The 1,153,433-nt window shown below is 34.0% G+C and overlaps 6 protein-coding genes and 2 long non-coding RNA genes across 14 annotated transcripts in view; 4 read left to right on the plus strand and 4 right to left on the minus strand.

The window, feature by feature from the left end:
- The first annotated feature begins 39,058 nt into the window (after window positions 1-39,058).
- Window positions 39,059-105,647, plus strand: GLS (glutaminase). 2 transcript variants are annotated; one of them, XM_035363885.2, is made up of 15 exons: window positions 39,059-39,553; window positions 41,283-41,379; window positions 44,701-44,837; window positions 46,635-46,764; window positions 47,231-47,310; window positions 48,732-48,895; window positions 52,059-52,129; window positions 52,713-52,745; window positions 60,473-60,531; window positions 61,302-61,419; window positions 76,017-76,193; window positions 89,349-89,480; window positions 90,694-90,848; window positions 95,906-96,046; window positions 99,624-105,647. In XM_035363885.2, the coding sequence occupies exons 1-15, from the start codon at window positions 39,273-39,275 to the stop codon at window positions 99,814-99,816; spliced, it is 1,968 nt and encodes a 655-aa protein (XP_035219776.1). In that variant the 5' UTR covers window positions 39,059-39,272; the 3' UTR covers window positions 99,817-105,647. The 2 variants fall into 2 exon arrangements, 1 of the variants encoding a protein (XP_035219776.1); XR_015042694.1 differs by lacking the exon at window positions 90,694-90,848 and having other exon boundaries at window positions 99,624-99,762.
- A 642-nt stretch (window positions 105,648-106,289) lies between these two features.
- Window positions 106,290-137,816, minus strand: LOC146999345 (uncharacterized). Its single transcript, XR_015039643.1, has 2 exons — window positions 137,430-137,816; window positions 106,290-106,968 (listed from the first exon to the last, which is right to left on the minus strand). It is a non-coding gene; the product is annotated as an uncharacterized LOC146999345 (long non-coding RNA).
- A 108,351-nt stretch (window positions 137,817-246,167) lies between these two features.
- Window positions 246,168-317,351, plus strand: LOC118181164 (nose resistant to fluoxetine protein 6-like). 2 transcript variants are annotated; one of them, XM_035350238.2, is made up of 15 exons: window positions 246,172-246,619; window positions 256,435-256,652; window positions 261,309-261,423; window positions 263,633-263,720; window positions 266,794-266,879; window positions 276,174-276,344; window positions 282,279-282,372; window positions 285,664-285,756; window positions 289,041-289,206; window positions 291,309-291,388; window positions 291,974-292,096; window positions 294,997-295,117; window positions 300,717-300,903; window positions 304,127-304,269; window positions 310,997-317,351. In XM_035350238.2, the coding sequence occupies exons 1-15, from the start codon at window positions 246,316-246,318 to the stop codon at window positions 311,249-311,251; spliced, it is 2,244 nt and encodes a 747-aa protein (XP_035206129.2). In that variant the 5' UTR covers window positions 246,172-246,315; the 3' UTR covers window positions 311,252-317,351. The 2 variants fall into 2 exon arrangements, with proteins under 2 accessions (XP_035206130.2, XP_035206129.2); XM_035350239.2 differs by lacking the exon at window positions 276,174-276,344 and having other exon boundaries at window positions 246,168-246,619.
- A 5,409-nt stretch (window positions 317,352-322,760) lies between these two features.
- Window positions 322,761-823,211, minus strand: LOC118200338 (protein Obscurin-like). Of its 5 annotated transcripts, XM_085822266.1 has the most exons (99): window positions 823,071-823,211; window positions 818,430-818,490; window positions 788,892-789,083; window positions 780,806-781,041; window positions 715,804-715,916; window positions 711,481-711,615; window positions 708,914-709,084; window positions 707,689-707,758; window positions 700,333-700,425; window positions 698,474-698,566; window positions 696,503-696,667; window positions 691,943-692,080; window positions 687,371-687,536; window positions 679,770-679,946; window positions 676,666-676,782; window positions 672,297-672,533; window positions 655,051-655,204; window positions 652,938-653,113; window positions 648,061-648,139; window positions 640,615-640,799; window positions 630,857-630,983; window positions 629,203-629,378; window positions 627,389-627,494; window positions 621,912-622,084; window positions 620,223-620,328; window positions 618,805-618,983; window positions 617,442-617,547; window positions 610,292-610,473; window positions 606,538-606,712; window positions 600,659-600,840; window positions 594,784-594,898; window positions 592,680-592,861; window positions 592,456-592,570; window positions 585,751-585,932; window positions 581,326-581,440; window positions 579,010-579,185; window positions 576,232-576,346; window positions 574,460-574,638; window positions 570,306-570,420; window positions 560,716-560,897; window positions 548,442-548,547; window positions 546,871-547,049; window positions 542,436-542,544; window positions 540,200-540,378; window positions 535,987-536,092; window positions 533,560-533,732; window positions 533,278-533,398; window positions 532,420-532,592; window positions 527,885-527,993; window positions 521,091-521,269; window positions 519,715-519,823; window positions 518,378-518,550; window positions 515,359-515,470; window positions 509,059-509,234; window positions 498,723-498,840; window positions 497,257-497,429; window positions 491,440-491,554; window positions 489,570-489,739; window positions 483,555-483,705; window positions 478,235-478,404; window positions 450,538-450,673; window positions 449,684-449,859; window positions 449,390-449,507; window positions 447,207-447,382; window positions 445,117-445,222; window positions 441,921-442,099; window positions 433,352-433,548; window positions 433,042-433,194; window positions 431,462-431,700; window positions 428,446-428,571; window positions 423,828-424,003; window positions 421,690-421,749; window positions 419,519-419,683; window positions 418,231-418,434; window positions 407,321-407,451; window positions 396,315-396,468; window positions 394,450-394,731; window positions 390,403-390,508; window positions 387,513-387,713; window positions 379,418-379,556; window positions 374,942-375,114; window positions 374,092-374,118; window positions 373,457-373,609; window positions 371,238-371,283; window positions 371,016-371,096; window positions 364,200-364,420; window positions 362,195-362,339; window positions 361,892-362,075; window positions 357,214-357,365; window positions 355,621-355,753; window positions 353,886-354,017; window positions 350,192-350,356; window positions 346,638-346,821; window positions 335,589-335,859; window positions 333,405-333,585; window positions 331,601-331,676; window positions 327,885-328,034; window positions 325,323-325,511; window positions 322,761-322,976 (listed from the first exon to the last, which is right to left on the minus strand). In XM_085822266.1, the coding sequence occupies exons 2-99, from the start codon at window positions 818,464-818,466 to the stop codon at window positions 322,973-322,975; spliced, it is 14,514 nt and encodes a 4,837-aa protein (XP_085678392.1). In that variant the 5' UTR covers window positions 818,467-818,490; window positions 823,071-823,211; the 3' UTR covers window positions 322,761-322,972. The 5 variants fall into 5 exon arrangements, with proteins under 5 accessions (XP_085678392.1, XP_085678410.1, XP_085678405.1 ...); XM_085822284.1 differs by lacking the exon at window positions 676,666-676,782; XM_085822279.1 differs by lacking the exons at window positions 818,430-818,490; window positions 823,071-823,211 and adding an exon at window positions 807,675-807,828.
- A 77-nt stretch (window positions 823,212-823,288) lies between these two features.
- On the plus strand, window positions 823,289-829,411 carry LOC118197155 (uncharacterized). The gene is made up of 2 exons (XR_004759531.2): window positions 823,289-825,594; window positions 829,118-829,411. It is a non-coding gene; the product is annotated as an uncharacterized LOC118197155 (long non-coding RNA).
- A 379-nt stretch (window positions 829,412-829,790) lies between these two features.
- Window positions 829,791-898,651, minus strand: LOC118197154 (hepatoma-derived growth factor-related protein 3-like). Its single transcript, XM_035368654.2, has 7 exons — window positions 898,419-898,651; window positions 884,036-884,112; window positions 871,510-871,651; window positions 867,217-867,306; window positions 858,120-858,170; window positions 839,972-840,052; window positions 829,791-835,115 (listed from the first exon to the last, which is right to left on the minus strand). Exons 1-7 carry the CDS (start codon window positions 898,494-898,496, stop codon window positions 834,867-834,869), a joined length of 768 nt encoding a protein of 255 aa, XP_035224545.1. The 5' UTR covers window positions 898,497-898,651; the 3' UTR covers window positions 829,791-834,866.
- Window positions 898,652-899,017: 366 nt separating this feature from the next.
- Window positions 899,018-926,487, plus strand: LOC118197153 (multiple coagulation factor deficiency protein 2 homolog). The gene is made up of 5 exons (XM_035368652.2): window positions 899,018-899,153; window positions 904,123-904,323; window positions 912,868-912,954; window positions 920,652-920,821; window positions 926,309-926,487. The coding sequence occupies exons 2-5, from the start codon at window positions 904,154-904,156 to the stop codon at window positions 926,410-926,412; spliced, it is 531 nt and encodes a 176-aa protein (XP_035224543.1). The 5' UTR covers window positions 899,018-899,153; window positions 904,123-904,153; the 3' UTR covers window positions 926,413-926,487.
- Window positions 926,488-1,044,661: 118,174 nt separating this feature from the next.
- The window catches only part of LOC118193971 (homeobox protein unc-42-like), a 169,168-nt gene continuing 60,396 nt past the window's right edge, over window positions 1,044,662-1,153,433 (minus strand). Inside the window, exons 2-4 of the mRNA XM_085822317.1 lie at window positions 1,089,845-1,089,925; window positions 1,082,664-1,082,941; window positions 1,044,662-1,056,704 (exon numbers count right to left, since the gene is read on the minus strand). Of these exons, the coding sequence (XP_085678443.1) occupies window positions 1,056,318-1,056,704; window positions 1,082,664-1,082,941; window positions 1,089,845-1,089,925 (746 nt within the window). The 3' untranslated portion in view covers window positions 1,044,662-1,056,317. The remainder of the gene's footprint in view (window positions 1,056,705-1,082,663; window positions 1,082,942-1,089,844; window positions 1,089,926-1,153,433) is intronic.

The raw sequence follows: 1,153,433 nt of genomic DNA on the forward strand, positions 1-1,153,433 counted from the left end.
ATATTAGTCTCCAAATGGGATTTTGCGTCGAATCGCAAGCAATGCGTCCTTTCACTTTTCATTCGAGGTTGTTGCCATGCGACAAAATTTAAGATAAGATCTTTCAAACTGAACTGTTGTGGATTTCAGCAGAGACGGTTCTTGAGAATATTCATTTCTTACTTCTTAATCGGATAGATTTAAATAATTAAGATGCATTTAATTCATGACCTATCTAATTAAAAATATTCGATATTTTCATGGAATTACGTTATATATTTTTTGATTATTTATTTCATATTTTGTAAAATTTTAATCAATTATGTGTTAAAAAACTCCATGATTTGAAAGCAAGTAGTGTCAACACTGTAAGGAATAAAATATTTTTATTTCCAGCGGGCGAGACGATCTACTGGAAATTTTAAAGATATGCTGTTTTTAAATATTTTGGGATTTCAAACAATATTTAAATACAAAGAAATACATTTTAAATAATATTGAAGTTTAATCAAAATAAGAAACTCTTTCTCTAACTGTAGGCGCATATACAACATTTCAAGGCATTAATTTCAAGAATCAAAATATTATAATTAATAACATAAATTTAATTTTAATTGAAAGCAGTGTTATACAATAAACTGCAGAAAATGTTACATAAAATCTAAAAGACATGAATCTGGAGGTAAAAAGATCAAAATGTCCATTCAAAAATGACTCAACACTTTGAATAAAAAGTATTTATTTTTGATTTTCTATATCCCATGTCATACATATGCGAGCTTGAAAATTTGCTTTAATTGCCGTCCCAAAGCCATTCTCTTATTCTTTCTAAAATTTTTATATGACTTTTTTTGTAAATCAACATTACTGTAGAATCTTATTCTGTTATAGCTTTTCAACATTTGTGTAGAATGTTACAGAAAATTATTTCTACAGTGGATGACCAGTAACGTTTTGTAGGAATTTGTATATAGCTCTATCAGTCTCTACAAAATTTTTGCAAGGGTATAATGACTTCGATTTCTACGTAAAATATCCATAAAACCGAATATTTAAATGTTGATCGATAGATGAGGAAACTTTAAGAGGCAAAATTCAATCTTTCTTTATTAAAAGAGGACTGAATGTTGCCAGTTGCACTGGAGAAAGTAAATAACCTTGGCAATAAACTGCAGATATCGTAAACAATTACTGCAACAGCGTAGCGAGTGTCACCAGGAATCAAACATTTTCATCACATACGAAGTTCATAGGGTCAGTGTTGCGAAATGAAGTTTTGAAATCATGATCCCGCCGATAATTTCTCAATTTAGAACAAAAAAAAAAAAAAAAAAAAAAGCAACAAGCTACCTCGTTTAAAAGAAGAAACTCGATCGCGTAAGTTTCTTGTTTATTATTCTCGAGTTAATCATCTGTTTAGCAAATCAAAAATGCGTGTAGTAAGGTTAAGTTTGCGAAACTGTCTTGCAGAATTTTGTTGAAAATGCGATGTTAAACTATAAGGTATTTCTCCCGCCTTCTTGGAATGCCTTGTGGTGGTCTGCACACTGGGCGTGTATTCCAGAGGTCCGTGGTTCGATTCCCGGCGATCTCCAACTTTTCTTCGCCTACAGCTGTACCAGAATTCAAGGAAAGTCTCTGCTTTCAATCCTGGCGCCAACCAAAGGCAAAACAAATCCATATTCTTTCTTTAAAGATGTTTATTGACTAAAGGGAGAAAGGCGATGTTAAAAAAAAAGTATTTTAAAGTAAGTTCTTCAGTTTTGGGGGTGCGGACATTGTGCGGGTCACTTTTTTTTTTTTTTTTTTTTTACATAAATTTTATCGGTAAAGTTGGGGGTGCGGACATTACACGAGCGTATACGGTATCAACATTAATGCTGATAATATTTTGGCCTTTTCACGCAATATGTTACTCCTAACACAGAGCTTTCTGTTGATAAATACATTGCTCAGTCTCTCATAACATTTTTTTCCGTTGCATTATTTTGTAAACACTATGTAAATATTTCTAAGAATTATTATTTTTATACTTCCATATATTCTGTGAAAAGTTGCTATAATATCTGGCGTAGTATGTGATACTATGAAACTGATGTAAATAATCCTGTAATTTATGTAATGCAACTTTTAACTTATGATCAACTGTTCACGTGTAGCAACACAGGATTCCAATGTATTCTTTCAAGAGCCTTGGAAGCCCATGTATTATCCTCGCGAGCCTTGGCCGTGGTACACTGATAATAGATGTTTTCCTCCAGAAGACAAGCAATAATAGCTTAAGCATATTAGCAAACCTGTTGTCCTCATGGCAGTGCAGAGTAGAGAAGAAAGTGAGAAGGAATTATTGGTCGAATAAACGACCCACATTTGTTGTTTATAACGTTTTTTCGAAATTATTTAAATAAAAACTTTAAATCTGTGAGCCCCTTCTCTGCTTAAAAGGAACTCTGATGATAATGGAAGATTAATACGAATCTCTACTGTCTAAATTCGAAAAAGTCGTATTTGACTTTTAAGGAGTGGCATCCGGCCTTTCTGTAGGGGCAAAATAGTACCAACCTCTACTAGGTACATTTCACTATAGTAAAAAATGGTCCCACCTCTCACTAAATTTTCGTTCCGTTATTCAAACAAAAATATTCTGAAATAATTATACATTAAAAATTATATAAAGACTTTTATTAATTGAAATTATAAGTTAACGTGGAAAGTTCTGCAATTTATAATTTCGGTTTCGATTATTATTAAAAAAAAAAAAAAAAAAAAAAAAAAAAAAAAAAACAGAAAAGAAAAGCGAAGGGAAAGAGATTAGGATAGCTCTCGCTTACCTTGCCGTAATCAAATCATACAGGGGGGGGGGGGGGGGTAAAAATAGATAATACATGAATCACATCTTTCTGCGATCATTTTCGTAATTAACCAGTTTATTATGAAATTAACAGCAAGAACCTGAGAATTATCCGAAACTTCAACAAATAACCAGTTACTCGTAATAAAAAGAGTACAACAACAGCTCACAAGATGCACGCGTTCGCCATATTCGACGAAAGCCTCGACGACAGGCAGAGCCAAACTATGTTTCTATGAGGCTATGGAATGAAACTTTGCTATTCCAACCTTAGGCCAGCAAATTTCAAACTTGGGGGAATGATAGATTTTTGGATTCGTAAATGAGCCAGAAAAGTTATCTCTCTTCCAAAGATGTTCAATTCTTACTCGAAAGAATTAAACATAGTGTTACATCTTCTTAGCTGCTTCAGATCAAAACTGAGGTGAAGATATGGTCATGGTGTGGAAAAATCCCCCAAATGATTTATGTATCGCCGTTAGAGGGCGCTTCGCTTCTGAAAAGGAATGTTAGTTTTTAGTCTGCGACGTAGTTAGTGAGCAGTGAACCTTCGATGCAATCCAGGTTGCTTTGTAAATAAAATGATTATTTTTGTAGATTGTTGAAGTAGTATTTCACTTCATTTAGAATTAGAACCACCTTTCGCAATATGGCGCATCGGTGCCGAGAACCTTTGGCCAATTTAGAAGTTTGTGTTTTTTAATTTTGGATATCATTTTATGCGAAGACAGCCAAGGTAAGCCTGTATTTTCTATTTTTATATAATATGGAAGATCTTAAATCGAAACGAAAGGTATTGAGGACCGGAGTGTCCAAGATATTAAAGAAAATTGAAACCGAACTGAATAAAGATGATAATAGTATAAATGTAAATGTATTAGAAGAAATTTTAGACCAGTTAAACGAAAAATCAAAATCCTTGAGCAATTTAGACGCTGAAATAGAACGAGAATTAAAAGTCGAAGAAGACGAATTTGAACTTGAAATCTCATCCGCTTTGGAATATGAAGAGAAAATTCAAGTGTGGCAGTTTAGAGGAAAGAAAAAGTTGAAAGAGTTGAATAAGTTGGAAAATTCGGACAATGCAAATAGAGACATTTCTAATGAAACCGTTACAGAATCCCAAAACGAAAGTAACAAATTCCCTCGTCTTCCAAAATTAACGATCTCTAAATTTTATGGTGATTCTTCGGATTGGTTAGAATTCATAGGTCAGTTCGAAAATGCGATTGATAAAAATCCGAATTTATCAAAAATAGAAAAATTAATTTACTTAAAAAGCTTTCTTGGTGGCTCAGCCGCCAAAGCTATTTCTGGTTTCGCTCTCATCGAAAATAATTACGAAGCTGCTCTTGAACTGTTACGTTCCAGATTTGGTCAAAAGAACATCTTAATTAATTCGCATTTAGGACAACTCTTAAGTACTTCACCTGGTAGAAATCCTAATGATATAAACGGATTAAGAAAACTTTTAGATCACGCCGAAGTACAGATAAGAAATCTTGAAGCATTAAAAATAGACACTGATACCTACGGAAATCTCTTAACGCCTTTAATTTTGAAATTACTTCCTAATGAATTCGTTCTTGATTATAGCCGAAAAATTAAAGACGAAAATTGGGATTTAAAAGATTTGTTAGCCTTTTTGAGGAACGAAGTATTCAGTAGAGAACGCGCGGCTTCTGTTAATTATAATTCTAGAGAAAAATATTCGCGATTGGAAAAGCATTTGCCCTTCAAACACAAACATTCTCCAGCCATAACGAGCAAGCCGTCTACAGTTGAATTATTAGCGGCGTCATCCGAATCGCAGTGTCTGTTCTGCGGGAACACAAATCATAAATCTGCGGATTGCGAAATTTTAAGTGTAGAAAAGAAAAAGGAGATCTTAAAAAGTGAATCGCGGTGTTTTTTATGTTTGGGTCGGTTTCACCGGATTCAAAATTGTAAACAAAAAATAAACTGTGCCTTCTGCTTTAATAAACACTCGAAAGCCATTTGTTATTCATTCCATCAGAAAAAAGATAATGAAAAACCTAAAAAGAAAACGTCGGATTCGAGCGTTATTTCCGCTGTTTCGTCATATAATTCCGATGAAAATAGATCTAATAAAATATTATTACAAACGGCTTCTGGATTGATCCGAAATAATGATAAATCTGAAAATGTCAGAATTCTTTTTGATAATGGCTCAATGAGATCTTTCATAACTAAAGATGTATCTACTAAAATGGAACTTCCGATTGTTAGAAAAGAATCACTTTCTGTTTATTCCTTTGGTGATAAAACTGCGTTAGAAAAAACCTTTAATGTTGTTAGAGCAAAACTAGAAAATGTAAACGATCCTAATCTTAATATATATATTGAGCTTCTTGAAACCGAAAATATATCCAATACTGTTATCTCTCCTTCAGATTTGAACTTTGCTAAGAAAAATAAAATTTTACAAAATTTACAATTAGCAGATTGTTGTAGAAAAAGTGACAAAATTGATATTCTCATAGGGGTAGATTTCTACTATTCTATAATTACTGGTAAAATTAAAAGAATTTCAAAAAATGTAGTAGCCACAGAATCTTTATTTGGGTGGTGTTTGCAGGGTAAAGTTAATAATGATCATAGTGAATTATTAACTGTGAAAGTAATTGTAAATGAAAACTTGATATCAGATCAGTTACAACAGTTTTGGAAGCTAGAAAACTTGGGTTTGGAAAGTGATACTCAAAACGACAAAACTGTTGATTTAGAAATTATGAAATCTTTCGAATCTGATATCAGGTATAAGAACTGCAGATACCAAGTAAAATTACCTTCGAAACTGAATTCAAAACATTTAATGGAAGATAATAGGGATATAGCGCTTGAAAGATTTAAGAAATTGAGTAACAAATTTAAAATTGATAACTCTTTTAGGGATATAGCACTTGAAAGATTTAAGAAATTGAGTAACAAATTTAAAATTGATAACTCTTTGTTTGTTCAATACACAGAGGTTTTAAAGGATTATGAGTTAAAACATATTATTGAACCAGTTCAAGAAGACAATCAAAATGATAAAACCCTATTTTATTTACCTCATAGAGCAGTCATCAGAAATGATAGAGCAACAAGCAAACTAAGAATAGTTTATGATGCTTCAGCCCATAAACCAAAACCACTCTCTCTAAATGACTGTTTATATACTGGTCCGAACCTATATCGTGATATTTTTGATTTATTGATAAAATTTAGACAAAATTCGATAGCCTTTACAGCGGACATTACACAAGCATTCTTACAGATAGAGTTAAATGAAGAAGACAGGGACGTTACACGATTCTTTTGGAAAGACGATCCTAATGATAACAATGGAAGTTTGAAAATCTTTAGATTTACAAGAGTTTTGTTTGGAGTAAAATCTAGTCCCTTTCTCCTAGCTGCTACTATTAAGCATCACCTTAAAAAATATTCAGAAATATATCCTGAAACAGTAGAACTCTTAAACAACTACCTGTATGTTGATGACATTATTGGTGGTCACCAAAATTTAGAACAAGCCCTGAAAACAAGTTTAGAAATTGTGAACATTTTTAATGAAGCTAGCATGTCACTACATAAGTGGCATACTAATTCCAAAGAACTCAAAGATATTTGGCATCGCAAAGAATTTTCGATGCAAGAATCTCCTGAAGTTGTCCCAATTAAAGTGTTAGGAATTAACTGGGATACGGATAATGATAATTTTTATTTTGACACTCAGCACTTGACAAATTTCATTTCCTCGTCAATCAACTCAAAACGTTTTCTATTGCAAACCGCAGGCCGTATTTTTGATCCTGTCGGATTTTATGGCCCTTTCACTATAAGAATGAAGTGTCTGATTCAGGAAATCTGGTCTGCCAAAATTGATTGGGACGATGAACTGCCACCTGATCTTAGTTGTAAATGGAAAGCCTGGTACGAAGAAATTGAAGAACTGAACCACCTCAGAATTCCCTGCTACTATTTAGAAGGAATATTAGATGCAGATGTGAAACAAATAGAACTCCATAGCTTTTCTGATGCTAGTTTGAAAGCTTATGGATGCGTGGTATATCTGAGAATAGTTTTGAACAATGGAACTTTTCAAACAGTTTTTGTTGCTTCCAAGAGTAGAATTGCACCTCTTAAATCCCTTACACTTCTTAGATTGGAGCTTTTGGGTGCGCTTTTATCCGCTAGATTGAGTGATAAAATAGCAAAATCTTTAAAATACGAAGTAATCCCCTTCCACTGGACTGATTCTCAAATAACGTATTTTTGGATTCAGGGATCTCCAGAAAGATTTAAATCTTTCATCAAAAACAGAGTTTATGAAATTCAGAAACTAACTGAAAGCAATACTTGGCATTATTGCCGTGGGAAAGGTAACCCCTCCGACCTCATATCACGAGGAACTACTGTTGATAATTTAAGAAATTGTTCACTTTGGTGATTTGGACCAGAATGGTTGCAAAACAAACGTATAGACTGGCCAGTTCAACCGAAGTTTGACGTGGGAAACGATAAGCAACTAGAACTCCGTAGTAAGATATCTGTTTATGACGTTGTTGTGAAAAGAGATGATCAACTATTGGATATAACAAAATTCAGTAATGTGCTGAAATATCTCAGAATTATGGCATGGGTTAGACGTTTCGTTGCTAAGGCAAGAAAACTGCCTGCTAATAGTGGAACATTAAGTGCCTTTGAAATTCAGGACACTGAAATATTTTGTGTTCGTAAAGCCCAGATGGATTTCTTCACACCTGAAATTAAGGCTATTCAATCTAACAAGTCAATTTCTCCAAGCTCTGATATATTCAGCTTGGCACCGTTTCTTGATGAAAATAAAATTCTTCGAATTAAGGGAAGATTAGAAGAAACCGAATATACAGTTGACGAGAAGCATCCAGTTCTTCTTCCTAAAGATTCCAAATTTACTGAATTAATTGTAAAAAGGGAACATAATAACGTTCTGCATGCGGGAGTTGCAGCAACTTTAGCCAAACTAAGACAGAAATTTTGGATTCCTAAAGGCCGTCAGTTGGTAAAGAAAGTCTTAGGGAACTGTTTAATTTGTCGGAAATACGCAGTAAAACCAGCGAAACAAATGACAGCTCAGTTACCTAAAGATCGAATTGTTGAAACTCCACCTTTCTATGTTACAGGCGTGGATTTCACAGGTCCAGTTTACATCAGGTCTTGAAACGACATTCAGAAATCATACATCGTATTGCTTACGTGCGCTGTTACACGAGCGTTACATCTAGAACTCATTTCCAACATATCTGCAAACAAATTCATTTTGGCTCTCAGACGTTTCATTTCGAGAAGAGGAAACTGTCGCACCTTTTATTCAGATAACGCGAAAACTTTCAAATATGCTGCCAAAGATTTACAGTATTTTTACAGCATAATTAAAGGTACAGAGTTTCAAAATTTTCTAGCAAATGAAGGCTTGACTTGGAAATTTATCGTCGAGCTTGCTCCATGGTGGGGAGCTTTTTATGAACGCCTTATGAAAACCATAAAGGAACCATTGAAAAAGATATAAGGCAGAGCTCAATTGAATTTTGAAGAATTTATGACTGTGTTGACAGAGGTCGAAAATATTGTGAATAGACGTCCTTTGACCTACGTTTACAACGATTTACATGAACCTGAACCGCTTGCACCGGCTGATTTTCTATTGATCGGACATAAGGATGAATATCCATACAACTTTGCTGAGATCCTGAATAACTCTCCAACAAGAAAGAGTCTAATAAAACGAAAAGAATATCAGACAACGATTATAAAACAGTTCTGGAAAAAATGGAAAAATCAGTATCTTCTTGAGTTGAGAAATGCTCACTTCTTTGGTACACCAGAAGCCAAGAAAAATCATAAAATTGGTGATATAGTTTTACTTGAAGGAACAACTAAATCTAAGTTTCTCTGGAATTTAGGTCGAGTAATTCAAGTCTTCAAAGGACGTGATGGTCTTGTACGATCATGTGTGGTAAAAACTAAAAAGGGGGACTTTAAGAGACCTGTGCAATTGATATACCTCCTTGAACTATCAGACTGAAAATGAACTAATTTTGTAACCTTTTAATTTTACTTCTTATATTTCATATTCACTAACATTAATTTTAGATAATTAGTTTAGTTATTACTAATAATTTACTGTTTGTAATTTGAATTAATATTTACGTATTGAGTAACATTTGAGTTGATGCAGTTAACTATATTTGTTTATTTTATAGAATTTCCTTTTGCAGTTTATATTTACATCAGTTGAATGTATTTGATATGTAAGTTGCTTTCTTATATTTTATTATTTGTATGCTGAAATAGTGATAATTTTTGCTGAAATTATCAGGTGGGGAGTGTGGAAAAATCTCCCAAATGATTTATGTATCGCCGTTAGAGGGCGCTTCGCTTCTGAAAAGGAATGTTAGTTTTTAGTTTGCGACGTAGTTAGTGAGCAGTGAACCTTCGATGCAATCCAGGTTGCTTTGTAAATAAAATGATTATTTTTGTAGATTGTTGAAGTATTTCACTTCATTTAGAATTAGAACCACCTTTCGCAATACATGGTGTTACCACCGGTGCTCAAAGTCTGTTAGAGATGACAGGCATATACCGTATTCTGATCTATCCACGATCATTCGCTATGCCGTCCATAGTCCAGATGCGACATTAGGAATGACAACATGAAGTAGATTTCTTCGAAAGTAAGTGTAAGGAAAACTGTTCTAATTACAGTGAACTTCTAATTTACTGGACTAATACCGACAAGGACGTTTACAATTAACTCAAAGCTGTGCCGAATGCAGTTAAAAAAACACGCAAAAGAGAAATAACTCATAATATAATTAACAGAAAAAAAAACTATTAACAATTTATCTCTATTTTCAAGTAATTTTGTCCTAAACTGGGATCCTCTTTTAATTTTGTTCTGTAATTTTTTTCAATTAAAACATGGAAGAAAATCCTTTTTCACACAAATAGGATGTGCAAAAAGGGAATGAAAATTTAACACCTTTATTTGAAAACCTTTAAACTCTTTTTTTTTTTTTTTTTTTTTTTTTTTCGGTTCAGCCAAAAGTTAAAAAGTGTGTTATTTTTGAAATCTTTAATTAGAGTTAGTTCAGTCACAGAAAGTTTCTATCAATTGTTCTTTTTCTTCACGAGATTTTTTTTATTCAATCGTTAAAAATACTTTTTTACTTACTTTATTTCTTTGCGTACCAACGGCTGAGAATTGCTGGTCTAGAGAATAATTTCTTTTATTTACTTAAATTAAATCAGCATTCCAAACTAAAATCGCACATCGTAAATAACAAAAACAAAAACAAAACAAAAAAAAAAAACTTCATTAGAATGAAAAAAACGGAGATACATATATCATTAAAGAACATATTTATTTATAAAGGAATTAATTGGATCATTATCCTCGAGATCAAACGCTCGTAAAAGTGTTCATTAGAAATTTTCGCTTTTGCTAGAGTTCATATGTTCATTGTCTACTATCTTAACTTTTTAAAATAACTCTTTAAAATTTTCAAACTACTATCTTAACTTTTTAACTACTTTTTTACCTGTTTATCTTTTTTATCTTAACTTTTTTAGACTGAGTTCGTTTTTTTATCTCAACTTTTTTTAATCGTCTACTCTCTTAAGTTAATTTTTTTTTTTTTAGATTGGACTCGGTTAATCTGCAGGCCGGTTAATTCACCCTCAGTTAATCAAAGTTGAATTTATAGCCTATATAAAATCATAGCATCTTTAATTATAAAAATATTTTTTGTAATTAATGAAAATTAATGCAGCTAGCCTTATATGTAATTAATTATGCAACTCCCGCCTTATATTTGTTACAGTCGACTTCGACGATTGTTTGTTACCTGATCGAAGATAATTCTGTTAATTATGCGTTACGCAGTTTTAGCATAAATAGCCTGGAGATAATTTCATTTGCATAAAACTTTTATCTGGATAATACATTTTCAGCTCATTGTTCTTAAATTTATCCCTTATCATACAGTTAACAAAAGGAAAGATAAAAATCTCAAATAGTAAAATAGTACTCGAATAATTGTTTTAATATATGCATTAAATCTGAAATGGTTCCTAACAAGGTTATTAATTCTTTTTTGTGCATTTTTCTTCAACAACCTTGAGGCGAAAACGTGTTCACTTGCAGTGATATGTTCATTATTTATCACACGCTTCTGTTTCAATTTAAATTCATCTTTTAATCTCTGTTATTAAAAACTGAAGAATTTGTATGGTTGTATGTATGAATGAATGTTCCTCGCATTCTGAAAAAAACGGCGATATCTAGGGCCCCTTACCCCACCATGGGCACCTCAAAGTCCGAAATTTGAATTTCGATTTTTTTATTTATTTCGTATTTTTTGCGAATGTAATTAATTTTTCTGAACAAAATCAAACATTTTAAAGCTGTGTATTGCCGTGCTGTGTACTACGTCAGTATGTACACTGCTCAAAAAAAAAATGGGACAGTCCTATATCTCCCGATCTACTGAGCCGATTGACAAAATTCAAATTGCGTTCTTCATGTCTCGAAAGCGCGACTTAGGATATATATTAGATTTATATATACCACTATCCTAACATAGGTATTTTGACACAAAATCGGACTTTTTCTGAAATAACATACCAATTTTTTTACATATTTCGATTCTACGACTCAAATTACGCCTATATATGAAATTTTGTAAAATTTGGAGCGAAATTTACGGAGAAATTCACAAATTTATGTTGGCACTTTTTTGTCAGTTTGCGCCAAGAATACTTCACTTGGCGAACTTCTTAATATATGGCAACCTAGTTTCCTTAGGAAAAAAAAGTCACCATCGTTCCTTTTTTCCAAATAATATTCTTTATATTATATTTTTAATTATAACTTATTATTTTAAGTAATTTTTTCTTTTTCGAATTTCATTTTAATTGTTTAAGTTGCACGTTTTTTTTTTTTTTTTTTTTTTTTTCTTTCGAATAATTGTTTTAAAAATTTCTATTTACCTATTCGAACTGCGTAAATAAAGGTGCAGCGTTTATTTATTTATTCTTTTTTTTCAAATAGTTTTCTTTATATATATTTTTCGTCATAGCTATTATTTTAGGTCATTTTTAAATATTTATACTTTTATTTTAATTGTTTGTGTTGCATTGTCTCTTCAGATAATTGTTTCAAAATTTTCTATTTATTCCTTCGAACTGAGCATTTTAAATATATTTATTAATATCAATTTTCCAGAATTTGATTTTATTTATTTGAACTGCGTTTCTTTCGGAAGAATACTTTGTAACCCAGACTACGATGCGTTTGAAAACTGCATACTATATTAAAAGAGAAAATACAGTAAAGCACAGTTTTACACGCCTTTCAATGTTCCGTTCAGAAAAAATATATATAAATAAGAGAGATGTATAACCGATATTTTAAGTTAGGATGATTTGCATACACTGCTTTAAACAGTTTTATCATTGTACCCATTGCTTTACACAATTTTATCCTACATTTGGTTTCTTAAAATGTTATTAATATTTTAGTCAAGCCCACCAGCGGCCGAGCGGTAAAGTCGATGAACACTGGTAGTTCGGCCCGAGGTTCGAATCCCGCGAACGGGCTGGCTGCATGGGCGTTTTCGTGGTTTTCCCCATGTGTAACGTGTATACGAGCCAGTTTCCCTTAGAAAGTCCTCCACGAAGGCATCCCTCCCTTTAGGCAGATAGCCCTCGTGTGCTTTGCCATAATTAAATAATCCAATCAAATCCTTAATTAAATATAATTGATTTGTAAATTCTACTAGAACTGACAGTAAGAACTGAAATGGAAATAAGTAATATGGTTTGCAATCTTGATTAATATAAAATTAAAAATATTTGCATAGAAAAATGCTTGCATTCAGACAGAAAGTTTTTTGAAATATTTTCAATTACTTTATTAGAAGGATTTATTAATAACCGTAATAATTACTTATTATATTACTGATGATTAGGATTCAGTTCTTGACAACTACATTCTAAATTAGAATTTTAAGGATATAATGAAAATACGCTACGCACAAAAATACATTTTAGGAAAAAAATGAGTTGATTTTTTATGTTTTAAAACTTCTTAAATTCATTTAGTAAACATCGTATCCTCGTTGTTTATTGAATCCAGAATGTTGGTGTCGTTTATATAATTATTCTTACTTGTCCACAGAATCTGCTGACTCATCCAGCCATTAAGTAGCTGCAGATCATTTCTACATAACCATTGAACTTCCATTAATTCAGTCTCTAGAGGGTTGTATGTTTATATCATAATTTGACTTTTATAAAAAATGATTATTCTAAATATTATGTTTCTATAAAAATATATTGTGCTTTAAAAATATGGATAATAGTATCAGCCGCTCTTTCAGCCACTTCAAAAGCAACAGTTTGTTTAGAAATAAATTATGCAGTTAATGTCATAAAATTCAAATAAATATCAAACGAAAATTCTCAGTTTTAGACAATTCGATTTAAACGAAGTAAAGCAGCAGACGATAAAACGCCGAAGGTAAAAATTTACTCTTACAAAAACTTACTCTTAAATTTTTTAAAAAAAGAAAAGATACGAGAGAAATTTAAAAAAAATAGTTAGAAATTTGAATAATATCATCTATAATTTAAAAAAATAGCCTTTCATATAGTATTAATAAATATTTATTACGTATCATTGAGGAAAAAAATGTCATATAATTAATTCTCCGTAAAATTTTACTTGAAGTTTAAGGTTAAAAATAGCTGTGGCAATTCAGTGTAACAAAAATCCATAGACCACATTTGGCGTTATTATCGCTCAAAAAAAAGGTGCCAAATTTCAAAACGCGAAATTATGTAAATTCGTGTATATCTTAGAAAGTTTTGAATAAAAAAGTCTAATTTTTTGCAGATATGCTTAAAAATACACCTACTTTAAGATGATGGTAAAAATTTTATAGGTTATAATTCAAAATTTTTTTCGAAAAATCTATAGAAATTATTTAAAAATAGAAATTTAAAAAATAAAACGCAAAAAATGGGTAAATTTTATTTGGAATGAACCAAAATTTCGAAATGTGAGAGAAAAAATCAAAAAAGTTTAATAAAAAAAGAGATATTAATAAATATTTGCCAAATTCAATTAACATTGAGGAGCTAAAATTTTGAGAGCTAATATTTTAAAAACTATTCGTACGATTTTTACAAAACTTGGTATTCTGGCATAAGTTGAGTCGTAGAATCGAAATATGTAAAAAAATTGGTATGTTATTTCAGAAAAAGTCCGATTTTGTGTCAAAATACCTATGTTAGAATAGTACTATATATAAATCTAATATATATCCTAAGTCGCGCTTTCGAGACATGAAAAACGTAGTTTGAATTTTGTCAATCGGCCCAGTAGAACGGGAGATATAGCACTGTCCCATTTTTTTTTTTTTTTTTTTTTTTAGCAGTGTACCTTTCAGTTTAATTAGAAAACTCAAAGATTCCTAGTCGACGAAGCGTAACATATTTGTGTTTCGAATTTAATTAACAAACTCTGCGATTTAACAGAAGTGTGTTACCACTGTCCGAAATAAAGTATTTTTATCACCCGTTCACTAGTATATTGCCATTCGGAAAAACTTAAGGTGTCCAAATTCCTTTCAAATGTGGTCTGTCTGATGATGAAAAAAATGAGCGACTTAAAAACAATGAACGCATTTCTTGATTTCTGTTATCATTAACTACGAGCTAGACCCATGAAATAACACTAGATGGACTTATTTAAATCATTATGTACATTTTCTTTTTCTTACATATACAAAAGTAAAGGAAGTACTGTAATTGCGAAAATTTTCAGTTTTCATATTTCAACGGAAATACCCATTTTGGCGTTCCCGAATCCATTTTGACAACTATTTTTCCGTGACGGCTATAAGTAAGGACAACTGGTAAGGACGTAAGGACACTGGTGATCGTTTGAGAGAGCTGGAGAAAAGAATAACTAAGTATGACATTTTTACAAAAGCTCAATTAAAGAATTTTTATGAACGAATGGAACAATATGGAATATTCTTATGCGGAAAAGTTAACTGAATCCATGCCAAAGCACATGAAAAGTATAATTTTAGCTAAAGTATATCCATCAAAGAAACGTCTTGCTATTTTCATTAATTTTTTACTTCGTTGCACGAAGTAAAGGAAGTATTATAACCGCCAAGAATTTCGATTATCACATTTCAACGAATATATCCATTTTGACATCGCTTGAATCCATTTAAATGATTTTTTTCTTTTTTGTGTGATATCTCTACGTATGGATAGAATAAATGATTTTTTCTTCCAAAACGGATTGTAAAATGGATTCATGTGGAATTTTTTATGACGTCTGTGCGTGCTTATGCATCTCGCATGAGTAGCCTTAGAGCTTTGAAATTTTGTATATGGAACTGCTATTACATGTAGTTGGACGCCTCTCTGTTTGGCTGCAATTGGTAGCACCAAACGTATGTATATCTATATAGGTATACTCACCTTGTTACCCGGCTTGGAGAACTCAGTATTTATATTCTTATATGTTGGTAAATTGTGCATCTCTCTGTTTTAAAAAGTGGTTGAATTATGTTGTTCTTATGTTCTAATTTGACCTTTAGTTAATTCCAGGGTTTTGGGCCTTTAGTTCATCTGTATGCAATAGTTGTAGAGTTATCAGCAATTTATAAGCAGCGCTAAGCCTAATGAGGCTGCTATTTGCTTATATTTAAAACTCTTTGCAGAAGAGTGAATTAAGTCAGTTGATGGACCACTTCAGCCAATCCAAATAACACGCAGTAAAAATCCATTTGTCAGGGCCATGCAAAAACTCTTAATAAATACGCCAAAATACTATAGGCTCAATCTCTAGTGGGTACCTGCCCACATCGGAATACTGGGTAATGAAATTGCAGATGCAACAACCAAAAGAGCAGAAACTGACCCCCACGTTCGCACACTTTATGTGCCTCTTCATGGCACGTTCTTTAAAGCCGAGCTCGAGAAAGAATTATTGAAGCGTTGGCAACATCTGCGGGAGACAGAGACTGCTGGCAAAATAGTCTACAGAAAAAGTCGGCTTTTAAGAAATGGCTCGCCTCACTTTACCCAGTTTCCAACAGGCCATGTTTGCTTTATAACTTACCTTCATTGCTTCAGACGACGCGAAAACGACCAGTGCTCATGTGGAATGGCAGGAGGTCCGGATCACCATGTGTTTGTTAGCAGAGAGACTGCAGAACATCATCTTAGTCAACCAGTAGCTGACCATATCCATGCATGGGCCGAAGTTACGTCGAAAACTCGCTATGCTTTGAAATGTATATGCGATTGGTTTAATACTGTACTGTAATATCTCAGATAAGCTGGAGTAATTTTCAGCTGCCATCCTCGTCACCAGCACATCCCCCGTATGTTTTGTACTTATAGTTAATTTATTTGAATAAGCTTTTTTTTTGTTCTTTTCTGTTTATACATATTTCCTTGAATTCTGAACCTTGAATTATGTAGTTTGCCTTATTTAATATATTATTTTTACTTTTTTTTATCAGTCACTATGTTAATTGCCCATATTCATAATTAATGCCCTATTCAGCTAATTATAACTCAGTTACACTTATATCATAACTACCCACAGTACTCATTTATTGTTCACGCTGTGGATGCCTCTTGACAGAACTTAAGTTGTAAGCATCTATCTATAACTGTAAATGTGAAACTGTTCTCCTCACCCCGCAGTGCACCCTTCTTCCATCACTGCACCATTGACTCTCCCAGCATTTCTTTGCACTTCCCAGCATTCGTCTCTTGAGCACAACATGCACCTAAATGTGTTATGCGGGCCAAGTTTATTTCGTCAACGGGGCTACCTGGCCGATATGCTAACTACCCTAGTCGATCGGCTGCCTCGTTGTCAGCGGAAAGAAAGAAAGCTGTTTAGACCAACTTCAGTGCCTTTTTGAAATTTCCACTTTGTGCCCCCAAAATGTAGTTTTGGCATAGAAATTCTAATTTTAATTGTTTTTTAAACGATTTTCAACTACATTTGATACTTTAGGTTCTTTCTGTCTTTTACAATTTTTAATGAAAATGTTTTGAGTTTTTGTGTATTTTTTCCTTGTTGCGAAGTGAGAACTGAATTGATTCAATGAGAACTATATCTCTAACGAAATTCGAATAAATGAGTTTAAAGGAAGAGCAGCAAAAGATGTATATAATTTAATAGTCCATACAAGGATGACATGTGGTGTCCTCGTCAGTTTTTTTTAACGTGACTGTTTTTTTATAATATCCGAATACTTATGTGAATTTATTTAAAAATATTTCTGAATATATGTTTTTTTAATCAAAAAAGCTGTGAATAATTTTTTTTAAAACAAGTAGGTGTTAAAATATTTAATCGATAATATATGTGAAAGAAAAGTAAAATTATTTCCCCAAAATTCAATAACTGATATTTGAAAGCAAAATTGAAAGATCATTAAATGCTGAGTGTCAACTGTAAAAAAAGTGATTCATGCCTATTTGAATCTTAAAAAGGCGAAAAAAACGGAATGTGCATCATCTTTCTCCTCAACATATCACCGAACGCAGAACGTGCTGTAGAATTCATTATATGAAAGATTTATCCGGACAAACACAGAAATGTTGTAAAGATAGATGAATGTTGGGTGTGTTTAAATGAATGTAATAAAAAGAGAACCATTTATTAATTATCATCAAAGAAGAAAACAAAATCTTAGAACATGGTTCAAAGAACCTGAAGAAAGTTTTTCGAAGAGATTTATGATTGTTGCTGGTTTTTCTCATAACGGCGGAGTAAAAAAGGAGATAGGAGAGTGGAGGAAAATGCTAAGATCAACATATTATTAGGAACATAAACTGTTTTATACCCATTTTTCAAATATAAAATACCTTCTCTTTACCCACAATGCCATCAATCGGTGGAAATTCATCAAGGGAGGTGGCCACACGCCAAATGCCACGCGCAAACAACCACACGTCGAATTTTTCTCTTAATTTCCTGGAAAATGGAACAAGAAATGGCTATCTAGGCCCTGCCTTCTACTCGTATCTCTATTACATCTCCTGACGTATCATCCATGGATTTTTCTGCTTGGACATTTAAAAAGAAAATTGTGAGAACTTAGACCTACAACACTTCTTGAACTTCAAGCGTTCAAGAGTGTTCAACAGGAATGGGATAAAATACCTGTTCCAATACTGCAATAGGCTTGGAAATTACGGTGTAGAAAGAATAAGATTTAATACAAAAATTTTCGGTAATATATTTTTACAAGTACTACACTAAGAATCGTCTAGAAAAGATGGGAACTACCTCTATATAAAAACTACTATATTTAAAATTCTATAGAGTTCTGTAAAAGATCTCTACGATAATTCTAAGCAACTCGATAGCTATTTGTTCTTAATTTTCGATAATGAGAATGAAATTTTCTAGAGTATGAAGTGTAGGAGCTGAGAGAACGTGTAAGAAATTAATTTCGTTATTTTTATGAAACTAATTTCTTTAAAATCAAAAATGCACAGACATGAATATTTACATTATTTAAAACATTTCTTGTCATTGGATGTGCGTTTAAGGCCAACGGTTGCAAAAATGAAGGCCACTTAAAACAATAATAAGTTCATTTGTACTCCAGCTGTTGATTTTTTTGCTTGCTATGCTCATCTCTGGTATTCAAATCACTTTCAAGGAAATTTAAAGCTATGTAATAGTATTATATTTTCTTCCGAAGCAATACAGAGCTTTCAGACAGGTCGAGGCCAGCGATCATTGAAGGCCAGAGAAATTATTTGTGACGTCTATTGTAACGTTTGACGAATCAAATTTTACATATTTTTCTGTTATTGTTAACACGAATACGAAATCTTGATGGACTTTTTCTTCAGTACTGGTCCTCGCTCCGTTGGGAGTCTGAGAGCTAGCAGCCAGGGGTCGGCAAGTGCTTATTTGCTATCATTATGAAAGATCTCATTGTACAAAAATATACCAAGCTGAAACCTTGACATCTTGTGGAAAGCATGTGGAATTATAATGCAAAGGTCTCCTAAAATTTGCTTTCTATCAAAAAAAAAAAAAAAAAAAAAAACCTCCATGTCCTTTGCCTACCCGTGAGGAATACGGAAGTAGTAGATAAAACTTTTAAAAGCAATTATTCTTCTTTTACACAATATAATTGTGCTTAAATAGAATTTTTTCTTGACCTTGAAAGTAAAAAGGTAAAAAGGCAAGTGTCACAAAGTATTTGATACCAAATAAAATTTACGCAGCATACTCCTTTTAAACTCTGAATCACATAATGCACATTTTGTATTAAAAAGAAATAGTGACACCCTTTCAATAGGAAAGCACAGTTAAATGCATTTCAATCTTCATTGAAAAAATGTTATAATTACATTTTTTATTGCGTCTCATTATAAATACTAAAGAATCTGTATGTATGCATATTTGTACATGGGGGCACTCAAAATACATGGTGAGCTGGAAGTCCTCTTGAGAGGTTGGTGGTAAGGGAAGAGGGGTGCGAAACCCTCGAATCGCTCCCCCCCTCGATGTATTCTCCCTCAAAACTAGGGAGAAAGCTTAATAATTAGCTAAGCTCAGTAATACCGCAATCCTCTGTAGTACTACAGGATGACAGGCCTACATTCTCCTGCACAAAAAAGAATGAGACAGTTCTATATCTCCCATTCTACTAGGCTCATTGAAGAAACTTAATTCGCATTATTCACGTCTGGAAAAGGGGACTTAGGATACATATTAAATTCATTTATTCTAACATAATTAAATTTGCTCTAACATAGATAATCTGACACAAAATTGGACTTTTTCTGAAATAACACTCAAATTATTTTTTTATATTTGGAATCTGCACCTCAAATTATACCAAACTGCCATATTTCGTAAAAATCGCCCTTTCAGTTTTTTTTTTTTTTTTTTTTTTTTAATTTAGTTTTCCAAATTTTAGCTCGCGAATGTTAATTGAATTTGGGTATATATTTATTCATATCTCTATTTTACTAAACTTACCCTGATTCCTTCTTCCCAGTTCGAAATTTAGGTTCAATCCAAATAAGAGCCTCAGCTATTTTCTCATTTGTTTTTAAAATTAGTATTTTTTTCCGTAATTTTTATAAATTTTTCGAAACTTATTTTGAATTATAACCAATCATCATTTTAGCATCATCCTAAAGTAGATGTATATCTAGGCATACCTGTAAAAAATTAGAGTTTATTATTTAAAATCCTACCCGAAGATACATGCGAATTTATACAGGCGCGTTCTGAAATTTGGCGTATTTCTTATAAGCGATAACAACGCCAAATGTGCTTTACGCACATTGTTAAAATTATTTTCAAAGTATGAATGATGAACATTTGAGTAAAAAAAAAAAAGGAAAAGGAAAATACGTTGCCATAAATTAAATGCCATGATTGAATTAATTATTCTTGGTGCAAATCTAAAAAGGTGCGCCCAAAATAAATTTCAAAATTCCTCGGTAAATTTTTCACTAAATTTTACAAAAATTTTATACTTGGGCATAACCTTAGTCGTGGAATCGAAATGTGGAAAAAAAAAATGGGCATGCCATTTCAGAAAAATGGCCTATTTTGTGTCAAAATATCTATGTTAGAACAACGTTATATATAAATCTAATACATATCTATGTCGTGGTTTTGAGACATGAAAGAACACAAGTTAAATTTCGTCAATCGGCCCCGTATAGAACGGGAGACATAGAACTGTCCCACTTTGGGAGGGGGTTAATGTGTAACTGTATGTTTGTATGTTACTTTATTTGTTCCTCGTATTTTAAGAAAACTACTACAGCCAAAACAATTTTGAATATACTCCAACATGTACATCTCTGAACCAGAATTCTGAATTTTGAATTTTTCTTTATTATTATAATTATTATTATTTTACTTTGTAGAGATTGTGCCTCCAACTAAGTGTAACTTGTGGCAAATCCTTGAATATACGTGTAAGCGATTTATCGCTATGTCTAAGATGAGACAGAACTTAAAAGAAGGGTAGAAAAGACCCTTTTTATTCTTAAATCAAAATAATTTAACAGAAGGTATTTCTTGTGCTTACAAATCAGGCAGAGTTTATGGCTTACCTCAGAAGAGAAGGAATTCAAATTTAAAACTAAGTTAAATCTTAAGTTAGCCCAAAGGATGCACAGTAATAAACAACGCGCAAGTTGGCTCAAACCTGTACCGGTGTGACAAGCACTATTGGTAAGAATAAAACGCAACTCCGAAGACGGAATTCTATAACAGAATTGCAGCGAGTAGCGTAGCCTTCATCAGAAGGAACGCGCTATGATTAAAAGATCTAAAACTTTCCTTTAAATACTTTTTTTCTACCTCATTTGAATACGCTCGAAGTAAAAATAACCTTCTAATAAAAAAACGGTAAGAGAAAATGACAGTAATTATTCTTGGTGCAAATCTAAAAAGGTGCGCCCAAAATAAATTTCAAAATTCCTCGGTAAATTTTTCACTAAATTTTACAAAAATTTTATACTTGGGCATAACCTTAGTCGTGGAATCGAAATGTGGAAAAAAAAAATGGGCATGCCATTTCAGAAAAATGGCCTATTTTGTGTCAAAATATCTATGTTAGAACAACGTTATATATAAATCTAATACATATCTATGTCGTGGTTTTGAGACATGAAAGAACACAAGTTAAATTTCGTCAATCGGCTCCGTATAGAACGGGAGACATAGAACTGTCCCACTTTGGGAGGGGGTTAATGTGTAACTGTATGTTTGTATGTTACTTTATTTGTTCCTCGTATTTTAAGAAAACTACTACAGCCAAAACAATTTTGAATATACTCCAACATGTACATCTCTGAACCAGAATTCTGAATTTTGAATTTTTCTTTATTATTATAATTATTATTATTTTACTTTGTAGAGATTGTGCCTCCAACTAAGTGTAACTTGTGGCAAATCCTTGAATATACGTGTAAGCGATTTATCGCTATGTCTAAGATGAGACAGAACTTAAAAGAAGGGTAGAAAAGACCCTTTTTATTCTTAAATCAAAATAATTTAACAGAAGGTATTTCTTGTGCTTACAAATCAGGCAGAGTTTATGGCTTACCTCAGAAGAGAAGGAATTCAAATTTAAAACTAAGTTAAATCTTAAGTTAGCCCAAAGGATGCACAGTAATAAACAACGCGCAAGTTGGCTCAAACCTGTACCGGTGTGACAAGCACTATTGGTAAGAATAAAACGCAACTCCGAAGACGGAATTCTATAACAGAATTGCAGCAGCGAGTAGCGTAGCCTTCATCAGAAGGAACGCGCTATGATTAAAAGATCTAAAACTTTCCTTTAAATACTTTTTTTCTACCTCATTTGAATACGCTCGAAGTAAAAATAACCTTCTAATAAAAAAACGGTAAGAGAAAATGACAGTAAGCTAGGTAACATAAAATAACTGGTTAGATAAAAATAAATATACCCTTACAACTTTTTGAATGAACGAAAATTTTGATTAACAAATTCAGCCACTTTAAAGCAGTGCGTTGCCACTCTGCATAAAGTAAATAGTTCATGCTTCAAATTTAATCAGAACACTCAGAGATTTAAAATAAATGCACTGCCACTTAGCAAGGTGTAGGATATTTGTCTCTCGAAGTTAATCCACAAACTGAAGGAGGTTAGAATAGATGGAGTGAGCATGAGGTCATAAAAGTGAAGCCAAGAAAATGTCAGTAAGGTGACGTCACGACTTATCATGGCCGCCAGACAGCGTACGCATAAGACTTCGAAACATATTCTTAAATAAAATTACACTGACTTTGAGAGCAAATATCGACGTCCGCAGGCTCAGAAAAGTGTCTTTAGGCATAATTTGCATAAATACCATTGAAACTTCCACTGATCTTCCAGGTTTTATCATATATATATTTCTTCTTTAGTTATCGTTTAGATATTTTCATGTACCTATATCTTTAGACCTAGAAACGTAGTTTTTCAGTACTCAGAAATTTATTTCATACTTTTAAATAAAGTCTTCCTTTGTAACCCAAAGGAATGAATGCTCAGGAATTGAAGGAATGAATGATGTGAAATTTCAGTTTTCACAATTATTTCTGGTATCAAACATTCGTGTTTAAATCACAATCGCCACTCCTAATTGGTAATGCTTTCTCGTAAATGTGAATATAATCCATAAATGGAACGTAATTGTGAATACTCTGAGGAATAGCAGTTAAGGCAGCACATTTAGAAGATAAGAACATTTATCTCTGTTTTGCTGAAGGATGCATTTATCTCATCAACATCATTAAATTCAAAATCTCCCGATTTCTGACTCTTACGGTAAAGGCCGGTATAACTTCAGGGCTAGCCATTTAATCACAGCGACATACTTGACGTCAGTTTCGACTAAAGCGTAGGTCGCGATGGACAAATACTATATAAGACTTATCAAGTTGCATCGCTTTCAGCGGAAACACTTACCGAAACGTGATACCCATATAACAATACCATATATATATAGTAATATACCCATATGACATATGGCATTGCCATTTGGGTCAGCAAAAATAAAAATAAATACATCATCATTTTGAGCGCTATGGAACCCACATAAAAATTTCGATAGAAAAATAAACTAATTCTCTATGATTATATCAGCAACAATGGCACGGAAACATTGTTGCTCATATATCATTGTTGCCATTGTTGCTGATATCAGCAGTGTAGCAACTCAGAAAAATGAAGGCGAAAATTAAGGTTTTAAGAGTTTTTAATTAATAACTCTTATTTTAGCTACTGTATAGACATTAGATTATTTTTGAAGCTAGAGACGAGAAACATAAGCAGCGCCCTCGCCGGGATTCAAGCCTGCACCTCTCGAATACACGCGCCGAGTTTGCTAACCGTTAAACCACAAAGGCATGCTAGAATGGCAGAGAAAATTAAATCTAGAAATACTTCCCCCATGCTTGGAGGTTATTTTAGCACCTCATATATTCCACCTTTTGAAGGGCGACTGGGGGTTAGGGGACCCAATCGCCAAATCTTTGTGGTGAAGAATCATCCTCCACCACCTTTTAGTTCGGACGCCACTGTAGAGTCATTAGGTTTTTTTATATACGGCAGACATGAAAATGAGAAATGCCCTAGCCGGGACTCGAATCTGGACCTCTCGAGCCAAGTATGCTACCATTTCACCACAAAGGTACGCGGAAAGAAGGAAGAAAATACCTTATAATGTTTTATTATCTTCGTATTGTGTAAAGCTGTAAATTTGTTTGTTAATTAACCCAATTATCTTATTATTTTTGTCTAATTTTCCCTTCTACTTCTGTCGAATTCCATCAGAATAAAAAATACCTACAGTAAATATCTGATGCAGACATTACATGACTTCTTTCAAGGAGCTATTAAATTATACACCTTTTTTGCTGCACTTTGTTTAAATGTATTTCCTCGAATTTCATTACAGATATATTTTTATTTAGTTAATTCAATTCTGACTTCGCGGCAGGGCAAAACTACATAAAAATTTCTGCACAGAAGGAAGCAATTCGGCCAACGGGCATCAAGACCAAATTTTCGGTGCACAAATTTTGAAGTCAACTTTTGGTCCCACAGGACAAAATACACTGAAGTTGGTGCACCAACTGACTTAATCCACTTTTCTACTAAGAGTTTCAAATGTTAACAAATGGCGGCCTTTTTAGATCAAGCTCCACTTAAACTTCGAAACTGTTGATAATTCTACAATTATTGCATGCAGATTAACTAAAGGCCAAAAAATTAACTGGAGCAGAAGAACAACATAGTTCAACAATTTTTTAAAACAAGAACAAATACGCAATTTACCAACATATAAGAATATAAATACTGAACTCACCGAGCCGGGTAACAAGTTGGGTATATGCAGACATCATGAAAAAAAAATCCCTTCTGAATCCATTTTAAATCCATTTTGTAACCCATTTTATAAAAAAGTCATTCAAATTGATTCGAGAGTTCTATTTGATTTTTCGCTACATTAGCACCACATAAAATCGTTACTTCTAGACAAAATAGTGCCAAACTATTAAGAACAGGGGACAATGTTCAGCCTGTGGCTACCATAAAAGACGACTGCCGACCATCGGTACATCTCTTCGTCAGCTAAAGTAATAAAAGGCGAGAAATCTCGATAGTTGTACCATAGCCGGCTTTAAAGGAAATAATTTTTTTTGTGTGTACAACAATTCTACCGCCGGTTAAAGTAAATTAACTGGTGAATCTCAATTTCTCTAATTTATTTTCTTCAAAACTTTTAGAGCAACATCTTACTGTGTAATTATTTACTATTATGAATGAAAATTTGATTTCAGTTAACAATTTAAAATTATTAAATGAAAACCAATCCACTTCAGATATAAGTAAAAGGTAACAGTTACTTTAATACCAAATAGAAAATGTATCTAGCCAATGCAAGTTCAGTGACCACTATTATAACTCCATCTGCTATAGCAACAATCCATAGGTTATGAATTTTTTTCAGACTATGATAGTTGACTCATTAGAATCTCTCTTTTCTTGAGTCTGATAGTTTCAGAGACAGATCATTGACCACATTTTCACGTTACTTCATTTTAAAATATTATTATATTAGCGGAAGTACCCGATGGCAGTTAATTTAGATTAAGAATAATGTGTTATTTTACTCATGACATCATTTGAAAATTCATATAATAGCATGTTACACGTATTCTCTACATAGTGTTACGAATTTGGCATTTAAATAATTAACGTTAGTTGAATTGTAAATTAAATGGTTTTATTTCCCGCGTAGTGCAGCGCGTGACGAATATTAAAAGAAAGCTAAGCTTGAAAATTGAAAATGCAAGAGCGCGTACATGTAACATTTAATAAATATCTCTTTTTGATTTCGAGAAAGTACTAGAAAATTCTCGCGCGCGATTTTAAAATCTTATAAAAGGAGAAAAACCTCTCAGTTCGTTGTAGTTACATAGTTTGTTGTTGTTTAGAAGACTGCTCTTGATGACTGTAGCGAATTCGCAGATTAGCTTTCTTTAGCTGTTTTGAATTAAGTTCTCTTGAACGTTTGAGTAGTTAAAAGATAACTACTGTGAGATATTGTAATACTGCACGAATATTTTAGGAAATTTAAGCATATTTGTTGTGATAATAATAAATTTTTCTTCATTTTTCATCGGACTTGTATATTCATTTCGTAGCGAACCCGTACGCACGCAACAATTTTTGATGTCAGGAGTGGGGTTTGAATGCTAATAACATGAGCGATGAAAGAACAGTTGAGGCAGTTGATATCAGCCTTTGCCTCGTTTAAGGAGGAAATGAAAGATGAAATGAAATCCGGTCAGGAAAAGATGGAAGCTGATCAGAAAAAGATGGAAGTATCCGTTAAATAGGAAATGGAAGCCGTTCACGAAAAGTTGGAAGCTGGTCAAGTAACTTTTAAAGAAGACATAAAAGCTGTACAAGAAAAGATTGAAGCAGGTCAAGACGAAATGAAGAGAGAAATAACCTGCGAAATAGAAAGTAAATTTGACGCTATGGAAGACAGAATAGGAGCTGTCGAAAATAAAGTCGGACAAATTGAAGAAAAGGTTTCTTCTGTCAAAGATGAAATAGAAGATAGAGTGTCAGCTGTGGAGCAACGAGCTGAAGGAAGAATTTGTGCCGTCCAACACCAAATCGAATAACAAATTGATGACAGGGTTTCTGCAGTTGCCAAAGAAGTGGATACTTTAAGGAAATTCGTAGCGACAGCAGGGAGCACTTCGGATGGTTTAAAATTTCTACACATGCCCGTTCGTCCCTCTCTGAAGCTATCGACATATGATGGGAAGATCTCCTGGCAGGTGTATAAGACACAATTTTCTATCGTTGCGGATGCGAATGGATGGGATTCCCAAGCTAAGGACTGTCATCTCGCGGCTTCTTTAAGAGCCGACGCAGCGGATATCCTTCAGACTCTTCCCGAAAACAAAGGTTAGATTCATCATTTTGAATAGTTTCATTCTTTTACAACAATGGGTTTGGCAACAATTTTTCATCGTATTTCTTACGTCACTGATTTTAAGAGATTGGCATATTTCATTATCATTTCGTTATACACTGCTCAAAACAATTAAAGGATATTGCGGTTTTAGGTGGATCTTGTGCCTGGGAAACTTTTTAGCTGATTGATACATGGTCGACAGACGTAGTAGGTTATATAAGAATAAATTACATATGTTTGGCAGAAAAATATGCATTTTATTGCGCATGTGTGTACAAAAGGAAAAAAACACAATTTGTGCATATGAGAAAAAAGAATAAGAAAAGGTGTTAGGAAATCATTTTCAGTAGGGGGTATGGTTTCCACGGACGGTCAGCAACGTTGAACACATTTGAGGCATGGAGTCAATGAGGCTATTAATCACAAGTTGGGATATTCTGTCCCACTCTTCCAGAAGAGCTCTTTCCAGTTCTTGGAGAGTTTGTGGGGGTAGTTGGTGGCCAGAAACTCGTCTTCCTAGAGCGTCCCAAACGTGCTCTATTGTATTAATGTCTGGAGAACACGCTGGCCATTTCATTCGTACGATTCCTTCCTCGAAAAGGAAATCCTCCGCCAGGTTAGCACGATGTGGCCTACAGATATCGTCTATTAAAATGAAGTCATCTCCGATTGCTGCACCGTAAGGGACTACAATAGGACTGAGGATCTCATCCCTATATCGGCGACCAGTCAGAGGTCCATCTCGAATGATGTAGAGGTCTGTGCGCCCGTCAATGGCGATGCCACCATACACCAACACTCCCCCACCGCCAAATCTGACACTTTCGTGCACGAACGCAGGATTATTCCTTCTTCCACGGTCCCTCCAGATTAAAATACGCCTATGATCAGGGTGAAAAGAAAAACGGGACTCGTCAGAAAAAAGAACATTGCTCCATTCATTTCTCCTCCAGTTCACATGCTCTGTTGCCCACTCCCTGCGGTCGCGACGATGCCTTGATGTTAGTCTAACACGTACCATCGGTCGGCGAGCATACAGACCTACACCATGGAGTCAGTTTCGGACATTCTGAGTTGAAACCGTGGTGCCAGTAGCCGAGCGAAGGTGTTGTTGGAGAAGAGTAGCATTCATATTTCGGTGTCTCCGAGCCGTTAACACTAAATAACGATCTTCATTGTGCGTTGTTGCCCGTCTACGACCTTGCCCTGGTCTTCGGCTTGCACTTCCAGTTTCCAAAAACGGTTCCAGATCCTGGGAATCATACTTTGTGACACTCCAATGGCTTGCGCTACTTCGGCTTGAGTTTGGTCCCCTTCTAACCTACCAACAACTCTCCAAGCCTCTGAATCGATTAAATGACTTCGCTGAGACATCGTACTCATCGAAACAAAGCAGTCACTGAATGCCGATCATCCTTGTCTTCATTGTCTTTTATTCAGTTGAAAGTCAAATTTCATTCGCTGCCGCTGAAGCGACGTTTTTGACGCCGAACTCAAAATTTGCATACTCTACAGTTTGAAAATCAGAAAAATTTGCATTTGGAATTCTCTTCTTCCATTTTCGGCAAAACAAATTTCGCTTATATCTTTATTTTACATAAAACATACAATATCCTTTAATTGTTTTAAGCAGTTTATATATAACAATTTTTTTTTTTTTTTTTTTTTTTGATAAAGTTGTTCTGCAGAGTAAAATTGTGCGCGGAATTTTTGTTTTTTGAGTTTCTTTTTCCTTTCAATATCCTTTAATTGTTTTGAGCAGTTTATATATAACAATTTTTATTGATTTTTTGTTTTTGATAAAGTTGTTCTGCAGAGTAAAATTGTGCGCGGAATTTTTGTTTTTTGAGTTTCTTTTTCCTTTCATGTTATTTTTTGCTTATTTCACTGTTTGTAAGATATTGAAAAGTTTTGCATGATTTTTTTTTTCTTCAACGGAAAGTTGGTTAATTTTTTTTATTAGGATAATTAATATTTGTATTAAGGGATATAGCTTATTTCATTGTAATTTTTTTTCTCTTGAAAATATAAGATAAAATATCATTAATTATACTTTGCTTTTCAGAATTTTTTGCTTTTTGTATTCTCTTATGTTATTTATTGCTCATTTCACTGTTTTCAAGATATTGAAAAGTTTTGAGTGATATATTTAGGAAACAAAGCTCTTAACCTCCTTTATACCATTTAAGTTCTTAAGATTTTGCAAAGGGAAGTTGGTTAATTTATTTATTAGGATAATTAATATTTGTATTAAGGGATATTGCTTATTTCATTGCAATTTCGTTATACGTAACAACTTTTTTTCATGAAGTTCTTCAGCAGTGTAAAATTCTACGCAGTTTTTAAATTTAACGTTTGGTGTTCCCTTGAGCCATTTTCCCGGTACATTTAAAAGCCAGACGAAGGCTGGCAGCGAAGCTGCAAGTAAAGAATATGATGCGCATTATAATGCATAAAAAATGCCAAAGAAACAATTCAATACATTTATCACAACTCACTACGTAATCATAGAATCATATGGTATATATGACATATGGCATTGCGATTTGGGTCAGCAAAAATAAAAACAAATACATCATTATTTTGAGTAAAATAAAGCATTTTGCGCGATTTTTTATTTATTTTATGAAACCCACATAAAAATTTCGATAGAAAAATAAACTAACTCTCATTATATGAGCAACAATGGAACGCAGACAGTGTAGCTGATATATCACTGTTGACAGTTTTTTTTTTTTTTTTTTTTTTTTTTTTTAAGTGGAAGTCGACTTTTTCCAGCTCCCAGAAAAGAATTGTAGAAAGTTTGTTGACGATAGTTATAGTATAGTAGTGACTGAGTTATTAGCGTATAAATACAGAGACTTTCTTCTTTATATATATAGATAAGATAAGCTGTTTAGATAGAATCATAAGCTGTTTATTTATATATAAAACAGTTTTATTTTCCTATGTAGACTTAATATTTTGAAAGTAAACTGGAATATATGTAATTTAGCAAAGCAGCCAGTCTTGGAAAAAATATAAATTTGTGATGAAATTTCTAAAAAAAACAAGCTTATTTTACTTGACTCCTGATACGTGTATTAGGAAAATCATCAGCGAATATATTCTGTTGCCAGGATTGAAACCTGTGTTGGATTTACAAGTGCTTAACGGTATTATCCTCATTATTTTTTAGTTGGCTGAATAAAATCCTATCAAAAAATCTCAACATTCAGTTCTGAAAATGGAATGTTGTTGACAAAAATAATAAAATAATAATAATAATAATAAATAAATAAACAAGTAAATAAAAAATTTTAAAATTGCTCAAACACCTCTTAAAATTAAAAAAATGGCTTCCAAATAACCTCATGGCTCACAAATACATTTTCAAAATAAGTTATTTGTAATTTTTGTGAATTTTACAATAACCATTACGGATGTCAGGAATTCAAAGTCGCGAAACTGAAGATAACAAAATAAATCTGCGAATTGTTTGCACTAAAATTGTTCTTTATTATTGAATGTATCAAACTTCATTGCTACTAAAAAACAGAAATTTAATCTTGAATAAAATGTTAAGGAAAAAAAAAAAAAATATCGACCAAAATGCAAAATAAACAGAAAATGTACTTGGAAGAAATGCAAAACTCCGTAGAAAAACATTATACCGGATACAGAATTCACAGTAGAAGAGTACTTGTTGTTGTTTACAACGAAAAAATGGTCAATCCCTATCTGTAATAAAAAAAAAAAAAAAAAAAAGAAAAAAGAAAACTTTTTGCGCGAATATTTATCGCATAGCAAAAGCATGGAACGAAGTTAGAGAACGAAGTTACGAAATTTTAACTTTCCAAAAAAAAGTTAATTTCTAAATTTGCTTCGGACATTTTTATCACCTCCATGATTTTCTATGCATTTTCTCGAGTATCCTCATTCAAAAAGCGAACTGATACATTCAAAATTTCAGTTTTTGAATCAGAGAAAGGAAAATAACTTTCCAAATGAAACTCATTCCAAGTCTCTAGTTTAGTGATTTCTTAGAATATAGATCCATTCTTCTTTTCATTGGGTTGTCAATATTTTAAAATTTCGCAGTCACGATATCTATAGCTATCGATATCGAAATATTCTATAATTCTCTTTCATTAAACTTATTTGATTCTTCCTTTCACATTTCGAAATTTAGGTTCATTCCTAGTAAAATTCACCCATTTTTTTATGATTTATTTTTAAAATTTGCACTTTAAAATATTTTTTTATAAATTTTTTTTAAAACATTTTGAATTATAATCTATAAGACTTTTACCATCATCTTAAGGGGACTCGTACATCTTAAAACCCATAAGATCTTCGAATATGTGATTGTTGCAAGAATTGGGATAGCTTATTTATTTTAAAAGCAATTACTTGCTACTTTTTACAGCTGACTACATAATATTAAAAATATAATACATTCTGCTTCCAGAATTTCGAGAGATTTTTATTGTTTCGATCACAAACCTTCTTCGCTAAATTGCATGAAGTCAATTACTTAACTGCTATGCCGAGTGAAGTTTATTCTTTTTTACTAATCGCATTTAGGGGATTATTCTTCTGTGGACCAGTGCTTTGTTTTACCGAGAAGTTTTTGTGTTCTTCTTTTCGTGCGAAAAACAGAGATTATATACTACTAGTTTATAGCGCATAATCTATCAATTTATATAAGACAATTTATTTTGAGGAATACAAACACAATTTATTTTGAGGAAGCACTAATAATGGCTGATGAAAGCTGTTGTTTTGAGAAACGTGTCCTAATTATATGCATTTGTCTCACTGTTTAATGCCAAATAAAAATAGAATTTTATCGTGTCCTGAGGGGATGAAAATAAGTTTCTAGATCAGGTGATGGTGGTTCAGTTATTCACAAAAGTGTTCATTAATGTTTTTCTTCTTTCGAATTATTCAGCAGGGGACATGCAGACGACTCGACAGACGAAATGCAACTATTTTGAGACAAAATTTATTAGGATATAAGTTTTCTCAAATAAACGCATACACTCGATTCTTTTTTGATTTAAAACATACAGTGTGTTTATTATATAAAATACACAAAATGCAAATTAAATGCCTAAAGTGTTTAGAAAAGCAGTTGTTTAATTTCACTTAGATTTGACGAATCTTTTGTGACAGTGTGCTAATTTGACATACTTTTCTTTAAAATTACTGCACCAAGCATCTTCAAATGCTACATTATGGTTAAAAATATGTAATTTAAGAATAATAAGTAGTATTTTACATTTTACTTAAAAAGAAAAAATATTAAAACTAAATTAGGAAAATGTTTTGAAAGTCATAAAAAAACAGTATGAAATTTTTAATATAATCCAATAATAATGATCATAAATTTTATATCTTGCATAATTTCAAAAAAATGATTAAAATAAACAAATGTGGAAAATTTTTAAACTTTTTAGATTGAATAGTTTTTAAGAAAGGTGTAATGAAAGTTTAAAAAACAGATTTTGAGAAGAACCGAAAAAAAATTAAACACTAATAATTTATGAGAAAATCATTTTACTATTTTCCTGCACGATACTTATCTTGAACTGACATTTCTATATCAAGGTGCTTTTGTTTTATTAAGTTATTTTTCTCTCTCTAGCCATTTTAGAAAGCTTTTCATAAGCGAGATGTGCCTCACGAATTCCATCACAACCTTTTTTTCGCAAAAAATTCACCATATAAAATCCTGGTTGTGCTCCTGATAGTTCAGTTACTATATTGCAGCTATATACGCCATCATTAAAACATATTACTGTATCTAGCACACCTAATTTTAATGTGATTACACTCACAAAAACAATTTTGGATATACGCGTCCAAATGCAATTATTAAAATCTTCATTCGGGTTTTAAGTTCTTCCATGAAATCACTAACTACCAAAAGCATATAATGAATTAGAGTTCCAGAAAGCAGTGCTTCCTTTTACTCTGCATCAGGTGAAGACCATCAGTATATATATATATATATATATATATAAAGCAGTGTGGACAATATAAGACGAAAGTATTAAGTGAAGCGGCCGCCATCAGTCGACGAAGCAGGTGAGTTTCTGGTGGAATGCCCATATCAATGAACGGAAGAATCTAGTATGAGTAAAAAATGTTACATACGGAAAATGTCAGATAGATAATTGTATTTTTCTGTGGAAAATGGAGAACATTTAAGAGAGTTTATGCAGTTGCTAGGATAAGTGAGAACAGAATATATTAAATGTCTGCCAAGTTTTTGAATATAATTTTGAATTGTATCTACTTTGAGATCACGATGGATATACGAATTTGAAATGAACCAAGGAGTGTTGATAATCTCTCTGAATGTTTTGTTTGAAGAACTTAGATTTGTTCAAGAAGAGTTTTGGGAGCGTCGCCCCATGCAGGACTAGCACAGAGAAATGCTGGTCGAAGTATAGATTTATATAATACGAGTTTATTTGAAGTGCAGCTATGACTCTTCTGCCAAGAAGTGGGGCCAAGAGTGATGTGAATTTTTTTATCCAAAATGACTCCTATGTATTTAACTTTGTCAACCCAGTCAATTCCTTCATTAAACAGAAGACGTCTTGGTGGTGTGAAATTAGTTTGTCCTTTACGAAAAATTATTGTTTTTTGATTTTTCTGTATTAACTGCAATCCTCCAAAGAGTGAGCCAATTATCTAGAAAGTTGAGGTAATGTTGAAGAAGGGGCCGGACAACTGTAACTGTTGAACCATTGTTCATAATTTCTGTATCATCTGCGAAAAGAGCTATGGTAATTTGGTCTTTATGAATATCGTAAGTGTAAATGTTATATAAATGCAGTGGAAGTCCTGACCTCTAGGGTTCTCCAGCAAAGGTGTTTCTCGGGGTAGAAACAGCATAGCCAATTTTCACTGCAAAGGTTCTGTCTTGGAGATAAGAAGCAATAAGTCTAATGCAAGGATGAGGGAAGTTCAACTTGATAAGTTTGCAGATATGTCTCCGTAGCCATACCCCAAGGATAATAGAAAGGGCTAGGTCAATCCTTTGTTCGACGTCTCGCCGAAGCGAGCCTAGTGGGAAAGTTTAACCGGCAATAATTTGACGTCACTGTGATGCACCTGCTATGATTTCGCGCGTTTAAAACTGTACTTTCATTGGGCAGCGAGGCGATTTTCTGGAAGTTACATATCTCAAATTAATTTTAATCATATATATTTGTTTTCTAACAATGTGAATATCAGAAATAATTTGTATATATATATTTATATTATATTTATTGTAATAAAATATTCAAATATTTTAGAATGTTTGCTCAGCGACAAAGAAGGTGGACGACATCTAGAAAGAAATTTGTCGCCGAAATTCAGAAATTAATATCCCAAATAGCGAAATTTAGGAAAAAACAGCACAGATCGGAGAAGTTGGATTTTGTTCAGTTATTGTTAAAGTTATTTGTATTGTATCCTGTGTTATTATTGATTCGATATTATTGTGTTAGCTTAGCATTCTAAAATATAATAGTATAACATTAAAGTAATTGGCATAAGAAGACCTGCCTCCTTAACCCCCACTTCTAAAAAATTAAATATTTTTTTAGGTACTGTGAGTAAAGTTATTTTGTCTAAATTAAGGTAACAATCTTACCTGTATTTATTTAAATGTAATATTGACATAAGCCTAAGTTAAAAAAATATTTTTTAAAAATATGTTATTATATTGAATAGGGAGAAAAATATGCCAATGTAAAATTTACAATTAGGCTGGAACTCAAACTTAGATTAACAGAAATTTTGCTATATATATATCTATACATGTTTAAAACCATGCGAATTTAAGGTTGTCTTTTTTATTAATTTTAAATAGCTGTTATTATAGTTATCTTAGAAGCAGTAGTAGAGTTCTCTTAGTTAACATGCAGATAAAGAAATTATTAGAAATAAACAGGCATTTAAAGGGAAAACAATCCTGCAAATTAAAAAAAAAGGAACTTTACTCTAAGAGTAGCGCATTTTATCTGTTATTTTAAAATTGAGTAAGTACTATTAGATTTTTTAATAGTCAGTGTAAAATGCATACTACAGTAAGATTGTCTCTTCCGAATTATAGCTATCTTTCACACATAGCTCATTTTAAACGCTGGTTTTTCAAATTTAAAACGCTAATTTCTGTGTTTTGATTTGCATCTCCGCGCTCAGTGTCATCATGACTACGTCATCACTTTCCACTGCCTGTTTCAAGGAAAAAGGCTCTATGAGCTAGCCCTTCTCTTCTAAGTCCTGGCCATACCCTATCAAAAGATTTCACAATGTCAAGAAATATGGCTCCGGAAGAGAATTTACAATTGAAGCCGTCAGTGATATAGTTGATGACACGAAGCAGCTGATGATTAGTACTATGTAGATGATGAAAGCCATACTGTTTTTCTGGAATGTAGGAGCTCTGTAGAGTAATTTGATTTAGATGATATAGAACAATTTTTTCAACTATTTTAGAAAGTTGCCTGACAAGGCTAATTGGATGGTAGTTCTGTGGAAAACTGGAATTTTGATGCTGTTTTGGGAACATGACGATGATGGCATGTTTCCATGCATTAGGAAAGTAGTCAGATATGTGATAGCATTGATAGGAAGATGTTTCAGAGCTTTGGTAGATATACCAGCAACACTTGGAGCTTTTGGGGTTTTTAAGGAGCTGATATAATCGGCAACCAACTTAGGTGTAACGAGCAATGTCAAGTTCAAAGGACCAGGAATTTTTAAGAAGATATGCATTTTGACAGTAGTTTTTTGTCAGAGAAACTCGGAAACACACTTTTTACAACTAATAAACAAGACTGGGCAAAGAACATTTACCGGCATACTTTTACCAGCTAATATGACTTTATTGTAATCACTCCAGACATTTGTCCCTTTAAACTGATAGGCGTGCCAGTGCTTATTTACATTTTTAATGAAAGATTACAGTCTTTTAAAATTTTGAAACATGGATATATTAATTATCTTTGGAATCGTCTTATTGTACTTTATTTTTTAACTCAAAATAGAAAATTGTGCGCCTTTGTAATCATGTTGTTTTGAAGCATATTTTATTGGAAGAAAGATTTATTTATTTTATTGCGGCAGCTTTGCTTTGTGATACAAAGATAAAAATCAGTTTTCATTAATATGATTGACATATTTCAGCAGGGCCAAAGGTTAAATTGTCTTTATTCATTATCCAAAAGATGCTTAACTGAGAAAATATCAGCAGGTTATACACACACACACACAGATCGTATTTTGTTCTCGAGTGTCAAGATGTAGGAACATCTTTTTACTCGGCTTCTGATAACTATCTGGAAAGAAAAGAGAGAAGAATAGTGAAGTAGGAGATGTGGGAGGGGGGAAAGAGGGTCAGGTCCGCACTAGCGGCGGTGAATGGGGGGGGAGGTCAGTGTCGTTACAAGATGTAGCAGCGGGTGAAAGACAGCAGAGTCAATTTAGCGTGAATGAGTCAATTAAGGTTGTAATTCTTATGTGGGTAGGAAGTCACTTGGGTACCGACGTTTTTCACCGGGGTGCATGGAGTGTCTGAGAGTGCTAATAAGGCTATTACTGTGGGTTTGTACTGAATGAAAGAAGTTGACCGCTAATCGTTTAATATACACTTGAATAAGTTCGATTTGAAGGTCTCTGTGAATGTAGGTGTTTGGAATATACCAAGGAGAAGGAGCATTGATAATTTCTCGTAAAATTTTATTTTGTAGTACTTGTGAGTGTTTAATATTGGTTTTAGCTGCATGTCCCCAGATCGGAGCTGCATAAAGGAGGGCTGGACGAAGTATGAAGCGATATAAAATTAATTCGTTTGTAGTAGATAAGTTGCTTCTTCTACCAAAAAGAGGTCTCATAGTAGTTGAGGTGATTTAAAATTTTTGTATTACGGAGCGGAAGTGGGTTCTGAAGATAAGTTTTTGATCTAGGATGACTCCAAGGTATTTGGTTTCATTAATCCAGTCTATTTCTTCGTCAAATATTTCAAGGGGCGAAGAATAGTAGTTCATGTTTCCCTTACGGAAAATTATTGCCTTGGTTTTTATCAATGTTAATTTTAATCCTCCAAAAGGTGAACCATTTTTCCAGTTTTATGAGATAGTTTTGGAGTTGGTTTCTTACGGCGATTGCTGTGCAGGCTTTAGTATAAGTATGGTAGTGTCATCGGCAAAGAGTGCAAGATGAAGAGAAGCGTCTTTAGGGATGTCTTGCGTATGTATATTAAAAAAATATGGCGAAAGTGCCGATCCCTGTGGGACACCAGCTTTGATTACTCTGGTGGTTGAGTAAGCAGTACCAATTTTGATTCTGGATGTTCTGTTGCTGAGAAAAGAGGCTATTAAGCGAATAAAATGATCTGGAAAATTGAGAGTGATTGATTTGTAAGTAAGGCCGCGATGCCATACCCTGTCAAAAACTTTCGCGATATCGAGGAACATAGCACCGGTCAGAAGCTTGCAGTTGTAGCCTTCAATGATAATGTTGATAACTCTAACAAGTTGGTGGCAAGTGCTATGATGATTGCGAAAACCGAACTGTTCTTCTGGGACAAAATTCATGGAAGGGTGAATTCTTTGGATGTGAAAAAGTAGAATTTTCTCTGTAACTTTAGAAAGATGGCCTAGTAAACTGGTATGGAGATAGTTCTGTGGGAAGGTGGTATTTTGCTGCGGTTTAGCAAAACCAATTATAACAGCTTGCTTCCATGGGCTAGGAAAATGAGCGAATTTGATAATGTTTTTGATTATCTTAGGCAGGTAAAAGCGTTGATCAGAAGATGTTTCAGTGCTTTGGTCGAGATGCCATCGTGTCCTAGGGCTTTCTTCGTCTGTAAGGAGCTGATGGTGTTGGCTACGATTGTCAGGAAAATGAAGTTGTACGGAGCAGGGGTTTTAAGGAAGTTCTTGACCTCCAGGCTGACCCGTTGGATATGGTTATTGTCGTACGGAATGGGATTAAGAGTGAATGTATCTTCCATATAGTCCGCAAAAGATTTAGTTTCATCTTCTTCTGTATATGAAATTCCACTAGGTCCATGGATAGGTGGGATAGGTTTATAAGGTTTCTTGAATTTGCGGGAAATGTCAAATAGGGAATTATCCTCTATAGCTAGGCGATTTAGGAAATTGGTCCATTTTTGGTTTTTGAAGTTCTTGATTCTTCTGCTGATTTCTTTTTGCAAAGAGTTTAATTCGAGTTTGAGTTGTGGATCCCTGGTGGTTTGCCATCTTTTACGTAGCCGGTTTTTCTCTTTAATACTATTTCTCACATCGGAAAATAGGGGGGGAGGAAAGGCTTGTTCACGTAAAAAGTATTGGTGGCTTCCCTTAAAGCAGAATTGATGCTGTTAGTAAATTTTGAGATTTCTTGTTCTAATTCTTCTTTGCTGTTGATGCATGGGTTTCCTTGTATGGAGTTATTCAGAATTTTTGAGTATTTGATCCAATTTGTAATTCCTATACTTCTGTCAAGCGAGGGGAAAGTGTAACGGCATAAAATATAAATAATTAGTTTGAAAGTAGCTCACAATATTTTAGTACTCATAATACTTTAATAATTATAAATGTTTACTTTGCATATTATTTTATTATCGTTTTTAGCAATAGTTTTTATCTTTAGAATTCGATTTGTTTATTAAAATATAGAAGATGAGATTTTTGACTGAGCTGGTGAAAAAAAAACTGTATTTGATGTTAATATGGTAATCTTTTTATTTTATAGTAAGAATTCATTTGCATTGTGTTATATTGTACCAACTGAAGATCCATAAAGGCGTACTGTTTATATCTGTTATAAATGTATTTATTAATGGGGATTTCAAATACAATGATGTTGTGGTCGGAAGAGAGGACTGGGATTACAGAAATATTGCATCTGTTAGACATGATGAAGTCAATTGTGGTGGCGCTATTGTACCCGTAATGGACAGGTTATCCAATATTTAATTGATTTGACGTATTAATTTTAAGCTTAAATTTTGTTTAATAATTCCTTATTTGTCAGAATTAATTCCGTTTTTAAGTAAATTAGTTCTTTTATTTTAGAAAATCGTTTTCGAAAAATGCAGGAGGTTACATTATACACTTCAACTCTTATTTGCGGCGTTCTAAAGTAACGCAGGAAAGAGAACTTTACTGACCCGGCGAAATAATTGGGCATAATAATAAAATAAATATAACAATTTACTGTTAATCATTAAAATATTGTTTCTAGGTTATAAGATAACTTTTTACTTAAAATTTTTGTGAAATTCTACAATAATATCAGTTTTTTTTTTAATATTTTGGAAAGTAATCGGCGACGTATTTCGGTAAAGAAAAGCTCTTTAATGCTCTCTTGTCGGAGTTGTTTACAGTTTCTTGGTGTCAAAAGAATACTTAATGGTATCCAAACCAATTTCAAGAAAAATGGTTACATACGCATTTCACGACGGAAATATTCAAGACCAGTTTTCCAATCATATATTTATAATGATTTATTTTTGTGCCGTGGTATCCACATTACTAAACAGTGTTTCTCGTACACCAATCGTGTATTCATGCCTGCGGAGGAATTTTTGCAAGCAAATAAGGATGCAAAGTTGAAGCAAAGAAACAATATTAGTCTGAGGTAGAAATTTACTTTTGTTATTGCTTCAAAAAATGTATTTTAATTAGTCTGAGGTAGAAATTTACTTTTGTTGTTGCTTCAAAAATGTATTTTATCCCAGTGAGAATTTAGAAACCACAATAATCACCTATACAAATTTCTCACACTTGCAAATAATAAAATGGGCAGCGATATTCCGCTCGTATTTGTTTTTATTTACTATGTTCCTTATATAATTGAATTTTGCCGAGCTCTGTCTTCTTGCAAAGTCTTGAGTAAGGTAGATTATTTAGTCTTTTATAATTTTTTTTTTATTACAAACATATTAATATTTTATATTTTTAATTGTGATACTTTGTTTCCGACTAGTATTTATAAAAGAGAAGTATTTGCATTTATCATAATAATATAATTTTTGATTGTATGTATAATTATATTTAGTTAAAAAACTATAGTATGCTTCTTATTCTTTGATTTGATTTACAGTTAAATTTTACTTAATTCGTAAAATGCCATTTTTAAAATTAAATAATGAGCTGGAATTTTAAAATGTACTTGAAGTAAATTTCTTGTGAATAACTAAAATATTAATGACAGATGTAAAAATAGTTAAAATTGGTGTTTTAAGCAGCAGTGTTTTTCTATTTCATAATATAGTATGTCTTTTGCTTTGTTTACATTTAAATATGATTGAATGCTTCATCTTTATTAAATGAAACTAACATTGAAGTACGCTCTGACAGTAATCTGACCATTTATACATTATGATGTTTATTAATATTTTGTGAGTAATTCACATTTTAATTTATTTATGAATTCAATGAATGATACCTGTTTTAATATTATCAAATTAAATTCAAGTTATATTCAATAACATTTATTGTTGATCATTATTAACCACTTAAGGAAGTTATTATTTTTTCTTTCCCCTTTCTTTTACATGTTTAGTCTGTAACATAAGTGGGCAAAAATCCATTAACTGTCATTGAGTTTTTTATATCCTTGAACATTTCTGTTGTCAACTGGTATTACTGTGTGCCTTGTACCCCTAAGATTTTTTTTTTCTGTGTTTCAAATTAAGCCATTAACAGCATTAAATATTTTAAAGTTATTTTCATGGACTATATGAGAATGCAGCTTCAGTTTGATGTAGATTTTGAATGAAACTCTGTCAGTTTTAAGAGTGATCAGATGCAGTTTCCCCCTTCTTCAGGAGCAAAGATTTTTTTGCTAGCTAATTGTCTTCAAAATTAATAGAGGTTCATCAAAATCATTGCATTTTTGCATAGTTTTAAATTTTACATTCATGAAATTATCTTTCATTTGATTACACTGCTTGTTTATAACACATACCATTTTCCCTTTGTATTTTCCCCTTAGTTCGTCACCCTAGTTTGATAGTTATTAGTAGTTTATTCATAAATACTTTTTTTGTCTATAAGAACAGTAAAAAGTAATAAAATGAAAAGTGTTTTTGAATAAACTGTTGGTTACTGGCAAGCTATGGGAGGAGGTACTCTGCATTTTAATCTTATAATAAAAGGCCTTTTTTACAATGTTGAAGCAACTGGTATGGACTGAAATGAAATTATATCTGAATATATATATTATATATAACTTTTAAGTAATATTTTAATTGTTTTGTGTAATTTTATAAAAGCCTTTAGTTTTGTTTGTTTATATATATATATATATATATATATAAAGTGTCCTTGATCTTTTTTTTTTTTTTTTTTTTTTTTTTTTATAGCGAAAGTCCTGCTATCACTGAAAAAAATGTGGATGACATTTTATTCGATATGTTTAAAGAACCTGATGGTAAAGTCTCAGTTGGGAAATTCCTTGCTGTAAGTTTTACTTTTTAAATGAGACAATGAATCAAGGTTAATATTTTTAAATGGAGCTAGAAATTTAGTATAATTGTGTAATTAAACAGATATTTAAAATTATGTGAGTATATTATCATATTTGGATAAAAATTTGTGTTCATAAAGTCATTTCTTAAATTTTGGGAGTTTTAATATTAGTTTTCTTAAATGAATATGATACTTACATTCCAATCTTCAGAGTCATACTTGGTCTCATATGTGAACTTTTAATCCTACAGTCGTACTAGACAAGTATGTCTGAAATAGTATAAAAGAGACTTGGAAAGGTTTAAACAAGCATTTTATTGAAGTAAACTGTTAAGAAAATAGAGCAGGACATGCTACAGATAACCATCATTTGTACCAATGCAAATTAAGTAATAGCAGTCAAATAAATTTAAATGTTGCTTAATAGTCTAAGACAGCACAGTTAAGTAACTAACCTGCAAGCTTGCTCAAATAATTTACTGGCATAGAAGTGTAAAATATTGGCTGCGAGAGAATGCAAAGGCGAGATAATTTCATTTAGCTAGAATCGGCAGAATTCTAACAGTGCTACATGAGGGTCAGAAATTTTCTAAGATTCAAAAGCCCTCAGCTTAAAACATGCTACATATTTATTTGCATTCTGGTGTAGAATCCAAAAAGATGAAATTACAGTAAAGATCAAAATCACAATAACTGGTTAGTTTAACATATGAACTTTATATCTTATTAAAATTATTATATGTTTTCTCACAAAAGTTGATTTTAAAGTATATTATAAAATGAAGCACCGGCTTTTGAAGAAAGTTTCATTTTAATTAGATTTTAACTAGAAATGGAATCTAAAATGTGCTTTCTATTTTTCTCCTTGTTAGTGCTGTTTGTTGAATGTTTGTTGTTTTATCAATATTAGAGGAGAAAATATGTAGATGGCATAGTATATTTTGATTTGCTGCTAAATGGAAATGTTGATGTTTGTTGAATGTTTGTTGTTTTATCAATATTAGAGGAGAAAATATGTAGATGGCATAGTATATTTTGATTTGCTGCTAAATGGAAATGTTGATGTAAAATCTAACCTGAAATACGAATTTCAATATTAACAATTCGTGAAAAGAATACATAATATCTACAGGCATTTACAATCAAAAACACAAATGAATACTCCATTAGATAATTGCTTCTTTTGCAGTTCACAGACTTCATCAGAGGAGAGGAATTGGAAGAGGAATGCATAAACTTTCAAATTAGCATCTGCTCTGCAAGCCTTACTTCTCATGGCACAATTTTTCATCACAATATCATTTCAGTATTTTGGTACTAATAAATTATAATTTCATTTTGTAGTTTTCTGAGCAAAAGGTTTTCAATATTGATGCTTTTATCTTGCAGGAATTTTACCATTATTATTCCTCATCTGATATCTGCCAAATTGTGCGAATATGATGATTCTTTTGGTACAGTCTAATTATCTGCATTCCCACAAAAATCCATTAAAAATATTGATGAGTTGCCATGTGTTTATGTGATATGCCCTAATGTCACCAAAAAGTATTTATGTGGCAACCCAGATATGCATGCCCCCTATGGCTTTCGACTTCTCCAGATATATTTGCTTATGTGACTGCAAATTATGATCCCCCCTTATGGGAATTTTCTGTGCTTTAGGATAGTGGTGGGATGCATCCTGCAGTTTTTTGGCGTGTTTGGCAAAATCTCAAACTTAGCTTGCATAGAAATGTCATGCTCTTTCTTCTGATAGCAGGTTTTGATGCCAAACTAATGCAGGTCTATGTAGTTTTTTTTTTTTTTTTTTTTTTTTTTTTTTTTTAAGCAGAAACAGTTTGCCATCTGCATAGAGATTGCAATTCTGCAAAAAAGAGAAATATGTATGTCTTGTATGGAACCAGAAAATTGTAAAAAAATAGTTAGCACTTTATGCATCCTTGAAATAAAGGTAAAGCCATCCAAATAAATTCTCTCAAAAGTTGCCAGCTAATTTGTAAATACTCTCTAAAGTCATCAACAATTTCAGAACTTTTGGTGGGGATGTGGATGATAAGCAAGTACAAAAAAGTCGTACAAAAAAGTCGTTAATCCGGACACCCATAATGCAGAATGATCTATAATCTGGACCTCAAAGCTACAAACTTTCTGCGCATGCGTCAATGCATAATGCATTCATGCATGCACATAATACTTTTACAATGCGCATATGCATGTGCACATGCACATAATACGTTTACGCCTGCAGATTTAATGTATAATGGACGGTGTAAGCTAAGTTAAAATTATCTATTTCAGTTAATGTTGCAGATTGCGTCGTTCCTTAATCTTCGAATTGGATCTGGCTTAATCTTCGAATTGGATCCTGCTTATTATTTTTTGCAGACTGTTAGAGGAATTTTATAAAAGTAAGCTTGAACTTTCGATTATGTGAAATAGAATTTCTGATGCTGAAGCTGCCAAAGGATTTACAAAGCTAAAGTATGTTTTGATGTCCTTCAAACAAAAAGTGGAATTGCTGCAAAAAATGGATAAAAGGCATATCCTTTGTTTCTCTAACCATTCCGAAATTTGTTTATCAATTTCACGCTGCTTTGCAGGGTGGAGAAACGTCGCGGTGCGCAATGAATTGGAAGTTGATCTGTCAGCACTATCCTTACCTTCAGGGCAGATGTTTTTATTTTATTTGGTGTATAATTCCTTACTAAATGTAGTATTTCATCTTGATGTACTCCATCTTTGATATGATTTAAATCAAATTCCTCGTCATTATAATTTACTTCCGATAGTGAAGAAAGTGATACAGAGGTTATTGAAAACAAAAAAATTTCGTTTGGCAAATTAATCGGTATTCTCGACACAGCAAATATAGGACCTTGAACAGTGTTACTTTGTAACTGAACAAGAAATTATGTCTGTTTATAGAATTAAAGAGAAAGTATTATCATATAAAATGAAGTAACTTAAACAACTAACATTGAAAGAAATGTTTAATAAAATAAACAAATAAATATTAAGTTTTTTTTTTTTTTTTTTTTGATACCCTTTAGATCATAATTGTTCTTTATTTCATAAATTAAGGTTTCATATTTTTAATTTTATAATTTCTGCATGCCATCTTACCAGATTTAAACTGATGATCTATAATCCGGAAAAATCGATAATTCAGAATCGCCGAAGTACCGACGAGTCCGGATTAAAGACTTTTGACTGTATTAGTAATTGTTCAAGAATACAACAGTTGCTTTTTAACAGCAGTCTTGAAAAATGCAAAACTGAAGTGAAACATTTTTTATTTGTAATTTCTAGGCTCTTTCTGAAACCGGGTTGAGGAAGAGTGATCCTCGTTTGAAAGAAATGATGACAAAACTAAGAGCTATACACAAGGAGCGTCGTGATATGGGATCTCCTGATGCAATAAGTTTGGACAGAGAAAGTTTTAAAAAGTGTGTATCTTTTCTGAATTTTCATAACTATTACATACTTTTATTGTTTCATATTTGTCACAAGTTCCTTTTTTAATTAAAAAATTTTGGTGCATAGATGAAGTGAATCAAATTTGCATGATTGGTTATTAGCTGTTAAATATTACTGAAGTTTCCTATTCAGTCTCAGGTAATTAGGTGCATGTTGGAACATAAAATAGTTTTAATGTCTTTATAGAAGAAAAAAGCTCCTTCTAGAAACTAAGTCACCTTGTTAAAAAGATGTCTGAGATTAGCCTGTTAGAAAATTAATTTTGGTACTTCTTTGTTATAGCGGCCCCCTATCATATTTGGTGATTTTAGATTTGCCCCGAGATCTCAACTAAAATTTCGCCAAGCTTGTGAAGCAAAAATGTAAAAATAAACAAGACAAAAAAATTATCTGAAAATTTTATATTATGCCTAAAGGGGCATTGTTTGAACTTTTTGTGTGCTACCGTTATTTATTAAATATCATGTTCTTTGCAATTAAACCATAAAATTCAATTCAACAGCAGTATCATAAAGTAATTTAAAAAGAGCATATGGTTGGAATTTCCAGTGCACTGTCTTGCTTGCTGAAGATATTTTTTTCTCCCCCAAACAGTGTCATTGCTCGCTTTGAAATCATTTAGTTTGTTAATCAAAAATTCATTAAAGTTTTACAAAATAAGAAATAGATAATAAAACAAATTCCAGATTCCAAATTTCGGCATCCAGATGCCTATATTCAAATGGAAGACTACGTTTTACAAAATTTGATGTCTCTAGGTACCGTTGTTTTTCACAGTGCAAGAAATATGCATACATTCATGCAGATTCTTTGTATTTAATTTCTTTAAATATAAAGCAGAGCTTTAATATTTGATGGCAACAATTTGAAAAGTGAAATGCTATTTATAGTGAACCATCGCAAAATGCCAACACGAAATTAATAGTCTTTCTGGGAAAATTATCCCTTTGGTCTAAAATATGTGATAATAGCAATAATAATAATGTTTCCTAAGAATGTTTTTAAGAATCCCTATTCTTATTTTTTTATTATTATTTTATTGCATATAATTGTTCCAGCCAACTGCAGACTTTCACACATATTAAGTTGTTTGTTGCACCATTTCATGGACGTCAACTCCTCTGCCCAAGAATATATAAACCTAATAGCAGTTACAAGTGATATTCTGAAACCGTTGAACAAATTTCTAATACAGGGCCTTCTTTTTGCAATTTTTAACATTGCACCTCCAAATGGTTTCATGATTAACATAAAGTTTCACATTTTGGCCATGCTCGCATACTCACTCGTCAGGAAAAAGACCTCTTTCTTGAATTTAAATTAAAAATTGTTAATGTCATATTCACACAAAAAGCAATGAATACATTTTTAAATAAACAATGCAAATTCGAAAACTTCATCAAAAATGAATAATATAAGAACACGTGAGAGCAAAAATGCAATATGGTGCTAATATATGATTATGTAGCGAGGTATAAGAACATGCAACAGGTGCTAATATATGATCACGTGGCAAGGTATAACAACACAGCCAGATTAATAGTAAGATATCTTGATTGATTGGTGATTCAATCTTGGGTGCTGCTGTACAAAGAAGTACCCCCCTTTTTTTAAATTTTTGAACTGCTGGATTGTAACTGGATAATTCTTATCACATTTCAGGATTTAAATATCATTTTGCAAACTGTTTTTGTGCATTTGTCTTTTTGTGCAAAGCATTAAATAAAAATAATTTATCTATTTTTCTTTTCCAATTTCCTGTACAGAGTAATAAAAGAAAACATTGTCCTCATAAGCAGAGCTTTCCGAAATCATTTTGTAATTCAAGATTTTCCAGATTTTGTTAAATGCATTGAAGATTTTTATTGGAAATGCAAAGTTAATACAGGAGGAAAAGTGAGTGAGTTTATGTTTTACTCAAGTCTCTTCATGCTGCATCAAACCAGTTTGAAGGAATTGTGCAGTCTAATTTCTTAATTCAATAAACTGACAATATTTTAAAAGTATATCATTGTTAGTTTAGATATAAAATGAAACTTTGTTTTTGCTGAGTTGAAGCATTTTGAAGTTATCTTTGTTATTTGTCATTTATAATGTTTTTGTTGTTTGACATCAAAATCTAATTTATTTCATTCAGTTTATGGGTCTTATTGAAAAGTTAATGATGCCATTCATGTCAAAAATGAAGACTTATATGATACTGTTGTCACACTCAAGCAGTCTGATTAACTTTTTTAACTGCAAAACTAAATTGTGCAAATAGGTTTCATTATGTTATAGAGATAGTATCTGTTAAAGTAAAAAAAAATAGCATTCCTCTTTTTCTTAAAGAACAACGTAAGTAATTTTTTGTATTCATCAGGTGGCTTCATACATTCCTCAACTAGCCAAGTACAATCCAGATTATTGGGGAGTTAGTATATGCACAGTTGATGGCCAGAGGTATGTGTAAGATTTTAAATATCTTAGTAAATTTTTAAATCAAAAACTCTGAAATTATATGTATTTTATCTCATGTATTAATAATGAGTAGTGTGCAGTAAGTTTTATGCTTAACACACTTTTTTAGGTATTTTGTACCAACATAAATGTTGGCATGAAATCTAACTAGATAGCAGCAAAATATATAGTTTTAAAAAGAATAGCTATTATATAAATAAATTTAATATATATAATGTTTAATGTGTTCAATGCCATGGATATTTGCAATGCTGAATTTGTACAGTTCTCTTATGTGTTTTTTATGTGGAAACAGACTGCCAGAGATATTGATAAGTGAACATTGTGCACAGCTTCAGAATTGTGCACATTAAATATTATGTATGCTATCATTGTACAGCTGTTCACGACATGCTGTAAATAGGGTACTGCATTTAGTGCTTTGGCGCACATTTGTGACTGGTGCCCTGTTAACAAAAAAGTGCCCTTTTATGAGATAAATATCCAAAATGACTTAGTTGTAGCTGGCAACTTTTCTGGGAAATGTGGTTTTCATTACATTTCTTGGTTTCCCAATAGATCTTTGAAGTTCTCCATTTTTAATTTTTACTAAGTGTTATAAAAGATATCCATTCTCTCATACCTAATAATTTTCAGGATAATTTTTCTTATTAATCTGAGTTGAATTTGAATTTTCATAATCTACAGTAAACTCATGCTAAAAAGTAAGCAATAAATGCTAAAAGAAAAGGTATGGATGTAAAATGGCAGAATTGCTCCTTTGAACTAATAATTATGTGATTGCTTGCATTGTGTAATTTCATTCTGGTAGTACTTGTATCTTTCAATGTGCAATCAAATTATGCTTCATGTAATGCAGTATATATATTTACTTTTACACAAAGAATTATAATTTAAAAGAGTATGTTGTGTTTTTCTGCATCTCCACTAAAAAGTCATGAATTTGTTGGCAATTAATTTTTTGTCGAGCTAACGTGCGGAGGGCAACAGCCATTTTCAGAATTGTAGCATGCTAAAAATTCCATACAAAATCAATTAATAAAATTGAAAATGCAAGAAATATTGTTAATAAAGCATATATCTTATTCGAAAAATTCTTCTCTTTTGCACTCTTGTTTAATGAACACAATAATCTGTTTCCTGTTTAAAAAAAAGTCAGGAATTGCATAAACATAGCATTGAGCAATGGTCAAAACAAGCATATGCTATGTGCATAGGTGGGTTGTCATGTAAATACTTTTTGATGACATCATGACTGCTTTCTGTAGTGATTATTTCTTTCTAACGTTTCTGTGGGGGTGCAAATAATCTGCCAAATTGTCTCATATATTGCTTTCATATATATAAGTATTCACTAGATTATTATGTTTTTATTTTATCAACTATTTTTTTTTTAATCCTAGGTGTTCTATAGGTGATACTGAAATTCCTTTTACTATTCAGTCATCTGGTAAACCCATGAATTATGCCATTGCTTTAACAGAGCTGGGTTCAGATATTGTTCATCAGTATGTTGGGCAGGAACCAAGTGGAAGAATGTTCAACGAGCTTGTTTTAGATTATAATAGTAAGTAGATTTATTTCTGCATTCTTGTATTTTAAGTATGAATTCTTTGGTAGTTATTATGCAGAATTATTTTTTAGTAATTAAAGATATCACTTATTCTATAATAGACACATTCAAACAATCCAGCAATTTTTTTATGTTTGTTGTAATATGATTTGAGTTTGATGAGTCATGACTGAACACAGCACACTTGTTTACTTTTTTCAAGAAAATGCTAAACTGCCCATAAGCATTATCAATGAATTTTAGGAAAGTTAATGAGAAAAGTCGAACAACAAGGCAAATTGTTAGAATTTCCATGGAGGTGAAAAAAGAGATTGTAGAAAACTATGAAGATGGCATGCATATCTGAGATTTGTTGTTGAATATGATGGTGTGTATGATTTTGAAAAATAAAGCTGTTAAATTAACTAACATTGTGAAGGGTAGCAAAACCAATTAACAAACAAAGATCAGAGATGTTAGAACATGCTGAAAAATTGTTTTTGATCTGGACAGCAGAAAAACATTTATGCAATATATTTCTCTCACTGCATTAATATTTTAGTATTAAATAGTGGTATAATAGTAACAGTAGGATTTTTGCCTAAGACTGGATTAATTAATTTTCCTTTATTTCTCATTGGATGAGTAATTTTGTATATATCCAATGATTTAGAATGCATTAATGACATATACCGAGGTACTTTTATATATATATATAAAAGTCATTAATGCATTCTAAATCATTGATATCTTTTCTGAAAAATGCTTCAAAATACTTTGCATTATTTCAAAACATGGAATCTTAGATTAGAAAACTTGTGCATGCATGCTTATAAAATAATAATAATCAGATAAAGAGTCGTGTTGCTATAGTTAAATTATATTTATAATTAATTTTTAACTGAGTTATAGTTATTCATACATAGCTGTCCTATAATTTTAAGAGCAGATTTGACTATATTAGAAATCAAAGACAGAAAGAAAGTGTTCGACTTGACAGCCTCTTTCTTTCTCTCTCTCTCTCTCTCTCTCTTTTTTTTTTTTTTTTTTTTTTGTCTGGACTGTAAGTCTGCATCATGATTTCTGTGACAGAAGGACTTTTAATAAAATTTCCATGGATATTATTATCCATTCCTCTACCACTATGTTCCAGAAACCATCAGTGGTAGGTTTGTGGTTAGAAAGAGATCTTTTCAAGACATCAAAGGTGCAATAGTCCATAGGTGAAATATCAGGGGATTTTCGTTTATCTCCTGATAAAAGTTTTCACGCAGAATTCTCCAAATTGTTATGCATTGAGCCACATTCCTTGGCAAAAGCTGGTGAATATTATGTTTTTTAGCTTTTATTAATTATAAATCTTGATTCATTATTTTATGTGTTATTGCTACAGATGTATTTGAAGACTTATCAGCTGGTTTCTGCATCAACGAATTTTCTCTTGCTACCAATGATTTAACTTTAGAATGATTACACACAGTACGTACCTTTTTCAGGTATTTGTTTGGAGTCTTCTTTCTGTGTGAAAATAATGACTGATAGTTTTTCTCTTTCTGATTAATAACATTGCTTATTTTGCACTCTGAAATTTTAATATTGTGCGTTTCACGATGTTTTCAAATTATGGACTAGGAATATTTCTCTTTGAAACGCACAGAAACATATCCTTTAATCCACAGCTTGTTTACATGCGACATTTTAAAAGAAGAATAAATAAAAAAATAGCAGATGATATTTCTCATTTCAAATAATAAGCTGTTGCCAGAAATTTTTTATTTCAAAATATTTGCTTTTTTAAAAATTCTTTATTGAGCTAAAAATGTGGAAACACCCTGTACAATCATAGTTGCCATTGCTATCTTTTATAACAAAATCTTATAATCTTCTTATTTTATAATCTTTTAAAAGGTCGCGACGCGCAATGAACTGGAAGTTGATCTGTCAGCACTATCCTTATCTTCAGGGCAGATGTTTTTATTTTATTCAGCTTATAATTCCTTACTAAATGTAGTATTTCATCTCAATGTACTCCGTCTTTGATATGATTTAAATCAAATTTCTCGTCATTATAAATATCACAAATACACATCAAATAGTTTTCTGGTTGCAATTTTCTAATTTCGACTATGCGTAATGTATGCTTTATGCATGCGCACTTTAAAAGAAATTTTTAATAAAGTAAACAAATAAATATTAAGTTTCTTTTGTAAATTTTGATGCCCTTTAGAGTTATTTTATTTCATAAATTATGGTTTCATATTTTTAATTTTGTAATTTCTGCATCCCATCTTACCAGATTTAAACTGATGATCTATAATCTGGAAAAACCGATAATCCGGAATCGCCGAAGTTCTGACGAGTCCGGATTAAATACTTTTGTGACTGTATTAACAAACTGGTCTGTACACTAGTTTCATCCATTGTACAGACCTGATCTTACATCTCATTCGTTGCAAGATCCAGATCCAAGGCCGCTTGGGTGTGTCGGCCTGTGGGGTTTCACAAGCATAAGTGCCCCCATACTGATCTGCGTATATCATTTGGCTTGCCATTATTAGGTTAGTGATTGTCAGAGGAGGCCCTAGTGTGTTTGTTTGCCCAAGGGCCCATAATGTTGCATAAGCTTTGATAATACTGGAAATTTTATTTAGTATATTTATGCAGAGGAAGAAATACTCCAGCAACATATGGATTCATAGCAATGTGTGCATATTAATAAAAAGTTAAGTCAATTTTTTTCATTACTTTTGTAATATTTGTGTATTTAGTGAAGCTGAATATAAATATAAGAACCATATCGTCATACACTAAGGATACATACATAAGCGAATAATAAAATAAAACTGCAACTGTATCTCCTCATACTGAATTAGCATATTTTTGAAAAAGTGTCATAGAAAATTAAGGTACGCTAGTTTCGTAGTATGTGCTCTGAAAGAATACATTAATTTTTGGGTGAATTGATAACATTCTTTTTTTTTATCATATGCAAAATATGGTTTTGTGTTATGCAATCTAATTTATTAATATCTTCTTATAAGTTTTGAAAAATAAATCATTTTTATTAAGAATGCATTGCAGTTTTTGTTAAAAGGTTTGAAAAATTTCTTTCAGCGCAGAAAATGTATTTTTTGTTGCACTATTAAATTAATATTATTTTTGTATTCTTTCTCTATAGAGAAACCACATAATCCTATGGTGAATGCTGGTGCTATAGTTATATGTTCTCTACTTTTGTACATAGTTGAGGTATGCATTATTATTATTTCATTATGTTATGCAATTGGAATTTTACAGTGTTAGATGAGTCAGTACTTTTTCTTGGGAGGGGGAGGATGTAAACTGAATTTTTTGTCCTTTGGCATTTTATTAAAAAGATATATAAAATAATCTCTTCTCTGTCCATGTGTACTGTATTTCTTTCATAAAAGTAGGAAACAACTACTCTTTCACACAGCTTTAAACACTTTATGTATGTCACACTGTACGTCCTTTTACATATAAGAGACAAAACTAGAACTTCTGTAAAATATAATATTTATGTTCATTGACTCCAAAATTAATTTCCAGACATTAGCATCTCAAGAAAAATCCTCCAAACTAAGTTTCATCAATTAAATTTCTTAAATTTTCATTAAGAAATGTGGATTTATTAATCAATTATTACTGAGCCAATAAGTGCTTCTGTAATAACTGATGTTATTCAGTATTTGATTTTTTAAAAAAAGTCGTGCTTTTTTTATACATGTATTATTTTTTGTTTCATTTACATCTAATGTTCAAGTTTTATTCATATTCACATGCAATATGAAAAATTATTTTTCATTTTTAGCCTGATATGCGGGTATCAGAAAAATTTGATTGGGTAAGTAAATATATTTAGGGCTTATATATTATTTGTATCTAAAAATATTTTATCTCTAAAGTTTCAGCTATTCAGCAATTAAGTGCAATTTTCTAGCACTAAAATAAGAATATTTGGAAAAATAACCAGCGTTCAGAATTCAGTAAACTAAAATAGATTTGTTAAGTTCAAGTTCTCCTCTTTAAATAAGAGAAATAAAAATCCAAGATGTCTTACCATCAAAAACCAAATAAATATTGGACAAAAATGTTTTGGAGGATATCTTGAATGTTTACAAAAGTTAGTCAAATCTTTTTTAGCAAAATGGTTTGATGAAGTTGATATTTCTGCTGCCAAGTGAAACAAAATTTTCTTCTTTGTAATTTGTTTATATTATGTATATTCTTTTCTGAGATATTACTGAAAGTGTAGCTTCTTTTAAAACTGAAAATGTGAAATTAATCTTAACAGATTTTTTTAATTGCTTGCTTAAACAAATAACTTATTCATAATTGCATTAATTTCTTTGAATTTTATTTATTTATGAATTTATTTTTGTTGACTGGTTTTTATTTTTATTAAGCTTACTGTAAATTTTAAAATCAATGACTTTTGACTATAAAAAGTGTTTGTAATTCAGTCATGTTAAGGGTACAGTAATTTATTTCCTCGAATTATTCCATCGTAATTAACCAATCCCTCGAGGCATTTTGAAAATGACATCGAAAATTCCAAATTTTGAAACTAAATAACTGGGTCAAATTTTGTTGTATGGGAGGCAAACTTTTTGTATTTTTATTTTTCATAATGAGTAAAAAACCCAAATATACTAAGTATAGGAACCGGAAGACTTCCTTAAAGTTGGATTTTGTTATTTAACCAAATTATTATTTTTTTAAATTTGAAATTGCCAAAACATTTAAATTTAAAACACTTCTGTAATTGAAAGTATATGTTTATGACCAGCGATTAGGATCAGGTAAGGACTTTTAAACTAGGAAAGGGGGGTTATATATTTTATATATCTACTATATAGTTATATACTATATATATATATATATATATAAATATATAATTTTGGTACTGCAGATTGCAGTGAAAAAGAGAGGTGTGCAACTAGATGTTATAGCAGTCTCGTGTACAAAATTTCAGTGTTCTATGGCTATTCATTTTGAGTTATGTGAAGTACATGTGTATGTACAGAAGTCACAAAAAAAAAAAAAAAAAAAAAAAAAAAAAAAACATTTTGAATCCATTTTATTATCCATAATCTGTTTTGGAAGAATCCTTCATTTTACCCATTTGTACAGATATCATGCAAAAAAAAAAAAAAAAAAATATTCATGGTATGGTCAAAATAAATTTCTGTTGAAATATGAAACCAAAAATTTTCTGCAATTACAAAATTTTCTTTACTTTGTACAAGGAAGTAAAAGTAATTTACTATAACAAAATTAAGTCTATTTAAAATTAGTCTATATTTTGAGACCAACTGATGAAGATCTAAATGGAAGAGAAACACGGCAGTGTAAAGTATGAATTTAACAAAGCAAAAAAAAAAAAAAAAAAAAAAAAACTTGTGTTTGGCATAGATTTTATTCAAGACTCTCTCGATTTTGAGAGTGAACAGTTATAGATCCCTGTTCATCAGGAGCAAATGAATGGGAAGCCTTGGTTTTATATATATATATACCCAACAGGAGTTAATTCTGTTAATTCTATTTATTAAAATTCTTTTTACTTAATATTTCAATTTTCATTACTATTTCTTCCAAGAAATTACACTACTTCTACTACAAGAAATCTCAATTACTTTACTCCTCTTGGATATAAGTACAACTGTGGCTTAACCTTCGTGCCGAATTTCTTTGCTTCTGATGAAGAGGACCTGTACCTATGTGCTGTCGAAATGAGTAGAGTCTTGATTAAAATGTATGCCAAGCACAAGGTTGTTGTTTTGAAAATTTATGATGAAGATCTGTTTCTTCAAGTAGCAACATTGTGAAATAATTTTAACTTTTTTTTTTTAAATATTTCTTTAAATGCAAAACAGTTTAGGTTCATAGTAGTGTCTTTTGAAAATCATAAAATTAAAAAGGAAAAGGAGCAAAATAAGAAGTTATGAACTGAAACTTTTAAATACTTTTATAGGGGGGGAGTTGGAATTAAAATAATTTATAGAAATTGAGGAAAATGGAATTTCTCTGGAAATTCTGGTTTGCTAACTGAAGAAGTTTTCTTTTTTCTTTTTAATAATTAAGCAAGATTGCTTGAGTGAAAGTTTAAGTTGACTTGCATAGAATTATATGGTTTTGTAATTATGATAAAGAAGAGCTAACATAAAAATATTATTTTTACTATTAGTGGAAAAATATTGTCTATGACGATGAGAGTTTTCTAATGCAACTAATTATTCTAATATAATTATTACTAATAAGAATAAATCAGTGTCTTGTGTAACAATTTTTTGAGTAATTAAGTTCATAGTAAGGTGGGCTACAAAAATCGAGCATAAACGTAACGTAACATAAAAACGTAAAATAAGTACAGTCAAAAGTCTTTAATCTGGACTCGTCAAGACTTCAGCGATTCCGGATTATAGATCATCGGTTTAAATTTGGTAAGATGGCATGCAGAAATAATAAAATTAAAAATATGAAACCGTAATTTCTGAAATAAAGAGCAATTATGACCTAAAGGGTATCAAAATTTACAAAAAAAAAAAAAAAAGCTTAATATTTGTTTGTTTACTTTATTAAACATTTCTTCAAACGCACGCATGCGTAAAGCATGCATTACGCATAGTCAAAATTAGAAAATTGCAACCAGAAAACTATTTGATTTGTATTCGTGATATTTATAATGACGAGGAATTTGATTTAAATCATATCAAAGACGGAGTACATCGAGATGAAATACTACATTTAGTAAGGAATTATAAGCCGAATAAAATAAAAACATCTGCCCTGAAGATAAGGATAGTGCTGATAGATCAACTTCCAGTTCATAGCGGGCCGCAACGTCCCCCCCCCAGTGGCAGAGCAGTGTGAAATTGATAAACATATTTCGGAATGGTTAGAGAATCAAAGGATATGCCTTTATCCATTTTTTGCAGCAATTCCATGTTTTGTTTGATGGACATCGAAACTTGCTTTCGCTTTGTAGATCCTTTGGTAGCTCCAGAATCAGAAATTCTTTTTGACATAATCGAAAGTTCTAGCTTACTTTTATAAAATTGCTCTAACAGTCTGCAAAAAATAATAAGCTGGATCCAATTAGAAGATTAAGGAACAACACAATCTGCAACATTAACTGAAATAGGTAATTAGATCATTTTAGCTTAGCTTATACCATCCGTTATACATTAAATGCGCTTGCGTAAACGTATTAAGGGCACACGTAAATGCATATGCGCATGCATAAACGTAGTATGCACATGCATTGACGCATGCGCAGAAAGTTTGTTGCTTTGAGGTCCGGATTATAGATCATTCCGGATTATAGACGTCCCCATTAAATACTTTTGACTGTATACATAAAAACGTAAAAAAATTAAGATTTCTTTCTTTCTTCTTCTTTTCTTTCTTTCTTTTTACTTCCTTGTACGAAGTAAAGAGGAAGTATTGTAATCGTGAAAAGTTTCAGGCAGCATATTTCAACGAAAATATCCATTTTGACCACTATCGAATGCAATATAACGATGTTTTTGCATGATATCTGTACGTAAGGACAGAATAAAATACTCTTTTCCTTAAAAAAAATTATAAAACTGCTTTAAAATTAATTCTGAAGAGAATTTTTCGTGGCGTCTGTACAAATGTATGTACGTACGTATCTCGCATAACTCAAAAACGTGTAGCCTCAGAACATTGAAATTTTGTATATAGGACTGCTATAACATGTAGATGTGCACCTCGTATTTTGGTTGCAATCAGCCGCACCAAACGTATATAAATATATTTATATATATATATCCACTCTGTTACCTGGCTCAGTGATCTCAATTTCTTTACTATTATATGTTTGTAAATTGCACATTTTTTGCTTTAAAAATGATTGTATTATGTTGTTTTTATCTTCCGGTTAAGGTTTTTATGCCTTTAGGAAATCTGCAAACAATATTTGTAGAATTATCAACAATTTAAAAGATGTTTAAGTTTGTTAAGCCTAATTTTTAAATAACATGGCGGACATATCTGTTTATAATTGAAACAACAGAATAGTAGATTTGTTGCCAATCTAGAGAGACTAAGCTTTGCAACAACAAAGATAACGCCTTTATTTATTATTGCAAATTAAATCATGCTTAATCCTTTCTGGAATTTTTTCGAGGAAATAAGTGTTCAAGATTTACTTCGTAATTTTTAATATATATATTTTGAGTTTTTATGTATTTTTGCCTTCTCGCGAAGTGAGAACTGAATTAATTAAAGAGAAATACTCAATCGTCTGTGAAAAACTGCTTCTTTTTTGTTTTGTTTGCTTAATTTCTTTTATACATCATTCTAGCTTTATTACAGGATTTGAATAGAACATGTGGTAATGATTAGATAATTCTATTCTTTAAATGATATAAATTTTGTGCATTATGAGTTATAATATGAACGAAATATATAAGTTAACCCCTTAACTGCCGCGGGCGTATATATACGCCTTGCTCAGCCGATGCGTTAACTGCCCCAGGCGTATATATACATCCTTCCAAACTGCTATCATTTGCTTTGCGCTGCTACACCTAAAATTATTCGCAAAGTTAACGCATCGGCTGCACATCTGGGGCAGTTAACGCATCGGCTGAGCAAGGCGTATATATACGCCCGCGGCAGTTAAGGGGTTAACTGTTATATAATTATTGGATTATATAACAATTAACTTAGTTTCTGTTATATAATTATTATATAAGTTAACTGTTATATAATTATTAATACTGTTAAGTAAATCTAGCGCCAGAGTGTCGCTATGGTAAACAAATACTAGAGTGAATTTTAAAGAATGCATTTATTCTATTGTAGTTTATGCGCTGTCGGCAAAGTAGATTTAATTCAATCCTATAATTTTAAATGAAATGCAAGAAAAAATGCGTATAATTTAATATTCCGTACAAGGAAGTCGTGTGGTGTACACATCAGATTTTTTTTTTAAATCTGAAACAGAGAAAGAAGGAAAATTAAAAATTCTGTTTAAAGAAGTTAAGTAAGTATCACTGAGAACAGGGCTAAATATGAACTTCCAAAAACTATCTTCCCATTTTGCAATAAATATTATTTTGAAAAACATGGTATTCTGATTTAATTAAAGCTTGAAATAGGAGATTATAATTAGTAATTTAAATCGAAAGGAACATTTATTAAATTCCCAAAGAAATATTTTCCAATTTATAGAAGAATTAAAATACATCATCTACTGTGTAGATGAAGTTAGAAAGTAATAAAAAAAAACAATGACTGATACTTATTACTATAATAGGTCCCTCTTGACCATGAGGAAAGATATCTGCAAGACCAGAAAGCAGCGATTGCACCCCTGCAATATGACTGTTGTGCCCACTGCTTTCCAGTCTTGCAGATTTCTTTGTTCCTGATGAAGAGGTACCTGTACCTGTTTGCCCTCAAAATCAGTTGAGATCTTGACTGAATCTGCGCCAAGCATAAAGTTGTTGCTTTACTAATTTTATATTTCACATTGCCATGTTTTGTTTCTGTTTTGAGCTATGAAATGATTAAATTCAAAACAATGAGGCTGTAGTTTAGTTGGATTACTCATATAATAGTTTTATGAACATAATATAATAATTTTAGACAAATTTCTGAGTAGAAAATCAGTTGCTAAAAAATTCCACTAAAATTTTTTCAAGTAAATTTTTTAAACAAAATCATTAAATAATAATTTTTTTTTTTTTTTTTTTACAGATAATTTAAAAGAAATTTAAACTTTAGGGAGACTAGAAACTGAAGAATTTTTAAAGATGCAACAAGTTATGTTCTAACAAGAATATTCTTATGCGATAGCTATATTCATAAAATATTAAATATTTGTGGGAATATGTATAAATGAAAATTAACCTTGTTTCTTTTTTTATTTTTTATTGTTACCCACCCTATATTATGTTTTTAGTTATAATCAGGATTTAACTAGATTTTTTAGGTCGCAGTTCTCCAGTGAACATTTGTTATAATTTTGAATACAATTCTTAATGTGCACATGAAGGATCTAATATAATTTATAGAATTGTATTTGTTTCTGTTGCTGTCGTCCTCTTAATGTTTTCCATTCCTCTTTATCTACTCCATGTTTTCTTTTGATAAGTGCAGTAACTAATTTACTTTCTGGGTACTATTCCGTTAGAGCGGCATCAGTTAAAAATGAAGAAAACACTGCTACAACAACACGCCAAATATCGTAGTTTGAGATTTAAAGTTTTTTTGTTTTTTTTTTCCATATTTCACCATTTTTTTAGCTCGATGGAGTACACAATTCAGAAATTATCTAATGACGAAGAGGCTGGCAAAAGATTCCTTCAGGACGAAGGAATAATTTTTAGCGATTAACTTTGTTCTCAAAAACTTTTGACACAAACAAAGCTTGTATATGGCATTTTTACATACGTTCTTGCTGTGAAAAAAAAAAAAATGAATTAAGAGCCAAAACATGGTTTGAAGGCTCACATCTTTCTTACCTCAGTGCAATTTGTTTTATCTATCTGTGGCGTCAGGAATTGATGTTGATTGAATTTTAACAACTTCAGTTAGGAATCGGCCATAATAGGACAGTAGATTGGAATAACTACTTGAGGGAGTTATGTGCAAATAGTTTTATGTCTTGTAAAAGAAATAAAATTGGTGGAGGCAACAAAATCGTAGAAACAGACGAAAGTATTTTCACACACAAAAACACACACACGGGGGGGGGGGGGAATGGGTATGTTCTTTTGTAACACGGGGTATTCGAAGGTTTATGCCAGGTGAAGCAAAGAATATTGTCTGGTCGCCGTTTCCGATCGTTGTGCTACAACATTGATGACTGCCATTCAGGAAAACATCGTGGAGCATAATATTTTCAGGTTGCTGGAAAGGATATAAGAAAGAGGAATTAAGAAATGCTGAACATTTCACTGTGAATCACAGTTTTAATTTTTTGACCTCCGAAACCAGATGCCATACCCAAACTGTGGCATCATTGTAGGGCAGTGCTAAATGGAGAAATAAGTTTCAGTGGGGTGTTGCCCACCACCAGTTAGAGTCATATTTGACAGAATAATGAAATAGGTATGACAGAGATGTATATCATAATAAAATAAATTGTTGGGAGTTAATTGTATTGCAGCCTTGTCTCTTGAACCCTAATCCTGTACATTTTTTTACGTACTTAGTTAGAAAACTAGTTCTGAAGTTTCATGCTGTCGTGAAAGAAGAACATCTAAAATATTTTTTAAAACATCATGTATAACTTTAAAAATGTAATAAAATACACACCACCATCTTAATTAATTTTTGTATTATTAGTATATTTTCAAAAAGCAAACTTGTGATTGTACATAAGCCAATCAAACAGTGAAATATATCACTTTTTATACATATCTTGATATTTATTATGAGCAACAAAATAAATAATTACTTTATAGATTAAATAAAATTTAATAATTCAGTATAATGTAAATTTTGTTTCATATTTAACTTCATATATTTTCTCTATTAAATTTCAAATCTCTTTTTCAGAATAATAATAATAAATAAAACTTTTCTCCTTAGATATGTCAATACTATAAAGCTATGGCTGGAGGAGAATATCTTGGTTTCAACAATGCTACGTATGATTATCTTTCTCTTTCTGTGTAAAAATATTATTTCTGAGATTGTTACCCATTTTAAAATCCCCGTTATTCCGGTTTTGAGAGACTCATTCTCTGTTAATAACTAATAATTGGGTAAACAGGTTAATTTCAAACTCCAAGTTAATTTTGGTGTATGACAATTTCACTAGCATAAATATATTTTTGTTCCGTGAATGAATGTGTATGAGTTTAAATGCATATCTTTCATTTAATTTTCAAGATTTCTAAAGCAAATGTACAGAATATATATTTAGAGGATTCTATTTCTAATCTTAAAGAAATCTGTTAAAAAATTAATAAATAGCAGTTTATGTTGCATCATGATTGCATTAGGAATAACAGTGCAGGTTAAAAGGTCTGAAAAAGATAAAACTGATTTTAAGTGTTCTTGGAATGAGAAGTGATGTACATGCATTACAAAAATTTATATCATGTGCATAGTTTGTTTTAATGTTAATTACAAGATCTGTTTTTTTAAGCATCTATCTAAATCTGATGTGCAACTTGTAAAAAATAAGAAACATACATTATTTTGTAATGTATAAATTTTTAACAGTATTGCTTATTACTATGGGAAATCTTTTTCAAAGTTATAGAAACATAGCTTATTATAGCATTTGGAACAAATCTTTTGCATTCATGTAATGGTAGTGTTTTGAAATAATACTAATAAAATGAAACAAAATTTATTGTGCAGAGTTTTAGTTTATAACAGTTTCTATATGATATTTTTTTCTTTCCTTTAGCTTTTTATCCGAGAGAGAAGCTGCTGACAGAAATTATTCAATAGGATTTTATATGAAGGAAAATAAATGTTACCCTGAAAAAGCAAATTTGAAAGATATCATGGATTTCTATTTTCAGGTTGGTAAATTACTTAGAATTGTATATGCATTATTATCTTTAATATGGAAGATTCAAAGATTTCTTTTGATTCTGTAAGCCATTTTTAAAAATATCTGTTGCTTAGTTAACTGTTTGTAAACAGATTAAAAATTGTTGTTATTTTTTCATAAATTAATTTTTTATTCACTCTTTTTTTGTGTGTGTGTATTCTGATATCTTGTTCAATATGAAGTATTTTTTCTTTATTTTAATTGTTGTTTTCATTTTTTGAACTTATAAATTATTTTGTTTGTCTTAGAAAAGTATTTACCTTGTGTAGTCAAAAGTAACTGAGCACCTTTATTGAAATTTCCTAAGGTTACAGCAAGATTTTAATGTAAAAAATTTATTTCATTTTATGAATTATTATACTTCAAGGCTGACTATTTTCTATGTTCTTCTAAATAGAGACAAATTTACTTCTACTCATTTTATAACATGACACATAGTATATGGATGACATGATATTAATGCAGCAGCTCATTCCAGAAATATTGAGTAATGTTGAAGCTGAGATTTTGGAATAGTCAGTTAAGCTGTGAAATAAAACAGAATCAACCTCACATTGCTGTAGTCAAAGAAACGTTTATTTTCTAAATGTCTCAATAGATGTCATTTCAAATATTTATTTTCTAAAACCGTGGACTGTATGATATCCACGGATTATCCAGAGGTTAAGTACAGACCCAGAAGAACAATTGTGTTTTTCTAAATTTGATTTTTGATAATAATTGTTCTGTAAATGCCATTTGTATCCATTTTATAGATCTGGACTCATTTACCAAAATATTGACTTATCATTCTGCATGACCTAACATAAGTCAGTAGTTCAGTGTGAAGGTAGTTAACATTTGACTGGAACTTCTATCTCATCTTTCATATCCTTAAGATGCCTCATGTGATTATTATATATTTCTTTCATTAAAAACTTTGTTTCAGTGTAAAAGTTTAATTAGGATGGCATTTTGCTAACAAACCATAAAATTCTGAAATGATGGTATTATATGGCTACCAAACAAATGGAGGAATATAATATAGTAAAATAGAGCTTGTTTCAGTTGATTAAAAAAAAATGAAGAATAAAATATTGTGTGGAGTGTACTTACTAGTAAAAGTTAGGTTATTTGAATATCGCAAAGTTATGAGGGCTATCTGCATAAGAGGAAAGATGCCTTAAGTTGCGTTCACTTTCAGAGGCGACATTTGCCGGATGGCCGGAGACCGCGTAAGTTAACGTAACTTCAACTTTTTGATGCTTGATGCGTCAGTTTCAGGCATCTCATTTCAAACATCCAGTTTATACCATGGTTTTTAAATGATTGCGCTTTCAAAAATTCTTCTTGATGAAAAAAAAGTCAAATGGACTAATCTTAATAAAAATTTCAGATAGTAATAAAAAAAAAACACATATGCTAATAGAATAAATGACTTTATAAATTACATAAAGGAAAATTCTCAAGTTTATTAGCAGTAATAAACCTTAATAATCAACCATAAATTATATATGGTTCATAATTTTTACAAAATAATCTAAAGCAATAGATTGTTGCGAGAAAATAGTGATGGATTTCAAAATCCCAGATTTTGAATTTTTCTTAAAATATATCTGCATCAATTTAAGTTTGCTATTGTTGCTGAGTGGATAAAACGTTAGCCTCTTAAGTTAAAGATTTTGGATTCGAGCATCACCAAGAGTGATGTTATAATTTAGTTGGTATTTTCGAAAAAATATTTACAGAAAATATTATCGCCAATTTCAGGAGTAGCCCAAATGCTTCTTCCGTTTCCTGAAAGTGAAGTGTGAAAACCACACTTACCCGCAAGATACGTTAGCGCAGAGGTAACACACTCAGTAGAAAGGAGAGCTCTTACTAGGGACTTGTATTGTGGGTTCGGGCCTTGCTTTTTCCTACCTTTGATGATTGTACGATTGCATCCTTTTTTTTTTTTTTTTTTTTTTTTTTTTTTTTTTTTTTTGTAATCTACTACTACATTTTTTTTGGGCGGGGGTACAAAAGAAGCTTGCATTTATTTTTCATTTCATTTCATTCATCATTTATATAAACCTAATTTTTGTTCTGCATTGTGAGCATTATCCTTGTTTTCAGATTCGGCTAACACGAGACTAGCAAAGGCGATACTCCTATTAGTATAAGGTTGCTGTTTCATCTAATTAAAAAAAAAATAGTGAGTTCTGAATTGAAAATGAGTAAACCATTTGTTTAAAAAAATTTTAAAAAATTATTTATATAGAAAAGAAGCTTGCTAGTATGTAGCTGATTTTTATGGAATACTTCTATGCATTTTAATGGCTTCACATTTGTTTTTTTTTAACATGCATGACCACTTTTCGACAGGTTTAATTTTGATGATAATTTTTCATATATTTAAAGAACTTTTGCATGAGCATTAGCAAATTTCCTATTTGTGGAATTCGATTTTTTATGCAGAAAAAGACGTGTTATATAAAATGCAGTTAATTCAATTAATTTTAGATAAAAGTGACCTTCTAAAATAAACCTTTAGATAGTGGCTGTTTATTAATATATGAATGAGTAATTGTAGTAATTACTGTTGCATTTAAGGTCAAAATATGTACACTGCTAAAAAAAAAAAATGGGACAGTCCTATATCTCCTGATCTACTGGGCCGATTGACAAAATTCAAACTGCGTTCTTCATGTCTCGAAAGCGCGACTTAGGATATATATTAGATTTATATATAGCACTATTCTAACATAGGTATTTTGACACAAAATCGGACTTTTTCTGAAATAACATACCAATTTTTTTACATATTTCGATTCTACGACTCAAATTACGCCTAAATATGAAATTTTGTAAATTTTGGAGCGAAATTTACGGAGAAATTCACAAATTTATGTTGGCACTTTTTTGTCAGTTTGCGCCAAGAATAGTTCACTTGGCGAACTTCTTAATATATGGCAACCTAGTTTTCTTTTCCGTGAGAGGAAAAAAAGTCACCATCGTTCCTTTTTTCCAAATAATATTCTTTATATTATATTTTTAATTATAACTTATTATTTTAAGTAATTTTTTTTTTCCAAATTCCATTTTAATTGTTTAAGTTGCATGGTTTATTTCGAATAACTGTTTTAAAATTTTCTATTTACCTATTCGAACTGCGTAAATAAAGGTGCCGCGTTTATTTTTTTCAAATAGTTTTCTTTATATATAGTTTCCTTTATATATATTTTTTGTCATAGTTATTATTTTAGGTAATTTTTAAATTTTTATCCTGTTATTTTAATTGTTTGTGTTGCATTGTCTCTTCAGATAATTGTTTTAAAATTTTCTATTTATTCCTTCGAATTGAGCATTTTTAATATATTTATTATTATAAATTTTCAGAATTTGATTTTATTTATTTGAATTGCGTTTCTTTCGGAGGAATACTTTGTAACCCGGACTACGATTTGTTTGAAAACTGCATATATTAAAAGAGAAAATACAGTAAAGCACAGTTAACATGCCTTTATATGTTCCGTTCAGAAAAGATATATATATAAATAAGAAAGACATTTAACTTAGGATTGCGACATTTTAACTTGGGATGACTTGCATACACTGCTTTACAGTTTTATCATTGTGCCCATTGCTTTACACAATTTTATCCTACATTTGGCTTCTTAAATGTTATTTATATTTTAGTCAATTTTTTATTTTTGAAATCGTAAGAATCAAATATCATAAGATTAAAAAGTTTTAAATTAAAAAAAAAAAATACAAATACTAAATTTTACCCCAAAATTTATTTTTTCTTGTCTTTTTCTTCAGGCATTCTACTTTATTCTTGCTCTTTTTCTTTAGGCATTCCGCAACTATATTAAAAAGTATCCAAATTTTTGAAATATCTTGATATTTTTGACAATCATTTTAAATAAAGTTATCGCCTTCCATTTCATAAAGGCCCACAAACGGCCAAGCGGTAAAGTTGCTGAACACTGGTAGTTCACTCCGGGGTTCGGATCCCGGTAAACGGGCTGGTTGCATGGGCGTTTTCGTGTATTTTCTCATGTGTACCATGTATGCCAACTGGTTTCCCTTAGAAAGTTCTTCACAAAGGCATCCTTCCTTTTAGGCAGATAGCCCTGCTTTGACGTAACTTAATAATCCAATTCAATCCATTTCATCAATATTTGGTCAGAGCCTTTATCAGTCTTTAGAGGCTAAACATTTTAAAGGTATGAGATGAAAGGAAAGACTGGTTTCATAAAGAGGTTTTGGTTTATTTAATTATGACAAATCACACTAGGGCTATCTGCCTAAAGGGAGGGATGCCTTCGTGGAGGACTTTCTAAAGGAAACTGCTCGCATACACGTTACACATGGGGAAAACCACGAAAATGCCCATGCAGCCAGCCCGTTCGCGGGATTCGGACCTCGAACAGAACTACCAGCGTTCAGCGACTTTACCGCTCGGCCGCTGTTTCATAAGGAGGAAAAAAAAAAAAAAAAAAAAAAACATCTTTAGGTGACATCCACATACATCACTGGATAAACTCCTGAATCTTCAAATAATTTGAATGAAAAAATCATGGGATTCTCAATTTATGATACGATATGATGTTCTATAACGTAATTTAAATTTATACAACCATATTGTCTAAAAATAGTCGCTCTTCACTTTAATCTGCAGTGATATCGTTTTTGTCTTTTCTGTTAACCACAAGCTCAATTGATGGTATTTGCTGGTGTACACGTCCAAGTGTTTTTTCTTTAAACACCTAAATTCTTTGAAATATTCTGAAAGTATATTCAAAAGCATCCAACTTTTTGAAACATCTTGGTATGTCTGACAGCCAAATTTTCCTGCAAATTTTTGTTTACTTTTCTCCCTAACTTTCTTCTTTCCTTCTACAGTTATTTTCAGTGCACACACAAGAAAATTAAGATTTTTTGATTGCTAGACTTCCATAAATTTTGCATTCTTGTCAATTTTTAAAAATATCAATTACATGAATTGCATTTCAGCTGAAGACAGCTTTTCATTTTCTAGTCATTTTAACTATAAATAAAGTTTAAAGCGAAATCCAAAGGATAAATATTTTAATTAAAAGATTTTTGCTAAATGACAAAGAAATAAAACAGTCCAGCAGGGTTTATTCTGTACCACCGGGTAACCCGATTCTTATATCAGCTGAAACAATCTAAATCATATTAAAGATCATGTTTTTATACAATCTATAATGCAAGAGAAAAATTAGCTTCTTAAAGCATTCTTTCTAAGAGGATTAATATAAAAGATTATATTTATATATATATTTTTAAAGCTGGGACTTGAACGAAACTGTCAAATTTTTAAAGTTTAATTTACATGGTGGTTATAACTAAAAGTTCCAATTTGAAATGGCCATAAAAGGAAAATTACCGTACCAAATGTTATCAAACTTGGGAATCGTGTAAAGGAGGTTATGGGAATTTATTTTCCGTGGAAAGTCAAAAAAAGAGTTCAAAAACTCTCCACCAGGGGAAAAATGGCGCTGTATACAAGATTGATAAATGAAATAAGACACGAAAACATCTGTTTAAAATATATTTAATATTTTCCGAAACGTGTTACAAAGCATGTTCAATGTAGCGTCCAACATTTTCCGAAAGCAAGTTAAATCCTGTTACTTCATTCTCAACAGCAGCTCTTAGCATATCAGGAGGAATGTTACGGACATGTCAATGTATCACATTTTTCATTTCTGCCAAATTGTTTAGATTATCACCATAAACAGTGCTTTTGAGAAAACCCCATAGCTACAAGTCACAGAGGTTGAGGACTGGTGGGAAGAGGGGAAGTGTTGGCCTATAAAACGTTCATTCGTGAAATGTTGCCTAAGTAACTGTGCGACACACGAGAGGTGGGGCCCAGCCCTGTATAAAAATCGTAGTATCTAAAATGCCATGTTACTGCAGTTCATGTATCACAAAACATTTTAACATTGACTCTAAGTGAGCTGCAATCACAGTGGTCCAGCTGTCGACTGCTCTTCAGAGAAAAATGGTTCAGTTATAAAAGTAGCTGTCATTCAACACTAAACGGTGTAGAATGACTGCTATGCAATCGAATGCAGTAGGAGAATGCAATGGAACTAGATAGATAACATGAGGGATTTCCTTGGCCCAAATCGATTAAAAGCGTTTTGAATCAGTATCTTCATGTTATAAGACCGAATTCAGGCTTCAAAAATTACAAATTAGCGATCTGTAAGAAAATGATTTCCAGATTGTACGGACTTGTGCAAGTGATTTGCGATCTCACATTTTCTAATCGCTAATTCGGGGTTTTCACGGACGAATTTCTCACTTACACGATGGCGCACTCAACGTTTATCGAATTTAACGCCTTTAAATGGTAATTTGCTTACTTCAAAGTTTCTTAAGGGTATACAACATATTAAACCCGTGTAACAAAAGGTTAAGTTAGATTCCGACCCATATTTCGTTTAACAATATTGCATACAGCGCCATTTCCCCTCTGGTGGTGAGGTTTCGAACTAAAATTTTTTCCCGGAAAATAAATTCCTATGACCTCCTTTACACGATTACCAAGCTTGATAACATTTGATCCAATATGTTTTCATTTTATGACCGTTTCAATGTGGAACTTTAATTATAACCACTCCGTATATTATTAAATTTTCATTTGAAGCTATGCGTTATACCATACCTAAAATTTTCGCTTTTATGGAAAAATAAAGAATCGAAGCAAATATACTTAGGATAATGAACCAAAACTGAAAAAATTTCCCCTTCCTTCGAAAATAAAATTTTGAAATTCGACCTTGAATTTATTGGATTATCGAAATATTTAATTTGACTTATCTTCTAAGTCCTAGTTCCGACAACAATTCCGTCAAAAATTCCGAATTACTGAAGTAAAAGGCTTAGTATATATTCACTGTATGTTAATAAAATAAGCAGAGTGTGATAAAAATACATTATAGAATTTACGCTGGTCCAACGTTTTGTCTGAATGCACAACATGTAATGGAAGAGAAGGCTTGTAGAGATCTGTTTTTGACATGCCTCTAAAAGTAGATGTCATACTTCTTTTTTCTATTCAATGTCAAAAACCTTTCCTTTGAAAGGCAACTTTAGTTTTTGGGAAAGTAAAAAATCACAAGAAGACAAATTTGAAGAACATGCAGAATGATTGAGTACACATACTTATTTTCGGAACACAAGCGGTTCTCCGATTGGTTATTGAATAATGGAAAGATGTATTGTAATGCAATACAAAACATTTGGAAAACGTTTTTTGACTGAATAAGGTAAGATTAAAAATCATCTGCTTAATTCACAGCCATTTACAAGTCAACTACTCGGGCAATTGCAGAATCGTTTTGATCCTGAGATTGTAAGACAAACCTAATTTCACTGGATTTAAAAACTTCTTTAATCTTCCGAGAACATTCCTTCTTTAGCTCATATTCCAAGAATATTAAGTGAATACAATTATTGCAAAAGAAATTGAATATTCATTTGCACTACGGCTTGGTAAATTACTAACGAGTTAGAAAAACTTAAATTCTGCTTTTTGAATTTAAGAATACAATATTTTAAATATTTACAAATAAAATATTAAATTGGAAATTAAATTAGAGCCTCACCAGTTGTCTAGCATTTGAAGATTGTTAAATACTAATTGTTTGTTGCGCAGTTTAACCCAGGCTTGCATGGTTGGTTTTCGTAGTTTTCTAGGTTCTCTTTACAAAGGTTCTCTATGAAAGCATCTTAACCAAATAGCTCCCATGTTCTTTTCTATGTTCAAATAACCAACTAACCTAGTTTAAGCGCGATTTCCAAGGGAAGTTACTACCAAAACCCGAATACTCATTAAAAATCATGTAGCTTGCCAATCGGGAATAATATGAAAGATACGGCGCCAATAATTGAATTGCTATTACGGTACGCTGTTTCTTAAATTAGATGGTCATTCCTTAATAAAATATAATTGATTTGTAACTTCTACTAGAGCTGACGGTAAGAATTGAAGTGTAAATAAATAATATCGTTTGCAAACTTGATTAATATAAAATTAGAAATATTTGCATAGAAAAATATTTGCATTCAGACAGAAAGTTTTTTGAAATATTTGCAATTACTTTATAAGAAGGATTATTAATAACCGTAATGATTACCTATTATATTACTGATGATTAGGATTCAGTTCTTGACAATTACATTCTAAATTAGAATTTTAAGGATATAATGAAAATACGCTACGCACAAAAATACATTTTAGGATAAAAAATGAGTTGGTTTTTTTATGTGTTAAAACTTCTTAAATTTATTTAATAAACATCGTATCCTCGTTGTTAATTGAATCCAGAATGTTGTGTGTCGTTTATATAATTATTCTTACCTGTCCACAGAAGCTGCTGACTTATCCAGCCATTAAGTAGCTGCAGATCATTTCTACATAACCACTGAACTTCCACTAATTCAGTCTCTAGAGGGTTGTATGTTTATATCATAATTTGACTTATATAAATGATTATTCTAAATCTTATGTTTCTATAAAAATATACTGTGCTTTAAAAATATGGATGGTAGTATCTGCCGCTCTTTCAGCCACTTCAAAAGCAACAGTTTGTTTAGAAATAAATTATGCAGTTAATGTCATAAAATATTTTCATAAAATTCAAATAAACATTAAGCGAAAATTCTCAGTTTTAGACAATTGGATTTAAACGAAGTAAAGTAGCAGACGATAAAATGCCGAAGGTAAAAAGTTACTCTTAGAAAAATGTACTCTTATTTTTTTAAAAAAAGGAAAAAAGAGAGAAAAATTATAAAAAATTGTTAAAAATTTGAATAATATCATCTATAATTTAAAAAACAGATTTTCATATAGTATTAATAAATATTTATTACGCCTTATTGAGGAAAAAAAAATTCATATAATTAATTCTCCGTAAAATTTTACTTGAAATTTAAGGTTAAAAATAGCCGTGGAAATTCAGTGTAACAAAAATCTATAGACCACTTTTGGCGTTATTATCGCTCAAAAAAAAGATGCCAAATTTCAAAACGCGAAAATATGTAAATTCGTGTATATCTTAGAAAATTTTGAATAAAAAAGTCTAATTTTTTGCAGATATGCTTAAAAATACACCTACTTTATGATGATGGTAAAAATTTTATAGGTTATAATTCAAAATTTTTTTCGAAAAATTTATAAAAATTATTTAAAAATAGAAATTTAAAAAATAAAACACAAAAAATGGGTAAATTTTATTTGGAATGAACCTAAATTTCGAAATGTGAGAGAAAAAGTCAAAAAAGTTTAATAAAAAAAGAGATATTAATAAATATTTGCCAAATTCAATTAACATTGAGGAGCTAAAATTTTGAGAGCTAATATTTTAAAAACTAGTGGTACGATTTTTACAAAACTTGGTATTCTGGCATAATTTGAGTCGTAGAATCAAAATATGTAAAAAAATTGGTATGTTATTTCAGAAAAAGTCCGATTTTGTGTCAAAATACCTATGTTAGAATAGTGCTATATATAAATCTAATATTTATCCTAAGTCGCGCTTTCGAGACATGAAAAACGCAGTTTGAATTTTGTCAATCGGCCCAGTAGAACGGGAGATATAGCACTGTCCCCTTTTTTTTTTTTTTTTTTTTGAGCAGTGTACATAACGCAGAAACTAAAATATATATTAAAAAAAAAAAAAAAATTGCTGCTGTTTATTAACTTAAATAACTGCTTTTTTAAGTGTGATATTTAATTTAGTAATGCTGTAAATCCTACATATATTTAAACAAAATATACTCTTTTATTGCATTATTTAAACCAATTAAGAAAAGTTTATTCAACGCTTAGAAGACGGGTGACCTAAAAATCCGCCAGAGCTGCAGTGTCTCAAAAAGAAGGCTGTGGCCGAAATTTCGGCCAGAGAAATTCTTTCCTCCTTCCATCCTTCAGGGTGTGGAGATAGTCATTGTCTGAATAACTCCCTTGCCACTTATGTGATGACCTTCATGTCTCCCATCTGTGGGGTTTCTTAAATTCCCTTTCATATCCCTCAGCAGTGAAATCTTATCTTGGGGCAAAATCTTTCAGTTGTGTCAAAGGATATCTGTTGTTCCTATATGTTCTTTGGTTGCGCTTCACATGATTCACTTGCTTCTTTCTAGACCATTGCACCTGGGACTTATATCAAATATATAAATTTGAAAGTAACAAAAAAAAGAGGGGAATTTGAAAGGTTTCAGATTTTAATTTACGACCAAAAGGGTGTTTTTTTAACATTGTGTGTGTTACATTTATTTATTAAATATCATGTTTTTCGCACTTAAACCATAAAATTCAGTTCAACTGCAATTGGAACTGATATAGTTTAAAATGATATAGCAAAATAGTATTAAAAGGAGCATAGCTTTAGAATTTCTAATACAGAGACTCGTACGCTGGAGATAAAAATGTTTTTTCTGTACAATGTTGCCATTGCTCGCTTTGAAATCCTCGAGTTTGGTAATCAAAAATTCATTATAGTTTTTACAAAATATATTGATAATAAAACAAATTTCAAATTTGGTCTTCAACATGCCCATATTCGTAAGAGGATTACGTCATTCAAAATTCGATGTACCATTGCTTTATCACAATGGAAGAAATACACATAATAAATAATGCAGATTTTTCTTTATTTAATTTCTTCAAATATAATGCAGGACTCTAGCATTTGGTGGCAACAGCTTGAAATGTTATTTGCTGTTTATAGTGACGCAAAATCGTAAAACAAAAACAATAGTCCAGGGCTAACCATACTAATATGCCTATGCGTATGATATATACATATGTAAATGAGGGTATGTGAGCATATACTTGAAAATCACAGATTTAAATTGAAATATTATATTAATTTATATTTTTTTTGCATTCGGCATAGAAGTTTTATTAAGAAATACGGAAGCTACGAAATGGTTCCAATTACTGGATATTTTATGGAAAGAGATTAATTTCCCTTATAAAATCAAGACTTTCTGTGAGGTGGATCAGTAGTAATTACTCTTGTACATTTGCTTTCTATATTTCTTTTATTATAAATATTTGCAAATCCAAAATGTGGCAAGAAAGCAAAATGTGAAAAAATTTTTTAAATTACAGTTTTACAGCATTTACTAAGATTTAACTTGTAAAATATCTCTCATTAAATTAGCATTTACTCTTCATTTCTTAGGAGATAATCAAAATGAATATTAATTAAAATATAGATACATATGTAGCCTTTTGTTTCAACTTCTTTCTTATTAGATAATAGTACTCGTATTCCCGTCATACCTTCGGTCAATTGAATATCATGTGAAGCATATCAGTGAAGTCTATATTCACTGGTAGTTTTTGAAGGCTCTATTCTCTGTTTCAAATAAATAAAGCTCTTGTTATTTCCTTCACGTACACACGTGGAAGGAATATATGGGCCAGTTTCACGAATAAAGTCCTTAACAAAGGCCCATCAGCTGCTAAGCGATAAAAGCCGCTGAACACTGGTAGTTTATTCCGGAATTCGATCCCAGCGAAAGGGCTCTCTGCATAGACGTTTTCTTCTTATGTAACATGCATACCAGTCAGTTCCCTTTAAAATGTCTTCCATGAAGCGTCCCACCCTTTCGTTGTAGTACCTAATATTTGACTGAGAGACTGAATTAATTTTTGTCATAAGCTCTTTTTTTAATTAAAAATGAAATTGTTATCACTATGGTAAGTAATAACGAGTCACTAAGTAATAACGAGAAATGCTATTTTAATAATGCTTGTAATTTCAGTGTTCCTCACTTTCTTGGGCATAATGAAAATACAAGCTAAATTTCTGCAGAAGTGATCTGCATAACAACATCAATATTTTGGCAAGATTATTTTCTGTTTATAGCACTTCCAGTCTTTATTTTTATATATCAATAAAAGTGGGAATATTTGGATTACAACCAAGGCACAAAAGGCTATCTGCCCAAGGGAGAAGATGTTTCATGGAAGACTTTTTGAGGGAAATTGGTTGGTACTCATGTTATACATGACGCCACATGCAGCCAGCTAGTTCACCGAAATGTGAATCGAACCTAACTATCAGTGTTCATTGAATTTACCGCTCGACCTCTGGTATATTTGTGTAAATAAATAAATAAAGTTTATAAATCCGCTTGAAATTTTAGATTAGTATTAATTTTACCAATTTCTGTGTCATTAAAAATTTATTTTTTTCCTTTATATTTCCCCTTTTTATTGTAATTTTTGTATTTAATAGTACTGTTTGAAGCATGCAAAATGCAATGCAATTAAAATATAATCAATAAAATCTGTTTTTATAGTAAAGGAGAATATATATATATATATGTATGTATATATAAAATATAATCATGTATATAAAATATAATCAATAAAATCTGTTTTTATAGTAAAGGAGAATATATATATATATATATATATATATATGTATAAAAAAATAAAATAAATATAAAAAAAAAAAAATCATGCTAAAGAGGGGGGGGGGAAGCTTTTATCAGAAAGCTGTAAGAAAGAACAATGAACAATAATGTAGTTGAAAGATGAAATACTTATGATACAATGGGAGTGAAAATCAATAAATTATAAAAAGAAACTGAATAAAAATACTGAATGAAATGATAATGAAAAATGGAAATGAAACTAATATAACAAAAATACAATGGGATTTAATTAATATATAAATATAAGCTGTTACACAATGCTTGGAAACAAATGAAAGAGAACTGCCAATTTATAAGAGTAACAAATAGTTAAACATCATTTTCGAGTATAAATTAAAAATCTTAATTAGTACATGTAATTCTAAATTCACTTTCAAAACAAAAACTGATTAGACTATATACTGATTTTAGGCGTGCATAGGAGGTATTTGCCGCTAAGGCATATTTTTATTATGACACAATGTCAAAAGTTAATATTCCAATATACGACAATTATGTTGCTATGAAATCTCACCATTATATGTATCCCTAGTTTTGGGAAAATAAACAGCAGAAAAGAGAACAAATTACTTTATATTATTCCTTAGTCTCTTATCTGAAAATTAACAAAGGCGACATAAAGAAAACGTTTCAAAAGAGTTTCCCTTTACAATGGCTAAAAGGGGGTGGAAATGCATTTGGATTTCTGGTCTTTTTAAGTGAAACCTTTCCAAACTGCGCAGTCTCTTAAAGGTTAAGGAAGCATTTAAGGGAAGTTCATACATTATGCAAAAATATTTATGGTATTCTAACCCATGAAAAATTTACTCTCCAAAATAGAATCATGCAATTAGGATTTTTTAATTATCATAAAAAATTCATAAATAAATTAGATATATACAGTGTTTGATATATACAACAATCCTTTTCTGGGATATCCTATTCCTATCATCCAAACGATTCCTTTCTGCGATATTCTGACAAAAATTAGTGTTCTGCTTTAAAATAAATAGTTCAATGATTGCTAGAAATTCATCGAATTGATGAGGTATCATGCGAAAATAATTAAAAGAAATTTTGTTTCGTTCAAGCGCATTTCTTCAATTAAATTATTTGCATCTCCTTGCTGCAGTCATCTCTCACATATTAATATAAACTACTGCATTCTGCTTCTCTTACAGAAAGTAAGACGTAAAATAAGTTTTAATCGATAAAATAATAATCGATAATGTAATCGTAAAAAGTCAAAATACCACACAAAAATTTCACGTTTTTCTCCCAAGTTTCTGTTATGAAGCGCCATCTATTGCAAGCATATGACAGTTTCTAAAGCGAAAGTTGCCACGCTGGTGTGAACTGATGTACGCGGTAAGTGCTTTATCCGCGTTGACGCTTTTCGCCCCAACGGACCAGTGTGAACGCAGCTTTAGTGGAGGACTTTCTAAGGGAAACTAGTTCGTATTCGCATTTGCACATGGGAAAAAGTGTGGCCCGTTCACCTGGAATAGACACCTAGCCAAGCCGAACTACTAGTATTTAGCGGTCATAACCACTCTGACACCAGAACTCAGTATCTGGTTTTAACCACTCTGTGGAGCCCTACTCGTGAAAGAGCAGAAATTTTTAAGACAACATTTAATGCATTTTATTGTCTTTTTACTGAAACAAAACTATTTTTCAGATCATTTCATGATACCATAAACTTTCATCAGCATTCATCAACAGCATTGCCATAATATTATGCAATTAAATTGTGATAATGTCTTGCCTTTAAAATGCTGTGTAAGAGGGATATCATTTGACAACTATTTGTGAATCAAAAAATTCTGGTTTATTCTGATATCTGAAAGAGGCTTTAATCATTTAGAATATATTTCCTTTCTTTTTAATAGCAGTTCTACTGTTTTTACTTAGAATTCTTAATTTTGGATCGCATCATGAAGTATATTTTCTCGTTTTTCCTTGTTACCAATTAAATCGAGTTGTTTATTGCATCTGTACACTAATGTCTGATATTTGTAATGGTGCTCTGTTTGTGTTATTGTAAAAGAATGCTTTTGTTTTTAGTGATTTATTGTTTTACTATTTATAAATTATTTTTATAATAATTTTTGTCCCATAAAGATGTGTTCTCTTGAAGTAAACTGTGAAACTGTTGGAATCATGGCAGCAACGCTAGCAAATGGAGGAATTTGCCCTATCACAGGACAGCAAGTGATTGACACGCATTCTGTTCGTGATGTGTTATCTTTGATGCATTCTTGTGGAATGTATGATTATTCTGGGCAATTTGCTTTTAAGGTGAATAACTATTTGTAAATATTTTTATAATTGTAAATATTTATCTAAATATATTTCCTGTGTTGAAGATTATAATTTACCCTACTGTAAATGTTTAACTGATTATAGGTATTCTCTACTTAAGTACATTATTAACATGTATTTTTTAAGCAGCGGAAAAGTAAGTTTTCAGAACTTAAAAAAATCTGACAATTTATTGTAGCTAATAAATATATGATACTTACAGTAGGAAACTTAAAAGTATGAAATACATATAGCTTCAATTTAGTACTAGAGATATGAGAATTATAAATTTAGCATATTTATTAGCCTGCAAATGTGAAGTATTAACATTTTTATTCTGTTAATTTTATTCTAGAATCTTTTATCATAAGAGTATACAGAGTGGAGAAAATAAAACCAGCCTAGAAAATATTTATTTTCTAGGCTGGTTTTATTGTGGAATTTACCCTTTTTGATGGATAGGAGAAATTCCCATTACAGAAAATGTTGAAAAGGGCAGCCATTTATCTCTGTGTTCAATTTATCAAACTGTGAAACATGTGTAGCAGCTCTGTCTGAGGGATAGCAGCAGTAATATTTTCAATGTTCTACTGTAGCTTTTCCAGTGTTTGAGGGTTACTTGACTACACCTGATCCTTCAATTCACCCCACAGGTAAAAATCACAGGTGTGCGTTTGTGTGTGTGTGTGTGGTGGTGGTGGGGAGATCAGGTGATCAAGTTGGACATGAGATTGCACTGCCTCTGCTGATTGTGCTCTCCTCACCAAACATTTCATGTGTTCGTGAGAAGGTGGTTATGGCAGTGTGTGCTGTTGCTCCATCTTGCTGAAAATATCGCTACAGTCATTCATCTTCTGTGAGTTGATTTATAAATGGATTTAACTGATTCTGGACATAATGGTCAGCATTAACAGTTTGGTGAAAGAATCGTGTTATGATACAGAATCCAGACATTGTGCACCAGATACCAAGCTTGAAATTATGCAGTTGCTTTTCAAAATATTCATGAAGATTTTCTGATGTATTATAGTGCATATTATGTGAGTTCTCATATCCTGATGGGTTGAACCAGACCTCATCTGAAGAAATGAAAAACTGAGGATGAAAAGCCTAATTCCTTTTCACTCGAAACCACTGGCAGAACTCGACACATACATTTGTCTGGAAGCTTTAACCCGTGCACAACTATAAATTTCTAAGTATACATATGTAGGTCCCTTTTGATAATGTTTCGACCCAATGATCTGTAAATCCCTTCTTGTGCTGATAAACAGCATTGCAATGTTGTCAGCCTTTGTTCCAGGCTTTCCTTCACTCGATGTTTTCTCGTGTTTGAACTCTTGTTGGATAGTTATGGTTTTTATTCGCTACAGAGCCTATTTTGCCACTAAGTCTTGCATTGAAGACTGCTGAAGTTTTGCCAAAATTTTCATTCTTAAACTCTTCTGCAAACAATTCCACACAAGTTTTCCATAAATTGTGCTTTGCATAACCCTCAACAATGAACATGCACTATTTTGTGTTGTATTCAGCTGGCTACTAAAAATGTTTGCATCTCTCATTCATTCAAATATAATAACACAGCAAAGAACTCAGGACATGACGCATGATAGATCAGCAAGTGCAGACAACTGACAGCAATCAGTGGTTACATTGATGTCACCAGTGGCCATTTCAAGCATTTTCTATAAAGGGAAATTCTCTTCAAGATTAAGAGTACATTCTGTATCAGGATGCCAATTATATTTCCAGGCTGGTTTTATTTTGGCCACCCTATGTATTAATAAATTTTCCTTACATAGTTATCATTGTCTGACAAATCTGAAAAGGATTATATTCCATATATATATATGTATCTATTCCATATTCCAACCATATTAGTGAATTATTATTCACCCTTCTTTTTAGAAATGCAGATGTGCATATGTGCATTGTTTTGTCAACCTAGCTATTCTTTTTATTTATTAGTTGTTGTTCACCATTTTGTTTAGAAATGTGAATGTGTATTGTTTTATGAAGCTACATCTCTCATTTTCTCCTGTGAAATGGCTTTTTATTTACCCTTTTCTTTAGAAATGTGGATGCACATTGTTTTGCATTATTTTATTAATTTAATTCTCTATTCCACCTTTTCGTGAATTTGATACTTTCCCCACTGAATTGTTGCACAATCAATAGAAGCAACACACCATGTTGCCCAAAAGTATTTATGTTGAAGTCCATGATGTTGTAAAAAATATTTACATGGCAATCCAGATATACATGCACCAGCACACCTGGATTGGCATTTTTGAAAGTCAAAAGTCATTTTTCTGATTAGTCTTCCCTCCTCCCCCACTGAATATATTTGTTTTTCTTGTTATGAATGGTAATGGGATAGAAGAGTTTGCTGGCTGATGAAAAAGAAATCAATTACATAACTTACAGTGATAGAAATATGACATTTCAGCCAACAAATACAAAAATTTGCATGTGAACTTATACTTTTTTATGATTAAATTTTATGAAAATGCAATTCAAAAAATTAAAAGCAAAGGGTTAGAATGCTAGTCAGAAACTGATTTGAAGATAGCCATATCCCAATTACAACTAATGTTCACTTTATTTATTGTTGGAATGCTCATCTATGAAATTGTGTATAAAGAACTGGGATTATCCCCAAATACAACAATTACTTGGTGTAATTACATCTGGGAAACGAGTATACAGTGTCTCACAAAAGTGATGGGACACTTGTGCTTTACAAAAGGAAACTGTAATAAAATAAATTAAAAAACATGTAAAAATGTTTTGTGGGTGTGTTTCATACTTAAATTCAGTAACAATTATTAAACATACATTTCTCAAAATATAAAAATTTTAATTTAATAAAAATACAATTGTTTAGAATGGAGCAAAAAATGGCTCACATAAGTGATGGGACAACATTAGATACTACTAAGTACTACAATAAAAATATTTTTTTTTGGTTTTTATTTTTACTCAAAAGCAATTGGCAATAATTTATAAAATTGTCTGCAGTATTTCTCTCCAGTTTGTTTTGGAATTTTCGTGTTTTTTAGCTCTGTGCAGCCATGAATGCTAAACGAAAAGAAACTTTGCCTGAAATTCGAAAATTAGTTATTAATTTGCATATTGAACGTGGAAAATCTATTAGAGAAACTGCTGAAACAGTTAACTTGAGTCATTCAACAGTTTTCAATATCATTAAACAATATAAAAAGAATCATATATTTCAGGATAAAAGAAGACCTGGCCGACCCGACCATCAAAGCTATCCAATGGAATAAAGCGAATTATCTTTCGAAATATTAAAAAAAATCCAAGAATGAGTGCTCCTAAATTTGCTGCTGATTTACAAGCATTGTATGAAGTAATAGTTAATCCTGGGACTATTAGAAGAGTAATTCGATCTGCGGGATATCAAGGTAGAGCAGCCAGGAAAAAATTCTTAGTAAGTGAAAAGAATAAAAAACTCAGACTGGCTTTCGCAAAATCCAACATAAATAAGAATTCTGATTACTGGAATGAAGTTATATTTGCTGATGAGAGTAAATTTAATATATTTGGTTCTGACGGTAGAATCTTGGTGTGAAGAAAACCCAGGGAAGAATTTCGCAAACAGAACTTGGTGCCATCAGTAAAACATGGTGGAGGGGGGGTTATGGTATGGGGGTGTATGTCGTCTGCTGGAGTTGGTAATCTTGTTTTTATTGACCATATAATGGATCAGTACAAGTATAATGACATTTTAAATCAAAATTTGAACTCTTCAGCATGAAAATTGAACCTTCATAACGATTTTAAATTCTACCAGGACAATGACCCCAAGCACATTGCTTTGAATGTTAGACTCTGGCTGCTGTATAACTGTCCTGGAATAATAAAAACACCACCACAATCTACAGACTTAAATCCCATAGAGAATATTTGGCAAGAATTGGAATCAAGAATTCGCAAACACACCATTTCTTCAAAACAACAATTAAAAATCGGTGCTTCAAGAAGAATGGGGTAAAATTACTCCAGAAATCGTAAAAAAATTAGTCAAATCCATCCCAAGAAGATTAAATCATGTTTTAAAAGTAAAAGGAAATCCAACAAAATATTAAAACCTTTTAAAAAGTAAAATTTTTAGATAAATATTTGATGGAAAAGTAAGTGTTCCATCACTTATGTGAGCCATTTTTTGATCCGTTCTATACAATTGTATTTTTATTAAATTAATATTTTAATATTTGGAGAAAATTTATGTTATGTAATATTTGTTACTAAATTTAAGTATGAAACACACTCACAAAACATTTTTACATGTTTTTTTAATTTATTTTACTAAAGTTTCCTTTTGTAAAGCACAAGTGTCCCATCATTTTTGTGAGACACTGTATCTTCTGTAGAATGAGATGTATGTATATATAGGGGGTACTTGAATGTATCAATGAAATAGATGTAAGGGTACCGTTACAAATATTTCTCTCCAAAGTTGCCAATGAGCTCATGCCAATCGTCTGCAAAATCACCAATAATCTGTTAACTTTTTAGTTAGGATGCAAGTGATCAGAAAGGCATAGGCATATTTTTATTCTTCTCATAAAGAGATATAGATGTGAATTATTTTGCATTGTTTTATTAACTTATAGTTCTCCTTTATACCTGTTAAGTGATGTGCTGTTCACCTTTTTTTTAGAAATGCCAGTGTTCTATTACCATTTTTACTAAAAATATGACTGTTATATCCCTCATTTCTTCAGAAATGTTCTCCTCTTAAAAAATAAGTAGCATCTTAAAAAAAAAAAACAACGTACCATAATTTCCAAACATAAGCAGAGACTGTGTTTTTCTTCAAAAATTTATCATAAATTCAAAACCTGTATGTAAGCCACTGTGTAAAAAAAATTCCTCTAGCATTCAAACATGTATCCATGAAGGTGAAAGTGTTACCAAGCAGGTAAAACATCTGAATTATTTTCCAATCAAATTGTTGTAAGCAAAATACCTGATGCCAAAGACTGTAGTAGTCCTATCTAAAACTAGCATATTTGTTGTCTTATATATGATCTGTAGTGCTAGCCTTATTTTCTGTGCCATTTTATTTGAGAATAGAAATCCTTATACAGCAAATTTCAAACTGCAGGCGATTGTGTTTGATGAAAATTCTAATAACGGTATGGCTGCTTGGCATTTCTCCATAAATGAAAATCAAGTTCAGGAATGGAAAAAGCAAATTTTGCAACATCAGGTTTTTCATGTTAAAATGCTGTACCAAAACAGCATTATAAACAATTACGAAAGTAAAACAACTCATTTCCGTAAAACAAATATTTCATCTAATTTTTTTTTTTTTACTAAACCTGAGAAATACAAACTAAATCAAGAAAAAAATGCAACATATGTTAATAAATGCTTGCTCCTGGCCAACAAAAAAGTACCTACTTTTATTATGATATTAGTGGATGCATATATAAACTGACCCTGTAATTTAACTTTAAAAAAAGGTCCAAAAATTCTGAGCTTGTACATAGAAATGTACATATTTAGAAATTGTGTTGCATTTTACAATAAATAATGCATTACTTAAATGCTTTCTTTGACCTAATGTGATTCTTCTTTATTTGAAACACCATAGGAATAATGCTTATTATGAATGATATACTTTTATATATTTCTTTTGCATTTATGAATAGCTTTTTTTTATTAAAAGAACTCTATAGTTTTTAATGTATTAGATAATATGTTATGTAAATTTCTTTCATTTGTGTCACAGTTATGAGTAAAAGTTAAACACTAATAATTGTAGTTATTTCATTATATTTTATAATGAGTGCATAAAGTTTTTCACTTAATTATACGTAATTTGCTAGTTCATTATGTTTTGTCAGAGAACATATTCAGTTCAATCAGAAAATTGATTTTCAGTCAGAACCTTGCCCTTTCAATTTGACAACCATTTAACCATCCAGAATTATATAACTTTTTTTTTTTTTTTTTCAAGAATTTGTATATGCAGTCAAAAGTTTTTAATCCGGACTCATCTTGACTTCGATTCCGGATTATCGGTTTTTCCGTATTATAGATCATCAGTTTAAATCTGGTAAGATGGCATGCAGAAATTATAAAATTAAAAATATGAAACCATAATTTATGAAATAAAGAGCAATTATGATCTAAAGGGTATAAAAATTGACAAAAAAAAGCTTAATATTTATTTGTTTGCTTTATTAAACATTTCTTTTAACACGCGCATGCATAAAGCATACATTACTCATAATCGAAATTAGAAAATTGCAACCAGAAAACTATTTGATGTGTATTCGTGATATTTATAATGACGAGGAATTTGATTTAAATCATGTCAAAGATGAAGTACATCAAGATGAAATACTACATTTAGTAAGGAATTATAAGCCGAATAAAATAAAAACATCTGCCCTGAAGATAAGGATAGTGCTGACAGATCAACTTCCAGTTCATTTCCACGTCGTTTCCCTCCCCCCGCAGAGCAGCATGAAAATGATAAACATATTTTGGAATGGTTAGAGAATCAAAGGATATGCCTTTATCCATTTTTTGCAGCAATTCCACTTTTTTTTTTTTTTTTTTTTTTTTGAGATGGACATCGAAAAATGCTTTCGCTTTGTAGATCCTTTGGTAGCTCCAGAATCGGAAATTCTTTTTGACATAATCGAAAGTTCAAGCTTACTTTTATGAAATTGCTCTAACAGTCTGCAAAAAATAATAAGCCGGATTCAATTAGAAGATTAAGGAACAACGCAATCTGCAACATTAACTGAAATAGATAATTAGATAATTTTAGCTTAGCTTAATACCGTCCATTATACATTAAATGTGCATGCATAAACGTATTAAGGGCACGCGTAAATGCATATGCGCACGCATAAACGCATGCGCAGAAAGTTTGTAGCTTTGAGGTCTGGATTATAGATCATTCCAGATTATGGACGTCTGGATTAAAGACTTTTGACTGTATATTGAAATCTTCCAATATAAGACATAATTTTATAATAAAGGTATAGTTCTTTGAATACATATAGTTTCCATTAAAGAAGAATATTTTGCAGATAAAAGTCTCACTATAATTTAACCATTATGATTTAACATATTTATTTTTGAGGAATGAGTATATATTTGATGTGTAATTATAATGTATAAATTTTTAAAACTAAAGAAAATCTAAATATTCTTTAGTCAAAATAGATATATTTGGCAGTTTTTGAAACATTGTTTTGAAATTAATATTGCGTTATCTTGATAAAACATGTTGCTCTGTAAAATTTAAGCATATTTTTGATGAAATCTCTAACATCTGATTAAATATGTTAGCCCCTTAAAAAAGTCAATAACAAATTAAAAGCTAGATAATAAGTCAAATAAATTTGATTATAAACAGAGTTTTATATTTTTAAAACAAGATTTAGAAGTTTATGCAGCTAGTTTTAAAATTTTTTCCTCTTCCTTGAATTTCCGGATCATTGCATGTTCAGTGAATATTTTCCTCCTTTTTACTTGTGGGAAGTAAAGGAAGTACAGTCAAAAGTCGTTAATCCGGAATGATCTATAATCCGGACCTCAAAGCTACAAACTTTCTGCGCATGCGTGTAAGACCTTTACCGCTGCGAATTTGCATGTGCGCGTGCGCAAAATACGTTTACGAATGCGTGTTTAATGTATAACGGACGGGATTAGCTAAGCTAAAATTATCTAATTATCTATTTCAGTTAATGTTGCAGATTGCGTTGTTCCTTAATCTTCGAATTGGATCCGGATTATTATTTTTTCCAGACTGTTAGAGCAGTTTTATAAAAGTAAGCTTGAACTTTCGATTATGTCAAATAGAATTTCCGATATATATTTACTAATATGTAAAGGATATACAAAGTGAAAGTATCTTTCGGAGTCCATTAAACAAAAAATGGAATTGCTGCAAAAAATGGATAAAGGCATATTCTTTGTTTATCTAAACTTTAACGTTTGTTTATCTAATCCGTCTTTGATATGATTTAAATCAAATGCCTCGTCATTATAATTCACTTCCGATAGCGAAGAAAGTGACATAGGTTATTGAAAACGAAAAAATTTCGATTGACAAATTAGTCGGTATTCTCGACACAGCAATTATAGGACTTGAACAGCGGAACTTTGTAACTGAACAAGAAATTATATCTGTTTATAGAATTAAAGAGAATGTATTATCACATAAAAAACGAAGCAACTGAAACAACTTACATTGAAAGAAATGTTTAATAAAGTAAACAAATAAATATTAAGCTTTTTTTTTTTGTAAATTTTGATACCCTTTAGATCATAATTGTTCTTTATTTCGTAAATTACGGTCTCATATTTTTACTTTTATAATTTCTGCATGCCATTTTACCAGATTTAAACTGATGATCTATAATCCGGAAAAATCGATAATCCGGAATTGCCGAAGTCCCGACGAGTCCGGATTAACGACTTTTGACTGTATTGTAAACATGAAAAATTCCAGGTACCATACTTAAACGAAAATATCCATTTTGACCGCTTTTGAATGCAATTTAACGATGTTTTAAAATGACATCTGTACGTAATGACAGAATAAAGGACTCTTATTTCCCCAAACATATTATAAAACTGATTTAAAAGGGATTCAGAAGAGATATTTTTATGTTGTCTGTTTGTATGTATGTATGTATCTCGCATAATTCAAAAACAAGTAGCCTCAGAACGTTGAAATTTTGTATATAGGACTGCTATAACATGTAGATATGCACCTCCCTTTTTGGTTGCAATCAACCATACCAAAAGTATATATACATATATATATATATATTATATCTCCACTCTGTAACTCTGCTCAGTGAGCTCAGTTTTTTATTCTTATATGTTGGTAAATTGGCCATTTTTTGCATTAAATTGATTGAATTATATTGTTCTTATCTTCCTGTTAAGGTTTTTATGCCTTTAGTTAATCTGCATGCAATATTTTTAGAATTATCAACAATTTATGAGTTGTTTAAGTGCGTCTAAGCCTAATTCCCCCCCCCCCTCCATAGCAGCTATACTTATTTACATTTGGAACTTAGCAGAATAGTGAGTTAATTCTTTCTGCACTTTCAGTATCTTTTTGCAAAATGGGACCAAAAGGAAAATTTAGTTTTGTGCGCTGAAATATCTACCTTCTTGCCTGCTGGCCGAGTTGCTTGTTTTTGTGAAGAAACTGTAATTTTAATTATGAAAATTGTTTTTTAAATTGTTTTAATTGTACTTCATGTTTTATGTTTTTTATATATTTTAATTTTTAATGAAAATATTTTGAGTTTTTATGCATTTTTCCCTTACTGGGAACTGAGAACTGAATTAATTGAATGAGAAATATATCTCTAATGAAATTCAAGAAAGTGTTTTTTATTAGCAGCAAATATTGTCGCTAGTCTGTCTCAGACAGAGGACACTGTTTACGTGTAGCACATACGCATTAAGTAAGCGGCGCTGATCGTCTGTGGGAAACTCTTTTTTTTTATTATTTGTTTATACATAGTTTTAGATTTATTATAGTATTTGAATAGAACATGTGGCAGCGATTAGGTAATTCTTCAGATAATATAATTTTTGTGCATTCTGTATTGTAAAATGAATGAGATGTAATACTGTTAAGTGAACAAAGCACCAGAGTGTCGCTATGGTGTATAAATATAGTGAATTTTAAAAGAGTGTGTTTATTCTATTGTGGTTTATGCACTATCGACGGACTAGATTTACTTCAGTTTAATGAATTAAAAAAATTTAAATGAAAATTAGTATAATTTTATATTCTCTACAAGGAAGTCCGGGTGTACACATCAGCTTTTTTACTTTCTTGTAAAGGAAGTATTGTGATCGCTAAAAATTTTGGGTATCATATTTCAAAGAAAATATCCATTATGACAGCTCTCAAATTCCTTCCAACAATTCTTTTTCCATGACATCTGTATGTACAGGTAGAATAAAGGACGCATTTTCACAAAACGAACTGTAAAATGGATTCAGAAGAGAATTTTTCATGACATTTGGATGTACCCATGTATGTATGTATCTCGCATAACTCAAAAACCAGTAGTCATAGAACATTAACATTTTGTATATGGGACTGCTACAACATCTAGTTGTGAACTTCCCCTTCCTGTTACAACTGGCCACACCAAACATCTATATATATATATATATATATTCCCACTCTGGTACTTGGTTCGGTAAGCCCAGATTTATATACATATATATATATATTCCCACTCTGCTACTCGGTTCGGTAAGCCCAAATTTTTACTCTTATATATCAGTAAATTGTGCATTTTTTGCTTTAAAAGTGATTGAATTATGTTGTTTTTATGCTGCGGTTAAGGTTTTCATGCCTTTAGTTAATCTGCATGAGATGGTTTTAGAACTATCAAGAATTTAATGGTGTAAGTGTCGCTAGGTCTAATGTAGCAGCTATTTATTTACATTTGAAGCTCATAGTGGTATAGTGGATTAAGTCAGTTGGTACATCAACTTCAGTGCTTTTTTGTTCGCTGGGATCAGAAGTTGACTTTAAATTTTTGTCACCGAAAACGTTGTCTCTGTGCCCATTATCCAAATTTCTTGTTTTTACGCAGAAGCTCTAATTTCAATTGGAAAAAAAAAAAAAAAAGTGTTTTAAATTTTATTTAGGGTTTTTTTTTTTTTTTTTTGCATTTTACAATTTTTAATGAAGATGTTTTCAGTTTTTATGTAATTTTGCCTTGCAGCAAATTGAGAACTGAATTGATTGAATGAGAAATGTATCTCTAATGTAATTTGGGGAAATAAGTTTAATGAAAGTGCAGCAAAAAATGTGTATAATTTAATAGGCAATAAAAGGAAGTCATGTGTTGTCCACATCAGATTTTTTAAATCTTAAGCTGTAAAATTTGAAACATTCTGAAAAAGCTTATTATGTTAGCCCTTATTACTTTTTTTATTACAGTTGAATGTATCTCTTTATATTTCGCTTTCTTTTATTTATTGTTCATTTGTAGTCTAGTAAATTTAATATTTTTGATAATCTTAGTTATTGGTTCTGTATCGTGGAGCTGATAATACATTGGATGGGTTCTTTCTCAGCATTTGGCATCTCTGTTTTCTTTCTTTTACCAGTCTTTTCATTTAGTTTATGAAAATATTTTTAAAAAAATTGTTATAGGCACCACATGACTTCCTCATACAACCTGTTAAATTGTACACATTTTTTGCTGCATTTCATTTAAACCTATTTCCTCGAATTCCATTAGAGATATATTTCTCATTCAATTAATTTAGTTCTCGCTTTGCAATAAGGCAAAAAAATACATAAAAACTCAAAGCATTTTCATTAAAAATTGTAAAATTTAGAAAAAACTTAAATACCAAATACAGTTAAAAGAACAATTTTTACAATTAAAAATAGAGTTTCTGTTCAAAAACAAGCAATCCAGGCTGTGGGCAGAAAGACTGATTTTTTGGTGCTCAAAACTGAAAGTTTACTTTTGGTCCCACTCAACAAAAAGACACTGAAGTTGGTGCAGAAACTGACATAATTTACTCTTATTTCTACCTCTAATAAGAGTTTTAATTAGAGTCTCTAATAAGAGTCTTAATTGTAAACAAGAGGCAGAATTGTTATGCTAAATAGCACTTAACAACTTTTTAATTGTTGATAATTCTACAATTGTTGCATGCAGATTAACTAGAGCCATAAAAACCTTAACCAGAACATAAGAACAACATAATTCAATCATTTGTAAAGCAAAAAATGTCCACTTTACCACTAATTAAGAATAAAAAACTTGAGCTCACCGAGTCGGGTAACAGAATGGTATAGTGGGCGGGTATACATATTTAAATTTGAGGCACAACTGCATGTTATAGCAATCCCATACAAAATTTTAATGTTCTGAGGCTACTAATTTTTGAGTTGTGTGAGATAACATACATATATACATGCAGATGCCATGAAAAGTATCTCTTCCAAATCCATTTTGGGAAAGAGAGTCTTTTATTCTGTCCATGTGTGCAGATGTCACACAAAAGCATCGTTTAAATGGATTTGTGAACGCTCAGAATGGATATTTTCTCTGAAGTATGATACCCAAAATTTTTCGCATTTACAATAATTCCTTTACTTTCATACAAAGAAGTAATAAAAAGGATTATATAAAAATATGAATAAAAAGAATTACATCTTTAAATCAATAGTTTTTTTAATATTTGTGTGTTGTTTTCTGTATGTTGAATTTGACCTAGATAAGAATAGTATATGTTTTCAAAATTTAAATGCATTTTGCTTATTATAAAGAAATAAAAAATCCTTCATAACTATGTTCCATTTTACTAATCTTATTTTTATTCTTCATTTAAATCCAGTTATTGTAGTGGTATATAAGATCCTACAAGTAGATAGATATAATATCCTTTATTTTTTTTTTTTTTTTAATCTAGAAGTTTTGGCATAATTAAAAAAATGTAAGACAAAGTAGTCTAAATCTCACTTGCTGTTTCACTTTAAAAATCATTGTTTGAAATTTTTTTCTGATGTTTTAATTCAATTTTAGTTGCCTAATATTTTAAGTGCCACCACACCACATTTACACTAATGCTTGCAAATATCAAAGCCTTCTCTAAGATTTAAATCTGGCCCTAGTAGTACAGCAGCCAGCATCACTAACTGCTATATCAGTTAGGGTGACTTCTGTAAAACATTAAGTACAGGAATATGATAAATCATTCATGGGGATTCACAACATTGTGAATTATAGAGTAAATATATTGAAAATAATAAAGAAAGAATTGTAAAATATAAATTTTAATTTGTCGGCCATTTGATATATTTTGAAGAATGTTTTATCATGACTGTGTTTTCTTTCCCTCCTTTCCCTGTCAAATGTTTTTATTTTTGAGGAAAAAAAAAAAAAAAAAAAAAAAAAAAAATTCTTACTAGGATTTCTTTTGTTGATAATAAATGAAAACATCAATAAATGAAACATTACTAGGATTTCTTCTGTTGATAATAAGGGAAACATGATTTCCCTCTCTTAGTATTTAACATTATTTAAAATTTTTGAAATTTTAGTTAAATTTGTGTATTTAAAACAGAATAACTTTTCCCCCTTTTATTTGTAGGTTGGATTACCTGCCAAATCTGGAGTTTCTGGAACAACAATGGTGGTTGTACCTAATGTAATGGGAATATGTTTATGGTCTCCTCCATTGGATTCGTATGGAAACTCTGTTCGAGGAGTTCAGTTCTGCGAGGTGTGTTTGAAAAAACTAATTATTTGCTGAATTGTGTAGCAAAGCTTACATCATCTGCTATGCTATACCATACTTGTTGAGTATTTTCATATATGTGTGAGAATTTCAAGTTATTCTAATTAAGCATTTTTTTATGTGATGATGGCCCTTCAAGCTAAATTCATTACTTAGAAGAGCTAGTTAAATTTTTCTGCACAAAGGCGGAGAAATATGTTCAGAATCTTTTCTATTTCTTTCTAAATTAACATGAATCAGCTTTAATTTCTCTAATAAATTGCATACTTAAAATATTATTAGTTACTCTTAACCCCATAATTGGTAGCTCAAAAACATGAATTTTTTCTGCAGGCAAAGTAAAACCCAGTCAGAAAAATTTTGTTGTCCAGTTAAAATATAGTTAGTTTCCATGCCTGAAAACGCATTTCCTCTCTCTGCAAAGTAGGAAGCCTAGGTTGCGACCCTGCACTGTAGACACACAAATAGCATCTGAAGAAGAGCGGGGCAGATTTTTTTCTTCAGTAGAATTCTCTGAAGGGGGGAATTTTTGCATATTCTTCATTTATATGGTGCATTTTGACTGGGGGAATAAGCTTTACAGTGAAAATTGGAGGTATTTACTTCTATCACTTGGGCTAATCATACGTTAAGCATTTGAAGACGCCAAGTATACTCGAACAAGTCACAGTGTGATGGTTTTCTCAACCCGAGGTAGATCTTCAACCTCTTCAGTTAATAGTTACCTTAAGTAAATTTTTTCTGTTTTGATTTTTACCTGTAATCGCCTCTGCACAAAATATTCCGAATTATCTGTAATCAATTATTTTGTGAATTCCTATGCAGTTAATCGTAATTCTGCGTGGAAAAACTTTCGATTAAGCTGTTTTTTTCTTTGTCATAAATACCTACTTCAGATATTTAGCCATCCCCTAATGATTTACAATTTGTGTTGCAAGAATATTTTGTTTAACTTGTAGTTTAATTATTTGCATGAAACTCTTACGAATAAATTAGAGATTTTATGTTTTTCTCATAAATAAATGCCCTCTGGTATTTAGTCATACTTCTAAAGACTTTCAGAATGTTATTTGGTTAACATTTTTTGGAAGTGTTATTTGTGTAAATTAGTTTTCATTTCCAGTTTTCTGGAATTAGCTTTCGAAATAGATGCTTGCTTAAGTTTTGACCTATGAAATAAATGCTTCATGTTTCCTAGGAGCTTGTTCGCGTTTTTAACTTTCATCACTATGACAATCTGAGACACACTACTCAAAAGCGAGATCCCAGAAGGCAAAAGTATGAAACGAAAGGTTTGAAAATTGTTGGTTTACTATTTAGTGCTGCGAGTGGTGATGTTACAGCCATGAGGAGGTGAGGGTTTTTTTTTTTTTTTTTTTAAGTATTAATGTTTATTGAGTGGAAGATGAATTTTGAAACTTTTTGATTTAATGAACACGTAGAATATTTTTTAATTTTTAAATTGCTGCTGCTTTAGAAAAAAAATAATTTAATATTTTTTATTTATTGGTTATTCATGACTCGTGCAAATAATGCCATTAAAAGTGTGTTAAAAGGAAACATATTTTATTTTTCCAGTTTTGTGGACCTTAATTAAAAACTTTTTTAATATTTTTGTGAGTTCTGGATAGTATTCTAATAAAATTAAATGATTACTACTATAATTATCAAATGTTTCTTTCTTAAGTGAGACTTATAAGAATTTGCTGAAGTTAAGTATCAATTTAATCTTTTAACTTTTAACATACATTTAATCTTTTAACATACATTTAATACTTTTTAATCTTTTAGGCAAACATTTTATCTTTTAACCTTGCCAGTGACATTTGTCAGGTTATAAACCAACTTTTAGGTTGAAGAAAATGTTTTTTATATCAACTGTTCCTAACTGTGTACCACAGCACCTTTGGATACTGTGGAGCAGCACCACCAGGGAAATGATATTTGATTACCACTGCTTTTGAAAAACGCCTGTCAGCTTATGAATTGGTTCTAAAATTACTAAAAAAAGCTACATCTAAATTTATTTCTGTGAGATGAAATCTTAGTGGGCTGTTTTATGACAATATACTGAAGACAAAAGCTGGTAGCAAGAAATGAATAGATTTTTGGATATCATTGAAAAATGAATAGTCCATGTGTCATATCACCGAGAAGCTAGAATCCTTATGACCCCAACGCTGTACCCTTATTTAACTAGCCAATTAAATTAGAGCTCTTGGTGACATCAGATTCTGGGTATTACATGACGCTATGGTCCTTTTGCCATTTTAACTGTTGACTCTCTGACAGTTCTATGTTTTGGTAGTGAATGAGTACGGCATGTCTTCGGAAGAGCGTGCACTCTGCCTGTACTGCGAAAAATACTTTGAAAAATACGGTACAACTTAGAAAACATTTATGCAATGTGTACAAATTCTGAATTGAGCTGAATCACATTAAATGCGGAGAAAAAGGTTGTTTGGAAGCTTCTGTACATTAAAGAATTATAGAGAGCATTTAGAGAGAAGCTGCATAAATATGAAAATATAAATAAAAGTTTAGATCTGTCATTCCCATCAAGACAAAATATGTTAATCTGCACCGTATATGTATTTGAATAATGCAGAAGTATTACTTTAATTTTTTCTCTCATTCTAAGGAAAACAAAATTATTGAAAAGGTGTCATTTTCTCCTTTGCCATGCTTGATAAAAAAAAAATTAAAAAAACATGTAATAGTTGCACAATCAATCATTGTTAAACCTTTCCGGATTTTAACGATGTGAGAAATGTTATAGATCTATTCTTGCTCTTCATCTTTTAATATCTGTAATACCAAAAGACTTGTCATTCCACTTTCACATTACAAAATTCTTAAAACACTAACATACCAGTTAGTTTTTATGCTGCTTGAAAACTATAACTTCATCACTGAATACATAAATTTAATAACGCTGTATATTTTTCAGTTGTGTTGTCTTACTTTTTAAAAATTGTGTACTCTGCTGTTATTGGGATCAGATTCAGAAATGTATGTATGTGTATAAGACATGCATATATACATACATTCATACACATGAACACATACATCTGTACATGATTGCATACATACATCATTTCTGTATCAGGTCCTGATAACCAAAGCGTACCAAAAACTGGTATGGGTACATTAATTTCTCTGCTAGACATGATGCAGGGATTATGAAAGATATTTAATTGTATTAGTTTTTTTTTTTTTTTTTTTTTTGCTTTCATTCATTATTCATTAAAATGTGCACTGTGGGGGGGGGAGGACAGTTCTATATCTCTTGTTCTACTGGGCTGATTGACAAAATTCAAATTGCGTTTTTCATGTTCCGAAAGTATGACTTAGGATATATATTAGATATATATATAGCACTGTTCTAACATAGGTATTTTGACACAAAATCAGAGTTTTTCTGAAATAACATACCAATTCTTTTCCATATTTCGATTCTACAACTCAGATTATGCCCAGATATTAAATTTTGTAAAATTTGGTGTGAAATGTACAGAGAAATTCAAAAATTTATATTGGCAAAACTTTTTCAGTTTGGCCAAGAGTAATTCACTTGGCAACCTTGTTAACATATGGGAACCAATTTTCCTATCCCTTCCATTATGCTGGAGTAAAAAGGCACCTACCTCGTTACTACCTTTTTACATAGTTTATGAGCAGGAAAGAAGTCATATCGTTTCTACTTCCAAATAATTTCAGCAAAGTGTTTAAACCACATCTGATGTTTTATCGCTTTCAACAGATATGCCGAAAACGCCAATATATAAATTCTGAAATTTTGAATGAAAAATTGTAATTTTTTGCAGATATGCTTTGAAATATGGCTACTTTAAGATAATGGTAAAAATTTTATAGAATATATTTCAAATTTTTTTGAAAAATTTATAAAAATGATTTAAAAATACAAATTTGAAAAATAAGTCATAAAAAATGGGTTAATTTTATTTGGAATGAATCTGAATTTCGAAATGTGAAAGGAAGAATCAAATAAGCTTAATAAAAAAAGAGAGATTAATCAATATATTCCGAACTCAATTAAAATTTGAGGAGCTAAAATTTTGAGAGTTAATTTTTTAAAAACTACTTGTGTGGTTTTTACAAAACTTGGGAGTTTGGCATAATTTGAATCGTAGAATTGAAATATGGAAAAAAGTGGTATGTTCTGAAAAAATCCGATTTTGTGTCAAAATACCAATATTAGAACAATACTGTATATAAATCTAATACATATCTAAAGTCGCGCTTTTGAGATATGAAAAACACAAGTTGAATTTTATCAATCGGCCCAATAAAACCAGAGATATAGAACTGTCCCCCCCTTTTTTTTGTGCAGTGTGCATACTATTTTACATTGCTTCACAATTTTCTTATCCCATATATTTTGCTTTCTTTTAGATTATTTACTTATTTTGAATACATAAAGCTTATTATACAGATTTTTATTATCTGCATTCAAATATTTTTCAGTATATTTACCTTTCAGTTTACATAACATGTTTTATAGATTTTAAAGAAACCAAACGGGTTAGATATGTTCTTAAACTATTTATTGGAAATTGAAAATATGGTCCTTTTTATGATACATGTTCTCCTCTCATATTATCACAAATCTGAAGTTAGTGGACTAAAGAACTTAGTGTCTAACAAACTTTTCCCCCTTCATATTTGTTATTAACAACAAACAGCAGGAAAGAAGTTTTAAATAATTTTCATGTTTAGCATATTTCCAAAATAATCTTTAATGGAAAAAAAAATGAATGCTTAGTTTTCCCTTCAAAGCATTCTTTCCATTTCTTTGTTAGTATAGTAAACCCACTGAGAACACAAATTTGCATATGTGCGTTATCATAATTGTATCCATTTAATTTGTCCAATGCGAGAATTCCAATTATGTTGCAGAGTATTGGTAACATTGCGATAGTTTTCTTTAATGACTGGTTTGAAAATTCTTCATTAAAGAAGTTAAATATCACATAGAACAGCGAAACTTGAACTGTAATATTCTCCTCTACTCACTCCACCAAACTCAACTCCCTTAATCCAAACAGTGGATTAAGAAACGTTCAAAGCTTGTTATGTCAGGTAGGTTTACATCTCTGCAAATAAAGTGCTAGATGAAAGAAAGCACACTAATGGCATTTTTGGAAGCAATTCAAAATAAGACACTGCATAGAAATGATTGAAGTCAAATGGGAATAAGTGAATTCATCAACAGTTAATATTTTCTGGCATTTGCTCTGGCCTGTCAACAATTTTAAATATTTTCCACTGAGAAAAATGAAGCCAAGGAAATCATAAAAATTGCAAAAGCAATAGGCAGTGAAGGATTTTCATTTATGGAAGAAGTCAAGAATGATAATTCTGAAATAACAAATTAAGAACTGAATGATCTTATAACAGCAGCTCAACTGTGAAAGCAGTAATAGAGAGGAAGACGAAAAGCCTTTTAATGTACAAGAAGTTAAACAAATTGTTAAAAAAGTCACAGTAAGTGTCCAATTTTCTAATGCAGATTGACTTAAATGAAGTAAGAAGAAAACACTTTATGAGAAGAATTTAAAAACTGCGCTCCTTACCACAATACGTTTAATGAGTTGTATCAAGTACTGTTCCAAACAAAAATCATCAGCTACTTAAAAAAATAATTGTATTATGCACCTATTTATTAAGCAGTCATAGAAATTCTTTTAATTACCATTTGTTTCATCTTTGCTTTTTAATTACAATAATATTAAGGTTTGTATTAATTATTCATGCCTTCGTAATCTAAAATATACTTAACCCGTTTTTTCCCTGGAAAGTTATCTTTGTGGAACATATTTTGCCATTCATGCAGTGTGTTAATGACATAACCCTTCTGTTTGGCAAAGCTTAACTGTATACATTTGCTTATACAGTGAAACCCCTGGAAGATTACCTATGGTCCCAGATAAATTTTACTGTTGCAATTGGTTGCACTTTATGCTGGTAAATTTTGTATGTCTTAGTGAATAAAGTCAGTTGGTGCAGAAACTTCAGTGTCTTTCTGCACAGTGGGACCAAAAGTTTACTTTCAGACTTTCAGTTTTGTCCTCCTGCCCGTTAGTGGAATTGCTTATTTTGGTGTAGAAACTAATCTTAATTACATTTTTTTCATTAGCTGTTTTTAACTGTATTTGATATTGTAGATTTATCTGTATTTCACAATTTTTAATGAAGATGTTTTGAATTTTTATGTATTTTTGCCATGCTGCCAAGTGAGAACTGAATTGATTGAATGAGAAATATATCTCTAATTAAATTCTAGTGAATAACTTTAAATAAAGTGCAGCAAAAAATGTGTGTAATTTAATAGGCTGTACTAGAAAGTCATGTGCTTCCACATCAATTTTTTTTAACTTTATATTTAGGCATTATTTATCTGGTATGGATATGGGCCAGAGTGATTATGATGGTCGCACAGCGCTTCATCTGGCTGCTGCAGAAGGACATTTAGAGTGCGTTGAGTTTCTTCTCAAAGTGTGTGGGGTTGATCATAAACCCCAAGACAGGTAAATTAAAAATGTTCCATATATTTTTTGTTTAATATATCAGTGAAGTAATAGTAACACTTTCAAAATGAATATAATGTAGTAAAAACAAAATATTATGCTGTATCATTATTATTTTAAAATATAGATTCATGTATGATTATTTGAATGCCTCAGAATGAATTAGTAAGTTTATGTTAAAGTCATTATTGGTTGTTTTAGAATTGAGTTCCAATAAAAGGTAGTAAAAGAAATTATCCTTTTTACTTTGATGAAAAGAAACTGAGAACTCTAATCTTTACATAAAATAACAAATATTTAGCTATTTCAATAATGAAATCATGTATAAATTTTTCTAAAGAAAAGATAATGTTGTTATTTAACTGTTCACAAATAACTATGTAAAATTATATAATTATTATAATAAGCATCATGGATAGTAAGCCATATACATCTCAGAGTACATAGTCTGATAATTCAGTGGTAAGTTTATATGTGTTGAGTTTAAATTTGGAATTTATGTATGAAGAGAAATAATTTCACCCAATAAGTGTTGTATGTTAGTGCCTTGATTTTTTCCCTGCTCATGAAAAGTAGAAATAAATCTATTAGACAGTGAAAATGATTTATGAAAAAATTTATTGAAATTAAATTATATTGAAAGTTTAAAATGAACAATATAAAGCATGACTTCACTCTCATGAATATATTTTATGAAATTGTGTAAAATAGTCTATAAAAATTTAGAGGTAAACTTCTTTAGAAAGTCCTTGAGAATTTTTCCCTAATTTTTTGTAGACTAGTTCAGAGATCTTTTGTAGAATTCCATAGAATTATAGATATAGCTTCTGTAGAGTTATGTACAGTTATTCTATACAGATATGTGCAGGTATTCTATGGAGTTTAATGCAGATTCTGTAAAATTTGTGCAGAGTTTCCAGAAATCCCATGCATTGAATTTTATGTAATGTTCATAGAATCAACTTACAGAATTCTACTGAAATTATCAAATTCAGTTTACAGAAAATTAGAAAATAATTCCTAAGAATTTGAAAGAAGTTCCCATGCTTTAATTTTTTTTTTTTTTTTTTCAAAAGATCTTATAAAAGCTTTTAAATATATAAAAGCATTGTAAAATCAACAAAATCCTGTCTTTAAATTAAAAAGGATGAATTCAGTTTTCATTTTTGAACAGAATTTTTTAACCTTGTCTAAATTTTAATATGATCCTAGATTTGGAGGGAGAAGGGAGATAAAAATTTTGGAAACAGGTATGTTTTCTTCCCTCTAATAAAAAATTTTAGGATTGTTTTGATTTAAAAAATATTTAATTAAAAATAAATATATTTTAAGTAATAGATAAATTTTAGTTAAAATTAAGAAACCATTTATTTATTTTACATGAATAATTATTAAAAGCATTAATTTTAGAAACTCAAATTTTATGTTTAACAGCACAAATTTAATCTTTTAATTAATTTTATGATTTGAATGGGTGTTGCACTTTTGTAAGATTTAATTTTTACACAATGTAATTAACACTCCAAAAAATTGCACAAAATGTTACATGTATTAAGAAGCTAAAAAAGGATAAAAGTAAAAAATTTCTGTTTTGAAAAAATTGAACTCCACTTACGTGTTGAAGAGAAAGTATTTAATTTTTCTCTTCTATATTCCATATATGTAGCGTATTCGGAAACTAAGTACCGTTTCATTCTAGCGCCGTCGCAGCGCTGTGGTAGGCGTCCCGCGCATGCGCATTAGTCTTTCTTATTCACTGACTTTCATTTGTTGCCATTTTGGTTGCTCTATGTTGTGTTTTCAGTTTGCTGTGCACATTCAAAATGTTTAAGACAATTAGTTCTCCCGCTGACTGTGAGATTCGTGCCGTGATTAAATTTTTGAACGCGAGGAATGTTAAACCGGCTGAAATTTATCGTCAAGTGACAGAAGTTTATGGTGAATATGCGATAAGTGATGGAATGGTGAGAAAGTGGGTAAGAATGTTTAATGCAGGTCGAACAAATGTCCACGCCGAGGCTGGATCGGAGGCTCGGAGTGGTCGGCCTTCTGTTGTCACCGATGATTTAGTGAGGAAAGTTGATGAAGCAATTCATGAGAACAGATGCTTCACAATGGCAACTCTTTCAGAGGCATTTCCACAAATTTCACATACTGTTTTGTTCGAAATTGTGTCTGACCGCTTGAATTATCGCAAATTGTGTTCCCGATGGGTTCCAAAAATGCTCACTGATGTTCACAAAACAAAGCGACTTGGTAGTGCCCTGACATTTCTCACGCGGTATAGTGATGAGGGAGAAAACTTTTTAAATCAAATTGTGACAGGTGATGAAACTTGGGTGTGTCATTTCACACCAGAATCGAAACAACAATGGATGGAGTGGAGACACACTCATTCTCCGAAAAAACAAAAGTTCAAAGTGACAGTGTCATCACAAAAAATCATGTGCACTGTCTTTTTGCTTACTGAATTTCTTCCCAGAGGTGAAACCATTAATGCGGCACAATATTGTGAGACTTTAACAAAGCTAAGGCATGCCATTCAAAACAAACAAAGAGGAATGCTCAGTAAAGGAATTGTGTTGCTCCATGACAATGCTCGGCCCCATACTGCTGGTGTCACTCAATCGTTAATTCGACAGTTTCATTGGGAGCAGTTCGAACACCCGCCATACAGCCCGGACTTGGCGCCGTACGACTATCACTTGTTTCTGCACATGAAGCACGAGCTTGGTGGTAAGCGCTTTGGATCTGACGATGACACAAAAAATTTTGTGGAGTCGTGGTTATCGAAACTGGCGGGAAGTTTCTTTGACGATGGTATACAAAAACTGGTTACCCGCTATGACAAGTGTTTGATCATTGGCGGAAACTATGTTGAAAAATAGTTTAAGACACGTATTTTCATGTAAAAATAAAATTGGATTCGAAAAAATTGTTTTACTTTTTTTTTTTTTTTTTTTTCAAAACGGTACTTAGTTTCCGAATACGCCTCGTAGTACACCAGAAATTGAGAATTTGGTTTAATTGCAACTAGAAAACTTTAAGAGATTCAATTGAATACCATTCTAGTCTTTATTGAATTTTTATAAGATTTTGTGAAGCAATATTTCTATACAATTTTGTTTTTATAAAATTTCTATTGAATTTTATTTAGAAGCATTTCCATAGATGATTACCTGTAAAATTTTATTCTGTAAAATTCCATTAGCCTGTAAATTTTTTTTTTATGAGAAATTCTAAATTTAGAAATTAATTGATTATTTCTGTTTTTTTTTTGGGGGGGTGGCATTTGCAATTTCTGTCATATTACTATCAGTATCACTAAATTCTAAATAGCATTACTCTAGATGCAAATTTCATATTTTCATGCTATATATTTCATTATATGCATAATAATTGTAATATGTAATTGAATAGTTAAGCATATATATATAAAAAATGTCATTTACATGATTTTATAACAATGTGATTATTATTTCTTGAGCTAGCATCTAAAAATCCATACTTTAAAATTAAAAATAAAATTTTATTGTAAGTAAAACTAAGCAAATGCAATTTGTGATGTTAAACTTAGATGGGGACACACACCTTTGGATGAAGCCCATGCTTTTGGACATTCAGATGTTGCAGAGTTTCTGGAAAAATGGGAGTCCATGAGGGATGAAGACATAAATAATTATAAGGATGCTGATACACAATTAGCACCACGCAAGTTATCTTATACATCAGTCCAACCCATAGCCATAGAAAAGAAAATTTTGGATTAACTTCATCATTGTGATATTTAGATGTAAATAGTACAGAAATGTTTTCTAGTGCCTGTCAAGACTGAAAATGTATAGGTAATTTTAATAATAGGGGGACAAATTATGCAGTTATTTGTGATTAATTCGAAGTGTTGTGGAATAATGAAAATTATATATATATATTTTCCCCCTCTCTTCAAATTTATTTATTTAATATAAATTATGCTTTATTATTCTGCTTAAGATTTATAATTATGATTTTTTAGAACTTATTTATTTCATTTATACATTCTTTTGTTGCTCTGTGAAAATTTTCTAAAATGAACTTAAGGAATTTTAAAAAAAACATTTTAGTACAGAAGAGAGAGGCAGTCCTCAGATTGATAATAAGCATTTTGTTCATTCTTATCATTAATATCCTATATTCTTCAGATTGTAGTATTTATAATAATTTAGTAAGCTTTTAAAAGTAAAACAAAAATTATTATTTTTGTAAAGGTTATGTAAAAATATTTCTAAACTTTTTATAATAAGCAATTATATTTTAATAAGTAAATATTTTCAATTATGTTATCATATAAGGTAGGGGGGGAACTATGACTTATAAAGTGATAGTAAATGAAAGTTATAGCTTTTGAAATGTAATGATTAGAAAACATTTTAATCAAAGTTAGCATAACTAGCAGTTCTGAAGCAGCATTTTTTTTAAGCTTTTATAATTTATAAAAGATGTAATGAAGTTATAAGTCTGCAAATTGTTATTATATAATTTTATGTATACAGTAATGTAAGTGATGCAGTTACATGAACAAGTAGCATAATAATAATGATAATCAAACATTTTTAAAAGCTGTAAAATATCTCCTTCCTGTCATGTTATGTTCTAATTAGATTTTGCAATGATTGTAGACATCATTTACATCAGATTAGTTAATAAGGTTTTGTTTCATAAAAATATATGCAAGTATTTTTATTTCTGAGAGTTTAATTAAAAAAATAAATGTTATCATTTCCTGATGAATTGTTAACAAAATTACTCTTTTCATATAGTGCATTCAAAACACATATATCTTCTGCCTGTACTTGCTGTAGCCGGTGGTCATACAGAAATAATGTACATCTAAAATATTTTAATTTTTTTGCAGCTGAATGGTATTACTCACTGTCATTTAGGGACCTTGATGAAAGTTACTATATATATGGTATTATTAAATAAAAATATCTGTTCTTTCTATTAAATTCTATGTTGTCGTTCATTGCTGTATCACAATATAAGGTATACTAGATTCAAAATTTGGGTATTAATGTATTAAAAATTGAGAAATGAACCAAGAATTTTTAGAATAGTGCTTATATTTACATACTTAGTTCTTAAATTCGAATACATTTTACTATTATTCATCAAAATTAGTATAAATTTGTTTATTGAAGAGAATATGGGTTTCTGAAAACCTTTATCCTTTCATTTAAAACATTTAATTGAAAAATTATAATTTATTTATAAAATGCCATTTCTTAGTAAGTATTTTTATGCACAATCTTAAGCCATTCACACCATAGCATTTTTTGGATAAAATATGAAACCCCCAAAATGGGCCATATCTTTTAAAATTACTAAATCCATTCAACTGTATAATACTGAAACAGTTTGAGGACTGCCACTGTGATAAAAACGTATAAAGAGTCTTGAAAGCTGGAATTGTAGTTATGTTTATGATGTATTCCTGCCATCTAAATATGTAAGTATGTATGAGTCTGTGATGTTCCCTTTAATTGTTTGTAGTACGTGTTTGCATTAATATCAAGAAAGTTTGTGTATCCAAATTTAGGCTTTCTTTTTCTTTGCCATGAATAACGGACTCTTTCTTTTAAGTAGTATTGTGTCATTCTGTCTGAAAAAAAGTATTGTAAAATTTGGATGTTTTAACCCTGTAAGATTTTTAATTTGGAATTGGTATAAAAGTACAATAAGGATTATGAAAAATTATGTGTACTGGATTTTGCATTCACACATTGCATTTCAAAACAGTTTCAAAACGTAAATTTAATTTAGATGTATTATTATTTTAAAATTGTAATAACAATTTTTATGATTATCATTCATAAATTAATCTGCATATAAAGAGACTCAAATATTGGAATATATATTAATAGGTTGATAAGTGTTATAAAGGCAAAACAGATTTCTGTAAGTCATAATTTTCAACAAGTTGAACTGAATGTTTAATATGTAGAATTTAAGATCGATTAATAATGCACAATTAGTCAAGTTTTTGATTAATTGAATTTTTCCCCCTTGGCTTTATAGTTTCAACTTATATGTGATTTTCTGGTGTAAAATTAAGAGCATCATTTCTTGTGTAAACAGCACATAAAACTAATTCTAGCTTCAAATTAGTTGTGAACTTATTAAAAATAAACTCAAACTGGATTTATTAGACTATTCATCTGAAAGTTGATATTATACTTTCTTATATTTTTATATTTATACTGAACATTTTATATAAATATTCAGTATATCTTTACACAAACATTCTTTTGGGGTATATAAGTAGTTTACATTGTATATATACTTTTAGAAAGTTCTGATTTGATATAAGATTTGTGTTTGTTTTTCCATCAAAGTTTAGTTTAGTTTTTTTAAGGATCTAAATTTTTAAAATATGCTTTTGCATTTGCCAAAATTTATGAAATTATTCAGAAAGAAGAAAAAAGAGAAATTATATATTGTGGCTCCAAATTTTTACTATTAGGATATTTGCTGTTAGCACATCAGAGGGGCTGCATACAAGATATAGAGATTTGGATTTGATTTTTTTATAATAAATTTTTACATTGATATACTTATTTCATTGTTTTTCTTAGTTCTTTTTTAACCTCTTAGTAGTTATATCTTTAGAGGTTTTATTGAGAATTCTGTTTAGTTGCTTAATCTTATTTTTCATATTTTTTTTATGTTTATGTTAATGATCTCGGCAAATACTGTCTTTGTTATACTTGTTATTTCTCTTATTATTGTAATGGTCTCTAAAATTATTAATAGGGAATAAAATCTTTTTGATAATGAGTTAACAAAGTTTGTAGAAGCTTCATTGAATGAATATTAAGTCACGGCATCATTTAAATGATTAATTTATTTGCCAAAGTATATAAGCATTTTGCCTTCTTGTTTGATTATTTTTATGGAAAATTTGTTGTAGTTTTCTGGAGAACAATGGTGAAATTTTTTAAAAAAAAATATGAAAGCATGTTGCCAAGATGACAAGATGTGTATCTAAGCTAGTTTTATCTCTCTCTTCTAAATGCACAAATTTAAGTTGTAAAAATTGTGTAAAAGAAGGTGTATACATATATTCATTAGAAGTAAAAAATGTATTCTTTTCTAAAAGTTTTATTTAATATCTGATAAATAAAATGACATGAGAATCATGATCTTTAGAAATGGAAATAATTTTCCTCAAGCTTCTTGTCCATTTATTAAAGTAATGCATATCGTGTCTGAATTAATGTTTGTTGATAACAATCTGTGTTCTGCATAATAAGACAAAACATAAAAACAATTTAATATCACATATTTGCTTTATAATACAGAATATTTATTATAAAATGAATGTGTTGCTCATAAACAGGCCTTTATTTGGTTAATATTCCTAATGACATTTTGTTACCATTCTTTTTTAATATTCAAAGCAATTAAATTGTAATGACTGATATGGCTGATTATGGTATAATTATTACAGTATTTTAAGAAAAAATATATTCAGGGCAGTTTATATGCATGGAATTATTTATGTTTATTGAAAAAATAAAAAATTCTCCCTTATCAGAAAAAAAGTTTAAAGAATTAGCTTAAATGTTTTTTAAAACATTATATCGTATATAATTCAGAATGAATATTTAAATTCATTAAATGGTTAATAAATATAAATCCTGAAATTTTGTATGGTTCCTATGATCTTAAAATATATTCATGGCTTGTATTTTAAGATCTAGTTACATTGTACATGGGTTTTAAGATTGTATAAGTGTGTACCTTATACCCTGTTACCTAATTCTAAGTAGGCAGTATTCTTTGTTCACTTATATCTGTTATTGGTGAGTGTAACTAAATGAGGATAAAACAGGTATCTCAGTCATTTTAAAAATGTTGAAAGTTTTGAATATAATCACAGTATTATTTTAATGATAAACAGTGGTTCTTATCTGAAATTTGAAGTTATTTGAAATTATTTAATCAGCATTGAGTTCTATAATTAATAATCCCTAAGATGTATATATAATCAAAATTAACTCATCAGCTCGTTATGTCCAACTGTAACTCGGATGATTTTAAAATTTGTGTTACTAAAATATATGTGAACATGTACCGTTTGAGCATCTGCTAAACATTTTTGTAAATTTTTCAAGATTGCTAAATGAATAACTATTCATGTTTTCATTTTTAAAGTAAGAAATATTCAAATTTGAATAACCAACAATAAAAGAAAAATATTGTTTCAGAAGGAGTTTCTCAAAATAAAACAAGTGTTAAGGGGTTAAAAAAGTGATTTCTCAGGAAATTTACGATTTTGCTTTGAGAGAAAATTCTGATTTTTGGCACTGATATTGTTGTGAACTTTATATGTTTATATTTATGCACACAACAAAATCAGTAACACAAAACTTCTATTTTCTAGACTTATTTTACATTTGCGAGCTAAAATTTTTATCTCATTCCTTTATTTATGGTTTATACCGGTATATTTATTTTTGATGCATAATTTCTGCTAAAATGCAGCAGTTGAAGTGATGCTAATGCTTGTTACTTTGACTTAGATTTAAATAATATTTAGATTTTTTCTTGTATTTTAAAGTTGCAATGATCCTTGTTTTCACATTCCCTTATCTTTGGCATGAGAAATACCATCTTTGTTAAATAAATTTAATCTTGAAAATAATGTGTATTATCAAATGACACTTTGATTATTCATATCAGCATTCATTAAAAAAGTTGTATTTGCTTAATATCTGTAATTTTCTATTTTTTTAATAATAGGCTATAATTTATAATAAACTGGGTGTTAATTTTTCAGCTACATTCAAAGCAAATGTGTATTAAAATATTATTATGTTGACCTCATATGGGGGAATGCATTTCAATTAAAGATACTTAATATGTAGGTACAGATATTTAAATCTAGAACTGAAAATAAAGTTTTTTAAAATGCATTATAAGTGCACAGTTCCAGAGGAAATTATTGTAGTATAAAATATTTGTAATAACTTAATCTGATTAGCATATTTTTTATGTTAATGAAAGTAAATTTCTCTCTTTTGCATTTTTGTGGCCTAAACGAAAGTTTTACAAAAAGGATATTGCTATAGTCAAAGTATTAAAATGGCAGTGTAATGGTTTTTTTGTAAGCATTGCTTCAACTGCTTTCATCTTTATCAACATGTAAAAGTTTTGTAAAGGTGTTAACTTATTCTTTGTAAATATTTTTATATTTTTATTATTATATTTATTTATTGTATCTATTATTTATATTTTTTATTTTTATTTTAACCATTTTTGATCGTAGAAATTAGACAAGTGTCTGTGATTTTAATATTTGTATTTCTGTGATATTGTTCTAGACATTTGCTTATCCTAACCTCTTCCATTTTTTGTTTCTCATTCTACAAGCTATGTAACATTATTATTTAATTTATATTGTGATATTCCATTCAATAATTGTTATAAATTTACAATTTATCTAGACCCTCTAAAGCAGCAATACCTGTTTGCACCTTTCGTAAAGCACTAGTCATTTTTTCCTTGTTATTTTATTGTATTTTAACATGTTATATGGAAATAAAAATACTAATGTTGATTTGTTTGTGATGAATCTGGAAATTTAAATCAATTTTCAATTACTATTGAAGCAAATTTAACAAGTACTGTTCATTCACAATTGTTGGATATCCCGCTGGCGGTTCCTCCTTTTCTGTTATTAAATAATGAAGAATTTGTAGTAAATGGTGGCACTTAGAGCCCCAAGATTTTGAACACAAATAGTCCTGAACCTGAACATGTACATCTTAAAGGCTGTTTTTTTTTTTTTTTTTTTTTTTTTTTTGTGTGTGTGTGTGTGTGTGTGCACGCGCATGTGTGTTTTTATTTTGTTTTATGCTAACTTAATTAAATTTTGATTGAGGAAATTGGTGTTTTAAAAAAATGTATTGCTACTTGACAAAGTGTAAAATATCATTTGAAATTTAATCAGAAACTCAATGATTTAAAAGAAATGTATTGCCATTTGGCAAAGCCACTTCTAAATTTCATTAACAAACTCAGTGTTTTAAGAGAAATGTGTTGCCACTGCCAGAAATAAAATATTTTTATCTTCTATCTGCCCACATATTGCCATTCAAAGTGTAAAATATCTACTTTTTCCCCTAAATTAAACTGTGTATTAATGATTAACAAATTAAGTAATTTCTAAGGGAAACTAAAGGATAGTGATAAAAAACAGTGTCATTCTTCATCTTTATTGTTGTTATCAATTACTGGTTGGATTCATGAAATTACAGCAGTTAGATTTATTGAAATCATTATATATATATATATGGCAAGTTGCTCCAAATAATCCAGATATGGTTTTATTGGATTCAAGTTTTGAGACTGATTGTATGCCAATAATACAAAACTCCAGCCTTGTGTACATGAAAGTTGTCATTTTAGATGAAAAGTTGCTTTTTGCTTCTGTGATGGAGATCATGCACAAAAGCTTTTCAGTTTCTCTTAGAAGCTTTGTGTAATCCTTCTTGTTCCAGTGCATAATTACATCAACTAAAGAAACATTTTTCTTGAAGTATCATCAAAGAGCTGCTTCCAAGTTAATGAATGCTATTTTGGTACTTTGTCCTGTAACATTACATTGACTTTAACGATGTACTCAACAATCCATAAAGTCAAATAGCAAATGTCGTAAAAATCACATTTAATTTTTTACCACACCATGCTTCCAAACTTTTCTCTTGTTCAAGCTCAACTGCAGTGTCTCAGAAAAGGTGATTGGACACTTTGTAGAGTCATTAGGATATTTTTGAAAGCAGGAAACATGAAAAATGAGCAATACCCTCGCTGGGACTCGAACCACGGACCTCTTGAATACACGCCAAGCATGTTGACCACTACACCATGAAGGCATGCTAAGAAGGTGGGAGAAATACCTTATAACATGATCTCCATAAAGTATGTAGAAAAAGAAAAATTTGAAAGGATTCATATTATAATGCTCACCCAAAAGGGTTTATTAAGGTATTTTTATGCTCTCACTGAGCTTGCAACTTACCTTGTTTACTATTGTTAAACTCACTCCTGCTAATCCATTTCATTTTGTCTGTTTAGCTTTATTATTAACCATCATTTTATGCCATATACAGCTCAACAGCAAAATTTAAAAAAAAAAAAAAAAATTAAAAGCAGCACAGCGGTTTAGAATTCCTGATGCAGTATTATCTTTTCACATGCATTTTTCTATTTTTTTCCCCCCTCATTCATTATATCAATGTTCAGTTTTCTTAGTAAGATAGTGTGCAAAACTTTTTTGTTTTTTTTATTATGAATGCTTTGTGTGTTAACTTTATTAACAAAATATCATATTCTTTCCTTTTATGCCACATAAAATTCAATTCAGCAGCAAAATCACAAAAATTTAAAAACAGTGTATCTTCAGAATTTCTGACCCTCCTTACTGCTTTAAATAATAATAAACAGAATAAATTGTAAAATAAAAAGTAATTATAAAGCAAAAATCTTTAAGGAATACTGAGTTTATTAAAAGATGTGCTGTAAAAATGGCATCTTCATTTGGACATAATAAGAAAGCTAGAAATTTTGAAACAGTGTTGTTGTCCCATTAGAGAGTAAGTAGAAGAATTAATGGTATGGGTAGTGAAGTTTCAGGTACTATCAAGGGCATTTTGAAAAAATGTTAATTTTATGCTCAAGGTGTCAGCACAGATATACCTGACATCAGCCAGCTCCTTATCTTTGTCAAAACAATAAATGAAGAATTTGAAATTCAAGAACTGTTGGAATTAAAATCATTAGAAACTAGCACCAAAGGTATTGATATATTCAACGCACCAGATAATGCCATTTCTAAATATGGAGGTTTCGAGAAATGCTCTGGCATTGCAACAGATGGAGCTAAGGCAATGGTTGGTCATAGAACTGGGTTAGTAGGACTGTGTAAAGGAATAGACTGTTTGTTTTTCCTCTGCATTATCCACCAGGAGGCTCACTGTGGAAAAATTATAAGGCTCAATGAGACAATGAAAACTGTTATAAATATTGTAAATCTAATAAGGGGAGGGAAAGCTCAGAGATAGAGCATTTATTGCATTTCTGGACAGTTTGGATGCTGAATATGCTGACATTTTTTTGTACTGGCTAAGTGCTGAAAATAGTCTGCAACAGTTTTTGGGTTGAGGAATGAAATTCTTGCTTTCCTCAAAAAAGAAAACATTGGGCATGAGTATCAAGAAATATTGGAAGAAATCCAGTTTTTAAATAATCTTGTTTTTCTGACAGATTTAACATACCATCTGAATGCTTTAAACATGAAACTACAAGGCGGAAAACAAAATTCATCCCAGCTTTTATGGACGTATTGAAGGCTTTTGCAAAAACCTTAATGTAAAGCTAATGGCACTGAAGGCCAATAATACAGACTATGTAGAAAATGACACATATTTTAGTAATCTTCATGAAGGAGTTACTGATATCAAGAAAGAGTTCCAGAATTTTGACTTTCATTGTTGAAAACAAAACTTTCATTGTTAAACAACCCCATGGGGATTGAATTAAGCGTGGTGCCTTGCGACCTTCAAATGGAAATCTGTGATCTTCAGGCAGACCCATTCTACCAAACTAAAAAGTGTGATGTCACTGAAGATTTCTGGAAACTGATTTCTAAAGAACGTTTTCCCAAACTGCATAAATTCTCTTTGCAAATGTTATTGCTGTTTGGCAGTACATATGTGTGTGAAAGTGCTTTTTCTGCTGTCAAACAAATTAAATCAAGAACGAGAGATCGCATTGAAAGTACTTCACTGGAATCGAGCCCGAGACTTTGCCTTACTGAAACTACAGTGGACATTGATAAACTTGTATCAAAAAAGCAGTGCTAATCATCACATTGATTTCTAGACTGTAAAATAAAGTGATATAGTATTAAACTAGTGATTTATATGTAATTCATTTTCTTTTTTTAATATCTCTGGCCTTCACTTTACTATACTAATGTTTGATTGACCCTCGGGTAACTAAAGGTTGGACCACATTGAAATAGATAATACAACAAATTCCAAATTCCTGCCTCCAGGTCCCCCTATTGTAGTCGAGGACAACTTATTGAAAATCTGATGTCTCTAGGTGCCGCTGTCTTTTGCAGCGCGACAAACATACATACATTCATGCAGATTCCTCATTATTTAATTTCTTTAAATATAAAGTGGGGCTCAAATATTTGGTGGTAACAATTTGAAAAATGAACCAATATTTATAGTAAACCAACGCAAAATGCCAAAACGAAATTAATAGCCCTACCGGGCTAACACCCTTTGGCTTTGGGGGGGGGGAGAAAAAGGGAGCAATTTCTATATCTTTTCCTTTTCACTGGGGGCGATTCACGAAATTATTTAACCCGTTTTTTATGTTTCGAAAGTGCCGTCCAGACGATATAGTGGGTAGAGAATTCGAACCCGGGGCTTCGGTACCGAAAGCCCCGGGTTCGAATCCCGGAAAAGGCATGGTTGTAATTGTCCGTGCCTTCATGGGAGGCAACTGTGGCCATCTATTAGTCGCCTCTACAATAAAATGGCCACCACTGCTGGCATTAGGAGTGGCCAATGGTGAATAGGCAAACGGCCGCCATTGGATTAAAAAAAAGTCGAAAGCGCGACTTAAAATATATATTAGATTTATGTTTAGCATTGTTCTGACGTAGGGTTTTTGGCACAAAATCGAACTTTATCTGAAATGATATACCGATTTTTTTCATACTTCGATTTTACGGCTCAAATTATGTATAAATGTTAAAATTTGGTTATTAATTTACAAAAAAAATTTAAATTTATTTTGGCGTACTTTTTTTCAATTCGCGGCATACTACGGTCGGAAGTGGTGGTGATTTTATTATAAAGGCAACAAGTCCTGGATAACAAATAGGCGATCCACTGTTGCCTGCTATGAGGGGACAGATAATTTACATTCATTTTCTTCTCCGGAATACGAAACCGGCCACTTCGGTACGGCAGTCAGTGTCACTAAACACTTCCCCAGCTATGCGGTCGTGGAAAATTACCGTTCATTGTGTACGAATAGAAAAAAGTTGCATTATTCATTCTTTCAAATAATTTTATCAAATCCCGTAAACCACGTGTGATGTTATTATGGTTTGTAACAAACATACCAAGTTTCAAAACGCTCTAATTAGAAAGTCCTCCCCTTAGGCAGATAGCCCTAGTGTGCTTTGCCATAATTAAATACACCACACCAAAACGCTCTAATATGTGAATTCATTTATATCTTGAAAAATTTTGAATAAAAAACTAATTTTTCGGAAGTGAGCCTAGAAATACATCTACTTTAAAGTGATGATAGAACTTTTGTATTAGTCAGAATTTTTTTCGAAAAATTTATCAAAATTACTAAAAAATATTAATTTTAAAAATTAATCATAAAATGTCTTGAATTTTTCTTGGCTTAAATTGAAATTTCGAAATGTGAAAGAAGAAACTAAATAAATTTAATAAAAAAAAAAGAGGTATTACTAAATATATACCAAATACAATTAACACTGAGGAGATAAAATTCTAAGAGCTAATTATTTAAAATCTACTCGTGCGATTTTTACAAATCTTGGCAATTCGAGTCGCAGAATCGAAATATGGAAAAAAACTCTGTCTGGAATTACAGAAAAAGTTCGAATTTTTTTTCAAAATATCTATGTTTGAACAATGCAATATATAAATATCCGAATATATATATATCCGAAGTCTCGCTTTCGAGACATGAAAAACGAAACTTAAATTTCGTCAGTTGGCCAGTAACAGAGATACAGAACTGAGCCTTTTTTTGTGTGAAGAGTATACTTTGAATCAGAATTCTAGCAACCAAATTAAATTCAAAATGAATGCTATGGCGTTTGTTACTTACGTGTAATGATAATTAAGTCAGTTATGCAAATGGTATTTTCTGTATAATGCAGGAAAACTAGAAAACACTGGCACAATGTCTAAAGGAAAGACAGTTGTTACTTTTTGGATTACTTCTTTTCCTTACGAACAATTTTATAGAGGCTCATACAGTTCTGTATAAATTTCTATAGAACTTATATGTAATCCTTTATAAAAATATTTTTGTATAAAATTGATAGCTACTTTATAAAGCTTTCACAAAACATAAATTTATAGGAATGTTGCTTTCCAAAAGGCTAAAAATATCGTATAAAAATTACTCAAAAATCATATAGAAATTTTATGAAACTTTTAGAGAATGTTATTGTATAGAAACTCTTAAGTTTTCAAAGTGTTGCCATAGAAAATTTTCAGTTTATGATGTATAACATGTGTAGTTATTTGCATTTATTTGTCGTTATTTACATTAACTGAAATTTTCGGGATATAGAACAGCAAAAATAAACACTTTTTATTCCATAGTGTTGAATAATTTTTCAGTGGATGTTTTTGCCATTTTGTTCTGGGTTAACATTTATGGCATTTTGTGCAATTTCTTTGTTAAGTATTACTTTTGCAATACAAAAATTAACTGTCGTAAAAGAATAAGGGAAATATATAGCATTTAAATCATACAATCAATCAAAATAATAAATTTTATGTTGTTAAATTAAAATCTTAAAAGGAATTCTTTTAATTATTGTATATATGCCTTTGATTAGAGAAATGATTCCTTAATTTTAATTCTTAAAATGAACGCTGTTAATTATTTTATACCTCTTGTAGAGACATTAGGTTATTTCGAAGTAAGAGAGATGAAAGCTAAGCTCTCGCCGGGAGTGGAACTACGGACCTCTCGAATATGCTTCAAGCGTGCTGACCACTACACCACGAAAGCACGCTAAGAAGGCGGAAGAAATACCTTATACTCTGATCAGATAAATGATTTCGTAATATTAATTAAACTTAACTATTATTTAAAACCTTAAAACAATATTTTAAAGTTCTACTCGACAAAAATCATCATTTGCTCAAAAAGTTTATATCTCCATCCTTCTGTGTTACAGATAATTTCAGAACTTAGGTTAAAAAAATTCTGTTTTTAAAATGGGAACTAATTTGTTTCTTTAATTCCCAAAGAAAATTTTGTTGATTCTGTAATGCTTTTAAATAATCAAAAATCTTTTATAAATTTTTTTATAGAAAACTAAAGCAAAAAAACTTGTTTAGAATTATGACACAGTTTTCTGGGTATGAGATTTTCAATAGAGTTCTATTAGTTCTGTCCTTGTCGTATAAAATCTGCACGTCTGACCTTTAGAAACGCTGTAAAATGTTCATAGAATCTCTGCACGAATCTTTATAGAATATCTACACATATCTCTACAAAATCTCCATACGCACTATACAGAGGTTGTTCACACATTTTTAGGTGATTTTGCTTTGCTTGTAATAAAAATTCTTCCGCTTGGAATTTTGTTTTAATCGCAACTATATTTTTAAAGGATAAATTATCGACTGCTACTTGACAGTTTTGTTTTCAGGCAAAATGTCGCTTTTAAAGAAGCAATGGATAGAAGGCTATGCTTGTGTTCTTTCCGAAGAAAATGATTCGTATCTATACTATTAAAATCTGTGTGCCTCTGTCTGTTTGTTTGTGTGTTTGTAACATCATCTCCTCGGGAACGGCTGGGTGTAGAGCTTAGCGGAAGGTACCGTTGGATTCGGAATTCCCGTGGCTCGCCGGATTGACCATCGGCATCTTCGTGCGACTTTAATTAGCCGAGATATTAATTAAAAACTGATTTTCTCCCTTCATTTCCCTACGTTTTGCACTTTCTTTCACGGGTTTCCCCTATTTTAGGGATTTGGCCGAGTGCCAAATTCGTTTTTCTCGAATATCTCCGGAACGGCTCCGAGTTGCGATTCGAAACGCATATCCCCGTATTCGAAAAAATCAACGAATCCATCGATACCGGTCCCATCTTCGTACGACAATAATCGGCGGAGTTATTAATTAAAAACTGCGAAAACGTTATTTCATTTTTCGGAGTGGCAACCGTCTCGCAATTAGCTGAGATAAAATTGCTTTTTCGAAAGCGCCGGGGGGATGACAATTGCTTCCGCTCGAGATTTGTGCTGGCGAAAGGTCACGTGTCAATTTCTTTTTTCTTAAATATCTATGGAACGGCGCTGAGTTGGAATTCGAGGCAGGTGTCTGCGGATTCCAAAAAATTCTACGAATCCAATGATACCATTCTCATCTTCGTAGGACGTTAATCAGCTGAGATATTAATTAAAAACTGTGAAAACGCTAATTTTCGGGCTCATTTTTCCGATTGCAACAGTTTCTTGAATCGCCGCAGATACAAATCAAGGTTATATTCTAAAGTTGAATAAAGCACGCGATTGCATGTTACCTAACTGTATTTTAAAAATATTTCGTTAATGTAGGCATTTTAAATAAATAGCTGCTTTTCACAATTTTTTTTTTAATTTCAGGTTAGGATGATTGTCACGTTAATTCTTTTATTGATATTGAATAAAAGTTATTATATTACATTAAATTTAAATGATGACGTTCTTGAAGTTGTACAACTTTAATCAGCTGGGATATTAATTAAAAAATCTGAAAAAGCTATTTTTTAAAAATATGTTGTTATTTTTTTAATAATAAATTTGATTTTTTGGAATAATATATTTTTTTATGTTATTAGATACGTGCACTTAATTAAGATATTATCTTTTAATGCAAATGATATTTTAAATAAGTTCGCACCAATAAAAATTAAATTCACACTTTTTTTTTTTTTTTTTTAGATTAAAGATTTTTCTTTGCTCCTTTGAGATGGTATACGGTAACTTTCGAATCCCGGTGAGCAGGCAGGCTACACTCATGTTTTTTGTGATTTTACGCATATCTGTTGTGTATGCAGTGTCTTCTGGATGCATAAATGAATAAAGCTGAACTCTGGTAGTTCGGTCCTAATTTCGAATCCCGGCGAACGGGCTGGGTCCATGGGTGTTTGCGTGATTTTACGCATGTGCCTCGTGTACGCAGCATCTTCTGGATGCATAAGTGAATAAAGCGGCCGAAATTCGCTCAAAACCTCTGATTACTGGTAGTTCGGTCCAACTTTCGAATCCAAGCGACCGTGTTGGCTCAATGTGTGTTTTCGGGATTTTTCGCATGTGTAACGTGTATGCGGTATCTTCTGCATGCATACTTGAATAAAGCGGGAGCAGCCCGCGCAAAACTACAGAACACTGGTAGTTCGGTCCAACTTTCGAATTCCGGGGTACTGTACATAAAATTTGGTCGCATACGTGAATACAGCGCGCGGATACCGGGTAAAACCGCTGAACACTGGTAGTTCGGTCAAACATTCGAATCTCTGCGAGCGGGCTGGCTGCATGGGTGTTTTCCTGATTTTCCGCATGTGTATAGTGTATAAAGTGATTTCTGGATGCATATGTGATAAAAGTGGGCGCAGCCTGCTCAAAACCTCTTAACGCTGGTAGTTCGATCCAACTTTCGGTGTCGGCGAACGAGCTGGCTCCCCGGGTGTTTTCTTGCTTTAACTCATGTGTATCGTTTATGCAGTATCCTCTCCATGCTTATGTGTATAAAGCGGGCGCAGCCCGCTCCACAAAATCGCTGAACACTGGTATTTCGGTCCTACTTTCGAATTCCGGGGTACTGTATATAAAATTTGGATGCATACGTGAATACAGCGCTCGGATACCGGGTAAAACCGCTGAACACTGGTAGTTCGCTCAAACTTTCGAATCTCGGCGAGCGGGCTGGCTGCATGGGTGTTTTCGTGATTGTTCGCATGTGTATCGTTTATAAAGTATCTCATGGATGCATACGTGAATAAAGCGGGCACAGAATACTGGTAATGCGGTTCTGGTAATGCGGTAATTTCGAATCCCGACGAACTGGCTGGCTCCATGGGTGTTTTCGTGATTTTACGCATGTGTATAGTGTATGGAGTATCTTCTGGGTGTATATGTGAATAAAGCGGGCAGAGCCCGCGCAAAGCCACATAACACTGGTAATTCGGTCCAACTTTCGAATACCGGCGAACAGGCAGGCTCCATGTTTGTTTTCGTGATTTTACGCATATGTATCGTTTATGCACCATCTTCAGCATGCATACGTGAATAAAGCGGGCACAGCACGCGCAAAATCGCTGAAAAATTGTATTTCGGTCCAACTTTCGAATCGGCAGCGGGCTGGCTGGAGGGGTGTTTTCGTGATTTTACGCATGTGTACGGTGTACGCAGTATCTTTTGCATGCACACCTGAACACTGTTTTGGGCGGGCTCCCGCCCAAAAGCGCTGAACACTGGTATTTCGGTCCAAATTTCGAATACCCGCGAAAGGGCTGGAAGCATGGGTGTTTTCGTGATTTTCCGCATATGTATAGTGTATGCGGTAACTTCTGGATGCATAGGTGAAAAAAGCGGGGGAAGCCCGCGGAATGCCGCTAAAAAATGGTAGTTCGGTTCAACTTTTCAGTACCGGCCAAATTTAACATAGGATATCTTTTAAAAACGAACAATGATAAGCGGGCTTCAGCCCGCTCAGCTGGCGGGCTTGCCCGCTAGTCTAGTTATTAAAATACGTTGCGAAAGCCATAGTTTTTCGATAAAGAATAAGAGGTATCAAATAGAACATTTAAAATAGAAATTTTAGGTAAAATATTTCTATAATTACAATGAAAATCTTCTAAAAAAATCTGATGTGTACACCACATGAGTTCTTTGCACGGAATATTAAATTATACGCAATTTTTCTTGCATTTCATTTAAACTTATTGTATTGAATTAAATGTACATCGTCGATAGCGCATAAACCACAATAGAATAAATGCACTTTTTAATATTCACTATATTTGTTTACCATAGCGACACTCTGGCGCTAGGTTCACTTAACAGCGTTACATTTCTTTCATAGTATAACTCAGAATGAACAAAATTTATATCATTTGAAGAATTATCTAATCGTTGCCACATGTTCTATTCAAATACTATAATAAATCTAGAACGATGTATAAAAGAAATTAAGCAAACGAAACAAAAAAAGGAGACAATTTTTCACAGACGATTCAGTATTTCTCAGTCAATTAATTCAGTTCTCAACTTCGCGACAAAGCAAAAATACATAAAAACTCAAAATATCCATATTAAAAATTGCGAAGTAAATCAAAAACACTTATTTTCTCGAAAAAATTCCAGAAAGGATTAAGCATGATTTAAATCGTAATAATAAATGAAGGCGTTATCTTTGTTGCTGCGAAGCTTAGTTTCTCTAGATTGGCAGCGAATCTTGAACAATATTTTGACTCTAATATTTTTGTTTATATTTTTTTCTAACTGCAGCTTCTGAGTAATATTGCACGAGCTTCAAGCAGATGTAATCGTTTTCTTACTCTATAGGTTTTTTTGTTATTCATTATCTATTCATATTATTATTATCTATGTTCTGTAACAGTTTATGTTTCAGAGAATGGCAATATACTATCATGTTGTTCTTTTTAGAGAGTTAGTGTAACTTTTGTTTTCCTCATTTGAGAGTATGAGTAAAAGAATTATTTAATTATTGTAGAGTGATAAATAACTAAAGAGTTATAGATAGTTATTTCCGAGTAATAATTAGTTCTTGAGGTAACAAATTTGGTGAGAATTTTTTGAACATTTGGCGTCCGCTGACTGGACTGTTATCTGTAAGTAGAATTCTTTCGTTTATTTATAATGGATGTTTTGAAGTGCAAACGATCTCAAGTTAGGAGATTGTTTACAAAAGCTTTAAATGATTTTGAGAAGAATGAAAATGATTTATCTTTAGACAGAAAAATTTCGAAACTTAAATTAGTTGAGGACAAAGCAAAACCTATGATTGAAATAGAACAGACTTATAGAGAATAATTGATTAAAATTGAAAAAGATGAAACTGTGATAAATAACGAATTTGATGAGTCGGAATGCTATATTGATAAGTGGAGAATGGTAGAAAGTAAATTAGTTTCGCTTTTAGCTGAAAAGGAAAACAGTTCTGTTGTTAATGAAAGCTTAACTCAAAATGCTACTAATCGTTATCCTAAGCTTAAACTTCCGATTTTTAATGAGAATATTAAAAGTTGGTTAGGATTTTGGGGCCAGTTTAAAAAGATCGATAATGATCTCAATTTAGATGATCATGATAAATTTGCATATTTATTGCAGTCTATGGAAAAAGGGTCATCTGCTGAAGAGTTAATCAAAAGCTTTCCGCGCGGTGGTGAAAGTTATAGTAAAGCTTTAGAACAACTGCAATCGCGTTTTGGGAAAGACCTTCTTATAGAAGTCTATGTTAGAGATCTACTTTCGTTAGTATTATTAAAAAACTCTCAGCAGAAATTTTCATTACGAAAACTCTATGATAACTTAGAATCAAAACTAAGAGCGTTAGAAGTTCTGGTTGTTGCTAGAGATAAATATGCGGCGATGTTATATCCTCTAGTCGAATCGTCATTGCCGGATGATACATTAAGAGCATGGGAAAAACTCCGAGTTATTAATTGCAGTCGGAGAGAATCTGAAAGTAGTGAGCAAAAAGAGAAAAATGCGTCAACACATCGCATGGATTTAGATGGTTTGCTTTCATTTTTGCTCGATGAAATTGAAGGTGAAGAGAGAGTATCTATAGCTACTCAGTGCTTTACTAAATATCAGACACCTAAGCCTGGGAATGCTAAACACTTTGGTTTCAAAAACCGTGGAGAATTTTCCAAAACACCTTCTGCTTCTACTCTAATAGCAGCATCTGAACAAAATTCAACTGGATGTATTTTTTTGTGCTGGAAATCATGCATCTGGTGATTGCATTAAAGCAAGAAAGATGACGTCTGAGGAAAGGCAAGAAGCAGTTCTAAATAGTCGCAGTTGCTTTTTATGTTTAGACAGAAAACATGTAATAGCTAAATGTAAAAAACGAACATCGTGTGTGATTTGTGGGAAGAAACACCACATACTTTTATGTAGAAATATCCAAGCTGAATCAAAATCTCCAGTTCCTGTTAGCATGAATAAGGATGAAAATACGGATGCAGTACCTGAACGAGATGAAACCCTCGCCAATTTGGCGAGAACAACAAATGTGTTTTTGCAAACTTTAACGGTTACATTGAAAGGGCGAGATAGAAAGCGCCAGGCCCGTGCTATTATCAATTCAGCTTCACAGAGATCTTATATTTTAAAAAGCACTGCAGATGAAATGAAATTTGAGAGTACATCTAAAGAAAGATTGAGCCATTCATTATTTGGCGAGTCATGTACTGATGTCACAAACCACGATGTTTTTACAGTGTTCTTGTCTAAAACGGATGGAACTTATCATTGTCACTTCAAAGCTCTTAGCCAAGATATTATTTGTGGAAGTATACCACCAGTTGCTAATGGCGAGTGGATTCAAGAGCTTAAAGAGAACAATATATCCTTATGCGACGATAGTAATGGACCAATAGAAATACTTATTGGCGCTGACATTGCAGGCAAGTTGATGACCGGAGGATTTAAATTGCTTACTTCAGGCCTTGCTGCTATAGAAACAAAACTTGGTTGGACTCTTTTCGGGAAAAATGGTATGCGTGAGATCTCGGACAATTCTGCACTGCTCGTCACATCCATCTTGAATAAGGAAATATTGATATCCGATCTATGGTCTCTAGATTCACTTGGAATTCTAGATCCATCAGAGAAGAAAAGTAAACTGGAACTTGAAGAAGAAGCAAGAGATCATTTCTTGTCTACTGTAAAGGTGAACGAAGAGGGGCGTTTTCAAGTCAGCTTGCCATGGCTTGATCTACCGTTAAAAGATAACTATGACTTAGCTGTAAAGAGATTAGCTTCTACAGTAAAACGACTAAAAGCTGAGAAACTTTATGATGCTTATGGAGAAGTTTTTAGTGAATGGGAACAAGAAGGCATCATAGAAGAAGTACCAAAAAGCGAAATTGATGTAACATGCCATTATCTACCACATCGACACGTAGTAAAAGAAAACAGTACTACACGAATCAGGCCAGTGTTTGATGCCTCGGCCAAACAAAAAGGATCCCATAGTCTCAATGATTGTCTAGAAAAAGTCAGAACCTTATCGAACTGATTCCTTCAATTCTTCATAGATTCCGAATGAACAGAATAGGAGTTTCTGCAGATATACGAAAAGCATTCTTACAAATAAGTCTCAACCCTAAGGATAAAGACTATCTAAGATTCTTATGGTATAGAACTGATGGAAAACTGAAGTATTACAGGCACTGTAGGGTAGAATTTGGAGTTACAAGCAGCCCTTTCTTGCTAGTTTCTGTAATTCACCATCTTCTAGAATCCACTTTGAAACAACAAAATGGAAACCCAAAGTATAAAGTGGATATTATTGAGCAATTGAAGAAGAGCTTTTATGTAGATAATTGTTTAGCGAGTGTGAAAAATGATTTAGATTTGCAACAATTCATACAAGTTGCTTCAAATACTTTAGCTACAAGAAAGCTAGAATTACGTGGTTGGGAATATAGTGACCCAACAGATAATTCCTCTAGTACCACAAATGTATTAGGAATGATTTGGGAACGATGTGGAGATTACCTTTGCCTTAATATTACTAACATCACCTACAGTCTACCAGAAATTTTGTCTAAAAGAGAGATTTTAGCTACTACACACAAAATATTCGACCCTTTAGGAATAGCTTGCCCCGTAACTCTTGTGCCGAAACTTTTACTTCAGCACCTATGGGAAGCTAAGTTATCTTGGGACCAAGAAGTTGATTCAAATTCAAAATCACAATTTTGTAAATGGTTGAATGATTTGCAGTGTCTGGAAAGAATGAGAATACCAAGATGCTTAAACTGTGATCGTGAGATTGAAAATATCTCACTTCATTTCTTCAGTGATGCGAGTAAACTTGCATATTCAGTTGTGGCCTTTGTTCGAGTACGAACAAGAGATTCGGTTCAAGTTCATTTGGTGCAAGCTAAAGCGAGAGTTGCACCCAGCGGAAGGAAAAAGACAACAATAGCTCAATTGGAACTTCTTGGAGCTACAATATGTGCACGTTTAGCATCCAGCATAATACCTGAATTTCAAGCTGATGATATTTGTTTTTGGACAGATTCGTCTATTGTGCTAGCTTGGATAAAGAGAAATGAAGTATGGGACATATTTGCTCACAACAGAATTAAGGAAATAAAGCAACTGACTTCTATTGAATCCTGGAGGCACGTACCAGGATCACTGAATCCTGCTGATTTGCCCAGTAGAGGATGCTCTGCTTCTTATTTAATTAAATCCAGATGGTAGGAAGGTCCTAAATGGCTATATTTATCACCAGAAAAATGGCCAAAAGAAGATTTTAGTGCAGATGAAGAAGTAGCTCTTGAGAAAAAGAAAAGGATTATTTCGTCCTTAATAAATCTTAATGCTAGTGAAAGAGTTGCTACTAGATTCTCAAGTTATCGTAAGACAATCAGACTGGTAGCGTGGATGTTATTGCGAAAGGTGGTTCTAATTCTAAATGAAGTGAAATACTTCAACAATCTACAAAAATAATCATTTTATTTACAAGGCAACTTGGATTGCATCGAAGGTTCACAGCTAACCAACTACGTCGCAAACTAAAAACTAACATTCTTTTTCAGAAGCGAAGCGCCCTCTAACGGCGATACATAAATCATTTGGGGGATTTTTCCACACTCCCCACCTGATAATTTCTGCAAAAATTATCACTATTTCAGCATACAAATAATAAAATATAAGAAAGCAACTTGCATATCAAATACATTCAACTGATGTAAATATAAACTGCAAAAGGAAATTCTATAAAATAAACAAATATAGTTAACTGCATCAACTCAAATGTTACTCAATACGTAAATATTAATTCAAATTACAAACAGTAAATTATTAGTAATAACTAAACTAATTATCTAAAATTAATGTTAGTGAATATGAAATACAAGAAGTAAAATTAAAAGGTTACAAATTTAGTTCATTTTCAGTCTGATAGTTCAAAGGGGTATATCAATTGCACAGGTCTCTTAAGGTCCCCTTTTTCAGCTTTTACCACACATGATCGTACAAGACCATCACGTCTTTTGAAGACTTGAATTACTCGTCCTAAATCCCAGAGGAACTTAGATTTAGTTGTTCCTTCAAGTAAAACTATATCACCAATTTTAAGATTTTTCTTGGCTTCTGGTGTACCGAAGAAGTGAGCATTTCTCAACTCAAGAAGATACTGATTTTTCCATTTTTTCCAGAACTGTTTTATAAGTGTTGTCTGATATTCTTTTCGTTTTATTAGACTCTTTCTTGTTGGAGAGTTATTCAGGACCTCAGCAAAGTTGTATGGATATTCATCCTTATGTCCGATCAATAGAAAATCAGCTGGTGCAAGCAGTTCAGGTTCATGTAAATCGTTGTAAACGTAGGTCAAAGGACGTCTATTCACAATATTTTCGACCTCTGTCAACACAGTCATAAATTCTTCAAAATTCAATTGAGCTCTGCCTTATATCTTTTTCAACGGGTCCTTTATGGTTTTCATAAGGCGTTCATAAAAAGCTCCCCACCATGGAGCAAGCTCGACGAGAAATTTCCAAGTCAAGCCTTCATTTGCTAGAAAATTTTGAAAGTTTGTACCTTTAATTATGCTGTAAAAATACTGTAAATCTTTGGCAGCATATTTGAAAGTTTTCGCGTTATCTGAATAAAAGGTGCGACAGTTTCCTCTTCTCGAAATGAAACGTCTGAGAGCCAAAATGAATTTTGTTGCAGACATATTGGAAATGAGTTCTAGATGTAACGCTCGTGTAACAGCGCACGTAAACAATACGATGTATGATTTCTGAATGTCGTTTCCAGACCTGATGTAAACTGGACCCGTGAAATCCACGCCTGTAACATAGAAAGGTGGAGTTTCAACAATTCGATCTTTAGGTAACTGAGCTGTCATTTGTTTCGCTGGTTTTACTGCGTATTTCCGACAAATTAAACAGTTCCCTAAGACTTTCTTTACCAACTGACGGCCTTTAGGAATCCAAAATTTCTGTCTTAGTTTGGCTAAAGTTGCTGCAACTCCCGCATGCAGAACGTTATTATGTTCCCTTTTTACAATTAATTCAGTAAATTTGGAATCTTTAGGAAGAAGAACTGGATGCTTCTCGTCAACTGTATATTCGGTTTCTTCTAATCTTCCCTTAATTCGAAGAATTTTATTTTCATCAAGAAACGGTGCCAAGCTGAATATATCAGAGCTTGGAGAAATTGACTTGTTAGATTGAATAGCCTTAATTTCAGGTGTGAAGAAATCCATCTGGGCTTTACGAACACAAAATATTTCAGTGTCCTGAATTTCAAAGGCACTTAATGTTCCACTATTATCAGGTAGTTTTCTTGCCTTAGCAACGAAACGTCTAACCCATGCCATAATTCTGAGATATTTCAGCACATTACTGAATTTTGTTATATCCAATAGTTGATCATCTCTTTTCACAACAACGTCATAAACAGATATCTTACTACGGAGTTCTAGTTGCTTATCGTTTCCCACGTCAAACTTCGGTTGAACTGGCCAGTCTATATGTTTGTTTTGCAACCATTCTGGTCCAAACCACCAAAGTGAACAATTTCTTAAATTAGCAACAGTAGTTTCTCGTGATATGAGGTCGGAGGGGTTATCTTTCCCACGGCAGTAATGCCAATTATTGCTTTCAATTAGTTTCTGAATTCCATAAACTCTCTTTTTGATGAAAGATTTAAATCTTTCGGGAGATCCCTGAATCCAAAAATACGTTATTTGAGAATCAGTCCAGTGGAAGGGGATTACTTCGTATTTTAAAGATTTTGCTATTTTATCACTCAATCTAGGGTATAAAAGCGCACCCAAAAGCTCCAATCTAGGAAGTGTAAGGGATTTCAGAGGTGCAACTCTACTCTTGGAAGCAACAAAAACTGTTTGAAAAGTTCCATTGTTCAAAACTATTCTCAGATATACCACGCATCCATAAGCTTTCAAACTAGCATCAGAAAAGCCATGGAGTTCTATTTGTTTCACATCTGCATCTAATATTCCTTCTAAATAGTAGCGGGGAATTCTGAGGTGGTTCAGTTCTTCAATTTCTTCGTACCAGGCTTTCCATTTATAACTAAGATCAGGTGGCAGTTCATCGTCCCAATCAATTTTGGCAGACCAGATTTCCTGAATCAGACATTTGGTGGTCGTGTGTGCTTAATGCATGGAATAATTAAAGAAAATAAGAGTAGACAATCTCCTATAACAAAAGAATATATGAAATACTAAATTACAATTTAAATTACATTGAAGAGATCAACACAGAGCTCGGAACACAGTTCATGCTAGCGTCGCGTACAGTTGTGTGACGAGAAGTCTGAGTGAGTAAAGATGTCGCTTTGCTGCTCCGATTAAGAACTAGATTTTACACGTGGCGCCATCTCATGAATAGAAGTTGAAGTATCTGTCGGAACGCCACTGTACTCCCCCCCAAGTACCATCGGTACGTTATAAGTACTTTGGGTTAAATTTAACCTTTCTTCCAGATCTGGTAGTTTTAGGTTGCTCTTTAACGGGATGTAAGCTTTCTTCCGGGAGTGATGTTGATGAGGAAGTTGTTGGATCTTGCATTAGAAATGCTGGTTTGAGACGATCGATTCCAATCACTGATTGTTTGCCATTGCAGATGATAGTGAAATGTTTCGGTGTTCGTTTGACAACTTTGAATGGACCATCATATGAAGGTGTTAAAGTTGGCTTAATTGCATCGTTGCGCACGAATACGTGCGAAGATGTCTCAAGCGCAGGGTGTACAAAATAGCTTGGCTGGTTATGCGAAGATGCTGGGGTTGGCGAGATATTGCTCATGGTCTCACGTAAACGTTGAAGGAATGTTGAAGGGTCGATTACTGGAGTACATTCCGGGTGAAAGAATTCACCTGGCAGACGGAGGGTTGCACCATATAACATTTCAGCACAAGTGCTACCAATGTCTTCTTTGAATGCTGTGCGAAGACCAAGCAAGACTAGGGGTAAGGCTTCTGTCCAGTGTGTGCTACTGTGGCACTTCAGACCTTGTTTGAGAGATCGGTGAAAGCGTTCCACCATCCCATTTCCAGATGGATGGTATGGTGTTGTGCGAATATGGCGAATGCCAAGAAGAGAGATGAGGGATGCGAACAAGTGACATTGAAATTGTCGGCCTTGGTCAGTAGTGATGGTGGTAGGCATGCCAAATCTTGAAAGCCACTGGGAGATGAATGCTCGAGCTACAGTTTCAGCGGATATATTTTCAATAGGAATGGCTTCAGGCCATCTTGTGTACCGATCAATACAAGTGAGGAGGTAAGTGTAACCATTTGAAGGAGGCAATGGGCCAACCAAGTCTAAGTGTACATGATCAAAGCGTCTTGCTGGAAGGTTAAATTGTTAAATTGTTGAATGGGACTGTGAGTGTGACGGGATACTTTACAACGTTGACATCTAATACATGAACGATGTCCATTCTGTGATGTCTTGATTCATCGCTGGCTAGACAAATCTGTCTGCGATCAGCTTTTTGGTGGCACGGATTCCAGGATGTGCCAAATTGTGCAAGGCATTAAACACTTCACGTCTAAAATTGACAGGAATATAGGGACGTATTCTATTGTTCTCTATGTCACAGTAAATTTTAAGCGTTGGATCAATGTGCAGCGGTTGTAACTGAAGGGAGGTTTGTGGATTTAAGATTAGGTTCTTCAGTTCCTCATCATGCAATTGAGCTTTTGCAATTTCAGAGAAATCTGGGGTAGTGAGGTTGATATTGTTTACCCGAGACAAGGCATCAGCGACACAATTATCAGTACCAGAGACATATCTGTTATCTGTACTAAACTGGGCGATGAAATCCAGATGTCGAAGCTGACGAGGAGAACATGAGTCAGAGTTTTTTCTAAAAGCGAAGGTTAATGGTCGATGATCGGTGAAAATGATGAAGTCGTGTCCTTCCAAGTTGTGCCGGAAGTATTTAACAGCACAGTACACAGCAAGTAGCTCTCTGTCATATGTGCTGTATTTCCTTTCTGCAGTAGTAAGTTTTCTGGAAAAGAATGCCATTGGGGAAAGTCCTTTAGTGGTATGGGCTTGAAGCACTGCTCCTATGGCCGTGTCAGATGTATCTACCATTATAGAGAGCTGATCACTAGGTGAGTGATAAGAAAGTGTGGCTGCATTTGCCAGATCGTGTTTGCATTTCACGAATGCTGCAGATGCAGATTCGGTCCAAGGGACAGCTCGTTGATCGTTTTTTTTGCTATTCTTCAGAAACTCATGTAGGCAGGCTTGTGTTTTTGCGGCATTTGGCAGAAAGCGTCGGTAGAAATTTAACATTGCTAGAAAACGCTTCAGTTCAGAGATGGTTTTGGGCTGAGGTAGGTCGTTAATTGCTTTGACTCTTTCCGGTAAAGGTTTGACTCCATTCTGGGTAATAAGACATCCAAGAAAGGAAACTGAGGGTTGACCAAGTACACATTTGGATGGATTTAGTTTTAATCCATGTTCTTTAAGACGAGTGAAAATCTGACGCAGATGTTGAAAATGTTCTTCCGCATCTGTAGATGCAACCAGGATATCATGAAAATATGGGATGCAGAAATCGAGGCCAGACAGTACTTGGTGTATGAAACGCTGAAATGTTTGGCCAGCATTGCGAAGGCCAAATGGCATATATAAGTACTCAAAGAGACCAAATGGTGTAGTCACTGCGGTCTTGGGCACATCTTCAGCATGCACTGGGATCTGATGATATGCTCTGGCAAGATCGAGGGTAGAAAATATGTTTGTTCCATGAAAAAGATGGGTACAGTCTTGGATATGTGGGACTGGATATCTGTCAGGGACTGTGACGGCATTAAGTCGACGATAATCTCCACAAGGCCGCCAGTCACCATTAGACTTTTTAACCATGTGAAGTGGACTGGCCCATGGACTTTTAGATGGGCGAATGGTTCCTTGTGCTAGCATGAATTCAAATTCTTTGCGAGCAGCTTTTAGCATCTCTGGAGAAAGACGACGAGGCTTGGAAAATACAGGTGGGCCATGTGTTTCAATGTGATGATACACTTCTGGCAGATGAGTATGCTGCCCTGATTTGGATGGGTTTAAAATGTCAGGGAATTCTGCTAATAACCGATGAAACCGTGTGCTGCCCGATAAAACACTTATGTTGGTAGGTACGTTTGATACGTGAGAAGCTTGGCCCTGTGATGTCAGCTGAGTTGTAGCATCAATCAAGCAATTATTCTTGACATCCACTAGAAGGTGGAAATGTGTCAAGAAGTCGACACCAATAATTGCTTGAGTTACATCCGCAATAATAAAAGGCCAGTTGAAAGTCCGGCGCAAGTTTAAATCAAGTGTCAATAGTTTGGTGCCGTAGGTTGCAATTTGGGTACCATTGGCTGCATACAGTACAAGTTTATTAAGTTGGTGAGCATTTGTTTTAGTTCTCGGGAGCACTGATATGTCAGCTCCAGTATCTACTAGAAAACATAACTGAGTTGAACGATCAGCCAGTACTATTCTGCCGATGTGGCGGACATTCTGTTGGCCAGCAGAAGACCGCCCATTTAGTTTCCCGCTTGTACAAAAGTGCATGGAGGGGCACACTTGCGAGCTTGAGAACCGAAATTCATATGATAAAAACATATGCCACTTGTGGGTTCTTTGTACTGCGTTCGAGTATTATGACGAGATTGACTCCTGCTTCGGGCACGAAATTTATTACGTGGGCCCTGATTTGATCGATTGTATCTCCGTGAAGCATGAAGACTTGTAGAGAGTTCAGATACTTTTTTGGTCAATTCAGCCACTTGTTGTTCGAGGGATGAACTGGAAGGTGCAGCATTAGCAGCACTGACATAAGCTGGAGTAACAAGTTCATTAATTTTGTCAGCCATTGCTGCTAAACGGGTTAGATCTTCATTGGAAGCAGCAAGAATTATTTGTATGTTATTAGGGAGACGCGAAAGCCATAGTGACCTCAACAAGTCGTCACTAAAATGGCTTCCTGCCAGATCACGCATTCGTGACAGCAAGTATGAAGGTCGCTGATCTCCAAGTTCAAGTCCTTGTAGTAAAGTACGTATTTTTGAAGATTCACTTTCTGAATAGATTTCAATGAGCCGCTGTTTCAGTTTGGAGTATTTATCACAATCAGGTGGTTTGAGAATTAAGTCATGCGCTGAATTCAGAATATCAGACTCAATTGCTGCAACTACATGGTTGAATTTTGTAGAATCCTCACTAATGCGAGCGATAGAAAATTGTGCTTCGATCTGAGCGAACCACAATGAAGGATTATTTTTCCAGAAAGGCGGTGGCTTCACCGCAACGCGTGTGATTTGTGGCTCTGGTGGAATATCGTCGGGCATACTGATAGATAATTTTCACTTTAAATAATAAACACTTAACAGCACAAATATTGTAGCAAGATGATACACTATTGATATTTTGCCATAACAATAAATATTTTAACCATGCATTCGGTAAAATATTATTTGTGTAATGATACACACACAAATAATATTTTACCGAAATGCATTTGAAAAGAAACCCTTATTTGAGAAAAAAAAATGATGCGTTCATTTTGTATTGCGCACACACAAAATCACCACTTCACACTGCTAAGGCACTTTCGAAGGAAAAAAGGAAATCACTCCTGTAGCACGTGGGAAAGAAATTCACTACTTTCGAACACTGAGGGAAGAATTCTGCCGTAGCACGTTGCAGAAAAATTACTGATGTAGCACATTTAGCGAAAATCACTATTGTATTACATTTGTCACAAAAGTTGAATGATCGAAGAATTATTGCACGACTGGCGAAGTCAGCGGAACGGAACAGATCACATTGATGATTTGCTGAAGCTCCTTGCGATGATATGCACGACTTTGAAAAAAAAAACACAAGCAATATATATCAATACTTCTAGAAATAATTGAAGGGGTACGTTGTAGCATACGTTTAATGTCCATATTCGTTGTTATTTTTAGTCAGTTCTTCAGAATGCCTTGGATGCACGTGGCTTAGGGTCGTTGAAAATCCATTGTCAGTAGCGTGCTCAGTCAAAAGGTCACCACTTTTGGTGGTCGTGTGTGCTTAATGCATGGAATAATTAAAGAAAATAAGAGTAGACAATCTCCTATAACAAAAGAATATATTAAATACTAAATTACAATTTAAATTACATTGAAGAGATCAACACAGAGCTCGGAACACAGTTCGTGCTAGCGTCGCGTACAGTTGTGTGACGAGAAGTCTGAGTGAGTAAAGATGTCGCTTTGCTGCTCCGATTAAGAACTGGATTTTACACGTGGCGCCATCTCATGAATAGAAGTTGAAGTATCTGTCGGAACCCCACAGACACTTTATTCTTATAGTGAAAGGGCCATAAAATCCGACAGGATCAAAAATACGGCCTGCGGTTTCCAATAGAAAACTTTTTGAGTTGATTGTCGAGGAAATGAAATTTGTCAAGTGCTGAGTGTCAAAATAAAAATTATCATTATCCATATCCCAATTAATTCCTAACACTTTGATCGGGACAACTTCAGGAGATTCTTGCATCGAAAATTCTTTGCGATCCCAAATATCTTTGAGTTCTTTGGAATTAGTATGCCACTTATGTAGTGACATGCTAGCTTCATTAAAAATGTTCACAATTTCTAAACTTGTTTTCAGGGCTTGTTCTAAATTTTGTTGACCACCAATAATGTCATCAACATACAGGCAGTTCTTTAAGAGTTCTACTGTTTCAGGATATATTTCTGAATATTTTTTAAGGTGATGCTTAATAGTAGCAGCTAGGAGAAAGGGACTAGATTTTACTCTAAACAAAACTCTTGTAAATCTAAAGGTTTTCAAACTCTCATTGTTATCATTAGGATCATCTTTCCAAAAGAATCGTGTAACGTCCCTGTCTTCTTCATTTAACTCTATCTGTAAGAATGCTTGTGTAATGTCCGCTGTAAAGGCTATCGAATTTTGTCTAAATGTGATCAATAAATCAAAAATATCAGGATATAGGTTCGGACCAGTATATAAACAGTCATTTAAAGAGAGTGTTTTTGGTTTATGGGCTGAAGCATCATAAACTATTCTTAGTTTGCTTGTTGCTCTATCATTTCTAATGACCGCTCTACGAGGTAAATAAAATAGGGTTTTATCATTTTGATTGTCTTCTTCAACTGGTTCAATAATATGTCTTAACTCGTAATCCTTTAAAACCTCTGTGTATTGAACAAACACAGAGTTATCAATTTTAAATTTGTTACTCAATTTCTTAAATCTTTCAAGTGCTATATCCCTATTATCTTCCATTAAATGTTTTGAATTCGGTTTCCAAGGTAATTTTACTTGGTATCTGCAGTTCTTATACCTGATATCAGATTCGAAAGATTTCATAATTTCTAAATCAACAGTTTTGTCGTTTTGAGTATCACTTTCCAAACCCAAGTTTTCTAGCTTCCAAAACTGTTGTAACTGATCTGATATCAAGTTTTCATTTACAATTACTTTCACAGTTAATAATTCACTATGATCATTATTAACTTTACCCTGCAAACACCACCCAAATAAAGATTCTGTGGCTACTACATTTTTTGAAATTCTTTTAATTTTACCAGTAATTATAGAATAGTAGAAATCTACCCCTATGAGAATATCAATTTTGTCACTTTTTCTACAACAATCTGCTAATTGTAAATTTTGTAAAATTTTATTTTTCTTAGCAAAGTTCAAATCTGAAGGAGAGATAACAGTATTGGATATATTTTCGGTTTCAAGAAGCTCAATATAGATATTAAGATTAGGATCGTTTACATTTTCTAGTTTTGCTCTAACAACATTAAAGGTTTTTCCTAAGGCAGTTTTATCACCAAAGGAATAAACAGAAAGTGATTCTTTTCTAACAATCGGAAGTTCCATTTTAGTAGATACATCTTTAGTTATGAAAGATCTCATTGAGCCATTATCAAAAAGAATTCTGACATTTTCAGATTTATCATTATTTCGGATCAATCCAGAAGCCGTTTGTAATAATATTTTATTAGATCTATTTTCATCGGAATTATATGACGAAACAGCGGAAATAACGCTCGAATCCGACGTTTTCTTTTTAGGTTTTTCATTATCTTTTTTCTGATGGAATGAATAACAAATGGCTTTCGAGTGTTTATTAAAGCAGAAGGCACAGTTTATTTTTTGTTTACAATTTTGAATCCGGTGAAACCGACCCAAACATAAAAAACACCGCGATTCACTTTTTAAGATCTCCTTTTTCTTTTCTACACTTAAAATTTCGCAATCCGCAGATTTATGATTTGTGTTCCCGCAGAACAGACACTGCGATTCGGATGACGCCGCTAATAATTCAACTGTAGACGGCTTGCTCGTTATGGCTGGAGAATGTTTGTGTTTGAAGGGCAAATGCTTTTCCAATCGCGAATATTTTTCTCTAGAATTATAATTAACAGAAGCCGCGCGTTCTCTACTGAATACTTCGTTCCTCAAAAAGGCTAACAAATCTTTTAAATCCCAATTTTCGTCTTTAATTTTTCGGCTATAATCAAGAACGAATTCATTAGGAAGTAATTTCAAAATTAAAGGCGTTAAGAGATTTCCGTAGGTATCAGTGTCTATTTTTAATGCTTCAAGATTTCTTATCTGTACTTCGGCGTGATCTAAAAGTTTTCTTAATCCGTTTATATCATTAGGATTTCTACCAGGTGAAGTACTTAAGAGTTGTCCTAAATGCGAATTAATTAAGATGTTCTTTTGACCAAATCTGGAACGTAACAGTTCAAGAGCAGCTTCGTAATTATTTTCGATGAGAGCGAAACCAGAAATAGCTTTGGCGGCTGAGCCACCAAGAAAGCTTTTTAAGTAAATTAATTTTTCTATTTTTGATAAATTCGGATTTTTATCAATCGCATTTTCGAACTGACCTATGAATTCTAACCAATCCGAAGAATCACCATAAAATTTAGAGATCGTTAATTTTGGAAGACGAGGGAATTTGTTACTTTCGTTTTGGGATTCTGTAACGGTTTCATTAGAAATGTCTCTATTTGCATTGTCCGAATTTTCCAACTTATTCAACTCTTTCAACTTTTTCTTTCCTCTAAACTGCCACACTTGAATTTTCTCTTCATATTCCAAAGCGGATGAGATTTCAAGTTCAAATTCGTCTTCTTCGACTTTTAATTCTCGTTCTATTTCAGCGTCTAAATTGCTCAAGGATTTTGATTTTTCGTTTAACTGGTCTAAAATTTCTTCTAATACATTTACATTTATACTATTATCATCTTTATTCAGTTCGGTTTCAATTTTCTTTAATATCTTGGACACTCCGGTCCTCAATACCTTTCGTTTCGATTTCAGTTTAGCAATAAGATCTTCCACATTATATAAAAATAGAAAATACAGGCTTACCTTGGCTGTCTTCGCATAAAATGATATCCAAAATTAAAAAACACAAACTTCTAAATTGGCCAAAGGTTCTCGGCACCGATGCGCCATATTGCGAAAGGTGGTTCTAATTCTAAATGAAGTGAAATACTACTTCAACAATCTACAAAAATAATCATTTTATTTACAAGGCAACTTGGATTGCATCGAAGGTTCACAGCTAACCAACTACGTCGCAAACTAAAAACTAACATTCTTTTTCAGAAGCGAAGCGCCCTCTAACAGCGATACATAAATCATTTGGGGGATTTTTCCACAGATGTGTCGTTTTGTTTACAACTGTAAACATCAAAACAAGAAAAAGGATGAACTTACTGTATCTGAGTTAAATGATGCTGAGAATATCTTGATTCGTTTAATACAAAATGAGTCCTATAATGGAATAGAAGATAAACGGATTTTAAGTCTTAATCCATTCATTGATTGTGGTATCATCAGAACTAAAATAGCGATATTTCAAAGAGAAGATACATCTGAGTTCAGAACTCCTGCTATTTTGCCAAGTGATCATCCTCTTATAAGAAGTGCAAAATGGAGAAGTCATAAGAGCTGTATAAAATCTTTATCCTTTGGAATTATCGATTGCCGAGGAACTTCCATCGAAATTCAGCGGAAGTGAACGATGCGAAAATATTTCGGTAGAGCAAACTCCAATTGATAATGTACCTGTAGAAACAAATAGAATAATCCATACCCATTTAAAATCGCCCACGATAACCAAATCATTAAGGACAATTAGAGTTCCTCATCGATTGGACTTGTGAGAACAATGTTTAATTTTTTATTATTTTGCAATACTCAATCCCGATTTTCATATTGCAAGGTGAGAGGATGAACAATATTTTGACTCTAATATTTTTGTTTATATTTTTTTCTAACAGCAGCTTCTGAGTAATATTGCACGAGCTTCAAGCAGATGTAATCGTTTTCTTACTCTATAGGTTTTTTGTTATTCATTATCTATTCATATTATTATTATCTATGTTCTGTAACAGTTTATGTTTCAGAGAATGGCAACATACTATGATGTTGTTCTTTTTAGAGAGTTAGTGTAACTTTTGTTTTCCTCATTTGAGAGTATGAGTAAAAGAATTATTTAATTATTGTAGAGTGATAAATAACTAAAGAGTTATAGATAGTTATTTCCGAGTAATAATTAGTTCTTGAGGTAAAAAATTTGGTGAGAATTTTTGAACAAATCTACTATTCTGCTGTTTCAAATGTAAACAAATATGTCCGCCATGTTATTTAAAAATTAGGCTTAACCGCACTTAAACAGCTTTTAAATTGTTGGTAATTCTACAAATACTGCTTGCAGATTTCCTAAAGGCATAAAAACCTGAACCGGAAGATAAGAACAACATTGCCCAATTTACAAACATATAAGAGTTAAGAAACTGAGTCGGGTAACAGAATGGAGATATATATACATATATTTATATACTTTCTGTGCGGCTGATTGTAACCAAAATACGAGGTGCACATCTACATGTTATAGCAGTCCTTCCTACATACAAAATTTCAACGTTCTGAGGCTACTCGTTTTTGAGTTATGTGAGATACGTACGCACACACGCCACGAAAAATTCTCTTCAGAATTCATTTTAAATCAGTTTTATAATTTTTTTGGGGGAAAAGAGTCCTTTATTCTGCCCTTACTTGCGGATGCCAGGCAAAAATGTCATTAAATTGCATAAGATAGCGGTCAAAATCGATATTTTCATTGAAATATGATACCCGAAATTTTTCTCTATTACAATACAGCCCTTTTACTTCGCACAAGGAAGTAAAAATCTGCGAACAGTCTCTGTAGAAGCGTTCGCTGAAATCGTATAGAATTCTATACATCTTTGACCAACTTTATAGAAAATTAGGTCATAAATCTAAAGAATTCTCGGATTTATTTATTTATTTATTTTTTATAAATTCTAAAAGACGCTTTCGTAAAGATTAGTTTATATTAAAGTATGTAAATGACGTTGATATTTTTGGTGACTTTAATTTCTTTTACTACAGTTAATTCTGGATTTAGTGTTTGTCAAATGACTATTAAAAATTATCATCAAATTGAAGACGCTTTTCATGTTTCAATTTTAAAGATGACAAGATTACCTAAGGTTAAATAATTCTTTGAAAAGGCTTTCTGTGGCTTGTGCCATTTTTTTGACAATTATCTGCTTCATATATATTTTAACAACGCTCATAATAAAAGCATTATTTTTAAGTAAAAAGAATACAGTCTATGCAGGGCAGACGTAAAGCATCGGCGACATAAACAGCCGCCTTGGTCGCCAAAAATGCCTGTGACGGCTCTGGTCAGTACCTCCATACATGTATGTAGGAGGTACTGGTCTGGTTCTATGCAGATAACTCGGCAGCTCCAAAGTCATTACCTTTTTCTTGCGAGTCAACTTGTTTTGAGCTTGAAGCGGGGGGGGGGATACTGCTTAAAAAAAGAATAGAAAGGAAAAAAAAAAAAGGAAAACCTTGCTAAATCATCTGTTGCTGGGATTCCCAATGTTATTCTCTACCAAAGATATTCACTTGCTGTAAGTTGAAAACATAAGATTTAATGGTTGCTTTCCTCGAGTTTAACGAAACTGATGAAACATATCATGTAATACTATGAAAATTTAGTAAAACCATATGATGAATAACAGATGAGTGTTTTTAACTTGCGCAATATGAGTTGAGTCTACTGGACAGTTCATTTGGTTAAGCACGTACTTGGTGGCGTAGTAAAATATCCGGAATCGTGTGCTAGATTCCTGTTACAATCTAGTCTTCCATAGCTGTATTCTACTGCAGGTTTCCATGCGTTAAAATCGCCACACCACACCACTCTGGGATGATTCACGGCCACGTCGATAAGGCACGTAGGAAGAACACATAGTCTTCACTTCACTTCTTCGGATTTTCCTGCGGGATTATACCGCGCGTTTCAAAAGTCCGGGAACACTTTAAAAAATTTATTGTAGCCAAACCGGTAGCATTACAAAGTAACAAAGTGCATCATTTTACAGAATAAAATTGTAAGGTTTTTTCCAACGACTCTCATTTGACAAACACTGTATGTGGGAACCATGTGGGATCCTAAAACGATCGAAGTGATAATCTAACTCTTGCCACACACGGCACAAAGTTTCTTCCGAGCAGGACTGGATTTAGATTTGAAGAGATCCTAAGCTATTTGAGATATGGGGCCCTTTATGAGGGATTATGAGTCATTTTTTTTATGAGATAGGCTACAATTTTTGGGGTTGACCCCAAGAATGAAGGGAGGGCCTAAGCTATAGCTTGTGCTGCTTATACGTAAATCAGGCACTGCTTCCCAGACTTTGTCTTCCGAGCTCTGCATGAGTTAGAAATGTCAGTGTGTGACGACAAAGACTTTGTGAATTCATTAATTTTTTTTTCCGGACGAGGCAACATTTCGTACAAACGGGAAGGTAAACAGACATAATTGTAGAATTTTGGGAACAGAAAACCCGCATAACATTTTTGAATACGAGCGAAATTTCTCCAAAAGTCAATATTTTTTGGGCCATGTCTCACAAGAAACTTTACGAGCCTTTCTTCTTTAAAGAAGAAAATGCCACTAGAGAGTTCTTCCTTCAGATATTGCAGACCTGGTTAGTACGTTGCAAACTGAATCAGAGAACTTTTTCCTTCAATTAAATGGTGCATCCTCACATTTCTACCGTGATGTTAAGGCATATCTAAACACAGAGCTACCTAATCATCAGATTGGTAGTGATGGAGCAACAGACCAGTGTCTGCTAAAATAGCCTCTTAAGTCCCCGGATATCATCCTTGTGATTTCTTTTTATGGGGTTATGCAAAGGACCTTGTTTATGTTACTCATCTTCCAGGTGATGTTATGGAATTAAAAAGGAAGACTGAACAAGTAGCAGCCACATTCTCGGAAGATACTTTGTGCCGAGTATGGCAAGCGTTAGATTATCGCGTCGATGTTTGTAGGATGACATATGGTTCCCACATACAGTGTTTGTAAAATGAGTGTTAAAAACTAACTTACAACCTTATTCTCTAAAATGATATACTTCGTTACTTTTTAATGCTAATTGTTTTTCTACAATAAATTTTTTAAAGGGTTCCCGGACTTTTGAAACACGCTGTATACTTTACCTTTTTCTGCTTAGCGCAGCCCAAAAGGAGGAATGCAAATTTTGTAAAACAAAATTATAATACAAATAATTGTGCACAAATAACTTAAAGATAACAATTCGGTTAAGAATATGAGCAAATGTTTTGAAAAAAAAAATGGTTTATTAGATTTTTATTCAATTTTTAGTGTGTTATTGTGTTTTTCTTTTTATTTTACAGATTTAAACAAATTTTCAGGGGGGGGGAAGCATAGATTCTAATTGCTCAAATATTCGAGTTCAATGAATATGATGGCTGCGTATGATGTATTCATGCAATTTCTTCTAATATTTGGCGTAAAATTTCTTACTTGAATTAAGTCAACTCTCTCAAAAATATTCAGCCTGTTTCTTGTTTTCCATTCTAATTTTGTGGTGTTCTTCTTCATCATTTTTTTTTTTTTTTTTCTTGTGTGTGTGTGTGTGTGTGTGTGTTCTCGTTTTTAACTTTTTCATATTATACTTGTCACATAAAAGAATTATATATTTAAAAGAGCTATTATTAGTCCAAAGAAACAGTTTGCCCTGAAAGACTATTAATTTCTATTTGGCATTTTGCGTCGAAAACTTTAAAAGGCTGTATCGCTTTTCAAATCGTTGCTACCATATATTATCGCCTTGTCTTATATTTAAACAAATTAAATAATGAAGAAGCTGCATGAATGTATATATGTTTCTCGCATTGTGATAAAACAACGGTAACTAGAACCATCAAAATTTGAATAACGTAATCTTCCATAGAATACGGGCACGTGGCAGGGCTAATTTGAATTTGAAATTTGTTTCATTATCGATTTCAGATTTTGTAACACTTCAACAAATTTTTTATTTAAATTCTAAAATGCGAGGAATGGCAACACTGTACGAAAAAAAAACATCTTTATCTCCACTGCGAGAGACTCAGTATCAGAAATTCTAAAGACAGGTTCATTTAAAAATTATTTTGTGATACTGCTGTTGAACTGAATTTTATGGTTTGAATACGTAGAACAGGATATTTACTAAATAAAGGGAACAGACAAAAGGTTAAAAAAATGCCCCTTCGGACGTAATTTAAAATCGGAAACCTTTCAGATTTTATTATTATTATTCATTTTAATCTTATTTGTAAAATTGTATCACCAAAATTAATGCAACATTCCATTAGTGGTACAAAGTTTGAAAAACAGCAGTCTATGAAAAGACACTTTTGCGAATTATGAATGTTCTTAGAAGGTATGGATTTTAATAAAACGTTATCGTTAAATCGGGGGTTACTTTGGTTTTATGCGTTTCAGACCAGACATATAAAACCACTTATTTTTCTGACGCTTGTTTATTTTCGTTTAAAACATGTCAATAATAGAAAAGATAGCTTCTTTTACGCAATTCCATAATCATGAGCCTGTCAGTTTCTTGAAAATAATTTCCCTGTTATATTCTATTACGAAAGATATCGAAGAATTAGAAAATTGTTTCAAGTTATCAGTATTTTCAGTTTTTTAGATTCATTTAGGGCAATTTCATTATCATTCGAATCGTTAGAAAACTACTTTCTAAAGCTCAGTTCATAAAAAATTAGCTTTAGATTGAAAACAAATTAAATGATTATTTATCTTTCCGAAAACTGAAAGCATTTCCAAACAAATAGTAGCCATTTAAGAATGAATTATCTAACATAACTATCATAAGGATAATTTTCGTTTACTCACCTTAGTCGTGTAGGTTTTTTAGCTGTGCAAATATGGTTATCCTTGCAAGCGAAGAAACTTACGTAAAGGAATACCTAATGCCCAATTTACATTCTGATCACTCTCCAGTTACATTCCCAAGGTCAAATCTAGAGAGAAGAACGTTTTTTATCATTCACCTCATCAGACGAATGCGAAATTTCTACCAGTATTTCGGTGGAGAATGTTCTTAAAAAAATAGCCACCTTTGCGAACCAACAATAAAAATAAGCACATGAATGTTTTCCACCCATCGCGATTATTCGAGTATTTTGGGGTGTTTACTAATGACTGCTATTTTTTTAAGTAAACATCAACTTTAATTTCTTTTGAACTTTGCGGTTTTGTGTTTTTAGAAATTGAACAATAACTGAACTGACATTTATGCCTTGGCTATGCGCCTAGAATGGATATTATGAAAAAAAAAAAAAAAAAAAAAAAAAGATTAACTTGGTGATGAATTAAGAGACGAAATTCCGGTTTGTGAGTGGTTATTCCACTAACATACATTGCGTGAAATAGAAACGCAAAGTCGAAAATTTTCGGCTTCGAGAACGTATATTTTTTACAATACAATTAATGTCTACAGTAATTCAGACAACTGCAGAATATAATTATACATTTAAAATATTGCTGTATCAAGGAAAATCGTGTTTGGAGGGGAGATACCTTTAAGTGTTATCTCAATAATTAATAAATGAAGAATTCATATGTATGTTCCTCACATTATTAAAAATTGGCGGGTCTTAAACTAAGGCGGCTTTTTTCTGACAGCTTATTCAACCTAGAAATAGGAAATGACCGTCTAACGCTGCGCAAACTGTCATTTTGGACATTGGCAGACTATTTGTCCAGGATGTTGGCTGTTTCATTGTCCATGATACCTGCATATATTGGAACTCAGGATGGGTGTGGGCGCATGTGCTCTCAGATTGCTAGCAGCAACTTTTGCCCCTGTCGAACCTAGCGGTTGCCATCTGCTCCTGATAAGATGGAGATCGAGTCGGAATAGATGGAAATTGATTTCTTACCAGGATTGCATATTTAATGGTTGCATTCGACCGTAAGCTTTATTTGAAAGATTGAGTTGAAAGAACCTAATTTGCACTTCCTTTCTTGTATGAACGTCCAGTTACTACGTAACAAAAAGCTCTACCCGCGCCTCTGTTTTAGAATCGTCAATAAAACACTCTCCAAGTCGACCTTCAGTGATGTCCGCGGGATATAGTTGGATTTGTTAAAATAAATAGGATGTTAGGGTTTTGATTTGGAGAATCCCCCGAAGGACGGTCCGAGGGTCTGCTTTCCCTCTTCCTTTCCACCAACCTTTCGAGAAGAACATTTCCATGCGTTCTCTTGGATTCGAACTCACGTCCAAGGCTATGGAAGCCGTCTCCCCTTCCACCTTTCAAACAGGACAGGACATTAGAGAGAAGAGACAACCTGACCTAAGCTTATTAAAAGACCTTTACCTCCATTGTCGACCAACGGGTGCTAAACTCCCGGAGACAACCTTTGCATTATCAAACGTAGCGACACCACATCTCAAGTCAGACTTGTCAGTGCCAGTGAATGTCCAGCCTGAACGGACTACCGTAAAGTCGGTGGTTCCATGCTAGGGAAGTCAATCCATTTACCTCAAGAGCCGAGTCCATGTAAGTACAGATTTTAGCTAGAACGCCGATAACCCCTTTCAAACAGGTATTGTACTGCTAAATACAGCTGTGTTGTTAAATCTCAAACGATCGACGACAGTTTTCAAAAATAGCTTTTTTTTCTCAAAGTTGCAAGTTTTCTGGTAGCAATAAACTGTGGATCTTACTTTCGTACCGACATATCTATATATACAAAGAAGGAAGTCTGTGTATTTGGTTGCTATCTAATAACTCACTTACTACTATAGCTATCGTCACCAAACTTTCTACTTTTCTGGGTCCTGGAAATGTCAACGTCCACTTTTTTCCAAAAAAGGTAGCTAATATCAAAGACATTAATTTAAAACTCAGAAAAACGATCATTTTCGCGCTCATTTTTCTGAGTGGCAACAGTCTCGCAAGCTGGAGATGAAAATCTGCTTTATTTCGAAAGTTGTTGCCACTGCTCACTTTCAAATCCTAGAGTTTGTTAATAAAAAAATCTCTCAGTTTTACGATGAAATAAAAATAGCATTGTCAAACATTAAATACATTATTCCTGATTCCAAAAAATTTGTGGGAAGCCATTTCAACTGTTTCCGTCATCGTACGACTTTAGTCAGCCGAAATACTAATTAAAAACTCTGAAAGCTCTCATTTTCGCGCTCATTTTCCCGTGTGGCAAGAGTCTCGCTCGTTGGAGATAAAAATGATTTATTTCGAAAAGTTTTCCTACCGCTCGCTTTGAAATCGTAGAGTTTGTTAATAAAAAATTTGTAAGTTTTACAAAATCTGTACATATAAAGAATGATGTCTGTATGTTCGTTTGCTTGCGTTACTGATTTCTGATAAATTTTTTGCCACATTTAGTCGACTGAAATTAAATATAGGTGAAATATTGGATGGACCTTGAGCTTTGACGACCATTTGATTAGAAAGACGAAAATTTTTAAAAATTACTTGCCATTGTTGCTGATAGAATGAGAGAGAATTAGTTTATTTTTCTATGGAAATTTTTTTGTGGGTTCCATATCGCATCAAAATGTATGACTATGAATTGTACTTTTTGCAACGTTGTTAGAGAAGGATTACAGCGGTATCGTTCTCTTTGTTGTTAGATGCATTACTCTCAATCTAGTAACTCAAGGGGCATCGGATACTTCCGCTAGTATAACCTAAAGATGAACAACTATCGAAACAAATTCCTGAGTCTTTCGCAGTCTAAAACCACGACTTCTAGAGTTTGAAACTACCTCACTAGATCATAAATGCTTTTAATGTCAAAATCACGATTGTTACACATTTGAAATAAGAAAAACAGAACTGACGTTCAATAATTGTTTCCACAAATTATTTAAGAATGAGTAAAATATTCAGTAGCATCCCTAAACATTAATCAAAAACAAAAGAAAAAACTATAAACGAAGAAGTCAGCTAATTGGAAAAATGACCAGTTATCTTTCCCATCGGAGGAGTAGGTGTTTACGTTGGCCCACTTCCAATAATAATAGACAAGTTTTTCAAATTTGCTTTTTACGTTTTTTTTTTTTTTTTTTTTTTTTTTTTTTTTTTCATGACCTCCCCATAATTTGTGTTTTTTGACTACCTTTCGGAAGTTACTGGTGTACATTTCATTCACGTAATGCATAGAAATGCTCAATTAAAAAATATTTGTTTATTGAGCTTTTCCTCTTTCGATATTTTTTTATAGTTTGTTTGACTAGCCGCCTAAAGTAGTTATAAACAGTCTTAAAACAGCTGTAAAAAAGAAAACATACATGTTACCGGCAAAGTATTGAAACGCCGGCATTCTATAAGAATGGCTAGGCATTGTATATAATGGCGGATCTGAAATCCGAGAATTATTACATACTTTTCCTAGGCATTGTGTATGATACCTAGACATTCTATAGAATGACAAATGCTCTTTAGGCAAAGTATAAGAAGAAGATTATGATAAAGCTATTATTTAAAAGATCTTCATTCCTCAAAAACAAAATGTTATTTTGAAAAATTAATGAAAACGTTCCATTAAAAAACTGTTATTCGAAATATGTAAAAAAAAAAAAAAAAAAAAAAAAAAAAAAAGATAGTGAGATGATCTTGATACAACATTATAAATTTGTATTTTCTATCTGGCAGAGACTGGGAATCAGAAAGATCTACCTGACAACAGAAATTAAATTTAGGACCCATCATAAGTTTCACAAAACGATGTTCTTTTTAATACCTTTTTGTTTTTTCTGACAAGGCTCACAAAGGTGGTTGTGCAATTCAATATAATTACGTGTAACGGTTTTGTATTTGGTTGAAAGTTCTTTCAACATTTTGTTCTGTCACTTCGGCCGTGTCAGTACTCAAATGAATTTTCATGAAGTACGGGAAAATAACCTAGCGTCCGTAACATAATACTGTATCGTACTATCGCTTTCTTCTATAGGATAAATGAATGTAATTTTGTTTTCTACAAACATCACATCCTACCGATTCAGCAGCTATAGTCCCGTGGCTCCTTCTGATTAGTCATTTTGACGTTTTTACATCATTTATTAACTTCTGGTAAGTAGTATGGTTACTCGAAACGAATCAGAAATGTATTTTCTACCTTGCCATTTGCCATTCTATAGAATGCTTAGGATATGTATGAGATATGAAATGTATCATTCATTGCCACCTAAATTTAGGTATTATATACAATGCCTAGGCATTCTATAAAATGCTGGATTTTAAACTTTGTAGGTAAAATATATAATGAATTTAGTGAGCCCAGCTAGTATCATTTCACCGGTCCAGTTAGTAGTTAATAATAACAGATTTGAAAGATTCAGTTTATTGCTTTTATATCGCTTAATATCGCTTAATTTTAAAATTAAACACACACAGATTAAATTTGAAAGAAATATTAAGTACCTTACGCTTTGCCGAATGTAGATTGGCGTGTGAAAGATAAAAATATTTTATTTCGAGTCGTGGTATCAGATTTCTTTTAAATTGCTGAGTTTGTTAATTAGATCCGAAACATCTTGCGCTTTGCTGAATGACGACAAATTTATCATAAACCGTAAAGTTTTCTAATTAAATTTGGAACATAAATACATTCTGTTGCAAAAAATTGTATGCACCCAGAAAGAATTGAGTCACAACTACGAACTCGGCAGTAGTAGAGTGTTCGAATAGATACACAAATGATCACAAAATGGAGCGAAAAAAAGTGTTTTATTTACGAGTAACAAAACAAAATGTGTGAAAATCAGTAGGTGGTAAAGCAACCCTGGTAGCTATATAAGCCGATACTCAACATCAAGTCTACTAAGTTATCAAGCCCTGGATCAGCAAGTTGAGATGTCTTTGCAGACGGCTGTATTTGCCTGCTGAACATGTCCCAAAAATGTTTCATAGGCGGCAGGTCTGGAGACCTGGAAGGCCAGTCGAGAACATGAACACGTTGAAGACATTATTGGGAACGTCTTGCTGCATGTGGCCGAGCGATATCCTGCAGAGTGTATCCGATTTGTCGGATGACAACGCTTCAGGAAGCATTGCTTCTAAATCATCGGATTTGGCAATCAAAAGGTTTTTAAATTCGCGCAAAATATAAATAAATAAATAAGAAACAAACTGAAACTTCAAAGTTCGTTTTTCGAAGGGCACAATTTCGGATGCAGGACTATATGTGTTTAAAATTTAATGGCTCTAGGTGTCGCTGTTTTTCCGCAACGTGAGGAACAAACAAACGCCAGATATCCAAACGCTGTAAATTTCGCATTTGGGTATATTTTTGCAATTTTTGTATTTTTGCCACTGTGATGGTTTTTTGGCTTTGATTGCAAGGTGTTTTAATTTTTTTAAATACTTAAGTTACGTATATGAAACAAAATTATTAAACTTAATTGCAGTTAACTGACAATATATCTTCAAATTCATAATTAAACACATCGCCGCTTCAAAGATTCTCTTTGCACCATTTCGCGTCAATCTTACCCTGCAATCACTCTGCATTGCGACATCTGTAGCTGTTTAGGATTAATATAATGAATTTGTCGCTTTAAATAGGACCGAAATCAGTACTCAATGCTTTTTCTCGCTTGCTGTTGCCTCAGTATATTAAGTCTGCCACTTTGCCCTCTGTTGTAAAGAGAGAAGTAGAGGGCGCTGCTTGGCAGTAGCGCAATGCATGTAAGTAGAAACGAAATATCGTTTGATTAGGCAACATGATTTCTGTGAAGGTAGTCCGCCTAACAATAGGACTGTTATAAATATGTAAATATAACGGACAATAAATAGCATTAGAAAAACTGAACCACCGGATGTTTTGTGTTGGCTCTTCGGGCCGCCATGGATAAATGGAGGTTCGTTACATTGGCGCATCCTGCCGGCAATGTTTGGATTTGTTAAAGTGAACTTCACAAGGAAGGATGTGTCCAGACCATGCCCTAGGTAAGAGCGTGATTATTATTAAATTTTGAACGTGTTTGATTTGAATTTTGATAATTTGCAGTCTTGAGTATATTAACGCGAAATAATGGCAGGACTAGATAGATTAAAACGAAAGAGAACCGCATTGAGAATGGTAATATCTAAACTATTAAAGAAAGTCGAGGATAGCTTAGCAAAGAAAGATACAGATGAATTATGCATAGTGCATGAATTATTAATAGAAAAGAAAAGTAATTTGAAAGAATTAGACGAGGCAATTCATTCTGTAATTGAGATAGATTCCCTAGAAGCGGATGTAGTTAGTTCTGAGGAATATCAGGAAAACTGTTCTCGAGCTATTAAACGAATTAATCGAATGTTGGAAGAGGATAAAATAAGTATTAAAGCTCCTGAACAAAACTTGGTTAGACTGCAAAATATACAAAGTACGGTAAAACTTCCAAAACTAGTTTTAGAAAAATATTCAGGTGATCCAGAAAAATTTACGGAGTTTTGGAACAGTTACGAAAGCACTATAGACAAAAACGAAAGTCTTAGTAAGATAGAAAAATTCGTATACTTGAAAACATTACTTACAGGTGCCGCGAGTAATGTAGTATCTTCATTAGAAGTAAATGCAAAAAATTACGATGAGCGTATAAAAACTTTGAAGGATAGATTCGGGAAAAAAGAAATAATAATTAGTCAATTCATGAACAAACTGTTAAATTTAGAACCAGTAAGGAATTCAAATAATATTAAAGCTTTACGATTTTATATGATGAAATCGAAATTGCAGTTCGTAATCTGAAAGCGCAAGGAGTTACGAAAGGTTCATTTGGTCAGTTATTAATACCTGTGTTGTTAAAAGCTATTCCAGAAGAGTTCGTTCTGGAATTTAATCAAATGAAAAACCCAGATGAAGAAATTAATGTATCTGACTTGTTGGACAATTCTTCATAAATTGGGAAATTGAATGTCGTGAAGCTTCGAGTTTATTGACGGGAGATAAAAGAAATACCTTGCCTCCACGTTTCGAACATGCTAAGTCTGATTATAAAAAAAATTCACAGAAATGTACCTACGGCTGCCAGTTTCAATGGTGTTGATAATCGTGCATGCATCTTCTGCGAAAAGTCCCATAATTCATTTTCTTGTGATAAAAGTATTAAAGAAAAAACGTGTAGGTTACGTACTGAAAATAGATGCTTTATTTGTTTTCGAAAATATCACATTTGGAAATCGTGCAGGAATAAAACTAACTGCTTAAAATGCGGGTATAAGTCGCATCATGAATCACTATGTACGAGTAGTTCAAATCGTAACAAAGCGCGAACGGCTTCAAATCAAAACATAAAAGAATTTTGCGAAAGCTCCCAAGACAATTCAGTAGATGAAACACAAAACTCCTTGAAAGAACACACGCTTTCTGTTGTTCCTTGTGATAAATCATTGAAGAAAAATGCTTTATTGCAAACCTGTTCAGTGTTAGCTCATTATGACGGAAAGTAAGAGTTAACTAATTTAATTTTTGATTGTGGTGCTACACGAAGTTTTGTTCATATTAGTGTAGTTAAGAAATTAAACTTGAAATTTGTTGGAGAAGAAACATTGTCTATTTATTCTTTCGGAATGAAATACGCAGTACCTAGAACATATAAGGTTGTCGAATTCTGTGTTTCGGATGCGAAGCAAAAGAACAAAATAAAAATTAGCTGTCTTGTCACTGACACCATTACGGCTGCGCATATGACCACGCCGTCAAAACAAACACTAAAAATGATGAATGAGTGCGGATTGCGAATCGCTTGTTTATGTAAAGGAAGCGTTGGACTAGATGTGGATTATTACTGGAAGATCGTAAGAGGGGAAAGATTCAATTAGGAAAGGAAATTTATGCGATTTCTACTATGTTTGGATGGGTCCCAGTTGTCATTCAAGATAAAGAGAGCGAAATAGTATCTCAAAACACGGTAATAGTAAACCTCATTTCTTGCGTAACTGATTCATTGCGATCGTTATGGACTTTAGATTTGATGGGCCTTACCGATGACTCAGCGATTTCTAACGAGGTGAGGGAAATGATTCAGAGCTTTGAAAAGAAAATACGGGTAGAAGGTAATAGACACTATGTCAGTTTATTATGGAAATCCGAAGCAGGGCAGTTAGAAAATAATTTCGGAGTCGCATTAAGACGATTTGAAAGTCTTAAAAATAGACTTATTAGAAATCCTGAGATTTATCATCAGTATAAATCCGTAATTGAAGAGCAAATGAAGGAGGGTATAGTTGAGAAGTGTTCACAGGAAATAACGGAGGCATCGTATTTTATGCCGCACAGGGAAATAGTAAAACCTAAGGAAACCACAAGGTGTAGGATTGTTTACGACGCGAGCTCTTCTAGAGCTAAAGGTGTAAAGTCCTTAAATGATTATTTAGACATTGGACCTAGTTTGATCGAAGTGGTTTTGGACATAATTTTAAAATTTCGGAAATATGAAATTGCTTTCAGCGGAGATTTAGCTAAGGCCTTTTTAATGATAGGAATCTTAGAAAAGGATAGGTAATGTTTAAAATTTCTTTGGTTCGGGAATAGTGAGGAAAAATATAAAGTTTTAAGGTTTAAACGTCTTCCATTCGGACTTTGCTGTAATCCAGCAATTTTAGCGATGACGGTAAAATTCCACATTAAAATATATAAAAGCACGAATCCAGAAAGTTATGAAATGTTAGATTCCTCGTTATATGTAGACGATTTATACTACGGTGCAGACACTGTTGAAGATGCATGTCGATTATCCTCAGACGCGGTTAAGATTTTTAAAGACGCTGAGATGAATTTGAGAAAATTAAGGTCAAATTCCGAGGAACTTAATTCCTGGTGGATTGGAAAAGGTTATAACATAGAACCAGCTAAAGAGTCAAAATTTTTGGTCATGATCTGGAACTCTGACGCAGATAAGATCAAGTTGAATTGCGAATTTTTAGGAAATTTATCGCATGACAGTGCTGAGTCCACAGAAAGGACTGTTCTCCAAATTGTGGTCAAAATTTACGATCCAATTGGTGTGTTTCAACCCTTTGTGATGAAAATGAAAATTCTGTTACAAAAGATTTGGACATTAGGTGTGGACTGGGATGATACCCTTTCATTAGAAATAATTAAGGACTGGAGTCGCTGGCAAGCTGAATTAAAGATGTTGGAGGATTTTTCTCTTGCGAGAAAATATTTCGGTAGTAGTGAAAAATCTAATGTTTGCCTTCATGTATTTGCTGACGCTAGCCCTAAAGCGTACGGCTCAGAAGCATACTTTAGATACCTTTATTCAGAAAATATTATTTGCACCAGTGTCATTACTGCAAAGGGTCGCGTAGCTCCACTCAAGACTATGACTCTACCTCGTTTGGAGTTGATGGCTGCTTTAGTAGACGCCAAATTGTCTATGTATTTGACAAAGCTGTTTACTGAACCGTGTCATCAAAAGTTTCTTTGGAGTGATAGCCAAATAACTATCTACTGGATAAAGGGATGTGCAAGAAACTGGAAACCCTTTGTATCAAACAGAGTTTCTGAGATTCAGTCACTCACGGATCCTGAATGCTGGTTTTACTGCAGTGGGAGTGAAAACCCTGCTGACATTTTATCTCGAGGAGAAAATGCCTTTAACCTTGTGAGAAGTTCCCTTTCGTTACAGGGACGTAGCTGGCTTTCTCAACCTGAAAGTGTTTGGCCAATAAATCAACAGATCAACATCGACGAGGAGAGCATTCAGAACGAAGCAAGGATGCAAACATCTCTTCATGTTTCTGTTCAAGACGTAGAATCTTCGGCATTACTACAGTTAACGCGATTCCGCAGGCTGCTGAAGGTGTATCAAATTACGGCTTATGTTATGCGGTTTATCAACAATATAAAACGAAATTCAGTGAAAGTCAAAGGTCCATTAAGCTCTGTTGAGATTTCGCGAGATGAGCTCTATTGGGTAAAAGTTACACAGCGAAAATACTTTGCGAAAGAGATTCTAGATCTATCAAGTGGAAAATGCTTAGAAAAGACATCGTCGATTTATTCACTTAACCCAGAATTGGATACCCATGGTCTTCTGCGTTTAAAGGGCAGACTTCAATTCACAGACTTTGCTTTCGAAGAAAAACACCCATGACTGTTACCTTATAAAGATAGATACAGTGAACTAGTAATTTTTGAGTCTCATAACAAATTGTTTCATGCTGGAGTCGAAGCTACCTTAGCCAATATTAGAGAAAAGTTTTGGATCATAAAAGGACGCCAATTCGTCAAGTCCACGTTAAGTAAGTGCTTTTTGTGTAAACGATACACAAAAAGCACTTACTTACTTACGTGCCAGTACACAGGAAACCGCTCCTTTACCACCTGATCGTGTTCTTCAATCATCTCCATTTTCTGATGCTGGTCCCTTCTTTAGAAAGGACAGCAAGAATAAACATTATCTGCTTTTGTTTACATGTGCTGCAACTCGAGCTATACATCTAGAACTTGTCCCTTCTATGAGAGTGGAGAATTTTTATGCTTGCGTTTCGCAGGTTTATTTCTCGTCGTGGATTGCGCTCAACGATATATTCGGACAATGCCAAGACATTCAAATGTACTGATCTCGAGTTGCGAAAAATTTGGAAGTGTATTCAACATCCATCTGTACAAAATTTGTATTCCTCCCACGGTATAACATGGAAGTTTATTGTTGAAAAGGGAGCATGGTGGGGAGGGTTCTGGGAAAGGCATTTTAAAACGATTAAAACTTGTTTAAGGAAAATAGTTGGACGTTCTAGTCTCTGTTTGAATGAGCTAGAAACAGTCTTCGTAGAAATCGAAGCCATAATTAATTCAAGGCCCATAACGTATGTCTACAATGACCCTTCAGAACACTCACCGCTAACTCCTGCTCATTTCTTAATTCGTAAACGTTTACTTTCTCTTCCAGTTACAAGAGTGTGCAGAGAAGACTTAATTGGGTCTAGACATTCCTTGATCAAAACGTATAAACATCAACAAAACTTGTTAAACCATTTTTGGAATAGGTGGAGGAAGGATTACTTGCTTTCTTTAAGATCTGTGAATTTATGTCCACCTACTAAAGTGTCTGGTCAGTTTAATGTTAATGACGTAGTCCTTGTACATGACGACCGTTTACCTAGGAATTTGTGGACACTAGGTAAGATAATAGAAACTTATCCTGGTAGAGATGTCAGGTTCGCTCTTGTCTAATAAAAACTCAAACAGGCAATCTGAAGAGACCAATACAACTTCTGTACAATCTTGAGGTGCGTAATTAGTAGTAAAGAGTTACTGTGTGTAGTAAAGAGTTACTGTGTAATAACCTAATTTATTGTTTGCACATATGCCATCTTCAGAGTATCTTTATTGATTGTTGCTAAATGTAGTTTAGTTTATATAATTATTGCGAATTTTGATTTAGTATAATGTTTCTTATTTAGTAATTACTTTATAAATTGATTTAATGTGTTTAAACATTACTTAATTATTATTTGAAATTTGATGTAGTTTATATAGTATTCAAATGTTGTGTTTGATTTAGAAATACTGGTTTATTTTGTATTCGGTTTGTGTGAACTTAACGAGTTCACAGGTGAGGAGTCTTGTAAAGAGAGAAGTAGAGGGCGCTGCTTGGCAGTAGCGCAGTGCATGTAAGTAGAAACGAAATATCGTTTTGGCAATATGATTTCTGTGAAGGTAGTCCGCCTAACAATACACAATCAAAAAAATAATTGACGACCTCAAAATTAACATTCTAAATTTGGTAATCTGCCCCTAAATTCATCTCTTCTCACAGGTTCCAGACTTTTCCATCTTATGTAACGTTTTAATGCAGATGCCTCTCGTCCAATCAAATTAATTCTAAACCAAAAATGTGAACTGAAACTTCCCCACTCCCAGCCTTCTTTCTATGAAACCTTCTTCCTATGAAAATACTATAACCTTTCCTCTTTTTCCGCGTTAGCTGTCCTGCTGGTAAGACGCTTTTCATCCATGCTGTTGCCGCTTACTTTCTTAAGATGACGTAAATGGTGAAATCCCATTTGGTACTTCAAAATGGGAATTATTCTATTCAAATATTATTAAGAAATATCTTGTCTGAAAAAGGATGATTTGATATGCATGGAAAAAACAAAGATTGTGATTTTTTAAGATATGTTGTGCTAAATTGCGTCATCATGCTTTCCACTCTGCCACCTTCAAGCCACTACGGTCTTCTCGGTCATCTACGCAGAAGCTGTTGGGAGGTCCACTGTTTTCATCTACGCATTTTGGAATCATTACATATGTATATATATATATATATATATGACGATGTGTTTTATATATATATATATATTATATATATGAAATGTAATTTCTCATACATTATTTGTTTTGTGCAGCCGGGGCAACAGGAATGAGACAAATTTTGGAATATAAAGTGGTAGGTTTATTTTAGCATCCATCTCGTAAGCTTCTCCTCGTACCTTGAGCAGAAACCCTACTTATACATATGTGTACGTCACGAAGCTCCTCCAATCAGCGATATTAATTGAAATCACGAGGTGACGCTATCTTCTCATCAGGAGTGTTCTTAAGTACTTTATGTAATATGACAGATTTATGAGTTTGGCGATTTGGCGGGCGCCAACAGGTTAATATATTTTATACTAAAGAAAGGATTTCGCCAAAATTTAGGAACAGGGATGCAATTTAGGTAGAGAATCGCCAACACATTATTAAGCAACATTAATAGAATTTAATTTAATCAATTGCTTTAAAAATATCATTACAGATTATCCCCCCCATCTGAAAAGGCTTGCAGTCGCGGCCGTCGACCCAAGACAGTCCAGATAGTGAGAGCAGAAAATTTAGTTATTAGGAAATTAAGTGAGTAGGAAAACTGATTGGATTTACCTCAAGGCACACAAAATTTTTACATAAAATATGACATAAAATATTTGAATACAGTATATAAAATATAATAAATGATTAATGAAATTATAATATAGTAACTAATTATAATATAGTAACTAAGTGCAGAACAAATAAAGCACTAATAACATATTGCTGGTTAGCTACGCGGCAATAGGAAATAGTAATATAACTGAATTTGTAAGTTTATATCTTAGGGCATGCCATTCACAGTTTGTGTATGCGTCCGTACAATCATTAGAGTTGTCATTCAGGCTCATCTTCTGTCTTTTACTGGTCTTTGGAGATCTCCGGATCATTTAATTAGCGCTAGAATTATGGATCAGCATTGGCACTGAAAACATTTGAGTTTTTATGTCACGATACTAGAGCTCTTATACTCTTGTTGAAAATACACATTTTGCTAGGTTTTTAACATATTTTGTCACTCTATTTTTCTTTTATTAATGATAACAAAACAAAATTTAACTTCCAACATCCATACCAGTTTTTGTATACGATGCTGCAGAAACATAAAATGAAATTCAGAAATTTCAACAACTGAAATTTAACTTTTTCAACTGTTGCTACAATTTATAACACAAACATAGGAAAACATGAGCTCAAGGAAATGTGAGGGTATAGTACTCTACTTGTAGTATAGCCGCAATTGAGTGTTTCCCACACGGAAAGTGCATTGAACCTGAAACTCAAGTTTGAAGGAGCCCAGTAAAAGAAAAGGGCAGACAAACTTTGCAGGCACTGAGAGATAAATCAACTATTAAGAGGGACAACAGGATGAAAACTAAAAGAAGGGTTATGGATTGTTTATTGATTTATAAATTTTGATTTATTCATGATGTAATTTAAAGTTTTCAGGTGGATAATAGAACCTTAATTTTGACGCATGTACAATCTCAGTTGGTTTCTTCGTGTGAAAATTTTCCCTGTCGATTTCATAATTAACTTCAGATAATTTATTCATAATCTGATAAGGGCCTGAATAGGGTGAAGTCAATTTTCTAGTATTTGGGTATTCAAATTCCTCGTAAAGGACAAAATCTCCAGGTTGAAATTTAGATTCTACAAATCTGATGTCATATCTAGTTTTATTCTTTCGGTGGTATTCGATAGTTCTTTTCTTTGCTAAAGCCCTTGCTTCATTTAAGGAAGGGTATTTATTTTGATCAATTGGAGATTCAAAAGGGAGGTTACCAAATAGTAAGTATGCTGGGGTGAACTTAGTTACCGTATGAGGGGAGTTGTTATATTCGATAACAACTTGCTCTAGCACTTTAGTCCACGGTACTTTTTTAGAAGAAGAATTTACTTTACATTTTAGTCGACTTACTATTGATTGATTTACTCTTTCTACTTTACCATTTGTCTGGGGATGGTGAGATGAAGTTAAAAGTTGTTTAACATTATGCTTTTTAAGAAATTTTTTGAATCTAGAGGAAGTGAAGGCTGCATTCCTGTCACTCAGAATTTTTTCGGGGACTTGTATTTGAAATATTTGTTTTAGACAATTGGCATAGGTTTCTGAAGTTACACTTTTAGAGGGAAACGCCCAGACATATCTTGTTGCATGGTCAATAACTATATGCAAATATTTTTTTGTAGAATTATAATAATTAAATCCTCCCACAGTGTCAATAGAGAGACATTCGAAAGGTTTGTCGGTTGGGGGTACGTCTTGCATAAGACCAAATTTTTTCTGTTTTTTCTTTTTATTAAGTTGACAAGTATGACAATGTTTAACAAAATTTCCGATATCTTCGCTAATATGAGGCCAATAATATTGAGGGGTGATTAAGTTAAGCATAATTTGAACTCCCGGGTGACCAAAATTTTCATGGGTTTTATTCAACAATTTTAATCTTAAAGATTTAGGTACTACAATTTTATAAAAATTCTTTTTCTTAATTACCATCATATCATTTATCTCTTGGTAATTTTTTCCGCAGACATTATCAGTTTTTTGTTGTTGGATTATTTCATTTCTATCAAGTAAATGTACATAATGTTGGAGGTGCTGTGAAACAGGATGTCTAGAAAGCATGTCAGCTTCAATATTGGTAGAGCCCTTCTGATACTTTACTTCATAATTGAACATACTTAGTTTGAGTGACCAACGGAAGAGTCTACCTTTTAAATTTTTAACATTTTTGAGCCAAACGAGGGCCGCATGGTCCGTATGTATAACAAATTTTTGTCCATGCAGATAGTAATAGAATTTGTCTAGGGCATCTACTATGGCCAAACATTCTAACTCAGTAATCGTATAATTTTTCTCATAATTTCTTAAAGTTCGGGAATGATATGATACAGGGTGAAGGACATCATTTTCATCTGGTTGTTTCAAAACAGCTCCAACAGCAGTTTGAGAAGCATCAACAAAAATATGACATGGCCTACTGGAATCATACAATTGTAAAACAGGTTTGGAAATCAGTATTCTTTTCATTTCGTCGAAAGCTTTTTGACATTGGTCATCCCATTCCCACTTGACATCTTTCTTCAAGAGTCTGTTTAATGGAGCTCTAATAGTTGCATAATTCGGAATGAATCTATGATACACATTCACACTTCCCAAAACTCTTTGTAACTCTTTGGTGTTACTGGGGTTTTTAAGTTTCTTAATAACTTCTATATTATGGTTATCGGGAATTATTCTACCATTTTTTATTTCATAGCCAAGAAATGTGATCTGATCTCGGGCGAACACACATTTGTTTCGATTCAATTTAATATGCTCCTCTTTAAACACCTCAAATAAAATTTTTTAATGTTCTAAATGTTCCTTCTCAGAGGAAGAGTAAACGATTATATCATCAAAGTAACTGCAAGCGAAATTAATTTTATTTTTTGTTAATATTCGTCTAATTGTTCTGTTAAAAATTGCAGGAGCATTTTTGAAACCAAAAGGGAGTCTTAACCATTCGAATAATCCAAAATTCGTGCAAAAAGCTAATTTCTCAGTATCTGCAGGGTGAATCGGGATATGCCAGAAACCAGATCTCAAATCAATTGTAGAAAATACTTTTGCTTTACTTAATTTGTCTAACAAAGTGTCAATGCGAGGAAGAGGGTTTGCATCTGTTTTAGCCAGGGAATTCAATTTTCGATAATCTATACACAATCTAGTTTTTTTTCCTTCCTCACGTTTAAGTACTAAAGTCACGGGGGACGAATATGGGCTACAACTTTCTTTAATTATACCTGCTTGTAATAATTGATCAATTTGGGTCTTAATTTCCTCTTCTTCCATAGGGGATGTTCTATAAGGTCTTAATGATACAGGCAAATCAGAATTTAAATTAATTCGTTGAGGTTCAATATTAATTTTTCCTACATCATACTTATTTTTAGAAAACACAGATGAATAATCATTTAACAATTTTTCCAAGTTATACTCTTTGTTATCGACAGTATTAGAAACAGCATTTTTCACATAAATGTTAGACTGAGAAACTAATTCATTTGGATTTGTAGTCCGAGATTTACAGGTTGGAAAATTTCTTACATCATCATCATCATTATTATTATTATTACTAACACATGGATAAACATTTGTTGTACCACCTTGAAGTTGGAGGTGTAGAGATATGGGTCGGCTGTCAAAATGGCAGTCATCATTAAGTACAATAGCTCTCTGTTTAATTTTTAAATTAGTACAATCAATACTCAACTCAAATAATTTGCATTCATAAAGTCCTAAAATTACATAATTCAAATTATTATCAAGAACAAACAAGGTAATTTGTTTACTAATCCGTCCAATTTTCATTTGTATACAACATATTTTGTTGAAGATTATTTTTCCTTTAGTTTGGGTTACTGAAAATGATCTAACTCTTTGTACTTTTAAACGTAATTGTCTAGCTGTTTTGGAAGAAATTATTGATATGGTGGCACCACTGTCTACAACACACTCTAGACGTTTCTTATTGGGCAAATATCCCGACACCTTTAATAGTCAACTACTGTGAGGGGTTTCTGGGGTTGGTTCTATTGCAAGGGGCGTAACATTAGGTGTATCAGATCTCTCCCTTCTGAAAGGACAAACCTGAAACCAGTGAAAAGCATTTGGGATTCCGTTCCGGGTGCAAAGTCTACAGGGACTAGGTGGCAATGGCAATCTATTTTGAGAATTATAATTATGATGGCTTGTAAATCCTGGACCACTGAACCGATTATAAAAATTACTTGGTCTCTGAAAACGTTGGAAATCGTTGGGTCTAGGAGAATCTTGTCTCACAGTAGCTGAAATTCTACTTCTATTAAATCGATGGTAATCTTGAGAACTGTTCCCAATCGGAGTAACAAATCTGGGAGGTGCACTTTTGATTTGTTGATTTTCGCTAATCTTAATAAGCTTATGGACATGAGTAAGCCAAGAGATGGGGTCAGAGGGTGCGTTGATCGTCATTAAGGATTTTAATTCTATAGGAAGGCCATCCGTCAGACCCTCCAAGATCATTTCATGAGTTAGATTTAATTTTTTACCAATATCTAATTTTTTGCGAAAATATTGCGTTATGTCCTCTTTATGATTGTACTTGTAATTGGCAAAATCACCAAACGTAGTTAAAGTGGGGTCGAAAAAATTTTCCTTTAAAATTTGGACTAATTCCACATATTTAGTAATTTTATGGCAGTTTTTGACATATACGCTAAGTGCATTACCTTTTAGATATCGAGCTACATTATTAAGCTTCCACGTTTCATCTTTATCTAAATGAGTTTTGTTAAAGTACTCAAGCCATGAATTTATATCCATATCATTCTGCGCGTCAAAGGGAATTATACTTGTTTCAGGTTCAGCGCTAGCTGCCCTTAATGAATCATCAGGATCAGAGAGGTTTTCATTAGCCATTATTCTCTTAATAATACTTTCATAAATAAAACTATAATAATACTTTCATAAATAAAACTATAATAATACTTTCATAAATAAAACTAACTCAAAAATAATACTCTTTAAATTTTCCCAAAACAATATTAAAACCAAAATACATCCTTTAAATACCAAATTTAAAAAACATTTATACCAAAATAATACTTTTTAAAATTTTCAAAATAAGAACACTATTATTAAATCAGTAATTATAACTCAATAGTAATAATATCATTTGCATCGCCAATCTTTTTACTAATTGCTTCTGTTTGACTTATTGTGACGAGAATACGAGTGATGAAATCGACACGAAAATACACATTTTTGCGCACTCTTGTTTAGATTTCCGCAAAACACGATCAATCACCACACAAGCACAAAGCTCTCGAGAGCAACACAGAACGGCGTAGACGTAGGGAAAGATTTCCATCCTCAAAAGTAGGTCAACGGTAAGAGCACATTTGATGAACGACGAACTTTCGATGGAAACACAAATCACACATCACAGGGGGCAGAAGGATGCTTCTCTGGACGTAAAATAATCTGCAGAATACCAGAATACAGGTAACAGAAGGATGATTCTCTTGAAGCAAGAACGCCTAGCGAAAAATGTAGAAACATAAAAGTCGCACAGCGGCAAATTCATCTAAAGTGCGTAACATTTTATCCGTATAATCCTTGGGGTATTTTCTTTTTTACATAATCCCTTTGAAGTTGGTATCCTACCGGCTTTCTGAAATGTAATTTCTCATACATTATTTGTTTTGTGCAGCCGGGGCAACAGGAATGAGACAAATTTTGGAATATAAAGTGGTAGGTTTATTTTAGCATCCATCTCGTAAGCTTCTCCTCGTACCTTGAGCAGAAACCCTACTTATACATATGTGTACGTCACGAAGCTCCTCCAATCAGCGATATTAATTGAAATCACGAGGTGACGCTATCTTCTCATCAGGAGTGTTCTTAAGTACTTTATGTAATATGACAGATTTATGAGTTTGGCGATTTGGCGGGCGCCAACAGGTTAATATATTTTATACTAAAGAAAGGATTTCGCCAAAATTTAGGAACAGGGATGCAATTTAGGTAGAGAATCGCCAACACATTATTAAGCAACATTAATAGAATTTAATTTAATCAATTGCTTTAAAAATATCATTACATATATATATATATATGTAATAATGTAGAATGCAACAGAAGGCATAAATAATTTTAATCATTTGACGATCATTATAGTTGGTCTTGGCGTATTTGTGTAGTTGTAGTCAGAAGCAGCTTTTGTCACCATTCAACACATTTTATTTCTCTATAAGGCAAATCAGTAGAAGTATATTGTGATTCTCACACCATTTTGGTAGCAATACCTATTCAGTACCAGTACCTTTACCTATTCTTCATCATAATTTTATACCTCTTCTGCAAACAGAATGGATGAGAGACAAATAAAATGGATGATAGAGAGAGGAATGCAACGACGTCAAAGCTCAAACTACGCAAAATAGGAAAAGTGCAACGCATTCATAAGAAAGCCTAGAAGAGAGTTACAAGATTATGGTTGCCAAAAATGTTTTGATTTCAATTGGAATCTTATTCGTTGATTGGCTGAAACGTCTTGCGTTAGCAACATTATATAATATCGTATCATATGGGCTAATTTGAAATGACGAAGTTTAGATAGGCAGCAGTTACTATTTTTAGGATTATAAGCAGTTAATTATTTTTAGGATTATAAGCTATTACTATTTTTAGGACAGAAAAGGGAAATACCCACTAAATGAAGACTATAACTGTCTATTACCAATTACCGTATTTGACGGCATATAAGATGCACTTTTTTTTCCTAAATTTGGTCTCAAAAAAGTTACCTGCGTCTTATACGTGAAGGTAATTGCATTCAATAATTGTTTATTTGGCTTTTACGAAACGTGAGAACTAAAAGAAACCACGCTATTGAAACTTTTTTTTCCTTGTGTGTGGCTGTCTAAATAAGGGTGCGTCTTATATGCCAGTGCGTCTTATATGCCGTCAAATACGGTAATATCAGAAGTTTGCTTTACATACTTTTTACACACACACACACACACACACACATATATATATAGAGAGAGAGAGTATCACAAAATTTTATACATATATATTGTTGCTTGTTTAGGAGTTCATAATATATTGAATGCATATAGAACCGATGATAGTAGCTTGATAAAATTTATTTTTACCAAAACACTTAACAGTTCTGGAACTTTCCACAAAAATTTACTCCGTACTCAACACTGAACTAAACAATTGAGACCTGATGCTGTTTCCAGTCTTATATAGATTCACCTCGAACCGACGAGAAATCTCTATTATATTCTTTTTTCGAAATTGCGGGAGGGCTGAGATGATGGATACGGTTACAATTAATATATATAGAGATCAATTACTGTTATTCAATTACAGTAACAAATAACAGTTTTGCAAGAACCGTACCGAAATGTCAGAAAATGATAGCCAATTTTGTCAACTTTAGAGATTTCTCGCCAAATGTGGCGACAGTAGTGGCCCAAACCATCGCCGACTTGCGATATCTCGCCAATTTAGCAAGATAGCCATTTAGGCAATGTTAAAATAGATTTATCCCTGTATTAGTATTTTCCCGGCATGTTTCTTTTACATTTAATGTTACATTATATAAAAGATACCACAATTTCACACATATTATTTACATAAAAATTCGTAACATATATATATATATATGTAATAATAAAATTCCATAGTCAAGAATACACTTAAAATTCTAACTATATGTTCTTTTCATTTTTAATGGCGACGTTCTCTTATTTGAAAGTACGTGGAATTAAATCCACAGCCCCGTAGTCAAGTTTTTTCCCGTTTTTTCTACACGTACAGTTATAGAATGTTCTGGAAGTATTTAAAGCGAACTGGATTGGCTGACGAAGCTGACGTCATTTATTGGAAGCTCCGCCTTCCCAGAGGCTATAAAAGGACTCTCAAAAGGAATATCGGGGCTTTTTCTTTAATGTAACAATGCAGTAAACTTCATACAAAAAGTTATTAGTAATTCTTTTTTATTTACTCCGGAGATATGAATTTTGTAACTGCTATTTCTCCTGAATAATAATAAAAGGATCCTGTTTTTTAAACTTATCGTCTGATTATTTAAGCTACAACTAAAGCTAATACATCACATATATGTCAGAAATATACAGAGTATGTAATATTTAAGAAAAATACAGAATATATAAAAGATAAAATATAATTTAAATTAGCAGCGTAATTTAATTTCCCTTCTCTATTCTAAAAATAGAAATATCTCTTTGCACTGCTCCATTTCGAGTCTAATCCATGTCATATGACTCTTATATAATTCTGATGATGTAAATGGAGCTAAAACGCAAATAGACAATAATATTTTTTCAGATGTATTAATTATCCAATCAAATTGCGCTGAGAAATAGAATTAACTCAGTCGGAATTAAGATTTCATTCTGAACATGACATACTGGCTTGCTATTCTTCGGACTAGCTGAACTGCAGTCTGCTGCTCTTTTCTTATTGCAAATCCATCAAAAATATAAGCATTTTTAAAAAGGCAGAAATAATGCGCCAAATTGTTTGCGGCCGCAGCATGTTTACCGAAATGAAATGAAGCTTTAATCTGCCTCGGCAGATGAATTAGGCGGATGGCATTCTACGCCATTAGTGTTCTTGCTCTTCATTACGGATTCAACCTTCTACGTACTATACCATCAATATTGCAAAGTAATTTTTCATTACAATATATATGTAAGATAAAAAAATATGAATGCTAACTTCTAATTTTAGTTGGCTATTCTTTTATTTTTTATTAAATTTGGGGACTTCCTCTCTCTGTCTTAGAAATAGCGCCATAAGTCTAAACTGCGTCATTTAATTAATCATGCAATCGTACGTAACGCTTAATCCTTTGCGGCACAGTGTGTCCGGTCTGGACACACCTAAACATTTCTTTCTGTATTCACAAAAAAATTGAATGACAACGGATTTATAGGTTACTATAGGTTACTCTGAACCTTCTTTATTTATAGTATATGGCAGCTCAACACAAACCAGTCCATATATTTTAGCCATATTTTTTCAAAGAGTTTTCAAAGTTTTTTTTCAAAGAAATGTTTCAAAGAAATTTTCCAGAATTTTTTAGGGTATAAAAGGAATTGTTTGAAAAGAAATTTCTATGTTATTTTTTTGGCTGTACGCTAAACTCCTTATTCTATATTAGTTTTAAATTTTTACCTTGAAAATTTGTCTAAAATCAAACGACGAACTCTAGGTGTGACCAGACCGGGCTCACCGATAATCTAGGACAACTGAGAATCTATATTCTTTGTTTATCCGCATCTCATCGGTCAGTTCATTGACAACAATGCTTGTTTCAGCATTCTTTTCGAAGCTCTATTCAATCAGTGTGCCACTTTGGGCACACCCACAGAATTAAAACGATAAGTGCTATTTTCACAAAATTTTACTTGTGTACTCCTCTAGGCCTAATTAGACTGCCTACTGTTTTCTTTTTTTTATCAAAAATCCGACTTTAAAAGGTAGCGTGTCGGAAAGGGTTAATGCAGATATCTCTTGCCCAATCAAATAAATTGTAAACCAAAACTTTTTTAACTCGGAAATGAAACTTTTCGACTCTCTCCCTTCTTCCTCTGAGGTACTGTGACACTCTTCCTTTTACGCTTACGCTCTCATTCTGGCAAGACGTTGCTGCAATCATCTGTGTTCGCTTCTATCACCATAGCATGAAAGTTGTTCTGGAAATAGGCACGCATGGAATGCCAAGGGAATTGTGGTCACAAATGTGAATTTAAAATAAAAAATGGAATTAAAACCGCCTCAACAGCCAAGTTCTTAGTCTTTACGAATTCTAATATGTTCTAAGTATCAAGTATCTACGCGAAACAACACTGCTACGCTTCTACGTCTCAGTATTCTTACATCAGAGCTTCCAAAATTGCCCTTTTTTAATCGACAATTTTAGATCGACAGGATTAAATTACGTGCTACTAACCTCAATGTAACACTTACGCCTCAGTTGGGTTTCTTTGCGAAAGATGGAACCAATTCACCTTTTAGACATGGGCGAAATGTTGTAGAGAGATGTAGCTCGCACGCAAAGAAGATGCGTCATAGATGCGCCATTGCATAGATGGAAAGATGGAGTCAACACGTAATTCTTGGATATATCCTTGATTGACGCAACACTGAAGTAAGGGCACCGTCCCACAATTTTATATTCTGGGACATATATATATATATATATATGAAATGTAATTTCTCATACATTATTTGTTTTGTGTAGCCGGGGCAACAGGAATGAGACAAATTTTGGAATATAAAGTGGTAGGTTTATTTTAGCATCCATCTCACAAGCGTTGTTTTCGTACCTTGAGCAGAAGCCCTATTTATACATATGTGTGCGTCACGAGGCTCATCCAATCAGCGATATTAATTGAAATCACGAGGTGACGCTATCTTCTCATCAGGAGTGTTCTTAAGGACTTTATGTAATATGACAGATTTATGAGTTTGGCGATTTGGCGGGCACCAACAGGTTAATATATTTTATACTAAAGAAAGGATTTCGCCAAAATTTAGGAACAGGGATGCAATTTAGGTAGAGAATCGCCAACACATTTTTAAGCAATATTACTAGAATTTAATTTAATCAATTGATTTAAAAATATCATTACACACACACACACACACACATATATATATATATATATTATATCATATTTTATATTGTGGGATATTATATATATCATATTTTATATTGTGGGATATTTTATGACGCAACACTGTCCCACAATTTTATATACGCAGCTTGCATTTTATACAGTAGAGAGAAAAATAAGCTAACGAAGAGATCTGGCTTTCCGAGGTATGAGCGAGCAAGAAAAGATAATGCGCAGAACGCAGCTGAAGTATATAGAGCAGTACCAGAGAGGCAAGTACAATAGAGCACAAGAGAAACTCTCAACAAGACTGAACTCTTACGGCTAGCAAGAACTATGTATCTTCACTATGAAGCCAATTAACTGCACTTATTTTTGAAAGATAACTAAATACTTAGTCTTTCATATAAATTTCGATTATTCATTTGCTGTTGATAAGTATATTAGAGTTCAGTGTTGTAAATATCCCGCAACCACACACTCGAATGCAGTCGTTCCACAAATACAATGGCGTTGCATCAGCTAAAATATCAGCAAGCATAAAATCATTTCGAAGTTAAGTTACATTCAAGAATAACAAAAGATTTTCGCATGCACTGACTTGTGCTATACATCCTGAAATCTCTGTTTTAATCTTTAGAAGAGGGAAAATAGCTTCGGAGCGAGTTGTAAAAGAAGTACTAGTTGAAATTAATTAAAAAAGATGATTATTCTGTTTGAAAGTCATTGATACACCAATTATGAAAATAAAATCACAACTGGAAGCAGAAAAACTAGGGAAGAAACAGTTTCACGAAAATTACAACATGACGTTATGTCGACAAGTATTCTCCTGGAATTTTAAACCAAAGCTAAGAAGAATACGGTTAAGAATCTTTGAAGTCCTTGGATGAACAGAATAGCTCATGAATAACAATGAACTAACTAATAGGGCAATAATTAAATAGTGTAACGTCATTCTATGAAAATGAATATTTTTAATTAGTTTATGAGATTTGATTATTTAAATCAATTCGATTCAAACGTAAAAAACGAATATTCTTACTAACTGCATCTACAGCTTTCAAACAACGTAGTTTGTTAAACCACAACAGACAGATTCAATTTAGAAAATCTTTTTTTTTTTGCCAATGGCAGCAGATTCGAATGAAAAGTGAAACCGATGCAACCGATATGCAAAACCTGACCTGTATGTAACTGCTATGTAATAAGTATCTGTAAATAACTGCTATGTAATATGTTGTAAGGTATATTGTATTAATATTTATAAGTATGTGTAAATAACTGCTGTATAAGATGTTGTCATCAGTCTATTGCAATAGTATATATATAAGGATAGAGAATTTTTAAGTCTATTGTATAGACTATGGATTTTTAAGTCTATTGTATAGACTATGGATTTATAAGTCTATATTATAGTATATATATATAAGAATTATAAGATTTATAAGTCAATTGCAATAGTATATATATAATCAGCATGCAATGAATGTGCAATACGCAAGTGCGCGTAATATGTAAGTTTATATATAACGCATGTAAGTGAATGTTTACTGTAGGTTTAACGATGAAGTGTATGTTAAATTCCCGTTAAGTTTATGTTAACTGTCAAGTATACAATATATATAAGTATTTGTTATACAATATATATAAGTAAGCATATGCTAAATGCCCATTAAACTTATGTTATGTGTTTAACCGTCAAGTGCACAATATATGTATGTATTTGTTGAACGAGCATAAATATGTAAGTGTTTGTTTAATGGTTAAGTTAAATGCCCGTTAAGCTTGTGCTCAGTGTTTAAATGTGAAGTGCACAGTATATGTAAATATTATGTAAGTGTATTGTTTAACAGTTAAGGGGACGGTGGACTTTAAAAATTAGTTTTTTTAAGTTTTTGTGTTTTCAACAAGAAATTTTATACATATTATACCATCAGTTTATAAAATAGATGTTCAAAATTTAAATTTATTTTAAATTAAAAATTTTTTTAAACAAATAATTAATTAAAGATTTAAAATGCTCCTCGCGCGCTAATTTTCAATATTTTTTCCTAATTTTTTCTTTTAGTTATAAAGACTTGAAAAATGTTGTTGTGTATCCATTATTGAATATGATGGATCAGAAATTTTTAAACAGGAGTTTTGTGAACTTAAACCCAGTTTTCGGAAAAAAGTCACCTTTTGTTAAACATTATAAGTTTAAACTTCTTAATAGCATCATATGCAAAAAATGCATACGCAGATCTACTGTAACATATAACAAGATAGTTTCTTCCAAATATCATTGATTTTTAACTAAAAATGAGACGCATGAAGCATTTTCAAGACATACGAACTGCGAAAAATTTGTTTTGAGAAAACCGAATTTAAAGTTTTTCTTCAAACTTAACCTGTAATACATGACCATGTGAAACAGCAAATTAACTTTAAATATGAATATATAGACACTAAATAACATTTTCGTATCATTTAGCTATTTTTAATTTCATAATATTAAATTTGAGAAAAATAAACATATCGCAAATTGGTATGTGATTCGAAAATTCGAAAAATAAACATATCGCAAATTGGTATGTGATTCAATATAATGCATAAATTGTTTCTAAAGTTCAATATAATGCATAAATTGTTTCTACCTATTAGAGGTAGAAGCAATTTAGAAACAATTTATGCATTATATCCAATGAACTTTTAAAATTCACCCGCATCATGTTTTATCTTTATTGTTACATTTACATTATCTTTTAATGCTTTGCAATATTTTTTACTATTTCTGTTTTTTTTCCCACGCAGGTAAACTTCTCTTTTTGCTTTGGCTCACGTGACGTTGATAGCATTTACATAACCAAAGTTAAATTCATTAATAGTTGTCAATACTGACATTTCTAGCCTTTTTTAAGAAATAAACACTTCTTTTGGCAAATGTATAAATTATAACATCAGTAAATAACTGCTGAAATACATTTTTTACATTTTCTCTAAAATTTAAAGGGCAAAGTTTACGCTGTTTACACATTTTAAATACTTCTTTAAAAATGACAAGATCTGAACTCGGTTTTTTTTTGCATATGATGTAGTTACGTATGTAGAATAAAAAAACAAATTCAATATTTTGGTTGATTTTTAGCTATTTTAAAGTCCACCGTCCACTTAAGCATATATTAAATGATCATTAAGTTTATGTACCCTGTCTAATTGTCAAATGCCCAGTGTATGTAAGTATATGTTGAACGAAGCATAATATGTAAGTGCATGTTTAATGGTTAAGTGTATATTAAATGCTCGTTAAGCTTATGTTCAATATTTAACTGTCAAGTGCCCAGAGTATGTACGTATATGTTGAAAGAATCGTAATATGTAAGTGCATTTCTAATTGTATAATGTTCAATTGTATTGTACAAGGCAAATGTAAAGCATTAGCCCCTGTAATGACATGTTATCCGACTTCCATTTTTTTTTTTTTTTTTTTTTTTTTTTTTCAATAAACTCCCGATGCGGTCTTCGTGGGGCGCCGAGAGGGTGTTGCGGTGGACAGTTGCGAAGTCCGGACTACACCCGAATAGTCTGTGAAAGCCGCCCGGGTGTCAAGATTCTGCTCTCACCTGTCACCTGTATTTAATTCAGATTTTCTAGCAGAGATGGTAGATAATTTTTCAACCTTTTCCAAGTAGAAAATTATCACTCTTCACTAAAATTGGTGCAAATGTTACTTAGCGTCAATCAAAGTACAGCTGTTATCTTATTATTAGTATTCTTAGTAATTATTATTCCGTGCTAAAGATGGCGCAAGCATTATTATTTAGTGACAATCTAAATACAGCTACTTAGTACTAGTACCTTAGCAATTATTTTTTCGTACTAAAAATTGTGCAAAGCAATACATAGTATCAATTCAAATACGGCCATTATTTTAGAGCTACTTAGTATTAGTGTCTTAGTAATTATTGTTCCCTACCTAAAGTAGTGCAAGCAATACTTAGTATCAATATGAGCGTTACTAATCACCATTCTTTACTAAAATTAGCGCACGTAATGCTTAGTATCTACCAAAGTACAGCTAGTTAGTATAATTATATTAACATTTATCATTCCGTACTTAGCGATAATAGTTGCATATTTATATTGATAAGCATTACTGGAGCATTTAACGCTTATCAATCTAAATATGCAATTATTATCTTAGTACACTTGCTTAGCATCTTAATAATTATCATTACTTACAAAAACTGGGGCAAGCAATACTTAATATCAATCTCAGTACAGATAATTAGGATTAGTAGAGCTACGTATTGTTATTATGTTAGTAATTTCATTCCTTATTAAACTGATGCAAGCGGTACTTATTATCGATTCAAGTACAGCTGTTATTTTAGCAGTAGTATCTTTGTAATTATTGTTTTGTGCTAAAAATTGTGCAAGCAATATTTAGTGTCAATCCAAATACAGCTACTTAGTGTCTTAGTAATTATCTTTCCGGAGGGCAATATTTAGTATCAATTTAAAAGCAGCTATTATCTTAATATTACCTTAGTATAGCTACTCAGTATTTGCATCTTAGTAATTATTATTCTGTACCTAAAGTGGTGAAAAGAATATTTAGTATCAATCTGAGAATTAGTAATTATCGTTCTATACTAAAATGTTTCCGCGAAATGCTTCGTATCAACTTAACTATAGCTACTTAGTATTATTATATTAGCAATTATCATCCTGTATTAAAACTAGAGCAAGTAATACTTATTATCAATCTAAGTTGAGCCATTATCTTATTACAGCTACTCTAATCTTAAGAATTATCATTCCTTATTAAAACTGGTGCAAGCAACACTTAGTATCAGCCTAAGTATGACTACTTAGAATTGTTATATTAGTAACTATCATTCCGTACTAAAATTGGTTCAAGCTGTACTTAGAATAAATCGAAGTACAGATTCTTCTTGGTATTAGTATATTAATTATTATCATGCCATACTAAAACTGGTGCAAACGATATTTAGTATCAATCCAAGTGCAGCTATTGTCGTAGTACATATAATACTTAGTATTGGTTTATTTTGTAATTATCATTCCGTACTAAAACTGGTGCAAGAGGTTGTAGAGACATTACGTAATTTTTGGAAGCAGAAGAGATGAAAAATTAGCAACCACCTTCGCCGGGAATCGAACCACGAATCTCTGGATGCCGGCCCAGCGTACAGAACTATTACACCACGAAGGCACGCTAGGAAAGCGGGAGAAATACCTTATATACTCTCCCTTTTAAAGGGCGACTGTGCTTTTTTTAGGGGACCCAATCGCCAAATCCTGTGTGTGTGGAGAGTCATCCACCACAACCCTTTTTAGTTCGGGCGCCACTGTAGAGACATTAGGTAAATTGGAAAAGCCGGAGAGATGAAAAATTAGCAACCGCCTTCACCGGGAATCGAACCACGGAACTCTAGAATACCGGCCCAATGTGGAGAACCACTACACCACGAAGGCACTAGGAAGGCCGGAGAAATACCTTATAAGGTGCTTAGTACCAGTCCATGTAAAGATACTTATTATTAGTATATTAATAATTGTCATTCCATACTTTAACTGGCGCAAATACTTAATATCAATCGAAGTGCAGCTAATAAGTAGAGCAACTTATTATTAGCTTATTAGTAATTATTATCGCTGACCAAAATTGGTGCAAGTGGTACATGGTATCAATCTGAATGCAGCTACTTAGTATTGACATAGTAGTTATAATTCCATACTCTAACTAGTGCAAGCTACAATTAGTGTCAATGTAAGCACAGTTACGTAGCGGCTTTGGGTGCAGTTGTATTAGGCGGTCAGTTGCAACTCAATCATTGTTTTTAAAATGCATTGGTTTTAGCAATATCTCATTAGTTGGTCAACTTAAACATATGCTTAAAAAACGAGCAAGTTTCGATTAATTTTTTCCAGAAATAAATTGCATATTTATTATGAAATAAGTTTCTTTCCTCTACTAAAAGCTTTGTTTTCATTTTCTTTCATTAAAATTTTAAGAAAGCTATACATATTTCATTTTGTTTATTTCTGCTAAAAGAATAATATTGGTAGTTACAGAGAAATCTATACCCTTAATCAAATGATGTGCTTGTTACTGCAAAGTGAAAGCATCAAATCTGTTTCGAGTGAAATATTATGTTTCCCCGTACTGTCTGCTTCATGTCTAATAGAAGAATTTTACTTTGTATCTCTTGAAATATCATTTAGTGCCTTTTTGAAAGCGTCAGATCCAACCATTATTAAAATAGCAAATTCTTCTTGCGCTTGTCGCGTGTACTGCGCAATGTTTTTTGGTACACTGAATTTGGAACAGAAATTGCATTAAGGTATTTTTCAACAAGCTGACTGACACAGAGAAGAAATTATGTATATTCCGAAAGAAAAGGGAATAACTCAGTGCTCTCTCAGTAAGTTTTTGAAGCGTATTTGCGCTTCATATTCAGACAATCGATCATACATTGTACATACACAGATGAATGCTTTTTAAATTTAATTCTTGCATAAAGACCGCTATAAGTTCCTTCAGTTTTAAATACCCTATCATAAAATTTTCCCTATGCGATATTAATCAGCGTCGGAATTTGAAAATATTTTTCATTATACTGGGTGATCAGAAAGTCACGTCAAGTATCAAAAAATGTTAATAAGTTAATTTTAAATTTATGCTCGTATACGTTGCTACGTCCATTACTTTCTTAAATATTGATTTTAAGTTTATATTTACGGCTAAACGTTTCTGAATATGTGTGGAGAATTTGACGCAAATATCTTCAGAACTGTGAGAGGAAGGATCCGTAAATACAGGAGGATCCAAAAGTGGAGCACATCAAACTTTCAAAAACTGTGGATACTCCAAATTTTCATGAACAGACTGTTACATTAATTGACAGCCTAATTGACTCTAATTTTAATGATAGTCTGTTACCTTAAAATTAGGCATTTCAACGTCGTAGCTACTCTCCCCCTCATTTACGTGTGTCGTACACACATCGCAATGTGCGTTGTCATTCACTTAAAAACAGAATTCAGCAAATTGGAGGATTAGACTTTTTTTCTACAGCAGGGGAGTTTTCGGGCCTTGAAATTCTTAATTTGAAGTAACTGACCGTAGTCAACGGTTTTTCGCTAAGAAAATTAGCTATTTTTCGCATTTCAAGAACATGAATGTCCTTTCGTCCCTTTTGAATTCGGGCAAAAAGTACAACAATCGGGAAAAAAATGCTGCAATGACCAAATTAATAGAATTTTAAACCTAAGTTGCGAACTTTTTTTTTTTTCTTTTTTTACTTTTCTTGTCCGAAGTAAAGAAAGTATTGCAATCGCGAAAATTTCTGGATGTCATATTTCAAAGAATAATAATTTGAATAATCCAATAATTTGAATGCTCTCGAATCCATTTAGGGGATTTTTTTGCGTGAAATCGTTGTGTACGGAGAGAATGAAGAACCTTTTTTTGCCAAAACGAATTGTAATGGGGATTCAGAAGGGATTTCTTCCCGACGTCCGTACACGTACGTTGCATAACTCAAAAGCGATTAGTCGTAAAGAACGTTGAAATTTTGTATCTGAGACTGCTATAACGTATACTACTGCATCTCTTTTTTTTTTGTTGCAATAGTTCGCACCAAATCTATATATAAATGCACCGAAGCTCTTACCCGGCTCGGTGAGTTCAGTTTTTTGTTCTTATACGTTGGTAAATTGTGCATTTTTTGCTTTAAAATGGTTTAAATGGTTTAATGATGTCACTCTTATGTTCTAGTTAAGGTTTTTATGCCTTTGTTTAATCTGCATGCGATAGTTGTAGAATTATTCACAACTTAAAATTTTAAATGACTCTAGGCCTAACGTTCTGGATTTTTGTTTACGTTTGAAACATTTAGTAGTGTAGTGATTTAAGTCAGTTGTGCACCAAATTCAGTGCCTTTCTGCCCCGAAGGACCAATAGTTAACTCTCAACTTTGTGCGTCGAAAATTTGTCTTCCTGCCCGTGTAGAATTGCTTATTTATGCGTAGAATGTGTAATTTTAATTCTAAATTGTTTTTTAAAACTGTGTTTGGTGTTTTTTACGTTTTTCTGTATTTTACAATTTTTAACAAAGATGTTTCATGTTTTTATGTATTTTTGCCTTGTCGTGAAGTGTGAACTGAATTAATTGAAAGAGAAATATATCCCTAACGAAATTCAAGGCAATAAGTGAATAAACTTATTTTTCTTAAAGGTTATTTTTTTATCGACAGACCAGCTTCACTGCTTCGTTTTTAATTATTTTATTTAGAAAAACATCATATACAAATATTTACAGTGAAGCAAAATACAATTTAATTGTGAGCTTCGGTTACAAGTAATTGCTCACGTCAGACCGGTTAGATTTCTTTTTTCAGTCTGCTGCCTCAATCGGAGGAGGCAATGATTTGGCGAGATTCGTTGGCGTAAAATGCGTCAACATCCCGCCCGGCCTTGCTATGTTCACGTGAAAGAACTTAACATAAATTTAATTATGAAATACCAATATTAAAGTTTCAGTTATTCATGTAAACAAATATAAAATATGTATAGAAAAATATAAAATAAGTGAACAAAACATGAATACAAAATTATTGAGAAAAATAATTTTCAATATAATTTTATCTTGAACCCTTAGGTAAAATAGGAGGATGTCTTTGAGAATATGGCACTGAAGCATTCTTCAGCCTTCCTCCTACACGTACTATTCCTTTGTCATCAAAAAACGGAAATAAATTCGAAATATTACTTGGCAGTTTCTTTCCTTCAAGGAGAACTCGTTGTTCATGCTTAATCAACACTTCTTCGGCTTCTCTTACCTCCTCCACTGACAGTGGTCCTGTGTTTTTTACCTTATTCCTGCAATTGAAAATAAACCTGAAAATATAAGACAAAACATGGTTAATTTTATAATAATTGTTTGAAAGCTCTAAGAGGTCGTCCACAATAAAATGTTGAGAGCTGTCATTTAGCAGGGCTGTCTCTTTACAAGTCTCATCTTCAAAAGGAATTTTCCTTTCTCGCCGCAAAGTTTCTTTTTCGACTTGTTCGATGGTTTCAATCTCAGGAATAAATGGTTGCAAGTTCTTGAAACTGTCAGGCTGCATCAAGAATTCTGGACCTGTCCACCATCTAGAATCTGTCACCAAGGAATCAGCATTCATTCCACGTGAGAGAAGATCGGCAGGATTTTCTTTACCTGCACAGTGATGCCAAGAGTTGGGATCTGTCAAGCTGGTGATTTCGTTCACTCGGTTTGCCACAAATTGCTTCCATCGGGTTTTTGCACCCTTTATCCAAAAATGTGCAATCTTGTAATCTGTCCAATGGTATTCAACAGAAGATCTTTTCAGATTCACGATTCTCTTTACCTTAGAACTAAGACGAGCTGCAATTAGAGCACCCAATAGTTCTAATCTTGGTAAGGTTATACCGTTTAATGGAGCCACACGACTTTTTGAAGTTAGGAGTTTCACCGATATTCCACTGAGTGTCTTCACCTTCAAATATATGGCAGCGCCATATGCCTTTTTACTTGCGTCGCAAAAACTGTGTATTTCAACAGTATCTTCCTTTGATGCAGAATCATTAACCAACCTAGGTATTTTCAAATTTTCTAAGTGATGAAGTTCAGCACACCACTTCTTCCACTCCTTTTCAATTTCCTTTGGTAAAGGTTCATTCCACTGAATTTTTTTCATTCCAGAGATCTTGGATGAGGCATTTAACTCGAATGGTGAAAGGCGAAATTAATCCTAAATGATCAAATATATTCCCTATTGCTTGAAGTAAGAAGCGTTTCGTATTTTTGTCCATAGAAAGAAATTCCAAAAGATTTTTAGTATCCATAGTTAAATAATCTTCGTGCGTCTTCCAAGAAAGTCCCAAGATTTTAGTTTGGTGTGCGCCCAAGCTGAGAGTAGCGTCTGCAGGATAGGTATCGAATTCTTCATTCTTCCATTGCTCCATTAATTCAGCATTATTGCTAATCCACTTCCTGAGGACCATTCCAGCCTCTTCCATAATTTTCTTGGCATTTTTAGATACTTCAAGTGCTTCTTCAAAATCCTCACTTCCAGAAATGAGATCATCTACATAAAAACACTGGTCTAAAATTTCAACTGTTTCGGGAAAATCTTCCTTGTATTTTTTAATATGATGTCTAATAGTAGCTGCTAACAGGAATGGGCTCGAACTGACCCCGAAATTTACTCGATTGAAACGGTAAATCTGTAAATTGGGCCTTTTATCAACACTTGGATCATCACTACTCCAAAAAAAACGAACTGCATCCTTATGTTCATCAGAGAGGCATATCTGCAGAAAAGCTTGTTTAACATCTGAACAAAATGCAATTTTGTTCAATCTGAAATTAATTAGTAAATCCAAAAGATTTGGATTTAAGTTAACCCCTGGCCACAAGCAGTCATTTAAAGAAAGTTCATTATTTTGATGACTACCCGCATCAAAGACGATCCTAGTTTTCGACGTTAAACTTCTTTCTTTCCGCACAGCCTGATGAGGCAAATAATATATAGGCTTGTTTAAAGCATTTTCTTTTGTATCAGGATTTACGATGCTGATTATGCCTTCTTTTAAATAATCACAAATAATTTCACGGTATTGTTGATGTAACTCAGGATCATGACTAAATCTTCTCCACAAATTCTGAAAACGCTGCCGCGCCAAGGAATAATTATCAGATAATTCTTCATAATGTTTCCTAAAAGGTAGTTGTACTACATAACGTCCATTTTTAAATTCAACGGTGTCATTAAAAATTTCCATTGCCTGATCCTTTTCATGCAAAACTGGATCATCACGAATACCAAGTCCCTCTAAATCAAAGAAAAGTTTTAATGTATTTTGAAGAGAGTCATTTTGGACAAGAAAACAATGTCCCTGATAAGAAGGTTGTATTTCGTTAAGATTCCCGCATGCGATCCATCCCAATTCAGACTCTTTAAACAATAAATCATCATTTATTTTATACGTATTATTTTTCAAAACCTTAAAAAATAAATCAGCACTTATAAGGGCATGTACCTCTGAAGCTTCATAAAATGATTTATCAGCTAAATTTAAAAATTGTGGAATTTCTACTTTCGAAATATCTAATGTAGTACACGGAGTTAGTCCTGTTATCTTATTTACAATCAAGAATTCAACTGGTTCATTAAAGGTACATTTCTTCATTTGAAATAAATGTATTCACTTTCCATTTAATATTTTGAATTGATCCATTAAGACCTGTAACAGGCAGTTTAATTTTCTCCCTTTTTATTCCTAAGCATTCACTTATTTTATCTGTAAGAACACATATATTAGATGCGCTGTCCATTTCCATTCCATTTTCCGCTGTTATACTGGACTTAGCCTGCGTGGATTGCAGGCTTTTTGCCAGTTGTCTTTTAATAAGGGTTCCTGGAAGTACTAAAAACAGAACAAAGGTGTCGCAGAGACAAGATGTGAAAATAAGGGAAAGTGTAGCACTTTGCCACTAAAGAGTGTAACATCGTGGGGTGGTGTAAAATACAAATCAGATACAAATATGCAAAAAAGTTGAAATGATGAAAGTCAAAAATAAAATAAAATTATTCAGAATGAAGTTCCATAATTGAATCTTGGTTAAATATGAGTATTTACAAATATACAATGTTAGCGTAGAAAGTCAAAAGTGGAGCCATGTCATGTGATGGAGATGCGCTGTCTAAAATCGCACGGATTTTTATTCTTCGATTATTGGCGTCACGGACATAAATCTCTGCAGTAGAAAAAAGTACACTTTTTCTTTTTTGTTTATTCTTGTTACTTAAAACACTCAACGCTTTCAATTCTGAGTCACATTTTCCAGCGGCGGCATCGAGCTCACTTTTGTTTTGTCCAAGTGGCGTCACCGAGCGACAAGGGGTCTTCGAATGACCTTCATTATCCATGCATATTAATTTATTGTGTTTTTTCCCCGCAAGCGCATTTAAATTTCGAGAGACACTGACTTTTCTTATGATTTTGCTTTAGACATAATTCGCAGAGTTTATGTGAACGAATTAATTTTAATTTTTCATGAACACTTAACTTTAAGAATGTATCGCAAAGGAAAATAGGATGAAAGCTCCTACACACAACACAGTTTTTATTTTTATTTTCATTTGTCAAATGAACCTTCGATTTATGGGAAGGAGTGGAATTCTTGTTTATATTAACCTTACTTCCGGGTGTAATATTTCTATTTATAGATAACAAATCTGATTCACGCTGTTCCCAAAATCTAATAAACTCGTCAAATGTTGGAACTACTTTCGATTTGTGAGATAATTCAAAATTTTTTCTAGATTCTTTATCTAGTTTTTGAAGAAGAATATTTATTAGAAAAACATCACATAACTTGTTCTGTTCATATTTTAATACTTTCAAAGCGCGTAAATTCTTTTGTATACAATCAATCATACTTCTGATATCTTTCGCATTTTCGGATTGAATCTTTTCAAAATTTAAAATATTCTGCACATGAATGTCAACAATCAGACGTTCATTATCATAGCGAGATTCTAAAGCATTGCACAAAGATTCAAAATTATCAAAGTTACTACCTAAATGCTTAGCATCATTAGTAAGACAAGATCTTAGATAATACAATTTCTGTGAATGACTCAGCTGAACATTATTTGTAATTAAATCATCAAATTGAGTTTTGAATGAACTAAATTCTTCATATTTTCCTGAAAATTCAGGCAAAACTAACGCTGGGATTTTAGTTTTGATTTGAAAATTTTCATCTACATTACTTTCAGTAACATTTACTGTTTTTGCAGAATTTAACTTATTGTAAGAATTAATGAGAATTTCAATTCTTACCTCCAATTTTTCCAGACGATCATCACATTGGTTAAGTCGTCATCAATTTCGGTCAGATCATCATCTTTCATTTCACTTTGTGCGTAGCACGCACTTCTTCTAAAGACAGACATTAATTTAGAAGTCAAACAACAAAAATCAGCGTTATATTTTCAAATTTTCACAGGACTAGTTTCGATAGTTTGACCGAACCATCATCCTCACCTGCAAAAGTTCTAGTTAACGACCCTAATTACAATTCATCTTTGCCTTTAAAGAAATTATGTTTTAGTTCTGGTTTCATCAACAGATGGCACTAGTGGCTTATCTCCTGTCCAGGCTTTCTTATCTTATCTAATCATTATATCTTATCTCGTTCATTTGCGCTTTTGCAGCCGAGGAAGATGGTTCGGTAAAACCATCGAAACTAGTCATTTGAAAATTTAAAAATATAACGCTGATTTTTGTTGTTTGACTTCTAAATTAATATTTGTTCGGCGTGTTATTGTATCTTAATTAAAAGACAGACATGTTCGGGCCTGCATTAATCTGCTTCGTAGTTCATCAACTTTCTTTTGAAGAACTTGAATGTTTTTTAGTTTAACTTTAAGTTCAACTAAGTCCACATCATTATTTGCAGTTTGCACAAAAGTTTCGAATCTAGTTATTTTCCCCTTTAGGGATGCTTTGATTTTCATTAATATATCCATACCGCTGAAGTAGGCTCCAGGGTCGACGGAGCCAGATGAATAAACTTATTTTTCTTAAAGGTTATTTTTTATCGACGGACCAGCTTCACTGCTTCGTTTTTAATTATTTTATTTAGAAAAACATCATATACAAATATTTACAGTGAAACAAAATACAATTTAATTGTGAGCTTCGGTTACACGTAATTGCTCACGTCAGACCGGTTAGATTTCTTTTTTCAGTCTGCTGCCTCAATCGTAGGAGGCAATGATTTGGCGAGATTCGTTGGCGTAGAATGCGCCAACAATAAGTTTAAGCGGAAAAATTAAGTGGAGCAAAAAATGTGTGTAATGAAATAGTCCGTACAATGAAGTCATGTGATATCGACATCAAATTTTTTTATTTACTTAATAAAACAAATGAATATCTCTCGCGTTCCACAATGTATACCCCGAAGTTTACAGAAGTAAATAAACAACTCAGTAAAATTAACACAATAATACATAAAATGAAATAATCTAAGGAGATATAATGCAATAATAATGCAGTAGAATGACACACGCTTTCTAGATCTGGGGAGAATGAGTAATATAGTATATAATAATGCAAATAATATTATTATATCGGGTTTTAACGAAAGTTTCTCCCCACCGCAAATATCATCTGCGCAAACAGTTTCGCGTTGGCATGTTTAATCATATTTCTTCATTTGCTTTAGAACGCTGTGTTGTGAATTTGTAAAAAAAAATATCGTTATCATTAAGTACAAGCTGTCTGAAATGGAACTTTCAGCTACCAGATTAGAACCATCATTTACTTTACGTTTTGTTGCAAAAAGTCAGCTCCAGAATGCCACCAAATCACGTGTACAGCTTTAGGTGTCAATGTTGTATCATATGACACTGCGAAGGTTTGGCACGGAAAGCTCAAAAACAAGGACTATGACATTCAAGAAACAGAGCGCTCTGCCTGGCCTAGTGATGTTTATGAGCGTTGCCTGCGAGAACTTGTGGAAGAAGATCAGTATGCAACCACTCGAGAGCTTGCTAAGGAGTGCCATGTCCATTAGTTGCGCTATGCATCGTATAAACTTTGCGAGTTCAATCTCTGCGTGCCGCATGAACTGACCCAAACAGATAAAGACAGACATTAATTTAGAAGTCAAACAACAAAAATCAGCGTTATATTTTCAAATTTTCACAGGACTAGTTTCGATGGTTTGACCGAACCATCATCCTCACCTGCAAAAGTTCTAGTTAACGACCCTAATTACAATTCATCTTTGCCTTTAAAGAAATTATGTTTTAGTTCTGGTTTCATCAACAGATGGCACTAGTGGCTTATCTCTTGTCCAGGCTTTCTTATCTTATCTAATCATTATATCTTATCTCGTTCATTTGCGCTTTTGCAGCCGAGGAAGATGGTTCGGTAAAACCATCAAAACTAGTCATTTGAAAATTTAAAAATATAACGCTGATTTTTGTTGTTTGACTTCTAAATTAATATTTGTTCGGCGTGTTATTGTATCTTAATTAAAAGACAGACATATTCGGGCCTGCATTAATCTGCTCGAATATCAACGCAAGGATAAAGTTCTGAACCATTGTGTTGAAACGTGGATTTAATTCAGCAACACTGGAGAATTTAAAAGGGGGGATTAAAGGGGATTAGTCTACTCCAGTGAGGGCAACATCGAAAAGCGCAATTTGACTAAAAAAAGGTCCTGCTTTGTATCTGGAGGAATTGCCGTTGTTTTATGCACAAAGAGTATCTGGAAAAATGTAAAACCCTTGACCACAAGGTGGTTCAGCGAGATACTAGTTCGTGTTGACGCTGCTATCGAGGAAAAACGTCGAATAGAGTTCCGGTGCAAAAAGGTCATGTTGCACATGAAGATAACGAAAAACCACATGTGTCTGCATTTACCGGCTGGACTCTGAACGGACTCGAATGAGATCGTTTGACACACCCGCCGTATGGCCCCGACATCGCTGCTTTGGACTTTTTTCACACCTGCAGGGATGTCTTACTGGTGCTATGTTCCACTCTGCACAGGACGGCCGAAATGAGATTGATATGTTTTTGGACTCGCGGCCACCAAGTTTCTAGGCTGAAGACTTTGAAAAACTACCAAAACACATTAGCAGCAAATCATATATTTGGGTAGTGATTACTACTCAAACTAAAGGTACTGCTTTCATGTTTCTTTTTTTTCTGACTTTTATTAAAACCTTTTTTTTTTTTTTTTTTTTTTTTTTTTTTTTTTTTGTGTGTGTGTGTGTGTGGGTGTGTGTGTGTGGAAAACTTTCGTTACAACCAGATAATGTTCTAAGGGAAATAAAAAATAAAAAGCAATATAGAATAATAACAAATAAAATAAATATCCCCCTCCCCCCAAAAAAAAATAAATAAAAAAATCTGAAATGTTTGAGATTTTAAAAATTACGTCTAAAGGGACGTTTTTTCAACATTTTGTGCTTTACCATTATTTATTAAATATCATGTTGTTTGCACTTAAATCATAAAATTTAGTTCAACATCAATATCGCAAAATAAATTTAAATCGAGCATATCTTTAGAATTTCCGATACACAGTCTCACTCAGTGGAGATAAAAATGTTTTCTCTGCACAACGTTGCCATGGCTGGCTTTGAAATCCTTGAGTTTGTTAATCAAAAATTCGTTAAAGTTTTACAAAATAGGAAATTGATAATAAAACAAATTCCAAATTTCGAATTTGGGCTTCCAGATGCTCATATTCGCAGTAGGATTACGTCATTCAAAATTGGATGGCTCTAGCTACCGTTGTTTTATCACAATGCGAGAAACATACATACATTTATGCACATTCTTAATTATTTAATTCCTTCAAATATAATACAAGGTGATAATATTTGGTGTCACTAGTTTGAAAAGTGAAACGGACACTCAGAGTGATTCGACGCGAAATCCCACAACGGAAACAATAGTCCCTGAGGGACAAAGCCCCTCTGGACTAATCATAATAATACTAGAATGCATAAAAATAATAATAATACAAAGAAGATATAATACAACAATATTACGAGACACCAAGACATGAGATAATAATGCATAGACAAAAATACAGTAACACATAAAAATAAGATAATAATGCATAAATATAATAATAATAATGCCAAAATTAAGAGCTTAAACGTCAAGTGAATTTCCCAAAACAGGACAAGCCTCACAGCTATTGATACGGTCGAAGGAAACAGGAGGTCAGCAAATGGGAAGATGGTCTATGCAATTCTGGCACTATTCATATAATCTACAAGGAAGATATGGTGTACAACTTTTACAGATCGTAGCAAGCACCAAGTCCATTGGACACGATATTAACACGAAGTAAATAATTTCTAAAATTACCATGGTCAGTTAAAATATGAATAGCGTCATATTCATCACGCCTCAAATAGCGTCACACCTCAATAACGTCGCGCATGCACACGGAGCTATGATTTCACAAAAATGTTGCTATATTTGATGCGTTACTTGTCCAATTAAAAAATGTGGGTTTGCTAATGCGCTCTTTCATCTACCTAATGATTTATATAGATTGATTGCAGTATTTGTAGCTTCGAAGATATAAGCATTCGCGCACACCTCAAATGGCACTTTTGCTTTCCCGTCAGACCATTGTGGAGAAACGCAATCCTACGTTAAGATTTTACTTTCACGAAAGGTTCAAGCCAGGAATCAAGGCTATCAGACAGAAGTAAAACGCAGCAAGAAATGCATCCTTTATAGACAAAAGCTAGTTATCAAAATCGTCTCCATAAAGTGCGAATGATATTCTGTAAAGGTGGTCCTATACAGTATGGCCGGTAATTGTAACTACCCTAAATCTGCTCGAAAATGCGCATTTGTATTTTATATTAATAAAAAAAAAAGGAATTTATATTTTTGCTTCAGGTGAAAAAGTACGACTCTGAGTATGAGGGCAGGGAGGCATCTGCGAATTGTCGTTATATAATATTAAAGAGCATAAACCTCTAGAAAGAACCTGACAGAATGCCTATGTAAATCCTCCAACGTGAGGAGAAAGTATTATTAAGGAGAACGAGAAAGAGTCGCTCGGTCAGATAAGATTTTATTATGCATATCTTGCCACATGGGAATCCCAGGTAGAAGAATTTATGTGCGACGGCGTCTAGAGATTTAGATGAGAATTTGGTATTACTCAGGAAATGTAAAAATGGAAATTCCTTTTGAATTGTAGGCCTCAGATATGTCATGGTTAATAAATTACAAAATTCACTCTTGATCTGGCGGTTATGGTAAAAACACCATGCATTTCAAAAGAATCTTACCTGGACTTTTCTTCTTGAAGGAGCAAAAATATAGATCGCTTACTGAGAAAAAGAAAATCTTGTGAGTTTGCATCGGAACGCCAGAAGTTTATTAAAATAATCTTCGCTCAAAAATGGACAAAATATGAATTTTGCTCATTTTTAAGGTTCAAACTGTTAATCTCTTATTAGAACAGAACTTAAATCGTGCCGGAACCTGTATTTCTTAATTTTTTAGATAAATCATAATTGTAGCCGAAGCGCACCGGAATCCTAAATAAGAAGGTTCCGGCACTTCTTTTACCTAATTGAACCACAATTTCAGCAGAAAATTTTTTGATCTGGTAGATTTTACGAGATTTTGATCTCGTATTTTAACAATAAAATAAAACTTAAAATCGATTGTAACTAATAAATACATGCTTTTCTTTACCTAGGAAACAAACCCTTGGACGGATGTTGAGACTTTTACGAGGAAAATAGCCTCACTGTATGTCAAAGGCTTTATTCCCAGAAAGTTTTATTAATTTATGATAGAAGGTAAATTTTTCATTTCAGTCCTGGTGTCTTCCCGCTTAAGCACGGGGGAAATTTTTTCTCCTGTCACTTTCTGTTTTACAGCTAAAATTACATTGGCAGGGGTTCGTGTTTAACAAGTGTTTCCCTTGTTTTCATTCCTACACATACTTCGCTAAAATTTACTTTATACTCTCATTCTAGTGTTCTTTGCATTTTTATTAGTGACAATTTAACCATTTTAACTTTTGTTTCAAAATTTGAATTTTAAATAAATAAATTGTTTTATCTGTTATATAGTTTATTATTTTAATCATCAATTACTTTAATATTTTAATATTATATTTATTTATTTCTCTTTCCTGACGGTCTTCTGTAGGGCTTCGGTACTTCTAATTTCAGAAATTAAGCCCTGTATTAGACTAAAAGGCAGAAAAGTCTCGAAACGGAATTTTTCATTGTTTCATTTGACTGCATTATTTTCCTTTTCTTTCGAGTCTATTGCCCTTCTGGAGAATCTAAGACTAAATTTTTCTGTTATTAATTAACAAAATAAGCTATTTAAAAACTAAATACGCAGGTCTTAAGAATATTACCTTATGAATTTGATTGAATGATTTAACAAATGTGAATTTAATCCACGATATGTCTAATTTAAAGTATTCAGTATTTTTATAGAATGACGTTCTATATTTTTTTGCTTTTCAAATATGCAGTAGGTATAGCAGCGGGCCAGCGGTAACATCGCTGAACACTGTTATTTCGGTTCGGAGTTCGAATTCCGGTGAACGGGCTGGCTGCATGGGCCTTTCGTGGTTTTTCCCATGTGTTTTCCCGTGCTGGCGAGCCAGTTTCCCTGAAAACGTCCTCCACGAAGGCAACCCCGCCCTTTGACAGATAGGCCTCGAGTGCTTTGGTATAGTTAAATAAACCAAAACCATCAATATCGGCAATACAGCAGATGCAGAACTTTCCGATGTTGGTCTAAATATCTACTCATTAACCTATAAGGCCATTTGGTTTTCCACCTGGGCCAACTCAACCGATAATCTGTGCTGATAAACCATGTAGAGATATTAAGTTATTTGGAAGCAGGAGACATGAAAAATGAGCAACGCCTTTGCCGGGAATCGAACCACGGACCTCTGGAATACGCGCTCAGCATGCGCACCACTGCACCACGAAGGTATGCCAAGAAGGCGTGAGAAATACCTTATAACCATATTAAAGTTTCAAAGAGTTTTTTTCGGTACCTCTAAAATCTGAATTCTTTTAGATTTATTTATTATTTTTATTTTTAATTAATTTATTTATTGTGGTCCAAATGAGATTTCGAAATGAAAATAATCTGGAATATTCTTTTCAAATTTTACAAAGGAAGGGCAGTAATAAATGTATATAATTTAAGAGGCCGTACTAGGAATTCATAACGTGTCCACATCAGATTTTGTTTTAAAATTTCCTTCAAAGAAAGTCAGTTTATTTATTTTACCTAAATTATTAATTCGCATAAATTTTTCCGTAAAATGACTTATAAATACCTTAATTTTCTTATTTTTCAATAACTGCATTCTGTGTACAATATTAAATTATGCCCACTCTGCATTGCATCATAAATTTGCATCAAATCTGGACAACAGAATTTTTGATTTGTTGAATTAAATTTTTTTATTTATTGAATTAAATTTTTTAATTTGTTGAATTGAATTTTAATTGAATCTTTAAACACACCCGATTTTATTTCTATGTATGTATAATACAAATAAAAATGAAAAGAAAGCTTTGAAAGTTTTGTATTCTCTATAGCATATTAACTGTAACTGCGTTCTGTTTGAGCAAGAAAAGAGAAACTTTACTATTAAACTGTCAGAAACACGTGACTGGAATATCAAAAGATTTCGCCATCACTGTTCCTTGCCTAAAAAATATTATACGTATTTCCCCCATAATAAACGAGCAGAAGAAATAATTAGAATTCCCCACCGGGGGCCTCATGTTGCTGCTCAACTTTTAGAAGTCAAGCCATAAAACAAGCTTGTGGGATAAAGAGAAAATAAATCCAAAATTCAATTCTAATAACCCTAAGAAAATACATTGCTTCTTTTATTTACGGCTGGATCTTGAAATCAGTATTTGGACAAAAGTTACTTATGTTATTCGTTAGGCTTTAATTAGTTTCAATGCTATGCTTGTTTCTCTCCGAACATTCTGGTTGCACTTAATGGTAACTTTGGGGCACTCTAGGGCAGGATTTGTGTACACTGACAGGTACTTTTGAAATAGCCTGAAAATTGTATGTCATTTGTGAGCAGAAAAGTACGTGGTCTCAGAAACGGAAAAACTTGAATAGACGAAATTGGCAAAGCATAACATTTTTTTTTTTTGGTATAGCTATTGAAATGTTAGTGAAGTACAACTACAGAGGGTGTTTACACATTTTTGTGATGGTTTTGATTTTCTTTATGAATTTAAATATTAATTTGAAAATACAAACGTGACTGGCATCCAATTGGAATAAGCTTTAATTATCGTCTGCAGCATTAAAATGTTCTTTTCTTTAAAAATGTCACTGAAAAATAAACAATGGATCGAAGGCTATATTTTTTAGCTGTGCAAAGAGAAATATTCTTATCAAATTATTAAAAAAGACGTGAAAAGTAGGGTTTCAATATTTCTACATGTAAAATAAGTGACATAATTATTAATATGAAAGGAAAGAAACCTCAGTGTTTACATCTGACTGGGAGAAAGGCGTACTCAACAAAGGTACGTACAGATTTTATTATATCTAAAGTCGCATATTATGTTTTAAACGAAAATCCATTTCCCAAAGAGCTATTGCAAAATCTTTAAATATCTCTGGAGGAATTGTGAACAAAATTATAAAATCTGATTAAAGCTAATCGGGGGGGGGATGAGGTTCATCACCTGTTTCGCTAACGCAGAAACATGTTTCTCAGCGTAAGACCATGTGCATATTACTGTATGAAAATTATTTCCAGGTGGAAAATGGAAATATATTGTAATATATAGTTAATATATGAAGCTTGGATATGCTTATCTGATTGCAATAGAAAAAGATCGATTTACTGCCGAAAAAGAGGAGAAAAAGGCTTAATATGTTGGTTTTGAGAAAGTAAGGAAAGTTTTCCTAAAGGTTTTTATGGTTATTACTGGATTCTCTTATAACGGAAAATTTAAAATAAGGAAAGAAGAAAAAATGTCAAAATGAATTCGGATTGATATCAGAAATATGCTTTAAGACATATTTTTAAAAAAGAAATTCCATCTCTTTTTTAAAAATAGGTCATCATCCAAGCAATTTTCACTGTGTTAAGTTCTATCAGGATATGGCTCCAAGCCATACCTCTAAATTTACCTCTAATCTCTAATCTTTTATTTAAAAAAAAAATGAGAAATGAAACTGGAATTGAAGTCCCCTGATGTGTATGCTTTGGATTACTGTGCACTTGGACTTTTAAAAGAATATAAGCAGCATCCCAAAATATTGGATGGACTCTGGAAGATTATGAACGGGGAGTTAGAATAAAATCAACCTTGATGTTTTAAGAAAAGGACTTTTATCTTGGGGATCAAGATGTAATATGATATTTCAACAAAAAGTCTATAAGGCTGAACATATTAGAAAATAATATTCTATGTTTTGTTTATATATAAATATTTGCAAAAATGTGTGACCACCCTCCGTATGCTAGTGAAGAGAGTTGTAAGTGTATTTAATGTAGTCTTAGAAGGTATATCAAAAAGATAAATGCAACGAAAAAAAAAATCTGAAAGGTTTCAGATTTACACGGTCGCTCAAAAGAGTTTGTTAAGGTTTTATATGCTGTCACTGATTTCGCAGTCTACCAGTCTGCTGTTATACTCACATCTACTGATCCATTTTTTGTCTTTTTCGCTTTAAGCATAATTTTCTTCGCGCTTACGCCAAATCACCTCTATAGCATTGTTATCACCTTGTAATGATTATGTTAATTTTATTAACAGTTAAATTCCTGTCAAATTCTTAACTTAATACTTAAGTTCCTTTCCTGTCAAATTTTTAGCTTAAACTTACTACTTCCGGCCAGAACGTAGGTTTGGAATCATTCTGAATATTTAATGAGGAGAAGCGGTATTTAAACCGCGAAGTCTACTGTTAACCAGAGAACAGGGGCTCCATTACCTAGCTGACATGTCTGCCTTACACGGATTAAAGCCCCTGCTTCCAGAAGCTATTTATTGTCACTAAGCAAAAGAAGTTTACAATGGCATACAAGGCCTTCAAGAACACAAGGACATAAGTAACATAGTCATTAATAAACCCTAAAGAAAGCATGTTACAAGTAGTACCTATAGCATTCAAACAATAAACCGAGTATACTTTCATAATTTGTATTGCAAATACGAAATACTTTCAAAACTGAGTCCAACTAATTTAAATAAAAAACTATGATACAAACAAACAAACAAAATATAATACAACCATTACTGTATTATACACAATTAAGTTCAATTAGATTCACAATATCAAGAAGAACCATTCAATTTAGAAAAAATGCATAAAGGTAAACTAAGACAATAATAAACTGCCAATTAAAAGTTTTTCATATGAATTCAGAATTAAGAACCAATCACTTTGATAACTGAACAATATTATCATAAAATACACTGAACCTGGGATATTACTACAATACAAAACATAAATTTGGTTTAAAAACAAAACCACTCCAAGTAATATAAAAACTCTACATCAGGTTTGCTGGCAACGCGATAGAAATACAGTACAAGAATAATGCCAACATAAAGATATGAACAATTTCAAAGTCAAAAATCAAATGCATTCAAAAATAATTCAAAGAAAATTATTATAAAATACTGCCTTAAATGCAAATTTTACAATAGAGAATTCAAGTAAAACCAATCAAATTCACAAAAACAGGCCAACTATTCAATTCAGAAAAGTGCAAAAAGTTATACAAAATAATTATTCTAGATTAGGTTTGCTGGCATCGCTAAGACAAATGCAAAAAAAATAAGCATGATACAATACATGATTAAGAACGATTTCAGTACCATACAACAATTACTATGTGCGTCACAAATAAAACCGACTATTTGTACAACATAAGAAAGTAATAGGCTACAAGTAACCGTTACAATTTATAAGAGCAGAGATGCATTCAATGTCAGATAACGTCTGTTCTACGTAAAACGATTTATAATTTTAAATCAGTAACATAAGTAGTGGAAACAACAAAACTAAACAATAATAAGCATCAAACACAATAAGTTAAACAATTACCATTATGCAGTAAAAATCTAATGCAGTAAAAAAAAAATCAAACAGTCGCTGAAAGTCAATTACTCACTTCCAATAGAGATGATCTGAGAGAATTATTTACAGAAAAATTTAACTTCTGACAGAAAAGCATAATTTCCTTAAATTTCTTACTCTCACTAGAGTTTTTCAATATCAGATCAGCCCATTTTGACCATTGTTGATCTAAAGGTTTATTCAAGTGAAGTTTTTTAGTAAATGAACAGTGAAAGATAAAGTGTTCAGGGTCTCCCAACTCCCCGCAAGAACAAAGCTCAGTCGTACGTAGTCCAAATCGAAAGAGATATGTATTAAAAGGTCCATGGCTGGTGAAAAATTGAGTATTAAAATTCGATGTGCTTCTTTGACTGAGTGAAATTTTTGGGAAGAAACAGAAGACTCGTCTTCATCAAGAGTCATTAGTCCATCTTTCCTGCCATTTCGCAAGCAGTGCATTTAAAGTCTTGCTCTTCAAGTGTGAAAAAGGCTATTTCGTTGGATTTTCAATTCTGTTGGTATCATTAGCAGCCCATTTAGCTAAAGTATCTGCTTCTTCATTGTCCAGTATGCCAACATGAGCTTGCACCCAGGTAAGAAGTGGTCTTTCAGATGAATTAAATCTTAGTAATTTCTCTTGAATAACTTGTACAATCGGATTTCTATTCGTAATGCCTAAGATAGCCTGCAGACTAGATAATGAATCACTGAAGATCTTAGTCTTGCCCGATAGATTTCTTTTAACATAAGTGAGAACAGGATTTATCGCTAAAAGTTCTGCCTGAAAACAGTATTTCTGTCATCAAGCCTTCGAGTCCAGTTAATACCTTTTGAGTATTGTTAAATACACAAAAGGCACAACCCGTTCCCCGTTCAGTTTTACAACAGTTATCTGTAAATAAAGCAATGTCATTGGCTACTGGAGCCGTATAGTATAAATTGATTGCGGATTTGAGTTTTAAAGAGGCAGGATGGCCAATATTAGATGGAACCCGTAGTTCATAATCATTTACTAGGTGATGTTGGTTCCATAAATATCCATTCAATCGTAATCGTAGGATCCGTCCTAAGAAAAAGTCTCTTTGAGCCTGCAGATCTAATGGAGGTATTGTTGGCAACCGCCGTCGATTTCCCTAGCGCATGCGCGTGATAAGCAAGTTCTCTGCTGCGTAATACTTAGTTAGTATGTAGTTAGCTAAAGTCAATGGTGAGTATTGTATGTAAGAGAGAAGTGCAAAGCGCTGTGTAATATTATGTTTCTACTCTGCTGTTCAACGTCTTCGTAGTTTAAATAAATGTTTGTCATGTATATAGAAGACGTCGTTTTATTCTTCATGGGTTATGAGCCCAGATAGCGCTTAACTGTGCAGTGCAACTACCATTGTTAAATTTCGGCAAGCCAAGCTGCGTCAACTGAAATGAAAATGGCGATGACTAATACAGCGTCAATTGAAAAGCTAAACATGGAGAACTTTGATACGTGGAAGTTGCAAATGGAAGCAATACTGATTAAAAATGATCATTGGGACTACGTAACTGGGAAAATTCCGAAACCAGAACCTGGTGATGAAGAATTTGCTAAATGGAAAACTACTGACCAAAAAGCACGAGCGGATATAATCCTATCCATCTTACCTAGCAAACTTCCACAAGTAAAGAATTGTATAACATCTCACGAACTGTGGCGTAAATTGCATTCTATTTACGAATCGAAGGGACCAGCTAGAAAGGCTACAATTCTAAAAAAATTGCTTTTTACAAAAATGAGTGATTCAAAACAAATGACTGATCATCTAAATGATTTTTTAATGCTTGTGGACAAACTGAAAGAAATGGAAATAAACATTGCGGATGATTTGCTTACAATATTGCTTTTATATAGCATACCGGACTCTTATGAAAGCTTTCGAATAGCCATCGAATCTCGTGATGAACTGCCTACGCCAGAAATGCTGAAAATTAAACTGTTGGAAGAAGCTAACGCTCGCAAAAATAAAGATTCAACGTTTTCTGAACCACAAAATGCGTTCTATTCGAAAGATCGGAAGTATACTCAACGATCGGTTCCTAAACCGAAACCAGATAAGCCTGCAAACCGAAGACAGTATCCAGTTAACTACAGATGCAACTTCTGCCATATCTATGGGCATAGAGCATCGGAATGTAGGAAGAAAAATAAAGAAATTAAAAGCAAACGCCTCAGTGAAACTGCGATGTCTGCAGAAATTCCGAATTCCTTGGAGCGAGAAAAAGCCGTAGCATGCACTAATAGTAATTCTAAAGACATTTTTTGTCTGGATAGTGGTGCAACATCGCATATGTGTAACATCAAGGAACTGTTTCAAGAAATTCACGAGGTAGGTGACACTTTATGTTAAATTAATTAATTGATAAAACTGTTAAAGCTATTGGAAAAGGAAGTGTTAAATTTAAAGTTCGCATAGGTTCTAAAACTGAAAATATCAAACTCAAAAATGTATTGTGTGTACCTGATTTGAAAAATAATTTAATCTCAGTGTCTAAAGTAACTGAAAATAATCTTTCAGTAATTTTCAAAGAAAAATGTGCTCAAATAATTAATTCTAATAACGAAACAGTAATTTTAGCTAAACGCGAAAATGATCTTTATTTTATCATGCCAATATTTGAATCTGTACCAATTGCTAAAGAAATAGATCAGTGGCATATAAGATTTGGTCATTTAAATGAAAATGATCTTAAAAAACTTCAAATAAGTAACATGGTTAGAGGTCTTTCTTTTTCTCGAAATGACTCTCTTTCTACTTGTAAGGTATGCATTCAGGGTAAACAAACTGCAACCCCTCTTCCCAAAGAATCTGAATATAGAAGTACTGAATTGTTGAATCTAATTCATTCTGATTTGTGTGGTTCCATGAGAAATGAATCAATAGGTGGATCATTTTATTTCGCAAAATTTATTGATGATAAATCTAGATACGTTCGTGTTTATTTTCTGAAATCTAAGGATGAGGTTAAAGAAACTTTCAGAAATTTTAAAGCATCTTTTGAAAATAAACTTAACTCTAAAATCAGAATCCTACGAACCGATAACGGGCTAGAATATTTAGGGAAAGACTTAAATAAATTTCTTAATAATGCGGGAATAAAACACGAAATAAGCACTCCTTACACACCAGCCCAGAATGGCGTCGCCGAAAGGTTAAATCGCACCTTGGTTTCAATGGCGCGATGTTTGTTATTGCAATTCAATCTGCCTCAGAAATTCTGGACCGAAGACGTCAATACGGCTGCTTACATTCGAAATCGCTGTCCAACGCGAGGTTTCAAAAACGAAATAAAAACACCTTACGAAGTGATGTTTGGCAGAGTACCTGCTGTCTCTCACTTCAGAACCTTTGGCCAAAAAGCATTTTCGCTAAATAAAAGGCCAGGAATAGGCAAATTTGATATTCGATCTAAAGAATGTATTTTTATTGGCTATTCTAATGAATCAAAAGCGTATAGACTTTGGGATCCCGAGGCACGTAAAGTGATATTAAGCAGAGATGTAAAATTTATTAATGAGTTTGAAAACTGCTGTAGCTATGACTCAGAGCAAGAAATAAATCTGCCTTTTGCTCCGGAGGAAAAAATTATAAATAAAACATGTTGTGAAAAATCATCACCACTGGACGGCAGAGAGTCACCACTTGGCTCTGAATCTGAAAAGGAAAGCGGAAGTGATTTAGATAGCGAATCAATGCTTCCTATCCTGATTAAAAAGAGGCCTGGTCGACCCAAGAAAATAAAAACAGGTTTGCCAGGAAGGCCTAAAAAAGAATATCACTATACAGTTGTAAATAAAAATGAACAAACTCAAAATATTGTTGAGGAAAGCATTAATCCTACGGTGCAAGAAGCATTAAATGGACCATATGCTGAAAATTGGCATAATGCCATGCTGTTAGAATATAACTCGCTTGTTCAGGAAAAGGCTTGGGAATTAGTAAAAAGACCTGAAAACAAGAAAGTTATTGGTAGTAAATGGGTTCTTAAATTAAAATATAATCACGACGGCACTATCGAAAAATACAAAGCTAGGCTAGTTGCTAAAGGCTGCGCTCAAATCCCTGGTCTCGATTTCACTGAAAACTTTTCCCCTGTTGCTAGATTAAGTTCCATAAGAACAGTTTTAGCCTACGCAGTAGAACACAATCTCAAAGGTTACCAATTAGATTTTGTAATGGCCTATGTAAATGGAAATTTAGATGAAGAAATTTACATGGAAATTCCCGAAGGTTTTCGCGATAAAACTAATTCAGATAAAGTATGTCTTTTAAAGAGATCATTATACGGTCTTAAACAGTCAGGACGTCAGTGGTACAAAAAGTTGGATGAAAAATTGAAATCTATGAAATTTAAATCTCTTAATTCAGATAATTGTGTTTATATTAAAAAGACGCCTAACAGTGAAACTATTATAATCGTTTATGTAGACGATCTTATCGTTTTTACCGATTCTAAGCAAACGTATGAAACAATTCGCGATAGTTTAGCTTCTGCTTTCAAAATGAAAGACTTGGGAAAATTACATTATTGCTTAGGAATAGAATTTTACCAAAATGAGAATTCAATTAAAATTTCTCAAAAGAAATACGTTGAAGATATTTTAAATCGGTATAATATGCAAAATGCCAAATTCGTGTCTTCACCTATAGATAATAGCAAAACATTATCAAAAGAGATGAGTCCTAAAAACGAAAACGAAATCGCTGACATGAAAAATGTTCCATTTAGAAATCTGATCGGATCACTAATGTACCTTTCAGTAGCTACTAGGCCAGATATCACATATGCTGTGAATTTCTTAATTTAACAACAATCCTGGAAAAGAACATTGGCATGCTGCGAAAAGAATACTTCGATATCTAAAGGGAACACCAGATCAAGGACTAATTTTTACGAAAACAGGAAAACCACTCATCGCCTTTGTGGATGCAGATTGGGCGTCAAATGTAGATGATAGAAAATCCTACACAGGTTTTGTATATATATTAAGTGGTTCAGCCATAACCCGGGAATCACGAAAACAACGCAGTGTAGCTCTATCTTCAACGGAGGCGGAATATATGGCTCTGTCTGAGGCCGCCAAAGAAACCGTCTACCTACGTCGTTTTTTGAAGGAGCTGGGGTACAATATAGAACACCCAACAACAATATACTGCGACAATCAAGGAGCTCAGAAAATTACGAAGAACTCTGTGTTTCACTTCCGTACAAAGCACATAGACATTCGCCATCATTTTGTGCGTGAAGTATATGAACGCGGTGAATTAGATGTGCAGTACATACCTACCAGTGAAATGGGAGCTGATGTGTTAACCAAACCCCTGACCCCCGTTAAACATCGAAACTGTTGTACAATTGTAGGATTGAATACTGTTTAATATGTATTTTGTTTTACTTTTCAGGAATAAGAGAATCAACGTCGAAAGGGGGTATGTTGGCAACCGCCGTTGATTTCCCTAGCTCATGCGCGTGATAAGCAAGTTCTCTGCTGCGTAATACTTATACTTAGTTAGTATGTAGTTAGTTAAAGTCAATGGTGAGTATTGTATGTAAGAGAGAAGTGCAAAGCGCTGTGTAATATGTTTCTACTCTGCTGTTCAACGTCTTCGTAGTTTAAATAAATGTTTGTCATGTATATAGAAGACGTCGTTTTATTCTTCAGGTATACCCGCCAAAATCTGCAGTGTGGCTGTCGAGGTTGTTCTATAACCTTTGGAAATAAGCAATAGCTGATGCCTCTGTCTTGAATTCAGTAAGCCACTCATAGTTTTGTTCATATCAGAACCCCAAATGGAGACTCCGTACAAAAGAACTCTTTCTGTGATTGTTTTATACCACAGTCGCAAGATTTTTGGGGAAGTACCTCAATTAAGGCCCATAGTTTTTGTCATGCTATTCGCAAGAACGGCACATCTCTGTTTAAGATGTTTCACATGTGGAAACCAAGACAGCGTATTTCTGATAAGAAAGCTTAGATATTTCAAAGTGTTTGCACATTTTACGGGCCTTCCATGGATTTTTACTGACGGATTTCGACGTATTTTTGTTTTCCTACCGATAAACAACATAGTAATTTTTTTTCGGAAATTCTTAATTTATGCATGTCTGCTCACTCTACAAACTTATCAATCGCTTGTTGAGCGATTCCTTTACGCCTTCAATATCCTTTACGCCTGAGATAATTAACAGAAAATCATCGGCATAAGCTTGCAGAGTTACGTGTTCAGTATTTTCAAACATACCAAAGGCTGTATTAGCGACCAAGTTCCACAGGGTTGATCCTAAACAGGAACCCTGTGGACAGCCTCTTTGCAAATCTTTTATTAAAATTTCATTATCAAGGGTTAATTGAATTTTGCGTTGTTCCAAATAATTTCGAATTAAATTCAAAATTTCTACAGGGCAGTTTGCGCTATCCAATGCATCAGTTATGTCCGGTCACCAGACCGTGTCAAATGCACCACATATATCAATGGAGATGATTAAAGTGTGCCTGTTACCATCCCTGTTGCCTTTTACTGTGTTTAGCAGATTAAAAACAGCCATTTCAGTTGAAACCCCCTTTTTAATTCCAAATTGAAAGTCGCTGATCACTTCATTTTCAGTTAGAAAATAATTTAGTCTGTTCAATATTAATTTTTCAAAGAGTTTATTTAAAGAAGAAAGAAGACTCATTGGTCTATAAGAAGACAAAATAGCAGGATCTTTACCTTTTTTGCCAAATAAAACTATTTCAGCAATTTTCATCTACCGTGGAAATAAAGCCCATTTCCAACATGCTCGATATAAAGATAACAACATTTGAAGGTATCATTTGAAGGTAACATTTGAAAGTATCTTTATGATAATATTATCAAGGCCGTCTGGTCTGGGGGCCTTCTTAGACGGTAGAGAACGAATTGTATTTTCTAACTCCTCAAGCTCCAGCAGAGCAGAGTCACTCGCATTACTTTATGTAAATCCATATCGTCAATCTCCAAATCCAATGGAAATAACTCATCTAATTTTTTTTTTATATTTCTCTCCCAGAGAAGTACAGTCCGGAGCTACCTCTACTGGCAGCTGTAAGAGGTCGAAATATTCTGTCCACTGCAATGTTTTGAGTGATGTCATAAGGATTTTCAATAGCTGCACGAAATGCCTTCCAAGGTTCACTTTTTGTCTTTATAATCAATCTTTTAAAAATTGCTAGTTCCTTCTTATAAGAAATTTTAAGTGAATGCCTTATATTGTCATCCCTTTCTTTTTGCATACGTCTCCTCAAAGCACGAACTTTGTTCCTTTTTATTGTGAGCGAGTCGGACCACCATGATGTAGAGGTTTTAATCCGTACTCTTTTCGACTTACAGGACGCTGTTGCTGCATCCATCAATGAGCCAATAAAAAAGTCGTAGTTATTTTCTAAATCCTCTCGAGAGGTATTAGATTCAAATAAATTTATAAATTGAGAAATTCGCGGACGAAGTTTCTCAATGAATTTTTCATGTCCACCATATGAAGTTGTAAATCTACGTTTCAAAATTATGTCTTCCGAGATTCCAATTTCAAACAAAATAATTTGATGATCACTAATAGACAAACCTGTCAACACCCTCCAATTTGTTATAGAAATTGCAAAAGGAGATGAAGCTAATGTAATATCAGGCCAACGCTTGGCTCTGACAGTCAAGAATGTAGGCTGTGAATCGGAGGAATTAAGAACACACAGTCTGTTTTCGAGGATAAAATCAAGAACTTTAGCAGCCCTATGATCTTCTTGATTTCCACCCCAAAGAGTACTCGTAGCATTAAAATCACCCGCAATAAGCAAATGATCATTCTGAATAATATGTGAACAAAGTTCGTTTAAATTGCTATCTAAATCGGCCGTCAGTGGAAAATAAACGTTAGTAATATTAATACTTCTATTCAAAAATTGCAAGCGAATTGTCACTGTATCTAAAGTTCTCGCCACAAAAAATGGATTTAGAGGGCCATTATATATTATCAACGCTTTAAAAGAACCAGAAAAGAATATCTTACTACAGTTTGGTAATCCAATGATTTTGCCATCTTTTACATAAGGTTCTTGTAAGAGAGCGAGCTGTATTTCATTTCTAATCATAAAATCAATAAAATTTAAAGTAGCCCTTGATCTCTGTAAATTTACTTGTGCACAAGTCAGACCCGAGATGCTCTGAGTAACCTGTATGTTCATTAAGCCTGTCACTTCTGAGTGTTGCTGAGGCGAAGAATCTCCTGCCTGTATAGCGGACATTGTGATGAGCTAGCCTGATGTGATGTCTCGTACTTCGTTCCTGCAGAGGCGTTGGAATGAGAATGAGTACAATTGACGCAATTTGCAATGCTTTCGAAGCACTCTTGAGTAAGGTGGCCCTTCTTGCACTTTGCACAGGCCGGTGGATATTTGCAAATTCGAATTAAATGACCATAGGCCTGACAGTGATAACAACGCGTCACTTTATGAAATTCTCGAAAGAAGCATGATGCGAAACCAATATAGACTCTCTTCAGGTCCTTCAACAATTGTGCCTGTTCTCTAGACACCTCAACAAGCCAGTTGCAGGTACCGTCTGTTCTGGGTCTGGGTTCCCTGGGAAAAACAAAATTCTTCTCACCTGATGATAAGAGCTCTTGAAAAGCTATTTATAGTTCAACTATGAAAGACACCCTTGGCAGTCTTGGAATTCTCAGGTCTAAATGTTCCTTCAAATCCGAGTTTTCCAAAATGGCTTTTTTCAATGTCACCAATTGCTCTTCCCCTTTACAACGAACAAGTAGGACGAACTTGTAAAATATTTACTCCGAGCCTTTGTGGTTTAATACTCTGAACTAATTGCGTCTTAATACTGTTTGGCGATCTACTTGTATCTTTAGCCTTGATAATCAAAACGTGACCTGTTGAGCTGGAATCTTCCTTACCTGTGAAGGCTTCGAAGTAAGCCTAACAATTTCTGCAGAAGATAACTCCGAATTCACTTTATCAAATTTACCGTCTAAACTATGTGAATGACAAGCCTGTAAATCGGACGCTATTTCCGAATGTGGTAAGACAGTGTCTTGGTCAAGCTGTGTTAACTGATTAAATTTTAACTCAAGTTCCAAAAGTCTTTCTTCCAACAAAGATTCTTTTCCTCCAATGAAGAGACTCTTTCCTTCAAGCAGGCGTTAAAACCTTCCAGGTGAGCTATTGTTCTATTAAACTTAATATGTTTCACAAACAATAATCAATCAAAAAATGGACTGTATTCCTACACTTTTATTAAATTACACTTGTCAGCGATGCAAAATAATTGATACAAAATAAGCGAGCCATTCTACATGGCTGTCACAAACACAATTCTATCAATCAATTATCTTGTTGCCACACATAAAGTTCAAAACTAAAAGAAGAAAAACAAAAGGAATTTACGCTGTTTGCAACAATAAAATGAAGCAAACGATACTCACATAAACATCCTGGCCCTCGTTGAAATCCCAGGGGATTTCAACAGTTGGAGCATTTTGAAACTTCTTAGTCTGTAATAAAGAAAGAAAAAATAATACAAAATATTATATGCGAAGCAGTTCATAGTTTTTTAGTCTGAATAGGAAGAGGATACAATTTCACGACTGGTCGTTTTATGACACCATGACCAGTTTTAATACTAGCAACTCTGACTCTTTGATCTGAGCCCGGATGAACAGCAATTATTCTCCCTAACCTCCATTTAAGAGGCGGAAGGTTGTCTTCTTTGATGAGGACTAAGTCATTGACTTCTAAATTGTTTTGACATTTTTGCCATTTAGGTCTTTGTTGAAGCTGAGACAGGTATTCTCGACTCCATCTTTTCCAGAAGTACTGAAAAATAAACTGTCTCACATGCCATCTGTCAATGTGATTGAAGGAAACATAATTTAGGTCTGGTTCAGGTATGGCAGTTAAAGACGTTCCTATTAGGAAATGACCAGGTGTTAATGCAGTTAAATCATTTGGATCAGCCGATGTTGGACACAATGGCCTAGAGTTGAGACAAGCCTCAACCTGCGCTATCAAGGTCTGAAATTCCGGATAGGTCAGCACAGTATCACCAACAGTCCTTTTTAGATGTAATTTCATTGACTTTACTGCCGATTCCCATAGTCCACCAAAATGGGGAGATGATGGCGGGTTGAATATCCATTTTATTTCCTCTAAAGACAAAAGTTTGTGAATTTCTTGATTTTGCTTACATTGCAAAAAACATTTTCTGATTTCTTTGTCTGCACCTTTAAAGTTAGTACCGCAGTCACTATAAATCTCAAATGGTTTCCCTCTTCTTGCAATAAATCGTTTCAATGCACTTAAAAATGCCTTTGTTGACAAATCTTCTACCACTTCAAGATGTACTGCCTTGATTACAAAACACACAAATAAGCATACGTAATATTTAAATGATTTTTGTCCACGTCCTGCACGATGTTTAATCATGAACGGTCCAGAAAAATCTATTCCAGTTCGATGAAATGGTCGTGATTGTGTTACTCTAGATTCCGGTAGATCAGCCATTATTTGACTTGCAGTTTTAGCTCTAAGTTTGCAACACGTGATACAAGATCTTACTACTTTTCGGATAGCAGATCTAGCAGCTATGATCCAAAATTGCTGTCTAATTAAAGATAGAAGAAGTTCCGGTGCTGCATGCAGATATTTGACATGAAAGTGTCTAATTATGATTTCTGTCAGATTGTGTTTTGAAGGTAATAAGATTGGATGTTTTTCATTTTCTGATAGTTGCGCATTTTTCAGTCTTCCTCCTACACGTAACACTTTGTTGTCATCTAAAATTGGACACAAGCTAAGGAGGTTGCTGTTTGTAGGTAAGTCCTTTCCCAACTCCAAACATTGAATTTCTTTAAAAAAGTGAAATCGCTGTATTATTCGGACAATACAGAAAGTTGCAGCTCGAATTTCATTACTAGATAAAAAAGACGTATTTCTTTCTAGATATGCTACTTTAGAATTCGATATGAATCTTAATATCCAAGCAAATATGCGTTGTAACTTTGGAAATGAAGATATATTTGATATAATAGCAAGTTCCTGTACAGGTTCAGAAACTACAAATGAGACTGTTTTACGTGCATCTGGTAATGCTTCTTCATCTATAAGAATATTTTTAGACAAGGCAATCTCACTGCACTTTAACCAAGAAGGACCATTCCACCACAATTGATGAGATAATAGTTCTGCAGGAAATAATCCACGTGAAGCACAATCAGCTGGATTTTCCTTTCCATCAACATGACTCCAGTTCTCAGGTGGTAAGATGGATTGTATTTCAGAAACTCTATTGGATACGAATACTTGCCATTTTTTAGGATCTGACCTTAGCCATGACAACACGATTTGTGAATCACTCCAAGCTTGCACTAAATCAAAATTTATAACTAATGCAGCTTTTACAGACTGAATTAAGCGTGCCAATAACACTGCTGCACATAATTCCAGTCTTGGAATCGTAATAGATTTTAATGGTGCTACACGAGTTTTAGCTGTTACGAGTTTAACATTAATGTCAGAGTTATTGCAAGTTTTGATATAAATAACTGCTGCATAACCTCTTTCAGACGCATCACAAAATCCGTGAAGTTCACATCGAAAATAATTAGGTAGCAGAATTTTCCTAGGTATATTTATAGTATTCAAAAGTTTAACTTCTCTACATAGATTTCTCCAATTTCGATCAATCTCTTCTGTTACAGGATCATCCCATGATAACTGTAATTTCCACAATTGCTGAAGGATCATTTTAGCGAGAATTACAAACGGAGCTATCCACCCCAATGGAACGAATAGTTTTGCTACGAATGACAAAATAATTCTTTTAGTCGGAACACTTTGATACTCTATTACACCGACATTACATTTGAATTCCTGATTGTCCAGATGCCATTCCAATCCCAGAACTTTCAATGGTTTGTCTTCTATTACACGATGAATATTGTCACTATCTGTGTTTGTTAAGCCAGAGGTTTTTAACAATGACGGTTCACTTGTCGACCATTTGTGAAGCTCAAAGCCACCACTTTTTAGCAGATGTTGCAATTCGTCTATCAATGCAATACCTTCCGAACTATCTTTTACACCAGTTAACATATCATCAACATAAAAATCTCTTAAAACTATATTCTTTGCCTTTGGAAAGTTCAATCCTTCATCAATTGCTAACTGACTCAAAACTTTGGTTGCAAGATATTGAGCAGCTGCAGTTCCATATGTAACTGTTTTCAAACGACAAACTTGTATTTGCTTATATGGGCTACCTCTCCATAATATTCTCTGAAAATCTCTATCTTTTTTATGAACCTTTATCTGTCTGTACATCATTTTAATATCAGCGGTTATTGCAATGTTATGAAGTCTAAATCTTAGTAAAATACAAATTAAGTCATCTTGTATTTTTGGGCCTATCATTAGTGTATCATTTAAAGAAACACCTGTGGTTGTTTTAGCGCTCGCATCGAAAACAACTCTCAATTTTGTTGTTAAGCTAGAGTCCTTCAACACGAAGTGATGTGGGATATAATAGTGTTTATTCTCTAATTCATAATCTGTGTCTGGCACTAATTCTACGTGTTCTAGTGAAAAGTACTCTTTCATAAACTGAATATACTGGTTGTAAATTTCTTTCATAGATAACAGCCTCTTCTCCAAGTATTGAAATCTTCTGTACGCTACTTCACGGGAGTCACCTAGAATATCTCTATTATGTTTGAATGGTAATGCAACTGAATAACGACCTGATGTGTCTCTAAAATGCGAGTTTTTAAAATGTTCTTCACAAAGTTTTTCTTCATTTGTTAAAGGTTGTACATTTGGAAACTTTTCTAACTCCCAGAAAGAATTTACTAACTCATCTGTGTTTGTATTCAAATGATTTACATATACTGGCTCAAAATTTGTAGATTCAAAATTTGTAGTACCCGAAATTATCCATCCCAACTTCGAATTTAGAGCAAATGGTAGATCAGGACCACGTTTGACAATTTCTCCCGTCATTAAATGCAGAAATATATTTACTCCAAATAAAATGTCAACTGGTTGTGACTTGTAAAATAATGGATCAGCTAATTGTAAATCACTGAAGTTATCGAAGATGATTGATGGCAAAGATACATAGGGAATGTTATCTGTCACCTTGTCCAGTACAAACGCTGATGTTGATACACGAATATCACTTTTAAAATGAAGTGAATACTAAATCGACTTCCCCATTACTTATAGTATTAAATTCTCCTAAACATGATACAGAAATGGAATTATCTTTCACTCGTAATCCTAATTTCTTCACACAATCCCTTGAAATAAATGATCTCTGAGATCCAGCGTCACATAAACATCTACACTTCACAAACTGTTGTTCAGAATTTTGAACTTTTATTAAAGCAGTACGCAATAAAATGTGACTGGTTTGATTATCTTTTGCATTCGAATCATACTGAGAGGCACAAACTGTGGCTGAAACGTCCTTAGGACTCGTTAATTCATCTCTTTTAGGGATAGATTGCGTAGGCGGAGATATACTGTTTAACTGAGTTTTATTCTTTGAATTATTTACAATGTGCAAAATACTGTGATGCGTCTTAAAGCAATGTTGACATGTATTTAAACTCTTGCATTTTTTGAGCAAATGCATATCAGATAAACAATTAAAACAGTAACGATTAGATTTTACAAAATCTATCCTTTGCTGAACCGATAAATTTAGAAATTTCGAACATTTGGCTAAACTATGATCTTCTTTACAATAACCACAACCGAAAGTAGCAACCAGAACATTATTCTTATTTTGAAACACAGATTTAGGTACCTTATTACTTGTTGATTTGCTATTTTGAAGTGTTCTTGCATAGTTTTTTAGGAATTCAATTAAAGTCGTAAGTTTTGGAATTTCATTAGATTTTAACTGACGTTCCCACCATAATTTTGTAGCAGGGTCTAATTTTTGCAAAATTAAATAAGTCATTAAAGTGTCACCAAAATTATCAATGGTTTGATTCAATACTTCTAAAGAACGAATTATTTCATTAATATTGTCAACTAAATTTAAAATAGCAAATGCTGATTCATTTTGAATAGTTGGTAAACTTAAAAAACGTTTAATATATGCAAAACTTTGTTCTCTCTTATTTGAATATCTTTCGTCTAACAGATTCCATGCTATTTCAAAATTACAATCCGAAATTTGAATGGTTTGAATAATGCGATATGCTTCACCTTTCAACGAAGCCTTCAAATACTGCAATTTTTGAGCATTAGATAAATTTGTATTTTTTCTTACACAAGCACTGAAAAGATCTTTAAAAGCTATCCATTCTGTAATATTACCACCAAAAGTCGGTAATGTTAACTTGGGTAATTTAATATTGTCAAGAACCTGTTCAGAAATTACACTATTAAAATTATTTTTATTATTTTGATTTTTTAATATTTTTTCACCTTTAAATTTCCACAAATAAATTTTATCTGTGTACTCCTGAACATTATCTATTTCGTTTTCTAATTCTTTAGTATCTGTAATTAAACTTTCGATTTCAGAATCAAGCTTCCTTAACTCAGTTTCTTTTTGTTTCAATAATTCGACACATTCCTCTAATTCTATTAAATTAATTTCATCTGCAGTTAAAATAGTTTCAATTTTCTTTACATAATTAGTAACACTCCTGCGTAAGACCGCTCTTTTTATTTTAAAAGTTATAAGTTCACTCACTGATCATTTCAAAAACAGAAATTGTTCTTAAATCACTTAACACTATTATTAAAATGAAATCGAATTCTATGTTGTATTACAACATTGTTCTTAAAATTTAACAACAAATTAAACGAATTTTTGTTCAAAATCCACTTACCTCACAAAGTGGATAATTTTCACAAACCATATGATGCAATTTGCGTTGTTAGAATACACTTAGAACAGTCACTATCTTCACTAGCTCTCCGGCTAGACTTTTGACCAACAATATGTGTTCTATTAAACTTAATATGTTTCACAAACAATAATCAATCAAAAAATGGACTGTATTCCTACACTTTTATTAAATTACACTTGTCAGCGATGCAAAATAATTGATACAAAATAAGCGAGCCATTCTACATGGCTGTCACAAACACAATTCTATCAATCAATTATCTTGTTGCCACACATAAAGTTCGAAACTAAAAGAAGAAAAACAAAAGGAATTTACGCTGTTTGCAACAATAAAATGAAGCAAACGATACTCACATAAACAGCTATGTATAATTCACGTTTATTTGAATGTGATCTGATATTGCTTACAAACTTTTTAAGTTTCGCTACATCTTTATTATTTAATTTATGTTTTGGATTAGCATCAACTAAAAATGCTAAGATACCATCATAGGATTCATTAATAAATGATAGATGGTACCCAGTTGCCTTTTCTGGAGCCAATCTTTTACAGAGCCAGAAGAAGATTCAAAGACTGAAGAAACTGATTGTGCCGGAGAAAGCGTTACATTAGAATGAGACATTTTATTATAATTCTATAAAATGGGCTTTTCCGCAGAGGGAGTTATTGTATAATCATAAAACCCTTAAAAATATGACTTAAAAGTGAAACAGAAATAGAAACACTATGAAATACAAATCGGTAAGCAGAAAAGAACCAATTAAACAAAAATCATTAATTAACAAAAGTCTTACTACAATTAAGTACGATTTGAATTATTAAATTAACAAAAAAGACCACAAGAAACATTATAGCACAGAAATTAAAACAATTATCGCTTGACTTCAAGTAGTAATATTAGCATGAATTTAACATATAGTTTAAGGAGTTTGCAGGAAAGACCCACAGTCTCAGAATGTAAGTTTGACAAGTTCAAAAACATTACTTCTCTAGAAATTATAATCAGTAACAACATATAAATTTAGAACATATTTTCTATGCGTATGGCAACTTCCGGTTACAGACTCTTAAGAATTTCGGAGAACAGTGGTGTAAGATAGCGTCCTTTTTTTTATCATAGTATAAAAATCTTAATTAATTATCCTATTTGTGATAAAACTGTCCAAAAATTTTATGTAAGTCATAAAATCATAAAAACATTAATATTTAAAAGAAAATTGCAATTAATTTCACCAAAAGGACCATAATTAATTCGAAAACAGTCTCTAGCTTAATATCAGTCTATGAACACAAAGTACAATGTAAACAAATACAAAATTGAAGATAAATCAGTAAATACTTATCTAAAATACATATGACGCAAATCGATGCAAACCATGGAAGCTGTAGAACATAATTTCTACACCTGTTTGGCATAAAACACGATCCAAAACTTCACAAAACGAAGACCCTATTGCTGTAATCTCGCAACACTATACCACAACTAAGTATCCAAAAATCGCCATAACTTTGAAATTTGCAGGTCGAATTTCATAAAATTAGTATCTACTTGATCAGGAACACTTTATGCACACATTTTAAAACATGAAAAATACCAACTGTAGCTATTTCCACCTTTAAAATGCACTAAAATCGGAGCACGAAGTTTGACGACCAACACCATCGACGGTCTCTCCTCTCGGGTAGACCGCGAAGTCTACTTACAGGATTAGAGAGAATCAGAGTTTCTGATTTGCGCGCGTCTGCCTTTTGGCTACTCCCTCTCTCAAAGCTGTTATTACGCTCGGCCGTACTCAAGCCCTTTATTTTATAAAGAAATCTTTTATTATTCAATAATTTTGATTCTTCCCCCACTTTTTTATCTACAGTTGGAATTGGATATACCGACTTGGTGATCGGCTCTTCAAATATAAGTGTTCCAGATTATAATTTTATTATTTAAGATGAATTGACTTATAGTGACGATAAATATTTGATTTTAGATGCGGATGGAATTGTATATAGAGAAACTAGTTCCTCTATTATTACGAGGAATCCAATTCGTATCAAGAGATTTTGTGTAAAAATGAAAAGTAAGATTACGAGTTGGCTTATACTAAGTTCCAGTTGGATGAAATTATTTTGGAGATGGAGAAAGATCTTGTATTGTATAAAATAAATTGCTTCATATTAAAAAAATACAGGATAATAAAATTTCTTGGTGGTCGCCGGAGTTAACTAGGTTGAAGAGAAGAGTTCGGTCATTAAGAAAATCCTATCAGGTGAGATGAATTTCGGAAGAAGTTAGAATTCATAGAAGGATCTGATATAAAAGAGAAATAGCAATGTATAAAAATTAATTAAGAAATCAAAATATGAAAATAAATTAAATTACTTTTTGAAAAGTAATTGTTATTATGATGGATTTTTTAAACACGCAACTCAAAAGGTAAAAAGGAGAATAGTGTTAAAAAGGCCTGATAGTAATCGAGAATAAAATATAAAGCATGGGAAAAGGGAAATTTTAAATGAGATCTTGGGAACTGGTATCCCTATACGGAATAATTTTGTTTTCATCTTAGGAAAAATAATAGAATGTAATGCCGATGATAAAGAATTCATGCTGGATGAGATTCGGACTGTCGCGTTTGTTTACTAAAACTTTACTTCCATGAACGCCCTCTGGCGAAAGAGACTAAAAGTAATCAGTTGAACGGCTGACGCGTCTAACAGATGTATAACGATAGACCGTCTCCGTATAAATTATGCTTGTAATCATTATAACTTGTAAATATTTTGTAGATATCTTTCATACGAATTAAAATTTCTTAAAAAGTTTATAGCTGTGTTTCGAAGTGAATCGAAGTTCAAAATAGAGACAGATACCGAGAAGAAGGAAAAGCAGGCAGTTCAGGGCAGCCCTATTTAGAAGGTAAGTGAACTTTCACTTATCTATTTAATGATCAAAAAATTTTAATAGTACAAAGTTGATAAAATTTTTTAACATGGCGCCCGAACAGGGACTGCCAGTAACTGCTGTTTTCCTAACTATTGAAACTGTCTAAATTGATATCAGTTATATAGATAATACATAAGCATAAATAATTAGTGAATTGCTGATACTTGTTGAATTGTTGAATATTAAATAATGACGGAATTCATCGATACATTGAAAAGGAAACGCGGCCACATAAGGGCTGCCGTTACAAAATTAATTGGCCGAATCGAAACTGAATTACCAAAAACAGAAGTGAATGCAGAGGAACTAGAAATTTCTTTAGAACTCTTAAATGAAAAATCGAACGAGTTAAAACAAATAGATGCCGATATAGAAAATTAATAGACATAAAGGATCTGGACCAGGAATTAAACGGTGTTGACGAATATCGTGAAAGAATAACTACATTTAAATACAAAGCTAACAAAAAATTGAAAGAAATTAATATAGAACAACAAACATTTAGTGTGTTAAGAAGCACTGAACAGTTAAGTGAAAGTATTATAGAAAACGTTAAAATTGAAAGTCATATTCTGAAGCTTCCTAAACTTAGGATTCCGAAGTTTTATGGCGAGAGCTGCGAATGGCTGACATTTTGGAACACTTTTTCATCAGCCATACACCAAAATAAAACGCTTGACGCTATAAGCAAATTTAATTATTTGAAATCCTTTTTGGGAGGTACTGCTTATAACACCATTGACGGTTTCGATTTAACCGAAGAAAATTACGAAACTTCAGTTAAACTCCTCACAGAAAGATTTGGAAATAAAGATGTACTGATAAACGCTCATATAGATAAATTACTGAAAATAAGACCTCTAAAAGATTGTAATGACATTCAAAATTTCCGTAAGTTATTCAATTATATACAGAAACATATTCGATGTCTTGAATCATTAAATATGACCTCAGAAACATATGGAGCTTTATTAACACCTATTTTGCTTAAAACATTGCCCGCAGATTTGGTTTTGGAGTATAATAAAACAGTTCGGAAATCAAATTACGATTTGAATCACCTAGTGGAATTTCTTTCTGAACAGTTAGTTGCGCGGGAACGTATATTCCAGACGGTCCAGCCAAAGGCGGCGCCGCAAAAGCATAACAAACTGAGTGAAACCAGACCTATTGCGAAACACACTGCTTCAGAGTTGACGAACGCAAGTTTGCGGGGGGGACAAACACCATGTGTTTTCTGCGACTCTTCTGATCACGAGTCTATAACGTGTAAACAAGCATCTTTATGGTCTACTGAGAAAAAAAGGGAGAAATGCAAAGCGAAAGGGATCTGTTATCGCTGTTTACACCCACGGCATCTTAGTTTTAATTGCACTTCTAGAATAAGGTGTGAATTATGTAAACAACGACATGCCACTATAATGTGTTTTAAAAACGAAAACGGAGAAATTAAGGAAGAACAAATTGAAAATAAGGCCTTAACGAATAATTCATCCTATGAAAGTGTAATCTTGCAAACTTTAATTGTCAATGTTGACGGAGATGGTGAAAGCAATTTTGTACGAATAATTCTGGATACCGGAAGTAGCAGATCATATATCAGCACATTTCTTGCAGAGAAATTAAAACTAAAATCTTTAGGTCAGGAAAGTGTGACTCATGGGCTTTTTGGAGGGATAGAAAAAAGGGAAAATCACAACAAGTATCTGATTAAGTTGAATAATCCAGAAACAGGATTCACATGCAAAATGGAAGTTTTGAGCCAAAAAACCATATGCTCACATATTCCAAAATTGGAGGATAGGGACTGCATAAAGAAACTAAGAGGTTACAAAATTTTTCCCAGTGATGTAACTAATGAGAATTCTTGTTTATTTGAAAAACACCCTAACGAAATACAAATGCTTGTAGGAGCAGATTATGCCGGAAAACTCTTTACAGGGGAAATAAAACACGTAACGGAGAGTTTAGTAGCGATGAATACACACCTTGGTTGGACAATATTAGGGAGAACAAGGGTAAAGGGAAAGAATTTTAATAAAGTTCTTTTATCACTACACATTAGTGACAGAAAAATTTGTCACTTGTGGTCTCTTGATTCTATCGGAATAACTGAACCAGCTCTTTCGCAAACAAAACAAGAAATAGAAAAGGCTACAGAAAATTATTTCATCCATATTTTAGAAAGAGATGACGCTGGAAGATATCAGGTATCACTTACATGGCTTCAAATTCATCCTGAGTTGCCAGATAATAGAATCCTTGCAGAAAAGAGTCTGAAGTCTTGCGTGAAAACCCTTCAGACAAAGAATTCCTTAGAAGCCTACGAAACTGTTTTAAAGGATTGGGTAGAAGAGGGAACAATTGAACCTATCGATATTTCGGAGGCAGAAAAGATCAAAGGGCATTATCTGCCACATAGAGCAGTGTTTCGGGAAAATTCGACTACCAAAATTCGACCAGTGTTCGACGCATCTGCAAAAGAGAAAAATTCGGTATCTCTGAACGACTGCCTGGAAAAGGGTCCTAATTATCTTGAATTGATCCCCAAAATTTTGACCAAATTTCGAGAGGGAAAGTATGGAGTAATTTCGGATATAAAAAGAGCATTTCTTCAGATAGGTGTGAACCCAGCGGATCGAGATTTTCTCCGCTTCCTATGGTGGGAGAAAGGACAGCCTGAAAAACTGACTATATATCGGCACCGAAGGGTTGTATTCGGCGTAAACGACAGCCCCTTTTTACTCGCTGCCACAATTAACTACCATTTGGAAAATGTACCAAAACATCATCAGGAAATAGCTTCAAAGCTAAAGAAAGCCATGTATGTGGATAACTGCGTAGCGAGCGTGGAATCAATTGAAGAATTAAGCTCATTTATCAAAGGATCTAGAGAAATCATGGCTACTGCAAAATTTGACCTAAGAGGTTGGAAACATAATAAATTTAAAAATGAAACTTCAATTCTAAACCTTTCTGAAAAAGATTATGAAGATGTTGTGTCAGTATTGGGATTGAAATGGAACTTGTTTGACGATACTTTGTCTTGTCACGTAAAATATGAAGAAAACCCTGTATTGAGCAAAAGATCTGTTCTTTCCGAATTGAGTAAAATCTTTGACCCAATTGGGTTTACTAGTCTAGTTACTCTCTTGCCTAAACTGATTCTGCAAGAGTGCTGGAAACAGAAAATTAACTGGGATACTAATCTGCCGAAAGATCTAGCAAGGAAATTTTTCACATGGTCATCTCAGTTAAAATATTTGAAAGACATTAAAATTCCTAGATTGCTTCCCAAAATAGACGAAAGTACCACTCTGCATGTATTTTCGGACGCAAGCAAGGACGCGTATGCGACCTGCATTTTTCTTAGACACAGCGGTGAGAGTGGAGTCACTTGTCAATTGATACAATCTAAAGCAAGAGTTGCTCCGCTAAAAGCACTCACCATACCTCGACTAGAGATACTCGCTTGCACTATTGGAGCCAGGCTCTCTCATACAATACGAGAAGACTTGAAATTAAAAGAGGTTCCAGTTTTTTACTGGACGGATTCCACAAATGCTTTCTTTTGGATAAAACAGAAAGAGAATTGGTCCACTTTTGTAGCCAATCGAGTAAATGAGATTCGAAAATTGAGTAACCCAGATCACTGGCATCACATTCCCGGAAAGTTAAATCCTTCGGATTTGCCGTCACGCGGTTGTTGTGCAAAAGAATTGAAGAAATCCGAATGGTGGAAAGGACCAGATTGGATTTATCGACCTCCAGAAGAGTGGCCTATTGCAGATGGAGAACATCCTGACTTCGATATAGTAAATGGAGAGAGAAAACGAACTGTGGTTTCAGCCAGCAATAACACGAATACAGATAAATTTAAACTTTTTGACAATATTTCAAAATTCGAAAAGATCATAAAGGTCGTATCTTGGATCTTTAGATTCATTAAAAATGCTACAACACCACCATCTGAAAGAACTCATGGGAGAATTTCAGTCGAAGAACTAAAAGGAGCTGAAACAGTGGTTTTCCGACTCATCCAACGAGAATCTTTCGAAGGATTGAAAGATAAAAGAATACGTGCTCTAGAACCTATCATGGACTCCAATGGCCTTATAAAAGTGAAGACACGGATCTTTCAGAGAGATGATGATGCTGACTTTCGTTACCCAGTTTTACTTCCCTCAGAACATCCATTAGTATTAAAACTGATCAAATCTGAACATGAAAGGCTAAGTCACGCTGGAGTACAATTCGTTATGTGCGCTTTGCGTGAAAAATATTGGATCATAAAGAGTAGGAAGACCGTACGCAAGGTTATCCAAAACTGCGTACGATGTCGAAGGTTCGACTCTGATTCATATAAGATTCCTCAAGCGCCACTGCCTGAAGACAGAATAAGAGATGCTTTAATTTTTGAGATTATTGGTGTTGATCTGACGGGTCCTTTAATTTTAAAAGGCGGCCAAAGAACATGGATCGTCATTTTTACTTGCGCAATATATAAAGCAGTTCACTTAGAGCTAGTCTCATCTCTATCAACCGAAAGTTTCCTGCACGCGTTCAGGCGATTCATCGCTCGAAGGGGTAGACCTGTCACTGTATACTCTGACAATGGAACCAATTTTGTTGGATCAAATAATTTGTTTAAGACCATAGATTGGAATTCTATCTTAGAAAATGCAACAGTTAAGAAAATTGAATGGAAATTTATTCCCCCTTCCTCGCCATGGTAAGGAGGGTGGTGGGAAAGATTAATTGGAGTACTAAAGAGAATTCTTCGAAAGGTACTAGGAAAATCTTCTCTGAACTACGAAGAATTGTTGACAATCATTTGTGATTGCGAGAGCATTATGAACAACCGTCCTCTTACGTATTTGTCAGAAGACGTAAAGGATTTAAGAGCTCTCACCCCAGCAATGTTTCTAACAGAAATTCCAGAGACTGGAGTTCCTGAATTAGATCTTTTGGATTCTAAATCCATCAATAAAAGATACCTTTACAGAGCCAAATTGAGAAAAGATTTACGAAAAAGATTTCGATCAGAATATTTAGGGCAACTAAAACAAAGCTCAAAATTCATCCGCGAACCATCTTCTGTGAAAGTTGGTGATCTTGTAATTGTGTCCAACAACGAAAAAAGGATAAACTGGCCCTTAGCTAGAATCGTGGAAATTTTTCCATCCCACGACGGACACATTAGATTAGTGAAACTGAAAACTGCACAAGGGAAGATTATAAGACCTACTAAGAACCCCATACCTCTTGAACTCAACTTTACACCTGAGTCGGATATGCAAGTGAGGTGCAGAACTCGACGTATGACGAAATCTCAAAAGACTTGAACTACAGGTCAGTTGAGGTCCATCCTCTGTTGATACTGGACCTCAAGGTGGGAGTGTCGCGTTTGTTTACTAGAACTTTACTTCCACGAACGCCCTCTGGCGAAAGAGACTAAAAGTAATCAGTTGAACGGCTGACGCGTCTAACAGATGTATAACGATAGACCGTCTCCGTATAAATTATGCTTGTAATCATTATAACTTGTAAATATTTTGTAGATATCTTTCATACGAATTAAAATTTCTTAAAAAGTTTATAGCTGTGTTTCGAAGTGAATCGAAGTTCATCATAGAGACAGATACCGAGAAGAAGGAAAAACAGGCAGTTCAGGGCAGCCCTATTTAGAAGGTAAGTGAACTTTCACTTATCTATTTAATGATCAAAAAATTTTAATAGTACAAAGTTGATAAAATTTTTTAACACGGACAGTTATTACACAGCTTCGTACAAGAAGCTCCCCTGGTTTGGACGGTATACATGCGGGCATAGATAGTAAAGATGTTGTTTGAGTTTTATCCTAGCTTTTTCCGGCATTTATACAATAAGTGTTTGTTATATGGTCTCTTTCCTGAGGTTTAGAAAATTGCAAAACTAGTTCTCATACCTAAAAGTAATGATGGAATGAAGCCAATATGTCTCTTAAAAGTGATGGGAAAGGTGCTGGACAAAATGATTGCAAATCACTTACAATATTACATAAACACGAAGAAATTTATGTCTTCAAATCAATATGGTTTTTGTGCCGGACGGAGCATAGAGGATGTACTATCATCCTTATGTTATTCATTATAAGAGATAATAAAACGATAGATCATCTAGTGGCCGTCTCTTTTGATGTTACTGGAGCATTCGACTCCATTCATTGGCCGTCACTCCTTGTCAAGTTACTTGAATTGAAGATACCAAGGAATATTATAAGTATTATTACAAATTATTTTAATAAAAGGAAGATTGTATATGAGAATGAAGATGGTCAATCTATAATTATTGATTCTAGCAAGGGTTGCCCTCAGGGGTCTTCTAGTGCTCCTCTGTACTGGAACCTCATTGCAAATGATTTATTGAAAAGACATTTTCCTGAATATATACGTTTGGGCTGATGACCTATTGGTGCTTATAAAAGGTAAATCTTTGGAAATAATCGAAGGATATTTTAATGAATTAGTTCTCGAATTAGAGGTTTGGGGAGAAAAAGAAGGATTAAAGTTCGATATTCAAAAGACAAATGCTGTGTTCTTTCCCCGTGCAGGAAAGCAGACACGAAAACCAAGGTTAAAATATAAGAATCAGAGAATAAAGATAGAAAAGAAATTAAATATCTTGGTGTAACTGTAGATGATAAATTAAATTTTATTTCACATTTTAATATCGTTCATAAAAATCAGAATATGTTTTCAATTATTACAGGAGGAACTTCCTCAGTGAAATTCTGTCTATGAAAAATGCCATAATAAGGTCAATCTACGAGACTGTTGTGATTTCTCGAATTATGTATGGCATAGGCGCATGGGGTTGCCGGGCGGAGGAGCTGGTTAGACTTCGCATGAAACTTCGTTCGTACAATGCAGAGAGATTGGTTACTAATGCTAACGAGATGTTTCAGAACGACCTCTATTGAGGTTGTTTGTATCCTAGCCGGTGTGCCCCCTCTCTCCAAACTACTTGTTTTTTATTATGATAAATTTCATTTAAGTACAGGAAATATTGATTTTAAATTATATGGAAATTCTACTGTAACACGGTGTGCATTTGAAAATTTGATTTAAATTTGATTCACCCTGCTGAAAGTTTTTTCATTCCGTATTATTTGGATGCTCCAAAAATAGGAGAAATTGGCATTTATACGCACGGGTCAGGTCTGGATTTTCGCATATGTTATATATTATTATGGAACAGAGATTGAGGAGAATAAATTTAAACTCAATATTTATAACTCAGTTAATCAAGCGGAAGCTATGGCTATTTTTATTCACTGAAATGGATTAAGAAGACTCTTAAAGGGAAATATGATATACATATTTAATTCTGACAGTCTGACAGTTCTTCAAGCTCTCTCACGACCTGATCGAGATAACCCTTTAATGGTAGATATTAGAGGATTCATATAAAGGCTTAAGGAAGATAAAAATATTGTGTTTAATTGGGTGAAGGCACACGTTGGACATTTTGGAAATGCGAGGGCGGACGCACTGGCCAAGCAGGCAATTACCGATGTTAATGCTCGTGATATTGATGTACAGGGATCAACAAGAAAAGCTACGACTATTATGAAAAATTATTGTTGGGAATGGCATCACTAAGCCAACGAATCAAAAGCCAGATAGAGACTGACGTCATGGGACGCCAGAGAAAAACGAACAGTTCCGGTTTAATTAGTTAAGAACGATGTTTGCATGATGTGGCTAGATAGATATTGTAGCTAGATAACTATTTTATATTCTTTTAACTTGTCTTTATGTGTAAATAAAGCTTTTTGCTTAAGTTTAAATGAAGTACTCCATTTATGACAAGATAGCTGTTAATTCATCGGGTAGATGACTTACGAATCCCTTCTGAGCTAGCCATTGTTCGAACGTAACGCCTTACGTAACATATCATTGTGGCGCCAAGACGTGGGGCGCGATAACAGCTAAAATAAATTGAAAATGGAGCTTACACAGCTGAAAACCGAAAGAAAATGTCTAAGAACTTCCTTTACCACATGTGCAAACAAAATTGATGCAGAACTGAAATCAGATATTCCTGATTTGAAGCTACTTTCGATTCTGGAACAACAGCTTAGAGACAAGTTTAATCGACTTGAAATTTGCCAAAAGGAAGTAACGTCGCTAATTCTACAATCTAAAGAAGCTGAAAAGCTATATGAAGAAGATTTCATTTCGTCTGAGCCTTATAGAGATAAATATTTTGAACTGTGTTCTCAAATCGAAAAGCTGTCGAAGAATCCTTTAGCTACTGAATTACCAGAGAAGCGGAAATTTAAACTGCCGAAGATCGAACTAAAGAAATTCAACGGCGAAGCAAAAGAATTTTTGACGTTTTGGAGCCAGTTTTCGAAGATCCATGAAGATCCGACGATTCCAGATGAAGATAAATTCCAGTACCTCCTGCAAGCAGTTGTTCCTCAGTCCAAAGCCGCACGGGTAGTGGAGAGCTTTCCGGCAACGGCCTCGAATTATCCGAAAGCAATCGCTCAGCTTCGAGAGAGATTTGGAAGAGAAGACTTACTTGTGCAGATATACGTCAGAGATCTTCTAAGCATGGTTATGCGTAATGCAAGCAGTGGACGTGTGAAGACGGATCTTCCCACTCTCTACGATGATTTAGAAACCAAGATTAGAGCTTTAGAAAGTCTTGGAAGAACGCAAGAGAAGTATGGTGATTTCTTAACGCCTTTAGTTGAATCCTGCCTGCCCGAAGAAGTATTAATTGCTTGGGAGAGAAACAGAAATTTAAAAGAAGCACCTCAGCCTGATGACCGATGCCTTGAAAATTTGATGAATTTTCTGAAACAAGAAGTGAAAGGAGAAGAGATGGTCGTGTTAGCCCGCACTGGGTTTGGTTCTAATCATATTTCTAAGAAAAAGGATACACTAAATAAAAATTTAGATTTCGCCACCGCAGCTGCGTTAGTAAGTACATCAAATTCTGAGAGCCCAGGTAAGCGCAATTTTAACTGTCTCTTTTGTGAAAAACGGCACCTAACTAAAGAATGTTTTTCTGCTAGAAATATGACATTAGAAGCTAAGAAAAATATATTAATTAAAAGAGGGGCCTGTTTTGGATGTTTCAGATTTGGACACACTTTTAAAACATGTCGAGTAAAAAATTCTTGCATGTACTGTAATAAAAATCACCATTCTTTAATGTGTCCCAATCGCCAAGAAAAAAGAGCAAATGAAAAGTCTAAAAGGGACGTAACTGAAACCAGTACATTAACTAATAACTGTAAAATAGAAAATGTTTATTTAATGACGCTAATAGTTAAAATTAAATTTAAGAATGTTGAGCTTAAAGTACGCACATTACTGGATACAGGTTCTCAGCATTCGTATGTCAGTAAAAAATTAGTAGAGAATTTAAATTTAAAACCATTAAGGCAAATTAAATTGAAGCATTCGTTATTCGGTGGAAGAGAAACGCGAACGCAGATTCACGATGTTTATAATTTGTTGATTTCGGCATTAGATGAAACTTTCTCCTTTCAAATCGAAGCACTTTCCGAGAGCAAAATTTGTGGCACAGTGCCAAAAGTGAACGATAGTAAAATTCTTAATGAACTGAAAGATAGAGGCGTCAGTTTGTCTGATTTGGGTTCTTCTGATCGTGAGATCGGTCTGCTTTTGGGAGCAGATATTGTGGGCAGTTTATTTACTAATAAATCTGTTCGGTTGGAGTCAGGGTTATTTTTGATTGACACTTGTTTAGGACATGTGTTAACTGGGAAACATGAGTCATTTGGAGATAGCAATGATGATACCGTTTTGAATGCAATTTCGTTGTATGTTAGTAATTATTCGATAAAAGATTTGTGGTCTTCAGAATCCATAGGTATTTCAGATTCCATTGAAAATAATAGAAAGAATTTAGAACATTCTAGAGTTTTGGAAGAGTTTAAAAATAATGTGAAAATTCTTTCAGACGGTAGATATGAACTTTGTTTACCTTTTAAATCTGATGTGGCCGATTTGCCGACAAATAAAGATTTAACTTGGAAGCGGCATAAAAGGATGTGCCAGCGAGCACAAGATAAAGCATTTTTAGAAGAATATACTACGATTTTCCGGGAATGGGAAAAATTGAATATAATTGAAAAGGTAACTGATAATATTGAGACGGGACATTTTTTACCTCATCGGCCAGTAATTAAGGACAGTACCACTACAAAAATCAGACCTGTCTTTGACGCGTCAGCCCGAGAAAGTGGTAAATGCTCTTTGAATGACCTTTTGTATAAGGGTCCGAACTTACTAGAAATAATTCCAGAGATACTTGATAGGTTTCGAATTCATCCAATAGGATTATCTTCAGATATTGAGAAAGCATTTCTGATGCTAAGTATAGCCCTTCAACATAGAGATTTCTTGCGGTTTTTTTATCCGTCCGAGAGTGAACAGATTGTTTACCGACATCGCAGAGTAGTATTTGGGTTAAAGTCGAGTCCATTTTTATTAGCAGCCTCAATTACACATTTATTAGACAATGTACCATCTGAATTTGATGCTATAGCACAAAAACTGAAACATTCTTTTTACGTAGATAATTGTGTTTCTGGTGTTGCAAATGTTGAGGAGCAGGAAGATTTTATTGTAAATGCAAAAGATATTTTGTCACGGGGTTGCTTTAATTTAAGAAACTGGGAGAGTAATGTAAAATGTAAGTATGTTTCTAATAGTACTGGTGTCACGAAAGTATTGGGAATTTTGTGGGATCTTGATAAGGACACTCTTAAGTGTAATTTAAACTTTAATCTTGTAAGTGAAGATCAAAATTTTACTAAGAGAATCATTTTAGCTACAGTTCACAAAATATTTGATCCAATAGGTCTGTTGAGTCCTGCAATCTTACCACCTAAGCTTTTACTGCAGGAAACGTGGAATTTAAATCTAAAGTGGGATACTCCCTTACGAGATAGTATTCAAATGTCTTTTAAAAGATGGTTTAGAGAAATAGATGCATTAAGAGATATCGAAATGTCACGTTATGTTGAAATAAATGATTCCACTGAGATGCATGTTTTCGTAGATGCGTGCAAAGAGGCATATGCCACCTGTATTTTTTTTAGAACAAGAACCTCTCAAGGGGTAAAAATTTACTTTGTTAGAGCAAAAACCAGAGTTGCACCTTTGAAGAAAGTAACGATCCCTAGGTTAGAGTTAATGGCTTGCTGCATTGGTGCCAGGTTGGCATATTCAGTGAAGCAGGCTTTAAATGCCCATGAGATTAAAACAATATTTTGGAGCGACTCTAGGGTAGCTTTATACTGGTTAAAAGAACGTGGTGATTGGACAGTTTTTGTCTCGAACAGAGTAAAAGAAATAAATAATATGTTTCCTAATAATGAATGGCGACATGTGCCAGGGAAAATGAATCCCGCTGATCTGATTTCGCGAGGGTGTTCCCCTAAGAAATTGTTAGAATCCTGCTGGTGGAAAGGCCCGGCATGGTTGTTGCAAGCAAGAGACAACTGGCCTGACACCGAAATATTGATAACGGAAACACCCGAAATAACACTTGAAAGGAGAAAGGTTAGGTTATGTAATATTAATTTGTCGGAAGAGAGTGTCCCGTGGTATGCCATTAAATTCTCAAATTTCCATTCAATAGTTAGAATGGTTGCATGGATATTGAGATTTATCAGTAATGTAAGATCGCGTCATGATACTAGACGGGGGGGAGAACTTCTAACGCAGGAGATTGAAAATGCTGAAATTCTGCTTATTCGTAATGTGCAAGCTCAATTTTTTCCTAATGAAACCTCTTTTCGGAACTTGTGTGTTTTCAAAGATGTGAACGGAATTATCAGAGTTAAAACTCGAATTACTGAACGCATAGATAAGCCTTTCTTCATTTCACCTATTCTTCTTCCTGATAAATGTATCTTTACTCAAAGACTGATTGAATATTTTCACCGAGAAAACTGTCATGCTGGAACCCAGATATTACTAAGCATATTGCGTGAAAAGTACTTTATTACAAGAGGAAGAAGAGCGATACGTAGTGTTCTGCAGGACTGTATTAAATGTCGACGATACAAAACTAAATCTCTCATTACTGAACCAGTTTCCTTACCTGCCGATAGAGTGGAAAATGCGGCAGCTTTCGAAGTAGTTGGTATTGACTTAGCAGGTTCCCTATTTGTAAAACGTGGGGACAAAGTATGGATGGTTCTCTACACGTGTGCTCTTTATAGAGCAATTCATTTAGAGTTAATAACGTCGCTTTCCACTGATGCTTTTCTGTTATCATTTAGACGTTTTGTTGCTAGAAGAGGAAGACCTAGAGTGGTTTATACAGACAACGGTACAAACTTTAGGGGAGCTTATAATAATTTTTTAGAAATTGATTGGAGTAAAATAACTCGACAAACAGAAATACAGAAGATCGAATGGAAATTCATCCCCCCCCCACTGCTGCCTGGTGGGGCGGATGGTGGGAAAGACTTGTTCGAGTAGTCAAAGAACTCCTTAGGAGAACATTGGGCAGAGCTGTTCTTACCTATGAAGAACTGGAAACAGTTATGTGCGAATGTGAAAGGGTAGTAAATTCGCGACCCCTGACGTATGTATCCGAAGATACAGAAGACTTAGTTCCACTTACACCTGCCATGTTTCTGACCGACAGATCCAATTTAGATGTAACTGATATAGATACATTAGACATCAATCATCTCAGGAAAAGAATCAGATTTCGTGCAAAATTAATGGAAGATCTCCGTGTACGTTTTCGAAAGGAATATTTAGGACTACTTATTCAGAAACGACAGCAAAATTCACACTTTCCAAATATTCGAGTGAATGACGTTGTGTTGATAGGAGATGATATCAAAAAGAGATTGAATTGGCCTTTAGCCAGGGTTACGGAACTGATTCCAGGAAAGGACGGTAAAGTGAGAACAGTTAGATTAAGAACGCAAACTAACAATTTAGTACGTCCGATACAACGAGTGTTTCCCCTAGAAATCCAAGATGATGATTTGTCAGGTTCATGTCATCCAAGTGATCCTCAAAAACATCAATCTGCTGTAAAGTCTTCAGATTCTCATCGTGGAGACGACATGAGTACCTCTCATCATTCAGAAATTTCTGGGTCACCCCGATCTCCGGACCCCACTGATGTTTCCGATGTATGTGACAGTTCTAAGACTATAAAGACACGAGCTGGTAGAACTGTTAAGATGCCACTAAGACTGAACTTGGTAGACTTGAAAGTTTTGAGTAGCTATCCAGCAACTCAAAGGGGGGAGGATGTTGGGAATGGCATCACTAAGCCAACGAATCATAAGCCAGATAGAGACTGACGTCATGGGACGCCAGAGAAAAACGAACAGTTCCGGTTTAGTTAGTTAAGAACGATGTTTGCATGATGTGGCTAGATAGATATTGTAGCTAGATAAATATTTTATATTCTTTTAACTTGTCTTTATGTGTAAATAAAGCTTTTTGCTTAAGTTTAAATGAAGTACTCCATTTATGACAAGATAGCTGTTAATTCATCGGGTAGATGACTTACGAATCCCTTCTGAGCTAGCCATTGTTCGAACGTAACGCCTTACGTAACATAACAATTATATTTATGGTGAATGGAAGGAGGAGTGGGAAAGGTCTGATCGAAATAAAGTTATATGAAATTTGTTAAATTTAAAAAAGATTTTTGTTATTCAGACATTGATGTTAACCAAATCATTACAGGTCATGGCCGTTTTCCTTTCTATTTTAAAAGGTTTAAATTACACGAGTCTGACCTGTAATATCTGTAAAGAACCGGGCACTGCGGAGCATTATGTGGAAGCATGTAAATATTTTACTGATATAAGGAACACGTTTAAGAAAAATGATGGTGATATTTTAAATGATTTTAAAAGACTGAACAAAGTTGGCAGGAAAATGATGGAGAAGCTTAATCATGATAAGCTTGTAGTAGGGATTTTAATTTTAATTTTGTCTTTTAGTTATGTTCTTTATGCCTGTTTGTTGAAGGTGTTGTTTCTAGCTTGCTATGGCGCAGCCCGCAAAAGGACGACGTAAAGTCTGCCAGGAGGGTCGGGCTACGTCCCTCATATCATATCATTGAAGATAAGTATCACGATGAAACATAGAATCGGAAATTCGATTTAAGTTTTTCCATTTTTTGAAACCTGTTTTCGGATTGGAAATGGTAGAATATATCTTACTTTTAGTAAAATGAATGCATGGAAAACAGAATAGCGTCAGAGATCCTTTTGAATAAATAAGCCAGATTATCTCCCCATTAGAACACTTCTTAAAAAACCATTCTCTGGAAAATCTTCGGTCATCATCTGAAGTAGATTCCCTGAAATCAGCCTCTTGTCTTTGATCTGGTCCATGTTTTATTAAGAAAAATGTTATTTTGTCTGAAATTGTTGGCCATGATGGAAGATCATTGAAGTTAATCAGTTTAATGGTTACTTTATCGTCCTCGTTTCCAGAAATTCCAATTAGATGTTTGCTTTTATTTGAATCAAAGTTGCTATATTCTTCAACTTCAACTCCATTTTCTTCTGAGCTATCTGTTATTACATTTTTGATGAATTACTTATTTCATTTGAATTTCCGCATTTCGCCAGCGCAGCTATGATGAACGTAATTTCTTAGTTTTTTCCTTCTTTTGTAATCAGCACCACAGGGTTTTTTCATTGTCATCTGTGAAAAATTCGATTTTTGAATGATTTTGATTAAGAAATTTGCTTCTTGTCATAAGAAAGTTAATAAAAATCTACTGTTGAATGAAATTTACATAATGTTAAAATTGAAAAAATATAAAACAAAAAGAATTAAGAAAATATTATCGCGCCGTTAATTTCTTTCGGCGTAGCATTTGATATTTCTGTTTGACTATGAATAAGATTCTCTTTTGAAACGCATTTATAAACGCTTTATTTAGCTTATTTAGCGTTCCATTCTCCTTTCTCGCAGATTTTGGATCTTTTCCATTATTAGAGAAGATGCGCCAAACAATTTTCTCCAAGAAGTTATATTAGCCAACTTGATATTTTCAGTGAGAAAAACATATTTTCGTTATCAGTTCTTTTCAACTGCAGTAAAATTTGTGTTTAGGGTTAAAGGTCTCAGTAATCGGAGAACAACGGATTGCCGTACTTAAAAAATTATTCACAATACTTACTTTGAAAGCATTAATATAGCCATAAGAGATAAGAATTTAACTGTGCGTACTAGGCAACGCTAGCTCTGTAGAAAATTGTGAAGTTCAGGTTGTTATGAAACGAAAAATATCTCGTACTTTAATACGAGCTATGGTTTTGTTATATAAAGTTTGCAACGCAGTTCCACAAATAATCCTCTTCGGTATGCTAAGTAAAATTGCGAATTTCATTTGAAGCACTTAAAGAGATATTTTTGATAGCGAAAATTCGTCTTAACAACTAAGTAATAATTTTAACATTTCTGGTCTTTCCATTAATGTTCGCGTTCAGACGCGGCAGAGGGGTGACAGGGGTAACACAGGCAACTTGTTCAAACAGTTTACTGTAATGATCGGATTAACTGCATTTAGTTTTCTGTACTTTGAATATCACACAGTTTTATAAGAACATCCTTAACGAAAGCATCGCTTCTAAAGCATATAGTGTCGCGAGCATCATTATAATAGATCAATCACTGAAATCAGTCTTTAATATTCACAGAACCTTTCATCAGTTAAACTACCCACCCCGACGAAAAGTTTCTTTGAACTCGAGCAGGAATTTATCTGCCATCTAATTTAAATATGTCAATAGTTTGGCTGTCAGACATTTTTTTTCCCTAACAATCTCGTGCTATCTCAACAATAAAAGCATAATTTTAAAATTAAGAAGATTTAATGATACTTTATATTTTAACCTTACTTTTATTGCACCTCATCAATTAACTCAAGAAACTTTTATGTATTAAATTTTGCGACTGTGGTAAGTATTTATCATTAATTTTTATTTACAGGAACGTGTATTTCTTAAATTTTTTTAGCAAGAAGCATATCTTTTAAATATATTTTTATATTGATCCCGTTAGAACAACGAAACAAAACTAAATTTTTTAAAAGATATTTGTTACTTCAAAATCAATTAATTACATTAGAATTATCCAGAACAATTTGTCTTAAATCTTCCACAAATTACTCAAAATTTTATACCTCCTTTTTTCGTTCTCTAAAACTGAAAAAGTTATTTTATTGTTTCAATAAAAACAATAGAATTATTAAAAACATTTATCTTACCTTATATCTTTACATTCCAGTTGACAAAGAATGAACCAATTTTTTAATCTTTTCAGAAATAACTTTAAATGAAACAATACATACAGTTCAGGCACAACATGAGTGTGAATACAAGTTAGCGGACTTTGGCAAGTTTGTTATGACTAAGTAAAGAGAGCAATAAACAACTAATGTCGGCAGTATAATATTTTCTATGAGCGTTTAATTTATACAATTCGTTACACAAAGTGTAATTAGTTCCTTATAGCTACTTTCAAGAACATATTTTAATATTAGAAAATATTATATACATTATTGTGAAAGCTCATGTCTTTTGAGTATAAATTAATGCTATTAGTTTTTTTTTCTTTCTTTAGCTGGATTGTTTAAAACACAAAATTCTTTAATATTCACTGATGTATACAGAAATTAAAAATCATAAGTTTTGAAAATAAATTTCTGAATTTTTGATCGAATAGCTAATTTGCGCCCCTTCTATTTGTTCACCTGCCTCACTCTCGTCCCGGCCTTGAGTAGAGGTATATTAAGGTATCTGACTACATTCGACATCCAAATTTTGGAAAAATAGTACAAATAAATTGTTGATATTATTTAGCAGAATACTACTTAAAATAATAGAAACAGGTAATAAACATATTATCAAAGTATAATGTCTCTAATAAAAATCAATCAAATTGTCTTTTGACACAGAGAAAAAACGTGTTATTAGCGACTGCAATAGTATATGTTTGCAATTCAGACGGAAAAAGTATTCCAGTTCGAGCATATACTTGATAACGGCAGCATGAGTTGTTTTCTGCGTGAAGGTGTTGCTAATTTGTTAAATATAAAGAAAGAAAATTTACGCATCTGTATCCGGAATAAATGAGAGCGTTATAAATATTAATTATCAACTAGATGTACAGATTTCGAATAAGGATTTAACATAAGTAAGATCTGTTAATTGTTTGGTTATTTCTAAAATAACCAATGTAACTCCTTCAAGGAGTTTAGATGTGCAGTCATTAAATATTCCCATTGATATTGAATTGGCGGATTCGCAATTTGGAACACCTAACAAAATAGATATGTTACTAGGGGCCGAATTGTTCTTTGAGATTTTAAAACAAGAAAAATTTCAATTAGAAAATCAATCGTTGATATTCCATGAAACAGTTTCTGGATATATCGCGTCTGGTGCATGCAAGAGTAACTCGGAAGTAAATTATTGTGGTTTAGTTCTAAATAGTGAAGAAAGAGTTGAAGAAATTTTGCAAAGATTTTGGGAAGTTGAATCCTTTGAAAATATCGAGGATGCTTTGAGTGAAGAAGAAAAATATTGTGAAGAACATTTCAAGCGTACTCACTATAGACAAAATGATGGAAGATATGTAGTTCAGTTACCCATAAGGCAAGGTATAGAATTAGGAGAATCGAAAACGCTGGCTGAGAAAAGATTGCATCAAGTGTGGAATCGACTAGAAAGCGATTCGAATATGAAAACATTATATAAGAATTTTATCAAGGAATATAAGGATCTAAATCACATGAAAGAAGTTCAAGAAATTGAAACATCGACATGCAATTATCCTAGTCATCATGGAGTTTATCGACCAGAAAAAACCTCTACCAAGCTTCGCGTTGTGTTTAGAGCATCAGCGGCTACTAGCAATGGAAAATCACTTAATTCAATATTAATGAAAGGGCGAATACCCCAAGAAGGTTTATTTTCTATTATTATTAGATTTCGAAAGTACAACAATGCATTAGGAACTGATGTTCAGGAGATGTACAGACAAATACTTATTGAACCATCTCAACGAAACCTGCTGTTGATCTTGTGGAAAGAATCAGTTGGTAGTCGTGTGCAGACTTATCGTCTAAGGACTGTAACATACGGAACAGCAAGTGCACCATTCCTTGCAACAAGGGTCCTGAAGCAGTTAGCAATGGATGAAGCAACTGACTTTCCTCATGCCTCAAGAGCCATACTGAAGGACTGTTACGTGGACGACATTATCACTGGAGCTAATACGCTGCATGAAGCCAAGGAATTGCAGACACAGTTAACCTATCTTCTAAATCGTAGTGGAATGCAGTTACACAAATGGTGTTCAAACAATCCAGAATTATTGAAGAATAAAGAAAGTGCAACTCATGATTACTCTTTTCAAGTTACGGATAAGCCTCAGATTACAAAGGCCTTAGGAATGTCATGGAATACGTCTACAGACTGTTTTTCTTACGATTTAAAAATACTAGACTTTGAAGAAACAGGAACGAAAAGAGATGTCTTATCAACAATAGGTCGCCTCTTTGATCCGTTAGGTTTAATTGGACCTGTTACGACAAAAGCTAAAATATTTCTACAAAAACTTTGGCTTCTAAAATTAAATTGGAATACACCTCTTCCTAAAAATTACTTTGAAGAATGGAAGGAATTTCTGCATAGTCTAAAAATAGTCAACGATTATCGATAGGATTCTGTGATGCTAGTCAGAAAGCCTATGGTGCTGCAATTTATGTGAAATGTATGTCATCTTCAAATGAATGTTCATCAAGACTTCTGTGCAGCAAGTCTCCTGTGTCACCTCTGAAGTCAATTACCATTCCTCGTTTGGAACTTTGTGGTGTAGTTCTGTTGGTAAAACTAATGAAAAGAATATTAGATGCCATTAGCTGTCTATAATCAAAATGTATTACTTCACTGATTCGTCAATAGTGTTATCATGGTTTAAGAAGGAACCTTATCAACTAAAGACATTTGTTGCTAATAGAGTATCTGTTATTCGCAGCGTCACTGCTGTTCATGAGTGGTACCATGTTAGAACTCACAATAATCCAGCTGATTTGATATCATGTGGAGCTGAAATTAAAGATCTTCTTCATAATGATTTATGGTGGTATGGACCAACTTTCTTGACTAAGGAGAGGTTTTTGACTAATCCTTGTGAAGTAATTTCATCTGATATGGATGATGTGGAATATGTTAAAGAACTCAAACTTAAGGATAATGACTTAGTTAACTTAAATGTGACTCTAATTCCCTTATTTTAGATCATATTCTTAACATTAGTAATAACTATATTTGTATTATTCGAGTATTAAGTTTTGTTTGTAGATTTATGGCCAATTGTAAGGGAAAAAATTTAATAGGTTCTCTAACTGTTAAAGAATTGGATGACGCTGAGAAAATCATGATCAGATAAGTACAGTTACAACATTTTAGCAAGGATATTCTATCTTTAAAAAATAAGAATTGTGTTTCTTCCAAAAGTAAGTTAAAATTTTTATCTCCATCTCTAGATAAGGATTCTCTTCTGAGAGTAGGAGGCAGACTTGACAATAGTAATCTTAATTACAACCAAAAGTTTTCTTATGTAATGCCAAAAGATCATGTATTTACTAGATTAATTTTTCAGTATTACCATGATAAATATTTACATCTTGGTGCTCAAACACTATTGCATCAGGTTCGTAGTAAATTTTCGGTTATTAATGGTCGAGATATAGCTCGAAAGGTTGTACATGAATGTGTAACATGTTTTAAGGTTGTAAGGATCTTAAGTTTTACTAACGTTTATTTTATTTTAAATCTTTACTATCACTCTTATTTTCTACTTCCGGCCAGAATTAAAAGCTTTAACTTATTTATGCAAATTTGTTGGCGAACGCCAAGTACTTAAGTTGTGGCTTTTTGCCAAGCAAGAGAGAGGAAGGAATTAGTCGAAGCAGGCCACTTGCCTTAGCAGTTTTATTCGGTTGCTGGTTGCCTTCCAGGCCAGAGGTTTAATCCTCTTGATAATTTTAAACGTATTGTAGTGTTAACAGTTCTCTGTACTACATACGGCTTCCTGTTAATATACGGCCAATCTTCCACGTAGGCGCTTGTTTATTATTCCAAAGTTAAGTTAGAGTTTAGTTAATATTTTTATATTCTTACGTTCAGACCACAAGTGGTTGGTCTCTGTATTCCGAAGTCCGGAAATTATTGTAAAGAGTGAAAAATAAAGGGTTTCGTATACCCTTCCTGTGCATCTTGTCTACTTCCCACATTTATCGAACATAGCTTTAGTAAGCTATTATTCTATACAAAAACTACGAATTCCAACAACGAATTTCGACCTGTTATCCCAGCTAGTCTTAGATTAAATATCCTGCAGGAGTTACACGACTGCCCTTTAGCTTCTCATGCTGGTATTCGAAAAACTATCTAACGCGTACGCGAAGCAGTCTATTTTCCTGAACTGCAAAAGTTAACAAGGGCGTATGTCCAGTCCTGCCCAACATGTCAAGCAGTTAATTATATTAATTTCCGCCCGGCCGGGTTTCTAAATAGTATTAAATCCGATTTTCCAAATGAAATAATTGGCATCGATTTATTGGGCCCTTTCTCAAAAAGTGAGTTAAATAAAAGTCGGTATCTCCTTGTTATGGTTGATCATTTTAGTAAGTGGACCGAAATTGTTCCCTTAAAACGAGCCTCCGCGAAATTAGTTACTGATTCTATTTTAAATAAATATATTTTAAAATACGGGGCGCCCCTAAAAGTTATATCGGATAATGGTCCTCAATTTGTAAGTAATATATTTGAAGACATGTGCAAAAAACTGGGCATACGTCATTTAAAAATGGTCCTGTATCGGCCGCAATCAAATATAGCGGGACGGGTCAATAGAAATATAGTGAAAATTATCCGTAGTTATGTTAAAAATTTTCATAAAAGCTGGGATAACTATGTCAATGAATTTGCTTTCGCCCTTAGGACCGCAAAACATGATACAAGGGGCAAAACTCCTGCTGAGTTATTTTTAGGCAGAAAGATTATAACGCCGTTAGATAAATTATTTTATGTTCAACAAAGAGCCCCATAATTTAAAATGGGTGATATAGAAAAATTAATTAAAGAAGCAAAAAAGAACACTGAAGTAGCACAAAGAAAACAGAAGCTCTATTATGATATGAAACGACGGGGAGTAACTTATAAAGTAGGAGATGAAGTATTAAAAATTAAGCATTCACTTTCTTCAGCACCAGAAGATAAAACCGCCAAATTGTTTCCACGATTTGAAGGAGCATATGTCATAGAAAAAATAACTCACGCTGTAGTGGTGTTAAAAGCCAGGAATGGTGAAACATGCTCCGCAAACATTGACCAAATAAAACCATACTATGACCGTAATAGAATGCAAATATTTAAAGATCTTTTGCAGGATCCGGCACGGCAGGCACTGCAGGCACAAGCTCCAGAGGTGGAACAACGACAAGCACAAGGACAAGCCATTAGGAGGCAGGAGCAATTGAAAAGAAAGTTTCCCCCTTGGAAAATTGAAGGTAACAAGAAAAAGAAGCCGTTCCACCGACCACAAAAGAGAGCGCACGACCACCCCCAGAATGAAGAAGGGAGTAGTACGACGAATGCAAAGAGAGCCAGGAGAAATAACGGCAACTATAACCCGGCTCCCAAACGGAAGATCTACTCATCGGACAGGAGTCTACGCGGCAAATTTCGCCGAATTGCGGAAGGACCACCACCGGCAGAGGAAAAGATACAAGGAAAATTTGAACGGCCAGCAACGAGATCCAAGCAGGAACGAGAGAGAAGTGTCCCGGTTCCGTCAAGACCAGCTGCCATCAAACGGCGAAGACCACAGGCAGAGGCGAAAAAGAAGGTATTCAAGGGTGACCGAACTGGAGGGAAAAGAAAGCTCCTAGAAGAAGGAACTGAAGGGCGAGCCCGCACAAGAAGGAGGATAAATCAAACACGAATCTTAGCTACCTTCCAGGACTGGGCAGAGAAAAGAATGTCCGAATATCACAAAGATAAGTAAAATTTTATGTTACTTTGCAAACTTAAGTTAATCTTTCATTCTTACTGCAAGTGGCAGATTTCAAGACGTTTTACCTCATGTGAGGTCTACCTTTATCGCCAAAAAGGCGAGAAATGAGTTGTTACCTATTTTGGTATTATGTTTTTCAATTACTCGCGAGTAAAACTAAAGTTGATGTATAATAGGAATGTGTAAATACTTGAATATTGTAAAAGTTATTGTATAAATTTTATTTAAAACATTCTGGCAAGAAAGAAGTTTTAGTCTGAAAGACTTTTGAAATGTAGTATTTCAATGTAGAAGAAGTGGCACTTGCTTGGAAAAGAATAGAAGTTAACAATGTACTACTAATGTATGTTTTAAAATGCGTAAAATTAACGGCATGTTAATATGTTCTTATATATAATGTGAACTGTTATTTTAAATGTTAAGAAATACTGTGATATGGTAAAAGTGAAAGTAATGCCAAAAATTTTAAACTTATTCGTGTGACTGAAAAAAAAGAGAAAGGTATTGTGAATATGTGTTAAAGGTTGAATGAATGTAGTTAGGCTCTCTGACGCTACACTTCAGAGTTAGCCACTTTCAGAATAGTACCTCAGGGTTTAGATATGAAGATAAGGTGTGTTACGAGGTCTTGTTATGTTGAATTTTAACACGTTAGTGTTTTGATTGTAGGAGGTAGTGTTGAACACTGGTACATAAACACATTCGTGTTTGGTGTTTTCTTTTACAACACATGTCAGAGAGCACGGGGAGAGATAATTAAAATAAAGTCATGAATGAAATAAGAATGTTAGGAGAAATATAAATATTCATGTTACTTGCCATTTAATTTTGTAACATTTCATTAAACTAGTTTTCCTTCCAGATCTCTGGAAGGAACCAGATTTCAACTAAAAGCTCCTGTTTAGATGCAGTACAGATGAAAAGTAATTGTCCATGGAGCTGATAATGTAAAAACAAATTTTTTTTAAATTTCTAGTTTCTAGTGAGAAATGTTTGTAAAAGATTAGCCTCGCGTTAGATTCTAGAGCTGAAAGTTTTCAAGAAGGTCGTTTTAGACCTCAGTTTCAAACTAATTAACTCTGGCGGGAAGTATGTAAGGATCTTAAGTTTTACTAACGTTTATTTTATTTTAAATTTTTACTATCACTTCTTATTTTCTACTTCCGGCCAGAATTAAAAGCTTTAACTTATTTATGCAAATTTGTTGGCGAACGCCAAGTACTTAAGTTGTGGCTTTTTGCCAAGCAAGAGATTAGGAAGGAGTTAGTCGAAGCAGGCCGCTTGCCTTAGCAGTTTTACTCGGTTGCTGGTTGCCTTCCAGGCCAGAGGTTTAATCCTCTTAATAATTTTAAACGTATTGTAGTGTTAACAGTTCTCTGTACTACATACGGCTTCCTGTTAATATACGGCCAATCTTCCACGTAGGCGCTTGTTTATTATTCCAAAGTTAAGTTAGAGTTTAGTTAATATTTTTATATTCTTACGTTCAGACCACAAGTGGTTGGTCTCTGTATTCCGAAGTCCGGAAATTATTGTAAAGAGTGAAAAATAAAGGGTTTCGTATACCCTTCCTGTGCATCTTGTCTACTTCCCACATTTATTGAACATAGCTTTAGTAAGCTCCCTGTTTCGAGTCAGGTTCTTGCATGTTCCCAAAGAAAGTAAGGCGGAACACAGAACCTGATAAGGTTAAACCAATCTTATGTGAACAACTTATGAGAAATTTAGCTGGTGAGAGAGTTAACCCAGAGTTTGTATTTAATACGTGTGGACTCGATTTTTATGGTCCATTCCTCATTAAGTATAAAAATCAGAGAAATGGTAATTATGCAAAAGTGTGTTTAGCTACTAAAGCAATACATTTAACTGATTTAACGACAGAGTAAGTAGTAACTGATTTAACGACAGATTCATTACTACGTGGAAAATGTAATACCATAATGTCAGATAACGGTACTTATATGGTTGGTGCAAAATCAGAACTAAAAAATTGCATAGCTTAGTCCTTAAATATAATTCTGACATAGCAGATTCCTTAACATCTGAAGGTATAAATTGGAAACTGATTCCACCTAGAGCGCCAAATTTTGGTGGTTTATGGGAAGCAGCTTTAAGTCATTTAAATATCATCTTCAGCGTACAATCAGCAGTTATAAATTAACTTTAGAAGAATTTTGGACTGGACTGTTGTCACACAGATTGAAGGTATTCTCAATTCTCGTTCAATTTTATTATCAAAAGATGCAAATGACTTTGAAGCCTTAACGCCGGGTCATTTTTTAATTGGACGTTCCATTACTTCATATCCTGAACCAGATTTGTCTCATCTTACAGATAATAGACTTTCTAAATGGCAAGTTATTACTAAGTTCACTCAAGTTATTTGGAAACGTTGGCAAACTGGTTATTTAAGTCATCTCCAACAACGCACCAAATGGTTTATTAATAAAGAAAATTTAAAGGCAGGTATGTTAGTTGTGTTAAAGGAAGATAATCTTCCCCCATTTAAATGATCTTTAGCTAGAATTCTAGAAGTTTTACCTGGTAAAGATAATAAGGCCAGAGTTGTTAAAGTGAAAACATCAAATGGTGTGTATATTCGATGTATTAGTAAAATTTGTTTAATACCTATCCAGGATAATAATGCTTAGTTTACATTATGTTCTTATTGAAAATTGTGATTCACATAAAAATGGAAATGTTTAAGAATAAGTTCGATTGTAGCATAGTGAATGTTAATGTTCTCAAAATTATTATATTTTATATTATATTCATGATGAAAGATTATCTATTAGCTTTCATATTGTATCGTAGAATTAGTTATTTTTGGAATGTTAAATTATATGTTTGTAATTTACATGTTAAAATTTGTAATTTCAAAGGGCGGCGGCATGTTAAGTTAGAATACAGCGCCACCTATTGGATAGGGAGAAAAATTCGCACTTGGCCATCTGGATTCGGCTAAGCAATGCCAGAGCATGTATTAGATCTGAATTTAGTTAATTACTGTCAATAAATTAGTTAGTTCTTTTGCTATACAGTCCACTCATTAGTTAAGAATCATAGTACAAGTTTCTTATAGCTACTTTCAGTTAACAAATTTCAATGTTAGAAAATATTATATACACTACTTGAAAGCTCATATCTTTTGAGAATAAATTAACGCTATTAGTTTTTATTCGTATTTTTTTAGCTGGATTGTTTATAACACAAAATGTTTTTAATATTCACTGATGTATTCCAAGTTTAACAGTTAAAAATCATAAGTTTTGAAAATAAATTTCTGAATTTTTGATCGAATAGCTAATTTAGCGCTCCTTCTATTTGTTCACCTGAGGCAAGTGCCTCACCTGCCTCACCCACGTCTCGGTCCTGTTCTTTGCACTTAAATCATAAAATCCAGTTCAACAGCAGTGTCGCAAAATAATTTTAAAATGAGCATATCTTTAGAATTTCCAATACACAGTTCCGCGCGCAGGAGATAAAAATGTTTTCCCCCCCCCCGTACAGTGTTGCCATTGCTCGCTTTTAAATCATTGAGTTTGTTAATCAAAAATTCGTTAAAGTTTTACAAAATATGAAATCGATTATAAAACAAATTCCAAATTTCAAAATTGGGCTTTCAGATGCCCAAATTCGCAGTAGAATTACGTCATTGAAAATTGGATGGCTCTAGGTACTGTTGTTTTATCACAGTGCGAGAAACATACATACATTTATGCATATTCTTCATTATTTAATTTCTTAAAATAAAGAACAGGGCGATAGTATTTGGTAGCAACGATTTGAAAAGTGATACAGCCTTTTAATGTTTTCAACGCAAAATCGCAAAACAAAAACAGTAGTCCTTCAGGGACAAGGCACCTTTGAACTAATAATAATTACTTTAGTCGTCTGACAGCGTAAGAGGCTGGTAATAATAATGAACAAAGATAGTGCCAAGCAATATAATGACAAGCAAAAAATTTAATACTAAACGATTAAGCAAATAAAATAATTTTAAAATAACCCTATTTTAAAAAATTTTAAACTCTTATTTCAAATTTTGTATTTTGTCAATATTTATTTCTCTAAATAATGTGAAGTTCTGTTTAGTGCATACACATAACAGGCGATATTTTATCTTTATTTCAAAATAAAACAGTTGAAGTAATTTTAGGACTTTTCTCTCATGGAAAAAAAAAAGAGCTACATTTTATACAATATCCTTTATGAAAACTGAAGATTTAATGCCAAACGAAATTCTTACAATATGACCTTCCTTACGAAGTCTCTTATTTACGATATAAACCTTCTTCTTCTTCTTCGATGGATCTTCGCTTTGGTAAATGGTCTTCAGCCTTTTACCAGTATATGGCTGTCATAATCCCTAAGGAAGCATATTAGAAAAACAAGAAGGCCCGCTATGCGCAGGGCTTAATTTCACAAATTAGAAGTACCGGAGCGCTGTAGAAGACCTTCAGGAAAGAGGAACGAGAATAAATAAAAGAATAAGGTGACTAATAAAGTCATTAACAATTAAAAAATTAAAGAATTAAAAATTTAAAAAAAACCGGAAAGGTTTCAGATTTTAAATTAGGTCCAAAGGGGCGTTTTTTTTAACGTTTTGTGTGTTACTTTTATTTATTAAATATCATGTTCTTCGCACTTAAACCATAAATTTCAGTTCAATAGCCATGTCGCAAAATAATTTAAAAACGAGCCTATCTTTAGAATTTCCAATACTCAGTTCCGCGCGCTGGAGATGAAAGGTCCCCCCTCCGTAGATTGTTCCCATTGCTCGCTTTCAAATCGTTGAGTTTGTTACTCAAAAATTCGTTAAATCTTTACAAAATATGAAATTGATAATAAAGCAAATTTCAAATTTCAAATTTGGGCTTCCACATGCCCATATTCGCAGTAGGATTACGTCATTCAAAATTCGATGGCTCTATGTACCGTTGTTTAATCACACTGCGAGAAATATACATATACATTTATGCAGATTTTTCATTATTTAATTTATTCAAATATAATGCAGGACTGTAACTTTTGGTGGCAACATTTTGAAAATTGAAACGAACATTTATAGTGATTCAACGCAAAATCGCAAAATGAAAACAATAGTCCTTCAGGGACAAAGCCCCTTTGGACTGAAAATTAACCATTTCTTAATTAAATTATCATGAAAATAAGTTCATTATAATTTAATTAAAAATTTTATGAAATGATTGGCAAATGGCATATCAACATTGCATCATTTCGCAAACGATTTTTAAGTAGACATATAATAAACAAAGATTATCGATTTTTTGATGATTTTTGTACAATTGTTAAGTTTCCGTTTGACTGATTATTGTCGAAGTAAAGTATCACAGATTGTGCCGATTACTAAATAAAATATATTTAAAACTTTTCTAGGGAAAAAAAAAATCACGGTCTTATTTACATCCAAAGCAGTTTTGTTAGATAATTTTTCAGTATAATATATTTTTTTCTTTCCTTATATGATAAATATCTCGGAGTTATCAATTGCAAGAACTGTCCAGCGTACACTTTGAGAACAATAGCGATGCAATTTTGCAATTTACGATTTCGAAATTACTTAACAGAAATTGTGTGGATCTATATGTGAGCGTCTGAGCTTTGACTAAAATTTCAAAGTATACCAGTTAACTATTCAGTTAACTACTTGAAGAACCAACAGATAAATTATTTAATTAACTGTTTCATTAAGTCCAGATGAATTATTTTTCTTTCTTTCTCTGCGTGTAACTTCAATATTACTATTAGCGTTTAACTTTGAAGCTCGTAAGGATTACAACTGTTTCCTCATGAGTTATTTGATTTGAATTTTGTAAATAGAAATAATAGTATTTTGGTTAGCAATTAAAAAATTAGTTATCAGCAGCTAAGCTCCATTCCATCTATTCCTTTCTTCTTGAATGCTATGCCATTTTGAAATAACTGAAATCTTATGAGGAATCATTGCTGTCTCCCCTACATTTTCTCGTAGTGTAATTGATTAATACATCCAGCTAGCAGTTGAATAAAGGCCACCAGCGACTAAGCAATAAGGCCTCTAAATACTGCTAGTTCGACTCCAGCTCAAATCTCGGAGATGGTTTATGTAAGTACGGCGAAGCCTCGTGGGCTATTGGCCTAAGCGGACGGAGGCCTCCGTGGAGGACCTTCTAAGGAAAACTGGCTCGTATTCACATTACACATGAAGAAAACCACGAAAACGCCCGTGCAGCTAGCTCGCTCGCGGGATTCGAACCTTGAACCGAACTACCAGCGTTCAGTGACTTTACCGCTCGGCCGACGTTTTGTGTCTAGGAATTTGAATCATATACGCTTCTTTCCAGCAACAGTTACTCTTTTATACTAAAGCATATGCTTTATAAATTATTTTGAATGTTGTAGAACGTGATGTAGTTGGTACTTGTAGTCATAGCCGATTAAAAAAAATTAAAAAATTTGCAGTTAAATTCGTTATTTCTCTTATGAAATAAAAAAGAATCTATACGCACCTATTTACGTGTACGTATTTATGCATATATTTATGTATATATGTTCTTAGCATTGTGAAAAAGCGACAGCATCAAGCGCACACAGTTTCGAATGTACGCAGTGCTGTTCTGAATACAAATGTCGGCGGAGTTCTGAACACAACTTTTTTATTTACTTTATTATGTGTGAATTCTGTGAATTTTCTATTAATAAATTTAGCGATTTAAAAGCAATGTGTTGCCATTCGGTAAATTGAAAAATATTTATATTTGAAATTTAATTGGGAAAATCTACGATGTTAAAGTAATATGTTTCTATTCGTCAAAGGTTAAGATACTTATTTTTAAAATTTCATCAACGAATTCGACAGTTTTAAAGAAATGTACTGCAGTTTTCCGAATTAAAATATTTTTATCTTCCACGAGGTCGTCTGTTGCCATTCAAAAAAGAGTACAATATTTTCTTTTGGATATAACTCTGCTATTGATTAAAAAAACTAAGCGAATTAAAAACAGCAAAGTTCTTCATCTATCTCATTATTAAATAGTAGCTGGAAGTATGAAATTACACTTGCTGGTTTCATTAAAATCATAAAATACATTTTAAATAATAACTATTTGGGGATTTTGGCTCGCAAACAGCTCATTCTGGATAAATTTCCGTGTCAAGTGCAGCTAAATTAGTGTGATCTGTACCTTCTCCATCCTTGATGCGATTCATAAACTGGTCCGATCAGCGTTCCGTCTGAACTGCACTAGTATAGCTTTATAATATGTTTGTAACAAGAAACCTAAGCGACATCGACATTTTTCGTACTGGAAATCAGACTTATTTTTTCATAACGAGCATAAAAATTCCCAAATATAAACCACAACCGGAAGATTACATTAACAGTTAAAATTTCGTTATTTGTCGAAAATGAAGGGTTTACTATTTTATTATCACACTATCAAAACATGAACAGTTTTGCCATTTAAAACACTTCCATACTTGGAAGTCTATGACTATGACCAACGATTGCGAAAGTAAAGGGTATATATATATATATATATATACACTGGTTATCATAAATTAAGGAAAAATCACAAAAATAGCGATAACTCCCTCAAAAATAAGCCAAACCGTGTAAAATTTGAATATGTTGCCAAGTAAGAGTAGCAGAGCAAAACTGCAATATGCAAATTAGTGGCGCTGCACTCAGAATAGGTCATCTGCGAGGTGCATAAAAGTTCATGTTTGAGAGCAAGCCCACATATTTCACTGTGACAGTGACATCAGAAATCTGAGATAGCCAATTCGTTACAATGACCTCCAGGCATCATTTGCCTGTAGAAATACGATGGAGAGCCATTGGGAGACTAGAGGCAGGACAAAGTCAAATAGAGGTGGCCAGATGGCTAAATGTGAGTCCCTCTGTGGTTCATAGACTTTGAAGGCAATTTCAAACCACAGATTCGGTATCTAAAGGAGGTTCAGCCAAGGACGGCCAACAGCTACGACGAGCGTCGATGACCCATATTTGACATTATGTGCTCGCAGGGATAGAACTGCTACTCCGATTCTTCTTAGATCCTCCCTTGCTGCAGCCACCGGAAGGTTGGTGTCAACGTCAACTGTGCGTAGAAGGCTTCACGAAGGTGGTCTGTATGCGAGGTGACCAGTCATTTGCGTGCCTTTCACGTCACGCCATAGGAGGGACCGTTTGCAGTGGGCACGAAAACATGTCCACTGAACACCTGATCAATGGAGGGATGATCTCTTTACGGATGAGTCCAGGTTTAGTCAAGAAAGCGATAGTAAGCGTTATTTGATATGGAGAGAATCTGGAACCCGTTATCATCCGTCAACCATCCGTCAAAGAGATGCATACGGAAGAGGCAGTGTCTGTGTTTCGGGTGGTCTCTCTTTGGCTGGACGCACAGACCTCCATGTCGTTCCAAGGGTAACCGTGAATGCTCATGTTTTTAGTGATGACATCCTTTTTGCTTATGTGCGCTCATATGCCAGGGCAACAGGTGATGCTTTCCTGTTACAGGACGACAACGCAAGACCACACAGGGCTCGCATCGTAGATGATTATCTTCAACAGGAAACAATTATGCGCATGGAGTGGCCAGCTCGATCCCCGGACGCATATTTCATATATGCACATCAGCGTAGCTACTGAGGGAGGGGTTTCGAAAATGGACCAATGAGCTGCTATTGCTCTTGTGACGCTAAATCTTCGTGCATGTGAGCGTACGTTGTTTACGTTTTAATTTGCCTTTAGAAGATTTGCATCTAGAAGCAGTTATAAATATATGGCGTAAAGTAGAAAATCTCGTAGTGCTTTCGTTTTCTAAGTTTGATTAATCGCTGACATTTCACTTTCGCGATTTTTATCACGCATTGATATTAGGATTGATGTTCACGGCATATTATGTGGATTAAGAGAATTCAAGTGTATATTTTTAATTGAGCTTGTAGGGTTTATATTTATTTTAACTAACATTTATTTTAAGTTTAAACTATCTTTCCTGTCAAGCCTTACTTTCCCCTGGAACTGCCAATGCCAGAATATGTAAATTTGAGTAGAACGCGCAAGCATTCAAATTATCAGCGGAAGTAGTATGATTTAAATAGAAGGAAACGAGTTCGGTGAGAGAGTTATTCTTACTTAGCGAGCGCGGAGGTAGAAATCGAGAATTGAAGAACCCCGCGTTGCGGCCTATGTGCTTGGCTGGAAGTAGTTGCACTTGTTCCAGTGAGCTTCGAGTCTGCTGAATTAGCTGCGGCTTTTGTAAAACGCGGTGAGTTAGTTATTTTAGAGAGCCTCGTAGTTAGAATATTGTCTTTACTTTCTTTTCAGGTTCTTATTTTTATTTTGACTGCCGAGTTGGCACCGTTTGTAAGCGTCAAGAGAACGCAATTGTAATTCATTACGTTGAATAAAAAGGGACTTAAACCCTTTACAAGACTCTGTGGTTTATACAAGCTTTCACAGTCACCCTTGGTTGCGTGCAAGTTGTAGGCGCGCAACGTTATATTGGCGCCCGAACACTTATCGAACTGAAATGGCCGAAAATTGGATGGAAGCCGCTGGACAACACCAAGAAATGACAACTCAGTTAGAAGGATTTGGATACCTGGTCCAGACTTTGAGAGCATCAATCAAGCCAAACGTCTATTTCGACGGAAAAAATTCGGTGTCCGTATTTTTAGAAGGTATAGAAAACCACTTTCAGCTCTACCCTGTGCCTGAAAGACAAAAAGTCGCCATCGCCACATCAGCACTAAGAGGACAGGCCGCGCTATGGTGGAAAAATATAGGAAAATTTCTACTAGGTGAATTTGGAAGCCCGACGTATACATTTGAAAATTTCAAAAAATCGTTAGTAAAGGCCTTCCCCATAGTGAAAGATCGCGCACGGCTGGAAGCCGAGCTATATAGTTTCTATCAACGGGATACAGCACAATTGACGGACTTTGTTTTACGAAAAATCAAGCTAACGGATATGTTGTATGGGAAAAAACCCGATGCGGAGATAATTGAAATAATATTACTAAGATTGTTACCCGCTGTCCAAGACTACTTTGAAATTAGAAACCCAACCACATTGCAGGAACTTTTCGAATTGGCGGTGAAATTTCAAAATCGCAGAATAGCGGAAAGAGCGAGAGGGGAAACATATTCTCAAAGTACCAGAAGGAAGGAGGAAACCAGAAATGGAAATCGCTCATATGGGGGAAAGAACTATCAAGCTAACGCATCGAAACTCGAAGGTCAAGGCCCAAAAAGAAAATTTGAAAATAAGCATCCGCGTACCCAGAAGACACAGATTGAAAGGAAAGCTTTAAACGACTAGAGGGGCCTGTGAAAGGGAGGGTCCAGACCCCGGAAGTTTTAGAAAAACCCTCAAATAGACATCTAAATACAGTCATCGTAAAAAACTCACAGCTACCAATTATACAAGTCCTGGTTGGCGATGTACCAGTAGAAGCCCTCATCGATACAGGGGCAGAAGGAAATTTCATGAGTGAAAAGTTCTTCAAAAAGAATTTTTATAGGATACGACTATTCAAAACCAGAAATACGGAAATTATAGCGGCGCAAGGAAAAACATGTCACTGCATCGGGAAAGTATCATTAAACTTACAGATAAAAGAGGAAAATCTCAAAGTATTAATTTTTGTGGTGAAACACCTCCAACACTCTCTTATTTTAGGTATGGACTTTTTAAGGGCCGCGAGGGCCAAATTAAATTTTCAAGATAGTTCCGTGGTGCTGGAGATGGACCAGAGGGTGGTGGAACCTGCGGAGACACCTGAATTGGACCTTAGCCATTTGAATGACCAGGAAAGTAAAGCAATACAGCAAGTTGTGAGTAATTTTTCTCATTTGTTTTCAGAAAAACCGGGAAACTGTCAGATCGTCACGCACAAGATTCAATTAAATGCCGAAAAACCTTGTAGGACTAAACCTTACCGCTATGATAAACAAAAAGACTTAATCATCGAAGAACATATTCAGGAGATGTTAAAGAATAAAATAATAACGCCCATAAATAGTGAATACGCGAGTCCAGTCGTACTATGTAGGAAAAAGAACGAGTTTCCTCCTTCGGATAAAAGGGCTTGGAGGTTTGCTATCGACTATAGAAAACTAAATAGCATAACTAAATTTCCAGTTTACCCTTTGCCGGTTATAGACGAGATCATTAGACAGATCAAATCGACGAGATATATGTCTACTTTGGACTTAACGTCTGGCTACTATCAAATAGCTATGAGACCCGAAGATGTACATAAAACCGCGTTTATAACAAAATCGGGCACTTATGCATTTTTACGCATGCCTTTTGGGTTGTGTGGGGCCCCATCAACATTCCAGAGAGCTATGGACATTGTTCTAAAGCCTGTCCTAGGAAAATCAACCTTAATTTATCTAGATGATATAATTATAACGAGTAATACGTTGGAACAACACATTAATGACCTCGAACAAGTTTTTAAATTATTAAAAGAGGCCGGTCTTACAATTAACGCCTCAAAATGCAAGTTCGTAACTAAAGAACTTAAATATCTCGGTTATAAAATTTCGCAAAAGGGTATAGAAACGCAAGATTCAAAAATAAAAGCTATTAAGAATTTCCCACCGCCCAACACCGCCAAGAAACTTTCGTCTTTCCTTGGACTATGTTCTTACTATCGATCTTTCATAAAAGATTTCGCTAATATTGTTGAACCACTCTTAGTAATCAAAAGAAAAAAGAGTAAATTTACGTGGACAGCGGAAGCGAACACAGCTTTTGAAAGATTAAAAGAAGCGCTTATTAATGCCCCTGTTTTAAAATTCCCTGAGGGGGATGAAAACCTGGAAATTGCGGCAGATGCATCAGACTATGCGGTGGGTGCGGTTCTTATGCAAAATAACCATCCGCTGGCATTTTTTAGTAAAACATTGAATCAAACACAAAGGAATTATACAGCTACAGAAAGAGAAACATTAGCCGTATTAATGGCTGTACACAAATTTCGAGTTTATTTCGGCAAATCGCCAGTAACAGTCTTTTCGGATCATGCGGCTGTTGGTAGACTTTACTCGGGAAAAAACCTAACGCCCAGGTTAATAAGATGGGCTTTAAAACTCCAAGAATATAATATCACAATAAAATATAAACCGGGTAAGGAAAACAATGTAGCTGACGCACTTTCTCGTATAAAACTGGACGATGAAGGTAATGAACTTAAATGCGCTGTGTTGACTTCAAAAATTTTAGATTCTAGAGATACGGTTATTACTGAACTGAAAGCTGATCCTGAATTTGGAAATATCTATGCTTATTTGAAAGACCCCGAAAGCTTTGAGCACACAGATATCGATGCGATAAGAAATAGAGCAAAAAACTATGAAATAATAGATAGTTTATTATTCTATACGAAAACAACAAACGAAAATCTTGAGTATAAGCCAGTCATCTCAGCCTCGTTTCGATTAAGCATTTTGAAGGAGTTGCACGAAAAAAAAAACAGCGGGCCACCTCGGGGTCAGAAAGACTTTAAAAAGGGTACGCGAGGCGGTATATTTCCCGCAATTATACAAAATAGTAACGGCGTATGTCAGGTCCTGCAATCAATGTCAGTTAATAAATGATATTAATTACAGCCCGGCAGGGTACTTAAATAGCATTCGCGCTACATTTCCGAATGAAATTTTAGGCATAGATCTCCTTGGTCCCTTCCCCCAGAGCGAGTTAAATAAAAATCGTTTTCTTTTAGTAATAGTAGATCATTTTTCAAAATGGATAGAAATTGTTCCACTTAAACGCGCGTCAGCCAAAACAGTCGCAGGTGCATTCTTACACAGATACATTTTAAAATACGGTGCACCGATAAAAGTCATTAGCGATAACGGAAAACAATTCATTAGTCAAATATTTGAAAACATATGCAATGGACTTGATATACGCCATATCAAAATGGTTCCGTATAGACCACAGGCTAACATAGCAGAAAGAGTTAATAAAAACATTGTAAAAATAATTCGCAGTTACGTTAGCACACATCACAAGCGCTGGGATGGCTACATAAATGAATTAGCTTATGCTTTAAGAACGGCACATCATGATACTACGGGAAAAACTCCAGCAGAATTATTTTTAGGCAGAAAGTTAATTACGCCTTTAGATAAATTATTCTTTGTGCAACAAAGAGAGCAGGAATTTAGACAAAAGGACGTGCAAAAGCTAATTGATCAGGCACTTAAAACCTCGGATACGGCAAGAAATAGACATAAAATTTATTATGATAGAAAACGCCGTGAAGCAGATTTTAAAGTTGGTGATAAAGTATTGAAACGGAAATTTTCTTTATCAAGTGCCCCAGACAATTTTATGGCAAAGCTAGCTCCAAAGTTTGAAGGCCCCCTATGTAATTCAGGAAATCAAAGGAGTAGTTTTATATCTTAAAAACGAGAGAGGGGAAATCTGTAAAGCAAGTCCCGACCAGGTGAAAAAATACTATAATCCCAATGATTTTGAAATCCTTAAAAGTTTCTTGCAGTTCTCAAGTCTAAACGAAATAGAAGGGCCAGAGACTGCAACAACTATTCCACCACCCAAGAAACGGAGAACTGAAGAGAGACCTAGCACTTCTACAACCCGGACGTCGGTATCAAAAAGAAAAAATGAGTTTCAAACTCCGGCGTTTAAGAAAAACAAAAATACAGATGAACCGGGTAAAGAAACCGTGGTAAAGACGAAAACACCACCTACAAAAGATGGCAGGAGAAATTACACATCAAGGAGAATGCGCACACGGCCACAGAGTCAGGTGCCAGCAAGGCCGCCGTTCCGGAAACTGAAACGCCAACAGGAGGCACAGAAGTACGAGGAACAGAAGAAATTCAAGGACTGCAGACCGGAGGACGTCAAGACCAGCCGTCCCAGGCAGAAACCCAAAGGCCAACAACCAGACGATTACTCCGTCAAGAGGCCAGCATGTAGAGGACGCAAAAGAAAGAGCAACGGGGACGACACTCAGAGATCAATAAGGAGAAGATTGACATCCATGACACCTCTAACTTGGGATCAATTTTGTCAAAAACGGATGACGGAGTTTCAAGCATCGAAAACTCAAAGATAAGTTAAAACCTTCTATAAATTTTTTTTCTCTTTTGTTCCGAAATGTTATGCATAAGTACGAAGTTCTATGTTTTGACGAAAGTCAATATGTCTCGGTTGAGACTTAGTTTTGTTTTACTTTATTTAGCTAAGGCAAAAGTATTATTTTCTTTAAGTGTAAAAGCTAAAAACAAGCATTTTCTGTTGGTCGAAAGACTAATTCTGTTATGTTAAAGCCAAAATTTGGCCGAAGATAAAAATAACTTCGTATTCTTGTATTAATAAGAATTTTAGTTTCAGTGCCGCCAGCTTGGCGAAGAATGAGTAAAGTAAAAATTTATTTTCTCTTATTCATTTTTATGGTAAATTGTAAAAAGCATATGTATTAAACTTTTGTAAATGTATGTAAATACTTGCATGTTATGTAAAAGTAGAATTTAGTCTAGAAGCATAAAATTGTAGATGCTAAAAGTGAATGCTTAAAAGCAATGAAGTCAAAATTTAAGTATTAAACTGTAAAGTCATGCTTTAGAGCGAAAGCCTGCATGTTTAAAGATGAATGAGGGGGAAGTTAGAATGAATGTGTTTTGTAGGGTTCTCCACCTACATTTGAATTTTTAAGAATATTAAAGTAGCTCATTGAGTTGTAGAAGGTCGAGTAAGGTGTGTCTATTTGGTTGTTGAATTCTAACAAATCATGGTGGTTAGGGGAAGTGTTGTAAGACTAAAACACGAATATTCCCGTTTGACACCACACATGGTGGAGAGCCAGGGTAAAGTTAAATTAATGCTTGAAAAATTGAATGAATGTGAAGTAAGCAATAACTAAGAAAAACGAAACGTTAAAAACAAAAATTTATTGTGTCAAGAAAGTGTAAATTATAATGTATGTAGAAAGATACTGATACTTATTCCTTCCAGATGCTGGAAGATTGATTGATGAAGTCCAGGAAAAGTTGCTGTAAGAAGAAAGCTTTGTAACGACTAACAGAATTTTAATATATAATTGTTACATAAGATTTTTTTGTGTAAACGAGGCTTTCGCCAGTTAGTTCAGAATTAGATAAACTTACAACAGGTCGTTTGTAGGACCTGCTTCCAAGTTTTCCAAATTCTGGCAGCGGCAAATGTAGGGTTTATATTTATTTTAACTAACATTTATTTTAAGTTTAAACTATCTTTCCTGTCAAGCCTTACTTTTCCCTGGAACTGCCAATGCCAGAATATGTAAATTTGAGTAGAACGCGCAAGCATTCAAATTATCAGCGGAAGTAGTATGATTTAAATAGAAGGAAACGAGTTCGGTGAGAGAGTTATTCTTACTTAGCGAGCGCGGAGGTAGAAATCGAGAATTGAAGAACCCCGCGTTGCGGCCTATGTGCTTGGCGGGAAGTAGTTGCAATTGTTCCAGTGAGCTTCAAGTCTGCTGAATTAGCTGCGGCTTTTGTAAAACGCGGTGAGTTAGTTATTTTAGAGAGCCTCGTAGTTAGAATATTGTCTTTACTTTCTTTTCAGGTTCTTATTTTTATTTTGACTACCGAGTTGGCACCGTTTGTAAGCGTCAAGAGAACGCAATTGTAATTCATTACGTTGAATAAAAAGGGACTTAAACCCTTTACAAGACTCTGTGGTTTATACAAGCTTTCACAGTCACCCTTGGTTGCGTGCAAGTTGTAGGCGCGCAACGTTATAAGCTGATAATGACTGAAAGTGTTACAATGAACCTAGTGTTTCCTTAATTCAGTGCTTGCATTCTTTTGATTTTAAAGTGTAAGAATAAAAATTGCTTTATTCTGTCCGTACATACAGACATGGAGTAAAAAAAAAAATTGTCTAAGTGGACTCGGGAATGGGAAAGATGGATATTTATGTTGAAATATGATTGTAAGGTCTGTTTCTGTTATTCCACATAAACTAAATTAGATCCTACAATGAATCTCGCAAATTTTCGCACAGGCGTGAATAAATTACACTCACAGAAAAAGGGTGAAAGTAACGCTTTATTCAATTCAAATAATTAACAGAAAGACACAATCTTTGTGCTTTACAATGGCATCGTCAACTTACGGTGACACTGAAACGTAGAATATACTAATTTAAGTCAAATCTAAAGTAAAATAGTGCTGGATTAGCACGTTAAATTACGCCTAACAGGTTGACTAACAAAAATTCTAATTACGCCTAACAGGTTGACTAACAAAAACCTAATTACGCCTAACAGGTTGACTAATAAAAAGCTAAAAACGCCTAACAGGTTGACTAATAAAAACCTAACAGGCGTGATAAGAATCCGAAATGACCAAGGGGCTTACTAGCGTAACAGCGAGATAACAACGAAATGTGCCCTGGCTAGCGAAAACACGCTCTGGATAAACTCAGAGATTGACCCGTTTAAATACTCATTTACTTAACTTTAGATTTACATCCTGGCGAGAAAATGCGAGGGGAATTTGAGAAGTTCAGGAAATGTATCAAACTTAAAATAAATTTGGTATGCAAAATGAGGGAAACCCTACATGATACCCGAAAGTTTTCGCAGTTACCATACCTCCTTTATTTCGTACAAGGAAATAAAAAAATGTTAACTACTCTTTTCTCCAAATTTTTACATTTTGCTAAGGATTGTAAAAGAATTAAAACACATTTTTATAATTACTGTACGTAATTTTATCTACTTTTCTATTTTTAATGGCGTATATCTTTAGTATTAAATAATGAAACATGTGTATTAATGTATGTATACTGCTCGTATGGGGAAGAAACGGCGTCTCCTGCAGCCACTAAATTTCGAATACACGTAGTCATGCCCTCCGTATATGTCCAATTCAAAGTCCGAATTTTGAATTTTACACTTTTTTTCAGTCATTTTATGTTTTTGGGGGGAACTTAGGAAATATTAATTAACAAATTTACTGATTTAAAAGCAATTTTTGCTACTCGGCAAAGCATATATTTCAAATTTAATCACAAAAATCTGCGATTTAAAATAAATGTGTTGCCACTCGGAAATACTTGTTTTTCAGATTTAATGAACAAATTCCACGATTTAAAAGAAATATGTTGCCACTGCTCGAAATAAAACTTTTTTCTTTTCCACGCATCAGTGATTTGCCATTCAAAAAAGTCTAAAGTACTTAATTCTTCTTTTAAAATTAGTTTTTTATTGATTAACAGTTTAAGCGATTTAAAAGCAATAAAAGCAGTTTTCATTTCTTTAGTTAATAATTACTAACTGTATCCAAAACATTACACTTGCTGGATTCATTAAAATCACTACATAATGTTTTTTATTTCAGGACTATTTTTGGCGGCTAGCCGCACAAGCTGCTAGTAGCGCAAATACTCTTCTAAAATTTCACAGCTTTTTTAGTCATGCATTCCCTTTAAACCAAAATATTGTTAAAATGTTCAATATTAGGAATAGTCCCAGGACCCTGTTCCATTAAAAATTGAAGAGAAGCTTTCTTTTCTCTTAGTTTGTTATCATATTCCCAAATTTCGTTTCAGCATTAGAATAAAAATTAAAAAATAAAATAAAGTAATAAAAAAATTATTAAATATCATGTTATTCGCACTTAAACCACAAAATTCAATTCAACAGCAATACCGAAAATACACTCATGTCCATAAATTAAGGATAATGCAAAATCAGGCAAAGGAAGAGTTAGAAGCAAAACAAATTTGACTTATTTGTAAAGCTTATTTATTAAACAAAAAGTAAAGAGCAAAAAAAGATGCTATATGTTTGATATTATTAAAAAAATTAGCGATTTTTTCTCCCTGGAGCAAATTACCAAAAAAAACCTATTTATAAAAACCAATATTACATGGTTGGTATGATTGTTAATACATTGTATGTCTCCCAGACGATGCAATACAGTCCGTACAACGCCTAGGCATGCTGAGTATCAAATTATCGATCTGATCTTGGGGATATTACACCACTCACAAAGCAGTGCCCTCCGAAGTTCCGGTACACATGTAGGAGGAGGTTGACGGGCTGCAACTCGTCGGTCAAGCATGTCCCACACGTGCTCTACTAGATTCAAGTCCGGTGAGAATGCTAGCCAGGCCATACGGGTGATATCCTCCGATTGAAGGCATTCGCTTACGATGTTTGCACGGTGAGGACGGGCGTTGTCATCAACAAACACAAATTGTGCGCCCATGGCGCCCCGAAACAAACGTACATGTTGTTCCAGAATGACATCCCGATAGATTTGGCTTGTTATGGTTCCAATATGAACATGCAGGTCAGTTCTGGAACCCAGAATAATTCCACCCCAAACGAGCACTCCTGCACCACCGTAACGGTGTCGTTCAATGATGTTTTCTTGATGGTAACGGATACCTGGAGCTCTCCATATGAAAGTCCGGCGAGAATCAGACTGCAAGCTAAACCTGGACTAGTCGGAAAACATCACACAAGCCCACTGTTGCGGTGTTAACAATGCATGCTCCCTATTCCAGGCTAACCGTAGGCGACAGTGAGTTGCAGTAAGTGGAACGCATCTGACAGGTTTACGAGCATATAGACCAATCTTGAAACGGTCTGCCTTGAAATTGTCGTACCAGTGGCTGAAGAGAGCTGACGAGACAGGTCTGAGGCTGTGCTCCGCCTGTTTCTTTTGGCAGTAACTGCCAAATACCGGTCCTCATTCGGCGTTGTAACTCTGGGGTGACCTGTGCTGTAACGTCTACTCACATTACCATCATCTTGGAATCGTTGCCAAAGCCTGGAGATGACACTCTGAACAATTCCAAGTTCGTCTGATACTTCCAGTTGGGTACGCCCAGACGGCTGATAATTCTACCACGTAAAAAATCATCCAAATGCGTCCTTTGTGTCATAACTATCCGGTTATTGCACTGAAATGCTTGTAAAGCGCCTGCGAACAATTTTAATTCTTTGCCTGCATTCCTTATATATCACTCTCTTACACTCTCGTCATTGTGACGTACCATCGGTGTCATCTGATTACTTCCTGAAATTTGCATATAATTCTTGAAGATGTGTGTAGTGATTTTACAGGTGATATATTTATTTTAGAGTTCGATTTCAGCGTGACTCCGAATTATCCTTAATTTATGGACATGAGTGTATATAAAAAAGCAATATCTTTAAAATTTCCGGTACATCTCTCCCGCGCTGGAGATTGAAATGTTTTTTTTTTTTTTTTTTTCCGTAGAGTGTTGCCATTGCTCGCTTTGAAATCGTTGAGTTTGTTAATCAAAAATTCTTTAATGTCTGACAAAATGTGAAATAGGTAATAAAACAAGTTCCAGATGCCATTTATTCGGCGGAGGATTACGTTTTTCAAAATTGGATGGCTGTAGGTACTGTTGTTTTATCACAATGCAAGAAATATACATACATCTAAGCAGATTCTTCGTTATTTAATTTCTTTAAATATAATACAGAACGATAATATTTGTGGCAACGATTTGAAAAGTGAACCGACATTTCAAGGCAAAATGCCAAAACGAAATTAATTGTCCTTCTGGGCAAATAGCCCTTTTGGACTAATAATAAATATAATAATAATAATAATAATAATAATAATAATAATAATAAAAACCTGAAAAGTTTCAAATTTTCTAAAAGGATTTGTTAAGGTTCTTCGCACTTTCGCTTTTACAATTCAACAGCAAAATTAAAAATTTTAAAACTAGTTTAGTAGTATACGGTTTAGAATTCCCGAAATAGCGTTAAGTGTTGGCATTGACTTTTTTTTTCAGTCTTTTATCAGTTTATCATATCAATCATCAAATTTCCTTACTAAGATGGCTCTACAAACCATTTTTTTTGGCTTTTTTATTATTAACATTTGGTATGTTAACTTGATATAATAAGCATCATGTTCTTGGCGCTTCCGCCACATAAAATTCGATTTAACAACAAAGCCACAAAATATTTATAAACAGCATTCCTTTAGATTTCTGGTAAACAATCTCGCTCGCTGGAGATAAAAATGTTTTTTCCATGTGTTGCTAATGCTTCACTTTGAAATCATCGAGTTTGTTAATAAAAAAATTTGCCAGAATTTTATAAATTATGGGAAGGATAATAAAACGAATTATAAATTCAAAATTCGGGCTTCCAGCTGCCGATGTTCGGGTGGAGGCCTAGGGCATTTAAAATTAGACGGCTCTAAGTACCGTTGTTTTTTCACAATACTAGAAATATCCATACATTCATCGAAATTCTTCATTATTAGTCCAAAGGAATTTGAGTCCCGAAGGACTATTACTTTCGTTTTGGCATTTTGCGTCGGACTCCTATAAATGTCGGTTCACTCTTCAAACTGTTGCCACAAAATGTTAGAGTCTTGCATTATATTTGAAGAAATTAAATAATGAAAAATCTGCATAAATGTGTTTATATTTCTCGCATTGTGATAAAACAACAGCTAATAGAGCTATCGACTTTTGAATGACGTAATCCTATTGCGAATATGGGCATGTGGAAGCCCAAATTTGAAATTTGGAATTTGTTTTATGATCGATTTCGTATTTTGTAAAACTTTAACGAATTTTTGAGTAGCAAACTCAACGATTTGAAAACGAGCAATGGCAACACTCTACGTGGGAGAAAAAACCTTTTTATCTCTAGCGCGTCGAACTGTGTATTGGAAATTCTAAAGATAGGCTCATTTGAAAATTATTTTGCGACATTACTATTGAACTAAATTTTATGGTTTAAGTGCAAAGAACATGATATTTAATAAATAAAGGTAGCACACAGAACGTAAAAAAAAAAAAAAAAAAAAAAAAAAAAAAAAAAAAAAAAAACACGCCCCTTTGGACGTAATTTAAAATCTGAAACATTTTAGATTTTTCTTAAAAATTTCTTTAGGTATAATACAGGGCGATAATATTTGGTGACAACAATTTGAAAAGTGTTATGCCGTTTATAGTCATTCAACGCAAAATGCCGTTTTGAGACTTGAAAAAGAAAACATTTATTTTTGTGCAGCTTTTTTCTAAAAATGAGAATTTTTGGTGCTTCATTCGAATAGCATAAAGAAATTAAGCATTTAAATAGGAAATAGAAACTGTAAACGAAAGCTATGAAAGACATCCAAACTGTATCTTAACATATTTTTAACGTGGTATTACCGGATCCTCTCCTTTATGACCTTGAATAGCTTCTAGATCTAATTTTCGCATTCTTTATTTTATATTTTTTTCATACAAAAATCCAGCTTAGTAACGTTTGTTCTAGAAGAGAACTTAGAGAAACTGAATCTCAATTGCTCGGCGCTGAACTGACGAAACGGAAGAGGAGGCCCAATCAGCAGCGCTCTCGCAAACGAAAATGCGTGACGTCACATAAAATTGAAGCGCATTTAAGCGTTGAATTTCTATAATAATCTGTTTTCATAATAGTATGTCTTTAGCTAAAAAATCGTTTTCTGTATTAGTAAGATTGTTTTGAGATCCTTATATTCTAAAATATAAAATTTTGCAGCTCTTTTTTGAATATATTTCAATAATGCGTCTTCCGAAGATTCAAACTCTCGTGTTTTTATTTCTCCTGTATGGCATTTTAGCAAAAACTGTTCCATCTGAAGAAGAAGCGGAGACTATTACTGTAGAAAAAAGTGATGCTGAGAAATTTTCTGACATAATACAGGCACTAGAAGATAATTTTAAGTATGCTATGAAAGGAGCTGTGCGTTCTTTTTTGCCAGGAATGTTAAAACTGAACGAAGAACGTAACATATCTCGAAAATGTTCACAATCCTTAATGAAATACGTTGTAGCTCTCACCAAAGGGAAATTATGGGCTGTAAAAAGTGAGTTTTACATTTTAATATTTTTTTAAATTTTTAAAATATATTTAAATGAAAGAAACACTAATAATTATTTTAAGTAAGAAACATTTCAAGTCGAAAAAGCAACCTTTTGACTTAAAATATTTCTCCATCCAGAATTAAAAGCTATTATTGACTTGATCATTTTCTGATTATTTTTTAAATGAATCTGAGATTTTTTTTCTAAATTTTTTGTTCTTAATGTCTGAAGTTAAAATTATTTGAAATTAATAGTTGGAGCGAGAATAATGCATTTTTTGATCGTGTTGTATTACATTAAATTTGCGTCCTCGAGTTTATTTATTTTTATTTATATACTTTATCTTTCTTAAGTGGAGTTAACATTTGAAAATATTATCTAGGAAAAGTGTGGCATTCCATTCTGCACTTATAAACTTTACAATTTTAATAAAGATATTTTATTAAATTATATCCATTTTAAAATCACTTTCTAAAAGCATCAATTTGGTTTCCAACTAAAATTAAAGAACCATTAATTACATGCGCAAATACTTCGATTTTAAAATCGATACTAAAATCTTATATTTGTGTGTATATTTTCTGAAGTTATATTTACAATTATATTACAGAAAACTGATTTAATTTTTAAAGATCGTTATTTTTCCTGTTCTAGTTTTTAGAAATCTCAGAAATTTATTAACTTAATTAATTTCAAATTTTTAGAAATTAATTTATTTAGAATTTATGAAATAAATTTAAATTTTAGAAAATTATTTAATTTTTAGAAATTCATTTTTTAATAGTAAGATAGAGATACAAATCACTAGGAATCCTTAATTAATTCATTAATTTTTTAATTAAAAGTTAAAATTTAATTAGAAATTAGTTCTAATTAAATATTAATGGAAATTAATTTTTTAATTAGAAATTTTAAATTTCTACAGATCTTAGGTATTGTTAAAATAGCATACAGAAAACAGATATTAGGAAGTTTTATCTTTGGTACAAAATAATTTTTATTTTAGTTTCTTATCTTTCTTTTTATATATGTGTTTAAGCTGTGTGTTTGTAGTTAATAGTAATACAAAAGTGTTTAAAATGCTTTACTAAACAAAAATAAAAATTTTTCCTTTAGCAACTGCAATCTAAATCTTCCCCCACTGCTCAGTATTCAGCTCAAGATAATTAAGCTAAATGTAATGTGAAATAATTATCGATTGTTTAATAATTGTTCAAGATATTATTTAGATCTAATTGATCTAAGTGGGGTAATGGACTTGTAAGTATGACGCATAGTATTATTAGATTTCCTGTTTATCATTCGCTATTTATAAATTATCTTTTATAATGCTCCCTGTCATTGTCATATTGTTGTAAGCTGTTATATTTATTGTTGTTGCTTTTGTGACTAATCTCGCTTGTCTTGATATCAGACCAAGCCCAAATTCATTCTGGCACGATTCATTACGAAATTCATCCTGGCAAGGAGGCACAATTATTCCTATCGTTGGCAACAGCCTTGGGCACCGTACAAGGGACAGTACGTCTCTGCTCAGTCCTGCTCGCAATTTTGAAGAAGAGCTTCCAAGGGGACGGGTCAGAGGATCTTCCAACCCTCTTTCCTTACCCGCAACCTCTCGAAAGTATTTTAGACTGGTCGCAAATTTAGAATAGCCCCATGCCGCACAAGCTCTCTCTACATTTACAAACATCCATACCTCTTTGAGATTCGAACTCGGGCCCATCGGTACGGCAGTCACAGTCACTAACCAATTTCTTATATAGGCGTCTATTAAAAAAAAAATCATTTTTTAAAGAAATTCAGAAGCCGTTTACTAACGATTACTTACTAAACCACAGAAATGACAACGCATGCTTTTCCTCCATTAGAATTAGCTACACAGTGAAAGTGTTACACTTTTCAATGTATCCTTGCGTTAACGTTGTTAATTTGACCTATTAAAGTAAGTTTTTTACTTGGTGGCTGTTGCAAGTTCATTCTACTTTCTAAACAAGTTCATTGGCCTGCAGCTTCTTAAGCAACTAGCTTATTTTACATTGTTTAGCTTGAATACAGATGACATTTAAAGGAAATAACATTCACGTCTATATTATGTCTTTGAGAGAGATGTAGGAAGTTTCAACGAGAGGAAGGTCAAGGCTATCTCAGTGAGCTTTAAACTTACCTTAGGTTTAATTTTTAAGCAGGAAACGTTCTGTAATTGGGTCAAAGCATTACATAAAAAGCAATCCTTAAAAATTATTCTTTTATTACAGTATGTTTACCAAAGGAAGTTTACGATTCTAAGAAAATAAACGTAATTATAAGACACTGCCTTTCATTTCAGATTATACTGAAATCAAGAAAGAGGTTTGGATGATAAGAAAATAAAATTATTTTTAAATTATACCTGTAATATCATTCTATTCTTATTCTTAATTTCATTAGCATCGATAATTAAAGAAGCTTTAAGAAAATAAAATGAATTCAATAAAACGGTAAAATGCGTGTGTGTTTTTAAATAATCGGAAGAATCATCTAACAACAACCTAGTAAATATTTTTAATAATATGTTTCCATAACTTTTAATAATTAACAAAACATTTTCAATTTGATGTTTAAGATGTTATTTTAATGCAAATGGTTAAAAAAGTGTAATGATTATTTTTCTAGGTAATTGAACTAACTGAAGTGTTTATATTTTTATTTAAAAATTATTTATGTGCTCTAGAGTTGCATCGAGGAAATTCTTTGTTTTAATACAATATAAATTCAAATTAATCTAATTTTTTTAGCCCAAAAAGGGACGTTAGGTCCGAATAGGATATCAATCTCGAAATTGCGTTGAAACACTTAAATGCCTTGTATCACTTTTTAACATGTTGCCACGTAATATTATCGCCTTTTATTATATTTAAAGGAATTAAATAATGAACAGTCTGCATGAATGTATGCATGTTTTTCGAATTCTGAAAAAACAGCGGTAACTAAAGCCATCCAATTTTGAATTATGTTCTCCTCTACCCGAACACGAGAACCTGGAAGCGCGAATTTTGAGTTTGTTTTATTATCTATTTCACATTTTGTAAAACTCTAACGAATGTTTTATTAACAAACTCAGCGATTTGAAAGAGAGAAGTGGCAACGCTGTACGGAATAAACCATTTTCATCTCTAGTGTAAGAGACTGGAGAACTGTACGGAATAAACCATTTTTATCTCTAGTGTAAGAGACTTAACCATACGCATTAAAATAACAGATATACTATTTTTAGGAAATTCTACAGATATACTATTTTTAAGTATTTTGTGATTTTTGTGTTGAATCGAAGTTTATGTGGCATAAGCGCCAACAGTGTGATATTGAATAAATAAAGACACGAAGCTTATAAAAGATAAAGGACATCTGGTAATTATTTATAATTTTGCTGTTGAATTGTAAAGTGGTAAGTGCAAAGGAAATGATGCCTAACATTTACCTTATGATAAAATGATGCAAGCAAGTGGAAAAAAATTAACTATCACCTTTATCTATATAAAGAGGTAACAAGCATTAAAAATATTCTCTGTTTTGCAGCAGAGAAATTTCTTTCATAGTTCGTTTCGTTTCGCTATTTTATGACATTTTTTCTTGGCCACTAGCAACAGACACATTTACAAACAATTACAATGAATCCTATCTAAGACAAAAACCAGTGGTTAGAGAAAATTGTAAAATGTGTTAGAAAGGGATTCAGAAGAGACCTTTTTTGCGACGTTGTACCTATGAAAGTACGTACGTAGGTATGCATTTCACATAACTCAAAAACAACCAGTTGAAACGCTGAAATGTTGTAACATCTAGTTGTGCACCTCCCTTTTGTTGCAATCGATCACACGAAACGTATATATGTGTATGTGATGAAATAAAATGAAGGATTTGGAGCTTGGCGATGGCGTAATAGATGAGTAGCGAAGAAACTTGTCAAGGCAAACATGTCCGGATTCAAGATAACTTTATTATCGAGGAAAGCAAGTCGGGATTCGAAATATTTGGTTCACATACGGACGAGCGTCTTATGGGCTCTACATTTCTGTTAGATCAGCACATATTCCTTGAACAAAGAAAGTAGCCGCAAAGCTTCTGGCCAGGAGGAAAGCATAAGCGAAAGTGACACATCACTTCATAGAAAGAAGGGAGGGAGTCAGTTTTTATTTATGGTTTACAATTCGGTGATTGATCAAGAGGGCATTAGGGGTTACGTAATATTGCATGATTAATTTGAATGACGCAGTTTAGACTTAAGCGCTATTTTTAGGACAGATAAATGAAGTTCCCAAATGAAATAGAAAATAAAAGTGGTTATAGTGATTTAAATTTAGAAGTTTGCTTTTGCGCCAATATTTTATTGGTCAGTGAGTCCAGTTTTTTTATTCTTATATGTTGGCAAATTGTACAATTTCTTTCTATAGAAGATTAAATTATGTTGTTCTGCCATGCTTTTATTTAACTTGCATGCATATAGTTGTAGAATTATCAATCCTGTTCGTTGGCCGAATTGCTTGTTTTGCCGTAGAAACTCTAATTTTAATTTTAAAACTTGTTCTCTTAATTATTTTTAACTGAATTTTGTGTTTTACATTTTTCTGTATTTTAGAAATTTTAATGGAGATGTTTTGATTGTTGTGTATTTTTGCCTTACCACAAATTCAGAACTGAATTGATTGAATGAGTAATATATCTCTAACGAAATTTGAGGAACTAAGTTTAAATTAAGTGCAGCAAAAATTTAATGGGACTTACGAGGGATTCATGTGCTGTCCACATCAGATTTTTAATTTCAATAAACCTAATATTTTATTACGATAGGTAAAAATTAATTGCATGTGGTGTAAAAATTCGGATGTGTGAGCTGCTATCAATTGGAAAATAAGCGTTGAAAAATCATTTGTAAACCGAAACAGTACGCTGAACATATGCATGCTTAGTGATGTTGTGAGAGTAGTCACAACAACAATAACACGCTCAGCGATTTTAAAGAATTAGGTTGCCACTAGGAAAAGGGTAAAATATTTGTTTACAAATTTAATGAATGAAGCCGGAATTTAAAACAAATATGTTTTCGCTGCGTGAAACAAGTTAATTTCATCTTCAATAAGCCATTCTATTGCTATTTGGAAAAGCGTAAGATATTTAATTTTTTATCCAAATTTAATCTGTCTGTTATCTATATATACAAAGAGGAAAGTCTGTGTGCTTCGTTGTCCTCTAATAGCTCAATCACTACTATATCGTCACCAAATTTCCTACAATTCTTTTCTGGGTCCTGGAAAAGGTCGACGTCCACTTTTTTCCAAACAAAAGTAGCTAAAATCAGAGATATTAATTAAAAACTCGAAAAACGATAATTTCGCCCTTATTTTCCGAGTGGCAACAGCCTGGCAAGCTGGAGATGAAAATCTGTTTCATTTAGAAAGTTGTTGCCACTTCTCGCTTTCAGATACTAGCGTTTGTTAAGAAAATATTTCTAAGTTTTACAATGAAATAAAAATAGCATTGCCAAACATTAAATACATTATTCCCTATTCCGAAAATTCGTGGCAAGCCACTTCGATTATTCCCATCTTCGTATGACTTTAATCAGCCGAAATACTAATTAAAAATTCTGAAAACGTTCATTTTCGCACTGATTTTTCCGAGTGGCAACACTCTCGAGCGTTGGACATAAAAATGCTTTATTTCGAAAAGGGTTGCTGCTGCTCTCTTTCAAACCGTAGAGTTTGTTAATAACGTGTAAGTTTTACACTATCAATTATGATCCATTTTTTGCCACATCTAATCGACTAAAATTGAAGATAGTTGAAAGATTGGATGGAACTCGAGCTTTTAAGACTATTCGATTAGAAAGACGAAAATCATTAAAAACTGCGTGCTATTATTGCTGATATAATGAGATAGAATTAGCTTATTTTTCTATGGAAATTTTTTATTAGAGAAGGATTACAGCGTTATCGTTCTCTCTGTTATTAGATGCATTACTCTCAATCTAACATAACTTCGGCTAGTCACTTAATAAACTAAGCGATTTAAAAGCAAGAAACTCAGTTTGCTTCTCTGTTTTCAATCATTACTAGCTGAACCCATAATAATGATAAAATTCTGATTATTGATATAAAATACAATGATTATTTACATGAGCCGCTATAAATCATACCGTTCGTAGGACTTTTATGTTTTTAAAAACAATTACAATTTCAGGCTTCTTAATTTCTGATAAGTATGATTGAATAGCTTCTACACAATGAGACGAGCGGCCATCTTATTTTACAAGAATTGCAACAACTTAAATTATGCCTTTCTTTTAGTAATTTCTTTTAAAAGGAAATGTATAAGCATTACCGCGGAGGAAATATTCTATGAAGCAATATAAGGAGAAAAAAAGACAAGAAAAGAAAACCAGTAAACATGAGTAATTCTTCTAGAAGATATTCTATTTACAAGGATGAATGCACTTTTTCTTTGCCTACGCTGCTCCACCTATTCGTGAAAAGTCTTTAACCAAGGGCATCAGGAAGCAACTTTTTCGGCGAGTCCCAGTGAACGAAAGTTCTACAGAGATATTAACGACTGGAAGATCTGGAAAACCTTCTATCGGTGAATGGAAGTGAATGTCAGTCACTTCACCTGTCGGCGACTGAAATTAGATCACGTTTCGTTCTCGAATTGTGAAGGTCCGATACAGCTCGAGTTGATTTCGGGAGTGATGACCTTTGGAAACTTAGCCACCTGTTAAGCGCTTTACTTGACGAATGATTACGAAGACCTTTCTCGTGTAAAGAGTTTTCTAGCTTACTGTGTAATTATAATTTCATTGGGATATAAAAAAGGTTCTATTGTTAATGACATCCTGCGACAGGGATGTTTTTGTCGCGAATCCAAATACTGAAATCGAAATAGTTGATTGTTTGAAGGATACAGAACAGAATTTTATTTATTTATTTATTTGTTAGGAGCTCATATATTCGTTATCAGAGTTAATTGCTCAAAGTAAATGTATAATGTCTGCGGGGCATGGGAGCACTCTAAATATGGGGCGAGCTGAAAAGTCCTCTCGAGAGGTAGGTTAGGGGAAGAAGGGTGGAATTGAGCTGGTCATCTATATAGTGCTCAGGCATTGCTGCAGTTGGTGCTTGCCACGATGAATCTCGTGGGCTCGTGTTGACCACTCTCAGGCAAGTGAGATTGGTAACAACAACAATAACAATCCTAAAGATGTTGATTAGTAAAACATTTATTTGGCCTGATGCATATCTAAAATGTATAATTTCAGATGTAGCCACTACCTACGGAGTACATTACACTGCATGCTTATTACGTAAATAATTTTTCATTACATGAAAACTGCAACATCGAATGCTTTGCATCCTGACTTTCGTCTTGTAGTATTCCTGTACACTTTTCCCCTTTCGAATGTTTCGTGCTGCAGAAATTTTCATCGTCAAGATGTCTTGAAACTGTTCTTTATTTTATAGGAACATTAAACATGAAAAAACAAAGCGATGCTCTCAACGGAGATGGAACTCCGAACCTCCCGATTGCAGTTCTCACGTGCCTTCTTATTAAATAGCGAACACACACGGTAAAAAAGGAAACATTTCTTTACATTCTGCCGCATTTAAACGGCGACTGAGAAGGAGAGGATTAAATCGTTAAATCCGGGTTATAACGAAATATTGCCCCCTCCGAACGCCACGCATGGAGTCATCGGGTTCATTTTGGCGAAAGAAACTACAGAAATGACTAATAATTTCGCTGGTATTCGAGCTGCGGACTCCCAGTGCTAACCGAACATTCTTCAAATCACACCACGAAGGCACGAGTTAGGGAGAAAGAAAAATGACCTGCATTCTCCCTCACTTAAACGGCGACAGAGGTACGATATTTTAGTTTGGGCCATACTTATCATTAGATCTGTTTTGGAACAGGAAATAGGAAAAAGATTGGAATTCAGAACTTCGCCGAAATTCGAACTCTGGGCTTTCCGACTGCCAGTTGGAAGTATTTTCTCCACGAAGAAGAAAAGGGAAAATTCCTTACAGTTTCCAAAACGGACTTAAATATCTATTGGGGACACATGTCTTTTAATGTCATCTAGCAGTCCGCGTAGATGTTGCAATAGTGGCTTATGCGCATAATCAAGAAAGCGTAGCAAATCTTCAAACCTTTGGACTTAGCAACTGAATGGTAGTTGCACGTGGTAAGAACCTTAGGAACAATTGGCAGCGAATTGGTATTTGAAAGCATTTCTATAACATTTTATTAAACAAAGTGTTTACTATAATTTTCATAATCACTTTTCTAAAACTTGAGATATTCATTACTGTTTCTCATCTTTTTTACAATGGCTCCCTACAGTCTTTTAGCAATATATTTTTATCATTTGTACAGCGTAATATTTTAGTCTAATTATCTTGAATTTGATTCCTTTATCAAAGGAAATCGCCTTTTCTATCCATTGTTATTTTCTGTGTTGTTTACAGCGAAGCTCATCAGATCTATATTTATATGTGAAGGCTTGGTTAATTTAGTAAACCAACGCAACTTGAGGGCTATCTCTCTGCGCGGAGGGAAAACTGACTCGTATCCATGTTGGTGTCCGCCTAAAGCATCGGGACAAAAAACATCGCGGATAAAAACATTAGAGGAAAAACAACGCAGGGCGAAAACATCGTCGTACAAATAATGGCGGCAGAAAAGAAAACAAGGGAAAAACCTTGCAGTTCTAAAATATCGTAGTTGAAAATATCGTGATAAAAAATAAACTACCTACAAATTATCGCCTGACGATAACATCGCAGGTATGCATTTTCAGGCTTTAAAAGTTGTAAATGTATATTCATTTGCGAGGGCTGGGAGGAATGACCTATATATTTTATATTTTTGGGAAAAAAAAAAAACTAATACATTTTTCTTAAAAAAAAAAGCAAGAAGAAAACTTAAGCACTCAAAAACTGGAGTAGAAAATTAATGCTACACATAACTGTTAGTAGAATTTTAAACTTACGTAGTTAACTATTAAAGATCACAATCTAATTGATCTCTTTTATAAAGCAGTATTGGTAGTTTTTCTGAAAAAATATAGTCTAAAAAAAGAATGGGAAAGGAAGGATAAGTAACTTGTAGAGACATTAGGTATTTTTGGAAGCAGTAAAGATGAAAATATGCAACGACTTCGCCGGGAATCGAACCGCGGACCTCTCAATTACGCGCTGAGCGTGCAGACCACTACACCACGAAGGCTCGCTAAGAAGGCGAGAGAAATACGATATAAACTGCATGACGTTACCTATAATAAAACTGTTTAGTGAAATTGTAAAATAATATTCCTTCACTTTGTTTATCTGATATTTTTTACTTCCTTGTACAAAGTAAAGGAAGTATTGTAATCGCGAAAATTTTCGGGTATCATATTTCAACGAAAATATCCATTTTGACAGCTATCGAATGCAATTTAACGATTTTTTTTTTGCCTGACATCTGGATGTAAGGATTACCTATCATAGCTTTAGAATCGAGAAACTATGAGTTTCATGGCGCTTTTTGATAACTAGATACGAACAATTTCCGTTTGATAAAAGACAAACATAGCCTTCCATCCATTGTTTCTTTTAACCAGCAGACGATAACTTAAGACTTTCAAAAATATAGTTGCAGTTAAAAGAAAATTTCAAGCTGACGATTTTTTATAGAACAGCCAAATTGTCTAAAATATGTGCGAATGAATAGCCTATGTAAAAGCAGTTCGCAGATGCAGAATAACATCAGTTTTTTCTTACTTTATGAAATGTCTTTGCAGTGCTGGATGCAACATCTAAATTACCTCCCGGGATCCTGATGGGAACGATGGCAGATTTCGGATCTTTTGATGAATGTCTCGATATTGAAGTACGACAGAAAAATGGACAGCTGGCCTTCAGAGGGAGCTCTTGTGCTGTGGAGGCTAAACCTCCCCTACCACCGAAATTGGGGAACTTTTCTCTTGCTAACGTCCAAGTAGCTGATCCAGAAGACACGGTAAGAAGTAACATCCCAAGCTTGATGATTGTATTTACACAACTGCAATTAATATAGTTTAATGTAGGAGCAATCAAAACATTGTTACATGGGATTCTATATCTTATTTGTATTCTTAAAATTCAAAATCTAAATTATCTCTGTGCCCTACATTCTAGTCGTGTTTAGAAAATAATATAGTTCTATGCAAGGCTTAATTTCCAAAGTAGAAGTGCCAGAGCTCTGTGAGAGACCGTAAGGAAAAGAAACAAAACCAAAAGCAAAGGAAAAAAAACTAAGAGTATTAATAATTAAAATAATAATAAAAAAAATCTGAAGGCTTTCAGATTTTATATTACGCTCAAAGGGGCGTTTTGTTACTGCCGTAAATTGATTGAACTTGCCTTCGACATTTGGGTGGAGGGCTTTTCTCTCCTTAAAAATATCAGACTCCGTTCAGGGTTTACTTTCTAGGGAAAAAACAAGGATGTTAACAGAAGTTAGCACCGATTGATTTTTAAGGCTTATTTGTTATTCAAATAAAACTTTCGGGATCAAAAGAATTTTCTGCTGAAATTGTGGTTCAGTTACATAAATGAAGAATTAAAAATTACATTTTATCTGAAATATAGAAAAGTACCAAAGCTGAGCTTCGGTGCAGTTAAAGCTCTAAAGTTTATAAAAACATAAAAAAAGTTAAAGATACTGATATATAAATGTATGCCGCCCAGACGGTTATTGACTCTGACTGCCGTGTCAAAGGACCTGAGTTCGAATCCTGGATAAGGCATGGATGTAAACTTTCTGTTCCGGTGGCCCACCTGTTAGGTGCCTTCAGAATAGAGTGACCACTTCTTCCACCCTTAGTAGTGACGAAAGCCTATTATGCCTAATGCCCACCATTGGAAAAGATAAACATAAAAACTAAAATTTATAACAAAATGGATTAATGAAAGGAAATTGCAAATATGTGAAAGAATAATGAAAGGAAATTGCAAAATAGTTAGGTATGTAACTTAACTCATATGGGATTAAACAGGAAAAAAATTCAGAAATTTTCCTTTACTTTTATAAGGTATTTCTCCCGCCTTCGTGGTGTAGTGGTTCTGCAAGCTGGGCCGGTATTCCAGAGCGCCGTGGTTCGATTCCCGGCGTAGGCGATTGCTCATTTTTCATCTTGCCTGCTTCCAAAAAATGCCTAATGTCTCTACAATGGCGCCGAAACTAAAAGAGTGTTGGATTCTCCACACCCAGGATTTGGCGATTGGGTCCCCTAATGGCGACTGGTCTAAAAACCCCAGTCGCCTTTTAAAAATGGGAGTATATAAGGTATTTCTTCCGCTTTCCTAGCGTGCCTTTGGTGTAGTGGTCTGGCCTGTATTTCAGAAGTCCGAGGTTCGATTCCCGGCGAAGGCAGTTGTTCATTTTCATCTCTCCGGCTTTTCCAATTAACCTAATGTCTCTACACTTTAAAAACCAAAAACAGAAAGGAGTACTTAAAATAAATAACATCAACTAACAATAGAATTACAGCTATGTTTCTAAATAGAACAGATATAACATAATTGCATTGACTGTATTTCGAGATCTTGTCAACTCAACGATTTTTAGGAATTTTTAAAAAATTTTTAGTAATATAATAAATAGCTAAAATTAGTAATGATGTTAAAAATTGATTTGAAACATGTGAAAAAAATGCCTCCATGCCCTGTTAAGCGTAAGATAGCCTAGATGCAGCAAACAAATCTTTATTAATTTTCATTATTTTGATGTTATTTATTTTGATATTAACGATAGTCTTTATTTAATACCCTATTATTGAAGAAGGAAGAACCTGCATGTATGTATATGTGAATATTTCTCGCATTGTGGCAAAATGGCGGCACTTAGAACCACTAAACTTGAAACACATATAGTCGTCTACCCGGGCATGCGCACTTTGAAGCCCGAATTTCGAAATTTTTTAAATTTATTTTCTTTTTGTACGAGTATCATGAATTTTTGATTAATAAATTCGATGGTTTAGAAGTCACTGCTCGAAATAAAACATTTCTACCTTCATCGTGATTAAAGGATTTTGAAAAATGGGCTGCCATTTGGAAAAGATATTTAAATTTCAGATTTAATCAACATATTAGGTTATTTCAAAGCAAAGTGTTGCCATTCCCGGAAATAAAATATTCTCTTTTTCCACTCTCCAATGTGTTGCCATTTAGTAAAACGTAGGATATTTAATTTTCAAATTTATTCCCTCTGTTATGCGGTAATAGCTAAGCGATTTAAAAGTAGTAAACGCAGTTCTTAAAAATATTTGTTTTTCACACTTAAATCGGAATTATTTAAGTCAAAAGTTAACTTAATTTATTATATATCTGATTAAAAACATTAAAATAATAGCATGAAATTACACTACCTGGAATCATTATATATATTTTCTTTCCTATAATATCTTTATTAGGTGACTAGCCATACTAGTGACTAGTTTTAATAAAGAAATAAATCAAACATACAGTCACATTCTATATATTGCTCAAATACTTTATTACTTTTATTATTTTCAAAAAAAACCCACGATTAACTAAAGTTCGCACACAACAGTTAATCTATTGTACTTTACGTTTCTTTAATTGTTAAAAAAATTTCACATTTCTCGCAACAATAAATTATTAAAAAGGAAAGTAAAGGTGAATGCCCTACATAATAGTTAACTGTCGCGTGACTTTTCACACACCTTCTTTTTCTTTCCTTGTCACGTTTTTTTCTCCCCTTGACCTTTGGATCCGAGAGGGAAAACAGTTTTCTAGAAAATCTGGGTCTTAGAAAGTGTCGAAGAGTGAACGATTTTCCAGTAACGTGACTTGAATGAAAAACATTTCAAATTATTCTAAAAAGCAGTATTCATTTAACTTGGATTTTGAACTTACGAGTTTTATCCAAAATCTACTAAGGTCCTACGAGTTTTATCCTACAAACTAAGGTCGCATTTTTATGCAATTTAAAATTGACGTGTGTCTTTTATTTTACTTTCTTGTACGAAGCAAAAGAAGTATTGTAATCGCGAAAAATTTTAGGTATCATATTTCAGCGAAAATATTCATTTTGACCGCTCCCGAATACTTTTGACGATTTTTTTGCGTGATATTTGTACATGCGGACAGAATAAAGGAATTCTCTTTCCCCCCAAAATGAATTGTAAAATAGGTTCAGAAAGGAATTTTTTTTTTTTTTTTTTTTTTGACGTCTGTTCGTGCCTACGTATGTATACAGGGTGATTCTAAATAACTTTTACAAATTAAAAGGGATGATAGTACTCATCCAGATGAGCAATAATTACCATAGAACACAGGATCGGATTCCACTCTGAGAGGCAGAAAAGAAGAATATTAGAATTCCACCCTGAACTTACAACAGTGTTGGAAAAGCGAATGAACGAGACCAAATGTTGCACAATCAGTTTAGTGATAAACTCACAGAGAGTGCACAAAACGGATAAAACCAAAAACTTGACGTTCGAGCGCTAATTCGAGCGCAGACTTTGATGGTAAACACTCAAATGCACATCTTCGGTTGGAAAAGTCTCAACCTCGCAAACGATCGCAACAAGTTAATTTTGTAGTCAATATTATCAACAAACTTTAACGAATATTATTATATATATTATCAACAAACTTTAACGTCCGCTGCATGCCGAGATTAGTATGAAAATCTCATGCTGAGTTCCGGCTGTCAGAACTTCGTGTCCCATAGAAGGGCGCTTCAAGTAGAAATCAGCAGAGAAAGTCCAGGAAGACATCATAGAATATGGCTAAGAGAAAAACAACTGCTACCTTGATACTTAATATCAAGGTAGTTTTCTCCCTAATAGATAATTTTCCCCTAATAATTTAAATAATTAACTTGTTTCAATCATTTGCGAGGTTGAGACCTTGCCAACCAAAGATGTGCATTTGAGTTTTAGCCATCAAAGTGTCAGTTCGAATGAACACTCGAACGCCAAGTTTTCGGTTTTATCCGTTTTGTGCACTCTCTGTGAGTTTGTCAAACTGATTATGGAACATTTGGTCTCGTTCATTCTCTCTTCCAACACTGTTAAAAGTTCAGACTGGAATTATAATATTCTTCTTTTCTGCCTTTCAGAGTGGAATGAGACCCTATGTTCTATGGTAGTTATTGCTCATCTGGACGAGCACTATCACACCTCTTAATTTGTAAAAGTAATTTAGAATCATCGTGCACGTCTCGCATAGCTCAAAAACGACTAGTTGTACAACGTTGAAACTCCTTTCTCAAGTTCCAGTTAATTATTTTATGCCTTCAGTTTATCTACATGCAATAATTAGAGAATTACAAACAATTTAAAAATGTAAGTCTCGCTAGTCCTAACATGGCGGCTATATTTACATTTGAAGCTCATGGTAGTCGGTTAAGTCAGGTAGCACTCAAAGTTATGGAATAAAATATTTTTATCTCCAGGACACGAGACTGTTTTTTTTTGGAAATTCTAAAGATATACTGTTTTCACATATTTTTAGTCGAAATGCTCTCGAAACGTGTACGTGTGTGTAAATGAAAGAAACATCCCTTTGGGCGTAATATAAAATCTGAAAGCTTTCAAATTAAAAAAAAAATATTGTTTATGTTTATTTTATTTATTTATTTATTGTTTGTTTATTTTAGTTTGGTGCCCAATTTCATGCAGCCTACGAAGCACTTCATGCCAAAGCTCTTAGGTTAATTGTTTGTTTGCCGTCTGCTTGCTCAGTTGAAGATGTGCAGCATATTGCTGACAAAGGTAATTATATTTTTAACGGTGAAATGATTCATTTAAGTATTTTATGGCAATTGTTTCATTACCAAATATATCTAACTGTACTTTTTTTTTGGCTGCCGAAGTTTCCGACTCTGTTATACAGGAATTTGGAATGGTTTACAAAGAATGATCTTACAAAGAATGATCTTACAAAGAAAGGTTTACAAAGAATGATATCATAAATTAAATAACTGAAAAAAATGTTACATTTCTTTTCTTTCATTGTAGTCTCATTTTTTTATAATATTGGCATTGGAATCAAATTTTCTTACAGTTCTCTAAAGTCTTTTGTGGAGGCAAGGCTGGATTTTTTTTTTTTTTTTTTTTTTTTTTTTGAATGTTAGCGTCTCTAGCGTCTCTCATTTTTACACTAAATCTCTGTTCTCCATCTTGTAGTTCACTCCTATTTTTTAAATAAAAGTTGAAGGTTATAAGGTATTACTCCCGCTTTCTTAGCATGCCTTCGTAGTGTAGTGGACAGCACGCTGGGCGCGTATTCGAGAGGTCCGTGGTTCGAATCCCGGTGAGGCGAGGGCGTTGCTCATTTTTCATCACTCCTGCTTCTAAATGGCCTAATGTCTTTACAAGATGATTTTACAAATAGTGCTTTCAACACATTTGGTAGATCTGCTCAAGTTAGAAGCATACCTTTATGAGGTAAAATACATTAAATTTTGTTTTTAAAACTGTTTTAAAATGTTCTTTTATAAGTTTCATGTTTGAAGTGATTTTTTGTTCAGGTTTCGGTTTCATACAGTTTGGCTTTGTCTGGTGTTCTGGAATTGTTCTGTTTTTATTTTTGGATTGAGGACTAAAATTTCCGCATGTTTTTTGAAGTTTTTTCGGTGATGTCATTTGATACAGTGATAGTTTGTGCTTTTTGAAGTTCTGAAAAAAGAGAGAGAGAAGAGAGATATAATTTTGTATGTCCCGTTCTGCATTGGGCCGGTTAACGAAATTTTTCATGTTTCGAAAGTACGACTTAGAATACGTATTACATTTATACACAGTATTGTTCTAACATAGGTATTTTGACACAAAAACGGACTTTTTCTGAAATGACGTACCTATATTTTTCCATATTTCGATTTTACTACTGAAACTAGGCCAAAGTAAAAGTCGCATGAGTAGTTTTCAAAAATTAGCTCTCAAAAAATTTTAATTTTGAGAATGTTAATTGAATGAAATATATATTTATTAATATATCATTTTTTTCTTAAATTTACTTTATTCCCTCTTTCACAATTGGAAATTTAGTTTAAATCCAAATAAAATTCGCATTTTTGTTTCTAATTCATTTTGAAAATTTGTATTTTTTAGAAATTTTTATAAATGTTTGGAAACATTTTTTTCTGTTATAGCCTACAAACGTTTTACTATCACCTTAAATTAAATGTATTTCTAAGCATACCTGCAAAAACAGAATTTTTATTCAAAATTTCCAAAGATATACGTGAATTTATAGTATATTGGAGCGTTTTGATATTTGACTTGTTTGTTATAAGCGATAATAACCCAAAACGTGGTTTATGCACTTTGTTCAAGTTATTTGAAAGAATGCACCTATTTTCCCCCTCGTGCGCAATGAAAGGAAAAGGAAAATAGGTTACCATCAATTCAGAATGTCGTTAAGTCAATTATTCTGGACGCAAACTGGAAAAAGTGCGCCAAGACAAATTTTTAAATTTCTCCGTAAGTTTCTCATCAATTTTACAAAATTTAATATTTAGGCATAATTTGATTCGTAGAAACGTTATTAAGTTTCTACAAATCAAATTATGTCCGTATATCATTTCAAAAAAGTCCGATTTTGAAAAAAAGGCATACATAAATCTAATACATGTCTTAATTTGCGCTTTCGAGGCATGGAAAACTCAAGTTACATTTCGTCAATGGGACCAGTGGAACGAGAGGTACAGAACTGCCCCCTGTTCTTGTTCGTGTGCAGAGTGTACACTGCTTTAACATAATTTGGCTGTTGCACGTTTTTGAAGCAATAATAGCTATAATATTAATCACATATTTAAAAAACAATCTCATTTTACATTAGTGACAATTTCGCTATTTTTATTTTTAGAAAAGGTGATTTTGATTTAAACTGTGTATATAAATATATAGTGAGCAATGATTGTGTTTGCTTGCTTACTTGTTAGACTATTCGCTCTGTATGAATACAATATTTTATTTTTAGTGGCCAATGCAACTGATTTTCAGCTTAAAATACCCAAATGTTATACCAAAGAAGCCTCCAAACTGGAGCCTATCCACGTCGCTGTGATGTAAGTTGTTTGTATTAATTTGTTTACATTATTTCATGGAGAAAGCCATAACTTTCTAACTCTCTTTCATAGAAAACGTGATAAGTTTAATTAGTTTCAAGAATTTAATATTAAGACTTTCAGACTGTTCAGTTTGAAGAACGTGGACACTGAAGCAGTCGTTAGATTTTGTTGAGAGACAAACGCACTTAAATCAATGACTATGGATATGACGATTAGTGTAAAAACAGATATTTAAGCACTTTGTTGAAAATCGAATGCAGGTACTCCACTTTCTAGATTATCCTTGAGGCAGTGTAGCTTGCTGCATTCTGACAAGCAGATGGACATGACTGCATGGATGTCCACTTGAAAAAGTTCGCAACTTTCGATATTCCTGTGTCCTCTTTGAAATTACGTTTTCATGGATGGTGAAAACCTCCTTCTTTGTCTTGCTCTAATAGAGATCTCTCTATTTAAACTGTATTAGGAGATTCGAGACAACATGAGACATTCTTCGCAGGATTTTAAATTTAGTTCTTTGTATTTAAAATTTTATTGTATAAATTCTGGTTCTGATATTGGATTCTACCTTCATGTTTACTAGCTGGATTTTACTTGCATCTCATCACCCAAAGATAAGTTTCTAAAGATAATTTGTGCATAGGAAATAAAATAATAAATAATAATAATAAATAAAAAATTTCACAAAAAACATTTCTAAGGCTGTTTGGCTTTGCAGTAGTTACCTTGAAAGCAATAACATTCGAAAAAGTATGTTTGATACATCATTCCTGATATTCATCCTGGTGGCATTACTATGTTGCTTACTGGTTACTTGCCATAGACTGACCATTCTGTCGTTTAGGATTATGTATCATATACTGGCTGTAACATCGTAGATTGACCATAATGTCGTTTAGGAATATTTGCTATAGACTAGCCATAATGTCTTTTAGGATTATTTGCCACTGACTGGTCATTGCATCATAGATGACTTACTATAGTGTCGTTAAGGATAATTAACCATAACTTGGGTATAATGTCATAAGACTGGTCATAGTGTCGTTTAGGATGGCTTATTTTATCGTAGGCTGGCCATAGTGTGGTTTAGATTTATTTACCTCTGACTAACCATTATATCGTAGACTTACTATAGTGTCGTTTAGGATAATTTGTCATACATTGTCATACAAATATGGTCAAAGTGTCATAGAGTAACCGCACTGTCGTTTAGGATTATTTATCATGGACTGGCCAAAGTAGGGTTTAGGGTTATTTACAACTGACTAGCCATACCATCAAAAACTTACCATAGTTTATTTTACGATAATTTGCCATAGGCAGCTCATAATATATAGACTGGCCACAGTGTTTGTCACATATTTGTCATAAGATTATTTGTCACAGATTGGCCATAGTGTTCTTTAGGATTATTTACTACTGACTATCCATAGCATTGTAGACGAAAGTGGAGTACCATAATATATTTTAGGATAATTTGTCATACATTGGTCGTAGTGTCATAGACTAGCCATAGTGTCGTTTAGGGTTATTTGTTGTAGACTGGCCATAGTGTGGTTTACGATTGTTTGTCATAGATTGGCCAGTATCTTTTAGGATTATTTACCACTGACTAGCCATAGCATCATAGACTTACCATAGCGTCGTTTAGGATAATTTGCCATACACTGGACATAGTGCCATAGACTGGCTCAGTGTCATTTTGGATTATTTTTCCAAAGACTGGCCATAGCGTGGTTTAGAATTATTTACCATAGACTAGCCATAGCATCATAGATTTAGTATAATTTAGGATAATTTTCCATACGCAGGTCATAGTGTCATAGGCTGGCACAGTGTGAATTAGGATTATTTTGTCAAAAACTGGCCATAGCGTGGTTTAGAATTATTTACCACTGAGTAACCATAGTGTCATTTAAGATAATTTGCCATACGCTGTTCATAGTGTCTGGCCACAGTGTCATTTCGGATTATTTGTCATAGAATGGCCATAGTATGATTATTTATCATACTATGGCCATAGTATGATTAATATGCCATAGTATACTATGGCCATAGTATGATTATTTATCTAGGATTATTTATCATAGACTGACCTTAGTATGGTCTAGGATTATTTAACTGTCATTGTCTCGGATTACGCTGACTTCTAAAAGCTAACATGCAATGGTAAAATTAACAGAAATAAAAAGTAAAGCTTTGATTAAACACATACAAATATTTATACAAGTTTATTTATATATATATGTTGTGTGTGTGTATTTTTTTAATCTTACATATAATATATATATATATATATATATATGTGTAAGTTTAAAAACATGTAAATAAAAAATTTAACTTTAAGTTGCAATAGTCCCTTAACTAATTTGGTTATTTCAACTTTCTGTCCTAAAAATAGTAACTGTTTGTAATAAATTTCTCTAAACTGCGTCATTTCAAAATTAATCGCTGTCGTGTGGTTTTTCACATAAATCGAATGACGCATATAGTTATAAAACCCTTTAATTAATAATTTCTGGTTTAGGAATCGAAACTTTAACAACGAATAGGATTAATTCGAATTAAAACTGATGTGTATTTGTCACCTGCTAGAATTTAAAATTTTTTACGAGAATTATTGTATGCATTTATAACTGTTGAATTTGTCTAGGATTTTGAGGGCCTCTTTAGATTGCTGTTATTTTAGGGCGAATATCCAATTCTTGAATTGCCCTCTATAGTTCAGATCTCCGCCTTCTCTCGATCCGAAAAGCAAATGGCTAAATTGCTTTTGTTATTAATTTGCAATAAATTAATTTAAAACACAATTCCATTTCTTTTCGCTGAAATATAAAAGCATGGCTCCAACTATGCTAAAATTACCTATCACGCCGTTTAATCAACCAATGGCCATATTTTATTATGTGATTAATATCTTTGTTTTTTATGTCGTAGCTTTTAAACGTCTTTTTGGGCCAATAAATTATTTTCATATAAATCAATTAAACGTGTATTAGGTTAAGATTTTTATTTCTAACATAAATTGACCATTTTATTTGCAGTGCAAAATAATACCCTTTCATTACAGAATAACTATAGTGATCCTTTTCGTTCTTTCCGTTGCGGGAAGTGTTCTGGAACATCGATCGAAGAAAGCAGAAACCGAAAGACAAAGTAAGCATGCTATATTAATTTTCTCCCTTTATTTTGAGTAACTTTATTGCGACAAATAGAATTCTATATTTACGTCTAATATTAAAATTTTAAATAAGCGAAACTTATTTTTTGATTCTAGAAAACTTATTCAGCCAACTATAGCGATCATCTATTTCTTCGCAAACCGAAATAGCATTCGTCCAAATTAATAAACATATATGACTATAAATATGTATTAAAAAGATACAAAGTTTTACGCGTTTCAAGACGCTCCCATATGTGCACTATTAGTTGCGCAACAGACATCAATATGATATTCAATCTCCCTCTGTGTGTTGTGAAGCATCTGTGAAGTTTTCAGTTCGACGTTTCAGGTGGCAGATGTCAGTAATATTTCCAATGTTCACGATGTTTTTAATGCATCCCATTTGTGGAAAGAGAGAATTTTCCATCATTTAACCTGATAAATGTTTCCGGTTATGCTGGGCTCTGTGAAGGAGGAAGTCCCAACAACGCGATTGTACAACAAGCTACACCAAACATTCAGTTTTTGGAGAACCACAAATGTATAGGTGGGTGTTTCTGTCGCCTGATATGATCCCCGAATGCAACAGTTATGACGATTGACACACCCATTGATATGAAACATCGCCTCATTTGTGAAAAGAGGACGATTTAAGAAGCTTTCGTCATCATCAAGTCTTAACATCATAGACGTAGCAAATCCAACTCGCTTTTAGGTTTTACTTCAGGCTCGTATCAAGCTAAATATTGTAGGTCCTAAAGTCGTAAACGTTTATGAAGCATGCTTTGAATCGTAGTTTTCGGAATACCCAATTCTAAAATTCGATGAGCAATATACCTTTTAGGACATCTAAAATAGGACTGCCTTATGCGTTCGACATTTTCTTCTGAAGTGCGTGGTCGTTCTGGAGATGCACCTTTTGCTAAGCTTCCAGTTTGAAATTTTTATCTATCGATTCAAAGCTTTATCATTTGGAGATTTGTCTCCAGATGATAAAGCCGATATAATGATTGCATTGATACAATTGATTTAACTTCTGCATACCACAACACAAATTGCGCTTTTTGTTGCTCAGTCCACACGAATGCAGACTAGAAGAATAGAGAACCGCTCACTGCGTCACTATCAACGCCACCTATGATACGACTAGCAACCCCATCTATACTAATGAGCAGAGGAAAAAAAAAATATATTTCACAACCTTTCAATTCAAGAATAATTTCCGCACATTTATGATTAAATTTTTGATAAGGTTGCAAAATCCCGGCGTTCGTTTTCGTATTTTCATTTACAAAATGGATTTACTAGAATTATGCAACTTACCTTTCAAACGTTTTAGGGCTAAGTTCGTGAAAGATCGAAAGTTGAAGAAAACTGCATTCTTACTTTTTAGAAAACGCTAAATTATCTTCCAAAATCTTTCCAATAGGTATTCTAAAAATATTCAGTTCGCTGCCTCTCTCTCCGAAACAATGTCCCCGTGAATTACTCTTTTAATAAAAAAATCTGATGTGTACACCACATTACTTCCTTGTACGGAATATTAAATTATACGCATTTTTTCTTGCATTTCGTTCAAACGTATTGGATTGAATTAAATCTTCTTCGCCGACAGCGCATAAACCGCAATAGAAAAAATGCATTCTTTAAAATTCACTCTATTTGTTTACCATAGCGACACTCTGGCGCTAGGTTCACTTAACAGTATTATATTTCGTTCATATTATAACTCAGAATGCACAAAATTTGTATCATTTAAAGAATTATCTAATCTTTGCCACATGTTCTATTCAAATACTATAACAAAGCTAGAACGATGTATAAAAGAAATTAAGCAAACAAAACAAAAAAGAAGCAGTTTTTCACAAACGATTGAGTATTTGACATTCAATTAATTCAGTTCTCACTTCGCGACACGGCAAAAATACATAAAAACTTAAAATATTTGTATTAAAAATTACTATTTATTAAAAATTAAATTACTAATTATTAAAAATTAAGTAAATCTTAAACACTTATTTCCTCGAAAAAATTCCAGAAAGGATTTAAAATGATTTAAATCGCAATAATAAATGAAGGCGTTTATCTTTGTTGTTGCGAAGCTACGGTTCTCTAGATTGGCAACAAATTCACTACTGTGCTGTTTCAAATGTAAACAAGCAATGGCCGCCATCAAAAAAATTATTAGGCTTAGCGGCACTTAAACAACTTTTAAATTGTTGATAATTCTAAAAATATTGCATACAGATTTACTAAAGGCATAAAAACCTTAACCGGAAGATAAGAACAACATAATTCAATCATTTTTAAAGCAAAAAATGTACAATTTACAAACATATAAGAGTAAAGAAACTGAGATCACTGAGCCGGGTAACAGAGTGGATATATTTATAAATATATTTATATACGTTTGGTGCGGCCGATTGAAACCAAAATACGAGGTGCACATCTACATGTTATAGTAGCCCTATATACAAAATTTCAACGTTCTGAGGCTATTCGTTTTTGAGTTATGCGAGATACGTACGTACGTACGTGCATACGTTCGTACAGACGCCACGAAAAATTCTCTTCAGAATTCATTCTAAAGCAGTTTTTAAATTTTTTTAGAGGAAAAGAGTCCTTTGTTCTGTCCTTGCGTTACAGATATCACGCAAAAACATAGTGAAATTGCATTTGAAAGCGGGCAAAATGTATATTTTCGTTGAAATATGCTGCCTGAAGCTTTTCACGATTACAATACTTCCTTTTTATTTCGTACAAGGAAGTAAAAAAAAGGTCACCAACATGTTTCTGAAGCAGAAATTCCGCCTGCTTTAGTGAATCTTCTTCAACCAAAGCAGATAACTGCAGTTTTATCTCAAGATGACACGTAAAAAATATTGTTTCATCTCCAGTTACAAGTTTTTGAATAAATCAGAATTCATGTATTCCCGTTTGTATCAAATCATGATATGTAGAGGCTTGATCTTCTTTCAATTCCATAAGAGCGTATGTTCACTGAATCAAAAAAATGATTAAATGAATAAACAATTATGTCCTTAAGAGGATAATAGTTCAGGAAAATGAATTCGAGGTGTCATAGCAATAACACTGTCTTGCATTTGCAAGTCAATGATCTCTGGAAAGTTTGCTGAGATGTGTTGAAAGAATGAATCCTAAGACGTTTGAGACTCATTTTGTACTCTTGTAAATTAAATCTTCTTAAAAAACCAGAAGCAAAGCAAATGTTTATAAACTTAATCTATAATTTTACGTGAATTGTTTAGCCCGAATAGGCTATTGGTCTCGAAAATGTATTTTGCGTCGTCCGCTGGACGTCGTAAACGGCGAATTCGTCGTAAACGGCGAATCTCTTTTTTAAATTGTTGCCACCAGATATTATCACCCTGCATTATTTTTTAAGAAATTAATTAATGCAGAATCTGCATAAATTCCTCGTATTGTGAATAGACGACGGCACCTAGGTCCATCAAATTCTGAACAATGTAATCCTCACCCGAACATGTGCACCTGGAAGCCCGAATTTTATATTGCATGTTTTGTCAAACCTGAATGAATTTCTGTTTAAATACTCAGTGATTTGAAAGCGAGCAGTGGCAGTACTGTACGTAATGAGACAGTTTTATCTCCAGCGCGTGAGATTATATATCGGAAATTCTAAAAGCACCTGTTTTTAGATACTTTGGGATTTCGCCGTTGCAAGTAATTTTATGTGGAGCATGTGCGAAGAGCGTGATATTTAATAAATAAAGTTAACATACAAAATAGAAGTAAAAAAGACAGGGAAAGTAAAAGCTTTCCAAGCCATTTGTTTTTTCATCAACTGAGAAAAGACTGAGGTAAAAATAGAAAATTGCATTGTGTGATCTTGCTGTTGAATTTAATTTTATGTTTCGTAAGTGCAAAGAACGAGATATTTAATACACAGAATGTGGAATTAAAAAACAGAATATATATATGGCAGCTCTTAACACTGATTGGAATTTTAAACGTACGCTGCTTGTTAAAATTTTGAAATTTTGCTGTTGAAATGCATCTGGCTTTAGTGCGAAGAAAGTGATGCTTAATACTAAAGCTAAAAAGACAAAACGAAATAGGTTAGCAGGAGTGAAGTGAGTGCAACAGCAGACTGGTAGACTGCGAACTCAGCAAGAACTTAAACTAAATTAACAAATCATTTAGGGCGATCATTAAAATCTGAAACCTTTCAGATTTTTTTATTTGTATTTTTACCCCAAAGGACGTTAGCTCAGCAGGGCTATTAATTTCGTTTAGGCATTTTGCGTTGGTCCCCTGTAAATGTCGGTTCACTTTCAGATAGTTGCTACCAAATATTATTGCCCTGTGTAATATTTAAAGAAATTAAATAATGAAATAAATGTATGTATGTTTCTCGCGTTGTAATAATCTGCGTAAATGTATGTATATTTCTCGCATTGTGATAAAATAGCAGTACCTAAAGCTATCAAATTTTGAATAACGTAATCTTGCACCGAATATTTTAATCTGGAAGCCCTAATTTGGAATTTTAAATTTTTTTGTATTCGATTCATATTGTGTAACACTTTAGGGAATTTTTGATTAACAAACTGAACCATTTCAAAGCGAGGAATGTCAATACTCTATGAATTTTTTTTTATTTCCAGCGCGCAAGACTGTGTATCGTAAATTCTGGAGATATGCTCATTTTAAAATTATTTTGCGATATTGGTGTTGAATTGAATTTTATGTTTTAAGTGCGAAGAACATGATATTTAGTAAATAAAGATAACACACAAAACTTTACAAAAAGTCTCTTTGTGCTTAATGTAAAATCAGAAAGGTTTCAGATTTTTTTTATTTGTATTTTTAGATTTTTGATTAAAATTGCTGAACTTTTTGTTTTTGTGAAATATTCTTTTACAGAAATGTATCCTCTGCAGTTAGCAGCTACAGGTTATGGTTTTATTTATTCATTAAATTTTACGAAATATGAAATAAATAAAAAACATATAACGTCATTTTATGAAAATATTAAATATATTTTTATTTTATAGATCATGCATTTTATTGTTCAAATCAGGGCTTCTTAAAATGTTTTCAGTCGAAACCCCCTTTTTATCACTGAGATTTTATCGCGACCCAGGACCCCATAATATTTACGAAAGTTTTGTGGGACCCCATAAGCATTGCGCAAATCCGACACACGCGTGAGTGAAACTGTCAATTTTTTCACTTGTACTGTAATATACTATTGCAGAAATATCTTACGTTATGACGAATGTCAACAGACTCGTATGAAAAGTGAAATGATGCATTTATGGTGCAATTCGATGGAAAATCTCATTTTGAGACAATTAGCCTCTTTTAGGCTAAAAATTTAAAATTTATTAATAGAATTTATTTAGCATAGAATGTTTTGAATTCACTTCCTACTTAGTAATTTAAAACATAAAGAATGAAGTTAGAAATATTAATTTATGTTAATAATTAGAAATATTAGTGACGATTATTTGGGAAATGTATGTAAGAGCGTAGGAAAAGACTTAAATAGACAGGAAGAAATACTACATTGGGGACGTGAACATATTACCTTGATAAAGACCTTGATACTGACATTAATAAGAGACCTATTCAGAATTTTCGAAACTACCTGAAATTTCCTTACAAAGAATAGAATTTAAAATGGCTACCTTGTAATCGCGGCAGGGGAAATTAACATTTTATGTCCAGTTTTCTTTAAGTGTCTTTCAAATGAAGATAAAAGACTGCGTAATACAAAAATTAGTTAAAATGAATGCCTATATCTGATTTCTATTCTTTCAGTTTTATTACCCCCTAAAAACTTCTCATGAATGCGGCAATTTTCTATAAATTCTTTTGATTATAATTAGTCATCTCAGAAAATTAATCACTTCGTTAACTTATTAAAAAGAAAAGCCTAAGAATAAGTCTTTTAGGAAGCGATTGCATTTAGAACTACGTGTCATAGAATATAATGGCTATAGCAGACACTCCCAAAAGAATGATATTAGAGAAAACGCCGGAAAGCAGCTAAGTATTTGCCACGTTCTGTTCAAGGTCATTACCGACATGAATGAATTTTATTACCGGCTGGGAAGATTTCAATTATAATCAAAATCTGTTGATCGCAGCCTTTAACTGCTGGCATGCAACGCTGAGCATCCTTTCATCCATGAAAACAATGGCTTATCTTTTTTTAAAATTAGCTCTTCCAATTTGATTCCAATTGTAAGAATTAATCAGTTATGTCTTTTTTTTTATAACAATGAAATGTTAGGCTGCCCTTATGTTATTATTTGCAGCTGCATACATAGTTGTTAAGCTCGGCTAAAGAAATACTGTGTTTATCTCTCATGTTAAAAAGAAAACTCTTTTCTGATTATTGTTGTTTTTTTAAATATTTAACTGGTTTCTTCTTCTCTACTATTTAAGGAAACAGACGCCTCATGAAGTTTAAAGAAGTATGAAGTTTTTGCTTCTTTGTTCGAAGTACAGAAAGTACTGTAATTGTAATTTCGGGTGTCATATTTAAATGAAAATATCCATTTTGCCCGTTCTCGAATGTATTTTCGTTGCAATCCGCTGCACCAGACGTATTTCCCACCCTGATATCCGGCATTGTCAGCTTAGTATTTTTATTCTTACATATTGGTAAACGGTGCCTTTTTTGCTTTGAAAGAGGTTGAATTATGTTGTCCTTATGTTCCGGTTAAGGATTTTATACCTTTAGTTGATTAGCATGCAATAGTTGTAGAATTATCAAAAACTTTAAAAGTTTAAATGGCGCTAGGCCTAACGATGGAGCCATTTTTTAACATTTGAAAATCTTAGTAGAAAAGTGAATTAAATCAGATGGTGCACCTACTTTAGAGTCTGTTCTGCCCCGTGGGACCGAAAGTTAACTTTCAATTTTGTGCGTTGAAAATTTTGTCTTCCTGAGCGATGGCCTAATTGCTTGTTTTGGTGTACAAACTTTAATATTAATTGTAAAAAAATATTTTAATTGTTCTTAACTGTATTTGTTGTTTCAGGGATTTCTGTATTTTACAATATTTAATGAAGATGTTGTGAGTTTTTTATGAGTTTCTAACCTTGCCGCTAAATGAGTATTGATTTGAACGAATGAGAAATGTATCTATAATGAAATTAGAGGAAATAAGTTTACAGACAGCAAAAATGCGTATAATTTAATAGGCCGTACAAGAAAGTGATGTGGTGTTCAAATCAGATATTTTAATTTTCAGATAAACAGTGCATAACACGAGTATATAAGTACTATCCTGAAATTAGGGAGCATTTTGTAATATGCCAAAGAACAAAGGGACAAAGTCTCTGTTAAAAATGCTTTTATTAATATGTCTTATAGAATTCTATAAAAATTTCTAATATGCAACGTCTTTAGAATTTTTTTGAGTCATAATCCAATTTAGTCCAGGCCAGAAATTTTATGTAAAATTATAAGTTGAAATATAGTTTCTGCATAATTTTGTTTAGAGATTCTGATGAGATAGGTTTAGATATTCTAACGAGATTTGCACAGAGATTCTATAAAAATTTTCGCAGCGTTTTTAAAGGTTATTATATTTCTAATGGTCATTTATTTGGAATATAATGTGTATAGAGTGAACTAATCGAATTCTACTGAAATAACTGATCCGATTCATAAAATATTGAGCTATAATTCTAAACAAGTTTTCTTTCATTAGAAGATCCTATAAAAGGTTTGGGGAATTTATGAGTATTGTAATGCCCGCGAAGTTTTCCTTTCAAATTAAGAAGAATTGATTAAATTTTCACTCTGGGTAGAATTTAAAAATTTTATTCAAATTTTGAAAGGAACTTTGACATGGATAGGGGCGGGTTGAATAAAAATTTCCAAAGAGAATGTGATTTTTTTTTCAAATATAAACTTTAATACCGTCTTGATTTCAAGAAGTAATTGAATAAAAATTAATATAAGTTTTAAGAAACAGTTAAAATAAATTAAAATTAAGAAATCGCTTCTCTTATCAGGAGTACATATGTAATAGTTAAGATTATTGAATTTAGAATTAAAATTTTGTAAATGACAGCATAAATTTAATCTCTTAATTAATTTTATAAATTAAATTGCTTTATCCTTTCACAAGATTTAATTTTTGTATTATATAAGCAATACTATGCCTATAAATGTGCGAAATATTAACATAAATTAAAAATATAAAAAAACGCTAAACTGCGCACATACACACACACACACACACACGGGGGAAAAGAAAGAAAAAAAAACCGAAAGCTTTTAGATTTTACATTACGGGCATAGGGGCGTTCGTTTCATTTACATACACATACACCTTTCGAGAGGATTTGGGATAACGCCTCTTTGGACAATGTCTAAAGAATTAATGCAATTTCAAGACAATGTCTAAGGAAACAGTACGATTTCAAGATAATTTCTTAAACAATTTAGTTTCAAGACAATATCTAAGGAAAAAGTGCAATTTAAAGATAATTTAAGAATTTTTAAAGAAATTATCTTAAAAGATTGCATATACTAATTCAGAAGTCAAACAACAAATTATTCGGCGTGTTATTGTGTCTTAAGATTGCATATATTAGATTATATGTATATATATATATATATATATATATATTATTCGATAATAATATATATAAAGATTACATATATATTATTGAAAGATTATCTATATGATAATGTATTTAAAGAAATCATGCAATTTCATGATCAGATATAAGGAAAATATCAATTTCAATACAAGATCTAAGGCAGCAATGCAATTTTAAGACAATTTTTAACGAATTAATTTAAATTTTAATTTTTAATGAATTATTTATAAGCCTGCATTAAGCAAATTTTCGTAAACTTCGAAAAGGAATTTAAGCATCGTTTTAATTGTGTACATAAAAAAACGATCCAATTAAAATAATTTTCTTACGTATGTTTCATTTATTTATTTGTATGTGTGCGTGAATTCTGGTGTTAAGTTTAAAAAAGTCATAAAGTGGACTCTTTCATATTCGAACATTCATTGTGTTTATAGATAAGAATGGGTATAAGAACTTAATAAGAAATTTTTTAAAAGAATCTATTACATTGCGTTAACTAACTGCTATTTGTATATTTTTAGGTTTAAATCGCAGTTACTAATTATAAATACATTTGATTTAAAAATAATTGTTATTAAATTATAAACCATCATATTAATTATAAATATCGCAAGTTACTGTATTTAAATGAGAAATCCATTTGTGTCGATAATTTAACTAAATTTATTTCAAAGGTGTCAAAGAGAAAATAATATCAGCGTTCTCGATCACGACTAACTTCAAACGTCTCGTGGCTCCTTCTGGCGGCTCGGCAGAACTCAAATGCATCCATGGCATCAAAGCCCTGGGCATGTGTTGGATCATTCTCGGACATAACTATGTATTAGTGGACTTTGATGTATTCAGTAAGTAAATTCAAATTGCATTCACTGGGACGTTTTGTTTCAACTTGTAATAAATGTAAAATTCTTAGGATTAAAACTGTTAATTCTAGCAACGGATGGTGTGAGACCAGTATGAAGAGCAGCTCTGAAATGAGCAACATCAGCTCATTTGGATGCAGCTTCCTTCTACTTTTTATTTATGTCGTAAAAATTGGAATAATACTTGAGCATGTTTCGGGTCAAACTTGGCTTGGGTATACTGGCCTGCAGCAAGAGAGAGTTTTTCCTGCTCTTTCCAGATCCTCAGCGAGCCCCTTCAGGGCCTCATTTGTATTGAAACTGTACAGAAAGTTTCTCCAGTAGAGGTCAATTCTTTACGAGGGAAGAGTAGATCGAAGCACTTTGCTTCCAAACTGAAGACCGGGAGGATTGGAAGCTGGCCGGTAAGGATGCTCGTCACGCGGGCTTCTTGATGAATTAGGAGATGTGTGAGGAGGAGCACGTTAACTACTTCATGTTGAGGATACAACTAATGCAAATAACAACACAACAATTATTGTATTAACCCGAAAAATATGAACTTATATACATTGAAAATCGTTCTTGTAAGGACAAAATACAATAATGTGCAATTTGCAGGCTGTCTGTAGCTGAGGGTTACAAGGCCAATCAGCTAACATGTGCGAAGAGCGACCATATAAATGCAAAATATCAGTAAAAGTTCGAAAAAGTAAAGAAATTATGTGCAAACTATTTAAAACGACCACTCAAAATGATCCGAAAATTGCGTTCCATGTGGTAGGAATGACAAAGAGTCTCTCAGATTTCATAAATTGGCAGAAACACAATTTCAGTCTAAACAGTATCTGCACTCGGGAAACCTATATTCTCACTGGTCGGCCTGATCGTTCAGAGTAGTGTGCAGCAAATGAGCAATGCGAGATCTTTCTTCCAGAAGAACGTTTCGTAAAACTGAAGGAGCTCACATAATTCCGCCAATGGTGGTGGCCGCGCATTCTTGGATGATCAGCTTTATGAAGTATAGCGCTCTAAATCCATCACCAACTGAGACACGTCCCTAGCTCATCCATAATCATTCATCAGCCCATCTACAGACTAGACATCGAAAGTGTAAAAACAACAGTAATAATAACAAAAGTCCTTCTTGCCGGATGATCTAGAACAGGCATATCAAACTCAGTACCTCAAATAGGCCTAATCCTATTATATCGCTGGCAACTTGCTCCTTTTGAGAGAAAAGTTATTCACACTGATACGTGCTAGACATAACTAGACATACAAAATACAAAATCACGTACGATGCAAATTTGCTTCTTTATAGGAACCGCGCGTGTATTTGTAAAATTCTAGGATACTCACTTCATCGAATGTTTATACAGAGTCAAGTGGCACGGAATTTCAGTTAGTATCGTCTGTTAATAGGCTTTCCCAACGTCGTTTGAGAAAACATTTTTGCAAAAAGGCTGTCTTAAGAGCTCTGTTTTAGCACCTCAGGTTGCACTGCATACGCCTGGATATTAAACGGAGTTCCAATTCTTGTTAATATAATATAATTATATGCTTCTTGTTATTTTCTCGGGATGTGCCAAAAACTGAATCAATGGCTACGAGTTTGACCTACCTGGTTCTGATCAGTGTTCTTTCTAACATACCATCAAACCTAAATCCATCTAAAATTTTCCTGCAAATAAAAAAGGACCAGACATGTGTTTCAAAGTTGCAAAATCTCGAAGAAAATCTTTTTTTGTTCTGAAATCAGCAAAGCAATACACATTATTCAGTGTGCAACAACAGTTGACACCTCTCAGCATGCCATTTCTTTGCACCCATAGATATATACAAAACTAAGCAGGAAAACAACGAATGAATCCAAGAGGACTCAGCAAATGGGAAAAGAGGAGTGAAACTCAGGCATCTCACATCAAGTAGGAAAATTACGTTCAGGTGAAAATTTACCGGTAAAGGAAGATACAGGTCATGATCAAAGTCTTGCATATGGTGTCATTTCGTTGTTTCAGTCTGTCTAACAAAAGTAAATCCCTTATTATCAACCTGATTATAATCAGATGTAAATCATCGAAGGAAGCCCATAAATATTTATCAATACCTGGGTTGGTGAAGGTACACTCCGCACAAAGAAAGGGACAATTCTACATCTCCCGCTCTATTGAGTCGATTGTCAAATTTAACTCGCGTTTTTCATGTCTCGAAAGCGCGACTTAGGATCTATATCAGATTTATATATAGCATTCGACAAAAAATAAAACTTTTTCTGAAATGACATATACATTTTTTCCAAATTTAGAGTGTATGACTGGGATCATTTCGAAATGCCAAGTTTTGTAAGAATCGTATGAGTAATTTTTAAAAAAATCAGTTCTCAAAATTTTAACTCCTGAAAGTTAATTGGAAATTGTATATATTTATTAACAGCTCTTTTTTTATTAAACATTATTCCTTCTTTCCCAATTAAAATATTTTCTCATTTATTTTTTATATTTATAGTTTTTAGTGAATTAAAAATTTTGGGAAAATATTTTGAATTATAATCTATACAATTTTTACCGTCTCCTCAAAATAGATGCAAAAATTAAACTCCTTTATTCTGAAGTTTACAGGATATACGTGAATTTATACACTGGCGCGTTTTGAAATTTGGCATATTTGCTACAAGCGATAATTACGCTAAACGTGCTTTACGCTACTTGTTAAAAGTTATTTGAAAAAGTAAAGGATGCACCTATTTTTCCTCTCGCGTACAACGAGAGGGAAAGAAAAATAGATTACGATAAAATGAAAAATTTTGCCAAGTGAATTATTCTTGGGGCAACCTGAAAAAAGTGACCCAAGATAAATTTTTAAATTTCTAGGTAAGTCTCTCACCAAATTTTACAAAATTTAATATTTAAGCATAATTTGACTCACAGAATCGAAACAGGAAAAGAGAAAATCATTATGTTATTTCAGAAAAAGCCCGATTTTGTGTCAAAAATACCTATGTTAGAACAACGCTATATATAAATCTAATATGTATCCTAGGTTGCGCTTGTAAGACATTGAAATTAAATTTCATCGATCAATAGAATTAGTGAAAAGCGATGCAAAACTAAGCTTGCTTTTTTTTATTTTTAACCAAAAATAACTGACTGAAAGCGAAGCCAGGGTGTTTGACTGTTTAATTTCTTACCTGGCGACATTTATGTGGTACTTAAAAAAATGTTTACAACGTATTTTAACCTTATTTGGCGACTCTACCTTTTTTATTTGACGACTTTAATTTGTTATGTCGCGAATTTTAATTATATTAATGTTTGTTTTAAGTTATCATTATTCTAGTATTTTTTTGTTTGTACCCATGTGTATTCTAATCTCGTAAAAGAGTTTTCTTAAGCTGTTAGGGCTTTATTTGGTTCGTTATTTTTGAGACTGTAGTGTAAACAAAGACAAGAAATGGTTGAAAGAGCCACTTGGTTTATGGCCATTTACTGACAGTGGAAGCATTTAGGGTGTTGTGTTGTCATTTGCTTCGCTGGTGGCCTTTTTACTAGTGGGGCTGAAACGAAAATCGTCTTGCTTTCTCTTTGTTATAGTTGCAATTTTGTTTACTTCAAGACAGTGGGGGGTATTGTAAGCTTAGGTAATTAAATTCTCGTATAGCTTAGTTTCCACTTGTGAGTTGAGGGTCCTCTTTACTTTCCCACATTTCGAAGTACAGATGTTTGCCTTCATTGTCAGATTTTCTTATTTTTGATTTGTCGTGGGGGTGGAATTTTCTCAGTTAAATATAAAGTAAAATTCTGGGATTGGTAAGATTTAATTTGATGATTTTGTGTAGGCCTATGAAATTTTCGGGGGGCGGAGAAGAGAGTTTACTTATGTGCTTACACCTTGTTAGAAGTCATTCGGAGTCTGATTTTTGAGCTAGAAGGGAAAGGAAAAAAAGAGTGTGGGGGTTTGATCCCTTGCGGGTCTTGTTCTCGCGAGCGCCGGCTGTTGATTTAGATTTCGAAGCGGAGTCCGATATGGAGTGATTTGAGTTGCAACCTTTTTAAGTCTCGTGCGCGGGACTTTCGCCCTGCGGCTGGCTTCGGCCCAAAAAAACGGGTCGGGATTGTATTGACTAAGCTACTAGAAGAGCATTTTCTTCTAGAAAGCTTTAAAAATTTTAAGTCCTAATTTCAAGAGTACTTTACCAATAACTTTTAGCACTGATTACTTCTGGTATCTTCTTTATTCTTTGAGAACTCTCTGCTGTTATGAACGCAGCGTTGAAGCCGAATCATTTTAAAATCCGTGAGGAGTATCCGGCGCGGTGCGAGTTTCGACAACGGTTCTTTGGAGATCATTGATTACCTTCCGCAAAGAGATGAATCCATGAGAATTCTCTGTGAATAGAAGGATTGTAATGTTCCTAATAAGTCTAAGAGATGAATTCATGAAAAGGAAAGATACTTTTCCCTGTATCTAGAAGGATTGTATGTTGTGAAAGAATCAGTGAGTGATGATTTTGTATTTTTATTTATTTTGAATTACCTTAATGATTATTCTCAGTAACCGGGCTGGAGTTGTCAGTTTAATGATTGCTGAAATTAGAATATGATATAGTAGGTTGAATGTGCTTAAAAAATTAATTAATCGTTACACTGCAAATTTCTTTATTCTTATAAGAAATTACCTTGATTAACACTTTATGGCAAATATGAAATGAGTAAAATATTAGTGTTACAATTATGATACTGTAGGATTTGAGAATGTGAACTTAATTAATGTTTTAATTATTGAGAGCTGTAATTTTGTGTGACATTATATGTTACTTTTCATAGTAAAATATGTGATAGGATTACTGATCAGTTATCCAATATTTAGTAATATAATATTATTCTAGAAATCAGTAAATATGTATGTTTAAAATTTAATTGCATTTTTTTTATCTTGTGTGTATATTTTTTGGGTGGTCTGTAATGTCCCTCCATTTGTTTGAGTCGGGAGGCTTTTAAGAAACGTGGAGTTTTATTGAAATTGGATTATTGTTTTTTTCCTAGCGGGCTTTACAACGCGCCCTATTGTACTAACCCATTACCACTATACGATTATTCATACGATATGACTTATCATGAATGTAATTTTTTTAAGTTAGTTTTGTCCGTCACCATGTGTTGAGTCAAAGATAAAAGTCATAAAAGCATAAAATACCTAATTTTTCAGATATTTAACAATTTCATTTTACGAAATTTCATTCCATAATATTTTTACGATATTAACTGAAGAGTTGATCACAATAAGCGACATATTTTCCACGTTTTTGTATATAGATTGGGGGGACTTCAACAATTCGATAACACTACGTGAATTATAACATTAAACGACGTCTATAGTATTAATTAAATATTATTGCTGCCGCCCAGACGAGAAAGTGATGCTGACTGCTGTACAGAAGGACCGGGCTTGAATGCCGGAGAAGGCATAGATGCTTGTGAAAGTGTAGTGTCTGTGCGGCAAGCGAGCACTTCTCTCGAGTCGATAATGGTAGGAAAAGAGGGGTGGGAAAACCTCGTACCCCCTCTTCGGACACTGTCCCTCGAAATTGAGGCAGAAATGAGCAAAGCTGGTCTGTCCCCTGTACGGTGCTCAAAGCTCACGCCGACGGCAGGCTCAATTTTGCCTCCTTGCCTTGATAAAATTTGCAGTCTTGTACTCCTTGCCACTATAAAATTCGTGGGCTTGTTCTGATTAGGTTACACAAGTGACGTTAGTCACAGCAACACTATTTACTAACTTCTACTGAAGTGTCGTACAAGCGTAAAATCACTTTGTCAGTTTTGTGTCTTGAAAGAACGAATGTCATTAGTAGTATATTGTAATAAATTCAGAATGTGTTATGAGGTTTCTTTCTAAATGACATCTTTAAGAACACAGAGTAAATTTTCTTTGCAGAAGATACCTTTGCTGGTAAAAGCTGGTTTAATTCCTTACAGTTTGAGCTGATCCATAATGGATGGTTAGCTGTGGAAACGTTTTTCCTGCTCAGGTAAGTATACTGGATCTGCTTTCCTGAATTTGATTCTAGACGTTTGAGGAATTGAAAGTTTTTCGGTGAGACTGTTTAAATTTTAATCTTGTGTTCATATACCTTTTGAATGATTTTGATACAACGAAAAAATTGATTATGATACAAAAACCATTTCTAGAGGTTTTTTCTAGTTGCAGTTTGCATTAGCTATTGATCTGTACTTTGATTTCCATGGCAAAAAAGCATTTCTTAAGTTTTATCGTAGAAAATGTTTTAAGTTTTCTTGTGCTTCTTTCTATCGTCACCGTTGTCTTCGCTTGGTCCGTAGACAGTGCTCATTGTACAATCCCGGAAGCATACTAATATTTCGTGCTCCCTGGTGTTCTTGAAAGAGTATCGGTCTCATTTTTTTTTCCTAGAAATTTAATTGTACTTGTCGTATGACTTGCGCTTTACCTTGGTGGAGTTCAATTACTGTACATCATTTAGGCTAAAGAAGCGGGATTTTTTTTTCCGAATACTGAAGTCAAAATGTTGATTTAATAATACCTAGAGTTTATCTTTACATTTCTTTTCTTTCTTCGTAATTTTAGTTTTTAAATTGCATAGGAAACCAACTATGATTATAAATCTTGGCTTGGAAATTTCTTTTGATTGTTGAAGAAAAGCTTTTGAGTTTGTCTGTTTTACTTCCTTGTACAAAGTAAAGAAAGTATCCCAATAGCAAAAAATTTGGGGTATCATATTTAAAAGGAAATATCCATTTTAACTCTTCCCGAATTCAACTGGACCTATTTTTTTTTCTCATTTTCTGACCTCTATATTTACGGAGAGAATTAAGGATTCTTTCTTCCAAAAAGCATTGTAAAATGGATTTAAAGATTTCGTGACGTCTGTACGTACGTACGTATATATGTATGTATGTTTCTGGTATAATTACAAAACGACTAACCGTAGAATCCTGAATTTTTATATATGGGACATATAGCTGTAAACCTCCCTTTTTAACTTCAATCGACAGTATTAAAGGTACACACACACACACAAACACACACACATATATATATATATATATATATATATATGTAACACACACATATATATATATATAGTATCATAAATTTTTATTTGAAAACAAAATTATCTCAGGTTATCTTCGCGCAGTTTACTGCTGAAAATTAATCAACATAGACAATAAGTAAGAAATTTAGAACCAATTTCACAAAGACTCAAAAGAAGTGAAATTCAATTCCATTAAATTTCAAAATTCCCCAAAAATATGTAAAATTAACCAAAAGTCAAACAAATATGAATCACAGAAAATACAAAAATCACAAAAAATAAATACATAGGAAGAGGAATGCAATCTAATTTGATATAACGTTATCAAGAGGAAGTACATCAGTCTCATTTGAACCCTCCTCCACTTTGAGAAACCACTGCGTTTCTGCTATCCAAAACTAGCAGATGTAAAACTAGCAGATATAAACTAGCAGATGTATCCAAAACTAGCAGATTTTGTAAATTATTTAATTATAACACTTCAATCAAAAGTTATGAATTCCTCCCCCCCCGTCGCAGTGTTAGAACTTTAAAGAAATCTTCAGACTCATCCACAAGTAAAAATTCTAATTTCAAGGAAATCAGAAGAAATTTATATTTTTACTGAATTTAAAATAAACTTATTAACACAAAATATACTTACACTTTCAAAATTTAAATTTTTTATGTCATTTTCGACTTACTTCGAGGAATCGACTAAGTTAGACTAAGTCGATAATTTAATGTTCAATAAGCCGTACAAGGAAGTCATATAGTATTACATCATATTTTTTAAAAGTTAAATCATTCTTCATTACTTAATTCATAGTATGACAGACATATGAAGTGTTCATAACGTTGACTAACAACTAAGGTAGTTCTTCGCTCAGAAATATAAATTTAATTGCTGAAGTGGTCTTTGAAAATCACCTTTTTAATAAATATGTATTTATCTTTCTGTAGAAGACAGTTTACTTTTTCCTTTATTATGAATCTTATTGGTTCTTAGATAACCTTGATTCAAAGATTCCTACATGATTTATGTATTCGAAAATGAGAGTATCTTCCATTGGAATAGCAAAAATCTACTTTTATAACCAAAATTTATTAAAACCTTCCTTTATGTAATGTTTTTATTCACGATAATCTATGATTCTTCATTCAGAATTGGTCATCATGCCATCCTGCATTAGCCATCGACTGCTGCAGGACTTAGGATAAATGACGCCTCTTGGAAAAATTCTATTTCTATTATCAATTACTTTAGAGTAGGTACTTCAAGGTCATTTTCCCCCTCTCATATTGCCTCGTAACCATGATAACGACAGACTGCGAAAGATAGTCGAGTCCCGTAATACTTCTTTCGCTTTATACCTCTAGCCTGCTTCGCTTTGTGGAAAGCGCATGAATGAATACTGATTACATCTGATGTCTCAATGAGGAAGAGAAAACAGGAGTGCTGAATGATTGCGACATGCGATTACAATGGGAGCGAGGAAAAAAGAACTTGAAGGGCTTAATTTAAGTGACAGATTATAGTATGTTGTGTTAAAAGTAGCTTTCTGATTTTGCCGTTGAATCGAATTTTATGTGGCGTAAGCGCCATGAACGAGATATTTAATAAATGGAGTCAACACACAATGCATTAATAATCAAAAGACAAATAACATGTTTGTCAGGCCACATTAGTAAGGAAACTGAACACTGATATGGTAAACTGAGGAAAGACTGAAAAACGCAGAAAAATGTTTGCACCGCTTAACAGTGCATCGGGAATTCTAAACGCATATTGTTACGTTGTTTTTAAAATTTGTGTAGTTTCGCTGTTGAATTGTGTATGACCTAAGTGCGAAGAAAATAATGCTTAATAATAAAGCTAAAAAGACCAAAATAAATAAATAAATAAATAAAATAAAATAAAATAAAATAAAATAAAAAGTAAAAAAATGAGTTCAACAGCAGACTGGCAGATTGCGAGCTCAGCGAGACCGTAAAATACGTTAACAAACCTTTTTAGGCGAAACTTTTTAATTTTTTTTAAAGTTTTAATTGATTAGCTAAAGAAGAAAGAAAATTAAACAATAAAGTTCTAAAGTGATCTATGTTGTTATTTTCAACTCCTAAACAAGTTAAAACTCTTTAATATTGTTAAGAAAATTTCAGGTGAAATGTACATCATTATGTTGTTTTACTTACAATAAAAACGTATCATAGTTTTTGAACAGTAATTTTGCGTTTCTTCATAAAAAATGAATTTTACTTTTTTAGTGGTATCTTATTTTCTTACGCTGGCCTGAAAGCCGTGGAAAAGGTCAAAGGAAGAATAAACATCCCACTTCTTGCACTACGTCGATACGTCAGGTAAGGCTGTCGCCAGAAATCAAGTATCTTTTGTAGATGTACAGTGCTTAAGATTTTAACATGTACATAATTTATGTATCATTTATTCGTAAAAACATATTTGAGCTGAGAAATGTGTATGTGTCGAAAAATGGCCTGTCCAATCAAACAATTCCAAAATAAACAACTTTTCAAATAATAGTAATATAAAAAGGGTAATAAAATATTGGATCTGGGAATGTTTCTAAGTACAGCTAAGATCATTTAGTATGCATCTATTAAAGGTACTGCGGCGTATAAATGAGAAAGTTATGTAATCGAAATAGCAATGTATGGTATTATTTTAACCGCAGAAATTTAATACTCAATTATAATACTTACTCTTATAAAATTTGATTTTATCACCTAGCTTTTAATTTTTTTAAAAATATTATTTGCAGTTTTAAAATGCAAAAACATTCCTTTTAGTTATAAGAAATCAATTATAAAAAGTGGAACGACCATACTTTTATCTCAGTTTTTCATCTAAAATTTTTAGGAAAATTTTCAAATCAATGTGCACATCTGAATGTTTCTTTAAAAAAAAAAAAAAAAAAAACTTGAATAAAAATAAATAAAAAAATTACTAAAAAAATCTTTCTGAACGATTAAAATTTGATTTTAATCGTTCAGAAAGCCCTAAGAGTGCAAAAAAGCAAACAATCATCCAATCAGTGAGATATGGTTTTTGGTGGACATAGGAAGGACATGTTTCCCGTCAGGAATCTCCTCTAGTCAGCATACTGCAATGTATGTTCTATCTCTTCAAGATGGATTCAAGCCCTCTTCCATCTACAAGCTGGATTTGAACCAAATCCAGTATGGAGTATCGCAGAGCATCCCTTTCTGCCTTCTTATACCAATGTAAAACCGACTTTCGGTGAAAATGTTACGAAATAAAACGTGGAGATAACTATTTATTACAGATGGTACTCGTCGTATAAAATGAAATTTCCATCGTTTATCTAAATATGGAGGAATCGAGACTGAGTTAAAATGACATGCAGATGTAAAAGATGTATAAATGAGAAACGTATAAACGATGTGCTACTCTAGTTAACTTCACTTTTTTGTACACGTTAGGATGTGAATTCTCTGGAGAAAAATGTCTTTGAATTTTGGAAGTTTGGGAAAACGCTAGAGTCATTCACGAGGAATTTAATGTGCAGCTGTTAGTGAAAAGACTAGCGCTAGGCATTTTTGCCGCTTGATGCAATCTCAGCGGCTTCTAAACTCCATTGCCGAAATGTCCTTCTAAATTCTAAACATTTTACCTTCCTTAAATTCTGCGGCCCGTTGTAGCTCCACCAATTGAGCCGTCTCTACAGCGGCCCTGTATTAGTACCACTCATCACTCTGTCAGAGAATTTGCAGAGATTTAAAAAAGAACTCAACATCTCAAGGCCAATTTCAATTACGATATTTATAATCTAATTGAAATTGGCAAAAATAAAAACGCAGTTTGGGCTAAGCGGTATGTGATCTGTTTTTGCATTGATTCCAAACCCCTGGACTAAATTTGTACTTAGGTAAAAATGTATGAGGTCTGACAGTTATTTTTGGAGGAGGTGGGGTCACTAATAATATAATGTTAATTGGACAGCAACAGGATATCAGTGAATAAGATTCCGTGAATTGAATACATCAAATCGAATACTCAGAAACTAGATAATGAAGCACTATTCATACAGATGTGAACGAGGGTCTTATGAAAAGCAGCAGGCAACTTAGACTGACCGCTATATTGAAATGCCTGGGACAAAACATAACAGCTTAGTAATAAAATAAAATGGAATGATTAAATAAATAAATAGAATAAATAAATGGAAAAAAATAAATGGGATGGTTGAAACATAGCCAAAGCATAGTGTGAAAATATGTATATAATATATAATATTGGATATAATATATATTATAATATTGGATGTAGTCTCACAATTCCTCGTACAATAAACAATACATTTCGCTGCTAAAATGTACGAATGTATGAAGGAGAAAAATATAAAGATATCGCTATTGCAATTTTTAGAGGATAAAAAATGAATACGAAAATCATGCAATCTTTAGAAATAAGTTTTGAAATTTTTAGACGCCTTTCCTCCCCCCCCAGTGTTAGAGCGGTTAAAGTCTGTTGAATACTGGTAGTCCACCCGTGTTCGAACCCAGGCGATTGAACCAGCTGCGTAATTGGATTTTATGCCTTTTCCCCCATGTGTACCGTGAATATTAGTCAGTTTCCTTTATAAAGTCATCCATGAAGGCATTCCTTCCTTTAGACAGGCAGCTGTTACGTATTTTGCAATGTTCAAATATACTAACGTAAAACAGCTTTTAATAAAGGTATTTAAATGTTACGCGAGGAATTGCTGCTTTGAAATCGTTGAGTTTGTTAATCAAAAATTCTTTAAAGTTCTACAAAATAGGAAATAGGTAAAAAAAGAAATTCGAAATTTTAAATTCGAGCTTCCAGGTACCCATGTTCAGAGGAGGAATACGTTATTTAAAATCGGATAACTCTAGGTACCGTCGTTTTTTCAGAATGCGAGGAAATTGCATACATTCATGCAGATTCTTCATTATTTAATTTCTTTAAATGTAATACAGGGTGATACTATTTGATGGCGACAATTTAAAAAGTTATACGCCGTTCATAGTGAACAGATGCAAAATGCCGTTTCGAGATTAATAGCTGGACTAACGCTCCTTTGGGCTAAGTAAAGCTTTAGGCATTCTACGGGTTTTACAAAAGACAATAATAATTTGAGTTTTTTTCCCAGCCGACAAAGTTTCAAAACCACTCTTCAAATGAAACGTGTTCAATCGTGTTCAGAAAACAATCGTCAAAAACATTGAATATTTGTGTTAAATTTAATTGAAACTAATTAAAGTTATGATCAGTTGTTGTCTTCTGACAGAAAAGTTTAATTTTAAGTTTCTTTTTTTTTTTTCTTCTTCTTTTTTTTTTCCATTTGGTTTCCGATTATCTGCACTCATACTGAAAACAAAAGTCGCGAACTCATTGGTGATTTTGGAGAGCATCCTCAAACTTACTGCGAACAATTTTTCGGCCAAGATAATGCGCTATTTTCACATTGGCGGCGCACAAGCACGAACTCGGTATCCGCACATAATACGTTTTCGCGTAATTTTAGGAGAAATTAAAATGTGCCCTTTTTTCCCTTACTTTTATTACTTATATGCTTTAAATTCAGATAATCACGGTTTCAGTTAACTAATAGATTGAAAATTGTAATTCTTATTCTCAGATTAACGCCACCACTTCTTCTGATGATGGGCGTGGTCTTCTTCCTGCCTCTGCTCAGTTCCGGACCATTTTGGTACCGAACGGTAGATCCTCAAGTTGAGTCCTGTAGAAAATACTGGTGGACCACATTGCTTTATTTTTCGAATTGGTGGGGCATCGATAAAGGGGTAAGTAAACTTCTCGATCTTGCACATAGGTTTAGCTGTTATAGATAATTGAGGTTTGAGTCAATGTCATTTGGACTTGGATACGTTTTCTAATTCTTTGCTTTGCAATAAATGAACTAACTGTAATAAAAATATATGATGTTGTGTCGAATGTAATGATGGAATGTGTGATCTATAAAAGAATATAAAATTAAAGTAACTTACCCCCACAGGATGACACTTCAAATAATGTGAATTAAGAGAAATTTATTATATCTTGACATCGTGAAATTTTAAATTAATACCAGCATAAATCAAGAAAAATCGCCAGACATGAGATAATTGACTGTGATCTGCAGTAAGTATCAGTCCTACCATTTTGAATTCTAACCTTTCGTACAAGAAATGCGTAATATTCCAATCAAAGTAAATCTCAGTTCATCTTCGTTAAGCAAAGTTTCATGATAACAAAAATCAAATTTTATAACGGAAGAAATTGAGTTGACTGGTTATTCCAATATATTTTTGAAGAGGCGAATTTCCGCACCATCAGGAAGGTGTAACACGTGCACATGAAGTCCTTTCGAGGATATTTTAAGTCGTAGAGCATCATTAATTTACTGCAGAAGTCAGCATCTAGATAAATTTAGTTGAATCTTCAGTACCAATTTCTATTTTCTAGGCGAAATGCATTCTCTTCAAACTTTATGGAGATGGCCGTCAGAAAGGAACGAAAAAGAACAAAAATTGCAGACACGCGTCATCCGCGGTGAGAACGGAAAGAAGCCGCCCTACACCTTCGGAGTCCAGCAGCAGAAGGAAGTAAAACCGGTTGTAGTCAATTTCGCTCTGTCATTGAGCGGTCGCAATGAACAGATTTGATGTTGAATAAATGTGGAGGCTTGCCTGCACACTAACATGCATTGCATAAACGAAATATTGATTGCCCTACAAAACTGCTCTGTTACGTTGCAAAACAGCAGAGTTTCATGTAAATATATCTTTTATTCGATCACAAAGAATTTGCAGTCGACCCCACTTAGGTTTGCACAAGCCAACACTTCTGGGTTAACCAAAAACAAATACTGTTGAACCTAAATTAAAATGCTTTTTGACTAACCTAACGACTTAGAAGATAATGTAAACTCGTAGAAAGTCTCTGGCTCGTAGAAGCCGGCGTGACAAGCTCGATGGCTGGAAGCACTCAACGCCACAGAATCAAAGCGCTAATAAGTCAAGGTAACAACATAGCCTCAAACAGGCAGAACAGGCTCTAAAATCAATTTGCGAAACCTTCTCTTAAGTACAACGTCTTTTTCCCTAAACGCGCACAGTCTAATTTACAATCTGGCATGAAAAGCGTGGGGCAAAAGGAGAGCGATAGGAAAGTAATTTTAACTAAAAATTAACTATTAGTTAAAATCAGTAAATAAATCCTGACAAGTTTAAGTTTTTGATTCTAACGAGCGGAAGTATATGAAACAGAATTGTACAAAATTATACATTTGACCTTTGATTCCGCAAACGAATGTATTTTACTTCCTTTTACCAAGTAAAGGAAGTTTTGTAATTTCGACGAGAAATATTCAACTTGCGAAATTCTTCAGTAAACGAATAAGTTTTCTGTCATGACTTATGTTCATTTCTGCAAATGTCATGTTCATTTCTGCAAAAGGCATATCAAAAGGAATAAATTTCGGACTCCTTCTTACGTAGCTAGATTACTATTTTTAATGGACATTTCGAGTCGAGCACCAAATCTCCGTTGTCTTCTGCCTTGCTTCTTGATTGGTTTAGCAAGTACAGGGAACAGTTTTGAATATCGGAGTTTTATGTTGCGCACCGGAATTTATCTATCGAAATTTTTTTTGGCTTTTTTTGTTTTTTGAGAACACGATTTTAGGAAAATTGCTTGTTATTTCTCTTACTCGTATGCTCCGATATAACAGCGGATGAAATTTGGCATTCAAAACCTGTTCTTGAATCGTATCACAGTTATTTAAACATAGTATCGAATACATATATAGTATACTGAATTTTATTTAAATTCAAATGCATTTTTTTCTAATGATATTTTCTGCTTTATGAAATGTGTCATACTAATTAAATATATTTATTTACAGTGTATCTTAACAACTTGGTACTTGGCGGCTGATTTCCAACTGCACATACTCTCTCTTATTTTGCTTATAATTTTATTCAAGTATGTAATTTCCTACTCTTATTACTGAAACTTAAAATATATATATTTAGAAAGTTTTAGTCGATATACAATCGATATTTTCAGAAAGTTTTAATCGATCGAATGTGAGTTATTGTTGCAGATTTTTTTTTAACATGAAAGATCTTACCTTTGAAACATTCGAAGCATTCGTTTTTTCCTTGGATACGCATTTGGAACAATATTTACACTTAAAACCAAGCTTTGACTTTTGTTCGTTTTTTTTTGACAATATTAACTGTCTTAGCTTTAGGTATCAAAAACCATGGCTTTCACAGAGTTTCACATAACTGGATACGATAATTTATACTTTCAAAAATATAGTTTCAATTAAAATATTTCCAAGCAAATGATTTTTTATAGCAAACCAAAATCGTCTAAAAATGTGTGAGAAGCCTCTGCCTTACTGTAAGTATCTGTACAGTAAAAATTTTTGCAACAATGATTTACAATTACTGAAATACAATGATGTGGAAAAATCAATCTATTAATTATTTAACCGATTGCTATATTTATTCAAAAGTTTAGAAAAATATTTTCATTGTAAAGTTTTTCCCGTTTATTTAGGTATGCAACGTTTGGACTTTCAATACTTGTTGTGTCTGTGGCTATTTCATGCGCAACGGTTGGAATTCAAACAATGCTGTTGAATTTGACTCCGACAATTTCTTTAGCAACTAGTGACGACGCGTAAGTTTCAGTCTATATATTTTAAAGATATTTTCATTTTGTAATTGGATTATTTTGTAATTTAATTGTATTTCTAGGATGACCGTCCAAGGGGCCAAACAGTTTTAACCTTTTATGTTAGTATTTTTCTTGAAGAATGTTCAATATTGATATAAATTTATGTCTTTCGATATACTGGTCATTTTCAGTGTGATTGTCTTAGGGAAGTGGTCGCAACGAGAGGTTTTTGTATCTTAAAAACTTGGCTATATTTCCTCTTAAAATTCAAGGCATGTTTCGAAAGTAAAGATATTAAATTAATTTGTCAACAAGTTACTGATTATTATTAAAAAAACTACAAATTTACTATTATATCCTTAGGACGCGAAAATCTGCATTTCTTTTAGAAAAATACAACTTGTTTCACATTTCGAAGGAATTTAATACATATCTCTCTGCCCACTTCTTTATTTCGATCCTTGGTATTATTATTTTAGATTTATTAGTGTGCATTTATTTTTGAGAATTCTATATTGTTCCGTTTAATTCAGAGGCAGTTAATGTCATTAATTAAAGAGGTAAATTAACTTTCTTTAGTTCTTTGTCTTTAAATTTATCTCTAAATGTTTCCCAATTCCAGTTCATCCCAACACATTTAAGATTCTAAAATTTCGGCTTTATTTAGATAATTTCCTTTAAATTTGTCTTCAAAAATTTTTTAAATTCTTCTTTATAGTAGTTATAAGCTATTTCTCTTGGCTTTTTAGCATGTCTTCGTGGTGTAGTGGTCAGCACGCTCGACGCGTATCCAAGAGGGCCGTGTTTCGAGTTCCGGCAGGGGCATTGTTCAATTTGCATCTATTCTGCAAACCAAAATATCCGAATGTCTCTACAGTGGAGCCCGAATTAAAAAAAGGTTGTGTTTGAGGATTCTCCATTACCAGGATTTAGCGATTGGGTACCCTATTCCCCCTTCGCCCTTTAAAAAGCGAAGTACATAAGGTATTTCTCCCGCCTTCTTAGCATGCCTTCGTGGTGTAGTGGTCGGCACGCTCGACGCGTATTCGAGAGGTCCATGGTTCGAGTGCTCCTTGCTCATCTGTCCTGCAAACCCGAAAATCCTAATGTCTCTTCATAGTCATCTTTTTTTTTTTTTTTTTTTTTTTTTTTTTTTTTTTTTTTTTACTTCAGTTTAATTATTCTCAAGGCATTTGTTAATGCTTTCATCAACAGATGGTGCTGTGCTCACTTTCCCTTTATTTTTCTCTTTGATTTTAGTACAAATATGGCTGTAGCATTTCACAGCTTCGCGATTTTTTTTTTTTTTTTTTTTTTTGCTTCTGAAGAAGTGTGCTTGTATTTCATTCCCCCCCCAATTTCTAGAGCTTTATTTAAAATCTAGGCCTGTCTAATTACGAGCTGCCTGAGTTTTATTTATAAACCTGGTCTTTTTGTCCAAAAGTCCTGTCTATTTCTCATTCGTCGATTCGAATCATGTGAGTCTCTTTCTCATCAAGCTTCTCTTGACAGCCATCTTGCTCCCAAGGCTCAAAGCCATAAGCTCCCAAGGTTAGAGTCTCCTTTTATTTATACATTTTGGACAGCAGAAAATTTTCTCGTGATTTTATATGTATGCTAACATATCTGAGAATTATTTGAGGTGTTAGAAATAGTATGATAATTTTCATGTTGATGTCAGAAAATTAGAATTTCAAAGAATGGCGCAGAGTAATTGTGCTTTTGATGGAAAGGTTTCGTTGTATTATTAAATATATGAAATATTTCTATGAAACGGTTGGTTGATGGATTGAATTATGACAAAACACGCAAAGGTTATTGGCCTTAGGGAAGGGATGCCTTCATGTAGGACTTTCTAAGGGAACCTAGCTCGTATATATGTTGCACATGTTAAAACCACGAAAACGCTCATGCGGCCAGAATGTTCGCCTAGAATCGAACCTAGCTCGGAACTATCAATGTTCAGTGACTTTACCGCTCAACTACTGGTGGGCTCTCTAAAACGGAAACCAGTTTGAGGCTATATTTGATTCCTTTTCAAACTAATTTTTATACACTAACCTTGTAGAGACATTAGGTAGTTCTTCACATTAGGTAGTTCATTTAGTTCTTCACACGAGAAAAAACTGTTAACATGAAAAACCTAGAGAGAAATCTCTTTCAGGTGCTTATTGGTTTAGTTCACGAATGACACTTTGTGGCAAAATAGAAATTATTGCCACATAAAAGAAATATTTTATGCAAGCTTTCTGTGCTAGAGGTACAGTGAAATAACTAATCAGCAATGGTTTGTATAATTAAGTCGTTTCGTTTCTTGAATAGGTCGATGACTCTCCACGTTGCAATAATATAACACTTTTTCATAGCATTTTTTTCCGTCGCAATAATATAACACTTTTTAATAGCATTTTGTCCTTTTGCTGTTTTGAATAATTTATTTCAAATTTAAGATTTTTCATTTTATATCTTTAGTATGTACACGGACTAATACTTAAACTAAAAAGGCCTATTGCAAATACTTTGTTTAAAATTGTTTATTCGTGTTGCAAATTCTTTCTAAACTTAAGAGTTTTATATTTTTTAATATTCTTTTAAACGATTTGAAACTTTAACTGTAAACCCTTTGAGACTTTTATCTGAAGTTTCCAGGCTGAAATTTAAAAAAAAATTAAAAATTAACAGTTTGGAACGCATTTTCTCGTGTTAATATATCCGCAAGAAAAATTCTCCAAAAATTTCTAATTCTCAGCGAATTCCTTTTCAAGAAGCTGTATTTTGCTTCAAGAAGTACATAATAGGCAATATGTATTATGTTTTTAACAAATTTAACATTTCAGTAAATGTTTCAGTGCACTTTTTTCACCCTTCTTCGTACTTTTTCTTAAACTGAATTTTTATCTCAGGAAAGTGTTGGAAGTGGTGAACAATATCCATGTGCAAACATTTACGCATTTGGGTCCCCACTGTATTGGAATGGTTTTCGGTTATTTCATTTATAAATATAAGGATCAGAAGCTCAGTAAGGTAAGTACAATCTCTTATATTATTTTAATTATTATTTCTGTTTTAGTTCAGGAGATATTTCTGTTCCTAACTGTTGCGCAATTAGATACTTTAGAGAAATACATTCAGAAGCGTTTATCTAATAAATATTTATAAAACGGTATGCATTTCTGAAATCTGAAGCCTAATTATATATTGTTGTACTCTACGGGTTTGTAGATTTGGAGAGACTGATGGCAACAGTTAACGAACCATCAAAACACAATTGATTAACCAGTATTACTCAGGACAGTCCCAAAGGCATGTTTACAGTCGTCGAGAAAGGCTATCAGCGTCGGCTATCATCGAAGATGACGTCAGAAAAGGCTTCAGGCTATCAGCCTATAATGGTGAAGACAGCTTCACGTGAAAAAGCACTGAAATACAGCTTCCGACTCGGTCGATCGCTCTCAAGCTAATCTCTGAACTCAAGTCACTAATACCACACTTTTCAAGATGCTCTTCAGGATAAATTGCTACTCCGCGTGCTGGCGGGGTATTTATAGCTTTTGACCTATCTTCGAGAACATTCTCGGGAAAACCGGTAACAATTCGTTCTAGAATATTCACGCTCCATCTATGGCATATCGCCAGTTTCGTTAACAATTGGACGATTTCGCGCCAAATCCGGCAAGCCTAACCCCTCTTTGTTGGTAAGCTATCTTACCGCAGCTGGGCCTTTTGTAACAATATTATATGAATATAAATTATAAAATCTATATGTCAGATTATCATTTGCATTTGTTGATCAGTCTAAATAAAAATTTTAGTTCTTACAATTAGTCTGAAAGTAAAGGTTATTTAATTTCATACTATTAAATTTAAATTACAAGTACCCTATATACTCGCGTATAAGTCGACCCCCCACTTCGACATAAAAAATTCTTAGAAAAAAGAAACCCGCGTATAAGTCGACCCCCCACTTCCGAAATCGATCGAGAAACTTCGAAAAATGTTTTTTAAGTACTACATTTATTCAAAATCATCTGAGAAAAAAAAGTAAATATACGATAAAAAATACCTTGGTAAATAAACAAAATCAAAATCCTTCAACGTCCGATTCATGGTCAGATTCGCCAAACATTTCATAGAACTCTTCTGTCGTCATTGGCTCGTCATCATACATATTTTCAGTCTCGAACTCTGTGTTGTTACATAATGTAAGTCATGAAATTACTTCAAGTAAGTGACTTATTTGATAAGTCATCCAATTTGAGTGCGGGAAGAAAACAACTGCATTATATAAAGAAATTTTTGAACTTCCGATTCTTTTAATTTTTTATGGCCCCTCGTATAAGTCGACCCCCCACTTTGAAGTCTTTTTTTTGTCCAAAATATCTCGACTTATACGCGGGTATATACGGTAAGTGAAAGGTTGCCTGTGAATTTATTTTACCTGTTTGTTATTCAGTTACACAAATACTGGATCGACTTCTAATGCGAATTTTAGGAAGAGCGTTCGATAAGTAACACATTACTACAAAATAAACGTCTAAAATTACATTCTCAAGTTTTTGTCAAGTGTTGGGCACCATGTAGTGGCAACAGTTAATAATTTTGAGAAGATATGGCTACCGTAATTGCAAATACAGTATTCAATGTAATCACCTACCACTGTTCAAATTATTGGAAGGCATAGTATAGCATCAATATATCCACTTCAGTTGATGCTCAGCTCGAACCGCGCTAAAAGCACAGATAATCCCCACTCTACTGCAATAGCTGACTCGCAGGGGTTCTTTAGTTTCGGCTAAGAGATCATAGACACACAGACTCATATTGTGCTAGTACGGCTGGAAATTCAGTGCCTCGCATGGTTAGCATTCCAGAGATCCATGAAAGTGCTATTTTTACGAAGAATCGTAGGATTCGTGACTTGAAACATCATCTACGTTCTGTATTTAGAAGAAAGCGATGACACTTGTTGGGAACGAAATCTGTCATCCTCGGTCCGCGGTATCATAATGCGAGCATTGTCACGGAATTCCTGCGACGATGCCAGTAGAAGGTATTATAACATCCACTATGCCGGTCGGATACGAATTCGTGTGGCTATGATCTCTTTCCCACAATGAAAGATCCACACTATGGGGCGTCTGTTGCAACAATAGAGTAAGCATGCTGATGGTATATTAGACCCTCAGGTAATTTGGCAAAAGGTGATAGACATGATAGAAGATATGGGAAGGTAGAAACATCCACCGAGAGGGGGTCCGCCGAAAGTATCCGGTTAAAAACATCGCGGACGAAAACTTCGCGAAGAAACCAACGCAAGGCAAAACCGTCGTGGTACAAAACATCGTAGAAGAAAATAAAGCAAAGAGGAAATATCGCAGTTCTAAAAATATCGTGCTCTAATCGTGCCTATTTAAGAACATTTACATTTTTGATATTATTGCGATAGTAAGACAGCACAGGAATTAACTAAGCAGCACAAAGGTTCAAGCTAAAAGTACGCAATTATCCAATATGGAAGCTGACTAAAAGAAGGTTTTGGTTTAGGCTAGAAAGGTGTCAGTTTTCAAGCGTTCAAGTTTCGAATAAGCTACGTCATCAGCGTTACGCAAGTCATGTGATGTAGATTAATCCGGAAATGCCACGGTTCAGAAAAGTCATTATTTTTAGAATAGAGAAACGAAATATCCAAATAAAAAATAAGGAATTAAGAAGCTATTAATAAATTAAGTTATAAAGCTGATTTACATGTATTTATTTTATCTTACATAATATTTATGTTTCCTCCCTGGGTGCACTTATCATTAGTTCGTATGATCAGTTTCAACTATTTCTTTTAAGTGGTTTGTTTATATGAATTTTCGCAGTCGACGTCTTGCGTGTTATTCATTAAAATGGATAAACTTGAATATCGTGCGGTCATAAAATTCTACGTTTTGGATGGATCAATCCCTATGGAAATTCATCTGAAGCTGAGAAAAGTTTACGGGGACTCTGCTCCTTCCATGCCGACCGTTAAAACGTGGGCAGCTGAATTTAAATGTGGTCGCACATGCCTCGAAAAAGACATACGTGAAGGACGGTCAAAAACCGCAACCACACAAGAAATCATCGAAAACGTGCAATCTGTCGTGTTGGACGATAGACGAGTGAAGGTGAGTGAGATAGATGTAGAGTAGATAGGTAGTAGATAGGTGAGGGTGAAAGATTCTGTGGGGTATCGGAAGAAAAAGGTGCGAAACATCTTGCACAAAAGAATTAGGGGTGCGAAAGCTCTGCGCAAGATGAGTGCCGCATTTGCTGAATGCCGAACAAAAGCAAATGAGCAAGCAATTTTCATAGCGATTTTCGGACCCAGTCAGCAGGGACCCGACCTATTTTGTGTGGTGATTTTTCATTGTGGTTGAGACATTGGTCCAGCACTACACGCCAGAAACGATACAGCAGTCCAAACAGTGCGTGGAAGCCGGTGGTTCAGCGTCAAAGAAAGCGAAGTCGATCATATCTACTGGAAAGGTCATGGTCAATGTGTTTTGGGATGAGAAAGGGCTCCTGTTAATTGATTACCTTGCAAAAGGCAGAAAATTCACAAGCGAGTATTACTCTAACTTTCCTGACCAGCTGGAGGACAAAATTCGCTAGAAGAGGCCTGGCTTGAAGAGGAAAAAAAATGATCTTTCACCTAGACAACGCATCTGTGTAAGGTTGCGTTGGCGATGGGAAAAATGCGGGATTTGGGGTACGATTTGCCATCCCCCTATTCACCTGATTTGGCACCCTCAGACTTCCATCTGTTCCCAAAATTAAAGAAATTGGTTTCTGGGAAGTGTTTCGCATCCACTGAAAAAGTTGAGAGGATCGTAGTTGAATATTTTTCACAATCTTCCAGACTCACTTCCGGGAAGGAATACTCATGTTGGGGAAACGTTGGATCAAATGTACTGAAGTCAAGGGAGATTAAGAAGAATTATAAAATCATTTTTCAACTGTCTTTCATTGTCAGGCTGAGAACTTTAACCTTACAGTCGCATATATAGGATTATTCAAACATAGACATAGATATTGACCCCAAATCGGATTTTTTTTGAAATGACAAACAGGTTTTTTTTTTTTTTTTTTTTTTTTTTTTTTTTTTTTTTCATATGTCAATTTTAAGACTCAAAATAGGCCAAGTTTTGTAAAAATCGAAAGAGTAGTTTTCAAAAATAATATTCAAATAAAAATAATTTCAATATTTTACCTCCTCAGTGTTAACTGAATTTAGTATACATATTTATTAATGTCTCTTTTTCAATTAAACTTACTTGATTCATACTCCCAAAATTCAAAATTTATGTTCAATCCAAACAAAATTCGCACATCTTTTCTTATTTGTTTCCAGAGTTTGTATTTTTTAGAAATTTTTACAATTATTTCAAAAAACATTTTAACAATAAATTCTAACGTTTTTGTGATCAACTTAAAGTAGATATGTTTCTAGGTATACCTGCCAAAAAACATGAGTTTATTGTTCAAAATTTTCCAAGATATACGTAAATTTATATACTGACGCCTTTTAAAATTTGCATATTTGTAATAAGAGATAATAATGTCAAATAGGGCTTAAGCACTTTGTTAAAATTACTTGAAACAAGGAATGATGAACCTTCTTTTCCGCTCGTGCACACTGAAAGGCGAAAGAAAATAGTTTACCATAAATTAAGAATTTCGCCAAGTGAATTATTCTTGGCGCAAACTGAAAAAATTGCGCTAAGATAAAGTTTTAAATTGCTCGGTAAGTTTTTGACCAAATTTGACCAAATTTAATATTTATAGATAACTATATCGGTATGTTATTTCAGAAAAAGTCCGACCCTGTATCACATTTCTTATGTTAGAAACATGCTATATATAAATCTACGTATTAAAAAATGCAATTTGAAATTACAGGTGCGCGTTACACGTCGAAATATATGGTAATTTACTTTTTATAGGAAATCAAATAAAACGAATCAGTCACTCGATCAATCCAGCAGTCATTCGGCACTTCTTTGGTGACACTCCATCAGTTAAACGCTCTGGAAAATCCCTCGAAGTTTGCAACTTTCTTGTCTACTTAATATTAAAACTTTCATTTGCTGCTTTTATTGTCATATCCTATGTCCCAGTTGACAAACCTATGAAGAACTTGACTGTATTTAAAGTATAGCTTTACTTGGTATTCCCAGAGGTCATTAATTCCAAGTGTTCAGGAAGAACTGTAGAATCATTTAGAATTTTTCGAAGTCAGGAATGGGAAGAAATCCGCAAGGCTCTCGCCGGGATTTGGCCTCCGGATCTTTCGAACACGCGTCGAACGTGCTTCCAGTTACACTACGACGGCATGCAGAAAGGAGGGAGAAAATACCTTACACAATAATTATACCGAGATAATTATTGTCTCGTAGTATCCGGAAAAAATAATCCGATATGTGTTATCGTTAGATTTGTCTTAGTCTTATCAAACGTGAATAATGCAACTTCACGCAAAAACAAGCAGGTCGAATTAAATTTTCTTAGAAACCCTTCGTTCGTATGACTTATATTTTAAGCAAAATATTTTACTGAAACAAATTTTATTTGAAAACACAACTTTTGTCTTTTATAGCCGTTCGTCATCGCCGGTTGGTTGATGTCAATTATACTATGCTTGACTACTGTACTTGGTAACCACAGATTTACCACTGGAGCGGAAAAGTCTAGAAGTCTTGCTATCTTCTATGCAGCGATGCATCGATCAGTCTTCATTCTTGGAGTTGGATGGGTGGTTTATGCCTGTATTAAGGGTTATGGAGGTAATAAAAATCTTTCTTTACATTTCAAAAATGATTTATAAACGGTTAATTGGCTAGTGGAATTATTTATTTAAGTTATGCTGACTCTTCAATACATTACCGAAAACTGATGTTTTCTAATTTGAATTGAACATATGTAATATATGCGGGAAATTGATCCAAGAGGTTGGTGTGGCATTACGAGACACATGTATTAAAAATACACTTGTATTATGACCATCACATCGTGAAAGACCAAATGGGTCGGAAGCATCACGCTAATAAAGAGTATGATACTCTCGAGCTGAAATGCATGCTTGGCAACGGCAAGCTGACAATTGTGTCTTTGATCTCTTGTTGCGGCCATTCCTGTAGTAATGTATGTTGGAGCCTGTAGTTATGTATGTTGTATAAGATACCTGGTGGCACGCTATCTGTCTTCCCAACATGTTCCACACATGCTGTTTGGGATTCAGGTCCGGTGATGTAGCAGGCGACGGCAGATGTGGAATGGAATAACTCCAGCTTTATGCGGGCGGACGTTAGCACCGATAAATATCGCATCGGCTCACATTGTAGCGATAAAAAGGCGCACTAGAAGAAGAATTTCGTCGGCTGTAACGGAACCATTAGGGGTTACAGCCGAAAACATCGGGGACGAAAACGACGCGGAGGAAACAATGCAAGGAGAAAACGTCGCGGTACAAAACATCGTGGGAGAAAACATCGCAAAGAGAAAACATCGTAGTTCTAAAATATCGTGGTACAAAATGTCATGGTCGAAAATAAAGCGGTTCAAAAATTTTGCAATTTAAAATAATCGTCGTCGAAATAATCGTGGTAAAAATAAAGTACCTACAAATTCATCGCATGACAATAACATCGCATACATACGTTTTTCAAATCGCATTCGAGACATATTATATAATTGACATTCAAAAAGTTGATTGCACGCTATACATGAAAATGTGAACGACACTTTAAGAATAGGCGAAAACAAAAAAATATGTGATTTTCATTAAAACAATATCAGATTAAAAAATGTGAAAGAAAATAATTTGATGATTAACTCAGCAATTTCTATAGAAACAACATCATGCAGTTACTTATCTTCCTTTTTCTAAGCATGTTTAGATAGCATTTTTTATGAAAAATTATCAAACTTTATAAAAAAAAGTTTAATTTATTAATGATTTTTAATTAACTATATAAATTTTAAATTATATTAAGCTTTTTAAGTTGCAGTAATTTTCTACTTATTTTCAATTTTTAAATGCTTAAGTTTCCATCTTTCGTCCACGATGTTTTTGCCGCGACATTTTCGGCTGACATCCCACCAGGAATTATGCAGAGGTCGGTACTGCAGTTGTCATCCCAGCCCACATAAATAGGCCGCCTCCTCTGCCTAATGGTCTCTTTCGACGATGTTTGCCGACCGATAACGTGTCCCTGGACCTCATCATATCACTGCTGTTCAGGAATTGTTCTGGATGGTAAATCGAGACCCATCTCTAAAGAGTATGGGGCCCCACTGCTCTAGTTTCCAACTGCAAAGTTCATGGGCCCAATTCAGCAGCGCTCTGACATGCCATGGCCAAAGGAACACTACCCACAGATGTTCGCGCGTACAGTCCACCTTCATGCAGTGGACGCAACACAGTTTGGTGGGATGGGGATCGTCCTGCGGCAGCAGAGGTATGCGAAGTCAGCTATATTACTGTTAATGATCTATGGTGTCTTGCACATGGAAAGAGGAAACCATCGTCTGCCGTTGTAGTAAACCTCCGGAATCCATACCCACTTCTTCTGTAGAAGTTTGGATCCCTTTGATAACGATTCCACAGCCTATTGATGACATTACGATGCACATTCAGCTTTCTCGTAACAGCGGATTGTCTTGCACGAGCATGAATCATCCCAACAGTCCTCTAGCGCATTTCATCGTGCAAATTAAGATGCTTTCCACTTTGGCTATCTCCGATTACACGGAACTATCTCTGCCTGCGAACTGACGCATGCCTCTTTATAAGGCGTTGTGGTGTGACTGCGGAATTGCGTTTTAAGCTAATTTTCGTTCCCTATTTGGATTCGGCTACGCGACTTCTACCTCATGTGCGAAACGTATGTTTTAATTCTCCTTTCTACCTATTCCTATATTTCTATTTTACCTATTCGTTTAGCTTTTGCTACTTATTTTTCTAGCACGAATGTTTTGGGCTCTATGGCAGCCGAGAAAATAAAATATGATATACAATGGTAGTATTATCCTCGGTTGAAGAAACTGTTGACTGCGTGAGCGTTTTTTTCGTTGCACACACTGTGCTTTTAAGAGCCTTGATGATATATTGTGTTGTCAGAAAATTAGACTAGCTTGCCAATTCTTTTGGCTTTAAATCTTGGGCATGTGTAGATCCTCCTCTCTAAGACAGAGGGCCACACCATATCCCAAGGCTTTTCCAACGGCTCATGGCTGAGTAACTATTTTGCATTAGATACCTGTACATATTAGCATAATATGAGTTTATTTGCCATTAAACGTTTTGAAGCAACTGAATACATGATTGAGATTCTTCTACCATGCTGTCTACATTTTTACTTTTTGTTTTAAATTATGAATTAACGAGAGATTTTTATTTTGTTTTATTTGTTTCGTGTAAATACAATAAAGCACACGAGGGCTATTTGCCCAAAAGATGACATTCTTAAAGAACTTCCTAATAAACCTGCACCGTATTTAAGTTACACAGGGAAAAAGACACGAAAACTCTTAATGAGCCAGATCATCCATCGGATTAGAACCCTAGTTCATGAGTCAGTATTCAGTTATCTTATTACCGTGGCCGCTTATAAGCTAAACAGTACCTGAAAAATATTCTAAATTTACTAAATTACAATAATGATCTCAGTTAGTTGTTTCCACTTAGCTGTTCGAAAGTTATCCAGACAAGCAAGGTACATCCTTTAGAACTCCCAGGTTATTTCTTCCAACTTTTTCAATCTTTTTATTTAATATAAACTGAAACATCAGTTGTTTTTTCTTCCAGTAGATTTAGGAATATTTCTTCTTTAGCAAATAAAAGAGGAGAAATGAAGATTTCTACAAACAGTCCACGTATCGTATACATATTTATTTCCTTTTAAAATTTACATAAATAGCAAACATGTGTCGGCAAATCAGTTGCCATTCATAGAGTTGCTGTTATCTAAGAGCTAAATTTCATCGTTTATATTTTTGCCGCTTTAGGTCCTGTGAATTCCTTGCTATCTTCGGCGGTGCTAGCTCCCCCCGGCAGACTGACATTTATGGTTTATTTGGTGCATCCGATAGTGATATGGACAAAATTAGGATCTTTCCGAGAAAGAATGACTTCGTGGCATTACGAAGGTGTAAGTAAACTTTGAAAATCCTTATTTTTATTTAGCTTTTAAAAGTTGCTTTTCGTCACAATGGTTATAGAATGAGAATTTGTTTGGAAGGAATGTAATATTTAATCATTATGGGTATCTTTTCAAAGTTCTTTAATAAACATGATAGAAAACAGCATAGAAAACATATAAGCGAAGTATCTAAATATGAAGGATTACCCGAAATTGAATAATAAACTAATTCCTTGTTGATTTTACTAACTAAGAGGTACAGAAATTTTTCGAAATTTATTTTAGTTTGCAGAACCATACATCGGAAAACATAGATTTACATCAAAGTTCTTTGTATTCCTGGAAACACTGTAGGAATGTTTCTTTTAGTGTCTGCCACAGTATATAGAGTTTAATTGGTTCTGGTAGCATAAAATGATATCAAAACCCTGGCAGATTTAGAGCGAATTATTGCTTCGTCTGAAAAGAACTATAGAATCTCAAGAAAGTTTTAAAACAAACCTTTTCATTGAGTCAAATCAGCCAAACACTTGTGGCAATATAGCTATTAAGTAACATTAAACTCAAATCTGACTCTAAGGCTAGTAACTAAAGGCTACACAAATGATTTACTGCGAAGTTGGCTAAAACTTTGAGAATGAAACATTATTTCTATTTTTGCTGCATTTTGTCTTTGTATTTTAAGCTCATATTCTTCAACTATGGTATGAACAGCTTGCTAAGACACCTTAAATAACAGTTCCTTTAAAAAAAACAGATAAAATGGGGAGCCGGCTGTTTAATTAAGCTTAATGGGGAACAGAATACTTTAAACGATTCGTTTAAATAAGCAGCTTAATATTATATTAAATGGTGCTAGAAAAGCGTTTATGTACAGCCAAATGTGTATATTATTTACTAGTAATCGAATCCGTTAAGCCGTAAATAAACGTCTTATAATATTTTTCCTAACTTATTTTTGTAAATGCATAAGCATGCTAATTAAATGAATTCAAATAATTAGAGCAGAATACCCAAAAAGAAAAAAAAATAGGATTTATTCTTCCCTGAAGAGATCGAAGGGCACCTTAGTGTTCTTCCTCACTAACGATGACCAGGTCATCCGTGCTAACTTTTTACAGCTGTAGTACCGCATGCTATTTGTCTAGAGTTGCAGTGTTGCATGCTACCTATCTAGAGTGTAATTCGGTGCGCATTCTGTCTAAAGTTGTACTGCCGCATGCTATCTATCTAGACCTGGAATGTTGTAAAGCTGTAATTCCACATGCTACCTCTCTACAGCTGCAATGTGGAATGCTACCAGTTTAGAGCTGTTCCCCCCCGGGGGTCGACGTAGAGAATTCTGCGAAGCTACTGGCTAGGATCTGTACCTAGGCAGTCTCGGCCACGGGGGTATAAAATTTATGAACTTGGTGGTTCTGAAGGCTCTGGGCAAGGTCACTTATTGGCCGGCCTCGGAGTCTGGCACGTCCTAGCGCGGCGTGGTGCTAGTAACCCGTGGGGATTTCCCCCGGGGTCGCTGGGTAATGTCCCACCGCGACGGGCTCGCCCGAGCGACTGGCAGGAGCAATTGACGACCGGTGCTGCCTGGTGTCGTATCCAGGTGGTGCGCGGCTCTGCTGGAGGGCAATAGTGGAGGTTGAACCTCCACGACGTGCCCGAAGGCAGAGTCGACCTGTAGTGAGCAAAGTTCTCGGAACAGGGAAGCCCAAAACCTATAGTTTAGAGCTGTAGTTTTGTACAGCTATAATTTCCCGTACTACCTCTCTAGAATAGTAATGCTGTATGCTATTTATGTAGAGCTGCAGTGTTGCAAGCTGCCTATCTAGAGATTTAATTTACTATGCTGTCTCTCTAGAGCTGCAGTGCTGCATGATATCTATCTAGAGCTGTAGTACTGTGGAGCTGTAATTCCACGTACTACCTCTCCGTAGCTGTAGTACTGCAGGCTAGTTACCTAGAGCTGCAATACTACAACTATAGAGTACTGCTATAGATCTGAATAGGTAGCAGTACTACAGCTGTGCTACCTATTCATATCTATAGTATTGTAGGGCTGTGATTCCATATGCTATCTCTCCAGAGCTGCAGTATTGCATGCTACCTATCTAGAGCTGAATTGTTTTAGAGCTGTAATTCCATATGTTATCTATCTAAGAGCTGTAATGCCGCATGCTACCTCTCTAGAGCTGGTGTAGAACTGTAATTCTATGTGCTACTTGTTTAGAACTGTGCTGTCGCAGAGTTGTAGAACTGAAATTTCACATGCTGACCAGAGCTGATTAGAATTGTGCGCTAAGTATTACTTTGAGAACCGAGAATTCAAGGCATAAAATCTAACGAAATATAAATTACTACGAATTTGGTATTTAAATAGCTAATGTTAGTTGAATTATAAATTAAATTGTTTATTCGCCGTGAAGTGCAGCGCGTGACAAAGGAAAGCTAAGCCGGAAAATTAAAAATACAAGAGCACGTGCATTTAACATTTAATAAATACATAAATATGTGTTTTTGATTTCGAGAAAGTTCCAGAAAATTCTCGCTTCGATTTAAAATCTTATAAAAAGGAGGAAAACCTCTCAATTCCATGATTTTAGTTAGTTTGTTGTTGTTTTAAGAGTTTGTTTAGAAAACTGCTCTTGTTGACTGTAGCGAATTCGCGGATTAGCTTTCTTTAGCTGTTTTGAATTAAGTTCTTTTGAACGTTTGAGTAGTTAAAAGATAACTACTGTGAGATATTGTAATACTGTATGAATATCTGGGGAGATTTAAGCATTTTTGTTGTGATAATAATAAATTTTGTTCATTTTTCATCGGACTTGTGCATTCATTTCGCACGCAACCGTTCGAAAACTTGTGCCGTTCGCACGCAACAATTTTTGGTGTCAGAAGTGGGATTTGAATGCCAGTAACAAGAGCGATGGAAGAACAATTGAGGCAGCTCATCAGTGCTTTTCCTGCGTTCCAAGTAAAGATGGAAGCTGGCCAAACATCTTTTAAAGAAGAAATTAAAGAGGAGATGAAATCTGGTCAGAAAAAGATGGAAGATAGCCAAGCATCCTTTAAAGAATAGATTAAAATGTGACAAGAAGCCGTTAAAGAGAAAATGGATGCTGGTCAAAAATCCGTTAAGGAAGAGATGAAATCCATTAAAGACGAGATGAAAGCAGGTCGGGACGAAATGAAAAGAGAAAACCTGCGTAATAGAAACCAAATTTGATGCTATGGAAGACAGAATAGATGTGGTTGAAAATAAAGTGGGACAAATTGAGGAAAAAGTTTCTTCTGTCAAAGAAGAAATAGAAGGAAGAGTTTGTTCCGTTCAAAAACAAATCGAACAACAAATTGATGACCGGGTTTCTACGGTTACCAAAGAAGTGGATACTTTAAAAAATTCGTAGCGACCGCAGGGAGCAATTCGGGTGGTTTTAAAATTTTACCAATGCCTGCTCATCCCTCTCTGAAACTATCTACATATGATGGGAAGACTTCCTGGAAAGTGTATAAGACACAATTTTCTATCGTTTCGGATGCAAATGGATTGGGATTCCCAAACTAAGGCCTGTCATCTCGCCGCTTCTCTGAGAGCAGACGCAGCGGATATCCTGCAGACGCTTCCAGAAAACCAAAGACTTGACTTCGAAGCTCTATCCGCCCACCAGCGGCCGAGCGGTTAAGTTGCTGAACACTGGTAGTTCGGTCCGAGGTTCGAATCTCGCGAACGGGCTAGCTGCATGGGTGTGTAACGTGTATACGAGCCAGTTTCCCTTAGGAAGTCCTCCACGAAGGCATCCCTCCCATTAGGCAGATAGCCTTAGTGTGCTTTGCCATAATTAAATACACCACACCACATCGAAGCTCTATCCGGCGCATTGGAGCTGCGCTTTGGCGAGAAGTGTTTAAAAGACTACAGCAGGCTTCAATTAAAATCCCGTCAACAGAGACCCGCCGAATCACTCGCCACGGATGTTGAAAGGCTGTCCCAGCTCGCCTTTACGGAGTGCTCGAGAGAAACGAGGTACTGTCCCTGCAGTACTTTATCGATGGCATCCGGGATCCCGAAATACAGAAGGCTCTACAAATGGCGGATGTTAAAGATCTAAAACGCGCTCTAGTGTACGCCATGAAATTCGAGGCAGCTCAACAAGCAACTCATAAAGACCGGCACCCAATCAGAGCTGCTCATGACCAGGAGCCAAGGGATCAAGTCACTGTTCGTCTAGACGATATAAACAGACAACTCAATGCCTTGAGAAGAAATATCAATGACAAGAAACCGACCTTAAAATGTTGCAACTGTGGAGCTGAAGGACACATACGGCGAAACTGCAGAACACCCCAGGGCACGGATGTTAAAACCGCTCCTAGGAAGCAGCAGGGAAACTAATTAGTGGCCATCTCGCGGGGCGGAGGTTGCCAGATAATGAAAAGCCCCAGTTTAAAGCGCTTCAGATTTCTGCAGTGAGAGGCTGTGGTAATGGACTTTTCATAATAGGACATATTAATGGAGTTCCCTGCAATATGACTATAGATACAGGAGCCAACGTTACCATCATCCGAAAAGATTTGGCTCAACAACTGGAAAGCAAACTTATCTGGACACCGCGCTGCATTACCCTACAGACTGTGTCCGGTGAGATGATCGACATCGACGGGAAGTTAAACGTGAACATCACGTTCGGAAGTGCCGCCTACCATCACACGGCATATGTGGCGGGTATTACAGATCCATGCATACTCGGACTCGACGTTTTAAGGAAATACAGTTTTCCCTTAGACTTCAAAAACAGTAAACTGCTTTCAGCATTTGAAGATATGACTATCCATCCTCAGAAGGGATCCTCTCCTGGAAATGCCGACGCCTTGTCCGAAAGACCCATCCAAGGAAGCTGCCGAAATCATACTAAGGTCGAAAAGAAGCGCAAGTCTACCAGCCATTCTCCATCCCAGATGCTCTTCGGTCGACACCTTCGTCTGCCTTGTGACCGCCTGTTCGGTCGCCCTACGCTTGCGCCTTCATCGCCTGAGGAATACGTTCAAGATCTCCAGGCCCGGTTCGAAGTGATGCACAACTTTGCACGAGAGCGAGTCAACTTGACGACGGAGAAGATTGAAGACCCGATACGACACAAGAGCTACTGAACATCAATTCCACGAAGGGGACAAGGGGTGGTTGTGGAATCCGACTCGACGGAAAGGACTCTGTCTGAAATTACAGTTACCTTGGGATGGTCCGTACACAGTCCTAAACAGGCTGAATGGCGTCGTGGTTCGGATCCGTAAGTCTTCGAACTGTAAACCTAAAGTCGTTCATTACGACAGGTTAGCTCATTACTATGGCCATAGTACGTAATGTAAATAATTGTAAATAGTGTAAGACCATGGTTTTTTTTCTAAATGTGTATTTAGTATTTGATTTGTATTTATTTGATAACATTTGATGTGTTTTAGTTATTGCATTTATTGTTTATGTTGGTTGTTATTGTAGTGTAATTTTTATTATTGCATCTATGCCTTAGTTGTAAGTTTGGCTTCCTGTCCAGGGATTGTACTGCCCGGGACGTGCAGTCCTTGGGAAGGGGACAGTGTTACCGATTTGGTATTTAAATAGCTAATGTTTGTTGAATTATAAATTAAATTGTTTATTCCCCGTGAAGTACAGCGCGTGGCAAAGGAAAGCTAAGCCGGAAAATTAAAAATACAAGAGGACGTGTGTGGTGTAGTGTTAATGCATCAACGTTGTGGTGTTGAACTCCAATGAAAACGCTAATGACGGAACACCACATGAAAATTTTATTGAACGCCCAAAAAAATGGCTACATACCATCAACAACAGAAAAACCTAAATCTCTTTCTTAAAATTAAATTCTATACATTTTACGTGCGAGAGCAATACGTGGCTCTCGAGCTTCTGTTTTTAACATTGCCAACAATTTAATTATTTTAATAACAACTATTTTAACAACTATTGAAAACGTATTCGGAAGCTAAATAATAATAATTAATTTTCATCTTATGCTCACGAGACATCCTTGTTCATATTAATCTTCAGTTTCTTCTTCCTTTATGCGACCTTATCTTACGTGCATTTAACATTTAATAAATAAATAAATATGTGTTTTTGATTTCGATAAAGTTCCAGAAAATTCTCGCGTGCGATTTAAAATCTTATAAAAAGGATGAAAACCTCTCAATTCTATGATTTTAATTAGTTTGTTGTTGTTCTAGGAGTTTGTTTAGAAAACTGCTCTGTAGCGAATTCGCGGATTAGCTTTCTTTAGCCGTTTTGAATTAAATTCTCTTGAACGTTTGAGTAGTTAAAAGATAACTACTGTGAGATATTGTAATACTGTATGAATATCCGAGGAGATTTAAGCGTTTTTGTTGTGATAATAATACATTTTGTTCGTTTTTCATCGGACTTGTGCATTCATTTCGTAACGAACCCGTACGCACGCAACAATATGCGATTCTTTTGTGCAATTATTGCTTTAATAGCATTTAACTGGATGGGGTATTTTGAAACTACAGACAGGAAAATATTCTTTGTTAAAACCTTTTCAAGAATTTTGGCATATTTTGGCTAAATACTTCGTCCGGTCGGGCAGCTGGAGATAACTGCATACTATAAGAAAATAGTACTTCTAGTATAGAAACTGTACATCTCATATTTGCATTTATGATGTTTATTGTACGAAGTAAAGTAATATTTCTTTATCTTTTATATTATTAGGTGTATCTCTTCATTGCAAATGTAGCGATATCGTATGCTGTTGCTGTACCATTTTATCTGTTGCTGGAAGCTCCGCTGGCTAACATAGATCGAATGTTATTTATGAGACACCAATCTTCGTCGGATGAAGAAAAGAGACAGAAGGAAACAAGTCCTCCAATGAATGACAATGTCGTTTTGAACGGCGTAAGACGTTATCCGCAAGAGCTTAGACCTGACCATTTGGAAAGCAGCAGAAGTAAAGCTGTTAAATGAAGGCAAACGGACTTGTATGCTTGTGCTATGACGATACCAACAAAGTTGCGGTAGCCAACATTTAGTGCTACATCGCTGAAAAACACTGTGCAGTGACTGTAAAATTTGGTTCGGAATATGGACATGCCAATGACGAAAATGTTTTGCAAAACTGAGCTAATATTTGTAGTTAACGTGTTATAAAAATGAGGCTTAATGCATTTTTCAATTTAAAATAAAAAAGCACTTAATGAAGGAATGATTGAAATTAAAGATGAATATATTCTTTAACTCTTTCGCATCAGCAGAGGGCAAAATCTGTTTCTCGCAAACGTCTGAAACTCTCGTATGTACGAATTTTTGTTAGAAAGGATTCCCTTCCTCTATGCCAAGAGAATGGTACAGCGTTAACAATAACCTGCTTAAGGGAAGCGATTATTTCTGTCTTGGGGATCTTGTGCGGTTTCACCCACTGTTTGCACATTCCTCCTTAGGACAGAATTGCAACTCCTAGCATCGGTAGCTAAAAGTTGAAGATATGAAAAGAAAGCTATATTCAAATGAAAGAGCTGCTTTTAATCGGTTTAAAAGAATGACTGGCATGTCATTTAACAACTCCCAAAACCAACGAGTCATACTAATGCTATGGGGGAAAGCCCCAGGTAGAAAAAGGATGGATGTTTTCGGATGACCAGCTGATATCTGAAAGCACGGGCGTTTCGAGTGACTTGTGAAAGAGTTAAAAAGCATTAATTTTCATTTTGCTAATATTGAAGCCAAATATATGTTTAGATTAGTCAAATATTACAGCTTAATGTGGTGTGCTTCTTTTGACATGTATTGCCCAAAGACTGTTATATATAAAATAAACTAATGGCTTGTCAGTAATGTGTGCATACGAGAAAGAACTTTTGAATCACATGTGGAGTATGGATCATTCAGGATTAGATGTATATTAAAGAATAGTATTATGAAAATTACCTTGGTACACACAATTGCTATGTTCATTTTTAAGCTGCTTGATATAACAGTTGCATTCGAAAGCATTTGTTCTATTTGTGAATATTATGTTTCTATGTCACATAATACCTTATCACTAAGTATACATGCATTTCTGATATTTTCTTGAATTCTTTGTTTTGCACGTCTTGTAATAAGGAGCGTCTTGTCTATTAAGGAGTTCTCCTACGTGGGCACGAGTTAATCCATAAATTAAGTTTGAAAGAAAGCTAATAATCGTTTCTTAACACCGATTTAAGCAATGTATGTGATATCATTGAGTCGAATTGTATAGATGCTATCACAGTGGAATCACCAATTGTAAAACAATAAAAAAATTTCTGGTAAAAGCGCAGAATAGGCTGCATCAACGAAGTTCAGTAGGAGGAGCTGTGTGACGTCCATAAATGGGTGGGACTAAGCTTATGACGTCACAATGTAGTCTCGCATTTACACTACGTGTACTTTCTATTTTCTCTTAAAAATAACAATAATAAATTGTTTATTATTGTAAATTAATATCAAATTCTTTACTTTTAATTTACATTTATAACATTTAAGCTTAGGCGTTACTGATAATAAGTATAATAAATTGTTTATATTTAAAATTACCATGATACAGTGAGCGAATTCTACCAATTATTAAAACGATAAAAAATGTCGCAGTCTCTAATACTTGTAGAGCGTCAATATTTTCAAAGATTTTTATTAAATTATTATTATTATTTTTATTAATTGTTTTTATTTATACAAGTAAAATATATTTTTTTAATTTAAATTCATATTGTGGAACATTTCAATTTTATAATTTTTACAAATTACCTTCTTGCTACGCAACGACAATTCCTTACATACCACTAATTAGACTTTCATTATTTCTAAAAATTTTTAAACTTTACATTAATAAAAAAAGAAGAATATTTTTATTGCATATGAACATCATTACACAGCTTTCATGTCAGTTTCTAAAATTCCTAAATCACGCCATATTCTGTGTAGGCATGCTAGAATTCTACGCATTAATAAATAAAAAAATCTAATTTCTCAGAATGAAAGAAAATAATATAATAAAATAAATACTACAAACTTGGAACATTAAGCAATGCTTCACATACTCACACACACACATATTATCAATGAACTCATATTATAAAGTGCAATTAAAATATGAGGTAAACGTTACTTCAAGAGTTAAAGTTAACAATTTTGCTACTGTTGAGTAGATCGTCGGGCTATCGATATATGTCGTATGTCGGAAAGCGTTATAAATATATCAAAGCAAAAAAATTAAAAATACAATTTAAATGAAAAATGACGTCTTAAATATAATTCACAATTAAAACAACAATACAAATTTAAAATACACTAACGATATGATAAACATCGTACATACATAAAGTTACATTACTGCTCGACATCACACACAACCTCGTTTTCTCTTCTACACAACGATCAGTATTCGCTCGAAAAACATCAAAGAATTCCACAAACTCGGTGTCCATGTGCTCATCTATCTATTTTCACTTAAAGAAAAATCAGAGAATTGCTCAAACTCGGCATTGCGCACCACATTGACTTTGACCATATGCACATCGATCTATTTTCACTTAAAAAAAATCCCAGAGTTGCACAAACTCGGCATCGCGCACAGCCTCGGCATTGCGCACCACATTGGCTTTGCCCATGTGCACATCGATCTATTTTCACTTAAAAAACATCCCAGAATTGCACAAACTCGGCATCACGCACAACCTCGGCATTGCGTACCACATTGACTTGCCCATGTACACATCGATCTATTTTCACTTCAAAAAACATCCCAGAATTGCACAAACTCGGCATTGCGCACCACATTGGCTTTGCCCATGTACACATCGATCTATTTTCACTTAAAAAAATCCCAGAATTGCACAAACTCGGCATTGCGCACCACACTGGCTTTGCCCATGTGCACATCGATCTATTTTCACTTAGAAAAACATCCCAGAACTGCACAAACTCGGCATCGCGCACAGCATTGGCTATGCCCTTGTGCATATCGATCAATTTTCACTTAAAAAAATATCCCACAATTGCACAAACTTGGCATCGCGCACAACCTCGGCATTGCGCACCACATTGGCTTTGCCCATGTACACATAGATCTATTTTCACTTAAAAAATCCCAGAATTGCACAAACTCGGTATTGCGCACCACACTGGCTTTGCCCATGTACACATCGATTTGTTTTCACTTAAAAAAACGTCCTAGAATTGCACAAACTCGGCATCGCGCACAGCATTGGCTTTGCCCATGTGCACATCGATCAATTTTCACTTAAAAAATCCCAGAATTGCACAAACTTGGCATCGCGCACAACCTCGGCACTGCGCACCACATTGGCTTGCCCATGTGCACATCGATCTATTTTCACTTCAAAAACATCCCAGAATTGCACAAATTCGGCATTGCGTACCACATTGGCTTTGCCCATGTACACATCGATCTATTTTCACTTAAAAAATCCCAGAATTGCACAAACTCGGCATTGCGCACCCCACTGGCTTTGCCCGTGTGCACATCGATCTATTTTCACTTAAAAAAACACTTCAGAATTGCACAAACTCGGCATCGCGCACGGCATTGGCTTTGCCCATGTGATATCGATGAATTTTCACTTAAAAAAATCTCAGAATTGCACAAACTCGGCATTGCGCACCACTCAAAATCGTCTCTCTACTAGTTTCATATTTGTTCCACAAATTGGGCACTTATACGATATTGCAATCAAACTTTTCTCCATACACCACTCAATAACGCTCTTTTTGCCTCTTCGTTCCAACTGATTTAAAAAAAAAAATCCAGATTTAGATGCTCATCAATAATCAAAACATTCTTTAAGCAAAAGAATTTTTTTCTGTATTTTCAGAAGTTACGGTTATAATTTTTAACTCATGCATTCAATATTTTCAATCGTTTGGTAATGATCGTTTTCAATCGTTTGGTATCTTAATAATACATTTGTCAGAGATAATTTGTTTCGTTAAATGCTAACACTACCACACACCACACAAAAGTAGATTTATAATTAAAAATATCTCGCGCAGAACATTATAAACATACCATTTCAACGCAGTTAAAACTTCATGTAAGTTTTCTTTAAATACGAAGCTATAGCATACTTATAACTTGTTTTTAAGAAGAGGCGTAACCAATATTACGTCATAAAAAGGCGTGTCCAAGCATAAGAGAAGTAAACACAGCATCGACTGATGCAGCCTATTCTGCGATTTAGCCAAATTTCTTTGCTAGATACTTGGATAGTTGCGCTTACGTACTGCTAGAATGTATTGAATGAAAAGATGTTATCACACCCATAAAAGTCTGTACTTTACTTTCTTTAGTCAACAGTGAATTTGGTTTCGCTAGTCGTATTTTTCATAGATCAACGTCCAATTTTACTGAGGAATTCGAAAAGTGCAAGCTATTCTATGAGAGGGGAAGGTTCAAATGAAGTTTCTTTATTGATGTTCATCTAGTTGACATTTGGTTAACTAGTTTTGGAACTCATTTTAATCCAAACTGTTAAGCTTAATTCTGTTCCTTCGTTACGTTAGCTAAGAAATTGGAATATATTTTAAAATAAATCACCGAAAGAAATATTGTAAATGTTAATTAACAGAATTATTTATTAAAATATGAAATCATTAATACATAAACATTAAGGAACATTTACCTTAAACCGTTAGAGTGAAAAACTCAACAGAAATGATTTTGTAACGGAAAAAAAAGCGGAAGGAAAAATAATAAGGTTTCTGAACTGTTTTATTTAGCCGATGAAGAAATTCTTGCTGATTCTCATCTCGTGTAAGAAGAAAATTGTACTTAAAATGAAATTATATTACGCAACTTGATAAGCTAAATGATAACATTCTACGTAAGAAGGAATTATGTTATAAAATTTGATAACCGACCTTCTGGTTATCAGGTGGTGTAACTAATTAAAACGACATTGTAATCTAGCATTTTGAGCAATCTACACATGTTTCAATTAGTAATGAAAAGAATGCGAGATATTAAATTCTTAGCTGACTAATTGAACTTCGCTGGCATATCGATCAAAATAAATTCATAATCTCCTGACTTACCGACAACCTGGGCAAGAGAATATTGTTTATGTTAATTTTCTCAGTTTATAAGGTATTTTCTTCTTGCTTTCCGCATACCTTCGTGGAGTAATTGGAAGCATTTTTGGCGAGAATTCGAGAGGTCCAGGGGTCCAGTTCTGGAGATTAAACTGTACATTTTTCACGTCTCCTGCTTCAAAAAAAACCTAATGCCACTACAAGTCAAAGAACATAGAAGATGACCTGTGCAAAGAACTGATTTTCAGAGGACTGATTCTTGAAGCCTGCTTAGGGTTACCAAGTCCTGTGACATTGCTTAGTCATTTCTTGGCAATTCTGTCTTGCTAACAGATTAATAGACAGCCATGGAATATACTGTCCATCATTTGGAAAGAGGTAAAGCAGCTGTTTACCATAAGCACAAATTTTTCAACCCACCCTCTTCTGGCGACCACTTTCTTAATAAAATCACCTCTGAAAGTGCTCATTTTATAAATAAACACCAATACTGAATAGTACCCCTCTAAGACGACCACTTCAAACCATCGGGAACCACGAAGGATTAGCCTTAGAGAAAACTTAATTACATTTTCTCAAACTTACTTTTAAATTTACCATAATCATAAAAAACATAGAAATTACAGGACTTAAGACTGCTATTGCAGTTGTCTCATCCTTTCATTGAGAATAAAGTAAACTAACTGTCTTTTTTAAGTTGTTGGAACAAATTACAAAATATTTCGTTCCACAAGATGTTTTTAAATAATGAGTTTTACTCAAATTTGGTTATGATGAGAGTGTAAATAAATGACGGAAAAATGGCTTCGCTTTATTTTTGCTTGAGATATGTGTTTGTTTTAATCAGTAAAATGCTAGGTTTAGAAATTGTTACCTTTAGGATACGGCATTATATTTATCATTATTCATTCATTTTCATTAATATGTAATGTAACTTTTCATGAATGTATTATAATGCATGTTTTTATGTATATAATAAACCATGTAGAATTCAGTATTTCTCTTCTTATTTTTACTTATTATAATAAGAATTTTCATAACACTACGAAATAATAAAGCATAACCAACAGCCGAAAATAACATGCTTCAAATTTTTATTTTCATCATTTTATACTTAAAAAAATAAGATTTAAAAAAATATTACGTATATTATTAATTCTTGCATCTAATAAATTAATTATATTTACATAATTTAGGGCAATTAGAATGTAAGTAAATAGAAAATTCAATTATGCCATCACGTTTAGGAAAGAGTTAACGTTATTATTTCAGTTCATAAAATAAAAATTGCTGAATATATAGTAAACAAAACAAAAATCGCTGAATATAAAGTAAACAAAACAAAAATTGCTGAATATATAGTAAACAAAACAAAAATTTCTGAATATATAGTAAAAAAAAATTTCTGAATATATAGTAAACAAAACAATTCCTTATTATATAGTAAATAAAAAAAAATTGATGAATATATTGTTAACTAAAACAATTACTGAAAATATAGTTAACTATATGAGGCAGAAGTTTTCATTGAAGAATCTTCAGACAGGACCACAATTATTATTAAACTATCTAAAATCTTTTCACCTTTGTTGATTTTAATTTACATGCAGTGAGGAAATATAACGTCATATTTGTTTCAGGAAACTACTGCGAATAAACAAGCGAAAGAAACTTCATTCTTTAGTAATACCCCGGGGAGGGGTACTCTCTTTCCAAACTTGGGGCGGAATTGAGCGAAGTCGTACTGTCACCTGTGTGGTGACCGAAGCTCTTGCCAACAACAGGCACAATCTTGATTCCTTGCTACGATGAATTTCGCGGCTTTGCTCTCATTTCGGACAAGCGATATTAGTCCCACAACAACTATCTAATAAGGGATTTAACATCAGTTCCATGGCCTATGCTTTCAAGCTATAGGTCTGAAACTATAGGATTATAGATTGAACGTTTTGTTACTTTCTTGACCTATGAACTTTTATGAAACTAAACATTGGAACTATGGCTCTGAACTTCCCATGGCCTATGGTTCTTTGACTCAGATCTATGGCTTATGGCCTATGGTTAAGGTAATTCAGGTGACTATTATTTGTTTCATGCCACACTTTAGAGTAAACAAATACTTAAAACAAAATGTTTTAAATGAGCCTTATATGAGGAAACGAAATTAGAAAACAACCTTCTTTACACAGAGGATGTTCGTACATTTTTTAGAAGATTTTTATTGTAATTATAGAAATATTTTTTCTAAACCTTTTATGTTTCAAATATTGTTTTAGATAACCCTTATTCTTCACTATCTTTATACACCGTAATTTCCAAGACAATAAATCCTTTTATAGTATGGAAAGATGTACTTTATTTCAATGCTTTGAAACACTTTTCCAAAGTTTAAACAGGTTGTACGTTGTCCACACGCGCAAAACTACGCTGGTGACCGATCGGGAGATTCATTTAGGCATATCAGTGAAGGGTATGGCCTTGATTCTCGTTCTTTTTTGTTTTTTGGTGTTTTTTCATTTTTTGGGTGTTTTTTCATTCTTTTTTTTTTTTTTTTTTTTTTTTTTTTGGTGTGTTTTCATTTTTTTTTGCTGTTTTTCATTCTTTTTTTGGTGTTGTTTCATTTGTTTTTGGTGGTTTTTCATTTTTTGTGCGTTTTTTCATTCTTTTTTTGGTGTTTTTTCAGTGTCTTTTCATTATTGTTTGGTGTTATCTTGTTCCATTTTTTCCCAGGAAATTAACAGTAGATTTTGACGGGTCACTGCTTGCTTTGTCTTGATGCAGTTCTACTGTTATATTGTATGTAATAATAATTATATTGTATGTAAAGAGGAGGCATTTCATATTTGGAAACTGGTTATAAAATATGTTCCTGATAATATGTGGAGTTGATGTTAATACATTCCTCCACTCTTTTTATTTTTAATTTGCGGTTGTAGGAAGGAACCTACAACCTTAAATTAAAAATAAAAAGCAACCATCATAAATCCATTCAAAAAACTATTTTAGATTTCTTGAACCATGCTTTATGATATTTTCTTCCCCTTTGATGGTAATAAATGGGTCTCTTTTTATTTGCAGTCATATAAATATACTCAAGATTCCTCTATCATGACAACATTTTTCCATTTTCGATGGGACAAATGTTTCTGATAAAGAATTTTGCAGCGCGTTCAGCGTTCGGCAATATCTCGTGGAGAAAGACGATGCACATTACGATTTTTCACATTTTTAAGATTCAAGTCAGCATTAATCACTTTGTTTACAGTTGACATCGAACATTTTAATGATTTTGCTACTGTTCTTTGACTTGGCGCATTTCCTTTTAACATTAAAGACTTTATTTTTCCAACATTCGAAACATTCCGGATTTTCCTTGGATACAAGTTTGTAGAGTACCTCACTTTGGAATTCTAAGTTAATGTTGGAAGTGAGGAATCTGAGAACTGATAAGCGAATAATCGCTTGCTTTCGGTGACAAGAAACAACAAGATAGAAGGGTAACTAACCCTTTATTATTCTAATAAGATTTAACAAACTCCGCCTGGGAGTGTACAAGCAAAGCCCGCACTTTGGCTTGAACTAAAAAGACTAAGAATTAAACTAAAACTAAGAGTAACTAAAGCAGTATAGCCGAAGCTATCAAGGTTCAATTTGAGTTGGCCCCTTAACTTATTTTACTACGAAGCTTAGCAAGGGCCTGAGTAAGGCCGAGCGTAATAACAGCTTTGAGAGAGAGAGTGGCCAAAAAGGCAGACGCGCGTAAATCAGAAACTCTGATTCTCTCTGACTCAGTAACTTCGTGGTTTAAATACCGCTCCTTCTCATTAAATATTCAACAAGATTCCAAAAGTACGTTCTGGCCGGAAGTGGTAAGTTGAAGTTAAGAATTTGACAGGAAAGGAACTTTAACTTAAAATTTAACTGTTAATAAAATTAACATAATCCTTACAAGTTAAGTGGAAAAATTGTTCACGTGGAACAATTTTTCCACTTGAAGCTAAATTTTGAAGTTTTTTTCTTTGTTGCTGAGCACATTACCTATCGTAGCTTTAGATATCGAAAAGTCCATGGCTTTCACAACGTTTTTCAATAACCAGATACGAATAATTTTCTTCGGAAAGAACACGAGCATAGCCTTCCACCCATTGCTTCTTTAAAAGCGACATTTTGCATGAAAACAAAACTGCTAAGTAGCAGATTATAATTTATACTTTCAAAAATACAGTTAAAAAAATTCCAAGCCAAAGACCTTTTTTTCACAGTAAAGGAAAATCGTCTAAAAAGTGTACTCAAGAAATTCAAATTTTCAGTGTTATTTACAAATACTGATGATGATAGACATGCATGTAAATTTTCGAAGGCAAAAAAACTTTTCAAAAGCGTCTTTGCATTACAGAACATTTATACAAAAAGCACGACTTTCAGATTCAAATCTTTAGACAAGATGTTTGAAATTTTTAATTGAACAAACGTCAGCTTTGGCAGAATCCTTTAAACGTATTCAGTCTGACCTTCTTTGGTAGCATGAACTAAGTTCGAACTTTTAACAGACATAGAAAGAATTATTCTTTTGTCTGAAATAACGACAAAGCCTTGAAAACGATAAAGAATAGCCTCTTTAATGAAGTAGAACTTTGTAAATAAATGTCTCTTCTCGCGCTCACATAAGCAACCACAACTCGTTGTGCTTATGTGCTGACTCGTTTTAAGGTAGCTTTTAGTTAGCAAGATAAAGAACCAAAGAAAGCCAAGGAAGATTTTTACGACTGTGATTTTCCTTCAAATGCTTTAGTGTGAAAAGAAGATATTAAAAATACTGAAGTTACATTGGAAACATAAACTGATAAAGGAAAAGAAAGCAGGAATAAGATGCAGGAATAAAAAGCAGGAATAAGAAGAAGGAAAAAAGCAGCCAATTTTCAAATAAGGAAGTTGTAAGGCATTTATTTAATGTTATTAACCAATTATTCTATGTTACGTACCTATACAGTCATAGCTCCTTTTCGTTTTTTCCTGCCAGAATGTAAATTTTAGCTCGCGCGTATTTAAATGAGGTAGAAAGATACACTATTTAAAAGGAGGTTTTAGACTGTTTAGTCAGAGCATATTCCGCCTGCTGAAAGCCGCGTTGTCAGTTGAATTTCTACCGCAGCAGTCTGTCATCGGCGTTGCTTTACTCTTGCCAATAAGCCGGTATAGGTTAGAGTTAACTTGCGCGTTAATCATTTCTGCGTAGCCTTTGGCTAATTTGAGATTTACTCAAGTTTTATAAATCATGAAGTAAAAAATAATTAAAAAAATCTGAAAGGTTTCAGATTTTAAATTACGTCCAAACGGGTTTTTTTTAATGTTTTGTGTGTTACCTTTATTTATTAAATATCATGTTCTTTGCACTTAAACCATAAAATTCAGTTCAATAGCAATGTCGCAAAATAATTTTTAAATGAGGCTTTCTTTAGAATTTTCGATACACAGTTTCGCGAGCTGGAGATAAAAAGGTCTTTCTTTCCCCGAAAAGTGTTGCTATTGCTCGCTATTAAATCGATGAGTTTATTACTCAAAAATTCGTTAAAGGTTTAGAAAATATGAAGTTGACAATAAAACAAATTCCGAATTTCAAATTTGGTCTTCCACATCCCATATTCGTCGGAGGATTACGTCATTCAAAATTCGATGTCTCTATGTACCGTTGTTTTATCACAATGCGAGAAATATACATACATTTATGCATATTTTTTATTATTTAGTTTCTTCAAATATAATGCAGGACTCTAACATTTGGTGGCAATAGTTTGAAAAGTGAAACGGACATTTATAGTGATTCAACGCAAAACGAAAACAATAGTCCTTCAGAGACAAAGCCCCTTTGGATTAAAAACATATAACGTCATTCTATGAAAATGTTAAATATTTTTAATTTGATAGGTAATGAATTAAAGCCATTTTTTTATTTAAATCAATTCAATTTAAAAGTAGGAAACTAATATTCTCAAAAACTGTATCTATTGCTTTCAAATAACTTAGTTTCTTAATCACAAATACAGATGTAGTTTGGTAAAGCAGTAAGGTAAAGATGCAGTAAGGTAATTTGCAGTTTGGATGCAGTAAGGTAAATAAATATCTTACTTTTTGCCGAATGGCAAGAGGTTTAAGTAAAGAATGTAAGGACGTATTTATAGTGATTCGAAGCAGAATTCAATTTCGAGACTAATAGATACTTTTGGATGAAAGTTACAGTCAAAATAAAACGTGAACCTAACTCGTATTTGTGTTTCTATTCCATGTTTTGAGAGAATGTTTAACGTTTTGTTTCCGAAATAATATTATCCGGATAAAAGTAAGAAATCCTCTCTTAAATGTCAACATTTTAAGACACTCTTTGATCAAAATATTAATAAACAATACGCAAAAGAACATCAAGAGTTTATTTTAATTTATTTCTTAACAACACATAACATGCACAAAACATCATTCCTTATCAGTGACAGCTCATTAACAGCAGTTTTGATTTCTTCTTTAAATCGAAGATGAGTCGAATGACCCATAAATATAAGAAAAAGTTCAATTAGTTTAGAAAGTTCACATCCAAAGCACCAAATCGGTCTTTAAAGATGACTGTTACCTGAAACGAGAATGCACAGAATGAGAATTAAAGTAAATAGTAAATATTAAAAAGAAACAAAGTTTATAATTTTAGCGTAAAGAAAAGTTTAAGCTTGAAATGTTGTAAATTTTTGACAAATATTTTGAAATAAAATATTTATTTTATGTTCGATACCTTTACGATCATTTTCACTTTCCGTTTTCCTACCAGAATGCACATTTTAGCTCTCACTTATTTTGGTAGCGTAACGTACTCTAACTCCGATGTAGAGCAAAGCGACTTATCGCTATGTCTGGACAAGCAAACAGAACATACTTGTGGGTGGGAGAGATCCTTTTATCAGGAACTCAAATAAGTTTAACAGAAGGCAGTCCCAGTCCTTACAAACTCAGGCAGCATTTATGGCTAGAAATCAAAAATAAGAACTCAGATTTAAACTAAATTTAAGCAGAAATCAGCTAAAGGCTACGCAGAAATATTTAACGCGCAAAATGGCTCTAACCTACACCGGCGTGACGGCACAATCCGCAAGAATAAAGCAACGCCGTAGATAGAAATGCTATCGGAGAGTAAATCTAGTGACGTGGAGTTCAGCAGGCGGAACACGCTCTGATTAAAACAATCTCAAGACCTCACTTAAATACACGCGAATTAAAATTTACATTCTGGCAGGAAAACCGAAAGGGAGAAGGGACCGTAAAAGTTCTTAAAATAAAATAACTAGTTGATTAACACAAATACCTCACAACTTAGCCACGCGAAGTTTTGCAGCCCAATATTTAAATTTCCGTCGCACATATGAATAGAAAGGATTAACATTTGCCAAATGGAAGATTATGTTACATAATTGTATTCATCTGAAAAATACGCGTTTAACAATTTCGACTTCGAAAATGCAAATTCAGTTCTTTAACATTATTGGATAAAAACTGCTGTACCTTTCTTTTTCACTCCGTTCAACTGTTTTGTTTCAGCAAACACAAGTTCCGAAATCTTTGTTCATTTTTCAGTCATTTTCCTTTGTTCTTACACTGAAATATTAATTACTTACATTTGTAATTGAAGTCTGAGATGCATAGAAACGAATTAATTCTTTCCGTTCTATAACATATAATAGCTGGATGCGATGCGATTTTTAACCCTTCATCGCCACGCGAGGTTGTAAGAAAATCTCCTTTAAACCTTTGAGGCACAGTGTGTCCGGTCTGGACACACCTAAGAATTTCCTTCTGTACGCACAGAAAAATTGAATTAAAAAAGATTTATAGGTTACTATAGATTACTCTGAACCTTCTTTATTTATAGTAGAAGGCAGCTCAACACAAACGAGTCCATATATTTTAGCCATGTTTAGTTTTTTAAGACCATCATTTTTCAAAGAAATCTTACAGATTTTTTTAGGGTATAAAAGGAATTGTTCGAAAAGAAATTTCTATGTTATTGTTTTGGCTGTATGCTAATCTCCTTATTCTATAATAATTTTAAATTTTTACCTTGAAATCTTGCCTAAAATCAAGCGGCGAACCCTAGGTGTGCCCAGACCGGGCTCACTGATAATCTAGGACAACTGAGAGTCTGTATTCTTTGTTTCTCCGCACCTCATCGGTCATTGACAAAAATGCTCGCTTCAGCACTTTTTTCGAAGCTCTATTCAATCAGTGTGCCCATTTTGGGCACACCCACAGAATTAAAACGATAAGTTTTACATGCGTACTCCTCTAGGCCTAATTAGACTGCCTACCTTTTTTTTAAAATCAAAACTCCGACTTTAAAAGGTAGCGTGCCGGAAAGGGTTAATCCACGAGCTCTGTTTCATGCGTCAATTGTTTCTGTTCGTAAGAGTTTAGAACATCTAATAACGAAACATTTTGGGACACGTATTCAGTTTAAAATCTTTTCTCAGGAAGACCTTAGATTCAGAATCGAAAAAAGGGTGTGAGATTCGAAAATTACTTCTTCTTTCCAAAATATTTTTTCTGTAGTGACAAATTGCTGAATTTTTTTTTGTGTTAAAATTCTTGCTCTAATTTTTTGCAATGTCCAAAAGAAAAATGAAGGAGTAATTTTAAGTGAATCATACAGCAGTGAAGAAAGGAGAGTGCGAGGCTTATAAAAATTCGAATAGTAGCGATGAGGAATAGTAGAGATTTCTCAGAAAGATATCTATAAACAAAATTACATCTTCAGATTCTGATCCTGATGCATAACTGATGAATGCAGTGAAAATAAATGCATGTCACGTTATACACACGATTGAAAACTTTTAAGAAACTTTAGTTAAAATATTTGAAGATCAATATTTTGTAAATAAATTTCCTATTTTTCTTCTTAAGGATCATTAACAAAGCGAGAAAATGTCTTTACCTGGAGTCGGACTTTCCAAAAATGTTCAACAGTTGCGCGGGCGTGGATTTCGCCTTCAAGGAATGGAACCGCTCGGAAAATTCTCTCAGATGATGAGGAAGGAACACAGCATGCTCCCGCTTTTTGATCATGAACTCATTCGGTAGCAGCCATTTATTCTCTAGACACTCCTCGCAAGTAGGCCTTTTCCTGAAAGAGAAAAGGGAATAGAAGTAAGCAAATTCTCTCTTCTAGTTTGCAAAGAGATACATGAATGAGAGACAATGCACATTGGGAAAACAATACGTATAAAACACGTTAATACATAACAATTCAAAGCATTTCGCTATGATATTCCATACATTCTGACGGAAATGAAACAGAATCAACACTGGGCATTCTGCATTTGTTGACTCAATGAACCCGACTATTCACACCTCTTACCCATAGTCATGACAGAATGTGAGGATTTATTTCATATATTAAACATTTAAAACCTTACTGAAGAAACCTTAACAAATTCTTATTTCGAAAACCTTAATAAACTTCCAAACTGGATTAAGAAGCATCTTCGGCTGAATATCTGGAAATTCCTTCGTTAAGTCTCTTAAATGCAACATCTTCTAATCCAATTTATTTGTTCTTAAGTAGTAGAAAATGGTTTGAAATCTTTTATTATTAAAAGTTGAGTATTAATTAAAGATGGAAAAGAAAAAAATATCTAAATGGGTTCGAATTTTAACGCTCGCCCAATAGGGCTCTTTTAACCCTTTGCGGCACAGTGTGTCCAGTCTGGATACACCAAAAAATTTCCTTCTGTACGCACAGAAAAATTGAATGACAAAGGATTTATAGGTTACTCTGAACCTTCTTTATTTATAGTAGATGGCAGCTCAACACAAACCAGTCCATATATTTTGTTTAATTTTTTAAGACCCTCATTTTTCAAATAAATCCCCCAGATTGTTTTAGGGTATAAAAGGAATTGTTTGAAAAGGAATTTCTATGTTACGTTTTTGGCTGTATGCTAATCTCCTTATTCTATATTAGTTTTCAATTTTTACCTTCAAATCTTGCCTAAAATCAAATGGCGAACACTAGGTGTGCCCAAACCGGGCTCACCGATAATCTAGGACAACTGAGAGTCTGTATTCGTTGTTTCTCCGCATCACATATGATCAGTTCATTGACAACAGTGCTCGTTTCAGCATTCTTTTCGAAGCTCTATTCTATCAGTGTGCCACTTTGGTCACACACATAGAATTAAAACGATAAGTGCAAAATTTTACTTCACAAAATTTTACTTGTGTGCTCCTCTAAGACTAATTAGACGGCCTACCTTTTTTTTTTTTTTTTTTTTTTTTTTTTATCAAAACTCCAACTTTAAAAGGCAGCGTGCCGGAAAGGGTTAAAGTTAAATATGGTTTATCAGTAGAGATTATTGATAGAGATGGTTTAGGTATCGAAGAAAACCACGGTAGTGTTTTATAACATAGTTAGATGAATATGCATTTAGACTAACATGGGAACGTTATATTACCTTCTGAGCATTCGTAAAGTGCCAAAATATGTAACGTAACTCTATAAAATTATAGCGGCCCTGATATCCTTACCGAAGAGCCGGAGATCGAGTTCCGCAGAAGCCATGGATGCAATTTGCCCGTCATTTCATAGGAGATTTATGGCAGCCTACCTATTAAGTGCCTCCCTTCCGGCCTTAGTAGTGGCCAACGCCAATAAACGGCTAGAGCTCGCCATTGGAACAAAATGCCATATATTATAAATATATCCATTAACTCCATTAATGGTGTTTTTTTTTTCTGAACGTTACTCGTTCTAACAGACACTATACCAGCTCAACTACATTATTATTACGTAATAAATATGCCAGCAATAATAAACTCTAAGGTTGCTCCTCAAGTTGATGAGTCAAGCGTGGATGAAGTGAGTCTCCACACCGTATATTAAGTTGAATGAGCAGAACAAGAGACAACAATTCTGTTAAGTGAGATGGCCAGAAATATCCACCGATTTTGCCAAAAACCAGAAATTACATTGCAACCTCATTTAAATTTCATTTAAAAGCGTTTCTGATATCCTATCCGTTGGTGCAAACACCAAAGTTATGTGATATATATATATATTTTTTTTTTGTTTTTTGTTTTTTTTTTTGTTTTCTAAACGAAGATATGAAAAACATGTTTCAGCATTAAATTAAAAGAAGATTTAAATGTAATTTTGAAAACATCTTTTCATTCTATAATACGGTCATCCACCAACAGTATGCGGCGAAAATTTGAAAGCGGTATCTTATCAAGAAGTAGTTTAAAAATCGATGGCAAACCTTTGATCATAGCAAACAATTACCACGTGTGAATAAATAAAAGCTTAAAATAAAAAGCGGAAAGGATCTTAAAAGTTGAATAAAATCTACAATAAAGCCGTTATATGCATGTTCAGTAAATAATTTTAATCTTTAAATTAAAAAACGATATATAACATTTTTATCAAGAATTTAATAGCTCATCCCCCCTCCTCAGTTTATTACTAAAATGAAGACTACATGAACTGAAAGGTTCTTACTGCGGTGTCCTCTTGAAAAGTTGCATCAGGAAATTTGTGGCTTCTTGCGTGACTTCCTTGTAGAGGTGATCAAAGTGGTAGCGGACGTAAAGGACATTGTCCTTTGTTTCTTTCTCAGATTCTCCAGCAAATGGCGAAACACCGCTCAATCTAGAATGCACAACGGTTCGAAATATTATTATTCAACATCGAAACTTACATATTATATTTGAATAACGCAATCTAAATTAGAACAAACAGGCTGCATAAGAAAGATGCAGTTAATAATATTTATCCAAAAATATTATTTCCTGTTATAGAACGTCTGTAATTTTCACCAAATGCCTAGCGAAAAGGAAATCAAATTTTGGAATCATGCATGTAATAAATGTACACTGCTTAAAACAATTGAAGGATATTGTGAGTTCGGTATGAAATATCTGTATAATCGACAACTAATTTAACAAAAATAAAATAGGAGATGCTAAAAAAGAAAACTGTAAAATTTACAAAGTTGGGAATATACCTGTTATTTTCTATGACATCGAAAATTATGCGTTTTAGATAAAGAGTGAACAGCGACCTGCAGCAGTCCTTCTTTAGGAGGAGCTTAAAAAGTACTGGCATGCGTTTAATATTTTGTAACAGTGCGTACAATGCCTGGCACGATGACTCAGCTGAATCGGAACGCAGGAGAGCCATCGGTTGTTTAAAAGAGGGTCAAACGGAATCCACTGTAAGGGAAATGTTAGGAGTTTCTCAAAGTATAATTTCCAGACTATGCAATAGGTTTTTGGAAATTGGAAACGTTCGCCGAAGATCGCGACAAGGTCATATGCCTGCAGCAGCCCAAAACGAGAAGCGGTATTGACACCCAAAAGGCTACTTTCTTGCAACAACACCTTCAGAGTGCTACTGCTACTAAAGTTTCGACTCAAAATGTTCGTAACCGATTTTCACCATGCGGGTTTGTAACCTCCCAGACCCATTCCTTGTGTTCGTGACACTGCTGCCCGCAGAAGGTGGGCACAGGAGCATCTCGGATAGGGATGAGATGAGTGAAGCAATGTGCTCATCACGGACGAGTCCTGCTTCAGTGTAGAACTTGACAATAAACGAATTCTCATCTGGAGAGACCCTGGTATATCGAATGCTGCTGCATTTGTGCGTGAAAGTGTTCCATTTGGACGATGCTGAATGATAGTCAGGCCGTTATTTCGATCAATGGCCGCATCGACCTGCACACTATCAGGAGTGAAGCATTAAAAGCTCAGGGATATAGCGATGAGATAATAAGACCTTTTATAGTTCTTTACGCTGCAGCACTAGAGGATGAGTTCATTCCCATGGATGATAACGCCAGGTCACATCGTGCTCCGATAGTAAACAATTTCCTTTTCGACGAAGGAATCCTTGGAATGGATTGGCTAGCATATTCCCTAGATATGGACTCAATAGAACATGTTTAGGGCATGTTTAGGGTTTGCTAGTCGCTTATCACCTCAAAAACAATTCAGCAGTTTGAGAGCTCTCTTCTACAGGAGTGAAAGATCGTACCAGAGTCCCTCATTGATTCCATGCTTCATAGGCTTCATATCCGAAATCATAATATCCTCTAATTGCTTTCAGAAGTGTAATAAATAAAATAAAGTGTATATTTAGGGTATTTTTTAGCATTTTGTACTTTTGTATTTTTCCATTAACTAGAAAAATAAAATATCTAAACATAATACAAAATAATGCTCGAGAATTTCGGGTCGCCAGATTTTGAAGAATCGCAATGCAGTTTTTAATGCCCTAATATCGGTCTCGAAAATGTATTCATAGCGATTAATGTGTAACGATTTCGAATATAATAAAAGTTTGCGACTGCAATGATAATTACTAAACATACTAATAATTGATATATATGATAATAAGAATGAACCAATAATTAATATATATGATAATTGATATATATGATAATAAGAATGAACCAATAATTAATATATATGATAATTGATATATATGATAATAAGAATGAACCAATAATTAATATATATGATAATTGATATATATGATAATAAGAATGAACCAATAATTAATATATATGATAATTGATATATATGATAATAAGAATGAACCAATAATTAATATATATGATAATTGATATATATGATAATAAGAATGAACCAATAATTAATATATATGATAATTGATATATATGATAATAAGAATGAACCAATAATTACTCGAATGCTGAATTCGCAGCGATAGCAATTTTCAGTAAATTTCATTTTCTGTTTTTACATTTTTTTACACATTGCTTCAGAAAACATAACTTTTTCGGGGGATGGGAAAACATACCCTCTCCCCTGAAAAGTATTTTGAATTTAATCTTCAATTTCAGTATTATTAGCTAATTCACATTTAACTTGTGTTGATTTGAAGTTTCCTTCGTAGGTCCTAATACATAACACGTTTTCTTTTTAGTGTTATATATTATTAAGTTTAAATTGAAAATGCATTTTTAAAATTACAGTCTCAGCTAACTGCGAATTGAAAAAACAAATGAAAAGATGCAAATCCATGTACACTGCGAAAAAATAAAATGAAACAGTTCTATATCTCCCGTTCTACTACCCGATTGACGATTGAATTTAATATATATTTATTAATATCTCTTTTTTTATATTTACTTGATTCCTTCTTCCAGAATTCGAAATCGAGATTCATTCGAAATAAAATTCACCCATTTTTTATGATTTATTTTTAAAATTTGTATTTTTAAATAAGTTTTATAAAGTTTTCTAAAAAAATTTGGATAATATCCTATAAAATTTTTACCATCACCTTAGATGTAGACGCATTTTTAAGTACACCTGCAAAAAGTTTGAGTTTTTTATTAAAAATTTCCTAGGACATACGTGAATTTACATATTGGCGCGTTTTGGAATTTGGCATATTTGTTATTAGCTATAATCGCACCAAATGCGGTTTACACACTTTGTTGAAATTAGTTAAAATAATGAACGATGACTTTTTGCCCGCTTATTTGCATTGATTAAAAGGAAAGGAAAATACGTTGCTGTAAATTAAGAAGCTCGCCAAGTGAATTATTCTTGGCCCAAACCGGGGGGGGGGGAAAGTCAAGATAAATTTTTAAATTTCTCCATAAATTCGATATCAAATTTTCTAGACAAAATTTGAGTCCAATTTGAGTCGTAGAATCGAAATATGGAAAAAAATGGCCATGTCATTTCAGAAAAAAGTCCGATTTTGTGTCAAAATACATATATTAGAACACGTGCTATATATAAATCTAAAATATATCCTAAATAGCGCTTTCGATACATGAAAAACGCAGTTTGAATTTCGTTAATCGGCCCAGTAGAACGGGAGATGTAGAACTGTCCCCCCTTTTTTTTTTTGCAGTGTACGTAATCTTAGCCCTATAAAGCTTTATTTTAAAATTTTACACTTTACTTTTATTTTAAAGTTTGTGATAAAATGAAAATATTCTTTAGAAAAACCTTTTAAGTGACATTTTATCCCTTACGCGCTTTAAATGATGTTAAACAAAGAAATATTTCTTTGCTTGACATCATTATCAACCTAGAGCATTTCTTTAAGTTCTACCTACAGAAAAACTAACATTAATTTTAGCTTTAAAACTGCATAAGAAATGTTTTATGCTTTAACAATTTAGCAAGCATAAAACGGGTGTTTGAACGAAAATCAAACGAATTTGTACTTACAGGATATACGTCAAAACACCAACGCCCCAAATATCGGCCGGTGTATGAACCTCCTCACCCTTAAGGATTTCGGGAGCTGTAGATGAAAAAATTCAAAATTATTTCAGAGCTTGTAAAACCTTCTTAAATATGCATATACAAATAAGTTATACTCATACACTCTTTGCAAATTACATACAGCACATAGAATTTAATTTTAAAGAGTGGCAACATTTCCTGCCATTGCATCTAATTTTGTATTTTAGTGAGCGAGTGAAATTCACGTTATTGGGTGAAAAGTTGTGAAATAAAGACAAAAAACAAACAAAAAAAAAAAAAAAATTAAAAAAAGGGAGGAACAGGGAGATAATTTATAATGGTGCCCTATAGTAAAGATGCGGGCACCTTTTCTTAGGTCGCTGTCCGTCCGAAAATATAAAAACCTCCACAAGAGGGCTGGGCATAAATGTGGCAACGACCTTGAAAAGGTCAGTTTCCATTTCGTAAAAATCAACTCTTATAAAGGTGCTAGCACTTTTATGATAGTTCCTTTTCATATCCCAGAGACATGGCAGTAAAGGCACCTTTAAGCTAAGGCACGGACATTTCATGACATTTTTCACGCTAAGGTATGACACTCCATGGTAGTAAGGGCACTTTAAAGCTAGGGTATTTTATAAGGTTTTTCCTTTATAGGAACAGTAGTCGATTTGTATAACGGTACAGCACCTTTAAGAAAGTTTTCTTTTTACACATAAGAAATTGACCTTTATGACAGTAGCGACACCTTTATGTTGAGGCACCTTTATGAAGTTTTCTATTCTTACGAATAGCGCTTGATTTGCCAAAAAGATGCCAACAAATTTGTGAAAATTCACACAGTTCAGAAACTGATCTTCGTAAGAGTGTACGAGCATTTTATGTTGAGGCATGTAATGAAGATTTCTGCTATTTCAAATAGTGATCAGTTTAACTCTTCGAACTCGAGAGGTGATTTTCGGTCACCACTTGAGTCGATTGACATTTGAATTGTAAAGAATCTCAAGTAGAAGAATAGATGTAATAAAAAACCTATTAGCCGGTTTCGGGGACATTTGACAAATTCTCGCCAAATGGGTGATATTCTGGAATATTCTAGAAAAACTCATTTTCGAAGCCTTCTTGCTAATATTTCTCGAAATTACAGAAAATGTTTACCCTCCCTTTTAGCAACCTCATAAATAAACAGAAGGATACCAGTGGTCGTCAGCTATTTAGTTCAGTTCAGAGTCGTGCGACTGTATTGTAATCACTACTCTCCTATCACCGCGATTTATTGAATGGAAAAAATAAATTTCCTTTTAGAATCAATCATTCCTCTTAGAAAGAAATATCATTTTAAAGACGAATGCCAATTTAAATGAATCATTTGTTTTTAAAGATGAACATAATTTGAATGCGCAGTTTTATATAAAATTATATTTTAAATTCCTCTGTAAATAGGAACCTGATAAAATTAATTTGATCACTTAAAGGAGAACTCGATGTTTCAAAAATTAATTTGCCAGATGAATATTGTTCTAAAGAAGAAGTAATTAGAACTGCTTGATTACACATTAACTAAATTTTCATTTTGAAAAATATTTTGTTATCTTTTTTTCTTGTTACTTATAAAGATGACAAACACAGTACTTGGAAATTTACGTTTTTGGGTTTTTCATGGAAAAAAGTCAAAGCATACCTAGACAGAAAAATGATTCATTCAGGCGTAGAGATTTTTATTTTGAAAGAATATCCAGTGAAACTACAATTAAAATATTATAATATTATCATTAAAATGACTCACCCAAGTATTCGAAGGAGCCTCTAACTTGGACTTTAGCGCCCTCTTCTGGCATATACTGAGCACTGCCGAAATCTACAAGTTTGACGTTCGGAAGATGTCTGTCTTCCATAACGACATTGTCTGGTTGCAATTCAAAATAGCAAATACCTCTGAAGTGCAAATATTCCAAACCGTCGATTACCTAGAAGTAGAAGTAGGTAATTACTTCACTTAAAATTATTTTCTTCTTAATTATGGAATTAGGAATTAAATTTCTATCACATTTAATCCTGCGTTAGATGAGTACGTTTGTGTTGAACAATTAGCTGCGTTGGTGACAGGTGCCATACTCCTACGAACCCTTTCAGAAGCGAAGTCGCCTGTGCTTTCAGGTCGCCCGAACGCCTGCTACCATTTTCTACCTAGTGATTTCTCCCATCACGTTAATGCAGGGCTCATTCGTTTCCGGAGATGTTAAATGACATTCCAACTATTCTTTTGAAGCGACTAACCTAGCTCTCTTTTATTTGAATGCATCTTCCCTTTCTTTTGTTTATCGTCAATGTTTAGCTAATGATTCTCGCAGTTTCAATTATACCCTGAGGAGAAACTGCACACAGTGGGTGAAACCGCACAGAGATCTCCAAGGCAGAAGTAATCGCTTCACTTAACTAGGTTGCTGTTAACATAGTAGTATTCTACTTGGCAAGATGGGAATAAAATCCTTTCAAAAGAAATTTGTATACACGGCATTTCAGATGTTAAAGGGGAACAGATTTTGGCCTCTATCGATGCGAAAGAGTTAAAATGTATCTAGAATAAGGAAATCATTTTTGTGCCACTGCCGCCATAACCAACACCAGCAATTAACATTTAGCTACTGAAAGACGCGATTCCGAAAACCAACACACAGTGTTGCAAACTTGCTACTAATATTACAGGGGACATCTGTCATTCACACATCTAAAACCGTCTAACCGGCAAGGCCGTATATATACGGCCTAGAATATTTTTTCTGATATCTGTAAGAACGTATATATACGTGCATATTAAAATATGTCAAAGAAGTTAAGGCAATATTATCAGGTTCAATGTTCCTTCTAACCTTCTTCGGGAACATACAAGGACCTGACTCGGAACAGAGAGCTTACTAAAGCTATGTTCACTAATTGTGGTAAGTAGACAGGATACAGACGAAGGGTATACAAAACCCTTTATTTTTCTCTATATACAATAACTTCCGTACTTCGGAATACAATGACCCGCCACTCGGGGTCTAACGTAAAAGTATAAAAATAAAACTAAACTCTAATTTAACTTTAGAATAATACACGTGGAAGATTGGCCTTATAATAACAGGAAGCGTATGTAGCACATAGACTGTGAACACTACAATACGTTTAATTTATCAAGAGGATTAAAACCTCTGGCCTGGAAGGCAAACAGCAACTGCGTAACATCTAAGGTAAGCGGCCTGCGTTGACTCACTGCTTCCTCTCTTTCGCTATCGCAAAAAGGCCACACTTACATACTTGGCGTTCGCCAGACAAACTTTGCATAAAAACCTTCACGCTTATAATTCTGGCCGGAAGTAGAAAATAAGAAGTGATAGTAAAGATTTAAAATAAAATAAACGTTAGTAAAACTTAAGATCCTTACAATATATTAAAAGTACACAAATCCAGAATACCAGTAGAATTTTTACATTAAAATCAAGAAAATAATTCTTTCTCACAATAGTTTTGGTAAGTTTGTGCTTTCTTAGCAAAAACCCTGGCCGGTCAGAGGATTAATCCGCTAAAGAAATTATTATGACCTAATATTTTGAGCGTTTTTAAGAAAATCTAGAAACGTCTATGACAAATTTATTTATAAAGAATATCGGGAGACTTAAAGTGGTATTACTGTATGAGCAGACATTTTGACATGTAATTTCCCATACTTTTCCTCGTTAATATTAATTTTAATTCATATTCTGAACCTCAAGAATGTTTTTCTGATATAGTTGGAATTACAGCTTAATTTATTATTATTTAATTTTTTTAAAATTTTATTTAACTCACTTTCTTCTAGAAAAACTTCACATAATATAATACTTTTAAAGATTCAAGAAGAAAGAACATTGTTCCTCAATAATAATGATAAAGTTTCTGTGAAATTATAATTAGTCTAAGGATTTTTGTCTAATTGTAAGATTTAACTCACTTGGTGAATTATTCTGGAAACGAGATCTTCTGTGTAAAGTTGTTTTGAGGACAAATAGGTGAGGACATCAATTCCAGAGAGCTTTTCCATGACGAAAAAGATGTTATTCTTGCCGACACTGGCAGAGTGAAGATTGGCGATCTTCTCGTGTTGAAGCGATTTGTAGATGTCGAATTCCTGGTGAGCGGCATCTGATAAAGTCAGAGCTTTAGCTACAAATGCGGAATTCACCTTCTTGTGCCAAACCTTTATGACCAGTGAAAAGCGTCCTCTGTAAATATAAGAAGGTTAATTGCTGAATAGTGTTATAATCTGAATATAATATATACAATAGCGATATAATAATTACTGCATATAAGAGTATTATTCTTATTAAAATTTGGAATTTAACATAACCGACTACCACAAATTTCAAGACCATGGTTTGGCAGCTTACAGGAAATTTTTTACACCTTTTGAATAGCTTGCGTATATTCGGTACATTGCGCGTAATGTTCAACACATTTCGACGAAATTCTTATTACAACACTCAGAAATACAAATATTTATAACTACAAATCACAATAAAGAGTGTTTGGACTGTGAGCTATAACGGTTTGTTCAATTTGTTTGTACTTGTACGATCTTACAAGACAGATTACATCTATGCATTAAAAAAAACTTTTAAGAAAAGATAATTAAGCACTGAAGTGAATAATTTACGCATTAAGCGTCATAGTGCGAACAACGTAATCCTAGATCGCAGCCAGTATGAAATTAGAAATCCTAAATCGTCGAGACTTCGGCGATTCCGGATTTTAGATCATTATTTAACCTAATGATCCAAACACTTTAGAGTAGATAAGATACATTTAGTAAGATGAGATATAGACATAGAAGCATTCAAAAATGTCCGTAAATCCTCTGTACTACATGAATAAACTGATAATAATAATAAGCCATAATTCAAAATTGGGAAAGTATGTAGTTGGCACATTAGATGGAAGTCTTGCAGATACAAAGAGTTGGCGTACAATTTATTGTCTGTTAGAGTGTTTAACATATGGAGATGATTCAAAACATTCCTCGCATATTACACTGAAATTTTAGTATTACTAGTATTTAACGTGCTATTATTCGTTAAAGAACCGTAACGTATAAGCGTAATTCAGAACATTCTGAGATAACATTAAAAGAGCTTTCTCCTAGAACGATACAGGGACATTCTTAGAATGTTCTGTACAAAATTAGTAGTACACATTTTTGACATGTTACTGTCCATTGTTGAACTACAATTCATGGATGTGGTTTAGTTCAAGAATGTTCAGCTTAAAAGTGCAAAGAATATTCAACTAAAATGTTACAAGGACATCCATTGAACGCTGTAAGAACGTTATGCAAAAGTGTTAGTACTACCACTTTTGACATGCTGCTGTCCATCATTAAACTGTAATATACAGACGTGGTTTAGAAAGCTTCAGGAACGTTCAGCTAAAACGTGCAATGATTTCTGGTAGAAAGCTACAGGGACTTTCAAAGAGCATACTGACAGTGTTGTATCAAAGTGTTAGTAGTACCACATTTTGACGTGTTTCTGTCCATTACTGAACTAGTATAATATATAGACGTAGTTTAGAACATTCCAGAAACTTCAGCTGAAATCCGCCAAGAGGTTCTTCTAGAACGTTCATGGCACGTTGTAGAACATTCTTGATACATTGTATGGAAGTATTGAAAACGTAAGTATTTGATGTTCTATTGTTCGTTTTAGAATTGTAGTACATCAAAGTGTTTCAAAACGCTCTGCTAGTACGCTAAAGGAACGTTTGCTAGAACATTGTGACGTTTTGTCTTCTTTGCTAACATACGATGTACGAAACATTGTAGAGACTAGTAGTAAATTATTACTACATCTTTTAAGTATCATAGAGACAAAGTTAACAGATGGTTGAGTTAACAGAAGAGAGGTGAAAGGTCTTTGACTCAAAGTTAACAGATGGAACCACTCGTGCTCACAAAAGCCAATAATTATGGCTTAAATCAAATACAACAGATTAACTCAAACTAAGGAAAAGTAAGTGTAAGTTAGCCTCAATGCTGCACAATTAGAATATTCGCAAGCTGACTCTGACTTAAGATCGAGGTAAGAAACTTAATGGCGAGATTAACGCAACGATATACAATACTACTAACAAGAGAATCAATTTAGCAACGTGGCCTTAAACAGTTTCAACAATGCTACAGACACATGCACGGAATGGTTTGAGAACGTTAGACAAAAGTGTTAGTAGCGCCATTTTTGACGTACTACTGAAGTGTAATGTCCTGACCTGGTTTAGAAGATTTCAGAAGCGTTTAGCCAAAACGCTTGAAGAACGTTCTGCTAGAAAAGTTATGGTATGTTGTGGAAGGTTTTCGGCACGTTAAATGGAAGTTAATGCCATGTTAGTACAAACATGGGTATTTGGCGTTCTATCATCTGTTTTGGAACTGAAATATTAGGTCATATAAAAAGTCTCCGCGTTTTTTTATCACTAGATAGTGCTGATGCCTCCGGCAGCATCCTCCCTATTGTCACAAACGAACATGTGTTTAAAAGGTGACATACAGCTTCCATTGTTTGTGAAAATAGTTTTCTGATTCGTTGCTTGTGTAAAAAGGTATACTGATTTGAAAGTGAGTGAAATATCTGAAGAAATACGTTATATGATGCATTTTTTCCTATAAAAGAGGTAAAAGGTCTGCAAAAACATCCCGGAAAACTTGTGAAGTGTATGGTGAGAATGCTGTGAGTGAACTAAGGACCCAGGAATGGTTTGCTCGATTTCGTTCTGGAAATTTCGGTATCAAAGATGCACCTCGCTCTGGTAGGCCAGTCACTGAAAAGGTCGATGAAATTTTGCAACTGGTGGAGCAAGACCGGCACGTGAGCTATCATGAAATAGCAGAGGCATTAAACATCAACCACATGACAGTTTGGAATCATTTGAAAAGAGCAGGTTACAAAAAGAAGCTCCATGTTTGGGTACCACATAAATTGCAACCTGGCGAAACCATCAGTTCGGCTCTGTACTGTTCACAACACGACCGTTTGAATGAAGTAATACAGAAAGAGCGACCATAATTGGCCAAAAGAAAGGGTGTTTTGTTCCATCACGACAATGCGCGGCCATACACATCTTTGATGACTTAGAACAAATTGACGGAACTTGTTTGGGAAGTTTTGATGCATTCACCATATAGCCCGAACTTTTCACCGTCTGACTACCATTTTCTTCGTTCTCTGCAAAACTCTCTTGATTGTAAAAAATTGGCTGACTGAAGAGCCGCTGAAAATCACTCGCCCGAGTTTTTCGACAATAAACCATAGAAATTCTACACGATGAAATTATGAAGCTACCCGAAAAATGGCAAAATATCATAGATAATAATCGTTAATATGTACTTGATTAAAAGTGATTTTCAACAAAGAAAATTTTTGTTCAAAAATGTGCCAAAAAAGCGCGGAGACATTTTATATGACTCAATAGAAGGAATTTAAAACTTTCTTTTTGAACATGGCCGACATGTTCGTGATATACTAGGATTGAAATATTCTTCTTTTAGTTAAATATACGTAAATAATTATAGCAAAACACTAAATGGTTACCGGCTTTGGTAGAAATGCCTTTTTAAGAGACACTTGATAAGAACTCTGTCAAGCATGGGAGAACTGTGAAACTGATAACGCAGACACATTTTATTACCGATGAAAATTAAGAAGCAACTATCAATATCAAGTTGATCTCACCTATTCGGCGGTTCGTTGATCACATATTCGTTGATCTCACCTATTCCCCATTTTAAGGTACACTGCTCAAAAAAAAAAAAAAAAAAAAAAAAAAAAAGGGGGGGGGGACAGTGCTATATCTTCCGTTCTACTGGGCCGATTCACGAAATTCAAATCGCGTTCCTTATGTCTCGAAAGCGCGACTTAGGATATATATTAGATTTATATATAACACTATCTAACATAGGTATTTTGACAAAAAATCGAACTTGTTTGAAATAACATATAACTTTTTTTTTTACATATTTCGATTCTACGACTCAAATTATGTGTAAATATTAAATTTTATAAAATTTGGTGCGAAATTTACGGAGAAATTCCACAATTTATGTTGGCGCTTTTTATTCAGCTATCTCCAAAATTAGTTCATTTGGCAAACTTCTTAATATGTGGCAACCTATTTTCATTTCCATTTTTACATAGTGCGTAAGAGGAAAAAAAGACCCAACCGTTCCTTCTTTCAAATAATGTTCTTTATATTATATTTTTAAATATAATTGTTATTAATTTTAAGCAATTTTTTTCCTTTTTCGAATTTTATTTTAATTAAGTTGCATGGTTTCGTTCGAATAATTGTTTTAAAAATTTCTATTTACTCATTCGAACTGCATAGTTTAAACCAAAGATGCATCGTTTTTTTTTTTTTTTTTTTTTTTTTTTTTTTTAAATAGTTTTTTTCTGTATACTATATTTTTAGTCATAGTTACTATTTTAGATAATTTTTAGACTTTTATTTTAATTGTTAGTGTTCATTGTCTCTTCAGATAATTATTTTAAAACTTTCTATTTATTCATTCGAACTGAGCATTTTAATTATATTTATTAATATAAATTTTCCAGAATTTGATTTTATTTATTTGAATTGCGTTTCTTTCGGAAAAATACTCTGTAACCCAAACTACGATGAGTTTAAAAACTGCATATATTAAAAGAGAAAATACAGTAAAGCACAGTTAACATGTCTTTCAATGTTCCGTTCAGAACAGATATATAGAAATAAGAGAGATGTATAACCTACAGTTTAACTTAGGATGACTTGCATTCACTGCTTGAAACAGTTTTATCATTGTGCCCATTGCTTTATACAATTTTATCCTACATTTGGTTTCTTAAAATGTTATTTATATTTTAGTCAAATATTTTATTTTTGAAATCGCAATAATCAAATATCATAAGATTAAAAAGTTTTAAATTAAAAAAAAAAATACAAATACTAAATTTTACGCAAAAATTTATTTTTTCTTCTCTTTTTCTTCAGGCATTCTGCTTCATTCTTGCTCTTTTTCTTTAGGCATTCTGCAAGTATATTAAAAAGCAGTCAACTTTTCGAAACATCTTGGTATTTCTGACAATCATTTTAAATAAAGTTATCGCCTTCCATTTCATAAAGGCCCACAAACGGCTTAGCGGCAAAGTAGCTGAACACTGGTAGTTCACTCCGGGGTTCGAATCCCGGTAAACGGGCTGGTTGCAATGAGCGTTTTCGTGGATTTTCTCATATGTAACGTGTATGCCAGCTGGTTTCCCTTAGAAAGTTCTTCACGAAGCATCCTTCTTTTTAGGCAGATAACCATGCTTTGCCGTAACTTAATAATCCAGTTCAAACCCTTTCATCAGAATTTGGTCAGAGCCTTTATCAGTCTTTAGATGCTAAGCATTTTGAAGGTATGAGATGAAAGGAAAGATGGTTTCATCAAGAGGTTTTGGTTTATTTAATTATGACAAAGCACATTAGGGCTATCTGCCTAAAGGGGAGGGATGCTTTCGTGGAGAACTTTCTAAAGGAAACCAGCTGGCATACATACAACGCTCGGCCGCTGTTTCATCAGGATTAAAAAAAATCCGTCTTTAGGTGACATCCACATACATCACTGGATAAACTCCTGAATCTTCAAATAGTAATTCGACTGAGAAATCATGTTTGTCTTTTCTGTTAACACAAGCTCAATTGATGGTATTTGCTGGTGTACACGTCCAAGTGTTTTTACTTTGAACACCTAAATTCTTTGAAGTATACTGAAAGTATATTGAAAAGCGTCCAACTTTTTGAAACATCTTGATATGTCTGACAGCCAAATTTTCCTGCAAATTTTTGCTTAACTTTTCTCCCTAATTTTCTTCTTTCCTTCTACAGTCATTTTCAGTGCTCACACAGGAAAATTAAGATTTTTATTGCTAGACTTCCACAAATTTTGCATTCTTGTCAATTTTTTTAAAATATCAATTATATGAATTGCGTTTCAGCTGAAGACAGCTTTTAATTTTCTAGTCATTTTAACTATAAATAAAGTTTAAAGCGAAGTTCAAAGGATAAATATTTAATTAAAAGATTTTTTGCTAAATGACAAAGAAACAAAACAGTCCAGCAGTGTTTATTCTGTACCACCGAGTAACCCGATTCTTATATCGGCTGAAACAATCTAAATCATATTAAAGATCATGTTTTTTTATACAATCTATAACTCGAGAGAAAAATTAGCTTCTTAAAACATTCTTTCTAAGAGGATTAATATAAAAATTTATATTTATATATATATTTTTAAAGCTGGGACTTGAACCAAACTGTCAAACTTTTAAAGTTTAATTTACATGGTGGTTATAGTTAAAGTTCCACTTTGAAATGGTCATAAAAGGAAAACTACCGGACCAAATGTTATCAAACAAACTTGTGAATCGTGTAAAGGAGGTTATGGGAATTTATTTTCCACGGAATAAAAATAGTTGAAAAACTCACCACCAGGGGGAAAATGGCGCTGTATGCAATATTGTTCAATGAAATAAGACATGAAAACATCTGTTTAAAATGTGTTACAAAGCATGTTCAATGTAGCGTTCAGCATTTTTCGAAAGTAAGTTAAATCCTGTTACTGCATTCTCAACAGCCGCTCTTAGCATATCAGGAGGAATGTTACGGACATGACGGTGTATCACATTTTTTATTTCTGTCAAATTGTTTAGATTATCACCATAAACAGTGCTTTTGAGATAACCCTATAGCCAAAAGTCACAGAGGTTGAGGTAGGTCCCTGGTGGGAAGAGGGGAAGTGTCGACCTATAAGACGTTCATTCGTGAAATGTCGTTTAAGTAACTGTGCGACACATATGAGGTGGGGCCCAGCCCTGCATAAAAATCGTAGTATCTAAAATGCCCCGTTACTGCAGTTCATGTATCACGAAACATTTTAACATTGACTCTAAGCGAGCTGCAATCACAGTGGTCCAGCTGTCGACTGCTCTTCAGAGAAAATTGTTCAGTTATGAAACTAGCTGTGCTATGCAATCGAATACAGTAAAAGAATGCAATGGAACTAGGTAGATAACATGAGAGATTTCTTTGGCCAAATCGATTAAAAGCCTTTTGAATCAGTATCTTCATGTTTTAAGGCCGAATTCAGGCTTCAAAAATTACAAATTAGCGATCTGTAAGAAAACGATTTCCAGATTGTACGCACTCGTGCGAGTGATTTGCGATCTCACATTTTCTAATGGCTAATTCGTGGTTTTCACGCACGAATTTCTCACTTACACTGATGGCGCACTCGACTTTTATCGAATTTAACGCCTTTAAATGGTAATTTACTTACTTCAAAGTTTGTAAGGGTATACAGCATATTAAACCAGTGTAATAAAAGGTTAAGTTAGATTCCGACCCATATATCGTTTAACAATATTGCATACAGCGCCCTTTCCCTCCCTGGTGGAGAGGTTTTGAACTTCCTTTTTTCGCGGAAAATAAATTCCCATGACCTCCTTTACACGGTTGCCAAGTTTGACAACATTTGATCCAGTAGTTTTCCATTTATGACCGTTTCAAAGTGGAACTTTAATTATAACCACCCTGTATATTATTAAATTTTAATTTGAAGCTATGCGTTTTATGTATACCATGCGTAAGATTTTCGCTTTTATGGAAAAAATAAAGAATCGAAACAAATATACTTAGGATAATGGACCAAAACTGAAAAATTTCCCCTCCCTCCGAAAATAAAATATTGAAACTTCGACCTTGAATCTATTGTATTATCGATATATTTAATTTGACTTATCTTCTAAGTCCTAGTTCCGACAACAATTCCGTCAAAAATTCCGAATTACTGAAGCTGAAGTAAAAGGTTTAGTATCGTATATTCACTGTATGTTAATAAAGTAATCAGAGTGTAATAAAAATAGATAATAGAATTTACGCTGATGCAACTTTTTGTCTGAATGCGCAACATGTAATGGAAGAGAAGTCCTGTAAAGATATGTTTTTGAAATGCCTCTAAAAGTAGGTGTCATACTCCTTTTGTCCCTTCAATGTCAAAAAACCTTCCTTTGAGAGGCAACTTTAGTTTTTGGGAAAGAAAAAAAATCACAAGAAAACAAATTTGAAGAACATGCAGGACGATAGAATACACATACTTATTTTCGAAACACAAGCGGTTCTCCGATTGGTTATTGAATAATGAAAAGATGCATTGTCATACAATACCAAAAATTTGGAATACGTTTTTTGACTGAATAACGTAAGATTAAAAGTCATCTGCTTAGCCGTTTGAGGCCGGGGGTTTGGTAGCAGTAAAAGCTATCAAAGGACGGGGAATCTTGAGCCGAATGCTTTCCCCCTTTTCAGAAATCACCTCCTATTTGCAACAAAGATTCTTGTGTGTAGTTTTATGAATACTCAGAGGGGTGCATCTATGTCGAAAAAGGAAGATCTGTGAAAGAGATAACTGGTTAAAACCGTAGGGACGTCAAATTTGACATTTCACCCCACTTTTCAGCCTGGAAAATGGGGGAAAAAGACATGGCCACTAAAGTGGACAACCCCGTCCTTTCAAAGAGAGGACTATATGGCCACTATAATGGCCATCCTGTCTTCAAAAGTTGATTCACAGCCATTTACAAGTCAACTACTCGGGCTTGCAGAATCTTTTAGATACCTGAGCATGTAAGACACACCTAATATCACTGGATTTAAACACTTCTTTAATCTTCCGAGAACATTTCTTCTTTAGCTCATATTCCAAGAATATTAAGTGAATACAATTATTGCAAAAGTAATTGAATATTCATTTGCACTACGGCTTGGTAGTTTACTAACGAGTTAACAAAACTTAAATTCTGCTTTTTGTGTCTAAGCATACAACAATATTTTAAATATTTAAAAATAAAATATTAAATTGGAGATTTAATTGGAGCCTCACCAGTTTCTTAGCATTTTAAGATTGTTAGATACTAATTGTTTGTTGCGAAGTCTAATCCAGGTTGCGTGGTTGCTTTTCGTAGTTTTCTAGGTTCTCTTTACAAAGGTTCTCTATGAAAGCATCTTAACTAAATAGCTCCCATGTTCTTTCTATGTTCAAATAGCCAACTAACCTAGTTTAAGCGCGATTTCCAAATGAATTTACTAGTTAAACCCGAATACTCATTAAAAATCATGTAGCTTGCCAATCGGGAGTAATATGAAAGATACGGCGCCAATAATTGAATTGCTGTTATGGTACGCTGTTTCTAAACTTAGATGGTCATTCCTTAATTAAATATAATTAATTTGTAACTTCTCCTAGAGCAGAAGGTAAGAACTGAAATGCAAATAAATAATATCGTGTGCAATCTTGATTAATATAAAATTAGAAATATTTGCATAGAAAAATATTTGCATTCAGACAGAAAGTTTTTTGAAATATTTGCAATTACTTTATAAGAAGGATTTATTAATAACCGTAATAATTACTTATTATATTACTGATGATTAGCATTCAGTTCTTGACAATTACATTCTAAATTAGAATTTTAAGGATATAATGAAAATGCGCTACGCGTAAAAATATATTTTAGGATAAAAAATGAGTTGATTTTTTATGTTTAAAAACTTCTTAAATTCATTTAATAAACATCGTAACCTCGTTGTTAATTGAATCCAGAATGTTGTATGTCGTTTATATAATTACTTTTACTTGTCCACAGAACCTGCTCACTTATCCAGCCATTAAGTAGCTGCAGATAATTTCTACATAACCATTGAACTTCCATTAATTCGGTCTCTAGAGGGTTGTATGTTTGTATCATAATTCGACAAAAATGATTATTCTAAATCTTATGTTTCTATAAAAATATACTGTGCTCTAAAAATATGGATGAAAATATAAGCCGTTCTTTCAGCCACTTCATAAGCAACAGCTTGTTTAGAAATAAATAATGCAGTTAATGTCATAAAATATTTTCACAAAATTCAAATAAACATCAAACGAAAGTTCTCAGTTTTAGACAATTCAATTGAAACAAAGTTAGCAGACGATAAAACGCCGAAGATAAAAATTTACTCTTACAAATATTTTTTTAAAAAAAGGAAGAAAGAGAGAAATTTAAAAAAATAGTTAAAAATTTGAATAATATCATCTATAATTAAAAAAATAGTTTTTCATATAGTATTAATAAATATTTATTACGTATCATTGAGGAAAAAATTTTATATAATTAATTCTCCGTAAAATTTTATGTGAAATTTAAGGTTACATATAGCTGTGGCAATTAACTGTAACAAAAAATCCATAAACCACATATGGCGTTATTATCGCTCAAAAAAAGATGCCAAATTTCAAAAAGCGAAAATATGTAACGTCGTGTATATCTTAGAAAATTTTGAATAAAAAAGTCTAATTTTTTGCAGGTATGCTTAAAAATACACCTACTTTAAGATGATGGTAAAACTTTTATAGGTTATAATTCAAAATATTTTCGAAAAATTTATAAAAATTATTTAAAAATAGAAATTTAAAAAATAAAACACAAAAAATGGGTAAATTTTATTTGGAATGAACCTAAATTTAGAAATGTGAAAGGAAAAATCAAAAACGTTTAATAAAAAAAGAGATATTAATATATATTTGCCAAATTCAATTAACATTGAGAAGCTAAAATTTTGAGAGCTAATGTTTTAACTACTACTTGTACGAATTTTACAAAATTTGGCATTCTAGCATAATTTGAGTCGTAGAATCGAAATATGGAAAACAATTGGTATGTTATTTCAGAAAAAGTCCGATTTTGTGTCAAAATACCTATGTTAGAATAGTGCTATATATAAATCTAATATATATCGTAAGTCGCGCTTTAGAGACATGAAAAACGCAGTTTGAATTTTGTCAATCGGCCCAGTAGAACGGGAGATATAGCACTGACCCATTTTTTTTGAGCAGTGTACAATCAGAAATTTATAATTTAAAACTGCATAATATATTAAAACCGCAGTACATTACTTTGCAACTTCTGAGATGTAGTTATATAAATCTGTCGGTTCTGCTTGCTCTAAAACCAAGGGATCATCCTCTCTTCCGTAATCTAGCTTCTGCAAGTCCGCAGTATCCATTATAAGCTCCTGTCCGCAATCCGTCTGGTCCTGCTGGAATTTTTCTGCCCTACCCAACTCAATTTTGGGAGCAGCTGAAAATGGAATCAAGTAGTATTATTTATTTAAAATAAAAATTACTTTATTATTGGCATATTTAACGTCATGCAATTTCAAATTTGTATGAATCTAAATACAGTACAATACCAATTAACGGAACTCCGACTATTCGAATCACTGATTATCGGAATCGCTTTCAGAATCAAATGAAAAAGACAAGGAAAAGGAGGAAAATGAAAAAGAAGCGTAAGGAAAAGAAAGGGAAGAGAAAAGGAGAAGATGAGGATGACGTGTCTTTTGAGGAATTAAGAAACATTCTTTTGCAAATTCCTCGATGTTCAGAAGTTAATGCTGAGGATACAGCAGAATGGATTTTGTGTGATTCGTCAGACTCTGGGTGTAAAATTCTAAATGATGAACTTATTGAATGTGTGACATAAGAAAGCGTCGATGAAGAAGATGAACTTAGTGGCGAAGTTGAAGCAGATGCGAGACCATCAGTTAGTGAAGCCTTTGCCGTCCTCGAAACTGAACTGAAGTGAATGGAGCGTCAGCCCGAGTGTGACGATATGCAACTTCTCATTGTCAAGCGGAAGCGCGACTTGGCTGCCCGAAAATGGATGAAGACAGTCAAACAGCTTACTTTGACCGAGATGTTCAGCAAGCAATGGCTTTCAGCACTTGTCAGTACTGTCCAGTAGGCTATATAACATGTTCGTAAAAGTGCTATCTTTTCATTTTAATTAATTAAAATATCTTTTTCTTTAAAAAATAGTTTTTTCTTTCCATTTTCAACGTACAGCACATACAATAATTATACCCTTACTTCGAAAAAAATCCAACAATCCGAATTTTTGATTATCCGAATGGGGTACGGTCCCAGTTGATTAGGATCTTTGGAGTTCTACTGTGTAACGCGGTTTGTTTATTAAAATAACTATACTGTGTGTTTATTTCTCAAAGAAAGCAGTGACACCCGGCCATGCCCACTTCCCATGCATGTTTAAAAATTTATCTAAACAGGCCTGACAAACGAAAATACTGTTAGCCGTTTAATTGACTGTTAGTCATGTTCGCTTTTTTTAATGCAGTCGTATTTAATGCTGCAAGGAAGTTTGCGTCGGCATTCTGCAGGTGAATGTGAAGCGTTTCGAAAGATCATTACTTGCGAAGAAATCTGCAGCTGGTAGTTTGATCCTGTAACAATAATCAGTGCATAGAAGATGGTTTTAGTGCACTCATCTAATACATTTAACGCGATTCTAAAAACACATTTTTTTGAAAACGGGACGCTCGCTTGGAGGTTTGCAAGTGTATGATGTTTCTGCGGCACGAAGGGACTTAAAATACTGGCGAGACAAAAGTCCTTTCTAGAGGTTTGTGCTAGGTCAAGAGGGGGTAGCAGATCCTTGGATCCGTTCTAAGAAATATTCTTCCCTAAAGCGGAGATGGAACTTCTCCGCTCTCGATAGTATAGAAAGGGTCGCCCTTTGTGTGGCACCTTGGGCAACGTTCTCAGTGATGAGACGGCTAAAGGAACATTACCGAAGAATGCATAAGTTGCAAGTATTCGAACATTTGAGACAATAACAGCCGCACGTGTATTAATACACTCTCGCCATAAAGCGTAAGCATTACACTGAACGTAAAGTTACATTTCCTCAGCTTTTTGTTTTTGTCGTGTCTGAGCCTATTCAAATAGTGTCATGGGCGAAGATGACAGCCCTGGCAATGTGCAATTTATTATCATCATAGAGGTTCGGTCTGTCAAACAAGAACCTAATTTTGAACAAGTTGTTAGGTTCCAGTAAAGCACCAGCTGTTGTATGTCCTGGCAGTTATCACAGTTTCTGCAGGTTTTTCTACTCTCTTCTGTCAATTTTCAGTCCTCTGTGATGACCGGACAAAAGTCTGTTATAACATGGTTTTAGTTGTAAGTCGATGTCCATTGATGTTAAGCAGCTGGTGCTTTACTGGAATTGAAATTTCCTTCAATCTATATTTTGGTCATGGCATTTGCGTGCGAGAAGGTGGCATTTCCACAGCTTCAAATTATTGTAAAAATTTTAGAGGTTAAATTTAGATTGTTTAAATTTAGATATCTAAAGAACTGTTATTTTAAATTTCTGATTAATATCGCGATCTTTGAAAGTAAACTATAAACTTAGCGAATGTCTGCCGTCTGCATTACTCTTTCTAAATTTAGGAGAGTAGTCAGTTCTAAAATTTATATTGTAAGGTTTATCCCAAGTCCTTAACAGTTATTCGTTAGTTAAAGTTACTTTCCTGTCCATCCTAATTTCAGCTTACAATTTCCTACTAGAATGTTTTTATAATCGCGTTTAATGCAAATGAGTAAGATAAGTATTTAAGTCGAAGTTCCACTGACTTCGAGAAGAAAGCCTCAGAGTTTCCGAGTACCACGTTTGCCTTTGGGCTAAGTCTCTCTAAGCTGTTACTACGCTCGGGCGTATTACAGACCCTTGATAGCTTAGCCAGCTTATTCGCTATTTAGAGGCCAACTACTTAGAATTTTGATAGCTTCGGCTATACCTCTTTAGTTAAGCATTATTTAAGTCTTATTTCTTATAATTTTGAGTTCAAGCTCAAGTGTAGGCTTTTCGGTACGCCTGAGAAAGGGGCCATTTGTTAATACTTATTTTGATCAATAAAGGGTAATTAACCTTTCTTGAGTTTACGTCTCTGTTCCTGAACTAAAGCGATTATTCGCTTAGCTGTATAGTAGGTTCCTCCACAGTTAGTCAAGTGGGTAGAACCCCACAATATTATGGGAAAATCCGAATCATTCTCTAAGTTTATAGCCAAATCAAATCTTGAAATTAATAGCTATGAATGGTTTCATAAATAAATAGTTACAAAAAGTGATTACTTATTTTTGTTCTAAATTTTATAAGGCATTTCTCCCGCGCTTCCTAGCATGCCTCATAGTGTAGTGGTTCTGCACGCTGGGCCGGTATTCCAGATGTCCGTGGTTCGATTCCCGAAGAAGGCGATTGCTCATTTTTCATCTCTCCTGCTTCCAAAAATCCTAATGTCTCTACAGTGGCTCCCGAACTAAAAGGGTGTTGGATGATGATTTCTCCCCACCCAGGATTTAGCGATTGGGTCCCCTAAAAAACCCAAGTCGCCCCTTAAAAGGGGTAGTATATAAGGTATTTCTCCCGCGCTTCCTAGCGTGCGTTCTTGGTGTAGTGGTACTGCACGCCGGACCGGTATTCCAGAGGTCCGTGGTTCGATTTCCGGCGAAGACGCTTGCTCATTTTTCATCTTGCCTGCTTCCAAAAATACCTAATGTCTCTACAATTTGTTAAATTTATAATAATTTTATCTCATTGTTGGTTTCACGCAGAGATATTAACTGAATGAACTGAAGTAGATACTTACATTCGGCGAGGGTCATTATAGCTTCCGAAGGAACACCGAATTCGCTCCAACCAAACTTATTAACTGCACAGATGCGGAAATTGTAAGTCGTAGCTGGTGTTAGATTACGGACAAGGTAAAATTCGTGGGCAATGTTGTTGGCGAGTTTGGTCCAGGTTTCAGCATCTGTTAAGAATTGATGGATGCAGTTAATATCAAAATGATAAACATATAATAGATGAGAAAACAAAATATTTTAAAGGTTTATGACAATGATTACAAAAGTCATGCACGCCAAAAGGTAAAATGAATGCAAATAAATTACCAATAATAATAACAAATAAGATATATTATGTCGTCTGTTAAGCTATACTCATTTCTATGGAAATTATTATAGGATTGAGAAACTAGAACCCATTAAAAAGTACTAAATAAAAAGGTTATACTAGAAAATTATACCATATATCAATTCAGATTGCGATAAGCTTAGAATGAACAAAAAAACATTTTCCTTTTTCGTTGTTTAAGTTCGAATGTCCCAGAATAAACTCGGGTCAACTACTAAAGAAAATGATATACAAGATACATCTATACAGGGATGAATAATTATGTGAAGCCATGCCCCAAAGTAACTTTCTGTAAGACAGAAGAAATGCGTGCACCTTTGACGGCTTCTCTAAAGGAAAAAATTACATTCTTACTCTTTTTGAGGTAAAATTGAGTAACTATGCATGCATTTCGTAAAACAAGTAAACATCTTAGATGAAAATTTAATTCAAAAATTTAAAAGTTTCCTTAGCATATTAAACTAATTCCAGTAAAACGCCGTCGAGTTCACATTTATTTTTTGGGCTCGAAGTTCCGAATGAATGGGTTTACAGAAAAAATGAATTTCACCAGTCAATACATACATCAGCCCATTTCAAAGCCGACTCTCTTCATTTATAGCTTACAGAAGCATGCGCAGCATCAAAGGCTATTTTTCATCTGTATTAGCTTAATTTAAAAGCTTCAACAATTGACAACTAGTATTTAGAAGATTGTAGAGTATCATTTAAGTTTCAAACCCATATTTTGTGTTTATTTCCTTTTCTATCAGCCTCGTTTCCATATCCCTGCCAGAATGTAAATTTCTAGCTCCAGCGATACTCAAATTAGATAGAATGGAAGGAATACTTAAAGGAAAGTTTTGGAGAGTGAAATCAGATAGTTATACTGTGAAGCTGTTAGGCTATATTTAAATTTCTTTATTTTTATTTCATTCTTTATCTTTGATTTAAAGATTTAAAGTTATTGGTTTCTGTAAGCACTAGTTGGTGCGACTGTTGAAATTTATTTGGATCAATAAAGGACCTTTTCATCTTTTAAAATAATATAAACTGATTAGAAAGGTCAAGCTGTAATGTTTTTGCGCGAAACAAAGGGCAGCAATTTATTGTTGATGACCACTAATATTTTTCGAAACAGCATTTGTCTGAGACTTCCTTCTGAGTGTAACTTTTTTTCGCGTAGGATTACGTTTCTCAAGGGTCTGATGGGATAGTAAAAATTAAGAAGCTATTTTGACTTGCGCGCAAAGTCTCATATCTTCGAAATTACAATTGTTACAATCAATCTAAATACATCATTAATTAGATGAAAGAGTACATTAGCAAACAAAAAAATTAAAATTGGACAAAGGATATACACAAAAACAGCGAAATTTTAGGCGCATGAAAGTTCCGTGCGCATACGAGACCTCGTGTGAGTGGCAAGGTCCTCTGGTAGACAGTCAGTGTCTCGGGGGGGGGTATTCGCTGTATTTTATTTCGTTAAGATAGTGCTGTTGCGATTTAAAGGAATTTGAAGAATGTAGCAGATCGTGTATCAGTAGAATTTATTGTTAAGCAGCGTAACAGAATACAGGATTCAGAAGCGCTGGCGGTATTTGTATGATTGATGTAATCGTTATAGGACAGTCAAGATTTATTCTATCATCCATATATATTCATCTAACTGTTAATTCGAGAGATTTGAAGATGCTCTTGTTTAGTGCATCTATGAAATATTTTGAAATTACTTTATCGATCGATGAAGAGTTTACCGTAAAAACAGCTCGTATTATTATGATTGGAGATTTCAATGCAGACCTGAAACGAAATGAAAAGGTATTCGATTTTATGAAACATTGTTTTAATCTTAATATGTTGCTAAAGTAAATATCCAGACATTTACTATAGCTGCAGACATCTTAAATTGTGTACCTTACTTCTCATATCTTCGACCATTTTTACATAGGGTCATTTTGAAATGTAATAAAATAAGTGTATGCGTAAAATTTTGTTTTATTTGTCCTATAACATCCTCACACTTCCGTTACTAATCCTACGCATTAAACACCAGTGGCTCTTTTAACTAAAAGAGAAAGCTTATCTTCAATTTTCTTCAATTTACGATGAATATGTAAAGAAATTTTTATTGAGAAAGAAATTATGAACAAATTTTTGGTACAGTTGAATGAACTATAGATGCAGCCATAAAAGTAAGCAAAGTCTAAGATCTCTTTCTAAAATTTCTAGTAGTGCGGTATAATGGTGTTCCAAAATAAACTTGGAAAATGGCCATGAGTGTATTCCATGACTGAAGACGAGCATCGTATGAACACACAACGGAGAAATGTGTAGTTTACGAATTCCAAGGCACTGAAGATTGGAAACTAAGAGGAAGAAGAGGCTAGCTACATTTGCATTCACTTGTCGCGGAAATATCCGAGGTAAAGTTCGACAACTCTGAAACATGCTGGTTTTATTTTCTGAAAATTTTTACAGCATATTGAGAACGTTGTTGCAGATAACGTTTGATAAAGTTGCAACATCTTGTAGCTGGTTGTTCAATCTGAGTTCGATTCCGGGCGAACGGGTTTGGCTGCATGGGAGTTTTCGTAGTTTCCCACACGCGTAACGTCGATGCCAGCCAGTCTGCCTTAGAAAACCTTTGAGAAGGCATTCTTTCCCTTAAGCAGAGCTCTCGAGTGCTTTGTCATATTCAAATAAACCAAAATCAGGCATCTTAAAATGTGTCCACTAATTTTTACGATAACGGTGTGCTATTTCTGTTACTATTGGTGTTTCACTGCTAGGACACTTTTTGCAACCATTATGTATGCAGATAACATTCCTTTATTGTCTTTGTGATCTGTTCTGTAATAAAACTTTTGCACTGATGTATATGTCTGAACAATTAAATCCAATTTATTAAATGATATTTATTGAGAGATGGTAAACTATCTTTACAGTTAACTTTTAACAGTACATTATTGTAGTGTGGCAATAACACGTTCTTCAGCCTTGTACTATGGCTTCGTTAAGAGTTCTTCGTCTGGCAGATACACCAAAAGTTTGCAAAGAGACAAACGAAGAGCCATTGTTGACTTGAGCATGTCTTTTCCCATGGCGATGAGAATATCAAATGGAAAGCACCATTTACCATTGAATTTAAAGCTATTTTCATACTCTCAAAGAAAAATATCTGAATCTTTCTTCATTACACAGGAAAAAACTGAAATTTTCTCCTGTTAGTTGCTTATTATAATTATTTATTTTTAAGGTTACTCAAAACTTTTGATACGCAATGTCTTTCGCTTTTGTTGGAGTGAAAGAAATCTAATTCTGAATATTTTATTTCTCTAATATGCTAAATTTTTGCAACTATCTTAAAATGAAATAGCAGAACTTACTTTGTTCTTTGTACTCTAAAGCATAACCGAAGGTAGGAGTAAAGCCATCAAATTTGGGTGGCAGCCACGTTAGATATACTTCTGTATCGGAACATTTTTCAGCTTTTGGAGGTTCGGGTTTTGAAGATACACCTAAGAAATAAGAACATTATTTGAGTGTTCAGTTTTCTAAAACCCTCTATCACATAATTTATAAATATTTAAAAATAAAATATAAAGGTAATGGAAATTTGTATAATTTCTCATTGGAACATAATGACAAATCTCCCTAATCAATAACTTACTCGCAACAGCAAAAATTCAATTATTTGCCAAAATCTAGTACACTTATATTGCCACGCATGATATTCGCAGAAATTAGGCAGCATACACTAATAATAAACGCTTTATAAAGGGATGCCAGATCAGATATAATTGAACTGGCATTGGTATCGATAATGAAACTGGATGAAATTTATTTCAGACCATTTTGTATAGCAATTAAAATTATGCTAAATGAATTGGGCAGCTTTAAATGACAACGTAAGTTATGCAAATTATTAAATTCACAAATAATTAATTAAACTTACGTGAAATGAATTTGGAAGCTTTAAATGTGAATGTATGCTATACAGTTTATTAAATTCACAAGTAATTAAAATTATGAGAAATAAATTTAGCATTTTAAAACAAGACACGAAATATTTTAAATTTACAAAAGCTTTAAACAATCGCGAAATTAAGTAAAAATAAATATAAAAATATCACTTTTTTTTAACAAAAGTACAAATAAAAATGAAAAAAAAAAAAAAAATCTGAAGGCCTTTAGAATTTACATTAAGCCCAAAGGGGCGTTTTGTTTACGTTTTGTGTGCTACCTTTATCTGTTAAATATCATGTTCTTCGCACTTGAACCATAACATTCAGTTCAACAGCAATAACGCATGAGCATATCTCTAGAATTTCCGATACATCCATGACTTCCGACTACATCCAGTTACTTAAACTGAATTCAGCTTTTTCCTAGAAGTGATCGCTCGGGTGTTTAGAGGGTCTGAGTCAAAGCTTCCAGTTGAAATTTGCAGTCTGAATTGTATGCCTTAATTATTTAAGTTTTATTTTGACGTTTCTGTTATGTGATATACCGTAAGCAGCGGAGCTCTATTTTGCATTACACGAGTTGTACAGTTGTTAAACTGAAGTTATAGAAGAAACATTTTTTTAAACCTTTGTCTGAGTTCGTGGTCACTTACGTTGAAGACGAGGTGATAGGTTGCGTGATAGGCTACGCTGAACCAGAATTAATTTGAGAATACTCCAGTTTCATACATACATCATGAGGTACCTTTTTCGAAGAACCACTCGAGTTACTAGATGTTAAATTGAAACGAAACAGGCAGTTTCAAAATTTACCATTACTAGATAAAAACTGAGATACTATAAAAATTCGAATGTGTTGGAATGTATAAATATTAAAATGGGCTCCATGTTGAATGAGGCTTAATACAAGGGAAGATTTGCTAATAACATAGTAGAAGAGAGCATTAAAAAATGAAGTAATGCTTCATCTTGTCTCAGCGTTACAAGAAAGAGATTACAAGATACTATGCATTACCAGCATTACAAGATACTATGGAATTAGGTAAGAAAAAAGGACACTATTGTTTAGGTCCCAATTTTCGTTTTTTATTTCGATTAAGCATAAATTTAAATATAAACCAAATGACTACAAAATCAGTACTAATTTTCAGCTTACTTCCGAGATTCAATCGTGCTCTGCACACCGAAACACCATGGGCATTTCTCGCCACGCATTTGTACACGCCCACATCATAAGCTTTCGCAGGTCTCAAAGTCAGAGAACACCGACCATCCGACCATTTAGTTATCTGAAAAACAGAATAGACAGTAAACTAAAAAGCTTCCGTAACAGAAGCATTAAAATAAATTGTATTATATCAGTCCTCTAACTAAATAATTAACACACATTTTGTCAATCTTCTTTATTAACACCTTTAATTATATAAATTTTAATTGTTTCCTGAAATTCCCATAATTCTTTTCTAATTCCGGAGGTCCTCCTACCACACCTTTTTTTAAATTCCTACTATTAGCTCACACAATCTCTATATCTTGTTCAAATTTTCAATCGTTAATAAAATACTTTTTATTCATATACTCAAATTCAAATACATTTTTTTAAACTTCTAGTGGATGGCACTTGATGCTAATACAGTTTTTTCACATATTAAAGTGAATTCGTACTTATTAATTCCTGTTTATCGGAATTAAAGATATGCTGTGTTTATTAAATATATTATAAGACTTATTAAATATATAAATAATGACCGTTTATTAGGAATTCTCACATACTGTAAAAATTAATTTTATAGCAACTTATAAATAATAGTACATGACTGTGATAAATGAGATTGTAATATTTAACAAGTGGCAACAGTAAGACAGAGTTCTAAAGATTTTTAAAGTGTTTAGAATTAAAGAATTGTAGTTTTATAGAGTTGGATGAAGCGGATGTAATGTCCCATTATGTAGCGAAAATTCTCCCCATATTTCTATGTTAACGTGATAATAATATATATTTAAAATATAATCCTTTAAAATGACCCTTGCTTCACAAACTGAGAATGCGAAGAGAAACTACAACACAACGCAAGCGACGATTAGAGAAAGAAAAATATAAGCGCTAAGAAAAGCTTGTTTCCAAGTCATCGGAAAATAGTTTAGAAGTAGGCAGGCATTCAGAATTCCACAGAGTTTAGAGATATACTTTCTAGGTAGATTTTTCAGCATTTTGTTTGATATATTGTCATGTCTCGGTGCTTTCTTATTACGTAGTTTGGAAATGATGTTACTGATCTCGCTGCGGAACTGACGTGATGTCATCGATGATGACTGATGATGTTACTTATTTCGCTTTGGCTGAACAAAACAAAATGAATTTACAGTTCATTTATAATGCGGCTACATCACCGACTGCGGCTCAGGTGGAACCAATCAGAAAAGCCGCTTGGAGCCCCTCCCACAGCTAAGAAAACATGTACATGGCAGAGAGTCGATTATCACGCGATATTACGCGCGACAATCGACACTCTGCCATTAAATATCCGTAAAATTTTCAGCCCCCGAGTTAACTTATTCATAGGAAAATCGAAACGGCATCTATTCCCGAGATATCTCAGGCGCGGTTGCTAAGCGATTAATACCATTTTCGTAATGTTTGAAAGTTTCACGTGAGCGACGTTTGGATCACACTGTATTACTATTGATGGGTAGGGAAGTTGATATTTAGTCAAAGTGAGTAAAGATTTTGAGAAATAGCAATTCTTACAATAATCCTGGAACTCTCGATGAGGATTCCATCATTTCTAAACCAGGACACTTGAGCTTCTGGGGATGCTGTCACCCGGCAGTTGAACACAGCTTCCTCATCCTCTCGAACTACAGCGTGTTTGATCTTTTCTCTGAAGTAAGGAGCCGTTCCTGGAAAAACAATTGAGAAGCATATTAGTTTGTCTGATTAAAAATGATGACTTGATTATGTCTCAATGCAGTCACGGTTGCTTAGAAGAAAGATGTGTTTCCCGCAACTACCTTGGTGCAATTTGGTGATTTTTTTAAGAAGAAAACGAATGGTAATATTAAATCAGAGAAATTTACTTATTTCATATCATATACGTTATATATATAAATATATATATATATAAAGAAGAATGTCTGGTTGTGTGTTTGTTTGTTCGCGATTAACTTAGTTACTACTACAGCTGTTGTCACCAAACTTTCTACAGTTCTTTTCTGGGTCCTGGGAAAGTTCGGCGTCCACTTTTTTCTAAAAGGAAAAAGCTAAAATTAGAGATATTAATTGAAAGCTCAGAAAAACAATGATTTTCGCCCTCATGTTACCTAGTGGTAACAGTCTCGCACGCTGGAGATAGAAATGTGCTTTATTTCGAGAAGTGTTGTCATTGCTCGCTTGCAAATCGTGGAGTTTGTTAATCAAAAATTTGTACTGTGTATTAATCTGTGTATATAAAGAAGAATGTGTGATTGTTTGTTTGTTCGCGTTATTGATTTCTGATCAATTATGATCAATTTTGTGCCACATTTAATCTACTAAAATTGAATATAAGTGAAATATCGGATGGAACTTGAGCTTTTACGACCAATTGATTAAAAAGACAAAAATCCTTAAAACCTGCATGCCATTGTTGCTGATATAATGAGAGAGAATTAGTTTATTTTTCTATTTTTATGCGGTTTCCATATCGCATCAGGCTGAAAAATGTATGATTCTGAATCGTATTTTTTGCATCGTTATTAGAGAAGGATTGCAGCGGTATCGTTCTCTCAGTTGTTAAATATATTACTCTCAATCTAGTAACTTAACTGGCATCGGATCCTTTCACTAGTTAAGTACTATATTTTAATTTCAGTTTTATATTAACCTCGGAAAACAATTTATAATATTACTAACAAATATAATTACGTTTCTTCTTCGTTCTTTGTTCTGTATATCTGCCACATGTAATTTTTCCAGTCTACTATGGTCTTACTAGCTCTTTCCAACGCTTCCAAGCAAAATTTAACGCTCGTTAATTCTTTGCTCTAGCAGCATATAAATCTGATTACTGTATTAAACATCATACGACTATTCTTGAACTAGTTACCACTTCGAATACCAACGTGTTCGTTACACGTTTTCACGTTGCATTACCAAAAAGGTTTGTGTCCAAAATACAGCATCATCAAATGCGAACTTAAGCATTCTCGCTTTTGTAGCAAAATACTACATTCCTGAAAAATTTCACAGGTCTTTATTTGTTTGAAGGTAAATCCCACCAGCGCATATTTCAAAATTCAGCTGAAGACAAAAAATAACACAATTGGCTTTCAGAGCTTCTAATACAACCAGATGCATTACGAAGAGGGCGACGTTACTTATGCAAACTTAGTTATTGATATACTTACCTGAAGAAATGTTATGTGCATGGTGGCCGCAGTTTGGTGACTTCTGCCAAGTTGGTTGCGATAATACCAAAATGGCGTGTTTTCACCATTTGACGATTAAAGGATTAGATTAAAAAACAATTTGCGTAATTTGTAACCCCAGTTATGCATCTAAGGACATCTAAAAGGCATGTTTACTTATAGGCCATTCTGTAAGGAATTTTTTCCTTCTTTACTGCGGGCTTTCGTAGTGCAGGAAATCACGGCCAGCTAGCATCAGATGGCGCAGAATTCGAATCTCGGCGACAACACTGTTGATTCTACCTATATGCTGGCATTGAAAAAGCCCAAAGAGTTCTCCAAAGACTGCACAAACTAAAATGTGGTATACGATAATTGGTCAACACCTGAAGATGAAGATGGAATTCCCTCCTTCCCAATCGTCTTTTAAATGGAGGAGATTATAAGGAATTTCCCCTTTCCTTACCGCCTTCGTCGTGTAACTGGAAGCACATTCGGTTGGAAGTTAGAGGACATCGCTGATTTTTTAATGGTTCCTGCTCAAAAAAAAAAAAAAAAAAAAAAAAAAAAAAAAAAAAAAAACGACTCTACAGTTTAATCTATAGAAAACCAGTGTCTGTAAACCTGTCTGGATAGAAAACTATAAATCTATTTTAATCGATTAACCTATATTAGTCGATTATTTCTATTCAGGGAATAACTAAACAATACCATATCTTTGGACATATAGAAGTAAACAAAATTATTTCACAATATGTTAATGAGGAATAACTCCTTATTAATAATTTTAGGTACAGATATAAAGATCATATTCAAAATAATGTCTAACTATTCATACTATTTTTAAGTATATTATTGATTAATGGTTAAGGGGTGCCATACCTAACTTTTATTAGCACTGATAGAAGTTCTTACTGGAAAATGTCAGTCTACACTTCGAGCGTGTGATAAGACATTATCTAAATGTTTTTAATACTCGCTAGTAAAATTTGTTGCTGCAAATCTTAAAATATATTAACTTCATGTTATATTATTTAGAACATAGCAGATTATATCCTTCCTCGTTATGATGGCCCTCGTTATCTAAACAGAGCCAACATATGTCACAAACCGTCGCCGTATATCCGGCAGTCCTAACCACTGTCACTTATTTCCCGCCTATAACAAGAAGAGCTCTGAGTAGGGTTGATACTTTGGCATAATCCAGTAATAAGAAAGTCAGTATTTATTTGAATATCACAAAGCATACGAAGGCTATCTACCTAAGGAGATGAACGTTTCTGTGAAGGAATTTCTAAGAGAAAGTGACAGATGTTCATATTATACGCGAGGAACACCATGAAAACTAAACATCCAGTCAAATCACGGGGGTATGCTGGCCTCTGCATACACAGTGATGTGATGTGGGGGGAGGCAGACCGACCTTCCTGGTAGAATTAACGTTGCCCTATTGTCAACCATGCAGGTATTAGAACTCGAAATCGGAATTTTTAATTTCGAATTAGTTTTCAACTTATTTCATATTATGCACGAATTTAATGTCATTTTAGCTAAACTCATCGATATAAAAGCAATCTGTTGCCACTCGACAAAATGCAAGCTTCCAAAGTTAATCATAAATTCGGCGATTTGAAAGAAATGTATTATCACTCGCAAACCGTAAGGTATTTGTATTTTAAATTTAACAAAAGGACTCAGCTATTAAACAGAAATATATTGGTACTGCCCGATATAAAATATTTTTATTTGTCTCGAGACGGTTTGTTGCCATTGGACGAAGCGTAAGAGACTGCATTTTTCTTTCAAATCTAATCTGTTATTGGTTAAATAAAATCTAATATAAATCTAATCTGTTAATAATAAATATAAATCTAATCTGTTAATAATAAATATAAATCTAATCTGTTAATAATAAATATAAATCTAATCTGTTAATAATAAATATAAATCTAATCTTTTATGGTTAGCAAACTAATTGGTTTAAAATTCCTACGCCTAGTCTTCCCACAAGTTGCAAAATCTCACTTGACACGTACATTCTTGCCTTTCAACTGTCTGACCACAATAATGAATATATGGCAGTTGCAAAATCATTAAAATGCTCATTGGTAATTGTAAATAAAGTGATTAATGCTGATTTGAATCACATAAACGCGAAAAAATATAATGTGCGTCGTCCTTCTCCACCACATATCGCCGAACACGGAACGCGCGCTGCAAGAATTATTTACGAGAAACATTTATCCAGAGACAAATGGAAAAATGTTGTCACAATAGATGAATCTTGCATGTGTTTAAATGATTGCAATAAAAAGCGATCCTTTTGTAACCAGCGAAGAGGAGAAAAAAACTTAAAACATGGTTCAAAGAATCTAAAGAAAGTTTTTCCAAAGGGATTTATGATTGTTGCTGGGTTTTCATATAACGGCCGATTAAAAATAAAGAGACCGGAGAAAAATGCTTAGATCAACTCCACATACTATCAGAACTATATTTTATAACCAGTTTTCAAGTATGAAGAGCCTTCTTTTTATACATAGCGCCATCAATCAGTAGAACTGTATCAAGACAAAGCAAGCAGCCACACCTCAAAATCCGCAGTTAATGTCATAGGTAAAATGAATTAAGAAATGGGTATCGAGGCTATATCATTCATTCATATCGCTACTATGTACTCGAATCAACCATGGATTTTTGCGCTTTTGGACTTTTGAAAAGCGGATTGTCCAGATGTCAACCTACAACCCTCCTTGGACTTTGGAAAGTTGTTAAGGAAGTAACCTCTTCCGATACTATAAAAGGTTTTATTGTCCTGAAATCACGATGTAAAAAGATAGTGAAGAATAGGTGTTTAAAAAAAAGAACTTAAAAAAAATAGGTAAAATATTTCTATAAGTACAATGAAAGTCATCTAAAAATTGTGTGAACAGCTTGTTTTTTAAGGGCTCGAAATTTCAACCTTTTACTTTAATTTAGTGATATATTATGACGAATCACGAAAGACGACAAACAGATAGCTGATATCGTAATAAATTAGTTACCCGCAGTTCCTCTAAAGCCTCGCTTCTTTTTCTGGCACCTGGATTCTATGTGCTCGTATCCGGAACCAACTGTTCCTACTTCGTGACGTAACCTCAAATTAGCGGACCTTGAAAGTCCTTTCTTCTCATCGTCAATTTCTTCATCCATGACATCGGTGAACTTCCGGCGCTCTTTGACTGCCACCTTACAACGGAAAAATAACAACAATCAAACATAATATAAAAGGGCTTAAAAGAGTTAATTTAACTGCAAGGAAAAGTATCCATGAATTATCATGCCACATGAAATTAAAAAAGACTTACGTCGCTGTAGCCCCAGTGTTTGTCTTTTAAGTGCCTTGCCAACAGTGGGCTGCGGTAGGCACCCACTTTGAGATACCTGCGAACTCGCACTGGGAAATCGGGATCACGTAGTGGTAACAGGAATGTATCCGGTCCACTCTGGTAGCTGAATTAATTGAAGAAATAACTGCTGTTATCTATTACGTATTGAAAAACGTAATTACAGTATCACATTTTAACTCTCTTTCACTAATAATGATTTACAATATGAATGTAATTAGTAGTATATTACTTTTTCCTTCCTAAATTAAATATCAAGGAAACAGAATGAATTTGGTGCATGGATACTAACCACAAGTGTTAAATAAATGTTAAAAAAGTTAGAAACAGTGATGCCTCATAGTATGATAGCTGATGGAGCCCGATTATCTCTTCATCGGGTAATCAGGCATGAAAAGATAATTACCATGAAGAAGAAACCATGCCTTACGAAAGTATTATGAGACCAGTGATACCTCATGAAGAGGTCATTACTATGAAGAGTTAATCATGCCTCAGAAGAGGTAATCATACCTCATGAAGAGATAATCATGCCTCATAGAGAGGTTACCATCATGAAGTAATCACGATGAGGCTTGATAACCTCTTCTAATGATCTGCAAGAGGTTAAAAATTTACTATGTAGAAAATCCCGATTTAGTATAAATATGATCTTGACTATGATAGCTAAAAGACGTTTTCACAGACACCTTATGTAACGATTTTAGTTCCATACACAGGTATCCACCAGCGGCCGAGCGTTAAAGACGCTGAACACTGGTAGTTCCGACCTGGGCTGAGATCCAGTCGAACGAGCTGTCTGCATGGGCGTTTTCGTGGTTTTCCCCATGTGTAACGTATATACGAGCCAGTTTCCCTTAGAAATTCCTCCACGAAGGCATCCCTCCCTTTAGGCAGATAGCCCTCGTGTGCTTTGCCATAATTAAATAATCCAATCCAATCTAAATCCATACACAGGATGGTTAAGTTTATAGAAGAATTTCTTGAAGTTTGGATGTAACAAAACGATTAGTTATCACACTCACATAGGTAAAGTAAATATTTTATTTTGGTATATTTAGTTTGTCACTTCATATTAATAATGATTATTTCAATTTGAATACTGATGATTATTACCGATTTGTTAAATATAAATTTAGTCAACTTTTATGCATCATAATGATTATTCTTATAGCATCTAAAAGTGAAACTGAGGCTCGTTATGATTACATGAAGTATACCTTTTTTAGCACGAAATGATTAAAAGTAGAGATTTTAATACACTTATATGTAACTTTTACACACCTAATATACTGTACTTTGCAAATTTCATAGCTTTTACCACAATATTGGAATATAATTCAGTTTACTATGAGTGTATTCGTGGTAGGGAAAGGGTGGTTAGAGTTCTCCCGGGGGTTGATCTCTCTTCTTGCGCAACGTTCTCGGCAATGAGACGGCTAAATGACATAGAGGCTTTAGTAATTACTGACAAATGCATTAATTTGCTAATATATGGCCGTTGGAAACAACAGCAACATAGTGTTACTATTGCAGTAAGAAGCGGCTCTTTGGGATACTGACGCATGAAGGAAAGAAGTGGGCTTTCTGGAATACTGGTCTATAACCACGATACTTATCCGGGAAGTGGCTTGTCCAAGAAGTGGCTTCTTTGGAAAACTGGTCCGTGACACTTCTTTGGGATACTGGTCCATCAATCAATGAATTCTTTGGGATATTGGTCCACAATCCAAAGAAGTGACTTCTTTGGGATACTGGTACATGACCCAAAGAAGTGGTTTCTTTGGACTACTGGTCCATAACCCACCCAAACGGTTTCTTTGGTTCATAGATAGACGTGAGTAAGATTTCTTGGAATAAGAATGAATATACGATGCAGAGGTTGATGATGAATAAAATACAGTGACTGTTAAAATCTGGCCATATGGTCGAATGATGTTGGGTCAAATCAGCAAGTAATACTTACTGACTTTCTGATCGAGGATCGATGGCCTCTCTTTCGATCCTTTGTCGGTAAGTGACGTCATCGAAGGCTGCTGGTTTGACGCGGCTTCTGTCCAGTTCCAAATCGGGAGTAGAAGGAGGCGTGTATTCTTCTTCTGGAGGATAGACCATGCGACTGGGATGCGTGAAACAAGACTCCAACGTTCTTCTTCGGAAGAACCATCGACAGGAAGCATTGGCATACTATAGGGAAAAATGCTGATTAATTCGAATTTAAATATTCATTGTAAGGCTTAAAAGCAATAATAAGTAGATGTTCAGTTTTTGCTCTGCTATAAGTAAATTTTGCTATTCGATTAATTTTTGAATTTCAATTCAAATTCGAAATCATACGGATAGCCCTAATTTTCAGTCGTCTTAGATGTTTATTTTCCATTATTTGTTGACTCAATCTGCTGTTCATCGCCTAAATTATGGTTTCAAATGGCCTTTCATTTCGCAAAAAAAGTATGTACTCTAAAAAAGACATACGTGATGATTAGTTTTTACTGTTTTGTCTTGCTGAATTACTTAAAAGAACACTAGCTAAAAATTATGGTTTATAGACATCCTCTTGCTTTACAATCGCCTGCTTTCCAATCCGTTTCACTGATGACTGGAACCCTCATACTCGAAAAGAGGTTCTAATTTACTTTACGCATTTACAAATTACTCTCATTTTAGCTTATTGCCTTTTATATATTTACAGGCAAATATTTGTTTTGTATATTGATCAATTTTACATTATCATGTGTTCGACGCCGCAATGATTGTCAAGGGTCGCACCAGGGAAGAGCTACAGTCGCACTGCAATGAAGTATGCCATCTCTTCTATGTTAGATGCACAAATCTAAAACTACAAATAGCGGACCACAAATCCAAAATCGTCCTGATTCCAAAGAAAGGTGGTTCACTCGCAAGACGCCCCACTATCAAATTAAACGGCCAAAGAATTAAAATAGTTAATAATTTAAAATACCTGGGAGTAACGTTTGACACAAAAATGACCTGGATCCCCCACATTCAAGATCTTAAGCTACGCACCTATGCCATAGCCAAGCAAATGCGGCAGTTCTACGGAAACAAGTGGGGGCTAAACCCCCACATTCAAAAAGTATTGTATACAGCAGTAGTCGAGAAAATTGCAACATACGCGGCAGCGGTTTGGTCCCACCCAATGCAGGGTAGGAAGATCAAACATCTACATGCAATACAACGACCCTTCGCGTTGGGTATAACTCGTGCCTACCGCACAACTTCATCAGACGCGCTCAATGTTCTCGCAGGCTTGCTTCCACTTCACATCCGTGTCGAAGAGGAGGCCGCCAGACAAAATGTGCTGCAACTCAAAAAACCAGTTACTTTTGACGAGGATTATTATCATCCGGAAGAATACGAGGGCACCAATAGACCACTACATGTGCACCCAGCAAGCAAAGGTGTGGGAGTCAAGGTTACCATCAATCCCATCACGACAAACCCTCATACGTTTTATGACATCTTCACTGACGGATCTAAAATCGACGAAAATGTGGGGAGCGCATACGTTGTTATGCGACAGGATGCAATTCATGCACAATGGAAGGCTCAATTACGGCCGCATAATAGCGTTTTTCAGGGAGAAGCGGTAGCGATTGCTGAAGCAGTTAACTACCTGCTCTCCCATGACATTCAAAACGCTACCATTAAAACCGACAGTCTATCGTCCTTACATGCAATAATAAACCCTAACCACGCCTCAAGAATTATACAGGATATCCAGGAAAGCCTGCGCCACAGCAATAGGCACATTAAACTGGAGTGGATAAAGGCACATGTAGGCCATCTCGGCAACGAGATGGCGGATCTACTCGCTAAAGAAGCGGCACTAGGGCCGACAGACATACAAATTGAAATACCACGGCCGGTGTCATTACTAAAGAAATCACTGCGACTCAAAGCAATCGGCCTATGGCAGCAGGAATGGGACAGCAGCACCACTGGCAGACGTGTACATTACCATATCAGCTATGTGGACACAGCACGGAATGTCGCCAACACACAGCTGATAAGGTATGTCACGGGTCATGGACCATTTCCGGTATATTTCCAAAGATTTGGACTTTGGCACACAGACCAGTGTACATGTGGTCACCTCGGCTTCCCGGAGCACTATCTAACAACATGTATATTAACAGAGGGACACCACATCCGTATACCGACCGCCAATAGGCAGGCCTTTTGCAAGTTCCTAATCAAACAGCGGCATTTATTCCTGAAAATCGGACGCATAATGGACAAACTAGCAGAACTGAACACTGACTTATGTCAAAACTAGCACACCGCGCAGACAAACTAGCATCAAAAGCCTTAGAAACTGCACACACAGAGGTGCATGTAGATAATCTAACATACAAAATACTCCAGCCTCGGCGTATGTTTGTAATAATGAATATCTGTTGTCACAGCGATGTTGTAGCAATGTAAGTTTTACAACCACAATTTATTTATTCCCCTTTTTAATGTATATAATACACATTTAATGTCAAACTGAATGCATCTTATAAAGGTCAATGTTTGTACCGTGAATATTAATACTCCCTTTTTGCATAAATGTATATTATGCTTAGTGTATGTCAATATAAATTTTATTTGCAGCGCAACTATGTGACAGTGTCATAATATTTTAAATAACCACTACTTGCTATCTCCTGTTAAACTGTACATTAAAATGCCTTGCATTTGTACGTGCTAAATATGATATATAATTGTCTTAGCATTTATACCTGTAAGTCTGATATGTGGCCTAAGCCGCATTGCATAAGTAATATCATATCTTAGTAGTGTATCACAACTAATCCTATTAATATTTGTCTGTATCTGTTGTTATACTCAATATATTTATAATAATGAACTTCAGTTGTCATAGAGACGATGTGACAATGTAATAGTAATAGCCTGTATCTGTTGCTATAACTGTATATGTTTATAATCAAGGTACAGTATTTTTTACTCCCCTGTGCTGAGCTAATTAGTGTTGTAAATATGAATGTTGTAATGTCATAATCATTGTCCACTTTCCTCTGTCTGTGTTAATTTCCGCTAGATATTTGCAATGCAGTAATGTATGTCCTAATGCGCAGATATATATGGCGTAGCTTTTATGTGAATCTATCATACCATACACGAATATGTCATTGTCTTATGTATATCTACAGGCCAACTGTACCTTAACCCATAATTTATATGTATTACCGATAAGTATTGTATGTAGTGCACTCCTTAATACCAATTTCAAATATGTATGCAATCTCCCATTATTCTAATAGCCAAACTCTAGATAAAGGTGGACGTGGCGCTGTACCAATTAACCCAATGGTAAAGGGATGGTGCCCACGTCCCCCGTCGCATATCGCATATCATGTGTTCGAAAAAGTAAATGACGGGCTTCGTTTCTTTTAACAATGGTTTTAGACATGTATTACGAATTAATAAAACTTTCAAAATAAAGTACAGAATTTTGGGAGTTAATTTTAATACTGGGAAAGGAGGATAATGGAAATGAAATATATGTATATATATATATAATATCATATACAATTTTAGAAAAGCAAAATGTTCATTACGTGTTGAGAAGATCAATATGAAATTCTCCAAATCCTTATGTGCAGAACTTGTAGTGATATGAATAACTGATATTTTTCTGAGCTCATTTCTATAAATTTAGAGATGTACATAACCTACATCAACAGATATATCTGTGTATCTAAATCAATAAATTCTCTAACAGATAGCTCCATGAATTTTGCACTTAGAAGTATGAATTACCTGGTATTCAATCTACACTCCTGCTAAAAAATAAGCAACAAGGCAAAATACGGAGTAAAACAAAAACTATTTAATGGATATGCGTGAAATTGATCTAAGATGTTGGTGTGGCATTAGTCAACCACACAGCACAAAATAAAGCAAAGACATAGAAAACAAGTGTATTACGACCATCACATCGCGAAAGACCTCAAGAATGTGCAATAGAAACATCACGCTAATAAGCAGTTAGATACTGTCTAGCTTAAATGCCTCCTTGACAATGGCGAGGCAAGCTGGGAATAGTGTTGTTGATCGTTTGTTGTGGCAGTAGCGCCTGTTCCTGTGGTAATGAATGTCGGAACTCTTGGAGTGTGCCTTATGGTAACTGCGATCTGCTATCCGCCGTGCCAAGATGTGGATAGGATTAGAATGACTGTAAAGAAGTCAAGCTACTGGCTTTTGGCTTCTTTCCAGTCATTCTTATCTTGCAGGCTCATTAGGTTATTTTAAAGAAGAAGACATGAAAAATGAGCAATGCCCTCGCCGGGACTCGAACAACGGACCTCTCGAGTACGCGTCGAGTGTGCTGACCGCTTACAGGACGAAGGCATACTTAGAAGGCGGGAGAAATACCTTATAATCTTATCACCATATTCTACGGTTGTTCTGTATTTCAACCATCAAAACTAGTTCTGCAAAATTTACAAACACTTCGCTCATTCTTGTTGTTAAACTTCAATAATCGTTATTTGGAGTGTTATTTTAACCTAAATTTAAACATAAAATCTACTGAAGGCTTTTTCTTTCACACTGCTATATTGAGTTTGTAGAGACATTAGGATTTTTTGGAAGCAAGAGAGATGAAAAATTAGCAATCGCCTTCGCCGGGAATCGAACCACGGATCTCTGAAATACCGGCTGGCTCAATGTGCTGACCACTACACCACAAAGGCACGCTAGGAAGGCGGGAGAAATACCTTATATACTCCCCCTTTCAAAAGGCGACTGGCGTTTTTAGGGAACCCAATCGCCATATCCTGGGTGTGAAGAGTCATCATCCACAACCTTTTTAGTTCGGGCGCCACTGTAGAGACATTAGGTTAATTTCGGAAGCCGGAGAGATGAAAAATTGGCAACCGCCTTCGCCGGAAATCGAACCACGGACCTCTGAAATGTGTGCTCAGTGTGCTATTTACTACATCCCGACGGCACGCTAGGAAAGCGGGAGAAATACCTTATATACTCCCCTTTTTAAAGGGTGACTGAGGTTTTTAGGGGACCCAATCGCCAAATCCTGGGTATGGAGAATCCTCATCCAACATACACGTTTTAGTTCGGGTGCCAGTGTAGACACATTAGGTAATTTTTGGAAGCAAGAAAGATGAAAAATTAGCAATCGCTTTCGCCGGGAATCGAACCACGGGCCTCTGAAATACCGGCTCAGTGTGTTGACCACTACACCACGAAGGCACGCTAGGAAGGCGGGAGAAATACCTTATAAGTTCTTTCATAATATCGTGTTAAAATGCATCATTTATCAAGTCATATATTGTTTACTCTCAGTCAAAATGACTTGCAAGCAGAGATTGTGTCGCATTCCAAATATTTTTGACAGATTCTCTATTTCTTGGCTTCTGTATTAATAGACTGCATACGCTCACGTAACGTCCGCACGTTTTTCCTAAAATTACATCACTAAAATGCAGGTGCGGACATTACACGGATCGTTTAAATGTCACACTTTTTCTCATGAGTAATTTTGGGTGTAAATTTCATTTCAAACAGCCAAAGGTTCTAAGTGGAAGAAAATGGAATAAGGAATAGAAGTATCAAATTTAAAGTTGTCTAGTATCTACCTAAAATTTACAAACTCACTTTCTCCCATCCGCATATATAATATAAATTATCCCGTTCATGTTATCAACACTCCGCGTATTTGTTCGCGCAGGAGCACAACAATGCAGACGCACAAATTAACCAACACTTACAATTTTAATATTTACTTTTATACGAGTTAAATAAAGGTTGGTTCTTTTTAATATCTTGCACACATTATTTAAGAAAATTATGTTCTGACGCACTGTATGAAAGTTTTGGTTGTTATGTCTGCGTGTGCGAATGTAAAATCTTTCTGCTGCAAACAGTAGCTTAAAAATACACAAGAAGGCAAAACAAATGCATTTTCTTTCTTTAAAGATGTTTATTATCAGAAGGCAAAAAGGCGATGTCAAAAAAATATATTTTAACGTAAGAAATTCTTTAGTTTTTGGTTTTGGTATTCTTTAGTTTAGTGCGGACATTGTGCGAGTCAATTTTTTTTACCTAAATTTTATCTGCAAAGTTGGGGTCCGGACATTACGCGAGCGTATACGGTGTTTAAGAAGAGGAAAAGATTCTGAAGAAGGGCATATGGAAACAGAAACGACATAGGAAACATATTCTCATAGCCTTAACTAAATATCATAGAAAACTGAAAGAACTATTTACAGAAAAAGAATATAGGATGATTAATAAAAAGTAAAGTTTAATTTCCAAACTGAAAAGACTCATATATGTTTTAAAGTATTTTCTCCTTCCTTTCCGTAATGACTCTAAAGAGGAGCCCGAATTAAAAGGTGGTGGACGATAAGTCGTCACCACAAGATTATTTGATTGGGTCCCATCATTCCCAGAACCCTTTAAAAGCAGGAGTACATAAGGTATTTTCTCCCTCATGCCTTTGTGATATAACTTGAAACACACTCAATGCGTATTCGAGAGATTCGGTTTTAGAATCCCAGCAAAGGCACTGCATATTATTCACGTCTCCAGCATGAAAAAAAATCCTAATGACTCTACAATGTCATTTATATATATATATAACAAAAAGAATTATTACAATGTACTATTTATTTTCTAGACCTCGAAAGCGTTCTGACGCAGTTTCCAAAATTTTTGCTGCTAATGAAATTTTAAAATAAATTTTATTTATTTAAGAATAGAATAATCTTCAAAACCTGTATATACTTACCCACGACTTCCACCTCTTATAATAATCCTGAAGTCTGTCTAGATTATTCAGCTCATCACATTTATCGGGAATTGCGTCTAACTGTGTAAAGAAAATTTTATAATGCATTTATTGATGCCATATCATAAGACAGGCACATAAAGCTACAACTTTGAAAAGTGCTTTACAACTATAAACATTTGAAAATGTAACCTAGATTTTTTTTCGTAAGACATCACTTACTTGTAACCATTTGTGATTAAGAGCAGCACTGACATCCATTCGCTTGCTAAAAAGAAGAGATAGAAATTTAATTCTTTCCTCTAAAAACAGTAATCAGATTCTACAAATGATGCAATATCATAAATAATAATAAAATTCTAAAAATCCTGTAATTCTTTAAGTAGTAGTTAGATATAACTCGGAAAGCAAATACTCTAATCACGAACAAAAAGCTCTTCTTAGAGAATGATTTTTGCAGGAAGGGCCATCGCATGCAATGGTATTTGCATGAAGAAATTTTGTGGAGCTCCAACTGTTTGCCAAGTTCGGTGACTTCTGGAAATTACTCGCCAAATTTGGAGACAAAAATAAGTAGTCGCCAGCTTGGCGATATCTCGCCAATTTAGCAACATAGCCATTTAACTCAACGTTAAATAGGCTTGCACCTGTAATATTATTTTTCCGGCAGAGTTCGTCTGTTTCAAGCATTTCACGTTAAATTATACAAAAAATATTACAATTTTACGTATAATTTCACTAAAAATAATGACATATACACAAAAATTAGTGACAATATTATTAAATATTCGGTAATGGATAATGGACTATCGCTTGGTCATATACAGTGTAACCAGTGAAACACACGTAGAACATTCGTAGTGTGTTAAAAAAATAACGATCTATTAATGCAAAGCTTAAAGCGTTTTTGGTTACTTTAATTCTAATTTTTTTTTACTTCTTTCAACGAAGTAAAAAGGAAGTATTGTAATCGCGAAAAGTTTCAGGCAGAATATTTCAACGAAAATATCCATTTTGACCGCTATCGAACGCAATTTAACGATGTTTTTGCGTGACATCTGTACGTAAGGCCACAATAAAAGACTCTTTTGATCCGACAAAATTATAAAACTGCTTTAAAATGAATTCTGAAGAGAATTTGTCGTGGTTTCTGTACGTTCGGACGTACGTACATATGCATCTCGCATAACTCAAAAACGAGTACCCTCAGAACGTTAAAATTTTGTATATAGGACTGCTATAACATGTACATGTGCACCTCCTATTTTGGTTGCAATCGTATATAAATATATTTATATATATATATACCCACTCTGTTATCCGGCTCAGTGATCTCAGTTTCTTTACTGTTTCAGTTTCTTTACTTAAATTGTGCATTTTTTGCTTTAAAAATGATTGAATTATGTTCTTCTTATCTTATGGTTAAGGTTTTTATGCCTTTAGGAAATCTGCAAACAATATTTGTATAATTATCAACAATTTAAAAGTTGTTTAAGTTTGTTAAGCCTAATTTTTAAATAACATGGCGAACATATCTGTTTATAATTGAAACAGCAGAATAGTGAATTTGTTGCCGATCTAGAGGGACTAAGCTTCGCAACAACAAAGATAACGCCTTTATTTATTATTGCGAATTAAATCATGCTTAATCCTTTCTGGAAATTTTTCGAGGAAATAAGTGTTTAAGATTTAATTCGTAATTTTTAATATAGATATTTTGAGTTTTTATGTATTTTTGCCTTGTCGCGAAGTGAGAACTGAATTAATGAGAAATACTAAATCGTCTGTGATAAACTGTTTCTTTTTTGTTTTGTTTGCTTAATTTCTTTTATACATCGTTCTAGCTTTATTATAGTATTTGAATAGAACATGTGGCAACGGTAAGATAATTCTTCAAATGATATAAATTTTGTGCATTCTGAGTTATAGTATAAACGAAATATAAAGCTGTTAAGTGAACGTAGCGCCAGAGTGTCGCTATAGTAAACAAATATAGTGAATTTTAAAGAGTGTATTTATTCTGTTGTGGTTTATGCGCTATCGACGAAGTAAATGTAATTCAATCCAATAAGTTTAAATGAAATTTAAGAAAAAATACGTATAATTTAATATTCCGTACAAGAAGGTCATGTGGTGTACATATCAGATTTTTTTTTATTACGCAGTTCTTACACTCTACGTTTCCTAAATTAAATTTAAAATTAATATTCCTAAATTAAATTTTAAAATCATTAATTACATCTTGGAAAATTTAAATCTCTTTAAAATTTCTGTTTTATGTAATAGGAGCATGACAGGCCTTCGCTTGCTGGCCAAATGAAATAACGTGCTAATTATTATTGGATATTTAATAATTAAAAAAAATATAATGTTCTAAATCAGATAATGCAGCATGGATTTTATTTTAATAACTTATAATATTAAAATCTCATAGTTTTTACCTGGCATCTATTTGTAGCAGCTGTGTTACGAAGTCCCTCGCATCATCAGATAGCACAACAAAACCATCGTGGAAGAAGTCTGGCTTTCCTTGCTGCACTTCTTTCAAAGTTTCCCTGTCGTTCTCTCTGAGGAATGGAGAATCGCCGACAAGTCTGCAAATATTGGAAAATTTCTTTACTCGTTGCAGATTATGCTCTTTGGGTGATCTCTTTATCGTATTATGAGCTTTTCAATTGTTGATATGCAAAAAAAAGCTTTCATTTGACAATAGCTCAACCACAAGTGTTTTAACTGATGATGCCACTTACAAAAATAAAGATTCTCGCATGGAAAATGTTTATATGACTATTTTTTTTTTCAAAATTCTTTTCTGTCAATTTAGAATGAATAGCTTTTTTGCCTCGAGCATAGATCAAATTGTAAAACAGATAGTTCCGTTTTACATGGCAGATACTACTTACGAAATAGCCAAAAAAAATAAAGAAAATAATAAATTCTGCAAGAGATATATGTTTATTTAGCGTGACGTGTAAGTATTTCATTATTTTTCATTATACTAATTTTTTGTTATAACCAATGCAATATAGTAAAAAGAAATGCATCCAAAAATTGCAGTATCAAAAATAATACTTACAAAATATAAGCGATGATTCCGACGCTCCTGCAGAAAACGAAAAGAAACAGAAAATTAGAAAATGCAAGATTGCTATATTAACACAAGTACATATATTTTTGGTAATAAATCATTGCTGCATATGCTCTGACATAAAAATAATTTTGACTTCTGAAATGATTTTCGAAAACGAGTATCGCAAACCAAATGAAATTATTTCTGCGAAAATTCTATTAGCAGAATACGCAGCAATACTAACTTCTTAACTTCAGTACCCGAAAATGATATTTGTACTCGTAAAATAAAAACGAAATCATACCACAAATAAAATAACTCAAAGAAAATATGTTCTTAGGATAGCTTATAAGAAAAATATACGTTCCCCGTGCGTGCCTCTGTAGTGTAAGTAGTAAGCACATGCACTTAATCAAATGGAATGGTTCTAATGCCGACGAAGACATGGGTGATTACTCCACTCCTTGTATCTGAAAGCCTAATTGTGCCTCTACAACGGTGCCCGAACTGAAATATGGGGAAGTGCAACTCATCAATACTAGAATTTAGTATACTGGGTATCGTGGCTATCCTCAGTCGCCTTTTAACCTTTTAGCCTAGCAAGCGTTAAATCGAAGGGAGAATGAAACGAATTATCGCATTCCCTCATGCGTGTTCTCATGGCACAAACGGTTAATACATCCAGGTAGCAACTAGAAGACTCATGCTTGGAATCTTGGTAAGGGTACAATTGACTAGTCCCGTTTATTTTTCTCCCAAAAGACTGATAAACGCTATGAGCTAAATGCCATTTTCATATGTAATTACTTACAAGCACTATTACAAATTTAACGTCTGTATGTGAGGTCACACTTACCACACGTCAGCAGCTAATGTGACTGGTTGCTTGTTGGCAACTTCTGGAGCAACGAATTCTGGATGCCCGTACTCTTGTACGTATTCTCTGCCAGGATAAAGACGGGTGGCTAGTCCGAAATCACCAACTTTGATGTTGTCACAGTTATACCTTGTCAAAAGCACATCACCAATCTATAAGAAAAAAAACGTAGTCCCTTAACGTGGCGCATGAAAAAAAAAATTGGTAGGAAATTCATTTGAAATGTATTTAGAAATTTCTGAGCTACCTGAATAAACTTCTGAAAAGAGCTACTTGTATTAAATTTTGCTTGCTTTATTTTGAAATTTGAGGACAATTTATTTTACAAGATTTTGCAACAAACGTCTTTTAATTTGATATCAATAAATTAAATAAATGAAAGTTTGCGTTAAATTTATTCCATGAAATGCTGATATGCATTGCATCAAGATAAGTATGCGGAAAATAATATGAATGCGAAAAAGAGGATGAAATGCTGATAGATAAAAAAAGAAAATATAGCTAGTAGACTTCAAACTGTTTTCATGAAAATTACTTAAACTATCTATCTTACTACAAAACTATCTATCAAATGAAAGCTGAGAAACTGCCGAAGACTTTTAAAACCTTTTGTACAACTGCCGCTATGGAATATAATTATGCTAAGGATACAAGCTTATCAAATTTTCCTACCAGGGGATAACTGTATGCGTTTGTTTACAGCCGGTTTATGTCCCCGATTTTCCCAGTAGTAAAACATTATTTCTTATGTGCGGAATATTAAGCTAAGCTAAAATCTTTTATCACGTAATGTTTCAAACAGCAATTTAATCAGAATGTAATTGATTCAAACACCTCTCGTTTCCAGTTTAGAAAATTGTTATAAGCTAAGACAGATTGATTTAAAACTAGCAGCTAAGCAATTTTATTATATAATTTAGCAGTCGAACTCTGATTCTTCTTTTACTAAAACCATAACTTCATTTCTAAGTGACAGTATCTACAGCAAATATGACATTTAAAAATGACAGTTATGTGATTAAGTATTCATTTAGTTTTCCTAACCAGTTATTTTATTCCGCCCAGCTGGTACAATGTTTAGTGATTTCATACATAAGAGCCCGGGTTCGAATCCCCGAAAAGACATGGATGCTTGTAAATGTATAGTGGCTGTGCAACATGGGGGGACTCTAAAATATACGGGGAGCCGCAAGTCCTCTCGAGAGGCTGGTATAGGGGAAGAGAGGTGGAAGATAATCAGACCCTTTCCCCCGGGTTCTGTCTCTCAACATTGCAGGGGGGGACTGGGAAAAGTCGTACTGTCACCTGTATGGTGCTCAAGGCTCTTGCCAACGACAGGCGCAACCTTGCGTCTTTCGTAGGCTTGAACTGATATCAGAGAAGCGAGATTAGTTACAAGCAACAACAGTTATTTTATGTCAAATTGCTTTTCTGTCTTTCTCACTTTCTATTTTCCTGTTGGAATGTGAATGTGTGTATTCAAATGTAGTAGAAAGGAGTCTGCATTTAAAGGAAGGTTTTAGAGGGTAGAACTAAAGCCTGTTCCGCGCCTGCTGAAGGGCACCTTTGCTAATGGATTCTTTAGGATCAGAGCCAACCTGCGCTTTTGTGTCTGTGTAGCTTTTAGAATTTGTTCTTCTTAGATAATATAAACTAGACTAACTCTTATAGAGACTAAGGGCGAATATTAACTTGCAACGTAAATACGTGTAATATAAACTTCCAGACAGACACAACGTTAACGCGCATAAAGTTCTAGAGAACAAGGTAAGTACTTGCAAACTTTTAGGCAGCAACACTGTACATTCTACACCAAATATGATTAAACACTTTTGTTTTGATTTAATATCTAAGCAGGTGAGTCATCACGAACACTATTCTGATGACGTGTCTGCATCGAGGTTTTGCCTTAATACGAGTGTTAAGTCAGGGCTTTGAGAGATCCACCAAACTCATATTCAGTTACATACGGGAATTGAGTATTTTTGCTATCGCAACCAGAAGAGAGATTTAACTATCTCCAGCCTAAATGCCATGTGACATTTTTAATCTGAAATTAAATGTCACCTGATAGAACACACTTTTCACATAAATATTGTTGCGTTTTACGGATTCTTGGATTTGGAGTGATTGATGACAACACTCGATGAAAAATCAAAACACAATTTATTCGTCAGTTTTACACGGGCCAGTTTCAAAGACAAGTTTTTACAGTTGTCGAAAAACTACCGTAAACACGCTGAACCAATCAGCAACACAGTCTTCAGGCTATCAGGCTATAACCGCGAAGACAGCTTCAAGGCAAAGCACTAACGTACAGCTCCCGACTCGGTCGATCGCTTTTGAGCTCACCTCTGAACTCAGTGACTACTAGTGAACTCAAGATACTCTCCACGATATTTTTACTCCGCGTACAGGAAGGGTTTATATAGCGTTTGAACATTCAGGTGGAAACAGGTAAGAATTCTTTCTAGAATGTTCTCGCTCCGTCTATAGCACATCGCCAATTTTGTCGCCAAATGGGCTATTTTGCGCCAAATCTGGCAACCTTGCCTTTCCTTGCCCGAAAGTATAATATATATAAAATCAAACAATAGCTAATCATGGGTGGAAATTTAATCATAATTTTGACTTTGAGTCTGCAAAAATTATTCAAAAAGCTTCTTCAACTGGTGAACTGCATTTTCTTGAAGCGTTTCACATTCAGAAAGATTTATCTTGTTTAGTTATTTACTTTAAGTCCAAACCAGGCCTATCTAACGCTTTTAAAATTCTCTTACCTTAATTTTTCAATTTCATAACTATTAAAGTTCGCTTTACTGCCACAGGAATAAATACGACCGTTGCGCTCGCTGCTTTCCAGTCTTGCAGATTTCTTTTCTCCTGATAAAGAGGAACTTATACCTATTTGCCCTCGAAACCAGTTGACTTATTGACTCAATCTAAGTCCAACACAAGGTTGCGGCACTGCTAATTTTATGAGATCGTATGTGCTTCGCACTAGTCTTTCTAACAAGCAGATCTTTTGAGTTCTTCCAACAAAACTTTTGAGTTCATGAAACGAATACATTGATTTTGGATATATGTGTCTTCTTTCTCATCACTTCTTTCCCTGGCCCATAATTTACCTCTCTTATCTGGCCGAAGACCACAAGTTTCTGGTTCCGAAGGGGGCTAAACCTTATCATAACATCTAACGTTTTTCTACACCAAAAACAGCATAAGTTGTGTACATAGCAATTATGTGTAGGAAAATGAACGATAGCATTTGATTTAGAACTACAAGCGATAGTCGTAAATAGTTGTTTCAAATTTTTTTCTTGCCTAATTTTTCCTATAAAATAATTAAAAGTCGTGCATTTCTTGTGAAAATTTACAATGCAAAATTAGATCCAAAATAAGTAACTATGTAGACTCTTCTAGCTGTCTGAAAATATCCGAATAGAATGCAAATGCATGTTGGATACTACAAAACAAATGCGAAATAAAATGCAAACAATAGCTTTAAAAGAATAAGTGTCACATGAACAGTAGAAGCGCAATGATCTGAAGTCGAAGCCTCAACCTCAGTTGCAATACCGATGCGCACTTGAAAATTGCGGCACTGCAGCATTCTGGGCAGTTATTCCGGGGCTCTACTGCCTAGGCAGTACTTTCCATGCAATTACAGAGTTCTTTACGGAGACCTAGAGTGAATGGTACATGATATGTGTCTCTGGTACAAGGTCTTGGATGGCGAAAAGAAGAGAAGATGCTCATCTGGGCGCCATCTATAGCACTAAAAGAAAATCCAGGTAACTTAGGAATTCCACATAGGAATTATGTTTATCGGGTACCTTATATAGGGTAATGGAGATGAGGAAGAGAAAGAAAATTTAAGATATCGCATCTAGGCATCAGAACAACTAAATGCCACAAATAATAATATCCGATTCTAAAAGCATTATTCACAAGCAGAAAATCGGTATTTGCGAAGAGTTTCCCGCATTACAACGTGGCATTTACAATAATACATAATATAACGCACATAAATAGTTTCACATAATTTTATAATTTTATAGCAATATTGCAGAGATTGTGCAAGACAGTTAAAATGAAGCACTACCGGGGAAATATGTACTTATGCCATTAATATTAAAAAAATTAGCAATGTTAACATACAAACTCAAAAAACACGTTTTTTTCAACAAAAATTATAATGATTATGTTTTCAAATTCAGAGCTATATTTCTGAATATAAATAATAATATTCTTTAAATACTTCTTTGGCATGAAATTACACACATTATATACTCCATTTTCAATTCAGATTATCATTAATGATTTCATTAAGGCAGCTTTTGCATAAACAATATCGTAATAACATAAAACAAATTATCTATTTTTGCGCTGTTAAAGCATACACTTTCCTAATAAATTTCAGCGTTAAATGTTTATAAAAGTTTGACTACTTACAGTTAAACCTAAATGGGCGATGTTTTTCTCGTGCATATGCTGCAGGCCTTCCAATATTTGTTTTATGTAGTGGGCAACAATACTTTCTGTCAACCTTTCTTGACGTAAAATGTGAGGTAGAAGTTCACCTCCGCCACAACTGTGCTATTGTTAAGGAAGTAAAATTAAAAAAAAAAAATACTAACAGTAAAGAATGCAAGTTATCCCTCCATCATAAACTGGAATCTTCATCCTGATATTGGATAACCAACTCAAATGTACAGGATGTTCCATCGAGACCAAACTCTGTATAGCTACGCTGCTCGCTTGAAATACACACACACACGCAAACACCAAAAAAAAAAAAAAAAAAAAAAAATGCGTAAAAAGACTGCACTGGTACGACCCATAGTTTTCGAGACAAATGCGAAAGAAAAGTATGATGTCAAATCCGGTGAAAAAAAAAAAAAAAACGTGAAATCATGAACATCGGTATTTGCATATGTTTATATTAGGAAGATGTTCAAAATGTCCAAATCGAGGCATGCATGCGCTCGGCGTGGAATGACTTCAAGCTGTCATTTGAACCGCATTTAAAAGGCTGCGTCTAGTAACTACCGGTAATCTTCGCATGCTAATAATGTATTCTGCACGTGTTTGGTTGGATATGGACTGCTCAAGCCGCTGCATTGGACTTGGGGGGCGCGGTTTTATGGCCGCCACGGTCGCCAGATCTGACACCTTTGGATACCTTCCTATGGGTCCATCTGACGGAATTCGTGTATCGAGACCTAGTTACTACAGAAAGTAACTTAGCTGCTCATCTTCACGGTGCGTTGACTTTGGTAGACACCACGCTGCTGCAACTTGTGTAATCAGCTATTCGACGACGCGAGCATGCATACCTCGATAACCAGACAGACTTTTTTAACATTTTCTTATATAAACATATGCAAGTACCGATGTTCACATTTCCAATAAAGATTTTTTTTCCCTTCCACCCTTCTTTTCTTTTGCATTTGTCTCGAAAACAGATCTTTGGTATTTTTTATTTATGGAACCAAAGAATCTGGCATGAACGGATTTAAGCTATACAAGTTACAGCTTAGAGCCCCCCAAAATTAAAATGTAGTATAAATAGTATTAAAATATATTATAACAGACTTATAAAGGGTCCCGTATCTCAAACAGCTTAGGGCCTTATCAAGCCTAAATCTGGCTCTGGGATCTGGCTTTGCAGAGTTTGGGTGCTTTTGATGGGACGTTCTCTGTTTAGCAACATATAAATCACTTAAGATCATGAAATTATATTAAAAATACATACTAAATACATAATTTTAAAACAGCATTTCATTTATATACATATTGGTGCAAATTTAAACCTGCGACATAATTCCACCACAAACTTGTTTCATAGGTTTGGTATAGTTATCTTGCACGTTTTGCGGAGCTGGTATATAAAATAAGAACTCTAAATTAGAGTAGATTTTACACAAAATTTTATCAGTGTCAAAGGTTACTGACAGAAATACGCTTCTCATGGAGCGAAAGTTTTTTCAGAAATTCTCTGCGTCGTTTTACTTTCTTGTGCAAAGTAACCGAAGCATTGTAATCGTAGAAATTTCGGGTATCATATTTCAACGAAAATATTCATTTTGATGTCTCTCGAACCCATTTGAACGATGTTTTTGCGTGACATGTGTATGTACGGACAAAGTAAAAGACTCTTTTATTCCAAAACGGATTGTAAAATGGATTTAGAAGAGATTTTTTCGTGACGTACGTATGCATGTATATATCAGGCATAATTCGAAAACGAATAGCCGTAGGACGCTGAAATTTTGTGTATGGGACTGCTGCAACATATAGTTGTGTACCTCAATTTTTGGTTGCAATCGTTGCAATCAAGCACCAAACGAGATATATGAGATCAGTTTAAAAACGTAGAAATTATGACAGAGTCGACATAATGAATGCCACATAAGTGTACTACTTATCATCGAAAACAATACGTATTCATATAGGCATTATTTAATTCTGAAAAGAAGTTAAGATCAAATTATTGACTCTTCTATCTGTCTTCTGAAGATTCTGTGAATATAAAAGCATCTGCAGTGTTTCATTTCCATTCCCGATCGAACGTTTTCGACCCTGTAGCTGTTAACACGCACGGAATTCTTACCTTGTCGAAATTTATGGCAATTATCAATTGGAATATATTACATATTCAGAACACTAGATTAAACGTAGCATCCAACTACGAGCTTTTTAAGGGCAACAACTTTAATATACGCTATTGGAGCTAGAATTACCGCGGCTGTGGGCACCAGACGTGCCCTCCAGCAGATCATCGTTAAAGGATTTAGAGTGAACTCATTCCAGTTATGAGGTCCGAAAAGAGTAACTTCATCACTACCTCCCCGTTTCGAGAGTGGGTAATATGCCAGCCTGCTGCCTTCTTTGGATGTGATCGCCGTTTCTCGAACTCCCTCTCCGGAATCGAACCCTCATTCCTAGTCACCCGTTGCTTCCAAAGTAGACGTGTAACCTGGTGTAGACAGTTGATAAGGCAGGCACTTGAAAAATAACAGACAAACTCTGTTACCCGGCTTGATGAGCTCTTTTTAATTCTTGTATTTTGGTAAATTGTGCATTTTTTTATATAAATGTGATTGAATTACGTTGTTCTTAAAATCTGGATAAGGGTTTTACGTCTTTAGTTAATTTGCAGGCAATAGTTATAGAATTATCAACAATTTAAAAGTTTACGTGATGCTAGGCCTAACAACGCCGCCATTTGTTTACGTGTGAAACTCTTAGTGGCATAATTAGTTGGAGTCAGTTTGTGCACCAACTTCAGTATCTTTTTGCCGAGTGGGACCAAAAGTAAATTTTAATTTTGTGCAGCGAAAATTTTGCCTTCCTGTCCGTTGGCCGAATTATTTGTTTTGGAGTAGAAATTCTAACTTTAATTGTAAAAGTTATTTTTTTAACTGTTTTTAACTGCATTTGGTACTTTATGTTTTTCTGTATTTTAAAATTTTGAATGAAGATATTTTTAGTTTTATTGATTTTTGCCTTGCCACGAAATGAGAACTGAATGAAATGAATGAGAAATCAATCCCTAATGGAACTCCAGGAAATAAGTTTGAAGGAAACACAGCAAAAAATGTATATAATTTAACAGGCCATTCGAGGAAGTCATCAGATATTTTTTAATGGAGTTAGAATACTATCACAACCTAATACTCGTTTTCTAGGTTTGTTAATATCTGAGCGTTAGGTTAAATAATTACTTGAAAGTTATTTATTGCGATACGAAACTCAAAATTTGGGACCATTTATTCATGTTTTATCATTTGGCAACATGTTTCATTCCCCTTTAAATATGATCTGGAACTTGAAAAGAATAAAAATCGGAGATGCAATCTAGGTTGAAAGTGTAAGCGTGCTATTTTATCTTGCTTGAGTTGAAATACTCAGGAAGGTTTTATCTAAATAGGATGTACTCAGATAGCATTGTTTTTTGACAGCATTAAATAAGATTGTTGTTTTATATTCTCGCATTTCTCTTTCTGTATGCAATAATATGGACATTTGTGAACAGAAACAAAGTACAAACAATTGAAACTTTAATATAATGAGAAAAGTACTTAAATTAAGTGTATTATTTGTCATTGTTCACTTATAAATTAAAAAATCTGATGTGGACACTACATGACTTGCTTATACGGCCAATTAAATTATACACTTTTTTTTTTTTTTTTTTTTTAGCTCACTTCATCTAAACCTATTTCTCCGCATTTCATTAAAGATATTTTTCTCACTGAAACGATTCAGTTCTGACTTCACGGCAAGGCAAAAATACTTTAAAACTCAAAACAGCTTCATTGAAAATTGTAAAATATAGAAAAAACCTAAAACATCAAACACAGTTAGAAACAGTTAAAAATACAATTTTTAAAGTTAAAATTAGAGTTTACGCAAGAACGAGCAATTCGTCAAACGTGTAGAAAGACAAAATTTCTCGGTGCTCAAAAATTTAAAGTTAACTTTGGTCTCACTGCGAAAAAAGACATGAAACATGCGACATGCGACGGAGGACGTGGGCACCATCCCTCTACCAATACGGTTAATCAGTATAGCGCCATGTCCCCCTTTATCTCTTGCCTAGATACATGATACATAAGAACATACGGTGGCTACGGATAGACTATGCAGAAGATACATATATATTCAGATGCCTAAATACATCTTACCTAGGAACATGGGGTTCATGAGATGTATAAGGGGACAGTCATAAGAACATATCTAAAGTGACACACATTGGGTGACGTACACGTACTTATGAATATAAGGAGCAGAATCAGTTACATGTTACAGGATGTTGCGAGATATATGATACAAGATGCTGTGGATACAGATATATGCAGATGCCAAGATACATAATATGACGTGCAGAGTGATATAAGTGGCAGGATACATGGTAGAAGGTGCGAAATAAGATGCATGATACAGGGTTATGCGAGATATATGTTACAATATGCAGAAAATACAAATATTGGCAGATGCCAGGATGCATGATACGTAGAACATAAGGTGCGGTAGATACATAAGGTGACAAATACATAAGGTGACATACATAAGGTGACAAATACATAAGGTGACATACATAAGGTGACATACACATACTTAAGAAAAGAAGGTTCAAAATAGGTCACATATTAAAGGATGATACGAGATATATGAAACATATTACAGGAGAATACGAGATATTTGTTAAACATACAGGGTTACATTTTACAACATATGTTACGTATTGCAGGATGTTACAAGATATATGATACAAGGTGCAGAAGATACTGATATAGGCAGATACCAAGATCCAAGATACATGATACATGGTGCAGAATGTTACATGTTACAAGATGATATGAGATTATATATGCAGATGCCGGGATACATGATACTGGATTCAGAATAAGTTACATAACTAAGATTTTGCGAGATATATGATACTAGGCGCTGGAAATACAAATTTATGCTAATGCCAGGATACTTGATACAAGGCGCATGATAAGTTGAATGAATAAGTTACATGATACATGATACGAGATAATATATGCGGATATCAGAATACATGATACAGGGTGTTGAATAGTTTGCATGATACAGGATGATACGAAATAAATGATATAAGGTACAGAAGATATAAATATATGCAGATACAGATAATGCTAATTCGATTGCACAGTTCAGTTAGTTAACATAATACAGATAATTGGCATAATCCAGTTTCGTTAAATAATGCTTGTATATACATGCAATAGGACTATCAGTGTTGTACACACATTCAGTATTATTCAAAGTATTAGATACTGGTGCCAGTCACCAAATCGCTATTTGTCTATTGTGGCAGTCTGTGAGTTTGGCTAAGTTTGCACAGATCCATATTTATTCCTGCCAGTTTGCCCATTAGGAGCCCGATTTTTCTGACCAGGTGCCTTTGCTTTATTAAAAACTTACAGAAGGCCTGTCGATTTGTGGACGGAAAGTTGACGTGAAGCTCTTCTGTAAGGAGACAGGATGTTAGGTAGTGCTTCGGAGAGCCAGTCTGTCCACAGGTGCACTGACTGGAATGGCTTATGCCGAATCTATTGAAATATTCTGGAAATGGTCCATGACCCGTAATGTACCTGACCAGTTGCTTGTTAGCAATGTTCCTGGTGATATCCACGTAGCTGATGTGGTAATGAGCCCGTCTCCCAGTTTCGCTATTGTCCCATGTCTGCTGCCATAGCCCAATTGCCTTTAAACGCAGAGTCCTCTTCAGGAATGAGACAGGCTATGGGATGTCAATTTGTAAATCGGACGGTCCTGTAGCTGCTTCTTTGAAGAGATGGTCTGCCAATTCATTACCGTGGTAGCCGCCATGCGCTTTTATCCATTACAATTTGGTACGGAGAGATGGATTTTTTCGCAGGTCTTCTTGGACACCTTGTATTATGCCGGAAGGATGGTCTGGATTTCCTATTGCATACAGGGACGAGAAGCTGTCGGTCTTGATAGTAGCGTTGCGGATGTTGTGAGACTGCAAGTAGAGAATTGCTTGCGCAATCGCCACTGCTTCTCTCTGAAATACGCTATTATTTTTTCGCAGCTGTCCCTTCCATTGGTCTTTTATTGTACCTCGTTGCATAACTACAAACGCACTTCCCACTTTTTCGTCAATTTTCGAACCATCATTGTAGATGGTGTGCTGTGCAGGATGGTGAGTCGTAGTGGGATTGATGGTAATATTTATTCCCGTGCCTTTGACCGCTGGATGGACACTGAACTGGCAGCTGTTGGTTTCGTAATCCTCCGGATGGTAATTGACTTCATCAAAGGAAACTGGTCGTTTCAGTTGCAATACGAATTGTCTTGCTGCCTCCTCTTCGACACGAATGTGTAGAGGAAGGAGGCCAGGGAGCACGTTAATGGCGTCTGAGAAGGTCGTACGGTAAGCTCTGGTGATACCCAATGCAAAGGGTCTTTGAATGGTGTAAAGATGTTATACTTTCCTACCTTGCATTGGGTGAGCCCAAACAGCAGCTGCGTAAGTAACGATTTTTTCCACCACGGTAATGAAAAGAACCTTTTGAATGTGGGGATTTAGACCCCATTTGTGACCATAGAATAGCCGCATCTGTTTCGCTATGGACATTGTCCTGAGTTTGATGTTCTGGATGTGTGGAATCCAGGTCATCTTATAGTCGAACGTTAGACCCAGATACTTCAGCTGGTTAACTATCTGTATCCTCTGTCCATTGATCTTAATTGTGGGTCTTCTTACAAGAGATCCTCCCTTTTTTTGGGATTAACAGAATCTTCGACTTGTGTTCTGCAATTTGCAGTTTTAAGTTATTGCATAGGACGTGGAATAGTTGACATACCTCGTTACAGTTGGTTTGTAACTCATCTCTAGTCCGACCTTTTACTATTAATGCCGCGTCATCAGCATATGAGTAAATCTGGGTGTGCGCTGGCCATGTTGCTGATAGAACTTCGCTAAAAGTCAAATTCCACAGATGTGGGCCCGCGCACGACCCCTGCGGACATCCTCTTGTCTGCTTCTGCTCTAATGTTCCCGCGTTATGTATTGCCAGGAGTCTTCTATCCTGTAGGTAGTTGCATATGATCTTATACAAGTTGCTCAACACACTGAAGTTGGTATACCAACTGACTTAATTCACTATACTATTAAGAGTTTCAAACGTAAATAAATATCCGACAAGTTAGGCCTAGCGTGACTTACACATTTAAATTTTTGATAATTCTACAACTCTTGCATGCAGATTAATTAAAGGTGCATACATTCTTAACGGGATCTTACGAACAACATAATTCAATCACATTTAAAGCAAAAAATGCACAATTCACGAATATACACGAATAAAAGGCAGAGCTCACTGAGCCGGGTAAAAGAGATCACTATATATATATATATATATATATATACTATATATATATACTATATATATATATGTATGTATACATATATATACGCTTGGTGCGGTCGATTGCGACTACTAAAAAGGGAGGTGCAAAACTAGATGTTATAGTAGCAGTCTTATACACGTTTTTGAGCTATGAGAGATACATACATATGTCTGTACGTACGGAAAAGTCCCTTCTGAATCCATTCTATATCCATTTTACGATCTGTTTTGGAGAAACGAGAACTTAATTCTAACCGCACGTACATATGTCACACAAAAACATCTTTGAAATGAATTCTAGAGCGGCCAAAATGAACATTTTCTTTGAAAAATAATGCCCGAAATTTTTCACGATTACAATACTTCCTTTTATTCGTACAAGGAAATAAAACAAATGAAAGCCATTTCAAATCAAGGCAATCAATCTGAATAAACCCTTATCACTTATAGAAGAAAATACAAAAATTTTGCCAAAATAACCCTAATAAAATCTTTCCTATAATTAGTGCTTTTTAGTAAAGCCTCATATACCTTAGAACTATTGAATTTGCTACTTAAAATAATTTTGTAAAATAACATTTATAGCTGTAAATATTTTGGTGACGTTAAAGCAAAATTACTGCAAGTAAGGATACATGTCCGTAGTCAGTGTGAGGGATGACTTCGTACTATGTGCGTCCCATAACCTCACTAGTCTAGGATGAGACAGTTGACTCATAATATCCATTTCGGCTGTCATGAAGTCCATCAACTTGCCTGTGCCATGCATCACTTTAGCTGCTAAACTTCTTCCAGTCTTACGCTCCACCGCATGATAGATGATACCTTGTGTTCCCCTTTAAAAATGAAGTCATTTATTATCAATATAGACTATATTGTGATTAATGACCGGACACCTCTTAAAGGAATGCAAAATGAGTCAAAATTCATTAATGCATGTCATTAAACCAACAGCGATCGGTAAAAATGTATACTAGCTATGAATATTGGGGTCTAGAACTTTTCGCCGTCGGGACATTTCGCCGTCGAGACGTATTTTTCTTTACATCACTGTATTTTATCTTGCCGTATTGCGTCAAAACGGCCATGGCGAATAGTCTCTTTCCCTAATTATTGAAACGGCCATACAGGGAGAAATAGGTCAGGCTTAAAGAGAGATGATTATCATTTTCCATAGATTCTATCAGGGCATTTTTCGAGATTTCTGGCCGGTTCCAGACACTGTATGCAGCAATGAATTATATGAAATGGAAATGTAAGATATTTAGAAAGCCCAAAGCAGGGAAACCTCCCGCGTACGATAAGGCAACCCGATGAGCTTCATTAAAACTGTGACAACGGATTTTCAGCTAGGCATTTGGAAATGATGCTAGTGCTTGCAGCTTTCTTCAAGAGGTGTTTTAACTTGTTATTCCACGGACCACCTACAATACTTAAAGCAATTATCCCTAGCCTGAACGCTTATCGCTTATTACTATGCAACAAAACATTGATTCTATTGACTATGGACACTAACTCCGCTTGGCTCTGAAACCCTCAAATTCCCCCAAATGCCATGAATAAATAGTACTTTCTTGATTTCAATTTCATAAGTACATTCTCATTTTGTAACATTTTGACTCGTTTTCTTCCAATATAATACATCACACCTGAAATCAAAACCATCAGAAATTTGCGTATGTAACGAATTGGAAAACCATTCTTCTATGCGGAGGTGTACTTCCATGACCCTCAGAGGGCTAGAATAAAGGAAGAGTGATGCCAAGTGAAAAAGCACATTTTATACATTTTGTCATTCTGTTGGTGTAATATAGACCTGGCGAATACGCATGCTGCTTACCAAAGTGCATTGTTCTCTAAAATGGGGCGGAGGAAGCATTATTACGTCGGCTTGTTTTTCTTGAGTTGGTCTTGATCCATAGACTTTTGCGCCTCGTACCCTAAATGTCGAAATGAGGCAACATGTCATTAATTCGATTTCAACACCTCTACAGAAGCAATTTAGAACTGGACCATAAAGTTTCCGTTAAGAAAATGTCCCTATTCATGAAGCGAAAGCCATAACCGAATGATTTATGGAAGTGGAAATTTATAAACTCTACAAGTCAGCCCAAAGATTTGATCTCTGCCCAACTGAACATCTCTAGAATAAAAAGAGCCTGTTTGTAATAGACCAAACAATTTCCAAACGCCATATATTTGCTATGTTGCAGAAGAATGGGCGAATGGAAGAAAGCAGAAATCTACTGAAATCATCCAAATTCCATATCTTTGTTATGCAGAAGAATGAAAGGATGTAGACATATACTGGATTTTTATATTACAGAAGAATGGAACAGAGTAGACATCTACTATGTTCCATTCCAACAAAATGCCATATGTTTGTAATGTTGCAGAAGAATGGAGGCATGGAAGAAAATAGTTAACTACTGAAATAACCCAAATGGCACATATCTGTTATGTTGCGGAAGAATGGTATAAAGTAGGTGTCTACTGAAACGTAGTGGAAACTCTTCCTCATATGGTAGAGCAAGTGATAGGGGCAATGCGGGCATATGCTATACTGATATACCAGCTCAGTTAAGCAATTTTTACGAGTGTCTGACCATTAATGGCTACATAATATAAGAGGAAGTGATTAATTACTCTTAAATAAGCTTTCGGTCTAATAGCATCTAATATAGCATTATTTCAATACTGAAAGCTGAAACGCATGCTTAAAGCTACGATGCTGTTCTCCATAAGCTATGGCATTATTGTCTTACAGTTACCTACAGCATGTGATCTCTCTTTCTGCAGTCACACGTTTAGAAGCAGTGAAGAAGTTAGAAAATTAATAGCTCGAGAAACAAACCTCTGATTCTTGCAAAATATTATGAGAAGCGGATTAAATCGCTGTTATTTTCAAAATATGAACTAGAACACTTTATCTTACTATTGAATTATGTTCAAATTTAGCAATAAAACTGCAGATCAAGAAGTCGGAGCTGCACCCATATTAAAATCAATCGAGGTTTCTTCGTTGATTTGAAAATGAGGAAAACGAGGCATTTTGTTGGGTTTTAAAGTAAGCACCATTAGAAATTAATGTATAAAATGATAAACGTGCATCCCTAGCAAAATGGCATGGCTCCAAAGTTGCTTTTGTATGACGTCACTGATTCCTAAGTCTCTTCGAAAGCAACTTCTTCTCTACTCCTTTTGTGCCTTCGTTTCTTCCATTTCTGTAAGCAAGTGACGTCAGCCTGTGAAGAGCCCGACCTTGTTTGTCTGCTGATTTTGGTTAAAACTAATCATGTTTGGCTATATCTGATGTAAGACAATGATGTCACAAGAGGCATTAACGAAAATAACTCATACGATTCGAATCCTGACAATTTTTTTAAACGTATAAAACTTTTTTTGTGTTTTACTTTTCAAGTAAAAAAATAATATGTACCTTCCGACATCCGAATCCTGACAATTTTTTTAAACGTATAAAACTTTTTTTGTGTTTTACTTTTCAAGTAAAAAAATAATATGTACCTTCCGAGTTCGTCACCGATGTCATAGAAATCTTCAAATGGTCGATCACTGGGTTTTACGACATGTGGCTTCTGATAAGTGAGGAGATGGTATTCATTTTCACTCTCTGAAAAAAATCAAAATAAAATTTTGATGCAAATTTGAAAAACAAAATATTTGGATATTGGACGCATTAATATTCCTTGCATAATATAGACATCAGTGTACAGGTACACATGCACAGAAACATAGGACAGATAACTCAAATTTAAGCACAGTAGGAAGATTCCGTACATTAAATGCATTGCTTATAATTTCTAACACATAAACTTGAAAAAAAAATAAAGCATTTGAAATTTTAGCAGTCATTTTGAATAAACCTGTGTTTTGATTGATAACCTGGACTGCAAGTACCAAATTGTTCTCAAAAGTAGCCCACTATAAACTGCTCCTAAAATAATAATGATAATAGTAATTCAGTGAAACCTTCGATCACGAACATCTTGTTTCAAGAAATATTCGGTTTCCGAAAAAAATATCTAAATAAAAAATGCCTCAGGTCTAAAATTGTGCTTCGAATTACGAACATTCAAGCAGGCAATAAATGATTTTTAAAGATATTTTGAGAAAACCTATGGCACAGAGTTAACACTCAAAGACTTATAGAAACATTATTTTGACACTTTTCGTTGCTTAATTGTCTTTAAGAAAGACTGGCAGCCAGTGACTCACGGGACCATGAATTCGGTGTGGAGGAAATTATCGCCATATTCTGAGGGCAGATAGAAATTTTAAAGGCTTTAACACTTACAGCTTCTTTTAAATTCTTTGTACGAAGTAAAGCAAGTATTATAACCGCGAAATATTCGGGTATCATACTTCAACGGAAATATCCATTTGGATGCTCCCGAGTCCCTTTTGACTATTTGTTTTGTTTGGCATTTGTCTATATGGACAAGTAAAAGGATCATTTCCGCAAAACGAATTGTAAAATGGATTTAAAATGGATTCAAAATGTATTTTTTGTGACGCTTGTGCTTATGTATTTCTCATAACTCAAACAGTATTAGCGGTAGAATAGTGAAATTTTGTATATGGAACTGCTGTAACACCTAGTTATGCACCTCCCGCTTTTTATTGCAATTGGCAGTACAAAATGTATATGTATACCCAAGCCGCTTACCCGGCTAAGTCATTACGCGGCTTTTACTTTCGCAGTTGTTGTCATAGTCATATACTACCCATCACAGCAGTGCTTTAAATGACGAAAATATTCAGGTTTGGGCGATATCAAATTTAAAAACAAATTTATGTTCGACAAATAACGGAATCTAAATTTTAATGCGCTCTACCTGTTACTATATTTTCAGTTGGGAAAATTTTACACCCGTTATGAAAAAAAATATATATATATATAAGAAATTTGACTTCCGTACTACAAAAATTGAAGATATTTGATTTCAAAAATTTTAATTTTTAATGTCATTTTACACTTGACTCGAGGGATCTTTTAATAAAGTGATAATAACTCGAAGAAACAAGTTTAAATGAAGTGCAGCAAAAAATGTGTATAATTTAAAAAGCCGTAGAAGGAATTCAAAGTGGTATCTATATGAGAAGATTTCTTTTTTGTTAATCTACGATATTGTGTATCTAGGCAAAACCAAGCGCTTGTACGTTAGCAGTAATGAAATGAATATATTACTACAGAAGAATTAAAATAAGCTCAATAAAAACGAATTAGTGCAACGTCAGAGGCAGCAATAAAAGGCAGTTCTGAAGGAAATATCTTCAGAGAAAGAGAAAGAATTAAAAGTTAGTCATAGTTGTTTGAGTTTCAAAATTCGTGTAAAATGGAGTAAGGTGCAAAATTTTGTTGTAAAGATGCTATATTTGCATCACCTGACTGTACGTGTTTTGTGACGATATAATCAAGCAGTAGCAAGCTACAGTATAAACGCTTTTAATGACCATGGCATGTGTCACTTTAGAAACATTTTAAAACGTAAACAACAAATCATATTGGAAAACATTTAAGTGAGACGGAGGTCCAGTGAGTCCCTGAATGGCGCTAAAATTTTTCAGAAAAACACAGTCATCTGATATTTTTATGGAAGGGCAGTGATCATAAAAACAACATCTCTTCCCTTGTTTTTCGTCAGTACTTTCCACTCTACTTCCTCTCTCTTGTTACATACACGGCAAAACCGAGTTCAAAACATCTAAACATATCCAAGAGGCCTAAGCTGTAACTCCAATAACTCAGATTTGTCAGAAAGAAATGCATAAACTGTTAATTTAGCTAATTTGCAAATTGATGCTTTAATAGATACTAGTAGTCAAGTAACGCTAATCCGAGAAGATATACATAAAAAGATAGGTTCTCCTGAACTTAAAATTAAGCCTATAGGAAAACTTGATGGTGAATTCGAAATAGATGGTTCTTCATTTCGATCAAATATTTGTGTTATCGCAGAAAACGAAATGTTTTTACAAGAAATCATTGGTTCTGATATTATAAGGCAAGGGGAATTAACCGTAAATGAAAAAGGAGTCGAAATTAGAAAATTGCAACCAGAAAACTATTTAATGTGCATTCGTGATATTTATAATGACGAGGAAAGTGATTTAAATCATATCAAAGACGGAGTACATCGAGATGAAATACTACACTTAGTAAGGAATTATAAGCCGAATAAAATAAAAACATCTGCCCTTAAGATGCGAATAGTGCTGACAGATCAATTTCTGGTTTATTGCTCGCTGCGACGTTTTTTCCCCGCTGAGCAGGCTGGAATTGATAAACAGATTTCGGAGTGGTTAGGGAAGCAAATCATTAAACCAAGCTGTTCTGATTACGCAAGTAATATCGTGCTAAGTAGAAGAAAATGTGGCTCACTTTGCTTAAATTTCACCTAATTTCTCTATTTAATGTTTCATTATATTATATTTTTGTCATAGATTTAATAATTTCGAACGATTTGATGTTACCAACTTGTGGACAAAGTATTCTTGAAAAGTTTAACTCTTTCGCATATGTACAGGGCAAAATCTATTCCTCTCAAATATCAGAAACGCCCGTTTATACGAATTTTTGTTGAAAAGGATTACCCTCCTCCATGCGAAGTAGATTGCTACTGCGTTAACGTAACGTAAACAATAAATCATGTTAACTTACGTAAGACATAGCATTGTCTTACTTAACTTACGTTACGACACAGCATTGTCTTACTTAGCATACGATTACTTCTATCTTGGGAATCTTTATGCAGTCCACTGCGTTAAGTTTCCCTTTGGGACAGGACTACAACTGTGAACATGAATAGCTAAACGTTAACACCAAACAAAGGAGAGGGAAAGGGGAATTCAAGCAACAGAACTGATTTTAAGCGTCATTCACACGATGGCTTTAAAGTGTTCTGAGCCTAGCTTCGTTGCTGGGCAAACAGACCTTGCTATGTCAGAAAAACTGGCTTAAGGATTTTGCCTAAAAGTTTTAACTTTTCAATTTTATGCCACTTGGTATAAGAGCTGACCAACCACAGCAAAGTAAATATCGGTCGACGGTTTCTCTGAGTCAGCTACACATTTACGCATGCGCAACTTTCTCTTTCATGATTGGCTATTGCTTAAACCTTGCTCAACAGGTGTGAATGGACTTATTGACTTTTATGCCTTACGCTAAAAAGCTGTATGACGACAAAACTGTCGTATAACCGAAGCTTTAGTCGCTTCAAAAGAATGACTGACATGTCATTTAACAACTTTTCAAACCTATGAGCTATGCAATAACGTAATGGGGGGAAGCAACAGGACGCAGGCGTTCGGGCGACCTGCCGATGTCTGAATGTTTGAGCGACTTCGCTGCGTAAGAGTTAATTAATCAATCAGCTGTAGTCCAGGAAGGAATAATCCATTTTGCATTAATTCCTATGGGAAAATAGACTGAGCATACGAACACTTCGGATGACGAACAGCCACAATGAACGAACTGCATTCGTAAACTGAGGTTTCACTGTATTGTTTAAAAATGCAAATTTTCTTTCTAAATCACTACTTAATTTTTACCTTCAACGCTTAGCATTGCAGATGTTGTAGCAGATCCACCAGCGTTCGTCGCAGTACAGGAGTAAAGCCCGCCATCTTTGAGAATCGAATCACTGAGAGTCAAAATGCAGGTATCCGGTTCTTCTTGTCGGATGTGTATGCGACTTGATTCACTCAGAGGATACCAGTCTTTAAACCATTTGATTTTGGGATATGGCACACCGATGACGCGACACCTAAATTCGCCGCCTTTTCGGATCATCACAGTCAACGGTTCTAGTCGTTTGGTAAAGATAGGTGGCTCTGTTGAGGAAAACATGAAATGTTTAATAAGAGAACAATTAATATTTTATGGAATTAATGGAAAGTAAATTTTAAGCTGTTTGGACACAATATGAAAAAAACATATTCCAAAAATAATTTACTGAATTGCTTAACAAATGTTCCTTAGCACATATAACAGACTTGCGTAGATATTTTCAAATGCAAAATATCGGTGCGAATTATGGACCCGTTAACATCTCTCTAAATAATGACTCCAAATAAGCAAGGAGAAATTGACAATTTGTATAAATATTCACGACACACACCATAGTAAATAGTTAGAAATACCTGAAGGAGAACGCGATATTAAGCTCCTCGTTAACGCAAATATCGTCACTTCTCAGAAATCACAATAAAAATCATCAATTTCCGACACTTTTCTGAAATTCACTACAAATATCGTCAATTTCCGATACTTTTCAGAAAATACACTCTAAATTGCAATGCAAGATTAACCACTTAAATTTCACAGCTGATTCATATGTGATTACCTAGCTCCTGGACCCACATTTTTATACTGTAGCATAGGCTTCCGGAAGAATCGTAGTGCGGCTACAAAAATGCATTTTCCAGAATCTTCCTAAAAGTCGCCAAGTTGACAAAAAATAGTAGTTAAATGTCGTCAGCTTGTTACCGAGTTCCGTCAGCAGCGGATTTAGTCACATCTCACGCTCTCCTTCAGCTGTTATTACAATTCAAACGTTGTTGCACTCAGAATTGAAAGATCTACAATTTTATAAAAGAAATAAACATTTAAATAGGAAACATATAGCTGCAAGTTTGATTAAGAAAAGGAAATAAATAAGCCTTAAAATGGTCATCCTAAAACCTACAAATAACTCAGTAAAACAATAGACAATACTACAACAATAAGGAAAAATAAAAATAAATAATAAAAAAAAAAAGATTTAAAGATTTTTAAACATTTACAGCAATGTTATATAACTCCGCTAATGAAGCTTTACTTTAAAGTATTCTTTTTTCTTGTTGTCAATATTTATACTTGCTGATTAATTACAGAAAAATTGCTAAAAGACACGTGGAGAAGATATTGTTATTTTGACTAATGCTTACTTATTTGATCTACAGTCAGCCCAAGCCCACGAAATTCTTCGTGGTAAGGTACTCCTGTTGTTGGCAATTGACAGGCGTGTGGGACTTAGTTCAGTTACGCAAAAGCACCCCAGAGGGACGGGTACGAGGGTCTCCAACCCCTCATCCCCAACCAGCAACCTCTCGAGAGAATTTTCGGCTAGCCGTGTATTTAAAGTGTCCCTATGCCGCACGGACACTACACATTTACAAAGATCCAGGATTCAATCTCGGGCTCTTCGACACGGCAGTCAGCGGCGATAACCACTATAGCGGTTGGGCGGCAAAGAAGATGTGCGCTGCCATACTTCTTCATGCGACAACTTATGCAAATACAATAATCAACAAAACAGATTTTCTTTCAAATTACCTGATATGAGAACTATATGGAATAGCTATATGAAATGTATAAGAAAGACAAAGAAAAAAAAAGTGTTACTGAATCTAAACGCTTTAGTGAAAATTGTTACCTGCAATCATGAGTCTGATTTTCCTCTCGGCTTCGCCATGTTCATTTTCGGCTTTGCATGTGTAAGTTCCGACGTCATTTTCGCCCATGCGCGTTATGAATAAAATGACTTGGCCATTTCTGTCTTCTAGGAAATCATACTTCTCGGTCTGGACCTATTTCAAAATTACAGTAAAAGTTAATTTCATTTCTACGTACACAGTTTTGTCGACTTATTTCCTCAACAGTAAATTTCATGTCGGAAACGTCATATTACTGTGCAAATTCATTAGTAATCATTCAGGTAATATTTTAATCATGAAAAAAACTGCACAAACTCGAGGTGTGGTCGTGAGGTGAGTATCGAACATTTTAGAAACTAATGGCTCGGGATTAATTGTAAATATTTAACGGTCGAGGGTTTATATTAACATTTCAGAGGAACTGCTGTTATGAGAAAGGACTTTGTAACAAAAATAACTACAAAAATGATTCGATGAATGACATCATACAATGAGCGTGCGCAAAAGTGGACGAATGGCAAAGAATTCAACATGCCTGAATGCAGCGTAAGGAGCTAGTATTATGATTTTTGTTAGCAAAAGTCCAGAGTGAAGAGATGTAGAATAGAAAGAATATTAAAACATTCTTTAAATACGCTTACGGAGATAAGTTTATCTTTAAAATGCATTTCTAATAAGATAAAAATGCATTTAAATGTTTTTGGAGAGGACAAGATTCCACTGCAGACAGCACTCGATACCATGCTTATAATCTTTCATTTTGCTACTAAGAAGACATAAGACAAAGAATTTTACCAAATTTTTATTTTGAGACCAATCGCAACCACGGTCATTACAATTCAGTGATTCAATGGAATGATTCTTTATGATTACTAAAATATAATAATTTAGTACAGTGATTCTATGCATTTACTAAGTACAATGATTAATTATACCAAACCAGTTTACACAATGATACTATAAAACAATACAATTACTCTTATTCAATATGATTACTCTATTTAGTAACAGAACTATTCCGCAGAACATTAGTAACAGAACATTAGTAACAGAACTATACCTAACTAGTATATTCAATTATACTAGTTAGGTAAACATTAAAAGTAATAACCTTATCATCTATACGATCATCAATAGGATTACTCTATTACAATGTTTCAAAACTATGATACAATGAATTAATACATACACAATTACTCTGATACAAAACGATTACTTTACTAAAATAATTATTTAGTTTAAATGTAAATTTTATAGTACAAGGAAGCAAAGTCATCTCTCAATGATTTTATGGAATTACTCAAATAAATAAGAATAAAACCGTACATGTTATTAGTCATATTAGCCAAGTCAATATCAAAACAAAAAGTACATCATATTGTACCTATTATAGTCTTAATTTTGAAGTAGCAGAACAGTCAAAATCTTGCTACCTGACATATCTGCTCCACAGCCAAAGGAAAGTTCATAGCCAAGGAAGTCCACATTACTGGATGTACTGTACCGTATGTTACAATATCTATAGTACAGTATGTATAGTACAGCATGTCAGCTATAGCTACAGTATGTTATTTACAGTACATTAGAACAGTTTTAGATACATTTGGAACAGCAAGAGAGTGATTTTCTGACTGTCTGACATGTCCGCTCCAAAGCCAGAGGATTGTTTAAAGCCGAGGGAGTCCACATAACGGGATAATTCTTAGTTTTTATTTGCATTAGTTTTAGCACAGGTCAAAACCGTTTATTTTATGATATACTTTAGAGTCATATATAAAATTAGATTTGACACAGGTCAGTGCCGAGGTCCATATGTTTATTAACAATTTTGTTAATCTTTCGTACTGTATGCTTGTTATTAATCATGAACCTGCTAAATGCTTGCTCATTCGTTGGCGGGATCGGCAAGTGCAAGTCAGTTGTTAGTGGGCAGTTAACTACATAATGTTCGGGTGTGCCCAACTCACCGCAAATGCACTGTGCCGTATTTGTAATGCCAAACCTTTCAAAATATACAGGAAAAGAACCGTGTCCCGTTATATACCGTACAAGTTGAGCATGTATTATGAGGCGATCAGGATCAGGTTCAGGTGGAAATGTAGTGGGACACCCAATGTTTACTATAAGTAATGTAGGTATAGTCCCACTACACTTCGGTTTATTTTTAAAGTTAATATTCAAAATAGTACATAGTATAATATAACACATAATATAACAGTATAAATAGTATATCGATATTTTGATTGATATAATATCTATTAGATATAATTATAGAAGTTATAATAGGTATAATAATAGTAGGCTAACAGTCATAATTTATAACAGTTCATAATAGTTCCTTGAGATAAAGTTTATTATATGAATCTGTATCTTTTTCCTCTTCTTTTTCCTTTTTTTTATTATATCATTATTATTGCAAGGGTTTGTTTTTAAGATAATTAGATAATAAATATTTTAGATGAATTGCAGCTTCAAAAATGAGTTTTGACATTAATTACTTTAGTGCTCACATAAATTTTTGCCTATTGAAGATAGATATTTGATTGTATTTTCTATTTTATTTTTTAAATGTTTGTTGGTAATTGCAAAACGAAGGAAGGCATTGATATTTGAATTAGGCAATTTAATATGAGTTGACTTTGTTAAGGGACATTGAGTAATATAATGGATTGGATCACCTTTATTTCCACATACACATTGCTCAGAGTTTGAGATGTTGAATCTGAAGAAGTATGTGGGAAATGGAACACCAGCGGCGGAGGCGAAGATACAAAGAAAATTTGAACGGCCAGCAACGAGATCCAAGCAGGAACGAGAGAGAAGTGTCCCGGTTCCGCCAAGACCAGCGGCCATCAAACGGCCAAGACCACAGGCAGAGGCGAAAAAGAAGGTATTCAAGTGTGACCGAACTGGAGGGAAAAGAAAGCTCCTAGAGGAAGGAACTGAAGGGCGAGCCCGCACAAGAAGGAAGATAAATCAAACACGAATCTTCGCTACCTTCCAGGACTGGGCAGAGAAAAGAATGTCCGAATATCACAAAGATAAGTAAAACTTTATGTTACTTTGCAAACTTAAGTTAATCTTTCATTCTTACTGCAAGTGGCAGATTTCAAGACGTTTTACCTCGTGTGAGGTCTACCTTTATCGCCAAAAAGGCGAGAAATGAGTTGTTACCTATTTTGGTATTATGTTTTTCAATTACTCGCGAGTAAATCTAAAGTTGATGTATAACAGGAATGTGTAAATACTTGAATATTGTAAAAGTTATTGTATAAAATTTTATTTAAAAGATTCTGGCAAGAAAGAAGTTTTAGTCTGAAAGACTTTTGAAATGTAGTATTTCAATGTAGAAGAATTGGCACTTGCTTGGAAAAGAATAGAAGTTAACAATGTACTACTAATGTATGTTTTAAATTGCGTAAAATTAACGGCATGTTAATATGTCCTTATATACAATGTGAACTGTTATTTTAAATGTTAAGAAATACTGTGATATGGTAAAAGTGAAAGTAATGCCAAAAATTTTAAACTTATTCGTGTGACTGTAAAAAGACCAAATTATTGTGAATATGTGTTAAAGGTTGAATGAATGTAGTTAGACTCTCTGACGCTACACTTCAGAGTTAGCCACTTTCAGAATAGTACCTCAGGGTTTAGAGATGAAGATAGGGTGTGTTACGAGGTCTTGTTATGTTGAATTTTAACACGTTAGTGTTTTGATTGTAGGAGGCAGTGTTGAACACGTATACATAAACACATTCGTGTTTGGTGTTTTCTTTTACAACACATGTCAGAGAGCACGGGGAGAGATAATTAAAATAAAGTCATGAATGAAATAAGAATGTTAAGAGAAATATAAATATTCATGTTACTTGCCATTTCATTGTGTAACATTTCAGTAAAGTAGTTTTCCTTCCAGATCTCTGGAAGGAACCAGATTTGAACTAAAAGATCCTGTTTAGATGCAGTACAGATGAAAAGTGATTTTCCATGGAGCTGATAATGTAAAAACAATTTTTTTTTTTAAATTTCTAGTTTCTAGTGAGAAATGTTTGTAAAAGATTGGCCTCGCGTTAGATTCTAGAGCTAAAAGTTTTCAACAAGGTTGTTTTAGACCTCAGATTCAAACTAATTAACTCTGGCGGGAAGTATATAAGGATCTTAAGTTTTACTAACGTTTATTTTATTTTAAATCTTTACTATCACTTCTTATTTTCTACTTCCGGCCAGAATAAAAAGCGTTAACTTATTTATGCAAATTTGTCTGGCGAACGCCAAGTACTTAAGTTGTGGCTTTTTGCCAAGCGAGAGAGAGGAAGGAGTTAGTAGAAGCAGGCCGCTTGCCTTAGCAGTTTTTACTCGGTTGCTGGTTGCCTTCCAGGCCAGAGGTTTAATCCTCTTAATAATTTTAAACGTATTGTAGTGTTAACAGTTCTCTGTACTACATACGGCTTCCTGTTAATATACAGCCAATCTTCCACGTAGGCCCTTGTTTATTATTCCAAAGTTAAGTTAGAGTTTAGTTAATATTTTTATATTCCTACGTTCAGACCACAAGTGGTTGGTCTCTGTATTCCGAAGTCCGGAAATCATTGTAAAGAGTGAAAAATAAAGGGTTTCGTATACCCTTCCTGTGTATCTTGTCTACTTCCCACATTTATTGAACATAGCTTTAGTATGCTCCCTGTTCCGAGTCAGGTTCTTGAATGTTTCCAAAGCAAGTAAGGAGAACCTGATAATATAACCATTGACCATTGTACATGTATCATTTACATGAGGTGCTATTTGATGTAATTGTCTTCCTATATTTATTGCTGTCCATTCTTCTTCCCACATTTGGAGGCTAATTTTTATGTAGATATTTCTTGAGGTATGATATCGGCCAGGAGATTTTTTTCTTGAAGGGATATTATTGTTGGTAGTAGCTGATTTGGCTGCTGAATCGGCTTCTTCGTTACCAAGAGCTCCGACGTGAGCCTTTATCCAATAAATGTTTGGTGATATTTGAGGACAGTGGATAAATTTGTTAAAAATATCTTGAATTATTTCAGATGTGTATTTGGGTTTTGTAGAGCTAGTATTGCTGATTGACTATTTGAGAAAATATTGATTTTTGGTAAATTGTTATCGATTGAGTATTCTATTGTCATTCGAATTGCGTGTAATTCTGATTGAAAGATACTATTTCCCTTGGTGAGTCGATTTTGGAGAGTTATTTTCTGGGTTTGATCTATTTGTATTATACATGCACAGCCAACTCCTAAGTCCATTTTCGATCCATCAATATATATTATTAGTGGAGATATATGACTGGTTGGAGTTTTTATTGTGCTATATATGTTAGGATTAGAGGCAGGATGTCTTCTGTAGGGGTTGACTGAAATTTCAAAATTGTTTGGATTAAATATTTTATCATATAATATGCAGGATTTTTTTAATTTGAGAACTGTGGCTTTTGCATGTTCAGTTTGTGCTAAAGTATGAAGAGGTGCTATTCCTGAAAGTACACATTAGTAGTAGCATTAGTAGAAAGTAGGGCAGCATTTGATGTTGTTTTATAACATTTTGTGATCCGGAGAAGGATTTGACGTTGTACGGTTTGCAGTTGTTTTTGTTTCCGAACAGTCATAGGCTGCGCCCAAATTTCTGCACCATATAATACGATTTTTGTTATTACTGTATTGAACAATGAGGCGATCACAAGTTACTGTGGAGATATGATAATAAACACGACGTCCTGTGTCTTCAGAGTTCCACTCTTCCTGCCAGAGGGATTTGATTTTTTGCGTAAGGTTTTTCTTTAGGCAGGAAATTGGGCAAGATATCTTAATTTGTTCAGCATTTATGTTCTGCGCCGCTTCTTTGGCTAGCTGATCCTCCAGCTCATTTCCTGTTTGGCCAGCATGGGCCTTTATCCATTGCAGCTTTACGTTTAAATGACTGCTGTTCATGTAATTTCGACAGGATGTCTGCTATGAGCGGGTAAAAGTGCACTGGATTTAAAAGTGCATGCAGAGACGATAAGCTATCTGTCAGTATGAAGCTTCCATTATGTTGCTGCTGTATGATGTGGGTTAGTGCCCGGTCAATTGCTAACACCTCACTCTGGAACACACTATTATTGGTATCTAGGTGAACTTTCCAAAGTGTTAGTGTATCCAGGTTTCGCAGGACTATGTAGGCACAGCCTGTGAGCATCCGTTATGTTGGCATTTTGCTTGATATTAATGTTCACCCCTTTTCACTGTTTCGCTGGATGATCACATAGCCGGATCAACTTCTTCTCATATTCCGCTAGGAAATAATTATCCTCATGAAAGGTTGCTGATTGGCCTAATTGGGCGACTGTTTGATAAGTAGCTTCTTTTTCCACACTAAGATGCAACGGTGACAGACCGGTCAATACACATAGTGCTTTAGTTGGGGAAGTACAAAATGCCTTGGTAATATTCAGTAAGAACGGTCGTTGTATGCTTAGGAGATGTTTTATTTTGCGACCTTGCATAAATAATGACCAAACATGTATGTAACAATTTTTTCAATTACTGTTTTATACAATACCTTCTGTATGTACGGGTTAAGGCCCCATTCGTGACCTTTCATGAACTTGAGTTGCTGAGCTATTCCCAGCGTCTTCTTCTTCAGTTCCATAATATGTGGTATCCAATTTAGTTTGCTATCAAATACTATTCCTAGGTATTTCAGTTCTTTTACAATTCGAAGTCGATGATTATTTAAAGTTTTTTGGTTGTCTTGCGAGCGTACCTCCCTTTTTTGGAACTAGAAGTATTTGTGACTTTGCTTCAGATATCTTGAGTTTAATTTCTGCACATCTCTGATGAAATAGCGAGCAGGATTCTTGGGCGTTGGTCTGAAGGTGTTTTCTTGTTCTACCCCGAACGATGAGTGCAGTATCATCGGCATACGCAATGATGCGCGTGTGCTCTGGCCACGTGTTGGTTAATATACCATTGAATGTTATATTTCAAAGAAAAGGCCCAGCACACGAGCCTTGCGGGCATCCTTGATTTTGATTTTGCACTACCATACCACTATTATGGGGTACTATTAGCAATCGGTCAGAAAGGTAGTGTTCCAAAGTAAGATAGATATTTCTTGGGCATTTAGGTAGGCGCAGGGCTTGAAGAACCGCTGGACACCACAGCGTGTCAAAAGCGCTTTTTAAGTCGATGGAAATAAACGCTGTGTGATAGCCACCAGACCTATTTTCTAGAATTTGATTCTTAACTTCTGTAAGCGCATGCAAAGTAGACTGTCCTGGACTAAACCCATATTGTATTGGGCTTAAGTATTTCGTAACATATAGATGATGCCGCAATCTTGTCATGATCAGCTTTTCGTAAACCTTCCCCAAAGCTGAAAGCAGACATATTGGACGGTACGACTCTGGAGACGTTGGATCTTTATTCTTTTTCAAAAATAAGACCACTTGCCTAATTTTGAAGCTGTTAGGGAATGCCCCCACAGGAGCATTCCCTAACAGTTTGTTAAATGTTTGCAGGATCTTATTGAAGAATGATTGAAATAGAGTTACATTAGCGCTTATAATTGCTTTAATAATTCGGTAGTCAATACCATCTGGTCCTGGTGCTCTGCGCTGGGGAAGCTAGTGCAGCAGTTGCTGAATCTCCCTGATGGTAAAGTAAGGATAATTTGATGTAGCAATTTCTGAGGGCTGGTTCCTGACTGTGGTCTGTTCTAATGTGTCTTCTTGCGGATTGTCTGTGGTGAAGACTGCTGACATGATTGCCTTTACTGTATTTTCTGTATATTGGCCAGTACTATTGGGTGTTGGTAATACATGTAAGGTGGCTGGTTTAACGCCAGTGTAACTTTGAGACAAATTGCGCGTCATTTATTTCTGTATAGCTAATTACGACTTAACATGGTTTTAACTATATCTTTCATTTTGAGTTACGCCATAAATTCTCGCTGGTTTTGTAACCACAAGAAGTGTCTTCTGTTAAATTAATTGAGTTCTTAATAATAAAAGGGTCTTTTACACTCTTCTTACGTCCTCCGCCTGATTACTGGAAAAAGCGATTAGTTGCTTGGATCCCTTACGGAGCCTCGACTTAGTGTATATTACCAAAAGAGTGAGATTCTGCAAGCTACCGGAAGTAGCAGCCCTATTTGGAAACAAGCTTGCCGATTCCAAATTATTTTGGAGACAGCCAATTAACAGGAGTAAGCTTTCTTCCTGATTAATGTTCTTGTTTGTGGGGTATTATACTATGAAAGCATGTTATTTTTACAAGAGACTTCGTAATAGATTGTTAACCATTAAATTTATAGGCATGATCTCTAAATGCATTTTTACATTAATTAATGTCCAAGGAGGAAGTTGTTTGAGAAATATGAAATCGAACACCAGGAAGAATATTAAGGAGATATATAAATAAAGGAAATACAAAGACCTTCATTAACAAGGAAAGCTATCGGACTTCTGGATGAGAACTGTCAGTAATCTTTCAGGGGAAACAAACACATGAAAATGTATGCGAAGTGTGGATTAACTCATATTTACTCGTAACTCCCAGAAAAATAACATAAACTGGAGTGCGCTCATTGTGTCATAAGATAAATGGGATACACAGCATACGGTAGTGACGACTGCTTTAGTAATGTGGCACAGAGCACGGGCGTTTTCGACCACCAAGAAGGAGTGCTGGGAAATAATAAGCATACACTTATATAAGGGAGGTAGGTCCACCTCCTGGCAAGCCCAGACTCGCCTTATAGATTTTCTAGACTGGTCACGAAGGAAAAACATATAGGACAACAAAAGATAAATAAACGAAGTCTCCAGCTACAGCCATATTGGGTGTTCCAAAAGCGACCAGGTTTTTATTAATTCTTAATTCTTTACAGGATCTCTTTTGCTGTGATTTTTGCTTCATTTATACTATAAACCAGGTCTTTGAAGTCCTTGCTACTTTTAAGGTCTTTCGTTAATTCACATTCTTCCACATAGTGTCTGTTATTTCGCAGCTTTCCGCAAAGTAAAGAGTTCACGTTTTCTTGAATTTTAAATCTGTTTAGGGATGCCGGGAATCTACCGTGACCTGAAAGGATCTGACTATCGGTTATGGTTTTCCTTTTTTTCGAAATTTCAATGTTTCCTAAGTAGTCCTTTCTACGGTTTGCGTCTTTCCATTTTTAGTCCATTCTTTATACTATTTAGATCTATTTTCCTTATTGCTTTCTGTTTAGATCCCCGATAATCTATTCTTTCTATATTTACCTCAGTAGCAGCCTCTTTTGCAAGGGTGTTCCCCCTTCATTTTTAAGGCCCGTCGGTATTATAAGGTTATTTTCTCCTTCCTTTCAGCATGCTTTCGTGGTGTAACGGTTAGCCCAACCGGCGCGTATTCGAGAGGTACAAGTTCAAGTCCCGGCGATGGCATTACTCCTTTTTCATGTTCTTTGCTTCAAAATAATCCAAGAGACTCTAAAGTGGCTCCCGAAGAGAAAGGTGGTGAATGATGATTCTTCACCTCCAAGATTTGGCGACTGGGTCTCCTGAAGCCCAGTAGCCTTTTAAAAGAGGAAATATATAAGGTACAGAAGTGGGGGCAGCCCGAACCACCTAACCAAAAAAAATTGGTCTTATGGTCATAATAGGCCATTCCAGAAATATATAAGTTTAGGCTGTTAAGAATTACCGCGTGAAGCGGACAGCACGCAACAACGTACGAGAGACGTTACCAAAACAGCCAGGAGCATATAAGGGGAATTTTCTCCCTCCTTTCAGCATGCCTTCGTGGCGTAACGGTTAGTACACTCGGCGCATATTCGAGAAGTCTAGGTTCGAGTCCCGGCGAGGGCGTTGCTCATTTTTCATGTTCCGTGCTTCAAAATATCCTTGGAGACTCTATAGTATGATTAACTAAATGCTGTAGTAGTATTGATGCAGATGAGACATAATTAGTTAACACCCTAGGTGATTCTAACTTACACTGATAAGTGATTAGCACGGAAGTTATTCATCTTGTAGAAGGAACAAAAATGTCTAGAAACAATTCCCAGAAAATACAAGATAACATGCAACAGGTCAGGTACAGGTAAAAATGTGGGGAACGCCAGCGATGTACCATGGGTCAAGTGGTAATGCCCTTCCATACTAATTAACCCTAAAAAAATGAAACAAACTCTTTGTAAACTCTTATACCTTTATAAGGTGTTTCTACCGCCTTCTTAGCATGCTTTCGTGGTGTAGTGGTCAGCACGCTCGACGCGAATTCGAGAGGTCCGTGGTTCGAGTTCCGGTGAGGGCATTGCTTATTTTTAATCTCTAATGCTTCGAAATTACCTAATGTCTCTACAACTTTAAATAACTCTACTTACTTTGATAACTTGACTAACTACTCTACTACTTACTCTAATAACTTTGTAACTCTTATGAATAATAGTCTACAATGTTATTAGCGTAAACTCTTACAACAGTATACAAAGAGAGGTTGAGGAAATGAGCAACTGAAGCTTTCCAGGAGGTCTAGAATTTACCTCTTATGGTACATCGTGCAGCCCCACCGTACACCTCGCATCCAATATTTATTAAAAATAATTACTTCGGACATAAACAAATGCGTGGCATCTTGCCCGACAAATAGGCCCAATGGAATATAAAGTAACATGAATTCGCCAACATATATACATCAAATTCCAGAAAGTGCATAACATGGAACTCGTAGCCTATAAAAGAGTTTCGATCCTCACAAATACATTGGCTGCAGCTGCTACTACTGCGGGTGATTGCAAAATGTCACCTTCTGCACTTTTGTTTGATTCATATTCGTGATCAGCCTTGAAAGTCTCTTGACGATTGTCATAGGAAAATCCAATAATTTTCCTTGTAAGGAAAATTGAATGCAAGCATTTACAATAAGGATGAAAAAATGAAAGATAAATTTCAGTAAAATATCATAAACGTTTTATTTATTTTTAGAAATAATAATCAAAATTCCTAAAAATATCTACTTACAGGGGTGTTATTGAAATACCAAGTGATCTTAGGTTGAGGATAACCGTATACCCAGAACTCTATCCTAGCAGGATGTCCCCTTATAGCATAGGTTGAGTCTTCTTCCTGTCGAAGGAACCTTGGAGCAGCAGCTAAAAAACACAGAAGTCAAGACTGAATAATAAATCTCATGACTAGCATTTGGTTAAGCTACAGGATTACTTACGAACAAAAATATTTTAAATTTTTTTTAATTGACTTGATTTACCGTTGGAAGCAGTGATCATACTGAGATTGTCGTTTTGTTTTTGAATTATTTTGTGGCCGATATCAATCTCTTCCATCCAAATCAGATGTCTGCCGTTTCGTATCGGAATTATTCTATGGACATTGTTCCGGTTTGAATAGACATATTTCTCTACCTCGGAATGGCAACAGTCAGAAATTGACTTTCGATTTGTTTTGATGCAGTTCGAACGCTGCTGATGAGATGTAACATTAGATTAGACTCTAGATTAGATTAATTTGTTTGGTATTTTAATAAATTTTTTAAAACGAGATTGAGTATTTTGATCATAGAATTATCACTGAACCACTACTTATAAAATTTTAGATGCCGCTTGTCTCAAATAGAATTATCGTACAACTTAATTAAATGCCCAGCGCCATTCGCCTATTAGATTAGTGTTCATTAGCGCGTGTACAGACATGTTGAATCTACTTTAACCAATTTAAATAACTGATGTTTGTCTCGAGATTTCTATGGCCGTGATGAACCTTCTTTAAATAACCGCCTGTTTACCTCAGGATTATTAGTAAAGCACCAAATTTCATCTCCAATCACGGTTTATTTGAAAAATATTTTTGTTTTTTATGTTTATAGCAAACCTGCTCTTCTTTGCTCTGTTTTCGAGCTCGTGACAGCACATGCTTATCAGATTAAAACAAGCTGTTAAAGCGCACAAATTTCTGAACGTACGCATGCGATAATAATAGATGCTACCAGTTATGTGTTGGCAGGTTTTTGAAATGTGTTGCAATCATAAGTTCTAAAACTTTGTAGGACCCACTGTGTATTTTTATAGAAATTGTAATTATAATTAAAACTATATATATTCAGATTCTTAGGTTTAATCACAAGGACCTACCCAATCGTCTTTGTTAAATAAGTTACAGGCAGAAAAAGGATATCACTCAGCTTCTTTTTGCGTAGCCAAAAGATGCTTAGACATGAATTAGACTACAATGAAGTAGACTTGGTAAATGGGCAGGGGTTACTGAACTCACAATATGTATTGAACAGCTCAGCAATCGAGATCTCCTTAATCTCGAACAACAGCGCACCTAACGATATGCAAATTTGCTATTAATGAAAACCCTTCCATAAGTGTGTGTGGGAGAGGAGAACTTGAAGCATGAGCAGAAAATGTCTCTCGGAGAAATTATTTAATTAAGAATACAAATACAAAAATCCTCGTGTTCTACGAAGTATTCCACGAGGTTTACAGATATTAGTAAATAACTCATAGTAAAAGAAGATTCAACAATAAAAACATAAAATTGATATCTGGAGAGAGTAAAGAAAAGATATAAAATATAAATGCTATATAATAAAAATACTACAATATACCATGAATAATTAAACGATGTTAATACTTCTATAAAAGAAAATAAATCAGCTTAATAATAATACAGTAATAATGAAAATGAAATAATGCTTAAAAATGATACATCAACAGTACAATACATCAATACATAACGTAATCACACAAACAGAGATCTGCTTTAAACTCACTTTATCTCTAGAAGAATCGAAAACTCAGAGTAATGACTTATATCCAAGTCTGGATATTACGAATTCAAGTTCATTGCATAATTAGCGTGCACTGTGCTGCTATGAAAAAGGGATGCAAAAAAGTAAGCCAAACCACTTTACTTAAGTTTTTGTGAAAACGCCATGGATTAAATTTGCTTGCGTAATAAAAAAGTATAATTGTTCGTATTTCCTTTTAAAGTTGTATAAGTAATTATGAAGAAATATAAAATAAAAATCGCTGGATGAAATCCAGTACTTTAAAATGTATTTGTATATTTGATTAACACAATTCAGTATAACTTTTCACATGAGTTCATTAACATGTAAGATCTTGAGGCTCCAACTTGTCAGCAAACTTTGGTAGTGACTGCTACTAAGTTTGAATTTACACAGAAACGTAAGAAGGGTTTAAAGCCCTTTTTATTCAACTTTTAAAATAACAGATGCGTCCACTTGACGCTCACAAACTACGCCGACCCGGCGGTTTAACTGAAACAGAACGTAGAACTGAAAAATAATGACTGGATGAATAAATAGCGAGATCACTATCCACGAGGCTCTGAGATCTTAAACTAACCTAACCGCGTTCTAAATTACCGCTGAGATTCAGCGAGCTTACTGATTAAGCAGTTGAGAGATCTAGTAAAATCTGCCGAGCTAGGCACACAGGCCGACACGCGCTGTTCTAAATTTCTACCGAGCAATGTTCACGTTCGCGATTCAAGTAGCACACCTACAATCTCGTTTCCTTTCTATTTAAACTCAACTTACTTCCGCTAAATTTGCATACTGCGGGCTCTACTACAATTTACATGCTCTAGCATTGGCAATTCTAGGGGAAAGTAAAGGCTAGACAGGAAAGATAACTTAAACTTAAAATAAATGTTAGTTAAAATAAACCCTACATTTGCCGCTGCCAGAATTTGGCAAACTTGGAAGTAGGTCCTAGAAACGACCTGCTGAAAAGTTTTCACATTCTGACCTAAGATCCAAGAGCCCCGTTTACATAAAACAAACTTTTGCCTAACAAAATTTTACAATAATTTTTGTAGACGATTACAATACAATATCTTCTTACAGGATCCTCTCTGCTGTCGTTCTTCGTCATTCAATCTTTTTCTCTTCCTTCCAGATAAGTATCAGTATATTCCAAATACATTATGATTTACACTTTCTTAATACTCGGTAGTATTTTAGTTTTCGATCATTTCCTTTTCCTTATTTCACTGCTTAAACTCACATTCATTCAAATATTCAAACATGAATTTAACTTTACCTTGGTTCTCCACCATGTGTGATGTCAAACGGAAATCTTCATGTTTTTGTATTTCAACGCTTCCCCTAACCATAATGATTTGTTAAACTTCAATCGATCAATTATGACACACCCTATTTCAACATACTGAAACTCAATGAGCTATGCTTAACATTCTTAAACTTAAGTGTAGGTGGAGAACCCTAAAAACCACATTCGTTCTAATTTCCCCCTCTTTCATCTTTTCACATGCAGGCTTTCGCTCTAAAGCATGATTTCATCTACTGTTTAACATTTAGGTTTTAACTCGTTTTCTTCTGATTTCTTTTGAGCATTTACGTTTAGCATCTAAAATTTTATGCTTCTAGACTAAATTTTACTTTTACATAACTTTCAAGTATTTACATATATTTACAAAATTCTAATACATATGATTTTTACAATTTACAATAAGATGAATAAGAGAAAATAAAATTTTACTTCACACTTTCTTCGCCAAGCTGTCGGCACTGAAACTAAATTTTCCATTAATACAACAATACGAAGCTATTTTACATTCGGCCAAATTTTGGCTTTAACATAAAACAGAACCAGTCTTTCGACCAACATGAACTGCTTGTTCTTAGATATTACACTTAACGAAAATAATGCTTTTGCTTTAGCTAAATACAGTAAAACAAAACTAAGTCTCAACCGAGACAAATTGACTTCCGACAACACATAGAACTTCGTATTTACACATAACAGTTCAGAACAAAAGAAAAATTTATAGAAGATTTTAACTTATCTTTGACTTTTCGATGCTTGGAACTCCGCAATCCTCTTCTGGCAGAATTGATCCCAAGTTACAGAATTTATGGAAGTCAACCTCCTTCTTTGATTTCTTTCAATTTCCTCCATGGTCACTTTCCTCTTTCGCCCTCTGTATGCCGGCCTTTTGAGGTGGTAGTCTTCGGGTCCTGTCTTTTCCGCTTGGCCCCTGGACGGCTGGTCTTGGCCGCCTCCGGTCTGGATTCTTGCTTGAATTATTTTCAGCTGGTCCAAATCCCTTCGTTCCTCTTGATGTCTCTTTCTTCTGATGAACGACAGCCTTGTTTGGTTTTGACTATCTGGCCCTGGAAGTGGTTTCCTTGACGCAGATTTTCTGCTGTGGGATTTTGTACCTGATCTTTTCCTGTTGCTGTCTACCAAAGATTCTTTACAGGGCGGCGTTGATTTCCTGCACTTCTTGACTGCTGGAGTCTGACCATTCTCTTTCCTTCTTTTCGGGACCCTAGAATGACTTGTAGAAGGGCTAGGTTCCTCTTCTGTTCTCTGCTTCTTGGGTGGTGGAGCGGGCGGCGTTAATTCTGGAATTTCCACTTCTTTCAATCACAAGTAAACCTTTAAGGCTTTCGAAATCATTTTAATTATAATATCTTTTCACCTGGTCGGGACTTGCTTTACAGGTTTCCCCTCTCTCGTTCTTAACTCGCGAGGACGCGCGTCGGCCTCTGTAGACCCGAAGCATTATTTCTTAATAAAACAAAAGTAAAATTGCTTGTTTGATTGAATAAAAACATTTAAATAATAAAAATAGGGTGTATAAATGAAAAAACATACGTTTAAGTTTAGTAAGTCTAATAAAATTGTATTTGAAAACAATTTTAAGACTGAAATAATTTATCATTAACAATAAAAATCAAACTGATTTTTTTGAGCGCAAATGAAATTTAGCACTAATTTATCCAATATTAATTTTTACAAAAATAAGTTCAAAATAAAACTTACATTTAACATTTTTTGCAAATAATCGTGCTGTGTTCACCGCACACATGTTTCTCGCACTTAGCACAGCAAATTTGTGGTTTTCGGTCCTTTACACTACGTCACATATGGCACCTTTTCCTGGAACACTTCTGGCTTTTTGCCGGGTGCTCTTCATAGTCTTTCCTATACTTGCAATTTAATTTTCACTGAATTTGCGTGGAAGATTTTGCTGCGAACTTCTTTCTTGAATGTGATCCATCAAAATTTCTAATGCAAGTTCTTTGATAAATAAACTTCGTTTCGTGTATTGCATCGCTGGCGTTTTCGCAGATAACAATAATATTCTAGCATTTATAGCTGTAATGTTCATGCTGAAGACTATTGTCATTGGCCATCTGTTGCTAATTCTAACAGTAGTATAAGTGGATGACATTTCATCTACTACATCTACAGCACCCTTTGTTGAATTATAATTTCTGTTTTTTTTTTTTTTTTTTTTTTTTTTTTTGCTTCTCCAGTTGAAAAATCGATGGCGGTATCATTATGCATCGTGGACGACAAAACAACGCATTTGTTTTTCTTTGGTGTGTAGGAAACTAATGTCATATTTCCTTGAAATCCAAATAATGATGAATACACTTTTCTTTTTCTGCCACAAGTAAATTCTTTTGGCAGCTCTTTTTTATTTTTTCTGATTGTTTCCACGAGCGTAATTTTCTTTCCAAGGAGATAATTTGCCAAGGTATAGCTGGTATACCAGTTGTCAACGGTAAGGTTCCGTACTGAGTTCAAAATATGCTCTACCAACCTCTGGACTACTTTAGAAGGATCATTTTCTGAGGTATACCGCCCTGTGGGTTGCCTTCCTGCATAAATTTCAAGATTTGATGTGTAAAATGTCCTTGCATCAACTAGAGCGAAAACTTTATAATTCCATATTTTGCAGGTTTACTAGGAATGTATTCACGAAAGGAGCATCTTTCACGAAAGGGCTCTAATTTTTCATCAACTGTGACGTATTCGCCGAGACTGTAAACATTTTTGCAATTTTCAACGAACTTTTCAAAAACATTTCTTATCGGAGCCAGTTTATCAATTTCCCTTCTAGAAGGACGATCTTTTATATCATCAAATCTCAAACATCTAATTAGAAATAAAAAACGTTTGTAATACATTGTTTGATGAAAAATGTCAAGCCCTGTTTCGTCAGTCGCCCAAAGGTCGCCAACATTTACGTGAAAAGCTTTGTGGAGTCCTCCAAAATAAAGAAGACCGATAAACGCTCTGATTTCTGTAATATTTATGGGTCGAGCATCTCTCTCTCTCTTTCAAAAATTCAAATGGAAATGGATTCCATATAAATGTTCGTACAATCTACTAGAATTTTTACTCTTATTTCATCCATAAGCAGTTGCCAAGAATTCATAGGGGAAGACACAAACTTTGCTTCACCAACATTTCCGGGCAATTTTGTCACGATGTTGTGAGCACGAGTTCTCACAGCCAGTCTTGGTTCTTTTTTATTCCATTTTGTGACTTTATCTTTGCCAAAATAACAATTCGCGGACACTGAAATACTTGATTCATTACTAGACCATCGCTTGAGTCTAATTCCTCTTCAGAATTCGATTGGTGATCACTAAACTGTTCTTCATCAACTATTTCTTCGGCTTCTTTTTTTTTCGGCTTCGGCAACTATTTCTTCATCAGTCGACATTTCAACTAATAGTTTCTGTAATCTTTTCATTTCATCGTCGTAACTCAAATAGCGTTACATTTTTGTAATTGCCTAATCTCCTTCACAACTCTAAATGACAATGCGAGCGCGCGCCTCGGGCCTGGAAAGCCCGGCTACGCAGTTTCTGAGAAAAGAGTGAGGGATAAATTCCGGAAATGTGAATGACACATACATGACCTTGATAAAAACATGACACATACATGACCTTGATAAACGAAGCTACTGAGAACGTCAAAAAATTTCACGAAAGAGAAAAATTTGTGTATTATGTTTCTGTAATGACCGGGCCTGGGAGACCCGACGCGCGTTCTCGCGGGTTAAGGTACAATACGACTCCCTTGATTTCCTGTATTACATAGGGGCCTTCAAACTTCGGAGCCAATTTTGCAATGAAATTGTCTGGGACATTTGATAAAGAACATTTCCGCTTTAACACTTTATCCTCTACTTTAAAATCTGCTTCACAGCGTTTTCGATCATAGTAAAGTTTCTGTCTATTTCTTGACGTATCCGAACTTTTAACCGCCTGATCAATAAGTTTCTGTATATCTTTTTGTTTAAATTCTTCTTCCCTTTGTTGCACAAAGAATAATTTATCTAGTGGCGTAATTAACTTACGTCCTAAAAATAATTTTGCTGGAGTTTTTCCAGTAGTATCATGACTTGCTGTTCTTAAAGCATAAGCTAACTCATTTATGTAGCCATCCCAGTGCTTGTGATGTATGCTAACATAGCTTCGCATTATTTTTACAATATTTTTATCAACTCTTTCTGCGATGTTTGCCTGTGGTTTATACGGAACCATTTTGATATGGCGTATGCCAAGTTCAGAGCAAATGTTTTCAAAAATTTGGCTAACGAATTGTTTACCGTTATCGCTAATGACTTTTATCATTGCACCGTATTTTAAAATGTACCTGTGTAAGAATACATCTGCAACTGTTTTGGCTGACGCACGTTTAAGTTCAACAATTTTTGTCCACTTTGAAAAATGATCTACAATTACTAAAAGAAAACGATTTTTATTTAACTCACTCTGGGAAAAGGACCAAGGAGATCTATGCCTAAAATTTCATTCGGAAATGTAGCGCGAATGTTACTTAAGTACCCAGCCGGGCTGTAATTAATATCATTTATTAATTGACATTGATTGCAGAACCTGACATACGCAGTTACTATTTTGTATAATTGCGGGAAATATACCGCCTCGCATACCCTTCTTATAGTCTTTCTGACCCCTAAGTGACCCGATGTGGGTGCGTCGTGTAATTCTTTCAAAATGCTCAATCGAAGCGAGGCTGGGATGACTGGCCTATACTCGAAGTTTTCATTTGTTGATTTCGTATAAAACAAGAAATTATCTACTATTTCATAGTTTTGTGCTCTACTTCTTATTGCGGCGACATCCGTATGTTCAAAGATTTCGGGGTCTTTTAAATAAGCATAAATACTTCCAAATTCAGGATCAGCTTTCAATTCAGGAATAATTGTTTCTCTAGAATCTAAAATTTTAGAAGTCAACACAGCGCATTTGAGTTCATTCCCCTCATCGTTCAGTTTTATTCGGGATAGTGCGTCAGCGACATTATTTTCCTTTCCTGGTTTAACTTAATTATTAGGTTATATTCTTGAAGTTTTAAAGCCCATATTATTAAGCTGGGCGTTAAGGTTTTCCCCGAGTAAAGTCTACCAACAGCCGCATGATCCGAAAAGACTGTTACCGGCGCTTTGCCTAAATAAACTCGAAATTTCTGTACAGTCATTAATACGGCTAATGTTTCTCTCTTCGTAGATGTATGATTCCTTTGAGTAGAATTTAAGGTCTTACCAAAGATTGCTAAAGGATGCCCTTTCTGCATGAGAACCGCACCTACGGCATAGTCCGACGCGTCGGCTGCAATTTCCAAGTTTTCGTCCCCTTCCGAGAATTTCAAAACAGGGACATTGATAAGCGCTTCTTTTAACTTTTCAAAAGCTGTATTTGCTTCTGCTGTCCACGTAAACTTACTATTTTTTCTTTTACTTACTAACAACATTTCAACAATATTAGCGAAATCTTTTATGAACGACCGATAATAAGAACATAACCCAAGTAAAGAAGAAAGTTTCTTGGCAGTATTGGGAGGTGGGAAATTCTTGATGGCTTTTATTTTTGAATCCTGAGTTTCTATACCCTTTTGCGAAATTTTATATCCCAAATATTTAAGTTCTTTTGTTGCGAACTTGCATTTCAATGCGTTAATTGTAAGACCGGCCTCTTTTAATAATTTTAAAACCTCTTCCAAGTCCTTAATATGCTGCTCCAACGTACTACTCGTTATAATTATATCATCTAGATAAATTAAAGTCGATTTTTCTAGGAGAGGCTTTAGAACAATGTCCATAGCTCTCTGGAGTGTTGACGGGGGGCCACACAGCCCAAAGGGCATGCGTAAAAATGCATAAGTGCCCGATTTTGTGATAAATGCAGTATTATGTATATCTTCTGGTTTCAAAGCTATTTAATAGTAGCCGTATGTTAAATCCAACGTAGTCATATATCTCGTAGACTTAATCTTTCTAGTAATTTCCTCAATCACCGGCAAAAAGTAAACCGGGAATTTAGTAATACTATTGAGTTTTCTGTAATCGATAGCAAACCTCCAAGCCCTTTTAGCTGAAGGAGGGAAATCGTTCTTTTTCCTACATAGTACGACTGGACTCGCGTACTCACTATTTATGGGCGTTAATATCTGGTTCTGCAGCATTTCTTTAATGTGTTCCTCAATAATGTGTTCTTTCTGTTGATCATACCTGTAGGGTTTAGCCCTACAGGGTTTATCGGCAGTTAGTTGTATATGATGCGTTACAATTTGACTGTTACCAGACCGTTCTGAAAACAAGTTTGAAAAAGTACTCATCACTTGCTGGATGGCTTGGCTTTCCTCGACACTCAAATGGCTTAAGTCCACCTGAGGTTCTTTCACCGGCTCCACCACCCTCCGATCCATTTCCAGCACGATCGAATTATCCGGAAAATTGAGCTTGGCTTTCACGGCCTTTAAGAACTCCATGCCTAAAATGACTGGATTCTGTAAATTTTTCACCACAAAAATTAATACTTTAAGGCTCTCGTCTTTTATCTGTACTCTGAATGATAATTTCCCGACACATTGGCAGGTTTTTCCTTGGGCGGCTATAATTTTTGTGTTTTTATTTTTAAATAACCGTAACCTATTTAAATTCTTATTGAATAATTTATCACTCATAAAGTTGCCTTCTGCCCCTGTATCAATGAGCGCTTCCACCGGTACATCGCCGACCAGGACTTGGATGACTGGTGACTGTGAATTCTTTACCACGACCGTGTTTAGGTACCTTCTTGAGGGATTTTGAGAAACTTCAGGCGTCTAGACTCTCGCTTTTACAGGCCCCGCTAATCGTTTAAAGATTCCTTTTCAACTTCAGTCTTTTGGGTACGCGGACGGTTTTTTTCGAATTTATTCTTCGCACCTTGACCTTCGTGCTTCGATGAGTTGGCTTGATAGCCTTTTCCCCCATAAGAGCGATTTGTGTTACCGGCCGGTTGATTTGAGAATTGTCTTTGGGAACTTTGAGAATACGATGCCCCTCTAGATTTTTCCGCTTTTCGTCGGTTTTGGGACTTGACCGCCAACTCGAAGAGTTCCTGCAAGGTGCTTGGATTTCGGATTTCCAAGTAATCTTGGACAGCAGGTAGCAATCTTGGTAAAATTATTTCAGTTACCTTAGTGTCGGGTTTCTTTCCATACAGCATGTTTGTCAGCTTAACCTTTTGCAGAATAAAATCCGTCAAATCTTCAATATTACGTTGATAAAAACTATGAAGTTCGGCTTCTAGCTTTGCTCGGTCTTTCACTATGGGGAAGGCCTTTAATAACGATGCAACTGAACTTTAAGAATAACAATCTTTATTTTTTACGCATATCAAATCATTCTTTTGCAGACAAGATATTTCTTAATTATACTTGAATACAATGAGTTCCATTTTAAAGTACGTCGTCATCTTAAGCAAATAAGCAGCAGCGTGGAATAGCAGAGTCTTGCCGGCACTGAAGCGTAAGGGAAGGAGAACGCAGCAATTTAAAGGAAGAAGGTAGAGAGTCAAATAGTTTCAGTTCGAGTTAGAAAAAGTTTTCGTTTACAGTTATTTGATTGGGCAAGAGGTATCTGCATCAAGCATTATGTAACATAGAAGGATCTCGAATTTGGGAGAACAGATAAATTTAGGGGGGAGATCACCAAATCTAGAATATTAATTTTGGGGTCGTCAATTATTTTTAAAGCAGCTATCGTATTTTCTTATATCTCACATATCTATAGCTCAAAAGAACGTAAATGAAAACAGAACTTACCATACTTAGCAAACTTCAGATGCTCCAGTTCGTAATCTTTTGGGGCAAAATCCGCTGGACTCAAGGGTCTGTATAAGCGACTTCGGTGAGCAGTGACGTAAGGGGAGGGCTCACTTATTCCATATCTGTTCTCCACTCTTACTCGGAACATATAATCGGCACCAGGAACCAAATCCCGAATGTCGCAAGATGTATCTTTAATACCTGAAAACAAAGATAATAATTCACATTGGTACGAAATGAGAAACTACCGCATTAATTTAACTTCCGTTTTTTATGTCTCGAAAGCGCGACTTACGACATATATTTAATTATATATAGCGTTGTTCTGACTTAAATATTTCGACACAAAATCGGATTTTTTTCTGAAGTGGCATACGATTTTTTCCGTATTTCAATTGTACCACTCAAATTATGCCTAAATATTAAATTTTGTAAGGTGAGAAACTTAAAGCGTAATGTAAAAATAATGTATCATAGTTTTTTACAATTTGCGCCAAGAATAATTCACTCAGCAAAATTCTTAAGTTATGGTAACCTATTTTCCTTTCTCCTTCATTGTGCAAGAGCAGAAAAAAGGTATATCACTCATTCTTTCAAATAATTTTAAAAAAGTACGTAAACTACATTTCGCGCTATTATCGCTTGTAACAAATATGCCAAATTTCGAAACCCGTCAATATATAAATTCACGTGTATCTTGGAAACTTCAGAATAAAAAACTTTAATATTTTGCAGACGTGCCAAGAAATACATCCCTTTTAAGGGAATTATAAAAATTTTATATGTTATAATTCAAAGATATTTATAAAAATAACTAAAGTTTAAAATTTTACAGATAAATCGAAAGATACCCGCGAATTTTGTTTAGATTGAAATTAAACTTCGAAATGGGAAAGAAGAAATAAAGTAATTTTAATACAAAAAGGAGATATTATTAAATATATGTTAAATTCAATTAACATCGAGGAGCTAGAGTTTTGAGGGTTAATTTTTTAAAAACTACGCGTGCGACTTTTACAACACTTGTCATTTTGGCATAATTTTAGTCGCAGAATTGATATAAAAAAATTGTATGCCATTTCAGAATGGGGAATCATAGAACTGTCCTATTTTTTTAGTGCGCAGAGTGTACATAATTGCAGTTGTTTTCTGCATTGTAGTGAAATTAGTTTAGTTATATGTAATCATATCGAATCAGTATCGGGAATCGATAAGGCTCATATTTATTGACAAAATTTTGTTTTCCTCAAACATCACTCTAGTAGAGTCATTATTCTAGCTTTACCTGATTTGTACTTGGACCATTCTTTTTCAGGTATTTTGCACATTTCCAAACGATATGTATTAGGAACTTGATGATACTGGGGAATAGCTGGCCTCCATCCAAGGGATATTCCGTCGTCGCTCATCTTGAAGATATACGGAGCATGAGGTAACGGTGATGGTGGTCCTAAAATCATAAAATAAACACATCAGATACACATGAATTATATCACTGTATGCTTCAATGTGCAAATTAATTTGGACAAAGATTAATTTGGATTTTTTCACAGAATTTTAAACTGGTTGCCATCTGGTTTTGTCTGCCTTAATGTTGTCTGAATGTCTGCTTTTGACTACATAGAACTCTCTTAGACAATTAGTTAAGATTATTGCACCATTTTAAAGCTTGTTTCTGTGAGAAGAGAAATTACTTTTTCATACTTTTCAAGTACGTTTTGCATTCGTTCATTTTAGTGTGCTAAAAATGGATATAACACCTATGAAAAGAGCAAAGATTATCTCACTTAACTGTCGCATATTCATGACTGTGCCGGCCCATAATGGTTAAGGGAACTTGACTATGATACCGAAGGGCCGGGGTTCGAATCCCGGAGAAGGCAGGGATGCAATTGTCTGTTCCTTCATAGGAGGCAATGGTGGTCCACCTATAGGGTTAATCCTTAATAAAGAGACCACCCTATCTAGCCTTAAGAGTGGCCGATGCTGGCATAGTCAAGTGCCCGCCATTAGAAAATGTATTCATGACTGTAAGTCCAATTTCTTCCGCCATTGGTGATGTAAAATCCATGTTTTCTTGAATTCTGAGGAGACAAACTGAAACTGGATTATTTTCTCTACAAACAAAGGACAAATATAGAAGGAGAAGAAAAACAGCTCCTAAATCTGATCCATTCCTACTCCGAAATGACATTATTAACCCCATAAAATAATAAAAACTAGAAAAGACTTCACAAAAGATCTTTCGTCTATTGGTATGGGCAGTCATCCTTCAAATGTATTAGATCAAAAGTCATCCTTCAAATAGATACAGATTTCTGATGCTGGTCGGACGGTGGGAAAGCCTGTTAAAACGAAACTTTAGGCACTTCAGATGAAGGAAAGCGATTATTATGGGCCAGAAAATACACTTCTTGGACTAAAAATGATTGGAGGAAGGTCATTTTCAGCGATGAGATTCTTTTAGTAGATATTGTTGTCATCCAACGTTGTTAGACGAAGCATGGATAAATCAGTTAAGACCTATATGTCCGACAAACCGTAAAACACTCTCAAAGATAAATATTTTAGGGTTTCTTCACTGCAGATGGCATTGGAAATTTAGTTCCTATGGACGGAATGATGAATTTACCGAAGTATATAGAAATTTCAAAGCATACGACCGTGCGATTCTCGAAAACCTTTGCAGGAACATTTTAACCTGACGGTGCTCGATCCCACAAGTAAAAAATCTGTCAGAAGTTTCATGTCGGAAAATCATATTGCACTAAATCGGCCTGGAAATTCACTAGAACCCGGTTCATATTTCGAAAGAAAACACTTCGAGGGACGTATTCGAGTATCTCTCATGTCTCTTACCATATCACCAACCTCTCAAGAGGACTTTCGGTCCGCTGCATATTTAAAGTGCCCCCATACAGAACAGACACTATACATTTACAAACATCCATGTCTTCTCTGGATTCGAATCCGGGCCCTTCGGCACGGCAGTCAGAGTCACTAACCACATTTAATCGACTAAATTGAATATAAGTGAAATATTGAATGGAACTTGAGCTTTTACGACAAACTGATCAGAAAAACGGAAATCATTAAAAAATGAATGCAATTGTTGCTGATATAATGAGAGAGAATTAGCTTATTTTTCTATTGCCATTTTTTATGTGGGTCCCATATACCATTTAAAATGTATGACTATGAATCGCATTTTTTTCATCTTTTAGAGAAGAATTACAGCGGTATCTTTCTCTCTGTTGTTAGATACATTACTCTCAGTCTAACTTAACTGGCATCGAGTACTTCCGTTAGTTTAGTATAAATGTTTAAGAAATACCATCTTTGCAAATATTGCCAAATTACAAATTAATCAGCGCAAAGAGACATTTTTAATATAAAACTAGAAGTAAAAGGAAAGAGCATATATGCACGTGGAAATCAGAAATCGAAACAAATTACCTGGTATGACTGCTGGTTTATGGACTTCCTTTTTAGCTGCATCTTTAGGTTTGTCCTCACCTGGAAATAAAAAAGAACGTTCTAAGAAGGAAACATTTTAAATTATTAATTAATTAAAAATATTAAAAGATAATAGATATATAGTAAAAATACACAAAAAATCAAACTTCACTAAAAATTGTAAAATACAGAAAAACATGAAACACAAAATGTAGTTAAAAACAGTTAATTTTTTTTTTTTTTTTTTTTTTTTGTACAATTAAAATTACAGTTTCTAAGCAGAAACAACCAATTTGGCGAACGGGTAGGAAGCCCAAATATTTGGTGTACAAAATCTAAACTTAACGTTTGGTCCAACTGTGCAAAAAACACTGAAATTGATGCACCAACTTACTTCATTCACTATTCTACTAATAGTTTCAATTGTAAAAAAATAGTCGCAGGTTAGGACTAGCGACACTGACATTTTTAAATTGTTAATAATACAGCTTTGATTAAAAATTAATTAAAGACATAAAAAAACTTAACCAGAACATAAGAACAACATAATCCAATCCGTTTTAAAGCAAAAAAATGCACAATTTATCAACATCTTTATATATATATATATCTATAAGCGGCTAAAGTTTGTGTCGCCGATAGTTTATTGTTGCCACTCGAAAAAATGAGCGCAGAAATTAACGTTTCTGCAGTTTTTAATTAACTGATTAAAGTCGTATGAAGTTGAGAACGGTATCGATGGATTCGGAGAATTTTTTGGAGTCCGAGGATTCGCGTCTCGAATTTCAACTCGGCGCCGTTCCGTAGATATTCGAGAAAAAAGGATTTGGCACTTGGCCAAATCCCTCTAATAGGAAAATCCCAAGAAAGAAAGTGGAAAATGTAGGAAAAAGTGGGGAAGAATTAGTTTTTAATTAATATCTCGTTTAATTAAAGTCCCAAGAGGACGCGAAGGGTCAAAATGGTGTGCCATGGACCTGCGGAATCCAACGGCGGGCTTCGCTAAGCCCGGGAACCAGCCGTTTCGGAGGAGATGATATTACTTCACCCCATATATATATGCGGCTTAAGTGTCTGTTTGTCGCCGATAGTTTACTGGTTGCTTTCGTAACAAGTTGCCACGGCACAGGGTTGCCGTCTCAATTGAGACGTAGACAATTTCCTGTAAAACTTGCCTTTGCTATGACCATCAATATGTCTTATGGCCAAACGCTTAAGCTTGTTCCCATTTTTTTTTTTTACATCAGACTGCATTTGGACACGGTCAACTTTATGTTGCTTGTTCAAGAGTTCGTGAAAGAACGGACGTAAAATTAAAAATATTGGCTGGTCCTCTGCAAGGTGAGCTTAAAAATAATGGAAAGATCTACACAAGAAATGTTGTGTACAAAGAGATCTTTGACACGTGAATTAACATCATTATTTAAATCATCTTTATTGATTGAGCTAGCGGAGGGCTCTTAAGAAATGTACCGCCAGTGGTTTCCTTCATTGTACTCTACTTTAAGCAATTAAGCAAGTAGAAGGGGGAAACCCTGTGGGACAGTAAGCAAAGGGGAATCCTCGCCGCCTGCCCTGGGTAATTCAGTTTAAACTAGCAGACACATTTGCAGAAATCATTTTAATTACAATTTATAATATCTAGAACAGCGGTTATTTCGTATGACCGCCGGGCTTCCTAGTATAAGAATAAAAGTACTAAGCATACCAAGTCGGGTAACAGAGTATTATACCAGTCCCATATACAGTTCCTTTTTGAGTTACCTTTTTGAATCCATTTTACAATCCGTTTCGGAAAAAAAGGGCTCATTAATTCTGTCCGTATGTACAGAAGTCAGGAAAAAACATCGTTCAGATGGATTTGAAAGCAGGTAAAATATATATTTCCGTTAAAATATGATAGCCGAATTTTTACGCGATTACAATACATCCTTTACTTCACACTAGGCGATAAAACTGCGAAATTCAAAATTCCGGCTCTGAAATGCCGGAATATATATATATATATATATATATATATATATATATATATATATATATATATATATATATATACATACATGCATATTAAATAATGAAGAAGCTATAGATTCTTCACTATTTAACAACAGAGACTGATAAAACACATGTTGACATACCATCTACACTCAAAGTAGCCGTACAGGTGTCGCTACCGTATTTGTTTGCTATGGAAACTCTGTAAGTGCCAACGTCAGACTTTTGGGCTCCGTTGATGATGAGTCTGATGACACCGTTCCGATCCGCTTCCATAGTCAGGCGCGAATCGGCTGTTAATTGATTACCGTCTTTAAACCTATAAAGATTAAAGAGTACTTTAACTTCAGAAGCAAAAAATATAAATCTATATTTATATGTATTCATTAATAATTAAATAAATATACGTTAATATATAAATTTGAAGTTCAGATGAGAATTCATTGGAAGCTAGAAGAATTTTCAAAAAAGTAAGATATTTAGTTTAATACTAAATCTTTCAATTAATGCTAAAATTTTCATAAGAACCAATAAATGCAGAAATGTGAACTATTCTACAAGCTGATTTTAAAGCTACTTTTCTAGTATTCCGGTTTGATTTTTTTTATTCCGTTATATAAAAGCCTGCGAGTGCTCACAGCTTAATAACAGTATGCCTTTGTGGAAGGCTTTTAAAGGAAAACTGCCATGTTATATATAGAAAAAACCACAAAAACGCTTATGCAGTCCAACCTTTCGCTTGGGATTGGACCCAGGTCGAAGTACCAGTGTTCAGCAACTTTACCTCTCGGCCGCTGGCTTACTTGGAGGTTAAATATACTCGTGTGCAACTCCCGTACACGTGCGCGTCTGTAGAGCTGTGATTGTGGAGGGACTATAAGTACACAAGGGGTTTCGATGATTTGTGTGCTCATAATTCCTTCACGATATTTAAGTATTTCAGGGAAGCATCTTCTTGCAGACGAGTCGACAGTTGGACTGGTCGCTGATTCTCGACGTACCTATATCTCATGAGAGCTTGGAACAGGATCCTAGCTCAACCTTTCAGGCAAAGTGCTCATTTCAGTGGTGGAGGTGTAATGGTTTGTTCAGGCATTATGTTGGCTGGCTGTAAATTCTTGCATGTGTTTGGCAAAGGCTCCTGGACTGCTATATAGTGCAGAGAAAAGATCCTGAAGCCCTTTGTTAGACTTTTGAAGGACGCAGTTGGTCCTGAAATCCTGCTAATAGATGTCATTTGCCAGCTGCTCAACGATTACCTGGAAAATGAGAATATTCGCAACATGAATTGGCCAGCAAAATCGCCTGACCTTAACGGTGTCCGCCGAAAATATTGCGGAGAAAACAACGCAAGGCGAAAACGTCGTGGAGCAAAACATCGTGGGAGAAAAGGAAGCAAAGGGAAACATTACAGTTCTAAAACATCGTGGTCGCATATAAAGCGATTCAAAAATTTAGCAGTTTAAAAACATCGTCTTCGAAAATGTGTTCAACTATTAATTGCAGAAGAAGTCACAGAAGAAGAGTGAAATCACAAAAGACAAGTAAAAATAGAACTGTTAGTATCATCATTATTACCAATACAAGGGCTCAGCCCCGATCATCCTAACCGGCACAAGATCAAAACATGAGACTAGCCAGAAAACAAACAAACCAAAAAGAAAAGAAAATATAAGAAAAAACATATATAAGTCCAAATTCTAAGTCTCAGAGGCAAATTCCAATTCTATCGTTGTTTGTATTTATAGTCTTCATTATTGTCTCCGCAAAACCTTTAAAATTCGAATAGTTCCTTTTAAAAACTTTCTTAAAATTCTTTCTATATTACTCTCTTGCACTCCGGGTAAACGTACGTTTATCGACGACGAAGTGCCTGGCGTCCCCAAACTTATCCATATTAAGCATTTATAATTATTCCGTAGATGGAACCGATTGAAATAAGCCGGGAAACGTCCATGATTAGTCAGTATCTGATTTATATCAATATGTATATTTATTATATTCATCTTCTTGTTTAACATTATATTTTAGATTTATTACACGACTCCCAGCAAAAATTCCATTCTGTATAAATCCAGTTTTCCATTTCAGCAATGGTGTTTATTCTTGAATCTTGGATATCAGAATTATCGGTCCCATCCCCAAGTGCCATCATTTTAGCAAGGGTGTCCGGCCTTTCATTTCGGACAATTCCACTGTGTGCTTTCACCCAGTGTAATTTAACAATATGTTTTCTTTCAACCTTTTTAAATAAGTTTTTTATTTCATGAATCAGTCGATTTTCATGATCTGGTCAGGCGTATGCCTGAAGCGCGGAAATAGAGCATCAGTATAAGTATTTTGAAATATTGAGCTGTTAATTTTTTATTAAACCAGTTCAAAGCCTCTACCAATGCGTATAGTTCTGCTTGATAAACCGAATTCATTGGTTTAAGGTTTTCTCACATTGTTTATCTCCACTCCATGAAAATAAATTATTACAGCTCTACCCACTCCCCATCAATTCCAGAACCATCTGGTTAAAAAACGTCTACTTCGCCACCAGAAGGAAAATCAAGATCATAAAATAATCCAAATCGTGTCATTGGGTGAATAATATCCTCATTCTCTTGTTGAAAGGCCTTACTCGTGAATACGTTTTGTCCAATGTCAGTGTCTATAATAATTTTATTAGCTAATAGAAACTTTTTGTAGTACAATTTGTATAAAATCGAGAAGGGCGGAACACCCGCAAGGACGCAGGCAACTTCAGTTGAAACGGTTCTGAAGACTCATGTAATGGCAAGCACGCAGCCTATTTCAATCTAATCTTAAGTACCGCCTCTGCTCAGCAGCCCCAAGCTCCGATTCCATATAATATTTTAGGGATGACCACATTCCTAAATATCTCTATCAGGATGGAACTTTTTCTATTCAAAGTATCAGCACTAAAATTATACTTATAACATATTAAAACGTATATTCTTAAAATGTTTCGCAAAATTTAATTTGCTATCAATAATAATTTCTAGATATTTCATATTTTCATTAAATTTGATAAGATTACCCTTAAATTTTAATTGTGGGGCCTAGTCTTTCTTCCACCTCGAGGGAAAATGTCGACAAGGTTTTTTCATTATTAAAATACATTTCCTCTCTGTCACTCCATTCTTTCAAATCATTTTCTACATCTTTAAATACTTTCTCCATTTTTTAAGGAAGTCTCCCTCCACCATAACCAATATATCGTCGGCATAAAAGACAATCTCACAGTTCGAAATATTGACTTTCTGTACTTAAGTCATTAACAATGAGGCCCCAGAACAGAGAAGTAATGTAAGAGCCTTGGGGGCATGCTTTGTACAGATTATGAGATGGACCCTTAAAAACCATCTTTCGCCTTTAAAGTAACTTTTTATAATTTCATACATATTCTTAGTAATTCCAAACATTCTTCAAATGTTGCATCAGGGAGAGCCACCATACATCGTCGGCACCCCTGGCGTCAAATGAAACCAGAGCCACATGCTTAGTCTTTCTTTTTACTCTAGTGCCAGATATGACTCTATAAACAGCCAATTCGGTTGACCTTCCCTTTCTAAAACCAAATTGTTTTTCAGAAATAATATTATTCTTATTTAAAATATATTGCAATCTATTAACTAAAAGTTTAACATAAAACTTTGCAAATGTTATCAATAGGCAAGCTGGGCGAAATTCTCCTTTACTTTTGAAATCAAGATTAATTTTCCAAATTTCCATACATCTGGAAATATCCCCAACTTCAAGCATCTATTATATAACACTATGGAAAAGGAAGGAGAAGCTTCAAACAATGTCTTCGACAACGTGGCTCCGATCCCATCCAGCCCAAGAGTAGACCTTATCCGGATATTTTTCATCGTAGTCAAAAATTTCATTATAAACAAAGTCTTCCTCCTCTTCATCCCGCTCCATAATAATTTCTTCTTTATTAAAATAATTAAGATATAAAATAGCTTTGATAATTTGTTTGTAATTGTTCTCAATAGACGCCGTCGGGGATTCACCATCTCTCCCAATAATCATTCTCTTTTTCATTTTATCGGTGGCAACTCTGATGAATCCATCATAATAATTCCCATCTCTCATAGTAAGATAATTTCTCAAGATAATTTTTATATTCTTTCCTCGTACGTTTGATAAGTTCAATTTCTTTTGTTTTTCACTGATAATGTGGCTCACATCCACTGGGTTTAGTTAGCGTTTCGCCCAAAACCCCATTTATCGGAACTGCATCTCATAACTTTATGCTTGTTCCGACGCGTCTGCCCTTCCCTTTCACTTTAGGCATTTTTTTGCTGCTTGTTTTAGTTCCAGATGTCTAAATTCGTATGTTTTGCTAGATGTATTTTAGTATTACGCATTTCAATTATTAGTATTTTGCATGGTAAGGCTGCTTTTAATATATTCCATAGTTATAATAATTACTAATACACAACTGTATAGAGAAATAATCTTTTTCGTAGAGAAGTTTCTGAGGAAAGCTAACTTATATTTACATTATACTCAAGGAAAGAATAAAACTCTTATCAGTCAGACAGGTTAACAAGAAACAGGAATTTGAGTCGAAATTGATAACATTCAGCGATTCTTCTACAAGCCACTGCTAGACCAGCTTTGTGCGATTTTAGAACATAATTCTGATTTTTCACTATAAGTTCGGGATTATAAAATTGATTTATGCGACACTGAATTTAGTACGCATGTAATTACAAAAATTTAATGAATGTTGCATCTTACCATTTAACTTCTGGTTTCGGAGAACCACATATGCAAGCGGTGAGTTTTGTTGTCATACCATTCAAGACACTAGTATCCTTCAACTTCTTCAAGAACATGGCTGGGTCACCTTCAGCATCGGCTCCACTGGAAGAACAGATGTGTTAAAAATACTGTAGAAGAAATATTACTAAATTTTCGTATATATCTAAGTTTTGTCTTGTTTCCTAGTTATAAATATATGAAGTTTTGACATTTGGCGCAATTATATGTCATATCATCTGACAGTGGTAGAGATGTACAGTGAGCAAGAAAAAAAAAAAAAAAAAGGCGACACTTTTATATCTCCCGTTCTGCTGGGACGCATTTTCCACGTCTCGAAAGCGCTACTTAGGATATGTATTAGATTTATATATAGCATTATTTTAATGTAGGTATTTTGACACAAAATCGGACTTTTTCTAAAATGACATGCGAAAGTTTTTCTATATATCGATTCTACGACTCAAATTGTGCCTAAATATTAAATTTTGTACAATTTGATGGGAAATTTATGGAGAAATTCAAAAATTTAATTTGGCGCACTTTTTTTCACGTTGTGCCAAGAATAATTCACTTGGCGAACTTCTTAATTTATGGCAATCTATTTTCCTTTCCTTTTTTTTTTTTATTATAAACGAGCCGGAAAAAAGTCAAAGTTCCTTATTTCAAATAATTTTAACAAAGTGTGTAAACCATACTGGGCGTTATTATCGCTTATAACAAATATACCAAATTTCAAAACGCGCCAATACGTATATCCTAGGAAAGTTTGAGTAAAAAACTAATTTTTTGCAGGTATGCTTAGAAATACATCTACTTTAAGATGATGGTAAAACTTTTATAAGTTGCAGTTCAAAATGTGTTTCGAAAAATTTATAAAAATTATTTAAAAATAGATCATAAAAATGTAGAATGTAGATTTCGAATCCCGCAAGAAGTAATCAAGTAAGTTTAATAAAAAAAAGGAGATATTAATAAATATATATTAAATTCAATTAACACTGAGGAGCTAAAATTTTTAGCTAATTTTCTAAAAAGTACTCGTGCGATTTTTATAAAATTCGGCAGTTTGGCATAATTTGAGTCGTAGCATCGAAAGATGAAAAAACCTTGGCATGTCATTTCAGAAAAAGTTCGATTTTGTGTCAAAATACCTATATTAGAACAATTATTATATATAAATCTAATATATATATTCTAAGTCGCGGTTTCGAGACATGGAAAACGCAGTTTGAATTTCGTCAATCGGCCCAGTAGAACGGGAGATATTCAACTGCTCTTTTTTTTTTTTTTTTTTTTTTTTTTTTCCCGCTGTGTACCTTTTTGAAAACCAATTAGAAACAAAGGGGAAAAAGTGAAATGATGCAACTAAAATGATTGCTATATCATTGCCTGACAAAGACTCATTTTTCTAGCATCCTCCCGCCACGCAGCGGGACACAAAAGACAGTTCGCTCAATAATTCTTAGAAAATAAAAGGACACGTAGACGAACTGCCGTTTATTATTCCAAGTCAGTGGGCAATTCTCATTGTGAAAGTTCAACCGATTTACAAAGGAAGAATTTTTATCAAAGCAATTCAAAAATTTAATTTGCCATTGGCCATACGCTAAAAGATTTTCTTCTTATTGTTCCGTTTACCTAATGTAAGAATCGCCGCCGTTAATTCCTACCGTATTCGACGATTTGCAAAGGAAAAGTAATCCTACAATCTGCGCATATTTCCATCGTATCCGATTTCGGATACGATGGGAAAATGTGTAGATTGATGCACAAAGAAGTAATTTTTCTCCACAAATTTCCAACCTATCCGAAATCTGCACGAGAAGTAATCCTACAATTTTCATAAGTACTCGTCGTCTTTGAAACCCGTAAAAATTCCCTCCTATCCGAAATCTGTACAAAGAAGTAATCCTACAATTTGCACGAATACAGTACAACTCCAATTATCCGAATCGCTTTCAGAATTTAAGAAAAAATTAAGATGGAAACGTATTGTTGGAAATAAACGATTTCAGATATTAAAAGGAGCACACCTACACTTTTAAACTTCGTGTCACCGCTTGAAAACAAAGATGGCCGTTCTACAAGAAAACTAACAAAGGCAGCAACAAACAAAAATTTAGAAGATATCGTTTTCAAGTAGTTTTTGCAACAACGTTCTATGGAAACCCAATTTCGGGTCCAATTCATTGTGAAAAAGCTAAGGTCTTAGCTCAGAAGCTTCATTGTTCATCCTTTAAAGCAAGTAACGACTGGCTAAGAAATGTTAAGCTTAATTTTATTTCTAAGAAAATGTCATGAAAATTAAATTTATATGAATAGCAGGAGTGAAACTACTCAACACGACTAACTGTATCGCAGTGAGATGGACGATGGAAAAGAAGGATAGCAGTCGTGTTTTAGACTAAGACGTAATGATAGACGACGACGATGTATCCTCTCAAGTCAACACTTTTCTTTCATTTGTAAATAGTCACTAATTTATCTCCACCAATACTTAAGTAAAATAATTTAGTCACTTAGATGTGTGTCGTCAGGCTAGAAGTCCCCTAGGCGCCGAGCTTTTATTTATGTTCAACTTTACAATTCATCCATAAAAACATTGAATAACAGCTTCATTCTTAAAATCGTAAGAGACAAAAAATGTTTTCTCATCGCAAACAAGCATTGACACATCGAAGAATTAAATGTTAAAAAATTAATAACAAGATCTACTTTTTCGCGTTTCGAAAGGCATTTCACGTCTTCATATCTATTAAGAAATGATAATGGAAATACATAAAAAAAAGGAAAGAATAATTTAATATTTACCGAAAAAGAAAGAAAAAATAATTTATTAAAGCAGAAAGAATAAGTTTAGTATACATCTGTAAATTAATCTTTAACGATCTCTATCAGAATCAAAAAATTAAAGAATGTGTTTAATGTAAATACTTGATGACAAATGTATGCTAAACGAGTTGCGCTGAATTTATTCCAAATTAGGACTTACGAGATCGAAATGTTTGCACTGGATGTGTCCTTTCCAACGATGTTTCTCGCCCGGCATTCGTATATTCCCGAATCTTTCGTTCGAGGATGGGGAAGGGTAAGGATGCACTTATCTCCTTCCCTCAGGATCGAATATTTGATACCTGTTTCCACTTTAGAACGGTTGAAGTACCACTCAACCTCTGGATCAGGTACACCTTTCACTCTGCAAGTTAACTTCATGGGTTGACTCGCTACAAACTGGAAAAAATAAAATTCATGCAATGATGAAACGCATTCCATTTCTTCTAAATGAAAAATTAAAATATATTCATAACAGAAATTTTATCGCTTTGTAGCAAACTAAACAGTTATTTAACAGCATTTTCACTAAACAGTTATTTTATATTAATTCAGATTTTCCACCTTTCTCACATTCCGTTTTCCTGCCAGAATGTTTATCTCTAATTCGGCTTGTTCAAATGAGGTAGAAAGAGATAGTATTTAAAGGAAGGTTTCAGAAGGTATAGTCAGAGAATGTTCCACCTGCTGAAGACCACATTTATTACTTGATTCTCTTGAGAGCATTTTATCTGGGGTGCGTATTGTTATTGTCGTCATGAGTTGTTCCGCCAATATTAGGTTTTTTAACCAACTTTCGCGCATTTTGTCTTTGTAGCCTTTTCGGCTAACTTACGATTAACTTAGTTTTATTTCAATTCTCTACTTTTTGAGTTACGCCACAAATGCTCGCTGTTTGTGTAAGCACGAGCAGTGTCTTCTAATAACCGTTATCTGAGCTAAATAAAAGGGTCCTTTACACCCTTCTTAGTTTCTGTCCTAATTCGAAGACATAGCAAGTCGCGTGAGTCTTAGAAATCTCAGAGTTGATGTTACCACAGCATGTGAGACTCTATACCTTAAAAACTTGAGAATGACACTTAGGTATGTAGGGTCTCAAAATAGAATATAACTAGTTCCTTGCAAAAGCTTGTCATACAGTTAATAATATTTTTTTTATCTTAACCACACTATTTAGTTTCTAAGTTCTCTAGTGTCCGATTTCCCAGAATTGATTGCTATAAAAAAGCTATTAAATTTTGTCCGTCTTTCAGACTTCAGAATTTCCGATACTCAGTCTCGCGCGCTGGAGATAAAAATGCTTTTTTCGTACAGTGTTGCCATAGCTCGCTTTAAAATCGCTGAATTTCTTAATCAAAAATTCGTTAAAGTTTTACAAAATATGAAATCGATAGTAAGACAAATTCCGAATTTCAAATTTGGGCTTCCAGATGCCCATATTCGTGGTAGGATTACGTCATTAAAACTTGGATGACTCTAGGCACCGTTCTTGTATCACAGTGCGAGAAACGCATACATTTATGCAGATTCTTAAATAAGAATGAAAAATATATAAAGTTAAATAAATTATAAAAGTAAAAATAAAAATAAAAACAAAAAATAAAAATAAATAAAATAAATAATAACTTGCAGTGCTTACCAATCCGTGAAGTTTCATTTGGATGACTGCTATAAAAGCTATGCATCACACTTCAAACATTAATTAACTAATTAATTAAAAATATAAAATTTCAATCTCACCTGCATGTCGGATAGTCGTTCGATGAATTTAGGTGCCTCGTATGCTTCGACAGACACCTTCGCTTTGGAGACTGCCTCTCCTGCAGGGTTATTAAGCCTGCATTTGTATGTACCTTCGTGTCGGGGATTACAACGGTATACTGTAAGACTAGCCTGAAAGGTACATTTCGACTCAATATGAGACTACAACAAACACTGACTCAAGAACAAGTCAGAATGAAATCACTTTTAAAACTAATAATGAATCGTAAAACTTCTTCTAACTTCTAAGTACGAGAGTTAAACAAGAAGGAAAATAAAAGTGTCTTACCTTTTTTCCATCAAATGCTGGCAGAATGGTGTCAGAGCAAGAGAGGGGTTGGTCATCTAGGAACCAATGTATATCAGGCAGCGGATTGCCAGACACGGTGGCTTCCAGTTTGAAATTCCCACCTTCTTGGACCGTTCGATCGCTCAGAGGAGTTACGAAAGACGGTGCAGATTTCGACTGACCTTCAACGTCTTTGCCTGAGTAAAGAAAAATTTGATGTATTCACCACATGACTTCTTTGTACGGAATATTAAATTACATGCATTTTTTCTTGCATTTCATTTAAACTTTATTGGATTGAATTAAATCTACTTCATCGATAGGGCATAAACCACAATAGAATAAATGCACTCTTTAAAATTCGCTATATTTGTTTACCATAGCGACACTCTGACGCTAGGTTCACTTAACAGTTACATTCCGTTCATATTACAACTGAATGCATATAAATTTATATCATTTCAAGAATTATCTAATCGTTGCGACGTATTCTATTCAAATACCATAATAAATATAACAAGAGGTATAAAAGAAATTGAGCAAACAGAGCAAAAAAGAAGCAGTTTTTCACAGACTATTCAGTATTTCTCATTCAATTAATTCAGTTCTCACTTCCCGACAAGGCAAAACTCAAAATATCTATATTAAAAATTACGAAGTAAATCTTAAACACTTCTTTCCTCGAAAAAAATTCCAGAAAGGATTAAGCATGGTTTAATTCGCAATAATAAAAGAAGGCGGTATCTTTGTTGTTGCGAAGCTTAGTTTCTCTAGATTGGCAACAGATCCGCTATTTTGCAAAGTTTAAAATGTAAACAAACATGTCCGCCATCGCAAAAATTGTAGGCTTAGCTACACTTAAACAACTTTTAAATTATTGATAACTCCACAAATATTGCATGCATATTTACCTTAACCGGAAGATAAGAACAACATAATTCAATCATTTTTAAAGCAAAAAATGCACAACTTACAAACATATAAGAATAAACAAACTGAGATCACTGAGCCGGTTAACAGATACGCAGATATACGCTTGGTGAAGCCGATTGGAACCAAAATACAAGGTGCACATCTACATGTTATAGCAGTCCTATATACAAAATTTTAACCTTCTAAGGCTACTCGTTTTTGAGTTATGCGAGATACATACGTACGTACGTACAGACGCCACAAAAATTCTCTTCAGAATTAATTTTAAATTAGTTTTATAATTTTTTTGGGGGAAAAAGAGTCTTATTCTGTCTTTACGTTCAGATGTCAAGCAAAAACATCGTTAAATTGCATTCGATAGCGGTCAAGATGGATATTTTCGTTGAAATATGATGCCTGAAAATTTTTTCGATTACAATACTTCCTTTTTACTTCGTACAAAGAAGTAAAAAAATGAACGATTTAACAGCACTTTAATGCTGCAGGATTAATATTTTATAAATTTTTAAGGATTTATTTATTTTTACTAACCAGTTATGTTAATTATCTTTCCTGCTTTCCTCGCTTTCCGTTTACCTGCCATAATGCTTAATTCTAGTTCGCGCTTATTCAGTTGATATAGTCCTTAAAGGAAGGTTTTAAGACTGTAGAAGCAGAGCGCATTCCGCCTGCTGAAGGCCACATTACTAGTTGAATCTCTTGATAGCACTTTATCCGTGGAGTTGCGTTATTTTCGCCATTAGACGCGTCACGCCGATGTTAGGTCTGAGTCAACGTACCTGTCTTTGGGCTCAATTACGACTTAAATTACGATTAATTAAGTTGTAGAGATATTAGGTTTTTTTTGAAGCAAGAGAAGTGAAAAATCAGCAATACTCTCGCTGGGAAGCATATAAGCATTCTGTACCGCGCCACGCACATAGGAAAAAATCCCTTCTCGTGAATGGATATGGCTTCCGATGACATTTTCCTCTACGCTTAGGAACGCCTTGACTTTGCTCTTGGGCTCGAGGGTAGACCTCCATACCGTTTGTTTACATTTTGATAGCAGTACCTAAAAGATTATTAAGTGCATTGTATTTTTTTTATTTATTTTGTATTTATTTATTTATTTATTTATTTATTTATTTTTGCTGTGAGATTACACTTCTTACAACAGTGTAGTGTGGGGAATTTAATATAAAAAATGTAATGATTTTTTTCCTAGAGAGAAAAAGTATTATTTCTTCATGTGCTAACTCCGTAAATGTGTATTAATATTAAGTGCAGAGATTTTAATAAATGCATTTTTAATTTAAAAACCTTTCAGATTAAAGGTGTTAAAGACGCACCACGACGCACCGAGAAGATATAAAGCAAATTGGACACAAATTGATATGCATACAGGTTTCGACGGAAAATGCAAAATTTTACAGTTTGGCTACCATTGAATGAATGGTTGTCGCTACAGCGCATCTGATCAGCGCAACTGGCAGGATATTTAAGAGGAGAAATTACGATTCCAGGTCATAAATTCTGCACGAATTTCATTCCATGTACACTGCTGCCTCGCTGTCGGTGGAAAGAAAGAAAGTAACTATGCCTCCCATACAGGTGCGCGAACAATATGCGCAGATGTCAGAATTTGAGAGAGTTCGTGTAGTTGATCTCAAATAAGCCGGTTGATCTTATCGGCGAATAGTTCGACATTTGAGCAGGAGCGATATCACCATTAGATGATGTTAGCAGGAATGGGTGAACCACGGCCGCACAGAGCGTCAAGAAGGAAGCGGTAGGGCTAGAGAAACGACAGAACGTGAAGACCGAGCAATCGTCAGATCGGCACTCACAGCCCCAGATGCATCATTATCATCGATAGTACGTGCAACTAGTGTTTCAAGACCATTCATAGAGGGCTCACAGAAAGAGGACTGAGCTCATGGAGCCCCTTGCGCCGACTACCGTTGACCTCTGTACAACATCAAGCCCGTTTGCAGTGGTGTCGGGCTCATTCGCACTGGAATGTCACTGAATGTTGTAGAACAGTCTTCAGTGATGGGTCCCGCTTTGAAGGTCATCCGTTGCAACCTTACAGCACAGCGGTACGTAAACGAAGTTCTAAGGCCCGTTGTGTTGCCCTTTACGTCACGCCACCCTGGGCTTCCATTTCAACACGATAATGCCCGCCCCCACACTGCACATGTTTCTACTGCTTGCTTTAGTGCTTGCCGAACATTACCTTGGCTAGCAAGGTCGCCGGATCTCTCTCCTATTGAGCACATTTGGAGCATTATGGGCAAGGCCCTCCAACCAGGTCGGGACGTTGACGATCTAACGCGCCAGTTGGACAGAATTTGGCACGATACCCCTCAGAAGGACATCCGCAACCTCTATCAATTGATGCCAAGCCGAATAACTGCTTGCATATGGGCCAGAGGTGGACAAACGCGTTACTGACTTTTTCACTTTGTAAAGCTCTATCACTTCAATAAATCATCCAATTTTTCTCAAACTGTAATCATTTGTTTTTCTGTACAGGTACATTACTTCTACCGATTTTCGTCCCATTCGAATAACTCCTTCTTAGAGCGTCTTTTTTTTTTTTTTTTTTGGTTTTTTGTATCAGAGTGTTTTTTGTATAAGAGTGTACATTCATTTTTTGCTAATTCATTCTGCGAAAGAATCGGGCAAGTCAGTTTTCGGAAATAGCAAATACTACGATGGAAGCTAACATTGCACAAGTACACACTATTTATAATCGATCTGAAAAAGCAAAATTTATTTTTGAAGTCAGAATATTATATATTTGGAACACAGAAACAGAAGTACGTATTTTAAATTGAATAATATTACTTCAGAATTTTTGCCCATTTTTAATGTGTAATATTTTTTGTACCTTTGCGTAAAAATAGTATTTGTCAAAAAAGGAAGTTTCTTTTCTTATACACGTGTATTAAATTCAGTGACAATACCGAATTTTTCTTTCATTTAAGGCAACAGATATATTAGAATGACATGGACATTAACATGGAAATAACATAATATTTGCAAAGGAAATATTTTCTGCAATGTGAAACAGAATACAGCAAAATTGCAATAATAATAATACACTTACTAGCACACAATGCCTTTACAGTTGGATCGAGATCGTCGTGCTTCGGTTTTTGCACTGAGTTCATACAGCTATTTAAATAATCTAAGCTCTTAAGATTGCTTCTGATATTAACAGCTTCTTTGAAAGATTTTATAATTTTATTATTCCATGAAACAGGAAGCCACTTGCAGAACGCTGCAGCTAAATGTTTTCGTTTCAAAGAAAACAAACGATAATTTTCACGCTTCCTTGTCACTCACTGCGTTATTCAACGAAAACAAAACCGTAAGAACCCCGTCTAAACGTCATTACGCCAAGAGAAAATGATGTCATTTGAAAATATGTCCAATCACAAGAACGGAATTTTCCCTATGCGCGTGGCGCGGTACAGAATGCCTATATGCCGCCGGGACTCGAGTCTGGACCTCTCGAATACGCGCCGAGTGGGCTACCATTACACCACGAAGGCATGCAGAAAGGAGAGAGAAAATACCTTCTAAAGTTAAATCTTTACTTTACGCCATAAATACTGGCTGTGCCTGTAAACACGACAGTGCCTTCTCTTTAATTACTGATTTTAATAAAATGGTCTTTTCCGTTCTTTCCCAAGTGTCTGTTGCAATTTCCAAGACATAGCAATAATTCGCTTACGTCAATTTATGTTGCCAAAGAGGGTAAGAGTCTATAAGCCAGCGGTGCCCAACCTCGTGCTCGCCGATCGTTTTGTATGTGCTCGCCAGCCCAATTAGGTATTATGAACAAATAATATTTTAAAAATAACCATTCATTGATATTTCTTAATTGTTAAAATATGGTAAGCATTTATAGTGATAAGAGATACCTTGCAAGACGTTATAAAATAATTAATTGCTGACTGATGAACTTGATAGTAGTAGTAGTAGTAGTAGTAGTAGTAGTAACGGAGGACGTGGGCGCCATCCCTCTACCATTAGGGTTAATCGGTTCTGCCCACGTCCGCCCTTATCTAGTATTTATTAATAAATCAAATGTTTTTTCATTGCCATATAGTGTGCCATATAGTGCCATATAAAAAAATAAAAATAAAAATCTTAAAGTAGTACTTTATAGTCCTTCATGAAATGTATCTTTGTAAGTAATTCTTTATAAAATATCGAAATTTGTCCTTAGTAAAAAAGTTTGAAACTTATTCCCTCGTTCTTCTTCAAGAAGTTATCTTTCGTTCTTCTTCTTTTCTTCGTTCCTCTCTTTCCTTTAATCTTCCTTTCATTTAATCTTCGTTAAATCTTCCTTTCTTCTATCTTAATTTCTTTCCTCCATTTTACGTGTATTTTCTTCCTATATATCCTTTTTCTTTTTACTTAATATAGTGAATAAGAAATCCATCTTTATGAATTACTTGTTAACATATTCTTTCCACCTTCTACAGAAAAATTTCCTTTTTCTTTTTAAAACCTTTATTTGTAATTTTATACCTTTTCCCTTAAAAATCTTTTCCCTTTGAAGCCTCCTCCTTCTGCCTTTCCATAAACGATTAAGTAGTCCTTCATTAGCTATATCATCTTGAATACTACTCCTTATATCCTAAATCTTTAGTTATCCTTATACTATGGAGTTTCTTCATCTATATCTCAATTCCTTAAACTTCTTCTACTCAGTAGCTTCTTCTTCTCTTCAAGTAACTTCCGTTATGTTCCCTTCATTCTTCATATATAGGACAAATATGAAATCCATCATTATGAATTATTTCTTCTTCCCTTTTCTTCTCGTCCTCGTGGTATCTTCATATATAACTTGATATCTTATTCTCTATTTTTTTAATAAAACATCTTCCTGTAAAATTTTCCCCTTCTTCTTTTAATGAAACATTCTTATTTAATGAAAAATATCTTAACTAGTAAATAGACAGTAGATTTTACTGGTTAGCAAATACAAAGGTACATTTATTCTAATTGTAATGTGACATTAGTTCCTTTTCTTATTCCTTTCTATGGCTGAATTATGTAGAGCCTTCCCCTTCTTCCTTTATTGGACAGTAAAGAAAAACATTCTTGTTAGTTCTTGTTTCTTAAGAAAAACATTCCTTCTTCATAAATTACTTGTCCTTTTACCTTTTAACTTCTTCTTATAAAAGTTAAATAAATTTCTCTTTCTTCTTTGTAGAATCTTCCTGTAAGAATTAAATGCTTCATTTTCATAGGTAGCCTTCATATTCTTTAAGGGAACAGTTGAAAGATCTGCGCTTTAGATTTACTTTTAACCTTAAATCGTATTACTTCTTTATAAATTTCTTTTTCTGTATAGTAAATGCATATTTTAAAATTCAATGCCATTATGAATGTATGGTATTTCCCTGAATAAATAAATTTATTTATTATTATTATTTTTACTTGACATATCTTAATATCACGATTTATTACATACGTTTCATATGTATATTTAGAGGTAATTTTGAAAGCAGAATCCTTTAAATGATACTTATTTTTTAGCATTTGAATAAATTATATAACTTGACATAGGTCTGTTCCTAGTCTTCCTAGTATTTGCATTGTTTTCGTGACTTTTTGTACTATATATTTTTGTTTAAATAAGAATTTTTTAAACGCTTCAATATTTGTAGAAGGCATGTTTATATGAAAATCTTTGGTTAATGGACAGTTCGTGATATAGTGTTCAGGTGTTCCTGTTTGACCGCAACTACATATACTGGTGTGTGAAATACCAAATCTTTCAAAATAGGTTGGAAATGGTCCGTGGCCTGAGACATAACGGACTAATTGAGGGTTTGTGATGAGCCGTTGTACATCAACATTTGTAAAATGTAGGAAAGTTCTAACAGTATCACTATTGTTCCACTCATTCTGCCATTTTAAAATTGCTGTTGATTTGAGAATATTTTTCAAGTGTGATATAGGCAATGGAATATCTGCAGGAATTGCATTTCGATCTATAGCAGCCTCTTTAGCTAATTGATCTGCAGTTTCGTTTCCATGTATACCAGAATGACCTTTTATCCATGTAAGGGTTGTGTTAAGTGAAGCATTATTTTGTAAATCATTTTGTATTGCTGCAATAATTGGAGAGGTAGTTTTCGGATCTTTGAGTGCATAAAGAGTGGAAAGGCTGTCAGATTGGATAATAGTATCATATAAATGATGTTCCTGAATATAATTAATTGCATATTTTATTGCTGTTGCTTTGGCTTGGAATACGCTATTGTTTCTATGAAGCTGTCTCTTCCATTGGTGAATTAAAGGTTCGTTGCAAAAGCAGAACCAACATTGTCCTCTATTTTAGATCCGTCTGTATAGATTTCAAAATCAGTATATGAGAGTGCATGTGATGAACTTGATAGCGAACATGGAATCTTATTGTTTCATTCCGATGCTAGATGGCTCATCAGGGGAAAAGTATTTCAACAATTTGGAGAACTTCTTTCGCCAATAAAGCAGTTTTTGAAATCCGGAAACGAAAGTTATAAAAAATTCGACTACAATAATTGGTTATCCGATGTGTATTTTCTGACGGTTATAACAGCTAAACTGAACGAAGATCTCCAGAGAAAAGAGAAAAACACTTTTTCAATTGACTGAGACTGTAACTGCTTTTCAGGTAAAGTTAAATTTGTGGATAAATCAGATGAAAGAAAAAATTTCACTTATTTTCAGAATTTATCAAGCCATTATTAATAACCACAAGGCAATTGAAACAGAGAAAGACTCGGAAAACCTAAATGCATTGAAAAGTAATTTTGACCTCCGCTTCTCTGATTTCCATTAAGTTCAATCAATATTATTATTTACCTCAAACCCATTTGCCGAAATTAATATTTCAGATGTATCACATAATATTGGAAATATGTTTAACAAAAATTTTGATGTTTTGGAAATGTGCTTCAAAATGTGCTCGCGAGAGGCCAAATGTTGGGCACCACTGCTATAAGCTTTAATATTTCATGTTTGAAAAAATAGGATAAAATTACTCTGAGGTAGATTTACATCGTATTTTTACAGCTCGTTATAATAAAAATAAAGCATAAGATAAGTTTTGGCACGTCAAAATGTTTAATTTTCTTTTTAGCATTTTGAAAGCAGGAGAATGTGATCACATTGAAAATTGATCGCAATGAATGTAATAACAACAAAAAATGTGATCTAATTGAAAACGTATAGTGGTGAATTTTTGAACAATAATTTTGAAATTCGATTGCACTAAGGGATTGAATGCTCTCATCATTCGCTGATGAGTTTTAATGATTTTTTTGTACAATTATTACATAATGATTGTATTTTACATTATTATGACATGTAATCATTATGTATAATTTATACAATTATATATAATGATTTTTTGACATACATATATTTACATCTGTTTACAGAACGTATCAGATTCCAACATACGTAAAACTCAGTGCGAACGTTTCGGCAAATTCACATGCTCGATCAAATCAAACAATTGTAAATCGGAACAATTTGGAGATTAGTTTATAGTACTTCAAATTTCCAAACTCATCCATTATTTGAAATTTTATCCGTTTAAATAGCTTCAAATTTCTGAAAATAAAAAAAAAAAACGGTTTACTTATGACTTGGAGAGGAGCTCCGCAAGACTTTTCGCCGTGCTTGTTTCGTGCTGTGCAAACGTAATTCCCTGCGTTCTCTGGCTTGCATTTGTCAAAAACTAGGGACACTTCACCACTAGGCAGATGATGCTTTTGTACGTTCATATCATCGTCTGGAACTTCCACGCCATTTTTTAACCTGGCAAGAAAAGTGAAATGTTTATTATAAGAACGGCATTGTAACACTTACGTGAATTTGATCAGGTCAGTTGTTCCCAAACTGTGGAATGCTGATGTTTCGTAAACAATCACTTAGTGTTCCTCTAAAAACTTAGGTTAGAAAACAGCGAAACACTGTCTGTTTTTATGTATTTAACAGAATTAAAAACGACTGTTAAAAAGAGGTTTAAAGAGAAAAAGTATAAAGCAAGGTGGTTTAAATCAAGCGCGTTAAAAATTATATACCGTAGTAACGACATGAGATGACTCATGTTGCCAAGAAAACATATGCAGAATTTAAATAAGTTTCGGTCAAGTGTTTCAGAAGAATATCCGAAATTATGAAAACGAGCTGCTCATATTTTGTTTCCTTTCACAACAGTCTGCTTCTATCAGAGAGTTTTTCCCGTTAAGTTGCAGCAAAATCCTAAAAGGTAAACGGAAATTTTATATAAGAATCCAGTTTTGCAACATTGTGCCTGACATTAAAAGAATTTGTAGTTCGAATATCCAAACACATCGAAATCTTTCAGAACTTAAAATGTTTTAATTTTAACAAACTATGACCCCAAAGGACAATAGCCCAAATGTGCTGTTATTTTCGAAACGGGACTTTGCGTTATTCACTGTAAATGCCTCTATCACGTTTCAAATTGTTTCCACCAAGTATTATAGCCCTGTATTATTTTTAAAGAAATTAAATCATGAAGAATCTGCACGCATGTATATGTGAATGGGGCGCCCAGATGGTATATCAGTTAGCGGAGCCGACTACGATACCGAAGGGCCCGGATTCCAATCCCGGAAAAGACATGGCTGTGACCGTACATCCCTTCATAAGAGGTAACGGCGGCCGCTTATTAGTTGCCTCCACAATAAAATGGCCACCACTTTCGGCCTTAGGAATGGCCAATGTCGAAAACAGACAAAATAGTGCCACCACCCCCTTTGCGGGCAATAAAATAAGTATGAAGGTTCCTCGCAATGTGAAAAAATTTTGAATATGATGTTTTCGGTGTTAATAATATTTAAGGTTTTGTGCCAGTTAATCCACTATCACATCGCATAACAAATGTTGAATAACGTAGTCCTCCACCCGAACATGTGCACCTGAAAGACCGACATGAGAATTTCGAATTTTATATTTCATATTTTATAAACTAAACACAGTGGCGCAACAGCCGAAGTGGGCCACGGCCTGCAGTGCTCCGAAATCTGCTTTCTTGACCTTGGGCCCCGGAGTGCTTCAGCATATGACCCGGACAAGTGGGCAGCTTGTCGCAGGACCCCGGTGTTTAGTCCCCAAGCCAACTTAATACTCATTTTATCGACCCTCTCAAGGGATGAAAAGCTGAGTCAAGCTTGAACAACTCGGATTTTGAACCCCGGACCTGTGATGCAGCTGCGCGACGCGCTAGCCACATCGCTACTGGGCGATCTATTTTATAAAACTTGAATGAATTTTTTATTAACAAATTCAACACTTTGAAAGGGAACAGTGGCAACACTGTACGGAATAAAATAATTTTACCCCCAGCGAGCGAGACTGTATATCGGAAATTGCTGTTTTTAAGTATGAAATGAATTCTAATGATATGCAGTTATTAAATATTTTGTGATTTCACCGATGAATTGAATTTTATGTGCTAATAACGTGACATTAAACAGATAAAGGTAACAAAAAAGATAGTTAATAATAGAAAGATAAAAAACATTTTCTACGCCATCTTACTAAGAAAACTGAGCATTGATATGATGAACTAAGAAAAGCCTGAAATAAATTTTAAAAAATATTACGTCAATACTTAATACCGCACAAGGAATTTTAAATATATGCTGTTATATTGCTTTTTGAAATTTTATGATTTTGTTGTTGAACTGTATGTGGCGTAAGTACGAAGAAAACGATGCTCAAAAATATAAAGCTAAAAAGACAAAATTATGTTAGCAGGAGCGAATACAAGAGCACAAAGGTAGACTGCGAACTCAGCGAGAGCGTTAAAAACCTTAACAAAGTCTTTTATGTGACCACTAAAATCTCAAACCTTTCAGATGAAGTTCAAGAAGTTTGAATCTTAAGAATGTTAACCAGAGAAAGATCTCAGTAGAGAACAGGTTATGAACTTGTTAGGTTGCATCAGACTCTTGCTCCGCACAATCTTAAAACTATATGTTATATCCGCGTGTAACTTAATCAATAAAATAAATTATTGTTACACGATAAAACACTCATTCATGACCCCCATCCAACATGATCCCTCTGCATCAGACTCTTGCTCCGTAAAATCTTAAAATTATATGTTATGTCCGCGTGTAACTTGATCAATAAAATAAATTATTGTTACGCGATAAAAGACTCATTCATGACCCCATCCAACACGATCCCCTTTGTAAATTGTAAATACTTTAAATCAATGATATTTGTTCAATTTCCCAGAACCCGGAGCAAATTTTGGTGTTACTTTAATTCTTTATTTCAAGCTTACCTTACTTTAAGGTAATCCTAGCTGTTTATATAGTTGTAATTACTTAGTGGTCTTGCAGTCTAAAAAGTTTATATTTAGCGTTAAGTTTCAGCTAAATTGTCTCCTACGCTTTTAAAGTGTTGTCGACCTTTCTTTGGAATTTCTGCTTCGTCCAAAATGGACCCAAGGACATGATTTTTTTATGCTTATCTACTTTTACAGGCCATATTTTGGATCGATCAGTTTTAACAGACATTTTTTAAAACAATGCTGTTGAAGTGAACAGAATTCCATCTCATTATCGAAGATATAAAATTCAGGAACACAAAAGCTTACCGTTTTATATCTTATGGTTTATTTATTTACCATTTGATAACATCTTACCATTTGATATCTTATGGATTATCTATTTTTACAGCCCATATCTTGGATCGATTAGTTTCTACAGACATTCTTAAAAACAATGCTTTTGAAGTCAACGGAATTCCATCTCATTACAGAAGATATAAAATTCAGGAACTCAAAAGCTTACCATTTGATATCAGGACGTGGATCTCCTGAAACTTTGCATTCAAGCTTCGCTGGGCAGTCTGTAACTCCAGTAACAGGCTCCAGTAACTTAACAAACAACGGTGCCTCTGAAAAAATAATAAGCTGTAAGTATCACTCAGCCCGCAAAATATGAAAATAAAAATATCTTTCCCTCAATAAAAATTTATAATACTTAATAATAGTCTCCCCTTTGTAAATTGTAAATACTTTAAATCATTGATATTTGTTCATTTTCCCAGAACCCGGAGCAAATTTTGGTGTTGTTTTAATTTTTTATTTCAAGCTTACCTTACATAGACATAGACATAAATTCGAATCCTCATCAATTTACTTATAGATAATTCTATGAGACAGCATTTATGTTGATAAGTTAAGTGTGAGTGTCATTTAAAGTCTTTAAACACTGGTAGTTCAACCTGGGTTCGAAAGGGGCATTTTCGTAGTTTTCTTGATGTGTAAGGTGAATGCGAACAATTTTTCCTTAGAAACTCCTTCACAAAGGCATCTCTACCATTATGCAAATAACCCTCGCGTGTTGTGCCACAATAAAATAAAATGAAACAAACTTAGAAGTTTAATTCTTTTATTTGAGGAAATAATTATCCGAAAATTAACATTAAAAGCATTATTAATGTATACTTAAGAGTAATTAAAAAAATATTTGGTAATGAGCATTTTTTCTGTTGAAAAACTTGCCAAATTTGGTTGATATTAAATACATTTCCCTCTTTCTTAATTAGTTTCACAGCATTTTGTGCGATATTGATAGCTTTGATTAATTAGATGCTATTCAATTTCTCATTCACCTATATAGAGAGATAGATAAATATATGCGTGTGTGTGTAAAGGCTAAAATTATTTGAATAAAGGGATAAAATGATATGAAAACTGACTTCCATTAAAATAAGCAATGCATACAACAAACAGGTCTAACCGTAACTAATATGATCTCAAATTATGAAGGGAATTTAAAAGAAGAAGAAGGGGGGAGGATGCAAACATTTATGTGCCATGTTTATGTGACCTTACATGACGGTACAAAGTCACCCAAATGTCGCGCATTTCAAAATTTCAAAAATTGTGGAAATTCAAAAATGAATACGCTGCACTTGTAAGGGTACATCCCATTAATGTGGTACACTTGTAACTATACTGCTTCATTTCATATAACTTGAAATTTCATTTGTTGCCTTTAAGATTAGAAAGAATTTTTATTATTGAGCATTACTTCGCAACGCATTCTTCCGCAAAAGCTGTTGATGTGCTTAAAGAGACCTCCCAAAATTCTCGTGAATCTAATCAGATAACGATTTTCCTACTGGTAATCCGTTTTCGCGAAAATGAGAATGTTCACTATAAGAAACAATTTATTTCTCCATATGATAAATCTTATTGCAATGCAAAAATTTTTTCAACCTTTTCTTTGATAACTGCAGTATTTTATTCCTGACTTCGTTCATTTTGCTTGAACTCGGAAAATATGAGCGCCGTTTCTGGTTTCTCAAAATTAGACTGCTTAGCAGAAACTCGTTGTCGTGTTAGATTCATGAACATTTGGAAGGTCTCTTAAACGTTTCGACTACTTTTCGTAATAACGCATTGCGAAGATTGAGAAAATCTCATCTCTAGCTTGTACCAAACAAACGGTTTTAAAAAGTAACAGTGTGAATTGCAACAGAAATTTTACTTGTAACACTATACTAATGCCCTTCTTTGAAATAACTTTTCATAAATACCCATTTTTGAGTTTCCACAGTTTCTGAAAATCTGACTGCACAACTTTTGGATCAACTATGTTTTAGTTCTCGTTTCATCAACAGATGGCGCCAGTAGCTTAACTTCTGTCCAGTCTTTCTTATCTTATCTGATCGCTGTACCTTATCTCGTTCATTTTCGCTTTAGCAGCTAAGGATGATGGTTCGGTAAAACCATCGAAACTAGTCCTGTGAAAATTTGAAAATATAACGTTGATTTTGTTGTTTGTCTTCTAAATTATCATCCTGTATGTTTATTTCGCAAAATTAGCCTGAAAATGTTATGATTTGTGTCGTAAAATGGTAATAAACTTACGAATGACATCAACGTTGGCAGAGCTCCTCGTTTCACCTCCCAGATTCGACACCAACAGTGTGTATTTGCCAGCATCCTCAGGTTTGACTTCTTTGATCTCTAGAGATACTGTACCATCTGGATTCTGATGCATCTGGATCCTGTCGCTGGGCTCTAAGGGTGATCCGTCTAGCAGCCTAGTAATGAAATGAAATACCTTATATTCCGGTGTATAACGCTCACTTTTAATACAAAAAATAAGATTGAAATTCACGGATGTGCGGTATAAGCCGGAGATAAAAATTATAGCCTTAAAAATAAGGAAAAAATAAGCATACAAAAATGTGATTCCGTCATGGTACTTAAATGCTATTACTGGCGATTTTCTGGGACCCGCACTCTTTCTTCTAAGGATGAGCCATTTCGTTATTTCTTTCTGCAAAGCCCATTCATTCTTTGCCATATTAATTGTTGTGACATCATATCTCTTCCAGTCACGTATGGCGTTCACCAATACCAAACATCCTTGCTGAAACACGACTTCTATTTTCTTTAGCAAATTAAAAAACTTTGAAACCAACATTATATTTGTTTCGTTCGACAGAAGCCATATATACTACTAAAAGGAAAGCTAGATCATGTGTATTTCAGCCAAAGTAAAGGCGATTTACAAAAACCTTCGATGTTCGCTTCAAATTCGTGGCTTCAAATGACTACAGAAAGAGAAAACATCCGACTCCTAATTCCGCAAATACACTCGAATCAGAAGTACATTCGTATCCCAAATTATCTCCCCTTTCCTCGAGAACCTAGAATAACATACTTCTGCACACCTGCACTCACTCTCTTTGTAGAATTATTTGTCAATTCAATTACTATTGTTCGAAAGCCTGCGAAAAATCATCGAATGAACGACTTCAGAAGATAACAGCATCGCACATGTATCTTACAGGTTTCTTCGTAACGAAAAGGGCGCGCGTTATACGGTGAATATACTTAAAAAGTTTAAAAATGTAGTTTGAAATGACAGGTTCGCGTTATGCGCCGGAATATACGGTATGTATAATTGTAAAAGATTGCTTACAGAATAATGAGCATTTTATTTATATTTAATCCGAATTCATACAAATTTGTAGTCTGTGTTTGAGGTTCAAATAGAAATTTGTGAACTAACATAATATGATAAGACTTTTTATGTTACTCCAAAAGTTTTCTTAAATAGATGTCAATGTTTTATACGTATTTTTGTACACATTTAGAAATATCTGTTGTGTTATATTCATCTATTGTGACAACAGTTTTCCATTTCCATTCTTGCCCGAATAATTGTTTCTCGTAAACAATTCTGCTTTGGGCGGTATGTAGTAGAGAAAGACAATGTAAATTATGCTTTTTCGCTTTTTTAAGATTCAAATCAGCATTAATCACTTTATTAACAGTTGCCACTGGGCAGTTTAAAGATCTTTCAAGTATCCTTTGACTTCGAAGATTTTCTTTTAGCATTAAATTTCTTACCCTAGCAACATTCGAATCATCCCGTTTTTTCCTTGGATATGTCTTTTGCCCACTTTTTACCTTGCAGCCAAACATTGACGCTTTTATCTTTTCTTATTGTCAATGTTACTTATCGCAGTTTTAAATACCGAAAATTCATGGCTTTTGTAGCATTTTTTAATAATTATGTTAGAATAATTTTCTTCGGAAAGAGCATAACCATAACCTTCCGTCCATTGCATATTTAAAAGAGGTATTTTGCATGAAAACCTCAGTTTTACACTTCCAAAAATATAGCTGCAGTTAAATGTGTTTTCTAAAAAGTTATTTTTTTTAATAGCAAGGTCATCTAAAAAATATACGAACAGCTTTTGTACGCCTCCTCATCACCTGATACAGCGCTGCGTACTTTTTCTTATTTTCACGTTTAAAATTGCTGCTTGTGCCACCGTTTTTGAGTCTGTTAACACAATTAAAAGAAAATTCGCTGCTGGATTTCAAGGAGTTTTCCGAAAACAGCTTTAAAATATGCTTCGAAGATTAGAAAAAAAAAAGTGGGCATGACGAGCGGAAAGATATGCAATAAATACCGACATAAAGTTGGAATTTTTTGAAATTATTGCTGAGTCTGATTTCCATTTCTGATTGCTGTATTATTACGCATCTTACATCCAGATGAGCTTCTTTATGTAATAATGATGATAACATACCATTTGACTTCAGGCTTTGGTTCACCATCCACTTTCGCTTTTAAAATACCGGGCTCTCCTTCTGTGAAGGAAGCTGGATTTAAAGCATCAACGATCTCGGGTAACTTAAATCCGGCTCCTGTAAATAATGGACATATATTTTGCATAAAGCGAGATTTATATTTTCAAATAAATTAAAGAATTATTAAATTAAAATGATAAATTTTTTCATGTTATTCTAGTTTCGTTGGAAATTTTATTGCTGAAATTTCGAGTCACCTAAAAAATTTTTAAGCAACTATATATATTTCTTACCTACTACTGCCACCATGGCCGAACTTCTAGTTTTTCCTTCGTCATTAGTGGCAACGACTACATATTTCCCAGAATCCTCAGGTGTTGCAGCTTCAATGATTAAAGCAATGGCACCATTGGGCTGCTCCAAGATCTGTGTGCGATCACTTTTCGTGATGTCGTCGCCATCTTTCATCCTAATTAAAGAGAAAGGAAAATTTAAAATTTAATGTTTTCGATTCAACCTCAAGTTTAACACAGTTCATTACCAATACATTGTAGAGATATTAGGTATATTTTTGGAAGCAGATTTGTAGGATAATTTTGGATTTGCTTTTAATCCTCTTTGTTTGTCATACTTCTAAGCTCCTTGGTGCGAAATTTCACAGAAATCTTTCAGTTCTAGTTAATATCTTCAGTTCTAATCCGTCTTCACTTTCAGGTTTTAAAGGAATTATATCGTATTTGTTTTCATATTTCGTCAATAGATGGCTCAGTTATTTTCTCTTCCTTAGATGGAATTTCCTCAGGTGTTTTTGTTTATTTGCTATCCCATGAGCACATGCTTCAAATTTGCCATTTTCATGCCTGCAGCTGAAGAAGAAGATTCTAATTCCCCTTAAACTAGTCCTGCAAGATTTCGAAACTTACGTTGATTTCTGTTGCTGCAGTATCTTAAGCATTCGCTCTTAGCGGATTATTTTAGTTAATAACTTATGATTATTTTTAAATTTATGACACTTCAAAATTTGTATCATTGTTATCTTTCAAGGAAATTCATTTTATGGAATTCATTATAAATTGAGAAACTCATAGCAAAGTGTTTTGAGCAGCTTTAAGTAATAAGTAAATAATTTAATTATGAGAACTTTTACCATCTAATAGCGCATCCAGATTCTGAAGGTAGTGTAGCTTCTAGATGTATGGTTCCTCCTTCTGATACTTTCAACGGCTCTAAGCCTTTCACAAAATAAGGCTTGTTTCCAGACATTCCAGGCATCGATGGCATCACTGCAATGGAAACGACGCAGAAATATTAGTTGTTTTAAAACTTATTTCCAAGGTTTTCCATAATTTAATGGCATACGAAAATAAAACCAATACCAGAACATAATTGTTTAAATTCTTTGTACGAAAATAAAACCAATACCAGAACATAATTGTTTAAATTCTTTGTACGAAAATAAAACCAATACCAGAACACAATTGTTTAAAATATTTCAAACACTTTTAGATGAAAGTTTTATGACTTAAAAGGGGTTAAGCTTTACCACTGTTTCCTAATGAGCAATCCTCTTTGTAGATTCGAAGTAAAATTAATTATAATTTTCGAAATACACAGAGACAAATAAAATTTCTTCAGTAGCAATATACAATCTTTGCTACTCCACAAACAAAACTTTTAACAAATATGTAGGCAAAAATTAAAATTTCAACTAATCTACGGGCTATAAGTAATAATTACGAGACGCGTTTTTTTTTTTTAAAAAAAAACATGACTACTGCATCTTTGCACTTGCTGTTTCGCTTATGAGTAAATATGCATTGTAAGAAGTTTGCTCATGCGTAAATAATTTTAGTGAAATTATTCGTAATATTGCAGTATTTTTTACTTCCTCGTACAAAGTAAAAAGGAAGTATTGTAATCGCGAAAAGTTTCAGGCAGCATATTTCAACGAAATTATCCATTTTGACCTCTACCGAATACAATTTAACGATGTTTTTGCGTGGTATCTGTACGTAAGAACAGAATAAAAGACTCTTTTCCTCCAAAAAAATTATAAAACTGCTTTAAAATGAATTCTAAAGAGAATTTTTCGTGGCGTCTGTACGAACGTATCTACGTACGTACGTACGTATTTCGCATAACTCAAAAACGAGTAGCCTCTGAGCGTTGAAATTTTGTATATAGGACTACTATAACATGTAGATGTGCACCTCGTATTTTGGTTGCAATTGGCCGCAGCAAAATATATAAATATATTTATATATATATATCCACTCTGTTACCCGGCTCAGTGATCTCAGTTTCTTTACTCTTATATGTTTGTAAATTGTAAATTTTTTGCTTTAAAAATGATTTAATTATGTTGTTCTTATCTTCCGGTTAAGGTTTTTATGCTTTTAGTAAATCTGTATGCAATATTTTTAGAATTATCAACAATTTTAAAGTTGTTTAAGTGCCGCTAAGCCTAATACTGTTTTTAATGGCAGCCATTGCTTGTTTACATTTGAAACAGTACAATAGTGGATTTGTTGCCAAGCTAGAGAAACTTAGCTTCGCAACAACAAAGATAACGCCTTCATTTATTATTGCGAATTAAATCATGCTTAATCCTTTCTGGAATTTTTTCGAGGCAATAAGTGTTTAAGATTTACTTCATAATTTTTTAATACAGATATTTTGTATTTTTGCCTTGTCGCGAAGTGAGAACTGAATTAATTGAATGAGAAATACTCAATCGTCTGTGAAAAACTGTTTCTTTTTTGTTTTGTTTGCCTAATTTCTTTTATACATCGTTCTAGCTTTATTATAGTATTTGAATAAAACATGTGGCAACGATTAGCTAATTCTTTAAATGATATAAATTTTGTGCATTCTGAGTTATAATATTGTTGCGTGCGTACGAGTTAGTTATGAAATTAATGCACAAGTACGATGAAAAATGAACAAAAATTTATTATTATCACAACAAAAATGCTTAAATTTTCTCAAATTATCATGCAGTATTACAATATCTCACAGTAGTTATCTTTTAACTACTCAAATGTCCAATAGAACGTAATTCAAAACAGCTAAAGAAAGCTAATCCGCGAATTCGCTACAATCAACAAGAGCAGTTTTCTAAACAACAACAAACTAAACTAAACTACTACGAACTGAGATGTTTTCCTCCTTTTATAAGATTTTAAAATCACGCGCTAGAATTTCCTAGTACTTTCTCGAAATCAAAAAGAGATATTTATTTATTTAATGCACGCGCTCTTGTATTTTCAATTTTCCGGCTTAGCTTTCTTTTAATATTCGTCACACGCTGCACTGCGCGAGAAATAAAACCATTTAATTTATAATTGAACTAACATTAGCTTTCTAAATACGAAATTCGTAACGCTGCTCCCTTTCCAAGGACTGCACGTCCCGGGTAGTACAATCCCTGGACAGGAAGCCAAACTTACAACTAAGGCATAAGTACAATACTAAGCATTACATTACAATAATAAACAACACGAACAATAAATGCAATAAATAAAAGAAATCAAATGCTATCAAATACAAATCAAGTACAAAATACAAATCAAATATTAAATACACATTTAGAAACAAAAAGGATCATGGTCTTACACTATTTACAATTATTTACATTACGTACTATGGCCATAGTAATGAGCTGACCTGTCGTAATGAACAATTTAAGTTTAGAGTTCGAAGACTTACGGATCCGAACCACCACGTCATTCAGCCTGTTTAGGACCGTGTACGGACCTTCCCAAGGTGACTGCAATTTCGGATAAAGTCCTTTCCGTCGAGTCGGATTCCACAACCACACCTTGTCTCCTTCGTGGAATTGATGTTCAGTAGCTCTTATGTCGTATCGAGTCTTCATCTTCTCCGTCGCCAAGTTGACTCGCTTTCGTGGAAAGTTGTGCATCACTTCAAACCGGGCCTGGAGATCTTGAATATATTTATTCCTCAGACGATGAAGGAGCATCCGGAGGGCCGCCAAACAATAGATCACTAGGCAAACGAAGGTCATGACCGAAGAGCATCTGTGGTGGAGAATAGCCGGTAGTCTCGTGGACAGCACTGCGGTAAGCCAGTAAAAAGAGTGGTAATTTCTTGTCCCAGTCCTGTTGGTTTCTGGAAACCACTAATGAGAGGTTATTAAGGATGGTTCGATTGAACCTCTCTACCATGCCGTCCGACTGGGGATGCAATGGCGTCGTTTGACTTTTGTCAATGCCGAGTAGTTTGCATAGTTCTTTGATTACTGCCGAGGCTAAATTCCTTCCCTGATCGGAATGTAACTGAAGAGGCACTCCGAACCTGGAAATCCAGTGCTGTACCATCACCTCAGCTATTGTGACAGCCTCTTCATTAAGAATAGGATAAGCTTCAGGCCACTTGGTGAAGTAATCAATGACAACGAGTATGTATTTGTTGCCATCAGCAGTTCGTGGCAGAGGTCCCAGGATGTCAAAGCCAAAACGTTCAAAAGGCGCCCCTACGTTGTAACGTAGCAGCTTGCCTCGGCTGCGTCTCCTCGGTCCTTTCCGACCTGCACAGGCATCGCAAGATCGGCAAAACTTTTGCACATCATCCTTTGCATTATTCCAGTAAAAGCGCTCACGAACTCTCTGCAAGGTCTTCATTATTCCAAAGTGACCTCCTGTAGGGCTGCTATGTAATTCTTAAAGGACATCAGGAATGCGGGATCTTGGAAGTATAAGTTGCCATCGGAACGTCTTCCCATCATCCGATTCGAACTTCCGGTATAAGACGCCGTTTCGAATGTGAAGTGAATCCCAGAGTGCCCAGTATTGTTTTGTTGTAGGACTACAGATAGAAATGTCCTGCCATGTAGGTTTTCTGTTTGATGACTGCATTAAATCAATTATGGGTTAAACGTCGCAGTCTTTCAGCTGGTCATTCCTGACTTCATCATCACTCCACGGGTCTCGATCAGCCGATGTTGATGTTATAATTTGTCTTGCGACCAGAGTCAGCAGCTCGTATTTCGCTTCACCCTGGAACAATATCGGCAGCATTCTGGACAAGGTCTTCTAGACAGGGCGTCGGCGTTCCCGTGTGATGATCCCTTACGATGACGGATAGTGATGTCATATTCTTGGAGTCTCTGTATCCACCTGGCTATTTGACCCTCAGGATTCTTGAAATTTAAAAGCCAGGCCAATGAGGCATGGTCCGTGCGGAGGAGGAATTTTTTGCCGTATAGATAATGATGAAAATGTTCTAGAGCTTTGACTATGGCGAGCAACTCTTTCCTAGTGACATAGTAATTCCTCTCCGGTTTAGACAGGCATTTGCTCCAGTACGCCACTACACGTTCTTGGCCGTCTATTTCTTGGGACAAAACCGCAACGACACTTTCATTGCTCGCGTCTGTGTCGAGAATAAATGGTCTGTCGAGCTGAGGATAAGTCAGGATTGGAGCAGATGTTAAAGCTTCCTTAGTTGTTAAATGCATCCTCGCTTTCTTTTGTCCACAAGAACGTTTGCTTGCTCTCTGTCAGCTTGTGAAGGGGTCTTGCGATGGAAGAAAAGTCCTTCACGAATCTCCTATATTAGGTGCAAAGCCCTAGGAAGCTTCTCAGCTGATGGACATTTTCGGGACGTTTCCAGGACTTAACCGCTGATACCTTTTCAGGATCCGTGCGTACACCTTCTGCAGAGATGACATGTCTTCCTTTCGGAACAATTTGCATTTAGCGGGACTCAGCTTCAGATTGGCTTCTTTCAGTTTCTGAAGCACCTTCCGAAGAATTTTTAAATGTTCTTCAAAACTCTTTCCGACGATGATGACGTCGTCCAGGTAAATCAGGCAGGCTTCGTAGGAAAGGCCTTTCAAAACAGTCTCAATAAGACGTTCGAATGTTGCCGGCGCATTACACAGTCCAAACGGCATCACTTTGAACTGCCAAAGTCCTTGTCCCGTTGTAAATGCCGTCTTTTCTCGGTCATCAGGATGAATTTCTACCTACCAAGACCCACTCTTTAAATCAAGTGTTGAGAACCACTTGCTTCCAGAAAGAGTGTCTAGAATGTCATCAATTCTAGGAAGAGGGTAACTGTCTTTCTTTGTAACCTCATTCAACCGGCGATAGTCAACGCAAAATCTTGTTGAGCCGTCTTTCTTTCTGACGAGAACGATGGAAGATGCCCATGGACTAGCTGAAGGCTCGATGACATCGCCTTCTTCCATATCTTTTAACAGTGTTCGCACCTCTTCCTGTTTAGCAAACGGTAGACGTCTTGGATGTTGCATGATCGGGGGATGATCGCCGGTATCTATTCTATGTTATGTTAAACTAGTTCGACCCACGTCAAAAGACAAGCGGGAGAAAACAACTTGAAGATCTTTAATGACGCGATCGGCAGCAATTCTTTCTTTATCGTTTAATTGTGCATTCTGCAATAACTCCGATGTAATGCTCTCTGAGGACACGGATTCTGGGATATTACTCTTTCTTTCTACGCTGGTTACTGGAGTACATGTTGCAACCACTTCAACTTTCTTAATAACTCTCGACTTTTCAGATACATTGGCGACTCTCATCGGGATAACCGTTCTGGATAGGTCGACGAGTGTTGAGGCTACTAGTACTCCTTTTGGGCTATTACAGTTATTGGGATATTCTATGATGCCGTAGTGGAAATTTCTGGGTACTTTTCCGTTTTGCCGGCGCAAGCGATAAAGTCGCCAATAATGGTACAACCGATGCCAAACGGAATATTCTCGCTGGTAACCTTTTACGCCTCATTTTCAAAACAAGTCGCAGCTTTTTCCTATCAGATTGATTGTTTCAATACTGGCACATAATTTTATAGAATTTTTATCAGATAGTTCAGTTTTATGTCTAAGGCCATTTTCGGTAATTAAATCAATTAGGATGCAAACATAGCGCTTACCCGAAGCCGAAAATATAGAAAAGGTAAAGTCGAGGGTTAAATTCATTAATTCTAATGAGAATGCATTAGCGAAGTAAAGCACTGCAGTTTTACATAATATCTGAGTAAGCTATTCGTACGAATTAAAATATTTCTTTCATTTAAACTTGTGTTCCAAATTAAGATTTAACTTGAAATTAATGTAGAATGTTGATAATTACTGAGAGCATTAGATTTTTGTACAGTAGTTTACGTGAGATGAGATCGCTTGGGGTCACGTGATATGAACCGGCGAATCAGGATGTTGAACCATGAAAACATAGTAAATTCTTAAATTAATATCTTTTTATAAATTTATTGGCTTTTTATAAAATTTTAAGCGATATTAAAATGTTTATGCCTTCAAAAAAAGAATTCTTAGAACTAATATTTTTTTTAATATTTTTTATGTGTATACTGTATGTTGTCCCCAATAAAGTCTGCTTGGCGAGATTTGCGCCGGCGAAACGGAAAAGTACCAATTTCTGTTTTCGGCTATGGATCCAGGAAGTAAAATTTTTGTTCTTGCCGGTATTGTGATATTGTCTTGTGCTATGATTTTATGGACAGATTTAACTTCTTCATCATTAACTCCAAATAAAGCTATATCCTCAGATGTAGAATGCAATTCGTTATTTTAAAAATCCAGGGGAAAATTGTATTTCCTTAGAAAGTCCAATCCGAGTATGCAAGAATCCGTGATCTCTGCTACATATGCAGTGTGATGGTAAGCGGCACTTCCAAACGTGATGTTAACGTTTATTTTTCCATCGATGTCGATCTTCTCACCGGACACAGTCTGGAGGGTAACGCAGGGCGGCGCCCAGAAGTTTGTTTCCCAGTTGTTGAGCCAAATCTTTTCGGATGATGGTAACGTTGGCTCCTGTATCTATCGTCATATTGCAGGGAACTCCATTAATATGTCCTATTATGAAAAATCCATTATTGCCGCCTCTCACTGCAGAAATCTGAAACGCTTTAAACTGGGGCTTCTCATTATCTGGCAACCTCCGCCCCGCTAGATGGCCACTAATTAGTTTCCTTGTTGCTTGCTAGGAGCGGTCTTAACATCCGTGCCCTGGGGTGTTCCGTAGTATGTGTCCTTCAGCTCCATAGTTCCAACATTTTAAGGTCGGTTTCTTTTCATTGATATTTCTTCAGGTGCCACTTTGGTAGACGGTTGCACGGATTTTGGCGATTTTTTGGCGATTTTTCTTTTGGCGAGTAATACAACTTATGGTAAACCCATTGCTGGATAAGTTATTTATGGTAACCGATACTTTGTTGTCATTTTATTAAAAAAATAATGCGTTTTATTATGCATAACTTCCGTGTTTTAAATATTATTTATGGCTTCTAAATATTAAAAATTAATTTAATTTTACATTTTTATTTGAAATAAAAATTTTGTTGTTTATAATATTTTATATAATTTTATGCTGTTGATGATGTAATCAATGACGTCACCTTACTTAAAAAGTAATTGGTTTTATTAATATCTATAAATTTAATCTAATGTTTTAAACATTATTTATGGCTGTTAAATATTAAAATACAATTTATTTTTGCATTTGTTTTAAAAATGATTTTATTATGAATGATTATTTAAATAATTTTAATTCCATGCGTGATGATTGATTGCTCCCTGACCAACAGCTCACTGATTGGTTACTGAATATTTGTGCTTTACCGCGCCATTTTAAAATTTTATTATTCATCTCTTCGAATTCATCAGATTTCAAATGGAATGGATATCTTCGTTTCGAAGATGAATGTTGTTATTGGTAATTACCAAGAATTATTGGTATTGGAATAAAAAAATTGCCCTTTGAGACCTTATTTTGGCCAACCTGTCTTTCCTAATCAAAGATTTATATATAAATTGTTAATAGCGTCAGAGGAAATTTAATTAAAATTTTTGGAGGAAATGACTACTTCTTCAATGAAGTGCAAGATATGTGGATAACAGACGAAAATGGTTAAAAGAGACGATTCAATTATGATTTCGATTTTTTTGTGGTACTTAGCAATAAACAAGAGGTTAAATTACTCAAAAAATGTAAGTACATATTTTTCTTTTATTTTATAATTGTATACTTCAATTTTTGTAAAAAAAAAATTAATACAATATTTTCAAAAATTGCTGAGATAATTATTGTCACATATGTTATTATATTTCATATAATGTTAATTATATTTCATATAATGTATTTTAAAATATTTGAATTTAATAATATTCTAATTATTTTAAAAGTTGGTAGGATGGTTTTTAATTCGATATTCAATTTCAGTAATATTTTAATCTAATTAAACGTTGGCATAATGTTTTTATCGCGGTGTTTTTATTCTCTTCTTTGCTATATGAAAGTAATAACCAAACCAAAACCGAAAGTAATAATAACCTTACTTTAGTATTTTATACTCATAGTAAATGTATTTATTTACACTTGCCTGCCATCTTAAAAAACGCCATTTTCAACAAAAAATTAATCCGTTACTTCTAACGATATTTATTTTTTTTTTAAGTTTCGAATACTTTACTGTGCGTGAAAACAGCGTTTTTCAAGATGGCTGACGTTTGTAAAAATCGCGCCAACAATTGCGCCAACGTTGCGCCAACGCCAATTTGTTGTTCGATATGTTCTTGGACGACAGATACTTTTTCCTCAATTAGTTGTTTGATTCGATGTTGGACGGCCGAAACTCTTCCTTCGATTCGCTGCTCCACAGCAGAAACTTTCTCTTCTATTTTTTCCTTCACAGAAGAAACTCTTTCTTGAATTTCTCCAACTTTATTTTCAACGGCGTCTATTCTGCCTTCCATAAAATCAAATTTGTTTTCTATTATGCAGGTAATCTCTTCCTTAACAGCTTTTATGTCTCCTTTAAAAGTTACTTGACCAGCTTCCAACTTTTCGTGACGGCTTCCATTTCCTTTTTAACGGATTCCATTTCCTTTTTAACGGATTTCATTTCTTTTTTAACGGATTCTTCCATCTTTTTCTGACCAGCTTCCATCTTTTCCTGACCAGATTGCATCTCATCTTTCATTTCTTGCTGGCCCGTTTTCATTTCCTCTTTAAATGCAGCAAAGGCTGATATCAGCTATCTTAACTGCTCTTCCATCGCTCTTGTGAATGGCGTTCAAATCCCACTTCTGACACCAAAAATTGTTGCGTGCGTACGGGTTCGTTACGAAATGAATGCACAAGTCCGATGAAAAATGAACATATTATCACAACAAAAATGCTTAAATTTTCTCAAATTATTATGCAGTATTACAATATCTCACAGTAGTTATCTTTTAACTACTCAAATGTCCAATAGAACGTAATTCAAAACAGCTAAAGAAAGCTAATCCGCGAATTCGCTACAATCAACAAGAGCAGTTTTCTAAACAACAACAAACTAAACTAAGCAACTACTACGAACTGAGATGTTTTCCTCCTTTTATAAGATTTTAAAATCACGCGCTAGAATTTTCTAGTACTTTCGCGAAATCAAAAAGAGATATTTATTTATTTAATGCACGCGCTCTTGTATTTTCAATTTTCCGGCTTAGCTTTCTTTTAATATTCATCACGCGCTGCACTACGCGAGAAATAAAACTATTTAATTTATAATTGAACTATTATCAGCTTTTTAAATACGAAATTCGTAACAATATGAACGAAATATAATACTTTTAAGTGAATCTAGTGACAGAGTGTCGCTATGGTAAACAAATAGAGTGAATTTTAAGGAATACATTTATTCTATTTTGCATTATGCACTGTCGGCGAAGTAGATTTAATTCAATCCAATAAGTTTAAATGAAATCCAAGAAACAACGCGCATAATTTAATATTCCGTACAAGGAAGTCATGTGTTGTACACATCAGATTTTTGTATAGGGTAACAGGAAATACTTAAAAAGATGAAACTCTCTTGAAAAAGTATGATTAGAGGTTAAGTCTATTTAACAATCTAAAACCTTCAATCTAAAATACTTTCTTTTCATCTCCTTTGAATAGGCGCGAACTAAAATTAGCACTTTGGCGAGAAAACGGAAAAGCAAAATGACAGTAGGGCTACTTAACATAAAATAACTTGTGAGATAAAAATAAATAAATAGTTACAAATTTTTTATAAGTGCCGCCTTTTTCGTTTTAGCTGGAGAACGCGCTTTTTTTTTAAATCTTGAACAGACTAATCAGTATTCAGTTTCAGTCTAGCCATTTACTATAAATAAAAAACGCACTAACTTTATCTAAACTATAATAATTTACTGGGAGCCGCCAATCCTAGAAATAACCGAATCTTAGCAGAACAATTAAGACAGATAATGAAAATAACTGAACCTCCTTCACTCGTTTCTGTTTCCTCTATTAAAATAAGCTTATTTACATCTTTTGAAAGAAAGTGGAATCTCGAAATTTAATTAAACTTAGGAACTCGAAATTTTAAGCTGATAAACCAAAGACAGGTTAAATTAAAACTTTATCTTAAATTTAAACTTAAGTCAAAACTACAGTTAATTTAATTACCAATACATAAACATTGTCAGCAATATCTAGTCAATTTATGGAGTTTTACAAACGAATAATTTGAAGCAATGAATTACTGTATTTCATAAGATATTTTTAATAAATTGAGATAAAATTAGCTATCAATACATAACTCTTTTTAGAAATTTCTAATCATTTTATGGACTCTCAAAAAAGAAAAAAATTCAAGCAAGGAATTATTGTATTTCATAAGAAATTTTACTAAATTAGACAAAATTAGTTGCCAATACATCTAGTGCATTTATGGAGTTTTAAGAAAGAATAAATTGAAGCATAGAATTGCTGCAGTTCATGAGAAGTAATATGAATTAAGATAAAGTTAGTTACCAATACATAAACTCTTTTAGTAATTTCTAGTCATTTTATGGACTTTTAGGAAAAAATATTTCAGGTAAAGAAATACTGTATTTCATAAGATATTTTTAATAATTAGTTACCAATGCATAATTCTTTTTAGTAATTTTTAGTTATTTTATACAACTTTAAAAAAGAATTATTGTAGGCAAGAAATTATTTAGTTTATAAATTTTTTTAATAAATTAAGATATAATAAGTTAACGTTTTTAATAATTCATAAAAAATTACATTTTTACATTTATAATTAATAAATAACTTTTAGTCCAAAGGGACTTTGTCCCTGAAGGACTTTCGTTTCGCGATTTTGCGTTGAATCACTGTAAATGTCCGTTTCACTGTTGCCACCAAATGTTAGAGTCTGCATTATATTTGAAGAAATTAAGGTATCTGACCTCGTACAAAAGACTATTTTCGGTCAAAATTTCGATTTTTACTTTATTACATTATCTTAAAGAATACATCTTTGGCTATCAAATACAAGTTTCTGCTTGTTGATAGGTTAATTAGAACTGAAGTTATAAGCATTTTTCTGTAACGGAATAAACCGGAAGTTCCAATATTCTGGGCCAGAAGTGAGCGTTTAAATAGATATACCTATTAAGAAACCTTATTTATTATCAAGATTTTGTAAATTATAAACCTTCGTACTAAGTTTAGATATTTTGCAATACATTTTAAGAATCTGGCGATAGTTTGTTTCCCTTTATATCGTATTTAGTTTGGCGCGGAGGGTATTGGACGTTGAATGGATGTGTTGCTGCTGTAACAGCTTTAATATCGTTATTAATCTCTCGTGCATTTGAAATAGATGAATAATAAATAATGTACAGATTACTGGCAATATTGAAATGCAGGCTCGAGAGCTGCATGCATTTTCTCGCACGAAGCATGTAATTATTTTTTTAAATAAGTTTATAGAATATGTTTTCTCTTCTTGTTTGTATGTCGCTATTTTTTTGAGTGTTAAATAAAAGTTATTGCTGTGTTCCATCATTGGAGTTGCTTCATATCGCCAAAGAAGTATTACAGTCTTAATTATTTTGGAGGCACCGACCGAGATCGAATAATCGTGCGTATTTTTATTTTATTAGTTCATCACTGAACATAATATTAGTGATACCAGATTATTATTTCCTGTTCATAAAGAATTGCTTTATTTTATTAGTTCATCACTGAACATAATATTAGTGATACCAGATTATTACTTCCTATTCATATAGAATTGCTTTATTTTATTAGTTCATCACTGAACGCAATATTAGTGATACCAGATTATTACTTCCTGTTAATAATAAATTGTCTTATTTTATTACCGTATTTGATATTGTATTTAATATTCATTTTAGTTGTCCATACGGTAGATATATATATTCCTCTATGTTATTATTCTTATTTTAATCACAATTAATGTGGTAGAGAGAATGAACTTCATATAATTTAAATATTTCATTTTTGAGCTATTTTGAGGAAATATAAGGAACACAGTGTTCGTTAATTTTAAACATAGAAACAATGTCTTACTTAGGAAAAGCTCGTAAGGAAGATTTGCAAAATCTCGCGGCTGAACTGGGAGTTCATGTGACTGCAGATTTGAAAATAGTTGATTTAAAACAGAAAATTGTTGAAAGTAGAGATTATGATGAAGTCTTCATCAAAGGAGTCTTAGACACAATAATAGAAGAACGGAAAGAGAAGGAGGAAAGGGAAAGAGAAGAAAGGAAAGAGAGGGAGGAAAGAGAAGAACGGAAAGCGAGGGAGGAAAGAGAAGAACGAAAAGAGAGGGAGGAAAGAGAAGAACGGAAAGAGAGGGAGGAAAGAGAAGACCGGAAAGAGAGGGAAGAAAGGGAAAGAGAAGAACGTAGGAGACAAGAAGAAGCAGATGAGCGGAGAAGGAACGAACAGTATGAATTAGAGAGATTAAGACTTGAAGCAGAGACAAAGTCTCAAAATACCGGACAGATCCGGCCGAAAACGGAGCTGCGTCACCTTATGCAGAAATTCGATGACAAGAAAGGAGATATCAGTCTATATTTGCTATTGTTTGAAAGGCAAGCAGAATGGGCTAAAATTGATAAAGAAGAATTTGTATCTCATTTACTAAAACTACTTCCTTACGAAGTAACCCAGTTAATAGCTAGAGAACCCTCCGATAAAGCTAAAGACTATGAACACGTGAAAATTTATTGTTAAGACAGTTTAAACTAAGCCCGGAAAAGTTTAGGCAGAAATTTATGAAACATCAAAAGAGTACCGAATCCACATGGGTGGATTTCAATTATGAAATAGAAAGTTATTGCAAAGAATGGGTGACTGGTCTAGGAGTTAAGACTTTTGATCAGTTGCTAGATTTGATGGTGCTTGACCAACTTAAACGTCGAGTTCCTCCTGAAATTCTAGATAATTTTCTTGCTGAATGGGTAGAGATGATTTCATCTAAAAAATTAGCTGAAAAACTTGATGCCTATGAAAACGTTTGCGGAAACTTTCAAAAAAGGCCTGTAGTGGATCGGCAGAAAGAAAGATACAATGCACTAACTCAAGGTAAATTGAGTTCAGATAATAAAAATAAAACTGAAAAAAAATTGTCATCAGGATTTAATTCGCAAAGCTGGTTTCATAGACCTAGAAGTCCACGTCCAGATGATAAATATGAAAAACGAAAAACGCCACAATGCTATCAGTGTGGGTGCTATCAACATTTAAGACCCCAATGTCCAAAACTTAAGAATAGTACTGAATCTCCTGCTAATCTTAAAAGAATTAATGCAAAACCAGAGGATAAATTTCTATTACCTTATACTAGTATGGGTTACGTAAATGGTCATAAAATTCCTATATTAAGGGATTCAGGTGCTAGTATTGATATAGTTTGTCGCAAATACATCACGCCGGAAATGCTGACAGGTGAAAATGTGTGGGTGCAACAGCCATTAGATTTGAATCCAACCTATTTACCATTGGCTGAGATCGAACTAAATTGCGATCTTGGGCGAGTAATAACTAAGGCTGCCATTATTAGAAATGAACTCGACAAAGGAAGGTATTTATTAGGCAATCGAACTTTTTCACTGTTGAATAAACAAGGAACCTGATAGTTGTGCTCACCAGGTTAATGCTGTCTCTACTAGAGCTCAAAAGAAAAGAGAAATAGCCGAAGAGAAGATCTTGGAACCGATTATTACGTATTTCCGGAGTCATTCTGACTAGAGGGCGCTGCGTTCGTCCTAATAGTCAGTGGCAGGCAGGATACTAAAGGTGTAAGACGTGGAAGGCAGAGATGCCTAATAATATATCTCTAATTGATTGAAATTTTCGTATATTTTCTTGTAAATAAATGTTATTGTTAACAAAACCTCTTATTATCTCTTGGATGCACCTTTAGTCTCACAGAACCATTAGATGCAAAATTGGTGCATCTTATCCGCGAATGTGGAATACCGGAAGTAATTAGTCATCATTACTGGATTATATTTCTGAGAAGTTTGGATACTGTACGTACGCTTTTGGATACGTAACATTGCATACTGGACTGTGGAGGTAAGACCTTTTGAACTCACAAATTCGGAGTTAATATGGATAAGCTTTCGAAAATAATTGAAAAAAGAAGTAACGTTCGCGCTAGTGTTACTAAACTAGTTAAAAGAGTGCAGAAGCTCGATGAAGCTGTCGAAGACGTAAGTTCATTATCAGAACTACTGGAACTATTAGAAACGAAAGAGCAGATCTTGAAAAACCATGATTTAGAGGTGGAAGCACTCCTAGACGATCCGGAAAAATTTAAAAATGAATTAAAAGGTTCGGAAGAATATGATGACAAAATATTGTTAGCTAAGATTAAACTAAAGAGCAAAATTAAAGAATTAGCAGCAGAAAATGTTCAGCGGACTTCTTCAGTTCTTAACACATCTAGTGTTTCGGAAAACACCGTTACGGCTTTAAAATTACCAAAGTTAGAAATTTCGCGATTCTCTGGTGATTCTGGCAAATTTATGGAATTCTTAAACTGTTTTGATAGCGCAATCGGTTCAAACAATTCACTTACGAAAATTGAAAAATTCCAATATTTAAAATCTCTTCTTTCTGGTCCTGCATATAACGTTGTTGCGGGTTTTGAATTAAATGAGAAAAACTATGACTCATGTCTTGAGCTTTTAAAACAAAGATATGGTAGAACTGATTCTATTATAAATTCTTACATGACTAAATTATTAAGCTTAGAACCCGTGAGAAGTTCGTCTAATGTTAAGGGTTTGCGTAAATTATACGATGAAATAGAAGTTAATATAAGAAATCCGAAATTTGCGTTCAGTAAATGTAACGGAGGGTTCATATGGGCATTTATTGAATCCAATATTATTGAAGTTGCTACCACAAGATTTGGTGTTAGATTTTCACCGAAAACGAAACAGGGAAGTGAATTGTGAGGTTTCGGAAATTATTATGTTTTTGAGGAATGAAGTCGAATCTAGGGAAATTGCCGAAACTGTGATGAGCCCTCTAAAAAGTTACGAAACGAAACGATCCTTTTCCCAAAATTATCAAAGTGGTCAAACTTATCAGAAAAACTATTCAAAGCCTAAAAATATATCAACCGTTTCAGCGTTAAATACACAAATAAAAGATGTTTGTTTATTCTGTGACGGTCATCACGATTCCGTAAGTTGTAAAAAATTGGATGTAGAACAAAAAATAAATAAGCTTAGGACTGAAGCTAGATGCTGGTGTTGTTTCCAGAAATATCACATGTCTCGCGTATGCAGGGCAAAAATATCGTGTAAAAATTGTTTAAGCAATTTTCATCATGAGTCAGTGTGTAGAAAAAATAAACCCGCTAATGTTACTTTGAAAGGTTGTGAGAAGCGAGTGGAAAGCGAAACTGTTTTGAATGACTCACAATCTAAATCTAATAAAAGCGCCGAGAATATTTCTGTGTCTCATAGTAATATATGTACCAAAAATAAGCCCTTTTTACAAACAAGTACAGTTTTAGCTTGTTCGGATGAAAATTCAGTCTTAACTAATGTTATTTTAGACAATGGTAGTCATCGAAGTTTTATTTCATCTCGATTAGTTAAAGAATTAAAATTAAAGCCAATACGCTACGAAAGAATAGCTATTTTTGCTTTCGGAGACAAAATAGGACGTGAGAAGGAATACGGTATCGTTTCATTGACATTGCGCAATAGGGATCAAAGTTCGAAATCGTACGAGTTAGAAGCTGTCATAACGGATTATATATCTGATTTGTCCTTGAAAATTCCTGATGTATCTATTCGTAATGCGTTGAAGGAAAGAGGTTTACCTTTGGCTGATTCATTTTCTGGCGACTGTCAGACGGAAATACTTATCGGATGCGATTCATTTTGGGATATTGTTTATGACGAGAGAGTAAAGTTAAATGAAAACATTACTGCGATAAATTCTTGTTTCGGTTGGTTACTTGCGGGAGTGAAAGGAAGTAATAAATTGACTAATAATTATGAAAATGTATGTTTAGTCATGGACTCTTCTTCCATTTTGTGCGATTTGAAAAAATTTTGGGAAATAGAAGAATTTCAGTCAGACAAACAAAACTTTTCTGAATGGGACAATCAGTTGATTGAAAAATTTGAAAATTCTCTGGAATTTAATGGGGAAAGGTACGTTTGTAGATTGATGTGGAAGGAAAACTTGGGACCTGCAGTTGGGTTGAATTCTAATTATGAGGTTGCGAAAAAGCGTTTTGATTCGTTAAAGCAAAAACTAAATAAAAATCAAGAAATTTATGACCAGTATAAACAAATTATATCGGATCAGTTAGAATGTCAGATTGTGGGAAAATGTGTTAATGAAGATAAAAATTCAGGATATTATATGCCTCACAGAGCGGTAATTAGGGATGACAAGGAAACAACTCGAGTTAGAATTGTTTATGACTGTAGCAGTAAGGCTAATGAAAATAATAAATCTCTTGAGTCTCTAGAATCAGGAGTAAATCTTTATGCAAATTTATTGGACATAATTCTTAAATTTCGAGAATATCAAGTTGCATTTTGCGGAGATTTAGAGAAAGCTTTTCTTATGATAGAGATTGCGGAGGAAGATAGAAAATACCTTAAATTTTTGTGGTTTCCCGAAGAGGTAGGTGATTCAACCGAAACTCTTCATTTAAATCGTCTCCCATTCGGTTTAACTACTTCGCCATTTTCCTTGGCTTGCGTTTTGAAATTTCACATAAAGAAATTTAAGGAACATCATCCAAAATGTTATGACATGTTAAATTCTTTTCTTTATGTTGATGATCTCTGCTATGGAGCCAATACTGTTCAAGATGCTTATTATTTGACGTCTACGGCAATAGAGATATTAAAAGCAGCGGGATTTCATTTGAGGAAATTAAAAACTAATTGTCCGGAATTGTATAAACTTTGGAATGAAAACCGATATGAGGAAAATACTGACTTCGGGCAAGGAACAGGTTTCTTGGGGTTGAAGTGGGATCCGATTGAGGATAAAATTAAATTAGATTTAAGAGATGTTAGGGATTCCATTGATGCTAGAATCACCAAGCGTCATGTTTTGAGAGTTATTTCAAAGATATTTGATCCATGTGGACTGATTAGTCCCTTTGTAATCACTGTGAAAATTCTTCTGCAAGAGATGTGGGAACGTGGTCTACAATGGGATGAAGATTTGCCAAGTGACCTACAAAATAAATGGAGAACCTGGTGTTCTGAACTTTGTGAACTTGAATCAGTATCTATTGAAAGAAGGTTTTTTGAAAGTGTAGAAATAAGTGAAGTTTCTCTTCATGTGTTTTGTGACGCCAGTCCCAAGGCATATGGGGCTTTGCGTTCCTAAGGTACGTGAATTACAATGGCCAAATCAAAGTGAGCTTTATAATGTCAAAAAGTAAAGTTGCTCCTTTAAAAACTTTGACTCTTGCAAGATTAGAAATAATGGCAGCACTCCTCGCTGCACGTTTAGGAAATTATTTACAAGGTCTATTTCCTAATTTCGCGAAACAAATTTTCTTTTGGAGCGACTTTCAAATCGTCCTTCATTGGTTGAAAGGATCTTCTAAACAATGGAAACCATTTGTCGCCAACAGAGTAGCTCAAGTGCAGTCGCTGACTCTACCAGAGTGTTGGAACCATTGCAGTGGCTCCGACAATCCCGCAGACCTTACTACTAGAGGAGAATCGGCTAGGAGATTTTTTACAAGTTCTCTGTGGTGGTCAGGCCCTGTTTGGTTGTCTAGACCACTTTACTTGTGGCCTCTTCAAGAATCGCTACAACATTTTAATGACATCTGTGATGAACGCGTTATAGTGAAAGAGCGACGGACTGCACTGGTTAATTCCATGGTAACCAGTTCAGCTAATGGAAACTTACCTATGTCGTCATTACTAGACGTTAATGACTTCAGCGAATTAAGTAGATTACTGCGTGTTACTGCTTGGATTAAAAGGTTTGTGCACAATTCTAAACCTAATTCTACAAAATTAAATGGACCTATATGTGCTCCAGAACTCGAGCAAGCTTTGCGTTTTTGGATCAAAGCTACTCAATTCAAACATTATAGTACAGAAGTTACCCAACTTCTTTCTAAAGGAACTATCGATAAGAGTTCACGCATATTTAATATGAATCCTGAACTTGATGATAATAACTTACTTTGTTTAAAAGGACGTTTACAGTTTTCAAGTAACGATATGCGAGCCAAACATCCTTGGCTTCTTCCATCTAATGATAAATTTGTTGAACTACTTATCTCTGATTCTCATACTAAAATGTGCCATTTAGGTGTTGATGCAACTTTAACACATTTACGAGAACAATTCTGGATTGTTAAAGGTCGTCAGTTTGTGAAAAAAGTGTTAAATAACTGTCTGATTTGTAGACGATTCAAAGTGAAATCTGGAATGCAGGTGGTTGCCCCTTTACCGCCTGACAGAATTCAAGAGCATCCACCATTTGATGTATGCGGTGTGGATTTTGCCGGACCATTTTTTGTTCGTGATTTTAATTCAAAGTGTTATTTACTTATATTCAGCTGTGCAGTGACAAGAGCTATCCACTTAGAAGTAGTTCTTAACATAAGTGCTGATTCCTTTTTGTTAGGATTCCGACGATTTGTTTCTCGTCGAGGATTATGTTCCACTATATATTCTGATAACGCCAAAGCTTTTAAAAAAGCAAATAGTGAATTGAAAAAATGGTGGAATCAGATAGATAATGATCAAGTTAAAACTTTGTTTGCTTCTAAAGGTATAGTTTGGAATTTTATAGTTGAAAAAGGTCCATGGTGGGGAGGTTTCTGGGAGAGACAGATACGGACGGTTAAAACCTGCTTAAAATTGTTGTACGATCCTCTCTATCTTTGAAGGAATTGGAAACTGTTTTTTCGGAAATTGAAGCTCTGGTTAATTCCAGGCCTATCACGTATCTGTACAACGAACCCTCAGAACCCTCTCCACTCACCCCATCTCATTTTCTTATTGGTAAAAGATTGGTGTCTTTACCTGTAATAAAACATAAAAATGAAAATTTAAATGTTAATAGGAATTCTTTGGTAAAGAAATATAAATATCAGCAAACACTTTTGAATCACTTCTGGAACAGGTGGAGAAAGGAATATTTACTTAATCTAAGATCAGCTTATATTTCTCCACAACCAGGTAAAATAGTTTCATTTAAAGTGAATGATATTGTTTTGATTAATGATGAGCGTTATCCCAGAAATATGTGGATGATGGGGAAAATATTAGAGCTATATCCAGGAAAAGATGGAAAAGTTCGTTCTCTTCTTATTCAGACTCCTAAAGGACAAATAAAACGCTCAGTACAACTTGTGTATAATTTGGAAATTAATTCTTAATTGTGTTAGTTTAATTGAGTTGCAACCTGTTAATGTTCTATCTGTGTATTAATGATAGTTTAATTGTGCTTATATTTTAATGCTTGATATTTGAACAATTTTCTTTGGAAGTTAAAAGTGTAATTGGTTTTTGTATGTTAAGTCACTGAATAATTTTGAAGCTTTGTATTTGATATAATATGCTATTTATATTTTTATTCTTGTAATTTTAAATGGTTCCTGAATGTAAATTTAGTTAAAATTCAATGGTAAGTGAACTCAAGTGAGTTCAGGTGGGGAGTATTACGTATTTCCGGAGTCATTCTGACTAGAGGGCGCTGCGTTCGTCCTAATAGTCAGTGGCAGGCAGGATACTAAAGGTGTAAGACGTGGAAGGCAGAGATGCCTAATAATATATCTCTAATTGAAAATTTTTGTATATTTTCTTGTAAATAAATGTTATTGTTAACAAAACCTCTTATTATCTCTTGGATGCACCTTTAGTCTCACAGAACCATTAGATGCAAAACCGATGAAGGAAGAAAATAAAGCATCCAGAGATGTTTTTGAAGAAGAAGATAATTTATAGTTTTTGAAGCTAAATTCGGAAGATGAAACTCTCATGAAACTGGCAAACATTGACTCAGAAGAAATTGCACAACTTCAGCTTGCTGATAAGGAACTGTCTAAAATCATCCAAGAAGTTAAAGAAGGTACATGCAAAAATGAGAACTATAGTCTGACAGGAAAAGAACTTTTAGTTAAAAAAACGACGGATAAAATGGGCTTTGAAAGACAGCTTGTCGTTATACCTGAAAAACTCAAGCCGTCAATTATAAAGATGTGCCACGAAGGAACTTCTGGTCATTTGGGTGTCAAAAAGACCAAAGACAGACTTGCTAGATATTTTTACTGGACGAGGTGTTACAAAGAAACTGAAGATTTTGTAAGAACCTGTGATGTTTGTCAGCGCGCTGGAAAAGGAAATGACAAAAAGAAGGCTCCAATGACATTAGTACCAGTAATTTCCGAAATATTCACTAAAATAAATGTCGATGCCGTTGGTCCGCTACCTATTTCAAAGACTGGAAAAAAATATATTATTACAGCTCTGTGTATGTCGTCCAAATATCCAGATGCTGTTGCGGTGACAGACATTTCTTCGCCATCTGTGATTGATGCTTTCTTACAGATTTTCAGTCGTATGGGTTTCCCAAAAGTGATCCAAACAGATCAGGGAACCTCTTTCGCCAGTGCTTTGACAGAGGAATTTTTGGAGAGTTTCGGCATTAAACATGTAAGAAGCTCTGTGTATCATCCGCAGAGTAATCCCGTTGAGCGATTCCATAGAACGCTAAAAAGGGTGTTAAGAGTCGTATATATAGGAGCGACTTCGGATTGGGAGAATTGTCTACCATCAGTTCGTTTTGCTCTCAGAACAGTCACACACAAAAGCACTGGTTTTACACCAGCAGAATTAGTTCATGGTAAAAACCTACGAACGCCAGTCACTTTACTTTATGAGCAGTGGCTAAAACCGATAGAAGAAAGTAATAATGTTGTCAGTTACGTTTTCGAACTTATTAATCGAATGAAGAAATGCCAAGAACGTGCCGTGGAAAACATGAAAGAAGCTCAACAACGGAGGAAAACATGGTACGATCGAAACGCAGTGAAAAGAGAATTTGCTAGAGGAGATTTAGTTCTTGTTTTATCAACGAATCGTCAAAATAAACTAGAAGTACAGTGGAAAGGACCTGGAAAAATAGAGCAGAAAATTTCAGAAACCAATTATATTGTAAGTTTCGAGGAACAAAATGAGCCAAATCAAGTATATCACATTAACATGCTTAAACCATATTACAAAAGACCAGAAATGATTAATATGATAACTGAAGTGGAAGGAGACTTAGAAATGGACATTCCTCGTTTACCTTCCAATCCAAGTATATTAAATTTCTCGGACATCATAGAGGAGAATGAACTCGAGAAAAGGTTGAAATCCGAGCAAATAGAAGATTTACGAAAGATTTTATGGAAATATTCTGGTTGTTTTTCAAATAATCCTGGACTAACAAACTTAGTTTGTCACGATATTGAGCTATTAAATAACGAACCAATACAAATAAAGCCATACAGACTGTCACCCCGACAAACTGAAATTCTCAAAAGGCAAATACAGAAAATGCTCGATCTTAAAATTATACAGCCGTGAGAATCGGACTATACATCTCCCATGATTTTGATAAAATCTTCATCAATGGATCCTCGGCCTTGTATTGATTATCGTAAACTCAATGTTGTTACTAAAACTGAATACTATCCTTTGCCTAATATTGAAGAACGTATCGAAACTGTAGCAAAAGCAAAATATATTACCCTATTAGATTTATCTAGAGGCTACTGGCAAATTCCGTTAACAGAAAGAGCCCAGAGATATGCAACATTTGTAACTAGTTTTGGAAGTTTCAGGCCTCTACGTTTACCCTTTGGATTAAAAAATGCCCCATATTTTTTTAGCAAAGTTATGACTAAAGTCTTGGCTGGATGCGAAGGTTTCGCTGTACCATACCTGGATGACATTGCCATGTACTCAGAAAACTGGGAAGAGCACCTTAAAAACTTAACTTCTGTTCTAGAAAGAATACAGAAAGCAAATTTACGACTAAAACCATCAAAATGTAAATTTGCACAAGATCAAGTGAGTTACCTAGGCCATGTTGTGGGACAAGGACAACGAACCCCGGATGAAGTAAAGATCCTGGCTGTAAAGGAGTATCCTACACCTAAAACCAAAACAGAAGTACGTGCTTTCTTAGGACTGGTAGGGTATTATCGCCAGTACATACCGAGATTTTCGGAAATTGCTTCACCCCTCACAGACGCTTTGAAGGGGGTAACAAAAAAAGAAAATATACAATGGTCTGAAATATGTGACAAAGCTTTTAAAAATTTAAAAGAGTTGCTATGCAAGAAACCAATTCTGTATGCTCCCGATTTTGATAAAAGGTTTATTATACAAACCGATGCCTTAGACAATGGCATGGGTATAGTACTATGCCAATTAGATGATGAACAACGTGAACATCCTATCTTGTATATAAGCAAAAAATTTACTAAGTTTGAAAAGAATTATTGTACTACTGAAAAGGAGTGCGCTGCTATCATCTACGCTATCAAGAAACTGCATTTTTATCTGGATGGTCAGCAAGAATTCTTGATTCAAACTGATCATAATCCTTTCGTCTGGCTACAATCCAACGCCAAATGTAACTCTAGATTGATGCGCTGGGCACTCTCATTACAACCTTATAATTTTAAGGTCATTCATCGCAAAGGATCTTTTCACAAGAACGTAGATGTTCTGAGTAGAATTAAGTAATGTAATAACTCTTAGTGTATGTAACTACGTTCAGAATTTATTTTATTATTTAATGTATGATCAACTGATGTATTTGAACGTTCTCCATTTTTTTCTTTTTAAATGTGGTGTAAAAGTATTTGTTTAAAACTTTAAATTTTTGACCTGAAATTTGGAAACTTATGAGAGAAGTTACCTTTTCTCTTTAAGCAAATGAGCAAGCCGAGCTTATTAAACTGTCAAATTTTACAGGACTTTTCCCGGGGAAAAGTCTCTCCGTTGGGGGAGAGGTTGTAACAGCTTTAATATCGTTATTAATCTCTCGTGCATTTGAAATAGATGAATAATAAATAATGTACAGATTACTGGTAATACTGAAATGCAGGCTCGAGAGCTGCATGCATTTTCTCGCACGAAGCATGTAATTATTTTTTAAATAAGTTTATAGAATATGTTTTCTCTTCTTGTTTGTATGTCGCTATTTTTTTAGTGTTAAATAAAAGTTATTGCTGTGTTCCATCATTGGAGTTGCTTGATATCGCCAAAGAAGTATTACACTGCTTTGTCGATTAGCGTTGATAAAGTGCTTGATTTGAAAGCTATGTCAAATTTTTGCATCATTTGCAACAAAATAAATAGAATTGAATGCAATCTTCAGCACGACATATTCAGCACATTATGCGCTTTTTGAATGACGTATTATTACATTACGAAAGCTAAAGTACACGGAGTGTTATGAGGATGGGGATTCTAAGGGGTTTTTAACTGTGAAAGATATATATGGGAAAGATTCGGTCAGGAAACTGGAATGCATTGGACATCTACAGAAAAGGTTAGTAGTAGACTAAGAAAAGTAAAAAACTCAGCTCCTGAATTGAAAGGAAAAGCTAAACTGGCTGATTCTTTTATTGAAAAACTGCAGAATTAGGAATTGCAATTAAAAGTAATGTGGAAACTTAATTGAGATGCAGCAGGTTGTACTAGCTGCTTGTTCCATTGTAGTTCTTTGAAACCAATGCTCTCCTCGATCAATGAGTTGGAATGTGCGATTGCAGAAATCAGGAAAAATCAGGAAGAAAAAAAATCAGGCAAAAACCTCTGGTATATCAACACATATTTTGATTAAACCTACATATATGGAGTTGATTACATAAACAAGAGTTATTAAAAAAGTGCATACATGACAAAACTCAAAATATCAGGGAACGTTTTAATGGCATTTTATTGCAAATTGTTCCGAAAGAAACATTCATAAACTTGCGAACATTAATGTTTGGAGCAAATGTAAGTATTGTGTTATTTAATGATATATTTATAAGTTTGCTTGAAGCATATTCAAGGTTAGGTATGTATTCTGAATTTTACACTGAGCAGGGAATTCGAAAACTTGATAAAGTGCAAAATCATGACTCTTGGCGGCATTCCACAAGTTTTACAAAAACCCAAAGAAAAATTTACGCTCTGTTCGAAAGAAAAAGTGCAAAGTGTGTGAAGAAACAATAACGTGTCAGTTACAACTCAGGCGAATTTTAATTATCAGAGATGCTTCTTTCACTAAGAAATTGTTTTATGAAAACTTAAACTTGTTTTCTGAAAAATGATTTTTCTGTAAATATTGCCAATAGTAACAGCCATAACTCAAAATTTTATCGATAAAATTAAATGATGCTTTCTATACATGTTTCATATAATCTGATGCATGCTCTGAAGCGGAAGATTTTAGAAATATTAATTAGAAGTTGAATTGTTACTTTTTATTTTTAGATTTTGAATGCAATAATAGGAAAATATACAATAAATACTATACATTTTGACATATCCTCAAGAATATATAAATATTTCTTAATTATTTTGCTTCATTGCATACAAAACAAGTGTAAATGTAAATACAAATTAAAAAAAACTGCATATTTATATATAAATTTTTCACCGTAGTTGTTGCCGTAAAGGCAAAATTTAAGGAAAAATTATCCTTTTTTTCATTATTTTTCAAAATTAAAACTACTCAGCCTTACGTTTTAAGCTGTTTTCATTAATTAATATGCTTATCTTCAAATTAATATGTTTATAGTTAAAATAAAAAACCATTTTTAAAAAAATGGTACCCGAACGAGGTCGGATACCTTAAATAATGAAAAATCTGCATAAATATATGTATTGTATATTTCTCACATTGTGATAAAACAACGGTACATAGAGCCATCGAATTTTGAATGACGTAATATGCGAATTGCAGACATGTGGAAGCCCAAATTTGAAATTTGGAATTTGTTTTATTATCGATTCCATATTTCGTAAAACTTTAACGAATTTTTGAGTAAAAACCTCAACGATTTGAAAGCAAGCAATGGTGATAATCTACGGGTGGGGAAAAACCTTTTTAACTCCAGCGCGCGAAACTGTGTATCGGAAATTTTAAAGATAGGCTCATTTTAAAATTATTTTGCGACATTGCTGTTGAATTGAGATTTATGGTTTAAGTGCGAAGAACATGATATTTAGTAAATAAAGGTAATTCACAAAACGTTAAAAAACGACCCTTTGGACGTAATTTAAAATCTGAAATTTTTCAGATTTTTTTAATGTATTATAGTATGTATTTCTGGTCATTTTATACAATTTTTGGAAATAATAATTTTAAGCAAAGAATTACTGTAGTTCAATAGACAGTTTTAATATATCCTACCATACTTCTATTTCGATTTCCGACAGAAAGGCGTAAATTTATTTCAGTAAAACGAGGTAAAGAATAACCTCAAAAGTTTTGCTATCCTTTCGAAGAGCTGTACATTTTTAATGCTGCGGAATCTGAAGCTTTAAATCAAAAATAAAATAAGCCTGCACGTAAATCCAACTGCCTTCAAATAGTAACACCGTTTTCAAAAAATGATAAATCACATAAAAGTGTTCCTCAATTAGAATTCCATTTTTTAGTTTTTCAAGACGTTTGCCTTTTCCAAGCAAATTATTGAAGCAATTCCTCCCGCTTAACATTCTTAAATTGTCTTAAACTTATGCAGTATAATAATTACATGATTAGTAAAATTATGCAAATATTGTAAATATATTGTAAATATGCTCGCAGCAGAAACATAAATAATATTACTAACGTAAATAATAATATTACTAACGTAAATATGAGCATACTCAGATTAACTACAAATTATGCTAATATATTACAGATATTGAAACTTTTGCAAACATATTACAGTCTTGTCTGTGATAACTTTTTATACAGAACTCATAAAATCATTGTCAGCATTATGAATCTGAAACTGAGAGATTATCATCATAGCCGTGTTTTGCTTCTTATCGGATAAAGTGTAGATGTCTCATGTTCGAAAGCAACTAATTTTTTTATGGCGGAGTGGTGAGGCTTCATAAATTTTCTTTCGTAAATATGAGCATATTTCAGATTAACTACAAAATTACAAAAACATTTGTTTCAGGGGGAAAAAATGAAAATTTAACAAACTTTTGCTCAGTTAAATAATAGTTTGTAAAGTATTTATTTTAACTCTCTAAACGTTATGACCGGCTTTATACGGTCATCAGAAGTTTTACTACTTCGCGCATATTAGCTTATAATTTAAGATATTTTCCCTTCTTACTTTCTTTAGCAATGTCTTTTAATAACATCTTTAATAATCTTAATGACTATAAGTTTACGAAAATGAATACTAAAATAAGTAATTATAGAAAAGCAATTAATAAATGCTGTTTAAATACCGGTCTTCACATGACGGATATAAAATCCTGTGCCGCTGAGAGGGTTAAATAACCAGCTACTTTATATTCCGAATCTATTCTGTCACCTCTCCCTTTCCATTTTCCTGCCCTAATGCAAATTTTAGCTAGCACGTAAGGATTTGAGAGTGATTTAGCTAGAGTGTGTTTCGCCTGTTGAAGGCCCGTTACCAACTGCTATTCCACGATAGCATCGGCTTATTCTACCTTATTAAAGGTTATCTTCGTACCATTATAAGTTTTTTGTTAAATTATAAGTTTAGTCTAGATAGCCTAAACATATTGCATCTCGAATTATCTCTATTCCGAAACAATAAAAATGTTATCCATTTCAAGAAACAGTGAATCCATGTCCGAAGATATATTTCCGTTGAACGTGAATGCTGATATTCTAGCATAACATTTTACAACACATAGCTTTTTATTCGTTATAAAAATGCTCAACAGGACACAATATTAATAAGTCAATAATTAACCATTATTGGGGTTCTAGTGTAGAAATGGGGTACCCTCTGATTTTGGCACCAAATATCCACGTTGCTGCTAGTTTTCTGACAACCCAGAATCGGATTTGTTTTCCCGAAGTTATGGCAGCCAGTTTGTTGTTACACGTGCCAATGTTTTTCTCAAGCCTAATCTGATTGGAGCTTTTTAGTTTAGTGACCGAGTTCTACGTGATTTGTAAAGAACAAAGGAGGTGAAAAACAAACGAGATGAGTACTTTATTGTTTGTTGTCTTGTCCATATGACATGGAACAATGGTTGTCAGAGCCTAGTCCTAAAAGAGGCTGAACTTTTTCTATTTTCCACCCCCAATTTGGAGGGTTAGCGCCCCGGGGAGGGATCCGGGGGTTGTTTATGTTTTAGTATATAGAACTTAAATTTGTATTTTTAACATATGTTTTCAGCGTTGTTTCGGATGATAGTCGCCTTGGAAACATTGCTTCTTGGCATCAAAAATCACCAAAAATATCAAGAGGCATCGATTTTAAACTTTCACAGATTTTTATTTCATCAATTTGCAGTGAACAAAATAATTCTTTGAAACACTTACTATTCACCATCGCTTCACTTCTGATTTCTGTATTACCGTCTGACACCGTGACAGCATATTTGCCTCTGTCCGATGGCGTCATATGATCTACGCAAAGTTTCAAGGAACCTGTTGTGTCCTGACACATCTGGAATCGTTCCGAAGGTGGGATTTCCTTGCCATCTTTCGTCCTAGAATGCAGTTGCGAAAATATAACCACAGTTGCAAATGATAATTTTTAAGAAATTCAATGCAAGTTTCCATGAAAAGAACAGTTCTAAGGTGATTAATTCACATTAAGCAAAGCTAAAAAAATAGAACACTTAGCAAATTTGGGATACAACGACTCATTTTCACGCAATGTAACTAATGAGTATTCTCGAAAAATAATTTGTCATAAAATGTTTTAGTACATAGAGGTTAAATACGCACTTTGTTACTTACCGATTAATTGCACTGTTGTAGCGCATCGCATCGAATAAAAATTTGCTACGAAGATCTTCATTTATATATTTTCATTTTACCTTCAGATTTTGTCAAAACATAAAGTACAAATATACAGGGTGATTATAATTAAAGTTTAAGTTTCAAAACGCTATAAAAAAAGAACCACTCATGAAAATGACGTCAAATTTGAAAGGAATGTTATTGAAGAAGGCGGAAAGCGTATGGCAAAAGAAAAAATTTAGTTTCAAAAGTTAGCAACAGATGGCGCTGCAAGCGGAAAAAGACGTAAATTAAAATGTTAGTTAAATTTCAGTGTTATAAAGCCGTCAGGTACCAGGCTGTTCCTCATTTTGCGTCTCAGACGTTCGCCATGGGTGTTTCACTGCAGGACCGCGCTCTGCTGGTAAAGCTGTATTACAAGAATGATGATTGTGCAAAAGTAGCTCTGCAAAAATTCAGGACACTGAAGGGTATAAAAGAAGGCATTGGTCCAATGAGTGTCGTAGGTCTAAAGAAAATGATGCAAAAATTCGAAACGACAGGTTCGTTTGATGTGCAATCTGCTAGAGGGAGAAAACGAGTGCATTCGACGGTAGTTGAAGAAGTGGCCCCAGCATTACAGGAGGGGTTGGCCGGTGGTATGCAACCGTGCAGTGCACGAGGAATTGCCCGAACATTGGACAGGCCTACGAGCACGGTGCTGAAAATTGTACGAAACATCCTGCAATGCTATCCGTACAAAATTGGCTATGTGCAGGAGTTGCTTCCGTCTGACCTGACAGCTAGGGAGACGTTTGCGTTAGAATTCCTCGCTCGCATGGAAGTGGATAATGAATGGCCGTGGAAAATTTTGTGGACAGATGAAGCCCATTTTTATCTGACACGATACGTGAATACCCAGAATTGTCGAATACGGGCAACAGAAAATCCATTGGCAACGCACCCCGTACCACTTCATTCTGAAAAGGTCACGGTATGGTGTGGCTTTATGGCATCATTCATCCTACAACCATATTTTTTCGAGCAGACGGGTGCTTCCGGTCCTGTTACCGCAACCGTCACTGGTCAGAGGTATGCGTCTCTTTTGCGCAACCACGTGATTCCAGCTCTGCAACAGCATGGATGTGTGGATGAAATCATTTTTATGCAAGATGGCGCTCCTCCGCACATTGCACATCCCGTGAAGCAGCTGCTGAGGCGCCATTTCGGAAAGCTCGAATTATCAGCCGTCATTTCCCTACAGCCTGGCCGTCCCGATCACCTGATCTTACTCCGTGTGATTTCTCGCTGTGGGGATATCTGAAGGATGTTGTGTTCCGTGCTCCAATTGCAAATTAGCGGAATTAAAGGCACGCATTTCACAACACATTCTGAACATCACCCCGGAGACACTGCAATCCGTTGTGGAACATGCTGTTTGTCGCTTTCAACTTGTTGCACACAATGGTGGACACCATATTGAACATGTTTTGCGCCAGTCTCGCGACAGTTCCGAACTTCTTTGATGAATGGTTCTTATGCGGTACGTCGCCGCAAAACTCTTGAAACCGATTTGTCCCTTTCGATGTGATATGTACAGTCATGCAAATAAAATAATTCAACAATTCTAATTTATCAATACGTTTTAATGTGTAACTTCCACCTTAGCCGTTGTTTTACGAATCATTTCTCGTCGTGATTCTGCCGCTTACAGCGCCATCTGTGGCTAACTTTCGAAACTAAATTTTTTCTTCTGCCATACGCTTTCCGCCTTCTTCAATAACATTCCTTTCAAATTTCACATCATTTTCATCAGTGGTTCTTTTTTTATAGCGTTTTAAAATTTAAACTTTAATTATAATCACCCTGTATATCTATTATTTTAAAATAGAAGGCATATAATTATATATTTGTTTCTGTCTTTCCTCATATCAAGATTCAGTTTCCTTAGTAAAATAGCCTCCCAAACACTTTTTTTTTTGTGTAAACTTCATTTATTAAATAACATTTTCTATGCACCTATGCTATATAAAATTCCAGTTGAAAAATCAAAGAGCATAGTTTAGAATTTCCTATAAAAAGTCCTGCGCGTTGGAGATAAAGATTTTTATTCCATGCAGTGTTGCCACTACTCGCTGTCAAATCTTCGAATATGTTAATAAAAAATTCGTTAACATTTTGAAAAATATGGAATATAAAATTGGAGCTTCCAGGTGCACATGTTCAGGGAAAAAACTTATAAGGTATTTCTAACGCCTTCTGAACATGCCTTCGTGGTGTGGTCAACACACTCTGCGCGTATTCGAGAGATCCGAGGTTCGAAATCTCGGCGAAGGCACTGCTCATTTTTCATGTCTCCTTCTTCAAAATAACCTAATGACTCTACAAACTACGTTTAACAATCATTGTTTTCACAGTACAAGGAACATACATGCAGATTCTTTATTATTCAGCTTAGTTAAAAAATACAGTTCAATAATATTTGGTGACAACAATTTGAAAAGCGATACAGCCGTTTATAGTGGATGACGTGAAATCCTGCTTCGAAACTGATAGGCCATCTCGGCTAACGCCGTTTTGGACTAATAATACATGAAATAAATAGTTATTTGCTCAGTTTACAACTAAAGTTCAGCTTCTGTAATCGACAATAATTTCTGGACATTAAATTCATAGCTTTTATATGGTGCATATGACAATCTATCTACCTGTTCTTCCACAATCCCGAAGATAATTTATTAGATGTAGAGCAAACTCGACACATATGCTTATGTCATAACAACCTAGGCTTCTGAGCAGAACAGAATTCTCAGCTAGCCCGATTTATTGATTTTTGTGGGCTACGTACTCTGTCTAATTTTCTCCGCTGTTTCGTCACAGTTGGTGGTGTCTAGTGTCACTCAAGCAACTAGTTTTCGTAATCTGCCGAATATTATCACAGAATATTCTGGTGGCTTGGCGGAACAGTATTATTGTCCCGATCTGATCAACGTATCTTCTAAATGAGGGTTTCACAATAGCAACGGATAAGAACCCTTCATATTCTAAACCAAAAAACGCTACTCAGATTCTTTCACAGCAGAAACCGCCCAGACGGTATAGTGGTTAGGGGAGCCGACTGCGATACCAAAGGGCTCGGGTTCGAATCCCTGAGAAGGCATGGTTGTAACTGTTCCGTCCCTTCATAGGAGGCAAATATGGTCCAGCTATTAGGTGCCTCCCTAATAAACTGACCACAACTTCTGGCCTTAGTAGTGGCCAAGCCGAAGTCGGATGAGGGCCTGCCATTTGTAAACAAAAAACTTTTTCACAGCAAAGTCTCCCAAAATACCCGAGCAATCACACATCGGTAGATCGTTGAACGACTGCATCCATTTTGTACTTAGTGCATTATTCCTCCCCATCACGTTAATACATGGCTCATTGGTTTCGAGAGTTGTTAATTGACATGTCAATCATTCTTTGGAAGCAATTAAAAGCAGCTCTGTTATTTGAATTCACCTTTCCTCTCATTTGTTTAGCGTCAATGTTTAGCTATTCATGCTCGCAACTGCAATCCTGTCCTAAGGAGAAGCTGGACATAGTAGGTGAAACCGCACAAAGGTCTCCCAAGAGAAAAGTAATCGCTTAACTTAATAAGGTTATTCTTTAAGCTGTAGCATTCTACTTGGCATGGTGGAAGAAATCCATTCCAACAAAAATTCATATATACGAGCATTTAAGAGGTTTGAGAGGAACAGATTTTGGTTTTTATCGAGAGTTAAAGAACTAATATCCCCACTTTTAAGCAGAACTTGTATCTGCTGGACGATGTGTCACAAAACCGTTTGCATGTACCAATTAAAACATTTATATAATATCTTTCATTATATGAATATCAAGAACATGTGCAACCCATAACTTGGAAACTACAGGATTTCATAACCAGATGAATCCTGTTTAAGCCGTTTTGTATTTAATAATTTGTTACAGAAAATTGTACAAAACTTATTTGCCTCGAAGACGTATTCACAGTAGATTAAAGTGTAGACGTATTCATAGTAGATATCTCTGTTACACATAGCTATAACCAACAAGTTTATTACAGGCAGACTATTTTGACTCTAGCAATCTAACTCATTGCGAAATTATATTGAGGCTAGAAATCTAACTCATTATGAAGTTACTGATGCAGATGAAGCTCACACTGACGCTAGCAGTTTAACTTGTAAGGATTATGTTAATTTTATTAACAGTTAAATTTTAAGTTAAAGTTCCTTTCCTGTCAAATTCTTAACTTCAACTTACTACTTCCGGCCAGAACGTAGTTTTGGAATCTTACTGAATATTTAATGAGGAGGAGCGGTATTTAAACCACGAAGTTACTTACAGACTCGGAGAGAATCAGAGTTTCTGATTTACGCGCGTCTGCCTTTTTGGCCACTCTCTCTCTCAAAGCTGTTATTACGCTCGGCCGTACTCAGGCCCTTCTGAGCTTCGTAGTCAAATAAGTTAAGAGACCAACTCGATTTGAATTTTGATAGCTTCGGCTATATTTCTTTAGTTAATCTTAGTTTTAGTTGAATTCTTAGTCTCTTAAGTTCAAGCTCAAGTGTCGGCTTTGACTGTACTCTCCCAGGCGGAGTTTTGTTAAATCTTATTAGAATAATAAAGGGTTAGTTACCCTTCTATCTTGTTGTTTCTTGTCACACGAACTTATGCGATTATTCATTATCTAGTTCCTAAGACTCGTCACTTTCTACAGTAACTGAGATTTACAGAGTGAAAGTCTTACATTCTCATTACGAAATTACCAAAGTATACTTATGGTAATCGTTAAGATTTAGATAATATAGTTAGTCACTCATGAAATTGAATCAAAATATATATTTAATATATATTTAACGTTTTTATTTTAATTTATTAGTTGGCTTACCATCTGACTGAAACTGGCTTAGGATCAGTTGTCACTTTTGCTTCTAAGGTGCAAGGTTTTCCTTCCGGTACCAACTGAGGCATAAGACTCTGCAGAAATTCGAATACCTTTGTAGGTTTCTTCTCTACTTCTCCTTTCATAATGGGTACGACTAAACGTAAAAGAAAATACATTTATTGGGAATTCCCCTACTGCAACGAAATGGGAAACACGCTTGCATGCTTCTTTACTTCTACACTTAAATGTTTGACAAAAACGCTGAATTCTATAATATTTTGTTCCTTAACTGCCCAGAAAAAATTTTAAATTTTTTAAATTGGTTGAAATTCATCAATAAAAAAAGATTTAAATATGTAATAAAGTCGACATTATTAATTCAAAGGAAGAATGCAAGCCGTTTTTGGTTAAATGTATTCATGAAAATCACTTCACGAGAAACATAATTATTGCATAATAGTAATGTCGCGTTTGCTTACTAGAACTTTACTTCCACGAACGCCCTCTGGCGAAAGAGACTAAAAGTAATGAGTTGAACGGCTGACGCGTCTAACAGATGTATAACGATAGACCGTCTCCGTATAAATTATGCTTGTAATCATTATAACTTGTAAATATTTTGTAGATATCTTTCATACGAATTAAAATTTCTTAAAAAGTTTATAGCGGTGTTGCGCAGTGAATCGAAGTTCATTATAGAGACGGATACCGACAAGAAGGAAAGAAGGCAGTTCAGGGCAGCCCTATTTAGAAGGTAAGTGAACTTTCACTTATCTATTTAATGATCAAACAATTTTAATAGTACAAAGTTGATAAAATTTTTAACATGGCGCCCGAACAGGGACTGCCAGTAACTGCTGTTTTCCTAACTATTGAAACTGTCTAAATTGATATCAGTTATATAGATAATACATAAGCATAAATAATTAGTGATTGCTGATAGTTGTTGAATTATTGAATATTAAATAATGACGGAATTCATCGATACATTGAAAAGGAAACGCGGCCACATAAGGGCTGCCGTTACAAAATTAATTGGCCGAATCGAAACTGAATTACCAAAAACAGAAGTGAATGCAAAGGAACTAGAAATTTCCTTAGAACTCTTAAATGAAAAATCGAACGAGTTAAAACAAATAGATGCCGATATAGAAAAATTAATAGACATAAATTATCTAGACCAGGAATTAAACGGTGTTGACGAATATCGTGAAAGAATAACTACATTTAAATACAAAGCTAACAAAAAACTGAAAGAAATTAATATAGAACAACAAAAATTTAGTGTGTTAAGAAGCACTGAACAGTTAAGTGAAAGTATTACAGAAAACGTTAAAATCGAAAGTCATAATGTGAAGCTTCCTAAACTTATGATTCCGAAGTTTTATGGAGAGAGCTGCGAATGGCTGACATTTTGGAACACTTTTTCATCAGCCATACACCAAAATAAAACGCTTGACGCTATAAGCAAATTTAATTATTTGAAATCCTTTTTGGGAGGCACCACCATTGACGGTTTCGATTTAACCGAAGAAAATTACGAAACTTCTGTTAAACTCCTCACAGAAAGATTTGGAAATAAAGATGTACTGATAAACGCCCATATAGATAAATTACTGAAAATAAGACCTCTAAAAGATTGTAATGATATTCAAAATTTCCGTAAGTTATTCCGTAAGTAAAATTTCCGTAAGAATACGTGCTCTAGAACCTATCATGGACTCCAGTGGCCTTATAAAAGTGAAGACACGTATCTTTCAGAGAGACGATGACGCTGACTTTCGTTACCCAGTTTTACTTCCCTCAGAACATCCATTAGTATTAAAACTGATCAAATCTGAACATGAAAGGCTAAGTCACGCTGGAGTACAATTCGTTATTTGCGCTTTGCGTGAAAAATATTGGATCATAAAGAATAGGAGGACAGTACGCAAGGTTATCCAAAACTGTGTACGATGTCGAAGGTTCGACTCTGATTCATATAAGACTCCTCAAGCGCCACTACCTGAAGACAGAATAAGAGATGCTTTAATTTTTGAGATTATTGGTGTTGATCTGACAGGTCCCTTAATTTTAAAAGGAGGCCAAAAACATGTATCGTCATTTTTACTTGCGCAATATATAGAGCAGTTCACTTAGAGCTATTCTCATCTCTATCAACTGAAAGTTTCCTGCACGCGTTCAAGCGATTCATCGCTCGAAGGAGTAGACCTGTCACTGTATACTCCGACAATGGAACCAATTTTGTTGGATCAAATAATTTGTTTAAGACCATAGATTGGAATTCTATTTTAGAAAATGCAACAGTTAAGAAAATTGAATGGAAATTTATCCCCCCTTCCTCGCCATGGTGGGGAGGGTGGTGGGAAAGATTAATTGGAGTACTAAAGAGAATTCTTCGAAAGGTACTAGGAAAATCTTCTCTGAACTACGAAGAATTGTTGACAATCATTTGTGACTGCGAGAGCATTATGAATAACCGTCCTCTCACGTATTTGTCAGAAGACGTAAAGGATTTAAGAGCTCTCACCCCAGCAATGTTTCTAACAGAAATTCCAGAGACTGGAGTTCCTGAATTAGATCTTTTGGATTCTAAATCCATCAATAAAAGATACCTTTACAGAGCCAAATTGAGAAAGGAATTACGAAAGAGATTTCGATCAGAATATTTAGGGCAACTAAAACAAAGCTCAAAATTCATCCGCGAACCATCTTCTGTGAAAGTTGGTGATCTTGTAATTGTGTCCAACAACGAAAAAAGGATAAACTGGCCCTTAGCTAGAATCCTGGAAATTTTTCCGTCCCACGACGGACACATTAGATTAGTGAAACTGAAAACTGCACAAGGGGAGATTATAAGACCTACTAAGAACCTCATACCTCTTGAACTCAACTTTACACCCGAGTCGGATATACAAGTGAAGTACAGAACTCGAAGTATGACGAAATCTCAAAAGACTTGAACTACAGGTCAGTTGAGGTCCATCCTCTGCTGATACTGGACCTCAAGGTGGGAGTGTCGCGTTTGCTTACTAGAACTTTACTTCCACAAACGCCCTCTGGCGAAAGAGACTAAAAGTAATCAGTTGAACGGCTGACGCGTCTAACAGATGTATAACGATAGACCGTCTCCGTATAAATTATGCTTGTAATCATTATAACTTGTAAATATTTTGTAGATATCTTTCATACGAATTAAAATTTCTTAAAAAGTTTATAGCGGTGTTGCGCAGTGAATCGAAGTTCATCATAGAGACGGATACCGACAAGAAGGAAAGAAGGCAGTTCAGGGCAGCCCTATTTAGAAGGTAAGTGAACTTTCACTTATCTATTTAATGATAAAAAAAATTTAATAGTACAAAGTTGATAAAATTTTTAACAAGTAAGACATAAACATTCGATCTTATTCTAATGTACTGTATACTCATGATTTACGTGAGGTTTGAGACATCAGTAATACAAATTTCGAGCATAATTATTCTTATTTCAAGTACTTAACTATTATTTAAAATTAAGTAACACAGCAGGTTTATTTTTGCGTAGATTTTGAACCAAACTTTAGCGGATTCGAGGGCAATCAAATACGGGTTCTTCCTTTTTCAGGAGAAAAAAAAATATTTTGCAAAATGGGAGGAGCGACGACCATATCTATATCAAAAGGAATGGGTGGACAAAAATGAACACCAACATACTGCCCTCTGTCGAGGGAAATAATAACGAAATGTGAAAATAAGAATATAAGAATAAAGGTGAAAATATTAGAAAAAGTATTAGGAAAGACTGGACTAGAATTATGTCATTAAAAAACGTGCGTGTTTCGATATCTAAAGCTACTATACTATTCTGTACATAATACTGTCAATCGAATGGATTGAGCATTGCAATAAAAAATGATTTCTAAAGGTAAAATTTTAGTCATGTTTGATAAAATACTAAAATCTTAAATAAAAACGGTGACTTTTTCCAAAGATATAAATTTCCGAAAACATTCCAGTAATTATGCATGATTTTGATGGATATTCCACATAGAATACTTTAATCAAAAATGTGTCAAAGTGGTAGCTCCTTCCGGAGCTCTTCTTGGAAGGGTACTAGGAAAGTTCGAGTCCCAGTTTGAGGAAGAAAGGATATATTATCCTCCTTTTAAAAGAAAATCTAATTTTTATCACTTCCTAATTTTTATTAATAATTTTTATTTCTAGAATTTTATTTTTAGTTTGAAGTCGAAACAATGTTTTACGGATCTCAAAATTACAGTTGAAAGAAACTAAGCAAAGAAAAATGGTTGGATCCGATCTCATTCCTCGTTCGATTCTTTTCTCTCTTCGCATACTGATCTTGATTCACTCTATGGTTCAAATTTAATTCACCAATTTTATTGTTAGTGAGTGGTGAGTCGTAAAAAGGAACCGATTCAGCTTAACACAAGCGTACGATTTGATCTGATTTCATAAAAAGAGCAGTTTTGCTTCTTCCTGAATGTGACTTCCTGTCCTTTGAAATTTACTTTTATTTCCAGTCAGGTAAGAGTCTTCATAACTTCTTTCTACTTTAAAATTGTATATGCCCAGCAGAAATACTACATAAACACTAGTATATGTTTTATGTGTATCCGCTCTTTTCGACAATAAAAAAAGTAAATACTTAACCATTGTCAGCTCCATTTATAGAAATAATTCAATGTGTTATAATTGATATTATTCAACAAATATACTCGAAATATAGATATTATTAATTGTATTATAACTATTATCATTCAATAGATATATTCGATATATAGATATGATTCAGTGTATTATAATTTATATTCAATAGATATATTCGATATATGGTTGATTGGTGTCATATCCTTTGAGAAGTCAAATGGATCCATGCATGAAAGTCACAGTTTTTGCCATTTCCACAATCTTTTCACTATAAAGCTGTCCTTTTATTCGATATAAGGATATGATTTTATGTATTCTAACTAATAAAGATATGATTCAATGTGTTATAATTGATGCTATTTAACAGACATATTCCATATATGATTCAATGTACTATAAATGATATTATTAAATACATATATTCAATAAACAAATATGATTCAATATATTAGAATTGCTGTTATTTAATAGATGTATTCTATATATCGATATGATAAAATATATTATAACTGATATCATTTAATAGATATATTCGATAAATAGATATGATTTAATATATTATAATTGTCACAGCAAAATCTATGTTAAGTAAATTGGAAATGTATGTTCGAATTTACACCGCAAAAGACTGCTGTTACCGAAATTTTTTCTAGAATGGAGGGTAACTTATAAGTGAATTTTTCCAAAGATAAAAAATATATTTCATTAGTTATTTAAATAAAAAATATGTGAAAATTTAAAATGAATGCTTTTAAAATTTTCTATCTACCTTATTTTTGAATAGAATACAGAGGTAAAATCTGGAAATGATAAAATTTTAAATTGTTATAAAATTTTTTAAATGAATCCTTTAAACTTCTCTTATCTCTCTACAAATTCTGTATTTTCTTTCGGATGCTTTAAACTACAAGAGATAGGCAATTAATGCGGTGTATATTTAACTTATATGTTAACTACTTTTTAGCAGTAAAACAATGAAGGGGAGGGGGAAACTAAAAATAATCTGTCTAAATTAGAATAGAACAATTGTATTCTGACTGCATGGTTTCGTAAAAACGATTTCCAAGTTTGGTTTAATTGAGTATGGCAAAACACACTACTGCTATCTGCCTAAGGGGAGGGATGCCTTCGTGGAAGAATTTCTAAGCGAAACTGGCTTGTATACACGTTACACACAGGAAAAACCACTAAAACGCCCTTGCAGACAGCTCGTTCGACTGGAATTCAGCCCAAGTCGGAATTACCAGTGTTCAGCAATTCGAACCCTCGGCCGCTGTTGGGCACATGAAAAAGGACTACAATATTTTGCATAAACCTTAAAGCAAGAAACTGATTTCCATAAAATTATAAACTCATAAGCTAAGCATCTTACCGATAACTGGAGCTTCACTCATAGCTTTTCCAGATTTGTTTGAAACTAATGCGGTGTACATTCCAGCATCTTCACATTTGACGTTGTGTATCGTCAAAGTTGCTAATCCCTTCTCATCTATGCTTATTGTACAGTGCTGGCCTTCTAATACATTCTTTCCATTGTGCATCCTGAAAAAAAAAGGGGGTTTCATTTCAGCGATTCTCCCGTTTAGTATAAATATAAGAAAGAAATGAAACAAAAAAATAAATTAAAAAATCATAGAAATTCATAGCGTGAATATGCTGTCGCATCATATATATTTTCTTTTCTTTCAAAGTTAACCTACGTCAGATAAATTGCAAGTGTTGCTCCAAAAGATTGTTGTTACTGTGTATATAAAAAAGTTCAATTTTATATATCTAACAAATAATTGTATTTTAGGGTATATCGTTGGCCCTGTGTCAAAAGCTTCGGAGTTACCTAGGTATAAGGGAACCTGACGCGTTGTTATGTGTAACTGTTGAAAGATTGAGCAATCGTACAGTTTCGTATTTATATTTTATGCAACATAAAAGCCTAAGGTACTTAACTTACTTTCCCATCCAATACGAAAGTCTGCGCAGGTTCAGTGAAACATGAATCAGACATGCTGGCCAAAATGTGAAGGAAGGGATCCCTCTTTGTTTAGTTAGATAATCAACACATACAAAAGTTACGGATATATAAGATAAAAATTAAATAATCGTACTACTTAACGTTACATAGCCACTGTTTACTCGTTTTCTCTAATTAAATTTTATACCGTAGCCACTGTCACCCAGACGGTCTAGTGGTTAGGGCAGCCTACTAGGGTACCGAAGGACCCTGGTTCGAATCCCAGGTAAGACATGGATGTTTGTAAATGTATAGTGTCGGTGCGGCATGGCGTCACTCTAAATATGTGGCGAGCCGAAAGTATTCTCGTGTGGACTGGTGGGTGAGGAGAGAGTTGGGAGCCCCCAAATCCTCCTGGAGTGCTCTTCCTAAAAACTGGGGGTGGAAAATAGAAGTCCAATCTCTCTTCGGAGTAGGCTCTGGCAGCCATTGTCCCATGCAATATGGATAAGATAACAACAACCGTGGCCATCATCCCTCACTTGAGCCAGAATCCCATAACTTTGAAATGGTTCCACGGCGTGATTTTCTGTAGACGACAAGCCCAAATACTGATGCTCATTCTGATGCCCAATAACTTATGCTTCTTTTGATGCCAGGATCATGTACTTTGAAACGAATCCACTACATGGTGTTCCTTCCTTTATAGCAGAAGCTTCCTTTAAAAGGGCTTTTCCTATGTATCTTTCAGCCATATACATTACGAATGTCGCGCATCATGGCCAAAAAACACCCATCACCTTTTTGAAGGATCTCTACCATGCTTCTTCGAGATAACGCAGAAGCATTTGCAGTGCGATACTCTCAGTTTCAAAATTTTTCTTTCTAATTCAAGTAAAGTACTTTATAAAATAAAAAAATGCAATACCTTTGTTACTAAATCGTGCGATAAAATGGTGGGAAAAAGAAACGATTTAAAAAACAATGAATTTTAGTGGTGCCATCTAAAATATAAACTAACTAAAAGCGATAGATCGCATAATATATCCTTAACCCCCCCTTTTTTGTGTGTGTGTTTATGGAAAATGGTTGAGGTTAAATACGTAAATAACAAAAATAAAATCTCATTTACTGGGTATAACTGGAAATACACACTGCGTTTACAGATAAAAGACAACTCACTTATCCGAATTTTAGAACACCAGATACATTGAATATTTCGAATTATACTGCACATTCAAAAATGAGATAAATCATTATCTTTATTTTACAAACTAAACAATAAATTTCTCACCATGCAACTTCGGGCATAGGATATCCGGAAACGACCAATTCCAATTTGCCTTCTTCGCCTTCTACTAATTTTGCAGCTTTCAATTCTTTAACAATAGCAGGTTTCTTACCCGGAACTGCAAATAAAAATAAAAATTACAGCTTGTTAACGAATATAACCAAATATGTTAAACTTTATCAATTAATTACTAATCAGTAGTCTGAAGTACATGTTTATGATACCCTTAAACGGAGAAAATTCTTTCAAAGTAGCTATAACTGTATCTAAATATTTCAGTCTGGAACATTAAAATGAATATAAGAAAAATAACCAAAAGGTAATTAATGGGTTTATTGCCTTATGATCTGTAGTACTAACAAAAGAATAAATTTTTATAACTATGGAACATTGAACATAGATGGGAGCTGATTTCGAATGCTGAATAGCATTAAAAACGTTATATGCATTTTAAAACAATCTTATATAGGTCTTTACCCCTTAATGGAGCTAAACGTTAGTACAATTTTACCCATTAAACAGATTACAAAATAGCACTCATAATGTATATAATTGCTGGCCTTTTGCAGTGTTATCGCTGCCAAGAACACCACATTGTGTTAAGTGCGGCGACGCTCAAGCGTTATTTAAATGTACGAAAGGTGATCCTCTTAAATGTGCAAGCTGTGTATAAGTGTGTCACACTGCAAATTTTCGCGGATGTAAAAAACTCCCTAGACAGAAAGTCGCCTCCCCCAACCACGATCCTACGCAGACAGATTTGTGAAGAATAAGTGTTATTTATTAGTTCTCAACAGCGGAAAAGCACCTTAATCACTTAGCGAAGCTGAATAAGTCCTCATCAAGCTGCAAATGTTCATCCCAATCATCAAAGAAGTTGGCATTCCTCTTGGCTTCAACCAATTAAGCTCAGGAAGTACTCCCCAAAACACGATCCCACGGCTACCAAGCCTGTCCATCGATGAGTACATCAATTCTAGCACTCGCATCCGTTTAATATTTTGGAATGTCAAGGATCCCGACAGCAGAAGCACGAGATGCATCCCGTTTTCACTGACGAATATACAGACATCGGCATCATTACTAAAACTCATGCTCAGTCCTGCAATCGTCTTAATATCCCGAACTATCTCACTTTTCGCTGTGATCGCACCAGCCACCACGAAGGTTGCATCATGATTTATGTTAAATGAAATTACCAATTCTGCATTGTCCAGCAAAGCACGGATTTTAATTGTGAACTTGTGACATGAACTTGCATCTCTCTTTCCATGTATACGGATGTTTATTTCTCTGCATTTTACAATAGTCCGCACATTAATCTAAGTAAGAGCATTTTGAACTCTTTACTCCCACTTAAACTTTTGCTGATGGGGATCTAAGCTAAGGAACTTAGCATGGAGCTCTAGAAACTGTAACGTTAACAGCAAACTCTCACATGAATATATCCCTAATCATCCTGTGGTGATATATACTCACAAACCTTGGATGAATATGCTCACATACCGGACAGACTGAAGCATTCGGATGTCTTGGATATAGCTCTGTCTACCACTACTGTACTTTTTGCTCTTGAGTTTATGCAGGAAATGACTACAGAACGCCTCCCTGTCATCACAATCCTTTAAGGACCTAAGCCTTCTGCTTGCAACTCTTGAAAACTCACAGACTGGGTGTTGTTCGAAAATTTAACGAAGGACTACACTTTAAATTTCCATAAACATAATACTATGAATGGAATAGCATCTGCTGATCCTTACCTTACTTTCAAAATCCAGGATGGCATTTCAAAGCTCAGCAAAATTATTATCAATAAAGACAAAATCTACAGGTTCCCCTAAAATATGCGGCTTCGTAATCGCCGTCGGAAAAATTATCATCTTAGCCCAGGACCCAGCGCTCAAACACAAAGTGACCGTGCTTAACAATGAGATAAAACAGCCTGTTAAACTCCAAAAAGAGGATCTTTGGCGATTTAAAATGTAAAATCTAAATCTTCTGACGGTTTCTTTTGGACTTTAGTTAATAATTTGAAAACCTCTTCCGCAAGCAACTTCCCCCGCACTTCAGAAATCAATTTGCCATGTCCAATCAAGGAAAAGAGGATATTTTTGCCTAGAATCACAATTCACGACCAATTCCCGCCAGTAGACGCTAACTTCGAACTCATGACGCTCTTCCGAGTTCGCGATTGGTTTAACTCCCAGTGTGCATGGAGCCTGATCAATCTAACCACTCTAAGGTATCTGAAATTATGAAAAGACTCAGGAGAGAAAAGGCCTCAGGAGTTAATAGAATACCAAATGATGCCATAAAAAATCTGAACAATCGTCCTCATCGTAAACGCCTGCTCAGCCAAACTCTTATTTTCCGAAGCAAAGGAAGGAAGCAAAGATTACCCTGATATCAAACCCAGGAAAAACAGAACACTCTTAGCTTGATAGATATAGACCGATCAGCCTTCTGCCTGGTTTAGGTAAGGTCTTTGAAAGGATCATACTTAATCGAATGAAACAGAATCTTAACTGCTTCCTGAAAAATTTGGATTTAGGGAGCATCTTTCAACCGTTGTCCGTTTAACTGAATTTGCCGGATTTTCTATTCACTCCAATTTAAAAGTTTCTATACTCACGCTGAACGTGGCAAAAGCTTTCGACCGCTTCTAGTATGAAGGATTCATTTCAAAGCTCATCGATGTGGAGTTTGAACGAGAACGTATTCTGCTGAATTTATCTTTCATCATTAATAGGAATTTCAAGGCTTCTGTGGATGATGTTTTATCTACTCCTACGAATATACAAAGTCGTGTGCTCCAGGGCTCAGTTATTGCTCAGTCGTATGCTCCAGTGCTTTACCTCTTCTGTGTGGCTGACTTCCCGAAAATACAGTGGATGGACAAAAATATGGAAACACCTTGTGAAATGCATGTTTGAAAAGAAAGATTGATTTTAATGAAATATGTAGGTGGCGCTGGCATTTTTGACTACTGACGCCACCTATACAACTTCGTAAATGTGCTAAACAGTTCAGTTGTTGTCGGAATACTGTTATGTGAGGTTGTCACTGCATTATGTCAGAGTTAACAGACTTCGAACGTGGGCAAATTGTTGGAGCACGTATGGTAGGTGCTTCCGTAAGCAAGGTAGACGAGGTGTTTAGTGTTTCAAGAGGTACTGTATCGAAGATTTATTCAGCATATTTGAAAAGCGGAAAAACATCATCTGCTAAATCACAGCGCGGACGAAAGTGTGTCCTGAGTGATCGTGACAGACGATCATTAAGGGCAATTGTAACGAAAAATAAGAAGACCACAGCTGCAAAAGTTACTGCTGAAATGAATGTTGTGTTACCGAACCCTGTGAGTACCAAAACAATTAGAAGGGAGCTTCATAAATAGGGAATTGCTGGCCGTGCTGCAATTGAGAAGCCACTCATCAGTGATGCTAATGCCCGTAACAGGAAAAGGTGGTATTTAAGTCATAAAGCCTGGACTATAGAGCAGTGGAAGCGAGTAATATGGTCTGACGAGTCTTCTTTCACATTGTTTCCCACTTCTGGCCGAGTTTACGTCTGGAGAACGCCATCTCAAGCCTATAATAGACTTCTTGTTGCCAAGAGTGAAACATGGCGGGGGTTCTGTTATGGTTTGGGCAGCCATATCGTGGTTCTCTGCTAGCCCCATGATAACTGTGTCAGGGCACATGACTGCCAAGAATTATGTGAACATATTGGCCGATCAAGTTCATCCCATGGTACAAACTTTGTTCCCCGATGGTGATGGTGTCTTCCAAGACGACAAAGCCCCTGTTCACACAGCTCACATTGTCCAGGACTGGTTTTCTGAGCACGAGGATGAGTTTTCCCATCTCCCCTGGCCACCACAGTCACCAGACCTGAATATTATCGAACCTTTGTGGTCTACATTGGAACGGAAAGTGCGTTCTCGTTATCCACCGCCAACATCGTTATCTGAACTTGCCACCGTTTTGCAGGAAGAATGGTATAATATTCCCTTGGCAAACATACAGGAACTATATTTATCCATTCCGAGAAGACTGCAAGCTGTTTTGGATGCCAACGGGTTTCCTACACCATATTAAGCAAAGAAACATGTTTTTTTAAAAGTGTTTCCATATTTTTGTCCAACCCCTGTATATCTAAACAACAACTCAATCCTTGCTTGCTACGCTGATGATACTGCCTTCACAGCACAGCTAATGTAGATTATGGCATCAAAAAGTTACAAAATAACATCCCTTCTATCGAGCAATGGCGTAAATTTTCGAAAATCCCAATTAATGCACAGAAATTCCAACTTCTACTCTTCAGACGGAAAAAGAAACGAATATGCGCATCAAAGACAACTTACACCTATTCAAGGAACCAGTGCTTATTGATTCTCAGGCTAAATATGTTTGTGTCATTATAAATGGCAAGACGTGACTCTTATATATATTAGTCACGTCGAGCACATGAGAAGCAAAGCTCTCAAATTAATGAAATATGTACTCCTCATTATTAAGAAATAATCCAAGCTAGAGCTCTCAAAGGAGAGACTTATCTGTTTCTCTACTAGAAGACTAATCATCACTTTCGCATCCTCTGCGTGGGCTGCTGCTACCGCTTCACATATTAATAAATTCCAGGTAGTAAAAAACAGATTTCTACGCATCATTACTAATGCTAACTTTTCAGTCCGTAACAAACTTCTGCACGATGATCTAAAAATTCACCTCCTGCAAAAGTTCCTACGGATTACACATGGAAAACTCTTCCATAGCGCACAATTCTGTCTGTAAATTCAAAACTCTGTGAACACAAAACTTAGAAAGTCCTCTACGAAGACATCCCTTCCCTTAGGCAGATATCCCCAGTATGCTTTGCCATAATAAACTAAACCAAACCTAACCACTACGAAATACTAAATGAAAAGGATAGATTCCTTTGACGTTTTGCTGCATTCCTAATTTGCGAAACCCAGGACTTCCCCACCTAAGTACTACCTAAGTACTTTGAATATACTATTTTTGAATTTGCAAAGTGCGATGAACTGCAAAATTAAGCGATGATTTTGCAGCCTTCAGCCTGCACTCGGGTGGATGACTGCTCACGTGACTCTCCGTGAACTCCGTCGATTCGTGAATTTTGTCACTTCTGTTACAAAACGTTAATTAGAGCGTGTTCCGCCTGCTGAAGACCACGTTGATAGTTGAATTTCTAAGATAGCGTTACGTTTTTCGCCGCTGATTTTACTTTTTCGAATAGTGATTGTCACGACGATATAGGTATTGACGATATATTGAGCCAACTTGCGCCTTTATCATTTCTGCGTAGCCTCTGGCTAATTTACGACTTGGTTTTAATTTGAATTTCTATCATTTGGGATTACGCCATAAATGGCTGGTCTGTAAGCACAAGATGCGCTTTCTATTAAATTATTTTGAGATCTGAATAAAAGGATCTTTTATACGCTTCTTAAGTTCTGTTTCATCTTAGGCATAACGGTAAGTTGTTTACACGTCTATTCAGGGATTTGCCACAAGTTACACTTAATTGCAGGCACAGTACCTACGCTGTATAAATGCCATTTTTTCTGGTATAACATTTTGATACTTCCTTTTACACACGCACACATAAAAATTCACGGTGATAAATTCCTCCACACTGTTCCACACTAACTCTGAATTCTTAGATTGTTTCCAGTAGAAATTTAAAACTCCTAATTTATCCACTGAAAGATCTCGCGTCTTAGTCAAGGTTTTATTTAACGCTGTTAGTTTCTCATAAGTTTTTCCGGAAGAGTTAGTCAGGATTACTTACCAGACACTTTGATTAATGCCGATGAGTTATCTTCCCCTTCATCGTTAGTGGCTGTTAGTTTATATTCACCGGCATCTTCAGCCTTTGCTGCTTCGATGCTAAAAATGGCCTTGTTTTCACCTTCTGACAGTTTGATATGCTCCCCGGATTCCAATTTTGTACCATTTCTATCCCTGAAACCGATTAATAAATCAATGAAACATTATATGGCATACAGAAGGCTTTGTGATATTTTTAAGCAAAATGATTTTAATTCATTATAACCTTTTTTCCATTATTCCAGCTCGAATTATTAGAAACACAAAAAAAATATCAATGACTAAAACACTCGCAAGAAGAATATGATCGCACATAAGCAACACACATTATCATCCATACAAATGCACAGAGAGTTTCAGCAAATCGGTTACAAATTTCAGGAGAGATAGAGTACACCTAGACGATGGAAAATCATATAACAATGCGGGGTCGGAAATGCTTTCCTGGTGTGGTAGTGACGACACAAAGCACAAGAAATGAAGGACACGATCAGGGTGAAAAAACATGTTTATTATGCTTAAGGCAGCAGAAACCAAGAACTAAAAACAAAGACAACTATCGTCATCAAAGAAGGTATCCGAAATTAGGACTCTGGACCGTGATGCAGAAACAGTGCGTCATGCAACTTCCATGTGTGATGCACATCTTCCATGTCCCGGAGATGTAAGGTCTGCATCACGGTCCGGGATCGTAATTTCGAATACCTTCTTTGAACACGATTATTGTCAATTTTTTGTAATTAACCCTTCTTAAGTTTATCTTTCTATTCTTGGAGTTAAGCGATTATTCGGTTAGCAGTTCACTAGATTCCTGGACACTTAATTTGACAGAATAAAAGCGAGGAACTCTATAATATTATTAAGAATTATCTCGACATTTATGGGTACGAGTTAACTTCGTTTATCAATACTAAGTTTTATATAACTCACCATTTTTATAATGAAAGAGATGTATAACTTTCAAGGTTAAATTTATGCTAAATGATTCACGATATAGCCAAAGTAGATCATTTGTCTGAATTATATGTTTCCATATTCTATGTGTGAGTTTCTTGTCACGTGGCTCATACCAAAGAACGAAAATTCTGTCTTTGAAAGATCCCGCAATGTTAAATCGCAGGATCTAGAATTTATAATTCTTGAAGGATAATGTTTCAGTCTCTTTTTGTCATCTGTTGATCGGCCAATCCAGTTAAATGGATTTTCATCAAGATAAATTCAAACGTTCTCATAAACGAATGGCATGAAAAAATGTTCATATTTTTTAGGCTACTATGATAATTGTCTGCAACTATGGTAATGGTTTTTGTTCCATAACGCTGAAAATGTTTTTCTCTTACAGTAAATATCTATTTAGCATGGTAAACAAAACCCTTCTACAAGTTTGTAAATTTACAGGTGAATAGTTTTCAAGAACTTATGACTTACCAAACAACAGTTGGCTTGGGATTTCCAGTCACTTTAGCTTCTAGAAGAATGGGACTACCAATAATAACTTCTAAGTCATGTAATTGTTCGACGAAAGGTTTTGCACTTTTGGGTCGAACTAAAAACGGAATGCAAATTTGTTAACATTCGTTGAATAATAATAAAAATAGAGTAATAAATCGGTAAAAGAACAACGAAGTAGGTTTCTAATAACAAATTTGATTTGACACAAAAAGAATAAAAATCGCAAAAAAGACATTGGGGATAGAATAGAATAACCTTTAAAGAATACAAAGATTACCTTCAGACTGAGAAAAACATAAATTAAAACAACAGGATACAGGCCAAACAAGCTCATTATTAAGTAAGAAAACCAATATTTCATACAAAACAAGGCGTTATGCAAAACTATTTTAAGACGTGAGTCCACAAAAGCCCTAATACGAACTTTATTTTTGTCACTGTAGATAGCAGACTTCAATTCCGAAAATATTAAATGAAGAAAAACTCATGCTTTATCAAAAATTCCGAAACTTAACATTTCATATTGTCTTTCGCTCCCTTTATGTTTACGAAAATTGTAAACTCATTATGAAAATAAAACACAAAACGTTTAACTCCAGTATCCCGAAATATTTCGTTTCAAAATTTTGAATATTTGACGTCATTTTGAACTTACGATGGGGGATTGGTTAAGAAATGAATTAGAAAAAAAATTAAGGTTGGTTTTTCTCCTTCACTATTATTCAGTGATATTCATAGAGTGTGTAATATTCTATCATTTATAAAATGACTGGCATTTAAAATACTTTTCACACAAGTAATTTACAAGTTTTTTAACGCTAATAAGTACAATATTGTTAGTGTCGTGAAGTTTTATTTTTATAGAGTCTTAACCTAATAATCCTATTGTAAAATTTTAGCTAAATTAAATTTAACCCTTTGACTAATAACGGGACATATACGTATGTCCCACTAAAAGTTTAAAAATTACTTCTCTGTTAAAACGTACTTCGAATCACCTGAATGTTGGGGATCATCTTCCAACAGTTGGAAAATCAAGACGCCGCGGTGCTGAGTTTCCCAACGTATAATGCTGCGTTACGCACAGGAATGCTTTAATGATATGCACAGAAATGCTATACGATGTAAAATCTATTTCATATAATTAAGTTTTTCAAAATAATAGGTGTGCTTGTAGTAACTCGATCGCTACATGTGGGGCATATATGTATCCCACCATTAACTACGACTGGGACATATGTGTCCCAGCCTTTGGCTTAAAACCTGTTTGCAAAAAAAAATCCCCAATGCTAAATTTACCTTATTTACGATACATTTTGTTCACTTGGATAGAAAACGGGGTAATTTTTTTAAAGTTCGTAGTCAAAGGGTAAAACTTCTTTACTTGAACCGTGAAGCGACTATTCGCTAAGATGACACCATGAGACCAACGACAACACCATAAGAAGGGTAAAAAGGCCCTTTTATTCAGCTTTAGGAGGATGGTACTTACGTATTAACGCCACTGTACTTACGTTTTAACGCCACCGCAGCAGAAGTTGAGCTGATGCGCCAATAAAGAGCAATACTGTTGTTGTTCCTGTTATTGTTAAATACAATTTTATTGATCCTGATACAGGAGTTCATACACAAACAGCTGAGAGAATGTGAGGCAGTGCCGAATGGAGGAATAAGAGACATAGTGGGACAGCGAGACGTCATTTAAAATTTATTTAGCAGAGTTCGTATGGCGACAGCATCAGGCCAAAGAAAATAGAGACTGTTTTGAATCTGTGCTAAACTCTATATCGGCCCATTATCCACCGAAACCCGATTGACTACTTTAATTTTAAATAAAGTGCTTTGATTTTTGAAAGTGTTTTAATTTTAAATAAAGTGTTTTAATTTATAATTTGTCGCAAAAATTTTAGGTGTAGATTGGCGGCACTTAAAAACCGCCAAATCTGCAGCTGCGGTGGCGTTAATGCGTAAGTACCAGGAGGATTTACAGTCGGCACCCCTTGTGCTTACAGTCTAAGCCAATATGTCTGGCTGCAACTCAAAATAAGATTATCAAATTAAAACTAAATAATCAGCAGACGCTGCACAGAGAGTTAACGCATAGTTGGCTCTTAGTCCTACCACCGACGTAAGTAAACAAGCAATCAGTATGCACGGCCGTAAAATAGCAAGCTTAAATATCAGCGAAACAGCGTGACCGAAAGGCAGGACACGCTCCATCTGAAGTGACTCAGACTCCAGCTTTAGTATCATTTTACCATACTTTGCATAACGCGGGAAACTGAAATCTTACTCTGTCAGGAATGAGAAACGAGGAAAGATAAAAAAGCTATTTAACTGAACAAAACGGGTTAGACTAGAAGAGAAACACGCTAATGTGACAATCAAAATCGTAAAAAAACAACCTTGTATTTAGCGTAGGTATAATGAAACACTCAATCGATTTCGAGGGTCTGTGACTCCTTCTCCTATTTTCTTAGAAATTCTAAACATTTCAATGCGCCATTTTGGATTCAAATTTAGTTGGGCGCCAATGTGATGTAGCCGTTCCTCAATAAACACTAATGCCGGGTAGCTTTAAAAGGATTTATTAACAGAGCACACAGGAACGGTTACAAACAAAAGAAATATACATAAAAATGAAACATATACCAAATGGACCATCAAACATTTGAATAACATAGTAAACTATCATCATGGCGGCTGGAGGTCGACTGACGTTTTTTCATATCGCCACGAGATGGCGTTTAAATAAAATAGTTCGGTTACAGTTCATGACGTGAATAAAATAGTTCAATTACACTTAAATAGGTCTGTTATGTGATGTAGCCGTTCCTCAATAGACACTAATGCCGGCTAGCTTTAAAAGGATTTATTAACAGATCACACAGGAACGGTTACAAATAAAGAAATATACATAAAAATGAAACATATACCAAATGGAACATCAAACAGTTGAATAACAGAGACATAGTAAACTAACATCATGGCGGCTGCAGTTCGACTGACGTTTTTTCATATCGCCACGAGATGGCGTTTAAATAAAATAGTTCGGTTACAGTTCATGAGTTCATGGCGTGAATAAAATAGTTCAATTACACTTAAATAGGTCTGTTACATCCTCCCCCTCTGACTTCGTAGACGTCTCGGCAAGAAGTCAGGAACTGACATTTGTCTACTTTTGCAGCGGGCGGAGAATCAGATGGACGGGCTCCAGTTTGACGAGGAGTAGATTTTGCGTCACCAGCAACTTGTGCAACAGGTGCAGATTCGGATGGTATTACACGTTTCGGGCGTCCTCTTTTCTTTAAGGGAACCACTGGAATTACACGAGCTGAGTTTTGCTTATTTCGATCTTAATATGGTTTCAAGGCTGAAACATGATACTTGCCGAGAATTTTGTCTGGTTCATGAGGATCGGCAATATCATAAGTGGTTGGAGATCTTGTAGTCACTATCACATAAGGACCATCTCTCTTGGGCATGAATTTAGCAGTTTTCTTCAGTGAACCTTTGCTGATTGGGTGGAGGGTGACCCAAACGTTTATCTCCAGGAACGAATTTCGGTGTTTCTCTTCGTTTTTTGTCAGCATATCGTTTCTGCTTATCTTGATGCATTTCGACTCTTTCTCGTACCTGTTGTACATTTCTTGTAAAACGTTTCAAATATGGAGTAATTTCGGGAACAAAATTATCGTTCTCAATTACGGCTTTTATATCATGCTTTACATCATCTAAGGTTCGTAACTCTCGTGCGTGCAAATTGAAGAAAAGAAGCAGAATGTCCAGTTGAATCACATTTGGCTGTATTCAAAGCAAACCTTATTAATGGCAGTTTATCCTTCCATGACTGATGGTCGTTACCAACAAGTATTGCTAAACGTGGTTTCAGATCTCTATTCTTCCTTTCAACTGGGTTAGATTGTGGGTGATAGACAGGAGTAAGACTTTGATCAATGTTCAAGATATAGCATAGTTGTTGCATAAAAGCACTAGTAAACTGGGTACCATTATCACTTATTATTTTCCTGGGTAACCCAAATCGAAGGGCAACATCCTCCAAAAAAATAGTGGCACATTCTCTGGCCGTGGCTTCCTTTAAAGCAAATAGTTCTGTCCACTTCGTAGCACAGTCCTGCACAATAAAAATCCATTTTTCACCAGACAATGTTTCAGGAAGGGGACCAAAAAGATCAATTGACAAGGTTTCAAAACGTTGAGCATAGACTGGAATTTGAAGTAAGCTAGATGGCTTTAGATTAGTGGTTTCTCCCCCTACTTTGAAGACAGTGTGATATTTGTTAAGCAATGCATCAGTTGCAAGCCGTTGGGCTGTAGTTAATTGCTGTCCTTCATTTTCTCGTAGTCGGCAGTTGTTTACTACAACTGGGGTTTCTTCCAGTGCTTGGGATTGATGAGGTTTCACGAAGCTATATTTTCTTCGAGGTTCATCAGAAAAGTTCCACTTATTTTCAGCAAGATTTAAAACAATTTTAGCTTTTTGAAGAAAGTCAGTTCCTAACAGAGTCGAGTTATTTTTGGCATCAGGCAACACAAGGAGCGGAGTTTTTAACTCTCTGCCTTCGAGAAGAATGATTTGTTCGGTGCGAAGTACCTCTTTTTTAGATACCAAACCATCAGCGAAAGACACCTGTAGTGTTGTCTTTTCAAATACTGCATCTTGTTTTTGCAGAATATGATAGAGGGATTCACTTGCAATTGAGTGACTAGCACCATTGTCGGCGAAAGCTGTACCGGAAACATCACCAATACTAATTGGAAATACAGCAGTCCGAGTGGAAGATAAACAGGATCGGATTTGGATAGTGCCAAAATTTGATGAATTTGAAGTCTTTGGGGGGTTACAAACTGGACATTTAGACTTGATAAAAACCAGTTTTTCCGCACCCATAGCATGTTAAAGGAGGTCGCTTTTCCTCTGTTTGTTGCTGAACACGATTTGAAAAGGTTTTATGAGTTCCCTGTATGTCACATGTTCGATTTTCTACTTTGTGTTTGGATGGATTAGTCGGTTTGTAAGAATAGTTCCGCCTGCCAGGAAGTTCAGTTTTATAGTTCGTATTTTTAACACGTACAGCTTCATAATCATCCAATTTCTGTACTAATTCAGATGAACTCTTTATTTTCCCCCAAGTATCAATAAAATGCTCCTTAACGTCACTACTAACTCTTCTTTTAAGCTGATCCGTCAGGACCAAGTCTTTGAGTGATTCAAAGTCTGTAGCATCGAGACTATGAAGCCACTCTTCGAGATAATTGTTTAATTCGTAAGCAAAATCTTTCCATAAGGACCCAGGGTGTTTTTGGTGTGTAGTAAGTTTAATTCGAAATGATTCAGCATTTAATTTGAATTTTTGTAGCAGAATCTTCTTGATGTAAGAATAATCTTCTAATTTGTCTTTTGGTTCTCTTAAAATAATTTGCGAAATGTCTATAGGCAGAAGAGGTAGGAGATGAGTGATGTAATCTATTTGTTTTATATTAACTTTCTCACATTGTCTTTCAAAAATTTTCAGGTAGGTTGCAATGTCAGAAGTTCCTGTAAATTTAGGGATTAGGTGTTGAATATTTGTTCCAATAGCTGCATTTGAAGCAAAGGCGGCATAGATAGGGTTTGAGCTAGCAGCTGCCAGGTTTAATTTTAAACGTTCCAATTCTAATAAAAGTTCTTGTTCTTTTCTTTGACGTGTCTCTAGATCGTTGCATTTACGTTGTTTTTGTTGTCTGGTTTCGATTAAAGTTTCCAGAAGATTCCTGGTAAAAGCCTCATCATAAGTGTCAGAATTGGCGATAAGATCTTTAAGATCTATTACTCGCATAGTGTCGTTTACAGTGAAACCCAGTTCTGTAACGAGAGTTTTTAAATCCTCTTTTCGTGTTTTGACAAGGTAAGCCATAATTATATGAGAGGTCAGGGGGGAGGGAAAAGATGAAGTTGAATTTGTTGTTATTTCGATTTTATTCTCAATACAGTATTTTAGAATTAATAATTATACCTTTAAGTAAAATGTATATACTCCTATTACACAGCATGTATAAATGTAAACAATGTTACTCGTACATTTATATGCCACTATTAAACAGCATTTATAAATGTAAACAATAATACTCACAAAGTTTATTATTTCGGAGTCGTAAAAATATCATAAAATGCCCTCATAAATTCAACTTGTATCAAGAAAATAACATATAATAAATTGCTCAAAAATTGTTTACTACTTAGCAAAACATACAAAACATACATAAATGTCTTACCATAAGCTTTTATATTCTCCGAAATCTTAATCTTAACAAAATATTAAGCTGATTAAGCAACACACACTTAGTAACTCTTTTACTTTATTTAAATAGTCATTCGATTTTATTCATAATTATTTTCTTTCGCTTCAAGAAATATTTTCAAGACATGCATTCATTAAAGGAAAACAATCGTATTTTCTTAAAGTATTATACTATAATCATTTTCTCAAAATGTTCGTCGAAAGATAAATCAACAAGTACAATATTTTATTTTATGTAGAATAAAACATTTAATAAGGAACAACAGCACTCAAAGGAAATAAAAGTAATAAAAGATTTGACGTAAACACATCATAAATCATCGCTAGTCTAAACATTTCCGCGGGGGGAAAACATCTGCTGCTGTATGTCAGAATCGAAACTAATAAATTCTAATGAACAACGTCCATGAATATATTCAAACTTTAACATCAAAACTTGTATTTCGTGAAACAATATTATTCATAAATTAATTTACTATGCGCATTAACATTTTAAAATAACAAATTACAATTCAAGAAATAACGTTTGGTTAACAGAAAGACGTTTGCTTTCGTTTAATACTCTTATGTAGTATCAATAAATGAGATTTCAGTAAAGAATTTACATTTGCTTTAAGAAGCAGCTTATAATAAATAATCAGTTTAAAAGAACTTTAAACTCAGATTAAACGATAATGTAAACGAAACTTATCTTTTCCGTTGAAATTGTCCAGTTGATGATTCGATGTGCTAGCAGCACGGTATGACAATTTTAATTCCAGAATTGGTTTCCAGAATATTTGACCAGTAGTCCATAACTGAAAAGAAACTGCGCCGATCTCCAGCAACTAAAAGTTAAATTCGGGAGTAAGAGTTTGTTAAAGCCAAACAGAAATTCTAAACATTTTGTTGCGCCATTTTGGATGTTGGCAAAGAGGTTACCAATGGGATGCACCACTTGATCAAGAATTGCACAATCGATTTAAAACCTGGTATAATGAAATTCCTAAATTAAAAAATGTTGAAATTTCAAGACATTATTTCAACAATCTGTCAAAAGGAAATCTGTCGAATATTCAATTGCACTGTTTTACAGACAATAGCCAAAAGGGATATGGTGCCGTTGTATATTTGAGATACAATGAAAATGAGTTAACAAAAATATCATTTGTTATGTCCAAAGCAAGAGTTGCTCCCATAAAAAGGGTTACGTTACCTCGACTGGAGCTTTTAGGAGCAGTCATAGGAGCTCGACTCATCACATACATCCGACATTCGTTGAAAAACATAGAAATGAAGATTTATATGTGGACAGATTCAGAAATTGTATTACATTGGGTCAAGGCTGATCCGACAAAATGGAAACAATTTGTTCGAAATAGGTGTCTAGAAATCCAAGAGAAAACTGATCCAGATTGGTGGAATTATTGTCCCAGCCATGAGAATCCTTCGGACTTATTGACGAGAGGACAGAAGGTAGAAAACCTTTCAAAAAATGAGCTGTGGTGGTATGGCCCACCTTGGCTTGTCAAAGATAACAACGTTTGGCCCAGATCTTCGAGAAATTTTAAGGAAGATGATAAAATAACAAATTCTGAGAAACGAAAAGGAAAGAAGCAAGAAATTTTAACAGCAAACTGTATTGTTGAAAACATCATTCCTATCGAGAACTTTAGTGACATAAAAAAGGTATATAGAATAACATCTTATGTTTTCAGATTTATCAATAATTTGAAAAACCCAAAACTAAGAAGAATTGGACCTGTTAAGGCTGAAGAGATGAATGAAGCAGAGAATTTCTGGATCAAGAAAACTCAGGAAGAAAATAATAAGAATAAGAAAAAAGATCATAAGTTGCAACATGGTGCCGAAATTCCGAGATAACAGTGATCTTTAGATATATTGTGATTTAAGTATTTATTATTGTTCGATTAGTGATTGAATATTGAGTATTAAGATGGATAAGTTAAAAGCACTAAAAAAGAAGCGAGGAATGTTAAGAGCATCAGTAACAAGACTGATAGCTAAAATGGAAAAGGAAATAGAATCGGATAATATTAAATTTGATTTATTAGAAGATGATTTATCCATCTTAAATGAAAATGAAAACGATATACTAATATTGAACTCTGAAATCGAATCTATCCTAACAGATGAAAAAGAGTACGAAACTGAAATACAGGATAGCTTGGACTATAAAAATAAAATTACCTTGTGTAAATCGAAGATCAGCAGAATATTTAGAAATAGAAAATGTGTTAAATTAAATGAGTTGCCATCTAATTCTGCTACTATAGATACGGTAGAGCACACAAATACAAATGGCGCTAAACTTCCGAAACTAACCATAAATAAATTTAAAGGCGAAATATGTGAATTTCAAAGTTTTTGGGCTCAATACGAATCTGCTATACATAATAACTCTGCTTTAAAGGATGTAGACAAATTTAATTACCTCACATCTTTACTAACGGACGCAGCTTTAATGTCAATAAAGGGATTACCGTTAGTTGCCGAAAATTATGCTAAGGCAATAAATATTCTGAAAGAAAGGTTTGGTAGAAAGGACATTTTAATAAATGCACATATGAATCGTCTGCTGAATTTAAAGCCAGTTAAAAAAATAGATGATATTAAAACATTACTTAACTTATATGATAGCTTAGAAATTGAAATTAGAAGCCTTGATTCCCTTAACGTTACTTCGAATTCTTACAGCTATTTGTTATGCCCACTGTTAATGCGGATACTTCCTAGCGAATTGGTTTTAGAGTTTAATCGATCTTTAACCCCTGACACAGAAACCACAGTGACTAACATTTTGGAATTTCTGAAGAAGGAAGTTGAAAGCAGAGAGCGTACGTTTTTCCAAACATCGCCAAACTATCCCGGGTTTCGGCACCATGTTGCAACTTATGATCTTTTTTCTTATTCTTATTATTTACATTTAATAACATCGATAAGTGAAAGTTTGCTTACCTTTCTTAATAAATATCCACAGGAACGCTTGGAATTCCTTTTCATTTTTATCACACAGAAGCTTTATTTACAGCTATGTACAAGAATTGTATGCTTACATTAGAACATTCATCATGCTCTTTTGGTTGCCACTACATCTATCTCAAAAATCCGCAATGCGGTAAGAAAAATATAACAAGCTAAAAGTAAAAAACGCTGCGCCCTCTCGTGGCCAGCTACATAAACTGTAACAGGGCGCCAATGTGATGTAGCCGTTCCTCAATAGACACTAATGCCGGCTAGCTTTAAAAGGATTTATTAACAGAGTACACAGGAACGGTTACAAACAAAAGAAATATACATAAAAATGAAACATATACCAAATGGAACATCAAACAGTTGAATAACAGAGACATAGTAAACTAACATCATGGCGGCTGGAGTTCGACTGACGTTTTTTCATATCGCCACGAGATGGCGTTTAAATAAAATAGTTCGGTTACAGTTCATGAGTTCATGGCGTGAATAAATAGTTCAATTACACTTAAATAGGTCTGTTACACCTTGTATTTAGCGTAGGTATAATGAAACACTCAATCGATTTCGAGGGTCTGTGACTCCTTCTCCTATTTTCTTCTTTCTATGTATTTCTTTCTCCTGATGAGGAGGGACCTTTAGCTGCCCTCTAAATCGATTGAGTGTTTCATTATACCTACGCTAAATACAAGGTTGTTTTTTTACGATTTTGAAAACGGGTTAGTTTAGAACTAAAATAACATTTCTTACAATACAAAAAAATTCATAAAAATAGAAATATTTTAAACTTTTAATTCATTTAATAATGTAATTAATAAATCTTCAGGTACGAAATACTACTGAAGATAGATTTATACCTTTCGTTAATTTAATTAAAGACATATAAGAGTTTATTAAATCAATTTCCGTGTAATATACATTGTTGCTGGTACTAAAAAATTTCATAAGCAAAAAGATAATATTGTCAGGAATGGCATAGGGTTATGCCCATATTCGCGTAAAGAAGAATGTATTAAAAGGTTGTCCGTGCTACTTACAAGCCACATTGACAGTTGATTCTGAGGCGGATTGTCCTTTGTTATTAGTGGCTTGGACTTTGTACGTCCCAGCGTCATCGTGAGTGACATCCTGTATTACGAGTTTTGCGACACCGTCAGGGGATACAGACAGGTCGACTTTATGGCCAGGCCTTAAAGGTTTTCCATCTTTGTACCTGTTTGAAATTAGTAATAAAGATTAGGAACGATAAAGTTTCAGCATATTTAGAACCTTTATTCACCCAGCTGTGGATAATTTTCCCACACCAAAATAAATAAATAAAATAAATAAATATGATTAGTAGACGTTTTGATGCCGCTATTTATAATTTCTGTTCAATTATTTTATTATTAAATACTCCAGTTGTTGAATTTTAAAAGACTGTGTCTTAGTGAAATTACAACGTAACTCTGCAGTGCACTTAGAAAGGCATATACTCTTATTAAAATATCAAATTTCAGTCATATAAGTTTACAATAAAGCTACACAGTTTCAAAGGTCCATAACTTTGAGTGCATTAAGGATTATGTAATTATAACTCACTAGCAATTTATGCATATGAAGGATATAAAGGATATTTTAAAACTCAATGTCAAACATTTAAAGCGCGATAAAGATGCGTATTAGAAATGCCAAGGTACACTGATCCGTGAATAATCAATCTGCATTGCTAGCTGTTGCAAAAACCAAAGTACAAACTCAACACGTGGCGCATAATGTGCAGGTATCAAGGCTTGCACTTTCTGTACATGGAGCCCACCAACGGCTGAGCGGTAAAGTCGCTGAACACTGGTAGTTCGGCCCGAGGTTAGAATCCCGCGAACGGGTTAGCTGCATGGGCGTTTTCGTGGTTTTTCCCATGTGTAACGTGTATACGAGCCAGTTTCCCTTAGAAAGTCCTCCACGAAGGCATCCCTCCCCTTAGGCAGATAGCCCTAGTGTGCTTTGCCATAATTAAATAAACCAAACCAAACTTTCTGTAGTGCTGTAATCCTTCGTCCCGTAATACTCGCCAAACAACTGAGTGGGTCACATTTACGGCACGGCAAGCTTCTCGCGGTGCTAATATCAGGATGATCTCCCACTCTTTTCAGAATGTCCCCTACAACATGTGGCGCCACACACTCCTGCCACGCCGTCTATCATACATGCCAGTGACAAAGGATTCCGGTTCACACAAGCACCCACGAAATATTTCGAACATTTTTCGGTCTGGCGCGCGTCTTCTCGGAAAACGCTGCCTAAGCAGTCTTTTGGCATCCACAGCATTCTCATTCGCAAGACCACACATAAAATGCATGTCCGCCTTTTTCTGATCACTATACGTCGACATGCCTTCTGAAATCCACGCTAGAAATGATGATAAGAAAACTCGCGCATTTTGCTTTCTATTACAACGCCGTCTAGCGGCTCACCGCTTGCTCTTCGCCCATGCATTGTATGGTAAAAATTTCTTGTTTAGATGTTTTCTATCACCCCTTAAAAGTTTGCACATGAGTTTCGAAACACCATGTATATGAACAATCTTTTCCTTTCAAATATGAAGGTTTTTCCCACCCCGTCCATTTGCGATCTTAACTTGTGTCATCGCAGCAAAGCATTTATTTTCTCCACGTCATTTGAAGCTGTAGTTCAAGTCAACCCTCAGGGCCCACCAGCGGCCGAGCTTTACCGCTCGCTGAACACTGGTAGTTCGGTCCGAGGTTCGAATAGTGTGCTTTGCCATAATTAAATACACCACATCAAGTCAACCCTCATTCGCGCACTTGTTACACTTTTAGTCCTAATTTAAAAGGTGATTTGGATCGACACCGAATGCTTCAGTTTTAATTACTCAGAATTCTGAAAATACAATTCCTTCTTAATTGATCTTGTTTAAAAACAGAACTATTGTTTATATGTGAATAACTAACAATGTTAGTTTGACCATTATTAATTAAGCCCACCAGTGGCCGACTGGTAAAGTCGCTGAACACTGGTAGTTCGGTTCGAGGTTCGAATCCTGCGAACGGGCTGGCTGCATGGGTGTCTTCGTGGTTTTCTCCCCGTGTAACGTGTATGCGAGCCAGTTTTCCTTAGAAAGTCCTCGACGAAGGCATCCCTCCCCTTAGGCAAATAGCTCTAGTGTGCTTTGCCATAATTAAATAAACCAAACCATTATTAATTAAGCTCATGTTTAATGCATCGAGACATGGTATCAAACAAAATATGTCAATTTATAATTTACATAATATTTACATTTCGGAATATAAAAGTCATATGAATAATTCATTCTACTAGGTAATTTTATTTTAGTAAAATCGAAACATGCTAACGAAAATGAAGTGAGGGAAAAAATTAAGACAGTCGACCTCTTTCCTATGTTGTTCCCATGGTTACGAATCAAACCGGACGACGGGAAAAACATTTCTTTTTTAAAATATCATATTATAACTTATTCTTCAAACGTATGTTCATAATTCTTAGAAGAGTATCGTAAATAACATTGTAAAAGTACATGCTACATTTATTTGAAATTAATAATTCCAATTTCATCTTAGGAACACATAAGTGTAAAGCGTCATAACGACAATAGAATATTTCTTGGTTTTCATTATTAGTAGCCAAAATATAACGTCGAAAGATGTTTGCTCATTAGGAATAAATTTTTCTTTGAAGAAATCATGTTAAGTGAGGAAGTATTGGATAAATATCCTTCGCGTATTTGATATAATGTATGCTGTGATAATAATAAATACAAAGTGTGACAATAATGTTCTGTAAATGACATCATAGGATGCGCATGCGTAGTCATAGGGGAAGAATAAGGTGAGGAAAGGATACTTCATAGCGTGCTTGAAGAGTTTGAAGACAATTATGGAAAAGTAATGTATATTTTATTAAACGATTTTAACCTAAACTTAACAAAATTTACTTATTAGTAGCATTAACCTATGCTCCAGGTGTTACTTACCCTTGCATTATATTTAGTGACAGGGGTATGCTTGAATTTTTTTTAGTGCAAACTATCTAATCTGGGTGTATTGATGATATCTTACAGTCGCATTTCATACTCTGCTTTTAATTTGTTTTTACATTTTGTTTTTGTTGCTACATACGGTGAGAAAGATTTTTCACTTAAATGCGGTGTTCCGAATGGTACTCAAATGTTTATACCTGGTAGAGAAACTTCTGGGTATTCTGCAGGAATCTATAACCAAAAATTTAGGAACTGCTTTTTCTCAAGGTTTTAACGTCGAATCTGCTGATATGATATGTCTACAGGGTGAATCTGAACAGAGAGGCAAAACTTTAGACGGTAATAGAAGGCAGCTGTACGTGCAATATTCGTCATAGAATGTATGGTCAGAACACAAACGGCAAGCCGCTAGGTGGCATTGTAAATTAATGATATAAAAAAGAGTCGGTCCTCGCACCCAACGGTATTTTCTACTGTGGATTGCTGAGAGAATTGCTGATTATAGGAACCACGAAAATTTCAGGGCGGAGGATTGGTCGAGGTGTTTCTATAACTTGGCCACCAAGAACACCGGATCTCTCGTGTTTGGACTTTTTCCTGTGGGGCTATATGAAAAGCCCCATTGAAACGAGTGCCCCATTAAAACCAATATGGATTTCGTCGCCAGGGATCGCCGTTGTTGCTGGCGATATTCGGGAAATGCCTCGTGTCTTCTCAAATGTACATCGATCCCTATCCCCCCTTAAAATTTGCTCTCTTGTTCAGTTTCACGCTGTATAAGGTTTTACCTTTCCGTCTCTAGCAAGCCTTCTGATTTATCGTAGTATTCGAAATTTTATTAAAATATTATTCGTATTTATTATATTATTATTATAATTTATTATTCGTATTTTATCAAATGATACTTAGGTTTTTCTTCTGAAAATATTTAAAATTTTTTTTGATTGAAAAAGTGTTCCACTGTATCATTTTTAACACTATCGTCTCGTAATTTCAATTCGTTTTCCTTTAGAAAACTTGTTTAGTTTTGCGAAGCACTGAGCGCCGCCTGAGATAACCACTGACCTGACTTTGTTGTAAAAGTCTTACAGTGTTAACAGTCATCCTGGCAGAAGGGAATATTTCCTCCGTGTAAAAATATAAATAAAAATATTACATGGGCATACAAGGCCTGTATACAAGCATAGATATGTTGATTACAAACATTGTCTTGTACAAGTTACATGTGATAGTTACATAAAATCATGACAGTTATGTGTACATTTAAACATTATCTGAATTCATATTTACAATACTTTTACTGAGATAATCAAAGTAAACTTGTAATTCATTTATACATTGACTGGATTTTCAGTATCATTTAAACTGCTTTACAATATTATTTTTATCAAGTACATACAAACTGGATACTAATATGCTTACATTACGATAGTTTTGCTCTTACACTCCTGTTACTATTCTACGGGTTGAGCTATTTTCCTAGTGTTGATTTTCAGTTGTTGTAGTATTTTGAATTGCTATTAAAATTATGCTGCGACGATACAATTCAAGGGAGGGGAAGAATTTCTTAGTAACTTGCTGAGCATAGCCTAATTACCTCCTCTATTTTAGTTTTCGTCTGCTTGTTGCCGCAGGTATTCTCCGCCAGTATTCACTGCTTGGCATTTTTAAATGCAGTTTATTGGTTTATGGGCAGTTGAATAGGAAGTGATCTGCATTACCTACCGCACCACATTCACACAATTCTGATGCTCGTTTCCCGAATCTCTTAAGACAATGTGGGAAGGGACCATGGCCAGTGTAGAATTGAGTTTGCGCTCCGCCGTATGTATTAATTGAGCATGTAACTTTCGGAAAGAACTTGTAGGTTCTCCGTCATTCTCTTTTACATTTAGTAACCATTCGCCAAGTTTTAAAACCAATCTATAACTAAGTATACCCTCATATTTTTTTTTTAGTAAGCACTAGTCAACCAGTGTGAGTGCGTTGTAATTTTCTTTTCGACTTTTCATTTTGACTCGCAGAGCTCCGAGATTTCGTGGAACACACTTTGAAGACCACTGGTTTAAATGAACAAGATAGCTTCGGGATGAATGAGATTCCACTGAAGATGTTATCGAAGTGGTAGGCCTATGTCTTCTTGTAGTGATGAAACATCGAACAAGTGAGGAAAATGATAGTTAGAAAGAGAAACAATGAACGTTAATGCTACAAGGATGTTCTAGTAAATTTATTGTCAAGTACTTGTTTGTACATCTAGAAAATTCCAAGACGAACTCGTGGTTCTTTCTCCATGCTTGGTCATATTTGGTCTTCTTCAAGAAACAGTGTATGACCAATAGAACAGCTGTAGCTCACGATCATCTGCCGCATTACCTAAACTTCAAATCAGCTCATTTTGTTTCAGAAAACGTTTTTCTCTTCCGGAACCTGAGCCAGGTGATAAAGTGAGAGCGGTTTTTTTAATATCCCATATGTTCAAAGCCATTTGAAAGGGTTCCCTATACGATAAAGAAAGAAGTCTTTTCCTGTAGCTTTCAGTAAATGTACAGTAGTTGTCAAAAGCACTTTACAAACGACTACCTTTATTTCCGAAGAATATAAAACGTTTTTCCCGATTTAGTTACTTTTTCTTTTTTGTTTACGAGCATATTTAAGAGAATTTTGTTGTCATATCATGTGTCGTGTCGTGCTTATCTAACTATTCCATCTTTTACAAAAACTAAGTTAAAAAAAAATTCAAAAGATATTATCTTGTGTGCCATAATTAATTAATTCACCATTTTTACTTAAATAGGGAGTTCACGGAGTCGATAATAAACTCACAAATTAAGAATCTTTTCGAAAAATTAATTAGAAAGCAATTTTAGGAAAGCGGTGGTTTTATGGGAAAAGTACAAAACAATAGTTTGTTTTACCGAAAAGAATTAAAATATATATAAAGCGAGAGAGAGAAGATTTTATTAGTATAAATAAAATAAAAGCTTTTATTATTGTGAAAATAAGAATGCTAAAGCTTCTGTTTATTGCCATTTGTTTTCAAATGAATACTTTCATTCGTACACAGCATATAAATACATTCATATGAGTCAATAAAAATACTAAAATACTAGAAAAGATATTCTACATGTTTTAAATATGTTTGAGACTAAGTGTACCACACAAAACAGACAGTGAGACAGTGCAATCTGCATTATAAATAATATTAACTAGAATAATTTTTCGATTTTTCATGAACAACTTTATGTGATTGCAAATGTCCATGTTTCTCATCAATAAACTTTATCATTCGTCGTTAATTAGGATGGCATTTATAAACCTAAATACAAAACCTACTTACCACTTAACTTCCGGGGTAGGTTTGCCAAATACTTTTGCTTTCAGATCTAGTTTATCACCTTCTGCAAGATCTACAGTTGATGGCAACTTTGCCGTCACGGACGGAGCGAAATCTTAAAAGAAAAACGTCAAATACCCACGTCAAACATTTAATATATATTTTTTTATTCAAAAACCATAAACTACTGAATTCACATAAACAATATATCTTACGTGAAAAAAATTGTCTATACAATTATGTAGTTTCAGTAGCGAAAATTAAAATTCAGCGATTCCATCATATATTTAAGAATATGTCATATGCTCTTTTCTTTGTCTTTCTATCTTTTTCTCTAGGTGGTCCATATTCTCTTTTATGCAAGATCTCTGACACAGCATGTACACTAAGGGAAAAAAATGGTACAGTTCTATAGCTCTCGTTCTACTGGGCCGACTGATGAAATTCAAATTCGTTTTTCATGTCTCGAAAGCGCGACTTAGGATATATATTAGATTTATATATATCAATTGTCCTAATATATTTATTGTCCTAATATACAAAATCGGACTTTCTCTGAAATGGCATGCCAATTTTTTCCATATTTCAATTCTACGACTCAAATTATGCCTAAATATTAAATTTTGTAAAATGTGGTGAGAAATTCATGGAGAAATTCAAAAATTTATCTTGGAGCATTTTTTTTTCTTTTTTTTTTTTCTTTTTTTTTTTTTTTTTTTTGCTTAGATATTAAACTCTGTAATTCTCGGTAAACAATTAAGGAGAAGTTTAAAACTTTATCCTTGCGTATTTTTTCCAGTTTTCCCCATGGATAATTTACTTGGTGAACTTCTTAATTTATAGCAACCTATCTTCCTTTCCTTTTTTGATTGCAAACAAACGGGAAAATGTCATCGTTCATTATTTCAAATAATTTTCATAAAGTGAGTAAACCACATTTGGCGTTATTATAGCGTACAGCAAATATGCCAAATTCCAAAACACGCCAATATGTAAATTCACGTATTTTTATTCACGTATCAGGAAATTTTGAATAAAAAACTCTAATTTTTTGCAGGTATGCTTCTGAGATACATCTGCTTTAAGATGATGGTAAAAATTTTATAGCTTATGGTTCAAAATGTTTTTCGTAAAATTTATAAGAATTATTTAAAAATAAAAATTTAAAAATAAATCGTAAAAAATGGACGAATTTTATCTGGAATGAACCTAAATTTTGAAATATGAAAGGAAGAATCTAATAAATTTAGTAAAAAAAGAGATTTTAATAAATATATGCAAGATTCAATTAACATGGAGGAGTTAAAATTTTCAGAGCTACATGTAATTTTTTAAAACTACTCGTGCGATTTTTATAAAACTTGGTATTTTGGCATCATTTGAGTCGTAGAATTGAAATATGGAAAAAATTGGCATTTCATTTCAGAAAAAGTCCGATTTTGTGTCAAAATACCTTTATTCGAACAATGCTATAAATATATCTAATAATAGTTTATAATCTAATAATGGTTTATAATCTAATAATAATAATCTAAATCTAAGCCGCGCCTTCGAGACATGAAAAACGCAAGTTGATTCCATCAATCGGCCCAGTAGAACGAGAGATATAGAACAGTCCTTTTTTTTTTTTCGCAGTGTACATATTTTTGTCATGCCGGGACGCCAATGGTCGCCTTTCTCTGCCCCACGTTTGGAACCCCATACAAGACGAAAGGAATCGTCCGCTTCTAGGACGATAATTTGGTAAAAACGGACGTATGCCGTGCCCCGCAAGAATTTTTTACTTACCCCATTAGATTTCTCTTTATTGGACTTTATTGTCGAAAGCAGTCGAAACTCACAGTGAAAGGATTTATAATCTTGGACCACCTCAAAGAGTGAACCATACAAGCAGTTACAAGTGCTATACCAGATATCCTTACCAGAGTATGGACAGATACCGAATATCGCTATGGCTTCTTTCCGGATGTTATAGTGCACACGTTGGTGGCTTTTTTCAAAAACCTAAATTAAACAGTCGTTTGAAAGAAAGTTAATTTAAAAGCACTTTAAATCTATTTGACCTAATATTTGCTTCATATAGACTTCGTTAAATCTCACCATTCATTCTCGGAGAACGAAATGTCCAGGTGCCGTAAAATAGCTTCCCCGGAAAGCAGGTTTAGAGTTGCCAGAAAATAGCAAGGGAAGGTAAGGTTGCTACATTTGGTGAGGAATTGTCAATTTGGCGACAAAACTGGCTATATGCTATAGACGGATGGAGAACTTTCTGGAACGAATTCATACTAGTTTAGCCCAGAATGTTCTCGAACGCAAACTAAAAGCTATATAAACCCTGCTACTACGCGGAGTTCATTGAATTGATAGTCGAGTCAGTTAAGTGTCACTGAGCGAGTGTCTCGTAGTCCAGTGCCGAGTTGGTTGTCGAGTGCATCGAGAGAGTCTCTTAGTGTATCGCGAGTTAGTGCATCGTCGAGTTTCATCTTAGAGTGTGTTGAGCTCCGAAAACGATCCAACCTAGTCGGGAGCTGTACTCTAGTGTATCGTCGAGTGCATCGCGAGCTGTAGCGTGAAGAAACTCGAGAGTATGTAGAGTTCCAAGAACGACCGAGCAGATTCGGGAGCTGTATTCTGGTGCTTTGCCGTGAAGCTGCTTTCACCGTTATAGCCTGAAGGCTGTGTCGCTGATTGTTCCAACGTATTTATAGTAGATCTTTGACAACTGTAAACGTGTTATTGGAGCTGTTCTGAGTAATACTGGCTAATAGATTGTGTTTCGATACTTCATCAAGGGTCGTCGTCATTCACTCCAAATTCACGAACCCTTAACGTGAAGAGAAAAACGTAACAATATTACATACCGTGTCCACAAAAGTCATTTCCCGCATTCGCAACCGCGGGTTATGAATATATCTATTAACTTCTAATTACAAAAATGTTTTAAATGATGCAAAAATTCACGTCTTTTGCAATAAAGCACTCTGTACTGCGTTAAATGCTTACGGAATTTAGTTATATTCACCTGCAACTGTCAGCGTCGCTTTTCGTGTGTCTTCTCCAGCTTTATTCGTAGCCTTGCAAGTGAAAGTTCCTGCATCTTCGATAGCTTTTATTATGCCTTCCAGTTTATAAATGTCACCACTTCCAGAGATGGTAAAAATGCCATTACTCGTAACAGGTTTGCTGTCTTTCAGCCTGGGAAATAAAAAAACAATCAATTAAAATTTCCAATACGAATGCAAATTTCATTCACAAAGTATGTTTATAATATATCTCTGAAATCAAGCTACTTACTTAGATTTCCTTTAATATTCACTTCTTGGTGCAGAATTTTTAAACCAGTGCACTAAAGACACATTCATAATACGGCATAAGTCTTCTAAATAAACTAAACATGATTTGGTAGTAGAAGACTTTTATTTACAAAGTCTGAAGAATTTTTATTGATTGAACATTAAGGGGAGTTATTTGAAATTAGGTTTAATTTATGTCTTTGTGCAACCCAACGGCTTTCAAACGCGTTGTCCAGGCAAGACAGAGTTCAAAAAATGGTAAATGGCAACAGCAAGGAAAGGAGTTTAAAAAGAAGAAAACAATTAAACTAACAGTTACTGACAAGATATAAAAGTTGTTGAAGAGCACAGACAGTGAAGGATAAGTGTAAACAATGGGACAGGAGTTCTGTTAATATTTTGTCTAGTGCCTTCAGGCTTTTATATGACTGGTAATTCTTCCTATACGATGTGAATAATAAAATGTGAATATAATTTAGCAATAACGTTTTCTGTTACAATACCAACACACATTCTATTATAAAAGCAACACGCATTATAATATCAACAAACAACAAATAAATGTTACTTTTAAAGAAGAAGAATAAAATATTTACGAAGCTTAGCAACGCTTAGGTTTATGCATTTTGGTTATATCTACTATTTAAAATTATCTTTAATTTATTAAGAGAAAATGTATATTATGGTATTAAGAAACATATTTTATATATAAAATTTCATTACATCCAGAGAATTACTTTATATGCAATTAGCAAAATGCATTATAGTGCAAAATGTTTTATCAAAATAATTTATAAAGTTTAACTCTTCGTCGACAGAAATACGAATATGGACAAAATTCGTCAATAAAAACTTCGTTAATGCAATACATTAGGAAATATGCGTCAAAATTCTATGTAATAATCGCTGTCTTAAATAATCCACATTTTGATCGTACACCGTACAAGGTACAAAAGAAGATAGTAATAAAATAAATACTTCTATTTTTTATGGTGTTGCCATAGAACATATAATAATATACTCAAAGTTATTATCGTAATGCAAGAAAAATGCCTTCCAAATTTACCATGAAATTTCTGGTGTCGGATATCCGTACACTTCAACTTCAAATTTAAACTTTTCATTCATATCCACGGACTGGTCTTGCATATCTCTCGCAAACACTGGTGCTTGTGCTGTGAAAAAAAGGAGCAATTATTGACGAAGAGACTCATTTCTGAATTATAATGAAAATATGTAATGTGTACACTACATGACACTTGAACGGCCTATTGAATTATACATATTTTTGCTGAATTTCATTTAAACGTTTTCCCTCGAATTTCATTACAGATATATTTGTCATTCAATCATTTCAGTTCTCAATTCGCGGCAGGGCATAAATTTATAAAAAAGCACCTTGATTAAAAATTGTAAAGCATAGAAAAACCTAAAACACCAAATACAGTTTACAACAGCAGAAAAAAAGCAATTTTTACAATTAAAATTACAATTCCTAAGCAAAAACAAGCAATTTGGCTAGCAGGTAGGAAGACAGATTTTCTGTGCACAAAACTGAAACTTAACTTTTGGTTTAACTTTGCAAAAAAGACACTGAATTGGTGCAACAACTGACTTAATTCACTGTTCTACTAAACGTTTAAAATGTAAACAAATGGCAGCTTCATTCGGCCTAGAGAAACTTCGACTTTTCGGTTTTTGATAATTGTACAACAATTGAAACTCAGATGCAGATTACCTAAAGGCATAAAACCTTTAACCGGAACATAAGAACAGCATCATTCAACCACTTTAAAAGCAGAAAATGCACAATTCACCAACATATAAAAATAAAATATTTAGCTTATAGAGCCGGTTAACAGGGTAGGAACATCTGTATATAACATATATATATATATATATAATTAATAAGCTAGGTAGTAAGTACAATACAAAAAGACCAATTTGGTCTAAAATTTTTATGCGCTTGTGGTCAGAGTGTACATTAGAACTTCTAACAGAGAACATTTCAAGGTGTAAATCTAGCAAAATCGATGACTCGAATACCCGATCATGTCTTCTTAACCTGCTTCTGATTATTGTCAAAACTTACAAGATGTGTGGGTAGTTTTTATGAGACCCTTTAAATCGTACTTGGTTTTATTTTTCCTCTTAAATTAGGTAAGTGACAATGCAGACATCTGAAGGAAGCTAGTCAGTTATTACTCCAAATCCGATATTGAGTGAGCCTAATGCTTAAGGGCCGACTAAAGTAATAAAAAGTTGACTAGAGTAACTAGTTAAATTCAGCCTTCATCTCACTTAAGGACATAGGTAAGTATAATTATGAATAATTCCTCTGCTCAGGAGAACATGCCAAGAGTTTCTGAATTATTTACAAGATATATTATACTTAAATAACTTACATACGTAATAAACGCCATTATGCTATTTTTGGTGTACCTTTGATGGAGAGATTTGCTTCGCATTTTGCTTCTCCTGCCGAATTCTTAGCAATGCAACTGTAGCGGCCAATTTCGTCGTTTTTCACAGCTTTGATAGATACGGCGTACTTGTTGCTCTCGGCGTCGGAAACGATGTCGTAAGTACTGTCCTTTTTGATTGGGATGTCGTCTTTTAACCTAAATAATAAAGCAAAAAAATATAGCTTCCTATCAAGCAGAGATATTTACATAATCTAAATTTTTACACATTAAAATTCTGGATACGTGATTTAGGAGCTTTAGCTATGCAAAGAAGGACAAATATTATCTAATATAGATTCTCCGAAAATAATGTTTGCATTCTTTGAGCGTTATTAACACGAACATTAATAAAAATAAGTAAACATTATCTTTGGTAACATATACCTTAAAAATCAAGCGAGAAGAGGCAGACGCCAAAGTGAAACAAAAAATTAGGCATTTCAACAACTTTATGTTTGGCGTAGATTTTAGTCAAGACTTTATCGAACCAGGTACTGGTTCCCCTTCACCGGAAGCAAAGAAATCTGCAAGGAAGATGAATTGGTATGAATTGAGGTATCTATGAGTATTTAGTCCTGAGGACTTTTACTCAGAAATTATTTACCCTGCGGGGTACGTCTTAGTGAGAAGAAAATCCACTTGCTTGGATAAAAAATGAGTCCAATGTAGGGAAATCATCTTCCGCTGTTTTCTGTGCCCATAACTTTCGAGTTTCTGAATCTACCTTTTGAAGCAACATAAATATTAACCATAGATCCCTAGAAGTTGCTTCGTCACCAAGAGCTTTTAAACCTCAGATAACTTCATCGGAAGTATCAGCTAATTGTCGTAAATTAACATTATCAACCTGTGAAACACATTTTTGATCCATAAATGTTTTAATTAACGATTGTACGATTTGTTTCTTTTTATCGTACCTAGCGAGCAATTTTGCCCATGCTTCTTCATAAGAATTATTTGATAACGGAATATGTTTAATTATAGAAGCTGGTTCATCAGCAAATGATCCGATTAAATACTGAAATTTCTGTATATTCGATAAAGAAGTATTATGCACTGTTGCAACAAACAAATCTTTAAAATTCATCCAGTCATTAAAGTTACCCGAAAAAATAGGAATATTTAACTTAGGTAACTTAAAGTTACTAATATTAGAATTTCCTGTAACATTTGGCACATTAGCCACATTTAATACATCTAATAAATTTTGATACTGAAGTTTCAAACTAAAATACTTCGATTCAAAATCTTCAATTTCTGACTGTTCTTTTGGTAATTGGGCATCAAATTTATCAAAATCTGAATAAATCCTTTCCAAGCGCTCCAGATGTAAAATTAGTTCATTTTTAGATAAATCGGAAGAAATAGTATTCTCAAGCCTTCTGAAGGCCGCTTTTGCCCTACTGCGCAATCTAATGACAGTAGCTTGATCCATAATAAGTAATCGAAGTATTCAAGTTCAAAATGAAAATCAATACAAAATAGATATAAAACTTCAAGAATCAAATTCAGATGTAAATCGAAATAAAAAGCACTTATCTGTACTTGAACTGCTGACGAATTCTCGATCTGATCTCGCCGGTGCCTCCAGAAATTCGTTTACGTTCCTCGTATTAGAATGGCGCCGACATGGATGACGCAGTTTCGGTTTTGATTATACTTAATAAATTCAAGACTCTTGGTGCATTTAAATGAAACTGAAGACATTTAATAATATAACATTCACACGTAAACATTTAGTAATAATTCAGGAGTACAGATAAGCTTTAACTCTTTCGCATCGAGAGAGGGCAAAATCTCAATTCCCCAAACATCGAAAACGCCCGTATCTAAGAATTTCTCTTGGAATGCTTTTCCTTCCCCCATGACAAGTTGAATACTACAGCGCTAACAATAGTCTTACTTAAGTAAAGCGAGAACTTCTTCGACGCTTTGACACTGTGTGAAGTTCCCCCTTGGGACGGGATTGCAACTTCGGTCATCAGAAGCTAAACACTGACAGTAAACAAAGGAAACAAGGAAGCTACTTTTAGTAGCTTCAAAAGAATGATTGACATGTGATTTAACAACACCTGAAAGCAATGAGTAATGCAGTAACGTGATGGGGGAAAGCACTGGGTAGGAAATTATTCAGGCGTTTCGGGCGTCCAGCCGATGTCTGAATGCTCGGGCGTCTGGGGCGACTTCGATGCGAAAGAGTTAAAATAGGAATTACAACGTTTACAGGTCAGCTACGCTTTTAGAGACCGAATTCTACGAAAGACAAATCTCAAAAGCGTGTTGCCAACGCAGGGCAACGAAAAGATAGAAATTAATTCGATAGGCGTGGAAGTGAACAACCGCTGAGTACAAAAAGTTCGATTACGGACAAACGAGCTGGCTGTAGCTTTTCTTAACTATATAATGTGAATAGTGACCATTAGAAAATCTTCCACAAAAGCATTTCATCCTTTTGGGAGTATTAGCATTTGGGTACTTTTCCACACTTCAGTAGCGACAGCCAACTTTTTTTGACATCATACACAATTCCTTCTCTCTCAAACCTGCCGATCTTACTGTCTTGAGTTAGTTGAGAATCAAATTCTGTCATACCTCGTTTTTTACAATTCACGTAAAGTCTAGGTTTCCCAATAATACCTTAACTTTTACTTTCGCTGCTCGAGAAAAAGTGCGGTAATCTCTGCCGCTTAGAATACACTTATACAGAGGCTGTATAAGGTATTTCTCCCACTTTCTTCGCATTCTTTAGTGGTGTAGTGGTCAGCACACTCGGCGCGTATTCGAGAGGTCCGTGGTTCGAGTCCCGGTGGGGGCATTGCTTATTTTTCACATGTTCTACTTCAAAATAATCTAATGTCTCTACAGTTCCTCGCAAATGTTTTAGAGATTCAATTTTGCTATAAAAATACCATCTGCTTGTAAATTTGTTAACTGTAGCTGTATTTTTTAAAGTAAAAATTATAGTCTGCCATTTTATAGTTATATCTTCATGTAAATTGGCGCTTTTAAAGAAGCAACGGAAGGAAGGCTGTGCAAATTCAAAATAATGAGATGGGAGAAAATGGCAAAATCAACTTCACATATTATCAATAACATATTTTATACCCAGTTTCAAATTTGAAATAGCTCCTCTTTCCCAAATTCCCATTCATTAGTAGAACTACATCAAGACAAAGCAAGCAGTCACACGTCAAAATTCATTGTTGATTTTTCTGGGGGGGGGGGGAATTGAACAAAAAAAGGGTATCGAGGTCATGTCCTTTACTCATGTCCCTAGTAAATTTCTTGATATGTCATCAATGGGTTTCTGCGGTTTTAAGCTTTTAAAAAGCCGATGATCCCAAGCTGTACTCACAAACCTCTTTTGACTTTGGAAACCTGTCCGAGAGGAATGGGATCAAATATCTTTTCCGATACTATAAAAAGCTCTATTGTCTTGGAAATTATGGTTTAGAAACATCGTGAAGAATACGGCTTATCAAATGGCAGATTTAAATTACAAAAGTTTAGGCAAAATATTTCTTTAAATACAATGAAATCTATCTAGAACACTTGCGGACACCTTCACTAACTAAGCAAAACTGATGATCGTTTGCAAAGCATCGTTTACAAAACTGATGACAGGACGCAAGTTACTCACATTCAGTGTAGACATAGGAGCTTCAGATGCAAAATATTCGACCAGTCTTCAAAGAATGCAAATGTTACTTTGGAACACTTTGGAATCATGTTCAATATCACTTCTATTTTCTAACTCTAAAACTATATAACAAGTAAACATTGTTATAATTTCCTATCGGAGAAATAATCCGCAAATTAAAGAACTCCGTAGAAAAATGTAAAAAGCAGTTACTCGAACAGAAATATATTGAGACATAATTTGCTGTCTGAGGAAGAACTCTGGTAACAAAGAACATTGTAGAAATGTATTGTTTCTCAATATTACTTCAAACTTTTAAAATAAATAATACATTCAACTAACTACACTGAGTTTGAAAGTATTCTACATGAATCCCAAGTTAATAAAGAAAAGGACTTTACATACACTGAAATTGATATTGCTATTGCCTCTTTTCGTGAAAAAATTGCCCCTGGGCCGGACGGGATCGGGGTTACTATTGTTAAGACATTATATTCATCCTGCCCTTCCTTATTGCTATTTCTTTACAATAAATGTCTGAATCTGAATATATTTCCTAAGGCATGGAAAACTGGAGAGCTGATTCTTATACCAAAAACAAATGATAAATTTAGACCGATATGTTTACTGAATATTATGGGTAAGTTACTTGAAAAACTGATAACTAATAGACTTCAATTTGTTATTTATACCAAAAATTATATCTCAGACTCTCAATATGGCTTTCGTAAGGGCAGAAGTGCAGATTTTGCGCTTTATAAAGTAGTTTAAGAAATAAGATGTAAACGAATACTTTATCATGTGGCCCTGGTCTCGTTTGATGTCCAGGGTGCATTCAACACAGTAAAATGGTCTTCTGTTTTGTACACATTAAAGAAACTTGATGTTTCAAGTCAAACGTTTGACACAGTCAAGGATTACTTCAGACACAGGTATTTGGTCTACAACGGAGAACTTAGAGAATTCAACATTAAATATGCCATGAATAAAGGTTGTCCCCAGGGCTCCTGTAGCGCTCCCCTGTTCTGGGGTCTTATTGTAAATAATTTGCTCAAGGATGTAAATATACCTAATATTTCCACTTATTGTTACGCAGACGACTTATTATTTTTAATATATGATGTTTCTTTGGATAAAATTGAGTCCCATTTCAGGAAATTGGGACGCGTTCTAATTAGTTGGACTAAAGAAAATATTTTATTTAACATGGATAAAACTTGTGGAATTTTTTTCCCAAAAGAAGGGAAAAAAGTAAAGAATCCAAGACTTAAATTTCTAGGCAAAACCATCAAATTTTATAGTACAATTAAATATCTGGGTGTCACACTGGATGAAAAATTGACTTTTATAGAACATTTTAAGAATATCCATAGAGCAACCGACAAGATCTTAAATTTCTACAGGACTCAATTTAACGTTAATACTTTACAGGTCAAGAGTGATATTCTGAAAAATCTGTATGACAATGTTATTATACCTAAGATTATGTACGGTATCGGAGCTTGGGGCCGCCGGGCAGGGGAGCTTGTCAGGTTGAGAACTAAGCTTGATTCAATACAAAGAGGATGGCTTCTGATTATCACTAGATGCTTTAGAACAGTTTCATCTGAAGTCGCATGTATTTTGGCCGGGGTTCCCCCTCTCTCCATTCATTATAAATTTTTCTACAATAAATTCCTATTACAATATTCAATAGAAAGCTCTCTTATTCTGGATGGAATCAAGGTTGAAAGCAACGCATTTGCCCAAATTGACAATAATTCGATTTAACCAAGACAGAGACATGGTATTTTATTTGATTGCAATGTATTGACTACCAGCGAATATGAAATCTATACAGATGGGTCAGGTTTTGAGGGAGGTGTGGGATGTGCGTTTGTCGTATATTTTTATGGTTTGGAGATCCATTATAAAAAATACATACTGGATAAACATAATTCAGTTTATCAATCAGAGCTATACGCCATTTATAAAGCCTTGGAATGGATTAAATCCAATTTGATCTATAAATGTACAGTTCATATATACTCGGATGCCTATTCCGCACTCGTCGCCCTCTCTCGGCCGGACCATAAAAATGATATCATGAATAAAATTAAAAATGATTATATGAATTTAAAATATAAAATGTCAATCAATATTCATTGGGTAAAGGCCCATATTAGTATCATTGGGAATGAGAGGGTGGATTCCCTGGCAAAGGAGGCTGCCCTGGGGGATGGGATCTCCGAAGGTGATCTACAACATTCTAAAAAAGTTACAATTAGCAAAATGAAAGATCACATGTATAAAACCTGGTCTGATCAATGGAATGTGTCTCCTAGAAGATCAGAGGCCTTGTCAAATATAATAATTAAGAAGAATATGCCTATATTTTGTGATAAAGACTATAATCAATTAGTAACAGGGCATGGACGCTTTCCTATGTACTTACAGAGATTCCACCTCCAGGGGGTAAATTTATGCCTTAAATGTGATACTGCTGGTGACTGCATTCATTTTATTGAAAGTTGTACACTCACCAGGGGGGTAAGAGCCTTACATGGAATCGGAAGTGTAAGAGAAATGATTCAAAATTATAAAAAAGGAGTAAAATTTGCACAAGACATTATGAAAGTCATCAATTCTCATAAACATGTCATCGGTATCTCTGACTGATCGAGCTAACATACTGAAAGCGTTCAATTTATGGAAACTACCCTTAAAAGGAGAGAAAGACTTTATATGCAAAGGTCCAGGGACAGCTTAAGTGTTTTTATGTGCCGTGTTATTCTTTTTAGTATACTAACCTAATTTTCTTTTTTTTCTGTTAAGCTGCTAAATTGATTTTTTTTTTTTGGGGGGGGACACGGCCGGCTCGTGTCGTTTGTTGTTGGAGGGGTTGCGCCCGCTTTTCTTCATAAGGTTCAACAAACCAGGTGGAAGGGCTGCGCCCGTATAAAACAAAACAAAACAAACAAAACATTCAACGAATTATTTTTGTTAAGGTCATCATTTCAAATACAAAATTTTCATGTATTGGAGAAAAGGGGAAAATATTGCTATATACAAACACAAAAGGAAAAGCTTTGGCATTAATGTTACAAAAACTTTTTTATATTTGAAAAATCTGCTGACGAATGCAGACTCACCAGCTAACTTCCGGTATGGGGAAACCAGAGATCTTTGCTTTCAGTCTTGCCGGAGCTCCATATCTCACTTCTAAGTCTTGAAGTTCTTCAATATGGGGAGCGGTAGGTTCTGAATAAAAATGTGTATTAAATTATTTACATTTTTAATTAGTACAAAAAATAGAAAAATATGTCTGGAAAAGATATTTAAAAAGAGAAATTTCGCTAACGAGATATTTATTGAGGCCCGATGGCGCAGTGGCTATCGCATCGCGCAGCAGCACCATAGGTCCGGGGGTTCGATCCCCAAACTGAGCAAGGTCGATTCAGCCTTTCATCTCTTGATTTCCAGCCTTGGGTCGATAAAAATGAGTACCAAATTCGCTTGGGGGCTAAACACTGGGATCCTGCCACAAGCTGATCACTTGCTCATGGCATATGCTTACGCACCCCGGGGCCTACAGTCAAGAAAGAAGACTTCGAGGCACTGCTGGGCTTGGCCCACTGAGTTTAGTTTATATATTTATTATGACGAGGAAGACAAGGATTTTGCGTTGGATACTCGGTTGGCTCCGTGTGAATGGATCGTGGAGAAGAACATCTAATTTACAGCTATCGGTATTGTTAAAAAACTCTGGCAACTAACATTGGGGTAGATCCTAGGTAAGATGAATCGGTTGTGCCGAAAATGACCTAAATATTTTAAAGGTCAAAAACTGGGAAAGCAGATGCCTAGAGAAGAATTCTGGAAAAGGCCAGGTTTTCGTTTGAACGAAGAAGCAGAAGATACTTATTATTCGGATATGCCATTTACTAAAATAAAAATTAAAACTACTACCGGGCCTTCAATGTCATTTTGAAACTATCAAAAATTAAATTTAATAAATCCAAAACACGGCAAATTTGAGCGAGAAGGATAAATTCTCGTCGCCTACTTCTTTCAACTCTTTCCCACCGGAGAGGTCAAAATTTCTTTCAAACATTCATATGAAACGCCTGTATGCGTAAATTTTTGTTAGAAAGTCTTTCTGCGGTTTCATCCACCGTGGGCAGAGCGAGCATCACTAGTCAAACTCAGACGCTAAGAAAAGGAGAGGAAAGGTGTATTCAAATAACTGAGCTGCTTTTAGTCGCTTCAACAGAATGATTAGCATGTCGTTTAACAACTCACGAAACTAGTGAGCCATGCAATAACGTGATAGGGGAAACCACCAGGTAGAAAAGGGTCTCAAGTGTTCGGGCGACCCTCTGATGTCTCAATGCACGGGCGTTTCGGGTGAAAAAGTTAACATATTTCGTATCATGGCTTGCAAGAAAATATAGCATTCCCCTGTCTTAGTGTAAGTGCTTAACCCGTCCAGCTAGCAATTAAAACGGGTGGTTTTCATGTCACAGGCTTAAAAAGAATCCTAATGTTTTTATAGAGTTTCTTTGATCTTTTCTCTGAAACCGTGAATCTACAGTGGTTTACACTTGTTTCGGACACCTATCTCATTCTTCATTCATATGAAAATGTCTTTCCAGCATTCTCATTCGATCACCTGCCTTTCGGACACAAGTTTCCGTTTTGAAATTATTTACATAGATTTATTTACATAGATCTTACTTTCCAACGTACTACTTTTCCTCTGTTTGAAGCTCTGCTTGTTTTAAAAGAAATATCATCAAAATATTCCTCACAATAAAATAATTCATTCTAAAAGGGGTAATTGTGACATAATAATTTAGACTTTTGATAGTTTTGTCCAGATGTTTTTGAAAACGATGCTTCTTGACATATTTTGTTTTAAATGAAAGTATATTATAATAATTTTTGTCTGCATTTGGGAATTATTACTCTTTTAGCAGAATATATTAATTAAGGATGAAAACACGTGTGCCCGGAAACAGATGTGAACCACTGTAAATATCGTCTGTTTATAGAATCGGAATCATTTTCGAATATTTTTTTTTTCTACATACGACAAAAAGAAATTTACTGAGAATATTTATTGATTAGTAAATATTATGTACTTTGAATTACCTAATTTATTTCACTCTAATATAAAATTATAGAATGAAATAAATGAGAATTCAATATCTTAATTATTTTAATAAAATTTTAGCTTTTTGGGTGTTAATTCTAAATATGGAAAATATATTTTGAAAACGAAGGACAGGCTCTATCTCTAACAACAGGCTCTATCTCTTTTACAGAAAAAAAAAAAAAAAAAAAAAAAGCAAAAACAGCTGGCACCATTACTTTGTGAAAATGCATTTAATAGCTGTTCTTTGAAATTAACGTAAAAGTGAATTCCGTATTATCTACTATTAAAATTATCGTTTATGTCTAATAGCTATTTCTAGCACCGGTTAGTATACCAGCTCCTAATTCGGAGTTAGATAATCATTATTTTTTGTATTTAATGCGTATTCAGTTGTGAGATCTAGCAGAAAAGAAATATTAACAACATTTCAACCGTTACATTTTCAATGTGAATCGCATACCTAGCACTTTACTCGAAAGATGGCAGCACTAAATTTTAAAACTTAGTAATTTACGCGAGAGATGGCAGCACTAAAGATCGGTGTTAAAGTCGATGAACTAATGAACTCGGGAAATGTTTTTATTGCTTTATAATTTAAAAGAGGACTAAAATATACTCATGATTTTACTGGGATTTTATAAACTTTAATTACCTGTTAAAAACTGAAATACTTGAAGGAAAATATGGCACTTTTATATCACTTTAGTGCAGAGGCGTAACTAGGGATTTCAGCGCCCGGAGACAACTGAACGCTTTTCGCCCCTTTCTGTGTGCCAAGAATGGAAAACATTTCATTTTAAAATTTCGTAACATCAATTTTGCGCCCCGTGGATACTGCGCCCGGGAACAGATGTCCCCCCTTGCCCCACCCTAGCTACGCCACTGCTTTAGTGTACGAAAAAAAGTAAAATCTGAGCTGCAAGTACGTTTCTATATCCTCCTTCAATTCTAAAAGTCATTTCTTGCAGTTAAATTATACCACAATTATTTTTATGACTTCTTTCCCCGTAAATTCTTTAAATTTTGATGTTAAAAATGCCCATTAATATATTTCAATACAACACAGTTTTTCTCTTTTTAATATTAGGAATTTTTTAATATTAGGAATTTTATTATCATCTGATTTTAGTAAAATTGGTACGAAGAAGGATACCCATTTCAATAGCTATGTTTACCATAATATAGAATCTTTGATTGCAGTTTTAAGAAATTTTAATTTATATGTTAAGTAACCAATATTTTCTTTTTATTTTATTTATTTATTTATTCATATTTTAGAAATATATATAGCCTTTCATATTGCTGATATCTTCCATAGAGGGCGTTGAGCACCCCTCAACTGTGTGAGAAAAGTTTCGATTTGAGTCAGAGTTGGCCTGGGTTATGAGAATGTAGTGTAATGAGCTGTGTAACGCATATTTGCTATGTAACTGTACTATGTAATGCAATGTATATAATTAAAAGTGTTTATTTAAAATGTGGGGCAATTTTGAAGGAGCATACTTCACACATAAATTACTAAAATATATGTGCTACGCACAGAGGCTTCTACCTATATATGGCAAATTTATCATTTTCCAGCATGGAAATAGCGTTTAATTTTAACTTTTGTCTATTCATATTTTTTGCACATATTTTAATATTTTATTTGACTTTAAAAGAATTAAATTTTCAGCAGGGATTTCTTTTTCTGACAGGACTTTTTCAAAACGTAGCCTACAACTACGAATCTGGCATTAGAAATAACGATATAATAAAACTTTGTGCTAACACTTAGCCTAATCTATTCAGAATGCATGAAAATCGGTGCATCTTTCTGGCAAGGCCATGGGAACTAGACTTCGGGGTAGACTTCCGTTGATATCGATCGTGTTGAAAATGACCTAAAATTTTAAAGGTCAAAAACTGGAAAACAGTTGCCTAAAGCAGAGATACCTGGACAAGGCCTGGACCCACACCTGGCTGTCCAGCCAATAAAGCAGAAGAACACTTAGCCTCTTTATTCAATATATAGCTGATTGCTAATTTGTTATTCAGTTATAGTAATACAAAATATATTTTAGAGAACGAAATTGCTTTAACGTAAATAAATAAATCATTTAAAAAAATATGAAAGGGTTCAGATTTTAACGGTCGCGGAAAAGGGCTCTTTTGAAATTTAATATGGTTTACAAAAGGAGCTTGTCGACAGAGATGGTCCACAGTGTCTTAGATGAATATGCATATTAACACAGGAGCTTTATATATATATCTTATGTATGCTTAAAAATGAAAAAAATATGTAATGTAATACTATAAAAATATCTAGTGTTAAATTAGATATATCATGAATTCAATCTATTTTATTGAAATGAATCCGATTAAAAAATAAAATAATAATAATATTCTTAAACACTGCATTCATTGTTTCTAAATATGTGAACAAATAGATTGAATATGAAAGAATTCAGATAGATCGAATATGAAAGAATAATATACTACATTTTTCTGAATGGCAATAGAATCGAATGAAAAATGAAAAATACATACCTTTGACAGTAAGCTGAGCGCTTTCTTTAGCTTCTCCATATTTGTTCACTGCTTTGCAAGTGTACTTAGAAGTGTCAGATATTTTCAGATCTTTCAGAGTGAGGGTGTACGTGTCGCCGTCAGTTTTGATCAAAACGCAATCACTCTCTTCTAAAGTATCACTTTCTTTAAACCTGGAAAAGATAAAAATTATGATTTTTAATCGAATAGAATTTAATCCTGTTTAAAACATGTATTGTTTCATTGAAGTATATCAGCATTTATGGTTGAAGAAGTGATAATTAATTTTTAAAGAAAGTTTTATTTCACAAAAGTTAACTTTCTATTTTATAAAAGGGGTTTTTAACATATATAATATATTTGTTTGTGTAGAGAATATTATTAGGAATTCACGTGTAGGGCTCTGGCGTATATAGTAATTTAACTTTACAGGAAGGTTATATTACATTCACTATCATGCCAAAAAAAAAATTGTTTTCACGGGTTTTAATTGCAGGTACCTTTCGAAAATCTATTTTTTGTGCAAGGTGTACATTTATTCGTCTACGATAGCTCTGTGCATATTAAAAATATTTTCCTGTACATATTTTTTCTTAATCATAGTTTTTCAATTTTCTATGAATTTCGATGAAATACATACCTTTACATCTGAGATCACTATATTGATTATTTTTAATAACATCTATGAAAACTGACGGTTTCACTAAATTCATTATCCCTAAGTTTTGCAAATTGAAGCCTTTAACATTTATTTATTCCAACGCACACTAAACTCTTCCTCAGAAACCAATTATAGCAGGTTCTGAATTACAACAAAATGCTTTATGAAAAGTGAAATAACTATTAAAATATATTTACCATGTTATTTCCGGCTGAGGCTTTCCCGTTATTTTTGCCTCTAATCTCGCAGCATCTCCTACAACAATAACTTGATCATACAGATGTGTGATAAACATGGGAGCCTGAGTATCTTTCTTCGCTGCAAAAGCATATAATTTGTTAATACATAACATCAGATAAAAACACAACAGATAACCAACATTCATCACATTCCACTTTTGTAACTTAGCAGCTTTTATGAAAATACATTTAAGCAGCGCTATTAACATTCATTCATAATATCATAATTCTGCTACTTACATTTCACGGTAACCGTAGCTTGTTGAGAAACTTCTCCCACTTTGTTCTTTGCCTTGCATATATAAGTACCACTGTCTTCAACGGCACATTCTTCAATTACTAGTCGCTGGTTAGCCCCTTGACTTGTTATTTCGTATTGATCGGAAGCTTTAATTTCCTTTTTGCCAAGATACCTGTCAAAGAAAATTCTTAATGGTCTCAAATGAACAAACTTCATATGGAAATGCGTTCAAAATGCAGTACGCGCAAATTAGATATAAAATGCTCGCTATCTATTGAAAGGGCTGGTAATCTTTGCGCAGTTAAAATTACAGAGGCTTTTGTACAATTACAGACGATTTTCATTATATTCACACAAATATTTTACCCCAAACTGTTGTGTTTTAAATGTTCTGTTTGATAACATTTATTCTTCATTATCTTGTAGATTTTCTCACTTTGTAAATGCTAAATTACAGTTGAGCGTGAAGAATCTTAAGAACTGATAAGCGAATAATCGCTTGAGTTCGTGTGACAAGAAACAACAAGATGGAAAGGTAAATAACCCTTTATTACTCAAATAAGATTTAACGAAACTCCGTCTTGGAGTGTACAATAAAAGCCGTCACTTGAGCTTGAACTAAAGAGGCTAAGAAGTAAACTAAAACTAAGATTAACTAAAGAAAAAAGAGATATAGCCGAAGCTATCAAGATTCTAACCGAGTTGGCCCCTTAACGCTTATTGACTGCGAAGCTATCAAGGGCCTAAAAACGGTCGAGCGTAGTAATAGCTTACGAGAGAGAAGCTTAAAAAGGAGGATGCGTGCAGACAGAATACCTGGGAACTCTCCCGCTAAGACCAAAGAACTTCGCTGTTAAAATACCGCTCCTTCTCATTATATATTCAGATTTGATTCTAAAACTACGTTCTGACCGGAAGTAGTAAGTTGAAGGTAAGAATTTGACAGGAAAGAAGTACCTCAAAATTTAACTGTTAATAAAATTAACATAATCCTTACAATCTTACGTATTATTTTTGGTTAGTATAATAATTTTTATTCAAGCTGTAAGTAAATTAATGGAGTTTGTTTGGTTGCTTTGTGTTATAGCAGCTAACGTTTTTGCTGTACTTCATTTGTTTTTGTGTGCACTTCGTAAATGTATTTGAACAACACCTATTCACTTTTCAATTAGGTACTTATCCGAGCCGGATACATGAAAAATCAACGATGTCTCGTTGGCATTGTACCTCTGAACCTTCCGATGCCAGCGGGATGTACTTTCAGTTATACCTCGAAGGTAAGCATTCAAGACAAAGAAAATGCTTTCAAGACTCCCGCACTTAAAGGGCACCTGCGAAGGGGGTAACTCAATCGCCAGATCCAGGTGATAACCACATTTTAGTTTCTGTAGAGTCATTAGGTTTAGATGTCGTCATTGGGATTCGAACTCCGGACTTACCAGCTGCTGGCCGAACGTGCTTCCGATCACACTTCGAAGACATGCGGGAGGAGGATGGAAATATCTTACTAATAAACTACTGATTGCTTTTCGTTCTGTAAAGTTTCAGTTTGTTTTCAGTTTGTTTGCTGTATCATCAAAATGTTAACCAATTAATCAAATAAGTAGCAATAAAAATCACATCAATAATTTCCCGAGAAATTCAGTTGTGATGAAGGTTCTTTCGCTGTATTTGCTCATAATTATCTAAAAATTACTGCAGTTGAACGAAAAAATTTAATATTCGTATGTTTATGATTATCGTCAAGGAGAAATCCTACCTTTAACAACCACAGTTTTGAGGAACTCCTTCTAAAAAATTTGTACAATATTTATTTTATGATACACGACTTTACTGTCACTTCTCCCTTTTCGCTCGTAGACACGTATGACGTAGAAAGAGAGAGTATTTTAAGGGAGGTTTTATATTATTTAGTCAGTGCGTGTTCCGCCTGCTGAAGGTCACATCACTAGTTGATATTCCACGTTGGCAGTCTGCCGATGTTGTTTTGTTCTTGCCAACAGCGTTTTTCACTCCAATACAGGTCTGAGTCAACTCGCGCTAATCATTTCTGCGTAGCCTTTGGGCTATCTTAAGATTTAACTCGATTTAATTTGAAATGCCTTATTTTTGAATTACGCCATAAAATCTGGCTTGTTTTGTAAGCACAAGAAGGGCCCTCAATTCAAATATATTGAGTTCTTAAGCTTAGTCTACATATAAAATCTTGACTTAGTGGATGCTAACTAATAGAGTGAGACTCTACAGATTTATTCATTGCTTTTCTGCTTGGATGTAGAATTAAAACTCTTCTCGTGTTTTACAATTTAATTAAGTAAATCTCTAAAAAACATTTCTCACTATAAAAGCATTTATAGATATAAATGTGTACTTCATATAATAAATGTGTTTAGATAGACATTTTTATAGATATAAATGTGTCTTACCATTTCACTTCAGGCATTGGTGAACCATCCACAGTCGTCTCTAATTTTATTGTGTCATCTTCACACAGAGTCACGTCAGTTAAATCTTTCAAGAAACGTGGTTTTCCTGTAAAAGGAAACAATATTTAAAGTGACATTCAATTGACCATCATAACACAATGCTAAATATTTTCTGCTTCCCATATGCATATACATTCTATTTGAAATAAACAGATATATTTTCTAATGTAAGTTACTTTTGTGTATAATATTTCTCTTTCCTAACACTGCTGTCTTGATCGGTTCAGTGCTACTGGCTGCTGTGTCGTTCGGCTCGGGTTCGGATCCCGGAGAAGACATCAGTGTCTGTAAATGCAGTGTTTTGTTTTGTACCTGCATGGCATGGGGCACTCAAAACACCTGGTGAGCCGGAAACCCTTTCGAGAGGTTTGGTGGTTTGAGAAGAGGGCTAGAACCGTATCCCCGATGGGTTCGGTATCAAAATTGCGGCGGCTAATAGGTGGTACAGAAGGATTAATAAGGTAAATTTTTGATGTCCCGCCTCACTGAAACTTGCACATCTTTCTATTGGAGAAATTATAAGTTTGGATGTAAATTAAGGATAATTCGGAGTCACGCGGAAATCGAACTCTAAAATAAATATCTCACCTGTAAAATCACTACACACATCTTCAAGAATCATATGCAAATTTCAGGAAGTAACCAGATGACACCGATGGTACGTCACAATGACGAGAGTGTAAGAGAGTGCTATATAAGGAATACATACAAAATTGTTCGCAGGCGCTTTATAAGCATTTTAGTGCAATAACCGAATAGTTATGACACAAAGGACGCATTTCGATGATTTTTTACGTGGTAGAATTATCGGCCGTCTGGAATGCGGGCGTATTCCCAAATGGAAGTATCAGACGAACTTGGAATTGCCCAGAGTGTTATCTCCAGGCTTTGGCTACGATTTCAAGGTGATGGTAATGTGAGTAGACGTTACAGCACAGGTCGTCCCAGAGTTACAACGCCGAATGAGGACCGGTATTTGGCAGTTACTGCCAAAAGAAACAGGCGGAGCACAGTCTCAGATCTGTCTCGTCAGCTCTCTTCAGCCACTGGTACGACAATTTCAAGGCAGACCGTGTTTGCCCCAGGGAGAAAAAATCGCTAATTTTTCTAATAATATCAAACATATAGCATCTTTTTTTTGCTCTTTACCTTTTGTTTAATAAATAAGCTTTACAAATAAGTCAAATTTGTTTTGCTTCCAACTCTTCCTTTGCCTGATTTTGCATTAACCTTAATTTATGGACATGAGTGTAAATACGAGTATTGCTGCGAATATTGCGGGAAGTGTTACGTGTCTGGCTCTTCGAAATAATGTTGTTAGAGCACATCACGTAAAAAAACGTTCGTCCCACTGGGAGATGAGATGATGAAAAAGAAAATCCTAAAATTCTTCTTCAGCAATCATGTCTGCAATACTAAGTGCAAGCACAAGCTTTTCCATAATGGTTTTAATCTTCTTACATTTTTCGGTAATTTTTTTTTTCTGGAGTTTGCTGAAGAAATTATTAATTCTTTCATACACATTTAAGTTCATCTTCGGGTTTTTAGAATCTTATTCTTTTCATTTTGGAGCAAAAAATGCGTACGTGCTGCGACATTTCCTTCGGGCGCTGGGATGTTGTGATTCTGAGAATCATTATCACCTACACTGACTACCAATAAGTATTTGGACACCTGTGATAGAAAAGAAAAACTAACTTTATTCAAAATCAATAGTTGATAGAGCCTTCACGAGAAGTAATTAGAGCGTGGACCCTCCGGGGCATACTTTCCACAAGTCTTTGTATGACAGCTAGTGGTATTTTCTTCCACTCGGCTTGGAGAAGACGTAGAAGTTCCTTCACCGATTTTGCACGGGTAGTGAGTGCACCCCTGAATTCGGCGATGCAACTCGTCCCAGAGGTTCTCGATAGGGTTCAGGTCTGGACTCTGGGCAGGCCAGTCCATTCGATGAACTCCATTGGCACCATACCAAGCCTTGGTTAACGTCGAAACATGACAACTGGCATTGTCGTCCTGAAAGTAACAGGGGTCCAACCCGTAAGACTGCCACAACGTAGAAAACACATTGTCATCCAAAATAGTGGAGTAGGCATCGGAGTTGAACTTACCATGAATGGGGACCAAGGGTCCCAGCCCATACCAGGAGAAACACCCCCAGACCATAATTCCACCTCCGCCGAACTTGACTGTTGGCACAATGCATTCTGGCAGGAGACGTTCTCCAGGTAGATGCCAGAACCAGACCCTGCCATCCGAATGGTAAAGGGTGAACCTTGATCCAAAGAACCCGTTTCCACTGATCTACGGTCCAATTTTGATTTGGTTTGCACCACATTAACCGAGCAGTGCGGTTGGACTTCGTGATCAAAGTCCAACCGCAGTCCAACCGCAACCAACTTATGGGCAGCAGCACGACCATGAAAACCAAGCAGATGTGCTTCGTTACGGATGGTATTCATTGAAACAATACTCCCGGATGCCTGTTGAAACTTCTCGAGGATGAGGACCATCGGTTGGGTGCGGTTCTTGCGAATTTCTCTGGACAGCACTCGTCGGTCCCTATCTCCCAGTTTCGTTGGTCTGCCGACTCGGGGCACATTCCGACAATCACCGCTCACCTTCCACTTCTTAATCACATAGGCCACTGTCGATTTTGGGTACTTCAGATCGCTACATATGTCGCTTAAGGATCGGCCATATTTGTGATACCCGATAATTATACTTTTCTCGAAATCAGAGAGCTCTGAACTGCGAGGCATCTTGCATGCGACTAAAGCCGATGCTGTTTCCTACACGATATATACCGGCGGAGTCCGTGACGTACCTTAGGACCGCAGATATCGTCATTTGCATAGGTGTCCAAATATTTATTGGTAGTCAGTGTAGATCCTTCATTCTGCGTGGGAGCTTTCTATCTTCTTTCTTGATGTGAATTTAGGGGTAGATTTCACATTTCTTTAATGAGACTACGTGATCCAGTCACAGTGGAAGCATATTAGCTTCCCTTCTCACATGTATAGGTCAAATGATTCTGGGTACACTTCATACATCTGATTTATTCCCATTCCTAAGATATGCACTAAAAATAAGCACCTAAGGAATAAAATATTGCGACGATTATAGACTTTCTGGCTGCTGGAATTCAAGAGCTATGCAGCTCAAACGCGCCGCCAAAGAAAAGTGCTTCAGTAACAGCGAAACAAAATAATTAAAGGGCAGGTACAATATTTGCGAGTGCTACTCCACAGAAAGTAAAAAGCGTGCTAACAACATGAAGCAAGACAGAGAGCACTCACAAGTAGTACAAAGAACTTTTAAGTCACAAGTAGTACAAAGGACTTTTAATGGACAGATGTGATGAAGCTGCTTCGCTTCAGTTCATTTAAATGTCATGGCCTCGCCAGTCTATGAAGGCTAGAATATTACTTAAGCAACAGTGTGTGTATATAATGTTTTAATGTATAATCTAGGCATCAGTGTAAATGCCCCACCTGCCCAAGTTCGAACATAAAACGGGACAGAGGATGACACGGCCAGCGGAGGCAAAGCTTGCGATGTCGGCTGCAGCAAACAGCAGTAGCCCCTCGGAAACCGAATAGCACATTAGCTCCATGGAAGGCTATGTTAATCTGGATACATAGTGTAAAGGGCCTTTTCCTACTTACTTTGGATAAATAGTTCGTCTTATGCAGCCAGCCGGTTCGAGAGATTCGAACCGAACTACTAGTATTCAGCGACTTTACCGCTCGGCCGCTAATAGGCCTTAACGTTCTCAAGACTTGGTCAGCTGTTTCTGACTAAAGCGATCACTCGCTTCCACTCTAGTAGGATCTGTAGAACACTGACACAAGCTTATATGCATAACAGAACTCTAAGATTCTAATACTGTCATTTCAACGAAGCATAACTCTATTTCCTTGATTCGTGATTCGCAAATTTTATTTTCCTTTGTAGTCCTCAAAAGTAGAATTCACAGAACTGTGCAATAGATAATTAATTTTCCTTGAAAGATTAACTGCAATTGAAAAACTAAACACTACATAAATAGCTCAAATTTATTCGGCGCAAGTTAAATTCAGTTAAAAAAGACAGAATTATTAGATGTTAAATAAACGGAAAATGCGTGAAAGGTAAAAAAATCAGAACTCACTGAGCAAAGTGAGTTTTCCTGTGGACTCCGCCTTTCCTCCACTGTTCGTAACCTCAAATCGAACTTCTCCGGTTGTTTCTGAAGTCACTTTCTTCAAGACTAGACGATAAATTCCCTTAGCAGTATCCTTTGTGATGCTGAAGCTTTCACCTTCGGATAACTCCTTACCGTTCAGGAACCTAAAGTTCAAAAATGCACCATGCAATAATGATCATACTATACAAAACATAATTTAGTATTTTAAAAAGGGTTCTTGTTACAAACGGAAACATATTTGTTAAGATTAAGAAATTTATTTAATTTTGATCCTGTTGCTGTTTGAACTAATCTCCTGAATAGCCATCATTGGTCATACTGCTCCAGTACGCATGTAAACAGTATGAATTTTGCCCATTTCTATCTTAATTACCTTTATATCTTTATACCTTTATATCTTTATACCCTTTATACAGGGTGTCCCAGTCGAAAGAGGCCCAGCAAAAGTGTGATAAAAATCTCATAACAAGAGGAAATCAAACCAACATTTTTACATGACATGCCTTTATGTTTGAGAAATGAAAGTACTTTACAAGAGGTGCTGGAAGTGACATCTTTCCACCTGTATACACAGTTCAACACGGCGCTGCATTTTCGTGTAAAGTGTTGTGTCTATGTGTTCACGTGGTACAGTGACGAAGCGTGGTTCCACTTGTCAGGATACGTGAACTAACAAAGCACACGTTTAGAGAGTAGCGACAACCAGCATGCAGTTGTCGAGGGACACCTTCATTCGCAGAAGATGGACCTGTTCTGTTCTTTGTTACAACAGTTCATCATCGGAACAATTTTTTGACACTAGTGTCACCAATGAAGTGTAACCAGGCACTGATTTGTGAACCAGTTCGATAATGAGAAGCTGACAGTTGGCTGGTACCAGCAAGATGGAGTAACATGTCACACTCTATAGTGAGTGTGAATGCGGTGGAATCTTTTTTTCAGACTTGACCCCTTTGACGTTTTTCTTTGGGGTCGCCTTAACCCTTTGAAGGGCGGTGGTTACCTACAGTAACCACCTTTACTATTGAACGTCCTACTCACTCGTGTGAGTGGTTTTAAAGACTGACCGTTTCTGAAGTTCCCTTGTAGCTCACAAGATGACAATAAAGAAACATAAGCCAATCAAGAAACATAAGCCAGTAGTTGATGCAGCAATTCGTCTTCAAGAAAATAAGCATGAACCATCGAAGACAACGTCACGACGATGTGAACTCTGCACCAAGAAAACGCCTGTAAGAACAACTGTGGGAATGCGGCACATGCAAAGTTGCACTCTGCTTGAAAAAGAAAAACTTTTTCCGTAGATCGTAAATCATCACTCTCTGAAAAAGTACGCGACCCGGAGGTCTTTGCCTTTCTATATTTATTCCGTCTACGAGTCCTTACATGAGTACCATAGAGATTAATTTGTAGGGATGTGTTCTGTGGGCGGTGGTCACTGACACTAACCACCAGAAGTGATCACTTTTTTCACGCGTCTTGAACAAAGTATATGTAATTGTCGAAAATAATTTCATTGTAACACCTGATGTAGTAAATTAAACAAGAGTTTTGCCGAAAAAGTTAATTGCCTTTTCTTGCCTTTCTCTTCCAGCACCTCTTGTAATGCACTTTCATTTCCCAAATATAAAGGTATGTCATATAAAAATTTGGAATGACAAATTAATATTTTGCACAAAAGAACTTCATAGAAAGAAACTTTGCGTACAGAAACCTTGCTTAGAATTTTATATCGCATTAAACGAACTGAATGAAATGAACTTTAAGAATTTCTACACAAGTAAACTTTGGATAAAGGAACTGCACACAGCAAACAACTTCTTAACTAGCACAAAATATTTCTGCGTTAAGAAATTTTACACAGAAAACTTTTTGTGTTAGCAATCCATGCTTAAACGAACTAGTAAAATAATGAATACTACGCTCAAATATTTTGTAATAAATGAGTATTTAATACAAATTACAGAGGGTGGAGCTTTGATTTACATACATGTTATGCCTTTTGTTAAGCTGAGCTATAATAAAAAGGTTTCTTTAAGACCTTTCTAGGACTTCGTCGTATTTTCCAAAGCCAAGTAATTACTCGCTTGGCAGTCTACTGAGGACTGAAAGATAATTAGTTAATCAATTATTTAGTGTCCTACTATTAAGACATTATAAATGCAGATTATAGTACTGGAGAATAAGAAAACTATTGTACCATTTCACATCGGGTGCTGGAGTACCAGTTGCTTCCACTATAAGCTCTGCGTCAGTTACTCCTTCGATAACTTCTTTGTCTCCCAAAGGCTTTTTGATAACAGGTTTACCTGCGGTGAGAAAATTCATCAATAAAGTTTAATTTATTTTCAAAAATTTTTACATTATTTAAATTATATTACCTTGAAAACAAATGTTTACTGTATGATTACACATCAGTCTCCAAAAAAAGGTAGTTTTTGCATAAACAACAAATACTCTTTAAATTATTAATTGCAAGCGTATAAGCAATAAAGCTTCAATGATTTGCCAAAATTCGACTGTGATTTTCAAGAAAAGCTTAATTAAAGTCCGAAAGAAGCGGTGGTTTTAATGTAAGCCTTCCTTCACTTCCGCGTGAAAAGAAATAATCAGCTTTTAAAAGTGTGACATTCCTGCACATTGGTATAGTCTATTACTTTAAAATAATCACTTCACGATCGTACAGGCCCACATCTCATTTAAGATCGTAATGTATGTCGTCATCCTCGAACTTTTTCCTCAGCAGTCATTGCCATGGTTATGAGTCATGGAAAGATGGGACGTGAAAATGGTCATGAAGTGCCTATTTCATAGTAACGGACTATAATAAATAAATGCACTTTAAGCAGAAAATTAAGAATTTATGAAAAATGTTCTGATAATTCGGCAAATTTAGATGTACATAATGAAAAAATCTTACTCAATGAACCGCAGTACATACGTTCTTAACAATATTCAAAAATAAATTTTAAAAAAAGACTGAAAAAATAAATAAAAAATCTGAAAGATTTTAAATTTCAACGGTAACACAAAAGAGTTTCTTAAAGTTTTTTTTTTTTTTTTTTTTTTTTTTTTTTTGTGCTCTCGATGAGTTCTTAGTTTACTAGTCTGCTGTTACACTTAATCCTACTAACCCACTTTTTTCCTTTCTTTCTTTCTTTTTTTTTTCCTTCCAGGTGTCCATGTTCGGATAGAGAACTGTGTTACTCAGAATTTGATGGCTCTAGTATGACCGTTGTTTTTTCACAGTGCGAGAAATATACATATTTTCATGCATATTATTTAATTTCTCGGCACATAAATGATCGATAGACATAAAAGGATAAATAAATTTCAAATTCTTAATTTGCATCTCAAATTCTTAATTTGCATTTCAAATTCTTAATTTGCATGCACCTATAATTTTCATCATTGTATTTGTCATTCCTAAGCCCTTACGAAGTTTTATACTAAAGGATACGTATTTTTCTTGTCAATATACACTAATTTCATATCTATGGGAAGGACTAAACAAAGAGTACGCTTAGACAAACAAGCTCAAAATAGAGAAAATTCTGAAAATCAGTTTATTATAGAAAGTTATCACATAATAGGTTAATCTCCGTTAATCTATTAATTACTGATTGACGGCACAGCACTGCGAGGGCGCAGTGAAACAAATCATCAGAATTGTAATGTACTTTACATCAATTTCGAAGAACAACTGAAAACAAATTCAGTAACCAAAGCCACATTCAGTTGTTACAAACCTGCTTCTGTCCAAATATATAAAAGTAATAAATGAACAGTTACAGACATCTGTCAAACATTTCAAAGAAATCTGAATATTTAACTCAAACGTTTTCATTTTGGGTACATACCATTTGGTATTTCTTTCATTTATGGTTATATTTCATTTATTAGAAAAGATGGCATTTCATATTTTCTGACGGAGAATACTTTTACACTCTTTCGAAATCTAATGCACTGTATATTCACAAATTTAGACATAAGAGATTTTCCTAATTGAATTCGCCTGATACGTAAAGATTAGTTCTTTATCAGGCGTGGAAAATTTATCTTTGCACGTAAATTTAATACCGAACTATGAGCAAGTTATTAGCTGTTTAATGGACAACCTATTCAATTCTCATTCGCTTGAAAGGGTCTAGTCGAAACGATTCATAAACATCGAAATCCATCAAATGATAATTTAGTACAATATACATCTTAAACCTTTTGTTCCTGTTTCATTAATATTTTACATCCCCCATTAATTCAAAACTAATATACGAAGATACCTCCCTGGTCAAATTTTAATGAAATAACTAGCGAATTGCAGCCAAAGCAAAATTTGTACGTTCTATGTATTCCTGAAAAGCAAATGTATGAAAAGATTTTAATAATGAAAGAAATCAGTTCATTCTTCTCAAGGAACAACCAATTCGTAAATAAGTTTTTTATTGCCGAATCAAGAAACAAAAACCTTTGACACTTCAGGTTAATACGTATGACGTCATGATTTAAATTTAATGTAATATAACAACGTTTCCTCAATACTAATAAAAGAATCTACATGGCAATAATATATTGTGTCAATTATACTACCGGAAAAAAAATGTTGCCAACATCTGCTATTTATTTAAAATGCTGACATTAACGAACGATTTTCGACATACAATGACGTCACACGCAATCGCCTGCTTTCTTCAACGTCCGAATATGACTTTATATAATAATATGTTTATAGTTTGAAAATGTTATTTTTATTTCATATTTTGTAAAACTTACAAAATTTTTGATTAACAAACTCTACGACTAGAAAGCGAGCAGTAGCAAGCCTTTTCGAAATAAAGCATTTTTATCTCCAACGCGCGAGACTGTTGCCACTCAAAAAATGAGTGCGAAAATTAGCCTTTCAGAGTTCTTAATTAATATCTGGGCTGATTAAAGTCGTACGAAAATGGAAGTCTATGATGCTTCCCACGAAATTTTGAAATCGGGAATAATATATCTAATGTTTTGGCAGTCCTATTTTTATTTCATATTTTGCAAAACTTAGAAATTTTAGATTATCAAACTCTACGATTTGAAAGCGAGCAGTGACAACACTTATCCACATAAAGCAGATTCTTGTCTCTGGCATGTGAGACTGTTGCCAATCGGGAAAAATGAGGACGAAAATTAGCGTTTTTACAGTTTTTCATTAATATCTCCGCTAATTAAAATCGTACGAAGATGAGAAAGGTAAAAATGGCTTCTTGCGAGGTTTTGCAATCCGGGGGGGGGACATTTGGCGAAATTCAACTTTCCGCCGTTCCGGAGGAGATATGCCACAAACAAACAAACAGACACGCACAGATTTTAATAGTATAGATTCCAATTTCACTCAATTCTGGTCCTCCATTTGAAATTATGCAATGAATCACGATAAAAACTGTTCTATCACTTTAAAACAATATAGCTGTCAAAATTTTAAATTAATACTTTATAAGGTCACGTTATGCTATATCTCCCTCATTTTCCTTCCAGAATGTAAATTTCTAGATGGCGCGATATTCAAATGAGGTAGAAAGAAATATTAATTAAAGGAAGATTTTAGAGAATAGAATCAGAGCGTGTTTCCCCTGCTAAAGGCCTACCCCGGCTTTAGGTCAGAAGCGCTTGCGCTTAGTTCTAATTTTTCAGAATTTACTTAGCTTTAGTTAAGCCATTATTTTTGATTTTAGCCATTATTTTTGGCTTCTGTAAGCAGAGTGGCGCGGTCTGTTAACTTATATTTGAGTCAATTAAAAGGGTTCTTTACACCCTTTCTCCGCCTCTGTGGCACTTACAAGACATACGTACGAGTAATTCGCTTTTAGTCTTACGAGTTCCCGTGCATCTCATTTTACCAAGGAATATGAGGCGCCATATCTTTGCTATAGTTGTAGGATCTTTTAATATAAAATGCTGTGAAATCTTTATTGCAATTATTTTGATTTCAAACTTGGACTATTACAACTTTAAAATCGATATTTAGATTAATTTTAGAATGATTTATTATTTTTAGACACATTAAAGTAATGTTATCTGCATAATTAATAAGAATTCAGCACTTAAATGAAATTAAGAGCATTCTGTTTAAATACGTAGAAAGAGTCGCATTTGTTTTTGCGCAAATATAGCATTACCATTCAGAATATCTTCCTTGTAAGGAAATTTTATAACTTTATAAATATAAATTTAAATTAAATGAAATACATCACCTATGTGAAAACGATATTAATTTTTTTTCTCATATATTCAAAATACATGTATTGTCTGTCTACGAGAAGAACAGCTCCTGGCACAATGTCTGGTGAGTGGAGGTCACTATAGCAACAGAGAGTTGCTACTAAGGGTTGCCAATTCAAATAGGAGCGAACTAAGGGTTGCCAATTCATTTTTTAAATGTGCCAAGATAGCACACTGAAAAGTAAATCTCCCAGACACCCCTACGGAAAATGGGTCAAGGCTCATTTCTACGGAAACAGAGCGCTGCAGAGCATAATTTTCTTATGATAGACAGACTATCGCAGGGAATAAAAAGTTCACATGAAAATCAGAATGCTAAATCAAAATAAATATAATCATGTTCCATACAATGTCAAAGCTTCAAAATATAGAAATCTTACCTGTAACTGTAACGTTACCAGATGTGGAAGCGGTTCCATGCGGATTTGTGAGTTCGCATGTGTATTTTCCAACATCTTCTTTCGTGAGCTTTTCGACAGCAAGAGACACAGAATCATCGCTTTCAATCGTCGTTTTATAATGCTTGAGGTCCATATCCAAAACTTTGCCATCTTTTTTCCTAGGGAATAAAAAGTAATATATATATTTTTTTTATTTGACAAAAGGAAAATGTGGACATAATTAAGAGTTTAGCAGCAAGAAATTCTTGAAATTAATCTTGATTCAAAAATAACTGATTTGATGTGCTAATCCAATGAACAAGAAAAGAATATCATTCTCCTATAATTTCTTGCACACCATGCATAGCATTTACAGATATCTAAATTTTATTTTATTGCAGTTAATAAGAAAATAAGTTTTATAACTTCACGATTTTCGAGGAAATGTTTTAAAATGTACTCTTGCGATTTTTACAAAGCTTGGCGCTTTGGCATAATTTGAGTCATAAAATCGAAGTATAGAAAAAAATTGATATGTCATTTCAGAAAAAGACTTCTTTATTTTTTTTCGGAATACCTATATTAGAACAATGCTGCATATAAATATCTTATATACATGGTGCCCGTAAATGTTGCGACAAACTTCTGGGGGAGGTAGGGCACATTATAAGGATTAAAAACTGCGTAGAAACCATGCCCTAAAATGTCAGGCGTAAGTGGTAGCAGAAGTAGAAGAAGGGAAAGAGAACAAGAGAGTAATTAATTTTAAACATTTATTGGACATGAATACAAATGGTATACGACAGCTTGAATGATACAACAGATGCTCAACGTTTGCACCATCAGACGACAAACATGCCTGACACCGACGGATCATTGATTGCAGGACGTGTTGAAACACACCGGGAGTTTTTCTGATTTTAGCGCCTGCTAGGCAAGTCTTGCCACGAGATCCACTTCAGACACAACAGGATCGTGAAACACGATACTTTTGATGGCGCCCCACAAAATAATCTCATGTGTATTTTCTCAATAAATCCGTTGAGCGTGAGGACCAGGAACCTGTCCACCATGCCCAATCCATCGACGCGGGAATGATCTGTTCAAATGGCTACAAACATCCAGTCCAAAATGAGCAGGCGCTCCATCAAGTTGGAACCACATGTTCACAAGCTCTCCGTTCGTACCGCGTTCCATGCTCTTCGTATGGTGCCCTAACGCTCGAATGAGACAATCCTCCCTTTCCACTAGCACTCTCCTGTACAACACACCCTGGCAGGGGTTCTTATGCAATTCTTAATCCTTATAACGTTCCCTACCTCCCCAGAAGTTTGTTGCAAAATTTACGGAACACCTTGTATATAATAAGCTGAGCTTTCGAGACGTGAACAACTCAGGTTAAATTCCCTCAATCGGCCCAGTAGAAAGGGAGATAAAGAACTGTTGCATTTTCTTTCCCTTTTCCTGCCTTTTTCTTTTTTGTCCTGTATATGGTGGCCTTGTTTACTTCTCACACTATAAATGGTTTCCAGCTATTTTGAAATCTTATAGAAATGGTTTTTCATACTCACCACACAACAGCCGGCTCTGGTCTTCCTTCATATTTTACATTTAATTTCAATGAAGCACCTTCTTCGGCTTCTACGTCTTCTAAAGGTTTTAGGATTTGAGGAGCCGCTAAACGTATAAAAGAGAATATTTTGCATTCTGCAGCAAATCAATATTTTAATTAATAAACAGAAATGAATGAACATAGTAATTGTTACATAATACCGTCAATAGATGGCGGGAGCTGTCTATAAAACTTTGTTTCATGAATAATGTTTTTGTTTACTTTCTGTAGATGGCACCAGATTTGCCGCTCACGATGTACGTCAGGCTTTTGTTTGTGGTGTTATGAAAAAAACTGACTGTAGAATATAACTTTTGGTGTTTATTTCTCAGGTTTTAGAACAAACAACAGAAACAAAAGATTTTACACATGCATATACTTTATTTAATTTTTTATTTATTACGTTTATTCATTCAAAATGATCGATAAAATGGGTCGATGATATGAGAAATAAAATATATTGTTTACAATGTCTGCAATTATATTCCTGGTAAATGTTAAATCTATAAATGAATTGCCGAGTGGTATTCGGATAGATACTTGGCACCCTATCGAGATTAAAAGGATGTTTCAGAAAATTAAATGCATTTTCATTTCATTTGTCGTCTACGTTTAAATATCCCATCATAATAAGAAAATCTGTATCTACAGGAATCTCTTCATAGATTAAGAGTCTGAGAATATTTCATTGATGAACTAAACAACAACATAATTCTCTCTCGAATGAACAGTTGGATGAATATATAGGGATGGTAGAATAAATCTTGACTATTCATTAATTATTACATCAACCATACAAATACCGCCTGCTTCTGAATCTTATATTATTTCACCCTTCTTAACAGTAAATTTGTCGGTACAGCTTGGTGAAATAAAATACAGAAAACACCACCCGAACACACTGACTGTATACCAGACGACCGTTACTCTCACACGCGTGCGCGCAGAGCTTCACCGAAATTTCGCTATTTTTTATGTCTTCCTATGCGTACACCTTTTGTCCAATTAAAAAAAAAATGTGTGTTTGCTAATGTGCTCTTTCATCTATCTAATAATGTATTTAGATTGATTGTAGCATTTGTAGTTTCGAAAATATAACCGTTCACGCTCACCTTGATTTTTGCTTTTGCATCAGGCCATAATAGAGGAACGTAATCCAAAGTTTAAAAAATTCTAGTAATATGTATTTTTTCTGTATTTGATAGTATCCCATCGGGAAATTTATGTTTTACTTTGCATTTGAAGTTGTTTATATCAAGTGTTCAATAAAGTTGTTATTCGTCAAAAAGCGTGCGCATTATTCAGATAGAAGAAATGTATTTATTTTTTCTTAAATTTTGAAGGTGTATTGCAAAGATATAACAGATAGCGGACTCACTGTGTCTAAGTATTTTTTTAATTTGTATATATAGAGAGCCTGTTCAGAACAACCGCTGATGAGAAATTTCTGCGGAGTCCTGATTGTCTGCGTTTTTGATTTCTTTACACTAATAATAAATGTTAGTAAAGCATTTTCGGCAAAAGCTCGCAGGAAGATGCCCCTTGATATTTTTGGCGATTTTTATGACGCCAAGAAGGGTGCCAAAAAACAATGTTTTCAAGATGGCTGTCATCCAGAACAACGCCGAAAAGGTATGTTGCAAAAACAACAAAAGTAATCGTTTCGTGTATTCTTCGCTACATCTCATCGTAATCGTCGGGCGACTCCTGCACATACATAATGCAAATCACGCAGTTTCGGATTTTATCCTCCTTCTCCTGATCTCGGTATCGGCGAAGCCACATAGACTTTGCAAATTAGGAATACGGAATCTCATCCGATGGCTACCGAAGACCCCACTTGCGAAAATGCGCTATGTGGCTTCGCGTATCGTTGGTGGTGTTGATGTAATTACTAGTTTCGAGCTCCTTTCTAGCAACAAACCCCCTCATAGACATCCGACTGAGCCTTAAGCTCGACCAGACGCATATCTTCAGTACAAACTTAGTATCCATTGCCAGAACTAATTAAATCTTCATTCATACACCAATCAGTTACAGCTTTCTTATCCTAAAGTCCCTATCACATATTCTTCCGCTACGCAGGGGTAGACGTCGAAAGGGACATTTCTCAGAACCCGCACATTTCCACGAAACCTAAGTAGCTAGGTTACCATTTTCACTTACTACAAAGACTTGAACGCCAAACAGTAATCGGTTATCGCTCAGATTGGAATTGCATGATCCTTCAGAAGCAGAACTTTCGCCTGATTGGTTGACCTCTACGCGGGACAGAGCTGCAGTCAGTACATTTTTGTTGAAGTTTCAAGATATCCTGCGGAGCCGGGACATCGTTTCCGTAGCTAGGCGGGACTTCGCTTCCAGCGGGGCTTTTTCGTCTAGGAATCCTACCGTTTAAACCAATGCTACCAAAATCATGTTTCTAAGAAATGTCCCGTTTAGCGGAGGCCGTCGCTAGATGTGATAACCCTTTTACGCTTTAAATCACGGAAAAAAAAAAAAAAAAAAAAAAAAAAAAAAAAAACCAAACCGAGTATTTATGTTTTTTCGCCATGATATGAAGGCGTATAAAAACTCTTTTTGGAATCCCTTTGGAATCCCATCCTGCCATTTCCCCAAAGGAGTATCCCTTCATTCATCCCGTCATTTCCCAAAGGTGTGTAAAATGCTCCTTTGGAGAAATGATAGGACAAGGAGTATCCTGTAATCCATCCTGATCTATCCCATCATTTCCCAAAGAGTGTAAAACAGTCCTTTAAGGAAATTATGGGACAAGGAGTATCCCCTCATCCATCCCGATCCACTCTGTTATTTCCTAAAGGAGTGTAATATATTTCTTTGGGAAAATGCTGGGACAACGATTAATTAGAACCAACCAGCTAACGAAAACCAAAGGTCAATTAAAGCCAAATAAAATTCAAATAATTCTAAATAAGGTCAAAATACAAAATACGTGATCTACAATACGTGATATATATACTGCAAATCACGTAGCACTAAACTAAGCCGTTCCAATTAGGTTAAACTTAAGAAACACACTGGCACATAATTAGTGATGGCAACTTCGGTACTTTCTTGTACCTGGTACGAAAGTAACGGGTACAGACAAGTACCCGGTACAAAATACTCGTTACTTTGAAAAGTACCGAAAACCGATTTCAAGTACCGAGTACCCAAGTAACGATTTGGAGTACCGAAGTAACGAAATACCGGAGTAACGGTTTGCTGTACCAGAGTACCCTAGTAACGGTTTGCTGTACCGGAGTACCCTAGTAACGATTTGGAGTACCGAAGTGCCCTAGCAACGATTTGGAGTACCAAAATACGCAGCTAACGATTTTGTGCACTGAAGGAACTCTGCGACGTCACCACGTGTTTGATTTTATCTGTACGGAGTAAGATTTTGAATATCAGAAAACATGTCAACTACGGAAGTGTCTGAGGAGCAGGAGAGCGCGGCGGGTTGTTTCTGGTGTTGGGTTTGTGTAGATTGTCTTTGATGGCCAGTGGGGGGTGGGAGGATTGGCGCGGGAAGTGGATGGATGGAAACATTTTCGCTTTCGGTTGTGTCTTGTGTGCAGGTGCAGCAAAATCGATGGGTGTTCTATCAATTTCGTGAAAGGAGTCGTCCATAAATGATGTCACGCTTGGAAGGGGGTTAGTGAAATTGTGACAGTTTGTGACAAGGCGGGGGAGAAGGTAACAAGAAGTGTGACATCATATTTTGATTAAAATAAAAATGTTTAAAATCAGCAGATTGAATTTTGAAGTTATTTTAAAATTACCAAAATTTGAAGGTATTTCCTTAATTGGGGTGAAAGCAAACTTTCATGTAATTTTTTTTTTTTTTTTACTTACATTCCTTTCTTTCCAAAAAAAAAGAAAAAGAAAAAAAAGGCATTCAGAGTAGGTTTTGAGAATAGGGTTATAACGTTCCGCGCCTCCAACTTGCACGCAACCAAGAGGTGACTGTGAAAGCTTGTATAAAAGATAGAGCCTTGTGAAGGGTTTAAGTCCCTTTTTATTCAACGTAATAAATTACAATTGCGTTCTCTTGACGCTTACAGACTGTGCCAACTTGGCAGTCAAAATAAAAATAATAACCTGAAAAGAAAGTAAAGACAAGATTCTAACTACGAGGCTCTCTAAAATAACTAACTCACCGTGTTTTCCAATACTGCTGCTAATTCAGCAGACTTGAAGCTCACTGGAACGATTACCACTACTTCCCGCCAAGCACATAGGCCGCAACGCGGGGTTCTTCAATTCTCGCTAACTACCTCCGCGCTCGCTAAGTAAGAATATCACACACCGAACTTGTTTCCTTCCTATTTAAATCATAATACTTCCGCTGATAATTTGAATGCTTGCGCGTTCTACTCAAATTTACATATTCTGGCATTGGCAGTTCCAGGGAAAAGTAAGGCTTGACAGGAAAGATAGTTTAAACTTAAAATAAATGTTAGTTAAAATAAATATAAACCCTACATTTGCCGCTGCCAGAATTTGGAAAACTTGGAAGCAGGTCCTACAAACGACCTGTTGTAAGTTTATCTAATTCTGAACTAACTGGCGAGAACCTCGTTTACACACACACACACAAAAAAAAAAAAAAAAAAAAAAAAAAAAAAAAAAAAAAATCTTATGTAACAATTATATACTAAAATTCTGTTGCTCGTTACAAAGCTTTCTTCTTACAGCAACTTTTCCTGGACTTCATCAATCAATCTTGGTCTTTCCTTCCAGCATCTGGAAGGAATAAGTATCAGTATCTTTCTACATACATTATAATTTACACTTTCTTGACGCAATAAATTTTTGTTTTTAAACGATTCGTTTTTCTTAGTTATTGCTTACTTCACATTCATTCAATTTTTCAAGCATTAATTTAACTTTACCCTGCCTCTCCACCGTGTGTGGTGTCAAACGGGAATATTCGTGTTTTAGTCTTACAACACTTCGCCTAACCACCATGATTTGTTAGAATTCAACGACCAAATAGACACACCTTACTCGACATTCTACAACTCAATGAGCTACTTTAATATTCTTAAAAATTCAAATGTAGGTGGAGAACCCTACAAAACACATTCATTCTAACTTCCCCCTCATTCATCTTTAAACATGCAGGCTTTCGCTCTAAAGCATGACTTTACAGTTTAATACTTAAATTTTGACTTCATTGCTTTTAAGCATTCACTTTTAGCATCTACAATTTTATGCTTCTAGACTAAATTCTACTTTTACATAACCTTCAAGTATTTACATACATTTACAAAATTTTAATACATATGCTTTTTACAATTTACCATAAAAATGAATAAGAGAAAATAAATTTTTACTTTACTCATTCTTCGCCAAGCTGGCGGCACTGAAACTAAAATTCTTATTAATACAAGAATACGAAGTTATTTTTATCTTCGGCCAAATTTTGGCTTTAACATAACAGAATTAGTCTTTCGACCAACAGAAAATGCTTGTTTTTAGCTTTTACACTTAAAGAAAATAATACTTTTGCCTTAGCTAAATAAAGTAAAACAAAACTAAGTCTCAACCGAGACATATTGACTTTCGTCAAAACATAGAACTTCGTACTTATGCATAACATTTCGGAACAAAAGAGAAAAAAAATTTATAGAAGGTTTTAACTTATCTTTGAGTTTTCGATGCTTGAAACTCCGTCATCCGTTTTTGACAAAATTGATCCCAAGTTAGAGGTGTCATGGATGTCAATCTTCTCCTTATTGATCTCTGAGTGTCGTCCCCGTTGCTTTTTCTTTTGCGTCCTCTACATGCTGGCCTCTTGACGGAGTAATAGTCTGGTTGTTGGCCTTTCTGTTTCTGCCTGGGACGGCTGGTCTTGACGTCCTCCGGTCTGGAGTCCTTCTTGAATTTCTTCTGTTCCTCGTATTTTTGTGCCTTTTGTTGGCGTTTCAGTTTCCGGAACGGTGGCCTTGCTGGCACCTGACTCTGTGGCCGTGTGCGCGTTCTCCTTGATGTGTAATTTCTCCTGCTATCCTTTGTAGGTGGTGTTTTTCTCTTTACCACGGTTTCTTTACCCGGTTCATCTGTATTTTTGTTTTTCTTAAACGCCGGAGTTTGAAAATCATTTTTTCTTTTTGATACCGACGTCCGGGTTGTAGAAGTGCTAGGTCTCTCTTCAGTTCTCTGTTTCTTGGGTGGTGGAATAGTTGTTGTAGTCTCTGATTCTTCTACTTCGTTTAGACTTGAGTCCTGCAAGAAACTTTTAAGGATTTCAAAATCATTTGGATTATAGTATTTTTTCACCTGGTCGGGACTTGCTTTACAGATTTCCCCTCTCTCGTTCTTAAGATATAATACTACCCCTTTGATTTCCCGAATTACATAGGGGCCTTCAAACTTTGGAGCTAGCTTTGCCATAAAATTGTCTGGGGCACTTGATAAAGAAAATTTCCGTTTCAATACTTTATCCCCAACTTTAAAATCTGCTTCACGGCGTTTTCTATCATAATAAAGTTTCTGCCTATTTCTTGCCGTATCCGAGGTTTTAAGCGCCTGATCAATCAACTTTTGCACATCTTGTTGTTTAAACTCCTGCTCTCTTTGTTGCACAAAGAATAATTTATCTAAAGGCGTAATTAACTTTCTGCCTAAAAATAATTCTGCTGGAGTTTTTCCCGTAGTATCATGATGTGCCGTTCTTAAAGCATAAGCTAATTCATTTATGTAGCCATCCCAGCGCTTGTGATGTGTGCTAACGTAACTGCGAATTATTTTTACAATGTTTTTATTAACTCTTTCTGCTATGTTAGCCTGTGGTCTATACGGAACCATTTTGATATGGCGTATGCCAAGTCCATTGCATATGTTTTCAAATATTTGACTAATGAATTGTTTTCCGTTATCGCTAATGACTTTTATCGGTGCACCGTATTTTAAAATGTATCTGTGTAAGAATGCATCTGCGACTGTTTTGGCTGACGCGCGTTTAAGTGGAACAATTTCTATCCATTTTGAAAAATGATCTACTATTACTAAAAGAAAACGATTTTTATTTAACTCGCTCTGGGGGAAGGGACCAAGGAGATCTATGCCTAAAATTTCATTCGGAAATGTAGCGCTAATGCTATTTAAGTACCCGGCCGGGCTGTAATTAATATCATTTATTAACTGACATTGATTGCAGGACCTGACATACGCCATTACTATTTTGTATAATTGCGGGAAATATACCGCCTCGCGTACCCTTTTTATAGTCTTCCTGACCCCGAGGTGGCCCGCTGTTTTTTTTTCGTGCAACTCCTTCAAAATGCTTAATCGAAGCGAGGCTGGGATGACTGGCTTATACTCAAGATTTTCGTTTGTTGTTTTCGTATAGAATAATAAATTATCTATTATTTCATAGTTTTTTGCTCTATTTCTTATCGCATCGATATCTGTATGCTCAAAGCTTTCGGGGTCTTTCAAATAAGCATAGATATTTCCAAATTCAGGATCAGCTTTCAGTTCACTAATAACCGTATCTCTAGAATCTAAAATTTTTGAAGTCAACACAGCGCATTTAAGTTCATTTCCTTCATCGTCCAGTTTTATACGAGAAAGTGCGTCAGCAACATTGTTTTCTTTACCCGGTTTATATTTTATTGTGATATTATATTCTTGGAGTTTTAAAGCCCATCTTATTAACCTGGGCGTTAGGTTTTTTCCCGAGTAAAGTCTACCAACAGCCGCATGATCCGAAAAGACTGTTACTGGCGATTTGCCGAAATAAACTCGAAATTTGTGTACAGCCATTAATACGGCTAATGTTTCTCTTTCTGTAGCTGTATAATTCCTTTGTGTTTGATTCAATGTTTTACTAAAAAATGCCAGCGGATGGTTATTTTGCATAAGAACCGCACCCACCGCATAGTCTGATGCATCTGCCGCAATTTCCAGGTTTTCATCCCCCTCAGGGAATTTTAAAACAGGGGCATTAATAAGCGCTTCTTTTAATCTTTCAAAAGCTGTGTTAGCTTCCGCTGTCCACGTAAATTTACTCTTTTTTCTTTTGATTACTAAGAGTGGTTCAACAATATTAGCGAAATCTTTTATGAAAGATCGATAGTAAGAACATAACCCAAGGAAAGATGAAAGTTTCTTGGCGGTGTTGGGCGGTGGGAAATTCTTAATAGCTTTTATTTTTGAATCTTGCGTTTCTATACCCTTTTGCGAAATTTTATAACCGAGATATTTAAGTTCTTTAGTTGCGAACTTGCATTTTGAGGCGTTAATTGTAAGACCGGCCTCTTTTAGTAATTTAAAAACTTGTTCGAGGTCATTAATGTGTTGTTCCAACGTACTACTCGTTATAATTATATCATCTAGATAAATTAAAGTTGATTTTCCTAGGACAGGCTTTAGAACAATGTCCATAGCTCTCTGGAATGTTGATGGGGCCCCACACAACCCAAAGGGCATGCGTAAAAATGCATAAGTGCCCGATTTTGTTATAAACGCGGTTTTGTGTATATCTTCGGGTCTCATAGCTATTTGATAGTAGCCAGACGTTAAGTCCAAAGTAGACATATATCTTGTCGATTTGATCTGTCTAATGATCTCGTCTATAACCGGCAAAGGGTAAACTGGAAATTTGGTAATACTATTTAGTTTTCTGTAATCAATAGCAAACCTCCAAGCCCTTTTATCCGAAGGAGGAAACTCGTTCTTTTTCCTACATAGTACGACTGGACTCGCGTACTCACTATTTATGGGCGTTATTATTTTATTCTTTAACATCTCCTGAATATGTTCTTCGATGATTAGGTCTTTTTGTTTATCATAACGATACGGTTTAGTCCTACAAGGTTTTTCGGCATTTAATTGAATCTTATGAGTCACGATTTGGCAGTTTCCTGGTTTTTCTGAAAACAAATGAGAAAAATTACTCACCACTTGCTGTATTGCTTTACTTTCCTGGTCATTCAGATGGCTAAGGTCCAATTCAGGTGTCTCCACAGGTTCCACCACCCTCTGGTCCATCTCCAACACCACGGAACTATGTTGAAAATTTAATTTGGCCCTCGCGGCCCTTAAAAAGTCCACACCTAAAATAAGAGAGTGTTGTAGGTCTTTCACCACAAAAATTAATACTTTGAGATTTTCCTCTTTTACCTGTAAGTTTAATGATAATTTCCCGATGCAGTGACATGTTTTTCCTTGCGCCGCTATAATTTCCGTATTTCTGGTTTTAAATAGTCGTATCCTATAAAAATTCTTTTTGAAGAACTTTTCACTCATAAAATTTCCTTCTGCTCCTGTATCGATGAGGGCTTCTACTGGTACATCGCCAACCAGGATTTGTATAATTGGTAGCTGTGAGTTTTTTACGATGACCGTGTTTAAATGTCTATTTGAGGGTTTTTTTAAAACTTCCGGGGTCTGGACCCTCCCTTTCACAGGCCCCTCTACTCGTTTAAAGCTTTCCTTTCAATCTGTGTCTTCTGGGTACGCGGATGTTTATTTTCAAATTTTCTTTTTGGGCCTTGACCTTCGAGTTTCGATGCGTTAGCTTGATAGTTCTTTCCCCCATATGAGCGATTTCCATTTCTGGTTTCCTCCTTCCTTCGGGTATGTTGAGAATATGTTTCCCCTCTCGCTTTTTCCGCTATTCTGCGATTTTGAAACTTCACCGCCAATTCAAAACGTTCCTGCAATGTGCTTGGGTTTCTAATTTCAAAGTAGTCTTGGACAGCGGGTAACAATCTTGGTAATATTATTTCAATTATCTCCGCATCGGGTTTTTTTCCATACAGCATATCCGTTAGCTTGATTTTTCGTAAAATAAAGTCCGTCAATTCTGCTGTATCCCGTTGATAGAAACTATATAGCTCGGCTTCCAGCCGTGCGCGATCTTTCACTATGGGGAAGGCCTTTACTAACGATTTTTTGAAATTTTCAAATGTATACGTCGGGCTTCCAAATTCACCTAGAAGAAATTTGCCTATATTTTTCCACCATAGCACGGCCTGTCCTCTTAGTGCTGATGTGGCGATGGCAACTTTTTGTCTTTCAGGCACAGAGCAGAGCTGAAAGTGGTTTTCTAGACCTTCTAAAATACCGCCACCAATTTTTTTCCGTCGAAATGGACGTTTGGCTTGATTGATGCTCTCAAAGTCTGGACCAGGTATCCAAATCCTTCTAACTGAGTTATCATTTCTTGGTGTTGTCCAGCGGCTTCCATCCAATTTTCGGCCATTTCAGTTCGATAAGTGTTCGGGCGCCAATATAACGTTGCGCGCCTCCAACTTGCACGCAACCAAGAGGTGACTGTGAAAGCTTGTATAAAAGATAGAGCCTTGTGAAGGGTTTAAGTCCCTTTTTATTCAACGTAATAAATTACAATTGCGTTCTCTTGACGCTTACAGACTGTGCCAACTTGGCAGTCAAAATAAAAATAATAACCTGAAAAGAAAGTAAAGACAAGATTCTAACTACGAGGCTCTCTAAAATAACTAACTCACCGTGTTTCCCAATACTGCTGCTAATTCAGCAGACTTGAAGCTCACTGGAACGATTACCACTACTTCCCGCCAAGCACATAGGCCGCAACGCGGGGTTCTTCAATTCTCGCTAACTACCTCCGCGCTCGCTAAGTAAGAATATCACACACCGAACTTGTTTCCTTTCTATTTAAATCATAATACTTCCGCTGATAATTTGAATGCTTGCGCGTTCTACTCAAATTTACATATTCTGGCATTGGCAGTTCCAGGGGAAAGTAAGGCTTGACAGGAAAGAAAGTTTAAACTTAAAATAAATGTTAGTTAAAATAAATATAAACCCTACAGGGTAGCGGCAGAAATTGTAATTTTATTGCTATTGTATATTAATCATGTTTTTTGCTGTAAACTTTTCTCTTATTTCATACAAAATAAGTGCACGAATCATTATGATTGTTATATTTACAGATGTCATTAAAACATATAGTTTAAATTTTAAAATAAAGTCTGAAATATGATCTATAACGTAGTGCTACGTTTTTGAACTGCAAGTATAAGTTTACGTAATATTGCGTGACATGTGACAAAGGGTGGAAGGGGGTATGTTGAAGTGTGACACTTTGTGACAAAGAGAGGGAGGGGGGCCCAAAATGTTGCAGAAAAGTGTGACATCATTTATGGACAGCCCCAAATGAGCATAGTTGCGTATTTGAAACACGTCGGAAGATTTTCTTTGTATGATATTGAAGGAAAGGAGAGTACACTATGTTTTTTTCGGCTGTGTTGCGTTGTGTTGTTGGAGGGAAACAAACGAAAAAAAATCGGAAAATAGAAATTTTGATGCAACACTCTACTATGAGTAAAAATGTCGCAATAAATTTAAAATAGAAAATTAACTATAACTAGCCGTGAAGCAACCCGATAGGATGCAATTTCCTAAGTAAATATCAGAAATTTAATGATCAATCTGTTTTAACATGGACACAAGGAGGGCATATCACCATTTCGCAAATACAACCAGATACTACTGTCCTCGTACCAAAACCGAAGTGAGCTGAACCCTCATCGATCCTCCAGTAACGAATACCGAAAAGCACCCGTTTCGGTACAGAAGTAACGAATACCGAAAAGTACCCGTTTCGGTACAGAAGTAGCGAATACCGAAAAGTACCCGTTTCGGTACAGAAGTAACGAATACCGAAAAGTACCGATTTTGGTACTGAAGTAACGGGTACTTGGATATACCGATTTTCAGTACCCGTTACAACTAAGTACCCGTTACAAAATACCCGGTTCGGTAGTATCGACTCATCACTACACGTAATTAAAAAATGGCTGCCATAACATTACGGAAACAGATTTGAATCTGGGTTGTTAGAAAACCTCTAACAGCGCCAGTATTTGGCGCCAAATCAAACGGCATCCTTTTCTACACTAGAATCAATATTTCTTTACATATTAATAATAATATACCTTCACAGGATGAAATAGTGCTTTTATATATATGAGAGAATAAGTTATATGTAACTGACAGTGGACAATCGATTTTCTAGGGTAGAATTCTAACTACACAATATAATTAGATTTTGTCTTTTTATAAAGCAATAAAAGAAAGAGAACTCAAGTGTTAACATATGTAAAAATAGTTAGGACTTTCAATAGATAATAATTCTTTCAAATATATACAAGTAAAGAAAACAGGTGGGAGAAGTTGATCACCACTATAGATATATATCTCTAGAGAAGATTAAGCAGATAAAAATAATGCACCTGAAACTGTTAATTTTCCGGAACAAGTTTCTGATCCGAAAGAGTTGGAAATTGTGCAAGAATATTTTCCACTGTCATCTTTAGTCGTATTTTTGATGACGAGAGTCAAAGAAGCGCCATCTTCTTCAGTCTTTAGCTCTATGTGAGTGTGGTCGATTGTCAATTCATCACTGTCAAAAGTCCTGAAAAGCAAAAAAAAAATGAATTTATTGATTACGTAAATATGGGACGAATATAGATCAGAACTCTAAGCAGAATGCGTCCCTGATGCTATTTAATATGTTTACCGAAACAGGAAATCAACTTATTTATTTAATTTTTGATGCATTTGCAAACCTTTAATCGCAGAGTTTCAAGCGTCAGCTTTATGCAAGCATATCTTAATTCGGCACTGCGTTATGAAACATATTATATGTTATATTACAGTTTCTTATTATTTCATTCGTTGATATTTGTTTTATATTACGCAAAAGCATTACTACTCCTTTCAGAAAAACCACTCCATTTCTACACTCAAGGTCTAGCTCTGAAAAGTTTATTTAACGGTAACAGATTAACACAATAACGGTAACAGATTGTCACTCAGCTTGTCTCTGAATCTCAGCATTCATACTGATCAACATGAGTATGAAATGGCATACTCCTCTTACCACTTCACACTGTATCTATAAAACTGGAGGAGTTGTTAAGTAGGTAACAGAAATATTCGTTTGACTTCTGCAATAGAAATGAACAAAAGTGTAAAATTTGAATATATATGAAACAATTCTGCAAATAACTTGCCAAATTTATGTCAATATTGTATTTAATTCATAGAAATTTAATACAAAAGCTATTAAATCCTGCAAAATATTGAAGATTATTTTTTGCCTGAATTAATGAGAGATAAGTATTTATACAGGTGACAGGTGACGGAAGACTGGGACGCCTGGTGTTTAACAGTGGTAAACAGGCATATGTCCCACGCCTTCCCCTGTGTAGAAGCAGCAACTTTATTTAAATTAATAAAAGTATTTACAGTGCTACAAGAGCAGATGAGTGATTGTGTTACATTACAGTTCAGGATACATTAGCATGTCATAAATAGTCAAGTGCAAGACATAAAGAGATAGGGTCTTAAATAAATAAAAAAAAAAAAAAAAAAAAAAACGAAAACAACACATTAATCACATAAACATAAGGCGTAATTAGATACCAATACTCTTCACTCAGTTCATAAACTTTGCCAGTGCGTGATAGTGTTGTATATTGGAAATACTGAGGTATTTGGAGATTCTATACTTACTACAGGGTGTACAGACAGTGAACAAAAGCTTAGTAAAAGCATGATACTTGATAAAATACAGGACAAAATACATGCAATGCATTGATACAATACATGAGACACGGAATACATTGATAAAATACAAGAGACATGAAATACATTGATAAAATACATGAAACATGATACAACTTTAGAAATAGTACACAACACTAAAAATGTGATATACAGAGCGGAATACGTATACAAAGGTATTAACAGAATACAAAACAGAAGATAGTGCATTAAAGATTTAAGTACAATGGATATATACATAATGCGCAGATGCTATTGCAAAGATAATTTGAGTATCATAGAATTTGCGCAGTTCGTATAAATTACAGGAACAAATGTTATAATGAATGCAGATACATTGTTACATGTGCAAGTGCTAATACCTGAAGGAAGAATGCGCTGAGATACTGATGGACGCTGATAGAACTGAGACACTGAGGGATTGGTGCACTACTGGGTACTGATGATAAAATACATTTATTGGTGTATTAATGACGAACTGAGAGGCGATTGGCGGATTCAGTGAGGAGAGCAGATGTCCTGACCCATCGCCCTAGTGATGCTGACAATTTCAGAAATTTTGGATATTGCAGGCTTATGTGTAATAATAAATCTATTAAAAGCTTCTCTATTGGAGGTTTGGCTGGGGAGATGATGAGCAGTTGTCAATTCACATTCATAGAGGTAGTGATCCGGGGTGCCGTGACCTCCGCAGACGCATTGGTCAGTTAGAGATATGTTGCGTTGAAAGAAGTAGATGGGAAATGGCCCATGACCTGTTATGAATTGTTTAAGGGGTGCAATGGCGAAGTGCCTTTCTGTGCTCTTTGGATATAAAGTCAAAGGTGCGTCTTCCTGTGGGGCTGAGGTTCCCACTCTCTCTGCCATAGCTGAAGACACTGTTTTCTTAGAATACTTTTCAGATGTGAGGGTGGTGCTGGAAGGCTGTTGAATTGGGCGTCTGAGTCTGTGACATCTTGCTTGGCTAAGCGATCCGCAGCCTCATTGCCCTCGTTGTCCGCGTGGGCCTTTATCCATTTCAGTAGCAAGTTAATGTGTGCATGCCGTTGTAGAAGATGCTGTAGTGAGATAATTAGAGGTGAAGTGTGCTGATGGTTTAGTAGTGCCTGCAGTGTTGAGAAGCTGTCCGTGTGGAGGGTTGCATGCGTGATGTCTTGATGGATGATGTGTTGAATTGCTGCCGTGATAGCAAGAATCCCAGCCTGGAAAACGCTGTTCTGTAGTTGTAGGCGACCCTTCCATTCTTGTCGACGTTGTCCGTCCTGGTAGTAGACATAGGCACAACCTACGCCGTCCTCCTGCTTGGACCCATTCGAGTAGAAGTGGGAACCTTGCATGGGAACTTGGGTTTCATTGGCATTCGAATGACGTGAAAGGTCTATCTTGACATCTTTACCTTTGACAGCCGGAAGAGTGTGTAGGGGATGGCCAAGAGTTTCATACTGTATGGGGCAATATGTTGTGTTGGAAACTGAGGAGTCCTTTCGCAAGTGTATTAATTTTGTGTCGACTGCCTCCATTTCCACTATGATGTGTAGTGGAATCAGTCCTGCAAGTACAGTCGCTGAGCTGGTGGCGGTGGTCCGATAGGCACGGGTGAGATTGAGGCCAAATGGTCTTTGTAGGCTTGTTAGCAGCTTGATTTTTTGGACGCTCATTAGCTGGGCCCATATGGCAGCAGCATAAGTAGCTATTTTTCAGCTACACTATGGTAGAGTAACTTTTGAATATGGTGACTTTGCCCCCAATTCTTCCCCTGGAATGTGCGTGCTTTTCTTGCAATAATTGAGGTTTTGTTCCTCAGCTCTTGTACATGTAAGAGCCAGGTGAGGCTAGAGTCCCAGGTGAGGCCCAGATACTTCAATGTCTTTACAAATTTAATGTTTTTCCCCTGTAGTTTGATGCAGGGGCGTCTCGATGGTTTGGTGCCTGCTTTTGGAATAAAGAGGGCTATGGTTTTTTCTGTAGAGATTTTGAGCTTTAAGGCAGAGCATGCATTGTCAAAGATAGAACATGTAGTAGTGCTGTTACTCTCCAGCTCCTTCCGCGTACGGCCTTTGACCAGCAGAGCAGCGTCATCGGTGTATGCCACAACGGAGGTGTGTTGTGGCCAGTCTGACTCCAGAACAGCATTGAATATTAAGTTCCAGAGAACCGGTCCGGCACAGGGGCCCTGAGGGCATCCTCTTTCCTGGCGTTTGATGGTAGTGCGGTTGTCATTGACTATCAGGAAGCTCCGGTTCTCTAGATAGCTGCAGAAGATGTTGAAGAGATTTGCCGGGCAGAGTGCTTTCCGAAGTGCTTGTTTTATGGCGGCCCACCAGAGTGTATCGAACGCACTCTGCAGGTCAATGGAAATAAATGCAGTATGGTAACCTGCTGTGCGGTTAGCTTGTATTATGTCTTTGATGGTGCAGAGGGCATGTGTTGTGGAGAGTCTGGGACGGAATCCGAACTGCTTTGGACTGAGGAAGTTAGTTGAATAAAGATGATATGAGAGCTTTTGGACAAGTAGTTTCTCATAGATTTTCCCCATCGTAGATAATAAACAGATGGGCGATAGGAGCGCGGGTCTTGTGGGCTCTTATTTTTCTTCAAGAAGAGAACCACTTGTCCTTGCTTGAATGCCTGAGGGAAGATCTGAAGGGATAGAAGTCTGATGAAAAAGAGGCGGAAGGAGGAATGTCTTGCTTTATGGGCTATCTTGATGATTGCGTAGTCCAAGCCGTCCGGACCAGGTGCTTTTTTATTGGGTAAGATTCTGAAGATGTGTCGAATTTCTTTGTCCTGGAATGGTACATCATATGGCGTATTAGGGGTGCTGATGTTGTCTCTGATCCGACGCTGAGCAGGCGTATCTTCTTCAATGTTGTCATCTGGGAAGATGGCGTCCAGGATGTAGATAGCTGTGTGCTCGGCTATGGTGATGTCAGCGGCTGGAGGTGGTGTCTGTATGTGTATCTGAGCCGGGCGGAAGATTTTGCCTGTAGTGAGCTTATGAAGTATCCCATATGGGTTAGTGTTGGTCGAACAGAAGTTCCGCCAGCTGTTGATTTTTGCTGCCAGGATATTGTTTTTGTAGATGGCCCTCTCTCTTCGGTAACTCAGCAGGATTCGTTGTTTTTCATTATCATCTGTGGTGCTGCGTATCCGGCGTCTAAGAGCTCTGCACTTTTGCCGCTGTGCGCGGAGTTCTTTTGTCCACCATGTTAATCCTTGAAGTTTTTTGGCTGAGCGGGTGGGTAAGAACCTGCTGCATGCTTCTTTTAAGGTTGAAAGCAGGTTGTCTGTATAGATTTCCATTTCTTCTCGAGTGTTAAGGCTATTGATAGTGTCTTCTTCGTTACGGAGGATAGCAGAGAAGCTGGAGGAGAGGCGACGAATTTTGCTGCCTGGGAGTTTGAATCTGGTGATGACTGGAATGGTCGTGTCACAGAGTACAGTGAAGTGTATAAATTTATGATCGGAACTGCTCTCGTCTTCGCTGACTGTCCAGCCCGGTATTTTTCGTGCAATGTTAGTTGTGCAAAAGGTAATGTCTGGCCAACCAATGTTGTATGAGTTGTCATATGTGGGTGGTGCATCTGGGGTATTGAGGAGGTGAAGGTTGTGGGAGGCTAAAATGTCTTCCAAAGTGCGGCCCTTTTTCATTAGTGTCTGCGTAGCCCCATATGCTGTTGTGGGCGTTGAAGTCGCCCCCAGCAACAATTGGAATTGTGAGACTGCGGCGTAGGATGCCATGTAGTGTGATAAGTAGTTTGGCGGCGTCGTCGAAAGGAGAAGAGTAGGCTGAAATGAAAATTAATTGGGTGTTCTTGAAGGCCAACAGGATGGCTACTACGTCTCGCTCCTGATGGATAACCGGAGGGCTCCAGGTGGGGTTGCTGCATGCAATGGCCGCTCTTGGAGCTTGGTCTTGTCGGTCTGCTTTCTTTTGATAAAGTTTCCAACCTATGGGGAGACTGGCGACTTCGCCCTCCATGGTGTAGGGCTCTTGGATAAGTAAGATGTCTGTATCGTGGGTGATAACATGTTGAATTAGTTGTGAGGTGGCTGCTTGGGCCCTTTGTAGATTGATTTGAATGCAGTTTATTTTATCACCAAGACGTGTGTTGTGGCCTGCTGCGTCAGTGGGGTAGTTGGCCGGAGCATTATTCATACTTAGTGCTTCGTTTGAGTCTGGCGATATATCTTCCGTATGTGGGGCATGTGAAGTCATATGCAGGGTGTGCGCATCGGGTCCTGGCATGATTGCGGTAGTTCCAGTCGGCACAATTGATACAAGTTGCCTGTCGGGCATTGCAGTCCTTGACTGTATGACTGCCTGAGCAGTACGCACAGTAGGTCTTATTACGGCAGTTCTGCTGTGTGTGCCCGAATTCTTGGCATCTGTAGCAACGCTGGGCATTGAAGAATTCAGATATCCGGTGTGCTCGCCATCCGAGATATAGCCGTCTTGATTACATAAGTTGGTGGTAGGTGGTGGGGGCACATTCCAGAACCGATTTAACCCCATTGCCCCGGTCCTTGAGTCTGTACAATACCTTAAACATTTTGCTTTGATTTAAGTAATTATTTTTCTGGTTAATTAAGTCTTATGTAATTATTGTTTAATATTACTATATGTAACGTTTTTAATTCTCAATGTGCTAGTGTGAATTGTGTTATGTGCTTATATTTTACTCAAACTGTCTTAGCGCGGTGATATTAGTGTTGGCATACAGTGTTACATACCGATAAGTGCCTTAGTAGAGAGTTTTCTAAAGAAGTGATCTGTGTTTCTACAGTGAGTGCTAAGCCAAGTGTGATATTAAAAGTGAAAGTTAAGCAAGAGTGATATACAAGTGTGATAATAGTGTTATTAGTTATTGCTCAAATGGAGTTCTGAGCCTAATGTCTTTTCTATCGTGTCCTGTGAGACGTCTGGTGAGATGTCGTGTATAGCAACTTTGGGTAGTCTAGTAAGAGGAAGTTTGGTGGTAACTAGTTTCTTGCCCTGTGTGCTTTTCAGTTTTATGTTAAGCTTCTCCACGTCTTCTGGGGTGGCACAGTCAACAGCCAAGCCTTCTTTTTGGATGGGTCAGAGTGTTGTGATCTTTACCCCTAATGTAGAGAGCAGGAATTCTGCACTCAGACGATCCTTGAGTTCTTTTGCGTGTGAGGTTCGTGCTCTTCTTTGGGTACAGAAGGAGTGCATGCTTGGGCAACGATTTAGTTGCCTGTGCATAGGTTCTTGTACTTGCAGAGGGTAAGTTACAGATGGCAGAGGCAGAAGGTGCAGATATTGTACTGAGTACAGAGTCAGTATTGGTAGCTGTGCTGGTGGTGTGAGGCGGAGTGATGTCTGTTGGGCCTCTTTTTGCAAGGTCCTTGAATGCTTCCAGGATATTTAGCAGTTGCTCCCTCATTTCTAATGTAAGCAAGTGTCTGCCTCTTTTATAGGAGACTGCAATTTCTGAAGCTTCTGCGTAGAGAGTTGATCTTTTCTTCGTTACTTAAGTCCTCTGAGTTGAGGATTGAAGTTGCGTCAAGTTTTGGTTGGTAATTAGATGCGTCAAATTTACGTTGGTAAGCTGGCGTGGCTGCATCAATAGACATCATGAAGTGTACACTGATGGCGGTGCACTGTTATTAGTACAATACGAGCACTGTTGGTGATGCACTAGGATATGTGCGCAGCACATAAATGATGCTGGGCAGCGCTAAGAGATAGGACTGAGTGGTAGGGACACGTAGGGAGAAGTGGATACCAACTGGTTACAAGGTATAGGGCACGGTACGTACATTAATCAAACATATAACAGTTATTATACAATATGAGTATGCTATGGCAAGTGACATATATTCTTCAATTTGAGTAGACTTTGACAATACTGCAGTGGCAAAGTATGAAAGTGAGAATACAAGTAATATTGAGACAACTGCTATGATCTCACTGGAGACACTAATAACACTATTATCACACTTGTATATCACTCTTGCTTAACTTTCACTTTTAATATCACACTTGGCTTAGCACTCACTGTAGAAACACAGATCACTTCTTTAGAAAACCCTCTACTAAGGCACTTATCGGTATGTAACACTGTATGCCAACACTAATATCAGCGCGCTAAGACAGTTTGAGTAAAATATAAGCACATAACACAATTCACACTAGCACATTGAGAATTAAAAACGTTACATATAGTGATATTAAACAATAATTACATAAGACTTAATTAACCAGAAAAATAATTACTTAAATCAAAGCAAAATGTGACACGTAACAGCACTTCTTAATTATTGTTGTAAACTATCAATTACTACCTACGCAGCGTAGTAAATCACAGGAGCTGCGTCACATACAACTGCAATTTAATTTAATTGAGAAATTTAATTACAAAAACCAGAACATAGTAATATTACTGTAAATTAAAAGATTAAAGTCTCTACCGTAACTTTAACACTGTACTTTACGCTATTGTAATTGTACTACATGGAAATTAGAAATTAAAAATAAATTAGGAAATTAATTAATTAAAATATTAGGTGTGATGGAACCAGTAAATTAGTAGCTTACTGTCTTTATAAATATAGTTGTCAAAATACCAACAAAATGTCCTTGACCAAGTCAGAATAAAGGGCACACTTCGAAAGGGAAAGTGCCTGCCAATTAGCTGACCTCACTACTAATTAAATCTCGAAATAAAACAATAAGTGCCTACCTTGGCCGTTAAATCATCATCTGTTCCTCTTCTGTGCTTGTCAGGAACGGCGTAATCCAGATTAAGATGCAGGCACTTATTTAAAAAAAAAAAAAAAAAAAAACACTCGCACGTAAACACAAACCGTTGAATAAACAGAATCAAGTCCTAATTAACGCGAAATTAATAACTCCAGAAATAATCAACCGTAAATTACAAAAATTATATCGCCGTGATCCTTGTCACTAGTAGATGCTAAAACTAAAGGTCCCAGTGAGTTACACTAATTAGATGCGTAATTAGCAATTTGTACTTCTTATCTGCAGTCCTTTCTTCCTATGTTCGGTGAAAGGGAATCACCGTCGACGGGGGGTCGCTGGAATGCGGCGGCCGTTGAACAGGCTGGAAAGGTCAGAGGTCACCGGATCTCGTGGCTGGAAGATTGATTAACTTTAAAAATTAATTTCTCGCGTGCTTTTAATCGGACTGACCTGTAACTGGTGTCTATTTAAAGTTAAAAAAGTCCTCTTTCTGATGATATAAGTTTCGAAAGGTGGCGAGCTTCGACGGCTGCACGGCGATTACACAAAGCACATCTGCTGGGCGCAAACACGTTGTTCACTGTGCACAAATACTAATTAGTCCGTAACTAATCAACCGATGATCACAATGACATAAAAGTGGTATCCATGTGTCCGCACGAGTATCCTCTATCCGATACAACAGAAATTAGTACCTAGAATAAAGAATTTCCTCTGCTAAAGTTGTAAAAACACGGAACGCGAAAACACACGACCTGCTACAATCGCGCCACCTATCGCCTCCCCACGATATTTACATTTATATTTATACATTTGTATTAACCAGTTATTTTATGTTAATTGGCTTTTCTGTTTTGCTCGCTTTCCGTTTTTCCGACAGAATGCAAATTTTAGTTCGCGCGTATTCAGATGAGGTAGAAAGAAATAGTATTTAAAGGAAATGTTTAGATTGTTGAATCAGAGCGTGTTCCGCCTGCTGAAGCCAAGTTACTAGTAGAAACCCTTAATAGCAAGTTGTCTACATAGTTGAGTTATTCTCGCTATTAGGTTTGAACCAATTCGCACGTATCCTCTTTGAGTAGCCTTTGGTTAACTTACAACTTAGATTAATTGAAATTTAAATTTATTTCTCTTTGAGTTACACCATAAATACAGTCTGGTTTTGTAAGCCTAAGAAGCGCCTTCTGTTAAGTTATCTCAGTTAATAAAAGAATCTTTTACATCCTTCTTATTTTCTCTGTTTACTTACTGAACATAGCGTTAATTCACTTAGCTTTCAGATTTGAGACTCAAGCAGTTTATGTTTCTGAAGAAGGTGAAACTCTGTAACTGTTTTAGAAAATGTTATTGATGTTACTGAGAACATTATGCGGAAAGATTAAAAGTGGTAAATAGGAAGATTAAAGTAGTAGTAACTGGGAAGATTAAAAGTAGGTTAAAAGATTTATTTTTCTTGGAAAAGAAATTAAAAAATTAAGAAAAGATTTCTCATCCAGAAAGAAGAGAGAAACTACAATAGCAGCTTACCATTTGGCAGCTGGTGTTGGCTTTCCAGTGAATTTCACAGTAAATTCTGCTGTAGTTCCTTCTTTAACTTCTTTATCTTTCAACTTCTGAGTAAATTCAGGCGATGACGAGGATTCTGATTTGAGAAAGTGATAAACAGTTGAAGCTTGTTACTAATAACATTTAAAGAAATAATGGTACTACTTGATATTCATGGCCCTCTCTATCAAAATGGCGCCAAGATTATCTTTAAGCTACTCGTATATAGTTTGTGGCTTCCATACGTTTGTTGTGTAGCGAATTTAATTTAATTAAGTGATTCATAAAAATCAAAATTTTAATTTGTAATTATTCAAAATTTGAGCTACACAAGTTTGGTTATATTCCTTTTGGGCCTATTAATTCTAGTGTAATATATTTTGGCTTTCCGAGTTTACGCGAACTGCGTCTTCAATCTCGTACATGCAAACAATGGATAAGTATTTCTTTCTACGTAATAAACTCAGTTTTTCATGTCAAAAATTAATTTGATTTCTTAGTATTTAATATCATTAGTTGCAGAAAAATTAGCTCTTTAATTTGGCATAACTTTCATTTTTCTAACTTTAATTGCATTTCAGTTATGAGCTTTAATTAGTAGATTTTTCTTCGTTTCGCTTGTGATTTAGTTAAAGGGGGATGAAATGCCTCTTTCCGGTTGAAAAGTCACTTTTTGCGAGTTTTCAGCGTTCTTTCGTTGGGACCCTTGCAGGGTTGTTGAAATTCCTAATTTCCCCCGGTCACAGGTGGTGTTTATTTGGCGAGGGTTTGGCGACATAGATTTTCCGTTGAGGTTTCAAAGTAGTGGTTTTGGCGAGTTTGATAACATGAGGGTATGCTGTGGTTGCAACTATTTCAACTTTCGGCGAAGAATGGGTTGCGCCAACTTGGCAGTCCGGCGCTCTCGCTTTTAACGGGTTGTTTTGTGGGACGGACACACTTTTTTTTACACTTTTTTTTGCACTTTTGACTTACCATCGGACGCTGTCTCGCTGGCAGCTGAATTTTATTTTGGAAAATGCATTTTTCCGCCCTTGGATCTACGGGCCTCTTGCCCTGGAGTTTTGAACGAGGGACTTAGTTATACGCATCATGACCTCGACTAAATTATAGGCTCCTCATTGCAGTGCTTGAATATGTAAGTTACTCAAAGATAATCAAAATAGAAAAATGCTACGAAGGGTGATGCCTAGTACTGGTGCCGTTAAGAAGAAATTTTAGTCTCTCCTCCATGAATAGAGTTTTCATCTGCATCGATGTTCCAAGTCTTTAGGGATTATTTTTCGCCCTGCCAGATTGTCCGGCATCGCTAGCTCCGGGGTCGCTACTACTTAATGCTAACTTCAATATTGGATTGGACATCAACGAGAACCTCCTTAGTGCTTCTTAAATCAATAGTAACTTCTGGACTTTTTGGAAAATTAATCTACCTTGAACTCTTCTCATTTTCTACTACGCTCAGCAGCCGTCCTCCTTGGCATCTTGATAATTTTTTAAATATGAGGGCATTTTTCCTCCTCCTGTTCACTTGCAGCCTGTATTTCAGCAGATAAGTTTTTTTTATTTGTTTTCTTTTATTTGTTGGTCTCATATAAAAAAAAATTTCTGTAGTTAATAGTGATTGAAATAACTTAATTAGTTGAATTAAAATTTTGTAGTTGAGTAAATTAACCTAATTCTAATGAAATCGTTTTGTTGTCCATAAAGTAAATTATTAGATTGGCCAAGGAAATATATCCTTATTTAAATTATTTAATTGAAACAGTGAATGTAAATTAGTCAGATTGGTTAAGGAAATATATTCTTCATTAAATTATTTAATTGAACTTGTGAATTTCTTTCTTGGTGAAGATTGATTGGTAAAGGTGTCATTATTTGAGCTTCTTTGCTCCTCTTAGGGACTAACTTGCTAGTAGGTTGTAATAGCCTGATTTTAATTAACATATTACCCGGTTAAATCATTCTTTTGAAAAATAGAAAGTTACTATGTGCAATAACCAGAATTACATTGGTATTGATTACTCTGTGTGAAATGATCAGGTTTACCTGAATGTAATAGCAATAATAGTTTGATATTATTGAGTCTAAGATAGAAGTAATATTACTCTGAAGGGGTATGCATTTTGTAGGAAGCAATATTTTACAGTTCAGCTTGAATATAATTTGCTTACTAAGTTAATTCTGCATTGTGTAATAATCAATATGTTAACAGTTCTGATTGAATATTAATTGCTTACAAATTAATGGATTAAGTAACTCTTGAAAAATTTAATAAATAGGCTCACTTTTCTAGATCAGTCAATGTTTATTTATTTCTTTTTGTGTGTGTGCTCATGATTTTCACCCGTCTCATTCTCAAATTGATTTCAGGGTTAATCCGAAAACACAACGCAAATGTACAGAGCTTATTGATATTAGTATATTACTGGTGTTAAGAAATTTTAAGTGTTATGTCAACAGAGTAGGAAACCATAACAATTTTGGTACCATGAGGTTAAGGACATAACATTATTGGTGCCATGTCATGATTTTCACCCGTCTCATTCTCAAATTGATTTCAGGGTTAATCCGAAAACACAACGCAAATGTACAGGGCTTATTGATATTAGTATATTACTGTTGTTAGAAAATTTTAAGTGTTATGTCAACAGAGTAGGAAACCATAACAATTATTTTGGTGCCATGACATTTTTGACCATAACACGTTCGTGACTGCTTTTAATACGGCATCAAAAGGCTTATCTTTCACAAAGGATTTCTGCCACATAAATTCCGTTAAGATAGAACTCTAGGTTAATGTCAAACAATGACCCTTTGGGTTTTGTTTCGACATTTAACAGAGCCCCATAATCGTTCAACATTTTAGGTGTGAGCACCCGTTGTTGGATCAATAAAATTAAATGTGTGATTCACGATTAAATGTCTGTACCTGGCTTTTTCAAGCTCGTCAGCAATCTGAATACTATATTGTCCACCCTTCCACTGCGCAGTCTACGGTTGTTGATAGTAACGTGCTTGCTTCCCGAATTGGAATTGCAACAAGAGAATACACGCGCTGTGACGTCGTGAGTAATGGAAGGCGATGCATCAATTCCTTTATTCACAATGCAAGAAGACAGAGATAAAAAATTTAATTAATACATTTTAACGGATATCCGAGTTGGTGGCACGATCAGAGACGTTAGGCAAGATGGCACTCGTCACCACTGAACGAATAATAAATCTCCACACCTTCGCTCGCTGGCTGAGCTTCCCAACTCACTCTGCGACCTCATGTCGAAACCCCTATTGTTACACTTGCGCAGACACAGTACTCTGTAACGTCGTTGCCATTCAGAATTCATTATAGAGGCATAACCCGTCGAATATCCCTTGTTGTACGTAAATCTACCCAACCAGCGTTGGTTTTTCTCCGCACGAACACAGTCTAGTCAATTTGGACTATTTTTCCAGGCCCACTTATTGGTCCTTTAGGTTGTCGAAGGAATTCGTCTTTTAGGTTGTCACAAATTTCTTCCAGTCAATCGTGGTATTTTGACAGATGTTGAGCTGTTTATCGTACCACTTAAGCGACTGTAGTTCCTCTGACCAACTGTACATGAAACGCAGCGCTGTTAAGAATGGTATTCTGGAACCACTATACCTTGTAGTAAAAGTTCCTGTTATTAAATGCTGTATTTTTTTGTTTGTTTACAAGTTTTCATGTTGCACTTCCACATACTTTCGTTTACATATAGGCTCATTTTGTGGCTATTTACGTACATTCGATTGCCAGATAATATATCTTTATCTTAAAAAAACAATACGGTATCTTCGTCACTCCTCGGTAAGTTAAAAATAGCAGCATTTTTTTAGAATGTTTAAATTGAAAAAGACTATTACGATATTACGCGGTGTGTCGAATTCGGCAAAGAAAAATGGAAAATGAAAGTACCGTTTTTTACGTAATTGGACAACATTTTTCTGCAATGTTTAAACCGAAAAAAGACTATTATGATATCAAGCGATTCGTCAAATTCGTGAAAGTATCGTTTTTAACATAATTAGGTGGTTTATCGTGCGGGACCGTCAAAATCAAGTAGTACCAATGAAAATAAAATAATTTTCATGAAATCTTCTCTTTAGTATCCCCATACCTGAGACTGTAAGTTTGCACGTGGAAGTGTCGGATCCTTCGGAATTCGTGATGGTGCACGAATATTTCCCGGCATCCTCTTTCTTTGCATCTTCTAGAATAATTGTCAAAGCATCCTCAGCTTCTTCGACAGATTTCACCCGGTCACCGTCGATTACCAACTCGGCCCCATCTTTAGTCCTAAATTTTGAAGAAAAATGCTTATTAATACCCAATAAATGTGGACTCACAATTTAATTAACAAGCGAATCTCACGATGTTAAGCTTTAAGTGATATTTGACATACATAAGTTTACAGAAATTTCTATAAAATTTTATAGGTAAACCTCTGTAGACATGGTCCTATATATAATGCTATAAAACTTTTATTAAGCTTTCGCGGAACAGAATTCTAGAGAAATGTTACTTTGCATACATAAATTTGATAACATCATACAGAAATTTGATAAAACTTTAATAGAATGGAAATCTGCAGAAATCTGCGACGTTTTCTAACTGTAATCAAAGTAAATTTTCATTTTCTGATATTTTGTGCGTTTTCGAAAATATACCTAATTTTATCCTTGTAGTTTCTCTGGTGTATCAAAAAAAAAAAAAAAAAAAAAAAAAAAACAGGTATCTGTCCTAACATGTCATAGTTTGATCGTGCTGTGTTCACTAATAATTCTGATATGTCTATACAATGTCACGAATCTATTGCAACTATGCCTAAAAATAAATGACCAGCTCTTACATTCCAGCTGTAGCAAACAATAACAGTAACGTAAAACCGATCACGTAGTTGATACGATTTTCTCATTTTAGGCAAAGAAACCTTTTTTGGCCAGAATAAGTTATCACGTCTCTCTCACATTGATTTTAAGACAAAGGGTTAAATCATTTCTCAATAGAAATTTATTTGCCTTTTTCCTTCTAGATGAACATTTTCTAGCCTTTGGTTTTATGTAACATTTTGCGCAATATTGGATATAGAATATAAATATTAAATTTTGTAAAAATTTAAAATCAATTTAAATCATAAAATTAATTAAAAGATTTAATTTATGCTTGTAATTATAAAAGTTTAATTTTTAAAATTAATGCTTTTAACTATCGTAGATATATATTTCTGATAAGAGGCATAGCCTCTTAATTTCTTAATTTCAGTTAAATTTAACTCTTGTTTAAAATACATTTATTTTTATTTGAATGTTTTTTGATCAAAACAATATTGAAAAAAATTTTAGAAAACGAAAAAGAAAACTCGTCTCATGCGGTAATTTTTATTCACCCCCCGCCTCCATATCGTAGATCATTTAAAAATTTAAATAGATTAAAAATTTCTGTTAAAATTCGGAAATTTAACTCCTGTTTTTAATCTCAAATAAAAACTTTGCGGGAGGATTTTATAAAATTTTTCTATAAAATATTTTATAAAATGGTAAAGCAAGGAAACCTAGTTAAAATTCTTTCGAATTACGACACATGATCGTCTATAAACTAGACCTGATATTTTTCAGTAAAATTATGTTTGTTGGTTTTATACTGAATCTATAAGATTCCAGGTGTTGGATCTTAACAGAAATTCTGTGCTGATTTTTTTCCATCAGAATTGCTGCACAAGTCTCTGTAGAATAGTTAAACATATCTTTATAGCATCCCTGTATGTAAATAAGCGGAAAATGTATCTAAAGTTTTATAAACTGCTCTTGAATATCTGGTTTAATTTACAGAAAATTGTATCTTTGAGTTTTAATTAGTTAAGAGACAAAAAAGTATTGAGAGAAATCTTACCATTTTGCTGTTGGCTTAGGCTTTCCGGTGAATTTTACCATAAACATCACAGTTTGTTCTTCTTTCACAAACTGATCTTTTAGGCCTTTCACAAATTTTGGAGCATTCGTTTGTTCTAAAAGTAAAATAATGTTCCTTATATAATGAATTTTACAGCAGCTTTCCTCAGAGACAGAAAAAAACTTCAAACACTTTACTTTTGAAAATTATTTTGCTTTAATACTTTTGTTAAATTTGAGACTATAACTTTTATGCTTTTGTAATAAATTCGCTAAGATTTTGACGAAACATATTACGTTTTACTTCCTGTACACGAAGTAAAAGAAGTGCTGTACTCGCGAAAATTGTACGAAAAACGAAAATATTAATTTTAATGATGTTGATGTTCTTGCGTGACATCTGTATGTAGAGACAGCATAAAGGACTCTGTTTTTCCAAAACAGATAGTCAAATGAATTTAACATGGGTTCAAAAGATATTTTTTCGTAACGTCTATACGTACATATATATGTACTGGGTGACCCAAAAGTCTTTTAATATTTGAAAATTAAATAATTTACGCAATAATGTAAGTAGAAAGGTAAAAATTTACAGATGAGCTAAAATCACTGAGGCTACTCATTTTTGACTTATGTGCCATACATACATTGATACGTACATACAGACGTCACGAAAAAAATCTCTTCTGAGTCCATTTTAAATACATTTAACAATCCATTTCGGAAAAAACAAGAGTCCTTTATTCTGTTCAAGCAAAAGTATCGTTGAAATGTCTTCGAGAGCGGTCGAAATGTATATTTTTGTTCATTTTTGTTATTTATATATATATACCCAAAATTTTTCACAATTACAATAACTCCTTTACGTCGTACAAGGAAGTAAAAATGAGGCAAAAGGCAGTACTAAACTACACCCTGTTGAAGTGATTTTTAATAACAAATCGGCTTAATCTAAAGTGATCGTACTTTCTGTCCAGTAATAGGTTTAATTAACAGTGAATTAACCTCAGTTTAAAGCGTATAATAGAGAAACTTTGGCATTTTTAACAGATTCAGGCATTAAGAAGTAAATCCTTATAATTAGAACTTAAAAATATATTTTTCTGTTACAGACTTTTAAAACAACTGGGTGCCCGTGAGCATTAAACAATAAATTTTGCAAATCACTTATCTTCAGACAAATGCTTAATAATACGCGTTGCATCAGGAAACGAATCCTATTAAAATATTTATCACAAATATACTAAAAAATTTTATAAAGCGGCAGTAGGAAATCAGGCTACCAAATTCGATCTCATATTCAGGTCAGGGATCTTCACAATTCATCAATTCGTTTCCTATATCTTTAGTGACCCGCCCCCACCGGCAATTGTTTATTGTACTGCCTCCGATCCGTACTATGGCGGTTTCGGTATCGGGGTATAAAAACACGAGCCTGGCGGTTTCACTTGCTTGCCCAGATGGGACGAAATCTTGAGACGAAATTTCATTCTTCTGAAAGGTCTGGGTGGGTCGGCGTAAGTTCTGTTTTTTCCATAGAATATGGCAGCCCACGTTGCACTGGCGGAGCATTTTAATGACCAGTCAGATCTCCAGGCATGCATGTTCTCCGCAACTGTGATTCCTGAGATCTGGGTGTGGTAACTCCGCGCTCTCGGGGTGGTAGCAATAGTTATAAAGAAAAACTATAAATTCTGCGTCTCGGTTTTGGGCCACGGGGTAGTAGCATGATTAGAATACTTCGACTGGCGATCCCTCTGCTTAATATGGCGGTTTCTCAGTTGTGATCGTCCGTGCAGTGCCGTATAGGCGGAGCACGTAAGACAAACATTACTCTGTCTTGATCTTGAGTGATGTTCAACGGAGACGAGGCCTACTACTAACTTCAGAAACGTTTTAATGAGTGACATCCTAATGCTTTTTAAAGTGATTTTCTTGTGTCACCATGTATTAATCATCCACGATTCTTATTTAGTGTTGCCATTTTACAAAGCATAGCGCTGTCCTGCATTGGTTGCTATTAACCAGTTGATCGCTCAAATCACCAAGATCCAGTGACCATCATCGTCACAAAAATCTTTCAGCTTGATTTTATTTTAACATTACATGTAATTTTTTTTTTACCACTCCGTATTGGGCATTAATAGTTCAAAGCTTACCAACGATTAATGGCTCTGAAGCTCGCACATGCTTTTCCCTTTAATTCTTATACCTAAAAACTTCCTCAACAGTATTTTTCCAAAGTTTTGGAACTCTTATATTACAGAACATTACTAAGCATTTGGTTTCTTTATCTCGTCAATTCAGCATATCATTTGAAAGCCTGGGAAAAATCTTCGAATGAATGACTTCAAGAAATAACAGCATCGCACATATATCTTTCAGGTTTCTTTGTAAAGAAAAGAGTGCGCGTTATGTAACGAATATACCTAAAAACTGAAAAAAATGTAGTTTGATATTATAGGTGCCCTTATACTCCGAAATATATGGTAAATGCTCTTGAGGCACTAGCTTCTTTTTTTCTTAATTCTCACTTATTACATCTTGTGTTAGCGTCTCGTAAATTTTGTTTCCGAACGAATCTCAAGCATTATGTGAAGACAAAACTTGAAGACAACTCGGTATGATGAAATTAACATGCTGAAATCTTTCTAAATTCTATACTTAAATAGACAGAGTTGCCATTCATAAGTTCCGCAAGCGGAAAAATTTAAAAAGCAGATCTAATAGTGCACTAACTTCACGAACAAATTCCAGTAATGAAAAAAATAATAATTACCTTTAACAGTTACATCTGCGCTCGTAGTTGTGGAGCCACCAGGATTACTAATTACACAAGTGTATTTTCCTGCATCGTCAGCTGTGATATCATTGATTGTTAAAGTTACCGAATTGTCTTCTGTGGTTACCTCGTAATGATCGTCGTCGATTGCAATATCTTGGCCGTCCTTTTGCCTAGTAAGTATAACACGGCCAAACTTAATTCTTCACTGCATGTGATTTCACACTTTATGAAAATTTGAGAAAGAATAAAAATAAATTCTGACATTGGAAATTTCACTATACAAGAGTAGATTAAAGGAAAGAGAAGAACGAAGAAAAGAAGAAGAACGAAAGAGAACTTCTTGAAGAAGTACGAGGGAATAAGTTTCAAACGTTTTTTACTAGAGACAAATTTCGACATTTTATAAGAATTACTTACAAAGATAAACTTCATGAAGGACTATAAAGTACTACTTTAAGATTTTTATTTTTATTTATTTTTTATATGGTACTATATGGCACACTATATGGCAATGTAAAAACCTTTGATTTATTAATAAATACTAGATAAGGGCGGACGTGGGCAGAACCGATTAACCGTAATGGCAGACGGAAATGGTGCCCACGTCCTTCGTTACTACTACTACTACTACTACTACTATACAAGAGTATACTTGGAATTATATTTTAATTATTATCTCAAAAGGCGTTAGCCCAGAAGGGCTATTAATTTCGTTTTGCCATTTTGCGTTGGTTCACTATAAATGCCGGTTCACACTTCAAATTTTTACAACCAAATATTATCGCTCTGTGTTATATTTAAAAAAAATTAAATAATGAAGAATCTGCATAAATGTATGTATGTTTTTCGCATTGTGATAAAACAACGGTATCTAGAGCTATCGAAATTTGGTTAACGTAATCTTCCACCGAATATGGGCATCTGGAAGCCCGAAATTGGAATTTATTTTATTATTGATTTCATATTTTGTAACACTTTAATTGTGACACTGTAATTTTTTATTAATAAACTCAACGATTTTAAAGCGAGCAATGGCAACACTGTACGAAAGAAAAACTTTTTTATCTCCAGCGAGTGAGACTGTGTAACGGAAATTCTAAAGATGCGCTCATCTTAAAATTATTTTGCGATATTGCTGTTGAATTGAATTTTATGGTTTAAATGCAAAGAACATGATGTTTAATAAATAAAGGAACACCCAAAACGTTAAAAAAAAGTCCTTTTGGGCGTAATATAAAATCTGAAAGCTTTTAAATTTTTCTTTTAAGTTTTTTTAATAGGTTTAACTAGTATCAAAGCGCTCTAAAAATGCCTTCAGTTTTGTGAGATAATATGCTTTTTCTTGAAGGAAGTTTGTAACATTTGACGCGTCTGAAGTTCAAACAACGTACTAAAAATGCTTCAAAACTACTACTGAAAATTTGCTTTTTGCAGTTTCAGTACATATACTTTTATCATTTTGTTTTAAAACATATGAAGCTGAAAATTAATATAATCAGTTAAGGTAAAAACAATTGCTTACAACTATAGATGATTGCCAACTTTAATATAACAGTTTTAGAATACATAAGCAGTCCATTATATAAGTATACAAGACTACATAGAGGATATTACCTAAGTCTGTATTGCAGCAATATAGTTTCTGTCGAATAACACCTATGCAGAACGATATGTATAAATGTTTACCAAAGGTTTTCCTGTACACCATAAGTCTACGTAATAATTTTAAATACGTCTCATTTAAAAAGCAGATGGATAAAAAAATGCAGTAACTAATTTTAAAATTAACTTTTATTTTGATAGAGTCTGCAATTCGATGAACTTCATTCCACTTTTGTATTGTTTCCTTTCAAGATTTAGAGCCTTTTTGCTACGTTATTTAATTCTTTCGCATCGATAGAGGCCAAAATCTGCTTCTCTCAAACATCTGAAACGAGCTTTTGTTAAAATGGATTTTCTTCCCCATGCCAAGCAGACAATGGACGCAGGTGTTCGGGCGTCCTGTCAATGTTTGAAGGCGCGGGCGTTTCGGGCGACTGCGCTGTGAAACAGTTAAACTCTCACTGCTATTACATGACTAAAATGATACATGATTCTTATGATTACGCATTTTATATGATTCCTATAATTACGAATTTTAAATTACGTTACTCTAAAACATTTGTAATTAATAAGCTAATTCAAGCTACTGTGCCCATCAAAATTGCTGATTGCTGAACACTAGAAGCATTATTATCATATTCATTTTGTTTACTTAATTTCAATTAACGATTAAACATATCAGCAGCAATATAGTATATATTATCTTACCATTTAACGATTGGCTTCGGAGTACCGTCAAACTTTAACGTAAGGTCAACGCTCTCATCTTCTACTGCTGTAACACTTTTCAGTTCTTTCAAGATCGAAGGGGGCGTTACAGATTCTAAAATTGAAAAGAATTTGGAAAAATGAATTCAAAAACTGTAATCAATAAGTACCAACCATACAATATAATTTACTGTTTTCTCAAACCGCCAGTAAAATCTATTCACCTATGTGAAATTTCACAAATTATTCTACATCTAATTTATTTAATTCGGAGAAAATTATTTATAATCTTTCGCCTTCAAGCATTAGTATTGTTGGAAATATTTTTAAATATCCGTTTTATACATATTTGTGTAACTACTCATTCTCAATACCAATGCTTAAAGATAAAAAATAACTCCAGTGCAATTATTTTTTATCTTTAAGTATTGTTATTATTGAGAATGTTTTTGAATATTTATTTATATATATATTTGTTTAACTTCTTTGAGATTTTTTTGAATATTCGTTTTATATATATATTTGTATAACTTCTGCATTATGCTCTGGTGCAAAATCTTTCATACGTAAGGTGATCGAAGAAACATTAGACATTTGAAAACTATTTTTTAAAAAAAATTCTATTTTATTGCCTTTGCAATTCATGGCTATGTAATTGCCACAGGATTGCTCAAGAAAATGCAGAGAATTTTATTTCAGAAGTAATCAAGTTACAATTTTGTCCGCCAATGGACTATTCGGTGTCGTGGAATATAGCGTAAGTGGTTCCTAGTCAACACCTTTTAGATCACAGCCTGTTACTTTTTTTGCCCCATGCATTCCTTTCACCATTGCTAGACGGTCGTTTCGACTCCTCTCCTTTCCAAAACTCGAAACATGCGTGTATATTTATTTTACTTAGATTATTTTTATGTATTTTATAAATTAAACAAGAAAAGTTGTAATAATATCGGTAATTACCAAAACATGAATAAAAATGGATTTTTATATTCATAAATTAAAACTAAATACTAACAGGTAAATAAAAGGCTGACAGCATTCCCCTCCCACCTCCTGAAATTCCCCTTGGTTGACAAGCCCTGTTCCAGATAGTTTCTTCGAGATCGTGTTGTCCGAGCGGATGGTGGAACTAGCGGACAGTGGGGGCTCATAGTTGGGGGAAGCGAAAATATAATTTGGAAGGAAGTTGGGAGGGGACGGAGCAAAGAGATATAACGCGTTCTATCATTCGCGTTTTTAAGATGTTGAAACCTAACGAAAGAACTTAAATTATTATTACCCGCTTGCATACACGCGTGACATTAATTTTGATTCAGTTTTTAAGCTGTTTATGTTTTGAAGCTATCTAGTTTTTCATCAGTCTGTTATTGTATTTAGTGATTTCAAACACAGTGTTAAGCTGCTATCACACGTCGTTTTGTTTCGGAAGAACAACTGTTTGGAACAATTTTTCTGCTTTGTCACAAGAGCCAATCACCATAGATCGCTTTGAGGTTCACACAGGGGGAAACTGGTTCGTCATTACAAACAAGCTGATAGCGTTCGAAGCTGATAACTGATTGGTTGAAAACGAACAACTTGCAATTTTTTTTGGAAAGGCAGGGAAAATTCGCACGTCTTTCTTTCAATAGTAAACCAGGCAGAAAAATTGTCCGAAACAGTCGTTCGTGTGAAACAAACACCGTGTGATATGGGCCTTAGTAGATAACTAATTTAATTAATAATATTACGCTTTTTGTCTTGACCTGTTTCTGCTGCTAAGACATTATATTATATTATAAAAAAATATAGCAAATGATGGTGGAAAGTAAAGAATAATGTTATACAAGCAGTTATCGTAGGTAAGGTGACGGCTTTAAATCTTTTTAATATAGCACAACTAACTACAAAAAACTATGGTCAAGAAGAAAAGAGAAAAATCTCAAATATGAATTAGGTAAAACCGAAGTGAACTATCAAATTGTACTTATTTTTGTTCTCTGTATCGGGGTAGAAAACGGCAAATAACATGAAATTTTAAAATTTAAGTTACGAATACATTTTTAGCAATATTTTGCATTTCTTATTTGTGAAATACGTATTATGACTTTTTTTTTTTTTTTTTTTTTTTTTTTTTTTTTTACTTTTTCATGCGAAAGTATCGTAGTCGCGAAAAATTTCGGGTATCATATTTTATTGGAACTCATATCCATTTTGACCGTTCCCGAATCCATCTTCAGGATGTTTTTGCAAGACGTCTGTACGTACGGCTAAAATAAAGGAATCTTTTCCAAAACCTATTGTAAAATGGATTTGAAATAGATTCAAAGGTAATTTTCTCGTGACATTTGTATGTACATACGTACGTACTTATGTATCTGGCATAACTCAAAAACTATTAGCCGTAGAACAATAAAATTACTATAACATCTTCGTGTGCACCTCCCTTTCTAATTGCAATCGGCAATACCAAAAGTACATACATATAGTACACTCATCCACCCCTTACGCTGCTTAAAAGCCCTTACCCAAGCTTTATTTTCGCCATCGTTGGCCATGGACATACACTTCCAGCTACAGAAGTGTTTTAAATGACCAAAATGTTCATGTTTTGCAATGGCAAATTTAAAAAAAAAAAATATTTTCAACAAATAACGATATCTAACTTTTAATGTTGTCTCCCTGGTCCTATACTGTTTGAGAAAAAATTGTATTATGAAAAAATAAAATTAGAAATTTTACACCTGTACGACAAAAATTGACGGATTCGTTACGGATGGTATTCATCGAAACAATACTCCCGGATGAGGGCCATCGGTTGGGTGCGGTTCTCGCGAATTTCTCTGGACAGCACTCGTCGGTCCCTATCTCCCAGTTTCGTTGGTCTGCCGACTCGGGGCACATTTCGACAATCACCGCTCACCTTCCACTTCTTAATCACATAGGCCACTGTCGATTTTGGGTACTTCAGATCGCTAGATATGTCCCTTAAGGATCGGCCACATTTGTGATACTCGATAATTATACCTTTCTCGAAATCAGAGAGCTCTGAACTGCGAGGCATCTTGCATGCGACTAAAGCCGATGCTGTTTCCTACACGATATATACCGGCGGAGTCCGTGACGTACCTTAGGACCGCAGATATCGTCATTTGCATAGGTGTCCAAATACTTATTGGTAGTCAGTGTACTATGACTGCAGTGAGTACAAACAGATGTGATGGCAAATAATTATGAATTAAATTATTAATTGTATATAATTATGTTATTAATTGTTAATTTATAATAACTAAAGTGCTCTGAATGTAAATAGTAGTTGCATTTAACACTGGCAGTTCCTTCACACTTTTATGTCAGGCCTATGACTAAACCATTTCATGACTGACATTGAAGGCTTTAAACTCGCAGACAACTGCAGAGCGGTTAAACTGGCTATTTTCGTTGAAATTTTGTTACGATATGTCTAGCCGCGGTAAGATAGCTTCCCCGCAAAGCAGGTTTAGGGCTGCCATAAAATGACAAAGGAGGGCAGGGTTGCCACATTTAGCGAGAAATCGTCCATTTGGGATATTTGACGACAAAATTGGTGATGTGCCATAGACGGATGTAGAACATTCTGGAATGAATTCTTACTAGTTTAGTCCAGAATGTTCTTGAGCACATACCAAAAGCTGTAGGTGGAGAGTCAGTCCGTGCGAAGTGAGTGTCTCGTCTAGCGAGTCAGTGACAGTCCATCGAGTTGATAGTCAGTCAGTGAGTACCGAGTTAGTCATCGAGTGCACCCACAGAGTCTCTTAGTGTATCGCGAGTTAGTGCATCGTTGAGTTTCATCTTAGAGTGTGTTCAGCTCCAGAAACGACTGAACCAAGGAGTTGGGAGCTGTACTCTAGTGTATCGTCGAGTGCATCACGAGTTGTAGCGTGGAGAGTCTCGAGAGTATGTGGAGTTCCGAGAACAATCGCGCAGAGTCGGGAGCTGTTCTCTGGTGCTTTGCCATGAAGCTGTCTTCCCCATGATAATCTGATAGCCTGAAGGCTGTGTCGCTGATTGTTTCAGCATGTTTATAGTAGTACTTCGTACTTCGACGATTGTAAACATGATTTTGGAGCTGTCTTGAAACATACTGACAATAAAGAGTGTTTTGATGCTTCATCAAGTATCGCCGTTATTAACTGCAAATCCACGAACCCGTACGAACGTGAAGAGAGAAAAAAGTAACAATATGATAGCCGAAATTTTTCGGGATTACAATACTTTCTTTACTTCGTACAAGGAAGTAAGAATTTGCTTCTTTCAATAGTGAACGTAATACTTACACGTTTCAGTTTCTATAAATATCGCTAACTCATATTAACTCTATAAATACCTGAAAAATTTTATACATGCCAATTCTGTAACTGATGAAAAAACAGCAGTATTTTGATCAGAATATATATTCGGTATTACCTGATACTTCTAATTTGCTGCTAGTCTTTTGTGATCCAGCGAAATTTGTGATTGTGCACGTGTATTTTCCAGCGTCCTCCTTTGTCGCTTTATTTAGCACCAGCGTTAAAGAATCCTCAGCCTCTTCGTAACGTTGTTCGAAATGCTTGTTATCTATAGTCAATTCAGCTCCATCTTTGTCCCTGAAAGTTGCAAATAATTATATCTGAAGACTAGATTTGGAAATGCATTGTCTAATCTTTAAAAGGATAGAAGTTTTTATCATGTCATATGATGGACACAATATAAAAAATGCACTGTTTCAATTTCTAACCTTTAATTACACTTTTTCATTAAGGGATTTCTAAAGAGACTCTAGTGCAGAGAATTCAAATTTATATTGCAAAATGGGGGTCGAATGTACGACCTAAAAGCAGTTGATTGATTGGACCTTTTCTTCTTTTCCTTTAACAAAATAAGAGTGAACACACACATACATGCATATGCATATATAACCAGGATTTCCTTTACCTAATTTACTCAAACTTTATATATATGTAAGATATAAGAAAATACGAAAGCTGCTTTAAAAAAATTAAATAACAATATTTTGTTTTTGTATAGTGGCGAGCTTGAAATTGTGCCTTCCTGGCGCCGATCTTGGCGTCAAAAAAGAATCGCCGAAAAACAAGGTACACCCAACTGTAAACTTTTACCTAATTGGTGACCTCAAAATTAATGTTCTGGATTTGGTGATCTTCCTCTAAATCCCTCTGTTCTCCTAAGTTCGAGATTTTTCTATGTTATATAACGCTACTGGAAAAGGGCAACTAAAACTAACATTAACCAATCATAACTTGTTTCTAGAATCGCACCTACTCTGGTATAAATACCTCTGCGAGCTAATTGCGTCAATATTCTTCTAGCTTCTACCTTGCTAATATCTCCTCGCTTTGCTTCTGTAAAATGCCTGCGTCATTTGTTTTTAAGAAACTAAAGTACATAGCAATTTATCGTATTTTATTATGATTGAATCATATAAATGTATCGGATTTCATTATAATTGGATAAATATCTACGGAGATGATTTTATATGCGTGGAAATAATGACTGGAAATTCTTCAAGTTCATTGTTTTGTTATCTTCATCTGTAAGCCTTCACCATAAGCCGCAACGACTGCAAGTTGGTTCCTCTTCTATGTTTCAAAATTATTACATAGATATATACATAGTGACTTGCTGCATGAAAGGTGCAAAAACAGTTAAACAAAATGTGGAAACAGCAATAGAAAACGGAAAAAGTAATTTATATCTTTCATAGCATTGTCATAAGGGGGTTGCTGCTACGTAAGAAATAAATACCTTGGTCCGTTTCTGAAAGGATGATGACACAAATTACAAGTTTACTACTCAGATTAATCTCATAAAATTAATCATAGCAAAAAACATTAATCATCAAAATTAAACTGAAGTGAACAAACTGCAACATCACTAGAGCTTAAATTTTTGGGGGCTGGTATGGAAGTAATTGCCATTGTGATAGCTTATCAAATTTATAATACAAACAAATTGAAGTTTTTTCTTTTATATTTCATACATTTTAGTACATCATGTTTCATGTTGCGTTTGGAACAGTTTCTACTTTTAATTACATTACAGTCAGTTAAGAATTTAATACTGATTTTATTATATAGTACATGTTCGGATTAACTAGTCGAACTCTAATCCTACCATATATTGAATTACTTTCAAGTTCAAAATAATTGTTGCTCGACTGCTACAGTTTTGAGGACTAACTCTTCATTTTTATCTGTTTTTTTGGTATTAAGTTTTCATGTATTTTACTTTTCCATATTTTGAATTACCTCTACTTTCATCGATTTTTATAAAAACTCAGGCTACTCGAACTTTTTCTAGATTGATAGCTTATTTATGATTTAATATTGCATTTTTGCAATTTTTGCACTATTTACCCCAGCCGGTAGAGGCTGGTCTGATAAACGCATGAATTACTACGATTAAATTTCTGAGATTAATTTAAGTATTAAAATCTAACTTGTGATTTGTGAGATTGTCAGTTCAGAAACAAGCTGAGGTATTTACTTCTTTCGTTAGCCTAAATCCTTGAAGACGAAGACGATAAACAAAATTATATATATAATATCAGTATTAAGGATAAGCATATTAATATATATATATATCAGGTTTTAATGGAGGTTTCCACCACCGCAAATATCGCTTGCGCAAACAGTTCACGTTGGCCTGTTTAATCATATCTTGTTGAACGATACTTTTTTTTCCTTTGAGAACATACAGACTCCCCGTGCACCACATATGTACAACACGGGGCTTACAGAAGTAAGTTAACTAGAACATTAAAGGTTACATGTATAAATAAAAATTAAAAATTACATGCATAAATAAAGCGAACAAAAGCAGAGAACAGCAGTCTGGACTTCACGAAAACAGATAAGTTCACTGGCCAAGTCACTCCGAACATTTTCAAATCGTTCTGTAAGCATAATCTATTGCCATCAAATGTAGGGCACGAGAAAATCAAATGTTCCACATCCTGAGGAACTCTTTTTGAACATTCACATAAATTGTTTGATCGTAGATTAAAACGAAACAGATAACTTGCAAATTTACCGTGACCAAATAAAAACCGAGACACTTTAAAATTTAACGAGAGGAAAGACTCGGAATTCAGTCTATGGTAAATAGAAGGAAGGAACTTTTTGGTGACTTCAGCATTACAAGATGAAATGTATTCCTCATTCCACGTAGCTAAAAGCTTTTTATCATGAAAGGACTTCCAATAATTCTTTGGAATGCTAATGTTGATATTAATGGGTAAATTTAAGGCATCTTTAGCTAAGAAATCAGCTCTTTCATTTCCGTAGAAACCACGATGAGCACGCACATAAGCAAAGCAGATATCAAAACCTCTAATTCTAAGTGAACTAGCAGTTACTAGGGTTTCGATAACTAATTTATCGCAGCTGATAATACTGTTCAAAAGTTGAAGAGAAGAAAGAGAATCAGAACAAATAAGGTACTTTGAGGATGTTGTCCCATGATCCTGGATCTATTTGACGGCAAGAAAAATGCACAGAAGTTCTGCTTGAAAAACTGTACATTCATTCCGTATACGGTGTCTAAGAAAACAAATCTCGGAATGGCCTTCAAAAAGAACTAATGCAAGGCCAACCTTGTTGTTCATCTTGCTGCCATCTGTAAAGAAAACCATATAAAAACTTATTTCAGCAGTCTCTTTATAATCGCAGAAATTTATGGGTTCTAAAGAAGCGGGATGAGGAAGATCAGTGAAGGGGACAATTCCTTTAATACAGTCTTCCGAAGCATGAGTTGCCAATGACTCAAAAATATTATTCTTATATGCAATTTCAAAATCAATAGGCGGAACTCCTGCAAGAACAAAAGTAGCCTCATAGCTTAAGGTTCTATAACCACTAATAATACGAAGAAGAATTCTCCGTTGAATCTTTCTTAAATTTCTTTTGTTAACCTTCTTGGCAAGAACATGTCCCCAAGCATGGCAGCCGTACGAAATGAAAGGTACAATACACTGCTTATACATGAGTTTCTTAACATCGTAGCTTACTCCAAAAGTATTTTTGGCAATTCGGTGAAAGCCATTAATATTTTTTTCACATTTAGAAGAAAGGAATTCAATGTGCTTTTTCCATGCTAATTTTTGGTCAAGAATGACACCAAGATATTTAACATTTTCTACAAATTCCAACGGAGAATTATCGAGCATCAAAGAAGCAATATTTTGTTCATCAAACGTACTGGGAACAAGCATAGCTTTACTTTTTGAAGGATTGAAAGTGAGTTTATGAGAAATCGCCCAACTGGAGACAAAATCTAGAACTTCTTGTGCTCTCAAAAGAATGTTATTCAAAATCCTTCCTTGGAAAATTAATAGTAAGTCGTCTGCAAATGCAATTTTTAAACAACCGTCGAGATGACTTAAGAGATCATTTAAGATTATGTTCCAAAGAGTAGGTCCGGATACAGAGCCTTGAGGACAGCCTTTTTCTAGAGAATAAACCTTAGCTTCGTTCCCAAGCTGAAACTCAGCAGTCCTCTCGTTCAAGAAGCTTTTAAGAAGGTTATAGATATTATGTGGTATACCAGCATTTTAAAAAATTTTTAAGATAGATGTCCACCAAGCATTATCAAAAGCTCCTTTGAAATACAGGAAAATAAGAAGTGTAGTTTAATTCATTTTCTTTGCACACTGCAAGATATTACAAAGGCGAATAATGGCGTCTTCAGCGGACTTCCGAGGAGTAAATCCGAACTGAGAATCATTATAAAAGCATTTTTGTCTCAAATACCAATTTATTCTGTTAATGAAGAGAGTTTCAAGACATTTTCCCAAAGTAAGTAAAAGACTAATGCATCTAATATTATCAAGATAAGGGGTTCTTGTATCTAAAGTTTTAGGAATCAAAACAACCCGAGCTCTCTTCCATTGTGCTGGAAAAACTGCTAATTGTAAACAAAGGTTGAAAAGTCTGTGTAGAAATGTGCTATCCACCGCATTAAAGTGCTGTACAATTTCATTAGAAGTGCTCAGACTCAGTGCGCATAGTTCTATGAGAATTTCTATCATCACGCGCATTATCTCTTGGGAAATTCTTTGTCATTATAGCAACAATTGTATCACTCAAATTCGAAGTAACACTGCCATCCGGGAGTTTAATTCCCGAAATCTCAATCCTTTTCGCAAAATTGAATTGGTCTTAACCCCATACTTATATATAGATTTCCAGACATTATGAACAGTAATAGTTGAGAGACAATTTCTCCACGACTCAAGCTTAGCATTAGCTAATTTAGCCTTGTACTTATACCGCAATTCGAAATATTTAATTTTATAAATATTTTTAAGAAGACAGTTTCTTTCTCTCTGGAATCTACGCCTAGCAGCATTTACATGCTTTCTATAACAATCAATTTCCTTAGACCACCAAGGGACCCCCTTCTTCTTAATTTTCTTCATCGGAATTGAAAGTAAAGCACAATTAAAAACAACGGTAGAAAGTCTGTTTACAACAGTTTCAATACATTCAGAGCAACTGTTAAGAAGGATTTTCAAGTTACACAATTCTCTCTTACAAAGTTCAGTAAATAAAAACCAGTTCGCTCTTTTTAAATTAAAAGTACACAAATTAGAAGATATAATCGGACGGCATAAAACAAGTTCAAAGATAATCATTTTATGGTCAGAAAGAGAATCTTCCTCAGAGATATCCCAACCTTGAACGTATTAAAAAGCTTATAAAAGCCAGAAAAAGAACATTACAAGCCCGTACGCATGCAACAATATATATACAAATGCTCCCCAAATTACGAACTTTCGAAAGATGCGATAAAGTAATTCTTTATTTATTTATATGTCCTGTACTGAAAACATAAGAATTATTTATCTGTTGAAGGTTTTCTTTAGTTGTTTATTTGATCGTATCACCTCAGGAAAACCGTTAAGAGGAAGTGTAACATTTTACGAACCAATTTCATGGTGCGAGCGATCGTTTGGAACGTAACTCATTCATAAAGTGTAATGTAATAATTCATAAAGTGTAGCGCGTGTATATGTAAATCAAAATTTCAATTCACTTTAGCAATAACTCCTTAATTCCTCATTTTTAATTTTGGAATTTCCTCTCTTTATTCTAAAAATAGTTATAACTATTTCTGGCCTGTGTCACTTCTATATCAATCCATATCATATGACTAAATAACGCTGATTACGTAACGAACTTGGAACTTAAACCAAAACTTTTTTTTAATAAGCTCCATACTAAATAATTTCTTACTTTTGCTTCTACTTCTGTTCTCGTTAAGATGCTGCTTCGTTGTTATCTTCCTATCGCAGCAGTATGAAAATATAAATATTCTTGAATAGGCACGATTAGAGTGCGAAGTGAATGTCAATAGAAATAAAGACGAATATTTAATCTGCCTCAGCCGTAAAGTTTGCTTTTCAGTATGGATTAATATTCTACGCCATCAATATGGCTAAGTCGTTTCCATATATATATAAAATATATTACAGATATTACGATAAATTATATTTCTATGCAATACATTGCAACATATTATAGATATTACAATAAATTATATATATACATACTCAAAATAAAAGTAATTAAAATTAAAAAAGCCTATGACTCGCGCTAAAGATACAAAGTAATAAACCAATAATTCATAATAGTTTATAATAAGAAAACTTTCCATACTGTCTTAAAGGATTACAAATTCAATTTAAAACGATGAATGAAAAAAAATTAGTCAGAATTTTAACTAGTATTTAAAATTAGTATTGTCAAGACCTCCAATACAATATATTACAGATAAAAAAAGGCAAAATTAATAATAATTATATATTAATGTCGCACAAAATTCTGCGAGCTAATTAAATAATCAAGGGATAAATAACACAGCATTAAAATCCTTCCATAGCAGAAAACTTAACTAAGAGGAGGAAAAAAGAAGATTTTCCTTAAATCAAAACTGAAACAGAAGTAAATTAATACAAGAAAATTCATACCATTTTAAATGATAAAAACTGATTTGTCTTATCCAATAAGCAGCAGAAAGAATTTTCAAGACAGTCACGTTCCGGAAGTAAATCTGATTTTTGTGGAGAGTTTTAAAAATTTCATTTCTAAATTAAATAATGAGGCTTACCATTTGAAGGTTGGTTTCGGTTTTCCGCTGAATTTAACTGTAAAGTTAACTGTCTCGTTTTCTTTAACAGTTTGGTCCTTCAAGCCTTGTGTGAATGTTGGCGCAATTTCTTCAGCTGTTGATAAGAATGACAAATTATCAATCAGTCTTATATTTCTCGAATAGGAAATGGCAGCAAATTGACACAGTGTGACTTTAACCGTATTCGAACGCACTATGCTTACCTTCTACTACTAGTTTGCTGCTAGTCTTCTCCGAGCCAGCAGAATTTGTGATAGTACAAGTGTATTTTCCAGAATCTTCTTTCGTGGCTTTGTTCAACACTAGAGTTAAAGAATCTTCCACTTCTTCGTATTGTTGTTCAAAATGTTTACTATCAATAGTCAGCTCGGCGCCATCTTTATGCCTAAAATTAATAAAGTCGAAATAAAGTTTCTCATTCTGCAACAACGCCTTCATATATCTAAAATTAGTCAAAATAACAGAAAATTTAAATAAAAGGTTGACCGCATTATGTTTTCAAAACATGCTTTCAAAAGACACTAAAATCATCACAATCCTCATTTTCTCATTTCAAAGTATGAAACAACATTACACCTGACATTCCAAAATGAAATGTTGGGTTGGCAAGAAAGTAAATTTGGTTTGCACAAATAGCTTTTTAACTTGAAGTTCGCGAACGTTCTGGCCAACTTTCTGAAGTTTATAATGACAAAATCAAAGCAATAATAGAATCGAATCCTCATACAATTGTGCAAAATATTGCCAAATGGTTAAGGGTATCACACACAAGAATTCAAAATCACATAAGATGCCTAGGGTTCGTTAAGAAGCACGATATTTGGGTCCCGCATTGATTGAAAGAAATTCACTTAACACAACGAATCAATATTTGAGATACGCATTTCAAACATAACACAGTTGACCATTTTTTGAAAAGAATTATCGCCGGTGATAAAAATGGACCATCTACAATAACAGTAATCAAAACGATCATGATACTAGCATGATGAATCAGCACAAATCACATCCAAAGCATCATCAGAAAAAGATCATACTATCAATTCGTTGGGATTACAAAGGCGTTGTGCATTTTGAGCTGCTTTGTAGCAACATGCCTCAGATCTTTGCTAACAACAACTTTTCAAAATGGAAGAAGCAATCAAAGAGAAAAGGCTAAAATTGGTAAAACGTAAAGGAATCGTGTTCAACCAAGACATTGCGAGGTCTCATACATTTTTAGAAACACGTAAGAAATTATTGGAGCTACATTGAGAAGTGATGTCGCATCCCCCATATAACCCCGACCTTGCATCATCGGATTATCATTCATTTCAAAGTTTGCAAAACTTCTCAAATGGTAAAAATTTCAATAATATGTATGATCTGAAATCGTCCTTGGTTGAATTTTTGCTAACAAATTCTAAATTCAAAATTCGGGCTTCCAGTTTTGATATGGTAAATCAACATAAAATTCTTCACGAAATTTATAATGGCATAATATGATAATAAGGTTTCTTTGTATTAAACGCATACTATATTTTTAAGGAAATTTAAAGAAATTTTGGACTACTGAGCAAATTTGTTTGGATTAAACACTGTTAATTTTAGATTTTAAATTTACTCATAAATATTTGATACCATTACACCACGCCACGCAAGCATGCGAAAAGCAGGGAGAAAATACCCTATAAATCAAAGCAGTAACCTAATTTCATTCCTTGCATTCGAATACGTAATATAAGCAGCATATGTCCCATACTATAGGACACGCGGCAATAATTATCCAGGATGCAATCTATAGTACCTATCTACAGTATGGGATAGAATACTATACGGTAGTGTGCTATTATCTGGACCGGATTCAGAAATGAATGTATGCATGCATGTATGGATGTGTTCGTATATGCATGTATATTATGTTCGTAGGTATGTATATGAGAGTGTACACACATATATACATACCCATGTTCATACACACATTACACTTCTGAATCTGTCCTGATAACAGAAGAGTAACTACTATATTATAGGATAGCATGGGAATCCCATGCATATCCTATTATATGGGATAGAATCAAATACAGTAATGTCCTATAGTATCCTATAGACGGGTGTGTTTTATAGTATGGGACATATGCTGCTAATATGCTTTTGTTAAATGTATTTTAAATCGAAATGCACCACTTGATTGTGTGTGATGCATTTTTAAACTGGTTCGTTCAGTTTTTGAACTTTATATACTTAAGCAAACACACACTTTCAAAATTATCGAATTAACTTTAAATATAAATATATGTATGTACCATTTAACAAGTAAGTCCTTACCATTTGATGGATGGTTTCGGTTTTCCAGTGAATTTAACAGTAAAATTAACAGTTTCGTTTTCTTTCACAGATATATCTCTCAAGCCTTTGGTGAATGATGGAGCATTTTCTTCGGCTGTTTAAATAAAATAATAATGCATTAATCGTAAATTCACATTAATATTTTACTCATCATATAATTTTCAGGTATTAATTAATAAAATTTCAATTTTAGAGCAGTTAAAAACGTTTTTAAAAAATTTGAAAATGTTTCGTACTTTAATGGTCACTCAAAAGGGTTTGTTAAGGTTTATCATGATCTCTTTAAGCTCGTATAGTCTACCAATCTTCTGTTACACTCACTCCTACGAACTTTTTTTCCTTTTTAGCTTAATTACTAAGCATCCGCCATATTCAACAGCAAAATTTCAAAAGCAACATAGTAGTATACTTTCAGAATTCCCGATACAGCATTAAATGTTGGCATACACCTTTTTTTTTTTTTTTTTTTTCTTCTTTTGCTTTTTTTCAGGTTCATCAGATTAATGAACACTATTTTTACTAAGATTGCTATACAAAACTTTTTTTTGGCTTTTTATTACTAAACTTTTTTGTGTTTACCTTATTTATTAAATATCACGTTCTTGACATTTACGCCTCATAAAATTCGATTCACAGGCAAAATCACAAAGTATTTAAAAACAGCAGATTTTTAGAATTTACCGATTCATCAGAATTTCTTCGTAATTCAGATCGATACACAGTCTCACGCGCAGGAGATAAAAATTTTTCTTCCGTACAGTGTTGCCACTGCTCGCTCTTAAATCGGTGGATTTATTAATAAAAAATTCGTTCAAATTTTAGTAGTTGATGGTAGTAGATATTGAGGTGAATATTAGATGAATTACTTTTAAACAGAACAACCACCTATCATGAAAAGGAGCGTTTAGAATTTTTCTACAGTAAAAGATAAAAATCCGATTTCTATCTTCTTGTCTTTCTTAATAAGGATACCAGACCTCTCGCATTAGTATCAGTATCAAAGGACGCAGCCCCAATCCACCTAACCCGTATAAGTCGGCCATATGACTAAAAAGATTATCGGCCAATCTAAAAAAAAAAAATTGGGAGCCTTCCCCCCGTGTGTGATACATTTTTACAGTCTTGCAAAATCTAGATATTAAGTCATCCTATGAATAATAATTTACTTTATTTTTACTTCCTTGTACGAAGTAAAGGAAGTATTGCAATCGCAAAAAATTTAGACTATCATATTTCAACGGAGTATCCATTTTGACGGATCCCGAATCCACGTTAACTGTATTTTGCATGACTTCTGTACGTACGGACGAGTCTTTAGCTCAAAACGGATTGTAAAATGGATTTTTCCGTGACGTCTGTCCGTAAATGTCCACGTATCACGACGCATAACTCAAAAACGATTAGACATAGAACGATGAAATTTTATGTATGGGTCTGCTACAACATTTGCCTATGCACCTACCTTTTTTTTATTGCAATCGACAGTATCAAACGTGTGCATACATATATATATAAACCAACAATTTATATATATATATAATTGCTGGGTAAGGGAGTGAGTATATATATATATATATATATATATCCCAAGGAAGTGGGTGTATATATATATATTTAAACAAATTTAAATTTAAATTTTAACAAACACGTATAAAAGTAAAAAAGCAAATTTAAAGCTTAAAAAAAATTTAAAGCCAAAATATTTTTTTAAAAAAATTTAAAAAAAAAGTGCAAACATATAAAAGATTTAATTATATATATATATATATACTTCCTCACCCAGCAATTATTTTCTCAATTATTGTTTGTAGTTATATACGTCCATATATATAGTCCATATATATGTAGTTATATCACAGAAGTGTTTTAAATAATGAAAATATTCGCGTTTTGGCAATGCCAAATTTATAAAAAAATTAATTTTTGACCTCTAATGAAATCTAACTTTTAATGCTATCTCCGTATTTCTCTGGTTATAGTTGGGAAAGTATAAATAAAATTAGAATAAATAAATGTAAATTAAATTATAATATTATATATAATTATTAACTATAAAATAAAATTAGAAATTTGACTCCCGTTTGACAAAATTTGACCGAATTCTTTAATTTCAAAATTTAAAATATTTCTTGTGATTTTCAACTTGTCTTAAGGGATAGGTAAATTAAGTTATAATAATTCGGCAGAGTAAGTTTAAATGATGAGCAGCAGAAAATGTGTAAAATTTAATAGGCCGCAGAAGGAAATCATATGGAGTCCACATCAGATTTTGTTTTTCAAGCTGAACTAAAATTCAAAGGTAGACAGGATAAATCAGCTTGATGTAAAAGCGAGTAGTCATTTAATCTTGTTTTTAGTTCAAATTTTGAAAAACGCAGTTCGACGCTAACGTTTACTTTTTCAAAAGCTAAATGAAAAGAGCCAAGGAACATATTGAGCATATTTTTCTTTACACATTCAATTAAATATTTCATTAGTCGGAATATTAAAGGATTGGACATTAAGCGTAAGCCGGTGTTAGCGTTGGTTCCAGAAATTCCGAGACAAAATGCATAGCCTAAAAGGCTAGAAGAAATGCAGAACTCGACCAGGACGCCCCGAAAACCCTGATAGAATTGAGGAATTATCAGAGAATGAAGAAGAGTACACTTTGTATATATATATGTATATATATATATGTGTGTGTGTGTATGTATTTGAACTTTTGGTCGTTTTTTATTGTACGGGAGTCACCATTTTTATTTTTTCATAACGAGAATAACACTTTTCCAAATATAAGTATCGAAACCGGACACCTCATTAAAAGAAAATTATGTTATTTGTCTAAAATTAATTCTCTTTTAAAGATAATACTGCAAACATGAATATTTTCATCATTTAAAACACTTCAATATTTGGAAATATGACAAAACCGGATTGTGTGCATGTGTTTGGTACAGCCGACTGCAATAAAAATGGTTTACGAATAAGATGTTATAGTATTCTAATATATAGAAGTTCAACATTCTGCGGTAAATAGTTTTTGAGCTATGCGAGATACATTCGTATATATGTGCGAACAGACGTCACGAAAAATCCGTTTTTAATTTATTTCAAATCCATTTTTGTAATCCGTTTTCGAAACATACGTCCATTACTTCGTTCAAGGAAGTAAAAAAGAAAAATATCTGACGATTTTTATTTTTATTAAGCCAGTTATTGTTAATTTCATGGGTTCAGCTAGTAACAAATAAAATATATTTTGTTTAAATCGCAAAGCTTTCTGATTGAATTGGAAACATAAATATCTTATGATTTATGGAATGGCAACACATTGTTTTTAAATGGATGAATTTGTAAATTAAGAATTCAGTAACCTCACACAAAATATGAAGTAAATAAATTTTTTAATATTCAAAACTAAAAATTCGATCTTAATAGTGAATATTTCGGGATAAAACTGGGAGCTGTCTGTATGTGCTGCTTTTGTACACAGTTCGAAGAACATAACAAAATACGCAGCGAACGCTATACGTGAGAATGTGTGTGTAAAACGCTGAATTACGTCCTTTAGCTTCAACGATTACCCGATTACCTCCTACATTTCGTTCCGCACGTGGATAGTCGAAGATCATTGGAATTTATTTTTTGTTTTTTATGTATTTCCGTGCCTAATACCTTCTTATTCTTTCAAAAATTGATTTAAAATTTTAGAACTAAGAAATGAATAAGATTTCGCTGCCGGTTTCACGTTTGCTCTGTCGCGAAGCTCTTTCGCTGTGGAGGAGTGTGTTACCCTCTTATCGACCATAAGTGTTAGTTCGATTGTCCCTAGGGACAACGTTATCTTCTCAAGGCGAGGTTGACAATCGAAGACTTCTTCAGGACATTAAAAATTGAAACAGGGATTTTTTGCATCTGCATCCCACGATGCCCACGAAGCCTTTCGATCCCCACGAAGGCTCCGCTCGCACAAATGCCGTGGAGGATGTAGTAAGTTTTGAAACACTGCTAAAAGCACAAGATAATATTCCGAGCGTGTGAAATAAAGGAGGGTGCTGTTATAAGACAGCAGCTCCCAGCGCATTTCCAATGTGTGCACTATCACTGGCAGATTCGAATTACGTGCAGCTCGAATGTTCTATGAACGTAAAAGAACCACCTGTTTGATCCTGCCAGTAGTCGTATGCTTGTCTAAGATTACGCCATGCCTGTCTAAAAGAACATGCCGTATTAAGGCGAAACCGCGAATGGCTCATTAAATCAGTTATGGTACTTTGGATCGTACCTTACTACTAGGATAACAGTGGCAATTCTAGAGCTAATATTTACAGCAGAGGTCCGACTTTCTGGGGACGAGCGCTTTTGTTAGACCTAAACCAATCGGACATCGTGTCCGTATTATGTGGTGACTCTGTATAACTTTGAACTGATCGCCTGGTCAAGTCTGGGTGATGTATCTTCCAAGTGTCTGTCTTATCAACTGTCGATGGTTACGCGCAAGAAAATTGTTTTAACACTAAAATAAAAACTTTAATCGAAAGATTTGACTGACAGCGACGACTTCAGCTGAAACCCTGCTAGACGTCATCGAACAAACGAAATTCGAACGCAGTGATAAAAAGCACTTAAAAAATTCGCAGCGAAATTTGACAAATATTTACACTATTTATGATAGATATGACCAAACATTGGTTCCTGTCGAACAAATATTAGATATTTGATTGCTGTCACGTAACACTCGTTATACATGGTGTCCCACTCCAAACGGGCAAGATTTGTATCGCACTTTTTTCGGGGAAAAATTATTATTAGAGGAAATGAATTATTATTAGAGGAAATTCATCTTATTAGAGGAAATTCATCTTATTAGAGGAAATTCATCTTATTAGAGGAAATGAAATTAAATTTTTACATGACCTACCTTTATGCTTGAGAAGTGAAAATGCATCACATGAGCTGCTGGAAGTGATCTTCTCCATGCTATATACACAGTTCAACACCGGCACTATATATTCGCATGTGCTGCTAGCAGTGTATGGGACGGCACTGCCTGGATTTCACGGCGGATGTTCCTGACGTAACTCGTGGATGGTGTGTGGTTTGCGCTCGTTCGCATTACGTTTAAGACAACCTCAGAGAAAAAGTCAAGGAAAGTCAAGTCTGGAAAAATGATTCCACCAAAATCATACTCGCTGTAGACGTATGGCATGTTGTCCCTTCTTGATGGTATCAGACAAGTATCAGCTCGTCATAATCTAACTGGTTTACAAATTCTTGAAACTGAGCCTGGTATACTTCACTGGTAACAGTAGTGTAAAATCAAAACTGGCTCTATGATGCAACGATGCGGTAATGCACAGAACACGCCTATCTTCTGTGAATAAACGGGTTCCTCGATGACCGAATGCTTTTTGTCACTACTTCATAAACGAGTGTTTTGTTTAGGTCACGTATCCTAACATGTGGAACCACGCTTCATTATGCCATGTATACTCTGGCAGCAACCTTTACGAAGTGGTGCACCGTTTTGAACTGTGTATACAGGTGGGGGAGGTCACTTCCACCACCCCTAAAAACTCACTTTCATTTTTCAAACATAAAGGCACATTATGTAAAAACTTGGTTTCATTTCCTCATGTTATAAGACTTTTATGACACTTTTCCGGGACCCTTTGGTGTGGGACATCCTGTATGATTGCTGTTAGCAAATACTGAATATTCCGAATGCAGTTCTGTGTGTTGGGGACGTGCAGAGAAAGGAATACATTTATAAAGACCGTAAACACACTGTGTGTCAAGGGGTCGAGTTGCATTTTATTAACAAAGCTGATTTGAAAATAAAATGAAAGACCTAATGAGAATGAACTAATACCTGTGACGGTAACTTTGCTACTCGTTGATGTAGATCCCGAAGAATTCGTAATGGTGCAGGTGTATTTTCCGCTATCCTCAACTCTGGCGTCTTTGAGAACCAAAGTTAAGGAGTCATCGGCTTCTTCTTTCTTGTACTCGAAGTGCTTGTTGTCGATCTTCAACTCTGCTCCGTCTTTGGTCCTGAAGCACAATGAAAATCGAAATTAAATCGGGAAGAGTTTCTAACTTTTAATATGTTCGCAGCCTAAATATCCCCCTGCTTTTACAATAAATCCAACTCCAGAAAAGCAAATTTCCAAGACGTGCAGAGAAAGGAATACATTTATAAAGACCGTAAATACACTGTGTCCACAAAAATCCTTACCCGGCCTCTATATCCGAAACCGTTGATCGTAGACATATACTTCCAATTAACAAAAACATTTTCAATGACGCAAATATTAATTTTTTGCCATTTTTAAATAAATAAATAAACACATTTTGTAAAATTTCCGAAATCTAACATTTCCTCGTTCCTTACATTTATGTCTAGAAAAGTTTTATACTCATTATAAAAAACAAGACAAACTCTAAGATAAAAATTGATCAGAATGTTTAGCTTTAAATGTGGACATCATATTGTGGTACGGCGCACAAATTGCATAGCGAAGTACTTGCATTCTTCCTTAACTCAAAATAAAATACCAGTTTAGGAGCAGTTACTGATTTTAATAGATTAAGCGACAAGCACAAAACTAAAGTTAACTTTTGGTCAGACTGGATAAAAAGACACAGAAGTTGGTGCACCAACTGAAATAATTCACTGTTCTATTAAGATTTTCAAAATGTAAACAAATGGCGACCTCGTTAGTACCCCTTAAACTTTTAAAGTGCTGATAATTCTACAACTATTGCGTGCAGATTAACTAAAGGTATGAAAATCGTAACTAAAACATAACATAAGAACAACACAATTCAGTCACTTTTAAAGCTAAAAATGTATAATTTACCAGTATATAAGGAAAAAATAACTGAACTCACCGAGCTGGGTAACAGAGTGACAATGTATATATTTACATAAGTTGGTGCTGTCGATGAAAATGTAATGTTCTACGGCTACATGTTTTTGAATTTGAGAAATACATGCATATGTCAGACGTCACAAAGAAATCGTTTCTGAATTCATTTTAGATCCATTTGACGGTCCGTTTTGGAAAAGGAGTCCTTTATTCTGTCCGTACGTATACATGTCATACAAAATCATAGTTCAAATTAATTTGACAACGGTCAAAATGCATATGTTAAGATACATAATTATATATATAAATTCCGAGTCCCACCCACTACCATAAATTACTTCACCCAAGTCTTACCGATTGATATTATTCAAAGCCCCCACTGCCGCTAAGAATTTTCGGACACCCTACACTTATGAGTCAGACACGAAGAGATCACTTTGCCAACTCCCCACTAGAAAGAATGTAAGTTACTTAATACCTTTTCTGGCCTTTATATCTTCATGTACATTCACTGTTCTTATTATATTTTTTATATTATTTTTATATTATTTTTGATTTGTTTTTACAAAGTTTGCGTTATTTATTTTATTTTGTAATCTTCTATGTTTATTTCAACTTTGAATTCTATTTAATAATGACAATTTCCAATGTTTAATTTTTACAAATAATATAGAACTCAAATGCATAAACATGAAGGTGTCGGGGACGGTTACTCGAGTTTTTTCGGATTTCTCTAGAGAAATTGATTTTTACTCCAAATTGAATTGGCTAAAATGCTTCATAAGAATAAGTTCTTTGAGTATCAGCATTGGTTCGTAATCCCTTCTATTCGCGGAAATTTTTGGCTTGACCAGAATTGCCGGTTTGGCTTTACCTTATAACTCGAGTAAAGACGAAATACCTTCGTATTTACGTATTTTTATTAATTATTGTTCATTGAACGGGAGTTGGTTTGTTCCCCTTGTAAAGTCAACTAATTTCCGATCAATGACAATGATTACATGTTTTTAATTTAATTTTTCCTTTTACAATTGAAATTTTGTTCTTCATGATGATTTAATTCCAGTCCCCGTTAAAACATTATTAACATTTTACTTTCAAGTTACTTCAAAACATCTTTCAAAATATTACTTACCAATATGGATTCACTCTTTTAAAATAATTCTGCTTTAATTAAACTTAGGAGATAATATAATCAATTAATCAATATTGTTTAAGAAATAAATTATTATTAACTAACTTTGCAGCAATTGCGCAAGTAGTAGTAACTTGTTTTCGCACTAAATGAATTTAAGATCATACAACATTATATATATGGATTATGTATAATTGAAATATGATACTCGAAAATATTCGCGGTGACAATACTTCCCTTACTTCGTACAGGAAAATTAAAAAAAAAAAAAAAAAAAAAAAAAAAAAAAAACTGGCATGCTTTGGTATTCGCACATAGCCAACTCGTTATATTATTTGCATAAATTAAAAATTATTAAAAAAAGTGTGTGTGTGTGTGTGATTATGGCAAAGCCTCGAGGGCTATCTGCCTAAGAGGAGGGATGCCTTCGTGGAGGACTTTCTAAGGGAAACTGGCTCGTATACACGTTACACATGGGGAAAACCACGAAAACGCCCATGCAGCCAGCTCGTTCGCGGGATATTAAAAAAAAAAAAGTGAAACCTTTCAGATTTTTAGATTACGTTCAAAAGGGCGTTTCTCTATCATTTTGTGTGTTACCTCTATTTATTAAACATCATGTTTTTCGCACTTAAACCATAAAATTCAGTTCAACAGTAATATCGCAAAATAATTTTAAAATGAGCGTATCTTTAGAATTTCCGATACAGAGTCTCGCGCGCTGGAGATAAAAATGTTTTATTTTTCCTTACAGTGCTGCAATTGCTGGCTTTGAAATCGTTTAGTTTGTTAATCAAAAATTTGTTGAACTGTTACAAAATATGAAACCGATAATAAAACAAATTTCAGATTCAAATTACGGCTTCCACATGCCCATATTCTATGGAAGATTACATTATTCAAATTTTGATGGCTCTAGGTACCGTTGTTTTATCACAATGCGAGAAATATACATATATTCACGCAGATTCTTCATTATTTAATTTCTTTAAATATAATATAGGGCGATAATATTTGGTGGAAACAATCTGAAAAGTGAAACAACGCTTATCGTGAAACGAAGCAAAATGGCAAAACGATTTGTCCCTTTGGACTAAAAATTTTTCTAGTTTAATTAATTTTTTGCATTATTTTTAGATTAGAATCCGTAGTTTATAAAACTGAAGGAGACTATTAATTATGTATTTCTAATGTTTTAAAATTTATAAATTCTTTCAGCATACCAGTTGTAACAAAATTACCAGTTAAAAAACATTACACACTGGTAAATCATTAAAAAAATCCTTTAATGGCATTTAATTGTCAAACCTCGAATTATTATAATTTGTTTATCAACCGAACCTTCAAGTAGAAAATACTGTCAAAAATAGCAAATTTTTAAATCCATTTTGAAAAAAAATATATATATAAGCATAGAAATACCCTTTACTTAATCTCTTAACATTAGAAACCTTTTTCTAAACTGATATTATATCTTTAGTTATGTACACATGCAAACATTTGCTCTTCATTTAGGGTAAGGCCCCTAAATATGATCAAGGAATTTAGTACGAATATTTTTTTCAATTTTTGTCTTACGTGAGTCAAATATTTTGTTTTGTGCTTTATAAATTGAGGATAAAATGTTTTCTAAATATAAAGTTCGGAAAAGTGTTCAGTTTTAATTAAAAAACTCAGCTCTATAGAAACAAGGTACGCGTGGAAGATAAAATACTTTTATCTTTCCCGCGTATTGTCATCCGTAAAGCTTAAAATACTTTCAAATTTAATATTCAAGGTTACTGATCAATAAACTACTAACTAATAAACTAATGAAATAACCCTAGCTGGACTCTTTAATATCATTACATACATTTTCTTTCTTATGATAACTTTTTTAGGCGGCTGACCGCACGAGCGGTTAGCATTTAAAGAAATAATATGGGGAATATAAAGATATGGACGGCAACCTCTAACACTCTGTCAGGAATTATAAAGATATGCTGTTTTTAAATATTTTGTGATTTTAATGTTGAAAAGAATTTTATGCTGCGTCAGTGTGGAGAACATGATATTTAATAGATGAAGTTAACACACCAAACATTAATAGTTAAAAGAAAAAAAAATTTGCATCATACTATAAGAAAACTGAACATTGATACGAAAAGTTAGAAAGACCAAAAAAAAAAAAAAAAAACATAAAAATGTATGCCTATTAAAATGCCTGTTTAATTTTGTTATCATCAGCTTCACAAGGTCTGCCAGAACTTTGGTGAACTTCAAGATACAAATCTCCGGAGCGAACGTTTTTAAACCACTTCTGGCACATGCGTTCTATTAAGCAATCATCACCATAAACCTCGCATATCTCTTTGTCAGCTTCAACTGCCTTCTCACCATTACGAAAATAAAAATTGAAAATATTTCAAAAATGCTTATTTCAGCATCCTATGCTAAATTGACCGCAAACTAACAGTTGCAAAGAAAAATACAGAGAATTTGTTTCCATAGCAGCCTAAAACTGTCAGCTGCCAAATCTCAAAGGAAAAAAAAAATATTAAAAGATTGACAGAAGTATAAAAAATTGAATATAAGCTTATCTATTTCTTCAAACCAAATTTTCTTGCCACCCAATAATAATTTAAAACAAGTTGTTTTTCAGTATAAGAGTGAGAAATGTCGGATAACATAAGAGAGAAATTTATTTGGGAGGTATTTTGAGAACGAAAAGTTCCGAAACTGATGTCTCAAGCACAAGACATTATCTCTTGGAATCACCGCACGCTTATCTCAGAACAAGAGATCTAGGGCTTTCAGGGATATTTTCAAACAAGACAAGCCTAATCTCTTATTATACCAACAGGAAGGCCATTCAGAATAAATTCCTTTCGAGTTGAAAGCTTCTCATTTCTTGAGATTAAATCTAAAAAAACTAGAAATCTGAAATCTTTCAGATTTTACATTACGCCCAAAATTTTTTTGTTTTGTTTTGTTTTTTACGTTTTGCGTGTTACCTTTATTTATTAAATATCATGTTCTTCGCACTTAAATCATAAAATTTAGTTCAACAGCAATATCGCAATATAATTTTAAAAATGAGCGTATCTTTAGAATTTCGGATACACAGTCTCGCTCTATGGAGATAATTTTTTTTTTGTACAATGTTGCCATTGCTCGCTTTGAAATTGTTGAGTTTGTTAATCAAAAATTCGTCAAAGTTTTAAAGTTTTACAAAATATGAAACAGATAATGAAACAAATTCCAAATTCCACATTTCGGTATATTTTATTCCAGATTTATTATTATTTCTATATTTTATTCCAGATGCCCGTATTCGGGTGGAAACGTAGGTTATTTAAAATTGAATGGTTCTAGGTACCGTTGTTTTATCACAATGCGAGAAACATATTTACATTTATGCAGATTCTTCATTATTTAATTTCTTTAATACATGGCTTTAATATTTGGTGGCGACAGTTTGAAAAGTGAACCGATATTTATAGTGAACCGACGCAAAATGCCGAAACGAAATGAATAGCCCTTTGGACTAACTCCCTTCTGGGCTAACGCCTTTTGGGCTAATAATTTGTTCTCACTTTCATTTGCAGTAGTTTCCTTTGGATATAGTATTTTATTTTGAGATTATCAATTCTTGTGCACAGAGTCGCTGCACATCAGCAAGTATTTACGGTAAAATGCCCTTTTTGTGAAATAGATATCATTAATTATCAGAATAAATTGACTAATACGCTTAAAAAAAATTACCATTTAGCCTCCGGCTTGCCTGTGAATTTTACTGTGAATTCCACAGTTTCTCCTTCTTTGACGGTCACATCTTTCAATTCTTTAGTGAAAGTTGGTGCTTCCATTTCCGGTTTCTTTTTGGTCTCTTTTTCAGGTTCTTCTTCAGATTCCTCCTCCTCTTCGGATTCCTCTTGAGCTAAAAGGAAAAAATATATATATATATTGTAACAAATAGCTTCTAAATGTGCAATAAATGGAAATTGCGATTCTATACAGATATAAAATAGACTGAATAACAGAAGGACCATTAGCAGATGTAATGCAAAATGGCAAATGGCTTACAGAATTCCATATTCAATTCCTGGTTGTCTGTCGCCATAGCTATAATACCTTAATAACAATGTAATTTATTTAGACTTGTCCAAAGTGACAAACAGAACACCAAAAGTGATAAAGCTTTGAAATATGAAAATATATGGTTGCAAAAATTAAAGATCAGAGTCGATGGAGCTTCACGATGGTAATTAAATAATTGCTAATTGCTTCTAAAACTGCGATGAGTTCAGATGCACTGATTCGAAAAGAGTGCACATTCGCTGAGAAGCCTTCATCACCATTATTCGCATGAGGGCGTTGCAGCTTATAAGTATTGCATTATACCAACGAATGCCAAAATCTCCTTTGGACTAGTGCCTTGTAGGCGTTTGTTGAGTTCCAAGACAATGCACAGGTTGTATGTAACGATGAATCATCCTAGACAATATTTAGGTCTGAAGGTCGTATTTGGACTCGAAGAATGCCAAGAATACGATACATAAACCAAAGAATTGTTCCAACAGTGTTTACAGGAGAAGTTGTCATTGTAACAAGCTGATGCCACGTTGATGATGCACGATTGAAACCACGTTTATGAAGATATTTCATTGAAACAGGTCACGTTAAATCTCACAATGAAATTCCATGGTAACGGGAATTGTACTTTCGATTTTGATTATGGATTCGCCCGTAAATGGAATATTGTTGCAGGAATTTAGGAAAATTAAAACTTTCAGAGTCACTCTAACGTTTCAAGCTTTGAAATGAAATATATTGAAAAATCTGTAAAATAGATTGCTGTAATCTTGTAGTTTTTCTATCAAAGTACGCCGTGATTGAATTAAAAGAGGAATGATCCAGAATTCCAGTTTCAGCTAATGTAAGTATAATTATTATTAAATACCGGTTAAATAGATTCTTAAATTAAATTTAAATAAATTCTTGAAGAACAATGTTTTACGAAATTAATTTCTAATAAAATAGCTCGTGAAATTTCGCTGTGAAACCAAAATGATCGACATAAATAGAGAAATCAAATCTCTTATAGGAATTTTTCTGTAAGTTTTTAAACATTTTAATAGAAAACATATTTGTAAAACCATTTCATAGGAAACATTCATGAAACTTTGAAATATGTTTTTGCACATTCGAACCTCGATGTTCGGGCCTCTGTCTTTCAGATTCCTCGGTATGTTAAAAAAAATGAATTAACTGAAATTATAGATTTTAAATCAATGTGTTGTTTTCCCACAGCTATCTTAAAGCCTTTTCTTTGAAATCCTTGCTACTCCTAATTTTCAGTTTTGCATCGGAGAAATGGATCAGTTGTTAAATTTCTTCTCATTTTTCTGGATTTAACGGATACATATTTAGATGTCAATATATTGAAGTCATAAGCATTAAATAGTCAAAAAATCGAGTATACCCTAAAATTCGGCAAAACATCAGAAATAACTTTAATAAAAATGTGACAGTAATTTCATTTAAGAGATTTTTCCAGCTCTATTTAATTGAAGAGATTTGAAAACAATTAAATTTCTTAGATTTTTATAAGTTCTTTTTTAATTTCCTCGTGGTATTTGTCGCATGGTCAAAATTTGGCATCAGTTTGTAACCTACTTCCAGAATAAGGTATTGAACTCACATTTTGTACTCACACTATTTGCAAACAGTGCAATGTGGTGAAGCGGTTGTTTCAAAATTTGATTTACAGTATTTTTATTCCTTATACGAAGGATTTTATTCCTTATATTATTATTATTATTTATCCTTGTACCAAGTAAAAGGAGTATTGAAATCACTAAAATTTCGAGTATCATATTTCAATGGAAACATCCATTTTGATTGTTTCTGAATCCATTTGGATGACTTATTTGTGTGATGTCTATACATACGGGACAGAATGAATAACTCCCTTTTCCAAAACGGATTGCAAAATGATTTTAAAATGGATTCAGAGGGAGGTTTCCATGAAGTCCGTATGTATGTATGTATGCATCGAGCATAACTCAAAAAAGATTAGCCATAGAGCGTTTAAATTTTATATAAGGGACTACTATAACACCTAGTTGTGTACTTCTCGTTTTTATTCAATCGGCAGTATATGTATACCTGTCTTTTTGTATGTATGCATATATAGCATCAAAAATATTTTTATTTAAAAACATAATTATTCCATGTGTTTCTGCGCAATATGCTTCTGAAATTTTATCAGTATAGCAAAAGGTAAGAAATTTAGAAACAATTTTTCACAAAGACCCAAAAGAAGTGAAATTCAATACCCATAAATTTCAAAACATCCAATAAATATGCAAAATAAGAATTAAAGAGATGCGAAGCGAAAACCTAAAAATTATAAAAACCTGAAAAAATATACCAAAACCAGAAAGAGGAATTCAATTAAATCTGATATAACGTTATCAAGAGGGGGATACATTCGACTCAATTACAGTCTCCTTTCCACTTGAAAACCAGTGCGTTTCTATATTCACAATTAGCTAATGAACTATTCTGAAGTATTTAATTATAGCAGTTCATCTCGTTTTTTTTTTTTTTTTTGTCCTCAAAACTTTCAGATGAATTATTAGAATACATTCCCGGGACTCGAATCCGGACCCTTCGGTACGGCAATCAGACTCGCTAACCACTATCCCAGTTGGGCGGCTACTAACCATTCAAAATTAGGCATGAAAAGCAACCTTAATAAAAATTGACGTCAAATGAAGGCGGCATTTTTTGCCTAATTTTAAATTTTACATTCTCCTGTTTCTCTTCCATTTGATATCTAAACATTATTGAAAACATTATACAGCTCCTATTTTTCATTTAAAAACTCAAAATTAAAATTAAACTTTTTAGAGACATTAGGTATTTTTTGGACGCAGGAGCTCTGAAAAATGAGCAACACTTTTGCCGGGAATCGAAACAGACCCCAGGAATACGCGACCAGCATGCAGACCATTACGCTACGAAGGCACGCTAAGAAGGCGGGAGAAATACCTTATAAATTTACTGAACCTTCATACTTATAATGCAAGATCAATGTTGTTAACTTTGCATGCATCGTCGCTCTAAGATTCATCAGAAATTAAAATCACCGCTTTATCCGTTAAAGTTATTTTCCATTCTCGTGAAATCTCACGAGGTATCTTCTAAACAATTATATCTTTAACAGTCGTCGTCATCGTATATTTTAAACAGACTTTCGGAAAATTTCATTATTAAGAACAAATAAACTGAAGAATGTGGTTTGGCTTGGTTTGTTTGATGACGTCAAAGCACTCGAGAGCTGTCTTCCTTAACGGGTCAGATGCTATCGTGGAAGATTTTTAAGAGAAATTGGCTCGCATACGCGTTACACGTGGGGGAAACACGATAAAATATAATCTAGCATTTTAAGAAACACGGGCATAACAATTGCAATGAAATTACAGATGAAGAGCTCGTCTATTTAGTTCACCTTTTACTACCACTTTGCTAGTAGTTTTTTCAGATCCTTCCGTGTTGTTAATGGTGCAGGCATATTCTCCCGAGTCTTCCGTTGTGCTTTTGTGAATTATGACTGTCAAAGAGTCATCCGATTCATCCGTTTTCACTTCCACGTGTTTGCCATCGATCTTCAGCTCCTTTCCATCCTTTGTCCTAAATTACGTAAGAAAATGTTGGTGACGATAATAAAAATCAATATATGGGAGTTTCTATAAACAAATTGTAATCATTGACAGTATAACACAACAGTTACATGCACTAAGTAAATTAAAATATTTCCTATCTATTCAGAAATACCTTTCTTCATTTGTTTGTACGAAGTAAAGAAAGTATTGTAATTACGAAACATTTCGGGTATCATATTTCAAATCCATTTTGACCACTCTCGAATCCATTTGAACGATTTTTTTGTGTAACATTTGTACGTACGGACGGAATAAAGGATTTTTTTTAAAAAAAAAGAGGATTGTAAAATGGATTCAGGAGAGTTTTTTTTTTTTTTTTTTTTTTTCCGTGACGTCTGTACCTACGTATGCATATATCTCGCATAACTCAAAAACGAGTAACCTCAGAACTTTAAATTTTATATATACGACTGCTATAACATGCAGCTGAGCACCTCGTATTTTGGTTGCAATCGGCCGCACCAAACGTATATAAATATATTTATATATATATCCACTCTGTTACCCGGCTCAGTGATATCAGTTTCTTTACTCTTATATGTTTGTAAATTGTACATTTTTTGCTTTAAAAATGATTGAATTATGTTGCTCTTCTCTTCCGGTTAAGTGCCCACCAGCGGCCGAGCGGTAAAGTCGCTGAACATTGGTAGTTCGGTCCGAGGTTCGAATCCCGCGAAAGGGCTGGCTGCATGGGCGTTTTCGTGGTTTTCCCCATGTGTAACATGTATACAAGCCAGTTTCCCTTAGAAAGTCCTCCACGAAGGCATCCCTCCCCTTAAGCAGATAGCCCTAGTGTGCTTTGCCATAATTAAATACACACACACTTCCGGTTAAGGTTTTTATGTATATGTTTAGTTAATCTGCATGCGATATTTGTAGAATTATCAACAATTCAAAAGCTGTTTCAGTACGGCTAAGCCTAATTATTTTTGCCATGGCGGATATATTTGTTTACTTTTGAAACTTGGCAGAATAGTGGATTCGTTGCCGATCTAGGGAGACTAAGCTTCGCAACAACAAAGATAACGGCTCCTTTTATTATTGTGAATTAAATCATGCTTGATCCGTTCTTGAATTTACTCGAGGAAATAAGTGTTTAAGATTTACTTCATTATTTTTAATACAGATATTTTTAGTTTTTATGGATTTTTGCCTTATCGCGAAGTAAGAACTGAATGATAAATAATGAATCGTCTGTGAAAAAACTGTTTTTTTTTTTTTTTTTTTTTTTTTTTTTTTTTGTTGTTTGTTTGTTTTATTTTTTTTATATATGGCTTTAGATTTATTATAGTATTTGAATACAACATGCGGCAACGATTAGATCATTTTTCAAATTATATTAATTTTGTGCATTATGCGTTATAATATGAATGAAAGGTAACGCTGTTAAGTGAACCTGGTGCGAGAGTATCGCTATGGTAAAGAATAGAGAATTTTAAACAGTGCATTTATTCTATTGTGGTTTATACGTTATCGACGAAGTAGATTTAATTCAATCCAATAAGTTTAAGTGAAATACAAGAAATAATGTCTATGATTTAATACTCCGTACAACAGGGATGTCAAACTCATAGGTACACTTGGGCCAAACAAACAAGGTTTAACACTTTAGGCGGGCCGAAAAAAAAAAAAAAAAATCAATATTCATAGAAACGTAGATTTATTTCGAATAATGCAATAATAAACATATATATATATATTTATATAGAAAAGAACAAGAAAAATTTAATGTTTACGTCCTGATACTTGACACCTCTTCTCTGCTATTATCTTTCCTATTTCGGGAGAAATTTTGTTTGCAGTGATAACTTTCAACGCTGACCCAAGGTGAGCATCATTAATACGGTTTCTAATAGGAGACTTATTACCTTTCATGACTGAAAATAACTGCTCGCACCGATAAGTGCTACCAAACATGGAAATAATTTCATATGCGAATTTTCAAGTATTTTCAAACCTGGCTGGTAAATATTTGTAAAATTCAGGCATGCCCACTTCAATGAATTTTGCTTTCAAATTTGAGTTGCATTGAATCTCGATCACCTCCATTTGCATATGGCTGGGTACTGAGTCAATACTTATTAAGAAAATCGAAGAAAACAAAAAAAAAAAAAAATTGTCTTCGAGGGAACTAAAATCATTAAACCTCGTTTCAAATTCAGTTAATAAATTTGCAATTTTTTCTGCGTATTTTTGATACGAACAAGTATCATCTAAACTTGATTTGTTCATGCTGCACGTCGGGAAGTGCGTCAAATCTTCATTTTTAAGTTGTTTTTTCCAAAGAACTAGTTGACATTTGAATGCTTTAATTATGTCAAACATGTTCGTAATGATATGATCTTTTCCTTGTAACGATAAATTTAAATCGGTTAAGTGCTTGGTTATATCAACCAAGAAAGATAAATCTTGTATCCATATTGGATCGTAAAACAAACTTGCGTCTTGATTTTTCGTTTTTAGAAACTGACATATTTCTTCTTTCAAATCCCAGAATTGTTTGAGAATCTTGGAGCAAGATAACCAACGTACCTCGGTATAGTAGGACAAACCCGAATATTCACTATCTAACTCACTTAAAAAAGTAGTGAATTGACGCTGATTTCTAGAACTAAAGCTACTACTTTCGCTAGAACTACAGCTACTACTGAGATGAGTTGTTTGTTCTCGGCTTTTATAAGCTTTATAATTAATTTCTCGAATATACTGGAAAGATCTATAATTATCTGGATTTTTGTGGATGGCAACAGAAATTACGAGATATTTATTTATTAGGTATTAAACGCTGTTCTATTTTTAACCTTCCAACGCAGCTGTCTTTTCAAAAATCGTCTGCGTTGCTAAGGCAACATGAAGCAAATCTAATTACAATTCTAAATTAAAAAAAAAAACTAAATAAATAAATAACTATGAAATCCGTAACAATATGAATTAAGTAATAATTAATAATAAAGCAAAGTGCATGCACATGCATGCACCAATATATCGTACAAAACTATGATTGGAAAACTGAGACCATGAGTTCGGCCACATTCGGCTATCGGGGGATGCGTACAAGTTCTGAGTGCACGTGTCCCCCAAAAGCCGAAGGTAGCTGAACGCACGCATTTGTAATTTAAGTAGTGTGTGTGTGTCAGCTCGCTGTGAGTAATCTAACAACACTGAATAAATTATCGTTAATTACTTAGCAGTAAACATTTCATTTTTTTCTTCGTCGATATGTTATTTTATTATTATATATTATTATTTGCCGATATATTGGCCGGGCCGCAAAAATATTTGTTGTGGGCCGCGAGTTTGTCATCCTTGCCGTACAAGGAAGTCATATGATGTACATATCAGATTTTTTATTCTTGTAAATTGCTAAATGGGGCATTTTTTGCTTTAAAATGGTCTGAGTTAAGTTGTTCTTACGCTCCGGTCAAGGCTTTTATGCCTTCACCTGCATGAAACCGTTGCAGAGTTATCAACAATATAAAAGTGGTGCTGAGCCTAACGAGGATTCTATTTATTTATATTGTAATCTTTTAGTAGAATAGTGAATTAAGTCAGTTGGTGCACCAATTTCAGTGTCTTTTTGCCGAGTGGTACAAAAAGTAAACTTTAAATTTCGTGCACCGAAATATCTTCTTCCCGCCCGCTAGCCGAATTCCTTTTTTTTTTTTTTTTTTTTTTTTCATTAATTTTGATCTTTATTTAGAGTTTTACGTTTTTCTGTATTTGGAAATTTTTACTAAAGATGTTTTAAGTTTTCAGAGATTTATGCCTTGCCGTGAAATGAGAAATGAATTGATTGAATGAGAAATATATCTATAATAAAATTAGAGGAAATACGTTTAAATGAAGTACAGCAAAAAGAAGATATAAATTAATAGGGCGCACAAAGAAGTCACGTGGTGTCTACATCAGATTTTTTATTAAGTTCTGTTAGAACAGTTTCTGAAGACAATAAAAAAAGGATAGTATTTCTATCTATCGCGAAAAAAAAACAAAACTTTATTTGCGTCATTTGCTCGAAATAAATAAAATTGCCAAATAAATAGCATAAAAATACAATAAATCTTGTTACTAGTTCAAGTGTATAAAATGGAACTGAAGAAGGGAATAACACGTCGGATTTAGATGAGCTACCGAATACTTTAACTTGAAACTCAATGTTATTTTGAAACATTGCACTGAATAATCATCTCTTTCCGTATAGCTTCCATAAGAAACTTAACTGCATTTATGTTATTTATGTACAATATTTGCATTCTTATGTATTTTGAAATAGTTTAGTGACTTGCGGTATACCAATAAATGTATGCTTTATGTATAAATAATGTATGTATATAATATAATAAATGTGTGTAATATATTAAATGTTATAATGTAAAACATATATTAAATGTTATAATTAAATTATATAATGTAAAACAGTATAAACATAAAAGAGTAAAAACTTCAATGAAAGTTGAATTTAATATATTAAGTAATATGTACTTTAGGATAGGCTAATTCAGTATAGAAAAGCACATGAGGGCTATGTGTCTAGGGCAAAGGACGCTCTCGTAGAAAACTCGCCTATATACTAATATAATACATGGAGAAAACCACGAAAAACAAACATGCAGTCTATCATCGAGCCCAGGTCGAATTCCCAGTATTCAGCGGACCACTGGTGGGTTACAAAAGGGTAACAAAATATATTTTACATGAATATAAATATATATGATGATGTGTAGATGTATGTAATAAAAATAGATAAAGAAAGAAAGAAATAGCTATGTTAAAGAGATTAGCAGTCATACCGATTATAATTTTTCTTTATTTTCTTATACGTATGCAACCCCACATGATTTGGCGCAAAATCCTCTCCTGTTACTGTAGAACTACACTAATATGCAAAGTTAAGGGAATTTTCAAATTATGTCTATTTTTACGAAAAGTATTGAACCAAAGGTACTAATCATACCGCTGAAGAATTCTACAAACATTCAGAGTAGAGTACCTAAGCGTACACGAGCGTGTCTGTGGAGTTGTGACTATGGAGGGGATATAAGTGTATAAGGAGTTTTTGGCGATTTGTCTGCTTGTACTTCTTCACGACATTCGCCGTGTTTCTTGCAAGAGTTAGGTAAATTTGATCAGGTAAAATGTGTAGCCACAAACGTATGGATGACAGGATAAAATGGAGAATTGTCGGTAGATTGAAGACAGATCATTCACAAGGGCAGGGAGCTACAGAGCTCAATGTAATGCCCAGTGGCATCTGGAATTTGTGAAATCAGTTTCAGGACACAGGATCCATATCGAGAAGACAAGGATTAGGTAGACTAAGATTCACAACAACGAATGAGGATATTTATTCGGCACTTTCAGCGCAGCCACGTGGTACTCCTACAGCTTCAAAGCTGTCACGTGAATTGTATGCTGCTACTGGAATCCAAGTTTCATGGTCTACAGTTACCCGAAGGCTTTATGAGGCAGGGATGTATTCCAGAAGACCCACTGTTTGCATCACTCTAGCTGCAGTACACAAGACAGCGCGTTTAACATAGTACAGATAGCATGCGCCTTTGACCAGACTCAAGCGGATCATCCTGCTTTTTCGAGATGAGTCTATATTTAGCCTAGACAATGATACTGAGAGCATCCGTATCTGGAGAGAGCCTGGAAGACGATACCATCCCTCCTTCATCAGGGAAAGGTTTGGTGGAGATGTATAACGGTTAAAGTAAGCATTACGTTGGACGGCGCACACCCCCTACATGTGTTTGACAAAGGCTTCCTGATTGATATGACATACAGAGAGAAGCTCTTAGAACCTTATCTATATTCGATTTTTTAGGGGAACAGTTGTTAATGGACCACAACGCTCGTCCACATAGGGCTCAGGTGGTCGACAATTGCAAAGAAAGGATTGGTCAGTTACATTTTGTGACCGCCGCAAGGATTGGCCAGTCAGATTTCCTGACCTTAATCCCATACAGCATGTCTGGACGCTCTTGGGAGCTTAATTTCATCTCGTATCGCCCCCCCCCGCAACCATCTCGGAGTAGAAAACTGCCTCGCTAAAGGAGTCGGATCGACTGCCACAGAGACTCCTCAACTGCCTCCTGTCCTGTATACCCTCGCGCTGCACGACTTGCCTGGCTCTCGGAGGGAACTATACTCCATATTTGACTCATTTTCAGTTCGATATCACAAAGTGGATTTCAGATATCATTTCACATGAGCTTTACTGATAATCATGCCCACTGTAGAGTCATTAGGTTATTTTGATGCTGGAGACGTGAAAAATGAGCAATGCCTTCGCCGGGACTCGAACCAGGACCTCTTGAATATGCGTCGTGTGTGCTACCCTTACAACACGAAGGCATTCAGAAAGGAAGGAAAAAATACTTTAAGTGACTTTTAAATGACAGATCTCTTTCTCTGTTATACATGTATATTCATACCAAATTCTATAACAATCTGTTTATTAGTTTTTCAGAAATTCGATATAATGTAATTTTAAACGTAAGTGGGCTCTTAAATAGAATTGAAGCAGGCACAGCAGGCGTTAGCAGCTCCGTAGTCGAAGCGAGAAAGCGAATATGATGAAATCTCTGTTCGGGGTGATTTAGTTTTGGTTTAGCTTTATTTTGATAGTGAATTTATATCCTGAAGTCCTATCCTGAATTATTATCCTGAAAATATCATTGACTGATTCGTTACGTAAATGTTTGCATTATTAGCTTTTTGCAAGGATCATGTAACAGTGATTAATTTTGAAATAATGCTGTTTAGATAGATTTAGCGCACGCAGCTTCTAATTTTAGGAAAAAGGGAAATGCCAAAATTAAAATGGCTAAAAGATTAATTTGAAATTTAAAGATATAACACTTTGATTTATATACGAGTATATTTTTCTATCTTACACACTCACACACGTATATAGATATCGATGCTTACAAAGATACGGTAGGCTTAGGCGATCCTTCTATTTTGAGGTTAAACACAATATCATCAGTCTCATTAGCTTCAACATCAGTCAATTTTTTCTCAAACTTGGGTTTTTCTGAAAGCAAAAAATATTAATTTGAGCTGCATTTTTAAGACACTACAGCCATGTATAAAACAATACCAGAAGCATTGTCACTTATTTAAAAATGACATACAAACTCGAAATAACACCTCTAAAAGAGTTGCAGATAGTGCCCTTAAATTCCCCGATCAATTTATATCAATAAGAGAATTTTATGTGTATTATATTATTGCATAATTTTATAGAAGCATAGTTGTTGTGTATTATAACTTTCTTTTCAGATGCCAAGTAAAATAGGAATCTGATCACTTTCCCTCATTTCAAATCAGGAAATTCGAAACGCCGAGTTAGTTTAATGAAAAAGATGGTATGACAAATTGCGAGAATTTAAACCCTATTTACAAAGTAAATTATTCCATCTCCTAGAAACAAAACACACGAAAAAGAGGCTTCGGCGCAAAATGATATATTTTATAGCAAATATATAAATTTACAAAATTAATCTTTTTTAGGGGGGGGAATAAATTTAAACATTTTATTCAAAATTTCCTAGGATATATATGAAATTACATATATTTAATAAGTGATAATAACGCTAAATGTGGTTTAGGCATTTTTTTCAAATTATTTGAAAAAATGAACAATGACTTTTTTTCCATTCGTTTACAACAACAACAACAACAAAAAAAAAAAAAAAATAAATAAATAAAAAAAAAAAAAATAAAAAAAAAAAAAATAAAAAAATAAAAAAATAAATAAATAAATAAAATAAATGAAAATAAGTTGCTATAAATTAAGAAGTTCGCCAAGTGAATTATCTTTGGCGCAAACTGAAAAAATACGCCAAGATAAGTTTTTTGATTTCTCCATAAATTTCGCACCAAATTTTAAGAAATTTAATATTTAGGCATAATTTCAATCGTAGAATCGAAATATGGGAAAAAATGGCATGTCATTTAAAAAAAGTCCGATTTTGTGTCAAAATACCTATATTAGAACAGTGCTATATCCAGCTTGCAAGACTGTTGCCACTCGGAAAAATGAGGGCGAAATTATCGTTTTTCCGTGTTTTAAATTAATATCTCTGATTTTAGATACTTTTTTGCAAAAAGTGGATGTCGACCTTTTCGAGGACTCAGAAAAGAATTGTAGGAAGTTTGGTGACGATAGCTATAGTAGTGGCTGAGTTATTAAAGGACAAACATGTAAACTTTCTTCTTCATATGCATAGGTGTTATCATAATCATTACGTAAAAGTTTGAAATTTTTATAAGAAAATTCGTATGTTACCTTTGATAATCAGTTTTCCTTTCGAGGTGTCCTTTCCATACTTGTTAGCAACTTCGCATTGATATTCACCCTTGTCAGTTATCGTTGTCTTCTTGATGACCAATGTGTAACTGCTCTCACTCTCCTCGCGCTGAATTATTCGAGATCCATCTATCTTCAGCTCAGATCCGTCCTTAGACCTGGAAAAATGTCAATGCAAAAAGTATCATTTGACTGCAAAACTATAGTCGTGATGGTACAATTAATGGGTTAGGTACCCTTGAAATATCCAAACATGCCATAAATACAATGCAATTTAAAGCTCAATATCTTTATAATTAAGCGGTTTATGACTGTGAAATTTTATATCCTTATTTCGATATCTTTAATTCTGTATTTGGTTTTTGCTTTATATTTCGGATATTAAAGAAAGAAAAATCTGAAAGTTTTCAGAATTTAACTGTCGCACAAAACGGTTTGTTAAGTTTTGGTGCTCTCGCTGATCTCGCCGTCTACCACTCTGCTGTTACAGTTCAAGAACAGAGACGCAAACTCGAGAAGGGTTTATTTACCCTTTATTGCTCAAAATAAGATTTAACAGTTTGTCCCTTTCTCAGGGCGTACAGCAAAGCCTCCATTTGGTCTTGAACTTTCTTCATTACTGAGTAATAAAGATGGTAAATAAAACACCATTAGTTGAAATAATGTTGTTAACAAAATAATAAGAAATAAGAACTTAACTAATTCTTAACTAAAGAGACATAGCCGAAGCTATCAAAATTCGAAGTAAAGCGAAGCTATCAAGGGCCTGTAATACGGCCGGGCGTAGTAAAAGCTTAGAGAGACTTAGCCAAAAGGCATACGAGCGCTAGTCAGAAACTCTGAGGCTCTCCCTCGAAGTCAATAGAATTTCGACTTTACTACTCTTATTCATTTGCATTAAACGCGATTCTAAAAACACATTCTGGTAGGAAATCGTAAGCTGAAATTAGGAAGGACAGGAAAGTAGCTTTAACTAAAATTAAGTGTTACAAACTTAGGATAAACGCGGATAGGCTGCTAGGGGTTCATATACCGGTGAAGATGTTTAATAACCACTCTGTATATCTTAATCTTCGCAGAGTAGCAGGGTAAACCTTTTAAATCTATGAGCTTTTTAATCAAACTTTATTGAATTCGCTCAAAATAAATAAAGAAAATACTCAGAATTAATCAAAGTTCGGGCTCAAAGATACTCATGTTCGGATGGAAAACTGCGTATATTCAAAATGTGGCTCTAGGTGCTGCCGTTTTTCTATAATAGGAGGAACATACTTATATTCATACATGCATTCAGATTCTTCATTACTAAATAACAAAGATGGCAAATAAAGCATCATTAGTTGAAATAATGTTGTTAATTGGTAAACTGAGTGTATTTTCAGATTTCAGATATTTACCATTTGACTTTAGGCGCTGGGTTTCCAGACACTGTGATATTGAAAGCTGCATCTTCTCCGCAACTGGAACCTACATCACTTAGTCCTCTCACAATCTTGGCAGGAGCTGAAAACGTCAAACAAATAAAATTACTTCTTTGCTTTTAGGAAAAAAAAAAAAAAAAAAAAAAACATTGCATTTCGCTATTGAAATTGCAGGCGTGTTCTCTTTTACACACTTTTGATCAATAAGAATTGCTTTCTAAGATTAAGACAACATCCTTTTCTAAATTTTGCTGTTGCACTGTATAAAGTAATAGCAAATTAAATAGAACTTGATGAGTACAGTTACCTCGAGAAGAAGAGCTTTGTTACGAGACATGCTAGATTTTAAACTACGCTCTCCGAATGAAATCATTATCAGAGACATTTGGTTATTCGAAAAACAAACTCCGCTTGGATATGAAACGTGTTGAGACATTAAATGAATTTCAACATTCAGTCACACACGGTGCATTAACACTGTTAACATTATCAACAGTATTAGTCATGTAAATGGTCAGCATGTCCAGTTGCATGATGGAAGATCCATGGTTCAAATGTCCGGCGCTGATTTTGACTGTTTTTTTCTCTGAAATGTCTAATGTTTTTCACCTGTTTAAGTTGATTATTTTTATTATTATACTAATCCGTGTGGAAGCAGATCTCAGGATTCTAAAAATCAATCGACTAATCATATTCATCGGAGGAAGCCTGTTGAGACGGCCTTGGCCTGTGATATGCTGTAGTTCAACTGAAAAAGTGTGTGTGTGTGTGCTTATGGCAAAGCCTCAAGGGTTATCTGCCTAAGGGGAGGGATGCCTTCGTGGAGGACTTTCTAAGGGAAACTGTCTCGTATACACGTTACACATGGGGAAAACCATGAAAACGCCCATGCAGCCAGCCCGTTCGCGGGATTCGAACCTCGGACCGAACTACCAGTGTTCAGCGACTTTACCGCTCGGCCGCTGGTGGGCTCAACTGAAAAAGAAGACGAAGTTCTACTCATCCTATAATCGTTTTTTGATGGTTTCGCATCCGAAAAACTAATGATCTGAAAAACTTTTACTTTCTGCATAACTTATGGTCTCCATTATGTTGATCTGTTGATACTACACTTGAATTTTGATGTTTTCTAGTCCGAGTTGTCTAATGATGTGAATAACTTTAAAATAGTTTCTGTTGTTTTATTAATTCTATACTTGATTTTTGATATTTCTATTGAAATATGACACACGAAATGTTTCGCGACGACAATACTTCCTTTAAAAAATGCATTCAAAACCTGGCAAAAATGTTTTCATATAATGTGAACCACAGTATAAAAATCTTCATCTGTCATCATTTTTCTAATTACCCCAAAAGTAACATAACATCGTTCCAAGGATAACGTATAACTTATAAAGTATTTCTCCCGACTTTGTAGCATCCTTTCGTGGTGTAATGGAAAGCACACTCAGCGCGTATTAGTGAAGTCCGAGGTTCGAGTCCCGCCGAGGGAATTGCTCATTTTTCATGTCTCCTGCTTCGAAATAACCTAATGTCTCTGCAAACTTCTTCATAATTTTCGCATGCAAAATAAAAGTGTACCCATCAAAAGATGTAAAAGTGCATCGTTTGCTAAAACAACTCATAACCAAAAACTTAATACGAAATAATAGTAAAACTTACAGTTGACTTGTACAGTTCCATATCCGCCTTGACTTCCGTGTTCATTCTTAATTATACAAGAATAATTTCCAGAATCTTCAGTTTGTGCTTTCTTAATAATTAATTTCCTAATTTTTCCATCGGATGTTATTTTGATTCTTTCGGATGGTGTCAATTGCTGTCCATCTTTGCACCTAAAAATAACGTAAGATGTTCACTTTTAATAGTAAAAACTACGAATTTTTTCCCATCATTTTTTTTCTTTCGAGTATTGCTGTGAATACTTTTTCCGATGTCGTTTTCCTTTTACATAAAAAAGCTTTTATTAAGATTTTAAATTTTATTTGCAAATTAATTATGAAACGGCATGCGTTACTTTTATGTATGCAAGAATTATAGTTGAGTTTTAGATTGTTCACATAATTTACATTGTGTTATAGGTTGTTAACTGACCCAGAAAACAATAAAATCTCCCAGAAGATTTAAGGCTTTCGCAGGTTAATTTAAGCATAAACGACGAAAACAGGTGACATTTAATAACGTTTTTAATAATTAACTTATTCGGTTAAATAGTTTGTTAAGGTCATTACTTAAATTAAACACTGTTTATAATTGCAGCCCTTACTATAACTTCTCCTTTCCATTTCCTCACGAATGTAAATGATGTTAGCTAGTATCTAAACTGAGGTTTTAGGATTGTAAGACAGAGCGTGTTTCTGGTCAGCGCGTTCACGCTGTGTTTAGTTCTTATCAGCTCTAATAAGTGGTAATTATTCGACTTTTGCGTTTTATCGCTGCCTATGAATTTGATACGTCGGTATTTTGACTGAGACATCTTAGAGTAAGATTTCAATTGTGTAGTCTTTGACTACTATCCTACGTTGTAACTTGAATTTGACGGGTAAGGATCAGGGAGATGAATGATCCAAAGAAGCAGCTCTTAATCAAAATGGTATTGAAGTCACCTTTCCATGGCCTCGTTATACCTTGCTTCAAAATATTAGCAAGATTTCTGGAATAATGCTTCCAAGAAAAGAACTTCATTTCCAATGTAAATTTCGCCTCTCTGTACTCGAATCCTTTATTAACCCGCAAGCACGCGCACTGGGTCCAAAAGACCCGGCTCGTGTTTTTGGAAGGAAAAACTGTGACTCTTCAGGTAAAAGTGTTACATTTATGCCAAAATTTTAAGATTAAACTTAAAATTTTGCAAACTATAAAAATTAAAATTGTAATTTCAATTTCCATAATATTTATCTGAAATAAAATTTTTAAAAGAATATAAAAATGTATTATATTAATATAGAATTTAATAGGAATTCATTATATTATTATTCATGTTATTCAGGAATTATTATTCAGGTTTATCAGGAATATACTGCCTGAAAGAATATATTCCTCGGAAGGCTTCAAGTTTTTCATTAATTGTTATGAACGCACTGACAGAGCAATATTTCTGGCAGTTATTCAAAAAATCTTCAAAAAACTCTCTTATAGGTGCAAGTTTATCTGATTCTTTCTTGATGACGCGAGTTCCTATGTCATCAAAATGCTAAAAAAAGAAATATTTGTAGGACATAGTTTTGTGGAAAATTTCCAAACCGGTTCCGTCTGTTGCCCGCAGATCCCGTACATTTACATGAGATGACTTATGTCACAAAAATCTAAATAATTAAGTGCGAATTTCAGTTAAAGTTGTGTTATGAGCATTTCTCTCTCTCTTTGAAGGCTGTCAGAATTAGATGCAATATAAATATTTGTATAACTAACGACTTTCAGCAACATCTGTTCACACGATTCATTTGGAGTCTACACATATTTTGCCTTACCGATGTTTCCAGGCAATTTAGTAATAATATTATAAGCAGGAATTCTAACATCAGCTTTAGGCTTTTTTTACCATTGGGTTTTTTGTCCTTTTCAATAAAGCAATAAATGTAATTCTCATTTTCGTTTTCAGAATGCATCTCAATTTCTGAATCAGTATCATGAGAACTAAAAAATTCGTTATAACTTTCATTATCAGTTACTTCAATGGAGTCTTCAATAGTTGATACATCTAATAATTTTTGCAAACGTAACATTTCTTCCTTATAGGATAAATTACGAGACATGTTTGCAGCTTTCTGTGCTACCACAAATGAAGTACCTTAAAGCAATGCGAATAGGCACGCTGGGTCTGAAAGATCCGATCCGATTAAAGCAAAACTCCAAATAAAATTTCCGGCGAAAAACTTCGGAAAGATAAAGAGGATGGCCTTTGGAGGAGACTATACTGAACCACCACCACTTGAGAAAAATAGAGGCGTTTTCAGAAAGGTTTCTTTAATCGGACGGGTCTATTGGACTCAGCGCGCATGGACCCGCGCGCTGGTCGCGGGTTAAATTACTGTATAATAGGACACGGACCCTTCCCCACATATTTCTACGCAAGAAATATGGCGAATTTTGACATCTGTACATGAGGGTGACAGGGAACACCTGATTTCATACCCCTTATTTGAGGATAATCACATAAGACGGAAAGACTTAGCCCGAAGGCAAACACGACATTCCCATGTCTCTCTCTTGGAAGTAAATCGAACCTTCCTTTAACACTACTTCTTACTCATTTGCATTCAAAATTATTTTAAATCTCATTTTGGTAGGGAGTTATAAGTTGAAACGAGGAAACTTAGAAAAGCACAATTAAATTAAAATAACTGTTATAAAATTCAAATATACCTTACAACCTCTTTAGTATTGCTATTACAACTCATTATAACATTACGCTCACTGTACTTATTACATCAATCTCATTATGTTTATCTGTTGCTTATTACGTTTATCTGTTCTTTTTGTTACATCAAAACCGATATTCAATTTAATTTGTGAATTTCAAATTGTATTGAAACTATATTGTAATTTCTTTCTATTCTAAATTATTATTTTTAATAAATACTGGACTAGGGGTGTTCGGTGGGATTGCACGATATACCGTAATAGGGAAAATATAAATTACTTGGAATGCTGCAGTTTCTCATTTCCCCAAAGTTTCTTTGTAAACCCTTATAAAGGCTGCATTTTTAAGAGTTAGTATGGAAAGGCATTACCAGCTGACCCACAGTACATCGCTGGCGTCTCCCATACTTTTGCCTGTACCTGTGGTTGATATTGTTAGCACAAGAACGCGCATTTATGTTCTACGTTCTGTTTAAATACAAAGGTTTATTTAAACCTTTCCCTGACTTTATAGTTAGTTTCAGAATCCAACCCCCAAAGCGGCTAAGGAAACGTTAACCAATACTTCTCTTGTCATGCATGGCATTCGTAAAAATGCTGCAATTTTGTTTTAAAAACGTTGCTGGCTCCCAAATAATAAATAAGAAAGGAATTACAATTTTAACAATGATAGAAATTTAAAGACACAAGTGGGTTTCAATATCATTGGTTATTAAATAGCAGGACAGAACAGGACTAAGTGTGGGAAGCACCAACACATCGCCATTGGCAGAATTGGTGTCGCTCCTTCACACTAACCGTCTTCAGAAGAACAGCTCCACAAAGCGTACTTACGCCCCGCATCGATGTTAATTGAAAAGTTATCATTAGGGCATAGAGAACTTGTGGTACAGAGTATGGCCGGAAGATACAGTTGCTGATGACAATGAAATTACAATACAATACCATACATTACAGTTGATGGTGAGTTATCAAATAGCAGAAGACCTAGACCTTGTTCGAGAAATGACTGTAATGACTTCTGCGTATGTCTTGAACTTGACGAAAAATGTGATAAGAGTGAGATGCTCACTGCCCAGATCAGAGCCATTACTTATGAAACTATCGAGAGTTATTATCCTATTAACCCATTTTTATACCGACCCATTGGATCCATGATTGAACGAGGTACTGGACCTGGTGCAGGAATTTATTGTAACCATTTTGCGTTTTATCAGGCAGTGAGAAGAGATACTACCAATTTTTATCGTGAAGTTCAGGCTATATTTATTGCTGTGAATCAATTAAGAGTAATTTCCCTCCAGTTGTTATATTGTCCGATAACAAAGGCTCTTTGCAAAGCAATATGATTGTTCGATAGCATAGTTATCTCCAACGATAAATTTTTCATTTCTAAACGAATTTATGAACGTAGGATGATTCTCAACACTCTAGCTGACTGAACTGGCTGGCAGTGGATTCCTGCTCATTGTGCCATCGAGGAGAATGAAAGAGCCGATTTCCTGCAAAGAAAGGAATGACTCCACTAAAATCTACACGACTTTTAATTCTGAAAAACCTCTAATTAAATCAGAATTTAAGATGAGGTTGCCTCCTACCTCTCAACTGAAGCTAAGGAACGGCCTGAGAGTGTCTCACTAGTTCAAAGCCAGTTATTCCAGATTTTCCTTGTCCTATAGCCGTGGCGTTATTTCGCCTTTTGACTGAGCACGATTGTCTGAATGCCCATCTTTTTAAAATTCAATTTTAAGACTCTTCAGACTGTACTCTTGTAATTCTGGACAGTCCATGGGTAAGGAGCCATACTGAAGAATGCACTACACTACTATTTTTTAATTCTATTGTTCTTAAGTATCGGGAAGCAAGATAAAGACTAACGGCTTAGTGGCCAAATGGCTGGCATTTGTATAAATAAATAGTTGCTTTCAGAATATAGGGATAGCACGTGTCACATCTTGTAAGGGTTTTTCGACTGATTAACATTTACCAGATCAAGGAAAACTCCATAATATCGTTAATTCAAATTCTATTGGCATCTTCCTTCGTTTGGTCAAATGAAAATAAAATACGAGAGTTAAGAGCTACACTTATTACATTTATTTGAAATATTTTTTATTACATTTTGAACAATATCTCCCCACAGAGGACTTCCGAATTATTTTATGCAACTCGATACTAAGTAATGCAAAAATAAGTATGTCTTAAGCTAATTTACTCGATGATTAACAGCACTAAAACCCTATACATATAAAGAATAAGGAAACTACATATACAGAGAGACAGATAGGTAGATAAACATTATTTAAATGAAAATATGTTTATTTAATAACAATTAAAAAAGCTAAAAATTTATTAGCATTTTTTTACAATGAATACTTAATTCTTGCAGACCATTTTGCCTAGCATTTTGTTAAAGAAACAAATGCATGTATAAATTTCACACTCTAAGCTTAAATCTAGAAAAAACTACAGGTATTCAATAATATTATTAGTAAGATTTATTAGTAAATATTTTCATTTTATTACTAAATATTCTATGATTTTTATTAGTGATATTTATTAGCAATTTTATTAGTAAATAAGCCACGAATGACAGCCCAAAATTTGTAAATTCCTCATTTAAAGGCGATCTTAAGTTCGGCGAATTGCGACGTAGGCACATAAATGAAGTAGATGATCACAGTTTAATAAAGCTCTTGAATCATTTGTGATTCTCAAGTAATACACTTCAAAATATTATGGCAAGTCTAACATTAGGTTGTCATGTCTTCACTTACCAGGAAACGGATGGTTCCGGTGATCCTTCAATTTCAACCACAAATTCAATATCCTCGTTGATCATGACATTAGCATCTTTCATCAATTTCGTGAACTTGGGTGGACCTACATTAAATGAAGTGGCAGTCCGTATTACAGGAAAATAAGACGTTCAGGTTTATTGTAAATATATACGTGTGCTTATTACTAAAATGACAGTTATAGAAAAATATTTTACAGCATTCAAAACATATTGATTTTCGAAACGACATACCGGAATTTTCAGAAAAAAAGTCAAACGGAAAATACTTTTTTCAGAGGGATTTTAGTTCATATAATGCATGGTGTTTCTTGGAGAAGATTTTTATTTATTTGGAAGTATTTATAATTATTATAAAAAGAAAAAATAGATGTGGAGACCCCATGATTTCCATGTAGCTTATTAAATCAAACACATTTTTTGATGAACTTCATTTCAAATTACTTCCTCGACTTAATCTAAATTAACCAGCACCTCGAGGCAAATCGAAAATGACATCAAAAACTGCAAATTTTGAAATCAAATATCCCAGTCAATTTTTGTCATACGGGATTCAAATTTCTTTTAATTTAATTTTTTATAGCAAGGGTAAAACTATCTCAAGTAAAAGTATAGGAATAGTGAGACCGCATTTAAAGTTAGATTTAGGTAGTTGTCAAAAATTAATTCTTTTTTAAATTTGGCATTTCCAAAATGTTAATATTTTCGTCATTCAAAACACATCTGTAATTGGAAGTATGCGACCAACGGTGAACTATCGAAATGGATATTTCCGTGGAAATACGATACTCGAAAGTTTTCGCGATTAACAGCGTTTCCTTCATACAAAGAAATAAATATAGCATTATTGTTTTCTGGAATTGTCATGTTTACTTTTTAGTCCAAGGAGCCTTTGTCTCTGAGAGACTATTGTTTTCGCTTCGCGATTTTGCATCGAATCATTCTGAATGTCCGTTATACTTTTTAAACTGTTGCCACGAAATATTATCGCCCTGTATTATATTTGAAGAAATTAAATAATGAGGAATCTGCATAAAAGTATGTATGTTTCTAGCTTTGTGATAAAATGTTGTTTTATCACCAAGAGCCATCCAATCTTGAATGACGTAATCCTCTTGCAAATATGGTCCTCTGGAAGCCCAAATCTGAAATTTGGTACTTGTTTTATTATTGATTTCATATTCTGTAAAACTTTAAGGAATTTCTTATTAACAAACTCAAGGATTTCAAAGCGCAACGTTGTGTAAAAAAAAAAAAATATTATCTTTAGCGCTTGAGACTGTGTATCGTAAATTCTAAAGATAGGCTCAATTTTAAAATTATTTTGCGATCTTGCTTTTGAACTGAATTTTATGGTTTACGTGCGAAGAACATGATATTTAATAAATAATGGTAACATACAAAATGTTAAAAAAAAACGCCTCTTTGGACGTAATTACCTTTCAGATATTTTTTTTATTTTATTTTAGTTTTGGTATAGTTTAACTTCCATTAAATGACAAATCAGCAAATTTTTTCACGTTTTATAAAATAGCTTTAACATTTAATTCAGATAAATTTCATCTTCTATGAGAAAACAGTGACACTATTACAATATTAATAAAACAGAAATCTCAATAATCTTTGTTAATCAATGGTATTTTTTAGCATGGAGGTCAGTCTTTGAAATTCAAACTGATATTCTGAACTTAGGTGCATAAAACTGATTTCAGATTTCAAATTATCACCCCTTCATTTTATTTTCATTTGCAGCACGAGTCATCATGCTAACATTACTGTACAAAATGTGCTTACTTGTAACTACTAGATCGTAAGCTACTTCGTCTTTTCCTAAGTCATTTATGGCTTCAGCAACATACTTTCCGCTGTCCTCTGGCGCGACATTTGAAATAGCCATTGTATATGTCTCATCATCTTCTTGAAGTACTTTGTACTTGCCTCCTATTTTCAGTTCTTCTCCATCCTTTGTCCTGCAATAGAACGAAAGAATTGAATATATTGTTGAAAATTTAAGCACATTGTGAGCAGAATTTTAACACTTATATTGCTTTCTTCGTTTATGTTAGGAAAAAGTATCAGTTCAAAATGTACGCCAAAAAGCTTCAGCGTTTGAAGAATGAATAGAAAGAAAAGATCTGCGATATCATGTGCATTAAAAATGAGTTTTTTTTTTCTCTGCTTTGAGCTATTTTCCAATCGACGTTGAGAAAGTTCCAGCCTATTGACAGATCAAATTCAGCGGGACTCAAATTCAACGAAGCAAACATTCAATCAGGTTAAGTGTCACCACATTTTACATATATTCGCCTGCACAATTTCTAGGAAGCCGCACCATTTTCATTTTATGTGATTTCTATGATTAGTAGTATGTATAAATGTGAAAAACGTTTCTCTCTTATGAAAAAGAACAATTTCCCAGCAAGATCCAGGCTAGCAGACATTCGTCTGACCTCTGTTCTGAAAAGCTCTAAAGCCAGCATCATGTCTTCAGGCAGCCGAAAACTGGTTGCAAGGAAAAGATTCCAGTTGTGAGGAAAGGAACAATAGGCCACTAACAGCGAACTTCCTTATCCTCCAACTAGTTCAAGAATTAAAGTATCAGGTAATATGTTATGAATTTTACACTTCTCCTTGTTGTAAATACATTTGAATACATCATTAAGCATGAAAAATGGCCTTTTTCTTTTGGCCCGCACTATTGTACGTTGACCCATTTAAGATAGTATTTGGCACATTCGAGATACTGTTTGGCCTCACGTCTCACTTGAAGGACTATTTGGTCTCACTATTTTGGCCCACTTGAGGTACTATTTGGCACTTCAGGTACTATTGACCCATGTGCAACAAAACCTCAAGTGGCAAATACAATCATTGCTTAAGCCACTTTACAACCAACCTCAAGTACCACCTTTCGAACATTACTCAAGGTACTTTGGCCTCATTCGAGGTACTATTTGGCCCACTTGAGATAATAAGTTTGACTTGCCTGTTCTGGAGATATGTAAAAGGCGTTGAGTACGCACTCCCCTTAACTGAAGATCTTTTCACATACATTATCGTACTCAGATCAGTAGAAAGAAATAACAATATTCATACTCCTTCTGTAAGGTGCATAACTTTGCCTAAAATCTTTTTTACCTTTTTTCTAGTAATAGGCACATTTCTCCCTTCAAACTGAGTTATAAGGTCAGAATTCTTTATTGCAATCTTAAGCACGATTTAAGCATATTTTTCGATAAAATTGTGTCTTATATTTAATTCAGATTATAAGGTATTTCTCCCTTTTTTTGCATGTCTTCGTGGTATAACGGTAGCACACTCGGTGCGTATTCGAGAAATACAGGTTCGAGTCCCGGCGAGGGCATATCTCATTTTTCATGTCTTATGCTTCAAAATAATCTCATGACGCTACAAGATATGTTATACAAAATCATTTTAAACGGCTTACCAAGTAATGACAGGCTTGGGAAATCCTGTTGCTGTAAGTTCCAAAAGAGCAGAATTTCCCTCTTTAACATCAATTTTTTGTGTCGGTGCAGATACTTTTGGTGCCTCGGGTTCTCGGGGCACACCACCTGAAATGACACAATAAATTCAATATGAATGAACATAAGAATTAATTCCGCTAAATGCATGCTGGAAGGAAAATGAACTCTCGCTTGTTTTCTGCTGGATGCAGAAAATTTGAAGAGTATCATACTATTATTAGAAATCCAAACAACAGTAATCAGTGCTAATTTTTAAAATCCTCAAATTCTAAAAACTAACGCTGATTACTGTTATTTGAACTTCTAATAATTGCTACTCTGCATGTTACTTTTACTTTTATTAGTATTACACTATTCAAATAGTTTTTTTCTGCTCTTCAAAATTTAAAAAAATATTAATAAAAATTTCTAATGGCTCCGCTAATTTAATATAATGCTTTTAATTGCAGTTTTTATTTAAAAAAATAGAAAACAACGTAAGTCCATTAATTCTTCGTCTTGCGACGGACAACACAGAGATAAGTAAATCGTGTATGCTGTCCCTTCAATTCATTGCTCCTAGCCTTTAAAATGTGTCACTTGACATGTTTTTGACATCGCAATGACATAACTCCATGACAAGTGTCAGGATATTTTTAACAATTTGCACCGTGTCCGTCTTCAAAGCCTCTCAATTTCAGGAGGGGGGACGAATCAATGATCTGATTTTTCCTCTGATATCTCGAATAATATATAACGAATCAGAGGATGTAAAATGCTATTGTAAAATTAAGGATCCGTGGCTAATTCAGTTTGAAGATTTTCGCCATCGGAGTAACATCAGGAGAACGCTCCTGAACTCTCGACGATAGAGACCTAAAATGCTCTTAAGCTCTCGACTAGAGAGACCTTCGTTAGCAGACTCCTCACACTATGAGGACTATAATTCATTTAAATACTTGTCTGTGCTATCTGTACATACATATGTGTAAAGGGTTTCTCGTAATTGTAATAAATATGTTTGAGTTTAAAATGCAGTAGGAGTACGTAACCTCGCAACCTTACCCAATCATTATAAGGAGTCACATACGCTACCTGCAGCCACTCAACACAGAGTAACCTGACAGTCACTTCCACAGTAGTGACCAAAACATGCCAGTCTTTTCGAACTGATTCGTTGCTAAGAGCAGTTCGTAAAGTGCAGTCCTAAACATCAGCTATGATTGTTAATTCTGAATTCTGTCTCTCAAATATAACGCTGCTATGGCAATGATAAGTTCCAAGCTGACTGTAGGGCGTTAAATGAAAATTTTGAAAAATTATCAATATTTTTTTAACTAAACAAACTATTTTTTTTTAAATATTAAATCACAATTCTGAAGTTTCGCAAAGTGGATGTTCATAATGACGCGTATTAAATTATGTTTCATTTCCGTAAAAATTACCCCATCATTTCTTTGTTAAACTCGTACATAATAAATATATTAATAATAATTAATAATAAATTATTATTAATATATTTATTACTATATTAATTATTAATAAATATTAATATATTAATAAATATATATATTTAATTTATTTATTAATATATTAATAATAAATATCTGAGTGCGAATATTCAGATTTCTTTCAAACTTTAAAAGTACAGGAGAAGTTGAGAAGCTTCTTCAATAATTCTGAGATATCAAAATTTATTATTCCTAAATAAGCTTCACATATTGTTTCGTCTATCTGTAAATATTTAAAATTCTTTTTGGTAGTAATTTTGATTTTCCTAATTTTTTTTTATGCTGTATATTGCTTTATGCAATTATTTGTCGCTTTTAAAATAATAATTTTAGGGTTTATTGTGTGTTTAATCAAATGCCTGGTCACATGTTTTATATTTAAGGCATATTTCATATTTAGAATTTTAAATCTTTCAATTCGAATGCAACAGCATTTGAATTGTAAAAATAGCTCGTGCAGAACGCGATATGTTGAAATCCCTTTCCGGTGGTGCTTGGTGGCAAATATTGTCGACTATTCGGTTTTATTGGTAATTTTCCACCAATTTGTCGACTTTTTCCAAGATTCAGAAAAACACGTTTCCGAAACCCTGTAGAGACATTAGGTATTTTTGGAAGTAGGCATGTTGAAAAATGAGCAACCGCCTTCGCCGGGAATCGAACCACGGACCTCTGGAATACCGGCCCAGCGTGCTACCGTTACACCACAAAGGCACGCTAGAGAAGTGGGAGAAATACCTAATAACCCTAAGACCTATTTTTCCAGAAGCTTCCAAAGCCTATGTTACAATATATAAATAGGGGTCCGAGAACCAGGAAATCAGTTCCGAATCAACTGTGAGACTTAGCGGTTAGTTGAATTCCACTTTAGAGTTTGCTTACCGAATTGACCGTATTTGTCTTGCGTTAAGGGGTAACTGCTTAATATCCGCATTCTTCTTGAGCTGTTTTCAGCTATTTATTTTGTTGCATCATTTTCTAATTAAAAATCAAATTTATAATTTCGTACTCATCATAAATTTTTTATTGGAAGAACTGGTTTCTGACCATTTATATAAACTATAAAAGGAAGAACAATTATATTTCTTACAAAATGAAGGGAAATTTCGAATTCCTTTTTCGGAGTTATAGAAGGTGATTCCAATTCATTGAATATAGAAACTTTGCAAAGCAAAGGCACTTTGCCATTTTAGGAAAGAGAACCAATGCGGTGATCGTGAGAAAAAGACCGTTAGTCCTTGACGGTTGCGGAGGAAGACAGAGAGAGGAGTGTGGACGAACAACAATGGTTATGTCCTCGGTGAACTAACGTTCATTTGTAGCGGTTTCCTGGGCATAGCCTTATCCTAGTATAGTAATTGTATCTTTTCTCGAACGTTGAAAATAGCGTTGGACATGTTCGTAGAAAATAGTAATTCAGTGAGCAATTGAGGAGTGAAGAGATAGTAGTTTTGACATATTCAGAAGTAATGGCAGAGTTCATAGCAATTATTGAGTTCATGGCAATTATTAAGTTGACGAGAAGTCCTGAAAAAGTTGAACAAGCGGTGAAGACCCGGAACTTGTTCATCAGTCTGGGAGTAACCAGGAGCTTGCAAGTCTGCTATTAGCTGCGGAGGAGGAGTCTTATTAGGTAAGGTGAGATCTACTGTGTGCTAATCTCTTTTTAGTTTCATACTAATTTAGACGGATGGCCGAATGAATGAGGGTGTGCAGGCAGATGAAAAAGATAAATTAAGCCTGCTATATGTTTAATGAACAGGAAGGATTAAAAGTTTATAAGTTTTTCAAATTATCAGTGATCATGTGAGAACGAGAAGGACACGAAATTGTTGGGGGGTAATAACTCCAAATACCCCCATTTCTGCGAGAGGACCGGAGTGAATATAGTAACGGCAGTGGACTCAGAGAACCGAGATGGATGGCTGAACGCTTTCGAAACCCCTGCTTAGCTGAGTGGAGTTAACAATAGGAAAGGATTAGCAGAAGACAGCAGCAGTATACAAAAAGGGGTATTCCAAAAAGCTCCGCTTCGACAATCGATGTTCATCGAGAGTTAATCAGAGGCTGAAGTGAAAGTTTCTTCACCCCGGCAAGTATTCTGAGGAATCAACCAAATCCTTCCTGAACAAAGACCGAAACTTACAACGGAACGGAAAACTGGAGAGATCTTCTCTGACATCCTTAGAATGGGAATAGGATTAGTGTACCTGTAATCTGTGTCGAAAATCCATGTTCTAATCTTGCTTTTCGCTAAGGACATTTTGGACTATCCATTCGTTGGACTTTCTGAGGTCATGAGCTTAACATTACTTGCAGGTATGAGACTTTATTTTACCCCTTATTTAAATAAACCTTTTTTTTAAATAAACGAATGTTAAACCAATTTGAATTGGAAGTTCCACTGACGCGTTGTTCGGAGAGTTTTAGCTAAAACTGACTTATACTGATGCTTTTGTACTAACTACTAAAATACGGAATAGTTATTAATCCTTATTTTTAATTTAAATTTAAAGAATTATAATTTAATTTCTTTTTTATTTTAAAATGGCAGTTAAATTTTCTGCATAACAAATTGGTACTGTGACTAAACAAATTGGTGCCGTGGTCTTCTATAGAACAGTTTTATCTATTTATTGGACTGCAGGTAATTTTTATGACAAATTACACATTTCATTATAAATTACCCATTTTATGAACTATTTCTGTTTCGATTTGATATTCTTCATAGAACCTATATCGCAAATAGAAATAAAATTAATTATTAAAAGTGCATAACATTCTGTTAAATGCAGTTCATTACGAATTGCTGTAAGAAAACAACTGAAAGAGAAGCAACGTTTGAAAATACATATTACAGTGTTAGTAAAAACAGAATAACATGTTTCAGACAAATTGCAACAAATTTAAAAATATTTTACTATAGCTGCAAATATATCTAGAACAATATAGTAGCATTATTAGCCAAAGCCATGCTAAAGAGATCTGTTAATTTCAACAACGAGCATTCATTTGAAATAACATCATAGAAACAAATTATAACAATTAATTTTGCAAAACATAGATAATATTCAAATTAATTCTATATATTTCATAAAACCATATTGTTTACAGATGATTCAGTTAAAAGAAAGTAAATAACTTCAAGAATGTTTAAATGTAGATGGAAGAAGAAAATTAGCAACTGCAGTTCTATTGTTAATAACATGATACCTGATGCTAGGACAGTGCATTTCATTGACTCAGCTCTGAGTTTCTAGACGTTATAACTGTTGCTAGCATATTGTTGCGTTCTACGGGTTCGTGGATTTCGGGTGATTCATAACAACACTCGATGAAGAATCAAAATACAATTTATTCGCCAGTATTACTCAGGACAGTTCCAAAAACACATTAAACACGTTTACAGTCGTCCAAAAGGCTACGTTAAACACGCTGACACAATCAGCAACACAGCCTTCAGGCTATCAGGCAGTAACACTGAAGACAGCTTCACGGCAAAGCACTAAAGTACAGCTCCCGACTCGGTTTGGTCGCTCTCGAGCTAATGTCTGAACTCAAAACACTACTACTGAAGTCAACATACTCAAGGTACTCCTCACGATACACTGCTATTGCGCGTACAGGAAAGGTATTTATAGCTTTTCACCTGCCTTCGAGATCATTCTTGGGAAAACCGGTAAGAATTCGTTCTAGAAAGATCTCGCTCCATCTGTGGCATATCACCTATTTTGTCACCAAATGAGCGATTTTGCGCCAAATTTGGCAGCCGTACTTTCCTTGCAATTTTTAGGAAACCCTAAACCCGCTTTGCGAGGAAGCTATCTTACCGCAGCTGGGCATTTCGCAACAATATTAATAATAATTTTCAGAGAAATTAAAATATACTTAATAGATTTCGCATTTATTACATTTTCGTAATTCTTTCCCTTTTCTGACATTTTTCATATTTGAGAATTTGCAATTATTTTGCTACCTATAACTGCCGGTTTGGGCAACGTAACTTTAAACTCTTCCCATTCTACGTAGTCCAAGCTATGGGATAAAATTAACAGAAGCAGAACATAAAATATAAAAAAAATTCTATATGCAACTGAAGTAAAACTACAGATATTTTGCAATGTATTTTATTTGAATAATTTTCAAAATAATGTTGAAAATACATTTGTTTTCAAAAATATACCCAAAATATTTTATTTATTAAATAGATCATATTCATGTTTTAATAACTTTGTTTTAGTACATCGTTCTTTAGAAATCTATTTATCATTTCCAGAGTATAAAGACATATAAAATGTTCTGAAGTTTCATCATGATTGTACTAAACGCATGGGCAATCTCATAAACATTAATAAATATACTCGTATTTAAAACAATCGGTGTCAGTAAAAGGATCTGGAAGTGTAATAGCTGAAATACTGTTGCGGCATAAATATCATTTCCGTAAATAATACTTTAAAATGATTTGTGAAACAAAAGTCACTACGGCATCTAGAGGCGAAAGAAACGCATTAATTTCCTTTCGATCTGATTCGTTAAACAGATCACGTGGTAAAAGGCCACTTCTAGATCCACTAATTTTTTAAATCTCTACATAGAATAAAAGGAAAAGTCTGTCAGTGTGTGTTTGTGTCTTTCGTTCGTGTTGCGCGTAAGCTAACAGACTCAGGGCTACGAAACTTGGTACATAGGGTGCATGCAGACAAGAGCCAGTGCCCCTCGAAGCGATTTTTTCAAAATTCTAATGTTTTTTTTTTTTTTTTTTTTTTTTTAAATTTTTATGTTTTTTGAGGAAATCGCATCAAATCAATGGCACGCAGCAACAATGGCACGTAGCCATGGCTGCTGATAATCACTGTTGTTAGTGTTGCTGATACCAACATTGTTGCCACTGGGGAAAATGAGGGCCGATGATTCCGTGCAGTTTTTTAATTTAATGTTTCTCTTGGACACTGGACGTTTGTCGAGAGGTGCTTGGATACGACGTGTGTTTTCCGGTACATTTAAAAGCCAGACGAAGGCTGGCGGCATAGCGGCTATTTATTAATAAAATAATAATTATTCTAGTTAAAAAGAAGTTCATATTGGACTAAACATTGGGGGCTTTTCTATCACGAAACTTAACGCCAGAGGAGGAAACACTTCCAATGAAATAGCTAGATTATAATTTCAAAACTTAATTGTTTCCTTTGCTTTTATTTTAATCATAAATTTTATTTTTGTAAACTAACAGCCTTGGTTAGAATCCCTACTTTTCTTCTTTATACAAAAAGTAAAACTATTTGCAGACAACCATAAAAACTGAGGTGCTACTTTTATGAAATGAATGAAACATGTATCTTTTTCTACAAATGATTTCCATTCGGTTCTTCTAGCAGATGTCCGAAAATTTGCTTGCTCACGACTGCATACGATTCATTTATGAATATTCAATGGCATCGGATAGTTTCGTGACAAGACTGCTATCCTGTCTTAACCTTTACTTAAATTACGAAACGAGTTTTTGTGACTTTCAGAAAATTCTGATGAAGGAGAATCGATTTATAAGGATTTCGTAACATTTATCTGAGCTTAGAGTGAAAAAAGCTGCAATTTTTCCAACTAGAATAATACTGTCCTTTTTAATTAATTTTCAAGATTTTCGTGAGATGTTACTAAAAAGGATCCATTATTTGTATTCCTAGTTAGCAGCAGGAATATTATATATAAATACAAATTCCATCAACTGATAAATTTACACATTAACTTCAGCGATAAAACTGAATTTCTAAACATTTTGGATAATTCTAAAGCAACAAGAGTCATTTTAAGTTCCATATATTTTCAGGATTAGATCTGAAAGCTTGAAGAGAGCTTTGAACCTCTCGAATACGCGCCGAGTGTCCTACCGTTACACCACAAAAACTTAACGGAAAGGAGGGAAACAAATACCTTATAAACTTCTTCTTTTAAAGAACGACTGGGGATTAAAACATCCAGTCGCCAAATCTTGTTGGTAACGAACGTACCTTTTAGTTCGGGCGCCACTGTAGAGTAATTAGGTTTTCTGAAGCTGGAGAAGTGAAAAATAAGCAATGCTGTCGCCGAGACTCGAAATGGACCTCTCAAATGCACGTCGAGTATGCTTCTAATAACAACACGAAGGCGTGCAGGAGGGAGGGAGAAAATTCCTTATAACTTCTTTAGTTTCAGTATACACTATAAATTTCACTCAAAGTATATAGGCTTTATTTGTATTAACCGTATTTTTTAGGTATCTCTTCTTCGCCTTACGAATAATTAGGAATGCAGTTTTATTAATGTGACAAGATTTTGAATTTTTCTTCTGTAATATATATAAATGCAAGTAACTTAGTGGGCCTACAAGTGTGGTATCAAAGAAACTTTATATAAATAATCATGCATTATATTATGGGGCAAGAATGAACTATAATTATTAATAAATTATTGGTGTAAGCCTTTATACTATTGACGGAAATGAATTCTTCAGAGTTTTAGAAACACGGCATACAACTTATTATTTCAGTTCAAGTATTTATTCAGTTCAAGTAAAATAAGCTGATGAAAAGGTATTGAATGTGATGTAATAAGTAACTCTAAAGGAAGACGTGATTGTACAGTAGATAATAACACTTTTATTCCCTCAACCGTTAAGGGAGTAGTAATGATAGTATATTTATTTTAAAATTGATACAGTAAGAATAGAAGGTATTTTTCCCCCTTCTTCCAGCATGTCTTCGTTGTGTAACGGTTAGCACACTCAGCGCGTATTCGAGAAGTCCAGGTTCGAGTTTCGGCGAAGGTATTGCTCATTTTTCATGTGTTCTGCTTTAAAAAATTCCTATTACCTCTACAGTGGCGCAAACGAAGACTCTACAGTGGCGGTGGATGATGTTTTTTCACCACCAGGACTTGGCGATTGGGTCCCCTAATTCCCAGTCGCCATTTAAAAGGGAAATATATGAGGTATTTTCTCCCGCCTTCCAGCATGCCTATGGCGAAGGCGACGCATGTGCTCACGTGATAACAAAAGACCCCAAAATTCGAAATTTAATTCCCTCGAGGAAAGAAGCAAAGCTACTGTCACCATCTGTTGATGAAAGGGTAAACAATTCTGAAATAATTTTCTTAAAAGCTGAAGGTAAAGACGGATAGGAATTTAGATTGCGAACTAGAACTGAAATATTTATTGTTACTGCAAAGAGAAATAGCTTCAGTTGCAGAGAGTTTCACTCCTTGCAGCCGAAGAAAAAAATTTTGTTTAAATCTTCGAACCAGTCTTGCAACTTTACGCAACTTATGCTGGTTCTTGATTTATTATCTCAAACATTTGTTCTTCAGAATGTTATTTTAGAATAAAGATTGGTTCATTGCGATTACGTGTATGTGCAGAAAGACATTTCATCTATATTTAAGCAGTAAGGTCTTTCTCACAATTTGTGGTGGATTAGGAAGAGTTACAACAATTCATTTAGTTTTACTAACCATTTATTTTATATTAAATTCCTTTGCTCTCTTTCTCGTCTTTCATTTTCCTACCAGAATGCAAATTTCTAGTTCGCGTGTATTCGAATGAGGCAGAAAGGGCATAGTATTTAAAGGAAGGTTTTAGAGGGTAGAATCAGAGCCTGTTCCGCCTGCTGAAAGCCACGTTTGTCAACTGATTCTTTTGAGAGCCGTATTTCGCGGCCGTTGCGTTATTTTCGCCATCACGCCGACTTTAAGTCAGTACCAACTGGCGTCTTTTGTGTTTGTGTATTAACTTAGTTTTAATTATAAATTCCTTACTTTTGATTTAAGCCATAAATACTGGCTGATCTGTTACTTCTATGTCACAGAGCTATCCGCAAGTCCACTTCTATGTATGAACAGAGCAGTTCCTTCTGTTAAACTTTTATTTGCATTTTTGTTATTTAAAAATTTCTTTTACATCCTCTCTGTCTCTGTGGTACTGTACAAGACATATTGGTAATTCCTTTTTAGGCTTAAAACCTTTAGTCATATGGTACAAAATTCCAGGCATCGTTCTGTAAATTTCGCCAGTAAATGTATGTCAAGCATTATAGCTTAATACTTCTGTTGTAGATAGGATGCCCATTTCCTGTTTTTGCCTGTATCTGATTCTATTCTCAATGCACAGTCTATATGTGGAACATAAGACATGTATATCATTATTTATGTTTGCGAAATATGCACCTGAGTAACCATCAGCAACTCCATTTCCTTACCTTGAACCGTCAGTTCAGCACTGCACGAGATCTTACCACTGCTAGTGCTGGCAACGCAAGTATACATGCCAGCGTCATCTGGCGTGACATGCTGGAATACGAGCTCTACAGTGTCTTGCGATTCATCTATCGACACTTGGAATCTTTCACTCGCTTCCACTTCCTTGCATGTACCGTCCTTGTTCCTGCAAAACAAAAGTTTTTCATCGAATTGGTGTTATATTTCATTTTTTACAAATCTTAAATGAAATATTGAATAAAAGTATCTGATTCTGTTCTACGTACGACAGCACTTTCTTGCAAAGTCTAAGTATAGCTCTAATTAACTTAAATTACTTATTGACTAGATTCTTAACCAACATAGGGTCCACCAATGGTCGAGCGGTAAAGACGCTGAACACTGGTAGTTCGTTTCGAACCCCGAACCGAACTACCAGTGTTCAGCGTCTTTCAGGGAACCGAAGGACCAGCGTTCAGAGACAAACGGGTTCGCTAGATGGACGTTTTCGTGGTTTTTCCCATCAAGCAGCAGAAATCAAGCAGAATTCTCATCAAACCTCTCAGAAGCTTGCATACAGGTTTTGAAGTATCTGATGAAACCATTCGATCACTTCTTCATAACCTAGGGATGACATAGAAACTAAGCAAGTAAGTTGTTCATTTCCTATCCGAGGAGAATAAGCTCCAGCGGTTGAACATCTGCTTGTCTTTGCTGTCACGCCATAATAAAGCCTCGTTCCGGAACGAAATCGTGACACGGGATGAAAAGTGGATCATGTGTGATAACCGGATGTATAAACATCATTGTTCGACTTCTGGTTCGGTCTCATTGGCCGCTAAGCCAGAAATTCATTAAAAGAAGGTAATGCAGTGTTTGGTGGACCTGCTCTGGCATATTCCACTACATTTAGAAGTATAATGGCATATCCCACTCTATTTAGAATATTTAGAAAGCAGAAAAAACATAACAGCCGAAGTCAACTGGCCAAAACTGCAAAGAGTTTCAGCTGCACTGCACCAGAATCAACCAGCAAAGGTCAACCAACAGAAGAGAAGTTCTCCTCTTCCATGATAATGCCACACATACGGCAAAAGCGACAAAACAGGTGATGAAACCACTAGGCTGAGAAGTTCTGCTTCAGCTAACCTATTTTCCGGACATCGCCCCATCTGACTACTACCCATTTTAGGGGCATGGATTTCGGGTACCCTGCGGGAACAGCAGTTCCGAAAACGCGACGATGTCACAAGAGCTGTATCACAATTTATCACAATTCTTGGACTCCAGAAAAGCGATATTTTCAGGATGATCATTTTTAAAAACTTGTGTATCGTTGGGAACGTGTAATTGAAGCCAAAACTGATTATTTCGAAAAATGAAATGGGTGTTTAGGATTTTCGTGGGCCGTTTTTTATGAGTGACGAAAACCGCAAGAAATTTCTTGGTATCCTGGTAAATAACTTATAATAATTCGAGGTTCAATACCATTCGATGATATTCTTTTGAGACTTACTTTGTGATTACTTATGTGGCATTCTTTAATTTATAATTTTATTAAAACTGACACACCAAAAGAAATTTCACACAAGTAATTTTTAAGTTTTCAAGCGCTATAAATAGTTGTTAATATTCTAATAAAGTTTTATGACTTATGAGATCTCTTTTATGTGAATAACCATTTATTTTATACTTTGAATCTTTACTATCACTTCTCTCTTCCCGTTTTCAGCCAGAATGCAAATGAGTTTGCATGCGTTAAAGTGATGTTTAAAACTGCCGAGACGGAACGTGTTCTGTCTCTTGAAAGCCACTTTATTAGGTTTGCTATTCAAAGATAAGAGTTCCTTCTTGTCTTCGGCCTTGCATTATTCTTACCGATAGTTAAATTCATGCGAGTGAAGTCTGAGCCAATTTCGCCTTAATTTGCTCTGTGGAGCTTTTGGCTATTTGTTATTTAAACTGAGCTTTACATGTGAGTTTCTACTTTCATTTTTCGTAAATAAATGCTGGCAGAGTCGTAAGCACCAGGTGTCCCTTTTGGACATCTTATTAAGTTTTAAATAAAGGGTCTTTTACACCCTTCCCAAGTCTCAGTTGTACTTCAGACATAGCAAAAGTCGCCTATGGTCTACCAAAAGATTAGTAACAGATTCCAATAGCGAAAGACTTAAAACTTATTGTTGTTGTAACTAATCTCGCTTGTCTGATATCAGAGCAAGCCTACGAAATTCACCGTTGCAAGAAAAGTGGCAGGAACCTTAAGGCAGAATACGCATCAGACGACTATGCTAAGATGCACTCCCAATTTTGAAGGAGAGCACCTCAGAAGGCCGGGGCCGAGGATATTCTACCCCTCTTTCCTTACCATCAACCTCTCGAGAGAAGTTTCGACTCACCGCATATTTAGAGTGCCCTCATGCAGCACAGATACTACATATTTACATACATGAATTCTTTCTCCGGCATTCGAAGGCAGGCCCGGTACGACAGTCAGCGTCGCTAACCACTATCTCGTTTGGGCGGCAATTTAAACTCGAATCATGTAAATAGGTATTATTCATTTCTCATTTATGCATATGATTTTACGAGTTAGCTGTGTGATAATAATGTCAGTTTATAAGTGTTTATAATATTCTGAATATAAAATCTCGATTTTTAAAAAATTTATTCATCAAATTTTTTTTCCGAAAATCTGAATAAAAACTTTCATCACTTAATTTATTAATATCAGAACATTTTTATACTTATATTTTAGCTATAAATGTATAGAAACATTCGCTCCTCAGTATGTGTACCGCCCGTGAATATGCTGTCCAACGTTTAGCTGGGTTACTGGGTTAGTTTTTGTCAAACAAAAAGCACGCGTTTAGCATTTTATTTTTATAATAAATAAAAACTTTTCTAAATATAAAAAAATAATATATGAAATAGGAAAACTTATAAAACGTTTCCTTTCGTAATTTTTCAAAATTGATATTTTAAAATTAAAAGCGCTAAAATATGAATATTTGAGTAAATAATTTGATTTGCATTTAAAACAATTTTGCAATCGGAAGTACTTAACGATTAAGGGTTGCGGAAATAAAGGCCAGACAAAGGACTTTCGTAGACAAAGTATATCTGTGCGTGCGCTTTGAATTAAAAATGGGCGATTGACATTTACAATATTTTTAGAACACTTAACCTTTTTGTTAAAACCTAAAAATCTATCACTGAAACGTTAGAACTGTTGAAAATGCCCTGAAATGTGAAAAGAATGTTTGAGTTAGAGATTCAAAGATATTCAAGAAGAGGATAACCAAACTAACAGAGTGATAGATGCAGTAAGATCCAACAAACAATTAATTTGTAATTCCTCAAGTACCAATGATTTAGGTTAGATTGAAATCTGAGTAATTTAAAATTAATCTCTTTAAAATTATTTCAATTAATTTTTCAATCAATCTTTCAATTATTTCAATTAATCTGATTCAATATAAACAAAAAATTGGACGCTGATTCAATTTATTCTAAAATGTTCTGTGATTCCCAAGTGTCGTTCTTCTTGTACATTTTTCTGATTAAAAAGAGTGATTATCCAATTAGATAAGCTTCCATTTTTCAACTAAATCTGTGTCATTTCATTTGAATTAAAAGATTATTTAAATCTTTCCTTTATGCCTCACTTCTTCACGTACTCGCTCAGTCAAGAGATGTATGTGGATTTTATAAGCGGTGTAGCATAAACTGAGGGAACGGAATTGTAAAACCTCTTTGTAAATCAACATTTGGCTCTGTGAATAGCTGAACCAGAATGGCCTCTGCTCGATTGAGAGAACTGCCGGACACTTGCTGAATTATGAGTGAAAATTATTTAGACTTAAGGTTGCCCGATCCTGAATGTTACTGCTTTCACTAGAAGTAATTGTACTGTATCCAGCTGGCTGATAAGTTCTAGTCGACTGCTGCGCAGTCCGGGAAACTTAATTTTGGTTTTGCAATATTTTATTTGAGAATTCACAAGTGGTCAGACAGAATAAACGGAATAAATATTAAGTTACGTTAATAGACAGAATAAATAATAAGTTACGTTTTCCTTGCTCGTGCAAACGCACAACGGAACACAGTGCGTCTTAAATGTTCAGAGTTATATTTGTATGTTCACATTGAGTTTTGTTTGTTAAGCTACAGACAGGAACTCGCATCATAGTCCTAAATTAGCATTTATGGTTGAGATATTGATTTAGGTACTTAGATTAGTAAAAAGATCCCACAGTTGCTATAATTTAATTACTATTCTTAGGGCTGTTTCCAAACTTAGAACCTACTATGTTGGAGGGGCTAAGATTTCTAATATAATTAATGTCCAAAAGAATGCAAGATAGATACTCTATAATACCTTCGTGCCTGGTATATGCAGTTGAAGTAACCTATCGTTACATACAAAAAAATATAACTTAAAAACATATATTTTATTTTAAAATTATTTCTTAGCTTTTATTAATTTATATTTATTGTTACTTAACTCCTGCAGTAAAGCAAATTGTCAAAAATAAGTTGACGCATTTGATTTAATCCTTTGAAGGCCGAAACGCGCTGAGACGACCTTTCATTTAAACGACCGCGATCATTCGAAGCGGCCGAGATTGCGATGTTGTTTTCTTCCTTCTTCCTAGAGTATGTAGCAGCAGGTGCATTTTCGCCACAATCAATGTATCAGTTTATTGCAGACAGCTTATCCAAAAAGGCTGATGGAGGCTTCTTTGTTAGAAAGAAGAAAGGATGTCATTTGAAATCTTCACATCTCTTTGAGCGTTGATGGAAGGGGACGGGAGGAAACGGACGAGACGAACGTTTTTCGGTATTCTAAGCATACAGGTTAGCAAAGGCACCGGTTTTTTTAAGAGTTAAGTATTCCTATTTCAAAAATCTGATGTAGAGACCACATGACTTCCTTGTAAGGCCTCTTAAATTACACTTATTTTTTGCTGCACTGCATTTAAACTTATCTTCTTGAATTATTCTAGCCTGAATAACCGATGTGTTTAGGAACCCAATTCCCATTGTTTAAGCAACGCTCCCACATCTCTCATTCCACATATTCTCGAAGAGAAATTATTACTGTACTATCTTTAGTTAAACAGTGTTGATTATTTAGCCTTCTTATCTGCCGTTCGTCATACGCCATTTTTCAACATCGGCGGGCAGTTTATTAAAACGAGCACATTCATTTTATCTTTTCTTTAGACTCTAACTATTTTTAACGTATAGCTTTAGTGAGGAGTTGTAGGGTTGCTTTTAATCTGAACACGAAGTAAAGTCCTGCAGAACCTGTTACACAGCAAGATATCACTACAAGCAAGTTAGCAAGAAGTTAGCAAGATATCACTACGTCTTAAATATTCTCAAAGGTTTTAAATAATCTTTTATTTTAATCTAATATGAATAGAAGCTCGCAACTTGTGCTGCAGACAAGAAACTACCATTTATGGCTAAATTAAATTAAGCCATAGTAGCAATAGTAAATTCAAACACAGATAACGTTGTCTAAGACTATACACTCATTAAAATAAGCTGTAAGCTGTTTCAATTATTCTACTTGTATACCGCACTGCTGACTAGCCTCTGGAGTCAAGAATGAGAAGAAACATTTTTAGATTTACCAATATTCGAAAACTATCCGCAAAACAGTCAAACATCGAATGGGTATGAGAACATGAATAAGTTCTAAATTTAGATAATTTTGCGCAGGCTATATTTCATAATACATTCTATTGTAATTCAAAAAACAAGCTATAAACAATTATATAAATATTTATCTTTATGAGAAAAAATTACATTCTGTTATTCATTAAAATTTTCGTGTCAAACTAGGCTAAGAAGTTAACACGTTCGCTGTCATCTACGAGAATAACGCGTAGTTGGCAAAGTGAGTTTACTTGCCAGCTACGAGAAAACTCATTATCAATCGCTTTACCTAAATCACCGAGCATGGTGGTGGTGTGGTGTATTTAATTATGGCAAAACACACTAGGGCTATCTGCCTAAGGGGAGGGATGCCTTCGTGGAGGACTTTCTAAGGGAAATTGGCTCTGATACACGTTACACATGGGGAAAACCACGAAAACAACCACACCGAGTATGAGCATTGCCGTAGTAAATGCACGCAGTGTTTAGTTGTTTAGCGTACAGGAAGAGATTAGATAATACACTTGGCGAACTGAAATGGATCATTAACTTCTTAAAACTTAGATACAATAACTAAACGTTTAGAACTCAAATCCATTTATTGGGGAAGGGGGTTGTTATCCACTTATTATCGGAAGCGCAGTTTTGCGCAGAAAGGGTGAGTCTTCTTTGTTTAGTTCCGAGTTTTATCTCGTAATTGGCACAGGGAGCAAAAATATTATATCATATGCCAACTATGTGTATACTCGTGTGAATTTATTTACTGCTAAAAGTAATGTTCATATTTATATTTAAATAATAAAACAACAGAAAACAATTTATGAGTATAAAAACGCAAGTAGGATCTTGGGCATGTGTGAGCGTACATCTACCATTTCAGCTAGGGCAGCGAACGTGTTAAGAAAAATGATTTAAATTGGTTTATTTGATTATGGCAAAGCACTCGAGGGCTAACTGTCTAAAGGAAGGGCATGCCTTCGTGGAAGACTCTTCGTGGAAGACTCGTGGTCTTCGTGGAAGACCTAAGGTAAACTAGCTCTTATACTCGTTACACATTGGGGAAAACCACGAAAACGCCCATGTAGCCAGCTCATTCGCCGGGGAATCGAACCCCGGATCGACCTGTTGCTGTTGTTGTTTATGCTGCTTGTCTGACGTAGTCAGCCCAAGCCCACAAAATACCTCGCGGCAAGGAGCACTAGAATACACCTGCTGTTGGCAATAGCCTTGAGCTACATTCAGGTGACAGTGCGATTTTGCTCAGTTCCGCCCCAATTTTGATGGGGAGCACCCCATGGGGAAAGGGACCGAGGATCTCCCACCCCTCTCCCCTTCCACCAAACCACACGAGAGAGAATTCGGCTCGCCCCATATTTAGAGTGCCGCCATGACGCCTTCCATGCCTTCTTCGGGATTTGAACCCGGGCCCTTCCGCTCAGCAGTCAGCGACGCTAACCACTATACCGGTTATGCGGCCCGGATCGACCTACCAGTTTTCAGCGGTTTTAGCGCCCGGCCGTTGGTAGGTCTGGAACCATTGGTTACTGATAGTTCGACCAGGATTCAAACCCAGGCAAATGGATAAATTACATTGTTGGATTTCGTGGTTTTTCCTCATGTATAATGAGAATATGAGCCAGTTTCCTTTAAAACATTCTCCATGAAGGCATCCTTAGGCAGATATCACTTTTCATGTGCAATTGCCACATTCAAACAAACTTACCAAATTCAGCAAAATTTCAAATTTTAAAGGGGAAATTGCAGAAAATTAAACTTACCACTGTAGACCATCATCCAAAATGTCAGGTGTAGATGTTTTATCTGCATCTTCATCAACTTTCACAGTCACCTTTGCGCCTGGATGGGATAAGAGTTTTTGCAAATCATCATGCAAAACAAAAAACAATGCAGCAAGCTGCTTGTTACAGAGCTGCATAAGCTAGTAGTTACAAATAAACTGCAAGACGCAAATTGTGAAACATGAAATTATATAAATTGCGCTAGTTATGGGTGATAATAAAAACATCTTATATATTTTGCAATTAAATTCTACATCTCACAGCCTTGTCACTTTCATTCATTTTAACTAAAAGTGTATACTTCTGATGTTAAAGACCCTGTTTATTGATTATGATGGTGCCGAAGTTCTAAAATTCCACATTTTTATGGTCCAGATATGAATAATATTGCATAGATGACTTCAAAGTTGAAAATTCGTGTCATTTGCAGAAGGCATGTTTCTCCCCTTAAAATATTTGTTCATCACTGATGGAGTATATGAATAAATTTTGTCTTATTGAGCTATGTTCGACAATTGTTTTTCATGAGAGAATTTCATGTTCCGTCTCTTTAAAGCTGTAAACACCGCGAAATTTCATTTACAAAATAAAAACTATTACGAATTTTGTACATATATAAATAATTTTAGGGAAATTATATGTGAAATTGTAATATTTTATTGTCTAATATAACATGAAAAATCTAAAGAATCGAATCTTTCCCGTAACACTAAGAATACGGGGAGCATGTGCATTCAATCCTGTGGGAATTTGAAAGTTTTCATTTTTTTAATGACTTTTTGTATATTTTTCACCACACTTTTTTTCCTTCACTTCATTGTAATACTTATAGTTCACTTTCACGCTCTAAATGCATGCTTTGTTTGAAGCACTATATATATTTTTTGTAATTTTTTAGTTATTTATTATTCCCTTTGCGACCACGGGGATTTTATTAATAAGGTGAAATTACTAATTGTTTCTTTATTAAGCTATAGGTAATTAATTGTTTCCTCTAAGACATTCTCTGTATCAAAAGATAAGCACTTTGGGCATTTTTTTTCCCTAAGTTTTTCTAATTTTTTCTTTAAACAATGTTTCTGTTTTCTGCTGTTTAAGTCTTATTTTATCTTTTGCTGTTATACTATCTTTTGCTGTTTATATGATGTTTAATTCTTCTCTGTTATCTTTTATTAGTGTATTTTGAATTAAAATTAGATTTAAATTATCCTTACATTTTGCATATGTAATTATCTTAGTTATTTTGGTGTTAGCAACCGTAATTTATTCATAATTTTTCATTTTACATCGGTATAATTTGTGTATGCACGTTACAAGCATATTTGTGCACTTCGTCTTGCAATTCATAATCCTTAGTTTTGCACTTTCGTGAAAAAGCTTTTTCAAAACCAAACAATAATGGATGAACAAAGGTGAAAACGGGAAGCATGCGTGTCAGGCATAAAAATAAAACTATGTATTTTAAAATGCAAATAGTTGCATACATTTCTAAAGCATTCCAAAATCTTCAAAAAAAAATTTCAGTTTCAACATCATCATTCATAAAAAGCTGTTGCCAAAATGCCAAACACATTGTAATGCTTATCAGATTTTAGTTTCTCTAAATTTAATTACTTTTGATTTAAATAATATTGGAATACTAAAAAGTATGAAGATTTTTTTTTTCTTTTTTTCTCCTCCACTTCTTTTTCTTTTTTTCTCTTTTACCCCTCTGGTGATTTTATCGTTTTGATCGTTTTTCAAATTCAGCAGAAGATTGTTACATTAATCTGCATTTGGATGATTTAAGGTCTTCGGAATTGAAATCGCAATAATATTAAGATTAATCTTTGGAATAAATAGCGCTAATTTTAACATGCTAAGCTTCTATTTTTAGCCCTTTCTTTTACGCTTGCTATTTATTTTAACTTATGCACAATAAACAAATCCCATTCATAAAACATTTATGTAAAAATGGCACAAAATCTTAGTTCTGTGTTTCATGAAACAACCTGCAGTTATGCTATAAAACTTCAATGTTAAGACTTTCAAAGAGTGAATAGAATTTAATGTACTTAACTTTTTATGCAGATTTGCCAGTTAACTTAAAACCCCTATTTTAAAATTTTACTTTTTCAAATTTTACTATAACAATGTCTTCTAAGTGGATGAGCAGGTATCTGTAATAAATATAGGAATTTATCACAAGATAAATTATAAAATAATCTTTTCTTACATTTTGATATATAAAATTAGGTAACTTTGAACATGGTTGCCGTCCAGTTACAACGAAGTGACAAAATTTTAATACGTTTCCGAAACATGACATTATAGATAATGGTAATTTCGGAAACATTACTGAACAGAAGTGGTAAATACTGCAAATTGGTATTTTCACCAAAACAGCATTTCTAAATTTATTGTACATAACTATATGAATAAAAGTTTTATTCATAGAATTCACCGAGATAATTTTAGAATTAGATTACCGTCTAACTGATAATAAAAGTCGAATTTTAATAAAAATAAAAAATAGTAACAAATAAAGAATAAAAAATTATACTTTTCGCATGAAGAAAAGTTTGCCTTTCTTTCGTTTTAATTTAAATTTATATTTGAGTTTGAGGGAAATATGTCATTGCAATTGTATACATATGTACGTACCTACACCGTGTTCACAGAAGTTCTTACCTAGGCTTTGTTGGTCTTAAATGTATACTTCCAATTACGGAGATCTTTTAAATGACACAAATCTACGCCAAAACAAGCAATTTGGCCAGCGGGCAGGAAGAAATAGTTTTCGGTGCACAAAACTGAAAGTTGACTTTTGGTCACACTGCGCAAAATGACATTGAAGCTAGTGTACCAAATGACTAAATTCACTATTCTACTAGCAGTTTCAAATGTAAACAAATGACGGTCTCGTTAGGCTTAGCGCCATTTAAACTTTTCAATTGTTGATAATTCCACAGCTATTAACTAAAGACATAAAAACCTTAATGGGAGCATAAGAAAAAAATTACTCAGTCACTTTTCAAGCAAAAAATGAACAATTTAACAATATATATGAATACAAAAATGACCTCTGTCAAATTCTATTTATAACTAGGATAATACTGCTGACTCGATAACTATAGAACTTCTACTTGATAAAACGAAATTTTGAGTTAATTTTATTTGAAATGCATACTATATGTATGACGAAGATAACACCTGCAAAGAGTTTATATAGTTTGCAAAATCTGAACAGAATTGTCCAGCTCATGTGCTTTCAGTATAAACTGTTTAATATTATTTTAAAAGTCAAGATTTGTGATGATTTTTACGAGGATTTATGTATATTAAAGATACATTAAGCGAGTATGTTAGGTGACAATTCAGTAAGTAGGTGCCTAGAGTACAAGTAAATCCATGATTTAGAAACGACAGAGATTTGGGTGGTCATGAAAGTAATTTCGGTTTTTGAGTGTAAAATAAAACTCAGTTTTTCTATACAAGAAAAATTAACTTACTTTTTGTCCTTTTGTCGTCTTTCTAGGAACTTCATGATCTCGCGCTCATAGAACGACTACTGGTTTTTATTAGCAAAAACTTCAACCAAGTGCGATTTTAGGTCATCGTTATTACTGAAATCTTCAAGAGTTAAGGCGTTTTGTAAACTTTAAAATAAACGATAATCCAATAGCGCAAGGTCGGGTCTATACGAGGGATGCGACATCATTCCCCAAACGAGCTCCAGGTATTTAGTACGTGTTTTTAAACATGTTTGAGGCCTCGTATTGTCGTGATGGAACACGATTGCTTTACGATTTGCCAATTCTGACCTTTTCTCTTTGTTTATTCCCTGCAATTTCATAAGATGTTGGCAGTAAACCTCTGAGTTTACTGCAAATTTTACCTTTGAGTTTACTTAAGCAACCAAACAATTGGAAGCAGCCCAAAATGCACAAAACCTTCGTAATCCCACCGTATCGAGAGCGTGATCTTTTTCTGATGCAATTCAGCACACGATATTATTCACCATGCTTGAACCATGATCTTAAAAAAGATCATGGTTCAAGCATGATAATTTGTTATTACAGATGATTCATTTTTCAGCGCCATTGATAATTCAAAAATGGGCATTACATTTGAAATGCAAATCGCAAATAGCGATTAGTTAAGTGAATTTCTTTCAGTTTATGCGGAACCCAAATATCGAATTTTGTTAACGAGTCCAAGATAGCTTATGTGATTTTAAAATGGCTTGTATGATACACTTGATCTTTTTACAATCGCTCCACATAGTTATAGGATGACTGGATTCAATTATGGCTTTCATTTTGTCTTCATCAGCTTCAGAAGACAGGCCCCAACGCTGGTCACCTTCGAGTAAAAACTCTCCAGAATGAAATTTTTTAACTCACTTCTGACACATGCGTTCTGTTAAGCCGATTGGTACCATAAACTTCACATATTTCTTTGTGAGCCTCAGATGCTTTCTCGCCTTTGTGAAATTAAAAAGTAAAATATGGCGAAAGTGTTTCTTTTTGCACTCTATGTTAAAACTGACCGTAAACTAACAATTATAAATAAAAAAAATACATAGAATCTGCTTTTATAGCAACCTAAAACTATCAGCTGCGAAATCTCAAAAGATAAAATATAATAAGTTCGACAGAAGAATAACCAAAGGTAACATAAACGCTAAATATTTGTGCAAACCGTAATTACTTTCTTGCCAACCCAAGAGTAAGTTTCGAACTAATGTAAACATTATCCTGTTATCGAGTTATTCCATGTTTTGAATATCAAAATAAGCTTACTAAAATGATGCAGATCTTCGGCGGGTATTAAAAATGCAGAACTGAAATGATAAAAATGATCATTTGACTCACTCGTGACAGTGACATCACAGGAAGTGACGTTCTGCCCCGCAGAGCTATTGGCGACGCAAGAATATTTTCCGGCATCCTCGGACATGACATTGTCAATTATGAGTTCGTAGCACTCTTTATTTTCTTGATTATACCGGACCCTTCCAACTGTTCCAATCTCCTTGTCATCTTTGTAACTGAGGAATAATAACAGAAAGATAAATATTATCAAAATAAAACAATCTAAAAGCTTTCAGATTTTATATTACGTCTGAAGGCACGTTTTATTCATTTACACATACATACGTCTTTAAAGCGGATTTGCGATAATGCCCTTTGGGCTAAAAATATTTGAAAACAGCATATCTTTAGAATTTCCCATAGGCAGTCTTGCACCCTGAAGATAAAAATATTTTATTATGTACAGTGCGTTGCCACTGCTTGCTTTGAAATCGTTGAGCTTCTTAATCAAAAAATCGTTAAAGCTTAAAAAATATGAAAATGGTAATAAAACAGTTTCGAAATTCAAGATTCGGGCTTCCAGATGCCCATATTAGGGTGGAGGACTACGTTATTGAAAATTGGATGACACTAGGTATCTTTTTTTCACATTGCGAGAAACATACATATATTCTTGCAGATTCTTCATTATTTACATTCTTTGAATATATACAAAACGATAATATTTGGTGGCAACAATTTGAAAAGCGATACGCCGTATCGTTGATTCGATGCAAAATGTCGTTTCGAGACTAATAGCCCTTTTGGGCTAATAATTCGTTAAAACATGTTCATACTAACGGACTGCACTTTTGTAAATTTGTATAAACGGAATTGCATTGTAATTAAATATTTCTCTTTTTTCCCCTCTTTCACGTTTGTTACACTGTGAAAAAGGAATATTTTTGGTCACAGTAAAAAGTATCGAATGTAAATTTTGAATTTTATTACCATGAAATCGCAGTTGGAGAGATTAAAAGGCAAAATCTACATTGTTTTGAAATCGCATTTTTTATCGAAAAATATCACCGCCCGTAAGCTGATTTTGTTATATTTATTATCAATTAAAAACAAATCTCAGAAAATATCAGTAAACGATTTTTCCAATTTTTTACGTGGAGTTAAAAATTGAATGTTTATATTATGTTTTAAAAAGCTCCATCTATAATTTTATATTAGAAACAATAAATTTCTTAAATGTTTGAAATTTCCCATATAAAAGCTGAATCTCGTGCTTGAAAAGTGGAAATAATAAATATTTCATCGTTATTTTTCCCCAATAGATTGTAATAGTCAAATAAAAATTTCAGTTGTTAAGCTGAATTGTTTTGAAGCCTTGCACATTACATAAAAGTACACGAAATTATTTATGGACTTAAGTTCTAATATTTCTATTTGAAAACTTTTAAATTCTTTTCTTTATTTAAAATTATTCAAAATAACAACCTTACTTTAGTATAAAGTTTGAATAAAGCCATATCGATTTCAAAAGCGATCAGACATAGGTCCCTCTTCTTCAAGAGCAAAATGAGTTGAGCGACGACGTTTCTTAAACCGAAGTAATTGGCGAAGCAAAGCGAGGATCGTATTTAAATCGAACAAACGGCCGGAGTAAAGCAAAAAGCAGCTTCATCCGTCGACGAAAATAGTAATGAAAGCTTGAAAAACTATTGTCGCTCATCCCGTTTTGCATATTTTGTTTTCTCCTCTGAAGAAGAAGGACTTGCTTCGAATCGCCCTAAAAATCAATGAAATTTGATTTTTTAACCAGAATGATGTTACGGTTTTGACTAATTCAAGATTTTACATTGGCGTGTTTCTTGCAATTAATATATCTACTGCCTTATGATTTCTTTTAATTTTGGGTCAACTAAGAACGACTATGCGTCTGAAATGAGAAAACAGATCAACTTGCATATAATAACTTGACTTTTAAGAAAGAAAACCTTTTGCTGTTCGGTCGAAATACATTGGCACTACCAAACTGAAATTTAATAACGATGGCAGTGTACCGGGAGCTTCTGCATCAGACCAATGTTGAAATAAGCGAATTGTTACTAGATAAGTTTCCATGTAGTTAACAAATTAAAAATATTTTAGCATGAAAATTTTAATAAAAATATTAAATGCTTACAATTTCAGATCCGGTTTCGGCTGTCCTTCCACGATGACACAAACACGGAAATCTGTTCCCTGCTGCAACTCGAAATTCCTAAGCTTCTCTTTGAAGATAGGTCCATAGGTCACCGATGATCCATCGGGTGAAGTTGATGGCACTGTATCGGGTGCTAAAGAATTTGAAAATTCCAGAATTACCTCATATTTATTATGTAGTAAATAGTCATATAAGTGGCCACATAGTTGAACTGTGTACCTAGCGGCGTTATTTCGCGTGGTAGGACTTTCAGATTTCTTTGATATGACAGGAGAAATCTGGTTTAAAGCAGTTAGAGGCGGTGTATCATAAGAAGTCAGAAGTGACATAACAAGCAATGTTGGGCCACGGATTCATCTAAAAAGGCTCAGTGGTTAGTAATCCAATTTTTGTTCGGTGAAGTACTTAGTGTAAGAGACATTTACAATCGATTGAAGAATGTTTATGGGACTATAATGTATGTCAGTGGAATACGTGCAATGTTTCAATGGCGCAGTGATTTTAATCATGGGCATTTTGACTGCAGCTGATATGCCACGGCCAGGTCACACATACATAATCATGAATGAAGTATCAGTTGCTGCAGATGAGTCGCTTGTGAAGAAGAATCGTCGGATAACCAACCGGAATTTGCAGACAGCTTTCTCTCAGCAAGAGAAGAGTTAACACTATTCTACATGAAAATTTGCAATTACAGCAATGTTTGTTCAAAATGAGTCTCAAAGCATATATCTGAGATCCAGAAAGAATGGACAATTGCTTTCAGCATCATTACCAGCACATATAATATCACCTACATATCATAATTACCGTATTTTCCGGCGCATAAAGCGCACCGGTTTCAAACGCTTATCTATAATTTCAAGCTACACTTTTTAATTTTTAGGTATATTTGTCATATAACGCGCATTCAATTCTTCTCGAAGAAACCTCAAAGCTGCATGTGCAATGGGTCTTATCTTTTGAGGTTACTTATTCGAACATTTGTCCTAAACATATGTGTGTGAGTTAAATGCTTAAGAGAGTAAACATTCCGCCAAAGAGGGTGGATTGTATTCAATGCAGATGTCCAAAAGAATGCTATTGTAGAATACTTCCACCCTGAATGAATTTGTGAAATTAGGAGGTAGGTGTTTTTTCTTTCTGTAGTCATTTGAAGCCGAGATTTTGAAGTGAAAATCGAAGGCTTCACTCAATCGAAACTGCTTTAGTTGAAGTATAGTTGATATAGAGCTCATTTTTAGTAGTAAATATGGCTCGCGCGAAAAGAAACAAACACAGTGCTGGTTTCAAATGCAAACCCATTCAGTTTGCTAAGGAAAATGGTAATCGTGCTGCAGCAATGATGTTTGGTGTTGATGAAAGAAAGAATGGATAATGATTATTTACTTCTGGATCAAAATAATAATGATGATGAAGATGAAACAAAATTCGATGATAACGCCTGAAGATATAATAGAAGATGAACATGACGAACTCTTCATGCTATAAGATAATGAAAATGTTTAATTTCGTAAGTTATGTCATTTCTTTTAAATAAGCAGCATTTTGGTGCATGTAAAAATATACTTTTTTTCCTTAATTTTAAGCTATTATTTTTATAAACCAGTGTATGACACGCACACGTAAATTTCATTCCTATTTTTGTATTAAACGTGCATGTTATACAACGAAATATACGATATGTAGTATTATACCATTGTGCAAGAATATATAAAATCAAACTAATAAATTATTGCGGTAATTTGTCACATTTCTACTTTCATTTGAGCAAGGTTTACATATTGGAACAATTTTAATACTTTTTAACAAATGAAGCAAAATCAAAACGTTATGCTTCAACTAGAACTAATTTAATTGTATAATGTTCAGAGTTAATTAAAATATAGCAACAGAAATAATAGAATCTTCATTTCTCTCAATTTATTGTAATATAAATATTATGTTCGTAATTTTTTAATGATCAGTTTGTTTTCTAAGTATATACTTCGCATAATGCTTACTTCCAAGCATGTATGAACCATCCTTCCTGAATATAGTGTTAATGGACGGTAGATTTAAAACATAAATAGAAAAATTACATTTCATGTTATAAATCATGTATAAAATTCTACAGTAGAGTCAAAAATATGTAAAATATTTTAAATTTTGCATCTGTATTGAACTTCATTAATACAACTTCATTTTCTATGTTTCGAGAACTTTCAGAGTCGCCAAACTAATGCTGAAGATACTAAAACTTGTGTTAACATTTTCAGTTTTAATGACAAAATACATAAAATAGAAATGCATTCAGAATTCTATAGAAAAAATAAAAATTTTCAAAAATGTTATAGGGTTTTTATTATTTTTTGGACCATTGCTGTCACTTCTTCCTTCCATTTTCATGCCAGAATGTAAGTTAGCTCGCGTATATTTAAATTGAATTTTTTAGATTCTGAGACAAAGCGTGTTCTGCTTGTCCAGGTCATGCTACTAAATTGCTGCGAGCTCACATAAAATTTGTAGTCCTTGGCCTTGCATTATAATTGCTGATGTTTGACTGCAAGTCGACTTCATGTTAAACTGATTTGTACAGTCTTCGGCTACTGAACTTATTTCACTGTTACTCTAAGTAATATCTCCACAGGTGGATGGAGAAGTTGTAAGCACCAGATGGGCCTTCTAAAAAGGGTTTTTTACACTCTTCTCAAGACTCGGATGTTATTTTAGACTTAGTGACAATACGCCGTCAGTCTTTTTAAAGTTTGGGTAGAATTTATGATAGCAAAAAGAATAAAACTTTGTAAAATTGTAAAAGAAATTTGCTTCATATTATTTGATATTCCATCATTCAAATTTGTTTTAAATTCAAAAGAAATTTGCTTTGGCTCTTATTGAAGCCAAATATTTAATTGTCATTCGATAAAATATATTTTACGAGAAACTGTTTGAAATATTTCTTTTTTAATGAGTTCAGTCAGAAATTAAAATGATATTTTAATTGTATTAAATAATTACTTCGAATTAAACGTGCCTTTATTTAATTAAAATGTGTCCTATTTTGCGATGAATTCAGATTTCGAGAAAAACCAGATTTTCTACAATGAATTTAATATGATGGAACTAGGTTATTATTTTCAGCTATAAAAGCGAAGGGAAAATATTTGATCATGGGAATGAAATTGTTCCCACATCTAGAATTTACCAGCAAATTTATCAACAGGGGGAAAATCTTAAAGGTTTCAGATTTTAACGGTCTCCCAGAAGGATTTGTTAAGGTTTTCGCGTTCTCGTTGAGCTCTTAGGCTACTAATCAGCTGTTGTACTTACTTGTGCTAACCATTTTTTTTTTTTTTTTTTTTTTTTTTTTTTTGTGTCTATTTAGTTTTATATTTGAGCATGATATTCGTTACACTTACGCCATATACTATTCAACAGAAAACATTTTAAAAGCAGCATATATTTAGAATTAAGAACGATGCAGAGTTAAGTATTGGAATATATTTCTTCTATTTTTTCAGTTTTTTTGTCAGTTCATCATTTGAATATTCAGTTTGCTTAGTAAGATGGCAAACAAGAAATTTTGTTTTGTCTTTTTATTATTAACTCTATGTGTGTTAAAGTTATTTAAATATCACTCTCTTCGCACTTTGCTACATAAAATTCAGTTCAACAGCAAAATCACGAAATATATAAAATCACTATATCTATAGTAGACAGTAAGATATAAGGTAATAAAAATGTTTTATTCCGTACTGTGTTTCCACTGCTTGTTTTCAGATCGTCGAGTTTGCTTATCAAAAATGCCTTAAAGTTTTACAAAATACGAAATAAATAATAAGAATATCTAACGTCATTCTATAGCGATACTGAACATTTTTAATTAGATAGATCATGAATTAATTACATTTTTATTATTATCAATTTGATTCAAAAGTAAGAAACGAATATTCTTAAGAAGGGCAACTGTTGCTTTCAGGCAACTCAGTTTGTTAATTCGCAACATACAGATTCCATTTAAAAGACAAATATCTTAAATTTTTGCCGAATTGCAACATATTCGAATGAAAAGTGAAACGACGGATTTATTGTGGTTGGAAGCAAAATCCCATTTCCAAACCTTTTGAGTCAAAAATAGAAGGAGAAGGCGAAACATTTCCACTTTAAAACTTTTATGTGACGTTCAGCTTTCTCGCCATTTTGATAAAGCTTGACTGAAAGCTGCTTGAGTGCTTTTGTTTATTATGCCTACCAAAGTGCTAATATTTTATACTATACTTGTTTTTCTATTACTTAATATTCCTGATTTTTATGCTTTCTGTACTTTCATACGTTTCATAAAATACAAATGAACTTCAGTACCACAATATATGTTGAAGATTTTTTTTTATTTTTAACAGATTTAGAACATTTAATTAAATAGTTAGAGATAATGATCAGTTAATATTTTAAAATAATACTTAGTTAATTGTTTTGGTGGACAAAATGAAGAGATGGAAAACATTTTCCCACATATCTCTAAAAATTCCACACAAAACCTGGACAGTTGGTTGTCATAAAATATCACTACGGTGCTGGTGTCACAGATATTAGTTTACGTATTCCTATGGGCGTCGCTAGGCTAGAAGGAAGTACAAAAGTCCACGGCCTGCTGCTCAGTTCATGCCGCTCTGCAACACAAAATTGATTGTTATAGTCTTCCTTTAATAATCTTGTTGTTTTCTGCTTCTTTTTAGGTGAAATGAGTACACATTATTACTTATACGAAGATATGAGATGGAGAATCGTGGGTAGGCTTAAGGCGCGGCCAGTCCCAAGCTCAAGTTGCCTGAGAACTGGATGTAACGCCAAGTGTCATCTCTAATTTGTGGAACCAGTTAAAAAGCAGCGGGGCAGTGTCCAGGAAACCAGGACCATGTTGCCCGAGAGCCACAATGACCAATGCCGACCGGTGTTTGGTATTTTCAGCCAAGCACCAGATGACCTCTACAATCAGAAAACTGTCTCGTGACCACGCTGCTGCCACAGGAACATCAGTTTCAAGAAAGACAGTTGCCAAACTGCGGGAGTTACGAGAGTAGGCTGTTTCTACGAAGCTCCGGCATTTTCCTCAGCAGAAGCGGAAATATTCAGCGGATTGTCTTAATTTCAATTGCTATGTATAGCAGCTTTAATTAGACAACAGGTTCGTCAAGATCGGATCATCCAGTAATTACTAAGAGACTAATTACTGCCTCAACGCGTCGTGCACGTGCATATCGAACTGTGCTTCCAGATTTGCATAGCAGCCGCCGTTGCCCGATGTCACTGGTGTTTAGTATCGTTGGATGCAACATACCAACATCACCACGGTAATCTCTAAATTACAGAGTTACCTTTCAGCCTTAGAACTCTGGCTCGGACTATATAAAATCAAAATTAATGTCGCTAAATGTGCTGCCAGTTTATTCATCCGAAGAAACATCCCTCGTTTAGATAATCTAATTTTCTTCGGTGAACCTATTCCCTAGGTTACTGCTTACAAATACCTTGGTGTTTTACTAGACTCAAAATTAACTTGGCAACTTCACATTCAAAAAATTATTGCGAATGCGGAAGCTGTCAAAGCCAACCTGCGCACCTTTTTCGCTAAAAATAGCGACTTGTCACTTGATAACAAGATCTTGCTTTATAAATCTATCATAAGACCTATTCTCACTTACGCGAGTCCCATCTGGGGCTCAGCTGCTCTGACTAACCGTAAACACGTCCAAATTTTTCAATCAAAATTTTTACGGCAGATATTAAACGCTCCATGGTTCATAAGGAACGATGACATTCATAACGACCTCAAAATTATGCCCATTAATCGCTTTATACAGCGACTTTCGGAAAGATTTTTCAAAAACATCCATCTTGTTGGAAATCCAGTATTACATACCCTGCCGGTATATGATCCTGCGGTTGCCTCTTCTAAAAAGCGACCCAGAGCAATCTTACAGCCTGATTATGCTCAACTACCTTTTAAACGGCGTCGGTATTGGAATACAGACGCCCAAGTCGTTCCTAAACCCCAACCGCCCCTGCGTTAACAATGCGTAAGGGCATTGACCGGAGGAACCCTGGTCTTTAACTCTTTAAGAAGAGTCTTCTAATGTTTCTTTAACAAGGGACAACTTATCTCCGCAGCCGCACGCGACTGCACTTAATTTCTCAATAGCTTCTTAAAAGCTTCTTTTCCACCCGCTAAACGGGTTGCTTTCGAACCCCTAAGGGGACCTTTTAACGTCGCACTAAATAGCGACCAATAATTTTCTTCTCCTCCTTCAGTGTATCACACTGAACTGCTACTAGAACCCGCTCAACGGGTTTCGCCCCCAGCCCTTTTTGCCCAACTCTCCGGATTGCTTGTCCTAAGGATTTTATTTTGCTGTTGATATCAAGAATCAAGGAAATGTATTGCACCTTTTTATTCTTTTCAAAACTTTTTGAATGTTGACTCCTCTCTCAAAATTTATTCCTGGCCCTTTTTAAACACGAAATTTAATTTAAAGACTTTCTAAGAGTTTTCCTTTTTTTTTTCTCATGCGGAAGGCATTATCTGAAAAGCTTTTATTTTTATAATTAGGCTTCAAAATTTTCCCTTATTAGATGAACCCCTCTTTTGATGTAATTATTTTATCTCTGATGATGTGGAGTTAAAGGCCTAGCCTAGCGCACTCCGTAAATTAACTTCCTTGATCCTCGATGGAATTTTACGCTCAGCAATTTGACAGTAATTATGTGTGTGTGCGGTCAATGGATGCCGAGTAATTGATTTTTAATTGCTTTAACAAGTTTTTCACCGTGAACTTTGACCTTTTCCCCGTCCCTACGGTCAGTTAGAAGCAATCGAAGTGATTTCCTGTTGTCAACAAAGGGAGAAAGAGGTACTGGAGGCAATTAAACGAATCGCTAATTAAGCCCCTAATTGGCCTAGCGATTTTGTTCAAACGGATTCTTCTGATTCAAGCCATGGGCTATATGAGATTGTAAATTCGAAGAAGATCGGTCTGCTACTTCGACAGCTACCGTTTTTCCGGCATTACCAGGACTTAGGATTATCGTCTTCTACAATAGTGATTAATGCAGTGTGTGTGTGCTTTTTAATTAATTCTGTGCCTGTGTTTATCAATTGGATTGCTCCGCAGAACTACCTATAGTGTACAGCTGATGCACAGAAGAAGTATCGCAGCCAAGTGCATTTCTCTGCAATTTGCTTGCTAGTCACTATTGACTATAGCACTCAACATTTATGTAATAAAATGTACCTGTTACATTCAACCCAGCAATAATACCAGTATTTTCTAATAATATACAAGGCATTTTTGTGGTGTTCTTAAAGTGGAAGTGTGTTTTTGTGTTAAATTAACGTGAAAGTTATGTACGTGGCACAGGTGAAAAGTGATTTAAAGTGTTAACGTGGAAGTGTCATTAAGTTTTGATATTGCATGGTGTATGTATTTTCAAGTGTTAAGTGATTTACGCAAAAAGTGATTTAAAGTGTTTACATTCCGTCAACGGTGATTTATAGTGTGATTTAACGTGATTAAAAGTGATCCAAAGTGTTAACGTGTCTGCAATTTACTTGCTGGTCTCTATTGATTATAGCACTCAATATTTATGTATTAAAATGTACCTGTTACATCCAACCCAGCAATAATTCCAGAATTTTCTAATAATATACAAGGCATTTATGTAGTGTTCATAAAGTGGAAAAGTGTGTTATTGTGTCAAATTAACGTGAAAGTTATGTTCGTGGCACAGGTAAAAAGTGATTTAAAGTGTTATTAAGTGTTGATATTGTATGGTGAAAGTGTTTTCAAGTGTTAAGTGATTTACGCGAAAAGTGATTTAAAAAGTTTACGTTCTGTCAACGGTGATTTAAAGTGTTTTAACGTATTTAAAAGTGATCCAAAGTGTTTACGTGAAAGTGATATTACGTGGTGAATTCCATCAACACTGATTTAAAGTGATTAAGGTGATACAAAGTGATATAAATGTGTTATTAAGTGAAAATTTCTCAACGTGTATCGGTGATTCAAGAATGACACGAAACTCATCTGCACAGACGGAAGGAGAGCCTCAGATGCAAAGGTCGGATTTCGATCCGCAAGAGTTACTTGACAGTGACCAAGACCGCAAAGTTCACCTGCTCTACGAATTTATAAGACAGACAGCCAGCACTTATAGAGGAGGCAAATTCCTCCCTACCTCAAGATCTTGGTGAGCGACTGCTATGTGCTCTGGACGCTCTGGAAACGCTAGCCTTGAAAGGCCCACACCTTTCAGAGAGTCCAACCCTAGCAGACATAGGAGTAAACACGTCGACGGTACTTTGCTGTGAACTTGCTCACTCGATTCAGCAAAATGCAAAAAGACAGGTGAAGCAGCTCCATGCAAGCAAAGATACTATACAGCAGGATGAGCACCCGGTTATAGAGGGCAAAGGTGGCCAACCTACGTACGCGCAAGTCGTAAAGCGGAGATGGGAAAGGAAGGTCACGAACAGGCTGACACTGCTGATCCTCCCTAAACGTGATGAACAGAGTGCGGATATATGCGGAGTACTAGAAAAGCATGTCCAAATTGAAGATCTGGGTGTCAACCTTCGGGGCATTACGAACTTAAATAGTGGAGGTGTGGCGGTGCGATGCAACAACAAGGATGAAGTACAGAAGATAAGTCAGTTCCTATCTCAGCACGACAACCTAAAGGATACAGTACGCACGCATATACCACGGAAGAGAACACCGAAATGCACAATCGACAATGTACCGTACGGCACCTCGGAGGTGGAAGTACAAGAAATGCTACAAAAGTCTTGCAAACTTGGGAATGAAGAGTGTAGAGTCCTCTTCAAGCGCCCGGACAGAAGGAATAGAACCACAATCGAGGTGATTGAATGTACCCCTAGTGCCTTACATGTCCTCATGTCCAAACGAAGATTGTTCCAAGGATGGAGGGAACATAGTATCTGCGAGTTTACAGGAGCCAAGCGCTGTTTCCGCTGTCAGGACCTGGAACATACGTCGAAAGACTGCTGCCACAGGCCTTACTGCGCTTACTGCGGAGGCTGTCATGACATTAACGAATGTAAGGCGGACTGCTCTGAATGCATTAACGGCATCATAGCAAACAGAGATTCAAAAGTTAAAGTGGATACACACCATGCAGCGTACGCAGCAAATTGCCCAACATTCCATGCGCACATCCAGAAGATTAAAGCACGCACTGACTACGGCGAGGACAACTAATTTAATAGCCCAGCAAGCAAGGCACCGTCTACCTACTACAACAGCCAGTCCACTTAATAACAAGCGCACCTCTCTAGGAAGCAAGTCAAGTATTTTCACAGTTAGTAATTTTACCTCAAAAGTAAATTAATTTACAAAAGTAATGGAAGTGAATTCAAGAACAGAGGAAAGCAATGTGCTCAAGTTTGTCCAAATCAACCTCCAAAGAGCGCGCGCGGCTATTGCATAGCTAGTGCAATATGCTATGGAGGAAGAGGCGGACTTCCTTTTAATTCAAGAACCTTTTCTTTATGCAGGGCAAGCAGCAGAATTTCCCCTCCAATGGACCCTCATTCAGGATTCAGGAAGTGAGGGAACAAGAGCGGCAGTAGTTTGTTGCCACAGCAGATGGTTGCCAGTTGTGCTAGCAAAGTCAAGAGACATGGTCACAATTGCAGTCGAGGCTATGGGACTGAGTGTCCTGGTCACGAATGTTTACATTCCACCTACAGTAGACGTTTCTCCCACATTAGATGCCTTGCAGAATATCCTTACGTCCTACCCGCATGCACACCATGTATTGGCAGGAGATTTTAACTCTTATGCGGAGGACTTCGGATATCCGACCACAGACCCAAGAGGTAGAGAAGTTGTGGACTTCATTGCATGCAACGGACTCATTCTTCATAACGTGTCGGACAGTCTGCCGACCTTCGAGACCCAAATGGGAAAAGGATGGCCCGACATCACTCTGTCAACAGCGCGTCTGGCTCAGAAATTTACAGCACTGGACCGTAAGTGACACTCCCTCAAACTCGGACCAGCGCTATATAACGTTCCAGATAGGTCAGCCACATGCGCAGTTTATGAACAAGCGTTATAGAACCAATGGCAGAAAATTAAAACAACTTGTAAGCAGGCTAGGACCGGTACTTGAGCAGGTGGACAAGGCACTTATGGAATGTCAGAACAAAAAGGATGCTGACGACTTAACCACCAGTATGATACGAGATATTCAATCTATCTGTGATGCCAACCTAGGCCTGAAATCACCAAAAGTTTTAAGCGTGGCAAACTGGTGGACAAAAGAGCTCCGTGCACAGCGTAGTCGCACCAGGGCATTTAGGTGTAAGATGAAGAGCGAAAGAGACCCAGACGGGAGGCAAGCCCTTAGTGTTCTTTATAATCAAGAGCAAGCTCAGTACAAAAGGGCAATTACAGCCGCAAAACTTGCCAGCTAAAGGGAATTCTGTACTAAGAATGTAGAAGTCTCTAGTGCTCTCCACAAGATAGCTTCGAACAAAGTTTACAGACCACCGCACCTAAGAGCCTTTGCAGGGCAGTAGGCTGGACACATAACGGAAATCACGCTCAGGACAATTCTTGACGCCGTACTTCCGGAAGAGGATATTACAGATCCGTCCGACCACCAGGCTTATACGCTGCACACATCTGTCCCAGATGATATGCCATTTACGGAAGTCTCCGCAACGATCAAAATTCTCAGGAAAAGTAAAGCCCCTGGTCCGGACTCAATAGACTATCCAATCTTGAGAGCAATACATAAAGCAAGATCGAGCTTTCTTACGTGTTATTTTAACAAACTGCTAGCACTGCAAAGCTTTCCGGAACCTTACAAAACGGGGCAGGTTGTGCTCTTTAAGAAAGAAGGGAAGGATCCAAACAGCCCATCCTCTTTTAGGCCGCTTTGTTTTCTCCCGGTAATAGGGAAACTCTATGAGAAGCTCCTAGTCTAGCGGCTTAAATTTCATATGACGCAGAGTGGGGCAATTTCTGACTATTTCTGGATTCAGAGAGCTACGCTCAACGATTGTTGCCCTATCAAAGATAAGAAACTATATCAGCCACTTGCATGAAAGAAAACAGCATGCAGTGGTCCTAAGTCTGGACCTGCAAAGCTCATTTGACTCTCTGTGGTGGCCCTCAATTTTAGAGGCACTGCACCAGGCAAGGATCCCTGATAACCTCCTGCAGATTTTCAAGCAATACCCATAACCAGAAGCCAGACAAAAGGCTGTCCACAGGGATCGTCCGCGGGTCCAGACTTTTGGAACGCAACTTTCGATTCCATCCTACGATACGAATGGCCGTCCCGTACACAGATAGTAGCCTTCGCGGATGACGCGACCTTTGTGGTGGACGGCAAGAGTAGAGATGAACTGCAGCAAAACTGCAATGAGGTAATTGATACCTTCTCACGGCTATGCCAGGAGAAAAAGCTAATAACTTCTGAGGCAAAATCGAAATATATAATTTATCATAAGCCAGGCCAAACTTTAATAAGAAACCCAACCATCCAGCTTAATGGGAAGACCATCAAAAGGGTCAAAGAACTAAAACTCCTGGGTATTATATTGGATGAAAAGTTCACCTGGCTGCCTCACCTTAAAGCGCAACGAGAAAAGGCTCGCCGAATCGCAAACAATCTGCAAAAAATGCAAGGCCCGCACTGGGGCCTTCGGCCCAATATCTACAAGATACTTTACTTCGCGGAGAGGGTCAAATTTTACAGTAAGATGTAACACCATCCCTCTAATATTATACAAAACATTGGCAATTATGATTATCTCATCGATCAAACCTATAAACGGCCCCGGACAATTCATCACAATGTTCGGTGGTGAAAACTGCATATACTCAACTGTAAATTATCATCATCATCATTTATTATGTTCTCCTATTTAATCAAGTTTTTACTTCATACTTATGAACTTTGAACTTTTATTGAAGTAAGAGATATTTAGACAAGATTCTAGCTTATTTACTGCATCTTATTGGCTAATAGCAGCCACGCCTATTTAATCAAGTTTTATTTTCATATATATTCTATTTTATCAGCAACATCATTATATTAATTTTGTACACTAACAAAGAATGTTAGTATTTAATTCTATGCATCAGATATGTAAATATTTGTATATATATCTAAAAATACTGCAAATTATGAAAATACAAGCTTTTCTCGCTCCCACCAATCACCATCCTGGTTAGGGATCATGTGACCAGTGCCTACTTCAGTAACATCTTGAAATGCAACTCAAGACTTTTAGAACTAAAAAATTCCATACTTCTTCAAGAATCAAAAAATCTCCCATTCCTAATGCCTTAAATGGATTAATTCATAGAATGAGTCATGTACTTTAAGTAGTACGATACTCATAGCTTAAAGTTCTGACCTGACCTGACCCGCGGAGAGGGTTCCTAACCTACGGAGCAGCCATTTGGGCAACCCCGATGACAGGTGACAGGTGACAGCAGGGCCGGACACCCGGACGGCTTACAATGACTACTCGGGTGCTGTCCGGACCCTGCAACTATCTGTAGCTGAAACTTTAAATAGACATAAATATAGTAATTTACAAATAGACCTGATCGTGTAATCGCACAATGCGTCAATGTACATAATGCAACACACTAAGATACTGTAAACTCAACGATAGACACAATACACCAATACACATAATTGTGACACACTAATACGCTATACACCAGTATTCTATACACTAATATACTATACACCAGTATACTATACAATAATTCACTAATATACTATACACTAAAAGATAGACACAATACACCAGTGCGCACAAATGCGACACACTAGTATACATTGACACTAATACATAAGTACCATGTACACAAAAATACACATAGGTAAGATAATACAATTATTCTATTACACTACTGTAACATTCACGTGGATACAATACACTGAGATAGGTAGAAACTTACGCTAAGTTACAATATATAAAAAAGTTAAGTATTGATACACATAGATACTGCGTAAATTCTATATATTTTAAAATACACTTTTGTGTAAATATTAATAATACACAGTACTACTACAGGAACTAAAAACGCACCCTTCAGATTACGGGAAAGGTGTTGTGACTCACTTCGCCCCTGAATTTCCACCATCCATAGAGGGCCCGGGCTTCATGATTTACACGGATGGGTCGAAGATGGACAATGCAGTCGGCAGCGCATATACAGTTTTCCATAATGGCACTGAAGTGCAAACCTGGAAGTGCCATATGTCTCCGCACAATTCGGTCTTCCAGGCGGAAGCCCTTGCTTTGCTGAAAGCAATAGAATGGGCACAAACTACCACAGCAGAAGATTTTACAATCTATACTGATAGCCTATCGGTACTATACGCCATCAACGACCCACGCCACACCTCCCCACTCGTGTCCCAAATTCAGGAGACACTAAGAAATACGAGTGCGGTCCAAAAAATTGAAATCTCTTGGGTAAAAGCGCACGTTGGTGCCCAGGGCAACGAACGCGCAGATACCCTGGCAAAAGAGGCAGCACAGGACCGGGATGCGGTGCAAATAGACCCACCTTTACCAAAGTCACTTCTCAAGCGGCAGACTTGGCAGTCAGCTCTGTCGCAGTGGCAGCAGGAATGGAACACGTCACCACAGAGTCGGCGAACTTTCGAATTCATACGAAAAGTGGACACGGAACGACTCATATCTGCGCCCTTCTTAACAAGATTCATCACAGGACATGGGCCGTTTCCGACCTACTTCGCAGAGAGAAATATATCCTCCACAGACCTATGTGTTTGCGGAAAAATCGGGTCCCCCGACCACTACCTGACAGAGTGTCAACTCACCACACAATGGCACGTTAAACTCCCGTCGAACCCCGATGACAGTCAGAAAGGCAAAATTGCTAAGTAGTGAACAGCGACCATTTGTCCTGGCCATAACGAAGACCTACAGGAAAACTTCGACTGCGGCCGCTTCGGTATTAGCAGGGCTTATGCCGCTCCCAATCAAAGCGCAACAAGAAGCCTCAATTGCAAAGGTGACGCAACTCCAACAGCCATGCACATATGGGGATACATGCTATCTGCCAGAAGTCTACGAAACACGCAGGTCCAAACTGAGCACACATCCGTCGGAATATGGGTTGGGCATAAGGACTTTCCACTCACCAGCGTTAACCCCGCGTTTAGACGGACCAGGGGCCGTGCTTTATACGGACGGGTCAAAAATTGATAACACTGTAGGCAGTGCCTATATAGCCTATATAGATGTAAACATAGCAAAGGAATGGAAGGGCCGTCTGGGCGCACAGAACTCAGTGTTCCAAGAGGAAGTATTTGCCCTCACAAAGGCAGTGAAAGGGGCAATTGACACACGGCAGAGTCGTGCTACGATATTTACTGACAGCCTGTCAAGCATTTATGCTATCAACAACCCTCTCCAGCGCTCCCACTAATCTAGCACCTGCAAGAAGTCCTCCGTCTACAAGAAAAGTCAATGAGAATCCAAATTTCCTGAGTGAAGGCGTACGCCGGAATCCAGGGATATGAAGCAGCAGACGCTCTTGCCATGGAGGCTGCCCAAAATGAGGAAACGGAGCAGATTCAGGTGGCCCTGCCCCGGTCATGCCTAAAGAGGCAAATAGAGGAGACCGCCATTGGAAACTGGCAGAAAGAATGGGACCAAATCCCGCAAAGCCGCAGAGCATTTGAGTTCCTGCCCAAGGTAGAGGTGGATCGGCTCATCTCAGCTCCCTACCTCACGCGATATATAACAGGCCACGACCCCTTTCCGACGTACTTTGCAGAAAGGGGTCTAGCAACAACTAATATGTGTGTTTGTGACAACTTGGGCTCACCAGACCACTATGTCACGGAGTGCCCCTCCAGAATAGCACATCAAATTCCAAACCACCAATGTTCTGCCTTTCAAACGCCTTCTCGTAAAACATCGAGGCACGCGGCAAAAGCTTAAAAGCATAATGGACAAGCTAGAAAAAATGGGCATAAATCTCTGCAGGCCGGAATAGGGCACATGCAATAAACATAACTGGCATAACGATTCTCAAAGCTTACTAAAGTAGCTAGGACAGCAATGGTATGTGTATCCGTAGTATGGAAATGTAACTGTTTTTAGTTTTTAGTTATCCACGAGCCGACGTGCCGTTCAAGGCTATTAGCACAGTAATGGACAGTGCACATATAATACTGTAGATGTAATGTGGAATGTATTGAGCACACATCTGTTAAGCGTCTTAAAACTGTGAAGTCTCTAGATGGTTGCAGGGCCAAGGTAACACCTGAGTAGTCATAGAAAGCCGTCCGGGTGCCCTGTCCTGCTGTCACCTGTCACCTGCCAGAAGACATCAAGGCACGCGGCAAAAGCTTAAAAGCATAATGGACAAGCTAGAAAAATTAGGCATAGACCTCTGCAGGCCGGAATAGGGCACATGCAATAAACATAATTGGCATAACGATTCTCAAAACTTACTAAAGTAATAATAGCTAGGACAGCAATGGTATGTGTATCCGAAGTATGGAAATGTAACTGTTTTTAGTTATCCACGAGCCGACGTGCCGTTCAAGGCTATTAGCACAGGACAGTGCACATATAATACTGTAGATGTAACGTGACATGTATTGAGCACACATCTGTTAAGCGTGTTACAACTGTGAAGTCTCTAGATGGTTGCAGGGCCAGGGTAACACCCGAGTAGTCATAGAAAGCCGTCCGGGTGCCCTGTCCTGCTGTCACCTGTTACCTGCCACAAGACTCCTGAGACAGGATTGTATGCCAGAAAGCTCGCTATTTACATCCCACCCCTTCCCTCCCACAAAAGAGAAGAGTTTACAATGGTGCATACAACACCAACACTGAGCTCATCTTTATTGGGCTAACGCTGTCTCCATGGATGAGTCCAGATTCACTCTACAACCTAATTCTTGGGCGTTATTGATATGGAGGGAGTCTGAGACCCGATAGCATCCCAGCAACATCATGGAAACGGACCGGTATGGTAATGGAGGAATGATGGTCTGGGTAGGGATCATACAAGATGTCCACACACCACTCCATGTGCTTGACACTGTTTCTGTGAATGCACATAGGTACAGGCAAGGGATCTTAGAACCCTATGTGCGACTTTTCAAGGCAGCTGTTTGCCCTGAATTCATTTTTATGGACAACAATGCCCACCTGGTTGATGACCATCTGGAAAGCGAAGATAATCACAGATTGAATTGACCAGCCAAATATCCTGATATTACTCCTATTTAACATGCTTGGAATGCTCTTGGAGGGGTATTGCAATACGCCAACCCCCATTCAGAACCATTCAGGAGTTAAAAACTGCTCTGGTAGAGTGGGTGCGATTTCCACGGGCACTCTCTTAAACTCTCTAGTTAACAACATGGCTACTAATAGTGCATGTCATCTGACTGTCAGAAGCGACCATACGCCATACTATCGACATCTTCACTGCCATCTTTCATCCTCAAGTTTGGACCACACTGGACTCTTGTCCATAACTCATGCTAATGAACGGTATTTTCATTGTTGTTTTCCACACATTATTATCATACCATAAATTACAACCATAATTTCATTCATTTACATCGAGTATTTCCCAAATTTACCAGTTTCATTCATTTACACCGATTATTTCCCAAAATATATGGGAAAAAGTTTTCAATCTCTTAATTTTGCCCACCCGTATATTTAGTTAAATAATAGTTTACTTTAATAGATTTATAATATTTAGTTATTAAAATTGCATGTTAAGCATGAAAAATTTTAAGTGAACCTCTTGCTAGAAACTAGTAAGAAGTTCACACTCAACGTGTAATTTTAATTTAATTCCAATGTTTCTAGCTGTAAATGTTTTGATTTTGTGGATATTTATAAACAAGAACTCGGCTGCCAAAAATGAAGATGAAAGAGGTGGAAAAAGTGTTTTTAAATATCTGTTCAAAGGTTAACGACGACATTTGTAATTGAGTTAAAAACAAGGTCTTACACAACCCAGCAATTGATTAATTGTTCTGTTAAATTTATTTCAATCACGCAACTGGCATGAAAAACTAACACCAGCTGTAGAATTTTTATAGTACTTGAGCCTTAAGTTATCTGAAATAGCTACAAGAATTTAATTTTCGCCTTTAATTAACAAAATATCACTTTCAATTATTACCTGAGCTAATTGTAAGAGGAGCGCTACAGGATGTTGTGCCATGGACGTTGGAAGCGATGATAGTGTACAGTCCCGAATCTGAGCATTCAGACTTCTTGATGAGCAGCCTGTGCTTACCACCGTCAGCTTCCAGTATAGCCCTTTTGGAAGTTGCCAGAGGAGCGTTGTCTTTGAGCCAGGCGACAGTGGCGTCCGGGCTGGCGCAAACATCGCATTCTAGAACCACCTCCAAGCCCTCTGATGATGAAGCAGACAAAAAACATTCATAATGCACTTTAAAAAATGGAGAAATGCACTCTAAACTACCAGCTGTCGAAAATGGTATCCAAAGAAAAAAAAATACAAAAACAATTATATTTTTACCAGATGGCACGAGGAGTTAAATATTATGTATTTTTACGTCATTAAAATTGGAAATAAGAGTTCAGGTCCACTGTAATTCTTTTTCGGTCGTTTGTTTTTGTATAGATATGAAATGTTTTGTAACTGCGCTTTTCGTATTCGACATGTAAAGCTTATTTGAAATAAAAATGTTTAATAGAAATATAAATTTCAAATACAGTTCGTTGAAATTTTGTCTAGGCAAGCTTGACTCGGATTAGAACTTTTGGAAGGAAAAATGCAAGTGAAACCTATTTCTTAATGCAGAATTTTGAATGGAAACATCAAGAAATTTATAATTAACTTTCTTATAGCTTTCAAAACCAATTTATAAATTACTTTACTTTTATTTCATCAATTTTTACTTCGCGTAATAAAAATACGTATAGAAGTCAAATAAAAACCCTAAAAATGCAATAAACATTTAATATCTGGTATTCTATAAGTTGGCAGTACAGTTACAAACGCTGTAAAGAATGTCCAACAGGTGGCAGCATATTGCAGAGAAGCGAGACACTGCACAATACCAGTTTAAAATGGCTGCCTCGCTTGCGACAAGTATCAGTTCCACCAGCGGCCGAGCGGTAAAGTCGCTGAACATTGGTAGTTCGGTCCGACTTTCGAATCCCACGAACGGGCTGGCTGCATGGGCGTTTTCGTGGTTTTCCCCATTAACGTGTATGCGAGCCAGTTTCCCTTAGAAAGTCCTCCACGAAGGCATCCCTCTCCTTAAGCAGATAGCCCTAGTGTGTTTGCCGTAATTAAATAAACCAGACCAAACCATCTCTGATTTTATGTTATCACGGATGCAAGAGGAATGCTTGCTTCAATCCTTCTTTGCAGCAAAAGGCATCAAAAGATACTCGATGATTTCCCTTCGATTGCTGAAAGTATCATAGCTATCATTCCTCTCTGTACCAGTACGATGAATGAAAGACGGTAGTTCTTTCATAAATCCACCCGTTGCTGTCCTTTTTTTATTTTGCAGATTGCTTTGCAAGAAGTTCATTAAACCATCGGTATGTTTTTTTCTTTATTCACATCTCTTCATTGTCATTGTCAAAGGTATGGCTTTCCGAATTTCACTCTGTTTCTTCTTCTGTACTATCAGGCGAGTTCCCGGTCATCACAAGGATGTGGGTCATACACAATTTGTATTTGCACTGCAATTATATTCATATATATAATTATGCCATGACTTAACTTCTATGCGATATGCATCTTGTCTTCTTTCATGCTCTACCTGCTCAATAATAACGTTTACCTGAACAACGGCGTATATCAGGAGGAAACTTTCACTTTTACTTCGCATTAAAATACAGGGTCCAACTAAAAGTGAATCAGAAGAATGTATACAGACTCTAACGAAAGAAATTTCTTTATAATGTGTTAGTACCGAATTAAACATAGGTTAATATAATCATGCATAGCATGGATTGGATTAAGTTTAATACAGTTTTACTCAACCTATACATGTACAATTACTTAAAGTGTGTCTTTGAGTGTCAGCGTTGGCTATAAGCGGCCACACACTTGAACAACATTGGTCAATATATCGGCTGAGACTGCTCTACAAACTTCAGTAATTTCTCAGCGAAAAACCCGACCTCCAATATAACCAATTTCCTGCACTACACGACGTCCTCCTAAAGCATTTTGATTCACTGCCATGCATCATATGTCACATATCACAATCATGAGAGCATGCGTTGAGAATATTACATACTGCAAAGACACACTGCGTTGGTGCATACTGCATGACCGCATATTATATTCTTTTGAAGTACGTATACATTTTTCTGACACGCATTGAATTCAATGTATTTTGAGAGACAAAAGATGTGCTCTTCTTTTAAATCTAAATTAATTTAATTCAGCGAAACCATGACTTTTTTTTTTAATACAGAGATATTTTCTTTCCAGTTAAAGCCAAATAACTCTGAGTTTTCCAATAATTAGAGCTCGAAATGGCATCAAGTTTGGTGCTTTTTTCATTTTGCATGTATTTCCAATCGCTTCAGCTGTTTCATAAAGATATCTTTATAAAATCGCAGACTTACAAATCCAGTAACGGCTCGTGAAATGGAATTAATTAATTACATTTAATTCAAATAGTACTATTATTTTTGGTAGTCTAAAATGTCGGAATTTTTCATGCGATTTAATTAAAACTTACATTTAATACAAAATAAAAAAAAAAGTTTTTCAAATCATCTTTTAAAAAAAATAAATAAAAAGAGAAAAAAGAGCAAATTTAAAGCATTAATTTGCATATTAACACAAGCAAGTAAATTTACCACTGTTTCTGAAAATGTTTATATATTTATTAATTAATGCTAATTATAAAAATTTAATGACAATACAAACACTGTAGAAAAATATAGTTGTAAATAACAGAGAAATCATTAGTTATAGAAAATCAAAAAAAACTCTGAAAATCAATGAGAAAGCATTAAAAAGGCAAAAAGACGTATTGACGTATTGTTGCAAATTAGCTGTCTAAAAAATCTCAAAAAAAGCAAAACATGTTAGTAACAATAATAAAATAACAATAATTCTTCTCTTCCAATGAAGGCTCATAGAAGAGGATACCTTTGTTTTAATATGTTTAGGCTAAATAAAAATAAAAGAATGAAAAGTTATAAAAAACGACTTTTAATCTTAAAAAAAAAAAAAAAAAAAAAAAAAAAAAAAAAAAAAAAAAAATCGAAGAAACTGGTAACATGGAAAGCGTCTTCTTCATTTGGTTTTCCATAAACAAATAATTAAATAACGAACAAATTAATAGCTTATTTCCAGGATAAATAGCTAATAATGTTTAGTTTGCATTATTTAGATTGTAAATACTAATATTTGATATCAAGAAAGTATAACTATTTAAATAAATTTATTTGCTTTTTATATTATTCATAAATTAAAAATCTCGGTTGATATTTTTCGGAAATCATACTTTGGATATTTGTTTATAACAAAAACTTTTAGATTTTTTTAATCAGGTAAAATATGTAAAATGATAATTCAAAGCTAAACAAACAGAAATACATTAATGGTATAATAAAATATAATTGAAAAAAAAATTTTATCAAGTAAGTTTTTTTAAATTAGAATTTGTGACCTGACTTGAATTTAATTATTTTATTTGGAAGTAAATAGAATATACACTAATTACAGAGCATCATGATTGTAATTTGCGTACATCACAATATAAAGCGATTCGTAAAATTTTATGCACAGAGACCTGTACCATAATACTTGTTAGTTTACTATTGTTCCTGGAACGTTATAACATGTAATTATCAGTTGAATTGACCAAATTTTAATTTTAGCATTACGTATGCTATAACACTTTTATAAATTTAATTATTCGCGTTTGAAGTAACTAAAAGTTTATTTTTGCAACGTTAAACGTGTTGAAGCCTAACCGCTTATTTTACTGTAATGTTTTTTACCAAGGATAGCATTTCATATAAAAGATATTAATGTTATAGTATAGTTTCTAATTCAATAGATGCTAGAAAGTCATCACAATTACCCTAGCATTTAATTTTCAAACAAAAACTTTCTCAAGCATTTTACAATTTATAAAATGAAAAACTGTAAAATAAAATGCAAGATTTTACTGTGTTTAGTCTAACTTTTACAGACACATCAATTTAAGAGCAGGCTTTAAATTAATTTATTTGTAATAAATTCATTAGTAGATTAAATAAAATGTTTACATGTTTTAATTTCAGAAAAAAATTTTTGAAGCTATATTCAAACTTTCCACAACGATTTTCTTTAATTATTTGCGTATTATTGTATTAGGAAGCCAGATTCATGGAACTCGCTGTTGCCAAATAATTTTAACTTAATAATCAAAATAAATAAAAGCTTGATCGCTAGGCGTCTAGGGAAAGGAATGGCAGTGATGGAGAACAGCTATAAACAAGCACTTGAGCGTTTTTAAAGAATTTTAAGGACAGCATGGGGCGTCGCAGGGACTTACCTGCACAGGTTTGAGCTCGCAATGGTACAGTAAACCGAGGTCGACCCGGACCACCCGACTCCATGTCGGAGGCCGTCAGACACAGCGACGTTTCGTCTTCAAGTGCGGAGTGAAAATCTACAAGTCACATTGGATTGCATCAATACATGCACGTCAGTTAATAGCCAGCAGCATATTAATCAACACACACAAAAAAAAAAAAAAAAAACACTGTTACTGTTATTGCGCTAGTATGGTTAATGTTATGTATGGTTTAGTGCATACTGTTATGGGCATCGGCCTTCTGCACAATATTAATCTTTTTAAGTGACGTGTCTCGTTTCATATTGGAGATTTGAATTCTGATTGCAAATTTCTTTTAGATTAATTTTAAAATGTATGCAAGAAAATGTAGATGCAAGTTCGATGCTATGATTAAAAATCTTAATTTATTGCCATATTTTTTATATTTCGAAATTTAATCTTAGGCTCGCTTGGGGATGATTATTGAAATGAAACTTTCATAATCAGTATCTCGTCGCAATAAATCTCTACATCTAAAAATAAGTAACGAGTAACTTTTTATATACCTAACTTAAACATCAACTTAAATATTTTTAAAAAGGAAAGAAGAAAAAAGACAAAAAGCTTTTAAATAAATTTCCCTTCTAAGAAGAAGAAGAATTTTAAGAAAAAGAGGAGAATAAAGAGGTGGTGTATGGCGTATTGAGAATACGGCAAAGCACACTAGGGCTATCTGCCTAAGGGAAGGGATGCCTTCGTGGAGGACTTTCCAAAGGAAACTGGCTCGTATACACGTCACACATGGGGAAAACCACGAAAACGTCCATACAGCCATCCCGTTCGCGAGATTCGAACCTCGGACCGAACTACCAGTGTTCAGCGATTTTACCGCTCGGCCGCCGGTGGGCGGAGAATGAAGAGGAAGAAGAAAGAAAAAAAGAAGAGAATGAAGAGGAAGAAGAAAGAAAAAAAGAAGAGAATGAACAGGAAGAAGAAGAAAGAAAAAAGAGGATAATGAAGAGGAAGAAGGAGAAAAGAAAAAAGAAGTTCGTGAAGAGGAAGAAGAATAAAGAAGAACGAGAAGAAAAGAAGAAAAGGAAAAAGAAAAATAGAAAGGTCTTTAAGAAATTTTTCAAAAGGAAAATATAGTGTATTTTGCATACGCTTTACGTATAAAAGCAACGAAATCCGCTCAGCAAGACTAATAAATAGCAATTTCTTAAATAATTATCAATAAGAATGCTAAGTATCTTATAAAAAATTACAAAAAAAGGTTCTTACGACGTTCAGTTACAATAAAAAGTGCTCAATATTATAGAAGAATACCTTCCCTAAAATACCTGTTAAAGACACTACGATTTCATCGTACTGTCTATTAAATTATAAAAATTTTTGTTGCACTTCATTTATTTAAACTTATGTCCTCAAATTTCATTAGAGATATATTTCTCATTCAATTAATTCACTTCTCACATTGCGACAAGGCAAATTTGCATAAAAACTCGGAACGTCTTCATTAAAAATTGTAAACTACAGAAAACCTAAAACACCAAATACACTTGAAAGCAGATAATTTTGTTTTCAATTTAAATTAAGAGTTTTTAGGCGCAAAAAAGCAATTCGGCCAACGGACAGGAAGACGAAATTTTCGATGCAGAAAATTAAAATTTAACTTTTGATCCCACTGCGCAGAAAGACACTGAAGTTGGACAGAATCTGAATTAATTCAGTATTCTACTAAGTAACATAACCGGAAAATATATTGCAATCCCTCTTAAAGCAAACAAAATGCACAATTTACCACCCTATAAGTATAAAATTGAGCTCACCCAACGGGTAACAGAGTGTCAATGTATAAATAGATATACATTTATATATGTTTGGAGTGCCGATTGCAGCGGAAACGGCAGAGGTAAAACTACATATTATAGCAGTTCCATATACAAAATGTCAATGTTCTACAGCTACTCGTTTTTATACGTTCATACTTATGTATGTGCAGACGTCACGAAAATGTAGCTTCCTAATGCATTTTAAATCCATTTTTCAATAAATTTTGGAAAAACGAATCCTTTATCTTCCCGTATGTACAGTTTTCAAGCAAAAAAATCTTCCAAACGGATTCGAGAGAGGTGAAAATTGTTATTTTCGTTGAAGTATGATACCCGAAATCTTTCGCGATTACAATACTTTCATTACTTCATACAAGGAGGCAAAAACCCTGCATGTTAAAATAAACTTACTTCAATTTCAATTGAAAACACGTTACGTTAATTCAAAATTAATTCTTAAGAAAAATTTACATATTAGGCTTTATTATAAAGCGCCTTTATTATGAGGTTTGTTTTAAAATTAAATGTATTCACATATCGAGATAAAATATGAATATAAGGAAAGGACAGAACTTTGAAACTAAGTATTCTAAGCTTCTATAATTTTCTACTTATTAATTGCAACATCTGCTTTATTGCTTTAATCAATTAATTCCTTTTAAAACGTACCTTATTCTATAATTTTTATTAATAGTAAATGGTGTGGCTTGTACTGTAATGTCTGTAATGGGATAAAATTCTTTGCCCAATTTTAATTACATTCTGAATGTTTTCTATGTCTTATTATTGCACAGATAAATATTATAATCATTGCTAATACACAAAAACTTATATTAGTGTTTATGAGAATAATAATTTTGTCATTTTCTATTTTATATTAGCGTCTGGATTAGTACATAGCTTTTATCATATAGCTATCTATTATTTTCTATAACACATAAATTTAATTTATTAACTAAAAATGTAAAATACGTTTACTTACCAAAATGTTCCGTTGTAAACCATTAAATAGTTTTAATTAAATATGTTTACTATTTCATGTTTATAAAATAAAATGTAATTCACCAAGCGAGCCTTAAATTCCTTTTCTTGGATGTTATTGATTGTGAGTAGTCTTTCTTTAATATGTGTATAGCATAATTCGTGTTAAAGTTTATCTTAAGGGTGAGTGATAAAAATATGGACCAAAACTTTTGACATGAGCTAATTTTAAATTATATTTCAAATTTCGATCAAACAAAGAAGCTAGCAAACTGTGAAAAATCTTACCTTCCAACGACGTTAATGATCCAGATCGTACGCTTTCAGTGACCACTGTGTGCATTTCTTCATAGGCATCGAAGTCTTCAAAAACTTCTACTTTAGTCTCATGTTTTGAATAGAATTCCTCGATCTTCGTGGATTGTTCCTCTATCTGATCGAGTTCGTCGTCAGCAAGATCTTCGGCTATTTACAAATAAAATTTCAAATTTAAAAATTTCGGCTAAATACAAAAACATTAAGGATTAATTCCTGACATGAGAAATTAGTTTGCATATCAGCTATCGCACTTCAGTGGCTAGAGACAAAAATAATACTAGTAAAATTTGTATCGTAAATTAATAAAAATTGGAAGTCCTCTCAATATCGAGGTATATTTACAACCTCGATTGTAGGAAGAACTCTTAACACGGTCTCCTTACAAAATATTTTCTCAATCAACATTGAAAATTTCCATAAAATTGTAGAGTCATTATGTTATTTTGAAACAGGAGACAAGATTGAGCAATGCCCTTACCGGGACTCGAGCCTGGACCTCTCGGATATGCGCCGAGTGTGCTACCATTACACTACGAAGGCGTGCAAGAAGGAGGGAGAATATACCATATAAAATATTTACGGATGGGAATTCTACTCAATTTTTTCGGATGCAATTCCACCCACCATCAAAAATAACAAATCATCAATTGTATATCAAAATAATCAAACTGTGCTTAATATAAATACAACCTAGGCTGCTAGGAAGGATTACTGAGACGGTCTCTTTAAAAAATATTTTCTCAATATACATTGAAAATGTATATTGAAAAAATATTGATGTTTACAAATATTTATACTGGTGCTCTATCTGTGCTTCAGGCACTCTCCCAAACAGATGATAAAAATCGACTGATTAATGAAATAAAAGACTTGCTTAAAAAGACTGAAAGAAAACATATTGTTAAATTACACTAGGTAAAAGCACACAGTGAAATTGTCGGAAATGAAAAGGCGGACACCCTTGCTAAAATGGGGGATGGGACCGATAATTTTGATATCCAAGATTTAAAAAAAGACCATTGCTGAAATGGAAAACTGGATTTATACAGAATGGAATTTTTGCTGTGAGTCGTTTAATAACAAAACGGAGTTAATGAAAAATGTAAAGTTAAACAAGATGAATATTATAAATAATGTTGATATAAATTAGGGGGTGTTTCCAGGCTTATTTTAATCGGTTCCATCTACAGAATAATAATAAATGCTTACATGTGTTAAGTTTGGGGACGCCAGGCACTTCGTCGATGAATGTACGCTTACTCGGTGTGCAAGAGAGAAATATAGAAAGAATTTTAAGGAAGCTTTTAAAAGGAACTATTCAAATTTGAAAGATTTTGCAGAATGAATAGTAATATGCATAATGAAGCATAATGTTGCATAATGAAGAGTATAAATACGAACAAAGATAGAATTGGAATTAAACTCTGAGACTCAGATTTTGGACTTCATATGTTTTTCTTATATTTGTTTTTTTTTCCCTGGCCAGACCCACTTTTTTATCATACGGTCGGCTTGTGCCGGCTAGGAGGATCGGGGCTGTGCTCTTATAATGATAATGATGATGATAATGATAATGATAATATAGTGATCGCATAGTCCGAGACAGGCTTAATAGTTCCTTACAATCCTTGTCGGACCACAGTAGAAACGGCGGTTCTAGTCATTGTGAAGGCAGCTAATTTCCCCCACACTGTCCACTCCCGGGGTATGAATAGAGCGGGTAATTCATTAACGAAATAATAGATTATGTATAATCTATTATTTCGTTACGTTGGTCAGGAGCAACATAACTCGAATGTTTTGTGAATTTTAAGTCTTCAGACTGTTAGACCATTACATAATTTTTAAAATCACAAGCCTAAATTTGGGGTTTAAATTTAAAAAGTTATCTTCAAAAGTGTCGATATTTTGATATTGTTGGGTAAATGGGTGCTGGTTAAGATTGATTTTACTACATATCGAAATATCATAAGCAAATAATCTAATCAAAGCTACATCAAAATACAAATCCAAGAAGAATGTTTACATACTCAAACACATACCGTTTATCTGATCAAATGCATTTTGACTGCCCCCCTTTTTTCTTGTTGTTGCCATTCAGTGGTAGAGAAAAGCGTATGTTCAGATGAAGGAGGTTATGATAGACAGAATAAGCCTGATGTCACTAAAGTGAAGCCAAGGAAGTGTCAGCCAAGGACGTGACGTCACGACATATCATGGCCGCCCCATAACGTACGGATAAGATTATGAAACAAATTGTTAAATAAAATTACACTGACATTGACAGCAAATATCAACTTACGCAGGCTCGGCTCTACAGCCTGCGTAAGTTGAAAGAAACACCCAGAAAGCTGTTCTTGGGCATAATTTTCATAAAACACCACCAAAACGTTCGCTGATTATCCAGGTTTTACCATATACACATTTGTGTTTTAATTCCCACTGACATATTTATTATATTTGAAACAGTCATTTGCAATCCTTGGGGTTTTTCTATATACAGGGTGATCTTTTTTAAAGTGACAGTGTTTGGAGCGCCCTGTAGCGCGATCTAAGAGCCGAAATGGCACCAAACTTGGTATTTAGACTAATAAAGACATGGGAAAAAGGATTCCGTAAAAAAAACTTTTAGTTCGAAAAATCGCCGCTAGGGCATTTTGCGGCGCTGCTGTAGCTTACAATAACGAGAATTAGCATAAAAGACGGTTATCAAAGAAAAATACAAATGTTGTGCGATGACAGCGCCAGTAATAGGGGCTATAAAAGCAAATAGTAGACATCTCCGACAAATAATCTCAGCTGAAGTAAACGAGCTCCAGTGGACATGCCTCTCACGTTACCGGAATGTGCGTTACTGGTGGAGCTATATTACATGAATCAATGTAATGCATCCGCAGCTCTTCGGGAATTTAGAACCAGAAAAAAATTACGAAAGGGGCCTTTATCTCTGAATGGTCTTAAGAAAATGATTAAGAAGTTCGAGGAAACGGGGTCACTGACCATTCGCGCTGGGAGAGGACGTAAACCAGTAGCAGAAGATGTAATAACTGATGTGGCAACTGCAATTGTCGAAGGATTGCAGGGAACATTGCTGTACGAACTGAAACCAAGTGATTATGATAAGCGAGTGTCATTCGCTCTCTATCGTTTCTTGCCAGGGTAGAAATTGATGATGCTTTCCCATGGGGGGGGGGAGATGAGTGTCATTTTTATCTCAATGGGTCCGTAAACACACAAAATAGTACAAATTTTGGCTTCTGAGCAGCCCCACAGCATGCATGAAATCCCATTAAATTCCCCAAAAGTCATTGTTTGGTATGGTTTCACAGCCGAATTCGTAACTGGGCCATTCGTTTTTGAGACCATCACTCCGACAGGACCCCAAACGTGCACCATAAATGCAGAAAGGTACCACGAAATGCTGCAAACGTTTGATATTCCACAACTTCAGCAAAGAAACCGTCTCCAACAGACAATCTTTATGCAGAATAGTGCTCCGCCACACATTAGTAATAAGGTAAAGCAGCTGTTGCGCCAAAACTTCACTGATGATAGAGTCACAAATCGTATTTTTCCAATACATACGGCTGTGGAGAACGTTGTGCACAGAATGCACGGTGTTATTTCTGAGAACGGTGCTCATATTAAATGTGGTCGAATTCCTCACCGGGGAAGTTAATGTAGTAAATAAACATTAATAATTTAATTTTACGATTGTATGTCTTGATTAGTCTAAATACCAAGTTTGGTCCAATTTCGGCTATTAGATCACGCTACAGGGCGCTCCGAACACTGTCACTTTAAAAACGATCACCCTGTACTAAGTAGAAAATCCCAAGGATTGCAAGGATTGTTTTATATTAAGTACCAAAATTAGAACGGGAGACTTATAAACGTTCAATGCTGAATAGCTAACACGTAGACAACACCTATTAGAATATAAACAAAATCAACCAGAAAACTACGCTTATGACAGCGGCCATTATAAGTCGTGAAGTCATACCGTGACGTTTCCATGGCTTCATTTTCATTGCACGGGGCTTACGGGAGAGGCTTGCCCCACTTATTCTAACCTCCTAAGTTTAGACAGAAATAGAATATAAAAGGCAAATAGCCCTTTGTTTAGTACTGCAAAAGTAGTAAGCTTTGTTTTGTATTTTATTTCTTCTCTACTATGAATTGTGGAATTAATAAATCTTTGTTAATTTGCATTTAGTTTTTAAAAGTCTTATTTTTTGGTGCAAATGATAACTTTCAGAGATAACTAGAGTAACTCATTTTAGCCATTAGATAAGAGATAAGTGGTAAAAAATATAAGTTAGTCAAAAGCTACAACGTTCTTCTTTTAATATGTCAAATAGTTTATAAAATGTATTCTTTGTTTGACAAGTATATTAATCGGTATGTTATCGTTATTCAACTATTATTTAATTTCAGTTCTGCATGTTATCGGCTATTCAACTACTATTCGATTTCGTTAAATTCAGATAATCCGTATTCGACAGTATAATTTCTACAACAGCCAGATTTTGGGAATAATCAGATTTGTAATAATAAGCATAGAGGCTAAATATGTTACTCATAAAAGTTCATAACTTACTTTTTCTTCGGATTACATTGAAATGTTTGATACTAGGGATATTTGTTTAAACAGAAGGATGCCTTCGTAGAGGACTCCTTAAGAGAAATGTCTCGTATTAATGTTTCACATGGAGAAAACCACGAAAACCTCCCCAAGTTAATTACGAATTGCTAGTTATTACTGTTAAAAAATATGTGCAGAGCATAGTTCAAATCACTGTTCTTAAACTCAAACTGCATGCAGGTCAAATGCACGATCTCAAAATAGCTGCCAGGTCGAATTCTTTTTTAAAAAATTAAAAGCTTCCTTTTAACTATAAATAAATAAATAAATAAATAAACTTTAAATTTTATTTAGTAAGTATTCATCGAAACATACATAACAATCATAATAATGATGCACTGTTAATAAAATAGCGCCGTTTAGACTTGGGTTTTAGCAGTAATTCAAACCGTAAAGATCGGAATCTCCATCGTTACCGCGTATGAGTTGGACAACCTCGATTCTTGCGCCCTTTGAGTGAAAAATCAGTTAATTCTTAGTTTTCTCAGTTACAGAAGCAGTAACGAATGAAGACGTGAATGATTGGACCAAGATGATGAACAATTTGAGTTGTCTGATGAGATCATTGTAAATTTAGTCATGCACAGTGAAAGCTCTGATGACGAAGACTTAAAAATTGTTCAAGCCAAGATCAGTCATGCAGATGACTTGAATGGGATCAAAAAGACACTGTTCTATAACTATAGCAAGACTATACGTCACTAGCCAACATTATGATATTGTGACGCCTAAGCAAAATGGTGGCAAGAAAACGGGGCAGCACAATGAAATAAAAGTATGTAATTGATGTTATTTTTTCCTTTAGATGTGTGATATGTCATGCATATCCCATAGTATCTTATTTCTATTACAGGTACATGTTTTCAAGTTTGTACTACATATCACATTTAGTACTCTGTGTGAGCACCAGAATGAATCTTGTTTGTTAGTAAATTCCCTAAAGTATGTGCAATGAGACTTAACATTTTCTTTGTGTCAATGCATGTTATACGAATCAGCCTCGGTTCACATTAGCGCAGATAATAGGCATTCTGCTGTGATTCTATATGTTGATTTACCCACTAAAAACTGTATTTTTAACTTAAACAAATTACGGTAATATTTTAAGTAGAAAGGGCTTGACAATAAATGGTGACAGCCTTTTCTCATTCTTTTATTTATTGATTTTTTTCTTGATGCATACATAAAAATATATACATTTATATGTAAATAATTAGTATAAACTTCAATGTTTCTTTTACAACTTTCAGATACAACACCTTATAACACAAAGACGGGAAATTTCGACTTTATAAGTTTGAGCAAAAAAGCCTAGAATCTATCTTCATTACGAATTGTAGATGCTCATCGGGCAACCTGGTTCTTTTCTTACACTTATTCGTTTTCGAGTACAGAAAAAAATTTTCACATACTAATGTGAGAAACTTAAGCAACTTTTCTGGTGTTGGACTTAATTCCGCAAAACATCAACAGGAAGGCATGATACTACAGAGGCGCAATGTAGTACTTAAAGGATGAGAAAAGTACAGTACCAGTAAAATGAATAGGCCGTATATAGTACGGAACGAATAGAAAAATGATTTATCGATAGAATGACATTGGTACAAAATCTATCTGGCCAAGGAAGAGAACAGCAAACCAAGGAGTCTTAGTAAAAGATATGACTTTCTCCAACTGCAATGGTTCCATTGCACCATCTGTCGGTACTCAACACCAGATTATCCAACAATTCTTGGAGGTAAGAGTTTGCATTCTTCAAGAAGCATCTCTTTCAGTTCTCCAGAGGAATAGATCGTACCGCTAGTCGTCTTCCTAAAGCCTTCCTTTCAACACACATTCAATGAGAATTAAAATAGTGGAGCATACCGTCGAATCTATTCTGTGGCTCTCTTCGCTTTACAGGACCTCCTCAACATCATGAGTTCTGGGCTGCCTTGCATTGTCATCCACGGAAACAAAGTCGGGACCAATGCTCCCCCTCCTGGAAATGACGCACGTGGTGAAGGGTAGCTTCATTCCAATAAGGATCATCAGTAAGTAAACCTCTATCGAAAATCATAGGAGGAGTTAAAGCAACAAGAAAAATTCATAAAACAAATGAATATTACGCTGATATTTTATGAATATTATGCTTATTCTTGTTGCTTTAACTCTTTAAATACTATGCAACTTTTAGGACGGTGAGCGAACGGTCCACCTTTATGAAGCCGTCTGGCCACAGTAAATTGGTAAACCTGTCGTCCGGTTGCCTTGGGCACATGCTGAGCAAGTTTGTCCGCTGTCTGGTTTCGATCGCTGCTGCAGCTGTTTTCCTTACTCGACCACCGCCAATTTTTCATACAGCTTCGTTAGGAAGGCTATCCAAGTTGGTATAACAAACACTTTTATCAATTCCAAACTGTTGGGCGACAAATGTTAAGCTACCTTAAGCCTTTTCATGCTTGCCAATCATTCGACTACCTGCTGATATTTTCTTGTAACCATATTGCACGTGAAATCTAACTTTCACTTGCAGAAGAATCGCTGTAAATGCGTCCTTATTTCTTCTTTCCCTTCCGAAAAGGATGAAATAAAAAGTTGACATCAAACTGCATTTTCAAACCTTTGAATAAGATTTACAGTGCGGTATTTGATAATTAGCTCCATTGTAGATTATCTGAGGTGTTAGTCACGTTTATTTTTAACGGTAATGAAAATAATTCAAAACTAGACTCCAAACCAATAAAATCTTAACTTATTTCTTCAGATCCATGTCCTGAAGATGCTACTTAATTTGGGAGAAATATAGTCGCAATCCATTCAGAATCGCTTCGGAGGCCATATGCAGCCCACTGCCCGCCATTTCGAAACTGTGGTTTAAAGTACTTGACAACCTGTAGAAACTAAGTCATAATTTATTAAGAGGGTAAGGAATTTTTATTTTTACCTAGTGGTCCTGCAGAAAGTTGGATGGCATTCAACCAATCATCTTTCTGTTCCATCGTCTTACTTTTAAGCGTGAGAGGGAATCCTGCAACTCCACTTTTCAAGCTTTGAAATCGAAGTTTGAGTTCATCGTCATCGGCGTTGTCTACTATTTCCACATCTGGGAGCTGTAATGAAATTTATTTGAAAAATTATTCATACACGTGTTTTGGCTTACGGCATGCGTAATATTAAAAGAATCCAAATATTTTTTGAGCAGTTTAATGGACTTTGTTTGGTAGGACAATTTAAAAGCTCAATAGATGTTTTCATAGTCTGAAGACCTATTTAAAATCCAACTTTTGCAAGATTGCCAATATTTCTAAGGGATTTCAATTTGTTAAAAGTAACTTCACAACGACAAGTGATAGTGGGAAAATTTCTTTTTACATATTTATAAGCAACGCAATTTGTAACGAAATCCATTATAAATAGTATTTAGAAGATTGTAGAGTATCATTTAAGTTTCAAACCCATATTTTGTGTTTATTTCCTTTTCTATCAGCCTCGTTTCCATATCCCTGCCAGAATGTAAATTTCTAGCTCCAGCGATACTCAAATTAGATAGAATGAAAGGAATACTTAAAGGAAAGTTTTGGAGAGTGAAATCAGATAGTTATACTGTGAAGCTCTTAGGCTATATTTAAATTTTTTTATTTTTATTTCATTCTTTATCTTTGATTTAAAGCCAAAGTTATTGGTTTCTGTAAGCACTAGTTGGTGCGACTGTTGAAATTTATTTGGATCAATAAAGGACCTTTTACACCCTTTTCCTGTCTCTGTGGTTCTTAACAAGACATAGTGAAAATTCGCTACATGTCTTTTAAAGTTCCGATGTAATTTTATGCTGCCGAAGAAGGCCACACCCTATAAGATGTTTGTTCATTTTTTACGAAGCATAGCACTAAAAAATGCAAAATTGTTTTCTACAAAATATATTGTACATTCTATGAATAATTTCGGGTATTATTACTCTAAATCATATATTTTTACAAAACCAGACAGGAAGTTATTCAAAAACTACATTCAGAATTGCTCCACGGAAAACACCCAGACAAAACTTACTCGGAAAAAAAGAGAATTGCAGTAAGCAAGAAGCTTGTTTCTTGTACAATTATTTAAAGGATACTATAACAAATAAAGATTTTAGAGATGATTGAAGAATAATTATAAGGTTTTCGAGCACATTTACTATGTTATTATTATTATTATTATTTTATTATTATTATTTGCGCGCTCCGCTCTAAGGCACTACACGGAAGGCAGGGATGCCTTCGTGGATGACTTTCGAAGGGGAACTAATTCGTATTAACGCGTTACACATGAGGGAAACCATAAAAACGCCTATGCAACCAGCCCGATCTCGGGCTTGAACCTTTCACCGAACTACCAGTTTTCAGGGACTTTGGCAGCTGATGGGCCACTTTTACTATGTTGTAGCTCAAAAATTAGTCAATATTAGACAGAAAGTACTTACACAATGGAATTCCTTTTAACTCCTTTACTAGAAAACAATATAAATAGAATTACATAAAAATGATATAATGATATTAAGGAAGTAAGTTATACGGTAAAAAACAAGTACGAAAATTGAGTTTTAAGCTGAAATTTTTACTAAATATATTTATGTTTTAAAAACTATTTTAATATAATTCAATTTCACCGATTCTCTTTAGAAATTAATAGCTATAGACTTTAAAAGGGCTACAGTTTCACTTGTCTGGGAACGGAGATAAATTGTAAAAATGAGATAACTTCTGAAATACTAAAAGAATCTTTTCTTCAAATAGATGTTTTCGTGGCCTAAAGAGTTATTTATAATCCAGCTTTCTAAAGTTAAGAACTAAATTACTTCTTTAGGATCTTAAAGGGACATAAAGAAGATCTTCTTATAGTATCTGTCTTGACTTATGTATCGGAAGTTTGGGCTCTGACTTTGATGAGGAACTTTGGGGATTTTTGACAGTAAAATTCTTCAAACTACAGGGACTTTAGGATCAACTACTGGCCCGGTGATCAGCCCATTAAAGGCTGATCAATGGGCCAGTATGTGTGAAGATCACATACTGGAACATACTGGATCACATACTGATACATACATATTTAGGAAAATCTTTCTGGCAAAGCCTATGGTAGCCAGCCTTCGGGGTAAACCCCCCTCTCCCCAATGAGATTAATCGGTTGTGATGAAAATGACGTAAACGTTCTAAAGGAACAACTGGAAAATAGTTGCCAAAAGCAAAGATGCCTCGAGAAGGCCAGAGTCCACCCTGGGCTGTTGACCCAATGAAGACGAAGAAATCTCATCGCATTTATAAGTCACGCGACCGTCTTTATCAAATATAGCCATTTTTTCCACTTTTAACCAATAAACGTTTCCCTGGAAATATTTACGTCACTTAGGGATATAGCTGTGGTCCCCCAGGTAACAATTTCATTGTGTTCGAGTATCTTAAAGATAATAAGTTTTTTTCCCTTCAGGATGAAATCCGTTCCTTAAGAAACTTCCCAGCTTGACAGAGCTGTTTCTATTTTCGTGCTACCCTTGTCAGTTTCACTGATTTTTTTCCCCTCATTCTGTGCCAACACAGATAGATTTCACTTTCATTCATCAAATAACATTCCTTTTGCCGCTTTTCATTGCCTTCTTACGAGGTGAATTTTTACTCAGCGCTGCTCCGACCACAGCTTCTTTTCTGCATATAATGAACATCATCGACCATGAAATTAATTGGTATTTCTTGATTTAGATTTTCATTATAAGAAGAGATAAAATCGTAGAGTGAATGTAAATCGTTTACATCGAATGTGCATGAATATAAGGAAAACAACAGTAACGAACGTATAATAGATTTATGTATAGCATTGTCCTAACGTAGGTATTTTCATACAAAACGAGACTTTTTCTGATATGACATACCGATGTTTTCCATGTTCCTCTTTTGGACTCAAATTATGCCTAAATATTAAATTTTGCAAACCTCGGGGAGAAACTTACCGAGAAATTTAAAAATTTATCTTGGCGCACTTTCTTCAGGTTTCACTAAGAATAATTTACTTGGTGAAATTCTTAATTTATGATAACCTTTTTGTCTTTCGGTTTCATTGTACACAAAATGCATAGATGCGTCGTTTATTCTTTCAAATAATTTAACAAAGTGCGTAAACCACGTTTGGCGTTATTAAAGCTTATAACAAATATGCCCACAGCTCAAATCTATAAATTCACGTGTGTCTTAGAAAATTTTTGAATAAAAACTAATTTTATGCAGGCATGTCTAGATATGCATCTACTTTAAGATGATGGTAAAATTTTATAAATTATAATAAAAAATACTTCCAAAATTTATAAAAACTACTAAACAATTTTTTTTTAATCTGAATGCTTTCAGATTTTATATTACGCACAAACGAGCATTTTTTACTTGCATAAACATGCCCTTTTCGAGAGCATTTGGGCTAAAAATATTTAAAAACAGCCTATCTTTAGAATTTCCGACAGACAGTCTCGAGAGCTGGAGATAAAGATGCTTTTTTTTTCGTACAGTGTTGCCATTGCTCGCTTTGAAATCAACGAGTTTGTTAATTAAAAATTAGTTAAAATTTTACAAAATATGAAATAGATAATAAAACCAAACTCGAAATTTAAAATTCGCTCGTCCAGGTGCTCATGTTCAGGTGGAGGATTACGTTATTCAAAATTTGATTGCTCTAGGTAAAGTAGTTTTTTCACAGTGCTAAAAACATACAAAACATTCATGATGCAAATTCTTCATTATTTGTTTACTTTAAATATAAGACAGGGCGATAATATTTGGTGGCAACAATTTAAAAAGTAATTCGTCGTTTACAGAGAAACGCCACAAAATGCTGTTTTGAGACGAATAGTCCTACTGGGCTACCGCCCCTTTGGGCTAATAAATCAGAAAATATGTACGAATTCCATTTGTATTCAACCTAAATTTTGAATTGTGAAAGAAAGGATCAAATATGTCTAATAGAAAAAGAGATATTAATAAATACGTATCAAATTCAATTAAAATTTAGGAGATAAAATTTGAGGGCTAATTTTTTAGAAAGTACTCGTACGATTTTTTACAAAACTTTGCATTTTGGCACAATTTGAGTCGCAGAATTGAAATGTGGACAAAATAGATATGTTATTTCAGAAATAGTCCGATTTTAGTATGTCAGAATGCCAAAGTTAGAACAATGCTATATAAATCTAAGACATATATCCTAAGTTTCGCTTTCGAGTCATGCAAAACGAAAGCTACATTTGGTCAACCGGCGTAGTAGAACAGGAGATATAGAACTTTTTTTTTTTTTTTTTTTTTGGTGCGTGTGTGTAATGTGTATACACTTGCGTATTGCTGTAATCTAAATCACCGTTTTTAAACTCTTCCGAATACCAAAACTTAATTGTTGATTTAAACTTTCAACGTTGGGTCGTTAAAGCATTTCTGCAAATAGAGAGAGCTAAATAAGATTTTCTTTGATTGAAAATGTTTTTAAATAGGGTGTAATGACATACTTTGATGACGTATTTCACCAAGTAGATGGATCTGCTGGTTCCAACTCTTTTGTGATCCGTGATGAATATACGACCTTTAAACAGAAACACGAATCGCTCTCTACGTAAGTTGTTTCCGTCCGTTACTTCGAACCAATCCTGAAAATGCACAGATAACAAATCTTAAACATTTTTTCATATGTGATCACAATTGATAACAGTAATAATAATTCCGATAGAACAAATCTGATAATTTGTATATTTATTTAAATAATATACTTCTGAAGTTTTTTTTTTATCGAAACATGAAATAATTTAAGTTCAAATTTTAATATTAAATAAACTTAAATTTACACATCTAACGCGTGCAGCTTGATTACAAGCAGTTAATTGATTGGAAGATTCATTTCAGGTAAACTAAGTTAAGACTGCTTGAAACTACTGTAAAACACCCATGCAGCCGTTCTACAAACGGGACGCGGAACAAATTACCAGTGTTCAGAGGCTATAGCCATTCCGCCATTTATACACAAATCAACTGAAGAGCAAACATCATAAATGTTTGCTTTCTTGTATAATGAAAATAAAACAGTTGATAATTTTACTTCCTTGTACGAAGTAAAATATCATCATTCTGGGTATCATATTTCAACGAAAATATCCATTTTGACCACTCTCGAATCCATTTGTGCGATGTTTCTGGTTGAAATCTGTACGTACTGATAGAATAAAGGACTCTTTTCTTCCGAAACGTATTATAAAATGAATCAGGAGAGGTTTTTTATGTGACGTCTGTTCGTACGTACATATGTATCTCGCATAACTCAAAAAGGAACTGTATATTGGACTGCTATAACACTCTGTAATCCGGCTGGATCAACTCAGTTTTTTTTTTTTTTTTTTTTTTTTTTATATGTTGGCAAATTGTGCATTTTTTGCTCTAAAAGTGGTTAATTTAAGTTATTCTTTCGTTTCGGTTAAGGTTTTCATGCCTTTAGTTGATCTGCATGCAGTAGTTGTAGAATTATGAACAATTCAGAATTATTGTTAATCCTAACGAAGCCGCCATTTGTTTACATTTCTTAGTAGAATAGTGAATTAAGTCAGTTTGTGTGCCAACTTTAGTGACTTTTTGCCGAGTGGGACCAAAAGTAAACTTCCAATTTTATGCACCGAAAAATCGGTTTTCCTGCCATCTGCCAGAATTGCTTGTTTTTGTGTAGAAACTCTTAAAGTAAAACTCTAATTTTGTTCTTTTACTGCATTTGTTGTTTTATTTTTTTTTATTTTTTTATTTATTTTTTTTTTCCTTTTTTGTATTTTACAGTCTGTCTTCCAACATCAGCCTCAGTTGGGCAATGCTGTTTTCTGGACAGATGCTGGATTCGGACGATACCCGAATAGTCGGTGAAATCAATAAAAGCTGCCCGGTTGTCCAGACCCTGCTCTCACTTGTCACCTGTAGTTTACAATTCTTAATGAAGATGCTTTGAGCTTTTATGTATTTTTGCCTCGCCGCGAGCTGAAAAGTGTATTGATTGAATGAGAAATCTGCACAGAATGAGAAGTGCAGCACAGAATGTATACAGTTTAATAGCCCGCACAAGGAAGTCATGTGTCACCATCAGATATTTTATTACTAGTACTGATAAGAAATGTCCATAATAAAAATGGAAATTATTTCAAATATTTGTATTCTTTAGTGATAAAGTAGTAGTCTATAAATTAGATTACTTAAGCCAATGATTTTTTTTAATGCTCTTAGTTTAAAAAGGTGCTTAATAAACGAACATAATGAAATTTAGTCATTTAATTTATAAAATATAAAGATTAAAACTTGCATCAACAATAAATACGTACGATTGCGCGAGGTTCATTAATTGTACTAAAACACCTTCAATTCGTTTACTTTAAATTGAATTTTCACCTTCAAAATTTTAAAGATGATTGACAATATAAATAAACCCTTAGATTTTATAATTTACAAACTTCACTGACGAAGATTTATAAATACACATGATGCATAAAAAAAATTCTTCCCTAGGTTTTAATGTATGGTAGAATATTAATACAGTTTTTCCTTGAATTCAAACAGAAAACTTATGCTCAGTTACAGGGTGTTTCATATCGGATGGGACAAAATGAAAGCATAACTATGAATGCTCTACTTAATTCATTTCGATAAATCAAACTTACAGTGAAACTATAGTTAAGCAAGTTTCTAAAGATACTCTATGTGTGCATCTCCGATGATGCAGCAAATATCTTTGCGGTATTTCAGTTCCTGCCACACTCATGATAGAATATTCTTTGTTAATGATTCGAGCACTTCAGTTATCTTCTGCTTCAGTTACTGTACGTCTAGGAGAAGTGAAGGCACGAACACTTTGTCTTAACAAAACACATAAGAAAAACCCTAAGGGGCTAGGTCTGAGGATACTGGGAGCCAACAAAGCTGTCTGTGTCTTCCTGCAGAATGAAGCCGAGAACCGCTTGCTCTAATTGAGGGAATAATCACTGTGCTAGCAGATTTTGCTAAATAAATCCGTTAATCGAATTTTCCAGGAAGTAAAAATGACCAAAAACACAACTGTTGGAAATGGCGAAGAATGCAACTGTCGGAGTATCATGCTCTCATGTTCCATTGCACCATATAAATCTTCCGCCCCTCTCCTAAATCGTAAATTATGGCGATTAACTTTGCCAGAAAGTGGCTTCATCTGTAAACACAAGACTATTCACGAAAGCATCTACCTCCAGCTTACTTTGCAAATTCTCACAGAAAGCTTTACGCAACGGTTTGTCGAAAGGTTTTAACGCCTACACCTTCTAAAAGGTGTACGGCGGTATTTGTAGACGTTTCCGTAACACTCGACATCACGCCATCACATGAGACATACTGAGTTCAGAACTTGCACGAATTTTTGATTTTGCGGAAATTCGTAAAAACATTTGACAAATTTTTTCAACAACTTTGGTTTTGGCTGTTGTTTTTCCTGAGCTATTTTTTTTTTTTTTTTTTTTTTTTTTTTTTTTACAGAAGCAGCCCATGTCATGAAACTTTGTCAACCACCGTTCCATATTGCGACAATGCGGTGGTTCTTTACCAAATTTCGTGTGAAAGTGTCTTTAAACGACGATAAACGATGGTGTTTTAATTCTGTTCCAAAACGCAGCACGTTTACTCCACCACGAATGGCGGCGTTTGGATTAACAATGCTTCTAGCCGTGATTTCGTAGCCGGAAGATTTTTGGCTGGGTTCAGGTAAAACTTATGTAATTGTAGTCTCAAAATTAATTTGTTTCGGGTTAATAAAAAAATTACAAAATTTTTACTATGCTATTCTTTTTGTTCCATTTGACATGAAACACCCTGCTTATAAATACCGTACTTTGGCAAGCCGCACAGTCTGCTTTATAAAAACATTTTCTGCACAAGTAGCAATTTTTCATATAAACAGAAAATTGTCTGTACATATAAAGTTAATTGTAGCTGCCATTAACCGGATTTACTTTTTTGCAGAAGTTGAAGCAGTCTGTATTTGTCTCTCTAAATGCATTGGCTGTGTTAATTTGAATTTAACACCAAAGGAAGTTAATAAAAAATCTGAAAGTTTTCAGTTTGAGCGGTCGCCCAAAACGGTTTGTTAAAGATTTTTTAAGCTCTCGCAGTCTGCTGTTGCACTCACTCCTAGTAACCATTTTTTTTCCTTTTTAGTTTTATTATTAAGCATCATTTTCTTCGCGCTTACGCCATATACAATTCAACAGCATAATTACAAAAATTTTACAGCAGCATAGCAGTACATGTTTGGAATTTCAGATGTTAAGTGCTCGCATACATTTTTCTGTTTCTTCCAATCTTTTCTCTATTCATATCAATGTTCCTTTTTTTTACTAAAGGCAAGACTTTTCTTTTTGTCTTTTTATTACTAATATTTTATGCGTTTACTTTATTTTATCAAATTCTTGGCACTTACACTATATAAAATTCGATTCAACGACAAAATCACAAAGCATTTAAAAAAAGTATATCTTTAGAATTTTAGATAGACAGTTTGGCTCGCTGGAGATAAAAATGTTTTATTCCGTAATATATTGCCACCGTTTGATTTGAAATCATTGAGTATTTTAATCAAGAATTCGTTAAAAGTTTACAAAATGTGAAACATAAAATACAAATTGGAAATTCAAAATTCGGGCTTCTGAGTGCCCCCGTTCTGGTAGAGAGGTATGTTATTCAAAATTGGATGGCTCTATTTAACGTCGTGTTTTCACAGTGCGAGAAAAATTCATACATTCAAGCAGATTCTTCGCTATTTAATTTCTTTAAATATTATAGTACAAGGCCATAATGTTTGGCGGCAACGATTTAGAAACTGATACCTCATTTATAAAGATTCAACGCAAAATGCGGTTTGGAGACTAATTTTCCATTCGGAACTAACATCCTTTTTAAGCTAAATATTATTTCAGTAACTATTAAACTTTTTATGCTTACCATAGTAAATTGCCTTTAATAAGCGTTTCACATGACTAAGAAAATCACATTAGGTTTTATGATAACGAAGAAATACTTACATGCTTGAGTATTCTTCCTAGTTTATGAAGATTTCCTTTGTATCCCTGAATGGAATTGATGTATTGAAGATCAGCAATACGCTGGGGAATGGCTTGCATAAAATCGTGGGCTTTCTCTAAGTCGGCGGTATTTTCTTTTAATCTAGCTGTGTATTTAATTAGCTCCTAAAATGAAAAATCATCCAGTTAAAGTTTGCAACAAATTTTCATGATCAAAATATAGAATGTCATTACGGAAAGAAAGAAATATTTTGTACGAGTGTTTTGGATTCATAAACAAGAATTAATGCATTCTTCTGGGGCAACAGACAATTACTCAAGCATTTAGAATTCCATTTCGTTAAAGGGCTAAGTTAACTTTACAGAGGTTCTAATCTTCTTCCGCCAGAAACCAGCTTTAAATGGTGAGAGAGTGTAAGCTGTTTATCGTTCTTAAGAGTTTGGAAAGTGAAATTGCAGAGTTACGCGAAAAAAATTGAAAATGCTATAAGAAAAAAATAATGAATATTTGCAATGTTAATTTAAACGATATGATACGCTAAGCAAAGCATCAATATGACATTAATGCTGAAGAGATCGCATGTTTATTAAAGTAACTATATAAGTAGCTTGAACTGGTGAGGGTACATTATTGATTTTTTTATGACTTCGAAAGCTTTCATAAGATAAAGGAAAAGGAATTTCAAAACACTGCATGTTTTAACACAAAAGATGGTATACAGTAAGAAGATATTAGTCTAAAATGAATGATGGAAAAAAGTGGCATATTTATTTCAGCAACGATTTCAGTAGCTGAAATGGTGAGCGTGCGATTCACTTTATGATCTTCAAACACTGCACGTAATTTTGTTAGAAAGAAACTAAAACATTCGCAATATGCTTTAATGCCAAAGGCAAGACACGGTGAAAAGACATCCATTTTATACTAATGTTGAAGAAATAATATATTTATTAAAGCAATTAATTGTGTAGCTTAAACTGCCGAGAGTAAACTGTTATTTTTTCACTTGAAAAATTGCATATGATCTTTTGAAAAAGAAATAGCAAAAATATGCTAAATGCTTTAAAGCAAAATGCAAGATACAGTGAGAAGCCATCAGTCTGACATAAATGTTGAATAAATGATTACAGAAGTATGTAGTTTACAAGATCTCATGAAGTGGCAGAAACACCAGAAGAAACTGCTTTCTATATTCATATGTATTCTTTCAAAGATACTTATTTGAATGAATGCCCCCTACATTATTCTTTAGACAATTCCTTTATGAGTAGCTGCAGTGGAGAGGAGTTTCCTAAGTCTAAATTGTTAAAAATGTCTTTCAGGTCATGGTTTTATCAAGAAAGGCCGAATTTCCTTGTAGTTCCGCCGGCAGAAAATTATATTCTAAAAAATATCAGAGTAATGATATCATCAACGACATCTCCTTACTAAAGTCAAGTAGATTTCCTTCGTAACAGATTGCAAACGTTAAATTATTGTACTTTTAATTAACTAAATAAAAGCCTATTTTGTTTCGATATACTAACAGATATAATCATTAATAAGGAAAGCTAACCGTACTGATTGCCTAGGACCCTGAAAATGGAGGAATCAGACTTCCTTGAGGCTTTTTCAATGACTTTTGGAAGTATAGTGATGGAACTGACTCCTGATTTCTCAATGTGAAATTATAAGCAAATAGAATTTGTAATTGCTATACCACTCTAAAATGCAAGCTCTTCTGCATCAGGCATTAACTAATGTAAATTAGATACATACTATAATTTACTGGAAGTTAGCTGAAAAGTTTTCTATTAATTTCTCTTTGATGTACTTTAAATATCATGTAAGACGGGAAATTTTTATCAATTTTTCCCTCTCCTTCATCATTTATTTCTGATAAGTTAATAACGATTAAAATATAAAATTTGCTTTAAGTTTTATTTCAAATTCAGATTTAAATAAAAGAATTCGACGAATAGTTTATTTACCTTAAGCAACAACTGGTAATCGCTTATCCTTTGGATTGGCAGTTTGAGATGCTCTGACAGGGATTTTTCGTCTTGTATTTTCTTGCTGAATTCCTGAAGTAATAGAGCCACATAAACATTGTTATACCAAACAGAATCTCCATTTCATAATTACATAAAATCAATGCATTAGTGACAAATTGTATTCATTTATAAAATCTTAAATTCTTAAAATTTCAAGGTAGTTTATCGCATACAAAAATATTCATAAATACAGTTTTATCACCTACTTAACAATGAATTTTAACGAAGAGAATAGTTAATTTTTACAGTTGTTTTATGACAAATATTGAAATAATCAACAATTCAAAAAATTATCATTCTTTCACAATTTGTTTGACAAAATATTCGTCTGTCCTTAAAATACTGAAACAAGTACTGCCTTTCTCTAATATATTTTTTAAGATATTATTAAAATAATTACGTTTATTTCTGAAATGTTACTTTTAAAATAAAATTTCAAAAATATTAAATTTCTTTAAACTTCAGCGTTGTTAAAACATTATAAATACCTAAATTAATTTATTTCCAAAATGTTATTAAAAATGCTCTTTTTAAGATTATTCATTAAATGAATTAAATTAATTTAGAAACATCATCAAATTAAATTAAATCATGAAATTAAAATTACTATTACTTCAAAATTGTGTAACATCAGGAATTATTTCTATATCGTAAAATCAAAAGTATTATTTTTAAATTAATTAGAAATATCATCAAATTAAATCGATTTAGAAACAATTTCAAACTAAACATCATCAAAATTACCCAAATTACAATTATATTACAAAATTATTATTTAAAGCGATATGAAATTAAATTGGTTTAGAAACCTCATCAAATTACACACTCTCAAAATTACCAATACTAGTTTAGAAGTATCTTTATTATCAAAATTAACTTCGGAAACAATTTTTGTTTAAATAGTTCACAGAAGTCATTTGAAATATTAAATCAAAATAAAATCTCTGCACCAAAAATTCCATTTAAGTTACAGCTCTATTGGAATTGAATAAAATATCTTAGCAAAACATATATTCAAAATACTGAATAGTGTTGCCAGCGTACAGTTTCGTAATAGATTAAATGCACACAGAACTGAGGGCAGCTTGATAAAATTTACTTTACCAAAAGAAACACTTTCACAGTTCTGGAACTTTCCACAAAAGTACTCCTACAACTCTGCATCACAGACTACCATCAATAATTGCACTTTAAACTGCTAAGAACGTTAAACACAACGCAATGTAAAGCGCATCTAAAGAGCGAAGCGAATACAGATATGTCAATACATCGAATTCAGCTCTGAATTAACAACTGAGAGCCTCTCCAGTCTTATACAGTTGTCATCCAGCTGCCGAGAAATCTCTATTAAATTTCATTTTTCGAAATTACTGGAAGGCATACAAAGTTACATCTGAAGGCCGGAAACGATTACAGCTGCATATAGTGATCATTTATTCAACAACAATACCTATAACAGTTAGGCAGGGACCGGAACAAAATGTTGCCAAAGGGTCGCCAAGTTTGTTGATTTTTGGCGATTTCTTGCCGAATTTGGTGGCAAAAATTAGTCGCCAAAACCTTCGCCAGCTTAGCGATATCTCGTCAATTTAGCGAAGTAGTTATTTTCTGAATGTTAAATAGGCTTGCCCTGTATTCTAATTTTTTCGGCAGAGCATTGTTTGTTAAGAATTTCATGTTACGCTATTAAAAAAAAAAAAGAAAACCACTTGAATTTCACTGATAATTTTACTAAAATTATTTACATGTATATAAAACTCGTAACAAGAGATATAATAACATATACAATGACTCACATCGAAATACTCTTTGAGAGGCCCAGATTGCAGGAGAGCTTGTGCTTCTGGTTCATCTCTGCAATAGGAAACGTGCATGTCAAAGTCGCGTTCCTATAAAAGAGATAATAGAATAAAATAAATACCAATTAATTCGTGCGTCGGCGAATATTGGATTACACACTTCGAAATCTAGGACTTGAAGACAAAATGTTTGAAAGCGGAGCGGTAAAAAAAGTGCGCCACGTATTTTTTTGCTTGTCCCTCAATTAACGGGGATGCGTTCCAAGATTTTTTTTTTTTTTAATTTTTTCTTTAATTTTAAACTAGAGTGAAAATGGCGTAAATGGGGGTCTTGCATTACCTCTAATTCTTTTTCTTCACAGTTTCTTTCGATCGAGAGTTTTTTTAGGTTATTCTTTTATTGCGGTTTCTTCTTTGAATTTTTTTTTTTTTTTTTTTTTTTTTTTTTGTGCTTCCCTTTTTTTTGTGTACGTATGTATTAGAAAACTCATAGAAAGAACTCTTTGTAAATGATAGTTGTATCTGAAAAAAGCAGAGAATAGTAGTAACGAAGCATCTGAGCTTTTAAGTATCTGAGCAGATAATTCATTTCGCACATTTACCTCAAAACAGCAATGATAGAAAAGTTCTGAACAAACGTAAAAGTTTAGGAGACAAAACTTACGGGAAAATTATATAAAGGCTAATTAATCTCTACAGAAATTCTTTTGGAATATGCACGCTGTATGAAAATACTTTTTTATAAAATTATATAAAAATGTTCTATATTTATTTTTTATATATTCTTTTATAGAAAATTTATAAATCTATATTTGTATTTTTATATTATTTATATTTTCACAGAAATTTTATAAATCTACATTTTTTTATATATTATTCATACTTTTACAGAAATTTTATAAATCTATATTTTTTATATATTAATTATTTTTTTATAGAAATTGTATAAATCTATATTTTTGGGGTTAGTTAACGGATACGTAAATGTATTTAATTGTGCGATTAATATATTGTACTACACTTTCAATATATTGAACTTTAATATTGTTAATCGTGTCTGCTAGCTATTTGCCATTATTTAAAATGCAATTGTGTGTCTAAAATTATAGGTCGCGTTTAGCACCCCCTGATCTTCTACCACTTATGACGATTAACCTAATGGTAAAGGTGTGGTTCCCGTCTTCCCCGTTCCTAAACTTAAACCTAAGAAATTTGTCATTTAAAAATAAATGATATTTTACTATCAAGCTGGTCATGCTTCGTCTAAATTTCCATCGGATCTTTCCGCTCCTGAATCACCTAATGTCGATCTAGCCATATAGGCGGAAGACACAGCCATCATCTCTCAACATTCCAGCACCATCACGGTAATCTCTGGCCTGCAGAATTATCTTTCAAGCCTAGAGCTCTGGCCCGGACTGTGGAAGATCAAAACTAATGTCGCGAAATGCGCTGCCACTTTTTATATCCGTTGGGGTTTGCTAGGGGGACGAATCGCCTCGAAGCTATCACTCAACCCGTTCACTGCCCCCCGATTGAGCCATGTAGGTAGGAAAGGGAGGAGGGGCCATTCCGCGCTAGAAGTGAAGTACTGCTTTGAAGCTTGGGTCACCAGACGGGGTGTTATTTGTTTACATTCAGAAGCTCGCTTGACAAGATTCTGATAGTATTTCGACACACGACAGTTCCATAGAAATCGAAAAAGGGACACTCTCGCATGAAAGAAACATTCATAGTGCGATGGATAATAGCAATTTGTATAGTTTACTGACATTTACGCAAAAATCACATCTTGGTTATTTTTCGATAACTAACAACAGCGATTTTGATTATGAATTTGTTTTATAAAATTCTAAGCTGTTGCACTACAAAAATATAGATTTTAAGAAAATTGCTAAAAGAGATCTGCCAAAATTTATTTTCTAGAAGATTTGAAAAGTTTGAAACTTGATGGCTAAATGTAAATATAAAATTATGTATGTTAAAATATTTGTAATTAGGCACATAGGTCAGATTAAGTTTTTATTAAATAGAGTAACGCATGCAAGGGCTATCTGCCTAAAGAGAGAGATGCCATCGTGGAGGAATTTTGAAGAAAAACTGACCTTTGAGTGGGTATTAAAAATAATACTTATAATTTTCATTCAAATTATATTCATATATATTTTTTATGTAAAACTTTCGCGTGTATGCTAAATTAGTGTAAATTACTTTACACGAAAAATATAGTGAATGCACAGAAATTAAAGATTTGCACATGCGGAAATGATAAATAGGAAATATGTATGGGTATTTATGCATGTGCTTGCAAAAAGCATGTATCTGCCTTTGACAAAATACTTAAATATTCATTAAATTATTTATAAATGTATTTGAAATGAAGAATTTATTCACTTATAAAAAACTGTGAAAGTACTGTGAAGAAATCTAATGATTAAATGTATCTAATTTATAATGATTATAAATATTATCTAAATATATAATAACCTTAATATTGAATTGTAAACATAAATTGAAATCCTGTTGACAAATACGTTATAAAACTATTTAAGCAAGAATTGTTCGTATTGGAAAGCAATCTGTTAAAAGGTATTGTAAAGCAAATGCTATGAGATGCGCACTTAAGAACGTAATAAAGAGTTTTGGAATATGTATTGTTGAAATGAAGGGTAAAAAAAAAATCTGATAAGTATAATTAAAAGAATTATTCCCTTTACATTTTATAATAACTCAGTTACAAGTTTTAAATAATACTTAAAAAAAAAAAAAAAAAAACTTATTTTATTCCCTTTCAGAAATGTTCAGAGAAAGTCAAATACTATTTAATACCTATTTAATTATTAGGAATTAGCGAAATACTTTAAATAAGTATTTCGCTAATTCCTAATAATTCTCTAATTTAAAATTAACCGAATAGAGCATTAATTATAAATTGACTTACATTTTTCGATTTAAAAGAAGCCAAAAAATCATGTCATATTTAAGAAAGTATTTTAGGAAGAAGCTCTATAAATAGAAAAGAAATTATGCATAATTTTAATATTAATAATACAATAAACTTTGATCTTAATTTTTGTACCTTAACCGAATAAAATCGAATTACCTTAATTTTTTTTCTAATGTAATTAACGAAAACTTGTGAAAATATTTCATTCAAATTAAACCATTCTGAGAAAACTGTCCTGTGAAAAGTATAGCATTTAATTCCGTTCAGAATGAAATGTTGTTTAAAAATATGTTGTTTTCACATACTTAGGACTCTGAAGTGTTGTAGAAAAAGAAAATGTATACATTTATATGTATATTTGCGACGTAATTACAAAATATTTACACCCGAACGCGTCAAATCCCATAGAACTCAATGGTAAATGACCAATGTTTTGGTCACCACGTAGGGATCGCCGGTGCTTCAGAGCAGGGTACGGAGAAACTTGTTTAGGGCGACTCCTTCTTACTTCCTACCTCCATGGATTGAGCGAATTCGATTTTCTTTCAGCTTCGTTCTGGGTCATTCTCTTTGTCCCGTAATCCTGCAATTATTATTTCTTTCAACCGTAAGCGGTTGTAATTTAAACGTAAGCACCTCTCTGCTAAAGAGGTTCTTATGCACATGTATCTTATTTAACCTCAATCACTTTAAAAGTATTTCTTTAATTTATTACTATCATATCATAAAACTTAAAGCTATTAACTTTCTGAAACCGGCAGTACAGCATTTGTACCGGGAAAATGACTTTCTTTAACGTTGGCTGTGGTACAACTGTCGTACCAGCCATCCCCTCCCTATTTTAGAGAATCGCCTATCTGTATATCTCTGGGTAGTCCATTGTCGCTGCTCAGAATAGCCGCTGGCTACGCATTGTTTCCCTCTTGTTATCAGTTTGGCTACATTTTGGTGAAAACCGCAGGTTTCATCTCGCGCCAATATACTTGAAAATCAAATAGAAGCCATCTCTTTCTCAAACATTAGAGCACTGTATCATAATTTTAGTGCTAACTTTTTGACACAATTTCCAGTCATCTACGCAGCAGTATTTTCGGCTATGACTAGAACGCGATTGTTTTCATATCCTGCCAAACGTACAACATTACATCTATATTCTTCTTTATGAAGGTCCTAACCAATTCTTTCTCCAGGAAAAGAGTAACCAAAAGAAGTACATTTAAAATTAAAAGAAACTTCATATACGTAAACGTTTTGGTCGCTCCTTTCATGGAGAAAGAATTGGTTAAGACCTTCATAAAGAAGAAATAATAATTTTTCATTTTAATTCCTACTTTTCCTTTTGAATTTTATTAATTTCGGTTTAGCAGCATATGCGCAGATTCGTCTCTTTGTTTTTTTAAAACTTAATTTTAAAAATTCGTTTTGGTCTTTCAGAAGAGTTATATATATAATTTATGCTTTGTATGCATGCTTTGCAACTCTTCTTCTTACACTGTTCTGAAAAGTACAGACTTGTCGTCGTATCATTCAATCATCCCACAAGACGCTTGATATAATATACTAAATGTTAAAAAAATGCTTCTATAGGAGATACGATTGATATCAAGACAGATGAATACTAGACTTTAATTTGCTCCGAAATTGTAGTTTATAAGATGGCAGAAAACGACTCCTTGAGTACTGAACAGAAGTTGAAAGCTGTAATACTTTTTACTAAGCTAAGAATTTGGTGGCGACACAAAGACGTTTTCGTGAACACTTTGGTACAAAACGGGCTTCCTCTAAACAGATCATTCGCAGATTATGTCAATAATTAGAAATCCCTGGCTCTGTGTTGGAAAAGAATCGACCCAGTTCATCAAGTGTCCGCACACCTGAAAATGGCACCTTTTCACACTTCATTTCATTTCTAAAGTCATTTCGGTTTCTTCCACGTTACGAATGCGATGTGAAACCCACGTAATTTCTTTTTATTGAATTTTTTTAAAGGATAAGGTATTCAAAAAAAAAAAAAAAAAAAAAGCCTGTAAATGTAGCGCAATTTAAGCTGCAGTCTTGCAATTGTTCTGTACAAATTTTGGAAGACGAGTGCCGGAGGGCTGTGACTAATAGGTTAGCTTGCAAGAGTCTGCGAAACAAAATGGTGTACACATTGAACAAATTCGGAATTTAAAGAAACTTTCCATGCTCAAAAAGTTAATTATGCATTTGATAATTAACAGTTAATTATGTATTTAATATATGAGAAAGATTACCATGAAATATAAATGCGTAACAAACAAAACAAATGGTATAGCCTTTCGTGCGCCAACCTTTGTGTTCACCTAATACTTCAGTCAGAGTTTCTGAGTTTCTTTTTTACAGTCGGCGAATTATCGTTCTCACTGCTATCAGCTTACACTCAAGCAACGTTTTAAAATTTAACCGACATTAGATATTCATTACAACAAATTAAACAAAATCAAAACAAAAGCTAAATTTTACCATTGAAAAGTCAATTACTTTTGTAAAAAAGCTTTTAGTACTTACGTCAACTGCTTTGAAAGTGTCGTAATCAGATTCTCTCAAACGTGATAAATGATCTTATAAGCAGCTAATTATTGAGCACTTACCAACAGCAGATGGCAATGGAACTAGCTGCGGTCTTTGAAAATAACTAAACAAATGTTGCAAATTCTTTCAGCCAATCAGGCATTAACTCATGCTGTTAGCATAGCGGCTCCTTCGCCGCAAGATATGAGTTACAATCAATTATATATACAAGCTATTAAACTCTCGTTATTTATTTCTTTTAATTTACGCATTCTATAGGCAGTTACTTTGAAATAAGCAACTGAATATCGTAACGATCATCACATCATTTACTATCGTAACGTGTGTCGTCAATACAGCATAGAGAGAATTTAGGAATTTCATGAATTTATAAGATTCGACCTTTTCTCTGCAGTAGTCGTTGCCATGGTTATATGTCATGATTTGGGAAAATAGCCTTGAAATGCTTATGCCAGGGGTGGGCAAATATTTTTAATCCCGGACCAAAAACGTCTGTTTAGTGCGTCATGTGGACACGGCTATGAAGATCTTTGGAGTTACTAGTGTTATTTGTAGGCTGTTATGAAGGGGAAACCTGGTAGAAACATTTCCTGGTAGAAACTTTGTTTTTAAATTATTATATAACCAAAAATTTACAAGTACGCCAGAAAGAGATCTGATTCTATTGGTCTATAATGTTCATCACTACTTGATCTATGGTGAATGTAGAGGAACCTATTGAACTATACAGCGACTTCAACGTTTTCGGTGTCAACAGTTTGGGCATTCTCAACATCTATGTACTAACCCAGAGAAGTGTTCTGAGTGTGGAGGAAGTCACCGCAGTAATCAGTGTACGCTGAAAGAAGAAAAACCTACCTGCCTGTTTTGTGGAGAATTACATATGAGTTCGTATCGTGGTAGTCCCGAATACAGGAAGAGATTTGAAAAAAAAAAAAAAAAAAAAAAAAAAAACAGCCCACACGGAAACATAACCCGCAGAGCCAGCAGATGAAACTACCCACCCCTGAAGATTTCCTGCAACTTGCAAAACCTGATGTTAAAGTGACTAAAGCAAGACCGACTTATAGCTCCAGAGCCAAAAGGAATATACAGCCGCCACCTGATGAGATGACCGCTGCAATCAACTGGTTGCAGGATCCGAAAATTAGGAGCTTACATAGCACAGTCATCACGCATATTGAAAAGATTAGGACAGCCAAAAATACAGCCGAGAAGATGATAGCTGGATTCCAGGCAGCTCTAGCGATGCTGAAAATAGTAGAAGCGGATTAAATTTGCAACTGCTGTAATGCCAGTGTTGGGATCTCGTTCATTTGCGCTTTCGCAGCTGACGATGGTGGTTCGGTAAAACCATCGAAACTAGTCCTGTGAAAATTTGAAAATATAATGCTGATTTTTGTTGTTTGACTTCTGAATTAGTAAATCTAATGTTCTCAGTTTAGGTTCACGGCTAGCATTAGCATACACTGTAAAACCAGATGCACACTCGTGCTGCTGATTTCGGTAGTTTGCGTACAAAAACGAGTGCGAGGACCTTTTTCCCATCCCTGACCTATGCTAAACTAGCAACTTAAAGTCGTGATGATGCGACGTGAATCGCGAATGATAGTGAATTACGAAACGATGTGTCATTAATTAGAGAGAAAGTAGGAGAGTATTTAAACTGAGTTTAACGAAACTAAAAACAGCTATCAGCAATTAATTATGACAGAGTTTATCTGTGCGAACAAAACTTCGTTTATGCTAGAGTGATTTGTATACATGCAATGTAAGTGTTTTTAAATATAAGTAATTTGGATATAAGTGTATCTGAATTAGAATAAATAATTTGGATAGAATTCCTTACTCACCAGTCGTAAAAATGTTTTACCAAGCCGAGCGGGATCGTCAGCATAATACTGAATCCCTTTCATAAGAACACTGAAAAGTAAATAAAAGATCGTTTACATTTAGTTTTACGTAACATTTTACATTTTTAGATGAAAAAATTAAAATAACATTTTGTGAAGCATCATAAAAAGGATTTGTTAACATTCTAAAACAAATCATCGCATTATGTCATCTCAAAATTATAATTCACTTCAAGTCAATTATTACGCAAACCTATTGCTTAATTATGTTATTTTAAATACATTTTTAAATAAAATTCAGCTAGCGGGGTGGTCAGCAAGAGGCCATTGAAGCAGGAGGCGCGGAAAATTTGCAGTTCCTTCGCCGGGACTCGAGCCCTGGACCTCTCGAATACGCGTCGATTATGCTTCCATTTACACCACAAAAACATGCGGAAAGGAGGGAGAAAATACCGAAAATACTACCTTAGAAGGATTGACCCAATCGCAAAATCCTGGTCTACAACTTTCTAGTTCGGGCGCCAGTTTTAGATTTATAAGGTTTTTTGAAGCATGAGACGGTAAAAATGTGTTATGTTCTCGGCAAAATTCGAATCCTGGACCTCACGAATACGCGTCAAGTATGCTTCCAATTACACCAAGAAGGAATGCGGAAAGGAGGGAGAAAATATCTTATACGTGAAGCTCTATCCGGTCTCATCAACTTTTTTCCTGTCCGCTGAGAAATTTCCGGTACCTTTCATTTCTCAAAATTGCTTGAAGACATAGACAGTTACAGTTACATTGGGTCAGATATAGTAGTTAATTACATAGGGATCGGACGAGTTACAGGTGCATAAGTACGGGACCAAAATTTTGTCAAATGGTCACCAAATTTGGTGACTTTTGGTGATTTATAGCCAAATTTAGCAACGAAAAATTTGGGTTACTAGTTTGGCGCCGCTACACTAGCTTGGCAAGATAGCCATTTACCTCAATATTAAAAGGACTTACTAAAGAGTACTAAAGAGTACTAAAGGATACTAAAGAGTTACCCCTGTAACTCTGTTTTTCTGGCCTTTCATGAGGCTTTTCATGTATATATTATATAAGAGATACTACAATTTACATATAATTTCGCCAAGATTATTTACATATATACAAAATTCATAACAATACAGACTGAAGACGAATTCCTAGTTGTCCATAAGGTATTTTCATATATCACTGGATATAAACAACTTACTTGTTGTGAAATTCTGAGATGGCCTTGAAGTTTGTGAAAAGAACATCTTTGTAGTCTCTTAGTTCTTTAGGCATTGTTTTGGATTCCATTTCTTTGATGTAATTGTTGACAACGAACTGCATGTCTCTGGCAAAGGCTTCTTCTGACTCGATCAACTCTTGTAGTACTTTTCTGGGAAGAGGTATAAAAAATAACTAAATCAGCAGAGTAAAAAGACCCTGCAAAATAAAATTATATCAGGAATTTTACAGCGATCGTAAATGATAACGGTGTTGCCTTTTAAAGCGGTTCAGATTTATCTGGGCAAGGGATAGTTTTTATTATATGAGAAACTCTCTTAAGACAACGAATATGCTTTTCTCTACGAAAATATCTAATAGCAATCTATAAAACAATCGAAGTTATAACTACTAAGTATCTTATAGAAAAATGATCGAATTTTTCATAAAATAGGTTAAATAAATTCTATAGAATACTATAAACTTTTCGGTAAAGCATCTATATAGATAATTCTGTAGAAGTTAGTGTAGATACTCTATTGAGATTTGGGCAGAGATTCTACAAAACATTTTTCTGAAGATCCGAATATTTTACACTGCGCAAAGAAAAAAAGGCACAATTCTACATCTCCCGTTCTACTGGGCCGATTGACAAAATACAACTTGCGTTTTATATGTCTCGAAAGCGCGACTTGGGATATGCATTAGATTTACATATAGCATTGTTCTAATACAGGCATTTTGACACAAAATCGGATTTTTTCTGAAATAACATACCCATTTTTTCCATATTTCGATTCTACGACTCAAATTATACCTAGATATTAAATTTTGCAATTTTCGGTGAGAAATATAAGGAGAAATTTTAAAATTTGTCTTGGGGGATTTTTTTCAGTTTGCGCCAAGAATAATTCACTTGGCGGGATTCTTAATTTACAGCAACTTACTTACTTTCCTTATTTTACGTGAAGATATACGTCAATTTATATATTGGCGCGTTTTGAAATTTGGCATATTTGTTAAAGCGGTACTAACATCAAATGTGGTTTAGGCACTTTGTCAAAATTATTTGAAAGTAGAGACGATGTGACTTTCTTCCGCTTATGCACAATTTAAAAAGAGAAAGGAAAATACGTTGTCATATATTAAGAAGTTCGCCAAGTAAATTATTCTTGGCGTAAGCTTAAAAAAATGCGCCAAGATAAATTTTTGAATTTCTCCATAGATTTCACACCAAATTTTAAAAAATTTAATATTTATTCATAATCGGAGTCGTAGAATCGAAATATGAAAAAAACATTGGCATGTCATTTCAAATAAAGCCCGATTTTGTGTCAAAATACCTGTGTTAGAGCACTGTTATATATAAATCTAATATATAGCCCAAGTCGCGCTTCGAGACATGAAAAACGCAATTTAAATTTCATTAATAGGCCCAGTGGAACGGGAAATGTAAACCCTTTTTTTCCCGCAGTGTACATACAATTAACTAACAAAATTCTATTGAAAATATCACATCCAGTTTATAGAAAATTAGGCCATCATTCTAATGAATTCTAAACACGTTTACTTGCTTTAACTTTCAATAAAAAATTCTAGATTAAGCTTTTGATTGTTGGAAAGTATAATAAAATCATCAACAGTTTCTTTTGGATTGAAAGGAAAACTTTCATTTTAGGAATAGAACTTTTTAATCTAAATTTTGAAATGATATATCACATGAATTGGGGAAAAAATGTTTTAGAGAAGATATGATTTGTTTTAATAAAAATTTACAATATCGTATTGATTTTAAAAATAATTAGTTAAAAATAAATATATTTTAAATTATAATTACTTTTCATTAAAGTTAACAAACTATTTTTCTTCTCAGAGATATATATATGATATCAAAAGCATTCAATTCGCAAATTCAGCTTTTGTAATCAACAGCCCAAACTTAATATTTTAATTAATTTTATGATTTAAATTTATTTAACAAGATTTTATTTTTTTTATTATATAAGGAATGCTGTTTAAAATTGTACAAAATATTACATAAATTTAGAAGTGTAAAATTTTCAGTTATAGGATAAAGAGCAAAACTTTCGCTTGAAAAATGATTCAACTCTTATGAATAAAGAATATTTTTTTTTTTTTTTTTTTTTTTTTTTTCTCATTTGTATCCCATAAACTAAAAATTTGTTTTAATTAAAGTTTGAAAAAAATCTAATTTCTACAGAAAACCATTCCATAAAGGCTTTGTAAAATTTCTTTATGATTTTACAAAGCAAAGTTTCTGTAGAATTCTGTTCTGCGAAAGCTTCATAAAGTATTTATAGAATTCGATAGTGAAACATTTCTACCAAAGATTACTTTTAAATCTCGTAAAGAATTTCTATAGATCTCTGTCGACCTCTATAAATTTTTCCGTGAGTGCTTCAGCATTGGTTAAATTTTGTTTTAGCTTTCAATAATAATATTTCATAACTTACGAAATCTGCATGCAGATTAATTTATATATATAATGTGCAACGAAATCTAATTAATTAAAAATAATTAATAAAAAAGATAGGAAAGAATTATTACTCTCTTCTCGCTCTTGTTGCTTGGGTTTTGGGGTCGAGCTGTGGCGAAATAGGGGGCGTTACTGTTGTCTTTTTCTCGAGGTAACAAGAAGGTACCGTTCCTTCCGTTCCATCTTGACGAAGCCGAACTCTCCACCTAGAAACAAACAGATTCATTAGTGAAGGTATAAAGATTTTGGTATCGATTTTTGGGTTCATATTCATTCCTAATTATTTAACTGAGATAGACTGTGGGAAATATAAATTAAATTAAAATTAACATAATACAGTATTTCAGGCGGAGTCCACTGCTATTTACTTAAAAAGATTCCTATTTCTATTACTAATTAAAAAGATTTCTAAAAATCAGGAGAAAAATCAGTACATATACCAACAGTTTATCAACTTTATTAGGTACTTTCATGGCCCAATCAGACAAATGAACTGACATTAGATATAAAAGAACTTTGTTTTGAACTACAGTGGAAGTGTATAATTTATTTGAACTGGATGGGTTAATGTGGTTTTTATTGGCAATAAGAAGACGGATGCACTGGCCAAAGTTATTACACAAAATAACATTGACATCATTGAGCGACAAGGGTCGAGGAGGAAGACCAGGACCCTTATAAAGAATCACACCTACAAATTATTGAAAGAAAAATGGAAAATATCCGACAAAAATATAAACTGTATAAGTAACAATAAAAAAAAGAATAAACACATATAGTGACATAAACTGACAACAAATTTTAACGGGTCATGTTCAGTTTCCTGCGAACCTTAGAAGATTTAATCCTCAAAACTCCGATCTCTACGGCAGCTGCAATGAAGTTGAATGTAGTAAACACTTCGTTCAGACGTGCCCGCTTTTAAAAGATATAATGAAATATTTTATCACAGATGGCACTTTTAACGTGCAAAGAATTTTATCCCATTTTGACAAGGCAAGAAGTCTGTCGTGAAAGATTATGAACTATTTCAATAATCATCGATCAAAAGTACGAATTCTGCTTTAGTATGTGTGCTGTGTTTGTACTTGTTACTGAGACAGACTTATTAAACCATAGGGCTACTTGTGATCTGGGAGGTGGACTGCTCCTCACAAACAGAGACAAACCTAATCATTTCTTCTCAAATGCAAAACTGTTACAGCAACTTGACAATGAAAAAATGTAATAATTTTTGAATGGACAGAAGACGTTTTACTTCAACCTTCTAGGATTCGCATCAAAGAAAAATTTCGAGTTTTTCAAAACGTTTGCCTCTTGAAGAGACTATAACATGAAATCTGTGTTCATAGTTCTCGGTAACTTCTTTCAGCTGATCTGTTCAAACCAATCCTATTACATTTCATATCTCTATGTAATGGGTACATGGTTAGCGACGCTGAATGCCTTACCGATAGGGTCCAGTTCGAATCTCTGAGAAGGCATGGATTTTTGTAAATGTATAGTGTCTGCGCGGTGTAGGGGTACGCTAAATATGCATCGAGCCGAAAGTCCACTCGAAAGGTTGGCGGTAGGTGGAGAGGGGAAGGAGACCCTCAGACCCGTCCGTCCTGAATCTCAAAATTAGGGGGTCGGAACTGAGGTAAAGTCGTACTGTTACTTATATAATGTTCAACGACAGGCACATTTGAGTCCTTGCCGAGATGAATGTCAAGGGCTTGTACTGATCTTTGTCAGACAAATTATAAAGTATTTCTCTCGCTTTCTTAACATGCCTTCGTGGTGTAGTGGTCTACATACTGGGCGCGTATTCCAGAGGTCCGTGGTTCGATTCTCGGCAAAGGCGTTGCTCGGTTTTTCACTTCTTCTGCTTCCAAAATACCTAATGTCTCTGCAAAGTGAGATTGGTAACAACAACAACAATAGCACATCTTCTATTTTTTTAACTCTATAGACTTTAAGAAAGCCCCATACGTAAACGTTTGGTGGCATAAGTAAGGATTAGAGAATGTCAGAACTTAACAGAAACAATTTTTTATTAAAATTTTTTCATTAGCGTATGAAATAAAAATTTCGCATTTTCGATGCAACCATCTGGGTGTCCGCCGATAACATCGCGGCAAAAACATCGTGGACAAAAACGTCGCGGAGAAAACAACGCAAGACGAAAACGTCGTGCTACATAACATCGTGGGAGAAAACATCGCAAAGAGAAAACATCGCAGTTCTAAAACATCGTGGTACAAAACATCGTCGTCGAAAATAAAGCGGTTCAAAAACATCGCAGTTTAAAAACATCGTCGTCGAAAATATCGTGGTAAAAAATAAAGCATCTACAAATCATCGCATGACGATAATATCGCAGACATGCTTTTTTCAGGTTTTAATAATTGTAAATGGATATTCCCATAATGATTTGTGAGCGCAAGGTGTAAAGAAAGATAAATTTTACTTTCACATATTTTATTAACTAATAAATTTTTGCTGAAAACGTAAGAAGGAAACTTAAGCATAGAAAATTAAATGTAACTTATAGATTATACTTTTCATGAAATATTACCAGCAAACACTTTATAAAAATGATTTATTAATGGCCTTTGTTAGTTAACTATGTCGGTTTAAAATTCTATTAAGTGCTATAAGTTACATTAATTTTTTATGCTTACGTTTCCTTTTCATTTTCTCAGCAAAAATTTATTAATTAATAAAAAATATGAAAGTAAAAATTATCCTTCTTTCCATCTTGCGCTCACAAATCATTATGGGAATATCCATTTACACTTATTAACGCATGCCTGAAAAAAGCATGTCTGCGATGTTATCGTCATGCGATGGTTTGTAGATACTTTATTTTTTATCACGATATTTTCGACGACGATGTTTTTAAATTGCGATGTGTTTGAACCGATTTATTTTCGACGACGATGTTTTGTACCACGATGTTTTAGAACTGCGATGTTTTCTCTTTGCGATGTTTTTTCCCACGATGTTTTGTAGCACGACCTTTTCACCTTGCGTTGTTTTCTCCGCGACATTTTTGTCTGCGATGTTTTTGCCGGGATGTTTTCGGCTGTAACCAATCATCTGTTACTGTTTTGTTTCGACTGGAATGCAGAATAAGAGATTTATTTATTTATTTATTTATTTATTGTTTTGGTTTATTTAACAACGGCAAAGCACACTACGACTATTTGCCTAAGAGGAGAAATGCCTTCTTGGAGGACTTTCTAAGGGAAACCGGCTTGTATACGCGTTATACATGCGATAAACCACGAAGAAGTCTAATCTAGCAGCCCGTTCGCCGCGATTCTAACCCCGGAGCGAACTACCAGTATTCAGTCACCGCTGGTGGGCCCGATTTATTTTGGAAATGACACCTAAAATTGATAGGCTGAACGGTTGAGTAAATGCACTTTCTAAGGAAAAATATGTTTATAAACAAATTTTAAAGCTACATATAAATCGAGGTTACTGCATTTAAAGCTACCTTTAATACATTAAATTTGAAATGGAAAACGGACTAGCTTCAAGTGAAAAGAAAAAGAATGGTCGCAAAATTGCATCCTAAGACTGTTCGAACACGGGTAGATGTCAAGAAAATCTCTGATCCTGAAAGAAAATCCACTGATTCAAAAGTCCATTCCATCAGAACTGGAAAGGTCTTCTGGCACTGCAAGTAAAAGCACTCATTTTATATTAAAGAAGATGTATAAACCTAAAGTTCATATGCTTTTACCAAAACACATTGCGGAAAGGAAAACAAATTGTAAAATATTTGATGTAGACACCATATAACTTCTTTGTAATTAAATTAAACACATATTTGCTGCAGTTCATATAAACTCATTTGCTCAAATTACATTAGGGATATATTTCTCATTCAATCAATTTAGTTCTGACTCTGCAAAAATACATAAAAATTCAAAACATTTTCATTAAATTAATACTTAAAACACCAAATACAGTTAAAAATGTTAAACGATAGCCAAATGAGATTTACACCAATCTAAGATTTCTTGCCTATCACTGTAATCTGTTATATATCAGCATAGGCTCTTCAAAGCCATTTCCTTCCCTCCAAACCCTTCATCACAACCATGGCAACAACTGCTTCGAAAAAAAAAAGACCCAATCCTCTAATTTACTCAAATTACCGAGTTTCTTCTTTGTGCTGATGATGATCACATATGATCGCAGGGCCGCTACAACCTTGGGGGTGAATTTTGAAACCTTAGACCAACGTTAGATTTTGAAAATCATAAAAATGGGCAGAATTTAAATTGCCGCTTATTGTTGCCATGTTAAAGGAAAATTTGGTCCCTCTTTCTCGGGAAAAAATCTTGTATTCAGTTAAAGCAAATGAAGTGTAAACCGATTGCGTCATTGTTACTCACTTGTGCGCTCTGCTGGAATCGATGACTTCAACTTCTTGTCCTTCCGTTACTGGCAGTCCCTCAGAGTCTCCAGGTCTTGGAGTGTAATCCATAACCACCACGAACACAGAAAGCTAGAAATTAGAAAGTATACTTATAATAAATTTGATATTCATCATAAATTTCACACTACATATTTGCACAATATTTATGAAGTAGTTCATATATTCTTCACACACACGTGCACGTATACAAAGAAAAAATAATGTGAGTATAGTATACAAAGAAAAAAATAATGTAAGTAACATATACAAAGAAAAAATAATGAGAGTAGAGTATACAAAGAAAAAAATAATGTGAGTAACATATACAAAGAAAAAATAATGTAAGTTATGTGGTGACGTGAACACAACATAATTTTATTGTATGGCCTTCTAAATCATCACATTTTTGACCGCACTTCATTTAAACTCGCATTTCATTAGATATATATTTCTCATTCAATTAATTCAGTTCTCACTTCACGGCAAGGCAAAAATGCATGAAAACTGAAAACACTAAATATTGTAAAGGAAAGAAAAACTTAAAATGCCAAATACAGTTAAAAAAAGTTTAAAATAAAAAATTTTCAGAATTTAAATTAGAGTCTTCTACTCGAAAACAAATAATCCTGCCAAAGGGCAAGAAGAAAAAATTTTGGGTGCACACAGTTGAACCTTAGCTTTCAGGCCATTGGACAAACAGACAGAAACGAGTTCAGGGGGCACCAAAGCATAGCCATGGGCAAATGTGGCATTTCCCCACTGCACTAACCATCTATGGAAGTGCACCCTCCCGGGCGACACTAACGCTATGCTTGGGCATTTGCTTACAAAAAGACACTGAAGTTGGTGCACAAGCTGACTTAATTCAACATTCTACTAACAGTTACAAATATAAACAAATGGCACCCCCAAAAAATCTGATCGTTCTAAGGGTTCCGTGAGTCGACCTCCGAAAGGTCTAGAAATAGAAGAGGTTCTGAAAACACCTCGTCCAAGATAAAATCGAGACAAGTTTAAAATATGATCAGATGATGCCTGAGCAGCTCTAGGCGCAGGTCTTAAAAACTTTCTGCCCTTGTTCATAGGAGTCATTCTTCAAGTTTTTGTTCTTGTTTTTCTTAATGGCGGCCACTAGCCATTTTAGGCTTTGGTCACTCCTAAGGTCAGATACGGTGGTTATTTTGTTATGGAGGCACCTAATAGGCGGCGACCGTTACCTCCTATGAAGGAAAAGACAAGGACAGGGAAAAGTGGACGGAGCACCAGAACTTCGTCAGTGACTTTTTCATGTATTATTCCGACGCACTACTGTACTCGCTGGGCGTTCGTTTGGCCCGCATCAGAAGCCAGTCTAACAAGACATTTACAGAGGAACTTTACATTAATTCCAGACTTACGTATTGAATATACAATTACAAAAACACGGTATACAATTATTACAATGAACTTAATCGATTAACAAAAGTTGGATTATGACAGATTAATATAGTAAGATAATTACTTCGAACATACATTAGTATATCATACAAACAATGCATTTACATAAGTATATCTAAATACGTCAAATTATGTTGAACATTTTTGAAAGGACTAATTATCGTAGAATATTTTGTGCATCTCCTAGTACATTGCTGTATTCCTAAGGCACTAAGGTATTTGTTGTTTCACATTACATATCTTGTTAATACATTTCCTTTCATTTTCATCATGTCACAGACAGTTGCAACATTTCGGAAATTTCACATTGTTCTTATAAATTAAGATATCGTAATTACATCAAACATACATTAGTGCATCACATAGTACTTACATTTACATTAATATATCTAATTACATCAATTTATATTAAACAATTTTTAATGATATAATTATTACAAAATATTTTTTTCATCTCCTAATGCACTAGCATATTGTCAATGTAATTATTTTGTTTAAAACACATCTTACCATATTTAGCCTGTTTCAGGCATTTGCATTATTTCTGAAATCTCGTATTATTTTTGTAAGTTGTATAATACACGGTATTTATATAGACATGATAGCGTCTTGACATATGTCTTCTCTTTTATGAGAAAAGTTTCTTTATATTCAAGGAAATCTTTTGTTGTGATTGAGGAATCGTTAGTAAGCATTTAACGAACTCATTCGTAATGTGTGTCCTTTCTTTGTAGTGTACCTCTTTTGTGAGCTGGCACTTGAAAATAAAGTGTTCTGGGTCTTCCTTTTCACCCCACATACGCACTTGTCTGAGTAGCTCAGATTTCGTGCAAAGTAGTACGTAGGGAAAGGACCATGTCCAGATAAAAAAATGTTGGTGAAGAAGTTATATGAGATTGGATCATATGAGGGTTTTTAATAGAAGTTTAGAAGCCTTATACCTACTTCTACATTATCCCATTCAGCTTCCGATTTCTTTAATGCAGTTTTTCTTAGCATATGTTTTGCATACCATTTTGGGAATGGGTCACTAATCGATGGTAAATATGAGTTTTAAGCTGCATCCTTTGCAAGTGCATCTGCCGTTTCAATTTTGGGCTTCTCCTGCATGCGCTTTTACCCACTTTATTTTTACAAACGTCCTATTGTACTGTGATATTAAATCGTAGATATCTTGTACTACTGATGATTTGTTTTTTGCATCATAAACAGCTTTTATTTCCGCTTGGCTATCACTGTAGGTAGTAACGTTTGTTAAATGCCTTTCATGAGCCCATAGAATAGCGTGTTTTATGGCTGAAAGCTCAGCTTAAAAAAACGCTGCTGTTATTTCTTAAGTGTCCTTTCCATTCTGACGTTTCTTGTTTTGAGGGGAGTGCTATGAACGCGCATCCTACTTCTTCGTTTATCTTTGACCCATTAGAGTACACTGCTGGAAATGTAGGTTATACTGAGGGTTTCTCTTTTTGTAGATATTTTGAGTTTGGAATGTACTGCAGGATGTCTTAGGTAAGAGTTTCGAGGTTGAAGAAACGGACAATTTACATCCAAGCCATCTTAGGGATTCCAACCAAGGACTTTGGTACTTTGCAATGGGGGTCACTAAACTCTTTTCCATCTGGGCGGCAAAGACTCCCCAAATGTTCCTTGGCAAAATGTGATATAAACCAGCAGCTTTTGCCAAAGAATCAGCAATCTCGTTGCCACTAATGTCCACATGGGAGGATATGTGCACCTCGGAATTAACTGAAAGCCAAGATAGTAACTTAGAGATAGCCTTGTCCCCAACCTTTAAATAGAAAGCATTAGAAACAATGTGCTAAATTACAAAAATAATTAAGAATAATACATTAATTTAAACTCATATTAGTATAAGAAGTTACACCCAGCCCCCAAGCAGAATACGTGGAGCTGACGTCCTTCCAGGTTGCCCATGGACCTTATAAGAGAGATACAAGATTATATAAAGATTATATATAATAAGATTACATATATAATATAAGATTATATATATTATATATATTCTTATAAGATTATATATATTCCTTATAAGATTATATATGTTTTTATAAGGTCCATGAGGTTGCCGCCAGCACAGTACCAGATGAGCGGTGGACGTGGACGAAAGCAGACGTGCTTGTTCAGAGCGGAAGACGTGAGAGGAAGGCAGACGAGCCTTGCGAGAGTTTGGAAGATGGTCTTTCAGGTGTTTAATGGTATTCAGCCAGCATTTGAGGATATTTGAACTTTGTGACAGAGATGATGGAATATAATGAGTGCAAGTACTGCATAAACTACCTTGTGAATGTGCATGAATTATCATACTCTTGTGGGGTTGCCCGGCAACTTTATACCAAAACCTAGACAGACAGTTTTATTACTTAACCGCAATAGCTTAGTTAATAAGTATTTACTAAATGTGCTTTCCGTTTACACCCCACATTAGTAATATTTTAATAATTTAGTAATATTTTAATAAAGATTGAATTGAACAAGAATTTGCTTTGAAGTAGTAACTCATAGTACAATTTTCTAGCGCAAATAATTAAATTATATTAATAAAAATTAGAATTACCACTGTCAATCATAATTTTTATTCATAAATCATAATTTCCATAGCTATATCTGTAAATCATATTTTTTGTAACTCATAATTTCCATATCGAGATTGGAAGCTAATTTAAATTAAACTGAGATCAGAATTCGTGGAATAATATTAAGTTGAAACATAACCCATAAATACGTTAACTAATTAACAGAAATAGAACCTAAAATTTGAATGGAAGTTTTATTTTAACTTTTATGAGAGAAATGGTTTTGTCCCTCACTCTCAACTACAGAAACAGAAACCAGGGAGAAAATGGTTTTGTCCCTCAACTCTCAACTGCTATACCAGATCATCAACAAAAACCGAAGAAATACGATAAAACTCTAAGAGCCTTTTAATTCAGAATTTTAGTAGCTAATGCTTTAAGTGCCCAAACGTATTTGTAAATAGATAAATAGGCGGTGTATTTTCACAAAGGAAACAGTATCAACGAATACTTTTATCTTAAAGCTGAAGGCAAGTGTTTTATTACAAAAACAATAAGAAATGCAATTTCACGTATCATATAATCGAATCAAAATATTAAGTACAAAGAGTAACATCAATAAAAGTATTATTAAAATTTTAGCTTGGTAAATAGTTGAAATAAAATGAGTTCTGTTTTAGTTTACATAAAACGCTTGAGAGGCCAGCCGCCTACAATAGTTAACGAAAAAAATATATATGTAATGATTTTAATGAGTCTAATAGCGGCATTTCACGGGTCCAAGTATTAATTAATAACTACAGCAAAAATATTTAGTAACTATTATAAGTAGATATTTATTATATTAATTATTAAATTAATATATTGAAAACTATTTAGTTTTAATCAATAATAGACAAATTAAATCTGAAAGAAAAGTTAAACATCTTACCCTTTGCCGAAAAGCAACTTTACGCTTTTAAATCGCTCAATTAGTTAATTGAAATTTCATTTAGTTCGGCAAAAATATTAAATGAAATAAAAAATCTCATGTGTACACCACATGACTTCCTTGTACGGAATATTAAATTATACGCATTTTTTCTTCCATTTCATTTAAACTTATTAGATTGAATTAAACCTACTTCGCCGACAGCGCATAAACCACAATAGAATAAATGCATTCTTTAAAATTCACTTTGCTTACCATAGCGACACTCTGGCGCTAGGTTTACTTAACAGTATTATATTTCATTCATATTATAACTCAGAATGCACAAAATGTATATCATTTAAAAAATTATCTAATCGTTGCCACATGTTCTATTCAAATACTATAATAAAGCTAGAACTATGCATAAAAGAAATTAAGCAAACAAAACAAAAAAGAAACAGTTTTTCACAGACGATTGAGTATTTCTCATTTAATTAATTCAGTTCTCACTTCGCGAGAAGGCAAAAATACATAAAAACTCAAAATATCTATATTAAAAATTACGAAGTAAATCTCAAATGCTTATTTCCTCGAAAAAATTACAGAAAGAATTAAGCATGATTTAATTGGCAATAATAAATGAATGCGTTATCTTTGTTGTTGCGAAGCTAAGTTTCTCTAGATTGGCAACAAATCCACTAGTCTCCTGTTTCAAATGTAAACATCAATGGCCGCCATTAAAAACAGGCTTAGCGGCAATTAAACAACTTTGAAATTGCTGATAATTCTAAAAATATTGCCCACAGATTTACTAAAGGCATGAAATCCTTAACCGGAAGATAAAAACAACATAATTCAATCATTTTTAAAGCAAAAAATGTACAATTTACAAACATATAAGTGTAAAGAAACTGAGATCACTGAGCCGGGTAACAGAGTGGATACATTTATAAATATATTTATATACGTTTGGCGCGGCCGATTGAAACCAAAATACGCGGTGTACATCTACATGTTATAGCAATCCTATATACAAAATTTCAACGTTCTGAGGCTACTCGTTTTTGAGTTATGCGAGATACGTACGTACGCACGTAGGTACATACACTCGTACAGACGCCACAAAAAATTCTCTTCGGAATTAATTTTAAAGCAGTTTCATAATTTTTTTGAAGAAAAAGAGTATTTTATTCTGTTCTTACGTACAGATATCACGCAAAAACATCGTTAAATTGCATTCGATAGCGGTCAAAATGGATATTTTCGTTGAAATATGCTGCCTGAAACTTTTCGCGATTACAATACTTCCTTTTTACTTCGTTCAAGGAAGTAAAAATATTCAAAATTCGAGATGCACATGTTTGGGGGAAGGACAAGTGTTTAAAGTCTGCGAGCCGCCTATTTTCTACAGGAAGGTGAAACAAACATAAATAAATATTTATACATTACCAGCAACAAGCAAACATACATTCATATATACGTAACACATTTTTGATGGCTTAATGATAGAGATTTGGAAGTGTGCCAAATATTTCTTAGTTGCAAGAACAGAAAATCAATATATAGTTTATATAACATGAATAGTATTAAATATATATAATAATTATTATATATACTTAATACTATTTATGTTATATAACTACTTGTATATTTAAATAAAATATATTTAAACCATATTTAAATATAGTTTATATAACTTAAATATTAGATGTGGATACCACATGACTTCCTTGTACATCCTATAAAATTATGCACAATTTTTGCTGCATTTCATTTAAACTTAGTGCTTTAGAAATATATTTCTCATTTAATCCAGTTTGCAGCAAGGCAAAAATACACAAAAACTAAAAACGTAAACAATTAAAAAATTTATCATTAAAATTACAACTTTCTACGCAAAAAACAAGCAATTCCGCCAGTAGGCAGGAAGCAAAATCTTCAGTGCACAAAACTGAAAGCTAACTTTTGGTCCCACTGGGTAAAAAGACACTGAAGGTGGTAAACCAGCTGAGTTAATTCACTACTCTACTAAGAGTTTCAAATGTAAATAAATGGCGGCCTTGTACGAGTTAGCGCCACTTAAATTGTTGATAATTCTACAACTATTGCATGCAGATTAGCTGAAGACATGAAAACCTTAACAGGAACATAAGAAAAATATAATTTAACCACTTTTAAAGCAAAAAATGCACAATTTACATACATTCAAATTATTAAAAGATTCAAATTATTAACAATCTTATGAGAGCAAATTTTCATATATTCTTACCTTTGACAAAATATGAAAACTTATATCCTTCTTTAAAATCCAATTCCTGAAATTTTATCCCCTGATATGTGTTGAAGTGTTAAAATTATGTTAACCACAACACGTGGTTTAAATTTTCATAAATACATAGTTGATTGTCCGACACAAAAGAACGTCTTCATTCACATACTCATTTTACCCTCGGTGCATCCTTAACTATCTTTTTTCAAAACTGTAGGTAGAAACCTTTACCTTTGCGCACACTTCACGTTTCCTGTAGCAAGCCAGAAGGGTTTTCACGTGACCTAATTACAGAGATGCTGTACAATCAGTCCTTCTAAGATTCCATTCATTCAGGGGCACTTAAAAAAAGATTTTCACTGGAATCATTGTAAGATGAAAACAATGATGGAGGAAGGGCTGCCTGGTGCAACTGCTGAGAGCGTTAGCCTTCAAGTGACTTCCGGATATTTTTTACCACGGCGCTTATTTTAAAACGGTAGCGGGGCCATGTGCATTTTTTCATGCAGCCGGTTTCGCTCAAATAAATAAAAAAATCCATTGAACTTGGTGCTGTTTTGTTGTATGTTGTGCTTCGAGTTAAACTGTATTTTATAAGTTTTTGTATTACTTATTCAATATATTTCGATAAGCAGTCAAGTTTCGTAAAGGTAAAGAAATGGTTATGTACACAAAGCCAAAAAAAAGAAAGGAGGGAACAGTTCTCTATCTGCCGTTATACTGCCGTTGTATGTTGTGTTTCGAGTTAAACTGTATTTTATAAGTTTTTGTATTGCTTATTCAATATATTTCGATAAGCAGTCAAGTTTCGTAAAGGTAAAGAAATGGTTATGTACACTAAGCCAAAAAAAGAAAGGAGGGAACAGTTCTCTATCTGCCGTTATACTGCCGTTGTATGTTGTGTTTCGAGTTAAACTGTATTTTATAAGTTTTTGTATTACTTATACGTATTTCGATAAGCAGTCAAGTTTCGTAAAGGTAAAGAAATGGTTATGTACACTAAGCCAAAAAAAGAAAGGAGGGAACAGTTCTCTATCTGCCGTTATACTGGGCCGATTAACGAAATTCAACTTGCGTTTTTCATGTCTCCAAAGCTCGACTTAGGATATATATTAGATTTATATACAACATCATTCTAACATAGGTATTTTGCTACAAAACTGGACTTTTTTCGAAATAACATGCCAATTTTATTTTTCAAATTTCGATTCTACGACTCAAATTATGTCAAACTGCCAAATTTTGTAAACATCGCACGAGTAGCTTTGAAAAAATGTAGTTCTCAAAATTTTAGCTCGTCAATGTTAGTTGAATTTGATATGCATTTATTAATCTCTGTTTTTTACTTCCTTGTATGAAGTAAAAAGGAAGTATTGTAATCGCGAAAAGTTTCAGGCAGCATATTTCAACGAAAAAGGTACGAGCTTCGCCAAGCGTCTGCCTAGAAAATCCCATACATGCTCGATGGAATCGAGATCCGGAGATCGTGCCGGCCAATCCATACGTTCAATATACTCACTCTCTAAGAGCTGTCCGGCAGCTACTATGCGATGACATGGTGCATTGTCGTCCATGAAAAGGAACTGCGGACCCATAGCACCTCTAAAAAGACGCACATATGGAAGAAGAATCTCGTTACAATAACGGGTCCCTTTGACTGAACCTGCGTCGAAGATGTGAAGGTCTGTACGACTACCAAGCATGATGCCTCCCCCATGGAGGTAGAAAGTAAGATGGAGTCGCCCTAAACAAGCTTCTCCTGTACCCTGCTCTGAAGCACTGGCGATCCCTACCTGGTGACCAAAACATTGAGTCATTTACCATTGAGTTCTATGGGATTTGACGCGTTCGGGTGTAAATATTTTGTAATTACGTCGTAAATATACATATAAATGTATATATTTTCTTTTTCTACAACACTTCAGAGTCCTAAGTATGTGAAAACAACATATTTTTAAACAACATTTCATTCTGAACGGAATTAAATGCTATACTTTTCACAGGACAGTTTTCTCAGAATGGTTTAATTTGAATGAAATATTTTCACAAGTTTTCGTTAATTACATTAGGGAAAAAATTAAGGTAATTCGATTTTATTCGGTTAAGGTACAAAAATTAAGAACAAAGTTTGTTGTATTATTAATATTAAAATTATGCATAATTTCTTTTCTATTTATAGAGCTTCTTCCTAAAATACTTTCTTAAATATGACATGATTTTTTGGCTTCTGAGGCATCTTTTAAATCGAAAAATGTAAGTCAATTTATAATTAATGCTCTATTCGGTTCATTTTAAATTAGAGAATTATTAGAAATTAGCGAAATACTTTAAATAAGTATTTCGCTAATTCCTAATAATTAAATAGGTATTAAATAGTACTTGACTTTCTCTGAACATTTCTGAAAGGGAATAAAATAAGTTTTTTTTAAGTATTATTTAAAACTTGTAATTGAGTTATAAAATGTAAGAGGAATAATTCTTTTAATTATACTTATCAGATTTTTTTTTACCCTTCATTTCAACAATACATATTCCAAAACTCTTTATTACGTTCTTAAGTGCGCATCTCATAGCATTTGCTTTACAATACCTTTTAACAGATTGCTTTCCAATACGAACAATTCTTGCTTAAATAGTTTTATAACGTATTTGTCAACAGGATTTCAATTTATGTTTACAATTCAATATTAAGGTTATTATATATTTAGATAATATTTATAATCATTATAAATTAGATACATTTAATCATTAGATTTCTTCACAGTACTTTCACAGTTGTTTATAAGTGAATAAATTCTTCATTTTAAATACATTTATAAATAATTTAATGAATATTTAAGTATTTTGTCAAAGGCAGATACATGCGTTTTGCAAGCACATGCATAAATACCTATTTTTCCTTTCCGGCATGTGCAAATCTTTAATTACTGTGCATTCACTATATTTTTCGTGTAAAGTAATTTACACTAATTTAGCATACACCCGAAAGTTTTACATAAAAAATATATATGAATATAATTTGAATGAAAATTATAAGTATTATTTTTAATACCCACTCAAAGGTCAGTTTTTCTTCAAAATTCCTCCACGATGGCATCTCTCTCTTTAGGCAGATAGCCCTTGCATGCGTTACTCTATTTAATAAAAACTTAATCTGACCTATGTGCCTAATTACAAATATTTTAACATACATAATTTTATATTTATAAAACGTGTAAGCCCAAAGTGATTATTTTTCAGATATATTAAATTAAAACGATGGGTTTAAAACGAGCAGCAGTAAAGCCTCTCCTCTAAAAAATTTTAAAAGGTACATGTTACAATAATATATGGATGTGAAAAAAATTTGTTTTATTTAAAACATTTTGACGATTGGAAAATAAAATAAAAGTAGCGAAGACTCTATCAAGGGTATCGAAAGACGTATACAATTTTAAATGTACCGTAAGGTATTTTTCATTCTTTAAGCATAACATTTTTCTTAAAATCTATATTTTTGTAGTGCAATAGCTTATAATTTTATAAAACAAATTCATAATAAAAATCGCTGTTTTTAGTTATCGAAAAATAACCAAGATGTGATTTTTGCGTAAATGTCAGTAAACTATACTAATTGCTATTATCCATCCCACTATGAATGTTTCTTTCATGCGAAAGTGTCCCTTTTTCGATTTCTATGGAACTGTCGTGTGTCGAAATACTATCAGAATCAAGCGAGCTTCTGAATGTAAACAAATAACACCCCGTCTGGTGACCCAAGCTTCAAAGCAGTGCTTCACTTTTAGCGCGGGTTGGCCCCTCCTCCCTTTCCTACCTCCATGGCCTCCCCAAACGAGAACACCGCCACCTCCATACCTGTCCCTTTCAATGATGTTCGAGGGATGATTGCGGCTTCCCCGCTCTCTCCAGATGAGTATGCGATGAGAATCGCTACTCAGACTGAATATTCTTTCATCTGTAAAGAGTACTCGTCCCCATTCATTGTGTCTCCAATTCCGGTGTTCCCGGCACCACAGAGAACGCCTTCTCCGATGGGCAGGCGTTAGAGGTACACACCGTACAAGGCGTCGTGCAAACAGACCACCACCGTGCAGTCTTCTGGCCACGGTAAAACGCGATATCGGTCGTCCAGTCGCCTGTGTCGTGCGTCTATCGATTTCTCCCGCTGTCTGCTGCCTGTTTCTTCTGGCCTGTAAGGCAATATACCGGTCATCTGCGGGTGTGGTTCCTCGTGGACGACCACTACTAAACCCCCGGATAGCTGTTCCTGTAGTTTGAAATTGTCTCCAAAGTCGTGAAACGATGCTGTGAGCAATTCCGAACTCTGCAGCCACACTTGTCACACTGCGGCCTTCCTCCAACTTCCGAATGATTCGACCTCGGGTAAAAGCATCCAGATGTCGTCTAACAGATTGATTATTCGCCATTTCTCGCTGAGGCAGCAACTCGGTGTGATTTTAACTGCTATACGGCGTGAAATCTCTTTGCCAGAAATACTGATCTTACACCGACAACATGCTTTATACTACTCAGACACTCCCCCATTACGTCTACCTGCATATCTGCGCATGTGCTACCGTACATCACCTTACTTAATCTCCTGATTGGTCTTTCTGTCCGCTCTGCCTCTTCGTTCAGCTGATATGCTAATTTTTCGACTTCGTCTTTAATTTTTGCACACCAGTGTATATGTCAGCGGGCAAGCATCTACGTAGCATTTATCAAGACTGTTAGAATTGTGACTTCTGAATGGGTATAATTTTTTAATTAATATAGTCCATTTTTCACTAATTGTCTTTTTGTATTTGCACAAAACTTACTTTCAGACGTTTTTAATTTATTAGTAAAATTTCGTATTTCTTTCAGATTTATACCTGAAGGTGAAGTTTAGATGCTTTTAAAAATTGCGTCATATTACTCTTACATCTGGTAGACTTACTGACATTAATTACCAGAAAAATAATAAAAAACATTTTTAAATAGCTTTTGAAATTTAAAGTATGTTATTTATGTTGTTATTTCAAACAGCCGGACACTTGTAACTTAATGCATTCGTCGGGAATGGAAAATACCCACCGGTCATTTAGCCCTGTCATAACCGAGGATGTTACACATGAGGCGACAGTATTACATTCATGTGAAAGAAGAAATTTCGTCGCAATTTTTATGGAGAACACACCAGGGAACGGATCCGAAAACGTCCTCCCTCTCTTTTTCTATCGCCAAATCTCTCGATGTGACTTTCGGCTTACCAGCATTCTAAGTGCCTCCATGCCACACAAAGAGAATTTACAAACAGCCAATGTTACTGCGGGATTCGAAACCTGGGCCCAACGATACGGCAGCCAGTATCGTTAAGTACTGTATCAATCAGGGAAGTAATTTAAAAATATAATATTGAATGATTTTTTTTCGTTTTAGACTGACAGTTGCCCCAGAAAATAATACAGACAAATTTAAAATAATAGAAAAGAACACAAAAGTCATTCTAAATCCCATTAATTACCAAAATCAACAAAGTTTGTTTCGTTAACATCATTTATACTTCTTGCATAATTCTTATTTCGAAAGCATTATCTATTACAAATGTAAAAGTCACTAATCAATTGTAACAAAAATGCTCAGTGTATTTTGGAGATACAATAAACAACTTTCTAAACGATAAAGTATCCTTTATGACATCACGAAATCAGAAACAGAAATCCTACACAAAATAACTACTATCAGGTTGTCCGGGAAATAATGCAGGTTTCTGCAATTGTTTGTCTTTCCTGTACATTTTTAGCAACAAAAATATTTTGAATACGCTGGTTTATACATCATTTTGAAGCTCTATTTTTGCTCTATATTTCTATAATAATCATTTTGTTCCAAAATTATTTTGAAAAATATTTATAGGTATTTTTGTTTAGATGTCAAAACGGAAATTTTTTCAAATTTACGTTTATGAGTACAAGCTAGGCCACAGTGGAGGACAAACGGCTCGAAATGTCAACGAAGTATGGGGCGAGAAAAGTGTTAATGAATCTACTGTTCAACGGTGGTACCAAAAGTTTCGTCGTGGAGAATTTGACCTAGAAGATCAAGAGTTTCGTGGACGCTTTTAAGCTGTTGATGACGATGATTTAAAGACTTGAGTTGAAACAAACCCTTTAAACAACTGTTCGAGAGCTTGCAGAGGAGCTTCGCGTAAGCAAAACAACGATTATGGATCACTTTAATCTAATAGGAAAGTCAAAGAAGCTCGATAAGTGGGTGCTTCACGAATTGAGCGAAAATAAAAAAAATCGCCGTTTTGAAGTGTTGTCTGCTCTTCTTCTCCGCAATAAAACCGATTCTTTTCTTAATCGAATTGTTACGTGCGATGAAAAGTGGATTCTCTCTAACAATTGGCGACATTCAGCTCAGTGGTTGGACCGCGGTCAGACACCACAACACTTTTCAAAGCCAAATTTGCACCAAAAGAAAATTACGGTGACTGTTTGGTGGTCTGAGGCCGGTCTCATTCACCACAGCTTCCTAAATCTGGGCGAAACGATTACAGAAGATAAGTACTGACAGCAAATCAATGAAATGAACCAAAAATTGCAACGCATGTGCTCGGCATTGGTCAACAGAAAGCGGCCAGTTCTTCATGACGATGCTCAGCCGCACATCGTGCAACTGACCCTACAGAAATTGAACGAATTGGAATACAAGACTCTCCCTCTTCCTGCATATTCGCTTGACCTCTCGCCGATCGATTACCACTTTTTTAAACATCTGGATAACATTGTGCAGAAGAAATGCTTCAAAAACCAAGACGAGGTCAAAAAGGCCTTTGAAAACTTTATCGCGTCCAGAGCTCCAGAATTTTATTCTACCGGCATAAATAAACTTATATCTCGTTGGCAAAAATGCATTGATTCGGCTGGTGCTTATTTTGATTAATAAAATTGTTTTTGAGTTGAGTTATGATACTTTAAAGATATAGGTTAAAAACCTGCATTATTTTTCGGACAACTTAATATATAATTTGTAATGAGTGAATAACAGAAGAAATAATATTCGGAGAATGAAACAACGAATTAATGTTCTCATAATGACGAAACTAGTCATCATTACGCTACTAATGATTAGGTTGTCTTGCCATTAGCGCACACCATAAGGGGGTCGTGCATGAGTTTCCAGGGTGGCAACATAAAATCTTAAGAGAATTTCGTTGGTACAGTAGAGGATTTAAGGAATTTATCAGATAGACACAATATTATTAATTTTTTTTATTTTTTATTTTAAGCTATTTATTGCAAATTATGAAAATAATTTAATAATACTATTGACATGATAAATTTTAAAACAGGGGATAAATATACAATTAAACTGATTACGTGAATCATTTATTATAGAAACTATTGTCTCTTTGTGGTTTGTTTTTATACTGCAGATGTATACAGATTAGGAAAGTGTTTTCCGATGAATCTTAACTTCACTATCACAAGAGAATGCAGATCATCTTAGCCTGTTTTCTTAAAATTGAACTGAATTTCGCCGAGGATGCAGGTGCACTGGTTTTAAATTTCTGAAACAAAAGACATTCTACAGGTATATATATCGAACGTGTAAAAACAGATATATTTCTTGAATATTTCTAAATTTTCCATGATGGCCAAATTGTGCTAATGTGGCTCGCAAATGTGTAGAAAGCAAATTAACATAAAACAACTGGTTGTGAACGGCGGATATAACTGACACTAGCAAAGATGAAGCATTTAGTAAATTCTGAAAGTAACCGGCGTTAGCTATTATGAAGCATTTAGTGTTTGCTGGAAGTAACCAGCAATAGCCCGTGTGAAACAGTTAAAGGATGCTGAATATAACCGGCGTTAGGCAGAAGCAATTAGTGGATGGCAGAAATAATGGGTGGTAACCAATGCGAAGCATTTGGTGCAGACTCGAAATAACCTGCGTTAGCCAGTATGAAGCACTTAATGGAAGCCGGAAATAACGGCTTAAATCAAAGATATAATAAATGAATAAGAATAAATTTAATTTAACTAATTAAATGTCCGTTAGCCTAACGGCTTCACAAACAGTGTAACACGCAAATTGGTTTTCACTTCAAAGTCGGTGTGACAAGCCTAACGGCGAGAATAACGCGACACCACAGAACACTACCCTCAAAAGAATCAAATTACCAGTGTGGCCTTGAGCATGCAAAACATGGTCTGATTCTGTCTTCTAAAATCTGTCGTTAAATATTATCTCTTTTTTACCTCATTTGAATACACGCGAACTAGAAATTTATATTCTGGCAAGAAAATGGGAAACGAGAAAGACAGAAAAGCAAATTAACATAAAACAACTGGTTGGTAAAATTAAAAGTATACTCTATAAACTATTACATATAGTTGGCGTAATAATAGCCGAAAACTGTTTTATAGAACTATTGACGTCCTTCTCAGCGACTGAATAATAAGTAAACAGGTCCTTATTTATCTAGACATGCTCTTTCAGTTCCTGAGTTTCTCAAAATAGAGAGAAGAATATATGAATATAGTTTCAGCACTGGCTGTGGTGAAATCTCCACAGATATAAAATCTAATGTTTTTACATAGTCTACATAGTAAAAAACAAACTTCAGTCAGTTAAATGTCCGTTATGCTTTCATAAATTAAATACAAAACCTTCCATATCCTTGCGTGCAAATTTTGTGGAGCTCTTGGAGATCGAGTTTGCTGAATCGCAAATTAGCAGTCGTCCCATTAATTTTGCACCATATCCCATGAAAGTATTCCCAAGAATCCATAAACTTTCTTCCACTATATTAAACTCTTTCCTTAAAATGACCGTATATTCCGGCATATAACGTGCACGTGTAATACAAAAAGTTGAAATTTACGGGTGCTGGTCATACGCATTTAAAAATGCGGAAAAGATGAGCATACAAAAGTTAGATTTTTACACGTACTTAAATCCTGATATTTAAAAGAATTGGCATACCTTATGAACATATCGGATAACATGAAAAGATGTCATATTTGTTATATCTTCAGGCACATCATCGAATTTTGTTTCGTCTTCATCATCTAGGTTATCCTGATCAAAAATAGATAATCATCTTCTGCTCCATCTAGATTCTAGATTGTTAGATGTGCTACCTTTTCTTAATGACTTTGGAATTATATCGGGTTTAACTTCATTCCACACGTTTGTTATCCACTCACACACTATTTCGAGACTGGCATGACGCATTTTTCAAAAGGGTGCGCGCTTTATGGCGAATTTATCTAAAAATTTAAAAAATGTAGTTTGAAATTATAGGTGAGCGTTATACACCGGCATACGTTATACGCCGGACACGTACGTTAAAACGTACGTTTTTAATTTAAAAAAACTTTGCAATTAGATGTATCAGACAATAACTTCAAGAAATGAAACCTGAAGCCATTTCTTACACCCTTTACATCATAATAATTTTATTCTTTATATCATAATCCCTTATATCATAACCCTATCATCACCTACCTAAGGTTATTATCATAACACTTTATATCATAATAATTCATCACAATAATTTTGAACACCCAACTAGCACGTAATATACGTTGATAGTCCTCTATTTTAGACCAGCAACTAGTAACTCATCAGTCCACAACAAAAAAACACAACAAACAAAACAAAACAAAATAACTCATCAGTCCAATTGATTCAGAACAAAACTTTTAAGTACCGTTATAAAGTTCCACAGACTTGGCTTTCTACGACGCTATCACCTGGAATGCAGACAAAAAATAAACTTTTTTATTTGCCTTTAACACACCTTACTCCGCGTGCCGATTCAGCTCAAGGGCAGGTCGACGATTTGAAAAAGAACGTCGCAGATGAAACGGTACATATAAAGATAAACATTATGCACTAGCTCATGGCTCGGGATCTTTGAGAAGATCTTGATGATAAAAAGTAATTAAGGAAGCTAAAACAGAGAGGGAGTATGTCAAACCGGAATACTTTTCAAGGATGTCTACAAAAAGAAAGGAAAGTAGAACATGAAAGGGGAAAAAACTAAATCTAAACCTGAGAACTAAATGAAAATATTTATCCCTTTAACTACTAAACAATTTTCTGGATTTTGCACTTATTTTACCTGGGTTTTCTGATTCATGTAAATGCTGAATAGAAAAAAATTAAAGATAAGTAAAACACAAACATAGCTTGAATTTGTCGTGAAACCTAAATGAAGATCGAATTACCAGTAGCCTTCACGGCAATGTAAAACCAGTGCTGAAGTTAAATTTTGTTTAACATTCTCCAAATAGGACACTTCAGAACAAAATAATGGATTGAAAATAGAACTTTCACTGTTAATAGTATGACTTACTGCCTTCCCAAGAACTGCTAAACTAAAATACTCGGAAATATACTTTCTTCGTACATATTAAGGGCTGCAACGAATTTTTTTGACAAAAATAAACAGCTTGAACTACGTCTGGTGTGTGTGCGTGTGTGATTATGACAAAGCCTCGAGGGCTATCTGCCTAAGAGGAGGGATGCCTTCGTGGAGGACTTTCTAAGGGAAACTGGCTCGTATACACGTTACACATGGGAAAAACCAAGAAAACTCCCGTGCAGTCAGCCCGTTCGCGGGATTCGAACCTCAGACCGAACTACCAGCGTTCAGCGACTCTACAACTCGGCCGCTGGTGGGCCCTGAACTATGTCTGGATATGAGCCAAAAGAAGTAATCATTATTGCCAAATTAAAATGCATTATTAGACTTCCCACACCAAAAATGTCTCGAAATGAAGACTGCAGTAATAAGAAAAAGAATTATATTAATGCATTTTTTTGAATTCAAAACTCATATTTGCTTCGAAAAAAACCATTCTTAAATGCATATATCTGTTGTTCAAAATTAAAGGTAATTGTTAAATGCATATATCTGTTGTTCAAAATTAAAGGTAGAGACACATCTTTTGCAATAATTCAAAAGTAGCTACCAATAATGTTTTAGAAACGGATGCCATATGTAATTTGGGAATTATAAATATACTGTAAACATGTGATAGTTTTTAAAAGGTTAAAAGAATATTATTTAAAAATAATGTTAAAGTTATTGGTTTCAAATAGGGTTAAATTCTTCTGTAGAATTATTATTTTCGTACAAACAAAATCACAAGAATGTTCATTTCGGTTAAAATGAGATTTCGAAATCGGTAGGCTTGAGGTTATCAGGACTCAATCGGCAATCCCTCAATGATTATAAATGTCTCGAATTTCGGTACCAATTCCAAACTATTCCAAAAGTTATGAGACCAATTCTAAACTATGCGTAACGTCACTAGGAGGCTCGGCTAAGGCCGTCCAGCAACCAAGACATTTGTGGAGGATAGATACGTGGCATTAAATGCACAGTGCAGAAAGCTAAAAAAACATGAGGTCTCGAGAGCTCCCTCAGGATCCCGCTACTGTGTTTGGAATAATATTTTCCAAGTAAATTAAAGACAGACGAACACCCCCTTTACCCCTGGTAACCCGCGGTATATGTTTTCTTCAACAGTTCGCAAAAGAAAGCTCGTCTTTTGGGGAGTCATGCATGCCATTTTTAGAAAAATGGTCCCAAATCCTTTTCAGAAATGAATCGAAATTCAATACACAGAGCTCCTTCTGAAGAGATCTTGAGGCCTGCAATCGTCCCTCCAACATAAGGGAAATCAATCATTTTTGCACAAGTGCAGGACACCCTTGAGTAGAAAGGCACCATGTTGGAATACCGCACAACATTTCATGTATTGACCCGAGAATGATGAGGATTATAGAAATGAGGTCCTTGAACATTATGTAAGGTATTTCCGGAGAGCTCTATTTTTACTAATGACAACGCGAAGCCGCACAGGGCGCAAATGGGTAATGACTTCCAGGAGAAAGAGAATATTTTCCGTGTAGTGAGCTCAACGAAGTTACCGGTCTAAATCCTGTAAAGCATGTTAGAAAATCTTTAGGAAGAGCCATTGCACAACTTTAGCATCTTCCGACGGCTTCTTTCAATATTGTTCTATTGCCATTTATAATGTTCATTAAATCTTTTGCAAAACTAAACTCTTTTCTACTGCAATAGAATTCCTTTATGTTACCATATTTTCCCCTACCATGTCGCAAACATGCGCAATGCACAACATTTCGTCGAACTGTGTATTATTGCGACATGTCAAGGAAAAACATGGTAGCATAAAGAACTTCTATTGCTGCAGGAAAGAGTTTAGATTTGGAAAGGATTTAATGAACTTTATAAATGGCAATAGAGCAATATTGGGAATTTTGGTTTGATGTTTTTAACTGCATTTTTGTTTTAATCTGTGATGGATGTGCTGAATTAACCATGAGACCGATCACTATTATCGGCCAAGAGGGTTGCAGCACACTCGTATGTTATGTTACATAACTTTCTTAGGGCAATCCAGAAAGTAAATCCTCGCTTATAGAAGAATGAGACTTATTGCCTCAAATTATGATCAACAACCTAATTTACATAATTAGGGTTACTGTGAGGTATGCAAAATTGTGTAGGATTACCAAAGTGTTTATTAGTCGGATCATTCTGAAGATATGCTGGCTTCCAATAGTTAAGCACGCAATAAAAATTATAAATCTTCAGAAAGGTAGCTGAATTTTAGCAGCTGAAAATCGCTGCGGATACAGAAAGCAGTTATCAAATGTCGTTGCGGCAAATCATGATCAACTGTCCGACCATATGCAAATTAAGTAATCACTAAAACCGCCAGTATTCTGAAGAGTTTCAGGAAGTTGGTTTAAATGCCGATATGAAGTGTTTATAACTTTCGCAGGATAAGTTTTTATGATATTCGCGTTTCTATGGCTGAAAGAAGAAGAATGGCAGATAGTGAGTGTTGTCGCGCTATCGGACGCAAAAGAAGCTAAACAGCTACCCATATCTGTCACTCTTTTCTTTGGATTTGGTTATTTGCTAATTTTTCAAATGTGGAAAAAATTCCAAACAAGTCAAACAACTAACCTGGATCCAACCGACCAAGGGTTATCAACGTTTCTGAAGATCGGTGTATTGCTATACAGGATGGGGAAATAAAAGTGGCCACTTTTATTTGCTCTACCCTGTGGTAGCCAAGCGGAATCGACAGGTAACCTCCACAATTGTTAAATCCACGGTTGCGGCATCACTTGGTGAAATAATATATGCTAATACTGTGTACTTCAAATGAAGGGAATGGCCACGCCCAAGTGTCAAGTGTTGCATTCCACAAAATGCCCAATCCATATAGGCAAGATTTAAATGGTATCGTCAACATCTTAATTAAACTGCTTCAGATTGGTGCATCATCCTGTTTACTGACAACTCCAGATCTGACCTGGAACAGAGAATAAAACTCTAAGGATCTGGATAGAACGAGGAGTATGGAATCTAACCCAGAACGTCATCGAATATCATGCATTCAGAAGCAACAGCATCATGATATGGGATAAAATTTCAATGGTATATCACATCCAGCTGTACATCTTTAAAGACACTTCTGTGACGGCTGTGCGGATTCGAGATGAAGTCTTACGCCCCAGTGGTGAGATTCTACGCTGGAGCAGTTAGTCCAGATTTTCTCCTTATGAGTATTAATATTCGCGCCCAATGGCCAACATCGTTAATGAGTACTTGGAGAGTGAGGATACTTCTCGTATGGAATAGGAGTCCACCGAAAACGTTTGAGATACCCTCGAGTGCGCTATCTCAAAGTTTACCTTTATATAAAATATATTTCAAAAAATAATATTGAAATGCAAAATGCAAACATTTACGAGTGGTTTAAAAACAGTTGTCATTATTATCACACACAATTATTATGTATAAGAAGCTGCCTGCACATCTAATATTTAATAACAAAATTTTAATTAACGTGAAATTGCTTATGCAGTTCAACAGCAGAGAGCAAAAAGAAATGCGTTACTTTCCATTAAGCTTTCCAGTTTCCAAAAATTGCTTCCTAAATGGTCAAGAAAAAAATTCTGTGTCCGATTATTTCCTCTCAGAGGTTTGGGATATAAAAAATAATATCAATATTATCAAGAACCTAAATCTGTTCTAGAACTGTTTAGAAGAAACCTAAATCTAATAAGCAAGAACCTAAATCCGCTACGTTTTCAATACTGTGCACATTGTTGCTAGTAGTTAATATAAGACATTTCTTCCATAAACTATGTATCCTAAACAGAATTATCCGGCCAACTGAGTGAGTGCACGTCAATAAATAAAAAAGAATTTCTCTCCTATTTTCTACCTACATTACGTTTTCTTAAATTTATATTACGTAAAATTTTGAGTCAGATTTTCGATGTGTCGAACTGAATGTTTTTTCTCGACCAGTTAATTAAAAAATTAATATTCCTTTATGAGATTTTATAAGTGGGTTATTCGAAGTTATTAGTAGGCAGTTGGTAAGTTATTTTATGATGGCGAAGCACTCGAGGGCTGTTTGCCTACAGGAAGGGATGCCTTCATTGAAGGCTTTCTAATGGAAACTGGCTCACGTTCACATAGATTAAATTACGTTAATTGATTAAGGGAAACTTGTAAGGTATTTTATTCCTCCTTCGTGCCATCGTGGTGTAACGGTTAGTAGGTAGGCGCGTATTCGAGAGGTCCAGGTTCAAGTCCCGGCGAGGGCATTGCTGATTTTTCGTGTTTTTGTGCTTTAAAAAAAAAAACCTAATGACTTTACAAATTAACTAGAGGGCTATCTGCTTACAAAGAGTTGTGCCTCCGCGAAGGACGTTTTAAGGGAAGCTAGCTCATAACCGCGTCACACGTACGGAAAACCCCCTTGCAGCCAACCTCGTTTGTTATAGATGAAAAAGAACACAAAAACCAGCCTTTCAGCTACCTTATTCTCTTGGGTTCGAACTCAGAATGAATTACCAGTATTCAGCAGCTTTGAATTGTTCAGCCATTGATGGAGCAGTTATCATTAGGCAAGGTCAACTTTTTTCGAATGAAAGGGTAATTATTTTGTGTCACTTTCGTGATAAGCCAAAATTGAATCTTGAATGCAAAGCAATTTTCAGTACGATGGTTTTAGACTCATTTAATCATTCCTCATAAGAAATTCCACTTTTGTTATTGCCGATGTTTCCAAACAAACATTAAAGAAAAAAATTAGAAACGTAATCTGTATTTTCATTTGGAATAAAACAAAAATGTCGAGTCTCATATTCTACATTTTATGCTGTAGAACATTATAACACCTCTAAAATTTTGATTTGAAATTCATGTTTTTTCGCAGTAGTCTACCTCTTAAAAGACAAAGTTGTAGTATCCCTCCCTCAAATGCAAAGAAACATTTTGACAACTTTCATCATCATTTTCAAATAAACATACGTAACCTTAACATTCTTTACCAGAACTGTATTTTTTCAATGCACCTACACAGCAGTTCTCTAAGCTAAATGAAATATGATGAGGATATGATTCAATTCAACTTTATTTCAACAAAAGAATCATCGCAACATTTACGTAATAATTCCTTTCTTAAATTTTCTTTACGACAGTAGTTTTTAATGCACACCCATAGCTATGTAAGTATGTAGATCTAAACGTTTTCTGCTTGAAACACATCTAAAAATTGAAAACATTTTACAGTTATTATCAATATGATCTTCTTGTACTTTGAAGATACTTCTTGTACATAAAGCCAACAATTTTATAGCCTTTAATGAGTAATTCTACATCCCTGAAAAGGTAGTTAGTCATCAAAAACTTCCATAGCTGCTCTTTTCACACCATCATCATTATTAAATCCCTTTCCACCAAGATCAGATTTCAGTTTAAAAAACAGATACTAATTACATGGAACTAAATCTGGACTATAAGGAGAGTGAGCAAACTCCTCAATATCACATTGCTATTTTTGAACTACATTCGAACGTTGCTGTTTTCTAAATAAAACTCGTGCTGAAAGAAGTCGTGATGTTCCTGCGAAGATTTCCACTGATTTTCATTTGAATATTTCGCATGTGCTCATATGAGACTTTGTTCATGTGAAGATGTCAAAAGGCTACCCAACCGCAAAGTTGGTTAGTGACCGTGACTGCCGTACCGAAGGCCCCGGGATCGAATCCCGGAATGGATAGCATGGATGTTTGTAAATGTATAGTCCTTGTTCGACATGAGGCACACACTACATATGTGGTGAGCCCTCGAAAGGTTGGTGGTAGGGTAGAAGGGGTGGGAGACCCTTGGACCCCCTTCGCCCCGCTGGAGTGCTCTCTCTCTCTCAGAATTGAAAGCGGAACTGCGCTAAGCTTGGTCTGTCACCTTGACTGTCAAGACTTCCCAAAGACAGGAGCATTCGACTCCTTGCCACTATGAATGTTGTGGGCTCGTGCTGACCATTGTTAGACAAGTGAGATTGTTAATAATAGCAACAAGATGTCAAAACAGTTGTTTTATGTGTCTTGCTACTATGCTGATATTTCCTTGACAGTTAATTCCCTGTAACTCAATAATTACTCCTGGATACGATCAATATTTCCTGACGTTCAGTGCCTTTAATAGTCAAACTTCACGAGAATCATCTACGAAGTCTCTGCTTAATCTAAATCGTTTCACCATTCTTTCGTGTAAAAACGCAAATTACTACACGCATAACCCAAGCATTAATTTATTTCTTTGAGATTATAACTTTTTATTAGTCCAAAGGTGATTTGTCCCTGAAAGACTATTGTTTTCGTTTTGCGATTTTACGTTGAGTCACTATAAATGTCCATTTCAGTTTTTAAACTGTTGCCATCAAACGTTAGAGTCTTGCATTATATTTGAAGGAATTAAATAATGAAAAATCTGCATAAATGTATGTATATTTCTCGCATTGTGATAAAACAACGGAACATAAAGCCAACAAAATTTGAATGACGTAATCTTACTGTGAATACGGGTATCTGAAAGCCCAAATTTGAAATTTGGAATTTGTTTGATTATCGATTTCATATTTTGTAAAACTTTAACGAATTTTTGAGTAACAAACTCGAGGATTTCAAAGGGAGCCATGGCAACGTAGTACAGAAATAACATTTTTATCTCCAGTGCGGTGAAACAGCGTATCGAAAATTCTAAAGATATGCTCAATTTAAAACTATTTTGCGATATTGCTCTTGAACTGAATTTTATGGTTTAAGTGCGAAGAACGTGATAATTAATAAATAAAGGTAACATACAAAATGATAAAAAAAAGGCCCCTTTGGACGTAATTTAAAATCTGAAACATTTCAGATTTTTTTTCAAATATTTTTATAAATCTTATAAATTAATTTTATTTTATTTTAAAATTGAATCACAGAACAATACTTAATTCTAAATATAACAAAACAGACGGCACATCACTTCAGTTAGTAAGAAACTTTTTGTTCGTTACACTTTTTAATTCAAATGTATTAATAGATAATCACTATATTTTCAGACTAATGTTTATTTCAAAAATTCTAACGTCTTTAATTAACCATTAAATAATTTAATTTAAATTTAAAATAAACAAATTGCGAAAGCTTTCTAAGTTTCATTAAGAAAACTACGCAAGAGAGACATCGTTTTAGAATAAATAATGACAACCTTGTTTCTTTTTCTTTTTTATTAAATTTTTCTTCGACGCATAAACAAAAGTGCCTATTTTTGTATATAAATAACTATAAGCTTCTTTTATTTCTTACTACAATTTAACAGTTACATATTTGATGGTGTTTCGATTCTGATATAATTTCAAGCTTTGGAAGAGAGATTACTAGAAATTATCTTGATCATGGATTGCAGATGTTCACCCGTTAACGTTTTCTTTTCTTATTAATTTTCAACTATGAAAAACAGCTGTTTGTATATAAACGTATTTCCAAGCAGAGGGATTATTCTAATTAAAAAACTTCATAACAGCGTATTTATGTTCACATTCCAATGCAAGAGAGTGTAGCTTAGGCATTTCATCCACTTCTCAGACATGTAAGCATACTTTAGTTCATCTCCGACCTTTTTATTGTACATTTTTTAACATATTTTGACTTATTAAGAGGTTATGTCGGAGAATGACCTGTTTGTAAGGATGGTTTGACTTAGTTTGGTCTCAATCTGAATCCTGATTAATTTTTAGAATTTGTCCTTGCAAATATAAGTGACGAAATAATAATTGTTATTTTAGTTATTTATTATGTATTGAACGGGTATTGATTTGTTCCCCTTTGACAAGTTAAGTAATCTCATTTTAATACCAATAATTATTTTGTTTTTTCTCTTAGTTTTATACAATTAATTTTGTTTTTTAACTTAAAACATTTAGTCTTTTACAATTATTAGCACAAAGGGCGTTAGTCCAGAAATTTCGTTTTCATATTTTGCTTTGGTTCATTACAAGCGTTGTTTCACTTTTCAAATTGACACCAAATATTCAAATTCAAATTTCAAATTGACAAATTTCAATCGCACTAAATATTATCGCCCTGCATTATATTTAAAGAAATTAAATAATGAAGAAGATGCATAATGTTTCTTGCATTGTAGTAAAACAACGGTACCTATACCCAATCAAATTTTGAATAACGTAATCTTCCACTGAATAATGGGCATCTGGAAGCCCGATTCTGGAATTTGATATTTGTTTTATAATCAATTTCATTTTTTTTATTAACAAACTCAACGACTTCAAAGCAAGCAATTGCAACGCGCAATACTAAGGAAAAAAAAGACTATGTATTCGGAAATTCTAAAGACATAATCATTTTAAAATTATGTTGCGATATTGCTGTTGAATTCAATTTTATGGTTTAATTGCGAAGAACATGATATTTAATAAATAAAGATAACAAACAAAGCGTTAAAACACCTTTGGGTGTAATGTAAAATCTGAAAGCTTTCAGATTTTCTTTTTTTTTTTTTCTTTTTTATGATTTTACCAAGTACCTCAATTATGCCTATTAATATGCCCTTGCACGAAATTTTAATTTTCCCTTAGTAGCATTAAGGAATACGTATTCCATTACTAATCCTAGGCGGTAACAAATAAATTTTATTTCTTACTTTGCAGCTTCTCCCCAGGTATTAGGCCTTTTTATACTTTTATTACTTTTTAATTGTTCTTTAGATATGGCTTAGACTGGAAGATTTGTACAAATGTAAAATAGTATGATGTATAAACGTATACTATTCTTTTTCTGGCTTCTGCGCTTTTATTAGGAACCAATTACTTTCTTAGTGGCAATTTACAGCTCTTTTCGCTTGAAGACTTTTATCTTTTTCTTTGTCATATTTTCTGTTTCATAAATTTTAGCCAGAAATTTTAGAAATGGATTTACTCGCTTATTCCATTTAACAACTAGTCGCTCTTTCTAGCCGTGTCATAACTAACTTCCATTTTTCACCTGCCTAATATTTACCGTTTTCTTTCTGTTCATTTTTGTTCATTTTTCAGTATTCTGTGATAATGATTTAATTTCTTTGCACTTTTTTGCATCTAAATTCAGTTTGCTTTTCAGCAACTATTAGTTTGTACTTATAAGGCGTTTGTCACATTTGCTTTAACATTTCAAAAATAATTTTCATTTAATCAATTTTTACTTTCTTCATTTTCCTTTTACGACTTTGTAAGAATGGAATTTATGTTGTCTTAGAATTGTAATTCTTAGTTTTCTTTATTGGCATTCTTAATTTTTGCTTTATTAGAGGTTTTAGGAGTATTCTCACTTCATTCATTTGAGTATTTCCATCTATACATAGAGAGAGATAGACAGATAGATACATATATACAGCCACCCCCTTACCCAGCTTAAAAGTCCTTATCGGCCTTTATTTTCGCAATTACTGGTCGTTGGTAATACTTCCAGTTACAGAAGTGATTTAATGACGAAAAAATTCATTTTTGGTAATGTCATATTTAAAAGAAACTGACAAATAAATTTAATTACACTAGAACTTAAGTTGTCCGAATCAATTAGTACCTGGCCCTGTTCGGATAATCAAAAATTCGGATAATTGGATTTTTTTCGAAGAAAGGGTCTACGTACACTTTAATTAATTACTGTATGTTGAAAATGGGAGAAAAATATTTTTAAAGTAAAAGAGGTTTTAATGAATTTTAAATAGAAAGGCAACACATTTGCGTACATGTCACATAGCGTTCTACACAGTACTTACGTGCTGAAAGTGATTGCTTGATGAAAATCTCGGTCAAGGTAAGTTGTCTGACGGATACCGTGCCTGCACTTAAAATTTCTTAGCCAGCCGTTACTTGCTTTAAAGGATGAACAACCAAGCTACTGAGCTAAAATCTTAGCTTTTTCACAAAGAATGGGATTCGAAATTGGGTTTCCTACAGAACGTCGCTGCAAAAACCAATTGAAAACGGCATTTTTTAAATTTGTGTTTGTTGCTGCAGTGATTTTCCTGAAGAACTTCAATATTCGTTTTCAAGCAGTGACACAAAGTTTAAAAGTATAAGTTCGCTACTTTTAATGTCTGAAATCGTTGACTGCCCAACACTACGTTTCCGTCTTAATTTTTTTCTGAAATTCTGAAAGCGATTTGGATAATCAGCGATTCGGATAGTCGAAGTTCGGATAATTGGAGTTGTACTGTATATATATATATATATATATATATATAATAAGAGTTTTATGTAGTTTGTTTAACAGAAATATCGAATAATATTTAACATCAATCCATTGTTGTTCTAAAAAGAATTTTAATTGGTTGTAGAAGGAAATTATGTGGTGTCCACGTCAGATATTTTATATAAAATTGTAGACCTCTCAGTTCTAAATACAACAACGTTTAAATTGTGGTAGCTCAAGTAGAACGCGAGATATGGGCAAAAACGCTCGTAACAGCCCTTGGTTATAATTATTGTCACCACTATGGTGACATTTAGCAATTTCTAGCCACAGTCGAATTTTTCAAAAGTGGTAGAAAAACACATTTTCGAAGCCTTAAGTCCAATTTTTCCAGAAGTTTTCAGAAGCTTGTACCATACTGAATGATCACAGGCTCTAAGAATTAGAACGAGATAGTTGTTAATCAGCTGTGAAAAATAGCCGTTCAAAGAGAATTGGCTGAATTTCGCTTTAGAGTTTACTTAATGAGTGATCCTGGTATTTCTCACGGGATAAGGAGAAATTGCTCAAGATTCGCGTTACGCTACTTGTACCCACCAGCAGCCGAGCGGTGAAGTCGCTGAAGATGACCGAACGGGCTGGGATTGGGCGTTTTCGTGTTTTTCTCCATGTGTATCATGTATACGAGCCAGTTTTCCTCAGAAAGTCCTCTACGAAGTTATCCTTCCCCTTATACAGATAGCCCCGAGTGCTTTGCCATATTTTTTCGTATTTTTCTCCATGTGTATCATGTATACGAGCTAGTTTTCCTCAAAAAGTCCTCTACGAAGTTATCCCTCCCCTTAGACACATAACTCTCGAGTGCTTTGCCATATTCAAATAAACCAAACCGAACCTTAGACAATTTTTAGCTATTTATCTTGTTGTACTTATTATTCTTAAAAAATTGTCAGTCTTTTCCTAGATCAGCTGGAATGTTTATTTAAAGAGAGAATCACGTACTCGTGGCTTGAAGTAATATGTAGGTAAAATTTAAACAGCTCGCTTAAAAAGGAAACATAATTCTGTGATAGTTTTTAATAAAATTGTAGAGACATTAGGTATTTTTTGGAAGCAAGCAAGATGAAAAATGAGCAATCGCCTTCCCCAACCGGAATCTAACAGCGGACCCCTGGAATACCGGCCCAACGTGCACCACGAGGGCACGCTAGAAAAGCGGGAGAAATATCTTACAAAATAACTAATTTATTCTTTATAAAGTGGACATCATGAAACAAAACTGAGAAATTCTACTGGATTATATTGTTAGCTTTATATTTAATGATGCTGTTGGTAAAATTTAAACAACTTCGTTTAAAAGGAAAATACATAAATGATATATTAGCTATTATACTTTAAAAATGTGAATACTTTTTCTGATCCGCATTCCATGCATCTACGTCGCATTTAGTAATAAATTACCTTTCATTTTCGAGAAAGAAACAAAGCGTGAAAATGTTCAACTCTGGTGTTTTTTCCGTACTACAGGTGTCAAGTTTACCTTTTTGTTTGTTACTCTACAAAAGAATTTTGCTATTTTAAGCTTGAGAACTTATTTTTGGCTAAATGCCCGTGGGGGAGGAGCTCACAACTTAATAAATCAAAGAAAATAGTCTCTGTTCCTATCCTGCGAGGCTTTTGAGGTGAGAACAAACAACGGAATCTAAAAACGTGTGAACTCCGGGTGTTTCGGAATCTTCACTAAACTATGCCACATGCGTTGCTATTTATTTCCCAAAGCAGCATATATAAGGAAATGAACCACTAATTTAATTGAGACATTCCACTTATTCGTCTATAACACCAAATATTTATTAGCCCTAAAAGGCGTTAACCGGAATAGGCTATTAGTCTCGAAATGAGATTTTACGTCATCCACTAAAAACGGCGAATCACTTTTCAAATTGTTGCCACCAAATAGTATCGTCCTGTATTATTTTTAAATACAATAAATAATGATTCAAATTTCTGTCTGTCGGAAATTCTTTAAAGATATGATGTTTTTAAATATTTGTGATTTTCCATGCAATCAAATTTTATGCGGCGTAATTTTATGCGGCGTGATATTTAATTAATGATGTCAACACAATAATAATAAAATGAATAAATAATAAAAAGCAAATAAAATTTTGTAAAGCCATCTTAGAAAACTGTACATTGATATGATAAAAGATTGAAAAAAATAGAAAATATACGTCAACACCTAACATTACATCTGGATTTCTAAGCATATGCTGGTTTTAAAATTCTTGTAATTTTGCTTTTGAATTGTATATGGCGTAAGTGCGAAGAGGAAATGATGTTTAATAATAATGCTTAAAACACACACAAAAAAAATGGCTTAGCAGGAGTGAATGCAGAAGAAGACTGGGAGGGCGAGAGAGTACGAAAACCTTAACAAATCCTTTTGGATGACCGTTAAAATCTGAACCATTTGAAATTTTGTTTTCGTACTTCTTTAAACAAAGAAAGAATTTCATAACGCAAATCCTTAACTGTTACGCAAATCCTTTTATTTCAATTACAAATGCAATATTTTAGATAAAATTTTTGTCAGTTTCGGGATTTGAAAATATTTAAGATGAAAAAGTATGAAACAATTTAAAGCAATTGTAAATGTTTAATATTATATGATAACTTAAAATATAATAATTTTTAATATTATAATGACTTTCAATAACTTTTAAGTAAACTTTTAGTATTATAATGATTTCAATAGCATAATACCCGCGATCCAGTCCAAAGCACTACCTCTGTTAGAATTGCATCTTGAGCTTTCGAAAAAGAACAATCTGCTACAAGCACTAACATAGAATAAAGTTTCTAAAACTGTGGGTCGCGAGACCCCCATGGAGGTCGCCAAAAACTTTAGAAATTTTGATATTTCTTTAACTCATTATGATAATTTTACATTTACCAAATATTTTTACACAATGTATCTGAAAATATATAAAGATAAGACGATACAGACAAATAAAAAACGAAAACGTTTCGAAGCATTCTTTTTTTAATATAAACGGTCATTTTACAAGCTTTGCACGTGACGCTGTCATTTCGTCTGTTATTTATTTAAAATTTTCACATCGTTCTATGTCTTAATATTAGAAATTAAAGTTAATGATTTAAAACTGCAATAGTATATTACAGTACAAGTAAAAAAAATTGACAGTTTCACTCACGCGTGTGTCAGATTTGCGCAATATTTATGAAGTCTCAGAAACGTTTCCTAAGTATTATGGGGTCCTGGGGTCGCCAAAAAAAAAAATCTCAGGGATAAAAAGGGGTCGCGACTGAGAAAAGTTTAAGAGACTCTAAGATAGAAAGATTTGCTAATGTCAGCGGTTCTCAACCTTTTGACTAACGCGTATCATCTAAACAAAAGTTGAAACAATTTAGCACCACCATTACATTTTACAATGATTATTTTTCAGTTTCTCGGTAGAATATTTGCCATTTGCCTAACCTGTTGGCTTTTGTAGTAAATATGCACACATAAAAATATTAGATTGAAAATTGGTTACCGTTTTCATTATTAAAATTTTAGTTATAATACTTTAATGCTAAAATTTAGTGTGAAATTTGGGCCTGTTTAAAAAAAGATCAATTTCTTTATGCCTGATCTTATTTCACTTCATTTTTACCGTAAATTAGGATCCACTTTTAATTTTGTTCTTCATATATTTTTCAAATATATCATGGAAGAAAATCCTTGTTCACACAAATAGGTTGGGCAGAAAGGCAATAAACATTTAACTGCTTTATTTAAAATGCTTTTTAATTCTTTTTTTTCTTCGGTTCAGCCAAAAGTTAACGAGTATGTCATTTTTGAAATTTTCAGTTAGAGTTCGATCACAGGAAATTTCTATCAATTGTTCTTTTTCTTCGCGAGATTTTTTAATTTAATAGTTAAAAACACTTTGTTTCCTTGCGTACCGCCTGTTTTTCTTTTTCGTACCACCGGTTGAGAATCGCTTGCGATACATAGGAAAAAGAACAAAAAAATGTATAATATCAATTGTTTTCCTCATTCTCTTATTTTATTTAGCAGAGAACATTACAGTATGCATTTTATTTAGTGAGAATGTATCAGAGTGATGTCATAAAAAAATAATTTCTTTTAAAGTCCAGATATGTCCATTATATTCCGAAATGCACTGATGCCTTTCAATCTCAAATAGCTCCAAACAAAACCTGAACTTTTGCTAAGCTTAATTGTTCAAATAGGCCGACAAAATTTACAGCTGTTCTGTTGCCGCAAAATAGCCAATTACACTTATATTTCGTTTTGGAAAACTCATACAGCATTCTACAATTGTAAATTACTACACTAAATGCCCCTTAACGCGAACACTCGGTTAACATGAACAATATCGGTCCCGGCAACGATGTGCGGTTTATCGGTTAAGGCGAATTCCGGTTAGCACAAATTATGAACTGTTTTTTTAGTTCGTTGCGTCGTTAGAGTTTCTTTAACATGGACTTTCAAAGTTTTTCCTACTTTTTCCCTGTTGCTTCTTCACTAGGGTTGTTTTCTGAAATTTTTCGTCCTGTGAAAAAACATGTCGAGCAGACTTTTGATTAGCCGTATATTTAGAGTGCCCCCATGCCACACAGACACTATACGCAAACTTCCATGACTTCTCCGGGATTCGAACGTGGGTCCTTCAGTACGACAGTCAGTCACCGTTGCTAACCACTGTCCGGGTTGGGCGGTTAGAGGAATGAACAAGACCATTGCCAGTTTGATCTGTATTGGAATCTTAACGAATAACTCGCTGCATAGGCGTCTTTGCGGTTTCTTCGTAACGTAAGCACGAGCCACTTTCTTAGAAAATCCTTCGTGAAAGCATCTGTACCCTTGTAGAGTCACTAGGTTATTCTGAAGCAGGAGTACATGAAAACTGAGCAATACCCTCGCCGGAACTCGAATCTGGAACTCTCAAATACGCGCCGAGTGTGCTAACCGTTACACCACGAAGGCATGCAGAAAGGAGGGAGAAAATATCTTAAATACAACTCCTTTTAAAGGGCGACGGGATTAGAGAACCCAATCACGAAATTCTGGTGGTGTAGAATCATCATCCACCATCTACACTGTAGCGTCATTAGGATTTTTCGAAGCAAAAGACATGGAAAATGAGCAATGTCCTAACCAGGACCCGAATACACGCCGAATGTGTATTCGGGTCTAATCGTTACACCCGAAGGCATGCAGAAAGTAGGGAGAAGTAGATAAGCCTTGTATCTTTTGTCATATTCAAACAAATATGTAAAATTTATTCTCATGACGAAATTAGTACAAATTTAATTCAAGCCATTAGTTCCATCTTAGGAGCAATTGAGCAATTTTAGAATCCTTTATTCTCTTAGCTGTTCTTTTAAAGCTTCATCGACTCAGAAAATGGGGTGTGAAATGTTTGCAAGTCGGCAGCTGGCCAAACACAGTGACAGACAATGAAGAGAACAACAAAAAAATCGGACAACTTCAGAATAGATTTCAAAGGTTAGTAACTGCTTCTTAACATTACAGCGAAAACGTCAAACCCCAGATAATTCCTTAATTCTATTAAGAATATTTTTTGTTTTATTATACATTAATTGTCCAAATAATTGAAATTATTATTTCGTATGAACCTCACAAAGCGCGTAGCTTATAAATCTTCTCCTGTTTAAAATGTAGTTGAAATCACCAAGCCATGTAAGTTGAAGTATACATTTTGTTTTCGGGGAAAAAGAAAAAGTGCATTAGACGAATATTTCTAAAATGGTATGTAGGTTAAATTTCATCAGTGTTCTTCACAGAAGATGAATTGATCCGCCGGCAATATACATCTTTCACACTTCTAAATCTTAAGCACATTTTGCACTAAAAAATAACTAAATACTCATAGAATACTTAATTTTTTCTAACGTTTCTAACACAAAAATATCAATTAATTTTAAACATCTCCAATTACTACTGGTATACTATTTAACCCTCTCAAATCAATATTATAAAACAGACACGTATCTGGAATACCATGAATCAGAAAATAGAAAATCTGGACACCACGTGAGGACGTGGACAAATGAAGACACCACGTGACTTCCTCGTACGGCATAAATGAAAATTATGCACATTTTTTGCAGCACTTCATTCAAACTTATTTCTTCGAACTTCATTAGAAATATATTTCTCATTCAATCAACTCAGTCCCTCACTTCGCAGCAAGGCAAAAATACATGAAAACTCAAAACAACTTTATTTAAAAATTGTAAAATATAGAAAAACCTAAAACACCAAATGCAGTAAAAATAGTTCAGAAAACAATTTTTACAATTAAGATTTCTAATGGGAAAATCAAAAATCAGTTCGGCCGGGCAAGAAGACAAAATTTTCAGTGAGCAAAAGTCAATTGAAAGTAAACTTTCGACCCCACTAGGCAAAAGGGTATTTAAGTTGGTGCACCAACTGACTTAATTCAAACGGGCGGCTAAAACGCGCCGAGAACTGAAGAAATTCAGCCAATCAGAATAAGCCGCTGCCGGAGATTGGTTCTGGTGACCAATGTTTAATGCCAACAATTAAAGGGTTTGTTTTTGATTCCTTTTCTGCTGGCGTGCCCCTTTTCGTATCGTTGATGATAATATCTTTTTCATTTAGATTTGCAATAATTTCCTATCTTTTTTTTTAATTTTATAAAAGACAATGGAGTGAATATGGAAAATTTGGAGGATTCTCATGTGAAATATGTAATAAAATTTTAAGTTCCAAAAATGTGTACTAGTCAATCGCCGCATCTTTTTTACGGTGTTGTATCCCAGAAACTAAAAATTATTCGCGGTATAGAACTTTAACCTTCATTTTGTAACACTGAAAATTACAGAGAGCATATTATTTTCTCATCACCAAGTAACAAACGCACTTGTTAAAGTCTTTTTTAAGTCTTACTGTGTAAAACGTATATTTCTTCTCCTTTTCTCTTTTCTTTATTTTTCCTTGTAGAAGTAAAGTAAGTATTGTAATTTCGAAAATTTTCAAATATCTCAACAAAAATATTCATTTTGACCGCTATCGAATTTAATTTAACAATGTTTTTTCGTGACGTATGTACGTAAGGACCAAATAAAGGACTCTTTTTCCCGAAACGGGTTACAAAAAGGATTTTAAATGGATTCAGAAGAGATTTTTTAGTGACGTCTGAACGTACGTACGTAAGTATGTATCTCGCATAAGTAAAAAACGAATATGCTCCCAACATTGAAATTTCGTATATGTGACTGCTTGTCATTTAGCTGGGCACCTTCCTTTTTGGTTGCAATCGACTGCCAAAATCCTTTTCGGCTGCACCAAAAATATATAAATATGTGCTTATATGTATGTATATATACAATCACTCTATTACTCAGCTCTGTTTTGTTTTATTCCTATATCTTAGATGAATTTTTTTATTCTTATATGTTGGTAAAATTGTGCAAATTTTGCATTAAAAAATGACTAAATTGTGTTATCTTCCGGTTAAGTATATCTTTCAGTTAAGGCTTTTATGCCTTTGTTTGCGATTAAGCCTATTTTTTTATCATAGCAGCCGTATTTATTTACAATTGGAACTTAGCAGAACAGTGAATTAAGTCAGTTTCTGCATCTTCAGTGTCTTCCTGGCAAGTGGGACCAAAAGTAAATTTTCAGTTTTGTGCACCAAAAAATCTACCTTTTTGCCCTCTGGCAGATTTTTGGTTGTTGCGTAGAAACTCTAATTTTAATTGCAAAAATTGTTTTTCTAGCTGTTTTTAACTGTATTTGGTGTTTTATATTTTTCTACATTTTTCAATTTTTAATAAAGATATTTTGAGGTTTTATGTATTTTTGCCTTGACGCGAAATGAGAACTGAATTAATTGAATGAGATTTATTAATATTAGGTGCCGAAATTTAGTGAATCAAAACATACAAACTGATATTTTTTCTGATGTTTGAAGAATTTTAACACATTGAATAAAACGTGATAGTTAAAATCATTTTTGAAAAGAGTAATTTTAAGTTTTTAATTTATCAAATAACATTTGAAATTTTATCCTAATTTTAGCAAGGAACGATCATAATACGTTAGAAGAGTCTTCAATTTTTTGTATTTGAATCATAGTGCAATTAAAATATTGGATTTATATTTGATTTCCGGAATAATAATTTCTCACAGAAGGCTAGGTGCAATATTTTTACAAGCATAACATGTGTGTGAAGGATTAATGCATGTAAAAATATAGAATTTTAGAAAAATATCAGTAGCATAACATGAGGAACGTAAAATGTGAGAAACCTTCTTTATAATGTAATATATACTTTATATGTGCAGTTTATAATCATCTGAAAACGAAAGCCATGAGTGGTAAGACTGCTGAATACTAATTGTTAGGTTTAAATCTTGGCAAATGTCAGCCGCATTTTGCTCAGCTTGTCTGGTCTGATGATCGCCATAAAATATTAAATGAAGAACAAAATATTTCTGTCATAACTACACAATACCTAATTCGCAAAACAACACTGCTGTGACTCTGGACACCAATATGTTAGTAAAATTGTTATGTCTTGTAGGTATAACAAAAGCAGAGCAAAACAACTAGAGTACTCTATCAATTTGTATGAGGATATTTATCGTATAACCAAATATGGGTACATTCATAGGTACACTACGCATTTAAAAAAAAAAAAAAAAATAGGGACAGTTCTACAGTTCTGTCTCCCGTTCTACTTGGGCGGATTGAAGAAATTCAACTTGCGTTTTTCATGCCTCGAAAGCGCGGCTTAGTATATGTATTAGATTTATATATAGCATTGTCCTAATATAGGTATTTTGACACAAAATCGGACATTTTCTGAAATGACATGCATTTTTTTTTTTTTTTTCATATTTCGATTCTCCTGCTCAAGGTATGCCAATTTGCCTCCTTTTGTAAAAAACGCACAAATAGTTTTTAAAAAATTAGCTCTCAAAATTTTAGCTCCTTAGTGTTAATGGAATTTGATATACATTAATTTATTAATATTTTTTTTATTAAACTGACTTGATTCTTCCTTTCACACTTCGAAATTTAGGTGCATTCCAAATAAAATTCGACTATTTTTAATATTTTTTAATTTGCATTTTTAAATAATTTTTATGATTAATTTTTTAATTTGCATTTTTAAATAATTTTTATAAATTTTTCGGAAAACATTTTGAATTATAACCTATAAAAGTTTTTCCATCATCTTAAAGTAGATGTATTTCTAAGCATACCTTCAAAACATTAGTTTTTTATTCGAAATTTCCTAAGATATATGTTAATTTACATTTTGGCGCGTTTCGATATTTGGCGTATTTATTATAAGCGATAATAATTAAAATGTGGTTCATGCAATTGAATTAAAATTATCTGAAAGTATGAACGATGACTTTTTCTCACTCGTAAACAATAAAAAAAAGGAAAGGAAAATAGATTGCTATAAATTAAGAAGTTCACCAAGTGAATTATTCTTCGCGCAAACTGAAAAAACATCGCCAAGATAAATTTTTAAATCCATAAATTTCTCGCTGGAAATTACAAAATTTAAAATCAAGCATAATTTGAGCCGTAAAATCGAATTATGGAAAACAATTGATACGTTATTTCAGATAAAGTCCGATTTTGTATCAAAATACCTATGTTAGAGCAATGCTATATTTTTGCCTTTAACTTGTTCCATCGATTAGTATTTTACTGTGTTTTATAATGTACTTTTTATTTCGCATATAGCCTAATATATTACCTCATTCAATTTGATTAGTTTTTTAATACTGTGTTAAAATTTCCGAAGATATTTAACATATAGATTTTTATTTGAACTTGTAAATAAAAAATTTCTTCCATTTCACACTATTCATAACTACTAAATATGCATATGTTGGAGTTTTCTTGGAGCCACAGCTTTTGGTAACTTTTTGGCGAGCTAACTACAATTTATCTTCTCATTTCCTTAATTTTGCAGCACATTGCGCAAAAAAATTTTGACTAAAATTGGTCTTTTTTGTATTGTTCTTACAACTTTACTTATAATAATATTTCTTTTTCGCAGCTTTAATAGCAAAAAGTTCCAGAATGTTTTTTTTTTTTTTTTTTTTTTTTTTTTTTTTTTTTTTTTTTTTAAGTTTTTTAAGCTTTAGCTAATGAGCTACCGGATACTGTTTACAGTTCCACTTTTACGATAGGTTAGTCTTCCTTCCAAAAAAACACTGTAAAGCAGGCTATCCACCCTCTTTACTTTCAATTACTGGCTCAGATTAATAACATAGAAATAATTAAATGAAGCAACATGCTTTGAAAAACATGTAAGGCTAATGCTACTCCTCCTCCTTCTAAATCTAGTAAAATACAATCACTTTGAAAGACTTACAATTGTATCTACCAAATAACATGTAAAGAATATTCCCTCACGTATATAGGTCAAACAAAAAAACCCTCTCAACCTCAGAATTAATAACCATAGATCTCATATTAAAAAATTTAAAAATAACAACAATAATTTCAAAAAAGATAGTCAACATACTGCAATTCTTGAGCATTTTCATATACATAATTTTGATAACATAGAAATTAATGTGTTAGATATTGTACCGAACACTAAATTAAGACTGTTTAAGGATTCCATTTACATACTTCAAAAAAGGTCACTTTATCTTTACGGACTACACTGGTGTGCAAAAATTAAGGACGAAGTCGAAAAATTAGCATATCAGCTTGTAGAGTCATTAGGATTTTTTTAGAGGCCAGAAAGATGAAAAATTAGCAAACGCCTTCGCCGGGAATCGAACCACGGACCTCTGAAATACCGGCTCAGTGTGCAGAACCACTACACCACGAAGGACGCTAGGAAAGTGGGAGAAATACCTTATATACTCCCCTTTTTAAAGGGCGACTAGGGTTTTAGGGGACCTAGTCGCCAAATCCTGGGTGCGGAGAATCATCATCCACAACCCTTTTAGTTCGGGCGCCACTTGTAGAGTCATTAGGATTTTTTAGAGGCCAGAAAGATGAAAAATTAGCAAACGCCTTCGCCGGGAATCGAACCACGGACCTCTGAAATACCGGCTCAGTGTGCAGAACCACTACACCACGAAGGACGATAGGAAAGTGGGAGAAATACCTTATAAGCTGAACGAAGAGGCAGAGCAAACAGAAAGACCAATCAGGAGATTAAGTAAGGTGATGTACGGTAGCACATGCGCAGATATGCAGGTAGACGTAATGGGGGAGTGTCTGAGTAGTATAAAGCATGTTGTCGGTGTAAGATCAGTATTTCTGGCAAAGAGATTGCACGCCGTATAGCAGTTAAAATCACACCGAGTTGCTGCCTCAGCAAGAAATGGCGAATAATCAATCTGTTTGACGACATCTGGATGCGTTTACCCGAGGTCGAATCATTGGGAAGTTCTAGGAAGGCCGCAGTGTGACAAGTGTGGCTGCAGAGTTTGGAATTGCTCACAGCATCGTTTCACGACTTTGGAGACAATTTCAAACTACAGGAACAGCTATCCGGGGGTTTAGTAGTGGTCGTCCACAAGGAACCACACCCGCAGATGACCGGTATATTGCCTTACAGGCCAGAAGATACAGGCGGCAGACAGCGGGAGAAATCGATAGACGCACGACACAGGCGACTGGACGGCCGATATCGCGTTTTACCATGGCCAGAAGACTGCACGGTGGTGGTCTGTTTGCACGACGCCCTGTACGGTGTGTACCTCTAACGCCTGCCCATCGGAGAAGGCGTTCTCTGTGGTGCCGGGAACACCGGAATTGGAGAGACAATGAATGGGGACGAGTACTCTTTACAGATGAAAGAATATTCAGTCTGAGTAGCGATTCTCATCGCATACTCATCTGGAGAGAGCGGGGAAGCCGCAATCATCCCTCGAACATCATTGAAAGGGACAGGTATGGAGGTGGCGGTGTTGTCGTTTCGGGAGGCATCATGCTTGGTAGTCGTACAGACCTTCACATCTTCGACGCAGGTTCAGTCAACGGGACCCGTTGTAACGAGATTCTTCTTCCATATGTGCGTCTTTTTAGAGGCGCTATGAGTCAACAGTTCCTTTTCATGGACGACAATGCACCATGTCATCGCACAGTAGCTGCCGAACAGCTCTTAGAGAGTGAGGATATTGAACGTATGGATTGGCCGGCACAATCTCCGGCTCTCAATTCCATCGAGCATGTATGGGATTTTCTAGGCAGACGCTTGGCAGCTCGTATCTTACCACCAGTAACGATTCCGGAGCCTCGATTGGCGCTGCTAGACGAATGGGCAGCAATGCCTCAACAACTCATTGACACCCTCATTCTCAGCATGGGCAAACGCTGTGAAACTTGCCTAGCAGTCAGGGGAGATCATATCCCCTATTAAAGGCCGGATGTTTCTTGCTGGAAACCCATCACATGGATGTTTCGGCCTTCAGTCGCATTGCGCTCCATGCTACTTTTTCAATAAAGCTTCTTTTTATGCCTCTGATTTGTCTTTTAGTAAGTGTTGCTTACATTACTCATGTCCTTACGTATTGGGGATCTTACGGTATTAAATGTGTTGATTTGGAAAGCTTTTGTACAAAGTTATATTGAAAAAACCGTCTCGTCCTTAATTTTTGCACACCAGTGTAAATGCCTATCTAAGTAATGCCACCAATAGACAATCAGAAGTCTCTATATATGGACAATTCAGATTTTTAGCAATATTACTACCAGAGGATCAAAAGGAGGCAATTCTAAAAACAAAAATTTTTTTCAACACAAGATCTGAAATTAATTGTTAAAAATCTAAATTCCTACCTTGAACATAAAGAATTCGCTAAAAATGCCATAAAACTTCTTCATAACCTTTAAGAATACTACCTTATGGAATCTTATTAAAATAATTGATCAACAATCTCAATGTTTCCAAATAGTCAAAGATCTGATAATAGACTTTTTCAATTTTAAACTAAAGAAAAGTAATTTTTTTCACAAAAAACCTTTTTATACTATACAGTTCAAGCACTCCTCTTACGATCAGTTAAAAATTCCAAGCATATTTAAAAAATATCAACACTTGCTTCCTGACCAACAACTTCAAATTAAGCCCTGTTTTAAATTTGAAAAGCCCTTAGATCAACTAGTTATGAACCACCACGTTATTCAAGAAGATAGCATATGTAATCCCAACTTCCTAGTTACAATAAATATGTAGATCCTTTTCACCAACATGTTGTTACAAGAGATCTCAATATCATTGAAGACCTAAAATTGCGTGCCCTTATGCAACTTGGCACCAAATTTCGTCCTACTTTCAGTATTAATAAGCACTTTTGCCTCAAACAATTCAATAATGATCTTGATAAATTTATCATTTTAGCTAGTAATAGATACAATTTACCTACTACTACTTTTCTTGAATGGAAAGCTGCACTAATTAAAGAATTTCAACTTTTGCTTTTCAAGTCGCCTAATTTCTATTCTTTGCACAGTAAAAAGCATCTAGAAAATCTTATTCAAAAACTGCAAGATAACTTTATCATCACAAAGATTGACAAAGCTAAAAACAATTTTAGTGTTATTTGAAAAAAGTTTTATTTCGACCTTCTGCATAATGAATTGAATAACACTTACACCTACGAAAAGATTACTATCAGTACTAAGATTCTTCTCAATAAATTTAGTGCACTACATAAAAGACTTAAAGTACATCCCCGGAAATATAATAGCAGATTTGCAAATCTCTATGCACTACCAAAAGTTCATAAGTCTCCAATCAAATTTAGGTTCATTGCCAATAGTACGAAAAGTTATCTTAAAGAAATAGATTATCTATTTGCACAAAAACTACGCCTAATACGTGACCCCATTAACAACTATGATTTTAAGGATCTACATAGCAACTGGATGATTTCAAGTAACGAACAAGTTCTAAAAACTGTAAATACGCTTAAAATAGAACATATCCAATGCTACGACTTTGAAAACCTCTATACTACTTTACCACTTGAAGAAATTTATAAAAGTTTACTTGCTCTTCCTGATTCATTTCCACAAATTTCTACAATAATAAATACCGAAAAATGGCAACTTTTTCTATCAAGCGTACTTTTCAATAATTTTATTCAATTTAACAATAACATCTTTAAACAAATACAGGGATTCCAATGGGAGGTAATTTTTCAATTCTGTCTGTGAATTATTCCTTTTTACAAAAGAATTGACCTTTATACGTTCACTCAGGAAGAACATAAATTTTACCAACAGATCTTTCGATATATTGATGATGTAATTGCCTTTAACAACTTCAACAAGATAGAAAATGCTAATATCTACCCTTCATGCTTAAAACTAAATAATACAAATACTGTGCAACATAATATAGTCTAACTTGATTTACATATTATTGATTACAATTTATTAAAAGTTAAGGACAAAAGAAGAGAATTCAATTTTTCAACACTCAAATTAACCAACTGGAATTCAAATATTTCCAAAAGAGTCATCCTCAACACAATTTATTCACACCTCAAAAAGTAATTAAAAATACCTTAAAAAAGCTGGCATTAGTCTTACCAATTTTTAGATTTTTTTGAGTTAGATAATGATATTTTATACTTAAAGCCCAATGGAACGGTATAAAGTGGATGGCTGATTCTGAAAATCTAATGTATAAATGTACAGATAATTCTTGTCACTACGTTTCCTTTTCTCCAAAAATTTGGCACAATACTTTTAATACTATTTTTAAATAGTTTTAAATTACTTTGATGGCCAATTCTACTACTATTATTAACAAACGGGCCTTTTCTTTTCGTAAGCTTGATGGCCCTCTAGCTTGAAGAATTACGACTTTCATTACAATTTTTTCCATTTTTCTCTTACTTTTGAGGCCATTTTAGGTAATTTTTTAGCTGAATTAGCCATTTTCACTTTTGCCCCAGTCCTTCTTTTTAAAACTACTTGACAGACGCCATTTTGAACATTTTCCAAGTCTTTCGCCCCCCTTTGGCTTTAGGCAGATTCCCGCCCACGGACAGTCTCTTGACATTGGCTATTGCCCAGTGACATTGTTTCCCCCTTCCTACGTCACACGACAAGTTGGAGAGCGATGAAAAGCGCGGAGGGGAAATACAACCTCTTTTTGGTTTCCTCCTCACCAGAGAAGACAGCATTGCTACAGGACTGTTTTTTAATATTTCTATAAAAGTTTTTTCTTGGTCTTAGCAAGACCCACGCTGTTGGTTGTTTTATTTTTTCCTTATTCCTTTAAATTTAATTTCAGACTCGTTTATAAAGTTTTAATTCTTTAAGCTTGAAGGTCCAGCCCGTACGTTATTGCATATTTTGACTAATAGCATACCGCTATTTATTCTTATTTTTATTATTGCTGTACATCGGAATTGCATTTACATTTTTTACACCTTAATGTGTCAATTTATGCGGACACGTCGGGAAATTGGAACAGAATTGAAACTAAAAAAAAATTTTGGACAGTTTATTTAATTAATTTTAAAAATTTTCTAACGCAAAGTTTCAGTTGTCTGTTTCGGCGAAACGCGTAATGGAGTTAGCTTAGTTCAATGTTCATTCAGAAATTTCCCTTGAAAAGCCAGAATGGACCTCGAATTGGGCTAATTTACCATTTTCCGCTTTTTAATTTTTAATTTTCAATTTTATTTTTTGCCTTTAACTTGCTCCATCGATTAGTATTTTACTGTGTTTTATTTTTTATTTATTTATTTATTTATTTTTGCCTTTAACTTGTTCCATCGCTTAGTATTTTACTGTGTTTTATAATTTACTTTTTATTTCGCATATAGCCTAATATATTACCTCATTCAATTTGATTAGTTTTTTGATACTGTGTTAAAATTTCCGAAAATATTTAACATATAGATTTTTATTCGAACTTGTAAATAAAAAATTTCTTCCTTTTCACACTAAAAATTGCATAATTAAATTCCTAATAGTGTAAAGGTAGCTATAGTCATTATGGAGACTATTGTTATTCATAACTACTGAAGATGCATATGTTGGAGTTTTCTTGGAGCCACAGCTTTTGGTAACTTTTTGGCGAGCTAACTACAATTTATCTTCTCATTTCCTTAACTTTGCAGCACATTGCGCAAAAAAATTTTGACCAAAATTGGTCTTTTTTGTATTGTTCTTACAACTTTACTTATAAAATCATATATATATATACTAAGTCGCGCTTTCGAGGCATGGAAAACGCAATTTGTATTTCGTCAATAGGTCTAGTAGAACAGGACATATAAAACTGTCAATTTTTCGCAGTGTACATATTTTAAAGTTATAGACTTCCAATACTATTAGAATTTTTATTTCTGTGAAACATACTTATAAATATTCTACGAAACAAACTTATGTTATTTAAATCTACTTCTAAAATATTTTATTTTGATTCAACCCTAGGTCTGGAAAAATTAATATTGCTGATATTCAAGAGCGGATAAATGTATGTCATCCTTAACTGACCAAAACATGTAAAATTAGTAAGACAAAAATAGCAGCTCAGCGTAAAATCTTGTCAATTTTAAGAATTAACTAACATAGATCCTTCTTCTTCACTAAAGAACAATGGAAAAGAGCTTTTATTTCTGGCTTTTTAAAGCGCATATACCTGATAATTAAAACAATTGATGAGAATTTTTCAACTCTGGATTAGCCTAAGCTTCTTTGCTTTGTTTTATCCTTTAATTTCATAGCCTGTCAAAATTTTGAATTTTGCACCAACTATGTTTTTGAGAATCTGGAACCACAGATCGATTCGCCGTGTACAGCTGAAAATGCCCAGGTATGGCTGAAACAACTCCAAAAGAGTAAGTTACTGAGAAACAAACTTAAAACTCTCATAAACTACTTGGCAATGAACTGCGAAAAATCTTAAAAGCAATCTAGAATTTAAAAAAAAAAAAAAAAAAAAAACCTCAGCGTCTTTTTCAGTTATCAGGCAGACTAGACATAAGTGAATTGTAAGCGAATTGCAAATAAGTGAATAACACAAGTGACTACTATGAATGTGACTAGCAAATATTACACAGGACCACTTCAATTATGTGAACAGCACATACGATGTACATTAATGTACCCAGTTGATATTGTTCAGTATAATGCATCAGAATATTTTCTTATATCCAAGTTACCACTAACTTCTAGCGTAAACGTTCTCTGTAAACTCAGAATCACATTGCATGAAACATTACTAAAATCTTTATTCAGCACAGCCAGTGACTTGACAGGGTCTCTTCAACAACCACAAGTCACAAACACCCATCTTCCGAAGTAGCTTTATAAATTTTGCTTCGAATTTTAATATTCCGAACAGATTTTTGGCTGGGCTTAGCGACAATAAAATGCTCTACCAATTGAGTACAAATGCTGATAAGATACAGCAGCTCAGCTGGTGGTAAATAAATAAGTAAGAGTTTACAGTTATACGTTACGTTTGCAATGACTCTACATGAAAAATATCTATAAATTATATTTTTCCAAAGCTTTAGAAAGTGGAAACAATGTTCTCATTAAATTCTTTCCTTCTTTGTGAGGAAATCAACTTTTTTTCATTATCAATTAATTCTACAAAGGAAATGAACCTGCTTGACAATTACTCTAAGTTGAAAGTGTCTTGAAATTTCTCTAGATGTCTTCAAATGTAGCTTTGATATATGCAAGTAAAATCTATTTAGCCTGTTCTTAGTACTAGTAATATTAGATTTTTGCAACATTCAATTAGAAGCAAAAAGTCCATTATGATATCTTCAGTGGTGAACTGTAGGAGATTTGTATAAGCCCCTTGTTAAATTTGTCTCGAAACTGCTAATTCCGTGTTATTCTTGTTTGCTTATTATTTATTCCAGAAAAAAACACATATCTTGAATGTTGTAACTTTACTTTAACAAACATTAAATTTTACATTAAAGCATGAAATAAAAATAAATTATTTTGGGCTTTTCATTGAGATGACTTTAGCATGAAAATTGCATAATTAAATTCCTAATAGTGTAAAGGTAGCTATAGTCATTATGGAGACTATTGTTATTAATAGAGGTGAAGTAAACAGGATTTCAGCTCGACAAACAGTATTTCCACAATATTATCTTCTTTTACTAACAATAAATTTCAGATTTAAAGACAATCTTAAGTGGGGAAACCTTTAGAAGAATGTAAAAACTTTTCAGAAAATCTCTGCTTGGTTCTTAAAATCTTATAAAAGATTAACTGAGATGAGTGAAGAAAATAGTGTGTAATAACTTCTGAAAATAGTGTTTCGCAACTTAATGTGCATATGATGAGATTCAGTCGATATGTTTTGTTACAAATTTTTTCATGCACATTATTTGTAGGTTATGTTTTTGTCAAAATTAAAAAATTTAATTATAATTTGGTGTTTTATTTTTAGGGTAATAAATTTCGAGATATTTGCTAATATTTTCATAGCTCACCACTGGATATCTGAATCATAATTTTATATACATTAATAAATTTGGCAAATACATCAGATTATGCAGCATAATATGAATATTTTAAATTCTTAACATCTGTCAATTTTAAGTTTTTAAAACTAAACCTAGCCCTAACATGTTTTTCTTTTGAATTTTGAAAAAAAAAAAAAAAAAAAAAAAATGATTAAAATATGGGACTTGCCTTCTAGAGAACAGCAAGCAGTGGAGAAATTTCAAAGCTTCAGAATTGTTATACAGATGATGTGCATGCTAAAAATATTATAAGGATTTATTTAGTTTCATTAACCAGTTATTTATGTGAATTACATTTACTGTCTTTCTCGCTTTCCGTTTTCCTGCTAGTAGGCTAATTTCTAGTTCGTGCGTATTCAAACGAGGCAGAGAAAGATGGCATTTAAAGTAAGGGGGTTAAAAGTATGTTTTGTAGAATCTAAACCTTTCCTTTAATTACCGTCTCTTTCTACCTCATTTGAACACTAGGGGGTCGCCTGCTGAAGGCCACGTTACCGGTTTAATCTCTTGCTAGCACTTTATCTGACGTGTTGCGTTATTCTCGCCAATAAGCTTATCGCGTCGATATTACGTCCGAGCCAACTTGCGCGCTGTGTAGTCTTTGGGCTATGTTGCGATTTACTTTGTTAACCAGTTAACTGTGGCGGCCTCGTTTAAGAGTGCGCACCGTTTTGTGTCGCCAGAATCGAGCCATGATGAGTATATTCGTTAATCACAGGGTAAGTTGCGCTGGTAAGATATTGGATGAAAAAGATGGGTTTATTTTATAAAATTGAAAATTTTATTACTAATATTTACTTATTTGGTTAACATAAGCATATATTACATACATATTAAACTATAAACGCAATATATTAAATTAAATATTATGAGAATTTAAATTCCTGCTGGAGTGATATTCAGCGAAACAGGGTATTATATACAACGGGACTTTGCAAATCGAACACCAGTAACGCGATTCCTTCCTGATCTTACGTTTGTAGCAATGCGATGTTTTTTTTTTTTTTCGGGGGGGGGGGATATTTTGGGTATATAATCCGGAATATGATTCCCGCCTAATTGGCTTATATTACTTCTAAATGGCCGAGTTTCTGTCGATTTATTTCTTTCAATTGGATACGTCGCAAAAGTGTCTTCAATCAATTTGAGCAAAACGTTGATACGCGATAATGTTCCATTTTTTTTTTTTTTTTTTTTTTTTTTTTTTTTTTGTTGTACAATATGAATGCATTCAGACACATAATGTCTAAGAAATGGAGAAATGTCTTCTTGTAGTACTTTTTGAGTTGTTTTCTTGCTGGGGAGTACGCTATGATAATTCCATCGCTCATATCCACTCCACCCATTCTTTATTATAATCAATCACTAGCTCCGGTTTCTTTATTATTTTTCTTTCTCTGTTTCTATTACGTTGTCTTCATGTACAGTACTTATTAAATAAACCTCCCTCTTATCTTTCAATTTCATTACACGCATGACGAGTATACTCGTCAATATACAAAATCATGCCGCTTCTCCATGATGAGTATACTCGTCAATCACAGTTAACTGGTTAAGTTAAATTCTTTAGAGTTACACCTTAAATGTTTGCTGGCTGTGTTAGCACGAGCGGCGCTTTCTGTTAATATAGTGATTTTGTTCGGAAAAATGGCGCAATAAAAGACATTGCGGAACAGCCGAACACCACTCAGATTCGTATTTAAGTGAATTTAGATGGCATCGAGTTCATAAAGATGATGACAATTTTGTTGTTATTTCATATTCCATTGGGAACTTTTGACTGACGATAAGAATGGCGGTAGTTTTAATGAATTTCTTTATCAAGTGATCTCAGACATTCAGCTCGTAGTCATTTAAGAGTTAATGCGTCATATCCGTAACTTATACTGTTTATTTAATTAGAGAATCCGCTGATTCTCTAATTAAATAAACAGCGATCTATTATTATCTAACTATTAAAGAAACAGCAATGTGTTCTTTCAAACTTCCACCGGAATCGTTGGCACAATTTTGATGAGATGGCCGCCCACTGTGACGGTGGACGGGAAAATACGTTAAGTTCTAGTTATGATTTACAATGATTGTTATTATATGCAGATTTTTTGTCTACAACGACATCAAACAATATTTTCTGTACCAAAAAAAACTTAAATTATTTTTTTATAGTTTAAGAATATAAAAATATTAATTTTTTATCAAAATGTACTCGTACGTTTTTGGAATGCAGTCACGCTAAAGGCTTCGAATGAATAGAAAATTTATTCACAGTTTTAATGGCAGCAAAAACACAACTAAAGCATATCAGAACATAGTTGGACAAAGCATAAAATAATCACAGACAAAAGTCTTCGAGGATTTTCGGCCAAACCAGCTTCTGTCCTCAGTTCTTCCTTGCCTCCTATGTCCTCTGGTTTAACTCTCGGTGATGCTGAGGGTCTGGATAAAAAGAGCCAAATTAGAGCTCGTTGACGGGGGGACATACGGAGTAGGGAAGAAACGGGGGGACAAGGCATGGTCGAAAATCCTCGGGGAGCTGAGGACGTCAAGAGGTCAGGAATTGGTTACTTGGTAGGTCCACCACACTCTACGTAGAATTAAAGGGTTTCATAGGAAAAGAAAACCAAAAACCAAGCAAACCCAAACAGGAAAAGGTTGCAGATTGATTTAAAAGTAACAAAATTATACATTTTATATGTAATAACTTATGGTTGACAACTAAAACTAACCAAATGAGAGTTAGGGGGAAAAAAGTACTTTTGCAATACAGACGCTATTCATATTCGTTTTATTTTATATCTGAAAAAGCTTGACAAAATTAATAGAGTTAAACTGTGAAGCTGTCACTTAGTGTGCTTAATGCTGAAGGAAAAAGGCTATATTAAGGAGTTGTTTAGCAGATTCTGCCGTACCTGAATACAGTATCTATGCAGAAACTATTAAGATTTCTTTGTTTGATTACTTGTTAGTCAGGTTTGTAGTCTATCCCTTAATAAGTAGAATCTGTGAACTTTGAGCGAGGTAACGTTCATATGATGTGTACTTGAATCACCGATTCAGCCAATGTTATGAAATAATGAATTGAGTCAACGTATTCAGTCTGTATAATATGAAAGATACAGGAGGAAAATTGAGTCAATGTATTGAGTCTTTATACATATCAATATGCAAGATATAGGAGGAAAATTGAATCAATGTATTGAGTTTTTATACATATCAATATGAAAGATATAGTTTAGTTTAGTTTAGTGACGGAGGACGTGGGCACCACCCCTTTACCATTATGAAAGATATAGGAGGAAATTGAAGAATTAGAGAAATTTACCTTTTAAAACGTATGAAAACGAGTTGAAAAACCTCATGGACTGGCTAAAAGACCCAACAGAATTTATAAACTGTCTTTGAAAACGTATGAAAACGAGTTTAAAAACCTCATGGACTGATTTAAATAACGAATCTAACGGAATTTATAGCCTAATGGATTAGAATTCTGACGGAACCTAATTCTGGGCATACTGAGACTCTGTAACGAAATAATAGTATGAAAGATATAGAAGAAAAACTGAAGAATCAGAGAAAGACAGTCTTTGAAAACTTATGAACACGAGTTTAAAAACCTAATAGACAGATTTCACTAACAGACCCAACGGATTTTATAACCTAATGGAACTTAACCGACCCTAATTCGGGACATCTTAATTCAGTAACGAAATAATATGAAAGAAATAAAAAAAAACTGAAGAATTAGAGAAATTTAATCTATAAAAATGAGTTTAAAAACCTTAAAGACTTTTACTGACAAACCGAACGGATTTTGTAACCTTATATACTGGAAACCTAACGGACCCTAATTCTGGGCATATTGAGTCTGTAATGAAATAATATGAAAGAAATGGAAGGAAATTGAAGAATTAGAGAAATTTAATCTTTGAAAACTAGTTTAAAAACCTAATAAACTGGTTTTACCAACAAATCTAACGGATTTATAACTTAATGGACTGAATATCTAACAGACCCTAATTCTGCGCATATTAAGTTTGTAACGTAATTATATGAAATGAATGGAGGAAAACTAAAGAATTAGAGAAATTTAATATTTGATGACTTGTGAAAACGAATTTAAAAATGGTTTTATTAACGGACACGAGTTTTAAAATGGTTTTATTAACGGATCTAATGGATTTTATGACCCAATGGACTCTAAACTTAACGGACTCTAAATCTAGGCACAGGAATAATAATCAATATTCACGAAAACTTGATTGAGTCATTCTTGGAGCAAGAAAGAGGAAAATAAAGGCAATCAGCAACAAAAAGACGATCGAGAATTCTTTTGGTGAAATTCTTTTAACTCTGAATCTTCCGATGCTAGCCGAACGTGTTTTCCAATTACACGTTTAAGACAAGCGGTAAGGGAGAAATTTCCTTACAAACTGAAATAAAATTTTATCGCTAAAATAACCCATTGGATTCCGAAGACAAGATTCAATGGTTAGGCTATACACTCAAGGGTAGACCGGTAACAAAATAGCTTTAAAAAATATCAGCTGGATCAAAATCTGAAATAACAGTTAGAGTTATACTTGTATCGCTTACATAACAGTGAGAAATAGATAATAAAGAATGGAACGTTCGCTAAAATGTCTGGAAAAAAGTGAAATGTATGACAATGATATTAGACTAGAACAACTCGAAACAAATATCATGTACAATATTAGCTACCTAACTACTAAAAAGGTGTGACCAAGAAAAATGGGCATTAAATGAGGTACATTTTTATAAAAATGAAACTAATTTTTCATTTAATATAATTCTTTTAGACATTGTTAGAATGCACAAAGACAGTAGTAAATCTTAAAAACCAAAGAGGCTGTGAGTCAGCTCTCATTGTCAAGCTATTTACTGACACCGATATTTCTAAGGGTCTTTCCATTTTTATCTTTCTCACCGAGGGTCGAAAAACCGCTCTTGGCGTGACTTATTCTTGCTGCATCAGCTTCCATTTGCAGAGCGGATGTAGATTTAAGACAGCCGTATCTACAAGTGGTCTCATCAAGTTTGTAAATGATGATAACCTAACTTTAATCGGCTGTGTTGTTGAAAGCGAATCCTGTGTCGTGAACTAAATAAGAAGTTAGCAATAAGGAATCTGCATGGTTAAATGTTATTATTCCAGTGCTCGGTAAATTAAATGAATGATTTAATCTTGCTTGCTTGCTTAGGTTTGGAATAAATTATTTTTTTAAACCTCCATGTCTTTCATTAATCGGTAATATGGATTTATTTATCTGACTGCCATATCGAAGGTTCCGAGTTCGAATACCGGAGATGACACGGATGTTTGTAAACGTATAGTGTCTGCGCGGCATGGAGACAGTCAGCCGAAAGACGTTTTGGGAGTTAGTTGATGGTAGGGGAAGAAAGTGGAAGACCTTCGGACACGTACCGCACTCCCCCGGGATTCTCTCTCTTAAAATTGGGGGCGGAACTGAGCTAAAGTCGGTCTGTCACCTGCATGGTACTCAAGGCTCTTGCCAAGCAGAGACTCATTTCACACCTTGATAAGGTGAATATCGTGGGCTTGTTCCGACCATTATCAGATAAGTGAGATTGTTACAATAGCCTGGATATATTTTGAGCTAAAGAAAGACTTCTGTCAAATTTCTTATATTTGTTTCGACAATTTAATGCTTTTCTTCCCTTATCACTTTCTGCAAACAAATAAACTACCTGACTCAAAGTGGATGGAATATACGTAAAGCAACTCTTCAAAGAATTCTGAATAGAAAGTATCATAATTAGACTAAAATGTTTAAAATTGCCTTTATTTGCAAAAAGGGCCGAGAAAATACCTCATTTAGGTGACTAAGAAATTAATAGAATTTTAAAGGAAAAACTTGAGGATATGGTTGAAGTAAATACATTAAAAAGTGGGTGTTTCAGTCACAAAGACAAAGATTAGTTTCAAACACCGTTCGATTGGAACAGGAGTCTTGGGAAAATGTGCCCATGTGACATGATGTGTCTAACATACTAATACTTTGAAATATCTTGTGCTCTCATTATTCCTTACTTAATAGCATTTATATGAACTTTATTTAATTTTTTTTGCTTTATTATGAGTTATAAAAGGTTACTATTTGAAACTAAACAGTTATTTATATTTTCAGCCTTTATTATAACGCCTCCTTTCCGTTTCCACACCAGAATGCAAATCGGTTAGATAGTCTATTTAAGCTGAGGTTTTGGGATTTTAAGATAGAGCGTGTTTCTATTTCTCGAAGCACCGTTACTTTAGTTCTCTCATCTCTGATAAGTTTGAAATTATTCGGCTTTGTGTTATTGCTGCCGACATTTCAATCGGTGCGCCGGTTAGAGTTTTCTAGCTTAAAAGTGAATAATAAATGTGTAATATTTGACTTCTAGTCTACGTTTAAATTTGAATCTGATTGTTACTTTAGTTACATCGCCACAAATGATGGTCGATCTTGTTAGCAGAAGACAGGCCCTTACGATACACATTCTCTTTTAATGAAAAGGTCCTTTAAACCTTTAAGTTTCAAACACAGACATAATTTACTTTACGTCTGTTAGGAGTTTGGAACTAGTTTATGCTCCCAAAGAAAGACAAACTCTATACAATTGTTATCTTTTAAACTTCATAATTTTTACTGGATTCTGTTGTTATACATTGGTCATTAAATGGAACTAAAATAATCGCTGTACTCTTATTGTTAGGTGTTAAGTAAACACAATTAATTACTGATTGTGGGGTTTGCATTTGTTCATTGGTCTGCTTGAATTAATTTTATGTTGGGTGTTCAGTGGCATAAATCTATGTCTGAAAAAAGCTATTGTTGAAGAGAAAATACTTTCGTGGCAGCAAGCATTTATTACGCCTTAAAATATAGTAATATGTATTGTAAAATCAGACCTAAACTGGCTAGTCCTTTTTTTAGCCCAAAGGAGCGTTAGCCCAGAGGAGCAATTAGTCTCGAAACGGCACTTTGCGTCGGTTCACTGTAAACGGCGTATCACTTTTCAAATTGTTCCTACCAAATATTTGAGCTCTGTATAATATTACTTAAAGAAATTGAATAATGAAGAATCTGCATGGATGTATGCCTGTTTTTCACACTGTGAAAAAATGACGGTACCTAGAGCCATCCAATTTTGAATAATGTAATTCTCCACCCGAACATGGACATCTGGAATTTTTTTATTCGAAGAAGGTCGTCACATTTGATGATTGGATTGGACAAAATTGAAATTGCAATGGTATAATTCTCCCGCCTTCTTAGCATGTCTTCGTGGTGTAGTGGTCAGCACGCTCGGCGCATATACGAGAGGTCCGTGGTTCAAGTCTCAGGGAGGGTATTGCTCATTTTTCCTCTCTCCGCCTTCAAAAAAGTACCTAATGTCTCTACAGTGGCGCCTGAATTAAAAAAAGGTGGTGGATGATGATTCTCCTCCACCAGAATTGGGCGATTGGGTCCCCAAATCCCCAGTCGCCCTATAAAAGGGGGTGTATATAATGTTTTCTTCCGCCTTCTTAGCATGCCTTTGTGGTGTAGTGGTCAGTACGCTCGGCGCGTATTCGAGAGGTCCGTGGTTCGAGTCCCGGCGAGGGTGATACTCATTTTTCATCTCTCCTGCTTTCAAAAACGTACCTAATGTCTCTGCAAAAGATTATTTAATTAAGTCAATGCACACACGGCTTTCGGTTGAGTCCAGGTTTGCGGGAATAAAATTCTTTGGTTTTATTTCACTTTTCCCAAAATCAAACTCTCTAGAGCATTTTGGCTACGTCCAAAGAACAACATTTTTCTCTTGTACCACGAAAATATCTGCGGTCATTTGGGTAAGTGTTGGTCAGAAGAGGCATAGTGGTGGAAAAAATCGTGATGGAGTAAAGTTGTGAGCGATGATTTACTGAAATTCCTTACGATGTAGTCATTCGTGTGAAGAAATGACTTCAAAAATTGTGAAAGGAAGTTGGTTTTTACTCGTATTACACATATAAAAAGCGCAAAAGCTCCATGCAGCTAGCTCGCTCAGCAGCTGGGAATCGAATTTAAGATCAGCTATCAGTATGTGAATGCATTAACTACTTATGCATTCATCAGTAAACCTCCATTCGGGAATGCTTGGCACAATATCAGAAAGATGAAAAGAAAAAGAAGTGCATGTATAGCTCTGTCCTCCAAATCCTCCAAACAACAACCCAGTCGAACGCATATAGGACATTTAACTTTAAGTTCAATCATGTCACTTAATTAAACCTTTGCGCTCGAGGGGTGACTCTCGGTCACCACTTGGTTTGAAGTGGTAACTCAAGAGAAGAGTCTCGATCACTACTCGCGATAATTCGAGCAGAAAAGATGTTCATAAGTTTTATTTTTCAAATTTAGGTTTGGTTGCGACAATACCGCTTCATGAGTGCATTCAACAACACATGCGTATAAAACAACTGCCGGTCTTTAATCTTGAATACAATTTAGATGTATTGTTATATATGCGTCTTCGACGTCAGTTCGAAATCCACAGTCGGGAAATAAAAATATTATTTTCAAAGTTACGAAGGCGAAAAACAGGATAAAAATATCGTGAATGAGGAAAGCGACAGAAATTTCCGAATGGATATCGTGCACAGAATCCGAAGGAACACCTCAAAGAATACCGTTTATATCCGGCGAAAGAGTCGCAGGATCGTAAGTATCTTCGCACGTAAAATAACCATCAACTTTTTGTAAAATCAGTTTAAGTAGCTGTAAGAAATTCACCAAATATGTGGAAGACCGTGTCAAGTAGGTTGTTCTTTCTAGCGAAAAAAATGCCTCGAGAGGAAAGGATTAACGTGACAGTGGTAAGAAAATATTTCCATGGAAAATTCGAATTAAAACTATAGTGAAGAATCAAGGCTATCAGATGGCAGGAAATTGTCTCAAAAATACGCCTTTTATGAGTAAACGTTAATAATCAAAATTGCTTCTATGAAGTGCAAACGACCTAAGAACGAAAAAGCCCTCGGAAATAAAAGGTTAAAATTTTGCTGCAAAAATATGCTGCATCACCTATCACAAGTTATCTTTAAAACTCTTACAGGCACTGCCGTCCATAAACTAACTGGTATTTAGCGGAATTGTTTATTTATTTATTTACTTTATTTTCAAATTCAGTTTAGGCTTTGTCCTTAGTAGTAGTTTTCATATGATAAGTAGCATCAGCCAAAGATAGAATTTCAATAAATTTATTCACGTTTGTTTCGATCCAGTGCAGAGATCGAAATATTTGTACTTTCTTCTGTACCTTATCAATTACGTTATCTAAGTTTATTTGTTTCACTTTTCCTTCTTCATACCAAAACGTTTACCCTCATAGAACGCGGTTAAAGTGTACTGAGACCCCCAGCAAGTGGCCAAGTGCTTAAGGCCATTGAATACTTGTAGTTCGACACGAGTTCGAAACCAGGCGAACGATCTGGTAACATGAGTACTTTTTGTGGGTTTTCGCACGTTTTACGTGAATACGGACTAGTTTTCCTCCAAAACGCTCTTCATGAAGTCATCTCTCCCCTTAGACAGACAGCTGTCGTGTGTTTTGTCACTATCAGACAGCCTAACACAACCTAATGTGCAATGAATGCTTAAACAGCTGCATCCATTAATATTGTTGCGAAATGCCCAACTGCGGTAAGATAGCTTCTCCGCAAAGAGGGCTTAGGGTTAAGGGCAGAGGTGCCAGATTTGGCGTGAATTCCCCCATTTGGCGGCAAATCAGCGATGTGCTATAGACGGAGAGAGAACATTCTGGAACGCATGCGGTTTTCCTCGAGAACGTTCTCAAAGGTAGGTCAAAGCTATATATACCCTACCTGTACGCGCAGTAAGAGAATCTTGAGTTCACTAGCATATTAGTAGAGTTCAGCTTCAGAGCGATCGACCAAGTCGGGAGCTGTATTTTAGTGCTTTGCCGTGAAGCTGCCTTCACCGTTATAGCCTAAAGACTGTGTTCTGATTGTTTTAGAGTGTTCATCGTAGTTCTTCGACGACTGTGAACGTGTTTCTGGAACTGTCCTGTGTAATAGTGGCGAATAAATTGAGATTTGAATCTTCGTCAAATGTTATCGTCAGTTACTCCAAATCCACGAGCCCGTAGAACGCAGCAATATGTATAATAAATACGCTGGCTTTCATTAGAATTTAAGTCAATTTTACCGTTCGATAATCTTGCATATAGTGTAAATTCATAACAATGAATACTGTTTTAATTTGAAGTATTGCTGAATAAAACAATCATACAGGGTAAATTTAAGATATTTAAATTATCAGTGAATCAAATCTTCAAGCAAATCACAACCATCGGGGAGAAAATTAAAATGTTTATAAAAAGCATTAATACTTTTTCAGTGTTTTGCTATTATAATTTCAAATGAAGAAATAACGATACAGGATAACGTGTTCGATAGTTTTAAACTTAAAAATTAAAGCCTAGGTGGTCATTGGCTTATTGTCGTTTGTAGAAAGGACGAATATCTCTTCTTTTAGTTCAGTGAAGAAAATATATAGGTGTTTTGAGTGGTAGGAAAACATGCAAGGTGTTGGTTTCTTGGGAGGAACATGTAAAGAGAGGAGGGCTTAGGTTGACGGACACATTTATATAATTGATAATTCTACAGGAAAACATATAAACTACAAATTGCCATGCAAGTGTGAAAAAGCATGCAACAAAAAACGAAAACATCAATACATGCAAGCACTAACAAAACATTAACAAAAGGTTCACTCTGCACAAAACAAAACAAAACAAAAAAAAAAAAAAAAAAAAAAAGGAGGACAGTCTTTTACCTCCCGTTCTACTGGACCGACTGATGAAATTTAACTTTCATTTCTCATGTCTCGATAGAACGACTTAGAATATATACTAGATTTATATATAGCATCTTTCTAACGTAGGTATTTTGACACAAAAATCGGAGTTTTTCTGAAACGCCATAACGGTTTTTTCCATATTTCGATTCTTAGACTCAAATTATGCCAAATTTCCAAATTTTGTAAAAATCGCAAGAGTTGATTTCAAAATATTAGTTTTCAAAATTTTAGTTCCTCAACGTTAATTGAATTTGGTTTATATTTATTACTACCTTTTTTTATTACACTTGCTTGATTCCATCTTTAACAGTTCGATATTTAGATCTAATCCAAATAAAATTCGCAGCTACTTTCTGACTTGTTTTTAAAATTTCTAGCTTTTAGTACTTTTTATAAATTTTCGAAAATTGTTTTAATTATAACCTATAACATTTTACCATCACCTTAAAGTAGACGTGTTTCTAGGTTCACCTGCAAAAAATTATGATTTTTTTGTTCAAACTTTCTCAGGATATACGTGAATTTATATACTGGGACGTTTTAAAATTTGGCATATTTATTATAAGCGATAATAATGACAAATGTGCTTTAAAAACTTTATTAAAATTATTTTAAAATGAACGATGCACCTTTTTGCCCGCTCGTCCACAAAGAAAAAAGAGAAATAAAAATAGGTTACCATAAGTTAAGAATTTCGCCAAGTGAATTACTCTTGGCAAAATCTGAAAAAGTGCGTTAAGTAAAATTTTTTAATTATCCATTCTCACCAAGTATTACAAAATTTTAATATTTAAACGTAATTTGAGTCATAGAATCGTAATATGGGAAAAAAATCGGTATGTCGTTTCAGAAGAAGTCCGATTTTGTGTCAAATTACCTACATTAGGTCAATACTTTATGTAATCTAGTATATATCCTAAGTCGCACTTTCGAGACGTGAAAAACTCAAATTAAATTTCGTCAACGGGCACAGTAGAACGGGAGATATAGACCTGTCCCCTTCCTTTTTTGTACAGAATTTACATCTAAAAGCAAATTCACATAACAATAATCAATGTACAAATAAAAGCATTCTTAAATATTTTAAAAATATATTAAACTTCCTAATTTTAAAGAAATGAAACAGAGAAATCAAAATCCGGAAGCGTCTTGCTTGTCATGAAACATATAATTTATTTACTGTTAGCATTCTCATATTATTCTTCGTTCTGTAATATAGCTTCTTAGCGAATGTTAGGACACGCTTTTTTCTAGATGCCGCCGTCTATTTTTGTTATTGCTGGAAAGTTGGTTCAAGGCCAAATCTGACACCACGAGGATCTATATTTTAAAGAAACCTCTTTTACGTTAACTGGTGATTTTAATTCTCTTCTAGAACATCCAGGCTTCTAATTAAGATCTCGAGAAAACTTTCGCTAAGTAAAATAATTTCAAACATAAACCAATAAGTAAGTAAATGTGTATAATGGTAACGAATAATTTCAGAATTGTAAATTGCACTTTCTGATTTGAGTTTTTATAAATAAGAAAACTGTATCTAATTTGTTACGTATTCAATACTTCGAAATTTCTTTTACGAAACAATTTTATGCAGGCTACTAGAACTCTACAGAAACTTCCACAGAATAATGGTAACAAATGTTATCAGAATTGTAAATGGCACTTTCAGATTCCAGCTGATTAGTGTACCCTGACGGCCGTACCGAATGGCAATCCCGGAGATGGCATTGATATAAATTGTTTGTCACTTCATAGAAGGTAACGGTGGCCCACCTGTTAGGTGCCTCTGTAAGAAAGTGAGCACCGCTTCCGGCCTTATTAGTGACCAGTGCGTATAATAGCTACTTAACGCCACTGAAGGGAAAAAAAACTTTTGGGTTCCAATTTCAATTTATAAGAAAACTGTATTTAACTTGCTATGTATTCAGTGCTTTGATGCGAAGTCTTTTCACGAAACAGTTATACAGGGGCTGGCAGAACTCTACAGAAACTCCTGTAAAACATTACAGTTAATCCTCTAAAGCAGTGGTCTTCAGATTTTGTTACGCGAAGCTTACGCGATTCAAAATTAAAATTCGAAAAGAAAATTATATTGCGCTCACACTAACTGACTAGTGTTTGTTAAAATAAAAAATATTGTTACGAATTTTGTACTTAGATAGGTAATGTTTGTGTAATTATAAGTAAAATTATTTCTCTCTTTCGTATAATGTAGCATAACTTTGAGTAATTAAATGGGTATCCCATTAATTTGGCGAGAAATCGCCAAAACTTGCCAAGCTGAGCGACCATTTGCCCACATTTTTGTCCGTCCCTGTATCACTGTAATGGGTATTGTAATTGAATAAATGTAACTGATCATTTTAGTAGCTGTAACCGTAACTCGACCCTCAAATTGCCTTCCTGTAGTTTCGAGAAGGTACTAGAAATATCTCGGCTGCCGGTGAAAACTATATAAAGCTGGAGAAAGTGGGCGTGCATATCACGTGGCTACACACCTGCTCATTTCCTGATTTACCTTAACTACCTTACGAAAATTTCTGTAATGAGACCAAGTTTTTAGATTCGATGGCATGTTCTGCTATTATTATTAGGAAATTTTATTGACTTCTTAAAGTATGTTTTCCAAGAAATTATGCATTTTTTGCAAACCATCGCCTTGGAACCTCTCAACCAACAGGATATCTTCCTGCATCCACGTAACTACTGGTCACGTCCCTTCCCTCTGATAGCCAGTCCTGCGGACCGACTCTGAAGCACTGAATACTTGAAGTGCTGATAGAAGCTATATAAAGAAAGACAGCCGGAACAAAGCATGCACAGCACATGCTAATCGCGGCAATGAATTGGAACTTGGAATCAGTTGTCTGTTTTTTAGTTATTGTTGTTGCGAGTTGTTAGTTCAGAGTAAATCGAGATATCCCCAGGTTAGCTTTCTCTTTAAGGGCGCTTTACATTGCCTTGTGTTTAATCTTCTAGCAGTTTGTAATGTAACTATTGATTGTACTCTGTGATACTGTGAATACGTATACAAGTATTTCTTTCGAAAATTCTATAACTTTGAAGTGTTCTATTTGGTTAAAATAAATTTTGATTAACTTATCATCGGACCTGTGTGCATTCAATCTATTACCTGCCCGTACGCACGCAATAATATAAACCCACATTTAGTTATAAATTAGTTTTAAAACTTGACGCGTGCACATATGTCAAAGAGAATGACAGGCAATGCTTTGCGAATCTAAACAGTTTTCTAATGGAAATGAATTCGATTTAGATGACCGTGTTAAAAATTATACAGTGCAACATCTTTTTCAATTGAAGAAAATTATAAAGGAATATTTTCCAGAAGAAAAAAACTAAGTATGACTGGATAAAAGATCCGTTCCGATAAAAATCAGAATGCTGGCCAATGAAGGAAAGAATAACAACTTATCGCACATTAAAAGATTCTAAGTTAAAATCCAAATTTAAGCAAGAGCAGTTCCTGAAGTTTTGGTTGCAGATTCGTGAAGAATGTCCAGAAGTTTCTCACCCAGCTATAAACACCTTAATACCATTCGGAGAAACGTATTGTTGCTTTCTACGGTTTCGTGGATTTGGGGTGATTTATTGCAACACTTGATGGAGAATCAAAACAAAATGTATTCTTCAGTATTTCATATGACAGTTCCAAAGGCGCGTTACAGTTGTTAAAAAAACTACGATAAACACTCTGAACCAATCAGCAACTCAGCCTTCAGGCTATCAGGCTACAACGATGAAGACAGCTTCACGGCAAAGCACTAAAGTACAGATCCCAACTCCGTTCGGTTGCCCTAAACCAGTGTTTCCCAACGTGAAGCCCACGGCCCACATGTGGGAGGGGGTGCAATTCGAAAATGGATTCGCCTAGAGTTTAAGAGCACAAGGGACGTTCAAATTTCCAAAGTTTTCTTCAAGAAGTCGAAATTTCATTTTTTATGTCTAGAAACAAAGAATAATGTAATGTAAAAAAGTTTTTAAATTGTGGTGCATTTTAAATATTTGATAAATAATTTTCGCTGTAGACTTGGACATTTAAATGCTTAGATATTTCTTCCTAAAACCTATCATTCAAGTTCCTATCGTGAACATTTCAAATTTTGAATATTAAAAATTATGTATATGCCAGGGGGAACGTAAGAATTTTAGAGAAGATTAGGTGTAGCATAGCACAAAAATGGCTGGAAACACTGCTCTCAACACTACTAGTGAACTCAACATACTCATTATACTCTTCATGATAATCTAACTATACTCCGCATACAGCATGGTATTTGTAGCTTTTAACCTGCTTTTGAACTGCTAAGAATTCGTTCTAGAATGTTCTTGCTCCGTGTATGGCGTATCGCCTATTTTGTCGCCAAATGGGTGATTTCGCCCCAAATCTGGCAACTCTGCCTTTTTTGTACTTTCTGGCAACCCTCAACCTGCTTTGCGGGTAAGCTATTTTACCGCAGCTGGGTTTTTCGTAACAATATTTAAGTGAAAATGTTTCTCAAAATATGGGGCAACAAAGAAAATATAAAAACAAATTAAATACAGAATATGAAATGTTACAGCAGACAACATTAGTAGAGCTAGACCTCGACACTTTGTGTAAAAAAAATGAAGCACATCCCGGTCACTAACAAAGGTAGGTAACACCTGGAGCACGTGTTAATGCTATTAATGAGTAAGTGACACTAATTTTATGTTAAAATGTTTCAATAAAAATACGACAGTTTTAAGACCACTGCTTTAACGAAGTGCTTCTCAGTAAAATTCTATAGAAATGTTATAAAGTTTTCACAGAATTATATAGAAATGTAATTCTGTGTAAATTGTTTGCAGAATCCCACATAAATTTTATAAATCTTTCATAGCATGGTATCCTACAGAAATCTACGAAGTTTTCGAATTGTATTCAAAGCAAATTTTTAGTGTAATATATGGAATATAAAAATAAACCTTTTTATTTATAAGTGTTGGGTTTCTTTGAACGGACATTTTAGCCTTTTCCCTCTATATTAACTCCTAAAATTATGTAACACTTTGTACAAATTTTGTACTTTATTTCTTATAGAATACAAAATTGAAGTCTTTTAAAAGTGTAAAATTAATATGAGTCATAAAATTGCCATATATCCCTTCTTAGTTCCCCGTCGTAGCTTGATAGTAACCAGTAGTTAAATCAGAAGTACTTCCTATCTTATAAGTACAGTAATAAAATAACGAATAAAAGTATTTATAAATAAACTACGGGGCACTATCAAGTTAAGAGGAGAGATGAAGACTGAAAATATACGGGGAAAATACAGTAGCTGAAAGATCGATTTATGCTGTTAATTTTAAAATTTTAATTCCTGAAATAAATTCATTTAATTATTGTATATCTACCCCTGATAAGACGCATGGATTCTTAAATTTAATAAAACTTAACTATCATTTAAAATGCATTTACTTTTATTTAAATAGCGCATCTGCTCTAAAAGTTCATCTATCACATCTACTCTTTCTCATGTCATAGACCATTTCAAAACTTGAGTTAGAAAATTCTATTCAAAAGAGAAATTCAATGCATTCTTTTTAATCCCAAAGTAAACTTTATTAAGTTTATAATGCTTTAAAGAATAAAAAGTCTCCTACAAGGTCATTTATAGAAAATTAAAGAAAGAAAACTTGTTCAGAGTTCTTTGGAATTATGGTCCGATTTTTCTAAAATCTGGATCTGGTATTTTCAGTAGAATTCTATTCGTTGATTCTGCACATATTATACACATAGAACCTTTAAAAACTGTACAAATTTGTTCAGAAACTCCGCTCAAATCTCTATAAAGTATCTATACTTAATCTCTGTAAGAATCTCTACACATAGACATGTGTAGAGAACTATAAAAACTAAATGCATTAAATCTTAAATTTTATAAAATTCTAAAGATATTTGACTGAGCCGACAGAAAGCTGTGCCATGCTTCTAAAAGATTCTGAAGAAGTGTTTTTTACTAAAAATCGAAATTTAAAAAAAAAAAAAAAAAAAAAAAAAACTAAATGCAGTTGTATCCAAATAAGAATTAATGATCTTCTACGTCAAGATATAGCAATAACAGTTAGCTTGGTTAAAGCCTTGTTATGGATTACAACATTTGGCGAGCTCTCGCGCTTAGCAAGGAACTGTTTTTTTTTTTTTTTTTTTTTTTTTTTTTGTTCTTTTGTTTTTGTTTTGTGTGAGTGTGTGTTTGTCATTTATGAAAAAGTACTATTAATTCTCGAATTGATGAGCTATATGATTTTTGATTATTTTAGAGATCAAACTTGCGGACTGAAACAAAAAATAGATAGAAAGAAACTCAATAAATGGTAATTACATTATTCATTATTCATTTGTTATCTTACTTTAGATCACGATTGTTATTATTGCATTTTACCTACAGCTTACCACACATGGATAAAAACATTTTAACTTGTTTTAACTAAGATATGTGACCTAAGTTTGTAACTCGATTTTATGATTGCGAAAATATATGGAAAAGTTATAACCCTTATTCATTGCCATATTTTATGATAATGCAGTTGCTGTAGTAATACAACAAATTTTCAGACAGTTTTTTCTATCAAATGCTAATATTTGGTATTAGCTTTATTATTTAATTAACGACTTCGCATTATTAATAACCGCTACTATGAAAAATGTGAATTTTTCATATTTATGTTCTTAAGTATCACAAAAACTTGAATATTTTAATGTGTAAAATTAAAAGGGTTTTTTTTTTTTTTTTTTTTTTTTTTAAAGACGACAGTAGTCGTCAATACCTAATATCGCTTTAATACTTTAACGTAGATTGCAACCGCAACTGAAAAATATTTTGGCACTTTTGTGTTAACGGGACGCCAGTCACCAAATATGCGTCAACATGGCAAATATAATAGCCTGTTTATTTCGCCTCTGTAATATGCAATGCTGTCGTTACGAGCAAGTGGGAAGAATGAACTTTACTCTAGTAATTTTCTGTTATAAATATTCACTTGCTTTTGTGTTGAAGGGCAGATAGTCATTTTTCGTCGAATTTGTGTACCGGATGCCGAATTTATATATAAAAGAAAACAGATTGCATATGTACATGCGGAGAACAACAGTTTCCTTCTTGCCATGTACACAACGATCTATTATCTCCTAAAAATTAATTAATTGCGCAGATTTCATATCGCGCACAGTATTAGCATAGCGCACATGAAATATTATATTGTATATTATATTCATCATGTATAAAATAGTTATTATTTTCATGAAGCTGTACGTATCGATAGGGTGACGCTCAGTCAGTGTAGTGGGTAGTGGCGCCCGAGTTTGAATGCCGGAAAAGGGATAGATATTTGTGTGGAAAGGGGGCGAATCGAAAGTCCTCTCCAAAGGTTGTAGTAGGGGAAGAGGTTAGGAGAGTCTTGGATCGCCCCCTAGAATGTTCTCCCTCAAAATTGGGAAGGAAAATTAACCGTAGATTTATATATGGTATCTCAGCGATACCTAATATAAATCTATGGGAATGCCACAAGTTTCTGCCTTGCCTCAACCCGTACCTGTATCATTAGGGTTCGCTCAAGCTTTTACGTTTGGCACTAAATGACGTACCGTTTACAGAAAATAATCAATACTTTTCTACAAGTTTATTCGAAAAGTGTCACTTTAATTGGCCATGTAACTTCTGCAGTTATTCTAAAGAAACAAATAGTCAACTATAAATTCTTAAGGACTAATTCGAAAACATTGCTATTAAAGTAACACACAAGAAATTCTCCCCAAAAGCGGTGAAAATTTATTACTAAACGATTTTCTTACCTTTTCTTCGCTAACTTCCGAAGTAACGGATTCTGATTTCATGACGGACTTGGACATTTCTTCAGAGCTGGTTTCGCTTTTGGACATGCTTATTTCCTCCTTTTTAGAAACCATCGACATAGATTGACTAGACTCTTGGATGTCGACCGAAGAAGACACCTCCAGCTTCTTAGACGAGAAGCTGTCTTCACTTTCCATCACAGATGCACTCTTTTCGACGGATGACATTTTTAAACCTTTAAAAAAGAACATAATTAAAGATATTTTTTTCAATACAATCAATAATCTTAAGTACTTTTCAAAACGTTTATAACAAGTAATTACAAAGCGCTCGAACCTAAACGAGGACTTTAATAACAGCGTAAATGAATTACAATTTAATATTCTAGATGAATTTTTATAACTTATGAGAATAAACTAATTAAATTCTTCATCTTCAGGTGTATTAGTCGCCTGGGCGGCCAGCTGGATAAAATAGTTATTATGAGGAAGAACAAATACATAATGATTTTAATGAGTCGAGCTAGTATCACTTCAGGGATTCAGTTAATAATTAACAGAGTTTAAGAATAATAACAGAGTTTAAGAATTGCGTTGAATTGAATAAGAATTGCGTTGTAAGAGTAATAACAGAGTTTAAGAATTGCGTTGAATGCTCTTAAATTGCTAAGTTTGTTAATCAATAACAGACAGATTCAATGCAAAAGAAAAATTCAACATCTTAAGCTTTGCCAAATGGCAGTACACTGGTGAGCGGTAGGTAAAAATATTTTATTTCGCGCAGTGGAGACACCAACACATTACTCTTAAATTGCCGAGTTCGTTAACTGAAAGTTCATGAAATTCGCATAAAGCATAAATAAAAGCATATTCGAAATTCGGAATTTGAAGTACACATATTCAGGTGGTGGTGTTACGTCTGCTTAAAATTTGGTGGTTCCCACGTGCCCCCCATTTTTAAAAAATGCGAAGAACATACAAACATATAAATTCTTCATTATTTAATAACACATATCTTATACCTGTATTATTCAATAGTGAAGAATGCGTATGTATGTCTATAACTATGTATGTAAGTATGCATATACGTATGTATATACGTATACGTATGTACAGTGTTTATACGTATGTATAAAGGCCTCCCCAATATGACAGACTACACGGTTTTTACAGATGGATCTAAATTAAATGGTCATGTGGGGGCAGCCTTTTGTGTGTTCTCAGATGAGAAACTAAGCTTACAATGTAAATATAGACTTTCTGACAATGCCTCTGTGTATCAGGCAGAGCTAGTGGCCTTGCGAGAGGCCATTAATTGGCCTATTTCTAATTCTGTGCTAGATCCTGTAGAAATCTACAGTGACTGCGAAAGCGCAATTGTTTCAATTGCAGATCTTTGTCCAAATAACGATCTAATTAAACAGATGAAAGATATACTCATTTTTCTTAGCGTTTTCAGAGATATTAAACTCTTTTGGAAGAAGAGTCATATTCGTACGATTGGTAACGAGTTAGAAGATAGATTGGCAAAGGCTGCCACTGAAAATCAAATTATTTATTTTGAAGTAAAAACTTATTTTGACAGTTTGAAATCCTTGTTGAAAAGAAAAAGTTTGACTCTATGGCAAGCAAAGTGGAACGGCCCAGATTCTAAAGGAAGATTCACATATAGTTTAATCTCAACTATAAGTGAGAGAAGATGCCTAAGTGACAAGTATCTAAACGAAGTTTTAACTAATCATGGACACTTTCCCTTTTATTATAATAGGTTTTCGATTAAAAATTGTGCCTGTCCATGTGGCATGAGTAATGTCGATATTGAACACCTGTTGTTTAGATGCTCTTCTATGAAAAATATTGTTCTAAGATTTATTCCAGATATTTCTAAATTTAATACTGTAAAGGATCTAAGTAAAAATACAGTGACTAAATCGAAATTGTCAAATTTCATAAAATATGTATCTGTAAATGAAATGAATTTATATGTTGATTGTGTTTAAAATTCCCCTGTCTGTTATAAGAAAAACTAGGATGTTTATGATATTCTGTTATTTTATTTCTTTGTATATGTAACATATTTTTATGCATGTAAGTAACATGTGTTACGTTTTGCAACGTATGTAATAATGTACTTTCATTGGTGCAGCTGTTAAATCTCACCAGCTCCTAGACTTTAAGGTCATATTTTAGTCGTTTATTCTATTTAAAGTTATTTCAGATAGTATGGTGGTAGTTCTACTGCTTAATGGTCCTGATTTAGGCCTTGTTTTAGATCTCAATGTTTCATTAATTAAATAGCTCCTTTAATCCCTGTTAAGCTTCCAATGGCGTTACAGGAAGTTCGACCCGTCGTACGTATGTATGCATGTTATGTATGCATGACAAAAAACATTTTTTTCTCTCAGTGAAGATTAAAATATACGTTGATTATTATTGATTCAAAATCATTATTCATCATCAAGGATGACGTTTCCTTAAATATATAGGTAGCAAAACTAAGCAGATGTATATCAGATAATATAAAATCACATAATTCCACGTTAAAATGTAGAGTCAACATTTTTTTATAAAAGGAGGTCAACCAGAAATCTAAAGTTATACTTCATCTGTAAACAAACAAATTATAACATGTCAACCCCCAGTTTGCAATACCCTATGCAGGATGAGCAATAAACCCTTCACTAAGTAATGAAAACTGTTTTAACTCATTTAAGTGTGTCATTTCACGAGGAGATCAAGTGATATCTTTCACTCCCCACAAGACGATCGGAAAAGCTTCACTCTTTTTTCGAGTGAGTGGACAGTGTTTTTTTTTTTCCTCCTCATTTTAATGTCATGAGTGAGATATTACTTGTTGGAATGTCACACAGTTATTATAAGAGGCAAAGGCTTTATATCACTCGTTAGGAGTCAAACCTTACAAAAATGTCAACTATAGAATTCTATAAGAATTCTGTAAGAAAATGTTGAACTTCTAAAGAATCCTTTGGAATTACAGCCCAACTTCCTATAATCTATGTCAAACATGTTCTACAGAATCCCATAAAAATTTTTATATAGCTTCTATGTAGATATTTTACGAATTTTTTGTCCAAAGACTGAAGGACTATTGTTTTCGTTTTGCGATTTTGCGTTGAATCACTATAAATGTCCGTTTAACTTTCAAACTGTTGCCACCGAATATTAGAGTCCTGCATTACAGTTGAAAATCTGCATATGTCTGTTTCTCGCATTGTGATAAAACAACGGTACATAGAGCCATCGAATTTTGAATGACGTAATCCTCCTACGAATATGGGCATGTGGAAGACCAAATTGGAAATTTGGAATTTGTTTTACTATCGATTTCATATTTGGTAAAACTTTAACGAATTTTTGAGTAAAAAACTCAACGATTTAAAAGCGAGCAATGGCAACACTCTACGGCGGGGGGAAAATCCTTTTTATCTCCAGCGGGCGCGGAACTGTGTATCGGAAATTCTAAAGATATGCTCATTTTAAAATTATTTTGCGACATTGCTACTGAACCGAATTTTATGATTTAAGTGCAAAGAACATGATATTTAATAAATAAAGGTAACACACAAAACGTTAAAAAAACGCCCCTTTGGAGGTAATTTAAAATCTGAAACCTTTCACATTTTTTTTTTTTTTTTTTGTTATTTTATATATAAGTAAATGATTTTAGTGAAATTATATTATCTTTTGAATAATGTAGCACGAAATGTCTGAAAGAGACGAAGTTGTGATGGGAAAATACACTCATGTCCATAAATTAAGGATAATGCAAAACCAGGCAAAGGAAGAGTTAGAAGCAAAACAAATTTGTCTTATTTGTAAAGCTTATTTATTATATTAAGCTTATTTATATTAAGCTTATTTATTATAAAAGATAAAGAGCAAAAAAAAATGCTATATGTTTGATATTATTAAAAAAATTAGCGATTTTTCTCCCTGGAGCAAATTACAAAAAAAAACTATTTACAAAAAACCAATATTACATGGTTGGTATGATTGTTAATACATTGTATGTCTCCCAGACGATGCAATACAGTCCGTGCAACGCCTAGGCATGCTGAGTATCAAATTATCGATCTGATCTTGGGGGATATTTCACCACTCAAAAAGCAATGCTCTGCGAAGTTCCGGTAGACATGTAGGAGGAGGTTGACGGGCTGCAACTCGTCGGCCAAGCATGTCCCACACGTGCTCTACTGGATTCAAGTCCGGTGAGAATGCTGGCCAGTCCATACGGGTGATATCCTGCGATTGATAGCATTCGCTTACGATGTTTGCACGGTGAGGACGGGCGTTGTCATCCATAAACACAAATTGTGCGCCAATGGCACCCCGAAACAAACGTACATGTTGTTCCAGAATGACGTCCCGATAGATTTGGATTGTCATGGTTCCAATTTGAGCATGCAGGTCAGTTCTGGAACCCAGAATAATTCCACCCCAAACGAGCACTCCTGCACCACCGTAACGGTGTCGTTCAGTGATGTTTTCTTCATAGTAACGGGTACTTGGAGCTCTCCATATGAACGTCCGGCGAGAATCAGACTGCAAGCTAAACCTGGACTCGTTGGAAAACATCACACAAGCCAACTGTTGCGGTGTCCACAATGCATGCTCTCTACTCCAGGCTAACCTCAGTAAGTTGCAGTAAATGGAACGCATCTGACAGGTCCACGAGCATATAGACCAATCTGCCCTAAGCGTCTGTACACGGTCTGCCTTGAAATTGTCGTACCAGTGGCTGAAGAGAGCTTACGAGACAGGTCTGAGGCTGTCTGTGCTCCGCCTGTTTCTTTTGGCAGTAACTGCCAAATACCGGTCCTCATTCGGCGTTGTAACTCTGGGGCGACCTGTGCTGTAACGTCTACTCACATTACCATCATCTTGGAATCGTTGCCAAAGCCTGGAGATGACACTCTGGACAATTCCAAGTTCGTCTGATACTTCCAGTTGGGTACGCCCATATTCCAGACGGCCGATAATTCTACCACGTAAAAAATCATCCAAATGCGTCCTTTGTGTCATAACTATTCGGTTATTGGACTGAAATGCTTATAAAGCGCCTGCGAACAATTTTACTTCTTTGCCTGTATTCCTTACATGTCACTCTCTTACACTCTCGTCATTGTGACGTACCATCGGTGTCATCTGGTTACTTCCTGAAATTTGCATATGATTCTTGAAGATGTGTGTAGTGATTTTACAGGCGATATATTTATTTTAGAGTTCGATTTCCGCGTGACTCCGAATTATCCTTAATTTATGGACATGAGTGTAGGAATGCAAGGCCAAGTCTATTAAACATTGAGTAAATAGCTGTTTCGCTAAATTAACGAGATATCGCCAAGCTGGTGATGGTTTTGCCAACTAATTTTTCCGCCGCCAGATTTGGCAAGAAATCTCCAAAAGCAGCCTAACTTGACGACATTTTGGTCCAGTCTCTGAATAACTGTAATTGATCCCTATATGTAACTGAAACCATATACGGACATATGTAACTTTAACCGTATATGCCTTCCAATAATTTCGAGACAAGGAAGGTACTAGAGATTTATCGGCGGCCGGGAGAAAAACTATATAAACCGGATAGAGCATTTGCTCTCATTTGTTTAGTACAGTGTGAGTTCGGAGTAGTGAGAGATCTCCGTAATAACTTCCCCCTTTTTAGATATGCGTTACATTGGTGCTGTGTTTAACGTTGTTAGTAATATTTTGTAGTGAAACTACTGATTGTACTCTCGGACAATAAGAAGAGCTGTACGAGTATTTTTGTGGAAAGTTCCAGAATTGTGAAGGGTTCCTTTTGGTCAAATAAATTTTATCAAGCTATCATCGGTTCTGTGTGCATTCGATCTATTACGAACCCGTATGCACGCAATATTGTTTTATAGAGATATGTGTAGATATTCTATAACGATAAGTTTAAAAGATCCTACAGAAGCTTTCGATTATTTAGAAATGTCATAAAAACAACAGTTTTCTTTTGGGAGTAAAAAAAAAGTAAACTAAATATTGATTTTGAAATAGAATTTTTTTAACCTAAATTTTGAAATGATCTATAACATAGAGGGAAGGGAATAAAAGCTTACGGAAGAAATGCGATTTTCCCCTACTAATAAAAAATTTCAATATCGTATGATTTAAAAAGTATTTAAATAAAAACAGATACATTTTAAATAATAATTAAGTTTAATTAAAATTACGATACTATTTCCTTATCGGCGGTGCATGTATAACAATTAAAAGCATTTATTTTGGGAAGTACAGTTTTATAACTAAGAGCCTAAATTTAATGTTTTAACTAATTTTATGATTTTAATTGATTTTGTGATTAAAACTTTTATAATTCAAATTGACCGTAAAAGAATACAGTAAAAAATTACAAAATATGTACATAAATTTAGAAGCTAAAAAATGTTAAGCTAGACGGAAAAAGAGAAAATTTTCATTCATAAATGACTCAAACTTCATAAATGAAATAAGTTAAATTATAGTCTTTTCTATACCGCATACTATACCAGTAATGAAACATTTTCTTTTTTTAAGGTTTGAAATCTGTGTAGAATTGTGTCTTCCGAAAGCTTTTGAAAATTTTTTATGAAATTTCATGAAGAAACTTCTCTATGATTACCTACAAAGTCTACAGGAATTTTTATATATTGCCTCTATAAACACTTTCCGCAAGGGAAATGCGACCCTTTGAAACTTAGAAAGTAGGTCTCATAGTTAGTTGTGCTTAGGAAAATGTTCAATAGAAGTTTTATATCAGCTGTTCTCAAACTTTTTTGTGTCATGCTCCCCTTTCACCACTCCCTTTCCTTTCCAAAATCGGGAAAATACATATACATATTAATTTTAATTTAGATTATTTTTAATGTGCTTAATGCTTGATACGCGTATGAGTTTGCTAAATTTAGGTAATTAAATATTTACGTTTAATTTCCTTTCTACTTTCGATTTGCATATGCATAGCAGGAACCACACACAATGTTTGATCAGTTGGAAGGAGCGTAGAAGCTAATTTCCTCTGCACAGTCGGTGTTGTTTCGCTGTCTTTTCAATTATTTATTTTTAGGTAATTTTCTTTATATGGCTGTAATTATTATTAGCAATTTTTGTATCACAATTTTATGTATATCCGCTATTGTTAGCCATTGCTTGTAAAGCACTTTTTCAATCTGCCGATTTTCCTTTTACTCCTTCAATTACTTTATATATATATATATATATATATATATATATATATATATTTAATTTTCAAAAAACATTAATTTTTTTATTGCGTTTATATATTACTTAAAAATTGCGAATTTATGTAAACAGGAATTTATTTAGACTTCCAATTGTATTACTTTTAGCTTTATTAGCTTTCTTAATTTTACTCTGAAATAAAGAAATTATAACAGAAGCATTTCCCTTTAATATATATATATATATATAATCATAAATAAATCATATATATATATAATCATAAATAAATCATATATATATATATATATATATATATATATATATGATTCCTAGGCTTTCGCTACTACTAAGATCAAAAGCTATCGTCATTTTATTAGGGAGACACCTAATAGGCGAATGAACGGACAAACAATTTACATCCATTCCTTCTCCGGGGTTCGAAATCAAGCCCTTCGGTACGGCAGTCAGAGACGCTAACCACTTTCCCATCTGGATGGCATATGTATAATAAATGAAACAAGAAAAGTGCAGAAAATGTTGATAAATTCCAAATACTTGAATAAAAGCAATTTTTTATATTCAAAAATTAAAACTAAGATAAATAAAAAGCTGATCGCTTTTACCCCTGAAACTATTAAATTCCCTCCTAGAAGGGAATTCCTCCTAGTTGGTAACTCCTGCCTTATACCTTACTGTGCCTTAATTTGCTCTCATGTAAACTGATACTGAAATTTTATGCGTGGTATGATTACTTTGCAAAGTAAAATAACGGGTGAATTGAATTTGCTTTTTTAGTATCAACCTAATTTTCTCGTAGTTGAAGATATAGAACTCAATTAATTTAAAATCTTCGTTGAAGACACTGCATTATTCCTACCTTTGGAAGAGTCCAAAGTGCTGTCACCAATAGCGAGATCGGAGTCCAGCTTGCTAGCAATGGACGACATGATCCCAGAGTCTCTTGTGGATTCACCGATGGAAGAGGAAATCGAACTTTCCACGGATTCCATTTTACTCAATTTGCTGGAGGAGATGCTGGTTTTGCTGTAGGACTCCTCCACGGACATCTCTGAAAAGAATAAAATACTTTGATAATCCGTGTTGTTTGAGTCTGTGATATAATATGTTAAATCTGTGAACAGTCACAGCAAAGTGATATCATCGCAACAAGAAATTCATCTCCACGAAAACATTCTGTGGCAAAAATTTCATGCATGTTCTAAATGTGTGCTTAGGCGCCCCATCCTGTTGGAGCCATTAATGATCAACGTTCACGTGTAGTATGCATAACAGGAAAAGAGGTAAATCTTGCCACATCCTTATGTAATATTTACTCGTGATAGTTAGAACAACCACGTCTCCATTGTCGACGCAGCGGGACCTTCTTTTCCCTTCCGAAAATATCTTACAGAATTCTTTAAAAAAAAACTAATATTGACCTGTTTTGGCCCAGTTTTATATACGTAGGTAAGTTGAAAAATAAGTTTCCCCTGTCGACTGTGGTCAGAGTTGTGTATGAAAGTCAAAAAATAGAATGAGACATTAAAGATATGACATACCTTTATTTTATTATTCTCGTACGAGTACGTTGAGACATTTGTCATATCGCTTGATAAGCTGCAAAAAGTCCTCCAGGAAAAATTCATGCTTTGCATATGGAAGAAGCGTTGAACGGCTATGGGCGAAAGGCGACACAGCAGGAAAACGCGCAAGTCACCGATACACCATTGGGTAGAGGTCGCTGCAAATCAAGCAGATGGCGCTGTTGCAGTGCCTGCGCAAAGCGGAGACCAGCCTCTCATTTGAGCCCCGGTAGGTATGGAGAGATGGTCGTCGTGGTCAAGGAGGAAGTGAGAGCGGTTATCCGCTATGAATGGGCACGTGGAGTATCAGGAACAGAAATTCATAACTGCCTCGTGGAAGTCTATGGGCCAGGTGTGATGTCGAAGCAAATGATGCGGAGATGGTATCGCACATTCAGTGATGGACGTCAGCAAGTGGAGGACATACCGAGAGCTGGACAGACGCGCACGGCCACTGCAGATGCAAATGTCAGGAAGGTGGATGACATGATTAGAGCGAACCGGCGTATCACCCTCGATGAAGTAGCGGAAGAACTTGGAATCTCACATGAGCGAGCTCAAAACATCATCCACGACATTCTTCGATACAGAAAAGTGTCAGCACGATCGGTGCCCCGACAATTGACCTCGACACACAAGGAACAACGCATGGGGGTCAGCCTGGAACCTCTCGTGCGTTACCATGAAGATGGCAATGACTTTCTGTTTCGGATTGTGACGGGGAATGAAACGTGGGTCCACCATTTCACGCCAGAATCGAAGGCCGCATTTATAGAGTCGAAACATCCGTCATCACCTGTCCAAGACAACTCCCTCTGCAGGTAAAGTGCTCCTCACAGTTTTCTGGGACGCCCAAGGAGTTTTTGGAGGTTGGAGCCATCAGTGCTACGCGCTACTGTGACACCCTATCGAAATTGAAAGAAGCGATTCGGAAAAAGCGGCCTGGCCTTCTCACATCTGGCGTTCTGCTGTTGAATGACAATGCAAAACCACATTCGGAGACGGCAACGCAAAACCATATTGCAACTCTTGGTTGGGAGCGCCTACACCATCCGCCATACAGTCCTGATTTCGCACCAAGCGACTTGCATTTGTTTCCGGCTTTGAAGAAGAATCTCGGGGGAAGGCGCTTTGGAAGCAATACTGAAGTGAAACAAGCCGTTCAACGCTTCTTTCATATGCAAAGCCCTGATTTTTTCCTGGAGGGCTTTTTGAAGCTTATCAAGCGATATGACAAATGTCTCAATGTACTTGGTACCTATGTGGAAAAATAAAGGTATGTCATATCTTTAATGTCTCATTCTATTTTTTGACTTTCATACACAACTCTGACCACAGTCGACAGGGAAAACTTATTTTTCAACTTACCCTCGTATAAAAGGTCAAACATCTTCAATAGAATTCTATGAAATTTCAGATATAGTTTTTACGATACAATATGCATGGACATTATTTGTGTAGATATTCTACAGAGGTCTGTGCAGAAATTCTAAGGCCTCCAGCATGTAGAACCTTATATATTGTGTATGGAATCAGTTAATAGAATGTACTGAAAACATGAGATCCAGTTTATAGAAAACTGAACTTTTTTGGCCCAATTTTCCATAAACTAGTTCAAAGACCTTTTATATAATTCTATAAATTTTAGATGTAACTTATATAGAGACATGCATGAACATTCTGTGTGTAGATATTCTATAAATATTTGTATAAAGATTATAAATACCCAGCGTGTACAACCTCATATATTGTACATAGAATCAATTAATAGTATGTATTGAAAATATGAGTTCCAGTTGATAGAAAACTGAAATTCTTTGGGGCCAGTTATCTATAAACTAGGTCAAAAATCTTCCACAAAAGAAGCTATAATTTCTACAGAGACATGCAAAGACATTCTTTGTGTAGATATTCTATAAGAATTTCTGTAGAGATTCTAAATGCCCAGAGTATAGAACCTTATACATTGTGCATAGAATCACTTAATAGTATGGACTGAAAACATCAGACGCAATTTACAGAAAACTGAACACTATTTCTAAATTCTGAACAAGTTTCCTTGCTTTAGCTTTATGTAAAAGACTAATATAAGTTTTCCAGTTTTTAAAAGCATTCCAAAATCAACAAAATCTTCTTTTAGAATTAAAACGAATGAAATAAATTTTCATTTCGGAGGAGAATTCTTTAACCATGTCTGAGTTTTGTGATGAAATGGTGTGGGGGGGGATGAAACATTGCGGAACTGTGAATTTTTCCCTAAAAATTTTTATTTAAAAATATTTTAATAAAAATAAGAACGTTTTAAGTAATACAGTATATAATTTAAATTATGAAACCTTTTCCCTTATCAGGGGAACATATAGAATGATTAAAAGCATTTATTTCAGGAATTAAAATTTGAAAATGAACAGCGTAAATTTTAATTAGTTTTGTGATTTAAACTGACTTTTCGCTTCTGCAACACTCAATTTTTGTATCATATAGGCAGTAGTGTAAAGCAAATTGTATTACATAAGCAAAGCTGCACAAAATATTAACCAAAGTTTGGAAGCTAAAAGATATTAAGATAGAGGAGAAAAGCCAAACATTTCCATTCACAAAATAATTCAACACTATTGAATAAAATGTGCTCATTTTGGCTCTTCTGTATCCCATGTATTACAGCAAAAAAGAAAAAAATTAAAATTTACTTTGATTACAGTTTGAAAACTCTGCCATAGAAACAAATCATAGATCATTTCAAAATTTAAACAATGTAAAACGTTTCGATTCTAAAATGAATATTGAATTTATTTTTTTAATCCTAAGAGAAAATTTTGTTCATTTTAAAATGCTTAATTTAAATGATCAAGGATCATTTGTCACAAAGCAAGGATAATTGTTTTGTATTTTTACTTCCTTGTACGAAGTAAAAAGGAAGTACTGTAATCGCGAAAAGTTTCAGGCAGCATATTTCAACGAAAATATCCATTTTGACCGCTATCGAATGCAATTTAACGATGTTTCTGCGTGATATCTGTACGTAAGGACAGAATAAAATACTCTTTTCCTCCAAAAAAATTATAAAACTGCTTTGTAATGAATTCTAAGAACTTTTCGTGGCGTCTTTACGTAAGTATCTCGCATAACTCAAAAACGAGAAGCCTCAGAACGTTGGAATTTTGTACATAGAAACTACTATAACATGTAGATGTGCACCTCGTATTTTGATTGGAATCGGCCGCACCAAACGCATATAAATATGTTTATATATATATCCACTCTGTTACCCGGCTCAGTGATCTCAGTTTCTTTATTCTTATACGTTTGTAAATTATATATTTTTTGCTTTAAAAATGATTCAATTATGTTGTTCTTATCTTCCGGTTAAGGTTTTTATGCCTTTTGTAATTCTTTATGCAATATTTTTAGAATTATCAACAATTTTAAAGTTGTTTAAGTGCCGCTAAGCCTAATAATTTTTTTGATGGCGGCCAATGCTTGTTTTCATTTGAAACAGCAGAATAGTGCATTTGTTGCCAATCTAGAGCAACTTAGCTTCGCAAAGATAACGCCTTCATTTATTATTGCGAAATAAATCAAGCTTAATCTTTTCTGTAATTTTTTCGAGGAAATAAGTGTTTAAGATTTACTTCGTAATTTTTAATACAGATATTTTGAGTTTTTATGTATTTTTGCCTCGTCGCAAAGTGGGAACTGAATTAATTGAATGAGAAATACTCAATCGTCTGTGAAAAAATGTTTCTTTTTTGTTTTGTTTGCTTAATTTATTTTATACCTCGTTCTAGATTTATTATAGTATTTGAATAGAACATGTGGCAACGATTAGATATTTCTTTTAATGATGTAAATTTTGTGCATTCTGAGTTATAATATGAACGAAATATAATACTGTTAAGTGAACCTAGCCGCCAGAGTGTCGCTGTGGTAAACAAATAGAGTGAATTTTAAAGAATGCATTTATTCTATTGTGGTTTATGCGTTGTCGGCGAAGTAGATTTAATTTAATCCAATAAGTTTAAATGAAATGGAAGAAAAAATGCGTTCAGACAACCTCCAGCTACGTTGAGGACAGATTCTTCATTATCATGTGCTCGTAATTTCTAACTTTTAATTTTAAATATTAATTATAAATGTTAGGTTGTTGTTGTTGTTGTCGTGTCCATTGTTGCCAGAACCTACTCCGAAGAGAGGTTGGACTTCTATTTTCCACGCCCAGTTTTTATGGAGAGCACGCCGGGAGGGAGGGATCCGGAAGTCTCCCCTCCTCTCCCCTTCCATTAATCCCATGGAGGTAGGAATTAAGATGGAGTAGCCCTAAACAGGTTTCTCCCGTACCCTGCTCTGAAGCACCGGCGATCCTTACGTGGTGACCAAAACATTGAGTCATTTACCATTCAGTTCTATGGGATTTGACGCGTTCGGATGTAAATATTTTGTAATTACGTCGTAAATATACATATAAATGTATATATTTTCTTTTTCTACAACACTTCAGAGTCCTAAGTATGTGAAAACAACATATTTTTAAACAACATTTCATTCTGAACGGAATTAAATGCTATACTTTTCACAGGACAGTTTTCTCAGAATGGTTTAATTTGAATGAAATATTTTCACAAGTTTTCGTTAATTACATTAGAGAAAAAATTAAGGTAATTCGATTTTATTCGGTTAAGGTACAAAAATTAAGATCAAAGTTTATTGTATTATTAATATTAAAATTATGCATAATTTCTTTTCTATTTATAGAGCTTCTTCCTAAAATACTTTCTTAAATATGACACATGATTTTTTGGCTTCTGAGGCATCTTTTAAATTGAAAAATATAATTTATAATTAATGCTCTATTCGGTTCATTTTAAATTAGAGAATTATTAGAAATTCGCGAAATACTTTAAATAAGTATTTCGCTAATTCCTAATAATTAAATAGGTATTAAATAGTACTTAACTTTCTCTGAACATTTCTGAAAGGGAATAAAATAAGGTTTTTTTTTTTTTTTTTTTTTAAGTATTATTTAAAACTTGTAACTGAGTTATTATAAAATGTAAGAGGAATAATTCTTTTAATTATACTTATCAGATTTTTTTTTTACCCTTCATTTCAACAATACATATTTCAAAACTCTTTATTACGTTCTTAAGTGCGCATCTCATAGCATTTGCTTTAGAATACCTTTTAACAGATTGCTTTCCAATACGAACAATTCTTGCTTAAATAGTTTTATAACGTATTTGTCAACAGGATTTCAATTTATGTTTACAATTCAATATTAAGGTTATTATATATTTAGATAACATTTATAATCATTATAAATTAGATACATTTATTAATTAAATTTCTTCACAGTTGTTTATAAATGAATAAATTCTTCATTTCAAATACATTTATAAACAATTTAATTAATATTTATGTATTTTGTTAAAGGCAGATACATGCTTTTGCACGCACATGCATAAATACCCATACATATTTCCTATTTTTCATTTCCGGCATGTACAAATCTTTAATTTCTGTGCATTCACTATATTTTATTTTTAATTAACCCAAATAAGTAAAACGTGTAAGCCCAAAGGGATTATATTTCAGATATGTAAAATTAAAATGATGAGTTTAAAATGAGCAGCATTAAAGCCTCTCTAAAAAATTTCAAAAGGTACATGTTACAATAATATATGGATGTGAAAAAAAAATTTATTTTATTTAAAACATTTTGGCGTTTGGGACATAAAATAAAAGTAGCGAATACTCTATGAAGGGTATCGAAAGACGTATACAGTTTTAAAGGTAGCGTAAGGTATTTTTCATTCTTTAAGCATAATATTTTTGTTAAAATTTATATTTTTGTAGATCAACAGCTTAGAATTTTATAAAACAAATTCATAATCAAAATCGCCGTTGTTAGTTATCGAAAAATAACCAAGATGTGATTTTTGCGTAAATGTCACTAAACAAATTTCTATTATCCATCATACTATGAATGTTTCTTTCATGCGAAAGTGTTCCTTTTTCGATATGTATGGAACTGTCGTGTGTCGAAATACTATCAGAACACTGTCAAGCGAGCTTCTGAATGTAAACATAGAACACCCCATCTGGTGACCGAAGCTTCGAAGCAGTGCTTCACTTCTAGTGCCGGTTGGCCACTCCTTCCTTTCTTACTTCCACGAGAGGACATTCAGCTTGTCGCATATTCAGAGTGCCGCTATGCCACACCGACACTATACATTTAAAACATCCATGTCTTCTCCGGTATTCGAATCCGGGCCCTTCGGTACCGTAGTAGGCTTCCTTAACCATTATACTGAATGTATGTTCTATGATGTGTATTTTCTTTGTAGCTGATTCTGAGCTCTATTAATAAATCCTTTTAGAGCTAGCTGGAGTTTGTGTTTATAGAAGATACATCTAGATATCTATAGATCTATATAGATAGAATACATAACTTTACAGCTAAAGCTATAGCTAAAGTTCTATGGAATTCTGCAGAAAGTCTATATAGAGCATTGGCATTTATAGAACATTGGCCCCTTATTCCAAAGATTTTTTAAAGAAGTTTAAAACTGGATTTTTTCTAGAATTCTGTAAGACATTTTCATTAGAGTCCTGTCCAGGGTCTAGCCGTTTCGCCGTCACTCTTTCGTCGACATAGACAATCCGACGGAATCTGATTCATCTTGGGCACAGTTTCCTTATAATATATATACAATTATTTACAAATATGGATATGTATAAATTATGCATCCTTTGCTTACCCAGAGTGCAAGAGAGAAATATATAGCAAGAATTTTAAGCAAGATTTTAAAAGGAACTATTCAAATTTGAAAGATTTTGCAGAGACAATAATGAAGATTATAAATACGAACAAAGATAGAATTGGAATTCGGCACTGAGACTCACATTTTGGACTTGATTGTTTATGTTTGTTCTAATATTTCTTTCTTTTTTTTAGTCCAAAGGGATTTGAATCCCGAAGGACTATTAGTTTCGTTTTGGCATTTTGCGTCGGACTCATAAATGTCGGTTCACTTTTCAAACTGTTGCCACAAAATGTTAGAGTCCTGCATTATATTTGAAGAAATTAAATAATGAAAAATCTGCATAAATGTATGTATATTTCTCGTATTGTGATAAAACAATGGTACATAGAGTCATCGAATTTTGAATAACGTAATCCTCCAACGAATATGAGCATGTGGAAGACCAAATTTGAAATTTGAAATTTGTTTTATGATCGATTTTCTATTTTTTAAAACTTTGACGAATTTTTGATTAACAAACTCAAGGATTTCAAAGCGAGCAATGGCAACGTTGTGCAGAAAAAACATTTTTATCTCCAGCGCGTGAGTCTCTGTATCGGAAATTCTAAAGATATGCTCGTTTCAAAACTATTTTGCGATATTGCTGTTGCACTGGATCTTATGGTTTAAGTGCGAGGAACATGATATTTAATAAAGAAAGGTAACACACAAAATGTTAAAAAACGCCCCTTTGGACGTAATTTAAAATCTGAAACATTTCAGATTTTTTTTTTTTTTTTTTTCCTGGCCAGTCCCATTTTTTGATCATACGACCGGCTTGTGCCGGCTAGGAAGGTCGGGGCTGTGTCCTTGTAATAATATTAATAATAAATTATGCATTCTCGATGCAGCGTTAAGTATTGGCATACATTTTTCGCATTTGCTGTCTTTTGTCAGTTTATCATAGCAATGTTCGGTTTTCTTACTAAGATGGCTTTACAAAACTTTTTTATTGTCTTTTTTATGATTAACATTTTTTCTGTTTACTTTATTTCATAAATATCACGTTCTTGGCGCTTAAGCCTCGTAAAATTCGATTCAATGGGAAAATCACAACATATTTAAAAACAACATATCTTCAGAATTTCCGATAGATAGTCTCGCGCGCTGGAGATAAAAATGCTTTATTCCGCACAGTGTTGCCACTCCTCGCTTTGAAATCGATCAGTTGATTAATCCAAAGTTTTAAAAGCTTTACAAAATACGAAATAGTTAATAAAAACAAATTTCAAATTTGGGCTTCCAGATGCCCATATTCGAGTAGAGGACTACGGTATTCAAAACTAGATGTCTCTAAGTACCGTTGGATATGTTGGAGAAACATACCTATATCCATGCATATTCTTCATTATTTTATTTCTTTAAACATAATGCAGGACTCTAATATTTGGTGGCAACAATTTGAAAAGTGAAACGCCGTTTTATAGTGCAGGACACAAAATGCCAAAACGAAATTAATAGCCTTCTGGGCTAATTGCCCTTTTGGTCTAATAAACTTAATACTACAATACTGCAAGATATGATATAGACATTTAAAAAAAAATACGTCTTCACTATACTAAAGGTAAACAAAATTATTAAGCTAAATAATCTTAATATAATGCGGCAAGATATAAAGCACTCGTGGAAAGAAAAATATGTCTTGACGCCGAAATGGCGACATCAAAACGGTGGCAAAGAATCCCATTCACCATCCAGTGTTAATGCTCATAGCGCTCGAGAAACATTGCCGTAATCAGCTAACCTATCGTAACCGTAATTATTCAGGTATCACTTGGCAAGTACTTTTACTAGTTCATGAAACCAGATGAGTGTAAAATGTGTGTGTGTAGTAAATCGTGCATACAGTATGAGTGGAACGTAATAAGCAAAACATTTCAAAATAAAATTCCTTGCTATATTTTCAACTGTTTTTACTCCTTCAGACACGTAACATCTTTGAAAGACTTCATGCATGCCTAATAAAACTGAATAGAAGACCTTCAATCCAAATTTGAAGCTCGCATTTCAATTTATGCGACACTTGTAACACTCGCAGCGTGTCGTAAAAACAGAATCGCAAGAAGCTCAACACATCAAAAAGCGCGGTTTTCGGATTCTTGAAAGGTTGACACTTGGAGCTGTGTCAAAAATGGAGGTATATCTGTTCCTGCATTGTGAAACGGATCTATAGAAATACACATGGACTTATAGAGATTGCATATCTTTCAGATTTACAAAGAATAATAGCAACTTAATGAACACGGTGATGTAATTCAAATTAATGGTAAATTTAAAATTTGCTGCACGTGTAATTTGGTTTAAAAAAAAAAAAAAAATATTCATAAATTCTACTAGTAATGAATTTCTTCTTTCTGTAAATAAAGAAGAAAAGTGTTTGCAAAATTTAATTTATTTATTCCTGCTTTGTTTATAATACGGTAACACTATAATTATTTCGCCCACCAGCGGCCGAGCGGTAAAATCGCTGAACACTGGTAGTTCGGTCCGAGGTTCGAATCCCGCGAACGGGCTGGCTGCATGGGCGTTTTCGTGGTTTTCCCCATGTGTAACGTGTATACGAGCCAGTTTCCCTTAGAAAGTCCTCCACGAAAGGCATCCCTCCCCTTAGGCAGATAGCCCTAGTGTGCTTTGTCGTATTCACAATACACACATACTATAATTATTTCACGGAAATAATATTTTCCAAGACTTTTCCTTTTCCTTCACTATATTTTTCCTCATAATTAACGATATTTGTTGCTGTTGTTTCTAATCTCACTTGTCTGACAATGGTCAGCACAAACTCTCGTCATTCATCGTGGCAAAGCATCAAATGCGCTTGTCGTTGGGGAGAGCCTTGAGCACCACATTGATGACAGCCCGACTTTAGTTCAGTTTCGATCCCAATTTTGAGAGAAAGCACCTACGGGGGAGGTCCAAAGGTCTCCCACTCTTATTCTCCTACCACAAACTCCTCGAGAGGACTTCGCCGTCTTCGGCTCGCCGTTCGTTTAGAATGTCCCCATGCCGCACAGACACTATACATTTACAAACATCCGTGCCTTCTCCGTAATTCGAACCCGGGCCCTTCGGATCGGTAGTCAGAGTCACTAACCACTATCCCGGTTGGAAGGCTTGACGATATTTAAATCGCTGAATGCTTTTAAACTAATATTGTTTTTAATTATACTAACCATTTATTTTTCGTTAATATTATACAGAATAATTTAGAAACAGGGCACAGTTAAATCAGTCTTTAAAATTGGTCGTTCCAATTTAAGAATGAATCAATATGGGAAGGATTTCTTGCTAAGATAATTTTTGTTCCATGAAACCTAATTTAAAATTTTATGAAATTAAAGTTTCTTATCAGCCTCCAATGATTTCAGCAGTTATTAAGTTTCCGCTTATTCCATTAAAAACAATTTAGAATAAAAATTTGGGGTATAACATGCATAATTTGCCCTACCGCCAAAAAGTGCCAAGAAACGGTTACTAAATCCAAAATTTGTAATTTTAGAATTTCGGCTTTCTCTTTGAAACACTTTATAAGCAAAGACACTAAACAGTATTTTATTGATTGAATTATGTTGTCCAAATGTAACGGTTAAGATTTTTGATGCCTTCAGTTAATGCACATGCAATAGTTATATAATTATCAACAACTGAAAAACTTAACTATATAACTATTGCAAGTTTCGCTTGGTCTAACGAAGCCGCCATTTCTTTATATTTGAATCTCTTAGTATAATAGTCACTTAAGTCAGTTACTGTATTAAACCAACTGTCTTTTTCTCCAGAGGGACCAAAAATTAACTTTGAGTTGTGCGTGCCAAAGTTTTTGTCTTCCTGCCCGCTGGCAGAATTGCTTCTTTTTGCTTAACAACTCTAATTTTAATTTCAAAACGTATTTTTAAGCTGTTTTAACTGTATTTGGTGTTTTAGGTTTTTCTGTATTTTACAATTTTTAATGAAGATGTTTTGAGCTTTTATGTATTATTGCCTTGCCGCGAAGTGAAAACTGAATAGAATAAGGTGTGGTGTGGTGTATTTAATTATAGCAAAGCACACTAGGGCTATCTGCCTAACGGGAGGGATGCCTTCGTGGAGGACTTTCTAAGGAAAACTGGCTCGTATACACGTTGCACATGGGGAAAACCACGAAAACACCCATGCAGCCAGCCCGTTCGCGGAATTCGAACCTCGGACCGAACTACCAGTGTTCAGCGACTTTACCGCTCGGCCGCTGGTGGGCATGAATAGAATAAGAAATATGTCTAATGAAACAGGAGAAAATAAATTTAAATGAAGTTCAGCAAAAAATATGTATAATTTAATAGGCCGTACAAGGAAGTCATGTGGTGTCCACATCAGATTATTTCATATTTTATGCCAATTTAATGAATTTTTGGTTCACGAACACAGCAAATTAAGTGCAATGCGTGGCCATTGCTCGAAACAAAACGTTTCTTTACTAGTGTGTTACCATTCGGCAAAGGTAAGTTATTCAGATTATAAATTTAAACGACAAGATCAACTGTTTAAGTGCAATAACACTGCCGAAAACAAAATACATTTGGCTTCCAATGTCTTGCAATTCAGTAAATCAAAAGATATTTGCAACTATCATTGTATCCCTTATCATCGAATTCTTCAATAGGAACAAAATTAAAATATATAATGAAACAATCGATATGATTTGAGTTGATATCATTACTCTAAATATATACTGAAAAACAGAATAGTATTCTAAAAATAATGCAAGTAATACTTGAGAATGTCCGGAAGGAAAGGAATAAAAAGTTGATATGTATTTCATACTTCGTATTTAATTTTTCTACGGTGCTTTTCTTGAACAAAAAATGAAATGCTTTAAAATATCTTTTTTCATTTTAAGCTTTATCAGGGCATAATTAAAAAAAGTTGTCATGTTGAAAAATTTTCCACAAAGATGCAGTATTCTGACAGAAATTATTGATTAAATTGGTGTAATCAAAAAAGCAATAATTTTGGTTATTTTTAAAATCATTAGATGTTTCAAAGAAATTATTCGTGAAATATTTTTAGCCGAAAAGGAACGTTATTTTCGAATCGGCATTTTGGGTTCCATCACTATAAACGGCGTACCACTTTTCAAATTGTTGCCACCCCATATTATCGAATTGTATAATATTTAAAAAAATTAAATAATGAATAATCTGCATGAATGTATGTATGTTTCTCGCACTGTGAAAGAACAGCGGTACCTAGAGCCGTCCAGTTTTCAATAACGTAATCCGCCACCCGAACAATTTCCTATTTCGGAAAACTTAAATAAATTTTTGGTTAATAAACTCGAGCATTTCAAAACGAGCAGACAAAGCACTGTAAAAAAAAAAAAAAAAAAAAAAAAAAAAATTTTCAAGCGCGCGAGACTGTCTATCGGAAATTCTTAAGATATGCTGATTTTAAACATTTTGTGATTTTTTCCATTGAATCGAAATTTACGTGGTGTAAGCACACAAAACGCGTTATTTATTAAATAAAAAGTAACACACAAAACGCTAATAATAAAAAGATAAAAGAAAAAAATATAAAATCTGAATGTTTTCAGATTTTATATTCAGACGTCATTCATTCTTTCAGACGCCCAGAGGCGCTTCTCTCTCTCTCTCTCTCTCTTTTTTTTTTTTTTTTTTTTGTTTGTTTGTTAAATAAATATTCGTTAAAGTTTTACAAAATATGGTTAGATTAGGTTATTTAATTACCGCAAAGCCTCGAGGGCTATCTGTCTAAGGAGATGGATGCCTTCGTGGAGGACTTTCTAAGGAACACGGCTCGTATCCACGTTACACATGGGAAAAACCACGAAAACACTCATGCAGCCACCCTGTTCGCAGGATTCGAACCTCGGACCGAACTAGCAGTGTTCAGCGACTTTAGCGCTCGGCCGCTGGTGGGCTTTACAAAATATGAAATAGATAATAAAACAAATTGAAAATTTGTTCTTCCAGATGCCCATATTCGAGGGGAGGACTACGTTGTTCAAAATTTGACGTCTTAGGTACCGTTGTTTTTTCACAATATGAGAAACATTCATACATTCTTGCAGATTCTTCTTATTTAATTCTTATTTAATTTCTTTAAATATAATGCAAGGATCTGATATTTAGTAGCAACAATTTGAAAAGTGAAATGCCGTTTTATAGTGGACGGTGCAATATGCTAAAACAAAATTAATAGCACTTCTGGACAAATTGCCCCTTTGGGATAAAAGCGTTTTGTAAAGCCAGCTTAGATAGAAAGTTATGACAAAAGCCAAACGAAAAAAAAAAAAAAGCAGAAGAATGTTATGCCAATACTTAATGCTACATCGGAAATTCTAAACGCATACTGCTCTACTGCTTTTAAAATTTTTGTAATTTTGATGTTGAACTGTATACGGCGTTAGTGCGAGGATAAAAAAGTTTTAATGGATTATTAGGAACGAGAGCAACAGCAGACTGGTAGACTGCGAGCTCAGCGAAAACGTAAAAAACCTTACCGAAATCTTTTGGGCGGCCGTTAAAATCTGAAACTTTTCAGATTTTTTTAAAAGAAATTATTTACGGTTCTCATAAAATATACTAATTAGAACCATAGAAATCCTTACATAATATTTTCCCTGTCTCATAATAATTAATCTAGGCGGCTGACCATTCATGCGGCTACTCTCTGTCATTAAACAATGAAGAATATGTATACAAGTTCCTAGCACTGTGGAACAATTGCAGCAACTAGCGTCTCCAAATTCTGACTCCTGTGTTCCTCCACTCAAAAATGTGCTCTTTGAAGGCGAGGTTTTGAATTTCAATTTTTTTTAAAATTTCTTTGGTGTTTTATGCGGATTTAATGAGCTTCTGATTAAAAAACCCAGCAATGGGTTGCATTTTAAGCGACCTGTCGCCATTCTGCAAAGCGTAAGATATTTCATATTTAATCAGAAAATTTAGCGGCGTAAAATGAATGTGTTACTACACGTCAAAACGCAATATATTTGTCTTTCGAACAGAATCAACAGATTCGGTGATTTAAAAGAAATATGTTGCTACTGCCGGAGTTAACATAGTTGTATCTTCCACGCGGCAGGGTGTTGTCATTCAGTAACGGGTAAGATTTTTAATTTCTCTTTCAAATTTATTCTGTTATTAATTAACAAACTAAGTGATTTCATACATTCGTTTTATTTGTTATTAATTACTAATTTCGATTCGTCAAATCACGTGAACTGGATTCGTTAAAATCTTTATTTTTTTTTTTTTTTTCTTTTCATAAGAACTATTTTATGTGGCTGGCAGCGCGAACGGCTAATTTATTTAAAAAGGCGTACGAATTTTTTATTTCATTTTATTTGAAAAAGTTAGCAATTTTATTAAGCATCTTTCGAAATTTCGACGCAACACAAAAACCTTTCCCGCCTTTTCTATATCGTACTTGCGCAACCTAGACATTTAACATCCGATACACCGTATAAATTGAATCCCTTTTCTGGTTTGTTGTACTTTCCACAAAAGAATTTCTATTGTTTAGATAAGCGAGTGAGCGACAAGCCGAATAGTTACGGTTTCAGCGAACAAACGCTGTCGCGACGACATTAAACACATTGCGAAACCGATGCTCGTTCAACCCGTGGCACCTAAAAATTCCAGACATTCGAATTCATATTATACCTTTTAAGCGTCAGGTAGGCGCAGAGGAAACCGACTTCGATGCTCAGCGCTAAATAAAGCTTGACTCGCGCCATTTTGAAGCCACCAAAAAAGAATTAGCATTGCTCTGGCAGGGTTTGCCGGCAGTCTCAGAAAGAAGACACGATGAGAACGCAAGGCCTGATACGGGAGAATCTATGAATAGCAACTCGCAGTTCGAAGTGCGATGTGTGTGCATGTATGTATGTATGTATGCATGTGTCATGTGTTTACCAGGTGATTCACAAGTTCCAAGAAGAACTCGTGTTCTTTTCGTAATGGAGCAGCAATTCTAATGAGAGTTTCAGGAAGGGATTTTTCTCGTCCAGTAGCCTTATAAATCTGTGATAGATGAGTGTCGTTTAGTTTTCTCTTTAACGGTTACCAAAAATCTTTATCAGAGCTTCTCCCGAGGTAGAAAAAAAAAAGAGGCAGACCTGAAGGAGCAATGATAATCATTTTTAAACGTTCTTACGCAGTATGAAGTTCATATAACATATATAAAAAATTAAATTGAAGAATCTGGAAGGTTTCAGATTTTAAGGTTGTCCAAAAGGGTTTGCTAAGGTTTCTGACGCTCTCGCTGAGCTCGCAGTCTACTTAGTCTGCTGTTGCATTCATTTCTGCTGACCCATTTGTTTTGCCGTTTTAGCTTCATTATTAAGCATCATCTTCTTCACACTTCGAAATTCTAAATTCAAACTTCGGGCTTCCAGGTGCACATGTTCGGGTAGAGGACTACATTATTCAAAATTTAATGGCTTTAGTACCGTCTTGTTTTTACATTCCCAAAAATATTCATATATTCTTGCAAATTCTTCATTATTTAGTTTCTTTTAAAATAATGCAGAGGGATAATATTTGATGGCAATAACACGAAACATATTACGCCGCTTATAGTGATTGAACGCAAAATCCCGTTTCGAGACTAATATTCCATTTGGGCAAACGCTCTTTTTGGCCTCAAGTAGCGTGCTAGTATCCGTCTACGTTACTGATCACTCAAACATATGGAAGGACGGCCAAATATGGCCAAGTAATACGTCATTAGTATAGTGCACCGGAATAGATTTGAATATATTTTTAAAATAAAATTAAACCGAAGGATGGCGATGTCCATCAGAGCTTTGGTCACTGTTGACCTACGCGTAGGCCATCGGTGGTTGTTGTTACTGGCAATCAACCTCATAAAATCACTGATAGGGGATAGTAGAGCAAATTTAAAACGATTGTTAAAATTAAATGAAGCCAAAGAACATTTTTGACCACAGAGGAAGGCCACCCGTCAAGCCCTCAATCCCCAGTCACCATTAAGAGCAATGGTCATTTTTGACCTATGGGTTTTGTATGTAAGTGTAAGCAAGCAATGGATAATAAGTACTTGGTAGTGAAATGCAAAGTGAAGTAACATTCCAAATTCTTTGGAAAAATACCGCTAAAGACGATTTTGAGGTCAATAAATGAACCGCCCAGATGAGAAAGTGGTTAGTGGTACCGAAGAGCCCGGGTTTGGAATTCGGAGAAGACAAGGATGTAAATTGTCTGTCCCTTCGCAGAAGGCCTAATTGATAATAACAATTAATATAATAATATCTAATAGGCCCACCTATTAGGTACACTGCGAAAAAAATTTGCCAGTTCTATATATCTCCCGTTCTACTGGGTCGATTGACGAAATTCAACTTGTGCTTTTCATGTCTCGAAAGCGCGACATATAATATGTATTAGATTTATATGTAGCATTATTCTAATATAGGTATTTTGACAGAAAATCGTACTTTTTCTGAAACGACAGGCCAATTTTTTTTCCATATTTCGAGTCTAAGACTCAAAGTGTACCAAACTGCCAAGTTTTTTTAAAAATCACAAGAGTAGTTATTAAAAAATTTGCTCTCAAAATTTTAGCTCCTCCATGTCAATTGAATTTGATATATATTTATTAATTTCTCTTTTTTTTTTATTAAACTTATTTGATTCTTCCTTTCCCATTTCGAAATTTAGGTTCATTTCAAATCAAATTTGAACATTTTTTATAATTTACTTTTAAAATTTGTATTTTAAAATAATTTTTATAATTGTTTTCGAAAAAAATTTTGAATTATAACCTATAAAATTTTTGCCATCATCTTAAAGTAGAATTTACATTTTGGCGCCTTTTGAAATTTGGTGGATTCATTATAAGCGACAATAACGAAAATATGATTTAAACTTTGTTAAAATTATTTGAAAATATCAACATGACTTTTTTCCGCTCGGGGCAAGGAAAAAAAAGGAAAGGAAAATAGATTGCTATAAACTAAGAAGTTCGCCAAGTGAATTATTCTTGGCGCAAACTCGAAAAAACGCGCCAAGATAAATTTTTAAATTACTCTTTAAATTTCTCATCAAAAATTTAAAAACTTAATATCTAGGCATAATTTGAGTCGTAGAATCGAAATATGGGAAAAAATTGGTATGTTATTTCAGAAAAAGTCCGAGTTTGCGACCAAAGAACCAATGTTAGACCAATGCTATATATAAATCTAATGTATATCTTACAAGACGCTTTCGAGGCGTGAAAAACGCAATTTGAATTTTGTCAATCGGCCCAGTAAAACGAGAAATTATAAAACTGGCTTTTTTTTTTTTTTTTTCGCAGTGTACATACTAGGTTATTCCATCCCCTCCCGATGTTTTTTACTAATTTCTTCATACGAAAACTGAATCGTGAAAAAAATTACGAGAATAATTTAATTTCAGAAGAACGTAGTTGCAAGAAGAATACAATTAATTAAAAGCATCCATTGGGAACTACCGGTAACTATCATACTATTACTTATTTTAAAATATCTAATGTTGGTAGCACACAACTTCATTGTACAGTTTATTAAATTATGTACCTTTTTCGCAGCACTTAATAAAAACTTTTTTCTCGAAGTAAAAATCATAAGTCAGTGGTCTCAAGTACAAATTGAATGCAGGCTGAAAGCAGAATTTGAAAAACAATTGTCAGTCCGTATTTTTTTAAACCCAAAGAGTTATTAATTTCGTTTTGGTATTTTGCGTCGCTTCATTTTTCAAACTGTTGCCGCCAAATATTACAGCTTTGTATTATATTTAAAGAAATTAAATAATGAAGAATCTGCATAAATGTATGTATGTTTCCCGCATTGTGATAAAACTACGGGTCATAGAGCCATCGAAATTTGAAGAACGTAAACCTCCACCGAATATGGGCGTCCGAAAGAGAGGAATGGCAACACTGTACCAAAAAAAAAAAAAAAAAAAAATACCTCCAGCGCGCGAGACTGTGTATCGGAAATTCTAAAGATATGCTGATTTTAAAATTATTTCGCCATATTGCTGTTGAACTAAATTTTGTGGTTTAAGTGCGAAGAACATGATATTTAATAAATAAAGGTAACACATAAAACGTTTAAAAAACGCCCCTTCGGGCGTTAAGTAAAATCTGAAAGATTTAAGACATTTTTTTAACTTCTTTTGTAGTTGTTGTTGCTCTTAGCAAAATCAAAACTTTTATCAACAAAATAAAAGCATTCTAATTAAATTTTAAACTTAGCTTTACTGAACAATTATCAAAACATACTTAAACTATAAGATATTTCTCCCGCCTTCCTAGCGTCCTTCGTGGTGTAGTGGTTCTGAACGCTGGGCCGGTATTCCAGAGGTCCGTGGTTCGATTCCCGGCGAAGGTGGTTGCATATTTTTCATCTCTTCTGCTTCCAATTAACCTAATGACTCTACAAAACAATAATAATAATAAAAACGATAAAAGGCAAAATCAGATAGGTTTCAAATTTTAACGGTCGCCCAAAAGGGTTTGTTAAGGTATTTTCACCCTCCTGCTAACCCATTTCTCTTTGTCCCTTTATTATTAAGCATCATTTTCTTGGCACTGATGCCATATACAATTCAACACCAAAGTTGGAAAATTTTTAAAAGCAGCATATGTTTAGAATTCTCGATGCAGCGTTAAGTGTTCGCATACAGTTTTCAATATTTTCTCAGTTTATCCTATTAATGTTCAGTTTTCCTAGTAAGATAGAAAAATTTTCAGACAAATATTTCCAATTGGGAAAAACCTTGAGGGTAAATAATGACAAAATTCTCTTTCTCTTATTTATTAAATTTTTCTTTGACGCATAAATTGAAATACACTTATTAAAACGTAAATTGTTATGAATTTTATGTTTAAGTACAAAATGTTTTGTATAATGTCCATGTAACGAACGAAGATTACTACAAATTATTTTTACCATGCATTGTGGATGCTCATTGGTCAGTCTGGTTTTTTACTTCCTTGTACGAAGTAAAAAGGAAGTATTGTAATCGCGAAAAGTTTCAGGCAGCATATTTCAACGAAAATATCCATTTTGACCGCTTTCGAATGCAATTTAACGATGTTTCTGCGTGATATCTGTACATAAGGACAGAATAAAAGACTCTTTTCCTCCAAAAAGATTATAAAACTGCTTTAAAATGAATTCTGAAGATAATATTTTGTGGCGTCTGTACGAACGTCCGGCTCAGTGATCTCAGTTTCTTTACTCTTATATGTTTGTAAATTGTATATTTTTTGCTTTAAAAATGATTGAATTATGTTGTTCTTATCTTCCGGTTAAGGTTTTTATGCCTCTAGTAAATCTGTATGCAATATTTTTAGAATTATGAACAATTTTAAAGTTGTTCAAATGCCGCTAAGCCTAATAATTTTTTTGATGGCGGCCATTGCTTGTTTACATTTGAAACAGCAGGGTAGTGGAATTGTTGCCAATCTAGAGAAACGTAGCTTCGCAATAACAAAGATAACGCCTTCATTTATTATTGCGAATTAAATCATGCTTAATCCTTTCTCGAATTTTTTCGACGAAATAAGTGTTTAAGATTTACTTCGTAATTTTTAATACAGATATTTTGAGTTTTTATGTATTTTTGCCTTCTCGCGAAGTGAGAACTGAATTATTTGAATGTGAAATACTCAATCGTCTGTGAAAAACTGTTTCTTTTCTTTTTTTTTTTTTTCTTTTTGCTTAATTTCTTTTATACATTATTATAGTATTTGAATAGAAGACGATTAGATAATTTTTTAATTTAGTGACAACGATTAGATAATTTTTTAAATGATATAAATTTTGTGCATTTTGAGTTATAATATGAACGAAATATAATACTGTTAAGCGAAACTAGCGCCATAGTGTCGCCATGGTAAGCAAATAGAGTGAATTTTAAAGAATACATTTATTCTATTGTGGTTTATGCGCTGTCGGCGAAGTAGATTTAATTCAATCCAATAAGTTAAAAGAAATGCAAGAAAAAATGCGTATAATTTAATACTCCGTACAAGGAAGTCATGTGGTGTACACATCACATTTTTTCTTATTAATGAATCTGATAAATAACTCTACTAAACTTCCATATTAATTAAACTAAAAATTCCTTAGTAATGAAAACTATTATATTCTCAAACTACAAAAAGTGCTGTTCACATATTAATGTATTCACGAAACAAAGCGATTATTCTTAGTATAAAGATTCGTAACTAAGAGTATTTTGGGGGGGGTGGCAAATGCGAATAAAATTTAGTAAAAACTGCATCTCCTCACTTTTGTTAATAAGATTTTTTTCTCACTGTGAATTACTTAGTTCAATTTATACATTTTTCTGGTCCGTTATTCTATTCGTTTTAATGGTGATGAAAATAATGTGCACTCAGACTTCAAGTTGTAGGGTTCACTTGCCTAACTTCTGAGTTTGCAGTAATTGCACAGGAGAAGGGTTCTCTTTATTAACTCTTTAAAATACACAATGCGTGAACTCGACGCTAACACACTACGGTAACTTGGGCGGTAACTGAAGTCCCTGAACGAAACTAAAAATTCGAAGATATGCACAAGTGTTAGAGATAGGTTACAGGGCTGAGATAATTCCTGTTTCTTAACCCCGCGTCGAAACCAGTGGCAGCAAGTAAATGCAGTTATGCCATGCGAACCAGCGACAACTCCGCGACTACAAGATCACGCAACGGAAGTGACGACAATAGCCTCTCTCTAACTTTCCTACTGAACCTCGTTTTTAAACTCTTTCTTCCCATTCTTTCACGCGCGGTACCAATTTGAAATAATCTGGCTTTGACAATTAGGTGAATGAAGGCTTACATGAAAGACTAACAAATTAAATAAAATTGGTTATTTAAAATAAATATAAATCTCTAGAAAGCAATTAGAGCTTAAAAGCTTTGCAACAGTATTGCTTCGGGGCCTGCATTTGGCCCGTGGGCAGCCAATTTGAGACTAATGTCATAAAGGCATTATTTCAGTGATTCTCAACCACTGTGCCGCGGCACTTTTGTGTGCGGCCAAATTTTAGAAATGAGTTATAATTGGTTTAATTCTAGTATACGGTACACATGATAATTGGCGAAATTCGGTTTCTAAGACATTAATAAGCGTGCCAATAGTGGTATCCAAGCCGATTTTGGTGACGAAGACTTCTGTATTTGAATTTACTTAGAACGATGAGGAAGAACTCATTTCGCTTTCTAATAATCGAGATTTAATTTTAAAATATTCGGAAAAATCAATTAATTCAATTTGGATTAACATTAGATGCGATTATCCCATGATGGCCAAAAAAGCCTTAAAAATATTATTACAGTTTTCTACATCTTATTTGTATGAATTCGCATTTTCAGATTCTACATTTACAGATTCACATTCTACATTTAATATAGAAGACGATATGAGAGTAGCATTGTCATTGTTATGACCAAATATAAATTAAATTATCAAAAACATCAAGCTCAAATTTCTCATTAAAAGTATTCTTATATTCTCATAGGTGATAAAGACCAAAATTAACTTGTAATTAATCCCTTAATGAACGTACTGCTGTTTTTGTGGTAAATATTATTTTATTTTACATTCAAAATTATTATCATAAACTATTTTACACAATTATAGGTAAGTAAACAACTTTTAAACTTATCTTTTTCTTTGTGTGCCGCCAAATTTTGAAATCGCTAAAAGTGTGCCGCGACAAAAAAAGGTTGAGAATCAATGCATTATTTGAAGGATTGATCTCCAAAAGGATGAAGAAAATATTCAGTCCCTTTCCTGGGACTTAAAAAGAGATGCAGAATACGTAACGTAACTTCAGATAGGTGATAAAGACCAAAATTAACGACGGAACTGAAAATGGCACAGTAGCAACCCCTCCGTTCTGTGTACTCATTGAGTTTAAAAATGTTCACAAATTCTTGTTCTTAACAGATTTTCTCCGAATTACTAATGGCGAAAATGCCCGTTAACGCAAGGCGTAAATAGCACTTTTTTTGCAGCCTTGGTTCCGATTAGCACATTTGGTGTTTAAGAAATAAATCATTCATTTGAGTTAACATAGTTTTTGATCTTTCTATTTTTTTAGTCGCGTTTATATTTCATGCCTGGGATCTATTTTTATTACTGGAGGAAGATGGGATATTTTAGTTCTGCACCGTTTTTCTCATTTCGACTTAAATTTAGAACATTATTTCTTAGAAAAGGAAATATTTAAGAATTGTGCGGGTATTTTTCACCTGCTTAAGCGTGTAAAAATTTCTATGGAACTGAATCAAAATACATAGCAAAAGAAATGCCGTTTACCTAAGTCATGTTTAGACAATGTAAAATTTCAAGTTTAAGCAAACGAAAATCAAATAACGTAGTATACAATTTTCTCTGACGCAATATAGATGTACACGCACACAAAATGGGACAGTTCTATATCTCCCGTTTTACTGGGCCGACTGATAGAATTTAATTTGCTTTTTTCGTGTCACAAAAGCGCGACTTAGAATACATATTATATTTATGTACAGAATTGTTATAGCAAAGTTATTCTGACAGAAAATTGGACATTTTTTTTAAATGACATACCGATTTTTTTTTCATATTTCGATTGTACAACTCAAATTATGATTAAATATTAAATTTTGTAAAATTTGGTGAGAAAACGTACCAAGAAATCTTAGTGCATTTTTTTCAGTTTTCGCCGAAAATAATTCACTTGGCGAGATTCTTAATTTATGGTAACCTATTTTCCTTTTCCTTTCCTTATGCACAACCGGAAAAAAATGATTCATCGTTCATTCTTTCTAATAATTTTAACAAAGTTCACAAACTACATGTATAGCATTGTTATCGCTTATAACAAATATGTCAAATTTCAAAACTCGCTAATGTATACATTCACGTATATCTTACGAAATTTTGAATAAAAAGCTTTAATTTTTTACAGGTACGCTTAGAAATACATCTATTTTAAGATGATGACAACAATTTTATAGGTTATAATTCAAAATGTTTTCTAAAAATTGCAAATTTGAAAAACAAATCAGACACTATCTGCAAATTTTATTTGGATCAAATCTGAATTTCGATATTCAGAAGTAGGAATCAATTAAATTTAATATAAAAAGAGGTATCAATAAATATATGGCAAATTCAATTAAACCTGAGGAGCTAAAATTATGAGAGCTGTTTTTTTAAAAACTACTAGTGTCATTTTTACAAAACTTGGCACTTTGTCATAATTCAGGCGTAGAGTTGATATTTGAAAAAAATAACTGTCCTATTGTATGCCAGAATGCCTATGCTAGAACGATGCTATATATAAATCTAATATATATCATAAGTCGCGCTTTCGAGGTATGAAAAACATAGGTTAAATTTCGTCAATCGGCCAAGTAGATATAGAACTCACCCCCTTTTGTGTGTGTGTGTTTGTGTGTGCAAGGAGTACTTCGCTTCCTACATGTGTGGTTGCAATCAATAAATGTAAACCAGAAGTTTTGAGACAAATGGAAAATAAAGAAAGTTTCTGTAAAAATGTTTTACTTGCATTTGAATATTCCGTTACAATGCAGTAGGTTAAAAATACGAAAGGATTTGCTATATTGAAAACGGCTACATTATGTCTGCATCTAACGAAGACATTATAATATACTGGCTGTTTTACTCTTAGAGCTTTATAAAGAACTTTACGTATTATAAAGGCATTAAGCAGTCTTTTATAAAACGGTGTAGTCGGTGGCGTAGCTGCAGCTTTTGCATCCGAAGTGATCCGTTTGTCAGTCCTTAGCTCATTTTTGAAATAAAATTTCAACATTCTAAAGTGCTATTTTGCTCGTTTTTCTCTTAACAAATTCACTGATGATATTTTAGAGCAGGGATTCTTAACGGTGTTGGTATTGACCCCTAGGGATCGATGAAATTTTAAAAGGGGTTATGCAATAAGTGCAATAAAAAAGTAAAATACTAAAAAGAGGGAACAAAACAAACAAAAAAAGGGTACGATGAACGCAAAACTAAAATGGGTAACTGCTTCCCAACCGGGAGAGTGGTTAGCGATTCTGACTGCCGTACCTAAGGGCCCGGATTCGAATTCCGGTGAAGACACAGATGTTTGACAATGTATAGTGTCTGCGCGGCATGGGGCACTCTAAATATGCGGCTAGCCAAAAGTATTCTCGAGAGGCTGATTGTAAAGGAAGACGAGGTGGGCGACCCTCGGACCCGCCCTCTCGCGATGCTCTCCATCAAAATGAGGGGGCGGAACTGAGCAAAGTCGTACTGTCACTTCTGTGGTGCGCAAGCCACGACAGGTGCAATCGTGCACTGCCACGATGAATTTCGTGGGCTTACTCTGATGCTACTGTCACACAAATAAGATAAGCCACAACATCAGCAACAGAATGGGAAACAAGAAACACGCTGAACATTTTGAACGAGGCGCTTTAAGAATTAAATCAACTCAGTTTTGTGCCAAATTTTAAACAAAATATGCCTCAATACATCAAGCACTGCCGACACAATTATTAAAATCAAACTTTTGTGCAATCAAAATGTGTAATATCACCAATATCAAAGTGTAACTGTAATTATATTTTTGTAGCCTTTTGCTTTTCAGATTTTATTAGTTCGGTTTTGTTCTGTTCTTTTATTAGTATTTATGAATCTTCAAATATTCTTATTAATTTCAAGTATTGGTAACTTGCAATCTTCATGCTTTGCAATCTTATACTTTTCACATGTCTTAAGTCGGTTTTGTTTGTCTTTTTCACCTTCTGTAAACCAATATTTCCAAAAGGCTATAATTACCTGGCAAAAAATTATTCCTCTTCCCCACAGATGGCACAATTTAATTTCATATGGTCCTCTAACAGCCTAAAGAGGTGAAATTTTTAATAAATGCCTGCAGTTTTCACTTTCTGAGTTTTCAAAACCGTAATAACCACAAATGTAGCTAGCTTTCGACAGTAATATGTTTTATTAATATAGTCTGGATTATTTTTACTTTTTTCATGTATTCTCTTTTTAATTTATAATCATACCTTTCTTTATCTGGCCTTAAAAAATTTCGTCTCAAATGATAACAGAATATTTTTCCTCTCGAACCAATTTCTCTTTCCTCTATATGCCTTTTCGTACCTCAGCTTGATATTTCGTCCTGTGGGCAGAAAGATGTAGCGAGTGCAAAACAAAACATCTGTCTATTTTGTCTATCTGTCACTTATATGTCATACAAAATATATCAATATAAATATGTCAATTCAGTATCTCTCAAATATCACTCAGTATATGTCGCGTAAATTATTGCTAGAATTCAGCATCTATAGAATATTAATTCATTCCTTTGCGAATAAATTTTAATTTAGAGTAATTAATTACATTAAAATCAAACAAGAAAAATTAATTCTATTGAAGTAAATAACTGGCAACTTTTAAACATGTATAAAATTGAATATATAATAATATCTAATTTAAGGAACATTTTACTGAATTTAAGTCTATTAAGATAAAATTAATAAATATCAAAACAAGCTAGACAAAAAATAATAATAATAATAATAATAATAATAATTCTGAAAGCTTTTAGATTTTATATTATTACGCCCAAAGGGCGTTTTTTCAACATTTTGTGAGATGCTTTTATTTATTAAATATCATGTTTTCCACACCATAAAATTCAATTCAACAGCAATATGGCAAAATATTTTTCAAATTGAGCATATCTTTAAAAATTCTGATACACAGTCTCGCACGCTGAAGATTTTTTTTTTTTTTTTTTTTTTTTCCCCGAACAGTGTTGCTACTTCCCACTTTGAAATCGTTGAGTTTGTTAATCAAAAATTCGTTAAATTGTTACAAAATATGAAATCGAAAATAAACCTAATTCCAAATTAGGGATTCCAGATGCCCATATTCGGTGGAGGGTTACGTTATTCAAAATTTGTTGGCTCTAACTACCGTTGTTTTATCACAGTGCGAGAAACATACATACATTATGCAAATTCTTCATTATTTAATTTCTTTAAATATAACACAGGGCGATAATATTTGGTGGTAACAATTTCAAAAGTGGAATGTTTTCGACGAAAATTGAAAAAACGAAATTAATAGCCTTTCTGGGATAACGCCCTTTGGACTAAAAAAAAAGGCAAATGTTTCGAAATAAAAATTTCTGACAACCGCTTAGTATTTGCAATGAGCAGTTGCCAGAAATATTTATTTTCAAACACTTCCTTTGTTTTCTAATTCTTTATCGAAATTGTTCTAAAAATGTATAAACACCTTCTGTACGTGATAACTTTAATGAATCCATTTCACGGGTCCAGCTACTAACCAATAAGAACAGGTAGGAAATTGCGTTGACTGTTTTTAAAATCGTTTAACTTCTTAATCAGTACAAGGCAGATTATATATGAAAGTTAAATAAATGGCAACACCCAGTCGCATGGACGTGCCAGTGTCCCACTTCCCACAGTGTCAACTTTGCTTTTAAATAGCTGAGTTTGCTAGATTAAATTTGAAAGATTATCTTACATTTCCCCGAATGACAACGTACTAGAGCGCCGGACCTAATTCTTTTTTATTTCAATCAGTGGAAACATATTTAAAGTTCTGAATTTCTTAATAAAATTTCCTTCAATTCGCACAAAATATGAATTAAATAAAAAACAAATTCAAAGTTCGGTTTCTTAAGTGTATGGTCGGCTGGTGGTCTACGTGTAATCAAATTTTGTTTGTTTAAGTGCTACCATTATTCCACAACGCGAAGAACATACATACATATAGATTCTTCACAATTCAATTACATAGATTATATACTGAACTGAAAATTCCAGACGATAATGCAATTTACTTCATATTATCATTACATATATTTTGTTATTAAACAAAAAAAATGAACTTTATTAGCCCAGAAGGTCAATTAATTTCGTTTTTGCATTTTGCATTGAAAATTTTAAATGTCCGCGGACATTTGTAAAGTGAAACGCGTTTCACTTTACAAATTGCTGCCACTAAATATTATCTCCCTGTGTTACATTCAAAGAAATTAAATAATGAAGAATCTGTATAAATGTATGTATATTTCTCGTACTGTGATAAAACAACGGTACCTGGAGCCACCAAAATTTGAATAACGTAATCCTTCAACGAATATTGACATCTGGAAGCCCTAATTTGAAATTTGTGTTCTATTATCGATTTCATATTTTGTCAAACATTAAAGAATTTTTTATTAACTCATGGATTTCAAAGCGAGCAATGGCAGCACTGTAAGGGGGGGACTTTTTTTTCTGCAGCACGCGAGACTGTGTACCGGAAATTCTAAAGCTATGCTCTTTCAAATATTTTGTGGTATTGCTGTTGCAATGAATTTTATGGTTTAGTTGCGAAGAACATGATATTTAATAATTAATCGTAACATACAAAACGTTAAAAAACGCGCCTATGGACGTAATATAAAATCTGAAAGCTTTCCGAATTTATTATTATTATTATTATTATTTATTTTTTCTAATTATCTCATATTGGTGAAAAGTTAGAAGCATAAACCGATGTTCTTTCACTGAAAAATGTAACTGAAAGGAATAACGTGCAAATAAAAAGAAAAATGCAAGCAAAAAAGGTTACGCTAAGTAAAGCTTCTGAGCAAGAAAAGTCTTTCAACGTAGTAAGGTAACTCGGTGTTTCTCGTTCTATATATAGCTCGTAACAATTTCCGCGTCACTAGTCCAACTTCTTTAGAAATAAAAGAAGGTTTGAGAGAAGTTTCATAAACGTAAAGCAGAGAATGATAGTAAAATTTGTTATTGATTTTTACGTAAAATTTTAATAAAATGTTTAATTATGACTTCAAAAACACTGAAGTGTACACTATTGATTTCCTTGTAAGCCCTATTAAAGTATGCACATTTATTTTTATTTTTATTTATTTATTTATTTATTTATTTATTTTTTACTGCACTCCATTTCAACTTAATTCTTCGATTTTCATTAGAGATATATTTCTCATTCAATCAAGTACGTTCTCATTTCGCGTTAAGGCAGAAATACATAAAAACTAGAAAATCTTCGTTTAATTGTAAAAAACAGAAAAACTGAAACATTAAATACACTTAAAAGCTGTTAAAAAAAACAATTTTAACAATTAAAATTAAGAGTTTTTAGGAGAAAGCAAAGAATTCGGCCAACGGGCAGGAAGAAAAAATTTTCGATACACAAAACTGAAAGTTAATGGTTGGTCCCACTGGGCAAAGAGACCGTGAAGTTGGTGTTCCCGCTGCCTATTCTAATAAGAATTTCAAATGTAAAAAAGTGGCGACCTCATTGGGCCTGGTGCTACTTAAACTTTTAAATTCTTGATAATTTTACAGCTTTGCATGCAGATACTCTATTCTGTTCGTGCGTATAGATGTCACGCACAAAAAGCGTTTAAATTAATTCGAGAGTGGTCAAAATGGATATTTTGTTGGAATTATGACATCTGAAATTTTTCGTGAGTACAAAATTACCTTTACTTCGAACACGGAAGTAAAAAGTTTTCGTTAAGTTTTCTATAAATAAAGAAACTATTAAAAAACTTTTACTTGCACATATAAAAGTAAAATGTGTTTTAAATATTTTCAACAATTTTTTAATAGCCTGCCAATCAAATTACTTTCATTCCCAAAATAATATATATATATTTTTTTTTCATTTACTTGTGTATAAACGAAAGCGTTTATATACACAAAACAACATTCTTTGTTTGTTTTGACAAGCTGCAAACTAAATGAAAATTATTAATTACAAATTAAATAAAAACTATTATTTAAAATATTTTCATTTAAACTAAATTTAAAACACAATCATTAAATTAAGCACAAATAGTTTAGTGATCTCTTATTTCTTATTTCTTCACAACTATAAAACAATCCAACTAAAATTCGTTAATACAATGTTTTGCTTGGACAAGCAACACATTTTTTTTAATATTAACCAGCTATAGTTAACAAGTATGTAACATAAAATCTTACCTTTACTTAAAGACATGGTTGTTGATTTGATAGACATGTTGCCGTTTTATTCGAATATGCCCTAAAAAAACAAACAAAAACTTTTCAAATACTTAAAATAAGGGAAGCATAAATTTATGTCCGACATTTCGTGACACTAATAAGTTTCTAACGCAACTGCGCAAAAACAGGTAAAATTTAACTATGTCACTGGAAAATAAACATTAAAAATTCGTTGTGGATGACATATGTCGTTTCATGAAGTTTTAGAACATCAAATTAATTGCGTTATTCAGTTAGGACTTCTTGGCACCTGATCCAAACTTCTCTGACTCACAGGGCGAGGGAAAAAGGATAAAATTTTTTTTAAAAAAAGGTTATATTTAGCAGACGACACATCATGGAATTATTTCAAAACAAAATACTAAGACTCTGTGTGATGACAGTTATAGACACTTGTTAAAACAGCATATAAGATTTTTAAATAAAATTCTCCTTAGAAAATGCTTTCTGAAGCAGACGACAATTTTTAAGAAATTCGAACTGTTTTAAAATATTTTTAACACAAAAATTTGCTCTATAATTAATGAATGAATGAATAAATTTGAATTATATGCGAGTTAGTTATAGGTATAATGCATATATTGGGAAAACAACTGAGTGACTTCAGTATTTATACATTTAAAACTATTTCAGAATATTTTTTTTAAATTTATTTAACGCGATTGAAAAATTTATGTAGCGGATATTACGAACATGTTGAGATATAATTTAAAACATAGGCGTTTACAGAGGAGTTGTTAAAATAAAAGATTATTATTTCCAAAAATAAATAATAAAAATTATCTATTTAAGAAAGATAATGTTTCTTATAGGAACCTTTACCTAAATAAATGTTTATATCTATATAAATATACATTAAATAAGAACATTTTCGGATCATGGCATCTTTGTAGAATTAAAACCGAATTTTATATTCAGGTTCCCTTGACCACCATGCCGTATCTGACATGTTATACCAGTTACCCTAAGTTATCTTTTTAGTTGGTCATTCTATTTTCTGCAGAATATTAGTGTTTTACCTCTTTAAAAAAATGTTATATTTGCTTTCGATGCTTAAAATTATTCTTAAAAATTATGATCTTTTGTTACTATGAATATTATAAACAACTGCCATGTTTTACTGATGCTTTCACCTAGAGTGAAATTTAGGTACTCTTACTCATTTTTAATATTCAGTTGATATTAATAGATTTTAGTCTAACAAATAAAAACCATTCGTTAAACTCAGCTCTATAGAAAATCCTACCGAAAACATTGGAGCCCATAAGAAAAAGTAATGATACCTTTAGAAGGCATTCCTGCTTTATTCTCAATGCATTACATATAATTATGCATAATATATTTCTATTCTCAGTACGTAAAGTATATAATTATGCATAGTGTATTCCTTCATTATTCAAAAGTAATTTCAATGCATAAAGTACGATAATTATAATTATGCTAAAGTGTTGTAAACTATATTTAGTATACTTTATGCAAGTATTATATGCAAATAATTCTGCATAAAGTATTCTTTCATAATTTAGAAGTGTGTGTGTGTGTGATTATGGTAAAGCCTCGAGGGCTATCTGCCTAAGAGGAGGGATGCCTTCGTGGAGGACTTTCTAAGGAAACTGGCTCGTATACACGTTACACATGGGGAAAACCACGAAAACGTCCATGCAGCCAGCCCGTTCGCGGGATTCGAACCTCGGACCGAACTACCAGTGTTCAGCGACTTTACCGCTCGGCCGCTGGTGGGCCTTCATAATTTAGAAGTAATCTCATATGCAGGTAGTATACAAAGGAATACTTTATGCAAATAATGATGCATGAAGTATTCCTTAGTAATTTAAAAGTAGTCTCAATGCATAAAGTATGATAATTATAGTTATGCATAAAGTATAAATATAATTTATAATACTTTATGCATAATTATAATTATCATACTTTATGCATTGAGACTACTTTATGCGAATATATAAAGGAATAGTTTATGGAAATAATTAAGCATAAAGTATTCCTTCATAATTTAGAAGTAATCTCAATGCATAAGGTATTATAAATTATATTTCTACTTTATGCAAGTATTATAAAAAGGAATACTTTATGCGAATAATTATACGTGAAGTATTCCTTTGTAATTTAATCTCAAATGTATTTCTTCATGATTTAAAATTGTAAAGTATGTTCCATTGTAAAAAAAAAAGTTTTTTAACTTAGTTTATTATTTTACCGGAAAAAAATAAAAAAATTATCACAGTGGCTCACATTTATTTTCGAATTTTTATTTTTTTGAAATTTATTCCCATACAACTTGTATAAAATATTGAAACACAGCCCCCAAAATTTTTTCTATTTTAAGCCTGGCTTCTTATGAAATAATATCATCAAAATATTCTTTGTAATAAAATAATTTATTCAAAAAGTGTTATCAGTAATCTACGTAATAATGTAGATACTTGAAACGTTTTGGTGAGATATTTCGACAATGTTTACTGTTTGTTTGTTTCTTTTTGTCAGAAACGAAAATACATCACCAGAATTATCACTTGCATTTGAAAATTATTCCTTGTTTACCGAAATATATCACCATATCTGAAGTGAGCATAGTAAGGCGCAACAAATTAAAAAAAAAAGGTTCTGTAAGAAATCTAATTATTCATCATTTTAAAATGGCAAAAGCATCCAAAATATCCAAAAATCGTTTCAGTATCCTTAATGTTATAAAACGAAGGGAAGTGTGTGAAACTTTTGAAAAATCAATCAGCTTTATATTCTAACGAACGAAAAAGAATCAGAGATTTATTCATGAAATATCAAACAAGAGCCAAAAACTAGAGAACATAGATATAAATGGCGGTCAGCAAGAAGAAAATACTTCATGGAAAAGGAAGCAAGGAAATTTTGCCCGGAGATTCGCTAAGCAAAGATTTATACCATATTGGGAAAATGTCATATTTGTAGACAAATCAAAATTGAATATATTTGCTTCCGATAGGCAAATTAGTCTATGGCGAAAAGCGAATTAACCATTGAATCTGGTCTGCGACCTACGGTTAAACATGGGGGTACAGACATAATGGTTTCTAAATGTTTTCCTTCCTCTGGAATGGGAAATTCAGTCTTTTATAGAAAATAATATAGATTCTTAATGAAAATCTGAAAGCAATTGCATGAACATTTGGAGTGCAAATCAGATTCAAATTCTATCAGGCTAACGATGATAAACATACACCTTTAAATGTTCAATTGTAGTTATCGTACAACTGTCTTGAAGTTATTAAAACTCATCGATATTCTCCAAGTTTAAATCCTATCGAATGGACTGAGTTAAAGAAAAGAAAAAGGAAATATGATATTTCTTCGAAAGCTCTATTGAAAGTAATTCTTAGAGAGGAATGGGGGAAAAGAAAAGGAATTCTTCGAAAGCTCTATTGAAAGTAATTCTTAGAGAGTAATGGGGTGAAAAGAAAAGGAATATTCTTACATTAAAAAAGTTAGTTGAAACATTGCCAAAGCGCATGAAAAGTGTAATTTTAGCTAAAGAATATTCCAACGCATTATTAATTGTCCAGTTATTTCCCTTTATTTTATTAAAGACACACTTATTTGTTCCTAAAGTCCGAATATTTATGTGAGTTCTTTTTCAGAACTTTTAATAAAATATATTTTACCAAAAGCGTTTGGAATATTATTTTCAAAACAAGCAGGTTTTGAAATAGATGATCATCAGTATAAAAATTAAATAAAGCTATTTCGGTAACATTTAATAAATTATATTTACAAATAAAACTGAAATACACAAGTGTCCGAAAACATATATGAGCCAAAGCATTCTACACTGTTCCGCAAACTTTCTCAGATATTCCAATAATTATGAGAGGACATAACAATAAGTTGCTGTTTTTCCAAAATGTAAAAGGTTCGATTTAATGAATTTATATCACATCGATAATATTTAAACAAAATTGCAACTGTTATATATTAGTTTCAGAGAAAAGTTTTTGTTTTGGTCGTTACTTCTATAATTCATTATATTAGTATATAAAATACCTTTCACTTCTGAAAGTTACTCTCTATATAATATTTTATGAAATAAAACAGGAAAAACTGAAAAAAAGAACTAACCTAATTTTTAAAAGGATTTTGGGATTTTTAATGTTTAAAATTATTAAACACTTAAATATGTGTTTAATATAAGCTCTGAAAGAACTGATAAATAAATCCGATTTAATTTAAGTCATAAATTTGTTCTTTCATTTGCATTAAAATAAAAGAATTTTATTTTTCTTAAAATCAAACTTTCAGTATTTGTTCTAAATTATGACACTAAATCTCAATTTCATTATTTATTATTAAAAATTGATTATCCTGAAGCTACATTTTACATTACAGTTCTGCTTAAAAATAATTTTTTAAGAGATTTAAAGCAGTTTATTTCAATCCATTTCAGTAAAAATGCACAGCATTTATGGAAATGTAAACAAACGCTAATTTAATAAAAAGGGAACAATTTTTTTTTTTTTTTTTTCCAAACCATTCGCGAAAAGAGATTTGGGAAAAGAAAACTGGAAAGCAAAAGTTTTCACACATCGGAGGAAAGCATTCTAAACTTACCAGGAAGAGAAAAAGTTGTAACTGTTACTCCTCGAGATCGTCTGCTCTGACAGACTCTTTCGGAATAAACTCCTCACCAAAATACCAACTGTACCGGATGTGACGACGCAGTTCGAAGACTGTGAGGTTGACAGATACCTCGACTTAAGCGTCAACGCTCCATTTACCTACAATTTCGCCTCTGAGTTTGCTTCTACGTTGCTGTAAAAGACCCCCGATTCTTTTGCACTTTTGCGTTAGCCTTCCAGGTTCAACAATGTATTCCTTTGTCGCAGGTTGTGTTATTGTGTCCTTCGAAATCGTTCCCTGCCGATTTTCTCTAAGGTGAAAATAGATTTCGAACTCAGAAACCTTGTAGTGTTTGGCAGTATCTCTGTGTTAAGGAACTGGATCAGAATTCGCTTTCAGATTTCTAATTACTAATAGTTCAATGGTTTCTAATTACTAATAGTTCTAATTTTATATAGAAAATTATGTTACACAATTGTACATTTGGTATTAGCCCCGTTTTCTCCTCAGGTCTGCAATCAGAATTTCTTCATTTGCAGATTTCTTCTTAATGGAAAAAATCTTAACACATGTATGTTTCCTCACACTTTGAAAAAACGGCGGCACTCAGGGCCACCAGATGTTGAACACACGTAACTCTCGATCCTAACTTATGCACCTGGAAAGTTTAAATTTTCAATTTCGAATCTGCATTTTATTTATTTTATGTTTGGGGCTAATTTAATGAAGCTCTGATTAACAAACTCGGAGATTTAAAAGCGATATGTTGCACTCAACAAGGCACAAGACATTTGCTTCATATCTAATGGAAAAATCAGCTGAACAAATTTAATTAAATTAAAAGAAATTTTAAAAAAATCTGAAAGGTTTCAGATTTTAAATCACGTTCAAAGGGGCGTTTAGTCCAAAGGAGTTTTGTCCCTGAAGAACTATTGTTTTCGTTTCGCGATTTTGCGTTGAATCACTATAAATGTCCGTTTATCATTTCAAAGTGTTGCCACCAAATGTTAAGAGTCCTGCATTATATTTGAAGAAATTAAATAATGAAAAATCTGCATAAATGTATGTATATTTCTCGCACTGTGATAAAACAACGATACATAGAGCTAACTACGAATATGGGCATGTGGATGACCAAATTTGAAATTTGTTTTATTGTCGATTTCATATTTTGTATAACAAACTCAACGATTTAAAAGCGAGCAATGGCAATATTCTGTGAAGAAAAAAACCTTTTAATCTCTAGGGCATGGAACTGTGTATCGAAAATTCTAAAGATATGCTTATTTTAAAATTATTTTGCAACATTGCTATTGGACTGAATTTTATGGTTTAAATGCATAGAACATGATATTTAATAAATAAAGGTAACACAGAAAACGTTAAAAAAAACGCCCCTTTGGCCATAATTTAAAATCTGAAACCTTTCAGATTTTTTGTTCTGCATCCGCAGAAAGTTTGTAGCTTTGAGATCCAGATTAAAGCTGTTGTACTGTACTTTTAAATGACTTAGTTTGTTAATCAACAACAGATAAGTTAAATGTGAAATTAAAAACTAAGTATCTTGCACTTTGTTTGCAGTGCAATATGAAATGCAGCTTATTTCGTAATGTGGCAACACATTTATTTCAAATCGTCGAGTTTGTTGCTTAAATTTCAAAGACGAATAAATACCTTGCACTTTGCTAAATGGCGACACACTGCTTTGTAATTCGCTGAATTTGTTAATCGAACTTTCATTAAGTTCGCTCAAAATGTATTATAAACAAAAAATACATTGGAAATTCAAAATTAGATTTCGAAGTATAGAATGACTTGCTTTGGTGGAGGACTACATGTGTTCAAAACATTGTTGCTCTAAAGGTTGCGCTGTTTTTTGCAATGTGAGAAGTATAGATACATACATATCAATTCATCATTATTTAAAAGAGAAACAAACAATAACTATATTTTTGTCAAATAATTTTGTAGCATTTTTATTAGTTTCTTGGTTACTTAAAAATTTCATCAACTGCATTTTAAACCAATAAAAATATATTGTAAGATCGCATGAAAATATTTTATTTAACCACCACTATGTTTTAAAAAGGGTTAATTTCCCACTGCTTTTAAATTCATAACCACCTGTTCTTGTGTATGTGATTTTATTGTTTATGTGAAATGGTTTGAGGGCAAAGACATATTATATTTTAGTATTTATACTCTGCGTAGTATAGTACGATTGTTGTTATTGTGAGTAACCTCACTTGTTTGATACCGAGCAAGACCACGAAATTCATCCTTTCAAGATGGCAACCCAATTTTGAAGGATAGCACCCTGGGACAACAGGTCCAACAGTCTTCCCTGCAACCAACCTCTCCAGAGGGCTTTTGGCTCATCCTATAATTAGAGTGCCTCCATGCCACATAGATACTACACATTTACAAACATCCATGCCTTCTCTGGGATTCGAAGCCAGGCCCTTCGGTACAGGAGTCAGCGTCGTTAATCATTATCCTGGGTGGGCAGCTCTTAGTAAGTTGACTTATACCTTTATTTTCATTCATTTTACTTGTTAGACATCATTTTCTTCGCATTTACGTCAGCTACAATTCAATTAAAAAAAAAAAAAAAACTATTTAAAAGTAGCATACTAAAGTGTTGGCATACATTTTTTTCTCTTTTTCATATTTGTGTGTAATTTCTTTTAAAATAATGCATGGTGTGCCATACAGTGTTTTACATTTACTATATAAATTCTTTAAAAACAATGCATGAGATGCCTTTCGTATCAGCATTCTTTTATTTGAAAAGTGATACCTGCAAAAATGTAAGGATCCAGATTAATAGCACCTCTGTTGCTAAAAGCGTTTTCTCCCATTTTTAACATACAGTAATTAATTAAAGTGTAAGCCCTTTCTTCGGAAAAAATCCAGTTATCTGAATGGGGTCTGGTCCCAGTCGATTCATAAGCACATGCTCATGGTATCGAGGAAAGGAGGAACTACAAAATGGTCTTAAGTATTCAGGAAAGGGACACCATATATTTTCCATGGCATGCATGATGCAGCTAAACCAAAACCGAGAAAGAGAAGAAATAAGTGGCCTTTAGGCCTTTGAAAGTCTTAATCTGGCATTGTGTGTATTTCTTTTTACTGCAAAATGTGAACTCAAATTGCACAACATTTTCGGATAACCAGTCTACAGTGTAAATCGAGGTTACCTATATTTTCATTTAAAATGCACCATCACATGTATGTATACACATAATCAACAAAAATATGTCTAACAGTCATCTTATCCTTAAATACTGATTCTAGACATTTACTTTCATATTACAACATTTCTCAATTGGCTTCAAGTTTTTATTCAATAATTTACATTTTAAATATTCATGTTTTTTCCAGATTGATTACCAAAGGCATTAATTCATCATAATGTCATTAAGTTAGAGAACGAATACACAAAATTAAAGAAATCACAAGTGTAATTTTGAGAGTACAGTTTTACAATACACTATTTAGGCAAGATAACTCTTTTCCTAAACTTAAACAAATACTATATCTTGAACCATATCAGTTGTTGAACACCCTTTCTATGCATTTCCATTAAAATATATTCAGGAAATGTCTTTAGTAAAATATTCATTTAAATAACCTAAGTTATGAATCAATAAAAGGTAAATTATCCATATTATGACAGAAGTTTAAAAGCAAGTTCAGGCATTAAGGATGCAATGCCTTCCTTTTGAAAAATGCTTTACATAGCGAAGAGGACACTGACAGATACTGCTGAACAATTTCTTTAAAAAATTCACACTTCAGAGTACAAAGTCTATTACAAAAATGAGGAATAAATAATGGGCCATCTGAAAAGCTCTGCATTTTTTAATGATAAACGCAAATGAAGCAATATAATAGCAGAAGAAAATTTCATTGTGACAAATAAGGCCCATTTGGTTCTATGAATTTTTTCCATTTCTACAGCAGCTGGAAATTTCTTTTTTAAAAAACTCATTAGGTTTATTTTTATTAAATTATCACAGTGCTGTTTGACACTCTTCAAAGTGGTAAACTCCATGTCATTTAAAGAATTTTAAAGTGACCTGGAGAGGAAAATCCAAGGAGGCAAGGTCTCATGAATATGAAAAAATAAAACAAAACATCCTAGCCATACTCACCAAAATATGAGGCTCGGCATTGTCATGATGGTTGAACAGCTAAGTCAGTTTTGGATACTTTGCTTCAATTTCTGCCTTTAATGTTGTCATCTGGGAAGAGTATTCCAAATTTACCGCCTGATTTTGCGCCAAAAATGCACAGTATGGAATTATCTAGTCTCACCACATACTCGGAATGTAGGCTACATTTGATGTTGCTAACATACACTGGTGTGCAAAAATTAAGGACAAAGTCGAAAAATTAGCATATCAGCTGAACAAAGAGGCAGAGCGGACAGAAAGACCAATCAGGAGATTAAGTAAGGTGATGTACAGTAGCACATGCGCAGATATGCAGGTAGACGTAATGAGTAGTATAAAGCATGTTGTCGGTGTAAGATCAGTATTTCTGGCAAAGAGATTGCACGCCGTATAGCAGTTAAAATCACACCGAGTTGCTGCCTCAGCAAGAAATGGCGAATAATCAATCTGTTTGACGACATCTGGATGCTTTTACCCGAGGTCGAATCATTCGGAAGTTGGAGGAAGGCCGCAGTGTGACAAGTGTGGCTGCAGAGTTCGGAATTGCTCACAGCCTCATTTCACGACTTTGGAGACAATTTCAAACTACAGGAACAGCTATCCGGGGGTTTAGTAGTGGTCGTCCACGAAGAACCACAACCGCAGATGACCGGTATATTGCCTTAGAGGCCAGAAGAAACAGACGGCAGACAGCAGGAGAAATCGCTAGACACACGACACAGGCGACTGGACGACCAATATCGCGTTTTACTGTGGCCAGAAGACTGCACGGTGGTGGCCTGTTTGCACGACGCCCTTTACGGTGTGTACCTCTAACGCCTCCCCATTGGAGAAGGCGTTCTCTGTGGTGCCAGGAACACCGGAATTGGAGAGACAATGAATGAGGAGGAGTACTCTTTATAGATGAGAGCAGATTCAGTCTGAGTAGTGATTCTCATCGCATACTCATCTGGAGAGAGTGGGGAAGCCACAATCACCCCTCGAACATCATTGAAAGGGACAGGTATGGAGGTGGCGGTGTTCTCGTTTGGGGAGGCATCATGCTTGGTAGTCGTACAGAGCTTCACATCTTCGACACAGGTTCAGTCAACGGGACCCGTTATTGTAACGAGATTCTTCTTCCATATGTGCGTCTTTTTAGAGGCGCTATGGGTCCGCAGTTCCTTTTCATGGACGACAATGCACCATGTCATCGCACAGTAGCTGCCGAACAGCTCTTAGAGAGTGAGGATATTGAACATATGGATTGGCCGGCACAATCTCCGGATCTCAATCCCATCGAGCATGTATGGGATTTTCTAAGCAGACGCTTGGCAGCTCGTACCTTACCACCAGTAACGATTCCAGAGCTTCGATTGGCGCTGCAAGACGAATGGGCAGCAATGCCTCAACAACTCATTAACACCCTCATTCTCAGCATGGGCAGACGCTGTGAAACCTGCCTAGCAGTCAGGGGAGATCATATCCCCTATTAAAGACCGGATGTTTCTTGCTGGACACCCATCACAGGGATGTTTCTGCCTTCAGTCGCATTGCCCTCCATGCTACTTTTTCAATAAAGCTTCTTTTTATCCCTCTGATTTCTCTTTTAGTAAGTGTTGCTTACATTACTCATGTCCTTACGTATTGGGGATCTTACGGTATTAAATGTGTTGATTTGGAAAGCTTTTGTACAAAGTTATATTGAAAAAACCGTCTCGTCCTTAATTTTTGCACACCAGTGTAGATTCATTTGAATTACCCCAGGACTGTTTATTATTATTTCTTTCATTATTGCATACTTTACTTTACTTATACTAACTTTTCATCTCCAGCAATGAGCTGTTTCAAGAACAGATTTCCTTTATTCCTTTTCAGCAAAGAATCACATGCTGAAAACTCTAGCAAGCATCTTCTGCTCTGTTAAAGTATGGAAAACCCGTACATCATGATAGTCTAACATAGTCAATTTGTTTTTATCCATCTGCTTCAGCCAAGGCCCCTCCTTATCAAAAGTAACAAAATAATTTGAAGAAAACACTCTTTAATTTGAGGGGGGACAAGCATTCTGGATGATGCAGTGCTGTTATGTATGTATATATGATTACTTAGTTTGAAAACATTTTATGTAAACTTTGTTTACTAATAATATATTTCCCTAGTTTGTGGAGGTATTTGTATTAGAATGGCTTGTTTATCATCTTTCCTCCATATATCAAAATGTTCATATTTAAAGTAGTTTTGTTTATTTGGTTTTTAGAAACATATTGTGAGTACAAACTAGATATTTCCTTACCAACTTTGTTAGTTTATAGAATTCCATTTTTTGTTCTTTGGAACATATATACTACACATTGAAAAACAAACCTAAATTTTAATATTGAATTATCAGAAACACTTCAAAATATGCTTTTATAAATGGTAAACCTACTTTTAGAATTATGAAATATCTCTTAAACTAACTAAAAAATATCAGACTTAAACATCAGTTGGATAAACTATCCTAAATAGTATCAGAAAATTCTATGCAAAAGTATCAATAACAAATCAATCCCAAGTAAGATGCATTTATTCATAAACATAACAATTAAAAGAAATACTGGTGAAAAGTTGCATACCAAAACTTTATTACATCAAATTTAATCTGAATAACAGTATAACTAAGATCATGAACATAAATTACACAGAAAATAAAGAATGAAATAAAACAGCTGAGAGAATATTATGATTGAAAATCTAGCTAATATAAATAATAATTATGATGCTAACTGTCCCCAGCTCCATATTAATTCTTAGGTGCTAGAATTTATTTATGTTGCCTTTATTTATCAAATAATTTAAATATTCATATAATTTTTTGGCAACAATTATCTACATTTGTGATCCAATGGTAACTTGATACACATAACAGTTTGTGAAAAAGTATTTTTAAAATGTACAGTGTGTGTGGGGGGCAACTCTCTATTCATACAAATTAAACACAAACATAAATCACATAAAATACTACACAAACTTTTCTATTCCATCACTATACTCATAACTTCAATCTAATCATAAGAAGAGAAAATATATTACTAAGACAAGGAAATACATTATAAGAGCAAAAATATAAGAACAAACTCCATCACCAAAAATTCTGTGAATTAGCAATTATAAATAAAGGCACAATAAAATTTTAAAATAATGAAAATTCATTAAGAATATTATATAATTCATCAACTATAGAAAATACAAATGCATAGCCTACTCAGATTATATCTAACATGATCTGTATCAGAATCACTTAAATATACATCATTACTTACGCAGTTCATGAAGCACAGCATTTTGCCACGTAAAAACAAAATTGCACGTTTGTACATCATTGGCTCAAACCATGTAATGGATATTCACAAATAATTTCATAACTGGCATACATATTCCAAGGGCCAGCAATTTTACATGGACTTGGAAGAACCATTTAAGCTATGTAAATTGCTGCTAAACTTGGCAACATCAGCAATGAATTTACATTTCAGTTCTCCTATTTTAAAATTACAAACCTCCATCATCGACTGCCATTGACTCAACTCAGTATGTCAATGAAGTATTTGCATAGTTCCCAAAATAACTAATCTTGCATACCATTCCTTCGAATCCTTTCAACAATACAAGCAACATTTAATACTTCTTTCAGAAATATGTTCAGTTTAAAAGAAAACACCAGAGGAAAGAAAGGTTATCACGTGTCATTTAAATATTCCATTTACAATGAATTGATGCAATATCTTTCATGTACCACAGGCTGAAGACATATAAAATTGCATCTGATGATGCTTACATTAATGTAAAAAACAAGTATGAAACATTTAGGCAATAAAAGATTAATGCAGACCCATATTATTTAAGCAGTCTTGTTAGATAGTACTAATTACTCTAAAATCCATGGACATAACAGAATCTTATATTAAAAACTATAAGCATGCAAAGAAAAATTTTGAGAGTTCTTATACACAGTACATCATACAATAGAAGTACGGTACCGTAATATATTCTTTTTAGAAGGAAGAATGTAATATTAAGCTTTAATAAAAGCTCATATTTCATGTTAAACGAGAAACATAAAAATAATGAAGTAAATGCAATAAAAATTGTAACAACCACACAGATATCAAACATTTCTCCCACTGATATATTTCCTTGGCATTTTAGAAATTTTTGTATCTGTGAAAATCAACAGGTTTTCGCTGAATCACTTAACTCAGTTTTCATTAACATCTGAAGCTTAGCTTCATGGTTTTAAGCTAACATTATTAGGAATGAGTATTAACTAAAGACTGATTTTGACAGTGTCCCACACAGTTTATAAAAACAAAATACATGCAATTCATTAATATTGCATACAGCTTTTAGCTGCTACTTTCAAGAGCAGACATTTTGTAAAGAGGTACAAGTAAGCAGTACATAATAGGAATAAAAGCTAATTCTGTTAATGTGTTAGGAAAAAGAAAAAAAAAGGATTTGCTTAATTGAATTTGTAGTATTCATGGGCAAGGGAACAAATGTAGCAATTTCCGCTCCCCACGGGAACTGAGCAAAAAATTGTTTTTGTATCAATGTAATACTGCATTGTGATCTGCTTAAAGAGGTTATCACATCTAGCGATGGTCCCTGCTAGACGGGACTTTTCTGAAAAATGAGATTCTGGTAGCACTGGTTTAAACGGGAGGATTCCTAGAAAAAACAGCTGCGCTGGAAGTGAAGTCCGGGCTACGCAGGATTTTTTTAAACCTGGCCGTAAATGTTTCAGCTGCAGCTCTGTCCGGTGTAGATCAAGACCAATCAGACAAATGTTCTACTTCTGAAGGTTCACATGATTCCAATCTGAGCGATAATCGATTACTGTTTGGCATTCAAATCTTTGTACTAAGTGAAAATGGTAACCTAGCTACGTGGGTTTCCTGGAAATGTGCAGGTCTGAGAATTGTCCCTTTCAATGTCCAGAACAGCCGAAACATAATATGATAGGGGTTTTAGAACCTACGAAATTGAATAATGTTGTAAACATTTATGTGATTAGTTACCTTTGTAAAATTGTTTTGCAGACACCCATGTTTCCTTTTGCTTTCGTTATTTACTTTCAATATCTTCTAGGGGATATATTTATCAAAATAATTATAAATTGGTTTATGGTACAATTAAACTTAAGTGTAAAAACAAGGAGATGATTTTATTCAGAGATTATTTTTTTTATATAAAATGCTAAAGCTATACATTTAAAAACAAAACACACACACATACACTTTTGTACAAGAATTGCAGTTTTCCACAGGTACAAGTAAGCAGTTATTTAAAGTCTCAGCCAGAAATGACAAAAAAATGCAGTGTGCACACACAAAAAAAGATCCTTCTGGGGTTGGGGGGGATATCCTTTTAAAAGCATAGAACATTTCATTGTACTTGCAATTCCTCTATTTAGTACAATTTTTTTTTTTAATAAGTTTCTTTCTTTACCAAAAGTTGCCTGAAGACAAAGAGTAATGCAGATGCTGCTACATACAAAAAATATTATGCTGAAAACTGTATCATTCATGATATTTAACAGTGATTCAGGAGCAGCTATTTTACTAATAATTGCCCGAAAACAAATGATAAAAGACAGACTGGTTCAAAATTACAATATGCATTTTACAGATTCCTCATGTATAAAAAAAGTCTTCTTTTCAGAATACAAATATACACTTTGTTATTACAAACTACATGAATTAGTGCTGTCCTGACAAAAATGTACCAAAAAGGATAACTGTTTTACTGGAATATGAAAGGAAGCTTAACAGTAACATGAAGGAAAAATTTTCATACTACATTTTAGACTTCCATAAATGGACAGTCTACATTAGCAAACTTTCTCCATAATAGATAGTTCCTGGGAACAGTATGTGTAGTTTCATATTAAATTAAATATTAATAATTCATAAAGATACACGTATTTCGAATGCTACACAATATGTTGTATTTATTCCACATAGCATAATTTTCATAAAATCTCAAATGTTTTAATTATTTTTCAATTCATTTAGAGATACAATAAAATGTATTATACATTTTGAAAACAGCAGAATTTTCACACATATTTTAAATAAAACAAGGAGTAAATATATTTCATGCAATAACTCCTTGCTTAACGTGCACAACTGACATGAATGAAAAAATATTTAAAAAAAGGAAAATAATACAATATAGATTAGAATATATAGCACAAAGAAAAGAAACAAATTGATGAGTCATGACTCTTTTTATCTTTCCTATGGAAAATGGATGAAAATAACACTCTTTCCTATGGAAAATGGATGAAAACACTAAATACGCTGTTAAAATCGCTTTGATAAATGCAATTTTACTGTATTTCAAATTCTCCTAGGTGAGATTTTTTATAACACAGGATAAAAATTACCAGATGTTTAATTGCCTCATACTTCAGTACTTAAATTTAAACAACAAATTTAGGCACAATTAATATCAATTTATTTTGCAATGCCAGAACAGACAAGCAATTAAAATATATCTCCATCAGACAATCTTATTATGGCTCAGAATGGAAAATAACAAGTCCAGAATAGAACAAGGATGAAGGTATCACAAATGAAGGGGTTCTCTTGAAGTAACATAGCTTGAGCATAATTGAAATATCTAATAGATATTTTTAAATATAGCCAGTTTATCACAGAGAAATAAAATAATTAATTAGTATTGCATTGCATGAGCTTTAATTGCATAGTTCTCAATGAACTACGCACATTATATTTCGGAAGCAGATTTAACATTACAAGTACAAAAGAATATTCTTTTCAAAAAAAGATTGAGAACAAATATTTTATCAATTATTTTCCACATTAAATGATTCATATTATTAAAGTGTTTCTTATTCCAATCATTCTAACATAAGTACGTTGTAGGTATTATATATATATATTACCAATTTTTACAGTCAAAGAAAAATTGAAGCATCTTATTAATGACATAAAAAATTACTCTTATTGCAGGATGAAATGTGACACTTCTGCATTTATTTAGTATGAAAAACGTTTTTCGATGAATGATGCAAATGAGCAAACTGCAAACAAAATATACGAAAGCCCGAGTAGCATATCTGACAATATGTCCCTTACATATAAAAGCACTCGAAGCACATGAATATAAGCCTTTATGAAGTTTTATGAATGGTTAAGTCTTAGTATGTGCAAATGAATACATGTGAAATCTTGAATTCGAATGATCATTTAAGAATACAATTCAAATAAGGGAAGACAATTTGTTTGCAATGTTATAATATAGTAAAATAATAATAATAATAATACAAGCATAAAAAAATCAACGACAAAGTACATTTCAGTTCATGAATGTATTTAATATATTCTACAAAAACAGCAGCTACAATCATCTTTTTGTAACACTGTAGAAGTATAACAGATATTAAAGTTCATTATGAAAAGAAATGAAGATATGTGGCTATCAAATAATGTAAATTTGTGTGCCGTAACACATTAAAAATTTTGTTTTTATCTCTTGCCTAGTAAAAAAATTTCTGACGAGCAAAGAGAACTCCAAAATTTATCATTGCATGCAAAAGAAAATGAGTCACAGAAGTTCATGTCTGTGATCGATTTTTTCCATGTCGTCCTTCTTTGTGTTTTTTACTTTCTTTGCCCTCTTTTTTCGATTTAGATTTTTTCTCCTCTTTTTTCTCAGATGGTTTAACATCTGAATCTGTTGTCTTTTCCTCTTCATCTTCATCCTTTTCCAACTCATCATCAGCATCGTACTTTTTGCGTTTGTTTGAACGCCCACTGCGGCTTCTATCGCCATCTGACTTCTCTTTTTTTGTTTTTTCAGTTTTCTGTTGAAAAAAGTTACATTAAAAAGATAAGCCACATTTAAAACATTTCAGATAGTAGAATGAAATTAAGGATCCAGATTCAACTTTTAAAATTTTACTCATTTTTTTAATTTAAATCACATAATTATTTAAAGAAAAAGTGAACACTTACAACACAGAAATCAAAATTTACTAGCAGTTTTTATGCTAGAGTACAGTAAGAAACTACGTTTTGGCTTATTATTTATTTTTTATAAATTAAACTAACCAACTATTATTTAAAACCTGCATTCTTCAGCCAATGCTATTTAAACCGAGGATAATAACACTAGGTACAATGCAATCTAGGCCCTGGCGACTAAACCCGCAGCCATCTAACCTTCTTTTGCTTGGCAAAATCCTGCAATTTCAAACTGTTGAACATTTCTATTTTACATCTTATATTTTATTCAACAAATACTTGTTAATTTTAAGTTTAAAAAATCTAAAATTTTAATTGTGAAACTTTCATTTCAATAATAAAAAGGCATTTGTCAACCTAAAATTTGAAAAGCCGTTTCTTTTCCTGTAAGTTTTCACACTGCATGGCATGCCCATTTCAAAGGAAGTCCAGATTGACTTTATTATGTCTAATTTACGTTATTCAGCTATTTATAATATGATTCTGTTTTAAGCATACCAATATTCAATAATAAACATTCAAAAGTTATGCACAATTCCAAACAATAAGTATTAATATAATATAGATCTAGAATAAAGGACAAATAAGCAAGTTTGTGGAACATTAGTTTGCCTCCATATATATAACAGTTTGAACTGCACAGATATGCATCCAGCTAGCCATTCAGTAACTCACTCAAGGAAAATGTGCATCAGAAGAACCAAATCGACAACAATTCAGAAAGACCAACATACTTAAGCACCACTGTCAGTTGAACTAAATTTACTGATTGTGCAATGTGGGAAAGTTCTCCCACTGGACCCCAATCATGTGGCCTGGCATATAAGCAAACAATAACAAATATAAAAACTCCAAAAAATTCAATGTTTCTTTTTCCTTTAATAATATTCACATACATAATCCAGTCTACATCCCTAGAACTATTAACACCATGTTTACAACAAATACATTACTGAAATGTATTCGCAGGCTACATAAAATTGCTGCAGAGGCTATGGGTGGCCCTACAGTCCGCCAGTTTGAGATCACAGCTCTACATTTTCTAATAAGGAAAGGCAAGCTATTTTGTCAATTAACCAACCACTGATGAAATAACATGCATGTAAGAAAGTGATTGCTTTCAACGTTGGCATGAAAATAACTTTTTGGAATCTCCGTATGAAATTCCTTGCCGTTTTTGGTCAATTTTCAAATTCCTTGACTTTTTCCAGTAGTTTGGCAACCCTGTAAACAGTGCGGGATTGTTTCTCCTGCTTTGACAAGTTACTTAAAAGTTTACAAAATTTAATCTTTTAACCCTGAGAAAAAATAAAATACTTATGTACTACTTAAAAATTACTTACAGCTAACTTTTCTTGTATCATTTGAATTATTGTCTTGTATCACATGAATTTATATTACCAGGATGTCTGTTTAGAAATTTACTTGTGAACCTTTACAAAAATAAAATTATTTAAACAATATTATAATTATCTTTATCATTTGCTTAAAAAAATCTGATGTGGAAGCTTAGCATAGCTTCCTTATATGGCCTGTTAAATAATACATTACAAAGTCCGAGACCCGGACGTTCAATACCCAGAATGATCTAAAACCCAGGCATCAAAGCCATCACCAACCAATTTTCTTGGGGAGAGAGGGGTATGCTTTACACATGCGCATTCGATTCCCCTCCCCCTCATAATAAAAGGTGGAGAGTCCCCATTCCTAATCTCACTTCAGCACTAAATAAAATACATCATTATTAAAAAAATAATCATTTTAACATAAATTCGTGTGGATTTAGCTGCATATTTGCTAGGCACACATCTCAAACCGAAACATTCTACACAGAAACATTATTGATTTTACAACAACTAACAATTTATTATTAACATATTTTATTTCCTTGATGAACCTGGCGAATCATTATTTATTATATTTTTACTTCCAGCACCGCATGTTTATCAACACATGACAACTTGAGTGATCACTCATACAGCAATGCTTAAACAATTTTTTTATACAGTCAAAAGTCGTTAATTCGGACCTCAAAGCTACAAACTTTCTGCGCATGCATTGCGTTGATGCATGCGCATAAGATCTTTACGGCTGCGCATATGCGTGTGTGCATGCGCATAATAAGTTTACGCATGCATGTTTAATGTATAACGGATGGTATAAGCTAAAATTATCTAATTATCTATTTCAGTTAATGTTGCAGATTGCGCTGTTCCATAATCTTCGAATTGGATCAGGCTTATTATTTTTTGCAGACTGTTAGAGCAATTTTATAAAAGTAAGCTTGAACTTTCGATTATGTCAAATAGAATTTCCGATGCTGGAGCTTCCAAAGGATCTACAAAGCGAAAGTATATTTCGATGTCCATCAAACAAAAAGTGGAATTGCTGCAAAAAATTGATAAAGGCATATCCTTTGTTTCTCTAACCATTCCGAAATCTGTTTATCAATTTCACGCTGCTCTGCGGCCAGTGGGGGGACGCCGCGGCGCGCAATGAATTGGAAGTTGATCTGTCAGCACTATCCTTATCTTCATGGCAGATGTTTTTATTTTATTTGGCTAACAATTCCTTACAAAATGTAGTATTTCATCTCGATGTACTCTTTCTTTGATATGATTTAAATCAAATTCCTCCTCATTATAATTCGCTTCCGATAGTGAAGAGAGTGACACAGAGGTTATTAACGAAAAAATTTTTATTGACAAATTATTTGGTATTCTCGACACAGCAATTATAGGACTTCAACAGCGGAACTTTGTAACTGAACAAGAAATTATGTCTGTTTATAGAATTAAAGAGAAAGTATTATCACATAAAATGAAGCAACTTACATTGAAAGAAATGTTTAATAAAGTAAACAAATAAATATTAAGCTTTTTTTTTTTTCTGTAAATTTTGATACCCTTTAGATCACAATTGTTCTTTATTTCATAAATTACGGTTTCATATTTTTAATTTTATAATTTCTGCATGCCATCTTACCAGATTTAAACTGATGATCTATAATCCGGAATCGCTGAAGTCACGACGAGTCTGGATTAACGACTTTTGACTGTATAAGTAATTGAATAACAAAGAGTATGGTAACATTTTCTGTTGACAATACGCTTGGTGCCAATTACATATTTAAGTTAAATGCGCTAAACATGTTGATGACGAAAGATTTAAGAAAAACTTCTTTCCATACACTAAAAATAGATTTTGTTAATGATACACATAGGCCAAAAGATTACATTTAGTGCTATTTGAATTAAGGACAACTGATTTGTTATTCACATAAAGCCATAACCACATTAGAGCTCGCATGGCTGCACCGGGCGGCAGAATTTAGGGAAGAAGAGAAGTTAACAGAAGTTTTAGATTGCAATGACAATGTTCCAATCATAAATCAATTGACGGATGGTGAAATTTGTAGTATGGTACTAAATCCAGAAAATACCACTACCGATAGTGAAGAACAGAAGTTATTGAAAAGGAAAAAATTTTGATTAACAAGTTAGTCGGAATTCTTGACACAGCATTCCAGAACTTGAACAATGGGACTTAGTAACTGAACAAGAAATTATACCTGTCTATAGAATTAAAAAGAAAGTATTAGCACAAAAACAAAGCAACTTAAACAACTTGCATTAGAAGGAATGTTTAATAAAGTAAACATATAAATATCAAGCTCTTTTTTTTTTTTGTAAATTTTCATACCCTTTAGATCATAAATGCTTCATTATCTCATATTTTTAATTTTATAATTTCTGCATGTCATCTTACTAGATTTAAACTGATGATCTAATATTTGGAAAAATCCCAAATCCAGGATCGCCTAAATCCCGATCTCGGACATTGTACACACTTTTTGCTACATTTCATTTAAACTTATTTTCTTGAATTTCATTAAAGATATATTTCTCATTCAATTAATTCAGTTTTCACTTTATGGCAAAGCCAAAATACATAAAAACTCAAAACGTCTTCATTAAAAATTGAAAAATATAGTTTTAAAAAAATTTCTTTTACAATTCAAATTAAGAGTTTCTACACAAAAACAAACAATTCAGACAATGGGCAAGACACTGAAGGTGCAGAAACTGACTTAATTCACCAGTCTGCTAAGTTTCAAATGTAAACAAGGCTGCTCTGTTAGGCTTAGTTGCACTTAAAACCTTAACTGGAACATAAGAACAATACAATTTAATTAATTTTAAAGCAAAAAATGCACAATTTACCAACATAAGAATTTAAAAAAAAAAAAAAAAGAGCTGAGCAACGAAGTGGGTATATATATATATATACACACACACACATATATATATATAATATACACACACTTTTGGTGCTGCGGATTGCAACTAAAAAGGGAGGCGCGCAACTACATGTTACAGCAGCCCACATACAAAATTTCAATGTTACTGAGGCTACTCGTTTTTGAGTTATGCAAGATATATACATACATATGTAAGTACATACAGATGTCACAAAAACAAAATCTCTTATGAATCCCTTTCAAATAAAAATTTTTAATCCATTTTGGGAAAAAGAGACCCTTATTCTGCCTTACATACAGACGTCATGCAAAATTCAAGGGCAGTCAAAATGGATATGTTCGTTGAAATATGATACCCGAAACTTTTTACGATTACAAGGCTTCATTTACTTCGGACAAGGAAGTAAAAAATGCGAGAAAAATAATTTTTCTTACCAAATTATCATCACTGGACTGTTCATTTTCTTCTTCGTCAACAGATGGTTCAGGCTTTTCAACCTTGGCCTTTTTGCTTTTCTGAAAAGTAGTTTTAAATGAAAAGAAACATGACTTACACACAGCGAAACTTTAATACTTAGTTTTTAGATAGTTATAACACAAAGCAACAGAATAAAATAAACTTAATGACAAGCTATGTAGTGCTATCCAACATAAGCTCTCTAAATACACACAGCATTTCATGAAACAAGTTCTGCTGCCAAATAGAACCATGCTGTAAACATGAGGCTGAACTGCTTTACTGACTGGAAAATCAAAGTTGCCATGTTGAGGAAATTAGACTGCATTTATTATCCAGAGACTCCCTGCATGTGCAATATTATTTACATCATGCATATGGAATTGGAGGGCATAATCATCTTCTTTGCAAAGTCTACAAAGACATGTGGAGTATAATGACATAGAACAAGGTTAAGGTCTTTAGTAAAGGAATTTAAGGGAAAAAAAAGAGATTTGGCAAAGAAATCACCTGTCTGTGATCAGGGATTTCAACCATGCAGCTTAGTTAGCATGGCTGCTTACTGACCATTTTCTTTGTGTTCCTTATGGATTTTGCAGAAATGATTGAAACTTTAAAATTTATTTTTATTCTCAATAACATAAATGCTCACTGAGGAACACAACAGGAAATGTTTGGGCAATAAATACATTAACTTTTCTCACTTGGCAACAAGAGAAAAATTTAAATGATAAAGTAATGAGGCAAATCATCACAGATAACACGACATGAAGATCACAAATAATTTAGCAATTAAAGCAGCAATACATGCAGTACAACATGGTCACATCATAACCAAAAAAGAAAAGTTTAACCTTTAAGACATTGAGCAGTTTGAAAAGGTTTCACTTAAGAAGATGGGAAATCCAAATGCATTTTCATCCCCTTTTAGCTGCCATTGTAAAGGGAAAATTGTACTCTTTTGAAACCTTTCCTTTGGGTAGCCTTTGGGGGTCGTATTTGTTAATTTTTAGATAAGAGACTAGAGAATAAGATAAAGGAATTTGTTCTCTTTTCTGCTGTTTCTTTTCCCTAAACTAGGGAAACATATGATGGTGAGATTTCATAGCTATATAACTGTCGTATGTTGGAATATTAACTTTTGACATTGCATCATAATAAAAATACTTCCTATGCACACCTAAAATCAGTACATAGTCTAATCAGTTTTTATTTGTTTTCAAACTGAATTTAGTTTAGAATTACATGTACTAATTAACATTTTTAATTCATACTCGAAAATGAACTATTTGTTTCTCGCATAAATCAGCAGTTCTCTTTTGTTTCCAAGCTTATATTTATATATTAAACAAATCTCGTTGTAGTTTTGTTATATTAGTTTCAGTTACCTTTTTCATTAATATTCTTATTCAGTTTCTTTTTTATAATTTATCGATTTTCACCCCCTTGTATCATAAGTATTTCATCTTTCAACTACATCATTGTTCTTTCTTGCAGTTTTCTGATAAAAGCTTTTTTCCCCCTTTAGCGTACTTTTTAAAAAATATTCTCCTTTGCTTTAAAAACAGATTTTATTGATTATATTTTCATTGCATTTCATTGCATTTTGCATGTTTCAAACAGCACTATTAAATACAAAATTTTCAATAAAAAGGGGAAGTATAAAGGGGAAAAAAACATTTTTAATGACACAAAAATTGGTAAAATTAATACTAATGTAAAATTTCAAGCAGATTTATAAACTTTATTTATTTATTTATTTATACAGACCTACCAGAGGTCGAGCGGTAAATTCGATAACACTGATAGTTAGGTTCGGTTCACATTTCAGTGAACTAGCTGGCTGCATGTAGTGTCATGTCTAACATGAGTACCAAGCAATTTCCTTTAAAAAGGCCCTTCTCCCTTGGGCAGATAGCCCTTTGTGCCTTGGCCGTAATCCAAATATTACTACTTTTATTGATATATGAAAATAAAAACTGGAAGTGTTATTAACAGAAAATAATCTTGCCAATATATTGATGTTGTTATGCAGGTCACTTCAGCAGAAATTTAGCTTGTATTTTCATTATGCACAAGAAAGTGGGGAATACTGAATTTACAAACATTATTAAAATAGAATTCCTCGTTATTACTTTACCATAGTGATGACAATTTCATTTTTAATTAAAAAAAAAAGCTTATGCCAAAAATTAATTCAGTCTCTCAGTAAAATATTAGGTACTAATGGAAAGGGAGGGACGCTTCATGGAAGACGTTTTAAAGGGAACTGGCTGGTGTGCATGTTATATAAGAGGAAAACCTCGAAACGCCTATATAGAGAGCCCTTTCGCTGGGATCGAATCCCAGAATAAGCTACCAGTGTTCAGCGGCTTTTATCGCTTGGCCACTGATCGGCCTTTGTTAAGGATTTTGTGTGTGAAACTGGCCCATATATTCCTTGTACGTGTGTACGTGAAGGATATAACAGAAGCTTTATTTAGCTGAAACAGAGAATAGAGCCTTCGAGAACCACCAGTGTATATTGACTTCACTGATATGCCATTGCGTGATATTCAATTGACCGAAGGTATGACCTGACTGTTATCAGTACGGGAATATTGGTGCAATTATCTAATAAGAAAGAAGTTGAAACAAAAGGCTATATATGTATCTATATTTTATTTAATATTTATTTTGATTATTTTCTAAGAAACGAACAGTAAATACTAATTTAATGAGAGATTTTTTATACGTTAAATCTTAGTAAATGCTGTAAAACTGTAATTTAATACCTTTTTCCATATTTTGCTTTCTTGCCACACTTTGGATTTGCAAATATTTATAATAAAAGAAATACAGAAAGCAAATACAGTCAAAATTCGTTAATCCGGGACTTTGGCGATTCCGGATTATAGATCATCAGTTTAAATCTGGTAAGACGGCATGCAGAAATTATAAAATTAAAAATATGAAACCTTAATTTATGAAATAACAATTATGATCTAAAGGGTATCAGAATTTAAAAAAAAAAAAAAAAAAAAAAGAGCAAAGCCTAATATTTATTTGTTTCTTTATTAAACATTTATTTCAATGCAAGTTGTTTAAATTGCTTCGTTTTATGTGATAATACTTTCCCTTTAATTCTATAAACAGACATAATTTCTTGTTCAGTTACAAAGTTCTGCTCTTCAAGTCTTATAATTGCTGTGTCGAGAATATCAATTAATTTGTCAATCAAAATTTTTTCCGTTTTCAATAACCTCTGTGTCACTCTCTTCACTATCAGAAGCGAATTATAATGAGGAGGAATTTGATTTAAATCAAATCAAAGACGGAGTACATCGAGATGAAATGCTACATTTAGTAAGGAATTATAAGCCAAATAAAATAAAAAACATCTGCCCTGAAGATAAAGATAGTGCTGACAGACCAACTTCCAATTCATTGCGTGCCCCGATGTCCCCCCCCCCGGCCGCAGAGCAGCGTGAAATTGATAAACAGATTTCGGAATGGTTAGAGAAACGAAGGATATGCCTTTTTCCATTTTTTGCAGTAATACCACTTTTTGTTTAATGGACTTCGCTTTGAGGTCCGGATTATAGATCATTCCGGATTATGGGTGTCCGAATTAACGACTTTTGACTGTATATAAGAGTAATTACTACTGATCCCCCTCACAGAAAGTCTTGATTTTATAAGGGGAATTAATCTCTTTCCATAAAATATCTAGTAATTGGAACCGTTTCGTAACTTTCGTATTTTTTAATAAAAACGTCTATGCTGAATGTGAAAAAAATATAAATTAATATAATATTTCAACTTAAACCTGTGATTTTTCAAGTATATGCTATGTATATATCATATGCATAGGCATATTAGTATGGTTAGCCCTGAAGGACTATGGCTTTCGTTTTGCGATTTTGCGGCACCATAAAAGGCAAATCCCTATTCAAGCTGTTGCCACCAAATGTTAGAGTCCTCCATTATATTTGAAGAAATTCAATAATGAAAAATCTGCCTTATTTATTATGTATATTTCTCGCATTATGATAAAACAGCGGTACATAGAGCCACCGAATTTTGAAAGACGTAATCTTCCTACGAATATGGGCATGTGGAAGACCAAATTTGAAATCTGGAATTTGTTTTATTATTGATTTCATATTTTGTAAAACCTTAATGAGTTTTTGATTAAAAAACTCAAGGATTTCAAAGCGAGCAATGGCAACGTTGCACAGAAAAAACATTTTCATCTCCAGCACGCAAGTCTCTGTATTGGAAATTCTAAAGATATATACTCATTTTAAAACTATTTTGGGATATTGCTATTGAACTGAATTTTATGGTTTAAGTGCGGAAAACATGATATTTAATAAGTAAATGTAACACACAATGTTAAAAAAATGCTCCTTTGGTCTTAATTTAAAATCTGAAACATTTCAGGTTTTTTTATTCTTTTTTTTTTTTTGTGTGTGTGTGTGTGTGTGTGTGTGTTTTGTTTTGTTATTTTCAAATTTATATATTTAATATGATAAGTCCCAGGTGCAATGGTCTAGAAAGCAAGTGCATCCCACGAAACACAACCAAAGAACATATAGGAAGAATACACAAGATCCTTTGACACAACTGAAAGATTTTGCCCCGAAATAAGATTTCACTGCTGAGGGAAACCAAAGGGAATTTACGAAATCCCACAAATGGGAAGTGCTAAGGTCATTGCATAAGTGGCAAGCAAGTTATTCGGACAATGACTATCTCCGTACCCTGAAGGATGTGGGGGAAAGAGTCTTTTTGAGACACTGCAGCTCTGGCCGATTTTTAGGTCACCTGTCTTCTAAGCGTTAATAGGCTATTTTAACCCATAAAGTCAAAAACATGTCTTAATGTCAAAGTCATTACCAAATCAATATCCAAAATGTAATACATGTTGAACTCAATATCCAAAATGATATATAATATGTACCCTTGGATCACCAACAAACATCATAAATCAGCATGATTTGTTACAGAAGACTGGCTGTTGCCACCGCTGCTGCTTGCCTAGAGAGAAGCCTGCTGATCAGAACAAACCTGAAAGCCTGATGTAGGCACAGTTGGCAAGTTTTGAAAGTTGGTTGTGCTCTGCCTGTCTGACGTAGTTATAGTGTCATAACTTTGTAGAATTCCTGGGGTTGTAACCCAGTTAATATATTTTAAGATTCCAATAAGCCACTAAAGCATCAGAGGTGATAAATTTTTGTATTATTTTAAGTCTTACTAGATGCAAATTAGGTTTTACATTTTTGTGCTGTATCTTGTGACCATGATAATGATTAATGAAAGGCAATAACTCACTTTAATATGCAGAGATAACTTTTAAAGGTGATCAGTTAATTACAAATAATTAAATTAGCTAGTTAGATACCCTTTATCTTCTAACTTGTCAATCTCTCTACTATGTACCTACGAGGTTTTACTTGATCTGATAAAAGTTAAATAGTCCAAAACCTCTAACAGACCTGAAGCAAATTATCACCAGGTCTGAAAGTAAGTACAAAGTCAGATAAAGGTTTAAATAAACCTTTTATATAAAAAGACCTTAGAACATAAAGGCATGTTCTTATGCTAGCAAAACCAACTACAGCTTATGGTGATCCAATTAAACAGGAACGATAAATTTAAATTAAAAATGTGGGCTAAAAATTAAAAGACTACATACACGATTTAATTTTAATCTAAGCTGGCTCAGTAATGTGTCATAACAAACTTGTAACTCGTCGTAATGAAGTTATCGCATAACAAATTCAAATATTGGCAACGATAATGCAAAGAAAAAGAATTACAAATTACAAAAGTTACTAGAAACTAATGCAGCGTACAACCGGAGTCTTACAACCCCAAAACCTTAGTTTAAAAACTATTTAAGTGACTTTCATTCTGGTGAGGGAAAATTATAGCAAAGGCTGAAATTATAAATAATTGCTTAATTTACATAATAACTGCACATATTATCATTTCTCTTTACGTATTTGGTTTCTTTCTTCAATGTGTTTCCTCTTCACTTTAGAATTTTTATATTTAAAAACTAAATGCACTTAGAATGTGCAGGAAAAGGTGCTAATTTTAATTCTTTATTAATATAAACATTCAGAATAAATATGAAATGATACGTAGTAAGGCCAGTTACAGAGCCGGTGTAGCAGAATTTTTAGAATTTAGTGACACATCGAGAAACAAAATCTAGAAATGACAAAATTTTAGAATTTATGAAGGCACCAGGGCAGCTGAATTTAGGATCCACAGAGATTGCATCAGGTGGAAAAATGCACTGTGCCAGCCCTGTGTCTGATGCACAGAGCTGTAGCTAGGGTTTTCAGCACCCAGAGACAACTGAAGATTTTGAGCCCCCTTCTGTATGCAAAGAATGAAAAACATTTCATTCTTAAATTTTGTAACATCAATTTGGCAATTCATGGACACTGCAACCTGGGACAAATGTCCCCTCTTCCCCCAATCTAGCTACGCCACTGATGATGCATTAAGACACATAAGATGAATCTTTTAAATTGTCAGTTTTCAATTTCTTTATTAACAGAAAAATTCCTTTCTATAAATGCCTATCCATGTTATAAGATTAGAAGCACTTTTGATATCTCTCCATGTCTGTGTCTAGTGAAAAACAGAGAAAACAAAGGAAAGATAAACATGCTAAGAAAAAGACTTCTAGTATCAGAAGTAAAGCAATTAAATAAAATGTTTTCATTGTTCTGAAAATTCTCCAAAAAGTAAAAGTTTATCACAAACTTTCTGTAAAACACATCCATTATGTATTAATACCAGAAAGACATTTTCCTAGAATCTTCTAGATTCGAGGGTCTATAAATCTTGTCAAATCCTTCTAAACTTTCCAAGTTGCAGTATCTAAAATCCTACAGAAAAATTACCCCTACCATTTCTGTAAGAGCAAAAAGCCAGAAGTATATAGAACAAAATCAAGAAAAAAGTATAAAATTAATTTTAGAGAGAAAACTGATGCATATTGAGACAATTACATGGGAAAAACTCTTACCCCAACATTTAATTTAAGCATTATTACCTTATTTATTTTCCAGGTTCACAATATTGTACAAGTTGCCAAAATGGAAAGTAATGTCACTTTATAACATGATAGCGAAAAATAAAAATGTTTCATTTTAATGTTATTTCTTGAATACAATTTCAATATATTAGGATTATTTTAATGAAAATTGTTGGCAACCGCCGTTGATTACTCTAGCACATGTGCATAATAAGCAAGTTCTCTGCTGCGTAATACTTTTCTAAGTAGTTAGCCAACGTCAATGGTGAGTATCGCATGTAAGCGAGAAGTGTTAAGCGCTACATAATATCATGTTTCTACTCTGGTGTTCTACGTCTTCATAGCTTAAATAAATATTTGTCATGTATATAATAGACGGCATTTTATTCCTCATTGCTTATGGACCCAGGTAGTGCTTAACTGTGCTGCCCAAGCACCACTGTTAACTTCTTTCGGCAAGCCAAGCTGCGTCAACTGAAATGAAAATGACGACGACAAATACAGTTTCAATTGAAAAGCTAAAGTACAATTTTGACACGTGGAAGTTGCAAGTGGAAGCAATACTGATTAAAAATGATCATTGGAACTATGTAACTGGGAAAATTCCGAAACCAGAACCTGGTGATGAAGAATTAACTAATTGGAAAACTACTGACCAAAAAGCATGAGCTGATATAATCCTTTCCATCTCACCCAGTGAACTTCCACAAGTAAAGAATTGTGTCTGAACATCTCATGAACTATGGAGTAAATTGCATTCTATTTACAAATCGAAGGGACCAGCTAGAAAGGCCACAATTCTAAAAAAAATTGCTTTTTACAAAAATGAGTATTTCTAAACAAATGACTGATCATCTAAATGATTTTTTCATTCTTGTGGACAAAATGAAAGAAATGGAAATAAACATTGCGGATGATTTGCTTACAATATTGCCTTTATATCACATACCGGACTCTTATGAAAGCTTTCGAATAGCCATCGAATCTCATGATGAACTGCCTCCTCCAGAAATGCTGAAAATTACACTGTTGGAAGAAGCTAGCACTCGCAAAAATAAAGACTCATCCTTTTCTGAACCACAACATGTGTTCTATTCAAAAGATCGGAAGTATACTCAACGACTGGTTCCTTAACCGAAATCAGGTAAATCTGCAAACCGAAAACAGTGTCCAGTTAACTAAACATGCAACTTCTGCCATATCTATGGGCATAGAGCATCGGAATGTAGGAAGAAAAGTAAAGAAACTAAAAGCAAACGCCTTAGTGAAACTGCAATGTCTGCAGAAAATCAGAATTTCTTGGATCAAGAAAAAGGCCATATCATGCATGAATAGTAATTCTAGAGACATTTTTTTTTTTGTCTCTATAATGGTGCAACATCACATATTTGTAACAGCAAGGAACTGTTCCAAGAAATTCACGAGGTAGGTGATACTTATGTTAAATTAGCTGCTGATAAAATAGTTAAAGCTATCGGAAAAGGAACTGTTAAATTTAAAGTTCGTATAGGTTCTAAAACTGAAAATATCAAACTTAAAAATGTATTGTGTGTACCAGATTTGAAAAATAATTTAATCTCAGTGTCTAAAGTAACTGCAAATAATCTTTCAGTAATTTTCAAAGAAAAATGTGCTCAAATAATTAATTCTAATAACGAAACAGTAATTTTAGCTAAACGCGAAACTGATCTTTATTTTGTCATGCCAATATTTGAATCTGTATCAATTGTTAAACAAATAGATCAGCAGCATATAACATTTGGCCATTTAAATAAAAATGATCTTTAAAAAATTCAATTAAATAACATGGTTAGAGGTCTTTCTTTTCTCAAAATGACTCTCTTTCTACCTGTAAGGTATGCATTCAGGGTAAACAAACTGCAACACCCCTTCCAAAAAAATCTGAATATAGAAGTACTGAATTGTTAAATCTAATTCATTCTGATTTGCGTGGTCCTATGAGAACCGAATCAATACGTGGATCATTTTATTTCGCTACATTTATCGATGATAAATCCTGATATGCTCGTGTTTATTTTCTAAAATCTAAGGATGATGTTAAAGAGGCTTTCAGAAATTTTAAAGCATCTTAAAAAAAAAAAAAAAAAAAAAAAACTTAATTCTAAAATCAGAATTCTGCGAACCGATAACGGGCTAGAATATTTAGGGAAAGACTTTAATAAATTTCTTAACGATGCGGGAATAAAACAAGAAATGAGCATCCTTACACACCAGCCCAAAATAGCGTCACGGAAAGATTAAATCGCACTTTAGTTTCAATGGCGCGATGTTTGTTATTGCAATCCAATCCGCGTCAGAAATTCTGGGCTGAAGCCGTCAATACGGCTACTTACATTCGAAATCGCTCCTCAATGCGAGGTTTAAAAGGCGAAACAAAAACACCTTACAAAGTGATATTTGGCAGAGTACCAGCTGTCTCTCACTTCAGAACCTTTGGCCAAAAAGCATTTCCACTAAATAAAAGGCCAGGAATAGGCAAATTTGATATTCAATCTAAAGAATGTATTTTTATTGGCTATTCTGATGAATCAAAAGCGTATAGACCCTGAGGCACGTAAAGTGATAAGCAGAGACGTAACATTTATTAATGAGTTTGAAAACTGCTGGAGTTACGATTCAGAGCAAGAAATATATCTGCCTTTCGCTCTGTAGGAAAAAATTATAAATAAAACATGTTGTGATAAATCATCACCTCCGGATGGCAGCGAGTTGCCACTTGACTCTGAAAAGGGAAGCAGAAGTGATTTAGATAGCGAATCAATGCCGCCTATCCTGATTAAAAGGTGGCCTGGTCGACCCAAGAAAATAAAAACAGGTTTGCCAGGAAGGCCTAAAAAGGAATATCACAATACAAGTGTAAATAAAAATGAACAAACTCAAAATGTTGTTGAGGAAAGCATTAATCCTACGGTGCAAGAAGCATTAAATGGACCATATGCTGAAAATTGGCATAATGCCATGCTGTCAGAACATAACTCACTTGTTCAAGAAAAGGCTTGAAAATTAGTAAAAAGACCTGAAAACAAGAAAGTTATTGGTAGTAAATGGGTTCTTAAATTAAAATATAATCACGATGGCACTATTGAAAAATACAAAGCTAGGCTAGTTGCTAAAGGGTTCGCTCAAATCCCTAACCTTGATTTCACTGAAAATTTTTTTCCCTGTTTCTAGGTTAAGTTCCATAAGAACAGTTTTAGCCTACGCTGTAGAACACAGTCTCAAAGGTTACCAATTAAGATTTTGTAATGGCCTATATAAATGGAAATTTAGATGAAGAAATCTACATGGAAATTCCCTAAGGTTTTTGCGATGAAACTAATTCAGATAAAGTGTGTCTTTTAAAGAAATCATTATACGGTCTTAAACAGTGGTTAGAAGAAAAAATAAAATCTATGAAATTTAAATCTTTTAATTCAGATAATTGTGTTTATATTAGAAAGACGTCTAACAGTGAAACTATTACACAGTCAAAAGTCGTTAATACGGACACCCATAATCCAAAATGATCTATAATCCGGAACTCAAAGCTACAAACTTTCTGCGCATGCGTCGCGTTCACACATGCGCACAGGCGTTTACGAGAGCGCGTAAGACCCTTACGGCTGCGAATATGTTGGTGCGCATGCGCGTTTAAATTGTAACGGAGTTATACGCTAAGCTAAAGTTATCTAATTCAGTTAATGTTGCCGATTGCGTTGTTCCTTAATCTTCGAATTGGATCCGGCTTATCATTTTTTGCAGACTGTTAGAGCAATTTTATAAAAGTAAGCTTGAACTTTTGATTATGTCAAATAGAATTTCCGATATATATTTACTACAAAGCGAAAGTATGTTTCGAAATCCGAAATCTGTTTATCAATTTCACGCTGCTCTGCGGCAGAGGGGAGGGGGCAGAAACGTCATTATTAGATTATGATAGATTAGAAAGATTATGTCAAATAGAATTTCCGATATATATTTACTAATATGTAATTTGTATCTACAAAGCGAAAGTATGTTTTGAGATCCGAAATCTGTTTATCAATTTCACGCTGCTCTGCCGCAGAGGGGGGGAGGGCAGAAACGTCATTATTAGATTATGATAGATTAGAAAGATTATGTCAAATAGAATTTCCGATATATATTTACTAATATGTAATTTGTATCTACAAAGCGAAAGTATGTTTTGAGATCCGAAATCTGTTTATCAATTTCACTCGGCGGATTGGAAGTTGATCTGTCAGCACTATCCTTATCTTCAGGGCAGATGTTTTTATTTTATTTGGTTTATAATTCCATACTAAGTGTAGTATTTCATTCTGTCTTTGATATGATTTAAATCAAGTTCCTCGTCATTATAATTCGCTTCCAATTCGCTTCCGATAGTGAAGAAAGTGACCCAGAGGTTATTGAAAATGAAAACACTTCGATTGACAAATTAGTCGGTATTCTCAACACAGCAATTATAGGACTTGAACAGCGGAACTTTGTAACTAAACAAGAAATTATGTCTGTTTAATAGAATTAAAGAGAAAGTATTATCACATGAAACGAAGCAACTTACTTACATTGAAGGAAATGTTTAATAAAGTAAACAAATAAATATTAAGCTTTTTCTTTTTGTAAATTTTGATACCCTTTAGATCATAATTGTTCTTTATTTCATAAATTACGGTTTCATATTTTTAATTTTGTAATTTCTGCATGCCATCTTACCAGATTTAAACTGATGATCTATAATCCGGAAAAATCGATAATCCGGAATCGCCGAAGTCCCGACGAGTCCGGATTAACGACTTTTGACTGTAATTGTTTATGTAGACGATGTTTTTACCGGTTGTAAGCAAACATATCGAACAATTCGCGATAGTTTAGCTTCTGCTTTCAAAATGAAAGACTTGGGAAAATTACATAATTGCTTAGGCATATAATTTTACCAAAATGGGAATTCAATTAAAATTTCTCCAAAGAAATACTTTGATGATAGTTTAAATTGGTATAATATGAAAAATACTAAATCCGTGTCTTCACCTATAGGTAACAGCAAAAAATTATCAAAAGAGATGAGTCCTAAAAACGAAAATGAAATCGCTGACATGAAAAATGTTCCATTTAGAAATCTGATCGGATCACTAATGTACCTTTCAGTAGCTACTAGGCCAGATATCACATATGCCGTGAATTTCTTAAGTCAATTTAACAACAATCCGGGAAAAGAACTTTGGCATGCTGCAAAAAGAATACTTCGATATCTAAAGGGACCCAAGATCAAGTACTAATTTATACGAAAACAGGAAAACCACTCATCGCCTTTGTGGATGCAGATTGGGCATCAAATGTTGATGATCGAAAATCCTACACAGGTTTTGTATATATATTAAGTGGTTCAGCCATAACCTGGGAATCACGAAAACAACGCAGTGTAGCTCTATCTTCAACGGAGGCGGAATATATGGCTCTGTCTGAGGCCGCGAAAGAAACCATCTACCTATGTCGTTTCCTGAAAGAGCTGGGTTACAACATAGAAAACCCAACAATATACTGCGACAATCAAGGAACTAAGAAAACTATGAAGAACTCAGAGTTTCACTCTTGTACAAAGCACAGAGATGTTCGCCATCATTTTGTGCGTGAAGTATATGAACACGGTGAACTGGATTGCAGTACATACCTAAAAGTGAAATGGGAGCTGATGTGTTAACCAAACCCCTGACTCCTGTTAAGCATCAAAACTGTTGTACAATTATAGAACTGAATACTGTTTAATATGTATTTTGTTTTACTTTTCAAGAATAGGAGAATCAACGTCAAAAGGGGGTATGTTGGCAACTGCCGTTGATTTCCCTAGCGCATGATAAGCAAGTCTCTGCTTCATAATATTTTTCTAAGTAGATAGCCAACGTCAACGGTGAGTATCGCATGTAAGCGAGAAGTTGTGTAATATCATGTTTCTACTCTGTTGTTCTACGTCTTCATAGCTTAAATAAATGTTTGTCATGTATATGGAAAACATTTTATTTTTCAAAAACTATCAATGTTTAAAAACATATCATAAAAAAATTCCTAGATTTACCAATTAAAATTTTTTTACAGAAACTGATCTTAAAATCGCGAAAATGTTGATAAGTCGCCGAATTTGGAACCTTTTAATAAAGAATTCACATTCCCAAAAGCAAAAAGTAGTTTAAGATCTCTTCATTAGAAAAAATGAAATAATTTCAAAATGCTTATGTTTCACTTCTTGCTCAGAAACTTCCCACCGTTTGTATTACAAATAGAAACAAATTATAATTCAATAACCTATTCACCCATTCAAAAGATAACTATATTTGTCAATGAATCGCCAAAAATATTTGCCCAAAATGCTAATTCTCATCTAAAATGGCAGTCTTAAAAATAGACAGAAATTTCAGATGATTAAAATTAAGGAACTCCTGCCGAATTTGGTCGAAATTAAGGACTTTTAAGGACCACAAATCGATTCTAAGAAATCTAAGGACTCTTAAGGAGAGTACGAACCCTGGTATATAAGAAGCTTATCGTTGCAAATTAATATTTATTGTTATGAAAAAAGGCAAAGTATTTTTCGAAAATAATAAGTACAATTTGGTGATCGTAACATTTTTTTAATGTTTTGCAGTCTCTTTCCTTCATTCTCAGTGTCATCTGGTGAATCACCAAAAAATGTTAATCAGAGCACCTCACTAAAATCCTCGTGTTCTAAAATCCTTGTTACACAGTCCAAAAGAGACAACCATCTCGTACTGTAGTATTTCAAAATTTAATGAGATTTTGCATTCTGTCCCAAAATTTGTTGAGCAACTTTAAAGCTGTGCTTTCGTTTTGAACTTTTCTCCAAATAAAAATATACATCTATTAACATTATTTTGATTTCTGAGCCAGTTAATTTTTTAGTAGCTTTTTTTGCAGTTATATGCAAGAGGTGGTATGGACAACCTTGGATGATTATAATTGGTTGATGCATTTTGATAAACGATGCTACACCTTTTAATTTTCCCATCATATTACTAGCATTATCTGAAGAAAATTATAAGCAATTTTTCCATTCTAAACCTTCGTTTTTAAAGTTTTCATTCATACTATTAAAAATACCTTCTCCATTATTATTCGTGCATTCTAAAATAGAAATCAATGAAGTAATTATCAATCCCTTTTCTTTACTATAATATGTTATAATCAAAGGGTAAGTTTGTTATCATTGTAATCATTACTTCCATCAGTACTTAAGAGAAAATGATGCATTGAACACTGATTTTATAATATCGGCAACAGTACTTCCTGCAAGCGTTTTCATAATAGCAGCAGTGTTGGTGTGGCCGCAGCTAAATTTTTTTGCTACGGCAGAATCTGGAATCATTGCTTTGAAAAGCTGTTTGGAAAGACAGGAACCTGAAATCAGTAGATTATATTCATTTAAAAATCAAACAAAATAGCATTCCACTTTTATAGCATCATTTTCATCATCTTTTATTAAGAAATCCGTTAATTCTTTAGATTTCATAGTGCCATGTTCTTTATGCTTTTATAATTTTAGCTTCTTCATTCGAGGCAGCATAATTAACCAAGAACTTCAAGCTTAATCACATCTCGCAAGACACATGCTAAGCTCTCGCCATAATCTAAACAATGGAGCCGAGGCAGGCTAAACAACTCTATACCAAAGACTGCTCTACAGGTTCTTTGCCTATACAGCAGCAACAAACCTGAGAAACACAGATAGAGAAAGTAGACAGTGTGGGGAAGGAACTATTGACAAATGATTAATGGTTACAGTTACTGATTTACGATTGGCTTCTTCAAAACCAGTAATGCACATAGCACATGATATATGATGACATGAGTATTCAGCCAATCATTGGATGAATTAGTTGGTTCTGTTTTGCGTACTGCTTCTCATACCCTGTTTCTGTAGTCTGTAGTTTTTTTACATGCTTTTCGTAGCTCGAAATTTTTCATGAATTTCCGTGGAGACTTAAACAAGCCTTAAGTCTTTGCAAGAGGAATAAGTATAATAAATAATTAATAAGATTTCAGGCTTTACATCAACAGCATGCAGCAAAAGCAAGATGAAATTTAGCAAAGCAATATTTCTTTAATCATTATTCTCATGATACATTGCCAGCTTATGCTAGGTAAACTTTATGATGAATGCATGAATTTGAAGGTACTCAGATATTGCAAACAAAAATCAAAGTTTCTTAATTAATGGAAATTTGAAAGAAATGTACGTAAGTGATTATATAACAGGTATTTTTCATTGCAAGGCCAATGCCCCAATCATCAATCAAGCAACGAATGGCGAAATATGTAGCATGGTTCTAAACCCAGAAAACATCGCTACCAATAGTGAAAAAAGCGACAGGCAGATTGCTGAGAATGAAAAAATTTTGACTGACAATTTAATGAAAATTCTTGACATAGTAATTACAGGACTTGAACAGTAGAACTTTGTAATTGAACAAGAAATTATTTCTCTCTATAAAGAGAAATTTTGGTTCAAAAAGCAAAGCAAATTAAATGACTTACACTGGAAAAATGTTTAACAGCAAAAACTTAAAGCTAACAAATAAATATTTAGCTTTTCTTCATAAATTTTGATTTTCTTAAAGTCATTAATGCTTCATTATTTCCTAAATTACCATTTCATATTTTTAATTTCCTGTGAGTCATCCTACTAGATTTAAACTGATGATTTAAACTCAATTATGATTCCCAAATTCAGAATCACCGAAACACCGAAGAGTCCGGATCTGGGATTTCATGCTGTAACATAATTTGCATTATTAACTTTTTAACTGTCAAGTTATTTTGATGATTTGGGGTGCATAAATTAACAATTTTTTTTTATTCCAAAAATGAAATGTTTGCCTCAAAGTTGAAAAATCAAAAAAATGCTGCGCACTTTGAACTTTAACCTCTATCCTTTGAAACCTTTAGTCAAATGCTGCCAAATAGACAAATTAGCCAAAGACTTTAGTCAAATTTCTGACAAATAGAAATATTTATATAATGTAGCACGACAACACTGACAAATTAGGGAAATATCCGCTTAATTTAGAGTCCTCAGAGTAACTTTTAACTCAGTCAGAGTAAGTTTAAGAATGCAGGCTGAAACTATATATAGAATTTTTGAAGAATTTAGGTCCTAGTACACTTCAGTTCCAGCAATCCTTGTTTAATAAGATACGGTCTTCTGAAGTGAAGGCACCTTGGAAAAAGGCATTTATCTTATCAATTGCAAAGAAAGACAAAGCATTGTCAAATTGTCAAGTTAGAGACCTATAGCTTTAACTAGCATAATGTGCAAGGTTATGGAAAGAATGGTGAACGAAAAATTAGTGTTCTTTCTGGAGAATGGCTGCCTAATTTCATCCTCTCAAGCTGAGTTTAGAAAACTGCACTCTACAGTCAAGTTAACAAATAGTGCTTTTATCCCAAGCAGTAAAATGCCCTGCACAGAGGTGACTCCTGAAACTAAGTTATGAAGTTATGAAGAGAAGTCTAGGTTGCTGCTAACCTTGAAAAAGAACACTGTACTGTAATGAATACCTTCACACTGTGATATATATGGAAATGAGATGACTGATCTTCTTGCAAAGAAAGGCACAGGCTTTCTGAAATCCATACAATAAGAGATCCCATACGCTTCAATGAATAGAATAAAAAAAAAATATTTTGAATAAGAACTAACACACAAAGTTATTTGAACTTATTAGTGATAAAACTATGAAAGAGACTCTTGAAGGAGTTCCTGATTTTCCAAGACAGCATGCTATTGCCGTCTTCAGGCCAGAAACTGACCATGATTGCCTTGCTGATCACCTGCACAGATTTGGAATACTGTTCACCCAAAACTATAGCTCATGCAGCAGTGACCATGTGATGAATGCGGAGCATCTCGAAGTATGCCCAGCTGTCTCTGGAAATATTTATGATACATAACTGGAAGGTTAAAGAACAGTTGCAAGCCTTACAGACTAATTGACATTTGTTACAGATGTTTGTTTGTTTTATGTTTCTGCTTTCTTTTTTTATGTTTTTGGCTAGTTGATTCTCCTTGTGTGTTTGCGCTGAGTATTTTCACTTTGGCGAATGATGTATATCAAAAGCTACTGCTAGAAATAAATAAAGTTTTAATTCATGAGATTACTTATAAAACACAAGCATTCAACATTCTGTTAACAACATTCCAAAACAATAATTATTATTACATATAACTGAGGACAGGGCACAGCTTTACAAAGATATAAATTTGCTTTTTCCCACCCACACACACAGACACACAAAAAAAAAATAACTTTCAGATTTTACATTATGCCCAACAGAGTGTTTTTTTAATGTTTTCAGTGTTACCTTTATTTATTAAATATCATGTTCTTCGCACTTAAACCATAAAATTCAGTTCAAAAGTGCAAAATAATTTTTAAATGAGCATAACTTTAGAATTTCCGATGCACAGTCTCGCGTGCTCGAGATAAAAATGTTTTTTTCGTTGCTCGCTTTGAAATCGTTGAGTTTGCTAATCAAAAATTCAATAAAGTTTTACAAAATATGAAATAGATAATAAAACAAATTACAAATTTGGGCTTTCTGATGCCCATAATCGGGCAAACATTCATTATTCAAAATTTGATGGATCTAGGTACCGTTGTTTAATCACAATGCGAGAAACATACATACATTTATGCAGATTCTTCATTATTTAATTTCTTTAAATATACTACAGGGCTGTAATATTTGGTGGCAACAGGTTGAAAAGTGAACCAACATTTATCATGATATTAATAGCCCTTCTTGGGCTAACACCCTTTGGGCTAAAAAGAAAAACAGCTAAGAAATAAAAGGAAAATTTGAGAGGCTAAGAAAAAGTCTACTTCTAAGAAAATGTCTTTTATTTTACTTCAGCTACATTACTTTTATCAACTATTAAAGAAAAATAGGCTCCTAAGAATTTGCATTATCAGATAATAAACTAAAATTATTTCACTGGATGGAAAACACTGGATCACTGGAAAACACTTTCACTGGATGAACAAATGTTTTAAAATGCAATATGATAAACTCACTTTTGACTCTTTGTGCTCTCCCTTTCTCTTATGAGCTCCACCATCTTCTTTCTGAAATTGCAAAAATACTAGTTGGAGTATAAAAAGACCACGCTGTTCAGAATGCATATCTGAAAAATTTCAGTAAACCAAATACTTATGCAATGAAATTTTACATCTGTGCAGCAATTGCAGTCTTAAAAATTTTACTTAAATCAAAATGAAATATTTTCAAAACTGCATAAATTGCTTATTAACATTAAAAAGTTCAGAAATGGTTTTTCAGTTTCCAAAAATTTACTTTTCTTCTCGCTATTTATGGCTTTTTCTTAACTGGCTATTTATGGCTTTTTCTTAACATGAATGCTTACAGCATTTAAATAACTAGTTGCAACTAAATGCATTATAACTTTCCATGATTTAAGAAAAAGTTTTAACTTAAAATATTCATTCTATTCATTACGTGTGCAGGTTTTTTTTAAATTAAATAAAGCTATTATCTTCACAAAATCCTGTAAAATCTTTTTAAAAATTTAACTGAAATTAATAACAAACAGTTCAGCAAATATTGCATTATTGAACATTACTGAATAATTATTTCAGGACATTAAAAGATCCATATTTTATTCTGCTTAGAAGGTATAATCGTTGGCAAAGTTGGCTGTCAAGATCTATCCTTAAGTTTGAATCTCATATAGAGTATTTAGCAGTGTATAATGTCTTGGCAGAAACAGGGCACAATAATTAGTTTATTCAGCATGAGAAAAGCTGTACGTAAGCCCCATATTAACTTTTTTTTTAATATGTTAACTTTTTATTTAGTGATGACTGGGAAAATAAGAGCTGTGAGTAGACCGATTTTTAATATATGTTCTTTTGTTTTTTCTTTTAAATGTTAGCTATTTTTTATTTACTGATGACCAAGGAAAATGCCACATCATTCTTTTTTACTTCAAATGAATCTGGTGATAATTTTAGCACCATTATGATGGGGGTCACAAAAGTACAACTTCTATTGTTTTTCCTTTTATGCCATTAACACATTGTTGACCGGCTAAGAGTAAACCTGTATCATCATGTCAAAATGCTGCTGACCGGCCACGAAAAAAATCGTGATGTCATGCCAAAATGTTGCTGACCAGTTACAAGTTAACTCGTGTCATCATGCCAAAACGTTGCTAACTGGCCACGAATAAACTTGTGACGTCATGTCAAAAACTGCAGCAGATATTTAAGTAATAAAAACACTCATATCCCTTTGCTATAAAAAAGAAATTTCAACCATGATATAATGTAACGATGAAGAATCTTTCAATGAATAATACACAGATGATTTATCTGATTGTCCAAGAGATTTTGAAATAAATTATACTTTATCTGAAGACAGTAATAAATCTTATATTGGGCCACCAAAACTGCGAAGAAATGTAACAAAATCTGATAGTGACAATGATTTGGAAGATAAGTGGAAAGAAGATAATATAACCACCAACCTTAGAGGATTATTTATACATTCCTGGTGTAACTGCTCAACTTGGTGATGCACAGAGTATCAGAGAGATAACACCTTTAGTGTTTAGTTTTATTTATTTATTGTTATGCAAACTAACTTGTACCATTCTTGAATGAAAGGATTCCCTAAAAACTCTGAAAATATTACAATGGACAGATGTAATCATTAACGAAATAAAAGTTTTTTCCGATTACTAATATTGATGGGCCAAACCAAAAAATCTGATGATCACCATATGACTTCCTTGTGTGGAATATTAAATTATACTCACTTTTTTCTGCATTTCATTTTAACTTATTTCCTCGAATTTCATTAGAGATATATTTCACATTCAATTAATTCAGTTCTCACTTCGCGACAAGGCAATATACATAAAAACTCAAACTATATATATTGTTATGAAATGTACAGGCGCAGTAAGATGGCTTCCCCGCAAAGCAGTTTTAGGGTTGCCACATTTGGCGACAAAATTGGCGATATATCATGGGTGGTTGGAGAACCTTCTGGAACGAATTTTTACCAGTTTAGCCCAGAATGTTCCCGAACACAAGGCAAAAGCTATATAAAACCTGCTGGTCCGCAGTTATTGGATCTGCTGGTCGGTTAGTGTGTGTGTCTCGCATAGAGAGAGTCAGTATCGAGTTGGTGTCTCATCTAGCAAGTCAATCCCTGCGGAGTCGATGGAGTTGACAGCCGGGCAGCGAGTGCCGAGTAGGTCATCGAGTGCACTGAAGGAGTCTGTTAGTGTATCGTGGCTAGTGAATCATTGAGACAGTGTGTTGAGCTCTGGGAACGACAGAACGGAAGAGTCGGGAGCTGTGCTCGTGTGTCGAGTGCAATGCGAGTTGTAGCGTGGACAGTCTTGAGTGTATGTGGAGTTTCCAGAATGACCAAGCAGAGTCGGGAGCTGCACTGCGGAAAGCAAAGTCGGGTGCTTTGCAGGAAGCTACCGTGATAACCTGAAGGCTATGTCGCTGATCGTGTCGGTGTGTTTATAGTAGTTCATTGACGACTGTAAAATGTGTTATGGAGCTGTCCTGACAATACTGGCTAATAAAGTGTGTTTCGATACTTCAGGAAGTAGTATTGTCTTTACTGACTCCAAATCCATACGAACCCGTAATAGCATAACAACTGGTATCAGCAGAAAGAAAAGAAAAACGCAACAATATTAAAAATTACAAAGTAAATCTTAAACACTTATTTCCTCGAATAAATTCCAGAATAGATTAAGCATGATTTAATTTGCAATAATAAAGGAAAGTGTTATCTTTGTTGTTGTGAAGCTTAGTTTCTCTAGATTGGGAAACAATCCATTATTTTGCAAAGTTTCAAATGTAAGCAAATATGGCCGCCATGGCAAAAATAATTAGACCACACTTAAACAACTTTTAAATTGTTGATAATTCTATAAATATTGATTGCAGATTTACTAAAGGCATAAAATTCTTAACAGGAAGATAAGAACAACAGAATTCAATCATTTTTAAAGCAAAAAATGCATAATTTACAAACATATAAGAATAAAGAAACTGAGCTCACTGAGGCAAGTAGCAAAGTCAATTTTTATATATACATATAAATACATACTTTTCGTGCAGCCGATTGAAATCAAAATAGTAGGTGCACATCCACATGTTATAGCAGTCCTATATACAAAATTTCAACGTTCTGAGGATACTTGTTTTTGAGTTAAGCAAGATACGTACATACGTATGCACAGACACTACGAAAAATTCTCTTCAGAATTCATTTTAAATCAGTTTTATAACTTTTTGGGGGGAAAGAGTCCTTTATTCTGTCCTTATGTTCAGATGTCAAGCAAAAACATCGTTAAATTGCATTTGATAGTAGTCAAATCGGATATTTTCGTTGAAATATGATACCTGAAATTTTTTGCGATTACAGTACTTCCCTTTTCACTTCCTGCAAGGAAGTAAAAACTGTTTTTACAATTAAAATTACAGTTTTGATGCAAAAACAAGCAATTTGGCCAGCGGGCAAAAAGGCAGATTTTTTTGGTGCACAAAACTAAAAGTTTACTTTTGGTCTTACTAGGCAAAAAGACACTGAAGGCGTAGAAACTGACTTAATTTGTTGTGGACACTAAGCTGAGTCAATATAAACTGAAATAATAATTCCAGAATGGAATAAGTATGATTTAATTTGCAAGAATAAAAGAAGAAGTTATCTTTGTTATTGCAAAGCTTAGTTTCTCTAGATTGGCAACAAATCCAATATTATGCCAAGTTTCAAGTGTAAACAAATATGGCTGCTGTGATAAACAAAAATTAGACTAAACTGCACTTAAACAACTTTTCAATTGTTGATAATTCCACAATTATTACATGAAGGTTAACTAAAGGCATTAAATCACCACAAGATAAGAACAACATAATTCAATCATTTTTAAAGCAAAAAAAAGTACAATTTACCAACAAATAAGAATAAAAAATATGAGTTCAATGAGCAGAGAAACAGTGGGTATATATATTTATATACCTTTGGTGTGACCGATTGCAACTAAAAAGGGAGGTGTACTATCATTATAGCAGTCCTACATACAAAATTTCAAGATTCTGAAGCTACTCATTCTTGAGTTATGCGAGATACATATGTACAGAGGCCACGAAAAAATATCTCTTTTGAATCCATTTTAAATGAGCTTTATAATTCATTTGAGGGAAAAGAGTTCTTTATTCTGTCCTTACGTACAAATGTTAAGCAAAAACATCGTTAAATTACATTTGATAGCAGTCAAAATGTATATTTTCTTTGAAATATCATACCCAGAATTTTTCATGATAACAATACTTGCTTTAATTTGTACAATGAAGTAAAAATCGCACTGGAGAGATTATCGGTCAACAGACCTTTTGAAACACCAATATTTTTAAAACTACGTCCAGAAAGATTTGACCTAATTCTTACTTTTTTCATGTGAATGACAATATGCAGAATGCATCTAATGGAAACTGGCTTTCCAAAATTAGACTGCTTTTGGATTACATTATTCCAAAATTTCATTTCCTATACATACCCAAAAAGGAGTTAATTCCAGATGAGGTAACAGTAGCGTACAGAGGACGCCTTAGCTTCAGAACGTATAATCTGGCAAAGATATATGGAATTTTAGTTAGAATGCTTTGTGAAAGTGAGTGTGGGTACACAACGCAATTTGGAATTTTAAATTCAGGACAGGGAAAAACGCTGCAGGAAACCATACTGTCCTGTGTTGCAGCCATACCTTGGTCATTAGCATTATATATACGAAGACAATAATTATAACAGTGTTTCTACAGCTGAGGTATTACTAAGAAAAAAACCACTGGTCTGTGATACCATATGAAAAAACTTCTGGCTTAACAAAGGTTCTGAAAGAAAAGTCTACGCAAAGGAAAAATTACTTTTGAAGAGAAAGGACATATTATTCTTATTGAGCAGAAGAATAAGACTAGAGCACATGATAACAACAACAGTCAAAAGTCGTTAATTCGGACACCCATAATCCAAAATGATCTATAACCCGGACCTCAAAGCTACAAACTTTCTGCGCATGCGTCGTGTTCACGCGTTTACACGTAAACGTCAACATGACGCATGCACAGAAAGTTTGTGTGCGTTATGCGTTTACGTGTGCGCATAAGACCTTTACGGCTGCGAATATGCATGTGCGCGTGCGCATAATATGTTTACGCATACGCGTTTAATGTATAATGGACGGTATAAGCTAAGCTAAAATTATTTAATTCAGTTAATGTTGCAGATTGCGTTGTTCCTTAATCTCCGAATTGGATACGGCTTATTATTTTTTGCAGACTGTTAGAGCAATTTTATAAAAGTAAGCTTGAACTTTCGATATGTCAAATAGAATTTCTGATATATATTTACCAAAATGTAAAAGATCTACCAAAGCGAAAGTATGTTTCGAACTCCATTAAACAAAAGTTGAATTGCTGCAAAAAATGACCTAACCATTCCAAAATCTGTTTATCAATTTCACGCTGCTCTGCGGCGGGGGATGGGGGGAACGGCGCGCAATGAATTGGAAGTTGATCTGTCAGCACTATCCTTATCTATAGGGCAGATGTTTTTGTTTTATTTGGCTTATAATTCCTTACTAAATGTAGTATTTCATCTCGATGTACTCCGTCTTGATATGATTTAAATCAAGTCCCTCGTCATCATAATTCACTTCCGATAGTGAAGAAAGTGACACAGACATCATTGAAAACAAAAAAATTTCGATTGACAAATTAGTCGGTATTCTCGACACAGCAATTATAGGACTTGAACAGCGGAACTTTGTAACTAAACAAGAAATTATGTCTGTTTAAGAGAATTAAAGAGAAAGTATTATCACATGAAACGAAGCAACTTAAACAACTTACATTGAAAGAAATGTTTAATAAAGTAAACAAATAAATATTAAGCTTTTTCTTTTTGTAAATTTTGATACCCTTTAGATCATAATTGTTTTTTATTTCATAAATTACGGTTTCATATTTTTAATTTTATAATTTCTGCATGCCATCTTACCAGATTAAAAGGGATGATCTATAATCCGGAAAAATCGATAATCCGGAATCGCCGAAGTCCCGACGAGTCCGGATTAACGACTTTTGACTGTATTCATACTTCTCTGAAGTGGTATGTGAAAAAGAAATTCTATGGATGACACGATTAAACCTACAGACATATTAAAAAAAATAAACACATGAAAGGAGACGAATATGCAATCAGTATTTCACAAATAGCAGTACCTTACGAAAAAGTTTAAAGTGATAAAAAAATATAGCATTCTTTTTCATACACTGCACTTTGTTCAATGCATTCAAAATTTAGTTTGGCTGTAGTATTAGAACGTGTTAAGAGCTTTTCATATACGAGCTATAAAGAACAGATCTTAATAAAATAAGCGCAGTTAAATACCTATAAAACTTCATAAAGATACTACAGAAAAGCTACTGAAATGTTAAATCAACAGAAATATTACATACATGACTTCATAAAGTAAAAGCTGTCTTAATAAGTCTGCTAATTATACAGATAAAATAGAACAATTAGACAGATAAAATAATAGAAAATTGATAAATTTAAGTAAAAGTAGAAAATGTAGGCACAATTTAGAGTAGATATTTCTTATTGCCTGAACTGAATGATATTATAAATTGCAACAAAAAATTATACGAATACTGTATAAAGAAAAGGCTTTACTCTCATATATATATGCCCTAACATCACCCAAATGTGGTGATATGTGTTCTGCCCTGGTTTTTGGCATGATTGCATGTTGTATGGCAACCCTTTTGATGCTGAAAACTCTTTTGTTAGAGCGGTTTAATTGCTCGTTGGTTCGTGCCATGCGTGTTTTGAAATGGAATATGTTGCAATAAGAGACATGATGGCAAGATTTCAGTAGCGTATTTTAAATTGTGTGGAAAGTAAATTCAGTATTAAAAGGTACCATGTTGGAGTTGTTAACGAGTCTTTTGTTCACAGGTGTGTTTATGAGCTTTATACAAAGTGTATTTTTGGAATTTCTGCGGGACTTTTAAAATGGAGTCCGAAATGCGGAGCTGCTATGAGAACTCGGATGAAGAAGGGCATTTCTGATAGTTTTTGTGTGGATTTGCAGTGAAATGCTTGCTGGTAAATTATGTGGCTGTCAGCGGAGTTTAAGATTTGGATCCTGGTTTTCATGTATAAGTTTTTATCGTTACTTTCGAAATTTTGAATCGCAGAAAGAGATGTGATATAGCAAAATCATGGCACTTTTGTTCACAGATGTTGTGTGACTGGTGAAATTTTATTAATGAATGTATTATGGTAAGTGCATTTTATTTTACTGTTTCTATTTTGTACAATGTTATGTTCATTGTTTTTTTCCTATGAAGTTCTGGGTGAATCTTTACATTATGGTAACTTGATGATTTTTTGGAGAAAATTTGGCGAACAACCCTGCTACAGCAACCTGCTAGTTTTGTTTTGGATGCCATTTTGTTTTCACAAAGTAAAGGCATTTTTTTTTTTTTTTTTTTTTTACTCAACATTTTTTCCAACAATATGCTAGCCGAATTACGCTTATACTAGAACTTTTATGGAACAAAAATGCTTAATCATGATGAAGATTAGGTGCGAAATTGGGAGAAGGTGCAGAATCGCAAACTGCTTGCTGCGTTTTTAAGAATTTCACATACACGGTATATATGTACACGTCGACCTATTTTTACTTAAAAGAAATCCCAGAATTGCACAAAAATGGCATTGCACACACTCTTGACTTTATCTATGTATACATCGACCTAGTTTCACTTAAAAAGTCAAAGAAAATTGACAAAAATCCAATTCTTCTTACTCTTGTAAAAAGTGCCAAACAAATAAGTGGGCGATTCTGCACTTTAGCAGCGAAATTCTTTCTAAGTGCTTATTAGCTAAAATCACGATCGGAATTTTCCGGAAAATGTCACATTACATGTCTTATGATCTCTCATTTCTCTGAGACAAAATAATCTGTGATTTGAACTGTATACTTCTCAGATTATTGCTAAAGTCCTACCTAGTAACCTTTATTGCCTTACCAAAATGTTGCCAAACTACCTGTTACCATATTCTAAAGATTAGCCAAGTTCTGTTGTTATTGTTGTTTTTTGAATTGTTTGTAATTTGAGTTTATTTTTGCACAATGCCTAGATTGTGCAATTCGCAGATGTTTTTTTAAAGTTTAAACAGGATGCTGTGTACATGGTATTCTTTAAAATTTAGTGTCGTTATAGTTATTTATTAGGTGTGCGTAGTTCATAGATTCATTTATTGCCTAGATTGTGCAATTCGTAGATTTTTTTTTTTTTTTTTTTTTAAGTTAAAACATATCGCTGGAGACATTTTAGGCTTAAAGTTCGAAATGTAGACAAAAAATTTAGATAGTAATATGGCATCGTGGAGTTTCTCACCAAAAATGTTTGCCGACCTGAGGGCGCATATAACAGTAGTTCCAAAGAAAATAATGATTTCTTAGTTTATTTCAATCAAAAAGCACTGAGGGATGTCTTTGTGGAAGACTCTCTGAGAGAAATAGGCTCATAGTCACATTACACAATGGTAAAATCACAGAAACCCTGGGTTTAGGGTCAATCTACCAATATCCAGCGGTCTGAGCCACTCAGCCCCTGGTAGGGCAAATTTGACAAGGAAAATTATGGTGAAAATCACTAGGGGTGGGAGTATGAAATTTTCCCAATTTACACTTCATTAGTTGAAAAAATTTTGTTTATTGCTAAAAAAAATACTGATGAATTAAGGATAAAAATTTAAAACCAGGAGATAGGTGATCTACCAAGACAGCTGACAGTTCTGTGATTAGTTCAGTATACATAATATTTTAAATATGCCTAATTAATGCAAAAAGTAATTTCTTTAATGTAAAAGTTCTGTTACACAACAAAGTTTCATTTTTATCAGATCAAAATATTTAAACTTGAATTTGTTATCCAATATTTACTAACAACTAGTAAACAAGCATCTATATTATTTCATTAAACTAATCATTATTAAAAAGTTCAAATGAATGACTCGACATAAAAGAATAATGACGATGGAACTTACACTTGATGGCTTTTCATCAATTACAAGTTTTTCATCTTCATCACTAGCAACTTCATCTTGAGAATCTTCTTTTTCATTAGATTTAACAGTCTAAAGTACAAAAGAAATATTTTTCAAAATGAACTATATTACTGAAATTCACAGACTGTTTTAAAAAAGCATGCATTTTTAAATACACTGAAGCCTCAGATGGCAAACACCCCTCATCGCGAAGCAACAAATTTGCTTGGCAAACAAATTATCTGACCCACTGTCATGCGTTTTGAGATTAAAAGGGAATTTTGAATAGGATTACTTCAGGTTACTGGGAAGTATTGCCTAGCACATTAGAAATCCAGTATAACCCCCTATGTATCAAGGTAAATTACCTGAACCAAAAATGGCATCTCGAGTTTCAAACACTGAAGTCATCAACAAATCATTTTCAATACATTTTCAGGTAACCTAATGCCACAGAATTAATATTCAGGACTTCTTGAAATATTTTATTTTGTTACTTATCTGCCAATACCAGTGCCTGGCAACATGAGACTTCATGATTCAGTCTGGAGGAAATCATGGTCACAGTGTGTTGCAGTCAAAGACTTTAGGGGCTTTGATACTTAAATTCACTTATCTATGATATTGTTTCTAGAGGAAATTCATATTAATAATGAAGACAGAAAAGAATTCCCAGAGAACCATAAAAATGAGCTCGAAAAGGATTGTAACAACTTCAAAAGCAGCTAAAAAAGGCAACTGTAGTGGAAATGATTTCAAACAAAGAGTAAAGGGGGGAAAGACTACCTTAATACTTTGATCCATAAAATTTGTGCAAAATGGGATTAGGGAGCAAAGTTTTCATGTGATGATAGTACCCTGAGATAAAGCAGTAGTAAGCTACAACAAAAAGTGTCCCAGTGAATCTCAAGCACGATCAAATGATACTGAGAGTTAATGAAAAGGTAAAAAAAAAAAAAAGATACCCCCAGAAAGAGTTACCTGATGTTTTTATGAAAGAAATCTCATCCAAATATCTCTTCCCCTTCTCTTTCTCATCACTTAATGCTATCTATTCTCTTTTATGCAGATACAATAAAATTAAGTTTTCATTTATTTTATCTGTTTAACAATATGTTAATTTTTTTTTTTTTTTTTTTTTTTTTTTTTTTTTTTTTTTTTGTCCTAGATTTAATGATTTCCTTTGGTCTTACTTTACGAACAAATATGCAATAAATACTGTAAAGTTTAAACAAGCTATCACATGTGGTCTGGGAATAGATTAATCTTAAAATGATTCCTGTGAGGGAAAATGTTTTGTTTTGTGAACATGACGAAAATATATTTTAGGAATGAATTATACTCGTGAACCAAGCTTTCACTGCACCGCTTACAGGCTTTTAACAACCCATGATACTCAGTTAACATTGCAATAGCAAAATGCCATGAAATCTGCATCTGAAGAGCTACAAGATTAAGCACAAAAATTCTATTATACGAGGGTTGAAACTTTAATAGTGGCAACTATTTATTTACAAGGAATACAAAAGTGATTCATGTCACCATGTTTTACAGTCATTCAATATAGTCGCCAGCTTTGTGTACAACCCGTTTCCAACGATGTGGAAGTTGCAGAATACCTGCAGCAGCGCCTGTTTTGTTGATAGTTTGAATGGAACGGTCTACTGCCGCAAGAATCACAGGAACAGTTTGGAAGCGAGTGCCACGAAGTGGTTCCTTCATCTTAGGAATTAAGTCATAGTCACAAGGGCTTAGATCTGGGGAGTATGGTGGATGGTAAAGCACTTCCCAGCCCCATCGCTTGAACAAATCAGTCACAGCTTGCGCTGCATGCGGCCGAGCATTGTTATGCAAAATGAGAGGAGCGTTCTGCAGAAAGTGTCGCTGTTTTTTGTCAAAGCTGGTCGGAGATTGTGCTCCAAAAATGAGCAGTAATGCTGCACAGTGACGGTCTGCTGTGGGGAAACGGTATGCATTAGGATGACAACATCACAGTCGTACACGAGAATCACCATAACTTTCACATTGCTGAGGTTCTGACGAAATTTCGAACGTCGTGGTGACCTGTGATGACGCCATTTGTTTGATTGCCGTTTCAGTTCTGGCTGGTACGATCGGGCCCATGTCTCATCCAGCGTAATGATACGGCGTAAAAAAAGCATCTCCTTCGCGCTCATAGCGCTCCAGGTGGGTTCGGGCAGCATCGTACCGTAGCCATTTCTGCATTTTTGTCAATTGATGTGGAACCCAGAGTAAAGCAATTTTTCTCATGGACAGGCGTTCCGTCAGAATGTGCAGCACAGTCGTATGCGCTAATCCTGTTTGTCTGGCCAGCTGACGAATCGTTTGGCGGCGATCACTGTCCATTAGTGCGGCAACAGCTTGCGCGTCTGCATCGCTGACACTCGGACGACCTGGCCGCAGCATGTCATCCTGACAACACTTACTTTAGACCGTGAGCTAATACAAGGATCCGTTCTTCGCGTCACTCCGCATGTGCGTGACGTAGGCAGGACGAGTCTTTTTGCTGAGAGGTAAGATAGGTATGTAGTTCACGTGTGGTATACGCGATATTCTTTGGTTTTGTTGTGTAGCGTTTTTTCAGCTGTGTTGCCACTTTTAAAGTTCCAACCCTCGTATATACCATCATCTTGCCTTTCAATGGAAAATCAAACCAAAAATTAATGTAGCGGGAGAAAATGAATTTTCAGAAACAGATTTTATACAAGGGATATTGCACTTTGAATTACAATACAATAAAAAAATAATTACAATCACTCCTTGAAGAAACTGAACAGCAGCAGATAGAACTTAAAATTACCTAGCTAAGCATTTAAATACAATTTTTGGGTTGCTTCCTTCCATACAGAATCAAAATTATGACTTGATTAGGAAAAATTCTGATCAACAAACAAATTATTTGCTGAATCAAAAATTTACAAGAAAAAATAAAATATTAAATAGCAAGAAAAATTGATATATTCTATAGTGATAATCACATTTAACTCCCACTACATTGCAAAAATGAACATAGTGCTGCCCCTTAGAATGACTACATAACTAGCCTACACCTGTTTATTTTCTACAGTTAATACAGTCAAAAATCGTTAATTCGGACACCCATAATCCGGAATGACCCATAATCCGGAATGATCTATAATCCGGACCTCAAAGCTACAAACTTTCTGCGCATGCGTCGCGTTCACGCAGGCGTTTACGAGAGCGCGTAAGACCTTTACAGCTGCGAATATGTTTGTGCGCATGCGTGTTTAATGTGTAACAGAGGTATAAGCTAAGCTAAAATTATCTAATTCAGTTAATGTTGCAGATTGCGTTGTTCCTTAATCTTCGAATTGGATCCGGCTTATTATTTTTTGCAGACTGTTAGAGCAATTTCATAAAAGTAAGCTTGAACTTTCGATTATGTCAAATAGAATTTCGGATATACATTTACTAATATGTAATTTGTATCTACAAAGCTAAAGTATGTTTTGAAATCCGAAATCTGTTTATCAATTTCACACTGCGGATTGGAAGTTGATCTGTCAGCACTATCCTTATCTTCAGGGCAGATGTTTTTATTTTATTTGGCTTATAATTCCTTACTAAGTGTAGTATTTCATTTCGATGTACTCAGTCTTTGATATGATTTAAATCAAGTTCCTCGTCATTATAATTCGCTTCTGATAGTGAAGAAAGTGACCCAGAGGTTATTGAAAACGAAAACATTTCGATTGACAAATTAGTCGGTATTCTCAACACAGCAATTATAGGACTTGAACAGCGGAACTTTGTAACTAAACAAGAAATTATGTCTGTTTAAGAGAATTAAAGAGAAAGTATTATCACATGAAACGAAGCAACTTAAACAACTTACATTGAAAGAAATGTTTAATAAAGTAAACAAATAAATATTAAGCTTTTTCTTTTTGTAAATTTTGATTCCCTTTAGATCATAATTGTTCTTTATTTCATAAATTACGGTTTCATATTTTTAATTTTGTAATTTCTGCGTGCCATCTTACCATATTTAAACTGATCATCTATAATCCGGAAAAATCGATAATCCGGAATCGCCGAAGTCACGACGAGTCCGGATTAACGACTTTTGACTGTATACAGTTTGCACAACCCTGTGAATGATATATAAAAAATAAATGCATCCAATGTACATAAAATATATTACTTTAATGTAACCATCAGATTTTTAAAAAAGGTAGGGGTGAAAAGCAAACAAAACTGTCCAAAGTAAAAGTTTTATTTAAGAGACAAAATATATTGAAAATTACTTACTACATGACCAGCCCCAGGTTTAGCATTGGGATTATTCTCAATTTCCCAGAGGCCCTCATTGAAAAACTTCCTTTTCTGTTGCTTCCCAAACTTTGCTTTGTATTGCTCATATGGGAAGAGATCTTTAGCAGCAAGCACAGCTCTGTAACAAAGATTATACAAACACTGAATTTCGCTCTGCATATGAAATTGGTTTTTTAAGTCTGCAACAACTTAAGTGAAAAACTGACAGTTTATACTTAGAACCAAAACCTAAGAGAAATTAGTGTAAAATCTGTGTGGATAGTGGATAATAAAGCATTATCCTGGTTTCCTTAAAACTGTGGTCTCAAACTGGTAGTCTTATTATTGACTATGTACATACTGATAAACATTCAGTAAGTGAAAATCTAATTTATTTAAGATACTTTTTTATTTTGTTAAAAAAAAAAATTCTGGACTGTTAGGTGTTTTCAGATATAAATATACAATTTGAGACCACTGCCCTATGGCACCTGAATAAAACAGATACATTAAATGTGCATTTGTTGCAGTTAAAATATGTCTTTCCGTAAATTAAAGATCTTAAGTACATCTAACAGAAAAAATAAACATACAGTGATAACTGATTTAATTCATGCTTTAAATAGTATGCCCATTATGAGCTTTAAATCTCTATAATATACCTAAATAAGAAGAGATAAACAAAGAAACTGCATGGAATTAATATCCTTCTATAGTGGCAAACTTACTTACAGCAAGACACAAAATAATATATAGTCTAAAAACTTTTTAACCAAAATTTGAATATAAATGCTGAGTGAAAACTGAACACAGCCAGAAAGTTTAAGGTACCATCAATCAGTGGTATTTTGAAGACAAGGTCAAAATGCATCACCAAGTAATTTTAAAATATGCACATTGCTCGCAGAAAACAAGAAAGATGTCCATCTGCAGAAAGTTTGGGCAATGTCACATGAACTCAGGATGGCTTCTCACGATTAGATTTTGATAAGGAAATAAAATTTTATGTTATCAACAGACACTTTTAAAGGTTTAATTATTTTTGTTGAAATCACAAAAGAAGCATTTATAATTATAATAATGAGCAGGCAGAATGTATAACAGCATGGATATTTTTTAAATGATTTGAGTCAGTGCTTCATTAATGTAAGCTTTGAGAAAGCTCTTTCTGATTTTAAACAAATAAGACAAGGCCTTCCCTAGGGCTCAGTTTTAAGCCCTATACTTTTCAACATTATTGTTTATGGACCACAGACAAGAGCATCGCTCAGATAGAGAAAATTCTGGACTCAACTATGAAAGTATTGGCAAATGTACAGACGAAAATGAATTTTTGGTCAATGTCGATAAGACCGCATTTGAACTCTTTACTCAGAGTGCTAAAATACACGATATACATCTGATTTACAAAAATCAACCTTTGCCTAGAACTGGTGGTGCGACTTATTTGGGGACTGTTTTTGGACCCAAAACTAAATTCAAATAGACAGGTATCTAGAATCACTGAAAGAGTAACTGAGCGCCAGAGTCTTTTAAAAATAATTGCTGGTATGAAATGGGAATCTTCCCAGGGTGTACTTTTCACAACTTACAGCTCTTACATTCATCCAGTTCTGGACTACGGTGCAGAATCACTTATAAAAGCATCTGATTCCACTTTGTCAAGATTGAATATTGTCCAAAACTGTGCACTTCAGCTCCTTATTGGGGCAGTTTTTTCAGTCCCTATGGCACTCATAAAACTGCAGACTGGCCTACCTAATTTGGCTGATTGCCACCTGATGGCCACTTTGCTAAGGGTAGGATTCTTTCATAAAGACACCTTTCGACCTAAATATGTTCCAGTTCAATCTAGACTGAAGACATAAAACTCTTTCCTTGTGATGACTGATCAACTATTAAGAAGCCTGGGCTTCCCTTAAATTGTCTGAATATTTTTAAACCTTATATCTTTCCAGGCTTTTTGCATTATGCAAGAGCAGCTTAAGACTTAATTATTAGCATTAAAAAGAGTTCGCTTTACGTTGAACTTAAAACTTCAGCAGTGGCTGAGAGATATCCTACAGCATACTGGACTCATCTGTATACTGATGGCTCTGCAATGACTGAAAGTGTTGGTGCTGGTGCCTTTTCAGGATTACTTCAATTGAGTGAGGCAGCTGGCCACTTTTGTGACAACTTTGATGCTGAATCGCATGCTATTTTGATGGCCCATTAAAAATACAGCTGATAAAAATATTGTTACATTTGTGGATTCTTGGACTGCTGCTATTCAAACTGACGCTGTTTTGCAATGGATTCCCAATCATAGCAATATTCCTGGCAATGAGCAGGCAGATTTGCTTGCTAAGGATGGTTGTGGTTTTAACCAACGTGAATTACATGTTCATCTTAGAAACATCAAACGGACTATTAGAGAGTACATCCCATAAGGCCAGACTCTGTCATTACAGGGATGTTGCAAATGCAAAGAATTGGTATTTTCCTTATTAAACAAACAGATCTGTGTTTCTATGCCAAGAGCTACTGGTGTGGTTTGCTTCAAATTCATCACACAACATGATTACGTACAGGCTCATCTTTTTAGATTTGGACTAGCTAACTCCCCAGACTGTACGTCTCTGCTAAAATGACTGAACAGCATCTTTTTTCTTGTACTGCTTTGTGAGATATTCTTTCATCAGACTTTTTGATGACTCTTCCAACTGCAAAGGCAATTTCCATTATTTATTGGACTGCAAGGCACCATGAGTCTAGGTAGGCATAATTTTAAAAAACTTTCTGACAAATTTAGTGTAATTATTTTCAAAACCATATCTGTGTCATTTGCTATACAGTACAAAGTACGTAATCCGGACTCGTCGAGACTTCGGCGATTCCGGATTAGCGGTTTTTCTGAATTATAGATCATCAATTTAAATCTGGTAAGATGGCACGTAGAAATTATACAATTAAAAATATGAAATCATAATTTATGAAATAAAGAACAATTATGATTTAAAGGGTATCAAAATTTACAAAAAAAAAGCTTAATATTTATTTGTTTACTTTATTAAACATTTCTTTCAATGCAAGTTGTTTAAGATGCTTCCGCAAAAAATTCAAAAAGTTCCTTTTTCTTGTGTCATATATAGTGGACTTTCCAATGCCATACTTCTCACATAATTTTGAGACGGATAGGCAGTTATCCATTTTTTGCAGCAATTCCACTTAATTTGTTTAATGGACATCGAAACATGCTTTCGCTTTCTAGATCCTTTGGCAGCTTCAGAATCGGAAACTCTTTTTGACATAATCGAAAGTTGAAGCTTAATTTTTATAAAATTGTTCTAACAGTCTGCAAAATTAATAAGTCAGATCCAAATAGAAGATTAAGGAACAGCACAATCTGCAACATTAACTGAAATGCCTTAGATAATTTTAGCCTAGCTTATACCGTTCATTAAACATTAAACACGCACGCCTAAATGCATTATACGCATTAGTAAATGCATACGCATGCACATAAAGTTTGCAGCTTTAAGGTCTGGATTATACATCATTCCGAATTATAGACTTTGTACTGTATTATTATCCACATTTACCTAGCCTGCCTGCAATGTCTATTAATTTAAAGTGATGAATAATTTCTCATTATTAGTCATTGGTATATATATTTGGATCTAGATTTATTGTATTTCTTGACATAGGGTGATTATAATTAAACTTGCAATTTCAAAACTCTAGCTTTACCAGTGAGAATGACTTGATATTTTACCAGAACAATTGTGAGGCAACAGAATTTTGTCTGGCGAAGGGGAAAAAAAGGAGTTCCGAAAAGTTCCAATACATTGCATTGTCAGTATTATGTCAGGGTAAAGGTCTAAAGGATTCGTTAAACACAGGAATGTTATTAACCAAAAGAAAACGACAGAGTATCTGTGCAAATGCTATGAATATGGTACATGATGCCTGCCTTCAAGTCAGCCAGATTCACAATCCTCCCACTATAAATGACATTCTTGAGTTATCCTCAAAGCCAAAAATCGAAGGATTTAAGTCAGGGGATCGTGGCAGCCAAACTGTTGGAAAATGGCGATTTATGAATCTATCATATCCGAAATCAGCGATCAGCAGCTGCTTCAAATGAATAGAAATGTGCGCCATAGCGTCATCTTGCATGAATATTGTACAATCTACACACTGATGCTGCTGTAGTGCCAGAAGGACATTGTTATGCAAAAATGATTCATACCACTGGCCAGTAATGTTGCACATAATCGAGCCTGCAGGTGTGATCTCGAAAAAGAACGAACCGATGACAAACTTTACCATTATTCTTCACCACACAATGATGTTTTCAGACTGAAGAGGGGTTGTAGCGGGAATGGATTATTGGTTGTCCATATCCTACAATACTGCATATTTACAGAAGCTTGCAAATAGAAATGGGCTTTGTCAGACCACAGAATATTCAATGGCTATCCATTGTCCTCTTCTATCCGGGCAAGAAATCATAGTGGTGTGTATATGAAGTCTTAGTAATTTGCATACCTCCACAACAGCAATGTGAACCTTGATAGCACGACATATCGGCACATTTTTTAACTACCGTATTTGAACGGCATATGAGACGCACCCTTATTTAGAAGGCCACACACATGTAGATGTAGAAAAAGTTATGTGTGTCTAGACCTTTATCCGGGCTAAAAATAGCATTCAGTATTGAAAGTTAACCTGTGTTCTTCACGTATAAGACGCAGGTAACTTTTTTTAAGACCAAATTTAGGAAAAAAAGTGCGTCTTATATGCCGTCAAATACGGTATTTTTCCCTTTGCCAAACCAAATTCCATTGCCTCACGAGTATTTTGGTAAAATATCAAGACAGTCTGACCAGCAGTTTTAAAATCACAATTTTAATTATAATCACCTTGTACTTCAATGGATGTAAATTTGAGTTTTTAGGCAGATTGCCTGGTAATTTTAAATCCAATTTTCTCACTGCAAATTTTTTGCATAAATTATTTATTGTTCACACCTTGTATTTTATAGCCTGATACTGATGCCCAGGAGGTGAACCAACATGAACTCGAACAGACAGGTATCTAGAATAACTGAAACATCCTTCCCCCCTCTCTCTTCTTTTTTTTGGGGGAGTGGGGCTGCAACAACATTTTTTTAAACAACATGTATACTTGTATGCAGTCAGATTAGCTTACTACTGAGATAAAAGATCATATTGTTTGATTAGTATTTTTGTACGTACACATATTATTTGGTAGATAAATACAGCCATTAAACTTGTATAACATATAGTAGTTAAATTAATAATTAGAAATGTGTGTTCAAATGGTCCAATAATGAAACGCATCTTCTTTTATTTTTTACTTCCTTGTACGAAGTAAAAAGGAAGTATTGTAATCACGAAAAGCTTCAGGCAGCATATTTCAACGAAAATATCCACTTTGATCGCTTTCGAATGCAATTTAACGATGTTTCTGCTTGATATCTGTACGTAACGACAGAATAAAAGACTCTTTTCCTCCAAAAATCTAAAAAACTGCTTTAAAATGAATTCTGAAGAGAATTTTTCATGGCGTCTGTACAAACGTATGTACGTACGTGCGTACGTATCTCGCATAACTCAAAAACGAGTAACCTCAGAACGTTGAAATTTTGTATATAGGACTACTACAACATGTAGATGTGCACCTCCTATTTTGGTTTCAATCGGCCGCGTTAAACGTATATAAATATATCCACTCTGTTACCCGGCTCAGTGATCGCAGTTTCTTTACACTTATATGTTTGTAAATTGTACATTTTTTCTTTAAAAACGATTGAATTATGTTGTTTTTATCTTCTGATTAAGGGTTTTATGCCTTTAGTAAATCTGTATGCAATATTTTTAGAATTATCAACAATTTAAAAGTTGTTTAAGTGCCACTAAGCCTATTTTGATGGCGGCCATTGCTCGTTTACATTTGAAACAGCTGAGTAGTGAATTTGTTGCCAATCTAGAGAAACGTAGCTTCGCAACAACAAAGATAAATGCCTTCATTTATTATTGCGATTTAAATCATGCTTAATCCTTCCTGGAATTTTTTCGAAGAAATAAGTGTTTAAGATTTACTTAATTTTTAATAATTAGTAACTTAATATTTAATAATTAGTAATTTTTAGTAGAGATATTTTGAGTTTTTATGTATTTTTGCCTTGTCGCGAAGTGAGAACTGAATTGATTGAATGAGAAATACTTAATCGTCTGTGAAAAACTGTTTCTTTTTTGTTTTGTTTGCTTTATTTCTTTTATACATCGTTCTAGCTTTATTATAGTACTTGAATAGGCAACGATTAGATAATTCTTTAAATGACACAAATTTTGTGCATTCTGAGTTATAATATGAACGAAATATAATACTGTCATGTGAACCTAGCACCAGAGTGTCACTATGGTAAACAAATAGACTGAATTTAAAGAATGCACTTATTCTATTGTGGTTTATGTGCTGTCGGCAAAGTAGATATAATTAAATCCAATAAGTTTAAACAAAATGCTAGAAAAAATTATTATAATTTAATATTCCGTACAAGGAAGTCATGTGGTGTACCCATCAGATTTTTTATATAAAGTGTATGCTACACTAATGTATTTTCAATGCTTTGTAACATTCCTTTTCTGAGAATGACTGAAGTCCTTCTGCTCTCCCCTCCCCAAAAAATGATGAATTACGAGTCATAAAAATTTTATAGACCACTGCTATAACAGCATATATTTCCAACTTGTTTACAAGTTTACTCTTCTACACCATATAGTACGCTCCTTTAAAATCAACAAAAACAACTAATGCACTCTGCATATTATTGAAACTTAATTTGATTTCCTACACAAATTTCATAACCAAGGGATGTGGATAACAGTGTTCCTGAAACCTGCAATGATTTTGAAAGATAAGGAAAAATTTAAGTTTAGAAATCATCACCGTCTTAAATATTTTAAATAGGAATAAATCTTAATGAAACTGGATTAAATGGCCTATACCTCCCGTTGGTTTATCTCGTCTAAGAATTGGAACGATTTTGGCTTTTACCCAGTTAATCGAAATGTTCAAATTCCTGCTCCACAATATATTATAAATTGATAAAAGAGTAGTTCTTGCTGTAATTCCCACACGTTTTTTTTTTTTTTTTTTTTTTTTTTTTTTTTATTCTCAGAACATATTACCTGATCCAGACTTTTTTCTTAATTTTTAATGTTTTAATTTAATTCACCAGCAGTAAAATAAATGATCATGAAACTCAAAACAGCTTGTCTTGGAATTAATTTTCTGATGTTTCCTTTCCTGTGTGTTTTTTGGTCTTTACTAAAAGAATATTCTACTTTCTCAGTTAATATTCTATGAATCCTACAAGATGCTATATAATTACCTTTAATTCTCCCTAGCTAATTAGTTTTTATGTATTTTATTATGGAAGATATCCATGAAGTCAAAAAGTATTATTTAGACTCTTCAAAAACAAATCACATTTAAAAAAATCACCACACGTTCTTTTTTTGGCTTGACTTATCTTCCATTTCCTTTTTGTACTTCCTTTTCACCAATATGTAATGCATTTTTTTTTTTTTTTTTTTTTCTTCCAGCACTTTTTTTAGCGTCTTCACTAGCTATACTTTTAAACTGTAAAGCCATCATTTTAAAAAGGGTTGTATTTATATACCCAACATCTCTGGATATTCATTTTGGCACTCAGCCACAGAAAAAGGTGGATGCCATCTGTATGCAGAAGAAATACGAGGAAGGATCCTAATTGCTCCACCATGTTGTTAAATTTACTCCAATTGACTTACTACAGAACTCTCACAACTCCTTTATATATAATCTTACTGAGGGTTACTTTAGTTTTACTCATTTTAAGACTACTTTCAAGGTAGCTGAATTCACCAATTTTTTAGTGATCAAACATGTTGGCTGATAATAAGGCTAAACCTGGATTCACAGAACTCCTCAAGTAGTGAATTAAGACTTTTACGTCATTTTTGTTAAATAGTGCAAAAGTTGAAAACTTACAAAAATTATCTTTGCATTCCACTGATGTTATATTTACACTAAAATTACTTGCCCTATAAGCAGCAGTATTCTCTATTTGAAGTGAGATACCAGTTGCCACTACAAATCGTTATTCATCTAGCACCACTCGGGCAGCACCTATGAATGTCACAGATGCCAGTAACATTATCCTTCCCATTTTAATTTATGTAGAAGAAAATAAAATATTGCTGAAAGAAATATTAATAATATTGTAAACACCTCTTTTTCCCCAAATCTTAAAATATTATTCCTTGAAGCAGAATAATTTAAAAAACAATAGTATTTAGTACATTTTACATCCCATACTAATAGACTATTTAAACGTTAGAATGTTTTTCTGAAATCATATTTAACCTTATGTATACATTCTCAAAATTTAAAAAGGGAAATTAAGAAAAAATTTTAAAAGTTAAGTAAGCTAGTTAAAAACTTCTTTATGCTTGTTACAAGAAATTACAGAAATTACATCACCGCATGTTTATCAACGGATGACAACTTGAGTGATGAATCATGCAGCGACGCCAAATAACTCAGTATTATCCGATTACAGATTTAAGTTTAATGCGCTAAAATGTTGACAAGGGGAGATTTAGCAGAAATTTCTTTCCTTATGCTAAAAATACATTTTGTTAATGATACTCATAGGACAAACGATTATATTTAGTGCTATTTGAATTAAGAATAACTGATTTGTTATTCACATAAAGCCAGAACCAGCGCCAGAGCTCGCATGGCCGCAACAGACAGCAGAATTTAGCGAAGTTAAACAGAAGTTTTTCATTGCGATGACAATGCCCAATCATCAATCAATTAATGGAAGGCGAAATCTGTAGTATGGTTCTAAATCCAGAAAATACAGCTACCGATAGTGAAGAAAGTAACAGAGAGGTTACTGAACGAGAAAAAAAATTTTGATTGACGAGTTATTCGGAATTCTCGACAGAGCAATTACAGGACTTGAACAATGGAACTTAATAACTGAACAAGAAATTATATGTATATAGTATTTATATACATATAATTATATGTATATAGTATTTAGCAGAGAAAACAAATCAAACAACTCACATTGAAAGAAATGTTTAATAGAGTAAACATATAAATATTAAGCTTTTTTCTTTTGTAAATTTTGATACCCTTTAAATCATAAATGTTTCATTTCATAAATCACGATTTCATATTTTCAATTTTATAATTTCTACGTGCCATCTTAGTAGATTTAAAATGATCTAATATCCGGAAAAATCTCAAATCTGGAATCGCCAAAGTCCCGACGAGTCCAGACCTCCGACTTTGTACTGTATAAATACAGTAAGACCCCGCTTAACGCTGTTCTGTTTAGTGCTCTTTTATTCCAACCCGGGGATTCTCCGAAATTGTGCGCAGCGCTAGGTTTCCAAATAACATATCCGAAACAGTGTAGTTGTGTTTCTTGCTTTGTGGACGCATTTTTATCATTTGAAACATTTGTTGACATTATTGTAAGTTTAAATTTGTATAATACTATAACGATTAATACAGTGACAAATATTATGATCTTTAGTTTTTATCATGGGTGATAATAAAAAACAAGAAAAGAAAGCAACCAGAAAAAGCATTTCACTGGAAACTCAAATGCAAGTGATTAGAAGATTAGATTCTGGTGAACGTCAATCTCAAATTAGTGCTGCATTGATTTTGGCAACTTCAACAATAAGGACAATTCTTAAGAATAAAGAAAAAATACTGTCATCGACAACTGCAACTACATCAAGCTCTGCAACTAGAATTACCCGTTCTAGAAATAACATTATAGAGGAAATGGAAAAACGACTGTCTATATGGATTGACGACGAAATTGAACGCAATATGCCATTAAGCCAATCTATCATAATGCCTTCTTGACAAAAAGGCAGAAAATCGGAAACCCAGAATAGACTGAATGATCTGACTGAGAATTTTATTTGTTTTTAAAAGTATATGCGTTTATATTGTTTTTATTTTTGTAAGAAATAAATGTTTTTATTTTTATTAAAAAAAAACATTATTAAATTTAATGCCTAACCATTTTTTATCTGTCTTTCCCTAACCCCATTATTTATATGTTAAGATAGCCTCGCTTAGCGCTGTTTCGCATTACGTTCTACTTCGATGGAACGCATCCCCCGCGTTAAGCGGGGTCTTACTGTATATATATATCTCACCCTTAAATGACATTGTTTCTTAAAATGTGTTGAACTTTTTGGAGCCACAGCTCCTGGTAACTTTTAGGCAAGCTTACTACAATTTCTAATTTACTTATTTTGCAGCATATTGCGCAAAATGTTATCTAGACCAAATTGGTCTTACAGTATTGTACTAACTACCTTGCTTGTTATATTATATATATATACATACATATATATATATATATATATAATACGGAATGTATATTTTCAGTTAAACTTGTATCCAATAACTTTAGTAATTCATGAAAGTTAATTTTGTGTCTAGTTAATTCAGAAAAATTAGTTTCAATTTGTTGTTTTTAGCTTTAAAAATATTTAAAAATTTTTAATTAGTTAGTTATTTTCAACTAATAATTGTATCGCCATTAGCAAAAATTATGCATTACTATCAACAACATAGGTTTAAACCAAATACTTAATTGTTCGGAATACTTCTAAATGTATATCCGAACTTCACTTTTCTCGGCTAGTGTTACCGAATTTGCCCTTGGCGACCTAAAATCGAAATGGAGCCAACAGATTTCCCGCGAAATCGATAACAGACCCTCTGCAGAAATAAACTCATAATCTCGATATCCCATATTTATAGTATGTGCAAAAGAGAATAAACTCCGTAGAAGGTGATAAATTAATTTATAGCTTAATTGAAACAAACACCGAAATTAAGCTAAGCAAAACCGTGTAAAAACAAATTGAAATGATAAAACGAAACTTAATTTTCATGTGAGTTTTCAGCGCTGACTCTCCCATTCTAGAAATTTCAATTTGTTTCAGACAAAGACCACATTTAAGGATTGCCATCCATCAATATCCAGTCTTTGTAGTCAGCTTGATGAAGCCACTGTTTATTGAAAATGCACTTTCCAGGCATCTCGTTCCTATTGGCGTCGGAAGGGTTGTGGCCTTCCAGGTTGTGATTGCTCTAATTTTGGCAAATATTTTCAGAATCCCCCCCTTTTTTTTCCTCAAGCACCTTCATCATCACTTTTGCCTCTTAAAGAACTTCCGGCTTCACGCTTTCGTCACAATCTGCCTAAATTTATAGATAACACCTGTTTCGAAAGATTGGGTGAATAGCCAATCAGACACCGATACTTTCGTTCGGGTAGCTAATTTTTTTTTTTTTTTTAATCGTTTGCAACGCAAATCCGCCAACAGATTGGTTAAGAGCCGAGCAATTTTAATTCCATATTCATGAGAAATCGCAATTCACGCATAGAATGGCAATCATTAGAAATGATAAGAAATGTCAAATGAGCAAAATTAAGGACCATATATTCATTTTGGCCAAAATTAAGGACTTTAAAGGACCGTACGAACCCTGATTTAGACAAGAACCAGTGCGCCTCGAAGCGATTTTTTCGAAATACGAATTCGAATTTTTTTTTTACTTTACGTTTTGTGATGAAATCGCGTCATTTTGAGACATAATGGGCTATAAGAAAGCGAGATTTTACTCTACACACTCCATTTTCACGTCGTCATGAAACGTAGGCACTTAACTTTTTACAAACTTAAAATAAATTTCGTGTTTCAATAAATCGATTAAATAGAAATTTATTTAACAAAGTGAGCTTAACAGCTTTTCAACGGGATTTTTTCTAAAAAAAGTTTATTTTTAAAAATATAGTTTATTTTTCTTTGATTTTTGGACATGTTACACTTTCAGCCTTGCAACTGCTTTTACAAAAAGAATTTTGGAAAAATGATAATATTTTCTATTTTTTTAAAAATTTTTAAATGACGCTTCCGAGTACATCTCACATCTTTAAAAATGTGACTTTGCTAACAATTTTCCTTTCTTATTGTTGTTGATAGATTTTTTTTATGAAATTGCATCACTTTGAATAGTTTCATTCTTTTAGAAATATGGGTTTGGCAACAATTTTTCATCGTATTTCTTATGTCACTGTTTTTAAGAGATTGGCATATTTCCTTTCATTTTTTTATATATATAATACATTTTTATTGATTTTTTTATAAAGTTGTTCTGCAGAATAATATTCTGTGCAGTTTTTAAATTTAATGTTTGGTATTCCCTTCAGGCATTTTTCCGGTACATTTAAGAGCCAGACAAAGGCTGGCCCCATAGCTACTAGTTGTATATATAAAATGAGCATAATCTTCCAAATAGGGAGTTCCAAGTGCATGTTATGTAATAGTTGATATTTTACACAAAAATCTTATTAATAATAAAATATTTTAAACTAAAGTAATAGAAATATTTTCCCAGAAGGAATACTTACGTTTCATACGTGCCAAAGAATAAAATGGGATATTTGTTCTTAGGTACCTTTTTGCCAGGAGGAGGATCCTGCTCCACCTGCAAAATTGAACAAAAAAATTACACTCGGCACACACAAAAAAAAAAAGGGGGGGGGGCAGGTTTATATTACTTACACTTACTATTTTTTATGACAGACTGATAAATAAAAATACACATATAGGTCAACTAAGTATAGCAGGAATATGGCTTTACTTACAATACACATTGATCCTTATCAATATGGTTTTAATATTTGGATCCTTATCAATATGCCCTTCTTCAACCGGATGGTAACTGGAGATGAAAAGCGGATTACTTATGAAAACATCATAAGAAAAAGGGCGTATTGTGAACCCGAAAAAGCTAGCCCTTCCATCCCTAAATTAAATTTGTCTCTGAATATGAGAATGTTGTGTATATGGTGGGACATTCGAGGACCAATACATTATGAGCTTTTAAAACCGAATGAAAAGCTCAATTTGAAGAAGTATTGTCAGCAACTTGACAATTTAAAGGCATCAGTCCAAGAAAACAGACCAGTGATGTTCAATATTAAGAACATCATGATAATGCCAGGCCACATGCTGCTTTGGGGACCTGTAAAAAAAATTGCAGAACTAGGCTGGGAAATTCTGTCACATTCACCATATTCTTCAGACTAAGCATACTCTGACTATCACTTGTTTTTGTGCTTATAAAACTCTTTGAAGGGCAAAAAATTCAAAAATGAAGAAGATATCAAACAAGCACTGGCTCAATTTTTCGCATCAGAAGTTACATTTTTCAAAAATGGGATATACAAATTGCCCTTACGCTGGCAAAAAGTCATTAATAATAATGGCAATTTTATTATTTAATAAAGTTTATTGACAGTAAGAAAAATTTGTATTTTGTTTTATTCTAAAAACAGACAGAACTTTCAGGTAGATCAAATAATAAATTTCTGTTTAATATCAGTAGATTGTCCTCTTTGCATGACAGCTTTTAATCTTTGAAAACTAGATTACTTAATTTAAGGCAAATCCATAAGCTTATTTGCCTAAACTCAGTTGCTGTTTTGATACTCAACACAGCGATTGGCTTTTAAAGGTACCACAGCTTTCTTTCCTCCCTACCACTCTCGCAAAAGGATTTCCTAAAGAAAACACAATTTTTTTTTAAAAAAAAGTTTTTTACACAATAAACTTTTATTTAAAATGGATATGATAAATAATGCACTATGAGGAGAAAAATAATTTATCATATAGTTTAACAGGAGTAATGAATTAAATAATTTCATTTGCAGAATACATCTATGATTTTATATCATGAATAATAAAAGCATAGGGTACCCATGATGAATTAAAAAAGATAATGGGTTCTACATTTAATAATGCAATGAAATTTACAATGATTCTGTTATTTAGGAAATGCAATGATTTTGTTATTTAAAGCACTCCAGTTTTATTATTTCCAATATAAAAACTGTAGATGAATTCTGTGAAAATAATTATGTAATCTATTATTTCTATTAAATTATATAATAATAAATTATTTGTTCTTTGTGCATTTTTTTTACTTGTATTTTATTTTCTGCTTTTTGTCTCAACTGCACGTTATCAATGATTAAATTAGTCATTATTAAAACACAAGCAATCAATTATATGAAAATAAAGAAAAACTACTGAATGCCATTCAGAAGATCAAGAAACCACTTTGACTATTCAGTTTCAGAAACTGGATCCAATAGCAATGCTATTTAACAAGAATTTTACTTGAAATCAAAATGAGAAAATTAATATCGCCAGTTTGTCATTAAGTGCACCAAGATGGCAAATACAAAATGCTTTTCCTATCTGCTTCAGACTGCAACAGATTTTTTTTTAAATGTAAAAAATCACAATTAATATTTTTTTATCAGTCTTCTTTTAAGAATATGTGAAAATTAAAACTTTACATTCGGTACATTTTTAGATGCTGAAATTTTTAAATCATAAACGTCAAATAGTCTGAAAAATTGAGCAATTTTCAAATATTCAGAAACTAAGTTCCAATTTTCATAAAAGTTTCAGTGAAAAGATTTTTTTTATCATTGTATTTGAAGGTGCAAACAGTAGAATTCTGATATGCTTAGATTGTTTGTTAAACAAAGCCATGTGCAAAAAAAATCGTTTAAACATTAAATTAAAAAAATTGCTTCACCACATTACAAAATTTGAATTTAATAGCTTATCAGGAAGTACGCTAAAAATTGATGACAAAATTCCAGCCAGAGCAAAACACCACGAATGAATGAAATAAAAGCTTATAATTACATTTTGATAAAATGGAAAAGTTTTTTTAGCTCTGAATATGTGCTTACAACAAAGCTAGACCTAGATACTGCTTCATCCAAGATGCAAAGATAAATGTGTGTTTCTCCATATAATGCAAGCGAACTAACTTTACCTGTATATTTCAGTATTTCACAAATGACACTATTTTAAATCGTAATACTACAGCTGCCAACCTTGAAATATGAAATAAGGGAGATTTCTTGGGCCAAAAATCGGGAGTTTCTGGGAGATTTTCATGTTGCATGGTGGGACCATGTTGAAAGAACTCCAAATTGACTTAAATTCACTTTATAATGCATGATTTGGATAATTCAACTATTTACAGTACGATTCTGACGTAAAATATATTAATATCTAATCAATTAATTTAAATTTTATATTCTTTACCTAATTTCATTTAATTAGTCATAAATTAATCATTAACGTTTAGAGAATTATGCTTTTATAGAGAGAAAACCTTGAGTAAGGATAGTCAGCTTTAATTTATCAAAGTGCTTAATAAACCTAGTATTGTGCCATATATTGATGTAAAACAAAATAAAAGACTAAGGTTAGCTGATTAAACATTGCTTTAATGCTCTTAAAACTTTTTTAAATGTCTACAGAAGACAACTCAAATAATTGTCTAAATTAAAACAATTCAAATAAAATTTAATAAGAAAAATTTTGTGGAAATTCATTAGGTGTGGGGGAATGAAATTTGCACAATTTAAAATTTATTTATTGCTGAAAAACTCAGTAAAGACTAAAAATTTAAAACTGGGTGTCCGTGAGATGTAAAAAAAAAAAAAAAAAAAAAAAAAAAAAAAAAAAAAAAAAAACAGAAGTCTTGCGGTTTTATCAAGAGGTTAGTTAAAAAACTAACTGTACTGTACTACAAGAAAATACAGGGTGGTGCAGGGTAACGAGACATTTCGAAATAACATCATTTCCACGAATAAATTCATAAAACTAGTAATTTATTAACTAAAGTGCATGTATTCAGCATGCCATTTTGTTTCTACAATCAACATGTCCAAAGGTGTCTCTTTACTTTTTAAAGATGACATCGGAGCAAATCTTGGGGAATGGCAGTGATTTCTTTTTCAGTTAATGTTCTCCTTCAGTTCATGGATTGTTGCAGGACATGTACGGTACACCTTGCCTTTAAGATATCCACACAGGAAGAAGTCGCACACACTAAAGATCAGGGGATCTCACAAGCCATTCAATGTCACCATTACGTGAAATAATGTGTCTTCCAAACAATTGACGAACTGCTGCCATCGATTGTCAAGCAGCATGTGACGTGGCTCCGTCCTGCTGAAGATGCATGCTGTCGAACGGAGCGGCGAGGACTTCTCTCGATTGCAGCTCTAAAAGCTTTAATGTTCTCTGGTGTGTGTACTGTCGGAATGCCACCTGGAGGTTTCTTTTTCAAGGCAGATCCTGTTTCTTCAAAATTACGCACCCATGTTGTAATCGCATGCGCAGATGGGACACATCCAAGCTGGTAATGCTGTTGAAATATTCTCTGTGCGGCAGTCACACTATCACCAGTTTTATAAAACGCTCTCACAGCTACTGCACATTCCGCACCAGTCCAATGATCCATAATTACTAAATGGCAATGTACTCACAACAATTGTGCAAAGTTTCGAACAACTGCCGGCTCTACAGTGCTGCTAACTGTAACGTTCAAAATTTCCCATTTTCCTGCGCCACCCTGTATTAATCACAACTTATATATATAAATAAAACATAAAAAAAAATTATAATTTTAAAACAGAATGTGTTAAAAATTACATCAGTACTTGTTGGTCTTATCAGTGACTTCACCATGTTTAGGCACCACATATGAACAAATAGGAAAACTTTTTAAATAATGGAATTTTAATGGAAGAGAGAGAGGTAATTCATTTCAAGATATTTTCTATCATAATCTCAGTTTTAAAATATTCACTTGTGGAATTCATTTACAATGGAAGACAATGAGACAAATGTTTTGCAGGAATACAATATTTTGATGGAAAATCATAAATATTTAGATTCATGGTTGATGAAATTATATTTCAGAAAACTATGTTTTTGGAAACATAATGTAAAAAAACTGTAATCAATAAAATACCACAATTCAAAACAGTGAAAATAATTGCCTGCTTCCACTACAGCAGTCAGATTTTTGTACTGCTGGAGCAAAGAATTAATCAATATTAAATTTTTCTATGAAGATTTAGAAATGGCAGCTAAGACGAATAAATATATGTGAGATATGTATATAGATTATATATATGAAATGTAGAATCTCATACATTATTTGCGTCGTGCAGCCGGGCAACAGAATGAGACAACTGTTGTAATATAAAGTGATATGTTTATTTTAGCATCCATCTCATAAGCGTTCTTCCTGTACCATGAGGAGAAGCCCTACTTATAGATATGTGTGTGTCATGGTGCTCATCCAATCAGCAATATTAATTGAAATAACATGGTGACGTTATCTTCTCATCAGGAGTGTTCTTAAGAACTTTATGTAATATGATCGATTTATGAGTTTGGTGATTTGGCGGGCGCCAACACGTTAATATAATCTATAATAATAAAAGCAAGTGTAATGTGTCTGTCTGTCTGTCTGACCGAGCTCTCCAGCCAAATCTATCGCACGCAGGGACCTGGAATTTTTTATACGGAAGCACAAAGGGGCTGGCCACCAGACCTCGAAGCCCGATTTTCGATTTTTGAATTAGAAAAATTTTAAAAAAATTATTTATAATTAATTAATCACGGTTTTTTTGACTCACTGATATTATTATTTGTTTTCAAATAACGTTCGATTGTAACAATTGATTTCTTTATTCTAGCGTTAGTTTGCTGTTTTGACGATACATTAAATCGATTAATTACAATTCATTTCTTTTTTGTAGCTTGTGGGGGGGGAAGAGAGAGAGACAGTCTACATGTCCTACACTACTATTCCTGCGCTATTCACTTATCTGCATTTTCTAAATGCACGGGCAACGCCGGGCGGGTACACCTAGTTTATAATAAAGAAAGGATTTCACCAAAATTTAGGAACAGGGATGCAATTTAGGTAGAGAATCGCCAACACATTATTCAGCAATATGATTAGAATTTAATTTAATCAATTGATTTAAAAATATCATTACATATATAATGTCGTATGATCTTAAATTCACTTAGTGCGAAATTGAGTTATTCTACCACTTGCGCAATTGCTGCAAAGTAAGTTAATAATAATTTATTTACTAAAGAATATTGATTATATTATCTCCTAAGATTAATTCTAGTAGAATTATCTTAAAAGAGTGAATTCATACTTAGTAAGTTCAATTTCGAAAAATGTTTTAAATGTAAATTGTTAAAAATGTTTAACAGGGACTTGAATTAAATCATGAATAACAAAATTTCAAATGTAAAAGGAATTAAATTAAAAGCAAGTAATTAAATTAAATGCAAGTAATCATTGCCATTGATTGGAAATTAGTTGACTTTTCAAGGGAAACAAACCAACTCCCGTTCAGTGAACAATAATTAAGAAATAAATACAAAGGTGTTTACTCGAGCAATAAGGCGATGCCAAATTGGCAATTCAAGCTAGGCCAAACATTTCCGTGAATAGAAGGGATTAAGAACCAATGCAGAGGACCAAAGAACTCAATTTGATTAAGCATTTTAGCTAATTCAACTTTGAGTGAAAAGCAATTTCTGCAGTAAAATTGATATCGCTCAAGTAACTGTCCCCTGACACACTCGTGTTTATGCATTTTATTTCAAAGCTATTTGTACAAATTAAACTTTGGAAATTGGCATGTATTCTGGATAAAGAGGCAGAAAAACCACAAAAAACGCCTATGCAGCCAGTCCATTCGCAGGATTCCGTATGATTAAGAACTGAATAGCAAGTACAAAAATGTAACAGTAGAATCTATCATCATGTATTTAAGACTATGTGAACCATGGTAGGAGAAAAAAAAAAACTGTGGAAAAGGGGGGGATTGTAATCAAACCAGTTGTGCGTAGTGAAATGAATTTTCGATGCCAAGTCGACCTAATAGATATGCATTCCAATTCTTATCACGATATGAAATTCATTTTAGTGTATCAAGATCATCTTACAAAATTTGCACTACTCTGAAGTTTACTTGTAAAAGAGCTGACGAAGTAGCATATCACCTGGATATTATCACAACTTTTGGAGCCCCTAACATTCTCCATTCCGACAACGGAAGGGAATTTTGCAACCAAATCATAAACAGTTAATGTGAAATGTGGAGTGATATAAAAATAGTTCACGGTAAACAGAAACATAGCCAATCGCAAGGTTCTGTCGAACAGGCAAACCAAGATGTTGAGAATATGTTGGCAACATGGATGGAGACAAATAAGACAGAAAAGTGGTCAGAAAGATTAAAATTTGTTCATGCAATGAAAAACAAAACATATTACGAGGGAATCAAATGTTCACAATACGAAATTATGTTTGGTTATCCTATGAAGCTAGGACTTGCTAACTCAGTTTTGCCACGTAATTTGATTAGTAACATGGCCACTGAGAAGGACTTAAAAAAATTTTAAATAATCACATACAACGATAGAAGCAGATACTGAAGTTCGAATTAAGAAAAAAAAAAAAAAAAAAAAAGAACCAGATATATGCTCTGTCACAACGGGTGTGATTATAGTACAAAGTCAGAGATCCGGACGTCCAATATCCAGAATGATCAAAATCAGCCACCAACAAAATTTTATTAGGAAATTTTTTTTAATGCTTTGCGCATGCGCATTTGATTTTTTTCCCTCGTAAGAAAGCATGTGGAGAATCTCGATTCTTAATTTCACTTCGGTACTGAATAAAATACATAGATGCTTCATTATTTCATAAATCAAGATTTAAAATTTTTAATTTTATAATTTCTGTATGCCATCTCGCTAGATTTAAACTGATGATCTAATATCCGGAAAAATCCCAAATCCTGAATCATCGAAGTCCCGACGAGTCTGGATCTCAAACTTTGTACTGTATAAACAAATTTCAAAATATGAAAGTGTTCCAAGAGACAGCTAAGGAAGGACTTCAGAAGCAGGCAAAGAAGATCAATATTGTAACTACTAAAAACTTTCCAAAACTACTCTCGGGTAAAATGTTAAAATAGAAGTACCTGACATTGATAGATAGGAAATTTATTCAAAATCAATAATAGCCATTATTACATATATTAAATATTACAAGTTTCATGGTCTTAGTACAAAGTTTGGTATATTAAAATCTCTAAGCACAAGGAACCAGTTCATCTTTTGCAAGGAAAATTTTGTAAACATTGAAGAAATTCATACAGAATAAACAAGTGTACGTGAATTAGTAAAAAGACTTTCTTTAGTTGGTGGACAAAGACTCTGAGAAATGCAACTGTTGGCACGTTTCGGATAGACGGCCCTTGGCTAAAATTGGTGATTTTTGGCTGCCATCTCGGATTTAAAAATGTGCCTGAATCTTGCCCTGATAACAGAATAGCTATTTATTTTGCATACAAAACAATACATATTAATTTTAGTTAAAAAGAACCAATGGCTAAAAAAAGGAACTTGTTTTAAAATATATGTAATAAAGAATGTGTTTTTCATATTATATATGATTACAATTTCATATTACATTTCATAGGAATTTAACAAATTTTCTGATTCGTGTAAAGCTAATTTAAATTTAAATTGTGAAAATTTAATTGTATACAAAAGATTAATTATTGCTGCGAACTAATTTTCAGAATACATAATTCCATTCACTTTTTTGAACCAAAGAATGAAAGTAACAGCACAGTGTATAAAAATGTAGAACTGCATTGTTAATTCAATTAATAACTGAAGTGCTGTTTTGAAGAAAGGTATGGGGTTTTAGAGCAATTAGCATAAATTAGTAGACTTTGATACTACTTATTTTATTAAAGCTAATTCTTATGTATAAACACAGGTTTTGTTCACCAGCATTTTATGAATTATTCACAATTTCAAATACAAATTAACTACCAGTATAAATGTGTAAAATAAAATAAGCAGCTGCATAACTTCAAGCTCATATAAGCTGGAATACCTTATGCTGAAGCATTCCTGAACTCGTAATTAAAACAGTAAAAATAAAGTTATAACTGAAAATCAAAACATTGCCGCATATGCACTGCATGTTAGTTCCTCATTAAAGCACACAGAGCCTTGCAATATTTAATACAAATTTGTTACAAATTTGGCAATTTAATCAGTTTGTTTTGTTATGGTGGCCACTTTAATATACAAATGTCACCTGTACATAATCTAATATATTTTAGGAGCATTAAGCTTAAATTGTATTTTACCTTTCTGGTCCTTCCTCCGTACATAAAATTAGCATTTGAGGTAGGAAATGCCACACAGCTATTTTATTTTACAAAAGGTAGAAATAAATAGACTAGGAAAGGTAGAATAAATATAATATCGCATTTTTTGAATTGCAATTAACTTCCAATAACGATTCGTGAACATATGAACTAATTATCATTTGCGATTTTTTTTGTCATGCAGCTATCTTATTTTACAAAAGGTAGAAATAAATAGAACAGAACTCTTATTTTTTTCAATTGAAATGAACTCCCGATAACGATTTGCAAAAACATAAACTAATTATGATTTGCGATTTTAAACTTTTATTTTGTCTTTCCATAACGTTCCGTAAATAGAATAGAGCTTTAGTTTTTCAACTGAAATTAACTCTGAATAACGATTTGCGAAAACATGAACTAATTATGATATGCGATTTTCCAACTTTTATTTTGTCTTACCATAACGTTCTGTAAATCTATGTAAACAGAAAATATCCCTTTTCGTTTTTCAGGAAAATTCCCAGTGAGAGTTGCAGGGTTACAGCGCTTGTCAAGGTTATCATAATGTGGCACAGACGCACTCTCTTCCGATACGTCAACAAATCGGCAAGAGCCGGTTATCCAAAAACTGCCAATAAATTTAGATTTTGGTTATTTTTTGTAATAGTAACCCTTTCGTATGAACCCGGGTTTTGGGTTCTTACTATTCTTTTTCAGTTGCTGTGTTTGGTTGCACGTGCGTGATATGGTCTTGTATTTTGAAATTGGGTTGATCTTTACAATATGGTAACTGGTAGTTTGGCGACATTTTGGAGGCGATAAAGGTTACTGGGAGGCGATAAAGGTTACTGGCACTTTGGTAATAATGTGAGCAGTACTCAGTTCCAATTACGCATTATTTTGTGTGAGGGAAATGAGAGATCATGGGATATGTCATGTGATATTAATGGACGAATTACGGTTCTTTAATCGGAAAAGGGGGGAAATCGGGAAAAAATCTGGAAATTTTGTATTTGGCTTTATTCTGTGTTGTGTGAAACAGTGTTCGTGAATTTTTGGATCCCATGGCCGTAACTAAAGTGAATTCGAAATGGGTATTTATGTATGTATTAATTTAATGTATGTGCTCATTTATATTTTAAGTAGTGTTTCTGAATTTAATTATATTTTAATTAAATGATAGTTATTTTGTGAATTTTATGTTTGTAGGAATTTGGTATATGTTTTAGTTGAAGTAAACGTGCATGGAAATAATTTAAATATCTGACACTAAGTATTTGTAATGGTTGCGATATGAATTCGTTGGTGACGTGTATAATGTAATAGATGATTTAGAGGTAAAAGTTTTTGGATATTTTATTTATTTTATATGTGGAAATGTTCATTACTTTTTCGTGATCAGGTAATTTATATATGTTCTTTTTACCGGGTTTAAAGATTGAGAAAATTGTCATGTATTTTCGTGAAATTTTTCTAATTTATGAGAAAAAAGCAGTGTACATGGATATAGCGAAGAGTGTGCGCAATGCCATTTTTGTGCAATTCTGGGATGTTTTTTTAAGTAAAAATAAGTCGGCGTGTACATGGTTTAGTGATATTTTAATTAAATGATAGTTATTTTGTGAATTTTATGTTTGTAGGAATTTGGTACACGTTTAAGTTGAAGTAAACGTGCATGGAAATAATTTAAATATTTGATACTAAGTATTTGTAATGCTTGCGGTATGAATTCGTTGGCGACGTGTATAATGTAATAGATGATTTAGAGGTAAATGTTTTTGGATATTTTATTTATTTTATATGTGGAAATGTTCATATTTGGAAAGGGTAAATACTTTTTCGCGATCAGGTAATTTCATATATGTTCTTTTTACCGGGTTTAAAGATTGAGAAAATTGTCATGTATTTTCATGAAATTTTTCTAATTTATGAGAAAAAAGCAGTGTACATGGATATAGTGAAGAGTGTGCGCAATGCCATTTTTGTGCAATTCTGGGATGTTTTTTTAAGTAAAAATAAGTCGATGTGTACATGGTTTAGTGATATTTTAATTAAATGATAGTTATTTTGTGAATTTTATGTTTGTAGGAATTTGGTACACGTTTAAGTTGAAGTAAACGTGCATGGAAATAATTTAAATATTTGATACTAAGTATTTGTAATGCTTGCGGTATGAATTCGTTGGTGACGTGTATAATGTAATAGATGATTTAGTGGTAAAAGTTTTTGGATATTTTATTTATTTTATATGTGGAAATGTTCATATTTGGAAAGGGTAAATACTTTTTCGCGATCAGGTAATTTCATATATGTTCTTTTTACTGGGTTTAAAGATTGAGAAAATTGTCATGTATTTTCGTGAAATTTTTCTAATTTATGAGAAAAAAGCAGTGTACATGGATATAGTGAAGAGTGTGCGCAATGCCATTTTTGTGCAATTCTGGGTTGTTTTTTTAAGTAAAAATAAGTCAGCGTGTATATGGTTTATGTGTATGTGTTATTTTGAAAAACGCATAAGGAGTATGGTATTGTGCACTTTTTCCCAATTTTGCAGTGAATATTTGTCATGAATAAGCAGTTTTGTTAGATAAAATTTCTAGCATAAGTGTAATTCGGCTAGTAGATTGTTGGAAGAAGTGTTCAGTAGATAAAAAGAAAAGTAACATGTCTTTACTTCGTGAAGACAAAATGGCGGCGGGAAAAAAAAATAGAGGATTGCTGTAAGCGAGTTGGTCGCCAAATTTTCGCCAAAAAAACGCCAAGTTACCATAATGTAAAGATCAACCTGAAATTGCTATTATTTTGCTGTAGGTACCATCGTTTGAGTATGTTTGAGGTGAATAAGAGGACGAATGTTCATAGGTTAGATTGTAATGAAATTGTGAATTTGAGGTTTTTGTATGGGTTTGATGATGGACGAAAGACATTTGATTTTTGCATGAAAGCTGGTTTAATTACCAATAGATATGAATGAGCCGAAATGATGAAAAATTTAACTGAATTGCTTACCTGGAGAATGGAGGAGATCGTGGTAGGAAGCCTAATCGTACACCCATGAAAAAAATTTATGTTTCATTTATTTATTCATCTCTGTGTGTTAATTTTTGTTAAAAGATTTGTTGTTTAATGTTTTTATATTAGGAAATATGTATTTTTGGTTATTTCTTCCTCTATGTGTGTTAAGACAGTGGCGATTTTTTTTTTTTTTCTGGTTACCATGATAGTTTTAACTTTGTTTCAGCTTCCTCATTTGTTTAAGTGAAAATAGATCGAAGTGTACACAGATAATGTTAAGGCAGTGCACAGTGCCTAGTTTGTGCATTTCTCTGATTTTTTCAAGTTAAAATAGGTCGATGCGTACATGGACAGCGAGTTTATCTAAGTCTTTGACTTCTTATTTTGGTTTTGTATAGCAGCCATCCTGAAATCGGTGCCGATTTTTCCTGGCACTGATCTTGGCATCAAAAAGAAACGATTCGCCAAGGGGTACCGTAGAGTAAATTTTTACCGAAAAATGTACTATATTTTTCTTATTTTTTAAATTCCGTAATTTTTTTTTTTTTTTTTTTTTTTTTTTCCTGAGCTATCAACTTAATTTTTGGGATTTTATTTGTGAAATGGCATAAATATCACATTTTTTTATTTTTATTTCTTGTAACTCTGAAAAATACTTGTAAGATTGTTCTATCGACACAATCTTTTTTGGCACTGATCTTGGCATCAAAAAGAAACCATTTGCCAAGGGGGTACCGTTGAGTAAATTTTTACCGAAAAATTCACTATATTTTTCTTATTTTTAAAATTCTGTGTTTTTTTTTTTTTTTTTTTCTGAGCTATCAACTTAATTTTCGGGATTTTATTTACACAAATGGCATAAATATCGCATTTTTTTATTTTTATTTCTTGCAACTCTGAAAAATATTTGTAAAACTGTTCTATCGACATAATCTTAAATCATATCTCATTTTGATCATTTTTAGAATTTATATTATCAGTTAAAAAATTAAATTGTGTTTTAACCTTTTAGGGACACACTGTATACAATATATCTGTGAATGGAAAATCCTATCATAAGTTATCCCTTGTTTCGGGCTTTTTTCAGAAGGTATAGTAACTCCTAGGATCTACTGCAAAGGCTTGGTAAAAGCCCGAAATGGAATCATATTAAATCATACTTCAGACTTTTACCACGCCATTTTAGTAAAAGCTCGGTTTTATTAGTAAAACCTAGGATTTACCAGACTTCAGGCTTTTACAGTAACATATACATGTATACATGAACGTATGCATTTATTCATTCATTTCTGAACCCAGTCTTCCTATCAGTAAAGTAACGAAAATATTATAATAACATTTAATTTTATAACCTGAAAATTACTGCATCAAAGAAAATTTAGCTTAAATATTTTCTAATCTACTAAGTTTACAACCGCACTCATCAATAACAAAAATACATAAACTTATTTACTGAAAAGTATAAGCAATTTAATAAGAAGCTCATAAAAAATTAAGGTTTTTAAACTTCTTTATACACGCATACATATATATATATATATATATAAAGGTCACACATATAAAATATGTTGCTTTCCTTAGCAAATTCAGATTTTTATATCAGATTTAAGTCTAGAAAATTAGCTAATTTATCAATTTCCTGCCCAAACACTTATACTTAACACACAGATTAATACTGTCCATAAAACAGACATTCATATTAGTATATAGAAAATCAGATTTTATTTTCATAAATAGTTAAAATTCGTGAAAACTGAAGATTTATTGCAAAGCAGTATATGAAGAAGACCTGAAAATTCTTTAACTATAACCACCATTTTGCCAAAAATCAGCCTCATAAGTCTTCAGATTTGACATTAGAGAGAGGAAAAAAGTACTTATTGCACTTAATATAACATCTAAATTTAGAAATAGGATATTATTTTGCATGTATGCAATAGAATATTATTGATATACAATACAAGTTACATTGCCCTAACTTAGATGTTCTAGCAGTCTGTTATGTCATTTGAAAGCAATAAATATAAAACTTATATTTTTCTTTTATCTAGCAGTTTTGCAATTACTATATTTAGAAAAATCTCAAGATTGCTATTAATACATTATTCTGCAACTTTTAAACTGAATCGATTTTCCAAATATCTTTCACTCATAAAGCTAAAAATTTTAGCCATTTTCATCACATGTAAAGTATAATTAAGACTAGATTTTACGCCTTATATTTAAAAGTTCAACTACAAAGTTTAAAATTTCTAAATAAATGCTTCCAATTAAACTAATAAAAATTAAAAACTATTAATCGACTCCTTTATTACGAAATTATACATTACAGCAAGCGATCAACTCTTACTTAACTCACATGCAACATTCTCATGAAATTTCCAAAATTAAATAATAAGCTTAACATCATAAATTTTAGAATATATAAATATGTTTTAAATGCATATACAGAATTTATGTGTTAATTTAACGACTTCAGAAGAGTAACAGAAAATAAGATTTCAAAATTTATTATACATGAAAAATCTGAAATTCTTCCTTCTAAAATCAATTACCCAAAAGCCATTATCAAAATTTTAATCGTAACAAATAATGAAAATGTTAAAATAAAAATTTAATTTATATAAAAATTATTAGCTAGCACCTTATTAACATAATACCGGTATTCCAAATAAAAAGTATTTACCCTCGCTGGCCAAGGCGGATATCCCCTCACTTTAGCAAATACAAGATCTCCAGATTTGTAGCTGATTTTTTTGCTCATTGTCTCTCAGATGTATAGAAGAAAAATAAAAACTTGATATAAAATAAATGAATGTCTCAGACAACCGCACAACAAAATAACATAACTAAATAGGCATATAAACTTTCACGTAAACAGTCGCCAACGACAACACAGACGCTAAAGAGGGCGCAGTTCAAATTTCGCTTCAATAAACTATTGCCATATTGAAAAACACTTATTATTGAAAAACTTTTTATAACTTATTATTGAAAAGTAATTTGAAATGGAAATTAGAAAATTTTAGATTAAAGTTTTAGTATCAAACTACTAACTTTTCGTTGAAATTTTTTCACTTATTTCAAAATTTAGATCCATTAGGGTCAAATTAAATGCAAACTAGTTTTTCTTGTAGGATTCCGATAACAAATAAATATTTCTTTTGCAAAAGAAAATTTGGACAAATATTTTATATGTGACAGACTCGGCTTGAATAATCTTAAACTGTAGTAGCAACCCATTTAAGGAAGTACTTACTAGTCTCAACTTTGATGTCTATGTTTTGTTGTTATTGGAAAACATTATCTGCTTCAGAACAGATGGTTTGATTCTCAGATAAACACTACGAACTTTCACACATTCAACGAAACGTTCACTTACGTAGGATCATTACGGAGACAAGATAACTGACAAGAGTAGGTAAGTTTGTAATATTTTTTCTTGATAAGTAAAATATTTTATGATTTTTACATGCCATAATATTCAATAATAAATCAGATTAATAAAAATAAATAAGTCAATATAAGTATCAAAAATGAAAAAGTCAGTATTAAAAATGAATAAGTTAATTGAAGCAGTAAGTAAAAGCTCATAAAAAGAAAAATAGAAGCACAGAAAATACGTTAGTTATTATTTAACTAGATTACTACGCTAGTTATTATTTAACTAGATTATATACGCTAGTTACTATTCGGTTTCGAGGCCGTAAAAAAAACTGCAGCGAAAATGTATGCGCAAAATCGCCAAATCTACCAAATGCACCAATTTAACAGCGCGCTAAATCTAGCCTACGCGCTGATTTCAGATTGCGTAAGTTTATATAGTTCTATATTTCTTAAGAGCCATTGAAATACTAGTTTAATTTTTAAATACTTTTTTTTTATTTTAAATGCTTTTTTGATATCCTATGGATTTAACACTTTGGGAATTGCCCGTGACGAAAAGTCGACAATAGAATTTTGGGTAAAGTGCAGAATCACACACTGCTTGTTGCGTTTTTAAGAATTGCACATACTCGGTATCCGTGTGCACATCGACCTATTTTCACTTAAAAAAAAATCCTAGAATTGCACAAAAATGGCACTGCGCACACCCTTGACTTTATTTAGGTACACACCGAACTATTTTCACTTAAAAAGTAAAAGAAAATTTACAAAAATCCAATTGTTTTTACCCTTGTAAAAAGCGGCAAACAAATAAGTGCGCAATTCTGCAGTTTACCTAGAATATTTTCAAAGAAAAGGCATCGTTTATTATAGAAAATTACGTTTGAACAACCAACGAGGTGAAATTATGCTTTAGCGATACGTCGGTAGCTGAATAGCGATTAGCGATGCAGGCATCCATTCAGTCATATTTAGCAATTTTTATATAAATTATAATAATGATCTGAAATAGTTATTACTTCCTTGTACGAAGTAAAGAGGAAGTATTGTAATCGCGAAAAGTTTCAGGCAGCATATTTCAACGAAAATATACATTTTGACCGCTATCGACTGCAATTTAACGATGTTTTCGCGTGATATCTGTACGTAAGAACAGAATAAAAGACTCGTTTCCTCCAAAAAAATTATAAAACTGCTTTAAAATGAATTCTGAAGAGAATTTTTCGTGGCGTCTGTACGAACGTATGTACGTATATCGTATAACTCAAAAGCGAGTAGCCTCAGAACGTTGAAATTTTGTATATAGGACTCCTATAACATGTAGATGTGCACCTCGTATTTTGGTTTCAATCGGCCGCGCCAAACGTATATAAATATATTTATAAATATATCCACTCTGCTATCCGACTCAGTGATCTCAGTTTCTTTACTCTTATATGTTTGTAAATTGTACATTTTTTGCTTTAAAAATGATTGAATTATGTTGTTCTTATCTTCCGGTTAAGGTTTTTATGCCTTTAGTAAATCTTTATGCAATATTTTTAGAATTATCAACAATTTTAAAGTTGTTTAAGTGCGGCTAAGCCTAATAATTTTCTTGATGGTGAGGTATCGCTTTCATTTATTATTGCGAATTAAATCATTCTTAATCCTTTCTGGAATTTTTTCGAGGAAATAAGTGTTTAAGATTTACTTCGTAATTTTTAATACAGATATTTTGAGTTTTTATGTATTTTTGCCTTGTCGCGAAGTGAGAACTGAATTAATTGAATGAGAAATACTCAATCGTGTGCGGAAAACCCGTTTCTTTTTTTTTGTTTGCTTAATTTCTTTTATACATCGTTCTAGCTTTATTGTAGTATTTGAATAGAACATGTGGCAACGATTAGATAATTCTTTAAATGATGTAAATTTTGTGCATTCTGAGTTATAATATGAACGAAATATAATACTGTTAAGTGGACCTAGCGCCAGAATGTCGCTATGATTAACAAATAGAAGGAATTTTAAAGAATGCATTTATTCTATGCGCTGTCGGCGAAGTAGATTTAATTCAATCCAATACGCTTAAGTGAAATGCAAGAAAAAATGCGTATAATTTAATATTCCGTACAAGGAAGTCATGTGGTGTACACATCAGATTATTTACTCTTATGCTTCCATTCAGTCATGTTTAGCGTGTTTCATATAAATTATAATAATAAAAAAGTTTTACATGAAATTAACCTTTCATCTAAATTAAAACATCAATCTTAAATAGTTATTTACTATTATACTTCCTTTCTTGCCGCAATTATTAGGGTTGCCGCAGTTATTTTTGGCAGCATTGGCATCAAAAATAGTTTGGCGATTTTTTACGGCCCTCGAAAGCGAATAGTACTTATTTTCTTGCGGCAGGCTTCACTGCTGTAAAGAAGTACTTAAGCATTCAACTAAAGTTTTGCTTGAGAAATCTTGATGGAAGAAATTAGAATTGATTTAAATTATACCTAAATCCTGAACACAGTTCAATCTACTAATCACAGACAGCGATAATATGAAAATTACGAACTATCTAAAAGCTAATTTTGGGCAAACGTTTGGGTAGCTTTTATTTAGACTTAGGTTACTTGATAAAAATATTAAAATATTTGTATACACACGCAGTCAGTTATTAGCGTAAAAAATAATATTAATTCTTTTTAAGGCATATATTACTAAAATGATTTATTTACATTCCTCAAATTTATGAAAATATAAGATATCGAACTTACTATTACAGTAAATTTTCTATCTTCCTTAATAAAAGCTAGAATCAAGGATCAACTACACTTTTTTTTTTTTTTTTTTTTTTGTGTGTGTGTGTACGAGGTAAAGGAAGGTATCGTAATCACGAAAAATTTCGAGTATCATATTTCGACGAAAATATCTATTTTGACCTCTATCGAATGCAATTTAACCATATTTTTGAGTAACATCTGTAAGTACGTACAGAAAAAAAATGTCTTTTTCTTCCCAAACGGATTAAAAAATTGATTCAAAATGGATTCAGAAGGGATTTTTACTTAATGTCTGATTTTTTTGTGCCATACATTACGTATGTATGTAAATATCTCGCGTAGTTATGCACGTACCTAGTATAAATAGCAACTGCGTAATCTTTCGTCTCTTTCACCTGCTTGCTGAGAGTTTTTCGCTCAGCTTCTGATAGCTATTCGCTTTTATCTAAAATTATGGGGAGCGTTTAACACTCCTAATCTTCTACCAGTTATGAAGATATGTGCTAAGAAATTCGTCATCCAAAACTAAATGATATTTAACTATCAAGCTGGTCGTGCTTCTTCTAAAATTCCATCGGATCATTCCACTATGAGGCAATTTCCAGTCATCTACGAAGCAGTATTTTCGACCATGACAAGAAGGTGAATTGTTTTTATCTCCCGCCAAAAGTACAACATTCTACAGAGTCCAAAAGGATAGAAATCCTGTGTGTCCAAATTCCAATGGAAAAGTCATCGGAGTGTCTGCAAATCTTCGATGGTAATGGAAATTCATAATGGATATCGAGTATCTGCAAGTTCAAAAATCTAAAAGATAAAAATAAAGTACAACATCACGGTGCCCTTGAAGGAGAGAAGAACAAGTATTTAGAATCAAGGTCATTTGATCAGTGCCGGAGCGTAGTGAAAATATGGTTAATATGTCTTGTTCTCTTCAAATATTCGCAATGTTTATGCATTTCCGATAATGGCGTAAAAGTAAATTAAACATCCAACGTGCTTTGAAAGTCAACAACCCTTTTCAGTGAAGTGTGAAATACGATCTAGTGTTATACACTTGCGTATTACTCCATTTCAGGGGACAGTTGGCAATGATTATAGTTTTTTCGCCAAATTAAACAACAAACATAAAGTAAGGAAAATCCGAAATCTAGATCCAAATAAATTACTTATTTATTGAGGAGGCATAAAATTTTAGTAGTTTCCAACATCGGAAAAAAAAATATAATCTTTTATGAATTCGTTGACGCATAAACTCAAGAGTTCGAGGTGTTGTCGAGTTGTGCCTCAATGCCGTTTTTGCGCCATTTTGTGCTTCCCCACAGACGCTTTACCATTCGGTCTGACATCCACTGTCTGTATCAACAAAGTAAAATTTGTGGTTCACAGTGAGATATTCAAAACCGGCATCTCGCTGATCATTCGATTCATGTAAATGCCTTCCAAGAACACATGACAACAACTGTCCCTTTCATAACATTTTCCTTAATGACAACCAATAAAGTTGTCGCCGATCGATCAGGAACTGCAAATAAAAAACATCCATTGGAGTCTGCACGATCTACCGCAAACCCACTGTTTTGGAATTTTGACAACCTTGCGGCTTCTACCGATTTTCACTAATGGCTGGCTGTTAAACCGCTGTGCAAACCTCTTGCATGCAACTGTTCCAATCAACAGCCGTGTTATGGTTCATCTTAAGTTATAATTCGAAAAATTGAATTGATGTCATCTCCTTACACCAGAAATATATGAACCTCCAAATTGTGAGGACAGATATGTTGGAAGTTTCAAACCATATTTGCTTTAGCATCCTGTTCTCTCAATGCAAGATCCTTTCCTGCAACCTAATTTCACGGCGTTTTGTTCAAAACTCAATTTAATTTCATGATATTTCGAGCACAACTGTTTATTTTTGATTAAGCTCTTGTTTGAAATAATCAATTGCAGACTTTTTATCCATTTCTTTAAATAATTTTTATTTCTTGCGAAAACGAAATTGAACTCGTGAATTATGTGACGACTCGTTAATTAAACTCGTTAATTGTGTGGTGTTAGGCTTACCACAATTAACTAAGCATCACTGGCATCAATAATAGTTTGGCGATTTTTGACGGTCCACGGAAACGGAGTTGTACTTATACTTGTTTCCAAATTTAAATCAAAGACGAAAGGTTGTCAAAGGACACGTGATGTTTATGAAAACACACTAACTGATTCACAAATTTTTGAATTTTTTTCTAGTATTCTGCAGACAGCAGAGAAAAACTGAAAAATGGGACAGACTTTCAAGGTGATATTTTCCACGCTTGCGATCCTTTCTCTGTCTTATGTTTCTAAATGCCAGAAACCCAGTGAACGGCATAGTGGTCATAGCCATCATTTGCCCAAAAAGGATGGTTCAAAAAATGTTCTCAAAGATAGAGAATTTGTTCGTGATTACGAGTAAGAAAGATTTTTATTTTTAGAACTCTCTCTTCACAATACACGTTTTTAACTTCCTGTAGATGGAAAAGTATAATCTTTTGCAATACGTTGTCATTATGATATATTATATGCAGTGATATTATAACTTCATGTCATCCAATTTGATTTCGACGCAAAACTAGAACATATTTCATGTATTTTCAATACTTTAAATAAATATTACCACAACAGTACTTTTAACATGCTGTCTTATTCGCACAAGACCGTCCGAGTAAAGACATTGAAATTCGTTTCGTAATATTTATCACTGAATTTTCCTAAATTATAGATGGTGTTAATTATTAAATATGTCATATTCTGCTACGATGCTAACAGAGGAAAAATAAGAAAAATCTTAAAGTCAATTCGCAGTTCAAAGGCAAATCCTGAAGAATTTGAATTTACAAATCTGAAGCTTTCAGACTATTTACATTATGACAAAAACACGCAAGTCTGTCTAAGGAAATTGATGCTTTTGTTGAGAACTTTCTAATAGAAACTGGTTCATATTCCCGTCACATACGAGAAAATCCACCTATTTTTCACATTTAACTTAATTAACACAATTTGAAAGAGTTAATTTCACTAACTTCATTGAGTTATAAGGTATTTCTCCCTCCTTTTTAACGAGCCTTCGTAGTGTAGTGGTCCGCACACTCAGCGCGTAATTGAGAGGTCTGTTTTGAGGTCGCTGGTTAGACTGTATACTAAAGACAACTTTACAACAACAACAACCAGTTTTATTTCGTGGACTGTAACATAACTAAAAGTCTAAATCGAAAATGATAAATTCCCGCCATGCGGGATCAAAACATGTATGCTACGCTCCATGTTGCAATATCTATGATATGCAAACTAAATCTAAGCATACAATTCAATATCAAATGCTAACAATTCAGCTATTAATTTTTAAGCAATAATACAGACTTAAAGTTAGTAAATCATTTACAGAATGAAATAAACAATTCAGAAAATTCCATAAAGTTTGAACATTTGCAAATTTTTCAATAATATATTAACATTTCAAACAGTAAATATTCAAAATTTTTCATCAAAATTACCAAAATATAAGTATAATAAAGAACAATGTAATATTTTTATTAACAATGAAACTTAATCCTTGAAGTTATCCTCAATAGGCAATAAACAAATTTTTGATATTTGCCTTTTAATTGGACCAAACCATGTGTTAATGACTGCTACTCGTATCTTACCATCTTTACCAGGAATTGTCTGATCAATTCCTCCTAGTAACCATTTAAATGGAGGTAAATGATCATCTTTAATAACAACCATTGTATTTTTCTTTATATTGTGCTTTGAAAAATATCATTTCTTCCGTTGTTGCAAGTGATTAAGATAGTCAGTTATCCATCGTTTCCATATAATCTGTATCATTTTAGTTAATTTTTGCCATCTTGACAATCTGCTTTCTGACAAGTCCAAAATTTGAGGTTCTACAATTGAGTTTATGGGTCTGCCTATTAAAAAGTGACCTGGCGTCAAGGGTTCGTAATCTGAAGGTTCAGACGATAAAGGAGAAAGAGGTCTCGAATTTAGTATTCCTTCAATTTGATCAATTATGGTTAAAAATTCCAAAATTGGGGGCACGAGGAGGAACAAATTTCGAAGAGATATTTTCAGATGCCAAATACTTACCCAAAACTTCATCAGGGACAGTAACTAAAGAAGCAAGTTTCTTTAACTCTTTGTGAGCTCCTACAAAATTAGTTGCATTGTCACTAAACAGACATGAGCTTTTACCTCTACGCGAAAATTCGTTTTAAACATGCACTAAAGGCTTCAGATGTTAAGTCAGATACTATTTTTAAATGAATCGCTTTTGTAACTAAGCAAACAAAGATTGCTATATAAACTTTATGTAAACTACCTTTCCTTTGATTTCTATATTTGATTAGAAAAGGGCCTGCAAAATCTATCCCTGTGTTATGAAAGGTTAGATTTGGATTTACACGTTCAGGAGATAAATCGGCCATTAATTGATCTGAAATGATAGGTTTATGACGAAAACAAATTAAGCATTCGTGAACTGTTTTTCTAGCTAAGTCCTTGCCACCAATGGGCCAAAACCTTTCCCTAACAAAATGTAACAATGCTTGAGGACCAGCATGAAAATTTTTTAAATGATAAGGAATAAATATTAGCTTGGTAAGCTTATGATTTTTTGGCAATAAAATTTGATGTTTAGACTCATAATTAATTGTGGCATGAGTTAAGAGACCGCCCACATTAGGTGATTAGCAGATGAAGGTAATTAGACCTAAGATTCTAATTAGTTTAACATAGTTATTTGTTAATTCAAAAAAGGTATTCCAAAACAAGTTTAAATTGCAGTTCAAATTAACGTCTAAAGGTTTTTTAAGTTCATCCTGATAAGAAGGAGAATCTATGAGAGTTTTGTCAAGTTCAAATAAAGAAGCATCTATAAGTTCTTTCTGTTCAGGACCATTCCACCACAAGGAAGATGTCACAAGTTCATGAGGATAAGCACCACGAGAAATCAGATCTGCCGGATTATTTGCTGATGATAAGTGCTTCCAGTGTCGCGGTTCCACTAGTCTTTAGATAACTAAGAATCCCATTCACATAAATCATTACTATTTAATGACATTTCAAATTGCTTACGTGATTCCTTGTCTATTTTATTGAGAATAATATTAATCAGCAAAGCTTCGCTTAATTTATCCATATTTAATTCCATAACTTTTAATTCTCTTAAATGTTTCTGAACTTTATCAATTAATGAGCGTAAATCTTTAGGATTTTCATGAACTATTTTTTCAATAGAAAGTAATTCATTGATATGAGAATTTACAACCAGTCTCTTATTATCATATCTTTCTTCGAGTGCCTTAAATAAGGAAGAAAATGTATCATCTATTGTTTGTATCTGCTTTACCAATTAAACAAGATTGTAAATAAAACAATTTCTGAGAATCTGTTAATTGTCTATTAGATGAAATTAAAGCTACAAATTGGTTTTTAAATAAATTCCAGTCTTCGAAATTACCAGAAAATTTAGGTAATATTATTTCAGGCAATTTATAATTCAATGAATTACTTCTTGTTTCTGGGATACTATTATTTGCATACTCATTATTTGCATTCTTACTACATAATGAAGTATAAAGACATTTCAGGCTTATCTCACATTGGTAATATCCATCTCGATTTCTTCAAAGGTTGCTTCGATGTCTGATATTTCTTCATCATTGCACACCTTGTAATAATCCAAGCGAAGTTCATCAATTTGTTTATTTAACTTGTGCACTTTTTCTTGCAATACTTCTATTTGTTCGAAACCAAAATCATCACTTTTTCCACTGACAGACGACTTTAATTTGGTTATTTGCGCTTTAATACAGCCACGTTTTCTGTTCAACGTAGTTTCTGTTCAACGTAGTTTGACCATTCGCGTCCTCTTCGGTTTTATTAGCCGAGATATTAATTAAAAACTAATTATCCCCTACGTTTTCCACTTTCTTTCTTGGGTTTTCCGTATTAGAGGGATTTGGCTACGTGCCAAATTCTTTTTTCTCGAATAACAACGGAACGGCGCTGAGTTGAAATTCGTGACGCGTATCCTCGAATTCCAAAAAATTCTCCGTATCCATCGATACCGTTCTCCTCTTCGTACGACTTTAATCGGTTGAGATATTAATTAAAAACTGCGGAAACGTTAATTTCCGCACTTATTTTTCCGAGTGGCAACAATAAACTATCGGCGACACACACTTTGGCCGCTTATATATATAAAGATGTTTATATATTGTATGTTTACAGTTAAAATAATACTTTAAAGTAATGGTTGGCTTTTAATAAGTAACATTAATGAAAAGTTAGAATCTCCCTTCATACTAATAACATCCAAGTCACTTACTGCATAAAATGTATTTTGGAAGGATGTATAGAAATATTTTTATACATCCTTCCAAAATACATTTCTTATTCTTCATTAGCCATTTTTTTATTCTAATTAACTTCGGCCGATCGCGACCAATGTTTTGAGGTCGCTGGTTAGACTGTATACTAAAGACAACTTTACAACAACAACAACCAATTTTATTTCGTGGACTGTAACATAACTAAAAATCTAAATCGAAAATGATAAATTCCCGACCATACGGGATCAAAACATGCATGCTACGCTAGGAGTTCGAATCTTAACTAACTGAAGTTGCGCAGAAACAATGCGCTGTACATAACTTTTATTGCCGCGTAGGAGGCAACAAGGTCCACGGTTCGATTCCCGGCGAAGGTGTTACTAATTTTTCATCTTTTCTGCTTTCAAATTACCTACTGTCTCTACAGAGTTGTAGATCTATACTACCTCGAACAGATTTATACTGCATTGAAAAAAATGTATATGTACAAGTTCTGTATTTAAATGACAAATTGTCCCAAATCAGCTGACTTCATTCTTCGCCTAACTGGCGTGAGCTGAAATCAGCTCATCAAATTTAAATACTGCTAACGTCTTGGGGCTTACCCTGTCAGCTTATGTGTAAAATAGCAGCACTGCTAACATGCCTATTGAACCCTGATGTTCCAAGGGAAAACCCACGAAAGCTAGGGTTTGAACATGGGTCGAATTAGCATAGGGGTTGCCAACCATGGGGAATTCCTTCTTAGAAAGGAATTACATAATATCAGGGGACTACGATTAGCTTTTTACACTACCCGATATTGAAAATGCAACACCAAGAAGGAGTGGTTCGAAAATTATGCAAATTTCAAGGAAGACGCATGTTAACGAGTTTTGCGAATGATGGGAAATGCGCAGTTCCTCACCGTAAGTTGAAGAAGATATAAGGGCAGAAACCCACAGAATATTCAATTTTCGTGCCGTTATTTCTGCTAGGGAAATCATCGTAGAAAATTTGTTCTTGTCACAGAGGACGCTTGTAATAGCAGAGAATGCCACGCCGTCCTCAACAGGGACAGAAGATTTTACGAGAGACATGGTGATCGGACTGAGAAGGGCAGGTTGGTCCCCAGGGCAAATCTCAGTTGACACACACCTGGATGCGTCCACAGTCAACACCTTCTTAAACACAAAAAGGATTGTTTTTCCTAATGATCTAGATAGATATTATTTTTCTTTTCTTTTTACTTTATATATATATAAAGATATGTATTTTCAATTCATTCGCGGATATAATATTGGAAACATATTCATATGCACAAAATACATTATACATTATTAATTTTTATGCTCTTATATTGTACTAGAAAGCCCGGCGGTCATACGAAATGACTGCTGTTCTAGATATTATATTTTGTAATTAAAATGACTTGGGCAAAGGTGTCTGCTAATTCAAACTGAATTATCCAGAGCAGGCGGCGAGGACGCCCCTTTGGTTATTGCCTCACGGGGTTTCCCCCTTCTACTTGCTTAATTGCTTAAAGTAGAGTACAATGAAGGAAACCACTGGCGGTACATTTCTTAAGAGCCCACCGCTAGCTCAATCAATAAAGGTGAGTTAAATAATGAAATGTTAATCCACATGTCAAAGATCTCTTTGTACACAACATTTCTTGTGTAGATCTTTCCATCATTTATAAGCTCGCCTTGCAGAGGACCAACCAATATTTTTAATTTTACGTCCGTTCTTTCACGAACTCTTGAACAGGCAACATAAAGTTGACCGTGTCCAAATGCAAGCTCAGGTAAAAAAATGCCAACACGCTTAAGCTTTTAACCCTGAGACTTATTGGTGGTCATAGCAAAGTCAAGTTTTATAGGAAGTTGTTTACGTCTCAATTGAAACGGCAACCCTGTGCCGTGGCAACTTCACCCCATTGGCTAGTACATTTACGCAAGCAACCAATAAACTGTCAGCGACAAACAGACACTTAAGCCACATATATATCATCTCCTCCGAAGCGGCTGGCTCTCGGGCTTAGCGAAGCACACCGTTGGATTCCGCAAGTCCGTGGCACGCCATTTTGACCATTCGCGTACTCTTCGGTTTTATTAGCCGAGATATTAATTAAAAATAATTATTCCCTACGTTTTCCACTTTCTTTCTTGGATTTTCCGCATTAGAGGGATTTGGCTACGTGCCAAATTCTTTTTTCTCGAATAACAACGGAACGGCGCTGAGTTGAAATTCGCGACGCGTATCCTCGAATTCCAAAAAATTCTCCGTATCCATCGATACCGTTCTCCTCTTCGTACGACTTTAATCGGTTGAGATATTAATTAAAAACTGCGGAAACGTTAATTTCCGCACTTATTTTTCCGAGTGGCAACAATAAACTATCGGCGACACACACTTTGGCCGCTTATATATATAATGATGTTTATATATTGTATGTTTACAGTTAAAATAATACTTTAAAGTAATGGTTGGCTTTTAATAAGTAACATTAATGAAAAGTTAGAATCTCCCTTCATACTAATAACATCCAAGTCACTTACTGCATAAAATGTATTTTGGAAGGATGTATAGAAATATTTTTAAGGATATTAGAAGTTTTTAAGTTTTAGCAGGGTAGATTTATGAGCACAAAAATTTCCAATAAGAAACTACCTCTATATACACATATATACACAAATTGTATTACAGTTCTTTCTTATTTTAGTAAATAGCAAGGTGTTAGCCGAGGTTTCCAATCCTCGTTACCAGAGTGTACGTATAGAGCCTAATTAAGTCAGGAAAAGTGCTATGTCATAATAGGATACCGGACGTTCCTTGCATTAACACTCCATCCTTCTCTCCTCCCGTAATGAAATTCAAAGTTTTTTTTTTTTTCCTTCTGCTCTCATTTTACCAAGTATTTTAATAACATTCTCGAAATGTGCTTATTTTTGTTACATTCAAATTGTAGATTTTTCATATAAATTAGCATTAAGTACAAATAGCTGCTCATTTTTCCTTCTCTCTTCAGCGGCTGTATATGAAATAACTTTATATTTAACAAATATTTGGGGAAAAACACTGAAAATTGAGGGAACATCATTTCCTTTCAATCGTACTTGTTTTAATGTTACTTCGATTTTCTCCACCCCCTTTTTTTTTATCGTATTTCGCAGAAACATGTTGAAATCTTTCTCATGGAAATGTAATTCACAGACCTAAATCTGGCAAATGTAAAAATAGACCTGATTAAATTAATTTTATAAAGTAATAAAAGTAAGATTTCCTGTAATGCAATTAAATTTTTAACAAAACAGGTCGTCAAAATTGAGCATCAGCATCAAGTAAATATCAAGCATATGTGTCTTTATTTCACAATCGGGGGGGGGGGAGGAATCTTAGTGGCATAAGGTTTAATAATATTTCAATTTTCATGCATTGGGAATTTCATTTCTTATTTTATGCAAAACTATGCACTTTATATTACAATTAAAAAAAATAAGCATATTTATTCCCTTCACAGTCTCTTTACAAAAACTTATAGTACCAAAATATATTAAATTAAATACTTTCGTTTTCTGCTATATACGTATGAAGTTAAAAGTTCCAAGTTATAAAATTAATCAAAAAGTAATAAAATGGAGATTTTAAAAATTACGTGAATATTTAGCATACAATTCGATGCATAATTATTAACCATACAATTCGATACATAATTATACTAAACGATACGTGATTACTTTACACAATATTATACACAATGGTACATTGAAACGAAATTCCTTAATATTAACGTATCCATTCTTTTAAATAAATACAGAAGCAAATACCTTAATAAATTTAAATTCCAAGTTAGGCTTAACTTACCCTAGAATACTTCGATATGGTAAAATTTTCTCCCGGTATACATCTTGTTGCTTAGGAAATGTATATACTGACACGTTAGGGACAATTCGGCAGCAACTGTGGAACGTCCCACCGCGCGACAACGCTGCATCATGGCATGGATTTTAAGCTAGCTTTATTATGGAGAGATATTAGATAAAATTGGAAAAATTAGTAAATTTTTTTTCTGTGCTGCTAACGTAGTCATAAAAATCGTTATAATTTGTATTATAAAAACATAAGGAGTGGGTTAATTTTTAATGAATGTTTTGGAATAGATCTAATGTTTTCGAAATAGTATGATTTTTGATAGATCAAAATCGATGATTAACAGCTCCTGAACATAAATCACATTTTGAAAAGTAGAAAAAGGATTCGATATTTCTAAATGAAAGATTAGGAACACTGTTCTCCTAATCTTTTCCGTGGATTTCATTTTTTGGTAACTAATTAGTCTATTAAACATAATATTTTGACATATTTAAGTGTAAAATAAATTTTAAATTGATATTTGATTAAAAAGTGTAGGTTTAAAGTTACTACATTATAACAAATGGCAATACTAAACTGTTAGTCTTAAGTATAGTGCAATGCAATGTCCCAGCATTAAATTTAATAAAAGTTAATTTAATAATTTTTATAAAGTGATATCGGTGAAGGTAAAATAAATGGAAAGTGAGTGTTGATTTAAAAACCACAGACTGAAATTAATTGCAGTGTAAAACTAAATTTATTGATTGGTGCCTTCTTTCAGACATATTAAAGAGGATGTTCAGGAGCTATACAACAAGGATTTTGCAGATAAACTGCAAGATATAGAAATGGAAATATTTTATTTTCAGTAAGTTATTTTTGCTATTCTAATATTTGAAGCAATAAATCTGGCTATCTTACATTAGATTATCTTACATTTATTGCTTCAATTTCAAAATTTCGTCTCTTATTTTAGTATTTGTTTCATTGCAAATAGAATGTTATGAAACTGTTTTTCTGTTTTCTTATTTACAAAATTATATACTTTAATGCCGCAGTAGTATAATTTTTTCCATTGCTAGTCGCTTGTGATATTTCAGTGAAAAATGTAAATCAAAATTTTTTACCTTTTAACATAAAGCATATAATCCAAAGAATTAAAATTGTTAGTGAAATTATAAAACATAGTTGAAAAGACCTAATTAAAACAATGTTTTATAATTTTCAACTATGTTTAATGTTTGTTCTCAACTGTGTTTTATAATTTCACTAACATTTTAAATTTTTTGGATTGTATGCCTTATGTTTAAATGTAAGAAATTTTGATTTAAATTTTCACTGAAATATTTTATTATTTCACTTCTGTTTTCAATTCTTTAAATAAAATAAAATTCTCTTTACTTAAGGTACAGGATTCTAATTAGAATTTACTCTGTTTTTTCCTTGCTTTGGGGATTGGATTGGATTGGATTATTCAATTATGGCAAAGCACACGAGGGCTATCTGCCTAAAGGAAGGGATGCCTTCGTGAAGGACTTTCTAAGGGAAACTGGCTCGTATATACGTTACACAAAAGAGGGAAACCACGAAAACGCCCATGCAACCAGCCCGTTCGCGGGATTCGAACCTCGGACCTAACTACCAGTGTTCAGCGTGTTTGCCGCTTGGCCGCTGGGGGGGTCCTTGCTTTGGGGAAGGAACAGAATTTTCGGGTGAACTATTTTAATTAAAATATATTGAAGTGGTTCATCGGCTGATTCTGGATACAGAAAAGCAAGGATTTTTGTAGAAGAGCGATTTCAGTTATCTTCAATGTTCCTCCTCCAACGAAATGGCATTAAATTGACTGAATTTCTCTTCTGTTTTGTTTATTTAAATTTCATAAAATTTTTTAAATGGGGTTTATCTTGATTAAAAAGTTTTTTTTTTTAACATTTTAAAATTTTTTGTTGCATTTATTGGATTATTTGAAATTTATTAATTATCAGTTTCAATTTTTGATCTTTGTGAAATATTAGTTCTAAATTTCTTACTTTATGTCTTTAATGATAATTTTTCAGCAAACCAAAAATTGTGCGAAAACACTAGGCATGTTTATATTTTGTTTAAAAAAATTTTTTTTCTTATTATACATCTAAAGAAAGAAATTTAGAACCAATTTTTCACAAAGGCTAAAAATTGAAATTCAAATGAACTTCATAAAATCCTATAAATGTAGAATAAGAATATTTTAAAATGTAAAAATTAAAATAAACCATCACAAGAAAAACCAAAAAATAATATAAAGAAACAAGAAAGAAGAGGTATCCAATCATCTTCGACATAACGTCGCCAGGAGGAGGTTTGTCGAACTTAATTACGCTTCCCCTTCCAAAGCAAAATTCTTATTTTTCTGTATCCAGAATTAGCTGATGAACCAATTCAATGTATTTTTAAAATTATAATAGTTCACCCGAAAATTCTGGTCCTCCTCAAAGCGAAGGAAAATGACAAAAATACAATATAAAACCATTAAAAATATCTTCCAATTTTAAAAAAGATTTTTCTAATATAAAAGAATCTTTAATGCAAATGAAAACTTACCCTTTAAATGTAAAAAACTAAAACCCTGCAGTGAAAAAATCTTTGAAGTTTCAAAATTGTCTTAACACAAAACTTTCCGAGAACCTCTTATCAAACATCAGTTAAAGGAAAATGGCAAAAAGAACAAAATAATTAAAAGCATCTTCCAATTTAAAAAGATTTTATTAATGTAAAATGAATGCTTAAAAAAAATGAAAACTTACCCTTAAAATAGAAAAATTTAAATCATACAGTGAAAAATTCTTTGAAATTTCAAAATTATCTTAACACAAAACTTTGCGAGAACCTCTAATTAAACACCAATATGAAACAATGAAAAAACGGTTAGAAAATATATATAAAAATTACTTTTAATAATTTAAGTTAATATTAGTTCACGAGTCCAGCTAATAATAATAGAGATGAGAAGCTGCGTTTAGAGTATTAAAATTACTTTATTTTCACTTCCTTGTACAAAGTAAAGGAAGTATTATAACCGCGAAAAATTTCGAGTATCATATTTCAAAGAAAATATCCATTTTGACCGCTCTCAAATCCATTTGAAGGACTATTTTGCTTAACATTTATAAGTGCGGACAGAATAAAGGACTCATTTTTCAAAAATTGAATGATGTTCTTATTTTCCGGTTGGGGATGTTATACCTTTAGTTACTCTGCAAATAACTGTTGTGGATTATTAGCAATTTGAATGTGTAAGTCACGCCAGGCGTAACGGAGCTGCTATTTGTTTACATTTGAAACTTAGTAGTATAGTGAATTAAATCAATTGATGCACCAAGTTCAGAGTCTTTTTGCCAAGTACACATTTAGGCTAAAAACCAGTATTTCCAAGTTATGAACTTCTAACTCCAACAATTTTGTAAATGATAAAAGTCAACAACATTTGTCCTAGCAATAGTTACAGTGGAAGTGCAGCAAAAATTAATTAAATGATTCAATAATTTATTTTATTGAGATGAACAGAATTTGTTTCTTTGCATATGCAAGAACATCAAGTCTAAAATTAAGAATAATTTAACCTTATTTTTTTTTTTATACAAATTCAACTTGGTAAAAATGTCATTCTTTAATAGAATCTCAGGAAAAATTCAAAGCCTTACAAAATTCCCCAAAGACTCCTTTTCTCAAGAAGCAAAGTCCCCCTGGGCGATTTTAAGGAAATGTATTTTCGTTTACAGGGACACAAGTATAATATAATCAAATAACATATAAAAAGGTACAAATATAAATATTTACTTATATTTATAATTCGATAAAAAAATTTTTTTCATGAAATTTTTGTTTTTACCCAACTAAAATTCCGTCTGCGCCATTTTGCTGGGGATATATTTTTTCCCAGGCACACAAGCGTAAAATAGTTGCTAAATAATGTGTAAGAAGAAACGTATATGAAATTTTTTATGTCTATAATTCGGAAAACATTTTTATTTTAAATTTTGGTGTTAATTATTCTTAAATTCTGAGAAATTAATTTTTAATCACGGATTCAAAAATTATATCCCTTTTCTCAAGCCATAAAAATTCTCTGCACCATTTTATTTGGAGCACGTATAAAGTAATTAAATAATCTATAAAAAGTATCACGTCCTTTACCCTACACTTCTATTTCGGTAAGTAATTTTGCCCGCTAGATTCCGATTTTAACTACTCTGTATTTTTGTCAATCTAAGCGTTTGATTAAGAATGCTTAAATTATTTATCTATTCCTCAAGAAACATAATTATTGCGCAATTAAATGCTTACAATTCCTTTTCACGTAAACTGTTCTTTATTCTATTAACCAAATTTACGTTTACTATTCTTTCAGTAAAAAGTTATTTATTAGAACAACTTTAGTTTTCAGATATTTTTATTTCCTCATTCAAATACAGCTCAGATTTTAAGATTTGGAATAAAACTAAACTCAGTATATAGCTATTCCATTCATTCTGAATTTGAATTACATTTTCTAATAAGTGTTCAGATATCGGATTTCAGCATTCTTGAACATTTGATTTTAATCCGATGGTCACCTCAGTAATTAGATTAAGATGATGTACAATGCTATTAGGCCTTTATTTGCAGTTAGTTTTTTAGGCTTTGAGAATTTTTTTGACCATTAATTGCTGTTAGAATATTGGAATTGAATAAAATTTTGCCTCGCCATCTGCAGTTTTTTTTAACTATTCTTCTAGAAATAAAATTGCAGCTAATTTTTAAATGATACAATAAAAGTAACATCAGCATAATAAGTAACTTCGAAAGACTTAAATTGTTTAAAGTGCTTTGGTGGAGTATTCATTCTGGAATTACAATATATTTCAGAATGCGACATTTCTCTATGATCTCTTGTTTCGCTTTAGGTCGAAATTATTTATTATTTTGAGATGAAATGAAAATTTTCGAAATTTTATTTCCTATTTTCAAGTTATATAAGAATAAGAGCTATTTTTAAAACTAATTATGACAAAACTTTTCTATTAGGAGAAATGATGATGATGATGATGATGCGTGCATGCATCAAAATGATGCGTTTACGTTTGTCGCTAAATTTTAGGCAACCTTAGAGTTAAACGTCCCCATAAGTTCGCAAAGTAAACAAAGGCAAAATGATAATCTGAAAATGATAAATCCGTAAGTATACGGTTAGACACAAGAACAAAAGCAAGCATTTAGAAATTGAAAATTTTTAACAGACTTTAAAACAAATAAATATATAATTTAAATCAATCGTACTCTCAGTTACGTACTCGTTGTATAGTGATGAGATTATAAAAGCCACAGTTTTTTCCAAATAGGATTTAATATATCTCATTAAAGCACTCTTTACTGCATTTCGCCCATTTTTTTTTACGCGTAACTCTTGTACGAACATCTTTACATTGGTAAAACGGTAAAAACTCTAAGCACAAAATTTATGAACTTAATTTTGCGTAAAAATAAACTAAAATTAAATAAGATTGATAGTACGCGATGCTTTGAAATAAATAAGGTAAAATTAAACAAGATATGATAATTTTTTTTTAATATAATGAACATTTTCAGGCAGTGATTTTCAAAACTATATTTGATTATATGATCATTAAATTATTAACATTAAAGTGGATTAGTTATTTTAATAATTCATAAAATTCGGAGCATAAAATTTTCTGAGCGTAATGAAGGAAAAAAAAGATAAAATAAAATCTAGAAGCACTCAGATTTTATATTATGCCCAAAAGGAACCCTTTTTTAACATTTTCTGTGTTACTTATTTTTATTGAATATCATGTTCTTCGCCCGTAAACCACATACATTTGAAAACAGCATATCTTTAGAATTTCCGCACTGGAGATAAAAATGTTATTTTCCGTACAGTATTACCATTGCTCGCTTCGAACTCGTTGAGTTTGTAAATCAAAAATTCGTTAAAGTTTTACAAAATATGAAATAGATTAAAACAAATTCGACCGTCCAGATGCCCATGTTCGGGTGGAGGATTACATTATTCAAAATTTGCTGACACTAGATACCGTCGTTTTTGTCACAGTGTGAGAAACATACATGTATTCATTCAAATTCTTCATTATATAATTTCTTTAAATATAATATAGGGCGATAATATTTAGTAACAACAATTTGCAAGGAGACACGGACATTTATAGTGAAACGCGCAAAATGCCGCTTCGAGCTAATAAATTAAATTAACAGCAAATAAAAAAAAATCTTATGCAGAACTAAAAATAAATTTAAAAAATAATCACTATAAAATACAAGCAAAATTAATTATTACGGTTAAATACAATTTTAATATTAGAATTAAATGTATAAAAATTAAGGAGTCAAAAGTGTTTATCAGTATGATGTATTACGAAATATAATTTAAATAAAATTCCTTTATAGAAATTGTGTTATAATACTCATCTGTAAGTTTAAAAAAGCAGCACAATTTAGAATTTTAAACAAAACTTTCAAAAATTCGTTTTTAAATATTTTAGTATTTGTTACTTATTTACACCAATAAAAAGCATAAAAATTTCAAGAGAAAATTGCTTGTTTGAAATTTTCTATCAGTTCAGATTTAAAATATTATTTTTTAAAAGAAGTAGTTACAAATTTCCTTACAGCATAGGAAAAGCTAAAAAAATATCCAGTCCTGAAAGCATGCAATACCTCTATAATTATTTGGAACGCTAATTATGCTTGATAAATATGCTAAATTTTTAAAAATCAATCTCAGTTTCAAAAATAAAAATATGGAGAAATTCTAATTTGTGAAATGAGGCGCTACAACCAGCTTTTTCTTGACAATTATACACTCTGCAATAGGCAACCACTGTTAAATTTCTGCAATTCGTCCCTACTCCTCCGGATGTGATCAAGGTGACAGCCGGCAACGGCTCTGACGAGGGAGAAAACCCGTTTGGGTTAGTCTATTTCTTATAAGGTTCATGGGTAGATTCCGATGACGTCAGAGATCACGTGACTTATGCATAGCTAATGTAAACAAACAAGGTAGATGACCTCAGAGATCTTGTGATTTATGTAATAGCTTATGTAAACAAACAAGGTCATTCTTCCTATTCTTCTCTTGCGGTATGCACCTCATTAAATTACAATAGCTTGCAAAAGCTGTAAAATTAGTTAATTGTGTTAAAGATAAAATAAATTTGACTACGCACTGCCAAGAACAAAGAACAAATTGGTAAGTTTCTAATACTTTAACATTAGAATGGTATTATGGCAAAGTTTCTCAGATTTTTTTTCAGAGGTGAGAACCATTTTTATAAATTCGAATGTTTTGCGGACCATCTTCAAAATCGAAAATAATATATTTTTTTGTTACCAGCATACTTATATTTTTTAAAACCCAATTTTTTAAAATCTAAATAATTTTATGTTATGTTAAATAATAAGTTAATAGACGAAACTTTATATTTGTCTTTAATAATTCAAGATCATTAGAGTTTGGATAATCTTTACCTTATTCACTAAAAATTCAATAAATATTTGTTACATTAATGAGATGAATGAGCCTTCTCTTGTTGTATAGCTGCTCTAAGGTGTATGCTTGAAAGAAGAAACACAGTAACAGAGCTTTAAGCCCTCTTTTGTTACTAAGACTAGAGTGGGAAGTCCTTAGACGGGGTAGTTGATCATGAATTTCATAAAATGTCAGTCTTGGGAGGTGATAGGTGGGTGATTCATAAAATGTCAGTCTTGGGAGGTACAATGATAGACGACTGCCATGTGTAATTTCCAAACTTTGAGATTTTCAGCTATAGTGGGGTGTATGCAATTAATTAAAATTTTATTTTTTAAATCTTTTTTTGGAATTTTTTTTGGGGGGAGTGGGGGACTTTAGAGCAGGATTCAAGGAGCACTTGTGGTCTGAGGACTACAGACTGCGAAACTGAGTGAGTCTTTTCTTGAGCATTACAAACCAAAATATAAAGATAGCAGACGAACTGAAACTTGACGAATCTAAAAGTCACATTTTAAGGATAATTCTATAAGGAACCACAGTTCACTACTTTTCATCAAGCTAGCGATAAAATCTTTAGCTTACCGATTTAGACAGGAAATTTTCTCATCATTACTTACTCCAGCATTTCTTATTCCAACCCACGGCTACTGCTTTCAGTGGTTTCATTCTTATGACGTAACACGCTTATGACGCTTATTATCAGGTAGACTTCAATTCAGACAGTATCTGACATGAAACAACCGCCGATTGATCGGCCGACTATCGCTTCTAGTGAACTGCTTAAATCCTTACGCTCTTCTCAAAATCTGCATAACTCTCTGGAGAGAAAGAGCTCATAACTAAGTTCGAAGTTATATAAAATTATGCAAATTGTCACAGCTTATGATCATTTATTTAGTCCCAAGAAATATAGCAAAATGACCAAGGTTCCCTTATAGCTGGTTTGCTAGGTTAATCGATTATCATTCAAATGTAATATTTACTATTTAGTAAGGAATAACTACTAAAAATAGGTTTCTCCTCACTTATGTTTGTAGATTACATGACATGAACGATGATAAACGCCTGGATGGTCTGGAGCTACTTGCTGCCATGAATCATGTCAGAGAAAGAGAGAATGAAATTACTCATAGGGATCTCCAAGATTCGCCTGAAGCTCGTATCGCCCTTCAGACATGGTGGAATGAAAAGTTCGAAGAAGATGCAGGTGAGTCCCGCGAATAATATTTATAGAAATATGAGAATGAGGAAGTGAATAATATAAGCAGTTCCTAATGGCCATTGCACATCAATGATTAATCAAGCACCACACACAAAAATAAAAGTGATTTAAATAATTTTTTGAGGGAAAAATGAGAAAATCGAGAGCATAGAACATATGAAATATTTTGCGAGAAATACATTTTAAGTTTAGTAAAATTAAAGTAAAGCATTTTTTAACGGATGAATAACCCTGCTGTGGTTTAAGTGGTATTATTAAAGTTTGCAGTTTTAATAACAGAAGCATAGTGATACTGACTTTATGTCTAATATCCCATTGTTTGGAAGCCATACCAGTGTTCTGCGCCAATTTATTCCCTCATTAAAGACTAACTCAGTACACTGAATAACTTCGTCTACATATTTAAATATCAAAATTGGCGGAATTTTATCTTCCCAATGACTTTGTCGTTGTTGCTTTTCTAGTGGAGTAGCGAGCATAACTGGTGCATAACTGGACCAAAATAACTTTTTGGCGCCCTGTCGCCCCCCAAACGCTTACAGTAATATAATGCATAGAGTTTACTTGTAATAATGAAATAATGCAAATAATAATAATAAGCTGAATCTGCCTTAAAATACTCGAAAATGCATTAAGAATAGTCACTACCTAACTGCACTTCTACGAAATGCTATGCAGTTTTTCTTGATAACAAACTCTTGTTAGACTTTAAATTTGAGGCAAAAACTGTAGTAAAAAATATCAAGACTAGCATTTTGTTCAATAATGTATCTGTGTTGGTGGAAAAACCAGACGATGATCTAGAATTAATTAAAAGGTATTATTTATTTTACATATTTAAGTAACTGTTTTAAAAAACGTACAATTTTAAAATAATAAAATGTTTAATATATATGTTATAGATTAGTAGATATAATTTATTAATACAATTAATTACTATGTATACATTTTTCTTCCCTTGGATGAAGCAAATTTATCAGTTACTTTATAAGGTATTTCTCCCGCCTTCTTAGCGTTTCTTCGTGGTGTAACGGTCTGCACGCTGGGCGCGTATTTCTGAGTTCCGTGGTTCGATTCCCGGCGAGGGCGTTGCTCATTTTTCATCTTCATCTCTCCGGCTTCGAAGTAACCTAATGACTCTACAGCTTCATCAAAGTTGATCATTTTAAACTTTCTCTTTCCGCATTTAAAAATGTTAGATCACTTAGGCAATCTTGTTTCATCGTTGATTGTAAATATGTCAAAATTAATTTTAATTTGCTGAACGAACTTTCATAGCCAGCATTGACTATTTGATAACGAACGAATAAGGAGTATTTGAAGTGCGACTCTTAGGTTTGAAAAAAAGTTTTCTCCATGCGATATTATAAAGATAAGATATATAATGGTGTTTTAGGTTCAGTTTGTTTTCTGCTGAGGAGTAACATCTTGCAATCACATACCGTGCTCAAAACAATTAGGTGATATTTTGATTTCGGTATGAAACAACCATATAATCGACAACTCTTTTAACAAAAGGAAATAGAAGAGGTATAAAGGATAATTATAACGTTTATAAAGTTGGAAATATTCAAATTTAGTCTGTGACATCGTAAACTATGCTTTTTAGATAAGGAGTGAAAAGCTTCTAGCAGCATTCCTTTTGAAGTAGGAGATTAAAAACAACTGACACGCGTTGAATGTTTTGTAGCAGTGAATACGATGTCTCAGCAAGATGACTTAGTTGAATCGGTAGCCTGGATGGCCATCGGTCGTTTACAAGAGGGTCAAACGCAATCCACTGTAGCGGAAGCGTTAAGAGTTTCTCAAAATGTCATTTCCAGACTATGGAATAGGTTTTTGGGAACTGGAAATATTTGCCGAAGATCGGGTCAAGGTCGGTATTTAATATTTAGGGACAGAATAAACCCCACTATGAACGCCACTTTCTAGCAAAAGCACCTCTAGAGGGTTACTGGTACCAGAGTTTCGACTCAAGCTATTCGAAACCATTTCCACCATGTGGTTTTTATGTTTTCAGGTTTGTGTTTCGTTGACACAGGTCCATCGTGCTGTCGGTAGAAGGTGGGTACAGGAGCATCTCATATGGGGACGAGATGAGAGGAGCAACATGCTTACGGGAGAGTCCAACTACAGTGTACAACCTCACATTAGGTAGATTCTCATCTAGAGAGAGCATCGCACGTAATACTCCTCCATTTGTGCATGAGAGTGCTTTATTTGGCTGAGGCGGAGTGATGATCTTCTCCGATATTTCTGTCAATGGCCGTACCGACCTGCACATTATCAGGAAGAGAGCACTAACGGCTCAGCGATATAAGGAAGAGATCCTCAGACCAATTGTGCTCCTTTACGCTGTAGCAGTCGCGAATGAATTCATTCTCATGGACGATAACGCCAGGCCCCATCCGGCTCAGCTAATGAATAATTTTCGTTTTGACAAAGGAATCCTTCGAATGGCTTGGTCAGTATGTTTCTCAGTTATGAATCCAATAGAACATGTTTGGGACATTCTAGGCAGAAGGGTTGCTAGTCTCTCATAACTTCCAAAAATAATTCAGGAGTTAAAAAGCTGTCTTCTATAGGACTGGGAGAGAATACCCCAGTTTCTCATCGATAACATCGTTCATTCCATGCCTCGTAGGTGAGCGACATTGCTTTTGATCAGGGAAAACATACCTCTTATTGAAACTTATTTGTAACGGAGAAAACACATTTTTGGTTTATTTGTATAATGTGCATAAATTGTACATTTTTTGTTTACTGACACATTTTGTCAAAATAATTTTAATTATTCCTTGTTTATTGCTCCTTTTCCTTTTCTTATATCTTACAACACCTATACATCATATATCATTCACCAAAACATTTCCTCATCCACAGTTATATCCAAAATCCTAATATCCCTAACTGTTTTGAGCAAAATATTTCGACATAGAGTTCTGTTCCATTAAAGTCTGTATTATAAAATTCACTCGATTTTTTACAATTCTTTTCAAGATCATTATGAACATTATTCTTGCTTAATAAATTTTCAACATTCAACAAATATCCGAATTTGGAATTAAGATCACTTAGTCATGTAAATCGTGTACTTATTTCCTTCTGCAGATGATCAGCAACGCTTTTCATAACTCGAGAAATTTCACTTTCTGAGGGCAGGCATATGCCCGTCACGCTCATATGCCAACACGTATTCTGTGTAGGTGATACATATACATTTATCCCCTTGCTCATTATTATGCCAATATCAAAATTTCTTTTTTCTAGACAATTATCAAAATTTATCTCTAGTCAATTCTCCGGGCATTTTTCCTCGTATTCTAACACGGATTGTTGTACTAATACCCGATTTTTCGCAGAGACATTATCTTTTCACAGATCTCATCTCGAACTTCTGCAAGTTCAGTTGCTAATGATTCAAGATGAATCTTTGCTTCTCTAAAATTCATTTTAAGATCTTGTAATTTGAGCTGCACACGATTAATCCTCCTCAAGATTTCAAGCCAGAAATGGAATTGAATTATGAAATTAAAAGTCAGTGTATTTTGTAATAAAATTGCAGCTTCACTTCTGGTGTCAATTGGGCAGAACTGTCGTCTGCTAATTATCCAGTAGTTCTACTAATTTCTTCCAACACTAACCGCTTGTGATCTGGCAATCTATTTTGTTTCAGAGTCAGGTTTAACAGTTGTTTCTAAAGCATTTTTTAATTCCGATTGTAACGTTTGTTAATAATGAAATCTGATCGGAATTTAATTTTTCTAAATTATATCTTCAATTGAGGCTGCATCTTTAGCATGTACTTCAATAAATCTCCAAAAAGATTTTTTGATAGAAACTTTTCTGATGGTAAAATCAATACCCAACATACCTAAAGATTTCCGACATTTGTTCTCGATGAGCGATATCAGGAGTCGAGCCAAATAAAAGTCCATAACATTAGTTTCTTTTGATGTAACTTACCATTTTATTATTGCAGTTTAGTGGCCGAATTAATAATACTTCAAGGTCGAAGGGCTTGTAATATAATAAAAGACTATAATGCGTTGTTTGTTGCTCGTTTTAAAATAACAAGTGTGAGCTGTACCTGCATTTCGTTTAAAATAATAAAAATATTTCACTATTTTAGAAAAATAAAGTGTTCAGAAAAAAAGAAGAAAGAGCGTTTTGCATAGGAAGATATCACGAAAAAAATCTCTTCCGAATCCATTTCAAATGCATTTTAAAATCCGTTTTGAGAAAAAGAGTCCTTTATTCTGCTCCTACGTAGAGATGCTAAGCAAAAAAATAATTCAGATGGGTTCAAGAGAGGTCAAAATGGATATTTTGGTTGAAATATGATACCCGAAATTTTTCGCGATTACATTACTTCTTTTACTTTGTACAAGGAAGTAAAAAATCAAACAAAATTTTTTTTCTTTTTAATAGAAATGATAAAGATATAAAAAAATTCTTTATTTTAAATGTGGCAATGACGAAAATATAAAAAATCTCTTTTTCTAAATGGAAGATGGTGAATATATAAAATAACGAAGGTATCAAACAATTTTTCTTTTTGAAAAACATATTATAATTAAACGTATTTTAGATCTTTTTTCGTGAACAGATATGTTCAGAAAGCGAAGAAACCGATGCTAAAAACACATTTATTAGCCCAAAGGGTGTTAGCCTAAAAGAGTTATTAATTTCGTTTTGGCATTTTGTGTTGGTTCACTATAAATGTCGGTTCACTTTTCAAATTGTTGCCACCAAATATTAGAGCCTTGTGTTATATTTAAAGAAATCCATCCAATTTTAAATAATGTACGTCTAGACCCAAATATAGGCATCTGGAAGCCCGAATTTGGAATTTGATATTTGTTTTATTATCAATTTCATATTTTGTAACACTTTAACGAATTTTTGATTAACAAACTCAACGATTTTAAAGCGAGCAATGGCAATACTGTAAGGTTAAAAAAAATCATTACAGCCATAATACAAAACAAAGGCCGCCGCTGGATGCGGCGACGACGCTGGTTGCGTCTTCTTTCAACTCGTTCACTGCATAAAAAGATCTCACAAAAGGCCTCTCTTTCGTTTTGTTAAACGTCTTGTCGGAAATACCTTCGAATGGGGTAATTTACGACGTCCCTTGTGTCCGGAAACCGCACCAGGGGATTTCCGCACCACCTTTCCTCAAAGTTCTAACTGACAACTAGTCTCTGGACAAACAGAAAGTTCTTCTTTTTAAGCAAATGTTTGACAGAGGTGTGCATATCTTACAATATGCTCATGCGATATTGTTGTTGACTTGAATTTTATGGTGGGAGTGCGAAGAATATGATATTTAATATATAAAGGTAGCACACAAAGCGTTAAAAATGCTCCTTTGGGCGTAATGTAAAATCTGAAAGCTTTCAGACTTAATCTTTTTATTATTAAAAATGTCATTTAACATGTTTGTAAAACTAAGTTTTTATTTCACAGAGTTTATCGACGAAATTTTACGAGAGGAAGACCTGGATCAAGATGGATATCTCAATTACTTTGAATACGTTCTTGGAAGAGAACGAGATAGAGGCATTGTATAAAAAGAATAATATATTTATTTATATAATTATTTTATTTTCTATAGTTTATCAGATAAATATTTCTTAAGAATCAAATTCTAGTCCTTTATTCATATAAATGGAATAGCACAAACCAATAAACATTGCTTTTATCAACAGTAAAACTATTAAAATATACACAGGGCAGCATGAAAATAAGTTTGATATTAAAATTTAATATTTGTTTGTTACTTAGTATTTTAATTACAGCGACTCACATTTATTTTCGGATATTTGTATTTTGAAATTTATTTGCATACATCTTGCGATAATTGTTGAAATATTGATTTCAGTTTTTTCTAATATATTTTCTTTATATTTCGAGTCTTGTTTTTGCAAACTTAATATCATTAAAATATTTTTGTAATAAAATAATTTATTCAAAAAGTATTAACAGGAAACTCACATAAAAATGCATATTCTCGAAAGTTTCTTTAGATATTTAGAAAACTGATGTTTTTTGACGTGATTTATTGCTTTAAATACATTATTAGAACTGTCTACATTTGGAAATCATTACTAGTTTAGAAAAATATATTAACAGTTTACTATTAGTCTGAAAACAAGATTTCGCCTCGTCTTCTCGGCGAATCACTTTTCATATTGTTGTCACCAAATATCGTAGCCCTGTATTATTTTAAAAAATTAAATAATGAAGAATCTGCATGTATGTATGTTCCTCGCATTGTGAAAAAATGACAGAACCTAGAGACATTAAATTTTGAATAACGTTGCCTTCCATCCGAAAGAATTTTGAATTTAGTATTTTATATTTCATTTTTTTGAAACTATAATGAATTCTTGTATAACAAACTCAGTGACCTCAAAGCGAGCAGTGGCAACAGTGTACGGAATAAAACATTTTTACCGCCAACATGCGAAACTGTCTGTTGGAAATTTTAAAGAAATTCTGTTTTTATATATTTTGTGATTTTGCTGTTGAATGGAATTTTATGTGACGTGAGTGCAAAGAAAATGATATTTCATAAATTAAGTTTACGATATTTAATAAATTAAATACGAAGACTTTCGTGAGGTAACTTTTCTGTTGCTTTTTATTAATGATTTTCCAAAAAAAAAAAAAAAAAAAAAAAAAAAAGTTTTAATATGTTCATAAAATAATTAATGTAGTTTTGCTAAGAGAAATGTATAGATATTATTAAAAAAATTGTTCTTTTTTTTTTCCCCCAATAGTGGGCACTTGCCGGCATCGGCCACTCCTAAGACCAGATGTAGTGGTCTTGGTCTCTTTATTATAGAGGTACCTAATAGGGGGGCCACCTTTGCCTCCTATGAAGGGACAGACAATTGCACACATGTCTTCTCCGAGGTATGAATCTGGGCCCTTCGATATCACAGTCAGGCTTCCCTAACCACTATACCGTCTGAGTGGCAAAACTTTTGTTCTAAAATATTAATTTTTATGAATGAATAAAGCAATATTTCACTGGAACTTGTAAGAGTACGAACACTTTTGCAAGCCACTGTGGATTAAAGCTGCTTAAATTTTACCTATACATTATTTTAATGAATTTGTTATAAACAGCTGTGATGATATTGAAAATATTTTTACTATTAAAAATGTGTTCAAATTTTGGAATTCGAATTTTACCATACAACGCATGTAATACGTTTTTGACATAGTTCGTTTCATCCCATTGCCATTTTCAATTTTAGAAATATCAGTAAGAAATTATTTATAGGTGTCCGTTAATTGTCTCTTCCACTCCCCAAAGAAAAATGCTCTGAAAATCGAGGGAATTGTAATAACATGGGCTATTTATTAATGAAATGCATATAATCTTTTAACTTAGAATTATAAATTATAAACTGGAAGTTAAAATAATTAGAAAAATTCACGACAAAGAATCTGTGGAAGAAATCCCTTTTGTGAGACTAATTATTTTATGAGCATTTGCAACATTTCATTAATTCATGAAAGATATTTCTATACAACATGTATTCTATAGCTGCATTAAAAATTAGTTTCTAACTTTCCTACCTGCAGAATATCGTCTGCTTTTAAAATATTATAGCGGCTCAGCTTTAATTTCCCTCACTTTGTTTTTATGGTATTTTCACGTATTTTGGAAAACAAAATGAAGTTTAAAATATATTATTTTACTAAAATTACCTCGGAAAATACATTGAAATGAAATATATAATACTTGAACCATTTTATGCTTATAATTATTTTAATAATGCTACTTCAAACCTCATAAACTTTTTTTTTGATTCACAAAATTCATCAGTAAACTATGCAAATGAATTAGAAAATTTCTTATAACATTTGCTTTAAATTTCATTTAGATCCATGCAAAAGTTACATTTCACAGTCTAAAAGACTAATAAGAAGCTGTGGAGTTATCAGCAGTTGTTTAGTACATCATGTGATCACGAGATGGCGCTATGAGACTAAATAGTTTATAACTGTGGCTGCGCTGAAAATAATGACATGGAGTCAAAATACGATAATTGCGTTTGCGTAATGCTAATTTCTTTCAGCAAGAACGAAATTCTAAAGTAATTCATGTTCCTTCTCCCCTCCTCCTAGCTTCTTTCTTTTCTTTCCTTTTTTCATTGAAGTTGGCAAATAATTAAAAAAATTATCTCTTAAATGAGCAATTGAATGTAAAGGAATGCCTAAATTATTCAAATAAATTGATGCTATTTAAAAAAAATAAATTTTTACTAATTAACTACTACCAGTGAAAAATAAATTTATACTATTTACAGGGCTCATATTTATTTTCTGACATTTATGTTTTTCAGTTCTATTTGAAAATATTAGTTACAAAATGTTAGGGAAAACGACTTCATTTTTCTTTCACATATAATACGGATAAAATTTTTTAAAACCTGCTTGGTCCGAAATACGTTAATACGAAACTCTTTTAATAATAAGTTAAAAAAAAATGTTAAAAATGTGAAAGGTTTCAGATTTTAAATGACATCCAAAGGGGCGTTTTTTTAATGTTTTGTGTGTTAGCTTTATTTATTAAATATCATGTTCTACGTACTAAAACCATAAAATTCAGTTCAACAGCAATATCGCAAAATAATTTTAAAACGAGCATATCTTTAGAATTTCCGCTATAGAGTATCGCGCGCTGTAGATAATTTTTTTTTTTTTTTTTTTTTTTTTTTTGCAATACTGTGTTGCCGTTGCTCGCTTTGAAATCGTTTAGATTTTTAATCAAAAATTCGTTGAAGTGTTACAAAATGTGAAATCGATAATAAAACAGATTTCAAATTTAAATTAGAGCCTCACATGTCCGTATTAGGAAGAATACGTTATTCAAATTTTGATGGCTCTAGGTGCCGTTTTTTATCACATTGCGAGAAACATGCATATATTCATACAGATTCTTCATTATTTAATTTCTTTAAATATAATACAGGACCATAATATTTGGTGGCAAGAACCTGAAAAATGATTCGCCATTTATAGTTTTCAACGTAAAATGCCAAAACGAAATTAATAGTCCTTCAGAGCAAATTGCTTGTTTGGACTAAAAATATCTGAAGCCTTTCAGCTCTTACATTACGCCTAAAGGGGCTTTCTTTTAACGTTTTTTATGTTACCTATATTTATTACATATCATGTTCTTCACACTTAAACCATAAAATTCAATTCAATAGCAATTTCGCAAATTTAAAAAGAGCATATCTTTAGAATTTCTGCTACACAGTCTCGCGCGATGGAGATAATTTTTTTCCCAGTACAGTGTTGCCCCTGCTCGCGTTGAAATCGTTGAGTTTGCTACTCAAAAACTCTTAAAGTTTTATAAAATATGAAATAGATAATAAAACAAATTCCAGATTCCAAATTTGGTCTTCCAGATGCACATATTCGAGTGGAGGACTACGTTATTCAAAATTTGATGTTGTAAGGTCTTTATTTTATTCTAACCAATTATTTTTAGTCTTGCTTTCCTTTCTCTCCTGATTTGTATTTCCTGCCGGTATGATGTAAGTGCAAATCTAAACGAGCTTCAGAATCAGTATTTAAGCTGTATTTCAAGAGCTCAAATAGAATATGCTGCGTGTTTGAAACTAGCTCTCTGGTCGGTGTTAGACACTTTTCATGTTTATATTGATATTTCTAGGCTCGGCTTTGTTACGTGCAGCCGATTTAGCGTTACTTAAGCTAAGGAGCCAATCGTTAGATATATTATCTTATTAGTGATATTGTTACATTCTTATTTTCTGTTAAATTTTATGTTAGCCACAAGTGGTGGTGATTTGTGAGCACGAAGTGCGTGCGTCTGTTTTAATTGAGTTTAAATAGTAAAATGGTTATTTAAAACCTTTCTTCTGCGTATTGAGTCTTCAAGACATAACGAGAACAACTTGGACTTTTTCTACATAAAGAAGTCCAAGTTGTATGCCTCCAAAAAGAACAAGGAGACTCTGTATCTTTTTTTTTTTTTTTTTTTTTTCCCACAGTGCGAGAAACATACATACAGCACAACTCCAATTATCCGAACTCCGAATCGCTGATTATCCGAATCGCTTTCAGAATTTCACAATTTTTCAGAATCAACTGAAGGAGAGAAGGAAAACGAAAAAGAAGCTCAAGTAAAGGAAAGGGATCTAAGAGAACATAGCAGAAGATGAGGATGACGTGTTACTTGAGGAATTAAGAAACATTCTTTTTAAAATTCCTGGATGTTCAGGAGTTAGTGCTGAGGATACAGCAGGTGGATGATTCGTCAGACCCTGTGTTTTAAATTCTAAATACTGATGAACGTATTGAAAGCGTGAGAGAAGAAAGTGTCGAGGAAGAAGATGATCTTAGCGTCGAAGGTGAAGCAGACACGGGACCATCAGCTAGTGAAGCGTTTGCCGGCGTTGAAACTGCGTTGAAGTGGATGGAGCGTCAGATCACATGCAACTTCTCATTGTCAAGCGAATGCGCGACTTGGCTGCCCGAAAACGGATGAAGACGGTCAAACAGCTGACTTTTGACAAAGCTGTTCAGCAAGCAATGACTTTCAGCACTTGTAAGTACTGTACTGTACGCTATATAATATGTTCCTAAAAGTGTTGCCTTTTCATTTTAACTAATTAAAACCTATTTTTCTTTTAAAATAGTTTTTTCTTCCATTTTAAGCATACATTACATACAGTGTAAAGATTATATTAAAGATTAAGGATTATATTAATTTATCTAATAGTTAAATTTTGGCGTAAGAATTATATTAATTTATCTAACAGTTAAATTTTGAGTTAAAGTCACTGTCCTATCTTTTCTTAATAATTTCAAGCTTACAACTTCCGGCTAGAACGTATTTTTAGAATCGCGATTGAATGCAAATGAGGAGAAGTGTTTAACTGTGAAGTTCTACTGACTTCGTTAGAGAATGCCAGTGATTCTGACTAGTGCGCGTTCACCTTTTTAGGCTACTCTCTCTTAAGCTATTATTACGCTCGGCCGTACTTTAGGCCCTTGATAGCTTCGGCGTTATTTAACGTTAAAAGGCCATTTCTGTTAGAATGTTGATAGCTTCGGTTATATCTTTTTAGTTAAGATTAGTTAAGTTTCAGTTCTTAGTTTTTAAGTTCAAGTCCGAGTGGAGGCTTTATTGTAAAACTCAACGAAGGAGAGGAGTTCTGTTTAACTTTATTGGAATAATAAAAGGTAATTTCATCCTTCGTTCGTTTTGTTCTCTGTCTGATGAACTCAAGCGATTATTCGCTTATCAATTCTTAAGATTCTTTAACTTAAAGTACGCGGGTTAGAATCTTACAATAGTAATTAATTAAAGTGTACGTAAACCCTTTCTTCGGAAAAAATCCAGTTATCCGAATGGGGATCTGTTCCCAGTTGATTCGGATAATTGCAGTCTTACTGTACCTTCATGCAGATTCATCATTATTTAATTTCTTTAAATATAATGGAGGGATCTAATATTGGGTGGCAACAATTTGAAAAGTTTATTGTAAACCGATGCAAAGGGCTAAAACGAAATTAATAGCCCTTCTGGGCTAAAAGTAATTTATTTAAATTTTATAAAATTCAGTATTTTCTTTGGTATCATAAACCGTAATCAAACTTTAGATAGACTGGCTAAAGTAAAAATGGAAACTTGAGAAGAGTGTTAAAGACCTTTTATTTAAAACTAAAGAAAAACAGAAGGTCCAGTTGGTGCTTACAACTCAGCCAACAATTTGTGGCCAGTTAACTTAAAGTAACAGTAAGTCAAATGTACAATTTAATTTAAATATGATAATAGCCAACGACTACACAGATCAATTAAAGCGAAGGTAGCTCAAAACTTAACCGGAGGTGATATTCAACTATCGACAATTATAATGCGAGGCCGAAAATAACAAATATCCTCTTAACTAGCAACCTTTTAGCATGAGCTCGAGACGCCGAATACGCTCTTTCTTACAATCTAAAATCCTGACTTTAAATAAGTTCGAACTAATTTGCATTCTGGATGAAAAACGGAAGCTAGAAGTATCTGTAAAGATGCAATACATAAAAATAACCGGTTAATTAACCCAAAGGAACCATCGAAAATTCCGAAAATGATCTCACGTAAGTATTCCGATAATTTAAACAGGCAGTTTGTATTTAATTAAAATAGGAATATAACGGGACGTTTAATAGTCCTTTGAATATCCTCTTGCTAAAAGTATATTTTTTGTGATTCAACTAATTTTTTTCCATACTAATTTTCCTTTCCTGCCGTAAGAATGACTTTTAGTAGAGCTTTGGAAGAAATTTCTCATTCTCCTTTCCTCATTCTTTTTCCCAACGCATTCCGTGCACGTTCGATAGGATTTTAATACGTAGAATATGAAGATGTTTTGATATCATCAGGACAGTTGTATAAAAAACATAAACGAACATTTAGTTATAATTTATTTCTAAAATTAGGGCGAATACATAGGATTTTCTATAAAAGCTAAACTTTCTATATCAAAAACATCCTGAAACGATTTTGCCTTCATCCCCCTGCTCAAAACTCAGGGTTTTTCGATTGGTCTCAAGGTATTCATCCATTGGGACAAAGTATATTAAATTTCGACTCGTCTGCAAATGGGAATTATTTCAGTACCATAAATCTTTCCTTGCCGTGAATTTTGTGAACGAAAGGCATATTTTCCTTGTTGACTTAAAATTTCCTTCTTTACCATGGCCATAGTGCGTAGTACCCGTAGTGTATATAATCTGAAGAGTATACTAGGATCATGATCGTATTTGTATATAACTTTGTAAATTTATGCATTTATTTGATGATTCCGTGTTTGATTTGTTATTTATTGAAATTATTGCTTTAGCGTAGCAGTAGTTTTTCCTTAATCAAAATCGTAAAAAACAACCTTATATTTAGCGTAGGTATAATGAAACACTCAATCGATTTCGAGGACAGCTAAAGGTCCCTCCTCATCAGGAGAAAGAAATACATAGAAAGAAGAAAATAGGAATCACAGAAACACGTGGTGCTTATCAGCACTGCACGTGGTTATAACTAGATTTTTAATCAGAGTTGCACTGGCCGCCTACTTTTACTGAGCCAGGCTGTCTGATCAAGCATAAAGAAATATTAGCGAAGTTAAAATAGGGAGCGAGGGGCAAATGCATATTACGCTCAAAATCTGAACTTCAAATAATGGAAAGCAACCACTGAACGGATTTTTATACCCTCTGGTAGTACCAAGTGCGAGGAGGTAACGCCATCTATCGGCAAAAATAATTGAATTAAGACAGTAGAATTTTAAAGGCATTAGGAAGGACTGGATTGGACTTCAAATCATTAACTAAACTTTCTAAATCTTTGTGAATGTGAAAAGCCTCAAGAAAATCCAATTCGCCTATGGAAGAAGCCTTTTGGATGATTTTTGCAGACCCAAAATCAAAATTATGGTTAAAAGTCCAGCTATGATACTCTATTGAAGACTTGTTAATTTCCCCTTTTTTGACATAAGATTCATGTTGCTTGATACGAAACTTCAACGCTCTTTTTGTTTGGTCAATATATCTTAAACTACACTGACATGATATACTATTAATTCCCCAAGAATTCAAGACAGAAACGCAATCTTTTAGAATCGAAGGGTGAATTTTATTAATAGGGGAGAAACCGACTTGAAAATTGAATTTCTGGAGAATCCGTGCAATTTTATAGCTAACAGAAGGATAAAATGGAAGCACGACAAGGTCATTGATATTATTTCTAACAGTAGAATGTCTTCTTTGATGGGAATCTGAAAATTTTTTGACGGCTTTATCAATAATCACGGGAGAAAATCCACGGTCAATCGCAACTGCTCTCAAATAATTAAGTTCATTGGTAAGCAAAGATTCAGAGGAACAAACTTTTAGCGCGCGGAAAACATAATAGTAAAAAGAAGCCATTTTTTGCTTAACAGGGTGGCATGACTTGGCATGGGGTGGTAAACAAACTTTGTCGTGCTTCCATTTTATCCTTCTGTTAGCTATAAAATTGCACGGATTCTCCAGAAATTCAATTTTCAAGTCGGTTTCTCCCCTATTAATAAAATTCACCCTTCGATTCTAAAAGATTGCGTTTCTGTCTTGAATTCTTGGGGAATTTATAGTATATCATGTCAGTGTGGTTTAAGATATATTGGCCAAACAAAAAGAGCGTTGAAGTTTCGTATCAAGGAACATGAATCTTATGTCAAAAAAGGGGAAATTAACAAGTCTTCAATAGCGTATCATAGCTGGACTTTTAACCATAATTTTGATTTTGGGTCTGCAAAAATCATCCAAAAGGCTTCTTCCATAGGCGAATTGGATTTTCTTGAGGCTTTTCACATTCACAAAGATTTAGAAAGTTTAGTTAATGATTTGAAGTCCAATCCAGTCCTTCCTAATGCCTTTAAAATTCTACTGTCTTAATTCAATTATTTTTGCCGATAGATGGCGTTACCTCCTCGCACTTGGTACTACCAGAGGGTATAAAAATCCGTTCAGTGGTTGCTTTCCATTATTTGAAGTTCAGATTTTGAGCGTAATATGCATTTGCCCCTCGCTCCCTATTTTAACTTCGCTAATATTTCTTTATGCTTGATCAGACAGCCTGGCTCAGTAAAAGTAGGCGGCCAGTGCAACTCTGATTAAAAATCTAGTTATAACCACGTGCAGTGCTGATAAGCACCACGTGTTTCTGTGATTCCTATTTTCTTCTTTCTATGTATTTCTTTCTCCTGATGAGGAGGGACCTTTAGCTGTCCTCGAAATCGATTGAGTGTTTCATTATACCTACGCTAAATATAAGGTTGTTTTTTACGATTTTGATTAAGGAAAAACTACTGCTACGCTAAAGCAATAATTTCAATAAATAACAAATCAAACACGGAATCATCAAATAAATGCATAAATTTACAAAGTTATATACAAATACGATCATGATCCTAGTATACTCTTCAGATTATATACACTACGGGTACTACGCACTATGGCCATGGTAAAGAGAGGCTGTCGTAATGGATGGCCTTAGGCTTAGAATTTGATAACTTACGGATTAGAACTATGACGTCTTTCAGCCTGTTTAGGACTGTGTAAGGACTATCCCAAGGTGATTGTAGTTTAGGAGACAATCCTTTCCATCGAGTCGGATTCCATAGCCGCACCTTGTCTCGTTCGTTGAATCGATGTCCTGTAGCTCACGTGTCGCATCGGGTTTTCCTCTTCTCCGTCGCCAAATTGACTCGCTCTCTACAAAATTGTGCATCACTTCAAGCCGTGCCAGCAGATCTTGGATGTCCTCTTGATGCGATGAAGGAACATTCGGAGGGCGACTTAAAAAAAGATCACAAAGCAGACGAAGGTCACTACCTAAGAGCTTCTGCGATGGGGAATATTCGGTAGTCTCGTGGACAGCACTGCGACAGGCAAGTAAGAAAGGAGGTAGCTTCTGGTCCCAGTTCTGTTGGTTTCTGGAAACCATCAGAGAAGGGCTGTTAACTACAGGCATAAAAGCCTTAACCTGAAGAATTAAAAAAAAAAAAAAAAGAAAAGAAAAAAAAAAGCCTAGTTCAACCACTTTTAAAGCAAAAAATGCCCAACTTACCAACGTATAAGAATAAAAATACTAAGCTCCCCGAGCCGGGGAAGCAAGATAAGACTATATATGTATATGTACTTGTAGTAATTATTTTGTGCGGCCGACTGCAATGAAAAAAGGAGGTGCACAATTGCATCTTATAGCAGTCCCACAAACAAAATTTCGACGTTCTACGGCTACTCGTTCTTGAATTTTGCGAGATACATACATATGTACGTAAACACGTATGCACAGACATCAAGTAAAAGTCTTTTCTGAACCCATTTTTCTATCCGCTTTGGGAAAAAGTCCTTTATTCTGTCCTTACGTATAGATGCCACTCAAAAACATCATTCAAATGAATTACAGAGAGGGTGAAATGGCTATTTTTGATGGAATAGGGTACCCGAAAAGTTTAGCGATTACAATACTTTCTTTACTTCGTTTAAGGAAGTAAAATAAATATTAATATTAATATGAATATAAAACCTAAAAATTAAAACTGCGATCTGATTTTCGCATTCGTATTTCAGTTTAATGCTTAAAACAGTTTTGAGCTATACAATGACATAGGCCTGTTAGTCTAAATCTACAGAAATTTAAAATACAGTCTATTTTTTAATATAGCTATTCAAAATTGAAACATCAAATTGTAGATTTGCTATGACATTATTCACTGTAAATTTATGAAACCTGGAGAATTCTGTATTTCTGTATTGCACCGTTGGCGTGGGAGGAAATACTAGAGACTAAGGGGGCATAAGCAACCCTACAACAAGCCTGTTAGTCGTGTTGGTTTTACTGTTTTACAATTGGAATATTACGGAAATTTGTGCTTATTGCATGTGCTTCTGTTTCATTTCATTTTGATTTATTTTGTTCATAAATATTACATTTAATATCGGTTATTTGAAAACAGGGTCAATTTGAATGCCTAGCAGGCATCAGACCGGTGTCCGCCGATAACATCGCGGCAAAAACATCGCGGACGAAAACGTCGCGGAGAAAACAACGCAAGGCGAAAACGTCGTGCTACAAAACATCGTGGGAGAAAACATCGCAGTTCTAAAACATCGTGGTACAAAACATCGTCGTCGAAAATAAAGCGGTTCAAAAACTTCGCAGTTTAAAAATATCGTGGTAAAAAATAAAGTATCTACAAATCATCGCATGACGATAACATCGCAGACATGCTTTTTTCAGGCTTTAATAACTGTAAATTGATATTCCCATAATGATTTGTGAGCGCAAGATGTAAAGAAGGATAATTTTTACTTTCATATTTTTTATTAAATATTAAATTTTTGCTGAGAAAATAAGAAGGAAACTTAAGCATAGAAAATTAATACAACTTATAGCACTTAATAGAATTTTAAACCGACATAGTTAACTAACAAAGACCATTAATAAATCATTTTTTATAAAGTTTTTACAGGTAATTTTTCATTAAAAGTACAATCTATTAAGTTGCATTTAATTTTCTATGCTTAAGTTTCCTTCTTATTTTTTCAGCAAAAATTTATTAGTTAATAAAAAAATGTGAAAGTAAAAATTATCCTTCCTTACATCACTTGCGCTCACAAATCATTATGGGAATATCCATTTACAGTTATTAAAGCCTGAAAAAAGCATGTCTGCGATGTTATCGTCATGCGATGATTTGTAGATACTTTATTTTTTACCACGATATTTTCGACGGCGATGTTTTTAAACTGCGAAGTTTTTGAACCGCTTTATTTTCGACGACGATGTTTTCTACCACGATGTTTTAGAACTGCGATGTTTTCTCTTTGCGATGTTTTCTCCCACGATGTTTTGTAGCACGACGTTTTCGTCCGCGATGTTTTTGCCGCGATGTGTTCGGCTGTAACCCATCAGACCACATACTTGAGCTGTTTTATATGTATGGATTGATTATTCCAATAAAGCCCACTTATTTGACTTTAATTCAGTGATTTAAACTGGATTTATTCTTTAATTTGCTAAAGTAATAACGAATGGAACGTATGGTAAATACTCCTTGCTTTTATTTCTCAAAAGTATAATTAATAGGCATTCAGCTAATATATCTTGTAATGACTTCCTGCTTTGTAATCCTTCTTAAACCAAAATTTGCGTAGTTTACAATCGATAGTTACACTTTAATTAATGAAGCAACTTACAACCTGACAAGTTTTAAAGCCCGGAAATGTTTATGCCCATATAACACAATATCAACCGTATACCGTATTTATCTTCTGTTAAAATTGAGCCACAGTTGTAATTGCGCTAACTTCTATCCTGGGCATGCGCAGTAAACGAAATTCGTTTAACATTGATCAATTCAATGTGCGGTTTGCCATTACACCTCCGGTAAGCGGAGTGGCCAAAATTTTTGCTTTGGCTCGGACAGAAAAATATGCATAATGAAAAACCTAGTCTTGGAAGTTTTACTCGTATATTGATGCGAAACATATTGTAGAGACATTAGGTTATTTCCAAGCAGGAGATGAAAAATGCAACGCCATCCCCTGGACTCGAACCACGGACCTCTCGAATACGCACCGAGTGTCCACTACACTACGAAAGCATGCTAAGAAGGTGGGAGAAATACCTTATAATATGATTAATGCTTCAAAGGAAATGGTTGTTGCAGAAAGCTCAGTAACAAGAACACCAGCAGCCCAGTTATGATCAGTATAGTCTATATCCGAACGAGATCCTAAATACGTATGGTTCATTCAGGCTGATGTTTTTGAATGTTGCCTGAATGGATGGATTGATGGATCCTGATTTGACAGAAGGCATGATTTCTATGGCTGTATCTTCCTTCAAACTGTGTATTGACGCTGCATATTACTTTTAGGTTTATTATGTTTTTTGATAATCAGGTTGTAGAGACATTAGGTATTTTGTGGAAGCAGGAGTGATGAAAAATTAGCAACGCCTTCGCCGGAAATCGAACCGCGAACCTCTGGAATACGCGGCCAGCGTGCAGACCACCACACCACGAAGGCATGCTAGGAAGGCGGGAGAAATACCTTATAAGGTTAAAACTTTAAAATTCTTTCATTTCATGGGTACGAAAGAATGACTATGAGGATGGGGGGACTATGAACACGCTTTATTCTGTCACGTGAGAATCAACGTTTTAGAAGAGTTATAGAGTCATCAGGTTTTTTTGAAGCAGGAGATGTAAAAAGTGTGCAATGCCCTCGCCGGGATTCGAGCCCTGGACCTCTCGAATATCCGAGTCTGATATTCCCATTACACCACAAGGCATGCAGAAAGGAGAGAGAAAAATACCTTCAAAGCGTGATACATTCCCAGCTTATTTCCGAATCAAAAAACGCGCGTATGATTCTTCCAAGTTTGGGAATTTACTAACGTTAGCTTCGAGTAGTGGAAGTTTTTTCTACTGCTTCGGAGAAACCCATAGTTTTGCTATGTCTGGTGTCGAGACTTTCGTCCACTATGGCGAACGCGTGCAGGTTGGTAGCTGTTATTGTACTTTTCTTGTTATGAGTTACTGGTTATTTGTTTCAAGGTTCAGATTATTCTTAGGTTTCTGAGATTAATTTCATAATAAACGTTTTAAGTATGAAATTAATAACAGGAAGGTATGATTCGTGGTTTATCTGTTTTACTTATAGTTTAATTTATTTGATTATGGCAAAGTAGGCGAGAACTATTGTCTTCCTCCCTCTTTTTTTTTTTTTTTTTTTTTTTTTTTTTTTTTAACGGAGCCGAAATTATAAACTAGAAAACTTTGCGCATTACGTTTTAAATTTAATTAATAGAAATATTTATATAATTTTTTGTGTATAATTATTTCAGAATATTTTTATTTGGGTTATGGACTGAAAAGATTGGTGTGTAATTTCATCTGAATATCGGGCAATATCTTTTTTGATTCCTGCTTATCATCCCTTTCATTTTTAAAAAGAATAAAAATAAAATTACAGATTTCTTATTTACGACGGATTCAAAGTCAGAATTGCCAAAGAAAAATTTAAATGAACTTAATTCTGATGTATGTTGTTTCTACGCTATCACATTCCATTGCTTAAAATTAGCTTAAATTCGGAATACATTTCTTTTAGTAGCCCATTGCGAGACAATCTCCCTAAAATAGTTATATATGTAGGTACTTACTTATTAACGCCACCACACTTACGTATTAACGCCACCGCAGCAGAAGTTGCGCTGATGCGCCAATAAAGAGCAATCCTGTTGTTCGCACGCAGTTAATCTTTTGGATTCCTTTTTGCCTTGTTGTTTGCTGATTTTAGACGCCACTTTTTAGTGCTACGAAATCTACGAATTTTGAATCTATGTTGAACTCTATATCAGGCCATTTTCCACCGAAATCCGATTGACTGCTTTGATTTTAAATAAAGAGTTTTGATTTTAAATGAAATCTGTGCACTTTGTGATTTGTCGCAAAAATTTTAGGTGTACACTGGCGTCGCTTCAAAATCGCCAGATCTGCAGCTGCGCTGGCGTTAATGCGTAAGTGCCTATATATATATATGTGTGTGTATGTAAGATAAAAATATGTAAATCAAAATTGCAACTTAACGTTCTAGTTAAAGAACCTAATTTCAATCTATCTTTACCTTTAGCCTTTAAGGAAATTATGTTTTCTTGTTTCATCAATCGATCGCGTCAATAGCTTTACTTCTGTCCAGCCATTCTTGTCTTATCTTATCACCAGTGACGTAGCTGGGGTGGGACAAGGGGGAACATCCGTTCCAGGCGCAACATCCAGGGGGCGCCAAATTGATGATACAAATTTCAGAATGAAAAGTTTTCCATTCTTGGAACACAGAAAGAGGCGCAAAATCTTTAGGTGTTCCGGGCACTGAAAACCTTAGCTACGCCTCTGCTTATCACCATTTCTTATATTGTTAATTTGCATTTAGACAGCTGAGAAAGATGATCTGTAGTTAAACTATTGGAATTAGTATTGCAAAATTTACAAATATTACGCAGATTCTTGTTGTTTGTCTTTTCCAATAATAAATGTGGTAATTGTTTCAAAAAATTATTTCCTACTTCATAGTGCTTCTAATTACCTAAAACCGTATAACTTAAAAAACATTTTTCATGTATTTTATTTTGTATTTCTTATTTCATAGAATGCAGGAAATAATAAAGGATGGAAAGTATGCTTTTAAACCTAAGAATATTATGTCATATACTCGTAAATAACATAACAACAAAGTTGTTATTGTGACTAATATCACTCGTCTGATACCAGAGCAAACTCGCGAAATTCATCGCGGCGAGGAGGTAAGATTGCGCCTGCCGTTGGCAAGAGTCACGGGCACCATACAGTTGGCCCTACGACTTTGCTGAGTTCGCCCCCTCCCAAATTTGAAAGAGAGCAACTTGAGGGGTCGGGTCAGAGGGTCTCCCATCCATCTTCTCCTACTATCAACCTCTCGAGAGGACTTTTGGCTTGCCGTATATTTAGAGTGACCCCCCTCCATGCTGTTAACCGTTAACCAGAGAACAGGGGCTCCATTACCTAACTGACATGATGTCTGCCTTACACGGATTAAAGCCCCTGCCTTCAGAAACTTTTTATTATGACTAAGCAGAATAAGTTTACAGTGGCATACAAGGCCTTCAAGAACACAAGAACATAAGTAACATAGTCATAATAGACCCTAAAGAAAGCATGTTACAAGTAGTACCTATAAGCATTCAAACAATTTCAAAACTGAGTCCAACTAATTTAAATAAAAACTATGGTACAAACAAAATATAATACTTTCATCACTGTATTATACACAATTAATATCAATTAGATTCACAATTTCAAGAAGAACCATTCAATTTAGAAAAAAAAAAAAAAAAAAAAATACATAAAGATAAACTAAGACAATAATAAACTGCCAACTAAAATTTTTTCATATGAATTCAGAATTAAGAACCAATAACTTTGATAAGTGAACAATATTATCATAAAATACACTGAACCTGAGATATTATTACAATACAAAACATAAATTTGGTTTAAAAACAAAACCACTGCAAGTAATATAAAAACTCTACATCAGGTTTGCTGGCAACGCGATAGAAATACAGTACAAGAATAATGCCAACATAAAGATATGAAAAATTTCAAATTCCAAAAACCACATTCATTCAAAAATAAGTCAAACATTCAAAAATAAGTCAAAGAAAATTATTATAAAATACTGCCTTAAATGCACATTTTACAATAGAGAACTCAAGTAAAACCAATCAAATTCACAAAAACAGGTCAACTATTCAATTCAGAAAAGTAAAAAAGGTATACAAAATAATTATTCTAGATTAGGTTTGCTGGTATCGCTAAGACAAATGCAATACTAGAAAAATGCCGACATAAAATTTTACAGAATTTCAAAATCAAATACAAAATGCATTCAAGATTAAAGTAAAGAATAATATAAAATAACTATCATGAATGCAAATTTTTATAAAAGAATGCACAATTAATGCCTATCAAGTTCACCAAAGTGAATCAATTCAATTACAAAAGAACGCATTAAAATATGCAAAATAATAAAATTGTCACAAAAATTTTCTGTTAAATTTAATTAACAATTACAAAACAGAACAAAATAATCATGATATATATATATATATATGATTAAGAACGATTTCAGTACCATACAACAAATACTATGTGCATCACAAATAAAACCGACTATTTGTACAATATAAGAAAGTAATAGGCTACAAGTAACCGTTACAATTTATAAGAGCATAGATGCATTCAATGTCAGATACGTCTGTTCTACGTAAAACCATTTCTAATTTTAAATCAGTAACATAAGTAGTGGAAACAACAAAACTGAACAATAATAAGCATCAAACACACAAAGTTAAACAATTACCATTATACAGTAAAAATCTAACAGTCGCTGAAAGTCAATTACTCACTCCCAATAGAGATGATCTGAGAGAATTATTTACAGAAAAATTTAATTCCTGACAGAAAAGTATAATTTCCTTAAATTTCTTACTCTCACTACAGTTTTTTAATATCAATTCAGCCCATTTTGGCCTGTGTTGATCTAAAGGTTTATTCAAGTGAAGGTTTTTAGTAAATGGACAGTGAAAGATAAAGTGTTCAGGGTCTCCCAACTCCCCGAAAGAACAAAGCTCAGTCGTACGTAGTCCAAATCGAAAGAGATATGTATTAAAAGGTCCATGACCAGTGAAAAATTGAGTATAAAAATTCGATGTGCTTCTTTGACTGAGTGAAACTTTTGGAAAGAAAGAGAAGACTCGTCTTCCTGTGGAGTCATTAGTCCATCTTTCCTGCCATTTCACAAGCAGTGTATTTAAAGTCTCGCTCTTCAAGTGTGAAAAAGGCAATTTCGTTGGATTTTCAATTCCGTTGATATCATTAGCAGCCCATTTAGCTAAAGTATCTGCTTCTTCGTTGCCCAGTATGCCAACATGAGCTGGCACCCAGGTAAGAAGTGGTCTTTCAGATGAATTAAATCTTAGCAATTTCTCTTGAATAACTTGTACAATCGGATTTCTATTCGTAATGTCTGAGATAGCCTGCAGACTAGATAATGAATCACTGAAGATCTTAGTCTTGCCCGATAGATTTCTTTTAACATAAGTGAGAGCAGCGTTTATCGCTAAAAGTTCTGCCTGAAAAACAGTATTTCTGTCATCAAGCCTTCGAGTCCATGTATACACCTTTTGAGTATTGTTAAATACACAAAATGCACAACCTGTTCCACGTTCAGTTTTAGAACCATCTGTAAATAGAGCAATGTCATTGGCTACTGGAGCCGTATAGTATAAATTGACTGCAGATTTGAGTTTTAAAAAGGCAGGATGGCCAAGATTAGATGGAACCCGTAGTTCATAATCATTTACTAGGTGATGTTGGTTCCATAAATCCCCATCCAATCGTAATCGTAGGATCCGTCCTAAGAAAGAGTCTCTTTGAGCCTGCAGATCTAATGGAGGTATTCCCGCCAAAATCTGCAGTGAGGCTGTCGAGGTTGTTCTATAACCTTTGCAAATAAGTAATAGCTGATGCCTCTGTATTGAATTCAGTAAGCCGCTCATAGTTTTGTTCATATCAAAACCCCAAATGGAGACTCCGTACAAAAGAACTCTTTCAGTGATTGTTTTATACCATAGCCGCAAGATTTTTGGGGAAGTACCCCAATTAAGGCCCATAGTCTTTGTCGTGCCATTCGTAAGAACGGCACATCTCTGTTTAAGATGTTTCACATGTGGAAACCAAGACAGCGTATTGCTGATAACAAAGCCTAAATATTTCAAGGTGTTTGCACATTTTATTGGTCTTCTATGGATTTTTATAGACGGATTTCGACGCATTTTTCTTTTCCTACCGATAAACAACATAGTAGTTTTTTCTTCGGAAATTCTTAATTTATGCATGTCTGCCCACTCTACAAACTTATTAATCGCTTGTTGAGCTCTTACTTCAATGTCCTTTACGCCTGAGATAATTAACTGAAAATCATCGGCATAAGCTTGCAAAATTACTTGTTCAGTATTTTCAAAAATACCAAAGGCCGTATTAACGACTAAGTTCCACAGGGTTGGTCCTAAACAGGAACCCTGTGGACAGCCTCTTTGCATATCTTTTATTAAAATTTCATTATCCAGGGTCAATTGAATTTTGCGTTGTTCCAAATAATTTCGAATTAAATTCAAAATTTCTACAGGGCAGTTTGTGCTATCCAATGCATCAATTATGTCAGGCCACCAGACCGTGTCAAATGCACCACGTATATCAATGGAGATGATTAACGTGTGCCTGTTACCATCCCTGTTGCGTTTTACTGTGTTTAGCAGATTAAAAACAGCCATTTCAGTTGAAACCCCCTTTTTAAATCCAAATTGAAAGTCGCTGATCACTTTATTTTCAGTTAGAAAATAATTTAGTCTGTTCAATATTAATTTTTCAAAGAGTTTATTTAAAGAAGAAAGAAGACTCACTGGTCTATAAGAAGAAAAAATAGCAGGATCTTTACCTTTTTTGCCAAATAAAACTATTTCGGCAATTTTCATCTGCCGTGGAAATAAAGCCAATTTCCAACATGCTCGATATAAAGATAACAACAATTGGGGGAATACTTTGAAAAGTATCTTTATGATAATATTATCAAGGCCGTCTCGTCCGGGGGCCTTCTTAGACGGTAGAGAACGAATTGTATTTTCTAACTCCTCAAGCTCCAGGAGGGCAGAGTCACTTAAAGTAGAATTCCAAGTTTGATTTTAAAATTTTTCTCGCATTACTTTATGTAAATCCATATCGTCAATCTCCAAATCCAATGGAAATAACTCATCTAAAATTTTTTTTTATATTTCTCTCCCAGAGAAGTACAGTCCGGAGCTACCTCTACTGGCAGCTGAAGAGGTCGAAATACTCTGTCCACTGCAATCTTTTGAGTGATGCCATAAGGATTTTCAATAGCAGCACAAAATGCCTTCCAAGATTCACTTTTTGTCTTTATAATCAATCTTTTAAAAATTGCTAGTTCCTTCTTATAAGAAATTTTAAGTGAATGCCTTATATTGTCATCCCTTTCTTTTTGCATACGTCTCCTTAAAGCACGAACTTTGTTCCTTTTTATTGTGAGCGAGTCAGACCACCATGATGTAGTGGTTTTAATCCGTAATCTTTTCGACTTATAGGACGCTGCTGCTGCATCCATCAATGAACTAATAAAAAAGTCGTAGTTATTTTCTAAATCCTCTCGAGAAGTATTAGATTCAAATAAATTTATAAATTGAGAAATTCGTGGACGAAGTTTCTCAATAAATTTTTCATGTCCACCATATAAAGTTTTAAATCTACGTTTCAAAATTATGTCTTCCGAGATTCCAATTTCAAACAAAATAATTTGATGATCACTAATAGACAAACCTGTCAACACCCTCCAATTTGTAATAGAAATTGCAAAAGGAGATGAAGCTAATGTAATATCAGGCCAACCCTTGGCTCTGACAGTTAAGAATGTTGGCTCTGAATCGGAGGAATTAAGAACACACAGTCTGTTTTCGTGGATAAAATCAAGAACTTTAGCAGCCCTATGATCTTCTTGATTTCCACCCCAAAGAGGACTCGTAGCATTAAAATCACCCGCAAAAGCAAATGATCATTATGAATAATATGTGAACAAAGTTCGGTTAAATTGCTATCTAAATCGGCCGTCGGTGGAAAATAAACGTTAGTAATATTAATACTTCTATTGATAAATTGCAAGCGAATTGTCACTGCATCTAAAGTTCTCGCCACAAAAAATGGATTTATAGGGCCATTATATATTATCAACGCTTTAAAAGAACCAGAAAAGAATATCTTACTACAGTTTGGTAATCCAATGATCTTGCCATCTTTGACATAAGGTTCTTGTAAGAGAGCGAGCTGTATTTCATTTCTAATCATAAAATCAATAAAATTTAAAGTAGCTGCCCTTGATCTCTGTAAATTTACTTGTTCACAAGTCAGACCCGAGATGCTCTGAGTAACAGGTATGTTCATTGAGCCTGTCACTTCTGAGTGTTGCTGAGGCGAAGAATCTCCTGCCTGTATAGCGGACATTGTGATGAGCTAGCCTGATGTGATGTCTCGTACTTCGTTCCTGCAGAGGCGTTGGAGTGAGTACAATTGACGCAATTTGCAATGATTTCGGAGCACTCCTGAGTAAGGTGGCCCTTCCCGCACTTTGCACAGGCCGGTGAATTTTTGCAAATTAGACTTAAATGACCAAAGGCTTGACAGTGATAACAACGCGTCACTTTATGAAATTCTCGAAAGAAGCACGATGCGAAACCAATATAGACTCTCTTCAGGTCCTTCAACATTTGTGCCTGTTCTCTAGACACCTCAACAAACCAGTAGCACGTACCGTCTGTTCTGGATCTGGGTTCCCTTGGAAAAACAAAATTCTTCTCACCTGATGATAAGAGTTCTTGAAAAGCAATTTGCAGTTCCTCAGAAGTAGTATCTTGAGGAACCCCAAAAACTATGAAAGACACTCTTGGTAGTCTTGGAATTCTCAGGTCCAAATGTTCCTTCAAATCCGAGTTTTCCAAAATGGCTTTTTTCAATGTCACCAATTGCTCTTCCCCTTTACAACGAACAAGTAACTCTTTGGCTCTTGTTGGACGAACTTGTAAAATATTTACTCCGAGCCTTTGCGGTTTAATATTCTGAACTAATTGCGTCTTAATACTGTTTGGCGATCTACTTGTATCTTTAGCCTTGATAATCAAAACGTGATCCTGTTGAGCTGGAATCTTCCTTACCTGTGAAGGCTTCGAAGTAAGCCTAACAATTTCTGCAGAAGATAACTCCGAATTCACTTTATCAAATTTACCGTCTAAACTATGTAAATGACAAGCCTGTAAATCGGACGCTATTTCCGAATGTGGTAAGACAGTGGCTTGGTCAAGCTGTGTTAACTGATTAAATTTTAACTCAAGTTCCAAAAGTCTTTTTTCCAACAAAGAATTCTTTTCCTCCAATGAAGAGACTCTTTCCTTCAAGCAGGCGTTAAAACTTTCCAGGTGAGCTATGTATAGTTCACGTTTGTTTGAATGTGATCTGATATTGCTTACAAACTTTATAAGTTTCGCTGCATCTTTATTATTTAATTTATGTTTTGCATTGGCATCAACTAAAAATGCTAAGATACCGTCATAGGATTCATTAATAAATGATAGATGGTTCCCAGTTACCTTTTCTGGAGCCAAATCTTGTACAGAGCCAGGAGAAGATTCAAAGACTGAAGAAACTGAATGTGCCGGAGAAAGCGTAACATTAGAATGAGACATTTTATTATAATTCTATAAAAATGGGCTTTTCTGCAGAGGGAGTTACTATATAATCATAAAACCCTTAAACATATGACTTAAAAGAGAAACAGAAATAAAAACACTATGAAAAACAAATCGGTAAGCGGAAAAGAACCAATTAAACAAAAATCATTAATTAACAAAAGACTAATTAAAATTAAGTACGATTTGAATTATTAAATTAACAAAAAGGACCCCAAGCAACATTATAGTACAGAAATTAAAACAATTATCACTTGACTTCAAGTAGTAATATAAGCATGAATTTAACATATAGTCTATGGAGTTTTCCAGGAAAGAACCACAGTCTTAGAACGTAAGTTTGACAAGTTCAAAAACATTACTTCTCTAGAGATTATAATCAGTAACAACATATAAATTTAGAACATATTTTCTATGCGTATGGCAACTTCCGGTTACAGACTCTTAAGAATTTCGAAGAACAGTGGTGTAAGGTAGCGTCTTTTTTGTACCATAGTATAAAAATCTTAATAAATTATCCTAATTGTGATGAACCTGTCCAAAAATTTTTTGTAAGTCATAAAATCATAAAAAACATTAATATTTAAAAGAAAATTGCAATTAATTTCACCAAAAGGACCATTAATTAATTTGAAAACAGTCTCTAGCTTAATATCAGTCTATGAACACAAAGTACAATGTAAACAAATACAAAATTGAAGATAAATCAGTAAATACTTATCTAAAATACATATGATGCAAATCGATGCAATCCACGGAAGCTGTAGAACATAATTTCTACACCTGTTAGGCACAAAACAGGATCCAAAACTTCACAAAATGAAGACCCCATTGCTGGAATCTCGCAACACTAAACCACAACTAAGTATCCAAAATCACCATAACTTTGAAATTTGCGGGTCGAATTTCACAAAATTGGTATCTACTTGATCAGGAACACTTTATGCACACATTTTAAAACATGAAAAATACCGACTGTAGCTATTTCCACCTTTAAAATCAACTAAAATCGGAGCACGAAGTTTAACGGCCAACACCATCGACGATCCGGATTCGTGCCTTCTTCGGCATTTGAACTCGAATCCTTAAGGACGTCAGTCCGAGTCACTAGCCGTTATCCCGATTAGGCGTCTAACAACGAAATACGTGACCACGCCACACTTTTAAGGATTTCCGATCTCTCCGATGGTGTAAGACTGCATTTCGTTTATTAGTCCAAAGGGACAATTTGCCCTGAAGGACTATTGATTTCGCTTTGGCATTTTGCGTTGAAAACTTTAAAAGGGTGCATCACTTTTCAAATCGTTGCCACCATATATTATCGCCCTTTCTTATATTTAAAGAAATTAAATAATGAAGAATCTGAATGAATATATGTATGTTTTATTATCGATTTGAGATTTTGTAACACTTCAACGAAGTTTTGATTAAAAACCTGAACGATTTCAAAATGAGCAATAGCAAATCTGTAAAAAAAAAAAAAAAAAAAAAGTAAAAAAAAAAAAAAAATATGTATTTCCAGGGCGCAAGATTCTGTATTGGAAATTCTGAAGATATGCTCAGTTTAAAATTAATTTGCAATATTACTGTTGAACTGAATTTTATAGTTTGAGTAGGTAGAAAATGATATTTAATAAATAAAGGTAACACACAAAACGTTAAAAAAACGCCCTTTTGGACGTAATTTAAAATCTGAAACTTTTCAGAATATAAAAAAAATTTTTTTTTCTGTTTAAAAATTTCCCATCATTATTAATAGTTAAGCAGTTGTTACAAATAAAAAAACCCTCATCATTAGCCGCACTAAAATCCTTATTCACGGAATGTCCGATAGTCGAAAAATCGTTAAAAATCAATAAATTAAGCCTAGATAAAGAAAAAATCTTCACGTGTATATTTTTTCTGAATCTTATTTATTTTGCTAATATAAAAATTCTGTTATTATTAGTTTATCATTAATTAAAGATATACACGAAAAAACGTCTGTATCGAATTAAAAACAAGATTTGAAAGAATTCAAATTTTAACGATCGCCCAAAAGGATTTGTTAAAGTTTTTTATGCTTTCTCTGAGCTCGCAGTCTTCCAATTGCTGTTGCACTCACAACAGCTTGTACTTTTCTTGTTATGAGTTACTGGTTATTTGTTTCAAGGTTCAGATTATTCTTAGGTTTCTGAGATTAATTTCATAATAAACGTTTTAAGTATGAAATTAATAACAGGAAGGTATGATTCGTGGTTTATCTGTTTTACTTATAGTTTAATTTATTTGATTATGGCAAAGTAGGCGAGAACTATTGTCTTCCTCCCTCTTTTTTTTTTTTTTTTTTTTTTTTTTTTTTTTTTTAACGGAGCCGAAATTATAAACTAGAAAACTTTGCGCATTACGTTTTAAATTTAATTAATAGAAATATTTATATAATTTTTTGTGTATAATTATTTCAGAATATTTTTATTTGGGTTATGGACTGAAAAGATTGGTGTGTAATTTCGGGCATAAATTTGAATAAATTTGAATATCGGGCAATATCTTTTTTGATTCCTGCTTATCATCCCTTTCATTTTTAAAAAGAATAAAAATAAAATTACAGATTTCTTATTTACGACGGATTCAAAGTCAGAATTGCCAAAGAAAAATTTAAATGAACTTAATTCTGATGTATGTTGTTTCTACGCTATCACATTCCATTGCTTAAAATTAGCTTAAATTCGGAATACATTTCTTTTAGTAGCCGATTGCGAGACAATCTCCCTAAAATAGTTATATATGTAGGTACTTACTTATTAACGCCACCACACTTACGTATTAACGCCACCGCAGCAGAAGTTGCGCTGATGCGCCAATAAAGAGCAATCCTGTTGTTCGCACGCAGTTAATCTTTTGGATTCCTTTTTGCCTTGTTGTTTGCTGATTTTAGACGCCATTTTTTAGTGCTACGAAATCTACGAATTTTGAATCTATGTTGAACTCTATATCAGCCCATTTTCTACCGAAATCTGATTGACTGCTTTGATTTTAAATAAAGAGTTTTGATTTTAAATGAAATCTGTGCACTTTGTGATTTGTCGCAAAAATTTTAGGTGTACACTGGCGTCGCTTCAAAATCGCCAGATCTGCAGCTGCGCTGGCGTTAATGCGTAAGTGCCTATATATATGTGTGTGTGTGTATGTAAGATAAAAATATGTAAATCAAAATTGCAACTTAACGTTCTAGTTAAAGAACCTAATTTCAATCTATCTTTACCTTTAGCCTTTAAGGAAATTATGTTTTCTTGTTTCATCAATCGATCGCGTCAATAGCTTTACTTCTGTCCAGCCATTCTTGTCTTATCTTATCACCAGTGACGTAGCTGGGGTGGGACAAGGGGGAACATCCGTTCCAGGCGCAACATCCAGGGGGCGCCAAATTGATGATACAAATTTCAGAATGAAAAGTTTTCCATTCTTGGAACACAGAAAGAGGCGCAAAATCTTTAGGTGTTCCGGGCACTGAAAACCTTAGCTACGCCTCTGCTTATCACCATTTCTTATATTGTTCATTTGCATTTAGACAGCTGAGAAAGATGATTTGTAGTTAAACTATTGGAATTAGTATTGCAAAATTTACAAATATTACGCAGATTCTTGTTGTTTGTCTTTTCCAATAATAAATGTGGTAATTGTTTCAAAAAATTATTTCCTACTTCATAGTGCTTCTAATTACCTAAAACCGTATAACTTAAAAAACATTTTTCATGTATTTTATTTTGTATTTCTTATTTCATAGAATGCAGGAAATAATAAAGGATGGAAAGTATGCTTTTAAACCTAAGAATATTATGTCATATACTCGTAAATAACATAACAACAAAGTTGTTATTGTGACTAATATCACTCGTCTGATACCAGAGCAAACTCGCGAAATTCATCGCGGCGAGGAGGTAAGATTGCGCCTGCCGTTGGCAAGAGTCACGGGCACCATACAGTTGGCCATACGACTTTGCTGAGTTCGCACCCTCCCAAATTTGAAAGAGAGCAACTTGAGGGGTCGGGTCAGAGGGTCTTCCATCCATCTTCTCCTACTATCAACCTCTCGAGAGGACTTTCGGCTTGCCGTATATTTAGAGTGACCCCCCTCCATGCTTCCCAGACACTATACATTTACAAACATTCGTGCCTTCTTCGGCATTTGAACTCGAATCCTTAAGGACGTCAGTCCGAGTCACTAGCCGTTATCCCGATTAGGCGTCTAACAACGAAATACGTGACTACGCCACACTTTTAAGGATTTCCGATCTCTCCGATGGTGTAAGACTGCATTTCGTTTATTAGTTCAAAGGGGCAATTTGCCCTGAAGGACTATTGATTTCGCTTTGGCATTTTGCGTTGAAAATTTTAAAAGGGTGTATCACTTTTCAAATCGTTGCCACCATATATTATCGCCCTTTCTTATATTTAAAGAAATTAAATAATGAAGAATCTGAATGAATGTATGTATGTTTTATAATCGATTTGAGATTTTGTAACACTTCAACGAAGTTTTGATTAAAAACCTGAACGATTTCAAAATGAGCAATAGCAAAACTGTAAAAAAAAAAAAAAAAAAAAAAAAGTAAAAAAAAAGTTTAAAAAAAAAAAAAAAAAAAAATGTATTTCCAGGGTGAGAGATTCTGTATTGGAAATTCTGAAGATATGCTCAGTTTAAAATTAATTTGCAATATTACTGTTGAACTGAATTTTATAGTTTGAGTAGGTAGAAAATGATATTTAGTAAATAAAGGTAACACACAAAACGTTAAAAAAACGCCCTTTTGGACGTAATTTAAAATCTGAAACTTTTCAGAATATTAAAAAAAATTTTTTTTTCTGTTTAAAAATTTCCCATCATTATTAATAGTTAAGCAGTTGTTACAAATATAAAACCATCATCATTAGCCGCAGTAAAATCCTTATTCACGGAATGTCCGATAGTCGAAAAATCGTTAAAAATCAATAAATTAAGCCGAGATAAAGAAAAAATCTTCACGTGTATATTTTTTCTGAATCTAATTTATTTTGCTAATATGAAAATTCTGTTATTATTAGTTTATCATTAATTAAAGATATACACGAAAAAAAGTCTGTATCGAATTAAAAACAAGATTTGAAAGAATTCAAATTTTAACGATCGCCCAAAAGGATTTGTTAAAGTTTTTTATGCTTTCGCTGAGCTCGCAGTCTTCCAATCTGCTGTTGCACTCACAACAGCTAGCTTTCTTATTAAGCACTATTTTCTCCGCATTTGTGCCATAGGCAATTCAGCAAAAAAGTAACAAAATTTTAAAACCATCCTAGCAACAGAATTCTTGATGCAGTGTTATGTGTTTTTTTGTTTTTTTTTTCTTCACTCTTTTTTTCAGTTCATCAAATCAATGTTCTATTCAGTTTTCTTAATATTTTTTTCTTCTTTTGTATAATTACTGTTTTGTGAGTTAAATTTGTTGATTAAATATTGTGTTATTCGCACTTACGCCCCATCAATTTGGAATCAACGGCAAATCATAAAATATTAAAAAACAACATATCTTTAGAATTCTCGACATGCAGTCTCGCGGCAAAAATGTTTTATTCCGTACAGTATTGCCACTGCTCGCTTTCAAATCGTTGAGCTTGTCAATCACAAATTCTTCAACGTTTTGCAAAATATGAAACATAAAATTCGGAATCCAAAATTCGGGCTCCCAGGTTCCCACGTTCGAGTAGAAGATTACGTCATTCAAAATTTGATGGCTGTAGGTACCTTCATTTTTTCACAATGCGAGAAACATACATAAATCCACGCAAAATTCTTTATTGTTTAATTTCTTTAAACATAATGTAGGGCGATAACATTGAGTGGCAACAATTTGAAAAGTGATTCGCTGTTTATAGTGGACGAAACAAAATTTTGTTTCGAGACCAACAGTCCATTGGGAGAATGCCCTTTTGGGTTTAAAAAAAATCTATCTTGAAATACTGCGCTAAAATTTTGAAAGATCGGTTAAGAAGAAAATTGAATCAAAAATTGTAAATTTTATTCATGTAAGCAAGCAAAGAGGAAAACCAACTTTAAATAGGAAGAAAAATTGTTTTTAAATGATGTGTTTTGTTATACCGTTAGGCACTATGATGTGTATTATTTGAAACAAAAAAACAAAAAAAAAAAAAAAAAATATCAAGTTCATGAATTAGCGAAGGCTTCCTACTTCCGCAAAATGAAAATAACATATAATAATAACATATAATAATGACATATGATAATATAATTATAACAATAATACTTTTGAAGCTTTAAAAACTGTGAAGACTTCCCGTTGAATTAAGCATTCCACGGAATACATGAGAACGAGAATCAACAAAACTTATTCTTTTCAATAAGTCCCAAGTTTCCTCCGAAACCTTTGTTTACCTCGTTACGCGCAATGGATTGTGGGTGACGAGAAACTAATGGAGTCTGACAACACAGTTTCTTTTGCGTAATAACTACATCTATGGAGAAGAAGGCTTTGAGAGTTGGATGAGAGGGAAGCTAGAAAGGACGAAATCAGTTTCCGACGTCAAATGATTGGGTTTGGGGCCCTCCAATTTTCTGCTGGCAAGTTCGAGAAAGATGGTTCGAGCTTAACGATGTTTGTGACAACACAAATCGACATTTTTCGCTTAGATGCTTTTCTATCAAGAAGTAGAAATCTTAGCATCTATTTCTGGACCCGCTCCACTATTACCAAACGATAACTGAAAAAATTTGAGGCTTTAGAGGTTTCAGCCTCAATGAAAATTTGAGTCATCTTTTTTGCTGGTATTTTTGGCATCGTCGGAAATTTCATTCTTTTATTGTAAACTAATATAAGCAAAACTTGAATGAGTTCTTTTGAGTATAAATGCCATCGTAGTTATTATTTTTTTCTCTTTGAAACATTTGCTAGATACATTATTGTAAACTAAATTTTTAAAAAGTACTTTTACCCCAAAATGCGCGTTAATCAAGAATGGGATATTAATCTAGAAACAACATTTTGCATTAAATAACTAAAAACTGCGTATCACTTTTCAAATCGTTGTTACAAATATTATCGCCCTACATTATATATAAAGAAATTAATGTAGGATTTGTATCAATGTATGGATATTTCTCACATTGTGAAGAAACAACTGTACTTAGATCTATCGAATTTTGAATAACGTAGTCCACCATCCAAACATGGGCACCTGGAAATCCGAATTTTGAATTTCGAATTTGTTTTATTATTTATTTCATATTTTGTAAGCCTTTAACGGATTTTTGACTTACAAACTCAAAGTTCAAAGAGAGAAATGGCGACACTGTATGGAATAAAACATTTTTATCTCTAGCGCGCGAGACTGTCTATCAGAAATTCTAAAGGTATACTGTTTTTAAGCGCCCAAAACATGATATTAAGTAAATAACGTTTTTTACTAATAAAATACATTTCAACGCTTAACGCTGCATCGGGAATTCTAAACATTTACTTCTACACTGCTTTGAAAACTTTGATAATTTTGCTGTTGATTTCTGTACGAAGAAAATTATACTTAACAATAAATCTAAAAAGACAATAAATAAATAAATAAATAATATAAATAAGTAAATAAAAAAGAAGATGGGTTCATTGGAGTAAGTGTAACAGCACACTTGGTAGACTGCAGTCTCAAAAACCACAAATATTTAAAAATTCTGTCACAAAGTATTTAAAAACAGCAAAACGGCATATCTTTAGAATTTCCGATACCAGTCTCGCGCGTTTGAGATAATTTTTTTTTTTTTTTTTTTGGTACAGTGTTGCCATTGCTCGCTTTGAAATCGTTAAATTTATTAATCAAAAATTCGTTAAAGTTTTACAAAATATGAAATAGATTATAAAACAAATTCCAGATTCCAAATTTGGGCTTCCGGATACCCATATTCGAGTGGAGACGTACGTCATTCAAAATTGGATGGTTCCAGGTCCCGTTGTTTTTTTACGATGCGAGAAACATTCATGTATGCATGCAGATTCCTCATTATTTAGTTTCTTTAAATATAATATTTGGTGGCAACAGTTTGAAAAGTGAATCAACATAGAAAATGAAAGAAAGCAAAATGCCGTTTTGAGACTAATAGCCTTTTGGGTCCGCCCCTTTTGGGTATAAAATCTAGTTTAAGAATTTTTTTTATTTGATTCTAAAATATAAGAATATTAGGAACTTATTTTTTTGCGTTTTAAATCTTACTAGCGGAAATACCAGATGCCAGTTAAGTTAGATTGAGAATAGTGTATCTAACAACAGAGAGAACGATACTGCTCTAATACTCCTCTAATAACGATGCAAAAAATAAGACTTAGAGTCAACATTTTTCAGTCTGATGCACATAAAAAAAATCGATAGAAAAATAAACTAATTCTCTCTCATTATATCAGCAACAATAGCACGCAGTTTTTAATCATTTTCGTTTTTCTAATCAAATAGTTGTAGCTCAAGTTCCATTTAATATTTCACCTGTATTCAATTTTAGTCGATTAAATGTAACAAAAAATTTATCATAATTCATCATAAATCAATAACGCGAACAAACAAAGAAACAGGCATTCTTCTTTATATATATAGATTCTGTAAAACTTACAAATTTTTTATCAACAAACTCTACGATTTGAAAGCGAGCAGTTACGACACTTTTAGAAATAAAACCAATTTTTTTTCCTCCAACGCGCGAAGCTATTGCCACTAAAAAAATGAGTACGAAGATGAGCGCTTTCAGAGTTTTTAATTAATATTAGGGCTGATAGAAGTCGTACGAAGATGGAAATAGCCGAAATGGCTTCCCACGAATTTTTGGAATCGGGAATAATGTGTTTAACGTTTCGCAATGCTATTTTTATTTCATTGTAAAACTTAGAAATTTTTTATTAGCAAACTCTAGGATTTGAAAGCGAGCAGTGGCAACAACTTTTGAAATAAAGCAGATTTTTATCTCCAGCTTGCGAGACTGTTGCCACTGGGAAAAATGAGGGGGGAGGGGGTAAATTACCGCTTTTCTGGGTTTTTAATTAATATCTTTGACTTTAGCTATTTTTTTTTTTTAAATGGACGTCGACCTTCTCCAGGACCCAGAAAAGAATTGCAGAAAGTTTGATAACGATAGCTAAGGTAGTGACTGAGTTATTAGAGGACAAACACACAGATGTTTTCCTTTATATACAGGGTGATCTTTTTTAAAGTGACTGCGTTTGGAGCGCCCTGTAGCGCGATCTAATAGCCGAAATGGCACCAAACTTGGTATTTAGACTAATCAAGACATGGGAAAAAGGATTACGTGAAAAAAGCTCCAAAAATCCCCGATGGAGCATTTTGTGGCGCTGCTGTAGCTTACAATAACGAGAATTAGCATAAAATACGGGTATCAAACAAAAATGCAAATGTTGTGCGATGACAGCGCCAGTAATAGGGGCTATAAAAGCAAGTAGACAGCTCCGACAAATAATTTCAGCTGAAGTAAACAACTCCAGTGGACATGCCTCTCATGTTACCGGAACGTGCGTTACTGGTGAAGCTGTATTACATGAATCAATGTAATGCATCCGCAGCTCTTCGGGAGCTTCCAACCAGAAAAAAAAATTACGAAAGGGGCCTTTATCGCCGAATGGCCTTAAGAAAATGATTAAAAAGTTCGAGGAAAGGTCACTGACCATTCGCGCTGGGAGAGGACGTAAACCAATATCAGAAGATGTGATAACTGATGTGGCAACTGCAACTGTCGAAGGATCGCAGGGGACCATTGCTGGTACTAGCAGCGCCTGGGGTGTAGTTCGACAACTGGACATGAATTATTCTACGGTATGGAGAGTTTTGAGGCGCGTTATTGGATTTTACCCCTACAAAATAAGCCACTTGCACGAATTGAAACCAAGTAATTATGATAAGCGAGTGACATTCGCTTTACCGTTTCTTGCCAGGGTAGAAATTGATGATGCTTTCCCATGGCCCATTCTGTGAGGAGATGATTGCCATTTTTTATCTCAATGGGTCCGTAAACACACAAAATAGCCGAATTTGGGCTTCTGAGCAGCCCCCCACCGTGCACGAAATCCCATTAAATTCCCCAAAAGTCACTGTTTGGTGTGGTTTCACAGCCGAATTCGTAATTGGGCCATTCTTTTTTGAGACCATCACTCCGACAGGACCCCAAACGTGCACGATAAATGTAGAAAGGTACCACGAAATGCTGCAAACGTTTGTTATTCCACAACTTCAGCAAAGAAACCGTCTCCAACAGACAATCTTTATGCAGGATGGTGCTCCGCCACACATTAGTAATAAGGTAAAGCAGCTGTTGCGCCAAAACTTCCCTCGTGATAGAGTCATAAGTCGCAGTTGTCCAGTTGCATGGCCGCCTCGTTTCCCTGACCTCACGCCATGCGATTTTTGGCTCTGAGGTTGTTTGAAATCTCAAATTTATTTTGGTGGAGTATCAAATTTGTCTATTCTAAAGGACAACATAACAAAGACAGTGCCGAATATTCCTCGTGATATGTTACATACGGCTGTGGAGAACGTTGTGTACAGAATGCACGGTGTTATTTCTGAGAACGGTGCTCACATCGAATGTGGTCTAATTCCTGGGGAAGTTAATGTAGTAAATAAACATTAATAATTTAACTGTACGACTGTATGTCTTGATGTCCCATGTCTTGATTAGTCTAACTACCAAGTTTGGTGCCATTTCGGCTATGAGATCGCGCTACAGAGCGCTCCAAACACTGTCACTTTAAAAAAGATCACCCTGTATATAGATAACTTACTCGTGTGAAAATTTGTCGGCATAACCCTGTGTAACTAAATCATAAATTATAGAATGTTGCACATTATAAAATTGCAAATGTTGACAAATCGCAAATCGACCTGAGCATATTCTAATTTATTTTTTGACCAATTCCTGTCAAGGCAAGTTGAAAATAACGTCAAAAATCGCGAAAATAAATATCGCAGTCAATTTTTATCATATGGAATCAAACGTTTTGCATTGTTTTATAATGAGTACAAAATTTCCCTAAATATAAGCATTTAGGACCATATAAAAATTTAGATTTATTATTTTTACAAAATTGATTTCTTAAAATTTATTAATGCCTGAACATGAATATTTGTCATTTAAAACATTTTTGTAACTGAAAGTTGATGTTCGTGCCCACGGTTGCGAAAATGCAGGCCGGGTAAAGACTTTTGTTGACATGGTGTATATGAATCAAATACAGAATATTAAAAGAAACTTATCGGGGAGTGGAAGTTCTTGTAGTAAAAAAGTAATAAAAATTTCAATGCATTCAAAGTTGCCTGGCTCCATAACTCAAAATTCGAAAGTGATGGAGATGTTCTTTTTATTTGTTAATCTGAAATCGGCGGCATCGATTTAACCTGCGGCACATTAAATTTTCTCCAGAAGCAGACGACATTTCTTGCTCCGTAGTGTTATATAATTTAAACGCAGAAGATGGAAAATTAATGTACACACAGAATATTACGCTAGGCTTCCTTATGAACTTACGAAAAATATATTTTTGTTTTCACTGAAATATAAGGAGAACAAATAATGCAAATAGTACGAATATTAAAGGACTAAAAAGAAATATTCTTTTTAAACAAAGTAGGCTAATCAAAATCCAGCGTTAAACTCAGACTAAAAAACGACAGGCATAATTACACTTTCACGAATTGGCAACCGAGTAGGAAAAAAAAAGAGAGACTAAATACAAGTATTGAATGTTATGCATATTTTATTATCTTCTTAAAGGAAAGTACTTTTTGCAGAACATTTTTATGAGATTTGCAGATAACCTCCGATTTTCAAAAAGGTTTTGAAAGAATATTTGTAATCCTTTTTGATGCAGTTACAGTCGAAGTTATATTTTTGCTTTAATTATTAATAATTCACATTTCGCTTTCGCTCTTTTAAGAGGAAGCAAAGTTTAGCTCGGTTTAAAAAAAATTTAACGTATTACGTATTTCAAGAAACGCAAGCGATTTCTGACATGAAACTCGAGATCGATTTAATTAGTGGTTCAAAGGGCAGTTTCTTAACTTTAACTTTCACCAAGCTAAAACAGCGTACCTTGCAACCGAAATCCTTTTAAAGATTGCTGTTTCTTTCTTTTTTTCTTTTCTTTTCTTTTTTTTTTGGGGGGGGAGTACTTACATTTTGGAACATTTTTGAACACAGGAAGATTTCAAACGCTTTTTGAAGGGATTATTTTCCCGTTAAACGTAAGTCTAAAGAATCTTTGGAGAAGCTTTTTACTTATGAAAAATATTTGGTGAAGATTTAAATTTTATTAAAGATATGAATGCTCATGTATAACTTCTTCATTTCTAACATCGAACTATTTTTTTATGGTCGAACCTTACGAGATTATAATACTTTTATGCATCTATATGTTCTTTATTTATATTTAAGGTATTTAAATGAGTCGAACCTCTTAGTAAAGGATTACTACTTTCTTGAATCAAGACGAATTTCAGAATATTTTAAATATGTGCTGGTAAGAAATATATATGAAAACTCACTTATTACAATTCTTTGTTTTTCAAAGTTAAATCGATCTTGTGGAATATTTTAGATGCGACTTGATATACGTCTATGGACGTAATTATATATACATAATTTGTAAACGGAGTAGAATAGATGAATCAATCAGGATTATCATTCGAAATGGGGAGACAATTTCAAATATTAATAATTACTATCCTCTAGAATGGCCAGATGCCTAAAACAGTTGTTGTGGTTACGAAATTTGCATAAATGTAAATAATTTTAGCAAATTTATATGTAAAATTGAAGTATTTTTTGTACAACATAATATGAAATGCTTGAAAGAGACGAATCTCAACTGGAAAAACTAGATTACAGGGACAAGTCTACGAAGAGGCTGTTCGTACACTTTTTAGACGATTTTGTTTTGCTGTAAGAAAAATCTTCTACTCGAAAACTTTTTTAACTGCAACTATATTTTTGAAAGTATAAATTATTGTCTGCTGCTCGGCAGTTTTGTTTTCATGCAAAATGGCGCTTTTAAAGAAACAATGGATGGAATGCAATGTTTGGGCTCTTTCCGACAGAAAATTATTCGTATCTAGTTATTAAAAACTCTCTGAAACTATTGTTTTTCGATATCTAAAGTCACAATAAATAATATTGTCAACAAAAAGGGGAAAACGCCAATGTTTGGTTTCAAATGGAAACATTGCTCCAAATATATATCCAATTAAAAAAATTAACGCTTCGAATGTTGCAAAAGTAGGATATTTAATGTTTAAAGTAAATCCGCCAAGTCAAACGACAGTTGCAAAACAATTTAAATTCTTCGTGCCAGCTGTAAGCAATGTGATTAATGTTGACCTGAACCTTAAAAATGTGAAAAATGTATAACATGTATCGTCTTTCACCACGACATATCGCCGAATGCAGAACGCACTGAGGAATTCTTCATAAGAAACAATTAACCGGACAAAAATGGAAAAGGGTTGTCACGATAGATGAAGCTTGAATCACACTTAAATCACTGAAATAAAAAGAGCACCCTTTATTATCACCAAAGAGCAGAAAAAAGAATCTTCAAACATGGCTCAAAGAATCTAAAGAAAGTTTTTCGAAGGGATTGATGATTGTTGTTGATTTTTCTTGTAACAACAAATTAAAAATAAAGAGAGTGGAGAAAAATGTTAAGGTAAGCTCCATATTATCAGGAACATGATTTATGCCTAATTTTGAAATATGAAATACCTTTTCTTTCCCCACAGTGTCATTAATCAGCAGATGTGCATCAAGACAAAGCAAGTAGCCATACGTCAAAATTCACTTTTAATTTCATGGAAAAAATGGAACAAGGAACGGGTATCAAGACCATACCCTTCAAGCATATCCCTATTAAATCTCCTGATGCATTTATCCATGGGTGTTTTGCGTTTTTGGACTTTTAAAAAACGAGGATTGTCGACCTACAATCCTCCAGGGAGGAACGTCGACCTATAACCCTCCTTAGACTTCGGGAAACGGTTCCAGAGAAATGAGATAATATACCTCTTCGGATACTATAAAAGGCTTTATTGTCTTGAAAATTACAATGTGCAAAGACAGCGAAGAATGAATTTTATCAAATACAATGTTTAAAAGAAAAAAATTTTAGGTAAATATTTGGGTACACACAATGAAATTCGTCTAAAAAAGTCTGCGAACAGCCTCTGTTTAACATTGAGTAAACGGCTATCTCTCTAATAGGCGAATATCGCCAAACTGGCGATGATCTTGGCAAAGTTTTCACCATATTTGGCGAGAAATCACCAAATGTAGCCGAATTTGGTGACCATTTGCTGACATTTCGGTCGAGTCCCTATGTAATGATAACTGGTATTGAAACTGAATAAGTGTATTTGATCCCTATATGCAACTGTAACCGCATTATACGACTTCCATTAATTTCGAGAAGTGGAAGGTACTAGAGATATCTCAACGACAGAAGGAAAACTATATAAGGTCAAAGGTAGCATCAGTGTTTTTCAGTTGTTTATTTCAGTGCGAGTTCGGAGTATTGAGAGATTCTCCGTAAGAGTTTCGCCTTTTTGGATGCGCTATGCATTGCATTGTGTTTAATGTTCTTAATATTTTGAAGTGCAGCTTCTGATTGTACTTTAGGATTTAAGCTATTTCTCCCGCCTTCCTACCGTGCCTTCGTGGAGGGGTGGTTCTGCACGCTGGGCCGGTATTCCAGAGGTCCGTAGTTCGATTCCCAGTGAAGGCTCTTTTGCTAGTTTTTCATTTCCCCAGCTTCCAAAAAAATCTTAATATCTCTACAATGGCGCCCGAACTAAAAGGATGTTGGATGATGATTCTCCTCACCCAGCATTTAGCGATTGGGTCCCCTAAAAACCACAGTCGCCCTTTAAAAGGGGGGTATATAAACTATTTTTCCCGCCTTCCTAGCGTGCTTTCGCGGTGTACTGGTTCTGCAAGCTGGGCCGGTATTCCAGAGGTCCGTGGTTCGATTCCCGGCGAAGGCGTTTGCTAATTTTTCATCTCTACGGCTTCCAAAAAAATCCTAATGTCTCTACAAGGATACTGAAAAGACCTGAAAAAGTATTTTTGTGGAAAGTTCCAGAACTTGAAACTGCTCCTTTTTGTAAAATAACAAGCTGCTATTAATTCTGTGTGCATTCAATCTATCACGAACCCGCAGGCGCATGCAATATTATGAAAAAAAAAACAATATGCAGTTTTGTTTAATGATCCAGTGTCATTTTCACGGATTAAGCTGGAAATTATTAATAATAGAGATAAAAGGGTAATAAAAATCTGAGTTTATTCCTTTTAAATCGCTTAGTTTGCTCAACAATAATATGTTGAATTCGAAATAAAAATTATGTAGCTTACGCCTTTCCTAATGGCAACAGACTGGCACGTGGCAGATAATAATATTCTAGATCATCTCTATTACTCAAGTTGAGTTCCATCATGTGTGCCTGTGGTCGGACTGTATAATTACTTTGGCATGGATAAAAACCCTTTACAAAATACTTAAACACATTGTGACTAGCAGATTTAAACAAACCAACGAATTCTATCCTGACAATGTGTCCGTGACATTTACTTCACCACCTGGAAGCACCCTTAAGAGCTAAGTTGCATCGTGACAATTTTGCATATTGTTCTATCACTTTGAACTTAATCACAAGCTCGTCCCCTCCAGAAAATTATACAGATTTTGAGAAGAGCGTAGGGACTGAAGCAGTTAAATAGAACCGGTAGTCAGTCAGTCGATCGTTAGCCCGCAGTTGTCTTATGTTGGATATCTGATCTTGTCTGAACTGGAGTTCTACCTGAAGAACAGCAGCCGAGTATGGTCACAACTGTGGCAGGTCATATGGATGGAATCACGTGATAACAGCAACCGTTGATTATTCATGCTGGAGTTCATCACGACGAGAAAAGTCCTGTCCAAATCTGTTGACGAAAAGTAGTGAACTGTGGTTCCTAGTGGGATTATCTTTGAAATACGAATTTTAGTTTCGTCAAGTTGACTGTTGTTATTCCAAAGGGGCAATTTGCCCAGAAGGACGTTTGGCGTTTTGCGTTGATTCACTACAAGCTTTGTTTCACTTTTCAAATTGTTGCCACCCAATATTACAACCCTGTGTTATATTTAAAGAAATTAAATAATGAACAATCTGCATGAACGTATGTATGTTTCTCGGCATTGTACATAGAACCATCGATTTTGAATAACCTAGAACCATCGAATTTTGAATAACATAACTCTCCTGCGAATATGGGCAACTGGAAGCTCAAATTTGAAATTTGAATTTTTGTTTTATTATCAATCTCATATTTTGTAAAACTTTAACGAATTTTTGATTAACAAACTTTACGATTTCAAAGCCAGCAATGGCAACACTCTACAGGGGAAGGAAACCTTTTCATCTCCAGCCCGCGGAACTGTGTATCGGAAATTCTAAAAATAGGCTCATTTTAAAATTATTTTGCGATATTGCTCTTGAAATGAATTTTAAGTGCAGAGAACATGATATTTAATAAATAAAGGAAACACATAAAATGTTAAAAAAAAAAAAAAAAAAGCCCAAAACTTTTGTTTCCAATGATAAAGACTCAGTTTTGAATGTCAAATGCTCTTATGTCTTGGTGTGCATGCAAGTATCCCTTCCATCTCGATAACTCAGAAAAAGAAAATAGTGCTATTTTGTAGTTAAATTTTATAGAACTAGCTGTATTGGTTACATGAATCCAAACATCTTAAATCAAACCCAAAGCAAAAGTGTCATATCCTAAACTGGTTAATAACTCGTATTGTCTCTCTTTTTAGACAAACACATTTTTTTATCGAAGGTGTAATGTTTTGTATCCAAGCCCAGTTTATATTTATTGTGTGAATTTCTACAGTTTTTACATTCTGAGTCACTTTTACAGTCCCGATAATTGTGACCCTTCGGAGAACATCTGGGGAGCATTTCCTTATCAAACTTCTTATAAAAGTGTCTAAATTCCTCACATTTGAAACATCTGAAGACAACAGTTTATTTTTTAACTAATACAGAGCCATTTCATGTCAATTTATTGAAGTTAACTATTGCCTCAAATTGTTCAAGTTGTACCGTCGCAACCCAATGAACTTTGCGTACTTAGCTATATAATAGTATATTCTTTCTTCATACTGTAAGAACAAAACAAATTAAAAGTATAAAATTTTCAGCACGCTGTGCTAATACACTAGGCGCGCTAAAATGGATAATACGCGAGTAAATACAGGAACTATCCGAACGTAAGCTTACCAGAAACGGATTTCAAACCTAAGTAAAATAAAGCACACAATATTGTGAAGCAAAAAACAATAGCATAAAGCACATTCCTACAATACGAAAACAAATAAAGGCCATAAAGCCTTCAAAAAATAAAAAATTGCAGGTGTATAATATAATATATGCATATAATGTGTGCAATGTTCTGCGCGATGTGTGCAGTGGTGGGGCGCTATGTCGAACTTGTTCAATTCTTTGACTTGACTGGTATTTAAAAGTTTGCCAATTTTGACTACTTATTTTCCGATTCTGCTGACTGATAAAGTTGCCTCCTTTAACAAGATATAAACGCTTTATGAAAAAAAAAAAAAATCACCATTTTATTAAATTCATAATAAAAAAATGCGAACTACAAAATAGGTGTAAAGTTAATAAAAAAAATGAGAACTACAAAATAGGTTTTGCCAGATTAATTTCATATTACACAACATGTGTAAAATCGCTAATTTCATTTAAAATTGCGAAAAACATTTACATCTTTTCATGCAATCATCAACTCATGAATTCTGTGAACGGTGAGATAGGAATTTAGATGGTGGCGGCTGGTGTCACGCTGATATTTATTTCCCCAATTTGGACATAACATTCCTGTATCAAGAGCCCTGTATTCTTGGTTTAGTTGTTGGTGCTTCTATCCGAACGGTGCCAATTCAGGTTTTTAAGTGGCTGAAAATCTAAGAGAAGAATTCCTGAATCTTTTAGCGCAAAAAAGCAATATTGCCCAGAAGGGCTCTTTATTTCGTTTTGGCATTTTGCGCTGTTCGCAATAAAAGGGTGCTTCACTTTTGAAATTGTTGCCACCAAATATCAGAGCCCTGCATTCTATTTAAAGAAATTAAAATGATGACGAATTTCCATGAATGCGCAAGTATGTTTTTCGCTTTGTGAAAAAACAACGGTACATAGAGACATTCAGTTTCAAATAACTTAGCCCTCCACTCCAATATAGGCATCCGGAAGCCCGAAATAGGAATTTGTTTTATTCCCTATTTCATATTTTGAAAAACTTTAACAAATTTTTCATTAAAAACTCCTCAACAATTTCAAAGCGAGCAGTGGCAACACTCTACGAAAAAAATGTTTCTTATTTGAAGCACGCAAGACTGTGTATCGGAAATTCTAAAGATATGCTCGTTTTAAATATTCTATGATATTGCTGTTGAATTGAATTTTATGGTTTGAGTGGGAAGAGCATGATATTTCATAAATAAAGTACCACACGAAACGTTAAAATCAAAGCTTCTTTGGACATAATATACAATCTGAAACTTTCCGACTTTTTTAAAAATTTTTTATTTGTCAGCCAAATCTTCCTCCTTTTTTAACCCAAAAGGCTTTAGCTCAGAAGGGCTATTATTCGTTTTGGCATTTTTTGTTGGTTCACTATAAATGTCGACTCACTTTCAGATTATTGCCACTAAATATTACAGCCCTGTGTAATATAAAGAAATTAAATAATAAAGAATCTGCATAAATGTATGCATGTTTCTCGCATTGTGATAAAACAACGGTACCTACAGCCATCGAATTTTGCAATTTTGAATAACGTAATCTTCCTCCGAATATGGGCATCTGGAAGCCTGAATTTGAAATTTGTTTATTATCGACTTCATATTTTGTAGCAATTTAACGAATTATTGATTAACAAACTCAACGATTTCAAAGCGAGCAATAAAAACGTTGTACAGGAAAAAAAAAAAAAAAAATTATCTCCAGCGCGCGAGACTGTGTATCGGAAATACTAAAAATAGGCTCATTTTAAAATTATTTTGCGATATTGCTGTTGAATTGAATTTTATGGTTTAAATGGAAGAACATGATATTTAAGAAATAAAGACAACACACAAAAGTTAAAAAAAGTCCCGTTGGGCGTAATGTAAAATCGGAAAGCATTCAGAATTTTTTTTTTTTTTTTTTTTTTTTTTTTTTTTTGAGCTGTTCATGAGCGATATAAACAGGCTGCATTTAGCATTTTGGAACACGTTCTGCGACGGGATCCCCATTGAAAGAAAAGTATTATTGCGTGCGTACGGGCTCGTTACGAAATAAATGCACAAGTCCGACGAAAAATGAAGAAAATTTATTATTATCACAACAAATATGATTAAATGTCCTCAATAATCGTGCAGTATCACAATATATCACAGTAGTTATCTTCTAACTACTCAAACGTTCAATAGAACTTAATTCAAAACAGCTAAAGAAAGCTAATCCGCGAATTCGCTACAGTCAACAAGAGCAGTTTTCTAAACAGCAACAAACTAAGTAACTACTACGAACTGAGAGGTTTTCCTCCTTTTATAAGATTTTAAAATCACGCGCGAGAATTTTCTAGTACTTTCTCGAAATCAAAAAGACATATTTATTAAATGTTTAATGCACGCGCTCTTGTATTTTCAATTTTCCGGCTTAGCTTTCTTTTAATGTTCGTCCAGCGCTGCACTGCGCGGGAAATAAAACCATTTAATTTATAATTGAACTAACATTAGCTTTTTAAATACCAAATTCGTAACACTGCCCCCTTCCCAAGACTTCACGTTATCATGATAACGTACAGCGCTTATCAAGGGTCTTCCTTCACTTCTGTATGTATTGTCAAACTTGGAATAGCAACAACAACCTTAAGATAATACATTCTTTCGCGTATGATTATCAGAGTTTTAGAAATTTTCCATTACTCTATCATGATAAGTGGATGATGCTTTTAAGATTCTCCTTATGCATATATGTAATATCGAGGTTCAGAATAACAACATTAGGACACTATAACTCTTTCCCACTATCCTATCATGATTATTTTTACACATATGACGCCGGAAAGACTGGCTTCACAAACAAGACATGACAAGAATGTATTACAATAAGTGTTGATGAAATCATTTCGTTAATGTATGTTTTAGATAATTTTTGCTATTTAAGAATGCTACGTATTTCTATATCATTCAGAATTGTCGTTAGATTCAAAAGCGAATATGAGGAATATATGTGATACAGAGTTAAATGTGGAATTATACGAAGAATTTTATTCACGAAATGAAGCTGATATTTTGCTAGAGGAACTATCAAATTATGATTTTAAAAATATTAGTTTTGAAATTAATGGGACTCAGTATGTTCCACGAAGAAAAGTACTCAGTTTTGGTGATGAAGGACTTAGTTACGAATTCTCTGGAACGAGCATTTGTGCAGAACCATGGACTCAAACTCTTCTAAATGTAAAAGATTATGTTGAAACGATAACTGGCAAAAAATATAATTTTGCTTTATTGAACTATTATCCTGACGGAGTGGCGAAAATTTCAACGCATAAAGACAATGAAACTTGTCTCGAACCTGAAAGTGATATACCTATCATCAGTTTAGGTGCAAAACGTCAAATGGTATTTACCAGGCGAAATTTCACATCTCGAAGCGTGGACTTAACTCATGGAACTCTCCTTGTAATAAAACCCCCAACGAATCAATTTTGGATGCACGGAATACCCTCTCAAACTGACGTTAAAGATCCTAGAATTAGTATCACATTCCGAAACATAAAAATTTCGAAAATTAAAAAACGACGCTTGGAAGATAATGAGGATGAACTTCCAGAGGATGACTGGTTTGCCCACTATATGAAGTCTGTTCCTGAAAATATCTTCATGCCGAATAATCGAGAACAGAAAAAAGAAAGTTCGAAGTTGATTGCATAGTGGACTCTTGGTTGGGGATATTTTGTGTCCATAAATCAGTTTGAAAACAGAATGAACATTCATCTACGTGAATGTGTGGAACAAAATAAAATATTATACCCTACTACACGCGGTGTTGTTATAACTCCTGCAACATGGCAAGAATTTTCCTCAAAAATATATGAATTTAATCTTGTCTATACGAGTGCCAGCATCATTTGCAATAATGAGTTGGTAGTTTTCAACAAAGAAGGTGAGTGTATTTTTCAACAAGTTTTTAAACAAGATTAAAATTCTTTTAAACTAAAACCTACATACCTAAAAGTAAACTGTGATATTTTAAAAAAATTGAAAGAAATTATTCCTGATGATTCTAATACTTTATATAAAAGTTTTTTTGAAATTATTTTACCGTTGCAAATCAAATGTAAAAACAATTGTTCGGATATGGTAAGTGATGATGATGAACTTTTTAAAGAACTCATAAACTCTATCAAAACTGAATTAAATTCTGTGATAAAAAAGCTATATAAATGCGAAGATTGCATTGTAAATCATCCTTCACAAACAAGACATGATTGCATTATAATAAGTGTTGAGGATAGAATTAAATATATTGGTGAAGATATATTTTTATGTATTAATTTAAAAAATATAAGAGATTCTTTAAGGCAGAAAAAAATGTTTCATTTATTTTGTAATAGGTTTTTTGAATCGAAATGTTATGAAGATTATAAAAATGCACTAACATAAGTACAGCTATTCTATTTAAATTTCTGTCTTTGGTTGATGTTATGAGTATTTTTTTCCCTTATGTTTTTTTAATAGAAATATATTGAAATTTTAGTTTTAATTTTAAAGCAAACATGTATATCAAATGTCAGTAAATGGATATTGTTGTTAATTTGATATTAACTAATGAAAAAAATTCTAAGTATATTTTATGTATAATACAGAAACTTGTTCTTTGGAAATAAATAAATGTATTTAAATAGAAAAGCTTCTTGGTGAAATGAATGTATTTTTATTTTTTATAACAATTTTTTTAAGTATTGTATGTTTACAGTGCAGTATATGCTTCAAGTGATTCACTCGTGTTGAAAATTTAAGAGTTTATGAAGCGATTATTCGCTGAACTTATGTGATATATTTGCGAGGTTTCTTGAATACCAGTTATCTGAAGAGATATTTGAAATCTCATGAAAGAAACATCAGATGTAGTGTATGTCCTAAGAAATTTAAGTTTATAGTTTGAAAAGTCGTGAAGCTTCTCGTCTTAGAATTTTGTAGTGAATAATCACAAGTTCCTTTCATGTAAAAAGGATATGAAAACTAATAAAGTTACTTTTAAGAGTAAATCATGATAAAAAATATTTAGTGAGCATAAGAATTTAAAACAATATGAATCTTTACATCGTATTGAATGTTCGGACATTTTTTCAAGTAAAACAGAATTTGAAGAATATCTCAGGAAACTTTTTTTTTTAAATGTTGCCGGTGTCAAAAGAAACAGAAATATGCTGATGATGATGTTTTGAAACAGCATGATACTTCTCTTCTTATAAATTGCATCCATTGTTTAGAAGTGTTTAAAAGAAAAAGTGATCCCTTACACCACATTCGAATGCGACATGATTTGATGTGAATCTTATAAAAACGAAGAAACGTTGACATCGTTAATACATGCAAGTCTTCTAAAATCGCAAGTCTTAATAGTATGTTCGCAATTGAATCGATTTGCTAGAACATAGAAAATGATCATGTCTTAGATGTACTTCTTGAATATATAAAATTGTAGTTAGTAGGGAAAAAATGAGTTATGATGTAGTTTTACACTGAGTTATGATATCGGTGTTTGAAATGGTAATCAATAGTTACATTTAAAATGTGTCGTGAGTGTGAAAATGCAGAAATAAAAAAGCTTTGGCGAATTTAATAAACGCGGTTCAATGTGGTTGATGGAAAAATTTGTTCCATGTGAATTAAATAGTGTAAGATATGAACCTCTTTCTTTCAATAGTTAATTATTCAATTGTAAGACAATTAAACTTTATATATATGCATATAGTACATGTAATGATTAATATTACATTGAATTATGTAAATAACTGATGATATGTGTATTAACATAGTGAATGTTTGCTTTTATGAAGTTCTAAGCATTACTTTAAATACCATTCATAAAACTTTTATCTCATATATACAAACATGACAATATCTATTGAGTTTTCGTTTATTCTTTGGAATGTATGAAAGTTTAAATATTTTTTAATTTAATGTAGATTGGAGTAAAATATCTGTATCTTTCTTCATTTCAATCGGTAATATCTGTATGCTGGTAAAGGTACGTATGTTCGTAAGAATTATATTGTGTCACATTTTTGACAATCTTCTTTCATTCATATTAGCTAATAAGAGAATTATTGAAATTAGTAAAGTAATGAAAATCAACATTATTGAAAGAAAAAAACTCTAAAAAGCATTTACATTTCCAGAAATATATCAAAGTTCCTTTTCTTAAAAACACCAGGTGTATCGTAGTTTTTATTTCTATTTCGTTAAAAGCTGAACTTGTAAAATAAAAATTTTCTATTAGTGTAAGGTAAACAAAAAAAATCAAGAGACAATCCGTATCATGAATGAAATTCAAGTCTTACATCGGATTAAAAAGAAATATTCTGAATCTAAATGTTTATGCCTATTTAGCACAAAATGTGTTTATTTGTGTTATAAATTTAACTAAAACCATTCTTATAACAGTATGTTGCCTTTAAACTGAGTAAAAATGTCAAGTATATTTTCTGATGGTACTGATATACTTGCCAAAGAAGTTCTAAAAACCTCAAAAGTCGAAAGAGCATATGATAAGAGTCTCCTTTCCTATCGCTACATCAGTTACAGGTTAAGGGGCGTCTTGAATGGATGAAGGTAATGTTTGTGCAAAAATATAGTAGTTCTATTTTGAAATGAGAAATAATTCACTTTTTGTCAATTAAGGAAACTTGTGGTATTAACAGACAGAATGTCAGTGAAAGACATTGCGTTTGCATAGTGAATTATGAAGGTATTAAAAGATAGTAAAGAAGGTGAATTAAAGAATTAATTTGAACAAATAAGGTAAGGCTATCATTAAAAGAAAAAAACTGTTCGAAAGATGTATATTAGAATTAAAAGTTAGATGTTAAAATTTAAAAAGATGTAACAGAGTAAAACCAAAGACTACTGGTAATTCCCATCTGGAAAACAGTAATTTGACTACGATATTGAAAAAGTTGGTTTTAAAAATTTCTTTATGCATGTGATGCAAAACAATTGCTACTTTATCATGAGTGCTGACATAGATGCAATTAGTGTATGAAAAATAGTAAAATTAGTATAGTCAGTGTCTCTAAAACATGAAAAAATAATAATGTGAGCAGTGTAAATTCATTTGAAGTACTGAAATATGCCATAGACTAAATACCAGAAGATGTAAGAAATATTTTGGTATGTGTGGATGAAACACTGAACGTGGTTGTAAAATTAGAAATGAAAATTATCAACACACATAAAGGTAATAGGGATTTAAAACTAAACATGATGTTAGAAACTTTGAAGATCGTAAAGCTATATGAGAAAGAAATACATTTAGATATAAATGGTATTAAACTGTAAAGTTGAGTAAAACCTGATTTCTGAGTAAAACCTGTAGATGATCTATTATGATCGGAGAATAAAAAAAGTATTTTAAAAATTGTAAGGAAATATTTGTATATGGAGTAAATGAAAACAATCCATATCGTTAAAATGAATAAAAAGGGATAAAATGTTGGAATTACGAGTGATGAGACGGAAATAAAAACATTATAATAAATAAGTTAAATAAGAATTAAGAAATATAAACACAGAAGGGAAATCATGAACGTAAGAAAAGCAATTAGCAGTTATAGACTTAAGTTTTTTAAAAAAAATATTCGGTAATGTAAGGAAGATATTGTTAAACATGTAAAAGAAATTAGAAATTCTGTAGAAAATTTAGTAAAAGAACTAAGATCACGAAAAATAAACGTTTCTTTTTAAATAGAATTTCAAACCACTAAGTTAAAGTGTGTATAGAATACTAGAATGGTTTAAAAAAAGTAAATGAAGTTAAAATTCAGAATATATTGAACATTATAACGTTAAAAAAAGTGTGAAATTACATCTAAAATTAAGTAGTGTAACAAATAAACAGCATGTGCGGGAACGTTTGTGAAATATAATATATAAGTTAAAAATCAGGGTATGCTGAAATGGTATGAAAGGTATGAAAAAAAACTAGTATGTGGAAATTAAATAAAATATTACAAATTAGAAACGTTAAGTATTAAAAAAATATGACAGTAAATAAATATGTTATTATGAACAGAAAACCTGAGAAATAAGTTAAAGTTTCATGGAAAACTAGAAAGAATAAAAGTATCAGAATAAAATTGAGTAATAAAAAAAAATATCTTGTAGTTTCATTAAAGGAAAGTCTTTTTTTTTTATTTGTTTCTTTTACATTGTTTTCAGAGTCGCGCAATGAATAATTTTAACACCAGACTTAAAAAATATATTTCTAAAACATATAATTCACTTTTTCGTCAAGAGAGGGCAGCATCGACATTTCATCAAAATTAAGATGCAGAAAATATTTCCCGTTGCCAATTTAAAAAAAACTAACTTTAAATGAAAAGCAGGAGGTCTACAACTCAACCAGCAATCTACCAACAACTCAACTCGAAACCACGCCTCCTAGTGTAATGACGTTGCCTTTGGCCCCGCCCTCTGTGATGTCATTGACCACGCCCCCTGACCCACTGACCCACCTGTCGCAGAACTGTCATTTTCTATCTACTCACGCATTATGTAATGAAAAGAGTAATTTGCATTAAACATTTCCTCATCTTTATAGTACTATATATATATAACATTATGAACTGAGAAGTCTCAATAAATTAATATTTCCTGATGTCATAAAATAATGCTGTATGCATTTAATAAAAGTGGATTTAAATGCTATAAGAATAAAAATAGTTTGTTTCATTTTTGATTTTAATTGTCATAAATATAAATCATCTCCAACTTACGGAATGTGATAGTGAAAATTTTGCAGTTATTTCCTTCATTATTTCCTTCATGATTTATTTAATTTAATTAAGTAAACTGAAGTCCTTGGTAATTGTTTATGATTACAGCAAGATATTTGAGAATTATTATAAATGAATTTTACAAATAGATAAGGCAAACTTCATGCATTACAATGACAGTGAATCTTGTTTACGAAACAGAGATTGATTCTACTGCAGACCTTGCCAGCCAATTAGCATCACTGCAGCAGAGACTTGCTGAATAGCTTTCAAAGTATATGCCAATCACTTCTTTGTCATTGTGATGCATGTATTGCAGTTAGTAACAGTTCATCTGAACAATTCTGATAAATATCAAGCATTATTTCTTGTAAATATCTATTATTAAAATGGCATTTTATTCTCTATGTTCTTTGCACTTAATATGTTTCTGTATTCATGTTTCACATTCCACAATACATTGTATTGCGAAAATTATTACTTAAGCCATGCTATATTTTACCTTAGAGGGTTGACTATAGAGGCAAATAAAAATTAAATTTTATCTATATTAGGAATAGTATTTATATGATAGTTGAATATAGAGTCATATACATAACTACCTATCAAAATGTTTTGCAATGAAATTTATTATCCCCCTTTTTACCAAATAAAAACAAAATGAGGCATTTAACACCTGTAAGCTATGTAAATAATGAGGAATAGAAAATCTGTAAGGCATGTAAAAAATGAAACATGTAAAATGCGTTACTCATGTAAGAGCAATACAGTAATTCAACTAACATGTTTAACAATAATATTGATTCTAGATTAGCTAATTGCCCCCTTCTTGAAAAAAAAAAAAAAAAAAAAAAAAAAAAAACCATATAATGCATAGGGCATTTTACAGAATTACAGCTAAACTCAAGTTACATACTTTTTAATCTACTTATTTAGTGTTAGTTTGACTTATTTTATTGTGATTTTCATTTTTATTTCAATTTGATTTGGCTTGGTCTGCATGATTTTTTTATGGCAAAGTATTCGAGAGCTATTTGCATAAGCAGAAGTATGCTTTAATAGAGGACTTTCTAAAAGACATTCACTCGTATCCTCATTACACATGCAGCCAATCTGTTTACCTGGAATTGCAGTCAGATCAAACTACCAGCTTTGAGCAACTTTAGTGCTCAAGCACTGATGGGCACATTTTTGTTATGATGGAACAAAATATTTGCATTTTATTTTTACATTTTTCTTTGAAACAGTTATGGACTTATTTTCTGTTTTTAAGCTGTGATATTGAGACTATTGTCGTGTCATTTTGCAAATGACTTGTATTCATACATGTGCCCCCAATAATACTTGTGTAATTAAAATCTTGCTCAATGCTTATTATGCAAAGTATTCAGTTTAAAAGTGTACCCTTCATAAAAATCATAATTGTAGACATTCATAACACATACCTTTGAAGAGTTGCGCGCCTCCAACTTGCACGCAACAAAGAGGTGACTGTTGAAACTGGAAAATAGACAAAGTCTTGCTAAGGGTTTAAGTCACTTTTTATTCAACGTAATAAATTACAAGTGCGTGCTCTTGACGCTCACAAACTACGCCGACCCGGCAGTAAAATAAAAATAAGAACCTGAAAAGAAAATAATAACAAGACTCTAACTACGAGACTCTCTAAAAGAAACTAACCTCACCGCGTTTTACAATACCGCTGCTAATTCAGCAAACTTTGAATATCACGTTGAACGATTAAAAATTCTCCAAGGCAAGCACACAGGCCGAAACGCGGGGTTCTTCAATTTCTGGCTAACTACCTCCGCGCTCGTGAAGTAAGAACAGCACACTTCGAACTCGTTTCCTTTCTATTTAACAGAATACTTCCGCTGATAATTTGAATCCTTGCGCGTTCTACTAAAATTTACATACTCTGGCATTGGCAGTTCCAGGGGAAAGTAAGGCTTGACAGGAAAGATAGTTTAAACTTAAAATAAATGTTAGTTAAAATAAATATAAACCCTACATTTGCCGCTGCCAGAATTTGGAAAACTTGGAAGCAGGTCCTACAAACGACCTGTTGTAAGTTTCTATAATTCTGAACTAACTCTCAAGAGCCTCGTTTACACAAAAAAATCTTATGTAACAAATTGTATACTAAATTTCTGTCGATACTTATAAATTTCTCTTCTTACAGCAACTTTTCCTGGACTTCATCAATCAATCTTGTTCTTTTCCTTCCAGCATCTGGAAGGAATAAGTATCAGTATCTTTCTAAATACATTATAATTTACACTTTCTTGACACTGAATAAATTTTTTGTTTTTAAACGATTCGTTTTCCTTAGTTATTGCTTAATTCACATTCATTCAATTTTTCAAGCATTAATTGAACTTTACCCTGGCTCTCCACCATGTGTGGTGTCAAACGGGAATATTCGTGTTTTAGTCTTACAACACTTCCCCTAACCACCATGATTTGTTAGAATTCAACGACCAAATAGACACACCTTACTCGACATTCTACAACTCGATGAGCTACTTTAACATTCTTAAAAATTCAAGTGTAGGTGGAGAACCCTACAAAACACATTCTTTCTAACTTCCCCCTCATTCATCTTTAGACATGCAGGCTTTCGCTCTAAAGCATGATTTTATCTACAGTTTAATACTTAAATTTTGAATTCATTGCTTTAAGCATTTACTTTTAGCATCTAAAATTTTATGCTTCTAGACTAAATTCTACTTTTACATAACATTCAAGTATTTACGTATATTTACAAAATTTTAATACATATGATTTTTACAATTTACCATAAAATGAATAAGAGAAAATAAATTTTTACTTTACTCATTCTTCGCCAAGCTGGCGGCACTGAAACTAAAATTCTTATTAATACAAGAATACGAAGTTATTTTTATCTTCGGCCAATTTTTGGCTTTAACATAACAGAATTAGTCTTTCGACCAACAGAAAATGCTTGTTCGTAGCTTTTATACTTAAAGAATATAATACTTTTGGCTTAGCTAAATAAAGTAAAACAAAACTAAGTCTCAACCGAGACATATTGACTTTCGTCAAAACATAGAACTTCGTACTTATGCATAACATTTCGGAACAAAAGAAAAAAAATTATAGAAGATTTTAACTTATCTTTGAGTTTTCGATGATTGAAACTCCGTCATTCTTTTCTGGGAAAATTGTTCCCATGTTATAGGTTTCATGGACGTCAATCTTCTCCTTACTGACCTCCGAGTGTCGTCCACATTAGTTTTTCTTTTGCGTCCTCTGCATGCTGGCATCTTGGCGGAGTAATCGTCGGATTGTTGTCGTTTTCGTTTTTCCATTGGACGGCTGGTCTTGACCTCCTCCGGTCTGGAGTGCTTCTTGAATTTCTTCTGTTGTTCCTGGTATTTTCGTTCCTCCTGCTGCCGTTTCAGTTTCCGGAGCGGCGGCCTTGCTTGCACCTGATTCTCTGGCCCTGGGAGCGTTCTCCTTGATGTATAATTTCTACTGCGATACGTTGTAGGTGGTATTTTCCTCTTTACCAAGGTTTCTTTACGCGGTGGATCTGCATTCTTGTTTTTCTTAAATGCTGGAGTTTGAAAGTTTTCATTTTTTCTTTTTGGTACCGTCGTCTGGGTTGTAGAAGGGCTAGGTCTCTCTTCAGTTCTCTGCTTCTTGGGTGGTGGAACAGTTGTTATTTCTGGACCTTCTACTACTTTTAGACTTGAGTCCTGCAAGAAACTTTTTTAAGGATTTCAAAATCATTTGGATTATAGTATTTTTTCACCTGGTCGGGACTTGCTTTACAGACTTCCCATCTCTCGTTCTTAAGGTACAATACGACTCCTCTGATTTCCTGAATTACATAGGGGCCTTCAAATTTTAGAGCTAACTTTGCCGTAAAATTGTCTGGGGCACTTGATAAAGAAAATTTCCGCTTCAATACTTTATCCCCAACTTTAAAATCTGCTTCACGGCGTTTTCTATCGTAATACACATTTTGCTTATTTCTTGCCGTATCCGAGCTTTTAAGCGCCTGATCAATAAGTTTTTGCACATCTTTCTGTTTAAACTCTTGCTCTCTTTGTTGCACAAAGAATAATTTATCTAAAGGCGTTATTAACTTTCTGCCTAAAAATAATTCTGCTGGGTTTTTTTCCGTAGTATCGTGATTTGCCGTTCTTAAAGCATAAGCTAATTCATTTATGTAGCCATCCCAGCGCTTGTGATGTGTGCTAACGTAACTGCGAATTATTTTTACGATATTTTTATTCACTCATTCTGCTATGTTTGCCTGTGGTCTATACGGAACCATTTTGATATGGCGTATGCCAAGTCCAGTGCATATGTTTTCAAATATTTGACTAATGAATTGTTTTCCGTTATCGCTAATGACTTTTATCGGTGCACCGTATTTTAAAATGTATCTGTGTAAGAATGCATCTGCGAATGTTTTCGCTGACGCGCGTTTAAGTGGAACAATTTCTGTCCATTTTGAAAAATGATCTACTATTACTAAAAGAAAACGATTTTTATTTAACTCGCTCTGGGGGAAGGGACCTGGGATGACTGGTTTGTACTCGAGATTTTCGTTTGTTGTTTTCGTATAAAATAATAAATTATCTATTATTTCATAGTTTTCTGCTCTATTTCTTATCGCATCGATATCTGTGTGTTCAAAGCTTTCGGGGTTTTTCAAATATGCATAGATATTTCCAAATTCAGGATCAGCTTTCAGTTCAGTGATAATCGTATCTCTAGAATCTAAAATTTTTAAAGTCAACACAGCGCATTTAAGTTCATTTCCTTCATCGTCCAGTTTTATACGAGAAAGTGCGTCAGCTACATTGTTTTTCTTACCCGGTTTATATTTTATTCTGAGATTATATTCTTGGAGTTTTAAAGCCCATCTTATTAACCTGGGCGTTAGGTTTTTCCCCGAGTAAAGTCTACCAACAGCCGCATGATCCGAAAAGACTGTTACTGGCGCTTTGCCGAAATAAACTCGAAATTTGTGTACAGCCATTAATACGGCTAATGTTTCTCTCTCTGTAGCTGTATAATTCCTTTGTGTCTGATTCAACGTTTTACTAAAAAATGCCAGAGGATGGCTATTTTGCATAAGAACCGCACCCACCGCATAGTCCGACGCATCTGCTGCAATTTCCAGGTTTTCGTTCCCCTCCGGGAATTTTAAAACAGGGGCATTGATGAGCGCTTCTTTTAATCTTTCAAATGCTGTATTTGCTTCCGCTGTCCACGTAAATTTACTTCTCTTTCTTTTGATTACTAAGAGTGGTTCAACAATATTAGCGAAATCTTTTATGAAAGACCGATAGTAAGATCATAACCCAAGGAAAGAAGAAAGTTTCTTGGCGGTGTTGGGCGGTGGAAAATTCTTGATTGCTTTTATTTTTGAATCTTGCGTTTCTATACCCTTTTGCGAAATTTTATAACCGAGATATTTAAGTTCTTCAGTTGCGAACTTGCATTTTGAGGCGTTAATTGTAAGACCGGCCTCTTTTAATAATTTAAAAACTTGTTTGAGGTCATTAATGTGTTGTTCCAACGTACTACTCGTTATAATTATATCATCTAGATAGATTAAAGTCGATTTTTCTAGGACAGGCTTTAGAACAATGTCCATAGCTCTCTGGAATGTTGATGGGGCCCCACACAACCCAAAGATCATGCGTAAAAATGCATAAGTGCCCGATTTTGTTATAAACGCGGTTTTATGTATGTCTTCGGGTCTCATAGCTATTTGATAGTAGCCAGACCTTAAGTCCAAAGTAGACATGTATCTTGTCGATTTGATCTGTCTAATAATTTCCTCTATAACCGGCAAAGGGTAAACTGGAAATTTAGTAATACTATTTAGTTTTCTGAAATCGATAGCAAACCTCCAAGTCCTTTTATCCGAAGGAGGAAACTCGTTCTTTTTCCTACATAGTACGACTGGACTCGCGTACTCACTATTTATGGGCGTTATTATTTTATTCTTTAACATCTCCTGAATATGTTCTTCGATGATTACGTCTTTTTGTTTGTCATAACGATAAGGTTTAGTCCTACAAGGTTTTTCGGCATTTAATTGTATCTGATGCGTAACTATTTGGCAACTACCAGGCTTTTCTGAAAACAAATTTGAAAAATTACTCACTACTTGCTGGATGGCTTGACTTTCATGGTCATTCAGATGGCTAAGGTCAACTTGCGGTTTCTCCACAGGTTCCACCCCCCTCTGGTCCATCTCCAGCACCACGGAACTGTCTTGAAAATTCAGCTTGGCCCTCGCGGCCCTTAAAAACTCCATACCTAAAATAAGAGGATTTTGCAGATTTTTCACTACAAAAATTAATACTTTGAGGCTTTCCTCTTTTACCTGTATGTTTAATGATAATTTCCCGATGCTGTGACAGGTTTTTCCTTGCGCCGCTATAATTTCCGTATTTTTGGTTTTAAATAATCGTACCCTATAAAAATTCTTTTCGAAGAATGTTTCGCTCATAAAATTTCCTTCTGCTCCTGTATCGATGAGGGCTTCTACTGGTACATCGCCAACCATAGGACTTGTATAATTGGTAGATGTGAGTTTTTTACGATGACCGTATTTAAATGTCTTTTTGAGGGTTTTTTTAAAACTTCCGGGGTCTGGACCCTCGTTTTCACAGGCCCCTCTACTCGTTTAAAGCTTTCCTTTCAATTTGTGCCTTCTGGGTACGCGGATGTTTATTTTCGAATTTTTTTTTGGGCCTTGACTTTCGAGGTTTGATGAGTTAGCTTGATAGCTCTTTCCCCCATAAGAGCGATTTGCATTTCTGGTTTGCTCATTTGAAGATTTCCTTCGGGTACTTTGAGAATACGATACCCCTCTAGCTTTTTCCGCTATTCTGCGATTTTGAAACTTCACCGCCAATTCGAATAGCTCCTGCAATGTGCTTGGGTTTCTAATTTCGAAGTAGTCTTGAACAGCAGGTAACAATCTTGGTAAGATTATTTCAATAATTTCCGCATCGGGTTTCTTCCCATACAGCATATCCGTCAGCTTAATTTTTCGCAAAATAAAGTCCGTCAACTCTTCTATATCCCGTTGATAGAAACTATATAGTTCGGCTTCTAGCCTTGCTCGATCTTTCACTATGGGGAAGGCCTTTACTAACGATTTTTTGAAATTTTCAAATGTATATGTCTGGCTTCCAAATTCCCCTAATAAAAATTTGCCTATATTCTTCCACCATAGCGAGGCCTGTCCTCTTAGTGCAGATGTGGCAATGGCAACTTTTTGTCTTTCAGGCACAGGGTAGAGCTGAAAGTGATTTTCTAGGCCTTCTAGAAATATCGCCACCGAATTTTTTCCGTCGAAATTGACGTTTGGCTTGATTGACGCTCTCAAAGTCTGGACCAGGTATCCAAATCCTTCCAATTGGCTTGCCATTTCTTGGTGTTATCCCGCGGCTTCCATCCAATTTTCGGCCATTTCAGTTCGATAAGTGTTCGGGCGCCAATATAACGTTGCGCGCCTCCAACTTGCACGCAACCAAGAGGTGACTGTGAAAACTGGATAAAAGACAGAGTCTTGTTAAGGGTTTAAGTCCCTTTTTATTCAACGTACTAAATTACAAGTGCGTGCTCTTGACGCTCACAAACTGCGCCAACTCGGCGGTCAAATAAAAATAATAACCTGAAAAGAAGCTAAAGACAAGATTCTAACTACGAGGCTCTCTAAAAGAAACTAACCTCTCCGCGTTTTACAATACCGCTGCTAATTCAGCAAACTTTGAATATCACGTTGAACGATTAACAATTCTCCAAGGCAAGCACACAGGCCGAAACGCGGAGTTCTTCAATTTCTGGCTAACTACCTCCGCGCTCGTGAAGTAAGAACAGCACACTTCGAACTCGTTTCCTTTCTATTTAACAGAATACTTCCGCTGATAATTTGAATCCTTGCGCGTTCTACTAAAATTTACATACTCTGGCATTGGCAGTTCCAGGGGAAAGTAAGGCTTGACATGAAAGATAGTTTAAACTTAAAATAAATATAAACCCTACACCTTGTATATATCATACATTCAGGTTTCAGCCTTAGAAGGCCAGCGAGTGATGTTGTTCCATTTGGAAAGATTGATTGGAATGAGCCTGTGCGTGAATACTTCATAACAAGATAAATACTTCATTTACTGAAGAATACTACTGAAAATGGGTTTTTATTTCTATAGCAGGCTACACTTCCTGACAATAGATAAATTAAGTACACAAAGTAATGAAGTCTTGCATCTTAAAAGGAAACCAGATAATTTTCTGGTAGTAATGAAGAAAATCTGAAGGTATTCATTCCTAAGTGTTTTCTAAAATTGCCAGAAGAAAACTTTCAAACAATGCTACTAAATATGTAACTAGTAAAGAAAGCTTTTCATCTTGATTCATCTAAACCCAAAGATAGCAGTCAGCCTTCTACATTAACCCAGATAATCCTAATAGTCAAACAGAATTTGTCACCTCAACCTAGTTTAGTTTCATGTATCAAATCTCAGAGAAGGCGTGAATATCATATTCTTTCTGGCATGTAGGCATTTGAATTATGCTGAAGCAAAGGTTTCCTAGAGCAGCCGATGATAGAAAAAGATAAATACAAGACCATTGTCTAATGAGTTGCACTTTATTTTGTATGCACAATCTTATGCTTTCAAATATATTTTCATTTCAGAGCACGTTTGCTAAAATGGGACTTTCATTTATTACCTACTTAATTATTTTTTAATTATCATTTATTATTTTAAATTGTATTTATTACAGAATTTCAAAATTTTAGTGATCAGTTTATCAATTAAACTTACTTAATTTTTACAATAGTAATTATTGAGATATCTCAGGCTATTATAAATCTCAGTATATCGTAAATTTTAAGGTGTGTATATATCTGAAACTGCTAATAAGAAATTAGGCATATTCACATTATGTAACTAAATTCATTTCATAAACTTTGTATATTTTTAATATATTAGAGATTTTTTGAACTGTGAGTCATAATTGGTTTGGTTTAGTTGATTATTGCAAAGCAAACTAGGGTTATCTTTCTAAGCGGAGGATGCATTCGTGGAGGACTTTCTCGGGGAAACTAGCTCATATACATGGTACAGGTAGGGAAAACCATGAAAACACCCATGCAGCCAACCCAATTCTTCTGAAATCGAATAGGAACTGCCCGTATTCAGTGATTTTTTACTACTCAGCCACTGGTTACCTGTGTGTTATAAGACATGTGCTGTCATTTACACTGAGTAAAATAAATTCTGCTTTATCATAATTGATGACACTTTTGTATGTCTTGCATTAAACTCGCATTTAAAATTCTTTTACCGTAAATGCAAAATTCAAGGAGGGGAAAAACTATCTCTTTGAAAAACATTGAGATTAATAGTTTTAGAAATTTTTATAATACCAAGAGTAATTTCTTGTAAATAGTTATTCAGAATACCAAGAGTAGTAAATTACAAAGTTATATAGAGAAGGGAATGAAATTCTAAAATAAAATGCGTTATAGATAGAACCATTGTACAGTATAGATTATCTTGTATAAATAAAGTAACAAGAAGAAGAAAGTTCACAAGGCTTTCAACTTTACATGTCAGTATTGAAAAACATTCTACAAAAGATGAGAAGTTTTACACTGAATTTTGACTATGTGGTTTAATGTTTTATTTATCATAAGTATATGCATTTCAAGTGATATCTGCCTAGAACAAGATGCTTCTTAGCAGCAAAAACATGGCAGCAGTTCAATTGAAAGCATCCTTAAATCTTCCATAGATTTAAAGAAGAAATTATATAACTTTTTCTAAAATTACTTTCATGCACAGTATGTAAAATTTAAAACAATTTAATGCCTTACTTTCAGATTTAAAGGCATCTTTATCAAGAACTGGAAAAGAGGTTAATTTGATTGTCCTATCAATGCAAAACTGAAGTGTTATAGCAAATAAGAAAAATATTGTAAATAATCTTTATTGCAAAAAGAAGATAGAATTTATATAGCTAAATTATTTTTCATAAACAGCTGAAGGACACTGAAAAAAAGATCTGTCTTAATATGGAAGCAATTGCACTTGTGTCCCTGGTATTTAATGAGTAATAAGAGGAAAGTTAAGCATTTAGGTAGTGAAGGAATTATTTAATGTAGGAAAAACCAATTTATGAAATCAGCCTGTGAAAATGCTCTATTCTAGCTATAAGATATATAGCAGTCTATGTAAGATTTTATTAGAAAGACACACAAATAAAGGCCATAATTGGTTTTCGTGGTTTCCCCATGCGTAACGTAAATATGAGCCATATTATCCTCCAGGAAAGCATCGTTCCTCTTATGCAGATACCCCTTGTAAACATCGCCGTATTCAATTATTTTAACCTACAATTTCAGTTGCATTTCTGTAACATATAAAACGACACACCAAAAAGGAGTTATCTGAATGAGACGAAAATTTGTACATGGATTGAAAACGAAACTAGTATGATAGGAATTTAATTTTTTATTTAGGAAATACAGCTACAAAAGCAAAATAAATAATGCAATGGCTCACCTTTAGCCCTAATGCAAGCTCTAATCCGGTTACGCATTGACTAGTAGAGTTGGCGGATGTGCTCCTGGAGGATTCCTTAGCATATACATTCAGACCGGCAAGTTAGATCGGCGCCATCCAGGGACGGTCGGACATGGCCCATCAGAGCCCAAACGTGCTCAGATGGAAAGAGATCTGGCGATCGCGCCGGCCAGGGAAATGTTGGAGACGCAAGAAAAACAATAAGTAGAAAGGCATGCCGTAAGCGTATGAGCAATACCCTGCTGAAATGCAAGCCCAGAGATCCGTGAAAATAAGTGCTAGAATCTCATCGAAGTGCTGCCGTGCTATAAGGGTGCCACACCAAACGAGGCCGGCTGTCAAATGAAATGGCACCCCATACCATAGCTCCTGGTTGTCTCGTTGACAGTATCCAGATCAGTATGCATTGCTGTTCTGAACGTCTCCAGACATGTCTTCGCTAGTCGTCGGAACTCACTTCGAAGCAGGACTCATCGCTAAAAGAAATTATATTCCAGTCTGTTAGATCCCAGGTCGAATACCTCCGGCACCGCTGCAAACATGCTTAACGGTATGCAATGACGATGGGTAGCCTTCTGTGACTTCAGCCTTCGTTCCCAGAGCCTCATTATCACTTGTCATTGCACTGATGTTCCGGCTACACGTCGGATTAATAAGCATCAGAGGCTGAGGTTGTGAGCGTGTTTGGACGATCACTTTTTCCTTGCGTTCTGCCGTCGCTTTTGCTCGACCGTTACATTCTTGACGCCGTCGCTTTTGCTCGACCGTTACATTCTTGACGCTCTCTACAACCATGGTTCACCCATTCCTGTCAACATCATAGAATGGTCGCATCGCTCGGTTCCAAATATCTAGCTATCCTGCAGCCACCCTAATTCCTTTATTCTTAAATGGTGACATCTGCTTATACTTTTGACGAACCCGTCTACGAGACGTTGGTACAGTCCACCTAGATCGACGGACCCATACTCGCATGGAAGTGGAAAGTTATCAGTAGAATATCTTATTATGTGGAATATCTTCCGTTTTACGTACCCTCCGTCTATAGCTTAGTTGGCAGAGCAGTGGAGTGTAGAGGAGTTGACACAGCTATCCGTTTCATCTGGATGCTCCGCTGGAGCTCCATAGCTTGTCAATCATTCAACACTAAATGTTAATCATTTCCATATTTCGTCGTAAGTTATAGCCATACGCAAGTTCTACCTATTTGGATAACTTCTCAATGAGTCGATTTCTATGTTATAGGTTGTATGTATACCTGTATGTACATACGAGAGATTTCAATTTATTTGCAACAGTACTTATTTGTCAGCTGATAACATTACACTACTGCCTATTAAAATTGCAACATCATGAAGGCGACATGCAATAAATGTCAAATTTGCATGAACCCCCAAGTACTGCATCCTGGATGTAAGAACAATTAGCATTCCAGCGCATGCGCGTAAAGCATGTATAAGTAATACCATCTGCATTGCATATAAATGGGGAAAAACTTGAACAACGGGTTTTTCATTCAAAAATCGTGTTTAAGTATTAGTTGCTCGGATTAAGATTATATTACGCCCCCTATAGAAAGAAGAAACTCTTACTAGTATGCGTTGGAATTCGACCACGGCAAGATCGTTGATTCTTTGGACTACGATTCATTCTTCCGAGACATTGCTGCCCGTGTTGGTCGGGATACCATGACGTAAGGCGAATATGAGATCAATGGGTCCATATTGAACGCCGTGCAAAATCTCAGAGGTCTTGGGGCATTAAATCCCGAGAGAATGTTGCAGGCAGTGAGATGACGTCTTCAGCACCACGGACAGTCAGCACGGTGACCATTGTTGTAAAGAGTGAAGTAGAGGGCGCTGCTTGGCAGTAGAGTAATGCATGTAAGTAGAAACGAAATGTAGTTTGATTAGGCAACATGATTTCTGTGAAGGTAGTCCACCTAACAATAAGACAGTTGTAAATATGTAAATATAACGAATAATAAATAGCATTAGAAAAACTGAACCATCGGATGTTTTGTGATTAGCTCTACGGGCCGCCATGGATAAATGCAGGTTCGTCACAATGGTGCATCGGCCGGGAATGTTTGGATTTGTTAAAGTGAACTTCACGAGGAAGTATGTGTCCAGACCATGCCCTAGGTAAGAGCGTGATTATTATTAAATTTTGAACGTGTTTGATTTGAATTTTGATAATTTGCAGTCTTAGGTACATTTGTGTATTAACGCGATATAATGGCAGAACTAGATAGATTAAAACGAAAGAGAACCGCATTGAGAACGGTAGTATCTAAACTACTAAAGAAAGTCGAGGATAGCTTAGCAAAGAAAGATACAGATGAATTATGCGAAGTGCATGAATCATTAATAGAAAAGAAAAGTAATTTGAAAGAATTAGACGAGGCAATTCATTCCGTAATTGAGATAGATTCTCTAGAAGCGGATGTAGTTAGTTCTGAGGAATATCAGGAAAAATGTTCTCGAGCTATTAAACGAATTAATCGAATGTTGGAAGAGGATAAAATAAGTATTAAAGATCCTGAACAAAACTTGATTAGACTGCAAAATGTACAAAGTACGGTAAAACTTCCCAAACTAGTTTTAGAGAAATATTTAGGTGATCCTGAAAAATTTACGGAGTTTTGGAACAGTTACGAAAGCACTATAGACAAAAACGAAAGTCTTAGTAAGATAGAAAAATTCGCATACTTGAAAACATTACTTACAGGTGTCGCGAGTAATGTAGTATCTTCATTAGAATTAAATGCAAAAAATTACGATGAGAGTATAAAAACTTTAAAGGATAGATTCGGGAAAAAAGAAATAATAATTAGTCAATTCATGAACAAACTGTTAAATTTAGAACCAGTAAGGAATTCAAATAATATTAAAGCTTTACGTAGATTATATGATGAAATCGAAATAGCAGTTCGGAATTTGGAAGCGCAAGGAGTTACGAAAGGTTCATTTGGTCAGTTATTAATACCTGTGTTGTTAAAAGCTATTCCAGAAGAGTTCGTTCTGGAATTTAATCGAAGGAAAAACCCAAATGAAGAAATTAATGTATCTGGCTTGTTGGACTTCATAAAGCGGAAAATTGAATGTCGTGAAGCGTCGAGTTTATTGACGCGAGATAAAAGAAATACCTTGCCTCCACGTTTCTAACATGCTAAGTCTGATTATAAAAAAATTCACAGAAATGTACCTACGGCTGCCAGTTTCAATGCTGTTGATAATCGCGCATGCATCTTCTGCGAAAAGTCCCATAATTCATTTTCTTGTGATAAAAGCATTAGAGAAAAATTGCGTAAGTTACGTACTGAAAATAGATGCTTTATTTGTTTTCGAAAATATCACATTTGGAAATCGTGCAGGAATAAAACTAACTGCTTAAAATGCGGGTTTAAGTCGCATCATGAGTCACTATGTACGAGCAGTTCAAATCGTAACAAAGCGCGAACGGCTTCAAATCAAAACATAAAAGAATTTTGCGAAAGCTCGCGAGATAATTCAGTAGATGAAACACAAAACTCCCCGAAAGAACACACGCTTTCTGTTGTTCCTTGTGATAAATCATTGAAGAAAAATGCTTTATTGCAAACCTGTTCAGTGTTAGCTCATTATGACGGAAAGTCAGAGTTAACTAATTTAATTTTCGATTGTGGTGCTACACGAAGTTTTGTTCATGTTAGTGTAGTTAAGAAATTAAACTTAAAATTTGTTGGAGAAGAAACATTGTCTATTTATTCTTTCGGAATGAAATACGCAGTACCTAAAACATATAAGGTTGTCGAATTCTGTGTTTCGGATGCGAAGCAAAAGAACAAAATAAAAATCAGCTGTCTCGTCACTGAGGCCATAACGGCTGCGCATATGACCACGCCGTCAAAACAAACACTAAAAATGATGAATGAGTGCGGATTGCGAATCGCTTGTTTATGTAAAAGAAGCGTTGGAATTCTAATAGGTGTGATTATTACTGGAAGATCGTAAGGGGGGAAAAGATTCAATTAGGAAAGGAAATTTATGCGATTTCTTCTATGTATGGACGGGCCCCAGTTGGCCTTCAAGATAAAGAGAGCGAAATAGTATCTCAAAACACGGCAATAGTAAACCTTTCTTCTTGCGTAACTGATTCATTGCGATCGTTATGGACTTTAGATTTGCTGGGCCTTACCGATGACTCAGCGATTTCTAACGAGGTACAGCTTTGAAAAGGAAATACGGGTAGAAGGTAATAGATAGTGTGTCAGTTTATTATGGAAATCGGAAGCAGGGCAGTTAGAAAATAATTTCGGAGTAGCATTAAGACAATTTGATAGTCTTAAAAATAGACTTATTAGAAATCCTGAGATTTATCAGCAGTATAAATCCGTAATTGAAGAGCAAATGAAGGAGGGTATAGTTGAGAAGTGTTCACAGGAAATAACGGAGGCATCGTATTTTATGCCGCACAGGGAAATAATAAAACCTAAGGAAACCACAAGGTGTAGGATTGTTTACGACGTGAGCTCTTCTAGAACTAAAGGTGTAAAGTCCTTAAATGATTTTTTAGACATTGGACCTAGTTTGATCCCCGTGGTTTTGGACATAATTTTAAAATTTCGAAAATATGAAATTGCTTTCAGCGGAGATTTAGCTAAGGCCTTTTTAATGATAGGAATCTTAGAAAAGGATAGGGAATATTTAAAATTTCTTTGGTTCGGGAATAGTGAGGAAAAATGTAAAGTTTTAAGGTTTAAACGTCTTCCATTCGGACTTTGCTGTAGTCCAGCAATTTCAGCGATGACGATAAAATTCCACATTGAAAAATATAAAAGCACAAATCCAGAAAGTCGTGAAATGTTAGTTTCCTCGTTATATGTAGACGATTTATACTACGGTGCAGACACTATTGAAGATCCATGTCGATTATTCTCAGACGCGGTTAAGATTTTTAAAGACGCTGAGATGAATTTGAGAAAATTAAGGTCAAATTCCGAGGAACTTAATTCCTGGTGGATTGGAAAAGGTTATAACATAGAACCAGCTAAAGAGTCAAAATTTTTGGGCATGATCTGGAACTCTGAAGCAGATAAGATCAAGTTGAATTGCGAATTTTTAGGAAATTTATCCCATGACAGTTCTGAGGTCACATAAAGGACTATTCTCCAAAGGATGGCCAAAGTTTAAGATCCAATTGGTGTGTTTCAACCCTTTGTGATGAAAATGAAAATTCTGTTACAAAACATTTGGACATTAGGTGTGGACTGGGATGATACCCTTCCATTAGAAATAATTAAGGACTGGAGTCGCTGGCAAGCTGAATTAAAGATGTTGGAGGATTTTTCTCTTGCGAGAAAATATTTTGGTAGTAGTGAAAAATCTAATGTTTGCCTTCATGTATTTGCTGACGCTAGCCCTAAAGCGTACGGCGCAGTAGCATACTTTAGATACCTTGATTCAGAAAACATTATTTGCACCAGTTTCATTACCGCAAAGGGTCGCATAGCTCCACTCAAGACTATGACTTTACCTCGTTTGGAGTTGATGGCTGCTTTAGTAGCCGCCAAATTGTCTATGTATTTGACAAAGCTGTTTCCTGAACTGTGTCATCAAAAGTTTCTTTGGAGTGATAGCCAAATTACTATCTACTGGATAAAGGGATGTGCAAGAAACTGGAAACCCTTTCTATCAAACCGAGTTTCTGATATTCAGTCTCTCACGGATCCTGAATGCTGGTTTCACTGCAGTGGGAGTGAAAACCCTGCTGACCTTTTATCTCGAGGAGAAAATGCCTTTAATCTTGTGAGAAGTTCCCTTTGGTTACAGGGACCTAACTGGCTGTCTCAACCTGAAAGTGTTTGGCCAGTAAATCAACAGACCAAGATCGACAAGGAGAGCGTTCAGAACGAAGCAAGGGTGCAAACATCTCTTCATGTTTCTGTTCAAGACGTAGAATATTCGGCATTACTACAGTTAACGCGATTTAGCAGGCTGCTGAAGGTGTATCGAATTACGGCTTATGTTATGAAGTTTACCAACAATATAAAACGAAATTCAGTGAAAGTCAAAGGTCCATTAAGCTCTGTTGAAATTTCGCGAGCTGAGCTCTATCGGGTAAAAGTTACACAGCGAAAATACTTTGCGAAAGAGATTCTACATCTATCAAGTGGAAAATGCTTAGAAAAGACATCGTCAATTTATTCACTTAATCCAGAATTGGATACCCATGATCTTCTGCGTTTAAAGGGCAGACTTCAATTCTCAGACTTTGCTTTCGAAGAAAAACACCCATGGCTGTTACCTTATAAAGATAGATACAATGAACTAGTAATTTTTGAGTCTCATAACAAATTGTTTCATGCTGGAGTAGAAGCTACCTCAGCCGATATTAGAGAAAAGTTTTGGATCATAAAAGGACGCCAATTCGTCAAGTCCACGTTAAGTAAGTGCTTTTTGTGTAAACGATACAAGGTGCGTGCCGGTACACAGGAAACCGCTCCTTTACCACCTGATCGTGTTCTTCAATCATCTCCATTTTCTGTAACAGGGGTGGATTATGCTGGTCCCTTCTTTACGAAGGACAGCAAGAATAAACATTATCTGCTTTTGTTTACATGTGCTACAACTCGAGGTTTACATCTAGAAGTTGTCCCTTCTATGAGCGTGGAGAATTTCATGCTTGCGTTTCGCAGGTTTATTTCTCGTCGTGGATTGTTCTCAACGATATATTCGGACAATGCCAAGACATTCAAATGTGCTGATCTCGAGTTGCGAAAAATTTCGAAGTGTATTCAACATCCATCTGTACAAAATTTGTTTTCTTCCCACGGTATAACATGGAAGTTTATTGTGGAAAAAGGAACATGATGGGGAGGGTTCTGGGAAAGACATTTTAGAACGATCAAAACTTGTTTAAGGAAAATAGTTGGACGTTCTAGTCTCTGTTTGAATGAGCTAGAAACAGTCTTCGTAGAAATCGAAGCCATAATTAATTCAAGGCCCATAACGTATGTCTACAATGACCCTTCAGAACCCTCACCGCTAACTCCTGCTCGTTTCTTAATTCGTAAACTTTTACTTTCTCTTCCAGTTACAAGAGTGTGCAGAGAAGAATTGATTGGGTCTAGACATTCCTTGATCAAAAAGTATAAACATCAACAAACTTTGTTAAACCATTTTTGGAATAGGTGGAGGAAGGATTACTTGCTTTCTTTAAGATCTGTGAATTTATGTCCACCTACTAAAGTGTCTGGTCAGTTTAATGTTAATGACGTAGTCCTTGTACATGACGACCGTTTACCTAGGAATTTGTGGACACTAGGTAAGATAATAGAAACTTATATTGGCAGAGATGGTCAGGTTCGTTCTTGTCTCATTAAAACTCAAACAGGTAATCTAAAGAGACCAATACAATTGCTGTACGACCTTGAAGTGCATAATTAGTAGTAAAGAGTTACTGTGTAAAAATCTAATTTGTTGTTTACAAATATGTCATCTAATTGTTATTTGCAATTTGATGTAGTTTATATAGTATTCAAATGTTGTGTTTGATTTAGAAATACTGGTTTATTTTGTATTCGGTTTGTGTGAACTTAAAGAGTTCACAGGTGAGGAGTGTTGTAAAGAGTGAAGTAGAGGGCGCTGCTTGGCAGTACCGTAATGCATGTAAGTAGAAACGAAATGTTTGATTAGGCAACATGATTTCTGTGAAGGTAGTCCACCTAACAATAGGACAGTTGTAAATATGTAAATATAACGAATAATAAATAGCATTAGAAAAACTGAACCATCGGATGTTTTGTGATTAGCTCTACGGGCCGCCATGGATAAATGCAGGTTCGTCACAACCATTGTTGCTGCTTCCCATGACGCTAGAACAGAAACAGGTGCACCTACAGTGGACGTGATCGACGACACTGGGTACAGGAGTGCACCATGTCGTGATTCAAAGGAAACCCATTCTGCGTACAGCATGATATGAACTCATTCGTGTGCGGAGACACAGAGAATGACTTTGCCAACTTGCATTCCTGAAAATCATATGAGCCCAGCACCTGTCGTGCTGGTATGAGGTGCCATTCCCCCTTCATCCTGTTACGTCTTGTTCCCATAACCGGTAATGTGGGCAAACGTCTTTACATTTGATGTGTTAATTCACATGGCTGTGCCCTGTCTTCAAGGCCTGCGTGACTTTCAACAAGATGATACACGACCTTATGTTGCCTGTGCTGTCCTAATGTTCCTTGAGACAGAATGTGTTCGAGTGTTGTCCTGATCAGCACATTCTCTAGATCTCTCACTCATCTTATCATGGGTTGCCGGGAGATTGCCGTGCCATCACTGGCCAGAAAATAGAATCGAAGCTGCATGGAATGAAGTACCTGTGTTTTGCCATTCGAGCTTAGTTCGTTTAGATGCTCAGCAGGATTACAAATGTTGCTGCTGCCAGAGGTGTTAGCTGAATTGTGCATGTTATTAACCCCATACCACTTGTTAGTTTAATCATATCTTCCTCTTATTACATTAATAAATACGACGTCTGCAGCACCACGGACAGTCAGCACGGACAGTCGGACCATGGACAGTCAGCACAAACAGGTGCACCTACAATGAACGTCATCGACGACACTGGGCACAAGAGTGCACCATATCGGGATTCAAACGAAACATATTCTGCGTACAGCATGAGAACGAACGCATCTGTGTGTGAAGGCATAGAGTAGAATGAACGTTGCCAGCTTGCATTCGTGAAAGTCATACGGGCTCAGCACCTGGCGTGTTGGCATGAGGAGCCATTCCACCTTCATCCTGGTCAACTCTTGTTCCCATAACCGGTAATGTGGGCAAATGTCGTTACATTTGTGATGTCTTAATGCCCGTGCCGTCTTCAAGGCCTGCTTGACGCCATCTTTCAACAAGATGATGCACGAACTTATGCTGCTCTGAAGTTCTTTGAGACAGAATGTTTCCGAGTGTTGCTCTGATTAGCACATTCTCCAGGTCTCACTTATTGAGAACATCTTATCATGGGTTGCCGGGAGATTGCCATGCCATCACTCGCCAGAAAATAGAACTAAAGCTGCATGAAGTACCTGTATCAGCTTAGTTCAATTAGATGTTCAACATGATTACAAATGTTACTGGCTGCCAGATGTGTCAGCTTTGTGTAGTGAACTCCGCATGTTATGAACGCCAAACCACTTGTTAATTTAATCATATCTTTCTCTCATTACATTAATAAATGCAATACATACGATAAATATGATTCTGTTATTTGCTTTGCTTCCTGGTATAGAAATTTTAATGAACGGCACCGCATTTGTTATCTTCTTATGAATCTGTACTACAATCTAATTTTTTGAACCGTCGATATTTGAATCTTTATATCGGAATCTATCTCATATTCAGGTCCAGTTCTGTTAAGTGCAAAGTGCATGAATGCAAAAAGGCCACCTGATCCCTAGTTCGACCTATAGTGTATTTTAAGGAATAAAATCCAAACACTTGGTCATGTATGAATTTGGTGTTTCTATGCTGTTGGTATGTGTAGGGCTGCCCAGGCGGTATAATGTTTAATGACGCTGAATGCCGTAGGGAAGGGTCTGGGTTCGAATCCCGAAGAAGGTGTAGCTATTGGTAAACTTATCTTCACATTATAAGCCACCATGTGCATGGATGTTTATCAGCTTATAATGTGAAGCTATTATAAATTTACAATCATCCATGCTTTCTTCATGCGTGAAGCAAGCGAGCACTCAAAATACAAGGCCAGCCGAAATTCTCTCGAGAAACTAATAGTAGAGGAATAAAAGTTGGGAGACCCTCGGAACACGCGCAGGGTCTTTTCCATTAAAAACTGAGATGCAGCTTATTAGTTAACAAGACTCAGTAACACACAATTTTCTTTCGGGAATGGACGGGTGCTTACCAATTAACTTAACCTACAACTGCCTTTTCCAGTTGGGATGTTATGAATGAAACTTGTATATGATAGAAGATGTGAAAAGATTTATTTCCATAAAATTAAAGAGTATTTTAAACTTAATAGTCCTCATATTAAAAATGATTATTAACGGAAACATAGTGAGATATACCTAAATTTATTTACAACCTCTCCAGTATTCTCGAAAATTCTTATAAATGCTGTTAGTACGGAAGTTTTCAAAGCTAAAAATTAAGAGCAGCATAAATAAATGTACAGTGGGGGGGAGGGAGAATCCAAAATGATTTTTATAGGTTTTTTTTTTTTTTTTTTTTTTTTGTGTGGTCAGTACAAAATCTTAATTCAGAGTGAATTAGTTTCAACATTGTTTGACTGATTGATAAATAGCGCTCTAAAATAATATTGGCTGGTTAAGTTTCGAATTACAAAACATCACCAGCATTATGTAGACAGACTAGACAGACATTACTAGAAATGTGTACGTAGGAAGTCACTTGACATGGATTATTAGAGGAATGTGTGTGTGTGTAGTTATGGCAAAGCCTCGAGGGCTATCTGCCTAAAGAGAGGGATGCCTTCGTGGAGGACTCTCTAAGGGAAACTGGCTCGTATACACGTTACACATGGGGAAATCCACGAAAACGCCCATGCAGCCAGCCCTTTCGCGGGATTCGAACCTCGGACCGAACTACCAGTGTTCAGCGACTTTACCGCTTGGCTGCTGGTGGGCATTAGAGGAATGACACAGTCCAGAGAGGATTATTATAAGCAGTTACTATTTTTAGTACAGAAACTGAAAATATCTAAATTAAAATAATGAGTTAAGGGCAAAACAAGTTTAAATTAGAACCTTCATTTACATAGTTTTTATCTATTAATCTCTAGATATACACTTAACAATATACAAGAAACATTAAAAAATTAATATTCTATTTTCTGAGGTATTTTTTAAATATATATGCGGAAAAAGACTTTAATTTCTATAGTTCAGATTTCAGACACAAACTGTCTGCCTAAAGAGATTTGGATTTATTAAGTTATGGAAAAGTATGCTAGTGTATTTACCTTGAAGGAATAATGCTGTTAAGGAGGGCTTTTTGACAGAAACTGTCTTGTACTCATGTTATGCAAGGGAGAATCTATGAAAACATGCAGGCAGCCAATCTGTTCCCTGGGAATTGAACTTGGACTGAACTATCAGTACTCAGCTGTCTTACCTGCTGGGCTGTGAAGGAAAAAAGATGCCTTCATGGATAACTTTCTACGAAGAACTGCCTCTGTTCATGTTATATATAGGGAAAACCACGGAAGCATCCACGGAGCGAATTTGTTCACCATAATTTGGAGTTTGTCTAACTATCAATGTTCAGCAGTCTTATCCACCAGATTCCATGGTAGGCTGTATATGTTACAGATACAGTTGTTAATCACATTTATGGATTTTATGTCATCTCAGTGTGTTCCCTATGTTCCATTCCTTTCCAGTGTGTATGATTTCAAACATGAAAGCAAGATTTCAGTATGCAAGCAATAAAAATTGTTTAATACATAGAACTAATGCTGTTATATGAGAAAATAAAGCAAAGATTATACAAAATTCCGAAAAAAAATTCATATGGCAGTAAACTGCATAACACCACATTTCATAAGTGACAGTGTATTGTTTTCAGAGATTGTTTAAAGAATCTACCTAGTAATAACAAACATTTTTCAATTTGTGTGAAAACTGTCACTAAATTTAGTTTGGTAATGACACAAGATTTTCTGTTCTGCATGTGATAGGATACAAAATCAAAATGTTCATGTTATGTCTGATGGCATGACACACACATAGAAGCAATAGTTAAAAGAGGCAGAATAGTTTTAATTCTAAGAAAGAAATAGGTGATAATTCCTTATTAATACCATAGACTTGAGCCACAGTTATATGGCAAAACTGTTGTTAATAGATATTTTTTTACTAAATTAGGTTAGATTATTTATATTGCACAGTACATGAGGATTATCTGCAGAAGGAGGGTACTTTTGTGGAGAACTTTCTTAAGGTGAGCTGGCTTGTATTACGTTAAACATGTCCAAAAACCACAAAAACTCTTATGCAGCCAGCACATTTACAAGGATCTGAAGCATCCATATTTAGGGATTTCGCCACTGGTGGATGTTTGTTTATAGTATGGAAGACACAAACATCTACAGATTTCAGGTATGCTTGAGATTTCAGTCTCTATAGGGGTATACTGATAATCAGGGTTAGGTCAGATTAATTTATTAAAACAAAACACATGAGAATATCTGCTCAAGGAGACATATATCTTCGTGGAGGACTTTCTAGAGGAAACTGGTTTGTATTTATGTTTCATATGGAAAGCCATCCAAACACTCATGCCGTCAGCCTGCTCATTGGGATTTGAACACGAGTCAAACTAACACTATTCAGCTTTCTTGTTTACTTGGTCGCTGGTGGGCTACTTAGAAAAACTACGAGAAGTAGGTATGAAATGTCAAAATTTGTATTTCAGCTTTTTATCAGAATTTGTATTTTTATCTCGTACTCTTGCAGGGCAGTGATATTTTTGAATAAAGACTAATCAAAACTATATTAATGTTCCTTTTGCAACTACTATTTTTGTTAAAATATTCTACTTATTTAAGAATTTTTTTAATTTTAATTGATGACTGTTTAATTATAGAGATATAAAATATAAAAAAACTGCCATCTTATTCATTTAAACTTTTATATAATAAATTATGAAAAGCAAAATAACATGATTTCTTAAACAATTCAAAATTAATTTTTAAGATGGTTTTAATATATAAATATCAAAGGAAGATTAATTAGACAAAATTATTTCTTTCACAGTTGAAAAAAAAAGTTTTTTAATTTTATATTTTATTCATAGACTTCATTGTTGAATTGATAAACAATTAATTGCATTAAACTGTCACATATCTGTAACTTGATAAAAGTTTAGCACAAATTCAGTATGTATTTTAAAGTACTTCACATTTTCTGTTTCTTTCAAATTAAAAAAAAAAAAAAAAAAAAAAAAAAAAAAAAAAAAAAACTGTGTTAAAATTGTGTAAATTTATATTTAATACTGTAGATAATAAACTGAAACCATAAAAGCAAAACATTCAAAAAGGTGACATATTTTTTTTCTTTAAATAACAACAAATTAAAATTGTTAAATCATATAAGGCTATTTCACAAAATACTTTATATGCGAATGTACTGTACATTATTTACATGAATAATATCATTAACATGCATTAGTGACATCTGCCACATTCAAAACATCAGATGGCCTCCAACGTTTTAAATCGAGTCCTTTATAACGATGCCAACATCATTATGCTTAGAAAATAGAGCTGGTTAATTTTAACACCATTAAATGCTACAATGTATTACATGTTACAAATATAGATTACTGATTTCAAGAGAAGTTAAAATTTACTGTATTACCATGATTGTTATTAGTGATACTTTGATCCAGTATTTATGGTGTCACATACACTGAATGTGTACTCATAATTAAACAAGTTAATAATCATTACTGAATATCCAGTAATATAATTTCATCACTGTATATAACTGGTAACAACTACTAATGCCTAATTGAAACTTTCTAAATATTTTATGAAATTGATCTCCATTAGCTAAAATATTTTTCAAAATATACTTCACTTGATAAAACATTCCGTTCCCAGTGGTGAAAAAATTAACATAAATACATATTAATAATCCTTAGAAAAAACCCTTTAGCCAGGTATATATTTCATATCAGCCATTCCTTGAATGCTTTTGTGAGGTAAACATTCAACTTGATTTGAAGAATATGTTACTTTCTAAAAAATTTTCTTTCCTCTCCTATCTTGATATATCTTCTACAACACGGATTTTCAACCAAGGGGACTTCAGAGGGAAGGACACGGTCAGCCTTTTATTTATATGTTAAATATTTAGTTTTAATTCATGAATATCAAAATCTACTTTTGTTCAAGTTTTGTCACTTATCAACATTTTCTACACATTTGTTGTTTAATTTATAAAACAAGTTGAAACATAATCTGAATCTAAATAAACGTATATGCATTTTTCAAGAGTTGGAGAGGGGGAAGGATTTTCTAGCAATGGCGAAAGAGATGCACGGGGCAGAATAGGTCGTTTTATTATTTTTAATACCACATCTATGTTATAATATTTATTATAATTAAAGCCATGCCTTTCAGATACTTTTATAATTGATGAATCAAAGTAATATCCTTTTAATCTTCATTCAAAAACATATTACCATAATAAATATTCATCTAAAATGTGTACGTAGGAAATATTTTTGTGTTTTTGTGAAAGAGAAGGCCATAAAGTACTGTACTTCCTTTGCATTCTCAGATTAGTCATGCTACTGTAACATTTATGTTCTCAAAACCTGTGCACTGTATTATCATTTTCCAGGTTACAACTTTAATTTGATTAAAAAGAAAAATAAATTCACAAATTTTTTAAAAGTTCACGAAATGTTGAGTAGATACTAAAATTTAAGAAGAGTTGAAAACAGTAAAAATTATACTATGCAACCAACTCCAGAAACCACCTGTTGGTGTTTAATGATCTTTTGCACATGTTGGTTCATAAAGACTGGACAAGTTTCACAAAGATTTAAGAATATTTGCATAGGCAGTTATATTCCTGTATTAGCTAATTCTGTTTCAAAGTCATCAGACATCATGTCAGTAAGAACTGCATGTTACAATTCAGAAATATTTAAGAAACACAATTAGGTGTTTATCATGTTTCAAAATTAGAAAAGCTTTTCAATAAAAAAGAAATATTTTAAGTAAATTGCCAAGGGTTTCTTATTTCAACAATAATGCTTACTTACACGAATAAAGAAATAGCGGTACTGTTCTGTTATCAGGATCGAGTTCAGAAATGTATGTATGCATTTATGTATGTATGTATGTGTTCATTGTATGCATAAGTACAAATATCTGTGTGCATACAAACACACATATAAGCACATACATACCAAACCAACACACGTTCATACATTTCTGAATCCAGTCCCTTGATAATAGAACAGTACCAAAATAACTGTTACTGCTTTTGCTCAGTATCCGAGGAAGCATATTCCTTGGATGTACGAATTGTAAACTTTTCTATACTTTACTTTTTATAGCTAATAAATAAAGCTTTTCCTTCAGATTTTCAATTCTTTTTCGGTTATAATTAAAAACAGATTTTAATAGCAGTAAACTGAAAATAAAAGAAGCGACGTACTGCTGTTTACAATAATGTAAAAATAAAGCAGTAATTGGAAAATACACAACTATGGATTTTTACTTGACTCTTAATCTATACAATCTCCTCGTGGTAATGGTAAAAAGCATGGGAAAAAAGGGGGGAATGAGACTGTAAGCTGTCAAACTATTGGGGTTATAGAAAAGTATAGTTAGTTTTTTTGCTATTGCGTGGGCCTTCAGCCCACTTCAGGATCAATATAGGGATCAAAACTCACTACTGCATCACATAACAACTAATTCGTTGGAAATTTGGATCATTAGATATGTTTTGTATTTCCTAATGCAAATCACAGTACAGATATTTATAGGTCATTCAGTACGATTTGAGGTATATTATCAATGCAGGTGCTACCAGGATAAAAAGCATTTATCTTTTCTGCTATGCTGATGACCACTACACATTTCAAGAGTAATATCAACATGGTAGTTACAGATATGGCATTGTTTGACTTTTGTTTTTACTTATCAAAAATTAGCAAATAAGGCATAGTTTGAAATTATTATACACACAATGCGATTTCAAAAAAATTTATTAGTAATTATTAAAAAGACACACAAATTCTGTTTCAAATGACAATTATGTTTCAAAAGCAAAACAACGTGAGTTGCTTATTACGTGAGTAAATTATGAATTCCGAGTCTCAGTTTGGCCATGCTTGATCTGTACATAAGGTAATATAGCATATAATTATTAAAAAAAAAAAAAAACTTCTAAGAAATAGTATATTCTTAATTTGTTTTAAGAATATGTTCTGAAAATTATTCAAATTTTTGAAGTTTTTAAAAAATAACACTTTTTTTTTACTTTCATACAATATATAAATTGCTATTTCAGTGTCGGTGAAATATCAGACTTTCAATACTCAGCTACATAAATTTCTATCCATAAAAATTGTTTTCTTACTTTTTCATCAGCAACTAATAACAGATTTTATTTTAGATATAAAAAATGCACTCAGATATATATGTTCTGCTTTACCACTCAGAAATAATACTTAGCGAATTTTGTGGCATGGGCTATACTTTTACATCATTCTGAGATTATTAACTTTCCTTAGAATATGGTCACTTTTATCTGGTTGCACATGTAGTCTCCCTTTTATTTTTTGTTTATTATTTCTGTCTTTAAAATATATTGAACTCGCATTCTCTACATTGATTACATATTCTTTATGAAAATTAATATTTAGACAAAATAATGCATAAGACAATTAACATTATATAACATTACAGAACTAATTCTAGAATGGCTACTATGTGGAAGGCTATCAAATACTGTATTTTTAAAGTAAATAATAGAAGCATATTTCTATCGTAGTTATATGAGAACTGAATAATATGAGATTATAGTATAGTTAGTTATACGAGAATGTCTGAAATAATATTTTCACAACCATACACATAATGTTTCAATACTTGGGTTTTTAAAGCAGAAAAAGTTGTAAAATAGTAATAAACATCCAGAAATAAGTGTCAAAAGTTGCTAGTCATCTGATACATATGTATATCACATGAGCAGGAATGTGATATATTAATACATATATAAAATCGCATCGAAAAGTAATTGCCCTGCGTTTTCGCAATAAACGCACATTACTCGATTTTTAATGCTAATTTAGCAACATAACAGTACCAAATGGTGGCTTGGCAAATGCGGCCAAGAGCAGGAGACTGACGTTAATTACGGAACGGGAAAGTAAACGGCTGTGTCAGGGATCATAAGGGGAGATATATTTTAAAAAAATGTGTTTTTAGGTCTCATTCAGTATCAGTATATCAGAAATAAATGATGCACATGGTATCAGAATGGAAACAAATTACATACGATACGAAAAGTTACATTTATTTATTTATTAACATTTCATTATTACATTGTTTTCGTTCAGGAATTTCCTTCCACCCCCTTCTGAGCAATACATACAGGTACATGTAAGTCGGCTGAAAAGCACTGCTATAAACAAATAATCCAACCCAATTCCAGTTGAACAGCGCTTATTAATACTAATTGTTTACGGAAAGCATCCTAGTTTTTGAAAAGCTTCGTATCATCTAACATAAAATTAATTAATTAATCATCTTAAGAATGATTTTGTGTTGAATATGGCAAAACATATGAGGGTTGGCTAGGCATGATTTCATGGAGAATTTTCTAAGGGAAATGGGCTCATATTTACATACCTTAAGGAAATCCACGAAAATGCTTACACAAAGTGGTACGTTGCAGTAGGGTTCCTTCAATCTATCTGTTAAATTTGTATCTAATTGTCAAGTGCTCGCATCTGTTAAATTTGCATCTAATTGTCAAGTGCTCAATTTTTTGGCTAGTTTATACATTCAAAGGAAAATACAAGTTACTCACTGAACTTCGCCCGTTAGTCTGAATAACCTTTAAACCCGATGAACAGTATATTTCCGTGACAAGGCGAGCTTTCTGACTTTACAATCTGTTTTACATTTAGCGAGCTTGTGCCGAATAAGTTTATTCGCTATTTTATGTAATTTCTGCAATTATTTGTAATTCTTTTATTTTTTCATCTGTCCTGTGTCGACCACTTTAGTTCAGTGATCCGTATTAATGAGCGCTTTTTTTTAAAAAAATTTAAATGCTTCAAGAATAGTTAATTAGAAAAGGGCATAATTCTCTTCTTACCCTTAAATTCTTCAATAAAAAAACTGCATTTTCAGCTATAACCAGGTGAAATAATTTTCTAAATATAATTCAAAGCATGAAAAATAAGGTACATAAACAGCTTGGAAATGGAACTAGCATTGAGATTCTCTTTAAGAAATATGGTGAAGCTTAACAAAAAGTCTACGAAGTGAAGTAATTCCGTAGAATATTTTCTAACTCTTTATGATTAAATTGCACTCAATTATACTTTATAAACGACATGTAAATACTATTTAATGTATATGTGTGGTTGTGTGTGTGTGTCTCACTAGTGGTTGAGCTGTAAAGTCATTGAACTCTGACACGTCGATCCGGGGTTCGAATCCAGATCGACGGGGATGGCTATAATGGCGCTTTCGAGGTTTTCCCCACGTGTAACGTGCATAAGAGTCAGTTTTGCTTAGAACGTTTTCCACGAGGCACCCTTAGCCTTAGGCAAATAACCGTCGAATGCTTTGCTATAATCAAACAAACCAGACCAAACAATAGATATATAAATAAGTAGCTTAAAAAACTGCTATATTTTATGTATACTCGTTAAGTAGTATTTCAATATAAATAATGATTAAAAGAAAGGAAAAGTCAGATCCTAACTGATTGTATATAATGTAATCTCTATGAAAGCCCTAACAATTCTTTCTCACTTAAAGTCGTAACCCAAAAAGAGAACAAATTAAACTTCAGATACGTATACAATACTGAATCTAATACACAAAATACAAAATATAAAAATAAATTATATATGTACGAAACCTAACTAACTATTTATATTGATATTACGTAAATATACGTATGGTAATGAACATTGTATAATAAAGATATTTTATACCTTGTTCTACATTTGGTTCCATTTATATATACCTATACATAGATATATATAATTTAAGGATTCCGTTTAAGGATTATAGTAGTAGTTAATACTACTACATATAAAACACAAAAGTGCATCAATAATGTATTTCTCAGTATTATTTAACTTCATTCTTAGGAATTTTCTGCAGTCTAGTTTGCGTTATTTTATTCATAAATCTCAAATATAAACAATTATTGTTTATATGTCATTAAAAAATTAACCAAAAAGCAGCGACCACAATGTAATTGAGAAACAGTCCTTAGCCGTGAAAAGGTTGAAAGCCATTCGGTTATGACTATTATCTCACATACTCAGCTACTTCGCATACATGGAACATAGCATTCGAAATGAAAAACTCAGTATTTACTAAATTCATTCGCGTAACAAATATCTGTCTTTCTACACCTATGGCTTTAAAATAAGATGTTATTTATCTTACAGTTTATTGTTAAGTAATACATTTTCATTGTACAAAATTGCATTCATTTGAAGAATTCAATTTGTATTTTCCTCTGTATAAAACTGAATGTAGAGAAGTTAGATGTTTAAACAACCCCCACAATTTCTTAAGATCTCGAGCGAGATTGTCCGCTCCTTGTCTGCTCTCCCCCTCAACAAAAGGGATTGTAAATTTACGACCTGACCGCATATGAAGGTATTTCGTACCAAATTAGCAATCGGATACCAAACAAATATAAACACATCTTAATCCCGTTTTCCCCATATATTTTCCTTTTCTCCTTAGCACCTATTCCCCACATGATATTTACTTCCGTTGGCATAATGAAATGTCGCCCATATCCTTAAAAGAGCCAAGTTGGCGCAACCAAGGCTGTTCTCCGAACTTTATCCCACAAAGCGTTATGTCTTGCATGTTGCAGGAATGATTTTTGATCCAAGTGGTTTTGCAGCTCCATTTGTAGTTAGGATCAAGTGTTTGCTACAGGAAATTTTGGAACTTGGTATTGGTTGGGATGAGAATTTGCCAGATGACCTTAAAATCAAGTGGACTAGCTGGTGTTCTGAGGTTAAATATCTGAAGGATATTTCAGTTCCGAGAAATTTATTTGTGTGTTGTGATAACTTAAATTCAAAAATGGAAATACACGTATTTTGCGATGCGTCTCCTACAGTTTATGGTGCTGTAGCGTATTGTCGTTACTTAAATGATAAGGGTGACATTTCCGTGTCGTTTGTCATGTCGAAAAGCAGAGTAGCTCCTTTGAAGAAATTGACGTTGCCACGATTGGAACTAATGGCAGCAGTCATAGGAGCTAGAATAGGAAAGTATTTGGGAGAGGTTTTTAAGGGTCTTATTGATAAATTTGTGTATTGGACCGATTCCTTAATTGTATTGTTTTGAAATTAAGACACAATAACACGCCGAATAAATACTAATTCAGAAGTCAAACAACAAAAATCAGCGTTATACCTACAAAATTTTCACAGGACTAGTTTCGATGGTTTTACCGAACCATCATCTTCAGCTGCAAAACCGCAAATGAACCAAATGGTTCATTTGCGGTGTTTCACGAAAAGAGGACCCTGTTTTGCTGGACAAGCAAGCATGGAGATGTTCTACAGCATACTTATAGTTGGGGAAAATATTCGTTGAGTTAGAAGATCATCATTATCGACTGGGACCCTGGAGCGAGGCTAGTTTCTTCCCCCCTTGTTTTTCGTCTGCAGAGCTGATGACACATTGGTGTGGCCTTGGAAGTTGAATGATGGAATAACGAGAAACGACTCGTCTGGTAGTCGGGAAACCTCTTCCCGTGAAGATTCCTAGCGTTGGGTTGCTGGTTTTGGCTTCCTGCTGATCAACATATACGCCAAGTTTTCAAAAAACGCGCCAGCTATTAAAGTGGCTGCGCAGTGTTTTCGGGAGAGGAGGAATGGATTGACGTTGACACTTTTTTCTGAGGCTTGACGCAGCTGCAGCGACAAGATGAGACCTTCTTCTATCTTCTGCCTGGCAGACCCCGAGAGTTTCGGGAAAAATACATCATACTCCATATGCTAAGCCGTGAAGGGAAGATGAAGTGATCCGTGATTCTCTCAGAAATGGTCTATAGAGCTTTACCACATCGAACCTTCCTGAGGGAATTGCTGTTTGAGCGGCAGAACGGAGCCAGACCTCGACGTTGTTGTTATCATGGCTTGATTTTTTTTAGTTACTCTAACTTCTATCTTTTCCTCCCAACAGATATGGCGAAATGTCTGTAAAGATGCCTAAGTCCTACTACTTGTTAAGTCTCAAGATTTTTGTGTGAATTCCTTTATGGCTGTACCAACCCTGTTTGTTTTTAAAGGTATGTTTTATATTTTTGTGTTCGTCAGCTTTGCTCAATATCCAGCCACTACGTAATAATTGTATCGTAAATAGTGAGTGTCATGACTCTCTTCAGAATTGTAACTTAATATTTTCCTACCAAAAATAAACGTTAGTTTGATTTTATTTAACCTGTTTGTAATTATTGTAATTAACTCTTTACACTGGACCTTAAACATAGAATGGGTTTTCGTTTTAAAACACAATGCATTGTTTGCATATTTTGGTTTTATGTTACACTATGATAACTACTCTTATACAGTTTGGTGATTGATACAATATTGATTGAAATGTTCTGTTATGTTACCTATAACACACAGTTACCTACCTCATAATCTAGTATGAACTTTGACAATAGTTATTTCACAGTAATGATGTTCAGTAATAAATATTACGTATGAATTTCTATTTCACTATAATATTATAACAGAATCATTGCAGTGGAAGGGAAAATCCTGCTGATTTAGTTAGTAGAGGTGTGCCAGTTAAACGTTTGTTGGAAGGTGATCGTTGGTGATATGGTCCATATTGGCTAAAAAGAAAAGATAATTTTTTCCCTAAGCATCCACTGAAGGATATCCCATTGGAAATAGTAGAAACTGAGAGAAAGGGATGCGTTGTGCATACTACTGTGATTAAGAATTTTGTGATTGATGAACTGCTTCATAAATATTCTTCTTATACAAAACCTTTACGAGTTATAGCTTGGTGTCTCAGATTTATTGCCAGTGTGAAACGATCATCAATAATAACAAGGACAAAATCAAATTTTCTCCAGACTGGAGAGCTAGCCGTAGCACATTCTTGGGTAATCAAGTCTGTGCAAATGCAAGAATTTAGTGAAGAAATCGATCATTTGAAAAAGAGAAAACTGGTGAGTCCTCGCAGTAAACTCAATATGTTGAATCCATTCTTAGACGACGAAGGTTTTCTAAGAGTGGGAGGACGACTAAGAAATGCTAGTATCGCACAGAATCTAAAATATCCAGTCATTCTGCCTAAATCACACTATATTACAGAACTGATAATACGATATTATCACTATAAATATCTTCACGGAGGAGCACAAATGCTCCATTCAGAAATCAAGCAAAGATGCTGGATTATTAATGCAAGAGCAGCTATTCGAAAGATCATTCGTAAATGTGTAACATGCTGTCGACACAGAAGTGAGCTGTCATATCAAGAAATGGGCGATCTTTCATCATCCAGAGTGAATCCCGCAAGAGTTTTTTCGAAATGTGGTGCGGATTTTTCGGGTCCTTTCCAAGTTAAACCGAAGAAAGGGCGCCGTGTTCGGACAGTCAAGATCTACGTTTGTGTTTTCGTATGTTATAGTACTAAGGCAGTGCATTTAGAACAAGTTGGAGACATGACGACAGATTCCTTCGTAGCAGCTCTAAAACGATTCATTGCTAGACGTGGAAGACCGGAGGAACTGTATAGTGATTTGGCACTAATTTTATAGGTGCCAACAGACAACTAAAATCATATCGTTCGGAACAAACGTATCTAGATACTTAATAGAAAAAGAAATTAAGTGGAATTTCAATCCGCCTTCTGCACCGCACTTTGGTGAACTGTGGGAAGCCGCAGTAAAGGCTATGAAATATCATATAAGAAGAGCAATTGGTTCTCAAGTTCTAACTTTTGAAGAATTTGCTACTTATCTAGCAGAAGTCGAGGCGTGTCTGAACTCAAGACCATTAGTAGCGATTTCAAGTGATCCAGATGATTTTTCCGTGATTACACCGGGTCATTTTTGGATAGGAACATCATTAAAGTCTATTCCGGAACCAAATGTGAACCAAAACGAGACACTAACACTTCGTAATCGTTGGAAACTAGTTCAGCAAATGTCGCAGTCCTTCTGGAGGAAATGGTCTAAGGACTATTTGACTCAACTGCAAGTTCGCACAAAATGGCATCGTGCTTCAGCCAATATTAAAGTAAATGACTTAATTAGTAATCATTAAGGAAGATAACACACCTTCCTTAAAATGGAAACTGGGACGTATCATCGAAATTTACCCAGGTAATGATTACAGAGTTCGTGTTGTAAAAGTAAAAACTGCTGATGGTGAATTCAAGAGACCCATTCACAAACTGTGTGTGTTACCAATAGACAGTTAAGTATCGTGAAAAATTTTGAACTTTAACTTGATATTCATCGATATTCATTTGAATTCTCTAAGTTTTAATGTTATTGTACATATTTATGTTATTATTTTTGTGTAATTCACTGTTTATAGTTATGTTAATTTAGGCTTAGTATTTCTCATTTATAAGCAAGAACTATTTAATCTAGAAATTATATGTTTACTAAGAATAATGTTAAGTAATAATTTTATGTAAGAGGTAGTTTGATGTCCTGAACGGTCATCCGTGGGGAGTATGTTGAGATCTCCCATAGAGGGCGTTGTAGCACCCCTCAACTGTGTGAGAAAAGTTTCGATTTGAGGCAGAGTTGGCGTGGGTTTTGAGAATGTAGTGTGAAGAGCTGTGTAACGCGTATTTGCTATGTAACTGTACTATGTAATATAATGTAATTAATGTATTTATTTAAAATGTGGAGCAATTTTGAAGGAGCATACTTCACACACATCACCTTTCTTAATAATTCTCACCTTCTCAGTTACGACTCACACCTTCTCAGTTGGCGACTCACACCGGGATAACCGTTCTGGATAGGTCGACAAGTGTTGAGGCTATTAGTACTCCTTTTGGGCTATTACAGTTATTAGGATATTCTATGATGCCGTAGCGGAAATTTCTGTTTCCGGCTATGGATCCAGGAAGAAAAATTTCTGTTCTTGCCGGTATTGTGATATTGTCTTGTGCTATGATTTTATGGACAGATTTAACGTCTTCATCATTAACTCCAAATAACGCTATGTCCTCAGACGTAGAATGCAATTCGTTATTTTTAAAGTCCAAGGAAAAATTGTATTTCCTTAGAAAGTCCAATCCGAGTATGCAAAAATCAGTGATCTCTACTACATATGCCGTGTGATGGTAAGCGGCACTTCCAAACGTGATGTTAACATTTACTTTTCCGTCGATGTCGATCTTCTCACCGGACACAGTCTGGAGGGTAACGCAGGACGGCGTCCAGATAAGGTTGTTTCCCAGTTGTTGAGCCAAATCTTTCGGATGATGGTAACGTTGGCTCCTGTATCTATCGTCATGTTGCAGGGAACTCCATTAACATGTCCTATTATGAAAATTCCATTACTGCCGCCTCTCAATGCAGAAATCTGAAGCGCTTTAAGCTGGGGCTTTTCATTATCTGGCAACCTCCGCTCCGCGAGATGGCCACCAATTAGTTTCCCTGCTGCTTGCTAGGAGCGGTCGTAACATCCGTGCCCTGGGGTATTCTGCAGTTCCACCGTATGTGTCCTTCAGCTCCACAGTTCCAACATTTTAAGGTCGGTTTCTTTTCACTAATATTTCTTCTTAAGTCATTGAGTTGTCTGGTTATATCGTCTAGACGAACAGTGACTTGATCCTTTGGCTCCTGGACATGAACAGCTCTGACTGGGTGGCGGTCTCTACGAGTTGCTTGCTGGGCGGCCTCGAATTTCATGGCGTACACTAGAGCGCTTTTTAAATCTTTTACATCCGCCATTCGTAGAGCTTTCTGTATTTCAGTATCCCAGATGCCGTCGATAAAGTATTGCAGCGACAGGATTTCCCCCCGTTTCTCTCGGGCGCTCTGGGACAGCCTTTCAACATCCGTGGCGAGTTCATGGAGTGAGTCGGTGGGCTTCTGTTGACGGGATTTTAATTGAAGCCTGCTGTAGTCTTTTAAACATTTCTCGCCAAAGCGCAGCTCCAATGCGCCGGATAGAGCTTCGAAGTCAAGTCTTTGGTTTTCGGGAAGCGTCTGCAGGATATCCGCTGCGTCTGCTCTCAGCGAAGCGGCGAGATGACAGGCCTTATTTTGGGAATCCCATCCATTCGCATCCGCCACTATAGAAAATTGTGTTTTATACACTTGCCAGGAGGTCTTCCCATCATAAGTGGATAACTTCAGAGAGGGACAAGCAGGCATGGGTAAAAATTTAAAACCATCACTATTGTTCCCTGCCGTCGCTACGAATTTCTTTAAAATATCCACTTCTTTGGCTACTGCAGAAACCCTATCATCAATTTGTTGTTCGATTTGGTGTTGGACGGCACAAACTCTTCCTTCAATTCGTTCCTCCACAGCAAAAACTCTTCCTTCTATATGTTCTTTTACAGAAATAACTCTTTCTTCTATTTCTTCTTTCACCGAAGAAACTCTTTCTTCAATTTGATCTTTTACGGAAGAAACTTTTTCTTCAATTTGTCCAGCTTTATTTTCAACTGTGTCAATTCTGCCTTCCATAGCTTCAAATTTATTTTCTATTATGCAGGTAATTTCTCTTTTAATTTCTTTTTGACCTGCTTCAATCTTTTCTTGACCAGCTTGAACGGCTTTCATTTCGCCCTTAACGGATTTTTGGCCAGCATCCATTTTCTATTTAATTTCTTCTTTAAAAGATGTTTGGCCAGCTTTCATCTTTTCTTGGAACGCAGTAAAAGCAGTAATGAGCTGTCTCAATTGTTCTCCCATCGCTCTAGTGATGGGCATTCAAACACCGATTCCTGACACCGAAAATTGTCGCGTGCGTATGGGTTCGTTACGAAATTAATGCACAAGTCCGATGAAAAATGAAGAAAATTTATTATTATCACAACAAATATGATTAAATGTCCTCAAATAATCGTGCAGTATCACAATATATCACAGTAGTTATCTTCTAACTACTCAAACTTTCAATAGAACTTAATTCAAAACAGCTAAAGAAAGCTAATCCGCGAATTCGCTACAGTCAACAAGAGCAATTTTCTAAACAACAACAAACTAAGTAACTACTACGAACTGAGAGGTTTTCCTCCTTTCATAAGATTTTAAAATCACGCGCGAGAATTTTATAGTACTTTCTCGAAATCAAAAAGAGATATTTATTAAATGTTTAATGCACGCGCTCTTGTATTTTCAATTTTACGGCTTAGCTTTCATTTAATATTTGTCACGCGCTGCACTGCGCGGGAAATAAAACCATTTAATTTGTAATCGAACTAACATTAGCTTTTTAAATACCAAATTCGTAACAGTATTGTTACGGATTGGTATTTAATTAGTTAAGGTTAGTAGAATTATTAATAAAGTTGTTTTATTCCCCGTGCAGTGCAGCGCGTGACGAATATTAAAAGAAAGCTAAGCAGGAAAATTAAAAATACAAGAGCTCGTGCATTTAACATTTAATAAATAAACATATCTTTTTTATTTCGAGAAAATACCAGAAAATTCTCGCGCATTTACAAAGTTTATATAAGGGGCATGAAAACCTCTCAATTCGTTCGTCAATTCGATTCGTAGTTCAGTTGATTCGAAAGTTGTTTGAGTTCGTATTATTATTTTGCTCTACGAGTGTGATTCTAAAATTTAGGAAATGAAGGAAATTTATTTATAAATAGTAAGTGTTTTTCGTTGGTCCCTTTCGAGAGGTGTACTTGGAGTAGCTCATCTGGACGAGTTCGTGAGCATATTTTTGATTTCTACGCTTTCATTATGGACATTGTCTTGTACATCGATAGGATAGCTTGACTTGGTAAATATGGATGAGATAAATGATTTAGCAGTCCTTAATAAGCGCGATATTGTTGATAATAATCTTAAACATGGCACGATTGAGGATTGTAGGCAGATTATGGCCGAGTTTAACTTAGCGTTTAACACGCTTAGAAATGCCTTACGGAAAATCCCCCCAGAAATGGAGCAATGGCTCCAAAAAACCTATGCAGAGCTTGAGAAGTGTGTAGCGATTAAACAAGCTGCAGGAGATTCAGTGCAAAATACCTTCGGTAGCATCCCGTTAGTTAATACTAGCAATGATTCGACATCTAATCAAACTGCAAAGCAACCCAAACCAGTTTCAAATGTTATTCAGGAAATAAGCAAAATAAATAATTATAATGAAAAATGGATTACACCGAAAAAACACCACAAACGCACACTTAGTGAAAGCAGTAACGCTTCAATGACGTCAATCAAAAATAAATACGCTTCACTAAAAATAGATGATAAAATGGACACTACACATGTTAGTTCGCTAAACTCACAAGAAGACAGTACTAATAATGAAGGTGATTTCATTACGCCCAACAAAAAGGCTAACAGAATTCCACCGATTATCATTTCAGATGTCGCGAACTGGAAAGCCCTCAGAGATAATATTAAGCAATTTACCATATCCAGGGAATGTGTACAGAAAGGTGGTGATATCCACATTAAAGTAAAATCGGACACTGAATATCGTGAAGTCACGAGATACCTAGACGAAAAGGAAATTCCTTACCATGCCTTCCCTCTCCCTCAGAATAAAGCGATAAGTGTTGTAATCAAAAAATTATCTGTTCACACCAAACCCGAAGGCTTATGGAAGAACTAATAGATAATAACATCCCGGTTAAAACAGTAAGACAAGTTACAAAGAAAATAGACAATGAAATTGTCAAACTACCCACTTTCATGGTTGAAGTCAAACGCAGCATAGAAGGCAAGAAAATATACAACATAACGCATATTCTAGATTTGGCTGTTAAAATTACTCCCTTCAAACCCACTCCAGGACACAAACAGTGTCACCACTGTCAAAGGTATGGCCACAGTCGTGCTCACAAGCCCAGGTGTTTAAAATGCGGGCAAAACCATATTACTACTACATGCACAAAAGACAGAAACTTACCCGGCAAATGTTGCCTCTGCGGAGGCCCCCACATTAGTTCGTACCGTGGTTGCGAAATGCATCCGGATAACTTGAAAAGAAAAATTGCAGAAAAAGAATTTCAAAAAGAAGCGAGAAAAACTTCAAAAAATAATCCCCCTGATATCAACTTAGAAAATTTCCCACCTCTGCCAAGAAGAAACATAACCCAAAATAGCAGTGAAAATGTTAATGAGCACAATGCTTCATCCACCAATCAGGACGCAGCTGTCGAAAGTGAGAACTTAGGCTCCGTTTCCGATTTCATAATTTGGCTGAAGAAATTATTCCTGCAAGGAAAAAATCTCTTCGAGCGGTTCTTGAAATCTAAATCAATATTGGAAAAAATTCAAGTCGGCTAGGAAGCCTTTGAACTTTTATCAAGCATCAATTATGAATTTTAACCACATTAACAGTAATTCAAGAACTCACCTCACTGCCCCCAGCAGTTTAAACCTCGCATTTTTTAACTCCAACGGTATTCGCCACAAGAACGTTGAAGTTGCAAACTTCCTTAATCACCATAATATTGATGTGTTTCTAGTGAATGAAACTTGGCTCAGACCTAATGATAAGTTCAAGATCAATGGTTACAACGCATTCAGGACGGACAGAGACCATAACAGGGGCGGCTGTAGTATGATATTAATTAAAAGGCATCTGAATGCCAACGAGTTTAATATTCTCAATATCAGCAGCATTGAAACCACTGCGATCGTTGTGCGTTCGCGCACAAATGAGCCGATTGTCATCATCTCGGCTTATAATCCCCCAAAAAACATTCTCACCAACAATGACTTGCAAATTTTTAACAATATCACTCACCCTGTTATTATAGCAGGGGACCTGAATTCTAAACATCATAGCTGGAATTCTCAAAGAAATAACACAAATGGCAACAAACTTTATAGCTATGCTCTTACGAATGACCTTAGAATTTTTGGACCAGCGGAACCTACCAGGTATCATCATACAGGCAGCTCGGATGTTCTTGACATTGTTATTACAAAAACTATCCAGCAAATCCCTTTCCTACAGGTGATTAATCAATTAACCTCTGACCATCTCCCTGTTAAATTTACTTACCATGGCTTTGAGAAGACCTTGCCTTTAAAGAAAATTATAAACTGGCAGAAATTCAATAATTCTCTGGAACAATTACCTGCACAACCGGCTCTTGCCGATATTGTAGACATTGAGTACAATATCACTAAGATCAATAGTAAAATTAAGAAATCCCTTGATGATTCCACCAAATTCAAAGATTATAAGAAAGACAAGTTCCCCGACCACATCATTGAGAAAATAAAAAACAAAAACCGCACAGCAAAAATCTGGCGAAGAACAGGCGATCCCACTGTTAAAAGAAATCTGAACAGAAAAATTAGGAACATCAAGACCCTCCTCCTAGAGTACAGATCAAATTGTTGGGACGATTTCTTAGACTGCATGGATTTCTCTCCGAATACAATCTGGCGTATTGGAAATTCCTTAAGGAATACTAATAATAGAAATATTGGTCCTCTCCACGCCAGTAGTGGAATTGCTTATTCTGAACATGACATGGCTGAAGCCCTTGCGCAGCATCTAGAAAATACTTTCACCAATCATGCCTCTAATAAGGATGAGACAGATGAAGAAGTCGATAATTTCATTAACCACCTAGCTGACAGAAATTGTAATAATCACTTCAAACCAACTTCTCCAACAGAAATAAGTAATATAATTAGCAGCTTAAAGTCCAGGAAAGCTCCCGGCTACGATAGCATCACCAACACGGTTCTCAAAGCTCTCCCAAGAACCTACATAGTCCTCATTACAAACATAGTCAATGCTTGTATGAGGCTCAATTACTTTCCGCAACAGTGGAAACACGCGCAGATAATTACGTTTGTCAAGCCGGGGAAAAACCCAAAGGACTTAAACTCCTACCGTCCGATCAGTGTTCTCCCCAGTTTGGGAAAGGTATTTGAGAGTGTGCTCCAAAAGAGATTAACATCTAGAGGATAAGGAAATTATATGTAAAGAGCAGTTTGGTTTTAGAGCCGGTCATAGTACCGTGCACCAACTACTGAACGTTACAGAATTTATTGCAGACTCCTTCGCAAAAAAGAATACAATCGCCAGCTGCTTTCTAGACCTAGAAAACTCATTTGACAAGGTGTGGCATGAGGGTCTCCTCTACAAGCTGCACCTTGTTCATCTGTCCATCAGTTTTATTAAGCTCATGAAAAGCTATCTTAAAAACAGGACCTTTCAGGTAAAAGTTAATGACTCTCTCTCTTCAAGAAAAAGAATTAAAAGCTGAGTGGCTCAAGGAAGCGTTCGGGGACCGTTTCTGTTTAATATCTACACGAATTATATGCCGGTTCCTTTGAATGCAAACGTAGTGAAATATGCCGACGACACAGCAATTTTAACCAAGTCGCTAAAACCTCAGCTCGCTGTAGATAAACTTAAAAGCGCAGTAAATATCATAGCACACTATTATGATTCATGGAAATTAAAAGTAAATCCGTCAAAGAGCCAAATTCTCCTTTTCAGACGTCATCGGAAGTTCACTCCTGTGAATGTAAATATAAAAATTAATGATCAAGTACCAAGTATCTAGGAGTGGTCTTCGACTCACAGCTGTTATTCAAAGAACACACGGAGTATGCCTTGCGCAAAGCCACCGCTGCTAAAATGTCTCTTTACCCTTTAATAAAAAGAAATGCTAAATTAAATATCAGTCTCAAGAAGAAGATCTATACCAGCTTAATAAGACCCACCCTACTTTATGCAGTGCCTATCTGGGCCACTGTGTACAAGACTTATAGACACAAACTACAGGTCTTTCAGAACAAAATACTCAGACAAATTGTTGACTCCCCATGGTTCGTATGTAACCTGCAGATACATAAAGAGCTAAACATAAGACCCATAGCTGATCAAATTCTCACCACGAGTTACAATTTCTATGCTAAAATAGAACTTTCTCAATATGAACATATCCGTGATCTGATAAATTATGATCCTACTATAGAAATTGCAGCAAAGCACCCAAGAGGCATCTTCCATAACAGCAAATGGTGAAATGTGTATATATTGTACATAGTACTATTATCTTTATTTTATCTTCATTGTGTCATTTTACCTGTGTCTTTGAAACTTTATAGACTTATGGACATGATCCGTGTAACTGGATCTTCAAAGCACTGATCTTATATTTGTCATTTTCGTAATCTTCTTATTGTTATATCAGAGACTTTGTAATATTGTGGACTTATGGACATGATCCGTGTACCTGGATCTTCAAACCTCTGATTATTTATTGCTAGTGTAAAATGTTTTTTACCATTTGCCACTTCGCTCAAATACCGCCGTTCCTATATGTACATAGTGTATAGTTTCAGTAACTCATGTTCCTCAGTGTTGTACAAGAACTTTAGTGTTTAATTTCTCAGACCAAGACTTCACTGAATTGTGATATCTACTATTTCAAGATGCATTGGCTGTGGACAGTTCACGGGAGGGTGACTCCCCCGTGACTACCACTGTCCAATCTGTGTTTTACAGAAAGGATGAATTTCAATATTTTGTTTAGCTAATGTGTTGCACTTAGTTGTGCCATTTGTCTTCATATAGATCGCGATATTAGTTTAATTATTCCAATCTGGATAACCTGTTTCAAAACTTGATAATTATTAATATATCCAATATTTCTCATTGCACGCGTAAGCTGCTCTGCACGGAGTCTGAACTTGGGTGAGTGACCACCCACGTGACAGGCTCCTGCCAATCATCTCATCTCCCTCCACTCCACCTACATTTCACAAAATTTGACAAGTTTCGCCTAGTTGGCGCGGCGTAAATCGCCTTAATTAAAAACTTAAGTACCTCAGGGCAATTTACCAACAGAGACGGTTAAAGTAGCGGTTGGATACTAATTGCCGCCTAGCCATTGACTCGATTTCGATTTTCGATTTTTCAATTCGTTTTAGTTAGTTAGTTGTTGTTTTAAAAGTTTGTTTAGAAAACTGCTCTTGTTGACAGTAGCGAATTCGTGGATTAGCTTTCTGTAGCTGTTTTGAATTAAGTTCTGTTGAACGTTTGAGTAGTTTAAAAGATAACTATTGTGAGATATTGAGATATTGGAGGATTTTCTCTGGAGAAGTTTAAACATTTTGCTTTATTTGTTCTGACAATAATAAATTTTGCTCATTTTTCATCGGACTGGTGCATTCATTTCATAAGGAACCCGTACGCACGCAACAGTATTTCTTTTCCTTTCACTTTTTTTTTACCACACTCTTCCGCTAGTTATGGATTTTTTTCCCGTTATGTCAATTTGTGGTATATGCCGATGTCAATACTACGGGGCTTTGATCATATGGCGTTATCGGGTTTTCTGCAGTATTAATGTGTACCTGCGTCGGTATTTCGCTGTAGTATTCCAGTATTGACACTGCATATTGTCGATTTTATGCATGCGATGAGGTTGTGCAGAAAATAAATGTTTATCAATCCACTTACTCGATATTATAACATTCCGAAAATTTTGTTTTTGAAGGTTGGACCATATAACTAGTATCGATCGTATTAATACACTGTAGAATTTTATGATTGGGATGCTGATCCAATGAATGGTAAGCCCTGTGACACAGGGTATAAGTTTCATTTTATACCAATAACCACCTAGAAAATATAAATATAAATTATTATAAAAAATCATGATGTGGACACCCACATGACTTCTTTGTACGACCTATTAAATTATACACAATTTTTGCTGCGTTTCATTTAAACGTATTTCTTAGAATTTCATCAGAGATATATTTTTGGGGATTAAACGATGAAAAAATTAATTAACGAAAGGTATTTTAATTAGACAAACGATTATTACATGAATTTAACATTTACGAGAATTAAAAAAGTAATGATTGGTCAACGTTCGTTTTAAACTGAAGCAGCGTCTCTGCTCCCACGTCATTCGTCTATCATCTCAAAACGGTAATTCCCCTAATTTTGCATGGCGCCTTCGGAGCTCGTAGTAGTAGAGAGAATGATGTCACGGCATCTGAATTTCTTCACAGCTCCAAGCGATCGGCACTACATTCTCGGTCATCCGACGGTGGACTGGCCCTCCAGAACACTGCAAAATACAACAAAACAAAACGAAAATAAAGCAACAAGCAAGAATATACAATAACAGAAATAAGTGTTCGTGAAAAATTTTAAGGCTCCGTCCATTTCTTGAGGAATTCGGCACATAGGGTGATTAGATGATGTTTAATGTCTTCTTTATCACAGTAGTCAGAAAACTCACTGGATGCGAAAGCCGTTCCGCTATCAGAAATGATCTGACAAGGGCTTCCGAAAATGCCCTTCTGATTCTCTAACTTCGCTATCACCTCGGCTGAGGTCGTAGATTTTGTTGGATAAATCCAAGTACATTTAGTAAACTTGTCGACCACTACTAATATGTACTTGTAGTTTTTATTGGTACTTTCCAGAGGACCCAAGTAATCTATGTGATAGGTATGCAACGGAATGTCCTCCTTGAATCGCGGATGTAAAAATCCTTCCTTTTTTTCCTGCTTTGCGATTTATTAAGATGCAATGAACGCAATTGGCGATAACGTTTTTCTATCTTGTGCCAAAGTTTGGGAATGAAATAGTATATGTTTCTCTGTATGCTTGATACCGGTGTGCCCTTTCTCGTGAGCATCTTTTATGATTTCAGTCTGCATACTTTCCGGTACGACTATCAATTCTTTACCGTCAATAAACTTGTATAGTACGCCATTTCTATTGCAATAATTTTCATAACTTGAGGTTTTCAATAATTCCTTAATGGTTTTTATTTAAGTGTCATTTTCTTGGGCAAGTTTAAATTTAAGCAGGATATTCTCAAAAGAAATACATAACACATTTACAGGAGCTCTATTTAGAGTCTCTACATGTGGCATTCTAACACCTTTACGATGCTCTATAACATAATCGAATTCCTGTAACAACAGAGCCCAACGAGCAACACGCGTCGCTAAATCTCTTTTTTTCCATCGTCCGTTAAAAAGCTGAACAGTCCGTCACTATCTTAAATTAGGAAAACCTAAAATTCTTAAATCAAATATTCGCAAAAGGTAAACACGGAATTTTTTCAGTGCTTCTACGATCGCGAGGACCTCCAACTCGTAACTTGAGTACTTTTTCTCTGGTAGGAGCAGATTATGAGTATCTTTTTATGAGTAGGAGGTTTTCCTACTCATAAAATAAGTGGGGTGAAAACTGCTATCACCTGGGGGTTTCTGCATTAGAATCGCCCCATATCCTTCTATGCTGGCGTCTGTATGTAGTTCGGTTTCATAATGAGGGTTATAAATTGCAATTCTTCAATTATAAATTGGCTTCTCAGCTAGAGCTGATTTCAAACGATTGAATGCGATCTTTTGTTCTTCACCGAATTCGAACTTATTACCCTTTTTTAGCAGTAGCTTGGCAATTATAGAGTATTTAGGAATAAATTTTCGGAATTACCTTGTCAACCCAAAAAAACATTGGATTTGGTTTAAATTAGATAGTTGAAGGAAATTTATAACGGCTTGCGTCTTCAAGGTGGAAGGGAAAAGTTTACCCTATTCTACGACATGGCCTAAGAAGTCAATTCGTTTCTTTAAGAACGGGGATTTTTTAAAATTTATTCCCAACCAGTGTTCACTTGCTAGATTTAAAACTTGACGCAACCTCTCGATTCCCTCTTCGTATGAGGCGGACAAAAGGATGATATCGTCCATGTACGGCAAAACGATGCCTTCGTTAACTAAGGGTCGGAAAATGGTATTTATGAATCTCTGGAATACAGCTGGTAAGTTACGGAGTCCAAACGGCACTTTCAAAAACTGGTACTGTCCTTCATGCGTAACAAATGATGTGTACTTCCGACTTTTCGAAGTCCTTTTCGAAGTCCACGTGAAAAAAGACATTTTTGAGATCAATAGTGCTGAAAACACGTGCTTCTTGAAGGCGGTCTAGGCTATCCTCAATCAGGGGAAAGGGGATCTATCCTTTACGACAACCTTGTCTAAACGAGAATAATCAACGCAGACTCTTGGTGTTCCGTCTTTTTATTACCTTGTACGAAATAAAAATGAAGTACTGTAATCGCGAATAGATTCAGGCAGCAGATTCAACGAAAATATCCATTTTGACCGCTTTCGAATGCAATTTCACGATGTTTTTGCGTGATATCTGTACGTAAGGACAGAATGAAAGACTCTTTTCCTCCAAAAAAATTTTAAAACTGCTTTAAAATGAATTCTGAAGAGAATTTTTCGTGGCGTCTGTACGAACGTATGTACGTATCTCGTATAACTCAAAAGCGAGTAGCCTCAGAACGTTGAAATTTTGTATATAGGACTCCTATAACATGTAGATGTGCACCTCGTATTTTGGTTTCAATCGGCCGCGCCAAACGTATATAAATATATTTATAAATATATCCACTCTGTTACCCGGCTCAGTGATCTCAGTTTCTTTAGTCTTATATGTTTGTAAATTGTACATTTTTTGCTGTAAAAATGATTGAATTATGTTCTTCTTGACTTCCGGTTAAGGTTTTTATGCCTTTAGTAAATCTGTATGCAATATTTTTAGAATTATCAATAATTTGAAAGTTGTTTAAGTGCCGCTAAGCCTAATAATTTTACATTTGAAAGAGCAGAATAGTGGATGTGCTGCCAATCTAGAGAAATTTAGCTTAGCAACAACAAAGATAACGCCTTCATTTATTATTGCGAATTAAATCATGCTTAATCCTTTCTGGAATTTTTTCGAGGAAATAAGTGTTTAAGATTTAACTGAATTAACTGATTTTTTAAGAATTGAATTAATTGAATGCGAAATACTATATCGTCTGTGAAAGATTGTCTCTTTTTTGTTTTGTTTGCTTAATTTATTTTATACATCGTTCTAGATTTATTATAGTATTTGAATAGAACATGTGGCAACGATTAGATAATTCTTTAAATGATACAAATTTTGTGCATTCTGAGTTATAATATGAACGAAATATAATACTGTTAAGTGAACCTAGCGCCAGAGTATCGCTATGGTAAACAAATAGAGTGAATTTTAAAGAATGCATTTATTCTATTGTGGTTTATGCGCTGTCGGCGAAGTAGAAATTTAATTCAATCCAATAAGTTTAAATGAAAAGCAAGAAAAAATGCGTATAATTTAATATTCTTTACAAGGAAATCATGTGGAGTACACATCAGATTTTTTTTTAACGATGACCAATGGGCTGAAATATTCCGAAGAACTTTGTTCTATAATTCCTGACTTTAGCCATTCGGATATTTGGGTTTCAACAATTTTCTTTTCTGCAAATGGTAATCTATGCGGTTGATTCGATACTGGTTCGTTATTTTTAACACAAATTTTCAATTGTACGTTCGTAAATTTGGTTTTACGTGGCATATAGTTCGAAACTAACTGTTGAACAGTCTCTTTAAAGTAGTTTGGAACACTAGGTGCAATGTTTATTTCGTCTTCATTACTAGCTAGATCAACAGGTAAAACAGATACAATATTTACTTCTTCTACACTGTGTGACTTATTTTTTATGGTAACCCCATTTTCGTTTATTAATATTTCATCTTTTAATATTACGTTTAAGCCTAAAATGGCTTCATATGTCATCACATTGTTGCCTACAACATAAATATCTGCAGTAGACTGGAAATCATTAATTTTAATATTACCTTTAACGAAGCCTAGAGGTTTTACTTGACATTTACCTAACGCACTCAGCGTTGAGCTTACGGACGCAAGGCATTCGATATTCAATTTATCAAAAATAGATCTACGTAACAAAGTAGTTTGACTTTCTGTGTCTATTAACGCAGTTACATATACATCATTAAATTTTACTTCTTTAGTCAACTTCGAGACTACATCAATATTCACGGTCGCTACTTCTGGTTTCGAGTTCGTATTTGAGCATTCGAAACTTCGGTGCCCAAATTCTTCACATTTAAAACACTTGACGCCCTTATCTTTATGAACACATTGTTTAGAAATATGACCGCTTTCACCGCAAGTTGAAACAGGTTGTATTACGTTTAATCTCAGGAATTGTTCCTCGACTATCGGTTAAATTACGCTTTGTTTGGTTAACAGAATTTTTTGAGTGATATTTATTTTTAGATTCATTTTTTTGTTTACTTTCAAATTTTGTTTTTGACGTACGCGACTTTTCTTCATTATCACATATCTGTTGATAAAGCTTCAATTTGTTCTTAAAATCAGTTAACGTTTGTAACTCATACAAGTAAGACTTTTTAAACGCGGAGCCTGGTATACCATCTATACCATCTATACCAATATCTTCAATTTGACCATTTTTAGCAATTCTTTTCATATTTAAAAAAACTCATCAAACGCTTCATTGCCCTTCATTTTTTATTTTGATAATAACTCATGCAGTTCGGCCGAATTGCAGCTGGACCGGAATTCATCAAGAATAGCATTCTTAAAAACTTGCCATGAGTTCAACTTTGGTTCACTATGAACAAATGGTGGTAAAATTATAGTACACTGTGCAGCCTTGGCGCGATTTTGAAAATTATCGCCAACATCAAAATGATCCGTTTAACTACTCATCGTATATGCCCCGTTTACTGCTCATTATAAAGTCTCCAAATGTAGCCAAATCCCTTGCGCACCGGATACTAGGATTAAACCCGAATGGTTTTGCTTTGCCTGTCATCAGGCGTTTATCAAAAATCAGTTTTTGTAAATCATTTAATTGAAGAATGGAAGCTGCATCTTCAAAACTTTCGACTTAACTACTGACATTTTCGTGGCTTTGGCCATCAATAAACAACAAAAGATTTGATGTCATCAATAGTAACATTTATACTACAGTTCTCTGCTAAACAGAAACCACTAAATCGTCTTAAACTTTTTCGATTATTTCTGTCGCCACATCATTAAATATTATTTTGTGTAATAATTTTATATTATGTGCTTTCTTTCTTTTCAGGACAACTTCCATTCCCGGCACATCAATTAGAAACATAGTTTAAAAAAATTGAGAAAAATCACTCACTTCATATAATGGTTGTTTAATTATAATAAGTCTTAGAAAATAAAAGGTAAAAAGGCTTACCATTTAGTCGATCTTCTTTCTTCTCATATCCGGGAGTATTTTTCTATATTACACGATGCACTACTCACAGAAAGAGAGAGACTTCTAAGATAATAAGATATTTAATTTACAATAACATCACTAAACTAAAATATATATGTATAACACAGAAGAGAATTACTACATGTTTCACTCAAACGTCCATCACGAGTTCTCAAAGTTCAACTAAAAAGTTCTGATTTAGATTTTGCTGCGCGCATGCGCAAATTACGTGGTTGTCGGTGAGAGTTTCAACAATGGTAATAAACGATGTCCCTGGCTCTATAATACGGAAACAGAAACAAAACAAAGTACTTCCATACCATCGAATAGATCACAAATGGTGTCGGCACAGCTCGAGTACAAACATGTTATGTCCGATGGATTTTTGACCACAATTCACCACTTGACATCGAGTAATATTAAAAATTATTCCACAGTTTTTAATAGAGCTACTATTTACTCACTATTAAGCAGTTTCGATTCAGGTAAATCAGCATACATTCCCACGAGTTTGACAAGGTTTTTGTTCGAAACATAGTTCATTATACATCGTAAAACAGTCCAGCACAGCAACAGTAAATCTTCAAACTCGGTAGTAATCCAGGAGAGCATGTAAAATTACAGTTCCTTCAACTGCTTAATCCCACTTCTGAGAAAATTTTTGTCGGGATTAAACGATAAAAAATTAATTAATTTAAAGACATTTTAATTAGACAAAGGATTATTACATAAATTTAACATTTACGAGAATTAAAAAAGTTATGTTTCGTAAAAGTTCCTTTTAAACAGAAGCACCGTCTCTGCTTCCACGTCAATCGCCTATCATCTCAAAACGGTAATTCCCTAATTTTGCTTGGCGCCTTCGGAGCTCATAGTAGTAGACCATGGACCTTATAAGAGATAGACTTAACCCAGTGTGCAGGGCGCGCGTCACCGACATGTGCGCAAGAAAGAAAAGGGACGATCTGGTTTACTTTAACACTGAACCTATGGCGTTTGTATCCCATAACTAAGTTATAACTGTTTTTAGTTATTAAATGTGATACGTTGTATAGTAATGAGATTATGAAAGTCACACTTTTTTAATAATAGGCACAATCAAATAGGATTTAATACATCTCATTAAAGCACTTTTTACTGCATTTCGCGCATTTTTTTCATGCGTAATTCTTGTACAAACATCTTTACATTGGTAAAACGATAATAACTCTAAGCACAAAATTTATGAACTTAATTTTGCGTAAAAATAAACTAAAATTAAATAAGATTGATAGTACGCGATGCTTTGAAATAAATAAGGTAAAATTAAACAAGATATGATAATTTTCTTTAATATAATGAACATTTTCAGGCAGTGATTTTCAAAACTATATTTGATTATATGATCATTAAATTATTAACATTAAAGTGGATTAGTTATTTTAATAATTCATAAAATTCGGAGCATAAAATTTTCTGAGCGTAATGAAGGAAAAAAAAGATAAAATAAAATCTAGAAGCACTCAGATTTTATATTATGCCCAAAAGGAACTCTTTTTTAACATTTTCTGTGTTACTTATTTTTATTGAATATCATGTTCTTCGCCCGTAAACCACATACATTTGAAAACAGCATATCTTTAGAATTTCCGCACTGGAGATAAAAATGTTATTTTCCGTACAGTGTTACCATTGCTCGCTTTGAACTCGTTGAGGTTGTTAATCAAAAATTCGTTAAAGTTTTACAAAATATGAAATAGATTAAAACAAATTCGACCGTCCAGATGCCCATGTTCGGGTGGAGGATTACATTATTCAAAATTTGCTGACACTAGATACCGTCGTTTTTGTCACAGTGTGAGAAACATACATGTATTCATTCAAATTCTTCATTATATAATTTCTTTAAATATAATACAGGGCGATAATATTTAGTAACAACAATTTGCAAGGAGACACGGACATTTATAGTGAAACGCGCAAAATGCCGCTTCGAGCTAATAAATTAAATTAACAGCAAATAAAAAAAATCTTATGCAGAACTAAAAATAAATTTAAAAAATAATCACTATAAAATACAAGCAAAATTAATTATTACGGTTAAATACAATTTTAATATTAGAATTAAATGTATAAAAATTAAGGAGTCAAAAGTGTTTATCAGTATGATGTATTACGAAATATAATTTAAATAAAATTCCTTTATAGAAATTGTGTTATAATACTCATCTGTAAGTTTAAAAAAGCAGCACAATTTAGAATTTTAAACAAAACTTTCAAAAATTCGTTTTTAAATATTTTAGTATTTGTTACTTATTTACACCAATAAAAAGCATAAAAATTTCAAGAGAAAATTGCTTGTTTGAAATTTTCTATCAGTTCAGATTTAAAATATTATTTTTTAAAAGAAGTAGTTACAAATTTCCTTATAGCATAGGAAAAGCTAAAAAAATATTCAGCCCTGAAAGCATGCAATACCTCTATAATTATTTGGAACGCTAATTATGCTTGATAAATATGCTAAATTTTTAAAAATCAATCTCAGTTTCAAAAATAAAAATATGGAGAAATTCTAATTTGTGAAATGAGGCGCTACAACCAGCTTTTTCTTGACAATTATACACGCTGCAATAGGCACTGTTAAATTTCGGCAATTCGTCCCTACTCCTCCGGATGTGATCAAGGTGACAGCCGGGAACGCGTCAGACGAGGGAGAAAACCCATTTGAGTTAGTCTATTACTTATAAGGTCCATGTAGTAGACAGAATGACGTCACGGCATCTGGATTTCTTCACAGCTCCAAGCAAACGGCACTACATATTTCTCATTCAATTCATTTAGTTCTCAGTTTGCTAGAATCCAGAAACACATAAAAACTCAAAATATCTTCATTAAACGTTGAAAGATATAGAAAAACATAAAGCACCAAATACAATTAAAACAGTTGAATTTCTTTTTCAATTGAAATTACATTTTCTGCACAAATAGAAGCAATACGGCCGTAGTATAGAAGCAGTAAATAGAAGCAGGCAAGTAGTCAGATTTTTCGGTGCACAAAAAGTTTACTTTTGATCCCACTCAGCAAAAGCACACCGAAGGTGCAGAAGCTGACTTAATTCGCTATTCTGCTAAGTTTCAAATGTAGACAAATATGGATCCTGTATTAGCCTTAGCGGCACCTAAGCAACTTTTCAATTCTGATAATTCTACACCTATTGCACGCAGATTAAGCATAAAAATCTTAACCTGAACATAAGGACAACTAATTCAATCATTTTTAAAGCAAAAAATGTCAATTCGCCAACATATAAGAGTAAAAATCTGCGGTCACACAGCAGAGAAACTGGGGATATATATATACTTTTGGTTCGGCTGATTTAAACCAAAAAGGGAGATGCACAACTAAGTTTTATATCAGTGCTGTGTACTAAATTTGAACGTTCTGAGGCTACTCTTCTTTGAGTTATGCGAAATACATACATACATACGTACGTACAGATGCCACAAAAAATATCTTCTGAATCCATTTTATAATCCGTTTTGGGAAAAAAAGAGTCCTTTATTCTATCCTTACGTACAGGTGTCACTCGAAAACATCGTTAAACTGTATTCGATAGAAGTCAAAATGGACATTTTCCTTGAAATATGGTACGTCAATTTTTCGTGATTTCAATATTTTCTTTACTTCGTACAAGAAAATAAAAAGAAAAATTCCGTAATCATTTTAATGTATTCATTTAGTGTAATTGCTTTGGAACATGTAGTAATTAAGAATAATATCATCTAAGTAACTATTATTCATAATAGAAATGAAGAATTGCGTTCATGACTTTTAAATCACTCAGTTTGTTCATCGGTAACAGACAGACTGCATGTGAAAGAAAAGTTAAATATTTTACTTTTGCCGAATGGCGACAGACCGTGACATAATATTTCTTTCATATAGCTGAAGTTTTTGATTAAATGTGAAACTTAAATACCTTACTCTTTGAAAGCAGAAAATAAACGTTTTTGTTGATGATTTTGTTCACAAAGCGGATAAGAGGCTTAGATATTATTTTGATTTAGTTTCAAAATCCTATTGTGCTTTATTCTATGAAATTTAATGGAGAACAGTTCTTTAAACTATTTATCAAATGAAATAGACTGTTTTCTTCAACGAGATATTTCTAACAGTTTGGGTATAATAATAAATATTAGTTGGGATTTTTCTGTTTATTCCCTTTACATGAGATAGAAATAAGAGAGACGGTTTTACACTTTTCATACGCTTCATCGCGATGCTTTAAAGGCAAGGCTGCTGCACGTTTCCTAAGTTTTCTTGAAGAAATTTGCTATTTCTATGTGTTATCTTAAATGTCAAAGAGAAAAGAAACTATTCACTTTTCCCCCCTGCAAAGTTTTAGAATAAGATGCATTTATAGCGTTTAGAAGTTCAGCTTTCTTTTATTTGAACTTTTAAAAATTCTTTGAACTAGACGAAACGAAAAATATGAAGAACTAGAACAAAGAAAATTAATAAACAAAACAACTCCGCTTCTTATTCCACATAGAATTCTTTTGTTCTTCTTTTTTCGCTCCCGAAGAACAACGAATCCTTTTATTCCATTGCATTTTTACAGACATCGCGGTAGCTTTTGAGGAACCTGACCACCGAAAAGCAAAGAAACAAGACTTCCCCCCCCCTCCATCCCGAAGAAAAGAGGAAACGCCTCCACACCCTTGCCTAACCTCCATCCACAAAAATTCTGGTCGCGGATTAACGTGAAAATATTTAAAAGATCTCCTTCGTGCCGAGAGTGGAGGACTAGGGTGGGGGGAGGCACGCCTTCACCTTCCTTCCCTTGGTTCCACTTCGACTCTAAAAGAGCTTACTACGGTTGTAGATGGTTAGGAGAGATGATGTCCTTAAAAACTTTGTCGCGTATGCGGCAGGCAAAATGCAAATGCATAAAGGGTATGCAGCGAGGGGGGATCCTAGGCAAGGAAGGGGTGGTAAGAGGGAATCCTCGCTTCTCCAGTCTCGTCGTCAGTAAAGGGGAAGGAAGAAGGTACGAAAAGACGGCGACAAACTTTGTAATATCCAAGCGCGAGAAAGGAGGCAGAACTTTTCTTTTTGTTCTTGCGGGCGTATCTTTCTGGAATAAACATTCGGCGCCCTGAAGGGAAGCTTCTCCTCGCTGCCTGCCTTCCACTTTGCATGTTGAGTGGATGTCAGAAGCAACGCAATTATTGGGGCACGTCGAGCGGGAGGAGGGAGGTCGTAGGATAGGGGTGGGTAGACAGAGGTGTCGACTTCCGCTACTGCAGAGTCCATTACCGTTCGAGCTCATGGATATTCATGAGGACCCCAGATGCGGCTGCTGTTACTCCTCAACTCCGCCTTTGCTCTCGTCATCGAGAGGTGCAGGACGAGGGGCGGTGGATGGAGTCACACAGAAAGAGGGGCGACTTCCCTCGGGGGAGGAGGCCTTGGTGGGGAGGGAGAAGAAGCGAGTCATAAGCCTCTCCTGTTCACGCCCAATTGATCCGTATCGCAATTTGGTCCGAAATGAAGCGGTAATTGAAATAATGTACCATTTCCCACTAGGCAGTGCGGTCCGCATTCACTCGCGGGCATCATCATCAAACCCCACTCCCTTCCATCCCCTCGCCTAAGCCCCCTGCGGATCTTCTTTGGTCCTCCCGCCCTGTGGGGGGAGAGAATCCTTGTTACCAATTTCGAAGGATGTTTTCTTCTGACCTTCGTCAGCAAAACACGCGTTTTGGAAATGTGCGCAAATGAAGACAAGCTATCACCACCACCACCGCCTTCGCCTCTGCGAATGATGACACTTTAGCGGCCATAATATATATACCTCTGATCACAGAATAAGGGAAATAAATAATCCGATATTGAATTTGCTTTAAATGAAAGTGGAGGGATTTTATTTGGAAATTTCATTAACGTAAATCAGCACTGCATTGAGAGGTATGATACCGTTAAAAGAACCATCTTGTGAGTGTCAAAGGAATGGGAAATTAAGGAGTAGAGTAGAAAAGCTAATATTATTGCCGCAGATATAGACTAGGTAAATAAACTAAACCACGCTATGGGGTTTAAGCGTTTAACTTTGAGTGGTAAAGATTTATAAAGGCTGTTAAAATATTAGCTAGGGGATATTTTTATTACCATTTGCACTGTCTACGTTGTATCTTATTAAATCAACTTAAAACGTATATTTACGATTATGTTTATGTTGATATAACTAACTTAGATTTTGTTTTCGATTAATCAAGAGTTAATTAAGTTTTACGTTCAGATCTAATATTTATTGTTGCGTTCATATATATATATATATATATATATATACACACACACACCGATTCCAAAAACGTTTTTTCCCGACATTTATTTTCGCAGCCGTAGACGTACACTTCCAAGCGCGAAAAGTTTTGAAATGACTCAGAGATTCATGTTTTCATATTTTTAAATTAAAAAAAAAATTGAATGACATAGGGAATCTAGCTTTTTTTTCCAATCTTTATAGTTAGAAAACATTTGTACTGTTTACAAAAAAATATCTAATGTGGAACACACATGACTCCTTTGTCATTAAGTTCCTTAAGACTTCCTTCTTATTAAATTATACACATTTTTGATGCACTTCATTTAAACTCATTTCTTCCAATTCCATTAGAGATATATTTCTAATTCAATTAATTCGATTTTCACTTCTTCGTAAGGCAGAAATATGCAAACACTCAACCTTCATTAAAATGTGTAAAACACAGAAAAGCTTAAAACATCAAATAAAGTTAAAAAAACATTTCAATTAAAATTAGAGTTTTTTTACACAAAAACAAGCAATTCGCCCAGCGGGAAGGAAGACTACATTTTTGGTGCACAATACTGAAAGCTAACTTTCGTTTCCACTGAGCAAAAAGACACTGAATTTGGTGCAGCAACTGACTTCATTCACTATTCTACTAAGAGTTTTCAATGTAAAGAAATAAAGGCCTCACACACCAGAACAACGTAATTCACTCCTATTTACCAACATATAAGATTGAAAAACTGAGCTATACGTTTGGTGCGGCCGATTGCAATGAAAAAGTGAGGTGCACTACATTTTAAAGACTCTCATATATAAAATTTCAACTTTCTACGGCTATAAATGTTTCAGTCCGTACATACGTACGTACAGACATCAAGAAAAAAATCTCTCCTGAATCCATATTAAATTCCTTTTACAATCCGTTTTGGAAAAAAGATTCCTTTATTCTTTCCATACGTACAAATGTTAGGCGAATATTTGGTTAAAATGGATTCGAGAGCGGCCAAAATGGATATTTTCTTTGAAATATTATATCCGAATTTTTTTCGCTCTTACAATACATACTTTACTTCGTACAAAGAAGTAAAAAGCAAGAAATGTGCGACTCTAGTACTGTAAAAATTGACAAACATGTTTGATATTAAAATGGAGAATCATTGTTCAAGGGTCGTAGACAAGAATTTTTGTATTTGTTCTTAGCACAGATTAAAATATTGGGAACTAAAGTTTTTAGACTGCCTGAAGAGCGTTTCTATGCAGATTACAGTGAAATATATTATTTATTTATTATTTATTTTTTCAAAATGGAAATCTTACTGACAAAATCTTAAATAATACGCTTTCTCAAAAGCACTTGCAGACTTCGGTACTGGCACGTATTATTTCCTTCGGTACTGGCACGTATCGAAATATTATTTCCTTTAATTAAAAATGAAAAGTATTTATGCTTCAACGAAATTTTTATAATTACCAGATTATGATTCGAAAATCAGTAAAAACGCATTGATTTAGAGAACGCTAAGTGGAAAATGTCTGAACTTTAGAACTTGCTTTCGATTTGTTTGATGCAGCTAACACTGCTTATGAGATGTTAAATAGATTCTAGATTAGATTATTTTGTTTGGGTATTTTAATAAATTCTTTTCTAAACTAGATTGAATGATGATTTAAATCGAAATATCCCTGAATCACGCATGTAGAAATTTAGATGTGGCATTTGGAATTCATTGTAGAACTTTTGTTAGACACGCCGCGTCATTTTTGTCTATTCAACAATAATAAAAATCAAAGACGTTAGTAAATTAATTAAAAACATCAAGTAAAACATGCAAAAATATCATGGAATAGCATTTAAGGAGGGGGGAAAAGAATAAATATCGAACTCTTCGAATTTATTTATAAACCGACCCCTCAATGCAAATTGAAAATGACGTCAAATAACAGAAATTTTGGAATAAAGTATCTCGGTCAGTTTCTATCGTACGGGAGTCCAGCTAGTAGGAAATAAAACTAGTGGGACTAATTAAGGACTGTTACGGTTAAGATTTTTATGCCTTTAGTTAACCTGCATGCAATAGTTGTAGAATTATCAGCAATTTAAAAATGTAGTGGCACTAAGCTAACGAGGCCGCTTTTTGTTTACATTTGAAAGTGTTAGTAGAATCGTGAATTAAATCAGTTCGTGCACCAACTTCAGAGTCTTTTTGCCCAGCGAAACCAAAAGAAAACTTTCGATTTTGTGCACCGAAAAATTTGTCGTCCTGCCCGCTGGCCGAATTGCTTGTTTTTGTGTAGAGACTCTAATTTTAATTGCTAAAATTGTGGTTTTTGACTGCATTTGGTGTTTTATGTTTATCTATATTTTACAATTTTTAATGAAGATGCTTTGAGTTTTTATTTATTTTTGCCTTGGTGCGAACTGATAACTGAATTAATTGAATGAGAAATACATCTCTAATGAAATTCGGGGAAATAAGTTTATACGCATTGAAGCAAAAAATGTGTACAATTTAATAGTTTGTAAAGGAAGTCATGTGATGTCCACATCGGATACTTTACAACAAGTATGAAATTTTGCTAAATATAAGTATAGGAACCGGAGGAATATGTAAAAAGTTAAACTTCGTAACTTTTAAACTCCTTTCCTTATCTTCTTTAAATTTTAAAATGCGAAACCATGAACATCTAAAATATTTTTGTAATTTCGAATATATGTCTGTGATCAAAGGTTTCGAAAATAAACGGCCGAATAAGGACTTTCGTGGACGCGGATTATGCTGTAGCATTATGCGCCTTGGAATCTAGTTTTGTATTATTATTATTATTATTTTGAAGAGCCCGTGATGCATTATTATGATCCATCGGAAATTCCTCTCTTCCTGTTTGAGCTAAGTTCAGTTCAACTAGCTTAAGAAATAATGAAAAAAGAACAGTTAGTTCGGTTGTAAGAACAGTGAAAGGAATATTGAAAAGTGCGAATACTGCTGCAAGTTTGGCTATAGCCTATTTCTTTTTGTGCTGTGGGTTTCTCTTAGTTTGAATATCCAAGTATTCTGATTTTTGCTATCGTTTCTGAACTCTTCATTTCCCGTAGCATTTCCTCGCCAAGATGCAAATTAAGCTAAAGAAAAGAAGAGTATTTAAACGGGCAAGCTAACATAGCACACACTGCTATTGGTCTTTGCTATTGTTAATCTTAGTTACTGATGCGCCATTTAGCCGTTTGTTAAAGTCTTTCGCCGGTGTAGGTTGCTGAGTCAGCCTGTTAGTTTTAAGCTGCCAGCACTACATTTTGCAGTCTATTGTTAAATTATTAAAGTTCCCAAAGCAAGTAGTCGGTGATATTTGTGAGCACGAAGTACGTGCATTTTTGTTAAAGACTTTTAATCACATAAAAAGGTAATTTAAATGCTTTCCCTGAGTACTATTTCTTCACGTCTGTACGAGAAGTCGCCTGGCTTAGTACAGTAGAATTGCAATTATCCGAATCAATTGGGACCGGACCCCATTCGGATAGTGAAAAATTCAGATAACTGGATTTTTTCCGAAGAATGCACACTTTAATTAATTACTGTATATACTGTATGTTGAAAATGGAAGGGAAAAAAACTATTTTTAAAGAAAAAGAGGTATTCAATTAATTAAAATGAAAAGGAAACACGTCATATAGCGTACTGTACAGTACATGCAAGTTCTGAAAGTCATTGCTTGCTGAACATCTCGGTCAGAGTAAGCTGTTTGACTACCTTCATCCGTTTTCGGGCAGATAAATCGTGCTTCCGCTTGACAATTAGAAGCTGCGCATGGTCACACTGGGGCCGAAGCTCCATCCAATTCAGCACAGGCAAACGCTTCACTAGCTGATGGTATCTACTTCAACTTCGACATTAAGGTCATTTTCTTCCTCGACACTTTCTTATCTCACACATTCACTAAGTTCATCATTTAGAATTTGAAACCCAGGTTCTGACGAATCACACACCATCCATTCTGGTGTATCCTCATCCTTAACTCCTGAACATCCAGGACATCCTCATCTTCTCCTGTCTTTTTCCTTTCTTTTCTTGAGCTTCTTTTCCTTTTTCTCCTTTTGCTTCCCCTCTTCAGTTGATTCTGAAAAATTCTGAAATTCGGTTAATCAGCGATTCAGATAGTTGGAGTTCCGATAATTGGAGTTGTACAGTACTAATATCGTATCTTTGCATAATAGCTGAAAGAGTTCGATCCTACAGTGGATATTGAATTGTAAAAATATCGAATGCCAAAATGAAATGTGCTGCTCCTTTAAGAGAGAGTTCTTCGATGTGTAGAAAAAGATCTACAATAAAATAAAATGTCTCGTTTGTTTAAGAGAGTTCTTTGACATGTAGGAAAGATGTTGCAATTAAAAAAAAAAAGGATTACTTGTTTAAGAGAGTTTTTTAACGTGTGGAAAACGTGTTGCAATAAAATAAAATGCATTGTTTGCTTAAGAGATTTCTTTGATATGTCGAAAAAAGGGCAGCAATGAAATAAAATATATATATTGCTTGTTTAAGAGAGTTTTTTTGGATGTAGAAAAAGGTGCTGCAACAAAATAAAATGTATTGCTTATTTAAGAGAGTTCTTTGAGATGTAGAAAAAGGGCAGATATAAAATAAAATTTATTCCTTGTTTAAGAGAGTTCTTTGGGATGTAGAGAAAAGTGCTGCAATAAAATAAAATGTATTGTTTAAGAGAGTTCTTTGACATGCAGGAAAGACGTCGAAATAAAGCAAAATGTATTGCTCGTTTAAGAGAGTTCTTTAACGTTTGAAATAGGTGCTACAATAAAAAAAAGTTTTGCTTGTTTAAGAGATTTCTTTGACACGTAGGAAAAGGTACTGCAATAAAATAAAATGTATTGCTTGTTTAAGAAAGTTCTTTGAGTTGTAGAAAGAGGTGCTGTAACAAAATGAAATGCATTGCTTATTTAAGAGAAATCTTTGACATGTAGAAAAAGGGGCAGCAATAAAATAAAATGTACTGCTTGTTTAAGAGAGTCCTTTGACATGTAGAAAAAGTGCTGCAATACAATCATGACACCATTTTTGTGAAGCTATTTGTGATATAACAGCACCAACATGAAATATACTGCTTGTTTAAGAGAGTTCTTTGGCATGCAAAAAAAGGGCTGCAATACAATCATGACGCCATTTTGTGAAGCCATTTGTGATATGACAAGTCAAATCAAGTCAGTTTAACTACTGGAATCATCATATGCATACAACCTGGAAATCAGCCTAATGGCTTCTTATTATTACCTCGCTTCAAAGATTGGTATTAATAGGACCAATTATACAGTTCTGGAATCTCTCCAATAACACATTGTCATCCGTTACCAGGAGGCTCGCGTTATCTTGCAGTGTCCGAAAAATCTTTGAACGTGATATAAAGGCGAAGGCGGAGATTCAGGGAAGCGTTGATGTCCTCCACCAACGATATTCATTATGCATATTGCATGTCCCTCCACATGAATTAATGCATGAAGTATGCAGTGGCATCACCAAAAGTGGCGTTGAAGTCGGAGCCCCGAGGAATGTTCGGCTTTGAGTGCGGCATTTGATTGCGCGAGAAGTCTAACTTATTAGTGGCTAATGCATTTTGAATCCTTATTAGTGATGCAGGAAATCCTGAAAGCGATGTGAATTGGAATATTTGATATTTGCCCGGGTTTCATGGATGGGTTTGTCGTGTTCTGCGAAGTAATAGACAATGTCCTGTTTGTATTTCGTTTCGTAATCTCACTGTGTAATGATCCAGCTTAGGAATTGGAAATCCATCGTTATTTTATCTTCGTAAAGGGTTAGGGAAATTATTCCGTTTGAGATGATTTCTAAAGTAAAAGAAGCTTTAGGCATTGCTAGGATATGAATTGCGGTGTTATTTAATATGCACTAATTTCCATTACCTCAATGAAGGTTTTCGATAGCTAAATTTCATGTCCCGCAAAATATTAACTATTAGTACTTTACTTGCCGGAAATACTTGTCTTAAGCCTCTTGCGCAAGCGATGCAGTAAAACAATTCCGTAAGCATACTATCTTGAATAATAAATTAAAACGGCGTGTCGAAGAGCAAACGTTATGGATACTAAAGCAATAAGAATCAGCGTAAACTGCATAAATTTCAAGGATGAGTTTCAAAAGTTAAATGGAATTTTCGTCTTCAGCTGTAATAGTCGGAGTGAAAATGTTGAAGGGGAAGTGATAACTAAATAAAAGTCCAAATAATGGAGAAGTTCCAACAACTACTTTATGTACATTTCTCAAACTAAAAGAACTTTCAAATTTCGCGCTAAGGAGCGTCAGAAATATGTCACGAAAAATGAAATCTAAATCCTTCATTGCTCAACACTGCTGGTCAAAATAACATACTTTCCATTTCTCTGCAGCCAAAAACAAAATTCAAAGAACATCTTCCCTAGCTGAATGAGATTTTCTACAGGCGTCATAAAAATCTTGCATAGTTAATTATCTCAACTTTAACCCACCTTTACAATTAACTTAAAAAAATTATATCACAGTTTTTTTCATTTATTCTCAATAGATGGTGCTAGTAGCTTTGTTCCTTTCCTTAGATAAAATTTTTTCGGAATTTTTTTTCTATTATTATCGCATGAAGAAATGCTTCTTCTTTATTTTCACAGCTGCAGGTGAAGAAGCAGGCTCTATTTTTTAATCTTACAAATTAGCCCTACACATTTCTATAATTTACGCTAATTCTTCATATTTCAACAAGCCGTTCCTTCACTAAATAAATGGAAAAGTCTTACGTACAGATATCACGCGAAAACATCGTTGAATTGCAGTCGATAGCGGTCAAAATGGATATTTTCGTTGAAATATGCTGCCTGAAAATTTTCGCGATTACAATACTTCCTTTTTACTTCGTACAAGGAAGTATAAAGAGTTATTAAAACCGTTAAAATTATTACATTTATGATTTTGAAAACCTGTAAGCCTCTCTTCACTTAAAAGACATTGATAACAGTCTGATCAAATTTTACGAAATTTTTCAGCACTCAGTAGCGTCCATGATGATGTTGATGTCGTGTCTATGACAAAGTGCAAATATATAGCTCCGAAGCTGTAAAAGACAGCTTTTGCAACCTCGGCAGCTTTATCAGTATAAAGTCCACTGTGTCTTCTATGCCGATGTTAAACAGTCTGGCCTGGATTGCTGGGCAGCTGAAGATGTGATGGCGAGACAGTGGGATGTCATCTTGGCAATGAGGACAAATGTTGGTGTAACCTGTCCGTCTGCAGAAATCCCCATCCCTTTTAAGTGATTTGTCCTAAGTCTGGTTATGATAGTCGATATGGCTCTGTCACAGTTCAATTCCGGGATGAAGTTTCCTTTAACTTGACCGATTATTCTTTGGCTGGCAACTGCATTGGCATCAACGAGGGTTAGGCAATTGGATAGCTGAGGAAAATCACGGGATGCCTTTGCAAGCTCATCGGCCTTCTCATTACCAAAAATATTAAAAATATTTACATGAGCCGGTATCCATTGTAAGATGCAGGATTTTTGAGCAGCAATGATTTTGTTTGTGAGCTCAATGATCTGATGACTGAGTTGACATTTGCTCTTCTGGATTGCTTGCAATGCTGATCTGCAGTCAGAGAAGATGATGATGCCCTTGAAACTCTGGTCTTCTTTAGAGAGATAAATCTCCAGAGCACTTTTGATGGCGACGAGCTCGCATGTATAGTTGGAGGCGATTTTCCCAACTGGAATACTGTGGCATTTCTGCACTCCGTTTGGTCCAATGAAAATGACATCCGCTCCTCCTCTGTTCAGATTGGAGTCGGAAGAGCCGTCTGTGTAGACGATCGTCAGATCTTGAGTTAAGGTCAAGATCTGACCATAATTCATAAATGTCCATAATTTTTATAAATGAATTACCTACCTTAAATATTTAGTTAAGATAACATTTTCTTACAACTTATCGAAATTCCCATGGGCACTAATTTTCAACTACCATTCGGAATCTATTTCTTTTTGAGCAAGAGTTAAAGTTATTGAAAATTGTGATCAAAATGAAAAATTTATTCTTACTTTTAATTACATAGGTTACCTTTTATTATTAGGTTATTCATTAGCTTGATCTTAAAATTCTCTACTATAAAGAATTAAACCTTATGATAGAAAAGAGATTTTTTAACTTAGTAACGTATTTGTTTTCTTCAATTAACCACTTATTTTATGTTACGTATTTTTAATGTCATTTTTCCCTTTCCATTTTCCTGCCAGAACGCAAATTGTAGCTCGCGCGTATTTAAACGATGTAGAAAGTGATTGTATTTAAAGGTTGGTTTTCGATTGCTCAGGCAGAGTGTGTTCCACCTTAGAGAGAGCGACTTGTTGAATTTCTGTAGTTGAATTTTTGAGTAGTTAAATTTCTGCAATAGCATTCTGTCTTCCCCGTCGCTTTATTCTTGCCAATAGTGCTTGTCAAGCCGGTGTAGGTTTGATCCAACTTGCGCATTTATTATTTCCGTGTAACCTTTGGTTAACCAAAGACTTTGCTTTAATATGAAATTTTATTTTTTGAGTTACGCCATAAATGGTGGCTGATATGTAAGCACAAGAAGTGCCTTCTGTTCATTTATTTGAGTTCTGAACAAAGGTTTTTTACACTCTTCTTGACTATCTCTTAAGTGAGTAAGACTCTACAAATTTCCTACCGTTAAACTTGTAAGCTTTATCCTAAATAGTTAACAGTTATCTTTAGTTAAAGCTACTTTCCTGTCCCTCCCAATTTCAGTTTACAGTTTCCTACCAGAATGTGTTTTTAGAATCGCAGTTAATGCAAATGAGTAAGAGCGGTATTTAAGTCGAAGTCCACCAACTTCATTAGATCAAGGTTATCCTAAAAGATCTCCCCAGTTCAATTACTAAGAAAGCAATCTTCCAAGATCTCGAAAATAAAAAAAATTCCGATTCTCGGAATAAAACAGTTAAAAAAAAAAATCAAATTATTAAACTACCTATTTATTTCCTAGAATTAAAAAGATATGCAGCAGGCGAAGCCATCTACAAGCTTAATAACATGATCAATTTCAACATTAAAATAGAAAAATACACTTCCAGGAAGTATCCAATCCAATGCTACAACTGTCAAGAGTACGGACATTCCCAGGATAATTACTACAATAAGGTCAAGTGTTGTAAACGCGGGAAAGATCACAGATCAAATACTTGTCAGCTCAAACCAGATGAGAAATCGAAATGCATTTTCTGCTGAAAGGATCATGTAAGCTCATACCGAGGACGCAGGGTTTATCAGTTAAGATTCAAGAAAATAGAAAGTCCAGCTTCCGGACCTACCCCTCCAAAAACGAGGAATTTCCATATCTGAGCAAGTCTCAGCCAGCAAAGAAATTCTCAGAAACGAAGCAGACTTACAGCGGTAAATTAAACTCTAACTTCTCGCAAGCTGAGGAAATCACAGACATTTTATCAGTTTTTAATCTCCTTAACAATATTACTTCAATAGCGCAAAAGATCAAACACGCCAAGACTATTGCAAATAAAATGACACTAGCCTTCCAGGCAGTCGAAATCCTCCTGAAATTTGCAGAAAAAGATTAATTTCCCGAATTTTTACGAAGTCACCTTAGCCGAGCGGACTTACGAGGCAGCAAAACACAGCAACAATGGATGTAGGCAGTAACCAATTCCGTCAACAAGTCACAGAACTTAGGTTTCTTCAAGCCAACCTGCAGAGAGCTAGATCTGCAACACTAAACTTCATGGACATTATGACAAAGGAAAATGCGGATATCGCCCTCATACAAGAGCCGTACTTAGCACATAGTCATCTGCCAGGAACTCCACTCACAAGCAAGATGTTCCAGTCAACCTCTCAACAGGCTGTCATAGTCTACACTGCTACTCCAAGTTCCCCTGAAATGCCGAGCCTAGCTAGAATCATTAACTAGCTATGTGCCGGCTCAATGAAGTAGATGCCCTAATGGCGATGAAAGTAACAAAGTCCAATGAAATAAATAATTGAGAATCATGAAGTGTTAGCTGCTATTCCGCGTACAGACAAGGTATATATAGCTTTAACCTACCTTTGAGAATATTCCCGAGAAAACTGCTAAGAATGCGCTCTAGAATGTTCTCGCTCCGTCTATGGCTCCGTCTGTGGCAATTTTGTCGCAAAACATCGCCAAATGGACGATTTCTCGCCAAACATGGCAACCTGCCTTTTTCAGCCACTTTTTTGGGCAGCCGTATGGAAAAAAGCTATCTCACCCCAGCTGTGCATTTCGCAACAATATATAAATGCAACTAAACAGCAAGCTAAACAAAGCGATAATTCTTATTGCAAAAACTTGTAACTGAAGGTATTTATCTTTTGAGAAGTACAGTGAAAGCTAACCAAAACTATACCGTCATAAAATTGCTGTCCAGACGGGAAAGTGGTTAGGGACTCTGACGGCCTTACCGAAGAGTTCGGGTTCGAATCACGGCGAAAGCATGGATGTAAATTGACTGTCCATTCATAGGAGGTAACCGTGGCCGTCTTTTAGGTGCCTCCATAATAAAATGATCCACCGTTTCTAGCCTTAGTATTGACGCCTAAAATGGCCTTTGTTCGATATTAAAAATAAATAAATAAATAGATAACAAAATAAATATTATAGTGCAATCGCTAGAGATTTTCTGGAACGTTTCTCACATTTGTTTTGGCAAAGAAAATAATAGAAAATTGGAAAAATCATTAAAATCTTAAACACATTTTCCCCCAAATTATTGCGATTACTAAAGACATAATTATTCTAATTAATTTACGGGAATGCTAGTAAACCGCCTGTCTTTTTGAATGGCATTTTCTCCCTCCTCCCGGCTTGCCGTCATGGTGTAACTGGACGCACTTCCGGCTAGCGATCGGGAACTCTGGATTACGAATCCGACTACGTCGATGCGTATTTTTTCTGGTTCCTGCTTGGACAAAACCTAATGACTGCAAGGTTCCAAAAATTTATAAAAATCAAAAAAATGGAGGACTTTATTTTGTCGTGGAATGTTTAGTTCAACTTTTAACCAACAGAGGGCAATGAGATATGTCGACAGGAATGATCAAAGCCATATAGCGCTGAAAACGATATTAATTACCTTTTCAGTTTGCATATACCCTTAATAAATATACTGACGATATATAACAGGTTTCATATAAGAGAACAAATCGTTTTTTCAAATATATTGATTGCTATAATTTATGTTTTTGTTATATACTGGTGGGCACTTGTCTATACAGCACTGGCCACTCCTAAGGGAAAAGTAGTGACCATTTTATTGTGGAGGTACCAATAAACAGCCACCGTTGCCTCATGAAAGAACATACAGTTACAACCACGCCTTCTCTGGGATTCGAATTTGGGCTCTTCGGTACCTCAGTAAGCTACCCTAGACCGTAAGCTACCTACTCTATTCATATATATACTGATTGTATGTCTTTGCTTCAATTCTTGACCTCGGCCCGTCCTACTAATTTATTAATATTTGATATTAAATGTGTATTGAAATTTTTGATGCAGGATATGTGCATTCATTTACACTGGATAAAAGCCCATGTTGGCTTTGTTGGAAATGAAAGGGCCGACGTGCTGGCTAAAGAGGCGACCACAAATGATTGTGAATATATAGAAATTTCTGGTTCGAGAAGTTATGCAATTAGAAACATGAAAAATTTTTATGATGATATTTGGAATACTAGATGGAATGAATCAGAGAGGTGCGTGGGTCTTTTGAAGTCTATTAAAATTCAAAATAGTATGCGACCAATTAGTAATATTGATTTAAAACAGTTTTTAACTGGGCATGGAAGATTTCCCGCGTACCTCTCGAGATTCAATTTACAAAATTCAGACTTGTGTGGTCATTGCCATCAAGTTGGTAACGCAGATCACTTCTTGAATTATTGTTCCTTATTGGAAAATTTGAGAAAGAAATGTTTGGGAGATAAGTCATGGAACTTGGAAATCTTAAAAACATATTCTAAATGTGCAATGAATTTGATTAATTCTAATAGAGTTGAATTTGGAATATTTGTTTAGTATTGTGTATATTTATCTTTTAATTATATGTATTATATTCTCAGTTATGAGTATTTACAGGTTTACTACGAAAATTTTGAAATTTTTCTGTGTATTGTTTTATTTAATGCATTGTAGATGTTTTGTGCATATAATATTTCGAGGAGATACAGTTGATTGTTGCATAGATATGGCCTTGCAGATGTTGAGAATCCTGATGGATTACCAGATTTAAATTATCGAAATTAATGGTGGTTTTGAGTTTCAGGATTTTGATTTTTAAATTTTATGGAATTTTTATATTTTTTCTTAAATTTTAAATTGTAGTTTATGATTTTAAAACGTTCTGAAATTTTAAAGTTTTAAAATTTTTCTTATATTCTGTTCTTAATGGAATAATTGCTAAAGTTTTAATATGATACATGGCAATCTCAAGTTTTTCCAGTTTTGGTTATTGGCAGTCTTGGAGCTTCTTTTCTATGGTAGAAGATAATTAATACATTTGAATTCAGGTAGTGGTAGGACTATTAAAGTAAATTTTTGAAATAAATTAATAGTTTAAATAGAATTATGATTATACAAATAATATGCTATTAAAGTAATATTGTAGGGAATTCGGTTTGACCTTCTACAGGTTATTTAAATTGGGAATTCCTCGATGGCTTTGGACCGCCTGTGCCTGTTCCGAAAATTCATGTGAATGAATGTTTCTTGAGAGTTTCCGCCACTCTGTTTGCCCGTGGGGTTTTTAATTGTTTTTGGATTTTGAATGTTTCGTGCTGTGCTTCGTTGTTTGTATGTCTCTTCCTTATTTTTAGTTCGTTAATTAACCTCCAATTATTTTTAGTTAATTAGTTTCTTTTTCTCTCTTCTTTCCTTTTGTGGTCTTGAGGGGGTCGACCCTTTATGGTCATATGGTCCAGTGGGACTAGGAGGATTGGGTCTTCCCTGTATTATGACCCTAGACCGTCTGGGCGGAACGATTGCTGCCATTTCAATGCTAGACTGATTGCGTTCTCTGTGGTGAAAGACCATCTGACGCGGAAAATTTAAAATGTGTATTACTCCTTGTCTAAATATTTAAACTTCTTGTGTTTTTTTCGAACATTCTGCACTCTTTTAAACTCAGATTTTTCGGATTTTATAAATTTTTGAAAACTTCTAGAATAGTCAGGTTTATTTAGAAGCAGAAAGCGTGAAAAATGAGCAACGTCCTCTCCGGGATTCGAATTCTGGATCGCACAAATGTCAACCGGCAGTTCTTCCAATTACACCACGAAAGCTCGCTGTAAAGAAGGGGAAAATTCTAAAGATGTGCTGTTTTTAAATATCTGGTGATTATGTTGCTGAGTCAAATGTTATGTGGTGTAATAGCCAAGAACATGAAACGCGCAAAACGTTAGCGATAAAAAGACGAAAAAAAAAAAGTTTTGTAAAGCCGTCTTAGTAAAAAAACTGAATATTGATAAGATAAACTGAGAAAAGACTGAGGGGAAAAAAGAAAAATATGTGTCAACACGTAACGCTGTATTCGGAATTCTAAACGTATACTGCTATATTGCTTTTAAAATTTTTATGATTTCGATGTTGAATTGTATATGACACGTGAGAAGATAATCAGGTTTAATAATAAAGCTAAAATGACAAAACAAATGGCTAAGGAGGCGTGAGCGCAACAGCAAACTAATTAGACTGTGAGCTCAGGTAGAGCGTAAAAAATCTTTAACAAAACTTTTCGGCTGACTGTTAAAATCTGAAACCTTTCAGATATTTTTCCCCTTTGAGTTTCAAGAAATGCCTGTGCTGTCGGCTGGACTACTGCTTTTCAACTGGTCATTTGTTTTGTCGGCCCGTCAACAGCCTGTCTCTGTTGCCAGTTACAATAATTGTAATAATGAGCTCTGTAAATCTATCTCCTTATTAATTTTTATAAACTAAATAATTTCAGATTTCTCTTTTTTACTTCCTTGTACGAAGTAAAAAGGAAGTATTGTAATCGCGAAAAGTTGCAGGCACCATATTTTAACGAAAATATCCATTTTGACCGCTTTCGAATGCAATTTAACGATGTTTTTGCGTGATATCTGTACGTAGGGATAGAATAAAAATTCTCTCCAAAAAAAATCTCTCTTTTCCTCCAAAAAAAATTATAAAACTCTGCTTTAAAATGAATTCTGAAGAGAATTTTTCGTGGCGTCTGTGCGAACGTATGTACGTACGTACGTACGTATCTCGCATAACTCAAAAACGAGTAGCCTCAGAACGTTGAAATTTTGTATATAGGACTCCTATAACATGTAGATGTGCACCTCGTGTTTTGGTTGCAATCGCCTGCGCCAAACGTATATAAATATATTTATGTATATATTCACTCTGTTACCCGACTCAGTGATCTCAGTTTCTTTACTCTTATATGTTTGTAAATTGTTCATTTTGTGCTTTAAAAATGATTGAATTATGTTGCTCTTATCTTCCGGTTAAGATTTTTATGCCTTTAGTAAATCTGTATGCAATATTTTTAGAATTATCAACAATATGAAAGTTGTTCAAGTGCCGCTAAGCCTAATAATTTTTTTGATGGGGGCCATTGCTTGTTTACATTTGAAAGAGCAGAATAGTGGATTTGTTGCCAATCTAGAGAAACTTAGCTTCGCAACAACAAAGATAACGCCTTCATTTATTATTGCGAATTAAATCATGCTTGATCCTTTCTGGAATTTTTTCGAGGAAATAAGTGTTTAAGATTTAACTGAATTAACTGATTTTTTAAGAACTGAATTAATTGAATGCGAAATACTCAATCGTCTGTGAAAAACTGTTTCTTTTTTGTTTTGTTTGCTTAATTTCTTTTATACATCGTTCTAGCTTTATTATAGTATTTGAATAGAACAAGTGACAACGATTAGATAATCCTATTCTTTAAATGATATAAATTTTGTGCATTATGAGTTATAATATGAACGAAATATAATACTGTTAAGTGAATCTAGCGCCAGAGTGTCGCTATGGTAAACAAATACTAGAGTGAACTTTAAATAATGCATTTATTCTTGGTTTATGCGCTATCGGCGAAGCAGATTTAATTGAATCCAAGAAGTTTAAATGAAATGCAAGAAAAAATGTGTATAATTTAATATTCCGTACAAGGAAGTCATGTGGTGTACACATCAGATTTTTTTCTTTTTGCTTAAGTCTTAATTTCTTCCAAAGTTTTCTTATATCTGGTGCACAAAATAATTGACCCAGCCATATTTCAAATAAGTTTATTCACAAGTTTTTATACAATTCCATAGTTTAATTTCATGTAAATTTATTTTTCAAGCACTTCTTTTACAAAGTAATCTTCGTTTGAATTCCTCTTCATCAACAAAAATTTAAAAGCTTTATATAGCAAGATATTTTATAACCCGAAAATGATTATATGAATTGATATGTACATTATTTATATACAACTGTATCAAATGAAAAAAGACTGTGAATTAATAGTCGAAGTGCGATTCATAAAAAAGGCAATGTTCAGAACAATAATAGCTTCACGTTTCTAAAAAGCATTCATTTTTTTTATAATTACGCTTCACAAAGAATGACATTTTTTAAAAGAATGTTAGTAATGTTTAATATTCTTATACAGAGTCTGTTCGCACATTTTTCAGAAGATTTTGCGTTTCTATTTCAAGTTCTATCTGCTTGAAAATTTTTTTATAACTTCAGTTGTATTTTTGAAAGTATAAATTATATTCTACTACTTGAAAGTTTTGTTTTCACGCAAAATGGCGCTTTTAAAGAAGCAGTGGATGAAAGGTTATATTTGTGCTTTTTCCGAATAAAAAGTTTCGTATCTAGTTATTAAAAAATGTTGTGGAAGCCAAGGTTTTCCGATATTTAAACTATGTTAAGTCATTTAAGTTAAAATAACAGACCGAAAAATCATTATTCTAGAAAGTCATAATTATTGGAGAAGGCTTATAATGACACGAATATTAATATTGTGAACAAGAAAGGAAATGACATCAAAGTTTGATTCGAAGTGGAAAAATTGTTCTAAATACATATCCAAATGAAGAGCGGAATGTTTTGAGTGTTGTAAAAGTGAGACCTTTAAGAAGAAATAAAAATTCGCCAAGTCAAAGGACAGTCGCAGTGATTAATAGTAATTTGAATCTTAAAAAGGCGAAACAGCATGATATGCATAGTCTTTCTCTACGATTCATCGCCGAAAGCAGAACGCAAAGCAGAATTCTTTAGAAGAAACATTTATCCAGAGAAAAATTGAAAAATGATCCCGCAAAAATGAATTTTGGGTGTGTTTAAATGACTACAATAAAAAGAGATCCATTTATTAACATAAAAGTAGAAAAATGTCTTAAAACATGCTTCAAAGAATGTAAAGAAAGGTTTTCAAAAGATTTGTGACTGTTTCTGGTTTTTCATATAACGGCAAATCAAAAATAAAGAGTGTGGAGAAAAATGCTAAGGTCAGCTCCGCATATTATCATTAACATATTTTATATCTAATTTTCAAATATGAAATACCTTCTCTTTCTCCATAATGCTATCAATCAGTAGATCTGCATTAAGACAAAGCAAACAGCACACGTCAAGCTCTACAGCTAATTTCTTGGGAAAAAGGTGGAACAGCAGACGGGTATAACCTTGGACTCATATCCCTACTAAATCTCCTATTGTATGAACCATGCACTTTTGTGCTTTTAGACTTTTAACCACTTGCGTTACGACTAAATTTCCCGGTTTCGGCGCCGTGCGCTACAATATAATAAGCGGTAAAGTGTCTCATTTACGCCGCTCCGCGTCTGCAAGTGCACTCCAGAGCTATAACTCGAGAAATAAACAATCTCGTTGTTAGGCGACGTGTGCACCACGTTATTTTCATTTTTGCGATAAATGCCTATCGACGTGCTGTTCACGTCGCTAGCGGTTTCAGACAAAAGCATCTCGACATGCGTGGCACGTCTTTTTAGCGCAAGTGGCTTGTCCAAACGTCGACCTATAACTCTCCTTGGACTTTGGAAAACTGCTCAAGAAGAATGAGATAAAATACCTCATCCGATACTACAAAAGCCCCTATTGTCTTGGAAATTACGATGTAGAATGATAGTGAAGAATAAAGGTAATCAAACAGAAAAGTTAAAACAGAAGAATTTAACCCTTTATTTTCCTACCGAACTTTGAAGTCCCATCCATAAAATCGCTGAATTATGTTCCAACGGGACTTTTAAGTCACAATTTTAAAATTAAAAAGAAGCAAACAATAAAAATTTTGTGGGGTTCCAACCTTTTATCTGACAGCTAAGTGTGTAAGAACCCTGTGAATCAAGTAAGCGAATATTCGCTTTAGTTCAGAAACAGATACGTAAAATAAAAGAAGGGTTAATTACCCTTTAGTTATCAAAATAAGAACTTCACAGAGGGTCCCGTTCTCAGGACGTACAGCAAAGCCTCTAATTGGGCTTGAATTCAAATTAATAAGAAATGAAACTTAACTAAAGTTTAACTACAAGATATAGCCGAAGCTATCAAGATTTCTATGTAATTGGCCCCTAAGTGTCAAGCTGGCGAAGCTATCGAGGGCCTGGGCTACGGCCCACAGCGTAGTAATAGAGTAATAGATTAGAAAGAGCGTAGCCAAAATGCAAATGCGCACTAGTCAAAATTTGCTTTCTAACGAAGTCAGTGGAACTTCCACTTCAATACCTCTCTTACTTATTTGCATTAAACGCAATTCTAAAAACACATTCTGGTAGAACATTGTAAGCTGAAGTTAAGAAAGATAGGAAAGTAGCTTTAACTAAAGATAACTGTTAAAATCGTAGGATAAACCTTACAGACTTATAATATTTTTATAAATTTAATGTGAGATGTTTCTCGTGCATAAAAAATATAATAAAGAAGTTATAAAAGTACTGAATAAAATAAACTAATTTGGAACTTAAGGGTTAAGGTAAAATATTTCTTAAATACAATGAAAATCATCCGAAAATGTGCGAAAAGTCGCTGTCGTAACAAATAAGCTACAAAAAAGCTGATAGTTAGCTGAAAGGCTTTACGCCATTTTATGCTTTTAATATCCATAAAATAATAACATAAAATAGCTTTTGTTTGAACAAAGGATCAATCTAAAATATTACTTACGTTTTAGCGTGAAAACATGAGCTACATTATTTCTTGGTTACTATGTTTATAAGGAACATTGACACTATGTAGGTTTTGCGTACAAGAAAAAAAAAACATGTTTAAAGGTTTTTTTTTTAATTACTATTAAAATATTTGATGATTAATTTTATATTTATAAAAATAAACTTAAAGTAATTATAATACAAAAATTAAGTAAAAATAAATATATGAAATTATAAAATAATTTTATATTTCAATCAAAAAACTGTGACATAAATTTTATGTATGACTAGCACCGAGTTGTATTTTTATGGGGGGGGGGTCTGAAGATCAGGAAATCCAATGTACAACTTTTCCTAAACTTCCAAATTAGATACTTAATTGTATATTAATTTTACTAAAGACATGTACTATATAAATTATGAGATAAGCTTCATATATGACTAGTATTTGATTAATAGCTATAAACAGATATGTTCAATTTTTTATTGCTTAAAATTAGGCAGAAATGCAATTTAACTTAGCACAGCCTTTGAACAAAACTCTATCAATTTCGAGGGCGATCAGCCACAAATATTTGTCCTCTAGGAACAAAAATATTTCGACTTTTATAGCTTTTTCAACCAGTTCGATTTTTGCAAATTTTTTCAACCAATTTTTAAGTTTTGCGACTTTTTTTAACAAAGTCAATTTTTTCAAATTTCAGAGCAATATATATATATATATATATATATATATATATATAATTTATTTCCTAAACAATATTGATTAATTCATTATATTATCTCCTAAGTTTAATTAAAGTAGAATTATTTTAAAAGAGTGAATCCATACTGGTAAGTTATATTTTGAAAGATGTTTTGAAGTAACTTGAAAGTAAAATGCTAATAAAGTTTTAACGGGGACTGGAATTAAATCATCATGAAGAACAAAATTTCAATTGTAAAAGGAAAATTAAATTAAAAACATGTAATCATTGTCATTGATCGGAAATTAGTTGACTTTTCAAGGGGAACAAACCAACTCCCGTTCAATGAACAATAATTAATAAAAATACGTAAATACGAAGGTGTTTCGTCTTTACTCGAGTTATAAGGTAAAGCCAAACCGGCAATTCTAATATATATATATATATATATATATATATATATATATATATAATTTATTATTAGAAAAGGTTTTTCATATATTATCTACAAGGAAAATAAATTTAATTAAAACTATGAATCATTAGAAAAATTGTATTAAGTATTTTAAGTCAGTATTTCAAGTTATTTAGATTCCTATTGCAGTAAAAATTATTTAAAATCTGTATAGAAAAAATTTTAAGCGTATAATTCCTAAATATTAAAAATAAAATTTAAAGTACTGAAAATGTAGCTATTGTCGTTGATCGCAGATTAATTGACTTGTCGAGGGGAACAAACCAATCCACTATCAATAAACAATAACCGAATTAAGTGAGAGTGTTTCGTCTTTTTTCCAAGTAAGGATCACATTAGTTATTTTGCCAGAGCATAAGCTACGAACGATAATCAATTATTAGAAAGATATTAGTCTACTTAAGTCAAAAATGTTTTGCCATTAACAAAATCCAAAATAGAAATGAGTAAGATATTCTTCTGAATTTAAGGTATTTGTTAAGAACTGAATTAAATGAGATCCTTATTTTAGGAAAAATAATCTCCGACACTCTCATAGTATTGTAAAAACAATAAAAAAATTAAAAACCTATCGCTATTTGTACAAATTAATATGTGTACAAAAGAAGACATTAATAGAAAAATGTAGAAATGAATATATTATTTTAGATTAAAGCATTCTTTTATAATCAAACTCAAAATCAAAAGTAAAAACGAAATTTATACTTTCTTTTATATTAAAACGTCTATTTAAGTAAAAAGTAAATTTAAAATTTATATATTCCTTTATATTAATAAGAGAAATTAAAAGTAGTTATTTATATACAAATTTAGGGAAAAATGCCAGGTAAGAAATTAAAATTAACTTATTTGCATGCAAAATTTAAAACCAAATGGGGAGGGGGATGTAAATGTATTCAGTGATGGAATATAATAGGGTGTCGTAATAAGTGGTTGATGAAGTGTTGTTCTCTGTTGAGATATGGTAGCCCTAACTTGGTGAGATAATTTTATTGTTAATTAAAGTTGTCGTCAGAGATCAGTTTTAGTAAACATTTTTTAATCAAACAGAAGAAATTAATTAATTCATTTCAGGCAATGGTCTAAAAAGCATAAAGATAAAGGAGGTATCTTAACTGGTAAAGGGCTATATATTAGGCTGAGAGAAAAATGAATAGGCCCATTAATTAGAAACAGAATAGAATAATATATATATATATATATTAAATATATATTTGTATGTATACTTAACAAACAATACGAAAAGAAAATTAGATAAATTTAATTGAAAAACTCCTGAGCGTAAGATGTAGAGGATTAAATTAAAAAGTAATTATCACACACACACATACACCCAAAAAAAAAAAAAATATTAAGGATTCTTTAAAAAAAAATTGAAAAGGTTTTCCTATCTGAGGAAAACGTGTAGGGCGGTAAAATTAGAATATAACTGGGCGGAAAAATTGGAAGTGAAATAATTAAAGCCAGAGAAGGAAATTTTTTTAAACGGCAATTTAAACGGCAAGTTAGAAAATGTATTAACAAGAGTATGAAATAAAAATATTTAATTATCTTTTGTTTAATACTTTTCGATTACAACTTTCCAATGGGGTTAGTATTTAAAACAATTAAGGCGGACGATGAACGAGTGCCGAACACAAAATTCGTTCTTCTTGCCATTATGCGACTGAAATCGCTGTTAATTAATTGTTTTCAATTGCAAAATAATATTTTTAATAATCTCGGAATGCCAAGAAATATCTCGCCGTGTTATTCGGGACACTATTACTTACAAGCAAAGAACAAAAGTAAATTCAAAATCAAACTAAATTGAAATGGGAGGAAAACATAGTATACATAAAGAAAAACTGTACGCGAATACATTCGAAAATTTTATTCCTTTTGATCAATTATGAAAACATACGAATGAGTCTTACAAACGCCATTAAAATATATACATATGCAATATTTTGCTCCTAAATAAAGAGATTTATGTCTGGTTGCCCTTAAAATCTATACCAAACAAATGCTGCTATTTTGCCTAATTTTAAATTTTACATTGAAGTGTTTTAGTTTCAGTTTGTTTATTATTGCTTGTTAGATTCCATAATAAAATTAACATAGTAAGCTCTCTTAGAAAAATTAACTTAGTAAACTTGAAAATTAATTATTACATTTTGTTATCATAAAACATACAAGTTTCTAAATTAATGTAAAGTTATATAGATTATTATTTTTAAATATGAGCACAAATTTTCTTATTAAGCTACTACCTTAATTTACCTTCCAGATCGTACTTGGTTTCAAAGGGACCTTTCACGAGCACTTAAGCTAACTGATATACATTAATTTGGAAGTCAAACAGCAAAATTCAGCGTTATATTTGGAAATTTTCATAGGATTAGTTTCGATGGTTTTACCATCCTCAGTAAATCTTTCCATTAGTTCCAATCCATCTTTGCCTTCAGCCTTTAAGGAAATTATGTTTTAGTTCTAGTTTCATCAATAGATATCGCCGGTAGCTTAACCCCTGTCCATCCATTCTTATCTTATCTAATTACTATGTCTTACCTTGTTCGTTTGTGCTTTCGTAGCTGAGGATAATGGTTCGGTAAAACCAGCGAAACGAGTGAAAATTTGCAAATATAGCGCTGATTTTTGTTGCTTGACTTTTAAATTAATACTCGTTCGGCGTGTTATGTTATTTGAATTAACTGATATCTTTTAGCATTTTTGTATGCTTATCGATATGTGTGTAGATTCCAAACATACGCTACACAGATAAAACATTTTCAGTCATAAAATTTTGATAAAATACCATGAAAAACACGTTATTTACAATAGGTAAATGTATAAGAAGCCACCTCTGATTCTGGCTTTATATTACTCTACAGGCCTTTTCACAAGGCACTAATATATCCTACGCCAACAGTAATTTTCCTGCTTTAAGAATGAAAGTGTTTGGTTTTATAGACAAGAAGTTATGGAAAATATTTATCGATGACATTCGTGGCATAAGCAAAGCATAGTTTCGGATTTTAATAAATTTCATCCCTGAAAGAGCAAAGTTTTATGAACATTTATGAAAACATCTTAATTGTGATCGATCGTGTGCAGAGGGTATCAAAATGATGTTTACACTTTTGAGCATCAAGAAAAAAGAAACTTTTGAAGATGACTTGATTGACATTCTATATCTGAATTTGAATTATTTTGTTTTTATCGGGTTAGCTAGAATGTGATTTCGGATTTTTAATGTGAAACAAAACTCAATTTTTTTCTGTATAAAAAATTAACTTTAATCAGTCAAATATTTTCCGTTCTGTTCGATGCCCTTTTGCCATCTTTCTGGTAACGTATTAATTCCGCACTCATAAAAGTTCTGCTGTTTATCAGCAAAACACTCTGCGTACAAAATTTTATTGATGCTGGGGAAACATTACTTTGAATAATCTTAAGATGTGGTAAATTTACCATTTAGCACTATCTGTAGAGACATTAAATGTTTTTTGGAAGCAGGCAAGATGAAAAATGAGCAAACGCCTTGCCGGGAATCGAACCACGGGCCTCTGAAATACCGGCTCAGTGTGCTGACCATTACACCACGAAGGCATGCTAGGAAGGGGGGGGGAGAAATACCTTATATATCTCAATTTTAATGTGACCCTCATAAAACTTAGTGTGTAATGTTCAGTATTGGTTCAATGTTTGGTGCTCAGAGAAACGAATGGTAACAAACTAAGAAACTATGGAAATCATGACACAGACTTTCATAAAACCATTGAGAAAAGCCAGGGTTTAAGCGTTAAGCGTTACTGAACTGAAAAGTTTGCTCTTCTCGACCAGGAATATTGGTTTTCAGAAGTCTGTTTCAAAATAATTGCTTCCAATTCCTTTTTCGTCTTCGTTTCTTCCACTTCTGTAAGTCAAGAGACGTCACTGATTTAGGGCGTTGAGAAGGACATAACCTAGCAACTTCATTTGTATACTTATCTTGCACGAAACATGCAACTGAGACCATGTGTGCCCAATCCATGGAAAACAAATCTTTTGTTTGTCGATGCTTTCAGTATCTTTCTTTTAATGTTACATAGCCGGCCATTGTAGCCATATCAGTGTAGCACAAGTTTAATTCAAATATAAAATTTTTTCAGATTAGTCTTTTATAAGCCAAATCATGAGTAATGTGACTAATATGAGTATCATAGAAAATCATTGTTTTTGAATTAAGGCCAAGTTAAAATTCAATTTTTAGAAACGTTCTTCTTGAAAGCTGCATGAGAATTGATTTTTGTTTTCATAAAGTTGCGGTGATATTGTTTAGCTTTTAAAATTAAATCTTTGAATATCATTTTTTAAAACAATTGTCATAAAATGAAACTGAGTCATTCTTATAAAGACAAAATGTTATAGCAAGAAGAGATTATAAAAAATTATCATATTTGCTGACAGTCTCACATGTTAAATGATCTTGAATTTTTGAAACAAGGGAAAGAATAACTAGCGTGTGATATTGGCTTATATACATGAGATATTATATATTCATTGGGTAGAGAATAAGAAATAATAAAGAATTAATAAAAAGGTCTAAATATTCTATCTTAGATCAGTAAAAATAAACGTTTTTCTTTCGATGCAAACATTAAGATATAAATTTACATTAATAGATTTGAAAAAATTGTTTTATATTTCGGAAAAATACAAAAAAAATGAAGACAGTATTCCAATTCTAAAATTACATATTATTTCCTAACTTTAGGTGCCTTCCTAATAGTACGTATTTTAAATTGCAAATTGTTTAGATGATAACTATGGTAGCATCAACAATTTTAAAGAAAATTTCAAGCAGATATTCCGTTTACAAATGAATAAATACATAATTTAACACCTATAAGAAAACATGTTCATTATAAAAGTTACACATGCGGTCATTTTGACGGTGTATGCATTTTTAATGTTTTCTTACGTACTTCACCATGTAAAAAACATCGTAAGGCAATAAAAAATTAAAGAACATTTGAATTAACAAACAGAACTTATGACTGATAATAAATGTATTGCGATTTTGAAATTTTTACAAAAGCAGAAAACTTGTTGTTACCAAGCATTGACATATTATATAGTGGTGTAATGTAAAGCTCACAAATTCCCTCAGTTCCATTGTTCAACCAGTGTGTGCCAAAAATCAGAACGTAAAAATGCCCATCGGTCAAACTGACCGGTGTGTACTTATAGGTGTTAAGAAAGATTCTGTTAAAAGAAATTTTTATTACTTAACACATAGCCTGCTCAATAAAATCTTTTGCAAGTAAAATGAAATTCATTTTCCTATGAATATTACTGCATTTCGTTTTCTTTGAAAGCGATGGAAATTCGTTTTTTATTATATGAAAATATTTAAGGGCTTGTATTTGAATGGTTTGGGAAATATTGGTATATGTTAACACTCTCATCTTATGTGGTTTAAGTATTAAATTGATTTGAATTATAATATGGTTGTTTTTAAGGTATTTGTAAAAAGAAATCGACACTTTTGATTAAATGGACTTAAACCACTTTCAAATTCAACAAAATGTGAAAAATCATACATTCATTTATGAAATATTAAATATGGGATTTTAATTGAATGAAACCAATTTTTTATGAAAGTTTTATTAAATATATATTATTTACATCGGAATCTGATTTCAAGATTCTTTTTTCTATTCAGTAGAATAATTTCTATAAAATAATAATTATAAAATATTTAAATTAATTAAAATGAAGAAGGAAATGTACAAAATAAGAGTTTATTTTATGAGACCTACCTGAATCACTGTCCGATTCTAAGATGGCATTATCGATTTTTTCGAAGGTTATATAATATATTCTTATAAAATTAACAGTTACTAATTTTAGAGATAATCGTACTCATTTACTTCAAGTTAAGTGAACAAACAAAACACATTACTTAGTTTTAGACTCTACCAAAAATGGGCGAAGTACCAAAATTCCAGTGAACGAAAGAATATTTTTATGTCATTAACAATGTTGCCACACATATAAAAGAGAAGCAGAGAAATTATGCAGTACAAGTTTTAAATAAATAGTATGTTTTTATGAAAAGTGGACTTATATCAATTTCAAAGTAATTATATTTGTAATTTCATTAACCACGCAAATTTACATTGACAAAATGATTAAAATTTTGAAAGATACTTTGGGGGAAATTGTTTAGAGATAAAAAAACTCATATTGCATTCATTGTTACTATTATCCAATTTTTCGTCAAAAACAGACTTACACCACTTTCAAAGAAAACAGCTCATTTATCAATTAGTTGGAATCTTTAAACTAAAATCAGAAAATCATTGCTCTCTTTTAATACGGTGTTTTGATTTTGACAGGTAGCTTATTCTGTCATAAATAATTATGCATTTGCCTAACAAAAAGAGGCATAAGCAATCCAATATATCTAGTTTAGGCTCTAACACTGAAATCCAAGCTATTTACAATAAAAAAGTAAATGTAATAAATGGAATTTCATGGCGCTTATAGTGTATCACAAGCACCCAAACATGTATTCTGTGAAAAGATCTTTGCATGATTAGGAATATTAGTTCTTCTAGAAGTACATGTCAGATACTTGATATCAAATAGCAAAGAATACAAAACTAATGTAAAGCTGAGGAAATATATTTTATACAGACTAGCGTTTGGCATTGAGCCTCTCGAGTTCAAAACAGAGTCAACTATTATGCTTTGTTAGTCGTAACTTAACGAGAGTTGAGGTAATTTATTCTTTGAGATTTAAAAAGCACAAATATTATTTCTTAAAATTGAAACCTCATAAAAATTAACTTTTATCTCCACAGAAATAAGTGTACTGAACACCGAAGATGCTTCAGCAACTTGACAGTTGATCTTCCGAAAGAAAAATAATAGCAGCAAAAGATATGCAAGAAGGAGCTTTACAAGTCCCACATACGTTATACACATTAAGCTCAATCTCACATCTCAGAGAACGTGTTTTTCTTCTGAAAAATTCTAGCATACTCACTGCTTAAGTAAAGCCTGTTCATGATGCGCTGTGGGTTGCTGAGCTTTGGAACATTGATGTATTTCGTTTTTTTGTCACAGCAGTTAAAAATATATATTTATGTACTAGGAATTATTAAAATATTCGAAAACCTTTGCCATTTTGTCTGAAGAATAAAATAAATCGGTATGTTTCTGAGCTCCTTTAGATAGTGGCCGTTTTTAATTTACTCAAAGATGTGGTTGATTTATTTTGTTTAACTTGATTATTATTTGTTAAAGATAATAAATGACAGCTATTTCTTAATTTTTCTTTTCATAACAAAGTAAAATTATTTCCTTGCTTAGTTACTAGAAATCCTTTGGTTGATTAAGAATAGCTTTGTGACGTCCGTTTCCAGTGCATTCTTATTCCAGTGCATTAGACTTATGTGCGCAGGTGGAAATCTTGTCTCGCACATATCAGAGGCTTCTTGTGGAAACGAAACAATGCCTAATAGCCATGGCTATGTTCCATAGCATTGCCTTGTCTCTGATTCGTCAGTAAGTTAGTGTCTTTTGTGCTTGATGCCAGATTGAGACACACTCTTTTCATGCTTTTTACGGAAACTATTATGTCTGGTACTGAAGCATAGGTGCTGCGGAAAGGTTTGGATGAGGTGTCGTGTTCATTCGTAGCGCAGGAAAGCTCTTATTGTACCAGTCCTCGTCCGCATCTTGCCGCATAGCTGCTGCCATGTTAGGATTCGCATGTCCCATGGGAAAAGGCTGGGCAGCCATTGGTGGATAGCTGGATGTCATGGGCTGATAACGGCTGCCCATGCTGTTGATGGCATTTGGTGGTGGGTACTGGTATCCCCTCGATGCTACAGTCGCGGTTGGGTAAATATTTCGCATCATGGCCCCGTTGCAGGTAGGGAGTACAGAGGGCGCTGCAAGTGCCTTCTGCAACTGTTTCTCCTGCTTCCGGTACTTGGCTCGTCTGTTCTGGAACCATACCTGAAAAACAGATTTAATTAAAATTTGTTAACTAAATAAAATACGCATTTGAACTAGATACAAAAATAGGCGGTGTCTTAACTAGAAGGAAGCGGAAGGAGCGGTCCTTTTCCGGCAGTATATTTTTGTTGGCAGAATTTTCCATGTGAAGCATTATTTTGTAGGGCTTAGCGATGTGGATTGTCCAGATGGCGAAGAATAACGAGGTTTGGAAATGGCATAAGAAATAAATTTAAGGGGAAAAATAGCTTTTACACTAGATGAATCCAAAGAAATCGGTACGAAATTCACAACAGCTACCTCATATTCTTACTCAGTGGAAGCTTTTGAGAGAGTAATACGAATGTCAACAAAATCATGATATATGTGACACTGATAAGGAAGAATTCCTTCTTAGTGAAGAAATATTTCAAAATTTTATTTCCGTTATTGCTAGGGAAAACGAAATAGAGACTTAGGAATGTGGTTCTTTCTAACTTATACAATCTCAAGAAAATGTTCTAAATACTTTAATACTGTGACGAACTTTCCTCTCACTTGCTGTAACTGATTGTTGTTAGAAGCGTTTTTCTAAATAAAAATCATTTCAGAAGCATTTAAAGCCTAAAAATGTATCTTTTGCTTTAAGAAATCTTCCTATACTGTCAACATAACAGAAACTGGAGCTATTAAGTAGATCTCTGAAATGACATCAATGATTTTGCCATCAACAAGAAAATAACTAAATAAATAAATAAATAAATAAATAAATAATAATAATAATAATAATAAAACTGAAATGTTTCAGATTTTAATTTAAGTCCAAAGGGGCGTTTTCTTAACGTTTTGTGTGTTACCTTTATTTATTAAATATCACGTTCTTTGCATTTAAACCATAAAATTCTCTTCAACAGCAATATCGCAAAAAGCTGATGTTTCGAATTGCAATATATCCCCGCGTGTTATTGATAAGTACTGATAACTAAAGCTTGTTCAACAGCAATATCGCAATCCTACGGATTAAAAATAGTTTTATATGAGCCTATCTTTGGAATTTCCGATACACAGTTCCGCGCGCTCGACATAAAAAGGTTCCCCCCCCCGTAGAGTATTGGCATTGCCCGCTCTTAAATCGTTGAGTATGTTAATCAAAAATTCGTTAAGTTTTACAAAATAGATAATAAAACAAATTCCAAATTCCAGGTGAAAACGTACGTTATTCAAAATTGGATGGCTTTAGGTCACATTTTTTTAACACAATGCGAGAAACATACGTACATTTATGCAGATTCTTCATTTTTTAATTTCTGTAAATATAATACAGGGCTCTAATATTTGGTGGCAACAATTTCAAAAGTGATACAGCCTTTTAAAATTATTAACGCAAAATGCCAAAACGAAAATAATAGTCCTCCAGAGCAAATTGCCCCTTTGGACTGATAATAATAATGTGATTTTCAGACGATGGAAATAAATTTTTACTTAAAAAATAATCATTTGAAGTCATTTTTAATTCAAAGGGGTAATTTGCTCATAATTTTCCCAGAAGGTCTATTAATTTCATTTTGGCATTTTGAGTGAATTCAAGACAAGCGTTGTTTCACTTTTCAAATTGTTGCCACCCGATATTATCCCCTATAATATATTTAAACAAATTAAATAATGAAAAATCTGCATAAATGCATGTATGTTTCTGTGATAAAACAAAGGTACCTAGAGCCACCAGAATTTGAATAACGTAATCTTCCATAGAATATGGGCTTTGGAAGCCCTAATTTGAATTTGAAATTTGTTTTATTATCGATTTCATGTTTTGTAACACTTCAACGAATTTTTTATTAACAAGCGAAACAATTTCAAAGCAAACAATGACAACACTGTACAAAAAAGAATAATAAATAATAATAATAATAATTTTTTTTTAATCTCTAGCGCGCGAGACTCTGTGTCGGAAATTCTTAAGCTTGCCTGAATTTAAAACTATTTTGAGATATTGCTGTTGAACTGAATTTTATTGTTTGAGTACGTAGAACATGATATTGAATAAATAAAGGTAACGTACAAAATGTTAAAAAAACACCCCCTTTTGACGTAATTTAAAATCTGAAACCTTTCAGATTTATTATGTTTTATTTATATAGTTTTTATTTATTTACTTTAATTATTATTTTGTGTATCGAGAGGGAAGGCAAACTCAGGGATCGCAGCGGACGGCAAGTGTTCTAGGTTAGTCACTCAAAATAGGACTTTTATAAAGGAAAATTAAACATTTTTGATTTATCCGGAAACTGAGAAGGCCGTTTTAAGCATCTTAACCTTTGTCGTCTCTTAATTAAGGTAACATTCGCATTCTCTGAGTAATTGAGCAAAGTAAACTTACTTAAGGAAAATAGTTTCTTTTTGTTCACCTACTGAGTAGCTCTAATGATTGAATTGTTTTTGGTGTGTAACAGAATGCAGAAACTGTACAGTTCTGTTAACTGATCCTTTCACAGTTCTTCTTGTTTCTTTATCATAGCATGATATTTCTTCTGGGTAATGTATACTTATAACCCTCTTCTATAACGATTTAATTTTCAAAAGAGTATAATTATTGCTCTTAATGCTGAGGAATACTGATGACAGTGAAATATACTGAATATTATTTTAGTGTGACAAGCGAAGTTCTTGTAACCTTACTCGCAACCGTGGTCGGGGCACTCGCATTGGATCAATGGGTTGCTATAGTTGGTCTCTCAGAATCAGCTGTCAAATTTTGTTGTTTCATGGCAATTTTATCGCCGATTCGTAATCGATGAGAAAATTTTGTTATTTAATTACATGGAAGAAATAATTAGAATTGGCCTTGACATACTCAAGATTAAATGAATTATATATTAGATATTTCTCAGAGCTTCAGAAAGCTAATGACTGCTTCAGATTTTACAAAGCATTATCTGAGCAAATTTTGCATTTGAAACCCATTGGTCCATTCACATGTTACGGCTGTGTTTAAAATACCAATGTGCAATCAGAAAATTCGGGAGCTGCCATTTAATTTATCCCATGATTCCGTAAGTAAGCTTATGTTGTCGACACACTTAACAAGTTTGCGATTATTATTTCAAACTGAAATATGGGTCCTAGTATAGAAAAGGGTACCCTTTGATATGGCGCCAAATTACGAAACTGCTACCAGTTTTCTGGGAACCTAGAATCGACGCTGTCGCTTTATTGTTACGTGCCAATGTTTTCTTCAAGTTTCATCTGACTAGAACTTAGTTTTGCTAACGAGAGCTACGTGGTTATACGTACTACAAATCACGTATTTTGAATTTCCGGAATTAAATACCGTTAATTGACCTTTGGTTTTCGTTTGCAAGATGGTTCTAATTAATCGTTGTCCCATCATTTTCATGAAGAGTGCCTGGCACGATAAATATTCGGTTTTTTTTTTTTTTTTTTTCATGATTTAGAGCGAAAGGGTAAGAAAGCTAAAACCAATTCGTGTATGAATGAAGATTTAATTAGTTCTCGCTATGAATGTCAAGTTTGTTCGAACTTAACGTTCAATCGGATGGATGGCTGTGAATGTCCGAAACTGGCGCTCGTACCAACACCACTGAGGCATGCGGAGCCACTAAGTAAGCGGGGTCTTCGGTATTCGTCGGTTGACATTTCGTATTCCTACTTTGCGTGTGGCGTGACCAGTAATCGGATCAGGAGAAGGAAGATGAGTTCCGGCACTGCATGATTTGCCTTAATGTATGTGGAGCAATCCTTCGAAGATTGTAGAGTCATTAGATTATTTTTAAAGCAGGAGTGATGAAAAATGAGCATTATTCTAGCGGGAATCGAGCCACGGACCTCTGGAAAACCCACCCAGCGTGCAGACCACTACACTACGAAAGCATGCTAAGAAGGTGGGAGAAATACCTTATAAGATGACGATGAGATGTACCCGAGAACACGCTAGGTGAATACTTTTGTTGTTTCTGTAATTCTTCAAACTATTCGGCGTTGTTTGGGCGACATCCATCTTTGAAACATTGCTTTCTGGCTCCATTTTTAGAGCTATAAAAAATCGCCAAAAATATCAAGGGGCATCGTACTTAGAGGATAATTTGGCATGACAATCTTTTCCATTTTTACACTGCATATGCTCACCATGAGGTTGAATTTCTATAGAAATTTTGAGAGTCATGCTTCTTTGCCATTGTCCAGACAGAGCTCGGAAGCTTCAAAGAGTTCTTCAAGTTCAACGTTTCCTTCGAATTCGAGTATCAAAGGTTTTCCGGTAGAATGATATTAATCTTTCATTCAGGTAATTACATTTTTTTATAAATTGTATTGTGTTTATAAATTTTGTTCCTTTATTTGTGAAATATAATTGAAATCTGTTATCTTATTAAAAGATTAATTTAATTTCTTAAATCACAAGTACCCCTAGAGTAACTTAACAGGATTTGCCGGTTTATAGTCCGTGTATTCTTAATTTAGCTACTATTTCTTAATTTAGAACGTCCGCACGTACCATGTATTTTATACATTAAATGCAATCGTTTCAGATTATACAAATAATCAAATATCCAGTACAGAAACTTGATAGAATCTGCAGATTTTAGTCTATTTGTTTTTGATTTAGTTATGAGGTACTTTAGGATGACCTCAAAGATCATCTAACTTATGCACAGCTAATGTAAACAAGCAATGTAGATGAACACATAGATCACGTGACATATATTGTAGCTAATGTAAACAAACAAGGCCATTCTTCCTTTTTTCTTTCGGAACGTTTCTCATTGAATGTCTGTTCGTACTATAAAGTGCAATCGCTTTCGGATGCTTCATTCGTTTTACTTTAACTATTTCACTTCTGCTTTGCTTTGATTTATTGCGAATTCCTTAAGCTTGCTTTAAAATTTATGAGTAAACACAAAAGTAGACATTTATCTTCATCAATTCTTAATTTCAAGAAACAGGAAAAAAAAAAAGGTGTTGTGTTTGGAACTCAAGGATTGAATTTTTTTTTAAACTTAACCACTAATTTTATGCTAAAGCAGTATTAGTATTTGTATTAACGGGCGCAGCCCCCAGTCCACCTAGCCGGCATAAGCGGGCCATGAGGCTAAAAGGAGGATCGGCCAATCCAACCAAAAAGAAGGAGCCAGCAGCCCGGCTGCCCCTCGCCCCCCCCCAAAAAAAAAATAAAAAAGCAAAAATAAAAGTAGATCTAGTTTTCTATTCCGATAATTCTCTTATTCATATTAATAATGTTCATTATTTCTCTAGCATATTTTCTTGTCTTTCCATTTTTTTATTCCTATATTGCATATTGAATGATCTATACTTTGCCCTCACAGTCCCTGTCACAGTCCACGACAAAGTGAGCTGCACCTCCGTAAAAATTACATATTTTGCAAAAGCAGTTCTCCTGGAGGTGGAATCCGTTTAGATGGGCGAGAAACCTAACATAATCGGTAATTATTTGTTTAAGGTCCATTTCATTCATAATAGTAATTTTTTTCTTGATATATATATATAATATATATGTCTTAAATAATTGCTTCAAAAGAATAAAGTAAAGTTAAATTTAATTTTAAATAATTCTCTTGCGCCATTGCTGCAAGGAATGAAATTTGAATTTAACAAACATTCTCTATTCGTAAACAGCAAATTAAAGTTAATAAATTTAAATGAAATTTAATGCAAACAAACAAAGAATTAACTGCTGCGAACTAATCTATAATATCATTTAAATTCTGAGGGCATATGTAAATGAAGTGCAAGTATCAAAATCCATTAATAAATATAAAATTCGAAAAATTATTATTTAAAAAAATTTATTTATAAAAATGCATAAGTGAATGATTGTTGAGCAGGCAGGAGACTGACTTATCAAAAGAAAGTTAATACCAAACCTAACTCTTCAATCATCCAATTCGTTTTTAGTCATCCATGTAGGCAAGGGTCAAAGTCAAAACCAAAAGTAATACGAAATGTGGTGAATTACTAAAAAGAAATTTAAACAAGTGAAATTTTGAGACATTTGCAATTAAAAGACCATAATTAAAATTAAAAATTAATAAATAAGAGTAGAAAACGAAATTTTCAGAAAACCAAAAGTAATTTAGAAAATCTTGCCTACAGAAACTTCCCCGACACGAATTATGCATATAAATCTAAAAATAAAAAACTAAACATTATCTATAAAAATAATAAATTACACTTAAATAATACTAAAAAGGCAAGTAAATAGTAAGTTTTAGTTTAACTTACCAACTATATTTGTTTTTGGGGAGTGGAGAAGCATTGCCAAACTAAGTGATGTTAAGTAGTGTGTTCTGCAAACTTTAAATAGAAGGCGCAAATGTAAGGTTAAGTTGAGTGTAAAGCATGTCTGTGATAAATTTTAAAATATATTCTGTAAATTTTTAAGTAATGTAAAATGTGTGTTCTGTTGTAAAAATGTATAAAAAAAATTGTAAAATGCAAACTGTGAAAAAAACTGTTATTTGAAAAATGTTGCAAACTATCAAGGAATGTAAAAATTAGAAATGTTTTTGAAAAAAAGTACAAATAAAATTATTTTGAAGTAAAATTTAATTTTAATTTAGATTTTTTAAAATGTTATATTTAAAGAAAGAAATTTATTGTAATATTCTAAATTTATTAAAACTGGATTTCAACTGGTTTAATCAAATCTTTACTGGCCAAAAGTAAGAAAAATTAGAAAAAGATAAAAATCTTCACTCAATTCGGGTTATAATTGAGACTTTTGAAAAGAGTTGGCCCTTCACTAGTAAAAAGGAAAGAATCCAGTATAGATTAAATAAACATATTTACGAATTTTTACAATAAATATTTGCAAGATAATTCCTTAACTCTTCAAAATCCTCCATTACCCTCCAGTTAAGGTTTAAGTTAATGTTATCATACCATAAATAGTCAAAAAATTATAAAGAAAAGTTAATGCCTGCCTTTTTAATATATATATTAATAAATTGTGTTTGGACTTTGTTATTAACTTGAACACTAATTAGCTTTATTATTTCTTCTTTTAAATCTTCTATTTCAGTACATATGTTTTTAATTCTGATTATTTGGCTATAAAAAGTGTTTCTAATTACTTTTCTTGAGATATTAGAGTTCCAATTAATTACTTTAATAGCATTAAACTGGAAATTCCTACTTTTGTCATATAATTCAATTTTGCTGTTTTTAAATATATTAAAAAGGCAGGCATTAACGTTTCTTTATAATTTTTTGACTCTTTATGGTATGATAGCATTACCTTAAACCTTAACTAGAGGGAAATGGATAATAGTTTAATGCAACTCCCACAACTTTTTCCTGACATGCTTAACATCCTTTCAATTGAAAGATTGAATAATTACCTGAATTGTGAAATATTTAATAACTGCAGTAAATTCAATAATAAGATCTTTCAGCGGGTGAGAGAAATTCCTATGGGAGCAAACAGTTCTACAAAATATGTAACCTATTTCTTTTTGCTTTTGAATATTAATTCCAACTAAGTTTGAAAAAGAATGAATAAAGTTATTTGCAAATACATTTATATACATAGATGATATTATAACTTTTAATAATAATTTTGCTTTTGAACAATGGAAAATTTACCCAAATAATTTAACATTTAATAAAACTAATACGAATCAAGATAATATTGAATACCCAGACCTGCTCATAATTAAACACAGCAAAATTAAATTATATGATAAAAGGAGGAATTTCCAGTTTAATACTATTAAATTAATTAATTGGAACTCTAATATCTCTAGAAAAGTAATTAGAAACACTTTTTATAGCCAAATAATCAGAATAAAAATATATGTACTGAAATAGAAGACTTAAAGGAAGAAATAATAAAGCTAATTAATGTTCAAGTTAATAACAAAGTCACAACACAATTTATTAATTCATATATTAAAAAGGCAGGCATTAACTTTTCTTTATTATTTTTTTACTGTTTACGGTATGATAGCATTACCTTAACGTTAACTAGAGGCAATGGAGGATTGCGAAGAGGTAAGGGATTATCTTGTAAATTTATTGTAAAAATTTGTAAATATGTATATTATTCAATACTGGATTTTTTCCTTTTACTAGTGAAGGGCCAACTCTTTCCAAAAGTCTCAGTTATAGCCCGAATTGAGTGAAGATTTTTATCTTTTTCTAATTTTTCGTACTTTTGGCCAGTATTTAGTAAAGTTTTGATTAAACCAGTTGAAATCCAGTTTTAATAAATTTAGAATATTACAATAAATTTCTTTCTTTAAATATAACATTTAAAAAATCTAAATTAAAATTAAATTTTACTTCAAAATAATTTTATTTGTACTTTTTTCAAAGAAAAAAAAAAAAAAAAATTCAATTTTTACATCCTTAAGAGTTTGCAACATTTTTCCAGATAACATTACAGTTTGTATTTTACATTTTTTTTACACATTTTTACAACAGAATACACATTTGACATTACTTAAAAGTTTATAGAATAGGTTTTTTTAAATTGATCACAGATAACCTTACGTTAGGGCCCTATATTTAAAGTTTGCAGAACACACTACTTAACATCACTTAGTTTGGCAATGCTTCTCCACTTCCCAAAAACACATATAGTTGGGTAAGTTAAATTAAAACTTACTATTTACTTGGCTTTTTGGTATTATTTAAGTATAATTTATTATTTTTTATTGATAATGTCTAGTTTATTTTTGATTTATATGCGTAATTCGTGTCGGGAAAGTTTCTGTAGGCAAAAGTTTTTCTAAATTTGGTTTTCTGCTTTTATTTATTATTTTTGTTTTTATTTTATTTCTGGCCATTTAATTGCTAATTTCTCAAAATTCCACTTGTTTAAATTTCTTTTGGTTTTGACGTTTACCCTTGCCTACATGGATGACGAAACACGAATTGAATGATTGAAGAGTTAGGTTTGGAGGCAACTTTCCCTTGATAAGTCTGTGTCCTGCCTGCTCAACAATAATTCACTTTTGCATTTTTATAAATAAATATTTTAGGATAATAACTTTTGGAGTTTTATATTTATTAATGGATTTTGATACTTGCACTTCATTTACATATGCCCTCAGAATTTAAATGATATTATAGATTAGTTCGCAACAATTAATTATTTGTTTGTTTGCATTAAATTTCATTTAAATTTATTAACTTTAATTTGCTTTTTACGAATAGAGAATGTTTGTTAAATTCAAATGTCTTAAATAATTAATATTTTTCTCAGATGTCTCCCACCTATCCTTCCATTGTTTCAGCACATGTTCTTTCATAATGGTAACAGTCGTTTTCCTTGAGTCTTGAATATCCTCACCAATGGCTCCATACCCCAGGGCAGCCTCTTCGGCCAGTGCATCGGCCCTCTCATTATCACACACTCCAGAGTGCGCTTTAACCTAATACAGGTATAATCTATGTTTTAAGTTTTCTATATAACCATTAGATTTCATTCATAAACTCATTGTTATAAGTCGGGCAGGGCAGACAAAGCGTCTGAATATAGATTCATTGCATATGATTCTCGCAAATATGAGTCAAGCCAGTACGATAAAGCATTATAATACATTTAGTATTTCGTAAAGTCATCTAATAAATCTACGATATCGTCTACCTAGACTTACATTCGGAATAAAACTCTGTAAGCGGCCGTAGAGCAACTACATTCGACAGTCGGAACACATCACGCGGAGCGTACGATAATTGTGACGATCAGTAGAAGTTGGAGTTCGAGACTCACATTATAATACATTTTCGAAGATAAAAAAAAAAGAAAATTTACTATTCTTCTGCAAAATGCTTTCTTGAGAGTTCTTCACAACAGAAGTGTTTTAAAGCGATACCCAAATAGAATTCAAGGGATTTTTAAATCGCAAAATCTTTGTTAATTAGTATCACAAAATAAACTAAACGTTAACGTCTTTAATAATTAAATTTCACTTTCAGGTAATTCGAAAATACTATTTACAGTGACACTTTCTTAAAGGGTCTAAAGTACACTGACTACCGATAAGTATTTGGACAGTGATAGAAAAGAAAAACTAAGTTTATTCAAAATCAATAGTTGGTAGAGCCTCCACGAGAGGTAATTACAGCATGGACCCTCCGGGACATACTTTCCACAAGTCTTTGTATGACAGCTAGTGGTATTTTCTTCCACTCGGCTTGGAGAAGACATAGAAGTTCCTTCACCGATTTTGCACGGGTAGTGCACCCCTGAATTCGGCGATGCAACTCGTCACAGAGGTTCTCGATAGGATTCAGGTCTGGGCTCTGGGCAGGCCAGTCCATTCGATGAACTCCATTGGCACCATACCAAGCCTTGGCTAACGTCGAAACATGACAACTGGCATTGTCGTCCTGAAAGTAACAGGGGTCCAACCCGTAAAACTGTCATAACATAGGAAGCACATTGTCATCCAAAATAGTGCAGTAGACATCGGAGTTGAGCTTACCATGAATGGGGACCAAGGGTCCCAGCCCATACCAGGAGAAACACCCCCAGACCATAATTCCACCTCCGCCGAACTTGACTGTTGGCCAAATGCATTCTGGCAGGAGACGTTCTCCAGGTAGACGCCAGACCCTGCCATCCGAACGGTAAAGGGTGAACCTTGATTCGTCACTCCAAAGAACCCGTGTACACTGATCTACGGTCCAGTTTCGATGTGCTTTGCACCACATTAATCGAGCAGCGCGTTTGGACTTTGTGATCAAAGGCTTATGGGCAGCAGCACGACCATGAAAATCAAGCAGATGTGCTTCCTTACGGATGGCATTCATTGAAACAATACTCCCGGATGCCTGTTGAAACTCCTCGCGGATGAGAGCCATCGGTTAGGTGCGGTTCTTCTGAATTTCTCTCGACAGCTTTCGTCGGTCTCTATCTCCCAGTTTCGTTGGTCTGCCGACTCGGGGCACATTCCGACAATCACCGCTCACCTTTCACTTCTTAATCACATAGGCCACTGTCGATTTTGGGTACTTCAGATCGCTAGATATTTCCCTTAAGAATCGGCCACATTTGTGATACCCGATAATTATACCTTTCTTGAAATCAGAGAGCTCCGAACTGCGAGGCATCTTGCATGCGACTAAAGCCGATGCTGTTTCCTACACGATATATACCGGCGGAGTCCGTGACGTACCTTAGGACCGCAGATATCGTCATTTGCATAGGTGTCCAAATACTTATTGGTAGGCAGTGTATATATATATCATCTTTTACGGCATTTTTTTCTAAAACAGAATTAACCACTCACAGCGGGAAATGAATGATATTGTTATGGGTGAGCAATCAAAGTTCTGTAAGCGAAGTGTGTTGTTATTAATAGACAAGAAACATTCTTTTTGTATAGTTAGTAAGCTTTCAAAAAGTATTCTACGCAGCACTTTCTTCTGTTTTCTTTACGATTCCATTTACATACCAAGGAAGTTTCGTCCCAAAGGTAAAGACAAGCTCAGAGAAACCGTAGTGTGGTTCAAAATTCTAGAAATGCTATTTGTCAGATGGATCATCGCAAAAGTTGGAGGATTTTTGATCTTCCTCGAGCCAGTTATGTATGCCTGGATGAGGCATGATCTCGTTATTACTTTTGCTCCAAAGAAAAAGTCCCCGGCAAACAAACCCATCTGCGAGCTAAACCTGAAGAACGTTACCGGGTCTTTGTAGGCAAACAAATCTGCTTCCGTGCGTTCCATCACATCGCATATGCATAATTGATAGCGCACGCAACTTTCTTTTCGCTCAGTTTTAACTGAGGAATTTGCATCTCCAGTTCACGGCTTTCCGTCTCTTTCTCTCTGTGTGTGTAGCTGTATGCAGAGTACGCTTGTTTACTCCAAAAACAAATTTCAAATTCCAAGTCCTTTGTTGTATTGGGGCCAATCCCATTGTCTGTGCACGATGTTTTGCGTTTTTATTTAACACCCCTCTGTGTTCCTGGGGAGGAAAAGGGTAAAAACGTGAATCCTTTTGATGGAGAAGGGAGTCAGCTTGAGCAGGGGAGAGGGTGGAGGTTCATCGGAGCCACAGCTGCGTACATCCACTTGATCCTTAGCTCACTTACATAATTCCCGGCGCTTTACTTCGAAACTTTCCTCTTCCCCCTTTTTTTCCTTCCTGCGTCTTCTCCTCCTCCGCTCGCATTCGTATAACGCGATTTTTCCGGGGGGGGGGCGTCACATGCGGGTGGCAGGGAATGCCCGTTTCATATGCAGAATCCATTACTGCCTGCTCTGCTGCGTACGCTCTTGTCATACCAAATGAAGGTAGCTTGTTGTTTTTCTTCTCCGGCTTGCGTCTCGTTCCAGGAAGGAGAAGCGAAGGAATTCTCGCCCCCCCCTTTTCCGTGTAAGACCCAGCAGACACTTTCCACCCCCCTTCCATCAGCCACTTAGAGCATCAGCAGCAGCAGCAGTAGTAGTAGCAGCGAGGAGGTTGAAAGGAAAGCGCCGCATTAGGGGGGAGCAGAGCCGTTCTCTGGTCCTTAATGAAGATTGGCATCCCAGCAGCCCAGCTCTGCGACAACTCCCTGGCTCAAAATTCGATTTGCACTCGGGAAGCGGCAGCGTAATGGACTTGAAGACGTTTCATCGCACGCACGAAAAAGCCGGAGCGTTGTGTGCCTCCATTCCCAAGCTCACCCTTCCCACTTCCCACGTTGCTCCGGCTCCTCCTCCTCCACCCTTCGCGCATTCCCACTGCAATCAGTGGGACCAAGTAATGGCGCGCAGGAGAAAGGCATCCAGGGCGAAACTTAACGGATTTGATTTGGGTTGCCGGGTAAAAGAGGTCTTGATAAAGTTCTCCCCCCTAAAAATTACTTTAGTCTCATTGTCGGTTCTGTGCAATGGCGAGAAATGAGATTAGAAGTCCTATCTCTCGTTATACAGGTTCCTGCCATCGGAATGCAATAAGTGGCGAACCGTGTCAAAGCCAGCCGAAGCCCCTGGGCAAGACAGACTTCACTCCCATAAACCGCATTAGCCAGGTGACCCCTTTGTAATTATTTGCCTACATCGCACAATGCAAGCCCCCTCCCTGTCCGAAATCCGGGTTTTAAAGGTGGTGTATACCTAATCAGTTTAGTACTGACAGAGATACTGTGAATCGAAGGCACCCCCGTTGGAACAATATTTGCAGAGGAGGAGACAATTTTCATCCGCCTGCCATTTCGTCGGTCTTAATGACTAATTATAGGTTCGCATTCAGAACAGCTGTTGGATTTAATTCTGTAAGTAATATTCGTAACCTTAACCTTTCGTAATGCCCGTGAGGTCGTGTAAAAGTTTGCTGAGCAATGCAAAGAATGTCGGCCGAGTAGAGTTTGGGACGAATCTTAGAATTGCGGCTCAGGATTTACAGTTTCGTAATTCACTGAACTTCACAATCTGATAGTTGTAATCCCTGCGAAAAGCTGTAGACGGAGAACTGAACGGTTAAACTGCGAATATTTAGCTTACGTATTTTACTAATAAATATTCATTTTTTTGCTGGTGAATCTGAAAATTAAAAAAAGGGATCATGACAGCTTAATTACGTCGCAACTCCTTCTTCTTCTCTTCGCTCGTCTCTTGTGCTGATTTCAGCTGTGCCGCTACCTACGCATAGCGCCCCCACAGCGATAAAATGCATTATCGAAAAATAAAATGAAGTTTGGAATTAGCCGCTATGTGTGTTCTTCAAATGTCATCTTGCTAACTACATAGCAAAGTCGCAGTCCTCTCCAAGCCAGTCCGTTGCAAATCTCACCAAGTCATCGTATTTCATCCAATAATGCAGACTTATAAAAATAATAACGCAATTGTTTTACATCTAATGGAGCAATTTTATTACATGTATTTATAATATGATGATTTTGTAATAGCTGCGATGGATTGACGATTGTTCTTTGAGTTGGAATAACTTGAACAGGCTCTAAGATATTTCTCCCACTTTCCTAGCGTCCTTCGTAATGTAACGGTAGCACGCTGGGCCGGTATTCCAGAGGTCCGTGGTTCGATTACCGGCGAAGGCGGTTGCATATTTTTCATCTCTCTGGCTTCCAATCAACCTAATGACTTTCCAAGGCTTTATTGCAGAGTTAGAAGGATGGCACTTGAAGACGAAGGTAGCCGTAAATTAAACATATAATTTGATTCTTCAATAACCAATTCTTAAAACACGTATTCGTCTTTACACATCATCATCATTATGGGTGCGATATTCACTCTGCAGTTTTATATAGCTTATTACATCTTTAGACATATTTACCTACCGCTTATTGCTTACACCTGCTAGTTCTTGGTGGCAGCATCTAACCGAATAATCAATGCACTTCGAAAGATTTCACAACCAATCTCTCCGACTTATCACTTGTGCTATAACCCCACCCTTTCAGTTGATGCTCTTTTACTAGCTACACCCCATATGTGCATTGAATTCATTGTTGGTGAGAGAGCACTAATCTTATGGGAAAACTTTTTGAGGAAACCAAACAGTTTTTTCCTGCAGAACTATTGCCTTTTACCGACGGAGAGAAACGCTAAAAGTCAGAATGTTTTTCTTCAGGTAGTCTTTTCCGTCAGAGATCAGGTAGGCCTTAGATGGAAGGAGGAAAATTATGTGAAATCACGATGCCCAACAGTCTTATGTTGTATCAAAGCAGAAAACGTGAAAACTCAAATTGCTCTCACGGAGATTCGAACCTCGGATCTTCTTATCTCGACGAGTTAACAAATGGAACATGATACACGGGACATAATATTAATATACCAATTCATTTTACCCTAAAGTGTGAGGCAGTAAACCAAATCTAGACGTTGAGAATTATTGTTCATCTATTTCGAATAGGAAACAAGAGATATCGACTGTGCCCTCGCTATATTCACACCAAGTATCTTCAGTTTTAAGTTGAATGTGATTACCCTATGAATGCACACAAGGGGAATAAGATAATTCCTTATAAGGTCAATTGTATATCTTCAGGTTACTCTAAATTCTAAATGTTGTTCGCGGAGCTATAACCGCTTCTATCGTCTAATCCTAACTAACGACCTATTGTCTCATCCTAACTTCTAATTAGAACATCACAAACTCAGAAGTTTTAAAATAAATTTTTTATTTACTCTTCGGCTTGACGGTTATGTAACCTATTAACAACAAGAAATAAGTCTTATGTGAACACCACATTCTTCCTTGTGCGGCTTATTAAATTACACACATTTTGAGCTGCGCTTCATTTAAACTTATTTCCTCGAATTGCTTAATTAACTACTTAATTAACCGATTCCTCTAGGAAAGCTGAAAACAAAAATTAGAAATTTTGAAATTGAATATCTTGGAAATTAAATATCTTGACATTAAATATATATATATATATTAAATTAATAACCCAATGACGCTACAGTGGCGCACGAAGTAAAAAGGTGGTGGATGATGATTCTTCACTATCAGGATTTGGCGACCGGGTCCCCTAATCCTCAGTCGCCCTTTAAAAGGGTAAAAATATAAGGTATATTCTTCCTCGTTTCAGCATGCCTTCGTGGTGTAACGGTAGCACATTTGGTGCGTATTTGAGAGGTCCAGGTTCGAGTTCCGCAGAGAGCATCGTTCATTTTTCATGTCCCTATTTTAAGAAAAATCGTAATGTCTCTACAGGGCTATCCCAAAGCAATTACGGCTAGCAAAGCTAAAGTCGATGCAAGTAATTCATTTGCAGGTAGGAATAGTAGAGTTACATCAGCTATATCAGCCAAAGGTTTTCTATCGAACTCGAGAACTCTGCGCGTAAGTACATTAACTAATTTACATACAGCTTTAGGCCGATGGAAGTGGAAGTAAAAAGTCAGATAAAATAGTAAGATTGTAAGGATCTTAAGTTTTACTAACGTTTATTTTATTTTAAATCTTTATTATCACTTCTTATTTTCTACTTCCGGCCAGAATTAAAAGCTTTAAATTATTTATGCAAATTTGTCTCACCGGTAACCAGTTTTTTGGAAAAATTGGAGGACCACTTCATGATGTATCCCGTGCACGAGTTCCAGAAAGTCACCTTAGCTACCAGCGCTTTGAGGGGCCAAGCTCTTAATTGGTTCAAATGTATAGGCAGAAGTCTCTTGGGTCAAGCGGGAAGTCGCACCTATACTTACGAAAATTTCAAGACTGCCTTAGTAAAAGCCTTCCCTGTCGTAAGGGATCGTGCGAAATTAGAAGCGGAACTTTTCAGCATATACCAGAAACCAATTGAAAATCTCTCAAGCTTTATTTTAAGAAAAATTCACGTCTTCAAACTCTTGTATGGAAACCGTCCGGATCCTGAGATAATTCAAGTGATTTTGCCGAGGTTACTTCCCCAAGTACAAGACTTTATTGAATTAAGGAATCCGACTACACTGGAAAAGTTATTTGAGCTAGCAATCCAGTTTGAAAGTAGAAGAACGGCGGACATTGAAAGAAGACGCCAATATGAGCAACGAAACCAATTTGGTGCGCCAAGACCAAAGCAAAGTCAAGCACACGGCTACGGAAGCAAAGCGAATCAGTGGGCAAGGAAACCCGAGCATCCAAAAACAGCCGGCGAACGTCGACAGTTCAATAACAATCCAGGAAAAAAGTCTCAAGGCCAGTGGAAAAGTAGGAAAGCATGGAAAGGAAAAAACAAGATTTAAACTAAAACGGATTTCTGCTGACGGGAGGGTGCGGAAGTCCGAAGGCCAAGAAAACCCCTCTTCAAGTTAAATACAGTAATGGTGAAAAATTTGACTCTTCCAAAGATTGAAGTGTTGGTTAATAACATCCCAGCCACCGCACTCCTGGATACAGGCACCGCTATACGTTCGTATCAAGGACGAACAAGTAAAGATTATATTTTTTATAGTAAAGAATCTGCAAGCACATATCATCTTAGGAATAGATTTTCTTTCAGAGGCAGAAGCAACACTGGATTTTAACGAAGAGACCCTTAAGCTGACGATGAAACCAGTTCGAGAAAAGAAAACAGAACCGCCAATGTAAAACCTTGACCACCTGCCTAAGGAAGAGCAACAAAAAATCCGACAAGTGGTAAGTGAATTTGCTTCGTTATTTAGTGATATTCCAGGATTTACTCAAGTTACTAACCATAGTATCGACACCGGAGATTCACTGCCAGTTCGCCACAAACCATACCGGTATGATAAGAATAAAGAAAAATTATAGAGTGGCACATTAGAGATATGTTACGTAAAAAGATCATAACGCCCATCTCAAGTAGTTATGTTAGCCCGGTGGTTTTATGTAAGAAAAACAATAACTATCCAGTAACACATCCAAAAAGGTGGCGTTTTGCGATTGATTATCGTAAATTAAACTCCATGACTAAATATCCGGTATATCCGTTACCTATTATTGAAGAAATTCTAAGGAACATAACGTCTACCAAATACATGACGACTTTAGACTTAACGACTTGTTATTTTCAAATAGGATTTAGACCGGAAAACGTGCCTAAGACTGCTTTTATAACCAAGTCTGGCACTTATGCATTCCTGCGTATGCCGTTTGGCCTTTCAGGGGCACCGGCAACATTTCAGCGATGTATGGACATTGTGTTAAGGCCTGTTCTTGGAAAGTCCACATTTATCTATTTAGACGATATCATTATTACTAGTTATAATCTGCACCAACATGTACAGGATTTAAGACAGGTGTTTTCATTATTAAATGATGCCGGTCTAAAAGTTAATGTCGAAAAGTGCAAATTTGCAGCCCCTGAATTAAAATACTTAGGTTACAAAATATCTCAGAAAGGAATCGAGACAGACGAATCAAAAATAATCGCTGTGCAAAAGTATCCGCCGCCAAATACGGCGGAGAAGCTCTCCTCTTTTCTAGGACTTTGTTCATATTATAGGTCCTTTATAAAAGATTTTGCAACTATTGCTGAACCATTGTTAAAATTAAAAAGGAAAAAGGCAAGATTCTCGTGGACGGCCGAAGATAATAGTGCTTTGGAAAAATTAAAGCAAGCATTAACGCAAGCCCCGGTTTTGAAATTTCCTGAAAAGAATGAAAATTTAGAAATTTCAGCGGATTATGCGGTAGGAGCGGTACTTTCGCAAAATCAGCAGCTCGTGGCATTTTTTAGTCGAACTTTAAATCAAACACAAAGAAATTATTCCGCGACCGAGAGAGAGGCACTTGCAGTTCTGTTAGCAGTGCAAAAGTTCCGAGTCTATTTTGGAAGGGCGCCAATAACAGTGTATTCTGATCATGCGGCGGTAACTAGATTGTATTCAGGGAAAAACTTATCCCCAAGGTTAATAAGATGGGCACTCAAGTTACAAGAGTATAATCTGGTAATCAAGCACACCCCAGAAAGGAAAATATCGTAGCAGATGCCCTATCCAGAATAAAAATAGATGAAGAAGGTAATACTGTAAAGGTGGCAATGCTCACAGCATGTACAATAAATTCTCGAGAAACTGTAATAACCGAACTTGGTAAGGATCCTGAGTTTAGAAACATTTATGAGTATTTAAAGGATCCTGAAAATTTTAGCCACCAAGATATTGTGGCAATAAGAAATAGGGCGGCCCATTACGAACTAATAGAACTAATAGAATAATAATTTTATACAAAAACTACAAATTCCAACAACGAATTTCGACCTGTTATCCCAGCTAGTCTTAGATTAAATATCCTGCAGGAGTTACACGACAGCCCATTAGCTTCTCATGCTGGTATTCGAAAAATTATCCAACGCGTACGCGAGGCAGTCTATTTTCCTGAACTGCAAAAGTTAACAAGGGCGTATGTCCAGTCCTGCCCAACATGTCAAGCAGTTAATTATATTAATTTCCGCCCGGCCGGGTTTCTAAATAGTATTAAATCCTAATTTCCAAATGAAATAATTGGCATTGATTTATTGGGCCCTTTCCCAAAAAGTCAGTTAAATAAAAGTCGGTATCTCCTTGTTATGGTTGATCATTTTAGTAAGTGGACCGAAATTGTTCCCTTAAAACGAGCCTCCGCGAAATTAGTTACAGATTCTATTTTAAATAAATATATTTTAAAATACGGGGCGCCCCTAAAAGTTATATCGGATAATGGTCCTCAATTTGTAAGTAATATATTTGAAGACATGTGCCAAAAACTGGGCATACGTCATTTAAAAATGGTCCCGTATCGGCCGCAATCAAATATAGCGGAACGGGTCAAAAGAAATATAGTGAAAATTATCCGTAGTTATGTTAAAAATTTTCATAAAAGCTGGGATAGCTATGTCAATGAATTAGCTTTCGCCCTTAGGACCGCAAAATATGATACAACGGGCAAAACTCCTGCTGAGTTATTTTTAGGCAGAAAGATTATAACGCCGTTAGATAAATTATTTTATGTTCAACAAAGAGCCCCAGAATTTAAAATGGGTGATATAGAAAAATTAATTAAAGAAGCAAAAGAGAACACTGAAGTAGCACAAAGAAAACAGAAGCTCTATTATGATATGAAACGACGGGGAGTAACTTATAAAGTAAGAGATGAAGTATTAAAAATTAAGCATTCACTTTCTTCAGCACCAGAAGATAAAACCGCCAAATTTTTTTTCCACGATTTGAAGGACCATATGTCATAGAAAAAATAACTCACGCTGTAGTGGTGTTAAAAGCCAGGAATGGTGAAACATGCTCCGCAAACATTGACCAGATAAAACCATACTATGACCGTAATAAAATGCAAATATTCAAAGATCTTTTGCAGGATCCAGCACGGCAGGCACGGCAGGCACAAGCTTCAGAGGTGGAACAACGACAAGCCATTAGGAGGCAGGAGCAATTGAAAAGAAAGTTTTCCCGTTGGAAAATTGAAGGTAACAAGAAAAAGAAGCCGTTCCACCGACCAGAAAAGAGAGCGCACGACCACCCCCAGAATGAAGAAGGGAGAAGCACGACGAATGCAAAGAGAGCCAGGAGAAATAACGGCAACTATAAGCCGGCTCCCAAACGGAAGATCTACCCATCGGACAGGACTCTACGCAGCAAATGTCGACGAATTACGGAAGGAACACCAGCGGCGGAGGCAAAGATACAAGGAAAATTTGAACGGCCAGCAACGAGATCCAAGCAGGAACGAGAGAGAAGTGTCCCGGTTCCGCCAAGACCAGCTGCCATCAAACGGCCAAGACCACAGGCAGAGGCGAAAAAGAAGGTCTTCAAGGGTGACCGAACTGGAGGGAAAAGAAAGTTGATAGAGGAAGGAACTGAAGGGCGACCCCGCACAAGAAGGAAGATAAACCAAACGCTAATCTTTGCTACCTTCCAGGACTGGGCAGAAAAAAGAATGTCCGAATATCACAAAGATAAGTAAAATTTTATGTTACTTTGCAACCTTAAGTTAATCTTTCATTCTTACTGCAAGTGGCAGAATTCAAGACGTTTTACCTCATGTGAGGTCTACCTTTATCGCCAAAAAGGCGAGAAATGAGTTGTTACCTATTTTGGTATTGTGTTTTTCAATTACTCGCGAGTAGAACTAAAATTAATGTATAATAGGAATGTGTAAATACTTGAATATTGTAAAAGTTATTGTATACAATTTTATTTAAAAGATTTTGGCAAGAAAGAAGGTTTAGTCTGAAAGACTTTTGAAATGTAGTATTTCAATGTAGAAGAATTGGCACTTGCTTGGAAAAGAATAGAAGTTAACAATGTACTACTAATGTATGTTTTAAAATGCGTAAAATTAACGGCATGTTAATATGTTCTTATATACAATGTGAACTGTTATGTTAAACGTTAAGAAATATTGTGATATGTTAAAAGTGAAAGTAATGCCAAAAATTTTTAACTTATTCGTGTGACTGTAAAAAGACCAAATTATTGTGAATATGTGTTAAAGGTTGAATGAATGTAGTTAGACTCTCTGACGCTACACTTCAGAGTTAGCCACTTTCAGAATAGTACCTCAGGGTTTAGAGATGAATATAAGGTGTGTTACGAGGTCTTGTTATGTTGAATTTTAGCACATTAGTGTTTTGATTGTAGGCGGTAGTGTTGAACACTTGTACATAAACACATTCGTGTTTGGTGTTTTCTTTTACAACACATGTCAGAGAGCAAGGGGAGAGATAATTAAATAAAGTCATGAATGAAATAAGAATGTTAAGAGAAATATAAATATTCATGTTACTTGCCATTTAATTGTGTAACATTTCATTAAACTAGTTTTCCTTCCAAATCTCTGGAAGGAACCAGATTTCAACTAAAAGCTCCTGTTTAGATGCAGTACAGTGAAAAGTAATTGTCCATGGAGTTGATAATGTAAAAACGAATTTTTTTTTTAAATTTCTAGTTTCTAGTGAGAAATGTTTGTAAAAGATTGGCCTCGCGTTAGATTCTAGAGCTAAAAGTTTTCAACAAGGTCGTTTTAGACCTCAGTTTCAAACTAATTAACTCTGGCGGGAAGTATGTAAGGATCTTAAGTTTTACTAACGTTTATTTTATTTTAAATCTTTACTATCACTTCTTATTTTCTACTTCCGGCCAGAATTTTAAATTATTTATGCAAATTTGTCTTGCGAACGCCAAGTTGTGGCTTTTTGCCAAGCAAGAGAGAGGAAGGAGTTAGTAGAAGCAGGCCGCTTGCCTTAGCAGTTTTACTCGGTTGCTGGTTGCCTTCAAGGCCAGAGGTTTAATCCTCTTGATAATTTTAAACGTATCGTAGTGTTAACAGTTCTCTGTACTACATACGGCCTTTCTGTTAATATACGGCCAATCTTCACGTAGACTTCACGTAAAAATAAAGGGTTTCGTATACCCTTCCTGTGTATCTTGTCCACTTCCCACAGTTATTGAACATAGCTTTAGTAAGCTCCCTGTTCCGAGTCAGGTCATTGAATGTTCCCCAAGCAAGTAAGGAGGAATACTGAACCTGATAAGATAACTGGTTAATTAACATGAAATTTCACATAGCAGTACAGATTTTGAAGCTGCTGTAGATAACTGTTCATGATAAAGTGTCAATTTTAAAAGCTGATGTATATTTAGGCTTTCATTTTTAATACGAGGAAAAATCAATTACCCTTTCGTTTCATTAGGACAGAATTTTTTTTAATAAAGATGCATTAGTGAAACCTGAAAATTTGCTTATATTATATTTAACATACTACAGCTTTCAATAAATATATTTAGTTGCAGGTATGCGCTAAAGAATATAGAATCAAGTTCAATGTAATGATAGTGAAGCTTCTATTTTTACTACACTAGCTTGTGTATTTATTATTTCTATAGTTATTACACTATACGCAGTTAACATCCTAAAATAATTATTACAAAAATAATTAATGAATTTAATAAATCAAATTAGGGTAATTTCATAAAAATATTTAATATTTTAAGTAGATGCATCATAAACTGAATACATTTTTTAAAGAGTAATATCTATTTTCTCGCTCCTTTCCGCGTGCCTTCGTGGTGTAATTGGAAGTAAATCCAACGCATAATCGGGAGATCCGTCGCAACATCGAACGGTACACGGGCTTCTAGGTAAATTCCCAATCACATATGTTTCCGCTACGAGGGACTGGACGTCGAAAGGATCAATTCTCAGAACCCGCACATTTCCACGAAACCTCCATAGCTAGGTTACCATTTTTACTTACTAAACAGACTTGAACTCCAAACAGTATTATCCCTCAGGTTGGGATCACTTGATTCTTCAGAAGCAGAACTTTCGTTTGATTGGTTGATCTCTACCCGGGACAGAGCTGCAGCCGAAACATTTTCGGCGAGGTTTCAGGGATTGTAGCTAGATATAATAACCCCTTTAGAAAACAGCCCAGGAGGAACAGAGGCCAAAACCAAAGTGGCTGATAAAATTCGTGGAACGTTTTAACAAAGTGGCACAAAACCATTGTGTACTGCGCGTTCGTAACTCAATGTGCCTTCGTGGAGTGTGTTAAGGAAACTTCTACAATTATTGTCACGCTTCTTTCAGATGGTGCAGGGGGTTAAAACAAGGTAAACTAGAGGCAGAGGTTTTCACAAACAGACTGGTATTTACGGATGAAGCTTCTTTTCGTGTTTCTGAAAAAATTAATCGCCATTTACGATTTTGAGGCACGGAAAACCCACAAGGTGTTATCGAAAATGGGCGTGATTCTCCAAAAGGGAATCTTTTCTGCTCCGTTGCCAACAGTTCTAATTTAGCTCCTTTTTCCTTCGAGGCAAAATCGATTAATCTATGCATTTATCCAGATGGGCTATCAGAGTTGCTGTTCCCTCATTGGAGGAAGCAGTTCCTCTGCTCCATCCCACTGGCATAAAAACATGCGCCACACATGAATGATAGTCTGCCCCATCGCTGGATTGGTTGAGCTCGGTCAAACGATATGCTATTGCTTTGTTGGCCACCGAGATCCCCAGATCTAATCCCTTGTAATTTTTTCATATGGGATTTTGTTAAAGATAACGTGTTCGTGCCTCTATTTCCACATAACTCAACAAAGGATATTCTATCACGAGTGTGCACGAATTGGAATACAGCATAAATATTTGCCTTGTCACCAAAGAGCATACTGAGAACGTCTACAGAGACTTGAATAATTGTAGTTTGACTGTAAATTTGATTTATCAAAATAAAGTAATTACAGTTTTCTTTTTGTCCCATTCAATATGAAACAACCTGTTTATATACATACAGCCAGATTTTTTTATTATTTAATCCCAGAGATAATTGTTATGTCAGAATTTTTAATGCATTATCATCTTTTCTTTAACTGAAGTGCAGGATAAAAGTGCCTTTTGCACCATAACCAAGTTATATTTTAGTTTTTTACATCAGAAAGTTCTTTTTCTGATCCCAATGTTTGCTTTTGAAAGATTAGTATTTAACGTCTTTTTATTAAGATCGCATTATTCATATCTATGTTATTTTTATGATAGTGTTTCTTTTCCTCATCGCGAAAAAATTCCATGTGCATCTAAAACCTAAAGTTCCTTATTGCAATTAAATTTACCTTTAAGTGGTTTCTTAAGTATATTTTAAGGGTTTCGTGAAAGATACTTTTAACTATGGTGTACATTATTCTACGTGCTAATAAAGCTTGATAAATTTAATTAACAATAACTATTAACACCTAAGAAGTTTTCAAAGAAGCATTTTGGAAGAAAATTAAAACAAGGCACGTATTTGGTTGAGAGCGAAGCAGAAGAATAGAAAAGATGAAAATGGCTCAATAAGAAGAAAAAATTACGAAAAGGGAGATACTAACGCGAAGACAGAAATAATAGCAGAAAGATGTGAAAAGAAAGAATATACTAATTCAATAGGAAAGGAATACGGAAAGACATCGAGAAAAGAGATATAAATAAAAATAGTTATAAAAGAAAGAAACCGAAAGAGTAATGAAAGGATATACCGTATATTCCATCGTATAATGCGCAATGGTGTATAACGCACACCTGTAATTTCAAACTACATTTATTAATTTTTAAGCATATTCGCCGTATAACGCGCACCCTTTTCTTTACGAAGAAACCTGAAAAATACATGTGCGACTGTATCTATTGAAGTCACTCATTCGAAGATTTTTTCCCACGCGTTCGAGCAATGGTATACTGAATTGACAAGCGATAAGGGGAACGATAAGTGTGTAGGGGGAAATGCTTGAGGGAGTAAATAATTCTGCAAAGAGAGTTAATTGTATTCAGTGCAAATGTGCACAAGAATATTAGTCTAGGGTTTTGAGAAAATCTGATAGAAATTGGGGTAAGAATTTCTTCCGACCCGAAAGAAATCTCTGAATTAGAGTCAGACGTTTTCTCTTCCTGTAGTTATTTGAAGCCGTGATTTTAAAGTGAACATCCTAGGCTTTAATAAATCGAATTTGCTTTAGTTAAAATACAGTTGATCTAGTCTTCCTTTTAGTAGTTAATATGGCTCCTTCCAAACGAAACAACACAGTGCTGATTTCGAATGCAAAGTCATTCAATTTGTGAAAGAAAACATAATTCTTGCTGCAGCAAGGATGTCGATGTTGGTGAAAGATGGAACTGATGATGATTCATTCAATCAATTGAGTTCTCATTTCGTGGCAAGATGAAAATGCATGAAAGCTCAAAACAAGTTCATTAAAAATTCTAAAACACAGAAAAACCTAAAACATCTAATACAATTAAAAACAGGTTAAAACAACAATTTTTACAAGTAAAATTAAAGCTTATACACCAAAACAAGGAGTTCAGCCAACTGGCAGAAAGACCAAATTTTCGGTGTGCAAAATTGAAGTCAACTTTCAGCCGTACTGGGCAAAAGACACTGAACTTGGTGCACCAAATGCCTTAATTCCTTTTCCCACTTAAGAGTTTAAAATGTAAACCAATGGCTGCCTCTTTAGGTCTAGCGCCACTTTTAAATTGTTGATAATCCTACAACTATTGCATGCAGATTAAGCAAAGACATGAAAACCTTAACCGGAACATAAGAACAGCATAATTCAACCACTTTTAAAGCAAAAACTGCACAGTTTACCAACATATAAGATTAAAAATTCGGGGTTCCCCAATCCGGGTATTTGAAGCTCTTTCGAATCCTTTTAAAATATATTTTACAATCCGTTTTGAAAAAATGAGTCTTTTATTCTGTCCGCACGTACAGGTGTCATGCAAAAAATTATTCGAATGGATCCGAGAGCGGTCAAAATATTTTCTTTGAAATATAATTTACGCGATTACAATACTTCCTTTACTTCGTACAAGGAAGTAAACAGCTTTAAAAATATCATAAAAGTTGATGAGAGATCCGATCTCACTGCATTAATTTCTGAGAGGACATTCTTTTGAATTAGTTTTGTTTCCGCGATTCCTCTTTCAACGTTTTTGCAAAATTCACTGGAGATAATTTCAAAAAAATTCCAGTCTGTCACTTCTGAGCTTATCTAGATAGCTAACGATAATTTTAATTTAATATGTAAAAAGGAAAATGAATATCAGAAAGAAACTGACCTGTATGCGCGCTTCATTGAGTTTTGTGATTCTGGCCAGTTCTTCTCTGCAGTAGATGTCCGGATAATGTGACTTGGCGAACGCTGCTTCTAATTCCTGCAGCTGTTCTTGCGTGAAGGTTGTCCTGTGGCGACGTCTGGCTGGGGTCGGCGGGCACGTGCCCCCTGTAGCTCCCGGGGTCGACGTCGGGGGCGTAAGGCTGCTCGCCGATGTCACTAACGTCGGGCTTGTCTCGACCTTTAGCTTTTTAAAGGCACCTTCTGTTGCGGCAGTCAGCACTATAAAACGAAATAACTATTTCAGATGACTATTACTTAATATGATTATTATTTTAGATGAGTACTGTTTTCATGACTGCTATTTTTAGATGAAGAGACTATTGTTTTTAAGATTATAATTTTCCTGACTTTTATTTTTATGATTATTATTTTAGTTGACTTACTTTTGCGATAATTATTATTGTAACTTCTTCTATATTTTAAATGATAATACTCTTAATTTAAAGACTCTTATTTTAGAAGACTATTATTTAAATTTACTTACTTTTGCGACTATTAAATTATTATTTTCAATGAAAAATATTTTTGTGATTATTAATTTAATGACTATATTTTAGACGAATATTTTTTAATTTACTTACTTTTGCGACTATTAGTATTGTAACTACTACTTTAAATGAAAAATATTTTTATGATTCTTATTTTTTATGTATTATTTGAGATGACTATTATTTTAGATGATTTTTATATTGATGACTATTGTTTAAGATAACTATCCTTTTTAACTGACTGTTTGAGATGATTTTTAGACTAAATGAACTATTCGAAAACTTGGAGATCACTAAATACTTTCAACAATAAATAAATCCATTTTAACTTTGTTTAAGTTGAATATTAAATGTTTTAACTTTCACAGCTCTGAAAAATGAAATCATTATTTTCTACATTTATTTAAAGAAGCGAATAAAGCTTTAAGTTTATACATACAGAAAAAGAGCAAAAAAAGTGATTTTTAAGTGTGATTTTTTTTTAACTACGCTCGCCCCCCTCCCAGCAAATGCATGTATAAGGCAAATGCATGTAAGATGAATACGTATATCAAAATTCTAACTTAAATTTGCAATAGTCCGTTAACCCACTGTTTTAATATGGGTAATTTCTCCTTCAATCCTGAAAATAATAACTGCTTATAATAAATCACTGTAAACTGCTTTATTTCAAAATTAATCCATTCACACAATTCTTACGTAACGCTCATGACGCAAATATTTACATAAAAGGTTTCGACCAGTACTGATTTTAGAAAGCTATTATTGACCAATTAAAATAAAGCTAAACCGAAACTAAATTATTCTGAACAGATATTGCATCTTGAATTTATTCAATACCAATGTAGTTCTTCCAAAGCAGGTGCGTTTAGTGTCCCAGTTTATCTATATTGGCTTAAAAAATGTTTGTCAAATTATTCCATTATTCATTATTCTGTAAATCATATTCCACGCCCCGTTCCACGATCAAATTCTAAATTATTGTATACATGAACTTGGAATGCGATACAGTTATAAATTTTTGAAAAGGTTTCATACTAATAAGCTAAAATATATTAATCTGCAAATATTAGACAGCATTTAAATGCAAATATTCTGCATTAATAATGGCAATCAATAGTAAGGCAGGCATAATAATAATAATGTTCTTAAATTGGATTAAAAGCTACTGCCATCAAAGAACTGGCTGTAATTTAACCAATTATGAAAATCAAATATAAACTTTTCCCCAACATTATCTAAGCATAAAGCTTTGATAAATAATAAAATTCAAGAGGAGAATAAAGCAGTAAAAATGGAATTTTTCTAAAAATATGCAAAGTTATGAAGCTAAAAACTGAACAGTTAAAGTTAAAAGTTAAGGCTAAAAATATTTCTAAATTAAGTAAATTTAGCGAGAAATAATATGTATTAAAAGATATCTACAGTTTCCTTGCAAAACCTATCATTAAGTTATTAAGCATTCCGTAATAAAATGTGAATTCTTTGAGCATACAAACACTCCACTAGTTAAGAAAATCAAGCACAAGAATTTCTGTTACAAAAGGTTAAAAAAAATTGAAAGGTTTCATATTTTAGATTGCGTTCAAAGAGGCGTTTTTTAGCATTTTGTGTGTTACTTTTATTTATTAAATATCAGGTTCTCCGCACTTAAACCATAAAATTTGGTTCAAGAGCAATATCGCAAAATAATTTTAATAAGTGAGCCTATCTTTAGAATTTCCGATACAGTCTCGCGCGCTGGAGATAAAAATGATCTTTTTCGTACAATATTGCCATTACTCACTTTGAAATCGTTGAGTTTGTTAATGAAAAATTCTCTAAAGTTTTATAAAATATGAAATCGACAATAAAAGAAATTCCAAATTTGAAATTTGGGCTTCCACATGCCCATATTCACAGTAAGATTACGTTATTGAAAACTGGATGGTTCTAGGTACCGATGTGCTATCACAATGCGAGAAACATACATACATTTAGACAGAATCTTCATTATTTAATTTCTTAAAATATAATACAGGGCTCTAATATTTGGTGGCAACAGTTTGAAAAGTGATTTGCCGTTTATAGTGATTCGAGGCAAAATCTCAAAATAAAAACAATTGTCCTTCAGGGGCAAGGCCCCTTTTACTCTCACTCCTACTAACACACATTTTTTTGTCTTTTTTGTTATATTCTTGATCGCCATTTTCTTCGCCATATACAATTCAACAGCAAAATTACAAAAGTTTTAAAAGCCTCATAGCAGTATAAGTTTAGATTTCGCGATGGAGCATTAATTATTGGCATGAATTTTTTAGTCCGAAATGGGATATTAGTCTCAGGATTTTGCGTCGTCTACTATAAATTGCGAATCACTTTTCAAATAGTTGCTACCAAATATTATCACTCTGTATTATTTCTTAAGAAATTAAATAATGGAGAATCTGCGTATGTGTACGAAGTACGTATGTGTGTTCCTCCCATTGTGAAAAAACGACGGTACCTAGGCCCGTCCAATTTTGAGTAACGAATTGTCCACCCGAACATGTGTACTTGGAAGCCCAAATTTGGAATTTCAAATTTTATATTTCATATTTTGTAAAATTTTCATTAATAAACTCAACGAATTCAAAGCCAGCAGTGGCAACATCGTAAGGAATAAAATTTTTTTATCTCCGCGAGACTGTATGTCGGAAATTCTAAAGGCATACTACTTTTAAATAGTTTGTGATTTTGCCGTTAAATTAAATTTTGTGGGGGCTTAGGTGCGAGAAATGGGAATAAATTAATTATATTTAACAAATAAATTTACAAAATGCTAATAATTAAAATACAAAAAAAGTTTTGCAATCCATCTTACTAATACAACCGGATATTGATATGACAAACTAAGAAAAGACTAAAAGAAAAATTGAAAAATATAGGCGAAATGTATGCCTATGCCTGTTTATGACTTTACTATATTAAAATGCCTGTTTAAAAAAATAAATATTTTTCATACTCTCCACTTGCTATCTTTAATAATATTACAAGTTTTCTATATATGTAAATAATTTTAGGAAAATTACACTAAACATTGTAATATTTTTTGTGTAATGTAATATGAAATGTTTGAAAGAGACGAAGTTCTGCGAGAAAAATAAGATTACGTGATCAAGTCTCTTTCACACCCAGTAAATAGCTATCGCTCTAAATTGGCGAGATATCGCCTAGCTGGAGACGGTTTTTGAGACTCATTTTCGTCGTGAAATTCGGACAGAAATCGCAAATTTCGCCAAACTTGGTAATCATTTGGCGACATTTTGGTCCTGTTCCTGCGTAACTGTAATCGATCCTATATGTAACTGTAACTGTATCCCGCCCTCATATGACTGCCAGTATATTCGAGAAGTATAAGAGAGTAGAGATTTCTCTTCGGCCGGGGGAAAACTATAAAAGACCAGAGAAAGCATCTATTTTTCAGTTCACAGTCGAGTAGGGTGTATTGAGAAATCTCCGTGTGAGCTTCGCTGTTTAGATGCGCTTTGCATTGCATTGTATTTAACGCTCTTAGTAGTTTGAATGTTAACTGCTGATTGTGCTCTGTGATGCTGAGAAGAGCTGTAGGCGTATTTTGTGGAAAGTTTCAGAAATGTGAAGTATTCTTTTCGATAAAATAAATTTTACCAAGGTCATCATCGGTTCTGTGTGCATTCAATTTCTTAGAACCCGTAAGCACGCAGCAATATGTTTATCTTTTCATTGCATATCTGTAGACATTTTGATTACTACTCTTTAATAAATAGTGTCGTATACAGAAGTTTTTGTAAGACATAAATCGCCTATTTATCTAGCAATTTTTGAGCAACTTGTTGCTTAGAAGAGTGATCTCAAACTGTAACTGTATGCGGGCCGAATGCCCGACCTGAAAGCCCCTAAAGGAAAGGACCTTTTTTTTACAAAACTTTATTTCGTAATTATTTTTTTAAAAACAATTATTAAATATTTGTCAAAACATATATAAACAATAATAACAATGATGAAATGAAAAAAATTAAAATTCATACTTATTTTCTGTTTGAAAGCTAAACGCATGTAAGCATGTAAGTCTTGCCTTTAGCTTTCAAAGAGAAATTCCTGTTGGTTAACCTTTGTAATTCTAGTATATTGCTGAGTGGTAAAGTCGTTGAACACTGATAGTTAGGTCAGAGGTTCGAATCCCGCGAACGGACTGGCTGCATGCACGTTTTCTTTTTTTTTCCCCATGTGTAACGTATAAACGAGCCAATTTCCCTTAGAAAGTCCTCCACGAAAGCATTCCTTCCCTTAGGCAGGTAGCCTTATTGGTGCTTTCCTATTATTAAATAAAGCCATACCGAAACTGCCCCGGTTTGAATCCCGGAGAATGCAATAATGTAAATTGCTTGTCTCTTCATAGCAGGTAACACAGTGGTCGCCTTTTAAGTGCCTCCATAATAAAATGACCACCGCTTCTGATCTCAGTAGTGGCCAAAGCCTAAAAAATGGCTAGTGCCCGCCATACAAAAATAAGTTGTTTTAATTTAAATTAAAAATAAACTAACTGAGAAAATTTCCGAAGAGGTATAAAATTTGTGAATAATAATGATAAACAAATCTCCTTTCTTCTATTTATTACATTTTTATAAGCAGGATACAGAAGAAATACATATTTGTGTGTAAATAATTGTAAACTTCTGTTTACTACCTATAAACTTATTTACTACTTACTCCTAATAAACTAAGTATAAATTCTGTTCTTATTACAACTGTCAGCTCCAACACTATATGATGTTTTGATTTTGATAGCTTGTAACTGGAGAAAAATTGTTGGGAGGTACTATCATCACGATTATAGATACTCATCAGCAGCCTGGTTCTATGAGTAATCTGATTCTTTCCTTAGAATTATTAATTTTTAAACTACGGAAAAAATTGTTCATATGTAAATACACTACCAAACAAACAGACTCTTTTTTTACAAAAATGTGTAACTGAAATTTATATTTTGACGAGTACGATGTTTTTTGGGGGGAGTTATGTGATTAAGGCAAAGCCTCGAGGGCTATCTAGCGTAAAGGGACGGATGCCTTCGTGGATAACTTTCTAAAGGAACTTGCTCGCATACACGTTACGCATGGAGAAAACCACGAAAACGCACACGCAGTCAGCCCGTTCGCGGAATTCGAACCTCGGACCGAACTACTAGAGTTCAGCGACTTTACCGCTCGGCCGGTGCTGGGCTCTTGACGAATACGAATAAAATTTAATCAAATTTGTATCTTCAAATCTTCGAATAAGATTTATATCACAGTGTAAATTTGGAGATTTTTTGGGGCGCTTCTCCGATTCATTTTTGGCAATAAAAAAGTGTTAAATTGGAATACTAATCTTAAAAATGATAATTTTTTTCTTCAAATTCTTTTCATAATTATGTTAATTAACTTACAGAAAAATGTATTTTCTCAAACCTCGGCAAATTGCTTTTGGGGCCGGCAGTTAGAGGCCCATTGACTTATATATATATATAAGTCAATGGGCCTCTAACTGTCGGCCCCAAAAGCAATTGATTTATATATATATATATAATTGACTTATATATATATATAAGTCAATGGGGAATATCCTTCGTATTTTTCCATTATGTGTCATTACACCAATGGTTTATTTATATTACGTTATATTATGGCTCGATTATTCTGTAATCGTTTGTTTTTGTAAATATATAATTTTACTTTGTTAACTTTTTCTTGAATTTTGCTTTTATTTTTCCATTAAAAATCCGTTTTCTTTATAAGTTCGTAGTCAGGATTCGGTAAATTTCATAATTAATATTCACTAATATAGGGTTCAAATAATGGGGTTCATGTATCATAATATAAGTTTAAAATAACGGTGTTTTATAGAAGCAGAAGCGCTATAATAAATTCTGTCTTTTAATATTCGTCTAAACAACTGTATTTATGTTAATTCCTGCATATACATATGAGTAAAAGCTCTTGATAAATATTTACGTCGTGTATGTACATCTAACAAATATATCCTACTTAGGGAATTAAATTTAACTTTCCGAATCAAAACGTTAAAATATAGCACTCAGAACATTCCTACATGAAAAGAAATCATTCTAAATTAGCACGAGTTTAAAATTTTTTTATAAATGCAGTTTAAGTTATTTAAACTTAAAAAATCAGTATGAATAAAGCTTAAATTTAAATAAACTAACACGCCGAAAAATAAATGTTAATGATATTGAAGCAACAAATATCGACATAAGTTGCATAAATTTGCGGGACTAGTTTTGGAGGTTTGAACAGAATCTTCTTCTCCAGCTTTAAAAACTTTAAATCGCTTATTATAAAAAAATTATACCATAATTAGTTTTACATTTTGGCAACAGATGGCGCTAATAGCCTTGCTCCTTACTTTAGATTGTTTCCCAAAATTGTTGGCTATTTTGTTATCGCGTGAGCACATGCTTCTCCTTCGTCATTTGGCTTCTGCAGCTGAAGAAGCAGGCTCTATTTTAACTTTGAAAATATCGATGCAAATTTATGCAACTTACTTTGATTCTTCAACAAAGGATTAAATTTATTTATTTTTCAAGCATTAATTTTAAAAAATAGTCAGAGAGGGGTTTGATTGACTGCCTTACCTCCGTTTTGGACGTGCCTGAGGGTGGAAGATGCCACGGAGGTGGGCATCGTGTAGAAAACCATTCGACGACCCTGAACTGCTGCATAATAAAAGAAAAAAAAATCCTCTTTAATGCTTTTATTTTCATAAGAATTCACATATGCTCAAGTAAAATAGCAGAGGAAAAGAATTTATGGTCAACACTTGCCTTTTAAAAGGCCTGATTTTGCAAATAAAATAAATCAATAAATCTGATCATCCATACGATAAACAGACAATTCTCTTCATGTTATAAGAACTAACACATCCTAAAGAGGAAAATGAAATGTATTTAATGCAAATGTTGAGAAGTATATTAGTAAAACCACTAGTTTAATGGGATATGATGAGCACCAAATGTTTTTCATTCTTTTAATGAGTTTATTGACAGTAAGAGAATTAAAAGTTGGGAAAAATATAATAAACATGATGTGTTTAATGTTTTAATCTGGAGAAGGGTTTGAAATTCAAGTATTCTCTTGACAAGAATTAAATGTTTTATTTCAAGTGGAAAAAAACTCTTCCTCTCACTTTTAAATAATTATTTTCTCAGAACTAGAGTATATTTTTGCAAATATTTATGTATATTTAAATCCTGATGTTTTTTTTTATTGTAGTGTATTGTTTTACTTAGTTATTTGTGCATTTGTTGCTCTTAGGCTAAAAATTTTTGCTTCTATTTTGTGTTTAATCGAATTTGTGGTAGTTCGGTCCGAGTTCCAAATCCCGCGAACGAGCTGGCTGCATGGACGTTTTCGTGATTTTCCCCATGTGTGACGAGTATACGAGTCAGGTTCCATTAGAAAGTCCTCCACGAAGGCATCCCTCCGTTAGGCACATAGCCCTCGAGGCTTTGACGTAATCATATAAACCAAACCAAATCAAGAACGCTATATATGGGTAAATTAAATCCTTAAGGATCTTGCTGAATATTTTATCGCCATGTTGGCGACATTTCGCTGTTTCTCACAGCCAATTTACCCAGAAGGTTCCAGACTGCAGTTTCATCGTCCTTTGCAAGAAAGACATGTCTTTGAACGTATAAACGAACTTAAATGGGCTTAAACAGAACGATCGGCATCATCCACAGTATTTATTTATTGCGTGCTAAGGCATTAATACACTAAACGGAAAGAGAGGATGTTGTAAACAAAGAAGTAGAGGGCGCTGCTTGGCAGTAGCGCAACGCATGTAAGTAGAAACGAAATGTCGTTTGATTAGGCAACATGATTTCTGTGAAGGTTGTCCACCTAACAATAGGACAGTTGTAAATATGTAAATATAACGAATAATAAATAGCATTAGAAAACTGAACCATCGGATGTTTTGTGCTAGCTCTACGGGCCGCCATGGTTAAATGCAGGTTCGTCACAATGGTGCATCTTACGGAAATGTTTGGATTTGTTAAAGTGAACTTCACGAGGAAGTATGTGTCCAGACCATGCCCTAGGTAAGAGCGTGATTATTATTAAATTTTGAACGTGTTTGATTTGAATTTTGATAATTTGCAGTCTTAGGTACATTTGTGTATTAACGCGATATAATGGCAGAACTAGATAGATTAAAACGAAAGAGAACCGCATTGAGAACGGTAGTATCTAAACTACTAAAGAAAGTCGAGGATAGCTTAGCAAAGAAAGATACAGATGAATTATGCGAAGTGCTTGAACTATTAATAGAAAAGAAAAGTAATTTGAAAGAATTAGACGAGGCAATTCATTCCGTAATTGAGATAGATTCTCTAGAAGCGGATGTAGTTAGTTCTGAGGAATATCAGGAAAAATGTTCTCGAGCTATTAAACGAATTAATCGAATGTTGGAAGAGGATAAAATAAGTATTAAAGATCCTGAACAAAACTTGGTTAGACTGCAAAATGTACAAAGTACGGTAAAACTTCCAAAACTAGTTTTAGAGAAATATTCAGGTGATCCTGAAAAATTTACGGAGTTTTGGAACAGTTACGAAAGCACTATAGACAAAAACGAAAGTCTTAGAAAGATAGAAACATTCGCATACTTGAAAACATTACTTACAGGTGCCGCGAGTAATGTAGTATCTTCATTAGAACTAAATGCAAAAAATTACGATGAGAGTATAAAAACTTTAAAGGATAGATTCGGGAAAAAAGAAATAATAATTAGTCAATTCGTGAACAAACTGTTAAATTTAGAACCAGTAAGGAATTCAAATAATATTAAAGCTTTACGTAGGTTATATGATGAAATCGAAATTGCAGTTCGGAATTTGGAAGCTCAAGGAGTTACGAAAGGTTCATTTGGTCAGTTATTAATACCTGTATTGTTAAAAGCTATTCCAGAAGAGTTCGTTCTGGAATTTAATCGAAGGAAAAACCCAAATGAAGAAATTAATGTTTCAGACTTGTTGGACTTCATAAAGCGGGAAATTGAATGTCGTGAAGCGTCGAGTTTATTGACGCGAGATAAAAGAAATACCTTGCCTGCACGTTTCGAACATGCTAAGTCTGATTATAAAAAAATTCACAAAAATGTACCTACGGCTGCCAGTTTCAATGCTGTTGATAATCGTGCATGCATCTTCTGCGAAAAGTCCCATAATTCATTTTCTTGTGATAAAAGCATTAAAGAAAAATTGTGTAAGTTACGTACTGAAAATAGATGCTTTATTTGTTTTCGAAAATATCACATTTGGAAATCGTGCAGAAATAAAACTAACTGCTTAAAATGCGGGTTTAAGTCGCATCATGAGTCACTTTGTACGAGTAGTTCAAATCGTAACAAAGCGCGAACGGCTTCAAATCAAAACATAAAAGAATTGTGCGAAAGTTCGCGAGATAATTCAGTAGATGAAACACAAAACTCCCCAAAAGAACACACGCTTTCTGTTGTTCCTTGTGATAAATCATTGAATAAAAACGCTTTATTGCAAACCTGTTCAGTGTTAGCTCATTATGACGGAAAGTCAGAGTTAACTAATTTAATTTTCGATTGTGGTGCTACACGAAGTTTTGTTCATATTAGTGTAGTTAAGAAATTAAACTTAAAATTTGTTGGAGAAGAAACATTGTCTATTTATTCTTTCGGAATGAAATACGCAGTACCTAAAACATATAAGGTTGTCGAATTCTGTGTTTCGGATGCGAAGCAAAAGAACAAAATAAAAATCAGCTGTCACTGACGCCATAACGGCTGCGCATATGACCACGCCGTCAAAACAAACACTAAAAATGATGTATGAGTGCGGATTGCGAATCGCTTGTTTATGTAAAAGAAGCGTTGGAATTCTAATAGGTGTGGATTATTACTGGAAGATGGTAAGGGGGAAAAGATTCAATTAGGAAAGGAAATTTATGCGATTTCTACTAAGTTTGGATGGGTCCCAGTTGGCCTTCAAGATAAAGAGAGCGAAATAGTATCTCAAAACACGGCAATAGTAAACCTTTCTTCTTGCGTAACTGATTCATTGCGATCGTTATGGACTTTAGATTTGCTGGGCCTTACCGATGACTCAGCGATTTCTAACCAGGTGAGAGAAATGATTCAAAGCTTTGAAAAGGAAATACGGGTAGAAGGTAATGGATACTACGTCAGTTTATTATGGAAATCGGAAGCAGGGCAATTAGAAAATAATTTCGGAGTAGCGTTAAGACGATTTGAAAGTCTTAAAAATAGACTTATTAGAAATCCTGAGATTTATCAGCAGTATAAATCCGTAATTGAAGAGCAAATGAAGGAGGGTATAGTTGAGAAGTGTTCACAGGAAATAACGGAGGCATCGTATTTTATGCCGCACAGGGAAATAATAAAACCTAAGGAAACCACAAGGTGTAGGATTGTTTACGACGCGAGCTCTTCTAGAACTAAAGGTGTAAAGTCCTTAAATGATTTTTTAGACATTGGACCTAGTTTGATCCCCGTGGTTTTGGACATAATTTTAAAATTTCGGAAATATGAAATTGCTTTCAGCGGAGATTTAGCTAAGGCCTTTTTGATGATAGAAATCTTAGAAAAGGATAGGGAATATTTAAAATTTCTTTGGTTCGGGAATAGTGAGGAAAAATATAAAGTTTTAAGTTTTAAACGTCTTCCATTCGGTTTTTGCTGTAGTCCAGCAATTTTAGCGATGACGATAAAATTCCACAGTAAAAAATATAAAAGCACGAATCCAGAAAGTTATGAAATGTTAGATTCCTCGTTATATGTAGACGATTTATACTACGGTGCAGACACTATTGAAGATGCATGTCGATTATCCTCAGACGCGGTTAAGATTTTTAAAGACGCTGAGATGAATTTGAGAAAATTAAGGTCAAATTCCAAAGAATTTAATTCCTGGTGGATTGGAAAAGCTTATAACATAGAACCAGCTGAAGAGTCAAAATTTTTGGGCATGATCTGGAACTCTGAAGCAGATAAGATCAAGTTGAATTGCGAATTTTTAGGAAATTTATCCCATGACAGTGCTGAGGCCACAAAAAGGACTATTCTCCAAATGGTGGCCAAAGTTTACGATCCAATTGGTGTGTTTCAACCCTTTGTGATGAAAATGAAAATTCTGTTACAAAAAATTTGGACATTAGGTGTGGACTGGGATGATACCCTTCCATTAGAAATAATTAAGGAGTGGAGTCGCTGGCAAGCTGAATTAAAGGTGTTGGAGGAGTTTTCTCTTCCGAGAAAATATTTTGGTAGTAGTGAAAAATCTAAGGTTAGTCTTCATGTATTTGCTGACGCTAGCCCTAAAGCGTACGGCGCAGTAGCATACTTTAGATACCTTGATTCAGAAAACATTATTTGCACCAGTTTCATTACCGCAAAGGGTCGCGTAGCTCCACTCAAGACTATGACTTTACCTCGTTTGAAGTTGATGGCTGCTTTAGTAGCCGCCAAATTGTCTATGTATTTGACAAAGCTGTTTCCTGAACTGTGTCATCAAAAGTTTCTTTGGAGTGATAGCCAAATTACTATCTACTGGATAAAGGGATGTGCAAGAAACTGGAAACCCTTTCTATCAAACCGAGTTTCTGATATTCAGTCTCTCACGGATCCTGAATGCTGGTTTCACTGCAGTGGGAGTGAAAACCCTGCTGACCTTTTATCTCGAGGAGAAAATGCCTTTAACCTTGTGAGAAGTTCTCTTTGGTTACAGGGACCTAGCTGGCTCTCTCGACATGAAAGTGTTTGGCCAATAAATCAACAGACCAACATCGACGAAAAGAGCGTTCAGAACGAAGCAAGGAAGCAAACATCTCTTCATGTTTCTGCTCAAGACGTAGAATCTTCGGCATTACTACAGTTAACGCGATTCAGCAGGCTGCTGAAGGTGTATCGAATTACGGCTTATGTTATGCGGTTTGCCAACAATATAAAACGAAATTCAGTGAAAGTCAAAGGTCCATTAAGCTCTGTTGAAATTTCGCGAGCTGAGCTCTATTGGGTAAAAGTTACACAGCGAAAATACTTTGCGAAAGAGATTCTAGATCTATCAAGTGGAAAATGCTTAGAAAAGACATCGTCGATTTATTCACTTAACCCAGAATTGGATACCCATGGTCTTCTGCGTTTAAAGGGCAGACTTCAATTCTCAGACTTTGCTTTTGAAGAAAAACACCCATGGCTGTTACCTTATAAAGATAGATACAGTGAACTAGTAATTTTTCAGTCTCATAACAAATTGTTTCATGCTGGAGTCGAAGCTACCTTAGCCGATATTAGAGAAAAGTTTTGGATCATAAAAGGACGCCAATTCGTCAAGTCCACGTTAAGTAAGTGCTTTTTGTGTAAACGATACAAGGTGCGTGCCGGTACACAGGAAACCGCTCCTTTACCACCTGATCGTGTTCTTCAATCATCTCCATTTTCTGTAACAGGGCTGGATTATGCTGGTCCCTTTTTTACAAAGGACAGCAAGAATAAACATTATCTGCTTTTGTTTACATGTGCTACAACTCGAGCTTTACATCTAGAACTTATCCCTTCTATGAGCGTGGAGAATTTCATGCTTGCGTTTCGCAGGTTTATTTCTCGTCGTGAATTGTGCTCTACGATATATTCAGACAATGCCAAGACATTCAAATGTGCTGATCTCGAGTTGCGAAAAATTTGGAAGTGTATTCAACATCCATCTGTACAAAATTTGTTTTCTTCCCACGGTATAACATGGAAGTTTATTGTGGAAAAAGGAGCATGGTGGGGAGGGTTCTGGGAAAGGCATTTTAGAACGATCAAAACTTGTTTAAGGAAAATAGTTGGACGTTCTAGTCTCTCTTTGAATGAGCTAGAAACAGTCTTCGTAGAAATCGAAGCTATAATTAATTCAAGACCCATAACGTATGTCTACAATGACCCTTCAGAACCCTCACCGCTAACTCCTGCTCATTTCTTAATTGGTAAACGTTTACTTTCTCTTCCAGTTACAAGAGTGAGCAGAGAAGACTTGATTGGGTCTAGACATTCCTTGATCAAAAGGTATAAACATCAACAAACCTTGTTAAACCACTTTTGGAATAGGTGGAGGAAGGATTACTTGCTTTCTTTAAGATCTGTGAATTTATGTCCACCTACTAAAGTGTCTAGTCAGTTTAATGTTAATGACGTAGTCCTTGTACATGACGACCGCTTACCTAGGAATTTGTGGACACTAGGTAAGATAATAGAAACTTATCCTGGCAGAGATGGTCAGGTTCGCTCGTGTCTCATTAAAACTCAAACAGGTAATCTAAAGAGACCAGTACAATTGCTGTACAACCTTGAAGTGCATAATTAGTAGTAAAGTGTTACAATGTAATAATCTAATTTGTTGTTTGTACATATATCATCTTCTGAATATCTTTATTGATTGTTGCTAAATGTAGTTTAGTTTATATAATTATTGCGAATTTTGATTTAGTATAATGTTTCTTATTTAGTAATTATTTTATAAGTTGATTTAACGTGTTTAAACATTACTTAATTGTTATTTGTAATTTGATGTAGTTTATAGAGTATTCAAATGTTGTGTTTGATTTAGAAATACTGGTTTATTTTATATTCGGTTTGTGTGAACTTAAAGAGTTCACAGGTGGGGAGTGTTGTAAAGAAAGAAGTAGAGGGCGCTGCTTGGCAGTAGCGCAACGCATGTAAGTAGAAACGAAATGTCGTTTGATTAGGCAACATGATTTCTGTGAAGGTAGTCCACCTAACAATAGGACAGTTGTAAATATGTAAATATAACGAATAATAAATAGCATTAGAAAACTGAACCATCGGATGTTTTGTGCTAGCTCTACGGGCCGCCATGGATAAATGCAGGTTCGTCACAGAGGATTGCCTCGTGGAGGACTTTTTAAGGCTCTGTCGGTGAAGTGAAATGAAGAAACAAAGGTTCCAAAGCAATATACAAATACGGGTCGGGAAGCTAGGGATTTCACTTAATCATCTGTGACAGTTAGCTACGTTTAGGGCTTCAATTTTTTTCCCCGCTAATTTGAAATATTTATTTAAAAAGACATCCGCCAACTCGTAGCTCACAACGTTATAATAAAATTTAAATGTTTTTCAGCATATGGATTGAAAACTTGTATAGAAAGCCTGTAAGGTTTAATACACTGGTTATCATAAATTAAGAAAAAATCACAAAAATAGCGATAACTCCCTCAAAAATAAGCCAAACCTTGTAAACTTTGAATATGTTGCCAAGTAAGAGTAGCTGAGTAAAACTGCGATATGCAAATCAGTGGCGCTGCTTTCGGAATACGTCATCTGCAAGGAGCATAAAAGTCTATGTTTGAGAGCAAGCCAACATATTTCACTTTGACAGTGACATCAGAAATCTGAGATAGCCAATTCGTAACGATGACCTCCAGACATCATTTGCCTGCAGAACTGCGATGGTGAGCCATTGGGAAACTAGAGGCAGGACAAAGTCAAACAGAAGGGGCCAGATGGCTAAATGTGAGTCCTTCTGTGGTTCATAGACTTTGGAGGAAATTTCAAACCACAGATTCGGCATCTAGGAGGTTCAGCCAAGGACGGCCAACTGCTACGACGAGCGCCGATGACCGATATTTGGCATTATGTGCACGCAGGAATAGAACCGTTGCTCCGACTCTTCTTAGATCCTTCCTTGCTCCAGCCACCGGAAGGTTCGTGTCAACGTCAACTGTGCGTAGAAGGCTTCACGAAGGTGGTCTGTATGCGAGGCGACCAGCCATTTGTGTGCCGCTCACGTCACGCCATAGGAGGCACCGTTTTCAGTGGGCACGACAACATCTCCACTGGACGCTTGATCAATGAAGGTAGGTTCTCTTTACGAATGAGTCTAGCTTTAGTCTAGAAAGCGATAGTACGCGTTATTTGATATGGAGAGTACCTAGAACCCGTTATCCTCCGTCAAACATCCGTGAAAGAGATGCATAGGTCTGTGTTTGGGGTGGCATATCTTTGGGTGGACATACAGACCTCTATGTCTTTCCAAGGGGAAGCGTGAATGGTCAGATTTATAGAGATGACATCCTTGATGTTTATGTGCGCCCATATGCCGGGGCATTAGGTGATGCTTTTCTGTTACAGTACGACAACGCAAGACCACATAGGGCCCGCATCGTAGATGATTATCTCCAACAGGAAACAATTATGCGCATGAAGTGGCCAGCTCGATCCCCGGACTTGAATCCTATCGAGCACGTTTAGATGCTTTAGGGAGACGTCTAGGTTCTCTCAGACGCCCCCTCAGACCCTTGTTGCGCTTGCAACTGCTTTGCAAGAGCAATGGTTCTCGCTTCCTATGGAACTGATAGACCGCATAATTGAAAGCATCACACATGGCTGTATGTGCTGTATTGCTTCTAGAGGCGATCATATTCCATATTGAAGGTACTTTTCCTACAGAAACTGACACCTTCGATTTGTTAATTTTTTACATGTGCTACTGTTACCAGAGTTACTGGAAGCAAAAGAACGGTTGTTCAAATTCTAAAAAAAAAACTTTCCGATTAAATAATTTGAGAGATAACTGGTAATTGAAACTAATATGAAAAAAATAAAACGCACAACTCGTGCTTACATAGAAACATAAATGCACAACTCGTGCTTTCAAATCAACTAAACATCTGTGGCGATGTAAAGTAAGTAACAATAAATTGAAAACTGAGTTTAGTAGCCAAGAGCTACACAAAAGATTGAAAGGGAAGTTGGTCCAAGTTTCTCACAAGCATGATAATTTAAATATCGGCAACTATGATGCAAGGCTGAAGAATACAATCTTATCTGAACTAGCTGACCTAGTAACGTGGCCTCGAGAAGCAGAAACGCTCTCTCTTAAAATCGGAGAACTTTATTTTATATGTTGTCTAACTAATCTGCATTCTCGATGGAAACGAAAGGGAGAAGTGACAGTATAGATCTAAATGATAATTTACTGGTCCAATCGAAGCACAACTACAATATATATTTTATCGTATTATATCATTGTACGTAGCATTGCATAATATCATATTATATTATATTGTATTATTTTACAGTCCACTGCATTGCATTATATTACATTATATAATACTATATTACATTATACTGCATTATATTATATCATATTGCTTTTATTATATTATATCATACTTCATTACATTATATTATAATGTAATATTATAATACTTTATAATACATTCTATATACTATATTTCATTATGTTATATTACATTATACTGCATCATATTACATCATATTATTTACATTATATTATATTATTAATATCGTATTATATCATATTATATTGTATTATAGTACATTAATTATATTATATTGTATATTATATTATATTACATTATATTATGGTACATTATATTATACTATTGTATATTAATTATATTCTATTCTATCATATTATATTATTGTTTAATAAATACAATATATTAAAGTGAATTATAATATAAAACATTATATTATTATAGTGCATTATATTTATATTATATTATTGTATATTACTTATATTATATTACGTTACATTATTTTATATATTAATTATATTATTGTATATTTATTATATTTTGTTAAATTATAGAATATGAATTATATGTTGTTATGTTATATTATTGTATATTAATTATATTATAGTGCATTATATTCTATTACATTAAATTTTATTATAATACATTATATTACATTATGCTATGTTATATATAACTACATTATATTAAAATATATTATTTATATTAGCTATTCTGGCTATTTAGCAAAACTCGCTGTCGGAGCGTTTGGCTCAGGTTCGAATTTCGGAAAAGCTTTACATGTTTATCTGTCTGTGACTGCCTTTGCGGCATGGGCGGGCTTTTGGTGATAGAAGAGGAGAGGTAGAAAAAGGGAAACATGAATGGGTACCTTTCTACCTGGTCCCCTCCCTCGTGATTTTCCTTCAAAATTAGAACGGAAATGAGAAAATCATACTATGATCTTTAAGTTGCCCAAGGCTGGTACGATTGACAGGTGGAATCCTGCCTTTGTCGCTACGTTAAAATTCACGGATGTTTTCAGAAGTCCCAACAACAAAACTGAAAAGAAAAGAGGCAACATTCCGTTATATTTAAAACAACTGGTTCGTTACGGAATTTTTCTTTTTTTTCTTTTTTCTTTTTTATCTTTTTTTTTTTTTTTTTTTAAATATCAGATTCCAGAATCATTCCTCTTTCATTCGCTATAAATGAAATATAGTTTACAGACATCAGTTCTATCTAAAGTACATTAATTTAAGGCGGCAATCACCCGTTTATTTGTTTCGGACGAAGGATTCATCAATTATGATTTGTAATGGAGAACTAGTGGTAACCCTGAGGTGATCCGTTGTAACTGGCTGTTTTTATCACGTGACAAAGCAGAAAAATTGTATAAACAACTCTTCTTTCGAAATGTTTTGAATATGGGATACGACTTTAAGATGCAAACTCCAAGTAAAAATAGTTGCCCCAGAATATTGAGTAAATTTAAAGAAGCTGAAAAATTACCTATCTTGACATTTTGGAAGGTGAAATTTATTCGATACGTGAAAGACCTTTCAAGATTTCCAAGCTCTTTCCCCCCAGACTGTATTAAGGAATGATTAAACTAATAATACAGGCTTATAGAATAAAATTCCTGTCTCTTAGCACTAATATGAATCTTTCTGTGCTAATTACATCATCTAAGGAGAACCAAAAATATAAATTACTGAGAGAGCAACAATCTAATTTATTAATTGCATTATTTTGCGAATATAAATATATTAATTTTATTAATCCATAAGACTTTGTGAAACAAATTTGTAAATTGTGAAGTAACTAGTTAACTATTACTTCTTTTAATAATTTCGCGTCTTTTCAATTTAAAGGAAAGGTTTTAGCACAATTCATGCATTGAGGTTTTTTTTTTTAATTAATCATAAATACTAGACACCCTCTAATGTTTTTAATTTATTCCTAAAATAAATATGTTGTTATCGTTTCAATAAATGTAATTAATAAAATAAATAATAATTCAGAATGTAATTAATAAAATAAATAATAACATATAGTAAATCATCGCGAAATATTGTTAATATTACACACGTAACATGTATAATACTTTAGAAAACAATGAAACATCATTATGGAAATAGTTAAATAATTTTGGATCTAACAAAAATTAATTCTTTAAGGTCAGTCCAAGGTTATATAAAGGGGCCCCAATAAGATCTTATGACTTACATTCATAGGATCCACAACGCCTAAAATAAGTGCTACATATTATTCGACAGTTCCTATTATGAACACTATATAACGTCGACATGGAATACAATTGACATCGGCACAATGTAGATCACTTTTCTTCCGACTGTATTCCTCAGAACCCAGGAATTCCGAGAGTCTATTCGAAGGATTCCACGAGTCACAATACAAATTCGAAAAGAAAAATATAAAGCACTCAGACTAGTTGACTGGTCGCCCAGACGGTCTAGTGCTTAAGGGAGCCTACTACGGTACCGAAGGGCCCAGGTTTCGAATCCCGGAAAAGACATGGATGTTTGTAAATGTATAGTGTCGGTGCGGTATGGAGGCACTCTAAATATGCGGCGAGCCGAAAGTCCTCTCGTGTGGATTGGTGGAAGGGGAAAGAGGTGGGAGACTCCCGGATACCCCCGGGGTGCTCTCCCTTGAAATTGGGGGGTGTAAAATAGAAGTCCAATCTCTCTTCGAGGTAGGCTCCTCTGGCAACCATTATTCCTTGTAATATGGACACGAAAACAACTATTTCACTAGCGTTTATTAATTAAATATAAAAATACATTTAATTATAATTTAATACATTTAATACCTTTAATTATAGTAAATTAGTTTTAAAACTTAACATGTGGTTATCATATATCAAAGAGAACGACGTGCAATGCTCTTCAAAACTATACAGTTTGCTAAAGAAAAATGAATTTAGATGACAGCGTAAAAAATTTGACAAAGGAGCATCTTTTTCTATTAAAAAAAGGTACTTTTATGTTACGCCGGCGCAGGCGATAAAGTCGCCAATAATGGTACAACTGATGCCAAACAGAATATCCTCGCTGGTAACCTTTTACGCCTCATTTTCAAAAAAAGTCGCAGCCATTTCTTATCAGATTGATTTTTTTTTTTTTTTTTTTCCCCCGATACTGGCATACAATTACACAGACTTTTTACCAGATAATTCAATTTTATGCCCTACGGCCATTCGCGGTAATTAGGTCAATTAGGATAAAATCACACTGCTCACCCGAAGGCAAAAATATAGAAAAGGCAAAGTCAAGGGTTCAATTTTATTGAAAATGCACTAGCGAAGTAAAGCACTGCAGTTTTACATAATTTATGAGTAAGCTATTCGTACGAATTGAATAATTCTTGCATTTAAACTTGTATTCCCTATTAAGATTTAACTTGAAATTAATGTAGATAATTAGAGAGAATTAGAATTTTCTAGCGTCGTTTACGTGAGATGAAATCCCTTGGGGTCACGTGATACGATACAGGATGTTGAATCACGAAATCGTAGTAAATTCTTAAATTAATGTCTTGTTTACATCTTTATTGTCTTTATTTATTGGCTTTTTACAGAATTTTAAACGATATTAAAATGCCTATGCCTTCAAAATAAAAAATTCTTAGAACTAACATTTGTTAACATATTTTATGTGTATACTTTATGTTATCGCCAATAAAGCTGGCGAGATTTGCGACGGCGAAACCGAAAAGTACCAAAAAAGGAAAAAAAAAAAAAAAAAAAAATTACAAAAGAATATTTTCCAGAAACCAAAGCTAAGTATAATTGGATAAAAAGTCCATTCGAGTACTGCAATAAGGAAGCAACTTATCAGCGTATCAACAGTTCTGACACTGAAATCCAAATTTGAGCAAGAGTAGCTCCTAATTTTTGGTTGCAGGTTCATGAAGATTACCTAGAAGTTTCTCACACAGCTATAAACATTTTAATGTCTTACGGAACAACATATATAAATGAAAAATCTTTCTCAACGTTTGTGGCAACAAAATCGAACAAATTAAAGTTAAGGCGACTGCAGATAACGTCATTAGATGCAGATAACATTTAATGCAAGGGTATGTCACACTTACAGCGCGCGTTTATGCTTTTAATGAGTACATGACACCAATTTTATGTTAAAATATTTGTATAAAAAATACAGGGCTTTTCTTTAATTACCTCTACTGTAAGTACCTGTAACATATTATCTACTTAAAATATTGTCGTATTATTTAAATAATATTAAATATATATAAATAATTAAAATATTGTTCGTAGATTTGGAATGATTGATAACATCACTTGATGAAGAATCAAAATACAATTTATTAGCGAGTATTACACAACAGAGTTCCAGTGACACGTTTGACATGCGTAATGACAACTAAAAATTTTATTCATCTTAATATATTATATTAATATTTGAAGGCACTATTCTTAACATTTCTTAACATTTATTATTATAGACTACATAACACACTCTTACATATATGAGAAGTTCTCTGTTGTTGTAAGCAGGATGTAAGTGTTATGTAACCAAAGTGTAGCGTTGTTGAAACGTAGCAGCAACATGCATACATGCGTAATTTTGCGTTGTGGTCAAGCAAATTTCGAGTATTCCATAATAAAACTGCATATTATTAACAGTCCCATATATAAAATTTCAACGTCCTATAGCTAATCGTTTTGAGTTATGCAAGATGCATACATACATACGCATACCGCGCAAAAAATAACAAAAAGAAAAAAAAAAGTACAGCTCTATATCTCCTGTTCTACAGAGTCAGTTGACGAAATTCAAACTACGTTTTACATGTCTCGAAAGCGCGACTTAAATAACTTACGGATAACGACTTAACGGATATATATTAAATTAATATATAGCATTGTTGTAATATAAGTATTTTGATACAAAATCGGATTTTTTCTGAAATAACATGCCAATTTTTTTTTTCCATATTTCGATTCTACGACTCAAATTATGCCTAAATATTAAACTCTGTAAAATCTGGTGCAAAACTTACGGAGAAATTCAAAACTTTTTTTCATTATTTTTCAGTTTTCGTCAATAATAATTTATGTGGCGAACTTCTTAATTTTAGAGCACCCTATTTTCCTTTTCTTTTTCCCATTGTAGAAAAAAGTTAGGGAAAAAAGGTCATCGTTCATACTTTCAAATAATTTTAACAAAGTGCTTAAACCACACTTGGCGTTATTATCGCTCAAAAAAAAAAAAAAAAAGATGCTCGATTTCAAAACGCTCCAATATGTAAATTCACATATATCTTAGATAAATTTGAATAAAAAATTCTAATTTTTTGCCAGATGTGCCTAGAAATACATCTGCTTTAAGATGATGTTAAAAATTTTATAGGTTATAATACAAAAGGTTTTTCGAAAAATTTATAAAAAATATTTAAAAATACAGATTTTAAAAATAAATTATAAAAAAATGTGCGAATTATACTTGGATTAAGCATAAATTTCGAATTTTGGAAGAAGGAATCAAGTAAATTTAATTAATAAGAGATATTAATAAATATATATCCAATTCAATTACACTGACGAGCTAAAATTTTGCGAGCTAATTGTTTAAAAACTACTCATGCGATTTTAACAAAACTTGACATTTCGGCATAATTTGAGTCGTAAAATCGAAATATTGAAAAAAATTGGCATGTCACTGCAGAAAAAGTCCAATTTTGTGTGAATATCTAAATTAGAACAATGCTTTATATAAATCTAATACGCATTCTAAGTCGGGCCTTCGAGACATGAAAAACGGAATTTGATTTTTTTTTTTTTGGGGGGGGGGGTGCATAAGCTCCCAATTTATCAAAGGGATACATATAACCATCAGCAATTCATGGGGATGGCGTTTCGTCATTTCGCATTTCTGAAAAACAAAAATCGCTATTCAAATTTTAAACGTAATTTTAACAGGTCTGAAGTTCAATCTTAAAAATTTCCGAAATATGAAATAATCCCCGACACGCTGATAGACAATTAATTTCAAAAACAAATGTAGTATTCCTACAGAACAATACTTAAAAATATATGAAAAAAATCAAGATGCAAATGAAATGAAAGAAAGTTTTAAGCAATTAAATGGCATTCCTACGAGAATTAAATTCTCGACACAACTTTGTGACCTATAATCGTTTACTAAAGAATTTCAGTTTCAATAATTTTCTGACTAAGCAAATTCAAAACATTTTGCAAGCACCTACAAGTGTACTGATGATATAATTACTTTTAAGAATTACGATGCCATAGGACACTCTTTTACCCTTCTTGATTAAAAATTAATAAAATCACTAAAATCAACGAGAAATAGAATATCTTGATCTACATATCATTAAATATAAAACAATTAAACTTTATGACACAATTAATTTTTCGACAAATAAACTAAAGGTATTTTCTCCCTGCTTTCCGTTTTCGTGGTGTAATTGGAAGCATATATGACGCATATTCGAGAGGTTCAGGCTTCGAGTCCATACGAGGGCACTGCACATTTTTCACGTCAAAAATCCTGATGACTCTACAAGTGGCGCCCGAACTAAAAGGTGGTGGACGATAATTCGTCACCATCAGAATTCGGCGATTGGGTCCCGTAATCCCCAATCGTCCTTTAACAGGGGTATAAGATATTTTCCCCTCCTTTTCGCATGCCTTCGTGGAGCAATTGGAAGCATACTCGACGCGTATTCGGGAGATCCAGGGTTCGAGTCCCTGCGAGGTCATTCCTCATTTTTCATGTACTCCTGCTTCAAATCGCCTTTGCTTGAGGTTAAAAAAGGAAGTAAAATTTACAATTAATTCTGACCTATTAATATGCAAAAATAGCCTGATTATTAGAATTTTATTTGTGTATTTCATTTGCGATTATTGGAATTTTATTTGTGTATTTCATTTGCGATTATTGGAATTTTATTTGTGTATTTCATTTGCGATTATTGGGAATTTATTTATGTATTTCATTTGCATCTTGATTTTTATTTTACTATTCATTTATTTTTATTTTTAAGTATTGTTCTGTATAAATACTATATATTTTTTTTTTAAATTAATTGCTGTTACCTGTCTGTTGTAGCGTCGGGAGTTATTTCACATTTCTGAACTTTTTTAAGATTCAGATCTAATAAAATTCAATAGAAAATTAAATATGGAATAGGAATTTTGTTCAGAAATGCGAAATGACGAAACACCATCCTCATGTATTGTTGGTGGTTATACGTATACCCTTCGTAAGTCTGAATCTTTCTATGGAATCAGCAATTATGTTCTTGTTTTAATTCTTTAGTTTAGCATTTTAGTTAAAAATTACAGCTTAATAAATCTCAAATTCCAATTTTTACTTTCCACAACAGTACACATTTAATGTCTAAATTTCACTTCACATTTCCTAGGAGATAATTTTTCATTTGCGTTTGGTTCTGCCGATTGCAATAGAAAAGGGAGATGCAGCGCTAGCTGTCACAGCATTCTCATATACAAAATTTCAACGTTTTCAACGTTAAAAATTTCAACGTTATTCATTTTGGAGTCATGCAAGATACACACATAAATACAGACGTCCTGAAAAAATCCCTTTTGAAACCATTTTGTGATCCGTTTTGGAAAAAAGAGTCTTTCGTTCGGTCCTTAAGTACAGATGTCACAAAAAAAAAAAAAAAAAAAAAAATTATCCAAAGCGGTTCACGAATGTTTAAACTGAATATTTTCATTGAAATATGATATCGGAAGTTTTTCGCGATTACAATACTTCCTTTACTTTTATAAGGCATTTTCTCTCTCCTTCCAGCATGCGTTCTTGGTGTAACGGTAACACACTCGGCGCGTATTGGAGAAGTTCGAATCCCGGCGAAATGTGGTAGACAATAACTCGTCACCATCAGGATTTGTTGATTGGGTCCCTTAATCCTCAGTCGCCGTTTAAAGGGGGGATATATAAGGTATTTTTGCCCTCCTTCCAGCATGCTTTCGTGGTGTAGCGGTACACACAGAGGTGCAGGTTCGAGTCCCGGCGAGAACATTGCTGATTTTTCATGTCTCCAGCATCAAATTCCAATGAGTCTACACTTTGTAGAAGTTAAGAAAAGAAATTATAAATTCCTCAAAAGAAAATTTTGATTTTTACGGATATCATGAAATTTTTTGTTCTGGAGATTGTACAGAACAAATTTCAAATCATAGGAGTTCTACAAAAATTATAGTCCCAGAGCTACCAGAAAAGAAAATTTTAATTTTTAATTATTAAAATTTTAATGAATAATTGAAATTTAATTTTAGGTGTTCCACATAAACTAGAAATGAAATTATAAATTCTGAGAAAGAAAACTGCAGTTTTAGGAACTGCACCAAGAAAAATTGCAGTTTTAAGGGTTCTAGAAAAACAGTTTTAGAGACTGTAGAAAAGAAAATTATAATTTTTAGGATACCACAAAAAACTAGTTTTAGAGATTCCATAAAAGAAAGTTATAGTTGTTACATTTTCAGGGATTCTCTAAATCGGCAAAGACCTTTAGCTTAGAGATTTTAATTATAAACTTAAGAGTAGAAAGACATCTGTTTTTCTTATTGTTTAGACTCAGCTGCGATGTGTTTCAATTTATGTACCGTAAAAAAACTTAAAAGATTCACAGTTACATTTAAGACGAAATTATTTTTTGTAAAGAATAGAACAGGCTGAAATGAAAATAAATTTACCTTCAAGTTAAATCTCAATTACAATTGTAAATAGTTATTTCAAATACGTTTCTCTTCGAGTTAATTTCATTTGCTATAGCAAACAGTTGCACGATACTGTAAGATGAATTTTGAAGCAGTGCATTTTACACACAATAAAATTGAGTTTAAAATTGAAATAAACATAAAGTGCATGTTTAAAACTGCGTGTGCCTATATGAACTTAACTAATTGAATTAAATCTTCTTCCTGTAGCTATAACTTACTGAAAGGAAGACAAGAACGCTTGAGATAGGCATGAGCAAATCAGTAAATGCGTTCGCTGGAATTTGAGCTCATAACCTGCGATGCTAGCTGGACAAAAGTTTCACTTACGCTATAAATGTAGGCGGTAAGGAGTGAGAAAGTATCTAATATTCTCCCCCCTTCTTAAAGAGCAAATAGGGAGGCGAGAACCCAATCGCCCAATGCCAGTGGTGACGAATTATCATCACCATGTTTTAGTTCTGACTCCTCTTGTACAGTTATTTAGAATTTTTGGGAGCACGAAAGGGGGAAAAAAACAGCAATTTCCGTCTCCAAATTTCGAATTGCAGACCTCCAATGCTAACCGAACATGTGCATTGACCACACGCGATAATGAGGGAGAAAATACCTTATATAATGCTAGATCTAAAGTGACATAAAAGCAGTATCCGAGTGGTAAGAGCCACTGAACACTGGTAGTTTGTTCCGAGGTTCGAATTCCGCGAATTCCGGGCATTTTCATGATTTTCCCTCGTGTAACGTGTATACGAGCTAGTTTCTCTTGGAAAGTCCTCCACAAAGGACTGTAGTGCCTAAGGGCGAAGCATGTAAATAATAAAAATATTTTAATTCAATTAGTGAATAGAATGTTATTGAAATTTATCATTAAAAATTTTTATTCTTTCTAGTATCTGTCTGTCTTTCCAATTTTTAGCTGTAGAAGAGGAAAATTAATTTAAGAAAACTTTATTTATAGTAACTATTTAATTAATATTCCTTTACTCATTTTTTAATTTAAAATTAATTACTTCAGTTAAATTTATTAGCGCAAAAGGGCTATGAGTCTGGAAATGGGATTTTGCGTTGGTTCACTATAAACTGAATTTATTTTTCAAATTATTGCCACTAAATATTATATTCTGTAGTATTTTTAAAGAGCTTAAATAATGAAGAATCTGCATGTATGTAGTATGTATGTTCCTCGCATTGTGAAAAAACGATCTTACCTAGAGCCATGAAATTTTAAATAATATAGTGCTCCACCCGAACAGAGGCACCTGGAAGCCCGAATTTGAAATTTCGAATTTATATTTTACTTATTTCACATTTTGAGTGAACTTAAATTTTGACGATTTGAAAGAAATGTATTGCCACTGCTAGGAGTAAAACATTTTAATCATCAGCATGTAGCATGTTATCATTCGGCAAAGGGTAGGATTGTTATCTTTTATATTTTATCAACAGTTTGGGCTATTTAAAAGCAATGTGTTGCCACTGCCGAAAATAAAAAGCACTTTTACCTACCACTCTCTAATATGCAGTCATTGCGAAAACATCGAGGTATTTAACTTACCTATCAGTGATATTTATGACAGCGATTTAGATCCAGTGATAGTTATCATAAATATCACAGCAAACACATTCTTATTGAAAGAAATGAAATAAGCATAAAAAATATAATAGAAAATGCACACCTTAAACCACAATTTTATCCCTGAAAATGCGTCAAGACTATTGAATCAACACTTACGTCAAAATAGAATTTTCCCAAAATCCTAACTGCGGTCAAGAGCATATGACTGTGTTGAATGCTAGTAGTTTAGCTCGCATTCTTTATCTTTGCGAAAGAGCTCGTTGCATGGGACTTTCGTAGCTTTTTTTCTACGAGAAGCAGAACTAGTTTTCCTTACAGAATCCTTCAGACAAATACTTCTCCTTGCCAGAAGGGCAGCTGTTTCCTGTCATACCTGTCCTGTCATTCCTGTTTAATTGGCTAATTATCAGATTACCTTAATCTGATAATTAGCAAATTAAAAAATTTATTTCGAAATTGTTATCAAATTAGTTTGTTTAGCAAAGCTTATTTTTAAGAAAGAGAATTATGTTTATGCTTATAAATTAAATTATATTGATTAGAAAAACTTAAATTGGATTCAATTAGGATGAACTTAAATTAATAACTTTGGATTAAATTAGGATCGCAACTTATTAGTTTAGTTAGCGACACTTTTGAGAAAGACAGACATTTTAACACTTTAAAGGTATCCTAACTGAGAAAAAATTATTCCCGGACTTTGTTTTAAGCATAGATGTTCCGAATTCTTCTAAAACGAGAGTCCAAGAAAACAAATAAAATAAATCAGTGTATCTGAAACACTTTAAGTGATTTTTATGCTTCAGAAAGAAGTAATTTCCTGAGTTTATTTATAATCATTTTCATAAACACAAAAAATTTAGAGCTTAATGCAAAGCATTTTAACATATGTATGTATTATAAGGTATTTCTCTGTCTTCTTAGCATCCCTTCGGGGTGTAGTGGTCAGCACGCTCGACGCGTATTCACGAGGTCCGTGGTTCGAGTCCCGGCGAGGGCATTGCTCATTTTTCATCTCTCCCTCTTCGAAATAAGCAAATGACTCTACAGTATCACTCACACACACTACACTAGCTTTGGTTCCATGGGAAATATCTTGCGGCTTATCGCTTCGTCTTTTAAAAACTGTGCACAGAAGAAGGTTTAAACAAACCTTTTTATTAAAACTTAACAATTGTGCCTCTCGTACTTACAAAACAATCTCCCTATTTGCCTGACCTCGAGTAACAGGCATCCTTTTATTTAAGTACTTAACGCTTGAATGTACTAAGCTATCGATAAATCCTACCAAGCTTTGGCTCGGACTTTCTAAGTGCGCCAGCAACACGGCTAGCAAAAGCCTAACTAAAGTGAGTGAAGTAAGTTAAGTAACTAAAGTAAGCCTAAGTAGTTCTAATGAGATGGAGCGACAAGTGTTGTGTAGTGTAAGCACCGTTACTAACAGTTCTTCCTCTAACTTCAAGAATTCCTTTCTTATATACCAGCTTTCCTGGTGGGAGCCGACGAAAGTAGAAGTGATAGTAAAGATAAAAAGAATTAGATAATCAGTTAAGTAACGTAAACTTTACACAGAAGCAGATTATAACGGCAAAGCGAGGATTATATATATCTTAGATGACATAAAGTAAGCGAACCTTCGAAAATTATCTGCCTTAATCAATCTTCGATGGAGCTAAGAATTAAGTTGCTTAGGTTTAGGATTACGTTAGGTTACTGAATATAGCAAAGCACGCGATGGCTGTCCGCTTAAAGGATGCATGCTTCCGTGGAGAATTTTCTAAGAGAAATGAGTTGAGTATTCATGTTACTCACGGTGAAAATCGTGAAAATTAACTATGCGGTTACCTCGTTTGCCTGAGTTCGAACCCGAGTCGAACTACCAACATTCAACAATCTTAACTACTCGGCGACTGCTAGAGCCGACTTGCTCAGGAAGTCTATGTTAACTTTTCTGCAGGAGTCTGATATTCCTGATGGATTAACGTCACAAATACTCATCGAGTTACTACTAAAGATTTATTTACACGAATTAAAAATAATAAAAGAAAACGAATCGTCATAACATGACACGTCTGCGTATGTTATCATCGCTGCCACTCATCTGCACATCTAGATGAAACATTACAGTTACATCATTCAGTTACCATCAGAGTTGTATGGTCCTTTCCCAGATATCCCATGTAAATCCCATGTAATTAAGAGTTGCTTGTCTTAAGACAGATGCCTTTGTAAATAACTTTCTGCAGGAAAGGAGCTTGGTATTTCAGTTAAATTCACGGTTAACGATTGTCAGCCATATAAGAAAGCTTTTTGTGAAGATATTCTGGAAGAAATAGGTCTGATATTAACATTTAATGTAAAGAATGTCACTAAAATACTTTATAACGACTGACAACTGATTTTCATATTCAGCTGCCAAGTACCAACAGTCAGGCTTTCTGCAAATTTATCATAAAGCAGAGATATTTGGTTACAAAGATTGTCAATTTAATAGACAAACTGCCTGCGCTGGGCGTGGACTTATATCAGACAGACTTGAAGGGGTGCTATAGATAGTGATGGACGAGGTGCTATACTAATTAACCGTTTGGTGAAGGGATAGTGCTCACGTCCCTCATTCTCTCTTTCTTTATAACTATTGAGTTCGGTTTGGGCAAAGCCGAGTCAAACCTGACAACAACCATCATTGTCCAAACCACTAGCGGTCGACGAATTTCTTAAGAGTATACTGGTATCGAAGCCATGAGTGGCTTCTTTCAAGAAGCCTTCTTAGCTTCATCTGCAGACTTCGCTCATATTCTGTTTGTGGAAACGATGTAGAGACATTAGGTATTTTTATGGAAGCAGGAATCATGAAAAATGAGCAACGCCTTCGCCGGTAATCGAACCACAGACCTCTTGAATACGCGCCCAGCGTGCAGACCACAACACTACGAAGGCATGCGAAAAAGGGCGGGAGAAGTACCTTATAAGGAGAAACAGAAGTTTATTTTTCGAAGTTCTGAAGAATATTTATCATGTATTCATTTTATTTCTAAATTCCATTAATCAGTACAGAAATCTTTTCGAATAACACCGAAATTCTAATTGACTTGCAAAAAGTTTTAAGCAATAAGGTTTTTTTGTAGATTACAAATCGAACTGCAAAATTCTCTGAAACAAAAGAATTTAGCAATCGCCTTTCAGAGACAACTATTGCAGATCATTAATGGTCTGCAATAGTTGTTCCTTGGGGTAGGCTTTATTCACGATTGCGATAAGAATGTGCAGTTCAGAAATTCGTTCCCTGGTAACGAGCACTAAATGCTAGTAACTTATCTTTCGTTCCCGAGAATTAACCAGGCTAGTTGCAGAGGTTTACCTCGTTTATAACACAAATGTGAGTCAGTTTCTTTTAGAAGGTTTTCCACGAAGGCACCTCACTTTAGTAGAGTACCATCGAATTCTTCAATAAAGGTTAATCGCATTCACTTGTTAACACACATATGATCCACTCTTAGCCTCAGCTTCACAGATCAGCGTTTCCAAATTAGTGCACAGTTTCATTATTTGAAAAAATGTGATGAGGAAACCTCACGACTTACGACCTAATAAATTATAGACAGTACATTTTTTGCTGCACATCATTTAAATTATTTCCTCGAATTATTCTAACTTAATTAATCGATCTCTCGAAGCAGGTCAAAAGTGACATTAAAAATTGCAAATTTTCAAATTAAATTATAAGGTATTTCTCCCGCCTTCCTAGCGTGCCTTCGTGGTGTATTGGTTCTGCACGCTGGGCCGGTATTTCAGAGGTCCGTGGTTCGATTCCCGACGAAGGCGGTTGCTCATTTTTCATCTCTCCGGCTTTTTTTTTTTTTTTTTTTTTTTTTTTTTTTTTTAAGTGCTAATGTCTCTACAGTAGCGCCCGAACTAAAAGGGTGTTGGATGAGTATTCTCCACACCCAGGATTTGGCGATTGGGTTCCCTAGAAACCCCAGTCGCCCTTTAAAAATGGGAGTATATAAGGTATTTCTCCCGCTTTCTTAGCGTGCCTTTGTGGTGTAGCGGTTTTGCACGCTGGGCCGGTATTCCAGATGTTCGTGGTTCGATTCCCGGCGAAGACGATTGCTTATTTTTCATCTTGTCTGCTTCCAAAAGTGCCTAATGTCTCTACAAAATATTCCGCTTAATTTTTGTCGTACCGGAGTCAAACTTCTTATAATTTTATTTTTCCATTATGAGTATAAAACATTCCCAAGTATAAGTGTAGGAACCGTGAGACCGCATTAAAAGTTAGATTTTGTTATTTGTCGAATTTTTTTTTAAGTTTGACATTACTTGAAACACTTCGGAAATTGGAAGAATTTTGGGATGAAATATTATAATTAAAATACACTGAAATGGTTCATCGGCTAATTTTGGATACAGAAAAGCAAGGATTTTTGTGGAAGGGAGATTTCAATTGATTTCAATGATCTTCCTCCTGACGAAGTTGATTGAATTCCTCTTGTCTTATGTCCATTATTTTTTTAATTTCATTAATTTTTTTAATTAGGATATTGCTTATTTGATAAGTTTTAGTTTTGACATTTTCTGAATTCTCTATTTCATTTATAGAATTATTTGAAATTTATTAATTATGAATTTCAATTTTGGGTCTTTGTGAAAATTTAGTTGTAAAATTCTTTATATATATATAATACATGTAAGGTAAAAATATCTAAATCAGCTTTGTAATTTAATTTAGAGATAGCCTCTTAATTCCTAAATTTAATTTGAGTATTTCCTCTCTCTATTCTAAAAAGAAATAATTACTTTTCTAGACTGCATCATTTCTAGATCACTTTATGCCACATGGCTTGCATATCGCTGATGAAGTTGCTAATTCGGAATCCGAACTCAAACTTTCGAGAACTCAAAATTTTCTCTTAATAAGCAGCCTAAACCCAAACTTTCTCTTGGTAAACCTCCTATATTGGATAACTGCACACTTTTTCCTTCTACCTCTGCTGCCGTTAGGACGCTTTCTTCCTATCACAATATTTTCGAAAATGTAAATATTCTGGAAATAGGCACCATTATAGTGCCAAGTGAATTGTGGCCACAAATGTCAATTGAAATAAAAATTAATATTTAATCTCACTCGGCCGATAAGTTTGCTCTTCAGTATGGATGTATGTTCTACGCCATCAACATTACGTTTTCATTACACACACATATATATATATAGTTCTGCCGATTGCAGTACAAAAGGAAGGTACACAAATAGACGTTATACCAGGTCCATACAAAATTTCAGCATACAAAATCCAGTTAATCGCTTTCGAGTTATGCAAGATACATATATACTTACGTATCGGAGAGACGTCACGAAAAAAATCTCTTTTGAAGTCAATGCGTACAGATGTCAAGCAAAGAAAACATTCAAATAGATTCTGGAACGGTTAAAATGGGTATTTCTATTAAACTGTGTCTCCGAAATTGTTCGTGCTTAGAGTACTTTGTGGAAGGAAGTAAAATGTAAGAAGATAAATAAAACAGAACTCCCAATAAAAACAAAATTACTGCAGAACTGTTGAAAGAAACATTTTTAGAGCGTATTATTTTTATATTGAAAGGAAGTGGTTGATAGCTTGCAGTTTTATTTGGTCACGGCGCTTAGAAGCCTCTCGGCTGTCTGGCAATAATAAACGAACTCAAACGGTCAAATGATCAAATACTTCAAGACTTCAAAGTATTGATTCCTAGATTTCTGATTCGTCTGTTGATTAAATCCAAGCTGAGGTAAGAACAAATTTTTCGTTTTCGGTTTCCTGTTTTCAGTTTGAAACTCATCCATTCGAAAGGTCTTTAATTACGGAAAATTTGATGTAACCAGCATTTATCTCTTCTTTGTACAATTGCTAAGGCAGATATTAATTTTCGGACGATTTCCATGGCGGAAGTCGAGCAGAGGGAAGCATCCGAATAATTTTTAAGTTCTAAGAGGTACGATGGGACACTAGAACTTCACCGATGATTCCCGACCGCAGAAACTGTATAACCTGAATGCCAGTTTTCCTGCAGAACATCCAAGTAGACAGGTCGGAAGGTCTCTCATTCTACCAAAATACTTTCGGCTCTTTCGTTTTTAAGCACCCTAGTCTCTCTCTGGGATTCGAATTTGGACACATCGTTAACTACTATACCGATCAGGGTGGCAGTTTAGAATTCATACATACACTCTCCCCCCCCCCCAAATTCTAAAAGCTTTCAGATTACGTATTACTCCCAAAGGGGCGTCTTTTTAACGTTCTGTGTGTTACCATTATTTATTAAATGTCATGTTCTTCGCACTTAAACCTTAAAATTCAATTCAACAGCAATATCGCAAAATATTTAAAAAGATCGTATCTTTAGAATTCCCGATACACAGTCTCGCGCGCTGCAGATAACATTTTTTCTCCGTTGCCATTGCTCGCTTTGAAATGATTGAGTTTGTTAATCGAAAAGTCGTTCAAGTTTACAAATTATGATTGATATAATAAAACAAACTTCCAATTCTAAATTTGAGCTTCCAGAAACCCATATTCGATTGGAGGATTACGTAATTCAAAATCTGATATCTCTAGGTATCCTTTTTTTTTTTTTTTCTGACAATGCAACAAACATACATACATTCACGAAGATTCTTTATCATTTAATTTCTTTAAATATAATGCAGGGCTCTAATATTTGGCGATAACAATTTGAAAAGTGAAACACCCTCTAACAGTGAACGATGCAAAATGCCAAAACGAAACTAATAGCCGTTCTGGGCAAATTTACCTTTGGGCCATAAAAAAGGACAGTTCTATATCTCCTGTTGTGACGTAGGATATATATTAGATTGTACAGCATTGCAGTAACATAGCTATTTTTACATTAATCGGACTTTTTCTGAAATGACATACCAGTTTTCTTTTCATATTTCGATTCTACCACTCAAATAATGACCAAATATAAAATTTTGTAAAATTTCATGAGAAACTTATCGAGAGATTTAAAAATTTATCTTGGAGCATCTATTTCAGTTTCCGCCAAGAATAATTGATTGGGCGAAATTTTTACTTTATAGTAGACTATTCCATTTTTTCATTGCGCACGAGTGGAAAAAATGGTGAATTGCTCATACTTTTCAAGCATGTGTGCTAAATTTTGAAACGCGCGCCAGTCTATAAATTGGCGTATATTTTGGGAAATTTTAAATTAAAAAACTCTTAATTTTATGCAGGTGTTCCTAGAAATACATCTACTTTAAGGTGATGGTAAAAATTTTATAGATATAATTCAAACATTTTTTTTTCTCGAAAAATGTATAAAAATTACTAAAAAATACAAAATTAAAAAATAATTTAAAAAAATTATGTGAATTTTATCTCGATTGTACATAAATTTCGAACTGTGAAAGAAGTAATTTATAAGGTATTTCTCCCGCCTTCTTCGCGTGCCTTCATGGTCTAATGGTCTGCATGCTGGGCCAGATGTCCGTGGTTCGATTTCCGGCGAAGGCTTTGCTAATTTTTCATGATTCCTACTTCAAAAAAAAAAAAAAAAAAAAAAAAAAAAAATACCTAATGTCTCAACAAGTTAATTTTTTTTTTTAAAAAAAGAGATATCAATGAAATATACTAAATTCAATTAACATTGAAGTGCTAAAATTTTGAGAACTAATTTTTTAATTTCGGATCGTCATAAACTGTTACTTTAAAATTGGCCGTTACCATTCCTCATCTCCCAATATTAGTGGTCATAACTCATGTCGTCATCACCGCAAGGCATTTATTTTTTCCATATTATCTGGAAATGTAGTTGGAGTCAACATTCATTCGCGTGCTTTTCATGAAGCGGAACGAAAATGAAAGTAAAAAGTTAATCCAATCGACCTTTTTACTGCAGCAGTTCTTGCCATGGTTGCGAAACAAATAGGGGGAGGAAAATAACTTTAAAGATCCTATTTAAAATAATAGTGCAAAGATTCTCAATCAGGAGTATTTCCCAGCTAGGGAGATTTCATAATTCAGGGAAGAGAATACGATCAGCCTTTCATTTAGCTATGTATTTAGTTTTAGTTTATGCATATAAACAAACTGCTTTTTTTTCCCAAATTTTGGGATTTATAAAAATTTTTCTAAATTTTTCTTGTTTAATTTATAAAAGCGTAATAAAAGTAATGGAAATGAATATAAATATGTATGTATTTTTCGAGTAGGGGAAATAAGGAGATCATCCTCTAGCAGTGGTGAAAAGGGGTGCATGGAACAACATATGTTAAGAATTGCTACTATAATTCAACCCGGGTTCAAATTGCCTTTAGAATGGCGTTTCCCAAACTTTTCTCTTTTACATACCTCTTAATGAGATAGACTGTAATGATAAAATACCCTTAATCTCCTTAAGAACCTGTAGCTACCTCCCTGACATTCCTTCGGTATTCTTGCAATATATCTTGTAGAGACATTAGGTTAATTGGAAGCAGAAAAGATGAAAAATTAGCAACCCCTTTCGCCGGAATCGAACCACGGACCTCTGGAATACCGAACAGAACCACTACACCACGAAGGACGCTAGGAAAGTGGGAGGAATACCTTATAATCTTACAGTGCTTTTATTTTAATACGTAAAATTAATAACCTGCAATGAATAGTCTTTTTTTAAGAGGATGTTAATTTTGAGGCTGTTTTAAAGAAATTTTATGGATAAAATCTGAAATCCAACTGCTCTTTTCACTTCGGTTTGGCAAGTATTGTTTGTATAACCGTTGGAGATCTTTCAAGTTCATCCTCATGCTGTTTCGAACTTCATTTGTAAACTTGTAGAGACATTAGGTTATTTCGAAGCAGGAGAGATGAAAAATTAGCGAAGCCTTCGCCGGGAATCGAACCGTGGACCTCTGGAATACGCGGCCAGCGTGCAGACCACTCCACGACGAAGGGACGCTAAGAAGGGAGGAGAAATACTTATAAACTGATGCCAATTTTTCTGACAAGAACTTATTAATTGTCTGAAAAATGTCGGTCTAATTTATTTTCAATGCATGACTCTCAAAAATCTAACTTTTTTAGCATACTGGTCATAGAATCAGTTTTTCTAGACACTTCGAAACCACTTATGGAACTATTCGGTAATCTAAGTCTCAGTTCAATTAATTGTAAAAAAATATCAGATAGTTACTCAAGTATTTGAAACTCTTCATTACTGTAAATTTTCAAACTCATCTGAAATGAGTGGTCTCCCAAAACTCGCTTGGCGCAGACACTAAATCGAAATTATTTAGTAAAGTAGTGTTTGGTAGTAAGTACAATAATTAATAGTTATTAAAATGCTTACCTTGAATATAGACTGAATTACAGATTTATAGCTATCTGCATGCACCTGACTTATATAAACAGAAAAAAGTAAATAAGGACACAAATTTAAAAAAAAAAAAAAGAGAGAGAGAGAGAGAGATTTTCCAGATTTTACATTACACCCAAAACGGCGTTTTTTTAAACGTTTTGTGCGTTGCCTTTATTTATTAAATATCATATTCTTCGCCCTTCAATTATAAAATTCAATTTAACAGTAATATCACAAAATTCTTGAAAGAGCATATCTTTAGAATTTCCGATAAACAATTTCGCGCGCTGGAGATAATTTTTTTTTCGTACAGTGTTGCCATTCCTCGTTATGAAATCTTTGAGCTTGTTAATCAAAAGTTCATTAAAGTGTTACAAAATATGACATGGATAATAAAACAAATTTCAGATTCCAAATTCGGGCTTCCAGATGCCCATATTCGGGTCTAGGAGTACGTTATTCAATATTTGATGGTTCTAGATACAGTTGTTTTATCACAATGCGAGAAACATGTATACCTTTATGCAAATTTTTCATTATTTAATTTCTTTAAATAATAACACAGGGCTCTAATATTGGGTGGCAACAATCCGAAAAAATGAACCGACATTTATAGTGAACCAACGCAAAATGCCGAAACCAAAGTAATAGCCCTTCTGGGCTAATGCCCTTTGGGCTAATAAGATTTAGACATTTATATGCTCTTAGTAGAATTTTTTACATATTGATATTTTCATGCAAAACAGAATTCTTGCCTTGTTTATTTTTTTACATCTGTTGCCACAAAAACAGAATTAAAAATACATACGTAGAAAAACATTTGGAGCCAGGGCAGCGCTGCCTATACAGAAGGATAAAATATGGCATAATAACTTACGGAAATTTGAACAAGTAATTTCTGTCATACGCAAAGATCTGTTTGCTAATTATTTATTCATTCTTGTGCAAGCAACACTTTCAGCATGAATTTAAAACAAAGCTTCTCTTTCAAACTAATTCGCATATCATAATTTTAAGATATCTGATGTGGACACCATATGACTTCCGTTACCGACTATCAAAGTAGACACGTTTTTTGCTGCACTTTATTTAAACTTATTTCTCAGAACTTCATTACAGATATATTTCTCATTCAATAAATTTAGATCTCATTTCTTACATTGTGGCAGGAAAATGGAAATGAAGAGAACAGGAAAGCGAATTAACAAAAAATATCTGGTTAAATAACTAAACGATTCCTTGCAATTCCTTAAATTTTCAGTGCACAAAATCATCTAATTTTTTAGCAATTAAATATGGAGGAAATATTTAATTGCAAAAATATGAATATGAATATGGATCAGCTTATATCTTTCCTTTCAGATCATCGAAAGTACATTTATATTATCTTTCATCTGTATATAAATGTACAATCAACATGAGCTCAAGTATCAATTTTCTCATCCTCAGGATGTCCTATTTAAGTCACAATATCCCGGGACATACTTAGGATGTCCTGAGTATGTTGATTCTCAGATATCCTGAGGACATCGTAATTTAACATCCTGAGGATGTCTTATTTAAGTCGCTGTGTCAAAGGATATGAGAGGATGTCCTGAAGATGTTGATTCTCAGAAGTCCTAGGACTTCACCGATTTCGCATCCTAAGGGTATTCATATTGCATTGTCTGGAGGACTTCGTTTGTGAAGCATTCTGAGGTTATTTGTTCTCAAATTTACCAGTTTTAGTTTTTGGATACTGTGTAGAGACATTAGGATTTTTTTTTTTTTTGGAAGCCAGAGAGATAAAAAATATGCAACCGCCTTCGCTGGGAATCGAACCACGGACCTCTGAAATACCGGCTCAGTGTGCAGAACCACTACACCACGAAGGCTCGCTAGGAAAGTGGGAGAAATACCTTATATACTCCCCTTTTTAGAGGGCGACTAGGGTTTTAGGGAATCTAGTCGCCAAATCCTGGGTGCGGAGAATCATCATCCACAACCCTTTTAGTTCGGGCGCCACTGTAGAGACATTAGGATTTTTTTTGGAAGCCAGAGAGATGAAAAATATGCAACCGCCTTCGCCGGGAATCGAACCACGGACCTCTGAAATACCGGCTCAGTGTGCAGAACCACTACACCACGAAGGCTCGCTAGGAAAGTGGGAGAAATACCTTATAACTGTACATCAGAAACTTCATTATTTAATTTTCATATATATTTTACTAAGTTGTTTCTAAATGCTGTATATTAAAAATATTGATACTGATGAATATTGATATGATTGATGATTTATTCTTGTTATTTTGTTATTAATTTTAACTGCTATTTTTCTGACGTTTTTAAAAATTTATTTAAGCATGGGAAAGATTTTTTTCAATTAGCATTTCTAGAATATTTGCTAAATTCTAAATAATATATACTTTTTATAAAAAAAAATGTGTAAATTACAAGTATTACTTCCAAATTACAAACGCTACTATATAGGCAAAATCAGAAAAAAAAAAAAAAGTTAATTATAGAAAACTCTACATAGTTAATTATATAAAATCGAAATCAAATTTTAATGAAAGGGAGGCATCAGCCTAAAACAAAAGTAGTAGAAAACGGGGGGTTCAGGGGCAGGAGGTGGAGCGCGAAGCAAGCTCGCAGGCGGATTGCGGATGAGGCGGTGCAAATTCAGAGGCGGTGCAAGCGGAGGCGCGAACCACGTGGTTTTCGTCCGCCATTTTGGAACACGTGGTCTTTCATCCTCCATCTTGAATGACTCCCGCCATGCTTTTGCCATGGATTTTTGATCAATATTGTCTGATTGGTGATTTAAGGGATTTCAAGATCCGTAGTTATAGCATATATAATTCATATCTTCCAAAATCAATATAACGGTACCTTGTAAAGCAGTTTTACGATAAGGGATTTCAAGATCCGTAGTTATAGCATATATAATTCATATCTTCCAAAATCAATATAACGGTACCTAGTAAAGTAGTTTTACGATAAGGGATTTCAAGATTCGTAGTTATAGCATATATAATTCATATCTTCCAAAATCAATATAACGGTACCTTGTAAAGTAGTTTTACGATTGTGCGCTGGTTGCTTGCTTCCATTTTTATGTTTAAAATGGCTAATTCTTCAGTTTCTTCAATCTCCAATAATATTACTACTGATGCATTTATACCTAAAAAGGTAGGTTTTACTGTGTTTTATGAAATATATTTTTAATATGTTTAAGGTTTATTACACGTATAATGTTTATGTTATTGGGACATGATATACTTAGTGAAATTAAATTTGTGAAAAATGACTTAAGATGAAAATTTTATGGTGGTAACGTTTAAGTTTTATGATGAATTCAGCCATTACAGCCTAAGAAGTGCATACACATTATGGATATTCTAATAAATTTCATTTTTGTTATGGGAGTGTTTGTGTATAAGATATGTGTATGTACGTATGTACTAAGTTATTTTACTGATTGTGAGTTTCTGCTCTTTTCTCTCAGGTATGTCCTATTTGTGATAAAGTGTTTAGTCTAAAGCATAATTTGACTCTTCACCTAAAGATCCATTCGGAAGAGAAATCCTTTCATTGTGTAGAATGTGAAATGTCATTCGTTCGACATAGCGATTTAAATAGGCATATGAAAATTCATGATGAAAAAACACCTTTCCAATGCAGTATGTGTTCCAAGCGATTCACTCGCATTGATAATTTAAGAATTCATGAAACGATTCATCTTCGAAGTTTTACTTGTGCGATATGTTTACAAGTTTTCCCGAAAACGGGTGACTTGAATCTCTGAAATCTCATGAAAGGAGCTACAAATGTAGTAAATGTCCTAAGAAATTTAGTGAACTTGATCATTTGAAACGTCATGAAACTTCCCATGTTAAAAAATACACTGAATGTTCGGAAACTTTTACGAGTCAGAGGGATTTTAGGAGACATATGAAAATTCATAAAGTTACTTTTAAATGTAAATTCTGCTTAAAGGTATTTGGTGAACTTGATCATTTGGAACGACATTAAGCTTCCCATCTTAAAAATTGTATTGAATGTTCGGAAATTTTTACAAGCCAAAGAGAATTAAGAAGACATATGAAAAAACACGAAGTTGTTTTTAAATGCAGTAGTTGCTCAAAGAGTTTCACCAGTGATGATGCTTTGAGACAGCATGAAGCTTCTCATGTTAGAAATTGTGCTCAATGTTCACGAGCTTTTAAAAGAAAAAGCGATCTTTTACATCATATTCGAGTGGAGCATGGCCTAACGCGAACCATAGAAAAACGAAGAAATGCTGATCCTGTCAGTGTACGTTCGGGTGCTAAAATCACAAGTCTCAAGGATATGTTCGCTACTGAGTCGATTTTCTCTAATACAGAGAATGATCAAGACCTAGATGTGTTTCTGTAGTACATAAAATCACAACTTGTAGAAAACTTGAGTGATAATATAGCAACATATCGGTGTCTGAAATGGTATGCAGTTGTTACTATTAAAATGAGTCGTGAGTGTGAAAATGGGGAACCTGAATACATTTACCTATAATTCCGTAGCAACTGTTTGCAATTACTTAAAGCGTATGATATAGAAAGAGAAATTACTAAAGCTTTCGAAAAAATAAAAAAGAGCTTTTTCGAAAAGGTTTATTGAAAATGGCTTAGGATGGATTCTGGAAAAAGTTATTAAATGTGAAATAAATATGGTCAGATACGGAGCATTTTCTTAGAACAGTTAATTATTCACGTATAATAAAATAAGAACATTAACTTGAAAATATATGCATGTATCGAATGATGATATTACATTGGTTAATGTAAATAACTGATGATACATATATTAAGATAGTGAATGCTGACTTTTATGCAGTATGAAGCATTACTAAAATATCATTCATAAAATTTTGAATTAATATTATGTGATCTACTTATGAATTTAATAATATTTAGTAAGTTTTCCATAGTAAAATACTAATCCGAAAAGTGTTAGTGTTTAGTTATTTCATTATATATAAAATATAAATAAGGGCTTTTTTCTCAGAGTTTCCTATGAAGGTAGAAAGATTGTTAATTGTCTAGCGTAGGAAAGGGTAGTAAGAAAAAATAAATAGTATATTCAAGGCACCGAAAATTAAAAAAATAAGGGCATGAGTGCATGCAGTTGGCAAAATATATTGAACTAAAGGGTATTACATGTTAAAAATATTGGGAAAGACTTCTGGATGAGGACATGAAATTTGGCACTTCATTGCAAAAATTCGGTAGCTATCAAGCTAGCTTAAAGATAATTGGAACTGAAAACTAAACAATGGTAACATTAAAGATTTTAAAAACATGCGTTCAAATATAAAAGGTATTAAAAATATAAGAAACTACCAGAATACGCAGGAAATGTTAAAATCTGAAAATTCAAATATAATAATGAAATAAAATAGCAGCGTTATTCATGGTAAAACTACTACAGAAGGATAAATTGTACAGTAGGCAATTTAAAATAGTACTATACAATATAGACTAAGCAAGGGTTATTCAACGAATTGGATGTGAATAGTAGTTAACTGCTATAAAATAAAATGCTTAATTGTAAACTATCTTTATATTTAAGACGTTTAAACGCGTAAATTTAGTTGAAATGGTAAAATAAGTAAAATAAATTTGTATTATAAACAGAAAATATGATAAATACATTAAAATTAAGGTTACAAGGAAAACAAAAATGCTAAAAATGTTAGAACATTACATCTAAAAGTAAAAATACAATTCATACAAATAACGTGAAAATAAATTAAAACTTAAAGTGCGTTGAAAATTACGAAGGTTAAAATCTACGAAAGAAGTTAAAAATTGCTTCTTAAGTTAAATAAAGTTCATGTATATGATCAGAAAATATAGAAATTAAGTTAAAACTAGGATTATACTGAAAATTGCGAAGGTTAAAATGTATGAAACAAGTTTAAAATTACAATACTTTAAAAATTATGAAGGTTCAAAATGTACGAAACAAGATAAAAATAACATCTAAAATTAAATAAAGCTCATATATATGGTCAGAAAATAGAGGAATTAAGCTAAAATTAAGAACACGTTTGAAATTACGAAGGTTAAAACGAATGAAATTAGTTAAAAACGTACGAAAGTCAGGTACATAATGTGAAAAAAAATAAATTAGGTTAAAATTCATAGTATGTTGGAAAATAAAAACATTCAAAAGTAGAAAAGAAGTTAAAATTTACATGTAAAATTAAATAAAGCTCATATATATGGTCAGAAAATGGAGAAATTAAGCTAAAATTAAGAGCCTGTTTGAAATTACGAAGGTTAAAACGTATGAAATTAGTTAAAAATTAAGTAAAGGTCATGTACATAGTCTATAAATATGGAAAATTAGTTACCATTCAGAGTATGTTGGAAACTAAAAAAAAAAAAAAAAAAAAAAGTTAAAACTAACTATATAAATTGCGTTACATCTAAAATTAAATAAAAGTCAGGTATATGATCTGAAAATATAGGAATTGTGTTAAAATTAAGACTATATTGGAAATTATGAAGGTTAAAATGCATGAAATAAATTAAAATACAGAGTATGTTGAAGATCGCTAACTTTAAAAGAGCAAAAAAAGTTACAAATTGTATCTAACATTGAATAAAATAACACATAAAAAGCGCGTGTTTTAGTAATTACACTTGTAAAATATAACAGATAAGTTAAAAGTATTGATTAAAAGGAATTCTGGGTAGAATAAATTTAATACTAAAAATAGTAATGTAATTAAGCTTACGGAAAGTAAATCTGGTATTATGAACAGAAGAACAAGTACCCATTTTTATACGGTCGCCGCTTTTTCAGATGGCCCAGACTTTCCTTTTACTATCGATAATGAAATGGCCGTTGTTTATCGATTACGAAGGTTTTAATGTTTTGGATTCATGTATAAACTTTGTCAGAAGGAAAATGAATATCGCGAAACCTTGCAATTTAAAGGAATACTTTGCAGACACGAAGTAGAAACTGTTAAAAAAATTTGCTTACTACTATAGAAAATCATAATCATTCGATGATAAGAGTATGTTATGTATGATACGAGTTATGAAAGTCAATATAAAGATAATGTATGTATGTATGTGAAGTAAATAAAATCCTCTAGAACGCAAATGCTTTATTTGGTTATCTAGTTGAAAGTTTGGCCATTTTGTTCTATTTGTTCTTAAGTACTTATCAACATAAATTTTTATTAATTTTATTGCCTAAGATCTAGTTGATGTTTCGACATCAGGTCCAAGTAAAAAAAAAAAAAAAAAAAAAAAAAAAAAAATGTTTATAGACGTTCATATTCATTAATTTTGTTGCATAACGTGTAATAGAGTTCTGTTTGATTTTTATTTGGTTTCATTGTCAGCTATTGTATGCTTTTTTTTTTTTTTTTTTTTTTTTTTTTTTTTTTTTTTTTTTAGTAGCTGATGCTTTACAAAACCTTCCATACTATATTAACAGGGTATACTGTGTTAGATTTGAAAATTTTTATTGTTTCTTCAGAAACTCAACTATTGCCTCAATGACTACTGTATTTTTTCATCTTGTCTTATTGTATAATTGCAATCTGTTGATTTGAAATATAATTTAACAGTCAACGTGTAAAGAAAATTCATTCTTTAGTTTTATCACGAACAATGTTTTTCAAAATAATCTTATAATTAAACACAACCAATTAAAAAAAAAATCTGTTTTAAGTTAATAGTTTACCATAAAATTACATGCATTGAAATATGAGGAAGTTATAATAATGAAGGTATTGACAGTTTTGGAAAACAGGAAAGTTTTCTGAAGTGTATTTATTTCTTTAGTGATGTATAAGTCAATGCTACTTAGCTTGTATAATATTACATTACTGTCTATTTTGACTGACACCAGTAGACTAGCAGATAAGATAGCTGAGCACTGGATGTTTGATCCAGGTACAAATACTGGTGAATGGGATGGCTGCATGGGAATTTTCCTGTTTCTCCACATGTATTATGTGAATACAAGTCAATTTATCATAGAAATACCTTCTCAAAGGCATCCCTTTACCTAAAGTACATAGCTCTTACTGTACGTTACCTTGCTTTGTGTAACTTAGCGTAGCCATCAACACCTTAATAATTTTAAATTTTAATACAAAATGACAAAAAAAAATTGTTTTTGCTACCATATTACTACAACAAATTTCGCAGGATGCATCAAACTGTGTCAACCATGTGTATGTGCATATAACAAATCTTCAGTTTTTAATAAGCAGAATCACCATTTTTGTATGGTTTTTTTCCCCTTTTTTGTGTGTGTATTTGTCCAAGTTACAATGATTTTTATAACTCATTTTTATTTTATAACAAATCATTTATAAACAAATCATACTTTTTTAAATGTGAAATTAATTTTAAAATATGCACTTGTGGAATTTGTCTGCAATGGATGAAATAATAGTATGAATAAAATTCTGAAAAAATAAAGCTGTATCAAATTATAAAGTTACAGAAGAATGGTTAGTTGAATTTAAATTACCCAGAATCTTTCTCCCTTCGCTGTTGCTATACCACCAAAAGAAAACCAATTATGAACAGCATCCTGCAAACAAAAACTTGCTTGTAATTAAGATTTATTGATTGATTGGTACAGACTGTAATGGCATATTTGTTACCAAATAAATCTTAAGCAAACCAGTATGAAGGCTAGTTTTACAGGTTAACTTGTTTTCAAATTAGCAACTCTGTAAAAGGGATCATCTAGCTGTACTGACACTGCATGTTCTTTCTCATATCTAGTTATTTGGTTGTAACAGGCAATTAAGATAAAAACACTTTTAACACTGCTTAATTTTTACGTATGGTAGCCCAGTTAGTTACATAACTACAACATTTTTCCATTACTTTTTTTACACTGTAAACGTGGTTTAGAAAGTTATTTAACAAGATTTTGGGATGTTGTATAGAAATATCATATGGAACAACTACAGTCAAATGTATTGTTTCAGAAGAGAGTATATCCTCTTAATGAATCTTTTCCTGCACTTATTGTTTGATTTAATATTTCCAGTATAATGGAATGACCATCATGAAAACATAGCGTCCTGTAGCTCTTTCTGTATAATTCCATTCAGATATTCATACTTTTATTTTGTAAGTTAATGCAGAAGACAATACATATTTACATCTATTTCTGATACTTCCAATTTTAAGGAATAATCATGGAGTCTATACTGTTACATAGAAGATGCTAAAATATACTTAACAGGGAGTTTAACATTATTCATGGAACAAAGGAGCTGACTTTTATTGCACTTTTAACAATATGTTAAAACTCATACAAGCATTTATTTCTTTTATTATAGATGTAAATCAATGACCAGTTCCTAAAGTATTGAAAGATAAAAGTCAAGGAAAAAATTCTCAGTTCATAGTGCCAAAGTATTTTGTTAATAATGATAAAATTCAATTAAAAAAGATTACTCATGTTATTATGTAGAGTTGATGCTAAAATTCTATATTAGAAACAAGTGTCGATTGATTGTGTTAGGTAGAATTAAAGAATAAACAGTAGGGCGGAAATTTATTAAATGCATAAAACATAACAAAAGCCAGCGCTGTATTTATTCATCCATTTCAAAAATTGTGGCTTTTCTATCCAACTGTCTTCAAATATGTGAAATCAGAAAAAACTCTAAAATTGTAATTTTTTCCAGAGAAGCATTTCCATCCTCAGAAAAATAAATGTTAAAAAAGAATTGAAATACAAAATTTATGGATTTTATGCAGAAAGTGAAAAGAAAATCATTATTTCATTATAATTTTAATCATAAAAACAGATCTGCTTAATATTATTTTTTGTAACAATAACAATAGAATAAGAAATATTTCTGTAAGTATGTCCAGTGATATTAAAAATAGTTTTAAATTTTGATTTTGACTTGCAGATGCCCCAGAGGGACTGCATGAGATCTAAAATTTCTCTGAAACATAGTTTGAATACCTTCAAATTACTTGCAAACTTCAAATTATATGAAAAAAAAAAAAGAAATGTAGATGTAAACAGCAGTGATTAGAAAGTTTTAATCACCAAAATATTTTCATTCCATCAGATTGTTTATTATAAAACATCAAATGTCAAATGAAGTGGTGTCCCCCCCCCCAGTATAATTTTTCGATGTGGAGAAATGGAAAACATGATTTTTTTTTAACTAGCAATCGTAGGCAATGCAGAATTTATGAATTTCTTTTCTTTGAATATAATTTTGTGTTTTTCAGTACGAAATTTAGGACACGCATCTCTGCTGTTTGGAGGAAACTTAAAATAGAACTCTGTGAACATAATTTAAAAAAATACGGATCACTGAAATAAATAAAAATTTAGATTCTTTTCTTGTGTTCTAACATATGTAATTATTACTTCAGTAGATTCTAATATTTATTTTATAATCATGCATTATTACTACTTAGGCAACAATACAGACATATATAAATTTTCACTATTTTTTACTGTTATTATATGCACAATTGCTGTTTTTTATTAACAAGAGAACTGAACAAAGCATATCAATACTTTTGTATCAGCAATATGAGTAAGTTTCTGTTTATTAAGACTTTTAAAGTTCTCACGATGAATTAATTCGAATAATGGAAATAATTGACTGTAGCACAGAGATTTATTCATATTATGTTCACTCTCGTATACAGCAAGAAAAAAAAAATTAAATATGAAGAGCTGCCCTTATCAATTTCGTAAGATTTTCCACATACAACAAAATTCAACAAATTCCCCAGAGGGGAATTTGGCGCAATTTTAAAAGAGGATAAATACGGTATATTGCTGATTTTCTGTTATATGAGCGTAAACAGTTCGGGTTTTAAAAACTTGTTAGTTTGAAAGTTGTTTCATCACTCAGAGTTTAAATACCGATTGTAAATTAGCAAATTTTCGTTTAAGAAGGAATACAAAATTGGAAACATTGCAAAATATATTAGCTGAATACATATAGCTTGTATTGATTGATTATACTTCTAAGGAATAAAAGCGATCGAGTATTTGCCATACGTTTCATTCGTATATATTTTAACAAATTAAGGAATTAAATCCAGTTTAAATCGCTGAATTAACATCAAAGAAATTATTATAAATAACTGATATTATATGTAATGTTTATGCACAAAATAAACCAAACTGAAATGAAACAGAAGCAAATGCAATAAACATAAACAAATTTCCATTACTATTGTAAACAGTCGAAATGACGAACAGACTTGTGCAGGGTTGCTTATGCTTAGTCGCCAGTATATATTTCCTTTCCACCCCTTCCAGTGGTATGGCACTGAGCATGCGCCATGCGCACTAAGCAAAATTCGTTAACATTGATCATCTCAATGTGCGGTTTGCCATTACGCCTCCAGTTATGATAACAGCTGCAATGTACGGTGAAAATTTGTTGGCCATCCTCTTTTTTAACCATGAGATTATACTATCCATGAGCTATTTAGACACCTCAATAAAAACTTTTATTCCTTAGTCACTCAGAGTGTTCGATTTATAGAGTTTCCTTTAGACATTTAGACATTCCGAGGGGCGCAGTTATTTGTCATATTTTTAACAGCAGTATTCTATTATCCGTTACCCATTTAGACAATCCGATAGAAGAAATTGATTCGTTAGCCATATAGATGTTAGCCAAGTTCGATGTTATCCATTTAAGTAATTCGGACAGGATTCGGATTTAAGTAATTCGGTAAGTAAGACAGGTTTATATATCCCATTTTTAACTGCAAAATTCTTCTGTTGGCCACTTAGACTGCCTTGTAAAAAACGTTAATCTGTTAGCCATTCGGTGTAGTTTGATGGTAGTTATTTAAATTGTTGGATGGGCAGAGTTACATGTCCTACTTTCAACTGTAAGATTCTATTCAACTGTCACCCACTTAGACAGTCGGGTAGAAGAAATTCGTTAGCCATATAGATAGATTGATGATAGCAATTTAAGTAATATGGTGTACAGAATTATATGTCCCACTTTTAAGTGTAAAATTTTATTATCTGTTGGTCCCTTAGAGTGGCCGCTAGAAAAACTTAATCTGTTAGCCATTGGTATAAGTTTGATGGCAGCTATTTAAGTTGTCCATTGCGCAGAGTTATATATATCCTACTTTTAAATGTAAGATTTCATTACAAGTTACCCATTTAGACAGTCCGGTAGAAGAAACTAATCTGTAGGCATATATATAGTTTGATGTTAGCCATTTAAATAATCCGGTGGACAGGGTTATATGTATCACTTTTAACCAAAAATTCTACTATCCGTTGGCCATTTAGACAGTCTGGTAAAAGAAGTTAATTTATTAACCATTTAGGTAGTTTTATGTTATTCATTTATATATTTGGTGGTCGTGTGTGCTTAATGCATGATATAATTAAAGAAAATAAGAGTAGACAATCTCCTATATAACAAAAGAATATATTAAGTACTAAATTACAATTTAAATTACATTGCAGAGATCAACGCAGAGCTCGGAACACAGTTCATGCTACCGTCGCGTACAGTTGTCTGACGAGAAGTCTGAGTGAGTAATGACGTTGCTTTGCTGCTCCCATTAAGAACTGGATTTTACACGTGGCGCCATCTCATGAATAGAAGTTGAAGTATCTGTCGGAACGCCACAGTACTCCCCCCCAAGTACCATCGGTACGTTATAAGTACTTTGGGTTAAATTTAACCTTTCTTCCACATCTGGTAGTTTTAGGTTGCTCTTTAACGGGATGTAAGCTTTCTTCCGGGAGTGATGTTGATGAGGAAGTTGTTGGATCTTGCATTAGAAATGCTGGTTTGAGGCGATCGATTCCAATCACTGATTGTTTGTCATTGCAGATGATGGTGAAATGTTTCGGTGTTCGTTTGACAACTTTGAATGGACCATCATATGAAGGTGTTAAAGTTGGCTTAATTGCATCGTTGCGCACGAATACGTGCGAAGATGTCTCAAGCGCAGGATGTACAAAATAGCTTGGCTGGTTATGCGAAGATGCTGGGGTTGGCGAGATATTGCTCATGGTCTCACGTAAACGTTGAAGGAATGTTGGAGGGTCGATAACTGGAGTAGATTCTGGGTGAAAGAATTCACCTGGCAGACGGAGGATTGCACCATATAACATTTCAGCACAAGTGCTACCAATGTCTTCTTTGAATGCTGTGCGAAGACCAAGCAAGACTAGGGGTAAGGCTTCTGTCCAGTGTGTGCTATAGTGGCACTTCAGATCTTGTTTGAGAGATCGGTGAAAGCGTTCCACCATCCCATTTCCAGATGGATGGTATGGTGTTGTGCGAATATGGCGAATGCCAAGAAGAGAGGTGAGGGATGCGAACAAGTGACATTGAAATTGTCGGCCTTGGTCAGTAGTGATGGTGGTAGGCATGCCAAATCTTGAAAGCCACTGGGAGATGAATGCTCGAGCTACAGTTTCAGCGGATATATTTTCAATAGGAATGGCTTCAGGCCATCTTGTGTACCGATGAATACAAGTGAGGAGGTAAGTGTAACCATTTGAAGGAGGCAATGGGCCAACCAAGTCTAAGTGCACATGATCAAAGCGTCTTGCTGGAAGGTTAAATTGTTGAATGGGGCTCTGAGTGTGACGGGATACTTTACACCGTTGACATCTAATACATGAGAGTGTCCATTCTGTGATGTCTTGATTCATTGCTGGCCAGACAAATCTGTCTGTGATCAGCTTTTTGGTGGCACGGATTCCAGGATGTGCCAAATTGTGCAAGGCATTAAACACTTCACGTCTAAAATTGACAGGAATATAGGGACGTATTCTATTGTTCTCTATGTCACAGTAAATTTTAAGCGTTGGATCAATGTGCAGCGGTTGTAACTGAAGGGAGGTTTGTGGATTTGAGATTAGGTTCTTGAGTTCCTCATCATGCAATTGAGCTTTTGCAATTTCAGAGAAATCTGGGGTAGTGAGGTTGATATTGTTTACCCGAGACAAGGCATCAGCGACACAATTATCAGTACCAGAGACATATCTGTTATCTGTACTAAACTGGGCGATGAAATCCAGATGTCGAAGCTGACGAGGAGAACATGAGTCAGAGTTTTTTCTAAAAGCGAAGGTTAATGGTCGATGATCGGTGAAAATGATGAAGTCGTGTCCTTCCAAGTTGTGCCGGAAGTATTTAACAGCACAGTACACAGCAAGTAGCTCCCTGTCATATGTGATGTATTTCCTTTCTGCAGTAGTAAGTTTTCTGGAGAAGAATGCTGCATTTGCCAGATCGTGTTTGCATTGCACGAATGCTGCAGATGCAGATTCATTCAAAGGGACAGCTCGTTGATCGTTTTTTTTTTTTTTTTTTTTTTTTTTTTTTTTTTTTTTTTTTTTTTTTTCCTATTCTTCAGAAACTCATGTAGGCAGGCTTGTGTTTTTGCGGCATTTGGCAGAAAGCGTCGGTAGAAATTTAACATTGCTAGAAAACGCTTCAGTTCAAAGATGGTTTTGGGCTGAGGTAGGTCGTTAATTGCTTTGACTCTTTCCGGTAAAGGTTTGACTCCATTCTGTGTGATAAGACATCCAAGAAAGGAAACTGAGGGTTGACCAAGTACACATTTGGATGGATTTAGTTTTAATCCATGATCTTTAAGGCGAGTGAAAATCTGACGCAGATGTTGAAAATGTTCTTCCACATCTGTAGATGCAACCAGGATATCATCAAAATATGGGATGCAGAAATCGAGGCCAGACAGTACTTGGTGTATGAAACGCTGAAATGTTTGGCCAGCATTGCGAAGGCCAAATGGCATATATAAGTACTCAAAGATACCAAATGGTATAGTCACTGGGGTCTTGGGCAAATCTTCAGCATGCACTGGGATCTGATGATATGCTCTGGCAAGATCGAGGGTAGAAAATATGTTTGTTCCATGAAAAAGATGGGTACAGTCTTGGATATGTGGGACTGGATATCTGTCAGGGACTGTGACGGCATTAAGTCGACGATAATCTCCACAAGGCCGCCAGTCACCATTAGACTTTTTAACCATGTGAAGTGGACTGGCTCATGGACTTTTAGATGGGCGAATGGTTCCCTGTGCTAGCATGAATTCAAATTCTTTGCGAGCAGCTTTTAGCATCTCTGGAGAAAGACGACGAGGCTTGGAAAATACAGGTGGGCCATGTGTTTCAATGTGATGATACACTTCTGGCTGATGAGTATGCTGACCTGATTTGGATGGGTTTAAAATGTCAGGGAATTCTGCTAATAACCGATGAAACCGTGTGCTGCCCGATACAACACTTATGTTGGTAGGTACGTTCGATATGTGAGAAGCTTGGCCCTGTGATGTCAGCTGGGTTGTAGCATCAATTAAGCAATTATTCTTGACATCCACTAGAAGGTGGAAATGTGTCAAGAAGTCGACACCAATAATTGCTTGAGTTACATCCGCAATAATAAAAGGCCAGTTGAAAGTCCGGCGCAAGTTTAAATCAAGTGTCAATAGTTTGGTGCCGTCGGTTGCAATTTGGGTACCATTGGCTGCATACAGTACAACTTTATTAAGTTGGTGAGCATTTGTTTTAGTTCTTGGGAGCACTGATATGTCAGCTCCAGTATCTACTAGAAAACATAACTGAGTTGAACGATCAGCCAGTACTATTCTGTCGATGTGGCGGACATTCTGTTGGCCAGCAGAAGACCGCCCATTTAGTTTCCCGCTTGTTCAAAAGTGCATGGAGGGGCACACTTGCGACCTTGAGCTCCAAAATTCATATGATAAAAACATATGCCACTTGTGGGTTCTTTGTACTGCGTTCGAGTATTAAGACGAGATGGACTCGTGCTTCGGGCACGAAATTTATTACGTGGGCCCTGATTTGATCGATTGTATCTCCGTGAAGCATGAAGACTTGTAAAGAGTTCAGATACTTTTTTGGTCAATTCAGCCACTTTTTGTTCGAGGGATGAACTGGAAGGTGCAGCATTAGCAGCACTGACATAAGCTGGAGTAACAAGTTTATTAATTTTGTCAGCCATTGCTGCTAAACGGGTTAGATCTTCATTGGAAGCAGCAAGAATTATTTGTATGTTATTAGGGAGACGCGAAAGCCATAGTGACTTCAACAAGTCGTCACTAAAATGGCTTCCTGCCAGATCAGGCATTCGTGACAGCAAGTATGAAGGTCGCTGATCTCCAAGTTCAAGTCCTTGTAGTAAAGTACGTATTTTTGAAGATTCACTTTCTGAATAGATTTCAATGAGCCGCTGTTTCAGTTTGGAGTATTTATCACAATCAGGTGGTTTGAGAATTAAGTCATGCACTGAATTCAGAATACCAGACTCAATTGCTGCAACTACATGGTTGAATTTTGTAGAATCCTCACTAATGCGAGCGATAGAAAATTGTGCTTCGATCTGAGCGAACCACAATGAAGGATTATTTTTCCAGAAAGACGGTGGCTTCACCGCAACGCGTGTGATTTGTGGCTGTGGTGGAATATCGTCGGGCATACTGATAGATAATTTTAACTTTAATTAATAAACACTTAACAGCACAAATATCGTAGCATGAGGATACACTATTGATATTTTACCATGATAACAATAAATATTTTAACCATGCAGAAAAAATTTACGTAACGATACACACACAAATAAGACAGGGTCAGCAATTACACACACAAAAAAGGAAATCACTCCTGTAGCACATGGGAAAAAAATTCACTACTTTCGAACACTGAGGGAAGAATTTTGCCGTAGCACGTTGCACAAAAGTTACTGATGTAGCACATTCAGCGAAAATCATTGTTGCAGCACATTTGTCACAAAAGTTGAATGATCGAAGAATTATTGCACGACTGACGAAGTCAGCGGAACGGAACAGATCACATTGATGATTTGCTGAAGCTCCTTGCGATGATATGCACGACTTTGAAAAAAACACAAGCAATATATATCAATACTTCTACAAATAATTGAAAGGGTACGTTGTAGCATACGTTTAATGTCCATATTCGTTGTTATTTTTAGTCAGTTCTTCAGAATGCCTTGGATGCATGTGGCTTAGGGTCGTTGAAAATCCATTGTCAGTAGCGTGCTCAGTCAAAAGGTCACCACTTTTGGTGGTCGTGTGTACTTAATGCATGATATAATTAAAGAAAATAAGAGTAGACAATCTCCTATAACAAAAGAATATATTAAGTACTAAATTACAATTTAAATTACATTGCAGAGATCAACGCAGAGCTCGGAACACAGTTCATGCTACCGTCGCGTACAGTTGTCTGACGAGATGTCTGAGTGAGTAATGACGTTGCTTTGCTGCTCCGATTAAGAACTGGATTTTACACGTGGCGCCATCTCATGAATAGAAGTTGAAGTATCTGTCGGTCGGTATATGTCGCTACATATAGTCCGACGGAGAAACTTATCTATCATATTTTTAATCAGAAGTTTCTATTATCCGTTGTCAATTTACACCAGCGGTTCTCAACCTTTTGACTAACGTGTACCATCTAAACAAAAATTGAAAACCTTTAGTACCGCCACTACAAAGTACTACTACCACCACCACTCTTGAACAAAGCTCAGATCGCATAAAATTACGAGTGTTAGAGGAAAAAACTGAATCAGGATGTTGGGGTTTTAATTTTTGAATTTAATAGTTAAAAATACTTTGCTTCTTTGCGTACCACCTATTTTTCTCTTGCGTACCACGAGTGGTATACGTACCACCGGTTGAGAACCCCTGATTTAGACAATCGGATTTTAGCCGTTATGAATGGGCAGATTTGTTCATTATGCACTTAGATAGTACGATAGAGAGAGACAAATCGTCTGAAGTACAGAATTAATTCACAAAAACATATTAAAAAAATACCAAAAATTATCATAGCTTAATTTTTTTTTTAAAGTATGATTATATTTTTTATCAAAAGTAAAATTATTTTTAAATTATCTAAAAAAATATTAAAAATCATTTTAGAAATGTGACTTCAATGCCTAACCTTTTAGAAATATGACTTTAATGCCTATCCTTTTAGAAAAATGTTTAAAATACTGTGTTAAAAGATAATACTGTTAAATGAAACTATATTAAAAAGCTCCAATTCGTAAACATAAGGTGATGTTCAAATGCACGTAATTCTGATAAGTTAATGTATTTAGTAACGAATAATGTATATAACTAATTATGCCCTGCTATTTTAACTGCATAGTACCCAAAATTAAACACAATAATTAAAATCGTAACGAATAATAACTTTCAGAATTAAAATTGTGATAGCTAATTACTTTGCTTACTATCAAAATAGTAATTGCGATATCTAAAATAATAATGAATAAAAGGAGTCTTAAAAAATTTTTCTTATGATATAATTTAAGTAGCTGTTATTATGACTACGCAGTACTGAAATACTGAAGTATTGTCTGGTTAATTAGAAATGCATACAAGCCTCATTCTACAAATGCGCTTTGTCTGTTATAATGCATTCAAAGATTGAATCTGTTTTTATTTTAAATAAAGTTGAAAAATAAAACACTTAAGTAAAAAGAACATATTTGATATTTTGTGTATTATATCGATTTGACAGTCAGCGTGTTTAGTGTGTAAATAGAGACAATTTTGGATTCTTTTCATTTACAATATTTTTAATATGCATAACAATAAGAAAACTAAAAAACATATGATATGTACACCACATGACTTCCTTTTATGGTCTACTAAATTATACACATTTTTTGCAGCATTTCATTTAAACTTATTTCTTCAAATTCCATTAGAGATATATTTATCCTTCGATTAATTCAGTTCTCACTTTCGGCAAGACAAAAATGCATAAAAACTAAAAACATCCTCATTAAAATTTGCAAAAGACAGAAAAACATGAAACACTAATGCAATTAAAACAGATAAAAAAAAAAAAAAAACAATTTTTACGCAAAAACAAGCAATTTGACCAGAGAACAAGAAGGCAGATTTATCGGTTCACAAAGCTGAAAGTTTACTTTTGGTCCCACTCTGCAGAAAGAGACCGAAGGTTCACAAACTGACTTAATTCACTATTATACTAAAGAGTTTCAAATGTAAACAAATGGAGCTACGTTAGGCTTAGTGGCAATTAAATAACTTATAAATTGTTGATAATGTTTTAACTATTGCATGCAAATTAACTAAAAGCATAAAATCCTTAACCTTAACAACATACTTCAATTATTTTTAAAACAAAAAATGCACAATTTAACAACATATAAGAATAAAAAATTGAGCTATCTAGCTGGGTACCAGAGTGAGTATATATATTCTCTTTCTCTCTTTATATATATATATATATATATATATATATATATATATATACATATTTGATGCTACAGATTGCAATCAAAACTGGAGGTGCACAACTACATTTTATAGCAGTCCCATGTACAAACTTTCAACGTTCTGAGGCTACTTGTTTGAGTTATGCGAGATACATACATACGTACAATTAATTTACAATTACTATCTTTTTATGTTAATTGAAGGTGTTTCTATCATCCGTCTATTACTTTATCCGTCACAATGAAGGTAAAGAAATTGTCGGATAATCGAAATCCCATTGCTTCTGTTCTTAATTATTAAATATGTTAGTGAAACTACACGGATTCAGAAAGGTTCGGTTAATTGAATATGGCAAAGTATGCGAAGGCTATCTATGGGGGGATGCTTTCTTGGAGGATTTTCTAAGGGAATTTGGCTCATATTCGCGTTACACATGGATAAAACCACAGAAATCAATCATGGAGCTAGCCTTGGAGTCAAGCCCGTGTCGTATTCTCGGTATTCAGGGGCCCATAACCGTGGCCTTCGAGATTAGATGGCCTGGTCAGCTGCAGAATCACGTGATTTGACGTCACGTAAGGCGTCTGAACTTTCACCCTTCGCACTGCATTTTGTGGACACTGCAAGCGAAGACTTCTTATTACGTTGATTGCGTGCTGTATTTTTTTTATTATTCGTGTCTTTTTATTGCTAAATTTAAGTAATGTTGTTAAGGATATTTTCGTTTTTAAATTGAGATTACTAGTTAACTTATTTGTTAACAAGAATAACGATCGATGTCTATGTAGAGCTGTCTTCATCATACCTGCACGATGTTGCGTTCCAGCATGCAAATCCAATTACGATTTCACCAATGAATAAGTATTCAAATTTAAAAAAGATACGGTAAAACGGGATTTATGGATCAAAAAAATTCCAAGGAAAATTTTTATTCTAAGTGATCGCAGCGTTGTGTGTGAAAAACATTTTCGAAAAGATGATATTATTCGCTATGATTATTTACCAACAAACGAAGGTACTTTTATTCAGATGTGCAGAGGGCATCCTAAATTAAATAACGATGCTTACCCATGCAATTTTTCTGGTTGTCCAAAATACTTATCTGAAAGTCCAACCCCTCAGAGGATGAGCAAGGAGGAAAAAGAACTAAGATGGAAAAGCATATTTTTAATGAATTTTTGAGAAAGGACAAAAGAGCATCATTTGAGGATTTTTCTTCTATGTTACCGAATAAGTTAAATATTTCAGATACTTCAAATATTATTTTACACAAATCTGCTGCTGGTATTTATATTTTATTGCTCAGTTTTCATCCACATCCTAAAATTGAGAAAAGTATCTTTGTATCGCTTCATATGGATATAGCAGTTTATCTAGGAGATGAAGTTGTCCAGTTGAAAGTAAAGAAGAACCAGTAAAGAAGATAGCAACAACATTCTTTACTGGTCAAACTTACCGAGATACATGTACAAAACATTAACATGTTTGATGTTCATGGAACTTGTTTAATGTGTCGAATTCTCTTTTCTGGCAGATTAAAAAAAATAATGAGCACCATTTCAAATATTTGTTTAAACAATTATACTAAAGTTCTTCAAAATAAATACAAAATCGATGAAAGGATACAAAAATCGATGAAAGGAAACTTAAAAAAGTCAAGAATACGTGATGAAAAGATATGAGTATGTAAATGACATTGTTTTATGTTTTAAAAATAGTGTACTAAATATGATGCAGTTCAAATATATTTTCAATAATGTATCTTTTACATTTAAATTTATTAATCCTTTTGCTGTTTCCTTATTATTTGATAATACTTATAATTTTTCAAAATAAATTATCAATTGCGATTAATTATTGCTTCAGTATACTAGTACAACTTGCACAGTATTTGCTAATTAGACAGAAATGATGGTTTGTTCTATGTATAGTTGTTTTGCGGTTTTCGTTGGCAAATTTATTGATTTTACGCTTTCGTGAAACATTATATGGATGGCTTTTATTTGTAAATATATTATTTATTATGCAGCTACATATAAGTAATAATGTAAATATTATTATAATTATTGCTATAGATAACATATAAATATGTGAAAGTTATTCGTTTTCTGTAATGGTGCAGCAAAATTGTAATTTATTTAATTTAAAAATTGGGGATTTAAATTTTTTCTGAGGCTTTTGAACTGCTATTCATTTTATTAGATAGTAATTTAAATGAATTAAAAATGAATTTGCATAATGTTTGGAAGCTCTGAAATATTTATAGTTTTAAGGAAAAATAATTTTTTATGTCTTTTAATTTGCTAAATTATATTTACTTTTGTTAGTGAATTATTTATATTTCTAAATCTTTTCATTCCTTTCATTCCTCTCCTTCTCAAACTGTAAAGACATTTTTATGTTAATAAAACCTTATTAAACATGTAAAGACATTTTTATGTTATTTACTTATTTCAAAACTTTCTTTTTTGAGTGTATCCTAACAAATTATTACAATAGAGTGTAAAAAAAATGCACAAGATAACTTAAAACATGGCATAGAAAATTTCGTTAATATTTCTTAAAAAATAATATTTATTAAGTCATTAATCTTAACTGTAAATGAATATACGACCTTTTATATACGTTTTCCAGTCAAGTCTCTGGAAGTTTAATTATTATGCATTATTAAAAACAAAACACTCTAAACATCGAACGAAACGCTCGTATTCAAATCTGAAGCAAAGAAAGTCACGGAAGGATCGGACGCCTTTCGTGACGTCACTCGTAGCTAACCAGGCCATGTTATCTCGAAGGCCACGCCATAACTCAGAAAAAACTTTCTTACTTCAAAGGACTTTTTTTTTCCATTATTTATTTTATTTTCAATCACAGTTTCAGATACAGAAATGGAACATTAGAGAAGGAGAATTGCAGTGGCATCTTCATATTGAGATTCCAATTTCATATTAGAAAGTGTTTTAAGGTGAACCGTTGCTATAGATGCTGTAGATGTGAAAATTTAATCTCCAGAAATGAAAGTATAAAATCAGGTTTCTGAAACCAGCTGTTCTAAACAGCAGTGTTAAATGACAGAAAACTTTTCGGTGCTATTTCATAATAAATGGATATTAATATGGAAAATTAAGTCTTTGTTTAATAAAGAAAAACTTTGACAATTCAAAATGATGCTATGAATTTTCTGCATTGCATTGCTTCAGAGCGAGGTTTGCAACAAATATTTTCCTCAAATCAAATGGCAACAATTTTTATTTAGCTAGATACAAAATTCGTGAAGGGAAAACAGTAACATCTTCTTCTCCGGAATTAAAAAGTCTGATGTGTACACCACATGACTTCCTTATGTTAGCAATTTCTGTAATCTATCGCCAGATATTAAAAGATGTTCAAAGCATTTGTAATAATAAAAATGAGAGCAAAAGAATGTAACCATGGCAACAGACGATATTAATTACTCATGCACTTTTTAAAAGATAAGTAGAATAATAAAGTATTTTGATGATGTTGGTTGTGAATTTCTGTTCTGATAAACAACTCCAAAACGATATAGATAGTGTATATAATTGTAAGAGAAAAATCCTGACGCCAACAATTGTACGGAATGCAAAATTATACGCAATTTTTGTGCATTTCATTTAAACATATTGAATTAACAGTTAACGAATTTTGAATTAAATCTAGTTCATTGTTAGCAAATAAACCATCATAGAATAAATGCACTCGTTAAAGTTGACTATATTTATTTACCATAACGACACTTCGGCGCTAGGTTTGCTTAACAGCGTTACATGCCATTCATTTTATAACTCAGAGTGCACAAAAATTATATCATCTGAAGAATTACCACATTTTCTGTTCAAATACTGTAATAAACCTAAAACTATATAAATATAAAAATAAACAAATAAGAAAGAAATAGTTTCTCACAGACGATTCAGCGTCCCTTTCCTCATACGCATGCGCTACTAATTAATTTAGTTCTCGTTTCGAGGCAAGGCAAAAATACATAAAAATTCAAAATATTTTCATTAAAAATTGAAAGATATAGAAAAACATAAAACACCAAGTACAGCTAAAACAATTTTTTTAAAAAAAATTACGATTAAAATTACAATTTCTACGCAAAAACAAGCTAATAACTTAAATGATAATTCCAGAATGAATTAAGTATAATTTAATTCGCAACAATAAAAGAAGACGTTATTTTGCTGTTGTGAAGCTTACTTTCTCTAGATTGGTAAGAAATCCACTATTCTGCTAAGTTTCAAGTACAAACCAATGGCTTCTTAGGCTTATGCGCTCTTAAACAAACTTTTAAATTTTTGATAATTCCACAATTATTGCATGCAGGTTAACTAAAGGCATAAAAACCTTAACCGGACGATAAGAACAGCATAATTAAATAAATACAGAATTTACAAACATATAAGAATAAAGAAACTGAGCTCACTGAGCCGAGTAACAGGATGGATATATATTTATACATTTGAAACCAAACAGGGAGGTGCACATCTACATGTTATAGCAGTCCCACGTACGAAATTTCAACTTTCTGAGGCTCTTCGTTTTTGAGTTATGCGAGATACACCCATACATACGTATTTCTCATAACTCAAAAATGAATAGTACAAAAATGAATACATACGCAAGTACGTACAGACGCCACGAAAAAAAATCTCTTCTGAATCCCTTTTAAATCCGTTTTCAATTCGTTTGAGAAAAAGAGTCTTTTTTTTTATCTTTACCTAGAGATGTCACGCAAAAACACCGTTAAATTTCATTCGATAGCTTTTAAAATGGATATTTTCGTTGAAATATATTTCGTGATTACAATACTTCTTTTACTTCATACAAGGAAGTAAAAAGGATACGATATTCCTTTCGACATCTCATAAACTCCCAAAATGCATTATTTTTGAGGCAGAATCAGTAACAAAAGTATTAGATCGGTGAGTGTCAGTTAGAGAGATATTACGATCATTTTGAGTAATGCCTCATTGCGGTTTGTATTCATAAATATGCATATCGGTTAATGTGAAGTTACAAAGAATTTCAGTTCTCCAAACTGGTCTACCACAGGGAACTGTTTTCCGGCTGTCTTTGCATTAAAGGTACAATACAATCTAATTAAGGTCAGTCGCGGATGTTGACTGCCTGCTCCCTGCTGACAACTCGGTCTTTATTACTCACAAATATTAAATCATTGAAGACAGTCTTCGAAGGTAAAGCTACCAATGTATACGAAAAATTATCGAATTTTGATAATGTGTTTTGCAAAAAAGTATCAGAACTTACCATGAAATCAAGAGGAAAAAAAGAGAGAAGAGGTCTGGCCTACTCTCTCATATCTCTAGAAGAAATAGACGACTATCTAGTATAAATATGTTCGTAACTTGGTTTTTCAGTTGCAGATTTCTTTGCTCCTGATGAAGAGGGACTTTGCTGTCCCTCGAAATCGATAGAGATTCTATGCTAAATATCTACGCCTAACACAGGTTGTTGCTTTACTTTTACGAAATCTGAAAACAGAAAGTAGTTATGTTGCAGGAATTCTCTTCCTACATTGTAAAGTTTATCCTAAGTTGTTAACAGTTATTTTAAGTGAAAGCCACTTTCCTGTCCCTTCTAATTTCAGCTTACAAATTTCCTGCCAGAGTGTGTTTTTAGAATGGCGGTTAATGCAAATGAAGAAAGAGCGGTACTTGACTTCGTTAGAGAGCCAGAGATTGTGACTAACGCGCTTTGCCTTGTGACTACACTCTCTCTAAGCTATTGCTACGCTCGGTCGTATTTCGGGCCCTCGAGAGCTTCGCCGTTTAGTTAACATTTAGGGGCCAACTCCTGTAGAATTTGGTATCTTTCTATTTAAACATTAGTTAAGTTGGATTTCTTAGTACTCTTGAGTTAAAGCCCAAGTCGAGGGCTTTCTGTACGTCCTGAGAAAGAGACCATCTGTTAGTTCTTATTTTGAGTAATAAAGGGTAATTAACCCTTCATGAGTTTATGTTTCTGTTTCCTGAGCTAAACGATTATTCAATTACCAGTTCTCCAAGTTCCACACATATAGTTGTAAATCCAAGGTTGGAGACCTATATCTTAATAGATATGAATAAAGCTTTCGTTGAAACGCCTTAAAAATTAAATCATTTCAAATCAACGCAATAATAATGCCGTAAAATAACTGAAATATAAATATTTTGCTGACGACAACAATAAATGAATCGAATCATCCCCACTACATCATTTTCAGCTAGTAAATTAAATTGGAAACCAGACAAATTCTACCCAGTGCATGTTTTCCTGTACTAGAAACTGAACAACTGGCCTGAATTGAACAATTGTCCAGTTTAGGATTATATGAGGTATTTCTTCCCCCTTCCTAACGTGCCTTCGTGGTGTAGTGGTTCTGCACGCTGGGTTGGTATTTTCAGAGGTCCGTGGTTCGATTCCCGGCGAAGGCGTTTGCTATTTTTCATCTTTCCTGCTTCCAAAAATGTACCTAATGTTTCTGTAAAATCGCTGAACACTGGTACTTCGGTCCGCTGTTCGAATCTCGGGGAACAGGCTGGCTGCATTTGAGTTTTCGTACTTCTTATCAAGTGTAACATGCATACGAGCTAGTTTTCCTTAGAAAGTCCTCGACGAAGGCATTCCTCCCGTTAGGCAGATTGCCCACAAGTGTTTTGCCATAATTAAATATAGCATATAATACCATTATACCAGGACTATCACTATCCCTTTATGCTGTAAAATATCCACCAGTGTTGGTATCTGCATGCAATAACTGGAATTAATAAATAGATATTAGTGGAATCAGTATTAAAAATAAAATGCCGCCCAGTCGTGATTGTCGTTAGTGACGCTGACTACCGAAGCAAAAAGACCGGAGTCGAATCCCGGAGAAGGCATAGATGTTTGTAAATATATAGTATCTGTGCGGCAAGGGAGGGCCTTCAAAATATAAGCATTTATATTTTGAAGCTATTAAACATATACAAGCTATAATTTATACACATTTATATCCATATACAAGCTATTAAATTATACACTTCCATATACAAGCTATTAAATTATACACATTTATTGCTGCATTTCATTTAAACTTATTTCCTCGAATTATTCTAATTTAATTAACACATCCCTCGAGGCAAGTTAAAAATGAAGTTAAAAATTGCACGTTTTGATATTAAATATCCCCGTCAACTTATTTATCCAAAATAATTATTATTCTAAAATTTGACACTGTTAAAACATGATTTTCGTCACTTTTACGACCAGCGAATGCGAAAATAAAGGCCTGGTAAGGACGTTTAAGCCGAATATATATATATATATATTATTTTAGTCAGTGGCAATACATTGCTTTTAAATAACTGAGTTTGTCGATTAAAAGTGAAAGGTAAATTTGCGGACTTGGAGGTATTTTGCGGTATAGAGCACTGAAAATAAAAATTTTTGATTCCTATCAGTAATCTCACTGTTCACTTTGAAATCGATGAGTTTGTGAATCAAAGGCTCATTAAGTCTGTACAAATATGTAATGAAAGAAAAAAAATTCGATATTCAAAATTAAGGCTTTGCTGTGTACATAATCCGATGTGCAAGAAATTTACGTACATCTATACATGCATGCAAACATACATGGTCTTCATTAATTGATAACGGAGATGACTTCATTTTTATCTATAGTTTTGCCTATTTATTAACTGCCCAGGTTAATAAAATATATGACTTGGTTTATGTGCTTACGGAAAAGCCTCGAGGGCGATCTGCCTAAGGGGAGGGATGTCTTCATTGAGAACATTTTAAGGGAAACCGACTCGTATACACGTTGCACATGAAGAAAACCAAGAAAATGTTCATGCAGCCTGCCCGTTCGAATGATTCGAACCTCGAGCCGAACTACCAGTGTTCAGCAGCTTTACAACTCGGCCGCTGGTCGGCTAAAATACATGGAACAGGTATTTTAGTTCGTACTATAAAAGAGTCAACTTATGATGAGATACGCAATGCAAGAATTGAACATTCAGCACTAATTCTATCCCATTAAATTACTATTATTTTACATAGTTTCGCACAAATTTATATAATATTTTACAAATTTACATAAATATGAGATTATTGTGCTACTTAATTGTGTACATAATTAAGTAATAGCTTACAAATCTGTACAAATATCAGATTACTGTACATATTATGCAAGATACATAATATGCACAATAAATAATAATAATAATAATATGCGCATGTGAAATTAGTGCAGTAATCTAAATGTACGCAAAAGTAATTTATTGGTTTGACAAGAAAGTAATTTCGGTTTTTCTAATATGATATAAAATTCAATTTTTTCAATAAACAAAGAATAAACTTGATCAGTGAAATACCTTCCATTCTATTCGATGACCTTCTGCCCATCTTCCTGGTAATCTCATGATTTCGCGATCGTAGAATCTCTGGTCTTTATCAACAAAAATCTAAGTGCAGTTTAAGGTCATAGTTATTACTAAAATTTTTACCATTAAATAAGTTTGGTAAACTTTGAAATAAGAGATAATCCAATGGTGTAAGGTCAGGCCTATATGGGGGATGAGACATCCCTTCCCAATAAAGTCTCAATAATTTCTTTTGTTAAAGATGTGTAAGGTCTTGCATTGTCGTGGTGCAACGTGATTCCTTTGCGATTTGCCAATTCTGGCATTTTCTCTTTGATTGCTTCCTCAAATATCCTAAGCAGGTGGCAGTAACATCTGACTTGATCTTTTGGTTGCCTGGAAGCCGCTAAAAATACGCAACACCTTTGTAATCCCAGCAAACTGACAACATATTCTTTTTCTGATGCTGTTTAACTTTCAATATAATTTGGGCTGATTCATCATGCTTGGACCGTGATATTTTTCGATTAATGTTATTGCAGAAGATCCATTTTTCATCGCCAGTTTTGAATCGTTTCAAAAAAGGATCGATTGCATTACGTTTGAAATATATATAGAAAATATGGAGTCATTATGTTAAGTGAATTTCTTTCAATTCGTGTGGAACCCAAATATCGAGTTTCTTAGCGAGTCCAAGATATTTTATGTGCACAAACCTGAAAGTTTCCTTTCGATTTCTCTTTTCAAAAATACACTGAAGTTGGTGCACCAAGTGACTTAACTCATTAATCTTTTAAGAGCTTCAAATATTAATAAATAGCGGCCTCGTTAGGCCTAGCACCACTTAAACATTTAAATTGTTGGTAATTCTACAACTATTGCATGCAGATCAACTAAAGACATAAAAAACCACATGCACAATTTACCAACATATAAGAATAAAAAAATCAGCTCACCGAGCCAGGTAACAGAGCGGGAAAGTATATTTTATCGGTTTATTTTTTTGGAAAATATTGCTCCTATTCTTCAGTTCTAATCAGGAGTACAGTTTCATGATTGCAGATTACTCTAAAAGTTAAAATGCCAAGTTATAGAGATGTAATTATTTTCAAATTTCTGCTAATCTTTTAAGATAAAAATTCAAAATTATTATCCTATGAGAAAAATGTAAATTTCTTGTTAGAATTTAAATTTAAAATATTCATGATATCATGCGAACTTCGGATACTTAATGAGAAGTCGATGGAACCAATACAAAAACTGTGCTCCGTATATATAGTCAAATAGATAATAAATATTATAGATTATTTCAAATAGATTGGTAAAGCAGCTTATAATTAGTGCTACTTTACCAATCAAGAGTCTTTATGTATGCATGTTCATCCCATTATGTAAAAACGATGTTTCCTAGAGCCACTAAATTTTGGAAACACGCGGGCTTTCTCCGGAACATGTGTACCTTCGAACCTATATTTTAAATTTCGAATTTCGCTTACTTAATTATTTCATATTTTGTGCGAATTCAATAAGCTTTTGGTGTAAAAACTAAGCGATGTAAAAGCAGTGTTTTGCTCGTTGCCAAAACGTTAGATATTAATGTTTCAAATTTAATCCAAAAAGTGTGTGATTTGAAGCCTCTCGGTAAAGCACAAATGTCGCTGCCCAGAATAATATATTTTTATTTTTCACGTGCCAGCGATTTGCCATTTTAGAAGATGTAAGATATTTAATTTATTTTCCTTCAAATTTAATTTCTCAGTTATTGATTAATTAGCGGAAGTATCCGATGCCAGTTAAGTTAGTTTGAGAGTACTGCATCTAACAACAGAGAGAACGATACCGCAGTAATCCTTCTCTAATAACGATGCAAAAAAATACGATTCATAGTCATGCACTTTTCACTCTGATGCGATATGGAACCCACATAAAAGATTTCGATAAAAAATAAGCTAATTCTCTCGCATATCAGAAACAATGGTTTAATTAACCGATTTTAATGATTTTCGTCTTTCTAATCATATGGTCGAAAAGGCTCAAGTTCCATCCAATATTCAACCTATTCAATTATAAGTATTCAACCTATAAGTATATTCAATTTTAGTCGATTGAATGTGGCAAAAAATTAATCATAATTGATCAGAAATCAATAACGCAAACAAAAAAAAAAAAAAAAAAAAAAAAAAAAAAAAAACAGACATTCATCTTTCTATTGTTACGTGCGTACCGGTTCGTAATAAATTGAATGCACAAGTGCGATGAAAAGTGAATAAAATTTATTCTTATCGCAGCAAATAAAACGAAATGCTAAAATTTCTTCAGAGATATTCGTACACTATTGCAATATCTCAGAGTAGTTATCTTTTAAACAACTAAAACGCTTTTTTTACACAACGCAGTTCAAAACAGAAAAAGCTCATCCGATCACCGCGAATTCGCTACAATCAACGATAAGAAATAAGTAAACAACAGAACTGAGATAAGCTTTTAAAGCCTGCACGAGAATATATCAAATAATTTGTGACAATTATTTGGTATTTTTTTAATATTTACAGGAAATTTTTGATTTTACTGGTTTAAATCTGATTTCTTTCATGTCTTTGTGAATGTGATTCTAAATTTGTTACTTTTTGTTTATATATCTATATAAACAATTATATATAAAAAATAATTTAGAACCAAATCCGTAAAGACACGAAAGAAATAAAAAATTTGTGATACTGTAATAAAAGTTATATATATATATAAAAAATTTTCAGTATAAAGACTGTTGAGGACTTAACTTGTGTTTAAGTAAATTTTTGATTCCTTGAGAATGTGTGTAATCAATTTTGAAAAAAAAAAAAAAAAAAAAAAAAAAAAAGTGATGGTATTTATTTATATTATTAATTTTTGTAATGTTTTAACCTTTTTGCCCTCATAGTCAAGAAAGACGATTATGTATTCAGAACTTCTCAATTATTCATTTTTAATATTTTAAATAATTACCGCCTGACGAGTCTGTTTGAAGCATTAAAGTATGAATAATTAATTTCCAGATTTTAAGTGTTTAATTAAACTTTCTTTTTTTAATTTTATTTTTTATTATGTAGAAATGCTTAACATAGCTGTAATTCTTTCTTTATCTAATACTACAATGAAAATGTTTCTTCAACTTTCCAGGATAGTATAATCTTTATGGTATTTTTAGACTAAAGGGACAATTTGCCGAGAAGAACTATTAATTTCGTTTTGGCATTTTGCGTTCACTCACCTGTGTTGCCAGAAAATTATCAACTAAAGTAGCAAAAGAAGACTAAAAAATGTCGCAAATGACCTCAGAGATCACATGATTTTTGTGACGTCATAGTTCCTCGTGCTCATATGAACTCTGACGTCCTTACAAAGTTCTGTAAGTTACAGACGGTATTCGATACTCAGTCGTTTTAATTACGTATCTTAGCTTTAACGAAAATTTTAAAACCCTATTGCCTATTTTTAATTGTTTAAAATAGCCATTCCTTTTGTAATTAATTCTCATTTAATTTAGATTTCTGTTTTTAAATTAATTTGTAAGATATTCCCCGCGTTCGGATTGTTAGCGTCTTTTGTACTAAATTTTTTTAGTTGGCAGTTTATTTTTTAATCCAGTGGTTTCCCCCCCCCCATTAATTGGGAACATTTTAACTGAGGAATGCTTTTTAGTGAGTTTTCCGCTCTGGGTGGTGGACTTATTTCAGATTTTGATTACTTAAGAAAACCTTGTTTGTTTTCTCACCGCTAAATTTATTTGCGTTGTTATTTAGAAAACTGCAGTTGCTTTGATTTTGAGTCATTTCTATTCCTTAGTTTTCAGCAATATTATAAATTAGGAGGATGAATTTTATTTCTTTCTCTGGTTTGGATACCCAATATATGATTCGCAAGCTGCAAGTCCTTTTGCTCGATTTGTTATTGCAATAGAACTGAGAAGGAAGTACTGTCTTAAAAGAAAATTTGTAAAGCACTGAAATCATGAATATTAGTATTAAGGTACATAGTTCTGTGTTTTTACAAAGCATTTTCCGATATATTAAAAACACCTTTGAAGTCGCAAAAAGTAGCGTAAGGAAATGATGGAGGGCGCAAAAATTTCGCAAAATCGCAAATGCTAAAAATTTAGTAGTACAAGTTTGTCAAATGTCGCAAATTTTCGCAAAATCACACGATCTGGCAACACTGTTACTCACGAGAAGCGTTGTTTCACTTTTCAAATTGTTGCCACCAAATATTATCACCCTGTATTATATTTAAATAAATTAAATAATGAAGAATCTGCATAAATGTATGTATGTTTCTCGCATAGGGATAAAACAACGGTACCTAGAATCATCCAGTTTTGAATAACAAAATCCTCTACCGAATATGGGCATTTGAAGGCCAAATTTGAAATTTGGAATATGTTTTATTAACGATTTCATATTTTGTAACACTTTAAAGAATATTTGATTAACAAACTCAAGGATTTCAAAGCGAGCCATGGCAACGCTGTACAGAAAAAACATTTTTATCTCCAGCGTGCGAGTCTCTGTATCGGAAATTCTAAAGATATACTCATTTTTAAATTTTTAAATTTTGCAATATTACTGTTGAATTGAATTTTATGGTTTAGTGCGAAGAACATGATATTTAATAAATAAAAAGCAGCACACAAAACGTTAAAAAAACGCCTCTTTAGGCGTAAAGTAAAATCTGAAAGTTTTCAAATTTTTTTTTAATTTTTTTCTAATGGAAATTTCTAATGGTTTTGGAATGCAACTTATTGAAAACTATTCCCTTAGAAAATAGAAAAAAATTCTCATTTTACTAAGCAAGATAAATTTATGCATTTCGTTGGGAATAATGAAAATTATCTTTCTGTTTATTTCATTATATTTAACTTGCTACTGTTGCATCAGCTTTGCATCTAGAAGAGTTGGAAGATCCCTATTTTAACCACAAAGCTTGAAAAATAGGGATTTGGCTCGAAACTGCTCTTGTTCCTATAAGGGAAGATCTTAAACAGAGATAGGGAAAAATAGAGTCTCTTTCTATTCCCTGTTTGGCAATACAGAACTGCAAGAGATGACAACAGCGATAAAATCAAACCAGATGGCCAATCCCTGTTCATTGTTATCGGCAGGTTAATGTTATCACTTTCTTATCCCTTTCCAATCTGTAACCAGGCGCAGAATAAACTTGGCACTCAGAGGCTACTGGGGGAGGGTTCGATAGAGAACCAATATAAGCCTTCTCGAGTTTCCTGATCTAATATTGAATAGCAGGTTATGCGTATTCAGCTATGGTAAAGACTTTGAAGAGATACTATACATTCTTTTTGTCGACTAAATAATTTTGTTTTTAACTAGTTATTAGTTTGTTAATCAATAACACTCAGATTAAATTTTAAAAAAAAATTAAAAAATTGAATATCTTAAATTTCGTTAAATGGCAACATACTGGCGAATGAAAGATAAAAATATTTTCTATCGGACAGAGGCAACCTATTTATTATAAATCGCTAAATTATTTTATTAAATTTTAAAAAAATATTTTACGCTTTAGCGAGCCAGTTTCTTTTAAACCCATGTTCGGGTAGAGGAGCACGCATGTTCAAAATTCGATAGCTCTAGGTGTCGGCGTTTTTTGCATACATATATTTTTTATTACTTAATCGTGGTGACGTTTTGGTGCATTTGGTTATAGCAAAGTACTCGATATGTGCCTAGAGAGGTAAGAGGTATGCCTTCGGGGAAGACTTCCAAAGGCAAACTGACTCGTACACACGTTATACAGGGCAAAAACCGAGAAAATGCCTTCCCGTACAGCCAGCCCGTACGCGGGATTCGAACCTCGGACTGAACTATACCAGTATTTAATCATGAAATGAAGAAACATATTAAATGCGTCATAGGGCTAATTAAACTTAAGAATACGTTTATTGTAGTACAGGTTTTTGTTTAGGATTAGCCATGTTGTTAATATTACAAAGTTCAACTAGAAGTTTCAGGAAGAAACGAAAACATCTCCGTAGTTCTCACTTAGTAAAACACTAATGTATAATGGAGAGCAAAAATTCTAAATGGAAGAAAGAAAAAACAATGTAAAATTTAAAATTCAGTGATAAAGCAATTTTTTCTTACGCAAATTTATCTATGCATATAAAAGGAAGAGTCTGTGTGTGTGTGTCTTTCGTTTGTGCTACGCGTAAGCTAATAGGCACAGGGTTACGAAATTTGGTACATAGGGTACATCTAGACAAGAGCCAGTGCACCTAAGCGCTTTTTTTTTTTTTTTTTTTTTAATTCGAATGAGATATTTTCTTATTTTATTTTCCTGATGAAAATCTACAATTCTCTCTTATTATATCAGCAACAAGGGCACAGAGCCATTGTTGCTGATATCAGCATTGCTGCCACTCGGAAAAATGAGGACGATGATTCTGTGTAGTTTTTAAATTTAATGTTTCTCTTGGATACTGGATGTTTGTCAAAACAAGGCAACAGGAAGTTGGTTGATTTAATTATTAGGATGATTAATTTTTGTATTAACGGATATTGTTTATTTCATTAAAAATTTTTATATGTAATAAATTTTTATTGAAATTTGTATTTTTTTTTTTTTTTTTAGTCCAAAGGGGCAATTTGCCCAGAAGACTATTAATTTCGTTTTGGTATTTTGCGTTGATTCACCACAAGTGCCGTTTTACTTTTCAAATTGTTGCCATCCAATATTATCGCCCTGTATCATATTTAAAGA

Source organism: Stegodyphus dumicola, chromosome 1 (assembly GCF_044657685.1).
Source record: "Stegodyphus dumicola isolate Sdum_Otavi_A_Nest chromosome 1, ASM4465768v1".
Classification (NCBI taxonomy): Eukaryota; Metazoa; Arthropoda; class Arachnida; order Araneae; family Eresidae; genus Stegodyphus; species Stegodyphus dumicola.

What these genes read in the sequence shown, in the direction of transcription:
- GLS (XM_035363885.2), top strand. Translation starts at nt 39,273, where the DNA reads ATGCTCTCTTGTCGGAGTTGTTTACAGTTTCTTGGTGTCAAAAGAATA. An exon ending in CTTGGTTTCAACAATGCTAC is followed by an intron (nt 60,532 to 61,301) that starts GTATGATTATCT and finishes TCTTTCCTTTAG; the next exon opens with CTTTTTATCCGAGAGAGAAG. An exon ending in GATGTTACAGCCATGAGGAG is followed by an intron (nt 90,849 to 95,905) that starts GTGAGGGTTTTT and finishes CTTTATATTTAG; the next exon opens with GCATTATTTATCTGGTATGG.
- LOC118197154 (XM_035368654.2), bottom strand. Translation starts at nt 898,496, where the DNA reads ATGAGCAAAAAAATCAGCTACAAATCTGGAGATCTTGTATTTGCTAAA. An exon ending in TTGATGAAAAGCCATCAAGT is followed by an intron (nt 858,171 to 867,216) that starts GTAAGTTCCATC and finishes TTGCAATTTCAG; the next exon opens with AAAGAAGATGGTGGAGCTCA. An exon ending in AGTCCAGTGATGATAATTTG is followed by an intron (nt 835,116 to 839,971) that starts GTAAGAAAAATT and finishes TTTTTTCAACAG; the next exon opens with AAAACTGAAAAAACAAAAAA.
- LOC118200338 (XM_085822266.1), bottom strand. Translation starts at nt 818,466, where the DNA reads ATGTCTATCAAATCAACAACCATGTCTTTAAGTAAAG. An exon ending in AGTGCAAACATTTCGATCTC is followed by an intron (nt 428,572 to 431,461) that starts GTAAGTCCTAAT and finishes CTGTTCTTCCAG; the next exon opens with TGGAGCCGATGCTGAAGGTG. An exon ending in ATCGGTGACGAACTCGGAAG is followed by an intron (nt 387,714 to 390,402) that starts GTACATATTATT and finishes TCATTTTTAAAG; the next exon opens with GGGAACACAAGGTATCATCT.
- LOC118197153 (XM_035368652.2), top strand. Translation starts at nt 904,154, where the DNA reads ATGGGACAGACTTTCAAGGTGATATTTTCCACGCTTGCGATCCTTTCT. An exon ending in GAATTTGTTCGTGATTACGA is followed by an intron (nt 904,324 to 912,867) that starts GTAAGAAAGATT and finishes GCCTTCTTTCAG; the next exon opens with ACATATTAAAGAGGATGTTC. An exon ending in ATGGAAATATTTTATTTTCA is followed by an intron (nt 912,955 to 920,651) that starts GTAAGTTATTTT and finishes TTATGTTTGTAG; the next exon opens with ATTACATGACATGAACGATG.
- LOC118181164 (XM_035350238.2), top strand. Translation starts at nt 246,316, where the DNA reads ATGCGTCTTCCGAAGATTCAAACTCTCGTGTTTTTATTTCTCCTGTAT. An exon ending in GAAATTATGGGCTGTAAAAA is followed by an intron (nt 246,620 to 256,434) that starts GTGAGTTTTACA and finishes ATGTCTTTGCAG; the next exon opens with TGCTGGATGCAACATCTAAA. An exon ending in AGTGGACTTTGATGTATTCA is followed by an intron (nt 276,345 to 282,278) that starts GTAAGTAAATTC and finishes TTTTCTTTGCAG; the next exon opens with AAGATACCTTTGCTGGTAAA.